At 37.3% G+C, this 1,153,433-nt stretch overlaps 2 protein-coding genes and 2 non-coding genes across 6 annotated transcripts; 2 read left to right on the top strand and 2 right to left on the bottom strand.

Annotated features, from left to right (window-relative positions):
* Window positions 1–93,845: 93,845 nt before the first annotated feature.
* Window positions 93,846–403,972, top strand: MAPK10 (mitogen-activated protein kinase 10). 2 transcript variants are annotated; one of them, XM_058547444.1, is made up of 14 exons: window positions 93,846–94,164; window positions 99,165–99,279; window positions 243,585–243,656; window positions 271,806–271,975; window positions 327,311–327,440; window positions 331,386–331,444; window positions 332,193–332,331; window positions 333,051–333,216; window positions 335,682–335,753; window positions 355,410–355,592; window positions 360,213–360,337; window positions 388,849–388,912; window positions 390,576–390,653; window positions 403,086–403,972. In XM_058547444.1, exons 3-14 carry the CDS (start codon window positions 243,591–243,593, stop codon window positions 403,226–403,228), a joined length of 1,395 nt encoding a protein of 464 aa, XP_058403427.1. In that variant the 5' UTR covers window positions 93,846–94,164; window positions 99,165–99,279; window positions 243,585–243,590; the 3' UTR covers window positions 403,229–403,972. The 2 variants fall into 2 exon arrangements, with proteins under 2 accessions (XP_058403427.1, XP_058403428.1); XM_058547445.1 differs by lacking the exon at window positions 335,682–335,753.
* Window positions 403,973–418,954: 14,982 nt separating this feature from the next.
* Window positions 418,955–887,688, bottom strand: ARHGAP24 (Rho GTPase activating protein 24). Of its 2 annotated transcripts, XM_058547442.1 has the most exons (10): window positions 887,326–887,688; window positions 809,858–810,054; window positions 682,856–682,943; window positions 495,633–495,755; window positions 475,623–475,830; window positions 449,905–450,037; window positions 447,411–447,484; window positions 444,918–445,039; window positions 424,572–425,649; window positions 418,955–419,473 (listed from the first exon to the last, which is right to left on the bottom strand). In XM_058547442.1, exons 2-10 carry the CDS (start codon window positions 810,032–810,034, stop codon window positions 419,230–419,232), a joined length of 2,247 nt encoding a protein of 748 aa, XP_058403425.1. In that variant the 5' UTR covers window positions 810,035–810,054; window positions 887,326–887,688; the 3' UTR covers window positions 418,955–419,229. The 2 variants fall into 2 exon arrangements, with proteins under 2 accessions (XP_058403425.1, XP_058403426.1); XM_058547443.1 differs by lacking the exons at window positions 682,856–682,943; window positions 809,858–810,054; window positions 887,326–887,688 and adding an exon at window positions 580,923–580,995.
* Window positions 594,779–594,885, top strand: LOC131409884 (U6 spliceosomal RNA). Its single transcript, XR_009221071.1, has one exon. It is a non-coding gene; the product is annotated as a U6 spliceosomal RNA (small nuclear RNA).
* On the bottom strand, window positions 818,146–818,251 carry LOC131409860 (U6 spliceosomal RNA). The gene has a single exon (XR_009221049.1). It is a non-coding gene; the product is annotated as a U6 spliceosomal RNA (small nuclear RNA).
* Window positions 887,689–1,153,433: the final 265,745 nt, after the last annotated feature.

Here is a 1,153,433-nt window from a genome sequence, read left to right as displayed (position 1 = left end):
AAATGAGATGATGTGTAATTAGTGCTACGTGTTTCTTTTGTTTGCAAAGCTCTACTTATTAGTCTACTTTGTACTTTTAAAGTTATTAATATAAAAGGCGGTCAATTTGATAGAACTGTGTGGGTAGGCTAGAGGAGCTTCTGATAAAATAATCCTGAAACAAAAATAAAACCCCAAACCTGGGGCCAGCCCGGTGGCGCAAGTGGTTAAGTGCGCGTGCTCCGCTGCGGCAGCCTGGGGTTCGCTGGTTCGGATCCCGGGCGCGCACCGACGCACTGCTTGGCAAGCCATGCTGTGGCGGCGTCCCATATAAAGTGGAGGAAGATGGGCACAGATGTTAGCCCAGGGCCGTCTTCCTCAGCAAAAAAAAAAAAAAAGAGGAGGATTGGCGGATGTTAGCACAGGGCTGATCTCCTCACACACAAAAAAATAAATAAAATAAAAAAAATAAAAAAAAACCCAAACCTGATCCAGAATTTCTGCATTTGTGAAGTGGGACTGAAAATCCTTACCCTACACCATTATTATGAGGATAAATAACATGGTGAATATATGTAAAAGCTGCATAGAGCCTAGGGTGGATCATTATTTGCAAAGGTAGCCAAACCAATTCCTCCCATCCCTGTATCCATGCCCCTTTGTAACGTGATTTGTCATTCCTTCCGTTAAGAGATGAAGTCTCTTCTCCCCCAGCCAACACCCGCTTGAGTCTGGGCTGGCTTTCAAACTTACTTTGACTAATAAAATGTGGTTTAAGTGATGTCGTGGTGCTCCTCTGCTTAGGCATCAAGAGGCCTTGAGCTTTTGTTCTTATCTTTTACTTCGTGAAGAAGGTTTCTTGAGAATGAAAGATGAGAGAGAGAGGCTCAACTGACAGCCAACACCAATCATTAGACATGGGAGGGAGGCCATGTTGGCCTCCCCAGCCCAGTTGCTATAGACTGAATGTTTGTGTCTCCCCAAAGTATGTTAAATCCTAATGCCCAATGTAATGGTATTGGGAGGTGGGGCCTTTGGGAGGTGATTAGATCATGAGGGTTGAACCCTCATGAATGGGATTGGTGCCCCTATAAAAGAGGATCCCTTGTCCCTTCCTCCATGTGAGGACACAGTGAGAAGACAGCCCATCTATGAATCAGGAAGCAGGCTCTCACCAGACACCATATCTGCTGGCACCTTGATCTTGGACTTCCAGCCTTCGGAACTGTAAGAAATAAATGTTGTTCAAGTGACTTAGTCTGTGGTATTTTGTTATAGCAGCCCAAATGGACTAAGACGCCAGTCAAGCCTATATATTCCTGTAGTCACAGAGTAATTCCATGTGAGACCAGCAGAAGACCCACTCAGCTGAACCCAGAATAAACTGTTTATCCACAGAATCATAAACAGATAAAATGGGTGTTATTTTAAGCTACTGATTTGGAGTAGTTTATTACACAGGGATAGATCAGTGATAAATCTGGCATGTTACAAATGTTCAATAAATGGATGTAAACCCTTGCCTCTTGAGAGAAGGATAGTTTTAATTTTGAAGTATAGTTTGAAAGGTAATACTTTTGGAGTACTGAGATTTATTTCTTAGGATTGAGTGGACAACATTTTAGAATGTTGTTTGGCTTATCATTGTTCTCACTCTCTCTTTATCTCATTTCCAGGTCACTATACATGTATACCTAAACCCAAACTATTTAAGACAAAATTGAGCTTATTGAAAGTTTGTAAATCAGGAAGAATCTTAGGACTTGGTTAGTTGGGGTCACTTACATAGGAATAAATGTTGGGTAAATGAGATACAGACATCATAGCTATTATCTGGAGATAGGTTTATATTGCACAGTGGAAAGGATCTGGGAACGTGAGCATTTTCTATCCTTCTCTAGGAGGAAACAATGAGATAATTTGTTTCTTTGAGCCGAATGGGAGATTATGACTCTGTGTCAATGGACGACACTAAATTTTGCAAGGCAGATTGTTTTTTCATAAAGTTTGTGGAAGATAATATTAGTAATAGTTAACACTTATTGAGCATTTAATGCATCAGGCATGTTCTAAGTATTTTATAATTAATCCCCAATTTCCTTCTCTGTAACAAAGGGATAATAACAGTAGGTATGAGCGAGGAAACTGAGGCACAGTGCCTTGGTTTGGGTTCTCTGGCTTTCATTCCTGTCCCTGTCAGTTTTTTCTTCATATGGCAGCCAGAATGATTTTTAAGAAGCACGTGTGTGAATATTTCACGCTACTGCTTCAAATACTTCAATGCTTTCTTGTTGCTCTTAGGATAAGGTACTAAATTGGTTTACAAGGCTTCTCTAATCTGGGTCCTTGCCTACTCCTGTAGCCCCATCTCCAGCCACCTCTTTTCTTTTTCTCTAATGTGCCAGGCTCCTTTCCCCTCAGAGCCTTCACACAGACTGTCACCCGTCCCTCTTCATGCCCCTGCTACTTTGCCTGGATAATTGCTTGTTCTTCAGGTCTGAGCTTAAATGGCACTTCTCTAGGGACAATTTTTCTACCTCTCGGATTAGATTCTCTGTTTTATGCCTTTCTTGCATCCTGTAAAAACATTTGTAGTCCTTGACACAGTTATGCAGTACCCATAATTAACCATTTGTTTAGTTAACCATCTGTATCTCCTGCTGGAGTCTAATCTCTGTGCTGTCAGGAATTCTCTCTCTTTCCCTCTCCATCCTTTCATATTTCCAGCACTCAACAAAGGACCTAGCACATAGTAGATGCTCAATAAATCATTGTTTAAAAACTGTTGGTTGAATGAAAGAATGATTCAGGTTTGAGCATTAGGCAGTAGAAAAATGAGGAAGATTTTAGTACTATGCTGATGAATTTATACTTTATGCTGTAGAAATTAAAGAGTCATTTCAACGTTTAATAACAGAGATCAGTTTTATGTTTGTTCTATTCTTCCCTCTCTTCTTACAGAATGTTGGATTTTCAATCAATCATTATTTCTGGAGTTTTTTTTTTTTTTTTTTATGAGGAAGATCAGCCCTGAGCTAGCATCTGCCAATCCTCCTCTTTTTGCTGAGGAAGACTGGCCCTGGGCTAACATTTGTGCCCATCTTCCTCCACTTTTTATATGGGACGCCATCACAGCATGGCTTGACAAGCGGTGCATCAGTGTACCTCCGGGATCCAAACCCGGGATGCCAGCAGCGGAGTGCGAGCACTTAACTGCTACGCCACGGGGCCGGCCCCTCTGGAGTATTTTTTTTTATATGACTAGGAATCTGCATGGGTACATAGTAGGGCATCTTTAATTCCTTAGTTAAATAGGAATGCATCCTTTCTCCAATGGTTTTGAAAATTGATTTTAAAGGTAAATCTATATCTATATCTATCTGACTTTTCTTTTCTTTTAAGCAAGAAGTTCTTAAAAGAGACCATTTCTTTCCAATACTTTCCCAACCAAAAAAAAAATGTCAGTGGTCTGAACCATGTCACACTATTTTATGAAATAGATTAACAACACCGTCTTAGGGAATCACAGACTTTAATGGTAATGATATGCTCAACGCTACTTTTGTGAAGGAAGGAAAACACCGAGTGAGTATCAAGTCTTTAGGAAAAGAGTCTCCTTGTTGTCTTATATTTGTTAATCTGGAAATTATTAGATAATGATCTAATAATAAACATGATAGTAACAATAATAATAACAACAGAATAATAATAAACAGAAAAGATGTCTCTGCGCTTCTTTGCAGAATGGCTCAATAATTTCTGTTTTAATAATATTTGAACTTACCTTCATTTATGTAATGCTTTTCATGTTCAAATTGCTTATCCAAAATTAAGCAATTAATCCTAATACTAAACCCTGCAAGATAGATAAGAATTGTCTTCATTTTACAGATTAGATCAAATGTATCATATTCCAAATGATTAATGCGTCGAAAACTCCAATACCAAATGGTCCATGTTCCTCTGGAAGCATGTGGAAATCCAAATTTACATAGTAATTATGTGTTCAATTGTGCTGAGGAAGTGAGTGGCAGCCCCAGATAATCTTCCAAAAAGAAAAAAAACCTGTTAATATACAGAAGGAAGAAAAGCAGTTTTCCTTTATCCTTGTTGAATGGTAATATTATTCATATGTAGTGATTCCCTCCTTAGAAGTCATCCAAAGTAAAAAACAAAAATAAAAAAACAAAACCACAAAAACCTTGATAAATGCTATTTATTGCACAGAATAAATCCAATGGGATGGTGGAATCTGTGTTTGACAAATGAAAAAGAAGCCACAGTCCATTTGGAGATAACAGTGATACACAGCCATTTTCTTATCACTTAGTACATTAAGTACTAGTATTGGGCTGCATTCAGGTTACTATTAATATACCTTATTAATATACGATTAATATACCTGCATGAAGAAAATTTGTGTGAGGAGAATTTGTGTTGAAAAAAGAAATTATGAAATATTATTAAGAAATAATTCCTTAGCCTTACATTGTGGAAGGACTCTGATAAATATGCCATTTCTGTTTTTGAAAAAATATAGCACTGTTTCTCTTTTTTCATGACAGAGAGACAAGTCATAGTTGTTGGTGAAAAAATGAGGAAAGTTCTATCTATCTATCTATCTATCTATCTATCTATCTATCTGTCAATCAATCTCCTCAATACTGTGTTCCACTGTGTTCAGAAGAAAGGCCACCTTCATGCAAAAATAGAAAAGGAGGGTGCCTGGTTGATAGTATTTTAGTTCAGTGAGAACAGTTCCTTCAACACTGCCTGATATTGTGCAGAAGTGCCAGAAATATCACTATTTGGAGATTCAGGGACTTCTATTTCTGGTAATATGGGGTACCAGATGTCTGGAGTAACCCTTCTTGTAAAGAACATCTATAAGTCCTGGATAAAAATTTTAAAAATTAATGCTTAGATGAGCTATTAGGAAAATAAGGGAAATTATTGGAGAAATGACAAGAAGGCATGAATCGGAAGGGTAAGAGACAGTCTGAATCATTTTAATGAACTGTGAAAGGGGTATGGGAGACCAGTCTTGGGATTTGTACAGGGTGCAAGATTGGGCCACAAAGCTAGACCCTCCACATCCTCAGTGAGTGGGCCAGAAAAATCTCTGCCTCCTGGGGGATGATGTAGGCATCCTTGCCTGTCTCTGTCTTGGCTCTGTGTGGAGCAGGAAAAAAATTTGTCTCTTAAGCAGTCTCCATGAGGCCTGCCCACACATAGATTTTTCTTTTTTAACCAAAATCCATACTATTATGGATTGAAAAATCTTTGGCTGAAAACTAAAGTACTCTCAGGCTTTGGGTGTTCCTAGGCCCCAAGCAAAATCAAAGGCAAATCTCTCTGAAAGAATTCATTATAAACTCAAGTATCAGTGAAATCCCACAGATAAAATTCCTACACATATGAGTAGACAATAAAAGTCATAAAATATGTGCAGAACCATGAGCAAGAACCAGTAAAAATATCTAACTACAGAATCAGACCAGCAAAGACTACGGATGTTGGAATTTATCAGATGGCAAATGTAGTATGAATATTTAATATTTTAAAGGAGATGCAGGATACTATCAAAAGTACTATATAGAAGAGTCTACCAAAAATAACCAATTAGATGGAAAAAAAACAACAAGAAGAGCTTCTGGAAGCGAAATATATAATAATTTGTGAGAAACCCAAAGGACTGTTTACACAGCAGATTTGACATGATAAGGAAAGAAATGATGAACTGTAACATGCCCTGGAGAATAGTGGTGTACAGTAGGAGACTACAAAAGAGAGATATATGACATGTAAGAAGGAGTAAGAGGGCATGATATATATCTAATTGGAGTTCCAGAAGGAGACTACAGAAAACCAGGGGGAGATAATATTTGGAAGAAATAACAGTGAAGATTATCCAAAAATGATGAAGGGTATGAAACTAATTCTAGAGGCCTAGTGAATCCCTAGGAGAATCTTTAAAAATAAATCCACACTGAGATATATTCTAGTGAAACTGCAGAACTTCAAGACAAGCGAAGATCTTAAAAGCTGCACAATAATTACTTACAATTAATTTCTACATAGCAACAATAGGACCCAGAAGATATTGTAATAAAACTTTTAAAGGGCTGACATAAAATTATTATTAAACTAGAATTCTAGAATTCTCCTCCTAGAATTCTATGCTATGTAAAACTCTGTTTCAAGAACTGTTGCATAACAGATGCTCATTAGAGAAAATTCTAGAAGATTTACTTCAAGAAGAAGCAAAATAATCTCAGAAGGAAGATCTGAGAAGAAGGAATGGTGAGCAAAGAAACTGGTAAACATGTAGATAAATCTAAAAAAAATCATTGAGCATGTTAAGCATCAATGATGATAACTAATTTGTGGGTTAAAAAGATGAAGGTGAATTAAAATACTGGAAAACAGTGACTTTCAAGATGAGACGGTGTGGCCTGAGTTAAAGTATTCAAAGTCCTTATAGTCATTGAGAGGAGGGGAAAAAGTTATATTGTCCGATATTAAGATAAATATACATTGTATATTTTAGAGTAATCACTAAAGTAACAGAAGTAGAGTTTAACATTTCCAGCATATTCAAGGGAGAAATACGAAATAGAGATTTATTTATATAAATTAGTTCAACTCTTTCAAGCTGTCTATATGCACTAGAGAACTTTGTGCAATCTGCTCTTCACATCTCATTTTAACTATCTTTTTCTTCTGCCATCTTTCCCTCTTTCATTTTTTTTTTCCTTAATCATTGGGCACCTGATATGTAATTGGACCTAGGTAGGTGCTGTGGATTCAGAGATAAATAAGACAAAGTTCATGTTTGTCAGCAGTTCAAAGACCACCTACTCTCTAGCAGCTCTGAAGGAAGGAAGATTGTGATGAGATAAAACAGGAGTGATTTTGATCCATGGGAATATGAATGGAGCTCTAAGGAGGGCAACTATGCGAGGCCAGAGAAGATGAGGAGAGCACTAGACACTGAGCTACCAACACAGCTCTGAGCTGTAGTTGTGAGGGACATAGAGAATTTTCATTGACTTGGAAACCACATTTGATCATTTAATGCGGCTTTAATATTTTCCTTGAAAAAAGTGATCAAGTTGAAAAAATGAAAAATTAGGTACCAACTTTCTGTAGATATTTTTTCCTTTTCTAGCATTTATAGAATACTTACTATGTGCTAAATACTTTACATTCATTGAACTACTTCATCCTTTCAAATGACATATGAGGTAGGTACTATTATTAACTCTATTTTAAAGGTGGGGAAGCCCAGGCTGAACTGGGCAAGGTGACGTGCACAACAAGAACTGTCTGATTCTAGAACGTAGATGATAAGTGAACAGAAGGAGACTACAGAAAATGAGGGGGAGATAATATTTGGAAGAAATAATAGGGAGGATTATCCATGCTTAAACAACTTTGGGATATACAGGATTAAAGAAAATTAAGCACGCAACTTTCCTGATGTTTTGGATATTTTATGTGTCCCTAAAAGGTGGCTGCAGTATGCAGGATTTCCCAAACTTGTGGAACTGGTGTGTTTAATGAGCACAATTCATGAGATGCAATTCAAATGCAAACTTATTTTTGTCTCTCACCATCTCTCCAAAATATTTCAGGGATATGTATTTCCCTAGCCCCTAGATGAAAGCTTGACAAGGCCAGATTTTCTGGTTACTCAGTAATAAAACCTTTGGTTTACGTTAAGTTGGAAACAGCATCTTAGGTCATTAATTAAATCTTCTTCCCTCCCCCAGCTGCGGCTAGCTGTAGTGAGGGCATCTCTCTCTAGCCAGCTGCCATTACAAGATCCTCCCTCTGTAGGAGCAAGAGGAGAGAGGGAGAGAAGAGAGACAGAAAGTTCTTAATTTACCTTGCTGTAGCATGGCTTTATGCTTTCAGGGTTTGGTAGATGTCTGATGTTGGATCTTTCTCTCCTGGGGGCTTTGAAAGCTTCCCTGCATCTTTCTGACATAGGCAGTGATGCTCTGCCTTCCCTGCTGCAGCTTCCCTCAGCCTTAGTTTTCTGGTGATTACCCCACACAGACTCACTCTGTTGAGCTCTCTCCCTCTTCCAGGTGATCCTCTTGCCAAATTTAAATAGTTGCAGACCACTTTCTTTTCACGCGGCCCACCTCTGGAATACATTTACATATCCTTTGACCTGACAAACTCGGGTCTTGAAGCCAAGCCAAGGTGGCCACCACACCCTCTTCCCTGCCATAGGAGCCAATCATGGTTTCTTGTTTATTGGCTTTTTCAGGTGTCAGCCTCTGGTTTACTTTGTGTGCCCCCAACTACAGTGGTCACACATTATCCTCTCTATCACTCTTAAAGCCCCTTATAGATTTGAAATGAGGGACAGGCATGTCTCTATTCTTCTCAGCTCTCTTTGGTGATGGTGGGGAGTGAACTCACAGTACTTTAAAGGGTCTCTTTAAATAAATGCTTCTCATAAATCCTCTTTTATTCTATTTCATCGAATCTAAGAGACCATCTATATTAGTTATCTATTGCTGCATAAAAAATTATTCCCCAAATCAGCAGTTTAAAATGACAAACATCTATTATCACATATAGTTTCTGAGGGCCAGGAATCCTGGAGCAATAAAAGGTTGTTCTGGCTCAGGGCCTCGCATGAGGTGGTGGTCAAGGTTTCGGCCAGGCTGCCATCACCTGATGTTTTGACCGGGGCTGGAAGATCTGCTTCCGAATGGCTTACTCATGAGGTTGTTGACAAGAGGCTTCATTCCTTGCTGGCTGTTTATAAAAGACCTCATTTCCTTACCTTGTGAGCTATCCATAGAGTTGTTTGTGAAATAGCTCCCGACTTCCCCCAAAACCCAGAGTGAGTGATGTGAGAGAGAGAGACCAAAACAAAACAGCAGTGTCTTTTATAACCTCATCCTGGAAATGACATTCTATTGATTATATAGCCCATCCCTGGTGCAGTGTGGGAGGGGACTACACAAGGCTATGTATGCCAGAGGGTGAGGGTCATTGGGAGCCATCTTGGATGCTGGCTACCACATGGTCTATTATAAATGCACCGTTTATTTTATGTATCACTAAGAAAGAATAAAAAATGTCAATGATTATGATATGCCATCAAATGTAAGACATATTTAACTTTAGAAATGTTAAAATGTGAAAGAAATGAGTCTTAAAATTGATGACATGCAAAATATCTCACTTGTGAGTAAGGATATTTTAAAATCATAAAATTATTTCCTGATTATTTTCGTTGAAAACTGCATCTTCGTCTAGACTATTACTTTGGAATTTTCTGTCTATTGTATCTTGGGTACGTCAGTTGAAGCCACCAATTTATTCTGTCCTCCCTCACACCCACCAACTTTTTTCGTGATCCGTTCTCATGCACTGATTTTCTGCTGAATGCTTTTTGGGAATGTTGTTCTAGTTTGAATGCTAGTTAGTTCTCTCTGCTTGTTTCTGTGGTTTAAATCCCTTTATTATTAAATATTAACAGAGTGCCAACATCGAGCAGAACATCACACAGATTACAGTAGGACACAGATACTCTTCAAGCGGCTTTGTAATCTCATTTTATAGAGAGGATAAGTTGCAGCAAACATAAGGAAAATATCTACTCCACTGGTTGGTAGAACATATTTTTCATTTTAAGTATGTCATGTGATAAAGTAGTTCAAATATTTAAATTACATCTTTGAAGGTCTGATGAACTATACAATTTTTAATTCAACTTATTTAGAAGTGTTTACTTAGGTAAATTCAGGTTAATAATTGTTGGTATTTTAGTATCATCCACCAGTGTAATTTGGTACTTTAAAACTACAACGAGATTCAAATATATTTACACTGGGCATTTATAACTATTTTTCAAATTTTAGGATGATTTGTAGGAGAGGGTGTGTATATAGTAGAAAGCATGGACTCTGAAGTCAGGCAAAAAGCTAGGTTGAATGCAGGTGCCATCAGTTACTAGTGATGTAATTGAGCACAATTTTAACCTCTTTAAGCTTCAGCTACCTTTTCTGTAAAATAAGAATGGTGTTACCCACTCTATTAAGAAGGAGTGATGATTATATAAAATAGTGTATGTAAAACCCTAGCCTATTGCCTGGCACATAGTGGTCCCAACAAATGGTAGTTATCATTATTTACTACAGGGCAGTGCAGAATTTGATGTGTTGTTCTGGCTTTATGTCTGTCTGAAGCTATAAGAGCATTTAAAGAGAAAATGGGATTTTGGGTGTTGGGCAAAGTTCACACTCTATGCTTTTATTCTGAAAAGAACTTAAAAATTCAATCCATAGTGGCAGGCCAATTATTTTGAAGATAAGCGCTTTAAACATCATAATAAAAAATTACATTTAAAGACAAGGGAATGTAAATGCATTATATTTAAAGAAAAGGGAAATTCTAGCATTGTAGTGATAAATAGTACACATGGCATATTTGACAGAAATATGGTATACCATAAACAGAAATAATGAAAACATAGGACATAACCACAATTAATTTATTCCTTTAGATTAAACAGTGGGAGGCCAAAATACTGAAAAGGAGAGGAATACAGAGACTTTCTGAAACAAATATTTGAAATGTAGGAATCTTTAGCATGGCTTGGTGTAGACTGAGTCTAGAAAAAAAGATCTTAACTTATTTGTGATGTATATTTAAAATATAGCTGTCTGTGACATCACTGTGGAAAAAGTGAGTTCAAGCAGAGAAGGGAAGCCATAGGTTAAGCAGAGTGCTTAAGTCATAAAACTGGATGATTTGAGGAAGGATCTTAGAAAAATTGAAATCTCCAACAGACAAAATAGATGTGTTTTTAGTAACCTAGTGAAAATAGTAAAGTCTAAATTTCTTTTTATTTGGAAAAAAAAATACTTGGAGTCATATTATATATATTTTTAAACTTTTTAAAATGAGCTAAACTAACACATGCTGCTTCCAGTTGGAGACACATTTTGAGATTAGAAATATGTTGGAACTAATAGTCATTTTGTTTTAAGACTACCTCTATTATCTACTGTTATGTTATACTGTTATAAACACAAGCAATGTTTTAGGAAATTAAGCTCTATTAGGAAAAAGAGGGGTTTTATCAGTCCTTGTTCTTGTTGACCTCTTTGCTGTTTGCAGTGCCTCTAAGTGTTGATTCCTTCTTTCCTCATCTTTCACTATCTAAAATGCCTTCTTGCTCTGTCACCCTCTATCTCTTTGCTGGTTGTACTTCTTCCTCCTGACCTGAATGTGGACTTAGTCCTTGACACTCTGCTGTTTCCTCACAAGAGTCTTTCCTTAGGAGGCTCACCGAGATGCTCCTCAATCTTCTACCCTGACCGTGACATTTTCCCTCGAAACTTATTTCCCCATCTCTATCTGCCAGTTGGACATATTTCTTATGGTCAGTCCTGCTTGAAATCATTGCAGCAACTTTAGCTTTTCTCTCTTCTTTGTCTCCACATCAAATTAGTTACAATTCTTTTCTGATTTATCCTCTCAGATTAGCAGGAGTCCAAAGCTCTGGACTCAGGCTGGTTTCTTAAACACGAGGTAGGGTGTGCTGGTAGGAGAGGCCAAGCATGATTCGATAGGTAGCTTCCTATGGCGAAGCCCATATTGAGACCAGGCGTCCAGCCTGGCTAGCACTCCTTCGCAAAGGTGGTAGACAGAGTGTGAGAGTCTAAGTTGAGGCAAAATGATGGAAACAGGGGACAAAAGTCTTGAAGAAATGGGTCTGAAGTGGAGGGTGGGAAGTAAAGTCTGGTGGAATTCCATGAGCTGTCAGAATATCATCACAGGTATTTTTATAAGGCATCTTCAGCCTTATAAAGGGAAAGATCTCTTAGATGCACTTCTTTTATATGAATATTGCAACAGTCTCCCTATTGGTTTGTGGATCTCTCAAGTCTTTACCTTTTCAACACATCTTGTATTCTACTTTTAGGTTCCTTTCTTTAAGACAATCTCCTTACCCATGCCTCTTCCCTGCTTAAAATTATATCGACTCTCTTTTTCCCATGGGATAAAATGCTTTGCCTGGCAAAGGAAACCTCCCAGGCTTTTACCCATTACTTACTCATACAGGATCCACATTCCGGGAAAACCAGGCTACTTAGTACTGACACTACACAACAGGTGAAGCACCACATCATTTTCATACTATCCTTGTATTATTCCCCTTTACAAAAAATAACATCCACAATTTTCTTTGTGAATGTAAGGCCTCCAGATTTTTTTTAGTAGACAGAAAACACTTTTATCATTGAACAAGCATTGAACCAGAATGTGATGGGCATCACGAGCAATATGCTAAGACATTGGAAAACAGAAAACTATCTTGTGCCCCAGCGTAGCCAAGCAGATACAACCCATTACACACGTGTTTTCAAGATAAGCAAAAACTAGTCCTCAAGAGGACTTGACAGCACCATTTGTCACACGTAGGTCCATCCTAACTTCACGTGATAATTGGAGTGACTATCTGTTAGCTTATTGGCTTCATCTAGAGGAAGAAAAACTTCTCATATCTTTATGACAGGAGAGTGTTTTGAGATGGCAGCACAGCCCAGAGACACACACACGCAGGTCTGCGGAACCCTGTGTGACATTTGTGTGATACTGACACATTTCAGCACAGCCTGAGGACACCTCATGTACACCCTGGGGACAGAGTGTGACAGGTGTGAGATCCTGCCCTCACGTCAGATGTGGCAGGTGTGAGGCCTCCAGATTTTCTAGCCATGATAATGACTATCTACATCTTCTGTAACCTGCCACCTGACTGCCATAGCCATAAGCTAGGACATCCACTACCCTACAATACCCACTGCCACCATTTGTTGAGTTTTATTAGGTGCCAAGTACTTTACATACATTAACTGGTTTAATTTCCTATTTAATCTTTATTTATTAGTACTTACTAAGAATTTATTAGCGGAAGCTAAGTAAACTATCCAAGCTCATTCTAATAGTAAAGCCAAGGTCTGCTTATCTGAAAGTCCTCACTCTGTCTTTTTTTTTTGCCTTAATTCCTTTATCATGTAAATCCTGTGATTGACTTGTTATTTATTAAATACACATACATGTTCTGTGTAACTAGCTGGATGTCTAGCCCCTCATATAGAGAGGCCTTTGCCTAAAATTCTTTATATCCTCAGAGCCTAGAGATAGTGTCATGTGTAACAGATGCTCAGTCATTGTTTATGGATGTTTATGTTGGTGCTCTGGTATTTCAAGAATGGAAAGGCAATCAAAGGTTGGCTATTTAAATTATTTTGTTCCACCTGATTTTTTTTTATAGAAATGTTTATATGATAATAATGAGGAAAATTCTTAGAATGTCACCATCCCAGAATATCTTTTCTCTTCTCAGTTGCTTCTGTAGGTAATTTACATTGTACCCTAAGCTATTTGACTTCATTGTGATGCTAATGTCTATTTAAGTACTGTGAGGGGAATATGACTACCTTATTCGTTTTAGTTCCATGTATTTCTGAAGTGAGGGCACAGGAAAGGAGAGAATTGATGTCTACCAGTGGAAAGGAATGAAACTAATGAGAAAGTAAACTTTGGTTTTCAACCTTCACTAAGTTCCTTAGCAAATAACAACAAAGGCTGGGGAAAGAATTAAAATTCATTACAAGAATCTCTTATGCTTTTCTTAATGTGTTTTCCTTCCTAATATAATTCTTTTTGCTAGAATTTTCCAATTTTCATTATCTTAACAGGCTATTCTCATTTTGATAACACTCCCAGTTGAGTTTCATATACCCTCCTGTGTATCATGTACCCTTAAAACTTTTCACCTTTTTGTTTATATGCCTGCCAGTTTTGAAATTTACTTCAGTGAATGTTAAAAATATCCTACCTTAACATATACTAAAGATAATTATGTCTTTGTTGGCTTACCAAAAGTGCCAATAATATTAATATACGTAATGTTTAAAATTGTGTAGTATTTACTTCACAGAAGAGAAATAAGTTATTCTGACTTCCTATACTATTCTTATAGATACACTAGGAACCAAATATCTAGCCATTTTTTGTGTGTGTGTGTGAGTAGATCAGCCCTGTGCTAACATCTGCCAATCCTCCTCTTTTTTTGCTGAGGTACACTGGCCCGTGGCTAACATCCGTGCCCATCTTCCTCCACTTTACATGGGACACCGCCACAGCATGGCTTGCCAAGCAGTGCGTCGGTGTGCGCCCAGGATCTGAACTTGCAAACCCCGGCTGCCGCAGCAGAGCGCGCACACTTAATCGCTTGCACCACCGGGCGGGCCCCAATATTTTATTTTATTGTTTTTGTGAGGAAGACCAGGCCTGAGCTAACATCCGAAGCCAATCCTCCTCTTTTTTGCTGAGGAAGACCGGCCCTGAGCTACATCTGTGCCCATCTTCCTCTACTTTATATGGGACGCCACCACAGCATGGCTTAACAAGCAGTGCGTCAGTGCGAGCCCGGGTCTGAACCGGCAAACCCTGGGCCACCGCAGCAGAGCGCGCGCACTTAACCGCTTGCACCACCAGGCTGGCCCCTAGCCATTTTTTTAAATTTCAATATTTAGGTCCTTTGTAAGTGTCAGTGGCAAAGGACCAGAAAGATATCGCTACCCCAAAGCAAATAAGAAACTAGCTAATAATATATGTAAAGTACTTGGCATATAATATAACTCAGCGGATGGTGGCAGTGGTTGTTGTATTGTTCTAATGGCCATGGCACTTAAGTGGTAGGCAAAATTGAACATATCATCAGGTAAGGATTGAAGTATTTAGAAGAATCTCTTTCTCACGTATGCCTTGAAATTTAACATTAGAGGGCATTCCCATGTGTTAGACATTGCCCTCTGTTTTTATCTTCTTTAAAATACAAGTACTCTTAGAAGGGTAATACATCAGTATGGTACCTAACCCTTCATTCATTCAGTTAAAATTCATAAAACATCTGTATGTTGCGGGTCATTTTGCTGGTAGGAGCAATATACCTGTGAACATCACAGATGAGGCTTGTGACCTCAAGGGCTGACTTTCTAATGTCAGAGCCAGAGGATCAATAAATACACAACATAAATATACAAAATAGTTAACTGATGGATGAAGCTATGAGGGAAGTAGACAGGGTGCTGGGGTAGATAATACAGTGGAGCTAGGGAGTGGGAGGCCTACTTTAGGCAGGAAAGTACCTCCCTGAGGAATTGGGGAATCACGGGAAAGGCCTGGAGTTGGCCATAGAGGAGAGAGTGAGGCTGGAGCACAGTGAGCATGCAGGAAGGAGGTAGAAGTTGGGGCTAGAAAGGTGGGCAGAACTGATCTGCTGGGGCCTTGGAAGGTATGGTAAGGAATATGGGCTTTATTCTAAGAGCAATGGGAAGCCATTGACAGGATTTTGTCAGAGGACTGGCACAATATAATTTGCTTTTACAAGCTCAATCTGGCTGTGGTGTAGAGAATATTTGCAGCTAGTTAGTGGTGTGCTGAGATCTGCCTGCGGGCTCTCCTTCCTGAGCTGCGCTCCATTTCCTTGCCTTGGTGCTTGGTATTCCCTTTACCTGGAGCAGGCTCCTCCCTCCCTGAACCACTCATTCTCCAGCTGGCAAACTCCCACTTGCTGCTTTAGACATAAGCTCAGCTGTAGTCTCCTCTAGGAATAGGATGACCATGTAATTATCATCCTCATGAGATATTTTGATGAGCACTATTAAAAGTGATCCTAGGAAAAGAAGTGTAAGATAGACTGTCCAACCAAACAGGGATGTGTGGCTGTCTCTGCTCCTAGTTGCTTTTACTTATGTCTTCATAGCATTCTGTGCTATTATTCCTCCTCTCGGATGCTGTATACCTAGTGGTTAAGGCTGTGAGCCCTGAAGTCAGGCCACAGAATTCAAATCTCAGCTCTGTCCCCTACACACTTTGAGCTGCATGGCTTTGGTGAAGTCACACAAACTCTCTAGGCTTCAGTGTCTTCATTTGTGAAATGTGGGTAATGATGATGTTTCCTTAATGATTATTTTATTGTGGAGAAAAAAGTTAAATAATACATGTGGGATACTTATACTTAGGATATACTTAAGATTCATTAAATATTAACTATTATTATCCTTTTCAAATAGGATACAATTATGTTTATAGGTCTCTATCTCCTAATAGACTATGAACGCCTTAGGACAGGGACCATGTATTATTTATTCACTTTTGTATTCTAGTTTACAGCCCAGTGCCTACTATACAATGAATTTTTTATAAAAAAATGACTAAAAATGCAGAAAAGATGACAGCAACCTAGAGGTTTTTTTTCCTTCTCCCCACTCCACTTTTTACATATGAAAGGAGAAAGTTGAAGTGTATTTCTCGAGTCACAGAGAAAAAGAATCAGAATCTAGTTCTCCCCATTGTGTGGCTATTATGAAAAGGTATCTGATTTGATTGTGGTGAGAATAAATAGAAGATGTCTATACCATCATGCGTTGCTTAATGAGGGGGATATGTTCTGAGAAATGCATTGTTAGGTGATTTCATGGTTGTGCGAACATCATAGAGTGCACTTACACACACCTAGATGGTACAGCCTACTACACACCTAGGCTGTATGGTACTAATCTTATGGGACCACTGTCCTATGTGGGGTCTGTCATTGACCAAAACATTGTTATGCAGCGCATGACTGTATATGATCAGGTAAATACTGCAGTAACTAAAGGAGTCTGTTCCTCAAAATCTGCAACACGTGTGAATGTTTATTCAGTTACTGCTTAAGAGCACTAATACTTTTAGATAAAATTAAATAGGAACTTTTTTTATTTAGTTCTGTTTTGCTTATAAACTTACAATCATGCACAGAACTAAAATTTAAAATAAAACTTATTATCTCAAGAATTGTTCAAAATATAATGATGATTGGGATAGGCCAAGATAAATAAGTCAGAAAATCTTATCTTGTTACACATTTCCCTGTAAAATTGAACAATTCTGTGTCTCTGTGGTGCAATGAGTTAACATGTTCGGCTGTTAAAACTGAACAATTTAAAATATTTTAAACAGAATTAGTAATTTATTGCTATGAAGCATAAAATAGATGTGAGTAGAGGCATAGTACCCTGTGGTCAAGAACAATGTGAACCAGGAGCTGGATATTATTGTCAGTCAGTGTACCAAGAACCAAAAAAGAGCAACAGAACTTGGTGAAATGACCCAGAAGATGGGAACTTCTGTTGCACATTTAAATTAATCACACCCACATGAACTCATGCATGCATGTGCATGCTAGATTACTTCATAGAAGTAGACTTTGTGTAATTAAAAACTGGATTTTTGTTTGGTGAGGAAGCTTGGCCCTGAACTAACATCTCTGCCAATCTTCCTCTATTTTGTATGTGGGTCACTGTCACAGCATGGCTTGATGAGTGGTGTGTGTGTCTGTGCCTGGGATCTGAATTCATGAACCCTGGGCTGCCAAAGCAGAGAGTGTGAACTTAACTGCTACACCGCCAGGCTGGCCCCCAAAACTGGATATTTTTAGGCAGTTATTTTAATTTAGTTTTCATTATTTATTTAGGGCACCATCATTCCCTGGATTTGTATTAATGAAGGGGCTATGAATAGAAGTACCTGGTTAATATAAAAGAGTTTTAACAACAGGAGAACCAGTTCCTCAATAATCCAAAATAAATGTTTAGTTTTGCATCTGGTACATATCTAAGTGAGCTGTTATTTGATAATGTGTTCCAATACTTAGAAAAATGGATTGAGAGCTGGCCTTGCAAGTAAGTGAAACAGGTGACAGCACTGGGCAGATATTTGTTGCTCAAATCTACCTGACTCATTGCCTTTCAAGTGAATTGCAGCCCATTATCGACATTTATGGTATGTTTACTGTAAATCACTTTACGACCCATATTCCTTGGTAGCCTCTAAACTCCTTAGAAGGAGGAACCAGGTCTTATTCTCTGTTTATCCTAGTGGTTGGTGCAGAACCTAGCACATACTTACTGACACTCAGAATATTAGTGATGGTGTGAATGACTGAGTGCACTTCTATTGAGAGCATCACCTTAGGAGCCACAGGAGGCACAGTGATGACTAAGATAGAGTTAGGAGTTCCTCCTTGGGGCCCTACGTCTTTTGTTTTCAAGACTTTCTTTAAAAATTCAAGGATAGTTTATTATCCTGGATATTAGCTGATGCCATTGAGCAAGAGAGATTCCTAGAAAGGGGTATAGGAGAAAATAAACCAGAAAATGGAACACGGATGATTTGAAGCTTTATGTATTTTTCTCTAATCTCAATGAATATTCTCTTATGAAACATTATTTCATTTTCATTAAAAAATCACTCACCCGGGGCCAGCGTGATGGCATAGTGGTTAAGTTCTCGCGCTTCGCTTTGGTGGCCTGGGGTTCGCAGGTTCGGACGCAGGCGGCGTCCCACGTACAAAGTGGGGGAAGATGGGCACGGATGTTAGCTCAGGCCAATCTTCCTCAGGAAAAAGAGGAGGAATGGCAACAGATGTTAGCTCAGGACTAATCTTCCTCACCAAAAAAAAATCACTCATCAAAACTGGTGAATTTGAAATTCAAGTCAGATATATACAAAAAAACAAATACCAAGTGATTATTAAAGAAACTCAATTTTATTACTTGTGAATATGCTAATTTCTATGGAAATGAGTTGATTTAAAATGCAATCTCAAAATCTGATTATATAGTCCTATGGTGTAATTAGGTAAGATCACCTTGTATGATAAATTGTTATGTATGTAATTTTTGTGTTCATAAATTTATATGCTGTAGCGATCAGTTGTTAAATATGTACGTATAGTAATATTTTACATATGGTATTTAATTTGCAGAATTGATGTTTCAATGATTTTACCATCCTCAAAGGGAGAAGGAAAGCAACACCAGTAAAACTGATAAGACCTCTTAGAGATATGATAAAGAAATACTTTATTAGAAAATGACACTTTCTTATATTCTTCAAAGCCAGCAAAAGAGATATATTTTCAAATTTGTGAAAACTTCTTAGGTAGGTCTTTGCAAATATCCTATCATTAATGTTTTGTGATAAATAGGTTTGATTGATCTATCCTTTAGGAAATATTGTTAAGAAGAAAAGGAGTAGCATTTTATACTAAATGTTTTGAGTAGTCTGCATTGCTAACCTTAGCTTATATTTTATTAGGTCTTCTTGATGAATCTTAAGTTATTGCTTTGGTAAATTTCACAACAAATGATTTTGCCAAAAGTCTTTAATAATCTGTTATTTTAATTATAATCTTTCTTTAATTGATGTGTGAAAATAGAACACTTTCTATGACATTAGATAAAAGTACATAAATTTAAAAAACATATAGAATGTGAAAAGAAAACACATTTTAGATGGCAATTTAGAAATGGCAAGCACTGCACATTGAGAAAATAACTCCAGTTTAAAAAAAGCTCATTTGTTTTTTTCTTAACTACACGCTCTCAATTTGCTGTTAAATCAAGTTATTCAACAAGTGTTTATTGACTACTGTGTGTCTTTAATGTTCATACTATTAATCATAATCTCCAACAACATGTGTTGAGTGTGGCCTGTGTGTAGATTACTGTACTAAAGGGAGTTCATAGTTTGAAATGATTAATAGTTTGTTTATTTGCAGTAGGGCCAGGCTCTGCTGTGTGTTTGGGGCTTGATGATTCACCCAGGTAAACTGTAGTATGTTCAGAGAAAAAGGTCGGTTCAAGGTCATCTGAAGCAAGGGAATAGCTTTGAAATGAAGAAAAATTTCTACATTTTAGGCCAAATTTTGGGAAGGATATCTTAGGTATTTTTCTCTAAAATTCGTCACTCTACTTCCAGAGTGCCTCCTATGTACCCTATATACATATGCAAAGTACTGTGTCGGTAAAAAGTATTAATCAAACATAGCACCCATATACAAAATGCATTTGTTACTTATCTTCCTCTGGGATAATTTATACCCTACAGTGTAAATGATTTTATCATTTCCCCAGATAATTAAGAACTTTGTAGGATAAGACCCCAAATAAGCAAAGTCTTGAAAGGAGAAAAGAGAATTTGGGAAAGGTCAGTGAGAGGAGGTCATCTGGATGGGGTAGCAGGAATGGTCTTGAGCTGCTGGAAATCCAGTAGGATCTCACAAGGGATAAGTAGGTTCTCAAGGAGAATCTCCAGATTAATTTAAACAATCTCAGAACTCATCTGTAACTGGCTATTACACATAATACCTCAAGCCATCCTTGTTCAACTCCATCAAAATTCAGTTTCTGTGGTTAAGTGACCCACGCTGAAATAACTAGAGCCTGGGCTATAGCTTTCAACATGTTGTTCAAGGATTATTTTGAATTCCAGGCAGGAAAATTGAAGAAGAGATAGACTTTGGAAATGGTTTATATTTGTGGCAATTTAAGAATTTAGGTTTTTAAAATGGAATCTACACACACAGAGTGCCACGGAAAATCAAAACAACTTTTTTGGATAATTAAATGCAAATGAATAACAATATCAATGACAAAATAATGATAATATCAATAACAATATCAATAACAAAAATTATTATATTGATAACAATATTAATATAAATAACAATATCAATATCTAACAAAATAAGAAACTACAATTCTTTAGTTATTCAAATAATTGATATTGAAGGGTTTTACTTTTTTCAAGAAAATATGAATTTTCTATAAAAGCTCTAGGATTTTAAAATTCTACTTTAAAAATTATGCAAATAGCACATATTTATCATACAAAATTAGCAGATATAAATGTACAAAAAAGAAGAAAAAATAAAACAGGAAGCTTTAATAATTCTGTGAGTACTGGGAAACCACTGTTAATATTTTCATGTATTTATGTACTTATGTCTATGTGTACATATCAACCAAATAGATAACGCAGGTTTCCCTGAATTAGAGAAATGAAGAGGAGGGGAGTGGTTGGGCAGTGCAGTGATAGACAGTTTATTTCACGTATAACCCACCTACATGAGCAGTGTCTCTAGAAAATTCTTAAGAGAAAGACTCTTAATATAGGGGGGGAAAAACAGTGATTCCACCCCAGTCCCAAACTTCCATCTTTCCATTGTTTCCAGGGCTAGATATTTCTAGCTGTCAGGAATTCATTCCTTGAGAAGAATGTGGATGATGGTGGGTTAATATAGGAAACTCCCTGTGGACCATGGTTTAGCTGCTGCTGGCCCCTCATATCTGTTGCATGTGTTGGAAAATCAGGAATGCAATTTGGATCTCAGTGTCATCTGAACAAGGAAGGTGTGCATGGAGGTGGCTTCATGCTGTGGACCAGGTCTTACTTCTCTTAAAATGTGCCCCAACCCAGTCCTTGTCATCAAAAGCAGGGTTTTAATATTCCCTGGTTAATTTCACAAAGGAATTTTGGGACAGATGATGAGGGGTGTAGGAAGTATCCTTCCACTCTTTTCCACATGGTCTCTGTTTATGAATTAATAACAATAATAGGAACAGACTTCCATGAGCATTTACCTTGTTCCAGGCTCTATACTCATTAACTCATTTGGTTTTCACAACACTCCATGAGGGTAGTTGTATTAGTTTGCTAGGGCTGCCTTAGTAAAATACCACAGACTAAATGGCTTAAACAACAGAAATTTATTTCTCACAGTTCTGGAGGCCGGAACCAAGATGAAGGTGTTGGTAGGGTTGCTTTCTCCTGAGACCTCTCTCTGTGGCTTGCAGATGGCTGCCTTCCCACTATGTGCTCATATGACCTTTCCTCTGGGTGCACATCCCTGGGATCTGTTCTTCTTATAGGGACACCAGTCTTATTGGATTGGGGTCCCACCCTTATGTTCTTATTTAATCTTAATTACTTCTTTAAAGGCCCTGTCTCCAAATATAGTCATATTGGGGGGTGGGGGGTTAGGACTTCAACATATGAATTGGGGGGGGGGGGGAGTCAAAATTCAATCCAAACTAGTGGCACTGTTATTATCCTCATTTTACAGAAGAGAAAATTTTACAGATTTTACTTTACCAGGATCACCTCGCTAGGTAATCATGAAATGCAAATTCAGCTTTGCGTGCTCTGGAGCGCATATTCTTGACCACTGTGCTATGCTGCCATGAGATGAAATTCTCTGTCTAGCTCCATTCTGCACTGTAACTACTATAATTCCTTTTAGAAGAAGATTCTGGCATTACGTTGTGTCTCAGTTTTAGTTTTCAAGGTTATTTTGAATTTTTATCACTCTTCTCTGTCTCCTGAGCATTTTTGTGAGAAGATGACAGAAATTGCATTAGTGACTACTAAATGATTTTGAGCCGTTTGAACCAGCTATCTCCTGATCTCAACTATATTTTGTATGGGTAGAAATAATGGACTCTGGAATGGTATCCAGTCTACAGATAGTCTTATCAGATTATAGTAGGTATATTCTACCCCAAATAAAATGCTTGCTTACTACTTGTTTCCTATTATAATAGCTCTTTACTGAAGAAAACAAAGCATCAGAGATGCACAACACCTGTCTTTTCCTTATAGGTGTCAAAAGCTGTGTTGTGTAATAATGCTGCTTTACAGTTTCTCATAAGAGAACTCAATTTGCCCTCAACAGAATTAAAATTCTGAAGTCACGAGGCAGAAAAGACACTGAAAGTGAAGCTGACTCTTCTAGGCCTAGTTTAGTTTTCTCATGTCACTGAGAATATGAGTTGGCCATGGGCTGTTGATAACAAGATTTCCACTCCAGAATTGACATTTTCACAGCCCACAGGGTCACCTCATCCACCCCTATGATAAGTGTACCAGGTATCTGCCAGATACAAATGCCTTAATGTAAGATCTTAATGTTCAAACTCTCTGCCCCAAGAACAATTTAACATGAACTGAAGCTGCCAGCCAGAGTTCTGGTGCCTTTCTTCACTTGGCACCTGGTACCGTCCTCAGTTGGAGTCTTGCTGCTTTGGAGAGCACTTACAGGAAGAGTAACAATTACGTGGGCTGAGGGAGACTCATGACACAGTGATGGAATAACCTCATGGCTCTCTCTTCCCCTGTGTGCCTTGTATCTAGCAATGCCCAACACATAGTAAGTACTCACTGAATGTTTACTGAGAGATTAAACGTTGCTAAAAGTGCAAGCAGCCAAACTGCTGAAGAAGTCCACTATGAGAGTCATATCATCATCATCCAAAAGTCTCTTTACAAGCTGGCAAAGATTTTTCCACACATTTTTTTCCAGGGAAGTTGCTGCCTACCCCCGCTCTGCTACCTCCAAGTCAACCGTAATTTAATAAGATCTACTTAAATAAAACACACAAGATAACATACTTGTCTTCCAGGTTCTCATAATTTGTGGCAGGAGACAAAATGTACACACAAAATACAAAACAACACAGAGAAATTTTATTTTTCTTATGCATAGAATCTCTATTGTTCACGATGGCCGTGTTTTATTACAGAGACCATGCAATTACTTCTTGAATAGTAGCTGCATTGCTGTTTTTAGTGCCAAGCTATTTGCAACTTATATTTTCACATTCTTATTTCATTTGAAGCAGAAAAGGCCAAAAAAAAAAAAAAAAACAAGTGCCAAAGCTCTCCTTCTTTATTGTTACAAGAAATATTTTTTGGGAACTTCCTTTGTAAAGGTTTGAAGGAGATTAAGTAACTGGCTTTCAATATAACTTAGCAGCTGCTAGGATGATGTTAGACTCAGAAACGTGTCTCTGTTAGGCACTTGCTGGGGTGGAGAGGCAGGACCCTGAACCCTGGAAAGAGGTAGCTGAGAGCAAGGTATGGTATTAGTCAGAGCAGAGACAGGGTGCAAAGATTACTGTGAGGCTATGAGGCATGAGAAATTAGACAAAGATTCAATTGTCAGAAAGGGCAGAAAGTTTCAGATTTGGGCACTAGGTCAGAGCTGGACAAGCAAGAGTACTGGTGCTGGGTCTTAAGAGGTTGGGGTTAAGGTGGCGAAATTTCTCCTGTTTAATATCAGGTTTGCCAGATAGAAGGGCTAAGGCATTAGTTAACATACATATGGTTCTAATGGTTGAAAGAGAAAGGATGCAGAAACTGGGATCTATTAAGAGTTCTACTATAGCAGTTAGGAAGTGTTAGCTTGTACCCAAGGAAAAAAAATCAGCACAGACTGGCCAAAATAATAGGAAACTTATTTAAAAAATTGAGAAATCCAGCAATAATATGGACTTCAGGCATAGTTTGATCAGGACACTAAATCATGATGCAATTATTTTGTGTCTACCCCCCTGTATGTGTCTGCTTCTTCCTCAGATTGCTTTTTTCGTGGTAGGAAAGTGGCAACAACAATTCCAGTTTTTGCACCTGCACATCACATACTTCTGAGAAATAGAGATTATCTGTATAATTTCCAGCATAAGGCCTGAGATTTTTCTCTGATTATATTAGCCTAGATCACATGCTCATAAATGAATCAAGAGTAATGTTTGGAGGGTGGATTGCAATGATTAACTTAGACTAGGTTATGTACGTCATTCCTGGGGTGAGGGGTAAAGCCAGCTTTTCTAGAACCACATGGTGTAACATCATGGATGACGGGTAGAATGGTTGTTAGAATGATAACCAAAATATCCATTATATTCACAAACACTGTTTTTAGTGGACCTGAACCAAAATGTAAAAACAAAAGTGATTCCTTGAGGATAAAGCACACGTACCAGGCTAAAATTATGGCCAGAGTTTTCTAAAATTAGAATAAAAATATACAATTAATTGCAGATATTCCTTACCCCGTTTTTAAAATAAGCCACACAAATTAGTTTAGTGTCATAATTTATTTATTCATTCATTCACAAATTTAATAAAAATTAGTTGAGTGCCTATTTTGTACTAGGACCTTGGCTGGAATTCAGAGATTAAAGAGCTCCCCCATCTAATGAAGGGGTGGGGGGCAGGCAGATAAACAGGCAATCATAATTCAGTCTGGTAAGTGCAATTAGATAGTAAAATGGAGTGGTTTGCATCATGGGCTCTGCTGGCAGACTGACTGGGCTCAAGTCCCAGCATTGCCTTTTGCTCAGTGTCTACATTTGTAGACAAAAATCTGTGAACCTATCCACTCTGCACTCATCTTTTTCCCTTCTGTGACTTTGGGAAGTCTACTTCCTCCCATCACAAAAGCCAAACTCTCCATATGTACTCTTGATCACATTTTCCTGGCCATCTTCTTAGGAACATTTTCTTTCTAAACCTCAGTTTCCTTTCAACAAAGCAGAAAGAATAATAGTACTTTTTCTTATAGGGATGTCCTAAGGATTAAACACAATAATGCATGTAAAGGGTTTAGTATAAATCCTGGCAGATAAGAAGTGCTGAACAAATATTAACTGTGACCATTTATGGTGGAGCTGTGTTCAGTGTTCCGTGAAAGTGCAGAGATCTGGAATCTAACCCAGTCCTTTATGCCTCCTCCACCTGGTTGATTCACACTCATATTTGAAGATTTAACTCAGACTCACCTCCTGTTTTGGGTTGGGGTAAGGACCTTCCAGTTCACCCCAATAGCTCCCTTGGAATATCACCATTGTACAGAGTACTTATCACACAGTGTTGTGTCTTCCTGTTTACTTCTCTGTTTTTCTGAGTGATTGTAATCTAGTGCTCAGACTTGAGCTTGCAGCAGAATGTCTGGACTCAATCTCAGAGTTTCTGATTCAGTAGGGCTGGAATAGGGCCTGAGAGCTTGTATGTCCTACAAATTCCAGGTAAAGCTGAGGCTGCTGGTCCGGAGACCACACTTTGGGAACTAGTGCTGTAAGCTGCTGGAGGGCTTATCCGGCCAGACTCACCAGTGAAAGGCCAAGGGGCTCTGCTTCCTGCTTTGTTGCCAGCAAAATCACATTCCATTTATAGTTCTACCCTTTACCTTATTCTTCTGAAATGTCTAGTACTCATATGCTCTCTCACTCTTCTTAGAGGATAGTCTTATATTAATCATTTTCACCTTTGTGAAATTCTATCAGGTGGTACTCTCAGAAAGAAAACCCATCTCCTTCAACATTCTCCAGCTTAAAAAAAAAAAAAGATCTTTTTGAGCATCGTCTGGTTTCTCTATTTGCCTAAATTCTTTCCAGGCATAGGCACTGACTCTGCTCGAGTGATTGCGGGTTCGCTTTGTTATTTCACCATGTCTTCTAGTTTGTCAGTTAAAGTACCACACAGATGTGAGTTATTGGGGTATTTGGAAGAAGAAGATGATGATGATGAATGCTAGCATTTGTCCTTCTAGGCACTGGGCTAAGAGCAATAACTCATTCAATTCTCACAGCACATCTATGAATAGAGATTCTATTACTTGCTCATTACAGATGAGAAAACTTCAACTTGTCTAAAGTCATACAGCTGATAACCCAGAGCTCTACCAGTTAAGGACTGTGTTACTAGGACTAAGTAAGAGCATGATCAGGTCAGGAAAAAAATCAGATGCCCATATAGTCTGTGATTCTACAAGTTGTTAGGATGGTAAATATCTGTAATATATTTTTAAAATTACCTTTAATTTACTGAAATAATTGTGTATAGGTTTCCTATATTAAATATTAGGGAAAATTATTTGTGTGCCATGTCAATATGCAAATTTGCATTGGTTCCTTTAAGGCTGGTAAGAATTCTGGGAGTTTGAATTTTCTAAACCAAATTATGTTGGCACCTCTTTGGACTAAAATTAAAGTCAAATATTTAGTTAAAAGAATAAAATGTAGATATTAATGCTCAAAAGGACATAGCCAATTTTGCCTTTAACTGTTATTTGAAGTGTATAGCCAATTTTACATATCACTCTATCATTATATTATATTGAACAGTAAATTCTTTTAATCTTAATGCCATAAAATAGTTTGTGGCTGTATAAAAATTATATGAAATATGAGAGATGGTCTTACCTAACTATCATGATTATTGAACTCATAGTTGGTTAAGTCAGACCCAGAAACCAGGAACACTAGGCAGACTGGTTCAGATTGGTTCATCAGCAGACTGGCTCAGAGGAGAACAATCCAATTAGACTCTGGAGCTCAGTGTCTGCACACCAGGGTAGCAGGTCATAAGAGACTGAGTACAGCTGCCACTGCTGCTAACATTCATTGAGTGCTCATCATGTGCCAGGCACTGTTCTAAGCCCTTTAAAATGTTAAACTATTCAATTCTAATATGAATTAGGTCTATTATTATCCCCATTTTACAAATGAAGAAACTGAATCTCAAAAATGATGAATAATTTATTTAAGGCCACCCAGTAATGGGTGACACTGGCAATTGACTCCAGGTAGTTTGGCTTCAGAATAAGCATGTGAAAGGTTTGTAATGAAGTCGTGTGTAGCTGATACAACATGCAATGAACTCTAAAGTCAGTAAAATGTAAGGAAAATACAGAAATCCAGATGGGCCTTGGAGAAGGGAGTTTTTAGTTAAGGGTTGAAGTTCAGAAGCAGTCTCGGTTGGGGGAGGATTGGCTAGTGGCAGCGAAAGCCCCAGACTCAGGCTCCCTGTGGCTTCTAATTCCCCAAGTTCTTTAGGTGGGTGCTGCCCTGAGGAGTGACTGCAGATTTTCTGGTGTTGAATGACTTTATTTACACAGTGGCAATAACACCAATTACATGGAGTGTGGTTCTTTCCCAATGGGGGGATGTTAAAAGCTTTGCCTGAAAGCAGTGGCCAGCTCTCCTTTGCTCTGAGGAGATTCTTGGTTTTGAATTATATCAGGGAGGTATCTAAATAAACTTAGAAACTTACTAAGACAAAATGACAACAGACAGGACAAGATCTGGGCCAGAAAGTCACGTAGGGATTCAGGTTTCAGGACCATCATTGTGCAGAAGGTACTTTGTGCAAATTAGAAGAAGGCACCCCTTCTTCCCAACAGCTAGTCTGATGAGTGGACAATAGGAGGGATTTCAGCCCCACTTACCCCCTTGGCCAGGTCCCCAGGCCTTTGGGGTCCTTTAGTTAACTTTGCATTAAAAATGGTTTCTTTCTATAGATTTAATGTAATCTTTATTGAAATTCCAACGGCATTTTTCACAGAAATACAAAAAACAATCCTAAAGTTTGTATGAAGCCACAAAAGACCCCAAATAGGTAAAGCAATCCTGAAAAAGAACAACAAAGCTGGAGGTATCACACTTCTGGATTTCTAACTATACCACAAAGCTATAGTAATCAAACAGTATGGTACTAGTATAAAATTAGACACATAGATCAATGGAACAGAATCAAGAGCCCAGAAATAAACCCCTGCATGTATGGTCAACTAATATTTGACAAGGGAGCCAAGAATACTCAATGGGGAAAGGATAGTCTCTTCAAAAAAAATGGTGTTGGGAAAACTGGATAACCACATGCAGAAGAGTGAAATTGGACCCCTGTCTTATACCACTCACAAAAATAAACTTGAAATGGATTAAAGACTTAAACATAAGACCTGAAACCACAAAACTCCTAGAAGAAAACACAAGGAAAAGGCTCCTTGACATTGGTCTTGGCAATGATTTTTTGGATATAACACTGGAAGCACAAGCAACAAAAGTAAAAATAAACAAAAAATAAAGTTTTACATCAAACTAAAAAGCTTCTGTACAGAAAAAGAAACAGTCAACAAAATGAAAAGAAAATCTATGGAATGGGAGAAAATATTTGCAATTTGTATATTTGAGAAGGGGTGAATATTGCAAAATATAAAGTACTCATGTTATTCAGTAGCAAAAAAACCAAACAACCCAATTAAAAATGGGCAGAGGAACTGAATAGATAGTTTTCCAAAGGAGACATACAAATGGCCAACAGGTACATGAAAAGGTGCTCAATATCACTAATCATCAGGGAAACGCAAATCAAAGCCATAATGAGATATCACCTCACACTTGTAGAATGGCTATCATCAAAAGACAAGATATAATAGGTGTTGATGAGGGTGTGGAGAAAAGGGAACCCTGTGCATGTCGGTGGGAATGTAAATTGGTGCAGCCACTGAGGAAAACAGTATGGAGATTCCTCAAAAAATTAAAAATAGAACTACCATATGATCCAGCAATCCCACTTCCGGGTAAATATCCAAAGGAATTGAAATCAGGATCTTGTAGAGATATTTGCACTCCCATGTTCATTGCAGCATTGTTCACAATAGCCAAGTTACGGAAACAACCTAAGCGTCTGTCCGTGAATGAATGGATATAGCAGATATACACAATGGAATACTATTCAGCCTGAGAAAGAAGGAAATCTTGCCATTTGTGACAACTTGGATGAAGCTCGGCATTATGCTAAGTGAAATACGTCAGATAGAGAGCGACAAATACTGTATGGTATCACTTATATGTGGAATCTGAAAAACGCAAACTCAGAGAAACAATGACTAGGACAATGGTTACCAGGGGCTCGGGGGTGAGTGAAATGGGGAGATGTTGGTCAAAGGGTACAAACTTCCAGTTATAAGAAGAATAAGTTCTGGGTATCTAATGTACAGCATGGTGATTATAGCTAATAATACTGAATTATACCTTTGAATGTTGCTAATAGAGTATATCTTAAATGTTCTCACCACAAAAAAGAAATGGTAATTCTTTGATGGTATGGAGGTGTTAGCTAATGCTATGGTGGTAATCATTTTGCAATATATAAATGTATCAAACGAACGCATTGTACACCTTAAACTTACACAATGTTATTTGTCAATTATATCTCGATAAAGCTGAGAAAAAGAAAGCAAGTGCAGAAGAGCAAAAAAAAAAAAAAAAAAAAAAAACTTGTTTCCTTCTCACTAACTTTTCTCAGTGAGAGAAGTCTGATTATTTCTAGCCTAATCAGGAAAAAAAAAAAAAAGGACATTAAACTGCCTACCTCTCTGCCGGCTGCAGTTCCCACAGTATTTCTCGGGCTCCTCGTGGCTTTCTTGGCCTCTTGGCAATGGGGGAAGAGAAAGAACTCCTTTTGGGCTATCTAATTAGCATTTCTCCTGGTGGCTGGCTCCTAATTTCCTGCAAGTTCAGACACCAAGGGATATCTGCTAGATCCTTCTACACCTAACAGACCTCCTTATCAACCAGCTTTAGTTGATAGATGGCACACTGAGTGGTTGGACTAAATCTTCAAAAATGACTGAATATGGAGATTATAGTTTTATAATCCCAAATCAGCAAATATGGCCTGACAACTACACGTGTTCTTATGAGGACAATAATAGCTATCTTCTACTGAATGCTGTAGGTCACATTATATGAAGTGATTTATACAAAAAACAATAACAAGAAATGAGTATTTAAAACAATGTGCCAGGATCGTTTCAAACTCCTGTATAGGAATCTCTTGTTTAATTCACATAAACCATTCTAGGAAGTAGGCAGTGTCGCTATTTCTATTTTCTTGTTCAAGGTCATAGAGTTAGCAAATATGTACATGGGGATTTGAATGTAGGTAGACTGTCTCCAGAGCAGGAGCCCTTAACCACTGCACTACTCTTACTGTCTGGCTATTGAGATCGAGTTTGAAACCAGGACTTCCTGGGACATCTGGGACATATGTTGGACTTTCAAGATTCCTTCCCATGCTGTCAAACAATATTTCTATGGATTTACCCTTTTCTGTTTACAGATTGTCTTCCTCTGAAATGTTTTTGCTTATTTTCTTTTTATTTTATTTATTTATTTATTTTTTTGTGAGGAAGATCAGCCCTGAGCTAACATCTGCCAATCCTCCTCTATTTTTGCTGAGGAAGACTGGCCCTGGGCTAACATCCATGCCCATCTTCCTCTACTTTATATGGGACGCCGCCACAGCATGGCTCGACAAGCAGTGCGTTGGTGCGCGCCCGGGATCCGCGAACTGGCGAACCCCGGGCCGCTGCAGCGGAGCATGTGCACTTAACCGCTTGCGCCACCGGGCCGGCACCTGCTTCTTTTCTTTTTAAATGGGACTTAAAATTGGCAGGATCAAACTGCCTTTAAAATTGAATCGAAAGAGATGATAATGAGTGTTAAACAGTGATAAAAATGCTTTCTTTAAAGTATATAAAAATAAGAATGCATCACACCTAATGGGTGATATAGAAGAGGCATGAAACTGTAGGCGTCATGAGTGCATTAGTATAGAAGGAGTCAAGGAATCAAGAATCAAGAGTAATGGAAGTCCTAGAATCTGTGCATTCAGCCTTGGGGTGCAGTTTTCACAGGGACAGTTAATTGTAGGAGGAGATTTGGGAGCATTCACTGATTGCCTTGCTTTTCTCCTTAAATGTTGCACTAGTCTCTCCCATAGCAGTCAGATAGTACAGTTATTAAGTACATCCTGTGTGAAGATCATTTCATGGGAACAGAATAGAATATAGTTCAGGCTCTGGATCTTGATTCCTTAAACCTGACTGGCAACTCAGAGGAGATAAAAAAGAAATAGCTAATATGGGCTCTGATTTGAGGACTTTACAATAGAAGATTACAACTGAGAATTACAAGTTTGGATGTGACATCATGACAATATGATTATTACCTTGGTTTTTGGTATTATACATGTCATAGTGATTCTCTTTACTTTGGGAGGGTAAACAGACACAATTAAGGGGCTTAGAAGGGAGAGAAGAAGGTAGTCACTCAGGTTCCATCTGAAAAAGTTAGGCAAAGGCTGTAAGTCTTACAACCAATTGTGCCATACTATCCAGTGCCAAGAATCCACATGAAGCCATCAGTATTTCTTGTTTCTGAATTATCAGAAAAAAAAGTGACTTAATTCCTGCCTATCTTCCTCTGATTCAATATTTATCATTTGACACCTTATTTAACTGCTGCCTTAGCCTTAGTTGTATCATCTGTGCTGTAGATCTCACCATAGGTGTCAGCGAGTGCCTCACAGACCTCAGACTATGGGAGTGTAATTGATCAAGTGCCTGGCCACTCACTCTGAAATCCACTGTTGCATTTGAGCCCAGGCCATGCTTTACATGACTGCTTCCTGTCCATGACTGACTGTGGCAGGGATACTAAGGCAGGCCTGTTCCTGGGAGACTTGGGCCAACTTTGGGTTTGAGGTCTCCCCAGTAGCCTTGCTGAAGCTTCTAGACTGCATTTACAGTCTGCAGTGCTTTCACCCAGCTTTCCTTCCCTTTCTCTTTCACTCAGGGTCAGACATATCACAGTGAAATGACTAGCCTTTCCCAGTTTCCTCCCCATTTTCTTTCACACAAAAGTTTCTCTTAATGAAATCCTCGAACTTTTTATTCCATCTTAGCATCTACTTCTCAGAAAATCTGTATTAACATACTGCAGTTATAGAGGATTTTTCTCACAGTTTTGATAGCTGATTTTAAAATATCTTGGCCAATGAGTTTATTTATATTTTCTGTTCTAATTGGACATATAAAACGGTATTATAGGTTGATCAAATAGGTTTCTGCTGCCCTGTGAATTTGCCTGAGTTAAAATTATGAATTAAAGAGGCAATGATGGTAACTCACATGATGCTGTGTTTGGGGTGTGGATAGCTTCAGACCTTGTTAGATCAAGAGTCTCAAGCTTTGTGATCAGAATGCCATCTCTGTCTCTCTCAATTCTGCTTTCCTTTGCATTGGTTTGGTTTTATTCTAAAAGATACTCTCCCTCTGAAGTGAAAAAAATGTCCTCTTAGCAGCTCTAGACTTAGATCATCTCATTGTGGACAATTTCAGTGAAGTGAGAGTACCAGTTTCCCTATGCTCCAGCAGATCTCAGGTATGATTTTCTTTGTTCCAGCTTGGATCATGTGCCCATGTGGAGCACAATGACTATGGCCAGAGCCATGGGATGCTTTTTAGCCAGGTCTGAGTCATGTGTCCATCCCTGGAGCTGGACAGTGAGGGAGAAGGAGGGATAGTTTTCCAAAAGAAAGTTTTAGGAGACTTCAAAACAGTAGCAGGGGCTGGCCTGGTGGCGTAGTGGTTAAGTTCATGCGCTCTGCTTCGGCAGCCTGGGGTTTGCAGGTTCAGATCCCAGGCATGGACATACACATCACTCATCAAGCCATGCTGTGGCGGCGTCCCATATACAAAAAAATAGAGCAAGATTGGCACAGATGCTCAGGGCCAATCTTCCTCACCAAAAAAACCCACAAAAAACAAAAAACCAACAAAACAGTAGCAGACATCTGATATGAGGTTATGGACCTAATACAAATTTCAGTGCTGCTCTCTTTGGGCAGATAATAAGCCTAGTATTTGTAAAATGACCTATAAATACTGTTATAAATAATCTATTTTGAGTTTTGCAATGTCCTGTATTACCTTTATTTTTTAAATGGGAAAATAGAAATTTAGAGATTAAGGGATTTGTTCAGGGTCATACTGGTTAGTAATAAAATGTATAAGTTTATTTTTAATACTTCACTTTCAAGACATGTAATAAAAAGAAAAATGTAAATGAGTAAAATTTAGAAAGTGAGACAAAGAAAAATATAAGTTAGACTAGAAGGTATAGAGTAGAACGTGGAGAATATAGTGCTCTATGTAATGAATTTTGCTCACACATTTAGAAGTTAGCTTCCAGGTAGCCAAAGTGAAATGAGAAACATGATTAGTAAGAATAAAGCATATCAGTTCCTAATGGGAGTAAAGCGTTTCTGGCTGGAAGATACAAAAGACATTTACCATGTGGGACTTTCTATAGGATGCCTTAGTGGGTAACAATCTCAACAACATCCCTCTAGCTATTGGAATTTTTAATGCTATTTCTTACATTACCTTTCAATGGAAGCCAAGAGTCTAAAGCCAAAGTACAAATCAGTAAAAGCTATTCCTAGTGGAGGACGGGATGTGCATACCTACATACCATGTTGTGTATTCACAGACGTAAAGGATGCCCAAAACATACCATGTACATATTTCTGCTCTAATGTATAGGAGGCTAATGATAAACTCTTTGTTCACTTCAGGATTTGGTATTCATGTTTCGATTCAAAGTTTAGTGCCTTTTTTGCAGTAGATTGCTTTAAATATATTTTTAATCCTGTTAAAGGAGAGGCAAATCAGAAATAAAAATTCCATTAATAAAGCATTTAATGAGAGATACTAAGTCCATTAATTTGTAATTCTGTAAATTATAGTTTACTAACTCCGAGAAAATTGACCTGGTGACCCATATTTGATTTTTCAATCTATGTTCACTATCCATGTATATGTAAGCACATAATCAAATCTTCTTACATGTATTGGATCAAAGCTCTTTTAAAAAATAAAGGAATAATGGTTAATTATAGCTTACTGTAGAATTATTTTATAAGTAGGTCTTATAGTTGAGCCTCTGATCTTTTGCTACTAAAATGTCATTGAATTAGAAGTAAGTGGCTTCCGAAGAAACTGCAAGGGAGTAAATCCCACCATTAAACTCCTCTTTCAGAGAGCAGCATCTGTTACATGTAGAGTAAGAAATTATACAATTAGAAAGCTTATTGTAATGTTTCATTTTTGTGAAAGATGTAAATTGATTCAAGCACATTTATTATAGAAAAGAAGTCAACTGTTAACAATATCCTGGTTTGAGTAGACTAATATGGGCTTTGGGACTGAAAGGTATTTTCTGTCGTGCTGTCATGTCTTTGTGGTCACTTACTATTCCCATTAAGTTAAACCTCTTTAGTACTTAGGAGGAGAGAGAGAGAGAGAGAGGGAAAGAGAGAAAATGAAAGAGAGAGAGGGAGAGGGAGAGAGAGAGAGAGAGAGAAGGAGGGAGGGAGGAGGAAAATCGTTACCATCCCTTGCTTATTTTCCCTATACATCACTAGAATAATATTCTCAGGGCTTGAAAGATGTCTGCTCCTTCTTAATACGACATTTTGACTTGAGAAACTGTACTAAACATGGGTGTAGGAAAGAAATGCATTAGCAGAAGGGCAATATAAACAACGCTCAATAAGAGAAAAAAATCAGTAAATAATGTCAGAGAAGAGGTGAGCTTTTGTTGGAAACTTATCTCACCTTAAGGCATACCATTAAAATTTCCAACACAGTGGCAAAATAATGGTAGTTTAGCAGTAACTTTGTACATGATGTGATTGTAAGATGTGAAAATATATTTATGTCTGTATGAGAGTGTATTATTTATATATTTATATATTAGCAATATATGCCACAAAAGGATTCTTCAGCTGACTCATAGTTTCAAGGTTATAGTTCTTCATCCTCATTTACATCTCATCTAAGTGATTTTTTTTTGTAGAAACTGTGTAATTTTATATGTATTATGGAAAAATTAATGTCTTTTTAAGTCATTATGAAGTTTTCATTCTTTTCTAATGTTGCTAAGCAGAATGAACTGTTTCCTTCTCTGTGTCCTCACTACACTAGGCTCATGCCACTAGGACAGCATTTGTCACATTATACTACAGCAAAGGAACCTCTGCAGACTGTAAGGACATTAAGATCAGAGGTTGTCGTGCTGCTCTTACCCTCCCAGTGCCTGTTGGAGTGCCTAATGCAGGATCTCAGTAGCCAGTTTGTTGAATGAACCAATTCATAAAGCTATATTGGGTGCAGGCTATAGCTGTGATTCTTGCCCTCAAACTACTCATAATACAAAAGTGGAGATTGTGTACTGCTTGTTAATAACGAGGGACATTAATATTGGAAGAAAAACTATGTGCTAAGTGAGAATCTTTTGACTTAACATTTGAATTCGTCCTTAAGAGAGGCAGAGCTGTGCAGTGACCAGGAGCATGGATTCTATAGACACATTCTTTGAGTTCGGTCTCAGCTCTGCTGTTTACTAGCGCCTGACTGCTGGCAAGTGACTTAACTTTCTGAGCTTCAGCCTGCTCATCTTAAAGGGGACGTTAATAATAATACTATTCACCACATAGAGTTATTATGAATTTAAATGAGTTAGAGAGTGGTGAAAGCAGCATCTGGTGTATAATAAATACTCAGTCATAATTAGCCGCAAGATCTTTGGGGCTTTTTTAAAACAAAAAGTCTTTAGAAGTAATATACTATGGCATTTTTCCCCCCAAATTGAATTTCTATCTATAATCTATCTCTCCAGAAGTAACTTGAAGACTAGTGTTAGGAATGATGATAATTGGGGATAGAGATAAAGAGTAGAAAGTAGATAGTTCTCTATGCCCACTTCTTGAAAAAGAATCATTTTTTTTACGTGGTAGTTGATTGGAACAGGAAAAGCCTGAAAATTTATTTGTTTTGGCATAGCAGATTCAGAGCTTTCTTAACTATCTGTGAAATCCATTGGAAAACCGAAGCTATGAGTTATTTCCATCTTTTCTTCCCTTATCATTGGCTATCAGAATAAATTTAAATAGATTGTAACTGAATGCAAGGGCTAAGGGTAAAATAAATGGCAATTGGTAACGCAACTCTCCAAATGAAGAGGAAAATTGGGTGTTGCTCAGGAAGGGCAATTGCAGGTGCCACCCATCTATAGGAGAAGAAGGTGTCTTGCACGTGGAGTCCAGGGGAGGAAGACAAGCACTCCTGGAGGTTCACAATACCTGGAGAAGAGGCGAAGATGCCAAAGACCTTTTCCCTCTTCCTCAAGAATGTGTGGAAGTCTTTGAAACAGGAAAGTTAACCATCTGTCTTGAATAATGAATTGTTCACTTTTCCTGAAAACAAAGTTGAAGTAGTTGGCCTTCTATACCTTGGCAATTCTACATAAAATATACAGCTGTAATGTGGCCACATTTTCTTCACCAGAATCTTTTATGCAATTGTTCATTAGGCTCCATGGAGTAGAGATTACCTGTCTATCTCTCTATCTGTCTATCTGTCTGTCTGTCTGTCTATCTATCTCATCTATCTATCACAACACTCGAAGGAGGAATTTATAAAATGACAATGCAAGATTTCATTTAGAATGACTGACTCTGCTTTACAGACTGAGAACCACACACAATTAAGTTGGTTAGGCCAGCTGCAGTGGGTTCTTCATTTATAATTCCTTCTCTTTGAGGAATTAAGAGAAGCTTTTTAGGTGTGTTTAATGAAAATGTCTCTTTCCTGATCTACTCTAGAGCATCTTCTTTTTCTGCTGTATGCTCATTTCATCTTTTTCTTCTCTCCCATGTAGTTGATGCTCTAGGCTAGCACTATCCAATAAAAATATAATGTGAGCCATAAAGGCGAGCCACATATGTGACTTTAAGTTTTCTTGAAGCCATGTTAAAAAGTAAAAAGGTGAAATTAATCTTAACAGTATATTTTATTTAACTCAATATATCCAAAGTATTTAAATTTCAATATGTAATCAATATAAAAATTACTAATGAGATACTTTACATTTTTTGGTACTAGGTCTTTAAAATACAATGTGTATTTTACACTTGTATAGTTCATCACAATTTGGTCTAGCCACATTTCAAGTGCTCAATCGCCATATGTGGCTACTGGCTACCATATTGGGCTACCATATTGGGCAGAGGAGCTCCAGGCCTTCTGTGCTGGAAGGATTGCTTACTTAGGTTTGCTCTATAAATGCCCCCAATGCACAGATATAAAGCAGAGTATGATGCATTGCGTGAAACAATATCCCCACTCCTGGCAACCTCATCTCACTCGAGCCATACCTCCCCCTTCCTCTGCAACTACCATTATCTGGTGATTTAATGTTTAACCATTTTCTTCACAATGGTTTAGTTACACTTTGTATTCCTTTGTTCCTCCTCTTGGCATTTTTTTTTTTTTTTTTTTTTTTTTTTTTTTTTTGTGAGGAGATCAGCCCTGAGCTAACATCCGCCAATTCTCCTCTTTTTTTGCTGAGGAAGACGGCCCTGGGCTAACATCTGTGCCTATCTTCCTCCACTTTATATGGGACGCCGCCACAGCATGGCTTACCAAGCAGTGCGTCGGTGCGCGCCCGGGATCCGAACCAGCGAACCCCGGGCCGCCGCAGGGGAGCGCGCGCACTTAACCGCTTGCGCCACCGGGCCGGCCCCTTGGCATTTTTTATATTAACACTTCTTAATTCTTGGTTGCTACATGAAAATATGGTTTTAGAAAATGTTGACACGTTAGCTAATAATTACATTAATCAAAATAGCTAGCTAAAAAATACAAGTGACAAGGAGAAAGCATCTACTTTATAGCTAGAGATTAGTTTGGGTTAATTTTCCAAATATAAGACAGTTGAATTTTTAAATATATTAGATATTAACTAATAAATATGGATTTGGACTTTAGCTATAACATTGAGTGCTTCATTTTTGGTATAATTATAAAACAAAGGTAACAGCCCTTGTTTTTGTATGCAAGTCTGAGCTTATAGTGCCCTTTGGTCCCCAAAATAGCTTGTATAGAACATTTAATGTTGCAATAATGTAGTGGATTTTTACTGACTCATTACTGTGAATGGGTGTACTTGGAGCTGTTTTCCAGAAGTGGTGGAAGATTTACATGCCCTTTCATTTTGGAAAGCAAAGTTCCCCTACAGATTATGCAACAGTGGACACAGATGTGTGGACATACTGATCCTCAGCCACTAGAGCAGCTGGGTTATCCTGGGGGTGGCCCAGAGCCTTTGGCTGTTGCCTTAGCTAGAAGCAACCTCATCCATTATCCAGAACATTGCATAAATATCATTTTCTATGTAAGCCAAGATTTGGTAAAGGTTGGGAAGCTCTGTCATAGTAGATACAAATCTCACTTCACTTTTTAAAATAAATGAGATCCTACTCAAGATAGAAAATGTGCTAGAATGTCAAGCAAATATAGTCTCTTCCCCCAGCATCCCTTTCCACAGGTAATTGTGTCTCCTGAGTTTTCAGGTTTCCAGGTGAAGTTTGCTTTATCTTATGCAAATTTAAAATTTTGAGTTCTTCTCCTTAAACCTACTAAATCACTGTTTCCCAACTTTTAAAAATCGTACACCACTGTTAATAATTAAAAAATCCTCTTTAATATTATTTCAGATAAAAAGCAAACATTTTGGAACTAAAAAAATTCAGTCAAACCAAAGGGTAAATAATTATTTTATTTTTAAACTATATATGTTTTCCCAATTTTGATATGTCCCTGGGGGATATATCCTCTCTAAAAAACAAATCACTAAAAAATGCTTTAGTTTTGAAATATTGATAAACCAAGTATGAGCAAGTGGCATCTTATTATTTGCTTAAAGAGAAATAATTTCAAATATCATCAGTTCCTATTTCTTATTAATCATCTGATGTTCTCATTTTTCACTAACGTGTTTTAAGTGTTATGCTCTTAATGTTGCAATAATAGAGTGGCTCTTTAACTCCCTTGAAGAGGGCCTTCACCTTATGTGATTTAATGAGACATAAAGAAGGTAAGAAAGACACCTAAGGTCACATAGAGAGTTACTATGGAACTCACAGTCATGTCTCTGTTGTTATCCCTGATGTCATGGGAGCCTTCAGATTTGTTTATTTGTTTTCATTGTCCATCATTGTGCTTAAAGCCTTCGAGTATGACCAGACCCAGATTTAATGATAGTGTCTCACAGAGTTTAAGTAAAGGAGGCTCTTGCTAGCATCACAACATAGATTGGTTCTTTTCAAAGAAGCTAAGAATATTTCTTGATTCCTTCAGAAAAAATTGTAACTTAATAGAATAACAACTATAGTGGCAGCATTTAAAATATTCAGCTTGTCAATGTTTGCCTGGTAGTGGTTCTATTAGAAACATTACTTTCTTGGGGCCGGCCTGGTGGCATAGTGGTTGAGTGCGTACACTCTGCTGCTGGCGGCCGGGGTTGGGATCCCAGGCGCGCACCGATGCACCACTTGTCAGGCCATGCTGTGGCGGCGTCCCATATAAAGTGGAGGAAGATGGGCACAGATGTTAGCCCAGAGCCGGTCTTCCTCAGCAAAAAAAGAGGAGGATTGGCATGGATGTTAGCACAGGGCTGATCTCCTCACAAAAAAAAAAAAAAAAAGAAAAGAGAAACATTACTTTCTTTATTTTTTTTTTTGTGAGGAGATCAGCCCTGAGCTAACATCCGCCAATCCTCCTCTTTTTTTTGCTGAGGAAGACGGCCCTGGGCTAACATCAGTGCCCATCTTCCTCCACTTTATATGGGACGCCGCCACAGCATGGCTTACCAAGCAGTGCGTTGGTGCACGCCCGGGATCCGAACCAGCGAACCCCGGGCCGCCGCAGCGGAGCGCGCGCACTTAACCGCTTGCGCCACCGGGCCGGCCCCTACTTTCTTTATTTTTGATCGTAAACATTATTGAGTTATAGGTAATCATGGATATTTTTATAAATTTATGAAAAATTATAGGACTGTTAAAGTCAACTAATATAATAATCAAATTTCTTGATTCTCTAATATATCTCTTTATTTGCAAAGGTTAGTAAAGTATTTCTTTAAAAAAAGAAGCAAAATCATTTATTTGATATAAAAGAGCACCTAGTAACCCAATCAAAGTGGGTTCACTTCCTGGCGAGTTAAAATCAGATTCTCTAAAATCGCACCAGAAGTAGCGGTCACACAAAGTAGGGTTTATTTGCAGCAAGTAGGAGACCACATGGAATCATTTCCTAAGTCGTTGTTGTCCCTGACCACGGGACAGCAGGGGCTTTTTATTTCGGATGGGGGATGAATATTCAAAAGGGAGAGGCAGGTATTCACTTGTGCAGGCTTGGTTGAGAAACATGCTTCCACATACATCGCAGGTTCTGGTAATGAGGCCTAAGCTCCTCCCGGAGTAGAGATCTTAGCATTAAAAATGAGGCAAAGGCCCTCTCTTTGGGTACTTTTTGGCCCATCTGCTTAGGAGTAGCTCTCATGGTAGGGTTTGGATTGGTTCAGGGTGGTTGCTGGTTGCATCTCTTAACATAACAAAGAAGAAAACAAAGCAATTTAGAGGAACAGTTAAATGCTTCAGAAACCTCCCTTTACTTCCTCCGGGCAATTAGTCAGTGACAGAAGCGGTAAGAAATGAATGTAGACGGCTAGAAATTTGAGTTGAATTTATTGAAGTAAATATCCACAGGCGTATTGGGTAAGCATTTCAAATTATCTTGTTAGATGATCTTAACTTTCCAGTCAAAGCTATGCTTGAAGGAAAAGAGGTTCCATTTATTTGTTTCTCTTGATGAAAGGTCAAAATATGCCTATTTTTATCAACACACTTGAATTTGATTTCTACTTAAAGAATTTAATTAAATTAATTAATTTATTTTTTCCCCCAAAGACCCAGTAGATAGTTGTATGTCATAGCTGCACATCCTTCTAGTTGCTGTATGTGGGACGCAGCCTCAGCATGGCCGGAGAAGTCGTGCGTGCCCAGGATCAGAACCCCGGGCCGCCAGCAGCGGAGCGCACGCGCTTAACCGCTAAGCCACCGGGCCGGCCCAAGAATTCAGATACTTATGGGTAATCCTCGTTAAACCTGGCAAGTGTGCTCTGCCTTGAAGCCAGCCTCTGCAGGAACACACGTTCGAAGACGTTACGTCTAGCTCAAAAAGCCTTGAACAATCGATTACAGAACCTTAAGGTATATTTTCTTTGTATAGGAATCTTATATGTAGATTATCATAGAGCAGAACTTCGTCAAAGTTCTCTTTATGCCTCTCTCCATCTCCGCAAAGTTTCACACTCATAATAACTGCTGGAAACCTCTTCTGTCCTTCTACACAATCTCCTCACCAACACATTGTCACGTCTACCTCTTCCTCACCCCTCTCCTCTTCTGAGCCAAACTGTGGTCCTTCCTGCTGCTTGAAGCCCCCTCGGGGAATTTATTAATTCATTCAGCAAGTATTTATTGAGCACCTACTATGTGTCTGACACCATCCTTAGTATTGGGGATGGAGTGGAGAACTATAATCTCCATTTTATCTGTTAGGATTTTTTATTTTATTTTTTTTCAGATTACAAAATGTCCAACTCAAACTGCTCTATCAAATACACAAAAAAGACTTTAATGGTTTATATAACTGGACAGACATGTCTCCATTCAGAACTCAAAAGATATCCTCAGAATCCACTTTTCTACTCTGCTTCCTCTTGATTGGCTCCATTTTCACACTCTGCCAGCTGGCCTTGCAGAGCTTCAGGCTTGCAGCGTGATGATACTCAAGCCAGCTTAATAGATACTCCACTTCCTTGATGCTGCAAAGAAAATTTTAGAATTGAGCTTATTGGTCCTGATTGGCCTATTTTGTGTCTGGTGCCCACTGCAGAAATCACCAGTGTGGCCAGGAGATGGAATGTGCTGCTTGGCTAAGCCTACAGCATGCTTTGCTCCTGGATCCCAGAGGTAAAGTTAGTTTTACTTGAAGCACTTGGGCTGAGAACGTGAAAGGGATGGTTGCTATGGAAGGAAATGAGTGTGAACGCATTCTGTGTAGTCAAAAGACAACGGTCCATGCTGCTGCTCGTATTGGTTTCCCTAGAGGACCCAATCTCCCCTCCCCATGTTAATAAACAATATCATCTATCTTATTGCATATGGCTTTTTAGCTTCATCTAGCCTAACTTCAGACCCAATGCAGAAATCTTTTCTTAAACCCCCAAGAAACTCAAACCTTCATTTGAGGAACACCAGAGATAGAGTTCACTAACTAGAAAGGTAGCCTGACCACTGGCTCTCTAAGCCATAGAATCAGGCCTCTGTTCATTTTCCCCTCCACACTGGGCTTGATGTGGAGTTACAAAAAATGTTGTGAATGCTTAGAGTAGATAGTTCTATTATTCTTCAATCATAATATACTTGGAAGACTTGCGTGTAGACATATGCATGGTATGACTAAAGACTGAACTACTCTGGCTAATATGACCAGAAGGTAAAAATCTAAAGTATTAATGGATTTTGTTTCTATTCGCTCTTAAGGATAATGATTCAAGCAGAGCTTTTTACTATGATTAGAGTGGTGATCTATGATAATATTTATAGAGCTTGGCATTCTGGTGACAAGCAAATTTGAGAAATTCAAATATAATTTTATGTACTAAAACTGTGCTTAAGGAAGAAGCTATTAAATATACAAATAGGCTTGAATGCAAATTATGCATCTCTAGTTTCATCTTCCTCAATTTCCTATTCCTAACTGATTTATGTGTAGGCTTTCGTGTCTGAAAACGAATCCAAATGTGGAGAAAACAAAAGTGTCTTTCCTAAACAGTATTCTAATATTTTCAAAAAGGTTGCGCTGGTAATGCAAATAGATAAAATAATGAAACCTCTCAGATAGCAACTTTGTGGCACAGGCTCTGAGAGCCAATCTCTCAAAGAGTCAAGCGTAGGAAGATGTCAAGGATATTATCTACATGGACAGAAGACTGGTAACTTGATTTTCTGGCCCTAAGTGTTGTGCAAGACACTAAATGTTGGACTGCTTGGGAGGAGCTGTAAGGGCCTTAACACACATATAACACCTGCTGTTTATGTACATCAAACAATGTTAAGTTGCTAGTACTTGTGGATAACAAAGCTAAAGTGTTAGAATCACTAGTTCCAGATGGAAGCAAGAGAGTAAATGATTTCCCTAGGGTTATCCTGAAGTCAAAGGGGGAATTAGAGGAATAGGCTCCAGGCTAACTCTGCAGGAAACACTGTTTTAATCCTGCATTCACACTGGAGGAAATTTATGTAAGGGCACAGATGAGGTTTTATCTGTTCAGCCATAGTGCAGCTTCGTAAAGAGTAGCTCACAGTGGCTGATTGTTGAAGAGCGGAAGCCTGTAAGAGACATGCGCCGGCTTTCCTCGTAATAGGCTGCTAAGGGTACGCTGAAACATAGATATACACATAGTTTTGCAGGATATCGCTTAAACCATTTCTCACTTGTACTTTGCTTTTCTGAATAAGAACCACTTGCATAAATCAGGTACACCAAGGGGTATGTTTTTTCTCTCCCAACAATGGGTGCCGCTGTCTATAAAGATGTCTTCAGCCTTAATCATCATCCTGATGATGAAAGCTTGTATTTGGAAATCTGGCCAGGAAAATTTTTAATATCTGAAAATCAATAGCACAGACATTATTAACTCAGATATTTCACATTTTTGGGTCACATTAGGTTGTAAAGAAATGCTGTAAAAGCATCATTTTATACTTCTTTTTTTCATGTTGCTTTTTCTCATCAACCTGATCATCACCTTCTGTCCTTTAGAAAGTGTTTTAACAAAATTCGAGTAAGAAATCAGGTATATGCTAAGTAAGAGGAAAATAATAGTCATCTTGGTTTAGCCTTAAACTTTTGGTGGTAGCATTTAGTCACAGCGAGCTACACAAAATTGTCCTCTGGGTCAAGACTTTTCCTTTTTCCTTTACTCTTCTCAAAAGATTTTGCATTTCCTTTTTCTCCCTTCAGGATGTAACAGACATAACATTTAAGTTTTGGTTGAGGCATCATGAGACAAGAGATTAGTGATTCTCAGTGGGAGGGGATATGCCACACTTCCCCACGAGATGTTTTGGCTTTTTTTTTTTCTTTTGATCTATATTGAGTGTTACAATGAGTCGGGGTCCAACTGGCCTTTAATTGGCTGGGACGAAGGGGGCTAGATGTTGTGCAGCGTGCAGGACAACCCCACACAATGAAGAATTGTCCCGTGTTCTGTGTGACTTTTGAATATCACACAAGCGACAAACCTTTATATTTTGTCATGGTTTTCATATATGCTGAATCTTCTAGGAATGCAATTGCTGTGTAAGTAAGAGGAAAGATTTTATACAACCTTTTTATATTTTCAGTTACTAGGGATTGGTAAGGAATTCAAAATTTGTTACTGAAGGCAGTGTCACTTGTGGAATTTGAATTGCTAAAATGGATCATTCTGCACTTTTAGCAGTTGAATCCATGTTGAAAGAAACTTTCTCTCTCATCTATCCAACTTTGAATATATTTACTTATCCCTTATTTTAAAATGACAAATATAGAAAAGAAAGGTTGACAACATTCAATTGTATATTGCCTTTTCTTAATCCCAGATTTATTCATTACAATTCGGGGCAGACATCTGGCTACTTCCTTTTCTTTTCTGGTGGAGCCATGCCTGAGCATTTAAATACTGAAATGCACATTATTTTACTCTACACATGAAATTTTATTTCTCCTTTATTTCACAGTTGAGGCATTGTATTAATTCTTTGAAATTGTATATATAGGTAGGTAGTATTATCTATAAATTTAACTCTCTGGTAGTAAAGGAGAGTGATAAGATTTGTTATTAAAAGTGTGTATTGGGTTTGATAGGATTGAAAACCACTGCAATAGATCTGCTACCAAAGTGAGATGCCAAAACAAAATGCAGAATTTTCAAAGAAAAAAAAAGCTTTGCAATACTTTTTGACACCTTAGTCATTGCAAGAATTTAAAAGGAATCAGAATGTGGAGAGGGGAGAGAATTTGTAAAAAAAAAAAAAAAAAAAAGATGACTTTGAAGAAAACTATAGCCTTTAGGTCCCCACCCTCTTTCCCCAGGTGACTTGAGCAAGATGCTACCTCCACTTTGGCCCAGGGTGGGGAGCTTCCATGAGAGCACTTAGAAAGCTTGAAACATGTTCCCTGCAGTTGGAGACATGTGTGCCTTCTTCACATCTGAAAAAGCCAGAGGAGTTAGAGGAGACTGTCAGCAGGACAGAGGTGCCTGTGTTTTGATTAATTTGCACTCTCAGAGTTTGTGAGGTTAACGGACGCATGCCCAGATATGGACACAAGGGACAGAGAGCCAACACAGCACCATTTCATGTTCTACCTTAGCCTAGAGGATCACCGAGGAGGACAGCAGGATTCCAGCAGGTGAGGGTCTGTGTGGAGTGGACCATGAATGGTGTCCAAGGGCGAGGGGGAGAGTGGGAAGTTGTGAGCCAAAAGTAATGCATTTGTCCCTGTCAGAGAAGCTCCAAAGAGCCCACAACTGTGCCCAAGAGAGAGATAGTTGGCCTTAAAGAACGGGCAGGCCCAGAGTGTGAGCTGTCCAATTGGGCAGGTAATGTCCTAACTCCTTTATTTCATCTACTTCCTCTACTCTAATCTGGGGCTTGAAAGTGAGGGAGGAAATAATTGAGGACAGAGAACCAAAGCCAACCCACATTCCTTCCCTAAGACCAGTGACTGTCAACCACTGGCCTCTGCTGGGGGAGGAGGAAGAGAACTCTCACCATGGAGTGAAGACATTGGGTTGGACCTTCTACTTCTGAACTGAGACTTTATTTAATTAAAAGTGACTGAATGAACCATCTATTATGTAAGAGTGAGTCAATAAGCACTGAGGCCTAATCGAGATGTAGATTTCACCTAGGGGCAAAGGAAAAATTTCCCCCTCTGAACAAATTTTAAGGGGATTCTCAGGGGAAACATGTTTGGTAACTTCCCACAGGTCATGTAATAAATTAGGCAAAATCATGCCCCTGGTATAGTTTTCCCCTCTACCATTAGTCTTCTGAAAGGGCTCATTCTCACATGCTATCTTTATCTCGTCTCAGAAGATGTCCTTATATTTGTCATTTATGCTACACTTTGGTGAAATTATATCAGCATGTTTGTGCTTTCAGTCTCTGTAACTGTAGAAGAAGAGGCCTGCCTGCTGTTGAAGGAGTTTTAGTCTCCTTTGCATGAAGTAGAAGAGCTGTTTGAAAATAGACTTACTCCATCAATATATGAGAAAAGCTTTAATGATGAAGATTTATATTCTCTTGTAAAGGAACAGCACACTCCTGTGTGTCCCCTCTACTCTTGATGCTCTATTACAGCACTACCTCACTTCTGACACCAGATGTGAGGGTTTTCCACACATCAAGCAATTCTGAGACACCAGCTGGGTGTCCTACAATTTAACTCAATTCTGACACTATCTACCTGAAAATAGTATCAGATCTCACAGGTTAAGAGCTCAGTCCCACAAGACTGTCTCCCCCTCACCCCTAACACATATACTTCAGACAATGATCTCAAGTCCACGTTGTTACCTGTGCTTCTGACCCACTGGCTATAAATTGGAGGTTCCCACAACTCCTTCCTGGGGTTCGATTAATTTGCTAGAGCAGCTCATAGAACTCAGGAAAACAGTTTACTTACTAGATTACCATTTATTATAAAAGGATATAATTAAGGAACAGCCATATGAAAGAGATGCATAGGGCAAGGTATGGGGAAAGAGGCACAGAGTTTGCATGCCCTCCCTGGGCATCTGACACTCTCCCTGCACCTCTACGTGTGCACCGACCTGGAAGCTCTCTTAGCTCTATCCTTTTGGGTTTTTATGGAGGCTTCATTACGTAGGCATGATTGATTAAATCATTAGCCATTGGTGATTTAACTCAACATTCAGCCCCTCTCCCTTCCCCTGAGGTGGGGGAGGTTGGGGTGCAGCTGAAGGTTCCAACCTTCTAATCAAAGTTGTTTCCCCTGACAACCAGCCACCATTCTTAGGTTACCTAGGGGCTTTCCAAAAATCACTTCATTAACATAAACTCAAGTGTGGTGGAAAGGAGCTTGTTATTAATAACAAAAGATACCTTTCTTGCTCTAATCACTTAGGAAATTCCCTTGGATCCTTTAAGAGCTTTGTGCCAGGAAAGGGAGGAAGATCAAATATATATTTCTTATTATAAATCACAATATCACATCTATCCTTGATTATTAATGTATGTTTTGGATGTTTCAAAACATATTTGGAAGGGAATACCTTTAAGGGATTACTCATAATGTGTTAATAATATGTCTGAGGCTATGCAATGAATTTAATCTCCTATTATCTATTGAAGAGAGCACAGCCAAATACATCAAGGTCTAGTATTAATATACTCTCCATTTATAATGGTTTAAAAGAATTTCCTCATAATTTTAAATGATTATCATCCATTAATTTAAGAATACATGTTTTTATGATGTCAACCTAAATAAAGAGGTGAACTGAGGCAAGCTCACATTACCAGAAATTGAGTTTATTTGGGAATAGCAGAGGAATTGCAATTCAGGAAACGTATGCTGTTGCATGCTACAGGCAAGTCCATTGAAGGTCTGAGGCAGGCTGTATTTATAGACAAGAAGTGCAAAGAAGAGGAAGTCCAGTCAGAGTTCAAGCAGTAAGTTCATTGGCTTGAGGATGGGCAGAAATTATTGGCAGATCTTCATTGGTCAGGAGATAAGTTTTGGTCTTCTGTAAATCAGGCATTTAATGGAAATCAGTCTCTCGATTCTTAAGTTTTGTTCCTCTGGGGGTGCATGTTGAGATTCTCCGTTTCACATCCTCAGGTTCCATTTCAGATTGAAATCCTTTCACATTTTCTTCTCTTGATCAAAATCTTTTACAGAAAGCATCACTGATTAACCATGTCATTTAGGCATGGTTCTTCTTTCTTTCCTTTTTTTTTTTTGATGAAAGACATTGTTAGATGGAGTCCGTGTCCCTCAGAGCTGAGAAGGACCATCCTCAGGTGTCTTGTCTCAAAGAGGGGGGAAATTGCAAGTGGATTTCATTGGCCTCATTTGAACAACAAAAGGAATGAGATATGAAGAATTTCAGTCATGCTCCACTAGGGTAGTTAGCTCAGTTTCCATGGTCAGTTGAGTCGTAGGACAAGCATAAAAACAATATTCTTAATATAGTACACCAGGGAAACTACTATGATTATTATAAGCAGGATAATTCCCACTGTCTGGAGTACAATACAGAGCCATGGTCCCCAAGACCTGAACCAATCAGAATCAAATAAGTCAAAGAAAGACCCCATTGAAGGAGTCAGTTTCTTAAGCCAAGTGGCTTGTTCAGTGATCTTATGTAGCTAAGTCTCAACTTCCCCAGAAGTGTCAATCCAAATGCAGCAAGTGGTGATGGCCATAACACAAACACCTCCTTGCTCTGCTAAAAGATAATCAAGGGCTATCCTATCTCAAGAACAACTTTGCCCAGAGAGTCTAGGGATTTTCCGTGGGCGACTGTTGCTTTAGCAGCAGATTCTGCAATATCTTCAAGAGTTAAGGAGTGGTTCCTGATCATAGCCTCATTTGCACTTACTCCTAGCCAGGGGAGTAGAGACTGCCAAAGGAAATGAAGTTTGAATCATGAATACCTCCTGGTAATTCCTGTTTGAGTCTGTGGAAAGGTGACAGCCATGGAGGCCAGTAAAATTTAAAGGTCTGTAGACCAAACAGGTGGTTTCATTTTGGTTATCCTTGTCTTGTGTCCCTTTGTATGGAGCCTGGATGTAAGGTTCCCAGGTTTGGGATTGTTAACCAGACACAGGGAAATGGACCTCAGGGTTAGGGAGTCTGACATGATAGAGAGGGGGCTGAGTTTGTTCAAGAGAAACTGAGGCTGTAGGATCATCAGCACTGAGGCAAATCCAACAGGTGTTTGGATGTGGGATTACCCCTCCTTTGAAATGGCATGAGACATGTGAACAATGGCCAGAGCAAGGGAAAATGTGGACACGAGAATCATAAAGACCTTCATGGTGTAAGAATTAGGAAAAAGGATGGTCAGAGAGGGAAGGAGGATTGGAAAGAAATGTTCTTGGTCTGATGTCTTAGGAAGAAGCAATCTACCTCAATGTCAGCTATTTCTCTTCCTAGTCACTTTGACTTTGAGGTCTCTGGTGTTTGCACAGGACCGGATGTCAGGTGGGGCATTTTTCAGTTGTGAAATATGCACCCAAAGTTTGACACCTTGTAATTCGGCAGTGGTGTCAGTGGTAAAGAGTTCTTGCTGGAGTCCTTTCTTTGAGTCTCACTTTTGCAAAAGCACCAGAGTGAAACAATAACTGTCTGTAAATGACAAAAGACTTAAAAATGCCTATAGTTAAAGATCTAATGAGAGTTCATTAATATGGAATTGGCAAGGAAATTTGGTTATTTCTGCGATGTACAAGATTTTAGGATAACTGGAATTATGACTGGTAACATTATACCAGGATATCATAGATTTCTAGGAATTTCTTTCTTTTTTTTTTTTTTTTTAATTTTTTGTTTATTGTAGCAACATTGGTTTATAACATTGTAAAAATTTCAGGTGTACATCATTGTACTTCCATTTCTGCGTAGATTACATCATGTTCACCACCAAAATACTAATTACAACCCATCACCACACACATGTACCGAATTATCCCTTTCACCCTCCTCCCTCCCCCCTTCCCCTCTGGTAACCACCAATCCAATCTCTGTCCCTATGTTCTAGGAATTTCATACAATTTCTAGAGCACATATTAATGATGCATCCATACAAATATAAGCTAAGAAAGTTAAACATTACTACTTATTTAATGATGTAATTTAACATATCAAATAAACCTAATTAGTTTAAAAATTTACCAGGTGAGAGACAAATCCTTTGAGATTCTTTCCAGGGGCCCTCTGGAAAATCTTGAAGTTACTTTGGGGTCAAAAATATTCCCTTTAGAATTTAATTTTGGGCAGTTGTCAAAAGGATTAAACATTTAACTGAATAGGATCACAGAACATTATGAAATAATACTTAATTATCTATTTAACCAAAGTGACAATAGAAGTTGTTAAAGGCAAATACAGAAGATTACATAGTTGTGAACAAAACTTAGCTCTTTTAATATTGAGAAGATTGGGTTTTCTTAAGTAATCAAAGACTTGATGAAAACAACATGAAGCACAGTAAATTATTTTGGTAAGACAAAATCTTTGCTGTCCAGGAAGGTTAATCAAAAGATAAGGAAACTTGCACAATCTCTTATTAAAGCAGACCAAAGGCCAAGAAAACTTTGTCCTTTCACCAGTGAAAGAAAAATAAAGTTTACTTTTGCATAAGGATACTCGATATTAAAGGTGACTTTTAAAACTCATAACAAATTCATTCAATTTTAGCCAGCCTGAACACACAAGGTAAGATTCTCTCTCTCTCTTCAACTCTCTCTTTCTCTTCTCAACTTCCTATGTCCATTTCATTTGTCCTCTATTCTCCTCTTTCCTATTCTGAAATAACCAGCTTTACCTTAGGACAAAATTACTTTCTTCTCCCTTAAAAAAAATGCATCTCCATTCCTCATACCTTTTCTTACTAGAAATACACATCCTACATTCCTTGCATACAGAGATGTTTCCCTTATTATTTATAGGAGCTTTAATTACATATACTAGAATTTTTAACCCTTAGAAATCTTAATTTCTAGTGAAAACTAAAAAGTAAGCAATGGTGGACTGACCAATTTATAATCACATTTTATAACTTCTAGAAGTTATAAATTTTTCAGTGTGGCACACAAAACATGTTTACTAATAGACCTAAATGTCTTTGGTTCTTTTGTAAAAGGAAGACAAAAGTAGGGGCTGGCTCCGTGGCATAGCAGTTAAGTGCGCGTGCTGCAGGGCTGGTGGCCCGGGTTCGGATCCCGGGTGTGCACTGATGCACCGTTTGTCAGGCCATGCCGTGTCAGCGTCCCATATAAAGTGGAGGAAGATGGGCACAGATGTTAGCCCAGGGCCAGTCTTCCTCAGCAAAAAAAAAGAAGAGGAGAATTGGCATGGAAGTTAGTTCAGGGCTGATCTTCCTCACACACAAAAAAAACGAAGACAAAAGTAGACAAGCCCATATATGTTCAATAATTAATGTTTTCAGTATTTTATTTTATTTGGAAATGATCTAGATATTCAATGAATACCCATCATTTAACTTATCTCAGTATAACTTGAAAGTTTCAAGTAACCAAAAAGACTTTGGAAATTATTTTTAAGTACACAGACCATAAAGCACAATTCTTGTTGAAAAGTTCATGTATAAACTTTTACTTTTATCTTGCTTACATTTATTTAATTCACTTGTTCTTAACAATTATCTTTAGATTACTCATGAAATATTCGTGAGACATTAAACAGCTAACCATCATCTTAAATTATCTTTTTTGCTGACAAATTCTGTAACAGAGATAACATGAACTTATTTGAGTTTTAGTAAACCTTGGTAGGATAAAAGGATTGTATTTAATGCTGGTAACTCTAAAGCCATGCCTGTTTGAATTAAACCAACAAACTTAATGTAGCTTTTATTAACCTAGCTTTTGTCTATCACATGAATTTGAAAAACATTTGGGTTAGTTGTTATATTTTCTAAGAGTGTACTTAATTTATGTAGCACTTATTTGCCTTTAAGTCAATTAATTAGAGCTCTTTACAAATTAATTTTAGCAATTGCATCTGGAGATAGAAAAATATTACACACCTACAACATACATATGTAGACATACATAAACCTACAGACAGATGCAAACAGAGATCTTATAGCTTTTGTTTTAAAATTTTAGCCATGAGACAAGTATAATAACACAACACTCACTAGTTTATAAAAGAAAAGTTGGATCCAAGTTGTGTTTCTGGCAGATGGAATACGTTAAGGTTACCTGCTCAGCTAGCTTAAACTTTTTATTGATATTTGTGGAGAAGACACAAGATTTTTTTATTCACCTAAGTTCCAAATAGCTTTCCCCTCATTTTTTCTTCTGATAATAATTACCTCCTTGAAGTTTTTATTTCAAAGAGATGGCCTAAATAAGAGTTCCTAGAGAAGACTGGGTAGAAGATTTATATCTCAAAGGCACAGGAAAAGAATGCAAGTTCTTCTAAGAACTTTTGTTTCCTGAATCCAGATCTTTTACAATATCTGCAAGCCTTCTGAGATGAGTAGGGGAGGTTTTAGGATTGGTAAAAAGGATAAGTGGATTTTGAATTGTTTCTGGAGCCACACTTCTGTAAAGACTTAATTTATAAGACAAGGACAGCTGTTTCTAATTCCTCAAAGAATTTGATTGTAGCCTGAATGATATCAAAGAGCTGACATACACATCCAGCTACATCATCCTCAATTTGCTTCTTTATATCTAGGATCTTGTCAACTAAGATGGAAATGAAAAGATTCCTACGTTCTAGATTTAGAGCTTTGTCCTTGGAATGTTTTAGTAAATCCTTCCACAAAAGGCTTCACAATATTTTTTTTGCCCTCTGGGTACATAGTTTTACTTTAGCTTAGGGGAGAAGGCCTAAAAAAACGTTCCTATCAAGCTCTGAATTTCCATTTCCAAACTGGCCAACTTCTGGCCATAGAGCTACTTTAAAAAATCCTCTCAAATATCTTGTCAGGTTCAGCAGGGACAAACAGTAAATATTCCTGGCAATATTGAACAACCTCTTGGATGCAAGAGGCATTCCCAAGGAGGGTACAAAAGATACTACCCTCCCAAGATCCAGAGCCACTCCCAAAGATAGCCAAGAGAAAGAAAGACTTAGACAATTCCCCTGAGAGCTGGAAGTAGTTGTTAGGACCCTAGCCACAAATGGAGTACAGCCCACATTTCTGTCCAGCCGTATTTAGCTGCAAATGGGGGGCAATCCACATTTCTGTCGAGCCATATTTTTGGGCCCCCAACCTGACAGTTGCCAAACCAAGTTCTCAGGATACAAAATGAGACATATAAGAAGGCAACAGCTGTCCCTGGGAGAGAAAGGATCAGTAACCAATGGGTCTGGATTTGGAAAGGAAGGGACGATGTCAAATTTTACCTTCCTCTCTTGACTGGGCAGTACAGATAAAGATTTGGGAGAACTGATTCTGGTAAGAATTCTCACCCTTTGCTGGCTTCTGTCAGTTTTCCCCGGGCCCTATGTGCAGAGTCCCAGGTGAGTGGGGTTTAAAGTAGAGAGTGTAGCTCTGGTACCTACCAGAATTTGGCAAGATTTTCCATTAATTTTAATTTTAGTTTCTCCTTGGCTACTTAAAGGAATAACTGGTAGTAGTTTTACTGGAGAATCCCTCAGAGTCCTGTCAACCCTGAGAGGAGCTCATATGGGAACCCTCCTTTGAGAGTAGATATGGGGGTGTCTGTAAAGCCACTAGGTGAACTTTTGTTTATGGTCATGTGGTCTCTTCACGGTGGAGAGACAATTCAGACAGAGGATTTAGTAGAATGAGTACTCAAGTAAAGGAGGGTAGAGGGGAGCAGTAAGAGTTACATCAGTCTTACAGTCTTTTAGGTTCCTCTTGTATCTTTAATTTTTCATTAGTCTTTTGCAATGAACTTTTCAATGAAGCTATTTTGGAATTTTGAAGCCTTTTGAAGGATTCTTCATGCCAAGTAAAATACGTATCCCATTCTGTTTGTTTGACTTGGGAATCCTTGCTTTCAAGTGCACTTCTCAAATGATCTTGTCTAATTGGAACATTCCTCTTCATAATGGTCCTTGTAATTCTAGATTGTCTTCAGTAAGATCGGTCCATGTGCATGAAGAGAGACCATGTTTTTAACATAAAACTGGCCAGGGTTCCTAAAGTAGTGGGGAGCACCCTTAGAGTATTTAGATGACTGGGATCTCATTTTTGGAGTTTTCCCAAGAGCAAAGAAAAAAATCCTGGATAACCTAATGCTATGCTTAGTATTGGGACTTGGGTTTTGTTTGACAGTGTGCCCTTTATGGGATATTTCTTTTTCCTGGTGGAAGGGCTTTGCCCTATTTGTCTGACCTGTGACCATGTGTCCCTCTTCGCATGGAATTTTTTTGCGAGTGGCCAACGACCTATTGTGAAACTTGCTTGTCTGTGACCACCTTATCCTTACCTGGGAGTCTTGCGCTTGAGACACAGCTGTCTCTCATATAAAAGTGGTAAATGCTCTAGTAGTGTTTAGGTTCTCAACTCATGCCCACCGATTTTAGTTTTAGTTTTGCTCTCAGGAAGATCCACAAGTTTAAATCTAAATCAAGTGCATTCTAATTCAGAAACCAAGCGCATTCTAATTCAGAAATCAAGCACATTCTAATTCAGAAACCAAAAGAGTACTTACCAGAAGGACAATCTGTCCTTGTCCAAACCCCAAATAAAACTGGAGAGCTCAACCTAAAGGAGGGAGCTCAAAATCCAAGAAGAGACTCACCAAACCAGAAGCAGAAGGTGACTCATGGAGGCATTGAATGCAAGGGGCTCATTGCTGGTACCTCGCTTGATTCCTGGGAATGCCGTCTCCATTGGATCCGCATTCTGACACCATAAAGTGCCAACCTACATAAAGAGGTAAACTGAGTCAAGCTCAAATTACCAGAAACTGAGTTTATTGAGGAATAGCTGAGGAATTGCAATTCGGGAAATGCATGCTGTAGCAAGCCACAGGCAAGTCCGTTGAGGATTTGGGGCAGGCTATATTTATGGACAGAGGGCAAAGAGAGGAAAGTTCAGCCAGAGTCCAAGCAGTAAGTTCCATTGGCTTGAGGATGGAGAGGGAGTCTTGGCAGATGTTCATTGGTCAGAAATAAGTCTCGGTCTTCTGTAAATCAGGCATTTAATGGAAATCAGTCTCTCAGTTCTTAAGCTCCCTTCTCCTGAGGGTGCATGCCTGAGATTCTCCATTTCATATCCTCAGTTTCCATTTGACACTGAAATCCTTTCACAATGAAATTTTTAGTCTTTAAAAACACATAAGTTTCAGTAATGAATCACCTTAGAAACATGTAAGATTTAGAGGTAAGTATTCTCTACATGGCAGCCAGGTCCATTAAGAAAAGAAAAGGACAATTTTTTTCCATGTAAATGTATTAAATTTACATTTATATATAAAGGATATCTTTATGAAAAAGTTTAAGATTTGAGAGTTAACATTGTGTTACTAATTGCAAATATATCCCTCTCATTCTAGTTACCATATAAACAGTTATATCAGGGGTTTAGATTACATTATGGACTTCTGGTTAAACATGAAACATTTAACACCATGTAACAACCCACTAAACTGACCAATAAGGAATAACAACCCACAAGGACAAAGGAGAAGGGGAGAGGTGACATCAGCAGACAGATTGCAGCAAGGATGGCTGGAAAGCTGGAGGATGAGTAGTAACTTCCTTGCAGAGCAGGAGAAACTGAAACCTGTGTCCACAGAGGGAAAAACCAATGTGAAACTATTTATGTTAACTATTTATGACCTCTTTGAACAAAGTATAAACATCAGTAAATTGATTAATTATTTGTATTGGATTTTTGTTGTCCTGAGAATTTCGAGTGCTTACTGTGTGCCAGGTACACTGTTAGGAATTATCTACATCGTATGGGCATGTCACTTAATATCTCTGGGTTCTAAACTATAAAATGAGGTAGTAAGATTTGGCCTCTGGACATTGTGATACATTGTGTTACTGTTCTTAATTACTTGCTGCTCTTCTCTATTGGGCCCATCCCTACAGGATTCTGACCTTGGAATCTGCCTAACCTCCCTCCAACCCCACTTCCTGTTGAGAGGAGTACAGTCCAGCCCCACTGATAACAGGCTTGGCCATATGACATACTCTGGCTATAGGAATGTGAGCAGAATGTATGCAGCAGTTTGTTTTAGAGATGCTCCACTCAGATCCCTCTTCAAAGAAGGACTTGCTGCCCACGTGGGGAGTGCAGGTGGGGAGACAGCCTCCAGCTGTAGGTTCTTTAAGATCTGCCTTAGCTGCAGAGAGCTGCCCGTCTGGGATCATACCCTTCCCATGACAGCCTGCATCTGGTGACTGAGTGAGTGGGGAGTATAAAGACCAAGCAATTTTGGCCCCATTTGGGATACTCTGATGGGCAATACTTGCTTCAGAGCTCCCCTCTGGGTTGGTGGAAGCTTAGTTAAGCCTACATCACAGTTTAGTTTTTTGTTCTGGCCAATCCTGCTCCTTCCACCTTTCTTCACAGGTGTTGACTTCTAATGAACATCTTGCCCCCTAAACTCCATTTTAGCATCTGCTTCTGAAGAACCCAACCTGTGCCTTATGCCGTGTCTGATCTACAGTTTTAAAAGTCATCAGGGGCTGGCCTGGTGATGTAGTGGTTAAGTTTGCACGCTCTGCTCTAGTGGCCCAGGGTATGCAAGTTCGGATCCCAGGCATGGACACACACACTGCTCATCAAGCCATGCTGTGGTGGCGTCCCATGTGCAAAATAGAGGAGGACTGGCATGGATGTTAGCTCAGGGAGACTCTTCCTCAAGCAAAAAGAGGAAGATAGGCAACGGATGGTAGCTCAGGGCGAATATTCCTCAACAACAACAACAACAACAAATCAGATGGTTCGTCTATTGCTCTTATCCCTCTGCCACTAAAATGGCATGTCCTGGACAGGGCTTGTCCCTTTAGCTTGAGTCCCAAAATGAAAACAGGGAGCACAGCCACAGCCAATCTGCAAAGGACCTTTAACATGAGCATAAAATTAACCTTTGTTGTAAGAGTTGTTGTTGAAGAGTATTTATTCCTATAGGATGACTTAATGAAAACTGAATAGTAATAAATATATAAATAAATAACAAATAATAAAAACATTAACTGACCCCTAAATTTAATAGCAATATGCACATATATAAGATTACTCACATGGCCGAATCTTGTTAGTAATAAAAATAAAGTAAGTCTTTCTTAAAATATTAATTCCAGAATTAAAAATGATGCTCCAGTATAACATTACTAAATTAATCTCCAGGTTGTGTTGGATTTTAAGAAATTGATTAAGGTTTTGCCTTATAGAACACTAAATGCCTCATAGTTGGAAAGGGCTACCTGAGGGAAAGGTTTGTCCATTTTCAGACATAAATACTATTTAAGTCTCTACTGTTCTATACTTAGTATCTAGCACACAATAAAAAATTATGAGGCACACATAAGTTCAAAAAACACAACTCAGTATTAAGAGACACAGAATCTGACTCAGAAATGACCCAAAGGTTGAAGCTATAAGACAGGGATAAACTCTTACTGGTAAAATAAACAATAATTGGTGAAAGAAACTCCTAAAGATAATAATACCATCAATAGGCATGAGATAACTTACAGTTGTCATTAAAATTTTGTGCTTACTTTGGGTGACATAGTAAATAATATAGTCTATGCCTTGGGGACACAAAAATGTTTAAATTCCTTAGCATAAGTATTTATGGAAAATTGAGGGTTTCCTTTTGGACAGTCATAGAGGAATAAGCACCATTCTTTACATTTCATTGTTATACATAATCATTATATGTTATATATAATCATTATAACCATTGTTATAATGGATTAATGCCACAGGTGGATTGAAACAATCTATATCTGCATTAGTTTGCTTGGACTGCCATGACAAAGTACCACAGACTGGGTGCCTTAACAGAAATTTATTTTTTCACAATTCTGGAGGCTAGAAGTTTGAGATCAAGGTGTCAGCAGGGTTGGTTTCTTCTGAGTCTTCTCTTTTTGGCTTGTGTATGGCTGTTTTCTCCTTCCTGTGTCTTTACATGGTCTTCCCTGTGTGTGTCTGTATCCTAATCTCTTCTTATAAGGACACCAATCATATTGGATTAGGGTTGGGCCCACCTTAATCACTTCATTTTAACTTAATAACCTCTTTAAAGACCTGTCTCCAAATACAGTCACATTCTAAGGTACTGAGGGTTAGGACTTAAACATATGAATTTTGAGGGGACCCAATTCAGCTCCTAAAAATATTTAAAATAAAAGAAAAGGCAACTGACTAAGGTAGACTTAGAAAGTTATTGGAACTTGTTTACTTGTTAAGCCTGGAAATCTAGGGTAATGTTTCCAGAGTGCCTTCTAGTCTCTTCTTATAATACTCTCAGTTTTTCTTGTTTGTTTCACTATTGTTCCATATCTGTTGGCTAGAACCTTAAATGCTTCTATGCAGCCACTGTCTTATTAAGTGATACAAAGATAAAACAAAAAGAATTCATGCTGATTTATCCTCAAACTGCAAACCACATCTTGACAAACAAAATATTATCTTTAAGGTGCATCAATAACAGTGATGAAGATCTGGACAATCCTTGATGGTTTCTTCAGCTTTGACTGAGGGAGGACCAAAAGGGAGGTTTAAGAATAGCAGTTCCCACACTCCGAGTAAAAGGCTAATTGTTTTTAGCCATGGTAACAAGCAACCACAGAACTGGTTTAAAACCTGTTTAATCAATCAATGACAACGCACCTCAGCGAATGTACTTCTTCAGGCCAAGCAACCAGCGACAGCCCCTTACTTTTGCAAGTCAGCCAGAGGCAATCCAATGAACATGCTTTTGAAGAACAAACTATTACCAACAGTCTGACCCAAGTAGCCATGCTTCCATAGCTAATGTCAACCCACTTTTGCTTCTGTAAAGGGGTTCAGTCCCTGAACTCCATGCTTCCTGAAAGTCCTATGTAACATCAGTAGTCTGTTCTGCTTAGGGAGTTTATGCATAGACAGCATATCTCTCTCTAAGCAATAAATTTAGCTTTGTGGTTTTGTTTCAGATTTTGAATAGTGGTCTCATCCTTTGTCTCTCACTATCATATCAACTGAATCTCATTTGCCACTGAGTTGCAAAAAGGTATAATAGCAGTTATGAACCTTGACTCAAGGCTGATTCTGCCACATTCTGGGTGTGTGATCTTGAGCAATTTGGCTATGTTCTGATTTTTTCATTTGTAAAATCAGGAGAATTAATAGCATCTACCTCACAGTGTTAAATTAAGTATATGAGTCACGTGAAATTATATAGAACTTATACAAAAGCTATAAGGTAAGTATTTAATAAGTGTTTTATAAATAGTAGCTAATATTACTATTTCTTGCTTTTATGAATACCTGGCATAAGTTCAAAGTGACAAGGAGGTAAAAGGGTTCACTATTTCTTTAAAATTCAAGGCTTGGCTTGCATTTTTTAAGATTAATATTTTTAGGGCCGGCCCCGTGGCTTAGCGGTTGGGTGCGCGCGCTCCGCTGCTGGCGGCCCGGGTTCGGAACCCCGGGCGCGCACCGACGCACCGCTTCTCCGGCCGTGCTGGGGCCGCGTCCCACATACAGCGGCTGGAAGGATGTGCAGCTATGACATACAACTATCTACTGGGGCTTCGGGGGAAAAAAATAAATAAGTAAAGTTAAAAAAAAAAAGATTAATATTTTTAAAGTATGTTGATGCAAATAATCTACAATCAATCCATAAATCAAAATTGGGGTGAGTTTATTATGAGCCAAACCTAAGGACCATATAGCCTGGGAGAGTACCTTCACGAAGGAAGGAAACCCTCCGAAGAAGTGGAGTGTACAGAGTGGTTATATACCATCTTGGAACAAAGAGCACATATTGCATATGACAGGAATATCCCTTTTACAACAGTCACAGGATGCTTTTGCTGGCACAGCAGGTCAGTGGTCACATGGTGAACACAGTAGGTCGGTAATTAATCCTTAGTTTCTGAGAAGAGGTGCTTATCCTCAAAGAAATGCCCATATGGGGGAAAGGCACATCCCTGTCTTTAAGGGCATCATTCTTGGCTTTGGGACATTGTAAATGTTTAAAGCAGATGTACAATGCATGCTCAACAGGCCGCATCAGGCCTTTTTGGAAAAACAAGGTCAGGCTGAAATAGTTTTAAATGAAATGGCTTCCTCCTATACTCCAATATATCCTATTGCTTTTCATTTATTCATCAAGTATAACCTTAAAACTCCTGAAACTTGGAGGAATTGTGCCTGTGTGTGTGTGTGCATGTTATATGTATATACATATGCATGTATATATATACACACACATATGTATATCTCTGCCAATTTTGAAACTGTTCCCATTGTTTGAGGAATAGCTTGTCTTCAGACTGCATTCATAGGGGAGCAAATATCTATTTAATATAATGCATACTAACTACAGTGTAGTATTATTAATAAATAGTTGGATGTTTATTGCTAAGAGCTAGCATACTGAGTTCTATATTTCAATTTTTTCACTAAGAATATTACATGTATTATATAATTTTATTCATTCATTAATTCATTTTTTCATTTATTCATTTAACAAAAATTTATTATGTGTCTACTTTGTGCTGGGCAGTGTTCTTGGGGCTAGAAATTAAATGGTGAGCTGTTGTGTTGAATAAATTTTATTCATCTATGTTTCTTTTTGAAAACAGAAATATCATAGATATAATTTACATTGTTTATTACTGTTTATCTTTATGTGTGTTTATGTTTATGCTTATGTTAAGGTTACATAATGAAAAATGATTTGGATATTGTCTTTGTGACATGGATTCAATTGCCACGCTTGAATTGACTTGTTATACAATAACATTGGAAAGGCAAAGTTAGGCAAGTTTTTGTGGCCTCGACCTGGTGGTCGGGGTCTCCGGGAGAAGTCACAGACGCTATGTTCCTTGCTCTTTTAATTCAAGTTCCCATAAGAACCAATAAGTAAAAGCCACCTCATATATCATTTGGCAAATAACTGAATTTACTCTGAGATAATCTGCTTGATTCTTCTTGTGTTTACTTTAATATTTGCTGTATTTGGGTGTCAATTAACATTTGCCAGTTATTAATTTTAGAGTTATATGGAGAGGTTAATACTGTTATACATTTTTATATCCTTAGTCATGGCTATAATATATATATATACACATTAACTGACAAAACTAAGTAACATACAATGCCGTATGGTACCTGTGGCATGTTTTATATAAGCCACGTGTGTATTATACACACATACACTTTTTTTTCCTGAACTATTTGAGGTAAAATATGTTACATTATACATTTTGTCTCTTTAAATAGTGTGAATTTTCTAACATGATTACAGTACAGTTATCAACTTCATAAATTTACATTGATAATCTACCATTTGTTCAGTAGTTTTATTATTTTTTAATTTGTAACTTTTTCTGCATAATTTTGTGTGTATATTTAAAATAATTTTTAAAGAGACAACTTTCTCTCTATGCTAAGTAACTATCTAAAACCATTAGTTACACTCAAGTAGTACATAGTATTTTATATAAATAAGAACCAGCTAGATCCAGTTAAAAACATAAACACCTGATATTAGGAGGGAGTCTAAAAAGTAATTTAGGAAAACACTAATTGAAGAACAAAGTTAGTTCAGTTTACTCTTTTCATGTCAACACAAACTATGTAGCTGCCTTTTCTTTTTACTTTTCCTCTGCCATAAGAGGAGAGTGAAAATAATAGCTTCCAAACAAGGTAACCAAGGCTTTCTCTTCACTTATGTTGAATAAAGTGCAGAGTGAATAGAACACTGGCTGAGGCAGAGTAAGCTGTTCAGAGATAAGTGCTCAGGAACTCGCTCCAGTCCAAACCGGAAACGTGAGGACAAATATCAGGAAATGCTTTTTATAAGGCAAGATTCTGGGTGAATTGATAAAATTAAGTATTGTGTGATTTGGGAAAGCCTAACACCTAAATAGTTGTTCATTGTGAAAAGAAGCTCTAATTTGTTGTTTTGAGTTTAATACATGGCTGTTTTAATAATGAGTATATTTTGGTAATAATACCCAAGAACATAAAATCATTGGCAAAATTAAGTTGAATCAGGCAGGAAATGATCTTTTCTTGTTCAAGTGAAACATGATTTAGTTCTATACTTAAGCTTGAGGGACATCCTCGCTGTATCAGACCATTGCTGCTGTCCCCCCACCCCCTAAAACCAGTCAAACAAGTACAGCTCGACCAAGCCCTCCCCTGCCAGCTCCTGTCATGGAATTCATAATAAAACACACTGCAACTATTTGCAAGTCAGATCAGGGTATTTCTCCAGAATTTGTTTTCTCTGTACACCTTTGTTCTAATCTATTCTCTCCTGTATACCTGGTTTTTATCCTACTGGCTTCATGACTAGATTTTCTCTTTCTATACATCCTTTTAATTGAACAGTCTTTTTAGACAGCCCACTCCACTCTCTGCTAAGTCCTGAGGTAGGTAATGTTTCACATCTAACCCAGTCTCCAAGGATATCCTTGCCCAGCCTAGGTCTCAGAGCTCCAAACCATTCTGTTATCTTACCTGAAAAGTGGGCACTCATATCCAAAATTTAAGCCTTCAAGTTTCAACCTGTAGAATACTAATCCTTTCTGTTGACAGAGAACTTAAATTGCAGAATCAACCTTTTGCAGTAATCTCTACAGTCAATCAACAAATATTTGCTAAGCAACTACAATGTCAGATATTGTGCTATGTACAGGGTGTCAAGGGGGCCATTAAATAGGACCTTTTCCTTCTCTGCCTGGATTCTGCATAGTTTAAGAAAAAACAAATAGTGAGGCAGATGGAAACAAAATATCATTTCTATCATTCATAGAGCAAGATTGAAGACACAGATCCATGTGAGAACCAAGTGGGACAATGAACTGAATCTCAAAATTAGAAATACTTGCTCATATGGTCCCTTTCCTGCACAGGAAAGGTGAAAAACATCCCCTTGCAGGCAGGCAGCTCCCAAGAGAGAGAATGGTACAACTGAGCATGCCCAGTTATTCTTCCCAATTTTTCATTTCTCTTACAAGAAGAGTGTATAAAGGGACAGAGAAATGCCAGAAGTATGCTTAGGGAAATATATCTCCATGTCAACCGGGAGTCAGTAATGAGATTCTCTTATGACAGAATGCACTAGGGATACAGTGGTGGCCAGACATTGTCCCTCCCCTCATGGAGCTTATAATCCAATGGGGAAAGGCAGATATTAGACGTATGATTACAATGATGAAGGGGGATGCAATTCTTTTGTGCATTGTACTTTCAGGGGGCAGATCTTGAGTGATGAATTGCATGTTGTAAAAATATTTTCTCCGTTACCAGTCCTTTTGTCTCTCTTCATCTGGTTAAGGCTGAACAAATACTATGATCCCAAGTTTTTTTTTCTGTGTGATTTAGTCTAAATACTCCTTTGCCATTCAAAGTCTTTCTCTACATTAGACATGGTACAATTGATTGTTTCACTTTACTAAGTTATAACCACTTTCCAGTCTGACATGGAGATTATACCCAGCTAATGTTTCTGGAGTATTGGGTGCTCCAAACTCCTCAGTTTTAAGTTTACAGACAATCTCTTGATTTAGCCCTCTCATGACTAATCATGTTCATTGTGTGTGGATTTATTCAAGTTTAAATCTCAGATTTGTTTTCCTCATTTTAAAATTCTTGGGCAGCAATTCATGGTAACCAAGTAGATTTTCAGAAATAACTATTTTTTATCAGTTCACATCAAAGATCTATGACTAATTTGTAAAGCGTCAATGATTAAATTGTTCATATTATAAAGAAAAGGAAAGGCATGTAGGAAGTGTTAGCAGAGCAGTGAGATGAGAGAAATAATTGCTGAAGTCAAACACAGAGTTGGTTTTCTTTTTTTTTTAAATTTCACTAAGTGTGAGGAAATCCTTTGGAAATCTTGCGCCATTTCTGATGCTGAGCTTTGCTTCGTTAGATTTTAAAATGGTAGATTAGCAATGGTTGTTAGATTGGTAGCAATAACCAACAGTGGTTGTTAGATTAAAATGGTTGAATAACAAATAGGAATTTGCCGATTGTTTTTGCAGTAGCTCATCAACAGCTTGGTGATATTCTATTCATTAATTATAGAAATATTTACTTATTTTTCCTCTAAAATTGAGAAAGATAAGTAGTAGAGGAAAAGTGAATGAGGATCAAAGTATGAAAAATTTTGTTTTTATGTACCTTTAAATTTCCAAATAAATCCTACCATGCCACTGATATGCCCATGAACATTATATGTATAAGAAAACAGTTTAGATGTAATTATTTAGAAATCTGTTTTTTCCTTCTCTTTAGCTTAGGTGGAAGTTATTACAACTTCAGTTGTTTTCTTTTAGTACAGGTGTACATGACTTAATTTCTTGCTCTACTAAAACTTTGCAAGATGAGTTGTCATAATTTGTATGAAACTTCATAAATAAAAAACAAGCACTTAACTGTTGTCTTGTATATCCAATCCTACGTCAGCAAATCTGTCGTCTCCACATTCAAATATACTCTGAATCCAACCACTTCTCTTCTTATTTGCCCCTACTATCCTCATCCAACTCACTGTCATCTCTTGCCTCACCTAATAACATCCTACTTTGTTTCCTTGCCTCTACTTTTTCCATCTAGACTCTGGCCTCCACGTACCTCCTGCTCTCGGAGTGGTCCTTTGGTGTGAATCAGGCCCTGTCACATCCTGGCTTTCAATTCTCCGTGGCTTCTCATTACACAGAATACAGTTGGAGCTCCGTCCCTGGGGACTCCTGGCTACCCCTCGGGCCTCACTTCCTACTGTTCTCCCATCCCTCTCTGCCCTCCTTGCTGTTTTTTGAATACACCAAGCTCTGTCCTGTCTTAGGATTCTCGCACTTGCTATTTTTCTGCCTTGAATGTACAAAGTTCTCCACTTAAATGCCTGTCTGTTCTGTCCCTGCAGTTGTAATTGTTAAGTAAATGAACAGTCTGATGACAAAATCAAAGCTAACATTCTGTATTTTAGAGATGGCCCAGATAAATGACATCATGGTGAAAGGTAAGGAGAGCTTTCATATTTCTCCAGTGTTTGCCATATTTAAGGGTACTGTAGAAACCAGTGAGTACAGACTAGTCCACGAAGCTTCGGAATGTAATGATGAAAGAAATAATATGTCTTTTAGGTTGTTGAGAAATGAGAGCAAAGAGATGTGAAGATTAAAAATTAATCAAAGAAGATAAACCAGGCCATTTAATTCTTTAGAATTATTATGCACATTAGCCACACATTTTGCTCTTTTGCCTTTCAACTATGTATGAGGTGCATTATGTTATCTCTATTCATGATTGTCTAAGTTTTCTTTTCTTTTTTTTACTGTTTGTATTCTTAGTACTTTACCCAACTCTTTGTAATGATATTTAATTTTTTTTAAAGTAAATTTCCTGCATCTTCTACCTATATTAAATCTATGTTTAAAGGATAAAATAAAATTGAAGAAGGGAATATTATTTTATTCTTTATTAGAAAACAAGCAGCATTTCTGGGTTTTGAAGTCATGTCTAGGTGTTTTAATTTGATTATTTTTGGTTAATATTTCATCTTGAATTGACATAAAAGTATAATAACAGTTTATTTTATTTTACTGGTTCACACTTAGGTCATATTTTTCATGAAATTAATAAATGTTTTCCTTCTAACATTAAGACACTCCATGGAAAAATGTAAAAATAAAAACCAGGAAGAAAGTTGAGTTCATAAATTATTTATCTCCCTGCCCACGATATGCTGAGTAGAAAAAGGAGAGCTGGAAGGGTTAATGAGAGAATAGGAGGCTAGTTTCTACCCATGCCTGGAGAACGCTTGCTTGAACAGCAGGGGGATCCCACAGCCATTGCTGCCCAGGTCACACAGCACAGAGGCGCCATCAAAAGGCTAATGGCTTTGCCACTTGCTGGCTGCCTGACCTAGAGTAAATCCTCAACACCTCTTAGGGGAGCAGTTTATTGTAAGGAGATTGGACTCTTCTAGTCTTGTACCCAAAGGGAAGGAAACTAAAAGAAGAAGCCTTCAAGGAAAGGAAGCCTACATTTATTTCATTTAATTCACACTATACAAGTATCTTCTAAGCACTTAAATTTTTTTTTTTTTTTTTGCAGGGGAAGCTTTGCCCTAAGCTAACATGTGCAGTCAATCTTCCTCCTTTTTCTCCCCTAAGGCCCCAGTACGTAGTTGTGTATAGTTGTAAGTTCTTCTGGTTCTTCTGTGTGAGCCACCCTCACGACATGGCTGCTGACAGATGAGTGGTGTAGTTCTGCGCCTGGGAACCCAACCCAGGCTGCCAAAGCAGAGTGTGCCGAACTTTAACCACTAGGCCATCAGGGCTGGCTTAAACACTTTAAAATTCTTAACTCAAGTTAATTCTTATAACAATTTTATGAGGTATGTAGTATCATTATACTTATTTTACTGACAAGAAAACTAAAGCAGAGAGGTTAAGCAGATTGATTAAGGTCACATAGCAAGTAAGAAGTAGAAGAAGCAAGAGTTTGAACCTAGGCAATTTGTCTCTGGATCTATGCTCTTAAAACTCCTCTCTATTTTTTCTCACATTGACCTAAAACAGTGGTTCTCTAACATTAGCGAGCAGCAGAATCACCATGACAGGAATTGAGTGGGTCACATTGTCAGATGAAATTTATGCCTGTCTTTGGTAATGATAATCCAAGGACTTTGTACTGCTATAGTGGCTGCTTACTTTTATTTTAGTATCTTGAGTGATCTTATTTATTTACATATTTACTTACTTTTTGCCTTTTTTAAAATTTATTTTTGTGGTAAAATACACATATAAAATTTGCTATTTTAACCATTTTAAGTGTATAGTTCACTAATGTTAAGTGTATTCACATTGTTGTGCAACCAATGTCATCTTGCAAAACTGAAACTCTGTACCCATTAAACAGCTCCCTATCACCCCCTTCTTCTAGTCCCTGGCAATCACCATTGTACTTTCTGTCTCTATGAATTTGATTAATCTAGGTACTTCATACAAATGAAGTCATACACTATTTGCCCCTTTTGTGTCTGGCTTATTTCACTTAACATAATGTCCTCAAGGTTCATCCATATTGTAGCATGTGTCAGAATTTCCTTCCTTTGTCAGGCTAATATTCATTCATTGTATTTGTGTGTGTATACTATTATATATATATATACACACATATATATATACATATATATATATACACATATATATATACATATATATACACACATATATATATACCACATTTTGTTTATCCATTAATTTGTTGATGGCCACATAGTTTCCTTCTATCTTTTGGCTACTGTGAATAACACTGCTGTGAATGTGGCAATACAAATGAGCTTATTTATTTTAAACACTATTCATTTTATTAATGCCCAATAACTACTTTTTATTTCTACCTTTTAAACTTTTGTCTATTTAAAGTTTTTCTGTAGTCCAAGTTGCATTTGTTACAGACACATTTGCATTATTTTCAGTGAATACTTTTATTGTTATTATTAGTGTACTTGTTTTAGCCCATTCCATTAGCTTAAGTTAGTTTCATTTATAAAATAAGGAAGTTCTACCAGATAAGAGATTTTCATAATGTTTTTCATGAATATGAGGTAAGAGTTGTGTGAATATTTGAGTTAGATTTTATTTCTTGACTGTATTTTAAATATATTTTATTTGTTTAACAATAAGAACACTCAATGTGATCTAAAACAAATTTATCATAACCAAAATCACCAGTACATTAACATGTGCTGTCAGGTTAGCACATTCATTCATGTTCAGTTATTCATCGCATGTTTACTGAGCTCCCACTTTATGCCAGCCACTGTGCTGGGTGGCAGGTGAACCAGCAGTTATGGCCCATATCTTCAAAAGGTCTTCAGTCCACAGGTAAGACAGATATTAAAAATAAACAGACACACAAAATACGTAATTGCACACTGTGATAAGGTCTGAGGGTAAACGATAGGGTACAGTTAGTTAGAATAATGAGCGAGAGCTTAATTTAGCAAGGGGTGGGGCTGGCCAGGAAAGGGCTTTCTGAGTAGGTGCCACGTAAAACTGAGATCTGAAGAATGAGTGGGGATCAATGCCAGGGCAAGGTGGGGTAATGAGTTCTGCTGGATATCCTCCATCTGCCCCTCCAGATCAACTTTCTCCCTTTCTCCACCCTTCTCTTTGCTCCAGGAGGCTGACCTGAATGGACTACCACAGGAAGTAGTACCTCAGTGGTCCTCAAGTGGGGAGCGATTTTGATCCCCAGGGGACATTTGACGGTGTCTGGAGACATTTTTGGTTGTCACAGTATCTAATGGGATGCTGCTAAACACCCTATAATGCACAGGATAGACCCCCACACCCTCACCCCTGCAAAGAATTACTGGCCCAAAATGATGTCAGCAGTGCCACAGCACAGAAACCCTGTGTAGGGAGGAAAGCAATGTCAGGGATTTTATTCCCCTGGCTTCTTGCCTGTGAAGTTATCTTCAGTTGGCTGTATCCTTTGCCTGAAGGAGCCTGCTCCTCACAAAATGGATGACTCTACTTAAATCTCTCCTTGTTGAGTCTAGGAGTGCTAAACACTGTCCCCTGTGGTTCCTCTATACCTACATCTTTGTAAATAAATCCACCTGGAGTTATCCTTTTCAAATGTGCCACTTGTTTCCTGTTAAGACCCTGAGTGATATAAGAGTATTCCTAGCAGAAGAGACAGTCTGTGTGAGGACTCCACGAGCCATATTCTTTTTTTTTTTGGTGAGGAAGATTAGCCCTGAGCTAACATCTGTTGCCAATCCGTCTCTTTTTGCTGAGGAAGATTGGCCCTGGGCTAACATCCATGCCCATCTTCCTCTACTTTATATGTGGGACACCTGCCACAGCATGGCTTGATAAACGGTGTGTATGTCTGACCCAGGATTCGAACCTGCGAACCCCGGGCCATAGAAGCGGAGCGCACAAACTTAACCACTGCACCACCAGGCCAGCCCTGAGGACTCCAGGAGCTAGAGTCACAGGAGAGAGGTGCTCCTGCCGGAGACACTGCATAAGGCAGACAGGAAGAGACACAAATACCTTGGCTTTTTCCTTTTTCCCACCCTCCAATATCCTGTAGTGCCTCCCATTGGCTGAACCCAATCAAAAACCAGCTAGCGTAAGTGTCCAGGAGACGCAGGCCATAGGAGTCAGTGAAGGACAAGGAATGGATCCAAAGGCAAATATGACTAGGGCTGCACAGTGAGGGTAGGCCTAGAATGAGAACATTTAGGAGGTTACTGCAGCAGCCCAGGAGGAGCCAGATGAGGCTTGGATTAGGGTGACGGACAAGGGTGATAAGAGTGGAGACAGAGAAAGGAATAAAGCTTCTCCCACTGTCTTTGGACATGTAATTCAGGGGACAGAAACTTAAATGCTACAGGACCCAGGTGGGGTAGTGAATGGAAGGTGTGTGTGTGTATGTGTGTATGTGTGTGTGTGTGTGTAAGGCCATCTGGAAAGAGCAAACCATCTAAAGCAGTCACTAGGTAGAAATATGGCCTCAGTATTGCCAGATCCTCAGAGATTTCAAGAGAATCCAAAATCCAGATTTTTAAGTAAAATCCTTCAATGTTTAAACTATAGCAACAAATTTAATGACATATACTGTGAATTAAACTAGTTTTGACTCCAGGCTTGAGTCTAGAGTGATGAGTTTACAACCCATAACCTACATAAACTAATTGTAAATGAGCCGTAGATGAGAAGCTTTTAGCTCTGCTTCGGTCTCTCTCTTTTTCTTTTGTAAACTCAGGATCTTTGAATCAGATCTGTTAGAACAATTTATTTTCCAACAACGAAAAAATACAGAACCAGATTTAATACTGGTAATGACAGGTCCACAACTGTTGTCCATAAGTCAGGATTGAAAATGTCTGGTTCATCAAAATAGCCACATTGTACTCATTGATCACTTTTACTATAAACAAATGGTACAAATTTGAACCTGCGTAATGTATTTATAATTAATTAAACACTGCTTTACGGATTTTGTACACTGGGATCTGTTTGAGGTTTTGTTGAGGAACAGGAAAAAGCGTTTCATTAAAAAAAATTGAAAACAAGTAGCCTAGATGAATGCAGTAAAGTTTTATGATTGGAAAACTGATAACCAGAAGGCCTGAAGCTCAAGACTAAAATGGTTAGAAAAGCCAATTTGTCAGTGGCGGTCCTTATCTATGATTGGCCTGTTCTTTGTTTAGACTGGGACCAAGGCACAGTTTAGGGCTAAATCACTCCAAGCAAAGTCAACAAATAATTGTGACACTGTGTTTCCAGAGATGTGTTGATGCCAGGGAAATCAGAACTACGTAGAGGAGTGGGAATTATAAAATTAGAGACTCTAAGCCAGCATATAGTAGATGTTGATCAAATCACATTTTCTTTCTTTTTTTTTTTTTTTGAGGAAGATCAGCCCTGAGCTAACATCTGTTGCCAATCCTCTTCTTTTTGCTAAGGAAGATTTGCCATGGGCTAACATCTGTGCCCACCTTCCTCTACTTTATATGGGACGCTGCCACAGGATGGCTTGACAAGCAGTGTGACTGTGCGCACCTGGGATCCAAACCTGTGAACCCCGGGCCGCTGAAGTGGAGTGCGTGCACTTAACTGCTGCACCGCTGGGCTGGCCCAGATCAAACCACATTTTAACAGAAAATGTAAAGAAACCAAACAACAGCAACAACCAACAGCTCCCATCCCCAACAAATCAGATTGTTTTCTTTTAGGGGTTATTCACAGGCAAAACGATTTTTTCAATATGGTAATGCCGGCAGTAGAGTTGCGATGCACGTAGTTAGAGATTTAGGTTTCATCCCTTTCAGACCCTAAAATAGTAATGTGTCCATTGGGCTGGGTCTTAAGGAGGATTCTTTGGGCTCTAGGATAAACTCCCAATTCCTTAAAATGGGAAATAAACTGTCTGTTCCCTACTCTTCCATCAAGCCTCAACTCGCATCACACAAGCATCGCTGCTCTTGTGCCCCTGTGCTCTTGGGCTCCAACTATACTTAACTGCCTTTTTTTTCTTCACTGAGGAATATTTGCCCTGAGCTAAAATCTGTGCCAATCTTCCTCTGTTTTGTATGTGGGTCGCTGCCACAGCATGGCTTGACAAATGGTGTAGGTCTGCATCTGGCATCCAAACCCGTGAACACAGGCCACTGAAGCGGAGCGTGTGGAACCCCAACCACTCGGCTATGGGGCCGGCCCCCATACTTAACTACTTTTCATTACCTGAACCCACCAGACTTTTCCATGCTACCCTGAGCATCTTTGTGTTGCCTCTTCCTTATGGAAAGTTCTTTCAAGTCTACATTCACTTTTTACTTCTTCCATGAAGCCTTTCCTATCGATCCGGTAGAACTGTTTTCTCCTTTGTAGTTTTACAGTTTGTACATTACCTATAGCAATTCATGGAACATACTTAGATTCTGCCCCAAGCTTCTTGAGGTCCAGTCCATGAGAGATTTATGCATAGCTCTCCTTTGCCTACCCCACGGCCTATTCCAGTGCCAGGTACAAAAGAAGTGCCAAATAGAGGTTTAGTGACTGAAGGCTTCTTTTTACAGAATTTGCAAGAATGTTAGAGCAAAAGTGTAAGATTGTTGTACTCAGTCATTCACCAAATATTTATGTAGGGTACAGGCATTGTTCTGGGTGCTGAGGATACACCAATAAGCAAAACATTGTCCCCGGCCTCTTACATTTTAGCGGGGAAGACAGGAAGTGAACACATAAACATTTACTGTATCAAGAAGGGGTAACTGTTGTAAACAAAACACAGACAAGGAATAAGGACAGAGGCGATGTGGGCACTGTTTTATTTTTTTTATTTATTTTTTTCACTTACATATATTTTTTAAATTTGTTATTTATTTATTTTTTTTGGTTTATTGTGGTAACATTGGTTTATAACATTGTATAAATTTCAGGAGTACATCATTATACTTCTATTTCTGCATGGATTACATCATGTTCTCATGTTCACCACCCAAATACTAAGTACAATCCATCACCACACACATGTGCCTAATTATCCTTTTCACGCTCCTCCCTCCCCCTTTCCCCTCTGGTAACCACCAAGCCAATCTCTGTCTCTATGTGTTTGTTTGTTGTTATTATCTACTACTTAATGAGTGATATCGTACGGTATTTTACCTTCTCCCTCTGACTTATTTCACTTTGCATAATACCCTCAATGTCCATCCATGTGGTTGCAAATGGCTGGATTTCATCATTTCTTATGGCTGAGTAGTATTCCATTGTGTATATATACCACATCTTCTTTATCCATTCTTCCCTTGATGGGCACTTAGGTTGCTTCCACGTCTTGGCTACTGTGAATAACACTGCAATGAACACAGGGTTCATTTACGCATTGGTGTTTTCATGTTCTTTGGATAAATACCCAGCAGTGGAATAGCTGGATCATATGGTAGTCTTATCCTTAATTTTTTGAGGAATCTCCATACTGTTTTCCATAGTGGCTGGACCAGTTTGCACTCCCACCAGCAGTGTATGAGAGTTCCCTTCCCTCCACATCCTCTCCAACTCTTGTTGTTTCCTGTCTTGTTAATTATAGCCATTCTGACGGGCGTGAGGTGATATCTCATTGTAGTTTTGATTTGCATTTCCCCGATAATTAATGATGCTGAACATCTTTTCATGTGCCTGTTGGCCATCTGTATATCTTCTTTGGAGAAATGTCTGTTCAGGTCTTTTGCCCATTTTTTAATTGGGTTGTTAGTTTTTTTCTTGTTGAGATGCATGAATTCTTTATATATTTTTCAGATTAACCCCTTATCAGATGTATGGTTTGCAAATATCTTCTCCCAATTGTTAGGTTGTCTTTTCGTTTTGTTGACGGTTTGCTTTGCTGTGCAGAAGCTTTTTAGTTTGATGTACTCCCATTTGTTTATTTTTTCTATTGTTTCTCTTGCCTGGTCAGACATGGTGCTTAAAAATATGTTGCTAAGATCGATGTCGAAGAGCGTACTGCCCATGTTTTCTTCTAGAAGTTTCATGGTTTCAGGTCTTCATGTAAAGACTACATTCAAGTCTTCAATCCATTTTGAGTTAATTTTTGTGTATGGTGTAAGGTAATGGTCTATTTTCATTTTTTTGCATGTGGCTGTCCAGTTTTCCCAACACCATTTGTTGAAGGGACTTTCCTTTCTCCATTGTATGTTTTTGGCTCCTTTGTCAAAGATTAGCTGTCCATAGATGTGTGGGTTTATTTCTGGGCTTTCGATTCGATTCTATTGATCTTTGTGTCTGTCTTTGTGCCAGTACCATGCTGTTTTGGTTACTATAGCTTTGTAGTATATTTTGAAATCAGGGAGTGTGATACCTCCAGCTTTGTTCTTTTTTCTCAGGATTCCTTTAGCTATTCGGGGTCTTTTGCTATTCCATATAAATTTTAGGATTCTTTGTTCTATTTCTGTGAAATATGTTGTTGGTACTCTGATAGGGATTGCATTGAATCTATAGATGGCTTTAGGAAGTATGGACATCTTAATTATGTTAATTCTTCCCATCCAAGAGCACGGAATATCTTTCCATTTCTTTATGTCTTCTTCAATTTCTTTCAGCAATGTTTTATAGTTTTCAGTGTACAGATCTTTCACCTCTTTGGTTAAGTTTATTCCTAGCTATTTTATTCTTTTTGTTGTGATTGCAAATGAGATTGTATTCTTAATTTTTCTTTCTGCTACTTTGTTGTTAGTGTATAGAAATGCAACTGATTTTTGTATGTTGATTCTGTATCCTGCAACTTTACCATATTTGTTTGTTACTTCTAAAAGTTTTTTGGTGGATTCTTTAGGGTTTTCTATATATAAAATCATGTCATCTGCAAATAGTGACAATTTCATATCTCCCTTTCCAATTTGGATCCCTTTTATTTCATTTTCTTGCCTGATTGCTCTGGCTAGGACTTCCAATACTATGTTAAATAGGAGTGGTGACAGTGGGCATCCTTGTCTGGTTCCTGTTCTTAGAGGGATAGCTTTCAGTTTTTCACCATTGAGGTTGATATTAGCTGTGGGTTTGTCATATATGGCTTTTATTATGTTGAGGTACTTTCCTTCTATACCCATTTTATTCAGAATTTTTATCATAAATGGATGCTGTATCTTGGTCAAATGCTTTCTCTGCATCTATTGAGATGATCATGTGATTTTTATTCTTCATTTTATTAATGTGGTGTATCACGTTGATTGATTTGTGAATGTTGAACCATCCCTGCATCCCTGGAATAAATCCCACCTGATCATAGTGTATAATCTTTTAAATATATGTTGTATGCGATTTGCTAGTATTTTGTTGAGGATTTTTGCATCGATGTTTATCAGTGATATTGGCCTGTAATTTTCTTTTTTGTGTTGTCCTTGTCTGGTTTTGGTATCAAGGTAATGTCAACTTCATAGAATGTGTTAGGGAGCTTCGCCCCCTCCTCAATATTTTAGAAGACTTTGAAAAAAATAGGTATTAAGTCTTCTTTGAATATTTGGTAGAATTTACCAGGGAGGCCATCTGGTCCTGAACTTTTATTTTTGGGGAGGTTTTTGATTGCAGTTTCAATCTCCTTACTGGCGATTGGTCTATTCAAATTCTCTATTTCTTCTTGATCCAGTTTTGGAAGGTTATATGATTTTAAGAATTTATCCATTTCTTCCAGATTGTTAAATTGGTTGGCATACAGCTTTTCATAGTATTCTCTTATAATCTTTTATATTTCTGAGGTGTCTGTTGTAATTTCTCCTCTTTCATTTCTGATTTTACTTATTTGTGCCTTCTCTCTTTTTTTCTTGGTGAGTCGAGCTAAAGGTTTGTCAATTTTGTTTATCTTTTCAAAGAACCAGCTCTTGGTTTTATTCATTTTTTCTATTGTTTTTTTAGTCTCTATTTCATTTATTTCTGCTCTGATTTTTATTATTTCCCTTCTTCTACTGATTTTGGGCTTTGTCTGTTCTTCTTTTTCCAGTTCCTTTAGGCACATTGTTAGATTGTTTATTTGAGATTTTTCTTGTTTGTTGAGATAGGCCTGTATCGCTATAAACTTCCCTCTTAGAACCGCTTTTGCCGTATCCCATAAATTCTGGCATGTCGTATTTTCATTTTCATTTCTCTCCAAGTATTTTTTGATTTCTCCTTTGATTTCTTCATTGACCCAGTCGTTGCTCAGTAGCATTTTGTTTAATCTCCACGTATTTGTGGCTTTTCTGATTTTCTTTCTATAGTTAATTTCCAGTTTCATACCGTTGTGGTCAGAAAAGATGCTTGGTATTATTTCAATTTTCTTAAATTTATGGAGTCTTGTTTTGTGGCCTAATAAGTGATCAATCCTGGAGAATGTTCCATGTGAATTTGAAAAGAATGTGTATTCTTCAGTTTTTGGATGGAATGTTCTGTGTATATCTACTAGGTCCATCTCTTCTAGTGTGTCATTTAAGGCCAATCTTTCCTTATTGATCTTCTGTTTGGATGATCTATCCCTTGGTGTAAGTGGAGTGTTCAATTCACCTATTATTATTGTGTTACTGTCTATTTCTCTTTTTATGTCTGTTAATAACTGCTTTATATATTTAGGTGCTCCTGTGTTGGATGCATAGATATTTACAAGTGTTATGTCCTCTTGTTGGATTGTTCCCTTGATCATTGTGTAGTGCCCTTCTTTGTCTCTTTTTACAGTTTTTGTTTTAAAGTCTATTTTGTCTGATATGAGTATTGCTACCCCAGCTTTCTTTTCATTGCCATTAGCGTGGAGTATCTTTTTCTATCCCTTCACTTTCAGTTTGTGAGTGTCTTTAGGTCTGAAGTGTGTCTCTTGTATGCAGCATATATATGGGTCTTGTTTTTTTATCCAGTCAGCCACCCTATGCCTTTTAGTTGGAGCATTTAGTCCATTAATGTTTAAAGTAGCTGTTGATAAGTATGTACTTACTGCCATTTTTTAACTTTTTTTTTCTTGGTGTTTTTGTAGTTCTTCTCTGTTCCTTTCTTCTTCTCTTGCTCTCTTCCCTTGTGGTTTGATGGCTTTCTTTAGTATTATGTTTGGGTTCCTTTCTCTTAGTTTTTTCTGTATTTATCATAGGTTTCTGGTTTGTGATTACCATGGGGTTCATATATAGTAACCTACGTATATAGAAGTCTATATTAAGTTGATAGTCTCTTCAATTTCACCTCTGTCTGAAAGCTCTACTCTTTAACTCCCATCCTCCCACATTTTATGTTTTTGATATCATATCTAACCTCTTTTTTGTGCATTTCTATCCATTACCCTCTTATCATGGAAATAGATAATTTTTCCTATTTGTGGTCTTCTCTTTTCCCCTTAAATAAGTCCCCTTAGCATTTCTTGTAGTACTGGTTTCTTGGTGACAAACTCCTTTAATTTTTGCTTTTCTGGGAAACTTTTTAATCTCTCCTTCCATTTTGAATGATAACCTTGCTGGGTAGAGTATTCTTGGCTGTAAGTTTTTTCCTTTTAGCACTTTAAATATATCATGCCATTCTCTTCTAGCCTGTAAGGTTTCTGCTGAGAAGTCAGCTGATAGCCTTATGCGGTTTCCTTTGTATGTAACTTGTCTTTCTCTTGCGGCTTTTAGGATTCTGTCTTTATCTTTAATTCTGGACATTTTAATTATGATGTGTCTTGGTGTGGGCCTCTTTGGGTTTATCTTGTTTGGTGCTCTCTGTGCTTCCTGTACCTGGATGTCTGTTTCCTTCCTTAGGTTAGGGAAGTTTTCATCTATTATTTCTTGAAATAGATTCTCTGCCCCCTTGTCTCGCTCTTCTCCTTCTGGGACACTTATAACACGGATGTTAGTTCACTTGATGTTGTCCCAGAGGTCCCTTAGACTGTCCTCACTCTTTTTAATTCTTTTCTCTTTTACCTGTTCAGCTTGGGTGATTTCTTCTAGTCTTTCATCCAGCTCACAGATCCATTCTTCTGTATCCTCTACTCTGCTTTTGAATCCCTCTAGTGAATTTTTCGTTTCTAGTGTTGTATTCTTCATTTCTGATTGGTTCTTTTTTATATCTTCCATTCCTTTGTTGATGTTCTCACTGAGTTCATCCATTCTTCTCCCAAGATCAGTGAGCATCCTTAACACTGTTTGAACTCTCTGTCGGGTAGGTTGCTCATTTCTGTTTTGCTTAGTTCCTTTTCTGGAGTTTTGTCCTGTTCCCTTACTTGGATCGTATTCCTTTGCCTCCTCCTTTTCGCTCTTTCCCTGTGCTTGTATCTATGTATTAGGTAGGTCGGCTATGTCTCCTGCTCTCGGAGAGATGACCTTATATAAGTGATGCCTTAGGAGGCCTGGCAGTGTGCTTCCCTCTCCTTTCCAGTTACAAATGTTCCAGGAGTGACCCCTGTGTGGTCTACGTGTGTCCTTCTGTTGTGGCGGGGCTGTTCTTCCTATAGGTGCCCAGGGAGGCTGAGCTATGCCCCTGGCCAGCTGTTCTAATGCTCAGCTGCTTGTAGTTGTTGTAGGCCCTTCAGTCTCTTTATTGGGTGTGGGGTATTCCAGCACAGTTGGCTGCAAGGTCTAATAGCACATTCCTGTTGCCATATTTCTATTAAGTGAGTAGGCCCCTAGCATGGCAGGTTGTTAGGCTCAAGGGCTTACAATTGCTATAAGCCTCTATCCGTTAGGTCCCTTGTCAACTCTCTGAGGATTGCAGCCAGGTGGGGCTGGCCTCAGCCGTGGAAGCACCCAATTGTTTCAGGCTTTGGAAGGTGGGGCCAACCCCCTATGTCACTCTTTGAGAAGCACAAGTCTTCTGCAGCTGACAAGCCCCACCACCTACAGATCCACACACACAGTCAACACAGTCCTGCCTTTGCACGCGCCCCGACCTCCTAATGTGGACTCAGTCTCTCCAAGGCAGGAGCCCCACACTCTCCACCCGCTCCTTGCACACAGCCTGCCTTACAGAGGTGGACCCAGTCACCAGGCTGTGGAGAATACAAGCAGCTCCCTTAGCAGCCCCACAAGTTGTCCGAGGGCTTGTTGTTGGGTGGGACCAGTCCCTAGAGTGGGCTGCCTACCCTGGCTGAGTTGGATTAAATCGGTGCTCTTGTGGGTGGGGCAGACCCTGTGCTAGCAGGCCCCAGGGAGAACACCAATGGAGTCTGCCAGCGTCTGTGTCAGCACGCCCACACCAGGTCAAAACAATGGCCGCCACCAATGTCCCAGTCCCTCGAGAGGTCTCACCTCTCACCAAGATGCACTCGGAGCCTATCAGGTGAGTCTCTTTTTCCCAAAGGGCTGTGCACCTTTCTTTCTGGTGATTTCAGGTTGCTTTCTGAAATGAGTGAGTTTGTGCTTGGGCCCTTTAAGAGCTGGTTTTAATTTCTTTGTGAACCAGCTTTTCTGGGGGTACTCCCCAATGTTTTAGTAGCAGGCAAAGTTAGATATTATGCCACTCATCTTGATTGTACTGGGTTGAAAAAATGCCTACAGCAGGGGCGCTCCCCGGCTCAGGGCCCCACTCCCCCAGGGAGACTGTGGACCTTTGGGCTGCTCCTGGGCGGCTGTGAAGCGCTGTGGCTTGTGAAGGCGGCATTTTTCCTCTCCAGAAGGGAGTTTCTGTCTCTTCCACCTCAATTAGGATTGTCGTTTGTTGCAGGAGTTCCTCATATCTGGTTTTCAGTTCTCTCTTGTGGGTAATTTTCCCAAGAGTAGTTGTAAATTGGCTGTGTCCACAGGAGGAGGAGAGTTCAGAGTCTGCCTATGCTGCCATCTTGACTTCTCAACCTGGGCACTGTTTTAGACAGGCTTGTCAAAGTCCTCTCTAGAAGACCTTTCCAAGAGTTCTGAATGAATTGAGATACAAATAATGCACATATTACAGAGAGAGTTCCAGACAGGAGGAATAGCAAATGCAAAAGCCATGAGGTAGAAGTATTCTTGACTTTTCTGAGAAACAGCAAAGAGGCCAGTGCTGGCTGGAGGGAGAAGGGTGTGAAGAGAGAAGGGTAGAGAATGCAGTCAGCGATGGAGCTGGGAGTCAGAGCATGAGGGGTCTGGTAGCCGTGATAAGGAATTTGTGTTTTATTCTCAGTGTATTGGAAGCCATTGTGTGTTTTGTGTAGGGAAGAGACATGACATAGTTGATCACTATGGTTGCTCTGCGGAGAACAGACTGTAGGGGAGCAAGAAGAGAAGCTGGGGGACTGTATTAGTTTTGCTAGGGCTGCTGTAGCAAAATACCACCCACTGGGTGGCTCAAACAACAGAAGTTTATTGTCTCGCAGTCTGGAGCCTGGAAGTCTGAGATCCAGGTGTCAGCAGGAGTGGTTCCTTCTGAGGGCTGAGGAAAGAATCTGTTCCCAGCCTTATTCCTTGGCTTGTGGTTGGCCATCTTTTCCCCGGGCCACTTCACATCATCTTCCTTCTATGTGTGTCTGTCTGGGTACAAATTGCCCCTTTTTGTAAGAACACTTTCTCCTTAACGGATTAGGCATCCACCCTGTATTGTATTCGGGGCTCACTCTACTCCAGCATGACCTCATCTTAACTAATTACACCTGCAAACAACCTGGACTGTATTTCCAAATAAGGTCACATTCTGAGGTGCTGGAGGGTTAGGACTTCAACACATCGTGTGGAGGGGACACCATCCAATCCACGACAGAAACTTTAAAACTTTTGCTCCTTATATTGTTCATACACTATTGTTATATTGACTCACTGACTCATTCATTCAATACAAATGCATTGAGTGTTTACCAGGAACTCTTCTAGGTATGGTGGATATAGCTATAAATAGACAGAAAACATTCTTGCTCTCAGGAAGCTTACACTCTGAGATACATGCTCCCTCCTCCTTCCGGTAAGATTTGAGATCATCTAGCCCTTCAGGATCTGGTCCTCTCTCACCAGAGCCTGCAGCTCAGTTGGAAACTCCTGTCAGCAGAGACTCAGTGGAAGTCTCTGCTGGTGGCTGTAGCTTATCGCTGTTCTCATTGTCAGGTCAGCTTCTCCGCAGGTCCTGGGAGAATCACCTTTTCTTCATCTGGAAATCTGAATCTTCTGGGCAATCTAGTAATAGAGCTCTACTGGAAACTGTTTCAGCTGTGACCGTCTGTCTTCAGAGATCTCTGCAAGAGTTGCCTTAAGTCAAGGAGAATCTGGATGGCCCTCACCATCAGAGTGCTAGGGCTAACCTGATGAGAAGACAGTCCTTAAGAAGTGGAGAGACTTCATCAAAGCCCTCTTCAATCTCTTTAAGACAGCCACCTCACGGGGAATGACTGGCTGCTGTCGAATTTTGAGGAGGCCAAGGGCTTTAGCCATCCATGACATGTTGGACACTCAGCCTTAGAAATGAGAGCCTGCTTATAAACCTGTCATGTTTCTCATTGGCTCTGATGGGCTACTCCAGAGCAGAAGCCCCCAGCAAGGGCCAGGAGGGATGTAAGGGGAGATTTTCCCACAGAGGTTTGTCTCGTGTGGTTGTAAGATTTAGAATGAAGTAATTTTTACCCTCGTGGTTCAATTTAAGAGTGGATTATGTTGAATTCAAATTATTTTCTCTGTTTTCAAAAAACGTGGCGGAATGTGTTCTTCTGCAAAATATTTGAGAGACTCTGAATTAGCATTGGGAAAGTGAATGGCTGGTTCTTAGAATATCAAATACTAGGAACTTTAGGCAACTATCTTAGAATGGATATGATTAATTATTTATGTTCTTAAATAAATATGACTTCTTCCTATTTTTCGACCAAGCACTATGTTAGCGTTAGGGATGATGGGATGCCTGAGACATAATCTCAATAAACTCTCAGTCTAATGGAGGATGTAATTTTAATTCAGCTGCCAAGTTACACATGTGCTTTTGACAAAAATTTTGAACTGACTATAATTCACAGTTTCTTTCTCATGAAGTCTGAATATGGTGAATTGGAGTTTTCATACCTTAGAAAACTTTTTATTGGGTTTTACAGTGTTTATTTAGCTTTAGGCCTTAATTTCATGATGCTTGCATTGCCATCTGAAAGATCAGGATACTAGTATGTTATTCACTTAGTTAAAATCGTGACTTATTTAGAGTTGCTATTTTAAAAAAATTTTGGAATATATTTTGACCAGATTTTGGGTTAGGAATAAAAAAGATAAATATATTACTTAATAGATATCTGATTAGACCCAAAGATAAGTCTTGAGACTATCCAAGGAGAACAAAAAGGAATAATTTCCTTTGTTTTAGAATATTTTCCTTTATGTTAAAAGAATATTGGAGTTTGGGTTGACAGATCTCAATTCTTCCTACCAACTGAGTGTCAGTTATACTTCATCAGTAGAATGGGATAATGCCCAGAATAAAAGAATGAATGTTAGGGGCGGCCCGGTGGCGCAAGCGGTTGGGTGCGCGTGCTCCGCTGCGGCGGCCTGGGGTTCGCTGGTTCGGATCCCAGGCGCGCACCGACGCACTGCTTGGTAAGCCATGCTGTGGCGGCGTCCCATATAAAGTGGAGGAAGATAGGCACAGATGTTGGCCCGGGGCCGTCTTCCTCAGCAAAAAAAGAGGAGGATTGGCGGATGTTAGCTCAGGGCTGATCTCCTCACAAAAAAAAAAAAAAAAAAAAGAATGTTAAAGACCATAGCACAATGCTTGGCACATAATAGACACTCTATTTTGCATTAAACTGTTGTGGAACTGAGGGAATTAATTTGTACTTATATCCACTGTATTAGAATGATGAAAAGTTCACAGAGTTCATTACAGAAAATTGTGTGAGGTTCACACATAAGGTAAGGGGGTACTTACAAATTGAGAGAGTGTTTTCTATTGGACTGTTGTATTTCTTGCAAATTGAGTCTGGTTTCCATTGAGTTTTTGTATGTTTTGTGAGTTGAACTTCATTTCTGATTTGTCTATCCCAAATTCATCGCTGGGAGCTGTTGTAATTTCCTGGTGTTATTTGTGATAGTGAGTAACCTGGCCCATTTCTGTGTTTAAAGTATTCCTATTTGTGTTATAGGTCTTTAATCAGTGGTCTGTTCATTACCCTAGGCTGTTTCCTTCTCTACATTCCTAGAAATTTCCCACAAAATACATTGTGGACTATGTTCTGTGTGTGTGTATGTGTGTGTAAGAGAAAAACTCACTTCTGTTTTCCTCACACTCACAAAACCTCATGAGTTATTGGTGTAACTCTGTGTGACTCTGACCACTGTGACAGTGGTATCACTTCTACCAGACGTGTATTTTTCCCACACACAAACAATTCTCTGACACTAGCCTGCAATTCATTTCAATTCTGACACTAACTGGAATTAGCACAGACCCCACAGATTAAGGGCTCAGTCCCACAAGACTGCCCTCACTTCAGATACCAATCACAAGTAGTAGGTCCCCAGGTTACCCACAACTTCTGTCTGACTTGGCTACAAATCAGAGGTTTCCATGACTGCCTCCTTGGATTTGATCATTTGCTAGAACAGCTCACAGAACTCAGGGAAACACTTACTTACACTTACCAGTAACTGGAAGCTCTCTGAAATCCATACTTTTGGGATTTTTATGAGGCTTCATCACATAGGCATGATTGATCATTAACTTAATCTCCAGCCCCTCTCCCCTTCCCAGAGTATGGGGGTTGGGGCTGAAAGTTCCAAGCTTCTAATCATGGCTTGATATTTCTGGTGACCGGCCCCCATCTCGAAACTATCCAGGAGCCTACCAAGAGTTCCTCATTAGAAAAAAAGATGCTTTCTCCTATTACCCAGGAAATTCCAAGGAATTTAGGAGCTCTGTGTCCGGAGCCAGGGTCAAAGAACAAATATTAGAACAAAAGATGCTCCCAGTGCTCTTATCACTAAGGAAATTATGAGAGTTTTAGGAGCTCTGTGCTAGGAACAGGGTGGGAGGTAGGGGGAGAGGCAGAAAACAATATATATATTTTCTATTATTTCACGGTGTGTATTTCTAAGGTTTTCCTGCTCATTCCAGCTAGAGATAGTCTCTTTTTTTCCAAACTTTCATTGCTTTATTCCCAATGCTCTAATGATTAGCAATTTTAAAAAGCTTGCTTTATGATTATTCATATCCATGTCTAGTAAAACACTGAGCTCCTTGAAAGAGCAGAAGCAATATCTGAACAAGTTTTGTCTTTACCATGTATGGTAGATATTCAATGAGTTTTTGTGGACTGGATAAATACTTGTTTGTATTTGTGTGTATAATACCATTGAGTTCATTATACCATTGCATTTTATTTCTATAGATGATGTCTTCAATCAAAGTATACAACTGCGTTTGAAAGACTACCACCCATATCTGTTCTACATTGCACATAAGGAAGAGGGTTTTCAGTTTAGGGACTGTAGCTATTTGAAGTGACTGAAACTTTATCTCTCAGATTCACAGCTGGCCTAAAACCTTGCTGAAAAAAGACCAGTTGCATTCCTTATAGAAGAACACCAGGTGTTGTATTAGCTGCTGCTGTTTCTCAGCAGTTCACAACCATATCATATTTTTAAAAGCTGTGTTAACACTACATCCTTGAAGGACTTCTGCTCTTCTATATGGGGGTTTCTTTGTTTCCACTCACAAGGTTGTATTGCCCTGATTGCCACTTCTCCATATGTACCACATAAGGCAACAATAACAATAGGACGTGATTAGTGCTCCTATTCCAAGTGTGTGCGAAGACCTTCCAATTGGAGGATACTACTTTTATAATTTAAGCTCCTTAGCATTTTTTCCCCTTAACCTCTCAATGTAGGAACTTCAGTCACATATGCATGGATTTAAATCCTGATCCATTTAGTTATTATCTGTGTGATCCTGGACAATGTCTTAAACTCTCTCTGTCTCAGTTTTGTTGTCTATAAAGTAGGGATAATAATCCTACCCACCTGATGGGATAGTAGTGAGGACTGTCGTCATGTTGCATGGACCCAAGCCCATAGTGGATGATCCATAAATGTTAGTGAGATAATGATCAAGAAAGGCTGTGAGATTAGAGCTGATATCTGTAAATCTAGCTTAGTGCCTGGTACAGAGTATGCTCTCGATAGATAGTAGCTAAAATAATAAGGATGTTTATGATGATATTGGTGACAACAATGATAAAAATGTTAGCCACTATGACTTTATTATTGTGAGGCAATATTTATTAAATGACTCAAAAAGCCAGAACTGACTTCAGCAGTGGATCCTGTTCTACTGCCTTATATTTTCATTTATAATGTAGATGTTTGTTTTCCATCTTTTGCACTGTAACACAATTTGGTTGAAGATTTTCCATTTCTCCCACTGCTTTCCTACTCCCTTCAACTAGGGGAGTGTTATCTCTTCACTCTCATCCAAACATGATACGATTTTCCCGACTTTTAAGTCTGTTCTCTTTAAATCCCCAATTGTCTAAATTCTGTTCATTGCTGGAGAATCATCTTAAGGCTCTCCCTTCCATTTGGTTACAGCACTGTAATTATCGTGTAATCTAGACCCAATACTTTATAGATGAAGAAACTGAAATCTAGAGACTTACTACCTGCCCAGCATCTCATGGGTAGTTAGTTGTAGTGGAATTAGAACCTGGATCTCCGTTTTTATTGGACTGTACTGCCTCTCAACATATACAGGATTTGTGGTCCATATTTCAGCATGCATGGCCATGTTGAAGTCTCCCCCTTCAAACTAGAGACTTTATTGTTTTTATCCTACATAGAGACTTAATTATAGATTTTTTTCCCCCAAGTAGACCAGTCTTGACTCTGCAATAAGATCTTGAGCTTCTTTTTAATGGGTACCATGTCTTGGATTTCTGTTCTAAATCTCCAGCACAGTGTTTTGTACTTAAACGCTACTCAGTGATTTGCTAATTGAATTGATTCTAAGTAATTATAAGAATGTCACACTGCTCCAACAGTTGCACTATTTTTTGCTTAGTTTTCTTGATTTGGTTCTCTATTTCTTGTGAAAGAGTCTCTCTCTGAATATCTGCTGACCAAGTAGCTGAATTTTCTCTGGGAAGTTTCCAGTGAGAATTGCTGATGTCCTGAATAGTTTCTCAAGCGTAGACTGGCAGGTAGGCTCAAATTCCTTGAAGTTTATTATTAGTTCCTTGGTGCTGCTTCAACACGGCCAAGTAGCATATGATCAACTGCATCTCCTCTTGCGTATATACTTTAAGAACATTATCAAGCAACAGAAGATGAATGCTTCTGCGTCACTGGACAATGTTCATAGCTTACAAATTATATCAGGAAATTTAAGTTTCAGTGTGGGTTACATCTTTCTTATCACAAATAGATTCAGTTGAATGTTCAACATTTATTGAGTGACTATCATATACCAAGGGTTGTGCCAGGCACTGTCATATACATTATTTAATTTAATTCTCACGAAAATTCTGTGAAGTTAGCTCTGACTTAAACAAAATCTGTTGATGAGTCCCATACCCTTTCTGCTATCTATACATATTCCGAATAAGCTTTCAAAGTATTTATACATTATTTTAAAATTTAAAAAATATCCTGTACGTATAGGAGACATATATTGAATTTATACTGTCATCATTACTATGTCTTCATGAATTTAGAGAATTTTCAAAATTTGGTTCCTATTTCCCTGTCTCCCTCTTGAATATAACATTCCAATAAAGGTTAAATGGCATGTTTAGGATATTCTAAGTTTTTTTTGTTGTTGTTAATAATTTGAAAATCTAGCAGGTATAAGCTGAATATACAAGTTTATGCTGATGATTATTTGGTTTAAAAATATAAGACCAAATATCCCAAATCCTGGATTATATTGTTAACTCTGATTACCACTCTTTTGATTGTTTGGATACTATCACTGTGTGTTACTATAACTTATCCTCTTGTTCTGTTGCACAGACCCAGGATTCAGTAACTAATTAAGTGATTGCAAAAATCTTCTTGTACCAATGTTTAAAAATAGGCTCTCTAATATTAGGAAATTTCATTTAGTGGTAATAGAAGATCTATATAAAAGAATACTATTAACTTTTTATTTTAAATTTAATTATAAAAGTTTGGGCTCATATTTTTTCTCTTGGCCTGCCTCAGCGGCTGCCTTTTGAACACTATGATGGCAAGTCAGAGTCAGAGGTGAGAAATGCCCTTTTAGAAATTCTGCCATTTGTGACAACATGGATGGACCTTGAGGGCATTATGCTAACTGAAATAAGACAGAGAAACACAAATACCAAACTCATAGAAACAGAGGGTAGAAAGTGTTTACCAAGGGCTGAGGGGTAGGAGAACTAGGGAGAGGTTGGTAAAAGGGTACACACTTTCGGTTATAAGATGAATAAGGTCTGAGGATCTAATGTACAACATGCTGACTATAGTTGATAACACGTATTATATAGTTGAAATTTGCTAAGAGAGTAGATCTTAAATGTTTTCACAAGGGTAAATATGATATGTGAGGTGATGGATGTGATAATTAACTCGGAGGAAATCTTTTCACAATTGATATGTATATCAAATCATCATGTTGTACACCTTAAATATCTTACAGTTTTGTCAATTATACTTCAATAAAGCTGAGGAAAAAAAGACTAGTCCTTTTAATGAAGACACAAGTTGTTTCAGAGTGGTTAGAAGTTGAATTTCTAGGCCAAACTCGAATATAATCCATGGTATCTCCATGCTTTTGTCATGCTTCTGGGGCCCTGCAGGAAAGCAAGGATAAGGAAAATTGCAATTGTTACAGATGTGCATGGATTGAAGTGTGGATAAACCTCAGTGTGTCTGGTGAGAATAACTGTTTCTTTATCTCACAAACCAGCTTCTGCTGGAATCTAAGAAAAGGCAACTTTCTATTAGTGTTGTTCAAAAGACAAAAACTCGAATTAGATTTTTTAAGCTGTTGCTACCTGAGGAAGCTTAAGCTTTTTTGATATTACTTTCAGATAGAATTTTCCCCTCTTTTATTTTTGTAAACTAAATCCAGACTTTCAAAAAAGTCTACCAGGATGCTGAAAAGCTATGTGTAACTACCATTTTCATTGCAACAGATATTCTGCATTTACAGTCAAAGTGTGTTTAACCACAGAGGAACGTAATTTGGCTAGTTATGGGTGTTCCCAGTGGAAAAAAAATCGATGCTTTTATAAGTTTAATAAAAGTTGGTTCAAAGTACATTTTCTGCCATTGAATCTAACAGTAGTGCTCTGTCCACTAGGAAAAACTTTCAGCAGACCGATTTTATCTACTTTCTTTTGATGTGAACACGGTTGTTTCCTGAATGTAAAATTGACTCCTAAGCAAGAAGAAAATTAAAAGAGTGCGCAACATGGCATTATACATTTGTCAAAACCTGTAGAACTGTATAATTCCAAGATTGAACCCTAATATAATCTATAGACTTTAGTTAATGCTAATGTATCAATGTTCATCAGTTGTAACAAATTTACCACACTTATGCAAGATGTTAATAATAGGGAACTGTGTGTGGGGAGGGGAGCAGGGTATATGCGAATTCTCTGTACTTTTCTACTCAATTTTCCTGTAAACCTAAAACTACTCCAAGAAATAAAATCTATTAATTAAGAAGAAAAGTAAGTTCAGAGGTAATCTCTTCTCTTTCCATGATGTTGAAAGGTTACAAACTTTACTCTTATTAGGAACCATTAGTATTTTATTTTATTTTTTATTGAGGTATAATTGATATACAACATTACATTAGTTTCAGGTATCCAACACAATGATTCAACACCTGTCTATATTGTGAGATGATCACCATAATAAGTCCAGCCAATATTCGTCACTATACATAGTTACAGAATTTCTTTTTCTTGTGATGAGAACTTTTAAGATCTACTCTCTTAGCAACGTTTAAATATGTAATACAGTATTATTAACTATAGTCATCATGGTATTACATCCCATGACTTATTTATTTTATAACTGGAACTTTGTACCTTTTGACTCCCTTTGCCCATTTCCCCCTCCCTCCACCCCCAACTCTGGCAACCTCCAGTCTGTTCTCTGTATCTATGAGCCTATGAGCTTGGTTTTTTTTAGATTCCACATATAAGTGAGATCATACAGCATTTAGCTTTCTCTCTCTTATTTCACTTAGTATAATGCCCTTAAGGTCTATCCACGTTGTCACAAATGGCAAGTTTTCATTCTCTTTTATAGCTGAATAATATTCCATTGCATGTATATACCACATTTTCTTTATCCATTCATCCATCAATGGACACTTTGGTTGTTTCCATATTTTGGCTATTGTAAATAATGCTGCAATGAACATGGGGGTGCAGATATCTTTTTGAGTTACTGTTTTTGTTTTCTTTGGATAAATACCCAGAAGAGGAATTGCTGGATCATATGGGGAACCATTAGTATTTTAAGTTCACTCCACTGAAGATCATTTATGGCCATGGTAAGCTGTTGGCTCTGTGTTTCCTATCCAAACAGAATGATAAAAGATATTAATTAAAAACTACATCTCAGAAATTATTTTGAGATATAAATTTTAATTTTGAGAAATGTAAACTTTTTTTTTTTTTACTCAAGGTTTCTCAGTGCTTTTAATTTAGTAATGTGCAGTATGACTTTCCAAAAGGGAGATATTGTATGCAGCATCTCTGAAACTTTTAAACTACGAAATAATTTTGCAAAGGACAAGTGTTCCCCAGGTGGAAACATCATGAAAGACACATGACTGACTCCTTGAGAGAAGACATCTTGAAATGATAGTGAATCCCAGTCAGCACTGACCCTCTGCATTTCCCTCATATTCCTTCACTCACCAAGTTCTATTGATTTATCTTTCATAATTTTGCTTGTGTTTATCAAACTGTTTGCATCCTCTTGCCACCATTCTAATTCATGACATAATAGTGTAATTGTTCAAACTGTAGCTAGGTGACACTCCTCTTTAGCAACATCACTGTTATAACCAACTCTTTGACTTCTTTCTTTTTTAACTCTCTTTCTTTCACAGCTAGGACCTTTAATTCTTATCTAAGTGTTCACATCCATTCTAGACTCTGAGATAGGGTGACTAACTTTCGCAGTTTGCCCAGGACTGAGGCATTTCCTGGGATGTGGGACTTGCTAAAACCCAGGAAGTCCCTGGCAAATGGGAGTGAGTTGGTCACCCTACTCTGGGACCAATTTCAATAAGAGATCTTAGTGCAGTTGTCGTTTTTACTGCCAGCCTCCCATGAATGCACTTGAGACTTGGATTCAGAAATTGAATTCTTACCTGGCACTCCAATTTCACTGACTCGATTCCTTTATGTTTCCCTATTTCCGAGTCCCTTGCCATTTACTGTTTGGAAAGTCAGTTCTTCAGCACCTTCGTTTCCTTCAGGGTCTTGAGTCCTGACACTGAATGATAGTCCCTAAGGGGAACCTCGTAATCTGCTTCTTGCCAGGCTTTTCTGAAAAATCTGTTTTTTAATGTCTGAATTCTCATTTCTTGTTTGTTAGGGAACTCTCCATTAATTTCTGCCTCACTTCAGAGGGTTTGCTAGATCTCTTAAGATCCTGGTGACCCTGAGTCTGGCCTTTCCTATTGCTGGGTCTGCAAAATCAAGATTCAAGATATGGGACCAGATTTTCAGGTTTAGGAACTCTAATTTATTGCCCACTCAGCAATTTTCTTCTTGGGAATTGACTTAATTTTTTTTTTTTTTAAACAGCAATTTAATTTACATAGAGTGAAATGCAGCAGTCTTAAGAGTAACACTTGAGGAGTTTTGACAGAGGCTTACACCTGTGTAATAACTCACACCTCCATCAAGAGGTAGAACGTTTTCATAGTTGGAGAAATTTCCCATTTCAGTCCTCAATGGTGTGGCTCCCCCAAGCAATCATGATTCTGATTTTCATCAACATAGAATAGTTTTGTCTGTTCCAGAACTTTATATAAATGGACTTATACAGTAAATACTCTTTTGTTTCATTTTTTTCACTTAACGTAATGTTTTTGAGATTCATCTATGTTGTTGCTTGTTTTAGTAGTTCATTCTGAAAATGTAATATCCCAAAGTTTTCATTTATAAGGGAAGAGAGATCTCCTTGCTTGGAGAACAAGAAATATTCCTGAACATCTTCAGTCCTACCACAGACTAAAAATATGCCATTAAAGAAATAAACTTGTATACAAAGGGTACTCAATACAACTCTGTGCTTTTCAAACTAAGAACTTAGTACATTCATTTATTCATTTAAAACTTCTTTCAAAAACTCTTATGATTGATAGTACTGATAGAATTCAGGTCAGACTTCTAGACTAAATATAGTTTCATTTGAAAACACTTTGAAAAGAGTTTGAAACAGTTCGAGTTCAAATATGTAATATTGTAACAGAGGTTACCTGCTTTAATATTGGATATCTTAACACTGAACACTCCATAATAACATTTGACATAAAAAGTTTTGAAAGCTGGTAAAAAGAATTATATAACCACAGATAATTATAATTAAGCATAAGTCTTTACTGATCACCTACCATATCTACCAAATCGAAGATTTGCTAGGTTCTTGGAAAAGGGAACTTTCAGGGAAGACAGTGAGAAATAAAGAGGATTAAGTCATAGGCAAGTTTAAAGTAAGATATTATATATTCATAAAATTAGAGTAATACAAAATACAGTATGATAAATGCCAAATGAAAGGAAGGAGGTACTGTTGTGGGAGTTTTATGGTGGGTGCAACTATGCAAAGCACAGTACCTGGCAAACACAGTGATGGCTATAATAAGGTATCTATACTTGTTCTTTCTCTCTTTTGATTAAAAAGATGTATTTTGTGGGGAGGAGAGGCTCTAGAATATATTTGTTGGATTGAGAAATGGCAATAGAGACGTACGTTAGACTCATCTTATTGAGGGCTTAAATTAGGAGTTTTGGTTTTATCCAATAATGAATGGGATCTATTTAGGTGTTGATTTTTTTTTAAGCTAACTTTTATTAAATGATCTAATTTAGGAACTTAATTTTTCTATATTGTATAGAACAGACTTAAAAGGCCATTTTAGTCATCTAAATATTACTGAAATGAGTAGGTTGAAAATTAAAGCACTAAATAGTAAAATCCACTGGAAAATCTATGATCAGTGTTGGCATCTATCACTCTTTGTAACTTGTACCATCAAAAATTAACACCTAATTGGGAGAAAATGATTGGTTTTAACCTATTCAAGGTTGCCATTCTTTTTTATTGCTGAATAGTGTTCTATTATATGAACATATTATTCTCCTGTTGATATACTTTGAGTTGTTTCCAGTTTTTACCAATTATAAAGCTGGCATAAACATTTGTATACAACTTTTTTTTGTGTGGACATATGTTTCTATTCTCTTTGGTGACTATGCATAGAATTGTTAAGTCATACTGTAGGAGTATGTTTATCATTTAAAAAACTGCCAAACCATTTCCCAAAGTAGTTTTACCATTTTATACTCCCATCAGTAATGTAGGGGAGTTCGAGTTTCTCCATGTCCTAGCCAATATTTAATGTTGTTAGTCTTTTTAATTTTAACCATTTTTATGGGTGTGAAATGACATTTATTGCAGTTTTAATTTGCATTTCTCTGATAACCAATGATGTTGAATACTTTTTTAGATATTTATTGACCATTTATAAATCTTCTTTTGTCAAGCTCCTGCTCAAGACTTTTGCCCACTAAACAAAATTATTTGTTTTTATCATTGAGTTGTGGGATATTTTAATATAATCTAGAATTTGTGTATATCAAGAATATTTTCAGCCATGTTTATCAAGGGTATTTTCTTCTAGTCCGTGGTTTGTCTATTCATTTTCTTAATGGTGACTTTGGACAAGTGGAATCTTTTAATTTTGATCAAGTCTATTTCTTTTTATTATGGTGAGTGCTTTCTGTGTCCTAAGAAATCTTTGCCTACTCCAAGATCGGAAAGCTATTTTTTTCATCTAAAAGATACATTTTATTCTAATAGCTTTATAGATTTTGGCTTTTATGTTTCAGTACATAATTTATCTCAAATTAATTTTTGTATTTGCAGTGTGAGGTAAGAGTTGAAGTTTATTTTTTCCTTATTGATATCCAGTTGTTAGGAATTGACTTTTGATATTAAAACGTAAAATATAATACCTTAAAAGCCTGAATGCCAATTACATTGTGCTATAAAGTTGTTTGGCTAATCAACACATATTTTTGCTTGAGACATAGTCATCTTGTAGGTAGACCCATTGCCAAGACTAAAAGATAATAATCAACTGATTCTTGTTGAACTTGAAATTAGAGTAAAGTGACATCCACACACTTGTCCAATGGACAAAAAGACAGAAAACTCATGAAAGACTTTCTTTTTCTAGATTCCCCACTGAAAAAAATGACAGCAGCAATGACAACAACAAAACCTGATGTGGTCCCATATAGTTTTATGATGTGTGTCAGTGCCTACAATCACAGCTTAGTTTATATCTGTTGCATGTTATACCTTTTCTGTTAACATACGGAAGAAGCTCCATATTCGTGTAAGTGTGCTAGTTCCAAAACATATAGAATGGTATAAAACTCAGCACTACTTGGTTGCAATAGATAGAAACCCACCTCAAAGCTGTTTAAGCAAAAAAGGAATTTGGTTAGATTACATAACTTGAGAAGTCTAAGGGCTGAGGCTAGTTAGGCCAAACATGCATTGAAAATTTTCCTTATGTAAAAAAATATTTTTAAAAGGTTAAAAATTTTTGATAATTTTTTCACAATAGTGGAAGTAGTCAACTGCTCTTATTCTAAAGAAACTATTATTTGTAGATGTTAAAACTGTATGGAGACTTAAAAATATACTCTAACAGTCGAAGGTAGGGCAAATTACTTAAATAAAATTGAGATATTTGCCCCAAATAGTAGAAACGCAATTTGTATCAGTTTTCCAGAGAATTATCTGCAATTAATAAGAAAAAGAAACCTGATTTGTTAACTCAAATTATCAGTATTTTCTTTCTCCATTCAAATTGCAATCTAAGATTCAGTTTGTTGAGTTTGGTTTAGTGGGTATTTATTTAGGATTTTTATGAAAAACAAGGAAACAGAGAGGAGGAATAGTGCTGTGCAAATGACCTCTGGGGACCAAGCCGGACTCAAATGCTCACTTCTCCTCTGAGGTTATTAACATCCTTGTTTGTTTTGGCATTTTTAGATACTACATGGCTCTCTCTGTGCTGTTTATGAAAAGCTGAGCGAGTCGAAAAGCAGAGACCGACTGTATTTCCAGGGGTGTTTTGGTCTGCGGGCATTTGTTCCTCAGCGCTGCTGTGGACAGGGCCAGGGCTGCGTGGAGCCGATTGTTTCTCCGGGTTGTGCAGACCCGCTGCCTGATGTCGGTGCTGAAAGCGGCTGCCAACAAACCTATTCCTTTACATTTTGCCTGGTCTTCATTTCACCGGAAAACACAGTAGCTGCAGCCACTCATAGACTTTCTCCTCTTTCCCTTTCCCCCGCTCCCCCCTCCCTAGACTTCTCTGGGCTTTGACGTCATGTGTGCTCCTTTCAGTTGCCATAGCAACCCCATTCCCCAAGCCCTCTGTCCGTCTCCTCTGGTAGGTTCCACAATGGTACAGGCAGCATCACGCTGCACAATGGTTTCCAGGCAGTGAAAGAGGGTGATTCAGCAAGCCACTCTTCTTCTTCTTTTTTTTTTTTTTTTAAGCCTCCCCTTCCCTTTTTATTTTTATGGGGGTGGGTGGTGCTTGTTATATGCTTACCTTTTTCTTTTCCTTTCTCATTTTTGCAATTTTTCTTTTTTCTCCTCACCCCTCAATTCCTGGGGCTTGAGTGACTTTAAGACTGGGTTTTCTTGGAAATCACCTGTCCATCATTAATTTTAAACAATTTCCCCACCTCCAAAATATCTGTTCCTTATTACAGTTTGGAATGTGGTTAATGAAAAACAAGTAGGGAGGATTTCTGGGGCAAACACTGCTGGATCAGGATCGTAGTTCTCAAGCACGGAATGGTAGGTAGCTCTTTGCTCATTCTGGGTTCTAACCTGTTTTTTGGAGGGTGGGGTGATGTCTATTGATCGCTCCTGGTGGGGTGGGAGAGTGAATGTGGGAGAGAGAGAGATGGGATGGAAAGCAGGTTAATGAAGTGAACTACCTCTGAAGCAAGAAGCCACCAGCTTTTCCTTCTGTGTGGAGCATCTCTCCCCAGACCTGGGCGTGTTGAAACCTTTCTGTTTGGAGTGAGGGTTGGCAGAGGGTGGGAGGGAGCGATCTTATTGTGACCAGGGGTTTTTAGACCAATGCAGAGCTACAGAAGGAATGAGAAAAACAGAGAGAGAGACAGAGAGACAGAGAGCACAGCTGTGCTTGTTAGAAGTGCTGACCTCAGTCCCATATCTAAGAAATGCTATGGGTTCCATAAAACATTAAAAAATCATGTCTTTAAGTATGCATTTATGTTTACTTCCTGAGAGGTGTAACTTAAATAAATATGTTGGGACATATTTGCATATTTTAGTAGGGAATAGTATTTATATGTTTTAGTTGCAAAACTGATGGCATTACTCTTTCAAAGACACTCTAGGCTAAATTTGGGCTGGGGAGAGGAACACAGAACGGGGGTCAGATTAGAGATAAGAGGAAACATGGCACTGCGGTCACACAGGTAAGAGGGCTCTTTAAGAAAGTCATCTCCTAGTCATAGCAGGCAGCATTTTTTTTTTTTTTGTAGCATGGCTCCCAGGTATTCTGTGCCGGGATACTGTGTCCGCTAGAAATGTCAGAGCTCTTTGGGTAAAAAAAAAATGTAGCATCAGAAATGAGCATGGCAGTATACTTATCAGAATTTATGTATTTGTGCCTACAGCAAAATAAATGTGATTTATTCGAAAATCTTCAAGTAAATCAAGGTTAGAGATATTTTAAGAAAATTATATATCTATTTCTTTTTTCTCCCTCTACGTTTAAATCTAGAGACTGAGTCTTTGATTTTACCCCCTTAAAGACATAACTTACCAGAGTACTGCAGTTTAGCCACAGAGAAAGATTGGCTTATCCCAGGGTAGTCGGCTCTGAAGCGATCACAAGGTTGTTTACATGGGCTGTCTTTCCTGCAGAGCCTGACAGTGTCTGTACAGCAGCCCTGCCTGCTTCTGGTTTGTTGACGGTAACTTTTATGAACAAACTGGAAAGAGGCAGGCTAAGTCATCTGAGACAGGCCACAGTGCAGACTGAAGGAAAACGGGTCTAAGTGCACCAGGCATTGCCAGTCCAAGGTCCAATTTCTTCCTCTATCCCTAGTCTTCTAGTTGTCGGACCCTGGAAAATCTCACAGAATGCTGATCAATGTAGTAAAAATGGTTGCAGGAATGATCATTTCTCTCAGAGAGGCTTCTGTAAATTTTCTACCTTAGGTGAGCATAAGTGTTGTAAATATAGACAGCGATGCTCGTGAATGAGCTCACAAGCTTCTGACCCCACTTAGGAATCATTGGATTTTAGGGGCTGGACAGTTAGTTTTGCTGCCTCTGGTATGTATTCCCTTCTCTACCTTGATCTCACTCTTAAAATTGACCTAAAGTCCTGGATTTGCTTATTTTATCACATAGAGCAAACTGGATTTTCTTTCCTCCACAACGGAACTAGAAAATCAGATGACAAAGGTGGTATGACCTTAGATATTAAAGAGTCTTCGTGCTTCTTCATTTGCATATCACTCTTTCCTGTTTTTGCAAAGTATTTTTAATTTGACGGGCTCCTGGTGTTACAAAATCTTCGAAGTTTTGATAAAAAGATTCTTGATGATGAGGCAGTAAGAAATTATATGTAGAGTGGAAAAACCAGCTGCCTCCAGCTTCCTGCTTGCTTGCCCCAGAACAGCATCTGCTGTTGGGAGAAGTGTGTTTGCCATGCTGTAAGGGGATGTTTATGGACAGATCCCAGAGGGACCGAGTGTGTTTTTGCTGTCATTGTCTGGTCTGCAGCTATTAGTATTTAATGGTTTCATGGTACGTGGTCAGTATTTTTCAAGGTTAGGATGAACTGAGAGTTGATTGTGGATGCTATAAATGTATGTATATTTTTAAAATTACAGGAAAATTCATAGGATTTTCCTTGTTAGTATATCCTATAGGAATATCATAAGCAAGAGGAATCTGCCTGATCTAAGTAATGTGAAAAAGCCTCCTGTATTTAAAGGTAAAGCCTCTCATATTTAAAGGTTGTTTTTTTTTTTTAAGTTTTATTGTGGCTTTATGTAAATGAATCTATTTCTTTGGATGTAATCTTAGGAAAAAAGTCTTTTAATACTGATTTTAAAAGATAAAGACAGATTGAGGGTTTTATTGTGTGTTAAACATGGGAACAGATGCTCTCCCTGCTTGCTCTAGTTCTGGCTTCAGGTCACATTTGTAGCTAAAAGACTTTGCACAGAACGGTGTGTTCAAATGGAATGATTGCTTAGTTGCTTATGAGAATAATAGACTCAAAGCAAGAGAGACTTCCTTCAATTAGAATAAGAAGTGAACAAATTGACATTTTAAATTCTTTCTCCATTGCCCCTACTATTTCCTCTTACAGTTTCTTTTAAGCTTTTGGTTGGATGTTGCAACACTTAGGCAAAAAGAGGCACAAAGTGTCCAGTAATGACAGGAAAGGAGTACAATGCTGTATTTGCTGCAGGCTGAGTGCTTCCTTCCTGCCACACATGCATCTCTTGCACCTTCTTCTGAGAACCAAGGACTTGGGGAAAAAGTTGGGCCTATAGCCTACTGGGGGAGATGCTTATTTATAAAGAAGAAGAGAATCCATTTGTTTCTTCAGTGTGTTAGATGTATTTATTACATTACATAAGTCTGCGATGAGACACTGCTGCTGATTCAGATAAAAGATCATGCTGCATATTGATGGTTTGAAAGAGAAAATGTAATTTAGAATTGGAGCTTGGATTTTCAGAAATTTACCTATCTATACATCTTTTCATAGCAAAGTTGTAAGGTTTTGGCTACTTTCAGTTTGAGTACATTTTATCCTTATGAGAAAATCAAGGCAAAGAGAGGGAAAGTCGAAAATCTATATATTTTAGGTGTCAATTTTTTTCCCTCTATTTAATGGAAGGGAACTTCATTTCTTATTGTGAATCTTGGCAGAAATTCTAAATGGAAACCTCAGGAGGTATTGAAAATCCTCAAATCAAAAGAAACATTTTTGGTTTGAAAAGTGGACCGCAAATTTATACTTATTTTTGGTAAAGGATTTTCTAGTTGAATTGGTGTTTTGGATCCATAACAAGCCACTGCAGCCTTTCTCACTGTTCTTATCCCTGAGATGTAAAACCCTTAGGCTTATAGAACTAAGGCTTCTAGGAATGAAAAGTAAAGTTTTGAATGGGAAAAGAAATGCCTGAAGCTTCCTTAGAATCATTCCTAACTCATAGTTACTCTAAAACCCTGTATAGTGTGCAGGTATAAAATGAAGTTCTCCTACAGGGCAACCAGGCATTTGCAGAGTCGCCTGCCTGGTAATATCCACAGTAAAATGACCTGCTACTTTGTGTGTGTGTGTGTGCATGGCAGAAAGGAAAAAACACCCACAACCCAGTGGTGACTTAAAAGTACTAGAAATTCATCTTAGTGATTTGTCTTCATAGAATTAAGTAAAACTGCCTTCTGGTTTTTGGGTGTTAACCTACCTGAGTGCTCCATGTGCTTCCTAAAATGAGTTTCTTAAAGTTGTTGTCCTCTTCTCATGCATTGGAAGTAGGGTCTGAAAGCATTGATAGTAAAGCTCTTAGATCCGCTTACTTGGTGATGTTTACTCAGTGTCCATCCTTCCTCTGCCATAGCACTTAGCACACGACACAGTGATTGCCTATTCCTGTGTTTCCTGTATTCTCTACTCAATTATAATCTCTGTTAGGACTGACTGTGTCTAGCACACAGTAGGGACACAATTAATATTCTTTGAATGAATGTCTCACATGCACAGAGTTTTCTGCTAAGTGCTATGGGTGGAAAAGTTGAGAAACTGTAGCACAAAGTTTCTGCCATTTGGGAGTTTACAGTCATTTAGTGAAATGAGGTTAAATAACAAAGATGGTTTATGATCAAGGGCCCATATCAGTGATTTGACAATAAATGTGGTAGGAATTCAGAGGAGAAAGAAATTCGCCTGCTCTGAAATGGTAGTAGGTAACACTGGAGGCCATATTGGGATGGCCTGGGCGGGGGCAGGGGCCGGGGGTGGTGGGCAGGAGAGTGTGATGGGGGAGGAATTCCTAGTGGTAGATGTAAGCACCTGGCTCATAAAGGGATGCTGCTTATTTGCAGCAGAGAGGTTTATTTTGGGGATGGTGAGCATACTTTCCAAACTAGAAATCAAATCAATCAATATCGTTTGATAATGGGTAGAACATTGGAAACTGGCACAGTCCTAGAGAATCTGGTCCAATATAATGTCAAAAAGTAACAATTTGAAGTTACAGACCTACCTTTGTAACTAGAGCAGATTATGGAAAAACATACATACATGTACCTTCCCAGCTTCAGACCAACTTCAGGTTAGTTTTATTTTTTTTCACATAAGTCAGCAGTTTTCGAACTTCTCCTCCTCCTTTTCTCAGAAACTATGTTCCAGTGACATCTTATATGAAAGCAGAATACGCAAACGTGGAACTATGGAGCTGTCCCAGTTGAAGCTGAGTAGGGTGCCTTGTATCACAAAACCAAATCCATATCACAAAACCAAATATCTTATCAACCAAAGTAACAATTACTAATTGGGCTTATGTTCAGATTTTAAAATACCCAGCTACTCTGGTATTGGTAACACCAAAGTCTTGTGCTTGTGATAAATTTGAACAGGGTGAACTACCTTGAGATGTTTTATTCCCTCCCCCTGCGTCCCACCACCCATCACCAATTGTCTTTGCCAGTCTTTTGGTTTTCTAAATGCAGGTGAAATTCCCATCTGAATGTTAAAATCAAACTCATCTGTATTTTTGCTTTTATTTTAGGCTAGCGTGAGAAACACCAACAGCAGGACCATCTCAGATCTTCGTTATGGCAACTCATGCAAGAAGCTGTTGAATTAGACCCATTTCCTATAGATGAGAAATCACATAAGCAGTGGTGAGTTGCAAATTTAAAAATGTTCCTTAGCAGGAAAGATGTAATCCATACACTAGGTGGGATGTGAAGAAATATTGCTCTAAATAACGTCAACTAAAGAAGTGAAAATCAGGGCCTGCCCCGTGGCTTAGCGGTTAAGTGCGCGCTCCGCTACTGGCAGCCAGGGTTCGGATCCCGGGCGCGCACTGACGCACCACTTCTCCGGCCATGCTGAGGCCGCGTCCCATATACAGCAACTAGAAGGATGTGCAACTATGACATACAACTATCTACTGGGGCTTTGGGGGAAAAAAAAAAAGGAGGAGGATTGGCAATAGATGTTAGCTCAGAGCCGGTCTTCCTCAGCAAAAAGAGGAGGATTAGCGTGGATGTTAGCTCAGGGCTGATCTTCCTCACGAAAAAAAAAAAAAGTGAAATTCAAAAGGACAGAATGTATAACTGGTGGTGCAGTGCTATTAATACCACATATAGTAGCATGAGGTCTTGAGGTGCATGGGTGCACCGTGTGACACTTTGATGCTACCACCCTGGGTGATACGTGGGTGTTACCAGCCTGTGTAAGATGGCTGCAATGAACAATTTCATGAGGCTGAGTGACAGTTGGGTCACAGTATTTTTCTGTGGCTTTTATTATTTGCAACACAATTCTATATTTCACCAGTTCATCCCCTCTAGTAGAAGAATTGGTTCTGAGCTAAATTATAATGCTCAATTTCTTTCAAGAATATATATATATTATATTATTTATATATATGCATATTCTTTAGATCTTTAGAAATAGGGGAAGGGAAATCCCATCACAGTTTTATAAAACACCGTTTATGGACATCTTAGCCTACAAATCCTTTTGCTTAATAAAAACAATATTAAAAATAGATCCAGTTGCTCTGCTAGTTGGGATAATTTAAAAAACTTGTTATTATTTTATAAAAATATCTGCACACACAGGCAGAATATATTTTTTAATCAAATACTTGATGTTTCATAGTCACCAAAGTCCATAATCAATAGACTCCAGCAGAGATGAAGCAGTTATAATCTGTCAAATAATATCTTTGAGAAATAGAGTATGACAGTGGTGCTTATAAGACTCCAAAAGAAGCTGTTTTGAGCTAGTGATCAATATGTCTCTTTCATTTGCTTAGTGGCTTATGTAACTCTGGGTAGGTAGGCTATCATGTGAAATAATGCATGACCTATAACTGCAGAAGACTGATGAAATTAACCCTATACTTATTTCACACCATGATTTTCATTACAGCCTGCTTACAATTATATTGAGAAAGCAGATATCATAGTCATCACTATGCTGTGCTTAATCATGAATAAATGAGTGTTGGTTATAAAAGGGAATCATATATAATTGCCAGTAATCAACCATTTTTGATCCAAAATATGGGCAATTTTATATGGCCAAACTTAGTATTGTGAGTTATATGTCACTGCCAGTGATATAGAAAACATATATTGCCCCATCTTAAACATTTACTTATTAAGCAAACATTTATTGAGAATATGTGATGTGGATTTCATCCTTAGCTTTTGGGATAGATGAGAGATACTACCTGCCTTAAAGGAGCTTTCAGTCTAAAGAGTGTGGCACTTAGGATAAATTATACCATTAAAAGGGAGAGATATATTCTAAAGAGGGTGGTACTTATACACTGCTGTCAAATGGGTAGACATGGGGTGCTAAAGGAAGTGCAGCAGAGGAAAGTCTAATACATGTGGGGTGGAGATTTGTCAAGGAAGGCACTCAGAGAGTAATATTTTAGCTGAATGTTAAGGACAATAAGAGGTTAGCTAGAGGAGGGGGAACAGTGGGAACATTTTTTCAAGGGCCCAGCTGCTTGAGAGCGTGATTGTTCAGGGCACTAGGTGTCATTTACTGTGCTGAGGCATAAATGGGGGTGGTACAGATGAAGTTGAAGAGGGCTGTAGGAGCTATATCGTGAAGGATCTCTTAGACAAAGCTAAGGAGTCTGTGTTTTATTCTAAAATGAAGAATTTATGAAGATTTTAAACAGGAGAATGACATGGTCACATTTATTTTTTAAATTATGAAATATATCATACACATAGAATAGTGTAGGGGGCTGGCCCAGTGGCATGGCAGTTAAGTTTGCACATTCTGCTTCAGTGGCCTGTGGTTCACAGGTTCGGATCCTGGGTGCGGACCTACTCACCGCTCATCAAGCCATGCTGAGGTGGCATCCCACGTAGAAGAGCTACAACTCTACAACTATGATATACAACTATGTACTGGGGCTTTGGGGAGAAAAGAAGAAAAAGAGGAATATTGGCAACAGATGTTAGCACAGGGCCAGTCTTCCTCAAAAAATAAATAAATAAATAAAATAAAATGAACACATGTTAAAGATTTTATTTAAAAAAAAAAAGAAGAGTGTATAAAACAAATATAGGTTAAAGAATAATTATACAGTAAACCTCATATAACCAGCATTCATACGAAGGATTAGACTCCCAGTAAGCGCCCTGTGTACTTCTTGAAGATCACAGGCTTTTCCTTCCCCACTAGTGGTCACCACTAACCACAACTTTCTCTTTCGCCACTCTCATCCTCTTGCTTTTCTTTGTAGGTTTTCCATCTTGTAATCATAGCACATATGTTCTTAATCACCTGATTTTGTTAAACATTTTAAGATTCTTCCATGTTGATGCGTGTAGTTTATTCATGTAACTTGTATAGTATTCTACTCTATGAATATACCAAAATTTACTTGTCTGTTCTACTGTTGATAGACATTTGGATTGTTTCTATATTATTTATGTGTGTATGTGTGTATATACATAAGATGAGTTATTTATACATAAACAAATATATTTAAAACTTAATAAAGTTATTAAGTATATATAATAATTTTTATGCATATATATGTATTATTGCTCATGGCTTCTAGTACATATGTATAAGAGTGTCTCTAGGATAAATATCAAGGAAAGGAACTACTGAGTTTTGGGGTATGTGCACATTCAGTTTTTCTAAATAATGCCAAAATATTTTTCCCAATTAGTTGCATCAATTTATGCTTCTGTCAGCAATATACGAGAAGCTCTATATCCTCATCAACACTTGATTTAGAAGTTCTTAAATTTTGCCAGTCTGATGGGTACATAATTTTACTCATGGAAGTATTAATTTGCGTTTTGCTGATTACTAATGAAGAAAAACATCTTTTCATTTTTTATCGGCCATTTGATTTTCCTCTTTTGTGAAGTGTTTGCTCAAGTCTTTATGAGATTTGTTTTTCAAAATGATAGCTAGCATTTATTGAATTCTTACTGTGCTATGTACTTTACAAGCATTAATTAATTCTTTATATCATCCCTATGATTTATAGATAAGGAAACTCAAGTTTAGAGAGGTTAAATAACTTGCTGACAATCACACAGCTAAGAAACAGTGGACTTCGGATTCAAGCCTAGGTCTTTCTGACTCCAGAGTTCTTCAATTTCTTGGATTACGTTTGGAAGGGGATTAGACTGGAGCCAGAGAGAACACTTAAGGTGCTATTGCAGGAATCCAGTTAAAAATAATGAGGTCATACATCAAAGAATCACTAGAAGGACATAAGTACAAAGCAGCTGGACTCAGTAATGAGTGTCACGGGTGAAAAAGAGGGAGGATTTAAAAAGTCTCAAGTTTTAATACCTGTTGGCTAGGTAAATTCAATATTAGTCATACAATGGATATTTATATTCCAGGTATTGTGGTAGGTGTTAAGAATACATTTTATGGAGCCAGCCCTGGTGGTCTAGTAGTTAAGGTTCCGTGGTCCCCCCTCCGCGGCCCAGCTTTGTTTCCTGGTCGCGGAACCACACCACCTGTTGTCTCTCGTTGCCATGCTGTGGCGGCGGCTCACATAGAGAGCTAGAAGGACTTACAACTATGATGTACAACTATGTACTGGGGATTTGGGGAGAAGAAGGAAAAAAATACAGTGTAGTGATTAAGAGCATGGGCTTTACAGCCAAATACACTCAAGGTCAAATTCTAAAAAAAAGAATACATTTTATGATTCCATGACTCAATAAGAGATGAATTTAGTTCATAGGATCATAAATTTTAGGATTTAAAGAGACCACAGAGTTTATTTGGGTCAACCCTTCACTGTTTTAAAATGTGGAACCTGGTGTAAAAAGAGGTTAAGTGGCTTGTTCAAGATCACATGTTACTAAGTGTCAGATTAAGAATAGGCCTGCAAAGGCCTGCAAGGAATGCAAAATAACAGCTTGCTTGCTTTTTAAATTACTAAGTGAAAATATAATCAACCTACTTTATCTCCTAAACATTTTTCAAGTCAATTCTCTTTGAAATAAATCTGTTGTTACTGCCATAAATTAGGCCCTCATCATTGTTAGCAGGTTTATTTATGTAGCCTAGCATGTTATCTTCTTGCCCATGATTCTACCAATGAAGCCACCAGATCTGATTTGCGGTTGTTACTGTGTAACTTCCCTGCTAACTTTGATATGTTCCATTGCCTACGTAATAAATTCCCTTCTCCTTAAAATACGCCACACTCCCGTCTACCCCAATTTAGGACCTGACGATCTCTCGAATTGCCTGGGGACATCAATGTGCTTCAGTCTCATTACGTAGACTCAAATGTTGCTCACCTCTGTGATTTATTTCATACTGTCTATTCTGCCTGTGTTCACCCCACCTATCCTTAGTTAGTCGTTAGTCATCTTTTAAGACCTTTGCAATTCAAAGAATGGTCTGGGGACCAACAGCATGGGCATCATCTGGGAGCTTGATGAGAAATGCAGCATCTTAAGTCCCACCCAGATCTACTGACTCAGAACTTTCAAGCAAGATTCTCAGGTGATTTAAAGTTTGAGAGGTACTGCTTAGACTCGCTTTAGACTTCATCAGATGTTATGTCCTTCCAGAAGCCTTCCTGACTCGTTCCATTAGGCGTTCCTTCCTGGTGTTCTCACAGTAGCCTATGCATATCTATCTGACTGCATTACCACAATACTTTATTAATTGTTTGTGCGTCTGTCTCTCCACCTTACCTGTGAGTAATTTGAGCCAGATCGAATTGTCTTTGACTTTTCCATGCCCAGCAGAGTGCCTGATGCTTGGTAGCACTGCATAAATATTTGTTGAATGATTGATGAAAGAAACAAGAAAGAACAAGAGATAGATATATAGAAAGATAGAAACAGAGGCAGGAAAAAGGAAATCACAAGGAGAAAAAAACATAGCCGAAGGGACTTCATAGAGAAATAACTAGACTGCAAAAATGCACCAAACATTGGCCTCTGATACAATCTGGAAAGCAGCCTGACACAGAGTCTACAGTCTTGTTTAAAAGAATGGGTGATAAATGTGAATATTGTTTGCCAGATCACTTAGAAGCAAAGATTACCTTAATTTTTCATATAATAACATAGTTTTGTTATCGTTGTTGCTGTTGAGTAAATGTTGCCAAAATTTGTCTTACTTTCCTAAACAAAGTGTCCTAATGTCCTCTTAACTAGTCAGAGACAGTTTAGAATATTGTGTAAAAAAGGATAGAGGATGCAAGTTTGTTTTGAAGTTGTACAGGAGACAGAAATAAGAGACCAGTGAGTAGAAAGTAGGTACTTTAGAGATGATACTTTATGTGGGAGATTGAACTAAATGACCTCTAAGGTGCTTATGAATTATGAGTCTATAATTGTTCAGAAAAATTCAGGAAGAATGAGGGTTATAATAAAGACTATAATAGTGGATAACATTTATTGAGTGATTACTTCGTGCCATGCACTCTTCAAAGCACTTTGCATGCACTAATTCATTTAATTCTCACAAAAATCCTGCCAAGCATTTCCATTTTACAAATGATGAAACTGAAGCATAGGAGGTTTAGTAACTTGCCCTAGGTCATGCAACCAGTGAGGGTAGAGCCCAGGGAGTCCAACTCTGGAGCACTTCCCTTTTTATCACTATATTGTATCCTTCTCAGTATTAAAGGTGAAAGTTGGACCTGAATGGAGCCTTAAAACATTGATATGGTTTGAATTCCAGAAAAGGGTAAGAACAGGGATTCCAAGAAATGACAACAATATAATCAAAGTAAAGGAGATAGAAATAAGCATAACAGGTTTGTGGAACCAAATACCTTACAAGTGAGATGAATAAGAGAATATTCAGAAATTTATCTTTTTAGTGCTGCTCTGTCTACTTCTCAATGGCTGCAAGTTACCAAGATGGGAAACTAAATCCTTAGAACTATTTAACCCTAGTAAAACCAACATAAGTAGCCCTCATCTTGTATAAAATTTTAAAGGCTTTTCACTGATTGGTGGAACTTCCAGCAAATCTCCTAGGAGGATGGATTTGGGACTGTCACTATTTGAGAGGTCCCAAGTAATTTGATGTCAGATCAGGAAAATAATGTTTTCCTTTAGAAGTTGGCGTTTTCCTGGAGCTTATTTGAAAAGTGAGTCAGCATAAATTTTAGCATGTCTCAGATTCTTCATAAAGAATTCTCTGTATTCCAATAACCAGTATCAGAGGAACTACATTAAAATAAAAGTATGAGAGATCTTAATGAAAGTTTGGTTAACATAAGAAACCTTTTCAGATTAGGACTTCTTGTAAAATTCAGTCTACAGTTTAACGGCATTCATTACATATTATCTATTATTTATAGTGTAGATACCAGAAATTATATATGCCAGATGTTTCAAAGTTTTCTTTCTAGTTGTACTTTTGGGAGGTTTAGGTGCTTTGTTGATGCTTTAAATCCTTAAGACCCGCTTTCAAGTTCCTTTAAATTTGAGAGTGGATAACCTTGACAGTATTGTCTTTAGAAAGTCATTTGTAAATCTTAAGAATCAACATAAGTCTGCTTTGGAATTTAGTTTAAGATTTAAAATATTGCATTCCCCCTGCCTGCCCGCCCCTCCCCCCAAAACAAGATTGAATGAAATATGTTAGGCAAAAACTATGTAAAATAGTGGGTAAGAAACAATTAATTTAAGCTATTTTTCATCTTTTATGAGTTTCAGCCAAATATATCATGTCATGTGTCTGTTGACTATCCTCTTGGCCAACCAGGGTTCAGGTCGGCAATGTGGAACATCACAGGCAGTCAAATCTCATATGTTGAACTTCTTTTCTAGTCTTGGTTCTGAGTATAGATGTCTAACTCTGTATATAATTTAAGGAGCCAAAACACCATCTAGTTCTCAATGCTGTCTGCTTCTGAACCTGATATAATGTGTGAAATTCCCACTTACTCCTTTGGTTGAAGACTGTTCCTATTAAAATAGAAATGTTATGAAGTAAATTGATTGGCTGTCTAACCTGATAAACTAATTTGAGTTAAGGTTTGAATTGGTGATAATGGATTTTGAATCATAGATAATATCCACACTTGGATAAATGTCTTAATGCATTGACATGAGAGGCTAAAGGAATGGAATATACAAGAAAGATTTTTATATGGGGAGGAAATCAAGATTGGTTTGGAAGAGAGTGCTTTGTTAGGGGTTTGGCAGATTATTTTAAAATTTTCATTGGATAGTCTCCGGAAAAGGAAGCGATCTTGATGTTAGATTCTCCTTACTCATCCCAGTTCTGTCTGAATTAATATTTCCTTAACCTAGCTGAGTTTCAACTGTGTATGAGGCAGTTGTGATAGATATGTTTAAATTTCTTTCTCACAGTAAAAATTATGTAGATTAAATTGTATAGATTGAATTAAATTATGGGATGATACCCAAAAGGCCAGGCCCAAGTGGAGGGCCTTGGTGAGGGTAGCCTTGGCCAGCAAAGGGACTTCATGAGGATGAAAAGCAGCTTCATGGACAGCTGAAAAGGAAGAATAGGCCAGATGGAGACTTAGGAGGGTCTTGAAGACAGACTTGTCAATGCCCAATTTTGGTTTAACTCTCCTCCTTTTGTTATCTTTAGCTTAATTCTACCCATTCTCACTCTAAATCAAGAGATAAGATATTTTAGTTATAGAAAGTCATTTCCAATTATTCAGACTTATTATCCATAAGGAAGATTATGCATAGGCAACCAAATTGACTGCATCTATTTCCCAAATTTGTATCTTTCTTTATTTTAAAATAACCCTCTGCTATTGAAGAACTAGTGTGCACAATTTTTTGTTCATTGATTGACTTATGAGAGGAATCTTTTAAAATTTGCCTTTAAAAATCATGCTTTCTAAGCTGTACAGGGATTTGCCAACATACCAGGTGAAACTATTGGCATCTTAATCACTTTAGGTATCATATCAATACAACACATTTACATGAAGGTTAACAGATATTTTCAACAGGCAAATTGCTATGGTAGAATCTTAGAAGAATGAATAAGACACAATTCTTCCCTCCGTCCCTCTCTCCCTCCCAGTCTGCCTCCCTGCCTCCCTCCCCTACTCCCTTCCTTCCTTCTTTTCTCCCTCAAATATTTACTGGCTGTCCGCTCTGTGCTAGGTGCTGCAGCAACATAGATAAATTCTATTTAGTCCTTAAGCAGCTCACTACCAAACCTGGGCCTTTGAGTGGGAAGGGAAGGGGGAAACACTTATAAACAAATGAATCTCACATGTAGGATAGTTGCTTTAGTAGAGGTTGAGTTCAGAGAACAGTGCAATTACAAATGATTCAACTACTACCCGGGCATTCTCAACAGGAGTTCCACAGAAAGACATGAGTCCCTGTGCTCTAAGGCAGCAATTCTCAGACTTTGTGGTCTCATGATCCCTTTACACTCTTGAAAATTATTTAGAAACCCAAAGAGCTTTTGTTTATGTGGGTTATATTCATTGGTATTTACCATATTAGAAATTAAGATATAAATTTAAAATGTTTATATAATTCATTTAAAAATTAACAACAGGAAACCCATTACATTTTAACATAAAATAACTTATCATTTTATGGAAACTACTTTTTACAAAACAAAAATAATTTAGTGACAAAGTGGCATTGTTTTACATTTTTGCAAATCTGTTTAATGACCCGTTTAATAGAAGACAGCTGAATTCTCTTATCTACTTATGCCTTCAATCTGTTGTTATATCACACATCACACAGCCTCGGGAAGACTTTACTGTACATTTGAGAGAAAATGAGAATGAAAATGGAAAACCGTGTCTTAATAGTATTTGGAATCAGTTTTGACCTCAGGGGCCCCATTGAAAGGATCTTAGGGACGCTCAGGGGGTCTAAGAGCTATACCTGGAGAACCCCACTTCTAAAAAGCGTGTGTTGTATGTAATGAATTAACATCTCTTTACACATCTAGAATGATACTAATTATGTACCACCCTTGGAAAAACTGAGGAAATATTGTGTTTGGTCATTCAGAGGAGGAACTCTTGATGGGAAAAGCTGTAAGCCTAACCTTCTTGAAGGCAGAGATCTAGTTCTCTTTTTTATCCGTTAGCTGTCACAGGCCTGACATGTAGTTGACTGTCTGTGAATCTCAATGATCGAGCATTCTAAAATGACAGATGTGCTTTCATAAGTCACTCTAGTCCTAGGTAGAATATGGTGAGTGCTACAAATAAAAGGTTCAACGTGTTTTGTGGAGTTAGAGGGAGCAGCCATTTTCAGCTGAAGTATTAGAAGGGATTCGTTGAGGGAGGAGGTGGCGTCAGAGTGGAATTATGAAGATGAAGTCAGTGTTGGAGCTGGAAAGGTAACTTCTAGAAGATGGAATAGAATGAGCAAGGAGCAGAGTGGGCTTGGGGTTCAGAAGTTTAGGCTTGTGTGACCTAGGCACGGAGGAGATGGCAGTCAGGGATATGGCTGGGAAAATAGATTGGGGCCAAACTGAGGGAGGTCATGAATGATCTATGAAGGAATTTGGGTCTGTTTCTTTAGATCATGAAGAGCTACTGCTGTTTTCTGAGCAGGTTTAAGAAAATAAATCTGGCAGCAATGTTGAGAGTAGCTTGGAGAGGAGAGAAAATGGAGGCAGGATGAGCAATTAGAGGGAGGGAGGGAATGAGAATCCAGCTTGAAGAAGAGGCAGTAAGAATCAGTGGAGAGGAATCCGGTGGAGAGAGATGACGTCCAGGTTTCAGGTAGTTTGGAGTAAGAAGTTATAAAAGAGACCGGGCTTCAGTCAGTAAGGAAGGGAAATGCTGGGTTCTTTATGATTTCACTGTAGGCCCAGCCACAGCATTACTAAGCAGTTATACCCAGATCCTTGGGCTTTGGTTTTTCCATATGTAAAATGTAGAAATGGATTGCTTGCCTATTTGTGTCACAGAGTCCATGTAAGGATTAATGAGCTCTTTGACAGAAAGGCACTCTATTAATCTAAGCCATCAATAATAAAAATGAGAATGTTTGCCAGGTGTTTTTGCTCCTATGTCGAAGGCTGCTCTGTAAATATGAAATACTGCCTGGAACCGTTGTCACTCTTAATAATAGTAAAGTCATTACCACAAAATGCCTATACAGCAAACGTGTTCTCTGTCAATTCCAAAGTGGGAAGATGAAACCAGGCCTGGAAGTCCATTCCATTTTGTTTATTATGAATCTTGCTTATTGTAAACTATTTTCCTGGTTAGTAGAGAAGTCATTTTAAGAGTATTTGAATTTCATTGTATCTCATTATTTCCATCACTCTATTCTGGTCAGGTTTTCCATTGTTATCAGGGACCTCATTATCCTGACTTTTCTCTGTGCAAATGGAGATGGGATGACATTTGATGTGCCCAGTGCTTGCATCTGTGTTCTTGTCGATTATAGCGACTTCCATCAGTTTTCACACAGAGCTATGTAGTACCGTGGCCAAACATGCAAACTCCTGAGTCAGACCGCCTGGGTTTAAACCCAAATTCTGTACTTCATATGCGATCCTGGTTAAGTTATATCATCTCTTAAGCCTCAGTTTCTTCATCTGTAAAATGGTACTAACAGTGGTGCTGATCTTATAAGGCTGTTGTAAAGGTGATCAGTGTAAACCACGTGGCCTTAAATGTTCAGTAACTGCCAGGTTTAGATTTGTTTTGGGTCACATTTATTACTGTTATTATCAACAAGTTTTCTTTCCTATCAAGATCTTGTTTCATACCTTGTGAATTCATTATTTGTCTACCAATAGTTAATTTGTGACCACACAATTGATCATCAACCTTTTCTTTACCTAGAATAACATTCTGAAGAATCCCTAAAATCGTAAATATTGTTCATCATCCCTTTATATATATTCCTATTGGGCTTTCTTTTGCCTAGCAAATCAAGTATTTAATTCTGCAGTAAATATAAGGGATCCAACAACTTGTTCTAACCATCCAACTGGTATTATTTCCCATGATACATTGCTGTCCTCCCACACAACCTTCCTGTAAAGAAAATGTGCTTGCCATCTTCCTTCTTGGCCTTGTATTTTACTCAATCTGTTCTCAAGATCTGTAACAGTATGTTTCTGTCTTTGCTGTGGATCAAGTCTCTCTGGACTTCTAAAGGCACCTTCCCTTTTAGCTCAGATCCATTGAGGTCTGTTTGGAACATACACCAAGCTCTTGGTGTATATTGTTGAGGCTCGTGGGAGGTTGGGGCTACAACCAAACCTGGGTTCTGCTCTCCAAACCAAAGCTTGTTTTTCTAATTTGCATAAGTACTTCAAGAGTCATTGGATGACTTTGGTTTTGCTCAGCACCCAATCAGTTGTTATCCATTACTGTTGATAAGTGATGCTTATAAATTCCTGTGAGTTTTGGCCAAATATATCATTGGCAGATTCTTCCCTTGTCATAGTTGCATGGACTGAATATTCATCCACTGTCTCTCTCTACTTCTTGTAGAAGTCTTTGGCTCTGACTTCTATGGGATAGGAACCAAATCAAGGCAGTGGTCTTGCTTCATATGAAAAGTTGATCCATGTTTGTTAATAGTGAATATATTCAAATTGTGGAGGACAGAGTGAAAATGACTATTGAAAATAGCTGCTATTAGAGGTGGGAAAATGATTGAGTAGTAAGGCAAATCAGAATACATTAACATTTAATCGGTTCCTTCTTTTATGATTCCAGAGTTGAGTGTCTGTCTTAATCATTCTGGCTTAGAAGTTGTTCAGATGAGTATATCAGGAGGGAGTTTCCTTTTTGAAAATTGTCATACTCTGATATTAGGTCACTGAGGTTTCAATGTAGCTCATCGGGTTTACCTACCTTTCAGTATGGGGAACACTTAACTTTAGCTATCTGGTAGTTGTGTGATCTTGGCCATGTTACCTAATGCTGGGTGCCTCAGTTTTCTCATCTGTAAAATGGGAACAATAAAAGCATCTGTCTCATAAAGTAGTTGTGAGAATTTCAATTAATTTTCAGAAGAGATGCAAGATGTAAGAGATGTAGTTGTTAGAACAGTGCCTGGCACAGAAAAAAACGTCAATACCTACTAGCAAGTAGGCATTGCCTACCTGAACTGGCATGGCGGTTAAGAGCTTGATTGTGGTGCCAGACTGCTGGGCTTGAGCCCTAACTCTGTTACTCACTGCTTGGGTAGTTTTGGACCCCTCCCTCACCTCTCTGAGCCTCTGTTTCATTTTTAATTGGGACATTGATAGCATCTATTTCACAGGTTTTATATGAAGAATAAATGGAAATTACTTAGCGTAATTTTCGTTGAATATTAGCTATTATTTTTGTAATCCGTATGACACATGCATTATAATGTAATTATAATAATAATTACTTAAAGAGAACTTACTCTGAGCCAGGCAAATCCCGAGTACATGACATATATTTTCTCACGCTTATTCTTCACAATACCTCACAGTGAGGTAGGTACTATTATTATACCCATTTTACAGATGAGTAAATCGAGGCACAGAGAGGTTAAGCAACATGTTCAAGGTCCCGCAGTTAGTGAGTGGCAGAGCAGAATCTGTGCACTTATGCATTATACTTTATTGCCTCTTTACTTATGAAAATGAAGAAAAAAAGTTGAAAATAATGTCTGGAGAGTGAAGTTAAACTGTAGGCTAACAAGTGAGGCTTTCACTGTCTTCTGCTCTCTTTAAAACCCTAAATCTATTCATAAGGTCAGATAAACCTGGTTAAAATGAAGATTAGTTGGTAGCACTCAAGAAGAAGAGACGATGAGTCAGTTCTTAAAGGGGAACTGGAAGTCTCTGGCCGTGTACGGGAGTGAAGCCTCCAGTACTTCTTGCCCAAGATGAGACCTCACTCTCTTGGGGATGAGGTGAGGGCAGGGTTTACGTGAAGACTTCCGGTCTTATTTAGTTTCAAATTCTGCACTTTCCTGCTGCTTGCCTTAGTAACTGCACAACTCTGTTTGAGGCCCCAAGCAATTGCCCACATTTGCTATTTATTTTTAATTTTTTAAAATGTTGTTTTGTTGTGCTTTATACTCTATTGTGCTTGGTGATGGTTGAGCTGGCTTTCTTGTATCGCAGCCCTGTGTTACACTGTGTGATAGAATGGTGCTTGACTGCAGCGTGTGGTACCGAAGGACTTCCGCTTTCAAGTCACACAAATTTAAATTTCCAATCTGACATTGGGCAATTAGTTAATGCTTTTAAGACTTAGTTTCTTTATCTATAAAATGGGAATGTAGTACATATGCCGTGGTTTTTGAGAGAATTGAATGTAAAACATTTTAATAGAGTGGCTGGCTAGAGCAGAGAATTAAATTTTGTTGTTGTTCTTATAACACTAAAAACTTTGAAAAAGATTATTTTGCTTTGGATCATTACCAAACAGTTTCATTATTGAAATAACAAAAGAAACTTAGTTGTTATTATGGCAAATGCCCTGGGGTACTTTTCAATAAAATAAAATAAATTAATTTCATTTTCATCCTCATTAGTATGTATACTCCTGGGTGACCCCTACTAGGATTGAGAAGAGCAAGCTCTGGAAAGGATATAGCTCTGGGGAGTGCAAGAAAAAAATAGGTCTATAAAATAGTACTCTGCTGTTTGTTTATACAAGTGAGAGCATGTATTGAACATGCTTTGCAGATTCTCAATGTCTCTACAAATATAAGATTTAAAAAATTGATTTCCATAGACATTGTGAGAAGAAGAGATGAATGGAATTAGTGAAAGAAGGCAAGAAGAAGAGGAGGTCTTGCATTATATGTTAAGGAAAGTATGGATTGGATCGGAGGAAATCACAATTTGAGCAATTGGACTGTTGAAAAAATGCAAATAGATATTGAAAAAGCATATATGATAAGGATAAAATCACCAGTCTGATAGTATTGGAATATTTGGGCAAATCAATGGGGGCCTGAGTGCCAGGTAGAGGATTCTATATGATATTCAGTTGGTCTCAGCCCATTCCCAGCGTCAGTGCTTGGATCCCATATACTGATTCACCTGGTGACACAGAGAGTTAGAGAGAGGCATTTTCTTTCATTATATGTGGAGCGGCAATGGCAGATTAATTGGGTGCTACACTCCAGCTCTTGATCCAGCCACGCGGTAGTCCCTTCTCCTGGGCTGCAGGCTTGCTCTGGGTTATCCGACTGGGTTAGGTGCAGATGTCCACCATCTTAAGGACCCAGAATTCTCACCACTTCCCATTTCCCCATTCTCTCTGGTGTGAAGCAGTTTCTTTGTTATGACTCTCAAACACAAAGGGACTTATTACACACCTTCTTCTGGACTTTCACTCATTTAAATGTGGATAGAGACCTTGAACAGTTACTGAGGAGTCCATCTGAAGTGATTCAGATGTGATTTGCCTTTCTTAGGTGATCAAAGTGATTATGATTCTCTATCCTTTTCAACAGGAAACTGTTTCTCAATTTAATCCATGGCAAAACCTCTAGCTACTTAAATTTATCATGTGGAGGTAAAGGTAATCTGGATGTACTATTAGTTACCATATTGATTCCAAAGATAGATTTGATTTCATTAATTCACTCAATGTATATTTATTGAACACTACTGTGTGCCAGGTCTGTTCCAGCTGTGGGGATACAGTAATGAATACAATGGATTAAAAAATCATCCCTGACTTCATGAGCTTATGTTCTGGTTGAAGGAGACAGACAATAAACCAGATAAGTAAATAAAATATGTCATATATTAGATGGTGGAAATGGTCAAGGAAAATATTAAAGCAGGAAAATGGATTAGGGAGTATGGTGGAGGGTTACAATTTTAGATATGGTGACTGGGAAGCCCTCCCTGGAGAGTCAGTGAGCAAAGACCTTGCTTGATATGTCCTCATAGGCCTGTGTTCCCCCTCTCTTCATGATTCCATGTTTGTCACCTTCCGAAGCTGGATACTTGATAAAAGAGGAAGCACTTCCTGGATAAGTGCTCTAAGTCTTATCTTCCTGGATAAGACCCTCTTTTCAAGGGTCTGTCAGTAGCCGTACCTAATTGTTTGATAGAACCTCCAAACAGTTCTCAAGAATCATTTTTAGGAGAAAGTAGACTTGTCAAGCTTAAGTTAAAACCTTTAATTCTGCTTAAGAGCAGGTCTTAAACAGTTAAGGCCAACTTCTGGGTTAGTCACAATGGTTGAGCTCCCCCAAAAAACACATACCACTAATTTAAAAGAAAACAATTTAAAACGTTTTTTATTATTTCTCTTCCATGAAATTGATTCTCCCCTTACTTAGGAATTGTCTGACATTAATTTATAGAAGTAATTTCATGTTCTAGTTGTTTTCTAAAGGTTATTGTATGGCATTTCCTTGTCCGTTCATTTATTATATGATCTTATACTGATTTCAACATGAATTATGCTTTTATTTTTATATTAAAAAATCTTTTGATTCTAGTTTGATTTCTTTTGACTAATTTCCACTTCAGGGGAGTATCTCTGACAGTATATGAATAATGTAATATATTATCCATTGCAAAGATGGAGAGAGAGAAAGAGTAAGAGATGGAAGAAAGAGGGAGTGAGAGAGAAAGAGAGCAAGAAGATAAAAAGCAAAAAGATTTTTTAAGAAACCAACTTGTTTTTAGCCTGTCATTTCTATCTATAGCAACGTTATCTGGTTGTTGTTTGTTACTTTATACTCTAAGGCAGGATCTTCATGGACAGATTTTAAATTTTAAAAATCTTTTTTCGTGAGTGTTTATATACCAATGTCGTGAACATGTTTGATATAACTGGCACTTAGCTTTAGCTTCTAAGAACTTTGTGATCTTTTAATTTGAATAGAGTTCAATGCCTAGCACAGTCTAACACATACAACAAATGATTAGTATTTGTTGATCAAATCAAAACATATCAGGGGTTATCCCAGGCATTTTATGAATTACCTTTCACTGCATAAAGCTATGGAGATGACGTTGGAAGTGCAAGGTTGATGTGTGGAGATGGGCCTTGACAGTCACAGCCCTTAGAGGATCTAGCAGGTGAGTGCCAGTAGGAAATTAGGCTCTTTCTCTCTTCCTCCTCCCTCCTACTTCTTCCTGTCAGCATTGATGATATTAATCTTTTTCTATGGATTTATGTATGTACATATATATATATTTTTTTGGGTGCCTGGTATTCTAGACACTGAGCTCAGAAAAGGTCTTGTCCTCATGGGATCATAGTCTGGTCAGGGACACAGACATTTCCCTTTATAGCGTGTATCATAGTTTTGTAATTTTATAATTTATCTATATGTTTACTTTAAACAAAATATGAGAGATATTATCTGGAGGGCTACAGTATTTTTTGTGGGTGTATGACAAGGGTACTGAACATAGTTTAGGTGTCAGAGAAAGTCTCCTTGAGTCAAGGTGCAGGGCAGATTCTATTATGAAGAGCTTGGTTACGACGTGGCAGAGTTGTAAGCAAAGGGTTGGAGGTATGATCGGGTCTGAGTGTCAGAAGACTGCTTTCTCTACTGTGTGGAAATTGTTTAGAGAAGGGTATGACTGACGCTGAAGAGACAAGGAGGCTGTCGCGGTGGTCCGGGAGAGACACAGTGGTGGCCTGGACTAGCTGCTGCATGGTTAGAAGAGAAGGGGACACGTTCATGGGATATTTAGGAGGTAGGTGGAATCTGTAGGTCTCGTTTGCATTTGGAAGATGAGGGGAACGACAGAGTTAGATGTGATTCCTAGTCTGTGGCTTGGATGACTGTGTGGGTGGTGGTTGCAGTCTTAGAGAAAGGGAACAGTGGAGGAGGAACAGGCTTGGAAGGAAGATGAATTCAGCTGTGGACGTGTAGAATTTGAGATATCCCGTAGGCCGTTGCATATGTATGCTTAAAGTTTAAGAAATAGGTGTGGGCTGGAGATTCTGTTTAGGCTTCATCCACAAGATGAAGGAGACTGTAGCTTGGAGGAAGAGACAATCTAGGAACAAACCCTGATGAACACCAACAAAGAAGGAGTGACTGAGAAGTAGGAGGAAAATAATAATAAAAATGTTAAAAGCTAAAATGTATATGACACTATGTGCCTGGTGCTGTTTTATGTGCTTTTACATATATTAAGTCAATTTAATCCTCTCAAGAGAAGTTGGTGCTACTGTGATCCCTGATTTTACAGATGAAAAGTATGTGAGTCCCAGAGAGGTTAAGTGGCTTACAGGCTGTCACACAGCCAGTGTATGGCAGAGCCAATTTAAATACTGGCATTCTGGCTTCAGAGTTTGTGGGCTGTTTCTCTATGTTCTTCTGAAAGCCATGGGACGTGCTGTCCAGAAACTCTGGGAACAGAGGGAGTCACACAGAGTGTTGCTGCTGAAAGGCCAAGGAAGATCAGGGCTAAAGTTGTCCATTAGGTTTAATGACATTTGCCATTAATGAGAACTTGTTTGCTGTTGTGGTGGTCTGAGAAGACGGATCTCAGTAGGTTGAGGACCTATGGGGAGATAAGGAAATGAAGACAGCAGTGTGGATGATGCTGTCCAGCAATGTGCCTGGGAAGGTGAGGAAAGAGGAGTTGGGAATTCTAGATGACAGACTTGGGATGGGAAAAAAGTCATGGAAACGACTTGATATAGAGGTAGAGCAGAGAGGGGTTCATTAAGAGAGGAATAAATTTGAGAAACATTGTTTTTTCTAGAAGAAGGCAAGTGTGGCCTAAAATAATTATAAACAATCCTTGATGTTAAATTATAGAATTTGTTGCTTTCTTAAAATCTCTGTGGCTATTCAGCGATTAGTTAACTACCATTACCCATCAGTCAACAGCATTAAATTTGGATGCAAAACCTATGGTCAGAAACATACTGATTTGTGACTTCTCTCTTGAGAACCTTGGGAACAAATACATTATAAATTTTAACCAGACATAAGTGGAGTGCACTCACTTAGGACAAATGACAATCATCATTTAGTACATTTCACTCCATTTTCTCACTTCCTTCCATTTATTTCTCTAAAATTACAGAGGGCAAGGATTGCCTTGGGAAAGTTTCCCCCAAAATTACTTTTCCCTGTAGCTTAAAATCAGGTTTAATTTTGATCCTAGCTTTTGTTTAGAAGGTCAGTTGGACAACCATCCCCACTATAACCTCCAAGGATTGGAGGTTGCTAAGGAGCTCTTCTGAAAGATTTTGTGGCAAGTTACAGGGTGAACTGGCCTATTTCTCTGTGGGAAGGTAGGGCATGGGAAAATGTCATAAATGCCACACTGGTACTATGCTGTATGAAACCACAAGCAGTATTTTCATACAAAGGTGGACTGGAATGTGTTTTCCAAAATTCTCTGTAATTTGATGGGTGGCGTTCTTTTCTTTTTCCGTTACTGAGAGCTGAGATTACCAAGAATACAATTTTTTTAATGAATCTCAAAGATGTGTTGGTTCCTCAAATTTTTTCCTTCCCTATCTTAAATCCACAGCATGAGTTTGATGAGCTTGTGACATTTTTTAGAATAATTAAAAAAAAATCTTCCTGATGAGGGAGAATTATTTATAAAATAATCCATTTAAGTGTAAAGTTGCATTTAATGTAAAGTTTTATTTAAAATAAAGTTTATTGAAAGTTTTATTAAATTTATTTAAATGTAAAATGCATTTAAATGTAAAGTTTTATTATTTTAATACCTTAATTTTGTTGTACCTCTAGTTTGTGTTTTTTGAAACATTCATAGTATATTTGCATATTGTTTGAAGAACAAAACCCTATTCATGCCATAAGTAGAGCTTTGATATTTGGGCTAACATATTTGGGCTAAACATACATTTTTAGGAAAGAATCTAAGTTTATCAGTTAGTGACTTGAGTCCCCTTTAGGCATTAATAAAGGAAAAGGGAAGAGGAAGCAAGATTAATTACAGAAAGATACAGTTAATGATTAAAGGAATTTTAGTTACAAACCCAGCAAAAGCATAAGGAAAACCCGTGAAAGAATCATTTTGATACAGTTTTTTTCCTTCTAAACAGGCCTTGTAGATAACTATGCTTGCTGAATCATTTGTCACGTTATACATTTCCTCACATTGGTGATAAAACATATTTCATGAGGTTCATTTCGTGATTGATTTGTTGCTTTTAATAAAAAGTGCACAAGCCTTCCTCTGTTAAAAGAATTCAGTTCACTATTTGCTTGAGGAAATTCTCAGTACATGTTCTTTGTTAAATGAGAACAGGGCAATGAAGCCAGTTAAGAACATTTTTCTTTTCAGTCCAGTGACTGATCGTGAGAGTGAGAGACACCTGTGTTCTCACGGGGCGCCTCTTAGCATCCTTTTCTGAGAGTCAAAAAGAGAAGTGCGTTTGTTTTTTTTTCCCAGCCTGGCTTGTTCTGATGAGACTCTACTCTTGAGTTTACAGGCTGATATAAGAGTGCAGAGGGGACTCTGTAATCAGATTCAGACTTGAACATGGCTATACATCGTGTTCGAGAAATTTCCTGTATTCAAAGAAAATCACCAAGTCTGCTCTGTGTTCTGCGTCTTGCCTGTGAGCCACTAAGTGAGGGAATGGATGTTCCTTCCCTGCTTCTGCTGCTGTCTGCCTTGTGTGGAATTATCTACGCCTTTGGAAATGCCTGTTTTTCTGGCTTCTGCTTTGGAGAGAGCTTGAGAAAGGCTATAGAATGTCTTTGATTTTAAGAACTTTCCTGGTGGTTTAAGTCAAACTTGAGAGAGGAAGGTACTGTTCTTCTTACTGTCTTCACTCCTCCTTTTCTAGCTTCCCCATAAAGATTAGCACTTATCTCAGATGTTTAAAACATATATAGTGACCTGCACTCTATCTCTGAGTTTATAGATTTATTACAGGTCATTCACAACATTGATAAGCTGCTTGCCAATATTTATGTTTTCTCTTTGGTCAATTTTTTCAAACTATTATTCATTCAACAAATATTTATTGAGTATCTGTTATATTCTAGGCATTATGCTATAATTCTAGGATGAAGATGAATAGAATACAGTTTCTACACATGATCTATTGGTACCCAGAAGGAACACCAACAAGTGTATTTCACATATTTTAATTAGCTTAAGATTTTGACAATAAATTCAAAATACTAATCCATCATTATAAGTATGTCAAATTAACATATAGAAATGCAAGCAAACCCCTTAGCACTGATCCCTATAGCTTCTGTTAGTCTGTACCAGAGCTTCCCTCAGGTGTGAAAGAGCAGAGAGGGAAAAGTAATGACAGAGATGAAATTTGTCTTGAAAGCCTGCTGCTTGCATCTTCTTTCGATTTGCTTGTAGGGAGCTTGTAAATCCTCTTAGATTGAGGAGTTCATAAAGCTGGCAGGTACCTGAGCTTCTCATGAACTTCTATTTGAACACAAAGAAACTAAAAATCAGCACCATATTATTATGGTATTAATTCCAATAGAAAGACACTGATTATTCTGAACAACACAACACAGTACACCTTTATGTGAATTCTCATACATGTAGATGCTCATTTTAAGAGATAAGGACACATATGTATACACACACATAGCCTTGTACATGTATGTTCCTGTGTGTTCTCTCTGGTGGCCTACTGTAACTGAACTTTGCTGAATTAGGGATGTAAAATTCTACCAAATTAAAAGTCTAGAAAACAGATGCTTCTGTCAGTCCTATCCAAGTAAGATTTCATTGTTTAATCCACTTCATTGCTTATGATATTTATAAACTTTGGTTATAGCTGTGTTTAAAAATAATAGAAGACTGTTAAAATATGATGAGTTTTCCTCAAAGATACTTTATTTATTTTTTCATTTTGGGAAGGTAGAAATGAGGTGACCTGTAAAGACCAGAGAATGAGGTTATTCAGCAAAACTAGGGGAAGAAAAGGCAGATTTGTGACTCAGGATCTCTGCGTAGGGGTATGGCAGATGGCACAGCGCAGAACAGGTGATAAGAACAGGCAGAGAGGAGAGGAGAAGACGCACTGTTGTGAGCCCCAAACTGGACTCTCTTTTTGCTGCCGCTCCGGACCAAACTCAGGGCCTTGTCCTTGCCTGTGGTAACAGGCATCTTCCTCTTTAAAACACAGTGATGCTTTCCTACTTAAATAAAATTGTAATATAACGATGCAAGTTAGTGTCTAGATTATACTTCTTAAAAATCTCTATAACAGTAATCATATGAAAAAGTGTAGCACTAAGAGATCAGTGAATTAAAAACTTGCATCTAACCAGCTTATTAAGATGTGTTTAATTATGTTTATATTTGTAGAGCATGTTTTATTACAAATAGTTTGTAACATTTTATAAACTTTAAATAAATATTGAGATTTTAGAAAAAAATGATATTTAAAAATATATAGTATTATGCTACGTAATTAAGCCTTATGTAGAATATTGAGATCATGTTGTCCTTCAAAGAACTGTATTCAGTGCAAGAGTGAAACTTATAAATGTTTAGCCATTTGCAAAAGAAAGTAGTGCTATAAATAATTCTGGGAAAACTGTCAAATAATACAAGATAGAATTCCATGCAGTTTTATTGGTTAAAGCAGCATGTTGGCTCTGACTGAAGAAAAAGAATCATAGTTTTTATTTATTGTTTTTTTTTGTGAGGAAGATCATCCCTGAGCTAACATCCATGCCAATCCTCCTCTTTTTGCTAAGACCGGCCCTGAGCTAACATCTATTGCCAATGCTCCTCTTTTTCCCTTTTTCTCCCCAAAGCCCCAGTAGATAGTTGTATGTCATAGTTGCACATCCTTCTAGTTGCTGTATGTGGGACAGCGCCCCAGCATGGCTGGACAACCGGTGCAACAGTGCGCGCCTGGGATCTGAACCTGGGCCGCCAGCAGCGGAGCACACGCAGTTAACCGCCAAGCCACGGGGGGCCGGCCCTCCATAGTTTTTAAATCTCAGGGTGAGATAATGTTTTAAACCTGAGGGTAAGACAATCTGTGCTAAAAATTTTTTAAAAGTCAAGATATTCAGTATTTGCTAAACTTCATTTGGAATATTCAAAGTTTCCAAGATTTGTAAAATTTACTGAAGAATTTGACTTTAAACCAGATGGATTACATACTATACGAAATAGGAAGACTTTCAGTCCTTGTACATTACATGTACTCCTGCTACACGGTTATAAAAAGGTTCTTACAGTAGATTTAAGAACACTGAAAGTAATATAACAAGAAACAAGGTGGCTAAATACACAGTGTAGATTTAAAATCAAGTAAGTGTGTATATTTCCTGTGCTACTAGGCATACTTATACAATTGTTAGCATAAACAGTTTACTCCGTTTTTCATCAGCAGTTTTATCCCCCTACTGCATGTGGTTGACTTTTAGTTCTGTTATTTGTTATTGCTTAATTTCTTTCCCAATAGTGAAAAGAGCTATAGACTTGTACTTGGTAGATTTTCAGCTATTTCATCTTAAAAATCTAGTATAAACTGACCACAGATGACTCCAGGGGCATACTGCTCTAAAAGGAATTTAGGCTATTATCCAGTGGGCTGTAAGTCCCCCTCCTTTTTCAACGTTTGGGGGAGTTGCAAGAGGAAGGGAGCAGCTATGGCAAGCCACCTCACCATTAAATCTCCTCTCAACCACCTCTCCCCTGGCTCATGTCTTACCATCTCTCAGCTAAGCCACTGCAGTTACCTCCCTCCTGGTCTCTGCCTCAGCTCTCTCCCCATTTGAATGCATCAGACACACTGATGTCAGAGTAAATTTTTAAAAATAGATTGGACTTGTCTCCTCCCTGCCTACATGTATCCAGTGAGTTCTTCCATCAAGTCCAAATTCCTTACCGTAGGAGCCAAGTCTCGTTATAGTCTTGCCAGCCTCATTTCCTGCCCCTACGCATCCCAGACTCTGGTTATTCCCTGAACAAACATGTCCTTTGATGCATTTCCTTCTGACTGGAATATTCTATGCCCACTAGTTCCAGTCTCTGACTGGGTCACATTCATTTTGCAGTGTCACTGACTCTGTGAAGACCTTTCTGGACATTTTCATACCCAGGAAAAATAATGCTCCATTTTCTTGGTCCTCATAGCTCTTTTGACTGAGAAATCCTCAAGGTTAGGGTTATTTTCTTCTTACCAGTGCTCTGTCATGTTGTGTAAATGTGCTAAATGCTCAATTAATATTGGTTGACGAATAAATTCTGCTTAGGAAATAAATTCTTTGTATATTCTTGTCTTTGCATATAATTTACCCATTTGGTATTGATTAACTATGTATTAGTAATCTAAGTCTTTGTATCAGTGTTTAAACTAAGGAAACAATTAAGGTGAAATGAATTAAGGTGCAACTTCTACACTAAATTATTTTTTACTTAAAAACTTCTTTACATTGAAACTATAACAAGAATAATGCTCTAATATAAATTTTATTTAAAAATTTAGATTTAATCAAATCTTTTTGAAATCTATTTGAATTCCTAGATCTAAGCACATGCATTTTTCATAATAAACACTCATAAACACTTGGGGCTGTGTTTTAATGGAATTTGAGAAGTTTCTAATACCACACTCACCTATAAGATTGTTTAGTAGTATTATTTGTTGATGATGTTAATTCAATAAATGAAATATGAGAGGCAGCGTAGTATGATGGTTAAGCAAACTGACTTTAGAGCCAAACTGTCAAAATATTGTCTCCATTAATTACTACTTGAATAACTTTGAGAAGTTACTGTGTCTCAGTTTCTTTTTCTTTTAAATGGAGATAGTAGTGGTAACCTTCCTCATAGGATTGTTTTGTAAATTAAACGAGTTAGTTGTGTGAAAGTACCTGGGCACCCAGTCTGGTCAATAAGTGTTAGCTATTATTATTATTATTATTCCTAAATTACTTCACCCTTTTCTCTTCCTCTGTGCTCTGTGAAATTCCGCTTATTCAATGATTGGTGTAGGGTGCTTTACCTTGCTAGGAGGATTTTCCGGTTCAAATTGCAACTTTGGTTGGAAGCTCAGAAGTATAGAAGATTGAATTAAAATTACAATGAAAGGAGAGTTGGAAATTAGGAACTAAATTGAGCTCCCTGTTTCCTTTGTGTAAAAGTCTTTGTCCATGGGGCTGCCGGCGGTGCAAGCAGTTAAGTGTGCGCGCTCGGCTTCTGCTGCCTGGAGTTCGCAGGTTTGGATCCTGGGCGCACACCGATGTACTGCTTGTTAAGCCATGCTGTGGCGGCATCCCATATAAAGTGGAGGAAGATGGGCATGGGTGTTAGCTCAGGGCCAACTTTCCTCAGCAAAAAAAAAAAAAAGTCCTTGTCCAAAACAGTAGCAATTTAGTAGTCAATGTACGCACAGTGTAATAGGTAAAGTATGAGGACTATAAACTAAAAAATAGTCTTAAAATAGACAAGTTTTGATTGAAAGAGAGTCAATGTTGTAGAGATTCTATATGTGTGTGTATATGAATAAAGATATGTGTTTTTGAGGGTGCTAAGATTTGCAAGTAGGTGGAAGGAATTCATAGACAAGAGTTCTTGAAAAGGGGACTGACTAAGAAATCAGGGTGGGGGGTTGAGGGAAGGAGCAGGCTCATTAATGATGCTTTCTATAATAGAATTTTTGCAATAAATTTTATGGATAGTATGAATTTCTTATGATTATAGAGATGAAATATATTCTATTTATAATAATTTATTTGATTATTACATGAGCAAAATGAACAGAAGATAATTCCTTAGAGGAAGGAGAGATGAGTCTGAATAAATGACACTATTAATATTTTGCCAGATCTAATCATACTTCTGCCTAAGTGTTGCCTTCTTTACTGGATGCCTCCTTCTAGTAACTATCAGAACTTGAATCCATGTACTTGAAGGTGATATAGTGTAAGGGATCTGAAATCAGACCACTATTTGGGTTCAAATCTTGATTCTACCATTTACAAGTTTTATGATTGGGGCATTTTTGGCCACATTAAACTTCCATTTCCTCTGTAAAATGGGGATATTAATAGTACATAAGAGACAGTGTCGTGTGGACTGAAATAATGAATGTATGGTTTTAGTGTCTGGCACACAGTAAGTGATCAACAAATAGTGGTTATTATCTTCATATCTTGTCAGTCCTGCCATTAAACTTGCCCCTATAATGCATAATATGGCCCTTGGACCCTGATATTGATATTCATTCTCCAAAACCTTTTGGGGACTTTTCACCTCAAACAAAGAGAAGCTGTACAATATTTTCAATTTTACCATTTAGAATTGGTCAATAACAAACTAAGTATTAGTTCAGTCCTGCATTCTAATTATGGTACCCTGTACTATCACTTGAATTTCTTAGAAGGGAGATTATTTCTCTCGAAATCAAGATAGGTATTATTTTCACACAGACTTTTTCAATGTATGTTTTCTTTGGTGGTTCAATTTTCTTAATTATCCCCAAATCAACTTATGAGTTCTATACATAATAAATAATATACTATTGAATGTAATAGTAAAATAATTTTTGATGATTCTGTCATTGCACAGAATTTTCTGACCAGGCAATAATGATCCCAGGAAGGCTATGACAGGGAGCTGTGTATCATTAGTAGAATTCTTTCCAAATTATGATTATCTTTTCTCTGGAATTTTCAATTTTTGTTTATGCTGTTGTAGAAGAGATTATGATTGTAAAATCTGATAGACCTGGTTTAAACTTTGATTCTGACACTTGCTTGTTGTGTGATATTGGACAAGTTAGTTCTCCAAGACACTCAACATGATTTGGTGAGGTATAAATGTGATTACATACATAAAACACTTAGTTCAGCGTCTGGCAGAGAGTTGGCAAACACTATTTCTAATTTATTTCAGATTTGTGCGTTGCCTGGCCTGCCCTGAATTCATAACGGAAATGAAATGAGACTACATTGAGAGATTTAGAGATTACACAGAGCTTGCTCCTAAGGGACCATAAAGAAGAGAGCAGAGAGAAAATTTACTTTTCATTACCAACATTTCCTTTCTAGCATGTGTGGTGGACTTCTCCTGTATTCTCTGCTATGATAAATGCTATTTTTCAAAATGAACTCATTTCTTCTCTGAGATCTTAAAAATAATATTTTTCTCTTTCCTGGCCTGAATATTTCAAATTTTGAGTGACCTTGGTGAGCATCTAAGCCAGAATTATTGACTTTAAATTCCCAGGAAAGAGAATAGGGCTTCTCTGGGCCCAAGGACAAGTCCATAAAAAGGTACTGTGGTGGCATGGAGAATAATCTTTATCCGATATAAATCTTCTGAAACAAACAACAAGCCTCTGCTATTGCTGCTGACATCTCAGAACAAGGTAGTTAGTTATATGAACCAATATGGACTTGAACTTGAATTCTGCCAGAGGAGTGCCTCCCAGTTACTGCCTCTTCTTTCCTTTTAAGCTCTGCAAGGAGGGCAGACTTGAGTAGAAGGCTCTTAGACTTCTGTATAGGCATCATTCAGGTTGGTTTGCCTCCTCCTTGCCAATTAATTTATATTAGAATTCATAACTTCACATCTCCTTTTTTGTGCTGCCTTATTCTCTGAGTTCCATAAATAGAATCTCTGCAGAATGTGTGCTAGCTGACTAGATCATGTTCTAAAATATTTCACATATGAGGGATGCAGTTTCCTGAGAAATGAGAAGCTGATGCAGAAAAGAAATTTCAAAGACAAACAAATGCAAATTTTTCTATTTTTCTGATCTGTAAACAAAATTGTCAGAAGCTGCTCCTTAAATAGTTTCTCATGACTCAAAACATGCTATAAGCTGTTTAAACATGTGCATTAATTTGGGGCTATATTTTAGTTATTATAGATCACGACAGATGATTTTATGGAATTATGAACACTTGATTTACAGTGGCATTTAAAATTTATCTGACAATTCCATATAGAACTCCATTTAAAAAGGAGATATATTACAGATGAGAGCAGTACATACCTGTCTTAGAGTTACAAAACAGGTGTACACTTCATGTAGGATGTTTAGTAAATCAACCCGTATAGATTTTTTATTACCTAAAACTTTAAGTCACTGATACCATTCTTTCTGGCAATAAATGTAGATATTCTACTTGATTTGCTATTAGATTATTTGGGAACCTGGACTAGAAATAAGCATTACTCCTGAAAATATGCGTCATTTAAATCACTGCCCACTCGCATTAAGTTTGGAAATATAATAGACTGGTTGGAATTACATTCCAAGAAGCAAGATGTAGAGGAATCTTATCTATTAGGTTTCATCATTTCTGAACTATGGGTTGAGAGATACATTTTCAAATTAAAGACTATGGAAATTGGAACAACATAAGATATCTAGTCTGATATTTGCATTTTGCAATTGTGAAAGCACAAATTGGATGGGTTAACTGACTTGTTCAAGGTCATACACCCACTTGGTAACAGAGCTAGACTCCATGCCTCCCCAAACCACAGTTGCCCTTTAGATTTGACTATTTCTCATTACTTTCAAGAGTTTCTTGTAAAGAGGCAAATTTTCAAAAAATCTAGTCTGCAGCAGAGACTGAGAAGGACTTGGGTGTAGTTAGTATATTTTAGAGGTCATTCCAGATGGCAGGAGTGAGGGAGAGGGAGAGTGAGACAGGGCAAGAGGTCTCCATGGGCGGTTGGGGCTCCATTTGGTCAAGACTTCCTGAGAGGCAAACATTGGGTTCCCACGGTTGTCTGCTTAAGGACCTGAGGCAGAAGCACTTGGGAGCAGTGGCTGTTATTCCTTGTTGGTTGATGGTTGCGCCTGGGAGCGTTAACTCCTCTAGCACTTTCAGGCTGAGCTTGTTCAGGGGCTGAGCAGGCTTTCTTGGAGGTGGAGAAGGCCTGGGCCATAAAGTCAAAAGAGTATGGTGCCTGCTTAAAGTAGGATGCTGCCAAAATAAGTCAAGTCTGAGCTAATTTGGAACTGTTCACTGCAGCTGCAGCTGAAAAATCAGAGACGAGTGGAGGGAAAGCGGCACAGGGCACCAGTGGGGTCTGCTTCGGCTGCATCCGAGTTTCTTATAGAGGTGTGATACTGCACTGTTTCACATTTTTACCATGGGATGACTCAAGACTTTCTGTCCTCTAGTGGAGAGTATTTATTCTGTTATTTGACATGAATTTCCTAAAATGGAGAATTCATCTTTGTGCACCTTCATCCTTGCCAGGTGAGGAGTCTGCAAGTCTCTGAACCCTGAAACTGTTTTTCAATATTTCCTCTCTATAATTCCCATTTTGTTCTTTTCCACTTCTGGCCCTTGCCCTGCTTCTTCCTTTTACCCCTTTCAGTTAATTTGTCCTGGCTACTTCCCACTTAGCTCCACCCTCCATGCCCCATAGCTTAAACTTACTTTCATTTGCCTTTTGTTGCCTTGTTCTCATCTCCCAGGTCCGCCTAACCTGTCTTCCTCTAACAGTGAAATTCCCAGTCTCTAACCCAAGTTTTACATACCCTGTTTCATGTATTGAAACCTATCCAGTATTCTAGTCTTTTCAAACTATGAACTGAAGAATCAGTGTTGATGGTCCCTTCTGTTGTTTAATTTCTGAGATACCCTCTAACTCATTGGTCCAATAAAAGTAGACATTCCTCCTTGCCACTTACAGTTGGAAAGAACTTGAGAGATAATTTAGGCTGTCCCACTTCAGTTTTCAAGTGAAGAAGTAGTAAATAGAGAAGTTAAGCGACATGCTCAGGTCTCACAACTAATAACGGCAGAGCTGTGATCAACACTCAGTGATCTTTTCTATCTGTCTATCTATCTATCCTGCCAGCCTAATATAAATTATTAATTAATGTGAATATCTATAAATTGCAAGCTTCTGGTGGCTAGGGACTAGGTCTGGTTAACTTATGTAATTCCTATGGGGGGCACAGTAATAGATAACTTAGTAAGTACAGTTGGAGATCAGATGAAGCCCTTCAAGCAATGCAGGGAAATGGGAGAGAAGGCCATTATATCATTTATTCTTCCTCCCCATTTATACTGCCTGATTATTTAGCTTTCCCAATGGGGCTTCTTATGGATTACTGAAGCATTAAAATCTGTAAGATAATTTTAAATATATGGGGGCAAAGTAGCCTAAAATCAGCCAAATTTTTATAATTCTAAATTTTTCTCTAATTTTTTTAGTTGTGTTATTTATGGGTTTCTCCATGTACCCCAAATTAAATATACTCCTTGAAAAAAAGGTAAGGAACATAGAAGCTCATTGGATCTATTTTAAAATCTTATTGGTTCTGTAGAGTTTACTGATATTTCTGATTCTTCATAAAATCAACCCTGAGTAGATTAGATGCTGTGTTGAGTTGAATAGTGTCTCCCTAAAATTCATGTCCACCTGGAACCTGTGGATATAACTTTATTTTGAAATAAGGTCTTTGCAATCAAGTTAAGATGAGGTCATATTGGATTTAGATGGGCCCTATATCTATTATGACTGGTGTTCTTATAAGAAGGGGAAATTTGGACACAGACACACAGAGGAGAAGGCCATGGAAAGACAGAGGCAGAGATTGGAGTGATGTGTATACAAGCCAAGGAATGCCCAGGATTGCCAGCAACTATCAGAGCTAAAAGAGGCAAGGAAGGATCCTCCCCCAGAGCCTTCAGAGACAATGTGGTCTTGTCACACCTTGATATCTGACGTGTAGCCTCCAGAACTCTGAGAGAATAAATTTCTGTTGTTTTAAGCCAAGCTTATGGTACTTTATGGCAGCCCTGGGAAACTAATACAGATGCTAAGAGAGTGTGGCAAATGATTTCCAGGATTATTTATAGTATCCTTATCCACCCTGGCAGAGCTATAAGGCCAATCAGTCGACACTATTTCTTGAGTACCTAGCAACTGCTCAGTAATATGTTAGAATGCTAAGAGGGTACAAAAGAAGGAGAAGACAGAGTTTTAACTCTTAAGGAATTTATAGTTGATTTGGGGAGATAAAACAAACACTACAAAATAGAAAGCATAATTAGTAGATAATATGAAACTGACTAGAAGTGCTGTAAGGTTTCAAAAAAGGAAGGTTTCCTTGTGGGCTTTGAAGGAAAGCTTCTTAGAAATATAGCATTTGAATTTGGCCTAACGTGGTGGGCAGGACTTGGAAAGGAGAGCACTGTAGTGGGTGTCTCCTGGGGAGGTGAAGAGATAAACACAAGCACAAATGTGTGAAGGAACCTCAGAGGCAGGGAGGCTGATCTCTCTGGAGTGGAGTTTAGATAACGGAGATTAGGGGAGAGATTCTGATGGAAGAGGAAGAGGGAGACAGCCCAAATTCATAGCGGTGCTCCAGAAAGTGTGACAAAACGTGGTTTTGGAATACAGCTTTGTCAGAGAATACAACATGGTGTGTGGTGTTGGTGGGCACTCCTGCTGGAGGGAGAAAACCTCTTTTGAATTTGCCAATAAGTCACTGTGTAACTTTGGGCAGGTTCCTTTATGGGCCTCACGTTGGACTAGATCAAGGCTTGCAAACTGGTTTACTTTGGTCTAAATCCATGTTAAGTAAGCCTTGTACATTGTTTAAAAACTTTAAATATTAACTAGAAGCCTTTTAAAATTCAGAGTTTTACCCTCTTGTGTAAAATGATAGAATCTGAAGCATCAGCTGTGCGTGTCGACCACAGCAACAACTGGTTGTAGTTACTGCCATTTCCATATCCCCTGTGCTTTCCAGGTTACCCACCCGGTGTCCTCACGAGTCTATGATGCCTATTTAGCCCCCGCAGGCATTTGAATTTGCAACCCGTGGACCCAATGATACTACTTTTTGAGTCAATGACTATTTCTTTAACTGTAGTGAAAATCACGTCACCTTACAATTTTTTGTGCATCTATAAAAGTGAAATGCTTTACTTTTCTAGCTTGTTTTGACCAATGCAGGATAATTGCAGATTCATTTGTACTTTAAAATTGTAGTGATTCTCCTTAACTTGTACTTTTTTAGTCTGTGAGTGTGTGTGAGAGAGAGAGAGAGAGACAGATCAGACAGAGAGACAAAGACACACACAGATTATATCTTATTGAATTTACTGTGAGATTTCACTGGAAAAGATAATTTTATGTAGATATCATTAGTCATGACCCACTCAGATTTATATTTATATGTCAATGTTCTCTGTCTCTGTCCTTAATAAAAAGTTGGTTTTAACTTGTTTGGCCAATTTTAGGTTAGGATAGAGAAAAATATATAAATGCCAGGTTTCACCTCACTGGAAAAAATTTTTCAGATGTGAATGTTATTTTTGGTGCACGTGATAAGTCATCCATTTATGTATGTTTGGCTAAGGATCGAGTATGCCAATATTTTTCCTTTTGTTATCTCTCTTTTTTTCCCTTTGTTGTATGGTGTGGTGTTGGTTTCATATGATTTGTGTTGCCTCTGGAGAGGTGAAAGCCTCAGTGTGAAGGCAGCTTTAGATAGGGAGTAGCACCAGTCTTGGTTACAGAGCATTTCTTCTTTTTTCTTCCCGAGTTTTATTGAGATACAGGAGCTTTTCTTAAGAGGATATCATTCTAATGATGGAGTCTTTTTAAGGAAAATTTATAGACAAATCTCATTTAAGAATAGGTGTAGAGATTTGTCTGCGCAGAACAGAGAAGTCTTAAGTGTGCAATTTTTACTGCTTTAGGGAAGAAACTAATATTTTATTTTGTTTTTCTGTATATATCAGAAGTTACAGAAATTTTTTTTAATAAGTCTGGGTGAAGAATTTGTAATGCAAATATGCATTTGAGGCTGAATGACCTTTACATTTAGTTTTGCTTGCTTGATATATCTGTCTCAGCATCAGAAAATGTCTAATTTTACCAAAATTATACAATTCTTCTTATTTACTTTATAAAACAACTCTGTACATACACATAAGTAAAATTAACAGGCAAAAACTGTTCTGGTACAACACTCTTGGAAGGTAACTTGACAATACAGTATGTAGTAAGCACTCTAGAAATGTTTACTCCGTTGGGTTTAGTAATTCCACTTCTAGAATGCATCTTATGTGTATAATAAAAAAGTATGTGAAGATATTCTTCCAGTGTAATTTATAATAGCAAAAATTACTAGCAGCCATCTGGGAAGTAAAGAGCCTCTCATGTCCGCTATCATCCTTGGGGCAGAAACTCTGAACTATGGGTCTCTCTCTGCAAAGGGAAAGATAGAAGTTGGCATCATTTGGTGAGGAAGTGTAGTCATGGTCTTTTAAAGTTGCGTTTGTTCTCCACAAGATAAAAAAATTGTTATTCTTAGTGGCAATGTTGGAGATAGAGATCCTCAGACTCCAAGCAGGAATTATCCTGAAGGTGTCCCATAATGTAAAATCAGTGTTATTTAAAAATTTATGCAGTCATGGCAGAAAAATTGAGAATTATAGAAAAGGTAGAGATTCAACTTTGATTATCTATCGAATGAATAAGAAGAGCGTAGTGTCTCCTATTTACAATTTTCATCTGCTTAATATTATTTTATCTTTTAAGTTTCTTTATTAATGTTGAGCCATTTTTGTTGATCTTAACACATTTATGCTATTCAAGCAAGATAAGTGTGTTATACTTATTAGCATGTTAGCAGAGGTGTTTGTTTTTGAGGACAAATGTATGTAATCCTCATGATTTTGTGTGTGTGTATCTGTGTGCGTTTAACTTAAAACTGCGTGATCATACAGTGCTTCGGAAATTGGCTTCCTCATACTTTGTATTTCTGGGCCTGTTTTTGACCTTGGGCTCTCACAGGAACCCTATATAACTGCCCGTCTTAAAAGTGATGCTCTGACCTGTGCCACAGTAGGAGATATGGAGTAAATGATTAAAGCTACCTTCATGAAAAGCATTCCACAGCAGGAAAGGAATAAAGAATCTTCCTTGAGAAGAAAAACCGCTAAATCACTCAGTGAGAAATGAGGAAAAAAATAACAACTGAGGACAAGCCATCATAAACAGTGCCTCAAGGAACTGAATGAGGCTTTAAAAACAGGACTCAAGCTTAGGAAGGTAAAAACATTTCAATGAATTTCTAGGCTGCCAGCAATTTCAGAATCAACTTCTCCCTTGACATTATATACTGATATTTTTACAAATATCGGTATATCTATGTTGCTTGTAAGGAAGTTTCTAACGGAGGAGCCAATGTACTATGCACATCAATCAGAAACCTTCACACTTTATCAAGTTCCTTAGTTATATATTACTTGGTATACAAATGGATGACCCATATTTAAGAAATATAGTCTGTGTACTTTTGAATAAAAACCAAAACGGAAGGTATTATGAATTTGCCGAGGGTGTTACTATCACACTCTACGAACAAAGGAGCACCTACCCTTAGGCCTGCATGTGGTATGCACACGCATCATTGCTAGCCTAGGTCACATTTAGTAAGCACTTAGTACATGCTGGGCACTGCTCTAATCTTTTCACAGGGCTTAGCTCCTTGGTTCTTCTTAACAGTTCAATGCAGAAGGGTCTATCATTATCCCTATTTTATGGCATGGTCACTGAGGAAGATAGAGGTTAGTAACTCTCCCAAAGTCACACACTTGGAAGGGATTTGAGCCAAGACGAGCTTTTCTCTGGAGCCAATTTTAACCACCACAAATGATTTCCAGGTCATGGCCAGGAAAGGACAGGTCCACAGGTTCATTTTGTGTTTACATCAGTATTGCTAGAAGTGTCTCCTTTATGAAATTGTACTGCAGACTGTATGTAGGATGCAGCTGGCAGGTGGCCGAAGGCAGTGTGGCTCTTGGTCTTTGCTTCCTGAACATAAGCCCCCTTCAATTATTACATTGATATAGTATGTGGGCACAGGGCTGTCAAGAGACCTGCCTGCCAGAGTTCATCTGTTTGTGCACCTGACCAAGATTCATCTGCGGCAGCAGTGGAGACGTGGTCATTGAATAGTATCAGTGGGGAATGTGGGACTGCATTTGAACCTGAATTATTTTTCATTTTAATTACAGAACATGAAGTAGAGTTTTTAAATAAGGAAGCAAGTTACAAAATAAATAACAAAAAACTAAAATGGAGGCCAGATCTCAGTGCCAACAAAGAATACTCTCCCATAGGACTTTGAATTTGAAAGGATTCTTTTCTTTTTGCTTTAATGTGAGGATTGTAGGAATTTCTTTTCAATTTCCTAAATGGAAGAAATTTCAATGTCCAAAGTTTTCAGCTTTTGACGAACATGATGAAAATAATGATGATGATGATGATGATGATGATGATGATGATGATGATGATGATAGCAGTATTTAAATAGCATCTGACTATGTGCCAGGCACTGTTCTAAAGACTTTACATGTGTTAACACATTCATCACCATGTTGAATGTTTTTAGTATTATGAAATGAAGTTCATGGAATAAAATTTAAATATCTGAAGAGATAACTTTAGTAACTCCTGAATGCCAGTTACATTAGCAAAATTAGCAGAAAAAGTAGGTGCTTTTTCATTTTTTAAATGATATGTTTTCTTTCCAATCCCAGATAGCTTTGAAAATCTTTCTCCTTGGTCAGCGGAGCAGGTGCATTATTCCTCCAGTCTATTCTAAACTAAGCTAAAATCCTGACGATTCATCAGATAAGTAGCTCGTAAGTGTTATTCTTGGATAGATGCACCTAAAGAGGCTATTTATAATTTAAGTAAACATGCCATGAGATACATCCTCACTTGCAAAAAGGGGGATGACCTACAGAAATTCACGTAAGAATAGAGGCATAGAAGTATTGTATCACCATGTCCTCTTAAAAGTTTATTTTCTTTCCCTTATTCCTTTTCTCTCTGTAATCTTCAAGTCAAGATAGCAAGTCAGCAAAGAAAAAAGACTGTTCTCATTTTAAATTCTATGCAGAAATATAGGATAATAATGTCAGATGTTTCCTCCTTTTGGAAGAAAATGCAATGATAAAATCAATCTATTTTTTGCATTAGATAAGAAACTCTTTTTTTTTCTCCTGGAGGTTTAAAGTATTAAAAAGATGTCTCAAGATCACAAATAGATGAGCCTCAGACCCTATTCTCTATTTTCAAATGGCTACTTACCTCCAATCTGAAATTCACCATGTTCAACAACCATTTTCTTTGCCCCAAATAAATTTGTTTCTTTTTCATACTTTCCTATTAATATTAATGATGTCATCATTTCCCTAATGGACTAGGGTCAGAATCTGAGTCATTTTTGAGAGGTCTTTCTCTCTTAATCATTATACTCACCTGTTGGTACATTTTGTAGATTCGACCTGGAAAAGGACTCTTGCCTCTATAATTCCATGGTTAGAGCTCCAGGTCAGGATTCATTCATTCATTGCTTCTTGCCTTGACTGGGATGATGGCTACTGACTAGTGTCCTATGATTCTTCCGTAGTCCATCTGGTGCAAAACACTCAGACTACTACTTAAAAATCTTTAATTATTCCCTCTTGCCTCATAATTAACTACAAACTTCTCAGCCAGGAATTCAAGGACGTTTACAATATGGCATCATTCTACTGTTCCTGTTTAACTTCCCCTATTTGCCCAACAACCCTATGCTCCAACCAAACTAGACTCTTTGCCATTTCCTAAATGAGTCATATGTTTGTATTTCCTGTCTTTGCACTCTTTTACAGCTATTTCTTTTCCGTGGGATAACCTCACTTTCCATCTCTACCTTTTGAAATCGTATTTGCCTGTGTAGGTCAATGTCTATCACTTCCAATTCTTTCTCCTTATCTCAACCTAAATCACTCCCTTCTCTCTGTGAATCTCCATAGCTCTCTGTACTTATCTTAAAGGTCATTGTAGGGGCTGGCCCTGTGGCTTAGCGGTTAAGTGTGCGCGTTCCGCTGCTGGCAGCCCAGGTTCGGATCCCGGGCGCACACTGACACACCACTTGTCCGGCCATGCTGAGGCCACGTCCCACATACAGCAACTAGAAGGATGTGCAACTGTGACCTGCAGCTATCTACTGGAGCTTTGGAGAGAAAAAGGGAAAAAAAAAAAGGAGGAGGATTGGCAAGGACGTGCCCTGACGCACCGCTTGTCCGGCCATGTTGAGGCTGCGTCCCACATACAGCAACTAGAAGGATGTACAACTATGACATGCAGCTATCTACTGGGGCTTTGGGGAGAAAAAGGGAAGAAAAAAAAGGAGGAGGATTGGCAATAGATGTTAGCTCAGGTCTGGTCTTCCTCAGCAAAAAAGAGGAGGATTGGCATGGATGTTAGCTCAGGGCTGATCTTCCTCACAAAAAAAAAAAAAAGGTCATTGTATTATAATGAATGTTAGATAATCAATGTTACATAATTGATTATATAACATATAATCAATGTTACATTTTCTAACACTCTTCTGGCTCCCTCATCCCCACACTTATGTACATGTGTAAGAGTTCCTTGTAAAAAATATTAGGCCAGTTGCATAGAATTGGGGTTATATCACCCTAGCTAGCTCTCAGTGATACATCAGAAAGGCTCAAAGATCTGCCCTTAGCATATTAAAAACACAGTCTGAAACTTTCTGCAATGTGAACCCATAGACTCCCTCTATCACAGGTAGACTATGTAAAGACATATTTATTTTCTAATTAATGGACCTGAATAAACCTTTTCTAGAAATTTAGCTCAATCTATGTCATTATAAGTCAGCTGAAGATTTGTTTTTCTCCCTAGTAGACGATACGAGTTATGCTTCATTTTCTTTTCTGGCCCTTCTTGTGGTAACTGGTTTATAATTTGAATGACTGCACAGACTTAGAAGGTCATTAGACCGATGCTTGAATTATAGACTTTAAGCTTACTTTACCCATTTAGAATTATCTAGAATTCAAAGTAGGTTTTTTTTTCCCTCTGTGAAGCCTGCATGTACACATGGGCACAAATAGAGAGTAATTATTACTACAACATTAGCTCATGGCCTTTACAGCAAGATTTGCATTCAATGGGTAAAGGTTACCACAGAAAATGTTAGAGTTAAATCTGTTTTTTAATTATTGAAAGTTTTCCAAGAGTAAACAGCAAATACATGCCGCAACTTCTCTTTGATTCTCCCCCCTAAAAAAATTTGTTTTTTATCTTGTACTAAAGTAGAAAATTCTAATCTATTATAATGCATATTTTGTTTTCCATAATGATTCTGGACACACTACATCATATTTACAGTTTTAAGACCAAATGTAATGGTCTGTTTGGGATTCTTAAATGGATGCAACTAGTCTGCTATGGCCAGATTAGAAGGTAGTTTTGAGTGAATACATTAATGCAGTGGTTCTCGAAGTGTGCTTGGGGATCCTTGGAAGTTCCTGAGATCTTGCAAGAAATCTGCAGGGCCAAAAATCTTTTCATAATAATGCCAAGATACTATTTGCCTTTTCACACTCATCCTTTCAGGAATATATAGTAAAGTTTATCAGAGGCTACACAATATGTAATAACTCAACAGATTGAATGCAAAAACAGTATGAGAATCTAGCTGACCTCTATTAAGCCAGATCTTAAATAGATTGGCAAAAATATAAAACAATGCCATTCTTCTCACTCATTTTTTGGGAAAATATACTTATTTTTATGAAAATAGATTATTTTTGTTAATATTTTGGGGGTTTATTATGGTTATTTGAATAAATAGACATTTAAAAATTTTCTTAGCTTAAATTTCTGGAATGGTAAATCTGATAGATCTAATGGTCATAAACGGAAGCTCTTTGGAGTCCTCAATTAGTTTTAAGAGAGTCTGGAGAAAAGTTTGATAATTTTTGCGTTAGTGTATATAAAATAAAGTCCCAATATTATCAAACAGATTATCTGGTTTTTTGTGCATAATAATTGTATTATTTTAAATTGTGATAATATTAGGCATGAAAATTGATTCCATTTCCTTGACTTTTTAAAAATAATGAGTACTAGCAGAGACTCCTGCTTGTCTTGAAATGAAAATGATGGTGTCAGTTTTTATTTTATTTCAATTTTTATTGAAATTTGAAATAAACAACAATAAAATCATATATCTGTTCTTCTGCTTTACCATCATATTTTAGAATTATATTTCTTTGATTCTTAATCATTTTAATTCCAGTATATGACTAACTATCATTTAGTTACTGAAAATGATTTTTATATTCTTATATAATGGAAATGTAAGCTTTCTCAGGGGAGTAATCTTAAAACAATCCAGTGATAATTGCTTGACTTTTCCAGAATGTCCACGACTTTTTCAAACTAGATTAGCATTTATGGATGGAAATATGGATAGAAATAGAGACATTTTGAAGTTTAGAAAACGACCAGTAATAAATTAAATATTGGATTATGAAATACCCCAAAACAAGCCATACATGTAAAAAAAAATGCAGATTTGAATAAATTAAGAATTAGGAGTGGGGAAACAAAATGTCTTTTAGCTTGATACTTTAAGGTTTAAAATCCTTCGATGGCTTCCCAATGTTTTTGGACAAAGTCAAAACTCTTTTGCACGACACATGAGATCCTTCACAATTTGGCCCCAAACCCCCATTGCAGTGTAATCTTAACTTCTTTCCATGACTGAATTGATGTCCTTCTCCTCCCATAGCGTCATGTTTAGTCATATCCAAGTACTTACTTCTCCACATCTCTTTGTTTTTAAGTGTATTTTTCCCGAATCTGGAATGCCTCTTTTCTGTGTCAGGAAAAATTGTTAAGGGCCTGGAAATGGACTAAGGAGATTGCTAGATATTATCTAGAGGCTCCTCTGGGGATTGTTGATTCTATAGGGGTATGCAGAGTTGATTGACTTTCTATTGATAGACTATTTTACAAGTTTGTAGTGGTAGAAGTTAAGATGTAGAATACTGATAGCAATGCAAATGATTCTCATCCATAGCAATACAGATGATTCCTGTCCATAGCAATGCAAATGAATTTTGTCCAGTAGAGGATATAAATCTCTGTAAGTCAGAGTATTTGACACATGCTCATTTTATATATGAATGAGAGTAATGTTTTTAACTTTATGAAAATTATATTTTAGCACCTGCCTTTCCCACCTACTGTGTATAAAACTCCTATTTATGCTTCAAGAAATAGTGAAAATACTACCTTCTCAAGTGGACCTTTTCTATTTCCCTAAGCAAAATTAGCTTTTTACCTCATAATGCTCTCATTGCACTTTAAATCTACTTCTACTACAGTGCTTACCAGATTGTGGTATATCTATCTATTTCTGCTTTTCCCTCTAGACTAGCTCTTCAAAAGCAGGAAACATGTTTTATTTATCTTTGTATCATTTCCTCCTTTGCCAAGCATAAAGCACATGATATATAGACATTTGCCTGGTAATAGTTTATTGATGAATGAAAGTAGAAGTCACAGAAGAGGGCGATTGTTGATACGGGGGAATTGGCTACTCAGAGCAATAAACCAAACAACTTTTTTACTTGTAGACTTTATGGGAAAATATAATTTAGCATGAAATTGAAAAAAGTTGAAAGAAGAAGCTTGATGAAGCCAGAATGACCTAGAAGAGACATGGATTAAGAGAGCTGAAACTTAGAGGCTTGCACTATGGTTTTTTCCCTGAATTGCTATAGTCAAGACATTTTTCTTCCATTATACTTTATGTGTCTATAAATTAGGGGTAATAATTATTGTAATTATCAAGACAGAGGAATTCCCGCAGTGGGACGTTTGAGTCAAAAGTGGGCTGGAGGCAGCCTTATTTAGCTCATTTGGTTATAAGTGAGGATGAGAGAAATTTAAAATAAATATGGCTTGTTTACAACTTGTAGTGTACAACTATGGCTTGAAATAAAATTAAAGAGTAGTTTGAATCCTCACTCTGATTTCTGAAGAGTCTTCTTCTTGGTGATTAACATTACCCTCATATCCTTACCATTTTTATTTTTATTTTATTTATGTATTTTTAGGAACTAGTTTTTGGCGGAATAAGCAACCGTTAGAATGAAGAGACAGACTGTTTTTTCTGATCAGGTATTCTGCACAACTAAATTTAGTTGTGTTTGGATACCTTAAGATTCAGACGTTTTCACAAATGTTTGGATATTTTTTCTGAAGCAAGAGTGATTTCTAGTATTTACTCCATAAATAGGCCACTTACAAATAGTGGACTTAAAAATCCAAAAAACCAGCAGTAAATTCTGAATTTATGTCCCGGCAGGTGAGAGAACCCAAACTATTTACTAACACAGCTCACTGCTGTTTCCGTGGCAACAGAGGCCAGTTACTGTCAGCCCAGTATCGCTTTGCTGGTTGACTTCAGCAGTGAACTCTGTGTGATGCTGCCAAATGTCTGTCCTCTGTGTTTCCTGTTCCAGGCAATTGTTTCTTATTCTGAATACTAATGACTAGTCTACAAAGGCTGTGCTTCAGTTCCACTGAAGATGGGCCTGGGAATCAGATGTGGAAAAGTAGTGAGCATTTTGCCTGTAGTGACTTAAAAACTGTATGTAATTGGATTGTACATTCCCTAACTAGCTATGCCAGTAATTTATTAGTAATGTTACCTTGCTGTTATTAGGCAGCTAGGCCTAAATGAGAAATGACAGCACATCCATCATCATTGAGTCAAATGATTTTTCAGAAGGTTGCTGACTGGCTGGCTAGCACCATCATGTAAATCTAAATGAGTGTGCACACGTATGCCGGCAGAGAAATACGTTTGCAACTGAAGTGCTCTTTTGCTATTTAAAATGTTCATATATTGATTGCTCTGAAATGGAGAAAGAGCAGCTGCCTGAAATGCCAGTGAAATGGCTGAGAAATTTAAAATGAGGGGGGAAAAAATAAGAGCACTTGAATAGAGAAAAAAGCTAAGCAGTCTTTGTTCTTTAAAAATGAAGAGTACCATGATTTTGAAGTTCTGGCTATGTGGCGATTATCAGTGTAGGGAATTAGGACCCTCCTTGCCTGGGTCAAATCTGTACCAGGAATCTGAAGACCAGTCTTGTTATAATTATGTATCTCTCTGGAGCATAAGTTCCTTGAGGGCAGACTGTTTTTATCTTTGTATCCCTGACAGCCAGCACAGGGCCTGACACACATTGAGTGCTCAATAAATATTTAATGAAGTAAATGTAATTCAGTGAATCTCCTGCAATAAGTTTCTGGTATTTAAGCACATCAAATTTCCTGGAAGAAGCTGTTAGACTCTTCCCTTCGTTAAACAGTGTAATAGCTCACTACCATGACCCTCACTGCTAAGTATACGATATGGAGCTTCCATTGGTACACAGCCACTTATGGCTGTGGCTACTCCAAGTGTCTCTTCCCAGCAGACACCACTCAAAGGTGGTTCTTCTTACCAGCATTTTTTCCTCCAGCTTAGTGGATCCAATTAATCGTAGCTTATGGTGGCCTCCTTTGCCATTTCTAACTCTAAATCTTAGATTGGCCATCCCCTCCACCTCGTCACAGTGAAAGTTCCAAGTGGTTGTTTTAGGCAGGCACTTCCATTGTTGTTCTTCTCCTTGTGCCAAATCTTGTCCCTGGTTCTCAACTGGGGACAATTTTGTCATCCTCCCCCCACCCCACACTCCCCACCTGGAACATTTGGCAATATCTGGGTTAATAGCTGAGTCATTTTTGGTTGTTACAACCTGGCAGGGGGTGGGGTGGGATGCGGAGTGCTACTGGCATCTATAAGGGGAGGGCAGGGATGCTGCTAAACATCCCACAGTGCCCAGGACAGCCCTCGCAACAGACTTATTTGGCACAAAATGTCGGTAGTGCCAAGGTTGAGAAACCCTGCTCTGATGCTTCAATTTCTTTCACGGAACTTGTTTAAAACTCTTCAGAAAAAATTACAATCTATGCCCTTCTCATCTCTTTTTTTTTCTCCTCTCAGGCTTAGCTTGTTTTTTTATACTTTTAAAATTTGCTTTCTTTACCGGAAGATGTTGCCGTTGAGAGAGAGACTCTCACTCTTTGCTACCAGTATCTGAACTCAGGTACATCGTTTTCTTGCCTATAGCCCCACATTCCAGAGGGTAGAAAGGCAAATATGCAAGTTGAGTTCCAGGAATAATCAATTCTGAATATCCCATTGCTTCTAAGAGAGACGTACAAAGAAAGCTCTACAAATATACCACATGGAGTTTTGAAGCTGTTGTGTAAATATTTTATATTGTTCTGAACCTTTTTTCATTGTAGAGGAATTTTAAATTGGGTATTTGTGTATTACATCAAATTCTGGAAAGCAAATGTGGTTCAACAATCTTAATAATATCATTCCTAGGATGGGCATTTTTTTGTTTTTGAAAACCCCAAATTGATCTGAATGATATTATAGGTATTTTTAGAAAAGAACTGAACATTTTTATGCATGGATGTGGGGCTCAAATTTTGGATTCTAATATGAAAAAGTTAGATAATTGCACAGCACTGAATAGACCATTTCAAAACTTTAAGAAGGGAATATTGACTGTCACTTGTTTAATGCTTTCAGTGACACTTAAAGAAGGGGGGGAAGCATTTCATCTTTAAGATTCTTTACAAATATTAACTAATTAATCCTCATAACCCTCTTATAATAAGAAATGTATTATTATCCCTCTTGAAAGGTTTGAATACTATTTACCATGTAATATTCCAGTTTAGCAAATTCATGAACAGTGATTAAGGGTAGCATTTTTGCTCTCAAATACTGTAATTAAATCCCCTTCCCAGATGCTTTCTTTGTAAACAGCATAACATAGTAGTTTTTAGTCTTTGCCTGTAGGAGACTAGTCTTGATAGTTTAAGAGAAAGGAAATCTTGATAATAAATTTACAAAGTACTGAGATAAATTAATATTAATTAATATATTTATGTTACCAAAATCAAGTCTGTAATCTCTTTTCCTTTTAGTTTTTATTTAAAATACTTTCCAAAGTTCCCTTTCATGAATATTCACATATATAAAGTTGCAAAATGAACAAGGTATTATTATTACTACTTTTATTCTGAAAAACTAATTTCCTTATTTTAGTCTAATCCCTATTTATTGTACCACCAAATTGATTTAAATTATAGACACATGACAAGAAGGTCATATCTCATAAGTATTCAAATAATTGGTGGCCTCTTTAAGTTTCTTTCCTTATAAATAGAAATTTAGAGGTTACATTAGCACTCACTATTTATTTATTTATTTATTTTTTGTGGGGAAGATCAGCCCTGAGCTACATCCATGCTAATCCTCCTCTTTTTGCTGAGGAAGACCGGCTCTGAGCTAACATCTATTGCCAATCCTCCTCCTCCATTTTTTTCCCCAAAGCCACAGTAGATAGTTGTATGTCATAGTCGCACATCCTTCTAGTTGCTGTGTGTGGGACGCGGCCTCAGCATGGCCAGAGAAGCGGTGCGTTGGTGCGCGCCTGGGATCCGAACCCGGGCTGCCAGTAGCGGAGCATGTGCACCCAACTGCTAAGCCATGGGGCTGGCCCCAAGCACCCACTATTAATATTGGCTTCATGGAGGGAGGAAAAGAGAATATTCTCCTTTTACTTTTTCTACCCTCATTTCTCCAAATCCATTTCTCATCTTTCCTACCTCTTCTCTCCATAAAGAAAAACAGAGAACTAAATCAGAACCACTCTGCCCACGTACGGTTTCAGTTTTCAGAAGTTGAGTACAAGGGAGAAAGAAAACAAAAACAAAAGAGGAAGGTGACGGGTGGTAAAAATTATATTTAGGCGAGTCACTGAGAGTTCAGGAACAAATATCCAGTTGACTGTCTGAATTAACTCCGATCATGCACTAATGGTCAGAAAAAAAGGCTTGTCAGGAACCATGACTAGGTTATAGTAGGCAAGCAATATTTATTAAGCATCCTCTGTGTGCCTGGATCTGGGATATAGTGGGACATAGCTGCTGCCCTCATGGAGCATCCCGGGCAGAGACAGTGGATTGGTTCTTAGTTCAAGCGTTTATGGTATTTAGTGTCTGCAAAGTGTGAAGTCATCATCAGGGAAGGGCTTCAGGTATTTACTACAGCTCAGCAATCCAGTTTTTCTGATGACTGGATGAGGGTCTCAATGGTGGTTAATCTGACAGTGGCTTGGTTTACTTAAAAATTATAGAAAATTCAGACCTATTTGCTCTATCATTGAGTTTTATTCTTTTTTTGTGAGGAAGATTAGCCCTGAGCTAACATCTGTTGCCAATCCACCTCTTTTTGCTGAGGAAGATAGGCCCTGGGCTAACATCCATGCCCATCTTCCTCTACTTTATATGTGGGACACCGCCACAGCATGGCTTGATAAGCAACATGTAGGTCTGTGCTCGGGATCCATATCTGTGAACCCTGGGCCCCTGAAGCAGAGCGCATGAACTTAACCACTATGCCAGCGGGCAGGCCCCAGAGTTTCATTCTTATATTTTAAAAGGTTTGTTTAATGCCTTTTATGTGCCAGGATTTTGAGAGGATTCAATAATTAATGTTGACACAGTCCCTACTCTAGAAGTGTCCACAGACTCTTGGAACACACACAAGAAAACAGGAAATGATAATTAAGTGTGATGAATATTGTTTTGGGTAATCTGGAGTGCTGTGGAGAGGGTTAGCAAAGACTTAAGAGGAATTGACATCCAAGCTGAGTCTTACAAAAAACATGGAGTTAAGCAGGTCCAGTGAGTGTATGAGAATAGCAGTTCAGGCAGATGGAACAGCACAGACAAAGGCCTTGATTCAAATGAGAACAAACACAGATAACCATAGGTCGTTCAAGTGACTACAGGTGGAGATGAGGCAATGTCAGCCGTGAGTCTGGAGAGCTGAGCAGGTGCCACATTGTCGAAGGATCTTCTACGTCATTTTAGGGAACTTAGAATTTATCCAGACAAAAAGAGGGAGCCACTGAAAAGTTTATTGGAAGGAAGGGACATGATAAGGTTCGTGTTATACATCTATAACTCTGGCTGTAAAGTAGGGAAAGAATTAGAGCAGAGGCAAGATTAGAGATAGGAAAAATAGTTAGGAAAAGATAACATTGAATAATGTGTATGGAGCCAATTACAGGGAAAAATTCTCATCAGTAATCCTTTTTATTATAAAATTATTCAGATGTATACAAACAGAAAACTATATAACATCTTTATGCTTATAGTTTTTATATAACTATAAAACCAACAGATTTATAAATTAAATACCAGTCAAATTAAAAATAATAAAACTCAAATGAAGAACATTAAATTAATATGATGGATGGTGTAGTTTTGCTGAAAATAAATCCCTGATGTTAAGTTTTAAGATAGAAAAATTTTATTTTGATTTTTATGTTTCACTTGTTTACTTGATTCTTTCTGAGTATAGTGTACCATCATTTGAGTCATCATTTTAGTTACTAGTTTCTTTTTCCTCTGTTAGAACCAAATTAATTTTAAATGACCAATTTCTTTCTTTGATGACCAGAAAATGTAATAGTGTATCACAAAGTATAATACTAAAAAGTTAAAAATACAATTTAATAAAATATTATTCTCCACTGCATATTCTTACTGTTAACAAGCTATCACAAGTTGACGTATACAAATAGGACATCTGTGCAAAACATTAGCTTAAAACAAATATATGGTGCTGACCCAGCCAGGTTCTTTTGTGTTCAGACTTGCTATTGTGCTGTATGTGACGTGAAGCCTCAAATATCACCCCTCCGCTTTTTTTTTTTGCTTTTGAGCTACTGTGAAACTTGGGTTGGTACCACAAACAGTGATGTCATTTAGCCTTTCGTTAACTTGAATTAATCATTTATATATCAGTTCAACTTTCTCGTTAGCTCTGGATAATTAAAGAACGGTATTTTAACACTTGATATTTTTATGATGTAAAATCAAAGTCTCAACTTATTAAATAACACAAAAAACTAAAGCTTTATTCTATAAATTTCTCTTTCATTTACAAAGCATGGTCATAATATAGAGGTTTTATCTCTCTAACTGATAAAAAATTCAATACGGATATAATGATGTATGACTGCTTTAGTTTGGCTTTAGAAACAAACCTAACTCATTCATTCAGCAAATATTTATTGAGAGCCCACCCTGTGCAGGGACAAGGAATAAAAGTTGTGTAAGAAAGACAAAGCAGCTAATGGAAGACAGACCTGCTTAGACCCTTTTAAGAATTAAATGCCATACATTAGTCAGTGGTTCTTAAAGTGTGGTATCCCAACCAGCAGCATTGACATCACCTAGGAATTCATTAGAAATGCAGACCTGTGAATCAGAACCTCTGAGGATGGGGCCCAGCAGTCCGTTTAACAAGCCCTCCAGGGGATTCTGATGCACGCGGAAGTTTGATAACCACTGTTTTGACAGCTTGAGATGGATCTCTTCCAATACTAAGGATATAAGAAGTCAATTTTTCTTAAGGCAAAGGTCCTAGGAATAGAATTTACAAAAAATGTTTTAAGGAATAATTCGAGGTCATCAAATGACTGAGATACAAGAAATTCTCATCACTAAAAAAAAAAATGGTGGTAGAAGCTTTTAAAAATTCCAACTTTAATGAGAATTTGTGGTTTTCTTTCTTCTTAGAGTGGATTAGGTCCCTTGTCTTATCCACTTCTATGGCATGAGAGTTCTTGTGCCATTTAAACAGTTTATGGGCAAAGAAAATTATATTTGCGTTCCAGTTCTATGTTCATCAGTCAATACTGCTTTATAATTTTTCTTATGTTTTTTAGCTCATCTAATACGGAAATTCCTACCTGGTTATACCCGATTCCATTTTATCAGAAGGGTGAAACTTTCCTTCACCTCCCACCTCACAGAAAGCATCCATCTCTCTGTCCAGGGCTAATTGTCCAGTATAGGGCTGCCCAGGGTTGGCTCCCTTTAGCTTCTTGGTGCTCTTTCGGGTGGGAGGTCCTGTTCCTCCCTCCCACTTCTGAGGCCTCAGCCCTTCCTTCTTTAGTAGTTAGTCGCTGCTCCACTTTCTCCTCTCCTTCCCACAAGTCCAGCCTCAACTGATGTTTAGGAGCAGGAAGAAAAGCACTGTAACCAAATCTTTCTGTTTTGCATTTCTGCTAGACTCTTTGAGTCTTTTGGTTTGTGTGTTGAACAGGGGAGGGAAAAAATAGTCTTTGGGTTATTAGTAAGAGAGAAAAGGAGGAGGGAAATGCCGAGAACATACACTTACTGATATGATATAATACTAAAAGATATGTTATTTCATAGTTTTATAAAACCATGTTTTTAATGTTTTTTGTATCATAGACAAATCAATACACATTGGAGACAGAATTATTTTTCTAAAATATTCATTCAACAGATATTTGAGCACTTACTATGTGCCGGGGAACTGCTGTAGGTGTTAGGGAGATAGCAGTGAACACGGGGAAAAGTCTCTGTCCTCATGAAGATTATAGTGTTGTAAGGGAAACTGACAAATAACCAAAGTACATATGTAAAGTACAGAGCAAGTTAGATGGTGAAAAATTCTACAGAGAAAAATACAGCAGGGAAGGGAAGAGTAGGGAGGAGAATACAGGTTTAAATGGGTGGGAAGGGAGGGCCTCACTGAGAAGGGGACATTTGAGCACAGACCTGAGGAAGGGAGGGAGCAAGTCAAACAGAATCTGGGAAGTGTACTCCAGGTAGATGGAGCAGCCAGTGCAGGGGCCCTGAGGCCTTGGGCAAGAGTGGGAAAGCAATAGGTGAAATCCCATGGGCCTCATGGGTCAGTGAAGTCTTTGACTTTCATTCTTTGGAATTCTCATTTCAGACATTGTATTTCTCATAATCAGAAGTTCCATTATGATCTTTTTTTTTCCATTTCTCTACACATTATGTACACGTCTTCTCTACATACTTGAGCACATTTATAAAATTAATAAAATTTGCCTTTAGGTCCTCGTCTGCTAATTCCATTCTTTCTGCCATTCCTGGGTCTATTTCTATTGACTGATTTTTTTTTCTCTCCTGCTTAGAGTCATATTTTTCTGCTGCTCTGCATACCTGGTAATTTTTTTTATTGGATACAGGATATTTTGAACATTGTGTTGTTTTATTCTTTAATAATGTAGACATGAAAACCAGGGGAATATGAGTGTTGGGCTTTGTTCTAGCACACAATTAAGCTACTTTGGATCACGTTGACCTTTTCACATCTTGCTCTCATGCTTTATTTTGGTGGGTCCCCAGCAGCCTTTACTCTAGGGCTCATTTAGTTGCACTATTCAGGCAACACCTTTCTGAGGACTCTACCCGAGTTCCATGGATTACCAACGTTTTCCACTCTGGTGAGAAGACAAACTGTTCCCAGCCTGGCTTGAGCGCTGAGAATTGCTTCCGCAGCCGTGTGGGGTGTTATCCCAGATGTGTGCTGATCAGTATGCGGCCATGACTCCAACGGCTTTCCCTTCAGATTTCAGGAGCTCTTCCTCTGGGGCTCCCTCCTGTCTGGTGCTCTGCCCCGTGGATTCCTCGGCCTCCCTGAACTCTCGTCTCCTTGCCTGCATGAGACTGAGACCGCTGAGCTTCCTTGGACTTCTCCTATTCCGCTACTTTAAAGCTGCCTCCAGGCAATAATTTGGAGAAAGTGTAAAGATTGCTTCATTTGTTTTTCTTCTCTCATGGGTCACAGTCTTGCTCTAACTGTTGTCCAATGTCAGAAAATGCTTATTTTCATATATAAATCTATGTGTTTTTTAGTTGCAGGAGGGCACTTTTCTTGGCTGTTAATCCCTCAGGGGGAGAAACAGAAGTCCTAGTATAACTTCTGATTGCCAAACATATGGACTAATGAAAAGCCTTTCAGAACCTAACCTGTTTATATTTATATGTGAACTCTGGCCCACATTTAAGAACTTGAGAACCTATGTACTACGGAAGCATAAATTCTACCCGTGTGTTTTGGATTGGCTCATCTCAAAGCAAACCCGGAGGCAAGGGTTTACGTGCAGAGTAGTCCACTTGGGAGGTGATCCCAGGAAACATGAGTGGAAGAGTGGGGGCAATGAGGGAAGGAAAGGAAAGAAGACACTGAACGGTGTGTTATCAACTCACTGACTCTATCCTGCAGAGGAAGTCAGGAGGTAGAACAGGTTTGGCACACCTCAGAGCTATCACAATTGAGGAGTAAGGAAGCTGGGTATATCTCTCCCGGCTCCTCATCCATCATTTGTTGAGACCTGCTTCTGTGGGTGTTGACTCCGCACTTCCGGTTTGTCTTGCGTGCAGGTTGAGCACGTTCCCTGTGACCAGAGAAAAGCATCAGGCAGAGAGCTTCAGGTGTTCACAGTAAACAGCCTTCCTAATGTAGAGGTGACAGCCAACGGGATGTAAGTGGGGTACCAGTCATGTTACAACACCAGACAGAAGATGTAAATTAAACTCATTCTAAAGCAGAAGTGCTCTGTGCTCTTCTTTCAACCCAGCAGACTAACAGACCTGACCTAATAGATGCAGGCTTAGGTCCATCTTCTCTTCTTTTCATAATTAGAGAATGTTCTCAAAGTTTTTATGTCTCAAAAGTACAGTGAACACCTAACTCTCAAGGAATGAATAATTCTGTATTTTTAATATTTTCATATACGTGAAAGTTTGACCCTCTAGGTAATGAAATTTTGGCACATTAATTTTTTTAAAGAAAAATATCCATACTTTTTATTGCCTTATTAAATAGAGGACATGAAATCGATTTTTCATTTAATGTAGTGTACTGAAACCATGGACATAGTTGCCTTTGTAGATATGGAGAGAAGGAACTTTAGGAGAGATGGGTACCTTAGTAGTGCCTTTCTTGACCAAACATCTCATGCCAACTTAGTTTTATGCATTTGTACCTTTCTCTTAAAAGGAGGGTGACAGCCGGGCAGAGAAACAATAGTGAGTTATGCAAAAATAGTTATGAGATCACAGACCATCACAGCCTTCTGTGAAGTGGCTTCCTTGCCCCTCCACCCCCAGAATCATCTCCTTTGAGAAGGTCTCCCCACCCTTTGACTTATTGGCACTGTTCAAAACACATCTCTTATTTCTACACCACAAACACAGTTGATCCCAGGAATCTCCTCAAACACTTAGATGCTTTTTCCTCTTGTGTGTTTTTGACAGAATGAAATGAAGATTATGCTTCAACATTTTGTGATTTTGTGATAGAGATATGGAGGGAAGGATTATATTTTCTTAATAGCCATTGAGGTCAATATCATATTACACAGTATTAGACATCAGTTGCACACATTTCTGCATGTTCCTCTTAACTTTTTATTCGAAATAGAATAGTGGACACCATTTTTTAAAAAAGAATTCTAACTTTAATAATTAGACAAATATTGAAAACCTGGCAAGGTCCCTAATTGACCAACTTCCTTATAAATACTCTTCAGAATCAGCAACACTGTAAAATCTGAGAAGTAAGTATTTCTCACCATGGGCTCAATTAGTGACATAACACTGTGGCTCAGGAAGATGTGAGAAAAGGTTTGATGTAATGGTCATCTTTCCTGAGGGAAGCGTGATTGCCTGATGTTTTCTTTCACTATAAACACAAAAAAATTATAAAATTATTAAGAAAAAAGTTACATGACTATCCATATATTTATGTACATTCACTCCCAAATGTTTTATTTTACAGGAATTTGTAACATTAGCCCTTGCAAAATAAATTTGTTTTTCCTTCTTCTGCTTTAACTCAAGGGCATTTAATTCCTTGGAGTCCTTTCAAGTTTGGAATTTGGCAAGTACCAGTGCAATATAAAATCATCTAGGAGATAGCCGATACTTAGAAACGAATTATCTGAAAAACTAAAAATTTATGCTGAAATGTTATGATTTACATTTTTTTCATGCCAGCATCTAGCCTTCCAGTGCCATGTCTCAGTTTGAAATGCCAAAGCTAAATGCATTTCTCTAAAAAAAAATGTGTAGAGCTCAGTTGACTGCTTTTGCTCAAATAAAACCTTGTACTTTTTCTGTAACCATTGGGCCGGTGATGGGGTGTGCTTGGATGTTTTCACCCAGAACCATCCATCAGAACGTTGTTTAGCTGCTCCAGTGTGGGCCAGTGTGATGTGTAGCGTGGCCACCTAGAACTGGCTGACTCAGGACCTATAAAGCATTTCAACAGCTGCTTTTTTGAAGTACTGATTTCACCCAGGTAGATTATAAGCTCTGCTAGATTGAATTCTGTAAGGGAAGAGGTTGTGTTTCTTCTGCTTAATATATCCTCAGTGCCTAATATGGTGCTGAGATGTCAACAAATATTCAGTGAACAAATAACTTAAGTCCCGGACTTTTTCTGATGTCATGTCCCTGTCATGCTCAGGTGAAGTCTGACTCAGTTCTCCAGCTGTCTGGGCCCCACTGATAAGGTCTCTAGTGGTCTCACCTATGTTTACCTTTTATCCTGCTGTACTATAGTTTTCCTATTTCCCAGTCTTTATTCACCACCAGACTGAATGTTCCTTGAGAGTGGCCACCCTGCCTTATATATCCTTGCATCATCCAAGTCTACACGTGGTTTACATACTGTCTGATAGACTTTAGCAAGATAGTCTTCCAACATTTTCAAGAAATATGCAAGTATCTCTTTCTTTTACATATTTGCTTTTTACTAGAGGAGGATGAGTCTATGCCCAAAGGTAAGATTTGATGAAAAAAGAAAGAAAAAAGGCTAACTTTGTAAAGTTCCTAGACCCGAGGTAGTGAATGACGGCTTTGTTCAGTCATTCAATCAGTATTTATTGAGTGCTGAGTGCCAACTGGGTGCCTGGCACTGTTCTAGGTGCTGAGGAAACAGCAATGAATAAAACAGACCCAAATCCCTGTCTTTATAGATTTGTTCTAATGAGGGAAATATACAATAAGTAAAACATTAAGTCTTTTACATAGTGATAAAGTGATAAGGAGAAGAAATAAAGCTGGGGAAGGGGACACAACTCACTGGGAGACAGGGTTGACATTTTTGATAGGGTGGCCATTGCCAGCATCATCAAGAAGGTAACTTTTGAGTTACATCTGAAGAGAGATTGCCAGCTATGTGAACATCTGGAATAGCATTCCAGGAAGAAGGAACAGCAGGTTAAATCCAATGGTTAGTTCTTAGTTCTCGTGTGACTCATCACTTTGATGCAGTAGGTACTCTGCCACCACGGTGCCACTCTCCCAAATTTCCTCTTGTCTTACTGATGGCTCCTTTGCTGGTTTCTCCTTCTCTTAATTTAGAAGTATTGAAGTACTCTATAGCTCAATCATCATAGTTCCTTTCTTCTCTCTCCACTTCCTGTGAACTGATTTTCTTCTCTCTCCACTTCCTATGAACTGATTTTCTTCTCTCTTCACTTCCTATGAACTGATTTTCTTCTCTCTCCACTTCCTATGAACACCTGATTGGATCAGTTCATCCAATCCTGAGGATAAATACACCTAAATTTATATTTCCAACCCTGATTGCTCTGACCATTCTATCCAGAACTGTATATATGATTGCTTACTTGATATCTCATCTATACTCATCTCAAATTTAGTATGTCCCAAATCAAACTTTTGATTCTCAGCCCCACTTCCATTATCTTCTTCACCTATGCTTTGCCATTATTATTCACTTAGTTGCTCAGACTAAAACTTAGGAGTCTTCTACAAGCCCTTTTTTCTCTCATATCTCACAGAAAATCCATTGGCAAGTCCTGTTGGATCTAACTTAAAAATATTTCCCTCAAATGAGTACTTCTCTCTGCCTTTCCTGCTACTTCCCTACCCTAAGCCATCATCATTCTTTTTCTAGAAATATAAAAATAAAGAACAATATAATAATATAACATGTATTACATATTGTAATTATATAAGATATTTTAAAATGTGTTAAACATAAAATATATTTGAATATAATGATATTCTTGGAATATAAGAATATTGTATTTATATTATTATAAAATAATACATTATGGTATATATATTATTTATATAACTATTATAAATATAAACATGGAAATATAATTATGCCATTACATATTAATATAACCCATAATAAAATGACATAATCACACATAAATGTATATAGTAACATAAGTATAAAAATTATCTTCTGGGGGCGGCCCAGTGGCATAGCAGTAAAGTTTACATGTTCCGCTTTGGCAGCTTGGGGTTCGCCAGTTTGGATCCTGAGCGTGGACCTACTCGCCGCTCATCAAGCCATGCTGAGGCAGCGTCCCATATAGAAGAACTAAAGGGACCTACAACTAGGCTATACAACTATGTACTGGAGCTTTGGGGAGACAAAAGAAAAGGAGGAAGATTGTCAACAAATGTTAGCTCAGGGCCAATCTTCCTGAAAAAAAAAAATTTCTAATTTTTTTCTCTCTGCTTCGCCTCTTGTTCTCTGCCTCTGCCTCTTCATAATTTATTCTCCGTGTAGCATCTAGAATCATCCCTTAAAAATAAAAATGTGATCATGTCATTCTTCTGCTCAAAAGCCTTCTCTGACTTTCCATCCTCCTGGAAGCAAACCCAGCCTCCATACAATGTCCAACAGGCCCTATGTGATCTAGTCCTTAGCTGCCTTGCATCTCCTCCCTGCCACTTTCTACCCCAACACTGGGTGGGTTCCTGCCTCAGGGCCTTTTCTGTAGGTGCTCTTTGCCTGCATCACTCACTTGGATATACTCAGTGCTCCTTCGCTTCATTCATGTCTGCCCGTGTGTGACATCAGCACAGAGGCTATCCCTGATTACTCTGTCTAAAATGGAATCCTCCACAGGCTATATTCCCTTGTCCTATTTTATTTTTCTTAATAGCCTTCATCACTATATGGCAATTTAGTGTATATTTATTTGATTTTTTGGGTTTCTTTTCTGTTGTCCCGCTAGGACAGAGTCTTTTTTACTTTTATTTTATGCTGCTGTAGGACATAGTACTTAGAATGGTGCCTGGCACATAGCAGGTGCTTGATAAATATTTGTAGAATGAAAATCGAGGTCTCTCTTCTGAGCTTCCATAACCGCCTATTTACAGCCCTATCATAGCACTTAAAAAAGTGTATCTTAATTGGAAGTAATTTTTCTCATTCATTAGACTGTGAGCCCCTGGAAGGAAAAGACCATTAACATTCAGCTCTGATTTGCCAATGTGCAGAAAAGGCCTAGGCACACAGGGATACTTCCTAAAATTGTATTGAATGAATTAATGAATTAATGGTTAGGTGGTCTCATTGTTCCCTAAAGAAGCAATTCAGGGAATCTCTGATGTTTCCCCAAAGCAGTAGGTTAGTAGCATTGTTATGATCAACTATCTTGCACTGGGTAAAATGCAGCCCATTTCCGGTTTACAAAACAGTTGATTGATATTCTGAAACCACATGAAATTTTAGACTGTAATTTTTAATAATGAAAAGCATGCAATTTCTCACATGACAAAAAATAGAGTTTAAGACAACAAATGCAGAGTTTAGAATCTCAGATTTTGTAGAGTTTGACATTGGTGACATCTAGTCCAATGCCTTGTTTTACACATGATGAAGTTGAGCACCAGAGCTCAGGAGGTGACAAAACTAGGGCTATGGTTGAGATACACAGATCGCAATCTAGGTCTTTCCTCACTGCGCCCTTCTTCCTCCTCACTGAGCCATTCTTCCACATTTTACTGTTTCCTTGATCTTGGTGATCATGTTTCCAGTGGTAACCTCAGAAACCTGTATATATCCAACTTCATTCTATTGAGTTTTCTCATATTAGATTTTCTTTTCTGTATATTTAGAAGCCTCGGTGATCCAATTCACTGAGTCACACTTTTATCACAAGAATATGAATAATGCAGACACATTACATCCACTTGTTAGACAATTTCCAAGCTATAGCTTAATTCTAGATATCACCAACATTATTGAAGACCATCCTTAACTTGAATTATTTCTGGTAGTGATTAGTTTTTTTTAAAAAGGGGGAAGGTAGATTGATGTAGTAGTTCGCAATTGGATTAATGAAAGTAATTTTAATGTAAGCATTTACACAATGAAAATTGCATTATGCCTAGAATGTTTAAAGACAATAAAAATAACTTGACTCTCTTGAATTTTTTGGAACACCTGATGTTTAGAAATGTAAGAATAAGCCATTACTCATGACTCTTTTCTAAAAGGATGGCAGCTGTGTTTCCTATCTGGTGATGAATATTCTTAAGATTACAGAAAAGGGCAAGAATATATTTAGATTGCATGTAGAGTTTATGTGGCCCATTTTTGGTTAAAAAAAGAAAAAACCAAAAAATGCGTGGATAAGATGTTTTGATAGAAATACTTCATAATTAATAGATACTTTGAAAACTAGAATCACCTCTAATACAACTACAGTGTTTCTATTTAACTGTGACAAGCAGAGACAACACTTTAAAAAAGTTTTTGTTGATGGATAATAAAGGAGAAATACTGGTCTATGATCCTAGAAAATGGATTTTGCTGTTTCAGGCTTTCTTTGATGATCTTCTTTCCTCGCCCGGCTGCGTAAGTGCTCCTCCTTTGTCCTCCTATAACACCTGGAGCAAATCATGCTACTTTCCTCATTGAATCCAAATGATGTGTTTATACTCTGGTCTTTGCTGAATGCAACTGAGGGTCCCTGAATGTAGATCTGATTCTCTATTTCTGTTAACAGTGCATTCTACCAAACAGGCTCTAACTTGCTCTCTATCCATCAGTTTCCAAATCCTGTTGGTTCAGCCTTAAATTTCCCATTAGTCTTTACTGACACTGAGAGGTATCATCAACAAATCAAGAATGTTACTCTGCTTATGGCTACTTTTAGGTCGGGAGCTGGAAGGGGGATCAAGCTCTAGAGGTTATGACTTGCCTCCCCACCTATCCATAATGGACCTGAGGAATTCCACACTGCCCTCATTCAGCACAGCCTTGAGATTATGGGCAAGAACTCTGGAGCCAGGCTGCCTGGATTTGAGTTTCTGCTGTGCAATTTACTAGTCCTGCCACTTATTAGCTGTGTGACCTTGGGCAAGTTTCTTCACTTCTCTCTGCCTCAGTTTCCTCATCTGTAAAATGAGGATAATAATAGAACCTACCTCATATGATTGCTATGAGAATGAAATTAAATGAGTTAATATATATAAAGTGCTTAGAACAGTGCTTAGCAAGAGTAAACACTATAAGTGTTAGTTATTGTAATTATTATTATTTATTACTGCTTGGTAACACTGCCTCTCTAGGTAGTGATGGGAGACAGCAATGGGAATAAGGTGGTAAGACTACCTCCCCAAAGCCCTTGTTGAGAGTCACTGCTCTAGGCTAGAAAACCAGTGCTGCCCCAGGCACTGGACAAGTCGGCTGCAGATCCAAAGAGTGGGAAGCAACGCAGTTAAAATCTACTGCTACATGGATCAAGGGATGCGAACTGACAGCTGGCAGTGATTTGAATTGTTGGCCCATATGGTTCTTTAAAAGTAGATGTAACTATACAGATGTGAGGCTTCTCTGAAATTCATGAATGAAATGACACTGAACTTATATAACAGCTATCTTCAAATAAATAAATCTCCATGAGTTTTAAGTAAGGAACTGGAAAGAAATCTCAGAAGTGTTTTTAGAAGATGCAAATTTTGTTCAAGAATATCCTTTAAAGCGAGATTCCATGATTTTGGTTCAAAATAGCATTTCATTGGCTTCCTCTAATGCGTCCATTTCTACCTTCCAACTTAAATGTCTACAAAAACAGAGGAAAACACAAAAAGTCGCAACAGGTAGAAAGACAAGGACTGACCATTTACGTTTGCTAGATTCCAAGGGACTTTCTGTTGTAAGGCCATGGAAACTAGACTGAAAAAAGCAACGAATAGCCTGCATGGCGAGAAAGAAAGAAAAAAATTTGGTCTTCTGAAAGTAGAAAGTAGAAAGTTGTTTCTTTGTCAGTTCATATCCTTGGCAGAAATAAAGATCTACCAACTCAAAAACTGGTTTATAATTCTCCTGCTGTATACATACTACATTTTTAGGCGGTCAAATGCTATTATCCATCTGTTACCAGTACATTGTTTTCTATACCACACAGAGGCTGACTCTGTGTAGAAAATGAATCAATGAGGAAAAGAGCAACAATAATGATGATGACTATCATCATCATTATTAATATTCACCGAGCTACTGCTATGGGCAGGCTGCTGTTCAAAGGGCTTTTCACCTTAGATCTCAGTTTGTTTAAGCCTCACAATAACCTATGAGGCAGGTAGTATTATTCCTGTTATCTAGGTAAGGAAATGGAGGCACAGAGCACTGTGAAATGCAAACTTGAGAAGCATTGCCAAAACACAGAGGGATTGGCCAATGAAATGGTGACAGGCAGCTGATAGGCATGGAAGCCAGGGAACATAACTCCAACCAACCATGGAATGGCAATCATTCAGAGGAGTAAAGGATAACAACTGGAGTGAAAGCAATAACCTTCCTGAGGTAATAAATGGACTGCGCACGTCAGCTCTCTACCAAGGAAGGAGAGGCTGAGCCAAGTCTCTGGATGCAGGTTTTGTAGACTCAAGTTCTTCCTTTACCACAAGCTGGGTGACCTTGGGTGAATTACTTATCCCTTCTAAACCTCAGTTTCTTCATTTGTAAAATGGAGAGGATAATGATAGTATATTGCTCATGTGATTTTTATGAGGATTAAGTGAGTCTTACCTGTAAAGTAGTACATAAAACTGTGAGACATAGAAAGTACTCAATAAGTGACAGCTAATTATTATCATTATTATTATTATTGAATGGGTGAAAAGAAAAAGGAGGAGAATTTGTGGTCAAAATTATAGGGAGTTCTAGTTAATTGGGTTTGTTTACTGCATGTCTCCACATAGACTTGAATGTGCTCACCTAGAGTGTAAAACTTCGGGAGGGGGGTCCCTGATTTATTTGACCATAGCACCTCCCTCCCTTTTCTTTCTCATGGAGTATATAGATAATACTCCTGGGACATTGGTGTTCTATAGACCACAGCCTAGGAAATGTTCTTCATTTCACACGCATTGTACAGAAGAATTGAAAAACAGATGTGAAAAAGTCTTTCATTGACGACCTGCCCTGCAAACAACTAGCCATCAAAGGGCTTTTTAGCTTTACAAAGCATCATGAATGCACTTCTTTCTCCGTTGTACAAAACCATATATCTAGGCACTCCAACCTTGTGCTCACTCACTCTTGTCAATGTCATCGCCTTCAACACTGAAAGTTTTCTCAGCACTTTTACAGAATGTTGTAAAAAATGAGTTAAAATTGGCGTAGCTCCAGCCTTCCAAGAGATTTATTTTACAGTATCATAGTTCCTTCAAAGTGTTTGTAGCTGATTGTCTATTATCATGTCATAAGACACTATTCTCTTATGTGTTGTGATTATATTTCTCTAGTGCACCCTGCTCTGGTATCAGAGTGATACTGAATTATAGAAAAACACATTATTCAGAAATTTTGTTCTATTTTTTTCCCCCGCACTACTGGTAGCTTATATTGATCAGTTTTTGTTTTACTTAATGTTTTTGTGTCTGATGGCATATCCTATATGGCTTTCCAGAACAGGGCATGGGTTTATTCAGAGAAAAGTTAACTAGCTTCTATAGGAATTATTCCCACTATTACTATAGGAATTATTCCCATTACTACTAAGCTGGCTTGGGGAACTATAATTAGAAATAAAGTCTTCTGCCATCCCAGTGAATCCTCTCTATGTATAAAAGAATGAAACCGTTTTATTATCGAATAAGCATGGAATCAGACTGAGAAACACATCATAGGCAATCTGCTAAGGGGATTGCAAAGGGAGAAAGAAATCTCATCTTTTATATAGCTAGATACAATCCATTATATACATGCTAATTGTCTTTATCAAAAGAAAAAAAAATAAAACTTCTTGTATGTTAATGACAAGCAGGAAGTACCATCATGAAGTCAAGCAACCAGGCTTAAGTCCCACAGAGACAGGGAGACAGGTCCATCTATTCTCCTAGAAGTTTGCATTTCAAAGAAGTGGCTCTGAGTCCTCCAAGAAATACATTCCTGGGATGCAGAACTGGCATGAGGCTTATTAAGCTTTTAAAAAGATTTATATACATCTAGAAAAGACAAAGAAAGCATTTAAAATTTCAAGTTTTTTAAGGGAAATGCTAAAGGGAGGGGGAGGTGGACTCTTCCCTTTTGGCATTAGAGAAAATTTAAAATAAAGTGTTTTTTTAGATCTGTATTTACTCTTGCAATTTCCCATTTTTGTTACTATTTTATAGTTGCACTACAGTTTTTAAATTATTTCCATTGCTGTTTCTACTTTTTATGAGCAATTTGCAGTTGTATAAATATCCAGCAAGTCCATAGTAAAATACAAAACCAAGCAATTATCAGAATTACAAGAGGATGAATTTAAAAAATTAATACATTTGCCTTAAGGGGATATCTTTAAATATATCATACTAATGGTATGATTCTCAATTAGAATTCTTGATTGTTGATTAGCAATGTGCAATATTCTCATTATACGTTAAATTCACAGACTACTGTGAAGACTTTTGCTTGTGCTTTCAAATGATTAACTATCTGAATATTATTTTATAGTTTCTAACAAAATCTTATCCAATCGAGCCTAAGGAGTAGTTTAACTCTGTAACCTGATAATCTAAATTTTTAATTGAGTTTTTCTTGTAAGGTCCAATAAATTTGTCCTAAGTTCTCATCAATCACATAAGTAACATTGCATTTATGTGGTAATCTAGGCCCCTCAGTAATTATTCCATCTTCCCAAATAATTTTTCTCACATGCACAATGCAGAGATACCCTGGCCATTCTCTAGTGTTAAAGTCTTATTATGAGGCACCCATTGAAGGGTACAGATTGAATTTTCAGTGTTTAATGTACAATGAGTTATCTTGAGAACAAACCCAAACTATGGGCCACTTTTTGCATTGGTCCAATTGATAGTTGTATTTTTATAACAGTCAATTAAATCCCCGTGCATAATAGGCGTCCACCTTTATTTACCATCTATACGGGGACTGGAGAGAACTTGAGTGATGGGCAACTGGGACGTGGCTGAAAGACTGTGCACTTCCTCAAGGAACCTACATTCCAACGGGGTTTTCTTTCCCTTTAACTTATTGTCTCAAATCCCCACTCAAAAAACTTCATTCTGGGGCCGGCCCGGTGGCGCAGCAGTTAAGTACACATGCTCCGCTGCGGCAGCCCGAGGCTTCACAGGTTCGGATCCCGGGCGTGCACTGACGCACCACTTGTCAAGCCATGCTGTGGCGGTGTCCCATATAAAATAGAGGAAGATGGGCATGGATGTTAGCCCAGGGCCAATCTTCCTCAGCAAAAAGAGGAGGATTGACATGGGATGTTAGCTCAGGGCTGATCTTCCTCACACACACACACACACACACACAAACCTTCATTCCTTTTCAGTCAAAGTGTGATCTGAGGACCATGTTTTCAGAAGCAAGACTAAGGGACACCTCTCCTCCTAGACTTTAGAAACTGGGTCATTGGATTGCAGTATCAGTGCATACACACAGCGTATTTGTGGTTGGCTGCAAATAATAGAACCCAACATTTATTAACTTGAGCAGGAAAGGGATTTGTTTGAAGGGCATATGATGCTCACAGAACAGCAGAAGCTCTGAAGATCCAGGGTGGGAAGATGGCCAGGAAGCAAACAAGTTAGGCAGTGGAGAACACAGTTGAGAACACAGCCTGATTTCCACCTGGGGAGTTTGATTAGAATTTCAGGGCTGCGAACTTTCTGCCTGCTTAATTCTGCTAATGTTGTCACTTCATACATTATCTTCTCAGGAGTCAAAATTCCAGTCAAGTAACCAAAAATCAAGTGAGTATCCAATTAGATGAGCCATCCTCCAGTAATGTCAGCTTCATTACAGCAAGAGAGTAAAGGGAGGGAAAGAGTTATCCCACTTTGCTTTCTAGAGTGGGAGATGTCACTCTGCCTCCAAACTATTTTGATATTTCCGTCAAATGGTGCTCGCTTTATGCATGCACTGTTCTAGGTGCTTTGCATGTGTTAACTCATTTATTCTTACAACAACTCTATGTGACAGATAATATTCTTCCCATTTGTACAACAAAGAAACCAGACACAAGAAGATAATTTATTGCCCCAAATCACACGGTAAATGGTAGAGACAATCTGAAGCCAGGCACTCAGATTGCAGAATATGGGCGCTTCTCCATATTGCTCAGCCTTGCCAAAGACAGGTATTCGAAGGCTTAGTATAAAAAAAGGAAAGAAAGACAGAAAAAGAGAAACTGATAAATCAAATCAACAAACAGCAAATCAATAATCAAATGTTTGATGACAAAATACATAATTTCTTTTTTCTATATTTTATATATTGTAAATTCATGTATTTTTTAAACTTGTAATATTGATGTAATGTTAGATTTACAGAAAATTTGCGAAAATAATACAGATTTTTTTCATATATAAAGACTCAGCTTCCCTAAGGTTAAAACTTTACGTAACCATGGTACAATGAGCAAAACAAAGAAATTAACATTGACACATCACTATTAACAAACTACAGACTTTAGTCACGTTTCCTCAGTTTTTCCACTAATGTCTTTTCTCTGCTCCAAGATCCAATCCATGGTCCTACATTGCATTTACTTACCATGTCTTTTGAGTCACCTCCAATCTGTACCAGTTCCTTTGTCTTTCTTTGTCTCCTGTGACTTTGATAATTTGGATGATTAATGGTCAAGTATTTTGTAGAACATTCTTCAATTTGAGCTTATCTAATGTTTTCTTATGATTAGATTGAGGTTGTGAATTTGGAGGAAGAATGCCCTTTTTATCAAGGAGTATATAATATTAATAGTCATACTGTTAGTGATGTTAACATTGATCACCTGATTAAGGTGGCTATGTTTTATTTTTTTATCATAATTTTTCTTTGCTTTTAAAAAATTAAGTTATTTCCAATATTTAGGAAATTTTACTTATTTTTTATTAGCAGGTTTTGTTATATTGCAAAACCTCTACTTCATGTGGATTCCTGGACCACATATACCTCGCTCTTGCCTTTCAGTGACTAAGCTTCTGTGATTTAGAACATAATCTGTTCCTTAAACCACATATAACTAAATGCTCCATCCGATGTGTAATAAGCTAAGTGAAAGATGAGCAGTCCACTGTGTCCATATTTTGGAGTAGACTCCATAGCCAAAGGCACTCCTCATTTAGGTACAAAATGTAGTACCACACTAGGGAGTTAGTGAATTATAGTCAATTCTGTCTATTTAACTGAGGAGCCAGGACATTTCTTTTGCTGTTCTTGAAAGCTACGTTTGTTAGTAAGGCCTTCAGGCCAATTTGGCTGTTAGCCTAGGTTTTATGATACTATGTACAGCTCATTTAAAACAGTCTTCCATATGTGAAATTGTACATCTGTCTTTTGATATGAGTAAAACACGTGCCAAAATAGTGATGTAGACAAATTATTGTTAAAGAAAACCATTTTGCAATCGTCCCTGTGTAAGCCCATGATCTTTTGTAATTTGTATGCTTTGTTTATAACTGAAGTATATATTTAAAAGCCATCCTGATTTTATACTTTTGTGATTCATAAATATATAATAAATTGTATATATTATATATTTAATATAATTTATTATTATTTAAACTCTTTTTATTTGTAAATTCTTATTAATTTTTTACAACCATTGGAGTAGCATTACATGTTGTTTGTGTATGTTTGTTTGTTTCCTCTTCAAAATAAATGGCAACATCTGCTCCAGGCCTCCAACAGACAGAGAGAATTTTTAATGTTTGGTAAACCATTTGTTAACAAAATTGAATTTAGATGAGTGACGGCAAAGGTGTGGCTAAGGGTTGGAAAAGAATAAAATTACATACTGGTGATAAGCCAGTGTTTAGTGTGCTACAGTTCTAGCAATGCTCTTATGTTTATCAACTTGGAACATAACAATGCTGGTTATTTAGCATCCCATTCCTGTGTACTTTGCGTTTGCAAAAAGAACTTAGCGTTTTAAAATGTTACCCTCTACTTAGCCATCTAGTCACATATCATTAGTTTTTATCTCATTGCTTATGCAGTTTAAACAGCATCTTAGTAATCTTAGTATTAAACTTAAGTTTGTTATACAATTGCTTTTAAACAATTTTACTGGTTTGTTACTGCTAAGAGCTAGTATGGAATCCTGAAACCCTGGCTTTTAATCTTAACATTAACATATGTGAAATCATAAAAATTAAAAAATAACTTAGTTTATTTCCCAGGATATGCCACAAATGATATGTCTACACACCATTATTTCCTTTTTTGTTTTTTGTTTTTTTTGCTGAGGAAGATTTGCCCTGAGCTAACATCTGTGCCAGGCTTCCCCTGTTGTGTATGTGAGTTGCCACCACAGCATGGCTGATGAGTGGTGTAGGTCCGTGCCTGGGAAGCATACCCACGAACCCAGGCCCCCGAAGTGGAGTGTGCTGAGCTTAACCACTACACCACAGGGCCGGCCCCCTCCTTTCTTCTTTTTCTTGTTTGTTTGTTTTCAGGCTGGCGATGGGGAAGTGGGAAAAACCATTTGGCAGCAGGGAACAGTACACAAAATTAAATATTTCTATAGATCTTTTTTGGTTTCTGGACAGATTAAAGAGCCCTCACTCAGAGAGAGCATGCAGTAGTGTGCACTGGAGCTGGCTTATACCAGCTTGCAAGAACCAGTTGTTAAAGTCTAAGGAGTTTTGTCCCCCAGTTATTAAACACAGCCATTATTAAAAATTAAATTGTATAAGCTCACTATTAAATACATATTATTAAAAACAAAGATGATAAAAACTCAAAACTCATCATTTCCTAATGTTTTAAATTACACTTTACTGTTATTATTTTATTCATGTCTGTTGTGTTTGTGTTGTTGAAATACTCTACAAGGGTGTGCCACCATGCATCTCTTCCTAACTCTGCATACAGGGACTTCACGGGGGCAGCTTGACAAGCTTATGATTAACATTATGAGTGTGTATTTTCTTACAGAAAATAAAATTTAAAGTGATAGGAGACCATGTGATTTGAAATCACTATTCTGTCATTACTGACTTTCTTCCTCTCATACTACGCTAACATACCTCAGGGTATTTTGTTGGCTGTTCTATTCCCCCTGCCTGGAATCCTTTCTCCTCCAATATACATTTGGCTGTGTTTTTTCCCATCAGAATTTATATGTCATCCCTTCAGAGAACCCTTGTCTGGTTATCCTATCTAACATCGCCGAGCCTGCCTGCCCGCTCCCTGACCTGGCACATCTGCCTGCCATCACCGGTCTTTACTTTCACTACAGCTCTTACTACTCTCTGAAGTATGTAGTTTATTTGTTTATATGTTTACAGTCTTTCTCCCTTACTGTAGTGTAAGCTCCCCTAGGGAACGGATCTTCTATGTTCTTTTTATTTCTGGTTTTTCAGTGCCTAAAACAGGACCAAGCACACAGCGGATGACCAGTATGTTTTGGTTTAAAAAAATGATTTAATATTTGAATACACTATATCAGTGAAAGCTATCCTAATTAAAATAGAGGTTGAGAGATAGTTAAAGTAATATTTGAATAGAGATAAAATTGAAGTTAGTCAAAGTACTACCACTTGAAATAAAGGCTCTAAGATGCTGAGATAAGCTATTCTAAGCAGAACACTGTTTTTTGGGGGGTGTCATTTATATAAATAAAAAGACATAGAACTTTGGTTAAGTTTCTTGGGGGATGGGATTTGGGAGTAGATTATGTCAAAATTCTTGTGATAGATGGGGTTTGTATATTGCATTAATTATGCTGTACTCAGCTGTGGAAATAATGCTTCTAAAGCAGCACTTAGTACGTGAATGAGGGAGAGGGTTTTATTTTAAGGAACAGCAGCATATTCAGATTTTTTCGTGGCATCTCTCCAGCTACAGGAGCTAACTCTTGGGAACTGCTTTCTCTCCCAGAAGACATTTATAAGGTGGAACCTGAGGCTGCAATTCTATTCCAAGCCCAGCTTTGTACAATATGAGCCAATAAAATGCAAAAGAGCGTTTTCAGTGACTTTGATGAGGGTAGCTATGTCTAATATTTAAGAGCCTAGTCAAGTTTATTGCTGCCTTTTTAAAAGTGTGATCTGAGGGTAGATAGACTATCTGTAATTCATAAAGTACTGGAATGCGTGGTTCATAAACTGAGGAATAAAGGGTAACAACGGTATTGCTTAAGAGGAGTAGTGTGAGGATTGGCAAGTATTTGGGGAAAGCACTTTGATTTGTTATTTCACTCACACATCCCACAAATATTTTTTAAGCGCTAACTACGTGTCAGGCATTGTTTTAGGTGCTAGGAATACAATTAAAGAAATACTTTTTATCCTCAAACAGGGTAATGGCGGAAAAAACAAGTGAAAAGGCTATTGCAGCGCATGATAAGTGGTAGGATGGGAAAGTTCAAGGGCTTCTAAGAACACATACAAGAGACAGCCAGTCCAGACTGATGAAGTTTGAAAAATTGATCACATGTTTGTGATTGGCTTTGTGAATTAAAACGTCTCTGACAGGTATGTGAAGAATGGATTGAAGACATTGATGGGCTAACAAATGTTTAAAAACTGGCTCTTTGGGGAACCAAAAACCCTGATTTGTGGTGTTTGCCCATTTCTTCCCATTTCTTGTAAGTATTTCCACTATGCTGATTTTAAAGCTACCAATATGATGTCGCTGAATGTGAAGACGAGAAGAGATGAACATAGTTTGTCTAGTGAGCTGATATGAGCAGATTCTCTAGTGAGCTGATGTGAGCACATCAGTGATTGGAGAGGACAGAGTGGAGGTTTGGAGACTAGTTAGAGGCTCTGTTCAACTAGGGAAGAGATGATGTGGTCCAAACTATGTTGGTGAGATTTGAGCATTTGGAGAGATATTTAAGAGAGAAAGAAGCAATTAGAGTAGTGGTTAAGAGGTAAGACCATAGACTCCGAGTCAGACTTGAGTCCAAATCCTGGTGCTGCTGCTTAACTAGCACTGTGATGCTGGGCTATTTTTTAGCCTTTCTGGGTTTCAGTGTCCCATTTATAATCTGGTGATAATGATAGTATCAGACTCTTAGGGCTGTTAAGAGGAATAAAGTCTTCAATACACAAAAAGTGCTTCTACCAGTAAATGTTGTTTTCAAGCAGTAAATGTTATTTTTAGCAATGCAGAGGAGGTATTGGCGATTAATGATTAGTGTGATGGTGGGTGGGAAAGGAAGAAGAAAGAGGAGTCAAGACTGACTTGTGGTTTTCTAGCATGTCCAAACAGGTAGATAGAGATATAATTTTCATAATCTTCCCAGTGAGCTAGTGAGGATGGCAACAGAATTGGGTGTGTGAGTAGGAGGTGACAAAGCACAGATGGAGAGCATACTAGGAGCTTCCAAACCTGGGTGTGCTTAAGAACATCTGGGGCTTTAAAAATATAGATTCTGGGGCCGGCCCCGTGGCTTAGCGGTTAAGTGCGTGCGCTCCGCTGCTGGCGGCCCGGGGTTCGGATCCTGGGCGCGCACCGAGGCACCGCTTCTCCAGCCATGCTGAGGCCACGTCCCATATACAGCAACTAGAAGGATGTGCAGCTATGACATACAACTATCTACTGGGGCTTTGGGGGAAAATAAATAAATAAATAAGAAATCATCTCTTAAAAAAAATATATATATATATAGATTCTATGCCAGGCGAGGCTTACTGAATCAACTGCCTCCAGGATAAGACTCAAGTATCTGAACTTTCAGAATGTTCCCAAGGTGATTCTAATGAAGTCAGTTCACAGAACAGCATGTCTGTCCACTTTAGAGGAATCTTTCAAGAGTTTAAGTTTATGAAAGGGGTTATAGAAGGGAAAATAGCTGGAGGGAATTGAAGTATGGAAATGGAAGAGATCTAAACATCTAAATTCTGATGGGAAGGAGCCAGCAGACATGAAGTATTTAAAGTTACAGTAGAAAGAGAATCAATGATAGAGGAAAATTCCTGGAAAATGAGATAAGATAGTTTCAAGATGAAAGGAGGGTGAATAGATCCTCCAGTAACCAAAGGGAATAAGAGGGAATGTGTGTGGATCCAGGTACATTTTTTGTGATTTATGGTTAGAGTTAGAGTTGTAATTTGTGGAAGTAATTTAAAAAATTTCTAGCTATTGGTTTGATGGGGACTGCTAAACTGTCCTCTGGTATTAACTTTCCTTTTGTTCTTATTCGTAATAGAACTCCCTGAAGCTAGCCACGTGGCCTGCCTTGCAGCCAAGTGTGAATATGTGACTATGTTTGCACCAGTGGGGTGTGAATGGAATGATGTGTACATCTTCTGGGAAAGATAAAGTGGCTTGCCCTGGATTGCCGTTTCTCCTTCACCTGGCTGGGAAATGACTAAAATGGCAGCCAGTCTTGGATACAGAGATGAAAACCCATGTTTTCATCGTATGAGGGCATGAGCCAACCTGTCAGTTTGGGGTCCTGGCTGTCCTCCTGAGCAGAACCTAGACTGCTTGCTTATCTACCTTTGCACATATGTCAGAAGCAAAAAAGCATTTATCTTATTTAAGTACTGGGTTTTAGGGCCTCTTTGTTACAGCAGCTTAGAGTGTACCCTGACTAGTACAGACAGGTTCTCTATTCTCTGTGAATGTGGAGATGAATTCTTTCTTGAAACTTAAGAGTTGGTGGGAAAGGGCATAAGGTTTGAATAGAGTAAAATTAGTGTGAAATTTTTAGCTAGTGGGTGAAGGGTTGGATAATAGAGATAGGTAACTAAGAAAATATAGGAATATTGCCTAGTAATCTTGAGGAACTAGAAGACCATCAATCATAGAAAAAGGAAAATATAAACATGAATTAACTAAATAAACTCAACAAAATAGGGAAAAACGCCTAACAAACAGTTAGGGGCCACAAAATTTCTATCAGAAATGTTCACACTTCTCAGCCTCATAGTTAAAAAACATTTCATGACAGTAATGATCATAAGTATAGTTTCAGTGTTACAATACTTACTGAACAACCTATACACATGTAGGTTATAGGCTTGATTGACATTAAAGAAGTCAAACAGACATTGAGTGCTAGCTATGTTTAATCGCCAAATCAAATATGAATAAAATGCTAGGAATATTGAAATTAAATAAGATGGAAAAATGCTTTAACCTTATCATGGGAAGCTTCCTGAAGGAGATGGCTTTTTAATTAAAACTAAAAATTCGTATATCTTTACACCTTGAAAACTAGAGCACATGTTAGTGATTCTATGCTTCTACTCTCATACAGCTTTTGTAGAGGTAGTAAAATCATACTTGGCTTTAGGATCTTCTAGGCCTGGACAGATGTAGCTCTATAGTGGTCTTTCATATCATGGTGAAACTTTCTCTGGTATTTACTGTCCTTTGGGTCTTCCACATTTGATAAAATGTGATTTTAAGTGTGGTGTATCCAGTATGGACCCTGTAGAATCAAGTATTGGAGTCCCTCATTAGAGACAGACTATATCATTTCCTTGTCATAGATTTCACTTTCATCTCATCTGAAAAATTTTGTAGATTATTTTAAGTTGTGACCTTCTTTATATTCTAGCAAGGGAACACCTACCCACCCTATGTTTTACACAAAGTTAGCTAGAATCTTATTCCCTAAATAGATATGAAGATAAGAGTTTTTATACTTTTGCTTATTCATTAGGCAGTGTAATTGGAAGTGATTCTTTTAGAATCCATCACGATCAGAATTGTGTATTTATACCGTGAAAAAACTGGCGCATGTTCACCCAGCGACTGCACAAAATCATTATCACAGGTTTAATTTTCTTTGTTTTAAACGTGATCCTTTGTTTTCATAAAGTAGAGAAAGTTTATAATGCCAATGAAAGCATTTGAAGACGAGTAGGTGTGTTTGTACACATAAAGCCTTAGAGAGACTTGGTGTTCACTGGCAAATGATTTAAGTGGGGTGATGGAGCCCTTAGTCAAATTCCTTATTATCCTCAATTTAATTGAGAAAATTGCTTAACCTCAGTCTTCCTGTCAATTTTGATTGACAGATAACTACTAGCTGGAGGTGCATTGGAATGGCTGAGTACCTTAAAATATCTTGAGACTTCTTGAAGAGAGGTGATATGTATGTAACAGGGACAGAAAATATTAATGTGTGAGGAGACACGTTTATCTCTGTTCCCCTGCCTAACCAATTTACCGTACATTGGCATAATCTTTACAGGCTGAACAATAGACTCACGAATGGATACTTGCGTGAAGATATTATCTCAAGAGAAAAAGAGAATAGCAGGGGATAAAAGGAAGAGGTAAGGGAAAGGGAAAGTCCCATCAGGAGACAGGCAGATAGGGAAAGGGGTTTCGGGCAGAGAATTGAAAGCTGAGAGTGGGGAGAGTTAAGAAGGCGGAAAAATTGAAAATGAACAGGACTGAGAAGAAAAAGAATTTAAAGTCGGTTATAAATTGGATCTCTTTTAATATTTTTCAAGAGGTACAACTGGGAATTAGAGTTCCTTTTAATTACTTTTGGTTGCTGCATTTTGTTTCTTTGAATACAACACTTTGCACCAGGTATTTGAGTTTTATGTAAAAATCACAATAATTATAAATTAGCTCCCTATTTTGAAATACTTTAGATTAGTGCTGTATCAAAATTAAATATGATGAAGGCAAAACCTTTCATACAATGTTAATATCCGATTGCTCAGCGAGTCAGACTTGGTGACTCTGGGCAATAACTCAAATTCTCTGTACGTCATAGACACTGCTAGGAAATTGTAATGGTTTCTTCTAAAATATTTTACCAACCTCATGACCATGAACCAGATAATATCTATGCTACAAAAGTACGAATGAAACATGTGCACTATTTTCCCTTGGTTGATCGTATTGACAGAATTTTAGAAAAGGATGAAATGGGGGCTGTTGTTTTGGGAATCGTTTGGATTTTGCGAATAGGTGCAGCTTATGTCTTGGCTTTGTTAACTGCTCAGAACAATTGTCTTCCTTTCGTTAGGCCTTGGGCAAGATAAAATTCTGCACTCATACAGCTTTTATTTTCTTTTTGTTATAGTGGAGCCTGTGGTTTCCCTAAAGCGAGAATGCTGGTGTGTACCCTATATTAAATAGAAATTGCAGATATAAAAACATTTTAGTAAAATAATGAGATTCTATAATTAGATATGTTAAAGTGTTAGTTTTTGCTTGGTTATTTTATTTGGTAGCATTTTAAAAAGCCCTGCAAAATAGCATTGTGGTATATTTATTAAAAAGAGGGCCGCAAAATAACATTGTGGCATCTTTATTAAAAAGAGGGCTTGCGGCCATGCCATAGACCCGCTATCCAGGAGGGCAACGGTGCATTTTGCAGATTGCTGCTAAAGTGCATTTCTGGCTAGAAGATCAAATCATTTGCCAGTGTTAGTGAATTTCATAAGGGCAGCAGATGATACAATTTGCTCAATATGTATGTTGACCCCAGGATGTGTGAGACCTCCTACGAAAACTCCTAAGCTTGAGCCATCTAGCAAATATCCTCAGAAAATGTGAAATTTGGTCAGAAGCAAATGGCAGAAGTGGTGTTTCCTCCCTTGACCTGTGAGTCATTTTAGCCCACTTCCGTTTGGACTAGTCTTGTATAGACATGAGCTACATTAAAAACAACAACAATAATAAAAAGAAGCCTGGCAAAATGTAAAAGAAAAGACATAATTTTTAAGTGCTGTTGTTAGATATATTGTGTTTTTGTTTCTCGTCAAAAATCTTTAACTTAAAATTTAATAATTAACATAAATGTTTGGAAAAAATAACCCTCAAGCTCTATTTCACACCATACAGAAATTAATTTGTGAAGGATTATAGACAAATATATAAGCTAAAGCCATAAAATATGTGGAAGAAATAAAAGAATATATTTTACTCTTTGGGTTAGGCAAAGCATTTTAGACAGAAACCAGAAAGCATTAATTATAAAATAAAAAGTATGGTAAAAAGAAGAAGGTAGCATTACACTTGTCCAAAAACAATGCTAGGAAAATGGAAAGGGAAGCACGTGCTGGGAGGAAATACTTGCAATACAAAGTTTGATGAAGGACTTGTTCCCAGAATATATTTTTAAAAATTCCTATGAATCAATAATAAAATGACAAACAAGCCAGTTGAAGAAATTAGGCAAAAGATTCGAACAGACAGTTCACAAAAGAAGATATAGGAAGGGCCAAAAAGCACTTAAAAAGGTATCAACGTTATTAGTCATCAGGGAAATGCAGATTAAAACCACAAGGAAAGACCATATTATACCCACTAGAATGTCTGCAATTGAAATGCTGGCCACAATAAACGATGATATGAACGAGTGGAGGTCTCATCTCCTGCCAATGGGAGGACAAAATGGTACTACTCCCTTGGAAAGCAGTTTAGCAATTCCTTAAAAGTTAACGTGTACCTGCCTATGACCCAGTAATTCTACTCCTAGCGATTTATTTACCCAAGGGAAATGAAAGCATATTTCCACAAAAAGACTTGTACTTGAATGTTCCTAGCAACTTTATTCATAATTGCCCCAAACTGGAAATAATCCCAAAATTTCAGCAACAGGTGAATGGATAAACAAATTGTGGTATATTCATTCAAAGGAATACTACCCATTAATAAAAAAGAATCAACTATTGATGCATACCACAACATGCATGAATCTTAAAAATATCATTCTGAGAAAAGTAAACCAGGTGCAAAAGATTATACACTGCATGGTTCCGTTTTATGTCATGCAACAACAAGCAAAACTAATCTATGGTGATAGAATTCAAAACAGTGGCTGCTTATGGGGTATGGGGATTGTCTAGAAGTGACACAAGGGAACTTTCTGGAATGATAGACATGCTCTATATTTTTATTGGGGTAGTGATTGCACTGTATATATTTTATCAGAAACCATCAAATTATACACTTAAGGTTTGTTCATTTCACTGTCTGTCAATTTTATCTCAATTAAGATTTTAATTTTTAGTTATTATAATGTATCCTACATGGTACAGAAAAATGGGTCAGAAGAGTAGGTATGAATAACATCTTTATCTTAAAGGCAAAGGTAAATGAAAGGCATTTGATTTATCTTCTACTGTTTTATCAGTAAGAGTCAAGGAATATAAGCCTTTGGGACTTCTTAGGACCTGGCTTTTCCTCGTTAATTCCATGTGTTTTACAACTATCTGGATTCCAGAAATTTTTAATTAACGATTCCATATTCTTCTTCACACAAAATTCTAGTTATACTAGACAATGACAGTATTTTGTCATCCTAAAATTTTGATAGCAATTGCAAAATTTACAGTGGTATTCTCCACATTTCACAATGGTACTCACTCATTTTTGTTCATCTCTGACTTTCCTTCACTCTTTCCTGTTTTAGACAAAGAGTAACTAAAAATTATCTCCCCAAAATATACTAAAATGTTGAGTATCCAAAGTAAAATGAATCTCTTCATTTTATGTGTCAGAATGCTGAGCAAATTTTGAACAGTAAGATTCCAAATGTCTGGTTGGACTCAGAACATATTAGAATTTTGTGTTCAATTTCTGTACCTAAACAAATGCTTTTAATAAATTGATTTATGTAATACTTTTAAAATACTTTGTATTTTTTTGAAAAACATTTTAAGGTATTTAATCATAATGTCTGTATTTTTTCTTATTTGAAATTGTAAACTTTCTCTTATAAATTGATATCATATCTTCAAAATACTTTTCATAATCTTTGAATTATAATATACAATTATTCAGAAAACAGTCTCAGGATAATATATCTCACTTTTAAAAATAAATGACTTTTTGGGGCTGACCCGGTGGCGCAAGTGGTTAAGTGCGCGCCAGCGGCCCGGGGTTCACTTGGCAAGCCATGCTGTGGCGGCGTCCCATATAAAGTGGAGGAGGATGGGCATGGATGTTAGCCCAGGGCCAGTCTTCCTCAGCCAAAAAAGAGGAGGATTGGCAGATGTTAGCACAGGGCTGATCTCCTCACAAAAAAAAAAAAAAAAAATAGATAAGTGACTTTTTGAAGAACTCACTGTACAAATATCTTTTAATCAGAATATCTTATTAAATATTTTTACTACTATTATGTAGGGACCTTGATATTATATCACCTTAAAGATTGATGCTAAATATTGAATTTCGTGTCATAGCAACTTGTATTAGGATGAGGATTAATTGCTTTCTTATAATCTGTGTTTTGTTATCTATTAATTTATTGTTAATCGGACTGAGGCTGGGTTTGGCTGAGCAGGTGCAAGCAAGGGATGCAGTATTTGAAGTGAAAGTGCTCTTCAAATGGGAGTAAACAAAGAAAGGAAAAAAGAATATGAATTAATAAATGAAGTGGGCTGTCTAGAGGCAAGAGAGTAGGTCCAGAGTTGCGGGGCCTTGAGTGCTGAGACAAGATGTACAGACTCAGTGTGCTTGTAGGCTCTCAGGCACTTTCTGAATTGAATTATTAAGACCTAGGAAGTCAGAGGAAGAACTTAAGGAGAGCGGTGAGGTAGTCATGGTGATAAAAAGGGAAGATTTTAGAAGACACAATTTGAACTAACTGGAAGAAGAGATTTGAAGCAGGCTAGCAAAGAGAAATTTGAATCTGTCGAAATGACAGTAACCAAAAACGTTAAGGAGTTCGGGCATATATCATAATGACAGGGCGATGTACTCACCATACAGCCTAATAGCTCACTCTAATAGACTAGTGGGTTCCAATAATTTATGTAGTTTATGTTTAGGAAGCGTGGAGAGGAACACAGAGAATAGCACATCGCATTGCAATAATTTGTTTACTTACCTTTTTATCTCAAAGTATAGGTATTTTACTACTTTCACCTTTGCATAGCCTCCACAATTTGAACAGAGAAAGGTGCATTTTAGTCATTTAATAAATGCTGATAGACATTATGAAATCAGTAATCAAATCATTACTGTATATATAATACCATGTACCATGCACTATTCTAGACACTGGGAATGTAATGGAGAACAACATAGAAGCAGTCACGTCCCTCAAAGAGTTTACATTCTACTGGAGATGAAAGAACAGAGGAGACAATTATATGTAATTCATTCATTCATTCACATACTGATAAGTTCTGTAGAGCATCAAAAAAATCAGATAATACATAGAAAATGGGAGGGATGGGTCAGTGACTTTAGTTAGAACTATCAGGGAAGGCCTCTGGGAGGATAAGCTACTTTAGTTAAGATCTAAATGGTGAAATGGAGGCAGCCATATTGAAGATCTAGGGAAAGAGTATTTCAAGGAGAAGAAACATCAAAAACAAATAAACGAAGGTGGAGATGAGCTTTGCATGTTCAAGAGAGAAAAAAGGACAGCATGACTGGAGTGTAGCGAATGGTAGAGAGAGGGACATGAGACCTGAGAGGCAGCCAGAGGCCATTGATGCAGAGCCTGTGGGCTGTGGTAAGGACTTCAGATTTTATTCCGGTTGTAATGAGAAGCCAGGGAGGTAGGGAAGTGATGTGCTCTGATTTATGCTTCAGAATTATCACTGTGGCTGCTGTGTGCCTGTCAAGAGAGCAACTAGGAGGCTGTTGCAGTAGTTCAGGCAAAAGATCCTGAAGGTTTGGACTAGAACTGTGGCAGCAAAGATGGTGAGGAAGTGGCCTGATTTAGGATCTATTTTGTAGTAGAGTGGCCATGACTTCCTGAAGAATTGTATGTGGGGTCTGAGGGGAAGAGAGGACCAAAGATGACACATAGGTTTTCCACTTGAGCGAGTAGGGGGATAATGGAGCTATTTAGAAAGATGGCAAAAATTTGGTGAAGGGAGTAATTTGTGTGTGTGTGTGAATAGTTCTATTTTGGTCATGTTCTTGTTCTAATGAATGAATTTTAATAAATATTTCCTGAGCACATCCTTCATTCCAGCCACTGTTCTAGATGCTGGGAAAATAGCAAAAAAGAAAATAGAGACTTACCTCCATAGACCTTGCATTGTAATGGAGAGAAACAAACAATAAATAACTAAATATATGTACTAGTTAGATGTTGATAATGTCTATAGGTAAATATAAAAACAGAAGGAGGGTGGAGAGTGCTGAAGGTGGAGGTAGGCTTGCAATTTTTTTAGTGTGGTCATGGAAGGCCATTTTAATAAGGTGACATTTGACGAGAGGTTTGAAGAAAGTGAGGGTGCCAGATATGTGAGTATCTAGGAAAAAGCGTTTCAGGCCCAGGGAACAGCAAGTGCAAAGGCCATGAGCAGGTGTGTGTTTAGCTTATTAGAGGAACAGCAAGGAGGTCAGTGTGGAATGAACTGGGGATGGGGAGAAGGGTAGCAGATGATGCCAGGAGAGGCAGGGCACCACGTGATGTGGGGTGTTGTAGACCATTGTGAGGAATTTGCCTTTTACTCTGAGTGAGAAGCCAATGGTGGATTTTGAGCACAGGAATGCAGATTTTTTAAAAGCATCTCTTCAGCTGTTGTGTTGTGTGTAGTCCCCAGGGAGGCAAGAACTGAGGCAGAGAGGCTAGTTAGGAGGCTATTTTGATAATTCAGTCCTGAAATACTGGTGTTTTGGATCAAGTCAGTAGTAGTGAGGGTGATGAAAGGTGATTGAATTCTGGATATATAATGAAAATAGAACAGATAGGATTTGCTGACAGATGGGATTTGAAGTATTAAAGTAGAAGAGGAGAATGAATGATGGCTGCAAGGTTTTGGAAGGATGGAATTGATATCTATTGAAATGAAGGAAGACCTCAGGGTAGGTAGGTTTTTAGGAGAAAAAAGTATTCAGTTTTGCGCATTTTAATTCTAAGACACTTATCAGACATATAAGTGGTGATGTGGAGTGTGTATCCACATGTGCGCACAAATACACACACACACTGGACTTCAGTGGAGAAATCCTGACTATAGATACAAGTTTGGGAGTGGTCAGCATTGGATGATATTTAAAGAAGAGACAAATGAGATAAGTGAGGGAAGGAAAGGAGGAGAAAAAGATCTGAGGCCTGAGGTCTGGGCCCTTCAACATTTGGAGGTCAAGAGATGAGGAGACTGAGAAGGAGAGACCAGTTAGGCAGAGAACTAAGAAATTCTTTCAAGAAGGAGAGAATGGTCAGCTGTGTCAAATGATACTGATAGCTCAAGACTGTTTGGGGGTCTGAAATTTTACCGTTGGATTTGGTAACATGGAAGTCATTAAAATTTAACAAGATCTGTTTCAGCGGGTGGTAAGTGCAAAAGCCCAACTGGAATAGGTTCAGGAGAGAAGGAGAAGAAGGGTTGGCCAGATCTGAACAGCAACACTATTTGCAGTACAGCAGAGGGAAAGTCAGAGAGAGTGAGTACAAATTGGTGATGGAAAGATAAGGCATGTCTTTGATTACTTCTGTTTTCTTGGGTTATGACGTAAGGTTATCAGGTGTGAGTGGAGGAGAAGGAGCTTTTGAAGTTTTCAGGAGCGTAAGAAGGAATGACATAGTCATCTGGGAGAATGGGAATTGAATTTTTGAAGGAAGAATCATGGATTATTTCTGGCAATATTGAGATATGTGGACTGAATTTGCAGTGAGACTATCATTATGGTCAGGATTTTCTCTAGTAGAGTTCATTTGCCCTGGTAAGAATAATTGGATAGTTGTGTGTAACAAGATCCGGGGTTTCTCCTTGCAGATATGATGAAGGATGAGTCTTCCCATTTCAGTAAATAGCAGCTCCAACCTTCCATAACCTTGGAGCATTGTTGATTCTCCTGTCTTTCTTTTGCACCCCAAATCCAACATGTCAGCAGACCCTATCAGAGAGCGATTATAGTGGTGCACCATGAATGAGATGCTGAATAAAGAGGGAAGAAAGATTATTGCGGGGGTGGGGGGCAGGGAGGGTGCTGGAAATGAAAAGTGGCAGGGGGAATGGATCAGAGTTCCTTAATAAGGATGGTAAAGTACGGGTATGGATTACTAGGTGAGTGATTAGTATGCAAAGGAGGTATTTTGAAACTGAGATTGGAGGGGCTGCAATTATTGACGATGGTTAAACCTTGAGAAAGTGCCATGTGAAATTGGTGGAGAAAAAGTCATTGGAGCTCAGGTGGTCAAGGGACTGAGAGGACAGCATTGTTGGTGGATGGTGAAGTCACTGAGAATGACGATGGGACAGTGGAAGAAAGAAAGACAATGAGTTAAGTGTTAAGTTCATTTATTAATTTATTAACTTAGTGACTGAAAGGTGGATTCATGACATCAAAAAAGAATGAGTGGTAAAGTCTAATGACACAGGCTTCAGATTATTTAAGATTTTGAAAGATAAAAGAGGAGAAACTGTTTGAAAAATGCACTGGCGAGGAAGGAACAAACTAACTATTTGAAATCTCTGAGAAACATGGGATGTGAAACAAGCTACCTCTTTTTCTTCTTTTTTCTTTTGAGGAAGATTAGCCCTGAGCTAACATCCAATGCCAATCCTCCTCCTTTTTTGCTGAGGAAGATTGGCGCTGGGCTAACATCTGTGCCCATCTTCCTCTACCTTATATGGGACACCATATGACAAGTGACAAGTGGTGCATCGGTGCTCACCCGGGATCTGAACCTGTGAACCCCGCGAGTTGGAGCGCGCTTAACCAACGGCTACGCCACTGGGCCAGCCCGAAACAAGCTACCTCTTGAGAGCACTGTGAGGGAAAGCCAGATGTCGGTTATAGCAAGAAGGTGAAAAATAATCTGAGGACACAGGTGGGGGAGTTTACTGTTGACAGACTTTGAATTCCAGAGGACAAGAGGGAAGAGTGGGGACAGATTAGGCCACGTCCAGAGCAGCATGGAGATCAACCTCCTGGAGAGAATGGATAGTTTGGCAGGCTAGGACTTCTGATGGTGACTTCGAGGGGTGGGAAGGTGACAGCAGGATGGGATTAGTTCTGCAAGCCTCAAAGCAAGAAGTATTTGAAGACCTCCAAGTGGCTGACCTCTTCCTTGAGGGAAAGAAGTAGCTCATAGGAGTACTCAGAGAATCAAGATCTTGGAACAGCTTGAGATACTGGGAAGGAGAAAAAGGCTATGATGGGAATAATTACACGTATGTGGCTTTTGATTCAGAGGCTTTGTTGGAATTTTTCTTTTGTCTACCTATCTAAAAATTGAAGAAAAGCAATTTTATTTTTGCAGAAGCAAATTAAAGCATTTGTGGGAAAATCTATGTTAAATAGTAACTTCTATGAGCTTTTCATTCAGGACAGCATTTATTTTGTAGCTATTAATCTATTTCCAAATGATTGCATATGTTTACTTTCAAATTACACACCTGTTAATTTGTTTCATCTAATCACTCAGCATAGAAGCTTGGGCTTAGAGACCAAAATGGTCCAAACAACTTGGCTCCTCAAATAAATCTGAACTTTTATGCTTCTCCAAGGTATTTTTAATACATACTAGTCAATCAGGGATCAAATATGTAAGCCTCTTCTATTGGTTCTTTCTTTTTTTACATGATTTGAATGGATATTTATATGATGTGTGCCACTTGCTCCTCTAATTGACTTGGGATGGAAGAGAAAGTAGGAAATGTCTGTTTGGTTTAGAGGGTGCTACTTAACCTTTGTTTCCATATGTCTCTGACATCATCAGCCTGTGAGTACAAAGGAGACCAAATTAAAACACTCAAATGTTTGTCATTATTGCTAGCTACTATTCTAACTGTTTGCATGCATGGACCCTTGAAACCTCACAGCAGTACTGTGAGGTAGGGACTATTGTTACCTCCATTTTACAGACAAGGAAACTGAAGCACTGATCATTAAATAACTTGCCCAAGCTCGTACGGCTGTTAAGTGGTAGGCATTTGAAACCAGGCACTGACTTCAGAGCTCAAGGTCTTATTACTCTGCTATATTATTTCACAGATCATGGGAGCTCTCAGCTCTGTACTTGCTGAAACTGGACCTCATCTTCCGTTTACCACATATGCCTCCTCTTTTCCCCTGGTGTTTCATACACTTAGCCAGTATTTCAAGGAAATTCCAAAAAGTTCTTCACATGTTCTCTTGAGCGAATCTGCCGACCCTTTTACAGCATTCCTGTCAATTGATCCTTTTTTGGTTCCACCACTCCTTTAGCCATATCTCTACTTAGGAAGCAGCCCTGTTGTCAGATGTGCAAATGCTAAAGTCTGTTTTAAAGGTGTTGTCCCTTGCTGCTCAAAAAGCCATCAGTCCTCAAGGTCAGAGCAGGCCTGGCATTCATGCAGAAGGGGTAATGAACCCTGCCCCAACTCTGGGTGGCATGTTGTCACCTCGACACTGAAAACAGCACTGCTTGTGGACGGCATTTCAAAAAACTCTTGAAAATAGTTTCTGCAGCTTCTGCCTCTAATGCATCTCTCAGTTTGTGCTCCAAATATCCTAAGGGGTGAATGAGAACGCAAGCATTCTCCTCATCTTTACATCTTGTCTCCTTCACTGCCTGTGTACCAGAAACAAAACCAAATGGAATGAAAACCCATACGTGTTCCTTTCTCTGTCACCAAAGCCAATGCATTTCAAGTTATGTCAATAGATACTTGAAGGGGTCACTCATGAGTTCTATAGCCTGGTGGGCCACCTTTGGGTTTATTAGTATAAGTAATGTGTATGTGGGACTTTGAATCCACATACTTCATAACAGCATTTTTTTTCTTTTGGCTGTTGGGCGAAGGAATGCTTCTGAACAGGTTCAGAATCTGTATATAAATTCTCTCTCTATAAAAAAAAAATCAAAAACCAAGAGAAGAGGACCTATTTTAGCAGAAAAAAGCATATTAAGGAATTCTATTCAAATCTTGGAGAGCTGGGTACAGGGCCAGCCTTAGGCACCAATGTGAATTACATGGTATTTGTCACCAGTGTTCCCAGCCTCCTCCTTTTCAACAATTCAGTTCCTTCCTTGCTGCAACTCTTTATCAGAATCAGGAAAAAATAAAAAGCAATTATAACTGTAAATTTAAGTTTAATAACTTTTTGCATTTTAAATTTATTTCTCATTATGAGATGATAAACTTCTTTCTTTATTACCAAAGGAGTTTCAGACATCATTGAAGGGGCTTAGAAAGAAGGGCAGAGGCTTTAAAAAGTCCTTTCTGGCAGCTTTAAAATCACAACACACAACCTACCAGCTATCCTGACTGTAAGGCTGATTCAGTTCGTAGGGCTATTTAAAGATTTTTCTCATGCATGCCGGGAAGCTAAACAGAAGTATCTTGTCTCTTCTTGTTCTTGTGTGGTGTGAAACTCATTTGCCTTGGAAAGTTTTTCACTCTGTGAATGTTTGCACTTTGAAAGACCATAATCTTAATTTGGACTGGCTACTGTGCCAAATATCTTGGCAACTTTACAAAAAAAATAGCTTTAATGTTAAAGGAAAAATCATACACTGTGAAGGCTGTCATAGTATGTTGCGCTGATAGGGGAAAAATGGAATTAATGTGGCATTTTCGTGTTAACTTCAAATTTCAAAATTAAAACACATTTTATTATAAGCAAGAAATAAAAGTCTTGAACATATAACTCTTCTGCTGTTTATATCTGCAACAACTAGAAACAATAAAATATTTGCTTTTATCTTTAAGCAGCAATCATGATCAATAATTGTGATCGTTTGATATTACGAGTTCCATATGAGAAAAATAAGCAGGAGAAGATTTCTGCAGCTAAACAGAATTTTAAAATCTCTCAATATAGCTGAATGAACCTTTGGAGATGATCCCTTAGTTGGAATGTGCTCTATCATAACTCTTGAGTTATAACTATGTTATCAATAGTAATATATAAAATAATAATAATCTATCATTTTTTGGCACATATTATATGTAAACATCAAAATACATCATCTTTAGTGTTTATTAAAACCTTGCAGCATAGGTCTTGTTCTCCTAATTTGCAGAAGAAATGGAAGCTCAGATAATTTCACTGAATTGCTCAGGTACCACTGAAATGCTAGAATTGAAATTCAAACCCTCATCTATCCAGACCTAAAGCCTTTGTGCTTTCAACTGTATCCTGCCATGTCTCCAAAACAAAAATCAATCTCTGACTATCTGTCATGCCAATTTATAAATAGTGTAAGCTATAAGGGCATGGGCAGTTAGTTTGGACCAGGGAAAATATAGCATGGTCTTGGGGAATGGGGTAAGTAAACATCAAGGGTTAGAGGTGATTCCAGCTATATTAGACCAAGTTTGGAAAAATGAGAGCACTGAAGATGGGTCCTGGCTGGTGGCTGAACCAAGTAGACACATTAGGAGCAGGAAAATATATTATAAGAGATTTGAAAAATAGCAGAAGCAAAGGTGTTTCAGTCAGAGTCCTGCAAGAAACAGCATACTCGCATTTGGTAATTTGAGGAGTATTTAATAAAGGGACTCATTTAACCATGTGGACAGGGTGTAGAGAAATAACAAGGGATAGTGCAGACTTCTGGGGAAAGTAACAATAGGAAGCTGTTCCCACCCATAAGCCTGTGGGGTGAGGGGATAGAGGTTCCTGAAACCTGGAGATGACAGACAGTGTGGAGAGGCCATATTACAGTAGCTGCGACCTTTACAGCCACCCTGATGCACCCCACAAGGAGGGAGCTGGAGGAACAAATACCCCAGCCTCCTGCCCAATCTCTTATGGTGTCCCTTAGTGGCTCAACAGAAAGCCAGAGGGCAAGGCGGTCTATTAACGAGTTCCGTGCTGGTCAGCCCCCTGGACGCAGGGCAGATTGGAGAAAGTTGGAGAGAAGGTCTGGAGGTGCAAGTGGAAGTTACCCAGACAAGATGTGGGGCAGAGGATCAGTAACTTGATTCACTATCACAGAGAGGGCAGAGCTGGGGCAACTAGAAAGCCGGGTTAGAATCAAATGAGACTTGAGAGCTGAGGCTCCAGCTTCCTTCATCCACTGTATTGGTGAGAGTCAGTCATTCATTCATTCAACAAAATATTTTTCAGTTTTTACTATATGCCAGACATATGGTTATTGTACTAGGTGCAGTACACAGTATGAGCCCAGTCATGAGGTATATTAAAAAGGGCAACTGGAAACATCTTCCTGGGTGTGTATTAATTATTTATGTACTTTTATATTATCTACTATTACTGTACTCTAAACTCTGAAGGCGGGACCAGGGGATCTTTTTAGGTTCTGTTAAATAATCAGACTCACAAGGTTACCCTAAGTCACATATGGCATCAAATTCACTTAGAAGGACCTGGGGCAGGACCCCCCCCAGTTGGCCAGCAGGGCAGTGTCAGGTATTGCTCTCACATGGGACTACCCCTCACAGCAGTCCATGCTGACGTCTATATGGCAGTCAAAGAGCTACACTCTTTGGTTCCCCAGGTGACATCTCTGGTTTGAAGGAATGATTCTCAGATGGAGCAGATATGAAAGTTCTCCCAGCTTAAAAGCCTCATATCCCATAGGACCCAATATCTCTTGTAACAGCTCCATAGGCAGGGCTTCTACGGTCTCTACAAAAGGCATGCCCAGTTACTAGAGTCTAAAGCTAAGCTATCCCCCTCAGGTATTTATCATTCATTTATAGTTTTTCCGGCTCCAAATGCAATTAACGAGCAGAGATTATTTTTACCGTAAGCAATGCTACCTAGTAACAGTTGACATACCTCCTTTATCAGGTTGCCAAGGAAACAGATCTACAAAGTGAATTGAATGTCAAATTCTAAGGGAGAAAGGGAAAAGATTTTGTTAACCCTTTGCTCACACATATTATGCTTCTAATTAGTGTTTGTTGGATCAAATACAACCAGAGAAAGGCATGAAAAGGGCATAGGACAGTTAAAATTCGTAACAGCTAGAGTTTGACACATCCAAAGACACATTCAGCTCCTCTTACAAAAAACAAAACCCATATTCTATTTTGCACCAGCAAATGATTTTAAATAGTCTGTGACCCAACGGGATCTTTCAAATAGAAGGTCCATAATAATGTGATAAATTGTTACTGAAACTATTATTATATGAAGGACAGTGAGCTAGTGCTAGTTCTGTATTCAGGTAGCCCTTGGAATTATCTGATATCTCAATATTTAGTTTTCAAGGCACAAAAACATGAAAAGATGTTGTGTTTTTCTGTGTCATGAAAGATGTATTAGCACGGTCATTCGTATATGTGTTACTTGAGACATATCTCGTCGCCTCTCCTGTGTCCTCCTGTAGCGTACTGTATTTCTCTTATCATGTTGTATTTTAAGTTTTTTAAGAAAAAACTTCTCCCCACTGGACAGTAAACCCCGTGAGGATAATAATCATATCTATCTCGTTATTGCACTTGCAGCATCTTATGCAGTGTCCTGCATAATAAATGCTCAAAATGTTTGTTGAATGGATGAATGAATAAATATAAGAATATAACTACAATGATTTCTATAGTGGATTCAAACTTTGGGCAAATTTTTCTTATGGGACTAAGTGTCGTCGTTAAATGGCATTAAAACCTGACTTTCTTAGAATTTTATTTTTTGTAGAAAGCCAATCAGGGGCCAGCCCCGTGGCTTAGCGGTTAAGTGCGCGTGCTCTGCTACTGGAGGCCTGGGTTCAGATCCCGGGCGCGCACCGATGCACTGCTTCTCTGACCATGCTGAGGCCGCACCCCACATACAGCAACTAGAAGGACGTGCAGCTATAACACACAACTATCTACTGGGGCTTTGGGGGAAAAATAAATTAAAAAAAAAAAATTAAAAAAAAAAAAAAAAAGAAAGCCAATCATATTTTTCTTTTTAAGGACGACATATGAACCCATTAATTGATAAAGAATAGACAGCTTTTGAGCTGTAGTATATTTTTCTACAGTGAACCACTATGGAAAATATTTGCCAGGATGCCTAAGAGGCTCCCCTGAATTTCAGTGGACTTTTAATGTTATTTTCAAGGTCTCTGCAGAGCAATTCTTAAGACTCAATGATGAAATTCAATTCAGAGCATCCACTACAACAAGAAAATAGCTTCTCACATCGATTTAGGGAGTGATGCAGTACAAATCCCAACTAAAGAAAGATACCACTGCTTGGACTTTATTAATTTACTAGACTGATAATTCCATATCTTAGATATGACAGTTCTTTAAAATCTCCAAAATAATATTTTCATGTCACTATTTTAATTAAGCCCCTATTTTAGAGATAAAACCCCAATTTTATAAATGGCAAAGCCTCAAAACACAATGTGGGTTCTGGAGTCAAGCAACCTGGGTTTGAAACATGACTGCTGGCTACAAACTGTGATTCTGAGTAAGTTACTTTACTTCTGCATTCCGCAGTTTCTTCACCTGGAAACTGAGGAACATGATGGTTCCTATTTTACAGGGTTGTTGTGACAAGTGCAAAATGTAAAACTATTAGAAAAACAAATGGCAGATAGTAAGTGCTCGATATGTTTACTATTTTTTAATTGCTTGAAGCCAAATAATTAATAAGTAGTAGAAGTAAGATCTGAACTCAGGTTGTCATTTTTCAACTTCAGTGTTCTTTCCACCATTCTATACTGTACATATAATATTTATTTAAAATTTATTTAGAATAGTGCATGTTTTGCCCATGTCATACTTTCTCTGGCATTTAGAGATGGTACTGCTTACTTACAATTTTATGGTTTTTCTCTGAAATGATCATCTTGGTTAAATTTATTAGATAATGACTGCTGGTTGATGGTTTTCATTTGTAGATGCAAATGGCTTGGAGGGTAATGGTTTTTAATTTTATCTCTGTATTTTTATAACAGAGAATTCAGTATACCAAATCGTTAATTACCTAATGGCTATTCAAAATTATAGAAAAAATATTTCTGAGAGCTGAGAGCAAAGGCTTCCTTGATCTACCTATAAATATCTCACTTTTACATGATTGGAACTGTAAATTTCTTGATGTGGTTTAAATACTTCCTGGGTACATAAAACATAGATTCATTTTCAAATCCACAGTATCATTCACCTCCACCAGGAGGTTTTAGGTAAAATATTGTGCTTCATTTAGAAATGGTACTTATGGAAGACATATGAATATAGATCTTGGTTATAACCACGTGAGTGAATGGCTATAGTAGGTTGGAGGACAAGGCCGTCGGAAGAGAGTTTAGATATGTTGACTTTGAATGCTCTGTGGGACCAAGTGCAGATGTTTAGGAAGAAATTAGATATACTGTTCTGAAGTTCAGGAGAAAGATTTGGACTGAAAATACCAATATTTCAGTAGCTAACAAGAAGGAAGTAGTTCAAACCATGACAGCGGCTGAGATCTCTCAGGGACAATATGAAGAAAGAGTCTATGGAGGGAAACTTGGGGAAGACAAAAGATAAGGGATGTGTAGAGGAAGTTGCAAAGGAAATGGAGAAAGAAAAAGCCGAGTGTCAAGAAAAAAGCCAAGAGGGACTGTTGTCCTGGAAACCAAGAGATCCATTCTTTTGACAAATATTTGTTGAGCTATTACTTTGTGTGAGATTTTGAGATAAATCGCTGAACACAGCAGATAAACTTATTTGCTACTGGGGAAAGAAAGACAAAAATGTAATAAATAAGTAAATTCTATATTTTGCTAAAAGATGAAAAATACAATAAAATATAATAAAGCAATGTAGGAGAGTCTGAGGATGTATGGGTCAGGGTTGCAAATTTAAATCAGGTAGTTTAGGTAAGTAGACAAGAAAGAGGCATTTGAAGAAAGACTTGAGGGAGGTAAAGGGAGAGAGATATAAATAATTTCAAAAAGGATGCTGTATGGGGCCGGCCCGGTGGCGCAAGCGGTTAAGTGCGCGTGCTCCGCTGCGGCGGCCCGGGGTTCACTGGTTCGGATCCCGGGCGCCCACCGACGCACTGCTTGGCAAGCCATGCTGTGGCGGCGTCCCATATAAAGTGGAGGAAGATGGGCACAGATGTTAGCCCAGGGCCGTCTTCCTCAACAAAAAAAAAAAAAGAGGAGGATTGGCGGATGTTAGCACAGGGCTGATCTCCTCACAAAAAAAAAAAAAAAAAAAAAAAAGGATGCTGTAGACCCTGTGTTTCAGAAGGGTTTGGTAAGATACTGATTGAAAACTTTCTATTTGATTTTTGAGATTTGAGTCAATGTTGACCTGGACAAAGCAGATTTGGTGGCATGGGGAGGAGGTAGAAGGCAGATTGCATTGGGTAGATGAATGAGTGTAAGGTAAGGAAGGAAAGGCAGCAAACATGGACCTCTTTTTCTCCAGTATAACTATGAAGGGAAAAGGAAAAAACAATGTAGAATGCAGAGACATAGATTAATAAATATTTTGTTAGATAAAGATTTTGTTCCATTTTATTAGTAAATAAGAGAGTCTAGAATGTAATCATAGATGGAGAGGGGGGAAACCAGCATAGAAAGAGTTAAAGACCCAATTGGGAAGAAGGATGTTAATTTATAGGAGGAAGTACCTGAGGATATGGAAGATGGGGAGAGAATGGGATATAAGTGGAAAGAACTCCTCTACTGGGACAAAAATTGACAAGAAAATTTTGAGTCGCTTAAAATGAATTAGTGTTGGGAGGAGGCAAATGATGACTTTTGTTCTCTCTATAAAGTAAGAAATTAAAGCTACTTGTTAAAAATAATAAAGTAGGTAATGAGGATAGAAGACCTGGGATGATTTCACATAGCAACTATGGGACACAGAATAAGGAGATGATTAGGACTGCAGAACAATTTTGAGGGTCCAGTTGAAGCTGGAGTCCATGAATTTTTCTTTTCTTTTTTTTTAAATTTTATTTATTTATTTATTTTCCCCCAAAGCTCCAGTAGATAGCTGTATGTCATAGCTGCGCATCCTTCTAGTTGCTGCATGTGGGACGCGGCCTCAGCATGGCTGGAGAAGCGGTGCGTCGGTTCGCGCCCGGGATCCGAACCAGGGCCGCCAGCAGCGGAGCGCGTTCACCCAACCGCTAAGCCACGGGGCTGGCCCACATGAATTTTTCATTCCATTCATCTTCATGATTGTGCATTCTGTCTTTTCTCTAGTAGGCCTTATCAGGCTAGGCATAGATATGCAATGAATAGACAGCTGAATTGATCCAGGCCTGAAAGGTTGCCTGGTGTGTGTGATGAATTCACTGGGAGAATAGGAGTTAAGGTGTTTGGTAAGAGTGTACTAGAAATGATACTTAGATTAGTCAGAAAAGAGAGAGAATAAATAGAAATGTATTGATGTATTGGGACCAGATGGAGAGATTAAAAAGCAGAGGGGAAGAAGGAGTGGGTGTGAGGGAACTGGAGATATAGGAGGATGTGGTTCAATGAATTTGACATAGGAGTTTAATATTTCAGAAATGGGTCAGTTCTGGATATAAAGCCTAAAATGTGGATGCCTGAAGTGAAGTGGAGGTAGGTGATAAATGGAACTGAGAAGAGCAAAGAACTGTGAGGCAAGACTATTGGAATTGTCAACCACCTGGGGATTGAATTCACCCAGCAAAATGGCAAGGATTAAGAGGGAGACTGAGCAGGTATGAAGTTATGGCTGAATCAGTGGAAGATTGTAATGAGGAAGAAAAGAGGGAGGTGATAAAGGGATCATATGAGCCCCAAAGGAAGGTTTCATAATGTTTAAGACATTCTGTGAGACTCAAGAAGACTGCCTAGGAAATTTCACTCTCAGTGGATATAGTATACAGATTCAGTATTTGTCCTTTTTAATAGCAAATTAAGCTTCAATTTATCATATTTATCCATTCATTATAACCCAACTCAACCTAGACTGATTCCTTAATTAACTGGGCTTTTGCTTCTTTCAACTATACTTTTTGGATGACAGCAGATCACAAGAAAATAAGTTATTATTAGAGATTAATAAAAATACCAATTTCTTGGTCATGTATGGTGAAGGATATATTTGTTTTAGTACCATATATTTTCTACTTTTACTTCTTTAGAACTGTACAGTGAGAAATAACATTTGGAATAAAGGCAGAGGAATTGAGAGCATGGCCAGTCACCTGTTATAAAATACCTGGTGCAACCATTAAAAATGGAATGTAATACATAAAATTTCAGATACCCAATAATGTGCATTTGAAAAGAAGTGTGATTTCAGTTTACCTACAGTGTGGTTATTTGCTCAGAAAAAAATCTAGGTACCTATTAAACAAATTGAAATATTTGTTCTTTTTGCAATATATATCCTCTTTCTATGAAAGTCTGAAAAAGAAATTTTTCTCTAATTTTAATGGAACTCTAAGTTCTCAGAATAAGCAAAACAGAAACATAGTGTTGATAATTCTGGCCAATTTTAAAACAGGAGTATTTAAAGAATGGAAACTTTTATAACATGACTTTACAGCTATAATTTTCTCATTGTAACTAATTCTGTAAGTTTTTGACTGTGGGCAATTAAAATAAATAGGCCAATTTTAGTTAAATGTATATTTCCACTCGGGAGAGGATGTGCAAGCTACTGACTCACACATGCACTGTGGTGAAGGCACTGGTTCAGTCTGTCTTTAAATATGAGGAGATTAGTTGATTGTAGAGACAAAAGCCACTGATAGTGTTGTTATACAAAATACGATAAAAATTACTTTGGGGAAGAACAGGGAAAATATCTTGGCTCTGATGTGCTTGCTATACAAGAAGTTCCTAAAATAGAAACTTTTGTCCAGTGCCTATAAATGCTTAATTCAGTAATGCTGTACCTGTCTGCGGCCTTGCCCTCCTTCCTTTCCATTTGTCTTCTCCATTCTCTTTCTTTGTGTCCTCTGGCACCTTTTTCATCAAATAATTATATGTTAAGTACTAAGCACACACTGGGTACTGTTTGATGCTGTGAATACATAGGAGAAATATATTCTCCATCCTTAACCTACGTTCCACTGGGGGGAAAATTAACACAAAGAGATATCTAAGATGATACAAACACAATTTCTAAATCTCAAGGCAGTGCTGGATTACTCAAGAGGCAGATTTTAGTTTATGTTTGAGGCAATCCCCGTATTCCTTCCGCCAGAAAAAAGAAATTTGGTTTTGATAAACTTTTCCAAAATTTGCAATCAGAAAAAATTAGAGAGAATCTTGATTTTTTAAATATTCAGGATAGAGGTAAAATTTGTCATTCAAGATAAGATTGTAGTTTGAATTAGATGTAGAGGGGAGGTCTCCGAAGTCCCCTGCCTGGCACTGCATAAGAGCAGCCGGGGTGGAAACTGTACTATCAGCACAGCATGTTTGTGTTGAGAAAGAAAGGAAGCTCTTCCACTTGAGAATGTCTCCCTCTGCCTCAGCACCCTGTCTTAGAAGGTCATATGCATTGAGGAAGAAATCAGCAAGAGTGAGAGATGTCACAGACAGATCACCTCCATATCAAATTCCATTCATGCTCTTCATTCATTAACACCAGGGAATACTTTTTTTTCTTTTTTTTTTGTGGTGAGAAAGATTGTCCCTGAGCTAACACCTGTGCCAATCTTCCCCTATTTTGTACATGGGACGCCGCTGCAGCATGGCTTGATGAGCAGTGTGTAGGTCTGAGCCTGGGATCCGAACCTGCAAAGCTCAAGCCACCAAAGTGGAGCGCGCGAACTTAACCATTACGCCACTGGGCCGGCTCCAGGAAATACATTTTTAAAAACTCTATACATTAAAAGATCAGGCACGTTTATTTTGGAACCCACAGTGAGTTGCTATCAGTAAACTTGAGAGTAGCAACAATCCTAGGCAAAGCTGAACCAGCAGGGCGTCTCCATTTCCTTACTCTTCACTCACCCAACCCTCTATCCTACTCAGGCCTTCATTTTAGTCCTTTCTCTTTTTAAAAAATGAGAATCTCTGTATCATTGTTTTTCTTTGGAGAATAGGATTCCAAGAATATGTTACTCTAATTAAGCAGATTGATCACCTCAGTGATATTACTCATATGTTATGTCTTTGCGAAGGAACTTCGTTTGGCTGTTAGTTTCTCTTTTTCTGTGGAAAAATAAACATGATCATAACAAGTGTTTTGGTACTTTTTGAGAATATTTACAAGAACACACTGTGTTTATTTTAAGCCTTTTAAAAAAGGTGTTTTGTCTAACATTGAGAATGTAGATTGCTATTTTTTCTCAGCGATTTGAAGAATCAGGATCTTTTTCACACTTCTAATGTGGGAGCAACTATCTGTTGTGATGGGCAATTCCTTCACTTCTATGGGTTGCTCCCTGAAGTTTTATTTCAGTGACAAAATTATTGGCCAATTGGTTCAAAATAACACTTTAACTGCGTGATTGAGCTTGCTTCTTCCCAGCTATGATTTCAACAGTTACAGCATTGGTCACAAAGGAAAAATAATAGTTTTCTCCTACAGTCAATCTGTCATGTCCCCTGGCTGTGTTGTGGCTCATGACCATTGGTGAAATTGACCAGCCTGGCTCTTTGAGAACATGTTTCGTTGACACCAGTACCTCGTCAAGGCCCCAGGAAGCATTGTCCATGGCTTGTTTACAGCAATGGCTAAGTTTCCAGAAATTGTGTGATTTACTTTTCTCTTTTCTTTGCTACATTCTCTATTCCAAAATAAAGAAATTTAAAAACAGTCAGGCAAGGCTAGATGACTCCTCCGTGAAATTTAGACACAATTTAATTAAAAATTTTAGAGATAACTTGATTCTTCACTTGAAAGTTGGGTAAATGTTGCCTCTACTTTCTTTTTTCACTCCAAAACTCTCTAGACTTTCAGTCAGTGTTAATAGCAGAAGCATAATTCCACAGAAGTAAGAGCTATTTTTATGAACAGTTAACTTGAGACTGTAGAATCTCCTTCTGTTAACATTGTTTAAAATAGAATAGAGCTTGTCTGTCTGGGATGTTTTAAGACCTTTGATGTGAGTACTTAAGATGACCACAAGTACAGTACAAGGATCACTTTGAAATCAGCCACTTGCCTCTGTGATTACTGGAGAGAAATGTTTATTTCCAAACTCTCTGTAGCCTAGATAAACAGATTAATCAATGATCACACCTCCTTGGATGTGTTAAACTCCCTGCAAAAGTTTGTCAAGATCAACATTCCTGAGTCTAGCTGGACAATTTACTATGGAAAGAACTTAAAAGGTCATATAGTCAATCTTCCTGCTTTTGAATAAAGACAAAGTATGAGAAATAGTCATAGTTATTATTTCTAGATGCCTTATTTTTGTGCACTTGTGACCATCCTCACTTCCTGTGATTTCCCCCTTCTTAGACATGAGGTTTTTCATAGTACACTTAACCACATAACCTTCATTTAACATTCTTATGGTTCAATCATGTGTAGGCTACAGAGTCAAGAATGAGTTTTTAAGGCATCATTATTTCATCATGAGGTTTTTCTGGTCTGTTCCCTCTGATATAAGCATCTTGTCACTAGAGTGCCCACCTGGCCTAGAAATCTATCTTTAAACTATTTGAAAAGACTGTTTAATATGGAATTCAAGTCAATAAAAAGATTTGTTGGCAATGGTCAAGCCCACTATATGGACCAAAAAACTATATCCCATGTACTGATCAGTTACTGCAGCCTCCATATGCAGGCAGACCCAGTTCTGATTGACCTCTTTTATAACCCTTCTTTTCTCTGCTTTCTTCTTCCACTCACTCTAGAGGCTGAAAAAGGTTTTAAAAAATTCTCTTTCCAGCCTCTTTTGCTGAAAGGGTGACCATGTGACATGGTTCTACCCAAGGAGAAGTCTGCTGAGACAACATCTGAGCAAATTTCACTTTCTAAGTTAACAGGGACCAATTTTGTGGGCACTGGTCCATCCTTCCTTCTTTTAGCAGCTAATGAGGATGTGATGCCTAGAGTTACAGCAATCATCTTGTGATGCTGGAGGACCCTGCACCGGAGAATCACAGAGACACTGGCCTTACATAACTGAGCTACTAAATCAATACCAGAATCTGCGCACCTCCAGATGTCTTTGAAGTGACAAAAATAAACTCCTATTTATTTTAGCCACTGTTAAGTTTCGTTATATGTATCTGAAAGCATTATACATATATATAAAATGAACTTCTGATTTGACCATCAGTTTTTCCTCACTAGGGTATTGACAGAAGCTGGAGGTCGAAATTGCCAAGAGAATTTTCTTGGGCCTATTCAGATTTCTTCTCCTTTGTTATTTTGGTTTGTTGATTCAGATTAGTACAATTAATAGAATTTTACTTTTTTTTTTTGGTGAGGAAGATTGGCCCTGAGCTAACATCTGTGCCCGTCTTCCTCTGTGTTTTGTGTATGGGATGCCACCACAGCATGGCTTGATGAGCAGTGGGTAGGTCCACACCTGGGATCCGAACCTGTGAACGCTGGGCCACTGAAGCAGAGCACATGAACTTAACCACTACGCCACCAGGCCGGCCCTGAATTTTACTTTTTAATACAATTTCAGAGCCTTCTAAGTCTTTCTGAATTTGTTCAAAATGTAGATTTTTAATAGTATCTTTATTGATAGCACTTCTATCTTTTCATCATCATAATACTGAAATTTATGATTTGTTCTCCTTTGAAATATTTAATAAGATTGCCAGCTCAGCTGCTCTTTATTCTAGAAATAATGGCATCACTACTTTTTGGGGGTCTCCAGTCTGCTTCTCTATTGCCTCTCACTACGGGGGTGAATCTTTCTGGTTGGCCCTGCAGTATGATAGAAGGAGATCTTGTGTCCCAATTCTCAGTTTAGGTGGGAAAGAAGAGTTGCTTGGGAATCTGATCTGAGAAAGTTTCTTCTTCAATGGAGTCATGAGCTCCATGAAGCTTCCTCTGTGGTATCATCAAAAACTTTTTCTGTCTCTAGCCATTTGAGATTTTATTATTTAATCATTTCATGTCATTTAGTTCTAGGCTACATTTTCATAAAATTCCCAGTGCTTATAAAATGTATATAGTAGGTGCTCAATAAAGATATATTGTTTAAATGTTAAATGACAAGTTGAGACTTAAATAAAACTTTATTGAGGTCTCTTAGTAAGTTCTCTTGACTGCCTGGGTTAGAATACAGTTTGTATCTAATATAAGGTTGTGAGTTGGCTTTACAGGAAGAAGTTAAGAAATTAATTTAGTATTTTAATTTAAATAACCAGTAGATTTCCAATAATACCTCAAAACTAATTGGTAAAAATGAGGCTTAGAAAAATTAGTAAAGCAACAATGAAGGATTTGAGAAATCATAATGAGAAATTATGATTGTCAAGAAAGTAACCACAGGATTTCACAAATATCAGGGTCTCACAAACACCATAATGGTGATTAAATACATCTCTTGAGCTTTTTGCCTCTGGTCTTAGATAGAGAACTAGAAAAGCCAAAGAAACACAGCTTCCACCCTTTGTTTAGCCCAACAGAGGATGATGGTGGCCAGGGTGAGGAAGAGTTTTAAGCTACTTAATGTATGAGAATAAGAACTAGAAGGACTTTTGAGACTGACCAGGCCTAGAGTCCTAGAACTTGTCCCTTTTCTTACTTTTTTGAAGCACCTCGTCTCTTGGAACTGTCCGCCATTCTCAGACAGTCCCGAGACTTTCACAGTCTGTGCTGCAGAGCATCTTTTTCCTGCTGCCTAGAATGCCTTTTCTCTACTAAAACTCCTGGTCATCCTTCAAGTTCCGAATAAAGTGTTACCGCTTCTGTGAAGTATTCATAAAGTCCTCCAAAACATCTTAAAGATTCCATTCTCTATGTTCTCAGCGCACACATACGTACACACACACACACAGTGTTTATATATTATAGCATCATTGCATATTATGGTAATTTGTTGATTTATATGTCTGTCTTCCTTCCTAGACATTAATTCTGTGAATGGGGGCTGTGACTCATTTATCTCATTAAACCTGGGCCTCACGATGCCTGAGACAGAATAAGTGCTCAATAAATCTTTGTCAAATGAATGAGTGCCCTGGAAAGGGAATGACTCAGCAGTAAGATTCAGTGGGAGTTAACACAAATATTGTATAACAACAGGTCTTGGAATCAGGGCAGAGGGAAAAAAAGGCTTGGTTAAACAACAATTTTGAATTCGTAAATAAGGTGCTTAATTATACCAACATTTGTCAGGATACCTTCAGGTATAAAAAAGAAACAACCTGACTCAAGCTGGCTTAAACAAAAGGGAATCTGTTATCCTACACAGAAGAAAGTACAGAGACAGAGCAAACTGAGGTATAGTAACATGGGGGCTCCAGCCTCACGTCCTCATGACTCTTTTGGTCTTCCCCTTGCTTCACGTGGGCTTTCCTCTCAGACTGGCTTCCTGCATGCTTGGCAGGAGGCTGCCAGCAGCATTGGCAATAACGTGCATCCTTGTCTGGAGTAGACCTCCCTTCCTACCACGGAGTAAACATTCTTTCCTTTAGTCTGATTGGTCCAACTTAGGTTGTGCACTGCCCTGGGCCATCTTGGTTGTCAGGAAATGCCATTTAATGATTGTAAGGTGGTTGGGATGATCATGATTGGCTTACTGATCAGGAGACTCTCTTGAAGTTGTAGGGAAATAACTTCCCCCAACCAAACAGGCTGAGTGTGGGAAGGGTGTGTTGGTTAAGAGCATAGGCACCCCACTGCCTGCGTTCAAATCCCGCCTCTTCTGTTTACCTCTGTGAGTTTAGGCAAGCTAACCCTAACTCAGTTTCCTCCTTTGTAGTGGGGGTGGTAACACTACTTACTTCGTAAGGTAACTGTGAGGTTTAAGTGAGTTATTAGACAAAAACTACTAAGAAAACAGGAAAGTACTGTTGAAGTGTTAGCTCTCACATTTAATTATTTAACCAAAATTGATACTGTGTTAAAAAAGTAAAAGCAGAGAATAGACTCTATGCAGGCAAGCAGGAATGTTCATTACATAAGTTTTTGTTTTATTTAACACTTTGACTTTTAGAATTATCCAGTTTATTTTTGAATGTTTATCACTATGTAATGATGAGTTTCAAATTTAAATGGAAGGGTAATCGTGTGGATAAGCATGTGCTTAACTGTCTATTAATCATGTCTGGAAAGTAAGAAAGAATATCAGCCTGTTTATTCGAAGAGTGTATACTCTGCCAATCTTGGGGCCATATAAACCAATTATAGACAAAATACCTAAAAATTATTTAGACTAATGTATTCTTATGGTTTAATTAGATTCTTAACCATCACCTACTTTACCCATTTATTTTGCAAATAAGAAAATTTAGACCACAAGGAATTAAGTGACCTTGCCCAAGATTATACAGTTTGTGGCAAGACTGGTTTTAGAGTGAAAAGTTTTAAATTTCACTCATGTATTGTTTTCCTGGTCCATATAACATCCCTCTTGAGTGCTAGAGCCATACACCTAAATAATTAAAGATAGAGATATGTTCCCCTTATTAAGAATTAGCACTTGTGCTAGTGTGTGTGCTGTAGTTTGTCGATAGAACCATGTACACAGTTGGGCCCAGCAAATCAATGTCTTCAAAGCGACTTGAATATAAGCTGTATAAAGAGGTCTTCCATTAGTATCATGGTACATACACAGGATGAAAAGAGATTGGCTATGCAGGTTGCTGGATGTGATTTATTTAAGCTGTATTTTTCAGGAAATTGGTTGCAAATACTAGCTCGAATTTTTAGATGTATGTAATGATTTAGAATGTCAAGTAGTTTTCCTGGAGAAAGCTGTATTAATGTTTATAAAGAGGAGGAAAAATGTACATCTAGACCACATATTGGGTAAAATTTCTAAATATTAGATATTGGAAAGTGTTACGTAGAAAATATTGTCAATGTTCAAGGATGGGGAAGTAATCTAGAGCTTTCCAAATTTCACAGTATAATTTTAAAAAGAAAATTTCTCAGGATCAAAGAGATCACATGATGCAATTCAAAATAGCAAAGGCAAGGACACTTAATAGGAAACTCAGCCCTTTGATTAGCTCTCCTAAAGCTGCCTTTTAAATTGGTTGCTGCCATTTTATTGCCTACCAGCGTGTCTTCCAGGAATCACAAAAGGTACATACACGCTGTGTGTGGTACTTTATAGTCCCTCCCTGATGTTCAAGGGAAGCATCATAAGCCACTTTACAATTCCTACAGGACACTGTTTTTATTAGAGTTGCTTCTCAGCTGGCAGTTCCCTTATTCGTGCTGAAAGGTGCTATTAAGAACTATTGTGAATTGAAACCCTGGAACTGGCCCTCTGTTTGATGCATAATTAAATAGAGACATAAGATCAAGTAAGTGTTAATGAGCAGTGATATATCTAAAAATCTATTTTGGAAATTGCAGGCATCTCAAGTGCAAGAAACTACCTTTCATATGCTCCTCATTGCACAGGTTTTAAACAATTCAGTGTATTCTCTGGTTTCATGTTATTATTCATTAAAAATGATTTTGTATGAATGTGTTATAGTTTCACAAATTATTAAGAAGGACCAAATGGTTGACATTGTTTTTCTGTTTTTTTTTTTTAAAGAACCTAAACACTCTGCCTCTCTTTTTCATACAGACTTTCTCTTCTAGTTTTATGCTTCTTTAGTTGTAACCTAAGAGCTATAAAAATGTCTAGAAAAGTGTATGTCTGTGTAGCACTGTGGATGTGCTAATGTCAGCCTCCACTTACGTAACTCTTAAATCAGTGCTTTTGAACTTCTTTCCTGCACTCCAGTATTAATCATGATGCAAATATTTATTGAGTTGCTACTACGTGCCAGGTATTGTTCTCAGTGTTCCACATGTAGCAAGGAATCAACAGTCATGCCTGCCGTTGGGAAACCTATGTTCCAGTGGGTCAAGGAGGAGCTTTGGGCTGTATGGGATGACAGGAAATAAGCAAACAAATAAATAAAATAAACAGTAAGTTCACAGAGAACAGTGCTATGGACTAAGTAAAGCAGGAAACAGGGATTGGCAGGGCGTAGCAATTTTAACCAGGGAGGTCAGGGAAGATGTCACTGGGGATGAGATGTTTGAGTTAAGATGTGAAGCAGACTAGGGCAGGAGATCCATGGGTATCTGGGAGAAGCGAGTTTCAAGCTGAGGGAAGAGCATGTTCAAAGGCCCTGAGGTAGGAGCATGCCTGAGGTATCTGAGGAACTACCATGCCAGTGTGTCTGGAGTGGAATGAGTGAAGCAAGGAAAAGTAGAGAAGTAGTTTGAAGAGATCAAGGGTGCTAGACTGCCTAACCTAATAGGCCATTGTGAGGACTTGGGATTTTACTCTGAATGAGATTGGAGTCATTTGGAACTTTGACTGGTAAAGAGATACGCTCTAACATTTTAGCAAGGTTCCTCTGGTGGTTGTGTGTAGAGTAGACTAATATGTATTATCAGCAACCAAATATCTTCACAGTTAAGGCTTCCAGGAACCTCAAACTCAACGTGTGTGAAACAGAACCTATCGTCTTCACCCTCTAGTCCCCTCCTTTTCCTGGAGTCCCAATTTTAGTTAATGGCACCACCATTCACCACTCACCTTCTTTCCCATTTTCTCTTACACCCTTATCTCATTAAGTTTTGTTAATTTTACTTCCTGAATATCTCTTCAACCTGGGCCTACCTTTCCATATCACCATGATTTGTGTAGTTCAGACCTCTGTTTGAGCAATCGCTTCTTTCTTCTTTCAGTCTTCTTCTGAATCCCTCTAATTCTAGCTTATGTCTTGTTGTTAAAATATTTTTAAAATATACATCAGATTGCATCCCTCTTCTGCTTGAAATTCTTTTGTGTTTTACTTTGGAATATGAACTCAGCTTGGCATTATTAATCACTTTATAATCTGATCTACGTTTCTGTCCAGCCTTATCAAAGTGTCCGACTCAACGTCTGAGTCCTTCTTTCAGTCATATCTTTTTCTCTCTTGTCCAGTTGGCTGACATCTACTCATCTTTCAGGACATGTGGTAGACTGAATAATGTCCCCTCAGCCCCCCACAAATATCCACATCCTAATTCCCAGAGATGTGACTATGTTACATTACATGGTAAAACAGACTTTACAGATGTGATTAAATTAAGAACCTTGAGATGGTGCTATTATCCTGTATTTTCCAGTGGGCCCAATGTAATCACAGGGGTCCCTGTAAGAGGGAGGCAGGAGGGTCAGAGTCAGCAGAGGAGATGTGACGACCGAGGCAGAGGTCAGAGAGAGAGAGAGATTTGAAGATGCTGTATTGCTATTGACTTTGAAGATGGAGGAAGGAGGCCACGATCCAAGAAATACAGGAGGTCTCTAGAATCTGGAAGAGGCAAGGCAACAGATTCTTCTTAGAGCCTCCAGGAGAAGCCGTCCCTGCAACACCTTGACTTTAAGCCCAGTGAGACTGATTGTGGACTTCTGACCCCAGGAACTGTAAGAGAATAAATTTATCTTGTTTTAAGCTACTAAATTTCTGGTAATTTGTTACAGCAGCAAGGGGAAATTAACAGAGGACACAAATCAAGCATCTTCTTTTGAAACTTTTCCTCAACACACTTTTCACCTCCACCCCAGCTGACTTGGGTGCTGGGTCCCCACGGCTCCTTTTCTCTTCAGCTGTCGGCACTTCATTCGCAGCTTTGCAACTATTTATTGTCTGTCTCTCCACAGATTGGGAGATTCTTGAGGGCAGAGATTTTTAGCTCATTTATCTTTATATTATCGGTACAAATCACAGTGCTTGGCAAATAGTGGATGTTCAATAAAAGATGAGTGGCTTTTCACTACTGTGTGATATACGTCAATTACCACTGAACAGAAAGTAGGAAAGCATCTTACAACATTTTAACGAAGGATAACAGGTATACAGGCAAGTGTACAAGTCATAAGTGTGCAGTGTGAATGGATTTTCAATGAGGTGAACACACCTCTGTAAAGCAGCACCCAGATCAGGAAACAGAACATTATGGGCACCCAGAAGCTGTCCTCCTTGTGCTCTCTGCCTGTCCCCACACCTTAACGCCAGGGAGTATGTACAAAGAAAGCATACTCTTTAGTAAGAATTAAGAATACTGAACTTCAAAATGAATCTCGCTCTTGATTAAGAACGACCAACAGGAACATGTAGGACTCGGATAAAACATCCTCCCTTCTTGGGCCTCTATTTCTTTTCTATTTTTGTTTTTGGTGAGGAAGATTGTCCCTGAGCTAACATCTATTGCCAATCTTCCTCTTTTTGCTTGAGGAAGATTGTCCCTGAGCTAACATCTGCACCAATCTTCCTCTATTTTGTATGTGGATCGCCACCACAGCATGGCTTGACGAGCGGCGTGTAGGTCCATGCCCAAGATCCAAACCGTGAACCCTGGGCGGCTGAAGCGGAGCTCGTGAACTTAACCACTACACCACCGGGCAAGCCCCAGGCCTCTATTTCTTCATCTAGAAACTGAGGTGGTGCTCAGTAATCTCAGATCATCTCAGTGTATGAATCTAGGACCTGGTTCTGTGATATATGGGTTAATTTGATTGTGCAGGGATTTAATTATTGAAGGTTGTATATAATTAATGTAAACCATGGGAATCATATGATTTATCAAATAATCTAGAAAATGAATGTAGCACCAGGATAGAGAAGTGACCTGGTATGATTTTTTTTCTTGACTCTTCTCCTTCCTCCTGATCTGTTGCTGCATGGTTTTCAGGATATGTGTAGAATGTCTGCCTTCTTTATCTAGTAAATAAGACGGCTGAAAATTTTCTTTACAAGGAGATGTACTTCCTGAAAGGGTCTTAGAGATTTGGATTTAAATCTAATATTGTAATTTTCCCCTGAATTTACAAGACAGTGTTTCTATAGTATTATAAGCTTTGAGAACTAGGAGATTAACTCTAGGATCTTTAAGTAAAAATCCATATTAATAAGAAGACTGACAATGATGATTTTAAATGGAAAAAGTTGATTCATTGTTCAATTACTTGGAAAAGAAAACAAATTCTCTTTACTTGTTAATACATTTTGCAGAAGATCATTTATTTTAATATAGTGTTTATTATTGCAGAATTTGGGCTAGATATTCATGGATTAGATAAAAGTACCTAAGATACCATAATAAAGGAAATTAAAGTGAAAACCAAATATCTAAGGATATAAAACAGAAATTGTTAATATTTTGTAAGTAACATAATATACATCAAATTCAATTCAGAATTTTCGATATAGTAGATTCTGAATTTTGGAATATGTTTTTATAAGAATGTTGTTTATTATTCAAAAGATGATAGCAAAAATACTACTTATTGAAAAAATATTATATATCAGAATCTTTATATTCATTTCTTGTTTTATGACTCCATGTATCAACCCTGCAATGTTATTTTTCCCATTTTACATATAAGAAAATAGAAGCACAGAAAGATCAAGTTCAAGATCACATAGCTAATACATTGTGGAGCCTGCATTTGAGTGCAGGTACTCTGACTCTAAAATTTCATTTCCTTTTCATCATACCAGACAGCTTCACTCTGATACATAGTATGATTGGGGGGGACAGTCATTTTACATACTCTTCTTGGTTTTAAAGGAAAGGCCTTGGCCAATAATCCTTTTATTTTTCTTTTTCTGTAACTGCAAGTCATATCTAAAATCAGTGTCAGGTTAGAATGCATAACTCAGAAGGAAGGCACACACCTTGGGAGATATAATACCGTATCCGGGGGTTCCAAGCATGTCTTTGGTTCCTGCAATGACTGCCACAAAGATGGATGGGTTAGGAAAATCAGATCAAACCAAAATGGTTGGAAAACTCTGTTGTTACTCTGGAAGGTACCTAGTGCAGATAGGTGTTTAACTAAATGGATGAGAAATAATTCTTCCCAGTCTGCTATACAAAGTGGTATGTTTCCACTTCTTTTCAGACTCAGAGGGTAAGGATTACCTTGAAAACTCACCACCAAAACATTGATGAGAGAAAATCTACTCTGCTTAGAAAACATCATGCTCTTTTAAGGCAAGATTGCCAAGTACTTGCTTGACACTACTGGGTCAACTCTCAAAGGATGCTCCCTGGGGAGGGAGATTGATGTCTGGGAAGAAGCAAAATAGCTGAAACATACCCATTCAGCCAAATCTTTGTAGCAGTAACTCAGAAAACTTATTTTTCACTAGAATGTTTTTTAACTAGTTCTTTCCCGTACTATAACTTCCAATTATTTCTGTAACTAAGCCTTATATAACTATCAATTATTCTGACTTCATTGAGTACTTAGATTGTACATATGGATTTCTGAGTAACCCAAATTAATTAAATGTATGTTTTTGTTCCTTGAGTCTTTGTGTTTCGTTATTTGTCCATTTTTGACCATTGGCTACTCAAAGGCAGGGGCCATGCCTCTACAATCTGTCCTTTCTGTGATACCAAGAGCTCAGAAGATTAGAATATAAGCTTGGCTTTTCTATTTCTGACATATGACTCTTGGAAGACATTTAAACTTTTTGGGTCTCAGTTTCCTTATCTTTAAAATGGAAATAATAACAACTGTTTCACCTATTTACTATCAGAGGGCTTGCATTATGTGAAAACTTTTGGAACATCAAGAAGGTCTTCGAAGTTTGTAGTCGTGAACAGTCTCATCTCAACCCTGCATGGCCTCTCATGCAGCCATCATTCCAGTGAGAACAGAGCATGACAGTCACATCTCTATGCCTTTCTTCTGTTTTTTCCTTTGACTCTAAAGTTTTTTGCCAATAAAACAGCATATGAAAGTAAAATTAAATTGAAAAGGAAGAGAAAGGGAGCACACATTACATTTCTCATTTGGCATTCCCTGATATTTTTAGAGGACCTAGAAGAGTGGGGCAGTGGTTTGAGCTAAATGGTTGAATTTAGCATAAAGATACATACAAAAAAAAATAGATTCTGTTACTTTATTTTTGCAAAAATGTTTTAATGTCTTGGGGAAATGATTATAATCCCCTAGATATATTTCTACCTCAGTGGCTATATCTGTATAGAATCTAAACAAATCTAACTGGGAATTTTGCTCATGTTTATAGCAAAGCCCAGGGGTCAGCAAACTATAGACCATGGGTCTAATTTGGTCCACCAGCTGTTTTTGTAAAATAAAACACCAGCTGTTTTTGTTTTGGGCTATGTTTGGAACATAGCCCATGCTCATTTGTTTATGTATGGCAAAGTTGATAGTTGTGACAGGGACTGAATGGCCCTCAAAGCCTAAAATATTTAGTATGTAGCCCTTGATAGACCAAGTTTGGTGACCCCTGGTATAGACCAGTCCCAGTTAAAAATGAACTCATTTGTGTTTCTCTGTAATGTAAGTGCACTTGATTCATATATAAACTAACTGGGAGTCTAAATTTCTAAGAACAGGGCTGGCTTCATGGGCATTTGGCTTAATGCTCTGCTATTGACATCTTGAAATAATAATTGTTGACAAGGGGGCCCTGTGTTTTCATTTTGCATGGGGCACATTATACAGCTGGTCCTGTCTAAGAACACTTATTTTTGTAATATTTAGAGATCAAGAGTTTCTTCAATCCAAATGTGAGGGAAAAATGACTTAGTATCCCTTTACTTACGCTTCTACATAAGCTGCCAGATTTCGCAAATGAAAATACGGGACGCTCAGTTAAATGTGAATTTCAAATAAACAACAAATAACTTTTTAGTATAAGTATGTCTCAAATACTGCGTTTATTGTGTCTGGCAACTCTACTTCTATACAACTGGTGACAAGCTCTTTAGGAATGATAATAAACTATGCATCTGAAATATCTACAGTGCAATTACCAGACATACTATAGAAATCACTTTAATAACCAGGTTAATTCAATAGGCTATTAAAAATCTCCTCCTCGAATTTTGACTTTGTTGTTAGCATTGGTCTTAGTCAAAGATTCTAAAGCTTATCAATTCATATTTTCTGATAAAATATTCAAATGGAACTAAAATTGTAATATTCCTTCTGCTTGCCTTTTCTAGTTATCCAAGCTCTAGATTTTTACACCACTTTTCCCAGGGCTGTTTGCCATTCCTATCTGAGCAGATAAAAAAGGTCATTAATAAAACAGAATGTAGACCGAGCAAGTATTTAAAAGTGCAGAGAGTTTATAATTGCCAATAAAATTGGAAGTGATAAAAATGTTGACTAGATGTTATATAGTATTTTGGGATTAAAATCATTGAAGTAGTAATATTTTGCTGAAATTTAAATTGCATAGAAATAAAGGTGAATAAATCAAGGGTAGTTTGAAAGAAATAATTTATAAATTAGTTCTATAGTAAGGAAATTAGTAAGGTGAACTTGTACAATTTCCTTAGTACAGAGGTAACATTAATTTTAATACATTTAAGTAAGTATTAGGCGATGAGTGATATAAATCAATAATTTCAATAATCCTAAGGATTCCTCACTTACATGCAAGAAGAATATTCACAAAAATATATTTCTGTGATTTCTATACTAAATTTATATACTAACATATAAATTATATGTTTATATACTAAATTTATAAATTTATATACTAAATTTATATACTAATATAAAATTAGTATAGATAGTCTTTTTTAAAAGTTAGCAGCAAACAGTAGATTATCAGGATATGCATAGGTACCTCACATTCTTTTTGAACATTTTCTTATAGAAGGAAATGCCAAACTTTCTTTATGTGTTTCTTTATGTGTTATATGTCTCTTTAAGTGATACAGTTCAATTCGGATGGGTATTCATACACTGACAGTTCACATTTAAAAATAAAATTAATAGCCTTCAAAAAGAAACACAGTACTCAATGGGAAATATGTTTTATAATCAACCAAACTGTATAAACTTGGTTTTCCTGTAATCACTTAAAGATAAAAACTAGGAAATACTTTTTTCCAAACCATGACTGATTATTTTTAGTTCTGACCATTCAGAATTATTCTATGAACATGTCATTTTAATTTTACTGAAAATTTGTGATTTGTCATAAAATAAAATCCAAACTAGTTGCATTTCTCATCTTACAAAGTACAAAATAGGTGAGTTCCTATATATTTCATGTTTTTAATCTGGCCCACAATTAAAAGTCAGCTATTTTCCTGAATTTTTAGTGAACTATTAGAAGTGTCAATAATTTCCTTCATAAGAGAGTATACCAGTTTCTCCTACCATAAAATGGATAATTCTTACATACGGAGACAGGTGCTGGAGAAGATAGCCTAGATTCTTAGAGTTTTGTACGTTATTTCTATATGATCAAAGCTTGATAAACATTGACTAATGTAATAGGGCTTCCCATTTCAGGTGTGGGCATAACGTAGATTCGTCTTGATGTCTCTGCGTGCATATTGCTGCCATATAGTCTTTTCACAATGGTTACTTTATTATAACCAAATTGGAGCTCATTGAAAATATTTTAATGGTGCATAATTGATGTATCTGAGAGTGTAGGCAGTAGATATCAAGAAATTAAACTTCACCTGGATCCTGGAATGTAACTTTGCTCTTCCCATTGGGATTTGATTAGGATCTTTATCTTTAAACTTATCAAAAGTTCAATGGGGGTGTTGATGGGCAACCTTTAGTTGCCTTGTAAACTCATAATGGAGGTTGAAAATTTCAGTATATGAAGTATTTGCTTAATTTTTTATTCCTGCTTTCTCTCAAAGAGCAAATTTGGAGGCCTTGTAGAACTATAATTGAATGTTGCTATGTTTTGAACTATGCAGTCTTGTTTCTTAATAAAATGAGTATAGTTGAAACATGGACTTAAACTGTATTCTGTGATCATTGTTCTTCATAAAGGACTCAAGTTAAGACATAAAGCTAGGTTGACTGAAACTGGGCCTTACCTTGGAGTCTGTCTGTATTCATTCAGCAAATATTCATTGAATGCCTACTGTGTGGATGGTACTATGTAAGGAGCTGGGGATACAAACATGAATGAGAGGTATTCCCTTTCTCAAGAACTTTATTGTACAGTGGCTAACAGACATTTACATTAGCAAGGTAAAGAGGATAGAAGTATGCCTATGGTATCTCGGGAGCACCCTGGAGCAACAGTTTTCCCAGCCTGGATCTGGCAGGAGTGGTCTGGCAAGGCTTCTAAGATGAATTTTATCTTAGAATATTTTATATTTAGTATTTCAATATAAATTTTTTTGTATTTTAATATTTAAAACAAGTTAAAAAGTAGAAGTATATGGGAGAAGGATTTTAGGTAGCAGAAATTGCATGAGGAAAGAGGCAAGAGGATAGAACATGGTATTATGAGATATTAAAAGCAATTTAAGGTTGTTAAAACAGAGGGTGAGGTAAGGTCAAGAAGGAGGTAAGGCTAGAGAGGCAGACAGGGGTCAGATCACGTGCGACAGAGAAACTCGATCTTATATCAAGTTTGATCCATATCAATATTGTTTTAGGTTTCTTTTTTTCACTGTGTGAGAATGTCCTTCTTTGAGACTCTCTGAAGATTTTTACTTTGGCTGTACATAATCCCCAAGGGTGGTCTAAATGTCTTTAGGACAGACCCTACATTATAATGGATTTTGCTGGCAGATGGGAAAATAATCCTAAAGACCTGAGAATAATACTATCTATATGTCTTTTTTCAAAGAGCTTTTATATCCTGCAAAGTGGATATTTACATTTTTGCCACCCCCAGGAGAAAAATTGTGGGGAGAACAGTGTGAGAGAGTCCCTGTCGTATTTCTGGTTCATCACAGGCTTTATGTTATCACAACTGTCAAGACACATTGTGACATGCACAATGCCTTGTTATTGGACATAAAGCGTTCTTTTAAAAAATCAGAGAAAGCAACCCATCAAATCCATTGAAAACATGCTACCAAGTGAAGTCAGGTAAATTAGATTTACAGTGCCTTGGGAGTATACATTTCTCACATGCAGGACCTGTAATCATTTGAAGTGATATTGGTAAATATTCAGGGACAGCCATATCAGAATCTTAATAAATTTGGTCTCACTATGGAAATGGTCTTCAGTCATACTTGTAATACAAAACACAGAATTCTTCAGTATATCATCCTAACATGGAATAGAAAATTAAATTCCAGGCGCATCTGTCATTTCTTATTTTCTGGAACTATCTTTGAAATTCCTGAGGTGAAATTAAAGAGATGGCTTCCTCTTGGATTCTTACATTGTTGAGTAGCTCATTCAAAAACTGATTGAAATAATGTGCAATTCACAGTGCTGAATTAAAATCTTAGAGGGAACACATTTTCAAGGTTTGATGCTCTTTACTATGCTAGCTTGTATCCTATAAAAGAATTTCAAAATATCCTAAAACTCTGGCATAATGTATTATAATGATGGCTACTGAAACAATAATCTTTTAACCTGTCACTAATAATATGCTAAGTTTTTCTTCCATTTTTATATTTAATTACATTTCTCCCCATTCTATTTGGCATCATCTAAGGATTCAAAAATGCACTATGAAATATAACTGTCTTGAAATATAACTGTCCGTTGAAATTCTGGTAAAGTCTGGCTTTAAATGGAGAGTAAGCATTGGATATTTAGACACCCAAGTGATAGTTCAGAAGCTTGCCTCTTAGATATCAGACTTAGATTCCTTTTTTATAAAATCTAGCTCCCAAGCTCACTTCAATGAGAATCAAGTGTGTGAGCACATGCTGAAAGCCAAAAATACCTATGTAATGAAAAATATTCTTAACTTTTTTTTTTTTTTTTTTGGTGAGGAAGATTGTCCCTGAGCTAACATCTCTTGCCAATCTTCCTCTGTTGTTAACGTTTTTTTTTCTTATGAGGAAGATCAGCCCTGAGCTAACATCCATGCCAATCCTCCTCTTTTTGCTGAGGAAGACTGGCCTTGAGCTAACATCTGTGCCCATCTTCCTTCACTTTATATGGGACACCGCCACAGCATGGCCTGACAAGCAGTGCATTGGTGCGTGCCCGGGATCCGAACCCAGGCCACCAGCAGTGGAGCACGTGCACTTCACCACTACACCACGGGCCAGTCCCTGTTCTTAACTTTTAAGAAGTGAAATCTCACTGGGAGAGTGATGTCAGCATCATGGCGGAATGAGTTGTTCCCTTTATCTCTTCCCTCTAAGTTACCAATCAGACATCCATTGATCAACAATGGACTCCCTGCACAGCACACCCGAACACCAGAGAGATCCCTGCACCTATACATCTGAAGGTGGATGGACTGGACCTCTGGGAGGCAGTGGAACTAGGGGAGCAGCCCTCTCTCCCTCCCCTGGCAGCAGCAATCCAAAATGCATATCCTCACACTGGACCATGCGCTGGTGAACAGAGGCTGCAGGGGCAGACACTCATGGCTTAGCCCCTGCCTTCCCCCAAGTGGTGGCAGGTGGTGTACAGGTGCTGAGCATTCAGGACTCAGCAGAGCTGGTGACCCAGCCCTCTCCCGTGGCAGTGGCACTGGTCTTTTCAGAAGTGGGAACAGTATCCAAAATGTGGATTTTCCTGGCTATAGAGGGGTGCTCTGACCTGAGATTTCAAAGTAAACTCGTGTGCACCAATGACCAGAGGCTGCATAGCAGCAAGGACACTCACTCGCAGTTTAGCTCCTGTCCCCCCAGAGGTGGTGGGTGGCACCTGTCACCTGAGGCTTCAGGAACCACAACAGAACCCATGATCCAGCCCATAGTGGTGGCACCCCTGACACCAGCTCCACCAGCAGTGAGGGCTGCATATGAGACCCTGGAACCCTGGCAGCGACACTGACACCTGTGAACCTAGTGCCTCTGGCAGCAGTGCTGCCAGTACCCCCAGGAAACCTGGGAGCAGCAGCACACGTGGTGCATGTGGTAGCAGCACCCATCTGTAGAGAGCCCATAGAGAGCCAGTGGAGGAACACGAGACCCAGATGACCCAGAAGCAGCCGAAGTGCTCACAGCGTGGTGACTCTGGTGGTGACAGCTGAGGCTGCAGTGACATTTTAAGCACCAAGACACCAGCAGCCTTGGAGGCACAAGCAGCACAAGGAGGGTAATGACACCACCTCTAGCAGAAGCAGTAGAAGGTGGAAAGTGCAAGCTCTCAAATACAACCAGAAGCAGCTCACCAAAGTAATCAAATCTTTACCCAAATAAAAAAGGTGTTTATTACCACAAATGCACTGGCATGAGTTGATGATCAACTCATCAAGTGCCGTGAAGAACTACAGTAACACGGTGGAACAGAAAGAAAATGACAACTCTCCAGAAACTAAGCTTGAAGTCACAGAAGATTATAATCTGACAGAGAATTCAACATAGCTGTCATGAAAAAACTCAATAAGTTACAAGAAAACTCAGAAAGACAGTTCAGTGAGCTCAGGAATAAAATTAATGAACAGAAGGAATACATCACCAAAGAGATTGAAACTCTAAAAAAAAAAACCAAACAAATTCTGGAGATGAAGAAGACAATTAATGAGATGAAAAATAAAGTAGAAAGCATTGAAAATAGAGCTGACCATATGGAAGAGAGAATTAGTGAGCTTGAAGATAGAAATCTAGAAATGATTTAGGTGGAAGAGGAGAGAAAACTAAGATTATTTTAAAAAATGAATATTCTATGAGAAATATCCAACTCAATTAGGAAAAGCAACATAAGGATAATAGGTATTCTAGAAAGAGAAGAGAGGGAGAAAGGAGCAGAGCACTTATTCAAAGAAGTAATAGCCAAGAACTTCCCAAGCCTGGGGAAGGAACTGAATATACAAGTGCATGAAGCTAATAGAACTCCTAATTATCTCAACGCAAAAAGACCTTTTCCAAGGCATATAATATTAAAACTGTTGAAAGTAAATGACAAAGAAAGAATATAATGACAGAGAGAAGAAAACAATTGCAAAAGAACCCCTATCAGGCTATCAGCAAATTTCTCAACAGAAACTCTACAGGCTAGGAGAGAGCAGAATGATATATTCAAGTACTGAAAGACAAAAACTATCAGCCAATAATACTCTATCCAGTAAAGCTCTCCTTCAGATATGAAGGAGAAATAGAAGCTTTCCCAGACCAACAAAAGTTGACTGAGTTCATCATCACTAGACCTGCCTTACGAGAAATGTTGAAAGGAAACCTCCTACCTGAAACAAAAAGGCAAAGGTTTACAAAGCTTTGAGAAAGGTGATAAATAGACAGACATAATCAGAAAATTGCAACTCTGTATCAGAATAGGTTAGTAAACAATGAATTATAACATAAAGACTAAAGGAAAAGAAAGCATCAAAAATAACCATACCCACTTCAATTTGGTCACAAACTCAAACCAAAAAAGGATAATTTGTGACAATAAAAACATAGAAGAGGAAGAGGATGGAACCTGCATAGGCTAATGGAGATAAGATGCTATCAGCAGGAAAAGGACTAATTCATCTATGAAATCTTTTATACAGACCTCAAGGCCACCTCAAAACAAAAAATCAGAGCAAAGTCACAAATCATAAAAAAGAGAAAACTGAGAAAAACACCACAGAAAACCACCAAACTGAAATGGCAGACAGCAGACAGAAGTACAAGGGAAAAGAAACAATGTAAATATAGAACAACCAGAAAACAAAAGATAAAATGGCAATATTAAGCCCTCATATATCAATAATCACTCTAAATGTAAATTGACTGAATTCACCAATCAAAAGACAAAGAGTGGCTGGCTGGATTAAAAAACGACTGAACAATATGCTGCCTCCTTGAGACACATCTCAGCTCTAGAGACAGATATAGGCTCAGGGTGAAGGGATGAAAGATGATACTCCAAGCAAATGGCAGCCAAAAGAAAGTGGGTGTAGCTATACTTATATCAGACAAAACAGACTTCAAGCCAAAAAAGTTATCAAGAGACAAAGATGGACATTATATACTGATAAAAGGGACATTCCACCAAGGAGACATAGCACTTATTAATACATATGCACCTAACAAGGAGCACCAAAGTATATAAAGCAACTATTAACAGACCTAAAAGGAGAAATTGACAGCAATACCATAATAGTAGGGAACTTTAACACCCTGCTTATCGATGGATAGATCATCCAGACAGAAAGTCAACAAGGAAACAGTGGCCTTAAATGAAACACTAGACCAGGTGGACTGAATAGATATATATAGAACATTCCATCCAAAAGCAGCAGAATACACATTCTTCCTAAGTGCACATGGAACATTGTCAAAGATAGACCATATGTTGGGAAACAAAACAAGCCTCAATAGATTTAAGAAAACTGAAATCATTTCAAGCATTTTTTCTGACCATGAGGGTATGAAACTAGAAATCAACTACGAGAAGAAAGCTGGAAAAGTCACAGATATGTGGAGAGTAAACAACATGCTACTGAACAACCATTGAATCAATGAAGAAATCAAAGGAGAAATAAAAAAATACCTGGAAACAAATGAAAATGAAAACACAGCATACCAAAATATATGGGATGCAGCAAAAGTGGCACCAAGAGGGAAGTTTATAGTAATACAGGCCTCTCTCAAGAAATATGAAAAATCTCATAACAATCTAACACTCTACCTAAAAGAACTAGAAAAAAAGAATAACAAACAAAACCCAAAGTTAGTAGAAGGAAGGAAATAATAAAAATCAGAGCAGAAACAAATGAAATAGAGATTAAAAACAACAATAGAAAAGATAAATGAAACTAAGAGCTAGTTCTTTGAAAAGATAAACAAAATTGATAAATCAGTATCCAGACTCTCTAAGAAAAAAAGAGAGAAGGCTCAAATAAATAAAATCAGAAACAGAAGAGGAGAAATTACAACAGATACCACAGAAATACAAAGGATTATGAGAGAATACCCTGAAAAACTATATGGCAAAACATTGGATAACCTAGAAGAAATGGATAGATTCTTAGAATCATACAATCTCCCAAAATTGAATCAAGAAGAAACAGAGAATCTAACTAGACCAATCACAAGTAAAGAGACTGAAACAGTAATCAAAAACCTCCCAAAAAACAAAAGTCCAGGATCAGATGGCTTCTCTGGTGAATTCTACAAAACATTCAAAGAAGACTTAATACCTATCCTTCCTAAGCTCTTCTAAAAAATTAAAGAGGAGGGGATGCTTTCTAACTCATTTTGAGGCCAACATTACTCTGATACCAAAACCAGACAAGAACAACACAAAGAAGGAAAATTACAAGCCAATATCACCAATGAACATAGATGCAAAAATCCTAAACAAAATGCTAGCAAATCGAATACAACAATTCATTAAAAGGATCATACACCGTGATCAAGTGGGATTTATTCCAGGGATATAGTGATGTGATGGTTCTCAACATCCACAAATCAATCAATGTGATACACCACATTAACAAAGTGAAGACTAAAAGCCACATGATCATCTCAATAGATGCAGAGAAAGCATTTGACAAGATCCAACATCCATTTATGATAAAAACTCTGAATAAAATGGGTATAAAAGGAAAGTACCTCAACATAATAAAGGACATTTATGACAAACTCACAACCAGTATCATACTCAAGAGTGAAAAACTGAAAGCTGTTGCTCTGAGAACAAGAACAAGACAAGGATGCCCACTCTTGCCACTCTTATTCAACATAGTATTGGGAGTCCGAGCCAGAGCAATTAGGCAAGAAAAAGAAATAAAAAAGATCCAAATTGGAAAGAAAGAAGAAAAACTGTCAATATTTGTGGATGACATTATTCTATGTATAGAAAACCCTAAAAGATTCCACCAAAAAACTATTAGAAATAATTAATGAAGACAGTGAAGTTGCAGGGTACAAAATCAACATACAAAAATCAGTTGCATTTCTATACACTAACAACTAACTAGCAGAGACAGAAATCAAGAATATGATCCTATTTACAATCACAACAAAAAGAATAAAATACCTAGGAATAAATTTAACCAAGGAGGTGAAAGACCTATACACTGAAAACTGTAAGACATTATTGAAAGAAATGGAAGAAGACAGAAAGAAATGGAAGGTATTCCATGCTCATAGACTGGAAGAATACACATAATTAAAATGTCCATATTACCCAAAGCTATATACAGATTCAATGCAATCCCAATCAGAATCCCATTGACATTTTTCATGGAAATAGAACAAAGAATCCTAAAATTTATATGGGAAAAAAAAGACCTAGAGTAGCCAAAGAAATCTTGAGGAAAAGGAATGAAGTTGGAGGTGTCACACTCCCTGAATTGAAAATATACCTCAAAGCTATAGTAACTAGAACAGCATGGTACTGGCACAAAAACAGACACACAGATCAATGGAACAGAATTGAGAGCCCAGAAATAAACCCACACATTTATGAACAGCTAATTTTCAACAAAGGAGCCAAGAGCATACAATGGAGAAAGGAAAGTCTCTTCAAAAAATGGTGTTGGGAAAACTGGACAGCCGTATGCAAAAGAATGAAAGTAAACTTGCATATATTATCTTATATCATACACAAAAATTAACTCAAAATGGATTAAAGACTTGAATGTAAGATGAAACCATGAAACTCCTAGAGGAAAACATAGGCAGTGGGATCTGACACCAGTCTTAGAAGTATTTTTTTGAATACCATGTCTCCTTAGGCAAGGGAAACAAAAGAAAAATATAAGCGGTACTACATCAAACTGAAAAGCTTCTCTGCAGGGCAAAGGAAACCATCAACAAAGTGAAAAGACAATCCACCATCTGGGAGAAAATATTTGCAAATCATATATCCTATAAGGGGTTAATTTCAAAAATATATAAAGAACTCATACAACTTAATAGCAAAGAAATGAACAACCTGATCAAAAAATGGGCAGAGGATATGAACAGACATATTTCCAAATAAGATATAAAGATGGCCAACAAGCACATGAAAAGATGTTAAACATCACTCATTATTAGGGAAATGCAAATCAAAATTACAATGAGATATCTATTACCTCACACCTGTCAGAATGGCTATTCTTAAAAAGATGAGAAATAACAAGTGTTGGAGAGGATGTGGAACAAAGGGAACCCTCATGCACTGTTGCTGGGAATGCAAATTGGTGCAGCCGCTACGGAAAACAGTATGGAGATTTCTCAAAAAATTAAGAATAGAACTACCATATGATCCAGCTATTGCATTTCTGGGTATTTATCCAAAGAACATGAAAACACTAGTTCGAAAAAATACATGCACCTGTATGTTCATCACAGAATTATTCGCAATAGCCAAGACTTGGAATCAACCTAAGTGCCCATCAATGGATGAATGGATAAAGAAGTTGTGGTATATATATATAATGGAATACTACTCAGCCATAAAAAAAGATGAAATCATGCCATTTGTGACGACATGGATGGACCTTGAGGGTATTATGCTAAGCAAAATAAGTCAACAGAGAAAGATAAATACCATATGATTTCACTCATATGTGGAAGATAAACAAACAAACACATAGATAAAGAGAATAGATTGGTGGTTACCAGAGGGGATGAGGGGTGGGGCCAGGTCAAAAGGGGTAAAGGGACACATATGTATGATGATGGATAGAAGCCAGACTTTTGGTGGTGAACGTGGTGCAGTCTATACAGAAGCCGAAATATAATGCTGTTCATCTAAAATTTATACAATGTTATAAACCAATGTGACTTCAATAAAATAACTTAAAAAAATGAAATTTCATATTTAATTAGTGTGATACAATTAGTAAGATACACTGGCATTTCCTATATGCAGTCATAATCAAAAGGTTTCTCTTGATCTACTCTCAGAGAAATCTACTGTTAGAAGTCTCTGTTTCAGATTGGATTGGTGGTTACCAGAGGGGAAGGGGGAAGGGAGGAGGGCGAAAGGGATTATTCGGCACATGTGTGTGGTGATGGGTTGTAATTAGTATTTGGGTGGTGAACATGATGTAATCTATGCAGAAATAGAAGTATAATGATGTACACCTGAAATTTACACAATATTATAAACCAATGTTACTGCAATAAACAAACAAACAAAAAAAGTTGTCTCTGTCTCTACTCTTTCTCTTTTGAAATGTACATGCATATGTGTATGTCTTATTGATATCTATATTTATATCTATATGTCTATCAGAGTTTATATCCATTGAGCAATTTATAGAGATTGTGTAGGAGAGAAACTTAAGATTGAAGCTTGTATCAGGGCACCAAGAATACAGTGCATTCTGTAAATATTGTCTGTTACTTTTAAATATGACTAGGTAAATAATATGTGTTAATATTTTATTAATAATTATTAAGTATAACAATTTAAAAATAGGAATAAATGATATATTCACTGTTTCCTATTATTTTCCTGATAAAACGCGAGAAGTCAGTATCCCCAAGACCACTGCCAGGTTTGGAGATTTGCTAGGAGGACTTACAGGACGCCAAGTATAGTCATATTCACAGCTAGGATTTATTACAGTGAAAGGATGCAAAGTACAGTCAGCAAAAGGAACAGGTACGTGGGGTGAAGTCCGAAGGAAACAACAACACAAGCTCCGAGTGTCCTCTCTCAGAGAAGTCTCACAGGACATGCCTAATTCCTTCAGCAACAAATTGTGACAACATAGGCTAGCAGGGAAGCTCACTAGAGACTCAGTGCCCAAGATTTTTACTGGGGGCTAGTCATTAGTCCCCTCTGCCTGGCATGTACCAAAATTTGAGAGCCTCAGAAGGAAAGCAGGTGTTCAGCATAAACCTCATTGTTAGTAAACACAGTTTTGGCATCCTTATCAGTTCTGGCAATGGTGGGAACACTCCTCAAATCCAAGTTCCCATTCTCCAGCCAATGGCCAAACTTTCAAGCAGGCCTTTTTAAGGATAGCAGTCTCAGGCCCGCTATTAATTCTTTTGTGCAAAGAAACCAAGTATATTAAACTATTCAGATTCTTGAGTATGTATTAAAACTTTTTTTTCCCTAGAGTATTAATGTACTTTAGCAGTTGAATTTCCACACTAGTTGGGTGCGGTTAACTTCAAGTTTTCTTTAGGCCAACTGAACATCTGCTGTCTATAAATTTTAGATTACTGCAAAATAAATGAGGTTTAATTTTCATTGCAATAGAGAATTGTATTTAAGATGTTATTTCTATAGATGGTGAATCTCATTCATTTTGGGTAATTTTTTTTAACTTCCATTTTAGATGATGAGGTTCTCTGACCTTATTTCCCAAACTTGGGAGGAAACACAAACTGAGGTACACACAATCCTATGCAGTGATTGTGTTCTCCTAAATTTGGGGGGTAAAGAAAGGGAAAAAATACTTATGTTCATAATTTAAGTCAATAGTACCGATATTGGGTTATTAATATTTTATCTTCAAGTACTCTACCTCCTTTGATTCATTCGTCATACTGACCCAGAGTGATAATTTTAAAACACTAATCTGATAATGTCGTGCTTACCCTGAAACCCTTCAATGGTAATGATTGCTCTTACGGTCAGTCCCTCACGTTTCTCTATGCTCCCTCTGTCACTGTGGTTTTGCATTTGTTAGTCTTTCTGCCTGGACTTCTCTTTGCTTCTGTTTTTGTCTAGTTCACTTCTATTCATTTGTCAGTTTTCAGCTCATATGTCACTTCCTTACTATTCCTAACTGTCTAGAATTGCTCCCATTATAATAGATAGGTCCACATAGCATAATATGCTTTTCTTCCCTGAAACTTGTCACAGTTGAAAATTGATACTTCTTGAAATGATATTGATTAATGTCTGTGTTTCCCATTAGACTGAAAGCTCCACTGTATCCTTAGTGTGTAGCAGAGTTCCAGGCCTATAGCATGTATTCAATAAATGTTTGTTACATGAAAACTTTGGGAAAGTTTCATTTCTTCATGCCCTCAGACCATCAGAATTGAGGTAGGAATCTAATTCCTACATATGGAATTTTGGGTATTAAAGAATGGCAACTAAGCTATTGCTCAAAAGAGATTTAAAATAAAAACTGTGGCATGTTTAAGACATTAATGTGGAGAGGTATTGTGCTCACCCTCAGAGGAAGGATGGACCCCCTTCCAAAATTTTGTTCTGATATTGAGACTAATGATGCTGCGCATGCACCAAGAGGGTATGAAAAGGCTGATTACTCATATAATGAGGCTTTCTGGGGAGAGCAGGGCAAGTTCTTAAGCAGGTCCAAAAATGGCATGAGAGAGCAGGGTAAAGAGACTGTCTGGGGGGTTTATTATGGTTAGGGAGTGGGGCAAGGGTGAGAGTTTCTTTATGCATGGTCCCGGGCTTGTGTGATTTGAATGTCCTCCTAGTGCCAAAGCAGGTTGCATCCAAGGCTTCCTTATCAGCTTGCCCAGATGTGGGGCAGAAGTGGAAAGGGAAGGAGTGAGGTTGGAACAGGGGAGGCTACTTCCTCCTGCAGGTGAGATTTGCCAGAATGCCCAGGATTGACTCTATCCTGTTGCAAGGAGGCCTCAATGGCAGCGCTGGTTTTGCTGGGTGCGCTTTTATAACCCAAGGCTTAATGTGCAGCTGAGTATGGAGGATCATGGGCTCAGGCCCCGTGAGAGCTTCTCTTTCCAGGAGACAACAGAATGCATCTAGCAAATACCATTCTAATGGAAGGTAGCATGGTGCTGAAGAGAGAAGCTTCTTGCACCACAGTCAGTGGGCAATTTATGGCCATTATGGGTGGTCCAGAGATTCCAGGAAACAAGGGAGAAAGTTTCTAAAGCCTTTTCAAAGAAAAAGTCTCTGGGAGGCGGCTTGCACTTGTGGGAGTGCCTATTATATTACACTTTGGACAGATTCTAGAGCCTTTTGTTGTTGGGGGCCCCATTCAAGGTGGGCTGATTAAGTAACAGCATAAATAGGCTTAAGTGAAATTTGTAAGTGTGGAATACCTTGCCTCTCGAATCCAGAAAGGCCTAAGAGAGTTGGGCTTGTTTTAACACTGTGGGTCTGAGGGTTAACAACTGTTTCTTGACAGTGCCAGGGATGGAGTGACTCTTGGCTTACCAAATAATTTTCAGGAATTTAACTCAGGTGGTGGGGCAATGGCCCGTCCATTTCTGTGAGCTCATTTGTGAATATTTGTGTCTCTTGAATAAGTGTGTCAACTGAATCTCCTTGGAGGAGGATGTCACCAGTATGGTATAATACTTTCTCCTGGAGAAAGTTGGATGAAGTTTAGAACTTGCCTGTAAAGACTGTGTGTCATGGCAGAGCTGTTGAGGTACCCAGCCATGGGGGTAGCCAGGTAAAGGTGTATTGTGTTCCTTCAAAGGTGCAGGAAGACTGTATACTGTGGCTGAGGAGCTGTTGAAATAGACACGGAAGAGAACATATTAACCAAATCTATAATAGCAAAATACATATCAATTGCTGATTAAAGTCAATAATTTCAGTAACATTGGGTGTGGGGACCTTAATGGGTGGGACCATAATGTTGAGGTTACAGTAATCTACCATGAGGTATCATTCATTCTTCTAGGTTTAAGAAAAGGCCAAATTTCACTGTTAATGAAGGAAGAGTGGCCATTATCACCCTTTCCCTAAATAGATCTTATATCAATCTTTGAAGGGGAAGTCCATGAGTCCCTTTTTATCAAGCCAATTGCAAGTGCCAAAGACTTAATTTAATTTTAATTTATTAGTCTTTGGGTCAGAGTGTCCATGACCACTATAGGATATTTTAGGACAATGGACACCATGACTATGGGAAATTTAAGCAAGGCAATAGTTCTGGTGGTTAAGGTAAAGCATATTTATTTGTCTCTGTTTTATATTTTGTAACTTTCCTGAGAGTATAGAAAGTTTTGTTTAAATTCAGTAGGATCCCCTAGTTTAACTGTAATTTGAGTCCCAGTATTGATTGAGGTCGTGATAGTTTGGCAGTTGGTGCATTTCAGCAGATGTTAAAGTTAATTCAGAACCTGTATTGTAGAGGCACAAAGGCCAGTTTGTTCCCTTTTTTTTTTTTTGTGAGGAAGATCAGCCCTGAGCTAACATCCATGTTAATCCTCCTCTTTTTGCTGAGGAAGACGGGCTCTGAGCTAAACATCTATTGCCAATCCTCCTCCTTTTTTTTTTTTCCCCCAAAGTCCCAGTAGATAGTTGTATGTCATAGTTGCACATCCTTCTAGTTGCATGTATGTGGGACGCGGCCTTAGCACGGCCGGAGAAGCGGTGCATTGGTGCACGCCTGGGATCCGACAGTTGGTTCCCTTTTATGGTAGTATAAATTCTTCTAGTAAAATTTGGATTTCCAACTGCATCAAAGTGTAGAGCTCTGTTTCAGGTTTTTTGTTTCCACCCACACATCAGGGGAATTTTATTTGTTTGTTGTTGTTGTTTTTGTTGCTGTTGGATATACCTCGGTGGGAAGGAAGTCTTTTCTATGCTGCTCATATTTATGAGTGTCTTCTTTCAGAGAGCCTCAAATTAGTATCCTAAAGATTAGGATCTTCATCCACGTCAATGGTTGCTTTATAGGGTTTAAGGCACCCAGATCGATGTTGGGTTTGAATTAACCCCTTGGCTGTGTCATGGGGTAGCCCTACATGTTTTTCTTTATAATCCTAAGGGTAAAGATCTTTGTTGGTGACAGGGGTATAGGCAGCAACAGCAAAGGCATTTTATACTGTATAGTATCTACTTTTAGGAGTGTGACCTCAGCATGCCACATAGCTTTTCCTCCACACTAGAGACCACCCAATAGGCCTATATATTGCATAGAATGACAGTCTTTCTCCTGAGCACTCTATAGAAAGAGCAAATTCCTGGTTGAAACACACCCTGAGCTTAGTATCAGTGGTAGTGTGTGTTGGAATCAAGACACATGATTTAATCTGGGACACACAGATAGGTCCAGGCCAAGACACATGATCCCAGGGTCACTTTAATGAGGGCTCCAATTTCATACTCCTGTCGCTAAATGCCAAATAGTGAAACTTCTGATGTAGGTCAGTTAAATCCATAACAGAGGCTTGGAGGACTTGGAAAATGTAGCACAAAGTAGCACAGCTCAAAGCACAAGTTAGCCAGCAGGCAGCAGCTCAGAGTGCGTGCTCTCCAGCAGGCAGCAGAGCCTGTTAGCAGGCCAAGGCAAGAGAATAAAGACCCCCACTGGTGGAGGTTATAATCTAGACATGCTTGCTACACCAATTGTTATGGTCACCCTGCAGAGGAGAGATAGATCCCCCACCCAAAATTTGCTTTAGATGTCAAGACTGATGACACTATATATGCACCAAAAGGGTATGAAAACGCCTGTTACTCACATAATGAGGCTTTCTGAGGAGAGCAGACAGATTCCTAAGCAGGTCCAAAAATGGATTGAGAGAGCAGGGAAAGGAGACTGGGTTGTGGTTAGGGGTGGGGCTAGGATGAGGGTTCCTGTGTGCATGGGTCAGGGCTTGAGTGTTTTGAACTTTCTGGTTTCACCAAAAGAAGGAGCATCTGAGCTTTGTTATCAGCTTGCCGAGATGTATGGTGGGAGGGGCGAGGGAGAGGGGAAATCTCAAAAGCTGTCAGCGATCAAACATCAAAAATGGAATCAGACTCTGTATTACAAGAGTGTGGGAAAGAGCTGCATATATATTTCTGAGTGGCCTATTTTGATATTTGATGTAAGTCTGTTTATAGGAAATATTGGGTGTCTCATTTTTATGTAAATGATCTTTTCATTTGTGTTAAAAACCATGCTTGAGATAACCCTTCTTGCTCTCTCTTTTTTTTTTTTTTTTTTTTGTGAGGAGATCAGCCCTGTGCTAACATCCGCCAATCCTCCTCTTTTTTTGCTGAGGAAGACGGCCCTGGGCTAACATCCGTGCCCATCTTCCTCCACTTTATATGGGACGCCGCCACAGCATGGCTTGCCAAGCAGTGCCTCGGTGCGCGCCCGGGATCCGAACCAGCGAACCCCGGGCCGCCGCAGCGGAGCGCGCACACTTAACCGCTTGCGCCACCGGGCCGGCCCCTGCTCTCTCTTTTTTAATCCTTAAATTTTATATTATCTCATATAAAGATTTGCTAAGTCTATTATTAACACTGCAGACTTTAATTACTGTTCTAGGAGTCCAGTTCAAAATTGTGAATTCCATCTGAATTTCATTGTGTTCATCTAGGAAGTCAGTGGATCAGAATAGGCATGAGCAAATAAGCTTCTCATTTTGGACAGTCATTACAATTTATGACTTATCTATGACCACAATATATAAATAGTTCTTAAAAAGGTCAAATGTAAAACTCAACCAGTGGGCCCATTCAGCGAGAGTTCTCATAAAAGTGTTCTCTTTTTCAGTTATGTGGATGGTCTTGGTCAGCTCTGGCCTTGCAGTTTGAAGTTGTGGTTTGGCATCATCCTCCTAGAAGTTGCCTATTGGCATGGATCTTCTACTACACTACATTTAATTTATTTTTTAAATTGTGTAGTACAAATAGAATGTAAATTCAATGAAGGCAGGAATTTTTCTTTTTGTTTAGTTCATTGCTGTATCCTCAGTGCCTAGAACGATACAATAATAGCTACTGAATAAATTTTTGTAATTGACTTCTTTGACAAGAAGTACTTTTACCTTTTTGATGATTAAAAATAGTTAATTATAATTTTGGTAATTATAAGCTTAATTTCAATTTCAGAATCTTGGTGTCCCTCAAACAAAGAGTATCACGGTAATTATTTGAATTTAAATATATTAAGACAAGTAATTAGAAAAAGTAATCTACTAGAAACTTTAGAAGGTATCATAGGTAAGGCAATTTGTTAAACTTATAGAAGTACACATATTAATTATGTTTATTTGGCACATTTGATTTTAAGGATATAGAAATCTCATAGGAGCCCAACAACAGGATGTATATTATAGTCAGTCTTTAAGGGAACTAGATATGTAAGATTCTTTTTTTCAGATTCTCTTTTTTTTTTTTTTTCCAGGGAACTACGCTGTGTTCTTTTCTCATGGTTTTTTTTAGTTTCCATTTTCTTGTATCACTTGAAGTACTATGCAGTGGATAAGGATAAGGAATATGGGTTCAGATTGCCAGGGGTTGAATCCTGGTTTTATGCAAATGTGTGACTTTGGGCAAGTTACTTACCCTGTCTGTGACTCAGTTTCCTTATCTGTAAAATGTGGCTAATAGGAGCCTCTATCTCATAGGGTTGTTGTGAAGATTAAGTGAGATAATGCATGTAAAGCATTTAGCATAGTTTCAGGCACATAGGATAAGAGCTCAATAAATTTTAGTGATTACTAAATTTTAGCTGAGGCTGAAATGTACCATTACAGTAGCATGTGGCCCATCATGGCTCTCTTCGTGCACTTCCATAGCCTTATTTTAAAACACAACTTATTCCTTCATTCAACTTACACAGTCACTTAATTTTCCCATTCCAAATTTCCAAGAAAAAAATATGGTTGACCCAGATCACAATTTTGAGCCAGACCACAGAGATTGTAGCTCTCTGTCTTAGGTCAGCCCAGTCCAATCAGCTGTGATGGGGTGGGGTGTGGCTCAAAAGGTACAAAACATGCCTGCTTAGACAGTAGGGGCTGAGAGCCTAAGGACCAACATCTCTAGTTTAGTAACACATATGCAATTACACACAGCTACAAATACTCGTGTATATGTACTGCTTGTTTTTAAATAGTTGCCTGGATCTACAATCAATAACATGTTTATCAATTAAACCATTCTACTAATGGAAATTATCTTATCATCAGCCAATGGCGTAAAATCTATTTATATAATTGGTTTACTTAAAAAATTATGATTGCGTATGAGTTTTTCCCCACATATGGGAATACTTAATCCATTTGATTTTTAAAGTATTTCAAAATTGAAATAATATTCACACTAGTAGAGGTTATTTGAAATTCAATTGGAAATATATTTTATGTTGCAAAACTAATTCATTGACATACAGATTTTAACAAATAAAAAGCAAAATTGAAAAGAGATTAGATGTGGCTTAAAATAAAGAGGCTGGGAATATGTTAGATATGCTTTGGCAAGTTAGGCTAATGTTGTTGTCTTTAATTGTTGAGTCCGTGATGAAATGCATTTCTGGGGTAATTTTATTCTGTTTGCACTTTGCAGCTGAACTTTTTTTTTATGTTTACAAACATATATTTGTAGCTTAGTCTAACAGCCCTTAGTACCAGGACTATCTATATTGTATTTAAAATCTTCTCAGGGCAGGTAAAGAATAGTCTCTCTCATACTTTTCTAGGTTTATCTATTTGCATAACATAATATTGATTTTAGTTATCCAGTCCAGATATTTATATGTGAAAAAAAACCTAGAAGTATTCTTTAACTTAGGATGTTCTGAAGATGACAATAGAATTTGTTGAGAATGTCAAAGCAATTTTCCTGAAGAGGTAAACTTACAATTGAATAATAAAGAAGTAATGGGTTCCAGTAGTAATGTCTAGTTGCTCCCCATTAAGGAACTAGTGATAGTCTTTAACCATTAACTGAGGAAAGTCTCTGTATTGGTTATAAATTGGACCTTCTCTGGGTACCACGTGGTTTTTGTTCTGTACAATCTCTACTCTGCAAAGATCTCTCTTTCTTGCTCTTTACGTTAAGCAGAAAGGAATTTAGTAAAAGGGAATTAGGTAGTTCATAGATCTTCTGGATGGCTGGAGGACCAGTTAAGAACCAAGGGTGATGAGGCATGGGCAAGAGCTGAAAGAAAGGAATGATCCTGGGTTCTGGTGCTTCTGGACACCTGCTACCAGTGCGCACTCCCATCACCCATTGCTGCCAAGCGATAATCTCCAACTGACCTGGAGCTTTGAGTTACTTCCTCAAGATGAAGAAATTTGTGGTAGTCACATCTGACTGGCAGTGCTTAGGTCGTTGACCACAATCTATCCTACAGGAGTCAGGGAAAGGAAATATTTTCTCTCCTACTTTGGTAGGAAAAGACTGGACCCTGATTCCCACCTATTTTGGGATTCTTCACAAAGTGAAGAGTTTTTCTTACTGGTCTGCCAAAGCTGCAAATGTGACTGTACAATATTATGAAGTCGTACTCTGCTTAGGCACAAAATGAAGGGGCATACTTTGCTTAGTTGAAGCATGGTTTCTTTTCTTTTCTTTTTTTTTTTTGTGAGGGAGATCAGCCCTGAGCTAACATCCGTGCTAATCCTCTTTTTGCTGAGGAAGACCAGCTCTGAGCTAACATCTATTGCCAATCCTCCTCCTTTTTTTCTTCCCCAAAGCCCCAGTAGATAGTTGTATGTCATAGTTGCACATCCTTCTAGTTGCTGTATGTGGGACGCGGCCTCAGCATGGCCAGAGAAGCGGTGCGACGGTGTGTGCCCGGGATCCGAACCTGGGCCGCCAGTAACGGAGCACATGCACCTAACCGATAAGCCACCGGGCCAGCCCCTGAAGCATGGTTTCTAAGTGCTGTGTTTTCCTTGTCGATTGTCCCTTATAATGGTTTTTTAATGCTGTAGTTAAGCCACTTAAACCTGGAAGTTGTATTCTGTCTTCTAAGAACAGTGACAGAGAATGTCTTTGGTGGGAAAGACAGTCTTTCTCCTTGGAATGACACCTAAAAAAATATGAAAACTAATTTTAAAAGAGTAAAAAGAAACTCATATGTTTATATATTGTATATGTTTGCATTTCTTGAGGAATCAGTGGCAAATTAAATCTTATTAAAGTAGAGCTACTCGTCAACTTACAGAATTCAGCAACTAAAAACTGATAAGAGGGTAATGCAACCACAAAATCATTATATCTTTATTTTTCCTTAAACAAAATTTCATAAATCATGTACATTTTTAGAGATTGGCTTGCATTAGACCTAGAGCTCTATGAAGTACACAGCCATGTTAGACTTGATCAACTTTTCGTCCTCAGTGCCCACCCAGCACACGGATTGGCACATAGATGGTACTCGATAAATATTTGTCAATGAATAATGAATGAAAATTTTTGTTACACAGATTGTCACATTAATATTGAACTGATGTATTGAAATACAGCTTTATAGAAAAAATAATGCTAACATTTGTATGGAACCACAAAGACCCTGGACAGTCAAAGCAATCTGAGAAAGAACAACAAAGCTGGGGGTATCACACTTCCTGATTTAAAACTATATTAAAAACTATAGTAATTAAAAAAATATGGCACTGGCATAAAAATAGACACACAGACCAATGGAGCAGAGTCAAGAGCCCAGAAATAAACCCATGAATCTACAGTCAATTAATATTTGACAATAGAACCAAGAATACTCAAGGGGAAAAGACAGTCTCTACAATAAATGGTGTTGGGAAAACTGGATATTCACATACAAAAGAATGAAATAGGACCCCTATCTTATACCATCCACAAAAATTAACCCAAAATGGATTAAAGACTTAAACATAAGACCTGAAACTGTAAAACTTCTAGAAGAAAACTTACAGAAAAAGCTCCTTGACATTGGTCTTGACAAAGATTTTTTGGATTTGGCAAGTACCAAAAGCAAAAGCAGCAAAATCACAAAGTAACAAAAGCAAAAATAAACAAATGGGACCATATCAAACTAAAAGGCTTCTGCATAGCAAAAGAAACCATCAACAAAATTAAAAGGCCACCTATGAAATGGGGGAAAATATTTGCAAGCCATGTATCACATAAGGGGTTAATATCCAAAATATATAAAGAACTTATACAATTCAATAGCAAAAAAAAAAAAAACCCCAAAACAATCCAATGGAAAAATGGGCAAAGGACCTGAATAGATGTGTTTCCAAAGAAGATATACATATAGCCAACAGATACATGAAAAGGTGCTCAACATCACTAATCATCAGGGAAATGAAAATCAAAACCACAATGAGCTATCACCTCATACCTGTTAGAATGGCTGTTATCAAAAGATGAGAGATAAAGTTCTGGTGAGGATGTGAGGAAAAGGGAACACTTGTGCACTGTTAGTGGGAATGTAAATTGGTACAGCCACTATGGAAAACAGTATGGATGTTCCTCAAAAAATTAAAAATAGAACTACCATATAATCCAGAAATTCCACTTCTGGAGATGCATCCAAAGGAAAAGAAATTACTATATCAAAGGGATATCTGCACCCCCATGTTTATTGCATTGTTATTTAAAATAGCTTATGTGGAAACAACCTAAGTGTCCATCGATGGATGAATGAATAAAGAAGATATGGTATATACATATTATAATATTCTATTGTACAATATTCCATTGTGTTTATGGAATGTTTATACACAATGGAATATTATTCAGCCATTAGGAAGAAGGAAATCCTGCCATTTTGTGACAAGATAGATGAATCCTGAGAGCATTATGCTAAGTGAAATGAGTCAGACAGAGAAAGACAAATACTGTATGATTTCACTGATGTGTAGAATCAAAGAAAACCAAACATAGAAACAGAGTAGAAGGATGGTTGCCAGGGGCTGGGGGTGGGGGAAGTGGGTTGTGGTGGTCAAAGAGTACAAACTTCCAGTTATAAGAGGAATAAGTTGTGGGGATCTAATGCACAGCATGGTGTCTATAGTTAACAATACTGCATTGTATACTTGAAAGTTGATAAGAGAGTCGATCTTAAATGTTCTCGCTATACACACAAAAAAGATAACTATATGAGGTGATGGATGTGTTAACTAACCTTATTGTGGTAATCATTTCACAATATATACATATATCAAATCATCTTGTACACTTTAAACTTACATAATGATATATGGCAATTATATCTCAATAAAGCTGGGGGGGGGAAAGGAATGGAATGCAACTTTCTTCATTCTATTTGTATACAGGGCGTTAGAAAAAGGATTCTCAGTTGTGCTTTGCAGAATTCAAATTGAATCAGTTAGCCCAGTATTGCTCAAACTGGGATCTCTGAACATCTAGAGGTTTGCAAATATATATATTTTTGTGATCTAAAAGTTGCCTTGTAGTAAAACAAAAGTTATGGATAAAAGTTTCCTTCTGAAAATTTCTTCTTTCTTTTTTTTTTTTTACAGTGCAGGAGTCTTTTATTTTTTTTCACCTATCATGTCATGAATTCATAGGGAATGGGTTCCAGCAGCTCAGGCTCCTTTCCATTGGTTCTCACGAAGTGTGCTTCTCTGGGTGGAGCAGGCTGGCGCTTCAGCTGAACCCAAGTACCCTTCTCTTTGGCTTCCTTCTTTTTCTGATCATTTTCCTTCACTCGTTTCAGGAAGCTATCTCGGAAAATTTCTTCTTAATATAGTGCATCCTTCATTCTTGAACATACTGTTGCATTCCAGCGAGATGTCAGTAAAGCAAGCAGAAAAATGATCAGGCTTTTAATAAAAGCTTTCAATGAGATAAAAAGTATTGAAATGATACCCTTTCTCGTTGTTCTTTGCTTTTTTGGAATAACCAGCCGCAAGAACTCAGAGAAGAAAGTATATTAAGATGTTCCCAGCATTTTAGATTTAGGTAACAACCCTCATTCTTTTGTCTTACATTGTCCTTAAACTCCAAGAGGGTTCTCATTTTGTGGCTATCTCAAATAGTTTTTTACTAGTGATTGTAAAATGGAAAGTATCAATCTTAAAGGATGAGACCAGAAAGGAGTGATTATTGCCTCTTATTTTTCTAGTATATTCTCAGGAAATTTAACCAATCAATTTATTCATTCAAAAATATTTAGTTACTTGAGGGTATTATGCTAAGTGAAATAAGTAAGAGGGAGAAAGTCAAATACTGTATGATCTCACTCATAAATAGAAGATGCAAACAACAACAGACAGACACATAGAGACAGAGATTGGATTGGTGGTTACCAGAGGGGAAGAGGGGAGGGAGGACAGTGAATGGGGTGACTAGACACATGTGTATGGTGACGGAATGTAATTAGTCTTTGGGAGGTGAACATGATGTAATCTACATAGAAATTGAAATATAATGATGTTCACCTGAAATTTGTATAATGTTATAAACCAATGTTACCACAATAAAAATAATTAATTAATTAATATAAAAAAATAATGAACAATGACATTGTCATCATTTGAAACATAAAACAATGGGGAAAAAAACCCAAAAAAACGAAAATAGTTAATTACATATAGAATAAAGTAAATCAGAGTAAGGTGGAAGAGAGTTTTGGAGGGTGGGATTGGGCCTTCTTGAAGCAAAGATCTGAATAATGAGAAAGAGGGAGTTATATGAAGATGTGTAGGAAGAGAGAAGAGCACGTGCGAAAAGCTTAATGATAGAGGAGATCCTTCTAATGATTCATCTCTTGTCAGGTCACTCTTGAAGGAAACTTTTTGTAATTGATTAACATGGTAATACTATGTCAGCTTCACTCTTATCTGGATATTCTGGACGTTAGGACCCCTTGTCCTAACAGATAACATTAGGGAGGCATATTAGTTTAGAATCACAGTTCTGAAGAGTATAACTCTTGTGCTAAAATTGGCAGATAAGCATAAGTGTGTAGAGCAACACCCAAATCAGATTCTTATTTGTAATATGCAATTTGTGTGAATGGACATGGTTAAGGCAAGCCTTGAAATATGTCCTATTGGTTACTCAAAAGAACTGACTCATGTTGTTGAATTTGGAGTGATATGTTAAGCAGTAAGAAATGTGGCGATTCATTTTGGCTAAATTCTTCCATTAATCTTTTCTACTCTTTCTTTTCAACTTGGCTCATGGTGATAGTTCAGATAAAGTTAATGTCTACAAATTCTTTAAACTTATCTGAAATAAATGCAAATTCTTTGTGAGAAACAATAGTGTCTCATTATTCACATATAGCAAACTAGGGGCAATGGACTGTCATCAATGTTCTAAATCATCAATTGTCACTGAATATAGAGTGCAGACTCTTTTGTAGCTTTTGCTAAAATAGTTTGCATTTTAAGCAATATATTTATTATTAGTATATCTATTTTCTTAGACAAATGCCATTTTCTGTCTAACAACTTTACATCTCAAAAAGAAACATAGGAGTTGAGCATAACAACTATTGAACACTTACTCTGTGACAGGCACTAGACTACCCTTCTGATTAATTCCTGAGTCTGATCCTTAGCTCTTTCACCCTCCAGCTGCAGGAAACAAGAATCTGTTTATATGCTGAGAAGGGGGTGCTCTGGATTTCATACTTAGTCATTACCTGGTGATTAATCACCCTCAGCCTTTCACTGTTTTTCTCCAATACACTGATATTCCCTGGCATTAGCCTTCTGATTCCACAGTACTGTTTAAAAGTTAAGCAAACTTTTTATTTTAGAATAGTTTTAGATTGACAGAAAAGTTGCAGAGATAGTACAGAGAATTCCTGTACACCGCTGACCCAGTTTACCCCGTTGTTAGCATCCTGTGTCACCACGATACGTTTGTCGTGTTTAGTCAGCATGTCTCCCTAGCAGTCTCTGGTCTGTGACTAGCTTCTTAGACTTTTCTTGTCCTTAGTACTTGATATTTTTGAGGCATATTGGTCAAGTTTTTTGCAGAATATCCTTCAATTTGGGTTTGTCTGATGCTTCTCTCATGGTTAGATAGAGGTCATAGGTTTTTGGAAGAAGACCACCAAGTTATAGTGCCATTCTCATCATGTTATATAAAAGGGTGCATGCAACCAACATGACTTATCACTGATGATTTAATCTCCCTCACCTCTTTGAGGTAGTGTTGGCCAGGTTTCTCCACTGTAAAGTTACTCCCCTCCCCCTTCTATACTCTTTGGATATAAGTCACTAAGGGAGCTCACCCTAGGGAGTGGGGGGTGAGGTGGTGGGGTAGGGGATGAGGTGGTGGGGTGGAAGTTAAGTTCCGCCTCCTAGAGGGGGAAATATCAACACAATTTATTTGGAACCCTTCTGTAGGGAGATTTGTCTCTTCTCCCCTATTTATTTATTTAATCATTTATTTATATTAATATGTATTTATGGATATTTATTTTATACCTTGGGTTATAATCCAATACTACATTATTTATTTTGTTGTTCAAATTGTTCTGCCTTTGGCCGCTGGGAGCTCTTCCAGGTTGGCTCTTGTACCCCTTTGGCACGCCCTTCTTCATAGTACTTTCAATTATGATGTCCCTTCAACCTCTCAGGTGTCTGAGATAGTGCATCTGCTAGTGCATTCCATCCTGGTCACCGCCTGTGAAAGTTATAACAGTTGTTCCACTACTGCATGCTAGGCCTTATTAGTAGTGATGGGATTGTCCTTGCCAGACAGGTTATCCAGATCCAAATTCCCATCTCAAAGTCGGCTTCCCAGAACCATTTCTGGTTCTGGTCTTTCTAGGTTGGATTCCCTGCAAACATATTCTGAGCCAGAGAGTGACTCGTTGGGGATTGCTTTTAGGAAAAACATGTGTAAGGAGGTAGGGAAAGCAGCATGGGCAGAAGGGGAAGCTGACTGCAATGCAGTTGCAGCAGAGGCTTCAGCTAATCCCGTGGGTAGCTGTGAAGCTGGAATGATCCCTCAGAGATGTCTTAAGTCATGACAAATGGTGCGTGTGTGGGGTGGCAGGGGAGGTTGTACCCTGTGTTGCATGGTCATTGGGGAAGGGGCATAACCCTGGGCAGGGAAGCTCCCTTTAGCAGTGGGCCATTCCTGGGAAGGGGCTCAGCTGTGTACTGTCAGCAGGTGTTAACTCCCAGCATGGAGAAATGAGTGGCTCAGTCCTGCAGGGGGAATCTGGGCATTGCAACACAGCAGCCACTATAAATGAGAAATGTGACTGTTTTATTATCTATAAATATGCTTGGATACTGCAATTTCTATACTGCCTTGTTTGCTGCATAAGATAAATTGCAGAGTAGCCATCCAGTGTGCCTTTTTCCTCCTACATTTTAAACTATTCCTGTCAAACTACTGACCTGTAAAAGCCAGTGACATGCTGGATGACGTTTTCTCAAAGCAATTTCTCAGGATTTACACCTCCACACTCCTCCTGTTTAGTTTGATTCCAACTCATTATCACTTCTCGATTTGCCTCTCTGGCTTCAAATTGGATTTTCTACATTTCTAGACTTTTCCTTGGAGTTTGAACCCTGACTATCACAGCTGATTGGCATTTCCCAACCGACTTCTACTCAGTGGACTCTGTTCCAGCTGAGCTGGCTGAAATCAGCTTTCAAGTTGGGGAAAGTGAGATCTTCCCCAGACATGTTCATTGAAGAGGAAAGTGATACGAAAAATAAAAATGCTAATCCTCAGGCATATTCAAATCGTTCCTTCAAAAGTCCTGTATGTTGTGAGACAGTTAAGACACAACTGAATCTACTGAACATATTTAAAGGTTGTAGAGAACCTAGAGACTGGGACAGAAATAAATTAGATAAAATAAACAAAAAGAGGGATGTGTGCCCTGATCCAAATGCTAGATAGAAATGCCATAGCAGATATGTTAGGCTGCATACGTCATTAGAAGAAACCTAAAATACTATTGTGTTTATTGTTAAGAATTACTTGTAAAATTTTGAACTTGCTTTTCTAACCCTAAACACAGTGGAGCTCAATGTAATTATTTATATATACAAACATATATTTATGTCCTTCTAAATACCAACCAATTAATTATATGCTAGATGTACATAAAAGGAGAAAAGAAAATATTCCTCCATCACTTTTCATATGTTAATACTAAGTAGAACTTAAGGAAAACTCATGACATCACTGCCCCCTCTTTCCTACCTTCACACAGTCCACTTATCAAAGTGTAAGGTCTTTGTTATTATTTTCAAAAAGAGATGGACATGATTCATGATTCTTATATTCTTTTGAAATCATATTACTCCTATAATGGTCGTAATTTTCCACATTACCATTGTTCAATTCGAAAACACAGAGGTCAAAACTTTAGTATATGTTTTGTCAGCCTTTTTTTTTTTCTCTGTGGATGAAGCAGTTGGCATGGGTGGCTCTTATAAGTGATGGCTAAATACCGGTCAGCCTTCTAATGGCTTTATCTGAACTGTATTTTTTGTTGTTGTTGTGACATTTCAACTAATAAAACGTCACAGATGAAATTAAATCAAACTAAATTTATGTGGCATAACATTTTATTTTTTCATGGACCATATTAAAATGCATTTTGATTTGTTCTCATTTTTTTTTACAAGTAGTTTTATTACTGACATTTAAGTAGGCCATATTTTAAAATAGGTTTTTTAATGCAACTCAGTATATCATAATTTACTTAGATTGGATCTGGGTAAAATTTCTAAACATAAGCTTCACAAAAGTGTGTGCAGTTTATGTTGTAAAATTAGGTAATATGTTGTAATTCATATACATATTTCTTGAAAAGAAAATATTAAAGTAATTAATTTATTATAAAAAGCAATTAACAGAGAGCCTTGCTGTAGATGATTTTCAATAGATGGTTGTTTTCTTCTCCTTACCCTGTTCCATGATCTATAATTTGCTTTGGTTTACACTAGCAGGTAATTAAAACCATTTGAATGCAAGAGTATTGATATTCTACCTGAAGAATATAAAAGATTTTTTCCAATAAAATAATTAACTAAAGAAAAAAATCTTCAAATTACCTATTAATTTAGTTATCCTTAAAGAAATGACTTTCCTCTAAAAGATTAAGGGTTACTTGATTAAATTTTCTACAATCTTTTTAACAACCACAAAACAATAACAGTGTATATTTTTATACTTCTTGAAATAATAAATATATTACTCTTATAAGAAATAGTCTTTTAAAATATCCACTGAAACTAGGCTAAAAGAATAAATTAAGGGAACATTTGACCTTACGTGAATTTATGGCTTATTCTTCTCGAAGCATTAGGTTGTGATATGCATTTGTGTTGGCAATATCCCAAATACCTTCCTTTTCTTTCTTCATTCTGTGAAGTGTTGACTAACATAAAGAAATTTTTATGCTGCTAAATGAAATGAGTATCTGTTTGTACTTGTGAGTTCTTAAGTTTGTACTTTAATTTAGAATTTAAAAAGATTTGGCTGTGCAAGATAGGATGTGTGCTAATTGTGCCTGGGGAAAGGGGCTGGTCAGAGAAATCTGTCCCCCAAACCTGGAGGGAGGAAGAAACCGTGAAGGAGACAATGAGAAGGGCTCTAGGTTTACATGTGTGCTTGTGAAGTGCGGCAGTAGGAAGAGGAAAGTGGAGGGGACAGAGAGATGTATAAAGAAAAAGGAAGGGAGGGAAACCTTGTATCTGGGGCTTTTGTGTGGTGATGAATGTGCCCTGCAGGACAAGTTGGCTTGAAGGCCTGGAAAAAGCTGCTTCCATTTCCATCCCCCTTTTCACTTATCTCTACTTCAGAGTTTCTGGTTAATTATTTTTACAAATCATTTCCCTCTTGCCCTCTTCACTGCAATTCAGTTGCTAAGTGACTGGACGATATAGTGATCTCTGAATTTATTCTTCTCATTATATTGTTAGATTTTTCCACATCACTTAAGGGATGGATTTGTTCGTGTAAGTTCAGCACCTCTCCAGGATTCAAGTTGACATTTCACCTAATTAATAGCCTCTATTGACCTGGTTATTCTGGGAAGGCATAATTAAAGCAAGAATGCTACTAGTTCAGTGGAATTAAGATTTCATTTTGCCTTTTAAATTAATTGCCCAAAGGTTTATTCTTTTTTCTTGCTTAGGGCATATTATTACACCCATCTGTGTTAACATAAACATATTTTTAGAAGTCCATTCTTAGAAAAATTAAAAGGTTACTCTAATAGAAAATTTTGAACTTTGAGGATTTAAAAATAAACCCATATATATGTACAATATTTTAATTTAGCAGGAATGCCTTAAAGGCACTAATTTTGGCCTTTTATCTTTGATTTGTTCACTTTTATACATGGAGTCCCCAGTATAGCACCTGACATAGAGTGGATACTGAATATATATATAGATATATACATTTTTCATTAAATCCATGTGATGGGAATTTGAATTTTCTTTTTAAAATGAGGTTAATATTAACAATGGTTGTACATATTATAAGTAACTCTGACTAAAAGTCAAGTGCTTTTGTGTGCACCTTTATTACTACTTTACTCTTTGGGACTTATAGTCTGTATGTATTTATCCTCTGTGATGTGAAATATTATTTATTTATCTATCAGATTGTGTATATAAAAACACGTATATAGCACTTGCTTTGAAAAAGGCACTATACTCTATGCTTTACAAATATTATGTTATTAATGCAGAATCACTAAGGAAAAAAACACTATCTTTTCTCACTGGTAACTATTTAGAAAAAAAGACCACGTGTGATTCACACACACACATACCTAGAAATGATGACGGATGTGTGGAGCGTGAGGATGTCAGGTGCTGAGTGTTCTTTTTGTGTGTGTGAGGAAGATCAGCCCTGAGCTAACATCCATGCCAATCCTCCTCTTTTTGCTGAGGAAGACCGGCCTTGAGCTAATGTCTATTACCAATCCTCCTCCTTTTTTTCCCTTTTTCTCCCCAAAGCCCCAGTAGATAGTTGTATGTCATAGCTGCACATCCTTCTAGTTGCTGTATGTGGGACGCCGCCTCAGGACGGCCGGACAAGCAGTGCGTCCGTGAGCGCCCGATCTGAACTGGGCTGTCAGTAGCAGAGCATGAGCACTTAACCGCTAAGCCACAGGGCTGGCCCCAGGTGCTGAGTATTCTGAGTGTGGAATGATGGCCGTGGTGGTGGTAGATACATAGGGTTTCATGCAATAACTCAGGAGCTGAGTTTTACACCTCTCCATATTTAGGTGGCAAATGTCTTGAGAAATGTTAAAGAAAAAGATATAACTTGGCAAAGAATAGTGGTATAAATATTTCACCTGGGCAAAATACATTTTGTGAAGGATAGTGAGATCTGAACTAGTGGTGTCTGTTAAACCCTTTAGAACCAATTCAAGAAATAGTTTATTAATTTTATAAAATATAAGGGTGATGAAAAAGTCCTCTATGTTAATGTAATTCTGTACAGGATATTTTAGAAAAATAAGTAAAATATCTGAGTCTAGGTTCAGGCCCCCTATACGTGAATTTTAGGACAATTAGAAGAGAAAATAATCAGTTCCTAAGAGGACATTTCTAATATATTTAAAATGTTTGCTGACCAACGTTTTGAGAAATTTAATCTGTTTACTGCATAGCATTTGGGACATTTGGATTTGAGTCCTTATTGCCTCACTGAAGAGATATATGAATTTGGAAGATTTCCTAACCATTTACCATTAGGCCTCAAGTTTCTCATCTATGAAAAGAAATTGCTTAGATGCTTCCTATGTTTGTTTTCAGTTCAAAAGCTTTGCATCTGTTATTTTACCATACACTGTAATAACATTTTTCTTATTAAAAAGATGTAGTCTTCATTGTAAAACTGGAAAATACGTAAAAGCACAAAGCAATAAATATGTGCACATTTCTATCTCTATAAAACTATATTCATATCTATTTAGTTTTTAAAAGATTGGGGACATATTGTAATACATTTTTGTTATGTTTTTCCACTTTACAATATATTGTGAATATTTATCGATGTTACAATTTATAAATAGCTAAATGGAATTGTGTTATTTGCCTTTACAATAATTATTTTATTAATCCATTTTTACTGAACATTTAGTTTTCCAATTATTTTACTATAAATAACGCTGTGGTGAACATTCTTATAGATGAATCTTTGTACAGATATTTGACTATATCTTTAGCATAAATTCTTAAGTGTGGAAATATTTAAATTTTAAATGTGTTTTAAGCAATCGAATGCTTTGTTGTCAAGCTACCCCCAAAACTCTGTAAAAATTTTTTCTTTCAATGTATTAATTCATTCAACAAATACTAATTTAGTGCTTATTTTATGTTGGGTAGACATGAATGAAGTAGGTATTGGAGAAATGGATGTCTGGGAGGAAGATAGCAGGCAGGGTAGGTCTGTTTCTCTGCATTGAATATTAATTATCAAAAAACTCCAACAATTTGATAAGTAAAATAGTATATTATTTTTATTTCTTTGCTATTAAGCTGAAAACCTTTTTTTATTACTTTGATGGCCATTTTGTATTGGGACTATTTTGTTGTACTGACTACCTTGCTTGGTGTCTGTGTTCCTCCTTGATGAAGGAGGAAGGTGAACTTAATGTAAATTAGTTCTCTTCCAACTGGTTACAAATCATACTGTTTTTGTCATCAAAATTAGAATTTTTCTCATCAAACTTAGAGAACTATATTTTCCATTATATATTGGTGATAAACCAATCTTTTTCTGTTTGTATGCTTTATTGTTTTCATCAAGTTGGTTCTATTTTGTGTTTTAAATCAACTTATTTTTAAAGTACCATTTTTCCTACTTTAATATTTTATTTTATACCCATCAGTCTTCCTTCAGTCCAGTCTTTCTTATATGGAGTTTCTGACTCTTCTCTCTAGTTGCTTTAAAGATTTTATCACTGTTTTGGCTGTTCTACAGTTCTTCATACTATTTCTAGGCACGGATTTATTCTTATCTATACTGCTAAGGACTTCATTATGTTTTTCAGCTATTTAGGAGAATTCACTGTCATTATCACTTCGAATATTGCCCTTTGCCCGTTCTATTTATTTGCTTTTTTCCTGGAACTTCCATTATATTTATTTTGGACCTTGTTATTCTATTGTCTATATCTCTCAATCTTTCATATTTTGCATCTCTTTATTATTCTGTGATAAATTCTTGTGAATTTCCTTCCAGTTCATTAGCTCAACTGTTTCTATTTAACCTGTTTAACCTATTAGGCTTTTAGTTTAAAAGCTGGTTTTTCCACGACTTCTATTTAGTTCATTTTCAAATCTATCCCTTTTTTTCTTCTTATCATAGTGATAGCTTATTTTTTATGGCATTTATTCCTTATTCTGATTCCTTAATTATTTTACCCATTCTTACTTATGATCATTCCAATTGTTTTTCATCATGTGAAGTTCTTGTGGTACTAATACTTCTTTTATAGTATCTGATGATTCTCATTGTGTTGTTTACTTTCCTTGTGATATTTCTGGAAATTTGTGATTCATCTTTCAGTTTCTTCTTTCATTTCTGGTATCTGGTAACTTCCAGTGGTGTGCTAGTAAATGTTTAATCACCAGTTCTGTGAAAAAAAGGGCTCTGGTTTGTAGCATTTGCTGGTTTCCGTGGTGTAAATATTCCCACCACAGCCAATTTTAAACTATTGAAGTGGCATCATCAAGCATGGAGTTAGGAAGAGATGAGCACAATCAGCTTTTGGAAGTAACTTCAGAAGACCACTGGCAATTTTCCTTTTTAATGTAAATCCAGCTATCCATTAACAATTTTTTGTTACAGTTTATCCAGCTCATCTAGAGTTTTGTGGTGTTAAGAATTTCCATGTTAGCTAACTCTACCAGGTTTCCAGGACCAGAAGCTATATGCTCAAAATTAAGAAAGCTTAAAAATGTTTGTATGTGTTATAATTCTTGAATTTGTGAATTTCACCATTTCTATATCTCTTATTTTATATGTCCTCTCTCTTAATACTCCACCATATTTCTTATGCATTTGCCTCATTCTCATCTCTTACATTCTGGTCTCTATCTATTGCTTTACTCCTTCTAAACAAGCTTATCAAAGGATTTCTGTGGAAGCAATCATCTTGCTACGTGAACAATATTTTAAGAGATACTTAACTTTTAGGTGTAAACAAGTACAGATTTCTTGGAATGAGATAGTATTTATTAGATACTAAATATTTATTAGAAAGTATTTTGTGTATTTATATGCTTATGATTAGAGACATATTAAATTATTTTTGCTTTTATACTGAAGCTATTGATGTACTTCTAGATGTTCATGGGTAGAGTGCTCTAAATCAGAGGTTGGCAACCTTTTTCTATGAAGGATCAGATGGTAAATACTTTAGGCTTTGAGGACCACATAGTCCCTGTCAGTTACTCAACTCTGCCATTATACTGTGAAAGCAGTGACAGACAATATGTAAACTAATGGATGGCTGTGTTCCAATAAAACCTTATTTATGAAAACAGGTGATGAGTTGAATTTGGTCCATTAGGCCACAATTTGTTGATCCCTGCTTTAAATGATAGTCCATGGACCTAACGATTTAATAATATCTTAAAGTGAGCATATGCACAGTTCTTAATAGAAAATTAAATTTAGTTCCATTTTCTATTTCAGGACTCAAAAATATAATTACTAGTTTCAAGGTATATTTACTTTTTGTTTGTTTTTTTTTCTTTGCACAAAGTTGGGAGAATCCTCTTGGGCATAGAAGAGGCAGAGTGTTTTTGGTTTTTTTTTTAATTAACAATGACCTTGTATTTTAATATTGTACATCTGCTTGTAGGCTGTTAAGAGAGTCATTTGTAATAAATCTGATATGTAATAAATTAAAAAATTATTTATAGATAATGAGTTTGTTGTGTACCAATTCAACTTGGAAACTGCTGGACCTTAAAAGTTTTTGGTAATCACTAGTTCTTTTGGTTTTCCCACACATATATTGCGTTTCAGTGACAAACCATGGGAGCCTGGAGCTGCCCAGAACAATTTGATTTTTGCTTCTGTGAAGCTTCTCAAACCTCCTGTGGTTTAGTTGGCACATCTCTCATAGAAAAGAATTTAAGTATTGATCTAAGCTATTAAAACACATCATAGTCACATTCTTTTATAGCAGCTGCTGTGCACCAGTTCAGCCTAATAAATTCTTAAGTGTGTCTCATTCATACAACTTAGCCTACTGCTTTGCTCGGAGTAACCATTAACTCATATAGGCATGTAATGAGCAGAAGCTCAGTATAGTACACAGCAAGGAATGCACATATGGGGCTTTTCCCAGAAGAACCACCAGTAATTGAAAGCACTAAACTCTCCAAATTATCTTCCCCTCCCTTTTCAAGCTACTCACGGGTCCTATATTGCACCGAGATATTGTCACTAATTCCATTTTAGACTAACATCGAGATAATGCCCTGGCCGTTTATGTTTTTTCTATGCAATGGTGCAAAATGCTGTCTGCCACGCTATCAGAAAATATAATTACCAAACGAGTTTTCTGTAATTCATTGGGATTATTATACTGAACATTCTTTTTCTTTAATGTCCCTTTGTAGAACGAGAAGTTCCTGCAGTGACTTAGTGATTTAGTCATGGTCCTACATTTGGAGTCTTTATAATGCAAAGCAGGAAAGGTCAGGAGGCTTGCTTTTCATAGCAAGATTATTCATTCATTAAAAATTAAAATACATTGTTCATTTCAGGTGGTGGGCTGGATATTATTATTTCCCACACGCTCAGTTCAGCAGTAAAGAACCAAAACAGCCCTGCTGGGTAGCATTTCTGAGGTCATCCGTGCCAGATTCTTTCATACTTCTACCACTGCAAACTCCTCATTTCTAATTTGTTAGTATCAAATTTATTGAAAATTCACAGGTCTCAATATGAGGAGATAGTGAAAATACTCAGATTTGTGTGGAGAAGAAAAGAAGCGTTTATCATCTGATTCTCTTTTTATTTGATAAACATTTACTCGACATGAGCTATGTACTAAGAATAGTGCCGGTCCCTGGGGTCGTGAACATGAATAAAATATAATCACTTTTCCCGAGAAGGTCATAATGTAGTATGGAACAGACGTATGAGAAAACAGTTACAATATTATAAGATATTCGTAATGAAAGCATGAGCCAAGTTCTGTGAGAAGACTGAGGAAAAGACTGAAGAGTGGCTGGGAGAACATTTCCCCATTAATGCATGCTACAAGATAACAAGACAAGGGAACAACATATTTTAAATACTGGAAATGAGCAGTTGGAAAATGGAAATAAAATAAAAATACCATTTATAATAACATTAAAAACATAAGAGCTTAAGAATAAACTCAAAGAAAGGTGTGAAAGGACTATACAGAGAAAATATGTGAATAAATATAAAACATTTTTCTTTGTAATTCCTTAATTTTTTAAAAATGGAATTGCCAATTTAAAGCAAAAATAATAGCAATGTGTTGTGGAGTTCATAAAATATGTTAAAATATATGACAACAATAGCTCAAAGGACTAGAGGGGAAAACTGAAATATACCATTGTAAGTTCCTTAAACTATATGTGAAGTGGAATAATATTATTTGAAGCTAGATGACTAAAAATTAAAAATGCAGGTAGTAAAATCTAGAACAACCACTATAAAAAGAAGACAAAGTTTAACTAATAAGTTGTTAGGTAAAATAAAATGGAAAACAAAATGGAACTCAATTCTTCCAAAAAAGGCTGAGAAGTAGGAAAAAATGGAATAAAGAACACAGGGGTAAAATACAAAGCAAACAGTACAATGGTAGACAAACTCAACAATATTCATGATTACTTTAATGTAAATGGACTAAATACATCTGTTAAAAGGCAGAGATCATCAGCATCTCATCAGTTCTGTTCAACATAGTACTGGAGCAGGGCAATTAGGTAAGAAAAAGCAGACTGGAAAGGAAAAAGGAAAAGCTGTCTTCACTTGCAGACAACTTTTCTGTGTATAAGGAAAAACCTAAACAATCCACAAAATATTTACTGGATTTAGTTAGTAAATTTAGCAATGTTGTAGAATACAAGGTCATTTACAAAAATCAACTTTATTTTTAGAAATGAACATTTGGGAAACAGAAATTTAAAATATACCATTTATGTTAGCATCAGAAAATATAAATGCTAAAGAATGAACTTAAAGAAAAACTTGTAAGGTCTATACACTGTAAACTACAAAACATTCCTGAGATAAATTAGAGAGAACTAAAGTAAATGGACAAATAATGCTGTGAGTATGGATAAAAACACTCAATATTGTTAGCATACGTGTTCTTCCCAATGTGATCTATAGCTCTAATGCAATCCCAATAAAAATTGCAGAAGGGTTTTTTCTTTTTCCTAAATGTCAGGCTGATTTTAAACTTCACGTGGAAATCCAAAGACCTACAATAGTTCCCCAAATAAAAAGAAAAAAAATTTAGAGGACTTACTTAATTTCAAGACTTATTATAAAGCTACAGTAATCAAGACAGGATGGTATTGGGGTAAAGATAGACAGCAGATCAGTGGAATGGAATAGAGTCCTAAAATAGACCCACACTTGTACAGCCAAAGGATTTTTTTCACCAAGGCAGCAAGGCAACTCAATATGGAAAGGAAAGTCTTTTCACCAAGGATGCTTGAGTAGCTGGCTATCCATAAGGAAAAAAATGAACCTCAACATACACATCACACCATGGATTAAAATTAATTGGAGTTGGATCATAGACCAAAAAGTAAAATTAACAATGTAAAGCTTCAAGAAGAAAATGTGGAAGAATATCTTCATGAACTTGGTGTGCGCAAAGATTCCTTGATAGAACCAAGAAAGCACTAATAATAAAAGGAAAGTAAATGATAAAATAAATTACATGAAAATTAAATATTACTCATTAGAAGACAGCATTCCTAAGCTAAATATGCAAGCTACAAAATGAAAGAAAATATTCATAATACACATATCTGGCAGAAATCTTTTATCTGAAATAGTTAAGAATTTCTACAATTTGTAATAGAAAGACAAACAACTCTCTACCCGTACCCACAGTCTACTACCAGATGGGCAAAACACTTGAAAAGGCACTTCACAAAAGAAGATGAATGGCCAATAAACATATGAAAAAAGTTCTCAACATCATTAGCCGTCAGGGAAATAAAAAATAAAACCATAACAAAGTATTATCAAACAGCTACTAAAATATTAAAATTTAGAAAACTGACACCACCAAATGTTGGCAGGGATGTAACGCAACTGAGTTTTCATATATTGCTGCAGGGGATAGACAATGTGTCTGGCAGTTTTTCATAGATTAAACATATTTCTCATCTCATGATCTAACAATTCCTTCACTTGGTATTTTTCCCAAGAGAAATGAAAACATATTTATGCAAAAATACATGCACATAAGTGGTCATAGCAGCATTATTAATAATATCTAGAAAATGGAAACACCTCAGATGTACTAAAGCAGAATGGATAAACACGCTAGGATACATTTTACTCAGCAATAAAAAGGAACAATTACTGATACTTATGCTAACATGGATGAATACTAAAAGCACGTTGTTGAGCAAAAGCAGCTCAACAAAAAAAGAGTAAATACTGTATGATTTCATTTGTATGAGTTCTAGGACAAGAATAACTAATCTATAGTGAAAGAAGTTAGAACATTGTTTGCCTGGGGGTGGGGAGTATTGTCCAGAAAAGGGCGCAAGGGGTTTTCAGACTATTCTTTATCTTCGTTGGGATGTGAGTTACTCAGAAATGTGCATTTGTCAAAACTCATCAACCCGTACATTTAGGAACTGTCTATTTTGCTGTATGTAAATTATATCTGAATCAAAACTAAATTTAAAATTTTTCTTTACAAATAAGAAATAGTGGTAACTGGCAAAAATTATACATAAATCTCATGGAAATGCAATAAAATAATCTCACATTAAAATTTGAGGAATAAATTGTTTCTTTTGTTGTTGCTTTGTTTTGTTTTTTACTTACTGACTATATTTTAGTAATTTTTTTTCTTATGGAGGATTTACTTTCTCATACAACAGAAAGTCTAGAAGTAGAAAAGTTCCAGAATCTCTTAATTCAGTAGTTTAATGTTGTCATCAAGCACACAATTCCTTCTATCTTCCTGCTTTACACTCCTCAGCGTTTCTCAAGATCATTTCCTACTAGTTGCTATTATGAGTGTTTTGGTTCCAGGCATTTGTGCCTACACAACAATGCCCAGCAAAAGAATGAAGGACCACCAGTTCCTTGTGTCACCTGAAGTTTTTCTGTTATAAAATATTTCAGATATATAAAATAGTATATATTTCATATTGTAGGGTTTAGAGAATAATAATGAAACAAACATGCATGACTCCACTGCCCACCTTGAAGAAGTAGACACAAGATTCCTGGGTCAGGTACAAAAGTCATTATCATATCAATAGCAGTAGCTAGAATGTCAGCATTCATGCCAGTTCCTCGGGCCCCAGTACCCACAGGGTGACTCAAAAAAAGGTCAGGTGACTACTGCATATACAGTGCGTTACATTATAGAAGAGGAACGCCAAGCTTAGGGAAACTAAATCTTTTATAATCGGCAGAAATGATGCCTTTCCCCAGAAGGACACGTTATTATACTGCAGAGTAATCTAACTTGCTCTTTGCTCCAGAGGGAGCTAGTATCTTCTCTTCCAAGGCTGTTTGCTACATAACATCCTTGAGAAGGTAGTCTAGAATAAAGGCAGCCAGTGCTTCTGTTTGCAAGACATGCAGAAATGTGAGAGGCCTAGAGAGAATTGTCTCCCAACAGGATGTGCCCCTGACTCCCATATTTATGACCTATTGTCTTAGCACAATTTAATACATAGTTTCGTCTTTCCCCAAATATCCTCAATGCAGATAATCAGGCTTCCGTATATGCATGTGTCTGTTTATCGCTCTCTATTCTATTAATTGATAAGTCTATCTCTGTGTCAGTCCCACATACCTTTACTTACTATAGCTCTATAATAAATTTTGATCTCTGATAGAGCAATTCCTTCCCCAACCCCCACAGAAAAATACCCACCTTGTTCTTTCTCAGGAATGTCTTATATATTGTCCTTTCCTTCTTCTTCACATTTAAAAATCTGTACCAGTTCCCATGTAAAACATTTTTTCTTGCAATTCAGACCCCCCTTTTGGGATTGTTTTGGTAGCTCCTGAAGATTGTTTAAAATTTCCCCTAGTTAGCTTAATGCAGGTGTCTCCAATGTGACTTCCCACCACAGATATGTTTTAAGCTTTGTTTCCTGTATTCTATATGCTGCTCTTTAAAAACTAAAGTTTCTAGTCTTCAGACATCAACAGATGGCCTGGGGATAGGTCGCAGCTTCAGCTCATTTACTTCTCTGCATGGATCCTTTCACATTGTTTTCAGCCTCTCAGAATTTTTCTTGCTGTTTTTTGGCAGCTCACATATGCATTATAAAAGATATTTTGTGGGCCGGCCCCGTGGCTTAGCGGTTAAGTGCGCGCGCTCCGCTACTGGCGGCCCAGGTTCAGATCCCAGGCGGGCACCGACGCACCGCTTCTCTGGCCATGCTGAGGCCGCGTCCCACATACAGCAACTAGAAGGATGTGCAACTATGACATACAACTATCTACTGGGGCTTTGGGGGAAAAAAAAGGAGGAGGATTGGCAATAGATGTTAGCTCAGAGCCGGTCTTCCTCCACAAAAAGAGGAGGATTAGCAGGGATGTTAGCTCAGGGCTGATCTTCCTCACCAAAAAAAAAAGATATTTTGTGTATTTCATCTAACATTTTTAGGAGTTTTGCATTAAGAGTAGTTTTCAGGATATCTAATCATTTGTATTGCTGGAAATAGAAATCTTGTGTCAATAGTGGTTTTAAAATTGCTTAATCTCACAGAATTGTGTCTTGCACACAATAAACATTCAATAAAACATGCTTAATTGAACTGAACAAGATTTCAGTCCAGTTTCTCTGATGCTGCTTCGTCATTCCCAAATAACCCAGTACCTAATTTGGCATTACCACCATTACATGACTGTTATCCTCTCCTTAAAACTTCGCAAAATTATAAAATATTTCAAACAGAAAATAATATAATTGAAATTTTTGTTCTTACTACCAAGATTAAACCAATGTTAATATAGTCCCAATTTTCTTTAGTCCTGGGTGTATGGTTATATAACAAAGCAACGTACATTATTTTTATATTTAAAAATTTTACAGTAATAATATAGTGATCTTCATAACCTTTTGAAACTTGCTTTTTTTCCCACTCAAACATATTTGAAAAATTTATCTGTGCTGATATGCTAAGCTCTAGTTCAATTATTCCAAGTCCTGTATATAATTCTATTATAAATTACATTTTATTTAATAGTCCCTTTATTCTACAATAAACATCCTTATATGTATATATGCTCTTGAGCATATGTTTGAGATTTTTTAAATTAGATGCCTAGAACTGAAAGTGGTCTATGATAGGATGTACTAAACTTTAACTTATTAGTTATATCTGATTTCTTATATCTAATCTTTATGATTGTGATGACATTGATCATTATAGAAGATAGGACATTTTTACCTTATTTTATGATTTAATATTTACAGTTTGTGAAAAGTACCTAGTACTGGTGTGGATAAGGATTATGCTAAATATATGTTGTGCATGACAACTTGTGTATAATTAAATTGTATTAAAGTTTATAATATTAAATAATGAACAGTTAGGTGATTTGGAAATTCATGCCTCCCTCTTTTTTCTGTAGGTATTTATGAGCCTCCATTTATTGTGCTACTGCAGTGAACCAACCTTGGATGTGAAAATTGCCTTTTGTCAGGTGTGTGTTCCTTACAGGTAAAACAAGGTACAGTATATTCCCTTGTATTTCCATTTTGCCATTCCATCTTGCACATGTTCCACACCAGAGTTAGTATTGATATAATATTAAAAGTAGCTTAGGAAGTAGAAGTGGACACTTAGATGTCTTCCTTTTTTTTCACAGTTCATTTAAGTTCGAACAGGAGTGAAGAAGAGTCTTTCTAATGATTATAAATATAGTATGTAATCACCGTGTAAAGTGATTTCTTACTAGACTTCACTTATACTTAACATTTTTCATATTTCTTTTCAGATCCTTGAAAGGAAACTTTAATCATCAAAGTAGCTAAAGTCTGTGTTATTATTTCTCATCCTAAGGACTCATGAGCCCCACGTTGAGTGCCTCCAATCCTCATATACTATAACACGCAGGGGTGCTCAGTTTTTCTGATATCCAGTTCTAACCAGTAGTTAGTAAAAAAGCTAAATAACAATGACAAATAATAAATTTAATAAATACATTTAACCTGTGATGAACAGTAAGAAGGTGGTAACAATGGTTAATAGTGTGTACAGACTAGATAAGAGTCTGCTCTCTTGTATTCATACAAACTCTATTCTTAAGAAAGAGGCTATGTGGGGCGCCTACGCTTATTGCAGGTATGTTTAGTGTAGTCCTAACTAAAGCCTGTTGTCATGGTGTAATTAATAGTGCTCCCTTTTACTCTGAGGAATCATGCTTTGAACAATAAATTATATGTTAATTCCATTCATATCCTAAGCAGAGATCTTCACTTCAGGTTTTCTGTAATGCCTTTCATTGTATCATCACGTTTAGCTGTGGTGTAAATGGAGAATGACATGCATCTGTTGAATCAAGGTTTAAAAAATAACTGCAGCTTCTATTATTTTAATGCAATCTTTTCTGATTCAGTAATATGTTCTTATTATAGAAAAGTATAAAGGGAAACATTGGTATATTTACTCTCCTTGAGCAGAGTTAGCATTTCTACAGGAAAGTAAAATGTGTTACCTGCTATAAATAGGATGTACTGATCTGCCTCATCTCCTTGACCTCTAAATGCTGTAGTGCCTGAGGCCTCAGGCCTTTAGATAACTTTTCTTCTCTTATAAGAACTCAGGATATGCACAGCCTTGGTTAGAAATTTCAGATCTACCACTTATTAACCATTTACTTGTAACCTTGAGCAAATTAGTTAACCTCTCTGTGCTTCAGTTTCCTTGTTTATGAAAAGGGGGAAATAATAGTACCTACTTTCTATAGTTATGAGAATTAAATGAGCTAATAGTTGCAGAGCACTGAGAACAGGGCTAGAATATGTGTTCATTAAATGGCTAACTAAATTTTAAATACTTTTATATTCACTCTTCCAGTGCTTTCATTGAGTCCCAATGTTTTAAATATTATCAATATCTCAAATACTCCCACAGTTATAGCTCCAACCCAAACCTTTGCCCCAAACCAGACTTGTATACCTAACTGCCTGTTCCACATCTACTCTTAGATGTCTAATAGGCATATCAAACTATACATATTCCAAACCAAACCCCTAATCTTTCCTCCATTGCTGTACTCTAATTCAGTAAATGCTGAATCCATCCTTCCAGTTGCTTAGAATGAAATCTTTGGAATCATCTTTTGGGCAACACTTCACATTCAATTTGTAAGCAAATTCTGTTGGCTCTACATTCAAAATATATCTTGAATCTCACCATTCCCTCCACTACCACTCTGATCCAAGCTACCATTACCTCTTGCCTGAATTATTGCAAGAGCTTACACATTGCTCACCCCCAAATTGTTTAGTCTCAAAACATCTGCAAGAGTGATATTTGAAAAATATAAATGAGATCATGTCACTTCTTGGCTGAAAACAAAACAAAACAGAAAAACCTTGCAATGTCTTCCCATCTCACTTATGGTGAAAACCAAAATTCTTGGCTTTCTGGCCAATACCAAGGTGCCTGAAGGCTGGTTGTGGTGGTGAGACCTGAGGCAGGTGATGTCAGCAAGAAGGCAGAGTGGGCTGTTCCCTTTATCTCTCCCCCTTTGAACTACAGCTAAATGGATATTCATTAATCAACAGAAGATATCCACATGGCACAACAGGATGCCTGAGAGACCCATGCAGCTATACATCTGAAGGTGGATGGACTGGGCTTCTGGGAAGTAGTGGATAGGTGAGCACTCCTCGACCCATCCCTGGCAGCCTGATGTGTGTGTGCAAACACTTTCCCAGCCGAGAGTGCCCATAGTGCAGCTACAGCACTGCAAGTGGGAACGTGCCTCAGTGCGACTGTAGGAAGAGGCAAAGGCAGCCCTGGGCCTGCACACAAACCCTTCCCTGGCTGGTGGGACTGCGCACCATACCTCCACAACTTCCAGCAGAAAGGGTGGGATCAGAAACACACTTCCTGCTTCTGCCCAATGGTAGCAGGTGGAATCGGTGACCTGTTACTACCACAGATGTGCTAGCAAAGGATTAGTTCATCAAACACCGTGAGGAACTACAGCAACAATTCAGAACAGAAGGAAAATGACAAGTCTCTAGAATCCAACCCTGAAGTCACAGAAATTTACAGTCTAAATGACAGAGAATTCAAAATAGCTGTCATAAAGAAACTGAACAAGTTACAAGAAACTTCAGAAACAGAGTTCAATGAGCTCAGGAATAAAATTAATGAGAAGAGGGAATACTTCACTAAAGAGATTGAAACTCTAAAAGAAAAACAGCAGAAATTCTTGATATGAAGAACACAATTAATGAGATAAAAAATAATCTAGAATCCTTAAAAAACGGAGCAGACATTGTGGAGGAAACAGTTAGTGATTTAGAGGATAGAAATATAGAAATGCTTCAGAAATATAGAAATGTGGAGGAGGAGAGAGAACTAAGATTTTTTTTAAAAAGTAGGTATTCTTCAAGAAATATCCCACTCAATTTGGAAAAGCTACATAAGGATTGTAGGTATTCCAGAAGGAGAAGAGTGGGAGAAAGGAGTAGAGAGCTTGTTCAAAGAAATAATAGCTGACAACTTTCCAAACTGGGGGAAGGAACTGGACTTACAAATACATGAAGCCAATAGAACTCCTAATTACATCAATGCCAAAAGACGTTGTCTAAGGCATATATTAGTAAAACTGGCAAAAGGCCATGACAAAGAAAAAATATTAAGCGCAGCAAGCAGAAGAAAATAACCTACAAAGGAACTCCTATCAGGCTTTCAGTGGTTTTCTCAGCAGAAACCTTACTGGTGAGGAGAGAATGGAATGATATATTCAAAATACTGAAAGATAAAAACTTTCAGCCAAGAATACTCTATCCAGCAAAGCTATCCTTCAAATATGATGGAGAAATAAAACCTTTCCCAGATAAACAAAAATTGAGAGAGTTCATCACCACTAGACCTCCCTTATAAGAAATGATCAAGGATGCCCTCATACCTGAAACAAAAGGCAAATGTCTATAAAGCTTTGTGCAAGGAGATAAATAGACAGACAAAATCAGAAAACTGCAGCTCTCTTTCAGAACAAGGTAGCAAATATTTAATTATAACTTGAAGATAAAGGGAAGGAAAGCATCAAATGTAACTATAAACACTTCAACTTAGTCACAAACTCACAACACAAAACAGAATAATTTGTGACAAAAATAACTCAGAAGGGGAAGAGGAAAGGGATGGAACCTGCTTAGGCTAATGGAGATAAGAGGCTATCAGAAAATGGACTATCTCACCTATGATATCTTTTTTTTTTTTTTTTTTGGTGAGGAAGATTAGACCTGAGCTGACATCTGTTGCCTGTTTTCCTCTTTTTGCTTGAAGAAGATTGTCCCTGAGCTAACATCTGTGCCAGTCTTCCTCTATTTTGTATCTGGGAGGCTGCCACAGCATGGCTTGATGAGCAGTGTGTAGGTCCATGCCTGGGATCCAAACCCATGAACCCTGGGTCACCAAAGTGGAGCACATGAACTTAACCACTATGCCTCCAGGCCAGCCCCATATACAAGATATTTTATACAAACCTCGTGGTAACCACTAAACAAAAAATCAGAGCAGAATCACAATTCATAAAAAAAGAGAAAACTGAGAAAACCACCAAAATTAAATGTCAGTAAAAAATACAAAGGAAGAAGATAGAAGTAAGATGGTGGCATAGGCAGACTCTGAACTCACCTCCTCCCGCGGACACAGCCAATTTACAGCTACTCGTGGAAAAGTTACCCCTGAGACAGAACTGAAAACTGGATAAGAGGAACTTCTGCAACAACGGACAATCCTAACTGAGGTAGAAGAGGCAGAAACTCCCTTCTGGAGAGGAAAAATGCCACCTTCACAAGCCGCAGTGCCTCACGGCTGCCCGGGAGCAGCCCACAGGTACGCAGCCTCCCTGGAGGTGCGGGGCCCTGAGCCGGGGGCGCCCCCACTGTGGGCATTTTGTGGACCCAGCACAATCGAGATGAGTGGCATAATATCTGACTTTGCCAGCTACTAAAACATTGGGGACTACCCCCAGAAAAGCTGGTTCACAAAGACATTAAAACCAGCTCTTAAAGGGCCCACGCACAAACTCACCTGTTCAGAAAGCAACCTAAAATCACCAGAAAGAAAGGTGCACAGTGCTGGGGTGAAAAAAGACTCACCTAATAGGCCCTGTGTGCATCTCGGTGAGGGGTGAGACCTCTCCAGGGACTGGGACATTGGCGGCGGCCATTGTTGTGGCCTGGTGTGGGCGTGCTGGCACAGATGCCATTGGAGTTCTCCCTGGGGCCTGCTAGCCCAGGGTCTGCCCCACCCACTAGAGCACTGATTTAATCCAGCTCAGCCAGGGCAGGCAGCCCACCCTAGAGACTGGCCCCACCCAACAACAAGCCCTCAGGCAACGTGTGGGCCTGCATAGATTGGTGACTGGATTCCCTGCAGCCTGGCAACTGAGCCCACTTCAGTGGGGCAGAGCATGCACAAGGAGCAGGTGGAGACTGTGGGGCGGTGGTGGAGTGTGTGGGGCTCCCGCCGTGGAGAGACTGGGTCCACTTAGGGAGGTTGGGGCGCACACACGGGGCAGGATTATGTTGACTGTGTGTGTGGACCTGTGGGCAGCAGGGCTTGTCAGCTGCAGAAGACTTGTGCTTCTCAAAGACCCACATAGGGGGTTTGCCCCACCTTCCAAAGCCTGAAAAAATTGGGTGCTCCTGGGCCTGAGGCCAGCCCCACCCAGCTGCAATCCTCAGAGAACTGACAAGAGACCTAAAGGCTGGAGGCTTACAGCAATTGTAACGCCCTGAGCCTAACAACCTGCCACGCTGGGGGCCTACTCACTTAAAAGAAATACTGCAACACAAGCGTGGTATTAGAACTTGCAGCCAAGTGTGCTGGGGCTCCCCACACCTGATAAAGAGACTGAAGGGCCCACAACAACTACAAGCAGCTGAGCATTACAACAGCTGGCCAGGAGCATAACTCGGCCTCCCTGGGCGCCTACTGGGAGAGCAAACAGGCCACAACAGAAGGACACATGTAGCCCACATAGGGGTCACCCCTGGAACATTGAGAACTGAGGGAAACACACGGCAGGCCTCCTAAGCCATCACTTACATAAGGTCACCTATCCAAGAGCAGGAGACGTAGCTGACCTACCTAATACGTAGTCACAAGCACAGGGAAAGAGGCAAAATGAGGAGGCAAACGAATACATTCCAAGTAAGGGAACAGGACAAAACCCCAGAAAAGGAACTAAGTGAAACAGAAATGAGCAACCTACCCAACAGAGAGTTCAAACTAAGAGTGTTAAGGATGCTCACTGATCTGGGGAGAAGAATAGATGAACTCAGTGAGAATGTCAACAAAGAAATGGAAGATATAAAAAAGAACCAATCAGAAATGAAGAATACAATACTTGAAATGAAAAATTCACTAGAGGGACTCAAAAGCAGAGTAGAGGATACAGAAGAACGGATCTTTGAGCTGGACGAAAGACTAGAAGAAATTACCCAAGCTGAACAGGTAAAAGAGAAGAGAATTAAAAAGAGTGAGGACAGTCTAAGGGACCTCTGGGACAACATCAAGCGCACTAACATCCGTGCTATAGGTGTCCCGGAAGGAGAAGAGTGAGACAAAGGGGCAGAGAATCTATTTCAAGAGATAATAGATGAAAACTTCCCTAACCTAAGGAAGGAAACAGACATCCAGGTACAAGAAGCACAGAGAGCCCCAAACAAGATAAACCCAAAGAGGGCCACACCAAGACACATCCTAATCAAAATGTCCAGAATTAAAGATAAAGAGAGAATCCTAAAAGCTGCAAGAGAAAGTCAAGTTATATACAAAGGAAACCCCATAAGGCTATCAGCTGACTTCTCAGCAGAAACCTTACAGGCTAGAAGAGAATGGCATGATATATTTAAAGTGCTAAAAGGAAAAAACTTACAGCCAAGAATACTCTACCCAGCAAGGTTATCATTCAAAATGGAAGGAGAGATAAAAAATTTCCCAGACAAGCAAAAATTAAAGGAGTTTGTCACCAAGAAACCAGTGCTATAAGAAATGTTAAAGGGACTGATTTAAGGGGAAAAGAGAAGACCACAAATAGGAAAAATTATCTATTTCCATGATAAGAGGGTAATGGATACAAATGCACAAAAAAGAGGTTAGATATGATATCAAAAACATAAAAGGAGGGAGGAGGGGAGTTAAGAGTACAGCTTTCAGACAGAGGTCCAACTAGAGAGACCATCAATTCTGTATAGAAGAAGGAAGGAACAGAGAAGGACCACTAAAACACTGAGAAAAAAAAAGTTAAAAAATGGCAGTAAGTACATACTTATCAACAGCTACTTTAAACATTAATGGACTAAATGCTCCAACTAAAAGGCATAGGGTGGCTGACTGGATAAAAAAACAAGACCCATATATATGCTGCATACAAGAGACACACTTCAGACCTAAAGACACTCACAAACTGAAAGTGAAGGGATGGAAAAAGATACTCCATGCAAATGGCAATGAAAAGAAAGCTGGGGTAGCAATACTCATATCAGACAAAATAGACTTTAAAACAAAAACTGTAAAAAGAGACAAGGTCATTACATAATGATCAAGGGAACAATCCAACAAGAGGATATAACACTTGTAAATATCTACGCACCCAATGTAGGTGCACGTAAATATATAAAGCAATTATTAACAGACATAAAAACAGAAATAGACAGTAACACAATAATAGTAGGGGACTTTAACACTCCACTTACACCAACGGATAGATCATCCAAACAGAAGATCAATAAGGAAACATTGGCCTTAAATGATACACTAGAACAGATGGACCTAGTAGATATATACAGAGCATTCTATCCAAAAACTGAAGAATACACATTCTTTTCAAATGCACATGGAACATTCTCCAGGATTGATCACATATTAGGCCACAAAACAAGTCTCCATAAATTTAAGAAGATTGAAATAATACCAAGCATCTTTTCTGACCACGACGGTATGAAACTAGAAATCAAATATATGAAGAAAATCAGAAAAGCCACAAATACGTGGAGATTAAACAAAATGCTACTGAACAACGACTGGGTTAATGAAGAAATCAAAGAAGAAATCAAAAAATACCTGGAGACAAATGAAAATGAAAATACGACATGCCAGAATTTATGGGATACAGCAAAAGCGGTTCTAAGAGGGAAGTTTATAGCAATACAGGCCTATCTCAACAAATAAGAAAAATCTCAGATAAACAATCTAACAATGCACCTAAAGGAACTGGAAAAAGAAGAACAAACAAAGCCCAAAATCAGTAGAAGAAGGGAAATAATAAAAATCAGAGCAGAAATAAATGCAATAGAGACCAAAAAAACAATAGAAAAAATTAATAAAACCAAGAGCTGGTCCTTTGAAAAGATAAACAAAATTGACAAGCCTTTAGCTAGTCTCACCAAGAAAAAAAAGAGAGAAGGCACAAATAAGTAAAATCAGAAATGAAAGAGGAGAAATTACAACAGACACCTCAGAAATACAAAAGATTATAAGAGACTACTATGAAAAGCCATATGCCAACCAATTCGACAATCTGGAAGAAATGGATAAATTCTTAGAATCATACAACCTTCCAAAACTGGATCAAGAAGAAGTAGAGAATTTGAATAGACCAATCACCAGTAAGGAGATTGAAACAGTAATCAAAAACCTGCCCAAAAATAAAAGTCCAGGACCAGACGGCTTCCCTGGTGAATTCTACCAAACATTCAAAGAAGACTTAATATGTATCCTTCTCAAACTCTTCCAAAAAATTGAGGACGAGGGGAAGCTCCCTAAGTCATTCTATGAAGCCGACATTTCCCTGATACCAAAACCAGACAAGGACACCACAAAAAAAAAGAAAACTACAGGCCAATATCACTGATGAACATCGATGCAAAAATCCTCAACAAAATACTAGCAAATCGCATACAACAATACATTAAAAAGATTATACACCATGATCAAGTGGGATTTATTCCAGGTATGCAGGGATGGTTTAACATTCCCAAATCAATCAACGTGATACACCACATTAATAAAATGAAGAACAAAAATCACATGATAATCTCAATAGATGCAGAGAAAGCATTTGACAAGATACAGCATCCATTTATGATAAAAACTCTGAATAAAATGGGTATAGAAGGAAAGTACCTCAACATAATAAAGATCATATATGAGAAACCACAGCTAATATCATCCTCAATGGTGAAAAACTGAAAGCTATCCCTCTAAGAAGAGAAACCAGACAAGGATGCCCACTCTCACCACTCCTATTTAACATAGTACTGGAAGTCCTAGCCAGAGCAATCAGGCAAGAGAAAGAAATAAAAAGGATCCAAATTGGAAAAGAAGAAGTGAAACTGTCACTATTTGCAGATGACATGATTTTATATCTAGAAAACACTAAAGAATCCACCAGAAAACTTTTAGAAGCAATAAACGAATACAGTAAAGTTGCAGGATACAAAATCAACATACAAAAATCAGTTGCATTTCTATACACTAACAACGAAGTAGCAGAAAGAGAAATTAAGAATACCATCCCATTTACAATTGCAACAAAAAGAATAAAATACCTAGGAATAAACTTAACCAAAGAGGTGAAAGATCTGTACACCGAAAACTATAAAACCTTGCTGAAAGAAGTTGAAGAAGACACAAAGAAATGGAAAGATATTCCGTGCTCTTGGATTGGAAGAATTAACATAGTTAAGATGTCCATACTTCCTAAAGCCATCTATAGATTCAATGCAATCCCTATCAACGTTCCAACAACATTTTTCACAGAAATAGAACAAAGAATCCTAAAATTTATATGGAACAACAAAAGACCCCGAATAAGTAAAGGAATCCTGAGAAAAAAGAACAAAGCTGGAGTTATCACACTCCCTGATTTCAAAATATACTACAAAGCTATAGTAACCAAAATAGCATGGTACTGGCACAAAAACAGACACACAGATCAATGGAATAGAATCGAAAGCCCAGAAATAAACCCACGTATCTATGGACAGCTAATCTTTGACAAAGGAGTCAAGAACATACAATGGAGAAAAGAAAGTCTCTTCAACAAATGGTGTTGGGAAAACTGGATAGCCATATGCAAAAAAATGAAAGTAGACTCTTACCTTACACCATACACAAAAATTAACTCAAAATGGATTAAAGACTTGAATGTAAGACTTGAAACTATGAAACTTCTAGAAGAAAACATAGGCAGTACGCTCTTCGACATCGGTCTTAGCAACATATTTTCAAGCACCATGTCTGACCGGGCAAGAGAAACAATAGAAAAAATAAACAAATGGAACTACATCAAAGTAAAATTCTTCTGCACAGCAAAGGAAACCATCAACAAAACGAAAAGACAACCTAACAATTGGGAGAAGATATTTGCAAACCATACATCTGATAAGGGCTTAATCTCCAAAATATATAAAGAACTCATGCATCTCAACAACAAAAAAACTAACAACCCAATTAAAAAATGGGCAAAAGACCTGAACAGACATTTCTCCAAAGAAGATATACAGATGGCCAACAGACACATGAAAAGATGTTCAAAATCATTAACTATCAAGGAAATACAAATCAAAACTACAATGAGATATCACCTGATGCCCGTCAGAATGGCTATAATTAACAAGACAGGAAACAACATGTGTTGGAGAGGATGTGGAGAGAAGGGACTCTCATACATTGCTGGTGGGAGTGCAAACTGGTGCAGCCACTATGGAAAACAGTATGGAGATTCCTCAAAACATCAAGGATAGAACTACCATATGATCCAGCTATTCCACTGTTGGGTATTCATCCAAAGAACTTGAAATCACCACTGCATAAAGATACATGCACCCCTGTGTTCACTGCAGCATTATTCACAATAGCCAAGACTTGGAAGCAACCTAAGTGCCCATCAAGGGAAGAATGGATAAAGAAGTTGTGGTATATATACACAATGGAATACTACTTAGCCATAAGAAACAATGAAATCCAGCCATTTGTGACAACATGGATGGACATTGAGGGTGTTATGCGGAGTGAAATAAGTCAGAGGGAGAAGGTCAAATACTGTATGATTTCCTTCATTAAGTAGTAGATAACAATAACAATAAACAAACACATAGAGACAGAGATTGGATTGGTGGTTACCAGAGGGGAAAGGGGAGGGAGGAGGGCGAAAGAGATAATTCGGCACGTGTGTGTGGTGATGGGTTGTAATTAGTATTTGGGTGGTGAACATGATGTAATCTATGCAGAAATAGAAGTATAATGATGTACACCTGAAATTTATACAATGTTATAAACCAATGTTACTGCAATAAACAAAAAATTAAAAAAAATACAAAGGAAGAGAAACAGTGGAAATACAGAACAACTGGAAAACAGGAGATAAAATGGCAGTATTAAGCCTGTATATATCAAAAATCACTCTAAATGTAAATGGATTGAATTCTCCAATCAAAGGACACAGAGTAGCTGGATGGATTAAAAAACAAGACCCAAAAATATGCTGCCTCCAGGTAACACATCTCAGCTCTAAAGACAAACATAGGCTCCGAGTGAAGGGATGGAAGATGATGTTCCAAGCAAATGGCAAACGAAAGAAAGCAAGTGTTGCCATACTTATATCAGACAGAGCAGACTTCAAGATAAAAAAGACAATGAGAGACAAAGAGGGGCAGTATATAATGATAAAAGGGACTTTCCGCCAAGAGGACATAACAGTTAGGAATATATATGCACCTAACACAGGAGCACCAAAGTATATAAAGCAACTAGTAACAGACATAAAGAGAGAGATTATCAGCGACACAATAATAGTAGGGGACCTCAACACCCCACTTACATCAATGGATAGATCATTTAGACAGAAAGTCAACAAGGAAATAGTGGATTTAAATGAAACATGTAATCAGATAGACTTAATAGATATATATAGGGCATTCCATCCAAGAACAGCAGAATACACATTCTTCTGAAGTACACATGTACATTCTCAAAGGTAGACTGTATGTTGGGAATCAAGGCAGCCTCAATAAATTTAAGAAAACTGAAATCAGATCAAGCATCTTTTCTGACCACAATGCTATGAAACTAGAAATCAGCTACAAGGAAAAAGCCAGGAAAGTCACAAATATGTGGAAACTAAACAAAATGCTACTGAACAACCATTGGATCAATGAATAAATTAAAGGAGAAATTAAAAAATACGTGGAGGCAAATGAACATGAAAACACAATATACCAAAATCTATGGGATGCAGCAAAAGCAGTTATAAGAGAGAAATTCATAGCAATACAGGCCAACCTCAATAAACAAGAAAAATCTCAAATAAGTAATCATAAACTGCACCCATCAGAACTAGAAAAAGAATAACAAACAAAGCGCAAGGCAGCAGAAGGAGGGAAATAATAAAAATCAGAGCAGAAATAAATTGAGACTGAAAAAACAGTAGAAAGGATCAATGAAACTAAGAGCTGGTTCTTTGAAAAGATAAACAAAATTGACAAATCAGTATCTAGACTCTCTAAGAAAGAAGAGAGAAAGCTCAAATAAATAAAATCATAAATGAAAGAGGGGAAATTACAATGGATACCACAGAAATACAATGGATTATAAGAGAATACTATGAAAAATCATATGCCCACAAATTGGATAACCTAGAAGGAATGGATAAATTCTTAGACTCATACAACCTCCCAAAACTGAATCAAGAAGAAATAGAGAATCTGAATAGACCAATCACTAGTAAAGAGATTGAAACAGTAATCCAAAACCTCTCAAAAACCAAAAGTCCAGGACCAGATGGATTCTCTGGTGTATTCTACCAAACATTCAAAGAAGATTTAATACCTATTCTTCTCAAACTATTCCAAAAAATTGAAGAAGATGGAACTCTTCCTAACTCATTCTATGAGGCCAACATTACCCTGATACCAAAACTGGGCAAGGACAACACAAAGAAGGAAAATTACAGGCCAATATCACTGATGAACATAGATGCAAAAATCCTCAACAAAATATCAGCAAACCAAATGCAGCAATACAGTAAAAGGATCATACACCATGATCAAGTGGGATTTATACCAGGGATGCAGGGATGGTTCAACATCTGCAAATAAATCAGTGTGATACACCATATTAACAAAATGAGGAATAAAAACCATATGATCATCTCAATAGATGCAGAGAAAGCATTTGACAAGATCCAACATCCATTTATGATAAAAACTCTGAAGGAAATGGGTATAGAAGGAAAGTGCCTCGATATAATAAAGACCATATATGACAAACCCACAGCCAACATCATACTCAGTGGTGAAAAACTGAGAGCCATCCCTCTGAGAACAGCAGCAAGACAAGGGTGCCCACTCTCACCACTCCTGTTTAACATAGTACTGGAGGTTTTGGCCAGAGCAATTAGGCAAGAAAAAGAAATAAAAGGAATCCAAATTGGAAAGGAAGAAATGAAACTCTTGCTGTTTGCAGGTGATATGATTCTCTATATAGAAAACTCTAAAGAATCCATCAGAAAACTATTAGATATAATCAACCACTGCAGGGTACAAAATCAACTTACAAAAATCAGTTGCATTTCTATACACTAACAATGAACTAGCAGAGAGAGAAGTCAAGAATACAATCCCATTTACAATCGCAACAAAAAGAATAAACTATCTCATAATAAGTTTAACCAAAGAGGTGAAAGACCTATACATTGAAAACTATAAGACATTATTGAAAGAAATTGAAGGAATATACAAAGAAATGGAAATGTATTCCATGCTCATGGATTGGAAGAATAAATATAATTAAAATGTCCATATTACCTAAAGCAATCTATAGATTCAATGAATCCCAATGACATTCTTCACAGAAATAGAACAAAGAATCCTAAAATTTATATGGAACAACAAATGACCTCGAATAGCCAAAGCAATCCTGAGAAAAAAGAACAAAGCTGGAGGCATCACAATCCCTGATTTCAAAATATACCACAAAGCTATATTAATCAAAACAGCATGATATTGGCACAAAAACAGACACATAGATCAATGGAACAGAATTGAGAATCCAGAAATAAAACCACACATACACAGACAGTTAATCTTTGACAAAGGAGCCAAGAACATGCAATGGAGAAAGGAAAGTCTCTTCAATAAATGGTGTTGGGAAAACTGGACAGCCACTTGCAAAAGAATGAAAGTAGGCCATTATCTTACACCATACACAAAAATTAACTCAAAATGGATTAAAGACTTGAATGTAAGACTGAAATCAGAAAACTCCTAGAGGAAAATATAGGAAGTACACTCTTTGACACTGATCTTAGCAGCATCTTTTCCAATACTATGTCTACTCAGGCAAGGGAAACAAAAGAAAAAATTAATAAATGGGACTACATCAAAATGACAAGCTTCTGCAAGGCAAAGGAAACCATGAACAAAACGAAAAGACAACCTATCAACTGGGAGAAAACATTTGCAAATCATATATCCAACAAGGGGTTAATTTCCAAAATATATAAAGAACTTAAACAACTCAACAACAAAAAAACAAACAACCTGATCAAAAAATGGGCAGAGGATATGAACAGACATTTTTCCAAAGAAGATATACAGATGGCCAACAGGAACATGAAAAGATGTTCAACATCACTAATTATTAGAGAAATGCAAATCAAAACTACAATGGGATATCACCTTAAACGCCTGTCAGAATGGCTATAATTACCAAGACAAAAAATAACAAATTTTGGAGAGGATATGGAGAAAAGGGAACCCTCATGCACTCCTGGTGGGAATGCAAACTGGTGCAGCCACTATGGCAAACAGTATAGCGATTTCTCAAAAAATTTAAAATAGAAATACTATATGATCCAGCTATTATTCCATTACTGTGTATTTATCCAAAGAACTTAAAATAAACAATTCAAAGACACTTATGCACCCCTATGTTCATTGCAGCATTATTCACAATAGCCAAGATGTGGAAGCAACCCAAGTGCCCTTCTACAGATGAATGGATAAAGAAGACGTGGTATATGTATACAATGGAATACTACTCAGCCATAAAAAACACAAAATCATCCCATTTGCTACAACATGGACAGACCTCGAGGGTATGATGTGAAGCAAAAGAAGCCAGACAGAGAAAGACAAATACTGTGTGATTTCACTCATATGTCAAAGATAAACAAACTCATGGATAAAGAGAATAGATTAGTGGTTACCAGAGGGAAGGAGGTTGGGGGAGATGGACAAAAGGGATGCACATATGTAAGGTGACAGGTGTCAGGTTGGTAGATTGAACTCCGTCATGAAAGAAGTATGTACATTATGTAAATAAGCAATTGCTACATATAAGTCCTCTTCCTCCTCACTCTTCCTAGCCAGCCAGTTGTTGAACATTTACCAGCACACTGTTGGAATTTTGTTTCTTTTGCACACTGCTGTACTGAGGACTAACAATAGTATCTGGCATAGGGTAGACTGTCACCAAATATTTGCTTAATGAATGAATGAATGAATGATGTATGTTTGGTTTATGTAATCAATTGCAACTGTGATAGTGCTCTGGTGGAAAATGAGCAGGCCTGAATTTCTGGGTAGAATATCTAGGCCCTACTAATTGCAAGCTGTGTAACTGTGAGCTATTTCCTCCATGATCCTAGCCATTTACTACAGTCATTAACACTTAAAAAACAAACCACGAGAGCCAACCCTGATAGCCTAGTGGTTAAAGTTTGGTACGCTCCCCTTCAGTGGCCTGTGTTTGCTTCCTGGACCACACCACGCGTCTGTCAGTAGCCATGTTGTGGTGGTGCCTTGCATAGAAGAACTAGAAGGACCTACAACTTAGCCTCCATGTACATATACAACTATGTACTGGAGCCTTGGGGAGGGGGAAAAGCACAAACATAAAACTAAGTTCACGTTTTACGTATTTCAAGATTAAATCTGAACTTCAAAAATTATCAATAAAAAAAATCTTAAAACTTCAGCTATTTTTTTTTTAATCCAAAGTCATTGTGTAGGTTGATGTTATTTTTTAAATCAGCTTCCAACATTTGGGTACAGATGCAGAATGTCTATTTCCAGTCAGAGTTTTTTTAAAGCAAAGAAATAAAGAGAAGAAGTAAAATATGAACTTTCTTAATGACTCTGAATTTTTTTGCTTACTATGAGCTTTTGGTACCTAGAAAATATACATACATATTCTATAACTTAAACAAAAATCTAAAAATATCATAGAAAGCAGAATGTTTCTAGTTGTGACTCAGAGTATTTTATTTACTTTCCGTGTAGAATTTTTATTTGATAATAACATTTATTTTTTTCTTTCCTGTAGCTCTGTGCCTCATTTACTGCAATAGCAAGTTAAAGAAAATAGTGTACTTATTTTTAGAGGCAGGATGATCTACTGGGGTTTACTTTCAATCTATGTTCTTTGGAAGCTTCTCATTTCATGAGCCATCTCACGCATCTTTGATACGCTGTGGTGTTTAACCCGATCACCAGCAGGGTTAGGCTGCTCCCAACTTCTCGCCACACAGACAATGCACAAAGACCCTTAGTAACTTGTGAACAATTAGTGATCAATTGTATCCAGAATGCAGGTCTCTTATCTTGATTTGTCGCTTTTTTCATTATGTCATATTTCTAATTTTTTCACCGTTACCAATAAGAAATCACAGAAAATGTGGAAAATAAGATTGCCCAGATAGTAATTTATCAACAGAAAATATGTGCATTATCTGTAATAGTATTAACCTTATTTATTTATTTATTTTTTTGGTGAGAAAGATTCGCCCTGAGCTAACATCTGTGCCAATCTTCCTCTATTTGGTATGTGGGTCGCCGCCACAGCATGGCCACCCATGAGTGGTGTAGGTCTGTGCCTAGGAACCAAACCCAGGCCACACCAAACTTAACCACTAGGCCACGGGGCCAACCCCTATTAACCTTATTTCTTAATTGAATTTTTGAAGGTCATGACATTCATTGAAACTTTTAGCTATTCCTATTAATTTGTTTTTTTTTTAAAAAAAAACTCCATTAAGCAGCTTTTGCAGGCAAGAGGTTACTTCTTATATTCCGGGGAGAAATTTGTCTTTGTAATGTTAGACAATAAAAGAATAATCCTTAGGGGCTGGCCTGGCGGCATAGTGGTTAAGTTCGCGAGCTCTGCTTTGGCTGCCTGGGGTTCGCAAGTTTGGATCCTGGGCGTGGACCAGCACACTGCTGGTCAAGCCATGCTGTGGTGGCATCCCATATAAAGTAGAGGAAGATGGGCACAGATGTTAGCCCAGGGCCAGTCTTCCTCGGGAAAAAGAGGAGGATTGGCACCAGATGTTAGCTCAGAGCTAATCTTCCTCACACACACACACAAAAGAATAATCTTTAGTTTGCACTGATATGAATCCTTTACAAAATATAGACCTACAGGGAGTTGAAGCAAGAACTCTTGATCCTCCTGCGAAATAGGTAAGCCTTCTTAGCCTTCCTTTCTCAATTGAACAAAGAAGTACAGAGCTGTTAAATTTCACTGTATGAATTAAAAAATTCTGTGAAAAGTGCTATTTTTGAAACTCTGCCATGCTGAACAGATGAGTCAGGGTTTTACCCAGGGAATATATACACAGAGAGGTAATGTGTGTTGCAAACCACGTGTACACCTACTGGTGTCCACAGCATTTATCACATCCTGATGTGCAGTACCATTAGTTGTACAGGTTTGTGTTTTCCCCACTCATGGTGATTGCCTTGGGGGCAGAACCAGGGCATCCTTGACTGCCAAGCCCAGAAATCTATCTTAATTCAGTAAATGTTCAATAAATGCTTTTTGAATAAAAGAAGGTAAATAAGAACTCAGAAAAACACCAGTTTCCGAGTAGAAATTTGTTTGCTTGCCTTTCAAAATCAAGTCAACTTCTCAACATCTTAACATCTTATAAGTGTGTATTAATAGACTTAATTGCTATTTGGTTATTTTGCTAATAACAAATCAGTGTTAACCTAACATTTATCTAAAAGTTGTTGACTTATTGTTCCTTTTAAATGTTTGAATTGTATGAATCATTTAAATGATTTCTTGATTTTCATAAAGCCTGAGATACAGAGGGCTCAAATTAATGAGTCAACAGTTTTAAGTTTAAGTAGCACTAGAAATAAAGGGACTGAGCTCAGTGGGCTTCTTTTTGGCTATGTCACAGAAACTCTTCATGCCTCCTTACGTTTTCTATGCAAGAAAATATCTACACGTTGACTGATTGATTATTGATTGATTCTACCATTCATTTACTCAACACATCTTTACTGAGGACCTATAATATGTACCTGTAACTTGTTGAAATTAGGGATACAGGATAGGGATATGGGTACTTCCCTCAAAGACCACACTGCCTCGTCTAAAGCACAGCAGAGAGTGGCTAGGCCTGTAAGCGTAAGGAACACCTATTCCTCTTTGAGTTCAAGACCTCGGCAAGAACCATGGGCTAAACAATAGTAAGTCAGAAAAAACCCAAAACCCCAAATACTTATCGAATGCTTCTATATGGGAAGACTTCACTAAGATCTTACCTTATTTCATCTTCACAACACCATTAATTATCAGGAGACAGAATCCAATTATGTTTTATTCCAGAGTTGGAAATCTCAACCATTATACTAGAAGGTCTTTCCCTAGTCCCATTATGAACTTCTTGAAATCTTCTATTGAGGAGCAGAGTTTTGACTGAAGAGAGTAGCATGCAAAGAAGCCTAAGATATTGGTCACCAGCAGGAAAAAAAGAAGACTTTTATATAAATTTCAAAAGATGATTGTGATATATAAGGTCTAAAATATTACTGGGGACATGGTAAAAAGAGCAGTCTCATTGTGGAGTTCTTATTGTCAAAACTGCTCTTCAATATTTTTGGAATTCTTACTGTTTTTTGATATAGCACCTTGTTAGATATGACTTTTTTTTTTTAGTTAAAGCAATTTTTTTCTTAATTGACATAAAATATTACTAGATGACTGGTTAATTAAATTTTATCTTGTCACTCTAATCTCTGGATAATAAAAGCACTTTGTGTGTATACGTAATAATTTTCCTAGCCACAGGTGATGGCTGGTCTAAATAAATGAAAACTTACTCTTTAGCAAAATTACTGATAACTTCAGATTTATTATTATTTTTTCTTACAATGTTTTCCTCTTTCAATATTTGGAAATTCCAGGATACTTGCAAACATTTTATGGGCTGCATTAGCTTTTTAGAGCCTTTTATAAACCTGGAAACTAGTAAACCAGAGAATTCATAAAAATAGGTATTCCGGAATACCCATTGAATGGTTTAGTTTTAAGTAATATGTTCAGATTACTAGTATCTAGGGAGTTTAAAAAATATCATTAAACCTGGTTCCAGGATTATATTAAAAACAGTTCTTTGCTTTTAAGGCATTTCGAATTTTAAGTAACTTGATTTCTTCAACTTGTTTTATTTGATGAGTGTATGATATTTCTATTTTAAAGACTTTGAAAATATTCAATTAAAATTTTTACACTTTATCAGATGGCCACCTTAGGTGGAAAGAAGACTTTTATACCAACATTGGGGACTAGAGCATCAAAGGAGAAGATGTTTTGATGGGGTAGGGCAAAGGAAAACATATATAATCTAACAGGGAAATTCAACATCATTTTTGGTAGTCTGTGAAATAAATGGCATTGTTTGTATATTTTAGATTTTTGGAGAGATTGTCTGCCACCCCAAAACACTAAATTTAGACACTGACTTCATATAAATATGGTTTAAGGAAATCAGTAGATTGATCATGGATATATTTGAAGGTCTTGGTGTTTTTGTAAATGAATGGCTATGGTTTTGAGATATGAACTGATAAACTTTTCCTTTAGTAGTTTAGTTTTTCATGTTACAGGGAAAGAGAAATTTTTACTTTAGCTTCTCCTTTTAAGGGGTTTCCTCTCCTGTGTATTATTTAAGGAAGCCCAACTCTGACTTTCTTCTACATTTTCTTTGACACATGGCATTTAATTTTGCATTCATTTTCTAAAATCCCAATATATATGCTTTAGTGCATGGACTGTCTGTGGGTAAATCATTAAAGACATAGCAAACATTATTGTAAAAACATGGCACATCTTGAACCACGAAATAAATCACTGAGATATCTATACTATCAGGATAATAACCAACCTATACATTTTTATGATTGAATGTTTCATGTTGCTTGACAATAGTTTTTTTCCATATGCCCATATGTGAAGGTGGCTATAGCAAATTTCAAGAGTAAATTTTATGTCTTATACATTGGGCAGGTTTTTTCCAAAGATTTATTAAGTAATTATTTCAGTAAATGAATAGATTAAGTTATGCTACTAAAGATTAACTCACAAAAAATGTAAAGGTCTTAAAATTTGGCTCTGCAATGAGGATCTTTTCCATATTGGTTGACTGTGGGTATGTGTTTGGTTTGCTTGAAACACAAAAAGGTCAAACTTGACTTCTTGTTGAATGGTCTTAAGTTGAATGTAAATGTGGCTTAATATTATGAGTTTAATTACGGTTGAGGTATTGATTAAATTAAATGAAGTTATTGCTTATATTTTTCCAAATAGTTGTGCTGTAAAATATCCCAGAATTATCTGTGTTGTTTAGTGTATGGTTAATCACACTCTATAAGAAAAGCATTGACTTGTGGATTTCATTTTGATCTAGCTAGTGTTCTTAAGTAATCAACTAATTCCTTAAATGCACCGTTTAATTCTATTATCCTTCTGATTTGAGGCTTTCAAAAATATATTAAGTGATAATTTTGCTTTTTTGCAGCAGTATTATCTGAGCTTGAGGTGCACGATAAGCAAAGGCTGAATTTTTCAGTAGGTTAAGAAGAATAATACCTGCTTTGGTTCTGAGTTCAAAAATCAGTTCCAATCTGGAATGTGTCATTCAACTCTTCTTTTGTTCATCTTCTCTAAACGTGTATATTTATTTGATTATATGCTCTGTATATCTCTAACTCACTCCAAAAAGGTTCAAGGAAGCTACAAAAGTGCATATTCAAAGACATGAAAACCAAGACTTTGGAGAACATGGAACTACTAAACTTAGGTACTAATTAGATCTTTTTATAATTGTGCAATGAGAGAATGATAATAATATAATCATATAAGATTTAAGAATAATACTCTTCACTGTGTAAATCAAAACAAGGCTTTAGTGTTCCATGTTCTTAAATGTAGCATTTGATAAACTCTAATTTTCCCTTCTGAAAATACAAAGACATATTTTAAAGATGTCAGTGAAATCCAGATAACTCACTTTAAACATTTTGATTCCTAAATGACTTTTCACTCTCCTTATGATGAAACATAACCTCTTACTCCCACCCTGAGAAAGTGTTTTTTTAAAAATTAACTATCATCTATTAACCTCAAAATTTTATCCTCTCTTGATTATATAACATCACATATTATTGCCTATTTTATACTTTTTTCTTTATTGTAGACAAATTGAGAATATGTAGATCAAAAGTGTAGAATTCAGCATGCTTAGTAGTAGGTAAGATCGTTGTGACACTGAAGCCAGCATTCCAAGTTTGATCTTCTAAGGGACAATTTAATATTAAACTCCATGAGGGGAGGAGCTTTATATTCTCTGTACCTAGAACATTGCTTAGCACATTGTAAGACCAAAATAAATATTTGTTGAATGCAAAACGTACTGAAGTAATAGGTAGACCTCAAATCTCAGGGATTTATCAGAACAAAAGATTATTTCCTGTTATAGAAAGTCTAGTACAGGTTAGCAAGGGCTCTCCTCTATCTCATGACTCAGCACTTTTGGCTTCTGCCACCTTGTGACCCAGGATTTAGGCTCTTGCCCTCTTGTGATGTGCCAGCTAAGACACTGGAGTGTGGAAAGAGGGGGATTGTGAAGGCACATCCCGTAAATACCTCTGCATTTAGGTGACACCTGTCACTTCTGCTTGTAGTCCATTGGCCATAAATAGTCACATTGCCCCAACAGAACTGCAAGGGAGGCTGAGAAATGTGGTGGAGCACATGGATATTCACAGATCACTGTCTCTACCACAAGTGTCAAAACACAGAATAAGTATTTTATTACCTGAACATTCTGAACCCGTTTGGTTATGTGTTGATTTTATAGCAGTATCATGGTGCTTTGGGATGGCGCTATGGCTCAGGCTAACTTTTGGTTAAAAACATTATAAAACTACTAATTAGCCATGTGTCTTTAAATGGTATCTAATTTCTCAGTAATAATGATAATAATTATAGTAATAATAATAATAATAAACTTTGAGAGTTTCCTATAAGCTTATACCATGCTAAGAGCTTTACATAGATTATCTCATTTAACTTTCACGCTAATCAAAAGAAGTAGATTATTGCCCTCATTCCATAAATAAGGCTAAGATTATAAAAAGCTTGCTCAAGGCCTCACAGGTGAGATTCTTACATAAAAGCTGGAGTTTTACCCTTCGCTGAAGTTCTCAGTCTAAAATTTCTCAACAGCGAAATGAGAATGCTAAGTCTTACATGAAATGACTTATTAGACACCTAGGACAGTGTCTGGTCTTAATATCAATGTAGTGCATAGTAGGTATTCAAGCAGTACTAGTTTTCTTGCTTCAAATATAAAGAACAGGCAGGCAGAAGCCATGCCTGCTCTACTACTGTTTACTGTTATGTGCTTTTTCACATAATTGAAAATAATGATTAAGCATAATTTAAGTCTTAAAAGTTTTTACTGCATTATTGATCTATTATAAGCCATTGATTCCACAAAGTAACCATCTCTGGGCCAACCAATATAAAAGTGATATAGATTTCAGGCTGTAATTCTCCTTAGACAGTAACACTTCAAGAAACAGAGTGGGGAAAATATGCTCTTGACAGAAAATATAATCCTAAATGTTATTAAGTATTGTTGTCTTAAATCTCCCTCTTTAAAACTCATATGTAAATAATTTGACTCAGACTTAAAATGAATGGAACATAAGCCTTTCTACCACAACAAACAGAATCGCAGACATTGTTTCTGCTGACTTTGTATAACAGTCTTAGAGTGGCATTATGAAGCAACTCAGTATGCTGGTCATAGCTATGAGAATGAATAGCTCAATATCATTTGTGCCAAAAGCAGAATCACCGCTTTTGGCAGATACTTTTCAGTTTCCAAAGGCCAATACTAAAAAAATATCCAGCAGATTGACCAGTTCATCTTCTGGGGATGCATTTTGTAGCTAATTCATCTTGGCTATCCTGTTGAGATAGATCAATGTTATATCCATAGCACCTTCAATAGTGCCTGGCGTACAGTAGGTGCTCAATTAATATTTAACAAATGAAGAGAATCAGCCCCTTAAATTTCTAGGCAGCTCTGAAAATCCAGCTTTCCATCACAAGCACAAGGTTGTCTATTTCAACCCTGAATTGCTTGAGGTTCGGTTAAGTTCAAACTCCCTGCTGAGACAATTGATAAATGAAAGATAAGGACATGTTATTCATTCATTTCTCTTGATTTCCTAAGCTCTATTCCTATAGCTCACCTTTCGTAAGAAAACCACATCACTGTCCTAAATTATTTTACGTGAACTAGTAATAGTTTAGTAAAAAAAAGAGCACATGTTTTGGAGTTGGACAAACTTCAATTCATGTTAATTGGTACCACTAATTAATAGTTTTAAGACTCTGAGCCAGTTAATAGCTCTGTATGCCACTCTCCTCATCTGTTTTTACTGTTAAATACACTATTTAACAGAATACAAAGTTCACCTTTAGGAGGTAAGCAATTAATACTCGTTCACCTTTCTTTCTCCCCTTGTCTTATTGAGAGTTGGTTTCATATAAGTCATATGAAATATATTTCTATGTCTTTTTTTTTTAAAGATTTTATTTATTTATTATTTTTCCCCCCAAAGCCCCAGTAGATAGTTGTATGTCATAGCTGCACATCCTTCTAGTTGCTGTATGTGGGACACCATGGCCGGAGAAGCGGTGCGTTGGTGCGCGCCCGGGATCTGAACCCGGGCCGCCAGCAGCGGAGCACGCGCACTCAACCGCTAAGCCACGGGGCCGGCCCTATTTCTATGTCTTTGATTAAAAAATATTGTATCTACTGCCTGTTGTTTGATTCCAGGGTTATTTTATAAAGAACTATTGAATATATTCTTCTGGAAGTTAAGTGCTAGAGAAATTTTACCTTTCCTATGAACTGGTATGATATATTTTATGAGATTAATGACTCAAAACTTGCCACTCACTTGGTTTTGTTATTGTCTCATTATTTTCTTTCTCTGGCTTTCTGGAAGCATGGCACTAAGTTTTTGTGCTCAGGGCTGTAGCTATTCATAACTTAAGTCTTCTGGTAAAACTGTCATCTCCCAGCCTGTTTTATTTGACGTTTGTTCTTAAAACCGGATTTAATGGTTTTATTGCTCCTATATCTTCTATAGTGAGCTGCACAAATCCTTTTTAGAACCACACAGAATATAAATAATAAATGAAAGAAAGAATAAAATGACTTGCTAAAGGTTTCACAGCTGTTAAGTGCAGAACTAATCCAGGCTTGATGCTATTTTCAGCTATATCATTCAAAAGAAAGTAAGAAAGCTTAACCTCTAAAAATTCTTAAACCTCAGTGTTTCCTGCTCAGGAACTAACAAGTGGTAACATAGGACAGTCATGCACAAATGAAAATGGGGAGGGAGTGCTTGTGGAGTATAGGTTATGAAATTTGAGAAAAACGCAATTGAGGCTTTGGACACCTGCAGGATAAGATCAGTCACGTGGGGCATTTTTCTTTGCAAAACTCCATAGCTATAGGCTAGCAACTGAACTGATGGTGGGGACTCACTGCACAAGTCTGCATAAAATGCAGTCTTTCCACAGAAGGGATTATATTCAGATTTCCTCTATGCCTACCAAACTGCTAGTGGCAACAAAGTCTTCTTTTAATTTAGCTTTAAAATTTTTTGGCAGATGGTGGACGGTGAGGAAATGAGTTTGCTCTGAATTTTTGCAAAGAAAATTTTATTATATCCACATAGAAATAATTGTTGAGTCATTTAAATATAAGATTAATATTCAATGGAGGAATGAGTTATTTTTAAAAATAATTTGAATCGATAATAGAATATTCTAAACCTATAGTTATTTTGAACACATTGATTTCCAAAAATTACCACTGTAGTGATTTATAATTTTTAATATACTATTCCTTATTTATAATTAACATATTAATTTCTTCTCTGGAAAGAGACTTTCCATTTTTATGAGCATTTATGAACACCTGTGAGTTTCATATATTCAAGTGTTTTAATATAAATTTAATATAAATAGATGATGGAATGTTTATTTTTGTGAGCTAATGACAGAACACTGGTTGGGCACTATATTGTACCTGTGAGATAGGAAAGCACATCCCTGGGAAAATGACATCTGGGCCTGCTAAAGAGGTGCTGATACCAAGGAGTGTCATGGTGACATTATTTTTAATATCCACCTTCTTTGTTTACTTGGTTTGACCTGCGTTGTTTTTAGTTTTTGCCACTCCAACTAGCCTTCTTTGAATGGTGATGTCTCTCACATCTGCCATTCTCTAAAATAGGGGTTCTCGAAGTGTGGAGCTTGTTAGAAATACAAACTCTTGGGCTTACCCTCGTCCCATTGAATCAGAAACTTTTCAGTGGGGCGCAGCAATCTGTGTTTCATAAGCTCCTCAGGTAGTTCTGATCCATGTTAAAACTTCAGAATCTGTGCCTTAAACTATTGGCCAGTCTTCACATGCCTTCCCAATATGAATTTTTGATTCTTCTCTTCTTGTGTTCAAATCATCAGTTTTGTGACCTGAACTAAGGATATACTGAAACATAACTGGAAAAAAATCTTTTTAGCATTGATAATATTTTTCCATAGTGTGCTTAATGGCATATTTTCATAGGCACATTTTATAGAGAAAAGTTTATATTTAAACTTTATATTCATGACAAGGAAGCTGCATGGAAATTGGGGATAAAATATACTATACTAAATCGATTCTGAGCTTTTTGAAACTCTCTTTGGATTTGTAAGCTCGGAGCACAGATGAGATCTGGGGGAAGCTCTTCACAACATATTTGCCATCAAATTTTTGGTTGCCACATCAATCCAAGAAAATTTCCATTGCTGTTATCTCTGTGTCTTATTGTTTAATAATTAAAATAGCCTTTTCCCAATTATTTGAGGTATTTTCAAGAATGTATTTTCTAACTTTTAGATTTCACCTAAAGTTTAATTCAAAACTAGATATAAAGAAGGTACTTGAAAGGAAATTTTGTGTGTGTGTGTCTGAAATCACAAACTTTATAATGATGATTTTCAATCTTATTGTGAGAAATTATATGCTCTGAAATGGAGATAAAAGATCACTGAGTAATTTTTATTTTAGAAAAGGCATCAGGGCATTAGGCATTTCATTTGACTCTCTATCTCTTTTTGACTGGAAATTCTCTTCTTGCTAAAATTTTGCTTCTGGTATAAGCTCTATGATTGTTTTAACCATTTTACCAAACTACCACCAAGTCCATTTATAGCTTCCCTATGATATGAAAAGTTCTGTTCTAGGTATATACCGGGAAAAATTACAGGGTGCTTCTCAGGAGTGTGAACAATTGCTGGGATGAAATGATATACTCCATTACAGCACTTGACTAACTGCTGTCTGAATACTGAGACTTTGTCTGTCCTTGAGTCTGGGGCTTACAATGCCCTGATTCTTAGCAGTCTTGTTTAATTTCCTGTTTTATGCTTCACAGACTGCCTCCTGGATTTCAGACCTCTCGTTATTGTATTTGCAAATTACCTGAATTTTCAGTCTTCAGTCCAAACAACCCAGATTGCTAGTCTAGTGTCCACTCTGTTCTTTGAGGTCTGCGTGCATTGGTACTGGATTGCTGCTGCCGTCTCTGCCAGCCGCAGGCCAGTGCCTCTCATATGTATTCTGCTCTCAACTCTGCCTGGGGTCTTCAGGTCCTTGCACTAGATTTGTGGGTTTTGCCACCCATGTCCATACAGTCCCCATTGAATTCTCCTCATTTACATTACTGTTGCTGCCTGGCTTCCTTTCCAAGAGCATACAGGGGCAAAGTAGTTTGTACTTCTTTTTCAATTTTTTATTTAGAAATGAAATGCCAAAATGTTCTAAGAAAAATGTTTGTATGACCAACCAGAGCTTTAGAGCCTAAGGAGATTTAAATCTTCTTTCAAGTTATATGAGAGGTAGATTTTCAGAAGTTAATGTATGTTAAAACCATACAAAGATCCTTTAGTTTAGGTTCTGGGCTCAGAACATTAAAGGCTTTTTTTTTTTTTTTTTTAATAATTCAAGCTGTGATATACGTCAAAAGTTGTGAGGTGTGTAGGAAATTATTCATTACACAGGAATGTCCCACTCATCGCAGGCCAACCAGCATTGTTTGATAAGCAAACTAAATACAAGCCGCATCTCCTGTCATTGTGGCACACCAAAACATGCCCACAAATCTCCCAAATGCCCTCTAAAGCTTATTGCCACCTCTAATGAGAACCACTGGTTTAGACTACTGAACTTCCAATTGCTGGGATTGGGAGGGAACCCACAGAACATGTGAGTGCTCAAAACCTGAACTAAATCAGCATGACTAAACTAAATCAGATAACTATTGGCTAGGCATCCACCAGCGTGGGCAACAAGGAACAGGCAAGACGAAATTCTATCGAGTCCCTTCTAGCTATGGAACCCAAACTATTTGATGTCATAAAACGCAACATAACATCATTTATGGGTAAACGATAATCATGGATAATAGCTACTTATATTATATATATTCGTAAATCATGGTTCAAAATTTCAAGGACAGTCTCTTCAGTTGCTAAATATAATTAATAGATGGAAGAACTTCTCTTAAAGATAAACAAAAGATGCAACAATTGAGATATTTAAAATCTAAGCTTGCAAAGAACAAAAAAGCACCATGTGGCATTTTAGAATAATGTTAATTTGAACTAAAATTGTTCAATGTTTAATGCAGGATAATAGCAGTTTTGTTACTAACTGAGAACAAATGAAGTCAACACTATTTAATTCAAATTTACCTAATTAAAAAATTAAACCTATGCATGATTTTTTATCTCAGATTTTTCTGAGGCAGGGATGTTGATACAATCTTTTACCATTCTTCATACAGCTATTCTATTGGGTGAGCAGGGATCACATCTGAAGGATCTAGCGTAGTCTCTGGGACCAGTACATGTTCAGTAGATATTTGCTCCATAAATAAATAGTTTTAATGAATCATTTCAGAAAAGATTATCCAGATCTAATTTAAGATTGTTTTATTATAGAGAGTTTTAATATTGAAAACAAATTTTTCTTTGCATTTATTTCTAAGTTTACTTCAGATTACCTTACATGGACTAATATATATTTTTTCTACCTGAAATACAGGTTTAAATAATGATGATAGATGAATAAGTATTAGTAGTCATTAAAAGAACAGGCCTCTCTGTATCTCATTGTCATTCTGGTTGTTTGCTTGTCTCATGTTTTTGTTCTCCTTTTTCACAGGGATTCGATAAACAAGTGGATGTGTCATATATTGCCAAACATTACAACATGAGCAAAAGCAAAGTTGACAACCAATTCTACAGTGTGGAAGTGGGAGACTCAACCTTCACAGTTCTCAAGCGCTACCAGAATCTAAAGCCTATCGGCTCTGGGGCTCAGGGAATAGTTTGGTAAGTGGAATAAATTTAACTTATATTTCTAAAGGGAACATGCTGTGTGTGTTAACTAGCCACAAAGAGACAAACAAAAACAGATAAATAGCACTACTTGAGTGGGAAAAAATTCATTCTACTAAAGAAAAATAAAATTATGAGCATTGTCTAATTCATTAACCATTTGCTAACAACATGTTCAACTTTGCTTGTGACTGGTTTTTCTAATCACAAAAAATATCCATTACACAGCAGCCGTAGAGAAACCAAGAGAACCAGAAGTTTTCTAGCTGTTGCTGATGCATTTAGAAAATTTTATTTGGATGTTCTCACAGCAAGAAATGAGGAGTTAAGATAACTAGTGAATAAAATCTCCTGTACTCTGAAGAAGTGTATATGATATCTCAAATGTCCCTGTGACTTTTAAAGTTCACTGTTTAAAATTCAGTTACCTATTAGAAAAAGTGTTATTTTTAAAATGTTTGCCAAATGTTTTCAAAATGAAAGATTCTGGGCTCCTTAGTAACCATTCTTTTACGAAATTTTTGAGTGGCCAATTGAAATGATGACAAATCAAGATCTGATTTACCTGTTATAAATCTCTTGCAAAAGTGATGATATCAGATTGATAAAAATTTCTTTTAGATAGTTTTAACTTGTAGTGTAGCAACCAAATGTATTTAGTATGAACTTATTAGTGTAATAATTTTCAATTTCAAGGCTCATACCTATGAGTAAAAAGTTAGGACATGCACTATAAATATGTATATGTATATTTGTTTATTTATAAAGGAGATTTACTTACACCAATATATTTACTTGTTACATAAATTACTGCTATATTAATAATGTCCATTTAAAAACACGAACATTTTTAAGGGATGAAATGAAGATAAAATAAACATTCTTTTAAAGTAGATTTTACTTTAAAACTTGTTTACACTCATTTGATGTCATCTTATTTTGGTTAAAGCAGTATGATAGTGTTCAGTATTTTTCAAACCTTCATTTTATACTTTCATAAAATGATTTTAAAATCTGGTTCACTTCATTTTTTGTTTTTTTAAGACTTTATTTTTTTAGGGAAGTTTTGTGTTTACAGGAAAATTAAGAGGAAGATAGAAATTTCCCAAATACCCCTATCCCCAAACATGCATAGCTTCTCCCATTATAAACATTGCACACCAGCGTGACACATTTATTACAATTGATTAACCTACATTGACACATCATAATCCCCAAAGTCCCTAGTTTACGTTAGAGTTCACTCTTGGTGTTGTGCATTCTATGAGTTTGGATAAATGTAAAATGATTATGTATAATACAGAGTATTTCCACTTCCCTAAAACTCCTCTGTGCTCTGCCTATTCATCCCTCCTCCTACCCCTAGCCGCTGGCAACCACTGATCTTTTTACTGTCTCCATAGTTTTGCCTTTTCCAAAATGTCATATAGTTGTACCTATGACATTGAACATACAATTGGACATTTTGGGGTTGGCTTCTTTCACTTAGTAGTATGCATTTAAGGTTCCTCCATGTCTTCTCATGGCTTTATAGCTCTTTTCTTTTTAGCATTGAATAGTATTCCATTGTCTGGGTATACCATAGTTTATCCATTCACCTACTTTAGGACATCTTGGTTGCTTCCAAGTTTTGGCAATTACGAATAAAGCTGCTTTAAACATCTATGTGCAGGTTTTTGTGTGGAAATAAGTTTTCAAGTTTCACTTCATTTTGACAACTGATTTTAAATTCACTCTCAATCTTTAGTCGATGCAATGGCAGAAGCTCACTATTGGTGCTAAATCATAATACTAGCATTTAAACCTCATTTATCAAATATTCTAAAGCTTTTCTTGAAATTCATATAGTAAATTTCAATCTTTCCTAATGTCAATTAGTCATTGTTTTTGCAATTTGAAAGATGGAACATTTTAATATTTTTGACAATAGGCCAAACCTTTCATTTCAAAGATATTTAAGCAGATAAAGAAAATTGTATTTATTTATTTATTATGGTGCAGGTATGAGGTGAACTTCTTTGTGGCACAAAATAATTTCATGGTGTGGTAGGCAGAATAATGGTCCCCCAAAGATGCCCAGACTGTAATCTCCGGACTCCTTGAATATGTTATCTTACATGGCAAAAGGGACTTTGCAGATGTGATTAAGTTAAGGGCCTTAAAATGGGGAGATTTTCCTGGTATACCCAGGTGGGACCAATCTAATCACATGAGTCTTTATAAGTGGAAAAGGACCACAGAAGAGTGAGTCAGAAGAGATGCAATGGGAGAGGAGTGGGAAGAGATTCCAGTATGAGAGAGACTTGCCTTATTGTTACTGGCTTGAAAGATAGAGGAAGAGGGCCAGGAGCCAAGAAACAGGTTGGCTTTTAGAAGCTGGGAATGGCTCTCAGCTGAGAATCATTAAGAAAGTGGAGCGATCTCAGTCATACAACCACAAACAACTGAAATCTGCTAACAAACCCGAATGAGCGAGGAAAGAGATTCTTCTCTAGCACCTCCAGAAAGGAACTCAGCCTGCTGATGTCTTGACTTTAGCCCAGCTAAGTTCGTGGTGATTTGTTGTGACAGCAATACTAATACACATGGTATTGTAAAGATCCTACTAAGATAATTGCTGTAAATCTCCTAAAAGCAGGCACACCAAACTATAATGTTTTCAAAAGAAGGAGTTCAGGGTGCCTTTGTCAACCCTCCCCGAACTTTGAAATTCCTGTTTTCTTTTCAGGTCACATCTTTTACCCTAGCTGATATGTGACCAACTGCTGGGGTGATAAAGTGTATATGTGATGGACAAGTATTAATATGTATATTAAAAATCAGTGAGGTTTATTTTCCAGATTATGTTTATATTTTCTTTTGCATTCTACTGGATGGCTTGTATACACTTGGAGAGTGGGAACCCCATTTAGGAGATCACTGCATTCATGAAGAGCTTTCAAAATGAAATAGAAAATAAAACAAAAGCAAAAGGCTTAGGAAGGAGGAAAGATGAGAGATGGAGAAAGCAGAGTGATTCCTGGCTACCTTTCTTTAATGGAAAATTGTAGAACATGAGAAAGTTTTCCTAAGATTCTCAGTTCAGACGCTCAAGTACTCATTGGGATTGTTTCATTTTCCTTCAGATAAAACTACCACAGAAAGTGAGGACTGCCTGAGAAAGAAAGCTAATAGACCGTAATGATTCAAAAATACAGGCATACCTCAGAGATATTGCAGGTTCCATTCCAGACCACGGCAATAAAATGAGTCACACAGATTTTTTGGTTTCCCAGTGCATATAAAAGTGATGTTTATGCTATACTGTAGTCTATTAAGTATGCAATAGTATTATGTCTAAAAAAACAACGTACATACCTTAAATTAAATAAAAAAATACTTTATTGCTAAAAAATGCTAACCATCATCTGACCCTTCAGCAAGTCATAATCTTTTTGCTGGTGGAAGGTCTTGCTTTGATGCTGATGGCTGCTGACTGATCAGGGCGGTGGTTGCTGAAGCTGGGGTGGCTGTGGCAATTTCTTAAAGTAAGACAGCAATGAAGTTTGCTGCATCGATGGACTTCTGATCGTGAACCATTTCTCTGCAGCATGCGATGCTGTTTGACAGCATTTTACACGACAGTAGATCTTTCAAAAGTGAAGTCAGTTATCTCAAACCCTGCTGCTGCTTTGTCAACTAAGTTGATGTAATATTCTAAATCCTTTGTTGTCATTTTAACAATCTTCACAGCATCTTCACCAGGAGCAGATTCCATCTCAAGAAACCACTTTCTTTGCTCATCCATAGGAAGCAACTCCTCATCCATTAAAGTTTTATCATGAAATTGCAGCAATTCAGTCAAATCTTCAGACTTCACTTCTAATTCTAGTTCTTTTGCTATTTCCACCATATCTGCAGTGACTTCTTCCACTGAAGTCTTGAACCCCTCAAAGTCATCCATGAGAACTGGAATCAACTTCTTCCAAACTCCTATTAATGTTGATATTTTGACCTCTTCCCATGAATCACAAATGTTCTTAATGGCATTTGGAATGGTGAATCCTTTCCAGAAGGTTTTCAATTTACTTTGCCCAGATCAGTGAGAGGAATCACTCTCTATGGTAGCTATAGCCTTATAAAATGTATTTCTTAAATAATAAGACTTGAAAGTTGAAATTACTCCTTGATCTATGGGCTGCAGAATGGATATCATGTTAACAGGCATGAAAACAACATTAATCTTGTTGTGCATCTCCATCAGAGCTCTTGGGTGACCAGGGGCATTTTCAATGGATATTTCAATGGATATTACCATTTTCAATGGTAATATTTTGAAAGGAATCTTTTTTCTGAGCAGTAGGTCTCAACAGTGAGCTTAAAATATTCAGCAAACCGTGTTGTAAACAGAAGTGCTGTCACCTAGGCTTTGTTGTTCCATTTATACAGCACAGGCAGAGTATAATTAGCATAATTCTTAAGGGTCCTAGGATTTTGGAATGGTAAATGAGCATTGGCTTCTACCTCAAGTCCCCAGCTGCATTAGCCCCTAACAAGAGACTCAGCCTGTCTTCTGAAGCTTTGAAGCCAGACATTGACTTCTCCTCTAGCTATGCAAGTCCTAGATGACATCTTCTTCCAATATAAGGCTGTTTCATCTTCACTGAAAATCTGTTATTTAGTGTAGCCACCTTCATTAATTGTCTTAGCTAGATCTTCTGGGTAACTTGCTGCAGTTTCTACCTCAGCACTTGCTGCCTCACCTTGCCCTTTTATGTTATAGGGATGGCTTCTTTCCTCAAACCTCATGAACCAACCTCTGCTAGCTTCAAACTTTTCTTCTGCAGCTTCCTCACCTCTCTCAGCCTTCACAGATTTGAAGAGAGTTAGGGCCTTGCTCTGGATTAGGCTTTGGCTTAAGGGAATGTTGTGGCTGGTTTGATCGTCTATCTAGGCCACCAAAACTTTCTCCATATCAGCAATAAGGCTGTTTCACTTTCTTATCATTCGTGTGTTCACTGGAGCAGCACTTTTAATTTCCTTCAAGAACTTTTCCTTTGCAATCACAACTTGGCTAACCAGTTGGTGCAAGAGGCCTAGATTTCCACCTATCTTGGCTTTCCACATGCTTTCCTCCTTAAGCTTAATCATTTCTAGCTTGTTTTTTTTAATTTTAATTTTTTATTTATTTTATTTTTATTTTTTGTTTATTGCAGTAACATTGGTTTATAACACTGTACAAATTTCAGGTGTACATCATTACACTTCTATTTCTGCACAAACTACATCATGTTCACCACCCAAATACTGACTATAACCTATCACCACCCACATGTGCCGAATTATCCCTTTCACCCTCCTCCCTCCCCCCCCCTCCCCTCTGGTAACCACCAATCCAATCTCTGTCTCTATGTGTTTGTTTATTGTTGTTATTATCTACTACTTAATGAAGGAAATCATATGGTATTTGACTTTCTCCCTCTGACTTATTTCACTTAACATAATACCCTCAATGTCCATCCATGTTGTCACAAATGGCTGGATTTCATTGTTTCTTATGGCTGAGTAGTATTCCATTGTGTATATATACCACATCTTCTTTATCCATTCGTCCCTTGATGGGCACTTAGGTTGTTTCCAAGTCTTGACTATTGTGAATAACACTGCAATGAACACAGGGGTGCATGTATCTTTACGCATTGGTGTTTTCAAGTTCTTTGGATATCTAGCTTGTTTTAAAGTGGGAGACGTGTGAATTTGAACACCTAGAGGCCATTGTAGTGTTATTAACTGGCCTAATTTCAATATTGTTGTGTTTCAAGGAACAGAGAGACCCAAGAAGAGGGGGAGAGATGGGGGAACAGTTGGTCGGTAGAGCATCAGAGCACATTTATCGATTAAGTTCGCCATCATGGGCATGGTTTGTGAAGCCTCAAAACAATTACAATAGTAACGTCAAAGATCACTGATCACAGATCATCATAATACATATAATAATAATGAAACAGTTTGAAATATTATGAGAATTACCAAAATGTGACACAGAGACACAGAGTGAGCAAATGCTGTTGGAAAAATGGCACTGATAGACTTACTCGACACAGGGTTACCAGAAACCTTCAATTTATTAAAAAAAACAATATCTGTGAAGTGCAGTAAAGCAAAGCACAATAAACAAGGCATGCATATATGTAGATCCAAAGCAGCATTTTGTTCAAGAAGTTAACAGATTGTCTCAGAAAGATTTGAAAATCTACTACTAAGAATTCTGTAGTATCTTTTATAGGACATTTTAGGCCTTTATTTCTCATTGTACAGCATCGGAATTGTCCTAGGTCTTGGAATGGTAACTGAAAATATGTTTCAATAAATAAAATGTCCTTGAGTAAAATTTTTAATCCAGTTTTACAACAAATTTATCAGAAAATTTGTCCATAAAGGGACACCTCAATTTCAAAATGTTAGCCTTCGACTTTCCTGAGACTATTAGTCTTTTTGTCTATAGCTGAGGGAAATAAAAGCTAACAAAGACCAAGATGAAGGGACAGAAATGGGATGGCATATTCCTCTCCCTAATCTTCCAATTTTCCATTCTACTAGACACCACAATCCCAGTACATTCTTTTCTTCTTTCTTGTCCCTGTTCTTCAATCGAGCTTGGAGATATTTTTGTTTACTTATCATAACTTGGGTCTGTAATGTACTATTTCTCTTGCAGATCTAGTCTTGTATTAATTTGTCCTTTCTATCCACCTGCTTTTAATTTAATTTCCTCTCTATTGCCTTTGTCAACAGTGAGTTCATCCACTTCTCTCACACCGAACACACATCCATTCCCAGACATACTCTTGAAATCCACATACCTTTCCTCTGTTCACAAAAACTGTCATATTTGCATATTCTGAATGTCCCATGCAATCCTGAGTATGATGACTGGAAGAAATTGGAAGCTGGGAGTGTCTGGGGTCTCTGGTGGGGAGGGCAGACAATCTGAAAAAGATGATTCATTTATTTTACTTTATTTTGTTTGGAGCAGGAATAAAATGTAGAGGAACCAATTCCAAAAGGAATGTTCATCCTCAAATTTTTTTTTACATGGGTCACTATAAAATTTTGTGTATGTCTGCATAAGAAGGATTTTTCTTTTCAAGTATAAATGTTGGCATATTGGTACCTATGTCACCGAATCTACGTCTTCCTAACTTGTTTGAAGTGGAGACTCATTTCTTCTGGCTACTTTAAACTTGTTGTTGGGTTCTTATACTTTCTTTCCCCTCTTTGAACTACTTTATTGCTTAGTTATTTTCAGGGGAAAAAATGGTAATACTAAAATATCTTCCAAAGGAATTCACCACTACTATGCTATTTTTTCATTTACCATGGATGATAGACCAACAATGCCATTATTGAGAACCATTAAATAAACTCTAATGTGAAATCTTTTGGAATAAATGAAATTTTTCTTTCTACCTCTGAGAAGAAAAGAAAGATTATCCATTGAAACTGAAAGAAACAATGAGAATTATTCTGCTTTTCCAAATGAGCAAAGAAATCATCTTCCTAGGTGGGGAATTGTAAAGTAATCTGTGAGATGAGTTTTTAACAACAGTAGTCAGGAGCCAGATGAACAAATCATTTCAGAACATTTTTCCAATCATCAGAAGAGGGTCTCATTATGTTGTTTCTACTACCAGCTCCAGAATAAAAAAAGAACATAAAGAGAAATCAACAGCAGGGCGTTCATTGTCTTCTCTCCCTCAGTCCTGCTGCTGCTTGCCAAGCCAAGAAACATTTCTATTTTCTCATTTCTTTCTCCAAAGATGATTCAAACTGACAGCAAAAGTGGTGGCAAAAGTCAACAAGCAAGTTTAGCATGGAAGACTTGCCAAGCCCAGTCTGCTCCTTAGCTGAAAAGAGCTGATTGTATAGTTTTAAATTACAGGAAGTAAAAGCATATTCTTTCCTTCCTGGGCTTGTTCTCTTTGTCGTCTGCATGTAATCAGCTTGTAAGCAATCCCAATCCAATTTTGCAAAGTGATCTTTTACAGGATATTTATATCAAAGATGTAAGCTTAATACTGACAAAAGCATAGATTTAGTGTGGCTTATTGTAAAAAATCTGTGCCTAGAAAATTAAATATTTAGAATTAAGTAGATAACGCTTTATGTTAACTAACTTTTCTGAAATTCTCATTAGAGCTAGAGGATGGCATTTAATCAAAGTTGAAATAATTGTGGTTATAAAAATCCAGTCGATTAGTTTATCTTAAACTGGATATATATCCATATTTGTATATACATAATGAATATATAACCAATATATAATTTATAATATATATGTATATATAATATACATACTAATCCATTGGGTTAGTGTATCTTAATTGAATATGTATGCTATATAATATATATACACACACGCTTGTATTTTATATATATAGGATATATATCATTTTATTTTTCACAAAAACTTGAAAAATTATTTCTGGTGAATGTCCTTCAATTTGTGGTCTATAGCAACAAGATCTTATGCAGATAGACAATCTAGGATTTAAATTGCCAGGCACGTTCAGCAGAACCTTGGGTGTTCACATATTCTTATTTTATTACCTTCCTTTGATAAGTGGATGTGGTGGGTGTAGTGAGCCTGCCTAGCAATGTTCTGCCAGCCTGGTCAAGTTAAGGGTTAGATAGGCTGAAGAGATGTCTAGAATCCCTGTACTTCTGGCTTTTTTTCTCTTTTTAAATCATGTGTGTGATCTACAGTAAAGGAGGACAGGGATAGAAAGCATTCCATAGGTAACATTGTGGTTCAGGAAACTACATTTGTTGCAGCATTTTATCTAGTGGGCCCTTTCCTGGCCCAGCATCGGATACTGCAGCTATATTGTCTTGTATGTACAGATACATATATGTTTAAATCTTGTTTACTCTCAAAGGAGATTTAAAGTGATGGGGAAAAAATAGTTGTGACTTAGTATACACCTAACATGTAAGGTGTATACATGGGGATTTGGGGGATTTGGAGGAGTGATGATTACTATATCCCTCAGAGTAAGGTCTCTTTAGGGGTATTGATAATGTGATAAGGCGAATAGTCAAAATGACTCCCGGAGGAGTCTAAGTTGTTGACTGAAGAACTCCTCCAATGACTTAGATAGTAGGGGTAGAGAAAGGCAAGGAGTTTTCTTTGTGGTGTGTTTTGTTTTTGTTTTTTTAATTCTGGAGCACAATTTGCATCTTTGCCTTCCCACTTCCATGTAGTACTTGGAGGTAGAATTACTTTGGGTAGGCCAGAGCTCTCATTAAAAAGCAAATGCAACAAACCAACAGAACCAAAAGCCAAACGAAAAAGAAATCTCTGAGTTTGTTCAAATGCTCAAAAAAATCACTGGTAATAATACCAAGTCAAGTCAATTTAGTAGAGCAATCACTGTCTGTGGAAACTTCTTCAAATAATAATAGCTTCTATGTATTTTTTAAAAAATGGTTTGTTGAAAGTCCTCCCTTTCTAATTTTTATTAAAGAAATTAAATGTGCTCATTTTTATTAAAAAAAAAAGACAGTATTGACTCACTGATGCTTTTAGCAGCTTTTCTCATCTTGATGATGAATTTGAGCTATTCCGTCTACACTCTTACTTAGTCACTCTTGAACTAATAACTCACTTTTACAAAATGGCTGCAAAGGTAAGAGAACATCTATAAATATATACCAGAACAAAAGAGATGAAACTTGACCATGTTAAGGTACATGATGGAAAAATATTCAATATCTATTCATTGCTATTTAAGATTAAGAGGGAATTAAGTAAATTCTCTGAATTCTGTGAAATATTTGCACATTTAAATATTATTGATTCAATTACAGATACTTTAAGATACCTTATATTATCATGTTCAGTATTATAGATACACTTACATCTCAAAATAATTGAATTTCCCATTGTGCTTTATCAAGGATAGTATTTAACTTTCAGTTTCTCAGAACCTTGGTTTACTCATCTGTAAAATGGGGATAATATCAATATCTCACAGGACTCACAGGTATAAAACAAACTAGGTACATGATATTGCCTTATAAATCTGGTAGACATGACTTAGTATATTCAAGGAAGGTAGATTTAATGTTACTCTTTTCTACCAAAAGAAAATTGCAAAAGGTCAACATATGTAACCCAGGAAGATGCCTGATTGTAACAGTTGCTTAATCATCAGATTGTGCATATTATGTGCATATTATAGTTGAGAACATGGGACTTAAAAAATGACTACTAATATTCCATAAATGAGTCTGGCAAACAAGCATCTGAACCTTTTCAGTCCTATCTTTCAACATGAGCTTCAGTTAACCAAGATTATTTATGGTATTTATATAAGTTTTAAACATTAGTTTTTAAATTTGCGACATGGCTACACAGACCCAGCAAACCATCTTTAAGAAGAGAATTTGGATGGAAGTGTTTTATGGTTATGAGTTTGATGGTGTGAAGAGAGATGGGTAAAATCATCCAGAGGGGTTTTCAAAGCATCAGACTTCCTGAATAACACAAAAGAGACTTGATCAATAGGTCCCAAATGATGATTTCATTTTGTTTCTGGAAACATTACTCATGATCCCGCAGCACATTTCTTAGAGTTCCTAATGAGCCATTACGCTAAGTGATGCAGCTTTAATCACACATTTCTATTCAGCCCCTGACCAGTGGAAATGATTACCCTCTGAGCCACATCTAGAATATCAGCACGTTTTATATGCCTGTTATTTTCCATTAATTTTACAATTTAGACCCTTAATTGCGACCTTTTAAGATAAGGAGCATTGAGCTTCAAATATTGTCTTTTATATTGGTAAAAGGTTTGAAGTGATAATGGTCCAGAGCAAGAGGCCTGAATAAGACATTTTGTTATTCTTCTACATTTTGCTGTTCTTCTTGGCCCCTTTGCATAGCCCAGGCCCCAAATATTTATTTACTGTATTTTTTGATTGATGAGTAAGACTTGTAAATATCACTTTTTTTCCTTCACAGAGAAAATGTGGTACTTTGAGAAACCATGGGTAGAAGTTTGATGGCAGTATGCTTACAGGAAAAAAATATTATATGAAAATCCATATTTCTGTGTGTTAACCATAAATATGTATGTGTTCATATTTGTAAATATGTAATTGTCAATGTGATAACTGCTGCTGAAGGGGTTGGTAGCACATAATCTTAAAAACTGTAGTTGATCTTGGAATGTATTATGGACATTTATTCTGAATTCTGTCATTCTTCAGTAACTTTGTAATTAATTTACATCCCTGTAGTAAAAATTGACAGCAAGAGTTTGTAGCCCAGAAGCATTTTTCTTGGGAATATAGTCATTTAAATTTCCATAGAAAATTATTCACTTACAGATGATGAATGTTCTCTGTAAATCATTTATGGGTATAAATGCTAATGTCCTCATCAGGAGAAATAAATACTAAACACATTATTTTTTCAGTTTCTACTTCAATACCAAAGATTAAATGGTTAAGTGACATTGACTCATTTCTTTTAGGACCTGCCTTCTGGGGCATCAACAGACATTTTCATTGCAAAAATAAAATTAGTTTATGGTTGATATACTATTTTGCCAGATGCGTAAATCCTGATTAATTGTTAAGATTAAAGTGCATTTATGGTTATATTAAAAAATAACCTATAACCCAAATATAAATGCCTAAAGGCTTAATCCTGCACTAGGGAATGCATCTTGGAAAAGCCAACATTCCTCACAGAAAGGAGGTGATGTCTTCAGTTAAATTAAATTATGCTCAACAACAGATGGCAATTGCTTGTCTTCAGGTTCCAGAAATCATTCTCATTTACTACTCTAAGAGACCTGTCCATTCTATCTGTAGATAAGGTGGCTTTAAAAAAAAAAAACAAAAGAAGAAGAGAGCAGGAATGTGTTATAAATATTGTGACTAAAAATACCAAGGCTTAGAGGAGCTTTATAAAGCTCAGAGGGAAGGTACTTGGCCCCTTTCTCTACAGAGTCATGTTTCTGGCCTGTTACAGCATCACATTCTGTTGATAGAGTCTGAGCTGTCTTGCTAATCATGGATTTACATGTGGGAGCTGAGGACAAAGGAAGACATCCTTTAGTTTGAAAGTTCAAATGACAGCGCTATCGTTCCCTTGTTCCACTGTCTACTCCCCGATTCGTTAAACTTATTTAAAATATTTGACCTTGTCAAGTAAGTTTCATTTTACATGTGCCAAGTTATGAATCCAGCATTGAAGCATTGCATTTTAAGCTTCTATATATGGTGGGGGAGTCTAAGTCACCATCAGAGAGGGAATTGAGCCACTTCATTAGATGTGGGGTTTCTTTTGTTTAAAGACATATACTTGAGAGTTCTCTTAGCTATACTCGTCCTCATCTATATTTGCCTTTATTTTTATCGTTAAAAATGTTTTCCACAGAAGATTTTAAATGGAATCACACAATATGTGATCTTTTGTGACTAGCTTCTTTCACTTAGCATGATTTTTTTAAATTATTTATTTAGTTATTTATTTATTTTTTTATTTATTGCAGTAACATTGGTTTATGACATTGTATAAATTTCAGGTGCACATCATTATACTTCTATTTCTGCGTAGATTACATCATGTTCACCACCCGAATACTAATTACAATCCATCACCACACACATGTGCCTAATCATCCCTTCCGCACTCCTCCCTCCCCCCTTCCCCTCTGGTAGCCACCAATCCAATCTCTGTCTCTATGTGTGTGTTTGTTGTTGTTTTTATCTTCTACTAATGGGTGAAATCATACGGTATTTGACCTTCTCCCTCCCCATATTGTTTTCCATAGTGGCTGTACCAGTTTGCACTCCCACCAGCAGTGTATGCGAGTTCCCTTCTCTCCACATCCTCTCCAACACTTGTTGTTTCCTGTCTTGTTAATTATAGCCATTCTGATGAGTGTGAGGTGAAATCTCATTGTAGTTTTGATTTGCATTTCCCTGATAGTTAATGATGTTGAACATCTTTTCATGTGCCTGTTGACCATCTGTATATCTTCTTTGGAGAAATGTCTGTTCAGGTCTTTTGCCCATTTTTTAATTGGGTTGTTAGTTTTTTTGTTGTTGAGGTGTATGAGCTGTACCCCTCATCAGATGTATGGTTTGCAAATATCTTCTCCCAATTGTTAGGTTGTCTTTTCATTTTGTTGATGGTTTCTTTCACTGTGCAGAAGCTTTTTAGTTTGATGTAGTCCCATTTGTTTATTTTTTCTATTGTTTCTCTTGCCCAATCAGACATGGTGCTTGAAAATATGTTGCCGAGACCAATGTCGAAGAGTGTACTTCCTATGTTTTCTTCTAGAAGTTTCATGGTTTCAGGTCTTACATTCAAGTCTTTAATCCATTTTGAGTTAATTTTTGTGTATGGTGTAAGATAATGGTCTACTTTTATTTATTTGCATGTGGCTGTCCAGTTTTCCCAACACCATTTGTTGGAGAGACTTTCCTTTCTCTGTTGTATGTTCTTGGCTCCTTTGTCGAAAATTAGCTGTCCATAGATGTGTGGGTTTATTTCTGGGCTCTCAATTCTGTACCATTGATCTGTGTGTCTGTTTTTGTGCGAGTACCATGCTATTTTGGTTACTATAGCTTTGTAGTATATTTTGAAATCAGGGAGTGTGATACCTCCAGCTTTGTTCTTTTTTCTCACGATTCCTTTGGCTATTCAGGATCTGTTGTTGTTCCGTATAAATTTCAGGATTCTTTGTTCTATTTCTGTGAAGATTGTTGATGGAACTTCCGTATAAATTTCAGGATTCTTTGTTCTATTTCTGTGAAGATTGTTGATGGAACTTTGATAGGGATTGCATTGAATCTATAGATTGATTTAGGAAGCTTGAACATCTTAACTATGTTAGTTCTTCCAATCTGAGGGCATGGAATATCTTTCCATTTCTTTGTGCCTTCTTCAATTTCTTTCAGCAATGTTTTATAGTTTTCAGTGTACAGATCTTTCATCTCTATGGTTAAGTTTATTCCTAGATGTTTTATTCTTTTTGTTGCAATTGTAAATGGGATTGTATTCTTAATTTCCCTTTCTGCTGCTTTGTTGCTAGTGTATAGAAATGCAACTGATTTTTGTATGTTGATTTTGTATCCTACAACTTTACCGTATTCGTTTATTACTTCTAAAAGTTTTTTGGTGGATTCTTTAGGATTTTCTGTGTATAAAATCATGGCATCTGCGAATAGTGACAGTTTCACTTCTTCCTTTCCAATTTGGATCCCTTTTATTTCTTTCTCTTGCCTGATTGCTCTGGCTAGGACTTCCAATACTATGTTAAATAGGAATGGTAAGAGTGAGCATCCTTGTCTGGTTCCTCTTCTTACAGGGATAACTTTCAGTTTTTCACTATTAAGTATGATGTTGGCTGTGGGTTTGTCATATATGACCTTTATTATGTTGAGGTACTTTCCTTCTATACCCGTTTTATTCAGAGTTTCTTTCATAAATGGGGGCCGGCCCCGTGGCTTAGCGGTTAAGTGCGCGCGCTCCGCTGCTAGTGGCCCGGGTTCGGATCCCAGGCGTGCACCAACGTACTGCTTCTCCAGCCATGCTGAGGCCGCGTCACACATACAGCAACTAGAAGGATGTGCAACTATGACATACAACTATCTACTGGGGCTTTGGGGGAAAAATAAATAAATAAATAAAATTATCATAAATGGATGCTGTATCTTGTCACATGGTTTCTCTGCAAAAACCACGATGAGGGCCCGGCCCAGTGGCATAGCGGTCTTCGCATGTGCACTCTGCTTCGGCATCCCAGAGTTCACAGGTTTGGATCCCAGGCACGGACCTACACACTGCTTATCAAGCCATGCTGTGGCGGCATCCCACACACAAAGTAGAGGAAGATTGGCAACAGATGTTAGCTTAGGACCAATCTTCTTCACCAAAAAAAAAAAAAACTCACCACAATGAAATATCACCTCACACCTGACAGAATGGCTATTATTAACAAGACAAGAAATAACAAGTGCTGGAGAGGATGGAGTGAGAAGGGAACCCTTGTATGCTGCTGATGGGAATGTAAATTGGTGTAGCTACTATGGAAACAGTATGGAGACTCCTCAAAATTTTTAAAATAGAACTACCATATGATCCAGGTATTCCACCTCTGGGTATCTATGCAAAGAACACAAAAACACTAATTTGAAAAGATATATGCACCCCTATGTTCAACACAGCCTTATTTACAAGATAAGACTTGGAAACAACCTAAGTGCCCATTGATGGATGAATAAGAATATGTGGTACACACGCACACACACACACACACACACACACACACACACACACAAATAGAATACTACTCAGTCATGAAAAAGATGAAATCTTGCCATTTGCAACAACCTGGATGTTCCTTGAGGGTATTATGCTAAGTGAAATAAGTCAGATGGAAAAAGACAAATATTGTATGATTTCACGCATATGTGGGAAATTATAAAAAACAACAACAACAAATAAACATAGATACAGAAAACAGATTAGTGATTACCAGAGGGGAAGGAGGGTGGGGCGGAAGAAAGGGGTAAAAGGACACACGCATATAGTGATGGATGGAAATTAGACTTTTGATGGTGAACGTGATGTAGTCTATACAGAAGTTGAAGTATAATGCTATACAATAATTAGTGATGTTGAACACCTTTTCATGTGCTTGTTTGCCATCTGTGTATCTTCTTTGGAAAACTGTCTATTCAGATCCTCCGCCCATTTTTTGATCAGGTTGTTTTTTGTTGTTGAGTTGTATGAGTTCTTTATATATTTTGGATATTAACTCTTTATCGAATATATGATTTGCAAATATCTTCTCCCAATCAGTGGATTGTCTTTTCATTTTATTGATGGTTTCCTTTGCTCTGCAGAGCTTTTTACTTTGATGTAGTCCCATCAGTTTATTTTTTATTTTTTTTCCTTTGCCTGAGGAGACATTTCCAAAAAGATATTGCTAAGACTGATGTCAAGGAGCATATTGCCTATGTTTTCTTCTAGGAGTTTTATGGTTTCAGGTCTTACATTCAAGTCTTGAATCCACTTTGAGTTAATTTTTGCGTATGGTGTAAGATAATGGTCTACTTTCGTTCTTTTGAATGTGGCTGTCCCCTTTTCCCAAACACCATTTATTGAAGAGACTCCTTTCTCCATTGTGTGTTCTTGGCTCCTTTGTTTAAAATTAGCTGTTTGTAAATGTGTGGATTTATTTCTGGGCTCTCAATTGTTCCACTGATCTGTGTGTCTGTTTTTCTGCCAGTATCATGCTGTTTTGATTACTATAGCTTAGTAGTATACTTTTAATTCAGGGAGTGTGTTACCTCAAGCTTTGTTTTGTTTTTTGTTTTTTGTTTTTCCTCAGAATTGCTTTGGCTATTCAGGGTCTTTTGTTGTTCCATAGAAATTTTAAGATTCTTTGTTCTATTTTCTTGAAAAATAGAACAAATTGGAATTTTGATAGGGATTGCATTGAATCTATAGATTAATTTAGGTAATATGGATGTTTTAATTATGTTAGCTCTTCCAATCTATGAGCATGGAATATCTTTCCATTTCTTTGTGTCTTCTTCAATTTCTCTCAAAAATATCTTATAGTTTTCAGCTTATAGGTCTTTCACCTCCTTGGTTAAATGTATTCCTAGGTATTTTATTCCTTTTGTTGCAATTGTAAATGGGATTACTTTCTTGATTTCTCTTTTTGCTACTTGTTGTTAGTGTATAGAAATGCAACTGATTTTTGTAGTTGATTTTGTACCCTGCAACTTTATTGTATTTATTATTTCTAGTAGTTTTTTGGTGGATTCTTTAGGGTTTTCTCTATATATAGAATCATGTCATCCACAAATAGTGACAGTTTTACTTCTGCCTTTCCAATTTGGATGCCTTTTATTTATTTTTCTTGCCTAATGGCTCTGGCTAGACCTTCCAGTACTATGTTGAATAAAAGAGGTGAGAATGGGCATCTTTGTCTTGTTCCTGTTCTTAGGGCAATAGCTTTCAGTTTTATACCATTGAGTATGATGTGCTGTGGATTTGTCATATATGGCCTTTATTATGTTAAGGTATTTTCCTTTTATACTCATTTTATTGAGTTTTTATCATAAATGGATGTTGGATCTTGTCAAGTGCTTTCTCTGCGTCTATTGAGATGATCATGTAATTTTTATTCTTCATTTTGTTAAGGTGATGTATCATGTTGATTGATTTGAAGACCTTGAACCATCCTTGCATTCCTGGAATAAATCCCACTTGGTTGTGGTATCTGATCTTTTTAATGTGTTGTTGTATTTTATTTGCTAATATTTTGTTGAGGATTTTTGCATCCTCAACATTATTGCATTATCACTATATTCATCAATGATATTGGCTTGTAATTTTCTTTTTTTGTGTTGTCCTTGACTGGGTTTGGTATCAAGGTGATGTTGGCCTCATTAAATGAGTTAGGAAGCATTGCCTCCTCTTCAATTTTTTGGAAGAGTTTGGGAAGGATAGATATTAAATCTTCTATGAATGTTTGATAGAATTCACCAGAGAAGCCATCAGGTCCTGGACTTTTGTTTTGGGGAGGTTTTTGATTACTGTTTTAATCTCATTATTAGTGATCAGTTTATTCAGATTCTCTATTTCTTCTTGATTCAGTTTTGGAAGGCTATATGATTGTGAGAATTTATCCGTTTCTTCTAGATTATCCAATTTGTTGGCATATTGCTTTTTGTAATATTCTCATAAGAATATCACAAAATTATAAAATCCTTTGTGTTTCTGAGGTGTCCATTGTAATTTCTCCTCTTTTGTTTCTGATTTTATTTATTTGAGCCTTCTCTCTTTTTTTCTTGGTTTGTCAATTTTGCTTATCTTTTCAAAGAACCAGCTCTTGGTTTCATTGATCTTTTCTATTATCTTTTTAGTCTCTATTTCATTTATTTCTGCTCTAATTTTTATTTTTTCCTTCCTTCTACTGACTTTGGGTTTTGTTTGCTCTTCTTTTTCTATTTCCTTTATGTGTAGTGTTAGATTGTTCATCTGAGATTTTTCTTGTTTGTTGAGGTAGGCCTGTATTGCTATAAATGTCCCTCTTGGTGCCACTTTTGCTGGATCCCATAAATTTTTGTATGTTTTGTTTTCATTTTCATTTGTCTCCAGGTATTTTTTGATTTCTTCTTTTATTTCTTTGTTGATTAGCATGTTCTTCCTCATTCAGTAGCATATTGTTTAGTCTCCTCATATTTGTGACTTTTCCAGCTTTCTTCTTGTAGTTGATTTCTAGTTTCATTCCATTGCGCTTGGAAAAGATACTTGATATGATTTCAATCTTCTTAAATTTATTGAGACTTGTTTTGTTTCCCAACATATGGTCTATCTTTGATAATGTTCCATGTGTACTTGAGAAGAATGTGTATTCTGCTGCTTTTGGATGGAATGTTCTATATACATCTATTAAGTCCATCTGGTCTAATGTTTCATTTAAGGCCAATAGTTCCTTGTTGACTTTCTGTCTACATGATCTATCCATTGATATAAGTGGGGTATTAAAGTCCCCTGCTATTATTGTGTTGCTGTCAATTTCTCCCTTTAGGTCTGTTAATAATTGTTTTATATACTTTGGTGCTCCTATGTTAGGTGCATATATTTTAATAAATGTTATGTCTTCTTGATGGATTGTCCCTTTATCATTATATAATGTCCATCTTCGTCTCTTGTTATATTTTTGGCTTGAAGTCTATTTTGTCTGATGTAAGTATGGCTACACTGCTTTCTTTTGGTTGCCATTTGCTTGAAGTATCATCTTCCATCCCTTCCTTTTGAGCCTATGTTTGTGTTTAGACCTGAGATTGGTCTCCTGGAGGCAGCATATTGTTGGGTGTTGTTTTTTAATCCATCCAGCCACTCTCTGTCTTTTGATTACTGAATTTGATCCATTTATGTTTAGGATGATTATTGATATGTAAGGACTTAATATTTCCATTTTATATTTTGTTTTCTGGTTGCTCTATATTTTCCTTGTTTCTTTTCCCTTGTGTTTCTGTCTGCCATTTCAGTTTGGTGGTTTTCTGTGATGTTTTTCTCAGTTTCTTCTTTTTTTCTGTTTTGTGTCTCTCCTCTGAATTTTTGTTTTGTGGTTACCATAAGGTTTATATAAAAGGTCTCATAGATAAGATAGTTCTTTTTCTGCTGATAGCACCCTATCTTCATTTGCCTATGCAATTCCATCCTTTTCCTTTTCCCCTTCTGTTTTTGTTGTCACAAATTATGCCTTTTTGTATTGTGAGTTGTTACCAAATTGAAGTGGTTTTAGTTATTTTTAATACTTCCTTTCCCTTTAACCTTTATAAGTTTATGTTATAATTTATATTTATGTGAAACATATATTTATATATATTACATATATATTTACATATATTTAATATATTAAAGATAAAAACTGTCTTATCTTATAAATATATTATAAATATATATAATTTATTAAATATTATATAATATATAAAATATATTATATATAAATATATTATAAATGTATATAATATATTTAATATATTTATAACATATTTAATATATTATATTTACATATATTTATATATTATGTTAAACATATATTTATGTTTATAAGTTTATGTTATAATTTATGTTATGAGAATACTAACCTATTCTGATACAGAGTTGCAATTTTCTGATTCTGACTGTCTATTTATCACCTTGTCCAAAGCTTTGAATACCTTTGCTTTTTCATTTCAGGTAGGAGAGCTCCTTTCAACATTTCCTGTAAGGCAAGTCTAGTGATGATAAACTCCCTCAGCTTTTGTTTGTCTGGGAAAGGCTTTATTTCTCCTTCATATCTGAAAGATAACTTTGCTTGATAGGGTCTTCTTGGCTGACAGTTTTTATCTTTAAATATTTTGAATATATCATTCCACTCTCTCCTGGCCTGTAGAGTTTCTGCTGAGAAATCTGCTGGTAGCCTAATAGGAGTTCCCTTGCAGGTTAGTGTTGTTTTCCCCTAACTGCCTTTAATATTCTTTCTTTGCCATTGACTTTTGACAGTTTTATTATCATGTGCCTTGGAGAAAGTCTTTTTGCATTGAGATAATTGAGTATTCTATTAGCTTCCTGGAGTTGTTTATCCAGTTCCTTCCCCAGGTTTGGGAAGTTCTTAGCTATTATTTCTTTAAATAAGCAGTCTACTCCCTTCTCTCTCTCTTCTCCTTTTGGGATACCTATTATCCTTATGTTGCCCTTTCTAATGGAGTCAGATAATTCTTGTAGATTTTCTACATTTTTTTAAAAGTCTTAGTTCTCTTTCCTCTTTTACCTGCATCATTTCTAGGTTTCTGTCTTTGAGCTCACTGATTCTCTCTTCCACATTGTCTGCTCTATTTCCAGTGCTTTCTAATGCATTCTTCATTTCATTTATTGAGTTCTTCAGCTCCTGAATTTCTGTTTGATTCTTTTTTAAAGTTTCAATCTCTTTGGTAAAGCATTCCTTCTGTTCATTGATTTTATTCCTGAGATCATGAAACTGCTCTTTTGAGTTTTCTTGTAGCTCATTGAGTTTCTTCATGACAGCTATTTTGAATTTTTTGTCAGATCACAACCTTTCATGACTTCATGTTTGGTTTCTGAAGAATTGTTAGTTTCTTTTTGTGATGCCACGTTACTGTGGCTTTTTCTGGTACTTGCTGAGTTATTCTTCTGCCAGTGCATTTGTTTCACCAAATACGTTTCTTATTTAGGTATAGTTTTGTTGGTTTTGATGTAAACTTTTCAACTTGTTGGAGATTAGAGGACTTTCTTTTGTTTTTCAGTAGGTGGTGCTATAGCACTAGTTTCTGATTTCTCTTACCTGAGCTGCCTCTGTCTATATTTGAGGATCAGCACGTTCCACCCTCCACCCCCTCTATTCAAGGTGTCACAAGTACTCTCTTTATTGCCACCTGTGCCTCTGGGAGGGTGGGCCACTGATGCCTGTCCCTGCAGTCATTGGCTTCACTGCTGGGGGCACAGGGATGGCTGATGCCTCTGCTGCATCCAGGATCAGCTGGGTTGGAAGCTCTGCAACTGTGGCAGGGGAAGGAGGAGGGTAAGCAGGGAGCTGTGTTCTTGGGGTATAATCTCAGTTGTTGCCTGTTACCTTATGACTGCAGGCACCACTGCAGTTAGAATTTTGGAGTCCTGTGCACACTTCTGCCACTGCTACCAGGCTCCAGACGGTGGCTGGGAGCCCAAGATCACAGGGCTCCACCTCTGCTGCTTTTCTGCTTCCCATGGTTGCAGGTGCCCCATCAGTTGGCCAGCCAAAGTTGCAGGTGCACTGGGGCTAGGGACAGCTGGCTGAGCCATCGCAGCTGGGGATCTAGGATCCTGGGCTCTGCCTCTGCTGTTTTCCTGTTTAGCCTCCTCTATATGCTCCGATCAACCCACCCCTTTTATGTACCGACGTGTGAATCTCTCTGGCATCCTGGTGTCTTGGGCAATGTAGCCTTTGTTGGGTTATGCATGTTTTACTCACTGTATGTTGAAGGAGAAAGACAAAGGAATCCTCTCGTGCCACCAGGATGATCTATTTTCCATCAAATTCTTCTTTTTTTTTTTTTTAAGATTTTATTTATTTATTTTTTCTCCCGAAAGCCCCAGCAGATAGCTGCATGTCATAGCTGCACATCCTACTAGTTGCTGTATGTGGGACGCGGCCTCAGCATAGCTGGAGAAGCGGTGCGTCGGTGCGCGCCTGGGATCCGAACCCAGGCCGCCAGCAGCGGAGCGCACGCACTTAACCGCTAAGCCACGGGGCCGGCCCCATCAAATTCTTCTTGAATGTCTATCTTTCCTCAATTTTCAAACTGGGAATTTTTAAAATCTGCCCCTTGTTTGGAACGGAATGAACTGGCCAGCACATAAAGGGCAGCGTGACATAGTGGTTAAGAATGCAGACTCTGGAGCCAGACTGCCTGGCTAGGATCCTGGCTCACTCTTACCTGTGTATGACCTCAGTTACTTCATCTAAAAATGGAGCTATTAGAAATATATATGCATAGAGTTGTTGTTAAAGCAAACTAAATTAGTTAATACAGCGCCTGGCTTTAGTAAATAGTCAATACACGTTAATTTTCATTAGTGTTAGCTGGCCTGGGTCATGGCCAGTTGCTAAGGGATTAGCTAGATGATGTACTATCTTTCATAGTTTAATGTGAAGAAAGCCAGTACAAGATCTAATCCAAAGCTCCTGAAGGCAAGATTGGAATCAGAAGCCAGAGCAAAAGGACCCAGAAAGGCAGGTACTGATTCTAAATCCTAAGGAGAGTGAGATTCTAAATGAGAGATGGAAGGAAATGCCAAGAACCAGTAGAGAACTGGATCAAAGTGGGAGAAATTTAGGAACAATGGAATGACTCTAGGACAAGCGTCATGAGTGTTATTGGCTGGTGGGTGAGTGGTAGTGATGTTAGGCTGGGTTGAAGCCAACTGTTTCCTGGTTCCCTCCTGATTCTGTGACCAAGCATTATCTATCTCTTTTATTGTTCATCTTTTTCTACCCTTCAAATATTTGTATTTTTTAAATGTTCTTCCCGCTTTGACTTTTCATCTCCTTTCACAGTTCAATGCCTAATGTCTCCTACATCTATATCACTCTGGCTACTTCTTTTTTATTGATATATAAATATATTTCAATAATCTACTTCAAATATACATTTTTATTGAAGCATAATTGACATATAACATTATATTAGTTTCAGGTGTAAAACATAATCAATTGATATTTGTATATATTGTGAAATGATCACCACAATAAGTCTAGTTAACATCCATAACCATATGTAGTTACAAAATTTTTTTTCTTGTGATGAAAACTTTTAAGATATACTCTCTTAGCAGCTTTCAAATATGCAATACAGTATTATTAACTCTAGTCACCATGGTGTACAGTACATCTCCATGACATTTATTTTATAACTGGAAGTTTGTACCCTACTTCTAAGCTCTTGGTCCATATATTCAGTTATGTACTATTATATCCTTCAGATTACTCCACAGATATCTCAAATTCAATATGCTCAATCTAATTTTATGATCTTCTGTGCAAACTTGCTTTCACTATGTAATTCTTATTTTGGAATGACTATTCCCTCAGTTACCTAACTTAGAAATTATGGAGTCATAGTTGTCTTCCTCTTTAAGGATTAAGTCCAATTGTTTCTATTTCTGAAACATCTCCTCTTTCCATTCCCACTGACCTTTCCCAGATCCTTATCATACCTCATCTGGACTACCATCAAAGGTAGTTAACCAATGTCCCCCTTCCCCTTATGTCTTCCTCCCCTACTCTGTCCTACACATTGCTTACAGAATAAAATTCAAATATTGTAGAATGGCACACTAGTTATTGTTCCCAAATGTTCTAGCCACTTTTATGCTTCTGGTATTTATATGAAGCTATTTCCCCCCATCTGGAATACTTTTGCCACATCTGCCATTCTACTTGGGAAACTGCTACTCATTTCAAGTTTCAGCTATAGGGTCACCATGTTTAAGAAGCCTTAACTCATCTTCCCTACTGCTTAGCAAAAGTAATTGCTCTCTCATCTGTGTTGACATGACATGTTATACTTACATCTCTTTTAGCACTGTTCATATTTTTATTGCTATTTACGTTTTTGTCGGCGGCTAGATGATAATCTCCTTGGGACAACGATCCTGACTTATTCATCCTGATAGTCTCAAGACTTCAAAAGTGCCTGGCACATAATGGAAGCACCTTAAATGTCAAAGTGTTTCATATTAAATCCATTAATGCTATGATGTGTATAATATGTTAAATCCATCAGTGCTATACTGTGTATATAATGTGTACACACATACACTATGTATTAATTACATATTATGACCCCCAAATTTTAGGAGTAAGGCAGCAAATAATAAAAATACTTAAAAGAGAGACTAGCATTAGCTCTAAGAAATAGATACAAATGCAACTATTAATGCAATAATTAGAATAATTTTAACCCTCTCTAATAATTATGCCTTTAAGTAATCTAAAGAATGAGCCACCACAATTGATTTTTCAAAACATTTTTTAAAGGCTATACCAATTTAAGTTTGATCTGATAATATTAAATAGCATGGACAAATGACAAGTCCTAAAAGAATCTTTAAAAAGTACAATCTAAGGACTTGATACAAATTTACTAAAAATATTCTTCCATATTTTGGTGTCTAAATGTATGAGAGATAACACAGCCACTAGAAATTAATATTTATGGCATCCATACAGAATGCATTGGGGTCATAAGGTTGATACAGCTAAAGTCAATATTGGGGGTGTATTAGTGCTGTACATGTGAAGAGCGTTTCTGAATTAAGAGGAGAATACCCAGGCTTAATAAAATGGAGAAAATGCAAATGATGGTGGTTGTCTAGATTTGTTGTTTATAAACATGAAATAAAGAAAAAATACAAAACAAAATTAAAAAAGTAATCTCATCCCTGAGGTAGATCATTAGCTCATCTTTATTCAATGAATATTTATTGAGTGGCTGATTCATATTAGGCACTGTGCTATGTCATAGGGACATAAAATTGAATAGACAGGGTCAAAGATCCTACCATCTATCTAGTTGAGAGGGGACATATAAACACATAAATGCCATTGCTTTTCTTGGGCTAACTGCCTCACATCCTTCAGTTCACATACATTAGTTAGGATAATTCTGGCACAGATGACAGATACATGAGAGGAAGAGGAAGAGGCTCTTTAAAGTGGCTATTTAAAAATAATCGTTGTGTTATAAAAAATCTCCTCTCTTCCTCTTCCTCTATGGAGAGACATAGGGACCCAAAGAAAGCAGCTGAGAGACACCCAGAGAAAAACAGAGAGACAGAGACTGATGATACCAAAAAAGGGAAGCATATTTGTTAGAGAACAATTTTTTTTTAAATTTTTTGTTTATTGCAGTAACATTGGTTTATAACATTGTGTAAATTTCAGGTGTACATCATTATACTTCTATTTCTGCATAGATTACATCATGTTCACCACCAAAATACTAATTACAACCCATCACCACACATATGTGCCGAATTATCCCTTTCACCCTCCTCCCTCCCCCCTTCCCCTCTGGTAACCACCAATCCAATCTCTGTCCCTATGTGTTTGTTTATTGTTGTTATTATCTACTACTTAATGAAGGAAATCATATGGTATTTGACCTTCTCCCTCTGACTTATTTCACTTTGCATTATACCCTCAATGTCCATCCATGTTGTCACAAATGGCTGGATTTCATCGTTTCTGATGGCTGAGTAGTATTCCATTGTGTATATATACCACAGCTTCTTTATCCATTCGTCCCTTGATGGGCGCTTAGGTTGCTTCCAAGCCTTGGCTATTGTGAATAACACTGCAATGAACACAGGGGTGCATGTATCTTTACACAGTGGTGTTTCAAGTTCTTTGGATAAAAACCCAGCAGTGGAATAGCTGGATCATATGGTAGTTCTATCCTTCATTTTTTGAGGAATCTCCATACTGTTTTCCATAGTGGCTGCACCAGTTTGCACTCCCACCAGCAGTGTATGAGAGTTCCCTTCTCTCCACATCCTCTCCAACACATGTTGTTTCCTGTCTTGTTAATTGTAGCCATTCTGATGGGCATGAGGTGATATCTCATTGTAGTTTTGATTTGCATTTCCCTGATAGTTAATGATTTTGAACATCTTTTCATGTGTCTGTTGGCCATCTGTATATCTTCTTTGGAGAAATGTCTGTTCAGGTCTTTTGCCCATTTTTTAATTGGGTTGTTAGTTTTTTTGTTGTTGAGATGCATGAGTTCTTTATATATTTTGGAGATTAAGCCCTTATCAGATGTATGGTTTGCAAATATCTTCTCCCAATTGTTAGGTTGTCTTTTCGTTTTGTTGATGGTTTCCTTTGCTGTGCAGAAGCTCTTTAGTTTGATGTAGTCCCATTTGTTTATTTTTTCTATTGTTTCTCTTGCCTGGTCAGACATGGTGCTTGAAAATATGTTGCTAAGACCGATGTCGAAGAGCGTACTGCCTATGTTTTCTTCTAGAAGTTTCATAGTTTCAGGTCTTACATTCAAGTCTTTAATCCATTTGGAGTTAATTTTTGTGTATGGTGTAAGGTAAGGGTCTACTTTCATTTTTTTGCATATGGCTATCCAGTTTTCCCAACACCATTTGTTGAAGAGACTTTCTTTTCTCCATTGTATGTTCTTGACTCCTTTGTCAAAGATTAGCTGTCCATAGATGTGTGGGTTTATTTCTGGGCTTTCGATTCTATTCCATTGATCTGTGTGTCTGTTTTTATGCCAGTACCATGCGATTTTGGTTACTATAGCTTTGTAGTATATTTTGAAATCAGGGAGTGTGATACCTCCAGCTTTGTTCTTTTTTCTCAGGATTCCTTTAGCTATTCGGGGTCTTTTGTTGTTCCATATAAATTTTAGGATTCTTTGTTCTATTTCTGTGAAAAATGTTGTTGGAACTTTGATAGGAATTGCATTGAATCTATAGATGGCTTTAGGAAGTATGGACATCTTAACTATGTTAATTCTTCCAATCCAAGAGCACGGAATATCTTTCCATTTCTTTGTGTCTTCTTCCATTTCTTTCAGCAATGTTTTATAGTTTTCGGTGTACAGATCTTTCACCTCTTTGGTTAAGTTTATTCCTAGGTATTTTATTCTTTTTGTTGCAATTGTAAATGGGATGGTATTCTTAATTTCTCTTTCTGCTACTTCATTGTTAGTGCATAGAAATGCAACTGATTTTTGTATGTTGATTTTGTATCCTGCAACTTTACTGTATTCGTTTATTACTTCTAAAAGTTTTCTGGTGGATTCTTTAGGGTTTTCTATATATAAAATCATGTCATCTGCAAATAGTGACAGTTTCACTTCTTCCTTTCCAATTTGGATCCCTTTTATTTCTTTCTCTTGCCTGATTGCTCTGGCTAGGACTTCCAGTACTATGTTAAATAGGAGTGGTGACAGTGGGCATCCTTGTATGGTTCCTAGAGAACAATTTTTGAGAAGCGGGAAGATACTAAGGGGATTAGCTTTGAAAAGAGGCAATAATTCTTCATGAAAGAGCAAAATTGAGAAAAACAATTTTTTTCTTTTGTTTACAATGAACCATATTTGGTATATTGTGTAACATTTCTTCACTAATGTTGCTTTACTCTCAAATAGGTAGAAATTTGAGTGGACAAAGAAGTCTTTTGACCACACTGCTACATATGAAAAGGCAGTTGAAAGGAAAGGACAAATGTTAGAGAAGAGCATTAGTCACAGACCAATTCTTGTAAAATTGCTACTTCTTTGTTTCTTTGCACTTTGAAGAGGATGAAACTCATTGGTTGAAATGACTTATCGTTGATACCTATTCTTTTGATAAATATCATAACAGGTAGGGAATAGAAATGTAGACTCAGTTACCATGACTGCAGCATACAGCTTATCTAATGGTGTTCATAGATCTTTGCTGCTTTTGTAGCTCATTAGAAGTTTCTAATCTCTATATTCATTTGTTTTGTCCTGAAAGCAAACATGAAGTTTCTAGATCAGAGGCAGAGTTCCTTACTTAGAGCATTAACTGCATCAGTTACCCATGTCCCCTTCTCCCCTTTTAGGACTATGCTATAAAAGCCAGATCTTACGCTGCACATGCAAAGGGGTTTTTGCATTACCGAGAAGAAATGATGAATCACAGAGTTTATATAGGAACTGCTACACAGCAGCCACCTCCTCCTCCTGAGAGATAGAGAGAGACAGACAGACAACACACACGCAGAGACAGAGAGACAGAGATCTGATATCTCCAATATAAACAAATCTTCTCTGAGAAGAGAAAGGAAAGGTCCCTATTTTACAATCCTTTGGAATGTACATGGATAGCTCTGGGTTTCCTGCTTTGAAATATTAACATATTTCTCTCTGGAAGTCTCTGTATATTCACTCTTTAATTTCCAAGATTTGTCCTTTAACCAGGTTCCAGTTTTCTTTGCTCAGAAAGCCCTAATAATGCAGAAACATTAAAATACCTCTATGAGGTATGTATTATTATTTACATTAAAAATATAAAATTCCAGCCTTATCAAGTAATAATATTTATGGAATCAACAACCTTTAAAGTGGCTATTTAAAAATAATTGTTGTGTTATGAAAAGTGCTTGTTTTTAACAATCTTCATTAAGCTAAAATGCAAGATCTTTTAATATTTAAATTAATTTATAAGTGCATGTTGTGTGGCTATATATACTTGTTCTGTGTACATAAATCAAAATAATCCCTTTAAATACACCAAAAGAAAAAAGACCAGCAATTTGGTACCTCTTCACAGAAATATTGCTAACTCCTGTTTTATGCACTCAAAAACTATTTATTAGTAATTTAGTTTGGAACACAATAATAGCACAAACAATACAGTTAAGATTCAATGCTATTTCACCATTTTCTCCAACAAGCTTAGCACCTGGTAACTATTTTCCTCTGTTGTCAAAAAGCATGTCAGAGGAACTTAAACTTTTTCCAATATAAGAATTTTTAAAATATGAAATCTATCTTTTGAGTATTGGAAGAATGTGCATTAATAAGATTGAAAAAGAAAGCTATTCTTTTGTTTCCATGTCTATTTCCTCATAGTGCAATGATTTGCCTTGAAGTCAAGACCCACATCTGTTTCATTGTATTCCATTGAATTGACTTATTTATTTGGCACCTAATATGTTCCAGGCACCATGCTGGATGCTGGAGCTACTATCATGAGCAAAAGTGGATATGGTTCTCACTCTCTTTCCAAATTGTTGTCTAGTATATAGGATCCAGTTATAGCTCTCTGTATGGGATAGGATATGCCCTAAGATGTTCTAACAAAGAGACCCCAAGTACAGTGACTTAAACACTTTTCTCTCCCATACAAGTCTGCATAGTTCCAGGGGTTAGTTCCAGTCTCTGATCCAGAGACTCAGGAATCTTGACAATGTTCTTGCCCACATGGACAAAGCCACTAGGCTTACATTCTAGTTTGTGGGAAGAGATAAAAAGCAAGTAAAAGCAAGCAACCTATCTGTAAGGACATGTCCTAGAAACTGAATATTTCACTCCCTTTTCCATCCATCATCCTGAATTTAATCACAGGGTTACATCTGGCTGCAGGGGAAGCTGGGAAACATATTTTCTGCTGAACACCGTGTGCCTGTCTAAACCAGGGAGGTTCTTATAACTATGAGGAGGAAGAGGATGGATCTTGGGAGACCATTAGTCTCTGAAACAGAAGCCTTCAGTTTCTGTGTCTGATAACTGACATCCAGCCCCTCTTCTTGTCCATCTGACTTGGGCTTGTGGGCCATGCTTCAAATCAGTGTGGATTATAGTTCTTGATCCCTCTAAATTGTGTCCCAGCCAGCTGCATTATATGGGTTAGGGCCAATTGATTCTCAAGAAATGCCACAACGTAACATAAGTCATCCAATCCAATAAATAAATGGATTAGTGTCCTGCTAGTCTGATGCAATCGCCCGGTCTCCTTCACCCTGTTTTCCCAAGATCTTTTACACTGTCTAGAACACAAGAGGTACTGAAAAGAATGTTTGTTGAATGAATAAGGAACCAATGAATGGCATATGTTGTAACAGTTGCTCTGACTTACGTTCCTTTTTTTTTTTTTTTCTTATTTTATTTTTGTTCAACTCTGAGAATCACATTTTTGGGGACAGAAAGAGAGTGCACAGGGCTTTTGACCTGGCTCTGAATGTTTTCAGGATAAGAGTTATTGTTTGCATTTCCCTTATCTTCTGTTTTGTAATAACTATCCAAGATACTTGAGGACAATCATACACTTAAAAATATGTGAAATTATAGAAAATAACACAAATATCATCTAACTGCCTACTTTACAGATAGGAAACTGGGACCTAGATAGAGAAGTGTTTGTGAGTTGTCATATAAGTTGTTCATATTAGAACCTTTGACTTTCAATTCATTGTGCTTTTTAATATCACGTGGATCCCTTGATTCTGAACTTGTAGGTGCCCGGTAACTGGTAGATCTGAGGCTCATACTCAGATCAGCTGCCTCTAAATAGAGTGCACATTCTTCTTCCTTAGTAGTTCTCAAAGCATGGTTCCCTGGCCTACAGCATCAGCATCACACTCTCCTGGGAACTTGTTTGAAACGCAAATTCTTGCATACCATCCCAGACCCAGAAACTCAGATACTCTGGGGCCTGAGCCCAGCAATGTGGGTTTTAACAAGCCCTCAAGGTGCCTCTGATGCTCACTCAAGTTGCAGAGCCACTGTCCTGCATTGATAGGATAGCACACAGCATATATTAAGACATTATCTATATGATACAGACACCCATAATCAAAGCTACCAATTACTGAGTGCCTATCATGTGCCATTCTCTGTGCTAGACACCATATGTACCTAGTCTCATTTAATCATCACAAAGGTCTGGCAAAATTGTTATTATTACCTGTAATTTATAAATGAGGAAACTAAGGCTTAGAGAGGTTAAATTGCCCCTTACCCACACACCCAACGAGATTAATAATTAAATATGGGCAGGGATGATATTTTTAACTCATTTTGTCTAACTCCAATGACCATGTGTTTTCTAAAGCACTGCTTTTAAAAAAATACACTGCATTATAATATATTTGTTGAGAGGTATAGAAAATAAGAGTATTTGATAGTTGAAACACAAAATTTTCAGGACCATGAATTGCTTTCACATTTCCTCTAGTTATAATGTGTCTCTTAAAATGCTGCATTGGGGGCCAGTCCGGTGGCGCCGCAGTTAAGTGCATGCGCTCCACTGCGGCAGCCCGGGGTTCGCAGGTTCGGATCCCGGGCATGCACCGACGCACCGCTTGCTAAGCCATGCTGTGGCGGCATCCCATATAAAGTAAAGGAGGATGGGCACGGATGTTAGCCCAGGGCCAGTCTTCCTCAAGAAAAAAAGGAGAGGATTGGCATTGGATGTTAGCTCAGGGCTAATCCTCCTCACAAAAAAAAAAAAAAATGCTGCTTTGAATTTAACAGCCTTCTTTTGATGTTGTTGGTGTATGCAAAACAGTATTTTGCCAGGAAAAAGAAATTGTCAGGTTTCTTTAAGTAATTTGTCTCCTCTGTTTTTGCTGTTTGTGGAACTGGGTAAGTGGTCTGATATAGAGACAGATGTGTAACCTTCACAGTTGAAGTTCCTCCCAAAAGGTCCTGCTTGAGAACTGCCATTGCCACACAGCTGTTAAGGAATGGGCTTCATCCTGAGTATATCCTAGAGTCTACATGGCCAGAAATATCCCAGTATCTCCAAATGAGGGGAGACTTGACTCTGGGATAAATTAAATACTCTGTCCTGTAGGTCATCACTTCAAGGTCACTAGGAGACCAGTTGACCTGTCTCTTCTCAAACAATTACTGATGCGTGCACTCTAACATCTGGGTGTTAGAGTGTAGATGGTGAAACCTTACTACACTTTCTTACTGGACCTTTTGTTTTTATCTGTGGAGAGAGTGAGTCCTGAATAAACATTGCCCCTTAATAATTTGCCTAAAGTGGGTAGCTCTGGTTATTGCTAGGAGGAAGTAGACTGTTGTCAGATCTTTAGATTTTTCTAGAGAAGCAGGATATATGTATATCTGCTATACATATTTATACATTTGCAATACATATATATGTATATCTACATATATGTGTGTGTATATGAAATCTAATATTGAAATTTTTGTAACTAATTCAATTATTTTAACACTGTGCAGGCAGAAATCTACATTTGTGGGCTGCTTGTATTTATTACATGTTTACTTTGCATTTTCTGTAAAATTTTGGTGATGAACTTTTAAAATTTACTCCCTTCAAGTTCACATATTTCTTTAGCATCATAATTTGAGTTAATTTTGTCACCCACCTGAAGTTCCCTTCCTTTTGAGTGACAGCTTGTAGATTAAAAAACAAATAAACAAACAAACCTGAATTTAAAATCTGCCTGGGTTGGCACAATGTACATAGTACCATATGTGCTAGTTGAGTGACCTTAGGTAGCTTTCTTATAATCTCTGATCTTCACTTTCATTGTCAATAAAAGGAGCATAAATGTGCCCAGAACAATCTTTGGGTATATAGTAGATAGTTAATTCCTATATTTTACCCTCTTTAACTATGGCAAAAAGTCATGAAAAACAAAATGGATTTTCTCCAAAAATGTAAAGGAACTGGCAATATTTTTCTTTTTTCTCTCTCAGGAAAATAAAAATCTTACAAGTAATTTTGCGAAAACAATGCTATTCAATGAAATAATTATAAAAAAATAATAAATATGTCATTTATTATGTTAATTGATTTCTTTTTCTGTTTTTTTTTGGTTGGAATTGCTTACATTTTTGTTGACTAAAAGGGAAGGAGAAAATAAGCTTCCAGTAGTACTATTTTAGGATTTACCTGTCCTTGGGCTCCAAAAGGGCAGGATTGCATACTGACCCTCTGGAAAAAGCTGAATTGCCAACTCCTGGCTGTTTGTATCAATATTTAGGTCCATCTGTTGATGCTTCAAGATAGTGACTTAATTCAGAGTCCTAAAACAAAGGAGCAAAGCAGATAATCTAGCTGGATTATCTGGATCATCAAAAGGATGAAATTTGTATTACTTTCTTGGTGGTTTATTTGTAATACCTTCATAATTAAATTTGTTTTTTTTCCCATGGAACAATTAAAATCCAGATGGGTAGCTTCGCTTTGTCCTTGTTCCATATCAAAAATTGCAGTTGATTTAGAATGAAGTGAAAACTCATTGATAAGCAAGAAGACCTGAATGACTAAATTCACTACCAAAACTTTTTGACTTGAGGTCTATCTTGGTCGGCTTGGGCTGCTATAGCAAAATACCATAAATATAAACAATAGAAATTTATTTCTTTCAGTTCTGGAGGCTGGAAGTCTGAGATCAGGTTGCCTACATGGTCAGGTTCTGTGTCTGGTGAGAGTCTGCTTCCTACTTAATAGTTGGCTATCTTCTCATTGTGTCATCATATGGCGAAAGAGGAAGCAACCTCTCTCAGGACTCTTAAAAGGACACTAATCCCATTCATGAGGGCTCCACCTTCATGATCTCATCAAATCTTAATTACCTCCCGAAGACCCTACCTTCTAATACCATCACATTAGGTGGTAGGGTTTCAACATATAAATTTTGGTGGGACACAAACATTCAGTTCATAACAAGGCCTGTGGTGGACACACCCTTAGGTATCTCCCAAATGAATCAAACTCTTGTATAGCCCCCTCCTCTTGGGTGCAGATGGAACCTGTGACTTACTTCTAGTGAATAAATTATGCCAACAGTGGTGGGATGGTCACTTCCTTGACTAGGTTATAAGACTCTGTCTTTTGAGACTAAGTGAGAGATTCTCCTGCTGGTTTTGAAGAAGTAAGCTACCATATTGTAAGTGGGCCATGATCCTGTGACCTGGAGGTGCCCTCTAGGAGCTGATAAGAACCCCTGGCTGACAGCTAGCAAGGAAATAGGGGCCTCCGTCCTACAACCACAGGGACTTAATTCTGCCAACAACCATGTGAACTCAGAAGAGAACTTTGAGTTCCAGAAAGTTTCTTCAGCCTGCTACACCTTGATTGCAGCATTGTGAGACCATGAGCAAGGGATCTAGCTAGACTATGCATGGACTTCTGACCCACAAAAACTCTGAGATAATAAATATTTGTTATTTTAAGCCATTAAGTTTGGGGTAATTTATTAAGCAGCCTGGAAAACTAACACAAGGTCATCTCATTTGCCCTGCTCAGGTTTCCTCAGTTACTCCTTATAAGTGGATGAGATTCTTGGAGGGATGATGTCTTGGAAATGTGTCAAACACAGCTATGTTCCCATGTCTGGAGGATTTTAGACAAGTTTATGTCTAATGGCTACTGAGTCATTAACTTGTGAGGACTAGAAGTATGTTTTGCATGGTTAAACTTTGCTGTAATTAGGAAGTTCAACACTTATTTTACTTAAATATACACTCTATAAGTTGAGGAGTTTCTTAACACAGAGCACACTGAGACAGAAATAAGCCTTGTTCAGACAGAGTTTTCCAAAGAATGCTGTGTACCTGGTTTTGTCCTTCCTCTAACAATTAGGGGGTTCTGTTCAGTGAGGCATTTAAATGTAATAGTACCTGGACAGTTTGATGTGGGGTACTCTGATGTTTATAAATAATTAAATGAGAATGACTCAGTACACACTATGAAAAAATAAAAGGATAAATACTTTAGTAATAGTTAATTTAACTAACAAATCACAAAGAATACACAACAAATTTTGACGAAATATCCTATTTCTCCTCGTCAATTGAATGATCATGGACTCTAACATTTAGCATATGTAGATTTCAGTCTAGCCTCTGCCACTTTAGCAGTGTGACCTGAAGCCCCCAGAACTTTGCTCTCCTTATTTGCAAAATGAGGATAATAATACCTATATCATAGGATTATATGAGGTTGTGTGAAGATTAAATTTTTTAAGATAGTAAAATATTATGTAGTATAATTTATACTGTATAGTATACTAAAATATTTTATAGTATATATTATATATAATATATGGTATTATATAATATAGTATAATATAGTAAAATATAGTTTTTAGTAAATATAGTTTTATAGTAAAATATAGTTTTGCATTGCAGAATGCAGTGTGTGACACATATTAGATGCCTAATAAATTCTGGTTCTTTCTCTTCCTCCCTAGGCCCGAACCAACACACACACTCACATATACACTCACAAACATGTGTGCACACCCACACCCACAGACACATAAAAGGACTGGTGAAAACTCTTTGATCTGGATAAAAACTTATTCTCTATTCTGGTCTGGTCTTGATATTTCTTTTTGTTTTTCTAAATGTGTATTATGCTTATCTGTTTTTCATTACATCAATATTATATCAAAAGATTAAGTAAATTCTACAGAGCTTTGTTTTCTCCCATCAGCTCTATCAAATATGTGGGTCTATACCCTTGTTACCCCAGGAATGGCTTCCCTTTGTGAGACGCCACGGCTCAATGTTAAGTTCTCTTTCCTGCATGCTGTGATTGGTATACTTTGCTATCATGAGAAGAGAATGGTGGAATGGTGTTTTAAACTTCTTTTGGCCAGAAAGAGTAACTTTGAATGGTGTTTAAATTAAACACAGAACACCTCTTCCCCCCCAACAAAGATATGGACTTCATGACATGATTTCCTCAGGTTACAGTAGTTCAGGGGATTGATTATCCTGTGTCACTATATCTGAGGCATGTACTGTACCTCTTAGTATCTTGTTCAATGGTCAGGTATCTCATGTTCACTGTGGGACTATAATTTTTGTAATTTTTTATAAGATAGTAGCATCATTTTTTGTAAACAATATGCTTTTTTGTAAGATGGTTTCATGGTGCTTTCAAGTGAGTCTTGGTGAATAACCATGCTGAGCTTCACTTACATGTTTTAGTGTGGCTGAACTCCTTAGCACATGGGACAAGATCTTATAGAACCTGGATCACAATTAAGCTGTGTGACTTCAGGTAAGTTAGTTATCTTCTTTAGGCCTAAATTTCCTCATGTCTAAATAAAATGAGGGTATTGGTTCAATGATTAAAAATCTTTCTTGCTAAAAATTCAGAGTCTTGATATGTAGACCATTTGCTATTTATAGAAATGCACAATATGCTTTTTCTTCCCTTTTGAAAATTGTTGCTGACAAGCACAGTGCTTTTAGCACTTTGCAAAGTATTTATTGTGCATCTGGTAGGAAGCAGAGCTTGAGAGCCTGGGACGTAATTACTAAGTCTCAAGTCTCCAGCAGCCAATAGTTGTGTGTGTGTGTGTGTGTGTATAAATGTGTGCACACACCCATACCCATATGTGTCTGTGTAAATTGCAGCCAGTTGGAATCTGAATGTGTACATAAATTTCCTTTCATTTGAATGATGAGGAAAAGATATAATTATTACTGCCAAAGGTAATATTTTTCCATTTTCCTGGCTTCTATTTCCTTGGAAAATCTGAAAAACCTGAACATTATTATCAACTTACAGATCAAATAGAAGTAAGAGACTGGAAAATGTGTGTGTGTGTGTGTGTGTGTGTGTGTGTGTGTGTGTGTGTGTGTGATGGCAATGGATATAGGGAAGGGGATGGAGACTAATGTCATTTTGTAAAATTTGATGATTAATTGCTATTAATTGAAGTTTGAGTTAGACAATTTCAATCTAAAATTTAAAATTTATCTGACGAAGGACATTTTCCCATCAGTGGCATGAATATATGGCTCTGTGGCTGGATAAATTAGTGGTCAAGTAAATATACAATTACACTTGATAACATACATAGGAAGGGATTGGTTATGAATCTAGAGCTAGAGATACTCAATTTTTTGAAAGGTTGACTTTTCAGGGAGATGGAAGATATCTTCAAATATCTGAAGACACCTGTACCAATAAATGAGTAAACTTACTCAGTTTGGCTCCAGAGAACATATGTAAGATTAATAGGAGTTGGATTTCAGTTCAGTTTAAGAAAGAACTTTATCAGAGTCAGAGCCATTCATCAATAGGTTGTCTTCCTTGTGAAGGCAGAAGCAATTGGTTACTGATAGTTTTTAAGCAAAATGGGGCTGGATGAATATCTCTTAGGGATGTTGTATTTTACATAGAATTTCTTCATTTGGTGGAATTTTGGATTAAATGAACTCTTAAGTTTTCTTCCCATTCTAAGTTATGTAGTTTTTTTGTTACCTTAGAGATGTTATTTGGAAGTTTTCAATGCTTTTAAGCAGAGAATCCCCTTCTAGAAGGTAGCTAAGGTAGTCTTATGTTTAGATTTGGAATGGGCTGTCTCCTCAACTCTTCACCACATTGTCAGTAAGGGCTGAATCTCAGATGGAGCCACATTGAAGAAGTCTGGCGCTACACTCAAAGTCTCAACCTAAAATTCTGACTAGATATGCTGGATTCATATATGTTAACACCCACAAAAAGAGTTTCTTTTTAAAGTTCAAATTTTTCTCTAAACACAAAACTGTAGCACATATCTAAGTCTGTGTGGGCTGCTATAACAAAATACCATAGACCGGGTGGCTTATAAACAACAGAAATTTATTTCTCACAGTTGTAGAAGTTGGGAAGTCCAAGATCTAGGCACCAGCAGATATGGTGTCTGGTAAGGGTTTCTGGTTCATAGCTGGTGCCTTCTAGCTATAACCTCACGTGGCAGAAAGGCAGGGGACGTCTCTCTGGGGCCTCTTTTATAGGAGCACTAATCCAATTTCTGAGGGCTCTCCCTTCATGACCTAATCACCTCTCAAAGGCCCCACCTCCAAATACCATCACATTGGGCATTAGGATTTCAACATATGAATTTTGGAGAGACACAAACATTCAGATCACAGCAGCACATTTCTTTGAGAAAGGTCAAATAGTTTGTTCTAGCTATTGGTTGTACCCCGGAGACTGTTTTAGCTATGGGCATGTGTAATTTTATGTTATGGACAGAGCACACCTAGGATTTGCTGGGCCTTAAGCTTATAAAATTGGTGGTGGGGGGGACCTTCTTTAAAAGTCACAAATATAAAATAGGAGTGAAAGCACATTATTTATTTAGAATGAAAATAAATTACATGGTGAGGGGGTAAAGATAAATAGGCAGAGCACGGAGGATTTTTAGGGCAGTGAAAATATTCTGTATGATACCAAATTGAGGGATTACCTATCATTATATGTTTGTCCAAAGCCACAGGATGTATAACACCAAGAATGAACTGTAATAAAAACTATAAATTTTAGGAGATAATGATGTGTGGACGTAGGTTCATCAATTGTAACCAATGTACCACTCTGGGGAAGGATGTTGATAATGGGGGAGGCTATGCGTGTGTAGGGGCAGGGGATATAAACGGGAAACTCTTTACCTTCCCCTCAGTTTTGCCGTGAACCTAAAACTGTTCTAAAAAAGTAAAGTCTTAATAAAAAATAAGTCAATTCTTTGGAAAACAATGACAATAAATTGCAAATTGAAAAAATGCCTACAAATACTACAAAATCATTAAATCCAGAAAAATAATATTTTTATTAATTAACTGATATAATACTCCTTTTACTTTATTTCCAGCTGCATACTCTTTCAACGTGCCTTCGTATGACAATGATTTTGTAATATCTTTACCTGTAGGGAAAATAGAAAGAAAATTTAGTCTCTCTCCTATCATGGTTGGTCGAAACTTATCTTTTATTATTGATAGTTGAGAAAGTATTTTTCACCTTCACAATTCATTACTGATAATATCATATACACATTTAGAATTGTTGTCAAATTTTTGAAAAAACTCTTTCTAGTTTCTTTTATATATGGGCTGTAATAGTTGAAAAAGTTGTTCACAGACTACCTTCTGGCTTTGTATCTTGTTTCTCCACCACTGCCTACATACTTACATACTTCCAGAGTCAGGCAGTGTTCATACTATGATATAACTTCTGGCCCTGCCACTTCCTGTCACAAGATTGGGCACTAAGTCAGTGGGCCCAGTGGTAGCAATATTCTTAGAAATCATATCTATACCAAGAAAAGTTGCAGTAATTTAAATACATAAATCACTGTAAAACATATAATAGCCCGCTGAACCAAAATAAATGTATTCCTAACTTAATTTCCCCTTAGTCAGATTCCAAAAATGTCTGTAGCCACTCCAGTTCTACCTAATAAAAGGGGAAGTTGGTGAAAGGGAAGCTGGAGTATAAGGAGACAATGATCTTTAACCCTAGAAAATTTAAGTGTAAACAGCGTAAGACTTACTTTTTAAAGTCTTATATTATTTGTAAGTTAAAGGAATTGGAGTTGAGACTAAGATCAGAAATATTAGAGGCAAATTTTTGTTGAACTACATGCAAAATTAATCAATTTGACTTCATAGTCTTGAAAATGCATTTTTTTAATGACTATCATAGTCAATCTGTAGTTTCAAAAGTCATATTAGCTGTGAATCTTCAATAAGATAAATACATTTGGTTAGATGTGTTTCCCAATCAAAAAATGTGTCTGTTTGGGTTTTCTTTTCAACAGTCAATAAAGGGCAATATAAAATCATTACAAGAATAAGTGCTATACTGTTCAATATTTTGTGTGTGTGTGTGTGAGGAAGATCAGCCCTAAGCTTACATCCATGCCAATCCTCCTCTTTTTGCTGAGGAAGACTGGCCCTGGGCTAACATCTGTGCCTATCTTCCTCCACTTTATATGGGACACTGTCACAGCATGGCCTCACAAGTGGTGCATTGGTGCGCGCCCGGGATCCGAACCCAGGCCTTCAGCAGCCGAGCGCGTGCGCTTAACCGCTATGCCACGGGGCCGACCCCCTATACTATTCAATATTTTAACTCAACATGTATCAGCAATAAAATTACAGAAGAATTATATCCAAGTTTTATCTAAGTGTGAAGGATTTCATAAGTTGCTTATTAACACATTATTTGAGACCTTTATGGACTAGAATAATATCTTATCTTCTGACTAGAGGCAGAACAAAAATGAGGTGACCATTGGAGTTAAGTTCTATGTTGGTATTCCATTGAGTTTCTATTTGATAATTTCTGTCTGATCTTGTACACTTCAATTTATTTCATTACTCTTATCAAGTATTGTTGGCTGTGTTTTCCAAGTTAATATTTCCAACCCTTATTTCATAATTTAAATGTGGTATTTTGATAGTCAGTGTCAGCATTCATGTAAAATGTGATTTGCATTGTTTCATAGCTAACATGATTTAAAAATATTTAGTGGCAAGTAGAACACTTTTTAACATTAACGTTTTACATTAGTTACTGACCTATAAACAGGATTTATGCTGAAACAATTGACTAATTGCATTTTTGGCACAACATGCTGCCAGTAATTTGGTCATAAACTCGTGGGACCTCTTTTTTTTTTCTCATTTTCTACCTTGAAACTGCAATAAAGCTATAGTTTATGATACAAACTAGGGGAGAATTATAGTTCTTGTTTTAAAAATATAGCAACTAGTACAGATGCTAAGATAAATCTCTAGCTAAGTAGATATTTCCCTAACTGTGCTTTTCAAAACTAACATATTAGTCTTGACATGCAGTTTGGGTTTTAGTAAATCCTCAAATTCAATGCCACATTCTGCAGTGATAATTCTTCATGTTTGTTATTTTCTATATTTCTCCTTGACTCGCAAACTTTCTCTGTGCCTGTTAGCTAGATAATAAAAGCAAAACAAGCAAAAATACCCACCAGAGCTTGTTTGTGTATGTTTTCAATTATCAAAATGAAGCTAAATTTACTATCTCAATTGAAATTTTTGTTTCTAGAAGGAGTGATGCATTTAGTTTGATATTAGTACCTTATTTTCAATAATTCTTCAACTCCACAAGGACCTACAATCTACAACTGCCATCATTTCTCTTTTCCTGATCACTCTCATGTACTCATTTTCCTGCTTATGTAGCTTAGATATTGTGCCTCGTATTATAATCAATCCCCTATATAAACTCTCAACTATCTTCTCTCTTCCTTCTTTGCAAAATTCAAATGCTGGTTAAATCTAACTCCTCAGCACTAAGATAGATGAACGTGGCTGGAGAAAAACGTTCAGTTGTGTTGACTGTTTGCACCAAAATTCAAGACCAGCGAGATTAAGTGGGCCTTTATTACTGTCCAAGATCTCGAATCCATTTACATTTCTACTATCCAAGGTGACAATTTTATCCCTTTACTCCTCCCTCAAAACTCTAGCACCTTCTCCATCATCCTCTCTCTCAGCTGATGACCTTGCTTCCTATTTCACTGCAAAACTAAAAGTTAACAGAAATGAACATGCACAATCTCCCCCTTCCACCACCATATCCACCTAAGCATTATCGTCTGAACCCATTTAATCTCCTTTCTCTGTTGATGCTGTGCTCAGTGTTTTATCCTGTATAAACCAATCCCTACATTCGCAAATAGATTCCACTCCATTTCATCACCTCCAGCAATTATCTTCTTTGCCATCCTCCATATTTCCTTAAAATTAGACCTTTCTATTAGCATCTAGTATTTTCTCTTCTCATTTTTGACCTAACATTTTTAGTTTGTATTTTATTTCTCTATCCTGTATTCTGCAATACATTAGAGTATATTTCTGTAAGCCTGTCAGCTAGATAATAAAAACAAAACAAGCAAAAATTCTTTGAGTACAAGAAACTTATACTTTTTTGAATCTATCATAATAAATATTAGCAAGTTTTTCCTTAATTTTGTAACATATGACATGATCTATTAACATTTAAATTTAACCTTCTTCTATGAAGTCTTTTATTTTATCCAAATAAAAATATCCAATAAATAAAAATAGAGACATGGTAGATCAGTAAATTTTTGTTGAGTAAATAACGAGATAACCACATAACAGTCTTAAATGAACTTGATTTTCAAAAATGAGTATGAGTTCAAGTTAAAAAGAAATGCTGCAGTAGAATTCCATTTCCCTATAGTGCTTAGCCAAAAGACAAAGAAAGGTATTACTTTTACAATCCCAGAGGACACAGAATTTAAGTGTCCAAATGGTTTCACCTGTATATTAGTTACTGTGTCCCAGAATATGATGATTGATACAAACACACACATGCACATGCATACATGTATACACAATGCTTTCATGTTTACCCATGATACAGAAAGAACCTTTGTGAAAAGGGAATTTTTATTGTTAAAGTGAGCCTTGTACATTCTGACCTTTCTCTAAACTTGGCCTGCATCGCGAGAGTACATAAATCTCTTTTCTATTTTGTGCATATAAGTGTTGGGTGCCTCATGTTCCTAAACTGAGCGCACATAAAACCACAAAAGCAGGATGCAGAGGGAGGGCTGTTAAAACAAGTTGGTCTGGAAATCCGTTTGGGGTCAGTAAACTGGTTGTTAATGACACTAACCAACAGGAAGAAGGTGGAGCATACAAGAGGTGGGCATGCATTTAGGAGTAAAATCCACGTGTACTTGTATTTGATTAGGGTGGTAGTTTTTCGATAGTTGTACATGTAGTCTCAAAGTGCCAATTTTCTGTCACTGTTTAAAATTCTTCGGGGTATAGGTTATATGAGAAGAATACTATACAGACCAAACTTTGTCTGAATAATCTTCATGTTTGTTCAAAATAAACAAAGAACAACTAAGACCTGCAGAACTTACTGGCCATTTTTCTGGTTTTACCACGTTTATCAAAGGAATTGGTCTTGTCAAAAACAATTTTGTGATTTTTCTATGCTTTTAGATTTTAGTATTTCCTGGAAGCTCAGTTTTTGTTTCCTTTATAAACACAAGGAGAAAAGCATCCACAGGAGAGAATTCTATCCCCAGATCACTTGTACTCATTGTTTTATGAGAAAGTTATTTAACCATTCTCTTCCTCAGTTTCCTTAGCTCTACTATTTCACCAAATTTCTATAAAAATAAAGCAAATTATTGTTAATATCTGCCCATAAAATAAATGCAAATTGTAGTTATCATGAAGTGATTTTTCTATTATCAACTCTCTCAGTTATCTAAATAAATATTATTTAACTATTTGTTGACCAAATGTATAAATGGGTGAAAGAATGAATTTCCTGTAAAATTAGACTCAAAAAGGCTGCAATCTTACTGGAATGGCTTGCAAATATGAGTAGTTTTCTGCTTTAATAATAGGGATAATAAAGAAAATGAAGAAAAGTCTAGTAATTTCTAGAAAAAGTGAAGGAAAATTGAGAGATCTCAGAGTGTCACAGTCATATGATATCAGTTACCTCTTAATTTCAAATGTACGTTGTACTCCTATATATTTATACTAAAAATGTTTAATCTTTTATTTTGAAATAACTTCAAAATTGAAAAGTTTCAGGAATAGTAAAAATAATTATAACAGTATTATAATAATATGTATTTCATATGGTTTTAGTGAGGATCAAATGAGTTAGTGTACATAAAGTATTAAGAACTTTAGAAGAAAATGAGTGGGAGAAAAGTGCTTAGAACTAATAAATACTGGTCATTATTATTAACTTCACCTGAACAATGGGGATAAGAGTGCCTATCTTATAAGATTACTGCATGCATAAAACTTAGAAATTTAGGAGTTTTCCAGCCTAAATTAATGACAGCCTGTGCTACATAAATAAAACTTCTTAGTGGAAGAAACCCAATCCCATTTTCTAGGATTACTTGAATAATACTACAATAAAATAAAAATGGCCCCTGTGTAGTTCTTTTTTGACCTAGAGTCGACAATTATATCCAGTCTTCCTATTTGGGGTTTACCTAGGCTTTGCATCAATAGCTATCAATGTGAGGATGAATCTAGTTGATCTTTGCTAAAGTGAATCTGGTAAACTATGTGATATTAAGAAAATATTTACTGGTGGAAGAAAATATAGTCACATTATTGTTGTATAGAAAATGCTAATAAAATTTTGGCAAAAAGAAAACAGCCTATTTGTTCATCTCCAATTTGTCAAACTGGAGTCTTTGTGCTTCAGAGTGGGGGTTACACAGGGAGGGGTCAGCTGCAGCATGCCAGGAGTACTCAAAGCCCGTGATAAACATGGCAGGTCTTCCCGGAACTCAAATTTCATGTGAAGACTGAGGGTTGATGGGGAAATGAAATTTTATGTTAAAACAAACGTGGATATATAAGGGATTTTACATGAATTTAAAAAATGAAGCATATGACTTCAAAAATATTTTTAAGGTATTTGACTCATATTTGTAGAAATCTGAGACCTATAAATTCACTCTGCTCTACCATCAGGAGTACTTCAATCATCAATTGGTTTACTTGTTTAACAAATACTTAGGGTCAACTCTGTGCTAGATACTGTACTGTACTCTCTATGCAAAGGTGAGCAAAACTCTCATTGCAGCATTATTTAAAGTAGCCAAGATATAGAAACAACCTAAGTGTCCATTGATGGATGAATGGATAATGAAAATGTGGTATATATATAATGGAATATTATTCAGCCATAAAAAAGAAAGCCTGCCATTTGCTATAACATGGATGGACATTGAGGGCATTATGCTAAGTGAAATAGGTCAGACAGAAGAAGTCAAATACTGTGTGATCACATTTATATGTGAAATCTAAAAAAACCAGACTCGTAGATACAGAATCATTAGTGGTTGTCAGATGAGAGTGGGTAAGGGATGGGTAAATGTGGTCAAAAGGTACAAACTTCCAGTTATCAGATACATAAATTTGGGGGATACAATGTACACCATGGTGACTATAGTTAACAATACTGTTTTGCATATATGTAAGTTCCTAAGAGAGTAGATCTTAGAAGTTCTCATTACAAGAAAAGAAAATTTGTAACTATATGAGGTAATGGGTATTAACTAAACTTGTTGTGGTGATCATTTTGCAATATATACATGTATCAAATAATTACATCATACACTTTAGTACAATGTTGTATTTCAATTATATCTCAATAAAACTGGAAAAAAATAAAGATGATCAAGACTCATGTGGCTCCTGACCTCATGGGACGTAAAATCAAGTGGTGCAACAGGGTGTTTTTTTAAGTTAAGCTAACAATTTTCATAACAATTTTATGAGGTTCTATTAGTTGTTTTATTAATGCTGTACTACTCAAGAAATTTTCTTGACAAGTGCTACAGATAAGCAGGATTCTCAAACACGAAATAATGTGGTAGGGATAGCCCAATTTAGATATAATAAGACTGTGAGAATATAGATTGTAGAGAAGGGAGAATTAATGCAAGGAGACCACTTAAGGGGCAGTCACTGTAGTCCATGTGACACATTGTAATAGAAATGGAGTTAGAGTCAAGTGGATCAATTTGAAAATATACATCAGAGGTAAATACAGCCCTTCTTCATGGTTTGGATGTGGGGAGGAGGTGAGAAAAGAAAAATTGAGACAACTTGTACACTTGAACAAATGGGTGTTTAAGGGAAAGATTGGAGGAGGGCAATTTAAGGTTAAGAGAAATCAAAGGTTTGTTCAGTTTTGAGCATATGAATTTTCAGATGTTTCTGGGACATCCCATGAGAGAAGTTTAGTAGACAGTTGTACATGTGAGTCAGGAGCATTGAGAAAGACATCGTAGCTAGAGATAGTATCTTGCCATTTGTGTAACGGCAAGATTTAAAAGTATGCTGCTCAGTTTATTTAAACTCTTGTTCTTTAGCTTATATAATGCCCTTTTCCTAACATATTTAAAGCTCTGGAAATAAACATTTAGCAATAACAAATATTATTTCATGCAACAAACATGCAAGGGATACAGAGCTAAATCCTTCAGGATTTTGGCTATTAAAGAACACAACTTTGAGGATAAAAAAATGCAATAAAAGGCAATATATGATAGGTATACCATAATGTAATACCTGCTGTACACAGGGTTGATAGGCCTCAGAATCGTCTTGATGGCACTAACAACAAAATACCACAATGGTGGTACAAATAAACTGCTACAGAGATAGAATTCAACTTCATAACTATCAGCCCAAATATCAGAGTAGGGGAAGCGAATAAAGAAAAGATAATTAGTACACAGAGAAGGACAGAGTAGTAACAAAAGAAAGAGGTGCTGGGGTGTAAACAATAGCTATTATACATTTTTAGATGTATATGTTGGGAGGTGTTGGGGGTCATTCATATTTAGCAGGGCTGCACCAGCTGTCTGGCTAATGGAGAGCATCATAAAGCCAGCAACACTGTGCTGGGGCAGGCTTGGAGGAAGAGAGAGTAGGCCCAGGGGCTGGGCAATGAAGTTTATTTCTATCATAATTGTATGTTCTGTGTGCAGGAACCATTTGTGATTCCTGTGGGTCACTTAATGGATCTCATCAATTTTGCAGGTGTCAAGAAATAGTACCAACCTGTGCGCCAAAGGAACATCTTACTGTCTTTAGTTCATTAATTTTAGACATAGCACATTCTTACTACAAGGCCAATTTGAGAGTCACTGTTTCAGAGTCGACCTACTTGCACAAATAAAGATGGTGTGCTCCATAAACTTCCACTCCTGAGCTACCTCTGACATCATCCAAGTTCTGATACTCACCTAAGTTACTATGTAGATTTATAAGGAGAATCCTGTTAAAATAAAACTACTAAATATTAATCATACTTTGAATTTTATTGCCAAGAAATGGCCAAAGGTGGGCATGTGGCAATAACCCTAGAAGAGCAGGTCCTCGCTTCTGCCTCTTCTCTCTTCTGGAAGCGATGTGCAAAAGCCTCTTCAACCAGGGGCACGGTGGCCATGAGCAACAGGGACCATATCATTTATCTCTAAAGTGGGAAAATTTTCACAGTGAAAGGGCACACTAAACTACACTAATGGATGTAAAAATAGTGCTATTTAAATTTGTTTTAAATTAACTTATTCTTAAAAATAAAATAAAAATACAAATAAAATTTAAAAATTTATTTATATCAATAACCTAAATATTAAAAGTATAGCAGAATAATTATTCCTGATACACCCTCGTGTATTTCAACCAACTGAAATTTCCTAGCCCTATCTGTCTGTAATACAGTTTAACTGGTATTTTTCTGAAAAAGACATTTTTTTAATGTGATTTTATTATTTTTAATTTTTTATGAAATTTCTGGATATCTTCAAAATTGCGTTTTATGGTTACTAAATTTGAAATATTGACACCTTCAATATAGATCATATTATTTTTATTTGTAAAATAGTCTCTAAAGGGCTTATGGACCTGGTTAGAAGAAATTCTGCTAGATTGAAAGTATCCTCAATTCTAATTTATTTTCGTATTTCAGCCCAAGTGTTTCAGCCCAGATTTTTTCACAGAAACTGTGTCCCCCATCTTCGTTTAGAGTTCCTTTATCCAATGCATAATTTTATAAAATAGAACTTGTCAAGTAGGTTGCCTATATTTATGTTTTTTAATGGTTTGTCTGTTTAGATGCTGAAAAATTATAGGCCATACAATCATATTCCAATGCTGTACAGAATATAAATATTCTGAAATTAGGAACTCCATCAAATCCTATACATAATACAAATATATCCTAAAATTAGGAACTCTGGCAAAAGATTATTGCCATAAATTAAATTAAAATATTCTAACGCACATTTATGGAATTTCAAAATTAAATCTTGTCCTTTCTTTGAGAACTCATTATTTGATTTGATTTGTTCAGTTCCTTTCTTGCTTCAGTTCCTTCCGGACTATTTCAATGTGCTTTTTTTTTTGTGAGGAAGATCAGCCCTGAGCTAACATCCGTGCTAATCCTCCTCTTTTTGCTGATCAGTGTGCTTTCATTTGCATATAATAGTAGCTATTCCCTAAAATTTTCAAGAGCTGAGGTATTGGGGTACTCCATTTACTGAATACTATGATTAAAGATTTCCAAGTGATTTTCCAAAAAAAAAAAAATGTACCCAAAATTTAGAACTTATTTACAAACAGTTCTTCTTCAATCAGAATTATGAGGGGTGCCAAGAAAATGCCGATTGCATGGCTGAAGCATCTTTACTTTTTTGATTCAACATCGGCTTTGTCTCCAAAATTTTGTAATAAAGTGATTCTAACCATGTGTGTATAAAAATATTTACAAATTTTGGTACCTACCTACAAATTCTATTTTCTTACGGAGATATAATTAACATATAACATTATATTAGTTTCATTATATTAGTTTCAGGTGTATACAATTTCTATTTTGATTTGTAGAATATGACAATGTGTTTGGACCCAAAGTGAACTATATTTGCATTACAACCAATTCAAAGTCCGTTTCTACTCCATAGGTTTCTTAATTTGGTGAGAACATTGTTTTTAGTATGATGATGTTCTCCAAAATATTTGTGTTTATCACTGAAAAAATAAGTAATGTCTTCAATGTTGACATTTTTAAGTAAAATTACAATAATTTTCACACTGTTGTTAGAAGTTTCACCTTTGATAGAATAAGTTTTACTTTGAGTCATTGAACTGGATAGAAAATCAAATTATTCTTGAAAAGCACTGACTTAATATTTGAAGCATTCGATAGAATGATCTAAAGCAGGCATAATTTAAATGCATACAAACTTCTTTTTCTGCTAATGGAGGAAAAACATGAACAGTTGTTGCTTAACTTTTTGCACATATCTTAAAAAACTTGGAATTGATAATGAGCAAAATTAATTTAGAAGAACATTCATTTGATCTAAATGCAAAATCATAGTTCAAGAGTAATGTGTAAGTGCATCTTTTACACGTCCCTGTGCTAAATCATTGTCTTTGGGCACAGTCTTCTTAAAATAATTATTAACTTTGAAATAGATACTAATGTTCCTTTAGGAGAATCATGTTCTGGTTTTCATTTGGTTGTGCCCAAGAAAACACAAGAAATGGAAATTCGGTATATATTTTAATTAAATATGCAATCTCGATTTTATTTATTTTTGTCAAGAGTTTTACTGTAAAGTTAAAAAGCTTTACTAAACACTAAGAAAGAAAATAATTATAGATTATGCCACACAAATGGCAAAATCAGTACAGCAAAGATATTCTGACTACTCTCTATGTGCTCCCTTGATGCTTTACAGCAGGCTGACCAGCCTCTGTACCCGCACCTACTTCATTTAAGCCTAACTGTAATTTCCCAAGTTTCCAACTTATGCTATAGGATAGCAGCCTGGCAGTATTATGGATTTTCTAGGTTAAAACATGGACTAGATCATACATTGGTGGTGCACTGATTGGTCATTAAGGGCAGCAGGGTGGACACGAGACAACTTGTCACAAACATAGAAGAGCAAGAGAGGCAGCTCCTGCGTGCACCCTATGACCCCATCTCACTGAGATGAAGCAGTTCCTCTATGGACGTCTTCAATTTCTTCTCCAATGCCATCATCCTGATTTCCAAGAATATGTTTGCCTTGTGCCTAGGGCAGCCATCTTCTTTACGATCATCTAGTTTCTGTGGTGCTGAAATTTTTTAGCTGGTCCCATGTTCTTCATTAAGGTGGTAAGTCTTCATGTGATCTCCCCTGTCACTGGTTTGCTGAAGGGCTGTAAAGTACTAGTTCAATTTCTAGTGTTTGGAAGGGCTGCTGCTTTTGATGCTGTCTTTGAGGGCTTGGCTTCTGAGCCCCCTGGTGTCCCTGCTTCAACTCTGTTGTCCCTCAAATACAAAGTGGGTTTGATTGGACTCTCTACAACTAGGCTTGATCATCTAGGTTAGTTTGTTGCACAGGTGAAATGGCTTTTCTTGATGTTGAGCTCTGAGAATACAGCCACTTTCATCCACAATTGGACCCTGCCTTTTGCTTGGGGAAAGATGCAGGCAAACTCCACAGCTTATTGCTGTATTTGGCCATGAGTTACTGCTTGTCAGATGTTGTATTCCCCAGAAAATACACTTTGAGATGGTGAGTGCATGCAGGAGATTTATTAGGGAGTGCTTTGGGCGTTAACAGCTGTGGAAAGGAAGGGAAGGAAGCAGAGGCAGAAGTTCAGCTGCAGTGCAAGCTCCATGAAAGCCTCAGCTGACCCTGGTGGGAGTTCTGAAGATGAAATGAGCCTTCCCAGCTGTCCTTAGTTGGGGTGAAGTGCCCAGGCTTTTATAATCAGTCATTGAATGAAGGCTGCCCATGAGAAGAGCTGAGGCTACACCAAAGGGGGCTGAGGGCTGGATGCTGTCTGCCAGGAGCACTCCCTGCAGCTGGGATAATAAGTCCTTTGTTCCTGAAGGGGGATCTTAGCAGTGCATCACAGCACCTACACTTCCCCTGATGCAGTACTGGAGTTCTGTTATTGGCTTTTTTTTCAATATGCCGAGAACCAATTTTCAGAAAATCAGAAGCCTAAAATGCCTAGGGTGCACAAGAATTATAATGTGTCCCTGAAACCTAGATATGCCTACATCTTGATTCTCTGTTATGTCATATAATTAACCTCTTTATTATTTAAGTCACTATTAGTCCAAATTCTATTAATTATCATCAAAGGCATTCCTAATGAAATATAACCAAACTGATACAGACAAGTAATTCAATGACAAAAATTTTTTTGATTAGTTAATCAAAAAAATCAACTGTTGACTTTTGATGGGGTCATTTGGGAAGGCCTCTACCGAGGAGGTGATATTTGGGCTGAAACCTGAGTCACAAGATAGAGTTGGGCGAGTGAGGATATGGGAAGAGCATTCCTGGCAGAGGAGCAACAATTGTAGAGCCCTGAGGCAGAGGGGAGTTTGGCAGGTTTGCCAACAAGGTTCTCAATGGTGGAATCAGTGTCTCAATAGCATCTCTAAGGACTGTAATGTCTGGGCATGAAAGTGATATATTTGAAGGCACTGGGTAGAGATTTTTTTGATAGCTTTCAACTAAAGTCCAGGCCTTTGGAAAAGGTCAAAGTGAGAATGTGTGAATATGGGAAAAGAGCAATGAAGGGTGCAGCGTATATCTCAGGAAGGAATTTGTCATGGCAGGCTATGGCTTAAGATGCTCCAATGATAACTTTTTTTTATTTTTATTTTTTAAGATATAAAGTTCTTCTCATGATACCTAGGGATTTTTTTGTTTGTTTTTTTATTTTTTTTTTGCCAACAAACATGTTAATATGATCAGGAACATTTTAGATGTGAAAGGGAAAGGAAACAAGAAAAATTATCAAATAAATGATTATGACTTAGGAAGAAGAATATCTGTGCAAGAGGTTGTCTGTAATTGTCAGAAGAAAAAAAAAAACTGATAAATATGTTAAGAATAAGACTTTCCCGCAGGGACGTGTGTGTGTGTGTGTGTGTGTGTGTGTGTGTGTGTGTTTATATAAATACGTTCAAGGAGGTAAACATAGCTTTATAGCATCATAAAACTGGATTAAGTGACAGGAGCATAACAACAGAAGGCTATAGCTTTCTTTTATGAATAAACTTGGTAGAAGTGGAGGTGAGTTAGTACTATGTGTCAAGAAATTGCTGGAAAATCTTCATATAGATTTATCTCCTTTTTCAACTGCATGAAGATAAAAGGAAGAGAAACTACTGAAAGAAAGAAAATAAGATTCTATGGACCAAGACTCAAAAAAAAAAAAAGATGACTCAAGAGTAATGGAAAACTTTCAGACATTAATTTGTGACTGTACAGCATCAGTGATGCCAATTTGCAGATGTATTTGCTAAACTGCTGCCAGTAATCACTGAGGAATTACAGAAAATGGGAAAGATTGTAGTGTCAGCCAGGGTTCATGGCAGGAGACAGAAACATTTTAAGTAGGCAAAGATTTAATACAGTAAATTGGGTGCTTGCAAAATCATTGGAAGGTCTAGAGAAGTGGGCTTCCTGGAATGACTCCCGGACACTAGAGGGCTGGCTCACCAGGAGAGCTCCCACGTCTGAGAGTATCCTCGAACCACTGAGCTTCCAGAATACATGATTGTAACTGAGATTTGGGAATCAGAGCTGGAACCGTGCACTCGTTACTGCTGCTGTCGCTACTCCTTCATGCTGCTGACTCTGGCCTGGAACGTGGAGTCCACTGCTGCCTCTGCTTCAACCCCCTTCTCACCCAGGAATCTGGAGAATGACATGAATCACTGCTTCGGAAGAAAGTCTCACATCTCCATGAGACCTTGCTTGCCAACCAAGAAATATTAGAAAATGACCACTTCACTTTTGCCTTACAAATCTCTCATATTGCTTCTGCATGGCGGGACCGTATTGGAATCCAGAGTGCTAGCCTCAAAAGCACCTGGGAATTGCACATTTAACTCTCAGGTCTCTTCAGTGCAAGAAGTCATGATACAAGAAGGTAAATGGAAGTTCAGTGAACCAAACCACAGTGTTCCATACAACTCCAGACAGGCGAATGTCCTTATTTCCTTAGAGGGAAGAAAGAGGTTATAAAGGACACCTGCTGAGCTCGATATTAGTCCCAGTATTGGTTAGAAAAGATATCCTGTGAGCCACTAAGAAATGATGTAGCGATCACTGGGAATAGGGGGTTCATTAAAAATAAATCATACTGGATAGCTTATTAAAGTAGTAATAGAGCTGTGTGACTGTAATGTATCTAGATTTTTACAAGGCTTTTGCCCCAAACTTTTATATCATGGGACAAACTTGCAAGATTGGTCAAGATGGATTTGTAATTAGTAAAAGATTAAAAACTGCTGATTATTAGATACACATCCAATTGTAGCATATGCCATAGGAATTCATATTTTATCCTGCCCTGCATTACACGATGACTTCAGCAAGGACATAGATTTTTAAAATAGCAGTAGTCATGATTTATTGAGTGCTCATCCTAGGTGAGGCACTATAGATACATTACTACCACATTTACTCCTTACAACAGTCTTGTCAGGTTGTTATCTCCATTTTAAATATGAGAAAACTGATGCCAGAAAGTTTAAGGGGCTTGCCCATAGCTCCACATCTAGTTAGCAGCAGTGCTGAGATTTATACCTAAAATTGCTTCAAGGAAGAGATACCAGAAGGAGGGAGAACGGCACAATATTTCTAGGAGAAACTGGCTAGAGTCTGCAAAGAACCCCAGAGGGTGGCATTTTCTGTCATGCCACGTGAAGTTAGAGGCTGGCCCACTGTCTTGCAGGATCTGGTCAGTATCTCAGGGGCTTTAATTCACATTGACAAGCCTCACATATAAAACCAGATGCTGATTTATTAAGTTATGAGAAATGTAATGGTCAAGCTGACCAAATATGGGCAATATTCTTGCATGCAGAATTCTGAAGGAGAGCTTGATGAGCAGAAAGTTGACTGCAGAGGATAGAATCAGCCTGAGGAGACGCTGATCAGAATGCTAACTGGCTGTAATCTCTGACAGTCATGAGAGGGATGTAAACATCTGCCTGGCTGACTGGATCCCTGGACCTACCTGGGAGGGCACTTTCTTGTTTGGCTAGGCAGTGCCAGAATTTGCCTCTCTGACTCATTTCTAGGCCCACATGACTGACTGCTATTCTTGCTTTAGATATTTTAATGACCTCAGCTAAATTGTTTCAGCTTAAAATTTAGTCTTTCTCTTTAAGGTGACTGTTCTGATCAGTTTCCTGCTGATACAATTTCTTAACTTCAGAAAGCAAGTGTAATTCCTGTATTTCCAATTCACTGTTGTCCTTGTGAATGACCTATAAGATGTAGGTCCATTTGACTCTTTCCTTTACCTGTGCTGTTGCTGGTAGGTTAACAAAAACAACACGAGAACAGAAGATGAATGCTGACATACAGAGTTTAAAAGCAGTGCAAGTTTTTTAAAAGACAGTATTTTTAATTAATATAGGCTCACTGTGAGTCAATAGTGTATGGTGTAATTATCAAAGAAGCCAGGACAGACTTAGCTGTATTAACTGTGTCAACAGAATGAATGAGCGAATGAATGAATGAAGGAGTTGATAGCCCTACCCTAATCTTCACTGACACTCCATCCCTAGAGCAGCAATGTTTATTTAGTTTGGGGTCCACATTTTCAGAGGATATCGACAGACTGGAATATATTCAGAGGAAACCAACCAGATGATGATGGGACTTGAAATCACATTCTGACAAAGGGTGGTGGGACACTGGTGATATTTAGCATAAGAAAGAAAAGACTTAGGGGAAAAATAAGGAAAGCTAGGAGTTATTGAATGCTTATTGAGTGGTTATAGAGTAGGCCAGGCATTGTGCTCAGTTCTTTAATGGATTTCAAACATTATGGGTCTCTTATAATGAAAAGGGAATACTTATTTTGAGTTGCCCTGGAAGGCAGGGCTGACAGTAGTCGATAGAAATCACAAGAGAGACAACTTTGCTTATCAGAATAATGACATTTCTAACTCCCAAAGCTGCCCAACAACAGAATGAGCTGCCTTGATGTTAAAGGGGTCCATGTTTTTGGAGATGCTCCAGGAGAAACTGGTCAAACTTTTGATGGAGATATTTTGGAGAAAAAATAAGTATTAAATGGAGGCATGGACCAGATGAACTCTAAGACTTTGTCCAACCTTATCCTGTGAGTCTATCATTATCTTACAATACAGTAATCCCTTTCTTTATCTTTTAGTTTAGTGGCATGAGCCCTAAATTGTTCATGTCACTTCCAATTCAATACATTAATTATAGGGGACACTGGTTGATGCATTCCTTCCTGGCAACTAAGACAAAATCCAGCATGACCTGAATTTGCAGGGATGGGTAAAACATTTTGTGAGTGGGTCATTAGGTATAATAGCAAGAAGAGACTCACTTCCTCATTTGATCCCCAGACCCATGTATTCTGAGTATGGGAGAAACACTGCTGTATATTGATTGCTTTTCAAAGTACACAAAATTATCATTCTCAAATAGTTTGAAAGCTTCAAATGTTAGTAGCATTCATTTCTGTCTGTGTATTTAAATGCAGTTATTTATGCTTCTGAAATCCCCTCTGGTGGCTTTCCTTATTTTGAGCTTTGTTATTGTTAATGAGTGCACTTCGAGCATCAACCAACCTGTGTATTCATGGCAATTAACGTCACACCTTAAAAACTGGTTCCTGTGAATAGAGAAGGAATGAATGTCCACTTAAAATAACCAAAGTACAATGGAGTTTTATAGCTATAGAAAAACCTAAATATCACATACTAGTAGATGAGAAATTCAAGCCCAGAGAGATTAAAAAACTTGCCACAGTCACATGGCTAAGGAGAAAGTTGAGTACTTTTCTTTCCTCTTTTGACCCCCCACTCACTGATGCAGTTCTTGGCAAGATATTCTTCCTTTCTTCTTTTCCTAGCAAGTAGAATTTTTTATACTAGTCACTCTTATATCTTTATTTACAGCCTGATTGACATGTGACCTGAGGAGAAGGTAACTAAGTAGGATTCCAAAATAGTCTTTTTTTTCCCCACTCTAGTTCGGTAGGCAGGAATTCTAAGGGTTCCTTTGCTTTTGTTTTTGTTTTGTGGGGAAGATCAGCCCTGAGCTAACATCCATGCTAATCCTCCTCTTTTTGCTGAGGAAGACCGGCTCTGAGCTAACATCTATTGCCAATCCTTCTCCTTTTTTTTCCCAAAGCCCCAGTAGATAGTTGTACGTCATAGTTGCACATCCTTCTAGTTGCTGTATGTGGGACGTGGCCTCAGCATGGCCGGACAAGCGGTGCATCGGTGTGCGCCCAGGATCCGAACCCGGGCCGCTAGTAGCGGAGCAGGCATGCTTAACCGCTAAGCCACGGGCCGGCCCAGGGCTCCTTTGTTTTTAATTCTGGATTACTCTTGGATCTCTGCAGTGCTGCGTACGATGCTGTTCTTGACAGAAATGTGGCCATTAAGAAGCTCAGCAGACCCTTTCAGAACCAAACGCATGCCAAGAGAGCCTACCGGGAGCTGGTCCTCATGAAGTGTGTGAACCATAAAAACGTGAGTTGTTATTTTTAAACCTCTGGTAGTGGGAGGTTGTGAGATTGGGGAAGGAAAAGCAGTATGCTAACTTGAGTAGGAAAGGCTTTCTTTACTTTGCAATTTTTGCCTTTTAAGATTGTTTATCCTCCCATATGCTACATTTGATTTCATTGTCCTCATGGTAGCTTTCTGCTTAAAAATCATGTAAAAACCATATGGCATGGAGGGGATGAATTTGATTGATATTTCCCTGCTATGAAATTAACCGTATTTGGTTATCTTGCTCCAGATTAACCAGAGAGCTTCATGCTTTTCCAAAATAAAACAAACAAAAACAAAAAACAGAAATGTCATACAGAACAATATGCTATATTTCTTTATAATTTAAATTTAATTAGTAACAGGTGAAGATTTTTATCTCCTTTTTCTTTTAGCGGTAGTCTGGCAGTGGCCTCCAAGTGTTCAGCACACACACTGGGCTTCGGCATCTTGTTTTTGGTAGGGTTGGGCAAACGTGCAGAGACGCATCTGCAAAGCACTTCAGAACAGGGTCATCAGGAACGTTTCTCACTGGAACTCAGTACACCACTTCTTAATGGAGTGATGGGACACCGTTACAGGACTTTCCTCACTTCGGAGTATAAGCTTCTTCAACCACAGGCAAAGGCCTCTAGAAATCTTTCCATGCTCCTGTTCTTCTTAGTAAGGATAAATGGGTGATAATTCATGATTTTAATAATGACTGTTATTAATAAATAAATTATAATAAACATAGTGCATGGAATTATTACATATAAATATATAATAAAAATAAATTATAGATCATTATAATAAAACTATAACAATAATAACTATCATAACTCCCTACAAAGCTTTTCTTAAGTATGACAATCACACAGAATATATGGAATTATCAGTGCAGTTTAAAAAACAAGTGAATTCATCATAAGGCTAACCATCTATCAGTGAAACTAAGAGAAATCAAACGTATGAGTGTTTAGTTGAAAGATATTTGAAATACAAATATGTGGATTCAGGCCCATGACAGTGCTTCTCTTTTCCTCTGTTACTCGACTCCAGTGACTTTTTAGTTTAGCCATTTGACAAATATTTGTTAAATGAATAAAATGTGCCAGGTATAGATCTGGATGCTCTAGGTGCCAAGAATACATCAGTGAAAACAACAGAGACAAAGCCCTGCCCATCTGGAGCTCATGTGAGAGAAGGGCAGTCTACAAAATCGATAGGTAAATGTATAGGGTATAGATAGTGATAAATGCTATGAAGTAAAATAAAGAAGGGAAATATAAAATTCTGGTCAGTGCAGGGTCAGCAGGGAAGGCCTCACTAAGAAAGGGAAATTTTATGAAGTATGTACCCATGTCTAATTTGACCATACAAGGAATATACTACTTCTAGAGAGGAATATAGAAGTGATAGAAAGGATGATTCCTAAGAAAAGTCATTCTGCTAAAGCAGTTTGTTCTTTCAGTATGTTAAAAACAAGCAGGAGCAAGATTAACCACATGACAAATGCAATCTATTTTTATGATAACAAAGAGGCTGAGAAATACCGTGTGCTGTGGAAGATGGGTGGATACAAGCAATGGAGCAATGTATGGAAAGTTTTGATAGTCTGAGATTTCATATATTTATATTTCCCTAATCTTCCTTCCAGGCCCTATAATGCAGTAAATATGTTGTGGAGAAATTCCCACTTACTTGGCCACTTTAAGGGAATCATACTCCCCCTGCTCTTGACTGAAATATGGGGGTTCACATTTATACCTAAAAAAGAATTCCAAATTGAAATGATAATTTGTAAATGGCACCCTACCTGCTACCCCCCTTTTCTGTGTGTATGTACATATATATGTATTCATGTATGTGTATAAGTCTATGCAAATAAATTTCTGGTACTTGTTAGCAGAGAGGAAGTTAACTTACGACCAAATGTAAATTCCACATCAGTACTTGTAATACTAAGTAAAAGCAGTCAGGATGCGGAACTCTGTTAATGCTATGGAAAGTAAAGTGAAACAGTGAAGTAATCCCAATTAAATCTCTAATAATAGAGAAGAAAATTCATTTAGAAAATGAATGCTTAATTCTAGGATGTGATAGCTGATGCGATTGCAGGGCCATCACGAACGTTGATTCACGTCTGTGTACTTTAAGATGCTGGAAGAAAGGAACCGAATCAGATTCCTGCCTGGGAAATGTTGAACTAAAATGGAAATACCTGTGATGACTTGTTTCTAAGGACAAGATTTTTAAGTGGTTATTGGTAGAAATTAGAATTTATAAGGGAGCAAAGAAAGAACAGAGGAGAAATTCTCAAAGGGAAATCAAAGAAGGTGAAGGTGATAAAAACAAGGGCATCAGGAAACGGAAAATAGGAATCTATAATGGGGAATTTACCTTTTAACACAATAAATCTTGATTTATTTAAAATGCAATACTATTTTCTAGATTAATTTAGATTACCTAGGTTATTTATTCACCAGGTTTATATGGGTTAGCATTTTTCCATCTTTAAGAGTTTTTTTTGTGTGTGTGTGTATCCTATACATAGTCTCTGATTTTTTTTGAACAAATATCAAAATAAATTACTTTCCAAGACTGATAAAGTACTAAAAAACAGGCCCACCCTATATGTTCCAGTGAGAGATGTAGCACATAGACATTTTCTTAACACACACTGTAACTACGTATACGGAATAACAGGGCCCTTGAATCATGTTTTAAAGATATTTTGAAATAATTTTATTTCCACCTGCATATTTCATACTGTAAAGTTGCTTTAGAAGAGATGATCTTGGATTTTTTTATATGTTATAACCATTGCCATATATATATATGAAAATATTAGATGGTATTGTGATTTTTTCCTCAATAATTCCTCGACAAATGCAAAGTACTCGAGGCCTAAAGCATTCCCTAGAATTGACTGCATTTCTGAGATATTTAGTCATTTTGTTTTGTTTTTATTACTTCATATGTTTCTGTACCACTTATGAAGTTTACTGAAATTCATTAATTCATGTTTTAAAGGTGTTTAAATCTTAAATTTGTACTTATCCAGGTTTTGTGAAATGGTTGCATTTATCCTGTGAGTACAAGATTGTTATCTATATTTTTTAGTTTTATTTCCCACTGGCACATTAGTACAGAATATTTAGCTGAAAGAACATTTTGAGTTATTTATGTTTGAAGTCTATTTGGAAATATGACAGAGGTTTTGCTTTTTTTTAATTTACTTATGCTAGAAGGTAAACTTTTTTATTACCTAATATATAAAATAACTAAAACAGGAAACAAAAAGTTTAAGAAACAGAATTTCCATAACCTTTTTATACATTTTTATACATTTACACTAAATTCATCATTGATATCATCCAAGATATACCTTTTCTCACACATACCATTGGAGCATTAGTTTAAATAATATTTGAGAGTGAAATAGAAGAAGCAAAAGAAACTAACAACACAAAAAAATCTTGAATTGGAATGCCACCTTGAATTAGAATGCCACTGTGTCCATTTGAGGAAAAACATGGCCTTGCTAAGTCCTGTTGGGTGTTTCCCTGCTGCCTCACTTTTCTTACAAGGCTTTTCCTCTCTTTTTGTTTAATTACATGACAACCCTGTATTCTACCAAGGAGAACCCCACTCTACAGCAATATCACAATTGTATATCTTCTCTGACTCTTCTGCCTAAAAATTTGAGCTTTTTAATTGCATTTTAACCTGAAGACAGATCATATGTCCTTTCTGAGTGCATTTTTCTATGTTCTGTGAGACAGTTCTAGAAATTTTTTTCAACTTTTCTATTTCCACCATAGCACTAGTGTGTGACTTTGAGTTGGAATAAGTGCTTGTTTAAAAATGCTTCTTAAATAATTCATTCTCTCTCTTTTTCTTTCTCTCCTACCTCTGTCCTTTCCACTGTCTCTTTCCCAGATTATTAGTTTATTAAATGTCTTCACACCCCAGAAAACACTGGAGGAGTTCCAAGATGTGTAAGTTACAAAACTCATGAGGGAAGGGAGGGCATAGCACTCAAATAAATCAAGGGAAACTGACAAAAGCCAAATGGATGGAATCCTTTGTAGAGATTGAAGGGAGGGAAGAGCTGGCAGCAAATGAAAGGGATCCAATGATAGGACAGAGATTCTATTTCCGGTGTTTCTTCCTGGAAAGACGCTTCTGCTGCTGTCTGGCCTTCTGGCTCTTTGTGCTTTGTTGTCCCATGTTCTTGGTTCAATCAGGGAAGGCTTTTTATTTATTAGGTATTTTTTATTATTGCTAATTGATTCTGTGAGCTTTCTAGAATAAGTCAATTCACGTTGAGAAATATTAATAAGAGGGACATGGTAAAAATCATCTTTAATCTTTATTTCTATTTTTGTGGTGCCTTTGATTTTGTTCAAAAAGAATCTACCTAGAAGCATAGTGACAATAAGCAGAGGAGAGGAAGCGAATCCTAGCGCTTTGTCTTGTTTAATACTGATACATTGCATTTAATGGAAGATGCTATTCTGAATATTTTTTCTTATTTGTAATCATAATACTGAGGAAAGAGTTTGGAGAATTCAGGGAAAAGTGAGAACAAGATGAAGATAGAAAATATACAGGCAGGAACCACACGCTAATAGGGTAGAGCTGGGATGTTTGGAAGACTTACAGATTTAGGAGCGGATTCTGACTTCTTAGAAGGACTTCACGGGTCTTGTGATCTGAAACCAACACTGTGGATTTACCTTCCAGTTACTTAGTAATGGAACTGATGGATGCCAACTTGTGTCAGGTGATTCAGATGGAATTAGACCATGAGCGAATGTCTTACCTGCTATACCAAATGTTGTGTGGCATCAAGCACCTTCACTCTGCTGGAATTATTCACAGGGTAAGAACACCTACTCCAGAATTATAATTGAGATGCTTTTGGAGAAGTGAAAGAGCAACTGTAATTATTTTCTTTATGTGAGGGGGCTTGATTAAATGTAATGTACTTTCTCATTCCTTTTACGATAAAATTAGCACATTATTCACTAATGTATAGAAGGAAACTCTAGCTCTACTGTAGTTGATTTTGTTTAACGTTTTGTTTCAGCTTATTGAGAGTCAGCTTTTGAGAAGCCTCATGACCTCACCCTTGATTGGCAGAGGTCATCTGTGCAGCTGAAATAAGACAGTTCCTTTCCACAGTTTGTTTCTGGCAGCATAAAGACAGCTGCCCTGATCTGCTCTTCTGTCAGGCCTAGAAATGAAATATAAGCTGAAAAGTTTATGTTGGCATAAGGAGCAACCTAACAGATGACAATAAATGATTTTTTTTTTTTCCTAAAAACTCTTCCCAAGATGAGCCTAAATTGTAAAAATGGTAGTACGATTCTCTTCTGGGTTTAAAAAAGTTTCTGAGGATACTAAAAAAAAAAAAAAAAAAAAAATCCAAAACTAATCGTAAACTTGTTTGGGGCAGTAATCATTTGCTTTATTTAGGGCTCTACAGTCAAGGAGGCCCCCGTCAGTGGACTGCAAGGCTGCCATGTTGATTGAGTAGATGGAAATCACATGTTTCATTTGATGCTGGCTTTTAATTTCTTCTCTTGTTCTGATTGTCAGGATTTAAAACCAAGTAACATTGTAGTGAAGTCTGATTGTACATTGAAAATCCTCGACTTTGGACTGGCCAGGACGGCAGGCACAAGCTTCATGATGACTCCTTATGTGGTGACCCGTTATTACAGAGCCCCCGAGGTCATCCTGGGAATGGGCTACAAGGAGAACGGTAAGGATGCTTCTAAATGGCAGGCACAGAAACCGTGAAGAAAATGAGTACATGTTTTAGATAGCCAAGAGTAATGTTCTCTTTCATGTATATGAATATTTTTTTTAAATAGGGCTGCCAGCTTTCATAGAGGTTTTTAAAAAATACTACTAGGAAAAATCACTCGTTAAAACTGTGAAGGATGTTTCTGAGAAGTAAGCTTTGCTAGAAGAACACTAAAATATTATAGCTAAAAAGAATTGTAAATGGAGTCTTATTAAATAGTCAAATGGATACTAATTAGCACACGTGCTGTAGATATCGAGAAAAATTGCTATTTGGGTTGCAGCTCAGCTCAAAGGGAATGTGAAAACCGGAAGAAATCTGTCTATTGCATTTAACCGTTTGGCCCTATGTCATATCTTAGATTGATGGCTCTAGTCCTAGGAAAAGACAAGTAAAAAGTTATACAAATCCTAGGAGCAAGTATTTTCACAAATGCTCAATGAATAGTCAATTTAGAATAATCCAAATTGTTCAAGTTGGATGAGAGTTTCTTTAATACTTTAAACTGCTCTGTAAGTAATATGTAGGGTAGCCATTGCCTAGTAAATTTGTATAAATTCCAAAACCGTAGAGAGAAAAATATTACATTTTGCACTACTGCTTTCATAAAGAAAATCTAGTATTCACGAACACTTTAAAAGAAAAGGTAGAGTCTTCAAAATGTATTCCAATTTGATTTTATTAAAATGAAGGATTTATAAAATACCTGTTAGAAGAAAACATTGCAATATATTATTTTGAAAAGAATCTCTCTAACAAGTAATGCAACATATTAAGAAACATATCCAATATATTTAGGAATTAAAATTGTTTTAAATTAGGATTGTATATATGTACTCAATGTACATTTCATACTTATTTTTATATTTTATTCTATTTAGTTCCTAGCAGTCTATTTTTATAAGTTCTATAAAAATAATCATCATATTTTTATGTGCAGGTGCTGCAGGGTACTTTTGTGAAAATTTCCTGGCCACCAAAGTTTAAAAAAATTTCTTTGTGTACTTCCAGATTAGAAGAGAGCCAATACTTTTGCGCATTCGAGCAGAGGAAGGGAAAAGGTCAGCTCGTAGGAAGGTCAGATTCATTTGGTGGGCAATGGCAAAGTTCTGTTACCTTTTGATTTGGAAGAGGCAAATCTAGTCTTCTTCCCAAGGCTATACCACATTGAACTTATTTGGAAAAGAAGATATTAGTATACATTCTTAACAAGTTATTTTTTTAAAAAATCGAAGGGGAACCAATTAAAAAATTCAAGAAATCAAGGATCTACAGGGGTCTGGGGGGTCTGAATTTGCCTATTATGGCTTTTCAGATCTTTGCTGTATAAACGGAATGTAATCTCATCCCTTTTCCTTCCCTCACTAGAAAGGGTTGCAAGTTACTGCCTTAGTTTTTTGGCTTCTCTAGATCCCTGGAGAAGGCATCCCTAGCACCCTTGTGCTGTCCTCCCACCTACATATGGGAGGAAGGTTATCATGCAGAAAAACCTGCTTGCTCCCACATCAGGCATGCCCAGCTCTCCTGTGCACCTAACCCTGCCTTCCTTCCCCAAGGAGCCTCTCAGCCTAATGTTTTGCCCAAAAGTTTCCTTTGTCCTTACTAAAAAGCAAGTTGGAAGAGGGTAAAGATTGGTAAGAGAAGGTGAAGCATGTTTGGTTAACAAGTGTGACAACTGAAAAATAAATATACGTATATAACAATTTTTTAACACCTTTAATACTTTTTTTCACTTTACTTCCAGATGACTCCTTTATACGTATGCTATTAATCATATATCTTTTTTCTTGAACTATTTCAAATAGAAACTAAAACTGATGTTTATTTACAAGGATAACTTCTGAAGGAAAAACTAAGTTTTCAGAGCTTAGTTTTTAGGGATTCCAATACTTCAGCCTTTAAACCATGGGTGCAGCCATTTCCTAGCTTCATGGATTTGATTGCATGTACCTTATTTTGGACCAAAAAAAATAGAGAAAATGTGGTCTGTTGTTCTCCTAATCCACATAACTGAATAGAATGGAAAATGGAAACAGCCACCCCTAGAGGTTGATTAAGATGACTTTCTCTACATCCAGCAATGACATCAAAACCCCCTTGGAGGCTTTTAGCCGTCACCTGCCATGGGAGACACTTTTGGTTTAGACGCTGCTTTTCCACATCACCACTTTATACACTAAAGTAGCAATCTAAGGCATCCATAAAGTAATTTTTTTTAATTAATTTGAGCTCTCATACTAGACATTGTTTATGCAATATTATAGTGCTGGTTTTAATTCACCTTTTTGGCCAACTTTTGGTGGGAGATGAAAATTGTACCTTCTAATCAAACTGTTCTTTTTCCTTCTCCTTCAGAGATCAATTATCTTACTTAACTTTACTCTCCTCCCTTTTCTTCACTTCCCTCTCTCCTGTTCTAGTGGATATATGGTCTGTGGGATGCATTATGGGAGAAATGGTTCGCCACAAAATCCTCTTTCCAGGAAGGGACTGTATCCTTGTACCTTTTGCTACAGCTTTACCTGTTTTGTTCTCTCTCCCTTTAAACACATAATGATTTTACCAGGAGAGTAAAGATAGAAGCAAAAAGTTGGGTAAGTGGTGTAAGTGTGATTTAAAAAAAAGTGATGATTTCTATAATCTGACCAGTTCTGAAGACTACCTACTGCCATGATTTGTTTTAATTAAATTTTCAATGGGCTTTTTCTTCTTAAATTATTTTCTATAACTCAAAATAGCAATGCTATTTTTTTTTTCAAAAATAAGAGGGCCTACCAAATCTCAAATGATTAAAATATATTTATCTTTACTAGCAAAAGAAGTCACTATTTGCAAGTATTTTTCATCCCCTTTCTAAAACTATTTTATGCTTTTACAACATTTAGGCATAATAATTTCTCTCCTTGCTGACATCCTGAGCTTTTGTCTACAGCTTCATTGATCTGAATTACTATTGACACTATATCCAGTCTTAAATAGGTCAATATAGCATATCCTCCTTAAAACATGAACTTCCATATTTAAAAATCATAATTATTATTCAAATTGCTGAAGGTCAGATAAGTTTGAAATAGGCTTCCTTCACTTGACGTGGAGATGTGACTTAGACATGGATAATTGCTTTTCCAATGAAATTTAGAATTTTAAAAAGCAGTGTTGATTTGAGTTGCTACCACTGAGGCCCGTGCTAGATTCCATCAGAAATTTCTTGGAGAGATATCTATGATTTGGAATTATTAAATAAGCTGGTACATATCTGAAATGACCAAAAGTTCCCTCTCTAACAAAAGAACATATTTGTGTTTGTAATATATAAATAATAAAGTTTAGATATTAATAGAGAATACGCTTTTATAAATACAGAAATATTCTGCTAACAAACACTAGTGCAAATCTAAGTACAATAACAATTAATAGCTTTAACAATGATAATGCAAGATTGAGTTCAGTGTATTTCCTACATATGAATTTTTTGGAAATTGGCACTAAACATGTGATCCATAACTCTATTAAATGTTGTATTTGATTAATAAGAAAACTCTATTAACTCTTTTATTGTATAAGAAAGATTATGATTGTTATTTAGTAGAAATAGAAGTAGAAGAAAAGGCCAATAAAAAAAAAAAAATCTAACTCAATAAGAAGTTAAGACCCGGCCCGTGGCTTAGCGATTAAGTGCGCGCACTCTGCTACTGGCGACCCAGGTTTGGATCCCCGGCGCGCAGCGACGCACCGCTTCTCCGGCCATGCTGAGGCCACGTCCCACATATGGCAACTAGAAGGATGTGCAACTATGACATACAACTATCTACTGGGGCTTTGGGGAAAAAAAAAGGAGGAGGAGTGGCAATAGATGTTAGCTCAGAGCCCATCTTCCTCAGCAAAAAGAGGAGGATTAGCATGGATGTTAGCTCAGGGCTGATCTTCCTCACAAAAAAAATAATAAAAAAAAATAAAAAGAAGTTAATACCACAATGATTGTGCATTTTTGTTGACATTTATTTATTCTGATGGATATTAATGAGATATTTTCTAAATTCCAATAATGATGTAAGAGTAATGACATCTTCTGGAACTATACTGTCCAATAGGTAGCTACTGTGACATGTGGCTATTTAGTGCTTGAATTTATGACTAGTCTGAACTGAGATGTGTTATATGTACAAAATGCATACTAGTTTTTGAAGATATAGAAAGAAAAATTTTTATACTGATTATAAAAAATTTTTATATTGATTATAAAAATAAATAAATAAACTAAACCATAGAAATCCCTGTTAAACAATGAATTACACATACTCTGTGTTTTTGAGTGGAATTGTTTTATTAATCTTTACACGAAATTATCATTTTATGAGTAGAGCTTCCTACCAAGAATCTAGAGATCAGAGCATTGAATTAACTTTACTAAACCATGATGATCAGACACAAATTCAGGGGCCGATGGAGGTTATTTATGGGGAGAAGAATCAAACCAATATTTTAGCATATTGGAATAATTTCAGCATTTACTGAAGTAATTTCAAAGTTTAGTATATGCTAATTGATACCTTGGCTACTTCTACGATTCTTCAGAGACTTGGAAAAAAACAATCTTAGGTTCCTTGACTTTCACTTAGAATTATTCAGAGTAATTTATATTGAATTTCTCTGAAGCTAAAAAATAGTGTAATAATACTCTATCATCATAATCGACATTATTCCTCTCTCTCCACAGAACTTTTTAATGTTCCCTTTCTTAATCTGAACCTTGAGCAAAAATAGTAAAAGACCTTGACAAATCGGGAAATCTTACGAAATTGTCATTGATGACTAAAGTTTAGCTACTTTCCTACATTAAAACTGTCTTTGCATTTGAGAAACATTGTGTGAGTTTCTTGGCTATTGATATGATCCAGATGGTATCATGGGGTAGTTTCTTAATTACTAAATTAAAGTATTGGCAAAATAAACAAACAAATAAAATAGATATTTGCTTTTCCATTCATTAGTTTGCTGATTTTTTTAATATCCAAAGGAACATTTATAAAATATTTATTTTTATAATGTAAAGAGTTTTTTAATTAGACAAACATACAGTATTATACACTCAATTTTCATTATAGTGTTACGATTAAAACCTATTTCATAGCATATATGTTGACATAACATATAGTACTACTAAAAATTCTTAGACCTATGGTAAATTTCTAGTTAGAGAGCAACAAATATGCCAGGTCCATTATTTTCCTAACACAGTCCCAAGATCATATAAGAGGTATCAGTGACTTTACATTTCATTCAGGTTTTGTTTCTTTTAATAAGAATTGACAGTAAAGCAGTTTTATGATGGTTCCTTAGAAGTTTTTTTTTTTAAGGACTATCTAGTCACTTACTCCCTTCACTTACTGCAGGCTCCAACCAGGGCATACTGAAGGCTCATACAATACCAGCATACTTTTCTCAGTTCTTTCCTTAAGTCTGCTTCTTTTAGATATATTCTATCTACCTATTTTCTTCCATTCCACTTCAAATGGCAGCACCTTCTTTGAGCAAAGCTTGTGATGTTCCTTTATGTAGAGTTCTTGGCCAGAGTTCTCTGGAGCTGGGTGATGTTAAAGACAGGCACACAGTATTCATTTGAAACTTCTAGAATTCAAGTATAGTATCTCCAATTCAAGCTGACAGTTGTTTAGTTGGACTGCTAAAACATCCTCCTCTTGTCTTTCCCTCTGAAGACATGAAAAATTTCCATTAGAATGAAAAGGATGTACATATAACCTTGCCAAGGAACCAAGTTATTATGGAACAGGTAAATGATTTGCCAAAATAATATTTGAAGAAATATGGAAAATGCCCTCAAATTAACATATCTTTTCTAAACTTGAACATGAAAATTAGGAATAATCAAAGTAAAATAAACAAAAATTGGAGGTTGTGGATTATTATATTCATCCTTTTTTTAATCCTTTTTACGTCTTTGAAATAACTGTGCTTACTTCCTAATAAACTTTTTCAACTAATACGTTACTACAGTTTGAGTGCATCCCCTAATATTAAGGCAATACAGGGTTATCTCAAACAATATATAATTTATGACCTTAAATAAAGTTGCGATGTAAAAATCCAGTAGTCATTCTTTCACGCCCATAAGCGGATAATCATGAACATTTAAAAAAATAAGATTATTTATTTATTATTTCTTTGTATTTATTTAAAAGTATATATTTTCATTATTAATTTGCTTACTACTCTTCTCTTTTATTATTATTTTGAGAAAATCTGAGTGAAACAGCAATCACTAGAATGGGGGCTGGATATTCTGAGGCAATCTGAAAAGATGGAAGGAGGACATAGGTAGAGAGGAAAATCCCTCTTCCAAGGAGTTTAGAGTAGACCAGAGTACGCTAGAGGGCAGGATAAGGCATAAAGTTCATAAAAGGAGTTCAGAGAGGCATACAGCAAGGAGGCAGAGAGTGAGGGAGGACACAGAGAAGGGACTTCTGGGAAGGAACAAAAAGGCGTAAAATTGAGGAGCTGGACCTCAACCTCTTGATGCCTTGGAGAGGAAGCTGTTGAGTGCTTCATGCACAAAGCTCCACTGGGACTGCCGGGGCCCTGGAAGTTCCCTGTCTCCCGGAAATGTACATAGAAAGGTTTAAAAGTATATTATTTTTCCCCTATCCCTCTTCAGTTCTATAGGCAGAGTACTGAGCGATCTTTAAAAATGAAGTGAAATATTGAGGGGGGAAAAAATCTACAAACAATAAAATACATTCCTTAGTCATTACCATGATATTCCATTCAAACTGCCCTTGGTCTGTTTGGCAATTAGGACAGAGTTCATGAATGGTGATACCTACTGTGGGACTCTTTCTCCCTTCAGCAGTCAAATAAGTCTCAAGCTCATATTGGAATAGGGCTCCGAGAACTGGCTTCTGGTCTTGTTCACTCTAGTTATGTGACTTATCTCCTAAACTTCACTTCACTTTATAAAATACCATCTGTGCCCATCTTACAGAATTGCTGTGATAGTCATTTGATACATGTAAAACATTAGATGTTTACAAAGATACACATACTTGTAAATACCTGCAAAGATAAGGACCTCCAATTTTTTTATGATGAAGTTAGTTTGGGGGAACTTCAGCCCAAATAAGCTTCAATTAGATAAACTTGAATTAGATAAACTATGAAAAATGGAAATAACTAAAAGTCCACCTAGAATAAAAAATTATTCTCTCAAATGATGAGAAACCAAAATTATCTGTTAATTAGAAAATAGTAAAAGGAAAGAAAAATGAATAGTTTGCCACTTACTAAAGCACTTCTGCAAGTTGATGTACAGAATGAAGTGAGGATTCTTACTTGGATCTTTATGGAGCGTGTATTTAATTTGATGATAATGTGAGACATTCGGAGCCAGCATTTACTATTTGTTGGTCAGAACATGAAAAATTTTAAGGAAAAGACGTTATTTTTTCAACATCAGGATTTCTTTAAATTACTTATTTATATACACTGCAGAATTACATGGATTTTGAAAGATGACGATTTAAAATATTTTGGTGCAGTAAAACAATTACTTAAGTGTTTTCATGGTAAAGTATTTTGTGAGTCCATTAGTCTATAATTTTATTTATAATATATAAAGCTAAAAATTTTCTAATTATATTATGTCTCAATGGATTTTTTCTGTTTTGTAAAAAAGCAAATCAAGAATATAAAGTCTTTTAAATAAAGGTTAAAAGTAAATAATATGCTATGATAGAAGTTACAAAAAAAGAAAAGCAAGTTAAATAGGTAGACTCAAGGAGAAAATCTTCCTCTGATTTCCTGGCATTAGAATATTTAGCATTGTGTTCCATGAATATTGTTCATTTTTCTTACTTAGATTCACATATGCAAAATATGTACATTCTCAGTTTATTTATGCATATCAGTAGTTTTTTATAATTCCATCTTTGCAATGAAGTTTAAAAAATGTGCTTTTGTTAAATATCTAATTAAATTTATAAGTTTTGAAGCACAAACTTTTCAAAGAAATGGTGTTCTGATTTTAGAACACTATATTAAATCTTGTTATTTTACTTTGAGGTATCCCTTGAAAGAAAATTGATCAAAGGACATTGTCTGAATCCTATGCTAAATGAAGATATAATTAGGTTAAGGAGAAAAGCCATGTGATCTGAAAATCGTGTTACCAGTGCCACTGAAACATTTGCCAGGATTGGACTGAAGCTCACATAGTCCAAAAAGAATGTCATTGTGGATCACAATCTGAGCTGTTAGACAGAGTGTAGAAGAAGCAGTGTAGTGCTTGCTTTCTTTAGATTTAAGCTGCCAGGGCCTACGCGGTATCATTTCTATCTCTTTGCTAGAAGTAGAAAAAAGATAATTTGTATAATCTAATGCCTGACAAATGATACAACACTTGAGATTTTCTCACCTAGAAAATTAATAATGGTATTTTGGTAACACCAAAACTTAACATTCTTTCTTTGGAAAGTGACTCAGTTTCTGAGTGTCGCAGTTGCAAATGAATCTGCTTTCTGCCTATGGGAATACTGATGATGGGAGGGGAAATGTAATGAATCAGAATCATAAGAGCAACCAGAATTCTACCTGGGTAGCATTAGTGTACAAAACTCTTATGGAGATCCAAATACTGCATCAGACTGTCTCAGAAAGTATCAAAATCCAGTTTCCAACAGTGATTGAATTTGCTAATTTCTTCTAAGGTCTGTGCACAGTCAGTATTCATTGGAATATCTTGAAAATTTCATAAAATAATCCAGAATCACCCTGATAAGCACATATATATATATATATATATATATATGTACATATATAGTGGAGGCAAGGCTTACCACCACCCCTACCTGTCCTACCTCCCTGTCCCCATAAGATTTAGTATCAAACTCTTTTATTACCTATTTTCTGTTTTAGTTGTGATGACTGATTCATAAAATTTGGTGCAGTGGCTTTATCTTGAGAAGTAATCCTGTCTTGAGTATATAAAAATCCATATAAATTCATGTGCATACATCCCACTTTTGTAATTCATAATAATAGAGCTTCTCATTTCCAGGCCAAGGCTTAGCACTTAGGTGGCATAAGCATGGATAGTCTGTAGGCATAGTGAATAGTAAGTAAAGTTAAATGGGAGTTGGAGAGGTTTCCAGGGTATTATCACCTAGAAAAGATACATTAAAATAAAGAAAATGGAATTCAATATGTATTCATCAGTAGTTCAGATCTAGAGTTTATATCTCTGCATTATATTTATGCAAAAGCTTTGTGATCTAAGTCTATCTTGGGTTCTGACATGAAGATAAATTTCCAAAAATATTCTCCTTTTCTTTGAAATATCTGTATCCAGCAGAGCCACACAAAAGAGAATCGAGAGAAATACCGGCTATTAAACCAACAACTTTCTAGAACCAATTCAGACTGAAGCAACAGAGCGACTGAGATTCCATTTAGGTCATCTGTTGTTATTGTTGTTGCTATTGTCTAAAGGCACATGTGAGGAAGAGTAAAAAAATCAAGAAATTTTAGTCTGAAAGATAAAAATTTGCCAGTTTCAGGAGAGGAGTGGTCAGGGATCATAGGTTATATTCACATATTTTAAAATTATTATTTGGACAAAGGGACAGGGTAATTCCCATTTAGATAATGGAGAGAAGTTCAGTAGTCAACTGTGACTCAGTATGTGGAATGCCTTTCTGAGTGCTTTCAACAGGGAAAAGGATCATCCAGTGGGTGGTGAGTTTCACTCATTGGAAAGATTTCTTTACTATATATATATATATAATTTTTATATACTATAAATATATAATATTATATAAATATAAGTTAAATAAACCTTTCCTATATATATTTAATTCCAATATATAATTCCAATATATATTTGATTCATGATGATATGTAATATTTATTGAGGACTTACTATGTACCAGGTAATATGGAAGGATCTTTATCAGGCACAATCCTTTCATGTCTTTTAAAAAATTCTACATGATAAATAGTACTTATCATCCACATTTTAGAGGATGAAGTGGTGCTTTAGAGAGATGAAGTAACTTGGCCAAGGCTAGAAAGCTTGTGGAATCAGTCAGAAAACAGTGGAATCAGTTCTGCAGCAGAAAGAAAGTGAATATCTGCCAGAGGTATCGTAGAAGATCGTTTTTGCATTAGATAAAAAATAGAAATAGATGTTTTCTAAATTCTAAATATGTCTGTGGTGGAAACAGCCTTTTTCCAAATGTTTGAATGGATATAGGCAAGAGAAAACCCTGTTTATTGAGTTTTTAGCTCTCTCTATTTTTTGTCTATCTTTTCCCCAATATTTATAAAAAATAGATACACTGTAAACAGCAACTTAGTCAGACTGGTCACTTTGGACAGTATGATAAGAATACTTGCAATTCAAAACCGTTTTCAGAGATCTTTTCCCTTTTTCCTTTAATCAAAGATTCTCACAATACCAACCTCTTGTGAGACAGATATTACCTGAAATTACAAATGCATTAATAATAAAGGGATGCACAACTGTTTGCTCTATCTTTCCCTGATACTTTTGCATGTCACTTGCTTTCCTAAAATGGAAGCAAAACAAATTTGCTTCTCTGGATATGCTTATCACCTTCAAAGCTGTAACCATTTCTTTGCAGTGATCACTCTGTTTAGGTGTTCAATCAGACTATGGAAACTTTGAGTTTAAGCTGACTGAGATTTTCACATTGGAAAGAATCTCGTGAGGAATTCTTTAAGGTCACTGCCAAATTACAAGATGTAATTTGAAGAATAAGTGGAGCAAAATTAATAGTGTGCTGCTATCTTAACGTCTTTCCCTATTTGCTCCCTGTCAACGTCCCTTATTCTTCTAGGTTATTTTCCCCCATAAGAATGACGTATCTCTCTGACTTTTCAGTAACAACACGTGAGTAACCAAGTCTAGTTAAAGAGAGTGATTTCACTTTCTTGCTTTGCCTTTCCCCGTTTTGCCCCTCCCTGAGTACCCTCTGTCCTAGCTTCCTGGTTTTAAGTTCTGGATGATAACTGGCAATAGCAGAGGGTAATTTCTCCTTGAATTCCCCAGGTTTCTTTCGATTCACAGTCTCAGAAGAAGTGTCAGCTCTTTAAATCATGTTGTTAATATCACATTGAACCATCTCTTTTTAAAAGCCAGCATTTCTTACCATTATAAAGCAACCAAGTTTATAAGAATAAGACAAGGCTTCCTATTTAGAAACATGCTTCTTTGACAGGAGTCAATGAAACTGAGCCAGCATATTCCAAAACATTCTTTCTTGAACTGGCATTTCACTTCTGGAAATTTATTCATATTTATAAATAAAAGTAAATGTGTTTTGTAAAAGAAACGCTTTGTTTTGATGTTGCTGGCAGCTCAGCTTTTCTTTTTTTTCCCCCAAATACGGTATACAAAAGAATAAAAAAGAAACTAATTTGCATGTGTCCCATATTAACACAATCTAGGATAATTTATAATACAAATCAGTAGGATTCTAGTAGACAAATGCAAATTAGACCTTTTAAATCAGAAACTAAATTAATCATTGAATTATAATTGCAAAGTAATATTATCATACATTAGGTAGCATTGAGTGGCATTGTTAGTTCAGTTGCATAGCAGAAAGGGCCCTGACATTCTTGTGTTCTCCCCATTTCACTGTTTTAAAACACTAATAATCCTAAAACTGGCCTCTTATCCAGTCAACGAAAGGTCAGACCATTGCTCTATGGCTTGGTAGCCGAGTGTTTTTTATTTGCTGTTCTATTTCTGTCTTCTTGTTTATCTTCATTTCATTTTTGTTTTCAGTTGACATGTGGTCAGTAGGGTGCATCATGGGAGAAATGATAAAAGGTGCAGTGCTGTTTCCTGGCACTGATCGTATCCTTCTTAGCAGCCAGTGGTCTCTATGGGTGTCATTCTCAATCAGTTCACTTTGGTCTCAAATACAATACTGTATTTGTACAGCATTGTACTATGCTGATGGTATATATTCACTGCCCTTCCAGGGGTTCTATGAGCCTCCAGTATTAAATATTTCCCAGCTGACATCATGGTGGAGTAACCTTGTTTCCTAGCAAGATCTTACATGGATAACACAGTGTCAAATATGAAACATTCAGCGTGATATCAACAGGTCTGCTTTAATTCAGTCCTATGAAACTAATAACAGTGATATACTCTTTTTTATGGTTTTTTGTTGTAGATGTTTCGAAATTAAGTTACAGTCATAGCTAGATAATAAATGACAAAATCTTTCAGTTTTAAGACTGAAGATTTATGCTTTTATATCATAAGAAATATTTACTAGGCATGGAAGTCTTTAATCAGTTAGATGTATGTTCACCCACAAATACAATAAGTTTATTTTAACACATATTCAGGGAGCATGCATGTGAATTTCATTTTAAAATTGATCAACCTCTTCTGAAATTCTTTTTCTCCTTCACTTCATTTCTAGGAATAATAGCTCCAATTCCTGCTCTTATTTTCTCCACATTATTAACAAGTGCAATAATTAAAACCTCATTAATTAGTAATGATTATACAAAATATCTGAAGAAACAAATTTATATCACTTGGATAAGTAAAAGTGACCTTCACTTAGGCAGTTAATAATTAGCGAGTAAAGATTCCAGAGGCTCTGCAGTATTAAATAGATATGGATAGTGTGTGATTAGTATATAGGTTAGTTAAGTATCTGCCTACACTCAGTCACTTATGAAAATATTGTGTCCTTATCATACTAAAGATAAAACCTCTACTTAAATGATCATAATTCGAAATTAAAATTGAACCTATAATAATGGGGTTTTAATGTATAATTAAAGTTAATCTAATTACTAATATAGTGTATCCTAACCAGATTTTGATTAGCCATTTGCTTTGGGGATTAATATATTACATATATGTATATATACTATATATATATAGTTTCATACGTATATTTTCTGTGTGTAATAAAGGCCCAGTTTAGGAAATGACTGAATTAGGCACTCAGTTTTTGTTGAGTGAAAGAACTTAACCCAAAATGTTTTACTTCTATTCTTACTAAAAATTTTCTTCTACTCTTATATATTACACACATTTATTTTTAAAATTTTTGTCTATATTGCAGTTTTGTCTTCTACGTATACATTTTATTAAATAACATCTATACATTTACCACATTCATGTTTATGTTAATGCTATTTAAAAGTATGTTGGCTTGATAAAAACTAAATTCTTTCAGATTTCTAAGAAACAAGATTTCTTTGATTCCCAGTGAATTAGAAACTGGAGTTTGGCCTTTGGACTTGAGCATGAAACAGTTCTTAAGTTCCGGCTAATTTTAGACATTTGATGAAAATAGACTCAATCTGGTTACTTGGTGCTCTTTGCTTTTTCAGAAGTTCATTGTGGTTGAATAATTGATGACTGAAATGAATTTTGCCACCTGTAAATTAAAATGATTGATTTTCATTACTTTCCTTACATTTTCTGTTAAAGAAAATCAATTCAGATTTCCACAACTGAGTTATTAAATACAGGTTAACATTCCTTAGAATCCATTTCTTGGAAGAAGTTGCTTGGGTATCATTCTTAAGTTGGGTATCAAAATCCCTCATGAGTAAAGCTTTAAGCTGCTGCTGTTAAAGTCTCATATTAGATGCCCTGTCAATGCCTGAGCTTTATGTTTTTATATTGAGTTATTTCTGGAGCTCTCAAATAGGAATATATTTGTAAATTTCTTGAAGGGCAAATGGGAATTGTTTTCTAAAGTGTCTCCTCTGAGTGTAGGATATGGTCTTTTAATGATTTGAAACACATTGCTTAAAGTTTACATCAGTCTTTTTCAAGCAAACAAATTATGAACATACTATCGTTATTATTCTGTGACTTGCTTTTTTTTGAAGTTAACATTATATTTTTGAGATTTATCCATGGTGATACATTAGAAATAGTTCATTAGGGCCAGCCCTGTGGCTTAGTGGTTAAGTGCGCACGCTCCACTACTGGCGGCCCGGGTTCGGATCCCGGGCGCACACCGACGCACCGCTTCTCCGGCCGTGCTGAGGCCGCGTCCCACACACAGCAACTAGAAGGATGTGCGACTATGACATACAACTATCTACTGGGGCTTTGGGGGGAAAAAAAGGAGGAGGATTGGCAATAGATGTTAGCTCAGAGCCAGTCTTCGTCAGCAAAAAGAGGATTAGCATGGATGTTAGCTCAGGGCTGATCTTCCTCACCAAAAAAAAAAAAGAAATCATTAATTTTCATTGCCGTATAGTATTCCAGTCTATGAATATTCTACAATGAATCCATTTTCTATAAATAGACTTTGGAATATATTCAGGTTTTGTTTTTGCTTTTGCTTTTATGAATAATATTGCTATGAATATATGTCTCCAGGAGCACATGGGCAAGATTTTCTTTATGATAAATGTTGGGGTCATAGGTGTGCACATCTTAAACTTCACTATGTGACATCACATTGATTTCCAGAGTAGCAGTATATAAATGTAACTGTCTACTCCAAGTCCTCACCATCTCTTGGTATTTCCAGATTTATTTTTAAATTTGTTACCAATCTCTTGGATATAAAATACTATTTCATTGGAGCTTTAATTTACATTTTCTTAACTACAAGGGAGGCTAAGCATCCTCTCCTATGTTTATTGGCCATTAGTATTTTCCCCTTGGTAAAGCGTCTTTTGCTTTTTTTAAAGTTTTTTCTATTGTATTTTAAAAAATTGATTAGTAGGAGTTCTTTGTATATTCTGGCACCCAATCCTTGTCAGTTTTATGTGTTGCAAATATCTTCTCCCTGTATTTAGATTATTTTCCCATTTTATTTTATAGTGATTTTAGAATTTGGCAATCTGGTTTTTTTTATGTTTTGTTTAAAAATCCTTTGATGCCTTTTTATTCTCTCATAATTTTACTATGAATGTTTTAGTTTAATCTTTTACATTTAAGCCTTTAGTTCACTTGGAATTGATTTTCGTGTATGGTGTGAAAGAAGGGTCCAGTTTGTTTTATTTCAGTTCCATTTACTGAGTAGCTTATTCTTTCTTCACTGATCTGTAATGCTGTCTCTGTCGTAAGTTTCCATATATTGGGGGAAGGAGTATTAGATTCTGGGCTCTCTCTTCTGTTCCACCAGTCTGTTTGTCTCTCTCTATACTACTACCACTCTTTCTTAGTGCATACAAATATATACTATGCACTTAGATAGGGTAAATACCCCTCCTTTTTTGTCTTCTTCAGAAGTATCTTAGTTATTAAGGAACTGTTGTCTTCAATAAACAGTTTAGAATTGGCTTGCTGACTTCTGTAAAAAGATCCCTATTGGTATTTATATTGGAATGCATTAAATCTATAGTTCAATTTGTGGAGACTTGCTATTTTAATTCAGACAATTTTTATCTTTCCCTGAACACACAAGGATCTCAGCAAGTGCTAATTTAGATCATTACTATATCAACTTAAACATGCTTCTATGCCCGGTACTTTAGTTTTCTTTTTTTAGCCTCATAAATTGACAATATTTTAATTTTATTGCATGCAGGTAGAGTTTGCATAGATTCATTCTTATGATATCATTCTCTTGGCTTACCACTACTTCTTGCAATTTGCCCCTTTATTTTAAGATGGTATTCTTTCCTCCTGAAGTACATCCTTTAGAAGTTCTTTGGTGGGAGTCTTTGATGAAAAAACTCTGGAGGTTTTTTCATTTTTTTTTTTGTTGTTGTTGAGGAAGATTTGCCCTGAGCTAACATCTGTGCCGATCTTCCTCTACTTTTTATATGTGGGTTGCCACCACAGCATGGCTGATGAGTGGTGTATGTCTGTGCCTGGGATCTGAGCCCGCAAACCCAGGCCACTGAAGTGGAGCATGCCAAACTCAATCACTGCACCATGGGGCCAGCTTCAAAACTCTATCTTTTGATTGGGATTGTCTTACATGAAAGATAGTTTTGTTGAATATAGGATTTTAGATTGACAGTTATTTTCTTCCAGCATTTTGAAGGTATTATTCCACTCTCTTTTTCCAATATTGCTGGTGAATAAGTAGCTGTCAGTGTAATAGTCATCTTTGGAGATAGTCTGTTTCTTTTCTCTGCCTTCATTCAGGATTTTTTTTTTTTTTGTCTTTGGTTATCTGCTGTTTCTCTACCACGTGAGTAGGTGTGGATTTCTTTTTGTTTATATCCCTTGGAATTCACTGTCTTTCCTGAATTCTGACCTATCTCAAGTTACTGGAATTTCTCAGTTTTTATTTCTTTGAATATTTTCTCTTTCCTATTCTTTACATTATCTCCACTAAGAAGACTCTAACTGGACATAAAGACATTCATTTATTCAACAAATATTTTTTGAGACCTAGTATGTGCTGGGCACTTTTTGTCTCCAAGGATGTATCAGTAAACAAACCAACTAAAATCCTTGTCATCATGGAATTTACAACAAAAGACACAATATGGTAGAGGGTGATAATGACTAAGGGATAAGAGGGATTAAAGTACTAGGGTGGGAAGCCGGGATTGTCTCCTTCCTTTTTAAGTTTAGACACGAAAAGTTTTGTCAATATTCCTCACATGGCATGTGTTCCTGATCTTATGTGAACTTGAGTGTCCCTCTTAAACTCCCTTTCATATAGTGTTATACCCAGAAATGGATGTAATCTTCCAGAGAGGGTCTCACAGAATAGAGTACAGTCTCACCAAACTCCCCTTAAACAGAATTCTATATTTCTGTTAGTGTTAGGAGCTGTATGTATTAGCTCCTTTGTTTAAAGTCATTTTATTTACCAATTTTAAAAGGATGCTGATATTTTTCAGCTATAAAATACAGATGTTGAATTAAATGATCTCCAAGGCCTCTTCCTAGTTTCAAAACGCAGATAGAGTCAGATCCAGCCTTTGTGAGGCCAGAATATCATACAATTTGAGGAGGGTGTTATGCACAAAAAATAATTAGTATTGCAAATACAAAATTAGGTACAGAGTCTTTTAAGGGGCCCGTGTAAATGAGAGGTTAATGAAAACTCTACCATTGTGACACAGATTAACATACATTGGATTTGCTTATATGTGAAATGTCTCCCCATGTTTTGCTTTGTAAGTAAGTATAGATTACAATAGTAAATAGATTTATAAGATGAAATAGCTTGTAATGAAATCCATATACATCATGTTTCAAATATCAGCCTTTGGATGTTCTTTGTCCCACAGCATTCCATTAGCAATCTGCTGCCAATAAACAAATGGCCTTTTACTCAGATTGTCAGCTTTGAGTTTTTTATGTGTTTTGCCTTATAATATTTCCTCTTCCTATGCTCATTTATAATGAAAACAGATGTTAGCTACAATTGTGCATTAAGTCATTTATTCATATTTCATGTTAGAATTTTAGAGGGACTTCTGAAAGGAAAAGAGTATTTTCAAATGAAAAAAGAGTAAAAATATTTTTTAATTAACAAAACAACTCAAGATATAACCATGAAAATCTGGATTCATAACTCTGTCGTATGTATATTTATATATTTCTATCCTGATCTTTACCGTTGTCCTCAAAATAAAAGTTGTTTTACTTTTAGATGAGCAAATTCTATCACAGAGAAATATGGAGTAATTACTGAAATATATGTCCAATATTTTGAATTTTATATTGAATAGTTTTGTACTTTCCATAAGTAGCACTCTGCAAGTGATAGCAACATGTAATTTCATCCCTTCCCTTGATGATGATGGGCAGAAGCCCTCTCCTTATGTTGGGAGCCTGTGTGTGCCACTTGCTATAATTTCTCATGCTCTTTTCAGAAAAGCATCATGGGGAAAAGGGATAAATATTAACATTTTTCTTTCCCTGAAATATTACCAGGTGAATGACCCAAAGTTTTCCATAGCAAATAAGTGTGGAATAATCTTTTGGTGAAATTGACACTATTCAAATTTGCATCATGAAACTGAAACATATTAGTACTTTATTCTTAAATCTGAACTTAGTAGTTCACAAGAGACTGTTAGTATATTCTGCATTAGTATTTCTCAAAATATAGTCCAGGGGCTATCTGGATTGCAATTGCTATTGGTGTTTTTTTTAATGATATCATTCAACACCTATGGACTCAGAATCTTGTAGATCAATTAGGAGAGGGAAGGGATCTATATTTTTGTAAGTCTCTATGTTATAAATAGTCAAGTTGGGGAACCACAGTTTTATATCATAATGCCTAACACATGGCATGCATGCCTTCACTTTCGTATTGTACATTCATTGTAGACATTACTAATCGATCACAGTGTTCTTTCCTACAGGGCTAACAGAAAGCCATACAATAATACTCAACACAGTCAACTGTGTTACCAAGGCAGCTAGTTGACTTGCAAGATAAAATAGGCTTCACTGAACCCTTTCTAAACAGACAGTGCTCTTAGGCAATATTATCTTTAAAGACATAGTTAAGAATTTGGAGGCAAAGAATGATATTCCTTAAGTTACAAATAAATGTCAGAAAATTTTCACACAAAATATTGAATGTAAGGCTTAGAGTAGAGTAGAAAGAAAGTCTGAATCCATGAAGGGTCAACTCTGGAAACCATATTCATAATAACAAAAAGTAATCAATGATGGGAAAAAAAACATGAAAAGAAGATACAGTAATTCAAAAGGCATGGTAGAATGAGGTCATTAAACAGCTCTTTAACGTGCATAGTATAAATTATGTTCCTACCCAGAAAAGGAGAAGACATTTCTCATATATTATGAAATATATATGAGATATATTTGTGATATATTTTAGAAAGTTCCCAACCAAGGAAGTTAAAGTAAAAAGAGTATATGAAATGTAAGTTCTGAGCTAATTGATAAAATTAACTGGAATAATTTTCAATCTTAGAATTTCAGATACTCATTTTTACAATCCATACTTTGTTTTATTCATCTATTACAATGCTATTTATTGAAGACATTAATAATAATCAATATTTGCACATTATCTTGTCTGCATACTCTATTTATAAAACCAAACTTTTTGTAATGACTTTTTTATGCAGTGAATTTAGAATTAGATGAGAAAATTGTCAAAAATTCCTATTAGATGACATTTTTCCATGTTTATTAAATGCTTTTGATAATTATATTGTGTGATAATTTCTGAAATAGTAGATCAAAAATATAAAAAAATATATTTATTGCTTTTTTGATAACAGCACAGGCAGGAATCTATAAATATTTAGATCCTTTCTCATATACTATAAAAATGATGACTTGTGAAGGCAAATAAATCCTTTTGCAAAAATAATTTTGACCATTCTTTTTAAAAAATAGTCACTGTGTTAACATTAACACATAATAATAAAAATCTAATATTTTGTGTGTTTTTTTAAAATATAATCATTGTGGAAATCTGATGATTTAAAAAGTTTTTCTTTTAAAAATATATCACCTTATTTTCTATTTAAAATATTAATAAAATTAATTGTTTTTTGTGAATATGTTGACCTGAGAGACTAGGGAAGCAGTTTCAGAGACATTCTTTAAGGGGAATTGCTTGTGACAAATATACCATCAATTACTTGGCCAAATTAAAGCAATTTCGACCACATCAGTTCCAAACTTGCTATTTTCCTTACTGGAGTCTTTGGAACAAGCACTGGACTTGGAGCCAGGAGATATGATTTTCACTATTGCTTTATTTTTGTTTAATTGTGATTATAAAGAAAAATCATGTGGTTAACTAAGGATAGTTGGACATAGCGTTCATGTTGCAATCCTGTGAATATCTGGAAAACAAGCACTTACCACTTAAATCTAACTATTCATGTGTACGGGAAGAAAGAATCTGAAATGGATTGGTTAAAATAAAGGCACCCGCTTTTAAAGATGACTGTACCACATATTTGCAATTAAAACATCCAACTGTTTCATTGTCGATAATAAAGATTCTTGCCTCCCTTCTTTTTGTAAACCATTACAAGGACCACAATAGTGTTTCATCTAAAAAGCCATCTAAAGTAGGAAAGTACACTGTGTGCTTCTGTAGACTTTATAACTTGTAAAAAAAAAAAAAAGAAACATTTTAGCTGTTCTTGTTTAACAAATTCCAGAATATTTGACTCTCCTTAAACTTTACTGTAAAAATACTATGGAATTTTTGGGGGGAATGCTACTTTAAAAGCAATTAATTTTTTACTGAGTAACTTTATAAGTCTAGCTAAATGTAACTAGAATATATTAGCGTGTTAGGAGTATTTTGCCAACATCGTGAAATGATTCCTTTACAGAAAATCTGGCAGCTTCTTTGCCCTTATTTTTAGTTTGACATCAAGTCTTTAGAATTCTAAGGAAGTCTGACCAATGATTAAATGATGGCCTAGTAGGGCATGATAACCTAACTATGTTAGAGAGAAGACCTCTTCTCAGAATTTACGGCATAAGCACTGAGATTTATTTAGCTGTACTAATGTTTTCTATATAAATGTCTAAGTAGTTATAGCTTACCTATATCCATAGTACTAACATAAGTTTTTGATTAAGAGTAACTTTTAACTCTAACCTTTTGTAATTTTTTAGGTTTCTTTATTTGTAATGATTCTGACTTACTACTGTATTCTCATGGGCATAGTAACTTAGATGAACTTTTATTGAAACATGTTCTTATTTAATTATCCATACTGTTTTTAAAGGAATAGTCTTCAGTTTTTCCCATCCTCACTTTATTTCTTGATGTTACACAATCATATATTTTTTATCCTGGTAACTGAGAGGATATGTAATAATTTAAATTTTATTTAGCCAGATTATAAGGGAGGTAGAAGAGGATTTGCAAATTAGCTTGATTTTATCTTTGTTTAATCTCCTGTCTGCCTTGTTTGCTTATATATTTGTTTTTGTTGAATACAGTTAATTTTGTCTTTTGTCAGGACTGCCGATCTTTTTTAGTCCGACCCTATTGAATAGCTAGGGGTAAAGATTTTACAAATCTCGGTTAAGTAATATTATGGTGAGGTCCCTGAACTGTCTCAAATTACATTAGCAGAAATGAATTAATTAACTTAACATGAAAGACTAGCATTGGAGACATAAACAACATAGGATAGAACCCCTCCTGTGATATTGGATTTAAAAATTCTGAGACCTCTCTCATTCAATGACACATGGCAAGGAAATCTGTTGGAAATTAGCTTCTTCCAGTTGGTTCTTCAGAGTTTTCATGGGTGGTATTTATCATTCTCAAGCCTCTGATATATCAAATATTAATGATAAGTGAAAAAGAAAATCTCAATCAGTGGGTATGTCTGTCAAAGACCTCCTAGTTTTGTGGGGGGGTATTAATTTTCATAGAGAGGTAATGTTTTTGGTAGCATTCCCCATGCTTAATGTATTCTTGAAACATATGCACTTGGATGGAAATCTGTTGTCTTAAATTGGACATCGTATTTTCATCCTCATATCTCATTGAAAACAATATTTAGGATGCAGGGTGCTACTATCAGAAGTAAGAACAATAAGTATGAAACTGTGACTACTTTGATAAATAGCAATTATTTAAGCCTTTGGTGAAGAATTAATGAGTTATTTCATTATCAAATTTTATATTGATCCCATGTATAATGCATATGAGTAGAAAACATTAACAAATGATGAAATTTCCTATTTGGTAAAGAAAAGAAGAAAAAACCTTAAAAGAAATTTAAGAAAAATGTAAATGAATCTTATTAAATATTTGTGTATTTGTCATTTTTACAAAATAAGTGATTGAGGTAATGTCATGATAAAAATATGATTATGTGTCATATTTTTTCTCTTCTAATCACGTTATATAGAAGTTTATCTCAATATAAGAAATCCTTCTTGTGTTGTTTAAATACCTTTTCATCTTTATAACCCAGAGACTGTTTCATGATATCCTATTTGGTTACATAATGCTAGTTCCCCAAAAGTGTATATGTTCCAAAAGTGAATTTAAAATTCCAAGAGGATTCATTGCCTAACAATACTGATTTTATATTTTTGTCCTTCCTTGCTTATTAAAACTCCAGATGACTGCTCAGGATTCTGACAAGCAGTTAGTCTCCCAACTAGTGACAGGCAAGAGCTAGTGGCCTGCATTTCCTTTTGCCCTTAACTATTCAATTCTCAGATATTGATCAGTGGAACAAGGTAATTGAACAACTAGGAACACCATGTCCGGAATTCATGAAGAAATTGCAACCCACAGTAAGAAACTATGTGGAGAATCGGCCCAAGTATGCAGGACTCACCTTCCCCAAGCTGTTTCCAGATTCCCTCTTCCCAGTGGACTCCGAGCACAATAAACTCAAAGGTATGCCCATCAGGGACAACTTCAGAACCACTGTGTGGGTAACAGGCTAAACAGGTGAACAGTAGAGACACCTCTCTTTAACTTGAACTACCTCAATTTAAGGAAAGCTATCTTTAAAAGATCTTTCTTATAAAGAGGGAGTGGCCAAGGATTTCAGAATTGTCTGGATATTCAGAGGGAAGGATAGTAATAAAGTGTGTGATGGTGGGGTGTGGGTTAACTATTTCATGGGGCTTATTTAGAATCTTAAAATTACTTTGCAGTGTAACTCTAAAAGACCAATGTAGTATATATTGAAATTATTGTTCCAGTTCTTTTTATTACCTGGAAAATATTTTCAACACAAGTTTTGGTTGTAAAATCTTGGAGATGCAGGTGTTTGAGTTTTCTTTTATTTGTATTTTATGGAATGCTTAACCACTATTTTTTCGTTTTAGAATGACAAATGAGATTTTACCTACACATTTTATATTCAATATAAATGCTTTAATAAGTAATTCTTTCTGCTATTATGTCTGCAATTATGAACTTCAGTAACAAATCTTATTTTCTTTTTTTTTTTTTTTGTCAGGGAGATCAGCCCTGAGCTAACATCCATGCTAATCCTCCTCTTTTTGCCGAGGAAAACCAGCTCTGAGCTAACATCTATTGCCAATCCTCCTCCTTTTTTCCCCAAAGCCCCAGTAGATAATTGCATGTCATAGTTGCACATCCTTTTAGTTGCTGTATGTGGGACGCGGCATCAGCATGGCTGGAGAAGCGGTGCATCGGTGTGCGCCCAGGATCCGAACCCGGGCCGCCCAGTAGCAGAGCGTGCACACTTAACCACTAAGTCACGGGGCCGGCCCCAAATCTTATTTTCTTTACCCACAAAACTAGGATAATAATGGCTTTGTCTAGGATTGGAGACTAGGAATAAATTCGGCAATGTGTAAAGTATAATATAAATAATATTCTTATACTTATTTTAATGTAGGACATTCCAGAGAACCTGAATTTGAAACAAATTTGATTTTTCCTCCTGCCAGGGTTCAAATCCTCTCCCTTAAAATCTGTATGAACCTGGGCAAGTTATCTAATCCTTCTGTACCTCCTGTAACAAATGAAGATAGAAAGTGTCTCCCTTGTAGGGTTGTTAGGAGGATTAATTGACCAAGTAGTTTGTCAAGCACTTAGAGCAGCGCCTGGCTCACAGTGAGTGATCAGTAACTGTTAGATATAAAAATAATAATAGATGTAATAACTATTATTTAAAATGTGTCTATACATTATCAAAAAAGGAAAAGGACACAGGCTTTTAAAATTTTACCCCAAATGTTTAGTGGGTAGTTAATTAGCTACAGACTTAACTTGTGGCTAATACAGACTTAAATGAGACAGAGAAACTAAAATGTGGTGCTACCATTTCCCAGGGTCTTATTATCTCCCCCCAACTTTCATCTGGTGTGTTTTAAACGAGCAGCATTGTTTCTGTGTTCATGACACTTTTATTGCACAGTTGGGTTTCTTCTCTCAGCTGCGTCTACCGGCTCTGAGTGTCAACAGATTAAATTATTACTAAATCCGCTGCTTTTAACATCAACACTGCCTAATGCAGATTGAAGAAAAGCTAATTCTCTAAGTAGAGATTTGAAAGAATTTATCTTTCTGGTGCTAATTGACATGTCAGGCAAAAGTAATCCCTTCATATGAAGACACTTTTGTAGGGTAACAATATGGAGATGACAAAGCCCTGATTAAATTATTTGAGATAATGACAGTACTTGTAGAAAAACTATTAAGTAAAATACCATGCTTCATAATATAATTCCAACCTTCTTGAGTTCATTTTTTGGCTTTTTAATTCAATTTAAACCTCTATAAGTATCTTGTGTTTGCAAATGATAAACTAGTCTACCTATTTATAATTATTTAATTATAATTTTAATATAAAATTGGCAAATTATAAAGAATTATACAAATAATCAAAGGGAAGAACTTATTCTACTGTTATTAAGAAAGAGCATATGGGGCTGCCCCGGTGGCGTAGTGGTTAAATTGGTGCACTTTCCTTTAGCAGCCTGGGGTTCGCAGGTTCGGATCCCGAGCGCGGACCCACACACTACTCATGGAGCTATGCTATGGCAGGTGTCCCACATATAAAGTAGAGGATGATGAGCATGGATGTTAGCCCAGGGCCAATCTTCCTCAGCAAAAAGGGTAGGATTGGCAGCAGATGTTAGCTCAGGGTTAATCTTCCTCACCGAAAAAAAAAAAAAATCATAAAAATTTTACTTGCAAATGAAAGGATGAAAGATTAGGAATTGAAACTTTTTTGTTTGCCTTATTTTGTTCCCTACAAATTGTATTGATCATTGTTTCTTAGTGAGATGATTTGGCAATACTGTAGTTCATACCCCTATTGATGAGCAATCCATCCCAATCCACACACTTTCTAAGAGCAGAAACATGGATGGGTTTGATGAGAGAATCTGTGGGAGGGGAGTGTGTGAGTCTAGGTATAAAATCAGTTACAAATCAAAGAGATCTTTGAACCAATGAAATAAATAAATACAGCCTCGTAGGGCCATTAGGGGGTCACTGGCAATGAGAAAGATTAAATATTGAAAATTAATGTATAAATATTTCTGTACTTTTGTTATTCTTGTGAGCTTCACAGTGTCAGTTTGAAAGTAGCAGAAATCAAAAATCAAATATCTAGAATTGAGATCCCCAGAAAAATGATTAATAGAAATAAAAAATCTTCCAGTCTAATTTGACTAGTGATTTTTTATAAATACAGTCATGTGCCACATAACAATGTTTTGGTCAACGACGGACTATATATACAAGGATGGTCCCGTAAGATTGGTATCATATTACCTAGGCATGCAGTAGGCTACACCATCTAGGTTTGTGTAAGTACACTCTACGATGTTCACACAATGGCGAAATTACCTAATGATTCATTTCTCAGAATGTATCCCCATCGTTAAGCAATGCATGACTGTATATAAATAAATAATATAAATAAATATATAAAAAGTATATTTATTAAAATGTAACAACACAAGTAAATACCATCATGGAACATGTGAAAATATAGATAGTTACATTTTAACTGTAGTATAATAAAAATTATGAAAAGATACATAAACAAGACTAGAAGAGAGTATACCAATAATGAGAGTGATTGCCTCTAGATGGTGAGGAAGGTTGGTTTTTCTGGATTTTATGTTTTATGTAATTTCCAAATTTTCTGTAATTAACCTGTTTCCTTAAAAATCATAAAAATTGATAAATAAAAACTGGTACATTTCCGTGGACTCAAACACATTGCCTTTTTCCTAATTTAGCAAACAATTTAGCTTTGTTCTCATTAATTTGAAGTTTTATCATATATTTGGAACAAATTGAATATTTTCACCATGAAACTTTCAAATCAGTTTGGAACGACATCTTTTGTAAAATTTTACATATTTTTAGAGATTAAAAACTGTGTCCTTTAGCAATGTAATTAAATACACTTACAATGATCACCATATAATTTTTTTCTATCCCTGGCACCTCACACTGTGCCTGGCACACAGTAGGCATCTAGTATTTTATAAACTGGACTAGATCCCCCATGTCGATTTAGTTGCTAAGTCTTATGGATTCTTTCTCTTAAATCTGTGGCTTCCTCTGTATGTTTGAAGCTTCTCCTCCTGTTAAAGCCCTCATCATCTCCTCCATCCTCAAAAAAGTCACCCCTGACCTCCTTGCCTCCCTCTAGACACCGCTTTATCCGTTTTCTCAGCTCAGAAAAGCTTTTAAAGGGGCAGTCTACACCCACTTTATCTGCTTCCTTTTTAAAAACTTTATTCTTTTAAATTTATTTTTAATTATATGAGCAATACATGTACATGTTCTCCGTTCCTCAGAGGTAACTACTATTTTCAGTTTGTTGGTTATCTTGCAGGCTTTTTCTATGCATTTATATACATAAATAGAGAGAGGGGGAAATGCTTGTTGTTTTATTGAGGGGCAGATTTACACAAGTGGCATCGTGATCTATGGATCATTCTGCAACTTCTTTTTTCACTGAACAACATGTCCATGTGAGTACATATAGATCCACTTATTTCTTTTAGACTGCCAAACGATTCCATGGTGCCGTTGTACCATAGCTCATTTTGTTGTTCTATAGATGGAAATTTGGACTGTGTAAAAATTTTTTATTCTGTAACCAATGCTACACTGAACATCCTTTCTGTATGCTTTTCATGAACATGTGCAGTTGTTTCTCTAGGCTGTATACCTAAAAGTGGAAGAGCTGGGTCATAAGGTATTCACGTTTTAATTTTAATAGATACTACCAAATTTGCACTCTAAAAAATGTGTATCAATTCACACTCCCACCAATGGGAATGAAATTACCTGTCATTAGTGGATATTATACCATCCTTTAACTTTGCAAATATGACCTCTAAAAAATGTTTTGTTGTTTCATCTTGCATTTCCCTAATCACTTGGTAAAGTTACCTGATGTTTGGAAAGAAGGTGCTAGTTGATCTTGTTTTCTTAATTTCCTTTCCCTCCAACAAATTTCTTTGCCAACATCAAAATTTTACGAACTTTTTTTCTCGTTCATCATTTCAGCTAGTCAAGCCAGGGACTTGTTGTCAAAGATGCTAGTGATTGACCCAGCAAAAAGGATATCTGTGGACGACGCCTTACAGCATCCATACATCAATGTCTGGTACGACCCTGCCGAAGTGGAGGCGGTAAGACACAGGCTTATTTTACTTTCCTTCCACAAAAAAGTCATAGTAACTGGATGCTTAGTGGTGAAAACTAGAAGAGAATTAGAGCCCAAAAGAACACACAAAGGACCTTCATAGAATTCCCAAGTCACAAGTTATTACCTTCCCCTCTAAAAGTTATTTTCTTCTACCTAGGTTTTAAATGCATTTCTTTTTTCAAGATTTCCTATGAGAGATGTTGATTTAGTCCAACAAACCTTAGCTGTCCATGAAACATTTCCTTTTGTTTTCATTAAATTGTTAACACCACGAGTGTCTCCTCCTTTATGTTTAATTGTCAGCCTCTCCTGATGCAAACTAAGTAGCAGAAAATGTCATAGAGGATAAGTTGCTTTGCCTCTATTTCCTTGATAAGATGCCTGCCATGAGTAGTGTGGTACTAAAAATATATTGATTACAGAGCTTTACCAGTCCCTTGGTGACTTTGTGAAACCTTGCTTGAATTAGATGAGAAAAACTGGGTATTCCAATAAGAACGTTATTTCAAGTTGATTCTGGATTGACTGCCCGTAAGATGTATCTCCATGTTTTAAATCCAGACAAAGTTTAAGAATCTTCTCAGAAGCATAACTCCTTTTTTATTTTTTTATTGTTTTCAATAATTTGATATCTTCTCTCTGATCACTTTCTTATATCTTTGCCTTTCTCCTTTTCTCTGTGTGGAGCCAGAGCTGCGTGGGGCAAGGGGATATTGTTGTTGCCCAGATGTGTTCTATAGGCCTCCTAATGGGAACGTCCTTTCGTCCCTCTTTTAAACGTTACTATCAGCCATGTTATCTTCTCCCCAAAACAACAAAATCTCCTCAAATTCTTGCTAAATGACCTCATTTTCTTTTACGTAGTACCTTCAAGTTACTTTGTTTGAATTGGGTCTTAATCTTCTATTTAAAATACTGTGTTTGTTTTCTTATGCCCTTCTCTGTACCCCAAGTACTCTTGCTCGAGTGTGCTTTTGCTTTGTTTCAGCTTCCTTTCCCCCACTCCATGTGTGCCTGCCCATGTCAGAGGGGCTAGATTCAACTGACTTCATTCTTATCCCTGCATTCTTCACTGGAGAAGTGAGATCTGACAGATGGGAGTGAGGATTAGGTAGAACCAAACTTTATAGACGTAATATTTAAAAAGCTGCTTCTCATGGTAACCCAATCCTTAAGCATTCAAAAATCTCGGAGAAAACACTTCTGTGATAAATGAGTTTCCCAAGTGTGGAAACTGAGATGTAACAGTCCTCTATGACCTTTTCTTAAGATCTGCTCTCTTAAGCAGTTTTACAATGATGTTGAAATTTTAATTTGCTTTGAATTAATTTTTTGTCACTTGATTTAATTCTTACAAAATAAAATCCCTAAAATTAAATATTTCTGAGTTTAATTATAATACTCTTAAAACTAAAAAACTAATGTTCTCACGACTCAAAAATAGAATCTCTTCCACTCTCTTATTCTTGGGTAATACTTTAAAAAAAAGATGTTCTTCAGGTAGAATGAAATAATGAAGTAAGAGAAAGTATGATGTATATGTATGTGAAAATTAAATATAAGAATTTTTTCTCTGATGATTTTCAAGAAAATACTTTAGGTTATGTTGATAAAAATTTTAGAAAAACAAATTATTTGAAACTGTTGCGTCTCCTTTATTTTGATAGTTCAAATCATGTGGCATATTTATTTTTCCTTACATCTAATGTAATGTGTATAATCTGTTTTTAATTGATTGTGGCCTAGAGTTTGATTGGAGTCATAAAGTCTGCATTTGTAATTCACTGGTAATTATGTTGCCTATAATACAGACAGTTGCTTAGAATTATAATAACATGTTAATGAATAGTATCAATGAGTTTTAAAATTTATTTTAACATTTTACGAAAAAATCCTTTGAAGGATAAAAAGATAAGATCTAGGGTACTAAAATGGCTAGAACCTTTTCCTCAACCATTTCAATATTGTCATGCTGGGACGTAGATAGCAACAACATAAGACATGAATTTTAGGAGAAGGATCTGATAGAGCCAGAAGGTCTAGGAAAAGGGATCAGTTAATTCACAGAAGAGCAAGCAAGTACTTAACATCTAGACTGGAACCATTGGTTATAGAAGGGTAAACATGTTTTACATCTATGATGCAGTGAATAGGTTGGAATCCTGACCTTAGGACAGGGAGAGTTCATTACTCTTTGAAATGTATTACAGAGGTCACAACTAGGAAGACAGATCCTGAAGATGCTAGAAGCAGCGGTCAGCTGTGCTTTCTGCAATACCCTTAGAATTAGTGCCTTTGCTATTACGTGTGAACACATATTTAAAGTAAAATGACCTTTCTTTACAGACACATGGCACAGCTATAATGGAACGATATGTTTTCTGCCGGGACTGACAAGACTATTTTGCAAAATAAACTCTGGTGTGTCTCTATAATCCAAGTAAATGGAAGTGTCAAATAATCATAATTTCCATGATTAGAGGTCATCCAGGAGATCCAAGGTCAAGCAGCTTTCAAGTAACTCACGTGATGTTAGAGAGGGAAGAAAATTCAAAGAGGAAAGGAAAGAAAAATAAATTTCATTGGAAGAAAATAGAGGCAAGTGGGGAGGTATAAAGGAGAAACTGCAAGAGAATGTCACGTCTTCAGGAAAAGGAGCAAGGAGAGGAGAGAAATGCTGTGTGTGCTCATCTATTGATCATGCTACAAGCTGTCTTATCACGTGTTTCCAAAGTGTCAAAGTATCAAAATGAAAAGAGAAGAGCATACAAATGCTGTCATAACTCTGAGAGAGAAAATTACTCATGTAACCATGAAGTTGAAAATTTAAAAAATTGAATGTCAAGGTTAATAGTGATCTGTGTAATAGTACATCAAGATTTTGAAGTTACAACTTCTCAGATTATTAGCAAATTCTTGTTCAATAATGTTCGTAGCAACAAAAGTATGTGCCCCAAATAGAGCACAGAGGCCACATTTAATGTCAATGCTGTTTCATGAAACAATTAGAAGGCATTCTAACTCTGTTTCAGTATTCACTAAGAGGGCAAAGATGTCATACACAGATGCAATTTATTGAGTTGTATGCGTTTTCATGCATACAACCCAATATGGTATGAAAGATGGGTTAGGTTTAAACTTCTGTTCTGCCACTTCCTAGCTGACTTTGGTTAAGTTTCTTAATCCTTCTGCAACTCAGTTTCCTTAACTAAGAATAAGGAACTATCATACTTACTGCACAGTGTTCTTCTGAGAGTTTAAAGAGTTCATGTACATAAAGTGCTTAGTACAGTACATGGCAGCCAGTAAGGATCATATAAATTATTATTATTTTCATTATTATTACTATTACTGTTATGACTTGTACATACAAAGCTTTACCACCTCTTGACATTAGGAAAGAGATATATGTGGTGAAAATGATCAGCAGGCCAAGAGACTGCAGAAATGTTCTACAATATTTTTTAAAAAATTAATCACTGGGGCCGGCCCGGTGAAGCAAGCAGTTAAGTGCGTGTGCTGCGCTGCAGCGGCCCAGGGTTCGCCGGTTCAGATCCTGGGTGCGCACCGCTTGGCAAGCCATGCTGTGGCGGCGTCCCATATAAGGTGGAGGAAGATGGGCACAGATGTTAGCCCAGGGCCAGTCTTCCTTAGCAAAAAAAAAGAGGAGGATTGGCAGATGTTAGCACAGGGCTGATCTTCCTCACCAAAAAAAAAAAAAAAATTAATCACTGAAAATGATCTAGTTCCTATAACAATTTTAAATGTTGGTCCTTTTTTTGCTGATGATACCTACCTCTGCCTTGCCAAGTGTAAGAAAATTCAGTGTTATTAGTTTAAACCAAATAAAGACAAATTATATAGTTTGTAAATCCTATTATAACCACCTTTCTGAAACTAGGGGATATTCAGGGCTGTTTGGGGGAATCGGTTTTAATATCTTCCCTGTGCTCTGTTGGAGGGAAATATGGAAATGATGATCAGTTGCATTGTTTCTTACCAGACTCTTGAGTTTAGAGACCCTGCTGGGGTAGAGGGTGGCTTTCACCCTGCAACCCCTGAGAGTAGGGTTATGGAGGCCCTCTAGAAGCATTTTTGTGAATTGTAAGCTAAGAAGGAGTTGATTAACTATGTCTTGGGGCATATAAAAAGGGAACTTAAGCAGAACATGAAATGTGACCCTTTTGTAAAACACAGTTTTATTTCTCTCAGAGACTCCGGAGCACCCTGAGAAAACTCCTGAGTGCAGGAGCCTTACTACTGGTTTCTGCAGTTGTTCTGTGTTGCTAGCGGTGGGGGAAGGAGAGGGAGAGGGAGGGGGAGGAGAGGGAGAGAAGGGGGAGAGGGAGAGGGAGGACAGAGAGAGGAGATGTGCTCAACCACCAAACCAAAGACATCAAAACTCAAAGTAATCATCATAAGGAAGCCAATTAAAAATTTACAGGGTCAGAGAAGGACATTTCTTTATTCCTCAATTCATGACAAAAGGAAGAGTCAGGACCTGACACTAGAACCATCTGCTAAGGTGGGACTGGGTGCTGGGGGCCAGACTCACGGCCGGCAGTAGTCAGTCAGACCCACTGCTGTGTTGAAGGCTCTGTCTAAGAGAGGCTCAGAATCAGCCCTAAATGGTCAAAGTGTTACTCTGGGAATCTGGACAGAGAGGCCGGTTGAACCAGTCAGGCAGCTGGTGTCTAAGAACTTTCTTTTTCAGTAGACTCGCCCCGGGTACTTGAGAACCCAGAGGAGAGGTGGCAGGCGACACAGGACCTTCCGTGTGGTAGCCGAGTCAGTCACAAGAGAGAATGCTAGGACGGAGGCTTGGAACATGGGGCTAGAGCTGAGGAGTAGACTGAGAGCCTGGGAGTGTTTTGGTTGGGAATGTAAGTACACACGCCATCCTTATGGAGACCAAGGGCAAAGGTGTGACAATCCAGCCAGTTTGGGTGGAACAAGGTGATTAGGGAAGCAAGGCCGGTGCTGAGCTTGTTTATTATTTCTTCCCTAATTCAAGATTAATTTGGGAATTGGGATAGGGCTGGGTGGGAAATTAATCTACTGATACAGATCCTGAGCTAAACCACTTAGTCTTCAGATTCCCAGTGAGAATATAAGCTGGGAAACAGAGTAACACTTACATGTATTAGTGCTGAAGTTCACTGAAACTAAGCACTTAGAAAATGTAAGCCCAGAATAGTCAGTAATGTTACACATTTACTGTTCGTTTATAATGTAAAGTAATTAATAGAGTCTTAAATGTTTTATTGATATTATTATTTACTATTTCATTACTTTAGAGATTATGTTATTTTTTGCCTATAGTAAAAGAATTTATAGGAAAAGCTAACCTGACTGTATTCAGCTCTTTTATTGCAAGGTCATCATAGATTTCATGCCCTTTTGAGCAGAGTTACTATCTGACATTATTTTAGTCATCTTCTTGTCTGCCATTGTATCTTATTGGTCATTACCAAAGAGAACACATGGATAGGATAACCAATCATCCAGGAAATGTGCATTATTTTCAATCTTCTTGTGACATAGATATGTAAATATTAATGTTATGTATGTCTGGAAATCTGTTCAAGGTAAATCTTAAATGAGAGCTTACTGTTGCAGAAAAGTTTGATGCTGCAGTTCAGCAAATTTCAACATTCAGATATATCAGCTCTACAATTGTGAGCAGCTACAGGGACACTGGACCAGAAACCATGATGAGGAAAGTAAAATAGGGCTAGGCATGGGATCAGAAAGCACTGAGAAGAGAATCGGAAGACTACGGTCAAAGTACCACAGGTTCCAGAGCTTGGTCTGAGCAGTCCAGAGTGAGAGCTGGCACAGATATGTGGACACATCAGATAGGGCAGGCGGATAAGACCAGTTCAGGAGAGACATGTGGTCTAAGGTCAGAGGTCTGAGCAGATGTCACCCTAAAGGGCGTTTAAACATTGACAAAGCTAAGGATATTTTCTGATTAGAGTGCAAAAGTCAAAATCAGATACTCTTGGAACAACCCAGAAATTGGCAACAATGGGAAGCTACTACTAACCCTAGAGTGAGAAGATGGTTTACTGGAGCCCAGGGATGAGTAGCTCCCAGTCAGAGCTGGGGCTATAGACACAGAGAAGATACAGCTGCTTCTAGAAAGAGAAATGGCCTGGCATCTCCTCAGTCTCTCCATCTCCTAGTAGTGTCTCCCTCCTGTTGGCTGAGACCAGCCCTAAGCCAGCTGATAGATGAGCCTGGGAAATGCAGCCTGCAGGGGCCAGCCCCCTGAGACACAGAGCAGATAAAGAAAGGGTGGGGACTCTATCTGTGGGCAAATGGTCCTAGGGCTGGCACTCACCTATTCATTCTTTCCTCATTTGCAGCTCTAAGATCCCTGACTAAGTAAAATTGAAGTAACCAAGTGGTTAGGCACACTTAATATGGAGAGAAGACTTTGGAGGTTAGAAGAGATGCTCAGGGGCCTCACTGGGTAAAAGCGAAGAAAACATTACCCCTAATAACTATTTCATTTCCTCAGGTATCTTATGCTTTCTTGGCAACCTGAGAGTCTTGGCATGAGTATTTCTCATTGGGTTTCCGTTTGAATGTGTGTACTTCCTTCCTTTTATATGCTGGAGTCACTTTTTCAGTGTTTATTATATGGTTGATGAGGAGCCTACAGCTAGTTGAGCCAATGTTGGACAACATGTGCCCGGCGGAATAAGGGAGCCAGCCATCTGCTTTCCTTTACGTTGCTTTAATTCTACTCTCCTGTTGCCAAGTAGGTAAAACACACAAAAAGACTTCTGTCATTCTTTCGTCTCACTCACCTCTTTGTTATTTCTTCCTTCTTTGTCTTTCTTTCTCTTCTTAGAATTTTCTCTTTTTTATCCAGCTCCTACAAAGCTGTTCACATAGGCTCTGATTACTTAACAGTTTAGCATTTATTCATTCATTCTGTAAATATTTATTGAACCCATACTGTGTGTCCCGCACTGACCTAGGTGCTGGTGATTCATCAGTGAATTTAAAGACAAAAAACAAGGTCTCTGCTTTCATTCATCTTGGTGGGTTTTTATTCAGTTAATAGCTAATAGAAATTTTTATTGATTGCGAATCTTATAACTTATCATCTCTGAACATAAATTCCTCTAAAGGTGGGTTATCTATCTTATTTGACTATTTAACTTGTTTAGTGTAAAATTTTCCGAATGTAAGAAGAATCTGTAATAACTTGTCCCTCTGAACGTTAATCAGTTATAACTAAATTGCAATGACTTTCTCCTAATCTTTAACTAAATGTGCATCAATTGCTTGAATATATTTAACAAATTATGTTATGTATTTAACACAGTATGATCATCTATCTCTAGCCATGATTTTTAAGAAAACTATTTGGCTTTGAATATAAATCAATGTCCTGACCAGGTTTTAGTAACTGAAATGCATAGACTATTATTAATAATCAAAGAATCCTGAAGTTGGCATACTAAGTAATGGAAAGACTTCATTTATAGTTTAAGGGTTCATCTATAAATATATTGACCATCTGGGGCCTTCAGACAAAATTCAAGTGGTTGAGGGTGATGATGGGGAATTATTCTCATTCTTTACTTCTAATTCTCTTGAATGTATTTTTATAGTAAAAGCTAATATCATTTGATTATGAATATCATGTGTTAACTTGCTCTATTAACCCTACTTCATGAATGAGTTATTGTTTGTATTATTTTCATTAACTGTGGCTTAGCCAATTGTCTTCTTCTGAATTCTCTTGAGTCCATAATACATTCCTAAAACTACATAGTAAAGTATAGGCTTATAGATATATTCAATTTTAAATTTATTAAATACATTCTGCCAGACTCAGAATGTGTGAAAATTTGGGAATAAGAAAAAATATGAGCTACCATGAATATGAATTTGATGCATCTAATGTTCAAACAGTTCATCAGTAGTTGTCCACTTTTGGCAATAAACCACTGAATAAACTGTATATGCTTCAAATATTGTATAATCTCTTTATTAAATTGATGAGGCTGAGTTTAACACTGTTGTGTTAAACATGAAGTATCTAGAAGAGATGATTTAAATGAGTTATAAAAGAAAACAGCTCCCTGTATAGGCTCTATCTCTCCCATTGGGAGGAAAGGGGATTAAAGTCTTTGTAATTGACATTTCCCTTTGGTGAGTAACATGTAAAGGTTAGGGCATGTCCTCAAGACAGCTTCTGAATACGTAATCAATCTGAAACTCAGAAACCACTGTTTTTGTTTCCTGATTTCCCCCCTGGGATATAGACACATGCTTAAAACAGTGAATAGATGTTATTTTTGTTTGCCTTTAGTGTGCCTGAGAAGAAAGCCAGTTTTGATGTGAGGTTTATTATATAAAATTTAATAGTAGCTCTCAAACTGTAGAGAAAACCTTTTAAATATTTAAGTAAACATAACCTGCAATTTTTGAGTTATTTAAGAATTTTTTGTAGTAATCTGAAAATTTTTATTGAGGAAGAAAAATTCTATTTCACCAAAGTAATAAGATAACTAGTTTCTCTTAACATATAATGGGTAGAAAGCCTCCATTGCTTTCTATTAAAGAAAAAAGGCTACCTGGTGCTATGTCTCTGAGTGTGACCTGGATTTTACTCATGATATTGCTAGTTTGCTTCTTGATGCTATAGAGGTACACCCACTTTTAATAAGTAAAAAAAGAAGTCCGCTTTATTTTTCTTTTAATTATGTTCCCCCTCACCCCCTTGGATTTAAATTTAAAAAACTTATAAAGAGTTTTTTCTTTCATATTTGCAACTAGACATATCACTATATATGATAAAGCACATCAATTGGGTTTTCTCAGGAAAGTCCTATATGGAAGTTTTATAAAGTGAATTATCCTCAAAAAGATTTCTCAGATTGTTTCTAGCATTTTAAGAATATCAAACAGAAATGATATATAAGTTCTCTTAAATATTTTCACAAGGACAAACTGCCACATTTCAGAGTGAGGAAAAGAATAATGAACAATGGTACCTGAAATATTTAATGTTCATGATTTAATTTCCGTGGTATGTTATAGCATTCATTATGTGTTTTAAATTTGACAGTCAGTCTAAACATTTCCCGAGTGCCCATCACTAGTCTGGTCTATAATCTCGTGCAGGTCACCGGTGACCTTTTGTTGTCAGGAGTTGGAATGATGAAGAGGTTACTGAGTGACGTTGTAAGGTGAAACATTGTTATTCTCTTCTCTCCGTTTTAACATTGCCATCATTTAAATTCTGTTTTTCAGACTAAATGTTGCTATGAATTCTTTTAAATGTGAATTGTTCTACTCACATGGAGTTAATAAACTGGCTGAATCCCTCTGTCAGCTGTTCCCTCCATCTGTCCTGACACAAGGACTATCTCTTTGAGTCTTATGATTTCTTATTATTGCAGCATGCATCATACTGCGAAAAAGCTATGCAACACCCTGGCAGTCTTAATTTGAGAAATAGTTTAGTGCCATCTATCTGTCATGGAAGACCCTTTTAGTGTGGAGTTGAACTCTAAGTAGGTTTGTTATACTCAGAATGTATCCAAATTTAGAAATAAGTAGGAAGAAACTTGAGCTACAATGGATATGAATTTGGTGCAGTCTAATTATGTGTTTAATTATAGAAAGAGCAATTCATATTTTGTGATTCTCATTTGCTTGGTGAAAGTTAAATCAATGTCTCTAATTCCTAATATCTGCCATTTGTAGAATTCTAAATTTCCATCTGTTCATGCCGATGTATTATTTCAGCAGCAAAATATGAGCAATTTACTAATTGCCTTCTAGAGAAAATATAACTTACATTACATTTCACATGCCCCATGCCTCAGCTGTTAAATTGAGGCTATCTTTTGAATCACATTGGGATTGTTTTGATGCCATGTATTATGTTGGTGGGAGCTTGTCAAAATGTTTGTTGTAGATAGATGGGGCCTCCTGCCTTTAGTGGCCCCTCTCCCCACCTGACTTATAAGAAGAATATGTACTTCACTCAAACACTAATTCTTTTGTCTCTAATTTTAGCAAATTAATCTACTGAAGAAAAACATTCTTCTGGATTTCAAATCATTGGCATATTCAGAATCCACTGAACATATAAGGTTCTTGAATGTCAAAGCTGGAGTAGTTGAATAGTTCGTTCTCGGGAGACACCTGTTTTTTGCTACCTGGTCGAGTCTGTGCCCAGGCTTTTCTTTTCATATATTACCTTGAGCCCTTTAGACAGTGAATATTCTTAATATCTTGAATAGACTCCTGAAGGAAAATTCTTTTAAAAAGCTGGGGAGGCAACGGAAATTATTTTTCTAGAACATTCTGCATCTGGTGCTCTCTGAAAGGCTGAATTATAATGTTCTGTCAGGCTCTTCCACATCTATGATCTTTTTCTTCTCTCCTAGTTGACCTCTTAGGTATTCTGAGATCCATAAACTTAACTCAAAGGAGTAGGCATTTGTGAGAGTGTATTTTATTTTCTTAATATTTTCATCCTGGAAAGAAAGAGATTATCCAATTGTGGCATCTGACTAGGATCCAATAGTGTAATCCAGCAGTGTAATCCCCATAAACTGTGGGAGAAAAATAACAAGTAATGCTTTTCCTTATAGAGCTGCTTCTGAGAAATAAGCAAAGAGGTCAACGTGGGAACTTGTAGGGTGTTCTGTCAATGAAAACTTACCAAATTTTACAGTGAGGGGAAAAATAAAAAGAGGAGAAAAGAATAGGAGTAAGTCAGAAGTGAGAATCTCTGTTAGTGAGCTTTGCTTTGAGATGAGTAGAGGTCAGAAAAATGGCTAATCTCTAGGAAACATAACTTATTTGGTAATTTTGCATTCCTGTCTTGTTTGCCTGCCTGCAGTGTTGCTAAAATAATCAAGCTAGACTGTTCCCTCCCCACAATTTTTTTGTCTGTCATAAAAGAGTCTCCTCTAAACTACCGTGTACACAAGTTCAAGGGCAGCTGTAAGGCACTCCTACCCATTCTTCTATCCTTATGAGTGTTTTCAATATAGAACCTTTATTGATAAAGAAACTGATACTGCTCTGCAGAAGTGGTGATGTTTTCTGCAAGGCCCACGTGTTAATAATTATATATATATCTTGTAATTTAAAGGCCACCTCAGGGCTATTCCCAGCAGTAATGCTTATTTGGTGGGTAGCCCTGTTTAAGTTTCTAACTCTGCTCTGGTTTGCTACTTAAAATATTTCTCTTTGCTCCATCTCTACCAGATTCAATGAGGTTTAACTACATGTTGAACTTTTTAATAGTGTATTCTCCTCTCCCTAAGATCCCAAAATATACGCATGCCCATCCTGCACAGTTCAGTGTAAGAAAAGCTTATTGCATCCGTGTGCCATGTTGATCGCTGTACCAGAGCTAAAGATGCACAAATGAGGGAGACATTTCCCTGCCCTTCAGAGCTCACAATCCAGCACTCAGCTGTCTTATCCTGGGATTCATTTACCCCCAGAGGTTCCTTGGATAGGCTTCTGAAGCCTTATGAAAAACATTCTAAAATTATATGCCTATAATTATATGTTTACATCTTCCTAGGGATATAGTTCAGGGGATTTATGAGATTTTTGGAGCTTTTACCTCCAAATTTAATTCTTAGTATTTTAAAAAGCAACAGTCTGGTAGAGAAAATTTTGGATGATGGGGCTACATAAATTTGGATAGTTTACCATTAAAATCTCAGCTTATTTCCTTGAGGTAATTTTTCATTTGTATGAAAAGACTGTTTCATCTGTAAAGGTCCTACTTTTTTTTTTTTTTTTTTTTTTGGTGAGGGAGATTGGCCCTGAGCTAACATCCATTGCCAATCTTCCTCTTTTTTGCTGAGGAAGATTAGCCCTGAGCTAACTTCTGTGTCCATCTTCCTCTATTTTGTATGTTGGATGCTGCCACAGCATGGCTTAATGAGTAGTGCGTAGGTCTGCACCTGGGATCCGAACCTGTGAACCTTAGGCCACTGAAGCAGATTGAGCGAACTTAACCACTACACCACTGGGCCGACCCCAAGGTCCTACATTTTTTAGGAAGGAGATGTAAGGGGAAGTGACAGATGAATATAAAACACTATGCTTTCAATTTTCATTGTTATGATTTTTTTTTTAATTTATTGAAAAGAAGAAAATATTTCCTATGGTTCTAGGCAAGTTAAAAATGGCATTTCTTCAAGAAATAGAAATTAACAGCCAGTGTCTGCTTTTCAAGTAGCTAGCTCTTTTCTTGTGCTATGAAGCTTTCAAGGGTTCAGTTGGCAGGTTGGTTCATAGCTTTTTGGTGGCATTGTTCTACAGTGAATACCAGAATTCACGAGAATGCCAGGTCCAACTTGCTTCATATCTTGCTTCCACTTTGTTTCTCCTAATTACAGACTTCCTTTGCACTATACCTTTTTCTCTGCCATGTTTATCTCCTAAGATTTTTGTTTGTTTCTTTGTCCATTTTCTGAGAAGATGATTATATTGCATATGGCAGTATTAAAGTGAAACAAACAAGTGAACAGCAAAAACACATAAAAAAGCCTAATTTAATTTCTGCAATATGTGGGGGGCGGGGGTGGCAGGTCATAGGTTAAATTAATCAACCATCTTGTTTCAGAAGTCATGCTTGAGTTGGTTGTGCTATCAAGGTTAGGAGGTAAATTGAGAAGTTACACATTCTAGGAGAGAGGGAAAAAATAATTAGAAAGTATAATCCTTACTGATGCTGAAAATGAATGTGTGGTCATAGGAAAACAGACAGTTACTAAACCTGTAGGATGTTTATTTTGACTTTTTTAGCCCCAAATGAAAACTGTAGAGATGAAGTCAGCGTGTCATCAGAACTGTACTAAAACCAAAAGTCTATAGACTAAAAGTTTGAGAAGCTGCAGAATCAGAAAAAGGGTAGGCAGAAAGCATTCTTGAGTGCTAAATCATGGTAACCTTCAGATTCAGGGAAAAGGCTGGATCTGAACATTTTCTTCCCAAGTGTAGAACCATTGCTTAGGCCCTAGGGCATCCATTATATGTGAAGAGAAGCTAGAATGGATTCATCTAACAATGAGACAGAATATTGAAAAGGTTACACTCCCTTTTTATAAGTCTATTAAAGGTTTATGGTCTTTCACAGAGTATGTGCTATAATAAAATTATTATGTCCCTTTCTAACGGCAAGACAGTCATAAGAATGATAAAAACCACTTCCATAACTTGCTGCAGGTTTAATATGAGACTCACAGGGTCATTTGTGGAATATTGGCCCACAATATGTTGTGAAATGATGGAATTTATTGTTTATGAAAAATGCTTTTAATTGATAACCAAAAGAAATTCCTCACAGTTTCTAATTCCAGGGAGAGTCTGATTTCCATCTTTATGTGCTTTTTGAAAACTGAACTCCTTTCATGTTCCTCTGAAAGAAGTGAGAGATAAAATAGCTATGCCTCAGACACTTTTTCTGAAAATTTCTTATCTGAGATGCTTGTTATTTTGGACTAAGTTCAGCAGAAAGCCCTTTTGGTCACTTTGTTTCATGACATATGCACCAGAATGCTGTTTTCGAAGTACAGCAATCTGTTACCACTTCTTTTTCTGAAGCAGGCCTACCCATGTTCCCTGCTCCATTGCCTTGCGACTCCAGCTTAATCACAAAGAAGTTTATTCCTAGCCAGAATTCTTACACATACACTCACAAAGAATTTCTTAAGTGATGAGTAGTTCCCCCTCAAATAGAAGGCTTAGCCACAATCTAAGCAAAAAACTTGGCTTGCAATGACTTAATTTATAATATTGTAGCATATGTTCCTCAAACCAAGAGCTTCTACACAGTGGGAGAAGACAGAGCTACGGAGCATGGAGACCAAGGTCATGATACAGGGAGCTAGTAGAGCACATTGGAAGCCACTCATGGTCCGCATCTAGAAGACCCGGACTCAAGACCTCATCCTACCTTGGACAGGTCCGCTTCATTCATTCCCTAAATTTTTATTGAGCTTCAATTACACATGGCCATTGAGGATTCATTAATTATAATAATGAAAAGACCTAGTTCCTGTTATTTAGTAGCTTATAGTATAGTAAGGTTGATAGACAAGTAAACAAGAAATTATAACCACTCTGGTAAATTCTATGAAAAGGGAAGCACAAGGTGCTACAGAAGTCCAAGAAATAATGTATTGCCCGTCTTTTAGTAGACAGAAGAGGCTTTCAGGAGGAAGAAAAGTCTTAAATGAGACCAAAAGGATGGGCAAGAGTTAGCCAAATCAAAGGGAGGTGGAAGAGTAGGGTCTTCTGGACGAAAGAAGCGGCCTGCTCAAAGGCCAGGAGAGGGGAGACCTTCCTCCAGTTCACCTGAGGAACGGAGAGTAACTCGATGTGACCAGGGAAGAGAGTGGGGAGAAATGTATGCAGAGCAGGTCAGAAAGTACTTCTAAGTCATTCCCAGGACATACACCCGTGCTGAAGGCAGGGGGGAGCGACTGTAGGAATATTAATCAGAGATGTGTGTTTTAGATTGGCCATTCTTTCTGACTGGCAGGATGATAAATATGAGCAGAAAGTCCAGTTAGGAAGCTAGTGAAGTAGTTGAGATAAGAGATGATGATAAAATGAACTTCAATGTTAGTGGAGATGAAAAAAGAATGACAGATTCAGAGATGTTTTTGGTGGTGTAATTGTCACAACTCATCTTCACCTATGAAATGTCCTATCTAACAGTGTTTTAAGAGATAAGGTATTATATGTGAAAGTGCTCAATAAACTTTGAAAACACATGATGTTACTAAAGAGGGACCCATTAGCTCACGGGTGTAATTGAAATAGTTTAAACCTAACAGTTTTAACCTATGTGACGTAAGGGAAATGAAAATGTCATTTATTTCTATCTTATTAACAAAAAGCTCAATTAAAATTATTTTCTTTTTAAACTAGCCCTTAGAATATTTCACTATTGAATAAAAAGGCATACTCTGTTTTTCAAAAATCCACGATATGAAATGTGTTAATTAAATGGAAAAATAGAGGTAACGGTAATACCTTACATTAGTATATAGTTGTGTTTGTAAAGCAGAAACTTGTGATTCTCAACCTTTTGTCTTCCACACATACCTGAGAAACACAGTCATCAACTTATTGTGGTCATCAACTCATTAACACTCATTAATGCAATGATTTTTTTTAAATTATACTATATCCGGAGTTTTGCTTTATTTAGTTTTTGTTGCTGTTGTTCTGGGAAAGATTTGCCCTGAGCTAACAACTGTTGCCAAGCTTCCTTTCTTTTTTTTTTCCCCTCCCCAAAGTCCCAGTACATAGTCGTATATTCTAGTTGTAGGTCCTCCTAGTTCTTCTATGTGAGCCCCCACCACAGCATGGCTACTGACAGATGAGTGATATGGTTCTGCGCCTGGGAACTGAACCCAGGCCGCTGAAGCAGAGTGCACTGAACTTGAACCACTAGGCCATCAGGAGTGGCTCAAGGCAATGATTCTTGATGGGATATGTGGGGTATGTCAGTTTCTTCTGGGCAAAGTATTAATTGGAAATAATTCCTCACTTTCAGATAATTCTGTTCCCCACTCAATCACCCCCTCCCCACCAGAGCACCCTGTCCCCACCACATGTAACCTTAGAAATTATTGCTCTAGGAGCAACTTGAAGATAAGGGTTTTGTCTCATTCATTTGCATCATTTATGTAACTACATGTTCCTAGCACACTGTAGGTTCTCAGAATAATTAATTGAATTAATGAAATGTTTTAATCACTTTCATATTAACTGTTTTATTTAAGCTTCCTGCCTATGTTCCTATTTTGCATTACCCCAGCCAAAAGAACCCCTACCACTACCTCTGGGTACCATTCTTCCCATTTTACAGAATTTTAAAATGAGTTTTACGCAGTCCCACAGCTAAAGACCAAGGTCCTAAGCCAGTGCTCATTTCATTATTTCACAATATCCTTTAAAAAGGTCTACTTTTTTTCACAAAGGAGATCTTTTAATAACATATGTACTGACAAAATTTAGAATAGAAATGAATTTGCAATAATAATATTTGCCACTTTTTTCCTGAAAAACATCTTGTGTATAAAAGTGTTATATGAATGTTTTCTTATATAATGTGCCAAATGTATTGAGTCCAAGTAGGTAGAAGGGGCAGTAATTACCAGATTAGTAGAACTCTTTATACCTTATTGAAAAATTTAATTAATTCAGAACTTTCATATCATGTTCTAAGATTTTTCAGAGAGATCAGTGCTAGGAGAGAAAAATAAATAAATATTTGTAATAAAAAATTGTATATTTTTAAATTAAAAGTATTTTGGAATTGAAAAAATATTAAATTTTAAGTTAAAATACAATAGTATTCCTATAAAGGCAGTAAAGTATAGACAAATCAGTTTTCCTTAATGAAGTTTCTAATTCTGTAACTACATTTCTGTATTCGTTGTGGATTCCTATCCTGGGGCTACTCATTTATGTTAAGTAGAGGAGTACGGTTTTCTGTGGTTACTGTCTCTAGGACGAATTGCTATTGAGTCATGTTACTGAGATGGGAGTGCTGAAGATCCTTTTCCCCCCTGCTCGTTTAGCTTCTGTTTTGTGACTTTAGGGCAGAGGTGCAAATGACATGTGGCCTTATATTTGTGTTCAATGTGTTGATTTTTCACCCAGAACTTTTTCTAGCTCCTTTATGGCTCATTTTTGTCCTATAATGTATCTTTGAGGCTAATGTGATCTTTTGCCTGTGGAAAGTCTTGCCATAAAAGTTGTTGCTAATTTTAAGTTAACAGTTTTTCTTTAGATCCTTCCACATGCCGTTATAATATTACACATTATGCAAAACTGTTCCATTTTTATGTCTATCTCCCCCAACTCTACTGCTCTGAAATTCCAGGTAGCAGAAATTCAGCTTTACCTATCGAGTGCCGAGAATAGTGAGAGGAGTGGCTGATACTTATTGTATGATCAGTAGATGTCATTCAAATTGAATTCATCTGTACTGTGCTGAGCACTTCACTAGTGTTTATAAAATCCTTTCTCACATCCAATCTTATGTAAGCCTCAGAAAAACTCTAGAAAATGATGATTATCCTCAACCAATCTTACTGACTTTACCTTCTAAATATATCCTGATTCGTCTGCTCCCCATCCATTGGTCCACACAAACATCATCTCTACGATGGACCATGTAACAGCCTTTACCTTGTCTCCCAGCTCCACTCTTGTCCCCTGTGGTCTATTCTGCAGAGTGCCTAGTTTTTCTTGTAAGATGTGGAACACATTACATAATTTCTCAGCTAATGCTCTCTAATGGCTTCTCATCCTATTTATAATAAAACTCAAAATACTCACCCTGGCTCTAAGGCTCTGCTTCAGTGTTGTTTCATATTTTGTTATCACAACCCCGAGTAAGAAAGGTGTTTTACATGGGGAGCCGGCATGCCTGCATGTGCCCGTGTGTGCACACACGCGTGCACTCACACTAAATGAAAACCTTCGTATTCTGTTTCTATCTCAATCTACTCTTCTTGATTACATTAGAAGATGGTAGTAATGACTCACCAATTTGTTTCATGACTGCAGTTTGGAAAACGTAGCTCTACTTAATCTGGTCTTGCCTACTTTTCTGAATTCATTTTCTCTTTTCCACTGGCCTCCTTGCTGTTCCCTAACCCTGCCAATCAAGCTCCCCCATCAGCGTCTTTGCACTGCAGTTTCTTCCACGTGGAAGGTTCTTCCTCCAGATATCCACATAGCTCCCCCCATTACTTCATTCAAATCTTTGCTCAAATGTTATCTTCAAAAAGAGGCCTTGTTGAGGGTCTATTATGCGTTAGGCACAGTGTTAGACTCTGGTGAACAAAGATACTATCTTTGACCTCAAGACTTTGTCCCCACAGACTGGTGAGAAGTAAAACAAGTAAATGTTGAGTAATAAAGTAGTCCAAAATTTAAGTTTATTGAAGCACATTGAAAAGAACTCAATTCAGTAATGTGGGTTAAAAAGGCTCTTTGGAGGGACTAATCTAAATAGAAACATGAAGGATAAAGCAGGAGTTATCCAAGTGAAGAAAGACAGGCAGAAAAAAGGGTTGTGCTAAAATCCCAGGGTCAAGAGAGGGTTGGGAGAACTGCAGGTCTTTGGGGGTGACTCAGTGAAGAAGGGTGAGAAATGATTGGGGCTGGTAAGCAGGGACCAGGTAAGGAAGGAATGTCTAAGCATTGTGATGGAGCATGCGCTCTATCCTAAGGTTGAAGGAGAGCTATTCAAAACTAGCAAGCAGAAGAACAGCATTATCAGATTTGAACTTCTAAAAGCACACTCTGTCTGCAAAGCGGGACTGGAATAGAGGAAAGGAAGATGGAAGGCGGGGGCATAAATCTGTGGTGACACAGGTTAGAACTGGTGGTGGCCTGTGAGCAGACGTGGGCAGAGATGTTTAGAAGCTAATAATACACATGAATTATAAATGATTAGATTTGGGGGTTAGTACAGTAGAATTCAAGGATGACTTATAGCATATAGTAGTTGGTTAATAAATACATGTTAAATGAATGGATGAAAAGAGAAAGGTTTATGACTTAGACACTAGGTATTTAGTGGTGCAGTTACTCAGCCTTTTTGATTAAAGAACTATAGAAAAATTTAATTTCCAAGGAACAGTAAAGAGAATTTCAATTTTCAGGACATGATTAAACTTTTTGATGGTATGAAGCTAATAAATTTGTGACCTAACATCTGAGAAAAGCTACAGAACAGAATGAAAAATAGAGAAAACTGAATTTAACTTTCTTGTCAAGTCACTGGAGCATTATTGAATTAAGTTTTCTAATTACACTCAGTTCACATTATAATTAAAATTTGCATTACTAGCTTTCAAACGTTCTGCTGGTCACCTAGTGCTGTGATGTGTCCAAACAACGTTGGTGCTTTCTGTATATAACACATTATAATACAATGCTGTGCATGTTGCAAGTTCTCCAGAGAGGTTTGTCAGATTACCTGGTGTAATATTTGTTATACATTTGGAATTGGTTTCCTCTTGAATAAAGCAGTATATGAAACTCTTTCCAGATCATTAAGCCTCATTGCAAACTAAATGACCTGCCCAATGTCACTCGTCTTACTAGTGTCAGAGTCAAGGGTACTCTGAGTCCAGTGCTCTTTCCCTTGTTCCTGTCAGGAAATCTGCGACTTATTCAAGAAGCTCAAAGATTCTCCTTGCTCACTTTGGCCAAAGACTGAATTTGATTATGAGATAAAAATCTCATGTCCATTTTGATTACAATTCACAAGTCTCTCTCTTCCTGTCCTTTAAAATCATAGCACATGATGATTTCTGTCCACAAATCATTTTATTCTACCAAGAAATAGATATTTTAGACTGAGAGAAAATCACGTAATCGCTCTAGAATATTTTCTCTTGCATCTATACAAATGAAACGTACTTAGGCAAATGACAACTCTTGCTTTGATTACTGTATAAGTAGTTAGAGCAGAGGCCTTCATCTTGTCTGAACATTAGGATCTCCTGCGGAGCTTTTAAATCTCCTGATGCCCACATCTCACCTCAGACCAATTAAATCAGAATCTCAGGAGGTGGGATTCAGGTATCATCATTTTTAGCTCCCAGATGATTTCTCTTTGCAGCCATAGCTGAAAACCCTTGGGTGAGAGCAATTTGATGAGAATGATGAACTCACATTCAAGCACCTTTTACTTAATGTTTGCTTTTTTTCCAGCCACAAGGTGGCAGCATCACAATACAGTGCCCATCCTGGCCCCTCTTTTGAGTGGACAAGGAAATTTGTATCTGCAATACTAATTAATAATATTCGAGAGTTTCTCCAGCTAGAGATAACATTGAACTTTTTCCCCTGTTGTTCTCTGTTGCTTTGTTTGACTAAGAAAACTTTTTTTTTTTTGTGAGGAAGATCGGCCCTGAGCTAACATCTGCCAATCCTCCTCTTTTTTGCTGAGAGAGACTGGCCGTTGGCTAACATCCATGCCCATCTTCCTCCACTTTATATGGGATGCCGCCACAGCATGGCTTGCCAAGCAGTGCGTCGGTGCACGCCGGGATCTAAACCGGTGAACCCGGGCCACTGCAGCAGAGCGCACGCACCTAACCACTTGTGCCACCGGCCTGGCCCCTAAGAAAACTTTTAAATGTATTTATTTCAACAGGTTAAATTAGCAGGAACTATATTATAAGATATAGTTGGGTGGAAAAATGCAAAGAACATGGATTTAGTATTCAGATAGATTTGGGTTTAAACACTGCCTCCACCCCTTACCGAAAGTTTATTTAATCTCTCTCTGCTTCAGTTGTATACCTAGAAGAGGAGGGTTGTTATAAGGACTAAATGAGATAATATGTGAAAATCAACTCTGTATGAATTTTGTAAGATGGTGAAGATGTCGAGGAGGAAAGTGATAAAGCGGTGATAGAGTCAGTTACACAAAGTCCAGGAAAACCCAGAATACAGTACTTTTTTGTGTATGGTCTTTCTTTTCTGCATGTGAGTCTTCTTTCCCTGTGTGTGCCCTATCTTTCTCTTTCCACTAGTGATTACACAAATAAACATACTCTAGCCACCTTCATTTTAAAGAACAAAGAATCAAAGCCAATATTTTTTTACTACATCTTTAGCAATGGAAGGTGCCATTAGCGATGGAAGTACCTTCCACCTTTATGGCCAAGTTTCTGTAAAAATTTAGCCTTCGTTTACTCACAGTTACTCTAGTTCACTTCCCAAACCTTGAAACTGCTTTCTCTCAGATCACCAGAGGCCTCCTAGGTGCCACATCCAAAGAAAATTGGCATCTCATGTGTCTTTGCCATTTGAATAGGCTGACAACACCCTTCTTCCTGACACGTGTCCCCCTTGATTGCTGTGGTGACACCACTCCTGTTCTCCAGTCTCCATTGCTGTCTCTTCCCTTAGAACTGTGGATCCCACGAGTTCTCTCCTATAGCTCTAACTTCTTTTCTCCCTTGGAATCTTATCTTCGATCACAGCCTTAATTTTAATTACCATAAATGACTCTCAAATCTATACATTGTCCCAGATAGCTGTCCTGAGTCCCAGATCTATAAATCGAACAATCACTGGCATTTGAATTGGCATTTCAAAATTAACATGCCAAATATTGGACTGGACATATCCCCTACCCACACAAAACCTCCTCCTCCTGCTCCCTCATATTTCTCCTTTCAGTCTGTGGCACTACTTTCCACCCAGATGATTGGACCAAATCCCTCAGAGTCATTCTATACTCCTCCCTCAACCCCCTTCATATCCAAGTTGTCAAAGCCTATTCATTCTTCACCACCGTGCCCTGCCCCCCCCCCAATACTTCTCAAAGGAGTTCCAGTCTCATAAATCTTCATTTCTTACCTCGCACCTAGTCTTTAACATAGCCCAGTCTGTCTTCTGCACCAAAACAGTTCCTGTTAAGGTCACTAACTCGGCTGTGCCATTCATGCTTTCCTGTCCGTCCTCCTTCCCTCCCTCACAGGATGCCCCTGAGAGCACTTCTTCAAATGGTCGCTTGCATGTGAATACCCTTCTCAGGCCCTGCTTGGGTACTCAATGTAAGACAACTTAGGAAAGAAGGATTATCAGATCAGTTTCCAGAGACAGATTTTATTAACCTTTTATTAGCCCATTGTAGAATACTTTCAACTCATCAGACTTTTAAAGGGCATTTACTTCATCTGTAGTATTAGATTGCTTAATTTCTATTTAAGAGCATGGATGTAGTTCCTAAAACTTGTCTAAGCAATTTTTAAAAATCAAATGATAGTACAAGTTGCCATTTGTCTACTTTTAGAAGGCAAATTGGAAACCAGTTCATTGTTTACTGCATAGTAAGGTCACAATATAGGGAAACTATATCATTTAGTTCTATATAAAAATTGTTCTATCTAATTGTTTATTTTCCAACCAGGAGGTTAAAATTTTAAGAAGTTCTGTTCATCAAAAATTTTAAATACATTTGGAAAACTTATTCTATATGTATATATCCAAGGAAACATAAAATCAAATTTCGCGCATTTCCTTAAATGGATTTTCTGATCTAATTTGTATTAAAATTCACTCTTCTTGGTTGAAGCCTTATAATAAATCATGCATCTTTTGGCAATCCTCAAAATTCCAAGGTTAATGAGAAAAAACAAAGTATGTTTCAATAAGACATAATATAATTTTCTTTGATCCAGCTGCTGAGTTAATAGAGAATGCACACACTGAAAGACAATGCTATTTAAAGCTTTCATTGGCATTTTCAACAAGACAGCAGAACACAGAGAGAAAAAGTGGAACAAAACCATATTGTAAGCTTAATTAAGACAAAAGAAGCAGAAAACAAATACCAACAACTTGATGATTGTCGTATGGTTCAGAACATGACTGATAATGGAAAAAATGTTAATTCAGGGCTCAAAGATGGATAAAAGGAACAACTTTATACAACTTAGATTTCTCATATCTGGTTCTCATCTCTTTTGAGATTCATGTGATAGAGGTCCTGATGTTGTCCAAGATATTTTGACAAAAAGCATTCAGGAATATAAGTGTTGACCACTTGGGTGACAATTGCCAGATCTAGCTACGTGTGTAGACTGACACAGAATTGGAACAGAAATCAGAGTTGCAGGTCAAATTTGTCATTAATGAAAATCTTTTGTAAGTGTTGAATTATTCAATTTAATATTTCTTCAACCCATAAGAATTCCTTCATTCCATCTTTTTCCCATAAGAGCCCATACATTTTATCTCCAACTCTGCCCCTAATTAACTCTATGACCATGGACAAATCACAGTATGCTCCGTGAGTTTCTGTATTTATATTTGTAAATTGAACAAGTGTGGCACTAGATAAACTTTCAACACTCTTCTATCACTAATATTCTATAATGCTGTTGAAAAAAAGGGATTATCTGGAAGATTAAAGAAAGAATAAAGTCACACATTTTACTCAAGGAAGAAGTATTACTTAAATATATGATATAAAATGAAGTCATAAGAGAGAGCAACTTGTCCCTTGGGAGAATCAATTAGAGATTTGAATAGATACTGGTTGAAAAGATCTCTTCAGCAAGAAATCGTGCCTAGCAGCAAGAACTCAAGAGAATGCCAACAGAATTGATATTCCTCAATCCCAATTTTGCTTTGTAGAATTGTACTCTTCTATCTACTTTCTGGCAAGAGCCATATTTTATAGCTGAGTTTTACATTCCTAAAAATGGAGAAAATGGAAGGAAATGCTGACATGATGTCTGGGAGCAGCAAAGGGTACAGCTGCAATTGCTGAGACTCCAGTGATAGAAAAATGTTGCAATCGGTTGTTTTCTCCACTCTCTAATTATCAAATACCTGTGATCTCTAATATGCCCTGTCACAGCATTGCTATGTAGAGTGCTCACATAATTATCCTCCAAACCAGGACACTTACGAGAGTGAAGGGGCAGAAGGCTATTAATAACTACAAGGACAACGAGCACAAACTGGGACTGTTTGGGGCAAATTGGGACACACAGTCACCCTAGCAGCTTGTGTTTCTACTTCTTGTTTTACAAAGATGTTTATTTTAAATATGGTTTCATTATCCCTTATTTTAGATTCAGCTGAATTATCATTTGCTCTGGATTATTCTTTAAATTGGCTTTTAATCAAAATTCCATCATTAATTAGCGATATGACTTAGAGATATTTTTAAAAGAATCTCTTTGAATTTTAGTTTCCTGATCTGAGGCTTATTGGGGCATATGTAAAGAGCCTAGCATATAGCGTCTTCTCAGAAAAAGAGTGACTTCCCTTAATTAGATAGCTAACAGTGTTCTTCATTTATCAAGCCCTCAAAGATAGTTGGGAGAGCAGGTCTGAGAGCGTTGCAACTGTCTGTCTTTATTTTTCAGTGTCACGATCTGTTCTGCAGTTCTTTTTTGTTTTATTTATAGACAATATCTAGATTGGTGTTGAGGATATTTCTTCCATATGGTTTCAGTTTTTTAGGTGCTATCTCATTAGTGTCCCCCACCAAGGATCTATCTGGATCTTTCTGGGTGTGGTGGCAATTTTGAGGTTTGGAAAACTTTCATGGGGTTCAAAGGCATACTTTCTATTATGCCTTTCTGGTGACTTGAAAGCCAAAATCTCCACTTATTTCATTTACATAAAAACTACCAATTACTTCCTCTTTTTGAAACTCTCTGATCACTTGACTTCTATAACGTTACAATATTCTCATTCTCCACATATTTCTTTCAATGTTTCTTCCTCCTACACCACTCCTCTTTTTGTTCTTCTTTTTCTTCTCCTTAGTGGACTTATCTTCCTTTGTTCAACCTTTAAACTTGGTGTCTGACAGGGGTCCACTTTGGCCCTTTGCTCTTCCTACCTACATACCCTCTCTATTGGTGACTTCATTCATTGTCATGATTTCAACAAACACCTCTTGCTGATAGTCTCAAATCTATACATCTCTAGCCAAAAGCATTCCTCTGAACATCAGATCATATATTTAATTCTCAAATAGACATCTCTGTCCACATAGCACCTAGGCTCACCTCTCCACCAGTCTCATTTCCTTTTTTCCCTTCTCTGTTTCTTTAGATGGCTGCATCAACACCACCGTTGCCAAGCTGCTCAGCTTAAACATCTGGGGATCATTCTTTTTTCTTGTTGTACACATTCAATCAAAAACAAAATTCTACTCATTTGATTTATTAATATTTATTACTTATTCTTGAATCTATATTTTCTATCCATCCTTACCTCCCCTACCCCAGTCAGACTTTTAATATTTTTTCTAGATTATGCAGTAGCTCCCTAACTCTTCTCTCTGCTTTCAATTGTGTCTTTCTTCAATCCAGCCATAGATTTGGCCATGCCATTCTCTTACATTTCTTCAGTGGTCTCTCCTCCCCTTCAGGAAGAAGTCTCCATTCTGTATCATGATACCCAAGGCCATCCTTGCTCTAGCCTTTGCCTGACCCATCTGCTTCTGTAGGTACAGCTCTTATCTCTTGTCACTTCTGACCACATATGTTATATTTTATTATCACAGGGCTGCTTCCAGTTCTCTTGCATGTGTGTGCACCCAAACAGAGAAACACACACACCACCACCACCATTCTGTTTCCTAGATTCTGTGCCTTTGGCCTAGAGTCATCTTTTACTCCTTCTCCTTTCTCCTTGACAACATCCCACACATCTTTTGCTCACTGAACTAGTACAGATGTCATCTACTACAAGAAGCGAAAGCCAGGTTTTGTTAGGATTTCTTCACTCTGCTCACATATACCACATACATATTTTTTCATTTATCCTGTTGTGTATTAATTATCTGTTTTACATCAGTCTTACCCCACTAAATTGCAAGCTCCTTGAAGTCAGCAGTCACATTATTTGGTTTTGAAATCTCAATTTTTGATATACCCTGGCACAGATTAGGTGCTCAAGAGCTTTATTGAATAAATGAATTTAAAAAATGAATAGATTAATTCTAATGATTACTAACTCACAGTTACTATATATTTGTCCATGTGTTTATCTCATTTGATTGAGACAATTTGTGCATGTCTATAAAACACCATCAATATGTAACATATCTAATCCATGTTAAGTTATTGTTTATGCAATCCAAATGAATCCATGGTTCAATTTCTGCAAGAATTTCAATCAAGGATGTAGAGTCCAAATTTTCAAAAATAATAGGAAATCTTCAGTCTCTTGAAGAATATTCAAAAGCATGCAAGTCACAAGCCCTAATAACTCTCCATATATTTTCCTTAAATTGCTCTCATCCTTAATTTTCTCACACCTCAAATTGTTCTAATCTACTGCACTCTCCTAAAATACTCTTTCAACAAACATCTCTGGGCACTTGTCTTTATCCCCACTCCTCATTTCCTTTATATTTAGATTGTTACCTGGCAAGAGAGAGTCCTTCCTGTTTAATGAGGTAGGAAGAGAACAACAGAGCAGTCGAACACTAGCTTCTCTTAGGAGATGGAGGCGGGGAGTGTTATGGACTATCACCTGTTCACAATTGCTGCCCAAGCACATATACATGTGTGTTTGAATATGACATTACTCTCTCTGGATTATTGGTCAACTACTATTTTATGTTGTAGCATAGAAGACATCTTTATGTGAATTTACCCTTTACTGCAGGTAACTGTATCCCCTCTTAAAAACAAACAAACAAACAAACAAACCCTGAACATGTAGCCCTTTTAACCATAACTGTAATGCAAGTGTGCTTAATGCAGCCCTCTTGGTTTATTAGAAGGAAAAATCTCAGACTCAGTACTTTGCTTTCTTTCTGTAGTTCGTTTGTGGTTAGAGTCTATGTGCTTTGTGCTTTATACATCAGCAACAGCTGTATGCTGAAGCTCCAAGGAAAAACCTCTCTCAAAATAGTTTTGTTGCAAAGAGAAAATGGCATTTATGAACTTTGGCAGGAACTGTACGCTTGAGCCATGTTCAGTTCTGAAACTTGAATGGTAAAATCCACTGCTTGGAGAAGCCAGCCACACAGCATCCTGAGCTGAGTCTATTGTTAGAAGAAAGAGATGCCAACAATGCACAGAGCTCTGGAGGCCTCTGAGAACTGGTGCACACTGTGTCCGGCGGGGGCCTTGGACAAGGCCCACGGAGACTGGGACCTCATTACACATGCTCAGGAAGAGGCAACACGGAGAACCCGTCACTTGGCAAAGTGTCTTGACATAACCCAAGTTTGGCTTTGCATTAGCTTACTTAGATGACAATTTCACAAATTTTCAAAAATAACCTCGTTTTACTCATTCACCCATTAAATCATAATATTCCTATAATTTGGGAGTCTTTTATAGTTTGGGGTGGAAGGTCCTGCTTCAGTCAGGCCTCAAGGGCAGTGCCTGATCATCCTAGCTCCCTTACCTTATATGGTTAGTGATGCTATGTTCTCACTAGTGTCCTGGGGTGGGGCGGAGTCTCATTTTGCTTAATTCTCTGGGTAGAGGCTAGGCACGTCTGAATCACAGTAGCTGGTTTAAAGCCTTCTGCTCCAGTAGCAATCACAGGTGTTACAGGAATGTTTGGCCTCATCAGTAGTTATTTCTCAGTAACTCAATATCATGCTAAATTACCCTACCACACCTGGGCAAAGTCTTCTATTTTTCACATCTAGCTACTTCTGTAGTATGTGAGGCTGCCCTGCCATGCCAGGGCTGAGGTGAGTATTTATGTCTGTCACTATTCAGGCTACCAGAGATTCTGAATGCAGTAAACAAGGGCCACTGTGACACTAGGGTGCTGCTTCTAGGCCAAAGAACCTCTCATAGACACCAGAAGCTGTCTCTGAAAATCTTGTCTAAAGCCTTCCTATGACAGCCATTTTCGAGGGATACATGTCCTAAGAGGCCTGAGTCACTTTATTGAATGACTCTTTTAGTTCCTGATGACAACTGTTACTTTTGGAGTGTTGGACAGGATGAATTCTAGGGACCCTGTCTCACAGTCCCAGACATTTTGTAGCTCCTCTTCAATCCACTGCCAGCTGGTGTCATTCCTCAGCCCTTTCTCTCTCTACTCATGGTGATTTATTTTCCCAAGAGAGTTTTTTTCTTTCCATGTCACTTGGCCTGGGTTGGAGCTACCCTAGGTCACCATCACAGGTCTCCCCAGGTCCAAATATGGGGAACAAGAGGTCAGGGAATCTATCTGAGACCCTCCTTTGTGGAAGACACCTAGATTTGTGAAAACTCTTCATCTCTGAACTCTTCATAGCAAGAGGAATGCTGATTCCATACGTCAGACTGAAGGTCCTGTCGCATCATTTCTCCCAGAGAGAGCTCCCCAAAGGGCTACTCAGGGGTTCAAAACGGACAACTGGCAGCTTCTTCTGCTTGAGGTGAAAAGAATCTTAAATCGTTCAAATATAGGGCATGCAGCTATATATAAAGGTGTTTTATGATGCCTCACAAGAAAATAAAAGGTTGATTAGATCTTTATACCAGGGACCAGTAGTATGGACTCCTGAGAGATATTAAAGACTCTTCTTCAGGGAGGCTCTAAAAATGAGACAAAATCTTACCAATCTGGGATAGTTTTAGTAGGATTCTGTTATAGGGTAAGTGAATGGAGCAAATAGCAGCTTCTGGGTCCTTGTAATCAAGTGTCTTGTTTGCTTTTTAAATAATTAGTTGCTCAGGCTTGGGTTCTGAATCAGGTTTCGGGAGGTGAGCTCTCAGGATTTGGATTCTGCTGCCTTGTTTGTTCAGCAGCAAATATTGGCATATAAATGAATCCTCCATCTGTTTGTGGGGAAATTTTAACTTCTGTGCCACTGTACTTACTCCCTAATTTATATGAGATTCAGATCACCACCAAAATCAACAAATAGCAAGGTACTCTCATGCATTATAAGAGTTTAGTTATGTTTACATTATTACACAAAGCTTATTGTTTATTTTTATTCTGCAGCCTCCACCTCAGATATATGACAAACAGTTGGATGAAAGAGAACACACCATTGAAGAATGGAAAGGTGACTCTACCACTTAAATAAAGTATACTTGTTGCTTTATTGAAACTTAGAAAGTATCTTCAAGGCTTTTCCTTTTAAAACCATTTAGTAACAGATGATTCCCTAATTGCTATCTTCTTAAGCCCTTGTCAAAGCTTTTTGTACTAATAACAATGTTACATTTATTCAAGAATGAAAGGAATTAATTACTTACACTTTTTAAAATAGTACTGATTGTCAAAGTATTTGACATGGGGGAGGGCAAGCTTCAATACAAAATTTCAGAATTAAACATTCCATGTTTGTACATAAAATTGTCATATAAAATGGATAAAATTAAAATTATGCCTGAGATGGTTTTAGACGTTAGAAAATAAAAGACAGTTAATATATTAATTCATTCACTGGATTTATAGGACTTGAGAATTTGAATAGAAAATGTATGTACCTAAGTAGTTTATTTCTCCTTTAAAGTAGGAAAAGAATGAATGAATACATTAATTCATTTTTTTTTTCAGCAAAACTTTTCCAAACACATGCTGCATGATCAAGATATACTCAGGGTGAAACAAAGCAGAAACTATAAAGAATTGTTAAACTAATATAAATGATGACAGAGTAGAATAAATATGAGAAAACCAAATGCAGATCATAACAAATGATTAGGTCAAAATGAGGAGGAATATAAAGAGAAGATCTGAAGGGAAGAAATGTTTGAGCTACCTTGAAGGAATTATTAATTGTAAATTGAGAAAAAAACAAACCAACGGGAAAATACCAGCATGGGGACATAAGAGGAAAACAAAGAGTAGGAATGAGCAAAACGTGTTATAAAGATAATAAAGAGATTCCACTGGTCAAGGGGTCATGTTGGGGAATATGGAAAAATGAGCACATATAAACAGTGGATCAAGTAAAAAAAGATGCTGAAAGATAGATGGAAAAGTCTTTATTTGATCTAAATAAGAACCAGAAGGCACTGTTAGGGGGTCATGAGTAGGTAAGTGATAGGATATAAACATCACTTGAGGAGGAGGGACGAGAGAGAAACTGGAGAAAGAAATACCTGAAACGATGATGATTATATAAATTGTAAGCCATTGCAAAGTAAGAATGAGTAGCGCTGAATGATTTTTAATAAAAGGGCAAAATAAAAAGAAATGAAGGTATACAAGTTTCACCCTAGCAATGAAAAAGCCAAAAATGGATGCTAGTTTGAGAATAAATTGAATAATTTTTTAATGTTGGGTTTTAGGCAAGTTTAGTTTTCAAATCCAAGATTTGAGTATGGAAAAAACATGAAGTAAGAGTTGGAATATTGATGGAGAGTAATAGTTTAAAGTCATGAGAATATGTGCATCTCTTAGGGAGTGAATGTAAAAGAAAAATGGATGTTCAAAACTGAGCCATTAAAATCCTTAAGAGATAAAGATAGAATGCATCAGAAATCCCCACAAGAATTCAGAAAACAAGTAAAATCTGTATTCTTCATACATTTATTTGATCAAATACTTTATTGAGCACCTACTTTTGCCAAGCTCTGTGCTTTTGCAAGAAAATGTAGAAATAGAGGGATAAAGGAATCCCAACTGATTTTTAACTTACTCAACCCCATCAAAATGTTATTATTTGTTTGATTACGGAGTAATTTGTTTTTTATAGCACTGATGACTATTTTTTACAGAACTTATCTACAAGGAAGTAATGAATTCAGAAGAAAAGACTAAAAATGGCGTTGTAAAAGGACAACCTTCTCCTTCAGGTACTCACTCTCGATGAATAAGCGATAAACCAGTACTTGTGTATTTTTCTTGATCTTGAGGAGGGATTGCAGCCAATAACGTTGTTGATAGAGCACATGAACAAATATCCCGTGACTGTTTCCCTTAAGTGATTTTAGTTTTATTCCTCTAGATATTTAGTGTGTCATTCATTCTGATTTTTCTGATTATGAAGACCTAGCGCAAGAGATCTTTCAGAACTTATTTTAAGATAATAATCAATCTTGAAGAAATGTTCATGTGGGCTAGTTACAGGGTAATTGCTCCTCATCAAAATGCATAGCCATGGTGCCCTCTCAACCACCAAGTCAATGTAGAGGTCAGGAATCCCTCCAGCCAAAACGTCTTCCCTCTTTCACTCCAGTGTTTGAACTCTTCCCGAGGTGGATGCGACAGTTGTTGAAGCATCAACCAAGATGGGCTCCAATTAAAGTCAGCATGAAAAATCAGTTTGCAATCTACAAAATCTAACACATATTTGTACGTGTACATATTTTGCTGATCCTGTTAATGTGCTTGCGATTACTTGAGATAATTTACTTACACTTATTAATGCTAATGTATTTTTCCTAAGACCTATGTTCTGAATATAAAGAGAATAAATGAAGAGTTTTAGAAAATGTGATGGCTTATCTTCAGCGTTAAACTACACTCAGCTCATGCTGGCAAGAATGTAGGCTGCTAATGATTAGTTTAGAGGAAAATGGATTTGGTGTCCTATCTTTGATAAATAGTTTTTTCCCATGTACTTTAAATTGTCCCAGGAAAAAAGACATAGGACGAATTCATCAATTCTTCACAGTGATACTACTCTTTGAATAACTAATTTGCACCTACAACCACTATGATACCCAAACAGATGCAATTCAGTTATAGCATGTTTTTCTCACCCTTAGACTTGAAGAAATGTCCATTTCTATCCCAAGTCTTTCCTTTCTTCAGAGTGTTAAGGGAATCATTGGGTTGTCTTGCCCACCCTACTCATTCATCCTAGCATCCAGATTGATGCAAGTCTGCAGAAGCTGCTTCTAACTCACCTGCATGTTCTGTCTGCTGCTGATTAAAGAACCCAAGGACTGAATCCAACAGCCTCAAGATACCACCTGCTAAGACAGAAAGACTTCTTGTCTTGAGAATTCTCATAATGGCCAGAACATGTTTTCTTATACTCATTAATAAGCTGAAATACCAGGATCCAGTGAAGGGTGACCTAGCATCTCAGGCTGAGACTGGACAAATTTTAGCAGAGTCTCTTCTATTCATCTTTAGTTCAAGTTATCATTAATTCATTTCCTTTCCTTTTTTCAAAGAGCTCAGAATCATACCATCCACTCCAGGATACCCCATCTTCTGCTTGTTTCCTTCTCCATTTTCTCCTCTGCCCCAACCAGGTCTCCACACAGCTAATCTGTGATCACATAAAATCTACAATTCTCTTTTCAATACTTTCACAACACTTCTACAAAAATCTTCATATTCCCATGATTCATTTTATGCAAACTGATTATGAAGTTTGCTTAGGGAAGGCAAAATGGGACTGGGGATGGTACAAGTGAGATTAATTAATCATTAAAGAGTTGGGATGAGTGGTCTGCCATATGAAGAAAGGTTTAAATATTTGGTAAAGGAACAAAGTTTGCAAATAATCAGGGCATAATTCTTTTTTTTTTTCTTTCAATATTTCTTTTATTTATTTTTTTTAATAAAAAAATATTTTATTGAAGTCATACTAGTTTATAACATTGTGAAATTTCAGTTGTACGTTATTATTTGTTTTGTTTTGTTTTGTTTTGTTTTAATTTTTTGTTTATTGCAGTAACATTGGTTTATAACATTGTAAAAATTTCAGGTGTACATCATTGTACTTCTATTTCTGCATGGACTACATCATGTTCACCACCAAAATACTAATTACAACCCATCACCATACACATGTACCGAATTATCCCTTTCACCCTCCTCCCTCCCCTCTTCCCCTCTGGTAACCACCAATCCAATCTCGGTCTCTATGTGTTTGTTTATTGTTGTTATTATCTACTACTTAATGAAGGAAATCATACGGTATTTGACCTTCTCCCTCTGACTTATTTCACTTTGCGTTATACCCTCAATGTCCATCCATGTTGTCACAAATGGCTGGATTTCATCGTTTCTTATGGCTGAGTAGTATTCCATTGTGTATATATACCACATCTTCTTTATCCATTCGTCCCTTGATGGGCACTTAGGTTGCTTCCAAGTCTTGGCTATTGTGAATAACGCTGCAATGAACACAGGGGTGCATGTACCTTTGCAAATTGGTGTTTTCAAGTTCTTTGGATAAATACCCAACAGTGGAATAGCTGGATCATATGGTAGGGGCATAATTCTTTAATCGTTAAAACCATAATTTTATGCAAGAAGAAACTGAGAACATGTAGAAGTTTCTTTTAACTCATTAATGAGGGAAATGGCAGAATGACAAAGGTAGCTCAATGAAGATATGAGAAATTAGAATTTATGTAGTCTGTGGAAAAAAGGATACTAAAATAAGATCATTAAATTAAATCAAAACTTGTAAATGTTCTATAGGGCAACCAAACCGATCTTTATGCTTATCTTTTCTACCAGGCAGAAAAAAACATAATTGTACTTTAACAGTTTCTGCAAGTTTACAGTGTTGTAAAATATCTGGACCCTAGTCAACTGAGAATGTTAAGTCAAACGAAGTTATGCTCCATAAAACAGTCAGATGACCCTTTGGTGGGCTTGCTACAAAATGCTCAAGCATGATATTAAAAAGTGATATAGGGGGCCGGCCCGGTGGCGCAAGCGGTTAAGTGCGCGCGCTCCGCTGCGGCGGCCCGGAGTTCGCTGGTTCGGATCCCGGGCGCGCACCGAGGCACTGCTTGTCAAGCCATGCTGTGGCGGCGTCCCATATAAAGTGGAGGAAGATAGGCACCGATGTTAGCCCAGGGCCATCTTCCTCAGCAAAAAAAGAGGAGGATTGGCGGATGTTAGCTCAGGGCTGATCTCCTCACAAAAAAAAAAAAAAAAGTGATATAGTCATTTTTTTTTGCCCTAACACCAGGTTGGATAATTTTCTTGAATAGCGTCTAGGGTTATTGGCATATACAATTTCTGCATGCTGTAAATAGGTGGACAAAAGCCTTGACCAAGTAAATCTTTTCAAGTTTGCAAGAAAATCATTTAAGGTGAATAAAGCCAAAGGCTAGTTTACATGGAGTTTGCTATTTCTGGAGAGGCTGGAAAATAAATGAATTCCACTAAATTGTTTAATGATGAATATAACCTAGTCTTAGAGAAATTAGAATATTGGGCCAGGATGTATGAGATTGCTGCCAATTCAGATTCAATTTTTTCAAAATCAAACACATCCACTATATTTAGATTCACCCCGCCCCCACCCCCAGCAGTAAATTTTTCTCTCAACTTTCCCCTTTCCATTAATGGCAGCTCTATTTTCTCAACCTCCCAGCCTGAAACTCCTGATTGATCTTTTACTCCATACTTATGTTATCACTGACAGTCATTTTCTACATCCTAAAAATTTTACTTGCTAGATGTCTTGCATCTAATTGTTACCATCCCTTTCCGTTAACATCACTGTGATGGAAGTTTGCCTGCAGTAATCTTCCTGACTTCAGTCTCTACCTAAACTGATCTTTCAAAACTGTAGGTTTGATCAAGAATTCCACTGATCGGTGCTCTCCAATGGCTTTGCATCACTTACAGTTTAAACCTAGTGACCTGTTTCTGACATTTATGGCCTTCTGTAATATACCCCAGGTTTTCCTACCTTTCACACTATACCATTTCTAGGGTCCTATATTACCACTGTCTTACTTGACTGGATCCCCAACTTTTGGAATGCTGCCTCTTCTAAAGTGTTCTCTTGTCAAATACTACCTTGTCCAAAATATTTTTCATATCTGTCCCAAAAGACTTTTCATATCTTCCCAAAGAATAGGATCTTTCCTTCCTATGGGTCCCACTAGTCCCTGTATTTTAAATATTGTCTTATTACCCCTTATTGATTGTAAATTCATTAAGAAGGAAGAATATATGTATTCATCTTTGTGTACTAGGCAGTGCCTAAGTGCTGTGCCTTGCACATAATTCTATCTTGATAAATATTTATTAATTTGAAAGTTGCTGCTCAGGTTCTCCCTCAGTGTGTTTCTTGGTGCTTTCTAAAGGCAGAATTCAAGACAGGATCATAGCTTTAATACAGTATACAGTTCAGTACGTTCTTATGCCAGTAAATATTTATTAACCTTTTTAATCTCCATGAAGATAAATGAGCCAAGTATCGCGTATATGAATTGTTGCTATTGGCATTTGCTCATGCTTCAGATAAAAGTTTGCTGTTTTCTGGTGGTTGTTTGATTTATTCATTTTGGGAAATGTATATTCCTGAATTTTTTTTTGCAGGCCTGTTTAGTTTAGCGTATCCATGATTAATTCTAAAATATGTCAGTTAGTTTCTACCTACATGTGAGAAGGCCAAACTGTTTTTTAATCATTCCAACTACCTGTAACAATCATAAATTATCTCCCTTATACACATGCCCTAAACTTTAGTTGATTGGCTTAACCAATTTATGGATAAAATGATTATGGAGTCAAACATTCGTGATTATAAAAGGAAAATATTCATGGCTTAATTTTGAGAAATCACCTGTATACTTTATATTATATAGCATATTTATGTATGATATGGTTGTCTGCGTCGTGTGGAGGCAGAGGTCAGCCATGTGCTGGAGCCGACCCTACCAGCTTGCGAGAGCCAGTTGTGTACCTCTCTCCCAAACACGAGTTTATTGACCTCAGGTTGGTAGCTTGAAATCCACCATGCAGGATTTAAGACATAGAAATTGACTGACTCTACAAATCAGGGCATTTTTTTTCCTCTGGAGAACCACTTGTTAAATTTTTATTGGCACACCACTGTGTGTGTGTGTGTATGTGTCTGTGCATGTGCACGCACGTGTGCAATGTATATATTTGCAGTAAACTATGCTGGAAAGAAAAAGTAATTACTAAGAAAACTTTTGAAAAGTCTGCTTTTTTGCATTCTTCCTTATATTCACCTTTTCTCATTAATGTTTGCATGTCCTATTTTATTTTGTAAATAGCCAGGATGCAGTAATATTACAACATAGACTCCCTTAATATTCAGTCATGGCAACTCTGGGAACTCGGCAGCTGGGGGATAAGTTAATGCGGTTTCTCAGTGACAAAGTGGTTCTAATACCCAAACCCATGTTTTAGTGATGCTTTTAAAATGTAAATAGAAAGTTAAATGTGCATTTGCAGAATAATAGATAGGTTTGAATTTTATTGATGGAATTGTTGTATATCAATAGAAATAAATCTAAACTTCAGATACATTTCTAAATAAATAATTGTACTCCCCTCTGCTATCTGATTTCACTTGCCTAGTGATTTATTTTCAACAATAGCATGGCTGCTTGCTTCCTGAATTGATTTGTAAAGACTGCTGAGGGAATAGCAGTCCATGAATAGAAATTAATTTTCTTCTAAAAGCATTTTTTATAGAATGTTAGAGCTAGAGCAAATATGGGAAGTTATCTAATCCAAAAACTCTCGGTCTGTTCACCACCCCTGTTCCACGTGAGAAGTAAACCTCCCATAAGTAACAATGACTTACCAAGATAAAGATGCTCAGCATCAGGATGGGTGCAGATTTTTCAGAATCTCTAAACGGAAGAGAAAGCTCCCTAAGGTGATTTTAATATACAACCCCTCCCCCACCATATTCCACATACCACTGGAGTGTATCCTTCCCAATCAGAGTCACTGACCTAGTCCAATAATTTTTCTTTACTATTTAAAAACTGCAGCCCCAAACAAGATGAGGTTCAAGATCATGCAGAAAGAGAAGGGATATAGTCTCACTGATTTTTTTTTTTCATTCTAGTATTTCTTCTAATTCTTTGTCTATTTTTGTGCGTGTGAATGGTCAGGAAAATAATTTCCTTTAAAAAGTAGAACAACATTTTCCCCTGAAATAATGAGTCCTTTTTGGCGAGGTAACGTCTAGCTGAGAAAGTTTTATTAGCACGTTACTTCTTTCCATGAAACCTAATTTTTTTTTCAGGTAAAGTTGAAAGTAGCTAGTACTCTTCATTGGCAACCCTATTAGTGTCTTCAGTTACTTTTAATGCCATTTTTACTGACAAAAATTTGTAATGCTTTACTGATTGCAAAACTTTTTTTTAAATGCATATTCTATTAGTTTCTCTGAAAACAATATAGAAGGAAGGAATATTTATCACATTGCTAGGATGTCCTGGGCAAGTGGACATTATAATCAAATTCAATTCAGTTTAGTTCTGTTTAAGAGATTTTCACAAACTGTTTGGCAGTAAATTAGCAACTTGAAACCAGGGTCCGTGTCTTGACCCTTCTATTTGTGTTTGGTTTTACGGTTTGCAAAGTTTATTTATTGCCTGCATGAAAACAGACTTGGAGGGTCGTCCAGTAAAGCCAGAAGGAGCTACAGTCAAGAAGGCATTTTTATAGTGCAATAGAAGAAGCCGTACAGAAGCAAAGATTTTTCCTGTAACAGTGGGGGACTGGTTAATGTTTAACGATCATCTCTTTTGTAAAAAAAGGACTAATTATAACATTTATCAATTCCTATGGGGTAAATACTCTCATTGTGACCACTTTCAAGCTACCGATATGACATCAGTGAAGGCAGAGTTGGAAAAAGATGCTAATAATTGGCTCTTAGAAGTCACTCAGCTGCAGCTCCAGCATGCCACTAGATTGCACACATGATTCTCCAACCACAGTGCTATATGGAGAGGAGCCCTTCCCGTACAACAAGCAGAGGTAGTGGGAATTTTACAGAGGAAGCATTGGAAAAGAGGATCTCTCTTAATGAATTTGTGCTATAAAAAAAATCAGGAACAATAGTCTATGGAACCCTAGAAATACAGCTGATAAAGATTCTGAACTTTGAATAATTGAATACTAAGTGTAATTTGCATTCAACATTGATAAACTAAAGGGCAGGACCATTCCAACATAGCAGATAGATATTACAGAGAGCCAGCTGATGAACAAAAGGAGAAGAGAGACAGCTACAACACAGTGATTTCCCTTAGCCAAAAGCAGTTGAGCAGTTTCACCAGTTTCGTAGCAGGGAGAAATTTGCTTTCCCTCGCAGACCCTATGTAGAAGAGTACATGCAAAGATACTCAGTGTTTTGTTAAACTGAGTACTTATTCTGTGCTCACCAGTGGAGATTGAGGAAGATAGGAGAAATGAATAAGTATAATGAAAGAAGTACAAGGAAGCAAGGGAAACATTAACATGAGTTAATCATGTAGCAAAACTATATATAATAGCAGCCTGACTTATATGGCATAACACTTATGTCCAAAAGTGTGTTGAAATTATGCTAATCATTAAAATAGGTGCAGTCGGAGTGCTGAGTATTTCATAAGCATAACCTGCGATGTGAGCCCCTGTTTTTGAAGAGCTTACTAAAAGATACTCTGGCTTTTGCTGCCTTCATTTTGTACTATTTATAGATGTAAATTTATGTTTTTCTGGGGAAATTTCCTCAATGTTCTTTGTATAATTTCTCTGGCTGCCATTGTTGTGAGTTTGTGTTTATTTGTAAATATCAAATTGTCTTCTTATAAGGGAGCCTTATCTCAGCTAAGTCTTATCTCACACTTGTTTGAATCAGTACCATCTTTAATTGTGACAATCAGAACATGTCCACATAATCGACTGTAGCCAGGAAAGGGGAAAAAGCCTCTCTCAAGAGAAGATCAGGGCTATTATGTAGAAATACTTTAAAATACTTTTTGGTTTGTATTATGCCAAAACTTTATTTTGAAACTTTTAAACTGGTTATTTTGTCATAATTTAATTAAAGCATGCTAGCAAAAATCTTCCTGGTTACACTGGCATTTTAGTTAATTAAAATACTCGTGAGATGTTTATGTCATCATTTGATCTATTTCCAATCCACTGATACTGAGACTTCCTATTCATTAAATCAGTTGTATTCTATATGCTAGCAATGAACACAAAACAATTCCAATTACAATAGCATCAAAAAGAATACAGTACTTAGTAATAAATTTAACAAAAGAAGTGCAAACTTTTTATTCTGAAAACTACAAAACATTGTTGAAAGAAATTAAAGACCTAAGTAAATGTTCACTGATTAGAAGATTTAATTGTTAGGATGGCAATACTCTCCAAATTGGTCAACACATTAAACAGAATACCTATCAAAATCACTTTTTTTTGCAGAAATTGACAGGCTGCTCTTAAAATTTACATGGAAACACAAAGGATGCAGAATAGCCAAAATAATCTTGAAAAAGGATGCCATTGGAGGACTCACACTTCCTGATTTCAAAACTTACCACAAAACTGCAATATTCACGACAGTGTGGTATTTGCATGAAGATACACATATAGATCAATGAAATAGAATTGAAAGTCCAGAAATAAACCCTTACATTTATATTCAATTGAATTTTAACAAGGATTTCCCAACAATTCCGTGGGCAAAGAATAGCCTTTTCAGTAAAAGGTTCTGGAACAGCTAGATATTCACATGCAAAAGAATGAAAGTGGACCCCTACCTCATATCACATATAAAAAATTAACTCAAAATGGATCATAGACTTAAGTATAAGAGCTAAAACGATAAAACTCTTGCAAGAAAACAGAAGTTCCTCTTCATGATCTTGGGTTAGGAAATGATTTCTTAGATATGACACTAAAAGCCCAAGTAACAAAAGGGAAAAAAATAGATAAATCCAACTTTATTAAAATTAAAAACATTTGTGCTTAAAAAGATATCATCAAGAAAGTAAAAAGACAATCCATAGAATAGGAGAAAAACATTTGCAAATCTTGTATGATAAGGGACTTGTATCCAGAATATATAAAGAACTCTTACAACTCGATAATAAAAAGAAAATAGAATTTAAAAATGGCCAAAGAATCTTTGAAATCAAAGGAATAGATATTTCTCCAAAGAATATGTATAAGTGGCTAACAAGCAAATGAAAAGATACTCAACATCATTAGCCACTAGGCAACTGCACATTAAACCACAATGAGATATCATTTCATATACATTAGGATGTCTATCATCAAAAAGACAGATAATAATGGGGCCGGCCCTGTGGTGTAGTGGTTGGGTTTGTACGCTCCACTTTGGTGGCCCAAGGTTCGCAGGTTCCGATCTCAGGCATGGACCTACTTGCTGCTCATCAGGCCATGCTGTGGAGGTGTCCCACATACAAAATAGAGGAAAATGTGCATGGATGTTAGCTCAGGGACAATCTTCCTCAAGCAAAAAGAGGAAGATTGGCAACAGATGTTAGCTCAGGGCCAATCTTCCTCACCAAAAAAAAAAAAAGGAAAACAAAAATACAGATAATAAGAAGTGTTGGAGAGGATAAGGGGAAATTGCAGCACTCATACACTGCTGGTAGGAATGTAAACTGGTGCAGCCACTTTGCAAAGCAGTTTGGCAGTTCCTCAAATGTTAAACATAAAGTTACTCTAAGACCCAGCAATTTCATTCTTAGGTATTTTCCCAAGAGAAATAAAAACTTGTACATGAATGTTCATAACAACATTATTCATAATAAGCAAAAAGTAGAAACAACCTAAATGTCATCAAATGCCCATCAGCTAATAAATAAAGTGATGCATCCATACAGTGGAATATTATTCAGTCATAAAGAAGAATGAGGTATTGATACATACTAGGACATGAATGAACCTTGAAAACATTATACCATGTAAAAGAAGCCAGTCAGAAAGGATCACATATTGTATAATTCCATTAATATAATATGTCCAAAATAGGCAATTTTCTTGAGACAGAAAGTAGGTTTGTCATTGCCTAGGGCTGGGGGGTAAGTAAGAAATAGAGTACAGAGTTTCCTTTTGGGGTGATAAAAACACTACAAAATTGATTGTGGTGATGGTTACATAACTTTGTGAATATCCTAAAAATCAGTGAATTGTACAAATTAAAATTGTGAATTGTATCTGAATAAAGTTGTTACAAAAAGGTATGTGGGCAATATTTCATATTTTAAGTCAAAACTAAATCTAAACTGTAGTACCATGTCTTGAAAGTCATCCATAGTACAGGGATATATCATCCAGGAGATGAATGGATAGTAGGAACAAAGCAATCTCACTGTTGGCCTACCATCAATCCAGGCTTCATTAGAGTCCTGTGTCTGGTTTTGATCTCTACCCTTTGATAAGGATGTGGAAAAATTGAAGAAGATTCTAAGTCCATCATAGTGACACTAAATTATTAGAGACAAAAGCTTATGAAAGAACATGAGGATATTGGTATAATTTAATCCAGAATCATGGGGAAAAGCAGAGCTGGGCATTGGGCCATGTAAGGGAATCAAAGATTGTCTGCTAGTATGTGAAATCTGCTAGTATGTGTCACAAGAGGAAATGAACTAGCTCTGTAGCATATCTGTATGTGATATAATTAAGTAAAGTTGGAATAAATTGAAGCCAGATTACGTTACACATGATCTGACAATGAGAGTAATTATTTGCACGAAGAAGTTAACAAGAGAGCTTTAAAAATCTAGAAATATTTAAGATTAGGAGGTATTGATACCTTTAAGAGTCTAAAGAACATGAAAAATGCATACGCTATTTTGTATATGAAAATATCAGCATAAAAAAGACTATATTAAATGATTACAGTTAGAGAAACTTTCTAGCAAAAAGATTAGAAAGAAATATATCAAAAGTTTGACAGTTCTTATCATTACTTTGAGGATCAGTGCATATTGTTGTCTTTTTTTGTATTTTGTCACATTTCCCATAATTTACATAAATATAATCAACAAATAAAAATTTGAAATACATATAGCCTACATATAATCTGTCTTAGTTTAGATGTATGAATCCTCTCCAGATACTGTCACATTTTAATCACATTTTTTCCACAGGCAAGAAAAGTCTACACCAGGAGCAAAGAGATTGTGTTATCGTCTTCGCTTCATTAGGTTTTTTCCTGATATATTAGATCTATGTGATAATGCTACTGTAACTTATTTGGGATTTATTATTTTCACTAAATATATCTTGCACACTATATTTGCTCAAATAAGATACAATTTTAGTGAAAATTCATCTCTTATTTTATTAAATGATTATACTACAGATATTTTTTTTTTTTTTTTTTTTTTTTTTTTTTGTGAGGAGATCAGCCCTGAGCTAACATCCGCCAATCCTCCTCTTTTTTTGCTGAGGAAGACGGCCCTGGGCTAACATCTGTGCCTATCTTCCTCCACTTTATATGGGACGCCGCCAAAGCATGGCTTACCAAGCAGTGCGTCGGTGCGCGCCCGGGATCCGAACCAGCGAACCCCGGGCCGCCGCAGCGGAGCGCGCGCACTTAACCGCTTGCGCCACCGGGCCGGCCCTACAGATATTTTTAATAGCAAACTATTTCACAAAGCGTGCATTTCACCAACACATATTGCTTAAGTATAAAGAATATATAAAAAGTAAATTGACTGTTTCCAGGGTGCTATGGTTTAATTATATTTTACAATGCGTCTGGTTCAGCTTTCCATTACAGTTCTCAAAGCTATTATAACTCAGCAAGTATTTACTGAGTGATTACCATGAGCAAGTTTCTTCTCAGAGTTTCAACAGCTTTATATTCTCATATAGCAGATAACTAAAAGAATTTTTCCAAATTAATCTAAGTTAGTAATTCAGAGTTCTTATTTGTAGAGTCCCAGGTAAGCTAGCCTGCTGGAAAGTAAACACACAATCAAAAGGCGTGCTCTGGCCTCTCCCTTTATTTTTTTTGGTCTATGGTCACTTTCATCGAAAGTCCTACTTGACTTTTCTATATGAATTTTAAGTTTGATGTCATATTAATGACTACGTATTATTTCCTTGATATACTTTCCTTTCTCTAGAGCTGTAGTCTCCAAGGAACTCAGATTTCTGGGCTTCGTCTCAGCCCATATTTCTGGGATAGGGCCCTTACATGTGTTTGTTTTAAAAGCTCCCTGCATTAAAAACATCCAGCTTCAGATATTTGCGTTGAAGGGTTTTGCTCATCTGCCTTCTCCATAGAACAGTGGTCTTCAAATCTTCCCTACACAGTCTCTAGGGAGCTTTTAAAAACTGCAAATACCTTGGCTCCACCCGAGGCCAATTATATTACAATATTGGAGGTTTGGGGATGACTGGGGTTTTTTGTTTTCTTTTAAGAGTATTACAGGTGATTTCTAAATACCACGCCCCCTGTGGTATTTGCCCATGCCTGCATCCTGATTGACATGAAGCGGAGTCTAGTTCCAGATTCAGTCATGTTGGTCTTCATTTTCTCAGCACAGGTGCAGCAGTGAACAGCAGTGAGAGTCTCCCTCCGTCCTCATCCGTCAATGACATCTCCTCCATGTCCACCGACCAGACCCTGGCATCCGACACTGACAGCAGCCTGGAAGCCTCGGCAGGACCCCTGGGTTGTTGCAGGTGACTAGCCGCCTGCCTGCGAAACCCAGCGTTCTTCAGGAGATGATGTGATGGAATACACACACACGCAGACACTCACGTACACACACAAACGCAGACACGCAATGACAAGAAAAACAGCAAGGGAGAGAATCCAAGCCTAAAGAAACAAATCTTTCAGCCTGCTTCTTCTCCAGAGTTCTGTATTGCAGCTCAGCCAAATGTATATTTAACCTCTAGTTGCTCTTGCTTTGGTCTTCTTCCAATGATGCTTACTACAGAAAGCAAATCAGACACAATTAGAGAAGCCTTTTCCATAAAGTGTAATTTTAATGGCTGCAAAACCAGCAACCTGTAACTGCCCTTTCAAATGGCATGACAAGGTGTGCAGTGGCCCCATCCAGCATGTGTGTGTCTCTATCTTGCATCTACCGGCTCTTTTTGGCCTAGTCAGATGGATGTAGATACAGATCCGCATGTGTCTGTATTCATAGAGCACTACTTACTTAGAGATGCAACTGTCAGTGTCCTCAGGGCTCTACCAAGACATCATGCACTGGGGTACCACATGGTCCATTTCATGTGATCAATTACTCTGACATAAACCCATCTGTAATATATTGCCCATATATAAGCTGTTTAGTTTGTTAATTGATTAAGCTGTATGTCTTATAAGAAAACATGTAAAGGGGAAAATATGGGGGGAGTGAGCTCTCTCGGACCCTTGAAGATGTAGCTTCCAAATTTGAACTGATTAAATGGCGCCTGTATACCAATTTGTAGAAAGAACATATGTGATGCTTATGTACAGTGTGGGGGTGGGAGGGTGTAACAGTTTCCAGGTACTAAGTGGTTTGGCCTTTAGAAGGAAGGTGAGAATAAAAGCTGAGGGTCTTTTCTCTGACAGTGATCAAGTAAGAGAGACTAGAGAGTAGTGTTGCAGTGTGGAGGAAGACCTGAGGAGATGATTGCCCAGATACTAGGAGATACTGACATCCATGTTTTAGTGAGTAGACCTCATTTGTCATTTACAAATTATGTGTCACAACTGGACAGAGAGTGGCAGGTGGTGAGGCAGGGTTCTTGTTTACATATCTGATGGTAAGCATCCCTCCCTGGAACAGAGTGGACTTGCCTCTGCATGATGTCCTTAATAGAAAATGAGCCTACCCAGACTATTTTCAGATAGTGGCTTGTGTTTTCCATGAGTGTGCTACTTCCCAGGTTTATACCCTGCCAAGGTTTTATGAGAAGAAATATTACTTTCTTCTTCTGGAATAAAAAAAATTAATTACTTTAAAAAATAAACAAACTCAAAGCACAGGGTGGTCCTCAGGTTAGCAATTGAAACATTTCCACAGACATTATTATTCCTCAGGGGTTTCCCTGGCTCCTTACCATGGCTGATGTTTCATGTTTATTTATTTATTTTCATGACTTTGAACAATCCAAGAAGGGCTAATAATCTGAGTTTTGTACCACGATCGATGTGACAGCAATAACTCTGCCCGTAAGTTACTGCTGCTAAAGAGCTTTAGCGATATGAGTTTGTCTTAAAAGCCATGAAGCATTTATGTCAATGTTCAGCAAAATCACCTGAATTTAGCTTAAATTAAATGGAAGTGCTTTCCCGAGCACTTAAGGAGGCACTGTGAAACATCTTGGTTATATACAAGGCAATACCAGGGTGACTTCTCAGCAATAATAGGGACCAGGTTGAGGCTTTCCTTCTTATTCACTTTGGTGAAGTATCCATCACAGCTATTTGCACTCTGACCATTTTGGTGCTCACCAATGTGGGGCTATTTCACCTGAAGAAGAAGCGAAAGGCATGATATGGATGGTGATGAGTGCGATATGACTGGCAAATGGAATCCCTTCAAAAATAGAGCAAACAAGAATGCCAGTGCTCTGACAACTGCCTTAAATACAACAATAGAGAAGCTTTCTCTCTTTTCAAGCAATAGAGTCAAGCCCCACCAACACCATGCCAGCAGTGCTGCCTTTTTGGGGACTGCTTCACACAGTAGGATTCATGACAAGAGGTCATTTGTTTAAAATGGGGAGAAAAAACAGTAGACCGTGTAGCTTGTCCCCTGGAATAAAAGTGGCCCAGTTCCCTATCTTGCTGCCATTCTTTTCGGTTAATATTGCAGACAACCTGATTGTAAAAATGCCTCTGCATTCACATGAGCTCTCTCACTTTTCTTTCTGTCACACTCCCTGCCTGCCTCCCTTTTTAAAGAAAACTTCTCTGTACCCCTTATTCTTTACATAGCTCCTTTCTTATAGTCTTCTCTTGTTACACCTGTGGCCTCTCTACTCTGGGGCTTTCATGCACATGTGATTAAGTGCAGAAAGCAGGCAGCTGTTGAAAGAGAGTGAGTTGCAAGGGGAATTTCATCAGCCACAAAATGACATCAAAAGACAGAAGGAAATCTCCAGCCAGCATCTTAGAAGTGCTTACAGTTAGACCCTCTCTCATGTGTGCAGAAGTGGTAATTTTTTTTCCACTCAGATTAAACCAGATGAGAACTAGACAATGCTCCTCCCCTGCTATTGCTACCTTTCCTAAACCCTGCTAGTCTGATTGCTCCTGTTCTATGGCTCTCGGGGGCTGATTACCTTTAGCCAGATCTCCCTTATGGACAAGAAAAAAATGGAACAAATCCCTCGGATTGAAGTATCATATACAAACAGAGCTAAGAGTTTGGCTTCTTACTGCTTATATGATTAATTTTACTGGGTTATCAAAGTAAGGTAGGTGATGAAACAACAAAGAGAATCATCATTTCAGAAGCCCTCCAGTCCTTCACGATCTTGGGTCCACTTTATTATAATAGCTTCAGGAGGTGATTATGTTATTATCAAATTCACAGAATATATTATGTTCTGCATTGACTCTTCTTTTCTTAAAAAAACAAATATTTCCTGTCTAGTCATCTGTTACTTCCAAAGGACTCTCTTGCTTTTCAGGCAGGGAAGTGTCAAGTCACCTGGACTATATTCCTGGAAAAAGTGAAGATCCTGCCTGTGATTGGGGTTGATTTTGGAATGTGAAGTTGGTACTCTGAGAGGCCTAATCTTCTGTCACTTCCTATAGGGCTATTGGTTTCACAGTAATCCTAAATGAAATGTTTTGTAGTATTTTGCAGGAGGGATGGCTGTGTGCTCACGTGCAGGAGGAATTAAATTGTTGGGAGAGTTTGGCAAAACCATCACTGCTTTGATTTTTTTTTTTGTATTTGTGAATACTCACTGTATTTTGTGAGTCAGTGTGTTCATTTTAAATAAGAGATACATTGACCTTACAACCAAATTTCTTCTTGTGGAATAAGAACTGATAATAATCTTGCATCTTCAAGAATCTGATGACTGAGCTGTGTAGGAATGTGTACCACAGGTGGACCATGACCTGGCCAATTCCTTCCACTTGGAGTAAGCTATTTAACTGAGAGCCGAGGAGCTGGATAGTTTTTCTCAATCTGTTATCATTATCAGAAAAATATTACCTAAGGATACTGATAGCAGCTGACTGGTAAATCAGAAAATAGGACTTGACAGATGCAATAAGTGGAATAGATGAGGATACATAAATCCTTTTATGACCTGCCAGGGGAAAAAAAAAAACCCAAAAACAATAAGCAACACTGTTTTTAAATTTTAAATATTCATTGAAAAATCTAAATTATACAAGATCTATTTCTGATTCTCTTAACATATGACAATCTAAAACTTAAAAGCATTATGCTCTGTAAAGAATGTTGTCAGCCAGCTTTACTGAAAAATTTATCTCCTACAGCTCAGAGAAAGGAATAAAATTGCCCCAGGAATCTTTGATCCCAACCACTTTGGGTTGAGGTGGAATCTTACTCCCCACTCACAGTCCCTCCTCCCCGCCCCCCACATTTTAATTGTGAGAGTCCAACATTTCCACAGATATCGTTAAACCAAGCAGGGAAACTCCTTTCTGTACAAACAACAAAGTTACAATGTAAATAGTTATATTAGTTATTTTTCAAGTGATTAAAATATAAGATTTTATTTCTTTTGGCACTTAGTTCTTTCACTGTCTGACATGGTTCACTTTGACCCTTTTTCTTGGTCAGTTAAGCTGAAATGGAAGGCCTCTGTTTATGTATGGATACCTGTATATCTAACTTTTATTATTTGGGACCAATGGCCAGTATATTCTAACGGAAACAAATCTCCCAACCCTTATCTAGCATTGAACTGTTCACCTTGCCGTGTCTGTCTTGCAACAGGACCTAACTTGCACCTGCCTGTTATTCTGCATGATTGGACTCCAAAGACTATTACCAATGAGGAGACTTGTCCTGTGTCAGTGTTTATAAAATGGACTGAAAGCACACACACATTCACACACACCTCACCCTCACAGTTCTAGATCAACCCTGGAAGGCAAAACCACACACGTCCAGTTTCTTCACAAGGTCTTAGTGGTGAGAACTAAAAGTCAGCCTGATGGATCAAATGCCATCTCAGTGATGTTTAATAAGGATTTGAAATTATTTACATCATTTCTGTGTTCTTTCTCACTCTCTTTTTCATTTCTATTTTTTTCCTTTATTTTCAAAACGTCAGTGGGATAAGAAGGCGAATGGGGGAGAACTTTGGCTTTTTTTGACTCTGTAGGTGGATGCTGAGTCAATACATTGTGATTTCTGTTTCTTATGAATTATTAAAAACCAGAGCAAATCTGCTTCCTTTAACGTGAAGCCAAATCCAAGGCCAGTCTTTGTTGAAGTGTGCCCGTTGACAGTGACTGCTGTGCTGCTTGTTGTCTTGGGTTTCATGTCCCGACAGGAGCTCTGAAGCAGCTCACGTGATTTCTCAGTGTGGTCTGATTGTGCCAGGGAATAAATAAGACATGAGGAATGACCTACTTTCTCACTATGGGTGAAGAGTGTGTAATGTGTATGCGACCACGTAGAAGGCTGTGTTTTCATCTGAGACTGGTTTCTTTTAAAAATGACCTTCATTTCTGTCTGGGGATACAGGTTGTGTATCTGCAATGCAGTGTTTCCTTTAAGGTACAAAATCAGTGAAGGAGAAAAAAATCATTTTCTGGGAGCATTGGGTGAATAGAACAGGGTTAAATATCCTAGGTTAATTTATCAGAATCCCTAATCAGTTTAATTATTACCTGAAAGAAAAGGTAAAAGTTTTTTTTTGTCTACATGGTAGCCAACCTTGACATCTCAAACGCCTTGGTGAATTAAAAAATATATGATTTTGTAGCTTGATAAGGAGGTCAGCGAACCTGTGTTAATTTAGCTGGAAGTGTCTGAACAAGGTTGAGGAATGGCCCTTCTATTTCTGTAAATAAAACATTTTATTTAGCCGATTAACTAGTAAAAAATCTGGAAGATAAACATACCTAATATTTTGCATTGACACAATTTATCTTTTTATTTATGGGAAAAATAGAACCCAAAAGCCTTTTGTTATCTCCGGCATAGCTTCTATTCACATTTAAACCACAGATATTTACTCTCTTAATAAAATAAGTTTAAAAATGGCCAAGTGTAGGTATCTGAAAATATCCACAATATTAAGAAGGGAAATTGCATTCCACAAAATTGCTGATGGAGAGAAAAGGTCAGAAGGAGTTATTGGTGCATACCAGTTCCATAAAAGATTACCAAATCTTTGGGTTTGCAGTTTGCAGTGAGGAGAAGAAAGAGGTCTTGAAAACTACCTTTCTTTCAGCCGCTTATGTAACAACCAATCTAGAAGGATGATTCTGTTTGCTCAATTAGTGTACTGGATTTTACCCAAGGTAGAGGTTTTTGACATTACCAATTCATCAGAATGGTGTTTTCTACTTATAATGAGCCTTTCCTCCCAGGGTTTTGAAGACATTTGCAAGTACAGTAGTGAAACACTGAAAATCTCACCATCTCAGATCACTTCGTGTTGGGGACCATGGTATGTGGCAAGTCATCTCTCTTAGCTCCAGACTGAATTCCATCTGCTCAACCTTTTCGATCAGTGTGTACTGTTTTAGTTACTGAAATCAAGCTGTAGAAATGTACATTTCTCAAACACATGAAATGTGATGACACGTACACAAACGAAAGTCACATGCCCCTGTGGAATTTCTCACCCTCTCTGTGTCACATATTTCTTGTTTCAAAGACATGCTTATCTTGGTATAAAACCCAACATAAAATAAGTCTGAAATGCAATTTAGAGGATTCCAGTTTCACTCCTCAAAAGTGGCTCACTTCCTTGTTGCTGAACTGGTACTGTGCTTCCCAGATCTTGTCTGGAATCTTTCTGTTCACCTAATAGTCCAGATTGTCTGCAACTCAAAAGCAGGTACAAAATGTTATTCATCTTAAAAACTCGCCACACACTGCCTAGAAACTTGTCTCACACATAATTGGCCTTCCATTAACACTTTTACATTTACATTGGTGAAAATATTGTCTATGAACAATTACATGCAAAGTCAATTTTTATAACCCAAATACTATTTTACCTGGACTAAGGGAACTAGTCATATTAAAGTATTTCTTTTATAAATGGAAGACTTTCAAAAAGCAATTGCTTCTTCCATAGTGTTAATATATTGCAAACTTGGATTTGGTGCAAATGAAGCTCTAAGAAGATTGCTCTGAATTTCCAGCTTAATTTCTGAGCTACATTCTTAAGTGGTACATTCATTCACTCCAAAAACATTTACTGAACATCTATCTATCTGTCCTATGTAGGAGACAAATACAGCATAGTCCTTATCCTCAAAACTTCAGAGTAAATAAATCTTTCAGTTTAAAAATAGGTGGTTAAAGCAAAATATCTTTATCTCATTTACTTTCTTTTAAAATAATAATGTGTTGAAATTAGTGGTGTGACTTGAATAAGTCCATTTTTATTATTCCCTTAAAGCAATGAAACAAGAAATCTGCTTCTTTCAATGTTATCATTTTGTCTAACTGTATGTAAGTACACTTAATGAATTAGCATGAGAATTTTGGATATTTTCCATGACATTATAGGAGATAAAACCATTTTTACAATTTATTTTTTAAAAAGCGTGGAGATGAAAAATACAAGTAGGCTTGTGTTAACTCACTGAGGAAATATATGTATCTTCACTCTTGTTCTTTTAATTAAGAGGTAGACTGCTATCTTTTGGTATGTTTTAAACAAATGACAGTCTCCAGATAAAGGGAGAAATGTGATGACATATTGAGACCAAATCAATGACTTTTGCTATCTGTATCCTGTAAAAAATAGATCAAAAGTTCAGAGGCTAAAAAAAATGACAAGAAAAAGCAGCATAGATGTTTCTTTTCTGCATTACCTAAAGTTTATTTTGATACATGTTTCCTCTGAGAGCTATTGGACCTAGATGCTGAGCTCGAGGCTCATATTTCTGGCATCAAAATCTCCAAATCAGCAAATGACATCACAACGGATCCCAGAGTCTCAATCTCCAAAATTTGTTCAGTCTGTGGGTGATGATTGGAGCCCTAAAATAAGGTAGAATTTAGTCATTTATTATTTTCTATGGAAAACTCCAACTCAGAACATTCCTGAATACCTGAACCAGAAATCTGACATTGAGCATTCACTCATTGACTGAGCCACAAACACTGAGCACTTCAATCTTGCAAGGACTGTACTAGGCACACATAATCACGAGGAATTCAGGCAACCTTCCTGCCTTCGTGTCGTCTACATTCTATTGGAGGAGTAAGGTAATGGGGAGCACTAAGAAGACAAACAAAGCAGGTTAAAAGAATAAGGCCTGATAAGGGGTGCTATTTAGATGAAGTGGTCAGGGCAGGCCTCTCAGAATACGTGATATTTGAGCAGAGACCTGAATAAAGTGAGGGAGTGAGCCATGTCAGTATCTGAGGGAAAAGTAAGTACAAAGGCTCTGAGGTAAGAGCTTGCTTGTGTATAAGGAATCACAAAGAGTCTTGTGGATGAAGCAGAATGGACAAGAGAAAGTATGATAATAAATGAAATTGGAGAGGTGGGCAGGGGTCAGAGCATGGCAAGATCTTGGGATTTTTACAGTCATGTGCCACATATACTGACATTTTGGTCAACGACAGACCGCATATACGACGGTGGTCTCATAAGATTAGTACCATGTAGCCCAGGTGTGCAGTAGGCTATACCATCTAGGTGTGTGTAAGTACACTCTATGATGTTTGCACAATGACAAAATCACCTAACAATGCATTTCTTAGAATGCATCCCCATCGTTAAGTGATGCGTGACTGTAATCTAAGTATGAGACGATGATGGATAGATTTGAGCAGGGAAATGATATAACCTAAATTTTCTTTTTAAAAGGATTCCTCTGGCTGCTGAGTGGAGAGAGGAGGTTAGGAAGAAAGACAAAAATGGAAACAAAGAGTCCATTGTACTGTATAACAATAGTCCAGAAAGACATGATGGGGCTTGGACTAGAAAGTGGAGGTACCAAGAAGGCGTTAGATTCAGGATATAATTAAGGATATATTGTGAAGGCAGAATTGACAAGATTTTCCAATGAACTGATATGTGATACGACAGAACGAGAGCAGGGATGACTCCAGATTTTTTTAGAATCTAAACCTTGAGATAAATGATGGTGCAGTTCACTGAGATGGTGAACAATGGGTTATGAGCATATTTGGGAAGAAAATTATATTTGCTTTTGGAAATTTCAGTTGGAGATGTTTATTAAATACCCAGGTGAAGCAGCAGGAGTATCTATGAGGCTGGAGTTAAGGGAAGAAGTAGAGCTGAAACATAAATCTGAGAGTAATCAGCTTATAAGTGTTATTTAAAACCATAAAACTGTATGAGACCACCAAGAGAATGAGTGTAGAAAAAGAAGAAAAGTTCACAGATGGAGGCACCTCTTGCTCTGACATATAGAAGTTAGAAAACAGAAGGGTAGTCTAAGGAATGTCCAGTGAGATAGAGGAAAAACCAGGAGAGTGTGCTATCCTGGAAGCCAAGGAAAGATGTTTCAAAAATGGAGGAGTGGGCAGCTGAGACAATGCTACTGAGTGGCTAAGATGGGGACTGAAGATTGACAATTGGATTTGATTTTGTGAAGGTCACTGCTGATCCTGACAGTTTCTCTGCAGGATTGAGCAAGAAAGCATGACTCCAGTAAATTCAAGAGAGTATGGGAGCTGAGGAATTAGAAACAGGTACAGAAAATTCAAGTATTTTTTCTAAAAAGTGAAGCAGAAGAATGATGTGAGAATTAGACATAAATATGAGGCAAAGAGAGGATTTTTAAAAAGCTATTACAGCAGCAGTATATGTTGAGGGGTCTAACATATAAAAAGCAAATTTCGTAATGCAAGAGAGAAAGAGTGTTTATTTGAAGGAGCAATGTGCTTGAAAAGGCCAGAGGGACTGACTCCAGTATATGAGAAGAGCCACTGGCCTGGATGGCGCTGGCAGCACAGTCACTGCAGCAGGAGGTAAGGCAGTATAGTATGCCCTGGACAGATGTAGGTAGTTTGGTAGATATGATGACGGGACATCATAAAGATATACAATTCTGACATTTTTTTCTCAGTAAAAACACAAGGCTATCAGCTGAGAATGAGGAGGGGAAGAGTCTATGGAGATTTGAGAAGTGTGAAATTGACCTTGGAAAGTGTGAAGATAAGTTCCTGAACAGTGATGAGAGCCATGTGAACCATAGTTATATAAATATAAGGTGAGACAAGTCACCGTTGTGGTCTTTTGGTCTCCAGCCATATTCAGTTTCTTAGGTACATGTTAGGAGGAAGCAGAAACTGGATTTAGCTAGAAGTTTCTTTTGTTTTTCCTTAGATGAGTAGAATGGTGGAAGAGAAGAAGAAGGGCTTGGAGAATGGGGACAAGGGAATAATTATGATGAGGAACCACAGAATTAAGCTGGTCAAGAAGGGAAGCAATGACATAAGGGGATATAGTCAGTGAAAACTTAGCAGTCAATGGCCTGACAAGACTTTGGGAGTATCCAAGAATTGTTGGGATGATGGTGCCAAAGGGAGTGACCTAGAAAGAGAAGTGATGATCAGACAGTGGTTGCTTGAAATGGAAATTTTCGTGATGGTGCAGTTATTGGTAATGACACAGTGTAATGTAAACCATGAGCACAGATGGCTGATGTTTGAGCAGGGAGAGAACAAGATTTTCAGAAATGGACAGGCCAAGGAGCTGAGTGGCCAAGTCAGTGGATGGTATGAGTAGTGGTGGGGGAAAACAGTTGATTAGGGGCTAAAATATTCTGTCAGGTGACATGTGCTTCCAAGGAGGTTATTAAGGAGGAGGGAGGATCCAAGGTATGGAAGTAGCAGCAAAGAGCAAAGCAAAACCTACTCTTCTTCAAGCTAATGATATGCAGGTTGTGGGAAGGACAAAGTCGCCATCCTTGAGAGGGCTGCAAGGGGAGTGATGTCTTCAGGAGGTAACCATGTTTGAAAGAAGATTTAGGGTAGGATGATGGCAGCTGTAAGATCTAGACGATATGATGGAAAGGTTGGAGGAGTGGAGAGGGATCAGAGTTTGAAGCACATGAGGGAATATGCTGAGCAATATGGAGACAAGCATATAGGTGAAGGCAAATGACATAGGAGTTTGGACAACTGGCAATAGATAACTAAGGATGAGGGCATGATGGCACAACCCTGGGGATTACTTTGGTGTGGTACATAATCAATTCTATTGAATCAGGAGGAGGCAGGGAACGCATGTGTTGAGAGGAGAGGGCTAAGATGGACACAGTGTTTCCTTAAGAACAGGCAGTACACTGAGGGCTTCCTTCACAGCTAAGAGACAACTTCACCCAAAGCAAATGGTGCCAATTTGACTCATCACTCAAACAATTCAGTATTCTTCTGTTACCCGTACTCCACTTAAGGTAACCCTCCTTACATGGACTGGTCTCACTTGGGCTTGGCCCTTGAAGGGCCACAATGGTAGCAGCTACACATAGTCCATAAATTGAGTGTCATTCAACCCTGGACATGAGCCACAAATGGTGCATTAAAAAGCACTTTTTCATCAGCTGAACTTCCTACTCCAACATCTACAGTAGGTTCAGTAGGTTTTTGGCTGCCTGGCGAACTATTAGTTTTCCAAGCCACTTCGCAGCAAAAGGCCTTTAACCTGGGAAGTTCTCATTTTCATCTCATTCCCCCTTGTGCAATTACAGACTAGAAAGAGAAGAATGAAACAGAGCTTTGGGAGCCACAGTTCCAGCACACTTCTCCTGTGGTTTGTGAGTTCAAACAAGGCAAAATGTGTGCGGCTCTGGCTGCTTTCTTTCAATGAAAGAGTAGAAGCCACCTGGGTTCTAAGTGTGTTTTCAGGTCTCATGGTGTGTGGGTAAGTTGTTGTGCACAATGCCACCTCGATGGCACAGACTGGATAGGTCATTTTTATTTCATTGAAAGGGCTCCCTAGGCTCTGCACTGAAGGCACCTTTGCACGTGCTGCTTCATGCACTAGGGAGGTCCCTGCCCCAAACTGCCACCCTGTCTGATAACTTCCTACTCATCCTTCAGGACTCACATCATAGTCATGGCACTGTAGTGCCTTTCCCAGCCTCACCTTTGTAGTCTCTTAATTGCTTTCATAGTACATCATCTCATGTGGTAATTATTGTAAACTAGGAATCCTAGGGCATTTAGCCTAGTGCTGGCCTGGCATGCGGAGTCCTTCAATTAATATTCACTAATGGTGATGCTGATATGAGCACAGACATGTTCACTGTTCCATATCCTCAGACACTTTCATTATATTTTACCCAATACCTTTAATATCCAATGTCTTCTTCAGTATCCACATGAACAGAGTTGATGAAAGGCAGTTACAGGTGGTTCTTTAGACTTTATTCTCATATCATGGATGTAATCATATTATCTCAAAGTAGAAAGGATGCTTTGGGTTGCCTCTTCCTTGCCATCAATCTCTGGCCAATTAACTGGGCAAAGATAAAATTAGAGTCCCAGGGACAAGGAGATAAATATACGCTCTGCTGGTGAGCATGCTACTCTTTCACTGCTGGTCAAATTCCTGAGGCCAAAACTCTATTATGTTCTCTAGAAGCTGGGACACCCTTTCAACAGAAGTAATTTGAGGGCTGACAGCTGCTATTTGTTGAGTACTTACTATATGCCAGGGACTGTGCCAATCACTTCACTTGTCTTATTCATTTCTCAACAAAATCCAATAAGGAAGAGACACTATTATTACCCCTATTTTACAGAAAAACAAATTAAGCCTTAGAAACATTATATAACTACAAAGTGGCAGAGCTGGGATTTGAATCTGGATCCCAGAATCCAAAAGTTCATGCCTATTCTTTTCTATGATGCAACTCTAAGCAGGTGCAGTTCCGCAATGTAAGGAACTCTGGGTCTGTGGTCGGCATCACATTCTTTAATACTCTCCTGATTTCCCAAGATGAGATAATTATATCAGTGATTTAAACTATCCTATTTGGGAATGATCTAATTTTTAAAGGAGTTTTTAAAGGAGGCCTCAGCTTGTGAATAAATAAAAATAAATACGAATGACCTTATTTAAATTCCACTTGGAGTTTTTAGTCATTTCATAATAAAATTATGTATAAAATCTACACTTCAGTTGGCCTGATGTCATAGGCAACTCAATTTTAAATGTTCTCTAAAGAGTACCCAGCCATATAGTTTGACTAGTAAAACCAATGTTATAGACTCGACTCAAGAGTTGGAAGCAAATCCTTTCTCCTGAGCTCATAATTTAAGAATCATTATAGTTACCTAAATAGTTTTAAAGAAGTATATATAGGAGGTAGCAAATGAACTCTGGATACTACCTAACTACTTATTTCCAATTTCTTCTTATGTCAATTTGCAGCTGATATTTTCCAGGCTTTTAGCTGAATTAACAGAAGAACTAATAGAAACCTAGATGGACAAGCTGCTCATGGTATCCATCGACTGGAAGGTCTCATCACTGAGATCAACATTTAAAATCATTTTAAAACAACAGCATCCCTCATAAATCAAAGGCCAAATTTACTGCTAACTCTCCATACTAGTAGCATGGCATAAAGTGTGCAGGGGGAGGGATTTAAGATCAATAAGATGAAATTCTGGTATTGTAGAAGCTCAATTTCTCAATGGAGCTCTCAATGGAGCTAAGTGGCAGGTGTTGGGATAGGTACATTACATCACCTTTAAGTATTACAACATCCAGACTTTGTAGGAGTTATTATCTCCACTTTACAGATGGAAAAACTGAGGCTCCCAGATGTTAAGTGACTTGTCATTGTCGTGTATCTTGCCTAAGGCATATTGAGATGCTTATCATCTTAGTCTGTCTGGCTCTCAGTTTCCTGCAATTTCCCTTCCACCACGCTGCTTCCTAAAGTGCTTCTTATTTGGTGAAGAAAATAATCAAATGTGGGAAAGTCTAAAAGAGATATATGCAAATTGGAAGCACAAAAGGTAAGTAACTCTGCATTGAGATCCTAGGAAGCTTCATAGGGGAGCTGACATTTAATTTAGCTCTTAAAAAGAGATGGTTGAAGTGCACCAGACAGAAGAACGGCAGTCAAGATGGACACAGCAATAGAAGGGAGAAAGTTCCAGAGGCACGAAATGGCATGGCATGTGTGGGGGGAAGGGCTAGAAGATGAGAATGAAACTGCACGTCAGAGTCTTACACACTGTGTGAAAGGCATTATCCTGTGGGTAAGTGAGAGTCATCAGATGTCATTAGCAAGGCCACCATATGGTCAGGGTGACTTAGAAAGGGCAGCCTGCAAAGATGAAAGTAGAGAAGCGAACAAAAGTGGATAGGTAAGATGCTTTCATCAGAAGATGAGGAGAAACTGGTCAAAGAGCAGATTAAAAAGGCGAGGATGGGTGGAATAGACAGTACTTGGGGAGTGATTTAAAGGTGAAGAAGTGGGCAGAGTAGAGAAAAATAAGAATAGACATTTATGGAGTCCTCCCTCTATACTCGGTGCTGTGCTCAGCCTTAACACAAGCCACCTCATTGAAACCACGTGACAAGTCTATGAGAGTAGGATTTTTATTATTCCCACACTACAGATGAAAAAAGTGATGAATGGAAGGTTCAGTAACAGCTAGAATATTTGACTCAGGCAGTTTGACTGCACACCCTTTGTTTTTTACTGTTGCATCATACAGCTCCCTGGATGAGGCTGAGGTTTTCCTTAATTTAAAGACAGGGACTGGGAAAAGATGAAAAGGTATACAGAGAGAGCTACTGAGATCAGTTTTGCACATTTTGAGTTTGAATTTCCTGTAGGCTATCCAGGTGGAAGTAGCTGGTTAAAGAATTGGAAAGAGAGGAGAAAAGGAATTAAAGATAAAGACAGTGTTGCTATATAGACAGTGGTTGATACTAAAGGATCACGTAAGCTTGCACAGTGAAGGACATGACCAAAAGCAGGATGGTGACAAGGATGAATGCTGTAACAACCACTCTCCCCCTTGAAAATCAATAAATACATGCAAACACAGAACCCTCAAACAACACAAATCCTATAAACTCAAGTAGTCGTTGTTTCCGATTACGCCTTGTGCGACTTTTTGTTCTAGTGTGAGAAAGCTTTATTTGCCTGGCTTCTCAAAATCGTGGCCTTATTGAAGTGTGAAGAGTTGTCCTCCCCAGACTCTAGCTCCAGAGAGCCCTGGGCTTCTCTAGCAAGTTGCCATTACTGATGTTCACAAATTTGTCAAAATTGTACCTTTAAGCATTCACATTTTATAATTAATTGTGAACAAATATGTTTTCAACAGGGAAGAACAATATTGTAAAAATTAGAAGCAAAATAGTTAAGTTTGTTTCTTCCAAACTTGTCTCTCTCTCCTTCTGGTCCCCTTCCCCTCCATCACCTCCCTCTTGCTGCAAACTGCCTTTGCCCACCGTCATGCAGAGAGAATCCCAGAGGACAACAGAACAGTCGGCCTGAGTGAGAGAAAAATGTCACTATATGATCCACACTCTAGCAGTTTAACTGAGAGGGACACAGTAATGCCATTTCACTGCCAGCATTCCAAAGTGCAATTGTTGGGGGGTGGGAGAGAGGTTTGAGAGGAGGACAGGTACTCACATGAGCACGGTTTAGCAAGCATTGTTTCCCAACTTGCAAGGGGCAGGGAGAATTTCTCCTGTAACCATCTAGCAGTTACAGAGATGCAGTCCAGAAGGTCAGAGTAATTCAAGGCATGTCTGGTGAAATGCTTTTCTTTACCATTTTTTCCCCTCTAAGGCACCTCCTGCATAGGAGACATGCATCTGTGGAACAGGCAAGGAAGACAAGGGGGCTTGAGAAGGGGACTTTTTTACACAGTCTATGATTTCCTGTGCCCAGTCATCTCACAAAGAAAATGAGCAGTGTCAAGGGAAGAATTTAAACAGCAGTTCAAAGGTTCCTGGCGATTCAACTGTATTTTATAAAATTATTTACATTTCTCTTTTTGGTCATGGCAAGGTCTACTGGCACAAACAGCACAGCCACAAAGTATTCTTTTGACTTTAATAACTCATCTTATATATATATTTATATTCATATATCTGCTTATCTTCATTTCCTCAGCAAAAGGGGAAATAAAAATATTGATCTATAAAATAAGCTGATGATAACACAATGCCAAAAATAGCTTATGTTAAGTGCAAGGGGTGAAGCTTGAAAGCAAGCTAAATTGCAACAACATATTGATTTAACATTTTAAATACAAGGCTTGCAATAAAATAATTCTTGAGATATGCTTCTTATTTTTAGTCTACTTTTTAAAAACTACTCTATATACACATATCCAGTTGTAACACTTGACAGTAGCATTATGGGGCATGATATAACTTTGGTACACATTGCAGATATAGATGGTTAATGTCTATAAATGATATTCCTTCACCAGTTACAGCACTGTACAGCCAGGTGACCAGCCACCTGATCCCATACAATATTCCCACCGGGACCCCCAGACTCCTTCCCAGATCCATCGGAGACAGAGGGAGAAAGCAGGCTCACTGGATCCATATCGTGTTTCCTCTCTCGGTTCTCCTGGGTTCCACTGTCAGCTCTCCAAACGTGGAAAAAAACTGCTCCATTTCTTTCTGAAGCATGTCATTTCTTTTCTCTGCATCTTCTTTTGCTCGCTCGGCATTTCGCATTTTGATTTCTATCATTGTGAACTTTTTCCTTTCTTGATCCAGTTCATCATGGAGGCTCATCATTTCTGTTTCCAAAGTCAAGTTTCGCTGTTCTAAGCTACAAAGGGTGGAGGAGGGAATAAGAGATAAAGTGATTTTATTCATTTGAAATGTGAGAGGGATACAAATATTTTCTGAACTCTGCCTCTGCAGTGCTGTGGAAATTGGAATGAGCCCTTTCAAATCAGTGAAAGAAGGTCCAATGATTTAAAAGGTGTTATTTTGTTGTTGTTGGTTTATTCGTTAAGACGGTTTGCTATCGTTTCAACAAGACCTCACGACCTCTCTCGGAAGCATTAGTTGTCATTTCATAGTGAATGAATGAATGTCAGCACAGGGAAGCCAGAGACCAATGTCATGTAGCACAGAACGGCAGAAACAGGGGCCAGCCCAAACCACAAGGCTTCTTGGATCACTAAATGTAAATTTGGCTTTACTAAAAGAAAGGGGGAAGTTTGATCAAGTTGGAAGAAAAAGAGAGAATCATATTTGCTTTCTATCAGAGGAAAAATGGTAGTGAAAATGCCATTGTTAGACAGATTAAGTCCACTGCTAAGACAGGACTTCTCTGGGACATATAGAATCTCATCTTATAAAAGTGGTAACAAAAGTAGCCACTTTACATTGACAAGAGAGGTAGAGATTACATGTGTTGAATAAGTAATCCATCAGACATTCTGTGATAATGAATCAACTCAAGTAGCCTGCTCTCTGCAATTCTCACTGCCTTCCAAGTTGTTAACCTATCTTAGGTTCTCTAGATTTCTCTCTCTATAGATTGATAGCTGTATTTTTTTTATAATTGTATAATTTTAGACAACTTCCTTGAAAACAGAGTTTTCTCCATTATCACTAAGTTCCAAAACATAATTTATTGTTGTTGTAAAAGAGGAGTATAAATCACTGGTTTATTATAAAATGTATCTTGGTAACAGATGACTTTTTAATTTCTTCTATTCTGAGCTAAAGTCCCCAGGGCATGTTCAAATTTACCATACCACTGAAATTTGACAGGCTAATGTGTGTATAGCTCTTGGAAATCTAATTATTTTAATAACAATTTTCAAATTAAGATCTCATTTATTTTTCTGTTTTGGAATAAGCGAGCCCCATATGTTGATATTTCATTCAGATAAGAACACCTAAAAATGAATCTGCTCTTCCTTTGTAAGCAACTAGGATTTAAAAAATATATAATACTTCGCATTCTGTAATCAGTTTGGATGGCTATTTTGATCACATGATCATATATTTATATAACAACCTGATAGTGTACTGGCTGCCACCCAGAATTATGCTATAACATAGTCTCTTTTCTTTCTAAAGCTATTTATTTTATAACTAAAAATGTTTAAAGAAATTCAAGCTTAAATATCATGGAAGACAATCCTTTAAAAATATATACTGATAGGGGGCCGGCCCGGTGGCGCAAGCGGTTAAGTGCGCGCGCTCCGCTGCGGCGGCCCGGGGTTCGCTGGTTCGGATCCCGGGCGCGCACCGACGCACTGCTTGGTAAGCCATGCTGTGGCGGTGTCCCATATAAAGTGGAGGAGGATGGGCACCGATGTTAGCCCAGGGCCGTCTTCCTCAGCAAAAAAAAGAGGAGGATTGGCGGATGTTAGCTCAGGGCTGATCTCCTCACACACACACAAAAAAAAATATATATATATATATATACTGATACATTTGTATGTATCAGGCACTTGTATGAAACTTCCAGGAATATAATGGACTGAGTTAAATATAGAAGGAACCCCTCCCACTGAAAACACAGAATGATGTTGAAAAAACATATAAGAAAAATATTTTTAAAATACATAGCTAAGAAATAAAAGAGCATCTTCAGGTATCAGAACTGAGGAAGAAACTCAAATTTAAAACAATAAGTGGAAGCACAGGTGGGGTATTGGTCCTGGATAGAGGCCCTAGAGACTGGGTTTTTATTTTTCACATGGGGGAGATGAGGCCTCCAGTATAACAGAAGCAGAGAGCTGAAAGCAGTTCAATTGAGAACTTGGAACATCAATTGTCTTTATGAAAAAGGGACTAGAAAAACTACTGTGGGCTAGGAGAAGTGACAGAATTGAATCAGTAGAAGGGAAAATGAGTAAACTGGAAAACAGGTCTGAGAAAAATTACCCAGAATGCCTCACAGAATGAAAAAGATAGAAATTTAATATAAGAAAGAGAGATAAAGAATGGATTAAGAAAGTCCAACATACTTGAATAAGGGTTGTACAAAGAGAAAATTGAGAAAATGGAGGAGATGAAATAAACAAAAATGTGATGGATAAGAATATTCTCAAATTGAAAAATATGTAAATCTTCAGATCAAATAATGAAACAAAGTTTGAAAATTAAAGAATGAAAAAGATATAGCAGGAAGTTACTAATCAAAATAAAAATGGTATAGAAATACTAGTATCAGAAAAAACAGACTTTTAGCAAAAAGCATTACAATTAAAGATGATCATTACTTAATGATAAAAGGACCAACTCATCAGGGAGATATAAACAATTCTGAACTTTTATTCATCTAGTAGTATAGCTTCAAATTATTCAAAATAAAATATAACAATTATAAGGAGAAATTGATAGATCCAGAAAAATTAGGAGATTTTAAGATACCTTCCTCAGAAATTGTAGATCTAGTGATAAAAATTAGAAGAAATGTAAAAGATTTGAACAGCTTGATTAACAGACTTGATCTATTGGTCATATATAGAATTTCAAACCCACAATAAGAGAATAATTAGTTCTTCCCAGACCAAATAATTGATATCATGCAAATAAATTTCTTTGACCACAATACAATAAAATAATTTGGGGGGAGGAGAACACCAAGCTCTCATGTTTAAAAACTAAAAAAACATATATATCAATGATTGATAAAGTAAAATATTATCTATCATCTATCTGTCTAGCTACATATGTATATATGTATGTATGTATGTATATATCTATCTATTTATTTATCTACCTATGTATCATCTATCATCTATCTATCTATCTAATCTCAACTCTTGTGGGGTGGAGTTAAGAAGGAGTTGAAAGAAAAATGTACAACTCTAAATAGGAATAATCAAAAATTAACTAGAACAGTCACCTCTTACATTTCTGTGGCTTGGGCATGTGGCAGCTCCTCTGCCCTGCTTTATTCTGGACCTCTTCCTTTGCCTGCCAAGTGGGTAAGAATGCTCCAGTGACAGGGCCTATTGAGATGACACTCTATTGGAAAATTCTATTATTTTATCAAAGTCTCTGAAATGCACCACAGACTCAGAACATAAATGTATCACCAATGTTCTCATCAGTGAATGTGTATACCTGCAGCCATTTAGAATGATAACTTATTTCCCAACTTAATACAAGTTTAAAGTGTTATCTCTTGCTTCCCAGTGCTAAGTGCTAATTTATCATCATGCATTGGCAGCAATTTAGATTTCTGGCAGCCAGTGGTTCCAATAACTGCATTCAGAAAGAAGAGCAACCTTATAAGACGACATCATTTTTCCTCTTATTTAAACCTTCTGTCACTTGGCATTATATAGAAAAATTCAAACCAAGTTTCTGTTCAGCGAAGTTTACAAAAGCTCCTTTCTAAAAAAGTAATTTTTCAATCTAATGTATAAGTAGTATTTTTGTTTAATATTTACTTTACCATAGACCTTGAAAATATGTATCTTTTGGTCTTATAGTTGATAAATGGATGAGAAAAATATTAAAATAAATTAAAGTCCACTATATATGTAAAAAAGAATCCATTCAGGGTTTGGAGCCATGGAAGCAGTTAAAGTAGCACAAAGATAGATATTCACAAACTATGAGGATTCTAGAACACCCGTGCAGGAACAGGTCCACCAAGGCACACAGCCTGAAACTGGGACCGAGACCACGAGAGGGGCTACTTCATGCTGCCTGAGACTCAGGCCTTCTCCTGACTTGACAGTCCAGTGTTCTTTCCCCTACACTGCAAGGAGAACATAAAGACAAGCAGCTTCGTAATTTCTGTGACCATGGTGAAAACGTGGGGTGTGCTGACTTTCAGGGTTCCAGCACAAGGTTATATTTGTGAGTGCTGGGCTCCATTCCCTGTATTCCTGTCTCTCAAGTCCATGGAACGGCTGGACAGCCAGGGGCACTGTGAACACAGGACACTCAGCCAATCCCCCTTATCTTGCCCGGTTGCTTCCCTGGAGAAGTTGCTAAGCAACCTTCTACCTTGGTCATCTTATGGGAAGATGTAAACGGACATAAATTAGGTTTTAGCATAACTTCTCGCTTATAAATCATATTTTTTGCTCCCCATTTAGGCTACAATTTCCCTTGTCCATACGAATACGCTTCATGTCATCGCTTTTCTCAAAAACCTCCATGGATTCCAATCTCAGAGTAAAAGCCAAAGGCTTAAGATGATCCCCAGGGCCCTGTGTCATCAGGCCCGTGACCTCTCTGAGCTCTGCGCCCATCCCATCTCCCGGCATTTCCGCTTGCTCTTCTCCCAGGTTTATGCACAGCTTCCTCTTTCACCTCCTAGAAGGCCCTACATTTAAAATTACACCTCATCAACACTTGCCACCCCTCTTCCCTGCTTTCGTCTTCGACTTAGCATAGGATCTATTTTCTTATTTATCTGTCTCCTCCAGTAGAGTGGAAGCATGTTCCACGAGGGCTGAGTTTTTGTCTCTTTTATTCACTACTGAATCCTCAGGGACTGGATCTGGGCTGGCAGATAGCAGACGCTCTCTCAGCATTCAACGATTGAAAGAACGAAAAATAAAGGTATGTTTATTTCTACAACTTTTCTTTACCCTCATTTCATCTTTCTCCTGTCAGTGAAAACAGGCTCCTTATTCTCCATTCATTCCCTCACAGCCTCTAATACAAATCCACATATTTAATCATAACAAGAGAGAGCATTATTGAGCACCTATTCTGTGCCAGGGACAATGCTCAATGATTTCTTACACGCTTTTGAGGTAAATACTACAGTATTTAAATTTTTCACATTAAGAAACCGAGGCTCACGGAGATGAAGGACTTGAACTTGGGTCTCTGGCTCTGGACCAGCACATTTAACCCTCTGTGTGAGCCTGCCCCACAGGAGGAGGCTGTTGCACCCTCTCTGGCAGTTACGAGCTCCAGATTTTCCTCACCTCTTTATCCTGGACTCATACTCTATCTTCTGTTTGGTCATTTCCTGTTTCAGGCTGGAAACTAAACTGTGCAGTGCACTGTGGTTGCTGGTGGTGTTGCCCACAAAAGTCTCACTGTTGTCACTGCTGCTGGTGGCACGACTACTTCGACCGCCCACACTCCTCCGGTCACTTTTGTTTTCATAGTCCCCAGGGTGGGAAAGGTCGTCCTGTGGGGGCCCATCCAAAACTGGGTCCTCAAAGTTCCCACCATAAAAGTCTTGTTCTGGGCAGGTGGTGGTGGAGGAGCGACAGGAGTTGGAGTTCTCAGGGAGAGAGATCTCACAGGAGGAAGTGGACCAGGTGGCGCTGTCGACACTCTGTTTGTCATCAAAGTTCATCATAGAGAACTGTTGATGGACATTATCATAGGTGGAGAGCCTGTTGTGCTGGCCTGACTCTCCTGCTTGCTCTTTCTGCCTGTTGTCCCTCAGGGTCACATAGCCATTGGGCAGCCAGCTCATGCTGCGACCATTCATGGGGCTCCCAAGTGTGTCGGTGCTCAAGATGCCCATCCGCACCGTTCCATTCTGTACGCTGTGGGTGCCCATTTTGGTACCAGAACCCTTCAGTGAAGAGGTCCTTCTGGCCTGTAAGCTCCCATTGGGAGTGGTTTGGGTTTTCTCAAGACCCTCTGCATTACTGCTGCTGAAGGACCCATTGGTGACTATCCCACTGCCCTTATTGAAGGCAGGATTCTTTTTGACCATGAGAGGAGGGCTCCTAGAGACATCCAGCTTGTGAACGCTGTTCCTTGGGCTGTTGGTTTTGCTGCCTGATAGAGCTGTGGGGGATCCATTATCTATGCTGCTTCTCTGGGGAGACTCGGACTTGTCCCAAGAGCACCGCCTAACAGGACTGTCCTTGGTATTATTGTTCTCCTTGTTCTGTAGCTGACCCATGGTGGATTTCTTCTGAATTTCGTTGTTGTTGTTGCTCACTCCATCTTGGGGCTTGCTTTGCAGTTCTGCATCTTTGGGGAAGAGGCGATCATGTTTGCTAATCATCATTGACATCAACTGCTGGACCACCACAGTGCCTGGAATTACATAGAAAACAAAGTAGTATGAGAGAAACAGTTTTGACTTATTTCCCATTTTGAAAGTGACTTTTAAAGAACCACATTCAGGTAAATATTCAGCATTATTATTAGCAGTGCTGAATTATATTCTTAATGTTGATAATAGCAGTTGAAGCTAAAATTCCTTGAGCGTTTACTCTGTGCCATGAACTGTATCAAGCACTTTACTTTTGTTAGTTTAGTTGCATTTTTAAACAAGTCTATGAACAGGTAGTTATTATCATTGTACTGTAAATGTTAAGTAACTTGACCAAGGTCACAAAGCTATTAAGGAGCAGACTCAGGGTTTGAACCCAGAATTAGTTAGTTCCAAAGACGGAGCCCTTAATCATACAACATTTCTTGCAAATTTGACATTTAATCATGAGAAATCTTCCTTAGGAGGAGGTCACTGTGACCTCTCATCCGACAATTGCCTCAAACCATCAAGACATTTTAGTGGCATCTCCAAGTGGAACCCTATACAATCTCTAGTGGGTATGTGGTCTGTCTTTCTAATGCAGCAAAACAATGAAGTTCCATATGACTTCTGGTCATTATTCAAAAGCTTCAGGGCATTTTAAGTGACATCAACCAAATGGTGTAATAAGGACCTCCAAAAATCCTCTCCTCTATAAAAGCACCCGACAAAATGTTCTGAATCAACATTTTCAGAAGTCTGGAAATTGACTAAAGGCTTGTTGCAATCTGGAGAGCGTTTATTCAAGAAAAATGGTTGAATCTTGGTAAGAACAGCAAGCTCTGGGTGTTTTAACTTTCCCTATTCCCACCCTCCTCTCCTTAGTTTTGTAATAGCCTTGAAAACCAAGAGCCCACAATCACAGTGGGAACCAGCAATCTGGCAGCCCCTGGAATGGGCAGAACAGGATTGGAACTTCTTCAAAGCTCCATTCCCAGAGTATTGTCATTGTTTCACCTGTTTGGTGGTTCTCTGGATGACCCTACTCACGATGCATGTCTTTATTTGATCTGACTAGGAATTTGACCAGTCTGAACAGCATTTTTCTCAGGGGCATTTGTCAAAAATAATGAAGGGCTCTTTTGTCTAACATCATGGCTGCCTAAAGCAGTGGATAACAGTTGGGACAAAAACAGGCTAACCAAAAAGCTTAAGAGGCAAATCTGAGGAATGAGATTTCCATAGGAGGTTTTGAAAAGTTCTAATATATTCCTGGGAATCTAGAAGACTACATGCATGCTTAGGGGTGTGTGCATGCCCAGGGTTATATGCATGCTCGGGGAAGAACTGAGAAGTCTCTAGTCTTTCACCTCTGGCTCAACTTGAGGCTCTGCACAAGCAGGAACTGAAGGCTAAGGCAGAGTTGTAAACTGCCTGGCTGAGAGTCGAAGGTTTGCCCCTACATGCACCCAAAGCACCTTGGTAAAGAATGGGAGACTTATTGGCTGTAGGCATTTAAGAAAATCTTTGTCTAGTCATTAGCCAACAGCTAAGCAAACCAAGCAGAGACTTCAGTGGTCACATATGGCAAAGATTATAGACTTTATAGAATCAGTCCAGAAAAGTCACTAAATAAACAAACAGCAACAGCAACAAACCCTGGGGAGGGGGAGAATCTGATATCCAGAGTTCTCACATTATTAAATTATTTAAAATGTCTAGTTTTCAACAAAAAATTATGAGACATGCAAAAATTAAGGAAGTATATCCCATACAGGAAAAAAATAGACTGAGGAAGCCCAGACATGGTACTCACTAGACAAAGACTTTAAATCAGCTATTTTAAATGTGTTCTAATAACTAAAGGAAACCATGCCTAAAGAAACCAAAGGAAGGGGAGAACAATGACTCACCAAATAGAGACTACCAATAGAGAGAAAGAAAATATAAAACAGAACCAAATAGATATTCTGGAGTTGAAAGGTACAATGACTGAAATGTAAAAAGTCAACAGCAGATTTGAGCAGGCAGAAGAAAGAATCAGCATACCTGAAAATAGGTCAATTGAGGTTATCTAGTCTGAGAAACAGAAACGAAAAGGAATGAAGAAAAATGAACAGAGCTTCAGAGACCTGTAGGACACCATCAAGCCTACCGGTATATGCATAATGGTAGTCCCAGAAAGACAGTAGAAAGAAAAATGAGCCAAAAGAATATTAAAAAGAAATAGTTGTTAGAAACATTCCAATTTGATGAAAAACATTAATCTATATGTCCAAGAGGCCCAGCAAATTCCAAGCAAGGTAAATGCAAAGGGATTCACACCTAGACCCATCATAGTCAAACTCTTAAAGCAAAAAAAAGGACCTTGAGAGCAACAAGAGAGAAGCAACTTATGTACAAGGGAGCCTCAATAAGATTAATGGCTGATTTCTCATCATTTCTTATTGCCAGAAGGCAATGGGATGAAATACTCAAAATGTTAAAAGAAAGACTGTCAAGCAAGAATTCTATATCCAGCAAACTTATGCTTCAAAAATGGAGGAGAAACAAAGACATTCCTAGATAAATAAAAAATGAGAGAATTTGTCACTAGAAAACCTGCTCTATAAGAAATACAAAAGCTTCAGGGCATTTTAAATGAAGAGAAGACCTTCAAGAAAGAAAACAATTCTCCTACCAGAGGAAAAGACCATGGTTCCCATTTGATCCTTATATTTTTACTATGAATTAGAAATCAATACTTGACAAGTTTCAGACAGTAAAAATAACTCAGGCAATAGTGGATAGAAGAGTTTATCTACTACTAAAAGCAGTAATTTATTTTAAAAAATCAATAGATTTATCAGGTTTTATGGCATATTAGCTGAAATCTCAAAATATATTTTCACATTTTTCTTACTGACTTACAAGTTGGAATCCCACCCCTTAAAACTGGCTGCCACCTTAACAAGGCTTCTAAACTAGTTTCCTAACTTGGGGCCCCCAACCCCCTAATAATCTTCTTAAGTATTAATTTTATTCATGTACCTACAATAAAGCAGTATAGGCTAAGGCAAACCATCAATCATCTTTGCTTTGGCTTGAACTACATTAACTTGGTGTGTTAACTGGGTTTGTATCATGTTGATAAAAGCTCCTAAGCATAGTCTCTGATAAATAAATATAAGGAAACAAATTTTCGTTAGTAAATGTAGTTTCTATATAAAATACTTAAAACATGAGATTTGTGAGGAAAATGATGACAAGGGCTTTTGACAATGCAGATTCGTACTGAAACAGCTGTTAATTGAGTAGCTGTCAGAGTATAAACCTGACCTGGGGTAAGGCCACCCTTTAGCTGAAAGCAACACCTGGGCAAGATTTGACTCTAAATGTAATTCAAAATCAAATTTTGAATAGGGAAAAATATATTATATCCATCTATATTCTGCACAATTTGGTGATGATCAAAATTTATAATATATTTAGATGAAGAATGCAATGTGCCAGGTCTGATGCTGGATCAGTGTCACTTAAACAGTAATGTTTAAACAAATTACCTGAAGATGCTGTTAAAATGCAGGTTTTGGGTGAGGCACAAGATTTTACATTTCTAACCAGCTCCTGGATGACACCAGCAATAACAGAAGAGGAGCACTGGCATCATCTGAAGTTTCAAAATTTCAGGACCCAATGCAGACCTTCTGAATCAGAATTTGCATTTTAACAACATCCCCAGGTGATTCCGATGTACGTGGGAGTTTGAGAAACACAGAGGACATGTTTCACTTACATCTTCTAAATTAAATTTCTCAAAAGGCTGTGAGATAGGACTTCACATTTTTAGGATGAGAACATTGAGATTCAGAGAGAATTAGCTGTTTGCTCAAGGGCACATAGATCATAGGTGACCAAGGTGAACTTTAAAACTTCATCTTCTTACTCCAAATCATGCACTTGCCCTATTATGTGTCTGCTGTTGCAAATTTATAACTGTAGTAGTAACAAGTGAACATGGGGTTGCTCCAAATAAGAAACTAAATAAAAAACAACTATTTATTGAATCATCAATTATTACAGAGTTGTGGAAGAAAAAAGACTGAATGAAACTAATTGTATTATATATCTATCTGTCCTATTTTAGTAACCTATGAATTTATCATCCTATTTTCAATGTATGTAGCAGTGAATCTGATGAAAAGATTTAAGTATAGTTAAAATGGCTGTCAACACTGTCACCATTATGTACTGTGTTTGAAGACGTGTGTACTTAGTTCTATTTCCCTATTTGCCAATATGACAGACACTCGTTCAAAGGTTAGCAGCCTCCATTATATATGACTCTGCCTAGTACTTTGGGAAAATGGAGCTTTTTCCCATCACTGGAATGTTAACGTTTGAAGCATCACTGCTTCCCATCATAGCTGTGAATTGTGTGGGGCATATAATTAATTGAAGAGCGACACCCCCAAGGACTCTTGATGAGTCTACGAACAGCCATGCCAAACTGTACCTGCCACAATTACAGTCTGAGGGTCAGCGCTCTAGAGATTTAGAAATTTCTTTCTTCTATCTTGGGAGGCTTTGCTTTCATCTAGTCTCCAAGATAATAAATGGCAATGATCCCTTGTAAAGGGACTTTCTTTCCATTTTTATAGCCATTTAGGACAGACTAGCTTGGTAGTAATGATGAAGTGTGTGTCACTACATGAACTATCTTTTTTTCCTTTTTATTCCCTCCTCTCTGTCATTCTCTGCCTTGGAATGCTAATGAGACACGTGGGGGCCAAATAATGAGGTCAGAGTGGTTATAATCACCAGTCCCCTCTGAACAGTCCAAGCAGATTTGGGAGTCCCACTGTGCTCGCGATCCAGCAATTCCTCCTGGTTCATAGAACTTTATACAGGTTGACTTTAAATACCATTTTACAGGCATTTTTCTTCATAAACATTGGATAAGAATTCAATTTTCCTTTAAAGGTACCTAGGCACTTTAAAATACACTTATATACACACATAGATATATTATATATATATATAATATATACATATATAGCGGCATTCTATTAAATGTAGTTTAAATTTGTATTTTTTGCAATGAATAACCCTGTACATGTCATTTTGCACGTGTGCAGATATCTGTAAGATATATGGTAAATTTTGACAAATGACAGTCCTGGAAACACTACATAATCATGATATAGAAAATTCCCTTGTGCCTCTTGTAGCCAATCCTCTATCTCCACCTCCCACCCATGGCAACCACTGATCTGCTTTTGGTTACTATAGTTTTTCCTTTTCTAGAATTTCATATAAATTGAATTATACAGTGTGAAGTCTTTTGTGTCCAGGCATTATTCACTTAGCCTAATACTTTTGATGTTCATCTATGTTGTTACAGGTATCAGTAGTTCAATCTTTTTATTGCTGAGTATATTCCATTCTATGGATGTATCAAAATTTGTTTATCTATTCACCTGTTGAACAATTGGTCTGTTTTCAGATTGAGGCTATTATGAATAAAAGTCAATGTGAACATTTAACTACATGTCTTGGGTGAACATATGTTTTCTTTTTTCATAGGCAAATACTTAGCACATTGCTCTGCTGAGTCTTACGGTTATTATCTATTTAAGTTTATAAGAACCTGCTGAACTCTTTTGCAAAATGGCTCTAACATTTTGTATTTTTACTACCCAAACTTGGTATTTTCAGTCTTAACTATATACTTTGTAAGGGACGTGTAGTGGCATCTCATTATAGCTTAAATTTGCATTTCCCTAATGACTAAAGATGTTGAGCATCTTTCCATGTGTTATTTGCTGTCTATCTTCTTTGATTAAATGTCTGTTTCAAATCTTTTGCCCATTTTTCTTTGGGCTCATTGTCTTATTATGTTGTATGATCTCTTTATATAGTCTTAAAACAAATTCCTTAATCAGATATTTGATTTGCAAATATATTCCCCAATCCTGTGGCTTGCCTTTTTGTTCTCTTAAGGATAGCTTTTGAAGAGCAAAAGTTTTAATTTTGATGAAATCCAACATCAAATTTTTTTAATGGTTAGAGCTTTTTGTGTCCTAGTAAGTCTGACTAACTCAAGGGCATAAAGATTTTTCTCCCATGTTTTCTTCTATAAGTTTTATACTTTTAGCTCTTACATTTAGGTCTGTTACCCATTTCACGTTAACTTTTTGAGAGATGTGAGGTAAGAAATGAGATTTATTTTAATGGATATGTGATTTTTCCAGCATCATTTGTTGAAAAGACTATCCTTTTCTCATTGAATTAACTTGGCTCATATGTCAAAAATCAAATGACGACATATGCATGAGTCTACATGTGTACTCTCTGTTCTATTCCATTCATCTATACGTCTGTCTTTTTATCAATACCACACCATCTTGATTATTTGTGGCTTTACCTTAAGTCTTAAAATCAGGTAGTATATTTCAACTTTGTTTTGCCCTTTCAAATTATTTTGACTATTCTAGATAATTTTTTTGTGTATGTGTGAGGAAGATCAGCCCTGAGCTAACATCTGATGCCAACCCTCCTCATTTTGCTGAGGAAGATTGGCCCTGGGCTAACATCTGTGCCCATCTTCCTCTACTTTATATGGGATGCCACCACAGCATGGCTTGACAAGCAGTGTGTTGGTGCACGCCCGGGATCCAAACCTGCAAACCCTGGGCTGCCAAAGCAGAGCACGTGCACTTAACCACTACAACACCAGGCCAGCCCCCAATCTTCCTCTATTTTTTGTATGTGGGACATGGCCATAGCATGGCTTGATGAGTGGTATGTAGGTCCACGTCCGGGATCCGAACCTGTGAACCCCAGGCTGCCAAAGTGGAGCATGTGAACTTAACCACTACGCCACCAGGCTGGCCCCTAGATAATTTTTATTTCCATGGAAAGTTTATAATCAGATTGTCAATTTCTGGAAACAAAAATCTTTCTGGGATATTTTCGTGGGGATTATTTTGAAACTATAGGTCATTTTAGGAGAATTAATATCTTATTGATATTGAGTATTCCAATCCATGAACATGCTATATTTCCCCATTTATGTAGTTCTTATTTAATTTTTTTCATAAATGTTTGGTAGTTTTCAGGATATATGTCTTGTACATGTTTTCTTAAATTTGTCCCTAAATATTTTATATTTGTGAATGTTGTTCTAAAGTGATATTTTTTATTTCAATTTCCAATTGTTCAATATTAGTATATAGAAATATAATGAATTTTTATAAAGTGACATTGTTTCATGTGACCTTGATAAATTCACTTATTAATTATAATAGCTTTATTTGTAGATTCCTTACAATTTTCTACACAGATTAGGATGTTTTCTATGAATAAAGAGTTTTACATCTTCCTTTCCAATTTGTATGCCTTTTATTTCTTATTCTTACTTTATTGCACTGACTAGGATTTCCAGTATGATAGAAGCGGTAGAAGTAGGCAATCTTACCTTATGCCCAATCCTAGGGGGAAAGCATTTAGTCTTTTACCATTAAGTATAATATTATAACTAAATTTTTCATAGATGACTTTTCTTAGCTTGAATAAGTTTCCTTTTATTTCTAGTTTGCTAAGAGTCTTTATCATGAATGGTGTTAGATTTTGTAAAATGCTTTTTCTGCATCCATGGAGTTTTTTTTTTGTTTTTTTTTTTTTTTGTCTGTTAACATGGTGAATTACACTGATGGATTTTTAAATGGCTAACCAAACTTGCCTTCCTGGGATAATCCTACTGGTCTTCATTTGTTATCCTTTTTATATGTTGCTGAAGTCAATTTACTCAAGTTTTGCAAAGGATTTTTACACTTATATTTGTGAGGGATATTATTTTGTATTTCTCTTTTCTTGTAATATCTTTATCTGGTTTTGATATCAGGGTAATGCTGACCTCACAAAACTAGTTAGCAAGGGTTCCCTCTACCTCTTTTTTCTGAGTCTGTGTTCTATTGATACTAATTCCTCCTTAAATGTTTGGTAGAATAATGTGGGCATTCAGTATTATGTTGTGGTAATGTTTTTAACTATGAATTCAATTGCTTTAACTAGATTCAGGTTACTTATTTCTTCTTGAATGAGCTTTGATAGTTTGTGTCTTTCAAAGAAATTGAACATTTCATCTTCATTGTCAAATTTCTTGGCAAAAAGTTGTTCATAATATTCTTTTATGATTATTTTAATATCTGTAAGATATTTAGTAGGGCACTTCTGTCAAATCTAATATAGGTAATGTAACTTTGTTTTTTCTTTCCTGATAAGAGGTGAGAGGTTTATCAATTTTATTGATCTTTTCAAAAAAATGGCTCTTGGTTTCATTGGTTTTCCATATTGTTTTTGTTCTCTAATTCTTTGATTTCTGTTCTTATTTTTACTATTCCTTACCTCTGCTTTGGTTTAAATTAGTTCTTCTTTTTTCAGTTTTCTGTAGTGAAAACTTAAATAATTGATTTTAGACCTTTCTTCTTTTCTGATATAAGCATATAATCCTATGAATTTTCCTTTAAGTACTGCTTTGGCCGCACCACACAAATTTTGAGGTATCTTTTTCCATTATTTTTTAAAAATCTATCTGAGTTTATATGATAAATCTTATATAGACAGCATGTAGTGGGGTGTTGCATTTATATTCAATCTATCTCTGCTCTTTGATGGGAATATATTGGCCATTAACATTTAATGTAATTATTGATATGGTTAGGTTTAATTTTACCATCTTTCTATTTGTTTTTTATTTGTGCCATCTGATTTTTTTCCTCCTTAATGACTTTCATGTCTTCTTTTAGATTTATTGAATATTATATAATATTCCATTTTATATTTACTGCTGGCCCATTGCCTAATACTTCATTTTAGTTTTTTAGTCATTGCTCTATTATTTACAATATACATATTTAATTTATCACAATATACCTTCAAATAATATTATACCACTTAATATATAGATTAAAAACCTTATAGCAATCTAATTCTATTTTCTCATATCTGTCCTTTTTTTCTATTGTCAAACATTTTATTTCTACATGTATTATAAACCCCATATTACATCATTATTTTTCGCTTATAAATCAGTTATCAAAGAGATAAAAATAAGAAAAATTTAATTTTATATTTATCCACATATTATTCATTTCTAACACTCTTCATTCATTTGTGTACATATAAGTTTCTATCTAGCATCACTCTCCTTCTGCCCCAAGAGCTCTCTTTAACATTTCCTGTAGTGCAGGACTGTCAGTGATGAATTCAGCTTTTGTTTTTCTGAAAATGCCTTTAACTCTTCTTTATTCTTGAAAGATATTTAGATATATTCACTGGATATAGAAATTGGGGTTGACAGTTTTTTTCCATACCTTAAAGATTTTGATCCTCGTCTTTTGGTTTGCATGGTTTCTAATGAGAAATCTTCTGTAATTCTTTTTTGTTTTGTTTGTGAGGAAGATCAGCCCTGAGCTAACATCCATGCCAATCCCCCTTTTTGCTGAGGAAGACTGGCCCTGAGCTAACATCTATTGACAATCCTCCTCCTTTATTTTTTTCCTTTTTCTCCCCAAAGCCCCAGTAGATGGTTGTATGTCATAGCTGCACATCCTTCTAGTTGCTGTTATGTGGGACGCCGCCTCAGCATGGCCGGACAAGCAGTGTGTCAGTGCGCGCCTGGGATCTGAACCCGGGCCGCCAGTAGCAGAGCATGCCCACTTAACCGCTAAGCCATGGGGCCGACCCCCCGTAATTCTTATCTTTGTTCCTTTCTCTCATTTTTGGATGTGATGTGTCTTTTCTCCCTTTGGCTGCTTTTAAGCTTTTCTCTTTATCATTGGTTCCCATCATTTTGCTTATGATGTGCTTTTGTGTGGTTTCCTTTATGTTTACTCTCCTTGACATTTTTTGAGCTTCTGGGATCTCTGTATTTGTAATTTTCATCAATTTTGGGGAAAAATTGAGTATTTTTTTTCCTGCACTTCATGTTCCATAGTTTCTCTTGGCAATTTATTTATGTCTTCTCCAATATCTAATCTGCTATTAAGGTCATCAGTGTAATATTCACTTTAGGTATTATAATTTTCATCTCTAGAAATTCTGTTCAGACTTTCAAAATATCATATTTCTCTCTTCATCATGTTTATGTTTTCCTCTACCTTCCTCAACATATATATAGAATATTTGTGATAGGTTGCTTAATATCTTTGTCACTGTCAGACATGACCCAGTCACGTTTGGGTTTTTCTATTAGCTTAGCTAATTTTTCTCCTGTTTATGGCTTATATTTTTCCGATTATTTGCATGCCTTCTAGTTTTTAACTGGATGGAAGATATTGTGAGCTTTACACAGTTGACTATTTAATTTTTGAAAAAATATCTTTAAAGTGTATTGGACTTTGTTCTGGCATACAATTAAGTACTTGGAGATCAGCTGATTTTTTTTTTTTTTACATTCATAGGCTTTACTCTTCAGAGCAGTTTTAGGTTCAATTGTTGTACCAATATTGATTTTTTATTATTATTATTATTATTATTAACTAAAATTCATAGTTTACATTAAGGATCACTCTCTGATCCTTAAGATCCTTAAGATCTGGCTTTTGACAAATGCATAATGTCATGTATCCACCATTACAGTATCATACAGAATAGTTTCATGGCCCTAAAAATCCCTTGTGTTCCACCCATTCCTCCTTCTCTTTCTCCCCAAACTGCCACTGGATCATTAGACTTGCTTTTAAACTTTGTAAAAACTGGTCCATAATTTTAACCTTATCACCAAAGTGATACCCTCCTGAGGACTCTACCCAATGCCTCATTATCAAGACTTTCTACTGTGGTTGTTGGAAACACAATTATTTCAAGCTTGGGGTGAGACCCAGGAATGGCTCAGACTACTGATTTCCGGTATGTTAGCCCATGAGTGTCCTCTCGTGCAAGCATAAATCAATTCTCAACCAAAGACTTGAGGGGTACCCTCTGCAGATCTCAGAACAATCTCTATGTCTAGTTCTCTCTTTTCTGTTGCCTACTTGGGCTTCCCATCCTCTAATCTTACTCTTTTCAGCTCAGCAAGACTTGGGCTCTGTTTGGGTTTTCCAGCCTTGTGAAGCAGTGTAGAAATTGCCTCCCAGCAATAATCTGGGGAAATAACAGGGTTCCCCTCTTTTGTTTTCCTTATCTTAAGAATCACGGTCATATAGCACCTGTTGTCCAGTGTTCAAAAACTTCTATGTAATACATTTTTTTCTTTTTTTCTAGTTTGTTTAATTTGGGTGAGTATATCCGGTCTCTGTTCCTTCATCATGGCCAGGAGCAGAATCCAATATTGTTTGGTAGTAGTTTTAAATAATGCTGAAAAAAAGTCTTCAAAAGGTTTTCTTGAAAACATATACCAATTATATAGATAAGGATATGCTTATATAACATGGCTATATCAATATCTGAATAGAACAGTAGCAAGAGGAAGGTAATGGTAAGAAATGTATAGAGAATTTTTAAGTAAGAGAAAATTTTAAAAGAAAGAGGATCTTTAAAAGAATAATGCAAAGTCTCCATGTTTTCCAATATAATTTATATTAAGTGACTGCAAGTAGTATGTAAGTGGCCAAGAACAATGAATATAGTTCATTTTAAACATTTACCAAAATGAGAAAAGAAGGCAAAGATAAATATGATGGGTTAGTAAATATTTAAGGTTTATTTGCCAACCCATGCAATTTTTACTCAGACCTGTTGTTGAAACTATGATGGAAGGAAAGGTTGGGGAACAAAATCATTACACATGGATTAAACTCACTCTTAGATCAGGCTAATGTTGTATACAGCTACTGTATCTCAGGGGCTACTCATGCTTCAGAGTATATTTGATTCAATTGTAGTGTTTTATATATAAAATGTGGGGCAAATGATTAGGAGGCCATGAGCACAAATACAAATTCCATCTTGGAACTTGCCAGTGAGAGGCAATGCCAAGCTTCAGTTTGATTTCTATCTTCCCACAGTCAATCCCTAGTGCTGCCAGTTACTTTTCTGAAATAAAAATCCAATATCAACACTCTCTTGCTAAAAAATTATCAAAGACTCTTAAATGCAGAATGGTTTATAGAACCTGAAAATATTGTGAGGTCTTTCCAGCATTCATCTACCAGTCTTAACTATATGCTCTGATATCATTGACCTTACCAAATTCTTCACTCAGAGACACTGTGGACTTTCCTACCACTTACCTGTGACTATGTTTCTTTCTCTGGTGAAACGACCATTTAAAGTCTCTTTATCTATGAAGCTTCCTTGAACTCCAAGAGAAAGACCATCATTCCCTACTTTGCGCTCTCAAAGCCCTTTGACATATCATGGATATAATATTTTTCATACTATATTATAATTAAATGTTTGCATGTTAAAGTCTCCAACTTGACTGTAAGTTTTTTGAAGGCAAAACTTTGCATTCCTAGACTTAATGAAGAGCACTGCACAAAGTAGTTGCTTAATGGATATTTATTGAATGAAGAAACATTGAATGAATAAGTAAATAAAGAACTATTTTAAAAGATTATTATTTTCAAGAGTAAATTCTACCTTCAGATATGGTTATTCTATTGAAACTAGGGCATTTACAGAGTTTTAATTAGGAAAACTGGACATAGCTTCCAAAATATAAATAAAATATAACTAAAAATTCTAACGTAGTCCATCGTACTAAAACTTAGATGGCACAAGGAAATGGTGCCTTTAGTGACTGATAAAATGGTAGTCGACTCGAATTTTATCATTTTTCTTCACACTTAACTAGAGGAGATAGTAGTTAGCCTAGAAGACAAGAATATAGAACATTTTGCTTGATTTGACTATTTGGCAATTATAGTTTCTGCCAAAAATTCAGACACATGGGCTAGCAATCGGATAGAAAATTTGAAAATGTAGCTGAATGGTCATCTTCCATTTAAAACCAACCAACTAAATGACCAACCTAACAAACAAACAAATCCTGTCCTCTAAGCATAGCCCTAGGAGATTTGTATGCCAGACCACTACAGCTTGATAACATTAACCCATTAAGATCATTCAACTTGGATATGACCCTATGCTCACTTAGTGATCTTGATATTAATTTAGTTTCCCATATAAATCTTTTTTTTATTGAGGTATAATTGACATATAACATTATATTACTTTCAGATGTACAATATAATGATTCAGTATTTGTATATATTGTGAAATGATCACCACAGCAAATTTAGTTAGTATCCATACTAGTTAGTATCCACATGTAACTATGTGTGGTGATTTTTTCTTGTGATGAGAACTTTTAAGATCTACTCTCTTAGCAACTTTCAAATATGCAATATAATTATTAACTATAGTTGCCATGCTATATATTACATCCCTGTGACTTACTTATTTTATAATTGGAAGTTTGTATTTTTTGACCCCCTTCATGCATTTTGCCCACCCTCCACCTCCCACCTCTGGCAATCACCAGTCTGTTCTCTGTATCTATGAACTTGGTTTCTTCCCTGTAAATCTTGCATACAAAGATTAATTGTTCCTTATACACTGAATGTCAATTAACTAAAACAATATTTTTATTTTTTCATTTTAAAATTAAAAATGACCATTTTGATTTATTTGTGAAAGGACAAAAATACTCAAGTCTAAATATTTAAACTTTTCTCCACACCTCCCTCCCCCCTAACATACCTGCTGCATTCTACCTGGACTTCACACTAGAATCACCTAGGAAGCTTTAAAAATTTTGATGCTTGAGTCCTATCATCAGAGATTCTGATATAATTGGTCTGAGGTGTGGTTTTCAAAAATCTGCATATGTGATGCTGGTATGCAGCCTGGGGAGAGAATCACTGTTTTAATGGTAATTCTTATTTTTCTAGGTCATCTCCAATTCCAATTTTGTGTAAATCAGGATAATGAGTAAGGAAAGAGGAGAAATTATTTGCATAAGTAAAAAAAAAAAAAAAAGTGGATCCGGAGAATAAGGAAAGATTGAGGGAGACAAGAACCTAACTAGCATGTATTTGGGAGGTTTTGAGCTGCTAGAGGAAAGGAGGGAAAAAGAACCGAGGGCATTTTAAATGTATTGAGTGAGAGAGAGAATAATAGAGCACTTTAAAATAACTTTCTGTACATTAAGATTGCAATCAGATTTGGTGTTTTCTCTAGAGACCACAATAAAACATCTAACTTGTTTTCAATTATTTTTGGATACAAGAATTCTGTTTCTTTAAATACTGACTCATGCTGAGACTGGGCCAAGAAGTAGCTGAGTGGCATATGGTTTATATGATCTATGAGGTCTCCTGAAAGTTAGGTTGCTGTGAACCAGTTCCCCCAGGGGCTTGATCAACACTGGGTTAAATGAAATGACTGAACTCCCACGGAATTGAGACCTTTCATGACCCCAACAAATGAAGACAACAGATGAGATTATTTTGCTGCTCCATTCTTTCCCTACTCTTTGCAAAAACCTATTGTCTACTTGTGCACCTATCCCTTGCACACATTATCACGTATTTAGAGAAAATGACTTTTCTCATTGGTATCAGGTTTCTTATCAACAAAAAGAGGCAGTGGACTCCTATTGAAATGGTGTTCTTCAGTGGCCTAGGAAACTCAAGAGCTCAGGATTCTGCTTCTTCCCAGAGAAACTGTGCTTTCTTCTGTTGACAATATTGGCAGGAGGTGAGAGGGAAAACTATGTTATATGGAAGGATTTCTTCTAAACCACCAGCAACAAAAATTAAAACAAACAGATGAAAAACGCTGACTTCTAGGAAGATCGTGGCAGCATAGTATTAAATCTCCCAAAATCCCCAGATATAAACAGAGCAACCAGCCTGCAAAACTCAAAACTCATGGACAACATTTACAACAAAACTAGGTGACAAGGTATTCTCTAAGACCTCAAAATACAAGTTGTTGGAGACAAATCCCAATTGCCACAAGAACGGTATGGTGTTAATGTCTGTGAGGGAAGAAGTAGGAGGAAGCAATGGGGGCTCCGATGGGCCTGAGAATAGAAAATCCCCAAAGTATAGGTATTCACTGGAAAAGGCAAAGGACTAATTTAAGAACAGCAGGTGAGATTGGGAGAGGTTGTGTCTAATCCAGTAGAGGTGATCTGTAGTGAAATCTGAAGGAACTAGAGTCATCTGGCCCCTCTAAACTCTCAACACTGACCAGCCAGGCCTTCCTTCCGGACAGGGCTCCACACGGAGGGGAAACTGTTGGGAGTGGAATCAAAATCGAGCAGGACTAGGACAACAGAGATGAAAGAAGGGGAAGGTCCAATTAAAACCAAGGATGGGAAGAAAGCCAGCACATCTTAGAAAGCAAGCTGTCATATTTTTTAGTATTATGTGAAAAAACAGAAGATTGGGCTCTGAAGTCAGAAAAGCTAACCTGAATGTCTACTGGCTCTTTTACACAGGCATGGCTTATGACAACATGTCATTTGGAAAATTCAATGAGCTATGCAGATCTTCCAAATGTCGACACATTTAATTCTATAGGACCAAAGACACATTTGTTAATATCAACACAATCTTACCAGAAAAGTGGTTAAATATTAGGAAGCTGTCAAGCTCAAGGTGTTAGATACAAATTTTCCACTTGAAAAGTTCAGATTTTATCAATGGAAACAAATTCTGCCAGTCGTTTTACTTGAAGTGAAAGGTTAACAGTTCATTTGAACACCCAAGTCTGAAAAACCATAGTTTGTCCATTGTTCTTTCAAGTAAAAATGGAGTTCTGTGAAAAAGCATTTAGTACAGCTCTCAATCCAAATAATAACACAAATGTTTTTTCTTGAGCCAATCACTGTATTACTTTAAAAACAGTACACAGAAGAAGTGTTTTATATATAGATCTCATCTCTCACCAGAATATTAAAAAGATGAGTTCCCAAGGGTAGGGAGTTAATACAATTAATATTTTTTACTGTTCAACAAGGACATTCTTAAGTAAAACTGGCATCTTTTTGCCTATTACCAGTGCCCAGCAGTGAAGAATATAATGATGCTAGTGGAGTTCGGCACCACTGCCTTGATTCATACCTAGATGCCAGTCAATTTACTCATCATTGCTTTTGCATCATCAGTGCAAGTGTCAACATAGCAAAAGGCCAAAAACATCTTAGTATTATTATGAAAATATATTTGAACTCGTGGACCTCCAGAATACATCTTAGGGCTCCCTAGGTATCCATGGACTACATTTTGAGAACCACCAGGCTAGAGAGACAACAATATGAGGACTTGTGGTGAGCATTAAATGCATAGTTGTTTAGAGAAGTAAGACTAAATGAGAACTAAGAGACAGAGTATAGTATATAATGGTTACATACTCTGACAATGTAGATAGAGTACAAATATTAAAAAATGAAAGGAGAATTAGAAGAGCATATGTAAAAAGTTTTTAAATGTTTGCAGTAATCACACTGGTTTAATCATACTGGTGTTGGCGGTACTGCTATTGTTATCTTGAGACTATTATGAGTTTGATGAAGGACTGAGCAAATGATTAATTATGAGACATTCTAATTCTGTCATTTTCAATGTCTTTGAGAACCTGTATTCCCATTTGGAAGAAAAAAGATAAAACTATAATAGAGAAAAGAATAAATAAAAACTCTATAGTCGTGATTTTGAATTGGAAGTATAGTGTGAACTTGTGAGGCAGCTTTTCTTTAAAATATAAACGTGTATGTGTGTATATTGTGCATGTAATATGTATGTCTGTGTGTATGCATTTATATCTACTAGCTCTGCCCACTGAAAGGCTTAGAAACCAGTAACAAGGAGCCAGTAACAATGAGCATCACTGGTGGCTAGATTTTGGTCTTGAAATATCATTTCCCACTAAAAGAACTTTTTGGAATTTGTACTTTTTTTAGAAATTGGCTGATTCCATGTTTGAGGAAGGAAACATATAATATGAGGCGAGAAAAATCTTGTCATACTATAAAAAGAAAGAAAGTTGCCCAAAATTATTAAGGTCATGTCAAAAGGACTCAGAAGGCAACCTGAAGAGGCTTCCATTGGCCAAAGTTGGGAAATAATAATTACAATGCACTGACTCACCAAATAGATTTAAATACATGAGTTTATAATGATATTTAAAAAATAATGTTAATAATAATATTCATAATAGGAAGGAGAAGGAGAAGAAGAACAACAACAATACTAACAACAACTCATTTTTAGATGTTAAGAATCTATTTCATTATTTTAAAAATTTGTAAATAAAGGGGAAGACTCAAGCAACATTTATCCTACCTTTTATTTATAAAAGTTACCACTGGGTTACTAAGCAGTAGATGAGGAAAAGAAATCTTTTTAAAAAATAACAAGTGTTCCAATTATTAAGTTCAAAATTAGAATGCTACAACATGGATGAACCTTGAAGACACTGTGCTAAGTGAAATTAGCCAGTCACAAAAAAGACAAATACTGTATGATTCCACTTACATGAAGTACCTAAAGTAGTAAAATTCATAGAAACAGAAAGAACGAGGTTGTCAGGAGGTGGGGGTGGGAGGGGAGAGGGAGCTGTTATTTAACGAGTGCAGAGTTTTAGTTTTGCAAGATGGAAAGAGTTCTGGAGATGGATGGTGGTGAGGACTGCACAACAATATTAATGTACTTAATACCACTGAACTGCACACCTACAAATGGTTAAGATGGTAAACTTTATGTTATGTGTATTTTACCATAATAAACAAAATGGAAAAAAATTATAGAATCAGAATATCACCATTTCAACTTCCAGTGAATTAATCATTTTAAGAATTGCACTAAGATCACTAAGATTAAAGATAATCAGATGTTATACAACACAATCTACAGCCCTGCCAAGGATATCAAATATGCATTTGATCTAAGTCTTAATTTGTAGAAAATAGAGGGCAGAGGAATATGTTAAACTGTACCATGAATGTACAATCAACAATATCCAGACTACAGGAAACTCTACAGGTGAAATAACCTAATTTTTCAATAGATAAACTGCAGGGGATCCTGTATATTAAAAGGGACTTAAAAAGACATCAAATAAAGAAAGAGTAAAGATTAAATACAACATCTAGAGAAGTCCACTTGGTTGATAAAACTACAAAGAAATGCAAGGAAGTGATTGATATAAATGTCTGGGTAGTAAGATGAAGGGTGTTATAAGTGAGGAGAAGTAGTTAGATGGGAGGGGTCTTTGGGATGCCTAGAAAAGATATATTTCTTGACCTAGGTGGTGATTTCTAGAGTGTTTGCCTTATAAAAATTCATTAAGATGTGTGTGTTTGTGTGTATGTGTTGTTGGTGGTGGTTTTCTGTATCGTATGTATTTTATTTTATAATAAGAAAAGATTTTAGAAAACAATAGACTAAAGTATCTTTAAGCTTCTTGTAGCTTCAAATTTTACATTTCCTAATGTCTGTTAAACTCTTCAACTAGAAATTCAGTTCTCTGGACCAACTATCTTACTGCCAAAAATCTGATGTTCAATTTATATATTTGACAAAGGAAATTAAACTGAGTTGATCTAGGCAAACACTTAAAAGCTTTTTTTTCTCTCTCTCTTATCATAAGATATAGAGGAATGAAAATCATAGAATTTTGAAGAAAGGAACACTGTCAGGGGGATATTTTGTTCTAAACTAAATAGACTCAGAGTGAAACTAAAAATATTCTTTCTCCTTCCATCTTTCCTACTAAATTCTTAAATGTTCAACTAGGCCAATTTGCAGAAAACAATGGTGCTACTAACAACCATAGGTAAGAAAAGTGCTGGAGCAGTGAGGCCTGCTGTAAATAAACAGAAGTAGCAGTTCATTGTGGAAAAGAATTTGAGGTATTTTGTAATTTAGAAAACAAGAATTCCTTCATGTTTCAACCCATAGGTAAACATGCAGTATTATCTTATAGAAGATCATGTTTGTCTACCTTTTCAAATCAATCAAATAAAACCAAATTAATAAAAATATAACAACTTAAAATAGTAACTTTTTGAATTTTCTGAAAATTTCATTAGACTCAAAAAGTGAACTACACTTTTCCAGTTCTTGCATGATACTTTACAGATGATTTATGGAAGTTCCATATATTCTTATAAGGTTACTGAGAAATCATTTAGTAGATTATTACTTTTAGCAAACTCAAAAAAATGCCTGACTCTCAAAGAAAAGATTTTGCGTTTGAGTTACTTGAGTCAGTGAGCGGAGTTATCGTGATTCACTCTCTTCCCTGGTTTGCTCCGAGAAGAGGTCAGGCTGACCAAGAGACAGCTGACTGTTCTTTTGACGATGATGTAACATAATCATTTACTTACCCTCCATGATGGTCAAAGGATCTTCCACTTTGGGGCGCAGGATATTAGGGCCAAAGACAGTGGCCAAGTTCTGCACACTCATTTTGTTAACTCCCGAATAGGACTGCACTTCATCCAAGAACCTGTGCGATATAAGAACGCAAACAAAACACAATGTGAACAAATTTGTCAGTGGAAGAAAATGGGTTATTGTGAAATTTATGACCTAGAGCATGTCCAAAGATGATTATGAAGACAAAATTATTTAGAATTTCAAACATCTCTCAGTCAAATATGGAGAAAATATATTGCAAATTATTAAATAAAATTTTAATAAATTACTATTTATATTAATTATATAATTATATATTAATTATAAAACATAAATGATTAATCAAAGATAAAATTTGAGAGGTCATATCAAATACCAACTCTGGCCTGGTTTGGCTTGGTTTCCTCTGTCAGTCACAGGATTAAGTGTACTTAGATAATGCTAATAGGGACTTGAGATTCAAGAATATGGATTCCCTTCCAAACCCTAAATAAAATATTAGATATATACACGTATTCAATTTGAGAACTATAAATAAGATCATCTGGTACAATCCCTTACTTTGGAGAGGAGGAATCAATCCTCTTTGTGGAGTAATTTGTGAGCTTCAAATTTTTAGTCTATTAAAAAGTGAGATCAAATATGGTTTAAATTAAAATCTCAGTTCTATTGATATGAAAAATTGGAAGCACAAATTGTTTCAATTTATTAGATACTAAAAAATAAGAGGCATGAAATAGGCTTTTCTCTAAACCATTTTAGTAGGAGGGATTGTTTCTGTAACTTCAGCCTTTTTTCATTCCTACTCCCTCTTCATTTCTACAAGAGCTTCTATCATTTCATGGCTTACTAATTGTACTGATGAGTCAAAGTGATGAAGAATAAAATATAACTTATTTTATGTGTTATTTAAAATAATATATTTTATTATGTGTCAGTCATTGTACTAACTTAGTAAATTCTCAAAGCATCTCTGTGAGGTAAACACTATTATCTCCATTTCACAGATGAGACACTTGAGGCACCAGAGAGGTTAAGAATCTTCCGCAAGGACACAGAATAACAAGTGGCAGAGCTGAAATTTGAACCCAGGTGTCTGACCCTAGAGTCTGGGCTCTAACTACTACACCATGATGTTAAAAAAAGGTGTCTAGTCCCCCATATTCACTACTGTTAGACTAAACTACAGTAAAACTGAGGGACAAAAAGTCAAACTGCCATTTCTTATTTGACGTAGTTGAACTTAAAAATCTGCTGAAACATTTCAAGAGACATCAAGTTTTTCTATTGCAGAGATCAAGATTTGCAATATGGTTCTCAAAGAAGCCTTTTTCCCTTTTACTTAAAGAGAATGTAACCTTTTTGTCATCCATTACAATAGCTTGAATTAGTTCACAATCTTGGGATGGAAGCCTTACACGTTAATAAGTCTATGCTCTCAGTGAAACTATTTCTTGCTTTTTCAAATTCTGAAATCTAAGGTCTTGTTTGCTTCCTAAACACAGCCATCACCAGAAAAAGTGACAGTAGGAGGTTCTGGAATTCCCACTCAGTTACAGCTGACAATGAACTTCCACAGTGTCTCACAATAGTCTTCAACTCCATAGTTCCTCCTCTGCCGAACATTTATCTAATCATGGCACAAAAAGCATATATAAATGATGCACTGTACTGAGTGAAAAATCTGAATTTTCTGTTAAAATGGATTGGGAAGCTATCATTTAAGCAGCAGTATCAATCATTCATCTGTTTATTTAAATGTAATATATTTTAATTTTACATATTTGGGTTCTTAAACTGGGGCACAAACACGGCACATCCCGTCCGAGGCCTTAAGTTAAACATGGTCACTGAGAGAGAGCTTTACCAGGCACAATTACTGTTCTTACAGAATTGAATTACAAATTTCTTTTCAATGAGTCTTGAAGTGGGAGAGGAATGGAAAGAAAATATTTATCGAACACTTATTATATATATTAATCATTAAAAATATAACTATAAATTTAACTTTTAAAACAACTGTGTGAAATGTGTGTTTTTACTACCACTTGACTTATTAGGACTCTTAGACTGAGGGAGAATAAGAGAACTGTATAAAGATACACAAGTAGTCAGTGGTAGAATCTGGACTCCCATGCAGATCTTTCTCACACCAACATACATGCTTCTTCTCTCAAACAATGGCACATGGCATATGTACAAACAATTTTGATGGAAAATTAAAGCAATATATCTTTAATATGTAGCGGCAAGAGAGACTTCAGAAATAACAAATTACAAAATCACGCAATTTTAGTACTCAAAGAAGCCTTTGAGATCACCTTGTCAAACCTCTTCATTTTACAGAGGCCAACGCCGGAGCTCAGGGCAGTTAAGTGATTTTATTCCTTGTCAAACATAAGTTAGTGGCAGGCTAAATATAGTCTTATTTTGTTTAGTTGTGCCTCTAAGACAATTCGTACCTGCAAATATACTTGAGGAGGTTGTAATTGACCACTGGCAAACTCTTCACCTGCTGTGCTAATTCCTTAACCCCCTGCGTATAAAGAAGAGAAGAAATGTTATCTTTCTAAGTGTTGGTCTTGGAATTCAAAAAAAATAGGAAATGAGCATATAATTTTTTTTAAATTATATGTTTTAAAATTATATATATATGTTTTAAAACTATAGTTTCACATATTGTCAGTGAAGGATCCTGTCCTGAAAATTTGCCACCATCGCAGAGAGCATCTTACAAATATTTTCAAGGATGCGAAAGCATTTCAAATATCTCCATAAGTACTATGTGGAGAAACAGATTTAAGTGAAGCCCTTTTAACATTTTTAACATTTGTTCACAACTGACTGAAAAGGGAAGATAGCATCATTTATAATAAGGTTATTTGGAGGCAAAAATAGCCTTGATGTAGTGAGAGTCCTTCTCATTTTTAGCACGCCCAAAATATAGACAAACACACGTCTACTGACAAATAAGTCTCTCGAGACTGGTCATGTTCAAGATACATCGTTTGGGTGGAATGGAGGGTTGGCAAGCATGATCTTCCCGGCAATTTCACAAAGGAATTAATTGCTTTGGTTCTTCTCATTGTAGAACTTCCTCTAAAATATAAATTGTCCCAGAAAAGCTAATGGATAATGTAATTTGATCTGTTCTTCTTCCTGTAAATAGTAAATATTTTAAGCTTTCTGGGACATATGGTTTCTGTCTCAACTACTCAACTTTTCTGCTGTAGTGCAAAAACAGCCACAGACAATATTATATAACAGAATAAAACTTCATTTACAAAAAACAGGCAGCAATTTTGACAAGAGTGCCAAGAAAATTCAAAAGAGAATAGTCTTTTCAACAAATGGTACTGAGACAACCAGATATTCACATGCCTGTTGGACCTTTTCCTCACACCATAAACAAAAACTAACTCAAAATGGATTATAGACCTAAATGTAAGAGCTAAAGTTATAAAAGTCTTCGAAGAAATACATAAGAGTAAATCTTTGTGACCTTGGGTTAAACAAAGCCTTTTTAGATATGACACTAAAAGCACAAGTGAAAAAGAAAAAGAGATAAATTGGACTTGATCAAAATTAAAAACTTTCATGCTTCAAAGGACACCATCAAGAAAATGAAGAGTCAATCCATAGAATGGAAGAAAATATTTGCAAAGCATATATCTGATAAGGGACTTGTATCTAAACTATACAAAGAACTCTTATAACTCAATAATAACAAGACAAATAACCCAATTAAAAATGGAAAAATGATCTGAATGGATGTTTCTCCAAAGAAAATACACCAATAGCCAAGAAGTACATGAAAAGATGTTTAACTTGATTAGCCATCAGGGAAATGCAACTCAAACCTCAATGATACATCACTTTACACACATTAGGATGGTTACGATAAAAAAGAGGAATAACAAATGTTGAACAAAAAATGTGGAGAAATTAGAACCTGCACACATAGGCATTTTAAATGGATGAGCCTCTTTAGAAAACATAGCGTTACATATGGCCCGGCAATTCTACCTCCTAGAATTGCCTAGGATATATTTCTCTTGGGTGTATATCCAGGATATACACCCAAGAGAAATGAAAACATGTGTTCATGCAAAACTTTGTACGTGGATGTTCATAGCATTATTAACAATAGCCAAAAAGTGGAAACAACGCACATGTCCTGCAACTGTTGAATGGATAAATAATGAAATATTTGGAAATAAAAGGAATAAAATACTGATATGTGGTACAATGTGGATGAACTTTGAAAACAGTGAAAGAAGCCAGTCACAAAAGACAACATATTGAATGATTCCATTTACATGAAATGTCCAGAATAGGCAAATCTATAGAGACAGAGTAGATAAGTGATTGCCAAGAGCTGGGGAAGGAGAGGCATGGGGAATAGGTATGGGGTTTGCTATCAGGGGATGAAAATGGGCTAAACATTCTAAAATTAGATTTTGGTGATGACTGCACAACTCTGAGAATATAATAAAAAGGACTGAATTGTGCACTTTGAATGGGTGATTTCGTAGTATCTGAATCGCATCTCAATAAAGCTGTTTTTAAAAAAACAGGCAGTAGGGAGGATTCCCTAGGAGTTACTGTTTGAAGTGATTTAAGGGGCACAGAGGGAAAAAGGAATGTGAAATAAGGCATCACTTTTTTCATAGAATGTTTGGCCTCATGTAGCACCACAATTAACCTTTTAGAGCAGCAAAGTGACAAGGAGTGCTGACTTTACTTATTCAGCCGCATTTTTCTTTTTGATGAGAGAGGGAATTAAAAATGGGACCCAAGTTGCGTGTGTAAAGCCTAAATGTGTGTGATGTCAATACACAGAATAGTGGAAAAGAATCCAAGGATGGGGCAAAGGGAAGTGTACAAATTAAAGACGAAGAACACTGACAAAACCCTCCAAGAAAAGCTTTTTTAGAAATAAATGCATCAACTTACTGCTTCCTCTTCCTTGCTGAGCAGTTTGGCACATGACAAAAAATCCTCATACTTCGCATAAGGAATGACCGGTTCTGGGAGTTCCCGGAGATACAGTTTAAGAAGTGATGCCACTGTGTGTACATCCGTGTTGCTGCGAAGATAGAAGTGGGACAACATTCTTTGGAGCAAACCTTATAGCATTTAATTTGTTTTTTCATCAAATATACATCTAAGAGTCAAAATTCTATATGAGTTGGCAACTGCATCAGTCAATCCAGCTTTCAAAAAGCCCACACTTACGTAATGCCTATAAGATGATACCACAGGCAGGAAGGGAAGGAACACAGAAAGACACTTGGAATCCTCAGAGTGGTTTGAAAATATTGGAAAGTGCAAGCATTTTTCTTTTGTGTGTATTTAATGTTTAGCAAAAATGTTAACTTCCAAAAACGAGAATATACCAAACTTTAAACAAAATATAATACAATTTACAAAAAATACCAAATCTACATATGTGTGTAGTATGTATTCAATGCCAAAATTAATTACTTCTGAATCCTAACTTCATTTCTTAAAATGTCTCACTCATTCTTGAGAAGACATTGGTGATGGGTTATAGATTCCTGAAGCTTAGCATGACAGGCTATAACTTTTTAAGCAGAGCTCATTTTGAAGATGACTGCATCTCAATGTGACTGCTTGTTTAACATTGTAAGATAGTTGGGAATCCTTAGAGTTTTCCAGAAAGAGAAAGTGCAACAAAAATAAACAATGAAAGCTTAACAGGTCCCTTGTGTAACGTGCAAAATTTATTTTTATTGTCTGCTGAATACGAGAGTGGCAGGATACTTTAACAAAATATTAATTTACATTTTGTTCCCTGTATTTCCCTATTCCCTGTGAATCCATAAAGATGACTGACAGTAAAGACAGGAAGAGGTGGGATGTCTTTTATTTATCTACTTTTGGTTTTGTTCGGTTTTTTGTTTGGGAGGAGGGGACAGGAGCGTGGGAAGGAGAGATTGGTGGGCAGGGAGTAAAAAGGTCGATGGATTCCCACGAAGCGGGAAGACTGGTAGCAGACAAGGCCAGGGCTTCTGTAAGTAGTGAGAACATACACCCCTTCCCGACTGTGCTGCAGGAAGTGACGGGTCCCCAGAGGGGTGTACCTTGACAAGCTGGAACACAGGCACTGGGATTTCCTGCCTCAGTGAATATTCCCACGGGTAACATGGAAGCAGAATTGACTTCACAAAACTACATAGGCTGGGACAACGGACATCTCAGTTCTCAATTTTGGACTCCTAGATGGATTTCATCAGCTATTTCCCACACACCTACTCTGTATCCAGCGTTACAGAAAACAGCGGTACAGTGGCCAGGACACTAAGGGGTTAAAAAAAAAAAAACGGATTACTCTAGCCTGCTCATAATTTATAATCTTGTGGGTGTGGCAGACACTAATACAAGTACACAATCACAAAGTGTGGTGAGTGGTAATAAGGAAAAGTATTGGTCGCTAGCTGATAACAAGAGAGGACTAATCTAAAGATTGGAAGGCTTCTCTGAGGAAATGATGCTTGGGCCAAGATCTGAAGGGTATGTAAGAATTAACTAAGTGAGAACAGAAGAGCAGAAGGGCAGAAGGTGTTCCTGCTCAATGCAAAGCAGGGGAACAGAGTCCAAAGAGGGAGGGAGTGTCCTGTCCTTGAGGAGCCGACAAAAGGCTAAGGGAGACCAGAGCTCCGGGTGGGACTGGATGAGGTCTGAGCGGCAGGCAGCATCCTCATGCACCATGGGACTTCACCTACCTCAGAATGAGGGCAGGGGCTGAGGTTTTCCATTGTAAAGTCGGAGTCAGTCAGAGCAGACATGTTGTCAACCATTTTGCAGATGTTAAAATGACAGAGCTGATCTGACAGGGCTCGTCTTAATTAATTTTATTCTTTTCATAATTAAAAATAAATTTTCTTTCTTAAAATTCTGAACTGAGAGACAATATAGAAGTCATCCTAAAGGCTAGTAAAGAAAAGAAAAATCATGTCTCTGGGACATCTTGAGAACTGTGACCAAGGTCATTAATTCCTAAAAATATTTTCCAAAATTTTTCTTAAAAAAAAGATAGACCTAAACTAGTCTCAATGGTAAGACAAGGAAGACACTCGTTTTTTTGTTTTCCGGCAAACCACTCTCTATTTCATGCATATCAAAGCCCTGCTGTGTTTCCGCGCTATGTAGTAAAGCGCCTGCCCCTGTCGGCGCAATCATCAGTAGAAACAAAATCACAACCTGGGGCAGAAGATGCAGTTCAATCAAATATTACAATAAAGTATTTCCATCTTTTGATTCCACTCAAACCCAACCCATTCTAAACCAATTCAGTCCATGACTAGTTTGGGTTTGGGTTGCTTTCAAAGTCAGTGACAAGTTTGTTAAAGTTATAGGTAGGTACAGAGAAGAATATAAAAATAAAATACAAAATAAGTATAATTTCAATATATGGAGCATATTATGTATAATTTATTTGTATGACCATAAAGAGTATATAAAAGTATTTATGAAATAAATGCAATAAATAAATGAGTCAATAATGATAAATAAGAACAATATATTTAACAAGAAATCTGTTTTAGTATTTCAATGATGAGCTATTCATTACATTGACTCTCCCAAGCACACTGTTTTTAGGGTAGTTTGCTTACTTTCTGTTATTACGTCTTTTGCTTCTAACGAAGCTGAGCTATGGTACTGAGGACGTTTGAACACTAGATGGCGCGATTGCAAAGTTAGACTGTGCAAAAATTGTGAAAGATGAAAGAAGGCTGCAGGATCATTCTTCATCCTCCAGCGATTCTTTTAGCACCAAAGCCGCCGTAATGTTCCGAGAATAGAAATATTTGAGCTATGAATCAAGGTAAGAGATGTGGACTGGGATGACTATTTTATTCCTTCCCTAAAGTGAGATGTTACAGTAGCTTTCTAGCATTTAAGTATATACCCACACACTGAGTTATACACCCACACACTGTTATACGGAAACGATGAAGAAAAAAATGACCAAATATATTTTCTTTTTTTAATTAACCAAGGTTATTAAATTTTTGCTTAAAGGCTAAAACTTAAAAATTTATGACTCTTTTTTTGGCTTTATTAAACAGGTTATTTTGTAGAAATAGAGACTTCTACATTTTCCCAGCATTCTCATTTTTGGCTTTGTCCTTTCCCACTGAATGGAAGAAAACAATCACTTCTGGACAGACTCCAACGTGTCTGCCAGTTCTGATTCACCTCGAGAGGCTCACAGTCCATCTGCCCAAGCACTAGAATGCAGCCCACTACAATAGGAAGTCTGGAGTTCCTCTCAAAAATCTCTCTATATATCTACTCCACAGAACAGCAACCTTCTGCATCTAACTCTCCAGCCTGATATCTCTTACTGAAAACCCACGACTTTGCCTAATTAATATTTGCTTAATATATACAGCCAATTTAAGTAAATACCAATATTGTTCTCTAATAGCCCAATGTACCTAGAGGAACATGCCATCTTCCCCTCGGAGAAATATTTCTGTCTTCATCAAAGTGAAGTGACTGCGTTGGCAAAAGTTGATGTACAATGGAGAATTAAAATCCCTAACTTGGTTAATAATAATAATAACAGCAGCAGCAGACATACCTATACACATCTTGCTCTGCATGAGGCCCTCACAGAAGTCCACCGAGTGGGTCCTGCTATTAACCCTATTTGGGGCACTTGAACAGGAAACTCCACATACACAAAATTCTTTTTGGTTAATCACTGAGATATGAGGGGTTTTAAAGTCACGGTCTTTTGATAGAAATTCAAAACTATTTGCTAGGGCCGGCCCCGTGGCTTAGCGGTTAAGTGTGTGAGCTCCGCTGCTGGCGGCCCGGGTTCAGATCCCGGGCGCACAATGATGCACCGCTTCTCCGGCCATGCTGAGGCCGCGTCCCACATACAGCAACTAGAAGGATGTGTAGCTATGACATACAACGATCTACTGGGGCTTTGGGGGGAAAAAATAAATAAAATTACAAAACTATTTGCTAAAGTTAAAATCATTATACAGACCTCGGGTCTCTTTCACTCACCTGGAGGTAGAATCTATTTTCAGAAATTCAGATAAATAATCATGCTCATTCTATCCAGTGATAGCAAGGAGGCAGAGACGGGCCAAGGATCCTGAGTAAAAGAGCTATCGGGCCAGAAGATGCTTTGTAGCATATGTCATTTAATTCATCAACATATGGGTTTCGTTTTCACCTTATAGTGTACTTGGACTTTACTTCTGGACCCTGTAGTGCTTTTTATCAAACTTAAAGGGAGGATTCCATGAGACTTTCTATGATTGACCTAATTTTATATTCTCACAAGTCTTCTTTTGGTCATTCTGGGATCATTCTATCAATCATTCAATCACCAAATAGTTCCTGAACACTTAAAGGTGTGCACTGCTCACGCCACATGCTAGGTGAGACAGAAATGAACTACAGAGATCTTTTTTGTCCCCCTTGGGCTTATATCTCCAACTGATCACCATCAACACATTTTCATACTGTGCCTCATTTGTTTGACTTCTTAACACTTTCTATATTTTCTAGCTGCTAACTCCCTGCCTGGTGTGTGATCTTAAGAATGTTTTTATACTTTCTGGAAATTACCTGCCCTATTTATAATCCATGTACAATATAGGCCTCTTACTAATCTGAACAGGGATAAAGGAGTCTGAGAGCAATTCTTCCTTGGTCATCCTCTAATCCCACCCCTCCTTCCCTGATAAACAGACTCACTCACACAGATAAGTCCAAATGCCACAGTAATTGCAAGTATAATACAGCAAAATCTTAAAAACCTTAAAACTTTTAAGTCTCAAAATGAGAAATGGTACTTTTTCACTCTGGATACTATGCACAGAACACAATATAATCCACTGATTTATCTGAATAGAATGAATTTCCAAGGCACCTATACAGGAAGTTATTAAAGATATTGCAAACTTATTTGCAACACACACAATGAGATGACCTAAAATTCCCTTGGAATTAAGAAAAAAATAATATCATGTCTATCACACTCCAAGGAGAACACATATGGGGCTGAAAACATTCAGCAGCACCACTAAGATGAAGACTGCTGCCAGACTGTCTTACACCATACACTGCTCTGTCTACTGAGTTCACCAGGACATAGAAAAGCAAATCTAAAGGTAGAAAACAGTTCCAAACTAAACTAAACATCTACAAGAAAAGTCTGGTTCTGTTCAAACTTATTTTCATATGTATCTGTCAAAACTGGTACACTTTTTGGCGGTGAAACTTGAACCTGGTTAAACTGTCACAGCTTATTGTACAGTTATGTAAGTGTCACCACTGGATTACATATAACACCAAAAGACAGTTTTACCTCCAGGCAAAGTCCTGGACTACACTGAATCAGTGCTTGTCCCAAACAAGTCTCTTAGTTTAAAAGTAATGATGGCAGAGAACTGCATGATGACTCCTGCTGTACAACGACTTGTTCCCCTACCCCCAAATTCACATGTTAAAGCCTTTGCCTCTGATGTGATGGTGTTTGTAGATGGGGCTTTTGGGAGGTAACTAGAGGTAGATGAGGTCATGAGGGTGGGACCCTGGTTTGATGGGATTAGTGCCCTTATAAGAAAAGACATCAGAAGGCTTGCTCCCCACCCTCTTACCCCCACACATAGGCAACAAAGGAAGGTTATGTGAACACTCTGGTGAGAAGGTGGCCATCTACAGCTAGGCAGAGAGCCCTTACCAGAACCCAACCACATTGACACCCGATTTCAGACTTCCAGTGTCCTGAACTGTGAGAAAATAAATGTCCACTGTTTAAGCCACCCAGTCCGTGGTATTTGTTAGGGCAGGCCGAGAGCTGACTAAAACAATCCCCAAATCTGCGTTCAGAGATTTTACCTTTAAAACTATTAATGGTACTGTTAAAGTATCAGGTAATGAAATGTTAGCAGAAAGATAGAAACACGCTTTCAGATAATGTAGATATATGGAAATATCGTCAGACAGACCAATGCGATACAGAGGAAAGGGTTAAAGGGTTTCCCTGGTTGCACCTGGAAAGTTTTTCAAAATAGTAATGATTGGGTCCTATATACCCTTATATATAATTGGTCTGGCCTGAAGCCTGGGCAGTGAGAGTTTTGAAAAAGCTCCTCAAGTGATTCTCACATGCTGCCAAGGTTGAGAAGCACTAATACAGAATGTACTTGAGGTGGAAAACTTCCAAGGAAAGGAGGCAGTTCCAGTGTGTAATGGTCACAAGTTTAAACATGGCCACTCTGTCATCCATTAGAGCCTACAAGCTACACACGTATCTCTCCCATGTTCCCTGATGGAATAGTGGTGGGAGGAATGGTGTTCATGCTTAAACGTGTCACATTGACTTTTTCTTTCCTACTTTTAGAATTACTTATGTTTATAAATGTATGCGTGTATAGATTTCTCCCTTACAGTGCTAATTACATAAAAAGGACATTTGACAGTTTGATATATAATCCAACATACCATACACATGAGCATGTGCGTGTACACATGAGTGTACACATACACACACACTGACACACCTACATGTGTATAAGATACTCAAGGTAACAAAATACCCTGTTGTGTAGCTGTAGGAAGAGATTGTTTTGAGCATCTCAGTTTTGTGAGTCCAAATAATAGACCCATGAAATAAAAAGTAGCTACATTCCCAAACTGAAAAAAAAAAAAATTCATGGATATGTGTCCGTGTGCTCCTTCTGACAATTCTTTCCTGTAAGTCTCTCATCTCACTGTTTCTTTGACACCTCACTCACCTTTCCCTTCCACCTCTTTACCCTCTCCCTCTCTGGCCATCATTCCTTACCTGTCAGCTCCCACGCTTTTCTTCCTCTGTTGGCTGCTAAGTGTTATTTTCCTCAGCTCTATGCATACTCCCTGGGGAAATTCACGAGTTCAACTACCACTTTCTTACGATGACTACAAAGCATATATCTCTATGCCAGACCTTCCATTGAATTCTTAGATGTTCTGTACATACTTTGAACTCCATATATACAGATCTGGACAACAAGAAAAAAACTCTTGCAATAAAAGCATTCCTCCTTTACCATTTTCTCCACTATGGATGGCATCACTATTCACACAAACAAGCAAGAAACCTAGAAGTCAACTTAAATTTTGCTCTTCCTGAGACTCTAAATCTACCAGTAATTGGTGAATCTCAGACTGAGCTGCACACTGGAATCATCTGGAAAGTTTTTAAAAATACTAATGACTGAATCCTATATATTCTGACAAAATAGCTTATGAATCCATTCCCTCTTCAGCAGTCTCATAGACGCTGCTCACGTTCAAGTTCATATCACTCACTTCCATTAATGTAACAGCAAATTAGCTGATCTCTCTGCTACAAGCCTATCTCCCCACTCCCAACCCCTTGAACATGCACGTAGAAGTGGTAATTTTCAGCAACAGATAAATATAAATAACAAATAAAATGCTTTGTGGTAGAGCTTTTGAATACCACATTTGAATACACAGGTCAAATGTCTAAGCATGTATAGATAAATATGCATCACACAGAAACGTATATGCTTAATTTATAGACATTTTACAGTCATCAGAGTCCTCATCATTTATTTAGTTTGGGTTAGTATGTTTGAGAGCACTGATTCACTTTATAAATATCCATACTCTAATCTGTGTAAGTAAATTAAAAATTTATACCAAATATTGGAAATAAAATCTGACTTTCTCCATTGTAGCCCCAAGGTGCTTTCGTCAGTGAGGACAGGCTAGTGGGCTTGAGACGTTTGCAAGGCTTGATGGAGAATACTCAGAGAAGTTTCCTTGAAGCAATATTACATCAGTACAAGTCTATGTTAACAGGCTACCTAGAACATACATGTGCATTCAATTCCAACAAGAATAACAAAAACCTTAATTACAAAGTTCATTAACATGACTATTAAAAGGAGTTAATGTGTCCCTCCATATCTAGTCATTTTGGACCCAAGGTTCAATGTCATATCCAAATTTAACTTAGGAGTAGCATTCAAATGCACATGATAAATTTTTATACTATAAATGAGATTAATATTTTCCAAACTCTTAAGAGCCAAGTTATAACATAATCCATAAATTTCTCCCATAGAAATTAAATCTGAAGTCAATGAAGCCACAAAGATTTTCCTATTAAACGAAGCTCCAATTCATATCAATAATGTATACAAACGCTTAGAATAAGTATTGATATAAGGAATTGTTTGAAAGTCACCAATGATAAAGAGATTATAGATAGCCTTTTTTCAAACCACAGAGAATCTTTTATAAGTGTATGTGTATATCCACATACTATATATACATATATACACATACTACACACATACACATGTATTACATACATACATATATATATAGTTCTTTGTAGAATTTTTTAAAACATATCCAATGAGTTCTATGGTATGAAGAAAATCAATCCAGGCTCTCCTTGATTGACTCTATATGTTGGACTTTGTTCTCTTCTCAGTGCCAGCAGATCTTCATTGCATTTATTTATAACTGCTTCAGGAGAAAGCTCAAGCCTTGGAGGTTCCACTGAGTATCTATAGTTGCCAACGGACGAAGTAGTTAGTTTGCTCAGGATTTTTAATAAACATAGACATTCTGAATCTAGGTTGGGAGTCACAATGGACTAATATCCACACACGAACATTTTCTCTGGCTGTTCTGTGGAATATAATTTCCTAAATTCACAAGGCATAAAATATATGCCAAGAAATACAAGAATGATTAAAATGATTGAGAGGTTATTGCCAATTCACATAACCTATTTTCAGGTGGATATAAAGAAACTACTCACAGTAAGAGATATAAGAAAACTCATTTACAGCAACCTTACAATTATACTTAACAAACAGCACTACTCAATGGATTACACGACTATAGTTTGAAAGAGGTGAGCTGAAACATTTCTTGCTCGCCTCATATCTCCCCCAGGAATGGCTCAGAAATAAGGACGACTGGAAAACAATCACACACAATCTCTAAGTACACTACAATTATGCAATTATCTAAGTAGATAATGCAAATAATTGGCTTTCATTTCTTGCTTAAATGGGATATGCTGTCTTTCCTAACATTTGACTCCTGATACACCGACACCGAGGGTATCCTTTCATTGAGAGTTCACATGACTCTACTAGTTCTTATGTCTTTATGTTAGTAAACATGTGTACTGGAGACTTCATCACATAGCCCTTTCTTGCTTCAGTTGTACCAGGACTGAAGTGCTATGTGTTGTAATTTCAGCTTCATATGGTCTTCAAAATCTTGGCAAACAGTTAACGAACTTGGCTTAGGTAAAATAAAGAAGTTAGGGCTATATTTAGTTACTTTACCATTTTATGTTGTCTGCCTACGTGTTTTTCCCTTCACTAAACTCTGCTGATGGAGCTTCAGAAGAAACAAAGGAAATTTAATCATTATAATACATTCAACAATTTATTTGGGGGGAAAGGCGTCGATTTTAGATTATGCAACCAAGGATTTCCTAGAGAAGCATTATTGATGTTCTGATGCTGAAGGTGTATATTTATGCTAAAAAATATTTTAAAAATTTCCCTAACATTTAAAACCCATACACATACTTTAATATTTCTATTTTAAAATAAAAAAATAAAATAGAACCAACTATCGCAAACAATTTTTCTAGCTAATGAAGACTAAATAGAAACTAAAGTTTCCTTAATATATGTATTTGTTCTTGTTAATGTATCCCTAAGCCAGCCCCGGCGGTCTAGTAGTTATTATTCAGCACTCTCACCGCTGAGGCCTGGGTTCATTTCCCGGTCATAGAACCACACCACCCAGCTGTCAGTTGTCATACTGTCATGGCTGAGTGTTTCTGTGATGCTGAAAGCTATGCCACCGGGATTTCAATTACTAGCAGGGTCACCCATTGTGGACAGGTTTCAGCAGAGCTTCCAGACTAAGACAGACTAGGAAGAAGGACCTGGCCACCCAATTCTGAAAAAATTGGCCATGAAAACCCTGTGAATAGTAGCAGAGCATTGTCTGATACAACGCCAGAAGTTGAGAGGATGATGCAAAACGACTAGGCAGGGTTCCACTCTGCTGTACACAGTGTCACTCGGTGTTGGAATCAACTCAACAGCACCAACAACAAAGTGTGTCCCTAACAATGACCCTATTACATGTTGCCCATTTCCTTCTGTAACTATCACAAGTTTGGAGATTTTTGATTATCTGATTCTGGGAAGAACAATAAAGGATGCAAACATTCTTTTCCAGAAAATTTATTTTCTTTCAATAAAGTCAATAAGGTAGAAAACAAAACCTTTGTGCCCTATGAAGCAGACGAGTAAATAGAGGCCTAGTTTTACATTGTTGAATCTCTAACTCATAGTGTTAGAGGGAACTTAAAAGGATTTTGTGGTATATTCAGGTGAGTCTACAAATCACACCAAAACCATTCAAGTTCATGCAAAACTTGTTCCTTCTCTGCACACTTCAACAGTCTTTTATTACAACACAAAAGCATTGTCAAGGTATGGGCTAAATTATACCATCCAAGTTTATTAATGTGTGTGTGTATGTGTGTGTGTGTGTGTATGCTGCGGGAAAGGATAAAAAGCTTTAAAAGAATCCACTTACATATTTATTGTGGATCTCATATTAAAATGCTGCCATGCTCTTTGTTGGAAAGGATACAGATATTTATTATATTGTGCTGTTTTCTTCTTGGACCATTTTTAATAGAAGTCAGTGGGAAGAAAGGAGGGTGAACAAAATTGTATTGAGAAGAAGTATGGGTTTTTGTTTTTTGTATTGTTGTTGTTGTTTTCTTATAAATCAAAATCTAGTTCACTTCGAGAGTATTCATATATACGAGAGCATTTCTGGAGTACAAAACAAATAAAGGTACTGGTCCTAATTTAGAGTTGTGGCTTTTATGAAATTATAAACTCATTCATAAGATTATGACTCTGTACCTTGACACAGGCAGGTATTTTGCTTTAGTTGACAAAAATGATATTCTAACAGAATTTTAGAAGTTGTTTTGAAACATGACAATTTTCAAATTTCCTAAATTCAAATCTATGAAAATAATCACACGTGTTGTCTACTTATTGAGGTACCAGAAATACTGGCATTCTTTCATTCAACAAGTATACTCATAACATACCCCTTGTATCCATTTATTCAACAAAGATTTATTGAGTGCCTACATTGTATCAGACATTGTTCTAGGTGTTAGGGATAAAAAAAGGTGATCGAGATTCATAAAATTCTCTATTTTATTTTTTGTTAATATTTTAGTTATATGTGTAGAGTTTTACTTTCTGAGTATAGAGTTTTAACTGAATATCCACTGCTATATCATCATGGACATGTATATGCATGCTCCCATGATATTACAGATGTTTACCTCAATCCTAAGTAGATACTCCCAGAACATTATTATTGATTCTTTAGCAATTTTTCAACCATTTCTTTATAATAAATTATCAAGATAATCAGAAAAATCAAACATTTTAAAACCATGTGCCTTCTAAAGTACATATATGAATGGCTCATAAGCACATAAAAAGATACACAACATCAGTAGTCACAGGGAAATGCAAATTAAACAACGAGATACCATTTCACACTCACTCTAATGGCCAGAATAAAAAATTGGAACACTTATACATTACTGTTGGAAATATAAAATGGTGCAGTCACTCTGAAAAGCAGTTTGGCAGTTCCTCAAGGGTTAAACATAGATATGACCCAGCAACTCCACTCCTAGTCACAGACCCAAGAGAAATGAAAACATACGTCCACACAAAAACCTGTACATGCATGTACACAGCAGCACTATTCATAAAAGCCAAAAAGTGGAAACAACTTATGTCTGTCATCTGATGAAGAGATAAACAAAATGTAGTATATCCACAAAGCGAAATTCTATTCATCAGTAAAAAGGAATAAACTACTGATAGACGCTACAACATGGACGAACCTCAAAAGCATTATACTAAGTCAAAGAACCTGGATGCAAGAGAGCTTATACTGAATGATTCCATTTATATGAAATGTACAGAAAAGGAAAAATCTATAGAGACAGAAAGTAGATGGGTGGTTGCCTGAGGAGGAAGGGCTGCTGGGAATAACAATAAATGGCAAAAGGGATCTTATTTGAGTGATGAAAATGTTCATAAACTGAGACATGGTAATGGTTGCAAGACTTGGTAAATTTGTTAAACATCATCGAATTGTATCCTTGAAATGGATGAATTACATGATACGTAACATATGACTCAAATTTATTTCAGAAAATATATGGTTCTAAGGGATGCATACTCACAGAGCTCACACAAGAATATTACAATCTGACTTGTAAGACACAAAACACACACACTTTCAGAACACAAAACCTTACAGGTATCTTTTTTCTTTTCAGTAGAAATTGCCACAGAGCTTTCAAAACAGAAATGAAGATATCTGAGATTAATACACTGAAGAGTTTATGGTTAAGCATTAGCTTCTGTATCACACAGGTTCAAGCATGTTACTTTTCCTTATCATATAAAATGTTAGAATCGTCAACAACATGTTACTTACAATGACAATAAATATTCTAAGTATCTCATTCACATTATGCCATTTACTCTTGATGTTTCTGTTCCATTTTGTTTAATTTTTAAGTGCATGAATACAACCCTTTCGGGTTAAGCATTATTATTTCCATTTTACATATGAGGAAACTAGAAGTTTTGAGAACTAACTAGTCCCAGGTTGTTAACATAGGCAGTAAAGGGTGGGCCTGCCTGTCCTCAAAGCCTGGATTCTTATTCCCACACCGCTTCCTTGCAAATAACACAAACACCAACTGCTAGAGATGCCAAATACTGGGAAACTTTTTGGTTAATTGGCTATTTTTATTCATAACTTGAGCTGGTTCCAGTGGACGTGAGCCCAAATTCTTCAAAGATAAATTGAAAGGAAAGCAAAATTCATGCCCCTGGCTTCAGATGTACAGGCTTTTTAGATACATCACCAAGAGAGTAAAGCACAATGAAACATGACAGATTTCTAGCTAACAACCTGTCCTACACAAAATATTTACTAAATACCCATTCACGTGAGTATTTTCCACATCCGAGATATTTTCCCTTGAAGCTTATTCATTTTTCAGACCATGGTGTGTTTACAAGGGGAGTTCATGGAATCCTTGCAAGTTACACCCATTGTTCAAATTAGATAAGACGCCAAGGGTTCAGGGAATGGGCCTGTCAGTGCTAGTGAAGAGTGATCTGATGGCATTTCCCAAAGTGCGGGCTCTTCCAAGTAAGGAGCCACACAAACAAGATATTAAGTGACATCAAATCACATAGTAGGAACATTAGTCCTTTTATGGTTATCTTTCAATTCTCCTGATTATGTCAAGTAGGAAGTACCAGTTGGGAATGAGAGAAGTGTTAAAGTGGGACTAACACTTGCCAATCTCCATTTTCATCAAATAAACAGAGGCCCTTAGAGTCAGAGCCTTCGGAGAGCAGCTGTATTCAGCTGGCATTTAATAATATGCTTTGTTGTCATGGCATTGATGCTATATTGACCTTGTATTTACGGCAAGTGGTGCTAGTTTTCAACTGACAATAATGATATCAAGTTCATTTTACAACAAAAGTGATAAAGAAAACAGTGAATAAATTTAAAGAAAATATCAATAAATCTAGTACAGGTGTTATATGGATACGGCTAAAATCATGATGGTGTTATGTGAATGACAGATGTTTGAGAAGTGCTCTAAAACAATGGTTATCGAATCTTGTCACGCCATCATAGTATCTAAGAACTGCATCAAAAAATAGGAACATTAAGAGTTACCATAGCTAGACAGCTGTTCAGGACTTTAGAGGGCTGGCTCCTCTCTTGACTTCAGAGAATCATTTAAGGTGCTCAAAATAGGTAGCCAGTTTACCACTCACACATTTGGGGTTTGCCTTCGGCAAACTCCTGGGAGTCTGTTCTTTGCTTTTTCAACTCTTTATGTATCCACATGCCCTCAAGCTACCACTTGCTTTCTTCACTTTCCTCCATCAAACCCTACCCTTAGATCTTTTATTCACACTATGATACAAAGGCTCTATAACTGTACAGTCTGCTCCTGAACTCCTCACTGTTTGAATTTTTACAAGGATCAGAGCATAAAGGTGCAGGGATGTACTTTACAGGCTGTTCTAAAATGTCAGGCCTGTTTCAGCAGATAGCAAAGTATATTTTTTACACATCAACTGTATATCTCAGAAAACAATTTATCTTTCACGCTAGCATAAGACTGCCTAGCCTTGTCAGAAGTAACATGTTGCTTCCAATAATGCCATGGGGTTGATTTTTTTTCTCATTTCATGTATGAGAAAACTGAAGCACATCACTTCAAATGGGCAATTTGCCTTTACCCCACAGTCCTGCAGCCTATAGTCTGGCTACTGTTTCCAAGTTATGGTTTAAGGACCATGCATATAAGAATTACCTGGGGATCTGTTCGAAATACAGATTCCTAGGTATCATCCAACCCTTTAAATCAGAATGACAGCCAATGGGGTCTAGGCATTTGAATCTTAAGCTACCTCTGTAGAGATATCTCTGTCATTCTGATGCAGACCAATGTTTGAGTATCTCTGCTATGTCTGCAGTGCTCCCCACTTTCAAGTTTACTTTTTATAACTCAGGTCAATGAAGGCTCAGTGCTATATTGCTACCCAGAGGATAAAATTAAAATACGTGTCTTGCTTTTCTGTCTTCTACATTTTAGGCTGTGGGAGTTTTTTCATTTTATCTCTGAAGACGTGCAGTTTGTTCAATGGTCCTAATTCAGTCACCAAAACAAATAAATAAACAAAAGGGGAGAAGAGGAGAAGGAGGGACGAGGGCAGAATGGAGTGGGTATGTGTGAGGGCAGCTGGAGTACCCGGGACAGCAGCTGCTTCACGGGATTCTTGGACAGAATGTGTAAAACCACTGGCTCCTACAGCTTTCTGTCCTCGCTCTTGAACGCCGTGTTGTAAGTGCATAGTTATTTTGTTGCCGAGCACCACCACGTGGGTGCCCCATGATGGTGACACCCACAGGACCGTTCTTGATCCTACCTTTCCAGCTCTTCCAAAATGTATCTTCTCTAACAGCTGATGCCACCTGGAGAGCTTGGGAAACGAAATAACACTCCGCTTCCAATCGGATTTTACACATTCTCTATTTTATTGTGTCTCCTCTAAGTGGGGAAGTTTAATATAAAATTTTGCATTTTAATTTGTTTTCATTCCCAAATTAAAACAATGAAGAAAAGAATGGTTAGGAACTAGGATATCTGTTGTTTCTTTACAGTTGACATAAGCTGATAAAATACAAATTAGTTCAGGTCAATGAGAATGTCCTTTCTCACAAAATTCACTTTGGCCAAGGAATCTGTGGGAACTGTAGGAAGAATAAGTCACGCATACATAAAAGTCTTAAACTTGGACCTCAGAACTGGAAAAGTAGCATTTGATGTAATTAAAGAAGAGCAGACAGTGCATGATTTAATAAAAGTTGGCACACGTACTTGCGATCTCTCTAAATTCAAAAAATGTTCCACATTTCTTTTTCTCAAGTCATCTTTTTTTTTTTTCTTCCCACAGGACAATATATTTCTTCTCACTTAAATATGAAATATTATCTTCCAAACCCCAAATAGATCCAAAGCTTCAAAAGCACAGACGCTCATCAGCATAGGACTGATGCGTGCAAGACATAGAAAGCAGCAACAGAGGCAGAACTAAACAAACCAATGTACTGAGATGATAAATTATTATATAGTCCTTGAGAACATATTCGTGAAAACTACTTAGTGACATAGGAAGTTGTTCATGATATAGTGTTAACAAGAAAAGGCAAGATGTAAAAATTGTGTGATTCCAATACCTTGTATATATATATATCTGTATTTTGATATATCTGTCTAAGTCTCTACATATCTACTTATTTATATGTTATATGTAGCAAGAGCTCTCTGGATTTGCTTAATTTTGAAATATTCATCATTCCTTCTTATATTCTTCTATATTCTAAATTGTATACAAAATGTTTTAATTTAAAATATGATTTTAATAATATTTAAATTAAATTTTCATAACACTTTATACTGTTATAATTTTAAAATGTTATTTAAAAAGTTCACTTTAGGGGCCGGCCCCATGGCCATAGCAGTTAAGTTGGCACATTCTGCTTCAGCAGCCCGGGGTTCACAGGTTCGGATCCCAGGCACAGACCAACGCACCACTTGTCAGGCCATGCTGTGGTGGTGTCGCATACAAAATAGAGGAAGATGGGCACAGATGTTAGCCCCGGGCCAATCTTCCTCAGCAAAAAAGAGGAGGATTGGCAACTGATGTTAGCTCAGGGCTAATCTTCCTCACACACACACACAAAAGTTCACTTTAAAAATCAAATTTCATGGCTAAATATTAGAGCTATAATATTAGGCCTTAATATTAAAATTAGAGATTATCTTTGCAGAATTCCTGTGAGAATTTCTTTCCAGATTTTAATAAATATAATAATGAAAGCTAAATCCTGTTGACTTTTTTAGTGAGATACAAGCATTTTTAGAATAAACAAAGAAAAATATTTATTCATTGTCACTCTTTAACACATTTCACAATGAAAAATTTTTGTACTTTGCTTTACATCCTAGTATCTATTCAAAACATTATGCACAAGCTGTATTTTTTAACCTATTGTTTTTTTTCTTAATCATTTTGATGGTGAACATTGCTGTGAGTAACTTGAACTAGGGAATGTTCCCAGGCAATTTGTCTCCACATCCCAAAAACTGAAACCCAAGCTAGAACTTGGTCATGTGAAATTTCAAACTCAGCCAATTAACTAAAAACATGGATGGGGCAGAACACTCTACTTGGCCACTTTTCTGAAAACAATCTCATTCTCCTTGGGAAATTATGGATTTTTATTCCCCTACCAGTGTAGTGTACAACTACATTTTGCCACAAATATGTTTCCATCTTCTTTTTATTTCATGGCTCATGGACCTGGGAATCCTTTTTTTTAATCAGCAGAATCCAGGAATTTGCAAATCTGCCTCTCTGTGAGTGAGAGACTCAAGCTTGACAATTTATTTATCAAAACAAGGATATTCAGATGGGCAGAATGTGATACTGTGATAATAAGAAGAAATATATATTTTAGTTTTTGTCCCTGGCTCCTAGCCACAGCTCCCCAAACCCTTGTAATTTCCTAAATAAGAGCAAAAGAAGTATCTTTTGTTATAATATTTGGTTTTTACCCCCAGTTCCTGAAATAGTTCTGGAGTAACAAGGTGAAAGGCAAGTCTTTTGTTATTCATAACAAGCCCCCCTCAACTACACCTGAGTTTAAGTTAATGGGGTGACTTCTGGAAAGCTCCTAAGGAAGGTAGGGTACCAGAGGAACAAACCATGTGATTAGAGGGTTAGAACTTTCAGCCCTACCTCTCAACCTCTGGGAGCAGAAAGAGACTAGAGATTGATTCACCAATGGCCAAGGATTTAATCAATCATGCCTATGTAATGAAGTCTCCATAAAAAATTCCTAACTGAAGGGGTTCAGAAAGCTTCTGGGTTGGTGAACACATCCTCGAGCTGGGAGAGGGGCACATCTGGAGAGGGTGTGGAAGCTCTGCATCCCTTCCCCACACCTTGCCCTATGCATCCCTTCCATCTGGCTGTTCCTGAGTTGTATCCTTTTATAATAAACTGGTAATCTAGTAAGGAAACTGTTTGCCTGAATTCTGTGAGCTGTTCTAGCCAATTATTGAACTCAAGGAACCTCTAATTCGTAGCTGGTTGGTCAGAAGCACAAGTGACAGCCTGAGATTTGAGATTGGCATCTGAAGTGGGGGGAGGGCAGCCTTGTGAAACTAAACCCTTAACCTGTGGGGTCTGCACTGTCAGTGTCCACCAAGAACTGGAAAATTTCTTGGTGTGGAAAACTCACATATTTGGTGGCAGAAGTGTTCTGTGGGTGGAGTAATGGAAAATAGTAGTTTTCTTTTACCGAGTTACCTTTTTTAACATGTAAATAATATTATTTCATTTACTTGCTAAAAATATTTCCATGGATTTCTATTTCACTTAGAATAAAAGCTAAATTTCTCATCATAATCTACTGGGCTACTGGATCAACCTCTTCCACCTCATCTCCAAGGACTCTACTCATCACTCACTGCATTCCAGCCACAAAAGATTTCTTTATGTTCTTCAAACAAGCTAAGCTACACCTGTCTCAAGGACTATGTACTTGCCATTCTGCCTGAATGTGCCCCGACCATATCTTAGGTTTAGCAAGCTTCTTCTTGTCATTCAAGCTAAACCCAAATGTTACATCCTCAGGAAGGAGAGGTTTATTATCACCACTTCACTCCTAATGTATTAGCATGTCATCCTTATCATTCTTTGAAATTATTTATATATTCATGGTTTATTGTTTATCCGCCCACCACTAGTAATGCAAACCCCAGAAGAGAATGGACTTTGCCTATCTTTTTCACCTAGAACAGTGTCTAAAACGTAGTTAACGCTCCAAAAATTATGTGTTGAATGAATGAATGAGATAGATTGTCTCCAAAGGTGACTGTCAATAATTTCTCCCACCCCAATGCATGCATGCTACTCTTTCCATCAAGAAGTAGGGTCAATTTTTAATCCCTTTTAATCTGAGTTGGCCTTATGATTTACTTTCAACCAATAGTATTCAGTGGATGCAACATTGTGCCAGTTCTGGGCCTAGTCCTTAACAGGCCTTGTAGCTTCCACTCTTTGGTCTTTGAGTCCTGAGACACTGCGCAAAGAGTTCTAACAACTGGCTAAAGAGAGAAGCTGTGAAGGATACAAGACTACAAAGAGACAGAGAGAGGCTCAACTGGCCATCAGCCATTTCAGCCAGCCAAGCTCAGGCACCAGTCTGAACGAAGCTCTCTTGGATACTACAGTTGTACTAGATCATGGCAACCAGCACCATGTCTCAGCCGAGCACTGCCCAAACACAGAATCTGAAAAGGTTGTTGTGGTTTTAAAACAAAAAAATTTGGAGTGGTTTGCTATGCAGCAATAGATACTTGAAACAGTCATTGGTACCAGAAATTGGGTGCTGCCACAACAAAAATCTAAAATACATGGTATTGGCTTTAGAATCAGGCAGAGTCTGAACAGTCAGTGAGTAGACTATTAGTAAGAACTGGAAAAGCAATGAGAAATTGCCATCAGAATCTAGAGAAAGGTTCATGCTTATTAAGCATGGTGGAAAAATTAGCAAGACTATTGACTGTAGTAACTCGGAACATAAAAAATGTGCTTGATGAAGCTAAAAAAAGAACTGTTCAACTTTGAAGAAGAATTTGGCGAAACTATAGTGGCCCCAGGACAGTGTCTCCAGCTGGTAAACTATTCTCCAAGTAAGAAATGGCCATAGAGCCATGATAAAATCCAAGGTGCCGCCAGTAAAACATGACCTAAAGGGGAAAACCAAATGATAGTGTGACTGTCAGATCTCTGCTTAAAATGTCTGAAAGATTTAAGGTAGCACTTCACAGATTCTCTCTGCAATACAAAAGGATTTAGAGGAATCTTAAGATTGTTCTGCAGCATGCTGACTCATAGATCGAATACAGAAGGACCTGACATAAACGGGTTGAGTGTGATTTTGTTGCACCAAGTGGATTATAATTTGGCACCTATAAGGTTTTTAAAGGAATTACGGCAACGTGGAATAAAAGGAATAGTATCAGTTCAGAATGAAAAGAGGCTTTGGGCCCCCAACTTTTCGTGGGAAGGAAGCAGGCTGAGAAACTACTCAACTAGAAATATGAGCTATTTCTTATGGAAGAAGGTAAGTCTCATAGAGCAGAACCAAGAGTCCAGAGGCAGACCAAAGAGCAGAGAAGAGCCCAGGCTAGAGAACCAAGAACTAATCTGAGAACATTTCCCATCCCCAGGGAAGGAGCCCTGACAAGTGTCAAGCAGGATTTCACAACTGCTGTGGAGGAGAATCTGCGTGCAACCTCCACGGAGTAACAGGTATCAGATCTGCTATAAAAAATGAGAAAACTAGTCTAACTACATGAAATATCTGTTTTTAAGATATTAGACAACAAATAGTGCAAAAACGTGACCCTTGAGAGTACGGAATCAAATGAGGTCAGTCTTATGATTACTCTAGCATTTACCAGACCCTGGGACAGGGACAGGGATCCTAAACAGGGAACACCAGCCTCACTGAGCAAAGGACAGAGACTGCAATTTGGGAAGGTTGCAGTGGCTGGTATTGTGGTGCAGACTACTGGAGAGCAGGGAGATTTGCAAAAAAAACTTCTTGAAATCTACATATAGGTCTTCTTGAGTCTTCACCTAAATACCTAGAAGAGAGTGCACAGGGTAGAACTCCACAGGGCTCAACAAAGAACCAGAGAGAGAACTACTAGGGATAAGGGAAGAGAAGAGAAAAACAAAGAGAGAGACAATCAATGACTCTAAAACTAGTTCTTTTAAAAGTTTAATAAAATTGATAACACACTAGATAGATTAAGAAAAAAGATGTCACAAATTGTTAATATCAGGAGTAAAAGAGGGGTTATCACTGAAAGTCTACAGATATCTCAAAAAAAAAAAGAAAAGAAAAAAGGGATATTATAAACCACTTCATGATAACGAATTTGAAAGGTTACATGGGATGGACAAATTTCATGAAAGATGCAAATTACCCAAATTGGCACGAGAAGAATTAGAAAAGCCATATCTAAAATGTTTCCCACAAAGATAAGTTCAGGACTCCATGACGTCACTGGTAAATTTTATCAAAGATTAATGGATGAAATAATATAAACCACACAAACCCGTTCATAAGACAGAGGTAGAGGAGACACTTTCCAAGTAATTTTGAGGCCAGAATTTCTCTAATAACAAAGCTAGTCAAAGACATTACAAAAAAAAAAAGAAATCAATAGGTAATAGCCCTGATAAATATAGGCCCCAAAATCCTCAATGAATTATTTGCAAGTCAGATACAGTAATATATTAAAAGGGTAATGCACCACAACCAAATGTGGTTTATCCTAGGAAAGCAAAGTTAGTTTAACATTTGAAAATCAATCAATGCAATTTACCACATTAACATAATAAAAGGGAAGAATCAGATAATTTCCGCCCCAAATGCAGAAAAAAATGGATTTGATAAAATCCAATTCTCATTCATTATTAAAATTGTTAGCAAACTAAACATAAGGACATTTTCAAACCTGACCAAGGGCATCTACAAAAAACCTACAGCTACCATTATACCTAATAGCAAAAGACTGAAAACTTCCCTCTACATATAAGACAAGCTTGTCCACTCACTACTATTGTAGAAGAGTTCTTAATGAGTACAAATAAGTAAGAAAAAGGAAGACATAAAACTCTCATTGTGTACAGTCAACAAGATCATACATATAAAAAATCCTACGGGATCTAAAAAAAAAAACCACTAGCACTAATAAATGAATTTGCCAAGTTTGTAGGACAAAAGATCTATATGTAAAAACTCAATTGTAATTATATCATCTAGCAGTGAGTAATTAGAAAATTAAATATAAAAAACAATTCTATTTACAGGAACATCTATAAACATTAAATAGTTAAGGATAAATTTAACAAATGGGACAATATTACATTGAAAATGACAAAACATTGCTGAAATACAAAAAGTCCTAATGAAATGAAGAGATGGGCTATATTCACGGATTAGAAGATTTCATATTTTTAAGATGTCAATTTTCTCCCAATTGATTTCTAGATTCAGTGAAATTTCTGTCAAAATCCTAACAAGCTTTTTTATAGAAACAGACAAGCTTATACTACTTTTTTTTTATGGGGATGCAAATGACCTAGAATAGCCAAAACAATCTTGAAAAAGAAGAACAAAGTTAGGGGATTTACTCCACTTGATTTCTAGACATTGAAGCTATCGTGATTTTCTCCAAAAATAGTCTTCCACAAATCCTTCCTTTTCTGTATATGCTTGCTGCTCTTTCCATCAAGTGGTGGAGTTTATTCAACTCTTCCCCTCAAATCTCAGTTGGTCTCTGTCTTTGTGACCAGCTTGTGCCAATAGAATGCACCAGAATTGACACTGTGGTATCTGGACCTAGGCCTTATGAGGCCTACAAGCTTCCATTTTTACTCTCTTACAACCCTGAACCATCCTGTCAATAGGTCTGACTAATTTGCTAGAGATAAAGAGATCCACATAAAGAGAAGATCTGTTGGATGTGAGACTACAAAGAGAGAGAGAGAAGCCCAAGCAGCCTCCAGCTGTTTTAGCCATCTCAGTCCAGGCTCCAGACACACGAGCGAAGCCATCTTGGATTCTTCAAACCTAATTGATCTGCATCAATCAATACCATGTGGAGAAGAAATGAGCACATCCTGGCCAAATCCTGCCCAAATTGCAGAATCACAAATAAATAATTGGTTATTATTGTTTACAATAAAGTTTTGGGTGGTTTGTTATGCAAGTGTAGAAACCTGAAATAATGAATGACGAAGCAAATGGATGACACTTCCTTTTTCTCAGAGTGTGCTAGCCACATTACCATATTGTGTTTGCTACTGAAATACTCTCTGCAACTCTCTTCTACAGGTTTTCTAGTAACAGGTAGCTTCTGTAATTACACTTCAGAAATTAAAAGGTAAGGAAATTTTTATGCAGCATTATTATCAAGTAATTAAAAAGATCTTTCTGATTAAACTTCCGATTATACAAGTAATATAAGTTTATTGAAATTACAGTAGAAGAAAAGGGAAAAATCACTCATTATTCCACAAAATCAACGCTTATCTTTTGTTACATTTTTTTTTTTGTGTGAGGAAGACCAGCCCTGAGCTAACATACGATGCCAATCCTCCTCTTTTTTGCTGAGGAAGACTGGCCCTGGGCTAACATCCGTGTCCCTCTTCCTCTACTTTATATGGGATGCTGCCACAGCATGGCCTAACAAGCGGTGTGTCGGTGTGTGCCTGGGATCCGGACCAGCGAACCCCGGGCCACAGCAGCGGAGCGCGCGGACTTAACCGCTTGTGCCACCAGGCCAGCCCTTGTTACATTTTCTTCAGTCTGCTTATGCATTGACACATTCCATACAAAAAAATACATTTTTCATAATTGGGATCACATTTTAGATAAAGATCGCACCATATTTCTTTGCCAGCCCACAGTCATCAAGAATTTGATTTGGAGATAATTGTTTTCAGGGCATATCTCTTCTTACGAGTATCCTAAAATACATAGAATATCCCTCCATTCTTCCATATTAGCAAAGATTTGTTATAAGAACCAAATCATAAACGCCTGTAGTAAGATAATTTTTAATAAATATGCTTTTGCTATGATGTCATCTGCATGTATTTAGGCCACATGTAAGTATATGAAAAAGGCCACTGAAATTTATCAATGTCACATGAAATTCATGGTAGAGGACATTTATCCCATTATACAATATTTTATTATGAGGAGTCCATTAACAAATTTCTTTCTAATTTTGGAATGAAAAAATTGCATTTTTCCTAGATAAATCATTGTTTGTGTCTTGTGAACAAGCCTGAACTATGCAACTACTGATCTGGTTTTCCTTTTTCAAAGTATAGGATACAGACATGGGGCTCCCCTGCAAAAAGTATATCTATAGTCTTGAAATTTGTTCTCTGACCCTAGTTTCGAATTTATTTATTTACCTCCACATTTAATTTTTTTTCTCTTGGAGAGAATTTATAAATCTTTATAAGCTTCCTATAATACTTTTTGTAAATAGGTACGATTTTAATCAATTAATTGTTCCTGCCTTATTTTTCATTATTATTTTCATTTATCTTATATAATTAGCCAAACTTTTAACAACTGTATATTATTTTATTATATGTGTGCACTACCATACTCTACTGTTGGAGATAAGAGATTGGTTTTCATTTTTTACTATTATAAAAATTATAATAAACTAATTTGCACTTAAGTTTTTTTCCACGTATCTGATTTTTTTCTAGGACTGAAATTTCCTGCTTACAGGGTCTTGAAATAGATTACCAAATTTCTTTAGAAAGACTATAACAATTTGCACTCTTGCCATCAAGGTGCCTACTCAGCACTTCTTGCCAGCACTGAGTATTATCATTGGTCAGATTTTGTTAACGTGACCAGTAAAAGTGCATTAAATGACTTAATGTGCATTTCTTGGATTATTAGTGAGAGCCCATACTCTCAACAATGCTTCCTTGTTCTCATATCATGTATTCAAGCATCTTCTCACCTATCTGTTCTGTAGATCTGTGTCTATCCTTGTGCTAATTCTATACTTTCGAAGAGAAATAATACATAGTAGGTAATTTTCAATGTTCAAGTACCAAGACTATTCTCATCCACAAAGTCCAATACTGAGAATCTCTCCTAAGAAATAATCCAAAAATAGAAAATATTTGTGTGAATGTATACCCACTACAACATTATTTACAATAGTGAAAAAAGTCACAACATAAATGGCCAACAATATAGAAATGGTTATCAACAATATACCATAGAATGAAATATTAGATATTAAAAATTATGCTTACAGAGTTTGTCAATGATAAAGTGTTAAGTTAAAATATATTGGAATAAAAGGGCATTTTTCAACCATTAATACAGAAAAATCTCTCCTACACAATATTAAGTTAATAATACTAAGATAAAAGATTATTTTTTTCTACTAAATTAAAAAATGTGAAGAGAAGGAATAATTCACAAAATATTAATAGTATTTAACTCAACTAGTGCAGTTATGGATGCTTTATACTTTCTTCTCTGGAAGTTCGACTATTTCCTGAATTTCATGACGCTATACTTCTCCTTGTTTCTTTGTAAATCTATTTTAGATTAAGGTGGAGCTATATATTTAAAAATATAACACTTTTATTATTATTATAAAAAATGGTTATTTTTAATTACATTGCCAATATCCCAATCTCTACTTTTCAATACTTTTAATATCCCTTAGCTGAAAGAATTCAAAAAACATCAAACAAGAGAAGACTCCTGTTTTATTTTATTATTTTTTTTTTGTGAGGAAGATCGGCCCTGAGCTAACATCTGCCAATCCTCCTCTTTTTCCTGAGGAAGACTGGCCCAGGGCTAACATCCGTGCCCATTTTCCTCCACTTTATATGGGACGCCGCCACAGCATGGCTTGACAAGCGGTGCATTGGTGAGTGCCCGGGGATCCGAACCCGGGCCGTCAGCAGCGGAGCATGCGCACTTAACTGCTATGCCACGGGGCCGGCCCCAAAGAAGACTCCTACTTTAAAAGTTCACTTTTCCAATGCAAAAGTTTAAAATAGTTTTAATTTAGGACCAAAGGAAAAGAATAAATAATAATGTTTTAAGGGGAAAAACGTATTGAAGAGAAAGACATTGAGAACGTCAAATTTTTGACTCTGTAACTTAATAAAAACAATCCATCCTTGTGTGGCCATATAATCCATCTTCTAACTGTTACGTCAACTAAGATTATGCCATCTCAGCTCACTGCATCCTTTCAGTTCAATTTGAATTTCTCGGTGAAGGATATATAGTAAAATCTTGAAATCTACCTGTCAAATGATGGCTTCTCTCCACAGTCAAAGGCATCCTGGAGCTCCTTAACAAGATTAGCCTGGCCTGGCAGTCGGAAGAGACCCTCTTCTTTCAGTCCCCTTTGTCGGATAAAGTCCACACACTGCTCCACCAACATTGGAGCCAGACGGTTCCCATATCTTTTCTCATAACGGACAGTATCTTCCAGTTTCTGTCCAAAAATGCCTGGAGAAATAAAAGATCACAATGAATTTGAGAAATTTATCTCTTCCCACTTTGTTGCTTTCTTTTTTTTGTTTGTTTTTTTAATTTTTTGTTTATTGCAGTAACATTGGTTTATGACATTGTAAAAATTTCAGGTGTACATCATTGTACTTCTATTTCTGCATAGATTACATCATGTTCACCACCAAAATACTAATTACAACCCATCACCACACACATGTACCGAATTATCCCTTTCACCCTCCTCCCTCCCCCCTTCCCCTCAAAAAATCAAGGATAGAACTACCATATGATCCAGCTATTCCACTGTTGGGTATTTATCCAAAAAACTTGAAAACACCAATTTGTAAAGGTACATGCAGCCCTGTGTTCATTGCAGTGTTATTCACAATAGCCAAGACTTGTTGCTTTCTTTTAAAACTCAATGTAAAGGAAAAACAAAGACTGGAATGCTAGCAAGCACTTAATATTTGGTAGTTCACATGATTACAGAATCAAATTCATTATATACAATTATTCAAACGAAAAGCGTTTACCTTATGCTGCCTTTTACCCTGTATTGCATATTTAGCCCAAAACCAAAATAGAAATATGGAGTTTGAGATGTCCAGTTGAAATAAGAAACATCGCAAAAGATACAATTTTAGCTTTGGGTTTTTCTTTTCTTTTTTTTTCCTTCTGGGAAAGGAATTGTATTCAAAAGCTTAAAAGCAGAAATATTCTACAGACGATAGTCAAATTCTACTTCTGTTACAATTTTAACTTTATGTCCAATTTTCATTTAGTCTAAATACTGTTCATTTCTCTGTTCACCTTTGGTTTTGAATCAAGTGATCATGCCATGATTATAATCAAGGTGATAAAGCCAGAAAAAGAAACCCAGAAATTTTTGTCCATATAAAATATTTCAGACAGTGTTTGCTTTTTAAAACCTTAAACAATTAATTTATTTGAAAAGGAACAGTTTGATTTATGAAGCAGTGCACACCAAAAGTGAGGAGGCAGGATCACGGTGATTTGCCCTGACAGGGAGGCATGTTTGATCACACACTGTCTAGAATTGCCAGTACACGGCGTTAATAAAAAGCAGGCCAATTTTTATTAGTTTTATTAATGATTTTAAAATACCTACAAATGATGCATTCCTTGATGCACGCATTTGGGGCTGAACATTCCCTCTATTCACCCTTGGTACCCCACTGATTAAGAAACAGTGCCTCTAAAATATATTAATATGAGGGGGTAGCTTCGCAAAAATGATCAACCTATGAGAAAAGCGGGGTGGGAGGGAGCCAAAAAAATATGACGCCAATGTTCCTGGATGGGATGAATATCACTAAACAGTTTTACTGGTCTAACGAGTTTCATAAAAAAGTGGAAAAATAGTGTTGCATGTTCAAATTATGTAAGACTCTAGAATGTTTGGGGAATTATTTCAAAACCATTAGCTTATGGATTTGACAATAACAACATATGCTTTACCTCCCTATCCATAAAATAATTTATGGATGGATGTAGTAATGCAAAACCACATTCCAAGCAATAAACACTTGTTACCAAAGAGAATATTCTTAGCCTAGGTAGAAACAATAACACAACAAGAAACCAAACTATTCTACACCAGCTATCAAATCTAACACTAATGGAATTCATACATTCCTTTTAGGAAAAAAGGTTGAGTGACCTAATATTAATATTCAAGTACAAATAAAGCAGAATTAGAAAATGGCATTCTATAAGGGCGGTGAAGATTAAAGCAGGTAACAAGTCTATTAAGCTTAGTTTGTAGACTTTGGAACAAGCAGTTTCTTGATAACGGTGTGTCAAATATTGTTTGCTAACCCAACAGACATTCACACCTCTATTTTCTCTTGTTATCTCCACTTTAGAGGCTGGAAAATTAAATACTTCTCCCACTTCCCAAGAAGTCTTCTGCTGCCTCTAGAAAACTTTGTTTTCTTGATGAAAGAGAAGGACATGGCTGGAATTGCCAATCATTTCTTTCTTCTATCATGAACTTGGACTTGGTATCTGTCAATCAAAGAGACATTTTTTGGGCTGGCCCGGTGGCTTAGCAGTTAAGTGCGCGCACTCCGCTGCTGGCGGCCCGGGTTCGGATCCCTGGCGCCCACCGACGCACCGCTTCTCCCGCCATGCTGAGGCCGCGTCCCACATACAGCAACTAGGAGGATGTGCAACTGTGACATACAACTATCTACTGTGGCTTTGGGGAAAAAAGGGAGGAGGATTGGCAATTGGATGTTAGCTCAGAGCCGGTCTTCCTCAGCAAAAAGAGGAGGATTAGCATAGATGTTAGCTCAGGGCTGAGCTTCCTCACAAAAAAAAAAGCCATTTTTTGACCATTAGGCAATAACCACAAGGGGAAGGCTGAAAGATTTAGAGACAATGGGGCTGAAATCATCAAATCACTGACCCAATACCAGCAGCACCTTCCTCCAGAATTTTTTTTAATGTGAGAAAAATAAGTCCCTGTGTGTTTAAGCCACTGTTTGCTGGATTTTCTGTTACTCGCAGCAATGCAGAATTCTAATCCATAGTGTGGTGATAATGATTTTGAAGATATCCTAGTATTTTAATAAAAAAGCTTGCACATTGGTTTTGAATGAAGAATACTGACTCTTTTTCTGTGGAGTTCTTTGAAAACAAATGTGACGCTTATTTACTTGGCATGTTTGGATTTTGTGCTGCCAAATTTAAGGAAATAGCCTTGCAAAGGCACGTATAGATTATTAAAAAAAATAATGTTGACATTTGGGAATAAATCTCATGTATCTGTGATTTTCCACTTATTGCTCTGGATTGATAAATATATTACGTAAGGTTTCTCTCTAAATCCAGCAGAAATCTACTAAAAATGTTCCAAGTGAACCTCTATGTGCGCTACAAATGAGAACCAAACTTCCAAGGTCTGGTTTATGCAGTAACGAAAAATAGTCAAACATTCTTTTCTTAAAACTCTCAGGATTTCTTTTTTCCCAACAATTTATGGAAGTGATAAAGGGGGAAGTTTGCTTCATATAGATACACTGGTTTCCTCTTTTTTTTTTTTCTTGTACATACAGGCTTGCCTTTATGATAAGAATTGACTTGAGAGGTATAGCAAGAAATTAAAAGCCAAAAGCCCTAAGATCCTTCAATTTATTAAGTACACATTATATACTAAGTCCTTGACGTATATTCTCTCATTTTCAAAATAAATATATAAGATAGCTATTCTATACAGGAAGAAACTGGAGCTCAGAGAGATTAAATAAATCACCCAAGGTTAGTTACACAGCATAAAGTGGCAGAATGGAAGTCCACATACAGATTTATTCAGCCTTAAAACCTTTGCTCATTCCTGAAAACCAGTCCTCCTCCTTTTTATTTAATCACAATTACCATGTGTCTTCATTTTTTAGTAATTTAAAATATTAGTAAATTCTAAAATTGAGTCAAATAGCTTATATTTTCTGTGCTCTAAAAAGTGATAATAGCTAAGCAGTACTTATGTATGCCAGGCATGGGGACAAGCATTTTATCTACATTTCTTTCACTGAAAACTCACAGCACTCTAGGCACCAGCATTATTCCCATTTTACTGAAGAAGAGACTGAAGCACAGAAAGGTTGAGTAAGTTGCTGAATGTCACACCGCTAGTAAATGGTGGAGCCAGGATTTGCTCAAGGCTGTTGGATTCAAAGGCATCTTGCATCTATCACACAATACTGTGTAGTGTGCATAATGGCTGAAAAACTGAGCTATGGAAGAAGAAAACTGTGTTTACTAGCTTTCCTACCTCAATTCCTGCCATCACACTAGGAGGGGTAATTTCTGCTGAGAAAATGTAAATTTGGAGGGAGGTCAAAAAAAAAAAAGAAGGAAAAACATTCTGAACATTTAGCGAGCATCCCGACCAAGGAAACGATTTCTCTTATGTAAAGAGCTATGTCTACTTAGCTATATAATATGTAAGAGAGTTAAAGCACGTAGACAATATGTACATATGCTTAGAAATTCCTGTGGAAAAATAACAGTTTTCTGCTCTTGATCTGGTTTTGGAAAGAATTACAGCAGATGTAGTCTTCCCATTCTGTAGCACTGGAAATAGAATGTCCCAAACGTTCCCAGCTTACAGCGGTAGGTGTGAGTTAACCTCCTGTATGAGAATGGCTTTTATGAGAAAAGTTAGGGGAAAAACTATTTTTAAAAAGCTGTTTCATTTAGAATTTTCTTTGAGGGAGCAGTGAAATTTCAAATTCTAAAATTAACAAAAAAGCACAAGGCTCATGAGCTATCCCCAACTAGAAGCATGGGGAAAAGAACACAATGATTAGTAGATTATTAACAAGAATATTCCCTGTGGTGTAAATCATGCAAATGGTCCCAGCAAAGTCCATTTAGATTCCAGGGAGGTTTCACACCCCTTGACAAAACCTTTCCAGCAATTTCTGGGTGATGACGGTATGTCATGCATACTTCCCCTGGAAGTACATTGATCGTGTCATACAGCATCATCCACGCCATGACTTTTCACTGGACTGAGAAAGTAAATCACCCAGTTGAATTTATTACACCTGTGGGCGACTGTCTCAACTGGAGACAGGGAGCGAGAGAGAGAAAAATCTAAACATCCTTCAGCATTTGTGAGACGACACCTTCGCAGGTGATTTATACACCCAATAGCTAGAGGCAGCCTACGAAGTGAGTGAGTGTGATCAGATAAATATAAATTCCATCCTTCTTAAAAATGAATAAACCAACAAACACAAAGCCAAAGCTTCTTGGACTCTCTGTGCCCTGTAATTATTTATTGTCTTTGCTCCTCAATTCCCAGTGAGGTATAACTCTGGCTCCATTGCATCACTTTCTATCCTCTTGCTGATCTACGCAGTTTGGCCTCTGACACCATTACTCCACTAAAAGATCTTTTTCTATAGTCACCAACAAACTTCCTAGTTGTCAAACCATTGACAGTCAAATTTATTTTTTGTATTACTTCATGCCTCACTCCTTTTAAAACTATCAATCTCCCTCTTCTTCCTGACGCTTCTCACATGTTACATAATCCTTGCCTTCCAGAATGTTCTTCTCAGTCTCCTTCTTGACTATGCTACCTACTACATCCTTTTCATATGTTGGCTGGTCCTATCTTCAGCCCTATTTTAACCCCACTTGATACAATTTCTTTGCTGGACTCCACTCAATCTCATTGTATATCAATTATTACAAGATTTATATCTCGATTTGGACCACTCTTACGATCTCTAGCATTGGATATCTAAAAGTCCATTAGACTCTTCAACACGGATATCTCAAAACATTCTCTAACTGGCCAAGTCATTTTTCTTCAAAACCTGTTTCTCTTGTAATTCTGATTTTGGTTATCAGTGCCAGCCATCCCCTAAAACCATTGAAATGCCATCTGACAGTCAACCTAGATTCCTCCTTCCTTTATGCCTCTCATTTAATCACACACTGGTCTCTTCCAAATTCATGGTCACTACATTAGGTTAGATCCTCAATATTTCTTAAATAACTTTTTGAAGGGCTGAGTCCTCAATTCAGGCAAGTGCTGCCATAGCAATCCTCATAATATTTAAACTGGATCACACCATTCTTCTGCTTCATTTCTTCCCACGGTGCCCACTGGCCAACCAAACTCCTTTTCATGAAATACAAGGTCCCCACAGTCTGATCTCTGCCTTTTTCATCCACCACTCAACAATAAACGTTTGGGTAGCACCCACTGGGTGCCAGACACTGTACCATATCCACCCTCATTTCTACTGCTTCCTCACCAACAACATGCTCTCTAACTATACTGAATTATTTGTTGTTTCCTAAACGTAACATGACTTATCACATCTTCAGGCCTCCTTCTAGAAGGTAGGTCCTGCTGTCATGGGTCAGCCTAGGAAAACTTACCCTGCAAGATTCAACTCATATCATCTTCTGTGTGAAGTCTTCACTAACATTCCCTCACTCCCACCCAAAATGCAAAGCTTGACATGTTTCTGCTTTGTAATTATTTATTTATATGCCTATCTGTACTGGACTAGTACCCCATCAGTCAAAAGAGGACTGCACTTTTACAATTATAATAAAATAATTATTTTACATTCATTATGATTATTATAAATAATATCTGATAATAGCTGCATACTATATATCTATCCTATGAACTTCAGCAAGGTTTAGGTAAATTTCCCAAGGTACGACAGACACAAGGACTGCAGTGGGTTTGGTACCAGACCTGAAGGACTCCATTCTACCATAGTGCCATGATCTATTCAGATCAGTTTGTGTCCCCTCCAAATTCCTATGTTGGAAACCTAATGCCAAATGCCTACAGTATTAAGAGGTAGGGCCTTTGGGAGGTGATTAGGTCATGTGGGCAGAGCTCACAAGAATGGGATAAGTGCCTTTATAAAAGGGACTCCAGAAAGCGCTCTCGTTCCTTCCCTTTCTGCCACGTGAGAATACAACAAGAAGTTGAGCCTGCCTGCAACCTGGAAGAAGGCTCTCACCAGAACCCAACCGTGCTGGCCTGATCTCAGACGTCCAGCCTCCAGAACTGTGAGAAATAAACTTCTGTTGTTTACAAGCCACCCAGTCAGTGACATTTTGTTAAAGCGGCCTGGATGGTCAAAGGCACATAGGCAAACTCTCTTGCTTAAGTCGCCAGAACATAATACCAAAGTGGGTAAGGATGGAAGATTTCATAAACCTTTGTGGAATTAATGTGCGCATTAAAACAAAATACTTCACCTCTTCAATTATGGGAAATAAATGAATAACTCCAATGTAAAATGAAACTCATCGATAGTTCTCGGGTTGCGGCATTGATTTCTATAAAAATTTGAAAACAAAGTCCTCAGTTTGCTGATGAAAAGCCAGAAATTTAAAAGATTCTTGATTATTGCTCAATTACCAGTTACTGTTCAGAGTTCTTTCTCTCTTCCTTTTTAGAGATCACATGCTAAGCCAGGTAGGGAATTTGCTTTTAATTATTCTTCTGCTTACTGCAACCCTGCTAGCAGAACAAGCCCTGGTATCACCAGGATTGTAATAATTTCCAATTAAAAATGAACATTCACCCATGGTAAACGGACAAATAGAAATAAAAGATATTCATTTTGGTGCAGAACTAAGAAACAAAAACAGACAAAGCTTACTTCGGTCTGTCACCAGCACTTTCTAAGTAGCCAACAAATCTTATATGGATAAAAAACAACTTTTAATCCAAGGAGCTCAGAATCCCTAATAACCAGTGAATGTTTGGTAGAATCTTGACTCTTTTTGTAGCCAGAATGAGGAAGTAGGGAGAAAAATAAAGGTATGGAAAAATTAAGAAAGTATAATAGTGTGAACATAGTGACCCAGTGGCCTAGGTCTTGGACCAGCAGAGTAATTATAGACACCACTTACATCCGGATACCACGCCATGCAATTTACATGTATTTTCTTATTTGATACTACAGACATTCTGCAAGGACATCTCTCTTTTAAAAAAAGATTCAGAGATGCTAGGTGACCTGAGATAACACATCTAGAAAGTGGCAGATCTAGGATACAAACACAGGTCTATGATTCTAAAGGTCTTCCTTTTTCCTCTATGTTATGTTAATTCAATTCAGACATATTTTTTCATAGGCATGCTGACCACTCTCTTAGGATCATATAGGAGAAAATGTCTTTTGTAACTTCCAAAGACTAAAGCTGATTTCATGTGTTCAGATGAGTCATTGCCTTTCCAGATGAGCACGTGGTCAGTCTTTTGTTCACGGGCTCCTCAGACTTTGTACACAGTTTGGTGTAGTGTGCTTATCACAGAGCAAGTAATTACTTATTTATATTTCTTTATCTCCAAGGAGTTCTATGAACTCACAGATTGGAGGCAATCTGTTTTGTTTGCCTTTTCATCCCCATCATCACTTGGTAGATGTTCCATAAAACTTTGATATATGAATTAATAAGCTACTCATTTACAACACCTAAAAAAGGTTCCAGACCCAATTCCAATTTGGGGAGGGGGTTTCCCCACTTACCAACGAGCAATTCTTGGACACCAGCTGGGTGACCTACGATGCAATTCAATTCTGCCACTATTTAACCAGAGACAGCATCATATCCCACAGGTTAAGGGTTCAGTCCCACAAGACTGCCTCCCTCACCCCGACTTCAGATGCCTGTCTCAAGCCCAGGTTATCTCCTGTGCTTCTGACCGACTAGCTACAGACTGCAGGTTCCAACAACCCCTCCTTGGGTTCTATTAATTTGCTAGAGTGGCTCACAGAACTCAGGAAACCTGTTTACTCACTAGGTTACTGGTTTATTACAAAGGATATTAAAGGATACAAATCAACAGCCAGATGCAGAGATACATAGGCTGAGGTCCCAAACAATGGAGCTTCTGTCCTCATGGAGTTTTGGGCCGGCACAGTGGCACGTGGACGTGTTCTGCGGAAGCTCTCTGAACCCAGTCCTTTTTGTTTTTTATGGAAGCTTCATTACATACGCCTGATTTATTAAATCATTGGCTACTGGTGACTGATTCAACCTCCAGTCCCTCTCCCCTCCCTGGAAATCAGGGGCTGGACTGAAAGCTCCAAACCTTTATTCACGGTTGGTTCCTTCCCAAAAGTTACATCAGTAACATAAACCCAGTTAAGGTGGAAAGGGGCTTGTTATGAATAACAAGACACCTATTTCCCCTTTACAGCTCTGAAGTGATTTCAGGAACTGAGGAAAAGAGACCAAATATTATGACAGAAGATGCTCCTGTTCCTCTTATTGCTCAGGAAATTCCAAGGATTTTAGGGGAGCTCTGCGCCAGAAATGGGAGCAAGACCAAATACATATTTCTTATTATAAATCACAATATCACAGCACCATTTAAAATTAATTGGATTTGGATAGCAGTATTCTGTTAAACAAATCAATTTCCATAAATGTGATTACAACATATAGAACACACAATATAAACTTTAAAGAAAATGTTGGTCTTATCCACCAAGCACTATAAAGACATTCTATTTTAATTCATTATTGCCTATGGACTAGCAGGAAAAGAGAGATAATTATATACTACTTTACCACTTTGCAATCAACCTGAAATCTCTGAATAGACCTGTTGCCATTCCTTGCTTTGGGAAGATATAAACGAATACATATTTTTTGACCACAAATGTATATAAGGCACTTTAAGATGGCTATGAAGATCAGGTGGTCAAGTGGTAGTATGGATGGAATATAAGGGCTATAGGGCAAACAGTATAATAGATGAAGAAATGAAAGCGAACAATGCCTTAAAGCAAGTGTGAAGTTCAGACTGACAACAGAGGAGAGAGAGAGAGAGCATTGTAGCAGAGGGATAAAGTGAGTAAAAGCAAAGAGGTGGTGTAGGGGATGTGTTCAAGGAGGAAGAGGGGAACAGTCTGGGGAATTGGGAGTTTATTCTCTAGGGAATCATTGGAATTGTTTAGAAGGCCTTGGTAATTATATGAAACAGTTAGAGCTTCCTCCTGGGAGCAATAAAGACTCATAAAAAATTTTTGAGCTGTGGAACTTTGCTTGATGGTACTGTTTCAGGACTGCTTGATGGTACTGTTTCAGGAATACCAGTTGGGTGATGCTTTACAAGATGGACTGTGTGTTGTAGGAATTTGTGAAGAATGTTGGGGATGGAAAGAGGTGAGGATGGCTGCTGTCCTGAAGAGCCACTTCTTAGGTTCAAGTAAATTGTGTGCATGAAGCAATAAAGACACAGAGAACTAAAGAGACAGAAATAGAAAGGGAGCTGAAAGTATATAAAGAAGGAAGAAGCAATGGTGCATGACCACTAAGTGGTCGTAGTGTAGGAAAAGCCACTGGGGAATTCATGATGACTTATCTCCAAGAAGAGACTCAACTCAGGAAAAAAACAAGATAAAGTCAGAGATTAAAAATTTCCTTTAGTATGTCTTGTGATCAGAAGCACCTTTAAACCAGCTGGCCTACTATGACTAAAAATTAACACCAACCTTCAGGACCCAAAGTTTATCCACTCCCAAGGAATCATGCTCCCAATATTAGATATTAATCTTGTAAAGGTAAAAAAAATTCTATAGTTTCAAAATAAACAGGGTAAAAAATACATTGTAATCTTTATCTCACCAGAACATAAATCCAAAGCACCACCATCCCCAGCTTCCTGCCTAAGAGATATTTCTCAGTTCCTACATTTTTAAAACTACTGGGGAAACATTTTCAGTGACCTTTACTAGTAACTAAACAAAGAGAGAGATGAAAGGGCAGCAAAGGGCAGCAGAGGTCTGAAAGAGAAAGGAGCCCTGAGTAGTCACTCTTGGCTCACACAGCATGCAAGCTCCAACACCACCAGGCCTCAGGACACTTGGACTTAAGTCCACACTTCATTTTGAGGGCATTTCTAAAGTGGTGAGTCTCCTCTTCTGTCGGCCTACTCTTAACAACAGTAAAAAATATGTTTTAAATGTGGATCAGGAAAAGCAGACACGTCAACGTTTTTCACTTCTGGGCGCTTTTCCATGATCCATGCACTCTCCTTCTCGCTTTCATTGAAATGACTTAAGCTGATGCTTTCCCACAGGCTTGGGAGAGGAACTGGAAACCGGGGCCACTTCTTGACTACTTGAGCACCCAGGAGATTAAACAAAGCACAAAAGAACACTCTCTTCTTAAGGTGGTATGGTTTGGGCACCCAGGATTGAAAGAAAACTTCATTTTTTCCAGCGTCAGACCTTAAATAAAGATGTAACCCCTCTGTGTTTCACGCTGCCGCCCGACAGGAATGACCAGCGCAGCACAGCAACAGCACTGCACAGCAGCTGCGCGCCTTCCCTCCGGGCGCCACTGCGTAACTGCGGTCGTGCAGCCGGCGAACTGAGAGAGGCTGGGATGAGGCTGGCTCGGAGAAAGAGAAAGGAAACTTAAGACAGCTGAATGATTCCTGCACCTCCTCTGCTCTATGGTTCTAACAGAAACCAGAACACAGCTTTGCAAATTAAAAATCTGTTAATTAAAATACTGACCATTCCTCAGATTACTAAGACTTTGCATAGGAAAGGACAATACTTTAAAAGCAGCCCACGGGAGATGAGAGACGGAAGCTGTTCCCCACTCCTGTGGTTGCCATTTGCCAGCCCACGGGAATTTTCTTTGCAGGCACTGCTTCTCTCATTAGTATTGAAGGAGAAAGGGAAGAGGGCGTGATGAACAGCTGTGTTAGCCAGGATTCTTGCAGATATGCTATACTCCACTATTGGAGGAGAGAAGGTGGAAAAGGTAAAAAACACCTTGCTCTACCCTTCAAAGATATATGGATTGTCCTAGAACATCTCATGTTACCAATGAACAGCAATAACCCAGAAAACTAGACTTTCTCCACCTCTACCTGTTTGGAGAAACCCAATTTAGTTGCTGAGGGGTGGGGGAATCTAGAAGAAAAGAGCATGTCCTTTAAGCAGTTAGTCTCTAGCCTTTTTCAATTTCTATCATTGTCAATTTCTCTATCAATGATGCAATCCTACAGTAACCATGAAATTTCTATAGATTTATAAAATATGAGATGTGTATCTCTCATTTAATTATCTTTGTGGATGAAGGAGGAATATAAATTCACATCTGAATTCCTTGCTAATGGTATATGATAATGATCATAGCCAGCTCTTAACTGCAGAAAGGGAAAGACTCAGATGGAACAAGGTTTAGTCTTAAAAAGTTCCCACTATATTTTGCTTTATTTTTATGTTTTTCTTATTTTGTTTTAGTCTCATTTTTTGTTAGTTACTAAAATAGAGAGGATTAATCAATAGATGGCAAATCAAAGAAAAAGGGGAGAAGGCACAACCTCACATGTTACTCAAATCAGCTCCTGATTAAATTATTAGTTTACTGTACATGACATTGAAATTATAATTACTTAGTTCCAATTTAAATAATCATGTCATTTAATTATTTCCATTTTAAAGCAAAAGGACATTTTTAAATATTTTGATACATAAACGTTTTCTAAAAACATGTCATTTTACCTATGCTGTACCCTTTAACTCCCCCTACACAAACCAATTCTGAAATGCTTAGTTTCTTTTAGTGATCATAAGTTGTTATATTTTTCCACCCCTTGTTCCCAATGGTTCATATTTTTGGCCTCTCCAAAGCCACCTTATGATATATTTGGAAAGTCAAGGTGACACCTATGTCTAATCAGTGTTAATCAATATAGTTGAAAGCCCCCTGAAAAGGGGTCACTATAGACAACCTGATTATTAAGATTTTCTCAGCAGAGGAGGTGAGGTGAGTACAGGCAGCCAGAACCAAACTGATGTGCCGGGAGCACAGAATAGGGATTTGAGAGGGACTCATTTTAAGGGGTAACAACATGGCTGCTCGATTTGGGTCTAGGAACAGCCCAACGCAGACTTGGCCCCTCCTCTCAGGACGGTCAGGCCAGCTTGCTTAGCTCTCCATCAGTAAAGGTGATCTCTATAAGACCACCATTAGTTAAGCCCCACCTACTCAGCCCATTCACAGACAGTAATAAACAGATCAATACGAACCTTGAAAAAGAAGTATAGACAAGCAAAGACACACACAAATCACTCTTCTACAGATCTAAGCTCTTGGTTTCCAAACTTCCATTATATCTGAGCATAAACTGACCTTAAAGCATCAGAAAACATATGTATATTTTTTGAAAGGATATTAACATATCATCTACCTACCTTTCCGAAAACTAAAACACCGTTTGATTCTTCTGTATGTAGTTTTAGGAATGAAAGGACTTGACGCTAAGGCACCTGAGGGGCGTCCCCCTGCATTTCGGTCTTCAGGCATCATACAGGCCCGAAGTTCTGGCCCGTTTCAGGCTTCCTTTGAAACCTGCCTCTGCGTGATACCCCAACAGCCACTCCGTCTCATGTTTGTTTATTTGTTAGGTTTGAAGTGCTGATTCCTAGAACTCGAAGGTTTTGATCATCCAGGTCCTGGATCAGGAATAAGTTACCACCACCTCTCATCTACTTCTATTTGGCAAAAACTTCCTTTTCTCTTGCCTAATCCAGGAAGTTTTTAAGGCTTTTTTTTTTTAAGTTTCTGCAGACATTCCAAAATGTCACAGGAAAAAGAACCACAGCAAGCAAGCTGCACCTCCCGTTCAAACAGCAGGATTTTTTTTTTTTTATTATTATTAAGAACTGTCTTCTCAGCTGGAACTGGGGGACTGAGATTCCTCTGGAAAGGTCAGCAAATAGCCGTGTGCACGGGGACAGAGGAACAATGACAAAAAGGCCCCTGAGGAATACTTCAGAACTGTCTTTGAGGGCTCCTTTCCTCTGAGCGAAAAGGGAGGCAAATCATGGCACCTTCTCCAGAAAGCATTTCAGTGCATGATAGATTCTTTTCAAAGGACTCCCCTGCTCCTTTTACAGCACCCCTCATCCTTTGATGCTCTCTGCGGGCTTCCCCCTCTTTCAGTCTGTCTTCAAAGTCCCAGGGCTCCCGAGGGAACCGCCACGTCAGAACAGTCGAATGCCCATTCCAGGAGGCTTCTTGGATCCGCGCAGGAGGCAGCTCTGCAGGGAGCTTCTCTTCCCCCTCCTCCTGCTCCGCTGGCTCCCCTTTTCTCAATGAGAGCTGGGCGGGAGCTGGCAGGGCTGCGGCTGCCTAGTCACCAAGGCTGTGGCTGCGGCTGCCTTCAGTGCCTGCCGGTCACATGCAGCAGGTGCAGTCACAACAGTCAGGGGAGGAGGGAGAGTGCCACGCGGCGGGGCAAATGAACCCCCTTCTTATTCCTTTGACTTTGTGTTGACTTCCCAGCTGGCTCTGGTCTTGTGCAGCACCGTTGCTGCTGGCTGGCGCAGCCCCTCCAGAAATCAAACAGCCCCAAACTCACCCCAATGGGTAAACTTTTTGCTCCCTCCTTCCTCCATTTATTCTCTTCCTGTATAAGATGTATGTTTTTTCAGATACTTTGGAATTGAATCTATTTGTGAGTGCTGATTTAAATGCGCATATCAATAAAAGATATATGTGTATATTTGTATATATACGTGAATCTGTGAAACAGAAAAATACTCTAAATCAAGTAACAGAATTTGCAGGTATAACAACAAAACAAGTCAACTCAACTCCTATGTGTGTGTGTTTATACATATTTATACATATATATTTCTCTGGTTATGATTTGAAAACCAATCCTGTTTTCAACTTTCTCCCCTGCTCTTGCAGGCACCCTCTGCCCCCCAGCCCCCATGTCCACCAACCCTCTCGGTCCCACTCACTGAACAATTTACTCCCTGGGTTAATCATTCACCCACTTGGCTGTTCCAGGACCAGAATTGAAAAGCTAGTGCTTTAACCCCAACTGACCCCCAAGGCCTCTGCCTTCTTTCCTAGCCCTTCAGCAGGAGCATTACAAAACTGAGGAGTACTGAAAAGATACTCCCTTTAGAAATATCAGTACTACCATGCCCAGATAGGTAATATTTTGTCCCTGAAGGAATCATTATTCGTTATTTCTGCCCTATGGTTCAAACATTGTTTTTCCCTTCTTTGTCACAGCATGCTGCTAGGAAAATAGGGAACAGAGAAATACAACTCAGTACAGCCGAGACGGTGGCAACTGCTGGACTGGGAGAGACCTCGGCCAACTGAAACCTTCCCTGACCTCAGCATCGGCATGGAGGGAACACACGTGATCACAGGACTTTGGAGCTGGAGTGAATCTTAGTTAAAACGGTTTTGTCTAGTTTTCTTATTTCACACATGAGGAAATGAAAGGTGAGGGGATAATACCACTTACCCAAGATCACACAGCAGTCTGTGTCAGAGGCAAGACCACACTGCCTCTTAATTAACCCCTGCTTGCCCACACACTAATAATTCATCATGAGGATTATTCACATTCAGTATTTTTACTGCCTTGATAAGTCTCTGACTCAACTCTTTTCATAAGGAGACAGAAATATACAGGAAGAACCTGATTTTGTTAGTAGCTAAAGTGAGGCTATAGACTCAGATCTAATGAACAGTTCATGGATTCTCACCCTCCCCAGATCCTGGGCTGGGCACTTCCATTTACATTGCCTCAAAATCAACTGAAAAGAAAGCCGGTATAAAAAACAAAACAAAAACAAAAGCCCTAAACTTTTCCAAAGATAAATAAATGTTTTGACATCCTAACTTTTGAATTTGACTTGCAAGCAGAAACCATGTGCTTCTCAGTTAGCATCGTTAACAGGGAAGCAACTGTTTATGGGTGGTTTTGAGCAGATAACACCAAGTTGAGGTATCTAGATTCAATACTAAACTTTGTTATCAGGCTAGGTTGTTAAGAGAGGATATCTACTTTTTGCACTTCCATTGATTCCCTTCCCCCATCTGAGCATTCATTTTAAGTTTGCTTTATTTAATTATAAGGAAATTCCAAAGCCCTACAATTTATGCTTTTCACTTAACAGTTTTTAATTTCTAAGAGATTGAAAAAGTAGGCAAGCTCCTCAGATATCTCCTATATTTTAATCAAATGTCTATTATTGAAATGGTAAAGAGGGAATATTTTACATGGAGATAGAACCTGAACAAAGATAAGTTTCAGTGCCTCATGAAAATCTTTAACTTTTTTTTTTTTTGGTGAGGAAGATTGGCCCTGAGCTAACATCTGTTGCCCATCTTCCCCTTTTTGCTTGAGGAAGATTGTTGCTGAGCTAATATCTGTGCCAATCTTCCTCTATTTTGTATGTGGGACACCACTATAGCATGGCTTGATGAGCGATGTGTAGGTCCGTGCTCAGGATCCAAACCCATGAACCCCAGGCTGCCAAAGCAGAGCAAGCAAATTTAACCACTACACCACCGGGCTAGCCCCAAAACTTTAACTTTTTAAAAACACAGGTTATGAAATTGCAATACAGACAATGAAATACCCTCTCTGTAACAGACACATTTAAAATGTATTCAAAGGTGGTATACAGAAATCGATAAATCTAGGTGATATGTCACCTTCCAAATGTCTTTACAGTTGCCATTTAATCAATGACCACAACAAACTTTGAGCAGTAGGAAGGAGGCTGGAAGCCAACATGTCTATTTAGGATTAACAGAGTCTTGGGTTCCATAACTAAGATAGGAAGGAAGAGGAAATGTATTCTCTTATGAAAGGTAACTATGGAGATTCAGGAATTTTTTTTAGCAGCTTTATTATGATTCACATATCATGGAATTCTCCCATTTAAAGTGTACAATTCAATGGTTTTTAGTATACTCAGATATATGCACTGTCATCACAGTTAATTTTAGAACATTTCATCACCTCAAAAAGAGATCCCATATCTTTTGGCTATGACCCCCTCCCCCACCCCTTATTCCCCCATTGGCCCTAGGTGACAACTAATCTACTTTCTGTCTCTATAGATTTCTCTGTTCTGTACTTTCATATGAATGGAATCATATGATATGTGGTCTTTTGTGGCTGGCTTCTTCCACTTAGCATAATGTTGCCAAGGTTCATTCACCTTGTAGCATGTATCAGTATCTCATTCCTTTTTATGGCTGAACAATCCATCGTATGGAAATGCCACTTTCTGTTTATCCATTAGTCTGTTGACAGACATTTGGGTGTTTCCACTTTTTGGCTATTAGGAATAATGCTGCTATAAATATTCATGTACAACAAGGACATATGTTTTCATTTCTCTTGGGTCTATACCTAGGAGTGCAAATGTTGAGTCATATAGTAACTCTGTTTAATCGTTTGAGGAACTGCCAGACTGTTTTCCAAAGCAGCTACATCATTTTACATTCCCAACAACAATAGAGGAGGTTCTTGATTTTTTCCACATCCTTGCCAATACTTGTTATTATCAGACTGTTTGATTCTAGCAATCCTAGTGTGTATGAAGTGGTATCTCATTGTGGTTTTGATTTGCGTTTCCCTGATGACTAATAACACTGAGCATCTTTTCGTGTGCTTACTGGCCATTTGTATATCTTCTTTGGAGAAACGTTTATTCAGATTCTTTGTCCATTTTTTAAATTAAGTCAAACTGGGTCAAATTTTTAATTTGTCTTTATTACTGAGTTGTAAGAGTTCTTTATATAATCTGGATACAAGTTCAAAATAAGATACATGATCTGGAAATACTTCCTCTCATTCTGTGAGTTGTCTTTTCACCTTCTTGATGGTCTCAATTCAGATACTTTTTAAGGAGTCAAAAAACTATATTCTTTCTACTTATCACACTTTGAAAAACTTTTGTTTTTCATATACTGAAGAATATACTATAGGGGACGGACTTGTAATTGTGGGTTTTTCACTCCCACAGGAGAAGTAATAGATCACATATTGTGCTATAAAGCAGTAGGAAGCTCACAGCTCAGAAGACATGGATTTTCCTCCTACTTATGTTACTCATAGTGTGACACTTCTCAAATCATTCACCCTCTCTGGGTCTTAATGATCTAATCCACAAAATGTGGGGTTGAACTAAAACAGTGATTTTAAAATATTCTGAATCAGTGAAAAACTTATTTTCAACAAAATGTTAAGTGGAATCCTAATATATAAAATAAATAAAAGGGTTCTCATTCACATAAATTTATTGTTCACAACCCACATTTATAATATTTCTTTAAAATCCAATCAATAAGCATAGAGCTTATTGCTCTACATTAAGCATCTATATTAATATGAACATTTGAAACCCAACATTATGGGTGACCGTTGCAAACTTCTATCAGTTTCAACTTTCAGTTAGGTTCTGTATTCTGTAATAACTTTGGAAAATTCTGATGTTCAGATAAATCACAAAGGAATTCTTGCAAATTGAATGAGTACTTAAAGAGCTTGCTTTGCAATCTCATAACACTCTTCAATTAAACAAAGAGAGTAGGAGAAGATTTATTCTCTGGGGCATTGTTTCTATTGTGCGCATTCTATGCTAAAATATATCTCTTTAAAAGTAAATTTGAATCAAGCATTTGCAAGATCCCTGAAGCATATTCATAGGACAAAGTATATAAACCAATCAAGTACTAGAGCATCCCTTCTAGGATCATAAATGTGAAGATTCCTATATAGCTCCTGCCCAGTCCCACTGGGATCATTTCTGATATTCCTGGGCTGAGAGGACCTCCTGTGGCCACTGATTTGGTAAAGCTCACTAGATCTCATTCATTTTTCCTGAGAAAAGGACACATGGAAGAGAAGGAAATGGAGGAAACAGCACACTTGATGGAAATAATCCCTCAATAGAAACACTTCCTTCAGCTAGAAACACTTCCTTCAGCAAATTCAGGAGCACCAGAAATCTAACAACAGACGGGAAAAGTAGGTCTTTAGAAATGACAGGAACTTTGAAAAGATACATCCTCAGGCCCCCCACATCCTTGGCCCTGAAGTTACCAGCAAATCCCTAGCAGTTGAGTATGTGTCTCCCATGAAGAACCATGAAGAATCCTCTGCTTAGGCTGCGGGCTGGAGATCTCAGCCCACAGGCCTTTTCAATGTTTTACATAATCATTTACTAGTCATTTTAGTATATGAATAGGGTGACCATCCATATAAGTTGTCACCCAAACCAGGACACCATGACAGGACACCATGAGCGTGAAAGGTAGCACTATCAATAATTAGCCTGGGACAACAGTCGTAAACCGGACTGTTACCAGGCACACTGGGCTGAATGGTCGCCCTGGTTAGGAAACTCCTCCTTCCCCAACAGAAGACACTGCTAAAAAACAGACAATTTGCAGGTATATATCATTAATCTGGTAAAATTTCTACATGTCTTCAACGAATCTTTACTATTTTAACTTGAAGCAACTCTTCAACTTTTTAAACTTAACTTTTCAAGTTATTCTAAAACGTAAAGTGGTGAGTCAGCCTAAGAAGCATCTGATCTGTTAAGGGGAAAAAACTCACTTCTGAATTCAAGGTGCTGCCAATACACAAAATAGAATATAAAATAAATATGGGAATTATAGTCGATTTGCTAAATATGAATTTGATTTAATATAATTAATTTTAACTACATCAACATAAAATAATTAGGCTTTACTTTCTTGGAAATACATGTTGGCTGTAGATAAATATTTTTGGGTTCTTATTCTTTGGGGTCCATTTACTGAACTTTTGCTTTAAATAATTTTTCTGTTTATATCGTTCTATTTTATATTCCTTGATAGACAAAGATCACATATTTTACCCTTTCTTTCTCCTTTTAGTTGTATTTATAGCACCATTTAGTTTATTCTTCCTATGGTGAAGACTCTATTAAATAAGATTTTTAAAAAACTTATCAAATCCACAAACACTCGCCTGATCGCAAAGCATTCTTTTACTCTAGTAGTCATCAGATTGTCACCAAAAGCTTTGCTGTTCCTCTGATACCACTAAGCATCTGGGAGCTAGGATCCCTTCCAAAGCTACTAGTCAAAAATTTTTGCCCCATATCTGCATGTTCTTAACTAATCTACAATTATAGTATCATTCCCATAACTATTTATTGTTAGTGAGATGGAAAAATCCAAAATAAAAGAAAAATATCATCCCTTTTATAATTCAAGATATTCACAGAAGAAGGTTGGTTATTAATGACATTTGATCTAAATTAAACTTTTAGGAGTTACTTAGATATATGTCTAAGAATAATGTTGAATAGTTTACTATTTATTTTAATGTTTATCCATTTGAAAATAGGAGCTGATAGTAACATCAACTCGGGGAAAGGATGAACAGGTTTGGCCTTTCTGTTTTTCCCATGATTTTAAAGTGCACTCACCTCCTCCAAAAGGTCCCCATATGACTCGGCGGATAGACTTCACCCAGTCTTCCATATCATTCTGGGTGCTCGCCATGAGGAGATAGCTTTCATGATTTGCTGTCATCCGATCTCGATCGCCTCCTGTAAGAAGACAGTAACACATGAGTGTGTGGTCAGCCAAAGATACCCCATCAGCAGCCTCCTAGGGAGTCCCTGAAATAAACAATGTACCTAGTGCAGCCAGCACTAGCCTCTACCCAATGAATCAGAAATATTTACCATGGTTTCAGCATGGAAAAGAAAATCTGCTTAGAAAGGAAAGGCTCTTATGTTTCTAGGGGAAAGCTGGAGAATAAATGTCATTCCCCAAATAAAGCCTACCTTTTTGTCCTAGCAACAACCCATAGACCTGCATTAACTCATAATCCAATCTATTCACACTGCACTGCTGAATAAGGAGAAAGACCAAAAGCAAAATGAAAGATGGAGAAGTGGTCCACAGAGCCTGGATTTTCATCTGAAGCAAGTGCTGAATAGTCTGAGTAGTACTGTTTAGCATACACACAGTGAGGCTACCAGGACGTCACAGGGGAGTATGGGAGTTCTAGGAAAGGGAAAAGAGCCCCATGTAAAAATTTGACCCAGAGGTCCTCCTCTATTGCTCTGTCCTGGAAGGGAAGCCTCTTCCCCCAGATCACACCTTCAGGAGGGCAAACAAAGAGGAAAGAAGACACAAGCTTGGCCAGTCACAATGGCCAAATCACGCCCAGATGGCCCTTGCCCCCAAGGGTGAGCTTTAGGAAACTCCAGCGGCGCCTCCATGCAAAAAGTTGATGGTTTCTCTTAGTTTTTTCCTCCAAGAACTTTCCCCATACACTTTAAAACCTTGATAATCTCTAATGTCAACTATGAAGTGCTAGACTTCTGACACATGGGATTTAATTCCTTAGCAATCTTTTATAGTGCATTTAAGTTTCCCTGGTGACTTAATTTTCTCATTTACAAAACAGGGATAACCATCTATGACCCTGAAAGAAGTCTTGTGGCACTGTTTTCCTTACCTCTTACTTTATGTTTAAAGGACTACTTCTGAAGACAAGTATTAGTGACTGTACTGCTTCACTGTCTTTGAAAATAATTAGTGTTGTTCACAGAAGGAATCTTAAGCAAATGGAGCATTAAGTATTTAATTGAATTCTGATAATATTTTAGTATTATACTAACTTCTAAGGTGCTCAAATAATCTATCAATTAACATTTAATTTTCACTAAGTGTTGTAAACTTGCAGGTTTGGGTTGAATTAATTCATATCTAGGTGGTTTGTTTGGTTAAGACATCATTGTTGTTTATTTTTAAGTGGATCTGAATACTTTTATGAGGAGCTTGCAGGCTCCAATTTACGAAAGGCCCCATCACTCCCTATTCTTTCACATCCAACCTAATTTGCACATAGCTCTGAAAGCTATAGGCATTTGAGTTTGTGACCTATGAATTCCATAGGTCACAAATGCCCGAGGTTGAGCAATACAACTATTCTACCATTGGTGTAAATGTATGGAACAGGTGAAAGGTCAGAGAAGTGAAATAATTTTCAGCCAACCAGAGGAACAACTAGAATTGATGTTTTACATTTTAATACAACTGGACGGAAGCAGGGAAGAGAGGAGCCACAGCAAATGGGTTTCCTAATGTCTACAATTCTCTTGAATAAACAAGACTAGCCTTCTCACCTTAGAGAGAACATCTCACTATTTGGGAAACAATGCCCCTTTTATACCTCTAGGTCTGTACTAGGTCAGTCATCACTTTAAGCAACTTGTATCTGAAAAAACATAGATTCAGGAGTCAGAGAAAACCCAGATAAAATCGCAATTCTATCTTCTATCAGCTGTTTGACTTCTGGGAAATCACATAATTTCTAGAAAATCAGTGTCTTTAATCATTGTTTAGAAATAATCCCTATATAGTAAATTTTTGTGAGAATTAAATGAAATAAAGTAAAAATACTAGCACTGTGGTAGGCTAAAATAGAAATTCTGTAAAGATTAATTTAGTCTCATTTAACTGCCTCCCACATCTACAAATGCAAAAAGGACATACTACATTAATTTGACCTCAAAGATATTATGTCTAGTAACTGCTTGGGAATAATTAGTTAATAGTATGCATATACATGGATTTGTTTTTTAAAGGCTACCTTTCTTTGATACATGGCAATGCACATTAAAATTGTATACTGTACATGTATGTAAATATGCCACCAGTATTAATATGAATATGCATGGCTGTATGACATATAAGTGGTGGAAAGAACTAAATGATAAAAGGAAAAGATGCTTCATTTGGCGTGGCACAGTACTAAAAATGTATTCTGTATTCTGATCCACTTATACCAGTCTTGGGCCAAAAAAAATTACCATTTTGAAATCAGAATATTTTACTTATTGTCTTTGCCTGAAGCATGCTTAGCAATGCAGACAGCAATATCCTGCTGTGTCACTCCCAGCCCAGGCAGAAACAGCCCAATAACGAGAGTGAGTGACAGCCGCTGGAGTGTGTTTCTGCCTGAAAGCAGGGCAAAAAGAGACTGATAAGCACAACTGGCCATTATCCCCTGACTCTTCATTTGATTCTCCATCTCTGCCAATGGTGCTGTGTCTCATCCTGAATCTCATTTAGACTGTCAATCACAGAAATGAAATCCCATCTGTGAATTTCACCCGTGGATATAGATCTTGATTCCTGAGTTTATTAGCAAAAGAGAGGGCGAAAGATTTAGAAAAATTTTTTCTATGAGTCTCAGTGGAAACAGAGACTCATTGCTAAGAACATGATTAAAACACTTGGAGACATTTATATAGATATGAACTAGATACTCTGTACTAAAAATATGCGATTTCTAACTGGCAATGCCATCTGTTCTAATTCATAACCCTTCAGTGCCTTGAAATTGAAGGAGCTCAAAACAAGTTATTAAATGTATGACTGGATAAATGAATAAACTCAATATTGACTTTCAACCATGCAGATCAAGTTTCATTTCACTCTGTTATTCCTTTATGGGGCTTAAATCTCCATTTAACCATTTGTGAATCTAAAATTCTTTCAGAAGATGAAATTTTAAAAGCAGCCTTGAGATCTAATTATCACTGGAGTGACAGTGTCATGGTCTTCTCCTGTCCATACATATATGTATATACATGTGTGTATTATATTATATTATAGCCAGTATACACTCTCCATTCTTAAATTCTGCTTGAACATAAATACCTTTGCAGTTGCATTTTTATTTTTTAATACAACTTCAGATGATGGTGCATTTGCACACATTTTAAAGGACACAATGTATCAGTAAATTGTATACACCTTTTAGATGTTAACTTGGATTGATAGCAATGCTTTGGTGCTAGTGTTAACACCTTAAGTGTTTGTGATTTTAAGTTAAGTAGGTCACATCATTCAATTTTACTTGTTTATATATAATTACACATACATTTCATGTATATATAAATGTACACATACATTTCATTGGGATCTTCTGTATATTTATTTGATATAAATTTTTCTTTCCCAGAAATAAAATATTCTCCAAAATAAAATAAACACTTGGCATGATTAACTTTTGCAAAAATTAAAAGATAGATTAAGACAAGTCTAATGAATTTAATAGACTAAGAAAAAGCTTAATTTAAAATTGAAAGGTAGATTGAAGAAATCTACATTAAAGTAAATACACAGTTAATTCAAAAAATAAATACAAATATACATTAACCATATGAAAAGCTCAACTCTTCTCATAGTTACAAAATAATAATGTAAAAGATAATATTTTTGATGAACAACTTTGTAAAGAATTCTTAAACTTTTAAGAGAAATATTGGAAATGGTATGCCAAGATATACATGCTCATTGCTTAGAGGAATATGGATAATATTCCTTTTGATTCAGCCACTAAAATGGGATTTTAAAGAATATTTATTAATACGAGCTTTTATTATACAAAAGGAAATAAATTTTACATATGATATTATCTCAATTTTTATATAAGGAGAAAGCCAGAAAAACAAAATACTAGATTGAAACACACAATAATTTTAACAATGGTTATCTCTGAATGCTAGGATTGGGAATTTTTTTGCTCTCCTTTTGTTCTGTATTTTCCAGATGTTCAACCATGTATTATTCCAGATGTTCTGCCATGTATTATTTTATTATCAGAAAAAAAACATTATTCAATGAACAAATGACAGGAATTGTATGGTCATGAAAGCCAAGGTGAGCTGGAAAGTAATTATCACTGACCTCACTCAGTGCTGCTTAAGATTGTTCACTTTTAATTCTCATTAATCTACCTATAGCCTCTGCTTCCTCTTCACCCAGAAACCCATCCCTGAGCACGTTCCCAAAGGAAGATTTGGGACAGGAGACCAGCGTTGCTCAAAGCGCAGATTACACCATGTAACTAGGACTTCCTCAGTGAAAAAGAAACTTTTTCACTATGTGTATTACCTTTCTTAAAAAATATATTTAAAGAAATATTTTACTGAATTTATTGCGTGGAAATATCCAAAAATAGTCACCCACATAGATTTTTGTTATTTTTTCCTTGGAGAAAAATAATTGTAAATTGTCAAAATTATGAACTAAAAAGTAAAACAATTACTCAGAAGTGATGTATTTATGTGTGTCATCTCCAATAAACAAACTTCTAAAGATATTCAGTGAATTATTTGCTTGTATTTGAATTTTAAAACAAGTTGCTCAAGGGTAACTGTGGTCACAGATATTTGGGTTCACTTCCAAACAGAGCTCACAGTACAGACCTGAGGACATTTCAGTGAACACCTCTGATACTGTCAATAATTTCAAGGGCAAAATGTTTCCTCATTCCCAATTACAAATCAGGTCAAAACTAAACCTGTTATAGTATCTGTTTTATTACAGCTTGCAGAAAAATATTTTACTGTTCTAAGTAGAGTTATTAATTTTCACTCATACAACTGCAAGATCTTATTTTTGTTTAAGCATTACTTTCCTCAAAGCTTAGTTTAGGTCTTTATTGGTAGTAAAACTCTAATGATAAACTGCAAGATATAAAGTCAATTCTGAAGCATATCAGTGGAAAATTACTGAGATGGAAGAAAGTTTCTTCCCTTTTATGGACACTGACACTTGGAAAACAAGCAGAGTTACGTGAAGCACAAGCAACAAATTATAGGCTTCTATGGACACTATCACCTCTTAATAAACAACAACAAAAATAATAAAACAGCACATAATTTACAAAATAAGGCCAAAGGACAAATTGGCCTCAAATAAAATTAAATCATCAGGGTCAGCCTGGTGGTGCAAGTGGTTAAGCGCACGTGCTCCGCTGCGGCGGCCTAGGGTTCACTGGTTCAGATCCTGGGCGCGCACCAACGCACTGCTTGTCAAGCCATGCTGTGGCGGCATCCCATATAAAGTAGAGGAAGATGAGCACAGATGTCAGCTCAGGCCCAGTCTTCCTCAGCAAAAAGAGGAGGATTGGCATGGATGTTAGCTCATGGCTGATGTTCCTCACCAAAAAAAAAAAAAATTATGCACATTTTAATTTCATGAGTACTTTATAATACTGTTTTACACATTTCTTATACCCGTTAAGAGGTCACAATCTCTTTGCAAGAAGGAATCATCTCACAAGATATAGCTAATATGTTTAAGACTGAAGTAGCTATAAATGCACACATCTTAACCATTTATAGATTGATTGGTATTTATTAATTATGATAGATTTCTAATAATTAAATTTAGAAATGATTTGTTGGGAGTCTGCCTACTTGGCTACAGATATAGAAAGCACTGACCTAAAAATTCTATACTGTACAAGTTATTTCTGATTTCCTTTCCTCAGACTTCACTATAAAAAATGTCCAAAAATGTGAATATTAGAGCAAAAGTGCTGCATGGATCAAATTGCAAAAACAAATATATGCTTATAAAGAAGTACTGAAAAACAATTAAGAGTCAGGACAGGGAAGCCAGACTCCTTGAGTTCAAATCAGTCATTGACTAGCTGTGAGCTCACTCATCTTTAATTGTGGATGCTAAGAGCACCCATCTCATTGCACTATTATGAACTAACTGCATGACTCAGACCATAAAATATTTCAAATAGTGTTTGGGACATAGGATGCTCTGCTGTTATTGTTATTGCCACATATAATAATTTTGTTTCTAAAATTTTTCAATAAATCAAATATTTATAATTTGAATCCATTAAAAGGCAAGAAGATAGCTTACTTTTGGACATATTCTGAATATATTTGTAAAGAAAAGTCCTTTTATAAGAAAGTGACTTGATTCTTTTTCAAGTAAATATTGATTTTCATATTGGTCATGTTTTAAAAGTACAATTGTGATACATTTACTTTTGAATGATAACGAAATTTTTAAAACCTCAAATAGGCATAGTTTATATTTCCATTAATTTTTTACATTTCTTGTACTCATTCTTTCAGAAAACCTATTATTTGTGCCGAATACATTAACTATAAAAAAGATATAATTTATTATATTTTGTATTTTTGTCTTCCAGATTGTACCGGGCAGTCAATAGAATCTCAAGTTAAGTCCAACAATATATTTTGACTTTCACTTATGTTAGAGGCTCAGAAACTAGTCACTTGATTCTCATCATCTAATTAAATTCTTCTGATTAAAATTTCTAAGAAATAAAAGTAGAACATTTCCTTGGCAGAGCCAAAGTGTCTAGAATTTATGCCTTCTTCTAATTTAGCTTGGCTTAGTTTGGGAGATCAATGAATTCAAAATTTTATCTGATCGATACAGAAGGCAGGCAGGTAGAATAGACGACATATATATTCAGATCAGTGTTACTCCAGCAATGATGATACAGACCCGAGTCACAAGAGAAAGCAAGTCTTGATGCAATAACCCACAACTTGTAGCAAATGGAATACCATTCACAGTCAAAGAAGCAAGGCGGGGAGTTTGTTAACTTAGATAAATCTAAAATTAAAAGCATTTTTCTATTAGGAGGGACTTTAACAGCACAAATGATGACTTGAATGTTGAGGAATATTGAAAAATTTGGGAGAAATGTTTTGGAGTTATATTGAACTTTATACTCCCCATGAAGATGGCAGTAAATCCTTTATGGCAGCATTTCTCAAAGTGGAGGAAACTGTAGCGTCTATATCCAGGAGGACAGAAGTACCCGGGAAACTTGTTAGAAATGCAAATTCTTGGGCCCAAGCCCCAACCAACTAAATCAGAAACCCGTGGTGGCGGAACCCAGCAATCTGTGCTTTAAGATGCCTGCCAGATGATTCTGATGTATCATAAAGTTTGAGAACCAGCACTTCTGTAAGAAAATTTGCTATAACAGGCAGAGGCTATAAATTTTAGAATTCATGTATTTCAGCCACACTCATCCTATTAGCTTGTATCCATGTCTTAGTCTTTCAGTGACAGCCATTCAGCCAGAAAGTACTAAACTTTAAAGCTATGGATCATATAACTTATCTAATTGCCTATTTGCATTGTAAATGATTAACACTCTGCAACTAGTTTTGCAAGGACATGTCATTCAAGTTGGAATTACTGAGTCTAGCAAATTTGTGGGCCTCATGCATTAAAGATACAATACTTTTATCAGAGCAAACATTAGAGTGTTTCTTTTTGCACTTGAATACAGATTCATTTTACCTGATTCCCTGATGCTCAGAGTTTGATGAGTGAAACGGAACACTGAATTTGGGGAGACATGCCACGTTTTTTTTTTTATTGTGAGGAAGATCAGCCCTGAGCTAACATCCATGCTGATCCTCCTCTTTTTTGCTGAGGAAGACCGGCTCTGAGCTAACATCTATTGCAAATCCTCCTCCTCCCCTTGCCCCGCCCCAAAGCCCCAGTAGATAGTTGTATGTCATAGTTGCACATTCTTCTAGTTGCTGTATGTGGGACATGGCCTCAGCATGGCCAGACAAGCGGTGCGTCGGTGCACACCCGGGATCTGAACCCGGGCCGCCAGTAGCGGAGCGTGCGCACTTAACCACTAAGCCACAGGGCCGGCCCGAGACATGCCACTTTTGAAGATCTAGATTAGAATGCTGAAATCCATTTTTAAAATTCCCTCATATCTCTCTCCTTTTATTGTTTTTCAATAATAGAAATCTGCAAGACTAGTAATCGCAGGTCAATTTACCATTTACAAATTACTTTTACATCCCTTGATTCACTTGGTTTTTACAATAACCCTGGGAAGTAAAGCAGAGCATTCACTCATTTATCCAACACATATTTATTGAGCACCTGTATTGTACCAGTCACTATTCTAGGTTCCGAGGACACAGCAGTGAACAAAACAGAGGCTGGAGTTCAGGTGAAGTCTGGACTGAAGATATAGATTTGGAAGTCACCCATGTGACCGTATATAAAAACACGGAACCAGAAGAGGTCCCCAGGGAACACTGCACTTAGAATAGAAAAAATGAAGTTCAAGTGAGCTTCAACGTCTAGAGATGGAGGAGAGGAAGAGCAATCAGCAAGGTAGCCTGAGAAGGAGCTGCCAGTATGGTAGGAAGAGAAACGAGAGGCTGAGTGAAGAAAATGATCAGGTGAGTTAAATGCTGTTGAGAGATTAAATAAAATGAGGCCTGAATACAGACAACCAGATTAAGGAAAATGGGGGTCACTGGATTAGGCGACATAGAGATTATTGGTGACCTTAGAAGATCAACGATACCAGCACAAATAAAATCATCATTGGAATGTGTTCAGAAGATTATGGAAGAGAGAAAAGAGAAGCAGCCAGCATCAACAACTCTTCTAGTAGTGGGTGGGTAGGGGAGTTGTGGGGATAAGGGGATTTAAGATGAGAAATATTACAGAATGTTATATGCTTATGGGAATTATTCACTGGAGAGGGCAAAACTGATGATGTAGGAAAGAGTTTTCAAGACTCATCCATATTTCTTCAAAGCTATGCTCAAATTTTCTCTCTCCTCAGAATCTTTAATAATGTCTGACAATTGATATAACTGATTTCTCCGCAAGTTTGTTACTTTAAAAGTATTTAAAACATCTAGAAGAGAATCACTGGAAGAAAAGGAACTAGCATTGAGTAGCTGTTTCTTCATAGCTATGCCTGGAAGCAAAATAAGGCAGGAATGGGGTTAAGGTCATAAACCACTTTTTAAAGTTAAATTTTACTATCTTTATTTAAACACAATTTTTAGTATTTGCTCAAAAGGAGATTTCTGACAACTTAATGTAATTGGGACAATTTTCTTTATCAATACTTATTAGTTTTAATTGCCACAGATGCTAATTATCCAATTTTACATGGCAGTTTTATAGAATGTGTTTTGGTATATACAAAAGAACTAATATTTTAAAATAAAATACTTAGCTCAAAATTAAGTTATTACATTCAACAAATGACAACTAGTAATCATTGTAATAGTATAAAATTAAGAAAAACTCTTTGATTTCAGTTTGAATTTTGTTCTCCTAAGCAACTAAAATTAACTTCGCAATCAGAACAGCTTAACTGCCCATGCTATTTTGTCTCTCACAGTTTATGTCTGGACTTTCTGGGTTTTGTGAGCCCTAGTGTATATGCTTGGGAAGGTGGGATGTAAAATTTGTCTCAGGGGTCCGGAATTTGAACCCAGTCTCTTAGGTAAAAGCACACGGCTTCACAGAGCTCACATTTGTATAATGTGTCCAAAATTTAACACGGATAAGAATATTGGTGTTTCAGAACTATTATCACTTCCACTAGTAAGGATACTTGTCAATATTTTCCTAACTTGCTTAATATAAACATATTACACACTAACTCTAGGATTTCCTCAAGTAAGCTGTTTCTTCAATGAATGTTGAAAAGAATCTATGTTCACTCTGTTAATTTCTCAACCTATGTCTGGAATTAGGGGTCTCACCTAATTGTCCCATCCTAATTACAAATAATTCCAAGACCTCACAGAAAAAATAGGGGCCAGAAGGTCACCTGTTGTTCTCAAATCAACTATAGATGTAGAAGTTCCTAAAAGAATACTACTCCATATCTACTTCTTAATCCAAGTCCTTGTGTACCAATTTAGAATGGTTAACACTGTCAGAAGGGCTAAGCAGACTTTCTCTTTTTAACTCTCATATGGGTCATATGAACACATTTTCAGATGATTTCTTTTAAAATAAACACATATGAATACACAAACATAGCTGCATTGAAGCTGATTATAGATTAATTGACCTGTTTCTTAAAACATGACTCTTTGTAGGCAAGACTTCTTAATTCAGGCTTACATATAGCTGAAATATTTTAAAGAGCTGAATTTCCTTTCAAATTTTCTGGAATTCAAATTTTAGACAACATCTGATGGTTTAGGCCATCAATTTTCAATATCATCAATATAGCAACCATACGATCAAGGTTAATAAGTCAGATAGGAAAAATTATTATTAAAGGAGGGTGTAGAATCATTTCAATGCAAATGAGCTGGTGAAAAGATGGTTTAAAGCCAAGCAAGATATGTGCGTGCAGAGTCCAACAAATACAAGTGAATTTCTGAATTTTTAAAAGAAAAATATTTATGAAATCTAAATGTTTGGACATTACAGGTTCTTAAGTACTCATTACATGCTTGGGAAGAGTTTGGTAGATGTCTAGGTCAGCTCTGGATGGAGACAGAAGTACATAGAAGAATTAAATATATTATTATGGTTTAAAATGACTCAGATTTCAATTAGTGTATAAACAGTGTTTAAATATTTAAGGAATCTAATTTATTAAATTCATAAGCTGAGTTTTAACCAAAAACAAAGTTATTTTTAAATCATAACACAAAATTTACTAGATTTATAAATAAAATAAGAAAAAAATGGAACTGGAATTGAAGGCTCAGAACATTCTAGAGTTCTATATCTTTAATTAATGGAATATTAATTTAAATATAAGCCATATTGAAGAGTGTTTGCCTAACAAAAAGTCCCCCTTAAATAATTTAAAAAAAACAAAAAACCCTTAACGGACACAAATTAATTTTAACCCTCAGAAATATATCAAATCCATCTTACTAAAAGACTGAACTCTTTTCTTTTTACTCCGGATTAGAGTCAGTCTGGCTAATTATATCAGAATTATTATAGAGGGGTTTTCTTGGGCTTTTTCAAAAGTTAATTTTATAATTTTAGATAATATGAAGTAAGCAAATGGATGAAAATCTGAAATTCTTCCTTAAAACTGTGACTCCCAATAACTATTCGCAGGCAGCTAGAAACATAAATATGGAGTTTTATGTTTAAAAATTACTTATAACAAATGAGAACTATCTTAAGAGAACCATCATAAAGCTGAAAAAACAATAAAATACTTCAGTAATTCCTTCCCACTTCTCAAAATAATCTGCAAGTACTTCCAAAATCTCAAAAAATGGTGACTGTCCTTAGCAGTGAGAAGTCTACTCAGGGCAACAACAAAATGTTCAAAGTTCTCAGAATTATCCACTTATCAACAAATATGCTAAAATAAAAAAAAGTCACATAGCTTTTACACGAAATTTGGATAACTGAATCCAAAGGAGAACTTCTTAAAATGAAAGAGAAACAAAGGCAAAGAAAAACTCCTAAAAAAAAGCTGTCAGACTTTTTACATTGTATTTTTTTGTATCACCTTTCATATCTAGTACAAATATCTACTTTGAATTTCCAAAGCTCTACAATTTTCTAGACACATGCAATAAATTAAAGTTTGATCCTGCCTGCTGATAGATTGATGCTGTGTATCTCATAACTTTAAATTGAAGAGTAATCAGTCAGAATCCACAAATAAATTCAACTCAGCATACCATCATTAATTAACATTTAATGAATACCCCCGGGTATATGCAGTAGCATTAGAAGTCAGTACACCAGTCGCTGTTTGGGGGCCCGTAGTCTGATTCATATATAATTACCAATCTAAATCTGGCTAAACTCTGAATACAGATTGTCAGATTGATGAGCATATTGTTAAACCAAAGGCAAGATTCCTAAAAAACACCCAGTGAGAAATAATAGGATATTTTTTCAAATATAATCTAAGAAAGCCCCCAAGGAAGTAATAGATATATGCTATCTTTCCTGAATTTTTTCTGTGGGGTGTGGAGGTTAGGGACAAGAGCATAAAAGGAATGGACAGACACACACATGTACGTACATATACACCAAGATAGAAAAAGAAAAGCCATATAAAGTCAGTTATTTACTGAAGAGGAATGTTTTGTAGTTGAAAACAAGATTATATCAAGGTCACTGGGTTTCTCTTCACTAGAGTCCATAAACACCTCAAAGTTAGCAAACTCAGTATTTCAGATAATGGAAAAACCTGACCCTATTCAGAAGATCTGAAGAAAACAAGACTGCACTAACTATAATAGTTGATGAAAGATATTTTTTTTTAAGATGTTTATTTATTTATTTTTTCCTCCCAAAGCCCCAGTAGATAGTTGTATGTCATAGCTGCACATCCTTCTAGTTGCTGCATGTGTGACGCGGCCTCAGCATGGCCGGAGAAGCGGTGCGTTCCTGCGCGCCCGGGATCCGAACCCGGGCCGCCAGCAGCGGAGCGCGCGCACTTAACCGCTAAGCCACGGGGCTGGCCCGAAAGATATTTTTTTGAATAAACGAATAAAGAATTGGAATTATGTGACTTCATTCATTAAAAGTCATTACTTATTGCTCTTTAATATGCGCACAAGCTAGACCTAAAATATACTGAAACCCACGAAGGGAAGATCTTCTGATGGTTCACAATATAAGGAAGAAGTGAATAAAACGGAAATTATTCAGTACCAAAATTAGATCCCAGCAGAGAACAACCATAAAAGGAAAATAATGGGCTTGCTTACTGATAATTATAAGGGATCCGGCACCCAAGACATAAGTTATCATAGGACTCCAGTTGGAAAGTTATTTTGTTGATGATTTGTTTGTTTGCTTTTTTATCTAGAGTTTCTCAGCCTAATAACAAGTTATTACTCTGTAGCCTAGAATGAGAATTTGGAAATAGTCTCTGAGTCTAAAGAGAATGCTTTTAGGAATTGGACACAATTATCCATACTTTTATACATTATCTCATTCAATTAGTGCAAGTAACCTATGAGATAGGAATTACTGTGCTGTTTTACAGATGATACAATTGAGCATTAGAGAGGTTTTGTTCATTTTCCATCACATAGGGCAGAGTCAGCGTTTGAACACGTTTCAGTTTGACCCCAAAGGCCCATTTTCTTTTTCCTTTATTCTTGGTTTCTTTAGAGTCATGCTACGCTTTTTCATGATTCACTTGGTACTTTCTGCATAGCATTTCCTTTCTTACTTTCTTCATTGGGATCTCTAAAGATCTTGAGTATGAGAAGGCTTGCTAACTTTCCAAGTAAAATTGGTTCCTCCCTCCCTGACTCCCACTGCACTTTTTACCTATCTCTGGTATAGCATTTATAACATTATTTTGTAGCTAAAGTGGAGTGGCATCATCTAGGTATTTGACTTACTGAATTCAAATATACGTGTTTATTATTAATTTTTTAAAAGAGAATAATGCTCTTAGTAGTGCAAATTTTCAAGTATCAGATTCCAGTAAGAGAGAATGTGCCAAATATCTTCCACGTACCCCTGTAAATACACTCTGCACTTTTCCCCTCAGCTTCCTGCCCAGGGAGACTAACTTGTATGGATGATATCAGTGGGCTCCCATCCCTATAGCTTCCTACTGGGTTTGGCCAATAGGCAGCCACAGCAGGAGATAGGAGGGAGGAAGAAGTGTGAGATCAGGGTATTTACTTCCCCGGCTCCCTAGCTCTGGGGTTGCCTTGGGTTGGCACTGCATTCTGACCAAAAATCACTCCTCCTCTCTGGAAGACTTTTCTATATGACACTCTTTTCTGAAGTCCTACTAAGAACTCCTTGCCACTGTCTCTTCCCCCAAGACTGGAAAAGCTCCTTCACTATTATTAGACCAGGTTATTTCACTATTGCTTGTGATCCCCCTACACCCTACCCACAAGTTGTAGGAAAGCTCTTTGTCTAGAAACCTTCTTCAAATTATCCTAATTTGAGCGTGTCACTTTTTTCAGTTGGGACTCTGATTAATACAGTTAAGTCTGGGTAAGTCATGCATTTTGCACCTTTTAAATCATAACATTCGCATTTCTAAAAGCCTAGATATGTAGCAACTTCAGTGCAAAGGAAAAACAATAAATTTACAATTAGTTTAATGCCACACATACTTAAATTTTATATACTTTCAGGACTGCCAAGGCAGTGTGAGGAGCACAAAAAGAATGCACGACATGCTTTTTCCACCAGGATATTATGATCTTATTGAGGAGACGAAGCACGAAATGAAGAAAATTATGAAGAAAGTATGAACTGAACAATCATTTATGATACAGAGAATAAGAGGTATCATTTATTAAGCAAGTAAGAAATTAGTTTTAACTTATGTTAACAGGAAGAATCTTCTGAAAGCAAAGTCGAGGTAGTGTCATAGATGGGGAGGGTATATAAGTGCGTGTGGGGCTCAGTATGGTTGAAGATCTGGCTCAGGTGTCTCTTCCACAGTGAAGCTGTCTCGGGTTGAGTTGGCTCCCACATGCCCTGAACTTCCTCCAGCCTACGCCTAAGCTCTGAGAAACCCCCCAACCCCACAAGAACATTCTCTTTTGTCTCACTTCCCTGAGCCTTCCTCAGCTCTTTCTGTATATTGCCATCTTTTTCCAGGCTTACTGTTTGCAATAACTGCTCCATTATTAGAAGATGCCTGAAAGAGAGAGAGTAGCAACAAGCCATCATTTTTTCGAGGAGTTCATCTTGGGCAATACTACATGGCAGGCATCAAACTAGTTAAGAGTCATGGATACAAAGACGATTAAGACACGCAACCCTTGTTCACAAGTAGTGGGGGAAATTAATAAGTATATGAATCTCCAATTTCTAATCCCCATGAAAGCCGAGGCATTGTGGATAAATACAATGCTTACACACAAACATACACATACACACATATATACACATACAAACTCACACATACACTCATACAAACACATGCTCACACACATCTACACCTTTGCTGGTAAGTATGCATCAGACAGGAATTCATTTGCACATGAGCTAATAGAAAAGAGAAAATATACAATGTTGAAATCATTCAGGAAATCAATTTCAAAAAGAGTATAAAGTGCAGGATCTTTGATAAATTTCAAGATAATACTTCTTTTAATCAAATTCATCTTGATATGTCTACTCAGGTTTCATAGACTGAATTAGGCGAGAAAAATGTATTGAAAATTTAAATACATGTAAGTTTTTAAATAAAATAAACTAGATTTGTTTGGCTATCCATTCTTTAAGCTGGCAGCTAAAGGAATACCAAATGATAAGTTGGCCACAGGGGGGCTTTCCTTTTTTCTTAGAACCTAGAAACACATTAACAATAGGAATATATTAACAACTATGAATGAGCAAAGTGGTAATTTGAAAATCCAATGTAGGAGCTCAGAGTTTGGTCAAGGCTGAGTCCTTATTTCATAGCAAGATGTCTGAGTAAGCAAGATTTCATGCAAATTAGATTTAATTTTCTATTCACTTTGCTTCTATAATGAAAATGAAACAGTCAGTTCTTTGCGTATTCAGTCTCTATTTTCACAAATACGTGCCCTCCTGCCAAAACTTTAACTTTCTCCCTTATTTAAAATAGAAATAACAAAAATGTCTCTCTGATTCACAAAGAATAGAGAACTGTGGGCGAAGGTTATGGCTCCTGTTTAAATATAGGAGATTACAAATTTTACGTAGCTTGGCCACATCTCCCTTATCCCCCTCTGCATGAAATTTTGGCTGTGAATCAATCCATTAGTGACTTCCAATGATGCTGATAACTTTAATATCCAATATTACACACTAAAAAATCACAAAGCAATCTTGATGAAACTTGGAGATGTATTATTTACTTATATGAAACATGTGGTCAGTATGGTGATTTTTGTTTCACTGTAATTTTCCATGGATCTTCTGAGTTTTCAGTTTATGTTGGTTTGCAGAGCCAAGATTAGGATTGTGCAAAATTTAAGGAACACCAAAATACTCAGTAATCAAGATAGATGATATTTTAATAACATTTTTTTAAAAAAAACAAGTTAACATAAAAAACTCTATAATGAACAAAATATTGAAATAAAGACAAGATCACTGCTACTGATTTTTCCTTTTTGCCTTAGGTTCAAATATCACTATTATTGATCCTGGCCCTGTTAGTCTGAATATTATCAACCCCAACTAGTATTTTCTTTCTAAACACCCATTTCTGCCCAGTGAGCACACCCCTTGCCTTCCAGATGACATGGTTGTCACCATTTATCTGACTATAAGAAACAACACAGGGTGATATATGCAGCTTCCTCATATGAATGGTGGGTTTTATTATGCTGGAAAAATCTATAATGTGCACTTTGTATGTAATGGTTGCCATAATTCTGAAATATTTGTGATAGGTTTTCACTATGTTTCTTTTGCGAGACAAGTGAAAAAGAAAAAAAAATGCCTGCATATTCTCTCTTTATTTAAGTCTGCTGCACATAATACAGCTCCTGGACTAAACAATGTCTTTGGCCTCTAGCACTAGGTTAAATACAGCTTAGCAGTGACCTTGGTGCCAAGATGAAATGAGCCAATGGCCTTATTTCAGCCTTCTTGGCAGATGTCTAGTGTACTAAGTGGCACCCAGGTGACAGCATCATGAAACCAACCAAGGTGAATCAAATGTGAAAAGTAACCCACGTACACAATTTCAGATCATCTATGTACTTGAAGCCAGGCATACGATTTGCTTCACTAAATATGAGAGGGAAATGGACTGCTTCTGACCGTCCTGCTATTATTATAATTTCAGGTAAAATGATCTTTGTACATATTTAGGAATAAGGTGCAACAACAATAAGCCAATGTGCAACATAAACTCAGAGGATGATGTTCAACGGAAACCAAATGCCAGGAATCTTCTTCCCACACAGAACACACAGAAGCATGGTTCTTCATCTACTTGTTAACATTGTCAATGAAACTCGCTGAGTGATACGCACAGAGGTATATTCTAAAAGGGAAGAAAAAATTGGAACTAGAGGGTATGCGGCAGAGGAAGAAAGAAGAATGGGGAAAGGGAGTGTATAGTGTGAATATAGATCTAGTACTCTAGTACGTAAAAGTCCATTATCACCATTCTTTTTTTTTTTAATCACTCAAACAACAAGTAATCTTTTCGGTGGGTACAAGAGGATTTGAAGAAAATCTCTTCTGCTTAAATAAGATAATGTACAGAAGGTGCCTAGCTTAACGACTGGCCAACCTGACCTAAAAAGGTGCTGGTTAACAAATCATCCTCCTTTCTCCTCTTTTCCTGGAGGTAAAACTAACAATTCTTGGCCTTCTTTTTTTGATAACATTTTCCAATGCTATGGAAATGCTTCCTTTCTTAGAACTGTGACTGTATCTCTACCTTCAGATGCAGAACTTCTCTAATACTTTTCCCAATGGAAAAAAAAGCAAATTAAATATAATTCAAACTTCTTTGAGTATACTACATTAAATAAAAATAATTGAGTAACTATTTTGACAAATCTTCTGTCTCCTGAGCCCCTGAACATAATTTTAGGTTTGGTTCTACAATTAAAAGCAACAATTAAGCATTTGTAACTTGTTTTTTTACGAGTCTATTTTTAAACTCGTGGGATGTGAAAAGCTCGCTCACCAACAAAATGCATTTACTTGCAAACTTCAATTCAGCACATATTTAATAATATGGTGACAAGAGCAGCTTTAGTAGTGTAGCTTCACAGAACCATTCTTCCTTTCAGGAAACTGCCACCTAAACCAGTGAAACAAACCACTTATATTTATTTATTTTTTATGTTTTTGTTCTCCTCCAATTATTTCATGCAATGAGAAAATAAATTATACAAAAATAGTATGAATCTTTAGCATTTAATTTTTAGATACCATGTTAGGCAATAGAAATATTCCATTCACAGGGCTAAACAAAGGTAAAATAATTCTCAACTATTATTCAGCTTTGCAAGTTGCACATTCTCAAAGGCATTATATCCATACTGCATTAAAAATCAGTACTGATATAAGTAACAATTTGGATTTTGTCAAATTTCATGTAGTAGCATTTCTCAAAGGATATTCTGGGGAAAATGGGTTTCATGGTCTAGTTAGAGATGCCATGTGATAAAAAGTTATCCAGGATCAAATACATCTGAGAAAGTACAGGTTAAACCAACTTCAACAAGTTTCTTCCCTGCAGGACTTCTCCAAGTCTTAATATTTAGAAATGTTCTAAGAAACTCCAAGAAAGGATAATATGCAGAGGATCCTTCACATAGCTGACTACAGAAACTTTTCTTTGCAAATTATCTCAGGGGATCTGTGTTTTATGGACTACATCTCAGGAAACATTGCTTTTTCTGCCAGTCCCTATACCGTGTCGATGTCTAGAGTGCACGTCAATGTCATCTGGGAGGGTTTCAAACAGTTGGGGGGCTTGTGCCCTATTCTGACAAAGTGAGTCAGAATCTCTGAGGATGCAGCCTAGAAATTTTGTATTTTTTTCCTCCCCAAAGCCCCAGTACATAGTTGTATATTTTAGTTTGAGTCCTTCTAGTTCTTCTCTGTGAGCCACCGTCACAGCATGGCTACTGACAGACAGGTGGTGTGGTTTCTGCACCCAGGAACTGAACGCGGGCCGCTGAAGTGGAGCACACTGAACTTTAACCACTAGGTCATCAGGGCTGGCTTGAAATTTCGTATTTTTTAAAAGCTCCTAAGGTAATTTTGATGTTTTAAAACACCTTTTTTTTTTTTAAGACTGCTTTAAACTATAAGCAGTTTTAAGTTTTGAAATAGTACATTGCAGCAGCTTCCCATTACTAACAGTAGAAATTTTCAAGTCTATATCTTAACACAGTTAAGTCACTATAATTTTTATACTTATTGGGCTAAGCCATCCAGTGTCATTACATTCTGTAGAGAACACACCAAAATATGACCGCTATAATATAAGAACCCTGAGGTGAACAAACTATAAGCTTTTTAATAAAAACAAAAATTAAAAGCTCAGTTTTAAATTGCGATAGCATAGCTGCAGTAAAACCAAATCTAATACATACCAGGGTTCTTAGCATTGCCACAGATCCAGCATCCATCAGAAGATTTTTAGATTTTAGATGCTTTTGACCAAAGATCAAAGTGTTCAGTTAATTAGAAAAATTCTTTGACCTTGCTCCCCTCTCTCACATGGAGTATAAAAGTGTACAAAGTTTCTCATTTAAGAACAAATTAAACACAACGTTTTTGATCTTTTCAATAAATCAGAAGGAGAAATATTTTCCAATAAACCCTCAACTACATTCTCAGTTGATCATTCTTAAAGCTTTCACGAAAATAAACTGTTTACTGGAGGAAGAAGAAACAAACAAATGGATAGGAGACAAAATAGTTACACCCTTCACCAAAGCCCAGATCAGTTTCAACTAGAAGGTTTTAAGTTTTCATCAAATTTCAAAACGGGTCACATCTAATTGGCTTTGCTGGCATTCTGTTCCAGACAGTACTGATGGGCTTTTGAAAAACAGATTTGCGACCCAGCCCAAGGGGAACACATTACAAATAAGTACAATTGAAGATTACCAGACCATGATTACCAGACCATGAAGGTTTTATTTTCTTCTCTCAGCCAACCTTAAGTGAGTGGCCAGTTAAAAGCTGGAAGGTTATTTGAGACAGGGAACTACAGTGTTGTATCAACCTACACTGGAATGTAGAAGTGTGAAGGCAATGGATTCACTCAATGTGACCACTTGGAAACAAAACTTTCTGGGAAAGAAAATATCGTAATCTCTAAATGAGACAGACCAGTAGGCTACAGTTGTTAATCCTATGCACCGTCTTAGTTTACAGAGATTTAAAATATCTTCAGGAGTCTCTGCCACAATGGAAGTGTTACATATTAAATACGCCCTGAAGAATAGGGTCTAGTCAGTATAACCCAAATGCCATTTATAATTTGGTAAACAGATTGCCAACAGACTGAATCATCTTTTCTGGTTAGTAAGGCTACAATAAATATTTACTTTCTGTTTGTCAAACAAATTACCCCTTGGCTGCAAGCTGAACATTCTTGAAGGAGCACTTATACAATAAAGTTGTTAAAGCAACTGGTAAGTTATTTGGCTTAATTACTTTCCCATGTATGTTCTCAAGGTCCTCGCTGAATAAATAAAATGTACCTCTCAAGAAGGCAAACTATCACCTAACAAATGTTATTGATCCTACTCAAGTTTTCAATGTGTTATTATGTTTAGGATTCTAAAACACTGTGTAAGAATCTGGTCACCCGTCAAATATTCTACCAGTCTACTATGTGATAGGTAATTGGAATGTGAGGAAGGAGATTTCTTATGGTTTCTAGGTTCTTGTCACTTATTTTTTTGCTCCATGGTTTTCCACAATGGTTTCTGATAAGAAACAAATCACCATAACTTTCTTCCTACTTCTCCTCCTTCAACATGAAGGAATAACAGCAAGTTAAAATGAAGGCAGGTGTCTGTGACATAAATAATCGCCTTGGATTGATCTGTAACTCAGATTGGTAAATCATTTATTTTTCTTATTTTTTCTAATATATTTTCTAATATATAGAAATAATATATTTCTAGTACCAAAAACAAATTAGAAAGTATGATCTCCCTAGAAGAAATTAAGTAATTGGCCCTGAAAAGATTCCTTTTACCAAGAGAAAATAAGGTGACTGCACTTAGCAAGTTAAGGTATATGCATAAATAGTGAAAGGTTAACTTTGTCTTTAAGAATGTAGGCCATGGCTGGAAATGAGAGGGCATATTGGGAGTGTAAACAGAAGAGAAAAGTAATATTTATTGTATGCCCACTATATGCCAAGCACTGTGCTTGGCATTTTCACACATTTTATTTTATTTATTCTCACAATAATCCTGCAATGTAGGTTTTACAATGTCTATCATACAGATGACGTAACTGAGGTGTAGAAATACTGAGTACTTCATTGACATCCAAGAGTCACTGGTCACTGGTCAGAGCACTGACACTCACTGTGCTCCGTTTTCTCCATGACTGAGAATTAGACTATTCTTCTTCATGCCTGCCTTGTTCTAAAAAGTAGCTAGTTTTATGAAGAGGTCCACATAATCTTGGGTTTCTCCATCATAACGGTAACAATTAATAAGAACACATTTCAAGGAAGGTAACAGCAACTTAATTTTGTTCAGACCCAATTTTACATTCGTTTCTCCAACTCAGCCACCCTGAATACCATAAAGTTTCCCTTTACAGCTCTTGCCCCATTTTGACCTTTCCTGTTCCTTCTCAATCACAAAAGTATAACTTGCTACCAGTTAGGGTACTTCCACTCATCACTCCTCTCTCATTAGCCAACTGATTGGATACTTTAATTTTTCCTTATTCCTAAAAATGTAATAGGTAATCCAGGAAAAAAGGGTTGGCAGATAAAGTAAATTTGGGAAAAATATAATACTATACCCCCCTTGAGAGATACACAATGTACATCAGCATATTAAAAACTCTGAAAAGTTATTCAGTCAAGAAACTTGCATAATGTGGTATACACTAGCATTTTCTAAACTTAATTGATTTGAAAATACTTACTCCCCCTTTAATTATGGACAAACGATCTGAGGAACGCAGTTTCACAAATACTAACATTTTGTATTATACACATACGAAGGGTTCAAATCTGCTGACACAAAATAGTCTTACATATCAGTAAGACAATAACATACACCCATTTGAAAGCCACCACCAAAGCCATCCTTAGATGACTTGGTAGGGAAATGTGCATTTAAGTAACTCATTCATCATATTTTTGTATCAGGAAAACATGCTGTTGTGTGGAAAGTTTAGAGTCACTTAGGAACTACCTTTGCTCCTCTTGGGAGCAAAATTTACTGTGCTTTCCATAGAGGATTAGCAACATCTTTACCTTGAGTACCCCCAAGAAAATAAACAACATTTATGGGGCCAGGAGGCTTAATCATGAAAATTTAAAATGTAGTTATAGACAAAGTTTTGTCAAATAGAAAAAAACAATAAAAGACAAAGAAAAGAAACAGAAACATAAAGAGACATGAAAGAAAGAAAGAGATAGGACCTTGACAATGGTTGTATGCCATCCAGAATAGAGTAATTCTGGAGTATCTACTCTGCAGTTTATGGATGAAGACAATTCTACATACCTCAGTAGACAAACCTACAGGACACAGAAGTTTTGCAGCCTTGACATAATAAAAACTAATTTACAAGAGAGTTTCTACACTAACTTTTATCTCATGAATGCATTGGATAACCAATGTGCTCCATTGTCCTCTACAAAACAGGTTTATTGTTACTCATAGCACCCTAAATTTTGTGCCTAATTCCTTTTTTACATGTCTGTTCACTTCTGCTCTCACCAGCGGGGTAAGTTCTGCTTGTTGTCAAACTCATTTATGTAAGTCAGATTTGTTTCAAATGTCATCAAAAAGTTATTTGGTCAAGAAACTTGCAGAACTTGCTACACACTAGCTTTTCCTAAACTTATTTAATCTGAAAACATTTACCCCCCTCCAACACCTATGAACAAATGGTCTGAGGAGCTCAATTTCATAAATATTATTTTATAGGGTATAAATATGAAGTGTTCAAATATGGATGCAAAAACAAAGAGAGGTATTTCTATGAAAACTAGATTAATGCTTTGCTATACAGGATTGACATAAAATAAAATTACTATGAATTAGATGTGGACAAAACAACAGTAATTATCGGTTTAAAAAAATCATATCTCAGTATACCTGACTTTAAAAATAAATCATAGCAATCCAGAAGGCTGCTGAGCTCACATTACTTTATCAATGTATTTGTAAAGAAATTGAATCTGGAAATTACAAGTGATAAATTATAGAGGCAACTTATGCAAAAAAGACAGGCAGAAGACCAATCATTTGACCCCTACTCAAAGAAAAGAACTAGGTCTCACATCAAAATTGGCAAATGCATATATACTTAAATGTTTTAAACTGATATAAAATGTCTACCCTATGTATGTATTATCTCACAGTTCTCCAATTTAATTGAATTTTTAAGTGGACTAATTAACTAAACATCTACCAGTCCAAATGTGGTGGTGAAGATGGCTTCCACTGTACGGCTATGATGTCATATAAGCTTATCCTATGGGTACCTGTTCTTCTTTCTAAAGTAACTTGTCCTTTTCTGCTATTGCAAGCAAAAATCAACAGCATGAAATTCAAACATGAATGGAATTTGGAAGATTGATTTTGTTCAATACACAGGTATCAGGTCTGTAAGCCCCGCCTCAGCATTTCTGGTCCCCAGGAGAATCTTGTGACTTCGTGGTGCCAGGAACACTCTTTCTTCTGTACGAAGAAAGTATTGGTATTAAAAATGATCTGCAGGACAAGGCAACTTTCAATTCCACACATTACTTAGTTTTTCATGTAAATACATGTTAATTGTGCTTGCTGCATACTCTATTACTTCCCAAACTGTCAGTTGAATTGATCTATCCTAAATAGTTAAGATAAGAAAATATACTGATAGAAACGAAGGAAATATTCAATATTAAGAATACATAAATGTATAGATTAGCAGGTAGGCATCGTCAAACAGCCGTTACAGATCATTATATTAAGTTTTCTATTTAATAATCGTGATTACTCCAATTTTGCATTGCACCACAGGTTGACAGCATAAGCATTTTAATATACACGTTCTTATTGTTCTTCTGGTTTCTTTGTTATTTTAGTCATTTTAATGTTGTATAACTTAGTAGATATTACTACACTAATATCTTTATGATCGTCATTATTCTGTGAATATCTTTATTATCTGAGGTTCATCACAGCTTTTACATATCATCTTGATGGATATGGACTACTTTTAAATGGGTATCATATATTACAGATGGAGATGCTGAAGTTCAAGGATATTTGGGGATTTTGGATAGCAGTGGAAAGAAGCTAGACTTTTTTTTTTTTTTTTTTTTTTTTTTACATTTTTATTGATATTTTAATGGTTTCTAACATTGTGAGATTTTGGGTTGTACATTTTTGTTTGTCCTTCACCCCATATATGACTCCCTTCACCCCTTGTGCCCACCCCCCACCCCCACTTCCCGGGTAACCACAGTCCAGTTTTCTCTGTCCATGTGTTTGTTTATATTCCACATATGAGTGAGATCATACAGTGTTTGTCTTTCTCTTTCTGGCTTATTTCACTTAACATAATACGCTCCAGGCCCATCCATGTTGTTGCAAATGGGACGATTTTGTCTTTTTTTATGGCTGAGTAGTATTCCATTGTATATATATACCACATTTTCTTAATCCAATCGTCAGTCGAGGGACACTTAGGTTGCTTCCACTTCTTGGCTATGGTGAATAATGCTGCAATGAACATAGGGGTGCATAAGCCTCTTTGGATTGTTGATTTCAGGTGCGTTGGATAGATTCCCAGTAGTGGGATGGCTGGATCATAGGGCATCTCTATTTTTAATTCTTTGAGGAATCTCCATACCGTTTTCCATAGAGGCTGCACCAATTTGCATTCCCACCAGCTGTGTATGAGGCTTCCTGTTTCTCCACATCCTCTCCAACATTTGTTGTTTTTTGTCTTGGTGATTATAGCCATTCTAACGGGCGTGAGGTGGTATCTTAGTGTTGTTTTGATTTGCATTTCCCTGATGATTAGTGATGTTGAGCATCTTTTCATGTGCCTATTGGCCATCTGTATATCTTCCTTGGAGAAGTGTCTGTTCATTTCCTCTGCCCATTTTTTGATCGGGTTGTTTGTTTTTTTGTTGTTCAATTGTGTGAGTTCTTTATATATTATGGAGATCAACCCCTTGTCAGATGTATGTTTTGCAAATATTCTCTCCCAGCTGGTTGGTTGTTTGTTCATCTTGATTCTGATTTCATTTGTCTTATAAAAGAGAAGCTAGACTTTTAATTTACTGTTTGGTTTAAATTTAATTATACCTGGGAGTTGCCAGATGATATCTCAAAGTACATTTTGTCTCCAGAACTTATTATTTTTGCCACATAATACTAGTCTCATTTCTTTATCACTAGATACTATCTTAATGCCCCTTGACTTTTAAAAAAATGATTTCTCTATCTTCTTTTTCCTTGTTGATTCTGTTTCTACATAATGGAAATAGTCATAAAAAAGTAAAGAAAAGAAATAGTGACCTCTGGAAGTGTGTGGATGAAGCAAAGATAGGACCTGAAAGTCCGACTGAACAGTGCTGTTAACACAACCAAAGTCATTTACTGATTAACTGACCTTGCCCCAAATGCAAGGGAGGTGAAATTCTATTTTAGTTACCAATAAGGTTTTGTTCTCTTCTTATTTGCACTCTATAAATGCAGTTCAAGCTATCTATTTTGCATCGGACTTTTTATTCCCTCTAAAGACTTTTTTCTTCACAAAATAGGGATTTCTCAAAATGAAGCAAAGAGTAGATTTGACCTTAAACACGTTTACTAATAAGCTTGTGCTTTAAAAATTCCCAGAAAAGTTATCTGATTAATTTTTTTTTAATACAGGATTCCACACAGTTATACCTTCAGCCATTTAAAAACCTTATATACAAATTAAATCCCTACAAGTCTGATTGGAGTAATTCTTTAACTTCTTTCTGGATGTTTGTATTTTCTTAAGACAAGTGGTGAACCAACAAGATCCCAACTCTGCCAGCCATTCAACGATCCTGGTTTGATGTGTGTTTTTGAAAGTGCTTCAGTCTTTATTCATGTTCACATCCTGACATTCTTCTTTTTAAATGATTTACCAAATGCATTTTTTATTTTACCTGTATCTTAGACTAACTCTACTCAGAATGGGCATCTCATTAGCTCCAGCCTGAGGCAGTCATCTCGTTCTTTAATCTATGAAGAGCGGGTGGCCATGTGGATATAAATCCGTATCTAAGAGGGTATGTGCACCCATGTTTAGGCACGGAGCTGCTAGTGATCTGTGTAAAGGGCAGAGGAATAAAATACTGTTGTCAGGTCAAGCAAATATGCTGAAATTTTGTCAGATAGTCCTGTGTCCAGCAGCCATGTACCACTGGGAGTTGCTGAAACTCCCTTGAGCCTACCTTCTCCACGTGTAAGACAGAGATGACTTTTTTCTATTGACTGTTCTTCAAACAAGAGTATCATAATTGGCTTAATAACAATAATAAAAATAATGATAATAGTTAATAAGGCACTTCAAGGGAGACAGTAGCAATTTAATGTTTTTGGAGCCAATTTCAGAGACCTTTCCTAAAACAAACAAAAATACACCAAAACCCACCCCCCCAAAAAAAATAAAAAAACAACAAAAAAATGGAACTGAAAAAAAAAAAAGTGAGCCGTAAATTGCTATAGAGGAAACGTTGTACGCCTGCTCTATCTTTACTCCCTTCTCAACTCACAGTGGACACACAAACATGCACAAAACTTGATCTTCTCCTCCTGAACATTGCTTTCCCTCCATCACCTCTCTTGCTCTACCTATCAATTTGACTGCTCATCAAATTGAAAAAAGAAAGGAAGAAAAGTGGAAAAACATAGGAAGAAGAGTAAGTGATGAAAAAATACCATAAATAAAGAATGAGAAAGAACAAATATAAGAATGGGGTGAGCAGGAACAAAAAGGAATGAGAAAAGCAGTAAGATGAGAGGCACAGGGAGAGAGGAGAAGTGGAAAGCCGCATGCTTCAGTGTTAATATTAGTGAGAACGTTAATTCGTGTATCAGGAGCCACAAAACGGAGGCCGCCCCAGCAGCCAGGCGCGGGTCACAAATCTAAACCTAAGTCACCTGCACTTCAGGTAATGCCTCACTGTCAAGGCAATCTAACACCAACCACAATCCTCCAATTCAGTTTAGCTAGCTTATCTTACCCTAGAAAACAGGACCTGCCAGTCTTAGAAGGAAATCCCCAACCTCCTAGCCAATCCCTGGCCTCCACACCCTGTTACCGCATCGGTTTCTCCCACGCTATAAAATTCACTCTCGCCCCAAATCCCTTGGAAAGAGTGCTCCACTGCTTGTGAGGTACTGCACTCCCCCAATCCATGGATTGTTTTGCTTTGAATAAAGGACATCAAGCTCGTTACTAAATTGTTTTAGTTTTGTCTTTTTTGATAATCTGTTAAATTTTTGTCTCCAATTCTTTAGATATTTGAATACTGGTAAATTATGACTTGTATCATAAAATCAGTTATTTCTTTTTTTAAAATTAGGAATAATGATAATAACAATAATATATAATTCCATGACATTGGCTTATAGACAGATGACTGAACCTTGATAATATCTTGGGGTCACATTTGCCGCTACAATCAACAATCTATGTGGGTGAAGGAAAGCTAGTACACACATATTCCTTAAATAATGCATATAAACAAAGAACTAAATAAGAAAAACAAAACATCTATTTGTACCCAGCGTATAGAGTGATTTTTCCTCACATTTGCCTTTTGAATTAATATTTACTTGAAGTGGGTGGTGCTTCCACTTGAAAACTGATCAGTGTTCACACTAGCATCCAGACTGAGAGTAGATGGCGCTGAGACTGACTGCGTGTGCCATCTGACATTCTCTCAAGAAAGAACGCATCCTGTGGGAAGAGAGGTTGAGACATCCAAGTCTGTCCCATGGGAATGGGTAATTGCCACAGAGGAGAAAAGCGTCACGGGGTGTAGCGCACAATGCCTTTTACTCATATTGTCCTCGGTATGGTACATATGCAATGCCTAAGGCGAAGGGCTTTCAATAAAGACAGAATAAAATCTAAAAGAGATTTCTAAACCCAACTCCATGAAAGATTTTGAGAGTTCAAAGAAGCACACTTCACAGCCGGCACTCATGGGATAGAAAGTATTCACTCCACTATTGGAGCATGATAGGTCATGAAAAGAACGTTTTGAGCAGCAATCCAGACCAATCTATGTTTGAGTAGAGAAATAAGATAGGACATTGCACTTAAGTGATGTTCAGAAGAGACTCCCCAGAGCTGAAGCAGGCAGTGACAATTGCAACATTGGGATCTGAGAGGACAATGGAAGGGCAAGCATGAAACTTGCTGGGGCCTCTGAGCATCAGTAGAAGGAGGAGGTAGTGAAGGGGCAAAATGTCTTGGGATAGAGGAGCTTTAACCCTATATCTCCCAAATAAACAAACAATGACATGAACGCACTGTGCTTGCTATGCAAATGAAACTTCAAGAAGAGGAATCTGGCACGCCTTCTAAATATATTCTGCCCATGAGCCACTTCTACAAAGAAATTCTACAGCAACACCATTAGGGGAGGCTTGAGGAGGTTAGAATTCCCTGCATGGGGTTGGGAGAGAAGAGTTCAAAACAAGAAAAATATTGTTTTCTTGGTAGGAGATGGCCACGAGAGAAATAGAGGGCAGTTTCTTCGAGATTGAGGGAGAAAATTCTTTTTAAAAGGGCAGTAATAAGAAAGTAATTAAGAACTAGCAACAAACCTAAAAAGGGTAATATTAACCTGATAACTGCAAAATGATGTTGGTTACCTAACATCAATAAAATAGACTACAGTAAAAACTTCTTACATTTGCATCACTTCATTAAGACTTAGAAATTTGGTTTAAATGTCCCACCAAATATTCTATTTATTTAGCTATGCCTGATGCTGAGAAGTAGGAGCTTACTTAGGAGTGGGGGCTCTTTCTATATCTGTGCTTTTGTTTCAATAAAGTAATTATTCTTATGGATTTAGTCACAGAAACCATTAACTTTACACTGAAGCACTCTCTACCATGGAATTAAGGTAATTGATCATTACAGACTATGAGATCTATATACAACCTCTGGAAGAGAGAAATGACCTATAAATCTTTCAGACAGGTTTTGGGAACTGGCATTAAATTTCCATATTATTAGGCAGGCAGCCTAGAAACAATATCAAAATGCTAAGAAATAAGATGTGAATGATCTATCACTATGCTTTTTGAAGCTGGTTTGTTTATATTAGTCTTCTATACACCAGTTAAGCAAAATTCCCATATAATACTCTTAATCTATACACTGCACCATTTGGGTCTAGAATCAACTCTGATTTCAAAAATGGCACAGATAAAAGTCAGGCTGGATAAACATCAAGAAATTAGAAATATGAATCTTGCCATAAAACATTGGTGCAAACCATCCACATCAATAGTTGCAAAACAAAACAAAACAGAGCTCTCCCCCCAAAGAGTTTTTCTCAGGAAAACAAACAAACACAAAAGATGGAAAACCCAGCTGCTCAGAGTGCATGGGACGAATTCCACGGTCATTTATGTGTGTCTTTCAGGAATATCCTGCTGGCTGGAGCTCAGGTGATTTTCTTTGGAATAAATGCCTTTAACATGAGAAACTAGTCACAGCATGGATAAATTTCCACAGGCTGTGCCAGTTCTGGTTCTAAATTCGCCAGTGTAAAATTCTCCATGGCAAGCTACAGAAGCTAGCAACAATAAATAAGTTATGTCCTATATTTTGATTACTTTACCAATTCTCTGTTCTCTCTCTTGCCTGCTAAATATTTTAACGAATAATGTGGAGTTTGGTCATCAGCTGTCATTAAATTCCTAAGTGATTCAACTTTACCTAGAGCTGACAAAGGAAGATAAGCAAAATTTCCACCGTCAATCATGTTGTCTGATGTAGATGAGCTTGTTGTGCCTTCAAAGACCAAGAGAAGAATGTTGGGAAGGGGAAGGGGAAGGAGAAGAGAGAGTGGACTATATACACTTTCCCCGGAAATTCTCTCTTACTTTTCTGGTTGTTTTTTCTCTATTCTTTCCTTTCAGTACATTTTCCTCTATCTTCCCTATAAATAGTGATCCTCTTCTTGTGTGAGCCTTTTTCTGAGGAAACTCATTTGCTCCTATAAGCTTGGCTATTAACGCTGGTGTGATGAATCTTAATTTTACATCTCCATCTCTCATGTAGATGAGAGATGTACTATATTGATTTCAAACAGAATATCCCCAAATAAGAATCAATTTTACCCCCAAACCTGCATTTTCTGTTGGCTTTCTTATCTTGTTTGGAAGTTATTCTAGTCTCCTTGTACAACTCTTTAATCTTCCTGCTGAGGCCCCAGACCTAATTAGTCACTTAGCCCTGGGAATACTACCTCCAAAATCTCTCTCCAGTTTGCACCTCTCACCAGACTGACGCCCACTGCCCTTGCTCAGGTTGTCATTATCTCTTACCTGGATTACTACAACTGTTTCCTCGTGGTGCCCCTATCTCTGATATCTTCCATCAGCAATTCCACTGCCACACAGACCCCACGCAATCTTTAGGATAGACATTTGTTAAGTGTGCACTTACTGGTGCCTGCCTACTCTGTTCTGGGGAGTTAGAAGTGAATGAAACAAACTTCCCGCGCTAATGGATTTTATGTGCTATTGTCATAGATTTAATTTGATAATTCCTCTGATTAAAAATCTTTGATAGCAATCCATCATCACAGAATAAGGTTCCCCATTCTAGAGGCACACAAAGCCCTTAACAGTCTGGCTTCAAACACATCTCCAGTCCTCTTTTACATCCCAACCTCACTCTTCTTGCCCTGTTTTTCTAGGCAGACTATTCTAGCTGCCATTGCCTGAAATGCTTTTATCTATGTGTTTCCTCTGTACCTCTTTATTTACTTGCAAAATTTCTATTAAAGCTTTAAGACTTAGCTAGAAATTTTCACTTTCAGTAAAGTTTTCCTCACTATCCTAACGGGACTTAATTGATACCTCCTCTGTGGCTATGTTTGTTCATGTCTCTATCACTGCCATATTCACAGAATGTTATAATTCTTTGTTTGCATATCTGTCTACGCTACCAGGCTGTCAGTTCCTTAACTGCAGAAAAGATGATGTAGTCATCTTTGTTGAGCCCCTAGCAAAACCCGAGTGATGATAAGAACTTAGTAAGAATGTTTAATGACCAAAAACAAAAAAAAAAAAGGGAAGAAGTGGAAAAGGAAGAGAAGAGTGAATAGAAAGTCAGGGGCAGAGAAGTCTTCAGGGATGAAAGTATTGGTAATAAAATAGTTAATTACCTTTATTTTACACTCAGTAAATGCTAAGGATTAGGTGTCATCGTTAACTGGCAGCTAAGAGGAAAGACACTGATTGTCCCCAACAGACTTTTCATCTGTTTAATGATTCATTTGCTGAGGTTGGCTTTTCATAACAGGGGAGCTTTCCTCCTGACAGCGTGATGGGGAAGAAACTATATATACATCATTCACAAGAAAATGAGAGTTGTAACCGCCTTTTCAGCTCATGGATTTAGAAAACCAAAAAAAAAAGAAGAAAGAAGAGGCAATAAAAAACGAATGAAACGGCACTAAAAGTCTTGGAGGGTCAATACAAGCTTCTGCCAGGACTCTGATGATTTACGTACAGATGAGGCATTTGGGGGGATTAAGACATAGTGTGCTGAGGCTGCTCTTGCTACTACAAGCTGTAAATGACAGAAATACCAGGAAGCATGGCTTTATTTATAGAAGAGGCCATTTCAATTGCTGTGTAAACTTCAGGGGAAGGAACGTGCAGTGCTTTAACCAATCAGCTACTCGGTGCTTTCTCTTGGCATTCCATCCATTTTGCTCTGCAAACACCAGCAGACAAGCAGCTGAACAGCCACGGAAAGAGGATGTGTGGCTACCCAAGTTCTCTGACATTTCAACCACAGAGCCACCTTCTAGATCACTATGCGCAGCTAAGCCCTACCAGACGACAGAGTGAAAGGTGTTTTATTTTCATTTTAATTTCATGAGGTCTCATATTAAAAAGGTAATAATGATCCCTGGCATTTATTGAGACTTCTCCCTAAGTACATTATTTCATCTAGAAATACTAATGTTAATTACAATATTGCTAATTAGGAAGGCTTACAAATTTGTAGTTTACCTGCATTTAGCATAAACAGTAGACACACTGAATAAATCTGTGAATTCTGCCTCTCTATCCATTGTGCAAGTCACCTCCAACATAAACATTTTCCCACTAGGAATGAGAAACTAAGCTCCTCTTCCAGTATTACTCTATGTCCAGACAGACTTACATTGTGTTTCATTAAAAACTCTGGCGCTTTTCTGGTTGAATTACATAGGATAGCCATCCTCTTGAAACAATTACCTAATAAGAAGTTTAAAAGACAGAGCTTTAATTTTTTTGACTGCTGTAACAATTGCTGCTCAGAGCCATTAATTCAATGCAATAAAAATACATCTGAAGCTATAAATATCACTTGTAAATAGTAAAAATAAAACTTCACAAATCAAGATTCACTGAAACACACCAAAAAAATTCAAATGAGAGCCTCAGAAGCAAAAGGCCACAAAAAAGGAAGATTTATTTTATTATATTTAGGAAGAATGATTTTTAAAAGCACACTATATACCAATTTTTAAATTAAGAATGGGATACATAGGTTTCCAAAAAAATATATGAAATTATAAAACATAGACTATCTTGTGCCTATATAAAGAAGGGGAGGTAAAAGACAAAGGGAAAGAAAGTGGAGAATAGAGAGGCAGTTGGTTTACATGAAGAAAGCTGGGGGGGATGGTGCTCCCTCTGTGCCCCAGATAAAACTGACTGTAGAAAAAGAGACTATATCATAAAGCAACATTCAGACTTGTCAATATGTATTACGTGATCCATGGAAAATTATGATTTACACAGGACCCAGGATATTCTCTAGTTGCAAGAGAAAAGGTCAACAGCTTATATATGATAAAACCTGTTATTTCTCTACAGTGACCCACAATACACTCTATGCATACAATAGACATACTGCCCATGAGTCACCCTTGTTTAATCACTATCTTACACCAAACATATATGAACGATTGTCTTGATATCTGTGTGAGTGTATGGGGTTAATTTCAACTGTTTTATTTGTATCTCAAGAAAAAATGGATGTGTTCTAGCCTCAATATTTTGGAGCTAGCTTGGGGGCTAATTTATGACATGACTTAAATTTATAATGTGTTCGCCTATTTGGAAGCAAAGAAGCTATTCAATTAATACTTTCAAAGCTCTTGGAATATGTATCAATTTTAAAGTGTCATTCAGAAAATAAACATCAAATGACTGTTTATCATTCCCTCTCTCTCAATCAGTTTGAGCAGCATAAACTCGACTATTTTTGCAGCGATTTTAGAAGAGACACACAATCTCAATCTACGATGATGAGGCTGAATACTTCCAGGATCATCTTCTGGTGCACTGATTCTTCATCTATAAAGTGCTCACCTTTACAGGTCATGAGAATGTTCATCTGAAGTCAGGATGAAAACTAAAAATGGAAAGTACACTCTATCCATGGGGCAGTTCACTGTTGTGTATGAATCAGTCAAGCCACCCTAGCTATAATTTCTATTTCACTTAATAAACATGTTTTATGATTGTTGTGTGAAGTTTATCATATTATAGTAAATAAATTATGTTGTTAGATAATGGCATTGACAATCATTAGACTTTTGCTAAAAATGTGGTTTGCTAAAGTATCTTGGGTCCTTAAACAATGAATTACTTCTGAGTTCAGCCTCTGTTGAATTAAAGATAAATCTGAATACAACCCCCTGAAGATGTTTTGAAATAGCATAAGATGATTCAAAATTCTCTACTGCACTAGAATTGTGATGTGGTGACTTTGATGAATATTTATCTTTAATTTATTGGAGAAGTACAACACTGAAATTGATTATGACACTCTATTTCAAATTTCTCTAAGTGAGGGATTCTCATTCTAGGCAGTGCATTTATTATCTAGAATTTGCTCTCTCAGGCATAAAAGATAATCGATAAAATATCAACCAATATAATTTACCCCCTCTAACTCTAGCTTTAGATAATTAAAGAGCCTAAATGTTAAGAGAAATGACCCCTCTACTAACCATAATGTGCCATTTTAATTTTCCATATGGTTTCATACATAAGAGATTATCAAATATTTGAAAGCATATGGAAGATCCAAGAACTACTATTTCCTCAATTTACTAGAGTAACTCAAAAAGATATAAATAAGTATTCAAAATTCATAGTATTATTTATTATTTTACAATTTAAGCCAGATAGTGCATGATCAAACAATAATTTTGTTATATTTCAAATTCTTATACTTCAGAGACCTTGAATAACCTTCCAAAAAGATGATCTTGAAAATTCTAAAAAGGTATTATTGCATTCTCTGGGAAAATTAATTAAACTCCCAAACTGATTATGAGTTAATAATTATTTACAGGTTTCTCTAGAAAACGTACTATGAATTAGAATTTGTCAAAATGGTCCTTACTTGAAGAGCACAATTAAAAAGGAGTTCAAATAAAAACATGTATTTAAAAATCTATAAATAGACACCAAGTTTCCAGAAGGAAATATAAGCCTAAATTAGGCTGTCCATGCGGATTACAAAACTAAAAGGCTAGGGGACTCATACAGCACTTAAAACCCTATAATCGAGACCACATACACAAACATTAGACCCTACAAAAGGAAGCATAATGAATCTAATATATACCACAAAGAAACCAATCCTAAAATGTCTTCCTAAAATGCATTGACTAATAATGAATAAATCTGAACACTGAAGAAAGGCTACTTGCCTTAAAGAATAAAAGTGCCCTCAAGCTTCATCTTTCTCCCTATTTCCTTCTAATAGGGTGACTTCAGGCCTCTCTTGGAGTTTCTTTGTATTTCCTGACAGACATAAAGAATCTACGTAATTTTAAAATTTCCAAACCCATTTTCACCATATTTAACTGTGTAGAAAGTAGCAAATTCTAGAAATTATATTTAAACACAATTTATTTGTGCAGGCAACAGACAGTAAACTGAAATAATAAGACTTTAAAATAACAATTTTAGTTGATGCAACAATCTCTCTCTGTCCTCAAAACCCCCAATTCCAACTCCCAGATTTCTTTATCAAAGCTCTCAAATATTTCTAATAAGGAAAAAAATAAATGATTTTACCTTCCATATTTTCTAGAAGAAAGTCAAACATTCCACAACTTGACGGTTTCAAATTCAATCTTCTTTGATTATAGGTGTGTCTGTGGAAAGTGGGTTAGCTTCTAGACCTCCAGAGGAAAGCTAACCCAGACTGGAGGTTTGCTGACTTGACACTCATCTCTCCTTTTATCTGCTAAGGGTCAGAGACCAGCGACTACACATAAGACTCCTGCAACTCCCCCTTAACAGATGTTTAGAAAGCTAGTCTTGACAGAAACTGATTACAGGGATAAAAATCACACCCCCTTGTCCCCTCACAACAAAGGGCTCAACAATGAGAAGATTAAAAGACAAGCTTTGAAGTGTCTTACTGTCCCAGTGGTCTTTAAAGTCAAAATAGACACAAAGTTTTTTCCCTCATTTAACTTTCAGCATCTTCTTGTGTAAATGGACTGGAATCTTCGAAGATCAGATAATGCCTAAAAGGGATATGTTTGAGAAAGTTTGAGCAAAACTTCTTTGAAAGATAGGCTATCGAAAATAAACTGGAATTGTCAATTCACGAAGTAATGATTGGGGAAGTTGAGAGTGTTAATAAAATGAATACTAAGTTTTGTGTTATTATCAATTATGACTTAACCCTACATGTTCTTACTTAAGATTTAAGCACTTTTTCCTTTTTGTGAGAACAGATGCTGTAATCAACAAGAAAGAAGGGGTTTATGAACAGAGTTAGAAGCGATGGGAAGAATTGTGATAGGTTTTTGTGGTTTTCAGCCTTGGCTGAATATTGGAATCAACTGGCTCACTTGGATTGCTTGTAGAATATGTTATGGTATGGTTCCTCTTCTTTCTGATATGCAGCCGAGGTTGAAGAAACACTGTGATAGGAAACTGTTCCAACTAGTAGAAATGCCATGAGCATGAGAAATTCCCATCGCTTCTAACTCTGTTAGATACATACGCTTCTAACTCTGTTCATAAACCCTTTCAGCCGTATGTATCCCTTCCATCTTTTGAAGATCCTCTTCTTGCAAATTTCCAATGATCCTTACCAAATTCTTCTTTGTATGCAGACATCTCTGAGCCCTCTTACTCAATGATAAACTTAGAAAAGGACAGGTAACAGTCCTGTTCACTGTTCCGTCTTTAAATCCCTTTGTTCCCTAGAATTACTCCTGCTGATTTGCTTGACCCAGACCATTCAAACACAGGGCAGGGAGTATTTAAATATCCTCAATGTCTTTCCTCACCAGTCTGGATCAGTCCAGCAAGGTCCTTCTCCCTCTCCCAGATGGCAGCTCCAGTACAGGGCATTGTGTGCTGTGCATTCTTGAGTTGTGTTTTGCCCAACACTCTGGTCTCCAGTTGGCTCTGGGCAAATCCTGCTTTGGTTCCTGTTTGGCTCTCATTGGAGACTCTAGTTTTACTCCAGGACCTCATTCCAATCACTGGGGTTTGGATAATCATTTTGGCATGCCATTTGACACCAGTATCGTCCCTTTATATTCTCTGTTGCTATATTCTAGCCATCTATTAGGAACTCCCTACATTCTCTTGGAAAATCTTTAAAAAATACTTCCTAAATCCCTTGACCATGCAGACACAGCACCTTGATGGATTCACTAAGCTGGTGCTCAGCTGGACCTGCCTCCTCGCCCTTGTGTGGCTCCAACTGTAGGAATTACATCAGGTCCCAGATCTGTCCTCACCTACCCAACGTGGTTTTGGCTCTTAGAAACTGCCAAGTGTTAAACTTGAGCCCTAGTGTAGATAAGAACAGCCTCTTACTTATCTTTGCTGTAACATTTCACAAAGTGTGTGGCACACACTAAGTGCTCAAACTATTTTGAACATTTTGCTCAAGTATAAAATACACAAACTCAAATTTTCTTTTAAATTAATTCTTCCTATTTAAAGTTTCTATCTTTCCCCCACCACATTCATTTCACTCAAATATTTCAATATTAAGAATTTAAAAAATAGAATACACTGGGGCCGGCCTGGTGGCGCAAGCAGTTAAGTGCGGGCGCTCCGCTGCAGCGGCCTGGGGTTCGCCGGTTCGGATCCCAGGCGCGCACCAACATACCACTTGTCAAACTGTGCTGTGGTGGCGTCCCATATAAAGTGGAGGAAGATGGGCAAGGATGTTAGCCCAGGGCCAGTCTTCCTCAGGAAAAAGGAGGAGGATTGGCAGATGTTAGCTCAGGGCCGATCTTCCTCACACACACACAAAAAAATAGAATACAGGAGAACCAGAAACACTATTGTGTTCATCGTCCTCACTTTACAGATCAGAAACTAGGGAACAAAAGGGTTTAATAAACTGGCCAAAGTCCTGCGTCTAGTTAGTAGCAGAGCTGGAAGTTAGATCTTCTAACTTGTAATGGTGTCATCTTAATTATCAGGAGGGCGTAACAATGAACATAGAGTCATAGAATGGAAAATAGGAGAATAAGACTATTGATTAAGTGCCTGCTGGAGACTAAAAGCTTTGCATATGTTTTGTCATCTAATTCTCACAATAACCCTTGATATTGATAATATTTGCACATTTTAAAGAAGAGGAAACTGAGATTCAACAAACTTAAATGGTTTTCCCAAAGTCACACAACTAACAAATGCTAGATGCAGATTTGGAACCCAAACTTATTTAGCTTCAGAGCCTATGCTTTTTCCATTGGAAATTGACCAGAGGGTTGGAAAGACAATCTAGTATAAATTCTTGATTTAACTAATAAATTCACTGAATAAATTCCCTGAAATGGGATCTTCTGATTTTTAAATCCTCCATCAAACTCCAAATTCCAATATAAAAAATATTTCTTAAGGCATTTCCCTTTACCAAGGGCTCAATTTGACTAAGGAATATAAAGACACAATGACTATAGGTAATATTACTAGGTGAGTCCCTAAGAGCCATTATCCATGTTTATTGTTCTCTGTGACTAGCATTCAACTTATTTTATTTATAGCACATCAATAATTTGTTATTTAAGCATTAGTAATTAATTTTCTGTTTCCCTTCCTAGAATGTAAAATCCACCAGAGCAGGGACCAAGTTGTTTTGTTCATGACCATAATCTCAGAATTCACAGTAGATGCTTAGTATATAATTGTCAAATAAGTGAACAAATCAATTTATTAATTGCCACAATGGTATAGCGTAGTATTTTTAAAAATATATGGCTATATCTTCTTCAAAGACATTTGGCAAATGATATTTTGGTAACTCCTCTTTCAATCCTTATGTAATTGTCCAGATTGTCTATATTTTATTATCTTCCTAAAATGCCTTACCTTCATTTTTATCAACCTAGGTCCTTGATTTTGAGTCACTGATTCTCATTCTTCTGTAGTTCCCATTTCAACTTAGTTCAAAACCATACCTCTCCCTTACTCACTGTATCCAATGGTGACATCAAGACCCAAGGAAATGTTCCAGGAGAATTCAGATCTCATCAGGAGTCATGACTTTATCACTTTAAGGTTTCATTAAATTTTTAAATAACTTTAGAAAATGGGCAAAGTAAATTATCATTTACATACCATTTAGATTATCACTTACATACTATTCAGAAATGTAAGTTATTTTTAAGGGCTTAAAGTTTTTGCATAAAAATAATTGTATAATTCCTTTGATTTGGGCCTAAAACAGAACTAAAACTACCAAAACTAACCATCGTGAATTATGCTTAAGGGGAAAGAAGTGAGCACTAAATTTTGCAACAATTTACTATAGGCCTTAAAATACATAGCCTTGTTTTTTTGTCCAAGTCGACAATCTTTCATGTTTTCTAAGACTAAAAAGTCATGAAAGTATTTATGATGCTGATTATATTCAGCAGAATGAAGACTTAATTCCCTACCATGACTGACATTGATGTGTGCTTTGGGGAGAGGTGACCACTGGTGCAGAAGACCACGGCGTTTACGTGTTGTGTGCCGCCATTTTCTATCAGCCAGCCAGAATTCAACAGCTCAACAAATCGGTTAAATAGGGGAGATTTCAACTTAGCAGAATATGTTGGACATGGTCACAGATAATTAAAAAGAAACTATCTTGTCAATGTAGGTTCATCCTTGGTAAAAAACTATTCTGGTGAGTGATGTTGATACCTGGGTGGGCTATGCATGTGTGAGCATAGGGGGTATAAAGAAATCTCTGTAATTTTGTTACCACAATTTTGTTGTAAAACTAAACTGCTCTAAAACAATAAAGTCTTCATATATATTATATATTAATATAAATATATTTATTGACATGTAGGGAAAAAAAAAACTACCAGGAGTTTGTACATACAGTGAAAGAAGAAATGATGCTTCTACATCAGCTTATCCCATACTGGGTTACATAGTGATCTTCATGGTGGCCAAATGTGAGGAAGGGGCTGCAACAGGCTGTTGGTTACCATTGTATGACCTACACCACAAACCTGACGGTAGAGCTTCTAGTAGAGAACTGGAATCCAGTTCTCTGGGTTTGTTGTCTTAGGTAGTAAATAAATATATGCTTGATGATTTGAAGGCACAACAAGCATCACTGACTTGCATAGTTAGATCTGACTAACAGAAAATTCTTTAAAATCACAATCTGACTGTGAAATAATGTAAACTTGAGGAGAAGAAAGAAAACTTACTCAGAGAGTAGTGTAAATCATGTAAAAAACTATGGACAATCTGTTCTTCTTCTACTGTTGTTTTGTTTTGTTTTTTAATGAATAAACAGCATGGAGAAGATAACTATTATACAATAAATGAAACACATACAAACCTGTTGCCCCAACAAATCATTTAAATTTTTCATGTCTTTTTTCTATTTTGGTTACTATCCTTAGCACAAATACTATGTCATGTTATTTTTTCATTTGCTATTATAATTGTAATTAATTTTTATATTTGAAAAGTACATTTTTATTTTTGATGGCTCACAGTTTCACGAGATGGAAAACATTAATTAATATAAGGAATGACACTATAACTTTAAGAGGATAAAAGGAAACCAAAATAATTATTGCACTGGAAGTCTATTAATTTTTACTATTGGAACTAGATGTTAATTTCCCTAATTTCATCTTTAAAGTTATACTTTTCCAGGTCAATACCACTTGTTGCATTTATATAACTATATATAACATTTATAACATTATAACATAACTTTAACATTTACATAACAGCTAGATGGTGATTATAGCGAATCTATGCTATGATAAAGGTAGGCATACATATAAAAGTAGGCAATGTGTTGTACAGAAACATATCGTATCTCATTGTATGTAATGCAAAGAAAAAAATCCAGAGAGTAATTTTCAAAATTAACATAATGCAACTGACATGTACATGGAACACAATCTTACTGATTATGTTGTCTTGAAAAAAATGCATAGAACAAGATCATGATGTTGAAATTTCATGCAAAGAAAGCCAAATAAAATGTCCTTCTCATTACTAAACAGTTAGTATATCCCTATAAAATACATACAAGTGTTCTATTTCTTAATGTTTTTTCTCAAGATAAAATTCCAATACCTTTATTCAGCAGCTATACTTTGTAATATTTCAGCAAGCACTAAAATATCTGGTACTGTACTCGGTTGAATTGCTTAGCAGAGATTGAATGCCATGTCAATTTTTCATTCCACGTTTGTACACAGTTTCTTCAATGCTTTCACAAAAGTGACATCTTATATCATAAAGCACGGCCAAAGGAAAAAAATTCAAGGTCATAGAGAAAATGGTCATAATGTAATAGAAGTGTTATATTGGAGATAAAGGGAAAAAACTTAAAAATTGTTTTTTTATTAACCTCTTAAGGGATATAATTGGAGGAGCTTCAAGAATAGAAAGATGCTTTGTGATAACAAATACTTTGGACTTTTACAATGAAACAAATGGATTGTGCAAGATCAGCAATGACAAGTTTTACATATTTTATTCCAAGATGTAAAAAACATGAATATAGGATCTTTTATATATATAGTTTAACACCACTCCAAAATTGGCTGAAAATATTATCTAAGCCTGACTTGACTTTCTTATATTAATGAACACTAATTAGTAGTGTTTATTAACAGAGGTCTAAATGTAGAATTTTTCTCATCAATCATAAAAGATTATGAAAATAGTAGTAATTGATATTAATTGCAACTTTAAAATTGGCTATCTCTTCTATAGTACATATAAATGTGGGCTGTACAATTGTCATGGTCACATTTTTTTAAATAACGGGACACAGTCTTTCTGAAATCTTTACCAAGGAATATTCACCTCACTCTATTGCACACTGTACTCGACTTTCAACTCAGAAAGATGCAAGTTGGTCTTTTAAAAGAATTTTACTGCATCAAAAACACACATCTGTCATATATATGCATTTGAAAACTAAAAGGATAAAACAAGCTTTTTTGAGTACTTGAAATAACAGATTTTCTAGATACAGGAATAATTCAGCTATATATTATGAAGATATTTTTTCTTTCATTATTAAAGTATTCCACATTCCATTTTAATTAGCTGCAAAAAAAGTTACTTCCTAACCATTTTAACACCAAATAAAGAGTATAAAATCCTGAGGTATACATTAAGTTAATATTTAATTAAGTAATTATCAATTCCTGGAACAGTATATTCTGTACATTATCTTGTTTACATAATCACAGACCAAATTTTTCTTTTACTAGTAAACGTAAATGCATGAAACTCTGTATTGTTTGGGCACATTTATTAAGTTTTCTTAAACAATTTATAAAACATCTAATGTAAGTTTTTATTAGACATAAAACTTTTTGAATAATTTACCCCTAGTTAATTTCATTATACTTTAGATTGGATGAAATGTGCCATTAGGTTCTTAAATTTTTATTTCAAAACAAATACCTATACCCATTACTCATTTTTGCTTCTTCTATACTAATCTGCACTAAATAACAAATATAAAATAGGAATGAAACAAACAAAACAACAACAAAAATCCACCTTAGGCTAACAGACTACAAATATTTAAAACATTTTTTAATGCGCTACCATATTTTGTTACACAGTCATGAGAAAACAAAAAGATGATAGATATAGAGAGATAGATATACCTGGAATAGCATCTATAACTGAAGATTTACATGAAAACTGAATCTAATAATAATGTAGTAGTTGACACAGTACATCAATCTCAAAAACAGGTCAGGCTTAGCCTGCTATCTTTCCACAGATAAAAGGAAAGGTCCAGTGAAGAAGAGTAGAATTAGACTGACTACAAACTGAGAAAGGATCTCTCTTTGATCAAACTTTAGTCAGCCTCCTCTGAACTCTCTTTTCAGCTAGGTCCTGACTCTTGAGCCTCTGTGTTCAACTCTGTATTATCCAATTTTATCAAGAATCCTCACTCAGTTTAGTCAGAATCTCCCACGCCGATATCTGATGGGGTTCCTTAGTCTCCACCATCTCCCAGGTATTCCTCATTCTCCACCATCCCCTAGGTGATGTCTGATCCCCCTGGTCTACCTTCAGCAAGAATCCCGTTAGGTTGGTTTAGCCAGAATCCCCTCTTACCCCTGATGTTTTCTCTTAGTAATTTATCCACCAACCCCCTAACCTTGTTCTGTGGCTGTAAATTCCCACTTTTCCTTGTTGATCCAGAGGTGAGCCCAATCTCTCCCCCCACTGCAAAATCCATTGCAGTGGTCCCTATATCTATTGAAAGAGTCTTCCTGAATAAAGTCTGCCTTACACTTCTTTAACAAATATCAGGAATAATTTTTTTAAACAAAACAGGCAGTTTTTTTCTTAAATGGTACTAGAAGAACTTCTATAAACCATGCTTATTATGCAATGGTAAAACAAGGGCACTAATTGGGAGATCCTACATGATGGTTAATTACCACTGAACTTATATGCACACCAACACGTTTAGAGCTGATGGTCAGAGGGGCTGAGCATGCTAATCCATTGGGTGCTGGAAGAAAATATTACAACTTGATTTTATATAAGAAAATAAAGAGATCTAATGTTAGTAATGTTTAAAATGTGATTGACCCTGGCATCTTCACTTAGTGCCTATGTCAGATGGTCAGTTTTGTTTACTGAAGATGGTGCCTCTTAAGGGAAGAGGAGGAGTTTCTCAAGGGAAGGGAATTGAGAGCAGAGATCTTAACAATTATATTTGAGCTTTGAGCTTTTTGAATATATTACAGTTTATGGGCACATGGTTCACTGAAGTAATGGATTCAAGCATCAATTTTAAGAAACTAGACCTCATGAAATGGACAGACGGCCTAAAAAGATTCCTTCCAAGAAACTAAGGACTAAAGACAATGCTGATAATTCAAGCACAAGCCAATTCCATCAGGTAATACAAGATGAAATAATCTAATCGAGTCTGATGAGAAGTAGGCTAAAAACTGTGAAAATATAATAAGATTATTTGAAATATATATGTATACCTGCTATTTTTATTGACAGACCTTGCCCTGGGTGTATGTTGATTGTATAGCATGTATATTCTATCTTTGTGAGATGATAACATATCTCAGTTATAACATCACTAAAATAATCACTTTTATAAAATGTTAAAGATTTTGAAAAATAATGCCATATATTAAATATGATTATTTCATTTAAATTATTAAGTTTTTTTGTATTATTCACAAACTTATTATTTTTAAAATATAATAAAATTTATGCTCTTCTGCTACATGTTTCTTTTACATGAACTTCCTCACCTATGATCATTAAATAGAGGAATGATATCAATAGGATATAACAGTTGTTTTGGTTCACACATGACTTTTCCTCAGAATGTTAATGTTTTGAAGGAATCAGGGATAAGCTTTCTCGCAATCAAAGAGAAAGCCTCAGCAATATTTGAAAACCTTAAGAACAGAGCTGAAAATGTGCATACCTGCCTTCCTCCAGTAGTGGCTTATTTAGGAATTTTAGAACTGCTCAGCTTTCTAATAGGTTACAGGCTGAAAGTGCAATTGTAGAAACTGCATGAGATGTATCTCCCTCACTTAAAAAAATAGACTAGATGAGAAAGTCTACACCTGGATAAGATTTTTAATTTTGCTGAAAATAGTCTCTGTTAGAACAAGTACCCTTCCAGGCCTACATCTCTAAGGAAGAAGTATGAGCCCAGGATTCAAGGCTGCAGAGGACTGACTGACTGACAGCTGTGCTAGGTACCAATGCCCATGGGGATTTCACAGTGCTAACATTTGTATGAAGATTGTTATCATTCTCATTTGTGCTCTGTTTTCAAATTGCTCTAGGTTTTGAGTGATCTCTTCCTAATTCTATGGGAAAATTCAAGCCTTAATATTTTATTAAGCAATTTTGCAAGACAGAATTTTTCAAGAACTCATATGGGGCATAGCAGAAGAAGTGCCTAATTTAATCATCCAATTTTAAAAATTATTTTTTCTGCATGTTTTATAATTAAAAAATACATCAATAAAACTTATATAAGCAAATAAATACATTTGCACAGGACTGCATGGTCAATTTACTTATTTTTTTAATTAATAAGGAACACAGTCAAAAATATTTTGAGGCCACTGGTCCAATCTATATCACCCTGCATGGAAAGGAATGAATAAAAGCAGACATCAGCTTCACTGTGGAGAATGGAAGTAAGGAACTCTCAATGAACGGGTCAGGTAACAGAAACACAAGACAGATATACTGAAATAGAAATGCATGAAATTATGTCTCATGAAATTGAATGCTTGGAAATAAAAGCAAGGCAGACCTCGGTCATGCAGCAGACCAGAATGGAATCGCTCATTCTGAACATTCTGAACACCCCGGGGAGACATTTATTACACTACACTCTGGTTAGTTTTTACTGCCCTCACTCCTGTGTGAGCTCCTAGGACAGGGCACCATGTCTTTATTCAGCTCTGTAAATCCTCTGTACTTGGCAAAAGCCCTGGTACATAGTAGATATCGCAAGTACTTGCTGAGTGATTAAGGTGATTTATGAATAAAGATGTTTGCTCATTTGGAAAGCGAATAGGGCAAAAAGAAAGAAAAGAAAGAAGAGAATTAACATTTATCAAGGGTCTATAATGTGTCAGAAGGAGAGCTAAGTACTTTATTACTCTAAATTATTCTTGCAGCTCTCCTATGGGGTACATATTCCCCTTTAGAGAGAGGAAACTGAAGCTTGGAAGTTAATTTGTTCACCCCAAATTGGCACACCTAGTAGGTAGTTGAGCCAGAGTTTGCAATATGACCTGACTTGGGAGTCCATACTCTGGGCTCCTTCATACTGCCAGTAAGGGGTAGGATCTCTGTCGAGGGTAGCTATAATCATAAACCACAGCTTCTCCATGCATAACACCGATGCCAGCCACAGGACTCTTTGCAGTCCAGAGTGTCAGCAGTATTTATGACTAACTATGACTTCCCAACCAAGGAAGAAAAATCAGCCATTAATAATTTACCCCTTTTTTATAGTTCAATTCCAAAGGATCCATTTTAGTTTGTTTAAGATATGTTTAAAGACTTAGAGTGATCTCTACAGTAATGTGTTGATGGATTCTGTCTCTGTAACGTAAAATATAAGAATTAGGAAATCCAAATGTTCTTGTGAAAGATAAAAAGTTTCAAGGTCACTAGTCTATAATCAAAACATAACCTACTAGATAAAAACACTCATTCAGCCTGTTCGAAGCATGTGAGTAAACAATTCATATATATTTTCACAGTTCTTCCTGTGAGTACGTTGGTAATTTAGACTTAATATGTGGTGCACACTAGCCCTTGGTTAAATGTCTAGTTTAAAGAGCAAATAAAATTTTAAAAATATTGGCTATAATCATTATTTTTTATGAAAACAATTTCTTCTTACCCTTATCTTAGCAAAACAATGTCATCCAATAATTAGCAGTCTTTGAGAGTAACCACGTGGATAATATAATGTGTCTCTCTGTCGGTGAGAGGAAGGGTCAGTGTGCCACCACTGCTTTGTCCTTCATGTGGAGTGGGGCGGATTAATTATGAAACAAATGAAGCTTAAGCTTCAAGGCCCTTCAATTGCATGGGCCTCTTCCAAGGTCCTGGGGGAACTATATCAATGTCCTCACATGATCACATATTTTTGTAAAATTCACAAAATTAAGACATTTTAGCCACAGTCTATTAAGTTCCCTCTTTCCATTCCAGTTTACCAACCATCACACTTTCCCTTGGGTCAGGTAACTCTGGAATAGCCGCCAGCAGTTTTGGTAGCCAGGTAAGGGGAGGTTGTATTGGGGATACATTTAGCTTAGGTTTAGCGGAATATATGCATATGGTTTAAGGAAAGGTTTAATTATCTTTTCATTCTTTCTGTGGAAAGTAATATTACAAAACAGTTATCAAATAAAGAGATGATCAAAGAGCACTCAGTCCACTGAGGTAGGAAAGAAGGTGCGTTGGATATTTTATAAGTAACAATCCTGTTACATTTCTGGATTTGTGATGCTTGTGGGTATCTGTCAGCTGTCATACATTCATAATTCATTGTGAATTCTTTTTCAGTCGAAAACAGTAATTGATTTCTTATTCATAATTTTGTATTCTTTCTCCTAAATATAACTCCCAGATGGAATAAGCTTTAGGTCCCTCAAAAATTACCCTAGAAAGAAAATCCAAAACATTTGTAGAGGCTAAAACCCTAAGGATGTTTAATAGATTTATTCACATTCCTAGAACAGATGAGAAAATCAATACCCTTTCTCCCAACCAGGAATTAGTTAAGAGATCTTTATTCAAAGGAGAGAATAAATGAAAATAAATTCAAAGGAGAGAATAAGTCGTCTAATCTCATATCTACTTGATAATTCCTCCTCTCATTTCAACACTACCCTGGTCAGCAAACAGAAATACAATTGTACCATTTAGTAGGTGCTATTCAGTACAAGGAAACTTGAAGTAAACTCATGAAACAGTAAATAATAAAACAGAGTGTACTGAGACTTTTAAAACAAAGGAGGTATTATTCCTTCCTTGCTTCCCCCAATCTCTCCTCCTTGATACGTCTGAAAAATATTTCCTCTGTACACACTAAATATCAAAGGAAAGGAACCTAAAACCCTCATTAAATAATTAAATATTATTATACAACGTAAGTGGGTCTTAAATATGCTCTGAGCACAAGGTAAAACCTGTAGACGTCTGTCTCAGCGTACAAAACACCTGCAATCTCCAAGCACTCCTCTGTTCATATCACCCCTAAATACGGGATTTCATGAAAAAGGAAAGGCTGTACTAAGTAGTGGACTTTAATTCTGAAAAAGTTAACCCATAAGTGTTGAGGCAATACAGACAATAAGCTGCCTTACACAGACAGACACACCAATGAGAGCTTTCACTGATGAGTGATGAAAGGTCAGCAGAGTACACTGAGCTTACATTTCCTCCTGGAAAGCAAAATCAACAACTGAGGTCAATCTGCTTCATAGTCATACCTAACGAATGAGTTCTACTGCTTAAATTTCATCTTTGAAAGAAAATAAGACACAGACACATAAAAAGCCTTAACAATACAGGCAGGAAGTAGTTTCATATTTTTAAACACAATTGGTTGGCAACATTTAAGTTCAGAAAAAGAGAAAAAAGAAAAATTATATATAGTATATGATAATATAAATAATGAAGGCACTTTTCTTGTTTTCCTGTAATACTGACATCACTGCTAATGATAATAATCACACCTAGAGCCAGCCCTGATGGTCTAGTCATTAAACCTTGGCACTCTCACCACTTCGACGGCTGGGGTTCATTTTCCGGTCGTGGAACCACACCACCCATCTGTCAGTTGCCATGCTGTGGCGGTGGCTCACACAGAAGAATGTACAACTAGGATATACAACCATGCACTGAGGCTTTAGGGAAAAGAAAAAAAAAAAGAGGAAGATTGGCAACAGATGTTAGCTCAGGGAGAATCCTTCCCTGCAAAAAAAAAAAAAAAAGTAGCATGGTCTCATTCTAAAAAAAAAAAAATAATGATAATAATAATAATAATAACAGCTAATATGTAAGTGCTTTCTATGTGTAGAGACAGCTCTACATGCCTTAACTCAATTAACCCACACAACATCTTAGGTAGCTACTATTATTATCATTTCCATTTTTCAGATGATGAAATTAAGGCACAAAAATATCAAGACACTAGTCAAAGGCACAAAGCCACAGGTAGGGCAGGGATTCAAATCCAGGCAGTGTGGATGCACAGCCCAACCTCTTCACTTTTATGCCCTATGTTTAATGAGCTGATCTCCAGGTCTGTTCTAAAGAATTCTAATTTCAAATATTTACCTTGAATCCCTAATAAAATTCTCCTGTTTCTCTGATATAAGCCTCAACTTCAGCTTCAGAAAACAGTTCCCACAAATCTAATATAATCGGCTCCTTTAACAAGTTTCTGTTAATCTATAAAAAGGAAAACTAAATTGATTATGGAAATTTATGGGAAAATAAAAGCTTTTCCTTTTCTCCAAGTTGGTGTAAAAAAATGTGCTCCCTTATTCTATTTATCAAGTAGGTGTCAAATTGGGGAGCTGAAAGTTTCTCAGCTTTATGTGTTTTTTGCTCTTGTTTTTATCCCAGAACAGGACTGAAGTAATTTAGAGAGTTAGATGATCACAGAAGACATGAGTCAAATGCAGTTGAAACTGTCATCTTGTAACAATGCCTGGGAGTTAGAGCTAAGTGAAATATGAGAGTCCCCTGCAAAGAATGACAGAAATAGCACGGTAGCATGGTATTCTTGGAATGACAGCGCTGAGGGCTGGATGTATCGACAACCATTCCCAACCCCCCCTACCTGGCTGAGTTTTTCCAGAGACTGGAAAAGCAAGGCCTCTTTGCTGCCACGTGAGCAGGTTCTGGGCAATCAGCTAAGCAGACAGCTACATGGGGGAAAGCAGGGCAGTGAAAAGGGGAAAGATGTGGCTGTTGCTCTCTGTCATCCCCTTTCCCTGCTTTGAGGCTGTAGCAGCCCTTTGGTGTCCACAGGGAAAGGCTAAGAGAATCTTAGAGGCATCGGCGTGAACCACAAAAGCCAATGAAGCACCATTAATAACCACCTACCTCTGGGCTCCTGGTTAAGTTAGAAATATAAACCCCTATTATTTTCAGTATTGTGGTCAAGTCTTCTCTTCTTTGTTAACAAATACAATACTAACTGATGGACCTTGAGGGAAAGGAGAGATTGGTAGGGGTCAATTGGATTGGTAAAGGATCATCCATCCATCTATCCATTCTACTCCATAGGCAGTAGGTAGTAGGTGATGTGGAAACATTGGCATTTATCATCACATTTGTATTTAGAACAAGTACCCTGGCAATATTTGGAAGATGAATAAAAATGAGAAGTGGAAATCACTTTTAGAGTGACCCAATTATGGTTGATTTTTTAAAAAAATACTTCTAATTTTAGAATAGTTTTAGATTTACAAAAAAATTGTGAAGATAGTACAGAGCTCCTATGTAACTACTATAACATCTTATATTAGTATTACATTAATATGGTACATTTGTCATAACTAATGAACCAATACTGGTACATTATTTTTAACTCAAGTTCATACTGTATTCAGATTTCCTTAGTTTTTACCTAATCTTCTCCTGTTCTGGGATCCCATCCAGGATACCACATTACATTTAGTCATCATGTCTCCTTCGGCTCCTCCTGGCCATGACTTCTCCAACTTTCCTTTTTTTTGATGACCTTGACATTTTTGAGATATACTGGTCAGGTAATTTGTAGACTGTCCCTCAGTTAGGATTTGTCTGATGTTTGTCTCACAATTAGACTGAAATTATGGGTTTTTGGCAGAAAGACCATGGAGGTGAAGTGCCCATCTCATCATATCACATCAAGGGTATATACTATTAACACGACTTATCAGTGTTGATGTTAATCTTGACCAGTTGATTGAGGTAGTGTTTGTCAGGCTTCTTCCTTCTCAACTTACTCTTCTTTCCACCTTTCCTTTTGTACTTCTTGTAAGGAAGTTACTATTTTAGCCCACATTTAAGGATGGGGAGTTATGCTCCACCTCCTTGAGGGCAAAGTGTCTACATAAATTATTTGGAATTCTTCTTCACAGGTATGTCCTTTCTCCTCTGATTTATAAATGATATAAATTCAATCACTTATCTGTATCAGTCATAACTCATATTTATTTTATTATAATCCAATATTACTTTATTTATTTTGTTATTCACATTGTTCTAGTTTCATCTATCAGGAGCTCTTTCAGTTGGTTCTTTCATCCCTTTGACATATCCCCTTCATGGTGTTTTTGTTTTTTGTAATAGCACTTCCTTATCTTCTGGCAGTACACAATGCTCGAGGCTCATCTTCTATACTTCCTGTCCCAGTCTTAGAATCAGACATCTCTCCAAGGAGCCCTGGTTCCTTGCTGGAGAATGGCATTAGAAACCAAGATCTGGGTGCTCATGTATGATTGACTTTTTAAAAATGTTCTTAGAATTTTTCATTAACTTTCTTAAAATTAAATGTAAGTGCTATTTCAGCTTTGCATAGCTCAAATCCTTCACCTATAACTCACTCTCTTTCCTTCTCCCTTAATATCTATCCCAGCTTCACAATATCCCCATTGGTAACTGTATTCTTTTTGTACCACAGTCAATGGGGGAAATGTAGATGCCCTACAGTTAAGGTTTTCCAATTACAAGGCTAGCAAGATTAAAACAAAATCACAACATAAAAACCAACTTCATCCTACTCATCTGAATTTTAATTACCATTTCTATGCTCATGCCAGACTGTACACTTTCAGGTCGAATATGACCTCTGGAGAAGGGTTATCTTTTGCTGCTATATATCATAATATCAGTTATATACATAAACTCTTAAGGAATTAAATATAGAACTTTAGGTCATCTAGATGACTATTACCTGATAATAATAGCACTGAGGATTGAGAGTTGAATATAAAAATAGGACTCTAAAAAAGAAGGGAGCTGAAACTTCTAGACACTGTTATGTTTCCATTTTTTTCCTCTCAAAAAAAGCACAGAGTATTTTATTGAGCAAGCTAAATGATCTGTGCTATTTTGAGGAAAAGAGGATGCCCTGACAAAAAATAAAAACTAAAAAAAGAAAATCATATGTTTATTATTGCTTATTCCCAGATCCACTATAGTTCTGTCACCATCTCCCACCCCTGGCTGACTGGAAAACCAAATATTTTCAACATGAGTTATTTGGCTAATGAACATAGGTCTGATATTCTTTTAATGCTAACATCAGGTTATAAATTCAGTAGAATCCATAACAGTGAGGCCCAAATTACACTTAAACGCGTTAAAGATGGGGCATACAGCATCTAAATAGCGATGACATTTTAAAAGAAAATAGAGCTGTTCAATCAGCATTAAAAAAAATTTTTTTAATGAAAATGCTATGTGCCAGGTGTTTTACATAAACATAAAATATTTCATTTAATCTTCCTGTTTAGTCCTCCTGAATCAAGCATTTTAAATTCCATTTTAAAAATAAAAGTTAAGTGATTTGTACAAATACCTATGAAGCATGTAGAAGAGTCTAGATTTAAAGACATTTTTCTGACTAAAACTCATATAGAGTACAGAACCACTCACACACCATGTATATGAGGATCCCAGTGGGAAACACATGCAGATTAGGGTAATCTATGGAGAGTTTAATAAAAAGACTATTCCCAAAGATGCGGGCAGGTAGTAAGGAAACCACAGGGGCACTACCCCAGGCTTGGCACTGTAGAGTTGTACCACCCCCAACGATGCAGCCAGTCAGAGGTGACCACCCTCCCCTCCACTCACAATGAAGGAGTCAGGAAATAGACGCTCTGCTCTTATTCTCTTCCCTCCACTCCACGCCTTGGTTAGGTTCTCCATGGGCAAAGCCATCCAAAAGGCACAGGGCAAGGGAAGTGTGGGGTGGTCCTCACAGATCTGACTACTAGAGCAGAGAGCAGGATGGGAGTGGTGGGCAGTACATCAGGAGAGGCAAACAGAATAGCTCAGCAAATGCTGAAATTTCTCTAACTATTGGTTTGAGCAAAGAAATAACATAAGATTCATGTTCATTTAAATATGCTAATTGTTCTCTTGAAAATTGGCAGCAAAAGACTTTTGCACTAAATCTTTCTAAAGGTGTAAGAAAGACGAGTTTGTTCTAGTAGGAAAAAGAAATAGACAAGAACACAGAAAAAATGCCAACGGCTCAAATAGAACCTTTGCTGGGTAACAAGGTATGGCAAAGCAATGTCCTATGGCCTTTAAGATGCTTTTTTTTTTTTTAAGCCAGGAGTTTCCAGGCATAACTTCTTGGTTGGTGAAGTACTTCTGAATCATGAGAAGTTATTCCAAGTTCTGAAGAACTATGGCGATGGCTCTGTCCCTGAATGGTTGAATGTGTTTAGATAAGTGATTTAACAGCTTTGTGCCTCAATTTCTTTGTCTCTCTCTCCTACAATACTGGATACTTAATGTTTTATATGTATTTATTTATCAAATTAATATTGCATCTGATCAATGTAAAGTGAACAAGTAAATAGGGCCAGCACAACAAGAGGTACTTGCGAAGATCACAGAGACAGTGAATGAGAAAGATATTATTATGCTCAAAAAATATTGAGCACACTGCAAAATAGATGTTTCCAGCAAATAAATTCATTTCTCTGCTCATTTTAACTGACTTTTGTTCTATTTTTCTTTTCATTGCCTTATTTACCAATGTAAATTGTCTAAAATCTTTAGAAATACACAGGGAATAAGTCACCAATAAATACAAATAATAAAGATTTAAGTTAACTTTTAAATTCAATACTCCAATAATGTTTTGAATGTATTACAGGTGACTTCTACAAATTAATCCAACTGGAATTCTTTTTCAATGCAAATTATCTTTATTGAAATGAATAATCTCTTCTACTTGTATATATCATGGCTTCACTATTCCAGGCTTACTTCTAAAGTAAATTACACAGTTTTGAAAAACACAAATAAAATATAATATGCTTCCTGATCATAGATTGTACTTTATTGAAAGTGAACAAGTGATTCTACTTCATCTGTCAACTCATGAAATCTTAGGATTTAATTTGGCCACAATAATTATTAACCTAGAAAATCCATAATTAGTTTAAAAAGCTTTTTATTCATAAAATGAAGAGCAATATTGCAAAAAGATAAACAAGCATTTTTCTGAAACTCACCCCAACAAGAAAGCCAACAAGGAAAAATGTTCTCCAAGAGGAACCAGCAAAGTCCATCAAGTCATTTCTCCATCTACATCACAGGAAATCTGAAGTGCCTCCTAATGAGTGTTGGATGGGAACTAGGTCCATTTGCTCACAGTGCCCAACACCACATGAAGGAGGGAGAGGGAAGTGACATATGGAACTTATTCTCTCAGAGTGACAGAGTTTATTCATTTCAAATGTATGCACATTCTTAAGACGTTAACATAGGGGCCAGCCCCGTGGCTTAGCAGTTAAGTACGCGCGCTCTGCTACTGGCCGCCTGGGTTCAGATCCCGGGACCACACCGATGCATCGCTTGTCGGGCCATGCTGAGGTGGCGTCCCACATACAGCAACTAGCAGGATGTGCAGCTGTGACATACAACTATCTACTGGGGCTTTGGGGAGAAAAAGGGAAAAAGAAAAAAGGAGGAGGATTGGCAATAGACGTTAGCTCAGGGCCAGTCTTCCTCAGCAAAAAGAGGAGGATTGGCATGCATGTTAGCTCAGGCTGATCTTCCTCACAAAAAAAAAAAAAAAGATGTTAACATAAGTGATTTATTTTTAAGACATGTTAGTAAAAAACTTTAGCCAGAGCTCCTCTATTCCTCTAACACATGAAAAGAAAAATCAAACAAAGAAAATTGCGAATTCGCCCTACCTAACTGGTTTGCATTTCTGTGCACTTCTCACTGCTCTTATTCATTGCAAAGGAGCCTGGCCCACAGAGACACCGCTGAAGGACTCTTCCTTCTCATCCTATCATTTACATTCCCTGCACCCCCACCCCAAGCTTATATTCTGGATCTTTTAATAAAAAAAATCTAATTTTCCTCCTCTTCAGAAAATTACCTGTCAATCATAAGTTTGGTCTCAAAGTTTTTGTATAAATGTCTTTGCCAAACCAGAGGAGAATAATGCTGTTTTTCTTAAAATATACTGAATTCAAGATAAATCTATACCAAATTTTACATGGCTAATTCAATCCTCTTACACAACTGTACTGTTTTTTTTGGCAGGGCTAAACTAAAAGTCCTATTCAAAGTTCCATAACACCATTCAGATTTTTATTCAAGGAGTAATAAGCTGTTTCCTGAAAAATGTACCCCCTTAACCCCACCCAATACACTTAATTTGACAACTCAAAGTTCCTATTTCATTAATATTGACAGTAAAAAATTTATTGAAGTTCAAGTATATGTAGGGTACTTTTCTAAACATTGGGGAGGTAAAATTTTATGAGACAAACACCACAACAGTGATAAGTAATAGCACTAAGGAGTGGATAATAACCTGGGCCAAAAAGTAGTGCTCATTCATTTAACTAATACTTATTGAGCATCTCTTATTACCAGGCACCGTGCTCAGTGCTGGAAATACAAAGATAAACAGGCAGACCTAGTCCTTGACTTCACTGAGCTTACATTGCAGTGTTGGTGACAGAGGATTTAAAAAAAAAAAAAGGCTACGATATCAAGTAAATAAATAAATGAAATAATTAGAGATTGTGGTAAGTGCTATGGGGGAAATAAACAGGGCTTTGTGACAGAAAATAATGGGGTGGTAGTCTGCAATATTTATGGTGGTTAATAAAGGCCTCTCTGAAGTTTAAGCTGCGACCTGAAAAAGAAGCAGCCAGCCAGCCAAGAAAAAAAGAGGCCTGTCAGGAGGAGAGGTGGCTCCAAGCGTAAAGAGCCTAAATTTAAAAAATCCTGGTGGGGTATCTAGGAATCACCAAAAGGCCAATGTGGCTAGAACATAATGTCGAGGGGAGAGGGGCCCAAGACGAGGTTAGAGATGGACCTTGTCATGCTGGGTCTATAGGTCACGATAAGGAATGCGGACAGTTTCAAGCAGGGGAGGGACAGGACCTGATGTTTGTTTGAACGACTGTTTGGGGAGATCGTGTTTGAGTGGGAGAGAGACATTTTAGGAGACTATTGCAGTGTGCCAAGTGATGGTGGCTTGTGCCATAGTGATAGGAATAAACATAAAGAAAAGTTGAAAGATGTGAAATATATTTTGAGAGTAGAACTGATAGGACTTGTGAATGAACTGAATGTGAGGAATGAAGAAAAATGGGACCCTATCGAATATTAGATGGATGGTGTTGCCACTTACCGAACTAGGAAAAGCAACTGGTGGTGGCAGGAGTGCATGCAGAGCTGCATTTTGAACAGGTTAAGTTTGCAATGCATACTAAACATGAGTTGGCTATCCGAGTCTGTATATCAAAGGCTGGGGCAGGAATTCAGAAGAGGAGGTTAGCCGTGACGGAAGAGCTGAAACTCTAGCTGGGTATTCAAAGAAGAGTAGGTCTTGGAGAATTAGAGAAGGAGGAAGCCACGCAAGGTACTTAGAATTATGGGTTGACCTAACTGTGGAACAAGAAATGATAAGCTTGGCTGCAGTCGAGATTTCTTAGGGGGTGTACTGAAAGAAAAAATGGTGGAGAAATGGTAAGGGCCAGATTGAGAGAACTTTTAAATTCAAGTTTATAACTTGTTTTGTTTAATTTTAGGTAGCCATCAAGGGTAACTGAGTGGAGATGTGGATGGGGAAGTGCTGTGTGAAAGAATTGTTATTATTAAAACAACTATGACTATTCACGTATAATTTCTGGAGGCAGGGAAAACCTTAGGCAGACATGGGATATCTGCCTTAGGACATCATTTCAGTAATCGTGCTGAGAATGGATGATTGTTTGGGCTAAGGTGTGGGCACAGAAACAAAGGAAGAGAAGAATAAAGTAACATAAAAAGAAAACATCAAAAATATTTGGTGCCTGGGCCTGCCCCGTGGCTTAGCGGTTAAGTGTGCGTGCTCCACTACTGGCGGCCCGGGTTCGGATCCTGGGCACGCACCGACGCACCGCTTCTCCAGCCATGCTGAGACCGCGTCCCACATACAGCAACTAGAAGGATGTGCAGCTATGACATACAAGTATCTACTGGGGCTTTGGAGGAAAAAAATAAATAAATAAAATGATAAAAAAAAAAAAATTTTGTGCCTGTAATATCAAGGGAGGGGAAATAATTTGGTAAATACCATTCATACTTCTTTTCCTCCTTAGCTATCTAGTATACACTGGCAATGTGCCTATGCAGTGAACACCGCATATTCCTGGCTTCATGCTTTGTCTCCTCTGGAACGGCAGGCACTTATCTACAAAGCAATAATGGTAGACATCAGGACAAAACAGGTGACTGCTGGGCCAGAGAAGTTCCAGCATAGGAACAAGGAATGCTGAAGGATGAGATTAATATCTGCAGAATCTATGCTTTGACCAAGGAAACATGCACAACAAAAATTGTTACACAGCCCCCAGAGCATAGTATTTAATCTTCTCCTGCTCTGTTTCATATGAGGCCTCCTCTTATATGGGAAGGGGATGATCACTAATGTGAACATTGCAAAAGTACATAAAATAAACAAGCAATGGAAAAAATGTAGTCACCAGTAAAAGTTAGCTGAATGACAAGGCAGATTAATAGTCGGTTTTATGTTTAATTTTGGCATTCTTGTTCTTGTTATGTTGTCAAAACAATGCCTGATCTTAGGCAATTCTTTTCCTTTTTGTGCCCTGGTTTTACCCTCTACAGAAAAGGAAATTATCTAATCTAGTGAAGCGGGAAAGGTTGGTTTGAGTGTGTGTGTGTGTGTGTGCGCGCGTGTGCGTGTGTGTGTGTACACACAGAATAATATATATTCTTATAAGGAATTGAGAAAATATAGAGAGATAACATAGATATTAAAAACTGATAAAATGAGTCTGAGCAAAACAATATTAAACATAATGCCTTCCTTCCAAAGCATTTTATTCAAAATATCACTAAGGAAAGATTTAATAATATTAATAAGTAACCTGCTCACAAAATATGATGAGTAGGAAGAGTGACTCTCATGATTCACTTTAATAACTAATGAAAAGATAAGATGGATGCCAGCAATTGCCTTCCATAATGCCCACCTTCATTCTACCAGTGACTGACAAATTATTTTGTATTGCACCCAGGGTACAATATTAAATCCACTCCCAATCATTCATCACTTGATGGTTGTCCTGTCCTCAGGAACTTCAGCTATGTTTAATGCCTACTTTCCTTTAGTAATGGGTGCTTCATTCAAAGTGAAGTCATCTACTCTAAGCTAGCCTTGGCTTTTGCAGAGACACATGCAGTAAAAGCCTCCAGTCCTTCCAGACTATTATGCTGGTGATTCTGCCGTAATGGATCCTACAATAAATGGCTGAAGAGCTGTCCCTGGCTAAGAAGGCTGACAGGTTTAATATTAAACCATAATGAAGAGATGTCACAAAAATATCACGTATTCTTAATATTTGGTCTTTGGAGAGACCATCTCTGTAAATCGCAGTTCCCTCTTGGCATCTTTCATGTTTTCTCTGGATCATATATCAACGTGCCCTCATGGGGCACCATATTTCAATAAGTCACCCTACTTCCCTCAACCTCTCTACACACTTGCTTTTTATATTCTCCATAAATAGCACCTTGTCCTATAATTCATCTTCCATGCCTCATTCATTTTAAATCTAAGCTTCTTGGCCCTGTTTCTGCCATATTAAAATACTTCCCATGGCAAGCTCATGTTTAAAAAGAAGATCAATTGTTCTGATTCATTTGACATGAGCTTCTGGGTGTTTTTATAATTTATTATTCACTCTCAGGTCAATACCTCTATGATACCATCATTAAATATTAAAGGCTGCTTAGGGCACTGTCCTTATCAGAATACTTGGCCCTGTTAATATCAGGGAGAATGCTACTCTCCCTTCTGGACGAATGCTTGAATTTTTTAAAATTGCAAGCTCTGCAACTGGGTTTGCCGCTTCGATATGGTGGTGAAGAATAAGTGCTACACCAGAGACTGAAAGATAACTAGAGGAGTTCAAAAGGAAGGTTGTCGTATGTTTCTCTCTCTTTCTGCCTGCTGCAAAAACTGCCTCATTAGTAGGCTTAGGCCCTTAAGTGAAATGGGAAGTCAGAACTGCAGAGTACAGCAAGCTGGACAAATCTGTCAGTAAAAATAGTCCATGCACCTAAATATATGAACCCACATTCTGGAAAGTTTCCCAGTATGTAATGATGGCCCTGAAACTTCACTTGCCATGACAACCCTAGCTATTAGCACGGATCTGTGGATATCCTAAGACTTAAATCTCACATTAAATATATGAAGAGAAAATACCAGGTGGAACTATACTTCTTAGTCATAAGAAAGAATATCTCAGCAGCTGGGTTACAAAGTTCATCGTGTATTTAAACAATTGATGCTTACTACTAAAATAGTTGGCACTTACTGAAGACTTATTTTTATCTGCCAAGATTCTTTACCACTCTATCACCATTTTTTATCTTTGTTCCATACATGAATATTCTTTAAGTAAATCCCTTTAAGGTTCTGATGTCAAAAGTTTATGAAAGAACTCCCAAGGGATGTCCAAAGGAATGTCCAACCATAGTAGCTTATGGTTGAGGAACTGATTCTGTAGTGTGTGAAGACCAAGCTGTTCTCAATTACGGCACAAAGCACAAGTACATACTTTGTGTCTGTGTGTGTGCGTGTGTGTCTGTGTGTGTGTAAGGTGGATGTCAGCCTTCTATCTCTCACTTTTTTTCCCCAATGGCAGCAAGTCAAACTATGTTTTAACGACCATGAAAGGCAGTAGTGTGAGAAAGAAAGAACAGTCTTTCTCTAAGACCTCAAAGCAAGTGGTAGCAGGAGAAGATGAATTGTATAGCTTGCTTGTATGTACTTGAGGCTTGGTCTTTCTGGTGTGAAAGGTACTTCAGTAGTTGGTGTATGCACATCTCTCTAGACTCGTTTATTTTTATTTTCACCAGAGGCATCCCTTTCACTGTCTCCAGGTAAAGTAAACTCTTCCAGGCCCTCAAAGCACCATGCCACTTCTGTTTCTAATACATTGCCTTCCTTCTGCATGGAAAGCCATCCTTTCCCATTCCTAGTTAATTCTTTCTTTTCTATGACATTGCTTTTTAGAATCACCTTGCCCACAGAGACTAAACCAATTTGGGGAACCATAACAGACCAGATAATGCTTTATTTTAATGTTTGCATGAATCACTCTGTTTTAAACTGTTAAACTCCCTCTGCATGAACATAGCTTAGTTGCACAAAGCATTTATTCAATTTCAGGCAAATGCTACTGCTGTGAAGGGTTAGAAGGAGCAAATACATCACATTACCACCAGGCATCATTTACTGGTATGCTATTATTGAAAAAGTGAGAAATTACAAAGTGAAATGGTAGAACACATCATTATGTATAAATTATATTATGCATATATAGTATGTATATACATTATGTATATAATCTGTATATATTATATTATGTATAAAATATATTATACATATTACGTATAAGTTTTAAATAAAATAGCTTAAATGAATAGTGAAGGAATATTAATCAAGTAAAACACTGTACGTATGCATAGGTCATCTAACGCGAGTTTAGGGGCTCTGGGGACCAACTAAGGTATCCCTGTTGCCTTATCTGCCCTTGTTTCACAAACATTACAGTTGTCTCCCTGGCTCCCCAAAGCACAGTGCAGTACTTTGTACAGCAGGCATTTAATAATATTTCTTGAATGTCACATGAATGAATGACTCATTGAAGAAAGGCATGTGTCTATGTGTCTGTTCTATTTATTCTGTATTTCTCACAACCCTCGTGGTAAGGAAGAACTTATTTAGGCACTGAAAAAAATTAAAAGTAACATTTGCTCAGTTCTTAATTGCAAGCAAGAGATTTTAAAAATGCCCAACTTAAGCAAAAGAAGAATTGCCAGAATATGTTATAGACTCAAAATCAATGGTGGGCTAAGGATCAGGCTTCAGATGGCCAGAAAAGTAACTAAATAAAAATAAAAAGCAGGAATCCAGAAGCATGGTAACCAGCCTACTGCAGTAACTTATCTGCTTCTATTGCCTCCTCTGCAACTACTGTTAAGTGTGTAGCTTCTAGCCATTTCTCCCTATTCCTGTCTATCTTACCACTGAGACATAGCACCAAATTGCTCAAAATAAATCCATGTGCCTATCTCTATCTCCACTGATCTCCACTGGGCTGAGGGAGTAAGGGTCTAATGTCATTTGCTTCTTTAAGAAAAGGTATAAATCTAGAATTTTCCTACCAGTAAAATTGCGCAGAGATCATTTCTGAATAAGAAATGAAAACATTACAAGGGAGAGTAAATGGATTCTGGGAAAACAAAAAATATATATATAATAATTACTCTTGACAATTACTTTGAATTTATAACCCATACTTTCTTATTCTTAAATAAACTAGCAGTGAGAAATGGAGTCTATGCAATGCATTCCTGTGTTTTCAGAGAGTAGCCTATCAGTTACTCTTATTCTAGTAATCTTACTTGCTGCATTATGCAATTATTTTTATATTCATGACAAGTTTTTTTCCTTGTAGTTTGAAAAATGTAAATAAATACTTATGAAAGCACTTTTGTTTTGCTTTCTTCACAGACTTGAAATATTAGGAAGTTTGTTCTTACTAATGGTTTTGCTCATTACCTTGTACTAGTAAATTCCTGAAAAGCAGAAATTTTGCTCTGTTCACTCCTACAACCTCAATGTCTAGAATAGAGCCCCACACAAATGCTCAATAAATATTTGTTGAATGTTGATTTCTTAAAGGTGTACATTCGAGGATGCTTACTAAACCACTGCTTACGACTACACAACAACAAAAATGGGAGCAATCTACGCATCCATCAAAGGGGAAATAATAAGTACATTTCGATGTACCTAAATCAAGATACACGTCTCCGAGACATGTAGATGTCAAATTAAAAACAGTGAGTTGCTGAAACAAAGCATAGGAGAATCATATTTTTGTTAAAATATTATCTGTATACATAAAAGTAGTCATAGAAAAATGTACCAAAATGTTAAGAGAGCTTATCACTAAGGGTGGGTTTGGATGTTAAGAACAAGAAAGGTACTTTCACTTCTTATTTTACATAATTTAAAAAAAAATCTTCTTATTGCAAAAGCATAACATGTACATTGTAAAACGTAAGAAAGCGCTGACAAGAAAAACCAAAAAAAATAAAACATCAGCTTTTCATCATTACCTTAGTATATGTGTATACTTTAGTGTATGGCCTTTCAGATCTTTATCTCTGTATATTTATACATAAAGGTATTTTTTACCAAAATGCGATCATTCTGTACATACAGATTTTCTAGTAAATAATACTGATAGTTACATCTCAGTAAATTTTCATCTTATCCAATACACAGACATATTGGTAAATTAGAACTCATCAAAATTAAACTTTAGTTCTTTGAAAGACATGGTTAAATAAATGAAAAGGTAAGATCCAGATTGAGAGAAAATATTCACAACACATACATCTATCTGACAAAAGACTTCTAGCCATAATCTATAAAGAACTCTTATAATACAATAATAAGAAGATAACAAGCCCCTTAGAATAAATGGAAAAAACATTTGACTAGTTGACAAAAGAAGATATATGAACGGCCAAAAAGTATTCAGATACTCAACATCATCAGTCATCAGAGCAAATTAAAACCACAATGAAATACCACGAAAGACCCATCAGAATAACAAAAGAATAATAAAATTAAAAAAAAGACTCACATTACCAAGTGGTGACAAAGACATGAAACAACTGGAACTCTCATTTATACGGGTGAGAATACAAAATGGTGCAAATAATTTGAAGAACAGTTGGCCGGTTTCTCATCAAGTTAAAAATACACTTAGCAAAGTACTCAGCCATTCCACTCCTAAGTTTCACCCAAGATAAATCTAAACACATGTCCACAAAAAGAACTGTACATGAACGTTCATACCAGCTTTATTCATAATAGCCCCAAACTCAATCAATGGTATTAAAAATTGATTTTATATGGAGGACAGTATGTCACCTCCAGAGGCCAACTCCAAAGCCAGGCTGAGGAAATGAGGAACTTCTCAACATCCTGCTCTTCTAAACACAAAGTGAACATCACGGGAGTCTCCAAGTCTTCATGTAGACTCTTAGCCTCTCTGTGAAATCAAGCCTAAACATGCTGATCCTATATCTGGTCATTCTCACTCAAACACAGGATCAGCATGTCCAGGCTTGATTTCACAGCGAGTCTTTTTCCTACGTACCCCAGTCATGTTTGGTTCCAACATTTCAGACTTATGCTTTATGTGGTTTAGGGAAGAAAAAAAACACAAGTTTAGAGTCTGAAGAACTTAGTTTGGCTTTTGGCCAGGGTCTCTCACTTTCTTATGTACACACAAATCATGTCTGACCATATTGGGCTGGTAATTTAATACTGACAAACTCACAGAGTTATTGTGACTATTAAATGAGATAATAGAAAATTGCTTTTCAAAATGCAAACAGTTCCACCAATATTAGATACTAGCTGCAATCTTCAGCAGTGATGGTGGTAGGCTTCACTACAGGTCACACAAAGTAGATGACACCTGGTCACCCGGTACTACTTCTATAGGAATAAAAGAATGTTAACTTAAAGCTAAGAACTTGAAAAGCATAAAGTCCTCTAAATAGTCCCTTGTTCTTAGGACAACTTCAGAACTTTAAAGTTACCAAGTGTTGTTGTTGTAGCTGTTTTTCTCTTAGAAATGCTGCCTGTTAGGCGCTGGAACTAATGACAAGCATGGCTGAGTATCTATTTCCTGTATTGTGAAGTCATCCCTGAAAATACCACTCCAAGTGGCAGTCCTCCAGGGATCAAGTGCATGCAAGACGTCTGAGCTCACTCACTGGCTCAGCATGGACACCAGTTCCCCTTTAGACCTGTCCTAATGTAAGAAACACAGTCACTAATCCACGAGGTTTCCGGGCTTTCTAGGCTAAAGGAAAAGAGAGAAATAAAAGGAGCAAGAAAGAGATGGATTTATGGAATTTTGGAACTTTCCAGAAGGAACCTTAACGATTTAGAGATAATGTTTTATAACACCTTCAATTTATAATTATGGTGGGAAAGGAAGAGAAAGTTGAGAAAAGAGAAAAAAATAGCAATTTTCACAAAACAAGGTTGACCAATTTGTTACTCTTAGAACTTTGTTCTTTATCATTTTCTTTCTGTGAATTTACAGAATTCACAATAGACCAGCACCATTATCTAAAAGTGTCCTTGAACCTAAATATTGTCTATAAGTCTTCAGTCCTCAAGAAATTAATATTCTAGTTTTTCAATTCTATAAATTCAAAATGCTATTTGTCAAGAATATTTAAAATGCTGTTACATCTTGCCTCTGAGATTTCAATTCACATGGATAAGATTCCTGTAGCAATCCTCATTTCTTGTAATTGTCTTCCTTTCAATACAGATAATTAAAAACATATACATATATATACAATTTGGCTATTTCGTATCTCGTATGAATAAATTGACAAATGAGAGACACTTCATCTGTCAGCCCACGTGTTTCTGATTTTGGATGCAGAAATGGACACAGCAGATTTGCCTCACTGTGGAGACACTGTGGTGAAGTGGGAGAAAATTTATAGAACACAGATTAGACTACCAGCTCTGCCATTTACTAACTGTGTAATCATGTGTAACACATACCCAGACTCGCTCACTGTGAGATGTTTTCATCTGAAAAACCATGATTTCTCTGCAGCAGCGGGAAACATAAACTACTAAAGCTGCAACTTGAGGGATGGGTGATTGTCTGTGTCCTTGGCAGTGTTACCCTCAAATACCACCACATCCTGACCTCTAAACCCTAGAGCTGTGAATAAACAGATAATCCAAGAGTCAGCCAGTGAGGACTATATGTGTACCCTAATCTTGGACTTCATCCGCCTCACACTCTGCTCTTTGCTCACTCTGCTCCAGCCAAACTGGTCTCCTTGCAGTTCCTCCAACAGGCCAGGGATCCTTCCCCATCTCAACCTATCCATTTGCGGTTTCCTCTGTCTGGACATTACACAGCAGGCTCCCTCAGGCTTCTGCTTACAATTCACCTCAGAGAGGCGCATCTGTCTTGACCATCCTGCATAAAAAAGGACCCTGCTCCACCAATCTTTGCTATTTCCCTTACTCTGCTGTAGCTGTCTTTATGGCCCTTACAGTCTGGCATATTTACATTTATTTTATTAAGCATTATGTATACATATAATATGCTGTAAATACATATCTTCTGTGTCCAGAATGTAAGGTTATTGAGGGCAAGGAGTTTGTCAGTTTAATTCACTGCTATATTCCCAGTACTCAGAATAATACTTAACACACAATATGAATGAACCAATATTTACTGAATGAATGAAAAAAAATGAATCAATCAAGTAAATTTTCAAGAGGTTAAAAAAATCAAGTGATACTTTAAGCCTTCTTATTAGAAATTCAATGCAGATCATCAGGTGAATAGTAAAATCTAGATATTGAAGTATTACATTGTTATAAAATTTACTTATTCGAATTTTTGGCATATACTCAGACAGTTTTAGTAGAAAACTGATATTCAGAAATTCTCAACATAGTTCATAAAGGTATGTGTCCTCAAAATTCCTCCTTTTGTTTCTAGAACCAGTTGGCATCCAAGATCTCTCAGAAGAACGTGCAAACTTAGATTACTTTGGCTAAATTATATTCTAGTCTCTGCAAGAGTTGAGCTATAAGCTGGTGGTAAAATTATTGTAAATCTTGCTCTGATATCTTATCCTGGAACATAAATAATGAAATAGTTCTAAAGGTGGTCCTATGACCGAAGGGCAACAATTAAACTACATTTCAAAAATCAAACTGTACAAATTTGTTTTCTCACTGCTTTTCCTAATTAAAAGGCCAGAAATCAATTTTTCTCAGATACCCATGGCATGGTGACGAAAACAGTATTGGTCCTGACAAATTATCTTGATCCAAGACGACAGGGTAGAGTGAAAGTTGGTTAATAACCACATTGTGATGTGTGAAAATGACCCCATTACCATTACGTGGGAACTAATTGATCATTTCATAGTTATTCCCATAGGAAACATAAAGTGTTGATTTCAGAAAAGCACTTCCCTAATCCCAGTGATCGATAGTGGGTGATTTATGCTGTACTGTGTGACTCATTTTATAGCAGTAGCAGTAGGTGAGACGATAAAGTAGTATCTCTTAACAAAAAGCATAATTTATCAAAAATCCTGATGTTTAACTGTGAAATGCTGAGTTTCCCAGTCTCTTACTTCACTGAAAGCAGAGCAGAGAGTGAAGACCAGGTGTTGTGGGAAGACAGCTTTTTTTTTTTTTTTTTTTTTGCTTTCCAGCAATGTCAATAACTCATAAAAAAATGAAATAATCAATAGAAAGAGAAAAAAATCATATTTTTTACTTTAAAAGTATAGTCACTAATAAATCTTTACATCTTCTTAGTAGCTAAATAAGCTTTTTTCTCTAGCTTGTCTAATGACTTTGAAATTTTTCCTATGCAGAAAACATGAGTCCTAGTGTAACCCTCCCAATACCCACCAGTGGAAACTGTTGTACTTAATTTTTCTTAACTCTATTAACGTAGGTGGGAGCTTCCAACCCACAATTCGGCATTTATTATTTCTTTACCTTAGAAGATTGTGTTGATTACTTCTTCTTGAGTGAGGTGGGTGCTGATGAGAAATGCTGCTATGTCTTAAGAGTGTATAAGCAAAACTTGAATTAAAAGGAGACAGAATATTAAAGCCAGAGAAAAATCCTGGTGAAACAAATACAAATATTGGTTTTAAATTCCAAAATACGTACACAGATATGTAGTAATGTATTACAAGAATGTTACATTAATGTTTCTATAGTCTGAGAGTAAGAGAGACTTGAGTTAGAATGGGGCTCTGCCATTTAACCAGCTACGTGCCTTTAGCAAGTTGCTTATTCTCTATTGCTCTTAGTTTTTTAATTTTTAAAATGAGGACAACAGCAAGAACCTCTAGGATCATTATGAATAAAATCCTTTAAGTAAAGACATAACACAAGTTGGTGTTCAACTTTGTGTATACAACAGAGTTCTTGTATGTATAACAAAATTTTTATGAAGTTTACATAAATTACAAATAATTTAAGTTATAGTTAAAATCATAATTACGATTTAAAGTTATCATGAATGATAAAGATAAATTCTCTAAGAAAGTTAAAATAGTGTTTACTTTATTGCCCAGACACTGTTCAAAAAATTTGACTTCAAAAAGGAAAAAAATATATTGTCCACAGTAACATGTACTTTTCTCTTGCTGCAAGGTTGAAGTTGGAAGTGATAAATCCCATAAAGTATAAAACAATCCAGGTGGAACTACCACCAGACTAGTATCTTCCAACCTCTCGGTCAATGATACATCTGTCAAATTGTTGTCATGCAACAGGACATTTGAAGGGCTAAATTGGCCACTGGTTCCACTAACCCCACTCCAATATCCAATGACCCATCTCCCACACACATGCATCAGCAATCCCCTTCTCTCCTCTAAGGTTCACCATGTCTATCATCATTTCCACACATTGAGCTAACATCCATGCTAATCCTCCTCTTTTTGCTGAGGAAGACCGGCCCTGAGCTAACATCTATTGCCAATCCTCCTCCTTTTTTTTTTCCCCCAAAGCCCCAGTAGATAGTTGTATGTCATAGTTGCACATCCTTGTACTTGCTGTATGTGGGACGCGGCCTCAGCATGGCCGGAGAAGCGGTGCGTTGGTGTGTCGGTGGGCGCCCAGGATCCGAACCGGGCCGCAAGTAGTGGAGTGTGCGCGATTAACCGCTAAGCCATGGGGCCGGCCCCCTCATTTATTCTTTATATGAAGAAAGTAACTAATTAGGATCCATTGTTAGATTTTTATAAGCAGTGAAAAATTTAAAAACATGTTACGAGGTTACTCTTTTTTTAGACTCTTTGTATAACACACTCTATTTAATCATTCTGTTCCTATTGAAAATTATGTCTCAGCGACAAAATTTCATACATTTAGCTGTAAAAAAAGACATAGCTCAATGTATGTTTTGTATCAATGTAACATCTTTAATATATTGCAAGGGGAATCAATAATATACAGCGAACGGTTTTAAAATATTGTGTTACATAATCAATGGTTTAAATTTCCAACAAGTTTTCTATTTTTTTAATTTTTCTGTAAATAAATGGGTTTCTCAGATATTTTACAGCCCTCTTTATTTTGATGAAATTATATTTTTGCCACAGTAAAATATAATTTTATTGTATGTTTATTTTACTGACATTGCAATACTTTCAGCTTCATACAACAATGTACTTTCTCAGACACTTTGTAGATTTGAAGCCCTGTTCATTAGGCTTGAATCTGAAGACCAGATCTATAATAGAGCTATATACCTTTAACACAAATTAATCTCCCATCTCTGTAGCACACCTTAATGTGCTCAATTCAATATATATGGAATCTAATAAAATGGAATTATTTTTTAAAGATCAGTATCAGTACACACACCCCCTGCTTCACCTAGCTCACTCACAACACACACACACTTGCACACACACACATGCTTGCGTACACATGTGCATGTGCATACACACATCTTATTTTTACTTTAGGAACACAAAATAACATAGGAAAACATTTATCCTGAAAGCAGTTGAATTTAACTCTAATTACAGATGCATGTTTTTTCAATCTAATAACACTGTAATATCTTCCATGTCATATTCAGTGTCACACTATTAATTATACAGAACAAAGCAGGTTAAAGAAATTTTCCTCCGAGCATTAATGAAAATCACATGACAAAGGTTCATGAGAAAGGTTTGGCTTTGAATGAATAAACTTTCCATAAAATGTCTATCCATGAATATATAAAAATTTATATTTGTGAGAAATTATTTTAAAATATAAAGTTATTTATAAAGAATCTTTATTTCTTTTCTTATTTTTATTAAACACCAATCTCCGAATTCAGATTTATTCCATCAGTTGGAATTAGCAGTCAAGCAGTATTGGTATTCTTTGGTTTAAACTTGATTATTTCATTAACTAAAGAAAGTGAAGATTATTTAGAGAAGGATTAAAAACCACAATCTGCCTTCTGATCCACAATGAATGAGTTTAAAAGACTTAAAGTCCAAAATTATGAGTCTGCTATCAAATTTTTCTTTTGCCTCTCCTGTTATTTGCATCCTGAATCGGGATATTAGCTCTGCCACTTACTAACTGCTTAACATTTCCTTGTATGTAAATCACAGATAATAATAGAACATAGAACTAGAATGCAGGTTTCCTGACAAATAGCCCAGTTTTAATTCTGTTAATCCATTTTTATGTTATTAGACACAGAGAAAATAAAAGAACTATCTGATTAATCTAGCATTTTAATGGCAGTATTCACCTAAATAGAAAATCTTACTGCCCCATCAATCTAATCTTTTAAAAACTTAAAGGCAGCCATAAAAATTCTAATGGTAGCTTGCATATTTGACTCAATAATGTCAAATTTATCACTTTCCATGAGCTCATTTCTTATGGATACTTACAAAAAAAAAAGTCTAGTATACTTCTAACCCTATGCATTTAACTTTTTTTTCATACATTTAAAATTTCTTACTTAGGTACATAATATTCCTCCCTTCCACAATTTTCCTCTCCATCATTATCTTAGTAATAAGGAAGAAATATGAAAAGTTATAAAGGGAGAGACCAAAAACGAAAATGAAAGACACAAGAAGCTTTTGAGTAAACTGTTGATGGGAAAAAACTAGAGGCCACTTATAAATAAGCATTTGTTGACTATACAATTTTTAAATATCTTAATGTAAAATGTGATATTTCTTAATGTGAAATTTTTTATTTTTACTGCTAACTCCAACTGGTCGACAGTGAGTATATCTCACATTATCAAGAGCAGTCAATGGTGTGGCCTGATTGAATTTGTAGTCAGAATCCCATTTACTACCTGTGGGTTCTTGGCTGGGTTAGCTGACCTCCCTACATCGCAGTCTTCCATGTGTACATCACAGGTATTCATACCATCCCATTAGCAAGTTGGGAGGGCCAAATGAGACAAATCACACAATACACTTGGCACCGATTGATGCTCGATCAACATGAGCTCCTTGCCTCTTTCCCTAGTGCCAGCTGGCTGGCAGACCACATTAAACAAAAAAGGAAGCTATGTTCTCCTTTTCCCAGACAGCTGGTAATTTAGCCATCACAGGCCTTCTACAAACAATGTTGACTTATTTTCGCCACAGCTGATGTGTATATAATGTGCCTTGTTGGTTCTCCTCATAGGTTGTTTTCATGACCATGGAATAATTGACTTGTTTTTCTTTGTTGCTCCTCATTTTGTGGAACCAGATTGAGGTGAAGCCGCAGTTTTGCATTGTTTTGTACATTTCACAGACCTGGAGGACTTTGTTTATTGTCTTGTAATAACAACAAGAAAACTGTTTTACATTGTTTAGTCCTCACCACGGCCCCATGACCTATATAATATTACTCCTTCCAATCTGTGGATGCCACCACTAAGAAATACAGGTTAAGTAACTTGCCCAGCATCACGCAGGTAGCAGAGACAGAGACGGGATTTGAATCGAGATGTCCTGACTCCAGAGCCTGCGCCCTAAACTCACAGAAATGAAAGAGAGCTGGATTCACACATAGAGTAAACACAGGCCTTAAAATCCCATCTACTCTCACTGCACTCAACTGAGGGGTCGGGGTCGGGCATAGAACACATCAAACACCTGAATGATATTAATTATGAGTTTATTTCAAAAGAAGAACCCTGAAATATCCTCTTGAAGGTACATACGCATCCTCTTTTATATCACTCAAGTACAGTATCCACAGGCCATACATTCAACAGGCAACACATTTATGATGTCTAAAATATTCAACAATTTTAGAGGCACATTCTTGATCCTTTTGGTCTCTTTTACCTAACGGAAAGGGTCATGTAATCAGGATTACGTGTATATGCTTAGAATAGTACCTGGTATATAGTGAGAATTACACTATTTATTATTTTTGTTAATATTTTAATGTTATTATTATTATTTACCATCTAGAGGTATAGGATAGTGTTTAAGAGCCCAGATTTGGGAGCCAGACTCCCTGGGTTCTAACTCCAACACCACTCTTTACTAGCTGAGACCTTGGATAAGTCAGTTAACCTCTTCAGTTTACTCATCTATGAAATGAGAGTAATAGAACTTATCTCACTGGACAAAAATAAGAATTACTTAGAATAGTTCCTGATTTATATAAGTCCCATACATGTATTAGGTTTTATTATTATTAGCATAATTGTCTCTCACTATCACAGTTTTGTTTCTTCATTTACTTTTGTTTATTTTTTTTTTTTCTTTTTTTTTTTTTTTTGTGAGGAGATCAGCCCTGTGCTAACATCCGCCAATCCTCCTCTTTTTTTTTTTTGCTGAGGAAGACGGCCCTGGGCTAACATCCGTGCCCATCTTCCTCCACTTTATATGGGACGCCGCCACAGCATGGCCTGCCAAGCAGTGCGTCGGTGCGCGCCCGGGATCCGAACCAGCGAACCCCGGGCCGCCGCAGCGGAGCGCGCGCACTCAACCGCCCGCGCCACCGGGCCGGCCCCTACTTTTGTTTATTTTTAATAGAATTTTTTCTCTGAAATTGGACACAGAAGTTCAATATACATACAGCAGACTTTCTATAGCAATATCCATAAAGTTGATTTTGTTTGGTTGAAATGAGAATGTGGTGAGAATTTCTTTCTTTCACCTCCCCCAAGTATATCTGTTTATAAAACACATTCAGGGAACGCATCCCGTTCAGCATGTTACATAGGCCTAGGCATCAGCAGATACTCCTTGGAAGTCTATGAAACTGAACTGAGGAAAGTTGACTAGCAAGAATTTAAGAGCTCCTGGCCTCTGTGGTCTCAAGGCCAACTGAGTTTGGACCCAGACTCTGTTACTTGACAGTTGGGGAAGTAATGCCATCTCTCTAAAACTCAGTTGTTTCCTTTGCTGTAAAATGGAAAGGATACTATGACCACTCATAGTGTTGCATCTGGGTAAATGTCTAGAAAACAAATTATTTTTATCATCTCAATCACACACAATTTATTGGTGTCCAAAGAATCTAAAAGGGGAATTCTCCCATCACCACTTCCTCCTGGAAGAACTTGTCTGAAAATGTGGAATTATATGAAATAATTGTTAAAGATAAAAATAACATCCTCTTCTTTTATCCATCTAGTAGAAATAGGAAATTTTGTAATGTACTGTATTTGCTAAAAAGAGGAGGCATCAGTAGTTAATTTCGGAGTTCAAAAATCTACCCACACTTCCCATTTTAAGTAAATAACATCATTTGGATACGTCAAAATTTGTATGAAAGGCATGCAGGCATGCATTTTGAAAACTATATATTTTAACTAAATTTATACCAATATTGAAAAACACGTGTACTTATTTCAACAGACTTAAAACGATAGCTTTTGAATATGTAAAATCGATTCTCATTCATATTAACCAAATATGAGTTGTCTTAAAGATGCCATGAAATTAATTATAATAGAAAGTTTTGCAATACATTCTGCCTCAAGAATATGAAATACAAAGATGTATGCTAGAATGAATGAATTCACTAGGAAAAAGACGAGAATTTACAAGATTCCTACTCCCTTTCACTTTTGAAAAGCATTTTCGTAATATTTTATAAGTTGAAAAGAAAGTTTCTCTTCACACATTTCACACAATTTTCAACCACTAGCCCTGAGATATAAATTTGAATTTCAATTATGAATTTCAGCTTTCTTACCTAACAATATGACCTGAAAATGTGCCCAATAAGTAAACAAAATACAAATATAGAAAGAGATTCAGAAAAAGTATAAATGTGGCCAGTGCAAACAAAGAACTGTGCCATGTCATGCAGCTCGATCCTATCCAGTTAAGTGAATCCTCCCATACTATAAAAAACCAGCAAAGGATCCACCCTCTTTCCTAGAAACTCTAGTAATAGGGACTCAACCTAACCCATTCCGGGAGTAAGGATTTACAAGTTACAAGAGACTACAGTGTACTTTGTCTCTCTTTGGCCAATTACTAGGAACATCAATTGTGGGGGAAAGTTCCCCTTTTATTTGGTCTTTGACCACAGATTACTCACTTAAAAATGTTGAAATATATAGATATTCAAATGAATTGATAGACATCTCCCCCGTTCTGACTTCTATTCTTACTTTCATAATCACGGCTTCATGAGCGTGTTTTTCATCATGGGACACTGTAAATTTTTGATAGAAATACTCTACTGAACATACAGAAATAGGCTCTACTGAATGAGACTATTCTACTGAACAGTTATTCTAGATTCCATTTAAAAACGAATAATAGGTAAGTCTAAAATGGAACTGAGGTAAATAAAACAAGACAACATCTTTGTGTTTTTTCTTTTAGATATTAAGGTAGCTACTTTAATGTCTCCATTTATATGGTGTTCGTAAAACTTAAGTGACCAGATCCAAAAAGAAGAGACTAAAATCAAATAAGGCACCTAAAATGATCAGCAGTTTCATGTTTGTTAAATTGATAAATGTCAATTACATAATTAATGTATCTCTCCATCTGCTTCTACCCTTCATCCATCGGACTTTGTAAAGTGGATAATTTCCTTTTGATCAGGTGACATGGTGGCTTTAAGACAACTTAAGGACCATTAGCAATAAGCTGTATCAAAATATGAAATAAAATTAATATTTAAATTTTGATTTATAGAAGCTGTATTTCAATATGGTTGGTCCATCACAGGTAGGGTGTGTATCTCTTAAAAAATTCATATGCTGTGGGCTTCCTTTTAATATACAAAGCCAAAGCCATTGCTATTAGGGTCAATCTTGCCAAATATTCAAAGCCTGTATCCAGAGCAGTTATGAGTGAGAAACAAATCATATGAAACAAATAATATGGCAAGAGACATGGCATCTGCAAGGTGGGTGAGGCCAACCACACAGCTATGCACACAAGGCCACTCAGTTCATCACACCTTGCTTGGCTGCTGGGTCCAGTGTCCACTCTGAAGCTCATCTCTTCTTCACGGCTTTTAACTACACAAGCTCCCTGCTTAAAGGCAAGATTTAAAATGTAGTTCAGGAAAAATGATTCCTCATGTCCCTTGAGTAATTGTGAACTTGACACTAGTTTTCTTAAGTCATTTTTTACCAAAGTTTAATTAAGTTTATTCTGCCATGTGTTTTTTGTTTTTGTTTTTTTCTGTTTTCTTCAACCAGACACAGGTCACTGAGTTGTTTAAGAAATGTATTTTGTAGCTTCTAAGTTAATTCCAGTTAAAAGCATTTATTTTGCATCTGCTTGGTCAACAGAGTGAAATTATTTTATTCTCAAAAATGTTGGAAGGATGACCAGACAAATGCAGGTTTAATGCTTTATCTGCAGTGATAAAGAAGTTCTATGTGAACATAAACACGATTATCAGCGATTCAAGTTTGGATAGATAATATTGATAAAAGGTAAGAATACGGAACAAGAGAAAGTCTCCATCCTCTGATATCTAAATTCTAATGAACACATACACTTCCCTCTTTGAGAAAGGTACTTGGAAGCAAGGACTATGGTAAGCAACACATATCTACAAATTACGATTTTTCATGTTTAGGATAATTCGTTCTATTGATTTTATTGAGTATTCTGTTTAATTTTGATTTCTAAAAGCAATGGGAGTAGCTACCATTTTCAGTTTATTGTCATTGTTGCATTTCGCCTTCCCTCTGGAATTAAGCAGGCGTCAAACATTTATTAAATGCCATCTAAGGTAATTAGTTGTTTATGAGGGTGCACAGACAACGCTCAGGTTGTGGCAATTGACTTATAATTTTTATTAGAACTGCATATAGACCAGAACAACAACAACAAATAAGGGCGAGGGACTCAGTTCAACCAGAGGAAGAAGGAAGGAAAGAAAGAGCAGAAACATCCTTATGTGAATAAAGAAGACAGCAGATGCATGGCAAAGCTAAATGGGGAAGGTATGGAGTTAGGGAGGGAGGGAGCGTGTGGAAAGCATTTTATTTGGTTTATATCTGAAAGGAAATGTGCCTAAAGATTATCACTTGAGGAAGGACACAGCTCCAGAAAAAAAGGAGACAAATCTGCAGTAATAGCTGTCTGTGCAATAAAAGAGATTTTAAAAAACACGTTTTAAAGTAGTTATTTTGGCCTTTTAATGATATATTCAGAATGATTACACATCGCTCCTGAGACACAGTATCCACAGTGGTTACGCACAGGAGCTCTGGAATCAGATCTGGAATTCTGACTCTGACACTAATTGATGTTGCAACTTATTTAACTTCTCTCTGCCTTGGTTTCCTCATCTGCACAATTTTCCTCATCTGTACCATTTCCTCATCTATAATTTATATCATTGTGAGAATTAAAGTGTTTAAGTATGTAAAGCACTTAGGAAAGTGGCAGGCCCATAGTAACAATATATGTTCTTTATTCTGTCTCAACATTTTTCAAATCCAGTAGGGAATGTTAGCAGGAAGAATGATCAAGACAATTAAATGACGTTGCTAGTACATTTTCAAAGTATCGTTTTACTACTTAATATATAGATAAAGCTAACAGATCAGAAATACCAAGGCTTATCTAGGAATCAACCCAGTAGAGATCTCAAGAGAAGGTCGTACAAACGTCACCAAGAGCTCTCTAATTTTCAGTTACAAAGGATCACTCCCATGTAGGGAAATTTATCTACAATATTATCCACAGCATGGCAGTTTTAACAGATTCAGAATATGGTTCATGTTGCACACTTGCTGATATCCCAGTTTTTAGGGGAGCAGACTCCTCCTGAGCATATTTTAATTCTGTGGACAATCATATGTCACTTCAAGTCCCCATCCCCATGAGAACCGGGACATCAGAGTTCCTCTCAAGAAGCTGCATTTTTTCACCTGCTATTGTAAGTATTTGCCCAAGCTGACTCCAGGATAAACTTCAATTCTGCCTCTTTATTATAAAATTTTGTCTTCCATTTGTCTTCATGTAACATAGACTCTACAACCACAACTTTTGGCTGAATTACACTTCTAGGGAAGCAGAAAACCATGAGACAGAAAAGGCAGAAATAAGCAAAGCAAGAGTTCACATGTTTTCAATACCTTAGAAGATGATGCTATAATCTCAAATGCCTTTTCGCCAATACTACCGAGGAAATTTTTTTCCTCAGTGGGCTGTATTTCAGGATTAGGTTGTATGACTCAGCTAAATGGGTCAACTCAAATTCTAGACCAGATTGGCAGAAAAGAAGCAACAAGCAAAGTAAGTGTAGGAAAAAGAATTCAAGCTATCTCTATATATGATGGTCTTCTGAGTTCACTCATGAGGGATAATCTAAAGTAAAGTAAACTAATGCTAATTGAAACTTAACTCTGAAAACTGTCCCCAGAGGTCAACATTACCTTACAAATACCTGTGTCATAGCTGTGCTGAATAATGGCCATACTTGCTATATGTACACATTAATGAGGCCCCTGCACATAAACACTGCTCTTTTTTGAGTGTTTTTTATGTGGGGGCCCTGCACATGAACACTGTTCTCCTTCTTGGCATTTGAGAATGAGGCTTTATTCTGAACAGCTCTTCTCAAACTTTAATGTACAAACAGAACACCTGGGCATCTAGGTAAAGATGCAAATTCTGGTTCAGTAGCTCTAGGATGGGCCTTGAGGGTCTGCATTCATAACCAGCTCTGAGGTGATACTGATACTGCTGATGTATTGACCAGACTTTGAACAGCATGGAGGTTACAAAGCAGTCTGAATTTTCCTAAGTTCTCTCATTATTGTCAACTTTCCCGAGCCAATGTTGTGGGTTGAATTGTGTCCTCCAAAAAAGATACGATGAAGTTCTAACCCCCAGTTCCTCAGAAAGTGAACTTATTTGGAAATGGGTAGAGTCTTTACAGAGGTAATTCAGTTACAAAGAGGTCAACAGGGTAGGCTCTAATCTACTATGGCTGATAACCTTATAAAAAGGGGAAATTAGGACTCAGCGACAGACATTAGCAGAAGGAAAATGAAGTGAGGACACGAGGAGAAGATGGCTATTTATAAGCTAGAGAATGCCTCAGGCTACTAGAAGCTAGGAGAGAGGCCTGAAACAGCTCCTTTCCTAGCACCTTCAGAGTGAGCGGTGACCTGCCAATACCTTGATTTTAGACTTCTGGCTTCCAGAACTGTGGGACAGTACATTTCTGTTGTTTAAGCTACCTAGTTTGTGGAACTTCATTATGGCAGCCTTAGGAAAGTAATACAGCTACTGTGTTAAGGACTTTTCCCCAAAACCTCTTCTTTCTCCTCCTCTCTGACACATACGGAAAATTTCAGTGCACCACTGAACTTAGTACAATGTGAGGAATGCAAGGACAACATCCCACACACAGATAAGGTGACACAAAGGAGTAGGGTCGCATTTCTCAGCTTTGCCTAAGACTAAAGCTTGGGTTGGTCCTACAGTCACTGAGGTGTTGATAAAGGAACAGGTTAAATCTACTCTTCATGGGACCTCTTGTTAGTTCCCCTTAGGAACCAACAAACTTGACTTTTAACTTGCTCAAAGGACATATCATGAGATTTCTGTGAATCTCTAAATTCTCAAATACTTCTATATTAAATAATTTCCTTCAGAAAACGAAAGAGAAGTAAAAACTTAGAGTGGCCCCTTAATATAATAATTCTATAAACACAGACAAATTATAAGGCATAAAACAATTTTACAAATGACTTTTTTTTGTTGTTGTTGCTGTTGTTTTATAATAAATTTCATGGACTGATTTTGGCATAGCTTGCCAATACAGCCAAATTTGAATTCCATAATTTATTCAAAACTATTCTTGTCTGTGAATCTCCATCGAATTCCACCTCTTCACATCCTTTGCACTTCATTAGCAGACCTACAAATTGCTTTTCTTTTCAGAGCCGTTTTTCTACAGTGAAACAAAATTTGTGTGTTTTTTTCCTAAAACCACATTATGAGAGTTTACAATGAATACAAGTATAAAAAACAACCCACATAGATGTACATGTGAGGGTGTAGGCAAGAACGAGGCAAGCTAATCTCACTCACTGGCTAAACGACAGGTTCCTACAAATCAGCCTCCCATCAAACACGATTCAAACACATTCCTCAGCAAAGTGACAAATTACTTACAAGGTATTATAGACCTTTGCTTTCATTTTAAAAGAGTAAAAAACACACTTCCAAGATCCACGAAAGTCAAAGGTGTGAAGTTCTTGATTCTGAAACTCACCCATTACACTTCCTCTGAATACACTTCACCTTATTTTTTATACTCTCCATAGTTTCCACCTAGGGGTGGTACCACTCCCTCGAGGGGTGTCTGGAAAAGCGTAGGGGTGTTCAAGTTTTCACAATAAATGGAGAGAGTTATTGGCATTTAATGGGCAAGGCCTGGGGAAACTAAATAAGACAAAGCAAGAGATGATAAATCTTCGCCCTTCACCAAATGCCAAAGGTTCTATGCTGAGGGCCTCATCCCATTTGGACATTTCTTTAAGATTAATGGTCTTTCCAGTTTGGACTCTGGGTTCACCTTTTGACTTCCACCAGAAACCATGCTGAGTTCACGGTCTCCTTCTCTCTGATTTGACAGGTGTGTCATTCCTTTGCATGTTCAAAGAACACTGGTTTCTTACTCTTTCAATTTATGGACTGTGATAAAGAATCTGTTCTTTTTGGTTTGTTGTCTCATTTTTTTTTTTTGAGTATTATACATAAATCTGACTAACACAGTGTACTTCAGATAGGACATCTTGGGGGTGTTTTTAAGTATTCTTTTATATGACCTTGCAATCACTCCACCATTACTGTTACGGTCTCATTCTTCCTTTTATCCATTCATTCTTCAAACATAAATAAGCACCTGCTATGAGTAAGACACTGTGTTAGGCCCCATGGAGGGAGGCTGCATACAATGATAATCTGATATCCCTTCTGTGATTGTCAGATTTCATCTCTCATTATTTTCTCTGATAACTTTCCCCAACTTTGTCCTTTTGCCTGATCTAGAAAAAACTCACTCCTCCACAAAATCATGGCAACCCTTTTTGCTAAAACATCTCCATTCACAATCTATACTAATTAGCTTTTTGATTATTTCTTCTACTATGGAAAAGTCCATATATATATTTTACCATTTGAACCTCAAAATACGTGATTTATGCTAATATTGTATTACAGATGTAAAATCTGAGGCTTAAAACGTTAAATAACTGCCCCGTAGTCAAACAACTTGTTCATAGATTTCAAAACAGGTCTTGCTGACCCTAGTGCCTGTGTTCTTAATGAATATAAAATATTCCTGATAATCAAAATCACCTTTCTGTGACCGCCAGTGAACTTTATATGTCCTACTTTTAAATTTTAGCATAGACACATTTGGCCCTCATTTGCAGCACCTTGACTAAATTCATCATGACTGTTTTAGAAAACTGGTTATACCTTCCAAGTTCCTATTAAAACTAAACCAAAAAATGCTTAAAACTTTTCTGGATTTCTTAGTTAATACAAATCCACAAAGCAGAGGTTCCACATATAACTAGTAGTCCTCTGTGATTTTTCAATGCCTGCAGGCTTTTGAAGTGCTGTGGATTTGCCTTAATCTGTTGCTAGGAACACTGCACATTGCTCCAAACAGCCTGCCAGTCTGAGAACCCTAGCGTGAATGACATAAGTGTTTCTTTTATCCAGGTCAGAGGACGGTGTGAGGCGGTACGGGAGGTCATGGGAGGTGAGGAATTCCAGGATAAAGAAATTAACTAGAGGAATAGGAAGTGAAAAAGAAGAAAGAATCCACAGACCCTAAAGAAAAAGCTTTCCAACTGAAGCCCGCCTGCTCCCCACCAAGAACATGCCCCTTGAGAGCTTTTGCAATCGGTTCAGTCTAGTCTGATAACAACTCAGAGAGGCCAGTGCACAGCTGACAGTGTCTCATTCCCTTGTCACACCAATGGAAATCATAGATCCGAAACCTGCAGACACCAGAGAGAGTGAAGCCACTTTGAGGCCTCAATCAAGTGTCAGATTTAGGAATCAGGAGACTTAAGAGCAAGAAATCAGTCTACAATTTTTTCCTAACACTTGTCTGGCCACAAGATAAAACACAAAGCCTCAGCTTTGGAATTAAAACAGAAATTAATGATTTACATTTATACCTTCCTTGCTTTTCTTCATCTCAGGAGCTTGGGCTCCTGAAAGACATAAAGGATACTGGGACAGATGGAACAAAGAAAAGGACCACTTTTGACACCTCCCTTCTGCGATGATAACTGCCATGATTGCCACCAAGCCCAGGCATCTCTTAAGCAGCAGGAGGCCATTTCCACCCCTGCTCATGGCTGCTTAGTGACATGGCGGATATAGCAGCTATTCTGTGCAACTTAGCACACCAAAGCCTTCGTTTAGCATGCATAGAGTTTCATATTTTACACCTAAATCTTCGACTCCTCTAGAATTTATTTTGATATAAGGGATAAATCTTTTTCCCCCCAATGGCTATGTAGTTGTACCAATACCTATTGTCTACTCACTCATCCTTCTCTCACTGTTTCACTGTTTCATATTTGTTACACACTAAATTCTTGTGGGAAATTCCAGTTACTGGAATGGAGAAACTAAATAGGAGAATTAAAAAATTTCATTTCCATTGAAACACCATATGTATACTTTCTCCTTTCCTAAATGTTTTAAAATGAAAAGGAGAAATAATACAAGGGCAAAATGCCATATTTCTGAGGTTTCTCCTTCCTTGATTACTGGCCATTTTCAGCAGATGTTGATCTATTCTAATTCGATAAATTAATCATCCTATTCAACTATTAAAAGTTCTTTGATCCCTCTGTACACTACTGCTGACTCTAGGAGTAAGACATTATGAACGACAGTTTTGCCAGTTCAGCTGAAACTGAACTGCTACTCAATTTATGCATGTCCCTTGCCACACTGTATGTTTGTCTATGAAGGTATGGCTGATAATGGATATTTTTAAGCAACAGGAGATTCAGCTTTTGTTTGAGCAAAATAATCAACATATTTCACTCTTTTTTTCTGAATTTATTTATTATGAAAATTAGACTGGAAACAGGGCAAAAAGCTCTTAGGGAATCTGAAGAAAATTCTGTCAATGAGTTTGATTAACTTCATCATTGATTTGTTCTATAACTATTGTGTACCAGAAGGTGAATGGTGTTTCAACCAAAGGTGAATGGTGAATGTGCAAAGAGATAATTCCCTTAATAATCCTAGCCTACTTAAGGGTTTTACCAGAACCCTAATATAGAAGCATTTATTGTTAGACTCTAAATCAAATTATTCATTGCTGTGTAGGACATGTAAAATGGACCTAATTATTCAGTAAAGAGGATTCAGTTGTTTTCAACCCTTTTGTTGTTTTAAAGTATTAACTTTAAAAAACAAAAACCAATGAAACAAAAACCTTTGTGGAGTTTACTAGGAGAGGTACCTGAATTGATGGGGTACATTTGGTGTCAAGAGATTGTTGTCAATAGTGGACTAACCAGGTGAACACCATACTTGGCAAAATGACACTAACTAGTCTATTCTTGTTTAGGTGTGTTAGTTTGTATTAATCATGCCTTTTTATTTTCTGTATTTCTGATGCTTTATTTTCTGTATTTCTGATGCTTCAGGCAAGATCTGTGATCTTGGCTGACCCTGGAGAGGCTGCCCCTCCTACGGCTAGCCAATTCCTAGAGATAGTAAAGATTCACCTGGGAGTGGGCCTTTCATAGGGAAATAAACCAATTCAGAGGCCACACCCCAACCAGGTCCTTGATCTGGCTCTCATGAAGCTCTTACACCCTGGGCCACTCACTGTCCATCTGCCCTAAACACCTCAGGGCCAGGCACACAGACAACTGGAAACAGTCCCTAAGCCCCAGAGCCCGCTGAAATTATTCAAACTAGCCAAACCTAAACCTGCTTGCCCTGCCTAACCTGTTCTTTCTCATGTAAACTACAATAAGGGCTCTTGCCCACATTTCCTCTCTCTCCTTCTGCCTCCTCACCAACCCTGGTGCTTCCCCATGTGGCCTCCCTATGGCATGGCATGCCCCCCCCCGGCCCCCGCTTTTGGGAACTGGGAGTAACACACTATTTATCCTCTCAATGGCAGTCGTCTCCTGATCTGTTGGCCTCACTATACCTGAATAATAATAAACCCTACATTTAAAGACATAGTTCTTACATAAACTTATAAGGAAAAGAATACCCCTTTATAGCTACAAAATAATCTCCCTTAACACACTGGTGTGTTCTGATAGGAGTTACCGGTCAAGTGAAACCCCATTCTACTAGAGAATAGGAGTCAGAGAAGGGACAGTCTCTAGGTTGTTTACTATCAAAATATTCAAAGCATTCTGACATTTAAAATATTCTATCAGAAGATAGCATATTAAAGTCTCTTTTTATTGATTTTGATATGTTGGAGCAGAATTTTTAAACATTCCCTTAAGATCTAATATGCCTGCAATAGGAAACTTTGCAATAATTTCCTTTTGATGGTTTCTTGGCTATTAGAAATATTTGGAAGTTGTAATTACATTGTCTTGAAGTGATTATTTGAATTACCTATTGATGAGAATCATTTGGCTATTAAAATGTAAAGAGTTTAATTGGTTATTAATATTTTTAAAAAATTATTTATTGTGTGTGGTGGGGGGTGGTTATTAGGGGGAACCTGGGTAGACATTGGGATCAGGTTTGAAGCCTACCCTAGCACAAATAATTTAAAAGTTTAAAAAACAGGACTTGTATTGGTTGTAAAAATGTGTATTTGAGATAAACTACTTCAGCGGGAGCTTCCTGTGGTGTCCAAGGACGACAGGCAGTCACAGTCTGGGCCTATCTTCTAGCAATCAGACTCTACCCACTCCATTTCCTTAGAAAACACTGGATTCAAGACAAATGAGGCAGACCTCTTAAACAGACTTGTAGAAAATGTGTTTAGTCTCCGTCTCAATGGAGAATTGCTGCTGCCACCTGCTCCTACTCCAGCTGCCAAGTTCTCACAGCCAGTGGTCCATTAAGGAGCCCAGTGACTGTCGGGACAGTTGTGGCCTCAGAGGGAATCCACCCGAGGAACAGTCATATCACACACCCTGTCTTCCATGTTTCTTGTCTTCAAACAACCGAGGCCTACTCTAAGGAATCCGGAAGAAATAGGAAAAGTTGTGTGAGTGTTCCTTACTTTGTCTGAATCTACACTATTTTGGGAGGAGTTAATAGGCAGAATAGAACTTAATTACCTTAATACTAAGATAAAGAGACATAAAAACTACGGATACCTCTTTAGGCTAACCCCATATACTACAAATCAAATGTAATCTCAATTTACCAAGTCTTTGTGAAAGTGTAACTATGTTGGTATGTGTAAACAATTGTTGATAAAGGTTTCCAAGCCCAGTTACAGGCTAGATAGATAAGAAAGCATGAATAGCAGAAACGCCAGGCGTGATAGACACAGTCACGTGTCTGGCCTGGTAGCCATTTATCCCATTCTTTCCCACTAACCACCCACGGATCTCTCAATCTCACAGGAGGTGGGTCTTTCCCTAGTCCCAGGAGGTAAATCGTAATTGCTTCCTTGCCCAAGGTGAAGAGATTGAGTGTAGGTCTAAAGAAAGAAGGTTCAGTAAATTAAATATTTAAGAAATTTAAAGTCTCGAATAAAGAATAAAGCTGAAACGATGAAGAGAGTGAGCGAGAACATAATGTGTTAAGTTTAAGCTTTTTAAAAAATTAGAGATACTTATCAAACATATAAGTCTAATCTTTTCCCTTAACTAGGAGAACTTAATTGCATAGAAGTAAATGTGTTTGAACAGATTGGCATGTGCTTTGAGGTCGGTACCTATAATCTCTAAACCTTTTTAAATCTCTTTGCATGTTGCAGTAAGCTAGTTATCTAAAGAATAAACACAGACACTATTCAAGGCTTTTCTTGGCTGTTTACACTAATTCTGCTTCATCAAATAGATGACTAAGTTTCTAGTCTTTTTGTATGGAAGGTGACCATGGGTACAGATGGACACCACATTTGAACATACCGGACTGTAATCATTATGGAGATATGATATGCTCACATTTATAAAACAGTGATAAGAGAGTATGGTGTTAAAGTCATGTTACACCCTTTTAAAGAAGTAGCCAAATTTTAGATCATAGCAGCAGAAAAGCCAAGGTAGTACAGGTTCCAAAATGGAAAAGCCAACAATCAATTTTTTGTACATCTCAAGTTTCATATCTGTCAAATGAAACTAATGCTGTTCTTAACTTGCATAGAAAGCACAATGTTTGAGTCAGGTGTTTGCTCATATTCCAGTGTTCTAACACAGTCTGAAAGCAAGAAACCGTGAAGGGTGTCCAACGAATTTAGCAGTCGTGTATGTAGCAACAGGTGACATTCTAGTGTAGATTATTAGCCTCTTTCCAAACTGACATAATTCAAAAGTAGGACAAATGATTTTGATCCTGTATGTTATTTGTTAAGCATTTTGAATAATTTTAATGTTCATTGCACTTTAATATAACTTGTTACTGAGTTTTCAAAGTCTACCCAAGTGGAAACCAATTTTAAATAAAAGTTTAAAATGTACATTTCTTTAAATTCCAATTTTATCAATCTCAGCAACAGAATTCAACTTAAGGCAGATAAGTACATTCCACAGGTTGACAACATGTTTTATTAAGAATTTTTGCTCTTGGCTTCATTTCTTCTGACTTTGAATTTCCTTAAATATGCTATTCTTTCATTAGACATAAAAATTTGAGCAGTTGAAGTACTTTTCAGTATTCCATCATAATTATTCCTTATTTTAATGTATTATCTTTTCCCTCCACTTAAAATTTGAAAGCTTTTTGAACTCTGTCTTACCCTATTTATACAATACCAAATTCCCATACATTTCCCTTTTCTAGAGCACATGTTTCACGAATACAAATCTCCTGTATATTTATTTAGACACAGTAATACAATGTATCTCCTTCATATTTTGTATGGATTCAGTGAAGCAGCTAACATACAAAACTAGTGCAGGATTAAGGCCTTTCCGTGTAGCCAAGAGCACATTTTGGCTTTCTATTGTACTCACAGTGAGTACATACTCCATGTCCCCACATACCTTCACAAGTGCACACTATAGCTGTTTTGTCCTTGTGTACACAAAATATGAAGTTCCAAAATTCAAATACGCTGATCACAAAAGCTTTATGAGCTGACTAACTATAAGGACATCAAAAGATAGCAAGGTATTATTTGGTTTTCTTTTGGTTCTCAAACAGTTTTTAAAAATACACACTCACACACACACACCCCCCAATGGCCAAGCAGAAGTTTTCATTTCGACAAGCAAAGATACAGAAAACACCCATGTTACTTTTATCACCAGATCAGACCCTAAGGCACTCCACTCTCTCCAAAGTTTCAACCACTAAAATGTGGGTGAAGCAAAGAATAGCCCACAGCAAATACTCCAAAAAGGAACAATTCAGGTTTCTATCGGAAGCAGTTTCCACATGCTTTCAAATCTGCGCTGGAATTGTATATATGAACAGCTATATCATTTGGCAGCAGCAATTAATGAAAGAAGCCAAGAAAACGGCACTCAACTGATCCCACTTCAGCTCAGGAACAGCACTAGGTCCAATCTGTTGCCACAATTTGGACACCCTGGCGAGCTGAATGGATCGTGACAGAAAACACGAGTATAAATAAAACCACACACCGTCTACGTCTATTTATGTTGACATAAATATCCCCAAATTATCAAACACAACCACCAGCAATACCTGGCAATCTGTCTCCCAATTAATGAAAAAGCTCCCAGTTCTCACCTTGCCCAAACACACACTTCAGTGGCCAGTGACAAATGCAGGCTGCACTTGCGGGCTGGGAGACAGAGCAGCTGCTCCGTCCTGAGCCGCTTACAGCACACTCGAGCCGGCTCGGCTCCTACTCTCGTTGGTTCGCTGCCGTTTCTCCCATGACTCCATCACCCAGGAATGGAAACCACTGCCCTCTCCCCAGCACTAGTGGGCTCCCCAGCTAATGAGCTCAGGTAAAAACGCTGAGTCCTGCAAGGGCGCCACAAGGTGAACAGGGGCAAAAAGAGTGTATGGGAAGACGAGGGACCGTCAGGGAAAGACCCTAAACTCCAGACACCTTGCCTTTCAAGAGATCCTAAACTCCATAAATCAGGGCTTCGACAATAGTTAGAGAAGCAGTAAATCTGAGAATCTCCAAATGGCACCGAGCCAATCTGCTAACCCGAGGCCTTCTTTCAGCGCTAATTCTCTCCCTCTCTCTCTCTCTCCCTCCCCCCACCCCTCTCTCTCTCTCCCCCCCCCTCACACACACACACACACACACACACACACACACACTCACTCTCTTCAGTGTAGCTATTCTAATTGCCCAGACATCCTTCTCAAGCCAAAAAGGTTTTGCATTCCCTTTCCCAGTAACAAGGCTTAAAGAAAGGTCTTAGAAAATTAAAGTATTTGCCAAAATCAAAATAAAATCATTCTTTTAAGAGCAAAATCATTTCTGACCCATAAACTAATTTATATTAATGAAGTCTTGCTTTTTGTGCACATACTGGAATTATGCAAATATCCCCCCCCTTATTAAAAAGACAGCAAAGATGTTTATTTCAGAGATGACTGGCAGAATCAATTAAAATTTCTCATAAAAATTCCCACTATCTTTTTCAAGATTAGTCTTGACTTATGCACATTTTAATTTGCGAGGTTTCAAGAAGGCATTTCTTGACTAAAATATAATTATCTGCATGTATATGTTATAGACAGATACAAACATGTTTATAAATATTTCTCCGCAGAGTCTTTCCAGGTTTTTCTTTTTCATATTTTGGTTTTCCTATCAGAAATGGAGAAGAAAATTTTTAAGCTTGCAAGTACATCACAAAACATTTCTCTTAGTTGTGTTTTTTTCTTATAAGTAAACAATTATTTACTGAAGTTTACATCGATCAACAGCTTTAACAGGAAATTATTCTCACTCTTCAGTCACTTTCCTCTCCCCTCCTCCAGCCACCACTGTTCACCAGCCATGTAACTTGAGCACTCAATCTAACCTCCTAGGCATCAGTTTTGTAATCTATAAAACGGGGATTTGTTACTAGTGTTAGCTTGCCTTCCTCCTGGGTTGACGTGAGGGTGACATGGGACAACGTGTAGGAGAAAATGCTTTGTAAATTATAGGGTGCTAGGAAAACTGCATTTTCCTCCCTTTCATTGCCCTAGTTAGTACTGGGGCGAGTGAATTACTTTCTGTGTTCTCCAAAAGTCCTCCTCCGCTTCACAGCAAAGTGTTTGTTTCAAGTAGGCTATAAATAGAGTTCAGGATTTTATTGAACTGCTGTCCTCCTTGTGGCAGATCTTGACGGCAGCGACCACATGGCCAGCGTCGGTTAATTGTGAGCAACACGAGCCCTGGTCTTTGAGGCAGAACCAGACCAGCTGAAACTCTCATAGAAAATGCTCACGTGCGTGGCTGGTTTCACGGTTCGCCTGGTGTCCTGGTGTACTCTTGTGTTTGAGGGGGCTGCCCGTGGGGATTAATGAAGGGGAAAGGCTGGGGATGGAATGCCAAGTTTACTGCTGAGTTAACTAGTAACAAATGCATCTGGGCATTCATGCTAATGTTCCTAGAATTTTGTATGCATTATTTAGAGATTAGATTGTTGGGGTGGGGGCCCAGAAAAGGGTTGAAACCAGCCGGGAACAAGAAAGGAACTAGCAATGTGAGCACCTGTCTTATGAGACACACAGGGCTGGGAGCTTCACGAATATTATCTCAGTTAATCCTCATAGTAATCCTACGAGGTGGTTGTTATTCTTCCCATTTCATTGATGAGAATAACTAGCCTGTGCACTGTTACTGGTGAGTGGTGGAGCTCCAATCACAGTCAAGGTCTGCACGGCCTAAAGTCCCATATTTGCAGTATATTCACTAACCTATGACTTTCTCAGAAAGAGAAAGAAAATCAAGTTTGTTTTTTAAATAGTGGGGGTAGCGAAGGCAAGAATGCAAATACCAAGAAACCTTCTTGAAAGTATTTACTAAGCAAGTTACTTTTATAAAGAGCACAGAAATTTTTAGAAAAACACATTTTGATTTTTTTTAACAATGAAGTTGTTGCAAGATACGGGAAAAAACAACCAATTTTTCTTTTTTAACATTTTTTTTTTTTTTTGTGAGGAAGATCAGCTAACATCCATGCCAATCCTCCTCTTTTTGCTGAGGAAGACCAGCCCTGAGCTAACATCTATTGCCAATCCTCCTCTTTTTTTTTTTTTCCCCTTTTTCTCCCCAAAGCCCCAGTAGATAGTTGTATGTCATAATTGCATATCCTCCTACTTGCTGTATGTGGGACGCGGCCTCAGCATGGCCGGACAAGCAGAGTGTCGGTGCGTGCCCGGTATCTGAACCCAGGCCGCGAGTAGCGGAGCACGTGCACTTAACTGCTAAGCCACGGGGCCGGCCCCCAATTTTTCTTAATACATGCCAATAATAATTTTTTAAAATTTGGTCCTGCCTGTCTTCAAATCAAAGACACGATTTCAGAGGTCTTTCTCTATAGTAGAATACCATTCTGGTTTTCAACATATACCCAATGCATTATTTTATTTTAATTTCCTTAAATTACCAGATCCTTAGAAATGCCCACAAGAAAGCAAGGCAACCTCTTACCCTTAAATGTAGCAGAAAGACATTTTTTTAACTGTAGTTTAGAGTATAGTTGAGGAGTCACAATTTTTAGTCTGCTGAGTCTGAGGCTGTTAATAAAACACCGAGTTCTTTCTACCAGTGTTATTGGAAAAGCCAGAGGCAGAGCCTGAACTGCAGCCCTACGTGGTACATATTTCTGCTCTCCCCTTTTTAAGTAGCAGTGCCAGCTGAAAGAGAAACCTTGAAATTGTATTTGCAAGCCAGCCGCTCAATGCATACCGAATCCGCCATGTAGGTTAAGTTGTTCTGCCTTCACTCTCCCTTTTCCATATTTTTGCGATCTTTTCTGAGAATGCCACTGGCTGACTATACCTTGTCTCTGCTTTTAACACTCCCATCTGCAAAGTGCACTATCCAAAATCCCTTCAGAAAACCAGCCTTCTCATCCTCCCCAAATCTAGCCTTAGAAAGACAACTACAATTTGAAAGTGTTGCAGATAGAATCCGTTTGTTTCAGATATTTTTATTAAAGAGAGAATTATAAGTGGGCCACTGACTAAATTAGTAATAAGTCACAATAAATGGTGGAGAAAAAGAATAAATGCAGGTACTTTAATCTCAAATTTTCAACTCAAATTCTGAATAAAAAAACCAAAACAATAATAGCATCCTAAACAGCCCAACAACCCACATAAAAGAAGGCAAAGGGCCTTCGGCTATTTGGTGTTCATTTCATTAGTACTTTTGCTCAGAATATGCATTTTGACGCTCAGTACAACCCACTTGTTCTAGTGGTATCATATTTAACCAAAGAGCAAGTAAAAAAAAAAGTTAATCTATCATGAAGCCTATAATGACATATATAACATACGGCAAAGTCAAAAAGCTGCTCTCTCTCATTCCCAAGCCCATTTTATTTCTGAAGAAAGGATGAAAATACCACAGTCAGAATTATTTAAAAAAAAAAAAAATTTAGAAACTATTGCAGTAATCTTTCAACAAAACAAAAATCTATTGGTAAAACTTTCAATTATCTCTCAAGTCAGAAATAATAAAAAGAAAAACAGTTTTGGGCACTTTCTTCAAGTCATTATACTTCTCATTAAGGTATTTTGTTTTTCAAACACTACAGCTAGTGTTTGCCAGAGAGTAAGTCCACAGCAGGAAAAAATAAGAGCACACTGCCTCCTTCCTTTTTGTCTCAGAACCTTCATTTCCTCTCTTGGATTCTGAGATCCTGATTTCAGAATCATGTATTGAAAAGAAACTTGTTTTAAAGTTTAAACGTATGAAGAAGAAAGCATTTGGAAGCATGGGTCGATATTTGCGGTCGGTGAAGAAAGTAAATAAGATGTTTTGGTTTTCTATTTGGTTCTTGCTCCCCTGCCACTGACGATGTCTTCCTGACATCAGGGTCCCAGTGGAGGTGTTTAACTTCACACAGACATCAAGGAGGTCTGGCCTGAAAGTCTTAGAATCTTTCTACGTAGGGTGGAACTGGGTTCTTGGATGAGTAGGACGGAGTTGTTCTTAGTTTGTAATCTAATGGTGAAAAGTCTTTTTCTAACTCATTTTTCCCTGCTCCTCCCTTCAACCTGACTCCTTTTCTTAGGCCTTAGAAACAGCCCCACATGATAATACCTATTAGCCATGGAGAGCAAATACTGGTAAAACAATTGAGGTCATTTGGGGAAAAATTTAGAGTAATATGAAATGCGTAAGCTTTTAGCATGTCAATTATTTTGTGTGGATACTGAAAGATATGTATGTGAAGTCTCAATCTACATATAGTCAAAATCACGAAATTGAACACTCCCTGAGCAGTCATAAGTTGCTGTATTTTTTACTGGATGGTAATTTTCTTTCTGGATACAAAAAGATGTATCTATTAATGCCTTTTCTACTCTACGATATGAAGAACCACCATCCAGGTTTTACTGAAAGCTTTCCTAAATACATTTAAGTGGTTTTAGAAAAAGAAATACTTAGGAGTATGAATAAAGGCAGAAAAAACCCTGAAGACTATCCCTTTGTGAACGCAGGAAAGGTACCTCTGAGCATTTAAAATTATTCTAAAATATACAATCAGGATCATTGGAGATATTTGAAATTTTTGTGAAAGTACAGTCTTGCAGTATAATTGTGAGCCCCTCACAGCACGACAGGACATTATAGTCAGGTAGTCTGCATGAGGGGCTCCCTGGCAGGTGGAGCCAAGGGATTACAGCCTCAGCTGCTCTTCTACCAGAGGACTTGGGTAAGGGCTCTTTTAAGAGGCCTGGGACACACAGGAACATGGGTGCTCCTGTTTGCCACCAAGGGGATCCTTGAGGGTAAAACCTTCAAAAATATCAGTGTCAATGCTGAAGAAGAAAAGAAAGAAAGGAATTAAAAAAGAAACCAGTAACTCAAGTTCATGATGTTTGGGAATCATTTTTGAAAATATATTTCTTGACAAAGCCAATTCACCATGTTTATAATCTCTGCAAGTGGAAAAATTCAGTCTTTAGACCTGTAATTATCATTACTCTCACTATCTGCATTAAAAATATTCATGGGGGGCCCGCCCAGTGGTGTAGCCGTTAAGTTCGTGTGCTCTGCTCTGGCGGCCCAGGGTTCCCCAGTTCGGATCCTGGGCACGGATCTACTCACTGCTCCTCAAGCTATGCTGAGGTGGCGCCCCACATAGAAGAACTAGAAGGACCTACAACTAGGATACACAACTATGTACTAGGGCTTTGGGGAGAAAAAAGAAAAAGAAGAAGATTGGCAACAGATTTAGCTCAGAGCCAATCTGCCTTAAAAAAATATATATTCATGAGTACACATAAAAAAATTCTAGATGCTGCAGTATTATAATATAAGGAAAATACAGAGTTTTTGGTTTCACTGATTTTTAGAATGGAAAAAAGGGAGATAGGGAAAATGACAGGGGTGTGTGTGTGTGTGTGTGTAAACTCAAATATAGAGAGAATGGATATGGTGCAAATATAAATAGCATGATAGGCATTCATGAATACATAATCATAGTTTAGGGGTCACTACATAGTCCTAAAAGGGGAATGATGAACTAACAGTCTACACACGATCAAGAAAATCTATTGTCTTCTGAAAACTGATCTTGCTTTCACACATATTTCAGAGAGATCTCTTCTGTAATGGCAATACAAATATCTTTGGAGGTGAGCAGGGTGCCTAGGGGACAGACTGCATTGCTGATGTGACTTGGGCCTTACCAACACTTTTGTGTGTTTCACATGTCTTTCTGACCTGACTAGGAGCCAGCTGGTAGAGAACTCAGGATTACAAGAAAATGAACAAACATCAGCCTGTTAAATAAACAGCAGACTTGGGTCCTCAATATATATATTTCTTGGGAGTAGAAGTGCTGAGCACAAAAGTCTTGAAGCCAGTCAAGAATATTTAGACTCAGCCTAAAATTCATTTACCTGCTAATATTTTATTTGTTTGTTTGCTAAAATAACAATTGAGGAACTGGAGAAACAGCAAGACCAAATCCACAGAAATTGAGCATTTTACTTTTCAATAGTTAAGGCATAGCCATATGTTTTCCTTTTTAAGTTGAAATAAATTTTTCTAACGTGCTCATATGGAGAAAAAGGTTCATTAGACAAACAGAGCTATATTTCAAGAGAATGGGTTTTGCTCTTTAAACAGAAAGTCAACACAAATGAAATTGGGAGCACACTATGCTCTTCAGATGTTATTGAGCTAGAGGCTCAAAAATATAAAAGTATGATAGTTTCAAAACAATAATCTCCAATAAACTCTCTTAAGGAAAACAATAAATACTTTTACTTATATCTTCATTTGGACTGTAACTAGCAAATGTATGTGTTTGCATTATTCCTACACTTTGAGCTAGTGTTAGAATTCTAGAGTTATTTCTGGAAGCTGAATAAAGTTTACATACACTTATTTTATTTTTATGGAATGAGCTAATATCATGCATTAAATTTCATCTTGGTTGATTAAAAAAACAATTGAAAACATAACTTATGCATTCATATAGAAATAATAGTAAAAGATCTGTTTAAGGGATTCTATTTTATCACGAAACAAGACAATATTTTTATTTAATCTATTCAAGTGGAATAATCACACTATGCCTCCTGTTTAAAATTTAGGAATTACTATTAAGACAATTTTATGTTTAAATTTAAATATCTTAATATTACAGAAAATGATATCTATAGCCCCCTCCCCTGTATACTATATGTATATCTATCTACAAACATATACACAATATATATGTATTCTAATCTTTATCCATATGTATAGTTTTATGTGGTTATAGTCATATATAAATTTTTTATTTACTATTTCACTTTGAATATTTTTGTGTGTGTGAGGAAGATTAGCCCTGAGCTAACATCCGTTGCCAATCCTCCTCTTTTTTGCTGAGGCAGATTGGCCCTGGGCTAATATCCGCGCCCATGTTCCTCTACTTTATGTGGGACGCCACCACAGTGTGGCTTGACAAGCAGTGCGTCAGTCCGCACCTGGGATTCAAACCTGCAAATCCCGGGCTGCCAAAGCAGAGCCCATGAACTCAACTGCTACACCACCGGGCTGGCCACTCACTTTGAATACTTTATAAGCATTTTTTCCTTGTATCCACAATCATCAAATAAGATATTGTAAAAAAAAAAAAAAAAAAAAAAAAAAACCTTGTAAACTGTAAAATATATAAAGAAAATTATTATTATATTTGTTATTTTCAATGCCTGCATGATATTCTTTTGAATTAATATGATATAGCTTATTTATACATTCCTCTATTTTTTGGCACAAACTTTGATTCTTTCCAGTTTTTCTAGTAAAATTATAATATTATTTTACTATTAATACATTATTAACTACAAAAAATATTTTTATTTTGGGGCTGGCCCCATGGCGTAGTGGTTAAGTTCGCATGCTCTGCTTCGGCAGCCTGGGGTTCTCAGGTTTGAATCCCGGATGCAGACCAAGACAATGCTCATCAAGCCATGCTGTGGTGGCGTCCCACATATTAAAAAAATAGAGGGATTGGCACAGATGTTAGCTCAGAGCCAATCTTCCTCACCAAAAAAAAAAAAATTGTTTTTCTGTAGAATTGTTTTCCTCTTTCAAAGTCTTCTCTTAGAACAAATTTATAGAAAAAGGATCACTGGGTCAAAAAGTCTATTCTAATTGAAAACTTTGCTTTTAGGTGGAAAAATTGGCATTTCTTTTTGGGATGGAGGGTGAGTGAAAAAGCACATTTACATATTTATTTGTTATAAATTATGTTGAATACTTAATCCATATACCAATTCTCTGTGTTCTGTTAGTCCATGTTGTTTGTGCAAATTTTGTAACCACACTTATTTTTATCCCTAGAATAAGGACGAACATTTATCCTAATAAAACATTGGTTGATGACACAAGTTGATGCTGATCTCATAAGTTTCATTTATACGTGATGATCAATTCTAAACAACTACTTATACATTCTAACTATTTACCAAAACATCTATGTGATCCAAAGAAACTATTGTAATTTTTATTTGGTAAATTCCATGTGTTGCTCCTTTGAAGGTTTCAAAGTACATCTTGCAATATAAAAAAATTCATTAAAATTAATGATAGAAAAGAACAGTCATCGTTTCCATGTTGCAAGTCCTAAATCATTTCTTCACTGCAAGAGGCATCTTTAAAATTATTCACATTTTACATTTTATAGTTTTAATAATTATTTTAAAATTGGTATTTTGATACTCTTTCAATATGTTCACGTAATTTCCCCATTATTTAGACTAGAAAAAATAGAGTACGTTATAACAGTGAAAACAAGTTTGTAGTCATATGTAAACTTGCTTTCTTAAACTAAACTCACTTCAGCTGTCAATAGAGCACTTTTAAGGAATTACACTCAAATATGAGGCAGGATATTCATTCTATAAGTCTATCATAAAACATATCATAAAGATATAAAACGTGCATATGCAGAAGAACTTTCTTAACACCAACCTAATTTTGCACTAATATATTTTTCTTATTCAATTTTCTTTTCTCTACCATTGCAAATTTTCACAAGGGGAATTAGAGAAATAAGGAAAATCTAAGTACCACCAAGAACCAGTAGGAAATGGAGGTGTCCTCGTTCAGTGGAAAGGGAGTGGGATGGGAGTCAGGTGGACCCCACTTACCAGGTGCGCAACGCTGGGCAAATCACTTCCCCTGCCTACGTTTCAATTGCCTTACCTGTTAAAGGAGATTCCAATCAGATATTGGATGTTGAAATCACATGTAAACTGAGAATCCAAAGAGTTGTCATTACATGATAATCTGCACTAAATTTTACGAATTTGGTGTTACATTGATTTTCGTTGATTTTTAAATCAACTCCATGGCTTTTACTGCTAGGCAAGTATAAATAATAACAATATAAAGGCATATTCCCATCAGCTCATACCAATATTTATTCATAAAGCAAAAGATAAAGGAATGATGCAAAAAAACTGAACTTCTAAGCATTTCCATATAGCTTTTGCAGTTGCACAACTTTTCCAACTGGCTAAATAGTGGTTCTCAAAATATTTCTTCTGATAACTGCTTCCCTTTACAAGTCCCATGACATGTCCCATTAAAACAACAACAAAAAAGAATCTATATAATGGCAAACAATCTGTTGTGAAGAGGGCTACTGTGACATCTTGAGAGAGAGGGGAAGACTCGGAATGAACAATGGGCACAGGCGATAGTGGAAGAAATAAACATCTCTACCCACAACAGAGATCAATAAATGCTGTTAACTGGGTGCAGAGAAGAAAACAAACACAAGAAAGATTTCACTGAGGAGGAAGAGGACCCAGTGTAGGGAAGAAAGCTAAAAGTGGAGCCCTATTTCTCGCTAATGAAAAGATATATTACCTAAAACTGGTTTTCACTTTCTCACTGAAGTTCTGAATGTTATGGTCAGTTATACTAGAAGCCGGGGAATGCATTTAAAAGGATCTGCTGACACCTAATTGAGGCCCTTTTGATGATAAAACCAATCACCCCCTGCTGTGGTCTTGAACGCTTCTTTCCTGATTTACATGGTCCCAAATTAGGCTAAAATGGACAAGAGAATGAAAAGAGCCCATGTGACACCGAAAGTTTATGCTTTGCCTCCTTTGTCACCTTTCTGAGGAAAAAGCAACTACTTATGGAACAATGACTTAGTGAGTATAATTATTTTCATTTTACAGATAAGGAAAATGAAGCTTAGGAAATTCAATATCACTCTATCATAATATTATTATCAGCCAGTAAATGGTCAATAATGCAACATTTTCTTAGATCTAGTCCAGAGAGGGATAGGGACTTGGATCTTAATAGCTAAGATTATGGGAATATCAGACACAGATCATGCTAAGAATATCATCAAAACAAAGCAATTAGCCAGCTGGGACAGATACCACCCTCAAGATCTGGGGCACAAGGGCCAAGATTTTGTACTAAACGTCTTAGTTAAAGTCTTTACATTAAAAGCATTACTTTCACTGTGCTGTTTATACTTTGTTTTAATAATACAATCAGATGTGAAACTCTTAATCCTAATAAAATGAATTACATGGGAAAACTGCCACATTTTACCTGTTATTTATCAAATAAACAATTCAGTAAGTTTTCTACACCTACATTTTATGATGTCTTCTAATTTGAACTCAGCATTTACTTTTAAATTAAGGATATGATGGACGCCTATCAATCAAGACTTGTTTAATTATGAGGGCGCCTTTCACTTTGAAGAATGAGACTATAACTCATAGATACGAAAAAGACTGTAGGAATTTTACAATTGAGGACTCTGATACCCTCAGGTAAAAAAGTCCCTTGCCCAAAGTCACATCAATATTGAGCATTCGAGTCAGGGCTAGAAAACACAATGAGATTCTCCATTCGGTTGTTATTTCTACTCTCCTGCAAAGTTTTGTCTCATGATTCCTGCTCAGGTAGTTAGGTCTTTCCCCCCATTGTTATAGATCCATTGTTCCAGTTAGTGAAAGGAAGACAATTTATGGAGAAATCCAAATGAGCTGCTTCCCTGTGCTCCTGTGCTTCCCTCCTATGTGAATGTTGGGTCCACTGAAGTGTATGGAAGTGGTTACTATTCTGTCGTGGCCTTCAGTCATGGTCTTTCCAATGACGAGTATGACTATTTCTGATTTCATTCATCCTGGAAGGAGGTAGTTCTTTTAAAAAGAAAATAAACCCAGAAGAAGGCTCTCAGTGAGTAGAGGAAGAAAATTATTTTCTGGCTATCAGACTTAGGTCTAAGCTTTGAGGAATGTGGATGTCCAGGAAGTCAACTGAATAATAGACCCTGCCATGGAGCCAACTACATTGAGGCAGAGAGGGGCTGTGGTGCAATTGAGTCAGGGCACCCTGGAGAACAGGTGGTTTTTCATGGCCTGATGATTTAGTTGCTTGTTATTTTCCTTGTGTTTTCCCTGGGTCTTCTGTAAGAATCCAGCCTTGATGTATCAGGTGTTCTATTGGATATAATGGGAAGACTGTACTGATAAATTAGGAAAGCAAGAGGCCCTATGAAGACATCATGATGATGACAGCAAATAGCTAATGGAAAATTATCTCCCCAAGGAAAGAAAACAACCAAGTAACTCAGAGAAAGAGAACTGGAGCTATGCGTCCCCACGTGAGACTCTCTCTTTACTGACAACTTGGAGAATCCAGGTTTTATTATTAAGGCTGGGAGTAGTTTCCCTAAAGCAAGAGAAGATATTTTTTGATGGGTGAAGAAAATCCAGTTTAAAGCTCCAAATGTTGTGTTAGATTTATTTAGAGCCTGAAGGGAGTGTGAATTAGTTTCTTTGGAACCTGATGGATGTTATAAAAAATAATCTTAAATTCAAGATATTGTTTTCGTAGTTACTAAAACTTCCGTGAACCTATGACTGATAGAAATAGCCAGGTTTATTTTAATCAGCTATTATTATCCAATAATCATATTATGAAGAAGATATGATTTTTTGGAAAGGTGAGAAACTCTCACTCAGAGCTCTGATAATTATCACTGAAAAATAACATTTATTATAAAAGAAAATGCTAATTATGTCACCAGCTTTTATTTCTCTATACATATATATTTTGCACAGAAGAATGATATAAGCTAAATCAATTTTGCATGTAATACACATATTGATTTTTCTCTAGATCTTCCTGACGATTTTGAACTTAGCCACATGATAATAAAACATGTGAAGATTTTCTCCAATCTGTAAATAGTTGCTCTTAATTGGGGTTGCATCTTTATCATTAAAACTCTCTATTTTTACGACAATTATCAGTGGGATAAAATGATAAACATTTAAGTAATGGCAATAGAAAATGAAATTTTAAAGTAGAACCAACCTAGAAATTTTGTCATGAAGATCAAGTAGCATGAATATAAGAGGCAGAGGAGACGGTAGGCAATAGTGTGCCCTCCTTGCATACCTAGTCTCTCTGGGCTGGGCAGTACATGGCCCTTGACTAGGACTCTGTCTCCACCCATATTCACCAGCTGTCAGATCCCAAGTTCTGGGGTAAACTCACCCCTAGGATGAGGAATAATGGGGAAACATCTGCTAAAGGGAAGGGAAGCTTCAAAATTTACATAATTTTAAAATCTTTATTAAAAATATTTTATAGCATTTACAATTCAGCATCTTGGGACAAAGCCTTTTGACCCTCACTAATTACATTCCTAGAGGTCATTTCAAATGTTGCCATTTTTACTAGCCAATAAACTTTTCAAGGAACACATACAAATCATAGGATCTCAGCATTAGAAAAAATGCCAGCGGCCATGTCGTACAAATTCCTAACTTATTATTAAGTTAAAAATATTGATTGAACAATATTTTTTCCTGTTAACTAGCAAGTAGATCCTTAACATTGGAAGAGAAATGTTCCAAACCTTTCATGAATACAGAAATGTTTATACAGGTACCATATGTCATGAACCTTCAGGTTCACTCATGAAAAGTAAAATCCACGAAGTAAATGATGAGCGTGTATGATTAATGGATACATTGCCTTCATACTCTCTTCTCTGTGTAAATAATTTTAATAACATCTAATTTTTTATGACAACACCTCAAATTTCTAGTGAACAATTGTTATAATAATTTCATAGCTCTATAACTAAAAGAGAAATAACACTGTAGAAACATATTTTTGTTTGATTGGGATGAGAGAATGAAGTGTTGGTATTTAGCCAGCTTGTGGTAAAACAATTTAATATTTTCTTTAGAACTATGTATTACATTTGGAAGTAGAGCACCACCAGGACAGATGAGGTAATAGAAGTTTGAAGACAAAAGATTTTCTCTCTTATACCATTGGAAAATTAAATTGTGCAAAGGAAGTCCAGAAAATGAAGAAATTGAGGCATTAAAGAGCTAAGTGACTTGCCCACGATCACTCAGCCACATTATGTGGAAGAACCATAAGCAGAAATGCAGGTTATCTGGCCCCAAAGTCCATGCTGCTGACAATTGCAGTGTGCTGCATTATGAAGCATATTGATGCATATGCCTTACTTTGCTTTAATTATGATCAAGAACAAAATGGAGAGCATGCTATTAGCACCACAGCCTTGCAGAGCTCTAGCATTACTCGAGATATTATCCTTGTTATTTCACGTGTGAAGAAATTGAATTATATAAAGGTTAAGGGCATTTCTCAACGTCATGGAGCTATTTTGTGCTGAAAATTAAAGATGAAGAAGATATTATCTACCAAATTTGGTAATTCACTTATATGAAAGGCAAGGCTTAATTTTTAAAAAGGAAGTTTTAGTAATAATGTCTACGATTTATTGAGTGTTGGTTATGTTCCAAGGACTTCACATATATTTTTATTATCCTCCCAACAGCCCTGAAAGGTAGACTCTCATTTTATCTCATTTTATAATCCTCACATTTACAGATGAGGAAAATTGAGTCTCAAAAATGTAAGTGGCATGCTCGCTTCAGCAGCACATATACTAAAATAGGAACGATACAGAGAAGATTAGCATGGCCCCTGCGCAAGGATGACACACAAATTCGTGAAGCGTTCCATATTTTTAAAACATATATCTGACAAGGGGTTAATCTCCACAATATATAAAGAACTCACACAACTGAACAACAAAAAAACAACCCGATCAAAAAATGGGCAGAGGAAATGAACAGACACTTCTCCAAAGATATACAGATGGCCGATAGGCACATGAAAAGATGTTCAACATCACTAATCATCAGGGAAATGCAGATCAAAACAACACTAAGGTATCACCTCATGCCTGTTAGAATGGCTACAATCACCAAGACAAAAAACAACAAATGTTGGAGAGGATGTGGAGAAACAGGAACCCTCATACACAGCTGGTGGGAATGCAAACTGGTGCAGCCTCTATGGAAAACGGTATGGAGATTCCTCAAAGAATTAAAAATAGAAATACCCTATGATCCAGCTATCCCATTACTGGGAATCTATCCAACGAACCTGAAATCAACAATCCAAAGAGGCTTATGCACCCCTATGTTCATTGCAGCATTATTCACTACAGCCAAGAAGTGGAAGCAACCTAAATGTCCCTCGACTGATGATTGGATCAAGAAGATGTGGTATATATATACAATGGAATACTACTCAGCCATAAAAAAGACAAAATCGTCCCATTTGCAACAACATGGATGGGCCTGGAGGGTATTATGTTAAGTGAAATAAGCCAGAAAGAGAAAGACAAACACTGTATGATCTCACTCATATGTGGAATATACACCAACACATGGACAGAGAAAACTGTATTGTGGTTACCAGGGGCAATGGGGGTAGGGGGTGGGCACAAGGGGTGAAGGGAGACATATATATAGTGATAGACAAACAAAAATGTACAACCAAAAATTTCACAATGTTATAAACTATTAAAACATCAATTAAAAAAAGAAAAAAATGTAAATGTCTTGCCCAAAATTATATACCTAGCAGGTGATGAATCAGGATTTGACTCCAAAGACTATGTACTTTCAAATATACCTTTGGGGGACTCCAGCTGAGGTTGAATACAGGGAAATGAGAGGAAAGAGAAATCCTACAGCTAGGTACACATCTCCTGCTCTTTGCCGTCTGTCTTTGCCATCTGTTCCCTCCTCCTCTCAAAACTGCTGATCCACTTCTACTACTTATCACTCCCCTGGTCTGGAAAGCCCCATCCTGGTCATTCCACTAAAAACTCCCTTTTTCTTCTAAGCTTGCCTCACCAGAACATTCTGTGAGCCAGAAACTTTAAATAACAATAAAGGATGTTAGAACTAAGCACTGAGGGTCTTGAAGTAGATTCTATACCTGAAAAAAAAAAGCGATGAGTGAAAAGAATGTTAACTAAACTTTTACATGTATAAATATATTCAGTTGCATTGTAACATGATGGAAATGACTAAGCCTTGTATGGAATAAGGTAATTCTTTGCCTTACCTGGAGCACTTATTTGACGAATCACATGAATAATTCATTTATTGGCTCTGTCATTTATACTTTGCTATATGAATCTCCATATAACATAACGATGATTGTCTCTTTTTTTAATTTTAAATATAATATCTATATTCTCACCTCAATTCAAATGGAAGGGCTCATTTATTTTTGAATTTAAACTCCTTTCAACACTTAATACAGAAACCTCAAAAATGTTAATAATGTTGACAATGGAGGCCAGACATATGTCAACAAATGTTTATAATGATGACTAAAGAAACTGTCTTTGATCCTGTTTGTAACTATATTAATACTGTATGATTTCCTTCATTAAGTAGTAGATAATAACAACAATAAACAAACACATAGAGACAGAGATTGGATTGGTGGTTACCAGAGGGGAAGGGGGGAGGGAGGAGGGCGAAAGGGATAATTCGGCACATGTGTGTGGTGATGGGTTGTAATTAGTATTTGGGTGGTGAACATGATGTAATCTATGCAGAAATAGAAGTATAATGATGTACACCTGAAATTTATACAATGTTATAAACCAGTGTTACTCCAATAAACAAAAAATTAAAAAAAAAAAAAAATGTCCTGTCCTAAACCAGTTAACCCTGGAGCTGGCATTTTCCTTTGTTTACCCAAAACTTTAACAGGGTGTCAGTAATGATTTTCTGCCGAAGGCTTATGACAGCTACTCACCTTACATCTGATGAAAGGTGGGAGGTGTGGTGTGAATGATTCTGCAATGACCCTTTCTAGGACTTCCAGGAAGGCACAGTCTCCAGTTCATACGTAACAAAGAGCTTGTGTTCTGTCCAAAAATAATCTTCCAAATCACCTACCTTCTCTCATTGCAGAAAATCTTTTTTTTTTTTTTTTTTTTTTGCTTTACTTAATCTCTATTCCTTTTGGGTCTTTTTCTTTCATAATTACAGCAGATAATTACTACCATATGGACATTTTGATCGCAGAACAGGAATGAAAACTATCATTCAAAATCTCAAAATGAGGCCGAGAACGAGCCGCTATTTGAGGGCCAACTTTCTTTAACTCTAGACTTATAGTCCACACTCTGCATGATTTCTCTTGATCTTCCTTCTCTCTGATGACTTTCAGGAATAAAATACTATGAACAGAGGCAGAGGGGAGATAGAGTAGAAGTAATACCTTAGAATGTCTAGAGATCTAGCTTTCAGACCAACCCTCCGTGGGATAGGCTAAGAAACTCTGGCAACTAACAGCATAATTCTTTTTTACTTGAAGAAACTCAAACAAAATACTTGCACCTGAGGCAAATGAAGGAGCATAAGAGAGAATAAGATGTAAGTGACTGAGTGTTTCTCATTGAACCAAAAAAGATGAATGTGCAGAGCGGTTAGAGCAGTTGGAAGGAAGTTAACTTAGAGAGCAGTGCCGCTGGGCGGTAAAGAGCCTGGTTCACAAGTTAGAAGGACAAGGTCAGAACATGTCCATTTATCACCCCTAGGACTTAACATCGAGAATCTTGCTTTATGTTGATGCATGCTACATAATTTTTTCAAAAGGATAACACTGAAATAAAAAGCATATTTTTGGAATTGGGGAACAACACAAGAATGCTGGAACATCTGGTCTCTTTCATTAAAAAAAGAAACAAACAGCTATGTAAAACTGTCAACAGTAAATAAAAATATGTATTAGAGTTAGCTAGTAAGGAAAAACTCTTCCGCTCCCAAGCAAGACTGATTAACATTGTGTTTATAAAGGCCCATGGAGAGGAAAACTGTTTGGAGTGGGGGGCATGGAGTGGGGAGAGATAGAAATGAAGAGAAGGGCTTAGAGGGAGAGAGACCAAAGTTGCTGACCTAGGGGTAAGAAAAGGTCGCTGGAAGAGTGGGGCTTGAAACGCCCCAGGGAGATAATAGGACCTGGGAGAGAATGGTGATATGGCCCTAGACCTCTGGGCTCCAAGGCTGCACAAAGGTCCAAAGCCACCAGGAATCTAGGCACAGAAGCAGCAGAACCATTCATCATCAGGACACTATGTGGCTTGAGCATTGATCATTTCAGCCTGGTGTGGGTTAAAGACCTGAGAGTCCACTCTGTGAAATTTTAACACAGCCCCAGTTTGGGGGATGGGAAAGATGAAGTGAGGAGGAACAATAACGGCTAAGAATGAATTTTTATTTCTTCAATATCCTGGTGACTTGGATTTCAGAGTTTGATTTAAGACAATTAGAAAAACAATGGAACTGTTTGGCAGTGAATCAGTACTGAGGTAAAAATTGTACTGTTACAAATATTTACACAATTTTACAAAATACAAAAGCTAACTTGAAGATACCAGCATTAGCTGGAAATACTGTTCTGATACAGAGGGCCTTTGATTTGGTTAAAAAGGTAAATATAGCTGTTCTAGAACAGTAGAATATAGGTCTTCTGTTAAGTTAAAAAGTGTATCACATGTTTTCTCTATCACTTGAAAAACTGCAAGGCTTTATTCAGATTGATGTAAATATGATTAGGATTGGGAAAAGGAAAAAGCCATATGTAGCAAAAGCTACCTATTTTGAGACAGTCGTGAGCTTTCTCTTAATTCTTGAATTATATTGTATGCCCATTTACAGATGGAAAATTAAAACTAGAGATTATCCAAGTGAATTTATGAAAATAATAATTTAACGAGAAAGCTGGTGAAAAATCTTTATTTCTTAACATCCATTTTTGTGCTTGTCTTATCAAATATCAAAGGATTATGTAGCAACCTTCTCTTGAATTCCTAATCCAACCCTCAACTTAAAAAAAAAGTTACTTCCATAGAGAACTATTGCAACACAATTGAGTATGTCATTTGCCTCCAGGCATGTTAAGACTGTTGCATAAAGCCTTCTGTCGAATGTACTGAGAGGTAGAATGTATAATTTTAGACCATGTATTCATGATGTCAAACACTATTGCCAAATACAAAATATTTTCAATAATTACCCTGCTATACAAACTAAGCTGCAATGAACTTTAACTTTATTGGCAGAAAGCATTGCTTCCTTGCTAAGAAACAGGTGACAGAGTCCCCTAGATACACCTTCTCTTAGAATCTCCTTCAAGTTTCCCCTGCCCCCCACCTCAGATACATCAGTGGAAGCCAAGACTGATGACTTGCAACTGATTTAATTTATCATTTCTTCCAGTCAGGAGTGAAACTTATTCAATTGGGAACCATTAGTCTGAACCAAACTGGAACAAGTATAGTTTCTAAATCCAAAGTTCATGTTTATTGCAGAAGCTTAAAAATCTGGTCAAAGGAAGCAGTTAAATGAGGTAGGCTGCTGGAATGAAACGAATACAATGCTGCGTGTCAAGAGACAATAAAAGCATGTCTGAAAAAGAAATATTTAATCTGGGATCCATGGATTTAGCATGAATGGCCTTCAGAGAGTAAACAAAGCCCTCCCTGAAACCATATCCCAAATTCTATGATCACGTGCACAAGTGAGTTTTTCTAGGGAGACTATCCCGACTTGGCATTACATTTCCAAATAGGTTTGTTAAGAACAACTGTCAAGGATTTGGACACTGCTTAGTTCTGGCTGACCTCTCCTTGAAGCTCAAAGTTGATCAACATGACTCTTTGTGGAGCATGCAAAGTTAATGAACACTAATGGGGCGTTAACAAAAGGCCAAAGGAAAAATCTGAAGCTGAGGAAATTTACATTTTAATGCGGAGGCACACCTGAGCAAAGTATTTCAAATCATAAAGCCTTTGCTACTACCCCTACACAGCAGGGGAATCATTTGTGATCAAGACAAATTTTAATATAATCCCTAATCAACACAGCTGAGGAGAGAATTTTACATCCTTCTATTCCAGATGGTGCCATTTTATCAGAGGTTCACTCCTTGGTATGCTCAGGTAATTAAAGTCCTTGCTGTTTGTTAATGGCAGATTTGTGCAGCAAAAATGACTCTGGAACAGATGTCAGCAAATTTGTCAAAGCGGCTGGATAATCATCCTGACTGCTTGAAGGACTATTCCATTTCACCCCCGCTGAACTCTTGCAGGACCTAAATATCACCTTTGCCTTTACTGCTTTCCAAAGGGAGGCAAGGGGAAGCGGTGGCTGTGGGAAGGGCAACAGCAAGACACTTGGTCAAAGTCATTCACTTTGCAAGGAATAATCAGTAATGAAGGCATTCTAGCAGACAGTTTCAAACGCAAAAGTATCAAGATGATACATTTTATGAGACTCTCCCTATACATCTCACCACAGGCTCCCTCATCAGCCTGCATTCATGCTTACTATAAACTTGCAGCTCAAACTTTTATCTCATATCTTTGTTCTTGTTTTGTCAGCATATACCTGCAGCTAAGATGGCAGCCTATTATAATCAGAGATCGAAAGAAAAAGAAATGGTGAGAAGCTGTTGATTAACACAAAAAACAACCAAAGCTATGGCAGGTACCTTACCCCACCTCGAAAGCTCTATGGATATTTGAACTCTAAATTGCAGAGGGAGAGTTTTGTGTGCATTTGAATACTGTCTGTCCTTTGGCAATCACTGTACGCCTTTAAAAGAAAAACCCAAGAAAGCGTTAGAATAGACAGCTTTCATTAGAATAAAACAAAATAAAATGATTTTAAAAATATAAAGCCCTGCACAGATGCCACATCTTTTTAAAAAATTAATTAATTAAGGGGCTGGCCCAGTGGTGTAGTGGTTAAGTTCACACCTTTTGCTTCGCTGGCCTGGGGTTTGCAGGTTCGGATCCCGGGTGTGGACCTGCACACCACTCATCAAGCCATGCTGTGGCAGCATCCCACGTAGAAAATGGAGAAAGATGGGCAAGGATGTTAGTCAGCGCTAATCTTCCTCAGCAAAAAGGGGAAGGTTGGCAAGGGATGTTTGCTCAGGGCCAGTCTTCCTCACCAAAAATAAAAATAAAAAAATTAATTAATTGAGGTCTCTCAGATATCCATCAATTTGTGATATGATATATAATGATAAAAAAAATCCTTATCTGGCCTAGTAATTTCTATTTCTGAGCTGTCTGCTCCAAATGTGTGTGTGTGGGCGGGCAGGTGGGTGGGTGTTTGTGTTTTAAAAAAGTCAAAGTCACCTCGGTACTGTTTGCTATTATTACCTAGCTCTCTTAAAGAGAAGAGAAATTATTTCCTCTTGGTTAAATTATAATGTTTTTAGTGATTCATAAAAATCTTGTTTTATATAGAATTTTATATCCAAATTTTGCATAGAATATTATATTTCAGTATATAGTTATTGAAAGTCTTGGTAGAAGTGCAGGACATTATATAAGACCTGTTGTAGAGAAGAGGAAGAGCTGATGTAAAGAGACACTAAATTATTCGCCAAAGTGACTGAAGCCAAACTACAACTAGACTTCGAGTTGCTTCCATACCAAGCTTTTTTATATAAAGTTACTCATAATAAACTCCACAAAAGTTTAATAATTTTCCTAAATCTAATAGTATAATATGTCCCATTCCATAAAATCCTATTTAAAGAGTTTGTCTATTTATAAAAATAGTTTCTGCCTTGGATTGGAAATGGAGTGCTCATACTTATTGTAAATGAAAATGTTTCAGAACCATTAGAAGCCTCTTACTCTAATAAATTAATATGTGAAGAGCCACGGCACCCTGTTAGCTAAGTTACTTTATGTGACCTACCACAGAAGGGTGCACAGTGAATCAAACAGAAAAGAGGTGTGAACTGCCCTTTAAATGACCAACCTGGGCAAATGGCAGAAGGGATATTGTGGCCATAAATCTTACAAACAGAAGAATCTCTTAACATTTAAAAAAGGTTTGGGGCAAATCAAGCTTCAAGCCCAGGAAACATAAGAAAATATATGCAAACACAAAGAGTAAAAAGAAGAAGAAGAATAGCAAAATGAGCATCACAAGAGCATAAAAATTGTTCTAGGTCTGAAAGTGTCGTCCCAGTTCCCCGGTAGTCTAGTGAGGGTTTCCTGCCTTTCCTTCTCTTCATTCCAACAATGGGGAGGAGGCCCCAGAAGGGATCCATCAGAGACAGCAAACAAATTAAGCTCTATTTTAGTTAAGGAAAATGTTACTAGTAGTTAAGCACACTTTTCTACAGCTCTAGTATTTTCTAGTATTCAGAAGACTCTAGTCATGGAAACTTAACCAGTAGAAGAGGTGATGGTAAGTATCCATGTATTCACAGATAAGCCTCAGTCAAACACAGACGCCAGACCCAGATGTATCATCTTGGTATTCTGAAGTTTACATGAATATACCTACAAAGCACAGTGCTAAGAACTACATGTTCCCACTGTGTCAAACAATTTACACACCTTAATATATCATTTGTTTTTACCCTCACCAAGTATTTTTTAATAATTATTATTGTTTTGCAAATATGGAAACAGAAACTCATGAGTGTTAAGTCATTTCCATGAGCTTTGCTAAAGAGTCAGGAATTCCAAAGCAAGTCACTCTCAGAACCCCCTGATCTTTTTCATTTCAATGTGCTGCCTATTGAAACTATCTTGATTTGCCATAGAATTATTTTTCAAACTGGACATTAACTACTTTAAGTTTGATTTTCCTTATCCCTTCCATTTCAAACTAAAGTATTATTATTCTTTATTCATCCTTTATAAATAAGTCAATAATCGTGAAGTTCGACTATTTCCTTGGACATTTGCCTGTTCAACTCTTAAGGTGAACTTGTAGGTTTTCTGTTGCTTGGAAATGAATATCTGAAAAGTCATTTCTTAACTCAAAACTTTCTAGCTTTAAAACTGAAATAGGCAGTGGATGGGGAGGGAACTATCTTCTTTGAGAACCTTTTACATAGGCAGTACATATAAATATGATCTTAATTGGTCTTTACAGCAATCTTTAAGAGAAGGTATTACAAGGTTCTGAGAGGTTAATAATTTGGTTAGATAGGGTAGCAATTGGTGGAAACCTTTGGAAACCAAGAACCCAATGCTATCAGTTCTCACCAAATATTGTCCATGAAGGGGCTCTGTTAATGGATTTCCTCTACCACTAAGTTCACCCCTATTGTGAAATGGCTTAGTCTAATTATTAAACACTTGTTACATTGAATGCCCATTCTTCAGATTCCAGGCTCACCAAGTCACCTTCCAAATGTCATTTGGCTTTCCATATATCTTAATTTCATGGAGAAAAGACAATGATTTTACTGATGAGAGTAATCCAGATCAAGTAAAAGCGGTGTTGGAGTTCTGGTCTTCTCCATCATCTTCTTGAGCTTGGATAATGTCAAAACATCTATGACACATGCATGCACTAATAATGGTTTCATGGAATCTGGCTAATGTTATTGCTAAGGTAAGGAATGCCTCCTTGAGATAGCTGGCTCATTTCTAGGTGCTCCCTACGCAAGCTTGTGGTTTGATTTACAAGGAACAATTATATAATTTTCAAAGGATTTCTACAGTACAGAGAAATGTAACAGTCCCAAAGATACTTTTTGGTTATTTTATTTAGATCTATTTCATTTATTTTACTTTCTATTTTATTTTGATCTATTTTATTTAGATTATCTCAGAAGACATCATCCTTTCATATGCTTGAAGGAAGACATTGTAAATACATTTCAATTTTTACTTGGAAACAAAATCCCCATAGCATAGCACCTCATCTGTCATATGGAAGAGAAACCTTATATGATATTTTAACTATAGGGAAAATCTTATATAATGTTTAATTAATTATAGCAAGACTTGATAACTTTTCCCAAGCTTTTACTTAATGTAAATAGAACAAACTCAAAATATAGTCACCAAAATAAAACAATATTTCTGGGGCACAGACTCTCTTACTAGTCAGGAGGGCATTATAATAGGAGTGACTAGAGAGGAGAATACAGGTTTAGCAAATTTATCACCCAATTACATAGTTATTTTTATGCATTTTAAAATTGATGTCCTTGAAGAACAAAAAGAAAAGAAAAAGTGAAAACCTATAAAAATGTAGATAGTTTAAAATGACTGACCATCAATGATTGAGACATAACCACCCATACTTCATCTGTACTTATTATGTTCATCTTAAAGCTGTATGTCCTTTAGAATTTATGTGTTATTTATGTATGTAACAAAGAAAAAGGATACTATATATTTAATAAATTCTTAATGTGAATTGCCTTTTGCTGAAAAATTTCAACTGGAAATATATTTCAACTGGATACATTCGTCTTGTGAACGTCTAGGAACTAATCTACCTGTGCTATAGTTTTCCTGAATAATGTAAAAGGAAAACATTAAAATTCTTTTAATTCCTAACACGGAAAGGAATTAAGAAGACCATATAGTTACAAGCATTGTCTCAATATAGCCTGTTTCAGTTGCTACCCAGCAATAATTGTTCCAGCCTTTTGCTGTTGCTTCACGAAATAAATAAAATTTTTATTCTAATAGTTAAGCTTCATCATTCAAAACTGTTTCTGTTTGAGCACGTTTTTCTTCTTTTTCTTCTCCTTCTTCTCCCCCACCTCTTCCTCCTCTCGTGCTTCTTCTGGTTCCTACATTTGTCCTACAATGATTTGGGATGTTATTATCTCACCGTTTGGGGCCTACTTCAGCCTAGGATCCATCTTCTGCTTGGCTCTACCTGAGCAATTCTACTCTTGTACAAGAGCAAAGCTGGTGGAAAATCAGTCATCAGTCACCAGCACAGTGCTAATCCAGTACCACACAGTTCATTCTGTTTCCTTTTTCCTCATTTGTGTGTATTTTTTGAAATTGTTTTTGCTTTTTTTTCCTTGATATTATTAAAATATCTTTGATTTTTAGAATAAATAGTATAAGTACTCATTTACTTTTTATTTCGTATATATCCAAACTAATTATTAATTATTACTTTTGCTCACTGTGAAGAAATCAAAAATTACAAGGGAACTGACTTTCAGTTACCTGATTCATTATCAGAAATCCAGCCTCAGTCTATTATTATTTTTAACTATTATTTTGAAATAATTTTACCCTTGCATAGAAGTTACAAAAATAGTACAGAGATTTCCCAGGTACCCTTTGCCCAGCTTTCCTTAAAGATAGTATCTTTGAAAACCACTGCACAATTATCAAAACCAGGAAATTAACATTTCTATAACACCATTAACTAAAGTACAGACCTTATTGGCTTTTTTGCCAGTTTTTACATGTTTACTCATTTGGGGGGAACAAAGGGCATTGTATAGTCCTATGAAATTTTATCACATGTACTGATTTGTGCAACCACCATGATCATAAGGATATGGAACTATTCCATCACCCCAAAGAAACTCCTTCATGCTCCCCCTTTGAAGTCATACTCTCTCCCCAACCTCAAGTCCAGGCAATTACAGCTCAGTTCTCCATCACTATAATTTTGTCATTTAAGAATGTTATATAAAATGGAATCATGCATGGGGCCAGCCCCGTGGCTTAGTGGTTAAGTGCGTGCGCTCCGCTGCTGGCGGCCCGGGTTCGGATCCCAGGCGCGCACCGACGCACTGCTTCTCCGGCCATGCTGAGGCCGCGTCCCACATACAGCAACTAGAAGGATGTGCAACTATGACGCACAACTATCTACTGGGGCTTTGCGGAAAAAAAGGAGGAGGATTGGCAATGGATGTTGGCTCGGAGCCGGTCTTCCTCAGCCAAAAGAGGAGGATTGGCATGGGTGTTAGCTCAGAGCTGATCTTCCTCACAAAAAACAAAAAACAAAAAATGGAATCATGCTGTAGGTAGCCTCTTGAGATTGGCTTTTTTCACTCAGCACAATACCTTTAGGATCCACCCAAATTTTTGTGTATTTCAGTAGTTTGTTCCTTGGTATTGGTGAGTTGTGTCAGATGGCATACATGTACCGCTGTTGCTGAGAGAACATTTAGTTAAGTAAATACGGTCACTCATCATCGAAAAAAAAGTTATGTTTTTTAACTTTTTGATTCTGTTTAAACTTAATGCTGGCCCTGGTTTTTTTCCTTAGTAGTAAACTCAAGGGATTTGACTAAACTACATGGTTTTTAATATCATTCAAGCTCTAGGACCTTGTAAAAATGATTTTAAAAAATGCAGAAGCTCATGCAATAAACTGCAGTTATTCTCTTCAGCTACAGTACTCCTGTTTATTCAAAGTTGTTTTGACCTACCCAGCACAACCCACCTCAGTCTGCTAATAGCACTCTGATGAGGGCAGGGGTAGGGAAGCATAATGCCAGATGAGGTTAAAAAAAAATCACATCCCCCAGCCACACTGATTTTGGGATGGCATGTGGCCAAAGTCAGGCTAATCAGAGTCAACAATATTCAATAATGGGATTTTTTGGGTTACAATTGCAGAGAAGAAAAACTCTTTTGCTGCTGAATTAATCACATCACAACACGGAGGCAGCCAGCCTAGAATGAAGCCACTCCAATACTGAGAAATGGAGGAAAAGTAAATCCTGCTGACATCATTTCAATCTTTGGATTTCACCACATTTGCTCTAAATTCATCCTTTTTGCCTGCTCTGTGAAAATGGTTGTTCCTTAAAAAATTTTTCCTTGGCCAGCTGGTATCACGTTAAGCTGTGCCAGCAGAGGGTGTGAGAGAGACACTGCAGAAGACAATGGGTTTTTGCTTCCTGGTTCCTGTGGGCTGGCTCAGCGAGCTCCTGCAGCACAGGCAGCTCCTCCAGCACCTAGCATCTCTGTGCACACAGGGCTTCCTCTGTGCCCAGCACTGTGGTGCTCACAGCTTCTTCAGCATCAAGCACCTGCAGTGCACACTGGCCTGAATATTCAGTGGCCAGCAGCCTCCCCTGGACCTCTGCAGGCAGTTTTGTAACAAAGTGCCTCCAGTGAGACACCTCTCCATGAATTTTCTAGCACTTTAGAGGGTGCATTTCAGGCAAGTGCCAGAGGGAGGACTTCAAGAAAGTTCTGCCATTGCAGCACCACAGTGACTACCCATCCATCCAATGAGGCAAGGCCATGCCTTCTCCAAGGAGGTCTGAATCTCAGCCTGGCCGGGGGGGCTGTTCCTTGGGTGCTCTGTCCCACTCGTGGGAGTTGTGGCTGCTCCTTACATCTACTATGCCTATGTTCTTGAGAGTTCTTTCTACTTCTCACTAGCCAATCCTTTGATATGCTAATCCCCAGTTATAGTTAAGAATTCTTTGTACTAAACTTGCCCTGTTCAAGTGACTCTGTGGTTTCTGTCCTGATTGGACCCAGATTGATGCACCACACCTGAAGACTAAGCTACCCTTGGACTTCTCAATTTTATGATCTAATAAATTCCATTTTTGGCTGATGTGGCTTAGTTGGGCTTTTATAACTGGAACTGGAAAAGTTTTGATACAAATAAGATCCATAAAATTTATAAAAAGGTTAATACAGAGAAAATAATCTTAGAAAGCCATATAAATATATTTTTTTAAAGTAGACTTGATATTCAAACTTAACAGATTTCAATTCTAGCAAACTTTTTCTCAGCTATACAGGAATGATATTATTATGATACTTTGGAATATGCTCCAAATTATTTTTAAAAAAAACTATGAGTAAATTTCACAACTTTGATTCAGGGCTTTAGTATAAGGGGCCAGTTTCATGCCACATCCCTCACCACATACAGTGGAAAATCATTCTCTCAGGAAACTGACACTAATCACTCTGGTGGTGAATCAATGTAACCAAGTAAACAGTAAGTAGTTAGTGCTCTTATACTGACCCAGAGACTACCCAAGAAGCATGTGTGTGAATAGGTGAGAGCAGACTGAATGTACGATATAGATATAGTAAGTTGAGTGTGTTAAGCAAGGAAATACTACAAATTATTTTTAGTTTTGGTTTTTGTGCTTTTATTATTATTTTATGTGTATACAGAAGTTGGTTCTTAGGTGATTTTTTCCACCATGCCAAATGAATTGAAAACATCTCTCCTATTTTTTGGAATACATATAAATTGTGTAGTCAAATTAAAAATGCAAAAACAACAAAATCTGGATGGTCCCTAAAAGATACTCTCCAAGTGAGAAAATAGCATACAAATAACTAGCTTGGTTTGAGATTCTGACTGCCAAAAAAAAAGAATGACCACAGTGATTTGGATATGAATAATTATTGCTTATCTACAAATTTTCAATTAACTAAGATGACAACAAGCAGAAATACTCCACATAGAATCTGCCACTAAAGTCATATCAATAAATATTTCAAAACTTAAAGAAAGATTGACTAAAACCCAAATAAGCAGAATGTCAAATTCCCATGTAGAAACCTAGTGTCTGCTCTCATTGCCAGACTTTAAGGTCTCAGCCCAAACCCTGTGTTCCTATGATTGCTGTAAAAGGGACAAGGACCATTATATTGCCAAGAGTTAATAACTTGTCATCTGCTTCAAAAATAGATGTGTCCAAGAGATTCTAAATTATTTGGATTCGAGGTCTCGCTACTGAAGTTTAGGGTGGGGTAGAGGTTGGAATATGACAGAGATTTGATGCTTTCCTGGCTAATGTGCTATTTTTAAGAAGTTACTTGATTGGGTTCTGCCATTAATATCTCTGAATTTTACAGATATTTGAAAAGCACCTATGCATTCTTATCTTACAAATTCTTTTTGATGTTTTCAATGCAAGGTTAAATTAATATTTAAACTGATATTTTGGATACTTAAAACTTGGCCTTTATTAGTCAGAAACAAAGGAATTGGATACAGTTTTCTTTTCCATTCAGTTGAGAATATATTAACTGAGATTCATATCACTATACACAGGAGAAGAATCCTTTTGTTTCGGTTTCTGTTATTGTATTGTCTGTTTTTTCATTGAAGTCCACTTAATCTAACAACAACGAAAGGAAGGTTATATGAGGGGAGACGGGAAAATAAAATAAGGAGTTCTAGCAGGAGAACTGGAGTCTGGTGGGCACCGAAAACACTGGAAAAGGGACCCAATTATCTTACTACACTTACGCTTTCCGCTAGAAACTTTACATGTGCTATTTCATTAGACTCCACAACGGCCTTGTAACAATGGCATTATTACTCTTCTATGGAGGAAAAAACCTGAGGGCCAAAATAATCCACAACTAGGCCTCTCATTCAAATCCTAATTTGTTGGAATCCACAACCCATGGTCTCTCTAATAAATCATGTTGCCTTTCAGTGGGAAAAAGAGGAAGAGAACAGAAAATAGAGCCAAGATAGAGAAGGACGAAGAAAAGGTCATTAGGTTATTACCATATTTTCTTGCTTCTGCGTAACACTGATTCATTTGTACAAATTTTGTATGAATTTCTATATCAATGTACACTTCAATTCTGAGACAGATGCCAATTTTAAAAATGTTCAAGTGTGAAAAACTGTAACGTGGAATGGAGGAAATATGACAGTGAGACGCGACATCTTTCAGTTTGCTTGGTGGGGCTTCCTTGCAACTGGATGCCGTCTACTACCCACAAAAAGGAGCTTTGGCTAATGAAGCAATGTTGCTTTTCCCCAGTTCTTATACCTCTCAGGCTGCCTTTCAGGGGGAAAAACCAAGAGGTGCATGAGGGCAGACCTTTATTTTATCAGTTACAGAACAACACTACACTAAGCCACTGATGAGATGAAACAGGGTCAAACATGGTTACAGGCTCAGTGTTACTCATTCACAAGATCACACAATCAGCATTTTCTAAGATGGTCAAGATAATGTTTAAGTAAAAGAATCTTCAATATTATGTTGAAAATAGCATATTTTAAAAGCATCATATACTGCAATTATATTTGGGTATTATTTTTTCTCCCTCTGTACTTTATTGATTATGCCACTGGTTTCATAACTAATGTTACAACAAGAGTACTGAAAACACCGGCAAAATAATCTTCAGTGGCACACGGGATCTCTTTTCTATTCCACTACTTTATTATTTCAATGGAATTCAGATATCCTCTTGACAGATGTAAATTGCATTATAAAAGATTTACACAGCTACCTTCCACAGACTCAAACAACTCTAAAAACAGTAGACGGTAATAAAAAATAGACACTTCCATTGAAAAGAAAAGTAAAAATGATTTTTTTCCTCAAAGGTCCAGAATGTATGGTTTTATCCCCTCTCTATGATAAACATTTAGATTATTTCATTAAGCTGTTGGACATGCCTTTCCCCTCCAGCATGAGGAACACTGTTCCCTAAAGAAAATGGCAAGAATTATTTGGTAACTCTTCTTCGTCATTACCCCATACTGTTAAATAAATCACATTTTCTTCTCAAGTGAAGCCTCAATAAATTTCCTTCAAAATCTCATTTCTACCCCTATCATTTTGCTATTCCTTTTTTTGTATTATACATGCTTACAACGAATCATAAATTCTGAAAAAGAAGGCACTGCTTTTTGTGTGTGTGTTTTGGGTAACACCTAGTGAAGCATAGATAGTGGATTAATATTGAAGAAAACACACTTAGATACCATGCATTTCTTCTTTTCATAGTATACACAAGAGCATTCTATTTTTGTGACCGGAAATAGCCTAATCTCATTCCATCACATATTTTATCTGAGATAAAAAAAGAGTGTATACAAACCGAGAGTCATAATTTTAAAACTTTGAAGACTTGTTTAAAAATAGAATGTGATGGAAAAGAGTTTGCCAGGTACCATAAACAGACCTAAAAGAGGAAGGACCATCCTATTTTTTGATTGCTCTGTGGGAAATAAGGTTTAAAATTTTGACTGACCCCATTTTCATTTATCTGGCCTATCTTTCGCAAGCTGAGTATCATCCCAGCCCCAGTATTTTAAAACCATGTCCCCAGATCAAAGCACACATCTCTAAGAAGCAATATTCTTCAGATCTGGGGACATAACACATGCTCTACTTTGTTTGCTTAAGGAGTCCTCATCATAGAAACTTGCTGTAAATGAGCAATTAGAATTACTGCTCGCAGTTTCTTGAGATATACATTTTAGAGATATTTCAGACTCAGATAAGTGTATCATTCTTATCTGGACAAAGTCAAAGCACATATATTCTGTACTACTTCATGTTCATACAAGCAGAGGGCAGTGAACGGGGCATGCTGCAACATTTATGACCTCCGCTAACACAAAATTTCATTCCTGAAAAATTTATTGGTGTTACATAACTGGGTGCTAACTTGGCTTCTTTTATATCTGTCAACTCTCTATTTATCTTACTGTCTCTAATTTACGGGGCCAGGAAAAATATTCCTTCATTTTAACAAGAATTTCTTCAATATAGAAAAACAGTGAGTTCTCTGCCTACTGTGACATTTTTGAGCCTAATTAAATAATGACAGGGAGTTAAAAAAAAGTCCAAATATTAGTTGATGGGTGCAATTTGTGGATGTACTTCAGTGGTGCATGACAACGAGCTCTGACAGAGCTTCACACTGCACTATAGTAAGTCAACTTGATGATCTTGGATTTCTAAAACACAAAATATAGCAGCTTTTTGAGATCAGATATTTCCTAAGAAACTAAAGCCAAATGGATGCTGTTGCGAAGAAAGACACATCACAAGTGTTTCCTGAAGGATAGCTTTTTGGAACATTATCCATAAATTGTCATCATATCCCTAAAAATTCCATTAAGGTGTATGCCAGAGTATCTGGTTTATCTTTAATTTCAAGGTTTTCAAGGGGAAAACCCCAATATTTTTTTTTTAAAAGAGTCCTGTCTATACAGATGTCACCAATGGGGTACTCCCACAGGTAAGCAAAGGCTAGTTCCTTGAAAACTCATCCCTCGTAATTCTGTCAAACACAGGGGATTAAAAAAAAAGAAAATGTATATTATAATTTTTTCATGTCTTATTTCCTCTTGATTGCTACAGAGTGTTTTGTCTTTGACTCTTGGCTTTTTTCACTCCAAAGAACATTCAGAATCTGCCTGCTCCATTCTTGGCTTCGGTAACAGGTAGAGAGAGCTGAGAGAATCAAAAAGAGAAACTGCTTGAAGTAGGAAGAGAAAATTTAAAAAGGAGGAAAAGGAAGAGGAGGGGCCATGGGCTGAATCTGAGGGGAAAAAAAGTTTTTTTGAGGGTTCAGACAGGCTTTGGGGACATTGCAAGAGATGAGAGAATATTGCAATGAATCAAGAATTGGAACATTCTCCAACATACTTAGACTTCATTGGACTTAAAAAATATGTTCACAATTACTGGGCAGTGTTTCTTTAAAGTCTGTGCTATGAGTGGATTCTGTGTGGCTTGGCTTTTATACAGACAATGTACGATCCTCCATGTTCCTTCCAACTCCTTGACTTTAGGATGTTCCTTCAGGGCCAGCATATTCTGAGTTCTCTTAATACTGATCACCATGTTTTATCTAAAATATATATACAGTTTTCAAAATTGTTAAAACTTCAGATTTTTATTGGGGTATGGTATTAAATTTTCCCATATTTCTATTTTTAAGTATAAAATTGCTTCAAGCTCATTTGAAAAATGTTTGAATTGTTAAAAGGCAAAGTAGGGGGCTGGCCCAGTGGTGTAGTGGTTAAGTTCACGTGCTCTACTTTGGCGGCCCAGGGTTTGCAGGTTCAGATCCCAGGCGTGGCCCTACACACCACTTATCAAGGCATGCTGTGGCAGGCGTTCCACATATAAAGTAGAGGAAGATGGGCACGGATATTAGCCCAGGGCCAATCTTCCTCAGCAAAAAGAGGAGAATTGGCAACAGCTGTTAGCTCAGGGCTAATCTTCCTCACCAAAGGAAAAAAAAAAAGCAAAGTAAGATCTCCATCCCATTCACTCCCATTCTCAATTTTCAAATGTCATCATTATTGACAGTTTTGTTGTATATGGCTGCTCTTTACTATACATATCCACAAATACACATTTTTCAATATCATTTTTAGCTTCTTAAAACTCAGACCTGGCTCCACAATTGAACTAACAGTGCAATTCTTTCCATCAGACTGGCTTTAGAGCTTCTTTAAGGGATATAGAAGGCATAATTGTACATTATTGACAACCTCCATCTTTACCTGGGAAATCCCTATTTTCTATCAAAATACTTGAATTTTTTTTGCCACCAGTACTATATTTGTACTAGTCAGGGAAGGCTAAATGATGCTGCACTAACAAACAATTCCATAACAACAATTATTTCTGACTTACACTATTGTCCATTGTGGGTCAGCAGGGTCCTCAGCTCATCGAAGTCACTCAAAGACCCAATACGTGTTTCCACAATCCCAGAGCAGTAGGAAGGGCACATGATAATCTGGACAGTGGCACCTACCTAAAACTTCTACCTGCAAGTGAGTTGTACTACTACTGTTCATTTTTCATTGGCCAAAGCAAGTTAAGTGGCCGGGACTAACTTCAAAAGAGGAGAGAAGTATAATTCTGTTGCGTGACTGGAGAACAGAGCTGAAAATATTTGGTGAACACAATTCATGACTCAATATTTTAACACTTTTAATTTCTTTTCTGAGGTCACCTCTCAAATCCTAACCACTTTTGATAAGGAGCAATATTTTACATTATTGCTTCCTATTTTTACCCTCAAATACGCCTGTCTGCTCTCCCTAAATCTGTTAGAGCAGCAGAATTTATAACACTGACCATACTGATGAGGCCATTATAAAAAAAAATTTAAGAAGACTGCATAGATTCCCAAAATATGGACATTTAATTCCAATTCTAATGGTCTTTTATAGACAACTTGCTTTATACATTATTTCTGTGATTCTTTATTTCTTTATTGGGTTAAAAAGAGTAAACACACAACAGAGTTTTGACCAGCACTGGACTCTCAACACGTGGCAGAAGCCTGCTATTTGGTTTTTAGTAATAATAAATGTTTACTGATTAGTGGTTCAATGCCTGATATATTTATTTTTAGACCAGGTTTTCATTTTTTCCAATCTAGTTCATGAAGAGCAAAATCATATGTGAAACAGTCACGCTAAACTTGGCTAAAAACAAAAGGCAATGACTACGGTGCCTGGAAGAATGCTTATTCATTATTCCCTAGACTAGCATATTTCTCAGCAGAGACAAGAGCATATACTGTAACCATGGAAAATCTGGGGAACTGGAACTCTTAAAAATACCATTTACGCTACATCAAACTCGAGCCCACTCAGGCAATGTAAATCTTTCCCATATGTGACGACTGCTTGTTGCCCAACTTCCAATTCTAAAGGAGACACTGTAAATATCCCAGATACTCCTTTTTAATTTCTACCAAGAGTTCTGCAGCTGTTTTTATGCTTGCAGTTGAAAGAAGAGTTCTCTAATAAACTAGAAGGAGAGATATATCACTCTGAGAAGAGCAAAAGGATACAATCTTATATTTTAGGTATAAATTGAAACCATTTTCATATCCCAGAATAGATCTAAATTTCAATAAAAATAAATTGCCCTTTAAATTGTAGATACAATAAAATTAAAGACAGCCAAAACACCATCTATCTTGAATTCTGAATTATATTCTAAAACTTTCAATCTTTTGGCCCAGAATATAGTTATGGGGATCATTTCCACAACCTAAAATCAAGATATATGGTGTGACAAAGAATGATTTATATTGCTGCATGGGGAGCAAGAGGCAGTCTGAGAGAGATAATATGGCCAATGAACTGTCAAATTTCCTAAGGCATTTAAATAACTTAAAGCAGGGCTTCTCAAAGTGTGGGCCCTGGACCACCTGCAACACAATCACCTGGACTTTTTGTTAAAATACATATTCCAGGGCCCCCTACCAAATTAACTGAATCAGAGATTCTGGGCACATCTTCAGAAATCTGCATTTTAAGTTCTTCAGGTGCTTTTTGCACCTGCTAAAAAAAAGTCTAAACCCACAGATTTATTGAGAGAAGATAAAAGAATATTTAAAATCAGGGCATTGGAAGACAGGCCAGAAATGCAGGCGATGAAACATCCTTATTTAGACCTTAAAGCAAGGAGAGGTAAGAATCTAGTGGTCTTAGAGGAGAAAATGCCATCCTGATGGATTAACAGGACTTCTCCAGGGGATTCTGAAGTATCCTTAACATTGCATCTCAGGGAGGGGGCAATCACAATCCCCAGCAACAGTTTCTATAGGGAATGCATTGAAATGGCTGGCACAAACTTCCCCATCCCCCTAAGACCTTCTAGTAGTCTACTATGAATATCAGAAAGTTCAGAATAGGCATAGTCCTGCAGAATACCTGGCTTTCTCTGATTACCAATACCTGTAATGTGCTTCTCTCTACTACCATTTGACTCTCATTGCTAGCTCAGCCCTGCCCCACACTCTCTAGGATCAGATTTTGGGTTCTCCTACTATAACCCGAGTTTCCCTTTGTTGGTGTCTTAGTTCCTATCTAGTATCTAATACGCAGTTGCTCAATGAGCCTGCATCTTGCTTTCCATTTCACTCTTAAGAAGAGTCCTATCCTGCACTCCAGCCAATCTGCTGACTGATTTCCCTGAAAATGAAAGCCTGCTTGACCTGTTTAGTACACCTGTTCTTTGCTTGCCTGTCATCTTGCTCTCTCTGGCTGCCTGGATCTCATTTGCCACATCCTAGTACCCCTGGTGCTGACTGCTTTCCCAAATTATACCTGAATGTTGTTAAGCCCGTGGGATGTCATGCCTAGCCTTTCAGGAAAGACTTGTGTTCAGAGCCTGCATTTGCACTTGCATGGAGTGACAATCTCCTGCCCCACCCGTGTATGTACACAAGTCTGCTTCTGCATACCACCACTCTGTCTGCACACTGGGTAGTAGGAAACTGGGCCATATCCAGGCAGTTACCAAATTTTGGCCAAGAAATTCCACAGACGTCCCAGAGGACCAATGAAAACCTAACTAGGCCAGGAGTTTGGAAAATTCTCACATCACTAAGTTGAGTTAAGAACTCCTCAGGACTTAGTTCTTTATAGGGAAGTTCTTGGCAAGTCCAATTTAACCTTTACTCTTTGACTAAACTGTAAACCCCTCATAAAGCCAGTAAGTGATTTTTTCCCTTTCTGTCCTTGATCTCTATGGAGCCACAGACTTTGAGCAGATGTTACTTTTTGGGCAGCTTAGCTGTGCTTTAAGAACTTGGGAAAGGATCACTCATTACCAGTATGGGCTCACTTTATGAGACACTTTTAGCAAGGCAACAATCCTTCTGAGCAATTTACCAAAATTTCAGCATTTGTTCTGTATCACTTAAGATAACATCGGCAAGGAATAGAAAGATAACATATGTTTCTGGTCCTCAGAGATCAGAATTCGCATGAAATAGAAACTGAAATATGAAGCTCCATTAAGCCGTCTAGAGTAGAGATTCTCCTTTGAGATTACTCTCTTCATTCCCTAATCATCTCACCTCTATGCTCAAGACCTAAACAGGTCAAATCCTACACTATCTTTCTAGCTTTGATATCTCTCCAACTTCAAAGAAAAACAAATATAATTTAGACTTTTGATGAGATTATAAACCATTATTTCCACACTAGCATTTTCTACAGTAAACTAGATAGTTAAAAGTAATTGGTTAAAGTTAAAAAAATGACTTTATATAGAAGCAAGGATTGGATGTTGGCCTACAAAGTCAGATGTATAAAATGTAACTTCCGTACTCTTTGGTACTGTCAGACGGCTGAAACTTAACCTTGGTTAATCCAGAGTCCCCACTTTCCTGGGAGCCATCTGATCTCAGGGACATCCAGAGCTCCATGTCTTGGATGGGGGAGAATGGGAGTCTGGTCCATGGTCATCATCCTCTGCACACATGGGCATCTCTGAAATGCTGACTTCCTCGTACTTATCTATTCCTGGACTTCAGTCCACAAACCCTGGAGGTAATTACTCCTTGTCCTGACTCCTGGCTCCTCCTGGTTTGACTCTCACTGCTCCCTCCCTTCTTCTCTTGGCTGCACTGAGGGCATGGGGATAAGCTGGAAGGCTGTTTTTGCACGTCTGCCTAGATACTCATTTCTAATGACCTGGCACCCATGAAGAGCAGCACTAGCAACAATTCGAGTTTTGTAGCCTCCAGGCACTTCATACAGGAAGTGATTCACAGATTCCTCTGCTCTTAGCTTCTCTCAATCTGATCTGAGTTTTCAATGCTGTCTCCCATGTACCCAGATCAGGGAGTGGGGCACAGGGTGGCAGAACATGGAGCCCTTACTCAAAATCCTACCATCCTACAAGCATCTAAGGTCCCTTTGCTTCCCTTTGATACTTCCCGTTGGCCCCACTACCATGAGAATCATTATCTGCTCTCAGGGATGAGATAAAGAGATCTGTTTTATTTTGTTGCTGCTGTTGTTATAATTCAGACTTTGGATTCTGATTCTTTACAGAGTCAGCCTTTTGCAACTCAAAAGCTATTGCAAACAAAAATATCTAAAACATTTTTTTCTGAATTATTCCTTTTCTGAGGCAATATGTGTCATAAAATGAATGAGGTTTGAGCAAACGTAAGGGGATAGACCATGAGTGAACATCTCAAAATATTTTTTGAATGTCAGCTCTGAGTCTAAGTCTCTATCACGTGAAGGGACTGCTAAAACTCTGACAAATGTGAAGACGCTAAGATAATCAGAGTTTAATAAAAGTTCTGCTTTATTACAAAATCTGAGTAAATATGAAATAAAATATATGTAGAGCAAAAACCTGGAATATTTTACCCAGAGGGAAAAAGAAGCAAGCACATGTTCTCTTACTGCGTGTTTTTACTTTCCAGTCAACTAACCAGATGTCTAGTGTGACAGGCTGGCTGATCCTTGAACATATTCGTATGTGAAAAGACCTCAGATGGGACTTATGCCCCTTTGTAATAAGACTAGAGCAATACTGGGCCCCTAAACTTGGCATCCACGTGTTGGGCACTGTGCTAAGCACTGGTCATACACATCTGTAAAACAAAGCCCCTGTCCTCCAGGAGCTTATAGTGTAACTGAGATAGGAAAGTGAACCAGCAAGTAAGTTAAAATGCAAATTGATGAAAGCCATAGAAGAGTGCTGTGGGAGTTAAAGGGTAGGGATGGAGTCAAGGAGAGCATCTCAGAAGAGGTAATAATTTCTAGAAAGACAAGACTGAGGAATAGTAGTCTAGGCTGAAAGACCACCTACATGTGGCAAATAACACAAAGGGGAGACTGTAGAGAAATGCTGAAGTCAGGTGTTTATATGAGAAAGTGGCAGAGATGGTGACAAACCTGAGGGGAGGGAGAGAAACATTCACTCTTATCAAGTTAGTTATCCCAGGCATTTTTTCCAATATCTTTGTGTCTGTTCACAAGAATATGGTATTTTATATCATAAAACTGCCATAACATGATGTTAACACTTTTTGAAATGTACAAGTATAGCTCTGACACAGAGATTTACTTTACTTCAGAGAATACTGCGGAACACTGGGAGTTGTACTTTGGGGATGATTCATAAATATTTCATTATTTTATTTGTTATGTATGTCCCTAATTCCCATTTCAGGAGCTGAAGAAGTTTAAAGTCAAGCAAACAGTGTTTGGAAGGCTTTTTCCACCAAAAAGCATCTGTTTGAATGAAAAAGAGAAAGGATCTCTAATATACACACAGGCTTCCAACTATTCCTGCTGACACTGAAAGACGGAGGGAGAAGGAAAAAGAAGACTCATGTTTATTTCTAGGGTGATTTTGAGACTATTCAACGCAATTAATATTCCAAGAAGTCGCCAGCATAACTGTAAGGTAGATGTTCTCACCACGTTAACACGTTCTAGACTTGGTCTATGATCACTGACAGTCACTTGGCCTGATTTGGACTGTCTGCGTCATCTGGAATATGTAGGGGCTTAAGTACAAGATCTTTAAGGTCTCATCCAACTTCCCTATTGTAGGATTTATGAGACTTCCATTTATAAGTAATTGAGTTGATTAAGGAAATGAAATAAACCACAGAACCCTTTGATGCTAAGAAAGAGCCTAATTCCTCTGGCAGAAATAACAGCAGTCTCTGGGGGAAAGCACTAGAGGAGACACTAAAAATAGCTTTCAAAAAACCCGTATTGGAACCAAGGGCAAATGGTCAGTTTATCTACCCAAAGTGACAGGCATGTGTCGATTCAGAAAAATGAAATTAACCTATTAATATAGGATAAAATTATACTGAAGTAATATTCTTGGCATACCTCAGAAAATCCTTGGTCATTACTTTGGAGTATTTCCACTTAAATTTGACTATGTTGCTGCACACATTCTTAAATTCAAAGAAAGAGAAGTAGTCTGCAAATGAGGCAGCCTGGTATCAAAAAATTTAAGACAGATTCATGGCTACACCATTTGTATGCTTTGTGACTATAAGGTTGAGACATAAAGAATAAATAAAGAAAACCACATAGAAACATTGAATAAAGGAAAAGCATTTATTTGCATCACATAGCTAGTAGTTATTAGAAAAGAAGAATCACTTCATTTTACTTTTCTTGCTCCCCTTTTTTAAAGGAGAAAAATGGGACAGAAGATGCCTTTGTCTCAAAATGAAATATAACACACATTTACCTTTGTTTTACCATCACTTGCAATTGGGTCAAGGGCATTGGTATTATCTGGATTTAACTTTAGTGTAGACTTCAAAAAACAAATTGGACTCATAAAGAACAAACCAGTCTCTTTAAGATTAATTGGATTCTCTTTTTTTAAAATGTGTAGTACAAATTTAATAAAATGTGCTCTTTTGAGTACTGAGTGAGGGAATGCTTGGGAAGTGCACAGAGCACTGTGGCTGGCACACATAAGGGTTCGATACATGTTAAATTATTGGTACCCTTATTTTACATGTGAAAATGGAGGCTTAGATATATTAAGTAACTTGCATAGGACGATACATGTAAAATGTGCCCTCAAATCCTGAAATTCAACTCCATAGCCCTTGCTCTTAACCATCCACTATGGATTCACTGAAAAATTCTCGGAGATTTTATATATATATGAAGGATATAGCTATAGATATATCTCCTTTCAATTGCCAGCAGTGTGCAGGATGGACTGGAGTGGCAAAGGACTGGAGAGAAGGAGACCAGTGAGGAGACAGCAGGTTAACCAGAGATAATTAAATTCTGAGCAAGATGGTGGCCATGGGAACGAGGAGGAAAAAAATGCCAGAATATACATTTTAAAATTCTATAATAATTGACACCTGGCTGTACAGGAAGTGAGGAATGAAATAAAAGATGAAGGGCCTGTTTGAGTGAGGGAAAGATACGGAGTTTGAAGCACTAGAATATGCAAGACAGCATTGGATAGGGGGCCCTGACTAGCAGGGCAACACATGAGGTTGGCAAGCAAGTTGGGGCTGAAATCCAGCCCAGTTCCCTGCCAAGCCAAAGATCCTGATATGACCATTGTGCATCCAGAGAGAGGGGATCTTAATTATAATTCGTACAAAGTGTGGATTAGAATAGGCCTTGCTGATCAGATCTCTAGCCTGGACTTTAAATTGAACCCACGGGACTGTATGCAATCTTCTGAGGAAGAAAGTATAAAGGAGGAAAATGAAACACAGACACACAGAGCAAGGAGATGGGAAGACGAGAGCCCTCTAAAAAGAGTGAAGAAAAAAGAGGGGGGAACCATAAACCAGTAAAACATCCCTAATGTTAAAAGACAGAAATATTTCAAGAAGAGTATGACAGTAAACAGCATAAACAGCAGAAAGAGCAGAGGTGAGCACCGGGATGAAAAGCTGTTGGATTTTACAGGTAATTCAGCCATCATGAGCCACCTCTGAGAGGTAATTTCAATATTGTGGTAGAAATAAATGCCAAACTACAAAGGGATATAGAGGCAGAGGGGGGTGAGGAAGCAGAGACAGAAAATACAAATTTTTCTTGGCATCAAGAAGAGAGAGCCTGGTTGAGAGGGTTGAGAGTTTGTTTGTTTCGTGGAGTAGAGGCCTGAACGTTGGTTGTGCTCTGAGGACAGCAAAGGTGCAAGTGACAGGACAGAATTTATAAAGCAAATCTGGTTCCATCTTCAGAAATATTTTGTTTACAAGTTCCATAAACACCAGCGGCCCAGGAAATGCTTTAGCAAATACTCATTAATGAAATGACAGCTATGTAAAAATGTTCCCACAGCTATTGTCCGTTTATCACCCCTTGTGTAATAAAGACCTCTGGCATGGAGTCTTGAGTTCTTTCTTGAGTATGAGAACCCTCCCGTTCCCTGGGGATTTTCAGAGACTAGGGTACACGGCTGACTCTTACTCAGACAGAAAGAAATTACGCTTTCACCTCTTGCCCTGAATAAATTTATCAGCCAGTCATTACTGCTTCTGGATGAACATAGAAATGAAAGCTGGAAGCCTAGATTCTAGATGAATAATATTTCCGGAGTTAGTTCCCCTGCTCCATAAAAAGAGAGGTTTGGACTTGCTAATTTCTAAGTCATTACAGCTCTAAAATAATCAAATGAGCAAAAATCATATGTAAACAATTGCTTATCTTTATTTTATTCATGACAGAACACACTGAAACAACACAGGTCCCCAATAACGGGGGATGTGTTCTACTACGTACAGTATAGCCATAGCAGAGAATATCATGCAGCCATAAATTGTTTTTGTTTTCAAAGTGTTCTGAATGATATGAAAAAGTTCCCAATGAAATGTTAAATGAAAAAAGATGGAATCTAAATTTGCAGCATTAAGCCAATTGTGTAAAAATAAGATGAAACAAAATATTGATACCATATTATGTACACAGACAAGAAAAAATCTATCAAAAGGAATTAATCCACTAGAGAGTGGAATTGGTGACAATAATTTATTTTTCTTTTAAATTGTCACTCTTCATAATCACTATAATTGCTAACTCCCTTGTGAGTTATGTAGGGCATTTTACACCCAAGGTTGGCAGGAAGGTTGTCATTTTCATTTTCATTGTATTCAACTCTACTTACAATGTTTTCAAGGGCGGAGACGGAGGACATACGGATGCCGTCTTCCCTGCGGTTCTAGCACTGTGCTGCAGAGAGTGACCACAGAGTACACCTTTGGTATTAAACGTATTCAAAAGTAGGCAGGTTGGAGAGAGAAGCTAAAGCAAAATGGAAATTGCTCCTTAGCATTCTTATTATTATTTTTGTTAGTTTGGAAAGATGCCAGTGTTTGCCTAGAGCTTTATAACTTATATAATCTTTAAAAATTACTTTTTAAAATTTAAGATCACCAAAATAATACTGGGCCTGTAAAATTATCTTAGACTCAGCCACATTTACTTGTTCTTCTAATTTCCTGCTCTTTTCCCAATAAAATAAATAGTATTAATAAAATTAAGTAATAGCAGCATCTGCTTATAGCAAATGTTTTATAAATTCCACAATTCCTTCAGCAAAATAAACAAAACAAAAAAAGGGTACAGGAAAAAGGCTGACACCTTCATGTCTTCCAATTCTACTTTTTAAATTATTATTGACTATGGGCACCTGATGCTTTTTCTTCATAGCAATTTACAGTTTCAAATTACTGTTTGCTAACAGCAATTTCGTAATCTGTTAAATGGCATTGCTTAATAAAGGTTTCATGTTTTAGCATGACCCAGCAGTAAGCTGAATAACAAACGCTCCATTTTAAAATATGAAGTAAAACATAATGGCTTTAGTATCACTTTATTTGCTAATGCCCTCTTAATTCAAGGATTGGAAGTTATATTCATTCAACAAACATTCACGGCATGACGTAAAAAAGAACCCTGGGGCTGGCCCAGTGGCGCAAGCGGTTAAGTGTGCGTGCTCTGCTGCGGTGGCCCGGGTTCGCCGGTGAGGATCCCGGGCACAAACCAATGCACTGCTTAGGAGGCCATGCTGTGGCAGCGTCCCATATGAAGTGGAGGAAGATGGGCACGGTTGTTAGCACAGGGCCAGTCTTCCTCAGCAAAAAAAAAGAGGAAGATTGGCAGATGTTAGCCAATCTTGTGAGGGCTGATCTCCTCACAAAAAAAAAAAAAAAAAAGAACCCTGGTCTTTGACCACATCACCTCTTAAATTGTTCAGAAGTATCAATTTAGTACATGAAACACAGGCCAATATAAAAGGACATACTTGAGTCAGTTTGAGCATCTTTTCATTTCTGAGAAATTGTAATTGAAAATGAACTAAATGTGGATCTCATGAGAACAAAGTAATTCTCTCTTTCTCTGTTCAACAACTTAGGAAATATTGATAGCTTCTCTCCCCCGTCCACAGCCTACAGCATTCAGCTTCACAGCTCCATGGAAACCAGACATCTTGCTCACTGAATTCCTGTTCATGAGTGGCTAGCTTCTGAGACTTCTGGAGAATTCTCAAGAAGTATTAAAAAGGACCCTTATGAGGCGTTATCAGTGAACAATAACATGCATTAATTTATTTCAGGCGTTTCTTCCTTTTCTAGTTTTAAAAAGCATTTCCTAAATAGAAGTCTTCCTAAGTGTGTATTCATAATGGCAATGAGTTTTCCGTAATTTTAAGTTTAGGCATTGTGGTAGTATCGTTCTCATTGTAAAATACACATTCCTTCATATGTCAAATTTCTTAATTAGGTATGAATGTGAAAATTAAATTTTGATACAACTGAAAGACTCAGTCAAGTAAAGAAAAGCTTTACTGCACTGACTTACAATAGTATATTTTCAATTAGCAAGAGTTGTGTTTCAATTGGGCTAACATTTTATTTTAAAATAATTCATGACAACTGAAAAAAGTAGAGAGCAAAAATAAGCAAATTCTCTACCCTTTAGACAATGCTTCTAAACTTACATGGACTCTAAATTCACTGTTGCAGACAAAAGGCAGTCCCTAACTCATTGTTTCAAACAGAAAGAGTTTGTCATATACACCACAAGATGCTTCAACACCCAGGAACAATTTCTACAGTGATTGTGTGAAACTTGTATTTTAAAAATACCTTATGGAAAAAAGGGCCTCTAACACAAAAGGCCTCACAATGTAATTCTAAATAAAGCTGTATGATCAAGTAATTAGCAATGGACTCTAGGTAAAGTTGGAATTTAGAATTGCCCTGGACTCGGTGTATATCTTCACATTTCTGTCTAATATATCCAGTTTTAATTTTTTTCTTGTGTAGAGTGAGATTAATTATCAAGGTCATTGAGAAACCAGTGATTCATTTTGCTCTGAAATGCACAACATAAAAAATACTGGAAGAAAACATATAGTCTGCTACTAAATTCAGTGCTTAATAATATTTTCAGCTTAAAAGAAGTTGCAAGTAAGTGAGGATGCAGTTAAAGAAATCAAGATATCATTGAGATAATTAGCCTTGCATTATTCTTTTCTTCCCTAAAGGATAATCTCCACAAAGAAGAACTGCACAGACTAGACGATGAATGTTTTTTTCTTTTTCTCCAACTCTTTCCTACAAAGCATTATTATGCTATTTCTCAGTCATGCATGAATATGAACAGCATATGTGTGAATGAGATTAAAATAAAATACTTAGTACTTGATTAATATTAAGTTTGCCCCTTGGGATTTGGTTAGTCACTGATTCCTTGACACATACCTCCAGTAACTTTATAAAAAGGAGAACGAACAACACTTTCTGTATCAGATGCAGTAATGCCTTACCCCAGAGCCACTTCCATGGCAACTTCTACTACAGAACACAACTAAGAACTTGGACACCAACCAAAAGTCTCCTGAGCACCTAAAATAGATGTCACTGTGTCTATGCACTTTGGCACATGCACTTTTTTCATATGAGAATCTCCTGGGCCCTCGGATAAAGTTATCACCTCTCACTCCTTCCATAATATTTTATAAACTTATTTTTTTCCGGGTTTCTTGTGCACAGTACAAAAGAAATAATAATTATAAAGGGGTGGTTGAGGCTGAAGACAGTTGTGAGAGGAATGCAAACTGTCCACACCAATAAGTAAAGACGTCACCCTTCCACATGGACGGTGGACCCAGGAGAAAAAAAATGTCCTATAAAAATAATACAACAGTTTCAAAAAGCACAATGATTATGTGACCTTTTGACATAAGAAGTAATAGCCTTACATACCCCAAAATAGGCCCCCAAAAGAATCATTACATTATAGAATAATTCTACATATGTATCCATGATGAGAATGCTTAGTAATTCAGACAAAGTTAAGTTGAATTGAGCCGATCCCAGAGAGATATGGAAATATATAGTGGATCTCAGAAAGATAACTATCCCAAAATGGCTAAATTCTTTCTAAAACTTTTCGAGTTTTCAGTGGTAAACTTCTAAGCTTCACTTTTTGGAAAGTCCACGTTACGTAGAACTCTTAATTGTCTTTATTATTTGTTTATTGACTAGCAGCAAATATTATACATTAGAAAGCCAGGCCCCTGGGGAAAGAGTGACACCTCAGATGACAGGGGTGTACGGGGTCCTTTCTGTCCACTCTACTGCCACTCTGGGCTATTTCCCTTCTTCTGCTCTGAGAGCCCCTCCCTAGCTCAGTGATTTGAAATCTTACTGCAAATATCACTCTTAGAAACGTTGGCCCTTTAAGGTGGATGACCCGATATAAGATAAACTTCATTTAAAAAAAAAAAAGCAGGCTTACCAGAATTTTTAAAAATAAATGGGAGTGAAGAGAAGGAAGGGTTAAAATTAACAAATAAATATAGAAGCAAACTAGAATTAAAACCCCAATTCAAAAATGTGGGTTTTCCAGGTCGGATCCACCAAGCTGTGATGAGGTCAGGAAGCCTCCACCAAGTCAGTTCAAGTGCCTGGAGTGGCCCTGTCCTGGTCCCCTTATCTGATTGGCTCTATATTGGTTCTCTACTTCAAGCTGAAGACGCATTAACCTATCCCTCCCGCTCAGTCAAGAGCATTCTGTACATTCTATAATGTGAAAGCGTATCCCTCTTTATCTGACATGAACAATAAACATAAAAACCACCCATGACAAGATACAACAAAGAACAAAGCTAAACTAAGCTTCAAAATAAAATAACACCACCAGTCATTAGGTTCCTCAAAACAGAACAAAACAAAATCCTAGTAGCTTCAAATATCAACAGCCACAAAACAACACAGCTAAGGAGCTGAGATATTGTAAAGAGTGTGTTTTCTCTCAGAATAGCGGTGAGGTGGGGGGAAAGGGGCAAATGGCCACGGAACACTGGTGCCCGAAACCAATGAACCCTGAAGGAGATTTCAATGAGGAAAAAACAGTACCTTATAAGTAACTGGTCTTGTCTACTCACAGCTGTTTCCAGTGCCGACTCTTGTTTAACTGTCTACTGCCTTCAGTTTAAAGTTAATTCTGTTGGCAAAAAAGTACAGAGCTTGTCTGGAAAACGCTGTTTGGACATAAACCATTCCTTTCAAAGCAGTGGTAGCTATATTTAAGTTTTCTTGTAGAGGGGGATATAAACCCTTCCTGCAGTTAATTTTCTTCCTCCTCCTTCCCTTCAGACTTAGTCAGTATCCTCCTATCCCATATATTGAAGAAAGAGACAGAGAGGGGAGAAAAAAAACTACCAGGAAATATACCTTAAATAATGTAGTATTTGAGCATTTAGAAAAGAACCAAAAAAAAAAGAAGCAGAGATGAGAACCACAGACAGCACATCAGGATCTCACATATAATTTAGCACAATGTTCTCATTCTATAGATAAGGAAACTGATGCCCAGAGAAAACATAATTTGTACAAGGTGGCTCACATAGCTAATTAGTGCCATAGTTAAGAATAGTTACCAGGTTTCACAACTTCCAATTCAATGCTCTTTCCACTACTCTCGTGTACCTGAGGGAAAATGGTTTACCTTTTTCTTCTGTATCCTGGTATAATACCCAAATGAGGTGGCAGGCAGCAGTTAATACAGTTATGATGTGAGAACCATCTGTTCTCAGAGAAATCATTTCCCTCCGTTTTAAAATCCTTAATACTGCAAGTTTCCCTTTAATTCCCAATTTCTTTGTATACTTAGGAAATGATCTTTTCCTTTGCTGATTTTCCAGAACATTTTTATGTCTCAGAAGTTGCCATTTTTCAGGGGATGTTAACATCCCTTAGTCCTCACAGAGGACTACTTTTGTAAGAGATGGGGCTGTGACAGGTGTTAGAGTAAGTCTTTAATATTTCTACCCAGTATCAGCAATAGTTACATGGTTCTTAAACTGGAAACACATTACTATTACCACAAATCTCCATTTCCAATTTGTCAAGATTTTTTTTTACCACACACAAAAGTTTATTCTTGATTATTATTGTTCACATATTTTGTTAAATAAAAGAGAAGCACCATAATAATTTTTATTTGGTGTTTTTTCACATAACATTTCCTACTTATATATGAAGAAATTATTTTCCTCTAACTGAAGGAGTGATGTCCTTAATTTTAAAAAATTTTCCTTTCTGAAATGTATTCATTCATTCATTCACTTATTTAACAAATATTAATTAAACATTTATAAACATATCTCATCCTTCCTTTGTGAAATATCATAACGGACAAGCAATAGCTTTTTTAGAGAAGTGCATAATTTTTAAAATAAAATCAAAGGGCTTAGATAGGAAGTAAAGCCAATTTTCTATAACTACCTTTCGATCCATTCTCACACTTCAAGCATGTCTGCATAGTTTATTTACATCCTAGCCACTGAGCTGCCCACTCACAACATCCATCCTAGGGTCAGATAAGCCAAAATATGAAGTAGCCCAGACTGAAATTGCTTCAGTCACTGTTAATCTGTCTATTTGATCTGGCTCCTTGAAGAAATATTAAAGCCAAATCTACTTTACACGTTATAATTCGAAAGCACAATTAGCAAATGTTCACATCATTCAAGACCCATTTTCAAACTATTACCCGTTCTTTAGCTCAGAAATTCACTGTTTGGTTTTGATCTTTCTCAACTACATTTAAGATTAAGATTGTATCTACTCTTGCCCTGGTCTTTGTCAGAAAGCAATGCAACTGTGACCAAATAATTATAAAAGCATATTTTTCTAATAACAATTAGATTTTTGAAACATATTTTCCAAAATGTTGAGTAACTAATGGGTACTATGTCAATTTTCCAACCCTGACAAATAAGCAACTGAAATTCAAAACACAAATGTTGAGAAAGAAATCTTGTAAAACCATGCTTTGTGCTTTTTGACACAATGGGATCCTATTCTCCTTTCATTTTCAATTAATTTTGTCTCATTGAGCTCTATGCAAAGGTAAATCCATAAGACATTAACATCTACATTTATACATAACACTGATTGTCAAATATGACAAGAGTTTGACACACTGATACATATTACTTGGGCTCACTGAAAGTAGTCCATATTTTTCTTTTACTTCTTCAACTTTACTTTTGATTTGAACATTTTGCCTTTTGTGTGTTAGAAGGAGCAGGAAGAAAACATGAGTAAAACCTCGAAGAGAAGCAGGCTGTGAGGAGATCTAGATGGAGTGAGTCAGGGTGATTCAGGGTTGTTGAGTGGACTCAGGAAGGAAGGTGTAAAGAGAAGTCACATACAAGCAGGTTGTTTAGAACAAAAGTGGGCTGAGCCACAGACAATAGATTATAGGTATTGAATTCAAGAACCAAAGTCTCTCAAAATAGGTTAAGCAGAGAGAGAACTAGCAATTTTGGTGACCAGTGCAAGCAACAGGAAATTGGCCCTCAAATTTACTCTGTAATTCATGACATGGTTCTTTTCTACCCATTGGAAGAGAAGCATGTGCTACCAATATGTGAATTCAACACAATCTAAATAACATAATGATATACAACTATTCAAACATTTTTGTCCTTCTATATTTAGGTCCCTTGGACATACTCCAGGTCAGCCTTCTCTGGGCATGCTCTGGATTTCAGAATCCCTGGGTAGTTGAGAGGGAACAGTTACTGTGTTAGGAAGGCTGGACCTGTGGCGTTGAATTTCACTGATGGGAGAAGTACTTACAGCAGAGGTGAACTCCAGGGCAGACGATTTTACCACAGGAAGGCAGTCGGAATCCTCTAACTCTTGATCTCCTCCTCTCAGTTTTCAAGTTTATAGTAACACTAGAAGAAAGCTTTTACTAAGGAATCCAGAGAGCTCTTTTGCAATAGCAATGAAGGAAAGTGACTGCATGAACAGCTACTGGGTTATAATACTCTGTGCTTGGGGGATTTCATACATGGAAGTTTTTAACAGTCCCAGGGAACTAATGCACTCAAGCTCATGCTTACTTTGTTGCTCATGTTCTCTCACAGTCTCTTCTCCTCACAGCAACCAGAGTAATTATTCCACTCTTCATACCCTCTAATGGTTTCCCATCATTACTTTGCTTCATACCCTCCAAGAGTTTCCCACTATTCTCTTGCTTCATATTGTCCAATGATTTCCCATCATTCCCCTGCTTTATCTCTGCAGTGGCTTCTCATTGCCCTCAGTATAAATCCAAAAGCCTAACCATGGCCTCCTAGGCCCTACATAACTTCATCCCCATTTATCTTTCCTGTTGCTTTCTTAACCCACTGTTCCATCTGTCTAGAATGTTCCTTCCTCATATCTTCACAGGACTACCTCCTTCTCAGCACTCAAGACTCATCTCAAAAACTTCCTCCCCAAAAAAACATGTCCTGACCACTCTAGCTAACCAGCCTCCTTCCACATACACACACTCTCTACCCCATTTCTCTATTTTGATTTTTCTGCATAGCACTTACCACTAACCGAAATGATCTTTGGTTCTTTTTTACTTATTCATTCATTTAATTAGTTAGTTAGTTTAAATATGTTTACTGTATCTCTTCTAGAATAAGTTTTATAAGATCAGAAATGTATCAAAAGTTATAAATAAGATCAGAAACATAAGAATTAGGGTTTTTAAACCACATTATTCCCAGTGTCCAGAACAGTGTCTACTATAAAACAGGCATTTGACAAGTATTTCTTGAATGAATTAATTATATTTCCTGCCTGGGTTACTACTCTTCGGTCAACAAACATCTCACGTAAGTCCGTAGCATGAAGGCAAAGACGAATCTCCTTCTGCAATTGACTTCACTCTGTAAATCCCCTATGGCTCACCAGCTAGGCACTGCAGGAAATAAGGAAAGAGCTCTTACTGGGCTTGAGGTAGTTGTTATCTACCCAAGGTGCCTCCAAGCCCTTGAATTTTGTTAACACAAAGGCCAGACTATATCCTTGACTTACCAGACTATCCTCTGTGGATATAAGCGCCTAACTAGATATGTGATTCCATTTGCTAGAAGGTCCTAAGAGCTTCCGGACATCTCATTCGTTTCCTGAACTCTGCGATAGTTGCCCTCATGGAAATAGCAGATATCCTAAAGCGAATTCTATCCTTTCCAGGTGGTTTCAAGAAACTGCTCTCAGCTGCCAACTCTTCAGGAGCAGAAGCTAAAGCCTTGCATTCACAACATATGTTTTCTAAATGAAAAGGGGGCAGACTAAATAATTTTAGAGAGGTGAGCTCACAGATAATTTAATCTCCCGTCTCAGTTCTCCTCCACACTGATTCAGAGCTCTCCAGCGAGCTGTAAATTAGATTTCCTCTCCTGTCTTATGTCCTACTGCTTCATAATTACCTGTTCTAGTGAGTCAACCTCTCTGAGTCCTGGGGCTCAGACACATTGTGGGATAATGTGACTGGCTCAACACACTCCATCCAACAACATCAGAAAGGTGGCTGTGTGATGGCCACGAAAAGGCTGTGTGAGGCAGGCAAAGAGAGGATGATTTTTTGTTTGGAAGAAAACGACTTTCCCCAAGCACCACAGCAGCTGTCCCCTCAGGACACCCAGGTAGAGAAAATTTTTGGTCTGAACACTGTTGCTGCTCAGTGGCAAATAACATCATATAAAATTATTTTTGAAAAAAGTGCCCTTTTCCTATCCTATGGTACTGACTACATATTAATCTAAGTACCTAAGTGGCATTTATTTAGTCAATGAATCAAAGCTACCAATATTTATTGATTGTTTTCTATGGACAAAGCCTTGTGCTAGCTAATGAGGTTTGTGTAATTATTCCTTGTTCTCTCATGAAATGATAATATTTCTTTACCCAGAATACAAATTTCCCCAGAAAAACACAGTAAAAATTTCTTCTTTCCTCCCCTTCTTTCCTTCCTTCCATTTATTGAAGCCCATATTTTATTGAGTCCATATAATGTGCAATGCTTGGGTATAAAGAAAAAGACAAAATCTTACATCAGGAGGCTTACCTTTTGGAGGCGGGAGAAGTTTACACACTATTGGTGAGATTGGCACAGGATTACAGGAGCGTGCATGAAAGTAGCATGGAATTGAGATGGGAAGTAACCAAAGAAGGCTTTCTTGAGGAGATGAAACCAAGGCACATTTTGAGTGCAGAAGGAGAGGGAGAGGATCATCCTTCCAGGCAGGAGATAGCGCATGCCTGGGTCACTTCAAGTAGTTCTATGGAGCTGGAATGTAGAATGAAAGACATAGACTAACAGATAAAATATGCCAAAGGAAATATAGGTAAAAGCCAGGATCAGGAATTTGGTTTTTATCTTGAAGGCAATGGGTAGCTACTGAAAGATTTTAGGGGATGTTTTATTTCTAGAATGCTAAGTGGAGAAAGCACTTAGGGACAGGTGGTCTAAAGGACTACTTAAGAGGTTGTTTCTTTATTCAAGTAAGACATTGCGATGGTCTGAAATTAGGCAGTAGGGAGAGAGAGACAGAAATGGCCTCAAGAGATATTTAAATTTTTCCATGGGTAGAAAGACCTGGGAAAGGCAAACTCACTTCCACAATCTCTATAAAATCATCACAGAAAAATGTATCCAGTATTAGAATTGCATGAAAATGTAGTAAGTCCTCATTATGTAAAAGACATTTTTCGTAAGTTCTCTCCCCTGACGGATGAGGAAGCTGAGGCACACATCTCGAAAGAGTGATCGCAGAATTTGAACTCGTGTCCATCTGACTACAAAGCCCGTATCCTTTACATTAAATTGCCTATTCCTTTGAGGAGATCATAAATTTCGGACACCTCCTTAAACTTGGGTGACTAGATGAAGAGATTGTTTGGAATATAATTTGGCAGTATCTTAAGAGATTCCTGGGGTGGCCCGGTGGCAAAGCAGTTAAGTTCGTGCACTCCGCTTTGGAGGCCAGGGGTTCACTGGTTCGGATCCTGGGCGTGGACCTACACACCACTCATCAAGCCATGCTGAGATGGCATCCCACATAGAGCAACTAGAAGGGTGTACAACTACGACATACAACTATCTTCTGGGGCTTTGGGGAGAAAAAAGGAAAAAAAGGAGGAAGACTGGCAATAGATGCTAACTCAGAGCCAATCTTCCTCAAAAAAAAGAGATTCCTTAGGCAGAACTGTATAGGTTTTCTAGCCATGAGCATGCTCAGATGTGAGATCCAACAAACAACCAATTGTATTTGCATTGTTTCCTTGGGACTACATGTTTAGCTACCCTGCAAAGCACAAATCCTTCATCAAATTTCTCTTGATAATCTAATTTTGTGTTGTGTGTGAGGAAGATCAGCCCTGAACTAACATCCATGCTAATCCTCCTCTTTTTTTGCTGAGGAAGACCAGCTGTGAGCTAACATCTATTGCCAATCCTCCTCCTTTTTTTTTTCCCCAAAGCCCCAGTAGATAGTTGTATGTCATAGTTGCACATCCTTCTAGTTGCTGTATGTGGGACGTGGCCTCAGCATGGCCGGATAAGCGGTGCATCGGTGTGCGCCCGGGATCTGAACCCGGGCCACCAGCAGCGGAGCTCGCGCACTTAACCGCTAAGCCACGGGGCCGGCCCGATAATCTAATTATTTTTAAGCCTGAAAGATTTATTCACACTCTATACTAGGACAGCCAGTTGAAACCAAAATAAAAGTGGACTTGGCAGATACCCTAGTTCAATCAAGTCAAATATTGAGTTTTGAGCAGCATGGAGTTTGAAAGATAAATCAGTTTCAATGAGTCTAGAAAGGCAAGAGGTAAAACTCTTAAGACACTGAAAACACAAAGGGACAGACATAGCTCAAACAGGAAAAACAGCTGAGATTTGCCTTAAAGTTGGAGTAGGAAAATTCTTTCTCCAGCATATTTTACATCCACTATGGGTAGAATAACCATACACTTTACTGTCCAAACCTTGACCCTTTGCGAGTAAAAGGAGGCACTATTATTAACTACAAAGGGATGGCAGATAAAAACCTGAATTCTTATAGGCAAACCTGATATACACACCCTACCTACAGGTCAGCATTAAACCTGACCTTCAGATGATGACAGTATCAAGAATGAGGTAATAGGTCTTAGGGCAACCGGCTCCTAAATTGAGGTATGACAAGAAAAGTCAAGAATTCTTGCACAACATGGACAAGGAGTTCAATACATATACAAAGGCCAGATCAACTAATCATTTGGGATATATTAATTATTTTAGTTCCATAGTTTATTTTATTAAAAAATGATACAGAACAATGAAAAATGACATTTCATTATAAGAGAGTCACAGATAGATATATAGTGTCTAGTCTCCCATATAAAGTAATGTATTCACATAAATATTTTGACTGTAAAATATAATGATATTGGTATAGACGGTTGCCCCTAGCTACTTTATTTAAAAATAAGCACAGGTTTTATTTTTCAATGTATTAACCATCAGTGAGTCAGTATCAATAAACGCCAAACTGAATCAAATCTCACTCCACTCTCCTGTCCACTCCTGAATTCTTTCGTGAGATGAGGACATCCTTCCTTGTATGGCAAAGTGCCTTACTAAGCTAGACAAAGGGAAGGATGGGCATAGCTTGAGAAGCAAACTTTCCCAGGTACAAACAGGAGATATCAGCCAAAATTTATTAGGTGTCCAACCTTGGTTCTGTCAGCAACTAGCTGTGTGACCTTAGACAAAAAACTTCATTGGGGCTTAGTTTTCTCCTGTATAAAATGAGAGGATTTAGGAAGATTACCTTGGAAGTTCTTTCAGATGTGAAATTTGACTATTTTCTGAGATACTTATCTCCCATATGTTTTAAATTTGCTTAAAGTTTATTTATCTATGAGGATTGAGATGATATCTGTGGCATCATAAAGAAATTAAAACAGCTAGTTATTGATAAAACAACTGTAACAGTAACAATAATAATGATTTTTTAAGACTCCCAAGAATAGGCAGTGGGGAGACATTTTATTTTTTAGTGTATAATAGGAAGACTATTAAAATTTTCTTAGGGGAAAAATCATCAGATATAAAATGCTGAACCACATTGTGCTTAATAATTTTTAAATATTAAGCTTATTTGGGCACCCAAAACACACTGAGGATCAAGCTTCCTGAGTTTACACAGAAAAAAGAAGATCTCCCTCAGAAGTGTAAAGTTGCTTCCCTCCACCGCCATTTTTCACGAGGAAAGAATGAATCCACATTTACAAGGTAGAATGCTGGAAATGAATAGAGGCGGCACCTCCCTGGTCTGCAATCTTGGACAAGTTCCTAGATACACAAGCCTGGTTCAGAAAATAATGAAAACAAATTGCCCATCAATCCTGTGCTCTTGGACCTCAAGCTTCAATGCAACCAAACATAAGGAAACCTGACTTTTTCCTCGTATTATTTTGATTCCTTTTCAATACATATTGTATTGAAAAAGTAACACATTTCTTTATAAAAAATACAAACAATAAAAAAGTATATAATGTAAAATTTAACATTCCTACCCTCTCAACCCTCACTAATACTATTTTTAATGATTAACCACTATCAACAGTTGGCTGTGCATCCATCCACACTCTCTCTCTCCACATACATGTATATTTTCACACTCATATACACACATACATAGATATATCCACAAATCTGTTTTTGAAAAAGAAAACATTATCTTCCTTTACCCCAATATTTGGCAAAGTTATTAAATTTGTTGATCTTTAGAGACAAACAAGCAAGCAAGCATAATAATAGATGTGTCTTCATTTCTCATCATAAAAACTCCCTTCTCCATTCTTAAACCCTTGGATTTATCTGTACAACTTATTAGGTGGCTAAGAAAAATAAGTGCAATGGTATCTCACTGGCAGTCAAGATACTTAGCAAGATGAGTTCCTAATAAATGTTTACCAATTGATTGGAATGAACGGATGAATCACACCAAAGACTCGAATCTCATCAATGTGGGAGAAGCTACCAGGAAATAACCACATGTGAATTGATATCCCTAGTACCTACTCCTCTTTTCATCAAGTGTTCAAGAATTGCTTCTCTGAATGTCTCTTAATCATTGCTTTTGTGCAAGGATGTGTCTGTTTCAAACCTGAATCCTGTATTTTTCATCATCACTAGATGACCACAGAGCAATAAAAAGTCTGACTTGCATAGATCTCCCCCCTTCATCATAAATTGGACTCTGTAGTGTCTCCTTCATCATTTTAATCAACACTTTTTTGGGGTCTATTAATGCCAGTATCCTTGTATAATTTACAGTGTCTGACATTAAGCGATATCAATGCATATTTCCCACAGACTTTCCAGAAAAACAAAACAAAACACTATCATAAACCAGCCTTAGCCAGCAGTTATTGAACTGGTAAGATAATTACTGGCAGTTTTAGCCTATCCAGAAAATAATTTTATTTTTCTTAGAAATGTTTGTCAAGGTGCTCGCACTCCGCTGCTGGCGGCCCAGGTGCGGATCCCGGGCGCGCACCAACGTGCTGCTTCTCCAGCCATGCTGAGGCCGCGTCTCACGTACAGCAACTAGAAGGATGTGCATCTATGACATACAACTATCTACTGGGGCTTTGGGGGAAAAAAATAAATAAAAATTAAAAAAAAAAAAAGTGCATTAGCTTTAGGGCCGGCCCGGTGGCTTGGCGGTTAAGTGCGCGCGCTCCGCTGCTGGTGGCCCGGGTTCGGATCCCCGGCGGGCACCGACGCGCCGCTTCTCCGGCCATGCTGAGGCCGTGTCCCACGTACAGCAACTAGAGGGATGTGCAGCTATGACATAGAACTATCTACTGGGGCTTTGGGGGAAAAATAAATAAATAAAATCTTTAAAAAAAAAAAATGTTTGTCAGCATATTCTTTATGTTTTTATCTTGTAAACTACATTTGATAGTCCCTTGGTCTTGCCATGAACTTCAACTCTGATTTTTTCCTCACATTATTCAATGAATCTATCATCACCTATGTTATTAATAATATCTTCCTATGAGAGAATATGTATTTCTGTCATGGAGAGATGTCATTGGAATTTGTTGTGGAATGTTAGAGTGTTTCTATTCTTCAAACTCAATCTGTTATTGACGAGTAGATGATATTTAAAGACATGAGACCACATGGGATCGCCAGAAGAGTAAGTGTAGTTAGAAAAGATGAACAAGGACTGAGACCTGTGGCACTTCAACGAAATGCTGGAAGTATTAGTAGCGTGTGTGTAGTTTATAAACCTATGAGTGAAACATATATGCATTAGGATATAGGATATGCTGTTTGGTGAAAAGCTTTGGAGATGCCTGTTTTCACTTGGATGGATGTGGTAACAAATAATTGTGCAAAGGTGGAAGGCCTATAATAGAAGAACGAGTCATCATGAGGTTTTTGTAACTTTATTTTGGCATAATTTCAAACTTACAGAAAGATTGTAAGAATACTACAAATAAAATCCATATCCCCTCTACCTTATACTTTCTCTCACCTCCCCTCCCACCTTTTCCTACACTTTTATTATATATAAATATTCACAAAGTAATAACAATAATGTTATATCTGCTTTCTGATCTATAACCCTGTTTTTGCCAGTTGTTTAATCTTAGTCCTATAGTTAAATTAATTCACTGTCACTTGAGAATTTTATCACACATTCCCATTCTTGAGTTTTTGATTTTGATTCATTTTTGGTTTCATGAAGTTCATATTTGAGTAATTTTTTCAAGAAGGCCTAGGTATTGTATAATTGAGAATATCCTCCTACTGCAGTGTGCCTGGATACATTTTCCTTGGTATCACTTTATCATCCTCAGAACTTCCAGTGTCTTCTGGCACTCAACGTCACTGTGAAGAAGTCTGAAGTAAGCCTGTTTTGTTTTGTTTTTTCCCTTTCTGTGTGACTTGATTTTATCATCTAGATACCAGAAGAATTTTTCCTTTTCCCTTGATGCTAGATAACAAGAACATGTCCAGGGAGACTATGTTTTATGTCAATTCAATGTGCCCATTTAATCTGAAGATTCAGGTACTCCTTTCATTCTTTTTTTCTTTCGTTACGTCCTTAAATATTTTTCCTAGTCTATTTATTGGTTTTTACACTTCAGGGATGCCAATTATCCCCTTCTTATCTATCATCTTTTCTCTAATTATTCTAATTTATGTTTCTCCTCTCTGCTTTCACCACGATTTTTTCAACTATTTCTTTTCTTTATGCCAGTGATCTCATGTGCAGCTCTGTCTTCTGTCTTTCTTGATTCTAATATATTTTTTAGATTTATAAAGGTCTTTTTAAGTGCTCAATTCGCCTCCTCAACTCAGAAGCATTTTGTTTCTGTTGTTTTATCACTCTGTTTTTGAGTTCATGTCTATGGAATTCATGGTTTCTTTAGGTAATGCATTTTCTTTTATAATGCATAGCATTGGGTACTTGTGGAGGGCTTTAGATTTCTACCTTGTTTTTATCCTCTTAGATTTTTTTGCAATCTGTATTTGGCATGCTCTTCTCATTTGTTCTCATCTTTCTTTCTTTGTTCTTAATTATTTTATTTTTTGTATTATTTCACCATAGTATGTTTGCAGGTTGTCATGCCAATCCATTTCACTTTGCTCACTGTTAACCCAGGAGCCGTATCTGAACAGTCTCTTTTCTCTGAGACTGTGAGGGTGAATCTATTGGACATCCTTCCCACCTTGTAAGTACACTGTTTATCTTTCCCTTAGAGCAAAGATGATTCTTTAGGAGTTGGTACATTTCTTTGGCTGTACCCTCAGAAAGTCTTAAGATTTTCAAGTTTAGAGCAATTCCTTTCCTCAACAGCCACTTCCAAGGGCCAAGTTATAAACAAAAGTTAATAATGTAAGCATTGTAGCATTATATATACAAACACATACTGTATTCTCCAGTTCACACCTAAGAGGATCATTTGCTGGACCAAAAAAAAGAATAAGAGAGTTTAACTCCTATCAAAAATGTCATAGTTTGGGAAGAGCCTCTCTTTCTCTCTAGAATCATATTTGACATTTGCTAACATTAGCTAGAAATAATTTACTACTGCCCTCACTAAAATATACTACTGAAATTTGAAAAGATTTTTTTCTCTCTTCTTTAATAACTTGCCCCTCTATAGCAATTTATGTGACGAAGAACAGATGTCATTTTTCTTCCTACCTCTCAGGTACTCAGGTTGGTCTTGTTATTGTTGTTGAGCTGCTCTGTTCGAGTCTCCAGCACTGTTGAACATACAGACAGCCTTCTTCCTCTTCCACAGGAATGCTACAAACCGTGCTGGAGTCTCAGAGCATGTAATACAGCTGATGAAGCATTCACATGTGAATATGTGGTGTGTTGTGTGTGCGTTTGTGTATGCATCATGGTCACACAACACATACGTAACACACATACACCAATTCTAAAAAACACATAGCTATATGAAAATGGACAGTTGGAAGCCGCGCAACCTGGAGAAACATTTAAATTCATTCAAAACCAAAACATTAACATATTATTACCAGAAGACTTGAGCTAGTAAGGATAAACACACCATTTAATACTATTCGTTAAACATTAAAATTGTAAGCAAGTTTTTGTTTGACTTTGAGAAGCAGAAAAAGGCAAGCAGACTCAGTGTAGTTTGGTTTTCTCAAGTTACAGCTAATGAATGACCTTAGTGATTTCTCATCTAGTGGGAACCACTCGGGACAAGTGGGGAATTCTGTATTTCCTCTTATTTATGCTTTCATCCTGCGAGATTTTTCTTCACACGCTATGCTTCCTTGTTCATGGTCCTTGGTCGTGCAGGAACAAGGGCACATTCTGCCAGTAAAGACAAGGCCATATACAGCTGTGCCTCCGGTCTTTAATAAGCACATGATCACCTGGGGATCTACTTAAAAATGCAGACTCTGATTCTGGCCCTGGGGTGGGGGTGGAGACCTGAGATTTTGATTTTCTAACAAGTTCCAGGTTGATACTGCTGGTCAGAGGGTTACACTGGTTTAAAAAGGATGGTTCGATTTTATGGACCTAGAGATACTGCAGTAGCCAAGGAGCAAGGAGTTCTTTTAGTGTGTTAAATTGCACCCCAGACCTTTATACGAGTACAATAAATGCCAAAGTCCTCTTCCAATATTTTTCTTATTCTTTCCTTCCCTGTCTTTTCTTTTTTTGTGTCTCCACTTACTTCTCTGATTCCCAGGCCCCATCTCCTTCTCCACTTCTTTCTGTATATAAAAGCATGGGTGAATCACAATATTCAAGATTAGGAAATGGGGACATTATTTTGATGAATTTTCCCTGCAGGGCTTTAAGTATTTTGATTTTGCATTACCATTGTTGATGTTATTTTAGGCTGAAAACAGATTGCAAAGTACAAGAAATCTGACTCAATAGTAAAGTGCAGCAAATCAACATCTTAATGTTTGCACAAACTGTAACCCGTAATTCATAGAGTGGTAAGAAAACAAATCTATGCTGGCAAAACAAAACAACAACCCCAAAATGAAAAACAACTCCATGCTATTGAGTATAAATTTATTTCTGCTCTATTCTTGACTTTTCATTACCAAAGGACTATGCTGTATATATGAGATTTCATGTTTTAAAAGAGAATGGCCACTGATTAAAAAAAAAATGCACTTTCCATTTGAAAAAGCTGAAACCTAGAATTAAGTTTTCATGATAAATTTTCAGTTTTCATAAGCAACCCATCCATTCTTACTACCTATCCCCCCTTTCTTCCATAGTTATTTTGCTAATTTTTGTCCCTCTGAAACTGCAAATACAGAGTAATTTTTTTTACTTAATTATACTTTCTTAATGTAACAAAAGTTTGTTAATAAAAAATAGTAGCTGCCCACAGTTCTTTATTTAAACTGCTATTGTGCTTGCAGACCCAAGGGAATATGAAAACACTTTCACCCTTAAGAATTTTTCTATCCATCCCCCAAAAATCTTTTTTATACATGTTGCTTAGTAAATCTTTCAACCCATATTTTCTAGTGCTTATTTGCTAAACATCAATTATTCATTCTGAATCCACAGAGAGCTCTTATGTGCTCTCAACTTAGTCCACGAATCAATCAAAACAAAAACTTCATAATTCCACTCGCAAGCATGTTCTAATATTCCACTCACCACATAATCCAATGCACACATAACAGAATTATTCTCAGATTAGACTCATCAAATTAAGTTGAAAAGCACAATTTTAAGCAATAGCTACCTTTCACTAAGCTCCTCCTTTTCTAGAATGTATAGTGTATCCAACTTGAGTTGACTTTCATTTAAACGTTAGCTCAGGAATTAAAACTTAAGGTTTGATTCCTATGCTGTCATTCATTAAAAGGCTAAACAAATATTCCATTTCTATTGTAGAAAGATATTGAAGCAGATACAGATTAAACCAATCACAGATAATCAGCTATTTGGGCCAACAGGCAAAAATCTCTGGGTCTTTCCTATGATAACATATGCCTTTCAGAGGGCAACAAATAAGTGTACTTGGTTTGTTTAAATATAAACACATGTAGAAGTAGTATATGCTTTCTGGATCAGAAAGCACTAATAAGGAGCTGTATAATGAGAGATCCTTGAGAATCACAATAACAGAGAAAGGGATAGACTTAGTCCACACCAGCATAGCTAGTATGAAATGCCTCCATCCTCCTAAGCATTCAGAAAGTGCTCTATCACTTCAACAGCTTTTTGTTTATAGAAACAGAACAAAAATAAGAAAATGTCCTTGGTTTCTCCTCTCCATTAGCTGCTGGTAAAAAAAAAAAAAATTACTTTGGGCACTGGAGAAAAGAAGAGGAATGTGCCTCTTGTTTCTGTAAACAGCTCGACACCAACAAAATCTCAGATCTTGCTTCTCAATCAATACCAGGCTCTATGGTTAACAGAGCTGCATCAAACCAGCGTTTCATGTGGTTAATGATATCAATAAAGGTGATCTCTACACAGAACGAAAAGGTCACTAATCAAATTGCAGCGACTCCCTCACATTATTATTGCTTGGGAATGCATTTCATTGATTGTTTAAGTATCCCTGCACAGAATCTGCTCCCTTTTAATGCACTGATTATTGCAGGGGAGAACAACGTTGCGTTGTAAGAGCTCTCGCACTAAGACAGAAAGCAGATCTTGTCAGCATATCTTTATGACAATGCATCTGTAATAAAGTAGGAGGAGGTACAAATTAAAGAAAAGCTGGAGAAAAGAAAATATGGCTTAGAGATTTCTTGGTGGTAAAAAAAAAACAAAACAGAAAGACTGTCAATAAATTTTTTAAGAAACCCTCCTTGTTGTTTGTAAACTCCGTGGCATTCAGCATGATATATGACGCTGAATTCTATACTTTTTTTTAAATTTGCAAATCTATTTCCTTACAGATCTTAAAATGTATTAGGAGAGACAGAAAATGAACATTTAAAAAAAAAGTGTGGTATATACTCTGATACGGAAAATACAGGATGCTGACTTTTGGATTTTACATACAATGTTAATGTAAATATCAATCCTGTTTATTGCTGCTTTTGCATTTTGTAAAAGGCTTTTAGTGTGGAAGACTCTAGCTTTCTCACGCCTGGTAAGAAAGTATATCTGCTGCTTATTAAGTGTATCATAGACTTCTGAAAATTTAGTCTGCCACCCCATCAGTAATAACATGTCAGGAGAGTAAAAGAGAAGTATTTAACACATGGTCTCCCTTGAAAATAAAGAGATAAATGAATCAACAAACAAACCAAGAATAAATGAATAAGGAATCCTAGACTTCCCTCTTCCACTGTAAGGATCTGGGCTCCTCTCCATTCTTCCCAGTTGGTTGGTGGTTAGAGACTGACCCTCTCATCCAGGCCTCTTCTCTAGTTCCCGCCCCTTGCCTCTCGCTGTCGGTACAAGTACCCTCCTGCCTAAAGGGCCTCAGTTATTCCAGTGTCACTTGGATGGATCTAATGGCTTTTCTGTGAGTTACCAAACTAATAGGTTTTATCACCTGGAAAATACAAGAAACAGCTGTTTATGTACGTGCCCTAGGCACCCTAGTTAATCATTCTTGCAAATAATATTACATGGGATATAATTCTTGTTTGCTGCACTCAGTGTTTTCCCTAATATAAGAAAATAATGGCCTGGCCACCATAGCAGAATGTCAGTGATTTATCACAAATGAATGTTATACTGCCTGCTTTTTCAGAGCTAAATAACTACACCAAATCATTCCACTTGGAATACTGACTTCCCGTAACTATAAAATGCCGGAATCTGGCAGTGGATATATATTCAAAATACTGATAAAATGTTTGCAAGATTCAAACTTTTAAAAACATTTTATTTTAGATATTAGTAGGAAAATCAGTCGTCCAAAAGAAGACTTAAGCTATTATGTCATTAAATTTTAAACATGTACTTCAAAAAAAACAATCCTAGATACTCCGTTTTACACCATGTCATCTTGATTTTCCTTTCTTAAAAAAAAAAGCATCCCTGCAACTTGCTGATCTTCACAGTTAACGCTAATTAAACCAAAAGTAGAGAGTAAATCTCTTTATTTTAGGCACATAGGAATTCTCTGCCTCAGTGTCACAGGAAATTGCTTCGCTCTCTTTTGGTGAGTCTGCTATAAAGGAAGGCAGCAAAGCCTGAACGGGCTTTGGAGTCAGACCGACCTGGACCAATCCCAGCTCATTCACTCATGGGCTACACGACACTGGGCTTTTTTTTTAACCTTTTGGTTCCCTTCACTTTCCTAATTTGTAAAATAGAGATAACAATTCAGATAAAATATGCAAAGTTCTTAGCACTGTCACCTCTAAAGAAACCATAGTTTTAATAATATTTATTAATTTATGTTAATTAGGTTTGTACAGAAAAGGTTGAGAAAAGTGGAAGGCTGGTAGCAGGGCATCACATTTTCTCTCTCAGATCCTTCTTTTGACCACTTTCTTTTTTTCCTTCTCATTCTCATAGGAAAAGTACCAGATGATTTTCTGGACATGAGACAAATGCTCAGAGAGCCAAATATGAATGCATAAATGTAATTGCATATGATAGTTTTTAGATAAAAATAGAACTAAATTTCTTAATGATACTGATCATTGTTCTATTCTGTAGCCTAGTCTTTGGACACTATTTTGAGCAAATCGTCCTTTCTTAAATAGTGCTCTGTTCACCCATATAACAATATGACATTTCAAATGGAAAACTGAGCTTAAGCAGAATGCTGAAAGATGTGTCCACTGATGGGATGTATTTATACTCACTAGCAACGCAATTTTACTGTGGCCACTGGCCAACTGGCTCTGTTCTTGAAAAGACAATATAAAGGCTGTGAGACATAAACAGGAACTTTGGGGAAGAAACAAAATAGCACTGTTGATCATAATACAGCCGTTACTATGGACTCAGTCTTTTCTCTCTCTACAAACACCTTAAATCGATTTGTTGGGTCATTGCAAGTTACGCTCTCCCCAAGAACAGAAGAGCCAGCATCCAGAAGGTTAAAACCTGCAATGCTGAGGAGAAAAGAGGTCATCTCTGCTGCCTGCTCCTTGGGGTGTTCTCTGCTTCTGAAACTCTCCCCTTCATTACTTCTCACACATATAATATGTATTTGGGGCATTTTTTTTGCTTAATCTGAAACTCTACCCCTTTGTCATACTGTATGCATTCTTCAATTGACCCATGCTTCTGGGCCACATTATTTTCTCTTTATTTAAAAATATCCTGTCTTAGTCTACTCAGGTTTCCAAATAGAATTTCTATCGGTTTCCCTTTAACTCCGTTCTCTGGGTTTTATCTTTCCCTTTCTCTTGACTGCAACTTCCAGCCTGGAGGAGCAAAGAAGAGAATTCACTCATATAAACAAAGGGCCAATAAAGATCCACATGGTCCCAGTGGGGCTCGTTTGGGCGGGATGCAGGTGATTGCTGAGGAGTTCTGGTGAGGGATGAGACTGGAAGAGGAGAGCATTCTCCGTTACTCGGAGGCATCAGCACATAGTGAGACTAAAGAGAAATCATCAGGAGGCTCGAGAAATAGCTCTAAAACTATCTTGGCTGCACTGATAACATTTGGGTACATAGTTCTCTAACTTTGATAAAGCATGGAATAACAAGAGAGAATCAAATTAGGAAGAACTCCAGCTACCTCCAAGCTGTCTGTGATCTGAAGCACCATTTGGAGAGGTAACTGTGGCTTCTACACCACCACAAAAGAATGAGAACTTCTCCCTCCTAATCAGACTAACGTTTTCCTCATGACCGTGTCTTCATTTTTCCTGCTGACAGTGCAATGCCTACAGAGATCTCATTACTGTTGTTTCCATTTTTTGTTTTAAATTATTGATAAGACGTAGTAACACTGATCCATGACTGAAAACAGGCAGAGGCAGGGAGCTAAGAAATATTTTTCAGAGAGCAATTGGAACATAACCAATATGCATCTGTCAAAATTGGAAAGCAGAAAATGGACATAAGACACAGTTGGGCTGTTCAATTTGGGAACTTCTTGGGGCAAGTCAGATCTCTTCCAAGGACAATTTATAAGAATCGCTAATGTGATGGGCCTTGAACTCTTCCAAGCTCGGTCCTTCTTGGCTCTGGGCCTTCTGTTCATCCTGCATCTCATTACGAAAGCAATTATAGTCCAAACAACATCATATGGCAATGATTTAATTGGCTTCAAATCTTGCTCCAAAGGTCAGTGTCACAGGCGTTTTGGTCCCATTCCCCGCTTTTCCTGTTTGGAAGCAGATTACTCAAATAGTAGGAAGAAAATGTCATTTCTGTTGCCATATGAAAAGCTCAACGCTACAGTTAAAGAAAAACTCAAATAGAAAATTCTAAGTTTCTTAGACCTGCATGTAAGATTCCATTGCAATACAAAAGAATGGCATTTCATATGATTGAAACATTTATTAATAAGTATAAAAGCAAAACTCATAATCTAGTCAGTCATAAAATATTTTCAAAACTTTGATGTGTAACACCACAAGATCTCAAGTTAATCAGCTCATCGTGACTGCTGAATACTATTTTAGCAGTATTACTGAATATTAAAATATTGCAATCCTGAACCACTAAAATTTGACCGACTTAGTTATTCCAAAGTTTAAGATTTGTTTATTATTATTGGGATTAAAATCAGATGTCTCCTCATTGAAATAATCTTGTGATATTTAAGAAATAAATTGAATTAAACAAGTTAACATGTAATTCAGTAAATCTGCATTTTTCCAAAAGAAACAAGGAAGAAAAGTTTATATTCATTTTGCTAAATGAAGCCCCAACCCCACAGCTATCTGTAACACTTGGGAACTCTCAGTTAACAAGACACATTTTCCTCTTATCTTTACCTCCTCATTGTGAAAATGGAATTGGATTGTCTTTGGCCTGCTCATCCTAACTGATCCATGGTTGCAGCACACAAAGCTTTTGAAGACAAAACTCCTTCCTCATTCCAAGAATTGATAATGCATATTTTAAAAGTTTCAAGTTAACAGCCAACTTCTTCCCTCTTTAACGTCTGTCTCATAGATCCTCTTCCATTCCCACTGCCATTGCCCCATTTCACAGAATCATTCCCTCAGACCCAGACAATTTCCCTCACTTCCTATACCTTTGCCTTCAATTTCTGCCCCAGCCCTGTAGACAGAGATACTGTCCTCAAGTGCAATTCTGATCGTGTAGCTGTGCAAAGATACCTGCCAAAGCGACCACAGAATGCATTTCAAACTTCTTAACACTCTGCATAAAGCCTTTTAAGAGCCAGGTCAACCTCTATAGCAATATCACAGCCATCAGTCTCTCTTCACCAGCCAAGCATGTATCCATTCATTATTCTGTTCCATTTTGCTAGAATGTTATTCCCACTACTTTGCTTATAAAAATCCTACCTGTATTTTGAGAACCCGTTTGAATGCCATGTTCCCCATTAAATCTTCTCTCATTTTTCTAGCAGAAAATAATTTCCCCCTTCTTTATGTTCTCCTAACAGTGGTTATATCTTTCTCCTATAGTCCTTATTAAATTCTTCCTCCAAAAGTTATTAGTGTATGAGCTAGTTTCATTTCATCCTGTGTGATTCTAATGAAAAGGGTCCCCAGATGACACAGAGAGAAAAAGTGAGATTGGAATTCATATTTCCCAGTAACATTCAGGTTAAAAGCAAAATTCTACAATGGTATGTTATATTTATCCTCATTGAATATCTGATAGTGAAATTTGGGGATTAAAGTACAATTTGTTTTTGTTAATTGTGAACTAAGTTGTACAGTTCATATCATCCTGTGGGATACACTGGAAGGAGTATGGTAGCGATAAAAAAGATAATAAAAATAACTTTTATATTCAAGCCTCACTAGCAAAGTTATAGCACCTTCTGTACCCTAATCTTCTCCCTTCTTTAGAAGGGTCTTGGGGTGGCTCATACATCATTTTCCTTGACAGCCTTTAATGTTTTTCTCTTCCACAGACTGTGGTCTCTGGCCATTTCATGCCCAATGTGTGGTACACAATGACTCAAATAATTCTTCCCTTTTGTCTCCCCCTTGTCCTCGCCATCTTCCACAAAGTTGTTCCTCCTCATGACATCTCATAAAGTCATTCCCCTTGTTAACCTGCTTACTTCCCTCCCTCCCATGTGCCACGGGCACTGAAATGCTGGGCTCCCCTCTCACGGCATAAAACTACAAAACAAGACACTCAACCCTTGCCCAGATTTCCTTAGGTGACTGTATTGGAAGACGGTTTGAGTGATATTCCTTCCTGCAAACACACCACCTGGAAGGAGCTGGGGACTTAGGCTCTTTATCCACTGAAGGGAATACCTCCTCACCTGGCCTCCCTGGTCTCTGTGTCACCCCAGCTTGTTAGAGAGGCGTAGCCATTGTCCTTCATTTCTCACTTCTGGACTTTAGGCCTACTCCCTCAACAACCACACAACTGTGGCTGGAGTTCTAGCATGGACACAGAGAGGAGGCCCCTTTTGGGACGTGTACTCTCCTAGGTACACAGCTGTCTCCAGGAGTGTAGCTGACAAATGACTTGGAGTTGACAGACTTCTTTCATTATAATAGTCAGGTTATATTTGTTTTTTATTCAAGTTTTTGTGAAACAAACACACTAACATAATTAGATTATTAATGCCATCGCATTTTATAACGGAACTAGCAGTGAATCAACTTTTTAAAACTGTTATGCTTTTTTTCAAAGCACATAATAGTTTAGCAAGTGCCTAAAGAATTGGTTCCACTGACCCCTTGCTGCCCTCTAGTGAGTGTCTGGTATATCCCCCTAGGGTTCCAATCCGGATGAAAGTACACCTGGGGGAGAGAGAGGTAGTTTGACCAGAATGGGCTACAATTGATTCATCTGAGGTTCGGAAAGGTCATCTGGCCTCCAGGGAAGAGCTGGATTCCAGGAACCTTCAGACAACTCTGCTACTCTGGTCAGAAGACAAACAAGAAAACACACAAAAATAACTTTAGAGTGTAGTTAAGATTACTCAGGGCCCTACTAATACCCTGAAATGGACTGATTCCTGCATCATTGCTATAGAATTAGAGCCGGTTCAGCCACTGAGCGATTTCTCCTATCCTAGCCTTAATTCAAACCCCCATGGTTAATAAGGGGCTTTGGAATTATACTGCCATTCAGAAAACAGGTCCTGAGTCCTGGAGGTCAATAAAATAAGCCAACTGCAGGAAATGAAATGCCTTGCCACAGCAAACAAACAAATGGACAAAAGATGACAAAGGGGTTGGCACTGTCTTAGGTGTGATTTATGAAAACCTTCCTCTTTAAACAGTATGAAAACTTTCTTGACTCAAAAGTTATTGAAGTCATTGAAAAAAGAAAAGATACTAAGAAAAGAGCTTGTTCAGGGGCCGGCCCCGTGGCTTGGCGGTTAAGTGCGTGCGCTCCGCTGCTGGCGGCCCGGGTTCGGATCCCGGGCGAGCACCGATGCACCGCTTCTCCGGCCATGCTGAGGCCGCGTCCCACATACAGCAACTAGAAGGATGTGCAGCTATGACATACAACTATCTACTGGGGCTTTGGGGGAGAAAAATAAATAAATAAAAATTATAAAAAAAAAAAAGAAAAGAGCTTGTTCAGTACCTAGAAATATTTGTTTAAGCCCCTCCTTCCCTTTTTTTTCACTGTTAAACTGTGATTCTTATAATTTTTGAAAATGAAGAACTAGGCTCTGTAAGTTTTTTCCTATAAAAATAAACGAATATTAGTTACTAATCCTCTAAAATTATATTATAATGAAAAAGTTTTGAGATTGGATTTTCAGCATTTTAAAGTCAGGTATAAAATGTTACAGCTCTAATTTTTAGAAGCTAAGTTCAGCTGAGCTATGATCATAATATCTAATTCCTAAAAATATATCATTTTTGATTAAATGCTTAAATACCTGCAATTATTTTGTGCGGGTATGGGACTTTTAGTTTAATCAGTTCATTTATTAACTATTAAGAAATAATTTAATGAGTATGGATCGATTGTATAATCTGTGGGCTATTGTAATCTCAAACATTATTGCATTTCTTAGTGTCTTATCTTTTGCTAGAAGGGGCCGTGAACAATACTCGACTCAGGGTTACCAATCGTAACTGATATAAATGGAAGCTTCCCAGAATGCTAAGTTTTTCCCCCATAGGTCCGTAGCTGAAGCAGCGGTGGCACACGAAGAAATATGTTTACTTTCCAATAAAATTAAAGAAGAAAACAAGCTACTCAATCATTGAAGAATTCATGGTTGTGAAACCAATGTGTTGGTGTTATTATTTCATATGTTGTAACAATACCATACAAGCTTTGACATGTCTACATTCTGACGTCTGACATCAGATATACCTAGAAATATACTGTAAGGAGATCAGGAATCGCCTTCTCCTCCACAATAAGCTTTCACCTACTAAATTTAAAGGCTCCTATCAGGTAAGCAAGTTAGTTTGCATAAATGGAGAACTGTCCCCATAAGTATGTTGAAATGGTAATGAGAAAAAAGAGTTACATTTTGATTCTAGGAAAAACGCAAAATAAACCACCTCCCAGAAAACTGCAGTGGGAGAATCACCTCCCAGTGTTTTTCTGCTCAAATTTCTGCAACATGTTCCTTCATTCACTTGTTCAGGAATTAATATAATGTTCACTCAAAGATACAATCTTTGCCCTCAAAAAGCTTATAGAACTTAAAATAGAGACAATCCATGCCAAGGCCTTACACCTGAATAGCACATTATAGCTACAAAGCTCCTTCAGTGCACCATCTAACCTGATTCTTGTAACAACCATGGGAGGTGGACAGGACAGAAATAATCATCCCAATTTTATAGATTTGTAAACAGAGGAACTAAAAAATCAAGTGGCTTGCTCAGCCTCCCATGATTCACCAATGTTTGAGCCAGGACTAATTTCAGTTCTTCTGATCTAAGTTCAGTACCCTTTCCAGTATTTCTGGCTGCTTTCGGTATTTAGCAGACTTTAAAGTCTCTTACCAATTGCTCTCTTCCTTATCTTTATAAATTCTCAAGAGTCAAATCTAGACATTACTTGCTCATAAGAACTTAAAATTCAATGTCTACCCAACTATGAAGTACCAAATTCTTCATGAATTCACAAAATTTTAAGTAGGATCTTTAAAATCGTGTTACCATATATCTCTCTTTCTCCTAGGAGGACTATATCAATCTGAGCCTGTCTAGGGAATATGATAAGAACCTAAATATCACTGAAGTTATTCTAAGGAGATTAATATATTAGAAAAATCTGCTGTGTATTGTCAATGGAAGTTAAAATTTGAAAGTTACAATTAAGTGAAAGAGGGGCCGGCCCAGTGGCATAGTGGTTAAGTTCACGCGCTCCACGTCAGTGGCCCAGGGTTCACAGGTCCGGATCCCGGGCGCGGAATCAAGCCATGCTGTGACAGGTGTCCTACATATAAAGTAGAGAAAGATGGGCACGGCTATTAACCCAGGGCCAATCTTCGTCAGCAAAAGAGGCCTGGCAATGGATGTTAACTCAGGGCTAATCTTCCTCACCAAAAAAAATTAAGTGAAAGATATTGCTTAATAAGAAAAGTATTGCTAAATAAGCACATTTCTAGGAAAACTACTGCTTGTTCAGAAGAATGACTGCTGATCTAAAAGTAAGCCAGAGAAGGGAACATTCCTCTTTTCAAAACCAACTTAACTGACAAGTATTTGAGGAAGCCATCCGCTAGTGCATAAATGCTTACGTGTGGGGGCCACCAATTGCTCCACTGAAATGTTGGCTTCTAAACACTATTCTGAAACATGTGCCAATTCAAAGGCTAGTATGATACCCTGGTATTAAGAGGAAGATTTCTCAGCTATTGAAGCAAAGGCAGGTCTTATTACAGTTTGATGTGTGCATGAGGCTTTGAAATGAAGGTCTCACAAAACGACTACCTTACTATCTGAGAACTAAAAGTATATATTTGAGTCCCCTCCCCTTCCTAGATTTAAGTTCTATGGAAAGTAGTGACATTTCTAATGACACCAAGTCCACTATGCCAATAAGGCAGAATAAAAAGAAAAAAAAAACCCTACAGTTATTGGAACATGTCCCTACAATTGGAATATCTCTATACAACTCATCTCTGTGTTTTTCATTCTGTAACAAGCTTTCTAATCAGTATAACAATAGCTTCAGAAAGACACATTCTTTCTATTCTTTTGCACTAGTCACAAGGAGGTGTCAGAAGATACCTTATCTGTTCATTCTCTCATCCTCTTACATCCATTTAAAAACTTTTCCCAAATTAAACATAAGCCAGATAACTGAAAAAGTTCAGTTCCTGTTCCTAAAAAAAATATTTTAATCAATGCTGGCAAAATTTACATTGGCTTATCCCTGGCAATACAAATCCTCTAAAATCCCAAAATTCTGGTAGTGTTTAGTGGCAAGTATCTCTAGTGGCAGATCAATACAGAGAAGCATAAATCAAAGTTGACATTTATTTAGGGCTTCCTTATGCCATGCAAGGCATCAGGCACATTACATATATTTTCTCAAGTAACACACGAGAAACACAACCCAGCAGTTTTAATGAGAGTTATTAACCCCATTTTACAGAAAATGCTCAGTTTGTGAAGCAGGTTGCTCACAGAATAAAGACAGTAAGTGCCAGTGTCAGGTTTTAAACTCAGGCCTGTCTCTTTCCAACCTCTGTCGTGTCCCCTCCATGATTCCAAAACATATAAGCACAGTGTCTCTCTCTTCTCACCTGTAACATAGTGATGGGCCTTACTATTTAATACCAATTGATTAACAATGAATGAGAGCCAAGTCAGTATCTGCAACAGTGTTTGAGTTTCTTCAGTTAACAAAGAGAATAATCACAAAGGCAGTTCAGCACACACAAATGACACTGAAGTAGAAATATGTGCTACACGGAGTTGAGGGTTGCTCTGTGGCAAGATGCTCTGAGAGAAGATTTTGAAACACGTGATGTGATGCTTCCTGGTGGGCACAGAGTGTTTTGCAAGGGATGAATCGTAATATTGGGAACGTTGTGCTTATCCACTGAGCTCCCAGTAACTGCGCACAGAGACTGGGCCTCAATCAGGACTCATTCAGACCCTGCAGTGCCAGACTTTGAGGGCACTGCCCACGCCACTGACCTGCAAGGTGGAAGTGAGCGCCTAACGGATGACTGAAGCAGCTCAGTGCCTACCTCTGGGGCAGCAATGGTTTCCAGATACATGTTGATGCTTACACCGCTATGTGGCCCAGAGAGGTAGTCTCTCTTCCTTGCCATTTCCCTGTAGTTTGGAGATTCAGGGCATAGAAGTGAAGGAGGGAGGAAGGAAAGGAAGAAAGAAGGACAGTTTGATTTATCAAGCAAGAATTTAGGATCAAATGCTGTGCTAGGCAGTGCTGTAGGAATTATCTCATTTATTTTACAGGTAGACATTATCTGTATACATTATTTGAATCAAGCTAGAAAGGTTAGTCATTTACCCACTGTCATTCCAGAGCAACCTAGAGTCCAGCTCCACATTTTCTCCTCTCCCCTATTCAGCTACCTAATGCCTACAATGATAAAGGACTCTGGCTTTGGCAGTAGAGGGGATAGAAGGCAGTCTCCTGGGAGCACTCCTGAATGGAAACATGGGTCTAGTTAATAGGAAACCATGATTTTGTAGTGATAACAATCCATATCATCTTCTCACTTTATCCAGCAGAGCTTACCATCCAAGATATTTCCTCTCTATTTCAACAGCTGTTAGAAATTAAAAACAAACAAACAAAGTTGGGCTGAGAGCCTTGGAGAGGAATTTGACAATATCTATTAGGTTAAACCACATAAAATTGCCAATATTTGATCAGTTTTGACCTGAAGACCCAAGAATTTATTATGGTCAACCTAATACATAAATTTAATACATACACACACAAAAAACATTTGAGCCAGCTAGTATGCCAAGATATATTCATAAGAGGTGGCAGTTTTGTTTGCAATAGCAAACACTGTAAACAACCTAAATATCTATTCAGAGCTGGATGAAAAATTTAATTATTTTGTATCTATACAATGAAATACTATGCAGCTATTAAAAAGAATAAAGTAAATCTGAGTGCTGATATAAAAAGATATTTAAAGTAAATCATTACACGAAAAAACAAGACAGAACAAGAAAAATATATCCAATAAATTCACAAGTGAATCTGTGTATATGAATCATATTTATTTACAAATAACCACATAAATATATGATTTGCATACACACATTCATGTACATAAATTTAGGCAGGGAGATTGATGATTTCAAGTCAGTAACCCAGTAAAACCCTTATTTTTATGTGTATACTTTTGTAGCATTTGAATTTTGTTACTGTTTGTATAGTACTTTAAAAATGTTTATAAAAGGCAAAGAAAACATTCTTTGAACACCACAACAAAAGTGTGTAGAAGAGAGGGAGGTCTCTGAGACTTCCACCTTGCAGTGGAATAGGAAGGGGGATAATTTCTGAGTGGAAGAAACAGGATGGAGACAGAAAGGGATGAAAGGAGCCAAGTTAATCCCCTGGGCTCTAGAAAAAGGGCAAGCAAGAGCCATTTTGGAACTAAGTATCTCTGATGGGCAAGATAACAAGGCCATCTTGACCTTCTCAATCTCCTGGAGCCCTAACCTCCCCTGCTGGAGCTCCTTGTCCTGGCTCTATAAACAAAGCTGCTGAATTAAAATTTAGGAATCCCTGATCTCATTGCCCAATAAAAGAGACTTTCCAGTCACTCCATATCACAATCCCCTAATTTATTTTACTTAAGACAAATCATAGCATTTATCATTACCTGACACTTATACATTAACTGATACTTTATTGTTTAGGCATTTGCTTATTTTTTTCTTCTTTTCTCCTATCAAATAACAAGTTCCAGAAGAGCTTACACTTTGCCTTGTTAATACTGTTTCCCTAGAGTTTAGAACAGTGCCAGGCACAGTATCCAAAGGTATAGATGGATGAATGCATGGATGCACGCATGCACGCATGGATGCATGGATACGAGAGGAATTTCTAGCTCCTGCTGCCAAGACCGTGGAGAAAAAGCTCTGAACTCACTTTTCCTTAAAACGAACACTATACACTATAGCTAAAATTATATTTGTGGGGACCATAGTTTTCAAACAATAATAAAAAGGAATGCATAGTTTGAAAATATGACAAGATTATATGAAAATGGAACAGTCCTGAAAAATCTTTGGTGTGTGGTTCCAACGACTTCTACAGCAATTCGTAATAATTTTTCAGACACATGAGTTAATCAGTTCTTTGTTTTGTGTGTGTGAGGAAGACCAGCCCTGAGCTAACATCCAATGCCAATCCTCCCTCTTTTTTGCTGAGGAAGACTGGCGCTGGGCTAACATCCGTGCCCATCTTCCCCTACTTTATATGGGCCGCTGCCACAGCATGGCTTAACAAGTGCTGCGTCAGTGCACGCCTGGGATCCAAACCGGCGGACCCTGGGCCGCTGCAGCGGAGCACGCACACACAACCACTTGCACCACTGGCCCGGCCCCTAATCAGTTCTTTATGTGCAATTTTTTTTCTTTGGAGGAGGGATGCAGTGAGATTCTCCTAGGGCCATAACAATGCTGTTTTTAACAGAGTTGGCACAGGAAATGATTCTGAATTCCAAACAACAACTAACAGGCAACTAGTTGAATGTAAAGCTTGGTAAACTGGAGACTGTTTATAGAGCAAGAATTAAAGGAATCCCTAAATTCTACATTTAGAAAATGAAATAAAGACAACATGTTAGGTCTATATTTCTGCTGCAAGTCTCTCTCCTGATGGCCATAGCTGGTTAGCCATAATTGAGCATCTCATCCATGTTGGGCTACAGTCCTGTTCCTGGGAATTTTGGATAGGAGCTAAGAAAAAGACATTCGGTATCTCTGTGTGACTAGATGTGTAACAACATCTTTGGAGCTGTAGGCGGCCATATTCTGCCGCGCTGAAGGAAAGACGGTCAGCGTGACGAGAGAGAGGAATGATGTAGATGTACCAGAATATAGTAGGACAAGAGCAGACACACAAAAATACTGCCTGTGAGACTTTCAAGTTAAATGTTTTTGTTTATCCTGAGACTTAGTGGCAATTTTTCTTGAGCTCTGGAAAACAACCCCTGAATTCTTACAATATTACCCACTCCCTTTTACTTTAACATGAGTTGCGTTCTGCTATGTATACCGAACATCCTAATGAAGGTAACAGTTGAGGCCTCAGTCTCCCCACAACCTACATACGCACACAAGCAAATTTATATAAATAGTTAACTCTGAAAATAGTAATACAAATACACCTCGTCTTAGTGCTCTTCGCAGATACTGCGTTTTTCTCAAGATCCTCCACCAGCAAAAACGTTATGACTCGCTGAAGGCTCAGATGATAGTTAGCATTTTTTAGCGATTAAGTTTTTGTTTTTTGTTTTTTGGGTTTTTTTGCTGAGGAAGAGTCGCCCTGAGCTCACACCTGTTGCCAATCTTCCTCTATTTTGTATGTGAGCCACCACCACAGTGTGGCCACTGATAGACGAGTGGTGTAGGTCCACGCCCAGGAACCAAACCCAGGCTGCTGAAGCAAAGCATGCCAAACTTAACCACTAGGCCACCAGGGCTGGCCCACAATTACATATTTTTTAATTAAGGTATGTACATTGGTTTTTTAGCTGTAAGGCTATTGCAGTCTTAATAGACAGTATAGTGTAAACATAACTTTTACATGCACTGGGAAACCAAAAAATTCATCTGGCTCGCTTTATTGTGATATTTGCTTTATTGTGGTGTCTAGAACTGAACCCGCAATATCTCCAAGGTACACTTGTATAATAACAGCAAATACTTATACAGGACTTATACAGTTACCATTTAATTTCACAATTGAGGCACAGAGAGTTTTAGTAACCTGCCAAAGTTCACACAGTATGTAACAACACTGAGATTTGAACTCATTCTGATTTTGCTCTTATGCACCAGGAAATACTGCCTTTCTGCATCATATTTGGGGGATAAAACATATTTCTTTCTCTAGATATTTTTATTTTCATGTCTCTTTGCAAAACTTTCATATATTACAACACATGACTATTAGCTTCTTACTGTCTCACATATGCATCTACAGTTAAAAAGATATCCATATCTTGGAGTCGGCGTAGTGGTTAAGTTCGAGCGCTCTGCTTCAGCAGCCTGGGGTTCAGAGGTTTGGATCCTGGGCGTGGACCTATGCACCACTTACCAAGCCATGCAGTGGCGGCGTCCCATGTAAAGTAGAGGAAGATGGGAACGCATGTTAGCCCAAGGCCAATCTTTCTCAGCAAAAAAAGAGGAGGATTGGCAACAGATGTTAGCTCAAGGCTAATCTCTCTCACAAAAAAAAAAAAAAAGAAGGGCCGGCCCGGTGTCGCAGTGGTTAAGTGCGCGCGCTCTGCTGCAGCGGCCCGGGGTTTGCGGGTTCAGATCCCGGGTGCACACCGGCACACTGCTTGCTAAGCCATGCCATGGCGGCGTTCCATATAAAGTAGAGGAGGATGGGCACAAATGTTGGCCCGGGGCCCATCTTCCTCAAGAAAAAAGGGGAGGACTGGCTTCGGATGTTAGCTCAGGGCTGGTCCTCCTCACACCCACAAAAAAAGATATCCACATCTCATTTAAACATCCAAATATGTGGCCTTGAAACTAGTTTGGATTCTATACTCTTTCTACTTTTTAGTTTTAATTATCAAGAACAACTGAGTTTAATCTACTAATGCTTCCTCTACTATAGATAAAAAAATGTGACTATGAAGCAGCATCACTGATTTCAATTTTAAACATTTCCCAAGACTTTATATATTCCACTGCCTCTCTGGCATATCAGACTACTTTCTTAACTCAAGTACGGCATGTGTATGAGAAAAGGAGGTATGGGCTGCTAATTGGACCAAGAATGGAAATATTTTAAGAACTGTTAATACCCTATAATCATAGAAACAACAAGGATCATGTAACCCTTTGGAATGTTTGACTTGTATAGGTGGTGATCATGCACAGAGGGAGTGGGGTGGCCCAGGTTGCCTACTGGTATGATGGACATCAAAGTCACAAACGCTTGAGGTCTTTCATCTAAGTTAGGGTTCATTCAAAACTAACTAGGCATTTACACACTTGAAGACAAGTGACTGTCTAACAGGGAACTGTAGAGGGCAGTATTACTGTGTATTTTGTACATAGTGCTTAAGAAACTTTGCGCACAGCCAAACAACCCAGGCATGAACACAAATAGGCCTGCTAGGTTAAAAATCTAATCGCTTTTTTAGTGATACCTGGTTTATTACTCTTACAAAGTCACAAATTTTTAAAACATTAGAAGTCTACCCACCCTCCCCCCCAAAAAATCCTCCTCATTTATTCACAACACCATTTTTATTGATTGTTCTATGCTAATGATTATACTTTAAAAAAATTAAAAATTATTCTCTTTCAAACTCTATAAATGACAGACGTTCAACTTTTGGCTATTTTAATGTTACGCTGTAGTTGGTTTTTTTGGTTGTTGTTCATTTGTTTCACACTTGGTGCTTCTTTTTGCTCAATATAAGTTCAAATTATATCTTCCAAGGTTACTACTCAAACAAGATTTTTTAAAAAGCTGTACTCAATCATTTACACTATGAAAATATTTTAATACTGTCACATTTTAAAACATAACTGACACTCAAACTGATGCTAAGAGATAGGAAATGCAAAAAATGAAAGCTTATATTTAAAGAGATTTGTTCATGTAGCTCCAGGCATTTACTTAAAGGGGGAAAAAACATTCTTTCTAATGCTGTTCAGAATGATTTTAAATGAAAAAAAAGCAGCAATTACTCTCGATATCCTTTGGTAGTGATGTGCAGTGGGGTCCAAGTTTTGGTTTGCTTACACACAGATAAGGACCCTGACGTCCTATATTCAAGCCCATGAAACACTTCATGGAGAATCAACCCCCAAAGCGAGGGGCCGGAACCACGATGTTAACATACGAGTCCCTCAATGACAGTTGTTGACAAAACAGCAGGTTTCCATCCTAGCCTCCACACTCCTGGAAATTGGGTCACAACGTCACCAGTGAGGGAATTAGCTCACGAATCCTTAGCTCACCCTCTCTATCCCACCTGAGAAAAACACACGGTGAAAGAATCAGGCACCTACATTACTACTTTTCACTACCACCGCCTTCACCACCCCTAGGAAATGTCTATCACTGCAGGAGAACAAAATAAAACAAACAAAAAAACCACTCGATTTTAATTAAGTTAAATCAAAAGTGCCTTTAACATGCAATTGTGGTCATTTGCTGACACGCCTGTTTTCTTAGTCTCCTGGACTGTTCGTGTCCAAGGCAAGGGACTGGGATGTGGAATGGTAGTGCCCAGCATCACGCTGTGGGGCCAGGCGAGGCATTAGAATAACCTGCAGAGCCTGAAACACAGATTTCAGCCTCCAAGCCAGTCCAGTTGATGGCAACTCTCCCGTTCTTCTATGTTATACATCTACTTTGGTGCTCTGCAGCCAATTAGATTATAAATGTCTGGGGTTTATGTCATTAAATGTTTTATCCGTTTTTACATCTTCCACACTGTGTAGAATGCAAGCAGGTACATGATAAGAACTTGTTGAGTTTATAAGATTCTCCTCTTTTCACCTTTCCCAGGTGCCAACTTACCCATACCTGACAATGACAGCCACTTAGAGGATAAAAGCACCTTGCTTTAACCTCACATCCATATTTAAACATTGTTTAGAATTAATAATGGAGAGTACTGAGAACAGATTAAGGACCAGGAGGCTTCTGAAAATGGAGGGCATATTTAGACTTGTCTGGCTGCGTAATGGAGCCTTGCGTATGATATTCTCTACCACCTGGCTAATTTCCTCTAATGACTGGAATACCTATTAAGAATTCTCTGAAATAGAGGCTTAACGAAGGGCATTTATGGGGATAGATATATTTTTAAAAGACTCAAGAACCACTAAAAGAAAAGCAGCATTACATAATGGAAACTATCCCTGAACCAATATGAAAGATGATTCAACACACACGTGTCTCTTTTGTTACAAGTTCTTCTGGAGTCCTGTCAGTCAGGAATGTCATAGCTACAAGCAACTGCGAGGTTCGCAACTAACTCCATGTGGAGGGCTTACTAGAAAGCTTGGTCAATCTGCTTCTCAGCCTCAAGCAATCTCTCTCTCTCTCTCTCCTTAAACAGTGGAGTATCATTTAATAACTAATATGCTAAAGGAATATTCTCATTAAATTTTCACAGAGAATACTAATTTTTCACTCTCATTTAGGAAATTCTATTCAGTTATTCAGTGATTTGGGCCTTATATCTTTCTCGCACATACAGAGTAAGGATGTGACTAAGATTAAAAACAGAATTCTAAAATTCATAGATTCAGGGACCACGGGATTTGAAGTCAAGCAAACAACCATTCCACGGAACACAAGCTAGGCCCCCTGCCTCTCCAGGGTGGAAGCTTAATGCCAAACATGTTTGAATTGTGGTGTTACCAATACAGTACTCTAGGGTCTTACAAAATGAAAAGCATTTTTCAAGTGGAAAATGGCTTCCATTTTTTTCTATGAATATTCGTAAAAAGCTGAATTCATACATGATATTCAAAACAAACACAACAGAACCACCAGAAAAAGACGCATTTAGAAGTGGATAGATTTCTTAAAAGAGGTTCTTTTTCTTTTAAGATATTGAGGGCGAAAATCATCTACTGAACAACAATTCAATAGCTCTTAGGACCAATCGTCACTAAATCTTGGGATTCAAGAGCTGGAAAAGACTCTAGAAGTTAAATAATTGAGCAGCTTTTAGTCTTGATGTCATATTGTTGTGTTATGAGCTATGCTGCAATCCAGTAGTAGCTAATGATAAAGTAGTGGCATCTGTATGAGATTTGTTTATTTATAATTAAAGTTGATTTAAGGTTACTTTCACTCGAGTTCTGGGGTGCTGCCCTGAATGGGAGAGCAGGGGTGGTATTACAGTCATTGTACTCTCACAATGACTTGCAGACAGTCTCAGCTGGCCTGTGCATCTTTGCGGAAAAAGGAGAAAGGACTGAGAACTGCTACTCCAGGGCAACACTAACGTGCCTCTTTGTGTGTTTGGTTTCTACGACTCTCTCAAACACTTGATGTCCCTCAGTCTTCCTTTCAATTTCACCTCCAAGGTCCCAGACTTCTTTTATTCTCCTAAATATCTTCTTAATGACAATGACATGTTCTAGCTTCCATTTAAATTTTTGATTTTTTCCCCCAGCAGGGTAATCACATACAGTAATTTAATAACATGGTCTTCGTTTTGCTTTCAATTTCTTCCCAGTGAATCTGAATTTCAGAAACATTCATCGCTGCTCAGAGATTCAGATTCTCTCACTTTAACTGAGATCCAGGGGCCCCCACGATGCAGTGAGACTTCATATAAGCCACAATTATTCAAGACCTCAGTCTCTGGGGCTCAGGTACACCATGAGGTTTACAACATTCTAAATAATTTAGGTGCCTCATATGAAATTCAGATATACTTTACCACAAAATATCTACATTCTAACAAGTTTAAACAATATGCTAAAGGTCACAAAAATGATTCTTTTTTGTGTATAAACTATGTGCAAAATGGCATTGAGATATAACAAAAGTTAAGACTTTTTGCCCCGTAAGAAACATATAAGCTAGCTAGTAATGTAAAAAATAACTTGAAAACAATTAATAATAGAGAATATATAAACATTAAATAATAGTACATGCTTTAGAGTCTTACAAACCAGAGACTGAACCTTGTCACAAACCTCAGTTTCCATATCAGTAAACTGGATCTAATCAAAGAACATACCCTCATGGCAGTATTGTGAAATTTACCTAACACTTCTTTGCCTGGTCTAGAGTAGGCATCAATAAATTAATTCAATATGCATTATATCTATATTTATCTATATCTACATATACTATTTATATGTACATATCACACAATTTTCATTCTCTTTTTTCCTACACTTACAATAATTTGGTAATTCTGTTATTTATTCAATTCAGAAACGCAAGTTGCCTGTTCCATTACCGAGCAAAATCAATCTCAAGCTTAGCTGAATAGACAGGCTAAGCTAATCAGTTTTCCTTTTGTTTCTTTTCTTCCTCCTTCCACTCTCTTGGGCCCTCCCTTGTTTTCTCCCAGTTTCCATGTTGCAAAATATGAGAGAGGCATCATGGCTATCTCAGCTCAATGACTGCCTATCTCTTCTAGGAGAAGCAGACTTTTGGGTCAGCAGCCAGCTTCTGCCTCCAAAGTCAAGCACGATTGCCCACTCTGTGTTCTGGTGACCAAGTCCTGCCAAATGGTGGCAGATGGCGTCTTCCCCGCAGACCCTCTAAGAGTCACATGGCAATTGGCCTGGGTGAATTTTCCGGCTCCTCCCTAACCAGTCCACTCCACTCCACCCTACTTTTCCACTGCCTCCCCTACTTTGGCAAACAGAACATAGACTTTTAAATACTGTCATTTTTTCCATAATCCCTTCAGTGGCAGTGAGAGTTTTTAAAGAGCAGATCCTTTTATTTGGTTTTGGTCTTTGAACTACATAATCATACCACGTGGCTGGTGTCGGCTGCCCTTGTAACATGTGACTACCACATAAAACATGAAGGAAAAGCACCAGGGCATGCAAAAGATATTTCCACGGAATGCTTCTTTCCTCTCCTACACTCACGGAACGGAGCTGTGATTTTGTAAAACTATGCACTAAAATTTCACTAGACACTGAAACAAGTTCAGTTTCCTTCTCAACTTTCATCAGTTTCAGTATTATTGCCCTGCCTCCAATTTCAAGGGAAGAGAATGGTCTACATCCGGGTAATCGAAGTAGTTCTTTGCCACAATGCCGGCCATGCACACGCCTAAGTGAACCAACTGAATCTAAACCAACTCAATCTAAAAAATATATATTTAAAAAGTCATACTCAGAGAGCAAGGAGTTTTACACATTTAATGACATCACTCTCAAAATTCTGCATTCAGAGATATTTCTGAAAGGAAAACAAAACCTCTATATTAAAAATAAATCTCTCTCCCTTTTCTTTACTTGAGTTATTTAATAAGATATCACCGTAGATATTCTCCAAGATGTCCCATCTTCTTCAAACAACAAAAGCCATTCAAGCGCCATCTTCACCATGATCTTGACATTGTTTTCTATAGTCTCTTTTCTCTTGTGCCTAGAGGGACACAAATATCCCCCTGTCTGGCGCTGAAGGGAGGAAAACCTCCTGTTGGTGTCTTGTCTCTCCAGCTCTTTCTGAAAGAAGAGCAAAATGGCTATGTGAAAGGTACCCTGGCTCTGCCATGTTCCTAGCCGGTGACCTTGGACAAGCGACTTACCTTGAAGCTTCTGTTTCTTTGTAAAATTAAGATAATAATAGCAATTACTTTATAGCATTGTTAAATTAAATAATAATCCCAGCATACTGAACAGAATAAATGCTCAAAAAAGTTAGCTGCTACTCTTGCTCTTTCGTGCATAGGGAATCTGTGTTTCTGGAACAGTGTGGGACTGATGAGGAGCATCTACAAGGGAATATATATTTGAAAATATTTCTGAACAGAGGATAACGGTGGTTGAGGTGGGGGCTTGTCTCATGATAAACTAAGCCATGAGTTAAAAATATGCAAAGAATGACATCTTCCACTCACATGAAGAAAAGAAGGATGAGAGAAAGGAAAAAAAAGATGATGCTAAGAAAGTATTCCTTCATGTTTGATTAACTATTTATTGAGTGCCAATTATGAGCTGAGCACACAGAGTATAATGGTAAATAAAACAAGTAAAGAGAAATTAAACAAGTTATGAAATTCAAAATACAAAGCCCTGTGACAGATATGAACAAGATGATTAATAAAGAATATGAGATTGGAGGTAGTTACCTTCAACAGGAGGTCTCCTCCGAGGAGAAGACACTTAAACTGATATTTGAATGATAAGAAATAGCCAGAAAATAAAAACAAGGCAAGAGCAGTACAAGGAGGGGGTCTAACATGCACAAAAAGTCTTACATCTGAAAAATCTTGAGGCTCTCTTGAACCATAAGGCCAGCCACTATGGCGGGAGCATGGTGAGCAAGGAGTGGCAGGTGAGGATGGGATCCTGCAGGGCTGTGAGGCTGTATCTGGAGTTTGGATGATATGCTAAGTTTGACGGGAAGCTGTTAAAGGCTTCATACAGCCAGTGATTTGGTTTAGCTTATTTTAAAATCATCTTTCTGGAATTTTGGAGGAAAATGGATTCCAGAAATCCAGGAGAGAGATGATGTGGCCTAGAAAAGAATGAGAAAGAGGAGACGGAGAGAAGAGGAGAGAGTGGAGATATATTTTAAAAGTATAACCAGCATCACTGCCTGACAGATTGGATGTTGAGGGTGAGAAAGAGAGATTCAAAGATCATGCCCTGAGTTATACCAAATCTTGAGCTTTTCATTCAATTAAATGCATACTGGCAACTCAGAGAAGGAAATACTAGAAATCAGGGCAGACTCTCTGGGGCACTGGGGAGGCAGGAGGGAAGGAGGCAGGTAAGAAGAGACCCAGATGGGGAGCCCAAGCAGTTCTCCCAGCCCGAAGCTAGAAAAGAGGCAGTGGCCACATTAAGAAAAGCGGTCAACAGAGCAAGCCAGGTGAGGCACAGTCTCTAAATGCTCCTTTTACTTTCAAGGCTTTAATAACATCAAAAGACAACCCACGGTGCTCCCAGGCTGGAGCTCGGGCATCCTCCCTGGGGCTAAAGTAGACAGCAGATGGCAGACAAAAGAATTATTGAAAATTAAAGAATGAGGCTTTTTAAGAAACATGCTTGGTCTTGTGCTATCTGCAGCTGACTCAACCAGAGGGAGAAAACCTCATAACTTAAAAAATAAAAATCAGTGCCAAGACAATCCAACGGGAAAAAACACTCTTTTCAACACACGGTGCTAGACAACTGGATATCCACAGCAAAATAAGTTGGACCTCTTCCTTATACCACACACAAAAAATTAACTCAAAATGAGTCATATACCTATACGTAAGAGCTAAACTATAAAACTCGTAGAAGAAAACATGGGAATAAAACTTCATGACCTTGATTTAGGCAAAGTCTTCTTAGACATGACACTAAGTGACCAAAGGAAAAAACAGATAAATTGGACTTCATCAAAATTAAAAAGTTTTGTGCTTTAAGGACACCATCAAGAAAATTAAAAGACAACCCATGGAATGGGAGAAAATATTTGCAAATCGTAGATCTGATAAGGAACTTGTATTCAGACCACACAAAGAACTCTTACAACTCAACAATAAAACAAAAACAAATAACTCCACTGAAAAATAGACAAAAGATTTGAACAGATATTTCTCCAAAGAAGATATATAAATGGTCAAAGACCCATGAAAAAACGCTCAATATCGTTAGCCATTAGGGAAATGCAAATCAACTGCAAGGAGATATTACTTCACACCCACTAGGATGGCTATAATCAAAAAGATAGATAATAACAAGTATTGGTGAAGTTATGGAAAAGTTATGGAAACCCTCAAATATTGCTGATGGGAACATAAAATTGTGCAGTCACTTTGGAAAATGGTTTGACAGTCCCTCAAAATGTTAAACATAGAGTTACAATATGACCGAGCAATTCCACTCTTAGGTATATATCCCAAAGAATTGAAAATATATATCCACACAAAAATTTGTACATGAATGCCCATAGCAGCATTATCCATAATAGCCAAAAAGTGGGAAAAAAACAAAATGTCTCCTAATAGATGAAGGAATAAATAAAAGTGGTATGTCCATACAATGGAATATTATTCATCAATAAAAAGGAATGAATACACAATAGTTGCTTGGCACAACTTAAAAACATGCTAAGTGAAAGAAACTACTCATAAAGACCACATATTACATAATTCCATTTATATGAAATGTCAAGAATAGGCAAATCTATACAGCTAGAAAGTAGATTAATGGTTGTCTAATGCTTGGGGCTTGGGAGAAATGAGAAGTGGCTGCTAATGGGTATGAGGTTTCTTTCTTGGGGTAATGAACATGTTCTAAAACTGATTGTGGTGATGGTTAGACAACTCTGTGAATAAACTAAAAATCATCGAATTGTACACTTCAAATGGATGAATTATATGGTCCATGAATTATATCTAAATAAAATTGTTAAAAAATAAAATCAATCACTTTTTCTGATAGAACAGTTAGGAAACCAGAAGTTAATTAATGATATGTTTGCCCAAACTGAAGTTAATATAAAATAATATACCACCTCTTAAACAGCCCTCAGTTTTGTCACTTTACACTAATTTGCTCACTGTCAAGGTAAATATTCAAGAAATACTGTCTTCCATACTGAAATTTCCCAATAATAAATAGTTGACATAACAAGATGGCTCAACATCACACTGTTGGATAAACACACTCTCTTCCTCTTTCCTCCTTCCACATGATGTTTTAACTGCTTTTGGTCAGCTTCTTCAACTAACTTTCCATTAAATTATTCGCCATCTTATTCTTTATTAATACATTTATGTACATGGCCTTAACAAGTCACTGAAAAGACTACAAAGTTCTTTCTATCACTGCACACCCTGCCTCCACATTGACACTGAACAGCACTATGACAACATATGTATGTAGGGCAGATTAGGGGAGGGAAGGCTTCCTAACATTCTGCCTGCCTCAGGTCACAGTATAGGCCACTCAATGGGCGAGCAGGAGTGAGCCCCACAGCCTCCACAGTACATGGGTTAGAGATAAGAGCAATAGACAAATCAACTCAAATGCTGCTGTTTAGAGTAAGCATCTCTTCAAAATCTAGCACAAACACCAAATATTAATTCAGTGAGAAAAAATTCTGATGTCAGATATGAAACCAATTCCCTAGTAACACAATATATAAAAATAACAGAAAATGTTTATCATTAAAATATAATTATAGTTAACTACAGATACCATGTTCCAGAGATCTAAGATCTCAAAAATATTTTTACTAGAGGACAAAATTTTAATTTCTCTGATCATTTTCTAATTCTCATCCTAAATAAACTAACTTAGGGAAGAAAACTTGGATCTGAACTCTGTGTCACTCACTCACTGGTTTTGTGATTTTAAAAAGTTCCTTAAATTTTTTAACTTAATTTCAATATTAGGTTCAAAAAACAATAATTAACTCATAAAAGTGGCAATAATTAAATAAAATAATCCATATAAAGGACCTAATACTAAGCACAGCAATATATCAAATAGTAGCATTTACTGTGTTTATTAAATCAGCATTACTATAGCACTACCAGAATCGAGTGAACTAGGATAGCAGTAGTCTTGCCAGATAATCAAACTTGAGAAATCAAGGAAATTTAATACTAATATAATCAAAGAGAATATGGAAGAGTGGAAAGTACTCAACTGGGAATATGGAAATTTATACAAGGTTGGCCACATAACCTCTCTGGGATCCATATTCCTCATCTGAAAAATGAACAAAATGATCTTTGAGGTTCCCTACAACTTCTATAAAATAAGGGAAAGGGATTTATTGATTTCATTTTTCTTACAATATTTTTTATAATATTCTCTTTGACTTAATTTCAGACTCAAACTTATTTCTTTAAAAGTCAACTCATGTTTGGAATAAAGCGATGGAGACAATAATAGCCAATCACTCAAACACTAGTGAACGTATCTTTTAATGGATTTAAATCTATAATCCTAGAAATATAAAAAAGCCACTAGCATGCATCCCTTGGTTATAAAAAACACTCTAAAACAGCCTGGAGTCTACATGAATGAACAAAACTTGTAAAGTCTTAAAAAGCAAAAGATCTTATGTCATCCAGATTCCAGATCTCTCAAAAATGGAAATAATACGCTAGTCCTCTTATTGCAGTTTTAGCCACCTCTAAAAATATAGACACTCATCTCTCATTGAGGATTTTGATCTTGATAATTTCTGCTACGTGAGATAGTTTCTATAAAATATATGTGACAGGTATTGAGAACAGCCAAGAAGCTACTTCTTTATTGTTATTTTTATAAAATAGAAAATATTAACTCTAATTTGGAACAGATTTTGAGTTCAAACAGTCTTTTCAAAAGCAGAGTATATTATCTGCATCATAAAGGAGATTTATTTATTTTAAATCTTGTTGAGATTCTAAGAAAAAAAAATTCCCCCATTTGCTTTTGCCTTTGCTATTAAAGATGAAAATGTAATTTTATTAGGTGAATCTTAGGGTTCTATTTAAAAGGAATTTTCAATATTTATGGCCAAGGAATCCTAAAGGTTCAAATTTTGCTGAAAGGGTATGACCCTAACTGTTAATTGCTGCAAAGATATATTGTGCTTGCTAGAGACCCAGCCCAACTTGGCAGACAGTTTATTCACACAGGGATCAATGTCTCATGTAGCAGAAGCCAAGCTGCTAAGTGTGAGTCATCTTTCTTTTCACTGTGGACTTTTGATTTTGACCCTTTCAAACAAATTTCTTTACATTGTTCATGGTTGTCAAGATTCTATACTCTTTCATATTTTCAAATAAGTAACCTGAAGGTAAGTATGACTTTGCAAATGCCAAGAAAGTGAATTCAAATATTTGAAAAACAGACCTCCTAATTATTTTGAGGAACAAGGAGATGGTAATATTGCACTTTGAAGGAGATGGTGTTTTCAGCGACTATTAACATACTGAGCCATTGTGCCTGGCTCTTTCTGTGTAATTAAGTCAGTAACCATTAGACTGAGCATACAACCAGTTTGCTGCCTACAGTTTCCCAAGCACAATTAGTCTCATCACTAGTAATTCCATCAGTAATATCATTTATGCCCTTGAGGTTTTGTGTTCCAGACAACAAATGAAGAGGCACTGCTGGCCGCCCAGAAGTACAGGAGAAGACATTCATCTTAAGGGAAGCAGCAATCAAATCCACTGGGGTCCTCAGGTTAACAGTGGGCTGAGCAGAATGGGTGGATGTCAGTTCATATTGACTGAGGACAGGGGTCATTAATGGCTCAGATCTGGACTTTCGGCATTTAGAGAAGGAAGGGAACACAACTGAGTAAAAGAAGTCAATTTTTTACAACAGCACACAGATCATCCCATTCTTTCTCCACTGAGTCCTTTCACACGATTTGATTTTCATACATCACATCAATTAGGGGAGAAAATGGTGGAGAATGATGTTACTAAGACTTATCACTGGATTCCAATACATTAGAAATAATGAGGTGCCCCTTAAAGAGAGGTGAGTTGAGAACAAGTTAGACACACATATGATGGCAGACTAGCAGGACTAATTTATACAAGTCATCATAGTCATTTGGGTGACTCCAGTTTGCAGACATTCACGTACACCACCTCATCTGGTGATTCCATGGTTTAATGTTCATTTCACTGATGAGGAAGTGGATGCCACGGGGATTAGAGGATTTGCCTAAGACATACAACAGGATCAGGAGTCCCATCTCCCCCAGCTACTAGTTCTGTAAGTGCTGGACTGCTTCATAAATGGACTTGATCACTGTTTCCCAGAGTGTTCAGTGGAACTTTACCTCTAAGTGATGTTCACTGGGATGATAAATTATAGCTCCTCGAGACTAAGAACTTGGCATATAATGTATGGCTCATAGCTGATTCTTACTAAATGTTTGCTGAACTATTGAGTTACAGAATTAATATAACACTCAAGGCTCCTAATTATCAACCCCAGAATCTACCCATTTCTAGATTACACTGACTTCCTATGTCTGCCTCTCCCCTTCTTTTTCACCCTCCCTTCTTTCTTTCCTTCCTTCTTTCCCTCCATCCTTCCTTCAACAAATATTTATTAAATGGCTATGACATGTCAGGCAGTTTGTTATGTTAGAATAAGTAAGAAGTTAGTTAAATTAGAAATAAGATGATGAGCAAAAACAGAGTTCTAGTTCTCATGGAACTTACATTCTTGTGAGGGACACAGACATTATTTATACAAAAAAAAATGCTAAAAAATATAGGTCATGTGCCTTCAATAGTGGATTAAGACATAGACTGGGAGGAAGGATCAAGCACAGGTTTCCCTGAAGAAGTAACAATTGAGGTATTATCTGAGGTATGAGTAGGAGTTATCTCATGAATCTTGGAATGACAAGGAGAAACCGTTTTAAAAAGAGAGAACAGCAGATGTAAGTGTTCTGTGGCTAGAGTGAAGCATGGCACATTTGAGAAACTGAAAGAAAGCCAGTGTGGTCAGAGTTCAGATAGCAAGTGGGGAGAATGAAACACATTAGGATAGTCTATGTAGGGGCCTGTAGGCTGTGATAAGATTTTTTTAAAATAGGAGATGCCTTGATTAGATTTGAATATCAAAAATATGACTCTGTATAAGGGAATTCTCTGTATTTTCTGCACAATTTTTCTATAAATCTAAAACTGCTCTAAAGAATAAAGTCTATTAAAAAATATCACTCTGGCTACAGTGTACGGGATAGAACAGACTAAGGGGAAGAGTAGAGTCTGAGGACAAGCTAGGAGAATACTGCAGCTCTCCAGGACAAAGAGAACCAGGGGTGAGCCCACGGGCCCTCCAGCATGAAGAGCTGAAGGAAACGAGGAGGAACAGCAATGGTGACTGAGAAGACATGGGCAGTGAAGCAGGAAGAAAACCAGGAAAGAGCGGTGTCCTTGAAGCCAAGTGACAAATGTGTATCAAGAAAGAGGCGGTGATCAACTGTGTCAATGGTGTGACTAGGCCATTTTTATGAGGACTGAAACTGAATTATTAGATTCAGGAAAATTAGAGGCCATTGATGACATGAATAAGAAAAGGTCTGGTGGAGTGGGGCGGGAGACAAAAATAGATTGAGGCAAAGACAGGAATTGGAGAGAGTGTAAGTATAGAGTATAGTAAAGTTTTGTTGCAAAAAATATGAGGTGATGGATAGTGGGAGAAATGTGCTCAAGAGATGATTTTTGTAATCGGAGGAATAATTGTAATGCTGTTATTGCTATTAATACTATATATATTAGATATATAATGTTTGTATTTTTAAATCTTTAGTATGTATGAGATTAATTTGCTTTTTTAAATAAAAATGCCACTTCCCAGGCTACCCTTGTAAGCCTATGGGAATAATCCAATATAGAAGACAAAACTACACAGCAAGATGGAAACAGCACAGTCAATAGCTTGTGGCTCCTGAAAAGGTGAGAGTGGATGGAATTCAAAGACAGATGAAGGACTGGATTGAGGAAGGAAAAGAGACAGTTTCTCTGTTGTAATAGAGGGATAGAGGACAAAATGGCAGATGTAAGTAGTTTTGTATATTTGGTATCAGCAAACTAGGGTGATTTCCATAAAATAAAGTTGGCAGTAAGGTTATCTGTGGGAGAGAGTGGCTGATCAAAAATATAATAACAAAAATAAATCAACTATCCAAATGATAACTGATTTGCATCAGTTACATCCATATCGGAATGAGTTATTTGTCTTTTAATCAAAGAACCCATTATGACAAATCACAGCCCTAGATTAGAGCCAAACAGCCCAAAGCACAGTTCTGTCATTATCTCCTCTGTGATTCCTGTAAGCAAGTGACACATCAGAAATAATGAGTCATGAGAAAGACAAAGTGATTGGTGCTGAAGAAATGAACCCTACATCAGGTCATGCCCCTGCATTAATCACTTTCCAGAAGACTTAACTGCCTGTCTTGGTACTCCCTGCTCCTCTGCACCCTGAATGACAACTTGGTAATTCACCACAGAAGGCTTGGGCACCTGGATAAGATGTATCAAGCGCTCTCTTTGGCTTTCTCCCCGACTACACATATCGCAGTAGGAGTTAATGCAGTAGTATGTCACTTTTAGAAAGGACTTGTTTCCCAAAGAAAAATTAGCCAGACTTAAAGAAAAAAAAAACAACCAAAGATGATAACAACATAAGGGTAATGTCTAGTCTGTTTTCCTTAGGTAAAGTGTTAAAAGCCATGAAACAACAACAAAAAACAAACCTAGGAGCAAAATTAAGGGGAATTTTAAATACAAGGACAATATGCAGGAAAGAATCGCTAGATATAAAATATTTGTACTTTCTCTGGACAGCCTCCATTTCTATTTCACATGTTCTTAGTTAACACTTTGGTTGCTAAATCATTCAGGTTTTCCATCTTTTATGAAAAGATTGAGTGGAACTCTGGACTGTGGCTTGATGTACATAGAACAAGGTCTGAAATTCTGCTTCTTTCTTTGAGGAGTAACATGGGGCTCAAGTAGTCAGTAGTAAACATGAGGAAGAGTTTGCCCCATAAAAAGAGAAGCCTCTGGAAGAACACTGATGTCTCATCTCCCATTTTACTCTATTACTGGCTGAGTTGTGCTCTCCCAAAATACACATTTAAGTCCCAACCCCTAGTACCGCAGACTCTGACCCTATTTGGAGATAGGGTCTTTAAAGACACTAGTTAAGTTTAATTAAGTTAAAATGAGGTCATTAGGGTAAGCCCTAATCCAATCTGACTAGTGTCCTTATAGGAAGAAGAAATTAGGACACAGAGGGCCACAGAGGGAAGACCATGTGAAGAGACAGGGAGAAGGCAGCCATCTACAAGGCCAGGAGAGAGGCTTCAGAAGAAACCAACTCTGATCTGACACCTTGATCTTGGACTTCTAGCCTACAGACTGTGAGAAATAAATTTCTGTTGTGAAGTCACCTAGTCTATGGTACTTTGTTACAGCAGCCCTAGCAAACTAATAAATGCTGTTTCTACCCACCCCTCCTCTTTCTTGTCATAGACACTCAAAATGTTATTTTAAAAACAGTGCTGGTCAAAGAGGAGTCAGGGGAAAACTTTCTGTATGGGACCAGAGGATCCTTAACCCAAGGCCACTTCATGTTAACAGTCTAGTGACTGTCCCCTAAAGTTGCTGAGGTCTATTAGACCCATGGCTGGTTGATGCAATCTGAATGTACTACAGAGGTTTGAATTCACGTTTATTACCCCCATGTTTGAAATACAAGCATTGATTAGTATTTAGCTATATATTTTCACAAAATTAGCTTATTGCTTGTGTGAGGGCAGCTTGCTGACTGAATGCTGCTAAATTCCCTAAGAATCAGGGCTCCTCCGAGTTGGCCCTGTAAAAGGGATAGCCAACAGCCACCTCTCCAGGACAGGCTGGGTCAGCAGGATGCACACAGGAGTCACACTGCGTTTCTTGGTGCATCCCCCCATCTTACTCCGTTAGCACCGCTTTCTAGTCTCACAACTTCCTTCGTGCCTTTGCCAATATTTTTTCAGCCTGAAATTCTTAACCCCATAGTTGTCTAATCAAAATCCTGTAGTTTCTTTAAATTCCAGCTGCAGCTCACCGCCTCTGGGAAGACTTCCCTGATTGCCCCAGTCCACATTGACCTTGTGCTTCCTAAATTTCTGCTGCATTTATAATCCCACCTAAGACAATTCAGTATCCAGGCCAGCACTATTTATATAGGGCGTTATACAGACAATTGTTCCAAAATGTTGCCACTTTTCAGTAAGCCTTACTCTGGGTCAGGCAGAGCGCTGAGCGCTCCTCTTACTCTTATCCCCTCCCATCCTCACCACAACCTGATGAGGGGTATTCTTACTTCATATTTACTAAGAGGAAACTGCGGTTTAGAGAGCCTAAGCAACTAGCTGGAGCGGCAGAGCTGGGATTGGATTCTCTCTGATGGAGACGTCTTATTCCTCTCTCCTCTTCTACACTGGCTTCCAGGGCAGCCTTCGTGGCTTTCCTTTTCACCATCAACTCCTAGTCTTCTTCCCTTAAGTATCTCTCCTCCCAGGTCACTGGGAAACAGGACTGTTTCTGCTCTTTCTCCACTCTCATATACCTGAAGCAAATAGTTTGGTATTTGGCAAAGACCCTGGTATAAATCAGGGTTTTACCATAAGTTGCCAGTGTTCTTATTAGGGGTGTAGGTGTTTCTAAGGGAGCTGTGATGAAGACGAACAGTTTTCAAGCAAGGCAGCATTTAAAAAACGGACAGAGTAAATGAACCGACAGACTCATCGACAAGTAAAGATAACATTTGTTTTAAAGCCAGGAAGTCCAAGAAGCCCAAGCACTCATTATTGGGTTGCAGACGGTCCTCAAGGTTTCCCTTTTTGAAATATTCAGGACCACTTCAGCTCAGTTTTCTATTAAAAAAGAAAAGAAAAATGAAAAAGGCTTCCCTGGTTCCCCAAGAGTTGGCACAGGATTTAGAGAGATGCCAGTTTTATCCTTGCTGCAAGCTGATTTCCCACCCCGAATTATCAGCAGCTGTTCCGCAGGCTCATTTTCCTGCTTCTGATATATTCCTTTTCCTGTGAAGTATGATTTCTCTTTCTCAATCCCATAGCATTTCTAACCTAACAGTGGTTGTTCTCTCCACTGGCCATTGGCTCATTCAAACACACTCTTTCCCCAGCTAAGACACAGCTCATAGAAGCCCTACTGCAGCAAAAGAACTGCCCGGAGAAACACTTTTTTCATAATAACAGTCATCGACATTTGTTTAGCACTTTACTATCTATTTTCTTAGCTTGATTGGATTGCAAAGCCCTTTTCAATTACTGGATAAAAAAAGACAGGTAAACATACACAGCCTGTGAATACAGAATTAAAACTATGCCACACAGAACAACAAAAGGTGGGAAATCACATTTATTCCAGCAAATAACTTGTTAATAAACAGCTTCTGGCATCGAAGTACTAAAAGACGCTCTCGGTTTTAGCATTCATGAAGGCCTGAAGGATGAGGCAATGCGGACTACTCTTTAAAGAGAGTAGAGGGCCGGCCCCCTGGCTTAGCGGTTAAACGCGCACGCTCCACTACTGGCGGCCCGGGTTCAGATCCCAGGTGTGCACCGACACACCACTTCTCCGGCCATGCTGAGGCCGCGTCCCACATACAGCAACTAGAAGGATGTGCAACTGTGACGTACAACTATCTACTGGGGCTTTGGGGGGAAAAAAAAGGAGGAGGATTGGCAATAGATGTTAGCTCAGAGCCGGTCTTCCTCAGCAAAAAGAGGAGGATTAGCATGGACGTTAGCTCAGGGCTGATCTTCCTCACCAAATAAATAAATAAATAAACTGTTTAAAGAGAGTAGAGTTTGTGAAGTTAACGAACTTCTCCAGTCTCCAGTCTCATAAAGCATTAAGAAAACGACCTATGATCCAATTAAATAATTCAGAGCTGCAAGGCTCCTTTAATTTTGGCTAATCAATGACATCATTCCATACATAATAAAGTGAGGTCTAGTTTATTCATTAATTCAACAAACATGCATTGAGCATATACTCTATGACAGGCACTCTGCTGGGCACTAGGGAGAGGAGGTATCATTTCTACTCTCAAGGGCTTTCAATCCAATGGGAAGAAAGAGAATACAGACAATATAAGAAATGGCGAGTCCCAAGGAGAGAGGAAGGAAATGCAGAGTATACTAACTTTTAAATCCTTAACCTCATTTCTTCATTTGTCCTCCTTATTTCTCTTAACTCTTGGATATTTGGCCTCTGTGGGATCTAGATAATACACCCATCCGTACTCTTATTGGTATAAGAAGGCTGGAGCACATGGTGGCTTTGTGGCTCAGATGGACGTGAAGCCTTTTTTAGCATTTATTAGAAATGTGGATTTGTGCCACTGTTTACCAATAAGGAGAATGGTATTTATCACAAGTGTAGTCATATTGAAGCAGCCATTGCATATAAAGCCTGACATAGATTAGTACAGGGCCTGACACATATTTCAGTAACATTAGCTATAAACATCACGGGAGTGATTCTCATTCTGATGTTAAAGGAAAACTGGTGGGTTAGGGGTAAAGAGATGTTAATAAATGAGTGGTGGGGGAAATAAACTACCCCCCTGAGAAAATGATTTTGTTGGATTTACCAGTAAACAAAGTATTATCATTTTCTGTGAGATACTTAGATCTTTAAGATGCTAACGTACACTGTAAAAGAAGAGTTCAGAAGATACTTTAAGATTATTTGATCCTGCAAGAGATCCATCTCAGAAGACTGATGAATATCTCCTTGAACTTGTGTGGACTCAACAAAGTATGGAAATGTCTTTCATGCTAGGCATCCCCAATCTCCTATTAATGCTATTCATTTCTTAAAATGTCATGTAACAGATTTCAGCTCTGGTCAGAATCTAGAGTTCTAAACGAGCCAAAATAGGATTTAAATAGAGAATTTCAGTGTGGTCACTAAAACTTTTTAGGTTCGTCAGGATGGAAAAAAAAAGATATTATTCAAAGATGGAGCTTCTAAATAAAAATGTTGGCAAACAGCTCCTGAATCATGATTCTGAGGCCTGGGTGATGCCACGGCCTGGGGAGACAGGCTGTCTCAGAGTTCTAATTCTGGCTCTGGTGGCACCAGTGGGGATTAGCGACTTATATGAGTATCTTCAACCTCCTGTTCATAGGTTTGCTTTTTTTAACTAGCCACAGGGGTCAGCAAGCTACGGGCCACAGGCCGAATCTGCCCACTGTCTATGTTTTTACATTTTTAAGTGAATGGGAAAAAAATCAAAAGAAGAATAATATTTCTTGATATTTGAAAATTATATAAAGTCCAAATTTCAGTATCCATTAATAAAGTTTTACTGGAACTCAGCCAATAACCATTTGTTTACGCTGCAACGGCAGAGCTGAGTAGCTGTAGCAGAGACTTTATGGCCTAAAATATTTACTCACTGGTCCTTTCCAGAAAACGTTTGCTGACCCCTAATCTAGCATCTAGCATCTAGAATGAAGGCTGACATTGAATGTGAAGGGATCAATATGTCTACCAATCCTGTAAGAGAGCACACCCTATACGACCACTTCTCAGAACCGCGATCATAAGATCACACTCTTCATCATTCATAAATGCCACAAATGTCTTTTGGTTGACACAGCATTTGCCAGGATTTCAAGAGATTACAAACACTTTAAAATGCCCTTTGTACCATTTTAACAGCCTCTTTCAAATGTATATTTTAAAGCATTTTAAGTAGGAATGGAATTTTGAAGCAAAAATCCCAAATACTTTTTTTTATATAAAAGAATACATAGTAGCCAAAACATGCTGATTTTCAATGCATTTATTTAATTCATGTTCAGAACTACTTGTGTATATAGTATTATGTTTTCATACCATAAACTACTCCTACTCACATTCTCAAAATGATTTGCACACATTAACTAAGCAAAAAAAAAAAAAAGAAAACAGCTTCAGGGCTGCCTACAGACTTAGGCAGACAAAAAAGAAGAATGCCATAGTTGCCTTTGGATCACAAATATAATTGCATGATTTTAACTTACAGTACTAACACAAAGGGGAAAACAAGTTAAGATAAAGAGAGTATTATAAAACTAAATGCCTTAGCAGTATATTTAACTAGTGATCAAGAAATTGACCAACTTTTATGCTAAAACACTATTAAAATATCCCCACATTTTCATATAAAATAGATACTAAATACTGGTTTACATTTTTAAATGACAGCAAATTAATATATTTAATTTGTTAAATTAAATGATACTATTTGTTCATCCTAAGAGTTGCAAATATAGACATGGATGATAAACTTCCATTGCTGATGTCACATAATTATCTCAAAAACTCAAAAATTGGCTAAGCTTTCTTCTTTCTCAGAGACACCCATGGCTCTCTCTCAGAACTATCTATTTCTCAGATGTCCTATCCCATAGAGCAGCTGCACTGGCCATCTAAGTAGATTCATGTTTTGGTAATTTAAAAATTTTACAGTCTCCAGACCCATGAAATGTTCTATCCAGGAAAAGTTCTTTTGTAAATGCATGAAATAGGTCTGCAGAGTTACATAATCATTGAACCAAGAGAAAAAAACCAACTGAATCAGGGAGGTAAAAGTCACAAAATGATTAATAGTATACCACGCAATTACAAATAATAGAAAAAAATTGTCACGTTCAGGCATGCATGTATGTAGATGAAACAGAGAGATGGAGAGAAACATAGAGAAAAATAACTAAATATAGAGATAGAGACAGAGAGGTAGATAGAGACTCATAAAGTCTCTGGTCCCCAAATTAAAACTACAGTTCTTAACCTGGAGTCCACGACTTGGTTTCAGGGAATCTCTGAAGCCCCCCAGAGTGTTTGCAGTTTTAGTAGGTATATCCATTTTTCTGGCAAAATGATCCATAATGCATTTATTAGATTCTCTAAGCAAGCACCCATGTCCTCTAATTTTTCACTTAGCTCCTAAAAATCCTTCTGGAAAATAATTAGAATGGAAATATTTTTTATTGAAATTTACAGAAGTAATATGTAATTGAGGACACCACAAATAATTAGCATACTCATGGCTAAAGGTGGGATAAATAACACTTTCTCTTTTTTAGAAGGGCTTAATTTCACTTCCAGGCAGATGAAAATCACTTTAGATCACGTTTCAAAATTTCTCTTTTTTTCTTTGTTTCCATAGCTGCCTCTTCCTCCCTAAGCCCCTTTTCTTATGTGCTCCTCTTCTTTCCTCTCCCTGGGAGAAGGAAGAAGATAAGAGAATCTCCAAGTTCTAGTTATTATTGCTTTTGGGCACTTGGCTGAGATGCGGCTTTGAGAGTCTGGCATATTGGTAATTGCCTTTGAGACTCATAATGGATCTCTGCTTGGATAATACCTATGCAGGTGGATGGACTGATTCCCAACATGTGAGTAATACCAGCTGTGCTTGGTGGTGGCTAGACAGTGAGTGATAACTTGGCCAGTGTGTGGAGGGAGTTTGTGAAGAAGCTGAGACAATTTCAGCAAGGTGAATTCTGCAATGAAGAGAACTGAACCCCAGCATGTCATTTTCTACAGGAAAAAATTACAGATGCAGGTTGCTCCTTTGGCATAGTTATTCACATATAAGTAAGGCCACTGTAGGCAAGTGTGCTGTTTGGATTTTTTTGATTTTTTTTTGTTTTTGTGAGGAGGACCAGCCCTGAGCTAACATCCAATGCCAATCCTCCTCTTTTCTGCTGAGGAAGACTGACCCTGGGCTAACATCCGTGCCCATCTTCCTCTACTTTATATGGGACGCCGCCACAGCATGGCTTAACAAGCGGTGCGTCGGTGCGTGCCCGGAATCCGAGCTGGCGAACCCCGGGCCGCCGCAGCAGAGCACCCGCACTTAACCACTTGCGCCACGAGGCCGGCCCGGCAAGTGTGTTTCTCTCCCCGCTTTTCCATGCCAGTGTAGTTGTGGCCTTAGAACATATATTGAAAAGAACTATAAGTGAGCATCTTTGTCCAGTGCCTTTTTTTATGACAGGCTTAAACATACAAATAGTTGCCAATAAATGAAAATGCTGATTCTCACTTCAAGCACCAAAACTCTCATCCTTAATGGATGAGCTGAGAAGAAATAAAAGTATATCCATTTCAGTTAATAATAATAAAAAGGTTCACATGTGCACAGTTCAGAAACTAGGCACCAGCCTCTAATACTCTAATATCTCATATTTTTAAGCCAGATTATACATATCTTTATTTTGATTTCCTGGAATTTTACCTTTGTAATGGTAAATCAGTGATACATAACTACACACACACACACACACACACACACCCCTACATTCACTAGCTAGTGTTAGCTGTTTGACTTTGATCAAATTACTTCTCTGTGCCTCAATTTCTTTATCTGAAAATGGACGTAATAATAGAGTCTGTCTCATAGAGTTATGGTGAGGATTCAACGAAGTTATACGTGTAAAGAGCCTGGAACATTGCCTGGGATACAGAAAGAAAGATACAGATAAAGCTAGATACAGATAAACCATAATGGATACTGTAATGCTCTGTCTGCCAGCCCTGGTGGTCTAGTGGTTAAGATTCAGTTTTCACCATCTCGGCCCAGGTTCATTTCCTGGTCAGGGAACCACACCACCCAACTGTCGATTGTCATACTGTGGTGGCTGCCTGTTGCTGTGATGGTATTTCAAAATACCAGCAGGGTCACCCAGCCCTCAGTTCTCATGAGGGCTCTGTGAGCCATTAGCAGCCAATAGACCAGCCTCTGGGATCTAGACAGAACAGTGTTTGCTGTTTGTGCCATCGAGTTGATTCTGACCTCTAGCGACCCTGTGTACAGCAGAGCTGAACCCAGTCTTTTTGCACCATCCTCTCACTTCTGGCACTATATCAGACAGTGCTCCACTGCTATCCATAGGGTTTTCCTGGCCAATATTTTTGGAAGTGGATGGCCAGGGCCTTCTTCCTAGTCTATCTTAGTCTGGAAGCTCTGATGGAACTTGTCCATCATGGGTGACCCTGCTGGTATTTTGAAGTACTGGTGGCAGAGCTTTCAGCATCACAGCAATACCCAACCGACAACTGACAGACGGGTGGTGTGGTTCCCTGACCAGGAAACAAACCTGGGCTGCAGAGGTGAGAAGGCCAAATCTTAACCACTAGACCACCATGGCTGGCTGTTATTAGGTGCTAGGGATATAGTAATGAGGAAGAAAGATATGGTTTCTAACTATATGGGGTACATACTTCCTTGTCTCTTTTTGCCTGTCTCTGTCTCTGAATCACTACTTCTTTTTCTCCCTCTGACAGACTATTCTTCTAAGAAAGTTAAGGCATCATCATTCCACTAATTACTCCATTTTTTTTTAAATATCACATGGAAAACTTGCTCAGAACACATTTTGAGAAGCAAGGAGACCAACTGCATTTTCTTTCTCCAAGCACCATGTATTAAAGGTCTGCCAACATTCCTTTCTCAACCACATTTCCCAAAAGCTTAGCACTTGGCCATAAAAGTTCACTCCAATCTGAAATTTGGCATGTCTGACAGTGAAGTTTTCAAATTTGCCAATTTGGCTAACATCTTTTTTCTAATAAGAAGTAGAAAAATAGGAAAAAAGTGGAATAAAGTGCTATAAATGATGGCTTTATTCAGAGACATAATCCATTTCTTGGGATAGTAAGTCTATAAGAAGTTAACCCTAAATCATGGTAGATTTTTTTTTCAGATAGGTTTTTATAAAAGCCTAAAACCTGCATAGAAATATAATATATGAACAAATGTAAATAAGTAATATACAAAGAGCTGAGACCCTCAATTCTATTGAAAAATCTTGTTTTTTATTATTTGCACATGATTATCACCTAATTTCATAGGACGTTTCAGACTAAAGCAAAAACAAAAAAGAAACAAAACAAAAACTCCTACCTACATAGCATATATGGATAAATATATGGGTAAATTATAAAGATATAATAACACATATATGGATAAACTATATATGTGTGTGTGTATATATGCATGTATATGTATGTCTGATATCTCTCTCTCTCTCTCTCTCTCTCTCTCTCTCTCTCTCTCTCTCTCCCCACACACACACACAGACATACATCACACACAAATGCGTGTGTATGTATATAGTGCTAGAATATTTGGCAAACAGCCTCCTGGAAGCTTTTGTCAGTTTTGTTGGAAATGATAGACAGTTGAGATTTAAAGATTTAATCTTATTCATTGATATACCTTGGGTAGTTGGGCTGGAGGTATTTGTCCATAAAGACAGAATAGTATTGGATCTGTAAGCACCATTTGTAGGATGGGTTTTCAGAAGTGGTGATCAAGAGAATTCCACAGAGAAAGCCAACGTACAATAAGTACATATTATGAGGATCTGCTGCCAGGCAGGTCTGCAGAGGGTTCTGTACAAGGCACTGACCACATTTCTGCAATCCTTCCTGTCTCCTACACTTTCTGACAAATACCACTCTTTCAAGTTTCCAGATTCCCACGTCAAACTATCTCATAATTGGAAAAATTAGAAAATATTATCTTGTCATTCCCATTTGTAGAGATAAGGATAGCATGACGCTTGATTTAAGTAATCCTGATTTTGCAAAAATTGATTAAAATCATGTGATACAGATCCCCACATTCTCCTAGAAATACAGAAGCATTTGCCTGGAAATTCAGTTCTGATATCAGGCGCACACCAGTAGAGCCCCAACAACCAAGATTAATGGTGCTGACACTGGATTCTCAATGTAGCCATAGTTTTTCCAACTCCTTCTTTAAAGAAGTATTTGGCACAAATCTCTTGTCACTCCATAAAATGATTCAGAATTATAAAACCTAATTTAGAAGCTACTGCATATTGTATTAATGATTCAAGAAGCATCTTTTCAAATGAGCCGTGGGCATAGTATGTTTACCTCCATCATTACTGCAGCAAACCTGAATTTTCTTGAAAATTCTTTTTTCTTTTTTGAAAGGACAACCATCCTATTCCACATCACACAGTCTTAAACTTCTTAAGCTTTGCTCATCAAAGCCATTATGTCACATGCCCTGCATGTGAAACACATGCCCTAGAACAGCAGTCTTGAAGGGGAGGTCTTGTGACTTCCTGGGCTTAAAGATGCAGCTCTCTCTAGAACAATTTTGACAAGATCCATCTATATTATATTACAACATCTTCACCAAAAAACGAAATCTCTACGCAGTTCGTAGACTGAATGGGAAAGTAGACCTTTAGTATTATTGGACATAAAAAGTCAAAGCTTTAATACCATGCTCACTTAAAAGCCAATAGGCACTAATGTTTGAAAATAAATAGGGAAAGAAATTTCCTCTACTGATACTTCAAAGACTTTGCAACATCTGGAATTTGGTTCCATACACGATAGTACACTAAGAAGTAAGTATAAAAAGATTTTAACAGGGCAAACAAGATTCAGGTTTCTTACAATATGTTCTCCCTGGGGGAAAACAAATAACACAACGCATCTGACTAACCTTTCTGCACTTCAGCTGCATTAATTAACATTTAGTCATGGATTCCATTGTGAGCCAGATGAACTCAGTGCTACAGCTGTTTTCATTGAGGGGGAAAAATATGCTTTCAGATTTTAGATTCCCTGCATTTATAAATCTGGGAAAAAATGTTTTATTGACTGCCTTTGTGCCAGCATTATTGATATGCATTATAATATGCATTATTGATATGCATTATATATTAGTCACTCAAATAAATTCACACTCACCCTAGACTGAGATTAAATCAATGTCGATATTACCTAAACTGGGTAAGCCAGAGCCAATGTGATAAAAACTACATTCCTAACTCCCTTTTTCTTACATCAAGGTTTACGGAACGGCAAAAGAACTGATCGAAGAAGTAGACCATGGCCTTGAAGAAATCGTTGCTGGGTGAGTCAAAGATTTAAGTGCAGATCAGGTACTCTGAGAGGGATGGATGCAGATGACTAGAAAAAAATGAACAGATGTTGAAGAAATTTAACTGCAGGATCTGATCACTTGGCAGAGATATCCTCAACTCCACCAGCCAAACATATGGAAGTGTTTGGTTGGGAGTAAAGTTGAGCATTACAGAACTGCAATGCTTGGTCAGTCATTGAAGGAGGTTTTTTTCTTTTGTCTTGTTTTTATAGCAAGGGCTCCTTTAAGATGCAGTTTTGTGAGGAAATACGACAGTGAATCAGCCAGGCAAGGCGTTCTACCTGTAACACGTGGGTAAATTTTATAACACAAGAGCGCTGTAACATCAACTTTGTTTCCAACAATCCCTTACAAATGCTGTCATGACTTCTAGTCACCTCTGGAGACTTCTGGACAAATGGATGTCCAATAGTCATGTGCCCATGTGGATGTGTGTGTTCATTTGTACCAGTGCACAAACCTGGAATCATTATCTGTGTAAATACTAACCAAATTTCCCACTTGCCTCCTCAAATTAATGTTCTCAGCCACGACTTAAGAAGACTAAAGGCTGTCTGACCTGTCTTCACCTTCACCCACATGGAATGGCAATAATTTAATCAAACCAGAAAAATATCTTACCTGGAACTACTTCAAAAAGGAATTTCCCTGGGCTCTCTTCATTGCAGGGATGTTCAAGGACTTTATTTCCAGGCAGAAAAATAGTACCCTGTGAAACACAAATGCCCAACATCATCAGATGGCAAATATTGAATACCATCATCCTATCATCATCAGTGGATATAATATCCACGGTGCATCTGTAACCCAGCATACAGTAATAAACATCCAACTCATTCATGTTCCCAACTAATTAAGAATCATGTAACGGAATCATATTCATTCAACATTGACAAATATTTGTGGACCATCTAATGTGTTTAAGACACTGTGTTAGGTGTGGATTCATTTTCAGCACCAATTTATTAAATGCATTCTGTGAGCCAAAAATTTTACTGAGCATTCTACCAACATCATGTTATTTAATTATTAGAAGAATCTTAGGAGGTAGGTATTATTTTCCCCATTTTATAGTTGTGAAAACCAAGGCAAAGAAGTTAGATAACTTAGCCATCATTGCCATTGCCTTCTCTTGATTATCTTTTCTCTTTTCTGTTAGATTTTTCCCTCTTTAGTGCATCATTCCCATCGTTACTGAGACATATTTAAAAGTTTATCCCATTAAAAAAAAAAAAAAAAAAAAAAATTACTTTGGGCCGGCCCGGTGGCTCAAGCGGTTAAGTGCGCGCGCTCCGCTGCGGCGGCCCGGGGTTCGCTGGTTCGGATCCCGGGCGCGCACCGACGCACTGCTTGGTAAGCCATGCTGTGGCGGCGTCCCTTATAAAGTGGAGGAAGATGGGCACAGATGTTAGCCCAGGGCCGTCTTCCTCAGCAAAAAAAGAGGAGGATTGGCGGATGTTAGCTCAGGGCTGATCTCCTCACAAAAAAAAAAAAAAAAAAAAAAAAAAAAAAAAATTACTTTGACTCTACCTCGCCCTTCAGCTATCGTCTGATTTTTTCCCTTGCTTAGCAAAGATTTTCTACACTGAACCTGCTTCCTCATATGTATCCATCGAAACCTGGTTTGTGCACCCATAATTCCAATTACATGACTCTCACAAGCTACATGCTGGACAATTTTCAATCCTCAATGATTCTGACTTCCCAGGAGCATTCAGCACTATTATTCATTCTTTCTTGAAGCGTCTTCTTTCCTTGGTCTCTAAGCTATCTCATCCATGCCTATGATTCAATAACCAACTGTAAGCCAATGAATATCAGATTAATATTTCTAACCCAGTATTCTCTGAGCTTCAGACTTTTATATCTAAGAACTTATTTGACATTTCCATTTGGATATCTCAAAATCATCTTAAACTAAACTTAGTAAAATTAAAAAGCAATTAGGGGCTGGGCCCGTGGCTTAGCAGTTAAGTGCGCACGCTCCGCTACTGGCGGCCCGGGGTTCGGATCCCGGGCGCGCACGGACACACCGCATGTCCGGCCATGCTGAGGCCACATCCCACGTACAGCAACTAGAAGGATGTGCAACTATGACATACAACTATCTACTGAGGCTTTGGGGAGAAAAAGGGAACAAAAAAAAAAAGGAGGAGGATTGGAAATAGATGTTAGCTCAGGGCCGGTCTTCCTCAGAAAAAAGAGGAGGATTGGCATGGATGTTAGCTCAGGGCTGATCTTCCTCACACACACACACACACACACACACACACAAATGCAATTAATTCTTGTCTTGTTTAGGTATTCTCTAACTCAGTGACTGGCACCATCTTCCAATCAGTTGGAAAAGCCAGAAATGTAGGACTTATCATCTCTACTCTACTTTATCTCTACTACCACCACTCTCCAGTTCAAGCGACTATTGTTTTTTGTCTAGAACGTTTCAACCATCCTTTCACTGAATTCTCCACAATACTCTAACATCTTTCAATCCTTTTTTTTTCTTAATACAGTCAGAGTGATTTTTATGAACAGAAATGTGATCTCACAACTTTCCTGCTTAAAAATCTTCAACAGCTTTCATTTGTCCTAGAATAAAGATCTGGATGGTCTTTCTTCACCCACATCTCTAAGCTAATTTTTCCACTCTGACACTTTCAGTGCTTTCTATGATGCAGCCAACTGTCCTTCTATACATGGAATCATGCTCCCATCTACCTTAGGACTACATTCTTCCTCTGCTTATTTTATACTCATTTTTCAGGTTGACCACATTTAAAATATAGTTGTGTAGCTTCGTGACTCTTTCCTGGACTGATTTACCACAGTATATAATTATGTTATTTGTAAGATTATTTGATTAATACCTATCTCCATCATTAAACTGTAAGGGAGCAAGGATAATATGTGTTTTTCTCCTTAATTTACCACCAATGCCTAACATTTTGCCTGGCATAAGGTTAATGCTAAAGAAAGTGTCCTGTTGAGTGAATGAGTGCTGTTGGTGTAGCAGAGCCAGTATTCAAAACCAAGCATGATGGATTCAAAAGCCTATGCTCTTGTCCACTATATTATATTATCCATTTTTCCCACCTTGAAGCAATATTTAGCTCAAGCAATATTTCACTCAACTTTCATCCTACCTAGTTTGGCACAGAAAATTATAGTCATCAACTCCATCCCTCCTTCTGGGCTTAGAGTGATAAAGCACAGCACTTCCTAACTAAAACCCAAGGAATTGTAGGTTAGGAGTGTCCCTCTCCCTCCATGCCATACAAGATGAGGTGTTGGAGGTACTGCCTTTGTTTTCTCCTCAAGGAAGTAAATTTCACTACTTCTCATCATATCTCGTGCCCTCTGGCCTATGGATCCCATTTCGCCTACTGGCATTTTTCAATAATTTTTAAAAATTACTAAATGCTTTAAAAATATTCATCATAATTAAGACCTTTCTTTTACATACAGGTTTAATCTATATGGTTTCAATATAAAGTTATAAAATCAGTTGTTTCAATTACAAGTTTATTTTACTTACTGAAATGATTTTGTGAAGTAATTAAATTTGTGATTTAGTTTAGTTTTAGAACGTAGCATCTAACTTTCCAGATAGATACAATATTCATTTATGCATGCATGCATGTATGTTGGCAAATGTGTACATATGACTCCTGTTTAATTCTATGCCTTCCGGGTCTACTTAGGATCTGAAACTGTACATCTGTCATGTAAGCAGAATTCAAGCTACTTTCCTATTCTCCCGCATAAGCCATACTCCTTCACGAAATCCCAAACTGCTTCATGTGGCAATTAAAAGATTTAGAGTAATTCTATCCTTGTTGTCTTTCTTGTGAAATAGTTACTTCTGGCTACAATTTTTATTTTCATTTTCAAATTTGACATTATATAGGTTTTATATTTTGATAGTTTTCCACACAAATTGTGATGTGAAATAATAGTTTAAATATCAGTAGACAATGTTTAGGGCAGGATATACTGTAATTGACAAACATTTACTGTGGTTAATTCATTAAGTCATTTAGTAAGTAAAATAAAGTCATTTTATTCAAACAACTAACTTGATCACTTGTATGGAAAACATGTAGTCAAAAGCCATAACTAAAAGAGGTGTCTTAATTGTGACAGTTATTTCCAAAATAGTTAGCAATGTTTATAGTGTCATAAAATGCAGATACACAACAACAAAAAATCTATAACATACCTGCCACCATAGATAACCAATATTAACACCATATACATCTTCCCATATTTGTATGCATTTATGTATATGTATACAAACATATAAAGTTATTTTTACAAAAACAGTAATCAAAATAAAGATTTATCTGCTTCAAAACTTAAAAGTCATATATTGTTATTACACCAATTTAATAATCTACATCATTTTTAAAAGCTGAATAGTACAGTTCTTTCTTGAATATACATACTTTCCTATCTTCTACTGTTGTAAAATGTTTATAGCTTTTGTAAGTGTTACTATAAAGAACATTGTAATGAACATCTATGAAGCTAAATCTTTGGGTTCCTCCTTAACTTATCCCTTTAGGACAAATATCTATGAGAGAAATTAGGAGTCAAAAAGTTTGCACTGTTTGTGAGAGTTTGGTTAATTCTTTCAAAGTTGCTTTAAATTAGCTAAACAAACAAACAACTAATAGGCAAATATAATTTAAGTGCTCAATCTGATTCAAAAGTAATGTATTGAGACACTACTATATGTCAGATATTTTCTCTAGAACAATTTCAGGTGATGTGAGGTGTGTGAAAGAAAGAAAGTCTTTACTGTCAATACAAGAGTAATGCAATATATAACTATAGACCAAATAAGTGCCAAAGTATGTAGAAAAACAAACGAATATAATAAGAGTTTAAGAAGAGAGTGTTCGGGCCGGCCCAGCGGCGTAAGCGGTTAAATGCACGCACTCTGCTGTGGCGGCCCAGGGTTCGCAGGTTCGGATCCCGGGCCCACATCGATGCACTGCTTGTCAAGCCATGCTGTGGCGGCGCCCCATACAAAGTGGAGGAAGATAGGCATGGATATTAGCCCAGGGCCAGTCTTCCTCAGCAAAAAAAAAAAGGAGGATTGGCAGATGTTAGCTAAGGGCTGATCTTCCTCACAAAAAAAAAAAAAGAAGAAGAAGAGAGTCATAAGAGCAGTCTGATAGTTGGGAAAGATACCATGAACGAAATGGTTTTCAAAGGAAGATAAGGTTTTACGATTTAGTGAGCTAGGGGTAATCTTCCAAAATGGAGGAAACAGCATCAGCAAAAGCAGTAATTGGAGCCATATGTGCAGAGCACATTACAATAAGTAGAAGATTCTTGTGGAGGAATAATGAGAAAATAAAGATCATTGGTAATGTTGAGGGCATGCGTGGGAAGTCTAACCTTAGGCAGAGGATGTTGCACTTGATATCCATAACAACTGAGAGCCAGGGTAGGTTCCTGAGCAAAACAGATGGAGATTTAAGAATACTAGCCTCTCAGAAGTTTGTTGCCATGAAGCAATTAATTTGACATAAAATGGCAAAGCCAAGATCTACACAAAGCTGTCAGCAGTAGAAATGGCATAAATTTGCATTAGAGATACATCATTAGAGATATATTTTTAAGAAATATGAAAGAAACTGATCATAGCTTAAACACAGGGAATGAAGAAGAAAGAGTCAAAGATGACTTCAATTTTTCTCTTCTGTATTTCTAGAAGAAAGGTGGTTCCTCTTGTTAGAAATGGGGAATTGGGAAGATTCAACCTCAAGACTCATGCACTTGAGCCAAAACAAAGTGATATTCTTTAATTTTCTTTTAGTAGCTGTGCTGGATATTCTCTATCTGCTCCTCTAGATCTTCTCTGCACCTGTCGCTCTATTCTGTACCCCAGGAGACTAATCTCTATAAATTGCACAAACCAGGCTCTCTTGACAGCTGGTTTCAGGTTGGCTTTGAGAGGCCATAGCAGGAGGTCAGAAGGCCACCAGAGAGACAGACCAAGATATTTATTGACTTGTCTCCCTCCACACTAGGTAGCAATTTGGTCCTAGTTGCATAGGCTACCTTAGTCCACATATCCTAAATTTGCAGGCTTCCCCAGGTTCCAGTAGAGCTAAAAGTGGTAATGGGTTCCTCCTTGTTTTTAGTCCCAAGGTATTTTCACTATCTTTGGTTTCTATCAATCTTTCCAACATTTTGTTAGTGGTTTCTTTATCACACTCTCCAATTACTCCTTTTGAGAGACCCATCAATTTCCTGCTAGGATCTTGAGTGACAAAATAACCAGGGTGCAAGTGCCCCGAGTTTTCTAAAAAAGGGCATATTATCCCATGACATTCAACATGCCTCACTGCAAGTTTTGGACGATCAGAGAGGAGAGGCTCAAGCATAAGAAAGGGGATGTAACCTTTTTGATAAGAGTTCATTACATATGGCAATAATTACACGTCAATAATAAATCAGCATATTCAGAATGGAATTAACTTATTTTTATCCCTTACAAGGAAGATCCATTTTATAAAGAATCTTTAAAACTTCAAAATGAGATAATACATTAAACAAAATCCTTTATAGTTTGACAGCTAAGAGTTGGCAAAAGAAACATAATTCAGAACCATACTAGTATTTTATAGTCACCTAAAATTGCTATCAGAAAAGAAGCTCTGGGGCCGGCCCCATGGCTTAGCGGTTAAATGCGTGCACTCCACTACTGGCAGCCCGGAGTTCGGATCCTGGGCACGCACCAATGCACTGCTTGTCCGGCCATGCTGAGGCGGTGTCCCACATACAGCAACTAGAAGGATGTGCAACTATGACATACAGCTATCTACTGGGGCTATGGGGAGAAAAATGAGGAGGATTGGCAACAGATGTTAGCTCAGTGCTGGTCTTCCTCAGCAAAAAGAGGAGGCTTGGCATGGATGTGAGCTCAGGGCTGATCTTCCTCACAAAAATAAATAAATAAGTAAAAGAAAAGAAAAGAAGCTCATGTCTAGTTAACATCAGATCACTGAGCCCAAACCACAAGATACTAGGGAAAGGCTAGATCCTACTGAAAATAAGCATGGTGATCTTATTCTCTGGAATTTCAATTGGAAAAATGTATGCATGTGCAGTAGCTTTGTTAGTTTCTATAAGCACAATGATGAGATTTTTTTTTCCAGCAAGAACAATGATCATGAGTATCACAAGGAACTAGGCAAAGTCTCAGCTTGACATTATATGTTTATTTTTAATGCGACTAGACAGAGGCTTGAAAATGAGATCAAGGTGAAATAAATATCATTCAATAATTTTTATTAGAGTAACGTAGGTTGGTTTGATTTTCTTTTCTTTGTTGCAAGTAATTTCATTAATTCATTCAACAAATATTTATTAAACACCTAGAATGTGCAAGGCCTTGTCCTAGGCACAGAGAATATAATGGTGAGAAAGTCCAATAATGTCTTTGCAATCCTGGATCTTAGAATCACTCAGGGAAGGCAGAAAAACTGAAAAAAACTATTACAGATAGGCCTCCACTATGAAAAGGAAACAGGATACTATATGCTTATGAAAGATATAAAATTGTATTCAGAAGCGCTCTGGCCATACAACAATCTACGAATGATGACAAAGTTTGTGGTTAAGTAAATCTGTTCTGGAGTCAAACTGCCTCGGTTCCGGTTCCCACCGGGCCACCGATTAGCCAATGTGACTTCAGGCAAGATACTTGTCCTCCCTCTTCCTCAGGGTCTACATTCTTAAAATGGGATAAAAATAGAACCTACTTCATAAAGTCACTGTGAGCTAATAATATGTGTAGTTTGCAGAAAAATGCCTGATTATATAGTATTTTCTAGCTGCTTTTGATATTAAAAAAAAAAATCTTTCTTATATCCTAGAAGCCTCAAAGATATTTGGGCCCATATTTTGCTAATCCCCCAATAATGAGATGATTCTAATAAAGCTTCAATATATATCTGCTAGTATTATTATCTAGTTGAGTAAACAGGGAGGCAAACTAATCAGAAAATTGAAAGTCAGTTTTTACTACCATGTTTGCAAGGCTAGACTAACCCAACCAAATAAATCTCTAATTAACAATCATAATAATAAATAGCATAGCACTATGATGTTCATAATGATGATTGCTAACATTTCTTGACTATTACTTTGCTAAACAAATGTGCATGCTATTCATATCATTACTTTGCTCACTGACTCTGTGACGTAGGTATTTCTCACTTTGTCGATGAGAAAATGAAGCTCAGGGACACCTAGCAAAAAAGCTGGCATAGTCAATTCCTCCTAATACATATCTGTTTAAACACAAAATGAATGAATGAATGAATGAATGAATGCAAGCTGCTTTAAGAATTTTATTCTTTAGTTATTAACTCAATTTATGTTCCTATTTCTAATCAATTACTGTTATTTAAAGCAGTTCAAAGAAGTTTTATAAATAGTTATCAAGTTTCTTCTGAGGCTCTGAAATTAGTTACACTGATTCCTGGCCTGCTACCAGGGAGGGAAGAGAAGGGGAGACTTGCAAATTGGTACAATTTTAGTATCCACCAAAGTAATTCTGATGTGCAAACTGTTTGGGGAACACTGACCTAACCATTGTTATAAACTGCCTTATAGAGAAAAATAGCATAATATTAATAAAGCTGTGCACACTGTAGAATGTACTATTTTTACTCAGCTAATAAAATACACAAAAGCAAGTAATACACGTAATATTTTCAAATCATTATTTAAACTAGCAATGACAAACAGAATAGCATGAGACTATTTTATAATTACTGAATAAACAGAAATAAATTTTCTATACAGATGTCTCATCTTGCTGCTTTATATTATAAACTGCAGATTTAACACTTGAGAAGCGTTGTCATTCTGGGTTCATTTTAATTTAAAATAGCATTTGCATAATATTATTACCTATGTTCAGATCTATGAGGCTAACAGGACAGCACTAATTGTGATGACGAAAAATATGTACAGTGTATTGATGTAATTCATTTAAAAGCTTTCAATCCTTTCTTTTCAGACACAAGGATCCCTTACTTCATGTGAACTCCCCCTCTGGACAGAACAGAAGAAGTACATGAATTTCTTCCCCAATGGAGTCCTTCTGCATGAACATTCTCCCTGAGAACACAGCTATTACCATTCTAGCTACATTTAGGACACTCTTATTTGTCTACATGTTTTTGATTCATTGGAGAATGGAGAAATTCCTTGACTGCAGGGGAAAAAACAGATTGGAAATATAGGAAAAGGAAGACATTATTCTAAAACCAAAATTCTAAAATTACACTGTCAAAATTGGTGGAGATCTTGGAAGTTACCTTTCTCATACTCATTAAATATATGAATCCCTTTGCAATACCACAGGCATCCAGAATTTGCTTGAAATATTTTAACTACCTTTTTGAAGCTGCCCCATACCATTTCTGAAAGATTGTAATTGAAAGAAAACAAATCCGAAAGTTGATGCAAAATCCATCCTCTAACAATTTCTGCTCCAAATTCTTCTGTTTGGAGTGACATCCTCTTTTTTTTTGAATCATTACACTAATATCTACTATGTGCCAGTACTCTGCTATACATTGTAATCTTCTAAAAAATCCTATATGGAGGTACAATGATAACTGTCCATTTTACAGAAGGAATGTTGAAGCATAAATAGGTTGAGTGTTGTGCAGCTGGTAAAGTGCAGAGACGCAATTTGACCCCCATGAAGTCCAAGCTCCACTTCCTTTGTGTGATCTCTACAAGTCACTACAACGTGATTTATTGGTTCATTCACTTGTTTATTCATCAAATGTGTTGAGGATGACAAAAGGCTCAGAAAAAAATGGAAATGTTAATACAGGTTATCTTCTAATAGCCAGCTCACGAGTGATTTTTATTTTGCTAAGCTTTTCCTATTTTTTAAATAATTTTAAAATAACCAGCTCATATTACTTGCATACTAAGAAAAAACACACAAATATATTTTTAAAGAAGATAAAAATGACAAGAGAAGGCAGGGTTGGATAAGGGCATTTTGGAATCTCAATGTTAGGCTTCTGCCTTGTAGTAAGGACTGTAGAACACAGTTCTAGAAAATGTCTAAGTATAATATAACACTCTGAATAATGGCCACCCAAGGATATGGAGGTCCTAATCCCTGGAATCTGTAAATTTTATTTCATCTGGAAAAAGGGTCTTGGCAGATGTGATTAAGGATCCTGACAGAGAGCTATCCTGGATTACCTGGGAGGCCCTTAAATCCAATCACAATAATCCTTACGAGAGAGACAGAGGGAGATTTGATACACACAGAGAGGGAGGGCGATGTGAAAATAGGGATAGAGACTGGAGGGACACAGTCACGAGCCAGGAAATGCTGAGTCACCAGAAGCTGGAAGAGTTCCCTCCTAGGGCCTCTGAAAGAAGTCTAGTCCTTCCTATACCTTCATTTCGGACTTCTGGACTGCAGAACTGTGAAAGAATACCTTTCCGTTGTTTTAAGCCACCAATTTTGTGGTAATTTGTTTTAGCAGTCAAAGGAAACTAATGCTTATAAGCTAATGCATATAAAACATACTTTAAACAAACCTTCCAATGACCCCTTGGGACAAGCCTGTAAAAGGCTGAGGTTTTAAAAGGAGTCCACCACCAATTCTCAAGTGCTGGTAAGTGATGCCTAACTTTTAATTAGCCAGTGATTTTGGGGGAGTCCACAGTGTACAAGGCACTCAAATAGACAGTAGCCAAAGAAAACCCCTCCTCACGCAACCCTCTATTCTCAATACAAGGAACTGACTACTCTAGTGTCACACTCATGTCCTTGGAACCCCAGGACAGAATATCCGTGGCAAGGTTAAGAGTCCTTATTTGGAGAGGACTGAGTTTAACTGCTAACATTTCTCAATTAATTACTGGGACCTTGACCTTGTACTTCGTGTCCAAAAATACACGCCATTTTACAACATTTATTGTTTCTTAACTAGAAAAAGAAATGTCAGCTGCTCAGGGGTTGGTAAATGCCAAACATTTGCAGCAACGTCTATGGCAGGAAGAAAGAAAGCAAAAAAAAAAAAAAAAAAGACAGCTTTTGGAGCTTATATCTCATTATGAAACAGAAACATGAAGAGTAAAGAACATATATTTGTATTTGCCTTTATTCACAAAAAAAAAAAAAATCATGGGAAGAATATACATGCAACTAATCAAAGTAGTGACCTATAGGTAGTGTGTGTTTGGCGAGGGAGGAATAAGGATGGATGGAAAGTCAGACTTGTCAGGGAAAACATTTAATACAGTTTTGATTTTGAAATTATATAAATGTTTTAACTATTCACAAATTAACATTAAAATGAAAATGATATGCAGAGAAAAAACAAATTTCACAAGAATATTAATACTTTTCTCTATACAGTGTAATTTTTAATATTCTTTATACTTTTTCCTCCAGAATTTCTATATTGCAAGAATATTACTTTTTTAATATAAAAAGGTAACCCTTTTTGTATAAGAAGCTGTTTTGAGTTAATTCACTTACAGTGTGAAAGATACAGCTAGTGGGCTCTATATTATTTCCAGATGTACCCAGGCAACCTGGAACTGAGAACCTGCAGGGACTATGAGCATAGGCCAAATTTTTTAAAAGATTTTGTTTCACATGCAAGTTTTTTGACTCTGTGTGTGTGTGTGTGTGTGTGGATGAGCATATTCTTATTTTTAATTTAATTTTGGCCTTCCTTGGCAAACAGCTACTCTTCTTGCTTAGCAAAATAACCTCAGGGGAAAATATCAGTGACTAAGTTTTGGCTTCAATTGTCTAATATTTTTAATCTCAGAAGTTCCATTGATTTTTATAATTGCTCTCACACATTATCACAAAATATGTGTGTTCCTGGACCCTGCCCCAACCTACTCAAATATCATTGATTTCTTTCTCTACCTTAAAAATATTGACTTGGCTGCTATGATTAAGAAGCAAAGTGCTTTAATTCTAAATATTAATTTTCATCCTGCCCCTGTCAGATCAACCAGAGAAAATTAATGTGGTAATCCAATTAAAATCTAGTTTAACATGCAATAGTTACAATTAACATAACAATCTTCCCACTTCTAAAATATGTTAAGTAGAAATTTTTTTGTTATTTTTTCGTAGCTGTTTTAACATGCATTGATTTCCTACACTGAAGGCCTGTAACAAAACACAAGTATCCAGTAAGGCCAGATATCATGACAATGACACAATCACAATGCAACATGGATTTTTCTTGCATTTCTTCTCTAGGTCAGACTGTGTTTTGAGTGTTGAAGATATAGTGGCATAGAAAGTAGACAATGTCTCTGTTTTCATGAAGCTTATATTTTAATGAAGAAAGAAATGTACATATATCCATCCATACATAATTAACTAAAAAAAGTAAGTGAATTATTAGATAATGTAAAGTGCCGTGCAGTTAATTAAAATGGGGTGGTATGTTTGAAAGTGCCTGGGTGGCTACTTTGGAATGACTGTTTAAATAAGGTCTCTCAACTGGTGCAGCCACTACAGAAAACAGTATGGAGATTCCTCAAAAAATCAAGGATAGAACTACCATATGATCCAGCTATTCCACTGCTGGGTATTTATCCAAAGAACGTGAAAACAACAATGCCTAAAGATACATGCACCTCTGTGTTCACTGCAGCGTTATTCACAATAGCCAAGACTTGGAAGCAACCTAAGTGCCCATCAAGGGACGAATGGATAAAGAAGATGTGGTATATATACACAATGGAATACTACTCAGCCATAAGAAACGATGAAATCCAGCCATTTGTGACAACATGGATGGACATTGAGGGTATTATGCAAAGTGAATACCGTATGATTTCCTTCATTAAGTAGTAGATAATAACAACAATAAACAAACACATAGAGACAGAAGGAAAAAAAAAAAACCAAATAAGGCCTCTCTTAGCAGGTGATATTATAGCTAAGATCTACATGCTGGGCCGCCCCGTGGCTTGGCAGTTGAGTGCGCACGCTCCACTGCTGGCGGCCCGGGTTGGGATCCCGGGTGCGCACTGACGCACCGCTTCTCTGGCCATGCTGAGGCCGCGTCCCGCATACAGCAACTAGAGGGATGTGCAGCTACGACATACAACTGTCTACTGGGGCTTTGGGGGAAAAATAAATAAATAAATAAAATAAGATCTACATGCTAAGAAAAGTCCATCCATGTGAAGATGAAGGAAAGAAGGACAATATCTGAGAGGAAGGCAAGGGTGCTCAGGTCTTGCTTCATCAGCTAAGGTTAAGGGTTTGGATTTTTATTCCAAGTGCAATGAGAAGCCCCTGAAGCATTTTGAGTATGGTATCGTCTGATTCATATTTTTAAAAGAACATGCTGGGGCCGGCCCCGTGGCTTAGCGGTTAAGTGCGCGCGCTCCGCTGCTGGCGGCCCGGGTTCGGATCCCAGGCGAGCAACGACACACCGCTTCTCTGGCCATGCTGAGGCCTCGTCCCACATACAGCAACTAGAAGGATGTGCAACTACGACATACAACTATCTACTGGGGCTTTGGGGGAAAAATAAATAAATAAAATCTTTAAAAAAAAAAAAAAAGAACATGCTGGCTAGTGAATAGAAAATGGATTGTAGAGGGACGAGAGTGGAAGTAAGAAGGCAGACTAGTTCAGAATAGAGAAAACCCACAGCCATTCAGATGAAGAAAAGTGGTATTATTTGCATTATGTTTTGGAGGTAAACAGAAGTTGGTAATGTGTTGGGTGTGGGGTTTAAGGAAAGAAAGGAGACAAGGATAACGCCTAGAATTGTGTCTGAGCACTGGGTGGTCAAATGTACTGTGATGAGGAAGACAGAGGAGGGGAGAAACGGGATTTGGGGGAAATTTGAGAGTTCAGCTTGGGCCATATTCAGTTTGAAATGCCCATTAGACATACAAGAAAATGACAAGTAGGAAGCTGGATATATGAGTCTCAAGTTCCAGAGACAGATTCAGGCTGGAGATTGAATTTGGAGAGTCGTCAGACTATAAATTGCGTTTGAAGTCATAAAGTTAGTTAAGGTAATCTTGGAAGAATGTGCAGACAGGTTAAGGTAGGAAGCCAAGGAAAGATCTCTAGGATATGCCTACATGTAGAGGACCTACAGCAGAGAGAGAGCCAGAAAGAAGGCTGAGCAGGAGCCAGAGATGTAAGAGAGGCAGGCGCAGGATCCTGAAAGCCGTGACAAGAAAGCATTACAAGAAAAGGTCAACTGTGTCCAAGACTGCTGAGCAGTCAAGTGAGAGCATAGCTAGAAAACTGACAAATGGATTTGGCCAAAAAGAAGCTACTGGTGAACACAAGAGTAGTCTCAATGGAGTAGCAGAAAAGCGAGTCTAATTCCAGTGGGTTGAAGAAAGAACCAGAGATGGAAAAGTGGAGACAGTTATTACGGATAACTCTTCAAAAAGTTTTGATTCATCATTTTCTTCTTAGTTATAGATTAAAGATATTAACGTTCTTTTGTACATACGTACTTTTTCCTGAGTTTTCTTTTTAGATTTTTAGCTTTGTTTATATTGGGGCGGGAGGAAGGATTATGCACGGTGCTAGCTCTAATCTTTGTTTTGTCTGGATTTTATTTTTACTTTTTTCAAATACATTAACTTAAATTTCTTGATATCATTTATTGAATAATTCTTCCTGTACCAATAAATTTGAAATGTAAAAAAAAAATATTTTGGGGGCCGGCGGGGTGGCACAAGTGGTTAAGTGCGCGTGCAGCACAAGCGGTTAAGTGCACGCGCTCTGCTGTGGCGGCCCGGGGTTCGCTGCCTCGGACCGGGCACGCACAGACGCACTGCTTGGCAAGCCATGCTGTGGCAGCGTTCCATATAAAGTGGAGGAAGATGGGCACGGATGTTAGCCCAGGGCCAGTCTTCCTCAGCAAAAAAAAAGAGGAGGATTGGCAGATGTTAGCACAGGGCTGATCTCCCCACACACACACAAAAAAAAACACAAACGTTTTGATGTGAAAGGGATCAGACAAATGGATTAGTAGCTAAAGAAGGATGCAGGTAGCAAGGCGTCCATGTTTTGTTTTGTTTTAGTAGAGGATGTAATAGAGTGCATTTATTTGCTGCTGGCAAAGATTCAGTGGAAACGAGGAACAATAATCCCAGCACCATTTATTGAGAAGTCTATTCTTTCCCAGCTGATCTTCCAATGCCAGATCTGTTATTAAATTACTTCTCATATATGTCAGAATCTATCTGCCCATCTTCCTCCACTTTATATGGGATGCCACCACAGAATGGCTTACCAAGCAGTGCGTCGGTGCGTCCCCGGGATCCGAACCGGTGAACCCCGGGCCACCGCAGCAGAGCGCATGCACTTAACTGCTTGCGCCACTGGGCCGGCCCCCTCTAAGTTCTTTATTCTGTTCTATTGGTCAATTTGTCTATCCTTGCACCAATACTACACTATATTAATTATTCTATCTTGAAATTTGGTGAGGTAAGTCTTCTTGTTTCACTCTCCTTCATCAGAAATGTCCTATCAATTCTTGGCCCTGTGTACTTCCATATAAAGTTAGAACCTGCTTGTCAATACCTCCCTCCAAAATATCCTGTTGGGATATTTACTGGCACTGCACTGAATCCATAGATCAATTGCCTTCCTACAACATTAGACCTTCTATAATATTAATAAAACATTTACAGGGTTAAGACTGCCAATCCATAAACATGTTATATCTCTCCATTAATATAGGTTTTTTAATGTCTTTCCATAAATGATTATAATTAGTATTTTTTGTATATATGTATATATACAAATTTGTATTTGTATACATAATTTTATATATTATATACATAGTATATATAATATTTTTACATTAGTATATATTTTGATATACCTTTTATATTTTGAGGCTCTTAAAAATAGCATTTAAAAATATGATTTTGAACTGTTTACTGCTTGCGTATGGAAATGTATATTGATTTTGTATACATCAACTTTGCTAAACTTTCTTATCTGTAAGATATTTGGGGGTTTTCTAGGCACACATATTGTCTGTAAATACACAGGGTAGATAACGGCAGTTGTGTATCTTCTTCTCCAATCCTTAAACATTTTCTTTCTTTTATCCTACTACATACTGACAAGGACCCACTAATAAAATGGTGAATTGAAGTGATGATAGCCAATATTCTTAACTTAGTCCTGGTATTAAAGGGAATGCTTTCAATGTCTCATCACTAACTGTGATGATGCCTAGAGGTTTTTAATAAGATATTCTTTATCAATTTCAGGGGCTTCTCTTCTATTCCCAGTTTGTTAAGAATGGTTTTGTTTTATTCTGTTTGTTAATATCATGAGTGGATGTTAAATTTTATTAAATACCTTTTTTGTATCTACAGAAATAACCAGATGATTTTTCTCCCGTAACCTGCTATACAATTAGTAATTCATTCTTAAATCTTAAGTGAAGCAGAGCTGATACTATATTTACACAACCATTTCATTTCCCTCCTGAGCACACTACAAGATTTCATTTCCCAGTCACTTTTGTATCTAGATGAGATCATGTGACTGAGTTCTGACCAACTGTATACAGGCAAAAGTGATGTACTTCCGAACTTGGCTGTAAAACATCCTTTGGGATCTTTTCCTCCATCTCTTCCCATTTGTATGGTTGAAAAAAAGGTGTCCTTAAACTGCAAAGCTACAAACTGATAAGTGTTTAATTCCAGACATAATTGTGTGTAGTGCATATGCATACCACACACACACAGGAATGTACGCGCACGCGTGTGTGTGTGTGTGTGTCATTCTCCAGGAATATTCTTCCTACAAATGCTTGGAGAACACCATCATTTTATAAGAGCTTTGAAACCTTCAGGAAACCATAATATAACAACGGGTACTACTTGAATTCTTCTGATGATGACAATTCATTACTAAGAAAGGAAGCAGAGTAGTGCCACTGAAGGAATCTGAGCCCCTAGAATGTCATGGTTTCTAATATAACTCAAGAGTAGAGCTATATTTTATTTATTAGCTATATTTTATTTATTTCTCCATCCCCAATAGTTAAGAACGTACCAGGCATGTAGAAGTTACAGATAGATAAAAGTTTATTGAATGGCAAGATGAATGAAGCCACCTAATCTTTTGGTGAGTTTCATTTTTTTATAAAATAAGGATAATTATCATATACATACTTGAAGTAATATAGAGGATAATCTGGAGATTAAAATTAAATAAGGCATGTGGAATTTGTAAACTATGAAACACTATAGAAAAGATAATATTTTTTTCTTTTATTCTCCTAAGATAATTCATTTTGTCTGATAATAACAGATATTGGAGGATAAAATTGGTTTTCTTAGGTGAATTGAGCTCCCTTTTATCAGAGGAGTTCAAACATGATCTGAGAAATCACTTGGTTGTTAAGAAGGGGATTCCAACAGGAGGGATTTCACCTCCTAACCTTTAGCCTCCTTTCCAACACAGAGGCACCTTGATGTAAGGGGGCAGGAGGGCGAGGAAAACATGCATTCGTGAGGATTATTTTAAGTAAAGAAAGACAGTAAATTGTGTAAGAGCACAGGCTGAGATTCCAATGAACTGGCTTTGCATTCTGACTTGCACATCCTAGATATGTGACTTCAAGAAAATTATTATAAATATTTGTACCTCTGTTTCCTCATTAGTAAAATGAACCTAAAAAAAGAGCCCTTTATAGAGGGTCGTTTAGAGATGTAAATAAAATAATGCATGTGAAGTGTTTAGCATAGTACCTGATATATGGTTAGGGATCAGTAAATAATAGCCATTATTAAGATTGTTTTTCATCTAAGTCTAGTTTGGTCATTCATTGGGCACAGGACAGAGTTTTAGCACTCAATAAATGTTATCTATTATTATTTATATTAAGGACTCATAGTACTATACATGTTGAAAAGTGATCACAACTACACATATTTCATGTTCCTCAGAGTAACATATGTTGAGGAATAAATGAGGCCTGAGCAAGATCCTATTTGCTGTATCGGTGAGTTTTCAGGTTCATCTTGCAGGGAGTTTTCTTTGGCAAATTAGGAAATGAAAACCAGCAAGCCTCTGACCTAGAGCTATCAGAGTTCTAAACAACAATTTCCTCAGCTCACTCAGACCATTATGCCACCTACTAACAACAGGCAGGTGGAGATCAGAAAAAAAAAGTCTGTCATTTCCTTTTCTTTCTAAAAAAAGAAATATAAATTAACAAGTACTTTATGACATAAATCAGATGCTTTGTGAATGCTCAGAACTCAGGGTGCAATAGTCATGCTGGTCTCCTTTTCATTCAGGTTGAGATAATCAACTTTCATTCCTGCACCAGAGACACCGGTGACCTAATTGTTGGATGTGACAATAAACATTCCAACGTTAATAGCGTTCATTAGATTTTCTTTTTTTCAAGTATACACCTTCTGTCCTGCACAAATGTCCAAAGGCTAGAAACTATTTTCAACTATTTCTATTTCTAATGAAAAATAAAAACCTATAGGGGATCACTGTTTGTGATTACCTGTGCGTTCATCCAGTACTTTCTGAGGATCTAAAATCTAATTGTATCTTATGATTATTAGAACCATTGAAGTACTAATTAAGAATATTATTGGAAATAATTTTCCAGTCATAGTGAAAATAAAAGTCAAATAGATTCAGTTCTTATCTCTTAGATAATCAAAATAAAATACTAATTCAGGAAGCACAAAGAAGGGCTCCAAATTTCTCTGATGAGGAAAATAAAAAAGCACAAACAGATCATCTATATTTCTGCATTCCTTTTACCCACGAACACTGGTAAAAAATATTTCCCTGCATCCCTGCATAGACATATAGTAGTGGTATTAGGAAAGAAATTTGAATTTAAAAAATACAAACAAAAAGAGGTACTCATGTAACACTGAAAAATACATCTTTCAGTGAAATATGTTTTATGTCTAGAAAATCCGTTTTCACTCGATTTTTAAAATAAATTAATGACAGTTACAGAAAAATACTGAATTAAAAATGGACTCACTCTATATTAAAGTTCTTCATTATGACAGGTGAATTTTAGTAAGCAAGGTGAAATTTTATGTTAGCATTTTTTCTTAAAAAGAAATTTTCACAGTATATTCAGCCATTTCTAATTAATACTCAAGCAAAATACATTTTATTAAATGGTCTTTAAAGTACACCCAGTGATTCGACAGATGCAGTATTTAACAGATTTGGAGTCCATCAAGGAGAGAATTTTTCAAATGGAATTCTGTGAGGTAATCTGCTCCCTGAGCTGATTTTACATCTACATGTCACATAATCCTAGAACTAGGAAATACTTTAAAGTTACTTGGTTCATTCTCCTCCAAAATACTTCAATTCTGTCTTCATCCATCTTCTGTTGAACGCTCCAGTGAAAAGGAATTTACTACCTCTTGAGGAAATTTATTCCATCATGGTAGCCTTTGATCCTTTCCAAGTTCTACCTCACACCCAGCTGAAATCTGACTCTTGAAAATCTTTGTGTCCCCCGCCCCCACCACCACTGGCTGATAGTGCTCTCTGGCTCTTGATATCTCTGAAGATAGCTACCATGCCCCTACTAAGTCTTCCCTTCCCCTGTTTATATTTTGTTCATCTGTTCAGAAAAATTAGTGTCCGAACACCTCAACATCCAGACAGCCCGCTCTGAATCCAAGCTTGTTTGTCACTGTTAAAGCATAGTGTCCCAAACCCAGTACCCTATTTGAGAAGCCATCGAGTAGAAGTCAGGAGCATGAGTTCTGGAGTAACATCTACTTTGTTTGCATATAAGATCTGCCCCTTGTTAGTACAATCTTGGGCACATTCCTGAACTTCCCTGCGTCTCATTTTCTCCATCTATAAGACAGAAATACTAGCAACTGACTCATAGGACTGTTGACAGCTTAACACAATGCCCGAACATGGCAAGTATACAAAAAATGCTAATTTCTAAAAATGTTTAGACTATAACCTTCTATATCTGGACAATCTAATTTAATCAAAGGGCTTAAAATTTTGCTAACACTGCAAGTGTTCTGATTACATTATTGTTGCTCCCGGTGAAGATGTGGTCACTTTTCACAAGAACTTCTACATACATACAAGTAATAATTTTATATTCATTCAAGTAATGATTTAACCTAAATGTATATTTGTCTTTTTTTGTATATGTCTATTCATATATATTATTTGTTAAATTTTCTTGTTAATTTGAGTCAAGAAATTTAATTTTGGGTTAAAGTATAGTATCTATCATTTGCATCAATTTTTATAGTTTAGAAAAGGATTTTTAAATATATAACCTAATTTAAACTTGGCAAAATCTCATATTTCATTAATTTTATAATTTGCATTTTTCTCATTTAATGTCTTTTAATTGGGATACATCTGACAGACAATGGAAGATAATAGTTTAAATGAAAGTGTTTTATTCTTCTTAGTGATACATAAACTCATAGTAGGTTTTACATTTGAAGTAGTCTCATATTAATTGAAACACAGTTTAAATGTGAAGAACAGGTACATTCCTCATGAGAAGCAACAAAATCTAAAGCAAGCTCTTTAGCAAACTTCTCCTCCACTTTCCTAAGTGCCAAGAGTCTATTTAGATTGCTCCAAACATGCTCCAAGCTTTTAACACTTATTGGTCACTCCTTTTGTCAATCAATCAAATTACCTCACAAAGTTTTCTTACTTTTCATTTTTAAAAAACGTTTTGGCTCCTTCTTTATACTTTCAAAACTATTTACTAAGCCCTACTATATTTTTCTAGGTGTTGGAGACACAGTGTGTAAAAACAAACAAAAACCAAAATAGAAAGTAACAAAAACAAAAAGCACAGCTTGCCCTTAGAGTTTACTTTGTAATGAAGAAGAGACATAAATATGTGTTATATAATGTCAGGTATTAATTAAAGTTTTAAAACATATTTTAAAATAATTAAGGGTAAAAAACTGAGTATCATACCTTTTAAGCCCTCCACAGGTCTTCTGCATAGTAAATGGACAATACATTCAGCATTTTGTCATGGTCCATCTAAATACCGCCCAACTTCCCCAATCACTGCCTTATTTTCTCTTACTATTCTTATGGCCTCCATTGCATAGATATCTTGTAAAAAAAATTTTCTCACAGGCATCAATAAATTTTAACTCATAAATAAGGGGTTTGATATTAACAATGTAACGCAATCCCATATGCATTTTTTAAAACCTGAACTTGAAGAAGAAATGGTTTTATTGACTCAAAGGCTGGAAGCTACAGTGGTGGAAAGAAGATATATTAAAGTGCATTATTAAAAACCTGTATGCAAACGTATATAGAGGATTTACTCATAATCACCCCAAAACTGGAAATCACCCAAACGTCCTTCAGCAGGTGAACGGATAAACAAGCTATGGTACATCCATACAATTGAATACTAACTCAGCAATAAAAAGGAAGGAGCTACTGAAAACATAAAACAGCATGGATGAATTTCAAATGCATTATGTTTAATGAAAGAAGCCAGGCCCAAAGCCTACATGCTGTAGATTGCATTTATATGACATTTGGAAAAGACAAAACTACAGGAACAGAAAACAAATCGTTTGTTACCAGGGGCTGAGGGTGAGAGAGGGAAAGGCTATGAAGGGGCTGTTTGTGGGGTGATATAACTATTTTATACCTTATTGTGGTGGTGATTACATAACTGCATGTAAATTATACCTCAATAAACCTGACTTTTAAAAAATGGAAGTGCCATTGGCGCTCTGTGGGGTCGGAGGGCTTCCCACCGCTGCCAGCTCAGTCAACCCAAAGCAGTAACTTCATCCCTACCCCATGTTCGGGCCCATCTGCAATCTCACGCTTCCGGCCCTGACCACCTTGTCTTGTGTTGTTCTCTCTACGCATTACTCCAGTCAGACTAATCTACCCCATGCTCTGTGAAAGAATTTTGTGAATTTCTCCTAGCGAGAATGCCCAGTTCCTGTTTCACTTTTTATTCTCATCTAAGTAACACGCTCAAAGACCAGAGTTATGAGCATTATGCCTTTTATCAACCTTCTTCACAATATCTATCACACTCCATGCAGAGAAAATAGTGTCTTTCAGATGGTAGGTACTCAAAAATATTTGTGGAATGAGTAAATGAATTGAACAAATGAATAAACAACACACGAATGAATTTCTCATTTAACTGTGGCTCTTAGTGACCAGGCAACTTTCATTTTAATTATTCTATTTTCACTGCCTTGATAGGATCTGTTTTTAACATAGATGAAAGTTAAAATTTCTTTCTTCCAAGCTTCATTTTTGTTAACAATGATCCAGCTGTCTCAGTCATAATCTTGGTTGGATCTTCAGTTTATTTTTCATTCATTTTTCTCCTTCTTCCTGTCAATATGCAGGTTTCTCTTCTCTTCTTTCCACATGTGACCTTTCCTTCACATGAGTCTCCATGATGCTCTCACTGGCAACTTCTGACCTACACCTTGGTCCATTCACCACCAACCTTACACAGAGCCAAGAAGGGTCTTCTCCAGCACTGTTGTGAACACATCTTACACTTTGCAGACCCAAAGAGTGACCTTCAAGGGTCACTTACAAGACGTTAAAATTTTGCTTATGCTTACTCACAGGCTGTTAATGAGGCTGGGTGGGTGTGGGGCTGTAGAAACTAGAACTTCAGTACCCAAATACAAAAACCAAAGTCACATCAAAGTAAGCATCACCAACATTTTCACAATAATGAAAGCTGAGGTTAAATGTTCAAAACTGAGTACAAATGATGCTGTAAATTAAATATGAATTTAATCTTGACAATCTACTCATGTATTCTGAAAACAATCTTTATTATAGTACATCAAAACTCACAAACCCCCAAGGCAAACAAAACAAAACATAAACATTTATTTTTTTGTTTTTTGCATTACACTGAATAACTTACTGATGGTTTGAGCAAAAAAAAAAATTACCAAATTGAAAGAGACTAATTTTTATTGTATCTTAAAAATATATCTTTTCTTATAATAATTTAAAATCTATAAAAACACTAATATGCTAATGGCTATTGAAGTATTTCAGTTAAAAATACATTTAAGCAATATATATCATTAAAACAAGTATCAACAAATTATTAATTACTGATAAGGTTAACATCTATTTACTATGGTGCTAGGAAGTAACCTGAAACAATTATTTTAATATATGCATTATTCTAATTTTAAGAAAACTGCATCTGTAAATATTATGTACATCTGCTTCTCTCAGCCAAAAAAAGAAGAGTAGATGCTTTCTAAAAATGTTTCAAGTGGGGCCAGCTCATGGCTGAGTGGTTAAAGTACCACACTCTCTGCTTTGGCGGCCCAGTGTTGCGGGTTTGGATCCCAGGCACAGGCATACTCCACTCCACAGCCATGCTGTGGAGGCGTCCCTACATATAAAATAGAGGAAGACTGGCACAGATGTTAGCTCAAGGCGAATATTCCTCACCAAAAAAACAAAAAAAAGTTTCACTTCTCTTCCGTTCTGCCTTTTCACCAAAACATAGCAGAGTATGCTTCCCTTTTTAAGTTCCTCCCCTCTCTTCACCTCATCTACATACTCACAGATAACAGAGTCGTAAGAAAGACGCTTTATTACATATGGGTGTGTACATTTTATACACATATATGTTAAAACCAGAGAGAGAGACACATATTCACAGGCCGACTAGAAGGGAGTAGAGATGAAATAACCTTTCAGAAGGAGATACCCTGGGACTGCCAGACTTCTGAATAGCCTTTTTTAGACTGAGGAACCGGGTCCAAATCTCTGGTTACTTTGTCCTCTCAGACAAGACGTGAAGGAAGTGTGATCTCACCACACTGCAGATGGTTTGGATGATAAGCTTTCAAAAAAGAATTTTATTAAATCCACTTACTGCATGCTTCCAGTCAGCTGGAGCCCTCATTTTATTTTATACATACATACCGTGCACACATGTGTGTACATGTCTCTTTATGGATCTCGATGTCACTAACTCTCTAGTTGTTGCTAATATGAGAGTTCACAAAGTTCCTGAACATCTGTGAGGACCACCCAAGAAATTCTCAATCTTAAGAAGAGAAAACTGCAATCAACCACGATTTGGCCAGACAAGATATGAAATACAAGGACAGACTTTTCCTTTTATGACAGCTCTTCCAAATTCTTGATCTGCTGATGGTATTTATTCTGCAGTAGGATGCAGCCACGCCTAAGGTACAGCATTTTTAAAAGAGGCAAACAATAAAAACAACAACAAAAAGGTAGCTAGTGGCTATCAGGCAATGAATACTACAGATAGATAATGTCATGAAGATAAAGGAGTATTCAAGTCTAGTGTGGCCATTTGCAAGAAGAAATATAAGTAGATGATGGAGGCAGAGATAACGGAAGTGGTTATTGTCTTAGCTCCTCTTTCTATAAAACTTTTCTTTAAAACTCCTCAATTTATACGGAAACACTAAGAAAATACCCCAAAGTTATTTACTTTATTTCTTACAATGAAATGTTTTTTCCTCTTCAAAATCAATTAATTTCTAGGGGGAAAAAACAAGAAATAAAGATTGCAAATTATATCTCCATAAAAAATACAATTTGGAATAATCAGAGAGAAAAATTTTATTTTTCTTTTGCCTGCTAGAAGAGAGATTATAAAATGGAAATGCTCACACAGGGTATGTCTCAAAATCAATGAGAGTGATTTTCCATATTTTTCCTCAGTGGTATCTTAAAATTAGAACACACGCATAGTCTACTTCATATCCAAGTCACAAGAACAGAAGTGTTTTTTTTAATGGAGTCAATATAAATTTACATAAATATTGAGGATAGAAGCTCAGATTTTATCCTTAATTTGATATTCACATATTCACGTACTTCCTCTGTCCCCCGCTGGATGTCTCACTAATAGCCATCTTAAACTCACCCTGACCAGAACCACCATCACCATCAACAAACCTGCTCTCCCTGTCATCCTTCCTATCTCAGTTGATGTCAATTTTGTCCTTCAGGTTATTCAGCCAAAAATCTTAAAAGTTACCCTTGATTTTCTTCTTTTACACCCACACCCAGTGCATGAGCAACTCCTGTTGGCTCTATCTTCAAAACATGTCCACAATCAGTCCACTTCTTCTTACCTCTATTCTACAATCTCTTTAGGAAAGTAAAAACCTTGCTAGGTCTGAGTTTTGAAATCTTAATTTAGTTTGTACAACATAGTGTTTTCTTAAAATTATGAATGGTCAACATATAAATATATTCTCTTCATCTAGCTCACTGAATAGTTGTGCATTTATTCGATCAATAATATATATAGAGTACCTACTAGAGGTCAGGCACTGTCCTAGGTACTTTGGATATATCAGTGAAAAAAATAAAGATCTCTGTCCTGGTGAATCTCACATTTAATGATGGGAGACAGACAATAAACAATACATAAAATAAATATATTATATAGTATCTTAGAAGATGATAATGACTATGGAGAAAGAAAAGCAGAGTAAGTGAGGTCAGGAACTATTGGGAAGTGGGGAGGTATCAGGTTACAGTATTAAACAGGGTGGTTAGGATATGCCTCTCAGAAACGTAAAATTTTTAATAAAAACTTGTCAGTTTGATTCCCTTCTGCATATCCAGAAAGAGAATTAAAAAGAAAGTGCCCAGAATGAAATGACATATCCTGTACTACTCTCTGATTCAAATTTTTCTGCATACGAACCAAAAGTATGCAAGGGAGAAAGTAAGGAACGGATGGGAGGGGAATGGGGGGAGTCAACCCAAAAAATCCACTTGTTGTGGACTGAATATTTGTGTCCCCCCAAAATTCATATGTTGAAGTGCTAACCCCTCAATGGGAAGGTATTTGGAGATGCGGCCTTTGAGGCGTAATTAGGTCATGAGGGCTGGGCCCTGGTCTGATTAAATTAGTGCCCCTATAAGGAGAGAAATCAGAGATCTTGATCCTTCTTTCTCTCTCTCTCTGAATGCGCAGGCAATGAAAAAAGGCCACGTGAGGACACAGCAAGAAAGTTGCCATCTGCAAGCCAGGCAGAGAGACCTCACCAGAACCTGACCATGATATGCTGGCACCCTGATCTCAGACTTCCAGCCTCCACAACTGTGGGAAAATAAATGTCTATTGTTTATTTATGAGATTAATTGAATGTTACATGTCTCAACATTTGTGAGGTGCTGTAAATTGTACTTGAACATGACATTTCTCTATGTAATGTCCTTCCTGGCTTCACAGGCTCGCATTTTCAATGTTTCAACACTTAGCACTGTAGAGGTCTCTTAGTCTGCTCTGGCTGCCATAACAAAATACTATTTGAACCAATCTTCAAGTTCAAGCTCTACCTTCTGCACCAACCCTTTCCTCAGAAACCAAGCCCAGTTGATTTCCATTTTATCTAATTTGTTAACCTCTCTTCTAGAACATATTAACATATTCATATTATCCTATTTGCTACCCATTACACAACTGAGCTTATTGCCATAGCAATAAGGAATGTTCAGTGGGTTCATGCACGCCTTTTTTTCTGTACACAACTAGATATTTAAGCTCTGAGTAGAAAAACAGGGTTACGTTATTCTTTATAACTTTAGAGTGTAGCCCAATGCTAAGGATAAAGCAGTTCTCTATAAATAATAATAAATAAGTGTTTGTTAATAGCATAAATGCATGCCAGTTGATTAACTGAGTTGAAAAACAAGACAAAACTATAGGACCCTTTCCTCATAGCTGATCTTGACTTATCTTCCAATGACCTTCCACATTGAAATGGAAAAAATTTTTCTTATGTTTCAAATTGTAGTACAGTCATTGTCCACTGATATTATCATCCTCAACTATATCCAAACTGCACTCCAAATACATCCTACTAGGAAAACTTCTGTCATTACCCATCCCTTTCTCTGCTTCTTTCTCCACTGGCAGGACAGGGGGGGCCTCAACAACACGATAAATGTCCCACTGGCCTCATCATTTCTGCATGACGTCCTTCCACATAAGTCAACAAGGGACTCTGGCAACTCCTGCTTCTGCCCAGCTGAAATGGCCTTAGCCATGAGGGTGATTTGTTGGGTACTTTTAGTCACAATGAGCACAATCAGTGTGAGTTAAGTTGAAAGAATTTCCTTGAGAAATGAAGAGCTTGTACACGTGATGTCAGTGAACTCTTTTCCAGGAAACTAAATTGCCATTTAATGCAAATTGTAAAATGTATAAAAGGACACCCAACTTAAAATACCACAAAACCATTACAGGCATTAAAAGTTGATATGAAAACATGTTGGCAAAGAGTAGGAAACAAACCATGAATTTGAAACAATTTGGATAAATCATTCAGCTTATTGGTTCTAAATAGGGTTGATATTTCTTGAATATACATCCACCTTTTCCTTATTATGTTGGTAAAAATACTGTGTAAATATATTTTCTTCCTATTATTTAAGTTACCAATCTGAATGTCAGATGCTAGTAAAAACTGATAACGAAGCAGGAAGAAATGAATCCATTCAACATGTATTCTCTTTTAAGAATTTAAAAACAAGGCACTTTAGGACTCATTTTCAATAAAAACAAAAAGGTGTTGGTCCCTAAATGAGACCCAGCACACCCAACCTAATTCACATATTCTGAAAAATTATAATCATCCTACTATCTGGAAACATTAGTCTATCTCCGAAATGCTCCATCATCTTTTATCTGCGTATGGCTAAACAGATGAAAAGGAAACTGTCCACCTCTGGTTGCCTTAAACTATTTGTAACTTTGTCAATATATTTCCTACAGGAAAATAAATTCAACTTATACTTTGTCAGTATATTTCCTCTATGGAACTGTATTTGTTTTTGGTTACTATATGTGTCAGGGATGGGAAGTAGGGACTAGCAAACACTGCATAATATATTATACCAATTAATTTGCTCCTTTCCAAATAAAACTGATTAAGGGGAAATTAAATGGATTTACTCTAATGAATATTAACTAATAGTAGTTAATTTGAAAACATTCATCTCTAATGCATTTGACTTTCTGCTGTTATAAGCCCATCAAATGACTTTGGTGTGATTTCCTTAGCCTTAGAATTTTAGGCTAATTCAATATTTCAGGGTCAGTGGCAATCAAATAGAGAACAATTCTTCACTAGTAACCACACTTGCTATGCCAATGGGGTTTTAGCTCAAATTAGAAAGTTGCCAGTTTATAAAGAGATACCTCAGACAAGAATTTGATTTTTTTCCATTTATAGTACAATGGGGCATTCTGATTATGCTAAGGTAAGTTTCAGTTTTTAAACTCTTTTAAGTGGATATATGAATCAGGAAGTAGCTAAACCCTCCCCATGCCCATGCTATGGACAAACCCATGTCTTTATTGTGCATACTTCATGGCATAGGAGAATATGAGCCATGATCTTTTGAGGGTGGCAGAGAACGAGCACAGTCGGGTATCAGCATCACTTAATTGTTTACTTAGAGATGGATAAATGCAGGAACCAAAATATTCTTTTGCTGTACTTTTCATAGTGGGAAGTACAAAATAAGCTAAGAAACACATGTATAATATTATGAGCTTACAGTAGAGATGACTGGAGGGTTGAATTCTTCTACTAAAATCCCAAATAAAAACCTGCAGGTTTGGCTTAAAATACACCTTGGAGTATTAGGCATATCATTTTACCTTCACATTCATTGTTGTTTTCCTAACTGAGCTAATAAACATTGCATTTTTATTTAGTTACTTACCTTTCACACCTTGTATAAAACCAGACCACTCAGTGTATGATGTGTGGGGCTAATTCATTCCTTGAGGAGATTTATTTAAGACAAGAATCATAACTGAATAATAATACTAAGATGAACACCCATTTATATAATTAGGAAAGGAAAGAAAATTCTGTAATATTTACGAATACTTGTCTAACATACTCTTTCTTTGTAGCCTGAAAGCTAAAGCTAAACTGAAAAACGCAGTTATGTACAGGCAAATGTATTTATGCATGCATATATTTGTCACGTAAAACACACACACACACATACACATACACACAGGGTGAGAGAGGGAGAAAGAGAAAGTCAAAGACAGATACAGTTTCTTTAAGGCCAGGAAGCCTTTTTCACCATGTATCCAAACAGTATGAACATTTTCCAGTCCTTTACAGGTTACAAAAATTAATAGCAGTAGTCCTATAATCCTCAATAATAACACTAAAACTTTCATCCAAAAAGCGGTTGTAGTGCTCTAGGCACTTGGCATACTATGGTGAAAAAGACAGACATAGCTCCTACTCCACCGGAGCTTACGTTTGGCTGACGATAGCTGACAGTGGTGAGGTTCTGACGTGTGCTACTGCCAGCCTGAGAACAAATCCCGTTTTCCCAGCACCACTTAGTTGATCTCCAAGTCCCTCCTACATTCACATCCAATGATTCTCTCCTATTTGAACAATCCCATGGTTTCCCAGAACTTAAATGTATAAATAAACCAAGTACCACCCCAATCTAATCTGTTTCCCAAAGTAAGTACCCTCGGCAAAATTTCAAAACTTCTTCCTACTGATTTCTCCCTAAACAAAACTTTTAATTAAAATTATCACTATCTATATCTCTATCTATCTATCTGTCTATCTATCTATCTAATTAGAGGTTGGGAAATTTTTCTGGAAGTTGAAAAATGCATAGTTCTTCCCCCCAATCCCATCTCTACTGATAAGGGGCAACACCGGGTAGAGATGTCTTTCAAAGAGGTTAATGGAAAGATTTCTACAATGGGCAAGGGCTCTTCAACCTACTTTCCAGTGGAAATCTCTCTGAAAATATTTGCAATGCCCTTATCTGTTGGCGAAATATGTGAAGCAGAGAAGACTGACTGACTGATACAATACAATATATGGGTAAAAATCTTATCCTCTTTTTTAGAAGTACCCCTCCCCCCATGCTGCCCAGTGAAGCATTATAATTTAGGATGCTAGGGAATAGAACTGTGTTCAAGTCTCACAAGTATGTTTGGATTTCACAGTTAGGCTTTCTTTTTCAATAAGCAACCAGGCTTTGGGGCTTGTTTAGTGTACGAGGGCATTCTTCACAGAGAAGTGTGAGAGAGCTTCTCTCTCACACACACATGGCTCTATAGCACATATATATTGTTGCAAGATAGTCTGAGTAACCTTTCCAATACTACATCTCATCAGAAGTTAATTTGGGAGCTTTCATTAAAAATCATATCAATACAAACAGTCACCAGGGGCTCAATTTTCTTGGTAAACACCTCTTTTCATGACTTGCTCTAGAAAAAATACAAGTAAAGTTCCTAAGTTTATAGATGTTTGTTACCTTGAAGAGGTTTGATAATACAGCATATTCACTTCACATTCTATATTTAATAAGTTTTTAGATTATAACCTGAGATAAAGTATTAGATTATAATCAAGAGATGAAGTATTTGACCTTTCCCTTAAATATAGGTGGGCTCTAAGACTGCTTTGAATCTATGCCAATTTCTGTGTGCAGGACTGTCTCTTGGGACACTGTCTGGGAACCCTGATCCTCCATGAATAACTACCGTCTATTCTGAGACAGCCATGCTAGACAGCTCACGTGTAGGCACTCTGATCAACAGCCATGACTGAGCCCAGCTGTTTGCACCAAGGTGCCAGACCAGCCCATTCACCAATGAATACCACTGAGTGACTTCAGTTGCCAATTGGAGCAGAAAAATTCTTCAGCTGAGCTCTGCCCAAATTTCTGACCAACGAAATCATGAGATATGGTAAAATGGTTGTTGTTCTAAGTCTCGAAGTTTGGGGACAGTTTGCTATGCAGTGATACATAACAGAAATATAAAGCAGTACCTGAAATTCATCTACTATCGTAAACAAAAACCTAAAATACTGTAGCATTGACTTTGGGATCAGGAAATAGGCAGAAGCCAGAAGGGCTTCAAAGAAACTTCTGTTGGGGCCATGAAGGACTGTGAGGAAATTAGAGGCTGGAGTAAAGATAACCTCAGTTATGTACTGGCAGAGTGTTTGGCAACACTGCACCATTGATAAGGTCAAAAAATATAACTAATGTGCTGGTGAATTTCACTAAGCTTTTCAGGCAGAATGTTCAAAGTGCCAACTGGTTTCTTTAAATGCATACAATAATGTATGGATAGAAAAAGATAAGCTAAAAAGAACTGCAAAAAGAAGACTTTAGAGAAAATATAAAGGAGGAAAGACTTACTGGGTGTAATAATAAAACTGCTTTTTTAATCCTGTTTCTCAAGCACCAAAAGATCACTAAACAAGCAATAGCCTAGGGCAAACAGCAAATCCAGGACACCACCAGTCAAGTAGTAAACATCTCAAAAGTATGGTTGTAAAACCTTTTGTTGAAACCTCAGAAAGCTTTAAGGGTATGCCTAGTAGAGCCTTTAAGAATCTTAAGGACATGACTCTCAGACCCTCTTGTCTAGCAAAGAGAGGCTCTAAGAATCTTAAGGATTTGCCTTGTAGACCATATCAATTAGACAAAAAGGCTTCTAAGAAGCTTAGGGCATTGTCCCACAGCACTCTGACTCTCCATCCAAGGTCTAGAAGTGCCTGTCTCAGAAAAAAAATGTGAGTGTAACTTTTGTTTAACAGAATGGATTTATAATATGATATACTGGAGGCTCATAAAGTTTTAAAAGAATTGTATCAGCTTAGACAGACAGGGATAAGGACAACACAAAATGAAATGAGACCCGTGATTCTCAACCTTCTACAGCACAGGAAGCAGGCAGAGAAGGCTGTTCAGTTTCAATCACAGGCCATTTCTCATGTCAAAAAATGAATGACTTGGACAGCAGAGACATATAGATATTACACCATATGGGATTTGTTCTCTGGATGTAATTAAAATTTTAAAAAATTAAAATATAATATGTTTTATTACTAATCATGAGGGAAATGCAAATCAAAACCACAAGGAGCTATCACATCACATCTGTTAGGATAGTCATTATAAAAAAAAACAGAACACAAGTGTTAGTGAGGATGTGAAGACACTGGAACCCTTGTGCATTGCTGGTAGGAACATAAAATGCTATAGTCACTATGGAAAACAGTACAGAAGTTCTTCAAAAAAATTAAAAATAGAACTACCATATGATCCAGCAATCCTACTTCTGAGTATTTATCCAAAAGAATTGAAGACAGAAACTCAAAGAGATATTTACACTCCACTGTTTATTGCAGCATTATTTATAATAGCCGAGAGGTGGAAACAACCTAAATGTCCATCAATAGATCAATGGATAAAGAAATTGTGGTATACACATACAATGGAATGTTATTCACTTTAAAAAAGAAGGAAATCCTGTCAAATGCTACAACATGGATGAACCTTGAGGACATTATGCTAAGTGAAATAAGTTCAGTCACAGAATACTGCATGATTCCACTTACACAAGGTATCTAAAGTAATCAAACTCATAGAAGCAGAAAGTATAATGGTGGTTGTCAGGGGCTAGGCAGAGAGGGAAATGAGGAGCTCCTGTTTAATGGGTACGCAGTTTCAGTTACCAAGATGAGCAAGTTCTAGAGATCTACTGTACAACATTGTGCATAAAGTTAACAATACTGTACTGTACACTTCAAAATTTGTTGAGAGTAGATTCATGTTATGTATTTTTTATCACAATACAAGTATATTTTAAAAGGTCACATGTCTTAATATTACAAAGTGTGGCAACTTCAAACTATTTTAAAATAACCCAGGACATAGAATCTAACAGAAGTCATGTCTTTATCATAAATTAACTCAAATACTTTTTTAATAAGTAGGAGAGTTAAGAGTTAAATGAGTAATCAAACATTTGAAAGGTCATAGCCTAGGTCTTTGTACAGACCCATCTCTAAAATGAGTTTTTTTGTATGTTTTTGTTTTTGTTTTTTGTGTGTGAGGAAGATTAGCCCTGAGATAACACCCGCTGCCAATCCTCCTCTTTTTGCTGAGGGAGACTGGGCCTGGGCTAACATCCGTGCCCACCTTCCACCACTTTATGTGGGACGCCACCACAGCATGGCCTGACAAGCAGTGCATCAGTGCGCACCCGGGATCCGAACCTGTGAACCCCAGGCCGTGAAAGCGGAGCAGACGAACATAACCGCTACGCCACCGGGCCGGCCCCTAAAATGGGGTTTTTTAAGAGCAGTCTTGTCTATATCAATAGCTGTGCTTACCTTCACGGACAGGATGGAATTTCATCATTCCACATCATTACAATGTGGGAGAGAATTTATGCAAGCATGTGCTGACAGATGGGAAGCTTGCTAACCGCAATAACACAGGCTCCCTTCCCTGCCATCCTCCCCAACATACCCTGAGTTATATCTGTAAGAACTGCTTTTTTTTTTTTACTATCAAGACTCATTGGACTGGCTCATCCAAACTTTGAACCCTAATCTAAGGATCAACATAGGTACAGAAACCTATAATTTTTCCTCATTTCTTGGAATGTAGCAGGCAGAGAAGGGAGCAAGATCATTTCCGGCAATGGGAGATTCATGAGCAAATACATACTATACGTCTTTCAAAGTGCTTAGTATTTTGTATACGAATGAGATGTGTTGGCTACATTGGTGAGCAGCAAGAAGAATATTACTTCTTGAAGGAGTAGTTATTGAAGGAGAAAGTTCTCTCTACTCTGTCTCCTTTGCCCAAAGTACAATACTATTAAGATAATGTAGTTTTCATAGTACCTGCTTCTGAAGGTCTATCAAGAGGAGGTAAATGTGCTATGCAAGCAAGGTTTAAAGCACCACATAAAGATTCCTCTCAGTTTATTCTTTAGGCTCCACACGATGAAGCCTCATTGCCTGCGCTTTGTAAAGATGCACGTGTCTTAGACGACCCAAACCACTGGCTACTCTCCTTCAAGTAAGACACTTTCAGGCTTTCTAGTAATACAGTAAATTAGCATACTATTTTCAAATTAGAGCATTCTGTTGAGATAATTGTAAGGTCACACAATATAAGTAATCAGGAATACTTGTCTCTCTGCGGCTAACATATATTTGTGTTTAATATAGTGGCAATGGACCACTGGTACTGGCACTTAGAGGACACTATCCAATTTCGCTTGGTGAATGCTTCCTGAAATAGATCCTCTCTTAGGGCAGAGTGTAACACGGTGTTTAAGAACCCAGACTTGAGTCAAACAGACTGATTTGAATTAGGTTCCATACTAGTTCCTGACCGTGAGAAAGTCTCTTCATTTTACCCGTTTCTTCATCTAGAAATGAGGATAATAGTAGCACCTACATTCTAAGGGTACTTTAAGGATAATATATAATTATTATAGATAAAATATATACTCGATATAACTCATTTCAAACAGCACCAACACATAGTAAGTGATCAATAAATCTTAGCTATGATATTTAATTTCTCCCTACCCTTCTACAAGAAAGCATTTCGCTATTGAATTGAAAATGCTATCAAGATGGAAATAAGGGCATGAATAATAGACACATATTAATAGGGCTGATCCACAACTTCTCCCCAACTTGGTCAGTTCAATTTCCTCCATGAAGATTGTGTCAGGACTGTTATCTGTTGTTGTTTTGAATGGAATCTGAATACATAGATTTTTCCGAATCATTACATTTAAGTTTCATACACATAAACTTTTTGGCCTCCTTCCTAGAAAAATTGAGCACTCTCAGGGGTGAGCTAGTGATTTCCAGATGCATTGAGAGAGCTCAATGCAGCTGTTATCTCCTACTGACCAGTCATGACTGGCTCCAATGTTCCAAATAGGATAGACCCCTGAGAGGGAAGTGGAGAGCTGAATGTCATATGAGTTAGCAAAGGCTTCCTTGAACTTACATCATGTTTAATTGTACCAAATGCTGTTCATTATGTGGTTAGGTTTGTGGTGCTTCTTGGAGAAAGGAACAAGGAGAAAAATTATTGGCATCTGAAACAAAATCAAATATCTCTATTCATTAGGGACCTCAAATTAGACTTGACTCATAGTATTGTCAAGTTGCTCATGCTGGAGTCAGTTGGGTTGATTGCCTTCTTATAGCATAATACACACATTCTTATTTAATCTCATTCTCTCATTAAAAAAAATTGGGAAAGACATTCTCAGAAAGCAAGAATTGGAAAGAGTTAGGACATCATTTTAGTTTCAAGTCTTAAAAATATACTAGAAGTTTTTCTGCATATTTAAAGGCTGTCGAGTTTAGAGAAAATTCTATAGTAATTCTTATATAAAAGCTCTGGTGATTCATGTAAGACATAAGCCTGGATGCCAGGACCATCCTTTAAATAAGATGTGCTCTAAGAGTCCTCCCTATAGTATTTGTCACTTTATCTTTAGGAAATCTTCAGGAAAACATAAAGAGGAAGGCCCACTACTGAGATTGTTTTCATTCTTGTTAGAGGGGACTGTTAAGCTTTGGGAAGCAGTGGTACTCAAAATAAAAGTCCTAATTAATGTTATATGCAGTATTATATCCACCCATAAAAATAGGGAATAATGAAAAGATACTCATGGCCATGGGCTTGGCTTCAGAATACTTCAATTTTTATTTCACCCCTGTCACTTACTACCTGGTATGACTCTGGGTCAGTCACTTAACCCCTGTGAATCTCAGTATACTCTGAAATATGTAAAAACAACACTTATCTTACAGATTTCAAATACTGTGTGAGTACATCCTAGGAGTAGGGTACTACGCATTGGGATGAAGAAGCCATAGTCCCTATCCCCAATAGCTCACCATCTAGTACTATCAGTATGTGAATGAGAGGAGATACACGAAACTTCTTTGGTACATTTTCTGCTATCAGTATTAGCTGGTTTCCATTTAGTAATATCTTTCCAAATCTGTAGTTTACTTTGGCAGTATGGCATTCAGGGAAAGACTGATTATCCACTGGGTGCAGGGCTTTTTACAAACCTTTCTTACTGTTTTTCAGTTTCATCTAATTAGATGTTGGGGTATGATTAGGCATGGAGGGAAAAAAAGGAGCAGCCATAGGGAGATATATTTCAGTAATAAAAGAAAGATTTTTTTTTAAAAAACGAGAGTTGTTCAAGGACAGAAAGAGAAATTGTTGGGTGCCAGTGGTGTCTTGTCAATGGGACTGTTTAAGCAGAGGCCAAACAGTCATCTGGTGCTGCTCATGTCAACCAGATGCATAGTATTGGAGATAACTGTGTCTAGATGATATAGTGTTGATGCACACATTTCCTGAGCTTCCTCATTGACTCATGACCATGCCGCATTCAGGCCACTGGAAGGACACTTTCATCTCCTTGGAGGGGAGTAGAATCCGAGAGGAAAAACTTCAAATAAGTAACAAAGTTCAAAAGCTTCAGACCAAGAATACGACAGAAAGTCCAATTAGGCAGAACCAATCTATTTCCTCTCATCTACTCCCTATTTCCACTTTCAACTAAATTAAAAAAGAATACAAATTTGGACCTGTAATGGGAGAGAAGAATGGAAGGAGAACCAAGACAGACAGACACTGATGAGACTCTCAGAGAAAGGACCCGGTGTCCTGACACCCTTGAGCTTAGGCTCCAGGTGAGTTTGCCTGGAAAGCATAGGGTTTCCTAGTCCATCTGAGCATAGTGCAGTGTCTGTAGAGTATCTCATTCCAGGGAACACGGAGAAGCAGTGAAATCTTCATGTGTCCAAAGGAGGGTGCTAGAGAGAGCTGAGAGTGGAGAGGGTTTGATACGTGGGTGACTAAGACAGAAAATCCATGGACTGAAGGCCAGAGACTAGTAAGACCCAGGACATCACATTAACAGACACAAGTGAGCAGAGATGATTTCTCTAAAGGAATGATCCCCATCATAGTGGATGCCAACAGGGCCTGGACACCTGTCTAGATGCTATAGTGCCATGTGCCCCCTAGAACGTAGTGCCCATTCTGGAGACAAGGAGGGGAAAGGAAAATCCTGTCTCAACTGATTGTAAATCTGAAAATTGCTAACAACTGAATGAATTATGTTTTAATTATCAGTCAGAATAAGAATTTGAAATTCATATTAATATGAATTATATAAAAATGTAGTTACATTTTATTTTACACTGAATTTGTAGTCTGAGAAATTGACACTGACAACTTTGCAGTTCATTTCAACCCTGAATGTCTAGAATTACAGTCTAAACAAACCTAAGCTTTCTGGTATTAACTGTGCTTCTCTCACCACCTTTATTATTTGGCTCTTGTTTTTTGTTTTTTTGTTTTTTTGTGTGTGAGGAAGATCAGCCCTGAGCTAACATCCATGCTAATCCTCCTCTTTTTGCTGAGGAAGACCGGCTCTGAGCTAACATCTATTGCCAATCTTCCTTTTTTTTCCCACCCCAAAGCCCCAGTAGCTAGTTGTATGTCATAGTTGCACATCCTTCTAGTTGCTGTATGTGGGACATGGCCTCAGCATGGCCGGAGAAGCGGTGCGTCGGTGCATGCCCGGGATCCCAGCCTGGGCCACCAGCAGCGGAGCACGCGCGCTTAACCACTAAGCCACGGGGCTAGCCCAGCTCTTGTTTTAATGTTTTGTTTGTCTGTGCCTTTTACTATATGCTTCTTTTAAATTCTTTCTGAAAATATTATAAATAAAAACAAATTTGGGCACTAGACGCAGATATCTTGCCGATTATGTTGCACTTTGATGTTGCCTTTCACATGAAAATAACCCCTTTAAAATAATTTAGTAAAAAATAGACTACAAAATTGAAAAATAATACATAATACCAACACATGGTTGGCTCATGTTTGTTTTCCTGACATTTGATAAAGAGAGCATTCCTGACTTAAACAGACTATGTGTACCCATAGCATCACTTCTTGGCTAGCAAACATGGACTTTATTCCTTTTGAAGGATCACTATTAAAAGAAATTAAAAGATCAAAGGGATTTTATCATTGAAATGTTATCAGAGGACTCACAACAATTCATGATTAAAAATGCACTTCAGGGCCAGCCCCGTGGCTTAGTGGTTGAGTGTGTGCGCTCCGCTGCGGGCAGCCCGGGTTCGGATCCCGGGCGCGCACCGACGCACCGCTTCTCTGGCCATGCTGAAGCTGCGTCCCACATATAGCGAGTGGAGGGATGTGCAACTGTGACATGCAGCTATCTACTAGGGCTTTGGGGGAAAAAAAAGGAGGAGGATTGGCAATAGATGTTAGCTCAGAGCCAGTCTTCCTCAGCAAAAAGAGGAGGATGGGCATGGATGTTAGCTCAGGGCTGATCTTCCTCACAAAAAAAAAAAAAAAAACAATGCACTTCACCATCAACAGCAGCAGCAGCAGGACTGGATACATCCTCAGTGGCCTGCCAGGTCCAAAGGCTAGCTGGAAAATATATTCTGAATGTGAAATAGGCTAATTAAGTCTGTTGTTCCTTGGCTGTCACTCTAAGAGACAGCAGGGAGGTACCGGCTGTGTGCCTAACTAGGTTGGGTGGCAAACTTGAATCCCCTCCACCCCCCAAATGTGCATATAAAATGCAGACTGTCTGCCAAGGTCAGGAGTACACGATATATCTCTGTGTATACACAGGTTAACATAAACGTGGAGGATTAAAAGCTCATTAAGATGTTGTGAGGAGGATGAAGAGACAAGACCAGAGCAGAAGGAAAAGCAACGACTCGCATGTGTGTCTTTTGCTAATGACCTTTATTTAATCAAAGCTTCCCGACTCAGAGGATATCCATGCTGCTCAGGAGCAAAGCTGCTTATTATATAAACCCTGCCCCAGATCACCAGTTTCCCCCAACGTGAGTGTTCCATTCTGCCCCAGTAAGGGTCCTTCCACCCAGTGTGACTGAAGCCTCCCTTCCAGCCTCAAGGAGGCAACCGTTCTGTTTGCTTCTTTCATGTGCTGCCACTTTTCAAGTCCTGCTGGCACCTGTGTCTTCCAATGACACTGAAATTGGAAATATGGGAATCTTTTCCTTAACACGTTATTGTACTTCACAACAACCACTTCTTTTGACAGAATTAAAGGGCAGTATGTTTAGGGAATGAGATGACATAGCTCTGTTTGCCTCAGCAAGACTTAAAAGATCAGGTACTGCCTGGCCCCCTCTTGGCACTACACTGTCTGATCTTCCTCATAACTCTGCTCCTGGCTCTCCAAAATGCCAGACCTAGGGCGTGCATTCCCACAACGGATCCTCAGGGGCCAAAAGGCTACCAGATAACAGGAGGAGAACCAAGACCAACACTTAATTTCTTGACTCCTTGTCCAATACTCTTTTTCCACTTCACTCACCCAACACTCTTAACTCTGCCCCCAACCCCTAATTGAGGTGCAGATGTAAATATGAATTCTGGGAGAGTTTGCTTAACATTTGTTGCTTAATTCTAGGGAAAAGATCCGTGTTGCCCAATTTAGAAGATTTTGCAAAATGATCTCTCAGAGTTCCTGAAATACAAAAGGCAGCAGCAAAGCAAAATGTCAGCATTAGTTTGATGTGGCTTTTTGTTGAACACAGAACGGTTCATTAAAACCTTAAACAGGTGGCAGGTTTGGCAGCCCACTGTGTATATGCTATAGACAGATTTATTATGCCTTCATTTTAAAATATTTATGCAGAAACAGACCCAGTGAGATAAATTATCTTGTTCACAAGAGCATTCTGTTCCGGGCTGCTATGATAACTGCCATATCAATCAAATTATGCAATGAAAACTTGCCATCAATTTTATAATCATCATCAATTATTTGTAACTTAGGAAACTCTTTTCATTACTTTTCCATTTTAATTTTGGAGTCTTCCAGGCAGCTTTTACTTAACAGTGGGAGACAAGGCCACAAAATGGGGGTTGTATGCAGGATATCACTCCAGCTGCTGAGGTTCAGAGTGGGAGCAGGATATGAGTTTTCAAAGCAAACATAATGACATGTGAATAGCATTGGCTCTAACCATCCTGCATGTGACTGTGGATAGAGAGGAGCGTGTAAACATCAGAGGCAGGTTCAAACACTGAGGCAGCTTTGCTTCATCAAATGAGGTGAGCCACAGACCAACTGACGCTCAACACAATGTCAGTGAAGCAAAGCACACACTTCCGAGTCACTACCGAGACCTTAAATAACTGCAATAACTCCATAGGCTCACTGTCATCACCTTTCTAGGAGCTAGAAGTTTCTACTGGTGGCATCTGCCACTGGGGGAAGGTTGGTTTTATCAACTATTACAGGAAATTTGCTGCTAGAAGGATATCCAGAAATGGATTCCCTACAATCCAGTCTCCCACAGAACTTTCCAGATTCTTTTGGCCAGTGCAGTATCTAGAGTTTCACACACATTAACCAGTGCAACATTCTGCCAGTACTTTCTAGTCATCCTGACTTACTAATGCCACTTCCCACAACTGCAGGATACATGCCGAATCTCCAAATCAGCACATTTTCCTATAGAAAACATTCAGAGAGGGCTAGTGAGGGGAGATGATACATCCTGCATTTCTTATTTGGACTCTTGCCTCACTTCCATTAGGGAACCTCTGATTATATTCACTGCTGTCTTAGCTGAGCATCTCAGGGACACGCACATCTGGTTTTTCAACCGGCTCCTAACATATAATTGCCCTCATCTTTCTGCTACGTGCAGCTTTTCAGTCTTTACTCCTGGCAAGGAAGAAGGCTTACCATCCTTTACTCACTCTTTGTCCTCACCAGAAGTGCTCTCTCTTCCTCTATTGTAAATCACATCACGTACCTTTCTTCAAGACACTGCTTAAGGATGACCTTCATGAGGATTTTTCAGCCTCTCTGATTACAAATTGTTACCGCTGCCCTCCTAGCACCTGTGAATAGATCTGTACAACTCTAATTGGCTAGATGTACATTTATTTGTCGCTATTTTTGGCTTTGTTTTTGTCCCCATTATTCATTAGGAATTCTCAAACAGTAACAAAAAGCCTACCTCAAGGTAGATCCTTCAGGTCAACTCAAGATGGTTATGAGTCTTGGAATGTGAATAATTAGTTCAAGGTTTAGGGAGTTAATCTTCAGGTATCCTGCATAGCCAATATGAAGCAGACTGAGACATCTTATATGACAATGAAAGATGCCATTAGCTCATCAATTTTCACTATTAGGCTGTCAGAAGAACATAGAACTTGTAGTCAGAAAAACTGAGTTCTAATCCTTGCCATCTCTGCACTTACTTAGATAAAGTACATATGCATTTATTTAGTAAAGTATAAAGGAAGATATATTATTGTTACCACCATATATCGAAGAGATTTTGCATTATTCTGGGATAAATGATAAAGTGATACAATTAATATAATCTTCTTAAAAAGATTACAAGTTTGACAGTGGAATGGTCTGAGTTTAATATTAAGAGGGGCTGTTCAGCGAGCCTGGTTGAATTTGCCTGCTTAATCCCTTTTAATTAAGCTGGCAATAAGAGAAATAAAACGCACTACTTCTGCTGCAGCAGAGGTTCACAAAGTGGGATCACTGGTCCCGCAGCACCCAGGAACAGCGCTAGAAAGGCAAACCATCAGAAATGCAAAGCAGACATACTGAATCAGCTCTCCTGCGGGTTCTGATGAATGCTAGAGAGATTGAGGAGCACTGCCCTGATCAGGGGACTGGGGGTTTTAGTCCAGTTGCCACTAACTTGTTGGATAGGATAAGACATCACGAGATTCTGTGCTTTAACAACAAATTCTCCCAGATTTTCAGTCAGTGCAGATTTCTTGTGATGTTATCATTCCCACTAAATGTGAGCTATGCAACAACATATAATTTCGTAAACCTTTGTAGGTCTTTTTTTATATATGTAAATTCACATGTTTTTAAAAAACGTGCATTGCCAGACCAAGGAACCAGATTCGAGGGTTCTAAAAATATGGCTCCTGCAGTGATAAGGGGAAAGTCTCGGACTTGAGGTGACTAAGTGCACCAGCTCAAGTTTAGCCCTCGGCTCTCAGAGCCACTCAAGGCAAGTCCGCCTCTCAGTGCTTAGACGTCCCCGCTGGTAAAGTGAGACGGTGAGCGCTCTCTCAGCTCTCCCTGTCTGAATTGGAGCCTTCTTTCTTCTTTCTTTCTCTTTCACTCACATCCTCAAAATGGCATTTTTAGAATAGATCAGAAGGCATAAAGGAAAGGCCAGAGAGAGAAACACCGGCTGAGAAGCAGAGGAAGACAAGTAAGTACACAGAGAAGTTTCGTTTCCCACACCTTGAAGCAAATAATATAAAAAGCAACTGAAATTCAGCTGTAAAATGAATAAGAAAATGTACCATATTTTAAGAATTATACAGTAAACTGTGCTCCTCCTTTAAGAGGAAACTGCATAAAGGTGAGTGAGGATGCCCTGAGGGCTTTCTGTGTTATAATGAAGGGGGATGAAGAACTGTTCCAAATAAGGAGAGCACAAATGCAGATCCGCAACAGGGAATCTTCAGACCCAGGCCACCAAAGGGAGGTACAGCCTGAGCAATAGGAAGGACAGAGGGCAACACAGCTGCTACCAACCGAACATGGTCTCCATATAAGCTCATCTTTATCTTATTAAGGAAAAACCTCTTCTCCAGCTTGTTCTATCCAAAACCATGCCACAGCCACTGGCTAGCTTCCTAAAGGTGCAATTCACACTCTTCTAAGCCCAGCAAGGAGAACTGAGCTGAATATTTGCAAAAAGTCCAGCGCCCTTAGAGAAACGATGGCATAAATTCAATGTATTATTAAAGATAGCATGCTATGACACCGTTATGGTTGTAGAACATCAACCTACGAGACATGAAGAAAGTAAGCACTCAGCAGGGGATCTTCTTTAATTAAACAAAGAGGAACAGCTAGCCTCTGAATGCTAGAATTCAGTATTTTCCACTTCCACTTTCCAGATGTTTTAAAATAAAGTTTTCCCCCAATCCTCATCCTAATTGATAGCAGCAAATGTTTCCTTGCCATGCAGATATCCACATAGCCAGCTTCTTCCTCAACCATCAGAGCCCTACTGGAACCAGGAGTCTGCACGTCTCTCTTGTTTGGCACCAAAACTCATGGCTACAACAAATGGGTCAGCTGCCTGGGTCGCTAAGCTTTGCCTGTTGATACAGAGCAATAATCAAGCTGGCGACAGGAAAGATGCTGCCTTAACTCACCGCCAAGACTAGTCTCTGCAACTCCAACCAAGGGTGTGGTCGGTGAGATGGATGGGGGAGGATACTCAAATACAGTCACTCCCATTTGGTGTCTCCATTGTGAAGTCTAGGTAATCTCCTATGCCATGACTGGAACACAGTTATGAGTCCCAGAGAGTTGAGAAACCATTCACACACTCCTAATGGAAGACCCTACTAAGAGGAAGCACAAGCAAAAAGGAAATTCACGAACAAGGGAGATTTGTAGCCAGAAATGGAAAGGTCTGATCTTGCCACAACATGGTTTAATGATACATCTCCTTTCCCTAGTTCATTCCAACTCCACTCAGATTTTCTTCCAGTGCTCTCTTTATGCACAGGGTAAATATTTTAAAGACAAATTCAATCCACATGGTTTCTGATTCATTCATACACATAAAACACATCAGACTAACAGCAGAATGGCTCCTGATGTGCACAAGGTTTTCTGAGCCTGTTTCCTCGTCAGGCTCAGAAAATAGTTCTGTGTTCATATTAAACTCATTCATATTTTCATAGGTTAAAGTTAGGCTAAAATCTTGGGTCCCAAAAGGGTGGAATATGTGGAAAGTTGGTAACTCTGATCCATAAATGGGGAAAAAGCACTTACCTCAGACCCTGGGTCTTTTGAGGTTTCCCAGCCCTGTTCTTAGAGATTTTTCTGCATTTGTTCAGTGGTATATTTGCAGCACATTCTCCCTTTTAGTAGAGGCATCAGCAGGTATGCATTTTTACAGGCAATTCTAGCCTTCAACTACAATTTCCCAATCTTTGAAGTCAGCATAAGAAAAGTTCTACAGAAAGCTCTGCTTTCAATCACATAAATATACTGGGGCATGTAAAACGTGTTTTTGGAGACTCCGGAGGAAAAATAAGTGTCTTCTTAACAGAAATGGATGCCCCAGACTCACAGCTCCAACATAAAAGCCTGCAGCAAAAGCCTCTGTTTAGATATAGCTCCCAGCTTCCTCAACCACCAGCTTTGTGGAATCACTTCTACTCATTCACACATTCATTAGTTTACTCATATTTTCATTTGAAAAATATTTATTTCACTGCTTACTTGGAGCCAAGTTACCAGAATATGGAAATTTAAATATCATTTTTTATTTCTTGGAAGGAAAGTTGCAAACATATATAATCATTTTTATAATGGACCTATGGACAAAATAAAGAGGGAGTACACAAAACAGACCATTTAATTCTTGCTGAGAAGGGCAGAAAGGCTTAGAGACACCAAAGCTAGAAAGACAGGTAGGATGAGTCAAGGAAAAGGAGGCCTAGTCAGAGGTAATGTCAAGTGCAAAGGCACTGAGGCATAAAAAGAAAATGTGTTCCCCAAACTAAAAGGAATTCTGTATTGATGAAGCAAAAATATAAGGTTTCACCTGAGAACGTCCAAGGCAGGGGACAAATAACGAAGGGTTGTGTATGCCATACAAAGAATTTAGACTTTATTTTATAGGACAGTTGTTCTTAACTGGGTCTGACCTAAAGATCTTTTCTGAAACACACACTTGGGCCCTGACTGAAGAGATTTCAATTTCGTAGGTCTTGTGTGAAGCCTTTGATCTGTTTTCTCAAACATCCACAGACCTTGTTGCATGTCCCTGTTTTAGAATTGCCTTAGGCTCCTAGGAACCACAGAAGGATTGTGAGCATGGGAAAGCCATGATCAGCTTGAGTGTTGGAAGGTCCCTTTGAGGGGAACGTGAAGGAAATTTTGCAAGTGATAAAAAAGATTCTAGGCAAAGAGTGATTTGAGAGGCAATGCAAACTTTCAGGCAAGGATGAATGAACTCCTGAGTTAGGATGCAGCGGCTGTCTTGACATGAGTACAGCCGTGTTTCGCCACTCCATTGACCTACAGCCACCAGCACAAAAAGAACTATAAAAGCTGCTTTCTGCATGGTGGGAACTGGCCCTTCTCCCACGGAGACAGTTGCAATGTGTAAAAATTTCAAGGCCCTTCGGGCGCCGCAGCCTGGGGCAGACTAGCCATCTGTGCCGGGCTGGGACAACAAGCAGGGTAAACAATGCATGTACACAACTGCCAGGCTGGGATGATAGACAGGAGGCTCAGTGCACGTACGCCACTGATACCCATTTGTGCATGGGAACACTAAATGCTTGCTCTGTAAACTCTGTAATTGCTTATATAAACTGCTGGAAACCGAGGCCTGGTGAGAGTCTCACCTGTGGAGAGGACGCCCAGCCCAGGACCTCTGATGATCGGATTCCCGCCCAGCCGTGTCACTCGAAGGGACTCTCTCTCTGACAGTGGGGCGTGGATGTTGTGAGTAACCGATCTGAGGTGTTCTCTTTTCGGTCAACCTGGTGTTTCTCTTTCCGGTTGATTTGTGTCATTTCCCTTCAGTTGATGTGGATGTTTTCCCCTTCCAGTCGAGCTGATGTTTTTCCCTTTTAATATTCGACCTATTCGGATCTGTTTGCAGACTATCACCTTTACTCTCCTCTATATGATAAAATATACCTTCAGTCCACTTGTTTGGAGTGGAAAGTTTCTTTTACATCTCTGATCGAATCCCCGAACCTCTCATAACAGTGGCAGAAGCCAAAACAAGTGGAATTGAGAGAAATGATGAGAATTAGATCACTAGGAATTGGTGACCTAAAATTACATTCTCTCCCTAGTTTCTATTTTGGTGACACCAGTCCCAAGAAAAGAGACATGGGGCGGAAGAGAGAAGGAAGAAGTGAGTTCAAGTTCTCATCTGCTTAGGTGATGGGGTTCAGAATGTAAATTATTAGGAGACTGAGAAGGTATTAATTTAATATTCCCCAGCGCTTTCTCCTCTGTTTGCCGTGTTGGCGATTTGGGAGTGGTTTTATTTGAATTGTCTAACACAGCACTTATTAAGATTTCACAATTCCAAACACCGTTGGCAAGCTGCAATTCTAATAATTTATGTTAAGTAAATGTCAAATAGAATCACTCTATCCTCCTCCAAAGGTTGGGAGGATACTAAGAAGGCAAGCTCAGAGAACTTTCCCTACCTCCCAACCTTCTTCCCTCTCTCTGCTGGAACCACTAGGCACTGTGGTCCTCATTGGCCTTCTTCATGCAGCCAAACAAGCTTAGCAGTTGACTGGATAAAAACGTGGCTGAGTTACATAATATTCAAGTAGGAGAAACTGTTCTTGGGATAGAATCAGATTTGCAGCCACCTCATCCCAACCCAGACAAAAAGTGCTTTCCACAGCTTCATATCCCTTCTCTCCTCTGTCTGCTTTTCCTGGCCCCCTTCCAAGTCAGTGCTCTGAGGATCTGTACTGAAGCCCCAATAAAGGGTGTTGACGTATTTTCCTATACAAGTGGAGAAACTAGCTTGCCAACATCCTGAGTTTATTTTTCCTGAATTACTGAAAAGATCTACATATTTGTGTTTTTTGCTAAGACATCTTTGCGTGCAGGAGTAGATGCATTAAAATATTTTGCTATCACTATCTTCTGAGGAGAGTTCAGTTCACTAAAATACAGGATTAGATTGAAACTTCTCATGCACCAGATAGAAACCTATGTTCTGTAAGTTTGAAAGTGCAGGGCCAATACAGTCTACATTTTTATCTTTTAATCCAGATTTTATGTATATATATATATACACACACATATACAAAACATAAATAATATATATAATACATTATATATATGTATGTTTGCAATGTCAGTGATTTGGTAGCGGTTTTATTTGAATTGGCTAACATAGCACTTATTAAGATCTCACAACTCCAAACACCACGGACAAGCTGCAATTCTAACAATTTATATCAAGTAAATTATATACATACATACATATGTACGTATATATTACATAGGTTACATACATATATAAATTTTTTTATTGGTGGTCATTTCTTTGTTTTTTAACAGCACTTTCTCCTACCAAACACTGTCTTTGTATTTCTCTTCCCAACTTCCTCTTTTCATATGATGTCTAGCAAAATGAAACGTGTGACTGTCCCAGAGAGATTAGGATGGGGCTAGTTACCTGCTGTCATCCCCCCTTCTCCAAACAATATGCGCTATGAATTTTTAACCAGATATGTTGCCACAATATGTTGACAGTATGGCTCTGAAATCCAAATCGGGCTTACCGGGTAGTGAAACATCAGATTAGGGTCAGACTTCCTCAATTCAATAAAATCATGTTGTTTCTCTAGATAATTTACCTTGGAAGTGAAGATTGAATTTTGAGGCAATTTCTTCCTGGCTGCCAGTATAACAGGTGGATTTTGAAGGCTCAAGGTTCCTGACTTTTTTGCACCCAACCATGAACAGGAGCATGGTTCCTGAGCCAGAAGCTGCAACCACCAAGCATTTCAGAGCAAATCCTGTCACTTTTAGTGATGAAACGGCTGCTAAGAGAATCATAAGAAAGGCATAACACAAATCGCAATGCTACAAATTCTATCACTTAACATAAAATCTAACTCTATCCACTTTCAGCATTCGCCTTGGTTCAGACCACTGACATCTCTCTCCTTGATTAGGTCACCAGCCTCCTAACTGATGGCACTTACTTTGGTCTTTCCCCCTCCCTTCTTTTCTTCAAAACTAGAGCCAGAGTAATCTGTATGAAGCGCATATCAGCACTTTAATTTACAGCTTAAAACCCTTTCATGACCCCACACTGTTCTCTGGATCAAGTTCCAGTTCTTAAACATGCACTGGCCCACCACAAAGCCCATCATGAAGGACTCCCTTCCTGCCCTCACTGCTTTATTTCCTGAGGCTTCCCCTCTCAAATTCAGACAAAGCAAGATACTCAAAATCCCAGGCTCTCTGCAAGGATGGTCAATTTTTCTCTCTTTCTGGCTAACTCCCACTCATCTTTTGATCTCAGATTAGAGGTTATTTCTTCCAGGAAGATGTCATTAGCTCCTCTCTATGCTACTAAAGTAACCCATACTTGCCTGTATTTACATAGCACTTTGCAAATGCACTATAATTGTCTATCAACTCCCCTGCTCTCTTTCATTTTCCCCACAGCCCCTTGGGGGTAGATTCTGTTTCATTTTCCTAGTGGTCCCGTAGCTAACTCAGTGCCTGCACACGGTAAGTTGTCAGTTATTAGTTGTGGAATAGATGAATGAAAGAATAAAGTGAGTAAAAACTTACACTGTTTAACGTTTTGTTTTAATGGTCTTTGATCTGATGACAGAGAAAATTACAAATTACAAGTCTGGTGAAAGTCTATGAACAAATGATGAGGGTAAATCAACTAAAACACTGAGGAGAAAAATGGGTCAAGTGTACTTCGATAGGAAATTTACTATACTTTGATTCCTGTTTCTTTTTACCATCAGGCTGTCAAGGAGCGCCACAAAGCTGAAGGGCATCTCAGGGGATCATCCCGATCAGCTTTTAAACAAGCCTCGAGATGTGCAACTTTTCCATATTTAAAAGATCTTTAGGATTTATATTACTCAACCACTTCAGGACCTTTGTATTTGTTTATTTACCCTGACTACAGATAATTTTTAGGTGTTATCAAACTGCTTAACTTCAGTTGAAGTGTATTTCCTCTTCCGTGTTTCTAGACACAGATGAGAAAAAATAGTAGTTAAACAATTGTTGTAAATCTCCAGAGAATCAGACAACAAGCCAACAGGTAAGTAACAAAACTCTTTTCTGTCTTTCTGGTAGATTTTTATTTGTCTTTCATGGTAACCTTTGATTCTTTAGGACACTGGATACAGAAAAACACAAATTTGACTTCTTATAAAGAATTCAGTTAGGTAATCTATGGATGTAAGGGGAAGAGAAAATAAATGGCAAAGTTAGGCAGAACTTGTATATTTGATAAATTAAACTTTCATATACCTTGTAGTTTCTGAAAGTTTTTGAGGACCATATGATGATTTAATAAGCAAGCTGTAATACATTAGAGTCTATGGGCTATTTTCTTTTGACCACTAGAGAAAAAGTTAAACCAGAAGAGTCTGGAAACTGGATTGCCCTGCTCCTTCCCTGGTCTTTAGAAAGATTCATTCCCCAGTTACTCAATTTTAGTTAATTGTGTAACTTTCCTTCTTTGCTGATTATTAAGAAGTCACAATCTGTATTTTGCATTTGTGACATCATCTATCTATTCACTACATTCAATTTCAGGAAGATATACCCACACATCAATTTTGTCATAAAACATGTTTACAGCAAAATCATGCACATTCATAATGACTTCTCTAGGTTTGTAACTTGCATCAATCATCCTTGTAAGGTTTCTGATCAAATGTCTGAATTTAGATATCTTAGTAAGAAATAAGAAAAGAGAAGCCACATGCATCACGGCATTTGTCTCAGACTGTTTCTATTTCTGAAGTCTTAATAAAAGTGGCATAAGGGAAGATGAACTGAAACTCTCAAAATACCAAATGGACTAGAAATTGAAAGTCTAAAAATAACACAGAAGAGTATGTCTACCAACAGCTGTCTAAAGAATCCCCATGTACAGGTTTTCTTTTAAATTAATGCAGCCAAGTCCCCTCCCTTCGCTGAGTCTCATCATTTCACTACTTGCAGCCCTGGACATCTGGGTTATTGAAATCAGTAACTGCGAATTAATTGTTCTGGTTGTTTTGTTATATTTACATGGACGATGCATTTTAAAGCTATTTTAACAAAGTGTATCAAGAGAAAAATTGACATTTTAGAAAACGGGAAATATTGAACAGTGTTAACTAAAGTGTGAGAATTAATTCAATTACTAGCATCTACATTTTCCTTGCTTCATGGCTGGTGGGCAGGTCTAAGGGGTTTACTAACAGGCTTCTTCCCCTAGAGCAAGGAACATAATGCAGTGAGCGAATGACAGGGTCAGACACAACTTCGACGTTAATTAAGAAATTCAATTTTAGGCACTCAATTGCAAAGTTAAAAGACTTTAAAAACTTAGGTTAAGCACATTCCATTTTTTCCACATAACCCACCAAGCTTGGCTGAGAAGTAGTAAGGCCAACTTCCCCTAGCAACAAGTCAGACTGCCCTCGCAGCTGCTGGATCGGTGCAACCAGTCTAGACTTAAAGGAAAAAGGAAGCTATTTTGAGGGACTAATAGGTGAAAAGAAACCAATTATTCTTAGAGATGGCCTCAAAAGAATATCTTCTAAGCTATCAAAAATGCTGCTTGGAAGGGTGCAGTACTAACCTGGGATCCAAAATAGGGAAAGAACGTCAAGAGGAAAACTCTCTAACATAATCTCTCTTTTTTCAGAGTCCTTTTAGGATGAAAATTTCCTCTTCATAAAAATCAGTCTGAGTGAGGGGATGAAAGAACTATAATGTATTAGGAAACATATTAATTATAACCCTTGTTGTACTTTAGTTACAAAACATGTTATCAAAAGGATGAGACAATTTTCTAAGACTAGGATGATACCATTTCAAATAATATAATAGAACTGGTGGGATAAAATTAATATGGGGACTATATTCATGCTTTTTCTACACATCTGAAATACGAGAACCTATGCTAAGCCTGGCTGAAGACACAGGCGTAGTTTGAGACACTATTTCTATTCTAGAGGAATTTAATTTCTAAAGGAACCATTTAAAAAATTTAAGAATGGATAAACTTTAATCTTATTTTTACTTTGTGACATTGTAAAATTTGAAATTGGTCTCTTGAAAATCTAATGGGCACCTCAAAGAGACAGAACTCCTGACTTCACTTCCCCAAACTACTCTACTAGTAGCCTCCTCATTCTGTTACTGGCAACTCCATTCTTCCAGTTGCTCAGGCCAAAAACCTCAGTCCAGAGTTTCTCAGTTTCAGCACTGTTGACATTTGGGGCTGGATAATTCTCTGTTGGAGAGAGCTGTCCTGTGCATCATAGGATGTTTAGCAGCACCTCTGGCCTTTAGCCACTAGATACAGATAGCACCACCCCCTGCTGTGACAACCCAGTATGTTTCCAGACATGGCCAAATGTTCCCTGGGCAGGCGGGGGTTGGGGGGGTCACCTCCAGCTGAGAAGCACTGTCTTAGAGTCGTGATTTACTTAGCTTTCTCTCACATCCTACATAAATCTCTTAGCAGACCCTATTGGCTCTGTTTCAAAACATTCCGAAAACACAAGCACTTCTCACCTCCACTGCTCCAAATCCTGGATTAATTTCAAGGGCCTCCTAAACTGTTTCCTTGCTTCCACCTGTGGCCACCTACGTTCCATTCCCAACACGAGCCAGACAGATACTACCAAAATGTTAAAAACTTCTCTGCAAAAATTTTCCAGTGATCTTCTATCTTACAAAGAGTAAAAGCCCAAGATCTTAAAATAGCTTTTCTGATGTCATCTCATTCTACTCCAATCATACTGGCCTCTATGCTCTTCCTGGTATACTCAGGCAGGCTCCTGCCTCAGGGCCTTTGTACCCGCTGTTTCCTCTGCCTAGCAGGCCTCAAGGCTTAGCCCAGATGTCACCCCCTCAGGGAAGCCAGCCCTGACAACTGGTTTTGAAATGGCACTTTCCCCCATCCCTACTCATTATCTCGTTTCCTGGGTTATTTTTTCTCCAAAATACTCATCATCTTACAGTGCCATTTACTTATTTATTTTGTTTATTATCTGGTTCTTCCCACTAGGTCGTATGCTGCACGAGGAGAGCACTTTCTGTCTACTTTTTTTCACTAATTTATCCTCAGGGTCAAGAATGGTTCCTGGCACATCACTGAGAGGCTCTCAATCAAAATGGATTGAAGGACTGACCTCTCTAGGATTACTATGGCAGACTCTCAAGGGGACTTTTTGGGATTTTCAGATCCATGTATTGACATTGGTTATTTAGTTTGGAGAATTAAAACGTAAATATTTTGTTTGTGATTAGTGCATTTTCAAAATTTAAAACTATTTTGAGGTCTCAGAATAACTTTTCATAGAGTGTTCCTGAAGTTGACAAGCAAGGTATAAATTATTGCCCTCTCACTTACAGAAGTCCAAGGAAATTTTTTGCTTGTCAGTTAAAACTAAACAAAACTTTAGCAAAAACCATTTGGTCAAAATGGAATCTTACTATTTTTTTAACACAATCTAGAGCCACAAATTTCTTCATTTCTTCATTCAACCTACATCAATTTTTAAACCTCAACCATGTGCTAAGTATAATGCTTGATTTTGCTAAATAATTCATCTTATAATTTGAGAAAATGTAACTTCATTTTATTCTGGGAAGCTTTTTCCCTTTTTTGTCTTGGATGACCTCAGCTGATAGCAATGCTATTGATACTTATTTTCCTTGGAACCGTTCTTCTCTTGTTAATCCTTTTGCTAAATCAAAATAACCACTCAGAAAATACCTTCAATTGCTTGAATGTTGAAAGCACTTGAGAAGTTGAATTTTTCATGTAGTCTGTTTATGAGGGAATGTATTTATTTTTAATTAGTTTTACTCTCAATTTCCCTCTGTGAGTGTTGAACAGGAGAGGCTGGAGGGCTTGAATGCCTCTGCTCATCTCACTGGTAGGGTGAGGCTGCTGGCTGCACCACTGTACTCACAGAGACTGTTGAAAGGAGCTCTGAGACTTGGCCAACCATACAGGAAAAATGGCCTCACAGGTTCCCCATGGCCCATAATTATGACTAAACTGTGTGAGAACATGCTAATATTACTATGAAGATGGTCCTGGGAAAATAAGTCTAAGTGTTATGGTGCGGAACCAGATTCAGTCTCACATAATGAGATACTTTTCCATTCAGATAATCAATGCAAAATATTTATTGAGTGCTTACGCTGTGCTTAATTCTATATCAGAGCGTCATTTCACTATAATAAGTTGGGGTTCAAATAGTATTTATAAAAATGTTTCTACTTTGTCCCCCAAACAACAGGTTGATAACAGTGGTTTTCACTAGAGTAATCTTCTAGCAAAAGGTGTAAAAGCTTTCTGAGAAGCTCTTTTAATTAGTTTCTATGGCAAGAACCTAGGAGTGCTGAACTTTTGTCTCAGGGTCTCAGGCGATAAATTTCAAAGAAAGACCAGTGATGTATTCCTTCAAATTTAATAATTTTGCTTTGCTGACTGAGAAAAAAGGGGGGGTAGCAGTTCCCAGAGTCCCAAAAGTGATAACTTGAGCTGTTTTAATTATTGAAAATGTATTCTAGAGACACTTTATACAAAAGCAGTGGAGAGGAAGAGTTTGCTCCTTCTTTTGTCAGTGACAAAAAGAAAGTCTCGACAAATTGACCAATGAGACCGCAATTGTAAATGAATAATGGGAGCTGTGACATTCTGTAAAATTTCCATTTTGTAGTTATCATCTACCCCTGAAGTCCTTGTACTTTGCCAACCAAAGGAGAATAGTATTCCCTTGTGAAAATGCCTGGAGGATAAAGTCATTAGTTTGCCTGATACCCTGATCTCGAGGGAGGGAGAGCAGGCTGCCGTGAAGTGTTCTAAAGATTACCCTATTTTGACCATTTTCTCTCCCAGTTTTCTTTAGAGACCTACTGAAAGTTTCATTACTGGCTAGATATTAAAGATTTGCTGTTAATTTCAGCACACAAGTTCTGAAAAGGAAGGATTAAAAGAGAAAGACAGTATTTCTTCTTTCCTTAGAGAAATCCTTCTTAAATCTTAAGAAATTCAAAAGGAAGAACAAAGTAGATCACTTAGAATGCATTACCTTCCCTCCAAAGGTTTCAGTGTTCCTGATAGCACTTTATGAAAATACAATCATGAATAAGTTTCAAAAAATTCTTCTCCCAATTGTACAGTTGCATAAGTTGAGGTTTGGAAAGATGAAAAAATTTAGCCATAGGCCAGAAAAAAATGAAAAGGCTAAGAAGAAAACAAAATCCGGGGGCTGGCTTGGTGGCATAGTGGTTAAGTTCACTCGCTCCGCTTCAGCAGCCTGGGGTTCACGGGGTTTGGATCCCGGGTGCGGACCCACACACTGCTCATCAAGCCATGCTGTGGCGGCATCCCACATACAAAATATAGAGGAAGACTGGCACAGATGTTAGCTCAGGGACAATCTTTCTCACCAAAAAAAAACAAAAAAAATCCAACAATATTCATGTCTAAAAACAATGAGGATAAAATAAAAACAAGACAAAAACTCTTTCCTTATTTTATTTAATAAAAAATTATTCCAAAACACTATTGAAATGTTACATTTATAGTATTTATATACTTTTTAATTTTGACCCCATTTTGCACTGCTCTCTATGAGTTGCTGCAAACTTTTTACCAAACTATACTTTGGCCAAGAATAAATCTCAACGAACTATGAAAGGAGCAAGGTTTGCTAAACACTAGTACTGTTAGTTAGGCAACTATTTTGTGAAACTCATATGACAGCTATGGTTAAAAATGGCCTCAGGCCATGATTATCAGCTCGTATTAAAAAAAAAGCTGATTACTTTAAAATAAGCTTTATTGGGCCGGCCCCATGGCTTAGTGGTTAAGTGCACGCGCTCTGCTGCTGGCGGCCCGGGGTTCGGATCCCGGGCACGCACAGACGCACCACTTCTCCGGCCATGCTGAGGCCGCGTCCCACATACAGCAACTAGAAGGATGTGCAACTATGACATACAACTAGCTACTGGGGCTTTGGGGGAAAAAAAAGGGAGGAGGATTGGCAGTAGATGTTAGCTCAGAGCCAGTCTTCCTCAGCAAAAAGAGGAGGATTAGCACAGATGTTAGCTCAGGGCTGATCTTCCTCACAAAAAATAGAATAAAATAAAATAAGCTTTAACTCATTCATATGAGATAAACTAATTGATTCTAAAATACTTTCTATCTTTTCGCTCTTTTACGTGTTGAAGTATTTTTACGCCAAAACATTTCAGGCAAAATTAAAAATTCTCACTTTCTTAAAATGTCATTTAAATTTTTTAATTATAATTTCAAATTCAGTGATTGCACAAATTGTTTCTTGTTCTCATTTTATAACAGATAGTGTTTTATAATACATTTCAGAATTGCCTCTAAAGAATATTAAGTAGTTTTGGGTTTAGGGTTACCATCTTCTCTTACTAAAAGTAAATAATTCACAAAATATGCTTTGACCCAAGAATATACGATTATAAGCATCCATGCAGGTTTCAACAGCTGTAGGCAAATTCTAAAACTGCAATTTGCAAACTGAATTTATCTGGCAGTTAAGGAGACAGCATATTTATTCGATTGGGAAGCAACCCAATAAAAGGTGACTCCATCAGCTGCTAAGTGAAACGGCTTTATTTTATTCTGATAAAAATTTCAAATATTTTCTTCAAGTGTGCAGTACACTTATTCTTTCAAGGCACAGTCTAACCAAACTTCCATCTTAAAGCTGTGATGTCTGTGATCGAGAGTTGTGCATAAGAATTTCCTCTGGCAGTTATTAGACTGAATAAGTTATTAAAATATGAATTAAAGTTTCCTATTCAGCTCATTTCATATGAAGGTTATTTTGCAGTAGCGAGTCTCTAAAGGACGTTAATCAATAACAATATTAAAATATGATTGTATAATAAACCTAGTAAAATGTCCATCACATACAAGAAGATTCATGGAAAACAGTTACCTAATAGAGAGGACATTTATCTCCCTGCTCCCCTGAGCATAGATAGCTCTTGCAATCTGACTATAAGTGACCTAGTCTGAATACTGCGTTGTAGCAAAGAATGTTCATATGCCCACATAGGCCTAAAAACAGCTGCCACAAAAGCTTTCTGTTATTAATGAAGAATATCCAAAATATAAGAAATATTTTAAAAATAAGCATTTTTAAATAAATTACAAACTCTTTTCTCTAGTAAAGAAGAGAAAAAAAGTAAAAACAGTATCATAAAAATGATAGCTAATTTTATATATATATTCAATTTAATTATATGTATGAATTATAATTTATGAAAATTTTTCTTATATTCAAAACCTGTGTCCTTGTCTTCAGTGATTAAGTTATTAAGGTAGCATACAAAGTGCACATGTTTACATGCACATGTCTATATCAAGTCATACAATATCTCTTGTCAGGAATCTGACTACATAATAATATACATTTAAAGTGTCAATAGCTAGGATAGGATCTGTAGCCAAGTGTCTCCCGATCCTCCTGCCCCCATTCTCTAGGATGTATGTTTCCATCAGTTGCATAAATAGCCTTAGATTTTCTACTTGCAAAATGTGGATAAAAATGTTTATTTTTATTCATGAATCCATTTATAATAAAAGTGTATGGATAAGAAAGATCATGGTATATAGGATGAGAGAAGCCTCGATTGAATCCCATCTCTAGCAACTACTAACTTTTTCATTATGGTCATGTTTGCCTCATATGTAAAGTAGAGTAGTATGACCTACAGTGTAGGATTGTGTTAACCATTCATAAAATAATATATGTTAAAATATACATTTTCTGATATACTCTAGTACCAAAATGTTAACTCTACTTCCATTATAATTATTATTAATAATAAAATAAGACATGAGGGAACATGTATAAGTTGTATCTAGAGGAGGACTGTCCAATAGAATGTTCCGTCATGATGGAAATATTCTGTAATCTGCGTTGTTCAATATGGTAGCCACCAGGCATATGTAGCTGTTGAGCATTTAAATGCTCTGCATTCTACTGGAGAACCGAATTATTCGTTTTATTTAAATTATTAAATAATAAATTTTGTTTGTTTTAACAAACATAAATTTATTTAACAAACAAATTATGTTTCTGTTTAAACAATTAGCTTATGTTTAAATAACCATACATGGCTAGAGGTTACTGCATTGGACAGTGCAAATCTAGAGTGCCTACATCTACTCAAGCAACTTGACCATGTTTAGCTTTTTCTGTTTTTCTACCACACAATACATAGAGGGACTTCTCTAGGCCCCTTTACCAAATTACCATAATTAGTACAGAAAATCCTCCAATGACTCTATCATTATTCATATGCAGAAAATATAAAATGACTTCTCTATGTACAACAGTGATGAGTTCTTGTTTTGTTCAGTTGTGTATAATCAAAGGCTGCATATTTAAACACAGTAACGTTTCATGGCAACTTATTCTTTTTGGTTGGAAATTTTATCAGACTCTATCTTGCCTTTTGGACATAATTTAGCCTTGTCTTGAAGTCACAGATTCATCATTATGAGTATTATATCGGCGAAAAAACATTTTACTATCATATATGTATACTATGTCTCAAAAGCGCTTAACATCTTGAGGCAAAATAAAAATTCAAGGAAAATCAACACTAAAACAAAAAGTAACAAGGAAAACAAACTTACGCCCACCTCTAAAACGAAAAATAAACAAATAGACAAAAATCCTTGGTTACAATCATCACATAAATGTATGGGTTCTTTCAAAGTTCCTCCTTTACTATACGCAACCAATCAAGACAGACCAGCTGTGCAGCCACTGCCCTATGTAATGGAAGCACAACAAACACACTGCACCCTCTCGGCCTTCCCAAAATCTTCAGTTTCCATATCCTTCAAACAGAGGTGCATTTTCTCTTTCACTTGTATTACATTCTTAATTGGAGAAAAGGAGAATTATCCCTCATATCTACAAGAACTGGTGGTAGAATGACTCAGGAAGTTCTTACTACAAAGCTTAAAACTTCTTCATTTTCATCATCATTAAATACTTCTGCAGATATGAGAATTTTTGCTATGCTTTAAAAAAGGTTTGCCTTGATAAAAATTCTAGGCACAAGAAACACATAAAATGGGAATGCTAATATTAATGATCTTGAAAACTCGAACTTGTATTCTAATGATGAATCAACTACTTATGGATTTCTTCAATAAGCAGAATTTCGTGTTCTGAATTATATCTCATTTCATAGGCTCAGTCAATAAAGTAATATTGTGGGACAATAAGGTAGTATAACTATTCTTAATTAGTAACTCTATTTCCTGATGTGGAATACTATCACCATCGCTTTTGTTTAAATGACATGTCACTAAGTGACATTTGTTCTTAAATAACAAATAAATAGAGAACACTTTTAAAATCTCTAACATGAACACTGGTCATTAATTTTTTTCATTATAACATAGCTTGCTGCATAAAGTCACGTTTTACTCTCACTAAAAAATACTTGTTGAAGTTGAAGACAAGCAAAATGACAGACCAATTTCATCAGCATTTTAAAATCCTCAGACTGTAAGCTGTACTAAGAAATGAGTCCTCTGAGAAAGACACTAAATTGTTCACTATCAGAATTTTTTTAATGATTTTCATATCTCTAAGTTCACCTATTAATATTGTGTCTAATTTTGAAAGTTCAAAAGCATCCTTTTAAAAATCAGATCTGGTTTAGTCAGTGATATTTTTTATTAATCTTAATGAAATAACTAAAAATGGAAAGGGTTAATTTAATTAAAGATATGACTTTGAGAGAATATATACGCATGCAGTCATCAAAATTTGCATAAAGATGCAAAATAATGTAAGACCACTTACGACATAGTATTAAGTGAAAACAAAAAAATTCAACTACTTGTATTCTATGGTCACATTTATGGAAACCATATAGTTTGGATAAAGGCTAGAAAGGAATAGTTAAAAATGAAACACTGGTAATCATGAGGAATTTTTGCAATTACATTTTAAGTCTTTATATATTATTTTTATAGTTGTTAAAAAGGGAACTGAATCATAAATCACATGCCGTTTCCATTTAGGTGAATAAAGCAAAGACAGGGGAAAACCTCACAGTTTTCCCAATTCCTCTGTGGTCCTCCCATCTCATATCCAATTCAATCCCAGCAAGTCCTGTCATTTCTACTCAAAAACTTTTCACAAATCCATCCACATTTTCCACCCTGAACTGATTAATTTGTATCCTTACAGGTCTTCGCCAAGGGTGACAGTGAGTCTGGCTCAGATGAGGAGGACTCAGAACCTCCAAAGAAGAACCCCACACTGTGACCACCACCAATGGGTATCTCTTGACCAGCCCGTGCTCAGTGGATGATTAATTACCCAAAACTACAAATCCTAAGCAAAGTGAACTGTTTGTTCCTGAAAATATCTAAGTCGTCTCAAATGCAGTTCCTTTCATGATACCTCAGCACAAAAATTAGAATTATCAAAGTATTTGAATAGTGCACTGCCAGATATCCTGTCTGTGAATGAATAATTAGCCTTCTGTCTATGTAGGCAAAGCTGTATGTAATTGATAAAGGGAACAGTATTTGCATTTCTACTGTCTTCGAATATTATTTATTGTTTGTACTGTTTGTAAATCTGTGGACAAAAAAGGATTTCCTCACTCCTTTTACTCTCTAGGTTCATGACAGTGAAGGAGATACTCCATCTGCTTCTACCCCTTTCTATTGCCGTAACTCAGTCTGCTGGGAGCATCAACTTAATCTGTCACTTAGAGCAAGCAAAACTCATTGCAAGATTCTCTCACAGCTCCAAATAGGTTTGCTGTCTTTGTGCTATAGTGCCCACTTTAAAATTGCCTATGCAGCCTCAGTGACCATTCTCTCAGTAAAAAGTTTATACAGGATGAGCTAGGTTTTTAAATTGTCACTCTTCATGGTCAATTAGCAGTTCAAATTAAAGAGTATAGTTATTGAAGAAAAAAAAAAAATGCTCTCACACTTACACCCCTACACCCTTAGCTTTCTCTATCCCCCAAGTCTTCTCTACTCAACAGCAGGCCACTCTTCGGCTTAAAAACTTTTAATATCCTCCTGTTACTTTTAGAGAAGACCCAGAAACACCCAAGAACCTATCTGGCCCCAGGCCTGTATATCTCTCCATCTTCTTCTCCTGCCACTCTCTCTCTTGCTCACTAAGCTCCAAGTTCACTAAACTTTTTTTACCTCAGGGTCTTTGCATATGCTATTCCCTCCACCTAGACCATTCTCCTGACACACAAGCTCCTACAAGGCTAGCTTTTGCTTAATCTTCAGGTGAGTTAACGGTCACTCTATCTAAAGTCAGTCCAAAGAATCATGTTATTCTAGGACCTTATACTTCTTATTTAGACTCTGAAGAAATTCACAACTTCATGGTTAATGCTCAATTTGCACTTAAATAAGGAGCTTGATCTAGGAATATGTATATTTATTAGCAGAAATGGCCTCCTTAAGGATCAGAACTTTCATAGGTCCCTTATTGTTCTCAGTATTCATCTTCTCAGTTGGAACCCTACCTCCTTCATGCAGTCTTCTCTGACACAGGACTTCCCTCCCTAGCTCGATTATAAATATACAGAGTGTAGGGACTACTTCTTACTCATTGTTATATTTCCATAATACATTGTGTATAGTATTAACAATAATGATTATTATATTACATTAATATAATAATAGTGAGTGCTTATATAAGGCTTACTACAGGAGACAGGCACTGTTTATAAGCACTTGACGTATGTTAACTCATTGATTGAGGTGAGGATTGATTGAGGTGAGGATTAATCACATCATCCCAATAAGATAGGCACTCATTATCCTCATTTTACAGATGAGAACACTGGAAGCTCAGAGATTGTTGACCAAGTTTTCATTCAGCTGGTAATGAATCTAGGTCTCAAACCCAAGGAGTCTGCTGTTAACAAGAATACTAAATACATATTCAATACTGAAAGAATGAAAGACAGAATAATTGATCATTTCTTTGAGGCTATACTTTTGTCTTCTGATAATGTTGCATAAAAATTGTTGAGCTGAGGGCCGGCCCCATGGCTTAGTGGTTAAGTGTGCGCGTTCCGCTGCTGGCGGCCCGGGGTTCAGATCCCGGGCATGCACCAACGCACCGCGTCTCCGGCCATGCTGAGGCCGCGTCCCACATCAGCAACTAGAAGGATGTGCAACTATGACATACAACTATCTACTGGGGCTTTGGGGGAAAAATAAATAAATAAATAAAATTATTTAAAAAAAAAATTGTTGAGCTGATTTTTCTAAGGCTTTGCTTCCTTTGTCCTAGCTTCCTTTGGTGACACTAAATAACCTATAAATAGTGTTGATTATTCTGCTAAATGGCTCACTTCTAAAATCCATCATCTTTTGCTTCATTGGTAACAACAAGACTCATGGCACAACCTTCCAAGGAAAGATATGGGTTATTTTACCCCAAATCACTGCTGTATAGCATTATGAAAGACCACATACTTCTTCTATTTACCCTATATAGCTGAGCAGTATAATGTCTTTGATTTTGTAAATAAGGAACATGGGAGTTAGTATAGTGGAAAAACTATAAGATTTGGAGCCAAAAAGTGTGGATTTTTTGTCCTTTTTTTCCTCCATTGCTAGCCCCATGACCTTTGATGACCGTTTTGATATCTTTAAGCCTCAATTTTCTCACCTGTAACAAGAAGAAAGCAATGCCTAACATTTAAAGGCATTACGAAGTCTAACAAATATAAAAGAAATACAAGGAATTTATTGATTAAGTAATAACGTTGAGGCTACTGAATATATGCAAGACATCACACAGAAGAGAGTCCACATGTACTTTATTGCTTGTCCAATGAATGATGAAGGAAGTAAGATGAATAGACTCTGTCAGGTCTGGTTTTGTTGGGCTGGTATTGTTTCACAGCTAGAATATATCAAACTTTGAGAATAGGTCTCAACAGCCAGTTCCATGGAGGAGACATGTCTATGACAGAACATTATATGAGTCAATGATTTCTTAACCATGAATTAAAGCAATCTAAATACCAAGTGACAAAAGAATACTTTACATTATATTAAATGCCATGAAGAATACCAAGTCACTAAGGAAGGGGCTGTGGTGTAGTGCAATAACCCCTATACTTAGAATTGGAATACCTGGGTTTGAGTTCAGGTTGTGCTGTTTACAGCTGTGAGAATTTTTTCTAAAAATTGAACACCTCTGAGACTGTTTCCTTAGCTCTAAAAAGGTCATATATACCCCCACAGGGCTGCTATGAATATTAAATATGACAGCGTATTTAAAAACACAACATCCTGTTAATATGCTAATTAAGATATGCTAAATGAGACAGCCAAGATTTGGGGAATTGGCTATGAACCGAAGCCATTCTGGACCAGGGAATTGGACTGTTCTCATAAAATGTAGAGTGTCAGTCAGGGGTTAGATCTTTAGTAAATACTGTGGAATTAAAGTGCATCACACAGAAAGTCCTTGTCATGATATCTGCTAAGCAATTATCTAGTTTACTTGGAGCCATTTTTAGCATTCTACGTTCAGAAATAGAATATAAACTTATAATATTTTTCATAATTCAGAGTTCTGAATGCATATATGTAACATAGCTGTAAACTCCTTTTAGGAAGGTTAATTTCTAATTGGCAATTTTTAAAAATGCAAAATTGTAATATGTTCTACTTTACAATGTTGTAACTGGGTGTACTGTTGAAATACCAACATGCTTTATTCAAGGAAACTGAACGGCAAGACATTGGGAAGCTCCCCAAAGACACAATAATTAAGTTCTAGGAGGCAAGGGTGACTACATTTCCAGGAAGAAAAATAAAGCTAAATTTTTGGAAACAAGTAAAATATATCAAACCAGCAGGAATTTCACAAGCTGAGAAATTTTTTAGTTCACAAGCTATATCCTCACTGAAGAGCTTCTTATTAAAACTCAGAGAACACAAATATCAGTTTTCACTTGAATAACGTATTTGGTTTCAGGATTTATGATAATAAATGGCAATGTTATATCTATGGCCTTGATTGCTTTAAAGTTGTCTATTCTGTCACCAGTGTTGGGTGGGGTGAATCTAGCATATCAACTTGCAAAATCCCAATGTATAATATATATGTAAATATTCCTGTCATCTGTGTTCTCAGCACGCATCGCAATTCTTTGTATCTTTTCATTTGTTCCTATACTGGTTTTAAGTAACTGATGTGCCCATGCACCTCAGATGCAGTGAAAAATACGTTAGATTAATTTTTATAACTGTGACTGAATATCTAAGAATAATATGCACTATACGGTAAGATGTCAGAGAAGCAGAGAGAAAGGTGCCTGTCTCAGGACTTCTCGGGGACCTCTATGAGACACAACCGACAAAAATTTACCCATCCCTCTTCTACACAGCTTGAGATCAGGAGTTTCTACCTTTAGAATAAGTAAGTTACAGTTTTGTTTGAGGAGATAATCTGTAAATGCATATATATTGCCTAGGATAGGTATGAACAAGTCGGCATGAAGCATATTTAGCTGACTACATTAGCTGACTTACCTAGGGGCATTTATGCAGTCATTCAATCAAAAAATATTGAAACAATGACAGTCACTTTTCTAAGCATTGGTGATACAGCATTGAACAAGTAGAAGAAAATCCCTTCTCTTGTAGAGCTTATATTCTAGTCGGGGAAAGCAGATATGAAATAAATGAGTAAAATGTATAGTATAACAGATGGCGATAAGTTCCATGGACAAAAATAAAGCAGAAATGGACAGAGTGTGGCTGCAGGGAGAGGATCTCACTTGTTAAAAAGCTAGTCTGATAAGGTTCACTGAGAAGATGACATCTGAGCAGAGATCACCGACATTTGACATCTGAGTATTCAGTGCATCACCACTGTACCACCACCACTGCCATGGCAGGCAGCACTTGCGACGTCAACTTTTGCATAATCGTTAGGATTAAAACTCAGTTTTACGTCCATTATTGTATTTTTTTTCTTTGAGTATTATTTCCTATTTTTTTTTCTGTGAAAATAATAAAATAATGAGTGTTCAACGTGTTCCACATCACTCACTGTCAGAGGCAGAGTTAGGATTGGACTTCAACTCCAGGTCACTTGACTTTCAAGCTCGCACATTTACTGTAATATCATGGCGACTGTGGGAGTGGGTCACCATAGCTGAATGTCTCAGGACACGAGCGTGTTAGGTGCCAGACTCAGTTAAGGGACATCGAAAGGAGAGGCAGAAGAATGTTGGGTAATTTTGCTCAATTTGCTATTTTGCAATGATTTGGTTATATTTGGTTTCACAAATGTATCTCAATAATTCAGTAGAGATTATGCAAAGTAAGCACACTTTATAAAATGTTAATTATAATAATTAAATCCAGTTTCACAGTTATTTTTCACCCTGCACACCCAACCTTGGGCCCTTGGACCTAACTGGATTGCGTGTCTCCTCACTTCATTTACTAGAGAAATGTCCCTCAAATGTCAACTCTAGCTCTACTCTTACCATCACATAATTTTTTCCAAATTCCTCAATTCCAATTAGAATTCATTTCTCCTGTCTTTATACTCTCAACCCAATTTCTTGACTTACCAGATTTTTATGCATGTCTGTCTCTTCCACTAAGTTATGAATATTTACATGGCAGATCAATATCTTTTTCATCCTTGCATGCTGCATAAATCTCAATACAAGCCTTTACTAATGGTATATTTTTAACAAGTGTTGGTTGAATTGAAATCAAACCACAACCACAGCAAACACCCTCAATTAGACTCTAATCTGCACTGCACTATAGCCAGATCACTGTTTACTTGGTTCCCTTATATTTTTGCAGCAACTAACTAGTGCACATAGAAGACAAATAAATCAGAGATTACAAAAATTTCATGATATTTTAAAATTATAAATTAGTCAAATAGTGGCGTTTGCATATACAGTCATGCGTTGCTTAATGATGGGGATACATTTTGTGAAATGTGTCGTTAGGCGATGTCGTAGTTGTGCGAACATCATAGAGTGTACATAACACAAACCTAGTTGGTATAGCCTACTACACGCCAGGCTATATGGTACTAATCTTATGGGACCACCATATAGTATGTGGTCTGTTGTTGACCAAAATGTGCCTATGAGGCACATGACTGTAGTTTATACAATAAAGGTCTATGAATTTATAGTTATTTAATCCTAAAATGATGCACGTTTGAAAAATGACTTTTGAAGTAAAGAGAATATAGATCGTGGCTCTAAGTAGAACTAGTGTAAAAATAATGGTACAAAATTCTTCCAAATTCATATTACCAAAAATAACGGAAAACTGAACAAAAAGGTAAGTATTTGCGGTATATCTTTTTTTTCACCTTAATTACTTTGCATCAACTAAATGGACTTTGAAAATATTTGTTCAGTGAGATAGAACTAACATCTATGGTTTAATATATATTATATGAACAATCGAACATTAAGACATTCTTCTGTAATACTGATTCATAATGTATTTGAAATCTCCATAGAATTAGGCTGATAATTTCAAAGCTATTTAAAATATGTCTTATACAGATTCTTCAAAAAGCTCTTAGCTGGATTATCAGTTTCTTCTTGTGGGCCTCAAAATTCACACTATAAAAAAAAATTTGTATGAAAAAATATTTATTTGGAGTCAAATTTTCCCTCCCATTTATGCTTCTTTTTCAGGGTTACAATGAAATTTACTGAGCAAAGACATTTAGCACAAGACAGAGCACACAGGTTTGATGTCCATTTCCCAGTGCCAAGCAGCATAAGGCATCTGCTTTTTAAAAGTCAATTCTACCTCAGACAAAGACTACTTTCATACTCAGAGAGGATTTTCTAGTCTTCAGGTAAATCTTTATAATTTTTGTATCTATGGTACAGTTGCTTTATAATCAACAACTGCCGTCCACTCTTCCTCTAGATGATCATATAGACTCTCTCATTGTTGGCCATAAAGCAATGATATAAATACTGCGTGCAATCAAGATTTTTTAAAAAATCAGAGCCTAAAGAAAAGAACAGTGATTTAGGACCAAATTCATTACCAAAACCACCATGATTCTGTTCTATTTTTCTTGGAAGTTTACTCTATGAAATAGTGGTTGAATTAAATGTGTCAATGACCAGAACATGAAAATAATTTGGTTATATGGAAATTTTGATTCAGGCATTTTTTAAAATGATGGTCTTACTCTTTGTTATTAAACTGTCTGGAATATTTATCTTAAGCTACAAACTGTATGAAAACAAATACTAAAGTATAAAAATAAGCAGATGTCCACTTATCATAACCAGAATTTATCCAAGAGAAATTTGCTTAAACGGAGTTTTATTATCTAGGCTACTCTTACTTCTAATGGCCAATTTTTTTTTAGTAACAGAGCACTTTCATGACTGTCATTATAAGACCTGATCTTCACAAAAAGTATAGGAAATGAGTTGCTTCTTCCTCTTGCCATCATCAATAGCATGGGAGCACATGAGTTCCTATTTATCAAACTGAACTGTGACAATTTAATGAGATTTTGCTAGATCTTGCAAAATCCATATATAATTGTCATATAGACTAAAATGAATGGCACACACAGGCCTGCGGTATTCCTTCAAAGAAAAGTTAACTGCAAAAGAGCAAGAGTAGGAACATGTATATATTATATAAAAGCTCACATTGTTTATCTATGAGATGCCATACACGTGTCATCATCATTAATTAATATTTCTTGAAGCCCCATATTATCCTTGCAATGCCAACAATTATTTTACTATCAAATAAAGATTAACATGAGAATAAATTCTATTGGTTTAGTCATTTCTAATTACTCTACAGAATAGATGTCCTACAGAAATGAGTTATGCATTTGATGAATGACTTGAAGGAAATATGCCATCATCATCAGTATCAGAGAATTATAGGCTTTTATAGGGAGAAGAGGTCTTAGATGTAATCTGGTACTCCTCTTTTGTTTTCAAATACAGGCAGAGTCATTAAGTGACTCTTACCCCCATGCAACTAGTTAGTGATGAAGTCAGACTTGATCTCAGTCTTAAACCTTATATGATATTCTTTCCATCAAACAAAGCTCCCTTCCCAAGGTAATAATTATACTAATATCTGAGGACTATCAAGTGGTTCCTATGTGTCAAGCCCTGTTCTAAGCTATTTTAAAAAAATTTTTAAATCAATTTATTTAAACTAAAAAAATCCAAAAAACAAAAAACATTTCACCCATTTCTCCCACCCCCACCAGCACCTGCCTCTTGCACTCTTGCAACCACCAATTTGTTCTTGGTTCCACATATAAGACAGATTGTACAGTATTTGTCTTTCTATACCTGACTTATTTCACTTAACATTATGCCCTTGAGGTGCATCCACGTTGTCGCAAATGGCAAGATGTCATTCCTTTTTATGGCTGAATAATATTCCATTGTATATATACCACAATTTCTCAAGCCATTCATCCTTCGAAGGACACCTAGGTTGTTTCCATATCTTGGCTATTGTAAATAATGCTGCAATGAACATGAGGATGCATATATATTTTCAAAGTAATGTTTTCATTTTCTTTGGACAAATACCCAGAAGTGGAATTGCTGGATAATATGGCAGTTTCATTTTTAATTTTTTGAAGAACCACCATACTGTTTTCCATAGTGATTGCACCACTTTACATTCCCACCAACAGTGCACAAGGGTTCCCTTTTCTCTACATCCTCACCAACACTTGTTATTTCTTGTCTTTTTGATAATAGTCATTCTAACAGGTGTGAGGTGATATCTTATTGTGGTTTCGATTTGCATTTCTCTTACAATTAACATCTGATGTTGAGCATTTTTTCATGTACCTGTTGGTCACCTGTATGTCTTCTTTGGAAAACTGTTTATTCAGATCTTCTGCCCATTTTTAAAATCAAATTGTTTGTTTTTTGCTATTGCTTTGTCTGAGTTCTTTATATATTTTGGATATTAGCCCCTTATCAGATATATGATTTGCAATTATTTTCTCCCATTCACTAGGTTGCTTTTTCATTTTGTTGATGGTTTCCTTTGCTATGCAAAAGCTTTTTAGTTTCATGTAGTCCCACTTGCTTATTTTTGCTTTTGTTGCTTTTGCTTTTGGTGTCAGATTCAAAAAATCATTGCCATGACCTATGTCAAGGAACTTACCACCTATGTATCAAGTGGTTCCTATGGCCAAGCCCTGTTCTAAATTACTCATTTAATCTTCACAACAACCTATCAGGTAAGTACTCTTAGCTTCACCATTTTCTAGATGAGGAAACTGAGATAGCAAACTTTAAGTCACTTGCCCTTCACATAACTAGTAAGACACTGAGCTGTTTTGGACCCAGGAACGATGATTCCGGAGCCCTTGCTCTCAACCAAGACATCCTATTGCATGCATTTTACAAATAGACAGCTTTCTCCTCACGGGCTACACCAAGAGCAAAATCAACAGGTATCATCTTTGAGTTAGACTAACTTCCAATCTAAGATACTTAATAATAACATAATTAAAGATAATTAAAGCAGCCTTGAAGTTAATCTTTTCTGCTTACTTGAGAGACTCAAACACACAGCTGTGGGTATCAGTGACACTTTATCTCTACCCCTACAAATAACAAGGTGAGTTCACAGTGATTAATTCATTCACTGGTCCACTCCTTCAACAAATATTTACTGATAGCTTACTATACACCAGACACTCTTCTAGAGAATAAAACAAAGATCTCTGCTCTCACAAACTTGTACTTTTGTGTGGGAAATAGACCACAAAGAATAAGCATAATAAAAGTAAATTTTATAGTATATTAGAAGTTGGTAAATACTATGAACATAAAAAAGTAAGAAAAATAGAACCATGCTAAGGGGTGTTGGAACTGTGGGGAAAGGGTAGTTTGCAATTTTAAGTAGTGTGATCCAGATAAGCCTCCTTGAGAAAGCGACATTTGAGCAAAGATTTAATGAAGGAAAGAGAGTTAACCATGGAGCTATCTGGAAGAAGGGCGTTTGAGGAAGAGGGAAGAGCTGCTGCAAAGGCCAGAAGATGTGATTATGACTGGGGTTTTGATCCCAGTCTGGGGAGAGTGATCAAGGGAGACAGAAGTGGGAGACACAGTCAGAGAGATACCTGGGGCCCAGATGGTGAAGGGTCTTGAAGGCCACTCTGGCCTCTGTCCTACCAAGTACCACAGGGAACACTGCAAGATTCCAAGCAAAGGAGTGACATGATCTGACTTATTAAGTTTTAGAAAGATCGTGCTGGCTGTTATGTTAAAAATAGACTGTAGTGAGACAAGAAGAGAAGCAGTGAGATGAGCAAGGGGGCTTCTGGAATAATTTAGGTAAGAAATGATAGTGGTTCAGATCAGGGTGGTAGTAGTAGTAGAGGTATAAAAAGTGGTAAAATTTTGGATATATTTTGAAGGTGTAGCCTACAAGGTTTTCCTTAATGGACTGGATGTGAGATATATGAGATGTGAGAGAATAAGAATAGCCAAGCGTAACTCTAAATTTTTTGGTCTGAATAACTATGCAGGATGGAACTGCCATTAACAAAAGTGAGGAAGGCTGTTGATGAAGCAGGTTTAGGGCTAACAGCAGTAGTTCAGTTTGGGGCATGTTCAGTTGGAGATGTCTATTAGTCATTTAGTAGCTTACTGGAAGCAGTTGACTAAATAAGTCTAGAAGCCCAGAAGAAAGGAATGGATTGGAAATATATATTTGGGAGTCATTAGCATATACATATGGAATTGAAACCATGAGCATGGATCACAGTAAATAGAGAACAGAAGAGTACCAAAGACTGATTTGCACGACCCTCAAACATCATGTAGCTAAGCGGTCAAGTGAGGATACTAGGAGAATTAACAAAGGAGACTGAGAAGCGAAAGGTAAGATAGAGGAAAACCAAGAGATTGTGTGACCTGAAAGGCAAAGGAAGAAAATTCATCAATTGTGTCAAATTTTGCTTATAGTTTTAGTAAGATGAGGAATGAAAACTGACTATTGAGCTTGGCATCTTGGCAGTACTGGTCACCGTGGCATCGGTGGAATGGCAATGGGGGAGGTGAGAAAAGCTGGAAACTAGTATTAAATATTTTATTCTAATTATTCTCATTATTAATTTGATTTATATTTCTCCTCATCAGTTTTTGAGCTTATGGAGGAAGAGGTCATACCATACTTATCTTGATATGCTTCAGACTTGATAAATAGTTTCTGATCAATATCAAGAGTTCAAAATTTTTTTTTTCTGTTCAATGGATGAATAAAAATATTTATATAAGACATAGTTTTATCTTTAGTGGAACTTTTATAGTTGGAGAAACAAAAGTCTGGTTAAGACCAAAACTGTTATAGCTGTTCAAAAGAAGAAGCGCTCACTGGGGGCTAGGTGGCCAATTAAAGAAGTAGCAAGATTTCAGTTGGACTTTGGATAAGTGTGTCAATGTGCACACAAGTTCTATTTACTCTCAAAGACTATCCGCACTGTCATTTTGCTTCATGATAAAAACACGTCTCTCTTAAAAAAAGAAGAAGAAGAAATTGGCATTTACCAGCTTATTTTGCTAAGATTTTGATTTTTTAAAACTCAACTGCAGTGCAGCCTGGGATGTAACAGAAATCAAAAAGATAAGTAAAAACTGAGGTCCACTTCTTACTTCTAGCTCAACAACCAGGTATGGAATGTGTTATGGACTAAATTGTGTCCTCCCTAAAAAAATTCATGTTGAAGTCCAAAGCTCCACACCTCAGAATGTAACTGCATCTGGAGATAGGATCTTCACAGAGGTTATTAAGTTGGAATAAGTTCATTAAGGTATGCCCTGACCCAATATGACTGGTATCCTTATAAGAAGAGGACGTTTTGACACAGACAAATCCAAAGGCAAGACCACGTGCAGACACAAGGAGAAGATGGCCATCCACAGGCCAAGGTGAGAGACATGGAACAGATTCTCCCTCATAAACCTCAGAAGGAACCAACCCTGCTAACACCTTGATCTTGGACTTCTAGCCTTTGAAAGCGTGAGAAAATATATTCCTGTTGTTTAAGCTGCACAATCTGTGGTACTATGTTATGGTAGCCCCAGAAAACTAACACAGAATATAAAGTTTACATGGCTCATCTTTTACACTTGTCTACAAAAGGAAAGGTGAATTCCCCAAGAGAATGGAAGGTAAACTAGGAAGTTATTAAATTTCTTCTGAGTCTGCAGTGACTTTTCTATTTGCCTGAGTGCTGCATTCTAGATTTATCTTGTATCCATCTATAGAAGCAATATTGTTTCTATAATTCAATCAATATAAATAATTTTTGAATTAGCCCTCAATTGATATACGCTGCTCTATGGCCCTTTACTTGCACCAAATAATCAAATCCTGACTATATTTATGCAAATGCAAAGAGATAAATGCATTTAAAGATGTAGTGAATACAAAAAGAAGAGAGAATTACATTTTAAATAATCACCACTCTTATTTAGTTGCAGAAAGAATTAGTCACAACTAGATTATAAATTCTCTGAGGGCAAGTACTATGCCCTATTCATCTTGAAAAGCAGTATGACACCTAGAATAGTCTTAAGACTTAGTAGGGGCTCAATAAATGTTTGTTAAACATAAAAGCATATCATGAAAATTCCTACAGTCAACATTAAAACCTCGAGGTGGGATGTTGTAAAATAAAGGTTTTATTACTATTTAGGTATGGCAAAGCTAACAAATCAGGAGACAACTGCTACTGAAAAGAGAGTTTATTATATTCACAGAACCCAAGAAGAGGGGGTACGCCATGGCACACTTTGTGGGGGTAAGGGGGTGACAGGGAAGCAGCAGGTTGGTGAGAAGGAGAGGGAGTGGAATGGGAGGAGCAGGGGAGAAATGTGGGCAAGAGCCTTTACCGTGGTTTCTGTGGGAAGGAATGGGGAAAGCAGGATATGCAGGTTTAGGATTGGCTAGTTGGAATAATTTCAGTGGGCTCTCGGGTAAAAAGGCCATCAGTAGTCGTCTGGTCCCTGGCCCTGGGGTGATCAGGCCAAGTGGATAGCGGCCTAGAATATAAGAGTGTAAGAGCCCCATAGAGAAGGTGGTTGGGAGTGTGGGTTCTGCATTGGTTTGTCTGCATTTGAAAGCGGGGTTCCAGGGCAAGTCATTTACTAACTTTAGGAATTGGCTAATCCAGGGAGGGGCTGGCCCTCCAGGATCAGCAGGGGCCCTGATGTCAAAGCAGCAGAATACAGCAAATAAAAAGACAAGGTTAATACACAGGAATCGCTTTATTTCCTAACAGTTTACTATTTTCTTAGTAATTAACAAATTGAGCATATTTCTGACTTTTTTCAGCCTTTCACCATAACACATCAGCCTAGTCTTCCCTTTGGCATGGATGCTGATACACAGCTGCACTAAAATCTGTATGAATCTTAGTCAATCTTTCATAATTTTATAACTGCTTACTGAAAACAATGGCCAATTTTTCCTTTTTTGAAAACTATTTACTCCAATAAATAGATACAGAAATCTAATACAACCTATTTATTTTTTTGTGAGGAGATCAGCCCTGTGCTAACATCTGCCAATCCTCCTCTTTTGTTGCTGAGGAAGACTGGCCCTGGGCTAACATCCGTGCCCATCTTCCTCCACTTTATATGGAATGCTGCCACAGCATGGCTTGCCAAGCAGTGCGTCGGTGCGCGCCCGGGATCCGAACCCGCGAACCCCGGGCCACTGCAGCGGAGCACGCACCTAACCGCTTGCACCACTGGGCCTGCCCCAATATAACCCATTTTTAAAATGAATAGTTTTTGCACACAAAAAAAGTATAAAAAGACATCACGGAAAGCCTTTTAAGTTTATCAATTCTTCATTGACCCAAAGGACACAGTAGCAATTATTTTCCTGAATTATACTATGTAAAAGTCTTGGGGCCAAGTCTGAGAGTTCATTATCTATTTAGGTTTATTGAACATTGGACAGGGTGTAAAGAATCCTATTCTCCTTCCTATCTTGGCTTGAGATTCAGGTCAGGCGCCTTTGCTTCTTTAGCCTCTGGATGATTTTTTCCCCAAAGTAACACTCAGGATAACATATGGACAAAGGCTGTTCAAATGCATTGAGATTCTAGAATTTACTGAAATAGAAAACAGTCCTGAATTTTTGGTAGTGAATCTCTCTTAAAGCTGCTGAGCAAAAAATAGGTTATATCCAAGACTGTGATTAAAGATAACATCGGTAATGTCTGATTCTCAACTCCATGGGCTACATTCCTCTCTTCTGGGTGACCCTAGGACAAGTTAAGAAATAATCAACAAGAATAGAAATTTAGTCTTGAATCATTAAATAGATGGTCATTTCACTACATATATATTAGAAGCAACTATTTAAAAATTATTCTACCTTCCTTTTTCAGTTTCATGCCCCTATAGAATAACAGAAGGCCTGAGTAAGAAGTGGTAAGGGGATTCTGAAAGTGAGCACCATAAGAGTATGTCAGTGACTACGGTCAATGTCTAATGAAGTGAAACAACAGCATTAGGTTCCTGTCTTTAACTCATCAGTGTTTTCATCACTAGTCTCTCCTTAGGGGAATTCTTTATCTTCACATTTAAAGATAAAGATAAAATTACTTACCTTCTATTTAAAGAAGAGGGTTTTCAGTAGTAAATATCAAACGGGCATATTCTGTACCGACCCACTAGTAATTCAATGCAAATTGTAACTTAAATTAAAAAAAAAACGCTACTGGAGACTCCTTGTTCTCATTGATTCAGTTTGACAAGATGCCCCACACATTGTAGGAGTGTGTGCAGACACGCACGCACACGCACATATACACAAATGAAATTAAAGTTGATGTTAATACTAGAGGGGAAGAAAAAGGAGCAGGAACACACAGTCCTATATTGTTAAAATGACTGTCATGAAGTTTTCTTCAGGTTTAAAATAAGCTGCTATCAATTATTGAATTTCTCTTCCCACAACCATTAGAGGGTTTTGGAGCAGTCACATGTCAGTTGAAGAATGCATCCCTTTAGTTTTTCAAGTAGTGCCAAAAGGAGTTAAGAAAGAAGAACATGAAATCGCAAAAGGCTCTTCTCTAAATTCGTTGTAACAGCTGAATTAAAACCACTAAGTCAAGCAGAATCTTACTCAGAAGAAGTTGTATCACGTAACACGTACAAGTTTAATAAGTATCATTAAATATGGTATTTGGATCTAAAATAAAGTACCAGAGACTAGGACAAAATTATTTCTCTGGCTAAATTACTGCTGCAGTTCTTATATCAGGGCTAAACTGGAGTTATGAACACGCAACACCGTCACGACTGGTGAGAAGGGGTGGAGATGAGACAAGTTATTACAAAGTGATCTCACGTCACTGGCCTGCCCGGGTGTGGATTACTAAGGATACAGACGGGACAAGAGTGTGGTGTGACTGAGGTGGTGTGTGGTGTAGAAGCAGCTTCTGCTCAGGAGATGAGGCTAAGTGTGTGTAGATTTTGGATAAAGCCTCCTAAGAATGCAAACTACAGTCCTAGTTCTTGATAACAGTCTTCTATGTTAATACATGTTCCTATTTTAAAGAACAACCTCAAATATCTCTTTGATCTAGATCAGCCCTGTCCAATAGAAATACAATGTGAGCCAAATATTTAACTTAACATTATCTAGTAGCTCCATCATAAAAGTAAAAAGAAACAGGTGAAATTAATGTTAATTATACATTTTATTTAATCCAATAGATACAAAACATTCTCATTTCAGCATAATTATATGTTGAAAATATCAATAAGATATTTATACCCTTTTTTTCAACATAAAGTTTTTGAAATCAAGTGTCTTTTATGCTGAAAGCACTTTTCAATTCAGATTAGTCACATTTTGAGCGCTCAACAGCTGCATGTGGTTACTGGTCACCATGTGTGGCTGTTGACAATACAAACCCAGATGTTGGAATCTATTATTGAGGAATACTTAGAAGGCAAATACATGTTTAAAAAGAAAAAATCAGTAAAGCTGAATGAATACCTAGTGGTATATCAGTTAACCTAAAACTTCTACCCTCCTCCCCTCATCTCCTATTTGTTGCCAAGATTTGGGGTTGTACAGACCAGAAAGCTGATGTGAAAGATCTGTGGAGTATAACCTTGGCTCAGATCAGTTTCTCTGTTAGTGGATCTGAACTACGATTGTAGGTATATCTGTACTATCCAAGGAGATAATCCAGGGATAATCATCCCAGTTTCAGACATCTTGAGTATGCACTGACTCACAATTATACCCTTAGGACTAAACAAAAAATACACTGACTTCTAGGTAGCACTGGCTATCTATGCAACTCAAGCATTCAATCAATGTAGCTTGAACATTTTCCCATTTCCACTTGGCTCCAGATTCAATATTGCTTACACATTTAACCATACAGGAAATCATGTGTCCATCAATGTGACACTTTGAGGGCCTTCTAAGGATTTCACTCATTCTTTCCTTCAAAAAATTATTTATGAAGTGCTTACCATGTCCATAGACAGCAAAACACTACAGGAAAGAAAAGAGGGGTATGAATTCATGCCACTAGTCACTTACAGTTTGGTTTGGAGGCAGATACGCACCAAAGTAGTGTACATGATTAGTGCAAAAAATGACATTAAAAAAAGGGAGAAATTAACTGGTTTTGGATTTATCAGGAGAGACTTCATGGGGAAATTCAAACTTGCAATGGGTCACACGGATAATTGGGTTTAGACTGACAATTGCAGATTGTGGAAAGAGTTTCAATAGAGGAGTGAAATTGAGCCTGTCCACTGCATTTTCAGTGGACAGTGATAAGAACAGCCTGATTTAACAGGCAATTTTGTGTCAAGGAGTAATAATGATGGCTCCTATTGATTATACATATAATCAATATATCAAGAAGAATAAGGTCAAAAAAACCCATGGGTTCTATTTGAAGGAAAGAGGAATTCAACAGAATTTGAAAGCAGTTCTCAGTGAAATAAGGAGAAAGTGGATTGTAACTAAAGGAGGCAACAAGAATAAGCCCCTAGTCTGAGAATTTTGGTGCAACAAAGGAGAGAAGGGCAACAAATCTAAAGAAATATCATCACCACTAAAAGTCTTCATTTATAAACCACACAGCTGAATAATTGGGGGGGAATGTGTTAGTAAGGTCTTCAAACTAATTCTTTAAGCATAGAAAGAAGGATGAACAGGTGGGTAACGGTGGCAGACGCATCAGTGAAAAGAGGACAGTCTATGTAGCCTGTGGAGAAAGTGTACGTTTTTTTTGTTTTGTGTTTTTTTGCTGAGGAAGATTGGCCCTGAGCTAACACCTGTTGCCAATCTTCCTATTTTTTGCTGAGGAAGATTCTCCCTGAGCTAACTCTGTGGCCAATCTTCCTCTATTTTGTATGTGAGCCACCACCACAGCATGGCTGCCAATGGGTGGTATAGGTCCGCACCTGGGAAGCAAACCCAGGCCGCTCAAGTGGAGCACACTGAACTTAACCACTAGGCCAGCAGGGCTGGCCCTGAAAGTGTACTTTTTAAACCAGCAAAATCATCTGCCCAGAGTGAGCTCGGGAATAAGTGTGCTTGGGAAATTAAGAGGGTGAAGATTACTTGAAAAAGCTGGTAGAGAACTGATAATAAATGAATAAAATTATTGTTGGATATTGGGAAAGGTTTAATTGTGATTTGACACAACACTTTTTTAGGAGGTAAAATCTTCACGGTTCTCCATTTTCCCCAACAAAGTTTTCAACTCAGAAGGGTAGATATGGAAGAAGAAATTGGTGACTTAGAAGGACATTAGTTAAAAAGTAGTTCATGTGCTCACTATCAAAAAACTTCATGAAAAAAAATCATACACTGGTCTAGGTAGCAGAAATAAATAGCTGACTGCCATAGATGTTTTGAAATACTATTTTCAAACTAAGTACGGATGGGCTTCCCCACCTGATCTGAAGGTGTGCTCATCCAAGGATTCAGGCATGTTTGGTTCTTAACGATGTGGGTTATATTTATTTGAATCAGAGGAGAGGAGAATATCTTTTTCAAGGAAAGTAGATAAGAGTCAAAGTACAGTAATAATTTTGAGTATTTCAAGAGTCTGTCACTGAAAATGTCTTTTGGCCCATGCACTCAAGTCTAAGATATGGGACAAAGGCAGCAATGAAAAAGAGTAAAACTTGAAGAAATTGGCATGAGCGGTAGTTTCATTGAGAACGGGAGTATTTTATGAACATAGGTCAAGCCTAACACCACCGGATTATCAGCAGTGATATTGGTGTTTAAGTAAATATGAACATCAGTGCCTTTTGTAGCTATCTAAAAGAATTAAATGTAGGAGATGACACAAAAAGGAATGCAAGAGAGAAAAGAAATTGACAGAATCTATTTGGAAGCCAAAGCAATACCTCACCAAGCATACAGTAGACATCTTCTGAGAACAGCCACCAGTCTTTGGACACATTTGAAGATGCTTAATTCCTGAAAATTGAGAGAAAGCTGAACCAGAGAAATCCTATATTTGACTATTATCATGATCTTAATTTGCCTCTAGGCTGAAATCAGAAATGGAAGAATTGAGGAATATTATGGTAATTAGAGGCAGAACAAATTTATTGATCTGACTAACTCTATAGAATATTTAGCATATAGAGCTCACAAATTCTTGAAACAAAACTGTTAATACTGAGACTAGGTATCTTTTTATTTCTCTATTTCATAAAGTAATCAATATATAATACTTACTCATTGACTGAAAGGGAACCAAACCATTTATGAAATGTTTCATTCCTTAGTTAAATTAGTCTGCTAATTACTACATGCAAAACATCAGTTGCATAATTACATTCAAGTGTAATGTCAAGTCATTTAAATAGAAGAAATTTAAAAACAGTAATCACTATCTTCAGAAGGGAGGGTTTTCCTGCAGAACGTAGCTGGGGAAACAATTAAGGACCTATCTATGATAAAAATCAAAGAAACATTTACTTGGGAAAAGAAAATCATGTTGATTCCCAGGGGCTAGAACCAGAGGCCTCTGTCTGCTGAGCCCCTCTAAAACTCAGAGTTTAGCTTTAGAAAGGAGGAAACAGGCTCCCAAAATATTTTAGGAAGCATATAACAATTACACCTATTCTAAAAGTATCTCTTTTAAACTACTGATTTACAATTGCTATTTAAAAGGAAATAAAAACTATAAAAACTAAGGACTTAATCTAAAATCGCATTCTAATTTCCTGGATCTTGGTGAGTGGGAAGCAGAATAAGGTAAAAAGATAGCAATGGTTGTAAATATCACCCTGCTAGAGGAACTTCTTGGCAAGAAATTGTGTATTTTACACAAGGGCAAAATAAATTGACAGGTCAGTTCAAGGAGCAATCTGCATTAAAATTTTACACCCTCGTAGATGCCTAGAATTATAAGAAATCGCCCAATTTAAACACATGGTAGCACAGTTCTACACTAATAGAAGATTCTGAATAAATACTTGTTAAGGAAACACTAGACTATATGCTGATTTTTCAAAAATCATTTATATTGGGTAACTTTCTAAACATTCCAATATATTCCAATAAAGAGTAAAATAGCATATGCCTTTACAAAGCATATGCCTTCCCTATGTGTTTAATTTATAATTAGATTGACAGATAACCCAAAAGATACACATCAAGAGGAAAAGAGACTCAGAGAGGCAGCCAAAGAAATGCCCAACAGTGAGAAAAGCAAAGGAAAACACAGACAGCCATTCAGGGGAACAGTTAATAAGGGAAGTGCCAAGATTTCCATACGGGCAGTGTGGTAACACTATTGCAGACAGATACTCAGCATTTTAATGGCCAGGTTTCACTAGGAGCTGACAACAGTAGGTGCTAGACAACAGTGTGCTCATTATTATTTTTTCGTTGAGCCAAACGTAAATATAAAAAAAAAAATACTGTTCATTAGAACAAAACCAAAAGGAAGAATTTTTAATGAGCCTAATATATTCTAAGTAAATGATACTGTTCCTAAGGTAATTAGCATCCTAGAACATCTGTTATCTCACCAGGGAAAACAAAATCTAATTTTATCTCCTGATATTCTAAAACATTTATAAACCTGCAAATGACACCCTCATGTCGTGAAGAAATATACAGCACAAGGTAATTGCTGTTGTAAAGCTAAATGGAACTTGGAAAGGCAAGCATTTTATCGGACATTGCTATTAGACATTAATTTGCTATTAATTAATGCAGACTTGGCAGCTGGGCTGCATACCTGTTAACAGAAAATTGCATCCTAAATCCCCACGGTACATACATGTTATAAAAGGCTTAAAAACACAGTGAGAACACAGGAGTGTTTGCATTGTGTATTTCCTTAACCCACTTGTATAACCTTAGGTTCTCTTATTCTGTAAAATACAGTGAGGTGGGGCTCTGAGGCCTTGCAGGAAAATGCAACAAAACGCCTCCTGTCCCAAGCATCCCTCTTTATTCTTTTACCAATAAAAGAGTGGTAGTTCTTCAGGCAACACATGTTCCCAGTTCCCCAGTTATGTGACACATAGCTTAGGACAAGAAAAATTTTCTCTATAAAAGGCCAGTCTTGTGGCTGAAACTGCTCATTATCTTCCAATATGTACTTTGTCATTCTTTTAAACAGTAATAAAAGCCAAATTTTTATAAGGGCACACAGTTACACAAGAGATCAGAGAACAGATGGTGAGAAAACAAAATAGATGGATGATGTGCCGATAAAGTTCAGGAAAGGATGGGAAGAAAAAAAAAATAAAAACATCAGAGAAATAAAGACAAAATTAAAGCAGACTAAATTACAAGACAGAGGTGCATTGGAAACGATGAGAGAAAATTTTAAAAAGAGAGTTATATGGGTTTTATAAAATGATAGATATGGAAACAGACAAAAGAAAGTGTAAAATATTAAAATATAAATTACAAGGAAATTTTCCAGAAATAAAAGAAGAATTAGATCTATGGGTATAAAAGATATACCATATATCAGGACCATTGCACAGTGAGACGTATCCTAGTTACATTATTGTATTTGTTAGATAAAGAAAAAATTCTTTAGGCAGCAAGGCAGTATGATCAAATCATTTTTAAGCAGCTAAAATTCAGTCTGATCTCCGTTTTCTCTACCACAATAGTCAACATTTGAAAATAGCAGGAAAAAATTGATGACAAAGACCTAAAAAGCAAAATGTGATCCAATAATTTTATACTTTTTTTTTTTTTTTTGAGGAAGACCAGCCCTGAGCTGACATCCGATGCCAATCCTCCTCTTTTTTGCTGAGGAAGACTGGCCCTAGGCTAACATCCTTGCCCATCTTCCTCTACTTTATATGGGACGCTGCCACAGCATGGCTTAAGAAGCAGTGCGTCAGTGCACGCCCGGGATCTGAACCAGCGAACCCTGGGCCGCCGCAGCGGAGCGTGAGCACTTAACCGCTTGCACCACCAGGCCGGCCCCTATACTCATATTTTTGAAAGGCAAAACCAAGGAATATTGTTATGAGCTCATCTTGATAAAGTGTCTTGATTAATAATTTTTACCAAACAGGAAAGAATGAGAAAACTATAGCAAAATGATTAGAAGTGAACACTGAGTCTATTTAACTGAAACATGTGGGGATCAGGGTTATAGAACTTTTATAAATGTTATACATCCTGACAATATAATAATCCAACAAAATGAGCAAGAGAAGAAAGAGAGAAGGTTGGAAATTTTTTTAATGTAAAATTACTTTTCTCTTACAGCCAGTTAAAAAACTGCATCACTTAAAACTGAGCAGTTGGAGAAGTTGCAGCTTATTTAACAACATATAGGCATACATTAAGAAACACAACATTGTCAACTAAATTGGGTGTGGAGAAGGAAGCATAGCAAGAGAAATATGCTAACACAATCATTACTCCAGGGAGTAAAGAGGTATTTGTGTAAAATATAGAGAATTAAGGATTTTATACAAATTTCTACTTTAAAGGTATCACCTTGAGTAAAAGTAAAATTTTCCACATTATCAGAAGAAATACATGCAAAACAAAGCCCACTCAACAAGTCCAAACATGCAAAACAAGTCCAACAAGCAAAATATTGAAAAAATACCCCATACAAACTGAAAGCATAATGTAAAAGAACATGACAGAATTATCATATCAATTGTATCAACATATTGTAAACGGGCTAAACTCAACTACTACCTATAAAAGAAACTAACAAATTGGGAAAAAAAGTGAAACCCAACTATATGTTGAACCCAAGAGATGGACTAAAAAAAAATATGCAAAAGTCAACTACACAAAACCCTCAATACATTCTAAAAGAGTAGAATCAGCATAGATGATATTTTCTGATAACTATTTAATAAAACTAGAAATTAACAAGAAAATGAGAAAAAGGAGCTAAGAAACTAGAAATTAAAAACAAACTAACTTTCTCTTCAAAAACACAAGTCAAAGATGAAATCAAAACTAAAATTTTAGAATATGTAGAAAAATCTCAGTATTAAAATAATTACCTAGCAACACTCATAGGAGACACCTGGTAGAGTGTAGAAAAATATTCCTACTTTAAATACTTGTATTAAGATAATAAAAGTAAAATAAACAATTACATATAAAGAACTTTGAAAAAGAACAACGCCAAGCCAAATTGAGGAATTAATAAAAATACAGGTTGAAATAAATGAAATAGCAAAACAAAAGTAATGATAAAACACTTAGAAATTACTATTGGGAACAGCAATAAAACAATAAACTATTAGCTAAATAAAGTGAAAAAAAAATTCATGAGAGATTACTTAGATCAACTTTGTGAAAATACATTTTAAAGCCTGGATGAAGTGATTAATATTCGAGATAATATAATTTATTAAATGTCACCAGAAAAGATAGAAAACCTAAACCACTTAATTTACGTAGAAAATATAAAGAAGGCTGTCAGAATGCTATCCTAAAAATAGCACCTCATGGTTACACAGGTAATTGTACCAAGCTCTTAAGAAACAGATGATTCCAAAATTCTTTCAACTATTCAGGAGCTAGTGGTTCATAAACTTTCGTGTAAATAAGAATCATCTGGAGAGCTTGTTAAAACACAGACTGGTGACCCCAACCCCAGAGATTTTGATTCAGTATGTCTGGGATAAGGCCATGAATCTGTGCTTCAAAGAAGTTTCTAGATCAGTGGGCCTTTGCCCACCAGGGGACATCTGTCAATATTTGGAGATATTTATTGCAGAAACTGTGTGGTAGGGTGCTAACGGCATCTGGTAGGCAGAGGCCAGAGATGCTGCTCGATACCCTACGACACACAGGACAGTCCCCACAACAAAGAATTATCTGTCCCAAAATGTTAATAGTGTTGAAGTTCTAGGTGTTGCTAATTTTGCTGGTCTATGGAGCACACTTTGAGTAGCACTGTTCTAGAGCAGGACTTGGCAAACTTTTTCTCTAAAGAATCAGATAGCAACCATTTTATCCTTTATGGGCCACATGTAGTATGGGCCACATTCTTTGCTGATTTTTACAACCCTTTAAAAATATAAAAACTATTCTTGGCTCATAGGCCTTACTAAAGCAGACCCTTCTGTGAATAATAGGAATAGAAATCTGTTGTGGAATACAAATACAAAGAATATAAATTCTTCCACAACATGATAAAATACATCTTTCTTAATCTTAAAACTAATCATCAAGATTAATGACAAATTGTAGCAGGTCATTAACATCAGGGACTATAAAAAGATCTTCACTATCACCTCTATTGTTTCACACTTTCTAGTGATGACAGCAAATATAATTATACAAAAGAAATAAATCACTCTTCTAAAGCTTGTCAAGCAGAAGTATAGTAGAAACTAGCTGGATGAGCACCATATCAATTTTTTATTTTCTTGGGTACATATATACACTAAATTCCTCAATAAGCAAGGCCATATAATTGATCTATAAAGTAGAACATGACCAGAAGGGAGGTGTGCTAATTCCAAGTCTGTCTAATAACAACATTCCAAGCGACCTTGGGTTTTTTCTTCCCACATCTGCCAGCTGGATACAGAGGATCCACTGTAGAATTCCCAGGTCCTGAGAACAGAGGTTGGCAACTACCACTCACAGGCCAAATCTGGCCCCTGCCTGTTGTTGTAAATTAGGTTTTATTGCACAGCCATGCTTATTCATTTACGTATTGTCTACGCCTGCTTTCAAGCTACAACAACAGTTGAGTAGTTACAATAGAGACTGTAAGGTCAGCAAAGCTTAAAATATTCACTGTCTGGCCCTATACAGAAAAAAAACTGTAACAACCTCTACCCTAAAGAAACAGAAGATAGAAGAAGCCTATATCCCTGAATTACTCCTTGAGTAGAGCCACCCCACCCCATCATAGTGCATTGAACTATATTGTAAAACAAAACTTTATTTTGTTAACCCACTGAGATTTAGAGCGTATTCAGAAGCTAGCTAGTGCTGGCTATGTTTGGAAGGTAAAATTATGAGCAGCCATGATCGGTTACCTGTAATATCCAAGGGAACCAACTGAAAATTTGTGAAAAATGAGAAGGGAATATATAAAGGTAGGTGGGTACAAAATTAATTAAAAGAATCAATAGCATCCATTTATACAAACAATCACCCGTAATGGTTTAAAAAAAGACCCTTCTCCATAAAATTGCAACAAAAATAAGAAAAATCTACATTAAATTTAACCTGAAACATGGAAGATCTATGTTTAAGAAGATCTAAAACTTTAAAACTTTACTTGGAGATACCAAAAGGAACTGGGCCATATCATATTTTGATTCAAATGCTTAAATTATAAAGATGTCAATTTCACTAAGTTAATCCAGAATTTTAACCTCTTTCCAATAAAAGGAGTCATGGGACTTTTCCCCCAAATAGACAAGCTTATTCTAAACTTTATACAGAAATACCAACATGCACAAGTAACCAGGATCTATACCTACACCTTATACCAACATAATGCCAGATGGATCAATGAAGTTAAAGTGAAAAAAGAAAACATAAAACTACTAGAAGAAACCATGGGAAACTTGTTTTAATAATCTGAGTGTGGAAGATCTTCCCATGTATGATGCAAAACCAAGAATCTATTACAAGAGAAAAGATTGACAATTTCAACCCTATAAACTCCACCAATATCTGTCTCTTTGTTTCAAATATACATGTTGAGCTACAATGTGTGTATAGGTGTGTGTGTGTGTGTGTGTGTGTGTGTGTGTGGTGGACAGTATAAACACTGTCAAAAACAACAAACTAGGGAAAATATTAGCAGTATGTATCACAAAGGTTCATTTTCTTAAATAGTAAAAGCTCCTAGAAATCAAGTAAAGACTAATATTTTTAAAAAGGGAATCTAACATGCAAACATATGAAAAGACGTTTAGTCACATTTGTAATTAAGAAAAACATTTAAAAAATCTTAAAATATTTTTTCACCAGATTGCCAAAAATAAAAAAGTTTAACAACACACAATGTTGGAGAGAGTATGAATAAAAGGATACTCTTATGTATTGCTAGTATAGTGATGTAAATTGGTAAAATTCCCATAGGTGACAATTTGCAAATATCTAGCATAATTAAAAATTACTTTCCACTTTTAGGAATTTATCTTATTGATATGTTATACATGTGCAAAATATTGCAGAAGTATCATTTGTAATAGCAGAAGATTGGAAACAACCAAAATGCCCATCAACAGAGGGCTGATTAAATAAATTGGGGTACATTCACATAATAGAATACTGCATAGCAGCTATAAAAAGGATGAAGGTCTTTGTGTGCAGATATAGCAATAGATAGATAGATAGATGTAGATATACACACAAAAGCTCAAGGACATATTTTTATGGGAAATTAAAACAAGGTAAAGAGTAAAATCTACAGTTTGCTGCATTTTTATAAAAAAGAGGAAAAATGCATGTGTATGGGGGCTGGCCCCACTGCCTAGTGGTTAAGTTCGGCACGCTCTGCTTCAGTGGCCTGGGTTCGGTTCCCGGGCACGGACCTACACCACTTGTCGGCGGCCATGCTGTGGCAGTGACCCACATACAAAATAGAGGAAGACTGGCACAGATGTTAGCTCAGGGAAAATCTCCTCAGGGAAGAAAAAAAAAAAACACATGTATGCCTGTGTGTGCATTGAGCATCTCGGGAAGGCTACATAAGGAAGCGGTAGTAGGGGCTGTCTCTGGAGGGCAACTGGGTGGCTGAGGAGCAGAGGCAGGAGGGATATTTCACTGGATGCTCTTTTGAACATTTAAAACTTTGCTTTATTTAAAGTAAAATAAAAGTAATAAAGCTGAGATGAAAGGAAAATGAGAGAAGGAAAACAAAATGAAATATGGAAAGAGGTTAGTATATAAATTGCATGCCCTAAAACCTGTGTACTCAACCCAAATCAAGGGATAAATGCTTCAGAAAATTGACAGTGTTCATAAGGCAGATATACACCTCGTGTAAAGGAAAAGCACGCTCTTTTCTCTTAATGAAATTGAAGAGAAATTTCTTCTGCAAGTTATTCTGAGGATAAAATTGTAATGTGATAGACAACATCCCTACAATAAATACAGTGACTAGTTAGTGTTCACAGCTCTTTTTTTTTTTACATCGTTTCTAGATATAGGCACGTGACATCAAATCAAATCACATTTCAATAAAAACAATGCTGTGATGGGGAAGGAGGGCCATCTATTAAGAAGTATCTATGTGACTCTTTGATGGCCTAGTTTAATCACAGGATCTATGAGCAATTTTTAATAATGACAGTATTATATAGAATGATTAATCTCCTAATATATGATGTTATCAAAAGGAGTTAATGTAACATTTAAGTGCTTTAAAGCCATGGAAAGTTCACCCTGGGGCATTATATAATGGAGAGCAATGGATCAAACGTGTATAATTTGCTCTGTGGTTGGTGCCAAGGCTCAGAATCAGTCCTCTTGCACTCTGGCTCCTGGATGGCCCAGAATGGATGGCCCTGAGAAAATCAGGGCAACTCTGGAGGTAATACAGTGCAACCTCCTAGGGTTGATCAGAATAAAGCTGGTCAACACTGAGTCAAGGTTTGGGGAGGGTGGATAGAGAAGGTTGGACTTGGGAACGTTATTCATTCTGAACAGTCCTCCGTGGTAGCTTGTCACATGGTTCTTCGCCTTCTTATATAAGGTTGTCAGCCCCCTTTTTAAAGAGATAGGATGAAGTATGTTCAGCTGCTTCGCATCTCAGACAATAACACGTCTGTCTTTGCAAAATAAATTGGTGAACTAAAGACCAAAGCAGACTTTTTCCTAATCTTTGTGTACCTTATCCCATTTCTCCTCCATTTCCCCAAAACAGAATTTTATCTTCTCTCCAGTTTTTTCCTCTACTCAGTCTATCACAGATAGTTATGAGGTAGCTTGCATTGAATTTTCTCATTCTTTTTTGTCTCATTTTTTCTGTTTATTGAGAAAATATAAAGCAATATCCCTCATTTTTTCTAGAATATGTGTTAAGTTTCTGTGATTTTGCTGTGCACTTTTAGGCTTCCTCATAAAAAAAAATTTTATTGGGGTAAAATATATATTTTGTTGTCAAAATATACAGTAAAACAGATTTTTCACATTTCCCAACAGTTCTTATTCCCAATAACTCTACTATTTTCTCAAAAGTCATAACAATTTTATTATTGATTCTGACATTTTTATATTCAATGGTTATCATAGGAGCTAATCCTAAAGTCTAGTACAGTTCAGGCCACCTGAGTTTGGATCTCCTTTTTTCAAGGAAAGTATAGGACTAAAGGTATCTATTTGGAGTCTAGTGTATTATGTAGGATTCATACTGCTCAAGAGTATGAGCACATGAAACCAATCTCAAAGACCTCTACCTATTATGATATTTCAAATGACTTCCTCCACCAGAATAAGTGAAACAATATGCAGCCAACGTGGCAGACTTAGATCTATTCAGATATCTCTGATTAGTTCATAGATACCTACGAATACTCAGTGCTCCAGTTCCAGAAGCATGCCCTGTGTTTTCCTGTTTATAAAATATCACTAATGATTGCCTTTCCTACCAAAGAAGACATTTGGGGGCTGAAGATTTTTTCTGCTTTCTTCCTGAAGACTGTTTTGTGAACACAGATGATAGAGTATTTTATCTACTGCTTCATCTCAGTTTCATCAATAAAATCTGATTATACGTTTTGCCACTGAAGTTTTAAAGAAAAGAGTTGCATGCTTAAAAATATAAGAAGAAGAAAACAAAAATCCAGGCTCCTTATTCTGACTTCAGAGTAAGCTTGGTCCATTTGTCTTTTCTGTCTTCCTTTTCCTTTGCCCCAAATGGATAAGGATGCTTATCTCTTCTGTTTCTTACAAGAAAAGCAGTGGGGATAACCTGGTTCTAAGGGACACATAGAAGACATACTGACGAGTACTATTATTTTTTTAAAATTCTGTGGCTATATATGTCTAATTTTTTGCATTAAAATTTTGGGAAATTATAATTGAAGTTGTATGGTTTTTGGAAGAAAGAGCATATATCTAGAGATCTAAAGATCTGGATTCAATCCCCAGCTTTGCTACTTACTAAGCTAATTAGTGAACTCTTTTTGAGTCTTAGCTTTCTCATCTGTAAAATGGAGATAACAATACATATCTCATGCTGGAGAAATGAGAATTATGTGAGATTATGTTGTAAAGCACCTATCAGAGAGTCTGGCACATAGGAGGCAATCAATAAAAATAAGATATTCTTACTTCTTGTGGGCGATTGATTATTTTTCTTTATTCTTTACTCGTCTCTCTGTACATAATTTGCCATGAGACTCTGAGTACCCTTTTCTGCCTCTTGACCTTACGCTTTAGCCAACGGGAAGTTAGCAGACATGATGCAAACAGAGGCTTGACCTGTGCTTGTGTTACTGAGTTTTCCCTCTTGGGCTTCTGTGATTACCAAGAAAAGATCAAGCTTCAAATAGCCTCGGTCCAAGGAAGACAAAACACATATGGAGCAGCTTGCAATCCAGCCCAGCCACACCCAGACTAGAGAAGCCAGTCTCCAACTATGAAAATCCGATGTGAAAGCAAGAATGACTGATGATTATTATAAGACACTGAGTATCATGATGGTTTGTTATGCATTATTGTGGCAAAAGATAAGTGATAAAGAAATTGGTACTTAGAATAAAGGTACTACTGCGCCAAACACCCAATATACGTAGTACCGGCTTTCAGATCAGGTGGTAAATGACAAAGTATTACAGGAGGTTAGAAAAACAGGGAAGCACTTCATGTAGTGGTAAAAAATGTTGCCTGTGATAACTTGTAGACAGAAAATATATGTAACAAACTTGTGATTTTAGGCAAGCAAGTTTCCAGCTAGAATATTAGAAGAATAAGCAGGCTTCTGGTAGGTATATGGGCCAAGATGCTACAAGAAATAGACAAGCTCAGAAAAGAACTGACTGGTTTGCAAACAAAATTGAGAGGACATATAGTGAGCTCAGAAATGCTGGGTTTTGCTGGGCAGGAAAATAAAAGTTTCTCATTTCTAGCCTCATTAGTCAGTAAAACATCATCAAAATAATGTACAACCTAGGGACAAAAATCAAACCATGTATATATATGTAAATATCTATCATAATGGCTGATACTTAAAGAATTCAATAGATTTAAAATCTCTTAATATTATAACAGGACTGGTTTCATGCAGTGGTATATTATAAAGCAGTCAAAATTAATGAACCAGATACTTAACATATCAATATGGATAAAATTTTAAAATATAATGCTGAGTGATCAAAGCAAACTATGAAAGGAGTTATAGACTATAATAAGATTTATCAAACTTTTAAAACATACACTCAGGGTATGTTTTTGATGGATATACATGTATGTAAAAATATGCAAAAACATGCATGGAAATTAAACATAGCAACTTCAGGAGTAGTTAACTCTAACATAAAAAAGAGGGGAAAGGATGGGGATTTTCTTGTATCTGTAACATTTTATTCGTTTACAAAAATGCTATCTAAGAAACTATGGCAAAAAGTTAATCGTGTTAAATGTGGGTGATGTGTACATGGTTAGCTTTTAAATTGGTTAACTAAGTTTTTGAAATATTTCATAATTAAAACTAAAAATAATATTAAATGCAAAAGGAATAAAAAGGATTCTTTTTAATACACAGCTTCAGACTAGCTCTTCATAGACGAAAATAAGAAAATATTTATATATTAAATTATGCATTTTGCTAGTTGGATCATCTTGCTATACATTGGTCTTAAAATACAATTTTCACAACCTGAGAAGAGGGTCTAGAAACAGCATAGTGTTCCTTGCCTCACGTGTGTGCGTGCACATGTGTATAAATGTAATGAAAGAGAATCCAATTTATCCATATATTTGCCTGAGTAGTCACCAAAGAAGAAATATAGGCCTAATTATTTGTACCAGTTATTTTTCAAGGGTTCCTCACCAGTGCATGCAATCAATTACAACATACCCACTGGTATTGTAACAGAACCTGGAGAAAAGTACAGGTCAAGTAGGGGATTATAATTAAATACCTGAATGAAGAAAGAAGATGTGTCTGCCACAAAGCCAAGCGAGAGTTTGAAAACAAGCAAGTTGTTGTGCTCACATTTTTCCTCCGTACCCCATCAAGTTTCAACAAGTAGGCAGTACATATTTTCATTAGACTTTTGCCATTGACCCAAGAATAATCTTAATTTCCAATCTTACTCTGCATTTTCTGAGAGATGCATGTGCCTGAACTGTTTTTCTTAGGAAAAAACATGGCAAGAGGAAAGAATCAGGTCCTGGAAGGAGGGGGAGGGAACGGAGTGGAGACTACCAATAAACAGCTCAGGTAGTGAGTTACCAATTTTTGTAGTGCTAATGAATAAATCTCAACATCTCTATAAACTGAACATTTTTTAAAAGAGGAAGAGCTAATCATAATTTCTAAAACTCCAAAAATGCAGACAATTTTTAAAACTATCATTTTCCTTAGGTGGATAATTGGTGAATAATTGTCTTGGGATCCAGTGGAGATGGATGCTTATTATTACACAATGACTTCCATTTATCCAACACTATAGCAAATATGTTCCATGCTTATTAGTTTATCCACATAATAACTTTAGGCAGGTCTTTTTTATTTGAAAATTTATTGTCCAAGTCCCTACATTTACAAAGACACATATATAAAGCTTTCATAATACAAAATATCACTTATACATTAACCTATAAGATTAATCTCCATTCAAATATTCTTCCCAGCTTACCACAAAGCAGTACCACAGTCACAATTATAACTTGTTTTATATTAGATGAAATATGCTTATTTGCCTAACTCTGTATTTTCAAGATAAAGTCCTAATAAAACTTACTTGTTTCTTATTTATTATGAAATTAGATCATTCTTTTAAATGGATTCACTTTTTCCTATTTCTAATTTTCTTTAATAATGAGCATAGTCTGTTCTAGTATTATTATGATTTTTAGATGAATAAATTGATGGCAAAAGGCAGTCTTTCTCAATTTCTCTCATACCCATAGAACACCACACCAAGAACCTGGACAAATCCAGGTCTCACTGCCTTCAAAGTTCACACTTTCACCCATTATGCAGTCTAACTCGCCAAGAGAAAATAATAAGAGCCACCATATTTGAGGCACTGCTCTAGGGGGTCCTGAGAGACAGTGAAAGAGACGGTAAGACTCGGTGAATGTGAATGGAAACCTTGGGAGCTACTAACATACACAAGACATTTGAAACTGGGAATGACTGTTCACCATGGTAGCAAGAATCACTACATGTGAGAAACAAGTATGCCACTTCTTCCCTAAGGGGCTAGAAACCAACTTGAGAGATTGAATTCTGATATTGTTCCAGTTCAGCTTCACCCATTTCAGAGCCTTTGCATCTGATCTATTTCTGTTGATGATACTGAGTAAAATCCATTAAAATGTATCAGTTTGGCTCAATAACCCATGAGTGCTTTCTAAGGAATATATGCCTAAGAGTATAGCATCCTATGTTACCCCTTCAACTCAACACACCAATGCAAACACTCTGCTGGACCTGAGCAATAAAAGTTGATTTAGATTTGGTCTGTGTCCTCAGGGTGCTCACACAGATAAACAGTGCTCATTAAATTGTCCTACGCCCCAATCACTATGTAGTCTAAAAATATCCGTTGTGAAGTGGCTAAACATAATGTAAGCTACCGCAGACAAGGTGCAGTTTGAAGGCCTTTATGCTGAAAGGGCCATAGTGCTAAGCAATGAAGGGTCTCTTTTTCAGTTCATAACCCAATCAAAAGCTTCATCATCCCCCACAAAGGGAATGCATTGGTTTACCTTCCCCCTTGTTTTAATGGGAGCAACAGAGAAGACACAAAAAAACAAAGAAGCACTCATGTTAGAAAAGAAGTGAAAACATTCCCAGGTTAGTTTAAAAATAAAAAATAAAAAAAAGTAAGGGTATGTACTTTGCAGAATATATTAAAAGAAAACAAAGTTGCCTTAGAAATTGATAAATATTGGACTGACTGAACCTAGGCATTTGCAGAAGCAGTGACAAAAACTCAGGCCTGAAACAAAGTAACACTGTTATCCCAGGAGAGTGTGGGGCGAGGAGGATCAACTGGACAAGAAAAACATAAATGTTCTAGATTAGAACAGAAATAACGCCAGATTAGAACAGAAATAACGCCATTGTTCCCACTGGCTAACCGTGTTCACCAATTGCTCAATGAAGGGAAAAACCAGTTGATACCAGCACCCAGTATATACTATTAATATTATTCAGTCTACATTTAACAAAACAGATAATCGTATAGGGTTTCATTTCAGAGTGTGGACTTATTCAATTCCTAATTAAGTAAGAACAAACATTATTCTAGTACTTACTAAACGCTAAGCACTTTTCTAAGCATTTTATATACATAATTTATTTAATCATCACAATAATCCTTTGCTGTAGGTAATATTATCCTCAGCTTACAGATAGGAAATCAGAGCCACGGAAAGATCAAGTAACAAGTTGAAGGTCACGCAGGTAGTAGGTGGAGCAGCCAGGGTTCAAACTATGCAGTCTGGTTCTGGAAGTCATCTCTTAACACTGTGCTGCTTCTCTAAAGAAAATCTCCAGGTTTGATTATATTAATGAATTCATATCAAAGAATAGTTATTGAGTACTACCAACCAGGTACCGTTGTGGCTACAAAGATGAACACTATTGAGTACATGTTTATATGTAAATAAGAAACGTGAAACGTCTCACAGAGACCAGGCTATATATGTGATATCAGTGCAGGGCACAAAGGAAGGAGTGGTCAGCATACAATAAACAAGCAAAGTATAATATTATACTTTATTTGTGTGTGTGTGTATATATATATACTATATACTATATATATGTATATAGTATATATATACTATACTATATATATATACACACACACACACACACACACTATATATATATACTATATACTTATACATGTAATAAGTTTGGCTACTTACCCTAACTATAACACTCAACTTGGTTGCCTCTATTGATAAAAATAGGCAAGCATTAAGTAATTAGCATCCTTTAAAAAACTCCATATTAACATGTCTTATTTATGTCCTAATGTATTATGTATTACAACAGCTTCCTTCCTTCCCTCCCTCCTTGCTTCTCTCACTTCCTTCATTTCCGCTTTCTTCCTTTCTGCTTAAATTCAATTCATATTTTTTTGAGTATACACTAGAACAAGGCACTTTCCGCTCATTCATTATAAACAAAGCAATACAATCTGTTAAAGACAAAAAAGGGTCTTAAATAGAAGATATCTTGAAATACTTCAAAACTTTTCATTTCATTCTTAGCTTCCCCCTATCCCTGGCACATTTTATAGCTTCCTTTTCATAACTGCAGACCCACAGACAGTAAGAGGCACACCTGTATAAGCACCAAGCCCCAGAGCCTGGAGCTGGTCTGCAGCCAGCAGCAGCATCACACTCTCATATTCCCACTCTCTTGAGCCCCATTAACACCAGAGGGAAAGCACGAGACCCAGGGACCAAACCTGAGAAACTTGGCTCGGTGTGGCCACAGCTCCAACACCTGGGCTGAATGAGGAAGTATCAAAATTAATGTTTGACCATTTTCAGAAACTTTTCTTTTCCTTCCTTACGATTTAAAATTCACCCCAGAGTGGCTGTGTTATATGTGAATACAGAAAGATCCACAGAGAAATATCTAGGAGAGATTAAAATGAATTGAATTTATTAAAGATATTAGGGAAGGGGTACAGAGCAATGGACGTGTGACATTTGTGAGTGATATTTGATGACCTGATACCAGTGAACTGTTAGATTGTATGGGGATTTTTTTTTCCAACTCTTACTTTTTTGGAGAAAATTTATGGTTAAAATAAAAGGGATTTAAAGGGGCTTTGATGCAGAGTGCACAGCTCTCTGTGGGGAATGTTGTCATCTATATTTCATTAGTTCTATTTAGGCAAAGTGGAAATCATCTAACCATTCTGGCCCTGAGAGAGATTCTATTATTCTCATTCCATCTATTTATAATGTCAACTCCAACTCCAAAGGGAGCAAGCCCCTAGGAAGAGGAAAGTCACTCAGGCCTCTCTTACCAAAGGCAAACAGAACTTCACAGAACTATAGCTGCATGATATTGAAGATACCCTTCTACACTTCACCTAGTTCTTCTAACAACCCAGTGAAGGGAATAAGGCATTTATTATTACTGTGTCTCGTAGTCTTCTAGACTCCCTCAAAAGTCATCTCATCAGTCTTTCTCTGGCAACTCTATAAAACAGCAACTGTCTTCTACCCTGCCCGCCGGCCCTTTCTATCTCTGTCTGGCATACTATGTATTTACATATTTATATCTTGTCAGTTTCACTCTACTGGAATGAGAGGAGAGACTTTGTTTTGTTCACTGGTCTATCCTTAGGGCTTGGAATAGTGCCTGTTGGATTTAGTTAGTATTTGTTGAATGAATGAATGATGAATAAATGAGTGAATACAAGGGCTCAGAAGAATGTGACTTCCTCAAGTTATAAAGCCAATTGGCGGTAGACTCTAGACTCAAACTTGGATCTTAGAAATCTGTATCTTCCACTTTCCTATAGAAATCCTAAATGCCCCTTTGAGACCTAATGCCCCAAAGAGTGAAGATATTTCATAAGGCGTTTAACACATAGTTGGTACTCAATAAATTTTGCTGCATATGAATCCGAACAACTGAGACGACTACCCACCACAAAAATGTGATGATTTTCCACAAGCCTGAAAGTCTTTAAAAGAACTCCAGTGGGAGAAGGGGAGAGGCAGACAGCTCCTGAGGAGGTTCCAAGGAGAACAATAAAGAAGGCCAGCTACTGTAAATAAACTATAATTCCTGAAGGAATCCACTGTAATCCCCATAAACACTTTGGTTACCGCACACACTCACAATCCTATTCTCCCGCTATCTTTTCAGGGTGAAATCTATTTTTGTTGTTGAACTTAGTGCATGCTCTTTGTAGAAATTTAGAAATGCACAGAAAAATACATAGAAGAAAACATAAATCTCCTGTATGTAATTTTACTGTTCAAAAAAATAACTATAATATGCCTCTGCATATCATTTCATTTCCACCATATGTATCTATATAATGTATTATAAACAGTTGTGATTTTAAGGTACATACTGTTTCATACCTGCTTTTTAAAAGTTTAATAATGAATCATAAGCATTTTCCATTCCATTGCGTATTCTTACTGTATGAGTTTAAATGTTTGCATATAGCTCTTTTTCTACGAATGAATACAATTTATTTAACCAATTTGATAGCCAAAAAATAATCTCTCATTTTCTATACCTTTATCTTATGAAAAAATAATATGTATTCATTACAGGAAACACAAAAAAATAAAAATCACTGATATTCTAATACACACAAACAAATACTGTTAACACTTGAGCGTGATACTTTCAGTTTTGGTTCTTTGTATGTACGTATCTATGTATGAAAGACCATAGCCATATATCTAAATACAATCAAAATTTTAAAGTAGGATGATACATATCTTTTTAACTAAAAATATCATAAACATTTTCTCCTTCTTATTAGTCATTCATCTACAAGAACATTTTAATGGCTGCTTAGTGTTCCAACATACAAATAGAATTTATTTTGCCAAGTCCCCTGTTGCTGGTTATAAAACTCAATTCTGGTCATGTCATTTCAAGTTTATTTAACATTAATAAAAGGATTTTTCAAATGTTTATTGACTATGGGTAATTCTTTAATGATTTGTCTCATCTAGATTTTCTTTTTCAAAAGATATGGCCATAGTTTTCTTCCAACTGTCGGACAGCCGAAGATCTCTATGCCACGCAGGACAAGCAATAGATCAAGGAGGCGTTTTTCACTTTGACACACAGAGGAGAACATCATTGTACCCATCCCAGTTCAAAGCATCTCATTCAAGCCTAATGAGTCATCTAAGCCTGTTACTGGAAAACAGGAAATCTCAAGTTCCAGTCCAGCTTTGACATGATCTGCTTTGGTCGTCTAAGGCAACATCTTGTTCTACAGACTGCATTCTGTCCAATGGACATGATGTTTACTGAGCTGCTGGGCCAGGATTCAAAGATGTGTACCACCTTTTTAGGCGTTCTAAAAATACTGGGAAAAGTGAATGGGTCTCCTTTTTGCTCAGTGTATTACCAGGTGGTAATTTAAATAATAATAAGAAATCCTGTTTTCCTAATGAAAGCTTTGACTTTGAAGATGAAAATTATATGCATACCTAATTGATTCTGAGAGCCTAGCTCATCATCCACTAGTTACTTAACTAATTACTTGACTTTGCAAAACAGAAAAACTGGTCCTCCTGCAATGTTCTCTTTCTCAGAGTGTGGGACCTTGAGTCCTCTGGTCACATTAGCTACAAACCTTCTCGTAATCCCCTATCTAATCTATCCTCAGGAACTGTTGACTTTCATTCTTTGCATATTCTGGAGTCAATCCACTTTTCATGTCAACTGTCCCCTCTTTGGTTTCAGAGGCCACCTTCCACATTTCCAGGCCTCTGAAATCTTTCTGAATCTTCTCTAGCCTCTTTGTAGGCCCTTGTCTATCTGCAGACAGTGTAAACTTTCAGATATGGAAACCCTACACTTTGTCATGAGAGCTTCTCGTTGTTGTCATAGTTCTCCAAACTCATCTCCCATTACTTTACCTCTCATCTTGCCCCTACTATACCGGCCTGCTTTTAGTTACTCCCACCGTAGGGCTTTCTCCTATTCTGTTCCCTCTGCTTGAACAGTCCACACTGCCACCACCACTGTGCCCCTGCTGCCCCATCTTCACCAGCTACATCCTATTCATTAAGACCTGAACTCAAATATCATTTCTTCAATGAACACATCCTTCACTTTCAGTTTAGGTTAGATTCTCCAATTAAGTATTCTCATAGCCTCGGGAACTCCTTTTCCTAGCACAGCCACAATTTTACATGCATTTACTTACATCTACCTCCAACACCACATTATAAGCCCCATTAGTGCAGGTGCATTAAAGAACCATGAGTGTAACCTCATAAATGTATCACCAGCACCTAGCACAGTGCCAGAAACACACAAGGAGATCAAAATTTAAACATGAAATGAAAAAATGAATAAGTGAATACGTCGTCTTCTCCCTTTACTTACACCAAGGTTTTCTAATATATCTCACCCAAACTGTGCTACTGGTGACGATTTTGGTTTCAATTTGACCATCAGCTGTGACTGAGAAACTTAATAGTATTCTGATGATCTTAAAGGCTTTAACTGATTTTCTTTTTCTTACTCATAAACATACATAATATCTATGTATTAAAAATAAAAATATTTAGTATTCAAATTATCTTTATAAGAGTCCTTTGAAAAACATAAGGAACATTTTTTATACCTAAAATATTATTAAGGACAAAGTTAATAACCTACTGTATGGGGGAAGGTGTCAAGGATGATAAGTGAGATGCACCTAAGCTCCCACGGCCAGCAGCAGACAGGAGCCCGAAGGAGGAGCAGTCCCTGCTCAGATGCCTTTCCAAGGTGGTCAGCCACCTCCATAGGTTCTTAAACACTCAGTACTTCAAATAAATGACCTTAGCAAAGACAATTTATTATGTGCATTTTCTTAGTCCCCAAATTAACAGAGGACAAAAGGCCATGTTAATTAAGTAAAAATTTAACTTTAGCTTCTTCTGTAAGTGAAGCAAAATATTAGTTTGCTTACAATGATTAAGCAGTTTATTTTCTCACAGTGCCATGAGGTGTAACAAAGTAAATGGGCTGCTCCATTTAAGAAAGCAGCATCTTGCTCATAAATGTCACTGAAGGTGGGTTTTCATGAGCTTGAAATATATAATAATCCTTAACATATGAGACATTAATACAGGGCAGCTTGATGCAGCGAGGTGATAATGATTAATCAAAGATAATTTTCTCAGTGTCATCACAAAACGCACACTACAAGATTCCTCTCTGAAATCTAATAGTGTGGGACCTAAGATGAAAAGTCCCATTTATCAAGGACTGAGGAATTTAGAATAGCACACCAAGAGAAAAACATTCAGAACTTGCCATGGCAGGAAGAGAGAAGCCACTGTTTGATTCCCCAAATCAGCTGAATTAAAAATCGCACTGAGAATTTATTATAAGACAGTGTATTACATAATTTTCAACTTATTTGTGCATCACTATTCTATTTGCTTTCATTCTTAATCTCTTAATTTGAAATCAGATTAGTAAAATAATTTGAATATAGACTAATGTAAATTACATGAGTTAAAAAGATGGTATTGTGATGAGCTGGGGTTGGGGGGCGGTGGGTGGGTAGCGATATCACTAGATTTTTGTGTGAAAATGGGTCTATTGAGCACCAGTGACATATCTACCGCTTCCTTCCAAAATAGGATCATGTTTTCTTGCTTTATCCAATTAGCAAACTTCTCTGAGTATAAGAAAATAGTTGTTGAGGAGTGATTGATCATGCTGTGAGCTTTGAAGTCACTTTCTCTCTATCACCATCCAAATCTTCCCTTAAACTTTTGCATTTCTTTGGAAAACCCGAGCCTCAGTATAAACTGTCTGTGTGGCCATTTGCTGTGATTATCACATCTTGTCTAAGAAATTATGTGAGATACGATATATTTTTCCCTTCAAATGCTACTTCCTTTTTCATGTTCAGTGCAATTTTATCTGTACTATGGTTCACTTTGATCAATAAAAAAGATAAAATTCTGGAAACAGTCATGTAAACATCTCACTAAAAGCTCTACCACACAAAAAGACTCTGGCTATCTTCTCACATGCTTTCTTAGAAAAGTCCTTCTTCCCAACTTGATCTGTAGAGTCAATGTGTTCCAGTCAAGGTCCCAGCAAGTTATTTTATGAATATCTACAAACTGATTCTAAAGTATATACGGAGAGGCAAAAGACTCAGAATAGCCAGCACAAAATTGAAGGAAAGAACCAAGTTGGAGGACTGACACTACCCAACTTCAAGACTTACTATAAAGCTAAAGTAATTAAGACAGTGTGGAACTGATGAAAGAATGGACAGATAGATCCACACAACAGAATAGAGAGTCCAGAAACAGACCTCCACAAATATAGTCAACTGATCTTTGACAAAGGAGCAAAGGCAATACAACGGAGCAAAGATAGTCTCTTCAACAAACGATGTTGGAACAACTGGACACTCACATGCAAAACAATGAAGCTAGGGGCCAGCCCCATGGCACAGTGGTTGAGTTCAGCACATTCCACTTCGGCAGTCCAGGTTCGTGGGTTCAGATCTCAGGTGCAGACCTACACCACTCATCAGCCATGCTGTGGTGGCAATCCACATACAAAGTGGAGGAAGACTGGCACAGATGTTAGCTCAGGGCTAATGTTCCTCAAGCCAAAAAAAAAAAAAAAAGAGGAAGATTGGCAACAGATGTCAGCTCAGGCGACTCTTCTACAACCTTCACAAAAAGTAACTCAAAATGGATCATAGACCTAAATGTAAAATGCAAAATTATAAAACTCCTAAAAGATAACATAGGAGAAAACCTAGATGACCTTGAGTATGGTACTACCTTTTTAGATATAAACAACACCAAAGACACAATTCATGAAAGAAAACAAATAATTGATAAGCTGGACTTTACCAAAAGTAAAAAATTCTGCTCTGTGAAAGATAATGTCAAGAAAATGAGAAGACAAGCCACAGACCAGTAGAAAATATTTGCAAAAGACACAGTTGATAAAAGACTGTTATCTAAAATATACAAAGAACTCTTAAAACTTAACAGTAAGAAAACAAACAATCCAATTAAAAAATGGGCCACAGACCTTAGGAAATACCTCACCAAAGAAGATACACAGATGGCAAATAAGCATATGAAAAGATGTTTTACTTCATATGTTATCAGGGAAATGCAAATTACAGCAACGAGATACCACTACACACATATTAGAATAGCCAAAATCTGGAACACTGACAACACCAAATGCTGCCAAGGATGTGGAGCCACAGGACTCTCACACATTGCTAACGGGAATGCAAAATGGTAGTCACTTTGGAAGACAGTTTGGCAGTTTCTTACAAACCTAAACATACTCTTTTCATATGATCCAGCAACAATGCTCTTTGGTATTTACCCAAAGGAGCTGAAAACTTCCGTCCACACAAAGACCTGAGCACAGATCTTTACAACAGCTTTATTGATAATTGCCAAAACTTGGAAGCAACCAAGATGTCCTTCAGCAGGTGAAAGAATAAATAAACAGGTACAATCAGACAATGGAATAATTACTCAGCACTAAAAAGAAATGAACTATCAAGCCATGAAAAGACATGGAGGAACCTTCAACGCATATTACTAAGTGAAAAAAGCCAATCTGGAAAGGCTACATACTGTATGATTCTAACTATATGACATTTTGGAAAAGGCAAAACTATGGAGACAGTAAAAAGATCAGTGGTTGCTGGGGGTGGGAGGGAGGAGGGATGACTAGGCAGAGCATAAAGGATTTTTAGGGCATTAAAAATACTCTGGATGGGGCCGGCCCCGTGAGTTAGCAGTTAAGTGTGTGCGCTCCGCTGCTGGCGGCCCGGGTTCAGATCCCGGGCGCGCACGGACGCACCGCTTCTCCGGCCATGCTGAGGCCGCATCCCACATACGGCAACTAGAAGGATATGCAGCTATGACATACAACTATGTACTGGGGCTTTGGGGGGAAAATAAATTAATTAATTAAATTATAAAAAAAAAATACTCTGGATATTATAATGATGGATGCATGTCATTAAACATTTATCAAAACCCATAGACTGTACTGCACCTAGAGTGAATCCGAAGGTAAACTATAGGCTTTGGGCAATTATAATGCGTCAATGCAGGTTCACCCTTGGTAACTAATGTACTGTTCTGGTGAGTGATGTTGATAATGCGGGAGGCTACGCATGTGTTGGGGCAGGAGGTGTATGGGAAATCTCCATATCTTCCTCTCAATTTTGTTGTGAGTCTAAAACTGCTCTAAAGAAAGCCTTAAAAAAAAATAAAAAGAAAGGAAAGCCCTGGGCCTTCATGGTTGCTAACTCAACTCTGCTCTCTCTCCCCTTCTTCCTATGCGAGTAAGAGTTCTGCCTCATCACTGCAGTTGAACCAATTCTGCCTCCTAGGGACTTTCTGTGTTCTCATCTTGGGTAACTGGCTTCATATGCTAATATTTTGTTGCCAGCAAAGGAGAATTTTACTGAAAGTGTGTGTTTGTTGATCTCTAGGAATTAACAGTTTTAAAGCATATGTAAACCTTTGAAGTAACTTTTCCAAATGAATGCAAGGAAAAGATTATTTCCATTTCTGTTTACCTTCTTGATAAAATATTCTAAAAAATTTAGATAAAACATTCCACATAGAAAATGCCAAAATTCAGTATTCAATGCCTTGGAACCTAGGAATTTTCAACATTGTTACTTGCATACCATGAAAATAATTCTTCAGTTGTTCTTAACTGGGGGCAATTGGCAATGTCTGGGGACTTTTCTGGTTGTCACAACTTGGGGAGGGGGTGGTGCTACTGGTATCTAGTGGGTAGAGGCCAGAGATGCTGCCAGACCTCCTACAATGCACAGGACATACACACAACAAAGACTTGTCCAGCCTCTAATGTCAATAGTGCTGAGGTTGAGAAATATTAAACCTGCTTTAATATAAAGTGAGTTAAAGGAAAGGTCCCAATAGAAGAGGTTGTTGTACATAACACCAGGCAAATATTTTTCTATTAAATGCGTTTTGATATATAAGAATACCAAAGTTTATTTCCAAGTGTCCATTCAGTCATTCATTTATGTGACAAATATTTATTGAGCAATTATTATGCACCCAGAACCATCTGAGTTCTTTGAACAGAACAGAACAGAATATAATTTCACTTCCACAGAAGCTACATTTCAGTTGAGAAATAGAAAACAAAATAATAAATTCAAATATAGACTGCAATGAGTGGCATAAAAGAAAGAAACAAAAGAGGTTCTTATAGCCTGTTGAGAAGAATTAATCAAAAACGAACAGAATAAATCTGCTCAATGTGTCATAATATTACTGCAGTGTTTGGACAAAATGAATATACTCTTTTGTGCTGTAAAAGCCAAGCCTAAAAACCATATTCAAATTTTATCCCTTACTTACCAGTGATCTTGCTGAGGAAGAAAGTCTGATTTGAACATCCATTTCTTACATTCTTTTGTAAAGAGGACCAGAATGCAAAACTAAAAAGGCTTTTCGAGGCATGCATCAATTTGAATACATTGCCCTGGGAATGTTTAAAAAAAACTTCATGGGAGTTGCTAACAGAATTGATTAAGTATATAATATTCCATGTGCCTTGCATGAAAAGCATATTGATGGAAACCACACCACAACGGAGAAGCAGCACAAGTTCTTCAAGTAAATAGCTCAGCACAGAAATGCCTGAACCATGAAAATACTTTACCATGTGTGATCTCAAATATCCTGTGGGGTTTTAGCTTTCCAAAGAAAAGTGATTTCTTTAAGGCGTTTCAATGCAAAGCTTATTCTACACTGAAATTTGAATGTGCTGTGCCTTCTAGATCTTTTTCTTTGATAGATGAAGACCCTATCTCCTCTATCCTCACCTGGAGAACACAATGGCCTTCCTTAACTATTATCCCTGCTCCTTTCTTGCTCGTCTGAAACCCATTCTCCACACAGTAGCCACAGTGAATTTTTTAACATAAATTGGATCATATCACTTTCCCTCTTAAAACTCTTCAAGACATTTTTCCATTACATGCTGGGAAAACAAATGTCCTTAACAAGGGCCTGGATTATCCGGCCCCCGTCTACAGCTCCAGATGCTTCTGCCCCTCTCACTGCAGTGACTCTGCAGTGAGTTCCTTTCTGTGTCTATAACATGCCAAGCTCTTTTCCATCCCAGGATCTTTGCACTTGCTGTTCTCTTCTCCCACTCTGGACCTCTCTACCTAAAGGAAATCTGTCAACCCATCCTCTAATTCTCTGCTTCAGCACACTGGTTTCTTTTTTCTCTTTACAACATTTAACACGATTTATAACTATATTTTTATTTTTGGTTACATAATTATTGTTTGTGTTCCCAAATAAAATGATAGTTCCATGAGGCCAAAACCATGCTACCTTATCTCAATTTTAGTCCTAGCATCTAACAGCTTGTTTGATATACAATAAGAGTTAAATATACATTAACTGAATGAAAAATAAACAATGTAAAATGAATTTATTTTGCTTAAAATCAGTGTTATCTTTGCAGACCACAATTTGCAAAATATCCACAATTATAGAGTTTATTAAGGGCATTTTATAAAATATTATGTAAATAGTCATTTTTTACCATTTGAATTTTACATGTAGGAATTGTGATACATATAATACAAAACTAAAATTTAATGCATCAATTTAATAGCAATTCACATGTATCTCTTAGAGGAAAATGTTTCCTTCCAATAAAATCATGAGGTGCAATGTTATTACATCAACGTGACCAGTGTGTGCTTACTAATATAACACATTCATTATGAGGGGTCACCTGGGTAAACAAATCCAATGGAATTTTTCCATCCAAAAATCATGGATTTTCCCCTAAGGTAAGGAGGCTTCTGTTCTATGGACCTTTTACGTACAAGGATGATTTTCTGGCATTATTAACTAATACCTTTTTCCCACAGAGGACATACAGCATAGTGGGAAAAGGACGGGAAGTTCAAAAGCTGAGCTCCGTTTCCAGCTCAACCACTTCTCTAGGTGCAGACCCTCGGACAGGCTGCTCAACACTGCTGGGCCCCAACACACTCTTTTGTGAACTGAGGCGTTTGCTTTCATATGTTTTAATATCCTCCACCAGCACCTATTCTAAACACCTCTTCAGAGTAAAAGAGCCAATCACCTCCTTTCTTTAACTCCTCCTCTCTCTCACTGCTGGGGCCATGGATAGACCGTTGAGACCTGTGTTGTCCAATATGGTAGCCATTAGCACACACAGCTGTTGAAATCTTGAATGTAGCTAGCTGAATTAAGGTATGCTGTAAGTGTAAAATACACACAGATTTTGAAGACAGTCCAAAAACAAAATGTAAAATATCTCAATGATTTTTATATTCATTACATATAGGAATTATAATACTTTGGGTTAAGTAAAATGCATTAATAAAATTAATTTCACCTGTTCACTTTATTCTTTTTAATCAGGCTCCTTGAAAATTTAAAATTACTTATACAGCTTGCATTTGTGACCTGCATTATATTACTATTGAACAGCTGGATTTAGATAGCTTTTTCAGTTTGCAATTACTTGTTTGCCTTGGGAAATGTTGTAAAAAATTATTACTAAAATTCCTTCATACTTGAATGTCCAAGTTCCTATAAATCTATGATCATATAACCAAATGGGATTATTATTATGGGTCACCATTAATACTAGAGGAGATCCAGCACTACAATTCAACCCCTTGATTGAGCCCATTCATCTTCTTCCTTTCAAATAACAGTTTCAAGTGCCAGAAATCTCAAGGAATCACCATACACTAGTATAACAATGAGCTACTGAGAAACATCAAATTACAGTTTGGCCAGGACGTTAAACAGACACACATACAGCCATACACACACACACACACACACACACTCTCCTAGCTCTGACACTAAACACCTATGTGATTTGGGACAAGACATTCAACCTTCTGAGCCTCAGTTTACTTATAAATGAAATGATGGAGGGGTGTGAGAAGGAATGAAAATTGCCACCATAATTCTGATATGTCCAAATATAATATGAATAATTAGAATGGGATATAACTGCAGAATGTGAGAAAAGCTCTATACTTGAACTTAATGAACTCAGACTCTTTCAATATCTCTAGACCTTGCATCCATTTATTAATTGGACAGAATATAGCTAAAATTTTGCATGATTTATAAAAGAAAATAAATGAGTTTTTAAAATAAAAAGATGAATTGATATCAAATTCATCTTTGGAGAAGTTTCCACATTTTTTGCTTTATAATGTGATTATACAAGGAAGAGGATTCTTGTGATATATTAAACTTTAACACATCCATCCCTTAGGATAGCTTGAAATCATTCTCCAAGTTAAAATGAAGGATGAAAGGTGCATTTGATAATCTCCCAAGTGTCATCTCAGTCGTCACAATACCTACTGTCTGTCATAATTATGGATCCACAAGTCTTCAGAGATCGTCATTCATATTTTAATTGGGAAATTTGTTTGTTTAATTTCATGTTACATCCAACTTACTGTAGGCTCAACTGATAGAATATTCTGAAAGTTAAATTTCATTTATAAAAATTCTATACTTCTCAATCTGTTGAGGAAACCATTCTAGATGGAAATTATCAAGGTATTTATGGTGACAGCTGTAATAAAAATTCCACCTCTTTACATACATATTACTCTCATTGAGCAAACATTTATTTAATGCCTCCCATACATCAGTGTCTACACAGAGAAAGACATAGCCACTGCCCAAAAGGAGCATCAAGTTTATATTTTCAAAGAGATTTCATGTATATAGCTTTGTGGTAGCCATATGTCTGCGGATAAAGGACCAAAATATAGACATAATTGGGGAATAGGTAATATTTTTCTTTACTTCTTAGGACTTTAAGGAATCCCTAACCTCCCCCACCTCCTCTTTTACTCTCTCTAGGTACCACTTCGCTCTCCTCCAACAAGGCCTTGCTTTTCTCAAGTAATTTCTCCTTAATTTCTTAACTCATATTATTCTCAACCAACATTACTTAGGTGCTAACTATGTGCTAGGCAATGGGATCCTATATGAATAAGACTCCACGGCTTCCCTCACAAAGTTCATACTCTTAATAACTTCATTTAAAGCAAAGAACTCTTAAACATCAAATAGTAAGTATTGAGTTATGGGCTTTCAGGCACAGTGGAAAAGTACTGGGGGATATTTGACGGAAAGGAGAATTTGTCCACTTTCCTTTAAATGAAGAAAGGAAAGCTAACAAATTTATCTTTTGTTCTGATTACCAATTCACACCAATAAAAGCATACATCTTAAATCAAGTGAAAGAATATTTCCTAAGTATTAATTCTAATATGCAATTTATTCATGAAAGTAACATATATCTACAGAAAATATATGTTCAAATACCGAGGCTTACAATGAAAAGTGAAATCCTTGTTTAAAAAAACAACAGTATTTTGCAGTGACAGGCTGAGTTCACTGCATGAATCTGCTAGTCATTGTTCCTTTAATGTGGACATCTTTTTTACAAAAGATGGTTTTATATATTTTAAAAACAATTCATTTCAAAAGATACTTGGACTTAAAATATTATGATACTTAGTTGAAGAGTCAAAAGATGGACATTTTGAATACTTTTGAAAAATAGTAATGGTAAACTTGAAATCGGATATAAATTTTATTCCATTTGTATTTCAGAAGAATATTCAGAATTTCAGCCCCTTGGATGTCCCATTTTCTACTTTAGAAAAGCTGGTATTAAAATTGAGAGACGAGTAAGATTGAGGGAAGAAAATGCATGCAGGATTTTTAACTGCCTGCTTCACAGGCATCTCCAGGTAAATCAGAAAAGAACTTCCTGGACCTCTGAATAGTCTCCATCTCCCTTCTCTTCTCGGACCTCACCCAGCACTTACCTAAACATCACCGCAACAACAATATTTTCTACAGAAGACAAAGCAAAAACTGGGAAATGCCCACTTATCAGTTGTTTTAAACAGCTATATTATGAGGCTCAGGATCTTGACGGCTGATCTTTCTGGCTGCCCACTCTCTACCTGATGTGTGGCCTTCAATGCTGGCACAATTCTGGCTCCATTCCCAACAGCACAAAAGACTGCAAGGCATGAAGAATTAGAATCCTTGACATAACACTGGACTCATAAACATGCATGACAGTTTTTTCCCCAAGGAAAATGAAAACACATTTCCAGGTATTATTTGGTTTCTACTTGTCACATCCCATTCTACCTATACAGGTTAGTGGTGCTGCATGGGAAGGGCATTATAATCTATTTTGGTCAATCCCTTCATTTTGCAATCGTGAAAACTAAAACCAATGGTTTTCATTTATATTCGACTACTCTTCAACTTTTCCCTGTACACATTTCTAAGAAGTGTGCCGAATTTGTTGAAAAAAGTGAGGGTATTTACGTTAAATTTTAATAAACGTCTTTAGGTCTACTTAAAAGTGCATTAACAATTTTGATAAAAGTTGTAGGGAGTTTCCAGCAGTAAAATTGGGTCCACCACAAAGTATGTTCTTCTGGAGGGCAAGCTGGCAGATGGCAGGTACTCAATGAGTGTTCATTTTAATTAAAGAAAGAAGGAAGGAAGGGAGAGAGGGAAGGAGAAAAGGAGGCAGTAAGGGAGGAACAAGGAAGTTTTCCAGTTCCAAACAAATTAAAATCTCATTTACATTAAATAGTCATTTTCTTAAACATTAGCATTTTTGTGCTACCAATTCGCTGTTTTGCAATCACACATTAAGCACTGCTTTAAGAGAGAATTTTCCTTCCTTTCTTAAAAAGAGGATAATCTAAATTAACATGCAAAATACACATTATAGTAATCGGTAAAAAATGTGTCACGGTATGGAAATTTGCAGGAAAGTCTTTGCAAAAATATCAGATCTAATTTCAGGAACTTATGATTAAGAGGGAAATATCTGTAAAATGAAAATCCACATTCTATTTTTTTAAAACTCTTGAATCTATTTTGAAAGCACTCTTTAACATATAGGATTAGTATGAGCTGTATATGTTTATCAAATATTTTGATGGTAGACATCTCAAAACTACAAAAAGCACAAAAAACACAAAATGCAAAATTTCATCTCAAAATTTACAGTGTCTTTTACTCTTTTGCTGTCAAGGATAAAATTTCTCTGTGGTAATTGTAACAAAGGAAACCTACTGAGTTGGTTTCCCTGAAATTACATCCAGCCTCCACTCTAACCAACTCCATGCTCCAGCCAAAATCTCTCTCTAGCTGTATCCAAAGAGGAATTATTAGGCTCAAAAGAAAGGATCAAAGACAAAGATAGTTTGATAGTAGGAACCAAAGGAAATGAAGGTTTATACATCTCTGGCTAATGGATTAGCTAGAGGTGTAGAAGATGTTAACAGGAACCAGACTCACTAAGTGAATTTCAGACATGCCCCCAAACTGGTCATTATCATGATTACATGATAAAAAGAACTCGTTTAAACATTAAATGCAAAAAATAAAAACTTCTTTCCCTAGTTAAGCTTACCAGTGCTACGATGTCCTGTCCTCTGGCTTTTTTTTTTTTTTTTTTTGCATTACAAGGTTAAAAGTATTCATAGAATACTAATAAAAGGTGTATTTCAAGAGTTATCGAAATTTCAGCTAGAAGAAATTATTGTATCCTCCAATGCAATCTTCCATTTTTTAAGATGAGAAAAAGCCTCCAGAGGCATTAATTGATCAGGTTTTAAGTGGCAGAGTTAGGACTAAAATCCAGGTCCTCTGATCCCTGCAAGACCCCAATTCCATTTGTTATCAAACATAATTCACCTCCATGCAAATACCCACAGAGGTTTCATTCTGCAGAGCTAAAATGAGGCGGTAGCGTTTACAGAATCTGTCCGTCATATGCCAATGTCTCTGAGGTCCAAGGCAATTTCCTTTCTGAAGTTGTCTTCCCTGCAAGCTTCACCTTGCAGATTTACCTCTAAGAATATCACCTGGTGGCCTTTACAGAGGAGACAACTTCTTGTGCCTCTCCATTTAAATCAGTTCAACGTTAAATCAGAAACTTTATGTGTCAGAGAGGTTAAGTATTCAGAGTACCAAGACTTCAGCAATCACTGCTTTTATACTCCCTCCCAGGCACTGACAATAAAATATAAGGCTAATGTTTTTGAAACCTTGGAAGAGAAATAAAGATTTAGTTTATTTTAACCTCTAATTACTGATTTAAAACAATCTCAGGTATAAAAGTAGAGAGTCATCCTTTGAAAAATGCATACCCCCCCAATGACTTTTTATAACCATGCACTTCGAAGAGGCAGATGTTCATATTGAACGTGAGTGTGTGATACTTCTTCAGTCAATAGATGTAAATTGAGTACATACTGTGGGCCAGACACTGTGCTACAGGGGAAGATCTCTGGACTCAAGGGGTCATAGTTAGATAGGAGAAAGAACAGCAATCCTATATGACAAGTGCTATCAAACAGACATTCACAGGACTCTGTGGGAATTCACAAAAGGAGGCTACTAATTTCCACCCCTATCCCCCAGGCTGGCCAGAGACTCAAGACGGGAATCGTGGAAGGGCAAAGTGACATGATACATGCTTTTACCTTCTCCTAAACAAACAAAAGCTATTACACTAAAGGGCAGCACAAGGCATTTAGCATGTAGGAAGCACCATCGATATAGGATTAAAAAGCAACAGGGCCCTTGTGTGGAGAGTCCAATCATGTGCATGCATAGGGCTGATGGAGAAAAGCAACCCTACCTGTTTACTGGGCTGAAACCATTTCCAAAATAAAGGCAGGGATGATCAGAAACCCCTTGCTAATGAAGTCACCAGCACACAGGCCTGTTTTTTTGGTGCATGCTATTCTCCCTGCCAGGAATGTCCTTCCCTCTTCTTGCATGACTGAGCCTTCGCCATTCTTCAGCTCACCCTCGACCACCAAAACCACTGCATCATTATTGTCTGTCTACGTATCTGTTCATTTTCTTCACAGCACTTGACTATCTTACTACTGTGTTAAATGGCTGTCTCGCTCATTATAACTTAGCTTCACAAGAGCAGTGACTTGTTTTATAGCAAGCAATATACCTGGCATGTGTCAGCATGCATGCATCTATGCATGAATAAACACAGAAGGAAGGAAGGAGGGATGGGAGGATGGAAGGAAGGAAGAGGAAAGGAAACCAAGAGTCATATTCTATCAAGTCTGAGGGATGGATGCAACTGTATTTATTTCATCCATTAACATGCTGCATACTTAGATCACAACTTGTCAGACTTGACTAGTATATGTAATTCTACAGGGAAAAAAAATTTCCCTGGCTCTTAATATAAACTTAAAATATTTTTTATGGTAATAAAATAATGTATTAACACAAAACTCAAAGAAATTTATAAATCTATACTGAACAAACTAAAAAACTCCTATAATGTAAATTATTAACATTAATGCGATCTACTAAATGATGTTGTTTTTTAAAATTAATTATCACTTACAGCATGAATCAGGTACTGATTACTCCAGCACAGGGGGCATGCGATGCCTCAATCTGCCTATTACTTATCTCTGTGTCAATGACTGGGAAACCTGTGTCAGACAGTACTGTGTGGTGACATCGTCTGCCTTCACTTAAGGGAATGCGACACTTTCTGTATTAAATGTACCTCTGTTCTTCTACTGGGTCAATGAGAGAATACTACTTGGGGCCAAGGTGATTATAAACAAAACACAACTATTGAAAACATGAGCCCGTCTTTGTTTATATAACAGTTAGATATTTTTTTTAATTATTATGAATACTTTTAAAATTCTGATAGAGAATTCATCAAGCTACCATTTTAAGAAGCATCCTGGATAATGGCCTATTCTCTGGTTTCAGTGCTTATAGCAGAAGATCTGGATTTGAAACTCTGCTCAAAAACATGAGCTAAGTGAATCCAAACAACTGCCAACTTTATTAAGCATGAGAACCCCTATATATAAAACTGTAGGCTTCTCTGACCTTCAGTTTCCTCTTCTGTAAAATGACAGACTTGGAACAGTTGATATTCAAGCTCCATTCTGTTTGAGACACATGGGTTGGCAAGCCACTAAAATGGTATTATAATGGCATTTGGCAGAGAATGTAGGAATATCTGAGACTTTCATTCAACCAATCACCTGTCACCATGAGGCTGTGCACAAAGGCTGCAAAGCAAGGCCCAAAACACTTTGTTATTAGCTCAGGCTTTGACCCAAAGCTCCTGCATAAATCTCTAATAAGACAATACTGACGAAAGAAGATTCTTTTTCCCCACGCAAAGTGACTATAAGAAGCCTCGAAGTCTTACCTTCTCTATTTCTACCCCAAACCCCAAATCCAAGTTTTAGTTCTTACCACTCCACTGGGATGTAATGCCTCACCCAGCAACAGAGCTGAAAGAGTGAGAGTGAGAATGAGAGAAAGGGAGACAGAGAGACAGAAAGAGAATCACGCAGAGAGAGAGACGAGAGAAAGAGAGAACAAGAGAATGCCCCAAAGCAAGGAGCCTTCCACTGCGACCTTCCTAGAAAGGGGAAGAGCCCCTGGAACCAGCTGCTGAGAAGATACAATGGAGGTGGCGCCGGCCCAGTGGCGTAGCAGTTAAGTGTGCGTGCTTCACTTCGGCGGCCCAGGGTTCACAGGTTCGGATCCTCGTCGTGCACCGACGCACTGCTTGTCAAGCCATGCTGTGGTGGTGTCCCATATAAAGTGGAGGAAGATGAGCATGGATGTTAGCCCAGGGCCAATCTTCCTCAGCAAAAAAAAAGAGGAGGATTGGCATCAGATGTTAGCTCAGGGCTCATCTTCCTCACACACACACAAAAAAGATACAATGGAGAAAGAGAAAAAGCAAGACAGAGAGATGCAGAAATACCAAAGAGACTCAGAAAATCAGAGAGATTCAGGGAGTCAGAAATTGTTCCCCCAATGAGGGATCAGGATCAAGTCTTTAATAAGTTGGACCAAGAACATACTAGATGCATAAGATAAAGAGATAATTGACCCTTTTCCCCTCTGGATAGTGGTCCCTCAGGAACTCAAGTGGGGATGGGGATTAATGTCTGGACATGCTCCAGATTGGCCTTTTTAACCCATTACTGTGAACCATCACTAGCACAGTAGCCAGTGAAAGACCCTCAAGTGTGACCTAAAAAAGCAGAACTTCCTTTCCTTGGGGATGGAGTAAGGAGAATGGAAGGGAAGGTGAACATCTTTTAGCAATTCAATTCCACAAAATTATAAAAATTAATTCCATTCCTTCCAGAAATGTCCAAATCTATTCTCCAACAAGGTCACTGGCAGAAGGTGGTTTTGATAGGCCAGTACATGCTCTCCTCAGTTCCCTGTCACATGTCCAAGAAGACAGTCCATGCTACATTGCCTGATTAGCCATTTCAACGTTATGTACAGTAATTCAATAGACAATCTTCAGCCACTGCTATGTATCACTCTTGTCTTGTGTCAGAAACAGAATGCATCACGTCTGATTTTGTCCATAAATCCTCTTCATTGAATGAGTTTGTAAAGACAGCCAGAAATAAAACTCAGGTTTATCTGGGGTGGTGTTGACAGATCTGAGTGGTGTAATGTGAAACAACTAAAAGGCGGAACCACTTGCAAATGCCCACAGAGCTCACAGAGGCTTATTTCATAAATGACTGTAAACATTGAGTATGAGATGCAGGTAGATGGGTGTTAGCAGGCTCTGCATCTCATCTTGGATATATACTCTTTGCGCATACTCCCAAACCACCAACTGTTATCTACAAAAGGCCAGCACCCCCTCTCCTAGGACCTCTCAGCAAAAATTATTAGTTATTAATACAGTTCTTAAACCTCCAGGATGCCTCTAAATTGCGTTATTTCAAAAAGTACAGGGTTCTTCAGCAGGGCTCTATGCAAGCTATATTCCTATTTATTAAATTATCTATTTCTTCTTTTTTTTATCTCTTATTTGATAATTATATGTACTCAAAAACCTCTTGACACTAGTTTGGATCCTGCCCACCTCCTAAGAACATTTATTTTTTTCCTTCCTGGCCCTCTTATATGATTTCTTTCACTGTTCTGCCTGGTTTTGCCAATTGTTAGCCTTAGGATATAAACTTTTTAACCCTTATAATGCTCAGTCTCCCCATCTATAAAAAGACCATGCACATAGTGTCCTTGTGAGAATTAATGTGGTAACAATGTAAACAGAGTACTAAGCACAGAACATAACACATAGCTCCTAACAAACGTTTACTTCCTTTTATCTTCCTGGAAAGCCACAGCAGAGTGAGAGATTACCTCTTAAAACGTATCTCCAATTTTTATTAGCTGGAACTATTTTAATTCCCAATCTAATTAAATATTGAAACTGAGGAATGACTTCAGTTAGTTACATTCTAAAGTAAGAAAGCTTATTACCATATTAGCTTTTGAGAATTTAGTAAAACCGCTAATATATTTCATAAGAGAAAATCTGAAATTTTCAGACAGACATCAAAACAGGAAGGTTAGAAAAGTATTAACTGTGTGGAATGCCACAGGGATTCCATCACACAACTCTTGTTTCCCGATCTACAGTATATGAGAAGAGAATAGGTCAGAAACAAAAATGCCATTTCTGGTGAAGTAGCTGATAAGAAATATGTAACTTGGAAAGACAACAAATATTGCTTCTACAAATTATCTTTCTATGATCAAAACAAACTATGTGATTCAAAATATTTTAATTAAAATATGTTGAAACTTTCAACTCAGACTGTGACCTGAGATCCGTAAGTATTCTCAGGATTTTTCCGCCCAGTAATACTAACATGTTTTATAAGAATTGAAAAATTAACACCTGATATTTAAATTGACCCCATTATAAATGTTTTGGATAGTGACATAAAGAATGTTGGAGTCTCTGCTTTGAAAAATTAATTCCTTGATAGAATTTTAAGCAGTAAACAACAGTCTGATGAATGATTTATGCATGTTTAAAAAATCCAGCCAAGTTTTCTATTTCATAAGTTTTGTATCTCATAATTTTGGAAGAAAGGGCTTCAGAGGGGGCAAACTCATTGTTTGTATCTTTAAAGTATTCTCAAGCATTTTTAAAGAGTCAGAAAGAGAAACAACATTTTAAATAAACACTGTCATTTTATCACAATTGCACGTGAAATGATGGCACTTAAGAGGAAGTTTCGAAAACACTGAGTATTTTAGATAAGCAATTATTTCAGTATCTGTGATGACTAAAACTGCCTTCACCAAAGATTTTTGCTTAAATATTCAAAATGCAAACTAACATAGAACACTTAAACATTTATGAATCCTTGCATAGTTTGAAAATGGAATTACTGCTCATTTTCTCCCAGGATACTCTAAAGGTCAATTGTCCATTTCCAAAATATCTGTGGATATTACAATGCATATTTTATAGGCAAATGTAATGATGTGGGAAATAATTAAAAGTATTAGCTCATTGGAAGAATCATGAGAGTTTACTTTTTAGAAAGCAGGAGCATTTGTGGAGCGAAGCAAGACTTCTAGAAACCTGGGATTGAAAAGTAACTCTGAAACCATAGGTGTCATCTCTTCGTTTAACAGAAGAAGTATGGAGAGAAGTGACCAATACAAGATGACATATATCATTAATGGAAGAATAAAGTCCACAACCCAGGAGAGCCCTTGGCTCTTGTACCACCACATGTATTATAAAAAGAAAACTGACAAGATGTAGAAAGTCTCCTTTAAAATCTAGAGAAAATATAAGTATTAAGTCTAAGCATTACAAAAGAAAAACTAACTAGGAAAAAGATTCAAAATTGATACTGGAATTTGGCACTGCAAAGCTGTCTGAAATGTATGAGAGTCTTATTGCTGATGTTTTCTGTCTTCCCTAGAGGAGGTTATGAATGTTAAATGACAATTAAATTAGCATTATGTTGTTTTATTCAAATAGTCAGTGCACAATGCAAGCAAGGCTGGGACTATAGCAAATTCAACCCACATCTAGGTCAGTGAGCTCATATCTATAGATTCAGTTCTTTATTCTAGTCATCCATCTTACAATTTCTCACGATTGGCCACAAGAAAGACCAAGTATAAGATGTACATCTATTCATCTTAACTAATTTTTTTTTAAACTTTAGTTTGGGATGACAGACTATTTAAGCATTTGTGATCCCAGACCTAGAAAAATATATTTAAGTAGGAATCTAAGTTCACAAAGATAATCTGAGAATTCTGCTAATAAACTGAATTGATTCTGTTAATCACTTCTAATGACTACGACACAAACAGGAACAATGAATTAGAAGATAAAAAATGTATCACAAGTTAAAATATATGTAGTGCTTATTATATATCTTGAGCACTTTAATACTTTAAAATATTAAAAATCATGTTTGTGTATATGGCAAGGTACTTGGCTCATAAATAGAATATTGTTTCAAGTTAATAATCATAAGAAATCAGTCACATGAAGGACTTTTAACAATCTCCAGAATTGTTAGCTAATGAGAAAATGTTAGTTCCGCTTACCCGGGAGGAAAAAGCATATACATTTTATTTATGAGTTGTACTTTAAAAAATAGGAAAATATGACATAAATTTTTATAATAGAGTGTTGAGGAGGGATTATCCTACTGTCCCAGACTGATTTCTGGAATCTAAAACCAGAAATGAAGAGATGCTCTTGGCTCCTCTGTTGAAGATGAGCGGTCCACAGGTGTGTGGGCTTACTTCTGGGCTTTCAACTCTGTTCCATGGATCTGTGTCTGTTTTTCGCCAGGACCATGCTGTTTTGGTTACTATAGCTTTGTAGTATATTTTGAAGTCAGAGAGTGTAGTATCTCCAGCTTTGTTCTTTTTTCTCTGGATTGCTTTTGCTATTCGGGGTCTTTTGTTGTTCCATATAAATTTTAGGATTCTTTGTTCTATTTCTGTGAAAAATATCATTGGGATTCTGATTAGGATTGCACTGATTCTCTAGACTGCTTTAGGTAATACGGACATTTTAACTACGTTTATTCTTCCAATCCATGAGCATGGAATATCTTTGCATTTCTTTATGTCGTCTTTGATTTCTTTCAATACTGTCTTATAGTTTTTGGTGTATAGGTCTTTCACCTCCTTGGTTAAATTTATTCCTAGGTATTTTCTTCTTTTTGTTGTGATTGTAAATAAGACTGTATTCTTGATTTCTCTTTCTGCTAATTCATTATTAATGTATAGAAATGCAATTGATTGTTGTTGATTTTGCACTCTGCAACTTTATTCGGTGACAGACAAAAACTGGACTGTTGGTGGTGAACACAATACAGTGTATATAGGAACTGACATACAGTGATGTACACCTGAAATTTACACAATGTTGTAAGCCAATAGCACCTCAATAAAATAACTTGAAAAAAAGAGAGAGATACTAAGTGCATTACTGTTCTAAGAGAGAACAGAATAGAATCCAACCCAATCAGCTATGACCTCTGTGGCCAGCACCACTACCTGTCTTCTCCTTCCTGCCTAGGGAAAGAAGTGAAGGGGGAGCCATAATCCCTTCAAGTCAAGGGAGAAGGAACTCCAGGAGAATCGCTAGCAACTGAGGGGACTGGCAGCTTGCTCCTCAGTTTGTCATGTGCTTAGGCTGCTCTGAGCCTATCCCTGAGTAAAGGACAAAAGAATTGCAGGGCAGAAAAAGTTCTATGGCAATGTGGAGGAACCTGCAATGCCACACTTGTGAGGGCAACCATGCCTGGAACTCCAGGAGTTCAATTTCAACCAGGAAAAGCGCATTGCCTGGTAAGGAGATCCTAGCAGCAAGAAGCTGTGGGTGTACTGCCTAAGCCGAAAGCTGAAGGGTGAAAAAAGAAGACAGGATACAGTCTCATCTCCAACACCCTGAGCAGTTGAGATGGTCATAAACAGCCATGAATGAGTCAGAGAAACAGGAGCAAGAAAGATGGACTTGTAGTCCCCCTACAGTGACAGGCTCTTAGGCAGAGATGTATTTTTCCTTGCTCTCCTCTTCCCCTCTGCCAGTCCTCAGTACCAGAGACCTCAAAGACAAAGAAACTCTCTCTCCCTCCCCCCACCCCAGTGCTGGTGAGAGAGGAGAACACACGCACTTCCTCCCTACTTGAAGTGCCCTGTTGAGACTGGCAAGTGGTGGGATGCGGTGTGGAAGGACATAGATGAGATTTAAATTAAGCGTGAGGCTTGAGTTTTAAATTAGATTGAAATTTAATCATTCAAAATGACTGGCATAGTTCCTCAAAAGTTTAAATATAGAGTTACCGTGTAACCCATCAATTCAACTCCTAAGTATATAACCAAGAGAAATGAAAACATATGTCCACACAAAAACTTGTACACAAATGTTCACAGCAGCATTATTCATATCAACCCAAAAGTGGAAACAACTCAAATGTCCACCAACTGAAGAATGGAAAGACAAAATGTGGTATATGGATACAATGGAATATTATTCGGCCATATAAAGAAATGCAGTACTAATATATGCTACAACATGGATGAACCTTGAAAATATTATATGAAGGGAAAGAAGCCAAAATTCAGAAAATGAGAATAATAGTTCACACATCTGGGGTTGCTTCCTTGTACATAAAAAGTGGTCAAAACAGTTTACAAATTATAATGTATGTCGTTAACAATTGATAAATAGTGAATGAATGAACATACGGTAACACTGCTAGAAAAATAAAGAGCAGGATTTAGGCAAGATAAAGCTAAAGAAGAAAAGATAGGAAGATCAAGCGCCCAAAAGAAACCTAGAAGAGAATAAGGAGCAAATGGCTGTGAAATATTTCATATATCAGGGGAAGAAAAAGTAGCCTTTTAAAATACATTACTCTAGGGCCGGCCCCGTGGCTTAGCGGTTAAGTGCACACGCTCTGCTACTGGCGGCCTGGGTTCGGATCCCGGGCGTGCACCGACACACCGCTTCTCCGGCCATGCTGAGGCCGCGTCCCACATACAGCAACTAGAAGCATGTGCAACTATGACATACAACTATCTACTGGGGCTTTGGGGGAGAAAAAAAGGACGAGGATTGGCAATAGATGTTAGCTCAGAGGCGGTCTTCCTCAGCAAAAAGAGGAGGATTAGCACGGATGTTAGCTCAGGGCTGATCTTCCTCACAAAAAAAAAATAATAATAAAATAAAATAAATAATAAAAAAAAATAAAGAAAAAATAAAATACGTTACTCTAAACACTAAAAATGTAAATGTTCAAATTAGATTTTCACTCATCCATATTTTTTTTCATAAATTCTCTTCTCTATTAGTGGGGATAATGGAAATATGCCTGTTATGCTAATGAGATAGTCTGTATATGAATTATCTGGTTCCATCTATTGAATTGCATCACAAATACAAAAGCCTCCAGTCAATAAGAGTAAATGTTAGAAGCAGAACTCAAGGGAATCAACTCCAGGAGTTCTCTCTCCAAACTTGTGTTGAAGAATAGGAGTTGTACATGAGACAAGAAAACTAGGCTGCCTCTCTCTGGGGTGGTCCAGTTTTGCAAAGAGAACTCTTCAAGTCTCCTTGGCTGTCATCATAATCACTTTGATAAGTTCTGAAGGAGCCCCAAAAGTAATTTTAACAAAGAGAAAAGATGGGGCCGGCCCGGTGGTGCAAACGGTTGGGTGCGCGCGCTCTGCTGTGGCGGCCCGGGGTTCGCCAGTTCGGATCCCGGGCACGCACCGGGGCACCACTTGTCAAGCCATGCTGTGGCGGCGTCCTATATAAAGTGGAGGAAGATGGGCATGGATGTTAGCCCAGGGCCAGTCTTCCCCAGCAAAAAAAAGAGGAGGATTGGCAGGTGTGAGCTCAGGGCCGATCTTCCTCACAAAAAAAAAGAGAGAGAGAGAAAAGACATACGACAAAGATAAGCATTGTTTTTTTCTGAGAACCTTTCCATGTGAGTTCAATGTACTGAGAGCAGGGCCGGCCCCGTGGCTTAGCAGTTAAGTGCGCGCACTCCGCTGCTGGCGACCTGGGTTCGGATCCCGGGCATGCAGCGGCGCGCCACTTCTCCAGCCATGCTGAGGCCGCGTCCCACATACAGCAACTAGAAGGATGTGCAGCTGTGACATACAACTATCTACTGGGGCTTTGGGGGGAAAATAAACAAATAAAATCAATGTACTGAGAGCATAGATTACCAATGAAAATAAATTGTCTTCTGCTCTGAAGGTAGCATTACTTACACGGGCTAATCATCTATTATTTCCTTCACTATGCGATTAGTAAGATATATATTATAGATCCTGACTTCTAAACTGTTGTGTCAGAGTAACCTGATGGTAAAAGATGGTAAAAATGCTGCTGCTGCTGCTGATGATAGTAACAACAGTTAATATTTAGTGAGCGCTTAATATGTGGCCAGGTACTCTATAAGTATTCTAGAAACATCATTTCATGTATGTTAATAACTACTTATGAGAGAAGTATTACTATTACTCACATTTTACAGATGAGTAACTTACCCAAGTAAGTAACAAGTAACTTACCCAAGTTCTATAGCTAGTGATGGAGTCTAGACGGAACCCAGACAACCTGACTCTAGAACCTGTATACAAAACAACTGGGCTCAACTGCTTTACAGAGAAATGTCCATACTGGACAAAATCAATTCTAGAGAAAATTATGAGGATAAAATCTCACACACTGTGATCCTTCTGGCCTCCATGTCCCACCCATCAATTTCTATCTTTGTCCAAGACATCATTTGCTGCTCTTTACCCCAAAGGTCCTCTCCAGCAGCAATGGATTTTCTCAGCTCTTCCTCCTACAGTCAGAAGTGACCTGACAGGCATTCCCATAATTCATGCTTAGGTAATAATGGATGATAGAAAGTCAAGTGTTTATCTGTAGCATAGTTGCTTTTCAATCATTTTTCCAGAAATTATGTCATAATACAAAGTAGTGTATTATAGGAACACCAGACAGAGTCGCAGGACCATCAGAGGAGGCCTTTTTGGATAGGTGGGCATGTTGGATTTCTTTACAATGAGTTACACAGAGAATGAGCCCTATTTTAACTGTTTAGCTCCAAATCCAATAAACCAATGAAAACAGGCACATTATCCAGGGGAAATGTAAGGTCTCAGGATAAAATCTACGACTCTTAACACTGCTCATTGGACTCTTAACATGCTGATCTGTGCTTACTTCTCCAAGTTCCTCTCTCATTACTGCTTTCTTCTTCCTTAGGTGCTGAAATACATCATTAATTCCCCAACAATCTACTGAAGGGCCACGGCCTACACCTTTTAGTCTGCCACATCTACCACCCCAACAGCTTGTAATAAAGCTACATCATTCTTCAATTCTCAGGTTAGATATTTATTCTTCAGAAAAACTCTCGCTGAACCTTGAAGTGGTGGTAGGTGCCCCTCCAATGGCCTCCAATGGTTGCCTATGTTTTCCTTATTAAAATACTGATTACATTGTACAGTAACTGCAATTGTCTATAACACCCATTGAAATTTAACACCATCTTCATGGAAGTTTGGTATTATTTGATCACCTGTGGCAGAGGTTGCTAACTCTTTTTCAATACCCATGTTCTCTTCTGCTTCCAGGATAAAGTTAGGCTATACATCCAGGCTCCTTTGCATTTAGGGATGGTCATGTGACTCAGTTCTAGTTAGTGGAATGTAAACAGAAGTGATAAGAGCTGCTACCACACCTGGTCCACCAAACTTCTACACAATATACCATTTTATATCCCCCTTCTAGGTGACTGAGAAGGAAATGACCTCATGGTGAATTTGGAAGCCAAAAGTTAAAATTGCAAAAGCGCTGGCAGCCAGGGTTTCTAAACAGTTGTTTGAAGCTTGAAGCAGACCCCCCCTCACTTACATAGAACCTCTTTGGACTTTCACTTGAGAAAGAAATAAGCTTCTCCTTTTTAAATCCTTGGTTATATTACCTTTATATTTCCTAGAATCTAACATAATAATTGTAGGCACATTAGAAATCTATAAATATGTGTTTAAAAAAGAATCAAATGAATGAGTAGTATGAATACCTTAACAAATAAATTCTTTTTGTGATACTAATATAAAAATAGCTAATTTATTTCATTTTTACTATGTGTCACTGCTTTCTAAGACCCTTTAGATAAATTATTTCATTTAATCCTTTTAACAATGTTATAAGGTAGGTACTATTATTATCTCATTGTATAGATCAGTAAATTGAAGCTTAAACTAGCTTACCCACCATCCAATGGATCAAAATTAGTATGTGGCTGAGTCAAGATTCAACCCAAACAATCTGACTCAAAAGCCTACGTTTTTAACCACTCTGAAATACATAAATGCCAAGACTATGTGGCTGTATAGAAGCAAGCAATAAAAAAATTCTTCAATTAATATCAGAATAAAATATTATTTTATATTAATAACATTCTCTCTTAATATCATTTCTAGGAAAGAGCTAAGAATTCCTTTTCTTTTTTTTTTTTCTTTTTTTTTTTTGGTGAGGAAGACCAGCTCTGAGCTAACATCTATTGCCAATCCTCCTTCTTTTTTTTTTCCCCCAAAGCCCCAGTAGATAGTTGTATGTCATAGTTGCACATGCTTCTAGTTGCTGTATGTGGGACGCTGCCTCAGCATGGCCGGAGAAGCGGTGTGTCGGTGCGCGCCCGGGATCTAAACCCGGGCCACCAGTATCAGAGCGCGTGCACTTAACCGCTAAGCCACCGGGCCGGCCCCTAAGAATTCCTAAAAATTTATGATGATACACAACAGTATCTAATGTGTCTTGTTAAATACCAAGAGACTTAGATGCTACATAGAAAGTCAGTTTTTGATTTGAAGACGAAATCTAAGTTTCAAGATTTTTAGTATTATTTTAAACACTTAATTGGGGTTTGGGCTTCTACTGGCTCATATATTTTAACAGAGAATGGCAATTGCCTTAGAGATTTCTAGATTTCATTAACTCACAAGTTTCCTTAAATATACAAAATTAGAGCTTACACTTAAATCAGTAATCAATTTTTGCACACTTAGAGATCAGCCCTCAGGTTATAATTCACTCAAAACCACTTTATTCTCTAAGTTAAGAAAATCCATGGTGATCTAATACAGTGTCATCTTCATCATGTTCAGCAAAACCCTCCTCACACAATTAGATCAATATCTGTTGTAGAAAGTCCAGACTAAATTAATTAACCAAATTGGTGCCTGTTTGGATTTTAGTCATTTTATCAGGAGCCTTAGACTGGCTTCTAAAAATCAATGCTTTCCAGTGTCAAATGCTAGCACCCAGAGTGTGTCAGAGACATTCAACAGTAGGGCCAAACTTGAGACTTAGCTATTATTTAAGTAATAATATACTTCACAATAGAAGTAAAACAGATGGTTCCAAAAAAGCACTAGGAATTGATCATGAAATTCACTGAATAAAATCTGCAAAACTGCTTTATTTTTAGGATAACTATAATATTCACTTTATCTCTGACTTAGCTGCTTCCTCCCTGTTACAATATCTATAGTTAAGGCCACAGTCATTTGTCATCATTATCAATGAAAGATGGCTGAGCAGATATTGTCACAAACTCAGTTTAAAACTGTTTTAAAACCTTTTTTAAAAGCTACCCAAAAGTCCGAAGGGTGTGCAGTATAGACAGAAGATCTTTTCTAAGATAGATTGTTCTGTACAGTATGAGTTTAACTTTTTCTTCCATATATAAATGACTATTTTAAAGATGAAAAATTATTACCTAAAAACTGGAAAAAAACAGTACTATAAATGTTTACAATTGTGGCCTACAAATGATAGAAATTATGGATATATTAATGTAGTTTCAAAAATCTGACTACATACATCACTTTGCTGTTTTTTTTTTTTCAGAAACAATCAAAATCAATTTTATTTTTTAAATCTGTTCTGAATAAAATCTGTATCTGTGTAAGTACAAACACTGTAGAAAATGGTTTCTGGAGAAAGTTTTGGCCTAGATGGACTAAAGTTTCTTCCATTTTAAAAACTACAGGATACTAAGGGTTTTAGTTTGATTTATTTTACATATAAAATAGTTATATTTTGAGACAGACCTCTAATATATTGCCAGGGGAACTCTGGCTAAGGGCTGGAAAGTCTTGTTTACAAATCAGGTAATGTTCCTGGAGAGAGAAGAATCTAGAGGCATTTTTGCCTTTTGTTCAAAAAGAAAATACAAGAAAAGTGGCAGTGAGACTTTCTAAGTTCTCAAACTGTGCAGGTTGTGGAATATTTGGAAGGCAAGGTCCAATTTGAATAAGAACACGAAACAAAGCCCATATTAGGTTCAAATAATTAAGTACACAATGCACTAAATCAGATATATTAGGTTCTAGTGGAGATGAAAATTGATAGTACAGATGGAAGAAAAAGCTAACTGGGAAAATTATATTCATTAACATAGGTTTTCAACAAATTAGATGTTATGCACTGAATCGTGCCCTGCAAAATTCACATGTTGAAGGCTTAACCCTCCCCATATGACTGTACTTGGAGAGGGGCCTTTATGGAGATAAAGTTAAATGAGGTCATACTGGTAGGGTTAATCTGATAGAACTCCTGTCCTTACAAGAAGAGGAGGAGATAACAAAGCTCTCTCAGTCTCTTGTGCACAAAGGAAAGGCCAAGTGAGGACATAGAGAGAAGGCAAGTCTGCAAGTCAGGAAGACAGGCTTCACCAGAAACCAGCCCTGGAGGCACCTTGATCTTGGACCTCCAGCCTCCAGAACTGTGAGAAAATACATTTCTGTTATTAATCCCCGCAGTCTGTGGTGTTTGTTATGGAACACCAATCAGACTAATATATTAGGAAACAGCTGCCAATATTTCTTTCTACCAGATAAATTTAGTTTTGTAGCTTGAGTAGCATAGGTGTTCCAGAAATAGCTCCCCATTGCCTACAAGAGAACCCAGTCTCTTTGTGCAACATACACATCCCTTTACGTTGTGGCCTCACTTATCTCACTGATCCTATTTATTGCCATTTTGCTACCCTCACAATACAGAGCTATCTACAGATGTCTATTTTATATCTAGATGTCCATATAGATGTCTATGTCGAGATGTCGAACTCCACATCCTTCCCCTGCTCTAAATTCCTCTCCCCAATTTATCTACCTAGAAAACTCCCCAAACTTCAACCCCCAAGTAAGGGTCACCTCTTGCTCTGCGCAGCCTTCTGCAACTCCTCTAGACAGTCATCACTTACTCCTTGGCACTAATTGTATCTGCATTTTCAGATCATTCAGTGCTTACGTGGTAGCCTGTCTCAATTATAATTCTGCTTATATGTTTCCTCCAACAAAGGAGCATTTTTAAAAGCAAGGATAATGATGGAGTTTGACTTTTTTATTCAGTTGAGGAGAAATCCAGTAAAAATTTTACTAAATTGAGAACCTTTTTCTAGGACACAAATTTCAAGAGTTTTTAATATCCTCATTTTAGAAATACCTTCTAAAAGAGAGTAAAATAAATCCAGATTAAGTTTATTGAACATTTTTTAGCTAATTAGGAATGCTTAAAAGAGTGAATATTTTTCATTTCTCCAGTGATGTTTCCTCCAGCATTACTGAACTAGCCTTCATCGAAATATATGAAAGCCAAGGGCATTCTTAGGTTTGGAAGCACCTGTACTGAAAATGAACAACCAAGAAATACTTCTGACTGAAAGCAAATCTAAAGAAAGGTTGAGGATTTGTGAGCAGGCAAAGGTAAAGCTGAGGGAGCATTGGATCAGAAGCAAGGAATCTGATTTCTAGTTCCTCATCTGCTGCTCATTAACAATATCCCTTGGATGACACACACAAACACATGCACATACACACACAAACACATACACACACTATTTATCTAGAAAATGAGGGGTTTTATGAGAACTAAATTTTTTCTAGTACTAACATTTTTCATGATGTTCAGTTGTTCTTCATTGAGGTGATTAATTCTTTAACAGTTATTCTATAATGTATCACCACAGGATTATTTAACGTACTTTAAACCTCATTGTTTTAAATACGGAGTTATAATCTTGATATACGAACTTGAGAATAGTCAATACTACTCACAGCACCTGCTCCTGGCCCCACCCCACCTGGCTATAGATATCTTTCATTGACTCATTCACTAACTCAAAACAAAAATAAGCTTTAGGCTGGCCCCATAGCCTAGTAGTTAAGTTCTGTGCGCTCCGCCTTGGCAGCCCAGGCTCAGTTCCCGGGTATGCACCTACACCACTTGTCGGCAGCAATGCTGCGGCGGTGACCCACAAACAAAATAGAGAAAGATTGGCACAGATGTTAGCTCACAGTGAATCTTCCTCAAGCCAAAAAAAAAAAGAGGAAAGTTGGCAATGGATGGGGCTCAGGGCAAAGCTTCCTCAGCAAAAAAAAAAAAAAAAAAAAGCTTTAGCACTTACAATGTGCCCAGCATCTACCCTCACTCCCCCACTTAAAGAATCTACTTTAAAGTCAGGAATTAGTCTATTCACAGGCAAATATACATTCCTTTAAAGTTACTAAAATGCCCTCTGATATAGAAATTGCTGTTTTTTTAATCTGATTCTGTGTGCATGTGTTTAAACATCAGAGTAAAAGATTAAAATTAAAAACTATAATGTCTCAGGCCGGCCCCGTGGCTTAGCGGTTAAGTGCGCGTGCTCCGCTACTGGTGGCCCGGGTTCGGATCCCGGGTGCGCACCAACACACCGCTTCTCCAGCCATGCTGAGGCTGCATCCCACATACAGCAACTAGAAAGATATGCAACTATGACATACAACTATGTACTGGGGCTTTGGAGAAAAAAAAAAAAGGAGGAGGATTGGCAATAGATGTTAGCTCAGAGTCAGTCGTCCTCAGCAAAAAGAGGAGGATTAGCATGGATGATAGCTCAGGGCTGATCTTCCTCACAAAAAAAAAAAAAAGTATAATGTCTAAATTCCTGGTGCTTAAACTGCCATGGAAGATGATCCATGAAAAAAGTGAAAAATAATAATTCAAAGTTATTTATCTCAAATTTTGACTGCTTTATGAATAGCAAGCCGTTAACAAATAATATATAGAAAGAAAAATTAAGAAATATTTTTTTGGGAGAATGATGGTAGTCTACATTTGGTTTGTATAAGGATTACTACTTTCTTATTAATACAACTCTATTTTGCTAATTTTAGTTATTGTAAGTCTACAAATACTAGTAACATACTAATATGAATATAATATAATACCTTAGCAATATTATGAATTAAAGTAATTTTCATTTTGAGGTAGATTTTCATTTGAATTAATCAGAAGTTTTTGCATATTCTTATTTATATTTCCAATTTTTTATCAAAATAACCACATTGTACTGAATACTGTCTGTGACCATGTAGATCTTCTGAGAAATTACATAGAGGAGCACAGCCAAGGCAATATGATAATATCCTCTTTGAACAGTTTAGGGCAGAGCTCAAGCTCTAGGGCCTACCTCGAACTGGGGTTCATGTACATATTCTCTGACATCTGCAAGTTCTCCAATTTAGAAACACTGAGCTCGGGCTTGATCCCTGTATCCCTCCTTCGTGACTAGAAGATATACTGAGTTCACCAAAGAGTCAGAATGTTTGTTTGGTCTCCTTTCAGTTTTCCACTCACCCAGCTCCTGAACCCTCTGTTTGCTCCCCTAGTCCCCTGTTTAGGTCCTAGATCAGACCTAATTAATCATTTTATTTGTACCCATCCTGGTTAACAACCCAGTTCACGCGAACTATGCCAGAATAAGAGTCCACAGGATAAAACGTTGACTCTTACTCATACTTCTCATATTTTATTCAACGTGTTCGTCCATATCAAAGTCCCCATATTGGATCCCCTGTACTCTATATTTTTTCACATTAACCTGATCTCTTTCTCTGAGTTAGGTAAAAATGATTTTATGTTCAAGATAGTATTTTAATGTATTATATAGTATAAAACAAGGTGCAATGAGAAAAGAACCCTGGAATGTGAGATAAGAGACAAAAGTCTCTACTGCTTTGCTTCTGATCACTACACAATCTTGGTCGTGTTGCTTCATATCTCTATGCTACAGTTTCTTCATCTGTAATGATAATCCTCACATTCCTCACTGGTTTGCTATGACGAATGCAATAACAGGTACAGAAATGCACTATAACTGTCATCATACCAATACGGGATCTATTTATGAAGTCAGACTTACATAAAAGCAAATCATGGCACCACTATCTAATGTTGGGTAACGTATATTAAACCTAAACCTTGGTTTCTTCATGCATAAACGGGGATAATCCTACCTCATAGGATTATTTTAAGCATTTCATAAGATAATATATATAAATTCTTAGTCTGATGCCTGGCCCTGGTAAATGTTCAAAAAATAGTAGCCATTTCAAAATGACTGGAGTTTATAGTATGTACTTTCGTCGCTATTTTATGTAATTCAACTAGACAAACGATAATTTTGTGAAATTATAATGTCCGAGGAATCTAAAATACTAAAGCAGATCCCTGATCCAAATTCCTAATTAAGTCCTTGAACTTGAACACAAGGGAAATAGCCTCAAGAACATACTGTTAGGAATGTCTATGTAAACACTCTAAAATATTTCTTCTCTCATTTATGTATCCTGTAGATGCAGATGAAGGAAAAATACAGAGATGATGCCTCAGTTCACATCTCCTTTCATCAACTGACAAGCAATGATCACAGCTAAGAAAGCCTGTTGTAGTTATAGGAAGAGATGGAGACTTTTCCTCTCTCTCATTGCAGCTTAGAGATTTGTGACTGAAAAGATGATAAGTAAAAGCAAAAGACTAAGGAACCACAAAGAAACACAGAAACTATTCCCAGAGGAGTATATTGTGTATGCTGGTGGGCTGTATCAATGTTGTTCGGTTTAGCACCACATCCATATTTTATGTGAGGTAAGGTGGAGAGAAGCCCCCAGAGAATCGATACAGAAGGTTTCTCAGAAATTACTGAAAGTTGCATCTACCGTCTTCCTTCAAATCTGTGCTTTTAACTTATTTCTGAGAAAAGGAAAGATGTTTTGGCTACAATATGTATGTTCTAGCAGATGTCCATTAAAATTTTCTCATGAAGTAAGTTTGCCTGAGGGTCTCAGACATTCGTTCCAGCTTCGTAAAAATCAAAATTAACATTAGACTAGTATAATTTGCTTCTTGGTCTCAATTAGCAAGCTTGTCGTCTTGAACCAAAGTAAACAATGAGAAAAAGTGTGAAAGATGCCAGTGAACCACAGGAGATCAGGAGATTGGGCTAGCCTCCGTCTCCATCAGTTTCTAGCAAACCCTTCTACTTCTTGGACTGCTGAGGCCCACAGTGCTTTTTATTTTCTTCTACTTACCAAGGGCTTGGTTTCATCTTCATCTTTGAAATAATAGAGCTGATCTCCCTTGAGCACAAACCAGCGGGTATGCCAGGTCTTGACAAAGCCTCCTTGCTTCCTCAGCCACCCACACTTCATGGCATTACTCCGCCCCTGGCCTTGCTGGGGGTTCTCCGTGGAGTCACTGTTCTCCATTATCAAGCTGATGGACTTTCCTGTTTAGCAAACACACAAACAAACAAAAAAAAGAAAGAATAAGGTGCTCTGATATATTCAATTTCCTCTTACATCACCCTTGTCCCTTAAAAAAAAGCAAGAGGAGTGAAAAATGTATAAACTCACTCACAAAATTTCCACAGACCTGACAACGATATGCCTGGAGGAAACTTAGAGAGAGTTTGTTGTGTCTTCCTTAAATGAGCTAGTCAGCTGGGTGAGAATAACCCTTTTTTCCTAAGTAGAACTAAAGAATGGGAAAGTTCTAGAGGTAACATATTAACAAGCAATTTTTGAAAATAAACTAAAACAACCAACAAAAGCATAATTCTCTTGATAATGGGCCTCTGTGTCTGGTGTGCAGTGATTGGGGCCTGCTTGTGCAGGCCTGTGATTATCTGAGCAAACACTAGCCTGACACATGTTAAAGTTTAAAGGGACTATTTTAAAAACCTCAATGGAAGACATTTGTCTTACACATGTGAAAATCTCTTAAGATGTACTGGCCCTCCTTTCCCCCAAAGTGTCGCCTTGAGAGTTTCTTTGGCTGGTCAGGAATTGGTGCAGCTGAAAAAGTTTAGGGAAAAAACCCTGCTTGGCCAGTTGAGTTTCCTTCAATCTTTAGCAGTGAGTGGTGTGCTCCAGTCAACTGCATGATGAAGAACATTCCCAGCTTATATGTGAAGTAGTACAAGGCCATACACACTATACATAGCAAGAAAATAAGTTTATCACAGAGAAAATATTAATCAACAGATAAGAAGGTAACCTGCCACAGTAAGAACAGAGGAGGCGGGCTTTCTGGGAGAGCCAGCGACAAGTGGTTAAGAATAAAAGAGATTTTCCTGTCCCAAAGGTTTCCTGCAAATTCTTGCTGTTTATTTTAAGCACTTTCTCAGGAAGTGAGTAGTCCACTCTTTCCCTTGTGTTTTTGATGAGGATCAAAGGACAAGGATACAGGAGAATCAAAGGATATAAGGATACAGATTAATTAATAAAACACAGAATATGCACAAACCTCCTATTTTATTATTTCTGATTGATTCCAGAAGACAAGCTGTCTTTCTGTCTAGTCTTTATTTTCACTACTAATTTTTCAATTAATTTGTATGTACACAATCCCAGTTATAAATTCCATCAAGTTTCAATTGTCAGCCCTTGGTTATTTACGTTTCATTCTTGAAGGTACAGGGTCAAACCTTCCAATATTGAGTCTTTAGGTTCTTTGAATTTAGTCCTGCCATTCCAGTTGCAGGGATGAATTCTAATTACTTCTTTTTTTTTTTTTTTTTTTTTTTTTTTTTTTTTTTTTTTGTGAGGAGATCAGCCCTGAGCTAACATCCGCCAATCCTCCTCCTTTTTTGCTGAGGAAGACGGCCCTGGGCTAACATCGGTGCCTATCTTCCTCCACTTTATATGGGACGCCGCCACAGCATGGCTTACCAAGTAGTGCGTCGGTGCGCGCCCGGGGACCGAACCAGCGAACCCCGGGCCGCCGCAGCGGAGCGCGCGCACTTAACCGCTTGCGCCACCGGGCCGGCCCCTCTAATTACTTCTTATTTTGATAATTTCCACCATCTTCTCAGTAGTTTTGTCTCTTCCACTGGCATGCATTCCAATCTATCTTCATCTCCTTAAACTACTTTTAGGCTTCAAGTTGGTCACTTGACTACCATCTGTCTCATTCAACATCCACTTTTTCCTTTTCATACTGAAACACCCTTCTAATTAATAGGCCCTCATCCCTACAAAACGCCCTGAAGCTTCCTTTGCTGCATAGGGCATTCTCCTGACAGTCACCACTTACTGCAGGAAACATTCTCCCACTGTGTGTGTGCATGTGTGTGCACAGATCAGATCAGGCCTGATGCTTCAAGTTTGTTACGCCCTTAGGGCAGGAACTTTCATCTCTTTTCTCTCACAGTACTTGACCTAGTATAAAGAGCCAAGTAAACCACACTCTAAATGAAGAATAAATGCTGTAATATAATTTAGATAATAAGTATGCTTATTTAGACCACTGTAAATAATCTTTTTTTATCTCCTGGTATTTAAATTGTTCAAAACTACACAATTTGCTATTTCATCATCACCTATTCATTCTTCAACCAAATATCTCAACTTATAAAACGGAATAAAACCTTAAAACAGATATTGCACCACACACACACACACACAAATCTAGAGTTCACTGCACAACAAATTCTTCTGGGCTCTTCTTTTTTTTCTTTCCTCTCATATTCTTGCTTTCTAGTAAGTCTGAGAAATCCCCTCTAGAATGTTCAAGGTAACTAGCAAGGTACCATCAATAATATAAAAAGTACAAGTGCCCAATTTCTCTTTTGTCTACCATTAATGCCTTAGTAAAAAATATGTGCACATTAGCACATGGTTTGTGATTCTTCTTACACATGTGGTTTGTAAGTCTTGCTGAAACCAATGACAGAATTGCCCACTGAACTCCCGGCTATAACGGTTATATTTTCATGACTTCAGAATGCATCAGAAAATGTTTAAATAATACTAATTGTAACAATTCATTACAACAGAAATGAAAACAGACTGTATCCCACCCCTAAGGGAAAATAATACCACAACTATTGCTGGATGAGTAAAATTAAGTTTTATTAAAACGACCACGACCTTTCAGAGGAGGCTTGATATTGCCGGAGAAATTAGATGGTTCAAATTCTATCTTTAATCTTTAAAATGAAGATGCTGGACTGGATCATTTCTAACTGTGGTCCCTTCTAGCACTCTGAAAACTATCATCTCTGTAATTCCATAAGCATAGAGACATCAGATATCCTCAACACTTAGTACAATGTCTGGCATATGGTGAAGCTCAATCAACGTTTGATGAATTAATCAATTTTGCAATAGGTTTGGAGCTAGGTATCTAAAAGTCAACATGATCTCCCCCCGAAATCTGACCCTGCCCAAAACCTGATCTTAGTAAGTGGCACCATGATACACCCAGTTGCAAAAAAATAGAAAAGTGATCATCTTTAATTCCTGCCTCTCCCTCATCCTATCAGATCCATCAGTAAATTCAAAAGATTATGTTTTGAAAAAATATTTCAAATCCATACATGGCCACTCTATAATCCAAGCCACCATTATCTTAACTAGATTATTCTAACAGCCCTCCGAGGGATCTTACTGTTTCCATTTTTAACCACAAACACAAACACATGGGCATATGCTCACACATACTTCATTCTCCAAAGCAACCAAAGTGAGCTTTTAAAAATTTAACTCAGATAACAATTCTCTACATTTAAAATTTTTTATTGGCTCTCATTGTACTTATTTTAAAATCTAGAGTTTTACCACAGCCTATAAGGCTCTAAATCATCTGGCACCTGTTTACCAATCTAACCTGATCTTATTCCCCGACTCCAACACACATACATACTTAAAAGCTCTGATGCAAGCAACCACACCAGCCTACTTTCAGTTCTGGAAACACTCAAGCTCCTTTATGCCTTGAGTCTTGATACTTGCTGATCTCTGCCTAGAATATTCTGCCTCATGCTCTTTGCACACTTTTAGCTCCCTCTCATCCTTTAAGTAAGTCTCAGCCTAAAATCTACCTCCTCCATCAAGTCTTTACTAATCATCCAATGAATTAGTTCCCCTCTTGTTATTCTCTATCACTGAACTCTGTCCTCTGTCTGCCCGACACTTCTCTAAATTGCTATTTCTTTAGCTGTTTATTGTCGATCAATCCTCCAAGAGACCATAAGCTTCATGAGGTCAAGGACATGCTTTTCCTCACTACCCAGTGCCCTTACAAGTGCTTATTTGGTGTTGAATAAACATTTGTTGAATCAGCAAATGAAGCTATGGAACAACCACAATAGAATTCCTACAAAGAATATTTTGGAGAGTTTTTAAATGGCATTTAATGCCTTAAAGAAAATAGTTTACCTTAAGAATTTAATTTTTTTTCCTTTAACATAGGAGACTTTGATTAGCATGAAAATTTTTCTTAAACACAATGTCAAAATCATCAAACTTAAATGAACCTGAAACTGCCCTGTATGAAGAAACGTAACCTTCAAAACTTACACTTTTTAGCCATGGCAGGAAATACATGCAATCAATTGTGGTTTAGTATGAAGAAAAGTACAGTTTACTCACTCAAATTCTCAGAGAATGACTTAACTGAATCTCCACTGGGAAAGTATTTTCACTGTGGTCAGGCCATGGCAGCTGGCTGATACATGAGGTTACAAAATAGAACTATCAACCGTAAGCTTTTAGCAAATCAACATAACAATAACATAAATAAATGGTTACTCAAAATTAAAACAAAAACAAAATTGAGAAGTTAACTTGTGTCTTCATATCAATCTTAGGAAAAAGCCTTAATGACGACCACTGTACCATCCGGGGCTCAGAAAGTTCCCATCATTTGACGGGCTCCTAGGTTAGAATTATTTTCCAGGGGTGGAAACTGGTTTGTACATCTACTTGTATAGTTCTTTTTCACAAACAGATGGGCTAGGAACACAACAAACATTATCACGTGGTGCAATCAGAGACGAAATTCATGCTCCTAATGGAATTTTCTAAAAGTCAAACAGACACACACACAGGTATTTATTTTTGTGACTTTGTTCCAACAGAGAATACATAAACGTGCATATAAACAAAGATGTATAAAGATAGGATGCCATATGCCACTGAGTTGCAATGTGTTTCAATTTACCTACAGGACTACACATGTTCAGCAAACACAAGAGAAACAAAGAAGGAGGGAGCTAGAGAGAAAGAGAAGGGAGGAGAGACAGAACAACTTACATAGCATAAGCAATCCCACCACAATGTCTCCATTACAGTCGATGAACACATGCTCCCACCACAAGTGGGAGGTGCATTCTTACGGTCACTGTCAGTTCCCTCAGCCTCTGGTGGGGTGAGTATCTCGCTGTGCAAATGTGACCCAGAGTTTCAGAGTACACATGATTTCACAACACATGGCCCCTCAACACAAACTACTCCAGTTGTTCAGTCAAAGAACAGTGATCTGTTCCATTGCTAGGGAAGAAAACAAAAATAAAACTGGCAGAGTTGGTAAAATACTGCAATTTGTGAGAGATTTATGTGACTTTCAAGAGTAATTTTGTTCACATCCAATTGTCACCTTTTGTGTTGACATTAGAACCTAACTCCTTTGTAAAATGAATGTGATTGCACTGTAACAATATATAACTACAGAGAGCCAATATTTGAATTCTAACCTTTCTTATTTAAAAAAAAGAACCAAAATGCTAGCATACGGCCTTTCTATAGGTAATGGTTCACACAACAAAAACATACACAGAGAATGAGATAGCATGTGTATGTTTGTATGCATATGTTTGTGTGTGTGTGTGTGCATGCATGTGTGTCTGTGTATGGTGAGTGTGGGTATATATACATTGTTTGTGTATTCTCCCTAGGAAAGAAAATCCATAAAGGCAAAATATTTATTGAAATTCTTTTCTCATTTTTTAAATACTAAGTTCCATGCCACTGGAAGACACATAAGGATATTCCTGTAGATCTGACATTCTTTGATGAAGCAAAGAACATAAAAGAGCTTCGCCATACACTGTTCACTGAACAACCTGATCCTGGTATATTACAGTCAATCTATAAAGTTATAGATTTAGTTTTTGTAATTTTTATTATTTCCCAGAACATTTCTTCAATAACTGCAATTGTTTACCCGATGTAGAACTTAAAACTCTTTTAATATTCTAAATATTTAAGTAATTTCAGGCTTGATCTCTCTCTCTCTCTCTCTGAGCAGGCACCAAGAAAAGGCCACATGAGCACACAGCAAGAAGGTGGCTGTCTGCAAGCCAGTAAGAGAGCCTCACCAGACCCTAACTATGCTGGCACCCTGATCTCAGACTTCCAGCCTCCACAAGTGTGAGAAAATAAATATCTGTTGTTTAAGCCACCCAGTCTATGGCATTTTGTTATGGCAGCCAGAGCAGACTAACACAACATACATTTACAAAAAACGTGTAAGAAAACACTTAAAGATTTAAATCTTAGTAGCTTGTTGTAAGGCGCTAACTAAAGAAAACTGATGAGTGAAACACAGTACACTTTCTGGCCTCACTCTCTAGCACCCACCTCTTCACTTGAAGAATAAATCAAATGTGGTGCCTACAAGGGAATTAGCACTCTGGGTCTGATATTGCAGAGGATCTAGTAGAGAGTATTTTAGCTCCAAGATAAATTCCAGGAGTCTAAATCTGCTCTCCGGTAGCAAGTGAATTTCTTCAAGTACCTTGAAAGGGCCTTGGGTTTTCACACATGACTGTTCTCACTGCCTGGACTTCACGGTTAACTCCTATTCATCCTTCAGCTCCTCCACAAAGGCTTCCCTGGCGCCACTGCCATCCCCAATCTGGACATTCCCCTCCCATGAGCTCCCATATCACTCTGGACATAACCATTATCACATGTGGGCCATATGTTTATTACTTTTCAGTTCTCTACACCATAACTCACTGAGGATATGGGCTCCCTGGAACCTCCCAGTAGCATCTACTGAATACTCAAAGGTTTGTTGAATAAATGTAAATGAATGAAGGAATGAATAAATGAACAAATGCATCAGTCAGCATTTAGGGCCTACTAGAATTGACCCCAGAGGCCTCAAGTTTCCCCAGAGTACAGTGCAAAATTCCAAAACATTTGATGTTATCAGACACCGATGCAAAGACTTCAATCCAAATTCTCCCATCTAAATCAGACACCGATGCAAGGACTTCAATCCAAATTCTCCCATCTAAATCTAACACTTTAAGCTTTTAGTAGCTTAAAGCTAAACCAAACTTCAGAAACTACTGAGCAAAGAAAACTCTCATTTGTCTCACTGGTTACTACCCTTAATCATAATTCAAGTTAAAAATAAAGAAACATTTTTTCTTAAAACTGAAGAGTTTAAGTGTGAAGATAACAGGGGAATTGAATAAAGTATAACAGTCATGAATACAGTTTAAAATAGTCCACAGAAGAGCACACCTGAGGGATCTCTAAGTAATAATTTTGTAAATGTGCAGTTATTTTCCCGAGCAAACACTAAATATCCTGTTGCTTGATTCATTTAAAATTAAATTGTCCAAAACATCAAAGAATAGACAATAATAGAAAATGATGTATATGTTGGGATGGATCAAGAATCTCAATCTACATTTTATATTTTAAGCTTCAGGATTTCCATATTCATTAGGTAAAAAATTAAAATGACTTAATGGGATGAACCATTTAAAAAAAACCTCTTTTAAGTATTGACTTTGTTTTTGTTGTATGTTTAATGTCTCATACTTTGTAGAGAGAACTGCTCCCTCTTAAGGAGATATTAATACAACAGGGAGAAAGTATTTTAATATATACTTAGATGTGTTCCCCACCACCACATCACTATCTGAGACACAAGTAAAAATGAGCACCATTGGAATTCCCAATGCTGAAATTTGAGTAGAAACAAAAATCAAATCAAAACAAATACTCTACCATCTATGGGATTGAGAGAGAAATGACAGATACATGGCAATTGTACTACTGCTGCTCTTCAAGCTCATGGCAGACATTATTAATTAATCACAGTTCTCTATTCTGCGGAACCTAGATACATCCCCAGATGCCTTCTCAGTGCAACATTCTAGACAGTCACGATCAATCGACCATACATGAAAAGGAGAGGGAGATTCTTTGCTATCTCGATTCAACAGTCAAACCAAGAACTGAAGGTAACCCTCTAACATGAAATAGAAACTCAAATGATCCCCAATAGAATGCCATTTGAAATAGGAAAAGAAGAGAAAGTCAACAACTTTTTTCCTTTTTTTTGTTGAGGTATAATCGACACAAGGTTATATTAGTTTCAAGTGTACGACATAATGATTTCATATTTGCATATATTGCACAATGACCACAATAAGTCCAGTTAACATGCGTCACCGTACATAGTTACGAAATTTTTTTTCTCGTGATAAGAACTAACAAAATCTGCTTTCCCAGCTACTTTCAAATATGCAATACAGTATTATTAACTATAGTCACCAGGCTGTACATTACATAAAAATATAGAATACTTCACGAATTTGCATGTCATCCTAACGCAGGAGCCATGCTAATCTTCTCTGTATGGTTCAATTTTAATGTATGTGCTGCCAAACCAAGCACGAAAGTCAACTTCTTTTAGTGGAAATAAACGCATAGCTTGCTGAGAGTTCAAAGATGGCAACTATCATTGCATCACATGGCCACAAAGAACAAAGAAAACAGATCTGAAGCAAGGAAAAGGATATACGAGTTGGACATCCTTACTTTATATTTATTAATCCAAACTATGACTACACCCTGAAAAACGATCAGAAAGCTGATTTATGAACATCTCAGTTTTTAAGCTTTTGTGTGTCTCTCCCCTCCCTCACTCATAGTTCATTAGTAGAACTTTGTTTTGAAAAGCTGTCTCAAGGAACAAAGAAAAGAGGTTTTCCACACCTAAATCTGAAAAGTAACAGGATGATAATATCGGAAGGATGGAGGAACAATGGCAGCAATGAAGAAGAGCTTGTGTACACAATGGGAAGAGTGGGGAGAGTAAAGTTGAAGTTAAGTGGAATGCTGAGAAAGAGTCAGGCTCAGGTGGGGAGAATGTTCCCAGCCGGGTCCTCCTCTCACAATAGGGAAATAACCCCTGGGCCTATCATTTATAGAGTTCCTCCATCTCTGTCCCCCGATGGTCATACTTTTAAGCTTAAATAAAAGCTTATCTGAAATCCTACTTTTAACGTCAGATGCCTTTAGTGAGTCCAACCCAAGAAAATCAGATATTTTGTCGATTACATTATCATTTCAAGGCTCTCTATGGGGCCAGCTTTTTATTCAACCACACTTCAAAGAAAATACTTTACAAGTAGGTAACTCTGGTTGAGATAGTCATTTGTCTACAGTGAACTCTCAGGTTTTCTCCTTCAAATGCGAACCTTGAGGTACTTAATGATTTCCAACAAGAACTGCTGCTTCTTTGTCAATTAATCCTGCGGGCTGAACATCATCAGCCTTTCTTTATAAGCTTTGGAAAATTACTAGGCACTCTAAGTATATAAATCTTGTCCTAATCACTGAACCACAATTGCTCTCCCAATGGTTTATTACATTAAGGTACTGACAATACAATTTCTTCATTAGAATTTGAGGAAAGTGGGGAGATATCAAAGTGAAAAAAAATCTGACTGCTACTCCACTTTACTCTGCATCATTCACCTTACGATGGACTTGGATGTGTTAAACTTTGATCTTTGATGCGGTAACATTATTTCACATGATTTGAATACATTTTAGTTCTTCAAAATGTCTAATTAATTCACACTTTAGTTTTAGATAAGCTGAATAGAAACCTAGCTTTACTGCACCTGATTATATTTAATTAGTAGTTCAGTGAAAGATAAATAAATTCTATACATAAAAAGCCATTTTAAGAAAATAGGAAGTTTGGTGGGTTATATGTTATTTGGAATGTCCAGAAGCCTATCTTTGGGGCACCCTTTCCCCATCATGCCATATTGTTTCAGTTGGTAGTGTAACCAACTAGGTGCCTTGAGAAACTCAAAGGTGGGTTTGGAAGAAATTAACTGTTTTTCCAAGTTGTTTCTTTTCCTTTTGTGTGTTAAGGAGATGTAACCACCAGCCATCCTAAAACTGACCAAGCAAAAAACTCAAGGCAGATGTAATCACCATCCACCTTGAAACTGACCAAGGCTCACCACAAGAGCTATGCTCATGACCTTTGCCTTATTTTTAATGCAAAGACCTCTGCAGGAGGAGCTTAGGCCTCATTATGTAGAAACATGTTCTTCAACTGAGCCTGTGCAAGTGAATACCTGCCTCTCCCTTGTTCATATTCATTCCCCAACCAAATAAAAGTTCCTGCTTCCCTTTGCTCAGAGATCCCATGACTTTGGAAATGATTCCTCATGGCCTCCTATTTGCTATAAATACACTTTACGTTGTTAGACAACTTCCACTGGTGTAGAGTCTTATTTAACTCACCAGGACGCAAGCCTTCTTGGTTCGGTAATAGTAGCACCATTCCACTGCCACAGGGTGGGCCCTGGACTTCATTACACATAGGTCCTGAGTTCCCTACCAACAGTGACCAGCCCAGAGAGTGGGCATTTAACTGAAGCCGCGCCAAGTGAAGTCCTTTCTTAGGACAGCTATGGAGATAGTGGAAGGATGAGCATCTGAGGCTGACAGCATTCATCTCCCCTGCCTCAAAGAGGAAAGCTGTCTGCAAAATGAAGCTATGCAGACGCAGGCAGATGTGAGAGGAATGGAGAGAGACCTGGAATATCCATCCTAGTTATAGCTCCTGAAGTCCGGGCCTTTGTGTATCTTCCTTTGATCCTATGAGATATGTCTTATTCTTCCAAGCAAAGGGAGCAAATAAATTCCCATTTGCTTAATCTAGTTTGAGTTAGTTTTAATCACTTGCTACTCAAAAGAGTCTTTATTAATACCATGGAAAAACATTTAATGAAAATATTTCTGGGAAAATTTTCTTTAAAATAATAAAAATCTAGGTTTACAATGCATAGAGCTCCCTCTACCTTGCACTATACAAAAAAATTAATTCAAGATGGACATTAGACCTAAATGGAAAAGGTAAAACTTCTATACAACATAGGGGAACAGATTCACAACCTGGGATAAGAAAGTAATTTTTTAGAAAAGATAATAACCATAAAAATTTATAATTTAGACTTTATTAAAAGTAAAAATTTATGCTCACCAAACGACATCATTAAGAAAATGAATAGGCAAGCCAGATGCTGTCAGAAAATATTTGCCAAACAAATCTGCCAAAAAACCTACATCCATAATATACAAAAGATTCCTACAACTCAATAATAAAAAGGCAAAAAAAAAACCCCACAGAAACCAATTTAGAAAATGAAAAAAATTCCAATAGACACTTCACAAAAGAAGATATACAAATGTCCAATAATCTCATGAAAAAGTCCCAGCACCATTAGATATCAGAGAAATGTATATTAATCACAATGAGACATCATTACATAAACATTTGAATGGCTAAAATTTAAAAACAGACTGACAGCACCAAATGTTGGTAAGGATATGGAGCAACCAGAATTTTCATACATTGTTGGTGAGAGCATAAATGGTAAAAACCACTTTGATAAAAGGTTTGACAATTTCTTATAAAATTAAGCATATCCCTACCTGTGACTTAGCAATTCCAATTGTAGATGTTTAACCAAGAGAAATGGAATCCATATGTTCACAAAAATATTTGTACAGAAATGTTCATAGTAGTTTTATCTATATTAGCCCCAACTAGAAATAACTCAAATGATGCCCATCAACAAGGGGGTAGATAAACAAATTGTGGCATAAACATATAGTGAAATACTCCTTAGCAATACTAAGAAACAAATTATAATATACATGACAACATAGATGACTTTCACAGTTATTATAATGAGTAAAACAGGCCACATACAAGAATATACACTTTATGATTCCACTCATATGAAGTTCAAGAATAGGCCAAACCAGTCTATGGTGATAGAAATCAGAAAAATGGCTACTCTTGAGGGGGTGGATATTGACTGAGAAGGGGCACAGGGGACTTTCTAAGGTGCTGGAAATGCCTTATATCCTGATGGGACATGAGTTACATGGGTGTAGACATTTGTCTAAACTCACGAACTGTACACTTGATATTTGTGCACAAATTATGTTGTTCTAATAAATTTTATTCCAAAAAATTTGTGGAAAATATTGAATTCTAGCTAGTAGGTTTGATTTTTGCTGTGGTATGAGTTAACAATTCTGAAATTACCTTCCACGTATACCAAGGTGAGCAAATAAATATATATGTTGAACATAATGGGAAGCCAGGTTTCTCACTGCTGGAAAAGAAAGTTACAAATATGGAAATGGGAAGACAAAAATGTATCCTGTGGTTTGAGATTAGAATTAGAGATATCAGTCTGAACTCATGGTTTTTATTTTATTTTTTTAATAAAAATTGTATATATTTAAGGTGCACAACATAATGATTTGGTGTGTATATATATATATATACACACACACATATACATATATATATTAGTGAAATGACAGTCAAGCTAATTAAGATATCATCTCCTCACATAGTTGCCATTTTTTTGTGTGTGATGATAGCACCTGAAATCTACTCTCTAAGCAAATTTCCAGTATTCAAAAAAATTATTAACTATAGTCATCGTGCTGTACATTATATCTCTAGACTTATTCGTCCTATACAACCGCAACTTTGTACCCTTTGACCAACATCTCATGGGTTTTAAAAGACAGATACATAGATATAGAAATAAATATAGACATATATTTACTAATGCTGTTCACTGAGAGAGTCTAGAAGTAATGACACACCAGTAGCAATGAATGAGTACACCTGGTGTCCAGATCTTGACTTCTAAATGCCATTTACTTTGAAATGGAATGATGGCTACTTTGATAAAAAGTTGATTCCAGGACTTGGTTAGGAAAAGTACAAGATGATCCTACAATAACATGTGCCATAAAGTAAGGAAATACTCAAGAATGATGGAGAAATAGCAAAAAGGCATAGAAACTAGTTTGAAGTGGTTTTCACTGGCCAAATATGGGACAATTTGAGCATTTGAATAAATAATAAAAATAATAGTTCAGGGGTCGGCCCGGTGGCGCAAGCGGTTAAGTGCGCGCGCTCCGCTGCGGCGGCCCGGGGTTCGCTGGTTCGGATCCCGGGCGCGCACCGACGCACTGCTTGTCAAGCCATATGCTGTGGCGGCGTCCCATATAAAGTGGAGGAAGATGGGCACCGATGTTAGCCCAGGGCCGTCTTCCTCAGCAGAAAAAGAGGAGGATTGGCGGATGTTAGCTCAGGGCTGATCTCCTCACAAAAAAAAAAAAAAAAAAAAAAAAAAAAAAAAAAATAATAGTTCAGACCCACAGAAAAAAACAAGAATACATGGTATAATAAGTAAATAAACAATTAAACAAATAAAAAATGGAAAATGTGAAAAAGCTCTTCCTTTCATAGAATATCAACTAATAAACATGGAAGCAATAATGGAGTCACAAATTATCAATGGACACAAAATCTAGTGGGTAAAAATTTGGTGGGGAAAAGATATTTACATGATCTCAAAGTGTCTCCCCACAAATTAATCATTATTTAGAAAGAGTAAAAAGTAAGTTTGTGGAGAAACTTGGCAGACCCAGTGTGATCAAAGTTTACATCATCGATGTTGGAATAAAATGACATCACGTGCCTCCTGATGGGATGCTCTGAGAAAGACACATTACCTATTATTTCTGGGGTAGTCCTGCCCAAAATGCATAACTTGAAGCATGTAGTTGCATGTGTAACCGTAAGCAAAATGTGTAACCATGAGCAAACATTACACAAACCCAAATGGAGGAACATTCTACAAAATAACTGTCCTGGATTTTTCAAAAATCTCAAGGTCAAAAAAAGGTAAGGGACTGTTCCAAATGAAAGTACAGTAAAGAGACATGAGAACTAAATACAATGCTTGACCTTGGCTTGGATCCTGAGCCAGGAAAAAGGTAGATTGAAAAAATTGATAAAATTGACATATAAACTGTGGAGTAGATAATATTATTGCATCAATGTCAAATTTTCTCATTTTGATCATTGAAAACTGCAGTTATGTGACAGTGTACTTGTTCCTAGGAAATACGCACTCAAGTATTTATGGTAAAGGGACAAGATGTCTCCAATTTATTTTCAAACGATTCATAAAAAAATCATAAATAAATAGATATATAGATAGAATGATAAAGCAAATGGAACAGAATGTAAACAATTGGAGAATCTGGGTAAAGGGTACTCAGGAGTTCCTAGTACTACTTTTGCAGCTTTTCTATAAAAGTGAAAGTACATCAAAGTAAAAAGTTGCACAACACATACGGCTTACTACAAGAAGACACAAAGGAGAAGCAAATTCTGTTCTTCATTGGACCACCACCAGTAGGTTTCAAGTGTGCTATTATAATTGAAAGGGCACTACACTAGAAGTTAGTAAATGTGGCTTTGGAATTAAATAGTTACCTGACCTTGAGAAAGTCAGGTATGCTTTCTCAATTAAATAGTTGTGTGTATATATATTCATTTAATCCTCACAACAACTCTATGAAGTAAGTATGATTATTATTTCCACTTTACAGATGGGGAAACTAAGGTACCTACAGTCCTACTACTAATAAGTGGCTGTTGAAAAACAACCATGCATTTAAAACTAGGCAGAGTGGCTGCAGAGACTGTGTTTTTAATCATTACTCTACATTGCCTCTCAACTATTACAGAAAAATATACTCTACCACAGAACAGCCCACGCATTCAAATATTCCATAAGAAAAAGTGACCTGAGTCATAAAACTATTTATTCTTTATGCCAAAATCTAATACCTGGAGATACATGTGCGTGCGTGCGTGCGTGCGTGTGTATATATACATGTTGTGTCTACATAGCCTCATTTTCGAGATCTATTACTAATGTATTCTTGATATTGATATATTGATATTTATACACATGTATTTCATTTTGAGTTTTTACTTGTAAAATTCTAAGACTTGGCAGGCCCTTCCAGGTGAACCTTTTGCCACGTGGACTAGCTGCTCTTTCCCCTTTAGCAGCTGGAAAGCAGCCAGGTAAAGGAGCTCCCAAGCTGCTTCGGTCCATCCTTTGCCGAGGCCAGCAAATAAGCCCGGCTGTGCTGCAGCACACCTGCTGCTCTCAACCCGGAGGGAAAGTAAGGCTCACATGCTTGGTCTTTTATGAAGAAAAAATCAGCAGTGAAAGTGACAAATTCTCTTTTGCCTTTAAAAAAAGAAATTACAGAGCACTGTGTCGTTTTAGTTGGAAAAGTACAAAATTATAAGATCTAAGAACTTCATTACAGCATGACTAACACGTTCCCTCACTCCAGGTGCCAACATCTGTGGTCACCTGTTTAGCTCAGTTAGGCCTCCCAAGATGCTGGAAAATGACTCATGCAAATCCCAAGCTCACCTTTCATTAGCTTGGATTGCGGGAAAAAATAAAGCTGAACGACTGTTAAGCAACGGTGCTTTCAAATGGCAATGGAATTATCTGAGAGAGTAGAAGACAGGGAGTTATGACAATAGTAAGAATTGTAATCCATCATGTTTTAACATGTCTGACACAGTATCTTGCAAAAAAATAATAATAATCACCAAATAATCTGAATTCTATAAATTCCAGATAATTCCATATAATCCTGATAAAATCCTTAAAAAGTAGGGCTGATGTCCCTGCTATACATATGATCCAAGAGGCTAAGGCAACTTGCTCAAAGCCATAAACCTAGCAAGTATGCGAGTGGGTATTTTTTTACTTTGGAACTTGAAGGGTGTTTTTTTCTTTTTTTCCCACTGAACTACACTGCTTCATACTTACATCATCCCCTTATACAGGCCACTACTTTATACTTACTAGTAATCCCAAAAAATGAAGGAAAGAATAAAGTAATAATAGAACAAAGAGTAGGCGCTTAAATATTTATTACATCATAGCTTAACATTCTAATAAAAATGTATAAGACAAAATTAACAGACCATTGGGGAAATATTCTAACAGTGTTTACTTTTCACAGAGATACTTTAGGATTTCAAGAATTTGAACATAAACTGGAGACGTTACATGAAGGGTCACATAAAAATTCAAGTATTAGCACAACTTAAATTACAACCTTAGAGTGAAAAGAAAGATAAAACATATTTTAAGGACTGGATAAAAAATTCTGCTTTCCAACATGGTTATGAAATGTAACACTCAGGTTAATCAAATATGAAGTCTAGTATTGTTGTCTTTTATACAATGAACAGATGGCCAATTTCCAATTAATTAGAAAAAATAATCATACTTATCATCAAAACTATAATAAACACAATTCAGGTTTGCTTTGAGATTCAGAAGCCATTCAGAATCTTGTACTTCTATAAGGTCAGTTATCATTATTTTTATCATTAATGGAATGGTCAGTAATCCAGATTCAATCATCACTTTCTCTCTCCCAGCTATACCAAGTTGATCACAACATTCTTGCTGCTCCCATAACTAGGATACTCTTTTTTCTATTCTCTCCACTCCCTCTGTCCTAACTAGCTTTGTTCTACTCCCCACCCCTTTGCCTCACATCTGGATGATGACTTCATTCTCACCCCCAGTTTCATGTTTCTAAGGGCCCCTCTCTCTGTGCGATTGCCAGGCGGATAATTCTCAAACATGTCTTTTATATAGTCCAGAACCTTCAACAGCAGCCGACTGCATAGCGCACCATGTTTAAACTTAGCTTCATTTTCAAGGTGTCATAATCTAACTCAGTTTACCTTTCCACTTTATTGTTCATTGCTTCTAGGAAGCGCCCTAGGAAGCAGTCATCCAAATACGTGTAATCAATTTAACCCACACACGTGGTACTTAGTCTTACCTCTTCCTCCTTGAAACCTACCTCGAATAAAATAATCATTATCATTATCATCATCATCATCATCAACAGCAAACACATATATTACTTACTATGCACCAGGCAATGTCATAAGTGTTTTATAAATTTTAACTAACATAAGCCTCATAATAACCTTGTGAAATAGATGCTATTATTATCATCCTCATGTTACAGAAGGCCCAAAGCAGTCAAGTAACGCATGCAAGGTCACACAGCTAGTAAAGAGTAGAGCCAGAAGTCAATCAAGCAGGTTGGTTCCAGAGTCTTTACTCAACCACTATCTATATGCCTCTCAATAACAAATTAATACAATGTACTTATTGTCAGTAACATAATTAGCTATTAATTATTTCACATCTGCTACTTTTTATCTCTTTAATAAACTATAAAATTATACCAAGTATTTTATTTCTTTGAGGGGCCCCTTAACATTAGATATACAGTTAGACCCAAACAAATGTCTCTAAGGGAGACCATTTTATTCAAACACAAATATTACAAAAGGCAAAGATTCAAGAATTATGATTAGTCAAAATGTATAGAACTATCTCTTGTCACAAACAAAGCCTTCTGAACCAGGACTTGCCTGTGGCAAGCGTATTGACAGCATGAAGACTGGAGCATGAGCCAGGCAGTAGCTGCTTGAGGATTTCTACATCGGAGAAGGACAAAGCAGGACAGCTTTCTGCTTGGAGGGAAGACCAAAGAATCAGAAAACTTGTTTTGAAGGTATAGTTGCCAAACAAGTATACTTATTTAGATTGTAGGTTGTAAATCAATAGAAATAGCAACATTTCCTAAAGATGCTCTTACTTACTCTCTGCATAAGATTGGGAAAACATAAATAAGCCACATTAATTAAATTATTATTCATTTATTAAGTATGGTGGAGGGTGGGAAGCACCCCACTAACCCCTCAAAACTTTACAGTGCCACTAGTGAGTGATTATGCTGATGACTGAAGGAAGAGTTAAATAAAGGTTTGAGGATGCTTAGAAATAGTCACCTTTCTCACTTTCAAAAGAAGCATACAACTTTTGAAAGAGAAAATTCATATACATATAAGTACATATATAAAATTCCAAGACTAGAAATTTGAACAGAACTCTGGTTTATTTCTAATAGGGTACTAGGCCAAGCCTTCTATACTCTCAAGAAAAGTAGAAACTCATTCTTCAAGGTCCAGCTCAAATGTCAACTCATCTGTGAAATTTTCTTTTGCATAACTAATTACCCCTTCTTCTGTATTGTTAGAACATTTTATAAATATCTCTATTGGATTACATGGTATAATATCTACTACTTAGAAAACATGCTGATCTTGACTTCTAGACTAGATGCACAAATGTGCATCAACAAGTGAATAAATAAACCAACTGTGATATAATTGTACAATTAGTACAACTCAGCAATAAAAAGGAACTAATTATTAATGGGTAATTCTCAAAAACATTATGCTAAGCTAAAGGAACCAGACACAAAGGAATACATACTGTTATCAAGAACTGTGAAGATTCTGCGATTTTACTCAATGTGTAAGATTATAAGTTTCGTGGATGCTGGCAGAAGACATGAAGTGGGTGTGGATGCTGGGTCAGAGACAAAGATTACTTTTTTACAGATTACTCACAGCACTAGGATTAGCCAGAGTATCACACCTGCACAAACAGTGGGTTGTGCTACAGGAGAGGAACCTGGGAGCTTCAGGAACCTGAATCTATTATAATGGGCAGTAAGCCTGCCTGACCTTTGCCCCAGAGGCACACATTATCTTCAGTACACTGCACAATAACAAATCTGCCTTTTTCTCAGGAGGAAGACATTATCTCTAGCTTCCAAGGTTGTTCACTATAAAAACACCTTTGGAAAAACAGTCTGGAACAAAAGTAGTCAGTACCTCTGCTCATAGGACATGCAGAATCATGAAAGACCCCTGGAGAATTGTCTCCTAACAACTATATGTTTTCATTCACATAACATTTCTGGAATAGGCAAAACTAGTCTATGGTGTGGAAAAAAAAAATCAGAACAGTCATTGTTTGGAGCCAGAAGTGACTATAAAGGATCATAAGGGAAATGTCTAGGGTATATTATATATTTTATATGGGGTGGTGGTTATAAGCGTATGTGTGTGTATATATATATATATATATATGTATATATTTGTCAAACTCTTCAAACTGTACGCATAAAAGTGTATATAAATTGTATGTAAATTATGTATGTACATATTGGGTATGTAAATTATACTCAAATATTAAGTTGATATAAAAAGAAAAATAAGCTGATCATAACTTCTATATTGTTATCTTCTCAAGGGCAAGGATTATGTATTATTCATCTGTCTTGCTGATTACTGAGAAGAAATTAGCCAACTGAGTTTTCTTAGTAGGTGCTCATAAAGGTTGGTCGGGTGATAATGATTAAAATGTGCCTCTAAGTATTCTTCTTTGTCCTATGTTGAAATGCCATTACATTCGATTTTTTTTAATTTTATTTGATTGTGTTTGTTTATAAATATTGATACATGTGAAAATCAAGGAGGAGTTACAAATGTGTATTTTAAAAAATAAATTCTTGGGGCCGGTCCGGTGGCACAAGCAGTTAAGTGCGCACGCTCCAGTGCAGCGGCGCAGGGTTCGCCGGTTCGGATCCCAGGTGCGCACTGACGCACTGCTTGTCAAGCCATGCTGTGGCGGCATCCCATATAAAGTGGAGGAAGATGGGCACGGATGTTAGCACAGGGCCGGTCTTCCTCAGCAAAAAAAAGAGGAGGATTGGCAGATGTTAGCTCACGGCTGATCTTCCTCACCAAAAAATTAATTAATTAATTCTCTAAATACTAAATTATTATTTTTTTTTATAATTTTATTTATTTATTTTCCCCCCCAAAGCCCCAGCAGATAGTTGTATGTCACAGCTGCACATCCTTCCAGCTGCTGTACGTGGGACTCGGCCTCAGCGTAGCCGGAGAAGCGGTGCATCGGTGCGTGCCCAGGACCCGAACCCAGGCCACCAGCAGCATAGTGCGCGCACCTAACTGCTAAGCCACGGGGCCAGCCCATAAATACTAAATTATTTTGATGCAGATTAGTTTTAATAATATAAGTTGTTAAAAAGATGAAAATTTGTACTAATCATAAGGTTATTTGAAAAGACATTCTTTTCCATATCATAAACCTAGTTAACTAACTCCTTTAGAAACACAATATTTTTCAAGTAAATCTTCAGAATGAAGACAGCAGAAAAATATTTGAAATTTAAAAGTTGCGAAGACTTTTTCTGATTTTCCTTTCACTTAACAAATTTAAATTTAGTAAAAATATCTGGTGTTTATTAGGTGGTAATTTAGGCTAGCAAAGCCTAAAGAGCAAAAGTTACAGGTTTAATTTCCATTTACAACAGAATTTTCAAACCCTTTCTTCTTAATATATACTTTGGTTTGATTTTTCTAACTTATTTTATAGATGATGGCTATTTTTTCCCAAAGAATATTATATATTTTAATGTGAGTTAAGAAATTCCCTTAACTCACATTAAAATATTCTTTGAAAAACTAAGACAGTGGATCTAAATAAAGCTACAAAATGGTTTGTCATCTTAGTACATATTAAATTGTAAGTTAAAAAATTTGTCTCACTCTTACATATTATCCTTCATTTTTTCTAACTAAAATTTGGAAAGAAGGAAAGTAATTCCCATGTTTGCTAAATGGAACATACAGGAAAACATTTTATCTTAATTTTTAACAACAATATTGCCTTATGTTTGCAGCTTTGCTATACAGATAAATCAAATATTTTTGGTTCAGATCTTAAGAGACTGTGCCAAGATTTATATTCAGTGATAGATATTTTCTCATTTTGTAAGTAAACTTGCATATTCTGTGATATTAACCTTTTACACATCCCCCTAATCATCCACAAATTCAGTGATTGTATAGGTTAAATATTCATTAGCCAGTAACATGGGGAAATCGGAAGCAAAACTCTTCCCAAAAGCCATCAGGACCCAAAGATTATTAATAATGCAAATTAAATTGAGATGCCAATATTTACAATATTGGTCCTTCATCACTGTTTAATAAAATCAAGATTCCAGTATAAGCTCAGAAGCTATTTGATGACTGATATAAAACATTGATTGAATTTGAATATTTCCAATAACTAAATTGGCCCATACATTTCTGTACTTATACCACGCTCTCGAAAGTCTTTGTTAAGTCATAGTGAGTCATAAGACATCAAATATCTAACCATAGAACTGCCATCACCTACCATAAATATAATCACCTGCCGCCCATTTTCTTGATTAGGTTGACCCATACCAAATTGTTGATATTTGATAGATTTTGACCTGCAAAAATGGCAATTTCATCTGATTTAACATAATATAACGTCAAAATAGTAAAATGGAAGTAATCAACATTGAACACAGCGTACTCAAAATACATTGTTCCTTTAATAGCATATTATAGACAAGTTTATTTGCACAAAAGAGATCGAAATTTTCTACTTTCTTTCTTGAGCCCTGATAATAAAACTGCTGAGTAAATATTTCAGATCCGAGTGTCTAGATTACCTCTGTTTCCTAGCACACTTTATACCTCAGAGTCCTAGAAAGGACAAACCTGCAAGAAGGTTATTGGGTTTTTTCCCCCAACTTTTTAATGGTCACCAGGGTAAAACATAAATTGCTTTTTCCCAACACAGCACGAATGATTGTTTTTGTTTTGATTTTTTTTGCTTAGACTGCTAAATTTATTCCCCAAGTGTATATCTTCCCTAAATTATCAAGTCATCTTTCAGATTTAGTACACGTCTGTACTTTTAAAGTACCTGTCCATCAAAAGTCAATGGGGAAAAACTGTGATACCAAAATACAAATGAAATGTTAAGTGACTTGTACACACCACAATCTATGCTTTCTTTGATTACATTTGAATGACTATTTTTAAGCTTCTTAATTCCCAAAATGTAAGTAAATCTCTAAGGGTACAAGTTCAACAATTAAAATATTTTCCCTCAGTGATATGCTGGCTCCTAATGACCAGACAGTATCACAGTTTGTAGCAAAGCATACTTAGTGATGCCACACTTAGTTAATTATAATCCTGAAGAACTTGTTCTGCAATTGTAGATGCCACAAATAAACATAGGCAAAAGAAGTGTTTAAAAACTCAAATAAGCAACACTTTTTCTAGATATTAGAACCCAGCTTACCCTACAGAATATTTTCAACATGTAGCAGGAAGAAAATTGTTTTTCCCTACAGGAATCTCTCAGCTCTATATGGATTTTTACAGTTAAATTGTTTTTTGCTCACATTCTTTCACACTGAAGTCCTATATTTCCATTGCTCATTTAAAATAGACACCTTCTGTCCTGGACTAGAATCAACAATCAAAAGAGGGAAAAAAAGAATGTTGGAGTACGAATCGCTGGGCCCAAGGGGAGAGACCTTGCATCAGTAGTCAATGTGTTTTTCTCTAATTGTGTCTTAGGCTTCATCCTTATCTTACCAACCAGATAGAAAACTTCTCAAGGTCAAGGATTGTGTCTTATAATCCCCTCATGCATAGCCCAGAATTGAACATGAAGTGGTATCAATATGTGCTTGTCCAATGATTGAAATGTAAATGATAAAGAGACTAGAAAAAATAACAGTAGAATATAAAGTATCTAACATAGCATATTCTTCAGGAAAGATAATTCTTCTTCTCTGGATTAATTTTTCCTTGAGTAAATTGGGAAAAATAATGAGGCTCTTTCTCACAAAACGTGCTTAGAATACCATGGCCTCCCATATTATCCATAGGAGGAATGCAGTAAATTCTTGTGGCTTTGAATATTGATTTTTGATAAGGCACTGTATAAAATTACCTATGATCTGAAATGTCCATGAGATATATTTTTCTTATCACAAACTTACAAATATCCACACACACATACCCCTCAGTGTGTGTATTTTAAGTTACAAAAAGGCACTATCCTTCAAGTCATATCAGCCAAGTTAACACATTAATGGTAATTTATCATTGACAGTTTTATCAAAAGGCAATTCTTCCTCACTCTTCCTCATCTTTCTTCAAGATCTACAGTTAAGTTCACAAAATTTATCTAAAGTCTTCCATTATAAAGAAATATTGTTTGTCATAGTTGTCACAGATACTTATTTCACAAAATAGCTATAATTTTTGGCATCTGAACACTCAATTTCCTTTCTGATCAAAAGCCCCCATACATTTTGTTTATCAGTTAAATCACTGAAACAGCAATCTATTATAATTAGGTAGATATGTTGATCAGAGTTTGAATGAGTAATATAAAGGTATTTGGAAGAGACTTGAAAACCATATATGAGGGACTATTCAAGATAATCACTATACCCGTATATTTTCAGTGATGTGTAATTATATCTAATCTAGAGGAAAAAAATGTCCATCAATAATATATATGCCATCTATACTTGGTATGTATCTATGGCCTATATGGTATGCATGTTGAAGGTACTGAACAAAAATAAAATGTAGCATATTGTCTGATGTACCTTCACACCCTATACTAGGGATAAAGTATAGGGATCCTATACTAGGGATATAGTATAGGGATCCTATACTAGAGATGGAAATATTGAAATCCTGCCCATCTAGAAATAGGACTCCTGGCCACCTCAGCCATTAGGACATGGCAACTGTATCCTCAAACAAGGCACAGGTCATCTGGAAATAAAATAATTTATAGATGATGGAGTAATCGTCAAGCATTTATCCAAATAACTGAAGGCTGAAACATTAACTTCCTCAGGGAAGCATTTGCTGATCTCCCTGATAAGAAAGTTTTAAGTGTTTATAGCACCATATACCTCTCCTCTGTGGCATTTGCCATAAATATGATTTTATATTTACTTGTGTGTTTCTTTTAGTAATGTCTAGTCACCTGAGCAGACTTGAAGCTCTCTGAGAGTAATTACCATGTCTTTCTTTGTGTAGGAGTAAGGTTCGTGATTCTGTCGCTTCAATGGAAACAGTGCCTGGCACATAAGAGGCAGTCAGTAAACACTGTCGTCAAATTTGTTGAATGAATGGAACACAGGTGAACGGTGAGCACTAGAAATGTAAACTAAGTCATGGCATACATGTTACAATTAACACCATGAGACACCAGCCATCACCAACTGCGAAGACTGAAAATAGAACCCTTCACTGTTTTCAACTGATGCAAGAGGTGAGCAATGGAAGGATGTGTGGAAGAGATGGCTAAGAACAGTCAGCATTTAGCACAGGAGTGTGAAGGAGGTCAAAGAGGAAAAACTGTAGGAGTGAGTGATATACAGAGAGAAGCACCAAGGCTAAGTAGGTGAGAAACTGAAGAGGGGCCTCCAAGTTTGGAGACTGGAGCTGACTAGAGGATTTAAGCCGAGTTTCAGAGTGACAGAAAAGGAATTGAAAGGGAAGTGGAAAAAAATGGGGACAGTGAGTATGGACTAGCCCGTTTACTCTTCCAAGAAAATCAGCAGTGAAGAAAATAGAGAAATAAATCCATAATTTAGGGATATAGGTTTTTTTTTTAACTCCATGAGGGACTGGGAGACATAATCATAGACAGACAGACTCACAGACAGACAACAAACCGTGTCCTAGAAGCTTTCGTAAACTGTATTTTAGTCTCTTTTCAGAGGGGGGGCAGACAGATAAAGGAGGTTATAAAGAATTTGATGGCCAGTAGGCAGAGCTCTGTGATTCACATGTGACAACATTTTGCTTTGGAACTGATTATTCACTATAACGAAATCACATCCCTTCTTCTGAGTTTTTATGGGTTCCTTTGTTTTAATCATCACTGGGATTGTCAAATGAGGTCATCAGGGACTCATCTCTGTCTCTAAACCTCCTCTGAGCGCTTCCTAACTTTCATTCAATTTGTGTGCTACCAATAACATGGTAATTGCCAACTTCTACATTCTTTAGTATTTACCATATATCAGATTCTCACATTTCAATTAGTAGTAATATTTATTGAATTGAATTTGTGCTCTTCATACATAAGCAGAATACTTTACGTCTGACTTGCAATAGTAAGAAATCATTTTGGATTCAATGATTTTTTACTTTAGCCTTTTTTTCCTCACTTCCTTCTCTCTAACAAAAAAGATATAATTTATTTACCATCTATTAAAAGCTATAATGAAATAAATGGAGCTCTACAAATAATTGCATCCTTGTGTCTCTAAACATTACATGGAAAATCTATCAGTATCTAACTTTGAGGCATTTTATAATTGTATTTTGCAACTGAGCTCAAGGAAATAGCATACTTGGAGTTTGAGTTGGACCATATGTATCCCACACACTTGAACTCCTTCTCTTGGGAGACATTCAGATCAACTTAATTAAATACACAGCTTTAGGGAGGTTATTGTCTTTGCCTGGTAAATATGGCCAATGGAAGCCCAGCAGATCTTAGCTAGACGTGTTTTGAACCAGAGGGAAAACAATCAGGGTCCCGTTATTCACTTACTTTCACCTACTGCCCTGAGGCTAATGATTTTGTGATCAAAAGGAATGATCCCACTAATGTCACATATGTCTGAAATTGGCAACCTGAGGCTTTGTGCAAATAATCCTATGCATAGTTAAGCATCAGGACAAGGCGAGGACGAGCTACTACACTCTATTTCACTCAGCTGATCTTGGGTTCTAAGACTCCTCACTAATTTTTCCTTACCACCCTTCTTTTAAACCCTCGCATATTTCCATCCCTCTTAGTCTTCTCCAACTGCCCTCTCTCCCAACCAACAGGCCAACACCCTCTACCTGTAACCAGGCAACTCTGTCACCACACAGGCTCCTTTTGTTATCCCCAATCACATCCTTCTGCTAGAGGAGGTAGCAGGAGGGTAGACTTGAGTGGTCTAGCAGACAGACCTGCGTGAGAATCCCAGCCCAGCCACTTTCCAGCTCTGCAAACTTATTTACAATAACCAATTATTCATAATTTAAGGATTAAATTATTAATTACTCATAACTTAAGGAAGTTATTTACAAAAATCAAACTTGCTGATTATTGTGCAATTTGCATGAAACAGGGCATATCAAGAGCCAAATGAATAGAAGGCACTCAGTAATCCCGACTTTTCTTCTTTTCTCTGGTGTCTTTTTCACGTCACCCCCAAATTTACCTTTCCTTACTGGTACTGCTTTCCATTTCTATTTCTATATCTAATCTATATCTATATCTATCTCCTCTGCTATAACCTCCATTCTAGTTTTGCCTAGAAAAGGGAAGTATGTGAAGCAGCCAAAACTGCTTCATTCCACTCACTTATTCCCTCGTCCAGGATTTGTGGATTTCTCAATCCCTAATGACTAAGCTCTCATGTACCTGTTCAGCCAAGCTCAGTGCTGTATTGAGAAAAAGTGTCTTAACTCAAGTTATAATGTTCCTATACACCCTCTGTCTCCTTGGAAGAGAACAACTTAACATAGGTTAGTTATTTAGTTAAAATCTTTCTAAGTTTTAAATTAGTGATTATCAGAATGTATTCTAGTATACTTAGTGGAGTTTTATTGCATTTGAATGTACACTGATTTGATATTTACAGTAATATTTATAATCAGAATAATCATATCTACAATACCACAAAATTTGCTAATGACATCATCTTTATTTTTTTGAATTTGACAATAGAGACAGAGGCTGAGAGAGGTATTTCAGATTATATAAGCAGCACCCTAGAACCCAAAGATACATTCCAGCCCCAGCTGTTTGGGAGGATACCCCTTCCTCTACGCTATAAATAATGCAGAATGCTCTAGCCTACATAGCTTAAGTACTGAAAACTACATACTCAAAGGTGTGGAACAGGAAAGAGTTCATTTTAGAGAACATTTTCATTCAAACTTTTATTCCTGAATACATATAAAATAAAATAGTCTAGTAATACAATGCAAATTGACTGTCAGAATAAAACAAATTTAAGGCCAAAAGTAAAAATAATTAAAAGGAAAATTGTTGACTGTATTTCACTACAGTATACTTACCTAGCTTGGAAACTAGAAATTTCTTTATGGACAAAATTAACAACAGGATAAAAATGTCCCCTCCCTCAAGAGGGTGCCCCAAAGTTTATGTGGAGGTTTTTTGATTAAGAAGAAACATTTCACTTGAGAATTAATACTATAAGCCCACACATAAACACAACTAGTAGCTACTTTTTAAACTCTCCACTAAACACTACATATTTTATCTCAGACTGTCTGTTAGAACATTTTATTTAGGCTTTTATAACCCCTCACATAGGGAAAGCAAAACACACAGCCATGTCCTTGAAAGTGACTTTGTTCCAGGTGTCACCCCCTGGTCTTAGCAGAGAGCTTTCCTCTTCCAAGTCAGTGCCTTTTGTTGACAGAATTGGCTTTGGCCTATGGAGAGCTGCCGCTGAGCAGTGACTTCAGGAACTCAGAAGCTCTCCATCACTGACAGAAAGCAGTGGACAATATAAAAATAGCATTATACACTAAAGATTTGTTGAGGCTTCCTAGCAGTGACAAGATTAGAATGGTCATAGCACAGTTTGTTTTCACGCAGCAAAACTGTGAAATGGCAGAAGGTTCATGGAAAATAATAAGCTGCTAGGAAGAACTGCTGTTGGACGCTAACTGATGTTCGAATGTTTATGGTTTGATCACTGTATTTGTAGTTCCTTCTTTCAAAGATCACAAACATTATATTTGTTATTAAATATTATATAATCTTTCATGGAGATACTAAATTCTGCAGGGTCAAACTGTAGATAAAGAAGGATGTTTTTATACTAGCAAGTTTATTTTCCAATTGTACCATATACTCTCTTTCTGAAGAAAATTACACAGACATGATTATAGATACAGATACAGATAATGTTTCAAAAATTAATTATACAATCCTCAGTATAAGTATTTGTGTTAATTATTCTCCATGTGCCATCCACAGCCCTCACTCCTATAGGATCATTTTCTGTTTTCCTCTGTCCTGATAAGGAATTCATTCCTTAAAGTCTCTTCATTTTAACCATCTAGGGTGAACTTTATATTACCACGAGGACCCTAAGTGAAACACCATCACTCACAAAGAGACAAAATAGGAACCAAGGAAATCTCCTACCACATAATTCTAAATTTTTGGATCACAATTCATTACACATTATGACTTTAAAATTGATTCCTGAAAACAATGGTATCCATCATCTCCACTATCATTTCATATGGCTGAGTTGCTACTATAACTTGATAAACATTTGTGCTTTGCAATGTTACTATATAGACAGTACATCTTAATGAGCCCTGCAAGACTTAGGACTCTACAGTTAACAGACGCTCATTATAAAAAGAACCATAGGAATTGGTCGCTGATACAGCATGCTGTGGAAAGGGACAGACTTTGAAATAAGAAGCCTGGGTACGAAGTCCTAGGACTGGTACTTCTCAGTTTGTACAAGTGATCTTGTACAAATCAGCTTACTTTAGCTTTTGTTTCTTCACTTGTTAAATGGAGGAAATAAAAACTCGTTTTATAGGATTGTGATGAGAACAAAAACAAACCATGAATATGAGTATTTTATGAAGAAGCAAAGTAACATACTCAGCACAGTTATATTTAAAGCAAAGATAGATGAAATACCTATATTAAGGATTTAATAAAACATAAATAAATTAAAAGGCCAGTAATAAAATACTGGGTGTTGAGATGCCTGTGTTTTCCTATAACAATCAGCCTAACATCAAAATGGTTTGGAGAAACTGCAGATTAGACCTGGAAGGTCACTCGTGATTAGGAACACACTCTTCATTGCTGCAACACACTCACCATGTCAGTCGAAGTCCTGTGCTCAGAGAACTCATGCTCTTCTGTACCGCTCATTTATTCACTCACTAAACAAATATTCACTGAGGGTTTCCTACGCTCCAGACACTATTCTAAGTGTGGAAGACAGAGAGGTGAACAAAATATGCCATCAACATATCTTAGCAACAATAATGGCATCTCCCAGAATTTTGGTGTGCACTTCTTTCACTGAAATCTTCATTTTCTCTTCCTCTCTTGGTCCCATATTTTTTAACCTCTAGGTCAGGCCAGCTGCTGGACTCATGGGCACTGATCAAAGAGTTGACACACAGGGCCCATTGATATGCTTAACACATATACCCTAAGAAAGGAAAGACAGAATTTTACACAGAAAGGGAAACCAACCATCTGGCCCATGTAATTTGTGTTTCTAGAAAATTACAGAATACTACCCCATATTCTTAAAACCCCAAATCACTTTCATTATGGAAAATAATCCCTGCACTTATGTAAATAAAAAACCTAAGGCCTAATATTCATTTACTCATTAATTATTTCTTTGGACAAAAATTGCTAAGTGTCTACTCTCTATCTCAGCCTTTAGAATGAGTTTCCTAGGGATCTTTGCATAATTAAATACATAAAATAAGACCATTCAGGAAGAGAATCTGGATTTGCTGAGTGATTTCTGACTCTAGTCTTATACTAAAGAATGCTAAAGAATATCAGACATAATTTCTAATTGTAGAGAGCTTACAATCTATTTGAGGGACTGAGATATTAACATATGGAACAATTAGTAAAGCCAGTATTAAATATATCAATATTATATTTTCTCAATAAAGTGTTGAGTGCTTATCAGAACATCACAATCCAGAAAAGCATTCCAAATACCTTTGTCCTGCAAAATGAGAGTATTAAAAAGCTACAGTAGAGAGCGATGATGCATTGTGTTCTTGGAGAGTTCCAGAGTAACAAGCCCTCTGGGCTAGTGAAGGGGATGAAGAAGATACTCTTATAAAACTTAAAAATCACAGTGAAATACTTTAGACCAAATATCCACAAAGGGGAAGGTCTGATAATAAGGTAGTACTGCACTGTGAAGATGAATGAACAGCTTATTATGATTCTCATTCATTTGGAAAATGAAGTATACATTTGTTAGAACTTCACTGGCTTCATACCTAATGCTCTTTTACTATTTTTAGACCCACTAGACCCCTACGTTTTTTGTGTGTGTGTGTGTGAGGAAGATTAGCCCTGAGCTAACATCCATGCCAGTCTCCCTCCTTTTGCTGAGGAAGACTGGCCCTGGGCTAACATCTGTGCCTATCTTCTTCCACTTTATATGGGACGCCACCACAGCACGGCCTGACAAGCGGTGCATCGGTACGCGCCTGGGATCCGAACCCAGGCTGCCAACAGCAGAGCCCGTGCACTTAACCACTACACCATGGGGCCAGCCCCCTAGACCCCTACTTTTTTGATAAAAATGAAAAGTAGCTTGGAAACGTTAACCTGTTAGGTAGGCCTGCAGGAGTATATGGCACTTCATTTTTTTTTTTTTTATTAAGAAGCAGATTCCTTTTGTAAAGGAATTGAAAAGTAATTCTTTCACCAAAGATACACACAAGAGTCAGGTCATTTTTTTCATACTTTCATAAATTCAACATGTATTAATTGAATGCCACTCTAGGCCTTGGCATGGTGAACATAATATGAATAGACTTAAATTAACCAATTCTCAAAAGAAACAAAATAAAGTAGAAAGAGATTATTTTTGAAAAATAGCACAACATTCATATGGCTAATTACGGAAATAAAGAAATTAGCTTTATAGTCAACCAGATGGTATATCATCTGCTTGGCAGAAACCTTCCAAATGGGATAACTAAAATATTAATAAGCCAGTAAAATGACTTGAAAGAAAATACTTTTAACAAACTATCCCCAAGAGATAAATTTGTTGCCTGAAGAAGGTTAGTCAAAACTGAAATTGTTGAGAACCCTAAGGCAAATTGATATTCTGGATACATGACTCCGGAATATTATATCTTTTTAGTGTGTGTTAATCATTATTTAGAGCTATTGGTCTCAATTAGGAGTGATCCCCTCTCTAACCCCCAGGAGACATTTGGCAATATCTGGAGATATTTTTGGTTATCACAACTGGGGAAAGGGGTTCTACTGGTATCTAGTGGGTAGAGGCCAGGGACGCTGCCCAACATCCTACAATGTACAGGTCAGCCCCTACAACAAAGAATTATCTGACCAAAAATGTCAACAATTCCAAGGTTAAGAAACCCTGACTTAGAATATCTAAATGGTGATGAAAAGCCAAAGAAAAAATGATCCAAAGAATTTGAGGCCAATTGAACTTGAGTAAGTCCTCTGACAGGTTTCACCAGTATTTTATTCTCAATCAGCAATAATCTTACACTTAAAATCAGAATAGTAGACCAAGTCAAGCAAGCCTTCCATAACCCAAAATTAAACAAATTCAATTATAAAGAAACAGGTGGTTTACTTAGATTTAGGAGTAGCATGTCACAAAATTATGCAGCACAATGTCCTTGCCCATATCTATAACTTGATTTATGACTGGTGCCTCTAGAACACTGTAGCTGATGGTCCTTTGTTGGTAACAAATTTGAGTTCCAATTCAATGTTTGACGAGAATAACAAAATGTTCCTGGCACATGACAGGTACTAAACAAACTTACTGAATAAATATATGTCTCAGGAAATCAGGAAAAGAAATTGGATGTTTGTTGTCAATGATAAGCAGCACGAAAATTCATATCCACTTCTTTGATCAAATCAAAAGATTATGTACATGAGGTGAAATTTCAGGAGTCATTTAAAAGACAGAAGAAAAAAATACTTGGCAGGTTTGAGAGAGAGTATTTCTGTTTTCAAAGTGATGCTTGGGAAGCAGTATAAGAATGAGTATATAAAAGAAAGCATTAAGTTGTCCTCCCTTGGACTAGAAGAGAATTAAGGTATAAAAGAAGAGATGAGTGAAAGAGTTCAACACACTCAGGTAAAATTTTCCATACGCAAAATGAAGGTCTCTGAGTGGGTGAGACTGGCAATGGGGAGACATTGTGGCTTCCTCAAGTTAGAAGTGACCTTGCTGTATCTGAACTTCCATGACACTTTTCGGGAAACACTATGGCTCAAAACTTTTAATTTTGCCTTTTTATTATTAATATGCATTTCTTATCTTCCCATATAGGACGTGCGCCCTATTCATCACAATACTCTACTCTACCTAATGCAATGTCTGACACGTAATTAATACCCCAAATGGGTTTGTTAATTGAAGAGAAATCACAAGTGAAGCTTATAAGGAGGTAATGAAAATATGCTGGAGTTATACTGAATGTAAGAAATACAAAATTACTTTGTTTTCTTTATTATTATGAATTATTAATAAGACACAGCCTCCGAAAAGGCAGCAATGTCCCCTGAAACTATTTGCACTTCAGCTTTCCCTACAATAATGTAACTTAGTATTTCTAGCACATCTTTCTCTGGAGCTCAGAGTGCCTATACACATTCCATTGATCTACCCCACGTCTCCTGAGAGAATCAAATGTGCAGGACATTGCTGACCCATAATCGACAAAGCAGTGAGTGAACTTTAAATAAGATCCAAGAACAAAATTACTGTTTGAACTCCTCAGAAATAGTCACCTAACAAATGTACAGATCATGTGTAATACTCCTAAAAGTGAAATATTAACACAACATAATAGAATTGCTTCCTAAGTATGTATCTAATACAAATAAGCTGAGCACTATTTATCTTTAAAGACAGGAGGATATTTTTCCTCATGTATATATTCTAAGAGACTTATAAATTTATTACGGACACTCAGTTGTTCAATAGGAGTAGTTAAAGGGGTATTTGCTTTCAAAATTTCAGTAGCCATCTAAAGCAATCTCCAGTAGAATCTTAAGAAAGAGATCAGATAAAAGTGAGTTCATTAAATAGTAACAATCAGGAAAAATGATCCTACGAGTTTTCCTTCTCTCTCCATACAGGCAGAACCCCTATGGTCTTCATAGTGGCTTCAAGATAGCCCCCATAGCATAAGTATCTAACACTTAAAATCATTAAAGTTTTCCCAGGCAACTACTTTTAATTTCATAATCTGATTTTAAGAAAAGCTGTACTGAGGTGTGGGGGGAAAAAACTCTTTAAAACATATTTCACTCCCTGTCCAGTCAAGTCAGTGTTCATCAATACAAGCTCATCAAAACAAACTCTGAACTCATTAGGCGCATAATCTCTATTTCAAAGGAAGGAAATGGAATGAAAGGATGAAAAGCATACACGTCTGAGAACAGGCTCCCTGGGGGAGTGTGAAGATCCCTATGAAAAATCTGATTCTATTTTTCTAACACAAAGAATGAGGACAAAATAAAAGGGTGACCCTCTAAGAAAACAGGAACACAGGGAACACCAACTACAACTCGCTAGGAACTCCAGGTTGTGGCTCACTGCGTAGGCGACATCCATGGCTGATGCACTAACACTAAAATATTTGCTGGGGTGCTTTTCTCCAGGGATGGTGACAGGTCTGTACTGAAGCAGCCACGGTATATCACCTATTCCTCTGGAATGCAATCTCCAAACGACTGACTGTGGTGCTTAAATTTAATCAGCTAAAAACATGTGAAGAACGTAGGACAGGATATGATACACAGTAGGTGCTCAATAATTAGTATGGCTTATTTATATGACATCCTTGGCTCAAATAGCAGTGTGGTCTAAAGATTTAACCAGTTTTTGTCTAAGAAATTGACGAATTTCCATGCTGACTTTTTTTTTTTTTTTTTTTTTTTAGAAAATTCATCATAATTGTGTAAGCTGACTTTTTAAAATACGGGATGGTTAAAACCTCTCCTGGTTTTCTGAGATGAGTCCTAGTGGAGAGAATAAAGAAAGCTTGAATCAAATATAGTAAGATATCTAAAACGTGAGATAGAAGAGGTGTGAAAAGAATGTAAAATTATAGTATGAGCCACAAACATGAGCTTTATTTTTTTAAAAATGCTAATACACACAGGCATGTGAAACTTTTAATAAAAATATAGCTAAAGGAAAAAGTCCAATTAGATCTTGAATATTTTATAAATATTACTGCAGTTTGATATCAAAGACATCATAATTTGGATATTAGTAAGACAGTAGATAAAGTGTAGATGTAGATGAAACCAAGTGAAACTACGCTGGACTCTAAAGGTTAAGAGATCACGTAGATAACCTCCATCATAAAAAAGGAATGTAAAGCCACTCCATTTCACAAGAACCCCAAAGGCAATCAAAATAAATCAACAGAGTTGGGAAATCACTAAGTTATTACTTACTTACTATTAGTGATTATCACTAATCACTAAGTTCCCTTTTCTTCATCTCTGCGACATTTATTGAATTTTAGTCTGCTAACATGTGTTTTGTGTTTATAAGATATTAGGTGTATATTATAGAATCTTAGAATTTTCTCACTAAAAGCATCACCTAGGCCACCTCCTATAGTAATTTAGGTTGCTCACTGCATAGGGGCACCTCATGAAGAGACAGAGGAGAGGTAAAATCTACCTCAGGTTCTGTTCATGCACCCCTAGCATGGGCTGCATCTTTCTGAAGGATGAAGAGCTTTTTCCGATTTCATGTAAAGGTGCCATATGAACTAGTGTGGCCCTGTGCATTGCTACGAATCCATAAATGGGCACTGTGCCATAGTGATTCCAGTACTCAGCCATATTTGGATTTAAATCCTAATGCCATCTCCTACTGTAAGTGTGGCCTTATCCAAGTTACCTAACCTCGCTAAGCCATCTCTCATATGTAAAATGGGGATAATATCATCTCCCATGCAGGGTGGTTGTGAGAACTGCAGATCTTGAATGTCCATAGGACATCATTTTATGTTTAGATATTCAATATATGATAGATACTATTATTATTAACTCTATAGTTCTGTGATAGAAACTTTATTTAACTGAATTAAATTCCTATCCATTAAATAGTTAAAATCTTATACAGCGTGTATTCAATGTTTACTAGTTGCAGATGAATAGGAGAAGCAACATTAAAGAACAATAGCTATGCCAAGAATATAGTTATTAAATATCGAATGCTTAAGATCACTAGGGAATTTGCTAAAAATGTAGCCCCATCTCAAGATTCTGATTCAAGGGTCCAAAATGGGGGTCAGGATTCTGCAGCGGAATTCTCCAGGTAATTCTGACATAGGTGAACAACACTCTGCAAAACTATGCTACATGCAGATTATTTTGTTATCTTCAAATGAGCCTGTGAGTAATAACTGATAAATTATCCAGTCTCCAAAAGACTAGCTAGATATGCAAATATAAACCATGTGCACAGAAATGGGTAGTTCACCACCACCTTTATATGAAAATGAACAACCTGTATAAGGATCAATTCTATCATACTGTAATCATGTCAGGATTACAGGTTTCAGGGTCAACAAGAAATATATTTATTGATATGCCTGTTCCCTATAAAATTTTAATTCTGATGTAAAGAAGTCAATAGAATCAAATTCTCTAAATATTTTGTCTCATTTTCTTACCAAGAAACTTTCCTCCACAGAAGAAAAAAATAAACTTTCTCCCTGCCAACTCATCTATAAGGCATTTATTTATTTGTCAGCTAAGTGACTCAAGTTGCTAACTATATTTACATATTATGGATGATAATTCCACTTAGAAATTTAAGAAATTTACATGTTCCTTTAAATATGTTAAAAACCTCTAAAATAACATTTTCAACATTATGACTTCAAATTGTTCCAAATTATCTTTAGCTGAAATTTTGGTAATTATGATGTTTTCCCACCATTTACCCTTAAGGTAAGGAGAAAAGTGTTTCTGAGTTGTTTTGTATTTTGTTTTTGTAAAGCCACTTGAGAATCCTGAAAGATAAAGAGAATACAATCTCTTGGACTAGATAGATGGAAAATAATAATTCAATTTTGGCTAGGTTTGAAAATGTCACCACTTCAGAAGGGAAATCATGCCAGCAGCATTTACCCACAGTCTTCACATAAGTTCTAAATCTGAATACTATTGTGATAGTGGCAAGATAATGAGCCTTTGGAGAGAGATGTCATTCTTTAGTCCCAATCTTCACTTTATAACTATATTGTATCATCACAAGGAGAGGAACATCACATACACGAGCTCAGTGAACCCCACAAAGGGAATTCACCGAGAACCCAAGCACCCAGCACGTTACAGAATCAGAGTGAAGCACATACCCCTGAACTCCAATAGTGCACACAACTTCCAAAGACCCTCCATACCCTCATGCAACAGCTACAGAGCAGTTAGCGACTCAACTAGCAGTCTTGGCCATATTTGCATTATGAATTAAGGAGAGGAAAGAAATAAATGAAGTTAGCGTCATTAGGAAAAGTCTCATCTACGTTAATGAGGCTGTCAGTGGCACAAATAATAAACATTTATATTTGATTAAGGAGAGCTTCTGTTTAGTCCTCCAGAGGGGCTATCCTAATCATATTTTGATTAAGTGATGTCCAAAATTGGTTTACATTCTTTGAGACATAGCAGTGGATGGCACTGAGGAGGTGCTCTGGGGCACATATGGTTGCAAGCTATAATTGTAAGTTACTTTTTTAAATGGGAAATCTAGGAGTCATATACAGTACCGATTAAGTACTTTAGTTCTCCTCAAAAGAAAATTTAAGTGACTTAATACATTATTTTCATCCTAGAGTTAGTGAAATTAGATGACACACAGGAAATGTTAGACATGTAATAAGTATCCTTAAATAGCAGAGGCCTTCCTTACTGTCTGAGAGAAGAATGTGGTCTCCATTTATGTTTGGGCCTTTGTTCTCAGTACTGAATAGCTTACATTATCTGAATACATCAGATACCATTCTACCACGTCAAAGACTGGCAGAGCCACCTGGATGTGTGTCAGCCACCAAAGGGCCAAATGACCAGCCCATCTGGCATGTGGTCATGTGACTAGCAGGCTATTTACATACACACATCAGACAGAAAGATATAAAAGAAGCCCTTTATTTGAATAAGCAGGGGAAAAGGCAAGCCAAGAATAAGTGAGAGACTACAGTTCCATATACCTCTAAGCAGGCCCCAAAGGAAAAAGAAAAATCACGTGATTGCACAATTCCCTTACTTTGTATCACGTGGATAAACTGAGACAGGATAGCAAAACAGGCAAGAGTTTTGGAGCCAGGGATCTGAGTTCAAATCCTGGCTCTACCAAGTTCTAAGTTGTACGACCTTGGATATATTACTTAAGCTCTTTGAGCTGCAATCTCCACTTCTGAAAAGCTGGGTTAGCACCATCTACCTAGTTAGGTTGTTGTGATGTTTAATCCTGGTAAAATACCCATAACAGTACCTGACCAAACAAGAATGTGAACAAATGGTGGGGGAGTGAAGGCGGGGAGAAAGAGGTAATAACCACACATAGCCCGTGTCTGTCATCACTGCTACCTTCACTGCTGCTGCTGCTGCTGCTACTAACACCAGCATCAATGCTTACAATTACACAATATTACGGAGAGTGTATTGTGAAAATTACGATTTGTAGCAAACTAGGTATTTCTATTTTGATGTTTCATCAGCTGAGTTTATCACCTGAATCAAAAAAACAAAACAAAACAAAAAATTCTGAGATGTGTGATTGAGCTAGACCAAATTTATAGGTTTTGTTTATTTTATTAATGTCATTTAAAGTGTATTTATCTTCACAATGCTCTTGAATAAATCAAAGGTCAATTAAGTACCTTAATTTTCCTTTCCAGGCTTAGCCTATACTCAGGTACTAATAAAACAGATGCCCTAGCATTTTTCTACTCATTTTAAGAAGGCTTAGTTGAATACTTACCAGAACAACTCACACAAGGCATATTTTTCTAGAATCCAAACACAAATTGAATGGAAACCAGTATTGTTATACATTAAGATACGTATTGTTTCCTGTTTTCTTTAAACTTCTCAGAAAATTCTACAGGACAGGCATCAAACATTTCAATGTTTTTAGGAACGAGAGCTAAATAACTTGATAGCTTTAGCTTTTCCACTGGCATTCTGATATAAACCACCTCTTTCTAACATAACAGCTTGCCATCAACTTTGGTTAGTGTCCTTGATTGTCACCAACAAATGATAACTATACTGGCCTCTTAAATGGGTCGTAGTGAGATAGTTCCTGTGGTTTCTTGCGAGACTCAGGAAAAATATGTACTACACTCCTAAGAGCATTTTAAACAAGGAAAAATTAGTTAAAATGAACATCAAGTGCAGATTTATTAACCAAATAGATAGCAGTAGGTAGAAATGCTAAAAGGGGAAAAGGAGTGACCCAAAGGTTAGAAATGTCACAAAGAAGAGCATACATCCTGAGGATGGTGTGTGACGAGAATGGTGAGGTGCTGTTGCAAGGCTTCCAGTTGGACGGCTGTCTGTGTTGCCTTGGGAATGAGGATAAAAGGATGTGAACTAGAGGGTGGTAGTGCATGAGTGTGAGTATGTCTGGATGGAGGTAGTAAAAAAAGGGGGAGCATTATACATAAGACATATATTACCATTTCAAGCTGTTCTTAAGACCATCTGGCAGCACCCTGCCCTCCATTTACCTGATACTGGTCTCAGTCACTATGTAACTTTCCATGCCTTTTCTCAACAATGTTTAGTACTGGGGTGGGGAGCTGATGAGCAGAGCATCAGCCAAGAAAATGGAGTAACAGCATTGCTGTTATGAGTGAAACAGAATGTCATTTTGAGAGCCAATGTATTGAGGCCACTGTTAAAGGGCTTGGGAAAAAGTCCATTTAAGTGGGCATGTTATAACCAAATTTTCTCACTCTTTTTCCCACTCTTCCAACAGACTCTCTACTTGAGTAATTGTCATCTCCCTGAGTGTTTTCTAAGTACAGCAAACATTCTCGCCAACTTCATTGGTCAAATCATTAACCTTGCCTAATATTCCCTTTTCCCAATATTTGCCCATCCAAGTCCAATCAATGCTAATTCATGTCTGCATCCTCAAGATTTCCTGCACCAAGCATTTCACATGTTCAGCTGAGCATCCTCTGAATCAACACTGTTAGAGTTGGGCACTGCATGGATAAAGGTGACCTAGATAAGCTCAATACCTTATAATAAGAGAAAAGACAAGGGGTATTTAGCATAAATTAGAAGACAGAATGTGGTGAAATAGTTAGGAAACTTCCCCTTTATCATTGCCCATATTTGCAAATATTACTGATTGAGAACCCATTGTGTTCTTGGTACATTAGGTATTATTGAAGGCTGTGTGACAGAACTGGCATTCTCAGAGGCAACATTGTCTATGCTCACCCTCTTTGTTAAGCAGCCTTCTATGTTATATGAAATCAAAAGAGATAGATAATGTAGCTCAGTATTGACATTTGCTATATTCCCAGAGAAAACAGAATTGTAATCTACGACATCCATCAATGCCTCTAGTGACTTATCTACATCTCTCCTCCATCACCTGGGCACTCAGATTTACGGATCATTTGAAAAGTCTCTGACAACCTTTTCACCTTTGGCATCACAAAACTGCATAAATCTTATATATTTTCCTACACCGAACGTAGAAATTAAACCTCTTTTTAACACACTATTTGTCTTGCTTGGCTGGTTTATGGTGAGAAAGAAGGCCAACGATGTTTTCGAAGCAATAATTCATCAAGTATAAGGCAAGGGTGCGCAAACGGCTTCATCTTACTAGGTAAGCATGTCTTTAAATCCTCATAAAATACGATGTCACACCTCCCCAAAGTTAAAAAAAAAAAAAAAAGGGAGGAGGAGACAACAATTAAATAGATTTTTAAAAAGTATAAAAGTGACTTGCAAAAGCCATCATCTCCACAGAAACATTTTTGCAAGTTGGAATGTTGTAAATGATGTAGGAGAACATTTGACAACAAACCACAGACAGGGAGGGCTCTGAAGACAAAGAGCTTTCTTTCATTTCTCTTTTATAATCAACAAGACCAAGAGATTGCCAGTCCCAGTGAAGAATTCAGTGGAGGGAAGGGTGAAAGACCGTCTAACACGTGACTGTATAGAGTGTCTTAATCCTAAAGTCAGCTGAACGCAAATCGTATTCCTCCAAAAGCAAACACATTCAGATCCTAGAAGAATCTAACTGCTGCTTTGGAAAGGCTTTTGGGCTGACTCAGTCGCTCTGAGAAAGGCAACTAAAATGATAAACTTTAAATTATAATTTGATTGACATCTCGTTTCACTTGTAGGGCCTGTTTCTCCAAGAAAATTGTAAACCATGTCACCCACTCCCAACCTCTCGTTAATAATAATTAAAAATAACTAATTTTCTGATTTACTTGACAGTGAACGGAGTCTAGGCATGACACTGGGCCAGGTATCACGAGAAAGGGATTAGCCGTATGGGGAGAGCCAAAGAGTCCTGGGTTCAAAATCAATCTTGGGTAAAGACCGTAACCTCTCCCAGTCTTCATTTCCTCCTGAGAAAGTAGGATAATAAGCAGGTTAAAAAATAAGTATATGGAACAATAGCACTCAGCTGGCATTCAGTACCTGTTAATACATGGCACTAAAGGAGAGTTGAGGAATAAATCATGATTATTATTCCCAAGGAGTTTAGAATCTAGGAAGCCATATAAAACAGATGACAATTTTTATAAAATGTCATCTAAATGGTACCCCTGGGAACAAGTCATTCTTCACAGCCAATTTTCCTGGTTAGCTAAGAATTTTACACCTCTAAGCACTTTTTAAAAAATTATTTGAGTTGGAAATGTCTCTAGAAACATCTTATATATTTCTTTGATTTTTCTCCATGATATCCTGAACATCATTTAATATTTTCATAACTCTGCAATTGCTTTATGAACATCAGTTTAGGCACTTTGAGGTCTGTGTGCTCAACCTTCAATGGTCTTAGATTGCTATAATTTTGAGGATTTCTATGTGGTATTTTTAGAAAGTCTCTTGTCCTTCCATCAGATGTCACTTCTTAAAGCTGTCAGAGTCCCTGCCTGTAATATCACTTCTGCCTTCTAATTTACTGCTTTAAACCTACATTAGTCCTGGGAAGATAATCACTAGGCAAGTCAGAACTGCTCCTATATAATGGAAAAATATTATGTATTCATTTAAAATTATAAATATGTATCAACACCATGAACGAGACATGATTTTAGAAATGACTAATGAAATAATAAAAGCCCAGAGTCTCGTTTTTTCTATCTGAAGTTTAAAATATCAGCCTGACAAAATACAAATAACATTAAAAATTTAATAAACTGGATAAGCATTGCAGTAAGCATGATTGACGAAGGATTAATATCTTTATATGCAAGTTCATGTAAATCAGTAAGAAAACAATGAAATACAAGGCAGTATGAAAACCAAGTCACAAAGCAAAAATGATAATTAGTGAATGAATATAAGAGAAAATGTTTAACCTTTTTAACAACCTAAGAAATGTAAATTAGTCTTTTGACTATTAAAGTAATGACAAAAAATTTTTTTAATTAAAAAAGTTTTTAATTTTGTGACAGCTATATATCAGTTGTTCCATTTCAGAAAGCAATTTGGCAATTTGTATGGAGTCATAAACATGCCCACGATTATATAATATTTGAAAAAGCAAACAGGCAAAGATAACATGATAATGATATCCGTTGTTAAAGTTGGAAGGAAAATCCCAGTTGTCCAAAAATAAGGGATTTATCTAAAGGAAATTATGTTTTATTAATCCCAATACAATTATGTGGTGGCAGATGCGCTATACCTGTTAAATATACAGGTTTAAATATGCTATGAAGCTTCTGTGTGTAAAACAGTGAAGTACTGGCTGATGCATAGACAGACAGACAGAATAGAAGAGAAAATTCAGAAATGGACCCAGGTACCATGGATAAAAATATTTTTACATAATAAAAATATCATCTCAAACACTGGAGAAAAAGATGGACTTTTAAAAACTGGGGGTGGGGAAACTGGACAGCCATTTGGAAAAACATAAAAGTGGATGCTACCTCACACCCTATATCAGAATAAACACCAAATGAATTAGATACCTAAATGTTAAAAAAAAAAAAGAAAGAAAGAAACCATAGAAGTACAAGAAGAAAACATTGGTACAGGGAAAGTCTTTCTAATTATGATTTAAAATCCAGATCTAATAAAAGTTGGATAAATTAAATAATATAAAATTAAGGGAAAAAAACCTTTCTGCATGACTTAAAAATAAAGCAAACTCAGAAGACTAATGAAAGCGAAAATATTTGCAATGTGTGTTACAAAGACTAAGCCTTTATCACTTTAATATATAAAAGCTCTTAGAAATTGAGGAACGAAAAAACCAAAATACCAAAGAAAAAAATGTACAAAAATATGAAGTTTATCAAAAAAAGATACACAAACTTCCTGGCCCACAAAAATAATGAAAGCTGGAATCCTTAAAATAAGAGAAATTCAAATTATAACTATACCTAGTAGATAGACAAAAATGTTAACGTTTGACAGCATACTCTGTTGGCAAGTCTGAGCAGAAATAAACATTGTTACATATTGATGTGGGAGTGCAATATTGTATAACCCTATGGATAAGAACATGACAGTATCGGGGCCAGCCGGGTGGCACAATGGTTAAGGTCGTGCGCTCCGCTTTAGCAGCCCAGGGTTTGCGGGTTCGGATCTTGGCCGTGGACCTACACACTGCTCAGCAAGCTGTGGCAGCATCTCATATGCAAAATAGAGGAAGATTGGCATGGATGTTAGCTCAGAGACAACCTCAAGCAAAAAGAGAAAGATTGGCAAAGGATGTTAGCTCAGGGCCAATCTTCCTCACCAAAAAAAAAAGAATATGACAATGTCTAAAAAACACTATATGCCTTTATCGTAAAGATTCACCTCTAAAATTATGAAACAACATATGTTCATGATTTATTTAGAGAAAGTAGCAATAATAATAATTTTGTAATAATAGTAATAATTTTGAATAATAATTTTGTAATATAATATATGGAAATTGCCAAAATGCCCATCCATAGGAGACTGGCTAAAAAATTTCTGATACTACAACACAATGAAATCACATGAAGCTGTAAAAAAAATTAAAAATAAATGAAAAAACAAACACGGCAGAGTTCTGGGAACCACTAATGGAATGATTTACAGGACATATTGTCAAGTGAAAGAAACAACAAGATATAAAAGAGTGTATATACCATAACTTTTGTGTAACAGAAAAAGAAGAAGAATACATATATCTCAGTTTGTTTATTCCTTTTTACATAGTTCTGGCTTTTAAACCATACAAAAGATTTATTATTCAGAAAATAAAATTAAATCCAAAAGAATGAAAAAAGTGTCCCTCGGCACGGGGGAGTTCTCAGATCTCAGGAGCACACTTGGCTCACGCATGCAGGGCAGGCTGAAAGTTCTGAAGGATAAAACCCCAGGCTCCAGCTTCCTAGATGAGTTAATTCTGAAGAATACTCTAAATCATCTCTCAGAGGATCCCCAGCAGGACTGGACCCTGCCGTCGGGAGCTGTCACCTACTCGATAAAAGCCCTTCACTGACTTTTCTGTCTCCCTGGGGGGCTTCTCTACTCCTTCAGCATGATTCCTTCAATCACCTCCGAAAAAATGACTTTCATTCAAACCCTTGTTTCAGGGTTTGAAACCAAGACAGGTTGTATCACTTTTATTTACAAATTTAAAATAATTTCCATATTTTTTTAATTAATGCAAAGACAACACATGATCTGGTTGGGCCAGTTGGGCCAGTGTAAGTTTGTGGTCAATAGGTCACTGGACAAGAACTTTAGACAAGTTTAAGGGCCTTCTGAGAAGTTGGGAATAAATGTGGCTTCCTTCACCTCCACTGCTAGCTCTTCTCTCTCTGCCACTCCTGATTCAAATCGTTACTAGGTCTACAAGTGGCTGGGATCTAAGAAGAAATCTCTGTGGCCTCTTGCCCTGCGGGCTGAGCGAGCTCCATTCTTAAGCCTGGTCTCTCAGGGCCCCAGGAGCCCAAAGAGGGAAATAACTAAAAAGTCTGAGTCCTCCAGGCCCTTCTGTGTGGGAAACTAAAAGGATAAAAGAGCACAGAGGCTTCTTCCAGGCATCGTAACAGGAAAATAAGGCCCAATTATCTTCCTCCACACTGAGAGGCTCTAGGGAAGAATCTACTTTCTTGCCTTTTCTAGCTTGAGGCTGCCTGCGTTCCTTGGCTCGTGGCCCCCCCCTTCCATCTTGGAAGCCAGCAATGGCAGATGGAGTCTTTCCCATGTCACATCACTCTGACACTGACTCTTCCTCCTCCCTCTTCCATACTTAAAGGACCCTTGTGATGACACTGGAAGCATCTGGATAAACCAGGAAAATCCCTTTATCTTAAACCCAATTCCATCTGCAAACTTAGTTCCCCTTTGCCAACTAACCTAACATATTCACAAGTTTCAGGGCGAACATTATTGGGAGGTCACTATTCTGCCTATAATAAATGGTGTATATTTTTCCTCTGACATTTTCTAGTTAATTAATTGCTGATTTCTAGGAATGCTACTACTTTATGTGTATTAATATTGAATCTTGTGAACATGCCAAACTCATTTCTAAATTGCTCTAATGATATATCTGATGCCTCTCTTGGATTTTCTATTTAGTCAATTTCATTATCTGCAAAATTTTCTTTTTCTTTTCCTTTTAAGTTCTTGCCCTTTTCTTTTTCTTGCCTTCTCAAGTTGGCTAAGACATCTAGTACAATGTTGAATAATGGGGATAATCACAGGAATTTTTATCCTTTGCTGACTTTAATAGGAATGTTTATAAGTTTTCTAAATAACTATAAAGTTTTGGGGCTGTTTTTGATAGATCTCTCTTATCAGAACAATGAAAAAATTTCTCTATTCCTAATTTACTGTGAGTTTATATCCCAACTGAGTGTTGAACTTTATTGAATGCTTTTTTCTCCATCTATTAAGATAACCATATGGGGTTTTCTCCTAAATTTTATAGATGTCTGAATATTAAACCATCCTTGCATTTTTGGATAATCATAATCATTTCTTGTGGGTTTTTTATACACTGTTGAAAATATTTTGTCAATATTACATTAAGGTTTTTGCTTTTATATTCATAAGTGAGAATACACTGTAATTTTTCTTATTCTATCCTTATATCCATTTTTAACATCAAAATTACACTACCTGCATAAAGTGGGGTTAGATATCCTATTTTGAGTCTCTGATCCAGTTTGCCTAAATTAGTGATTTTCTGCTTTTACAGGTTAAACTATGCCTATAAATACCTGGGCTCAGTGTCACTTGTAGATGGGGGTCGGGGGCAGTGAGACATTTTACCCTTGATTTCTTTCATGGTTACTGATTTATACATGATATCTATTTTCTAGGCTAGGTTAATAATTTGCTAGAAAATCATCCACTTCATCTAAAATGTCAAATTTATTGCTAGAATATTGTCATACTTCTCTCCTATGAACTTAAAATCCCCTTTGTATCTGTAGTTTTAATGCATTTTCCTTCCCAATGTTGTTGATTTGTGCTATCTCCCTTTTCTCTTGCTCCCATCTATAGATGGTGATTTCTTCTGCAGCTGCCTGCAGATGGTTTTGCTCCATGAACAAATCCTGCTGTGAAAAAGGAGATGAGAAGGCATATGAGAGAGGAGTAAAAGCTCGGAGCACCTGAAAGAGGCTGCTTCTCTCGGTAGAGAAAGAAGATGTGAGAGAACTTAGAAAAGAGGAGAGTGTTTAGGGATTTGAAAAAATAGCTGCAGAACAGTCTACTGGAGTGGACTTCTATTAATTAGCCTCTATGAATATAGAAAGAATTCTATAATACCTTTGTTACTCATCTAACTCCATAATTTATTTTGCATATTTCAGAGCCTCATAACTAGTTAATAAAGTGTTACTGACATTGGAATTTTAGACAATGTAAAACTAGTTATGCAATAACTCTGACTCACTTGTGACTGACACTTTGCATACACAAAACAATAGATAAAACTGTAGATGATATTTAGTGTATTGCTGCAAAAGGCAATCCAAATACCTTGTTCTTAAACTCATTAAGAAATAAGTGAATTACATATAAGAGAACTGCTAGGGATATGACTAGTTACTGAATGTGGAAAAGGTGAGCAAGTGGCAAGGAACTAACACAAGAAAAGGAAAAGGCATACACCCTGTGTGCAGTATTATGCCAAAAGGGAGCACTTTGCGCCATCATAGAATGAAAGTTGCAGAAATTATATTAAAATGGACCATTCCACAAAGATTATCAATAAGATTGATAAGGAGATAATTTCGAGACAGAAAATAGGAATGCAGACCTTTTATAAGAGAACATATTGCAGGTAAAGTCTACATACACACGTTAGGAGCCCTGTCATGACAGCTCTCAAGTGGAGCAAGTGAAGATACGACAATTGTGACTAAGATCAATCTCAAAAACCAGAGATTGATGGTCTAACAAACACTAAAATTACAGACAAACCAGAATCAGGCAATCTGAAAAGTAGAGAAGAGAATCCATCACAAGGGGTAAAAAATCCATGGAAAAAAACAAAGCAGTAGATAAGAACACATTTCACAATATCAGATACATTGGGTATTTATTATTTTAGCACCCCAAATATCACTTATTCTTTTGAGAAATTCTCCTTTAGACATGTGGCTCTGGTGTTGGCTGACTAAGATAGAGTCCCACTCCACTGGCTAGGATGTACGTATTCTATTGAGCTAATCAGAGTCTATTGAGGAGATGGATCCAACTTGTGCTAGGAGAAGAGAACTCTTTTCTTTTCCCATTAACAGTCTGTAGGAATTTGAATAAGGTTTTTCCCCAGAAGGTTCCCCCCTGGTGGAGAACGTAGTTTCAGAGAAAAAAGCCATCATGCTGAGAGAAAAAAGATGAAAGTAGAGAATCGTGACAGTGGTCAATTCCCAGTTCTAGTCTGCCCTGAAGTTAGCTACACACCAACCCTTCCTATAGTTTGTTTATACGAGCCAATATATTCTTCTTTGTGATAAAACTATCTCAAATTAGTTTTCTGTCTCCAGCAGATAAAGACTCCTGACTGAGAGACCAGATGTACATGTACAATGAAGTTATTTAAAAAAATACAAAAAACCTTAAAAAGGAAAAGAAAAAGAAAGTAACTCCAAATAGGGAGTGTTTAGGCAACTAGATAGGAGAACTGAAATTTGAACAAAAGAACATGTTTCTCCTTAAACGTGGTATGCTACGATTTCCCACTGTTTTCATAAGTGGGATAAAAATTCTAGTTAACAGACAGGTAATGAAGTATTAGTAGTGCCAGGGGCCAAAAAGAACACTAAAGTAGGGAGCCCCACATGGCTGAACATGGTAGCAAAAGGGAAAAGATTTAGGCTCGCTCCAGCAACTGAAATCATGCTCAAGAATTCCAGAGTCTGTGTTTCCTCTTCACTCAAAGTGTCCACTGGAGGTTTGGCAGCCACTTCTGAATTGACAGTACCAAATAACTTCTTTCCCAATCATCTTTTGAAGTTAGATGGCAAATTCCCTGTGGAATCACCTCTTGATTGAGATATTCCTGTGAATAAGGGAAGGTCCGGCAGCTACTACTGCCATCCATCTGTGCATAGAGCAGAAGGTGAAATGACAGAGGGAGTGCTAAAGATCCACGAAGGGAGACAAATTCAGATTAATCTAAGGGGCAGGAAATGTTTGCCATGGCCAAGCATTTATCAAGATGGTCCGCACACCTAAGCTGAGAACACACTCAAATCCTTTGGGGGTACTCTGTCCTCTGGAGTGTGAACAATTGATAGAGAGCACTGATTTTAATTAGCCTCTAATTCTTGAACCTCTTTGTGACAATGGGAAACAATTTAACTACTCTCAGCCCGTTTCTTCTGTAGCAAAGAATGGCTCGTCATTATCATGCAATATCTAATATTCTTAGTTTTGTATTTGTTACACGTAAATTAAATAAGCTTTTTCTTTTATTAAAAAAAAAAACGTTTTGGGACAAGTTATAGAGAAATCTGACCAGGACTCAGGCTCCTCAAATTTCAATTCAATTCATTAGTCAAGACCCACAGTGCTAAGTTATGCTAGGGATCCCCAAATTTCTAAACAATCCCAAAGGCAGGGGAAATTAAAGAACTCCTTAGCATCTAGCTGGCAATAGTTCAGTAAAATACAGTAACCTCAGCCACTCCATAGTTGAGTACTCTCTGACAGCATTTTCAACATCTACAGTACACAAATTATAATGGCCTTGAGTGACTGAAATTTAACATTTAATGAGTAACTACAACAGGCCAGGCACTAAGTTAGGGTGTCTCTAACAACTACAGCAACAATAAAAATAATAACCTAAATAATAACTAAGAGAGGCTAATATTTACTTGTACTTACTATGTGGCATGCATTTTGCTAAGCATTATCTCATTTAATCCTCACAGCACCATAAGGTAGGAACTATAATTATCTACATGTTACATACAGGTGAGGTTCAGTGAGGTTAAGTAATGTGCCAAAGGTCACATGGTTAACTGGTAGAGGAATGAGACTGAAACCCAGACTGCCTGTGGTGAGTTGAATTGTGTTCCCCCAAAAAAGAAATATTAAAGTCCTAACCCCCGCTACCTTAGAATATGACCCTATTTGGAAATAGGGTTGTTGCAGATAGAATTAGTTAAGATGAGGGCATACTGGAGTAGGGTTGCCCCTAATCTAATACGAGTGGTGTCTCTACAAGAAGATGGCCATGTGAAGACAGACAGACATACAGGCAGAACGCACGTGCCGATGAAGGCAGACAATGAAGGCAGAGACTGGACGATGAAGCTGCAAACCAAGAAATGCCAAAGATGGCAGGCAAACCACCAGATGCCAGGAAGAGGCAAAGAAGGATTCCCCTACAGGTTTCAGAGGAAGCAGGGCCCTGCTGACACCTTGATTTCAGACTTGCAGCCTCCAGAACTGTGAGACCATAAACTGTTGTTTCAAACCACCTAGCTTGTGGTACTTTGTTACAGTACCCCTAAATAAATAACACAGTCTCTGGCTCCAGAGCCTTCAGAGAGCCATGTCTTCTTACCACATCAGCATGAAGTCTTTCCTGGATGAGAAAAGAAACACTTAATTACATGTAAAATAGATATAATTTTTCAATTTTATTAGACTCTAATTACATGAAGAGCCACATAAGACAGACCTTTTTTTTTTTTTTAAAACAGAATTCCTACTCTCTGCCTCAGCTGTGGTAAACATAATTTTTGTAGTTATTTTTAAACATTTTACAAAATAGTTTAATTCTATCCTTTTAAACTACTGGAATAGCCGTCTATCCTGGAGCAATTTTCATCTTCAAAAAAGGATTCTTTGTATTTTGTGGGTGGCTATTAGACTCTTTTATTTGAATTACCACACTCTAAGATCTCATCTAGAAAAAACAGACTTATACCAGGGCAGGCAAACAAGACAAGTTTACACAATACACAGATCCTATGCAGCCAACATTTTACTAGAACAGAGACATGGATTTTCCTTGCAAAAGAAAGAAATGGTAGCAAGAATAACAGACTCAGAGGAGAAAGAGAAGAAGGATATAATGAAGGTATATCGGCATGGAAGTGATGGAGAAAGAAATGGACATAAGAGAAAAAGCAGGGTGAGTTTAGCAGAGGAAGAAAAATCAGCCTTAAGATTGGAGCGGAGGCATGGAGAGAACCCAGGAAGGAGAGGTGGAGGGAGGGAGGGAGGGAGAGAGAGGAGGTGAGAGGGAAAATATGCTGAATACGTGTGAAGGTGTGAAATTTTGCCTTTCTGTTTATTGATATGCATGGCAGACATTTTCCTCAGGGTCCTAGTGCCAGCTTAAACGGAATGAAATGAGACACAATGCAAGGCACTTTCTCATAATGATAAGTATCCACTCAAAAAACCAAAGGAGGAAAACATTCTTAAAAACTGTCTTTTTTTTTTTTTCAATCTTGGCAAAGTCTTTTCCCCAAAACAAAAGAGCAGTGTACATTCCTATCACTTTACTTTGAAGCTCCCCTTTTAAGAGCTGCCACATTACGTGCAATATCTGATCCCCATCAAAGCCTAAGTTTTCCAGTGCCAAGAGCCAAGTGTGTTGTGGTTTGATCTTTGAGAAATATTTCTGGATAATAAAGATCAAGGGCCGTAAATATGGAGGCACATCTTGTCACCATTCTATCTCTGTGCTCTTAGAATATGACACGTTAGGCACAGGGCTCTCCCAGGAAAACACACAACTACAGCAGCCCATAATCCAAAAGCAGCATCTTTAATGTATTATGTTTAATTTATAAATATATATACAATTATAATATATACTTATTATATATTATAAATAAAATACATATAATTAAAAATCACATGAAAAGTCTTAGGGTTCAAATAAAGTAAAATCATCCTTTAATAATCAAACCAGGAAAAGCATCATGAAAAAGCAAAAATAAAGTTGGCAGCATTAAAGCTGCAGATTCCAAACCAGATTTTTATTACGCTCTAAGAATATACATGCTGCCAGGTTAGAGCAGATGAGCACCTCGAAATACATGGATAAAGAAAGAATTCCTTGGGCTGGCCCTGTGGCCTAGCGGTTAAGTGCGCGTGCTCCGCTGCTGGCAGCCTGGGTTCGGATCCCGGGTGCACACCAACGCACTGCTTCTCCGGCCATGCTGAGGCCGCGTCCCACGTACAGCAACTAGAAGGATGTGCAGCTGTGACACACAACTATCTACTGGGGCTTTGGGGGGGGGGGATAAATAAATAAAAATCTTTAAAAAAAAAAAAAAGAAAGAATTCCTTAAAGGGAACACGTTCTTCAGGCACTGCTTCAACTCTTAGTGCTAGAAAATGTTTCTATATTTCATATGTTGACATTTTGTCCTCTTTCTGTAACACGTCACATATGTTTTTAAATGTGTGTGTATGTCTTTTTATAATCGAGACGTCTCTTTTTCTTATATTTTAGTGGTTTTTTAAATTCAATCAAGAAATTTCCAGTTCGGACATACAAATAAGAGATAATACTAGAAAGCAGCGTTTTATAAACGACAAATCAGTTGTATAGGTAGAGAATTCTCTAAATCTTCAGACGCTGGAGTGATGGCTCCTTGCAGGAAGAGACTAGAGGAAGGGTTCACGGAAGGACAGGACTGGAGCCAGGCCTGATACAACTCAGACAAGGAGAGAGGAGGGACTTCCAGGAGGGAAAGGCCTACAGAAAGGAGGAATATTGGAATGTGGGAGGAGGACAGTGGAAAGACTAGCCTCTGAGGGAGAAAACGCAGAGAGATAAGGCTGAAGGGGTCAGTTATGACTGGCAAGTCCCAGCAAGGGGAGGCCAACGTCAATTCGTGGAGAGAAGAGACAGGTAGTAAGCAGTGGTTTGTAAGACTGAACTAGCACCATACGAAAGATTGATTGAATTGCAGCAAAGACCAAAGACAGATGGCTTGAACTGTTGCACAAAACAGCAACAATCTAGGCATCAAATGGGGAGGGCCTGCGGAAGGGTGACAACAGTGGGAATGGAAGGAAGGAATATTACACCAGATGAATTGTCAGAGCTTGGAGACATGGTGCTGGAGTTTGATCTTAGGATCTGCATTGTGTTTCTCTTTTGGCTGGCAATGACAAAATTTTTCTGTCTTTTTGCCTTAGGTCAAATGCCTAGGAATCTGGCAGAGAAACGCTCCTTTTTCTTTTTTTTTTCAGCTTTATTGAGGTAAAATTGACAAATAAAATTGTAAGATATTGAAAGCGTACATCATAGAAAAACACTCTTTGAAAGCTATAATTTAAGAATGGAAGCTCACTCCTGAAACCTCACAAATAAACCACTTGATTCTGCAAATATGTCTCTTAAGATGGTATCTCTCTTTTCTAAAGTTAGCATTACTAATGAACTATTTTCTTTAATAATAATCTTGCCCTTGTCACCCCCAAATTATTTTCCTTGGATATATTTGAATCAGGATTTCAGGAAAGATTTTTATGCTTTCCCCATCTGCTTTACTTTAGAAGAACCACATGAGCAAAGTGAAGGTGTATTTTAAATGAGATATACTTTCTATACAGTGGAAAAACTCAATCCTGAGGCCATATATCTGAAAACTTCCAAAATCTGAATCAATGCTAATTACCTAAGAATAGCAGAAAATATTTTTTACTAGTGCTGAAGCAAAAGAAATATGAAAATATTCATGGACTTATACACATCAACTTTATTCATAAGCAAAGGCTTCAAGATTCTCCCCAAAGTTTAATCAGAATTTAGACTCTTTTGTAATAAGAGTGGCTATCTGAATTTTCAGGCAGATAGAAAACAGAAATACAGAAAGTGGCAAGGGTAGGGACCTCCCATTCATTCTTTGGTTCACTCATTCAACAACTATTTACTGAATATCTATTTCTATGCGAAGAGGTAACTACAAAGATGAATAAGAACCTGTCCCAAGCTGAATAATAGTGAAATCTTGGATTTACAGAGTACATTACAGTTTATCAAGTCCTTTCACTTATTATGTGAACCTTTCCACCAGCCCTGGGAAGCAGTTAGGAGCCGTTTTCACTTCTTTATTTTAGACCAGGTCTGTTGCTACCCACATCTCATAATGCTCATGCCCATCACTGTCTCTTTGGTTAATCTCTTTCTTCCAATGAGAATGCTCTCATTTATTCATTCATAAATGACACTCATAATACATTCATAAATGTATGACATTTATGATGACATTCATAAATACAACTGAATACCCACTATGTGCCAGGCACCAAAGGCTTTGGGATGGGGAAGGTAAAATAAACAGAATCATTGTCCTCAAGTAGTTCACATCCCAACGAGTAAAAAGGCAAGTAAACAGTTATAGAAAAGTGATCAATGACCCGAAAGAAAAGCCCAACACGTCAATGTGCAGATCGATGGGTGCTTCCTCCCCGAGTCCATGAAAATCTGACGATCCAAGCTCAACCCCACCTTCCCTGTGTAGCCTTTTACACAACTAAGTTCACATTTGTTTGGTTTTCCCCTAAATTCCCAAACAATTAGAATCCACCCAATTGGGCCGGCTCCATGGCTTAGCGGTTAAGTGTACCCGCTCCAGTGCTGGCGGCCTGGGTTTGGATTCCGGGCACGCACCGACGCACTGCTTCTCCGGCCATGCTGAGGCCACGTCCCACATACAGCAACTAGAAGAATGTTCAGCTATGACATACAACTATCTACTGGGGCTTTGGGGGGAAAAATTAAGTAAATAAATAAAATTATTAAAAAAAAAAGAATCCACCAAATTTAGTCCTTTATTATATGTCATTTTATATTTCCAATTTTTAAAATGTGTTTCTTATCTACTATACCCAATTTCTAAGTTCTACACGGGCAAGAATGAAGTCTTGGGCTCCTGTATTCCACTCTGAGGCTATGAACATTCTGTATCTGAATTGATGATTCACAAATATTTATTGCTTGATTTATATGCATCATGAGATACAGTTGGAACAATATATTTTGCTTAGCTAATTTTGACTAAGATAAATTTCTTTAAAAGTTGTGGGAAGGAAATCTGGAGTAAGAAAAAGATTTTGGTAAACATTTATTGAGTCCTCATTCTAACTTTTCCTAGTTGTTTTAATGAGTTGATACCTTTAGGTTAGTATTAACTCCATTTGGTTAACCTGCATTCTTAGTCATAGAGTAGGCAAATTATTTTCTAAGGTCATAAAATTATTTATTGTTATCACCCAATAATATATATTTATTCCTTATGGGGGTGCCATGGTATTAAAATAAATACTATAGACTTCTCAGTACCTAATACTATGTTAATCAGGGGCTGTCATAAACATCTGGATCATAAACATCTGCTATCCCACAGAAATATAATGGAAGCCACATATAAAATTTTCTACTATCTAGATTAAAACAGTAAAAACAAACAGGTGAAATTAATTTTAATAATGTATTTTAACCCAAAATATCCAAAAATTTATCATTTCAACACGTAAACAAAAAATATTAGCAAGATATTTTACATTCTTTTTTACTAAGGCTTAAAAATCCAGTGTGCGTTTTACACTTACAGCACATCTGAATTTGGAGGCTACATTAGGTTTTATAAAACTTACAGTATAAAAAGTAGATTCCCAGAGCAAAGTTGTTCCAAAAAATATTATTTTTTTCAATAATTGAAAAAATATATTTTTAAATTTAGATATAATTTAAGTAAAATTAGAAACAAAAACTCAGTTCCTCACTTGTACTAGCCCCTTTAAAAAGGCTCAGTAGCTGTGGCTACCATCCTGAACGGCACAGACCTACATCACCCTCTATCCACATTTCTTCTTCAGCAGTAATCTTTAAGCCGCATGTTTCTTTGTCTTATTTTGGTTTATACTTTGTTGTTTAATGGGACTCTCCTTTAAGAGGTGATAATGGGAAACAGTCATAGCAGCTAATGCTCTAGAAGGGTCGATCCTGGGTCTAGTAGGGTGCAAGGTAAGTGAGAGCTGTCTTCAACTGGATCCTGTAAGAATGCTCCTTAATTTTTCATGGCTTCAATATTTAGAGCTTGAGTCATTACCACAGACAGGAGGAAAAGAGGGAATGAAAAGAGCGATGCAGGCTCTCTAGTCTTCCACACATTTCTCTTTTACTTAAAGCCATGTGAGCAGGTGGTAATGATAGCATGTGCTGCTCTGCTGAATGATTCTGAAGCTGAGCATTTCATTAATATTAAATTCAAATATAAGCTTTGATTATAAAACTAGAGGCTTGAACTTCTAATAGGTACACTGAACTTAACCTCTATCTCCCACCTATCACTGATGGCCTTTTGAATCTAGTCAATTTAGAAAGCCATCCATTCATTTTAACAATGCTGCTATTACCAAGATGGCATATGTTGATGGTGTACCAAGATATATGTTGATACATCCTTTCAAACATTGGTAAATATTCTTACTCTAAAACAATAGATCTAAGTTAGAAGTCATTCTGAGCAAAACCTAGTAAGTAAGTAACAACCCTGTAATAAGAACAACTAAACAACAACAGGCTGGTTATAAATAAGAACCAGCTATGGAGTAAGTATGAGGAGCTTACATGAAAGGTTTCGTCTCTGACCTCATGAACAACACTGGTTAATCCAGTGACGGTCTAAGTTGTCTGAAGCAAACAAAAGAAAATATAAATGTATCATAATATTTGAAAAGAATAAGTTCTTAATGATTTTTCCTTTTCTCTTAGAGGTAACTTTCATTTTCTTAGACATGTGGATAAGTGCTTATTGGTTATAAATAGCTACATTTTGTTATTTATAAAAGAACCATAGTAGGAGGTGGAACTTTTAGTAAATAGTCTTAAACTTTAGTGGACAGAAGACCCGCGTGAGGAATTTGTTACAGTGTAGATTCTGAAGCCCTATTTCCAAACACTAATTATTTAGTGGAGAAAGGCTCTCTCTCAGCTCTCTACTCTCTTGCAACCAGGATAACACATCAGGCCCGTGGACTTCCCCACTTAGGGGAGAGGTTCTCACCCTCTAGAGGCAGATCAGCATGAGGCTTAGCCCAGAAACGAGGCACAGAGTCACTCTGTTCCAGGGCTTTCTTCCTTTTCCCATTAATAAAACAGAAATTTAAAATACCAAAGTTAAGAAGGTTATGGAGACAATAACAACACAAGCCATTTGGGCTGCTTTCTGTCTAGTGTGGGGTTAAAGTTTCTGTCTGCAAAACTTGAGTGAGGCCTGGCCCAGCTCACTAGGGTGCAAGCCACATGGAAATCTGGTACTGAGAGCCAAGCCAGGTATTAAAGATGCCCATTATTTTACTGTGTCCTCAGTTCCCTGTAGTCGGTGTCTGGATGAGATTCAAGATGTTTGCCACCTTTGACAAATTAACACTGATTCTTTGCAAACAAGTATTTTGTTTCCTCACAAAAATCTCCTTGTTCTTGTCACCAAAGAAAAGAAAATAAACTATTAGCCTGCCTCATGGCTTGTGCATTTATTTTACTTGGATAAAAGGACTGCACACTTTTCATTAACCAACTTAAGAGAAAAAGGAACTCAACTAGTACTACCTCTTGTTTTATTTAGAATAGAAATTAAGAAGATGGAGAAGGGAACTGAATGCCAGGGAGACCCAAGTGTATGGCAAAGCTGTGGTGTGTGTGGAGACTGCTGCAACAGCGTAATTGAAAAATTGGGGACACAGTGTCACGTTTCTTAATTTAGCATAGAGGAACTGATTTTGCAAATGTACATTTTTAATGCTGACAATTAGTAGCAGTGGGCAACAGGATAACAGTGCATTTTGCATTTATATAGTTTTTACAAAGTGACTTGTCTCCTCCAATTAGTCTTTATAAAACCTCTGAGAAGTAAGTATTCTTTTCCAGAATTTAATACAGAAGTAATTTTCCCAAAGCTGCACATATGACTGACAGATTTGAGACATGAAACCTTACTTTCAGGCTTCACAAAAGCACGTGATTTAATACCCTGATTGGGCTCTTCAGGATGGGGCAGAGGGAGACTTAGTCACTAACATCTGTGACTAATAAGCTTGGTTGGTTAGGATCTTTTCAATCCCCTTCTCTCTAACCTCCTTTCTTTAATTAGTCACCAAGTTTAGTCATTTTAACCCTCTCATAATTCTTGACTCCTTTCCTTCCTCTTCCTCAGCAGTGTCCAAATTCATCCTAAACTCCTGGACATTTACCAAACATCTCCTAATATTCTCATGGCAATATTGTTTCTTTGCACATGGGTTTTCCTCTGCCTGAAATGACCTCCTTCCTTCCTTTTTCACTTGCAAACTTCAGAAAATGATTTCCTTCCTTCTTTGTCTACCCATAAATTTCATATTCGTCCCACAATATTCTGTTGGTAGGCCCTCTCCCAGGAAGTACAGACTTTCACCAAAAGACAACTGGGCAATATCAATTTCCCAAAAGGTTTTCAACTTGTGGCCAAAATATGGGTGCTAATTGTCTATAGCTAGGAATGTGCAAAAGTCACATGAAAATGTGGCACAAACCATGAACCATGGAGCACCTAAGGCCGTGCTTTTTTGTTATTACAATTGAATATATCCTAGAGCTTGAGTATGTTTGTCTTCACATTGTTGCATGGACGTTTTTATTTAGACGTTGTTGAATTTGATCCTTGTGATTAAAACCTGTCCAATATGACATGACATACACTTGTGGTCAAAAGGTGATGAATAAATCATGCAAAAGATTATAATCTTCTCGAAAGCCAGAGGGAAAATAGACTTCTTCAAGAAAGGAGTTGTTTAACTTTAGGTTATGAAAAGTAAACAAATAAACATTCCTATCATACCAAGAATTCCCATGTACAAATCAACAGTGACCGTGATGGACCTATTTCTGTCACATGGTGACACTCAGAAGCTGTCTGTTTTACAACTGTTTTATAACTACTAAGGCAGAAAGGCACATGCAACCAAAAGCTTTCCTAGATTTCTGCAGACAAAGGCTAACAATATGGTATCGATGACTCTTTTAGTAAATCTCAGTAAATAACCACCTATGGTATCTTCCTTTTCATGGTTCCCAATAACTCTAAACATGCACTATTCATAAGCCAAAAAGTTACAAAAATGTTGGCATTTGTATAAAAGAAAACAGAGCTTCGCAACCACTAAGTGTGACTAATAGTGGAAAATGCATTCACTGAAAGAGTTCACTATGCTATTTAAGATAAAAGATCAAAATCTCCCAACAAGAATAACTACTTCATACATTCCACAGGGTTTGGAAGCTACCAGATTAAAATGGAACATAAACATATATACAATAAGTGGTACTATTGAAAGATGAAAATTTTCTTTCTCTATCCAAGAGAAATAATGCTGACACTCATAAATTACAGCTGAGGAGAGAAACCTGAGCACTGAATCACCATCATACCTCTATCTAGGCATCAGAAATGCTTGCAACACCTATCACGTTATAGGGTACTAAATTCTGACACACTACTAAAATAGACATCCTAATAGAAGTCAATTAGCCCTCGCATTCAATCATTCCTGATTAATAATAATAAACTTTTTCTGTTCTTAACTGTCACTTTGGGCTATTCTTCCTCTTTTTAGCATTTCCTGTCCTCCCCCCTCACCCCCAACTTTCCAGCTCCCTCTCCTCTTCACTGAAACCCAGAAACAAGGCAGGGAAAGACACTGTTATACTCTGTAATTTACAAATCTCGTCCTTCAGAAGGACAAAATGGCTTGTCAGGCTGGAATGTCTATTTTTGGCTTAGGTCACTCCTTGTCTTGGGACTTTTCATGCAATTTTATCTTATTGTACTCAGTTACAGAAACTTGAAAAAAGGCTGTTTTCTGTTATTTTATTTCATATGTGAGAGACAAATCAATATGAAAGATATTAAGACAGTAAAAAACACCCAGTGATGTATTATTTACTCTTTAACAGTTGTCTCTTCTTTCACTTCATCCTCACCTAACGAATTGAAGATGTCTAATCTTAACACTTTGTAAGGCAAAGTAACTACTCCTACTCTTTATTGTGCCTATATCTCTCAAATACCCATGTATCTATTTAGATACATGCATTGTAGACTGCATTGTAGTCTAGAAAATGCAGGTATGATGACAAGATCCAAAGTGAGGCTGGGTACACAAACGATAACAACCATGACAGCAATAACATTTGGTGAGTGCTTAAGTCACCGACCAGGTGCCTTGAGAAACTCAAAGGTGGGTTTGGAAGCAATTAACTGTTTCTCCAAGTTGTTTCTTTTCCTTTTGTATGTTAAGGAGATGTAACCACCAGCCATCCTGCAACTGACCAAACCTCCCCACAAGAGCTATGCCCATGACCTTTGCTTTATTTTTAATACAAAGATCTCTCCAGGAGGTGCTTAGGCCTCATTATGCCCAAGCATGTTTTCCAACTGAGCTTGTGCAAGTGAATACCCACCTCTCCCTTTTGAATATTCATTCCCCAACCGAAATAAAAGTTCCTGCTTCCCTTTGTTCGAGGACACCATGACTTTGGAAATGATTCCTCATGGCGTCCTATTTTCTGCAAATATACTTTACTTTGTGAGATAACTCCCACTGATGTAGAGTCCTATTTGACTCACCAGGAGGGAGCCCACTTGGTTCGGTAACACTTATATGTGCCAGGCACGCTTCTAAGCACTGTACATCTATTAGCTCATTTAAACTTTAAAGCAACCACATAAAGGAATTCTATTTTGCCTTCATTTTCCAGAAGAAGAAACTAAGGCCAATAGAGATTAAGTAACTTGACTAAGAACCACACAGTGGGTAGAGTAAGGATCTGAACCCGAGTAATTAACCCAGAGCCTATGTACTATGAGCTATTGTAATATGCAGTTTCCCAAAGAAAGGAGAGAATGTAAAGTAAAGATGATGAAAGTTCTACTCTATATGGAAGAAATGTAAAAGTGCCATGTCCTCAAAGAAAATGGGACAAACATTTCTATGAATACTAGAAAAAGAACATTATTTGTGTTGTCAATGGACCTAAAGTTAAATAGATTTTTAAAAGGGTGAGGGTGGGGGGGTGGGGGGAAAGCCTGAAGCATCAGGTATTGACTGGGATTCAGTGTTATTTCAGCCATTTAAGGTTTGGCTAACAAATAACCAAATGCTGGGCTTCGGTTTTTCGCTTGTTTGGGATTTTGTTTTGTTGTGGTTTTTTTTTTGTTTTTTCATCAAATAAAAACTGTGATACATACCCATAATAATGACAAAAGGTATGTGCAACAGAAAAAAGTTCCCCTTGTCTCCTTGAATATCTCTTATGCAGAACTGGTTAGGAAAGACATAATATTTTCAGTGATGTTAGAAATGGGGAGTGAGGGCATAAAATTGTATATAATCTCCACCTTTACAATCTGAGGCTGATTCAATTCTCAGTGTAGACTTAGAGGAAAAGAATCAGGGAATGTGGAGCTGAGAACATTGTGAAAGAGTCAGACCAATGAGAGTGAGAGTTAAAGAAAGAGGCTTGAAACAATACTATAAATAAAATATTATTTACACTGGTTCCTAACCAAATTCTAGCAAAAGCTTGAAAAATTAATTCAAATTTTTAAATAGAGTGATATGCAGTTTCTATGAGGTTTTACATTTTCCTAATTGTGGGCAGCACACTTGCTCAAAATCCACAACAGTTTGAAAGCATATTAGAAATATGAAGCTTCATTTTCATGTTGGTAATAAAGCAGGTATCAAAATTAGTCTATTAAAAAAAAAACAAAAACCTTGATTTGTAGGTAACTTGCTGAAGCGCGCAAATATTCAGATCAAGGAGATATCTCCATAGTTGTCCTTGTAGGCCCTAGTGTTTTGCCTCTATTCTCTCTAAGGCTAAAGAAAAAAATAATTTTATACAAATATTGTATTCTATTAGTAAGTTTTTCACAGATACATGGGTTAGCCATTCTGAAAGTATTTTACATGTATTGAAGGATTAAGGAAATAAGTAAATAAATCATAGGAGAAAGGTGATACACTATTTTGTGAATGAGCACATCTAACACCCAGATCTTGGTTTCTAAATACCATTCTTCAATAAAAGAAATCAGGGCTTCTTGAATGGCTGATTCAAGAGCTGGATCAGAAAAAGTATAAGACGAGCCTGAAGCATCTTGTGGTACCAGAAAATAAAAAGTGTTCTAAAAAGGAAGGTGTTATGAAGAAAGGACACAGGAGCCAACTTGAAGATTGGCCAAATGGCCAAATCCGGACAACTTGAGCAACAAAATAAATTCCAGTTGTAATGGATTATAACACATAGAATAAAACAAATATCCACAAGTCCATACTGATATAAAGAAATAACTGAATAAATAAATAAGTGGAGGAGAAAGGAAAGCTCTTTCTTACAGAAGAATTTTAACCAACAAATGTAGAAGTAATGAGAAAATAGAAAATCACCATTTGGCAAACATCATAGTAACAACTGTGTCAAGCAGGAATCATCAGTGGCTGCTAAAATTTGTGGTTGAAAGTATGATGAGAAACTTGTCATTTACATAGTCTTAAAGTATTTCCCCACAAGATGCTTACTAATCACAAAAAGGAAACTAGCAACTTAGTGGAGAAACTTAGCAGACTTCAACTGAGGAATCAAAGATAACATTGTTAATAATCAGACACCTTCACATCAGGTGTTCCTGATATGATGAACTGAGAAGGGCATAGCATCATTCCATGGCACTTTTTCCAAAAATGCATAACTTGAATTTAATCATGAGAAAACATCAAAAAACCCAAACTGAGAGGCATTCTCCAAAATAACTGGTCACTACTCTTCAAAAGTGTCAAGATCAGGTAAGACAAAGAAAGACTGAGGAACTGTCTCAGACTGGAGGAGACTAATAGACATGACAACTAAACGTATGTGTGATTCCTAGTTGTATCCTGGTCCAGAAAAAGGACGCTGGTGGTACAATTGATGAAACCTGAATAACAGCTATAGATTAGTTAATAGTATTATATCAAAGTTAATTTTCTGGTTTGATAACTTTAAGATGTTAACATTTAGAAAAGAAAATTCTGTGAACTACTTTTTGCAAATGTTTATATGTATGAAATTATTTCAAAATAAAAAGTTCAAAAACAAAATATAAATTTTAAAATGTCCAATGATATTGAATGGTGATCCTCTTCAATAGTAATTCTTGGTAACAGTAACTAACATTTATTTGCCCCATGAAATGCTTTCAGCTACACTATCTCATCTGATCGTTATCCTCATTTTATAATATATTTTAAGTGACTTGTCACTGCGAGTGAATGTCAGAACTTACTCTCAAATCTAGAATGGTTTTTTATTTAATTTTTTAATAAATTTATACTCCCTTCACTCATTTCTCCCAACCCCTCCCCCTGCCTCTAGCAACCATCAATCTGCTCTCTGTGTCTGTGAGCTTGGTTGTTTTTTTATTTTTTATTTTTAGATTCTACATATAAGAGAGATCATATGGTATTTGTCTTTCTCTGTCTGATTTATTTCACTTAGCATAATGCCCTCAAGGTCCATCCATGTTGTTGCAAATGGCAAGATTTCATTCTTTTTTATGGCTGAATAATATTCCATTGTGTATATATACTACAATTTCTTTATCCACTCATCCATAGATGGACACTTAGGTTGTTTCCATATCTTGGCTATTATAAATAATGTTACAATGAATATGGGGGTGCATATATCTTTTCAAGATAGTGTTTTCATTTTCTTGTTTTGAACCAAGAACTAATGTTTGCCAAATCAGCTGCTTATCTGGTTTGACACTTCTACAAAAGCTTTATGGCGGTAGGAATAGAAAGGAGGAGTTAATAATAATAGGTATACAACAGTTAGTTCAAGCAGTTTGGGACAGTTAAAGGGGAATATTTAGTGCATGGATTCATCCAAAGGGAACAAGAACCACGATCAGTGCAGTACATCCCAGAAATATGTAACTGAAGAAGAAAGACGGCCAGATAAACACTATGAACAATAATAATGAAGAGAAATATGGGAAAAAAACAGGAAACTGAAATGACAAGGTTCTAGGGCAATAAAGAGATAAAGAAAGTAAAGGGAATCAAAATGGAAGAAAGAAAAAAATGGTTAGAGACAGCATAGAAGCAAGACACTGAACTTCAAAGAGGAGAGGGCCTATCTCTTTGAATTAGAAGGAAGTGAATGGGCTGTTGATGTGGTCGCTAACTCATAGCTGTCACCTGCTCAATACAGTCTCAAATTCATTAGAATTCAGAACATGAAGCAGCTGAAACTTCTAAGGAAATCTAAGATTCATTTTTCTGAAGTGGCATTACAGACACCCAGAGGTTGGAGGCTGTCATCACATGACAAAGTCCTTGGCCTCGTGGTTAACAATGTACTCTGGCCAGCGCCTTTCTTGGACCAAGAAGTATAGATTCACGGCAAAAGTCTAGATGAAAAACGCCAGCTCCAAGACCCCAGTAAGTACCTAATGCACTCTGAATCCCTCTTGAGACCCCTGCCCAGCATCATTGCTCACTATCTGGTTTGCACACAGCCATGTGGGTATGAATACACCATAGAAGTCCTCGTGATTTCTAGATAACACCTGAGCTGAAATAGAGCCTAGCTGACTTATTAATAATATAAAAGAGGCAAAAAGTCACAGAACAGTAAGTGGCAATTAATAGCAGAAGAGACTAGTTTCCATTACTTAATTTTGTAGTCATAATTTCTGAATCTGCTATTTAGTCAAACACAAAAATTAGCAAAAGAAATGAGAGAGAACGAAACTGTTCCTTTCTTAAAGCCTCCCTTTAAATGGAAGAAATGTACCATACTCGCCATCAATGAACTAAAAACTAAACAATTATAGTCTAAAACCAGTCATTAATTATGAAAAGGTTATCAACTTAAGATTGGTGTAAGAAAGCATTATTTTTATGTGATAAATGATAAGACATTTAATATCATGCCTGACAAAGCTGAAGAGCAGCAAGATAAGAGGATAATGGGTCAACCTCGAACACTAAGTTTTGTACTAACCCTTATAAATACCACTCCCAGGTGAAAAAAAAGAAAGCCAATCGTGCTTGAATATCGGAAAAGTGTTAAACCAAAGAAAATCTACTAATAAAAGGCAAATTGGAGTCTGCAGAAAGAAGCACTTGTGTGGGACTTAAAACATAAAAGATTAAAAAATCTGAGACTCCAAATTATTGAATGGTCTCTGTGGGGAAAAATTCATTAATAAATTATACAATAATGAAGGCTTTTATGATATCATGCCATACAAGTACTGTTTTGGGGGGAAAAAACAGAAAAATTTTTCAAACAAGCAATGAAATACTAGTTAGTGACCACTTACTTACCACAAACAATAAGTGCTACACTCCTAGACTTGCAGAGGTAAACACATCATTCCAACAGGAGTTGGGGCTGCCAGGTTAATAACTTTCCAAAAGCTGCCAAACAAACATTCTATGCTGAATCGTTTACTACAGTTCTTAACAGTCAAAGATAATGGTGCTTCCCAGCCTCTGATTAAAATCAATTACAGCACCAAATTCAGTCTCTTAGAAAGCAGGCAGGTAGAATGGTTCCTGGATGAACTCACTCTAAAGAGAATTCTCTGGAAACTTAACAATGGAGTAACAGGAAGTTGCAAGGTAAAAGAGCTATCAACTCTAGAAAAACCAGCTAATAACCTTCGTTTCAAATCAAAGCTCAGATTTAAGATAAAAATTTAACCTGGTCCATTGGAAATAACAAATTACCAAAGGCCTTCACTGCCTGCCCCCAAGTCTGTAAACACAGTCCTAATTATTCTGGTTACAATTTATGGGTCAACATTGGTATCAGGAATCAATCTCAAATCTCTGAAGCAGTCACAGAATCTGTTCCCTGACAACCCTGACAAACAGCAGCACCAGCTGTAACTCAGCATGTCCCAGATCACTAGGAAATATCACCAGCAATTTCAGCGCATTCCACCTTAACATCACACATGTATTTATTTATTCTCTCCCTCTCTTTCTCTCTTTATACCGCCCCTTCATTCCCGCCCCCTCCAGGCTCATGGTAATATGACCTTTACATATCATTTACTCTTTCTAATTATTTTAGCATTTTACATTAATAATGCAGCTCGTAAATGATATCACACATTAATTGCTTGGCATTTCCACGAAATAAGTTCAATATACTTTAATTTTACTTAAAGCCTCTTTCTAAGACATTAAGAAAATCTTTATTACATCAAACAAACAGAAAACAGCAGTAAAAAATATGTCACTATTATTATTGCCATGCATTTGGTCAGAGTGTTATTTGCTAAATAAATAAAGACTAACCTTCAAAAGCCACTAGTGTCCTATTCTTGCTTGAAAATAAATATATTCGAAGCAGAGTCCCAGATGTGACACCGTTGAGCCGCATGCAAACACGTGAAGGATGTCTAGGCATTTAGTATTCTCTTCTGAGATACAAAAGTAACCCCATTTTTCTGAAATAGCATCCTACACTTTTCAGAACTGCCTGCAAAGTTAGGTAGAGCAGCATGCTCTGGCATCCCATAGCTCTGGCACAAAGGTCTCACCTCGCTCGGATGAAGAGCCCGTCTCAACCAGCTGAGCCAGGAGCCACACAGCCTACTTGCTCCATTCGCCCTCCCCTGTTTTAGAAAGGAGCCCCTCAGAGCCTTCAAGCCCAGTGCCAGGCTCATGTCAGGGGAGCTAAGGATACTCCCTGGAATGTTCCACAAATTAAATAGTAGAGGATGGGACTGCAAACAGAGAGATAATAAAAGCACGGCACAGAAAGAACTCTCCCTGTATCTCAGCTTTACACAGCAGTTACCATGAGCTGAAGCCTCCTTTCCCTCCCTCCATTCTCTCACTCACCTTCAGTGATTATCCGACTCGTCAAGGCTGTGCTTAAAGAGATTAACCGTTTAGTTTTGTTCCTGTTTTTGTTTTCTTCATGAAATCTCTGAACTGTTAAATACCATCACGCTTATTTATTTCTTTGTTTTTCGGGAATATGAACAGCATAAAATAAGAGAACAACGTACACTTATAGTGTGGCTTAAAGACTGAATTGAATGAAAATCTACAGTGCATTAAGAACATTCATATTAAATGGGTTCAACATAATTAATATTATTACAAGGAATTAGCTTAAAAATGTAACCAAAACCAGAAAGTATTACAAATTACACCTTGATTTTAATATGGTATATTTTTCAGCTGCCTTTAGGGTTAATCTAGGCTCAGCAAAAATGCTTTTTAAAATGTTAATTACAGATTCACTTGCTCTTTTCTCAGTCATAATTCCTCACCTAAACCACAGAACACAGAAATCCTGAGTAACTTGTCTCAATTTTGCCAGATGGTACTTAACTAGTCCCTTCTAGTTGCAGAGCAGAGGAGGTAATTCATTATATGCATTGGCTGCCTTAGGCTAGCATTTGGGTTTAATTGTCTCAGGGAATTCCAGGTAAAGAAGGCCTCTGAGGAACAGGGCAGCAGGGTAGGAAAACCAGTCACCAAAATCAAGAGCCTGGTCAGCCTGTCCTGACTGTGTTCCGGGGCAAATCACCTAAGTCACTTTGGACTCATTTTCCATATTAAAAGACTGAGGTGAGATGGTAATAGCTATTTTCTAAGTGGGCTTTTCTTCTGATGTTCGATAAACTAATTCTAAGGGGAAAGCAGCATGTGACTTTTAATTTGTTAATTGTGGAGGCCTAGCATAGATAATGAACACGAAACATTACCCAAAAGACTTTTTTTTTAATTCTGTAATTTCTACCTTCTTGTCAAATCTAAATTTTTACCAAATTTATAGGAAAAGAAAGTTACACATTTCGATTTCACCTCCCTTCCCCCTTCTCCTGCAGAGGTATTAAGGCCCAGATTCACCAAAGAAAGGAGAAACGGGGGTTCCCTTTCACTCCTGGAAAATATCAAGTTGGCTTTGGTTTGCTAGACAACAATTTTATCCATACAACACCTTTTTGTTGTTGTTGTTCTGAGGAAGATTAGCCCTGAGCTAACATCTGTGCCAGTCCTCCTCTATTTTGTATGTGGGTGACTGCCACGGTATGGCTGATGAGTGGTGTAGATCCATGCCCAGGATCCGAACCCAGATCCAAACCCACGAACCTGGGCCGCCAAAGGAGAACGCGCCAAACTTAACCATTACGCCATGGGGCCAGCCCTGTACAACACCTTTTATGCTCTCAGTATCTGAGAGCTGGATATAAGCAGTAGTTTAAAAATGTACACATTAACCAACCAAGGACTTGACAAATGCAAGAAGAAAGAAGAAAGAAAGAAAAGACTTTTGAGAAAATGATCCTGTGTAAGCGATTACAAAGCAAAGTTCACCTCAAATTTGAAAACGTTATCCAAGTGCTTAAAACAGCCCTGAATGAGTCACGGGGGCTGAATGGGCTCTATCCTTCACCTGACCCAGAATACACAAGGCCAACCCAACAGCGTAAGGAGGCCAAAAGAAGAACAGGAAGTGCTCATGTCACTCATCATCATGTGCAGTGCTGTTAAGCAAGTAGTATTCTTATCATAGAAAATCAAATCTATGCATTTAATGCCTTAATCATGGCATTTATTCGAACACAAGAAATGTCTAGTTACATTGAACAGTAACTTCTATAAGCCATTTCATTAAAAACATGGCTGTCTTCGGGAAACTAGAAACTTCATACTCAAAGGAACTACTCCTAGTATGTCTTCAAGTTATATTTGTGCACTGTACTAACAGAGCTGAGGTTGTTACTGCTTTTCTTACTGCCTAGTCAATATACAGTGCAGGGAGCTGGAGACTGTTCCCTCTCACTCATCATGAACACCAGTTGTCATCTAAGAATATTGTTTGCATTTGTGTTACTGAAACAACAGAAAGTATATGACTTCATTCCCAAATTCCCAGATGACTTTATAAAATATGGAGTTAAAATTCAGTCTTTTAACTTCATTAGCCAGTTTCTCAGTGGGGATGTTCCTGGCATTTGGGGAGGGAAAATTCTTTGTAGTGAGGGACTGTCACACACATTGCAAGACGTATGGCATTCTTGACTCCCGGGCACTAAATGCCAGTAGCTTCACGGAATCATTGTGATGACCAAAAACACCCCCACGCGTTTTCAAATGCCTCCTAGCGAGTGGTATCACCCAAGACCCCAAACCCACAGCTGATGAAAACTAGCTTGTGGGCACATGAAATTTGTCAAAGAAAGGTCAAAAGAAACTTTATCATGTAATCTATACGGCTTCCAGATCCTCACTCTTCTATAAAGTCAAAATTCCACTTCAGAGCTCTGCTACTGCATACACATGACCACATTCTTATCAAAATTGCTCAAAAAAACAAAAAAAAACTACCATTTAGAGACTTTCTCAAGGCTAGTACAATCTTAGCAAGTATTTACTCCAACCCCCTTATTTTTTAGATAAGGAGGCTAAAGTCCAGAAAACTAAGTGATTTGCCTGCATTCACAGATGCTAATGAATACCAGAAGTAGGATCATAGCCCGCATCCTCCTAGCCCCTTTCCTGTTCACTCTTCTCCAACCCCAGACTGCAAAGTAACGAAGGATCTTTCAAAACATCTCTCAAGCTGTTGTATAAATATGAAATTTTACCTGTGGTAAGCCAGAAGGTAGACTCTCTTAACCCTGAAACTCGTTTTTCCTGACACTTTTGTCCTGAAAAATATTTTCACACACCCTATAAGAAGTTACTTTTAGAAAAAGATAATATGCACCTATTGAAAAGCTGCTTTTTAAAAATCCAAGGTGATATTCTTTTTTGAAAAATGGGAAAGTCCTCAAATCTTTTCTAGCAAATCTGGATTCTGTGTTTTCAAACAGGATACTTTTAAGTCTTAAATATACCCTCCAACCAAAAACCAAATACAACAGTAAAGTACACTAATGAACAAAGGCTGAACAATGCAGTATTACCTGCTCTCTCTTAAAGTAATGGCATACAATCAATAAATATCTTAAACACATTCACTGTTTTCTCTAAGGGCAAAAAATACCCCAGTATAAAAATTTAAATCACTTCCATTTTTGCCAAAAATATTTTTTTTTATCATCAGTATTAGTATTACATTAACTAGATTTCCAATGTTTTCTTGTCTGCATGTGCTTTTCAAAATAAATATCTCAATTAGTAAAATACTGAATGCAGTTTTTTATGAGTTCTTAATTTAATTCTCAATTGTACAGCTGTTCAGGCATCTGGACTATTATCATTAAAATGTTTCAAATTGAACACAACTTAGATATTCAGGGCTCAGGGCTGCTCACAAAGAATGCTAAGTTTTCATCTTGTAGTTCTAGAAGAAAGTACAGGATGTAACTACTCAATTCCTTCTGCATATAAACTAACTGACTCCTGTGGGACTTACCCACCTGCACTGTGAGCAGGTGCCATAGAAAAAAACAGAGGAAATAACTACACAAAACCCAGGTCACACAACAGAGGACAGCATTCTGCGGAGAATTTAGATCTGTAGTCAATACAATACAACATGTACTTTTAACTGCTCTTAAGTAATATGGATGTACCTTTATCTAATTTTTTCATGATTTGCAAATGCCACTTTTGAATACTTAGTGGTCCTTTATCACCTGGAGGCCTTCCTAAAACACAAAGGGCTGGGCCCAGGTGGGGCTCAGTAATTTGCATTTCTCACAAATTCCTAGGTGAAACTGATGCTGCTGGTCCTGGGACCACACTTTGAGAACTGCTACTTTAAAGGATTTTTTTAAAATAATTTTTTGACAGTTATCAATAATCAGAAATACATTTTTCATTTTTACGCAGCATGCAAGACGTGCACACACACACAAATGGAAATTAAAACATATGAAAATTCTTATTTTTACTATATATAAGGAACGTTGACTTTTTTCTATTCCATTCCTCTTACTCTATTCTTTTTCACTTAAAAAGAAACACTGGCCATGAACCACCAATTTGATTTTATGACCAAAGACAGATCAAGACCTACAGTTTGAAAATTACTGCTCAGGACTCCCATGTTCATCATGTAATTTAATAATAATAACTGTTGACAGGTATGGATACTTACCAGGGGCCAGATGCCCTTCCAGTCTCTTTAAACGCACTGCTCACTTCATAAATTAAAAGCCCATAACAACACTATGAAGTAGGTTTTATTAAATGCCATAATTCACAGAGAGGAAATCTCTGGTTCAAGGAGGTTAATGCAACTTGCCAAAGGTCATAAGGTTTGTGCATATCAGAGCCAGGTTGGAACACAGGTCTAATTCCAGCATAATGGTAAAGATTGTCCCCTGGAGTGAGATATTTTTAGTTTTGAATCCCAGATCCGTGACTTAGCGGCTGTGTGATTTTGGTAAGTTACTAAGCCTCTCCAAGTTTCAGTGTTCCCATCTATAAAAGAAAGATAATAATAGGGCCTACTCACGCGGGAGCTGTGAGGATTAAAGGAGATAACCCACTACGAGTGCTTCGCATAACTAGCACACAGTAAGCCTTCAATAATTGTTATCCACTATTAGACAGAGACTGAATTCTTAATTGCCACATCACACACTGCCTTGCTTCCCTTGGCTTTTAGTTCCTTGTGCTGTCTGTGAATTTGTCTTTTCTCCTGATTCCCTCGCTTCTGACACTTGTCACCCTGTGACCTTGCTTCTCCCCTTCTCCCGTCCTTCCTCCTCCAGCAGCTCCACCTACTGTGCAGGAGTTCTCAGAGCTCCTCACCCAGACAACTCCTGGTGGCCTCCACCTGTCTCCAGGCAGCAAAGACCAAGGTTCCCCCATGGAAAGTGCCAATTTGAATCTAACCCCATAGATTCAGAAAAGTTATTCCATGATGAAAGTGTCTGTTGTTACCAAAATATGAAGTCTCTAATCAGCAAATCACAAATGTGAGAGGGCTGAGGCCTCCTGTATATGCCATAGATGCCTTTATATAAAATTGTCAACACCTCACTTGAGCATTTCACAACAACAATTAGAACCATAATGGGATACAAAAACAAAAATGGAACTCTGAAGGTGGTACTCATGTGGCTAAATCCTAGGTTTACGCAATTAGGTGCGACAAGATAACATTAGGCTCCTTTGACTCTCCTGGTTCACCTTCTCTTGCTGTAAAGTTCCTACATATAAGAAATTTTAAAACCAGATATTCCCAACACACTGAAACAATCAAAGATAACGCCTCAAGGAGGCTGGAGAATTCTCTTCCTTAGGTATCTTTACAAACAAGAGTAAGATGCACTCCAACAATTCCTGTAATAAATGCTACTTCTTGAGAAAGACTGGCTTGGAAATCACTCTCCCTGTTGCTCATTTCATTTCTATACGCTCAGTGAGGACTATACCACCACCACTAACTCAACTTTTCTCCCCTTCTCAGTTGCTACTCCTAATGAAATCATCCTCCCCTGCTATATTTCAGCTTCCCCAAGTTGGGTCTCTAGTCATCAGACCTAGCCCCCCTACTGTCTTCTCTCCCCTCTACCTCCACCTGTCACTCACAGTGTTCCTGGGGCATACGTCCCCATGTCTGGGAATTAAGTAATGGGGAGAGATCACTGAAGCTCCACCTACTATACCTTTTCTGTTTACCTCTCACCAGAAAATAAAGTCTGGTCAGGCTGATCACTATAGATTAATTGATTCATTTAGCGGCCTGTGGTAGATGGAGCCATTTTTCTCACACGAGAAACTTGATAGTGGTACCTATCCTAGGGGCCCCAACTTATCAGCACAAGAATGCTGTCATCTAAAAGAACCAAAAGAGGGGCCGGCCCCTGGCTTAGTGGTTAAGTGAGCGCGCTCCACTGCTGGCGACCCGGGTTCGGATCCCGGGCTCGCACCGACGCACTGCTTCTCTGGCCATGCTGAGGCTGCGTCCCACATACAGCAACTAGAAGGATGTGCAGCTATGACACACAACTATCTACTGGGGCTTTGGGGGGAAAAAATAAATAAATAAAATCTTAAAAAATTTAAAAAAAAATAAAAATAAAAATAAAAGAACCAAAAGAGAGCTCCAAGGCCAGTTTCTGGAGAACTTGTTGAGACCAGGGTCTGTACTGTAGGTCAAACCCACAGAACACCTAGATTATGATTCCAAAATTAATAATTGAAGAGCAAAGTACTGAGAGGAAGGTGACATAACAAAAAGAGCAGGGTATTTGGATTCAGATAGATCTGGTTTTGATTCTAAACATCCTCATACAATGGAAATAATAAAATCTGAATTAGATATAATATAGTTTATTTCTAGAATTGCTAATTACTTCTACTTCCAGAAGTAGTCATATATATATATATATATATATATATATATATATATATACATATATATATATATAATATAATATATATACTCTAGTAGAAGTAATATATATAAAAACATCTTGTGGAGTGCTTGGTACTTAGTAGGTACTTAATTTTAACATTACAGTGATTATCATCATGAGAGTCTGTGAGACTCAGAGAGAAAAATTTCGGGACAAAATGAGAGCTACTTTCCTCTCTCAGGGAATTTGAAAAATTACTATGTTTTGTGAAGACTCAATTTAACGGGCAGAAAACAGGCCTAATTACAGCTCCACAAACCTCAATTTATCAAGAGATTTCATTTGTAACAAAAAGAAGGTTTTCTCTTCTGTTTCTCAGAGATATCCCTGAGGGCACTCTTCTACACATTTGTGATACACATATTGAAAAGAACACACATATTTGGCCTTAAATATCTACTTTCAAAATCACTCAGCCATGATTTTCATTGTAAGGTTTTCAAGAAATGTAACATTTGGGGCAAGGCCATTTTATCCATCAGGGAGTATAAAAACAGTACCTCAAATGTTTCAAGGAACCACAAAAAAATGATCTGGAAAAATTATTGGCTCTAAAATACTAAACTGAAGATACAAAATAGAAATTTATAAATATTTAACCACAATTCTAAAAAATAAGTAAAAAAAAATACGAAATGAAGGTAATTCAACCTATTTCTGTAATGGATTTGAGTTAACTTAGTTAAAAGGTATGGGTATGACAGGTGCATTACAGAAAGGCTAAAAGGATGCAAACCAGGTCATCAGAAAACCTCGACTAGGGTACAATTAATCCTCAGATTTAGTTCTGAGCTTCATGGGTGACAAGCCAAAATGAGAAACACAGTGATTTCTTAGCCTCTCTTGTTCTAACAAAAGAAACAGCACTAATCAGAAGAGACAGACTTTTTAAAGCAGTAAAATCAAAGATGAATTTATGGAGATCCTTGTATGAGGAATATTGAAATACACAATAAAAAGTGCCTAGATATTTTCCACGCATCCCATCACTTTTACATTGACTCTCAGCAAAAAATAAAGACTATTATATTAAAGCACAGTGTAATGAAGACAATGTAACAAAAAAGTGCTATAATATGATTAGGCTAGGTACACCTCTGGTCATATAATTTGATTAGAGAGCATGGAAGATTTAGAAAACTAAGTAGACTATTATTCTTAAATATCAATGCTTGCCTTTCCAGTCTTCTTAGAGATACTATATAAGAAGCAACTTGAACTTAGGGTCCCCGGCTAGTGCTTGAAACACAAGTATTATGCATTCTTGATTGAAAAATTATCCATGTGCTAAACGGCAGGTATGCAAATAACAAGGTATCACTCCTCTGAAAATGAAATGAGCCCATTTGTATTCTGGCTCAAATGGAGTGCAACACCCCCTTATTCTGCATGTTAGGCAGCAGAAATAACTGTAGGTGAAGGCAAATTTTTTCAGGAGAAACTTTGGATTTGCTTAAGTGCTCAAATGAGATGAAAAGAAAATCAATACAATAAAGAATCAGTAACATGAAAGAAGGCGCCCCTCTGAATTTCCTCCTCTCCATCCACCTCCACATTCTCCTTTAATTAAATACAATTTCTCTCAAGCACTACTACTCAAGATAATTATTAAATAGCCAAAATTAGTATTTCTATTTTGTTTGATTAATTAAGAATATCGTCCATTCCACAGGCTACACAATCTCCAAATTTACCTCAATTATTAGTCCTCACAGCCAAATCTAGGACCTCCCACCAGGATTTGACAGATTATAGATTATATAGGATAATATAAAAATCAATTGTGGAAAATGTGTATCTATTCTGTTTCTACTATCTCTAAAATCACGTGTATTTTGTGATTTCCAAAAGAAAAAGATGATTCCACAGCAGTTTTTTGTTTTGTTTTGCTTTTGCTTTAGAATTGGAAAAGCACAATATTTCATCTACTGTAGGAATTAAATAGGCTTGTGTGGGCTGGTCTGGAAAGTGAATTATGTTTTGTAGCATTGTTACTTTCGGAAAATAAACTCTGAGTCCAAATAGACATTTTTTAAATGGACTTTTGGGATGTAACTATCTGCACAAATTGGAGTCCACCGGTACTTTATTCATTCATGACTTTGCTCATTTACTAAGGAAATATTAACAGGTGTCTACTACGTTTCAGACAGCTTGCTGGGCACTAGGATACAGGCGGTTCTCCCACCACCATTACACCCATTAAGGAACTCACTGTAGTTGGTTGGGGGGAGGGACACATAAAAATTATTAAAATAATTATTCAAAGTATGTTCAAAACACCATGGAAGGAAACAAGATGAAATGATGAATTCTTCCTTCGTGGAATTGGGTAAGTTCTCCCAAAGGAAGTTCCACTTGAAATGGATCACCAAGAATCAAGTGGGACTTTCCAGGCAGAGGGAATTCCAGGAGAATGAAAATCCATGAGCAAGAAATCGGAAGTATAAACAGAGGGGAGAGAGAAAGCTAACAAGGCAGAGTTTTGAAGAGCTTTTAGTCACTACACTAAAGAGTTTAGAGTTAATGTCGTAGGTCATCGGGATCCACCCAAGGTTTTAGAACAAGAGAATGACACAATTAGACCTGCACTTTAGATTAATTGCAGCACTGCCACCATAGAGCGCAGATGCTGCTGACAGCACACATGCACACAATAACCTCTGAACACTGAACAGTCTTTGACCCCTTGTCACAACAATCCCTCCACTTTCAAACATGCTTTTACTTAGCTGTTGAAACCATCATAATCTTGTAAAGTTTAAGTTCATGTAGTAAAGACAAATGGGTTACCATTGTGCCTCCAACCCTTCACAAGAAGAGCATTAACTTCATGGCTAAGTTGCCTATTTACAATTTTATTTTTTAAATACCTTCCTCCATCTGGGAGAAATCTTAATCCTTTAGCCACGGATTTAAAAGGAAACAGGCATCGTTTTATTTTAAATCTCTTCTGCTTTTTTCCTCAGTAAAATGTGATCAGTGTAGAACGCACGCCTCAGGTTCTTGTTACCATCTACCTACACACCCATGTGTGACCAACTGGGTGGCTGTCCCTTCTTATTGGGCTCCAAGCTAAGGCTCTATCTACCTCCCCCATATTGTTTTTCCAAAGCACTCACCTCTACCAAAAATTAAAACGTGGCAGGGGCCGGCCCCGTGGCTTAGCGGTTAAGTGCTCGGGCTCCGCTACTGGCGGCCCAGGTTTGGATCCTGGGTGTGCACAGACGCACCGCTTCTCCGGCCATGCTGAGGCCGCATCCCACATACAGCAACTAGAAGGATGTGCAACTATGACATACAACTATCTACTGGGGCTTTGCGGGGGGAAATAAAAAAGGAGGCAATAGATGTTAGCTCAGAGCCGGTCTTCCTCAGCAAAAAGAGGAGGATTAGCATGGATGTTAGCTCAGGGCTGATCTTCCTCACACACACACACACACACACACACACACACACACACACACACAAAGTGGCAGAAAGAAGGAATCACCATTTCATAAGCTCAACTCACATGAAAAGAACCCTTAACCACCGGCTGGAAAAGACCACAGGAAGATAACCACAGGTAACTAAAATGGTCCTGCAGCACCGCAAACACTAAGAACAGAAACCAAATGCATGGTCTGGACTTTGCAGCAGCACTGCCTGCTTTCCACCCTAAGAAACCAACCCCAACACTAATAGAGCCAGAAAGAAAACACACTTCAATGGGCCAGTAGGTCACAGCAAAACTACTAAGAGCACTGTTGGTAAACACCAACTCGGCTTTGGCCAAGTCAGCAAAGTAATCAGACTCAAACCACTCATGACCACCTGCTGCACATTCCTCACCCTTCCAGCCCCATGCCCCATATTCCCTAACGCCCACCCCCCACCCTGGAGAGTCCAAGATCACAAAGTAAATAAAACCATGACCAAGGAAAACTCGCAGAGCTTTGGCCATTACCACACCGAGCAAAACCTGAAAGGATTTCACTGGGGATTCCAGCCCAGAACACTTTTCACTTTTATGGTTAAATCTACACTCTTGTCTGGAAGGCTACATTGCCATTTGTTCAGGAGTGATTTTTTTTCTTGAGAACATAATTCTTCCCCACTTACTACCAGGTTGTATTTTCAAAATGGTTCAAATTCACAGTATACACAGCCCAAAAGAACATTACTGAGAAACTATCCCTCTCTCAAATCCAAACCCGTGAGATTAAGTAATAAAACCAAGTAATACAGTTGAAAGCCAAGGACAAACTGAGTTTCAATAGCCTTTCACATGTAGAAAGAATTACAGATTCTCCTTCCTTTTACCACACTAGTTGTGTATTCCTTACACATACCTCAAACTAAATTCCAGATCTGAAAAACTCACAGTTTATCCCTTATTCCCACTTAAAGGTCTTCCACCAAGAACATATCTCCTCTGAGTGGCAAGAGGATGTTATTTATTTTAAAGTTTTGTCAATATCTCGCTCCTCCAAGATGTCTAAGGTGAATTCTCTGACAACTCAGTAATGGCTCTAAAGAGAAGAGATTTCTCCACTTGCTACCTGAAGGTCAGACACTCAGGGAAGACAGGAGAATTGTATTATTGGGCTCTCTGAGAAGCTGAAATATTCCCAGAGAAGAGGAAGTATTAAGAAATTTAAAAGGGAGAGCAAGATCTTAACAAGTCTGATATGGCTTTATGCTTGTCTTCTGGCTTTTTCTAACATATTAATTCTGTGTGTTTTGTTTTATGATGCCCGGTTTAATACCAACATCCATTCTTGCCCTTAAGGGTTGGTTATCAGTTCTAATTAGAATCAGGGGACAGATTGTTTGTATTTAATCTGTCTGTCCATCTTCTCAGTAATTGAGTAAAGCTCTTAACTCTACTGTAAACATCCCTGGATTTCAATTAATTTGTCTTACTTAGTAGACACAGCAACACATATTGTTTTACTTATGGATAAGCAAACCCTTCACAACTTTTATATTTCAAATACCCAGAATGATTTAGTTACTTCCTCTTTTTAGAAAGAGATGCAATGGTGATGTCCTGCTAGGTTAAAAAAGAGTAACATAAAATAAACTATGATGGAAACAGAAATAGCTTGGAGATTATCTTTTAATTCAAATGAATTAAAATAGACACAGACTACAAGGGAGTCTGAACTCCCTCCTACTAATTGGTATTGAAAACCTAACATCTCTAGGGAATCCAGAGGAATATTATCTCTCCTTTTATTTGAGGACTTATAAAAGAAACGCAGTCTCCAGTATTTTTTAAAAATGAGAACATGACATGTTTATTCTCGAGAGGATGGCTACTTCCTCAAAAAGTTACTTTTTAAAAAAACCTAGACAAAATCTTTTGGGTGGTTAAAAATTCACCAAAGATTCCCTAACGCTTTATGTTGGCAATAAAAGTGCTTATTATTAAAACCTACCTCTGTATGCCTGTTATCTAGGAAACTCTCATAAGATACTAGCGGAAACAAGCAGGGGGGCAGGGGAGGATGGACAGCAAGGGAGGATGGACAGCAAGGGAGGATGGACAGCAAGGGAACTGAATTGCACAACGAGTTTTTATTAATTCCATCTATTTTCAAGCCCCGAAACATATACTATCACATACACGGCTTGCGCCGTTTTTATCCTTTCAAAAATAAAAAAGGAACATTGTTTCCCATTATACACACGCGCGCGCACACACACACTGCACCAGTACGGGATTCCTGCGATCCCTCCTCGCCGCCAGCAGCCCCCTCCCCTGTCGCAGGCAGCTGTGCCCGCAGCCCCCGCGCGCCCCCGAGGCCGCGCCCCAGCCTCCCGCGGTGGCCCCGGCGCACACCCCCGCGGCGCCGTCACCTACCCTGCTCCGAGCGCACGACAGACGCGGGACGGCGGCTGCTCCGAAGGAAAAGGCTCCCAGAACAAGCCGAAAGGAAAGGACAAGAAAAAGGTGGGGAGAGAAGGCTTCTTTACTTCCCACAACAAGGGGAAGTGTTGCGCCCCATGCACTTGGTTGCTCTGCAGCTGTGGTTTCGGAGGAAATGCGCAGCGGCTGAAAGAGCTGCGGCTGAGGTGGAAAGTTGTGGGTGTTTCCCCCCTGCCGCCCGCGCCGCGATCCTCTTCTGTCCCCGCCGCAGCCTTGACAGCTCCCGGGGCCTTCGAGACCCTCCGCAGCCCCGCCGGTTTCCACCCGGAGCTGGGCTGAGTTGCCACATGCACTTGAGAAATCCTAGCAGTTGCGCAAAGAAGAGTCCCAGAAGTTAGAAAGAGTGATTGTGTGTGAATGTGTAAATATTACAGTACAAGAGGCTGGAACAACTGAGCGGGGCCAACCCTCAGACGCAGCCCGGGGTTTCAGATTTCATTTGGCAACTGGCAGCTTCAGAAGATTCCAGCCGCACTACTGGGGAGGCCGGGAGGAGCCTGCCCTCGCCCAACGCCTGACTGCTAGGTTATCTCGGAGCCTGAGTGACACTGCCGGGCTTCCGGCTCCCCGACGACAAGACAGAGCCCACCCTGCCTCGGTCCCTCCGCAGCTGGCTTCACTCATTTCATTTCAAGTGTATCATAGATACCTGTGGGTCACAGATCTGGGGCTGTGGGTGCAGAGAAGGATGGAGAATACATGTCTCCTGCACACTAGAAGCTCTGCATTTCTTTGGCCAAACCCCACACACTGATTTTACTTGCTTCCCTCAGCTCTCTGTGTAAAATCTTATTTCTCCAATCAGAATTACCTGGGTCATTAAACCTGTATTCCTAGAAATGCTTGTTTAGATGGATGCCCTCTAGTTAGATCCCTAACGAAATTCAAAGCATAATTACTTCCTCATCATGGTTTAAAAGCTCTCAGAATTACACAGTATGGAAAAGGATGGAGTAGTAAACGTTTTGCTAATGCAGCCCCCTTTCCCCTTCCCACCACCACCAGAAATAGTCTATTGCAAGTCTAGATCTTTCAGTATTGGTTCTGTGGAAGGCCAACTTGATTTATTTCAAAAAGCTTTATAAAGCTTTAGGTTATTTAGAAATCATCTCCAGATTTCCCGAAGACACAAACTAGAGTGTCCTCATTAGGGATCTCCAGTGATATGGAAGAAAGAGCACACATTCAAAGTCAGAAACACCAAAAATAAAAGCCTAAGTGGACACTGATACGTATTTTCTCTTTTATCCTCTTTCTCTGGTTTCTTGGAGTCTTTCTTCCTGGTGATCTGCCCCATCCCAGCCTGAGGTCCCACTAGAAAATTGATTTTCTGGCTGGAGAATTCTCAGCCCTTTAATGAATCAAATTAAGTTCTTCGAGGAAAATAAATTCTCTTTTGGCATTTCCTTTTCAAAAATGTGTATGGAATTCCTAGCCAGAGGCAATGTAGTTTATTTTCTAATTGGTAGGAATAAATGACCTTCATCAACTTACATGGCTTTACATGTTCTACCTGTGCCTTGGCAGATAAGTGCCAATGGGGGGCCGGCCCGGTGGCGCAAGCGGTTAAGTGCGCGCGCTCCGCTGCGGCGGCCCGGGGTTAGCTGGTTCGGATCCCGGGCGCGCACCGAGGCACTGCTTGGTAAACCATGCTGTGGCGGCGTCCCATATAAAAGTGGAGGAAGATAGGCACAGATGTTAGCCCAGGGCCATCTTCCTCAGCAAAAAAAAAAAAAGAGGAGGATTGGCGGATGTTAGCTCAGGGCTGATCTGCTCACAAAAAAAAAAAAAAAAAGATAAGTGCCAATGGGCAGTTTTAGGTGAAAGATGGAAAACAATGAAATTAACCAAAATGAAATCTGCATGCTCTTGATGGACTCAAAAGCCTCAGGAAGACAAGTGTCAATATACATGATTCAAGATCTTGATATTTAAAAAAGACAAGGAACCTATCATGTCAGTAACCTATTGCAGGATCTAACAATTATTACCACAAGCAGTTTATACTGAAGATAATATAAAATTGAACTCAGGGTGGTTACTGGGTAGTCGCTAATCTGAAAGGTTAAGACATGCCTCTGTGACACTCCCTGGCATCCAAAGCCTTTCCCTTCACGTCTCCTGATTGCCATCTCCACCCTTTCCCCTTGACATCACTTCATTGACAGGTATGATGTATATGATGATCTTCAGCTTGACAGTACAACTGAAGGATAGGAAGATCGTCACTTGGAGATTAAGCAGGGGAGAGGTGTATCTATCAAAGCCCCCTCTTCCCCTCCCACTTCTGTGCAGAAAGAGAAGGGGCACTGTATTCCTTTCCTAGAAGTCCCTTAGGGATTTAGCAAAGATTTTCATCACAAGAGGGTATAACCTGAACTAGAAAATGCTTGGTTGTTCACGTGACTCCAACCATGTTATCCCTCTCTTATTTGTGGATTAATTAGGACTAGGAGCCATCCTTCATCAGAGTGTAGCAACTTTAAAGGAGAAATAAATTCTTAAACAAGAGACTTGAAAGATTCTAAACAGAGGAGGATGCTGATGTGATTGATACAGACTCCAGGGAAGGTGGTGTCTGTCATTCAATTCCCAGGATTTCTGGTGAGAATTTGCCTGGGGCATCATTTAAAGCTGAATTTTACCAGTCAACTCAGTTGTGAATTAAAGGCATGCTTCAGATGAACTCCATAAAACCCACACGTGCTTCAAGAGTGAGGGCTAACCTTCCAGGATTTCTAAGTTATAGACCCTCTCGGAAGAAGGGTCTATGAAAGGTGGGTGTAAAAGGCAGGCAGGGTTTGAGGGGCCTCAGATTTATACGGGGGATGTGTAGGGGACCAGAGGATTTCAGGGACCTAGAAATCAAATAGGAGGAGGAGGAGAGAAAGAAAGAAGATAATGGCCTCACCACGCTTGGACAAATTGTTTGAGTATCAGTATTGCCAGAGTCAAAGACAGGAAAAGCATCCATAGACAAAGTCCCCTGGATGCTGTTGTTGTCAGGCCACTTGATTGGAGTTTCACTAGAGGAACCTCAGCAAGAGTTTGTACAGTCACTTTGTCTAATATTTCAAGTATATGAGTCAAACAGTACTATTAAACAACTATGGATTAACAATGTGTTTTAGTGCAATTTACTAATTTAAAAATTAAAAAGTTTTTGGCTAGATCCCTTGCCAGATTCTTTGAAGACCTTAGCATAGAGTAATGTATTGTCATGTTACCCACTAATCCATTAATATCAGATACTGGGGCTCTTTGATGATGTTTTCTTTTGGGAAAACATAAATTCCTAAGAGGGCAAGAAACACAGTAACAAAACTGAATAGTCAAGAAATGCCAAAATCCTAACATTTCCTTCGGGCTCTCACCAACAATGCAGAATTTATGTGGGTACTGGAATATGCCAAGATATGATTTCAGGATTAAGATAGAAGGCTGTGCTTTAAAGCATGTCTGTTTCAAAACGTCTGTTTTTGTTTTTTCTTTTTATTTCCTGGTGGAAGTGCCTTTTTGAGAAAGTCCAATTTTGTCTTAGCTAAATAAGGAGGAAAGAGATTGAAGGAGTTTCATGCCCACGGTCACCAAAACTTTGGATCACATGATTCAGGGAAAGGGGATGCTCTACTACTATTAAAATGGTGGGACCAAATAAATCCAGCTAAATCCCTGTGAGAAAGATAACAAAGGAGAGAAAACGGCAAAGAGAGAAAGGCTGCTATGGTGGTGGATTCCTTCCTGCCTCTATAATTCCATCACAGGCCTGCTGTCAGTCAAGAGCTTTAAAAATGAAGCAAGTTCTGTGCCTGTTTAGATCCTGAGTGGAGCATAGTGTCAACCATCACTATACTCTTATTAAATGGACATATTTTTGGTGGCAGCCCATGTCACACTCCATCGTCCCCTTGACCCCCAGATTACATGGTACCAAAAAAAAAAATCCATGATTAAATTTATTTCCAAAAGTGTTTGTTGTTTTCTGTGTAGTTGCAAAACTAATATATGTTCAACTCATGAAACTGGGTAGTTACAAAGAAGCATAAAAGAAGAATTTAAAAATTGCCGTGATCTCACCAGTCAGAGATGAATATTGTTAACATTTTGAATATGTGTAACTGTTTCTTCACCTCTGTGTGTGCGCCTATCTTATATAATGGTTTGGATCATATTGTTAACCAAAGTGAGGTCCTTTCTCCTGAGCCCCAAATTCAAACCTCAGTTTCCAATTAAAATAGTTTTCTTTGACAATGGTTTCGCCTAGACTCGGGAGTTTACTGAATTTTGTTAAAGAACTAAATTCTCCCCTCCAAGATATGTAGATTCCTCCCAGTCAGCTCCCAGAAATGTCTCCTGCTTTATACTTTTGTCACCAACTAAGGGCCTGGGGAAACTCAAAGGTGGGTTTGGAAGCAATTAACTGTTTTTCCAAGTTGTTTCTTTTCCTTTTGTGTGTTAAGGAGATGTAACCACCAGCCATCCTGAAACTGACCAACCCTCACCACAAGAGCTATGCCCATGACCTTTGCCTTATTTTTAATGCAAAGATCTCTCCAGGAGGAGTTTAGGCCTCATTATGTGGAAGCACATACTCCAACTGCGCCTGTGCAAGGGAATACCCACCTCTCCCTTTTGAATATTCATTCCCCAATCAAATCAAAGTTCCTGCTTTCCTTTATTCGGGGATGCCATGACTTGGGAAATGATTCCTCATGGCCTCCTATTTGCTGCAAATACACTTTACTTTGTGAGACAACTTCCACTGGTGTAGAGTCTTATTTAACTCACCAGGAGGCAAGCCCACTTGGTTCGGTATCGGTTTCAGTGGCCACTTCTAAATCTCTCACTTACTATTCTAGTGTTTCCTTGTGCTTGCTGTTTCTCTAAGACAGCCTTTATTTTCAGTCATTCACTTCTCAGCTCACCACATCCTGTCTCCTTCTCTACTCACCTGTGAGTACAGGCATGCACACACACGCCATGCACATTCACATCACACATGCACACCCATTAAGTGAAACATTCTTCCAGACATGCAACTTTCCACTTGTGGACTCAGCTCTTAATTTAAAACTGACACGAAACTTAAAATATTTAAAAATCTAACTCCATTTGAGCACCTGAGTAACAACTAGATGGCTTACTCTCAACACACGTATCTTTTTGCAGATTTCAAGCTCATTCTCATGTTGGAATCTTCTCATTGTTCGCATTTTTTAGAAATTAAATACTGCCATAGAAATAAAATCTTTCTGCACCCAAGAATTATTTACTTATAGACTACCTAAATTATGTATGACTTTAAAAATTGCTTTGTATGCCTTATACTCAAGCAGATAGAAAGTAAACTATCCACAGATCCTTTACATGTGTCTACTTGCTATGTCATGTATATTCCAAGCCTTATCATTTGTCTAGGAAATCCTCATTTCATCCTATTTTCATCATATTCCAAGCTCTTCCTCATTTCATCTTATTTTCATCATATTCCAAGCTCTTTAAATAATGGATGTACTTTTTTGCCTCCTTTTCCCTTTTTCTTCCCGACTACATTGCCTGCTTTATATAGTTTCAGATAATTTGAAATTTAAAGAGAAAAACCTTTACCTCATTATGAATTCTTGTCCCAGTAATAGACAATATACGGTCAAGATACAAAGTTAAGCTATTAAGACTGCTAACGGGCTTGGATGCTAGGCACAATTGATCCCATGCTTGAGCAAATGTTAGCTTCCTGGTTTGGGCTGTATCTCTGTTAACTAGAGACTGGGGTTGGGGTCATTACTGTAAGTCATTTAAAACCAATGAGGTTATCAAGGAGAATAAAATGTTTTATTGTTACAGAGTGCAGACGTAACCAGCAACTTAGTATACTAACTTGGATGAAAACTAAATAAGAAAGTGTAAATGAATCAAAATAACTCATTCAAGCAGATTAATAATGATGAAAAATAATAATAAAATAATAGGAATATTCCTGATAATTTTTAAAGTGCCTTCGTATATGTGATGTCTTTTCGTTGCAGCAGCCCTGTGAAACATCTGTTATTGCTTACACTTTACAGAAGAGAGAACAGAGAGAAGCATTGTATACACCTTGCTCAGAATCACATAAGCTAAAGAAGGATGAAGATAAGACTTGAATTCAGGCCATTTGAGTACAAATTCTGGATTCTTTTCACTACTGTGTCAGCAGCAGCATCTCCCTATGCAAAGGACAACAAAATTTCCCTTTCTTATTTCACGTATACTGGTCAAGTGCTTGCCAATAATTGTTATCATTACATTCTTTTATGACCAATTTTAAATCCCATTTTAGGTATTAATTTTAATGTCCTATCCCACCAAACCTTTTATTCAAGTTTCCAACAAATAGCAAAATTAACTGCTCTGCCTCTTTCTCTCTGTGCTCACCATCTGTTGGAGATGCTAATGAACAGTGAATTGGCCAAAAAGCAGACGGAAATATCAGGAAGAATAGCAAGTGGTTTAGATAATTCACAAACTTAAAAATTCACTCCTGAGAAATGAGTATTGGTTTTAAGATCTTGAAGGGAAGCTGAAGGAAAAAATGAAACAACGTTTGCTTTTTAAGACATAGAAAAGATAGGCAGAGGCTGATTATGTAAAAAAAAAATAGAGTTGAGCATCAGTAGTTCCTCAATATTTGAAAAATTTCCAAACATAAACTTCCTGGGAAATCAATTAAAATAATGTGATTTTTGAAAGATTTTCAAAATAAACTAGGAGATATTCCAAGAAGACAATGACCGAAGGGCAGTTCAACATGTGGGCTATTAAGCAGACCAAAACAAAAAAAAAAAAAACACAGGACTACAAAGTTATTATCCTCTTCATTTCCATTTTTTTTCTCGTCTTGTCTCAAATTTCTCAACTTTTTCAAAGTCTGAAAATGGTAGCAAGCAAGCTTTGTAAAGCCTTACTTTGCAAGAGTGAAGAGGTTAGGTTGGGAGTAAGATGGGACTAAACGCAGTTGAGGCTGACCAGGACAAATGATGGCTTTCTAAATGCTGAGCAATCTGTGCTAGATGACTTCAGTGGGAGACTTTCTGCCCTGTGTGCCTTATTCAAGAACAGACAGGCCAGGAAAATAGGCTTCTCAATGACTATTATGGGGAGTAATCCCACAAGATGGAAATTGAAGCACCAAGACTTCAGCCCGAAACACCAATGCATTTTCAAGGAAGAAGGATGCTTTTGGATGGGACATCGCAGATGAGTCCATTCAAATGTCCTCTGAATTAAATTTGAGGAAAACGATTCCAAGTTCCTCAAGAAAAGGGATATCAAAAACAAACAAACAAAAGGCAGAGAAGGAGACCATCCTTTGGGGGGCCCAGTAAAATTATCTTTACAGGCAAACAAAAGACTTACTCTTCATATGGTAATGTTATATCATTATTTTAGACAGATGCTAGCCTAGATGTTAACCAGTATGTAAAGACATCTTGACATATTTTATATTTTTGCTCATTTGTTCTTTAAATTCTCAATGCATTACTTTATAGATCAAAAGACAATGGGTATATTTAATGTGAAGGTTTTCCAGGTACTTACTAGGTGTGTTTTTCTTAGGATGTATTCCACAGAATCTCTGGTTTTGAATTGTACAATAATAGAAAAAAACACTCGGTATATAGAAAATTTAGTTATAGTATCAAATCTTCTGAAAATCAATTTACAAACATTAAAGTATTTTCTGGATTGAAAACTACTCTAGAAAAGCTTAAAACAACAACAACACCACCTTTATTTTAATCTCTAGTTTTAATTGCTTATGAAATTCTAAAACCATATACATTTGGGTTGAAGTTTCCCATACTTATTTGAGTCAAAATTTGACAAAATTTATAGAAATGTAATCTGTAGGCTTAAAAGTATTTCAAGTTACCTTTTTCCCCCCATTTCTCTTTTCCTTTTTTGGAGGATCACTGTAAAAATATTAATGTCATTAGGTGTCTTATAAAATTGATGTTATAAAACAAATATTTAATATTAAGCCACTTGCCGTGTATAAAATGACTTAATTCCTCATGATGTGCCCCACTGAATTAAAAAATTAGAATCAAATGGTTACTTAAAATAATTAACAAACTGCACACAAAGATTATATTGATTTAGAATTTTTGAGACTAAGCATTTATGTTAATGTTTAAATGAAAAGAAAAGAAGATTATAGCAAAGTTGTTTAATTTTATTAATGAATAATGCCAACCTTAGGACTAAAATGCTTGTCTAAAGTTAGCCTTGTCTACATACAGTTTCTTTTAAAAGATTATCATATTCAGAGGTTATCTTGCAAGCAAAATGATTTCTAAACATAAAGTGCAATAGGCCAGGAATTCAATACTCTTAATGTGAATATGTTATTAATTGACCCATGTTATACCCATGTTGACTTTGTAATTACTGGTTATGTTTCTGAAATATACAATTTTATCTAATAGATACTGATAAACCCATTAATAGTAAAAAAATTTGCTTTTGCATTTTATGGAGGTAAGATTATGACCTTATGATTGTATTTTTTATTTAACAGCTGCAGGAATTCCCCGTGAAAATAGCCCTTTCCAGGGTGAAGCATACTGTGCTCAAATGTGAACTAATAGTCCATGAACACACAGCTTTGTAACAACCTAGGACACCATGACAAATTTATGTAATAACTCCTTATTAGGCTACTAATGAGCTTTAATAAGTCAACCTATGGATATTTATCAGAACTTTGTGTTATTTTTGAGCAGTCATAAAGCTTTAAAATTTTAAAAAATGAATTATTTGCTTAAATGGCTGCAATAAAAAGATTAATAAATTATCTACATTGAGTGATATTTACAAATATCATTGGTCATGCCTGAGCCCAATAAAGTCAAAATTTATTTACTATATGAAGAGCCTTTTAATTATTCATTACATAAAGTCTCAATATTCACAGAATTAGGGACAAAGAATAAATATTCAGTTCCATTCTTCCTTTAACTTTTATTTTGTTCCAATTACAAATACAAATATATAAAATAGAAATTTGCGATAAGTTATAAGAAAAACATTCTCACGCAAAGAGCAAATAGATGCCACATGTGTTGATATCTACACCCTAGTAACCCACTCTCCTTTTTCCCAACTTCCTGCTCAGATCAACATCACAAGAAGAAATTGCAGAAACAGAGGGACCTATCTGTTTCCACTCCAGATTTCCAATACCAATGGCCCTATCCTGGGGAGAGAGGGAAAGGGAGGACAAGAATACAGCAGAGTTGTCTGAGATCTAAAACATCATAGACTCAAACAAAAATCCACTAATATTACCCCTATGGATGTAGAAGTTGTGACTAATAAGATGCAAATTACTCCTGAATTCATAGAACTTTGGTGTCATTATACCTTCAATTAATCAATAGGATACTAAAAATACAACTACATGCATGTGAGAAGACTTTTAAATATTCTGACATTAAAAGAGTTTCTAATAGTTGGGAAAAGACTGAAGACCTTTGCCTTAGACTGTCCCCTCTCCTTTAGTGTTTCCATTGTTCTTTGAAGGTGGAAGAGTTGTGTAGGGAGGGATAACATACGCTGATTGTAACTACTCTTCTCAAATAGAACGCACAGGATTAATTCATTACACAATTCCCCGCAGAGCAGTCAGGGTCACAGCCCTTTCCAGACTCCACAGTCTAAACATCCTGCTACTACTGTTCTACCAACGGGGAATTGAGAGAAATGTGCACAATGGATTCCTTATAAAAACTATTGAGCTTGTTTCAAAATAGCTTAATTATTATTGCTATCTTTAATGGAACTCATTAAAATGGCTGTCATGAATCTATCTAGATGGTTCCACTATAATTCTATTTTAATCATTTGATCATTGTTTTTAACAATGCTAATAAACAAGCTGTGCTACCACCTTAGATCTTTCAGCACAGAATTTAGAGATTTAAATATTTTTCTTTCTTTCTTTTTTTAATTGCTTTAGTGATACTGAACAAATTACATTATTAAAATCAACTAATTCCTGTTACCATCAGTCTTTCCTTAGCAACCTTCAATATACTTATGTTCCAAGAGCATTTCAACTGCCCTCCTGCCTGATCACTAGCTTCAAATCACAGTACACAAGGGCTCCAGCATGAAGAATGCATATATTGATGTTTGCACATTATAAGTACAGAGGTTCAAACATTTTATAATGTACTCATGGATCTGTCAAGCATTGAGATCCTTTGGATATAATGAGGGTTGTTTAAAAATGAAAGTGCTTAAATCTCATAGTTCAATGTATAATGCAATCTGATTACTATTAATATTATGATTTTATGAGATCTGGAAAACTACACATACCAGAATCTGCATAGGTGCTTCACAATGGAATTGTAAAGGGTGGGGCCAAGAGGCTGGAATAAGATACCGAAAAAAATGTCATCAATGCTAAGTGATTTCCAAGAAACTCCCAACAGGAAACTGACCCACCTTTTCTACAAGAACCATAGATTTTCCCTGGAGATTCCTATTTTGTGTTAGTCTTTAGCACTAGTTTCTTCAATAGTCTATTCCTCACTTGCTGGCTGAACTCCTCCCATTATACTTGTAATGTTCTAATAATGGACTCAGTCTTGTTTGGTCTTTGTTAATCGATGTTCTCCCCACGAGAGATTTCCTTGTCAGATGTCAGTCGCTGTCTCCCCATTAATCCCACAGGTGTGTCCTCTCCAGCTGGGAGTCATTAGTGTCATGATGGTACCCCACAGATCGTACCCCATGATGGTACCCCACATGCAAAATGAATTATCGCATGTGAACTGAAAAGCACAGTGCCTGACACAGGGAACACATTTAACAAATGGGGGCTTCTATTACTCCTACCATTCAGCCCTGAACATCTTCCGCCAAGTCTCTGTTACCTTAACCCACCGAAAACACTCATCTTCTTCATTCCTCAAATGCTCTCTGAGGCCTTGACCTTCATGAGTCCCCGAGAAATGACCACAGAACCAAGGTGGCCGATACATTCAATATGAACCTTTGTGGCAAATGTTGGAAAAGACAAAGATTTCGAACACAAAAATCAAAAAGATATTCTTCGAGAAGCTGACAAATTGAGTCAGGTATCAGTTATATCTAATCCAAGAAAGCATGATGCTGTTCAACACTCCACTTAGGTAGTTCCTGATACATATTCAACTGACTTAACGCACAACTTTTTAATTTAAATGGCTGCCTAGCCAAATGGCTGATTGAATTTCCCATCCTATCCTTGGAATTCCTCTACTTTCCTTTTTTTATCTTTTCTCCACCACTCATCCCTGCTATACACACCAGTCCAAAAATAACCCAGGAGAGGTTTTACAGAGCTAGGAAAGGATTGCTGAGGATAAAGAGGAAACGGGATGGCAGTTCTCTCTCACAGAGCCTGTCCTCTCTCCTCTTCTCCTTCTTGCACCTCTCCCAGAGGCTCCCCACCTTCACACTAGAATGCCTGCTCTGACTTCTGGGACAGGATATCTAAGACAGCTTTCCTTATAAAAACTGACTCTATCTTCTCTTCTAAGTGAAGGTGAGCCTTAATTCAGCCTATTATGTGCCAGAATCCTGGTGTGAGCGATGGGAGAGGATATAACGCCCAACCCAATTGTCTAATTTCAGAGGTGGGTCCCACTGATTAAGGACTAGAGCACAGGTTCTTCTCTGAGATCAAACAGTGACAGGACCAGAACTAGACCTGAAAAAGACAACAACAACAAATAGCTAAACAAACAAACAAACAAAAAAGCCTATCTACTAACTTCAGAGACAGAGGATAAAGGGCAAAGTTGCAGAGACTTTGCTTTGTCACAGTCAACAGGGGAGAAGAGAAATCCTTGCTGAAAGGAAGTTACTAGTGGTCACAAAGAAAAGGAAAAATTCAAGAGAGCAGGAAAATAAGGCAGGAAGCAAGCTTGAAATGGAGCAGTAGCCATGAGGTCCATTGCCCAGGTTGCTCCAGATCCTCATCTGCTCAGCTCAGAGGTGGAAGAGTCCTCAGTTCAGCTACTTAGTAGTCATGTGAATAGGATGATGGAAAGCAGTCTACCCTGGTGCCACACTTACAGCAACAGGTAATACATTCCTAATAACTTCGATTGAAATTATAAATATATTTTCGCACATAAATATCGTTCACATGGTGGATAGGTCCTAGAACATTTCTGTGTTATGGAATTAGACTCATATGATGAGATATAATCTTTGAAATATTGACCAATGTATTTTTCTATCTAGTATTTCCTTCTCCCCTGTGCCTTCAGTCTATGAATTTATTTGCTTCAGGCAAGGGACGGCACGGGGAAAACAACAAAGACAGAAACAACCCCCAAATAGTTTTGAAACCCTATGATTCAGGGTAATGGAAAGACTAGTTAAATAGGCATTAAACCAGGGGAGAATACATTGTGATTTAGAGATAGCTCCCCAACTTTAGTTCAGAAAGAATTCCCCAATGTGGAGAAATAGAGGACATGAAAGAGATGTTGTGAGAGAGAGGATGAGAGATAAAGGAATGAGACAAAGTGACAGACTTGGGCAAAGTCATTCTGCTGAGATCTCCAAGCGTGCACCTAGGTGAGCATGTCCACTACCCCCACCCAGGAGTTCTGCAGGAACTGAGGCCATAGATGGTCCAGTTTCCATCCCAGTAAACAATGTATATTGTACACTGAGAGAAGCTATGCTAGTCTCTCCCCTGGAAAGCCCATCAGCCTCTATCCACAGCAGAAAAACCGACCACCTGTTTAAGACTTTGCTCAGTTCTTATGTTACCATCCACATGGACAACCTCCTTTCAACCCTAAACTTGTAAACAGGCAATAGAGACAACACTGAAAGGCAAAAGTGTTATTCTGAAAAACGAAAAGGGGGTGGCAGGTAGGAGGGTATGCCCTCCTGACTATGTGCACTATTATGTTTCAGATACCTTAATGGGTAAAATCAGATATTGTGGCCATGCTAAGGAGTTTTATCTTAATTCTAAGAGTTTTGACTTCATTCTAAGATACTGAAAGGTCTAAGAAAGAAATTGATGTGATCAAATTTGTGTGTAGAGCAGTGTAGGGCAGTGTAAAGAATGGAGGGTCTAAGGAGTCAGGATATGGGCTAGTAATATTTATTAAAGATCTATTTTGGTTTAAGAACTATGCTAGACTTTGTGTATACTGTCTCGCTTGATTCCGTAACCAACAGTATGGAGTCTGCAAGAAACTGAAATTCAGAGATGTTAAGTGACATGTCTAAAGTTACCTAGGTAGTAAGCAAACCACCAGGTTCTGGGGTGAGAACCTGAGGCTGTCTAACACCCAGCGCTTTTTCCTCTAGTCCATGTTCTCTTCCGATGTCCCCAAAACTAATTTAGAAACAGACATCAGCATCACAATCTTTTCATAGATTGAGGTTTGACTGTCAGGGACACCAACCATACTATACTTTGTTTCCAGTTTCAAAAGAAATCCTTTAAGCACTAGTCCTCATTACCAGTAATGATTCAATCAGTAACCAGTTCTTGAATGGTAATCAGTCTTCTCATACCCAAATCAAGCATACCTCATTTCAAGATTTTTGAAACAGGTAAATGAAGACTGTAATTCACATGATGAAGTACCATCATGCAAAAACTGAAGCAAGGCAGCTACAACCACAAGAGGCTGGAATTTTATGAGGATACTCTTGGAGAGGATGCAATAATTGCAGACAGACAATTCTGACATTTAATAGCCTAAAAAGCAAGTTGCTCTCTATATTCATGAGTGGCAGCAGATCAAGGATTATGGATTCAAGACCAGAAAGTAGTCTTCATGTGAACAAGAAAAGTGGACATCAGGGGAGTCCAAATTCAAGTAGGCAAACATCCAAGAGCAGAAGGTGGCGGGAGGCTCAAAGTCCATGCAAACAATAAGCACCAGGAGATCCTTACAAGTTGACTAAGCAGCTAGATGCATGAGGTCAAAGAGCCAAGAAAGGTCAACCACCAAGGGGTATGTGGCATTGTAAGAATGAAGGACAAGCAGGCAGAAGAACAGATGCCCAGCCCCTACCACGGGGCAAATGCTCTGAGAAAGAGACAATTGGCCCTCTCACCTTCACTCTGAAACTCTCCATGTGAGCCTAAAGACAGTAGTCTGGAGATTGAGTCCTTGAGAGTAGAAGACCATTGTGGCAGATATATTTTTAGATCAGGTTGGAAACAACAATCATGTAGCCTACAAGAGAAAATGGTTTAGTAGCTACCGATCCTGCAAATAGCTAATAAAAGGTTGTCAGTGAAGGCTAGACAACCTGTCACAATATTCCAGCATCATTATCTGTGTATGCAAACTTCAATAGACAGACATTAAGACTGTATATTGCATATTTTTGTAGTTAATTCTAGACCCATCCAAAAACCACTTTTTTTTCCTTCAAGTTATTTGGAGAGGTAGGACAGGAAACCTAATGCAGGAAGTGATTCAGGACTATTTAGTGCTCACTGCCTACAAATCAGTTGTGAAATAGGCAAGAACTTCTGAAGAGAAATTTGAAGTGAATTTCCCTCTGTGTCTGGGACATGCTGGGGAGGCTTAAAACAAGAAAAAGCATGATTTTATCAGTTGTTGTCTGTTCTTCAATGTAGAATGTCATTCACATTGATGGGCTCCAGAATGCTGGAAAACAAGATGATCTCCAATGACTACATGGCCAAAAGACAGGTAGAGAGTGAGAGGTAAAGAGACAAGTAAAGGTGGCTGCATATGTGTTCTAGCCTAAAGAAGGTTCTGTAGTAAATGTTGCTCTGGGATGTGGAAGATTTTAGCTTGGATTATGTCTTTTTACCTTTTGCTAGTACCCTTAGAGTTGGAAAACTTTACTTTTCTGCTAGAGCGCGTAAGAGCAAAGGAAAGAATTGGCCTTGAACTATGATGTGTTATTCATTACTTGCAACCCCCTTGACATGTATTTATTCTGCAAAACTCTCTGCCCTCTACCCCCATCATAGACACCACTGCCATTGGCGAACCAAACAGTAAGATGTTAGGATTTGTTGTTGTTATTTCTTAATATTTTATTTTACCTAGTATTTAATAATACATTTTGAGAACGAAAATCTATCTCTACTGTGTTAAAGTGATATGTGCTGGAATGGAGCAGTGTGTGTTTTGTACAAAAAGGCCAGTCCAGGAGAGTTTGGAGGCTCCTGAATTCACCTCCATGGACACAACAAATCTACAACTACCTGTAGAACAATTTCCTCTGAGAGAGATCTGGAAACTGGATAAAAAGAACCTCCACCACAGGGGACCACAATGACAGGGGTGGAAGAGGCAGAGTTACAGCCCCACTGAGGAAAGAAAACACACCCTAGCCATGGTGCTTCACAGCTGGGAGTGATCTCAAAGGTACGAAGCTTTTCCTGGAGGAGCAGGGGATTTGAGCTCCACATTAGGTATCCCAGGCCTTAGCTCTAGCACAAGAGAGATGAGATCCCATAATACCTGGCTTTGCTGGTTTTGAAAACCAATAAGAAATATGCCCAGGGAAACTATAGAACTTCAGGGAAAGAAAAACCTGCTCTTGAAAGGCTCATGCACATACTCATTTGACCTGGAAACCAGCACAAAAACACCAGATAGAAAAGTTCATAGTCCACTGGTAAAAGAGACTGACTTACTAAGCTCAGAGAGCATCCCAGAGAAGCAGGAGGTGGTTGGGCCCACCCCCCAGGGACTGAGACACTGGTGGCAGCCACTATTGTGACCTAGTTCAATCATGCTGGCACAAACACTGGCAGGTGCCTTTGGAATCCTTCCTCTAGCCTGTTAGGGCAGCGGTCTGCCCCACCCACTAGAGAACCCAAGGCAATCTAGTGCAGCCAGGCAGCAGGCAGCCTGCCCCAGGGACCAGCCCCACCAACCAACAAGCAGACTTGTGAGTCCATAGCAGACTTGTGCCATTGGACATCGCAAACAGCTACACAGGGCATCTGCCCTGCCTACCAATGCCTGAAATGGTTGTGTGCTGCCGTGCCTGGGCCCTGCCCCACCCATCAGCGCTCCTGAAGCTGCTGTGCACCACAGGGCAGTGAAGCCAGTTCTTGCCAGAGGCCTACTCCACCCAAAAGTGAGCTGACAACAGCCATGAGCTACACAGCTAGCCTCATGTGAAGCTTGCCCAACCCACCAAAGCAGAGGCAGCCCAGCACCCAGAGACCCACACCAGGGGCCTACAGCAATTGTGTGCCCCTGGGCCTAACAACCAGCTATGCTGGGGGCCTGACTCGCTTACCAGTAAAACTGCAGTAGTTGTGTGCTATCAAACCTTGCAGGCAGCAGTGCTGGGGGCTTGCCCTGCCCAATAAAATGCCCATAGCAGCCACATGCAGCCAAGCCTCACAACCAGCTGGCCCGGGGGCTGGCCAAGCCTACCTGTGTACCTGCAGCAATAGCAACCCCACCACAACAGAAGGGCACACACAGCCCACACAAGGGACACCCCTGGAGCATTTGAGGTGGGTGACAAGAGGGGAGCATGCTGCTGGGTCCCATAGGCATCTCTTATATAAGGCCATATTTGCAAGATCAGAGATATAGCTGATCTACCTAATACATAGAAATAAGCACAGAGAAGTAGGCAAAATGAGCAGACAAAGGAATATGTTTCAGATAAAGGAACAGGACTGATCCTCAAAAAAAGAACTAAATGAAACAGAGATAAACAATCTACTTGACAAAGAGTACAAATTAATAGTCATAAAGATGCTCACTGATCTGTGGAGAAGAATAGATGAACACAGTAAGAACGTCAACAAAGAACTAGAAAATATAAAAAAGAACTAATCAGAGATGAAGAATACAATAATGGAAATGAAAAATTCACTAGAGGGAATCAACAGTAGAGTAGATGGCTCAGAAGAATGGATCAAAGATCTGGATGAAAGAGTAGAGGAAATCACCCAATCTGAACAGAAAAAAGAATTAACAAGAACAAGGATAGTCTGAGGGACCTCTGGGACAACACCAATATACTAACATCTGCATTATAGGTGTCCCAGAAGGAGAGAGAGAGAAAGGGGCAGAGAACTTATTTGAAGAAATAATAGCTGAAAACTTTCCTAACCTGGAGAAAGAAACAGACATAGAAGTACAGGAAGTACACAGTACCAAACAAGATGAACCCAAAGAGGCCCACACCAAGACATCTTATAATTAAAATGTCAAGAATAAACGATAAAGAGAGAATCCTAAAAGCTACAAGAGAAAAGCAACAAGTTACATACAAAGGAAACCTGATAAGGCTCTCAGCTGATTTTTCAGCAGAGACTTACAGGCTAGAAGGGAATGGCACAATATACTCAAAGTGCTGAAAGGAAAAAAACTACAGCCAAGAATACTCTACCTGGCAAGGTTATCATTCAGAACAGAAGGAGAAATAAAGAGTTTTCCAAACAAGCAAAAACTAAAGGACTTCATCACCACTAAACCAGGCTTACAAGAAATGTTAGAGGGACTTATTTAAAGTGGAAAAGAAAAGGCCACAAATAAGAATAAGAAAATTATCAAAGAAAAAGTATCACTGGTAAAGGCAAATATACAGTAAAGGTAGTGGATCAATAACCTATAAAGCTAGTATGAAGGTCAAAAGACAAAAGTACTAAAATCATCAATATCTATGTTAAGAGCTTAAAGGATACATAAAAATAAAAGAGGTAAAATATGATATCAAAAACATAAAACTATGGGGGGAGAGTAAAAATGTAGGGCTTTTAGTAAGAGGTCAAACTTAAGAGACCATCAACTTAATATAGATTACTATTTACATAGGTTATTATATATAAACCTCACAGTAACCACAAGCCACAAACCTATAATAAATACACAAAAAATAAAGAGAAAGGAAGCCAAACATAACACTGAAGAAAGCCATCAAATCAAAAGGGAAGAGAGCAAGAGAAGAAGAAAAGAACAGGGGAGAACGACAAAAACATCCAGAAAAAAAGTAACAAAATGGCAATAAGTACATACTTAGCAATAGTTACTTTAAATGTAAATGAACTGAATGTGCAAATCAAAAGACATAGGGTGGCTGAGTGGATAAAAAAACAAGACCCATATATATGCTGCATACAAGAGACATACTTTAGACCTAAAGACACTCACAAACTGCAAGTGAAGGGATGGAAAGATACCCCATGCAAATGAAATGAAAAGAACACTGGGGCTCAATACTTACATCAGTCAAAATAGACTTTAAAACAAAAACTGTAACAAGAGACAAGGGCACTACATAATGATAAAAGGAACAATCCAACAAGAAGATATAACACTTGTAAATATCTGTGCACCCAACATAGGAGCACCTAAATACATAAAGCAGATATTAACAGACATAAAAAGAGAAATTGACAGTAACACAATAATAGTAAGGGACTTTAACACTTAACTTACATCAATGGACAGATTGTCCAGATAGAAGATCAATAAGGAAACATCGGCCTTAAATGACACTTTAGACTAGATGGACTTAATAGATATATAAAGAACATTCCATCCAAAAACTGCAGAATACACATTCTTTTCAAATGCACATGGAACATTCTCCAGGACAGATCACATATTAGGCCACAAAACAACTCTCAATAAATTTAAGAACATTGAAATAATATCAAGCATCTTTTCTGACACGATAGCATGAAACTAGAAATCAACTACAAGAACAAACTGGAAAAGTCACAAATATGTGGATTAAACAAAATGCTACTGAACAACTTTTGGGTCAACAAAAAAATTAAAGGAAAAATCAAAAAATACCTGGACACAAATGAAAATAAAAATACGACATACCAAAATCTATGGGATACAGCAAAAGCAGTGCTAAGGGAGAAGTTTATAGCCAATACAGGCCTACCTCAAGAAACAAGAAAAAATCTCAAATAAACAATCTAACAATACACTGAAAGGAAGTAGCAAAAGAAGAACAAATGAAGCTCCAATTCAAAAGAAGGAAGGTAATAATAAAAATCAGAGCAAAAATAAATGAAAGCGAGGCTAAAAAGACAACAGAAAAGATCAATGAAACTAAGAGCTGTTTCTTTGAAAAGATAAACAACATGGACAAACCTTTAGCTAGACTCATCAAGCAAAAAAGAGAGAAGCCTCAAATAAATAAAATCAGAAACGAAAGAGGAGAAATTACAATGGATAACACAGAAATACAAAGGATTATAAGAGAATACTGTGGAAAACTATATGTCAATAAATTGGAAAATCTAGAAGAAATGGATAAATTCTTAGAATTATACAACCTCCAAAACTGAATCAGGAAGAAATAGAGAATCTGAATAGATAGATCACTAGTAAGAAAATCAAAACAGTAATCAGAAACCTCCCAAAAAACAAAAGTCCAGGACTAGATGGCTTCCCCAGTGAATTCTACCAAACATTCAAAGAATATTTAATACCTATCCTTCTCAAATTCTTCCAAAAGATTGAAGAGGAGGAGTCACTTTCCAACTCCTTCTACGAGGTCATCATTACCCTGATACCAAAACGAGACAAGGACAACAGAAAAAAAGAAAATTAAGGCCAGTATCACTGATGAGCATAGATGTGAATATCCTCAACAAAATATTAGCAAACCGAATACAACAATACATTAAAAGGATCGTACACCATCATCAAGTGGGATTTATTCCAGGGATCCAGGGATGGTTCGACATCAGCAAATCAATCAACGTGATACACCACATTAACAAAATGAAGAATAAAAACCACATGATCATCCCAACAGATGTGGAGAAAGCATTTGACAAGATCTGACATCCATTTATGATAAAACTCTGAATAAAATGGGTATAGAAGAAAAGTACCTCAACATAATAAAGGCCATATATGACTATATGACAAACCCAAAGCTAACATCATACTCAATAGTGAAAACTGAAAGCTGTCCCTCAAAGAACAAGAACAAGACAAGGATACCACTTTTGCCACTCTTGTTTAACATAGTATTGGAAGTCCTAGCCAGAGCAATTAGGCAAGAAAAAAAGTAAAAGTGATCCAAATTGGAAAGAAAGAGGTATAACTGTCACTATTTGCAGATGAAATGATTTTATATATACAAAACCCCAAAGAATCCACCAAAAAACTATTAGAAATAATAAACAAAGTTGCAGGGTACAAAATCAAAATACAAAAATCAGTTGCATTGCTACACACTAAGAATGAACTAGCAGAAAGAGAAATCAAGAATACAATCCTGTTTACAATCACAACCTAGAAATAAATTTAACCAAGAAGGTGAAAGACCTGTACACTGAAAACTGTAAGACATTGTTGAAAGAAATCAAAGAAGACATAAAGAAATTGAAAGATATGCTGTGCTCATGGATTGGAAGAATTAACATAGTTAAAATGTCCATATTACCTAAAGCAATCTACAGATTCAATGCAATATCAATCAGAATCCCAACAACATTTTTCATGGAAGTAGAATAAAGGATCCTAAAATTTATATGCAACAACCAAAGACCCTGAATAGCCAAAGCAATCCTAAGAAGAAAGAACGAAGCTGGAAGTATCACACTCCCTGATTTCAAAACATACTATAAAACTACAGTAATCAGAGCAGCATGGTACTGGCAGAAAAACAGACACACAGATCAAAGGAACAGAAGTGAAAGCCTAGAAATAAACCCACACATCTGTGGACAGCTGATTTTCTACAAAGGAGCCGAGAATATTCAATGGAGAAAGGAAAGTTTCTTCAATAAACGGTGTTGGGAAAACTGGACAGCCATGTGCGAAAAAATGAAAGTAGACCATTATCTTACACCATACACAAAATTAATTAAATTAAAAAAACAGAAAAAACAAAAAAGTCAGTCCCTTCACACAAATTTAACTTTTATCTCAATAAGAATAAGCAAAATAAGCTGCTTAAAGCCAACAACATGGACGTATTTGTCCTGTAAGCCCCCAAACGCTTACCACATTTATGAGTACTAACAATTATGAGTACAGAATTGGCTCTGTAATAATTTGCTGGCTGATTGAGTCATGCATGAGTGTATTAGAGCCTGCAAATGGCAGAGCAGGGTATATAATTCTTGTGACACCCATGAAATAAACGGGACCTAAAAAGTGAATGCATACCATAGTGGGCAGTGTGACCAAAAAATGGCATCAGAGAAATGCTGAGAGGAGTAGGTCACTAAGTATTTTAGCTGGTGACCCTCAGGAAGGAAGAAACCAGGAGAGAAGGACCAGAGCTGAACACTTATTTTCTCCCTGGGAATTAAAAGAGTTCTTTCCTCTTAGGGAGGGAGGCCATTTGGAACAGCACAAAGTTCAAAGTTCAGGAGTCCTGGGCCAAGAAGTTAGATGATGGGGGAGCAAGGGATGGGTGAACCCACAACACAGAATCATGCAGGAGAGCTGGGGCCAACTTGAGATCACACTGGAGCTCGTCAGGCTGCTGGGAATTTGGCAAAGCCAGAGCGCCAAGATGAGCAATGAGAAGTGAGGACAGAGCCAGAAGTCAACAGTGAGTAAACGGTGTTGGTGTGGTATAGTGAAGTCATTGCTTTTGTGAGATCTTAACCATGAATACAAAGTTGTTGGTGACTAACATGCCTTGAAGCAACAATGTAGACATTCTTCTATTTTCTAAGGTGGTCATAGTTTCCCAGAGACTAGCCCCAGGTTAGGTTCAGTTGTGACAATTTCCTAAGAACTTTTCCAGAATCATAATCACTTGAAAGTCCTAAGTCCTAAGATCAGTTTTTCCTAAAATAACAGCTCTGAAATTCTGTTAGTTTATTCCATGATTAGGAATCCAAATAGCCTAAATACTTTAAAGATCATTACTTGAAATATGTGGCATGTCTCTAAAATTTTTTAATAGAAATTTTGATTATCATGAAAAATATAGAACTTTAGTTCCATCTCTTATTACAGTTCAAATCACATTGATTTACTTTTCTTTTGTCTAGTCCTTTTTATATGTGAATTTTCTAAGTATTTCTTCCTTTATTTAAGAAGCATGCATTACTCTCTGTCTCTCTCTCACTCCATTTGCATTACTCTGAACAAGAAATGTTGACAGATAAGGAAAAAAAAAGCTGCAGTGCATTTATTAGACGTTTAAAACCTTGGACAGATAAGGTCACTCTCCTAAAACAAAATCGATGGGAATACAAAAAATAGTACACAAGGGAAGATGATAAAGGATCATGGTTTATAATATATTTTTAAATAATTAAGCAGTAGATATTATTTAAGAAAATATCACATGAACTCACTCTCTTCCCTATCAATCATAGTGATGAGCATGGGAGGCAGCGAGGAGCAGTGTCGAAACGCAGGTTCTCAGTCCAGCATGTGGTTAATCAAGGCATCAAAGACTGTAGTTGGTCACATTAAAACAAGACAGAACCAAGTTTCTAACTATATTAATGACAAAATATGCCAGAGCAGATATACAAGATCTAATAAAGACCAAACAGATAAAAATACCATGTGAAATTAATAAAATGAGGAATTCCAGGTGATCACTGAGCTTCATAGCATTCAGTGTCAGTTAACATAAAAGTTGCTATATAAGAAAGAGAGAACATTGAAAACAGTGATTCTCTTTTAGAAAAACTAACATCAAAAACAATTTAACACATGGGGGCCAGCCTGGTGGTATAGCACTTCAATTCCTGGGCTCCACTTCGGTGGCCCGGGGTTTGCAGGTTCGGATCTCAGGCGCAGATGGCCACATTGCTTGTCAGGCCATGCTGTGGCGGCGTCCCATATAAAGTGGAGGAAGATGGGCATGGATGTTAGCCCAGGGCCAGTCTTCCTCAGCAAAAAGAGGAGGATTGGCAACAGATGGTAGCCCAGTGCTAATCTTCCTCACCAAAAAAAAACCAATTTAACACACCATTTTGAGATTAACATTTTTAATATCTGGGTGAGCCGAGGAGTGGAATATTTGTACACTGACACATAGAGATTCGAGGAAAAGAAGTGTGTTTTTGAGAATCAGTTCTCTTTGATGGTTGGAATTCACAGAGCCAGGATGGCTCTGACTTTGAAATTGATTTAGTATTACTGCCGTTGGTTCCCACTCACCCACCTTAATAAGAACCAATAGTGAAACTGTGCTGTTACTATTTTGAGCTTTTGGAATTTCTGCTACTAGTAGTCAGTCATGCCTGGACCCACTGCATTCACATCTTCCTCCTTTTGACTTTGCTTCCATTCACTGTCTGGAAATGTGTGTATATACACACATGAATGTTTCTTTCTAAGGTGAGAAGTCAGTATGTGAAAAAGATCATTGAAAGCATTCGCTCTATTTGGAGGACCCTGACATTTAGGAAGAATAGTGCTTCTCTTCTCAGAAAGAAAGATCTGCCCAGTGGCGCTTCTGTTCTGTCAGCCATTTTCTAAAATTCCATTTACCTGCTCGGCAAAGGGAAGGCCTGAGAAGCCAGCAACTCTGACCAAGTGCTTCTTTCGTTTCCTAGATCAAGAGCATAGGACTCTGAACACATCTCACACTACGGCCTTACACATCCCCTGTTCATTCCTTTCTAACTGGGGCAGTTTATTGGTCTAAGAGAAATGGTAGAACATAGGTGGCAATCCAAAATTATAAGTTAAAATATATTTGAAAGAATGGAATTTCAGTTTTCTCTCAGGCCTGTAAATTGGAATACTAGTATTTTGCAGATTCATTCAAAATGCATGGCTAGGAGAGCCTCTTCAATCAAGTGTTATGGGTGAATACTAATGCCCCCTCAGTAGGTTTGGGTGAGAGAAATGCCCTCTCCTCCACTTCCTTGGAGATCTCAAGATCATCACCCAGATTGTGAAAATAAACAGAAAAAGGGCTACTCCAGCCTGAAAGCCTATATTATGTCCTTGATCACTCTCTGCAAGCCTTACTAAATATTATTTCACATACAATATTTACTTGAATATTTCTCAGCCTGTAGGAGATTAGAAGTGGCAAGCTAAAAGTTGCAATCAAAGGGGCAGGAAGGACGGATGAGTGGATTCGGGAAGTTTGAGAAAAGCTATTTGAGGAAGATAAAAAGCAAAAGAAACAACAGCTCTACGCCTTATTTTATTGCTGTTCAATCAGCAACAAATAAAACTTATACTAAACAGTATCACTGCACCAGATAACAGTTTCTGTTTGTAATGCTACATAGATATAAAAAAAAAAAAAATCCAGTACTTTCCTTTAAGAAGTCAGAAAGCTTTCTGATAATGGATAAAAAGGGCAGGGGGTTGGGGAGAAATAAACCCCAAGTATTTGAAAAATGATCTGTGTTAAGCACATGAATACTGGATAAATGAGATGTCACTAAATCTCACGGGGCAATATTTGCTCTATTATGCTCTGCTCGCTTTTCGTAAGCCTGGACAAGCAACCTCTCTGCACCTTGGTTTCCTCATTCTAAATTATGGAATTAGAATATTTCGGTTCCTTTTAGTTCTAAAGCCTTTCAGAGCCAGGATTTTATTTCTTATAGCCAATTTCATTATAAGGTCACTTCTTAATGCACTGCGACTTTGAGTAGAATAGATCAGACACAGTCCAGAAGAACCTCATCTGAGCCCTAGTCTAATGCTATGGTTTTATGGAAGAATTCTGACTAATCATTTCAACTGAAATTTCCTGTCAAATAGTTCTTTATCTGCCACAAAATACATGTAAACAGCCTAAAAACAGCTCAAAAGACATGTGTAACATTATCAAGAAAAGAGAAAGAAAAAGACAGCTTTTATGTAAGCCTAAAAGACAATTAAAGGATGAGAGGGCAGAAAGCAAAATTATTTCAAGAGAGAAAGAGAGAGATGGAGACGTGCATCTGGGGATTCTGTGGTATGATCGCAGTGTTAAATTATTGCTTGTGATCCTATTGGTTCTTTTTTCTCAGGGAGGGAGAGGGACTGGCTGTATTTGTCTGATATAAATGAAGTCGGACGTGGTTAGTTATGTAGTTCTTAGCAATAACAAAGTTCTGTGGCAGAACCAGCTGCCCTTGTGTGTTACTTGTGACTCCAAAATATTACAGAAGTTTCTTCTTAAGAATGAAGGTTTGCCCCCATATAGAAGGCTAGGGCTTAAAGCTTTAAAACAGTGAGGAAAAAATTGCCCAAGAAAAATGCCAATAGAGAACTTCGAGGTGAGTAAATTGAGATTAATTCGGTGAAATAAGGATAACATTGCAAATATGAATGACGTAGGTTGGATCTGAATGACAAGTGCATATTTTCTCTCAAAAGTCAGTTATGAGTTGGCACTTGTATAGTAAAGTGAACTTTACTTGACAAGCAAAACTGAAACGAAGCCAAGGAATTGTTAAACAGATTCAAATGATCAGGTTCTGTAGATAGGCAAGAAGGTAGAAGGAAAGTTACACAATGGAGGGGACCCCAAAACCCAATGCACCATTGGGGAGTTGATGTAGGTATCAAGTATTAACAAAAATATGTTGGATAGGTGAATACGAAGACAAAAGAGGTATGAGAACAAAATGAGATCTGAGAATCTAAAATTATCATAGATGGATGAGAAGGGCAGATATAGGAAAATTTGAGTCAAGATAATTGATAGAGAGAGCTTACTTTAAAATATATTAAGATGGGCCTGGTCTCTTGCTTGAGAAGCCAAGTACGAAGAGTTATTATCAAAGAAGTCAGCCTCTAAAGAGGAATTGGAAAAGGGGAGACAAGGCCTCTGTCTGAGTAACATTGAGCTAATATTGAGCGTCTGTTATGATTGCCTGAACGACAAAAACTTGGTCTGGAAGACATTACAGTTTTATAGCTCTGTTCCCAACTCCTTCTGAAAACAATTTTCTGTCTATACAGCTATTAACCAATCTCCTCTCTTTAGGAATAGAAATGAGATGGAGTACAGCTGTGCGAGGTATTAAGTCCTTCCAGGAACACGTGGGAGAGGTTAGGGTCTATCCTCTAATGGATGCTGAGCAGTGTATCACAACATCAACACACCTAAAGGTGTGTAATTCGCTTATAAAAACCAGGATGACACACCCCTGTGATGTTTATGGCAAAAGTCTATTCCTACTGAGACCAGGAAAATCCTGTCAACTGACTGTTATTGCATCATGATTGTTCATATCTGCCTGCCTGAATGCTGACAGTCACAGCTCCCAGCCTGCTGAAGGTTTGAATTTTACTCAATGAAATGGGTGTGTCACTGTAAGAAACACTAATCCTATGATAGTAAACATTTAAGCTCGAGGTTGTGCCAGTTTTTATCATGGAAATAAAAACAACCATCTAGTGAAAGAGCAACATATTTGAAAGAGGGAAAAATTGCAACCTGGAGTGATTTTGACTACAGGAATAAACATTTCAGGCATGATAAAATTTTAATATGATAATGCTGACAGATAAAAGAATGTTAGTGAACGCAATATAATTAAGTTATGAGAATGTCATCTGATCCTTATTTCAGAATTCCCAGGCCCTTTGCTCAGCTGTCTGCATTCACTGTGCAACGGGCAGTCATTCAACTATCTGTCAGGGCTCATCCTGAAAAGACACTGGAAAAACAAAAACATGAGCAGAGGATTTTGTGCAACCCTTTTTTTTTTTTCAGGTAGCTTAGTGAGGAAAAGGGGTTGCTGATTTATCATTCTCTGGGATTCTAACACTATGCTCCTGGATCCTGGAGGCCACATTAGCTGGTCTGAGAATTTACCTAACAAGAAAGCAAATGTTCTTTTCTAAAATATATTGGACCAGAAGGCCCATAGACTCACCCATCCATGAATGCTGTTGCTCCAGGGAGAGTCCTTAGATTCTTGTTAAATATCCATATGTGACTCCCTGTTCTCTAAAGCCAGCTGCACCAGACCCCCTGGAATCTTGGTTAGTTGGACACTCCACTTACTCGGCCCAAGTATAGTAAACATGTCTCAAAATCCACCCTCTCTTGCAAAACTGCCCATTGTTTCTTATTCAAACGGGAGTGTCTGCACTGTGTTCCCCTACAGTTTTCCCCAGAAGAATCCTCAGTCCCTCAGGCAAATAGATGCATGAGATGTAGCCTTTCCTCATCTCCTGGACATGCTGAGACATCACCTAAATTCCACGGTAAACAACACAGATTAGTCTCCAGCTGGAGCTTCTGCTGCACTTGTATTTCAGTATCTTTTATGTATTAATTATATAGCATCAAATACATCACTACTTTAAGCCTTGGCCTATAAAAATAGGCTACAGTCCAGCTTCGGTTGGGCTGTACCTCCTAGTGACAACAGTTATCATCCAGAATGATGGTAATCTTCAAAGAATTTAAACATTAATTTTAATTCAATTGACTTTTAAAATTAATATACATTAGCAATTAAAGAGAAAATAGAACTCATTTTAAAATGAGATTTTCTTTTTCTCTCAGTGACTGACATTTATGTAGTGCGTACGATGGGCCAAGCACTAGGTTGAGCATCTTAGAAGATTTTGTCCTGTAATCCTCACAACAGCCCCATGAGGTAGGTACTATTATTATCCCCATTTTATAGATGAGAAAACTGAGGCTCAACCTGGTTAAGCAATAAGGTCACAGTTGTTCATTGTAGAAAATTTAGAAACTCTCATAGGGAAAGAGAAGAAAAATGGAATTCACCCCAAATCCTACCTCCCAAACTCAACCACTGTGAACACTTTGATGTATTTATATATCTAAAAATATATATTTATAGGATCAACTTGTTATATTATCTGTCTTTCACTCAACATATTTGAATGATTCCATCATTTTTACTTACTGGTATTACATTCTATAGCTACACTATGATGTATTGACAGTGGCCTATTGTTGGATATTTAGGGTACTCATAGAATTTTAAAAGCTCAAAAGAGGAAGGGTGTCCTAGTTCTAGATGTACCAAAGCCTGTGGTGTACTTGAAAATGTGTGGCCTTGACAGAAGAGCTCTCTGTATAACTTGAAGTGGTACCATGGTCAAGTCATTTAACCTTTTGAAATCTGTTTCCTCATCTGTGAAAGGAGACTATTACTTACTCTTCTCAATTATTGAAAGGATTAGAGATAATCCCTGACCAAGTGCCTGACATAGAGCCTGTGTTCACCAGGCTGTCCTCATCAGAAACACTATGTGCATTGTCACTGACCTCAATCTCTGGGCCTACAAGAGGGATTTATTAGCTGATGTCTAAGAACTAATTAGTTAATTATTGGAGACTTAAGACTCTCTGATTTTAAGCTTCTGTTCAGAGACTTTCAAAATCATCTAATCCAGTCCCATGACATTGAAGTAAAACTTGGAAAGATTTATCCATGAGTGCACGGGTAGAATCAGGTCTTCTAACCCCTCACTAGTCATGTCCCCACTGATGTCACACTGTGTGTAGGAGTCAGTGGTGAACTGTTGACTACTTCTTGTGAGTGGCCTGTTGATATACTGGTTTGAGCATCTTCAGTGCTGTGATGCACTGGAGTATATAACACAGGACATGTGGTACTTATAATACTTAAAGGAGCAACATTTCAAATGAATCATGAATAGTAAGTAATACAGTGGATCCAAGAGTATTTCTCTTGTTAAGATTTCCAATCTTCTTCTATTCCATCATGATATGCTTCTTTCATGAGAAAGAGATGGAGTTAAAGAGCGTGCTGGAGTTACAGCTGCTCTGCCAGACGCTGCTTCACCCGGCTCTCCCACCTGTGGGATAGTGTTTGGCATGTGAAATTCACTACTCGCATGGGTCAGGGAGGAAAGGGTGGAGAACCAGTAGGTGAGAGCTCTGGACTGAGGCAAATCATGTGTTTAATACTATATAGCTTTATTCTGTTCCATGACCAGAGACCCTGCCTATCTGAACAGTTCTGGTTTTCTCAGGAGAGTACCAGGGTGACTAGGTGGAGATTATAAACAGATCAGTGTAAATCTATTACCCATAAAAGAGAAATTCCAAGGAGCCCGTGGCTTATCATAGTGCTTTGTTCCTAGATGAAGGACAACATATTTATATCTGTATTTCTGAACTCAAAATATCTTTAGCTGGTTGGCCTTTTACTATTTTTTAATAAGACACTTGCTTAGGTGTTAACATTTTGAATGGAAAATAGTGCAAACTTCGAATGGTTGAGTAGGCCCTTAGGAGAAGATCATAGTTTTTAGACAGCTGCAAGATGGTAGAGATGAGGAAGTGAAATAAGTAGGTGTTTATTTTTGCAAATTGCTGATCTGTCTGGTACTGAGGTTTGAGGATAAAAAATGATCAAATATCAGTATTCCCAGGATACAGATCATTCATTTTTATTGGTAAAGGGACTTGATGACAGGAAAAGGGTTGATTTTCTGAAGCCTCCTTTGATTAGACAGCGGAGACTGGAGTTTATAAGGATGCGGCCTGCAGTGTAAGGAAGTGAAAAAAACCGTGAACTCACACCTGCAGCTTGTTTCATGTAACCCCGGAAGAAAGCTCCAGCAAAATTTAATGAAATCATGTTCCATGCTATAAGAATGTGTTTGCAAGGCTGATGAAAATCTGATGGGCATTCTGCCTGGAAGACTGTAAGGAAATGAACAAATGTTTTCCACTATGATTATCAGATCAACAAAGCTCTAACTTTGGTTCACAGAGGAGAAATCTACAGTATATTGACACAATTGGTAATTTGCAGGATATTACATTAAATCAATCATCCTGTGAGATAAAGTTATCATGGAAGAGAAATACTGTCCTTGCATAGCCCCAGTGCTTTTTTTTAATGGGTTTCTGTGTTTTTTTAAGTCTAAATCTCATCTCATCCTTTTTTCCCCCCAACTCTGGAAAAATTTGTGAATGGACCAAATTCAGCTAATAGCTCTTCTCTGTCATCATTCTATTTCCTAGTGCCATTTATTTATTCATGTGTTTAGCATAGATTTCCTGAATAACTTTTATCTTGCACTGGGGATACACAAAAATACTAATATTTGTTACATGTCCTCAAAGAGTTTATAGTCTTATCTCCTTTGAAATTGCTCCCCTTCTTCAAATATCCTTCTTAGATATATTTTGCTTTCAGACCACCAAATGTTTCTCATGAAAGTATCCCTTGAATTACATAAGAAAACATTTGTGAATGATGGTGGCATATCACAGTGACTAAAACCCAACAGGTGCTTAATAAACATCTGTTTCTCCTCCCTTGATAGCTAAGTGTAAACTTAAGGAATGACCCATTCAAACGATATTTTCATCTTACCAAAGACTCTTAAATACCTAAAGGAAATAAACTGCTAACATGAAATGGTAAATGGGGAGGATAATATTAGGGGCAGGAGATTAAATGCTGGATTAAATCCTGGGGGTCTCCTTCCCAGGCCTCCTTTACCAGCCACACACTCCAGATGCAGTGAGTCTGACTGCTATGGCGCACGGCTGCCCCTCATCTCCAGAGTTGCCTTCATCCCAAGTCTCACTGTCACTGGGGTACAAGAGGCTGCCCCCTTGCCTCAGGGGGGACCAACTCTGTAGTGCTATCGAGGCTTCCTAGCTCCCTGTGGGCTCAGACCGAGGCCGGAGTTCTCCTGAGGTCACATCGTTGTTAGCTTCTTCCCCTGTGCGAGCTGACTTCCCTTGCTCCCTTCCCCCTGTGAGCACTCCCTCAATACATCTTGTGCATCCAAATCCCCATCTCAGGCTCTGCTTCCAGGGAACCTGATCCAAGACACCTCTGCAAATGATCCAATCAGCCAGTAACCTACAGGGCATGTTATTGCTCTAAAATAAACAAAAACAAATAAAAATAATAACATGTAAGTCATAAGCAAGATTATCAAATTGCTTAGCAAATCCAAGACATTCATTATAAAAACATTTACATGGTGACCAAAATGTCAACCTCGTAATAAAGTTAAAGCAATTTTTGATTTTTAATGTCTAAATAAATAATAAAAGGAATCTTTTTTACATTAGCAATATTAATTATTTTCATCATTTATCCTAAGAGAAATAATAAATAAGCCGGGACTTATTTGACAAATAAGTGAAGTAACAAAACAATAACAATGGTAAATATAAACCTCGGTTGTTTAGACATTTTGAAATGGCTTTACTCATTTTATACACTGAAACTGAAACATAGGCGATGCTTACCAATGTTGACCAAGGGATACAGAAGTCTTCTGCCATGTTGTCTCATCATCATTAATTTTATAGTATTTTTAGTTTAAAAATGTTAAAATGCATTGTTTCCATTGATCTTCACAATAACCCCAGGACACAGAAAATTCAGATATATATATTTTTTTAATCAGATGGGGTATTGAAACCCAAATAATCTATCAACTCGGAGTGCACATTAGAATCACCAAGGGGAGCTTTTAAAAAATATTGAGGCCTAGACTCCATGCCAAACCATTTAAACTCAAGCCTGGGGAAAGAGGAGGCCTCAGTAATCATGTTTTAAAGCTTTTGGATGATTCTAATGTGTCAGTAAGTTGAGAAACACCAGATTAAGTAGCGTGGCCAAATCTCTCCAGCTGCTAAGTCCTATCTGAACCCAGGTTTCTCCAGCCTCATCAGACTTCCTTCCAGTCATTCCACTTCACCAGAAGTTCTGAATTTTAATGGGAATTTAGAGGAAAGAATGTGAAGTAGGATTTGCATTCAACTGGAAGGCAAAAGATACGAAAAGAAAATCAAAACAGCTTTGGCTTTGAATGGATTTTCACAAAACAGTTTTGGGTGGGTAAACCACATAGGGATGTGTAAATGAAATTTCCTTTTCAAACAGAAATGGATTTAGAAACGACAGAAACTGCTCAGCAAAGCATAAACAAAGTTTGATTGTTTACCAAGTGTTTATAAAACACAGTAGTTGAGTTTATTTAGCCTAAAAAATGTCCCTATCAACACAACCCATGAAGATAGCATTAAATTCTCAGAAGACAACAGGACAATAAAGAAGAATGTCTAGTAATTGACAAAGAATTATCTCCCTGGTAGGATCACCAATTAAACATTTGACCTTTTCTTCTGTAAAATAACATTTTCTTGAATTTATATTTATATCGAGCTTAGTTTATGGAGACATTTTATTGATCACTTAGAAGTCAACGGTGAGAAATTCAATGTGTAAAACAAGGTTTTTAAAGCTGTTTTTGGAGTTGAGTGTGTTCTACTAGTCACAGTGAATGTGCATGTCGGTCTGGGAGGAGGGACTGGAAGGGTGTTAAATTGAACTCTGGGGACCTCAGCAAATATTGAACACTAGCATCCTATTTGACTCTTACAGGGCTGGTTCCCTGCTGCAAGTAGACTCCAGCTCTCATCTCAAGCCTGGTGGAATGGAGTGCTGAGCCCCAGCCAATCCCTGCCAATCCGATACTCTAGATCAGAGTTTCTTAAACATTTTGCGCTGTGGACTCCTTGGCAGTCTGGTAAAGCTTGTGGATTCCCTCTCAGATTCCTCAGGATTGTAAAGGAAACCAATTATATTGAAAAACTGTTCTAACTCAAGTTTCTCACCATGAAAAATCACCCCTAAAAATATAACTATGGTGTTCATTTGGCATTGAAGATCACTGTAGTCTAGAAGTCCTCTCTTAGATTTATGATGCTTTGAGCTCTTAATTTGAACTGCTGGAGCTTCAAAGATGGAAAGCAGCCTTCTGCTTGGCTCAGATATTTCCTGCCATCAGCTTCCAGAGCACTGCAGATTCTGAGCATATCCCTAGGGCTGAAGCCACGTGGCTTATGACGCAGCTAGCCATCAGAGACTGAGGTGGCTCATGCTGTGATCTGCATTCCGAGGAACTGATCAATTTAGAGATTTGTTTACTTCATTGATGTTGCCTATGAGATGAAGAGGAAGACTGGGGCTCTTGGATTAAAAAAAATTACATTTAAGATATTGATACTTCATATTTCCTTTCTCTTACGAATATGGATATCATTGTTTTGGTGCCTTCCATCACCATTAAAAATCACACAACTGTTTTAGGCAGGAACAAAAACATTGGTTGTTGATTAGACTTCTAGATCCCCATGATTTAAATCCTGACTTGGGATCATTCATTTAATTAATAGACTACATATTTGTCTTTTTCTTTATGTACTTTCTCCAGAAGTTACTCTCAAATAGTCTTGCAAACCGTGAAGCAGATTTCTTAAATCATTTTGGGAAAGAGAGGCAAAAGAGATAGTATTTTTCATTTTTAGAGTAGAAAGTATGATTTTCTCTTCTCACTGAAGTTCACTGAATATTTAACAATCATCTATTGCATTGATAGCATTTCTGCATCATTTACTCAGCACTCTTTCTCACAACATTTATTGAGCAAATCCTTTTTTGTCAAGGGCTGAAATAGCCATAAGTTTTTAGAAAGAGAAGGTTCAAGTCTGTAAAACATTTAAGGAAGCAACTTAAATTATTTGCCTATTAGTCACTGCTTGTAAGTTCTCCCCAGCTAACATAAGGCCTAAATTACCAGAATAATGCTGCTAAAACCCACCTTGGACCAAATGATGTTAGGTAAAAGTAGCGTTTTCAGTAACGGAAAGGCTGTGTGCTTTGGAACCACAGTTTATTGTTTATAGCACATTGTGGATCTTCATGTTTATGGGAAGAAATTTTAGGCTGTCAAATAATTCAATAAAAGCCTTCTCTTTACCTTCATTTATCGTAAATTAAACTCAACCTCAATGCTTTATTCCATTATAATTGCCTCTGCTTTGTAAATTTCTCTTTGATAAAAGTTTTTCTTGGAGAAAGGGACTAGCTGGCCAAGCTGGTTTCCCATGTTCTGACTTTAATTGTACATTATTTAGGGCAAAGTTTGAGCTCCTACAACAAAGAGACCTCAATGCCATGGCTTAAATAAGAGAGATGTTTAAGTGTCTTCCATGGAATAGTCCATCTGGTCCAGGAATGTGGGGCAGCTCCACTCCAGAAGGCTCTCCAGGAACCTGGACTGGAGAAGCAACTCTGCTAACCTCAACAAGTAGCTTCCCAGTATGGGGTGGTGGTCACGGGGCGGGGGTGGGGTGGGGGTGGGGTGGGGGAGCCAGGGGAGTGCAGGTACAGTGCTTTAAGGACAAGGCCTGAAAGGGGCACACTCACTTCTGCTCATAGTCCATTGGCAGGCACATTGTCCTACGGCCATACCAAGCGACAAGGGAGGATGGGGAATGTAAATTCTAGTTGGGCAGCTGTGTACCCATTCAAAACACTGTTAATAAGGAAAACAGGAAGAATGGATTTGTGAAACAACTGTGAGTCTACCACCAGCTGGATCTGCATTTCTGTTTTCAGTGTACCAAAAGATAGACAACTAGCCTTTATCAAATGTGATAACTCATCCTAGCAATAGGTTTACATTTGCAGAGTTTGAGTGAAGTCAGTATTGTATGTAAATTATGTATTGCAGTGTTTAGACCCTTTGAAAAAAGTCTTCTTTATAACAATTTATATACAAAATATAGGGAGAATTTTAGACTTCGATTTTTGCCACGTGTTCCAAAACATCCCCATGTTTTCAAATTTCAATAATTATACAGAGTTATGAATAGATTGGGGCCCCTAGAGTTACATGTATAAAATGTTTTAAATTATAAAAAATATATTAACCACAACCATCTATGAAGTATTTATTGTGTTCTAGTGTTTGAGTTAGGTTCATTACATACATTATTACACCTTAAAAAGTACACCTTAAAAAGTAGATAATAACAACAATAAACAAACACATAGGGACAGAGATTGGATTGGTGGTTACCAGAGGGGAAGGGGGGAGGGAGGAGGGTGAAAGGGATAATTCGGTACGTGTGTGGTGATGGGTTGTAATTAGTATTTTGGTGGTGAACATGATGTAATCTATGCAGAAATAGAAGTACAATGATGTACACCTAAAATTTTTACAATGTTATAAACCAATGTTACTGCAATAAGCAAAAAATTAAAAAAAAAAAAAAAAAAAAAAAAGCAGGCACAATTCACCCAGTTTTGCAGATCAGAACACTTAGGTGCAGGGCCGGCCCCGTGGCTTAGCGGTTAAGTACGTGCGCTCCGCTGCTGGCGGCGGGGGTTCGGATCCTGGGCGCGCACCGACGCACCGCTTCTCCCGCCATGCTGGGGCCGCGTCCCACATGCAGCAACTAGAAGGTTGTGCAGCTGTGACATACAACTATCTACTGGGGCTTTGGGGGAAAAAAATTAAAAAAAAAAAAATTATAGAACACTTAGGCACAGAGAGTTGAGATAATTTGGCCAAGTTCCTAAGTGGTGAAGTGGGGATTGGAAACCAGAGCTGTCTGATTCTGAAGCATTTTCCATTCATCATCTCACTTAATCCTCATAACAATTCTTTGAAGTAGGCAGCTGGTCTTTGCTTCATTTAATACAGTAGAAAGTAAAGATCAGAAAGGTTAAATGACTTGCCAAACACAGTAAGTAACGAAGTGAGAGTTTCTGATTCTAAAAATCTATGCTCTGGGAATAACTGTTGTTGAATTAAAGTCACACTGGATTTACAATCAACAAACCTGTTCAATCAACAGAACAGGTATCATCTTCTATTTGGGTGATCTTGGGCAAGCTACTTAATTTCCCAATATTCCAAGAATGATAATAGGCATCTCAAAGTACAGTTATAGGAATTAAATACATTTATGTAAAGTGCATGCAAGGAAATTGATGACAGTAGGTACTCACTTTATAATTCTCACCCTTTCTCTCTGAATCTGAATTTAGTTGCGGCTTTAGGGAGACTGTATATCCACATTTAGAAACAGAAACAGGGAATGGAAAGTGGAGCTCTCCAAAGCTATAATATTAAATGATCAACCTCGGGATCCTGCTAAATTATAAAGATTAAGGGTATTGGAGGAGTCAATTTGAAGCCAAGTACAAGAAAGGATTTTTTCACATAACTCAGTAGGTGCAAAATATAATTGTCATTTACTCGCACCTCAAGGAGGAAGCTGGGGACAAATAAATGTTCTTGTCTCCCCCAAGGAGCCATCTCACATCACCCTCTCACCTAGTTGGTCTTTTGGCCTCCTTGTGATTAACCCTTACATCAAAGATTTAGGGATTTCCCTCTCTAAATCCTTCTTATTCATTAGTGCTATTGAGATACTAGATTTCTTTCTATTTTATTATTCAGATTTCTTTCTGAATTTATTTTCTTTATGCTGTTGATTCCTGAGATTTCAGAATAGTCTCTCTTATGTGACACAACATGAGTGAAAAGCTAATAATAATCATTAATAGTTAAATAGTAACTATTATTTATTTAACAGTTTTCTATGTACCTGTTGTCTATTAACTCTTTTAATATATAACAACCCTAATAGGTAGGTACCATTAGTATGTCTATTTTGCATATGGTAAAAATGAATCATCGAGAGATTAAGAAACTTGCCCCTGGTCCCACTGTTGGTAAGAAGTGGAGTGAGGTTTCAAACCCTGCAATCTAGCACCAATCTAAAGAAGTCCTGCTTGTTCAAGAGAAAAAGACTTCAATAGGTTATAGTACTCTTTTTGAAGTATTTCTTTCTGGTAGAGAATTAAATATCACGGTATTCTTTTAAAAAATTCTTTTATTAGAGAGTCGATTTATTTGTAAAATTCTTCTTTAAAATGTCAAAAAAATCTGACTTAAATATTTACAAGTCTGTATACATATAACTCTCCCTCTCTCTTTTTTATGATGTAACACAGTTAAAATCAAACTTCTTTTTTCTTTTCTGTTGCCAAATTATGACTGTCGAGAATGGCATTTCCCATTTGTTACAATAAGCAGGCCTGGCTTGACAATGCTGAGTCTATGAATTCTTACAGTTTTAGAAAGTAAATATTAATTATTACTTGAGTCATTCCTTGTAACTGATTCGCAATAGAATAATTTCATTTTAATAATGTATAGGTATAGAGAATAAAAACGTAAAGAAAAGAAAACTGCAACCCAAGGTGTCTTTCTTGTTGCACCTCCTGTTCTATCAAAGATGTGATGGTAGAAATCATCTCAGAATCAGTTTTTTAGTTGTCTGTTAATTTGCTGTAGGCCTTATGGCCATGCCATCTTCTCTGAGCTGAGCAGCACATTAAGATCTCAGCCCACGGGTGATTCGAAAGACTACTGTAGGATCCTGCAGGGTGTACTGGGATGGCCTCCACCCTGGACTGGGCTGCACAGTGGAGATGAAAGTGCTTTTTCTTTTCCTACTAGTTCGCCCAGTGGAGTTAGTGCCACTCTCTTTTGTAACTCGAGGCCTTCAAAGGCCCCCACAGCTCCTAAATCTAGATAAACAACTCTGCTTTGAGTTGTGCCCAAGTTGTTTCACCCAAAGTCATTTTCACTTTTGTTTAAAAGATAATGGGAAGATCGGGTCAAAAAACTCCATCTGTACTCTAACACACTGTTGGTCCTTGTGTCCCTTGGACTTAGAAAACAGCATCTTAGAGAACGTGAATGTATGTTCCCCATGACTTCTCAAACGGCGGTCTGAGGAGATTTTAAAGTTTTAAAATTTTAAGGTTTTAAAGTTTTCAGGTGATGGCCAGCCCTGTGGCTTAGCGGTTAAGTGCGTGCGCTCCGCTGCTGGCAGCCTGGGTTCGGATCCCGGGTGCGCACCGACTCACCGCTTCTACGGCCATGCTGAGGCCGCGTCCCACATACAGCAACTAGAAGGATGTGCAGCTATGACATACAACTATCTACTGGGGCTTTGGGGGAGAAAAATAAATAAATAAAATTATAAAGTTTTCAGGTGCTATAAGACTACATCTTGTCAGGGTCTAATGCCGTCACTGATCACAACTGTATAAGGAACTTGTTAAATTGGTACCATAGAGTTTGATATGTATACTGGTTGGAGAGTCAAGAGAAGGCCAAAATAGTTGGTTTAGGATATCAATGTACTTGTCTCCCTCCTTAGTTTGCACTATTTTTCTTCATAGCAGTTATCACCTGAAATTATGCTAGGTAGTAAGTTATTTGCTTTCTTGTCTACCTCACCTACTAGAAGGTAAGCTCCATGAGGGCAAGGACATCATCTGCTTTGCTCACTGCTGTACCCCCAGGGCCTATAGTAGTGTTTGGTGGATGGTAGACCCCTGGTCAGAATAAATGAATGTATATATAATGCAGGTATGAATGTGTGCACAGCATTTGTCATCAAATGGCTATTCAACATTCAGGCTTAGCAGGATTGAGTTGCAAAAACAAAGCAGGAGTAGCTAAAAGAAGTAGAGTCCGTAAGTCCACTAGGACACTGAAAATTGCTGCCATCAGCAACAGTAAATGGCCAGAGCTTTGGCTGTGATGGCATCACTGTCGGTGCCCTCAATATTAAACTTCAGGGAACTAGGGGAAAATGTTAGCTCCTTTGGCCTTGAGCATTGGCAGCTCCAGATGGACAATAATGCCTTCAGTCAGCATCAATGGTATATCCGCCACTTTGGGCATCAGTAGTAAGCGGGCATTACCATGGTGAGCAAGAGCAAGTGAGGTGGAAAATGAAAGGCATTGATTCTAGACTTCCAACTCTGACCATCCTAGCTTTCTCCTAGACCAATCCGGAAGGAATTCAAGATAATTTGGAGTTCCTTCAAATTGTGTGGGTCAAAGCTGTAGAAATACTATTTTGCTTTATTATTATTATTGTAACTTTATTTTTATAACTGACTGCCCAAAAGCACAATTGTGTTTTCTAAATGGGGTGAGGGGAGAGAGATTAAAGGGCTGAGTTGGCAGAAATTAGTCTAGGGGAAAGAGGACCAAGTGGGGCCAAGGAGTAATTTTTCTTTGTGGGGTCAGGTGCTGCAGCCCAACAAAACTGAGAAGGGGAAGAGGAAAGATGTAACCTTGAGTAAATTGGTACCAGGAGCCACAGCCTAAGCATCTGTTAGGTAGAGCACAGCCCCAGAATGACCCATGATGTATTCTCAGGAGGGCGCCCAAGTGTCAAAGTTGGCTGCTGTCTCAGAGACCACTGAGAAACCGGGAGGAGGTGGAGAAGTTTCCTGCCAGAATGGCGTAAGGAAAATAGAAAATAACAGATGAGATCTGAGAGAGGTTTGGACTGGGGGATGCAGATCACACAGGGCCAGGGGATTTAGGCCATAATAAAAGTTTGTGATTTGATTTTGTGTGAATGGGAAGCCTCTGGGGAGCTTCAAGGAGAGGAATGACATTTAAAAAGAATCACTAACATTTTAAAAGAATCACTCAGACTGCCAAGAAGGGGCAAAGGTGAAACCAGAAAGCCTGCAGCAACCTAGGCAAGCAATAATCTTTGACTTGAGCCATAGCAGTCAGCAGTGAGAAAGAGTTAGATTTCTGGAAGTATTTTGAAAGTAAAGAAAACAAAACTTGCTGATGGTTTAGATTTGTAGTACAAAAGAAATAGTAGAGAGGATGACACCAAGGTTTTTGGCCTTAGAGTAACTGGAAGGATGCAGCTGCTTTTCACTGTGATGGGAAAGGGACAAGAAGAGAAAATTTGGGCATAAAAATTAACAGTTCCTTTTTGGCATGCCTACTTGACATCCAAGCAGAAATGCCATATTGCCATTGGACATCTGAGTCTGAAATTCATGAAGTGGTCTAAGCTAGAGTTATTATTGTATAGGCAGGGTTTAAAGCCATGGGAGTGGATGAACTCACCTGGGAAGTGAGTGTAGGTAAAGAAGATGAAGATGACTGAGCCATGAGAACACTAACCTCTAGAGATCAGAAAGACGAGGGAGATCCAGAGAAGACTGAAAAGAAATAGCCAGTGGGAAGGAGAACTTTATAATATCATTTAGGTATGTATATGTGTTCAAATAAGGAGACAGAGGATGGAAGGGAGGCAGGAAGGAAGAAGAAAAGAGGAAAGAAGGAAGGAAGGAAGGAAGGGAAGGAAGGAAGAAGGAACGGAAATAAACCAAGAAGGTAATAGTAGCTATCTGTAGGCAGTGGGACTGTAGGCATTTTCATTTTCTTGTTTGTGTTTTTCTGATTTATATTTCTTTTGTTTTGTTTTTCAAACTTCCCATGGAGAAAATTTTTTGGAAAGAAGAATTTTTATTATAAAATTAAGGAACACGTTGGTTTCAAGTATTTTAAATGCTATAACAGATGAAAACTGGGACTTGTCAGGACTTAATGGTGATTGTCTTAAACATGTTAAAGTATACATTACATTCCTGAAAAGAACATGAGTGAAAAGACTATGGGCCCAGCTGTTGGGGGCCGGGCCCTTAAGCTGTGCTGTATGAGCTGATGAGCCTATGAAGAGCTAGCCTGGCTACTTAGAAAGAAAGGTAGGCTGGAAGCCAGAGAGAAAAAGTAAAAAGAGAGACAGAATATAAAGTGATCTCTAGAAGAGAAGAGGCGGAGAGAAAAACCATTCAAAGGACCTAGACTCTAGGATAAGAGAGAAGGTTTACAGAGCAGAAGGGGAAGAGGAAAGGAAAGCCCCACTGACTGAGCCCTGAGCCTAGGAATAAGAGCCTGAAACCCCCAGGGGGCTGAGAATAAAGCCTACACAGCAGAATACAGAGTCAAACTCCCAAGAAAAACCATATTCTGATGGCATCATCAGAGCTCCAGGATCAAGCCAAGACTGAGGTTATCCCTGGATTTTTCAGTTCTCAACCAATAAATTTCCTTTTTGTGCTTTAGAAAGTTTGAATTAGGTTTTCTACCATTTGCTGACACAAAAATCCTGACTGACAGAATAATGACATTAAAATCTAAGCTGATGTCCCCTAGCAATAGACTCTTTGAAGGAACCTTTAGTTTTGAAGTAGGACATGAAGGTGACGTTATAATGTAGATAAAGCTAATTAACATTTATTTGACACACCATATGTCAGAGTCGGTTCCAAGTATTTTACAGATTTTATCTCATTTAATCTTCCCAACAATCCCAGGAGGCAGGTGCTATTTTTATCATTACTAATTTCAATTTATGAGTGAAAAGCAGAAGAGAGGTGAAGAAACTTGCTCAGCTCCACACCAAGTAAATGACTGATAACGAACATTAGAAATTCTCTGCAAGTTCAGAGAAGATGGTATTCTTGAGTGATAGCTTCTAATTTCTCAAGTTCTGGTTTATCCTCAGCATAATAATGCCTCTAGGTCATGAGGCATTGTATTCAAGACAATAAATTTTAACCTCCAGGCAATTTAGCTGTTTTGCTAAAATATTACATTTTATTTAGATTTTAGTAAAATGGGGAGGGAAAAAAACCTCTCACGTTTCATCCATTCCAACCAGACCCTGCAGTAAAAATTCAAAGCATGACATGCAAGAATTTTCCTTTGTGATCTCTCAAAACCATTTGCTCTCAAGCTGACACCAAAAATGGGATGTTTCTTCTGGTTTATAATGGAAAATTCACAGAAGTCATGACTCTTCCTTTCACAAATGGTTTTGTGAAAACACAAAGGCAGAAATCATGGTTCCTTGCGGAAGCACCAAAAGAACTCTCCAGTTAGACAAGACGTGCCTTCTACTCTCTCCATTTAAATCCGTTTTATTTTCTCAGCTTTCTTACAAACCTGAGCTAAACTTCAACCTTCAACAAAATTGTATAAAACTTTGCTTGGCTCTTACTTTCAAATACTCCCCCAGAGACTCCACAAGGTCAATATGATGAAGGTGTTCAGCTGGAACTGTGGCTCGTGGTCAATTAGAGTCAGCGTGTTTTTACCAGCCTGGCTGAAAACGGCTCTTGTGTTTATGAATTTATTTTGCAAAGCCTCGGAAACTATACTCTTTGCTTTAAGTTGCCTCAGGGCACAGATACACATAAAACTTCACTAATTAAAATAGTAAACTATCTAGGTCATAAATAAAGAGCTGGTAGGTATACTGATTATTAAATACAGGCAGCTAAGAAATCAGGGTCTCCAAGCTGAGCTGGTCAGGAGAGAAGTACATATTTTTTAAATGTTTTACTGTAGCTTCCCAAAGAAAATTTTGGAAGAGGTATGAAAAGGTAGGGAGAAATAGCATATTCTATAACCAGAAGCTCAAGCCATGTCCAGATTGAAATCAGTAGACTAACGTGGACTTCATAGACAACAGATGCAATTAGAGTTTCTTTGAACCTGCAAATCCCTGAATTGCTACAGCCTCTGGATAATATGGGATATATAAGTCTGAGGCTTGGTTGAGGGGTCTGGACTGTAGATAGAAATTTGAGAGTTATTGGCATATAGATGGTACATGGAAATGGATATTACCTACTAAATCAGTGGGGAGAGAAGGGGCCTAGAAGAGAGGAGAGGGGAAGGAGGGAGAGGAGAGGAGAGGGCAAAGGAAAGAACCCTGGAGTTAGACAGCCAATGGAATTATCCTAACAGAGATTCAGATGGTGTCTGTTCATGTTAAGTAAACTCCAAAAATAATTATTCAGATTCTCTAAAGCAAATTATTTATTTTCAAAATAGTGGTATTGAGTATAACAGCATCTTTTCAAAATAATTTGCAGCTTAACTGAATTCAACTATTCTTTAAATCAGTTTGAATGTATTGATGACCATGCTAATATTCACAGCAGGCAGAAGCTCTGGTAAGTTCAAGAAATATCTTCAGTTCATGTTCCGAATAAACAACACTAATTCCTGAATTTATTTGACTCATAGACTGGTCCTGGGAAACAGCAGAATTAGTGTTAATTATATATATTTTTTCCATTTAGCAAATAAGCTTGAATCCTATCAATCTTATTTTTCACACCAGAGATCAAACCTCAGTCACAGTGCCCATCTGAGGTTAATAACCAACATTTAGTCCTTTGAATTAAAGCACAAAAGAGAATAAGAAATGAATTCTTAAATGCTTTTTATTTTTACGATTCTTTTTTTTATGTCACTTGTCTTTGTCTCTTATTTTCATAGTGTTGACAAAACTGAAATCTGTGTCTAAAAATCACACTGGTTGATTTTGTTTTCTTTGGAAATTTATTTCCCTGTCCATTTCTCTTTTTGTCTTTCTTCTCCCACTGGCATTCAATGGTTTACAAATTATTGTCAATTTCAGATTCAAAATGGCTCTTAATCTTTCTCTTCTTTTTATCCCCACTGCTACTACCTTATTTTTTTAATATACTTTAATTTTAATTGATATTATAATTCATAAACAATAAAAGACTTAGGTCCTAAGTGTGCAGTCTGGTGAGTTTAGATATATGTACGTAATCTCCACCCCAATCCTGATACAGAATATTTCCATCATCCATGTAGTTCCCTTATGCCTCTTTGCAGGAAATCTCATCCTCAGCCTTAATCGGAGGTAACCACTCTTCTGATTTTTCTCACCATTAATTAGTTACAATTATTTTAGAACTTCTAACAAATGGAATCATATAGTGTTTATTTCTTTTTGATTTCTTTCCTTCGGCACACTGTTTTTGAGGTTCGTCCATGTTCTGCCAGTATGAGAAATGTGTTCCTTTATATTACTATATAGTGTTCTCCTGTATGAATATGCCACAATTTGTTTATCCAATCTCCTGTTGATGGACACTTAGATTGTTTTTAGTTTCGAGCTATGATAAATAAGCTGCTACAAGCATTTTTGTGGACATGTGTTTTTACTTCTCTTGGGTAAATATCTAGGAGTGAAATTGCTTGGCTACAACCTCATTTTAAATCCTCATCATCGCTAACCTGGATTAGAGAAACAGTCTCCTAAATGATATCCCTATTTCATTCTTCTGCTCCAACCCTGTGGTAGACAGAATAAGGCCCCCTAAAGATGTCCATATCCTAATCTCAGGATTAGGATAGTGAATGCGTACCCTCACGTGACAAAAGGGACTTTACAAATGTGATTGAGTGAAGGATCTTGAGATGGGGAGATGATCCTGGATTATCCAGGTGGACTGAATATGATCACAGGAGTCCTTAAAAGAGGGAAGCATGAGGGTTAGAGAGAGAGAGATTTGAAAATGCTACAAAGATGCTATACTGCTGGCTTTGAAGATGGAAGAAGGGAATGTAGGCAGCCTCTAGAAGCCAGAAAAGGTAAGGAAACCAGTTCTACCCTGGAACCTCCAGAAGGAACACAGCCCTGCCAACATTTTGATTTTAGGGCTTCTGACCTTCAGAACTGTAAGGCAATAAATGTGTGTTGTTTTAAACCACTCAGTTTGTGGCAATCTGTTACAGCAGCAATAGGAAACTAATTCACACTCCTCAAATCCTTCCTATTCATCCTCTCTGCCCTCAGAAAGATTATTTTGACTTGAAAATTAGATTTTCTTATTACCTTTCTTATTTTTTTTCTCCAGGATTAAATAAGAACTCTGGCATATTACATAAAGTTCCATATTCTCGGCCCCTACCTCTCCGTCCAGACTCATTGGCCACCACTCTCCCTAAGAGGACTCTGCTCCTTATTCGGCATGCCATTCTAGATTTCTTACATTCCATATCCTTTCCAGAATTTGTGATTTCTGCCCCAAGTGTTCTTCCCCTAATTATTTAGCAAGCAAATGTCTATTCATTCTTAATGTTTTAAATTTGTCATTACCTCTTCTGCAAAGCCTTCCCTGACTTTTTCAGTCATAACGCAGACCCTCTGTTTGAAGATCCCATAAAACCTGCATTGTGACATTTGTCATTGCATATCACAATTGTTCCCTTATTCCCTTGTAGTTTGATCTGCCTCCAACTAGTGTACGAGCTTCTTGAGAGCAAGAATCATGTCTTTCCATCACTCTCATTGCCTAGTACATAGCAAACACTCAGAGTTATTGAATGAATGAATGAATATATAATGTAACATTCATAATTATAATGCAAGTATAATTTTCCAGTTAATATTTATATACATTTTTATCATCTTAAATCTTGCCAGTAATCTCATTTGTCATTTTGTGCTTCTTTAATGTATTCTTAAATATTTAAAGGCAATTATTATTGTTTTAATAATCAATAAATTGCTAACAAAAGAGATTTCTCCATTTATGAAAAAAGTATATTCTCAAAGTGCTTTGGACCATAAGTTTAAAACAAAAACATCTCTCTTAAATGAAAAATACACCAATATATATTTTTTCCATAGTACTCTTACACACATATTTTGTGTCATGATCTACAAGCTTCTGAAGTTTACTCTATAATCATGGATGTTCATTTAACATCTCTTGGGAGGTTGCACTGGATGAAGGGTACTTCTGGTTCTAACCATAATTTTGACTCCATGAATGATTCCTTACTTAGGGTCAGTAAACTCTGTATAGTCTCAAATTTGACATGATGAAACTCTTCTGCCTAGGATAAAGTTCAGAGACACGCCCTCTCTTTGATGTTGGGTTGAGAAGTATCATCTGTGAGGGGTGGGCCCATGTATCTCTTGTCCATTTTGCACATAGCATCAAAGCTCTGTACCTGAAACTCAAATACTCATTGATTTAATAAATGAAAGAATTCTGTCAGATTCCCTGGAGCCAGACTGGAGAGAGGGAGTTCTAAGGCTGTTACTTGGGCTATAATTCGCAGTGGGCATAATAACTAAAATGATCATTTTTAGGTCTTTACTACCTCATAAGCCTTCCTAAGCAAGATTTTCTCCCTGGCAGTCACCACCAACCTTCTATTATTTCTCTATTTCCTGCATTATACGAAAATTCCAATGAAGTTCATTATTTTTATCCACCATGAATAGCCTCTTTCCATCTGCCTGCAAGCACTACTGAGATGGTAACTTCCTGCTTATTTTAAAATAAAGATTACAGAAAAATCATGAAAGAAAGGGAAATGGATCAAGGAGAGTAAAAAGGAAAATATGTATTCATCTATTGCCAATCCCAACCCCTTGTCAGTGGAGCCAAACAAATGAAAGCTTATTTGGTCCTTCCATCTCGCTTGCATGCTCTAATCTGTCACAGACCTAGGCAGCGTAAAGAGGCTCCAGTTGTTCCAAAGTTCTCTCCCCTCCATCTGCAGATCCCGACTGTGTGTTATCTAAATGCTCTCAACAATTGTTCCCAGAGCAATTCCTACTCACTCTGCTGTGTGCATCACCTGCTGTTGCCAGTGGTTTGTTCCCTCTCTCATGATGGTCCTGACATTTCTCTATCTGCAGTTGGGCTTCCTCCAAGAATGCTGAGTGACTGGAGAGAAGTTGGGAGGACACCAGGAAAATGGACCCCATAACTCCTCTGTCACAGACAGCAGAGTCCACCTGGTGGCATTTGAAGACAGAGACCAACAGAGAGCTGGTAGAACTACAGGTTCCTATGCTGATGTGCTATTTGAACCTCTTAACACCAAATATCTGGAATGCCCACACATGGAGTTTTGCCTTGTTTTTGATAATTCCATGCTGAATATCTCGGTGTGGGAGAATTCCTTCTGCTCTGCTCTCCTTTTTGGCACATACAAAACAGTACATACCTTTTAAATCAGTAAATCCTTTTGAAGTAGTTTTAATCAGTTATTTAGGGACGCACTTGGAAGATATTTAACAAATAACTTATCAAGGTATGTAACCAAAAAAATGGTGCATGGTTTATAAATTTTAATTAGCATCCAAATAAGCATCTGTTTATGGCTGAGGCTCTACCGAGTCACCTGTTCCAGGCCACACTTGGCATGGCCAACAGGTTTGGATATCTTAGCAGAAGGTATTGGGAACATTCGTTTATCATCAGTCTCCGCAGTAATCCCTTAGTATCACAACACAGCACAGAGCACCATATGTACTTCCTCACTGATAAATTGCTTTACCTGAAAGCATTTTAATAAATAATACAGGATGAAGATGATGATGATTAAAATTTATTAAACAGGTCCGGCCCCGTGGCTTAGCGGTTAAGTGCGCACGCTCTGCTACTGGCGGCCCTGGTTCAGATCCTGGGCGCGCACCAACACACCGCTTCTCTGGCAATGCTGAGGTCGCGTCCCACAAACAGCAACTAGAAGGATGTGCAACTGTGACATACAACTATCTGCTGGGGCTTTGGGGAGAAAAAAGGAGGAGGATTGGCAATAGATGTTAGCTCAGAGCCGGTCTTTCTCAGCAAAAAGAGGAGGATTAGCATGGATGTTAGCTCAGGGCTGATCTCCCTCACAAAAAAAAAAAAAAAAAAAGAAAAAAATTTATTAAACAAATACAGATGCCACCCAGAGCTCCAGCATTGACTGAGCATCCCCACGGGCCTGGGGCTGCACTGGGCACCTCAGAACATACCAGAGATACTGCCCAGTCCTCCAAGATTGCTCCCTATAATGAGAAAATGATGAAAAGTTCCTCCCTACTTTTTCCATGGGGCCAGGGTTTCATGGATATTAATAAAACAAAAACAAAATGTGTTTCCTTCTTTCTGCGTTAAAAAAATAGTTCTTAAAAATAGAGAAAAATTTCTAGGTCCACTTTCTCATTTAAATTCTCCCGGTCTATAAAACTTTTAAGTAAGAGACTCCAAAAATTATGTCTTTGCCAAATTTGGCTATCTCTAGCTGTCCATGAGTTTAGCAGCTTCTCAGATCCTGGGATCTTCTCTCTCATGACCCAATTCCTCATGCAGCCTCTGGAATCTAGAAGCCAAAGGCAGACACAGAGCCAGATCTTGCTATAGACTTCCTCATCTTGTCTAAAATCTGGAAAAGACTCACCTGCGCAGAATGTGTTCACAGAGAAAACAATTGCCCCTTGCCCAGGCCCCTTCCATCTCCCCACTGGCTCACTTTACTCCAACCCTTCACCTCACTGAACAGAAGTGCAACTTACCAGGGGGAATGAGCCCCAGGCTGCCCCAAGCAGATTCCTCAGCACCCCATCTCCATAACTGCTCCCAGCTCTCCTCCTTCATTAACCCAATCATCACTTCTAAAAAAAGCAATCTGCTTTTTTTATTGGATCCACTCCTTTTCTTATACCTTTTCTTTCTGGGGAATGATCCTTTTAATATATAAATCAGATCATTCTTTTGGTTAAAACCAATAGCTTTCAGTGTACCTAGAATAAAATTCAAACTCCTTCCCATGGACTGTATTACAAGGCTCCCTCCCCTCTCTATCCCTCCAACCACTGCCTCTTTCCTAGCTTATGTACACACACATACGTGCGCGTGCGCGCGCACACACACACACACACACACACACACCCCTTACGTGACTAGCTTCTTCCATCTTTCAGGTCTTTTTTCCTCAACACCACTACTCAGAGAAAACTGTGGTAGGTTGAATAATGGTATCTCAAAGATGTGTACATCTTAATCCCTTGACCCTATGAATGTGTTGGGTTATAAGGCAATGGGGAATTATGGCTGCAGATAGATTAAGGTTGCTCATCAGCTAATTTAAAATAAGGAGATTATCCTGGATTATCCTGGTGTTCCCAATGTAATCACAAGAGTCCTTAAAGGTGGAAGAGGAAGATATGACTATGGAAGAGAGAACCAGAGAGATGGCAACGTGAGAAAGACTCTGCATCTTTGAAGATGGAAGAAAAGAGCCATGAGCCAAGGAATGTGGTTGCCTGGAAGCTAGAAAAGGCAAGGAAATGGATTCCCCCCAAAAGCCTCCAGAAAGAATGCAGCCCTGTTACCCCTTGATTTTAGCTGTATGAGACACATTTTGCACTTCTGAACAACTCAACTGTAAGATAATAAGTTTGTGTTGTTTTAATTAAGCCACTAAGTTTGTGGTAATCTGTTACAGCAGCAATAGGAAACTGATACATACACCTTCCCTGATGATCCCACTAATACAGCCCATCTCCTGTTATTTGCCAGATTTATTCAACCAATATTTCATTGTTGCAGCTTCTATGTGTCAAATACTGTTTTTGCTCATGTAGGTACACCCAGTGAATAAAATAGACAGAAATCTCTTCTTTCATTTTGCTTATAATTTAATACATAAGCTTCATATGTGTTTTTTTTCATCACAACTTGTGTTTATGTAATATTTTGCATAGTATCTGGGGATTTTTTTTTTTTGCTTGACTCTTCCATGAGAGATACTATTCCTACGTAGTTCATCGCTATACAAATCCAACACAGTGTCTCACACACAATGTGTTCGATAAATATTTGTTGAATTAATCAGTGGGTGACTCAGATATTGAAGGATCTTCTATCAATGCAGATTCCCCAGAAATTCCTCTTCTTACTATACATTCTCTTGGGTTCCTTTTGTTCCTGTGCATTTATTAAGCAAAGACCCGTGAATCAGCCATGTGTAAAGGAACTATGGCCCAACAGAATCCTAACAGTAAGACTATCTTCGTCAGTTAGGACTGCTATATCAACAATACCATAGACTGGGTGGCTTAAACAATAGAAATTTATTTCTCACAGTTCTAGAGACTAGAAAGTCCCAGATCAAGACACCAGCAGATCCAGTGTCTGGTGAGAGCCTTCTTTCTGGTTTGTGGATGGCCATTTTCTCATTGTATTCTCACATGGCAGAGAAAAAGAGGGATCATCTCTATCCTGTCTCTTCTTATAAGGGCACTAATCCCATTCATGAGGGCTTCACTCTCACGAATTAATTACTTCCCAAAGGTCCCACCTCCAAATACAATCCCACTGGGGATTTAGGCTTCAAAATATGGATTTGGGGGGATATAAATATTCAGCCCACGGCAAGGCTTTAAGCAATTTCAGGTGTTTAATCCCAAACGGCTGGGATGGATGCTTTTGCTTTCCTTGATCAAGTCTGACATTTCCCTAGACTAATGGATCCAAGAAGGAAGAAACCATGTCTTATTCCTTAATTATCTTTATGATCCCAGCACTTGCTCTTGTGCCTGGAACATTCAATGGCTGATTGTTGAATGAAGGGATGAACAATGAATATATTTGTACTTCAGATTACAAATGTTTATAAACTGGGGCTTCATATGAAAAAGTTTTTGGTTTCCCTTCTTTCACAGGATGTATAGCAAAATATTGACGCTACAATTAGCAAGATTATCTAAGAAATTAAGTGGACATTTGTCCAGTGGTGTTTGGCTTTTATTTGGGAAGCAAGTGTGGTGAATACATGAAGTGCTTTTCCATATTTATGTAAGGGAACAGTAATTTGAATCAAGTATTTATTGAGCAGTTAATTAGTGTCTAGTTCTCTTTAGGGTGGCAACATCCTGTCGTCTATGGAAATGCTAACTGTTAAGTTGATGTCATGGGAAAATTTTGAGCCTGGCCTGTAGAACATCTCAACCCTGGTACCAGGGACACTTAGGTAGAAAGGGAGACTGAAGGACAGTCATGGTGGAAGGTGGTGGTGGCAGACCATGGTCAAGGGAACAGAGAAGGCATTAGCAAAAGATAGAGATGAGACAAAGATTGTAATATCTCTTAGTTTAAAAACTCCCCAAAACGATAAAAAATGGATTCCTTCTTATAATTGCATGTCATATGAGGATATAGTCAAGAATGATTGTTTTAAAATGAAAATCAGTTGTTTCCACATATGGAAAATATGTTTTTATTCTTTTCTAACCGTTCACATATTTACTTTTCATTTTAAAGACTAAAATAATATAAACATGACTGTAAAGGAAACTGAGTATTTAGTGGGCAATTGTTTCCTATTATGAAACTTGCTCAGTTTATTCCTAGTCTATTTTTAGAATCCTATTCCTTTAACTTCTCCATTCATTTAGGTTCAAAAAAACTTTCCACTTGTAATAATTCTTCTATCCTCTATTAGAAAATATTTAAAATATCTCAAATATTAACATAAGCATACTAATTATAGTAAAAATCTGAAGTTTAAAATGTTTTCCAAACTCACATATCCTAGCACTTGAATTTTCACACTACGATTTGACGATTACACTAGGACTGCAATGCCTCTGTCAGGTTCAAGATACAACACTTCAAAGTCCTTAGCCAAAGCAAACAAAAATTAAGATGCAAAGTAAACTTAATTTTCTAAGAATGAAGATTACTCTTAATCTCATGATATCATGAATTATATACTGGATTCAAAAAGCATGGCTTTTATTTAGCAGACTTAGTGGTGCTTTGTGTCAATGCCATTTAAGAGATATTAGTTGATGTCTCAAGATACTTATTTCCCAAAATGCTGAACTATAAAGATATCCATTCTTTTCTCGTACCTCACACCACCTCATCGGAGCTCTTGATTTTCAACACACTTTGGGAAATAGTTTGGAGATAAATTTAGCTTCAGTTTTCTCTATTAAGAAAAATTTGTCATTGCTAAATAGTGTAGCAGTGAATGGTGGTGATCGCTGGGAACACAGAGAATGATTACTCAGTATAGTAGATCCTGTTAGTGCTCACATCATTGAGTGATTAAAAGGTATTTTGACAAAGGAGAATGATAAAGATCCTCTGTAATCTAGTCACAGATGTCTCAGGTTCTTGCTGCCTATAAGGATGAAAGGATCCAAAGCCCTTCTTGTGTAAGAAAGCCCTTCTTCACAACTACAAGGTCACATTTCTAAAAATGTTATTGCCTTGCTAACTAGATGTGTTTTTACAGGAGTATGTATATAAAAATATTAAATCTATATCTTTACTATTTAATACAAGAATATTAAAAATATATATTTTTTGGCATTTGAGTTTTCAGAGTCTAATTATTAATAGGAAAGAATACCAGAATCTGGAAGTTGATGGTTATACAAATCAAAGAGACGCTGTAGGGACTAACGAGTTTATAGTGTGCTAGAGCTCAGTTGACTAAAGCATGCATTAATGATGCCAAGGTCACTGGCCCCACCCCCGTAGAGCCATTTAATGTCACACAGAGGAAGAGGTTGCTAATTAAGGAAACCTTGGCCCTGATATTGACATATCTGCTGTTGGTCACAAATGAGATAGCGTGAACATTTTAATGAGTCTCATAATCCCACTGGAAAAACAATTCAAGTGCATTATTGAAAATCAATAGCATTATTTTTCTGACTGTATACAAAGGAAGAAGAACTATTTTAAATGGAAAACATAAACAAGTCAACCAAGCTCACCATATGAGCTAGTAATGAATTTAAACACAAAATTCTTAGAGTGTGGTTTTGAATCCTTTATAACACTTATTAGCTAGATATCATTGGAGAAGGTATTTAAAATGTTCTCAGTCTTAATTTCTCCGTATAGTACCCCTGCTTCGACACATACATACATAGGGTTGTTGTGAAGTCTAAAGGTGCTCTATGTGAAAGTACTTAGCATAGAGTAGGCACTCAACTAAAGGGAGCACATTGCTGCCATGCATTGCTTAGTAAGTACCACCCCACTAGGCAGAGGTCCATGAGCACAGAGACCTTTTATTCACCCCTTATTTGCCAGCACCAGGCAACTCAATCCAGTTCAAATCAACAGATGTTGATTATGTCCTTACTCTAAGACCAGTGCAGTATTATATACTAAGGATACAAAGACAGATACAACAAAAGACAGGGGCCATGCTTCAGGGGGTGGAAACTAGTAAAAGATGAACAGACAGTTCATAGTTAACACTCTGTAAACACTGGTGGAATTAATAGATGAATAATGGTAAATGGACAACAAATGACTACCATTATGTCATTTGGGCCTGTCTAATAATATTTCTACCCTTCTGTATTGAAACACAAAACCACAACATATTTTTGCCCTTTGTCATTGATACTTCTAGCCATAACTGCTAAATTAAACAGCTGGTGAATGTTACTAATGATTTAAGATGCAGTATGAATAGGTTATATTTGTTGTGTTTCATTCATTCCAAAATGACTCTAGTGACAAGTTCATAAACTAAGTGTGGGAAAACCAAGGCAAGTATTTACACTGAAGGGGGTTAAATTTGTCCAACAAATATTGAATAGTCTTTCTTATCCCTTATTAGGATTTTTTTTTTTTTTTGCTGAGGAAGATTAGCCCTGAGCTAACATCTGTGCCAATCTTCCTCTATTTTGTATGTGGGTTGCCACCACAGCATGGCTTGATAAGTGGTGTAGGTCCATGCACAGGACCCCAACCTGCAAACCTGGGCCACTGAAGTAGAGCACACTGGATTTAACCACTATGCCATGGGGCTGGCCCCAAATAGTCTTTTTTATCCTTTTGTTTTCAGCAGCAAGCTAAAGAAAGAGCAAACATGTACTCTGAATTATTAATCTCAAAAATTCACTAAGTAAAGTTATTTTCTGCAATAGATACTATTCTAATACCTGGATGTGGATCTAATTTTTAATGTACCACTTCATGATGAAAACAAACAGCTAAAAATTTTGTAAAATTTTTAGAAGGGCAAAAATAAAACATAATCACTAAATTGTTTTGTTATTTTTATCTTTGTTCTTTTTGCCGTATTCAGAGATATTTTGTATAGTTCTAATCAAATTGTATTTAAAATGCAGATTCTGCTTTTTTTTTAAACTCCATACTTGTTTTAGACGCACTATTTTCTTCTGACTGTGTATCACGTACCATCTCTTCCACCCCAATCAACACTTCTACATGGTCACTGCCGGGACAGTGGTGTTCTCTTGACCCTGCTCCAATGGCATGATTGACTGATCCAGAGGAGGGCACCAAGGCTGGATCAGTGAGAGTTTTGATAAAAATATGGATTTGGTATCACAAGAGAAAATCAGACTAGTTTCTTTTCATTGGCTAAAGCTGTAGATTATTAAAAACCAATCTGAAAAGAATGTTACATATGTATGTGGGCATACACATATATGTATGTATAGATAGATCAATACACATATACGTAATCAGCTTTTACAATCAAGATGAGATGTCCTCAGACAAGTTCCACTTGTTCCCAAGGCTCAGCCTTGTTCCTGTCCTCAGGTTTCATGTGTTATCACTGTACCCTCAGAGTAAATTCAGCTATTTGCTTAAATTGATTTAATTTGGGCTTCGGGCACTTGTAATCAAACAAGTTCTAATACAACATTATATCAGTGCTTTTCCAGTTAAAACATAGGAGGACCAAATTTAAGTAAGGAAAAAAAAAAAAGAAAATTCAGTCATAGAACAGAAGACTAAATTAAAAAATAACTGTGAAAGCAACCAAGCTGTCCTTCAATAGGTGAATGGATAAACAAACTGTGGTACATCCATTCAATAGAATATTATTTGGCAATAAAAAGAAATGAGCTATCAAACCACAAAAAAGACCTGAGGAACCTTAAATGCATATTACTAAGTGAAAGAAGCCAATCTGAAAAGGCTACATACTATATGATTCCAATTATACAATGTTGTAGAAAAGGCAAAACTATGGAGACCGTAAAAAGATCAGTGATTGCCAGTGAATTGAAGGAAGGAGGGATGAATAGGCAGAGCACAGAGGACTTGCAGGGCAGGTAAGATACTCTGTACGATACTGTAATGGTGGACACCTGTTGCTACATATTTGTCAAACCCCACAGAATGTAGAGTGAAACTTAATGGGCTTTAGTTCATAATAATGTATCAATATTGGCTCATCAATTGTAACAAATATACCCCACTAATGCAAGATGTTAATAATAGAAATCAGGGGTTAGGTCAGGGGGTTTATGGGGACTCTCTGCACTTTTCACTCAATTTTTCATAAATAGCTCAAAAAATAATTTTCATTTTCAAATCTATGTCTGTCCCAGTGGAAGCAAATTTTCAAATACCATTTTATATGTTTCCAATAAAAAAATTTTTATATTATACATTGTCATCCCCTTGAGGACAGGGTCAGTGTCTTGCTAAGCTCATAATTCACTGGTAATCTAAGGTGGAGTGTTTACACGTGGAAGGTACCCCATAAATATTTGATATGGTGGATGGATGCACCAACATTATACTGTCAACAAGGTGATGTGTCACCTCCAGTGATTAAAAACTGAAATAACTTTTTCAATTAAGTCTTGGTTTCTCTTCATCTATAACCATTCACATGGCAAGTATAATATTTCTCAGGTATCTAAAAATATAACTCAATTTAAATTGGCTTTCAAGTTGCAATTTTGTTCCAGAATAAAAAAGCAAACAAACAAATATAATGTTTCCTATTTGAGAGAACTCCATTTCCCTTTAATTTAAAATTCAGTCCCCTGGGGCAAATACTCAGTTAAATTCAGATTTCCCCTTTTATTCCCTGCTTCTGTAAGATAATTTATTTATTATTTTTTTTTCGAGGAAGGTCAGCCCTGAGCCAATCCTCCTCTTTTTGCTGAGGGAGACCGGCTCTGAGCTAACATCTATTGCCAATCCTCCTCCTTTTTTTTCCCCAAAGCCCCAGCAGACAGTTGTATGTCATAGCTGCACATCCTTCTAGTTGCTGTATGTGGGACGCTGCCTCAGCATGGCTGGAGAAGCGGTGCGTCGGTGCGCGCCCGGGATCCGAACCCAGGCCGCCAGTAGCGGAGCACGCGCACTTAACCGCTAAGCCACGGGGCCGGCCCCTGTAAGCTAATTTAAATTACTAAAAGGCTTACAAGCCACCCTGTGAAGGAGACTGTGGTCTGGGTGCCTCACCGGACCACACTGAGGCTCAGCTGCCCTCGCCTCCAGCCATGGCAGCCAGATTCTGTGCCCCCTGCATCTGTACCACTAGCCTTGGCAGGGCCTCTAACTGGTAGGTGTGCACCACTGTAGTCTCTTGTTCAGCCTCAAGCTGTGGCCCCTCAGCCCACTGCCAGTTTACCTTGTGCCTTCCTGGATACGTGGGAGCTTCAGATGCTTTTCTGCACTACTTGTAGGTGCTCTGGCCCTGATGTGTCCTATGCAGTTTTATTTTCCAACCTGTTAAGGCCTTAGGCATTTGTACTGGCTCTTCCCTCTGTCTGGCGTGTTCTTTTCCAAGATGTCCACGTGGCCCATGTGGCTCTTTGTTAAAATGCTGCCTTCTCAATAAGCCAATCCTGCTCACCCTTTAAATTTTAACAGACCCCTGCACTTTTGGTTCTCCTTTCTATTTTTGTCATACTATTTTTTCCATAGTAGTTATGACCTTTTAAGATATTTTCACTTTTTTATTATGTTAATTGTTTATGGTCTGTTCGCACCTCTCCATCCCCAATGTAAACTTTACAAAAACACAGAATTTTTTTTTCTTTCTTTCACTGTCATATCCCAAGTGCCTACAGCAGGAGCTGGAATATAGTAAATGCTTAATAAATATGTTTTGAATAAATACATCTCCGGCCTTTTAAATAAAACTGGCCATCCATGCAATACAGAACAAATCTGTCAATCAAGCCGTGTGTAACAACTGTCCCCATCACTCGCACACATTCCACACCCTCCACCTGATCCCACTTCCCTGACTGCCTGAGCTCTCCTTTCTCATTGATCCCTGCCTCTCTGATCAGGCTCTATTCTCATACATGCAAGATCTGTCTTTGGTCTTCCTCTTTCAGTGGTGACCCTTTGTCACCTTTGACAAGGCTTACCTGCCTTGCTTTCCCCTAAAATTATGGTTCTGTAAACTGTCCGAGGTGAGGCATAATTTTTCTACCAGTCCTCAAAATGGAACTTCCACCATTCCTGTACGCTCACCCTCTTTGCTTCAGACAGCAGAGCTGGGAACTAGGAATGAAGACAACTGCTGAGAGAAACAGGATAGTGTAAGACAAGTTCTGAGCATGGAACCCCAGAAAGCACTAGCATTTAAGGGATGAGAAAAGTAGAATAAGTGAGAGGAGACTAAAAAAATTAAAATTGGAGAAGTAAAGAACTCTTGGAAGCCAATGGGGAAAAAATTATTTCACGAAGATAGTTGGCCATCATCGGTACCAATGCTGAAGTGCAGTCAAGTAAGATTAGATCTGAAAATCTTCCACTGTTTTAATAAAGTAGGTCATCGTGTTCTTAGTAAGATCAATTTCTGTGGAACTGGAGAAGGGTGGAGTCTAGACACCAGATGGGAGTGCGTTGAGGCATAAGGGACGAGGACATCGTTTCCCCTGCCCATCACCAGATGTCTGTGAGTGAGTCCATCTGACACCAGAGAACTGCTCACTGAGCCCAGCCCAGACAGCCCCCCTACAAACTCACGAGCTAAATAAATGGTATTGTTTTAAGTCATTGAATTTTGTGTGAATTTTTATGCAGCAAAATTGCTCTATGAGCAAGACTTGATCATGTATAAAAATGGATGAGAAGTTGCTTGGGAAGAGAAAGAGTCTGAGAATTTGGGAAAAGGGGGTAATGAAGCCAGGCACATAGGGACTGTGAGAGAGCGGGATTTGAAGCAAATATAGAGGGATAGATGGAGATGGAATGAGTTTGTAGGTGAGGGGATAGGAGATGGAGGGAGAGAAGTCACAGCCTGAAGGCTCCCATACACAGTCTGGTGACGAGTCAGAGGCTTGAAGAGAGTGGCAAAGCTCTGATTGATTCCCTCTTAAGTAATGCTGTTGCTAAGAGACTCCACGTCCAGTCACACTTCTTTTATCACCACATTCTTCCCTCTCCATCCATTTCTGAATTACCTAGCAGTGAATACCACACATAATTTAAATCACTGCTTCTTGGGTAATTTTGCTATGCAATGATAAAAAAAGTTGTAAAAATTTTGCAAATTCTTCAAAATAAGTAGCAAGAGACTACATCCATCACTGGAAATTCAGACAATTAGGGTCCCTCTCCTTGTCAGCATCCTAGAGAATCAAAGATTAAGCTACATGTCACATGGCCAGTATTTGAAGTTGAAGTAAAATAAATCTGATTTAATCAAATACCAAAAAATGATAATTATTTTTATTTGGAAAAATGAGATATTATGGGCTGAATTATGTCTCCCCCCAATTCATATGTTGAAGCCCTAATGTAGTACCTCAGAATGTGACTATATTTGAAGATAGGACCTTTAAGAGGTAATTAAGTTAAAATGGAGTCATTAGGGTGGGTTCTAACCCAAGAGAACGAGTCTCCTTATAAGAATGGGCGATTAGGACACAGACAACATAGACAGAGGGAAGACCATGTGAGGACACAGTGAAAAGGCAGCCACCTATAAGTGAAGAAGAGAGGCCTCAGGAGAAACCAAACCTGCTGACACCTTAATCTTGGACTTCTAGCCTCCAGAACTGTGAGAAAATAAATTTCTGTTGTTTAACACCCAGTCTGTGGTATTTTGTTATGGTAGCCCTAGTGTTAGTGCTGCCTAAATAGTTACGGTAGATATAGCCAAAGGTTAGCATATGTTAGCATAAGGGAAGCCATCTTGTAGAGGGGAACCATGTTGGAGCTATAAATAACCCCGATCCACAAGGCACTCCTTTGCTAAGTCTGCAATGCTTTAGTTTGCACGTAGCCTGGATAAGTCCACATTTGCTTGTGAGCAATATGCATGCCCCGCTACTTTCTCAGCCTTAGCTTATACATAGACCTCCCTATTGTGATAAGACAGTAACTTTGTTCTTGAAGTTTTCCCAGGAATGTAATGACCTTCAGAAAGGAGCCCTATGCTGGTATCCATTGCCGGTGACAAGAAAAAGGGATGATCCGGCGCCTCAAGGACTGTAACACCAGATGGTCACATTCTGAAACCCCCTCCTTTCAGCCCGTTTGCCCTATATAACTGCTTCACAATTTTGTAGTATTTTTTTTTTTTTTTGGTGAGGAAGATCAGCCCTGAACTAACATCCATGCTAATCCTCCGCTTTTTGCTAAGGAAGACCAGCTCTAAGCTAACATCTATTGCCAATCCTCCTCTTTTTTTTCCCCCAAAGCCCCAGTAGATAGTTGTATGTCATAGTTGTACATCCTTCTAGTTGCTGTATGTGGGACGCAGCCTCAGCATGGCTGGAGAAGCGGTGCGTCGGTGTGCGCCCGGGTACAATTTTGTAGTTTTAAGATGGTTCTTTAAGGACATGAGTCCGCCATCTTCCGCCTTGCTGGTAAGCTGTAATAAAGACCCTTTCTCTCCTATCACCTCACCTCTGGACCATTGGCTTGTCTTTGTGGCAAGTAGAGGACCCCTATTTGGCGGTGACACTAGCAAAGTAATACATGAGAGGATTTTCTATTAAAAGTAGAGCAAGGAAACAAAAGTCATATTTTATACACATGCATCAAGAGGAATGTCAGCAATTTGGATTGGTAAGTGAGGGAATGAAGCCATGAACTGGGAGAGACAGACAGGGGTGGTGCTGGTAATAACCATTCCTGGCAAGGACTAGCATCCAGTAGTAGCAATCAGCAATTCACTATAGGATATCTAATGTGAGACCAAGAGACTTACTTTAGGTGTGAGGAGGTCCAGTCTGAAAGGTAGGGAACTTCAGCACGTGTACAGGCACAATCATGGGATGATGCTAAGAGTCAGGTGGATAGGGTTCTATCTATGATGTTAAACGTACAGAGTGGACTCTGTCTATCTGTAGGTGTGGAGAAAGGAGTCCAGTTCCCAAGCAGAAGAGGATTTGAAAAGCTAGGGAGGATAACAGAGTTCCAATCAAGCTGACCAGTATCATGGTAGGTAGTCAGATCCCATATGGAAACCAGAAGGCTCAGCCACACAAACTACTTGATCACTAGGCCAACAGAGTTGGGCCTGTTGAAAGGTGGTTACGGGAAGACAGTCATTTGGTAGCAAATGAGGGCTGATTGACCCTGCAGGAGCATGCCTAACTCTATAGCCCCACCTGCTGGTAGAAGGGGGAGGTGGTTAACACCCTGCCTGCATTTGCCAGAGCTGTCCCAGGAACTGGATTGAGCTGAGCCAGCCAGTGGCAGGAGGTGCCAATGTCCTTGGCTAAAAAGACTGTACCAATGTCTGCTGGAGGGAGGCAGACATGGCATAGAAGCAGCAATGTGTTCTGGGATGAGAAATTGCTTTAGACTCTCCAAATTGCCCTTTTTTACACCTTGAAAGAGGATTAAAAATGTTACTCCACGTTTCTGCATTCTTAGTGCTCAGATATCTAAAATAAAAGAACTCAGGCTGTATTTCCAAATCAATATGTCAGGCACTACCTTGGGACTGAATATACCATTAAAAGATTTTTTGTGTGAGGACAAAGAAGAATCATTTAAATAAGCTTTCTTGCTTTTTCTCTAAAGCTCATCTCAACATAGGGACACTTGCAAAAAAACACAAATCCTACCTCCGAAAGCCTTTATGTTTAGTAAGATCTTGCACAGGTAACCTCACCACATCTCTTAGATGTGTCCATTATTATTTATAAACCTCATAGAAAACTGAGTTCAAAAAGGAAAATGACTTTCTAGATATATTAGCCAGAGTTCTGCTATGAAAATGCTGTCTAATACACAAGCCCCAAAATCTCAGTGGCGAACAACAACAGACATGTATTTTTCTCTCGTGGGTCTTCAGATCCACCAGGATGAGTCCATTTCAGGCTGTGGGTTAAGTTCAGTTTCAGGTCTGCTCCACATGCCTCTTGTCCTGGGATTAGTGGCTTCCCATGGTCTTCTCATCTACATGGCAGAAGCACAAGAAACCACACCTATCCATGCAAACACATTTGGAACTTTATGTAACATCTGCTAACACTTCATCTGCCAAAAAGTCATAGCACCAAACCCAAAGTCAGTGGGGTGGAGATGTATACCCCGCCTACTCTACTGGGAGGTAATGCAAAGGCTGTGAATGTATAGTCCTACTGCAGGATGAGAGTGAAGTTGGAGAACAGTAATCCAACCCATTAGAACTGTTTGTCAGTAGTGGTAGCTATGGAATCCTCAAGAGTCCTGGAGATTAGCAGTGAATTTCCTGCCTTGCTGCCCCAGTTGCTAGGAAGTTTAGCAATGCATGTCATCTACAAACATAGATTTGTACCTTCTAGCCAATTCTGTCTTCATAATGGGGTATATGATTCATCAAAGGGAATATGTCTAAATTATTTGTCCTTTAGGTGATTGAACTATAATATAAAATTATTCCTTTGACTCTTATTAAGAGTCTTTATTGAGTTAATAAAAGTAATCATATATGTCAGCTGCGCTGTTAAAATATCACCAGCTAGCCTAGGTAACGTAACAGAAATTCACAAAACTATCTTTAAGGGCCCTTACCGTGTGGTAGGTCATGATGAAATTTGCTTTCACCAGTGATCAGTCAGAAAGAGATCAGATGTAGAAGTGGTGGCACAGCAAAGAATCTAAGGCTTAGGAGACACATGCCTTTGGGTACTGATACAGGGCTGTGCCCTGCCTACTTTTTAAACTAGGCTCTCAGTTCCTTCAAAATGGAAGTCTCCCGCTAGTTCACACAGCACTTACCACTGAAATTTGCACATTCCTTTGTGAAGAAGTAGGAGACATCAGAGTGTTGTGCCTGTTCACTTGTGATCCTCCCTGGTAGATATTCTTTGCCTAACTAGTTGCCTGGTTTAGTAGCTAACTAATGTGAAAGCAACCTTGATCCACGTTTGGGTATTCATTCTCATTGTCAGTCTTCATACCTGGACCAGTTCCCTAATCCATGTCATTCGAAACAAGGTTATTTTTCCTCAAGAGATTAATGAAAATTAATGTATCAGAATATAATAGAAAAAATAAGGAAAATAAAAACTAGAAAATACTAGAAGCTACTTAAGATTCTAGAGGTTAGGGAGTTTGCAAATTGTACATTTGGATGCCGAGCATCAGTATCAGGACAAGAACAGAGATACCTGACTTCACAGGAATATGAGTTTCTCATGAACCCAGTTTCTGATATTGTATGTGTCAGCTCAGTATTACAGAACTTATTCCTTCTGAGCACCTGTTACAATTTTTATTTCTTTGTAGTTCTTATAGTTGTATAATGTAGAGACTTTGATTGGGATATTCCATAGAATTTTGGAACAATAAAATCCTGCTTCATTGAAAGACTCTTAATTAACAGATTGATTCATCCTGATGCACATTCAGACAAAAATAAGGAATTCAAAATATTTGTCTTTCCTGTTATCCCTGAGATTCCTGAGTTACAAGCAGCCTAGGCAAACGGGAGCTGAAATGTGAACATCATTATGATGCCCGGATAGTGACTTCTGGGAATACCAGCCTCCCGCAGATGGAACTAAATCCTGAACACTTACTACATTTACAGAGTTAGAGATACCAGAGAAAAGAGCCTCCTTTTTTTCCTTTTCACTCTGTATGAATACAGCAGCAACTGCCTAGAGCTGAGGTAGGAAGCTCTCAGCACAGAGGGCCCGAGTCCACGTCCTTGGAGAGCCAAGCTGTGCAGCAGAGGGGAAGGCCCCATCGTCCCTTTTGATTGCTTTTCCCTTCCCTTGGGCATCACTCCCTCCACCTGCTACCTCCCACTGTCCTCCCTCAACAACCACCAGTTATCCTGCCTAAACTGTCTGGTGTCTTCAATTTTCCTCTAACAGAAAGTGTCTGACTTGCTAACTGACATTTGTGCAGCCCGAAGGAAAGTCATCTGTGCCACAGGACTCTTCTCTTCTCAAATCACCTCCTCCATTGACCAATGAAAGGGCTGTAGTGCTCGTTCACCATCTCCTTCTGCTGTTGGCTGGTTTTATCTGGTGTTTTCTTTCCTCTTGCTGATCTGCTCTTGCCTTCTGTCTTCTTGCTCTTGTCTCTGCATCTTTCCATACTTTTAGATTCTCTCATTCCCTTTCTTTTCTTTATTTCCACTCTACCTTCCCACGTGCTTGTATACTGGTTACTTCTATTCGAGCCATCACATTGTGGCCGTGAAGGAATCTTAGAGACCACCCAGTCAGAAGCATTCATTTTACACTTGAGGAAGCTGAGGTCCAGAAAGACTGTGACTCTCTCAACACCACCTGGCTCACACCTGACCTCGGGACTAGAAGGCAGGACCGTGGATACCCAGCTCCTTCTCTTCCCGCAATAGCTAGCAGAATTGTCAGCACCTGAGGGAGAGCTTTCTTCCCTTGTTCTCATGACAGCACCTATTTATTGGCAACCAACAGTGTGATATTGCTCAGCGTTGAACACGATGCAAGTTCAGATATCTGCTCCAAATCAGAATCAAACACCTTAAGTCACCAAAAGCTCACCCCAAGTGTCTACTCCTCGCCCACCAGTCCCACGTGTCACCACCTCTAGTCTCAGAGATGTTGACCACGCCCTTTTCTAGGCGCCAGGACTGCTCCTGCCCACAGTGCTCTGAAGTGCAGGGTGGCATCACGGTGTGAAGGTGGGCTAGGCAGAGAAAGTGACAAACCCCGAGCCACGCATTTCAGCAGGACAGGGTGTTCTGCAGTGGGCAGAGCCTGTCCCCGCACCATTATCAGAGAGCCTAGTTTGCAGCTGGATGGATTGTGGTCTGTCTAGCCTTTAAGTGTTTAAATCACTGTTCTTCTTGTTGCTGTTGCTGTTTGTTTGTTTGCTTGCTTCCACTTTTAGTTTCAGAGATTGAGCAAGGCAGGTTTTCTGAAATAAAATTAGAACTAAAAATATTTTGTTTCCTTCCATTGCGTGGGTTGCACTTTTCATGTTTTTTACTTCTAGTAATCAAAGAGAAGAATAAAGAGAGCTAACATTTACTGAGGGCTTATTTTGAGGCCCTGTGCTTAGTCTTTACAAGCACTACCTCATTTCATCCTCACAGAAGTTCCATAAATTAGGTACCATTATTAGCCATGCATTACAGATCAAACAGCTAGCAATTAGAGGTAGCCAGGATTGGAAGGCAGGCAGTAGACTCGGGAGCTGGCCCTTTTGACGTACCACCGTAAGGGAGTGAGTACAGCACTGCAGCCATTTCCAACTCAGTTGCCACGGGGAGCTTGTCTTTTGAAGCAATCTCAATCTGAATCCCCGGGCTGCAGGGAAGCAGTGATTCTCTCTCTAACATCCCAGCACCCACTACCAAGCTACACTTGAACCCTAGCAATGCCTTATAACTTAAAAACAACTTGGGGCCGGCCTGGTGGCGCAAGCGGTTAAGTGCGCGCACTCCACTGTGGCGGCCCAGGGTTCGCCGGTTTGGATCCCCGGTGCGCACCGACGCACCGCTTGGCAAGCCATGCTGTGGCGGCGTCCCATATAAAGTGGAGGAAGATGGGCACGGATGTTAGCCCAGGGCCAGTCTTCCTCAGCAAAAAGAGGAGGATTGGCAGATGTTAGCTCAGGGCAGATCTTCCTCACAACAACAACAACAACAAAGGATTACCCTTTCTGCTGTTAGCATTATTAATCTGAGCCCGAACTGGCCCAGCAAGTGTACCCAAAATCTGCTCAGCCATTTCTTCTCCTGGCAAAGAACACAGGACTTGCCCCTGTCCTCATCATTTTCTCATTTGCATTTCATCTAACACAGTTGATCTATTAAACAAGTCATTTGTAACTCATCCTTGTCAAACAGATTAAATTTAGCTGGTCTCAGACAAATGCATAAATTGCCTTCAAAATCCCCAAATTTCAACAACCAGCAAAAAGCTAATGTTTTGGCAATGCAACATGTCCTCATCTAATACAGAAATGAGGAGCATTTCCATAGATGTTTTATTGTCATGCACAGAATTTAAAAACTAAAACATAAATTCACAAGCCAGCCTTTACTTTTTAGACTGCACAGCATCTCCTTTTGCAGATTAGGGCCGTGTCCTTTCTAGAAGGAAATCTGGAATTTAGAAATAGAACCTTTGAAAACAGTGCCAGGTAAAAAAATCTAAGACAAATAGCAGGTGTTGATGGCTGATGCTGAATAGTCCTTAATGGCAAGTGGCACACACAGGAGAATAAATCAGTTTAACTCAAGCCATGCTGAGCTCAAAACACAAAATAAAATGGAGGAATTTACACACTACATTTCTTCTAGAATCTACATTTACTTGCAAAAGATTTTGCTTTCTCCCATTAATAATTTTTATTCTGAAAAGGAAAGGAAAAGTTTACCAAAAAAACATATCTTTGCAAAGATATCCCTTTCAACTGGGAACTTTATCCCATTCCTACCCATCTCCTGTGAGACTTGACTTCTTAAGTACTCCAGTATTTTCTATAATATCTCCCTCTCTACTAGCTCCCATTTTTTCAACTAATTTGTACATATCCAGATCTCCTCTTTCTTTTTCCTTTTTTTTTTTTTTTCGGGTGAGGAAGATTAACCCTGAGCTAACATCTGTTGCCAATCCTCCTCTTTTTGCTGAGGAAGACAGGCCCTGGGCTAACATCTGGGCCCATCTTCCTCTACTTTATATGTGGGGTGCCTGCCACAGCATGGCTTGATGAGCAGTGCATAGGTCCGCACCCGGGATCCAAACCTGCAAACCCCGGGCCACCAAAGCGGACCACGGGAACTCAATCACTACACCACAGGGCTGGCCCCCAGATCCCCTTTTGTTAAAAAAAAAAAAAAAAGCTGCTTTTAACAATGCTTTCTCTCATATTTATTAAAAAAAAAAGTCTATTCTTGAGGTCTCCAATTCTCCTATTCATTCTTTAATTAATTAATTAATTCATCCATTCATCCATTCATTAACTCAACAAATATTTATTAAGCATCTACTATACATAAAGCATTGTATTAAGTGCTGTTGGAAAAAATATATAAAATATATAAATAGTCATGTTCTGTGTTTATCTCATCATCTATTTTCCACAAAACATTATACGTTAAAACTAAATCATTATAGGCGCCGGCCCCGTGGCGTAGCGGTTAAGTGCGCGTGCTCTGCTGCTGGCGGCCCGGGGTTCAGATCCTGGGCGCACACCGACACACCATTTGTCAGGCCATGCTGTGGCGGGATCCCAAATAAAGTAGAGGAAGATGGGCATGGATGTTAGCCCAGGGCCAGTCTTCCTCAGCAAAAAGAGGAGGATTGGCATGGATGTTAGCTCAGAGCTGATCTTCCTCACAAAAAAAAAAACCAAAAAACAAAAAAACTAAATCATTATATTTTCAATAATTGACAAAGTAAGTTCTTCCAGAGATTTGCATGTTTTAAGGCTGTTCAAAGCTATGCTTTAACTTGCAATGGTGGAATTTCAGGCACCAGGAAAGAATGTGTTTTGAAAGAGACCACTGCTCTGTCTGTGTTAGGGGTTAAAGGAGAGGCTAGCTGCAAGGCGCAGCAATAGAGAGGAAGTTAGATGGAGGTGGCTGAAAAGGGGAGACAGAATGAGACACAACAGATTAAAGCAGAGGTTCAACCAGGGGCAATTTTGCTGTTTGTCAGTGTCTGGAGACATTTTTGGTTGTCACACAGGGTGGGTGGTGCTACTGGCTTCTGGTGGATAAAGGCAGGGATGCTGTTAAACATCCTACAGTGCACAGGACAGCCCCATAACAAAGAATTCTCCAGCCCAAAATGTCAATACTGTCGAGATTGAGAAACCTGGGATTAAAAGAACAAGTCAGAATTGTTTCTTTTTTCCTTGCATACCACAGCAGTGATGACTGGATAGCAAATTGTAAACGACCAAAGTGGGCCAGCTTGAGTGTGTAAGAAGACAGGTCCCAAAAACATCCTGTCAATGTTTAGGAAACAGTGCAATTATTTCCTTGAAAAGGAGGTGACTTTCGAACTAGAGAGAAGGGGAGCGAGCAGCTGTGATGTTTGCTCCTCAGAGTACCTGGGTTTGAATCCAGGCTCATATTTATAAGACTTTGTGACTTGGGCAAGTCACTAAAACATCACTAAGATAGTTTCCTCATCTGTGAAAACAATCTAACAAGGTAGTTAAAGGACTAGAACAGATAGCACCCAAGAATGTATCTAACACATACTAACAATTACATGGCTTATATTTTAAGAGCTCTCACTATCTGTCTGGTGTTCTAAGCACTTTTCGTGTATTAACTCATTTAATCCTCATAACCAAATTCTAGGTAGGTAGTAGTATCATCTCTGTCTTATTGGATAAAGAAATTTAAGCTAAGAAATATTAAGGAATGTGCTCAAGGTTGAACGACTGGTAAATGGTGGAGGCAGCCAGGCTCAAGAACTCATACACTGTCTCACTAAGCTTTTCTCAAGTGTTGGTTGATTAGTTGCCTCAGACATTGAAGATAATGAAGCATGAGGTAGGCTATTCAGTTAACAAATAATTCTTAAGTGTCTGCTATGTGCCTTCCTAGAGATGGAGTGATGAGTAAAACAGATATCATACCTGCCCACGCGGAACTCACAATATCAGCCAGTGTGCACAAAAGAAAAGCTTCTCAAAGATGTGGTTCCCAGGCTCAACCCTGAGAGTCCAATTTGGTTGATCTGTAGCAGGGCTCAGGATTCTGCATTTCTAATAAACACACCAAGGACCTGGTACTAATGGTCCGATGACTACACTTTGCAGAATACTTGGTCAACCACTGGTTTTGTAATGTGTGCCACCGGGTTGAAATGGGACCATGTGAGTTATTACAACTCAATACCACCTATTGGGAAAGCAATTCAAAATATATGCCTCATGTCAGATAATTGACTCACTGAGGGTAGAAAGAGCGTCAGAGCAGCACTTAAGCAAGACAGGTTACCCGATGGGCACTAACTCCTATAAAAAGACCAGGTAGGAGCCTAGAATGCTCAAAGCCCCTTTCTAGAAGGAAAGCCTTTTGCTAGTCACATAAAAGATGTCCCCTAGTTAATTTCTCTCAAGGCCATGCTGGGCAGTGACTCACTGTGGAGAAGACTGACAGAGAATCAAGGAAATCTGACTACAATGAGGGACAAGGAACCCAAAATTCTAGTTCTCAGGGGTAGCTCCCAATTTCATTCCTCACATTATTAAGCCTCTGCCTGTTCTCTCCTTGCATGCATACTGAGTGAATGACAACCAAAGGTTTGCATATATCATTATCTAAACAATAGACTTTTAATATATATTTATATTCAAAACTATTATATAGTTACAATTCTAATCCTTATGCAGCTCAAAATATACATTGTCCAACATAAACATTAAAAATTACTGCCTTAAACTACTAATTATACACTGGTATCAAGAATAGAGCATATCCAGAAGAATCAGAAGACCTGGGTTCTAGGCCTAACTAGCCATAAAGATTGTGAAATTCACTTAATTTCTAGGGCTATGCAATCCTCTATAAAATGAAAGGCTGGTTAAGGTGATCTATAATAGTACTTTTCAATTTCTCTTCACAACCATATATGGAATATAAAACTAATTTAGTGAGTCGAGAATAGAATAGAGAATAAGTGCTTCCCTATGGTGAGTGTATTATTATTTTTTGTGCGTGTATGTACAAAAAAATTTTGTTTCAGATATACCTATGTAGATACTGAGTCATGATGTGAAATGTGTTGCTCCTTGTAGGTTTTAGTCAACACAGTTGGAAAGCCGCTGATTTAGAAGATTCCTTCTAGCTCCAAAGTTCTCTAATTCTGTGATTTCACCTCACTTGTTATTGACCTTGTAAACCATCGCATGATGCTAACTAATCCAAATGTGTTCTTGCTTTGCTGCAGCTTCAAGCACCAGATGTGTCCATTTTTAGCATATTCTGAAGAATATTTACGCTTCCAGAAGATCACTGCCCAATCTCCTGTGGCTTCTTCTCTTGTGAGCTGATTCTGATATTTTCCACTGACCAGTAGAGCTAAGGTAACACTGGACTACATAGCTATAGCTATATTCTCTAAAATGATAGAAAAGATTTTTTAAAAAGAGGTGAAAAAAAAATCATCACATCAACCACTCCTATAGAAATGAGAAAAATATAAAAGCCCACCTGAGACATGATATCAGAAAACTGACGGGTACATAATTAAACCATGATGTTTGGAGGAGCCAGAATAGAGAGCACAATAAAACTAGTATAAACTGAAACCCTGGAGAAACTATAAGCAGAGGTTTCCCAGGCTCTCACTTCTCAAATCCCTCACACTCATTCTGAGAATTCTGTTGTACTGACATTCATCCTTGCCTAAGAGTAATTAAGTTAGGCACGTTATTTTATAACTTGAGATTTATAATATATCCTTTTAGTACAGTGGTTTTTTGGTATAGGATATGAGAGGTACCCTCCCCCCACAATACCCATACTTCCCCTTCATTCCTACTCTTTCTATCCTCACAGAAAAGTGTATCAGAATCACATCAGGGAACTTCTCAATTACACCTGTCCACGCAGAGATTCTACGAATCCAAGAGTATATATTCTCACTTATTCACATATAAAGGCCATGCCAGCTCACTGGTATATAGTTATGACTGGAATTTTTGAATTACGTGACACTTTTACATCATATTCCTCCCCTCCTCCATATCTAATTGCATCAGCTGATTAAACAGGTGCTGAGGAACTCCCGAACTATGATGATTTATAATCATATCTAGCAAACTGAGGACACAGACAAAGAGGGACTAACATTAGTCAAATTTCAAGTAATGTGAGCAGGGGCTTGAGAGAGAATTAACCTCAAGGGAAAGATATGGAAAAGTTGAGAAGAATTTGCAACTAGTTTGAGGCAGAGAGGAGACTTGGTTCCAGATACACAGCTAATACTGGATCTCTCTCCACCTAGATTCTGGGTTGGTTTGTATACACCTGAAAGAGAAAAGAGCCAATTTTGCTAACTAAAGAAAGTATTTCACTGAACTTAACATCTTGAGGTTTAAGCTACCTTGCTAAGGAATCCCCATAACTGATCGTACGCTAGAGGAAGGATGGCATTCCCATGTCCATTCTGTAGTAGAACTGGGAAGGATGAGAGCACTGGTGACCTGAGCCGTCAGCCTGGCTGCACACATTGACAGTGAGTCCATTCAGTAGAGGTGAGGTGACAGGCAGTGCTGTGCCTCCAGCTCAGATGGCACCAGTGATTGCAGGTCCCTGGCCTTGGCAGTAAGAAGCAAGAGCAGCAGTGTTACTGAATCCTAAATCAATGGCGTGGACTGTGTGTCTCTCCGTGTAGAGACCAGCCACAGATGGCCTACAGCAGCAGCAGCAGCATCAACAAGCAGGAATAATTTGGGGGCACATTGAAAATGTCCTTAAAGAATCTCAGATACATTTGGGGAGAACTCTACAGGCCTGGAGTGCAAGCTTTTAGTTAGTACAATTTGGATTCAACTGCTCTCAGGATATTATCATAAACTGGTGAGGCCTTAGATATCTGTATTGGATACAAAAGAGAGTAACTTGATTCTAAACAATCCCAAACAGAAATCACTAAAGCCATTTCTGAAACAAGACTATTAAACATTCATGGTCATCTTTGCAGGCAGTGTAATTGCAAGGAAACATCACCCTTAGTCACAAGAACAAACAATTATTAAGAACAGTATCAATGGGGTGCCCATCAGTGAGCTGATATTCATCAGTCACTTACAGGGAACACAGCAGGGTGCAAAGCGTGGGGAGGGGAGCAGAAATTTACCCATCAGGCTTTAAATGCTCACTAGTACCTCCTGGTCTGTCTGACTTAAATTCCTCATAGAGTAAAAAACACAGTAGTTTATAGTGAGTTCAGTGACAATTGGAATTTTCTCAATACTTGAGAGGTAAAAGTAATCAATTATCTCAATAAGCTTTTCTGAGAGGTTTAAAAAAAGTTAAGCAAAATTAGCATTGATTAATCTTGAAACACATTTACTTGTGAACCTCAAAATGAATTTAAACTCCTAGTTTTTGTAAAATTTCAATTCCAGACTGAGTCCTTCATTAATGAGAGTGTACTCAGTCAGTGCTGCCTCAGGCACTTTGGGCCTTGCACTGAGCATTGCTGGGGATAACGTGGCTGAAAAGGCACCACTTAGTTCTTCAAGAATCCAAAGTCTGACACAGAAGGTAAATTAAACAAAATGAAACAAATCAAGATTAAAATTTCCAGAATCTTCCTTTGCTCTTTTGTGGAAGATCTATGAAATTCCATAAACACTTCATTCTCACACAATACCATGTGAGTGAGCATCCTCAAAAGAATTATTGTATATATGCAGGAACATAAAAAGGATGAATAGATGACTGATATAAGCAGTGTCTGTGATGGAGGAAGAATCCTTTTTCGGCAAATACTTCAACATTTGCTGATTTTTGTAGTTCAAATTCAATAATGTGCCCACGATCTTGTCGAAGGCCACACATCATAAAAGATAAAGATAGTAAAATGTATTCATAGAAAAGACAGTCAGAGAGAGGAAGTGGGAAACTGGGTAATATTTATTAAAATAAGCCCAAATAAGGCTTAAGTAACTGAGAACTGGGGAATAACTTCAGTTTCATATATAAATATAGCTATAGGCAAGGTGTTATAAAATACAATCAGTTGTTGAATTTTAAAAATAAAATAACCTTTTCCCAAATAAGTGGTTTGCTCCTCAAGAAATAATAAACTAATAGAGCCTCGGATTAGGAGAAAAATTTTAAGTTCTGTACTTTGAACATCTACCTAAAAATCAAAGTCCCTATATATACTGTTTTTAGCAAATGTTTGTCTCTTCAGCCTCTAGTTGAATCCGTCTATGATGGAGAAGTCACTGGCTCCAAGGACACAGGTGCAATTTGACAGGTAGTTGTCTCCTCCTTTGTTTACTATTGTCAGTGTCCATTTATATATGACCACTGGCAATAAAAATGTTACTTGTAAACACCTTCTCACCCTCAATTCACTACTCTATTTCACTTAAATGAAGAAGCATTGCCCATTATTTCAGCGACATATCTTTTATGACACTGTATATTGTCTTAAAGCCAATATGTTGTTCCCATAGGAAGCAATATGGATGCTTCATCCAACAGCATCATTAGAAGATACTCCTTACAAACATAGACAGGCTAGTTTTTTCCCATGTCATTCTTAATATTTGACTTTTAAAAGATTTCTAGGCATAAGGATATTGTTTAAAATACATATTAAGTATTACTGTGAAATTTAAAAGTGTTACATTATTTTTAGATTTGAGCAAGGGGTTGAGGGCCCAGGTGACAGTAGGGGACAGCATAGATACTTTGGGACTCATGGCCAGATGAGCTATAGCAGCCCCATGGCATCAATCTCTGGAATATGAGACCACAGCCAGAAGCTGGGGACCCAGAAACGCTGGCCAGGGACTTGCTGCTCTGATAGAACAAACTAATATCAGGATGCCTGAGGTCGGACTGAACAGTAGAGAGCTAGAATGAGGAGTAGATCAAAGCACAGACTGGGCACGTAAGCAGAAACAAAAGCCTTGTTTTAACCAGAGCTTAAGATACGAAGAAAGCTCCTCCAACTGTGATGTAAGCTCCTTGAGTGTAAGGACTATGCCTAGATCATATAGAGACAGAGACGGAGATGGAGATGGAGATGGAGATAGGGACAGACAGATAGCCATTAGCACCCATCAGAGTGGTTATTTAATTAATGTTTGACAAAGAATGAATGATTTATACCAATAGTTTACTTGAGAAACCAGACCTCAACCTCCAGCCTTCTTCCACTTGATTTTACTTTTATTCTATTTTAATTTTACCTTGTTTTTTGCATCCTAAGAGGCCTGATTTGAGGGAGGATGCATTTAAGTTGAGATTTGCAGGATTAGCTGAGTTTCAGGAAGCAGAGATTAGAACAAGTGAAGACACTGAGGTGGAAAGGTGCAGGACAGGTGGGAAGATTGTGAAGTCTGACCTCTGTGTGATATGTCTAATGGCAAATATTGAGGGTACTGCGGGACATGGAGGCACAAAGAGAGGAATTTTTATATGACTGTTGACTCATTTTAATGAGTACTCTGTAGGCAATGGAAAACCAATGAAAATTAAGTCAGCACTTGACCAGCACTGTGCTTAGAAAGATTGCTGGGGGCAGTTGCATGGAGTTACGTTTTTAATTGAGATATAATTTACATATGGATCTTAAATGTTCAGTTCAATGACTTGACAAATGTATACACTTGTGTAACCAGGACCAGCCTTCTGGGTGTGTGACCTGTGCAGTCCCACAGGGACCTGCGCTTAGAACTGCTATATGCTTGGTTAAATGCTCTGCTATTGCCATTTTAAAATTGTTAATAACTTTTGAATAAGGAGCCCACGCTTTCATTTTGCACGGGACCCTGCAAATTATGTAGCAGATCTTGTGTGTAACCCACACCTTTATCTAGATACAAAATATTTTAATCCCCCAGAAGGTTCCCTCATGCCTTTTTACCATAAATTACTTTCAGCTATTCTAGAACTTCTAGAATAAACAGTGCATTCTTTTTTTAAGGGCCTCATCTACAAAGAATTCAACAGCAGAGTAAGTCCTGAAATACAATTTCTAGGTAACAGGTCAATGACCAATCTTTGGTAATATCTCTTCATAATCTCTGGTCTGCCTAGAACATAATAGGAACTTAACAACTTTGCATGGCTAAGTAAGCGAATAAATTGTCTTTAGTGCTTTCGCAGACTCTAAAAACCTGCATCTCCAAGGTCAATGCTTCGACCAAGTATTTCTTTTTCTCTGGAACCCGGTTGGTTCTAAAATATTCTTCTTTTAAGGATATAAAATCTAGGGAACAAATCAGAAAAAAATATACAACTTGTCCCTTCATGTATTCAATTACTCTAAATAAGTAAATGTGTGAAACCTTTGAAAATTTCAGAACAATTACATTTTTTTTTAAGATTTTATTTATTTATTTTATTTCTCCCCAAAGCCCCAGTACATAGTTGTATGTCATAGCTGCACATCCTTCCAGTTGCTGTATGTGGGACGCGACCCCAGCATGGCCAGAGAAGTGGTGCGTCAGTGCGCGCCCGGGATCTGAACCCGGGCTGCCAGCAGCGGAGCGCGTGCACTTAACCGATAAGCCACGGGGCCGGCCCAACAATTACATTTTAAAAGAACAATTACCATTACATTTTATTTTAATAGGGGCCTGTAATATCATCATATCACAGAAATAAAATCAAACTAGCCACATTTGCTTTATCCCAGAGGCACTTTATTTGTCTGTTGTTTCTAAAGAGGCTGGCAAGTAATATTAACAATAATAATAATAGTAAATAATTTCAGCATGTAACATTTATCAAGCACTTATCAATATGCAGCAAGGTGCCAAGGGCTTACACGTGTTAACGGTGTGACCTTGGGCAAGTGACTCGACTTCTTTATTTGAAAATTAGAATAATAACATTATTGTAAGGATTATTGGGATAATGCACATAAAATAAGAGCTCGTGAACATTAGCTCCTATTATCATTAGCTTAGAATTTAACCACAACAGCAATGCCTGCAGAAACTGATGAACTTGCCGGGCAGCTGCTGCCATGTAAGTGAGGGAAGCAGGACTCTAACCAAGTCTCTCTGACTCTGAATTCTTGTGTTCACTCTAAAAGACTGCCTCCCTAGAATGACAAGATAGGGACTTTACAGTTCAAAATGAAACTGTATGCATTATTTCTCTAATTAGATCAATGAATTGTTCTTTATCAAAATAGTTGCCTACAGCCTCAATTTTGCTCATTGCATTTTTGGCCTCTAGTGCCATGATTTACTCTGAAAGTCTAGTCAAGTGACTTTTTGCATACTTTTCAGCAATCAGTGAAACAAGGATAGCATCTTTTTGCTGAGAAGTACTCGCATGAAACACAGCTTGAGACTACTTTAGTTGCATGCGTGAACTACATTAGTCAATAGCTTTATTTGATCCAAAATCTACCACAAGCTATCCTTTCTGGATTGTGTTACATAGCAAGGATGTGCACCCTACACTGATCCCTCCAGATGTTTCTGTTCTTTACATCCTGGAGAGATCTCTTTACACGTCTCTTTAAATATAACACAAATTACACAGGTGATTTGCCTTTAACTGAGGAAGTTTCTACTTGAGAGACGGGATGTTGTGCTGTCTTCTCTTTGTCCCTCACAGCCTTCCCCATCCTTCTCCACCCTGGGACGCTGACCTGCGCGGATTGCAATGGGATCTCCCTTGTCCTCTGGCTTACAGCAAGACAGCCACGGCATATAGAGGAGGCACCGCAGACTTAAAGGGAGGGAGGAGAGGAGGGTAAGGCACTTACGCCCTTCTCTCCTGACTGGGTCACGTCAGGTTGGCTGCTTCTTTCTCCCGGAGGCCGTCTCTCGCGTACAGCCCTCTCTCTGCAGTTTCCGTAGCTTGGGAGCAGTGCTGGCTCTCTGATGTGACACCCAGGTTCCTCACTCTCCCTGTTCCTTGACCTAAGTTGAGCCCATACCTTTGTCAACAGTCCCTTTATTAAACTCTCCTTATGTTACCCACCCCTGATTGATACAGGTGACTCCATGATACACCTGTGTCTGGTCTGGAGCGACAGCAGCGTTTCCCAGAGGATGTTCTTGAGACAGAAATAAAAAGCTTCCAGTGTTAAATTGGTTTGACAGACCGGGTTAAGTTCTTACTTCTTACTTCAGAATCTCAGTCATTTTTGATGTGTAAATGTTCATTGAGAATCTCCAAGAGGAGGAAATTATGAGTAGCGTCTCCTACATTTTATTTTTCCCCCAGAGCAACTTCTAAGACTACAAGGACATAATCAAGGCAGGACTGCAGTAGAGCGATAAAGGAGGTGGTGATGCAGAAGGCTTTGCCTAGAGTAGAAGCAGTCAGGCGCCCACAGGCTCCTGTCCTGCGCTGGTTGGAGTGCTTCGAAAAGAAGTCTGTGGCGGTGTCAGGGGAGGCTGAGCTGTGCTTGCCAACACAGCGGATGATCTCTGGCTGCTGTACTCAGCTAATTAGTATTTCTTCTGCCTCCAGCTAGCGGGGATTTCTGTTACTGGCTGTCACATCTCATCACAGTCCCTCACGACTATTCATTGCTTTCTTCTCTCTTCTGGCCACACTGCATTTGCAAGGAGATAAGCCAGTCGTCTTTCTGAGGCAAACTAGCAAGCGGATATTTCAAAACGTTCTTTCATCAGTCTTTTCACTGTTTACTCTGTTATTTCTCCAGGGCTTCTGGGCTTTGCTGCCAATGAGAATTGGATTTTATTGTACTTATTAGCCAGAGAAATAACGCTCTTCTTTTCAGCCATGAGATGATCTCAAATACGTTATGGGCCATTTTTATTGTTTTGGATTATTAGCCTTGTTGCTTACTTTCATGTTCATTATTGTTTTGGAGAGTTAATAGTGCCAGACATCTGAAAGTCAGATAACCACCCAACTGTACATGCTATTTTTATTTTGCTCATTCTACTTGACTCAGTTCAGCTCATTTTACTAATAGACAGCTCTCTTTTGAAATATGTTGATACTCTAATTGGTTTTTTTTGTGTGTGTGTGAGGAAGATCAGCCCCGAGCTAACATCCGTGCTAATCCTCCTCTTTTTGCTGAGGAAGACCGGCTCTGAGCTAACATCTATTGCCAATACTCCTGCTTTTTTTTTTTTTCCCCCAAAGCCCCAGTAGATAGTTGTATGTCATAGCTGCATATCCTTCTAGTTGCTGTATGTGGGACGCGGCCTCAGCATGGCCGGACAAGCGGTGCGTCGGTGCGCGCCCGGGATCCGAACCCGGGCCGCCAGAAACGGAGCGCATGCACTTAACCGCTAGGCCACGGGGCTGACCCTCTAATTGGTTTTGAATAGCACTAACTACTCTCTGCATTCAATGGTGTATTTTACTGTTCTTAGAAGACATGTCTATTTACAAAGTCTATTTACACAGGACATACAACTTTATAGCTCGAAACTTAGACATAGCAATGACCCCTTGACTTTTTTGCCCCCATAACCCTTAATTCTCATAGCTAGGAAGACTTAGCCTCAAAAAACTGAATTCAATCTAGGCCTATGATGTAGGACCAGTCCTAAACTAAAACATCAGTGATTCAGCAGCAAGACAGGCTTGCCCCTGATCCCACACTAATCCTGAACACCAGTTGTTATCATTTTACTCTTGCCTAATTCCTCCTGAGGCTACCTGCCTCTTTCTCTGATTACAATGACTAAAGCCTCAGCCCTACAGAGGAGCATACCATAGCGTCTGATTTTGGCGATATGTCTTTTAGTGTGTAGTGATTAGATGTGAGGGCCTGATGGTCCAGCTGCTTGGGTTTAAGTCCCTGGTCCTCCAATTTCTAGATTTCTGTGCCTCAATTTCCTCATTTGTCTAATGGAGCTAGCAGTAGTTTCTATCTCATAGCTTTGCTGCGAGGCTTAAACCGACATACAATAATGGCTCAATAGCTGTTTATCATCATCTTAGGTCCTTTGAGCCTAGGGTCCTATGTTTTTTCTCTAGTCATATCAGTCAGAGTCTCAATAGGAAACAGAATCCAACTCAAAATATTCAAGAGACTTGAATGAAGTTCAACTTATAGAGGGTTGGGCATGGTTCAGAGAATCACCAAGGGATTTTGAGGCACCCGAACACTAACAATAGTAGGATGCCATTACTACCTAGTCTTGAAACATTGGGATCCAATGAGAGCACTGGAGCAAAGGAGCAGGGGCTGCCTGAGAGGAGCTGGAGCTTCACTAATGGAAGTGAGATAGGCAGGAAGCTAGAGATGAGCTGGGAGCAAGGTCACTCCACCAGGTGCAGCGTCCTCATTACCGGGCAGCGGCTCTTCTGACGTGTAGGACTCTCCCCAACCCTGATGGAGAGCAGCCCCAAGCCTCATTGTACCCTCATTTGCATTGTTTTTATCCCCCTTGTGGGGATCACTGCCATGACAGTTTCAGAGATGCCTTTGTAAGGAAAAAATCTCCCCTCCCTATGTAGCGGTGGAGACAGTGCCCGGATCGGTCCACCTTCCAAGACCCTCACCCGCCCCCGGGGACCTCACCTTCCATAGCCGCCAACCATCACAACTTCGGGGCAGTTACTCACCTCGAGCCTGCCTGCCCCTCCCCTTGGGGGTGTACTTTCACTTTACTAATAAATCCTCCTCTGTTAAAACTTCTGCTGTGTGTCCGCTCTCAAATTCTTTTGTGTCTGTGGACCAAGAACCTGGGACCCCACTGCATTGATCTGCCGGGTGCCGGTGACAGAAGGACTGAGCCACTGCCAGAAACATGACCCAAGTAGGGCATGGGAAAGAATCCCCTCCCATTCTCTCTTTCCCACCTTCAATCACTACTGGCGCCTCCCAATGGAGGCCAGCTGGCAAGGAATTCTGGATAATGGAGTCCATAAGCAGAGGCCTCTTGTGGCAGACAGCAGGCCACAAAGGATGGAAAATGGATCTAAGGGCAAGGCCAAGCAGAAAATAACCAGACACGCCTTCAGGCATTTTTCTTCTAATCCAGCTCCCCTAGAATAGAGTTAGCTGTCACACTTACTGATGTTCTACCTCTTTTGTTTCTGTGTCTGTTCTAGAACTGGGCCCTGAGGTCTCCAGATCCTGACTAGCCAGGCTTTACTCTAGTCAGGCTTTACTCTTGCCCCTTAAGCCTTGGTTCTAAGAGAAAACATTTTCCAGTAGGGTGTTTTTTGCATGACTGTTATTTTTGACAGCCTTAATGGCCAATGCACAAATGACCATGTCAGCTATAAAATGGATCCAAATTGACTACTGAATGAACAGATTGAACATTGCCTCTCTGTTGGTTTTGGTCATAAGGGCAGGTGCAAGGTGATAGTGTGTTGGGGGTATTGGAAAGGGGGAAAATAGGTACCAAGAAATGGAAAGTAGAGAAATAAACTGTTGAGAGAGAACTCTCCATGAGTCTCTTGCGTTTCTGCATGTCTTAAAAGTCTCTTGTTGTAGACTATATTTTCAAGGATGTTTGTATAGTAAGCAGCTCCTTGGGGGATAGAGATAGTGTTTTCTTCCAAAGCAGAGGGTAGGTTTGCTTACTGCCATTATAATAGGTTCCTATTCCCTAAGGTCAGCCCACTGAGTATGTGGGTGTCACTGGCTTCTTTGCATCAGCCTGCAGGAACTGGAGCTAGGGAACAGCACAAAAATGCTGGTTATCTGGCTGCAGGTATTGGCTGTGAGTAATAAACTGTGCTACGTCTCTAACCCAGGAGACTTGCAGTCCTACCATCAATGAAACTGTGGCAGACTAACTTGTTAGGTTGCAGCTAAAGTAAATGTCAAACCCTTCCCAGTTTTTGACACACACTTCTACTTAGCATAACAACGCAGACTCCTTTAGATAATGATTTGTGTGGGAGCCATGCCAACCGGGGGCTCTGTCTATGTTAAGAGATTTTGTTGGCTAATTTCCAACTTTTTTATCGGTTCCCATTCTAAGACATAAATTCAAATTTTAAAAAAAGATACAAAATATTTTCACTTAAGTGGTATAAAAGCCCGTATGAAATATAGAGATTGTTTTACCGTTGAGAAATAATACGCCAGCTCTACACACTGCAGCATTTCTGTTAGGCTAAGGAAGAGTCACACCCCTACACACACATGCACATACATACATATACACATACATGTACCACATAAACACCCATGCACACACACACATAGTCTACGAGACTAGATTATTTTCTGGATTTTGTTATCTGAGGATACAAAATCTGTTTAAAAAACAAGGTAGCCTCAAAGGGTAGCAGCAGCTGTGGCATATCTCAGCAAAATTTCCCTCATGGTGAGAAGCCCTAATGGGAAACACAAGCTACAAGTGTCATACCCATGTGAAGACTGATCTCATTGGATCCAGAAAACTTAATTCTTACTCTGCTACCATTCTTCTATTCTTCAACTCACATCACCATTTTAGAAGCACTTGCAAGTAAAACCAATGCTCTGTACTCTTGGGAAATATTTACAAGTACAAGGCTTTCTGGATCTTGAACCACAATCGGATTCAGCAAAGCTACATCCTGATTTTGGTGTAGTGGGTGGCATGGGTGTAGCAAGAAAGGCGACCCGCTTGGCTTCAGCTTTCCAGGTAAGCGATTCCCTCCCAGTCACCCTTGTATGAAGGAAATGATCCAAAAGACAAGATTTAGAGAATTTCAGGCAAGTCTCCAATTTCCCCAAAACCTGAACCTGCCGTGGAAATTCTGTAATTTATGATTCTTTCATTTGTAGTAAGCATTGCCTGCTGCCTATATTCTTTTTATAAAATTGTCATAAATGTTTCCATCTCCAAGAAAAATAGCCAAATAACTTTACACATGAGAGGGCCTGTGGCAGCGTGAGAGAACGGGTTCCTGTGGTAGAAGGGAGGGAGATTAAAAAGATATGAATGTACAATTGAAGAAAAGAAACCACAGTGTACCAAAGACTTGAACCATCTTTGAAACCAAAATGGTCAACTCCTCTCTACTGTCCCTGGGGAAGTCCTAGTCAAGAAAGCAGCATGATGTAATGAAAACAACCAGGCTTTGGATCTGGAGTTAGGCAGCGCAGGCTTCCAGTTCTAGCTTCCCTCTTAGTAGCTGTATGACTTTCAGCAAGATACTTAATCTATCTGGGCTCTAGTTTCCTGATCCATAAAAAAAGAAATAGTCTTCTAAAATACGTGCTAAAAGATTACTGAAAACATAAAATGACACGCTACATCAGCCCTGGAACATAGTTAGCATTCTGTAAGTGTCAGCTGCTATCATTATTATTTTTTTTATTATTATCATTAACCATGACACTGTATTGCCCAGAAAACAATCAATAGATATCAGTTCCCCCAAAGTAAATCAGATTTAAGTGATATGTTTGACTACCTAAACTGACAGATCCTTTACATTTGGAAGTTGATTCTCAAATAGAGTAAAGCAACAGCGAAAGAAGTCCCTCCATTTCCATTTATAAATATTGGAGAGGAGAGGAATGTGCATACATTTTGCAAAAAGTGTGTGTAATATATCTATTGTTTTTACAATACAAACAATAGAAATTAAAGCATGACAAAATTATCTTGGAGGCTGACAGTCTGAAGAAGATAAAGGATGGCGGAAACAGCATGGATTAAAAATGGTATTTAGAGGACACATGAGTCTTAGAAGTGGAAACCAGAAGTCCCTCATTCCCACTATCTTGATAAAGACATGTAATTCCCTTATTGTTCTGTGCTGAATTTCCTCCTTTAACACAACAACTAGTTCAGCTTATTCTCTCATCAAACTTAAAGTAACATACACATTTATTAGGTCTGAGAACATGTACAATTTCCAGGTGGAGAGGTCACTTCCAGTCTAGCCCTTCTGGAAAATTCTGGCTCATGTCCTCCCATATGGATCCATTATCCAGCCTACACATGTGAATTGTCCAGGCCTGACCAAGGATTGCAATTTGTCTCTTGCCACAAACGGCCTTGAGTGACTCCACAAGTTAATGGAAGACCATCACTATAGACTTGAGAAACGACGGCTGATTTCTTTTTTTTTTTTAAAAGCAGAAAGGCATCTTTTTATTCTGTTTTTGATATATGTGTTGGATGAAACTAGCATCATTTTAGAAAAAGAGACATTTGTTTTAGTGAAAATGGTACATACTCATTGTAAAACGGTTGATTTCTAAGCCAGACTCTTCTAGCTGATTCACAAGTTGTAGGCCATTCAGTGTCTCAGCAAGGGATTTTTGGGGAAGAGAAGTTTCTGTTTGTTCTTCTTTCTATAGTCTAAATGTTAGTATTCATAGAACAGATGTCTTTAAAGCAGTGCCAGTTAGCTTAAATACAAATATGAAATTAGTCATTTGTAAAGCAGATTCACATATTTCTCTGATGGGCTGCAAGACTCTGATATTGAGTAATAATTCATGTTTTAGTACATTTCTAGTGTTATCTAGTGGCTCTCAAATTAGCTTCTCAACCAAGCATCAAGGACTATTTTTGGCACATTGGACTATTAATTCTAAGTACAAAACAAAATCCTATGAGAGAATGGGTAAAGAATTTGTCCTTTAAGTTACACAAAGAGACAAAAATTCCCTCCAGGAAATTAATACTCTAATTATAAACTTTCTGGTTGAGAAAGTCTTGAAAAGCTTTGTCTCTTCTATGAAGTCAAAAGTCTTTGGTTTGGCTTCATTTAATTTTTCCCATTCAGAACATATGGGAATATTCCCAAAACATCAGAGCAGCTGGTCCTTTCAAAATCAGAAAAACTTTTCTTTCTGTTGCTACTTACACTGTAGAAAAAAGGAATCCACACTGCTGGCAAAACAGCTGTTCTTATTTCTGAAGGATATGGCAATGGCTAAGGCAACATGTTTTCCTACTTAAATTACAGTTTTGGAAAAGAGAAAGATCAATCACTGTTTATAAATTGAGCTGTAATAATATCAGTTCTTTCTTTCTTTCAACTTAGCGCATTTAGAATGTTTCCAAATATTGGGAGGATTATCACACAGCTTTATGTTCTATGTTATCTATCTTCTATGTTATCACACAGAATTATGTTCACATTTTGACAGACTTTCTCAGTTTACATTTGAATAGTTAACATCTTATAGTAGATAAAGCTTTTCTGGAGGTTACTACACTACACTGCATTTTCTCCCAGTATTTATACAGTTGTACATACAAGACAACAAGAAATGTTAACGATGAAAGAAAAAGAGGCAATCTAACAAATCAAAAAAGTATATTCAGAGTATAAACAATATGCTAAGTCATATATGCCCTCAGTGACAAAACAGAATTTAATACCCTGGTCTGTGCTCTCTTGGTCCAGTGGACACAGGACCATATCAAACCTCAAATGTTCTCAGTTTTCTTGCATAAAGGTGATAAATTTTCCTAGGCAAAATGTCCACAATTCAAAATCGAATCTATAGAAGTATTCCCCCGTGATTTTTTGGAAAGAAGTATACACTTTTTACCAGAGGTGAGTAAAGGTTGAAAGGAAAATTGTTTCCCTGGACTTAAAAAGATGTATTAGAACAGAAGCTTGACAAATATTTGATTAAGAAAATATTTAAAGATTCAAGAATAAAGAATTTGTGTGGCAAGTCCCCAACTCTGGCAAGACCAGACCGACATGACAGTTCTATGTCACCGTGTAATTGATATGATCTGTAGGACAAAAAATGTTTGCTATTGATCAGCAAATTCCTACATCAGATTTCCTAGTTACTGGCTTAGCAACAAAATGGAAGCTATTTTCTTTGCTGAGCCACTTAATTCATGTCATCTTGCAGTGAAAATCACTAATGACTTTCAAGCTTCAACTATAGCCAGAAATGGGGCACAATGCTTTACAGACATGATTTACTTTAATCCTTGCATTATGCATATGGAGTTGGTGAAATTACTCCATTTTACAGATGAGCAAGTGGACTTAGAGAGTTTTATATTATCTCTCATTTATCTTCAAATTCTTCAGGATAGATAATGTGATACATACCTTTGATATATAGTTTTATTTTATTCCCTAGATTGTTAGTAACATCTGAAGTACCTAATTGGGAAAACACAATGGGTCAGCAGTGTGAAAAACTAATCAAAAGCAACAATCCAGAGGCTGATACTCTAAATTCTTCATTTATCTTTGGACAAAACCAAAGCTTTTGTTAATTAGCATAACAGAGGATACTGACATTTACCAAAGAATTGCAAGTAATCAAATTGGTTTAGGTCTGTTCACAGAGTGGTTACACAACTTGCTCAAAATGGCATAGCTGGGATTTGAACACAAGTTTTCCTGACTCAAACACCCTTGCTTTGAACCACTACGTTTGATCCCACATCCTGTCTCACACACATCCAAAGTGTTCTTTATACCAGGGCCTGCTGACAATTTTTGATCAAGCCTCTCTTTCGATAACGTATCCTGAATATACACAGATACATTTATATATCTATAAAGTATGTTTAGAATTTTCATCGATGTATTAATTATTTCTACATCCTAATTTAATTCTTGGTTTAACAGGATGACAAATTGAGTCTCTTTATTTACTCTCAGCTCCAAAGGTTGAGAACAACTGCAAAAGGAAACCTATGACTAAATCCCACAGAAAGCTGCCAAATCACTTAAGAGAATGTATGAAGAGATGATAAAACCTATTCTTCAAGAATTGGAGATCACTCACCTCCAGTTACAGAAAGGCTGGACTTCATTTGGTGTTCTGAGGGTGCTGTGGAGCGCCCCCGGTCTTCCAGGAGTGGGTGTTTCTCCATCTCCCAGGCCAATTGAGAGGTGCTTTAAAGATTCCAGTCAGATAGCTAAACAGGTGTCTAGGATTTTAGGGAGGTTAAAGACTAGTATGAGATGCTGAAGTTATATCAGCCCAAGACAGAAGAAGAGAGATGGAGAAAGAATGTGTGTGTGTGTGTGTGTGTGTGTGTGTGTGTGTGTGTGTGTGATAGACAGAGACTGAGAGAGAGAGAGAGAGAGTGAGCTAGAGAGAGGGGACTATCCTAGGAGCGACCTGCATTTTCACTTATGATGGGGGTGACAGTGAATATATACGTGGACCAGATGGGAGAGAGCCGGCGTGCAAACATCTTGAAAGGGTCTCCACACAAAAGGGCTAAAGTAACCCTGCAGGGGGTGAATTTCTAGGAATCTGATGGGCTAAGGAAATGTAGCAAGTGCACTGCTGAAGGAAAAGAGAGAAGTAGTCTCATGTGGTTGGGATTACATTTGCAAGTTCTGAGAGGATGAATCTCCAGGAAAACCTCAAGAGTACCTCATGACAGCAAGAGTCCACATGGCCCCGGAAGGCCCCAAAGCCAGATCACAAGTGTACTCAGCACGCCTCCATCCGTGATCCACTCCAACCCCAGTGTGTGGAGAGGCAGAGAAGAAGGAAGAGAAGAACAAGGACAGAACAGAGAAGAAGCTTCTGTCCTCCAGCTTCCTAGCCTGAAGGAGACTCAATTTAGGGGAGAAGAAAGCTTTCACTTCAAATGAAGGTATCGTTTTGATTATTGCAAGGAGTTGGCATTTTAACTCCTAAAATGATACTGTACTTGTCCCTAAAAGTGAGCAGCAAAGCAATACGACTTGCATCAAATTTCATCCAGTGGCAGGAAGGGAACCAGCCTACAGAGTATGTTAAAAAGTGAGAGAAAGAATAAAGATTCTTTCCAATGCTTCCCATCAAATTGAGCACAATCTAATAGTTTTATTACTTTTAGGATACATCATAAGCATAAATACAAGCTTTAGCATTTCCTTCTCAGTGGACCCTACATCAGAGACCACCGCCCCACTGACCACGTGGTTGATTTTCTAGGCTGGGCTGATGAAGTTACTGTCCAGCTTAAAATCCTAGATGTGTTCCCACTGTGGTTGAAATCTGACTTTCTGATGGAAGCATGCAAGCTCTGTAAGCTTTTCTGGCCTCCTCTGCTTACCTACCCACTTGCACTTGAGATTTACCAAAATGCATGCAATTCCCCGCGTATGACATGAAAGACGTCTTTCTGCACCTCTGCTCATGCCATTCCATTGAATTTCTCTTTTTTCCCCCATTCCACAGTCAGTTTTATTTTTATTTAAAATTTAGTTCAGATGGTACTTTCTCCAGCCTCTCTGCTTACCCTTTGCCCATCTACCTTGCTTCCACAGAGTAGTATTTGCCCCCATTACTCCATGGTTCTTCATACATCCTTCTTTAATAGCAGATGTATTATTATCATCATCATTCATTTATCTACCTTCCCCACCAGATCGTGAATTCCTGGCAGTAGGATTTGTTCTTGTTCATTGTCATGGCCCCAGCTTCATGGACAGAACATGCTCTACTAGGTCCTTAATAGATAACTATTAAATGAACAAAAGTTACAAGGATAAAATTTGGACTATAATTATTTCTCCTTCTACTACAGCTTCTGCCACAAAGTTCTTCAGCTTCTACTACAAAGATAAGCAGAATGGATTTTTGGCTTTTCTGTTTGTTTTTTTGTCATTTTATCATTTTTCAAGAGACTAAATAAAGTATTAATTTTCTTGTGGAACTCGATACATGTATGATGATTGCTCTGAGTCTGGGCTAACAATTTGATGACTGAAATATAAGAAAAAATTTTTCATATTTTCTAGAAGATCCAATAAAGCTGTCTCTGAATTCCTAAATCTAGGCATGTCACACATAAGGTAACTAAACTTTACAAGGGATTTCTTCTTTGATCTTTGCTTCAGTTCATTTTTTTTAACTCCCGAGTAAAAAAAATAATAATAAGGCTCCTTTTGACACTAAGTTGTCAGTGCCTCTTAAGACGAATTTTATCCAGCAAGATAGCATTGAGGACAAAGGCTTGTTTTGAGACACACTGTCTGTGGGAAGGTTTATTTTAAGCCATGATATTATATTAGCAGGTGATTATTCACAGAGGCATTGATTGATATGCACTTGCTCCTGACAACATCAAAGCACCACCCTGCCCCTTTCTCCCCACCTCTTTCCTCAGCCTCGGTTCACATGCAAAGTCCCCAGCACGTTGCATATTACAAAGACCTAATGCAGTGTTCCTTCAGTCTCTGTAAGGTTGTACTGAGCACAGGCCTTTGTTGCTCAGTGAATGGAAGACATGTCACTTCAAAACATTTGTAGATTGTTTTAGCAATTTATCTAGAGTGAGGAGAAGTTCTGCAGGCTATTAGTAATAAAATTGAAAGAAAAGAGAATTTTATTAGCAAAGAGTTGACAAAGTGCAACATCTCATAGGGAAAAACAGCAGGTTGGAGAAAATGGCTTCAGGATGCTTGACTTCTCCCCTCTAAACACAGAGGCTCTGGTGTATTTCACCTTAAGAACCAAATTTCTTTTTCATCAACCAAATACATACCACTTAACTGTCAGCATTCAAAAACTCACAAATTTCATTCAATCTTACTACCACTATAAGCAACAAAAAGGAAGCAAATATAATAATATTATAAAATGAGCAAAATTTTTAGTTAATTGTAATGCTTAATGATTGTCAACATACAATAAGGGGATGCCTTTAAAACATAGCTGTTCAGAGAAGGAATTTTTAAAAATATATCATCAAAAGACAAAATACTAACACTCTTTGACCCAAGAATTGAATATATAGAAACCTGGCCTAATGGAAAAAATATTTACTTAAAACTTCATTCATTACAATGGTATTTATAATGATGAGAATGATTTAATAAGTTAAGGAACATACATAAAGTATAATATTAGGTTACTACTGTTTTGAAGAGCAATAAACAAGAATAACTCAATAGCCACTATACGCCAAGTACTGCTTTAAGTGTTTTCCATCTCTGGACTCACTTAATCCTTCTAACAACCCTATTAGGTCTCAACTATTGTCATTCCCCATTTTATAGTTAGTAAACTGAGACATAGAAAGGTTAGCAAAGGGCCGGCCCGGTGGCTTAGCGGTTAAGTGCGTGCGCTCCACTGCTGGCGGCCCGGGTTTGGATCCCGGGCGTGCACCGACACACTGCTTCTCTGGCCATGCTGAGGCCGCGTCCCACATACAGCAACTAGAAGGATGTGCGGCTGTGACATGCAACTATCTACTGGGGCTTTGGGGGGAAAATAAATAAATAAATAAAATCCTAAAAGAAAGGTTAGCATGCCCACGATGACCCAGCTTGTCAGAGGTAGAGCTGAGGTTTGGACCCAGACCTCCTGTCTCTATTCTATGACCTTAACCACCGCACCATATGTATTAGTTTGCTAGAGCTGCCATAACAAAGTACCACAAGCTGGATGGCTTACACAGAAATTGATAGTCTCAAAGTGTTTGAGGCTAGAAGTCAGAAATCAAAGTGTTGGCAGAGTTCGTTCCATCTGAGGGCCATGAGAGAGAATCTGTTTTATGCCTTTCCCTTAGTTTGTGGTGTTTTGCTGACAATCTTTGGTATTCTTTGGCTTGTAGAAGCTTCACTCCAATCTCTGTCTTCATCTTCACATGGCTTTCTCCCTATGTGAGTATCTGTGTCCAATTTCTCTTCTTTTGTAAGGACGCCAGTCATACTGGATTAGAGGCCCATCCTACTCCAGTATGACTCCATCTGAACTTTACATCTGCAAGGACCCTATTTCCAAATAAGGTCACATTTTGAGGTACTAGGAATTAGGACGTAAACATATGAATTTTGGTGGGACACTATTCAACCCTTAACACCACAGTTTCCAATTATATTAATATTTACACAATAAAATGGTAAGTGAACAAAAGCTGAAAATAAAAATCTATATAGACTGTGGTCCCAGTTTAAAAATACACACACTGGGAGGAGGGGGGAATATACCAAATAATAGCATCATAGGTCTTATGTTTTTCTTTATCCTCATTTGTATTTTACAATAAACATTTGATACTATTTTAATCATTTGAAATGCAATAATGATGTAATTGCATCTGAAAAGAAGCAGAAATATTTTTCTAAATTTAAGTTGATTTATGCTTGTGGTCCTGAAGAGCTATGTGAGCCATTTGTGTACTCAGGCCAGGGCCACATCCTGGGCCAGAATGTTAGCTTCAGTTTCCATCTTCCCTACTCTACATCCTCCAAATACAACGCTTTGGTCCTGTGTCCTTCCTCCGATCCTATTTTCTCAGCTTTTCAAAGAATAACAACTTACTGCTCTGTGGCCTCAGTATATTATCTGACAGGACTCTTGAGATATGGCTCAGACAATCAAACAGATACATTTTGAAACGTAAAAAATCTCTGCCCAGTGGTCTCCAAAGTGCGGTGCATGCACCCCAAGTGTCGTGCAAGATAATCCACTTGGGATGTGAGGACAATACAAAGACTTCTCTTCATATTTACATAGTGATATTCAACACATGGGCTGGCACTCTTACCTCACTCAGTTTACATGCAGGTGTCAGGATTCAGGTATGCTATTTAAGTATCCTCTGGGAAGACTGGGACAGATACAGGGCAGAAGAGTGGATGATGGGACCTGTATTTGTTTTCTAAGGCTGTCATAACAAATTACCACAAAGTTGGTGACTTAAAACAACAGAAATGTATTCCTTCATAGTTTTAGAGTCCTAAATTAAGATGTCAGTAGAGCCATGCTCCCTCTAAAGGCAGTAAGGGAGAATCATTCCTTGCTTCTGCCTTCTGGCAGCTACTGGCAATTGTTGACATTCTTTGGCTTGTAGACGTGTCACTCCAATCTTTGTTTCTGTGTTCCCATGGCCTTCTTCCCTGTGTCTCTCTCTGTGTCTTCTTTTCTGTCACTTATAAGACATTCATTCTTGGATTTAGGGCCCACATAATTTAAGATGATCTCATCTCTAGATCCTTATCTTAATTATATCTGCAAAGATTCTTATTCCAAATAAGCTCACATTCTGAGGTTCCAGGTTGACTTATCTTTTGAGAGGCCACTATTCAACCCACTACATGGCCCTAAAATGTTATCTTGCTTTCAGAATAATGAAATACCTTTCAGTATGCATGAGCATGGTTAGGTGGATTTACAGATCATATTATCTAATTGTAACCAAGTTAATCTTCACAAATTGACAGGTGGATCAAAAATTTCAGGCAAAATAGCAAAAGACTGAACACAGTATGAATAATGCAAGCCCAAGAGAAAAACAAGAAAATAGAAAGGCTGACACTTCTTCCATCCTTTGTATGACATCTTTACTAGCCATAGAAAACTACAATGACATAACCATACCTAACAAGAAGTAGACTAAAATCTTTAAAATTTCCAAGAAGTTTATTTGAAATATGGATTTACATCTACTACCATTAACAATAAATCTTATTTAAATAGTGTTCCTTGAGATTTTCTTTAATGATGGTATGAAGTCACTACAATTAGTAAGACATATTAAACTAAGCACTCAGAGAGTCAGTCCTGATGGACCAAGGGTTAAAGTTCAGTGCACTCCACTTCTGCAGCCCGGGTTCAGTTCCCAGGCGCAGAACCACACCACTCATCTGTCAGTAGCCATGCTGTGGCGCTGGCTCACACAGAAGAACAAGAAGGACTTATCACTAGAATATACAACGACATACTGCAGCTTTGGGGAGGGGGAAAAAAAAAGAGAGGAATATTGGCAACAGATGTTAGCTCAGGGAGAATCTTTCCCAGAGGAAAAAAAAAAACAACACCCAGAACATGAAAATATAGATCCATAATTTTTCAGTCATGTTTAAAAGTCACCTTAATTTTACAAAATTTACTAAATTTCATGATGGATGTAAAATTCTCTTTTGAACTTCCTCACTATGAGAAAAAATTTTAAAAGCCATAGACTATTTAAGAAACCATTCTTCTTCTTTTCCTTGATAAAAATTAGCTGAAGACACACACACAAACATACTTACTATGGAGACAAAATAATATGCTTTCCCCTATAAGTAAATAGTTTTGGAAGATGTATAGAACACATATCTGAAGATTGGAAGAAATAAGAACTGGGGCAACAATCTACACATGGTAATATGTTTTCTCTAAAGTTAGATGAAAGTATAGATAATTCTAATATGACAGTATACTGTACTTGCTAAATTCTGTTTCAAAAATAAGATACATCAAAACTAACTTTTTGTGCATCACAGAATTAAAGATGTGTCATAAAAGATACATTATTGACAAAGAAAGTGAGTCCTTTAATTTTTTTAAAATAGTGCTTTTCTCCTACAAAGTTTAAATTACATTAATGGAGCAACTATTTTGGCTGGAATAAAGAAAGAATTATGCGAAAAAATTACAGAGATAGGGCCACACTTTTAATCTATTCACTTCAATGTTCACAGGTAAGCAATTGCAGCCGAATAAAAGCTAGCAATGTACAGAGTGCTGTGGGAAGTCCCTGATGGAATTCATTTTTTTAAAGGCCTTTAAAATACAATAGAGTTCTTATAATACCTCAGGGATGAGGTGGGGAGTGAGCAAGAGAATCTGTTGCACAGCCCAGGGATGTATTTGTTATCCTGCATCAAAGTCCTAAAAGAGTTGTTGAACTGAAGATGGATGGTGGATTTTTCTGTTAAAAGAAGACGTGTGTTCCAAATTTGCTGACCTGTTCCATGGTCAGCACCATATGCCACCTAGCAGATAATTTCTAAAAAATAATAACTCTGTATAATCTGTCCACTCAACGTAAAGGTGAAGCTTTAATAATGAACAATAAAGAAGCTGCTTTTAAAGAATGATGAGAAGAGAGTTGCTTTAAATGACTGTTTTTAAACGTTTCTACATCTATTTGCATTTTTACAAAAAGAATATAATATGATTTGTATCATCTATAAAAACTCATATTTTCACACCTTAAAACCTTGGAAACATTCTATAAAATACCTGATCAGTACTCCTAAAAACTGTCAAGATCATCAAAACCACGGAAAGTCTGAGAAAACAGGAAAGTTAACTGTCCTAGTCTGAGAATCCTAAGGAGTCATGTCCTATCCTGGAACAGAGCAAGGATATTAGATAAAAAACTAAGGAAATCTGAAAGAAGTACGGACTGTAGTTAATAATAATATATTAACATTGGTTCATTAGTTGTGACAAATGCACCATACTAATGTAAGATGTTGACAATAGGGAAACTGGGGATGGGCTGCATGGGAACGGAACGTACTCTCTTTGCAACATGTCTGTAGTTCAAAACTATTCTAAAATTAAAGTTTATTAAAAAAACTTGTCATCAGAATTTTCTAACCTGTTTATAAATCTTCCAAACAAAGGTTTGTAGTGGGTTTTGGACTCATATATTAAATATATAAAAATGTGGCATCCTCTGAGTAATTTGAAAGAAAATTTAATAATGAATATCAGGGAATTTGCTAGTCAAAATAAAAACATTTGCACGATTAGTATCTGGGATGAAAATGAAAGTCATGATTTAGTAAGTACAACTAACATTGCACTCTTTCCATTTGCATCTGGTTATCTCTGTGGGGTATCGCAACCTATGATAGAAATTAAAAACTAATATTCACATAAAGAGAATCAGAACTTCAAATCTCTGTATGGAAAATTATAGGCCAAAAGTTTAAAAATAATAGGATATTCAATTATATTGCTCACACTAAATTATTATGTTAGTGAGAGTAAATTGTTCTCTATAATCATTCCATTAATAAATTAAAAATAAAAAGTAATTTATAATCATTATATTTGATTTTCAATACATCCACTTTCATTCCTATCTCTGTATATGTTTTAGAATACATACATATTACTTGAATATATGGGTGGCTCATGCCCAAAATTTTTTGCAGATAAGCTATCCAATCACAAGATTTAGAGACCGTGGCACTATATTATGGACTGTCAGCTGATGATATCTCACTCTGCTACAATGGCATCTATATCATTGGGACCATGTTTGTCTCTAGTCCATATCTTGGCTCCTTATTCACTTTGAGCTCCTCCAAAAGCACACATTAAAAAAGCAGAATTTTATTTGTGTGCACAGATTATATATTCTGTCTTAATTATTGATGTTTTAGGAAAAACTAAAATTATTTAATTTTAAGCAAGGCAAAGCACAGATAATAAAGTAAATTTACTCTAAAAGGACCCACTCCAGAAGACAACATAAACGGTTGTTGGACGGCATGCTGGGTTGTGTCTGTGCTCTAGCCTCCCCCAGTGTTCCTTCTACATATCCTGTGATAAGGAGGGCCACATGAGTTTTCATCCCAACTGAGACACTTTGGAGAGTAAAAGTGAACTCTATTAATAATTACACCTGGACAACAGGTGTAAACTAAGATAATCTCAGATAAACCTACTAATGAGCTAAAATAGTTTAGTAGTCACATGCAAAGGCTCTGAGGCCAGCCCTGCCAAGGCTCAAATTCAAGCTCTATGCTTAACTAATCGCACAACCTTGGCCCACTTACTTAACTCTTCTGTGCATCAGTTCTATAAAATAGGAATAATAATAATGCCTACTTCATGGAGAATTTGTAAGAATTTCATGACTTAATACAGGTAAAACACATGGACAATGGCTGGCCCAGCAAAGATTCAGTAAACATTCTCTAACTAGCTGTCCAGAACGCCCCTCCCTAGCACATTGAGTACCCCAGCCTCATAACATTTGACCACTCCAGAGGTGTCGTGCTCTGCACTGTGATAACATGTCTATGTGTCCACCTCTCCCATGGGTGTCTGAAATTCCACTGGGCAGAGACCATACGTGCCTTGTTACCTCTTGTGTGCTACAACCATCCCAATGCCTGCTGTGCAATAAGTGCTTTTGAATGGATAGACCTATACTTTTAATGTTTAAAGGTCTTGGTAAAAGTTTGAAAAATAAATGCCATTGAAAGATGGCAAAATAACCTCTGACCAGTCTATAAATTCCTTGAGAAATTTTTAGATATGTCTTATTTCTGGCCTTCTTGGAACATATGCCGTGAAAAATCTTCAATAAATATTTGCTGAATGAATTAACAGAAGTGTGCTTCACTGAGTTACCTATTCAAATATTTATTGAGCATGTTCTAGGCACTACAGATAGAGAAAAAACAGAAAAGAATCTGTCTTCACGGAGTTTACCTTCTAGTAGGGGAGACAGACAATAAACAAGATGTGTAGTAAGAAATTGAGATACAGAAATAAATAAGGTAGAGAAAAAAGTGAGGGGCAGTTACCATACAGCCATAGTGGTAGGGTGATTGTACACCCAAGTTTTCCCAGTACAATCCTACTTTATGCCTGTTATTCCAGCATAATTACTATTAGTTCCCCTTTCACTTTCGAAGTGTCCAAATGTGGAAAGTAAGTATTATGGTCATTCTACTTACAGTCATTGCAATGACTTTTCTTTTACTCTGAAATGGGAAGACATTTTTGTTACTCTACTGAAAAGAGATGAAAGGAGCAAGTTCAGATACAGGAAGACCAAGTAGGAGGCTACTGCAATGATCCAGGAGAGAGACAATGGTGACTTGGACTCCAGTGGTAACAATGGAATTGGTGGGAAGTGATCAAATTTTTTATATATGTTGAAGGTAGAGCTACCAGAATTTGCTGATGGATCAGATATTCCAAGGGAAAGAAAGATGGCAATCAAAAAAAGCTATAAGGTTTATAGCTGTAAAACATGGATGAATAGAATTACCACTTACTAAGATGAGAAAGTCTACGAGTGGAGCAGTTTTTGGGGAGATTTGAAATGATTTTAGGACCTATTACATTAGAAATGCCTATCAGAAATCCAAGTGGCGATATAAAATAGGCATTGGATCTACAAGTATGGAGTTCGTAGGAGGGGTCGAAGCTTAAGTTATAAATTTGAGAGAGATCAGCAAGTAGAATGTGCTGAAAATCCTAAGACTGGATGAGCTTACCAAGGGAGAGAGTAGTGACAGAGAAAAGAAAACCCATCACTACTTCCTAAAGTACTCCAACACGGAGGAGTTAGGGAGGTGGGAGGAAACCACACAAAGACTGAGAAGTGGTGATCAGAGAGGTAGAATGAAAACCAGGTGTGTAGTGTTCTGAATGGCAAGTGGAAACATTATTTTCAGGCTGCTGATAGGTTAAGGAAGATTAGGACTGAGAAGCGACTACTGGCTTAACAACATTGACGTCACTGAGGCCTTGATAAAGGCAGTGGACTCAAGACAGAGTGGGAAGAGAGAATATAGTGATGACATGTATAAACAGCTCTTTCAAAGCTGAGAAATAGAAGTAGAGAAGTATCATGGGGATAAATGAGGTCAGGAAAGGATTATTTTTGTTTGCTTTGTTTTTTAAGATCAGAAAAATAATGACATATTGGCATACTGATGGGAACAATCCAACACAGAGTAGAAACTGACAATGTAGAAGTGAGAAAAGAGTTGCTGGAGCAATGACTTTGAGTAGGTGAGAGGCAATAGATTTAGTAGACAAATGAAGGGGATAGCCCTACGCAGGAGTATGGAAGGTTAATCCAAGGGAAAGTAGCACATATGACCACAAATGCAGGTAGGTGGATAGGTGGGATCATGTGGAATTTCTTTTCTAATTGTTTTTATTTTTTCAGTGAAATGGGAAGCAAGGTCATCAACAGGGAGTAAAGATGGGAGAGGAGGTACTGGAGGTTTGAGGGAGTAGATAAGGTATTAAATACTCATTTGTGAGAATGAAAGAGTGATTGGATGAGAAATTGTAAAACTGAATGTGTGGTAGGTTGTATTAATGTAAAAACATTCACTGCCCTTTCCTACTAGCTCCTCCTTACCATGCTTGTCCTCGCAGGAGGATTATAATTCCCTAATGATGTTAAGCTTGGCCAAATGACTTTCTTTGGCCAATGAAATATAAGTGGAAGTGGCATGTACCACTTCAGAAGAGAAGCTTTAAGAAACATCATGTGGTTCTACCATCTCTTCTTTCCTTCTGCCATGAGTACACCAGCACCTCCAGGAAGGAGCTGTTCCATTAGCCTAGTCTCAGGGTAAAGAGTCAAACCTGACCCACAGGGTACATTTAAAATAAATGATAAACAAACTTTTATTGCATTCACTACTGAGACTTTAAGGTTGTGGTACCACAGTATGACTAGACAAAATTGGTTGCTACAGGCAGAATTCAGGCCCACTTGAAGTTACTATCATGAATATACAGTAAGACCCATTGGCATGGCTGTAGGGCTTTTTCCCAGTCACATTCATCTGCATGCAGGCAGGCATGGCATGGATGTAGAGTTGGATTTAAATAGAGTTGTGTCATTAAAGTGCGTTTAAGGAAGTGAAAGATGGGCAATGGATTTGAGAGTGTTACAAAAAAGTAGTTATCATAATTGACTATGAAATTTAAGAGAGAAATAAGAAATTGAGGGCACTGGAGAAAAGTAATAAGATGTTAGAGAAACAGATTGAAGGTGTTGGTGGGAATCAAAGGATTTTTGGAGTTGAGGTAGTGGAGGGAGTGAACTGAAAAGATAGGAGGTTGTGGTCAGAGCATGGGATGTTGCTTCCATGGAAGAATGGCTGTTACTGGTGACAAGCTCTAAAGCAGTGCTACTCAAAGCATGGTGGCAGAGCAGAGCCAATCTGTGAACCTCATATGGGGTCCATAATGAGATAATTGCAGAAATTGAGAATAAACAAGTAGAAAATTTGACAGCAATTTGACAGTGCCATGACACCCAAGCACTTGATCAGCGGGCTTGCATTTTTTGCCTCTACATTTTTTTCTAATTTATTTTTATCTCATTTTCCAAAAGCATCAGTTTATGATGAATTAAACATTACAAAACAGCAACAACAATATAAAAACGGAGTTTCATCTTTCCAGACAGTTTGAGAAATTTGGTCAACGGTAGCAGTTGTCAACTTTTTGGTTTCTGGACCCCCTTACACTCTTAAAAATTACTGAAGGCAAAAATGTTTTTATGTAGTTTGTATCTATTGATATTTACTATATTAGAATTAAAACAGGAATTTTAAAAATATTTATTTAATTCAATTAAAATAATGATAAATCCATTAAATGTTAACATATTTTTATAAAAAATAACTGTTTTCCAAAACAAAAACAGTAGTGATGAGTGGCATTGTTCTACATTTTTGTACATTTCTTTAATGTCTGGCTAAATAGAAGACAGTTGGAGTCTCATATCTGCTTCTACAGTCTATGTGTTGTGCTATTACATGTCAGGTAGCCTCTGGAAAACATTGTATACTCATGAGAGAATGAGAGTGAAAAAGGTAAGTAACATCTTAGCAATATTATGAAAATAATTTTTAATCCATGAGCCCCCTGAAAGTGTCTTGGGGACCTCAGCATACCTTGGACCACACTTTGAGAACTGTTGGTCCAGGGTATGGACGATGGAATGAATGTCTAAGGCAAGATGTAGGACAAAATGATTGGAGGAGAGAAGTTCAAGAAACTGAGAGGCCAGAGTATTGGAAATCACCAGTAATCATGGCAGAATTGTGTGGAAGAGAATGGCAGTGTGCCAAGAGCTAAAAACCTTCAAGGCATAAGGAGGAGTAAAGCAGAAAAGGGGTAGGCCCTAGATGACAGCACAAATGAGTAATGACTTGTAGGGTCTTCCTTTGGAAGTTATGGAATTTGAACAAAACCATTAAGATTAAGTGCTCAGCTTAATAAAAATCAAGAAAACTAGTTAATTCAGCTCTTTAAAGAGCATTAAATATGATAATGCCAAAAGAGATCTAGGAATTAAAATGCTTTTGATTCTCTCCTTGGTGTGATTTCAACTCATCTATATTTAATAGATAGTTATTAATTGCAATGACTTTATTACCAACAGATCTGGATAGTGCTAGCTAGCCATGGTTTTCACTTTTTTGACACCCTATAAATCCCCTCCTATGGGACAAAAGGCCAATAAAATAAGCATTACAATCCTTCAAGAAACAGTCAATAGTTTATAAAATCTAGACAGTGATTGACGTGTCTGGTTTTATTCTCTGCCAGCTATTAGTAGCAAAGGTCAAAAAAGAACTATAAGTCAACTGAAACTTCAAATGAGCTAACATCTCTCTTTTTCAGACAAATGAGACCCATACTCCCAGGAATGTGCAGCTCAGAAATCAAAACGACATCTTTGGCTCAGCTACAGGAATAGAGAATTGGGAATTTCAAGTAGACTCAAATGCCACACTTAGGAAGGTTTGAAAATAAATCACATCTAAGTCCCAGACCTAAATTAAAAGACAATCACTCTTGTTCAGTTTTGGCATTTCTAAAAAGATCTTAGGGCAGAAGAAGGAGGAATATGGGACCAGGACAACAGAACAGAGCCAGGGACTTCCTAGTTTCACCAATGAAAACATTATTTAACAGAATAGGAATGATTTGTCAAGGCGACATTCACATTCCCAGAGTAATTAATTTTCATTCCCATCATTGAGCATGAAGAATTAGAAAGTACATGAAGCAGAGAATTATAAATGTCCCCGGGTGAAAAATAAGAAGCCCTTGACAGTATTGGTATTATTTAACACTCACTGAGCACCAGAAATGGGCCAGGCATCGTCCAGAACAAGGCTGTAACGTGCCATAAAGTCCTGTGAACTGCTGTGGTGAGTTGAGGTCCTTATGTTTCATCAGTAACACTGTCAATCTCGATTAAGTAGCAATTTAAATTCTGGCCCTTGTTTGTTAGTGTAACAAAATGCTTTGTTACACTATTGCAGCGAAACCACTGCCATAAAGCAAACTCAGCAATTGCTGGATTGATCATGCACCTATTAAGGATATCTTCACCTTGATTCATGATATGTGCATTCATATCACATCATTCAGAAGGAGAAGCGCTCAAGTCACAGGTTATAAATTCACAAGCCAGTTACCACCTCTTCTCCCCGACCAACCTGCAGTATTTTGAAGGAGTGTAAAAAACGTGTTTCTTTTATTAAAAGAAATGGCAGAAAAGAAAGTAGATGCATAAATGTTTGTGGGTGAAGAAATCAAAGGACATTTACCCTTACTCAATTCCCATTCCTTACACACCCATCTATACCCCAGATATCCCATGCACTGCTGGCTCTCCCTTCCCTGGCAAAATCGAGAATAGCAAGTAAGGCATTGCGTGCTCCTTGTTTCCACGCAACAGGACTCAGCAAACATGAGAATCATGAGGCACAATTTAAAGATTTTATTTATTTATTTTTTCCCCGCAAAGCCCCAGTAGATAGTTGTGTGTCATAGCTGCACATCCTTCTAGTTGCTGTATGTGGGATGCGGCCTCAGTATGGCCAGAGAAGCAGCGCGTTGGTGCGAGCCCGGGATCCGAACCCGGGTCGCCAGCAGTAGAGCGCACTCACTTAACCACTAAGCCACGGGGCCGGCCCTTTGAGGCACAATTTAGAGATCTTAGCACAGGAAGAGTAAAGGACAGAGTACTAAAACCTTAAAGGAAATAACGGATTTAAACATTACCATAGCTAGTATTACAATCTTAACCAAGGAAAAAAGAGAGCAATGGTATATGCTTGAGTCACTCTAGAATTCCAGAGAAACACAAAGAATGCCAGATGTGGATGTATCATTTCTGTGTGATCATGGAGTCATCAAATAGGAAGTGTGGAATTTTCTTTCATTTATGCTACTTCTTTCCCCAGAACTAACATGTTTCGTGTTCAACATAGCTATATGACACCCTGACGTGCTCTAGACACGCATGCCCCTTTAAAACAGTGCTGCAAAAGGAGCAAACTAAAAACCTTTCATCCATGATGCTCTTCTCAATCTGTAATACATTATTATTAATTTTTTTTTGGTGAGGAAGATTGGCACTGAGCTAACCTCTGTTCCCAATCTTCCTCTTTTTGCTTGAGGAAGATTGTCACTGAGTGAACATCTGTGCCAATCTTCCTCTACTTTGTAAGTGGGACGCTCCCACAGCGTGGCTTGATGAGCAGTGCATAGGCCACACCCAGGATCTAAACCTGTGAACCCTGGGCTGCCAAAGCAGACAGTGCAAACTTAACCACTATGCCACTGGGCTGGCCCCTGTAATATACTATTTTTTGATGCATAATCCTAATAGCATTTTTCAGTTTCTCCCTCTTAACTCTTAAGATGAAGTTTTGCAATTGGATTGCTGACTAAATACTCACTCTAAGAAGGTACCATACTGTCTTCGTAAATGGCCAACTACTGATAATAAGTTTACATTAAACCCCATTCACATTATCTTCAGCACTGCTTTGGTACAGGGCTAACTATGGAACCATTTTCATATGTACATAAATTTTCTATAATGTTCCATCCCATTTAATGTGTTTGTGTCAAATGACTGTTAATGATTGCGCATGCCCAAGGTCAATCTGTTTATTTCATTTATGTCAAGTTCAAAATGATATAGATTTATTTCAGACTCTGATCATAAATGATGGTATTTTAGATGATGTTACTAATTCATAAACTAGTCCTACTTTAAATTACTTTTTTCAGGGATGTAGATAATATACTATATCAACATGGACAAAAAAAAGTCATGACAAGGAAGTAATAGAGTGTAAGAAAAGATGAATACCAACAACAATTACTTCAAGCAAATTCTCTCATCTAGATAACTTATCCTATGTTTAAACAAGTGATGTATTTCTAGAATGGATTGTTTGATGTTACAGTTAAGCAAGGGGATAAAGCAGAGAGGAATTCAGCTATAGTCAGCCAGAATGCTTTTGTGTCCGGATCACTCTCAACATGGCAGAAATAATGAGTTTTGTGGCTTTTTGAAATTTTTTCAAACAATATTCATATGTATTATCTCATTTCATTCTCATCACCACCCTATACAGTCAGTACAACAGATACTTTCATCACATTTGGTAGAAGAAATTGATGCAAAGATTTGCCCAGAGTCATAGCTAACTGAAAAATAAAAAATGAGAACTTATCTTTCCTGGTCCCTTGATGTGAGAGGTCGGGGTAAGGTCATTTCTGGACCCCTAGCAAAGTGAGGAACAATATACTCAATACTCCAGGGAAAGGTCCCTCAATCTCAGCACTATTGACATTTGGGATGAGATTATTCTTGGTTGTGGGGGGCTGTCCTGTGTATTGTAGGATGTTTAGCAGCATCCTTGTTCTCTACCCACTAGATCAGAGTCGCACCTCCCTCTCAGCTGTGACAACCAAAAGTGTTTCCAGACATTGCCAAATGTCGCCTGGGGCAAAATTGCCCCAAGTTGAGAACTGCTGATCTAGGGACAACTTCAAAGAAGTCACATGACTTCCCAGCTCTCAGTAGGCAGGGAAGAGAACTGGTTTGGAGACTTTTACCATCTAGAGCTATAAAAGAGGGTCTGCGAGAGATTGCTTTTAGGCATAATGTAGTTTCTTTTTTCCTCCACCCTTTTCTCCTCATGCCAGGAGGAAGGAATTCATATCAACCTTATTCTATAATGTTGTTAGTACCCTAACAGTCCTTACTCAATGTGACCTTATTGGCAAGAGGAATCACCTTGTATCTTGAGAGTGCTGAGACACTGGCCTACCAGGCTGGGCACTAGAACTTGGGACTTCCATGCGTGACCACAGAGGTTGTGCCTTGCACAACAGCACCTACCTGAGGTTGCAAACAAGGACCAAAATACAACCCACGCTCCAAAGTCAAAGTATGAGACCTGGCACAGTGGTACATCTCTCAAGGAAAGGAATAAATTTTCCAATTCACTTAAAGGTGCCATTTGGGCTAGTAGTTCAACTGGGACATGGTTAAAGGATGAGGAAAGATGGAGGAAATGAGAAACGGGGATTCCAGGAGGATGTCTTCCATTTGGCATAGATAACACTATGGATTCACTGGTCTCTCTGGCAAAGTCAACTTCAGGTACAACCACCCTATATATAGGCCACTTGCTGGGCATTAGGACTTCTGCAGCGGTGTGGTGAACTGTCTGCGTTAAAGGGGGGTGAAAGACAGGGCTCTAGAATAAATTGGAGAGAATTATGAGGAGCAAAGTACTCCCCACAGTGAAGTATTTGAAGAACTAACAAATGTTAAACAGATACCCATTAATAGCAGACAAAAATGGGATAGCAACCTTACCACTACTGACAGCCAACTCACCATATACAGTCTTATAAGGAAATTTCTCCTATCTCTTCCGTGCCCCAAACTAAAGACTACACGGAATAACAAGAGGGGTGTGAGAAGGCCCCTCTACTTCAAGATGCTAGAACCATAAGTCCACCTGTGCTCAGGCCAGAAAGTATTTTGAATTAAACATGAGATAGGAATTTTGTAAACAAACAGGACTACATTTCAAAACTAGGATAAGATTGTTTTAACAGTTAAATGTAACCCAAAATGGTAGAGTTGGTATAAGATGCCATGGGGAGCCTGCCAGCCAGAGAAAAAGAGGGTTTGACAGGACACTGTTCTTAACTATTTTGGAGAAAATAAAACCACTTCATGTTTATGTCTCATGAGTTGTGTCTCTGAAACCAACCTAAACGCATATGCATTTATTTCTTCCTAAGAAATTGATCTTTCTATTCTCACTTTTATCCTCAAGGACAATTTAGTCAGAGTCACCTAAATAGGCACAGGGCATTTAATTGTCACTGAAAGGCTGTGTGTCCTATACAGAAATTTTCAATGGTCAGTATTTACTATTATTTCAGAATTTGGTAGGGAGGGTAGACTTCATTATTGGGATAAGATAGCCAACTCTTCAAAAAATAATTTTATTAAAATTAAAATTATATTAAGCTTGATTTAGGGATAATGACAATTACATGTTCCTTAAAAATCACCATAATGTTTTAGATCTATGTGCTGTATTAATACCATACGTAGAAACCCAGATATTTTCATACAGGGCCAATCAAGCCAAATTTAAAATTTTCTTTCCAAAGGGCTCCTCTATACTCAACAAACAAGATGTGAGCCCCCATAAGACCCATACTTCCTATTTTTTAACAAGGCAAGGCCTTAGCAACCACCAGACAGAGAAACTCATTTCTTAAGCAACTTGAGCCGCTCTCGGATTTCATGTAATCCTGCCCTAGAAGGTAACCCCTAACAAGTGGCTTTGCAGCTCTCAGGATTTTACTGACCCTGCCTCTCCCTGCTACCACTACCATCAATGGCAGGTATTTGCTGTACAGACATAAAGCTTCTTCTAATTTCAAGAAAATTCTTGATATCTTCCTAAAAGTTTAAAGAAAGATAAAAATCAAGAATCTTAATATTTCTTTTACCTCTCAGTTTATTTATTTATAAATGGCCAGAGACAAAAGTATTTACTAATCTTAATGAAAAGAAAACAGACAAGAGCTTAGAGAGAGATTCAAGGGTAATGATGAGATCAGAGGGTTTAGGCTAGATAGAGAAGGAAAAAAAGTCAGAACTCTATGAATTCATGAATTCTCCTTTTGACTACTTTTTTCCATCTAATAGAAAAAACAAGCTATTCTTTCATTTATTTTTTTCACTAAACACCAATTAAATGCTGCTTATGTGTCAACATAAGAGTTACGACCTGGTGATGCCAAAATAAAATAAGAAATTATCCTTCCCTCAAAAAGTTTACAATGTAGTGAAAGGAGACACGTATTTAAGCAAAGTGAATTGGGGTGCTGGACTGTCTGGCCTCTCTTGTTCTGGAAAAGCGATCTTAGGGTAGCGCTGGTAGAGGCAACAACTGTCAGGCCCCAATGTGTCCAGTCTTTCTCTTTCGCACAATCTTCTGGAACCTGTATGCAAATAGAACTGATAACTAGGTCACTACTCTTCCAGTGAGCTAGGACATGGGTGTTTTCAAGCTCAGATACTTGCCCTTGGGCCCTCATTCTGTAAAGAACTTGGAAAGAGGTTAAAGTTGGCAAGCACTTCTATAAAGGCATCCTTAGTGAAGAGGTGCTTGAAGTTTTTATGTCAGAATAAAAGGTGAAGGTTAAAGCATTCAAAATTGCTGTAACTACAACTCTTGGAGTGCGTAGGAGTTCATTTTCACCTTATTTATGTGCAAGAGACACACAAACAAATTCATTTTGACTATAACTCAGTTGGCATGCATTTTGCATTTCCTTTTAGGAAAAAAAACCATTATTGATAGAAATAATACAAGCTAGTGACAAGACAATTAGTTTGGTTGTTGTTCAATTAATAGTTGTCTTGCTGTAGAAAATTTAACTTCAATCATAATTTAAACTTCTTTTTGTTACATTATTAATCATAATTCTATATCGCCTCCAAGTTGAGCTAAAGATGATGGTGGACATTCAAGTGAAGATGTCCCGTAAATAACTGGAATGAAAAATTAGAACATAGTTAAGAGGTCATGACCAGAGAAACGGATTTAGAAGTCATCCTTGGAGGTGATAATTGAGCAAAAGGATTGATTACAGAGAACAAGAGGACAGGGCCTTGGATAACTTGCTGTTGACAAACAAACAAGAAAAAGAATGAAAAGCCAGGAAAAGAGAAATTCACCATGAGGAAGATTTCTGGAGAACAAGGCAGCTCACTGTCCCTTAGGCCAAAAAGTCTCTGTTTTCTTTTCCAAGTATCCTCAGTGCTTGGCACAGTAAGTTCTCTGTAAATACTATATATTTACTTGGGTGTGTGTGAAAATTAAGTTAAAAGTCACAATGTTCAAACACCATAGAAGTTTACTTCTCCCTTATGTGAAATCTAAAATACGTATTCCTGATCAACTTTTCTAAGTGTTGGCTCAAGAACTCAAACTGTTTTTATCTCATGTCTCTGCCATCTTCAACACCTGGCTTCCAAGATGTTGAAACATCTAGCAGTGCTCATCTGTATAACGCTGCTGAAATGAGAAACTGGCAGACTTCATTCCCCCTCACATTTCACTGGTGAGAACCAATCTCCTGCACCAACCTAGATACAAGAGCAGCTGGGAAAGACAGCCCCTGGCCGGGCATTTCTCTCAGACAACTACAGTATAAGAGAGAGGACAACTTTTTTGTGGGATGATTAATCACCTCTGAAATGAGTTAGCAGTTTTGTTTGTTTGTTTCTACAATCATTCAAGTTACAAGAATTAGCTTGATTTAAAGTGTTGTCAGAAGAGATGAAAAAAGAGATGCTATAGATTCAAATGAAGACAAATAATAACTACATTCTGGGACAAGCTGTCCCAATTAAATGGCATAAAATCAAACAAAATCTTAGTCTTATCTTATTGAGTGCGTGGAATAAAAAATTCTGTTTCTTAACCCTCACATCATTAAAAAAAGTAAAACAAATTGTTCATCTTTTGAAGAAGAATTAGCAATTTCAGTTCTCTGTAGCTATTAAGCTGCTAAGAGTGACTATTCTTTTCCAGTTGGGTGAGAGTGCTTACCCTGAGGGGGTGGGATGTGGTGAAGAAGAGGTTGTTATAGGCCTACAGTTAAAATGTTTTGTTCAGGCAGAATGAAGTTGTGAGAAATGGAGTACTGTAGGGTAGTGCCTGACATTAAGCTTTTGATTGTAGTCTAAGTGTCTGACATTAAGCTTTTGATTACTAAAGCATCCATTTCAAAAGACATCCATTTTGAATAAACGTATTGCCAGCTGTATGACACAGCTACTAGCAAAATAACCAGATAAAGAACTAGGCTCCCCCACACCCATGAAGTTCTCCTTTCAGAAAACCCTGGGTGACTTAGATAACTGACCACTTGAGGGACCCTGCCTCTGCTCTCCCGTACTCTAATTCCCCACTCTTATGCTTCAAATTAGCCAATAATGAATGACCCTGCAAAACCCCAGACACTCTACCCTTGGACTGTAATTAAGGCAGAGTCCCAAGTCCTCAAGTTCTCTCTTTCTACCAGCCACCTCACTGCATGGCCCTTGGGGGTGCTGTGTACCCTCTGGGACCTGTGAGGAATAAATCTTGTTCCTGAAAGTCTCCTGATGGTTTTTTGCTGAAGTGCATTCTGCTATCGTAATAAGAACTACAAGGGCCTGTCCAGCCACAACATTGGCTCTGGTGGGGGAAATGTCTACGGGGCTCACTAGGAGTAATATGGCCGGGTGAGTGCCTCAGGCATTCCTAGCCAACAGCATTACCATTAATAGCCTGGGACTGACACAACAAGTATTATAACGGAAAAGCATTAAACTACCTTAAAACTTTTCTAATAGTAAAGCAAAACTTATTTCATGCTAGAAAATAAAACTTGATTTTTTTCTCTGTTTGGATTAAATTTAGCTACAACATTTGTAACTGCGGGCTCTCCAGGATCAGTTCAACTGACCCCACCTCTTACCAATAAAGTGATTAAGAATTGCCTTTCAGGGCCGGCCATGTGGCTTAGCGGTTAAGTGCACGCGCTCTGCTACTGGCGGCCCGGGTTCAGATCCGGGGCGCGCACCGATGCATCGCTTCTCCGGCCATGCTGAGGCCGCATCCCACATACAGCAACTAGAAGGATGTGCAACTATGACATACAACTATCTACTGAGGCTTTGGGGGAAAAAAAGGAGGAGGATTGGCAATAGATGTTAGCTCAGAGCCGGTCTTCCTCAGCAAAAAGAGGAGGATTAGCAGGGACGTTAGCTCAGGGCTGATCTTCCTCACAAAAAAAAAAAAAAAAAGAAAGAAAAAAAAGAATTGCCTTTCAGAAAATCTGCAAAGGCATGCATAAAAGAAAAAATTGTGACCCGAAATGACCTCAGAACCAAAGATCCTCCTTCCTACAGAACCCAAGGAGCTGAATACGACCAGAATTTGAAAGTTGGACTCTTATTAGAAGCGAGGGGTTCCTCATTCAGGAAGACCTGGCATTAAAATTCCTTCCCCACCTCATCAAAAATGTTTGGAACCCTATCATCATAAAAGTTTAGAACTCGTCATAAATGTTTAGAACCTTGTAATAAATATTTAAAACCTTACCATAAACACTTGAAGCCCACCAATCAAAACCTGTCCCACCAGCATTTCCACGTGCCAGCCTGTTCTCCTTAATCTCTTAAATTTTGCCCCAAATCATGAACTTGGGAGACAGATCTGAGGGCACACGCCCCCTGTTCTCCCTGCAGATTGATCTTGCAGAATAAAGCTGATCTCTTTTCCCAAAGGCTTATGCCATAATTAATTGGCTGGTTTATGTGCATCAGGCAGAGAACCCCAATTTTGTGCGGTAACCATTCATCAGAGATTCCTGGCCAATATAAATTAAAAAAAAAAAATCCAACCATTACATAATAATAAAGCCACTGTCCCAAAATCAAGGGGAAAAAAGTCCCTGGACCATAAGGCATTGTGTTCTGGGGGCCAATGAAGACAAGCTAAGGAAAAACAAAGATTGCTCAATTCTAAAGATAACTCTTTAACTAAATACCACAGAGGGAGAATGATATGTAGATTTTTAAAATAAAATGTTAAGCAGAGTGCTTTAATAGCAGAAAGGTCTTTTTTTTTTTACTTTTAATAATTTTATTGAAATTTTTCACTCATCATGAAAGTTTTCAATAAAATTTAGAAATTTTAGAAATTCACTTTAGAAGCTCAGAAATTCAACTGAGAACAATTTGATGAAATTTGGAGTTATACACACCTTTTAATTCAATGCCAAGTAACAAACTTCCATATATAAGAAAATTTGATGGAACAGAGTATGTAGAAAGATGGAAGCAGTCTTTCATGAATAACACAATTTTTACTCTGGGGAGAAAATTCTTCATTTGGGCCTCAAAACCATGGTATGGTGAGGACGATGGTGGTGATGGTGGTGGTGGTGGTGGTGATGATATAGTGGAGAAACCACACACACGCCTGGTCAGAAACTTGTTTCTATAGTACAGGAGTTTTGTTTTTTCGAGTCTACTGTTTTTTTCTTATCAAGTTAGGTCCCCTTCCCAACACCTCCAGTAAAAGTCTACATTTAATGTAATGTCCTTCAGTAGATTATACAGCGATTTAAGTAGAGACAATGAACAATTAAAATAGCATTCAAATTAGCAACAAATAAGATTTCTTATTCTTTGTTTTATTGTAGCTTAGAAAGGTAATAGTGGCCACAAACTTGCCTTTCTATGTGAAGGTTGCACTTCTCCTGTCAACAACCAAGTCAACAGGTTCAGCATTGTACTCTGCAGTCAAACGGCTTGGCTTCACCACGCACTGTCACTTTAGACAACTATTTAACCTCTCTCATGCCTCAGTTTACCCATCTGTAAAATGGAGATAATAATAATAGTAGTAGCTACCTCATAGAGTCTTTAAGAGATTTACACGAAGTAAAATATATAATGGACTTAGTGCCTTGCAAATACAGTAGTACAGAGTATATGCAGTATAATTATTTGCTCTTATTCTTACATTTGTTGAGATTTAGGCACTGTGCTTCATAAATCTCAAGCTACCTAAAAGTACCACCTGGTATTAGTCATTGCAAGCACAGAAAATATAAACCTAAATAACTACTTAGTTAGCCCTGAGGGGTAGTTCCTGTCTGAGATGCCACTTGGTCTAACATGATATCATTATTAAACTCGCTCACCTCAGGAGACTTAACTGAACAATATATTGATGAATGATTTATCAATAGTGAGTCACATTACCTGGGAAGGCCTTGAAACTGGGCACTAAATGATTGTTGCCTGGATATGTGGGAAAGCCTAAAACTAAAACAGAACCAAACAAACAAAGAAAACAAGAAAAAGAACTTTCACTTAGGACTTTGAAGTCCAGAATCATAGGCCTGTGCCAAATAGAAAACAATACATTCTCTGGCTGTTAGTCGTGTCCAGTGGGCATGTACATGTCTGTCACACTGGGGAAATAGTAAGTACTAGCCACACACAGGATGATGTGTAATGGAGTAAGTGAATCAAAAGCAATATAAAAGCTAATAGAAGTCTGAGTAAATGCTAGGCTCTCAGCGCACGTTGACTGATGAGCCAGTGATGTCAGAGACACTATCTGAATCCACCAGTTAACTACTGTTGTAAAATCCTCCCAGCGTTCACCTCTCCTAGGTAAACTTCTCTAGCAAGTTCTCTAAATAGAGTTAGCCATGGCCACCTATCTTTATTTTGATATAAACCCAATATAAAATATGATCTGATTTACCTTCCATCATATTTTCTACCTGACAGTGACCAATGTCCTAATCCTAATACTTAACAAATATCTTGCTTGCTCTGAGCCGAGAAAAGAACAGAGTAGCTGCTGATTAGAATCTGCCCTAATTGTTTTTTTCAACTACTGTAATAAGTGAGTTAAAATGTTGTTGGACTCTTTTAATCTTTTTATTCATTTGTCCTAGTATACAATAAGGCAATAATTTCCTGACTCTGGGATTTCATAGACTCCTAAAATTTTCCCCCATAAATTTTGGAAACCGTATTACTTTGGACCAGTGAAACCCTTATTACTGACAGGCGCTGGTCTCAAGACAGGCTTACGGACAGGCACCTGGGAATCACTGTTTCCAGGGATCCATGCTAAAACTACAACAATCCTGAGCATGTGATAAAGTTGAAGTCACCTCAGTAATAAGGCCTTGGTCTAACTGATACCAAGAGCAAAAATCCAAAACTGCACGTGAGCGCAGAGACCAAAATGTGTGAAGGTACCTTTCTGACCCTTTGATCTCAAAAGATAGCTAACATTAACTAATTGACAAGCTACGAATTCTTAGTGGTTCTCCTAAATTCTACCATGCTCTCAGCAGGCTGCCTGTATCCTTCCATTCCCAGGAGGCCCCAGACATATGGTAAAATAGGAAAGTATTTAATAATAGTTTGAGGAGACAGATATTCTGGGACATTTGAGAGCCACATGCAGAGATATTTTCCAGAGACATTCAGGTACCAACTCCATTTTCCACCCCAGTTACCATTGCTAGTTCCGAGTTTGGTTCATGAACCAGGAGAAGCTGATGTATTTAAACAATCCCTTAAAAGAAGCACATAGATTATCTGCGTCAATAAGGAAATGTAAACTGAAGTAGAAAAGAGCAGGGAAGTAGCAAGAATTCAGCCTCTTTCCCAATCCTAGCAGGGTCCTAACAGTCCACGAAGGTCACAAGCATAAAGAATCCAGGGGCCAGAGAAAAATCTTAGTAAAAATAGTCCACTTGTTTCTGCTCTGTGTAGCTCCCTCACTTCCTTTAGGTTCTACAGCCTTGGCAAGGATTAGAGACGGAGAGAGAGAGGAAGAGAGAGAATGTGTGTGTGTGTGTGTGTGTGTGTGTGTGTGTATGACTTCTCTTTGTCAATCCATAACCCAATCTGCTACCCTGCACATAATACCTGTTTAGCTATAAACTGACTGTTACATTTGTTGGCAAGTGATCAAGTTCTGTGTCCATTCTGCAAAACACACAGGAAACATGATTTCTCCATTTACGGATCACCATAGAGATGTTGCAGATGGATTCTCATTTCCAGCAGAAAATTTGATAATGTGGAATTATATCATCCAATAAATTATAATCTGATCTCAGTATATTCATTAATTCCACACATGCACAACTCCTCACCTCCACTTTAGCCTGAGGGCAAGGAAGAAGTAAAGCAAACACTGGAACAACTGAGCTCAGGTTTCTCTGACCTGACAGTGTAATGACAAGAACCACATGACTAAATTACCCTGTATCTAAAACTCCAATTCACTGTGCAGTTTGAACAGAAAATAGCCAACAAAATATAATAACCATATTCGCAGATGATAAGAAACTGTCATGTCCGTAACATAAAGTCTCTAGCACACGCAATCATTTTAACTATTCTACTCTTGAGAAACAGCTTATTGCGTTCGGGTTTTTACGTAGAGTTTGTGAAATGTGAAATGTTACATTTATTTAAATTTGTGGCAGTTAAATTAAGTACTCTTGGTTTTGTGGCTCCTTTTAGAAGTATTGATTTTAAATGACCCTTTCTGAATTTTTAACATGATCGGAATTGGAAGGACGTCCTACAAAGTAATAATGGAAAGGGAAGGCTCTATATGGAATAAAATCTTCTGTAAGAGAAACTTGCTGAGTCAAAGGAAATGAAAGGCAATGATGAACAGAAAGGAAATTGAGTTAAATTACATTGTTGAGCTATGCACCAGGCACTGAACTCAGTGCTTTCTAAGTTATTTCATATAATCCTCAAAAATACTATGATTTGGTTATTATCGTCCACATTGTCATAGATGAGAAAATGGATTCAAAGAGCCAAAGTCATTTGTCCAAGTTCACATAGTTGGTAAGTGGTAGGTAGAGTGAGGTTTTGAACCCAAATTTTTCCATACTTTTTATAATGCATACACGGCTTATTCTAGTGTACTTGGGAATTTGAGGACCACTCACAATATCAGTGAATTTCCTCCCTTATCCTCTCCATCTCTCCAAATTGCTTTCACAGTGCACCTGAGGAACCACATCTTTGATGAACATTTCCTTTATAATCCCAGGCTCCAGTTTTCTCTTCCTTGTGTGAAATTCTGTTGCATTCATTTACTCAACCACTTACACATCCTCCATCATATGCTACATGGTTTGCTAGTCAACTTCTACACATTACTTATTTTCTTGATTAAATTATTCACCTGAGAGTAGAGACCATATTTCAAAGATCTTTGGGTTCCTCATTGTACAGAGATGCAAAATAGATTTCTCCTCCCCTACCAACTTTGAGCAATTAGTAATTGTTGCCTAGAGTGCCATGTTGAAAAAGTTGCACAGCCTGTTTCCTGTCTCAGTAAAACACAGTCTTTTGACTGATTAGTGATGGTGTTGTGGGTGTGATTGGCAAGTAGGAGGAAGTGGGGGTAGAGGAGTGGCAGAAAATGATAGCACTGATGAACATATTTGCTGAACCTGCCATAGTACTTTAAATAGAACTTGATACATTTTAGATTTACATTTTCAATGAAACTAATTCAGATAAATGAAGATAATTTGTCTGAAATTTACATCAAAATTACAAACCATTAATTAAAGTGTTTTTTTTAAAATTCAGGTTAAACATGTAGAGGTAATGAAGCTTTTTCGTTTTGTTCTAACAAACTCCTATCCATAAATAATCCCTGTGGTTGACCCCCTAGGGAGTGAGGGGGAAAAAATGAGTTAACTCATTCCGGAGTAAAGCTTACTCCTATCTGTATAGGGCTCATTTTGTCCTGCTATGAATTCTCAGTGTCTCTAATATTCTCCTCCTCCCTCTAATCTCATCTCTAAGGAATCTGCATGAGTAGACATGGGTAGAGCATATGTCACAGTTGTCCTTGTGGGCATTGTGGCCCCCATGACATTGGTAGAAATAACTTCATGCTAATCCTCAGATATGTGTTCTCTGTTGTCCACTGTTCTAAAGGGCTATGGCCTTTGTTGACCTTGCCACTATGAGTCCTGCCAGCCTCCTTTGCTGCAGTTTAGAGCTGGTAATTCATGATTCAGTCTTTCGGCTCTAGAAGCACTTGTAGGGAGCATCAGCCATCTAACTGTTACCAATTCAATGTGTTTTCAGTTCTTGCCGGCTGCAGCTCTTGAGTCTACAGGTCCTCCTCCACCTGGCCCTGGGTTGCATTGTCCACTCCAGCTCATGCCTTGAAATGCCTCTTGACTCAGCCCAGGATATTTAAACTTCAAGGTATCCATCTGATCAAAGCTATAGCCCAACTTTAATGTGTGTAGCCTCCTCCTGGAGATGCAAACAAGTACTAGGTCTAGAGCCCCTAACTTCATTGAGCCCCTTAAATTTAGTGAACCCCAAGTTTAGCCCCGACTGAGGCCCTGAAAGGAAACTGGAACACACACATCTAAATGTTTTGGCATCCTTTTTTCTTTCCAACCTTCTCCATGCAAATTCTTGAGCCACCCTTGTGGGGAGAGAGCTTTTATCTATTTCCCTTGTGTCATACTTCCTCCTGTCAGAGATGGCCTATGAGAGGAGGAAGGAATGAATTCTTTACACTATTGGGGAAAACTATGAACAGAGTCCTTCAAACCTAGCCTTACTATGCTAGAGGAGGGGATAAAGGAATTTGGAAAACCCTTTGTCAAGGTTGTGGTAAGATTTGCAAGGCTAACATGTGGCATAATTTTATTTTGCATGTCACAAGATGAATATTAACTAGGTCTTTCTCTTTGTATCCTATGTTATCAGCTCCTAATGTAGTCCCAGGCAATGTCTACCCCTGGGAGCTAGTGTAAAGGTCTCATATTCAAAAAAAGCAAAAGAGAAAAGCACATTAATAATTTTCAAACTATATTCTCACTATACCTCAATGTCAGTAATACACAAAATAACTAGTGGTTGGTGTACTCTGCTGATCAGAGGCTAAAGTCAACAGTCTGACTCCCTAAAAGACCAGCTTGCTACAGTAATTATGGTTACAGGCTGAACTCTAACTTGAAGCAATCATTCTATAATTGCTTGTTAGCGGTTGCGGAGGAGAATGGACAAACTTGTATGGGTAAGTTGTACAAATTCTCATCATGATTGTAAAATATAAGCCCTCATATGTTGATCATTAGTATCATCTTTATAATATTTGGTTGAATCAATTTAAATTTTGATATTCTGAGTCCATAAAATAATATGTCAGTATTTCTTTTTTAGAACATACCAACCTCAGTTCTCCTCTCCACTCCTAACTTAGGCCTACTGTTAAAATTATATAAAATAGTGTTGCATAAATCCAAATCAACTACGAGTTTTTCTGGTTTTTATTCATATACTATTTCCAAAGGTGGGAAAAATGGTGTTGAAATAAACCTAACTAGATTAAAAATATATATGAGCCAAAAACTGTTTCGTTATTTTGTAAATAATATCTGGATCTTTCAGTAAACAAATAGCCAGCACTTAAGGGATCTCAGTCATGTTTCTAAGCCTTGACATTTGACCAAACTGGTTTTGGATTCAGTGACTGTCCAACTGATGAATAGATGCCTATTTACAGCCTCTTTCAAATAAGAAGGCACATGTTGCCCCTCAATTAGAAAAAATACCCAGTGCTTTATTCATTCAGGCAGTGTTGCATTCACTCCATCTAAAGAGGGCAGCATCAAACATTGTGCTTAACTCAATTGGTTTTAAACAACAACAAAAGTAGGGCACTGGAATTCTGCCTCTGACCATGATGGAGTAAAGGGAAAAGGACTTACCCTTCACAGTAAACAACTAGAAAACTGGACAAAATACACTCAAAAACTGTGTTCAGATATTAGACAACAGGCAGCATAAGATGCTGATCGCTGAAGAAAGAAAAACAAATGAAATGGTCCCTACAATCTTCCCAACTTTCTACCTTGAGGCACTATCCAGGCAGAGGTGCAGAGAGGGGGGTCATAGGAAAGCATAGACATCTCCCTGAGTTAGGAAGACAGAGATCTGAGTGCAGTGAGGCTGGGCAGCTGGAATTTGAAGGGCAGAATTCTAGAGAGGAAAGCACTACAGAGCCAGAGCTCCAGAAAACCACAGAGGGGCTCCTCCATCTTGCTGAATACAAAACCATCATGCATAGGGTAGATTCCACAAGTCAGGACAAACAACAAGAGTTGAGATCTGAACAAGAGCTCACATGGGGCTGACAGACATTGAGTTTTGACTACTAAAGAGTAGAGTCCTTCTTGAACACCTGGGCAATCAGGAGAAACTCCAGAAGGGAAATGCCTTAGTAGTAGGTCTAAACTAGGCATAGATTAAAGGCCATTCTAAATTCAAAAGCCAGTATTACAATAACAAAACCAGGAAAAGCCATTGTAAAAAAGAAAACTTCAGATTATTATGTCTCATGAACAGAGACGAAAATATCTTTTAAAAACATATGCAAATAAAATTATAATAATAAAAAGATAAAATTGTGACTAATCCCAGAAATGTAAGGTCAAGTTAACATGAGAAAATCAACTGATGTAATTCAGTACATTATCAGGAAAAAAAAAAAAAAGTAATAAGACAAACAACCTAACTGAAAAGCAAGCAAATATGAATGACCAATAAGCATCTGAAAATATGCTCAATATTATTTGCTATCAGAGAAATGCAAATTAAGAGCACAATAAGATATCACTATGAATTAGAATGACTAACATTAAAAATACTGACAATTAGGGGCCGGCCCTGTGGCTTAGCGGTTAAGTGTGTGCACTCCGCTACTGGTGGCCAGGGTTTGGATCCTGGGTACACACCGATGCACTGCTTGTCCAGCCATGCTGAGGCGGCGTCCCACATACAGCAACTAGAAGGATGTGCAACTATGACATACAACTATCTACTGGGGCTTTGGGGAGAAAACGGGAAAAAAAAAAGGAGGAGGATTGGCAATAGATGTTAGCTCAGGGCCGGTCTTCTTCAGCAAAAAGAGGAGGATTGGCATGGATATTAGCTCAGGGCTGATCTTCCTCACACACACACAAAAAAAGATACTGACAATTGCAAATATTGTGATGGATGTGGAGCAACTGGAACTCTCACACATTCCTGGAAGTTTAAAATGGTACAACTACTTTAGAAAGAAATTGGGTATTTTTTTTACAAAATTAAACAAACACTTACTGGATGACAGAGCAATTCCACTCCTAGGTACTCACCCAAGAAAAATGAAACCTTGTGCCCACACCAAGAATTACACATGAATGTTCACAACAGGTTTATTTGTAATAGTAAACTTAAAGTAATCCAAATATCCGTCAATAGGCGAATGAGTAAACAAATTTTGGTACATCTATAAAATTGAATGCTACCCAACAATAAATAGGAACAAGCTATTGATTCACAAATAGATGATCTCAAAAACATTATACTGAGTGTAATAAGCTAAACACAAGAGTATGCGTTTTATGGCTCCATTTAAACATAATTCTAGAAAAGGCAAATCTAGTCTATAAAGTTGAGTTATCAGTGGGGTGCTATAAACGTTCTCTAAGTCGATTTTGGTGGTAGCTACACAAGTGTATGCATTTTTCAACTCATATAACTATGAACTTAAAATTAGTGGCTTTTATTGTGTATGTAAATCATACCTTGAATAAGCTAATCAAAAAATTGAGGGGGAAATAGTAATTCATTAATTACCTTTCCTTTTGCATTTTTCCAAGTCACATTCTGCATTCAAATCATGAGATATTTGCTCGACCTTGAATATAATAACTTGATAGTCTATAATTAACAGAGGTCTACATGTGGCACTATTATTCCTTCAAATCTTTGCTCTATGAACTCTAGACATTGAGGCAATATCTTCTAATAGGATCACCAGCTTCTAGATTGCTTTGGAATTGCCCTAAAATGGTGACATGGGCATCATCAAATGAGAGAGACAGGCAGATTGGAAAAAGACGTGAAATATAGCAATAAGCTCTACTACATAGCTATGGAGACAGAGTTAGAACACAATAAAGGACACTGATTTGCCATAAGTAAAACTTGGGAAAATGGAGATAAGATGAAAACACACATCTAATTCCCGACCTGCTTACTCTTGAAATGAACCAAAATTTATAACTTCATCTTGGCGAGGAAGTTTGTAGGATTCTTATTGACCATGGATTGCTAGAACCAAAGGATGCAGGCCGAAGTGTCAGAGTTTTAGTACAACAGTCAGTAGAAAAGAGACAAATTATCATCTTTCCTGTGTTAGAGTTTGAAGAGATTAGACAAAGGTAGATAAATAGTACTTTCTTCCAGGAAAACAATCAAACATTTTAAAGTTAAAAAAGTATAAAATTTCCTTTGAGTGTATCTGAAACTCACTAAAGTAACATACTTTTTGAATTAAAAAACCACCAAAATCCATTTTCTTAGTATTGAGTAGAGAAAAAAATCAATATTTGCAAATGTATTAAATGATCTTTTTAAAATGTAGCCACTAAACTATCATTCTCTCTGGCATTTTAAATATGAAAAATAATTTACTGAAACAAGCATGGATACCTTAAATGGCTGAGAGACATTATAGGGAAAATGCCAGTTAATTCTCCACAGCTAGAATTTTCTTTTTACAACATAAATCCTTATGTGAAAAGAAACTTCTGTGGCCTTCCCGCTGCCTATAGGGTAAGTTCCAAATTCCTTGGTATGGCAATACATGGCCATTTATACTCCAACCCCATCCTACCTTACCAGCCACATCTTCATTAACCTCCAGCCTTTGCCTTCCCTAAAAACTGAGCCAATCCCCATTTGACAAATATCCAGTATTCTTTGCATCTCTATCCTTTGTGCATATTCTTCCCTTTTTCCATCTGTTCTTGACACACTTCATCCTGTAAGGCTCAGCTCAAATACTGTCTCCCCTGTAAAGCCTACTTGGTCCTCTGTGTTCGCCTGGCCCCTGGTACGTAGCTCTGTTACAGTAGGTATCATAAGACACTGTTAATTTTGTATGCCAGCCTCCCTGACTGCACTAGAAGATATTTTTTCCAGTGTCAGAATTATATTCTATTCATTTTGTTAGCGTGTTTCTTCATCATTACATTTCCCATTCCTTATGAGGTAACTGTGAATAGTAGAACACAATTAAGTCCAATGAATTGAATTTTATTGGGCTTCAACCTGTTTGTGTTTCTTTTGTTTTTGGTGTAGGTGAAGTCACTTTGTTTTCTTTCTCTCTCTCTTTTTTTTTTCCTCTCTGTTCTCACTCATTTCTCCTGAGTATGGTGTTTTTTAAGGCTGATAAAATATGCTTCATTTCTGGTGGGGCTTTTTTAGATCCTCTGAGGAAAAAAATTCCTTACTTGCAAGGTAGTGATATAGAGGCTTAGATCATCACTGCTATGGAAAACTCCTCAAAGTGCACGTACCTTTGAGAGAGGGTCAATGTAATTTAAAGGCAATGTTTTGTGTACAAAATGCTAAGTATACAAGACCTCCAATAGCTTTTCCTTACACCTCAGACCTGCAGCACACATTTCCCCCAGATTCTATCCAAATCTTTCTGAAAGGTTATATTTATATTTTTATTGTAAATCTAAATAGTTATAAATTCCAAAACCCTGGAGTGGAAGTCACTACTCAAGAAATTCAAGAGGCAGTCCCCACGGTGTAGTGGTTAAGTTCGGTGTGCTTTGCTCTGGTGGCCTGGTTTTGTGGGTTTGGATCCTGGGCTCAGACCTATACCACTTGTCAGACATGCTGTGGTGGTGGCCCACATACAAAGTGGAGGAAGACTGGCACAGATGTTAGCTCAGGGCTAATCTTCCTCAAGCGAAAAAAAAAAAGAGGAAGATCAGCAGTGGATGTTAGCTCAGGGCAAGTCTTCCTCAGAAAAAAGGAAAAAAAGTAAGCCAAGAAAAAAAAAATTAAAAAAAAAAAAGAAAGTCAAGACGAGATTTCATTTCAGAATTTCTTAAATCTATTTCTAACACTGTTACTGGACTGATTATAACTCATTCTCTGAGATTAGTTCTCTACATATTCCCCAAGTAACCAAGAAAATTTAGTTACCTTATTCAAATAATCAGTTAAAAATTACTCAGATTGGGTATCAGCACTGTAAAATCTGCCCCCCTCCAATACTCAATAGGCATTAAGTTAGTCTTTAATTTTTAAACACATATCCTGGTGCCCCTAGGCCAAACCTTAGCTCTCCGTGACCTTAAAAATGGAAAACTTGAGCGCTGTCCTTTGAATCCCTCTGTGTTGGTTTCTTCCTAGACGTAATAATGAGGCCTAGAGAAGAACTTTTTCCCAGGGCATATAACCCAGTGGGAGAGAGCTAAGTTATAACATAAAGTCGCACCTGCCATCTTCTACATAAAACCAGAGAAAAAGTCTTCATGATAGCACGTGGAAGCACGAGGTCATCATACCCAAGGCTTTTTCAGATAGAAAAGATTCTCATGGTTCTCTCATTTCATTTTATTAAAAATTTAATAAATGTCTATATAGCACTAACTACAGGCAATGCTCTAAGTAATTCACAAATATTAACTCATCTACTTCTCATAACAAAATCCTGTGAGACAGGGACTATTTATAGATAAATGTGAAGCTAAGTTAGATGCCCAAAGACTTGCGCTAATAAGTGACTGAACCAGGATTTGAATCCAAGCAGTCTGGCTTCACGGTCTGTGGTCTTAACCTCTTTTCAACGCCCTTCCATGGCTCCCAGACTTCTAGGAGCAGGGACAAGATATCTTGAGGATTCCCTTCACGGTTCCCATGAGTGAGGAGAATTAGCTTACCGCTAATAACCATCTATCCAGGAGTTAGTGAGGAAATTACCATTCACGCTACAAGCTTGCTACACCCTTACATAAGTGTTATTTTTCTTTTTTTTTAAGTTGGGGTTTATATTCAGCTTTCTCAATTTTTGGTACATAAAAGTAACTTATAAGATTACAGTGATAATTCCAAAAAATCACATAAAATTGACCTAAACACCAGTGATTCTCTAAGTTCCATTTCTAAGAATGTAAATGTGTCTTCTCTATGTAATTTCTTAATAATTTTTAAATTCACAGGTGTTGGAGCTATCACTGACCTCTACTTCTGATGTAAATGACCTTTTTCCTTTTGAATATTACTACATAAATTATTCAAAAACAATCTCTGTGCCTTACATGCATTATTTAACTTCAAAGGCTTGTTAGGAGCTAAAATTTCCTCTAAAAACTACCTGTCTTAAAAATCAGCACCAGTTGCAGCCTTATGAAATCCAGAGATGTCTGAAAATTTTAAATGGGTTTAGTACAACAAAATGGGAGCAGTGGATGGATGAAAGTTGAGTTGAGCCGAGCCCTATTTGATCTGGCTGGGCTTCACCAAAATAATCAATAATTATTGTCCAAGCCTCTGGGAACTGAACTGCCCACATCTGTAGGAGGATTTGCAAAGAAGCACGTCTTGCAATTTATCTCTAAGCTGGCTATTCAGACATTTCTAAAAATAGGTAAACCCAAGTGAGGCAATAAGGGTGTTGGGTCCTGCTGTCTTCAAATTCCAAAAGAGGACTTCATGAGTTAAGAAGTCTGTCAAGACTAGGGAGGAGGGTTAACAGTTTGGCTTCTGGGGACCATCAGAGAAAGAAGGGCCTTTAAGAGAATTTCTGTTCCTAAATCCTGTAACTACATCTCGACTCACAGAAATGGGTGGAACCATGTGAATACATGTATGTCCTCCTAATTATTGAGAAGAGCCAAAAAGGAAAAGAGACGATTTGACCAAGGCATAAAAATTATTTGCAAAAATAATTATCTAGAAATGATATCATTTGTCTAATAGCATGTGTATTAGCGGATATAAATGCAAATAAAAGTGCATATAAATACAAATATACACGAGAAATTTTGTATGTACGTGTACATGCTATTAGAAGAAATATGTAAATGCAAACGTGAATGGACAACACCATACATTCTCGGAAATAGTGATGGCTTTTCTCAAATAGATGAAGAGCTATTACTGAGAGAAGAATTAGACCTATTCCATGGAGCTCCAAAGAGTAGAGCTTGGATCAAAGAGTGGGAATTAAAGAGAAACAAATCTCACGTCTGTGAAGAGAACTTTCTAAAATAATATTGAGTATAATTCCCTTTCTTATATTTTTCTCTGGGAATTTTCCATCATCTCTACTATAGTTTTCTCTTTTATGGCACTTCTATTAACTTCTTTGTTATTTCCTGATGCTTGAACTTCCTAGAGAGTTAATTTTTAATTTGGCAACGCAAAAAAAAGGAAAAATTTTTTCAGGTTCTATAGCTAATACAAATGTATCATAAATAAGTCAGGAGTATTGCTGGTTAAAACAAAGGTTTGGTTGATTTTATAGTGTTTTTTATAATGGTTATTATATTAAATTATTTAATGAATAGTCATCCTTTCCTCTGAGGAAACATAAAACAATATGTGTCACAAGTATTTAAAAGGTTTTCTTCATAAATAATGATGCCCTTCATTTCTTGGCAGCCATCATCAATGTGAAATTTTTGTAAATAACCAAGAATGATGCCTCCAATTGGTCCTGCGAGAAAAGAAATAAAAATATCATAGCTGCCAACAGCCACTTTTTCTAATCATTGAACTATAATAGAGACACACAGATGCTTACATCAAAATATATACAACTGCATCATTCCAGAAAAGGGAAAAGAAGTAAAAATATTATCAAATAACAAAAAACTTCTCTAAATAACACACAGCATCCTTGATCTTCTCAGGACAAAAATCCCTTCTACTATGTGGGAAAACACAATTGCAAAAACACTGATTAATGTCTGTTTTACTTTAGGTGGAACTACGATTGTTTCCAAGTTAATATGTGAAAATGACACACTGAGAGTCTATGCATCTCAGTATGAGCTCCCAGGTCCTTGAGATTTGATCCAGTTAGTCTCAGTGGGCCACATTCCCTTCTGTGACCCGAAAAGAGTTAGAGTAGCCTTCAAACACATTTATCTTCATCCCATCTCTCTGTCCATGAGTCAGAGAGCATCAAAACTTCTGTCTGCCATATGACTCTCCATAGACTCTGAAAAAGATTCCCGATTTGAAAGAGCAATATCTCAGGTTGCCAGCCCTGCGGCACAGTGGTTTGCAGGTACTAAACCAGAGAACCTGACTGTTTCAGTTCCGCACAATTGACTGATGCTCATTTGGGGCTGGTGTTAGACGTGGGTGAGTAGTTCAGTGGAAAAAGTGTAAATAGCATTTAGGCCAGTGTTTCCTATATTTATTTGAACATGAACCATTTTTGCCATGCAGCACATGCTTTACCACCTCACAGAACTAATTCCTCATGAAAAACAGTTTGACAAACACTGCTTTAGTCATTACATGCACACACACATACGCGCACACTCGCGTACGCACACACATCTCTCTAAATAGTACTAATGAATCGCCAAATATATGGAAGACTAATGACATTTTAGGAGCACACAAATCCTTCTACTAACAAATGCTAAATCATAAGGACAAGTTAGAAAGTTGGGATAAACGTGTGTCAAACCTGAATAATAAATATTTGCCAGAATGGCTTAAAACACTCACACTCCTTCAACCAGTAAGTCAGAAATCTGCCTTAAGGAAAAAAACCCCAAATTCAGGCAAATATTTATAATCCCAATTTTTTATTGCAGTGTTATTTATAACAGCAAAAAAACTTGAAGAAACATAAATATCCAACAATAGGGGAATCAAATAAATTATGATATCTCTATTTATTAAGAATATTACTTATTCTTCTAGTGTTTAAAAATAATGTTTCCTAAAAATATATACTGTGGGAAGATGTTTATGATATAATATTTGGTGAAAAAGCCAGTATAATTCAAAATTGTGTAGACAGTATAACATCAATTTATAAGACATAGGCACACTGAAAAAAGATTGAGCAGAAACATACCAAAATGTTAAAGTATTTATTTCTAAAGAGCGAGATAATCCATAAATGTTATTTTCTTCTTTATACATTCTGGTATCGACAAAATTTCCCACAGTTGACATATATTGCTTTTATTAGCAGGAAACAAAAATAGATTTCTCTTCCTTACAGAGCTATCCATAACTATTTCCTGAAGAAGCCACTTTCTAGGCCTTTTATCTCATAGCATGTTGCTTCTTTAATGACATTTCCCCAAAATTTAACTGGCAATTGTAGAAATGAGAGAAAAGAAAGTTAAACAGAAGAATGTGACCTCCCCAAACACCTTTCGTTCTTTCTTTTTTTTTATTGATGTTTTAATAGTTTATAACATTGTGAAATTTTTGGTTGTCCATTTTTATTTGTCCATCACCATATACATGTCTCCCTTCACCCCTTGTACCCACCCCCCACCCCCATTGCCCCTGTTAACCACAATACAGTTTTCTCTGTCCATGTGTTGGTTTATATTCCACATATGAGTGAGATCATACAATGTTTGTCTCTCTCTTTCTGGCTTATTTCACTTAACATAATACCCTCCAGGTCCATCCATGTTGTTGCAAATGGGACAATTTTGTCTTTTTTTATGGCTGAGTAGTATTCCATTGTATATGTATACCACATCTTCTTGATCCAATCATCAGTGGAGGGACGCTTGGGTTGCTTCCACTTCTTGGCTATAGTGAATAATGCTGCAATGAACATAGGGGTGCATAAGCATCTTTGGATTGTTGATTTCAGGTTCGTTGGATAGATTCCCTGTAGTGGGATAGCTGGATCATAGGGTATTTCTATTTTTAATTTTTTGAGGAATCTCCATACCATTTTCAATAGAGGCTGCAGCAGTTTGCATTCCCACCAGCTGTGCATGAGGGTTCCTGTTTCTCCACATCCTCTCCAACATTTGTTGTTTTTTGTCTTGGTGATTATAGCCATTCTAACGGGCATGAGGTGATATCTTAGTGTAGTTTTGATTTGCATTTCCCTGATGATTAGTGATGTTGAACATCTTTTCATGTGCCTGTTGGCCATCTGTATATCTTCTTTGGAGAAGTGTCTATTCATTTCCTCTGCCCATTTTTTGACCGGGTTGTTTGTTTTGTTGTTGTTCAGTTGTGTGAGTTCTTTATATATTATGGAGATTAACCCCTTGTCAGATATATGTTTTGCAAATATTTTCTCCCAGCTGGTGGGTTGTCTCAAACACCTTTCTTTTAAAGGGAGTTTTGATTGTCATGACAGCTCTGGGGAAACTCGACCACTCGGGAGGAGAAACTTTCCCCCAGAGCAGTGAAAGGCAATCCCTGTCTTTACCTCTTGGAATCTCTGGCTTCCTCTACCTCCTTCAAAATGTCAATCAAGTTCCTGATAAACTTGGTAAAACTGAATCTAAAGCAGACCATTATTAGTTTGTCTTGCCAGCTCTGGGAAGGGGAGGTTCTCTGGGAATTAAGAGCAATGTGGTTGCTAGGCACTGCTCATCTCAGACGTGTGACTTCATTAACTACCAGTTACACAAGGCTGGAAACGAGGCCCTGAAGGGAGGATTGGGCGTCCAAGTCACACTCTCTCTTCAGTCAGCATGAAAGGTTTTATTCCTAAACCGAGTTGGGTAACAAAGCTTCTATGCAGCAATGTGGATAAATATGTATTTATAAGTAGTACGACAATTAGGAAATATGTTGACGTCTCCCTCAACTGCCACTATTTCTTCCATCCAACCTTCCCAGGAACCATTATACAACTGTTGTGTGATTGCGTGTGTATGTCTAAAATTAAGAGTTAAGAGCAACTTATGTGAAATCTAATTTTCTTTGGCTTTACCAGTTCCAAAAAAATGTTCGTTTCATAAACTATTTGAGGGTCTACTATGCAGACGACGCTGTACAGCAGGTGAAACCAAGGAGACAGAAAAGAGACATATGAACCATGGTTCACATTCACATAGTCGAGGAGACAACCCAATTCCCCTTTTGGTCAAAGAACAGCACCGAAGTCTCACTTCTAAATGCGTCTGTCTCTCCAGCATCCCCTTTCTCCACACCTTCCTTCATTATTTTTTCAGCAGACAACTGGTCTCATCAAAAAGGAGTAATAGGCAGAAAAGAATTATTATTCTAGGACCTATACACAAAAGCTTCAAAAATGACTGAGAGAAGAGAGATGAAAAATCCACAGAGATGAAGAGTTTAGACAAGTCATTCAATATTTTAAAAAATAATTTTAAAGTAATTTAAAAATAATTCTAAAATGAAAGCATAGTATCTCTTTTAAGATGAAAAATTGAGCTATTTGGGCTCAAAAAAAAAAATAGAAACAAAAAGCTAGGGATGAAAAACTAAGTGTAAAAATATCACCACAAAATAAAACAGAAATTATAAAGAAGAAGATAGATATGAAAGGAGATGAAAGTTGTCTGATATATAACTAGCGTTCATAATGCAGAGAATAGAACAAGTGGAACAGCAGTAAAATTTCAAAAATGTCATAGAAGAAAATAATATTGAAATAAAAATTAAAATTGAAGATTGAAATGGTTCACCATGTACTGGGGGGAAAAACAGATAGCAAAATTAGGCTAGATCCCTGGGAAATAGGACACACAAATTTGATGCAAAATGAGCAACATCAAGATATATTTAGGGAAAGTTACACAATTACAAGGATTAAAAAACAAAGTATGTGAGTTAGGAAGAAAATGTACATATAAGTACCCTATGAGCCCAGTCATATAAGCACAAGCAAGGAAGAGAAGGAAATGTGAACTTGCCAATTGATTTCTTTCACATTTTATGGTACTGTCTAAAGTGGAAACACGTAATTAAATATAAACAAACAAAGAAATAAATGAATGTCCTAACTTTTATTTTTCATTAGCTTTAGGGAGATATTTAAAGACCCAATCAATCTCTGCTATGGTAGAGAAACATTTATCTGAAGGCTTTTGCTTTAGATAATTCAGCAATTCCTTTTTATCACCGAGGATTGCACTTTTGTTAAATGTAATTAAATTTAATGCTTAACAATTGAATGAATAGTGTAATCTATTTATTTTTTAAAAATTACCTCAAAAAATCTATCTGTACATATGAATACAAAGATATTTGAAATGATGTTATCAAATTTTGGTTATTTCTCGGTTGTGAAATTTGAGCAATTTTTTTACTTTGCTTTCTTCTTCATACTTTTCTATACTGCTTGAATTTTTAAATAGAATATTTTTATGAAAATAGCAATTAACAAATGAACAAATAATAATCTGAAATGCTTTCTCTAAGAAAAATAAATAATTTGCACATATTTAATGTGTCCAGCATGAGGGTCCCATCAATGTCTACCGACTGGTGTCATGGTCCAGGCAATAACTAAACTGAGGGGTCTATACAAAGAACATCACTTCAAGAATCACAACAGATGAAAGACAACACAGGAAATTCAGGTGTCAGCTCTATATCCCTCAGAGCAAGGATTTAAAATATTTGTTACATCAATGCTTTTTATTTTGTCACTCATTTTATTTAGTCATTCACTTATACAGTATTCTGAGATACAGTGGGTCACTCTTCTTTCTTTAGCTATTTTTATTCAGGGAACTGAAGCTGCCCTAGAAATAGTCACACTTTGACATTAATCTATACTTATAGCAAAAGACTCAGAGCACAGGTTAAAAAATCACAATGAAATGTGTGAGTTGGTTTTTGATGACTGCCATCATCCTATGGTTGCATTGTGGGTGCCCAAATAATCATATTTTTCTTAATCTTTTTGCAACTATCTTGGTTGAGACTCGCACAATTCTAGCTAAGACATGGGAGTAGCCTCCTAAACTATCCTCCTGCTTTTTGTCTCTGTTCTCTTCCCCAAATTCCATCCCCATTTATTCTCTATGGTGTAAGCCATTCCAGAACAATCCTTATAAAAGTAAAATCTGTTCCTCTTACCTCTATTATTAAAAAATTCTTTAATAAATACTCATTGCCTTTCCTATAAAATCCAAACGCTGTTATGTCATAGAGAGTCCGTTATGGTCTGACCTCTGCCTCCCTTTATAAGTAAGTTTTAGAGGAGAAAAATGTCTCTCCACTCCAAGTTTTCTTGAGAAGGGATTATTCCTAAGCACAAGACTGGCACTTCTCCACTTTTACTCAATCCGCCCCTGACGAGGTAGAGATCTGATTGGTAAATTTAGGAAGAACAAACTGGCAAGTGCAAGGTGAGTATCATCCTTCTTCCTCTAGGGGGTGAGCTGCTCATGGGGACCGTGATTCTGCTCCTCCTCTGAGTCTCTGTCTGCCCTGGTCCTTTGCTTCTTTGATTGGGCCTGGAAATCTCACCCACCTGGGCTTCAGAATTATCAAGCTTATTTGCCTACCAAATCTACATCCATGTACTCAATCCAGATTCTAGGTTCCAGATCAGTAAAAAGAGAGATATTGCGCCTCTATTATTATTATTATTATTTTCCCTCAACTTTTTTAGAATCCTGGTGGGGGAGAAGGGTCCTATCTACTTAATGCCTCCCCAAAGACCTCAATAAAAGCTCACATTTCATTGAGGGATTATACTTTGCCAAATACTGTGTTGATGAGCGGTGTATCGTGGATTATGTCATTTGGGTTTATCACAACCCTCTACCTCTCCACAGTCCTTGACACTCGGCCCTTGGCTCCCCAACCCCCCTCACCACCCCACATCCTTAAACCTCATGTTGTCTCCACTGAGCTTAGTAGGGAAGGGAAGATTCTCAACTTTGATTTGTAAAATAATAACGAGATGGAAATTTCAGGGTAATCAAGAGACAGAACTGTTAAATTGTTTCACATATGCTGACTTTACAGGGAAATGTAAAGTTCGAACAATATTTAGTTATCATACACATCCTCTTGAACTTTCTGCCTATACATGGGAAATGTTGGTGATACAAGTAGTTCTGGGCCCTGAAGCTAACGTTTCTATCTTAGTGATTCAGGATTAGATGACAGAAAGGGGATTTCCTGACTATAGCTGAGCTACTCTAGGGAATTTTTAATCCAGAGTTCCTGCTTGGGAACAAAACAGCATGTTGAATCTTTTGTTATTTTCCCTGGTGTACGATTTTTGGCCCTTGGTAAAAATGAATTATGTATTCCAGCATGATAAAATCCCACTGAACGTTGACCCATGGTAAAATAACATTATATGTTTCTTTTGAACCCTAAACAAATTAGATGAACATATTTATCAAAAGAGTAAGCCAGTGGCATTCCTAAAAAAGAAGTTTCATAACAGGATTTACTTATTATTTGTTATCCATTAATGTATGTTTGGAGACATTATAAGAAAGGGAGGAGTTATGTTGGCCTCCTTTATTTAAGAATAATTGTCCTATTTTATTATTTTTCCTTTGTTCCCATAAAAGAAATGTCATTGCATCATTACATGGTCAGTGCCTGAAAGTTCAGTCCCTGGTGGGAGTTTTCCAAAATCTCATATAACACCATATCGCTCTCTTTTCTGATTCTTAGCTCTATTTATTTTTCTGTTCTGTTTCCGATATAGAATTAGTGACAAAATATGACTTCTATTAGGTCTGGGAAACAAATGCCATTATTTAATATATTTATTGACCCATAAACATACATTCAAATGAGAATAAAGTTAAAGAATTTAATTTTTTGCATCTTTCACATTTTTAAGCAATATTGAGTATTAAGATAAATGATAATGTAATAAACAAATAAATAATGGAGAATAAGAGGAAAATTACATATTCATATTTTTAAACAAAATATTAATATTTTAAAAATTTTAGATAAGTGCCAGTTTTTTATTTCTTACAATGGTAAAAACCCCAAATAAAAGACCTATAATTAATGACTATTTTTTTCTATGAACTTGGGTTTTTATTTATTTATTTATTTATTTTTAGATTCCACATATAAGAGAGATCACATTTCACTTAGCATAATGCCCTTGAGGTCCATCCATGTTGTTGCAAATGGCAAGATTTCACTCTATTTTTATGGCTGAATGATATTTCATTGTATTGAATGAATAATATTCTGTGTATATATATAGCACAATTTCTTTATCCATTCATCCATGGATGGACACTTAGGTTGTTTTCATATCTTGGCTATTATAAATAATGCTGCAATGAACATGGGGTGCATATATCTTTTCAAGTTAGTGTTTTCTTCAGATAAATACCTAGAAGTGGAATTGCTGGATCATATGATAGTTCTATTTTTAATTTTTTGAGGAACGTCTGTACTGTTTTCCATATTGACTGCACCAATTTACATTCCCACCAACAGTCATTAAGGTTCCCTTTTCTTCACATCCTCACCAACACTTGTTTTTTCTAGTTTTTTTGATAATAGCCATTCTAACAGATGTGAGGTGATACCTTGTGATTTTTTTTTTCTTTCCGTGAGGAAGATTGGTCCTGAGCTAACATCTGTGCTAATCTTCCTCTATTTTGTATGTGGGATGCTGTCACAGCATGACTTGATGAGCGGTGTACAGGTCTGCACTCGGGATCCAAACACGCGAACTGCGGGCTGCCAAAGCAAAGCACGCAAACTGAACTACTACACCACTGGGCCAGCCCCTCATTGTGATTTTGATTTGAATTTTCCTGATGATTAATGATGTAGAGCATCTTTTCATGTACCTTTTGGCCATCTGTATGTCTTCTTTGGGAAAACGTCTGTTCAGATCTTCTGCCTGTTTATTAATCAAATTTTTTGTTTTTTTGCTATTGAGTTGCATGAGTTCTTTATATATTTTGGATATTAGCCCCTTATCAGATATAGGATTTGCAAATATTTTCTCCCATTTGGTAGGTTGTCTTTTCATTTTGTTGATGGTTTCCTTTGCTGTGCAGAAGTTTTTGAGTTTGATGTAGTCTCACTTGCTTATTTTTCCTTTTGCTGCTTTTGCTTTTGGTGTCAGATTTAAAAAATCATCACCAAGACCTGTGTCAAAGAGTTTACTGCCTATGTTTTCTTCTAGGAGTAACGACTCTATTAAAGCATATCACAAACTTGAAACTTAGCTTTCTTTCTTTTTTGTGTGTGAGGAAGATCAGCCCTGAGCTAACATCTGCCAATCCTCCTCTTTTTGCTGAGGAAGACTGGCCCTGGGCTAACATTCATGCCCATCTTGCTCTACTTTATATGGGACGCCGCCACAGCATGGCTCGACAAACAGTGCGTCGTGTGTGCCCAGGATCCGAACTGGCGAACCCCAGGCCGCTGCAGCAGAGCGTGCGCACTTAACGGCTTGCGCCACCGGGCCAGCTCCAAAACTTAGCTTTCTTATTTCATCAATTCTTTTAAAACATTAGAGAGGAAATTGATAGGTGTAGCAGCCAGCCAAATTACTTCTTCTTTTTTTTTTTTTTTGTGAGGAAGATCAGCCCTGAGCTAACATCTGTGCTAATCCTCCTCTTTTTGCTGAGGAAGACCAGCTCTGAGCTAACATCTATTGCCAATCCTCCTCATTTTTTTCCCCAAAACCCCAGTAGATAGTTGTATGTCATAGTTGAACGTCCTTCTAGTTGTTGTATGTGGGATGCGGCCTCAGCATGGCCGGAGAAGTGGTGCAACGGTGTGCGCCCGGGATCCTAACCCAGGTCGCCAGTAGAGGAGCGCGCGCACTTAACTGCTAAGCCACAGGGCCGGACCCCAAATTACTTCTAATTTGTAATAAATGAGACAAATATCTTCTAAGGAAATATAATTTCAAAATCAAATCAATATGCCATTTTAGTTAAATTTTTCTCCATTAAAAATGAAATCTGTAGTGAGTGTCAGCCAGCATGCCAATGTTTCAACTTAATCTGAAAGTGCTACATTCTGAAAGCAGTCTGGCAGTAGCAGCAGAATGGACTGGGAACTTTCTGTCAAGTCAGCCATCAAGTCAGGAATTGAAGAGATCTTTTATTTCTTCCAGAAGAAATGATATCTCTCTAGTGAGAATAGAATTTATTAACTAGCATCTAACAAAAGTAATCAGATACACTATTATTGTCCTTACTCAAATTACTAAGTTAAATATAAAACCTAAGCTTAGTGTTTAAACATATGAACAACTGTTGCTTTTACAGAAATGTGCTTCTAGGCTAGACAGAAATAATAAGTCTGAATCATGACCAAACCCATTACCAAAGTCACCTCAATAGATGACCAGGACTGCAGCGGCACAGCCATGGTTACAGAACTATCAGTCTCTCAGTGTGACTGAATAAGCATCAAATAGACCACATCCCAAGCTAAGCAATACTAAGACATTTAGATCAATGCTGTACTCAACGGCTGTGCAAAAAGTGTTTGACAATGATTATGCCAACTTCTAACCTATTTGGTATGACCTATAATTTGCAGAAAACAATGTATAATATTGTGTTGAAAACAAGACATCTACATTGTGAATCTAAATTTCTGAGATTGGACTGAAAAGCTTGCAGTTTCTTCTCATTCTTGTTATTGATCCAATGTCAACCTCCCTGAGTTTCAGGTTTATTTTCCACCAATATGTTGCCCTATATTGAGCAGGTTAGGAAGATGATATATTTTCTTTTTTTTTTTTTTTTGTGAGGAAGATCAGCCCTGAGATAACATCCGTGCTAATCCTCCTCTTTTTGCTGAGGAAGACCGGCTCTGAGCTAACATCTATTGCCAATCCTCCTCCTTTTTTTTCCCCCCCAAAGCCCCAGTAGATAGTTGTATGTCATAGCTGCACATCCTTGTAGTTGCTGTATGTGGGACACGGCCTCACCACGGCTGGAGAAGCAGTGCGTTGGTACATGCCCGGGATTCGAACCCGGGCCGCCAGTAGCGGAGCGCATGCACTTAACCACTAAACCACGGGGCCGGCCCCAGATGATATATTTTCAAACATTGAGCTTTGTAGAGAAAAGGTTCTATAAAAATCCCAAGTAACAGTATTACCATTTATAATGTACCATAACACAAGAGAAATAATATTCACTGAAATTAAAGGGAGCCTGTCTAAATTTGATAACAGAAAATGGTTTTCAATTGATTATCTAATAAACCCTTGAATGTTTCTGAGTATATTGTAGCAAATATTTCATAAACAATACCAAAAGTTAAAAGAGAATAATTTATTCTTACAGGTCTTTTATTTCATTTGGCTTCACAGGCAGTGAACTTATGCTCGGCTTTTTACTCTCCTGCTTTTGGAAAGAAAAGGATTTCTGACTGTCCTTTTTTCATCCTTCACTCTTTCCACCTCCGTTTTCTGATTTGAATAAGAACCTCTTCTGCTTAAGTGTCACATATGATATTTTTATAATATGCCATTGAAACATTTTAATTCACCAACTGACTCACTCAAAAAAACAAGCTGCTCTGTGCCAGACTGCCCTGCTTATCCACAGGGTCTGTTTTAGAAGACGTCAGTGGTCATAATTTGCAGGTGCAATGCAAATTGAAAAATGGGAAGTCTTTTGTACAAAAATTATTAGGAGTTTTTAGAGAACTAACCAAGGGTAGGGTAGCTTCACAGATTGCATGCCCATGAAGTCAGCTTCACGTGTGATTTAGCACTGAGCCTTCTTTACTCTTTTTAGTGTGAAAAAGTCATGATTATCGTGCGTTTAGAATGCTTTAGGAACTACGGAGTAATAGAATGGGGCAACCAAGCCCTTCACTGGCAGTATGTATGTCTGTATTTATTCACACTTTATTTATTGAATTCAAAAGCACAAGTTTCCAGGAAGAACCAATTCTGTATTTGCAGAATGTCATTAAACAAATACTTCATTTTTCTGCTTACAGAACTGAATACTTCAGAGATTAAGAAGCACAAGTGGTAGCCTCTGTAATTTGATTCTAGGGTCCATCCATGATAATAATAACACCTTTCTCTGATATAGATAAATAGCTTATTAAACAGCCTGCCTACAAGACTTATAGTGTCAAATACAGAAGTACTGTCAACCATAAGCACAGCAAAGGAAGGCCTTCACTTCTAGAAAACAAATCACAGCAAGAATAAGATTAATATAAACCACACTTGATTGCTTCAACAAATATTTAATTGAGCGCCTCCAATGAATCAGGTCCTCTTCCAAGGGTTAGGGGTAAAGCTATGACCAAAACAAAGGTCTCTGTCTTCATGAAGTTTGCGTCCTAATAATTGCTAGCACAAAAGATAATCAGAAAGTTGACAGCCATGTGTGAATGTATAACCTTTCTTTACAACTTATTTTAAAAGAATTTTCTCTTGATAGGCAAATACTTTTAGTTTCTATTTGTTTATTCACCTATTCATTCAACAAAAATTTACCAAATAGCTTTTAGGATCCAGGCACTATGCTGGGACTTAGAGTTGAATCTATAATTATACAGTTGGAGCTGTAGATTATGTTGTTATTATAAGAAAAGTAACTTTGACTACAACCTGGGCTTATCTCACAATTCTCTGTTATCTATGCCTTCAAAAGACTTAACTGACCTAGCTAGAGATTTCAAATATGTGGCATCTATGCCACTATTCTTTCCTTTGCCCATAACAAAGATCACTGATGGCTTTGGGCTCTTTTTCCCACTGAATTTAAACATAGCCTCAAAATTCTGCCAAGGTTAACCCTTCAACCTTCCTCAATCAATCCTATAATTGACTAATGAGGTAAAACCTATTTGCCATTTTTGGCTGAGCCTGGACTTCAAAATCCACAGTTGTTTTCTGAATGATAGGCATAATATTTAGGAAGAACAGTAAGTCTACTAAGCTGTATTGCTCAAGGTAAGCTAACTACTGTAAATAACAGTTTCAAATCTTCTTGGCTTAACACTATAAAATTTAATTTTCTTTCACTTCACAGTTCCAAGTAGCATGCCAGAGGAGATCCAGAGCTCTGCTACATGCAGTTACTCAAGGAATCAGGTTTTTTTAATCTAATGTTGCCACCATTCCTCCTCCTTCAAAAGCCACGTGAATGGGGAAAGAAAGAGTGTGAAGGATGAAGAGAACTTTATGTGTCAGGCCTATAAGTGGCATATTGTATTTTTGCCTGCATTCCATTGGTCAGAACTCAATCATATGACCATGCTCCCCAACTGCAAGGGAGGCTGGAAAGTGTAGTCTATGTGCCTAATAGAGAAATGAGATGAGGTTTGGGGAATATACAGCATATCTCTACCACATCACCCTCAAGCAGGGTGGGATGGTGATGCATTTTGTAAATGTGAACTTAATTTACTACCAATAAATAACTCTCAGCTTACAGCACTCAGCCACTTAATAATACTTTGAATTTGGTGTTAATGACCAGTACCTCTAAATACTGCTAAATCTGCGTAAGATTCTCCATTGTCATGAAAATACTATTATTATTTGGACCAATAGTTACTATTAGAGAATTTTTGTTTGCAGTTTTATGACAGCTATGATATTTGTGTACATGACTTTTTTCTTTTTTTAATTTTCCTATATGAGCTCACTGAGGTTTGTAGCCTTATATAAACCTAGGTCTAATTTCTAAGGAAGCTGCATCCTTTCTAGGTCAACTTGGGTCTCCGAATTCAATTAAGACTGGGAATCTGGTTTGATATTCTATTTCTAGGGCTAGTTAAGCCCATAAATAGATAAAACTATAAATAGTTTGAGACATCTTAGAGGTCTCAAATATTGTTTCCTAAATTTTCTCAAAAATCACCTAGAATTTTTCAGAACCACCAAGATGGTACGCAATTAGAGTGAATTCCAGGGTAAGATGATTCCCATGGGTTTATTTCATAGGATTCTGGTGAAAATGAAGGACTTAATCTAAAAACAACGACAACGGCGAAAAAAACTCTGTTTCTGATATTCCATAATGAAATAAGATATTTTCAAGTTGGAAGGAATCCTAGAGATGATAAATTGTGTTGGTGCACGTTCTGGAATCCACAGGCCACATTTGGCCGTTCTGAGTCTTTGCTGGGGCTCAGGAATGAGGCTTGGAGACGGTCAAATTCTGCTTACTGTTTTTCACCCTTAGAAATCACTTGTTGATCAATGTTTTGTGGCTCTACTCCTTGAGTCTGGCTATAATGGAAGAATGAGTTGATTGAAATTACTGGGCAAGCAGTGTAAGAAATGATCGCTCATTGTGGAATACAAGAGGAAAAACTGCAGGTGGCACCGTGTGTATGACAGGCTGTTTTCTAAATAAAACATAAAATACTTCTATGGCTACTGCCAAGCGGAGAAAAGTGGCTGATGAAAATCATATGTTCCAACACAAGGGGCCTGGAGAATAATATCTTCTAGATTAAAAACATTGCTGTTTTTTTCCCATTTGCAATGGGAAAATCTTGTTTTGAAGAATACAATATTGAGTCCCTGTGTGATAAACTACATTTTCAATTAAGTGGTGTAGAGGCTAGTAGAGAGGCAAAACACACCAATTTCAAAAACAAATTTTAATTCAGTCTCAACATTCCATCATGATAGAGCTTTACTGTGTTTCCTGAAATAAGAAACTCTTTAGTCACAGACAAATAAGAAAAGAAATCTTACATATAATTGCAAATATTGCATTTCCTGATAAAATCCAATAATTAATAAAATTTGTGTTTTATTTGTTTCAAAGGACAATTTTTCCTCAGTTGATATTCATGCAAAGTAGTGCACTCACAACTGATCCAATCCAATCTCCCACGATAAAGGCAAGAAAATAGTTATCCGGAGGAATTAAATATTTTCTCAAAGCCACAAAATAAACTTATACAGCTGACACTGGAAAGTAGGTCTCTAGAATGTGAATCCACAGTTTTTACTACTGAAAATAATAAGCCCAAATGAGATTTTTTTTTTTTAGTGTTGCTTTGTGTCTGTAGCCAGCAAGTGATGGCTACTAAAGATAATTTTTACATATTCTAATTTGCATATTATTTACATTAAATTACATTTTAGATATGAGCTGTAAATCCAGGCATACAAAATAAAATGAATACCAACTCATTAAGTCTTCTACACCAGTGTTTTCAATTTAATTGCCTAGACATCTCTGAAAATATGGAATAGATAATTTTAACAAAAGAAGTGTGTCAATATTGGTATTCAATAGTAAAGAATGGGATAGGTTAACCACTTCTCAGAATTCAGAGATATTATTCTAAGAGGCTTGCAAAGTGGGACTCCATATAAATAGTTAGAAGCTATAATCAGGATTAGAAGGTAAAAATCAATATAACGGTTCCTAAAATTAGGGAAACTAATATTAGTCTTATACAATAAATCATCTCTGTAACACAGAAGTAAATTACTAGTCAAGTACACAACATGTTTCCAGGGATAAAACCATACAGAATGCAATAATAAAACAGAATTTCCTCTGGAGTAGCAGCAACTAATGAGAAATGGAAAGAACTGATGATTTAGCGGAGCATACTTGTATGGCACTCAAACTCATTCCATTTCTTTATGAAAACATGCTCCTTACCCTTGAGGGTAAATTCCTTGAGGAGTTCATGGTCTAGCTGGAAAGACAAATATATTTGAAATAATAACTGATATTTTCCCCTTTTTCCTGTATTTCTGACTCTCTCCTCCATTTGTGCAATAATCTGATCTTGTAGCACACAGGTTTCAAGGAAGACTGATTACTGTAGAAAATATAAATATTTTTAAGTTTCAAAAGCCTAGCCTCTGAGAGGACTGAGGGCAAAGAAGAAATCCAATGAGTTAGGGCTAAATTCCCTGCTCTCAAGACAGAATCAAAATTCCCCAGGGTGGAAGGAAGAGAAATTAAGTAAACAGGAAGGGAGGAAGCAGCTGTAAGATATGAGACATCGGGAGAGCCTAGGGTAGTGTAACCAGACCTCAAGGGATCCTGCTGCAGGGAGAATTAGTACTCAGAGGCCACCCTACCTCCAGCTGAGTTCCAATTTAAATCATCCTAGTCTGGAATCTATCCGGTAGTCTCAAAGGGCAGCTGCACGCCATTGTGATGGTTGAGAACTCCACAATTCTAGGGGGTGTCTGCTCACATAGATACTGATGTGAACGGCACCCTCTGGGGTTGTGCCACCATATGCAACAACACTAGAAGCCTTATGGAGCCAAGGCAGCCCTTGAAGACTGCCCACTCTCTATCCATGGCACATTGCCTGTGTGGAGAGCTCATGTTATCTATCCTTCCTGCTGGTATCCGGTGAGCTGCTTCTTTGATGGCTGTCAGCAGCACCTCATCTATTGACCATCAAACAGGCTGTCTGTGCCCTAAAACTTTACTTGGCCCACCATCCAACCTACGCTCCATTCAGTATTCAAGGACACATACAGTTATAAAATTCTGTACTACTGTTTTAGAAGGAAGGATAAAATGGATGGAAATGCATAAGAGGGATCTTGATCCTATACTGGTGATGAAGGATCAGGGAAATTTTTAAGAAGCATCGTGATCTAAGTTGACTTTTCAATCTTGAGGAAGTTTTGCAGCTTGCCAACAGTTTACTACAATAACAACCATTAACAATTTTTACATCCTTTTATGTGCCAAGTATTGTTGTAAATTCTTGGGAAAAGAATAGTATGGGATAATGATATACCATCTAAAATAAGAATACAAGTAGTAATTAAAAGTGAAATCTCTGGGATTTGTCTCTGGGAAATGTCTGGATTTGTATTCTGACATCAACTTCTTACTAGCTCTGAAATCTTGGGCAAATTTCTTTTGTGTGTCTCAATTTCATCACCTGTAAAATGTAGTGGCACAGGAGATATAAGAAGATACAAATCAAACTTCTAGTGATGAAAACTACTATGTCTGAGGTAAAAAATACACTGGATGGGACAAACGATGAATTAGACATTGCAGAAAAAAAAAAGAGTAGTGAACTTAAGACATAGCAATTTAAACTATCAAAAACGAATCAGAGAAAAAAAAGACTGAAAACAAATAAAGCATCAGTGAGCTATGAGACAACTTATGAAGTATACGTATGTAAGTAATTGTAATTAGAATCCTTGAAGAAGAAGGGTGGGGACAGAAAAAATAGTTGAAGAACTAATGACTGAAAAATGTTCAAATTTAATGAAAATGATAGGCCCATAGATCTAAGGAGCTCTATTAACCCCTAGCACATGAAACAAAGAAAACTACTACTAAGGCACATTGAAATAGAGTTACTCAAAACAGTGATAAAGACAAAATCTTAAAGGCAGTCAGAGAAAAGATACAATATCAAACTAAAGTGCTTTTGCACGGCAAAGGAAACCATCAACAAAACAAAAGACAACTCACTAGCTGGGAGAAAATATTTGCAAATCATATATCCAATATATATAAAGAACTCATACATCTCAACAAAACCAAACAAAAACCTGATCAAAAAATAGGCAGAGGATCTGAACAGACATTCCAAAGAGGACATACAGATGGTCAACAGGCACATGAAAAGATGCTCAATATCGCTCATTATTAGGGAATGCAAATCAAAACTACAGTGAGATATCACCTCACACCAGTCAGAATGGCTATTATTAAAAAGACAAGAAATAACAAGTGTTTGAGAGGATGTGGAGAAAAGGGAACCCTCGTACACTGCTGGTGGGAATGTAAATTGGTGCAGCCACTGTGGAAAACAGTATGGAGATTTCTCAAAAAATTAAAAATAGAGATGCCATATGATCCAGCTGTTCTACTTTGTGGTATTTATCCAAAGAGCATGAAAACACTAATTCAAAAAGATAATGTACCCTTATGTTCATTGCAGCATTATTCACAATAGCCATGACTTGGAAGCAACCTAAGTGCCCATCAAGGGACGAATGGATAAAGAAGATGTGGTATATATATACAATGGAATACTACTCAGCCATAAAAAAGACAAAATCTTGCCATTTGAGACAACACGAGTGGACCTTGAGGGTATTATGCTAAGGGGAATATGTAAGATGGAGACAGACAATTATCGTATGACTTCACTCATGTGTGGAAGATAACAAACACACACATAAATACAGAGAACAGATGAGTGATCACCAGAGTGGAAGGGGGTTGGGGGAGGGCAAAAGGTGTAAAGGGGAACACGTATATGGTGGTAGATGGAAGAAGTCTATACAGAAACCGAAATATAATGATGTATGCCTGAAATTTACATAATGTTATAAACCAATGTGATCTCAATAAAACAAAACAAAACAACAACAACAAAAGAAAAGCCAAAAACAACAACAAAAAGACACAATATGTACAGAGGAACAAAGATAAGAATGACTATAGGTTTCTCATCTGAAAAAATGTAAGTTAGAAGACAGTGGAATAATGTCTTTAAAGTACTGTCAAGCCAGAATGAAAATATCTTTAAAACTGAAGTTGAAATAAAATGAATGCTTTCCCCCTCAGATCAGGAATAGGCAAGTGTGATCACTCTCACCACTTCTATTGAAACTTGTATGAGAAGTTCTAGACTGTGTGGTAAGGCAAGAAAAAGAAATAAAAGGCATATAGATTAAAAAAGAAAGAAGTAAACTATCTTTATTTGCAGATGATATAAATGTAGAAAATCCTATGGAATCTAAAAGAAAGCTAGTAGAACTAATTGGTGAATTAAACAAGGTTGAAGGATACAAGGAAAATATACAAATATCAATTATATTTCTATATAATAGCAAAGAGTAATCAGATATTGAATTTTTAAATGCCATTTATAATGACAAAAAATAAGAAATGCTTAGGGATAAATCTGTCAAAAGATGTGCAAGATTAGTACATTGAAAACTAGAAAACATTTTTGAGAGAAATTAAGGAAGACCTAAACAAATGGGAGAATTTACCATGTTCATGGAATGAAGGATTCAATACTCATAAGATGTCAATTCTCTCCAAATTGATCTATAGTTTCAAGGTAATCCCCATCAAAATCATGCCTTTATAGAGATTGATAAACTGATTCTAAAGTTCACGTGCAAATGAAAAGGACCTAAAACAGCCAAAACAACTTTGAAAAAGAGAAACAAAGTTGGAGGACTTAGACTTGGGGATTTCAATAATTATTATAAAGCTGCAGTAATCAAGACAGGCTAGTTCGGAGGCAAAACAATGAACTTTGCTCAATACCTCACCTCCTGTATAAAAATTAACTCAAAAGGTAATATAGACCTAAACGTAAAACCTAAAATTATAAAACTTTTAGAAGAAAACATAGAAGATAATATTTGTGACCTTGAATTAGGCAAAGAGTTCCAAGATATGACACCAGCAGCACAATTCATAAAATTTTCTTAAAAATTGATAAATTGGACTTCATCAAAATTAAGAATGTCTGCTCTTCAAAAGATACTATAAAGAGAATGAAAACTTAACCAAAGACTGAGAAAGTATTTGCTAAACACACATCTGACTAAAGACTTGTATCTAGAATATATAAAGACCTCTCAAAACTTAATAATAAGAAAACAATCCGAATAAGTAAATTAATTAATTAAAGCAGTAGTTTGAACAGACACTTCACCGAGGAAGAGAGACAAATGGCTAATAAGTACATGAAAGGATGTTCAACATCATATGTCATTAGAGAAATGCAAATTTAAAACACAATGAGAGGGCCGGCCCCATGGCTTAGCGGTTAAGTGCGCGTGCTCCACTGCTGGTGGCCCGGGTTCGGATCCCGGGCGCGCACCGACTCATTGCTTCTCTGGCCATGCTGAGGCCGCGTCCCACATACAGCAACTAGAAGGATGTGCAGCTATGACATACAACTATCTACTGGGGCTTTGGGGGAAAAGTAAATAAATAAATAAAATTATAAAAAAAAACACACATAATGAGATACTCTACACATCTATTAAAATTATTAAAATTAAAACGCTGACCATACAAAGGTTGGCAAGATGTGGTGAAACTAGAACTCCTGTACACTGTTGGTGGGAATGTAAAATGGTACAATGTCCTTGAAAAACAGTTTGGCAGTCTCTTAAAAAATTAAATACACACCTACCACATGACTCACCCATCCTACTCCTTGGTATTTACTCAAGAGAAATGAAAGGAAACGTCCATACAAAGACTTAAACATGAAAGTTCATGGAAGCTTTATTTGTAAGAGCTAAAAACTAGAACCAACCCAAATGTCCCAAAACAGGTGAATGGATAAACAAATTGTAGTACATCTACAGAGCAAGAAAAAGATATGAACTACTGATACATGCAACAACATGGATGAATCTCAAAATAGCTACGCTGAGTGAAAGAAGCCAGATGAAAAAGAATACACAATGTATGATTCCATTTATGCATGATGCTTGAAAATGTCAGCTAAATTATAGTGCCGGAAAACAGATTAGTGACTGGATAAAGGCTGGGGAAGGCAGAAGAAATGGATTACAAAGGGGTATTAGAAAACTTTTGGGGGTGACAGATATGTTCATTACCTTGATTGTGGTGATGGTTTCACTGTTTATGCCTATGTCAAAACTTATCAAATTGTGCACTTTAAATATGTGGAGTTTATTGCATGTCAATTACATCTCAAAAAAGCCGTTTAAGAAAATAAGAATTTATAGCGCCACTAGGATGACGGGAAGGCACAGTAGAGATAGACTTCTGCTTCCCAGGGAGCCTAAATACAAGAAGTTTTCTCCATTCATGAGACAGAGGCCCTCAGTCACTCCACATACATGACAACTGTGTAAGCAGACACACAAATACACAAAATTTTCTTTTTGAATTACCTAGCTGCCAGAAAGATAATATAATGCTGGGATAAGCATATTGAGCCTTCATTAAGTAGAAAGACGTATTCTTTTTTCTCTTGTTAGCTCACTGAAAATTAAACACATGCTACTGGATCTGGCCTGTCATTCATTCTGCTGCTATTATGGGAGTTCTCAGGCAGCTGAGGCCACAGACGGCAAAGATGCCAATGATTTACATATCGTATTAAGCGTGTGATGGCAGAATTGCTGGGCAACTTTAATTTTTCATTCCACATGTACTGCAAAGGAGCAGAATAGAAAAGGAAAGTGCATTTAATGTATTCCATGAGGACATATACATTACAGAGCATTCCGGAAATTCCCTTGTTTAAAATAAATACATAATGTGGGAAGAAACTCAAAAAACTGCCATGGTATTGCCTCTGGGGAATAGAAACAAGAGAATAGAAGAAGGGCTTACTTTTTGGTGCGGCTTTTTATATGCTTAGAAGAGGTTGTCATGTCCATGAGTTACATTTTCAAGAGAAAAATAAATAATAAAAATTTTTAAATGAAGTGCAGCTCTGCCACTGGGATTGCTGTCCCTGGGTCAATCCTGAGGAATGGGTCTGGTACTCAGGCTCCCCTCTTCAGGTCAAAACAGTTCTCTTTTTTTAATTTTAATTTTTATGATTTGTTTTTACTACTGCTTCTACAAATTCTGTTTGACATATTAAATTGGTGCACCACTTGCAGAGATAACTGGGGGATGGTGGCTGGTAACCTTGTAATTACAGATAGGGGTGAGATACAAATGATTATTGCTTAGGGTGTCCGCCCTCCCCCTGCCTATAATAGCTGTGGAAACATGGGTTAATCCAATAGATTGTTTTTTCATCTGTAACTTGAGGGCCATCTTTATCCTTTTATGCAGTTGTAGCTAATTTACATTCACTTGGCATCTTTTGAAAATATTCATTATATACAGCATTAATGTTAATTTAACTGCTTTCCATAGAGAAACAAAATGTGCACTGGCATCCATCCTCAGACATGTCACTGAAAGATATTTTTCTCTGTCACTTAGTAACTTTGCATCCTATTAGAAAAGCTCCCAAAATGTTAGCAGGCAACCATTATCAGATCAAATACCTCTTACTTTCAATTTTTCACATATATCAATGGAAGAATAGTATAAATGTTCTTTGTATATTATCTCCTAATAAATTCTACTGGAGAAAAAAACTTTTTATATTCAAGAAAATCTAATCAGAGACTTTAGTTTATTCTTGTGCAAGCACCCAAAGGAAAAGCAACATCTGTGCTTAAGTTAGTCATTTTCTTTAAAAAAAGGAAAGAAAGAAGAAATGAAAAGAACATAAAAGAAATATGTTAAATTATTCTCTACAAACCTGCATAAACCCAGGTTATACATAACAATGGTATAATCTCCTGTAAACTCTTTTTTTTTTTTCTGATGAGGAAGACCGGCTCTGAGCTAACATCTATTGCCAATCCTCCTCCTTTTTTTTCCCCAAAGCCCCAGTAGATAGTTGTATGTCATAGCTGCACATCCTTCTAGTTGTGGTGTGTGGGACGCGGCCTCAGCACGGCCGGAGAAGCGGTGAGGAAGCGGTGTGTTGGTGCGTGCCTGGGATACGAATCCCTGCTGCCAGCAGCGGAGTGCGAGCACTTAACCACTAAGCCACGGGGCCGGCCCCTCTTGTGAACTCTTTTTAACAGTAATGCATTTTTTAAAAATAATGTGTTACTGGGCCAGCCCCGATGGCATAGCAGTTAAAGTTCGGCGCACTCCACTTCAGTGGCCTGGGTTCCGTTCCCGGGGAACCACACCACTTGTCTATCAGCGGCCATGCTGTGGTGGTAACTCACATAAAAAAAAAAAAAAAAAAAAGAGGAAGATTGGCAACCGATGTTAGCTCAGGGCAAATCTTTCCCAGCAAGAAAAAAAAAAGTGTTACTTTCCTTTACAAGATCATCAAAAGGGACCTTAGTATTCAAATTAAATTGGCTAATGGCCAAAGTTCCAAGTGCAATTATTGTACCAAAACATTACCAATTATTCTCAGACATATCTCAGACAAAACCAGACTTCATCACTGACTCACTGCAAGTTTGAACAAGAAACATAACTTCTGTAATGCTCAATTTTCTCATCTATAAAATGGGGACAGTAATCCAGCCATTATAGACTTATCGTAAGGTTTAAATTAGATGATATATGTAAGATGCTTGGTATATGGTAAGTATTCAACTAACCTTCTTACCCTACTCTTCAAAATTATAAGTAGCAGACCCAACTCAGCTAGTATTTTAAAAAATAGAAGAATTGAAACTTCTCTTTGTGCTAATGGCTCAATCTCACCAAATGAGTTTGGTTTAATGGGTCATTACTAGACCACACACATATATTTATGCAGTGTTTGCATTCAGTGACTTTGGTCTCATACATTCTGCTACTGGAAACATATAGTTTCAGAACGTCAACCTCATAAACATATATATAACTTCTTGAGGAGTAGTAGTTCCATTTAGCTACATCATGTGTTTTATACGTTTAAAAACAGTTTTTAAGTTATAAGTTATCACTTCAATACTGTCAAACTTCTAAGACCCAGGAAACCATTCACAATCATTTGAGCACGCTGAGACACAACAGGAATAATTTTACAGAGTTAGGCTGAGAAGTGACACCCTGATCATCCAGAGATTTCAGTATCTTGTTGAAAAAAGATCCAAAGTGATTAACTGGCAACAGAAAAACTCATTTATAAAGGTTTTCTCCAACCAACTCTACTAAAACATACCCAGTAATCAAAAACATACTTTATAAATATTCTAGACACCAAAAAAAAGGCATGCCTGTTCACAAGCCTTAAACAATTGTAATCATACCATTCTTCCTTCAACATACTTTTATTAAGCGCTTACCAGCTACCAAGCTTTGGAGACCCTAGATGAGAAAGACAGACCATTGTCCCCTAAAGAATCCACTTTCTAGTGGCTAAAGCTGTCAGACGTGTAAATAGGTCATTGTGGTAGCGAGTAACATATGCTGCGATGAGGCAGACACTAGAGAGTGCTGTAGGAGGAGCACCTGGGAGAGCACAGGCGTGAGGAAGTCTTTAGGGACAAGATGGTGCCTAAATTGCATCCTAAAGGATGAGCAGAAGTTAGCAAGGCCCAGATGCAAGGGAAGAGCCATCCAGGCAGACACCCCGAGGACCTGGCTTCTGGATGAAATGCTAATTAACTATTTGAAACTTTGCCTTATTGATATTAATAAGGAAGCCTTAAAATGAAGCACAATTTCTTTGGAATCTGACAGGCTAGTCCCTTACCATCTTAAAGTTGTAAATATAAGCTGTTGTAATACTGACTGAAAATGTCACCACATGCAATTCAATCCTTATTAACCCAAAATTGTCAGGTAGCATATTTTAAGAAGCTGTATCAGCAACCACCACCAACCAATATAGGAGAGCAAAATTAGAAGATTTACTTCATGAAGAGAAAGCTTGGAGTGTGTTAACTAAAGAAAGAGTATGCATCCAAATGAACTCATTAACAAGAAGCTAGCAGCTGCCAGATTACTACTGAGAAATGAAGAGCCTACTGAAATGTAAAGCACAAGAGAAGAGAGTTGAACAAGTGGTAAAAAGCACAAAAATATTCCTCAAAGAGATTCCAGAAATACATCAATTGGCACTGCTTAATTTAAAAGAATAATACTTCCCTCAATATGGGCAGTTCCCATGTTAAAACAGAGGTCCAGTTTTATACTTACTGTTTTTTACATTCATTAACTTGGGCTTTATATATTTCATGTACTGGATACATTTTAGACTCAGAGCATCAACCCTCATAAATGACCAAATAATCCAGGTGTTTTAACATCCCATAGGCATAGACATCATGTTTATTAGTTAAAGAATCATGTTATTAGGGTAAAATCAGAGATTTTTCCCATATCTCTAAGAAATCATCATTGGCGCTTACTAACAAATTTCATTCTCAAAAAAAAAAGTATGCTGATTTTTAGGCAAAGGGGCATCTCCTAATATTCACTGGTAATACTGTCCTCCCAATTACACTCTTTAAAATGTTCATTTTCTTTTAGACAATCAGATCGATGAACAGATCCTGCAGTCACCTCATTATATTTTATAATGCATATTCTGAGCATGTTTTGCCATGTGAAAGTTGTGTATTTTTCTTCAGTATGAAAGCATTCATTATTTGCCACCATGCAGGAAAAAAAATTAACCATAAAATCCAATATTGCTTTAAGGTTATCCCCCAATATGCTTTCACATTAATTGTCCAAAGCATTATAAAAATAATTTATGTCCACACTGGCCTGTGTTGAAGAATATATTATAAACAACAAAACAAATTTCATGGAAAGGTTAGGTGAACAGAGAAAAAATTAGCCTTTGAGCTAAATGCTGTCTACAAGTTTAAGAGAGAAAAATATGTCCATAATGGCTTGACATTCTATGGAGCTCAGAATTCACTATTGGAAGATCTCTGCAGGTCATGTTTTTGGCCTCTATTATGTCTAGGAGCAAAACTGTTAATGATACATTCTTTATGTGAGAAGGAAAGATGTGTATCTGATTATGATAGAACCAGGTAAAATATTTTCATTCATGTTATTTAAGAGTATTTACTTTGCTGCCTTACATCTCCCAATGCACATGTCACGCCTCTAGAAATATATGTTGTAACAAGACTATGATTTCTCTTTTCTCTGTAATGCCCCACAGCACCTGGTGCAATGTTCTGCAATTAGCAAATGATGTATAATCATTAATAGTCTGTTGGATAAACTTTTCTAATTTAAAAGTAAGCCCATAATCAGTCTTATGAAGTGTCAAATGCTTGGCAGGAATCCAACGCTCAAGGAAGAGTTGTTCAGAAGTTATTCTAGCCACCCTCCCAGAACTTCATCTTGACACTCGTATCTCTGTTAAATAAATAATAGAGTGGGGACATTTATGGATTTAACTGTCTCACTCAGGGCATTGGAGAGTTACCCTGAAGGTCCACGAGACACTGATTTTTACTTTTTCTAAAGTACAAATTTAATTTCTTTGAAACTGTTACAGATTTTCTGACTGCTGAGCTCTGAATTGCGGCTGTTTTGTTTGAAGCTAGTCATCTTCAAATTACTTACTTTGAAAGTATTGGTGATTTGGGGATTCCAGACAAGTCTTAGGATGCTTCCCTCACACATATCTCCTGCCTCGTTTCTTGTCATCCTTTCCAAGCATCACCCACAACTACTACAACACACACATACAGCCTATTCTCAGTCATACATTACAAATTGGAGACCTTCAACCTTTCTCCACCCTCTCATGTCTACACTCCTTTACAATGGGGAGGCATTTGAGAGCCTTAAACAGAGAAACAGCATGAACAGACTTATGTTTCATAAAGGGCACTTTGCAAGGTTAGTTTCCAATTAGGTTCAATGAAGTAGCTCCCTTCTATGCTCTCGTAGTTGCATGAGCATATTTGCCAAAGATTTCAGGGACAACAAAACCCAGATCCTCAAAACCTGCCTCTTCTCCCTGCAAATCTTGAGCTCTTTTTACTATGTGGCCCCTTCAAGATGATTTACCGAAAATCACAGGATTCTAGGATTTTCAATAACATCAGAAACTTCCTCCTCCAGGAAAGATGGAGTAACAGGGGATGGATTTATCTTTTTCCTGGAGAAAAATTTCACGTGGACAAAATATATGAAATGATGATTCTCAAGATATTGGACATTAGACAATGAAAAACTGATTTCTAAGAGACAGGAAACAAGGTGAACTTACAATTGCCTCAGCTTAGTGCCTAGAGAGTTTTACAGACCGTGATTCAGGGAGCGAGAACATATGTCTGAAAGACTTATAAGATAAGATGACACTGGGAAGCCAAGGCCTAGAGAGTTGGCTTAGAGAGTTCATAAAGAGGAAGAGAGGAGAGAGCTGCAGAAAGAGAACAGCAAGATCTGAGGAGCATGCCCCTCATGTCCTCAGCTGACTACTGACTGGAGCCTAAGTGAGGAATCTACTCGAGGCCGAGGAAAGAAACATCCAAAAAGATCAGAGGGGAAAAATGCCAGAGTTCACGCAAGGCCACAAACAGTTCGTGGTCCCACCAGCCAGAACTGCAAACCTCACAAGTCACAGGACTTTGATTACAGTATCCAGAAGGATTTTGCCTCAGTAGTAGGGAGGAACAGCCCTAGAATAAGCGCAGCTCTGTTTCCACCTAACAAAGTTTAAGAGCAAGACTCAAAAGGCTCAAATGTTTTCCACTCAACTGTGTCCCAGAATAAAACTCAACAGTAATTTTAGCAATACAAAAATATCCAGCAGCCAACAAAGTAAAATTCCCAGCGTATGGCATCCAATAAAATATTAGCAAGCATGTAAAGAAACAAGTAAATTTCACCCATAATGAGGAGAAAAAAAAGTTTCAGTTGGAATTGACCTAGAAATTACACAGATGATAGAATTAGTAGACAAGGACGATAAAACAGTTATAACTGCATTCCATATGTCCAAGAAGTTACAGAAGAACTGAGCATGTTAATTAGAGAAATGGAAGATATAAAAATACACTCAAATCAAGTTTCTAGAGATGAAAACTACTATGCCTGCAAAGAAAAATACAGAAACCACATAAATATAGACACAAATATATTAAAAGTAAAAGGACCAATAATCTCAGAAGAAATCGACACATTATTTTTATAACTTTTTTTGCCTTGATCAAGAACTAATTTCTTAAAAAGCATGTAACTCTTCAATATTTCACAGAATAGTAGGTTTTTGCTTCTATTTTTCATTTATTTTCAGTGTTTCAAAAACAATAGAGGCAAATTCATCACCTCATAATCCTATTCTTTGTGATAGATTAGCAAATTAGGCATCTGTTTGCATCCTATAGAAAACTTTCAACAAGAGAATTCAGTGGTACTAGGAAACCTAATGTTTATTCAAAAGTACACCTCGTGCGACATTTTGGCAGATGCTTTGCAAACTGAATGTACACAAATGAGTCAATTTCCCTTTATTATTCATAAACATTGTGTAAAACTAGACATTTCACTGTTTACCAATCTTGATTTATAATTTTTATGCAAAGTATATTGATTTACATAACCCTAGACTACTCAATTACAAATTATTAAGTATGTAAAGGTATTAAATGCCATTGTAAAGAAAAAGATAATTAACAGTAATCTCTCCAATAAGAAATATTCAAGCTTACAACAAAAATGCTGTAAGAAAAGGGTACTTTATTTTATCAAATAATGATTTACAAAGGTCTAGGATAACAGACACAGCACTATAATTTAGAAGTATGAACATAATTACCTACAATTTATAGACTATTTTAAAATTTGTTTCTGTACAAGCTTTTTTTTTGTGTGTGTGAGGAAGATTAGCACTGAGCTAACATCCAACGCCAATCATCCTCTTTTTGCTGAGGAAGATTGGCGATGGGCTAACCTCCGTGCCCATTTTCCTCTACTTTATATGGGATGCCGCCACAGCATGGCTTGACAAGCAGTGCATTGGTGCTCGCCGGGGATCCGATCCCGCGAACCCCGGGCAGCGGAAGCGGAGCGCGTGCACTTAACCGCTACGCCGCCGCTGGGGTGGCACCTGTAGAAGCTTTTTGCTCTAAACAAAATACTTTGCAGAAAATGATTTAAACAATATTTTCTCACTATAATCAGGTGATTGGAGGTGGTTGGATACTTTTTAAAGTAGAGGACCTAAGGTACCAATAGACTAAGCACCTCGTCCAAGGTCCCATGGAAAGTTAATTCATTTGTTTATTCATTAATTCATTTATTCATTCATTCAAACGTTTATTAAAGCCTACTGCATACAAGGTACTCTGCTAAGAACTAGAACAACATAATTGAATAAAAAACAGTCCTTCTCTTCAAAGAGTTGACATCTGTTATGGACTGAAGGTTTGTATCGCCCCAAAATTCATATGTTGAAACCCTAATCCTCAGTGTGATAGTATTTGTAGATGGTACCTTTGGGAGGAAATTAGTGCCCTTATAAGAAAAGACACAAGACAACTTCCTTCCTCTTTTTGCTCTCCTTCACGTGAGGATACAATGAGAAGAGGGCTGTATACAAACCAGGAAAAGTGCCCTCACCAAATCTGCTGAGGTTTTGACCTTGGATTTTCCAGTCTCCGGAACTGTGAGGAAGTGATGTTTGCTGTTTAAGCCCCCCAGTCTATGGTAATTCATTACAGCAGCCCAAACTGATTAAGACAACATCCCAGTGGTTAAATTATATGTAAATAAAAATTAAGTCTCACGGATTTTTATATTTTAGTCTTTTGTTTATCATTTTCATCCCAATTTATATACCCTTCAAAAAAAAACCTATAATCTTATTTTCTCTATTGGTAATCACAAGCAATCATTATAATTTTGATTAAAAGAACAACAGAATATAATCTAATAATTGGTAGAATACCAGTAATTATTATTGGGATTATTATAGTAACTATACTAGTTAGAATAGGCTAACTTCTATTCACAAAAGACCATAAATTTATATTGGCTCAAACACAGTAGAAGTGTGTTTCTTGACCATGAGATAGTATTGGATGGGTGAGTGAGTAGGTAGAAGAATCTTATTCTACAGTCATTCGTAAATGCATGTTGACAGAGGTGCTGCCATTTTAGTGGCTTCCAAGGTCACCTTGGACATCATTGCTATTCTTGACAGCTGAAGGGAAAAATAGACGGAGAACACTGGTAGGAGAAGTTTAGAGGCCAGACCAGTGCACGTGACTTCTTATTACAATCCATTGGCTAGAACTCAATCACTTGATTACTTCGAATCATAAAGGAGGCTGAGAAGTATAGTCTAGCTGTGCCTACAGGAAGAAGAGGAGAATATTTGGGTGTGCATCTGGGAGCCTCTGCCACAACAATAAAGAGGTTAATTCTCTATAAGTAAAAACTGAATTGTGAACTAGAGATGTCTGGAAAATAATTAGAATATTTCACAATAATAATTATGTCATATGCAAAGATTTAGAATTACTAATAACATGCTGTTACTTTGTTTCTAAACATACTCCAATAACATATATTAATTTCACAGTTCATCATAAATTCCCTAAACACCCCACCCCTTTGATTTCTTTCTCTTTTTGGTGAAATTACAGAGGGAAAGGGTTTTTATTCAGACCAATGTAGATATAAATCTTATCTTTTTCACTATCATGCATTGTCTTTGGGCAAAATATTTAACTTTTTGAACCTTGATTTATTTATCTCTTTACTCATAATAAAACACTTACCTGATGGAATTATTAATTGAATAAATGAGCTGTATGTATGTAAAGTAGTATGCAAAGTATGAAGCCAGTGGCATTCATAATAAATGTTCCAGAAATAATGGCTCTTATTTTTAGATCCCTCATCATTTCATATCTTTTGTTTTGTTTTGCTTTTTAATTATGGTAAATATATATATAACAAAATTTAGCATTTAAGCCATTTTTATGTGCACAGTTCAGTGGCATTAAGTACATTCACATTGTTGTACAACCATCACTACCATCCATCTCCAGAACTTTTCCATCATCCCAAACTGAAACTCCATACCCATCAAACAGTAACTCCCTATTACCCCCTTTCCCCCCAGCTCCTTGTAACCACTATTCTACCTTCTGTCTCTATGAATTTCCTCTTGTGTATATTCCATACATATTTTCTTTGTGGTTACCATGGGGATTTCATATAACATCCTAAAGTCATAACAATCTAATTTGAATGGATATGAAGTTAACTTGAATCACAGACAAAATTCTACTCCTATATAGTTCTCCCCACTCTCTTTAGGTTATTGATATCACAAGTTATACCTTCATACATTGTGTACTTATTAACATAGATTAATAATTATTTTTATGCATTTGTCTTTCAAGTCCTGTAGAAAATAAAAAGTAGCTCCTATAAAGTTAGTTCAGCCAATTTTTAGTGGTTTATTGATGTTTCTATGGAGGAACAAGGACTATGAGTTTCCTAGCCTACCATTTTGTTGACATCCAACCTCAAGTCTTTTTAAACGGAACTTTATTTAGTTATCACAATTACTTTATCTACTTTATGTTGATGAACCAAAAGATATCCTCTAAATTAAATATTTATAATAAGCAATATACAGTGTTGTGTTTCTAAACCTTTTGTCAGGATGTGGTAGCTATTAAATACACCATCTCACTCTTCTGGAAGACAGCCATTTACTATTACTAGATTAAACTCTTATTAATAAAGTTTGTAATTTTATAATTAGTTCTTAATAAATTCAATTACAAAATCACCTCAGAGCCATATTCCTAAAAAATAGAATCAACTAAAAAATAGAATAACTAACATTCTTTTTCTTCCTCTTTATTCTACTGACTATGGAATCTTTCTGATTTTCTCTCAAAGGTTTATAATTAGCCTCTGCTGGCAGGATCCCTCTGCTTGTTTTGTTACCTTTTATGTCACCCACTGGTATTGCAATTTGAGCTTTATTTTAATTAATACTACATTATTTTAAAACTAATGATTTTAATTAACACTACATTTTCTAAATTAGGAGGTAATTCAGCTTGAAAGATGGAGATGGTTACTTAGAATGTTTGTACTGATCATGGCTTTAGAGATCATATAGTTCAACTCCTTCATGATACAGATGTGAACATGATACAGACTAGATTAATGTTACTCAGCCAGTTAGTCCTAAAGTCATGACACAACAAGCCCCTTTACTGATAGTCTCATGCTCTTTTTGTTATTTCATACTTTCTTTTATCTGTTCTCTCAATTACTCTGATAAAAACTAAGTTGAACTGTAAAGTATGGTCATTTCCAGCGTGATACTAAAAATGTCCAACAAACAGAGTGACTAGAATAGAGTTCTGGAAGAGAGACTTATGGTTCCAGATCTTAACCTTTTGGATGCAGAGGGTAGAGGTGAGGTCAAGGGAGGGAATGAGATAGCTGGGGATAGGGAATCCCATCTGGATCAGAGTAGTGGCTATTTACTAAACTGGTATGGAATTTATCTCAATAGTATAATAGCAGAACTAGGACAAACTGACTTAATATAAGATCAGGTCATTCCATGACTTTTTATTTGTGTCTCTGATGCCTACAGGATAATTTTAAACCCCTAGAACATGTTTGGATAAGTCCAATCTTTTCTGAAAAACTGTAAGGCAATTTACCTAGCAACCCCTCCTGCTTTAGGAAGCTGATGGGCAAACTGGTTGCTAGGCAACCACTAATTTCTTCTAGCAACAACAAAAATGAACAGGTCACATTTCTTCCAAAAAAAACAAAGCCTTAGGTCTGTAGAGAACCGACCAAAACCAGATCTGGAGGCTCTCACTGGGGTCTCTTATAAACACTGCCCATAATTAGATAACTAAGACTGATTCTTCTTCAAAGATACAAGGGGAAACTGTAAGAGAGCTTGTCACATCACAAATGAAGAGAGAAACAACATTCAGGCAAAACAACAAGGGATGGACAGTGAAAATCACCTTCTTTTCCAATACTTTTCCTTTCAATAACTATATGTTAGAAACACTATACAATTCACACTGGGATACATTGTGGTATGCCAGGGGTTATGTTTTCACAGGATAAAGAAAATATATCTTCCTTGAGCATCCATTGTATTTAGTGGTAAGAAAATTTTTAAATTTATTTTTGGGTCACAATAAACATAGATGCATTATTGAACAGAATCCAAAATCATACAGATTTTTAAGGAAACATGAGACAAAGAAATTTTATAATTATGGAGTAGCAGTTTAGATTATATCTCAGTCTTAGACTCCCTGGATGTGGGGACCGTATTCCTCGACTGTTCTCTATCCTGGGTTGTTTCAGTTATCTATTGCTGTATAGAAACCACTTCAGAACTGAGCAGTTTAAAACAACAATGTTTTATTACTTCTCACAATTCTATGGGCTGTCAGTTTGAGCAGTTATTTTAGTCTCACTTACGATCACTCATGTAGCTTCAGTCATCTCACGGCTCCCTGGGGCTAGAGGGCCCAAGACGGCCTCACTCCCATGTGGCAGTTGGTGCTGGCTGTCTACTGAAAGCCTTGACTCTCCTGCATTTGGTTTCTCAGCCTCAATAGGTTACTCTGGGTTCTTCACAGAATGGTAGTTTCAAGGTTCCAATAAGGTAAGCATAAGTGCTAAGACCTTTTAAGGCCTAAGCTCCAGAACTTGCACTATGTCATTTGTGCACACTCTGTTAGTCAAAGCAAGTCACAAGGCCAGCCCAGATTTAACGTATGTAGAAATAGATCCCACCTCTTACTTAGAGGAGCAGCCAAATCACAATTCAAAGGTGCATGGATACTAAGAGTTCTGATTCATCATGGTCATTATTAAACAATCTACCATAGGGTATTTCAGTGAATTGAGCAGAATCTAGTGACCTGAGTGTCATCCACTTTATAAGTCCTTAGGAATGCAAATCCTTCACTTAAGTGAAAAGAACACCAATTATTTGAAATGGAATATACCCTAAAGCCTGATTGTATTTTCAGTTTGGCAGGTGAGGCCAACACAGAAAAGGCTTGTGTTAGCAAAGATATTGCCCTTAACAAAGGCAAAGTAGAAAAAATGTGGGTGGTTGCTAAGCTGCTCCCTGAAGTAAATACAAGTAGAAGCCAAAAGCTCCAAGTCTAAATACTAAATCAGAAAGGACCAACATTATGACTGATAAAACTCTCAAAGATCATGAAACATGCACATCTTCCAACATATGCTATTTCTATATCCTTTGTCTGGTCTTCAAATTGTCTAAAATTAAAAAACAAAATTATCAGGCTGGCCTGATAGCGGCTTAGCGGTTGGGTGCGCGCGCTCCGCTGCTGGCCGCCCGGGTTCGGATCCCGGGCGCACACCGAAGCACCACTTCTCTGGCCATGCTGAGGCCGCGTCCCACATACAGCAACTAGAAGGATGTGCAACTATGATGTACAACTATCTAGTGGGGGGCTTTAGGGAAAAAAAAAAAGGAGGAGGATTAGCAATGGATGTTAGCTCAGAGCCGGTTTTCCTCAGCAAAAAAAGAGGAGGATTAGCACGGATGTTAGCTCAGGGCTGATTTTCCTCACACACACACAAAAAAACAAAATTATCTTTGGTATACCTTTATGAGAGGATAAAAGTAGGTGTGGTTTGCAGAGGAGATGGTTATCCCCTACTAATCAGACTTATCCATAATCAGAATGAGGAGGGAGAAGAGTGAGAAGAGACAGAGCGCACAGAGCAGCTGTGAAAGTCAAGGAAACAGCATGGATAGTTGGTCCACGCCTTAGAAGGGAGCTTAGGGAACAGCCTTCAGTAAGTAGGAAGTCTGTGTCAGCTAAACCTTACCAAGCCCAGCTTTCATGCCTTTTCTCACCAACCCTTCTTTTCTGCCCCCTGAGGTAGCAGCAGCTACATCACCAAAAAAATCTGATCTTAAGCATTCTGAGGAGTAGGTAGGTAGCTTTTAGAACTTCATCACTGGATGACTGAATCCAAGTTTTATTAGCTCAAAAAAACATACACACAGAATAAGCTATACCAATTGAAAAGGTTTTAAATAGAGAGAAAGTTTTAAACAGGAAAATCCATTAGTGAGAAAATAAATTTAGCAGTATGAGTGTCAGTGGGGGCTATTAACACAAGAATGACATATTTTGCTAACCCCAAGACCTTATGAGGCCTCGTCTCATATACGGTTTAAGACTTATCACATTACAGCATTGGAAGTTATAAATAAAAAATCAGTCGAAGCCCACCTGCTCTCAGTATTACTCAAGGCAATGTGGGGTAGTATTGTGCCAGTCTGACTACTTCTTCATGTTTGAGAAACTGCACTTTCCTATTATTCTTCCCATGTAATTTGATAAAAGGAGGTGCAGCAAGAAAAGCTGATAACCTTTAAGTAAATCAAAGAGCCTTCAGTAAATAACGAGGCTCTGTCAGCTAAACCTTATATTGGAATCTTCTCTTTTGACCTTATGGTTTTATTTATTAATATTTAAGTAACTTGCATAAATATTGTATTATAATAGCCATCAAAATGATATGTGAGAATTAATTGACACAACTCAGTTATACATTGATCATGAGATCTTTGAGATAAGCGTCAGTTGTAGAGAATAGTGTTCCCCAGTCACTGTGTGTTATAAAAACATTGAGTCTGCTTTTATGGGAAAATGTAAGCATAGAAAATATATCTTATGAGGGGGATACATAAAAAGAAGTGTGCATATACAAAAATACTGTGCAGAGTGTCTTGCTATTGAGGTGAAAACTGTTAGAAAAGAAACCAGAAGGGAAGTTTTGGTAGTTCTTAAATAATATTGGATAATGAGCTGCAGAATGGAAAACCACTTAACAGGGGAACTACTCATGTACATACAGAAAACTAAAGCTAAGAAACTCTTGACAACCCTAAGGAGCTGCCAAACTCAAACTGGCTCCTAACCTCTACATCCATTCCCCTCTTCCCAGTGTGGATCACTTGATTCCCTCTTGTAGAATCAATTCCATCCCCGGTGTCTAAAACCAGTTCAAGTCAGAGTCACAGTCCTATGGTTTGGGAGTGAGCATCAAATCACTCTTGATGAAATACAGTGGGGTGGCCATAACAATGTTCTTCTTAGTCCTCCAATTACAGAGACAGTAACCGACCAAGAGTCTTAGTTGCTGTGCTCTGAAATCCATTGCCACGAGTACCAAGGCCACTCTTTCCCACAGGCTTCTCTCAACCAATGACTGAGCACTGCAGCATACCGGGGCAGGCCCCATCTCGTGAGAAATAGGAGGCCTCTTATGGTTGACACTGGCTTGAGGATTCCCAAACAGCCCGGTGGAAACGTCATTAGGTTGCATGGCGGACTAAGGTGCTTCCACCCAACCTTCTCTCCCTTTCCCCTGCAGGGTTTGATTTGCATCTGATCTAATGGCTATCCCACACTTTTGCAACTCCCTCCCCCATTTACTCTCACACAGCCATTTCTTATAATAAAATTCTTGAACTTTTAGTTCTGCCTTGACAGTCTGTCTCTCAGAGGTCCTGAACTAGCACATGCTCCATACATGTGAAAAATGAATGCCTACCTTTTTCTCAGTTCCTAATTTCCTCTCATCTGTAGTTCCATGAACTTCAATTCTTATACTAGAATTTCTCTCTTATTCCTTTGTTGTGAGTTCTCAGGTGATAACCCACTATCAACGTGCCACTAATAACTGGGCCATTATGTCCAAATACAGACTTTCCAGATACAACTGTTTGCCAAATTCATCTTCAATCTAAGTGTAGCTCCCTTTCCACAAAATTCCCTCTCATGTAACTAGATCTTCTTGTTACAGCAATATGCTACTTTATGTAATTTCCCGACTGCCAACTGGATTGTGACCAGAGATTGCTGAAACGCTGATATTCTGTCTGATCACCAGACTGATCCCCTAATCGGTGACCTCTGTAGGTTACCGTCTACCTCAGAGTTTGTCCAACTTCACTGAGTAGATCCAGTAGTTCCAAATCCTGCTCTGTCCATGTCTCACCAAATCCCAGGATATGACAGTAGGTATTTAGTTAAAATTCTTATATAAGATATTCATTGGCTAAATATAAAACACTTATCTAAGAACGAACAAGGAATAGCACAGAGGAGAGTGAATATACCTCCTTAGAAGGAAACTTGTGCAAGGAGAAAATCAAAATTATTGGACACGTGTGTTCATTGAATTGAAAACAAAATAGTTTAAGGGTCCTGAAATATATATACTGTATTTGAAGACATGATTTCCTAGGTTTCTTTGTGTCAATTTGTTTGTGTAAATATAAAGTTTAGATTTACTCATCATAGAACAATTATTAAGGGAAAATGAAATAGGAGTTTTACTTCTTATAAAATATTGGGCAGCATTACACTCTTATTACTCATTTAATGCTAAATTGAACTGAATCTTGCTCTGGATCACATGTGAACAAAACATGACCTATTGACTGATTCTGACCCAGAATTTTATTGTATCCAGTCCCTGGTCCCATTAAGGAAATCAATAATGCCTTTGCCTGGGGAAAATGTCACATTATCACCAACGTAGTGTTTCTGAATCAATGAGTAGTTTTCACGTTAATGATAATGTTGCCCATCTCCCATGGGGTGGGGCAGGGGAAGGGAACTAGTTGCTTGCTGTTCAACTTCATGAAAAAAGTCATACATCTTTGGAAACTCAGTTTAAGAAATAGTGGTGGTGATAGTCTTAAAACCTTAGCTATCCTTTAAGTTTCATTAAAGACATCCTCATGAATGAAAGAGAACAATGTCTCAATCTCTCCATCTAGCATATCACGTGCAGGCCGTGATGACTGGCCCGTAATATGCCAAATACAAGCCAAGACACAGAGTCTATTGAAGTCACTTATAAAAATACCATAGTTCCATGTATAAATATTACCACCTCTTCCCTTAAGGGAAGTCAGGTACGTCTGAGCAGGTGTCTGGACGATTTCAAACTGATTAACACCAAGCTTTCACTAGGAACAGGAGTTTATCTCCACTTCAAATTCTTATTAACAGCTCTTTACAATACTTTTCTGTTCACTATTTTCTGGAGTAGACTTTAACAATTGTTAAATATTTTTTAGTTTTTTCAGGAAACAGCTTTTCTTCTCTATGAAGAGAATTTCTTTTGGTCCACAACTTTAAACAGAAGAGAATCTCCCACTATTTCATAGTTTAGCAAAGAATTAAATATTTCCGGGGGGGGGGGAATGAGCATGGCTGAAAATGAAATAATGAACACACCAAAAAACAAAACAAACTACATTTATTTGAGTGAGTACAAAGGAATTTGGATCTATATAGGGAGAGAAAAAGATTTGAAAATCAAAAACAAAAAAATCTTCTTTGAGTATTTGGTAAATAAAAGGTTTATAGGCCAACTAAATATTGTACATGATAAATTTCATCAGAGATTCTAGGTTATGAAAAACATAACCAAACTGCACAGACCAGAGGAGGCTAAGGAAACATAATGACTAAGTACAATGTGGTATCCTTGAATGGATCCTGGAAGAGAAAAGGGACATTAGTGGAAAAACTAGGATGTCCAAATAAACTCTGGAGTTTGGTTAATAGTAATGTACCAATGTTAATGTCTTAGTCTTGACAAATGTACCATAATTACATAAAATATTAACATCAGAGGAAGCTGGAGGAAGTGTGTACGGGAACTCTCAGTAACTATAAAATTATCCCAAAATAACCCACAGCCAACATCATACTCAACGGGGAAAGACTGAAAGCCATTCCTCTGAGAACAGGAACGAGGCAGGGCTGCCCACTCTCACTACTCCTGTTCAACATAGTACTGGAGGTTTTGGCTAGAGCAATTAGGTAAGAAAAAGGAATAAAAGGAATCCAAATAGGTAACGAAGAAGTGAAACTCTCACTATTTGCAGATGACGTGATTGTATATATAGAAAATCCTAAAGAATCTGTTGGAAAACTATTAGAAACAATCAACAACTACAGCAAAGTTGCAGGGTACAAAATCAATCTACAAAAATCAGTTGCATTTCTATATGCTAATAATGAACTAACAGAAAGAGAGCTCAAAAAGATAATACCATTTACAATTGCATCAAAAAGAATAAAATACCTAGGAATAAATCTTACCAAGGAGGTGAAGGACCTATACAATGAGAACTATAAGACATTATTGAAAGAAATCCATGATGACATAAAGAAATGGAAAGATATCCCATGCACGTGGATTGGAAGAATAAACATAGTTAAAATGTCTATATTACCTAAAGCAATCTACAGATTCAATGCAATCCCAATCAGAATCCCAATGACATTCTTCACAGAAATAGAAAAAAGAATACTAAAATTTATATGGGGCAACAAAAGACCCCGAATAGCTAAAGAAATCCTAAGAAAAAAGAACAAAGCAGGAGGCATCACAATCTCTGACTTCAAAACATACTACAAAGCAATAGTAATCAAAACAGCATGGTACTGGTACAAAAACAGACACACAGATCAATGGAACAGAATTGAAAGCCCAGAAATAAAACCACACATATACGGACAGCTAATTTTCGACAAAGGTGCTAAGAACATGCAATGGAGAAAGGAAAGTCTCTTCTATAAATGGTGTTGGGAAAACTGGACAGCCACATGCAAAAGAATGAAAGTGGACCATGTGCTATCGCCATTCACAAAAATTAACTCAAAATGGATCAAAGACCTGAAGGTGAGACCTGAAAGTATAAAACTCATAGAAGAAAATATAGGCAACACACTATTTGACATTGGTTTTAAAGGAATCTTTTTGGATGACATGCCTACCCAGACTAGGGAAACTAAAGAAAAAATAAACAAGTGGGACTTGATCAGATTAAAGAGCTTTTATAAGACTAATGAAACCAGAATCAAGATGAACAGACAACCAACCAGCTGGGAGAGAATATTTGCAAAACATACACCTGACAAGGGTTTGATCTCCATAATATATAAAGAACTCACACAACTGAACAACAAAAAAAACAAACAACCCGATCAAAAAATGGGCAGAGGAAATGAAGAGACACTTCTCCAAGGAAGATATACAGATGGCCAACAGGCACATGAAAAGATGCTCAACATCACTAATCATTGGGGAAATGCAAATCAAAACAACACTAAGATACCACCTCACGCCCGTTAGAATGGCTATAATCACCAAGACAAAAAACAACAAGTGTTGGAGAGGATGTGGAGAAACAGGAACCCTCATACACAGCTGGTGGGAATGCAAATTGGTGCAGCCTCTATGGAAAACGGTATGGAGATTCCTCAAAGAATTAAAAATAGAGATGCCCTATGATCCAGCCATCCCACTACTGGGAATCTATCCAATGAACCTGAAATCAACAATCCAAAGAGGCTTATGCACCCCTATGTTCACTGCAGCATTATTCACCATAGCCAAGAAGTGGAAGCAACCTAAGTGTCCCTCGACTGATGATTGGATTAGGAAAATGTGGTATATATATACAATGGAATACTACTCAGCCATAAAAAAAGACAAAATCGTCCCATTTGCAACAACATGGATGGGCCTGGAGCGTATTATGTTAAGTGAAATAAGCCAGAAAGAGAAATACAAACACTGTATGATCTCACTCATATGTGGAATATAAACCAACACATGGACAGAGAAAACTGGACTGTGGTTACCAGGGGCAGTGGGGGTGGGGGGTGGGCACAAGAGGTGAAGGGAGTCATATATATGGTGATGGGCAAACAAAAATGTACAACCCAAAAATTTCACAATGTTAGAAACCATTAAAACATCAATAAAAAAAAAATTATCCCAAAATAAAAAGCTCATAACCAAAAATGTAAGACGGTCAACAATTTTATTTTCACACCTGAGATAGAGGACACTTTGAAATCTGAAGTTAGGTGATGTATAGGTGATGACCATGTGCTTCAGAATTACAAATCATATATTTTGAGGCAGACCTTTTGTTTCCATCATTACTTTCTTTTTAAGCAGTATTTGCTAATTTTTAAATAAGCATACAGTTAAATTTAATTAAGACACCCACTGTTTCAAAGAGCCTGGGTCAAAAGAGATAGATATACAAGGAAATTCAGCTCTGGCATTCTTATCACAGCATTTTACATTGTATAAAGAAATGTGATTTTTCCAAAATGTTTGTTTTATATTAATAGGCCATCCCTCTTTATTAATGAAGAGGAGACAAAGTAGAAATGCCTTAGCAAGAATGTAAGACTAAATAAAGATGCAATAAGTTCACTAAACTGATGGAATTCTTTTGTATTTTCATGTCTCAGCTCACGTTCCAAAATAAAATGGGAGCAGAGCATCCCATCCATTACTGTGTGGCTCTCGACAAGTGGCAAGAGTTTTCTCAATCAACGCCTAATGAACCACAATTGTACTTCATCTGAAGCAGGCTTCTATGAAAGGATGGCTTTTCTTCAAAATAATAAATCACATCAAATATAATGTCACCAAGGACATCTTAAATCTGTAAAAAAAAATATATATATACTTCCAAATATTATTGATATCCTATGTACGTAAAATTGATAATTTCGGAGTTGCTTTGGTTTAAATAAGGACGAGGGATCCCACAAATGTGTGCTCAGTATCCCCACTTCACTCTCTATAGAACAAAGTTTGAAAACTAATATTTACTAATATTTTTATCACATTTTTACTCTTTACTATCCCTTCCACATCAAACTCCATGTTTTAAAACATAATGTGTACCAAAGCAAATTGTACTAAGTAATAATTAATGCATTTCCCCATTTTTATTATACAACGATGTTATCAACTAAATTTGCAATAAGATAGTCCCAAAACGCGTACAATTGAAGCTTGTGATCCATATGAGATCATTTGTGTTACCACAGGAATTAATATATCTCCAGCCAAAAATAAATTTTGCTTTAGTTAGCCTGTGCAGTCCTATAATAGGAAAGTGTGCTATTTTAGATAAACATTTTGAATTATAAATAGCTGTTCAATGCACAATGTGATTTTTACAGTTACCTATAAACCCAGGACTCAAGTTTGGGAATCAGTGCTTAAGGGGCAGGCACTGATACAGTGCCAGTATTTGCTCAATTAATACAAGTTGGTTAATTCGTTTATGTCAACTAAATATTTTCAGTTTCAGGTCTGGATACCTTCACCATAAATGAAGCAAGATGTGTTTATGGTACCGGGAAAAAAAGGATAAAACGATGAAGAACAAGAAAGATTGATGGGTAAGGAGAAAACAGAGAGTGTGTATCAAAGAAGTTGGGCTCCTACATTGGGGATGACTGGTCACAGAGGTCCTATGTCTAGATGAGAAGGCACGGTTAATGGGGGGCAGGGGACTGAGGAGGGGGATGCTAGAAAACCATTCTAGTACCAAAGGAAAAAACCTTGGTTGTTCAAATAGGATTCACTTGACAAAATTTCACACTAATTTACTCTATTTCTTAAATGCTTTGTTTCCCCAGCATGTGAAAGAACCAGGGAACTGAAACAGTGATATTCATAAAGCAATATTTTCCTTTACAATAGTTCTTGAATTCTCAAAGGACCTTGCATTCAGTATGAATTTTGATTAGATCATATGACCATTCTCCCTAGAACAGATATATCACCATGAAGTAAAATCAATGTTACCACCCTTGCCTATGCAAACAGCCTTTTTTTTCATAGCCAGTTTCATCTTGTCCTTTAAAATAAGAAAGGGCACAAAAATTTAGCTACGGGAGTGGCAGGCATTGTCAGAAGAAATTTGGGAGTAGAATGATTGATATCTTGAGGACTTAACACCATGAACAGTAACATATCACATACATAATTGTTGACTGTGTTCAGGAAGGCTACTTAATACTATAATTTTGCAGTAAAAATTCAGCTTTTATCATTCATATTTGCAATGTTTTTTTCACCCCAAATCTCCTAGTCTTTTGCTATAAAAGATTCAATAGCATCCTCAAGAATTGTTTAAACACAACCGGGATTTTCTAACACCAGACTCTCTGGGATCAGAGCTAATGGAATTGTGGCTGGATGCAAGAAAACTAGGCATTTGTGTAAGAGCTAGAAGATGAGGCAACGCTAGCTTAGGGCAGGCAGAATCAGGGGTACAAGATAAGGTCATAACAAGTCCCTTTCATGTGCAACTTGGCATGTTCCTGACCAGCAAGTCCTGGGGTCTAAGGTGGAACGTTCCTAACACCTCACAGCGACCTCTCCTCACAGCAATAGAAATTATCACACTTTCCCCAGGCCATATACCATTGCTTTATAGCACTTGGATACAACGTGAGTGAATAGGAGTTGCATTAATGTGACTTAATTTATTCAGTTTCTAACTCCAGAATAGTCCATTTATTTAGGAGGAGTGAACAACTAACTCCTTAGGAGTTTTCTTGCTCAGGCTTGTTGGAGGATCTGATCATGGATGTGCCTTACAAATTCAAGTTCCTAGGGCTGGCATGGCACCAGAATTTCCCTGAGGTTTTGTGTGTTTACTGAAATCCATTATGCGCTTCATGGGTGCCTAAAGTGGGTAAGAGGTCCCAGGATTACAGGCATACCAGTATTTCCACTAGATATTATGGTTTAACTCAGGTAGTATCAGGAATCCACCACTTGAAGACTTCCAGATTCCCAAGAGAGTTAGTTGCTCCAGCTTTTCCATGCCCTCTGGGAGGACAGTTATTCTGGACTTGCGTACAGAAGTACCACATCAGAAATATACCTATCAACAGTCCGCTGCCAATTTTTATAGCATTTCAATTTCCATGATGCATCCATGTCTAATGCTTACTGATATATTGCTAACTCATGTTTTTCCTGACAGTTTCATACTGACCTTGTTATTCAAATCTGCCATATTACTATGCTAAATATGATATCTGACACTTAACGACACAGCAAAAACACCCTGAAATCTTCATTCCCTCAGGTTCAGCTCTCTTACTACATTCCAGACCCATAAAACCATCGCTTGATAGCACTTAGATACAATGTGGTTTAATAAGAGAAGCCACTTATTCAAAATTGGTCTCTTCCTGCAGAACAGCTGATGTACCTAAGAGAAATGAACAATTAACACCTTCAGAAATGTTCACTTGTCCAACCTTGCTGGAAATCTAATTATGTACGTGCCTTGTAAATCAAGTTCACTACTTTGAATTGCAACTTTTTCTCAGTCTTGCAATGTATGTGTTTTTATGAATTTACACATTTAGCATTCAAATGCCTTAAATTTCATGTGAAATTTTTATTAAAACTTTGAAAGACAATATTTCAAAAATGTTGGGAATAAAATTCATAATTTCAAAACATATATTTCTTTAGGCTCAGTATTTTACTGTTTTTATAAAATAATGCACGTACATGAGAAAATAAATTATAATGGCACAAAAGTCTAGTATCCTCACTGAAATCCCTTTCTCTGAGTCCCATTCTTTAGAAGTCCTTGTTTTGGCTTTTAGATCTTCTGGTGGTATCACCATAATTCTAAAGGATTGTATATACCTCTATTTCTTGGTGTATGACTCAGGGTTCTTGAGAGAAACAGAACCAGTAGGCTGGCTGGATAGATAGATAGATAGATAGATAGATAGATAGATAGATAGATAGATAGATAGATAGATGATAGACAGAGATTTATTATAAGGAATTAACTCACATGATTGTGGAGGCTGGTGAGTCCCAAGATCTGCAGCGTGAGTCAACAAGTGGGGACACCCAGGAGAGCTGATGGTCTCCCAACTTAAACGTTAATCTCATTCAAAAACACCCTCACAGAAACACTCAGAATAATGTTTGACCACATATCTGGGTACTCCATGAGCAGTCAAGATGACACATAAAATTAACATCACACTTGGTTTATCAACTTTTTCCATTTACTTCCTCTATGGATCAGGTATGGTACCAACTGATTCTGCTAAGCCGTAGCTCCCACATATCACTCCCATTTTCCCTCCTCCTCTGCCCACTCCTCACAACCTAGGTGTATTGGTTGTATTTTTAATTTTTATTCTTTCACTGATTAGCCCTATACAGTTAAATACTTAAATTTCTATCTTGCTCTTTCAACTTTAGCTACTGTTTCTTAACATTTTACTAAATACCACTCTATATTAATTTCCTCTCTCCACCTTCTGACACCTGTCAGCTTTATCATCAGATGCATATTGTCAAGGTTTACAACATTCACATCCGTTCTGTAAGTATAATTAAAATTCCAGCGCTTCATTTGTAAAATCAGAACCTAAGAAACAGTATTTACAACATGATGATTATGTAATTACTATTAATTCTAAAACTAACTAATTGAATAGACCCATAGAAAAAGGAAAATGCACTTAACCCCTGATCCTAATAGAATGTTACACACATTAAGATCAAATGGATTCTCTTTCCTTTCACTCCTCCAAGTGCTCAAAATCACCCACAGTTTTTATTTGCTACAAATTTGGGCCATGACTTTCTTGTATATTTGTTTCTTCTATTTGAATTTCAATTTGCTTTCTTCTCTTGTTGCAATAGATATGTCTTTTTATTATATTAAGAACTTTTCACTTTTTAATTATATTATCCATTGAAAAAATTATATCCTATTCTTCTTAAAGATATTCTTAAAGTAGCCTTCTGACTTCTTGTTCTAATTTGGACCGATTGCTTTCCAGAACTGCTGTGCATCTGTTATACAGGGATTCCTTTTTATTATACTCTTGAATGGTTTTTTGTTTCCCAGCAGATACTCTCCCTTTTCCTTGAATTTTTTTTTATTTCCTGCTCTTGGAATAATACTCAAGTAGTTCTCTTCTCCCCTGCCCATGAGGAAAGGTTGGTTGTAGAAAGAGTTTCTGAATTCTTACACACTGTAGAACATCTTTATTGTTTCTTATCTTTGACTAATATTTTGGCTTGGCATGGAACTCTACGTGCAAAATTACATTCCATCCGAACTCCCAGTACATTATGCTATTGAAGAGAAAGAAATCTGGTGTTAATCTAATTATTATTCCTTTGTACATATTCTTTTTTTTATTTCCAGAAGTTATAAGGAATTTTTATGTATCCCCTTTGTTGAGAAATTTCGCAGAAATATATTACATGTGTTTCCTAAAAGATATTCACTCTGATTGACTTCAGCAGGCACGTTTAATCTGAAGACACGTCTTTCTTCAGGTCTAAGTTAAGCTCTCATATTTCTTATTTCTTCTCTTCTGCTTTCTTCTTTTAGATGCATGTTAGACTTTCTAGATTAATACTTCTTGTCTGTTAAATCTGTTATCATATTTTCTATCTATTCTTTATCTTCTGAAAAATTTATTGATTTTATTTTCCAACTTTCTACTGATTTTTTCTATTTGGGCAAACATATTTTTTAAATTTCCAATTTTTAAAATTTTGTTAATCTCTAATTGATCTTTTTTTATAAAAGCTGTGTTTGCTTTATGGGTATATTGCCTTCACAAATTTCTCTAAGGATATAAATTACTATTCATGAAATGTTTGCTTGGTTGGTTGGTTTTCAGCAACCTGTATTACCCCTGTTTCTTTCTGGTTTCAGTTTTCTGTCTTTTTCATCTTGGTTACTCTCCTTTGTGTTGTTTGCATTTCCTAAATATCTAATGATGCTTAGGTATTGGTTCGTATTTTAAAAGGAAAGACTATATTGGATAATATAGGTAGATAGCATAGGTTTCTTTTGCTTTTGTGCAAATTTATTTTTCAAAACATACCTCCTCCATCAATGGAAAGTTGACTGCATTCTCTAATTTGTGAGCTGAAATATCAGCTGGTGAATTCACTTTATGGTCTAAGATTTGCGAGCAGACTTACTGACTAATGCTCTTCAAAAATGTGAAAACAGGGAAGATTTTACTCAGGTAACAGCAACTTGAACACTTGGAGCCCTGGCTCTCCCCAGGCAGATCACTCGATCTCTTTCGAAAGCAGTCTTTTATTGGGTAAGCTTTGTTCTTCTCAACCTCAGACCATGCTGAACTAAAGCATAAGATATAACATACTACTTTGGCATTTAAGAACCTTCTATTCATTTAGAATATTTATATTGTTATGATTCCAGTATGTCTTTTCTTTCTCTTTTAAAAGTTTCCATTTCCTTGGATATACGCACAAAGCCCACAAACTCTAACCGGTGCTTGCACATACAAGTACACAAAGGGCTTTCATAGTAAATTCAAAAGAACGCAATCTAGTTTCCCACTAACTTACACCTGCCAAGAATTCAGTTCCTAACTTGTATGCTACGCAACGATTCAAAAGAATCTCAAGCCCTAAATCCTCAAAAATTCTTAGCAAGGTAAACAATAAATGCACACACCCAAATAGGAAATAAAGGAGTTTGAGAAAGAAAGAATACAAAACAAAATTACAGAAAAAATATACAATCTAGTCCATAATTTTGTCTTAAACCTAGAACAATATCAAAAATTTGCTTCCTTGCTGGCATGAAAACAGTAAGTTGTTTAGTCACTTTATTAGTTTTCATTATTGTTATTATCATCTTTTGGCTATAATCTTCTCTCCAGTCCACTTAATTTACCTGTCATTATAGATATCACTGTTGAGCTAAAAAGCTGGATAAAATCTGCATGAGTTTCAAGCATTTTTATTATGAAACCTGACAAATTGACACTGTCAGTCTCTCCAGAGAACTACTTGGTATCCCTCAAATGAGCAGGTCAGTCTCTCCAGAGAACTGCTTGGTATCCCTCAAATGAGCAGGTACAGCTTGACTGGAGGACCAGCAAGATCTGCACTGTGTATCAGGCTGCAGTGGGATTCCTTTGAAGATGACTTTACAAGTCACCTGACATTTCCCTTACGTCATTGTCTTGCAGCCCCCAGTGGATTTTCCAGGGCAGCCTGTCGCCACCTGCTTCAGCCTTAGCACGTAGGGAGTAGAAAGGAAATGACTATTCCAAGTATGGATTTTTCCCATCGAGCACTTGAAGGACGAGGCAGAGAGCAATTTCTCTCAGTCCTGAAAGTCTCTGTACCTACATTGAAGAACTCTAGGCCAAAACCAAGTGTTTGTTAACCAGAAAACAAAAGTAAAGGAAAGAACAGCAACAAACGAAATACTTCCATGTTATACACAATGAACATCTTCAAATCCAAGTGATAATCATAATCAATTCTATTCATTCATTAGACATTTATTTCATTGAACACCTATTATACACAAAGCACTAAGGAAGACACTGTGTGGAATATAAAGATGTTCAATATTTTGTCCCTATCCTCAAAGGATTTATAATAAATAGGAGTTATAAGGCATTACTGTCCATAAATAGGGACTGAATACGATAAATATCCAGTACATGGAAAGTACAATGTATACAGATCGCTTATTCCTAAATGTTTGGTATAAAATTCCCAGGTGAGTGGAAATAATGTAAGTAAAAAAGAAGATGGGGCCTAGAGGGAGGAAAAGTCTAGTTCTAATTAGGAAGAATTCAGGGAAGCAGAGGAAGAGTAAATCCCTGGGACGAATTAGATAGTTCAAGGGCAAGAAAAAACAACTAACAGTATTAAAGATTCAGCTAAATGCTAGGGTTTATGGTCATTATTCCCTTAGACAGAAATTCTAACTGATGAAGTCAAGTAGAAGTGCCACAATAGGAGGCATTTACTGTAATTAATTACTAACCCAGTAGTTTGATAAAAATGAGAATTGGAAGAGCAGGGAAAAAAGATAGCCTCACTTTAAGATTAAGACCAAAAAGAAACCTAGGGGAGTTGCTGAAAGAATACTTGATACGAGAGGGTACCAAGGGAGAAACAGATGAAACTGGACATGGACAAAGAAAGCTCTAGACAATAGGCTGACTTCTATATTTGGTATTGGGGCAGGAGCCAGTCATCACAGAATGATGTCTTGGAAGTGCACAGCCTCTCCACCCTTAAGCAAAGGGAAACATCCATTTCTGCAGTGTGTTGGATCTCAGGACGAAGGTTCTAAATGCATTCCTCTGATACCCTCTAATTTGCTGAAAGAAGAGAAAGGAGCTTGTGGACAACTCAGGGGACATTCAGAATAGCTAAGATGGGGACAGGCTAGAGAAAGGACAAGGCCTGACTGTGAAAGTGCAGAGAAGGGAGAAATTACTTCCAATCGTTAGAATCAGTGAAGGCTGTGAGTTTAGGGGGCATGTGAGCTGAACTTTAAACCCTGAGTTGGATTTCAGCAGGTGCAGAGGGAAACGGCAGCCGGTAAACATAGGGTATATTTAGGGAATAATGAGTAGTCTAGTTTGACTCCAGCAGTGGCTATATTTGAAAAAATGGAAGGAGATGAAGCTGGAAAGGTAGATCATATTATGGAGAACATTTCCTTCCCTTCCATTTATTGAGAACTTATGAAGTGCTAAGTATTTACATTCATTAGCTCATTTACTTTTCACAACAAACATAAGAAGCTGCAATGATTGTGCCCATTTTGCAAAAGTACAAACTGAACCTAGAAAGACTACATAACTCATCCCAGGTCATCCACCTAGCAAAGCCTCGGCTCAGAAACAAATTCAAGAAAAGAAACAAATCAAGGAAAAGGGTTTGAAGTTTATTTCAGCCCTCCAAGAAAGAGATCATCAAGGAGGACTCGAATTAACACAGCTGAGATGCAAATATGAAAGATTTGTCTGGGAGACATGGCAGAGGTACAACGGATAGGGTTTGGTGACTGATTAGATGAAGGAATTGAGAAGGGAAGCAAAGGAGGATAAAGGAGAAATAATAGCCAAACAAGAACAACAATATCAAATCATACTACTCTGTGTGTTTGTGTGTCTATACACACACACGAACAAATGATTCTGTAAAGAAACATAATCTGTAGAGTGCCATTTAATAAGGAAAAAAATGGAACCTAGACTCTATAGAAGGAGAATCTTTACTCCATGGATTCAGCTTTACCATGTATTGTCTCTGGAAATAAATACATATAATAAAAGTTTATCATACTCTTAGTCTGTAACATAGATGAAAGTTATGCCCCCACCACTAACAATAATGTAAATCAAATTCCCACCAACCTAAGTAGTATAATATATGCTGGCAAATAGGGAATTGCTTTTTAAAGAAATCTACAGATTAACAGTTTTATTCTATAGTTTCATTTATGCTTACTTCCATAAAATGGATTGTAAATAACCTGAACTATTATATCACAACTATAATCTTTGCCAACGTAGCCTGATGGGCAAGGGCATCAAAGGAGAATGGCAGCCACTATCTAATTGCCATGTAAATTCAATACCAATGTGGCTTGGAAGCTTGAAAACTTGGAAGAGCTATTAGATTTACATAAAACACTTGTAAGACGAATTAAAAGCAAATTAGCAATTTAGGAATTTTGATCATATGGTCCTTAACATATCCATGTGTAACAAGCTTTCTGGCAATTAACTGAAACTCTAAACTAAGAACATAATAACAATACACTCATTACATACATATGAACAAACAGAAAATTATGTTTATCCATATGGATAAGCAGAGTTTGTTGTTAGTGCCAACTCCTAGCAACCACTGTAGCTGAACCCGGCCTGGTCTTTTTGCACCATCCTCTCACCTTCTGGCGCTATACAGTGCTGCTATTGACAGGGTTTTCATGGCCAATTTTTTTGGGAGTGACCAGGTCCCTCTTCCTAGTCTGTCTTAGTTTTGAAGCTCCACTGAAACTTGTCCACGATGGGTGACCCTGCTGGTATTTGAAATACAGGTGGCATAGCTTTCAGCATCACAGCACGCACTTGTCACGGTATGACAACCAACAGATGGGTTATGTGTTTCCCTGACTGGGAAACCAACCTGGGCCATGGCAGTGAGAGTGCTGAATCTTAACCACTAGACCACCAGGGCTGGCTATAAGTAGAGTAGCAGCTACCAAAATGTTATGATTTGCTGTATCCTGGAAAGTCACATGACTCAAATAGCTTCTCTATTGGCCTGCTAGCCACTAATAAATTTCTTCCTTAAGGGTTTTTTTATTTGTTCATCTTATATTTAATGATAAAACTCATTTAAAGAAATAATTTAAATAAAGCGATTGTTCATTGTGCTTGAAATTCTGAGGGAAACAAGGCACTGTGATAGAGTATAGGAACATTTAGTTATAGTAGTACGAGAATATCTCTCTGAGGGAAAGTCTTCTGAGCTAAGATCTAAAAAATAAGATGGCAGTTGCCATATGAAGAGATGACGGGAAAGCATCCTAGGCAAAAGGAATATTGGGCTTAACATTTGGAGGAACAAAAAAGAGGCCTTGAACAGTGTTTAGGTTAGGTCATGGAGCTAAGAATGTTAGCTCTGGAATACATCATGGTGCCTTCATGGCCAATAATTACTTGTTTTGCCCTCTGCCTGGCTTGAACCTCAACATGCAACCATGTCTTTAGGCAATAATGTTCCCCAAGTCTTTTTGCTTGTAAACTCTAACTGTTGACTCCAGCGCATATTCTCAGGTTCTGAATCTTACCAGATCTTCCAGTGTGACCCAACACTTCATGCCTTGTGCTGAATTACTTATTACCATCTCTCTCTTCTAAAATTTTCTCTGCACTGCAGAGGGAAAGCTGGAAACTTCATTTCCCAGAATCCTCTTTCCTCTGTTTCCCAATTGGACCCTGTCACTCACTGAGACTTGGAGAAAGGAGAGGCCATTATTCTCCAAAGGCAGGTTCAGCTAGGAGCTATGACATTCACAAGCAGGTCCCTGGTAAGCTCTTAAGATGTACTCACTTCTGTGTTTCATGCTAAAATTGCCAGTGGCAACTTCCCTGACTTTGCTCTCCTGCTCTTCCAACAACTGTAGGAACCTCAAATTCCTTCTCCTAAAACTTTCAAATCTGGGCCGTAGAGAGTGGCTTTTCTATTTGATACCAGAAAACAGAACCTCAAAAGATAGGAATGTGGAATCAAATCTATGGGCTGATCAGATTTGAAGGTGGTAATAATCTCACTGCCAGTGAAAAATGGAATAATGATAGCTCATGGCATGCACTGGCAAAAGTTACTGCACATATCAAGTCTCATTGCCTGGAATCAAGTGCTTAAAAATGTCAGAGTTTCAAGGAAACAAATATATTGATATGGGCACCCTGAATAAATAATTCTGGAGTCAATGTTTTAGCTCGAGTGGCTAAAAGTGTTTCTACCAGTTCACTTAGTTCACTGGAATACAGACTCCACATTGGCCTACATTAGATGAAATTAAGATGCTAGAACTTCTTTGTAGAGTATGCAGGAAGGAATCCAATGGCTTAGGGGATGTTGGAGGGGACTTATTACCTATGACCTCATCACCCCCTAAATATGTCAAAGTGAGGATCTGAGGAACATTTCCTTCACTAAGGTATTGATTGACCCAGTTAAGCCATCCCTTTCTTCTCAAACTCTACTCCTTTGACTGCTATGACACTATATTCTCCTGATCATTCCTTCCCAGGATTCCATGCTTATTCCTCCTCCTCCACTAGGCCATAATATTGGTGTTACCCAGGGTCCATTCTTGGTTTTCTTCTTTTCTCACTCTATACCCTCTCTCTGTATAATATTTTCCATACCCATAGTCTCCTCTACAAACCATGCACTATTCACTCCCATGTAAATGTCTCTGCCTCATCTTTCTCTCTTAGCTCCAGACCCATATATCCTGCTGCTGTTAAATTTATCTATCTCAGTTGCTCTCAAATATTTTCATCCCAGGAACTGAACCTTTTACACTCTCAAAAATTATTAAGAATCCCTAAGAGCTATTGTTTATGTGGGTTGTAGCTATAGATATTTACCATATTTGAGATTAAAAATGAGAATTTTTGAAATATTTACTATTTTAAAATATTTATTTTATAAAATATTAATTCATTTTAAAATAATAATAATAAATCCATAATGTGCTAGCATAAATAATGTTTTTATTTTTTAAAACTATATTTTTCAGAATAAAAATAGTGAGAAGAGTGGTACTGTTTTACTTTTTTGCACATTCTTTAATGTCTGGCTGAATGGAAGACAGCTGGATTCTCCTTTCTTCTTCATTCAATTTGCTGTGATATATTATTGTGTTAGTTGAAGTACATGAAGAAATTCAGCCTCACAGATAACTAGTTAGAAAAGTGAGGAGTAATCAAATAGTTCTTTCAGATAATTGTGAGTATTCTTTTTTAATACTACACCAAAACTCAACAAGTAGTAGGCTCTTAAAAGTAAGCTGCAATATGAAATCTGAACTCATATCAACTAGCTTTTCATAATTTTAATTTACATTAAAATCCATTGATTTGAGAATGTAGAAAGCTGGAGAAATTCACTCCCATCTTAACAATGAGACACTAAGTCAGATAAAGCATAAAATCAGAACTTTTTTGATCCCATTAGATAGCTAAGTTCACAAGGCAACCAAGTAACCTAAATTCTAAGTAGAGACTAGTTTCTCTAAGACAGAATACACAAAGTGTCTTACCTGTGGCAGAGCATAGGAAGAAGTGGCCACTAAACACATGGATAAGAAGAAATCAGTGAAATTTTTAATTAATTATTAAAGATCAAGTGTGGACTAGCATGTCAGTCTGGAATAGCTGGAGGGCTCAGACACAAGAGGAATCTACACTCACTTGTGAGCTCTTTTTCTTGGACTTCCTCTGAGTGCTCACATGAAGGAATGGGGCAAGGCAGGATACCAAAAAGAACCAACCTCAGTGGTGCAGGACTGCAGGAGGTGGTCAGCTGCTGCTGGAGGAAAAGACATGAATTCCTGCTTGCTTCTCTGGACACTTCTTTCCTGAGAAGCAAAAGCCTTAAGCTGCTGGGGATGGGGCAGCAATCACTATAGCTCCCAGAGCATAGGCAATGATGCACTGCATCTGAGGGAAGGACAGAAGGAAAAACTCTCTCCCCTGAAGACGGGCAGGAAACCAGCCTGGTTCCAGGAATCAACACATATACCAAGCAGAGGTCTGCTATTGCTGGGTTAGGGGAGAAACTCCTACTCAAGATGAGCCACAGAGATAAGACTGAGTTTAGCTGCCACAGAGAGGAGGAGCAGGAATGCTGAGAAAGCCCCACCTCTGAGATCTAGGTACACAATCCTTTCACAAGACTGACTAGGACAACAGAGAACCTCCTCATCACCACTACAAGCCTAGCACTGAGGTACCAGCAAGGGCATGGAGAGATCCCTTCTGTGGCACAGGCATGCAAGGACACCTGAAAGCTGAAGGTGGACACGCACAGAAAAATCTGCTGGCACCTCAGTCCCCACGCTAAGCTGAAGGCAAAAGCAGCCCAATACCAGAGAAATTTGAAGACCATGGTACACTGAAGATAATAATAGCAATGGCAAACACCAAACCCAGAACAATCTTTACTAAATTGACTCAAGCCCCCACATTGAGTCCTGCAGAAAAAATAACATGCTTATTTTCTGGCAAAAATACCATTGATCTCAGTCTCTACTGTTCTATACATAATGTCTAGCATTCAATACAAAAATCACAAGACACACAAAAAGAGAAAACAAGGACTTGTTTTCAAAAGATAAAAGAAAAATAATTCATTTTTAAAAGTTAAAACAGTTAACAGAACCAGAATCTGATGACCTGACCCAGACATTGGAACTATCAGACAAGAGACTTTAAAATAATTATGTAAACATGCTAAAGGATCTTGTGAAAGGTAAACAGCATGCATGAATATATGAATTTCAGCAGAGGGATGGAAACTGTAAAAAAGAATCAAATGAAAATATTTGAATTTAGGGCCGGCCCCGTGGCTTAGCAGTTAAGTGCGAGCACTCCACTACTGGCGGCCCGGGTTTGGATCCCGGGCGCACACCAATGCACCGCTTCTCCGGCCCTGCTGAGGCCGTGTCCCACGTACAGCAACTAGAAGGATATGCAACTATGACATACAACTATCTACTGGGGCTTTGGGGAAAAAAAAAAAGGAGGAGGATTGGCAATAGATGTTAGCTCAGAGCCGGTCTGCCTCAGCAAAAAGAGGAGGATTAGCATGGATGTTAGCTCAGGGCTAATCTTCCTTACAAAAAAAAAAAAAGAAAATATTTGAATTTATTTAAAAAAACACAATATCAGAGATAAAGAATTTCATTGACAGGCTCATCAGTAGACTTGACAGAACTAATGAAATAATCATTAGCTGAAAAAATCTATTGGTCTATCTTGCATGATTTTGTAACATTATAGAATGGTTATTTAAAAATATTCATTTACTTAGTTATATAGATCTTCCAAATGCTGGCACATTCTATTATACAATATTTGTTTTTTAAATTTTTTATTTATTTATTTTCCCCCCAAGCCTCAATAGATAGTTGTATGTCACAGCTGCATATCCTTCTAGTTGCTGTATGCAGGACGCGGCCTCAGCATGGCCGGAGAAGCGGTGCGTCGGTGTGCGCCAGGGATCCGAACCCGGGCCGCCAGCAGCGGAGCACGCGCACTTAACCGCTAAACCACAGGGCCAGCCCTATGCAATATTTTTTTAAACCATATTTTAATGTTACTACTAATCTCATTAGAAAAGCCTTTAAGTATTGGGAAACCATCAAGCTCATGGTAATAAATACAAATTTTTCAAAATTCTCATTTTTTGCTTGAAAGCTCCAATTTTAACATTAGCAAAAAATATTATCAGTTATTTTTCTCAAAGTGACAGCTCATTTCATTCATTTTCAAGAACATAACTGCCAAAGACTCAATTCTTAACACTTATAGTTTTTCTGTCAGTTTACTTTTAAGTAAAAATGATATTCCATGAAAAAAAGCACGTAGTTCAGCTCAGAATTCAAACACAAGTGATTCTCCCCCAGACAAACTTTGTAAGTCAATGTGCATACTTTCTATTTTAGTAAATGGAATATAAAAAGATGTGTACCAAAGGGTCAAAATTAAATAAATTAATAATTTTTAGTGCTTCATCAAGGACATTCTCAAATGAAACTTAGAATTTTTTAAGCTGCAAGTGCATGGCATAAATACCACAATAACAGCAGCCCTACAATTTGGCCCCATTGCCTTGGTAAGCACCCATTATTCATGCTAAGGCACCAATAATTTTACCCACAATTGTTCTTCACTATCAGTGCAAATGTCAACACAGGTAAAAAGGCAATAATGTCTTAGTATTATTGTGAAAATGATTTTGACCTCATTGACCCTTTGAAAGGGTCCTAGAGACTCCAGGCATCAACAGACCATGTTTTGAAAATCACTGATCTATCTCAATTTTTCACAGCACCTCAAACTCAAATTATACATATCCTGATTGAAAATCTTTCCCCTAAAGTTCAGTAACCCACCTACATTTCTCACTTCGAATGATTGCACTACAATCTGGTTACTCATTAAAGTCCAGAAATAACACTAGAAATACCACTAGAAAATAATCTCTATTGTCTTCCATTTTCTCCCACTAACACCATATTCATCCTGTCAACTTATCTCAGTGAAATTACTTGTGTCTGTTTCATCTGTCATCTCACTCCACCTTCTCCACTTTTATTTGTCACGATGTAGTTCCCTATAATTTAATCTCCATAACATCATTATAACATACTAACAATTACCTCTGTTTCTAGTCTTGCCCCACCCTCCCCTATCATCAGTTTTCCACACTGCTATCAGAGTGATCTTTCTAAAATTCAAATAATTTTCCCCAGCCTATTTGCCCTTGACAAAGACGGTAGAATTGAATACAAAGTCCTCCCTGGTTGATGTCTATCCTTATAGTTTAATCTTTAACTGACTTACCTGCACACACATACACACACTACACTCCAACCACAGGATGTTTCATACCTTCCCACCTTATACCCCTGATACATTCCTACTTATCCTTGAAGATGCAGCTCATGGATATCCTCACCCAAGCAAAGCTGATTATCTGCTCTTGAAGACCTAATGAAGGGGAAGAAGCCAGCCATGAGAAGAATAGGAAAAGCACCTTCCCAGAAGAACATGTGCAAAAACACAACTGATTGCTCAAAATGTTAGTACTGGAAATTAGGATTGAAGACATGATTACCTTATAACCGTGTTATTTCAGGATTTTGTTATATGTACATTTTATATTTGGGGCAATAGTTTTTCACTAATGTCATGTACAATTCTTCTTAATAAGACTTAATACAATAGAAAGTTACTCAGCAGGAGTGTGCTAATTTCATTTTTAAAAATAATAATTATTAGAATGCAAGACATCATAATATACTCATCTTCCTTTTTATAAAAGATCATTTTAAAAGACAAGATTTGTATAGGCTTCAAATGAGATTTTAAGAAATGTCCTCATCTTGACCAACATTAAATCACATATACTACTAAAGTAAGATTTAAGCAAAACAGACAAGTCAGTACAATTCACCAGAAAAAGACATTTTTCTGCACAGAAAAGGAACATCTGTTTAAAAAAGTGCCAAAACGTCCTTCTTATTCTGTGTTGTCTTCCCTCTTAAGGACAATGGAATCGATTTACATTTCTTTCAGCAAATTTTGCTGTTCCCTTGTCTATGGTTAATGAATATGTCAGAGAATCTCATTGTCGGCTTTTTTTTTTTAAAGTATCAGTTTGGAGTGACAGCTAGGCATTTAATTTTGTCATGAATAGAGTGAATCCCTCCAGAGAAGTCCCATATATTGGGATACTGGATTCCATTAAACTTCATACTATTAACTAGAAAGATTTATTAATCCATACTTCTAAATATATCCAAAACATTGATAATTATTGCTAATAACAGTGGCCTCAATGTACTATAATATCTTGAAATACATGAATAATCTGAATCAAAGGAAGGTTATATTTTATTCCTGACTAAAATATAGATCTGATCATGCTGCTGTTCTACTTAAACACTTTTATGTTCTAAAACATTGCTTACAGCAACAGCTGAAGTTTTTCCCAAACCACATTCCATGAAACACAGGTATCCCTTGACATACTAATAAAGATTCCAGAAGCAAAGTTTCCATGGTTAAGTAAGTTTGGGAAACACTATGTTAAACAAGATAAAATAAGTCTCTACTGCAGGATTTTTCTGAGCCTTTTCTGTGCCACTGTGTACTGTGAATGCCTGAGAGGAGGACATCTCCCAAACTCATTTGTCCACTGTCTTTTGGGGAAAAATTTCAAAGTCTACCAAACACTCATATTTGGTGAAACACTGGCTTTCACAATAAAGTGCCAACTATTTAGCTTTGCATTTAAAGCCTCCTGACCTTGCAACTGGGCCTTGATTTACCTTTCCTGCCTTATCTCCCACCACCAGCCCCAGCATAACTGCATTCCAGCCACACTGGAATACTAGCCATTTTCTAGGCATACTCCTCAATTTCTCACCTCCATACTGCACCATTCCACCCACTATGCCCGTTTTGTTCTCTCTGCCAACCAAACACTACTTGTCTTCCCAGGTAAAACCAACATCCCCTCAAACCATTCAAGCCAAATGAATCTCTTAGTCCTCAGTGCTCCTAGAGCATCTTTGTACACCAGGGTATGTATAAATGAGATGAACTGTGTGCTTCCCTCGGGCTGTGAGTGCCCTGTGGACAAGGACTGTGTCTCATATATTTTGCATTCATTTAAGAATCTACTGTAGATAGCATAGTAAGCACTCAATTTGTTATTATAGAAGTTAGATTAGTTGTAATTTAGCTTTAAAAGAATTTACTATTTCTTGGAAGATCAGTTATCTATGTTTTATATACGGTAATAATTACTTAAAATATTTGACAAGCTACAAATTCCTCATTACCTAATTATGCTGAATAACCGAATCTACTGATACAGGACATTCAGAAAGAGTTTTAGCATATCCAACAATAATTCACTCTGAAGAAAACAGACCCAATCAAACCAAAATTAATCCATTTATAAATTGACAAACAAATTGAATGTGAAGGATAAACATGGCTAATTTTACAATTACCCCCCAATTTTTCTGGAGACAGTAACAGCCTTGGATCATAATCCACAATCAATAATGAGTAAGAAAGTGACCCTATAACCTTACAAAACAATGACCTTGTTTTATAAATTAATAATCTGAGCTCTTTTTTTCTAGAACTTAAAGAAATCACTTTTTTAGGAAAAAAGACTGGAAATATACGAGTGCTAGATGTTTCAACTATGTCTTTTTCCTCTACTCTCAAAAAAGGTTTGTTGATGCAAATAATCCATAACCAATCTATAAATCAAAATTGGGGTGAGTTTATTATAAGCCAGATCTGAGGACTAGCCCAGGGCCTTCCTTCCCCAAGGAAGGAAGGGCACCAAAGAAATGGGGTATACAGAGTGGTTATATACTGTCTTGGAACAAAGAGTATGTTTCACATATGATAGGAATGTCCCTTTTACAATTGTCATGAGATGCTTAGCTGGCACAGGACTTCACACAGCAATTGATGAACACAGCAGGTAGTAGGTCGGTGGTCTCAAGCTGGGTGGTCACAGCAGGTCAGCAATCAATCCCTAGCCTAAGAAGAGATGCTTTTCCTTAAGGAAATGCCGATGTGGGGGAAGTTACTTTATCTTTAAGGGCACTGTTCTTGTCTTTGGGACATAGTAAATACTTAAAGCAGATACACAATGCCAGCTCAACTTCAGGCCCTTTTGGAAAAACAAGGCCAAGCCGAATTAGTTTTATACCAAATGGCTTCCTCATATACTCCGATATATCCTATTGCTTGTCATTTATTTATCAGGTTCAAGGAAACTTTTCTTTTATAGTCCTATAAGTTGTAGCATATAAGATGTTTAAAGGAAAGCAGTTAACACTGTTCCTCTAACCTCAAAATCTCCTCCCTCCACACATATCTTTGCTTTTAGATTTTTCGAGGCCATTATCCGAGTTAAAGCAAAAGAAAAGCATGTGGAGATAAGGAGTTTAAATGGAGTGAATGAGGACAGGCATTTTTAAGGAGAAACCTTAAACTTGCATTTCAGAAGTCCAAGGCAAAGTAAGTCCCCAAAAAATATGAAGTTAAAAAAGCAGACCCCTTCTGCACCCATTCTCCCTTTCTTCCCTTCCCCTTCCCCCCATCTGCCTTTCTTCTTTCCCTTCCTGAACCTTTCCATCTGAAAAACTATGAGATGGGGCAGGGCAATGTAAGTAGCCACGCAGAGGAGAAGCTTGGTGTAGGATGTCAGAGCTCAAACTCTACGGTGAACTGAGAACTCCATCTACTGATCATAAAATTAGAAAGTTTGTATTCATCTCATAGTGTGAATGCTTTTGGGGGAGGGCAGGAGGGGAAGGGACTCATCCATAATTACTTGTGTTAGAAGATAAGACATTGAGGGCCTCAGCTTTGGCTGACACCAAAGTTTCAGAGGAAGAAGAGAGTTGCTTGTTTAAAAAATTAAAAAAAAAAAAGAAAGAAAGATATTTGCTTTTTGATTAGCAGTTTTTCTTGCTTGCTTGCCTACTCCTGAAAGAGAATTGCAGAAAGAAGAGAAAGGAAGAGAAGAAAGGAGAGGCCACGAGGGCAAAAAAGGCTGAGATGAGTAGTTCATCCAATGCCAAGGCAAAGGGTGGATATTTTTAAAATGGTAACATCTGTGTTGACTATTAAAGTCATTTGTGTCACAGTAATGTAAACCCCTTCTCTGCCTCCTCCATGAAATCCTCAGTAAATCCTATCTGCTAATCAATGTTTCCTGTCGGTGATTTGTGGTAAAACTCAAAGAGATGCAAATCTCAGGTGTGGGTCAACATAAGATAACACGTTATAGGAATCAGGAGGAGGTAAAAAGCCATTGCAATGTAAGACCCCTGAAAATTAGCATAAATCTAGGTGTGGGCCTTTGCATTTTCACAAGCCACGGTTTTAGTAAGCTCTGGATCCAGGTATACCTATGTGATCTTGAACTCCAACATGACCGCTTATTAGCTATGTTACCTTGGGTAACTTTGCTAACTTCTCAGTTTCCATTTTCTTATCTGTAAAATAAACGCAGTGGCAGTGCCCCCATTGTGTGCCTGGCACCTAGTAAGTACCCATTTACTGTTAGTTATATAAACGTTAAATTGTTTAGCAAATGGACTTGCTAACAAGAGCAAGGGCTAAAAAGTGAAAAATGCAAGCACTTTATTAAAGAAGCATTTTTAAACCAACACGAAATTTCTTTGAAAATCAAGCCTCTCTTGTGTTGCAAGGCAGTTCCGTTGTGACTCTCAGTACCACCTGGAAGGGTCTGAGATGTTCCAAGGATTTCTTCCTCTAGATTCCTGCTGTTCAGTTGCTTGGGTACTTACAGAGATATAGGAGGGGACGTAACAGAGAAGGGTTAATTTGTCCAAGGCTGATTGCCACAGGCTGGTGGCTCAGAGAGGAAGTTGTTGACCATCAAAGAAACAGCTGGAACCAGGTGCTAAAGGCAATTCCTGTAGAATGCTGAGCTGGTGGATCAGGCCTATAAGCCACCAAAGCCTAGAGTTGCCACCACGAGGCTGGGGTCCCATCCTCTGATCAGGCCTACAAAAAGGCTGGCATTCTCCCAGTTTGGTGTTGAGGTGGAAAAACAGGATGAGGGACCAGTTTCTACCATGCGGTCCTTTATTGTGCCCCTGATTATACCAGGGCTGCTTTTCCCCAAGCAGGCAGTTTATAAACTCACAACCGGGTTCGCTCTCCTGGAGTCGGATGTCCGGTGCTGCTAGATCTGTTTGTTGCCCCAAAGTACAAGGGGAACAGGGGTGCCCACTTCTGCTACTGTTCCTATCTCTGTGTTCCAAGAGCTTGAGCTGTGTGTACTGCCTGGCCACTCATCATCGCTTTTTTATTGGGGCTCGAGGGAGTCATCTAATCTTTGGACAATTTTTTTCTACCATATTAGCTCTACAGTTAATTGCACATTCTATCTGCTGATCATAGAAAGGAAGGCAAGCCTAACCCAGTGAGATCTCTGTATGAAGTCGGTGGCTGACAGCTTACTGGACAGTTTTTCACAGGAGACTGTCTGATGGGATTAAATTCAGAAGCAAAAGTAAATGCCACTTTCCAATTACTAGCCTCGAGCTTTTGTTTTCACTGAACCATTTCCACCTCCCGCATGTCTTCTCTCAATTGTCTGGTCTAAAGATATGACCATCACTTTAATTAGCTTCTTTTTTTCCCTGCCATTTCTTCTTATTAAGACAACCCATCTTAGCAGTGCATGGAATCATTCCTTCTCATAATTTTGCTAAGAAAGAGCTGGAAAATTTTACAAGTTTACTTATAAATGTGTGGGGAGAGAGGGAGAATCCCCCTCTGCCCTTTCCCTTAAGGTTCTTAAGGCTGGTCAAATAATTAACAAGATAGGTTAGCAGGAGAAAATAATACCCAGTTTAATAACATGTATACATGGGAGAAACTCAGAAATGAGCAACTCGTCCCTCTGTCTAAGCTGCTTGCTTAAGTATTACAGCTAAAGGCGAGGAAGGTGTTGGGGGTGGGTAGTGGTCTGGGACTTCAGAGGGCAAGAAGACAATTCTTTTCAGGGTCATCTATAGATAATGTGGTCAGGGAGAGATAGAGTTTTTTGATAAAAGGGGCTTGGTGCCCCTCCCATTGTAACATCTATTTTACATTATCATTATAGCCATCATGATAGAAGATCTGTTCCAGGAAGGAGCCACCATGTCAAATTCTTTAGGCAGTTAGTGGGGGAGGTCAAATGTCCCTCAGAGAAAACAATCAAGGTAAAGAGATATATTTCAGGATGGCCAAATCTTGATCTCCCACAAATGTTAACATCAAAACAACACAACAACAACAACTAAAAACCCTGAAGAGTAAAGGCAATAACTAGATCTACACATATTTGGAGAGATTCTACATTATGCCCAATATGGCTCAATTTATAAACATGATAAGAATTTCCCACCCACAAGAAAGTAATAATTTCAACAGACAGATTGCAAATCTTTAAAGACATATAAAAGAGTCATGAGGGGTATGTACAAACAAAGTAAGAGTGCTGGCTGAGAACTGAGGACATCTATGTAAATTAAAAGGGGCGAGGGAGAGGCAGAAATAATGAGCTATTTGAGCTACACTCATAAATTCATACTTGTGTTGTAGCAAAAGATGGCTTTTCTTGTCCACCGAGGGGTCAAGTGTTACAAACTGTGGCTGCAAGTATAAATAAACACTCCTACCTGTCTTGAGTGTGGATTCTTCCACATATTCTTCCTTAATACCCAAAGCCCTGGGCAAATCACAATGGAGGCCTGGCAGGGTTAATGTGAATATGATGGCACCAATGTCACCCTGTCCTTTTGCTTCTTTAGGGTCAGGTTCAGTTCGTGGTCAATAGTAGGCTTACAGGGTTATGCAGAGTAGAACAAATATAGGTAAATAACTCTGAAAATTCAACATGATTCCCAAAGGCCTCTGAGCACCTGGACCTTTTCAGGTGTAGCCCAAGGAAGGAGGTCTTCCCCAGCATAGGCTGAAAAGACTACTTTGAAATGGATCTTTATGCAAACTCTAGAAAAATTATCTTCAAAAAATAATGAAGATGATTTGAAGTACTTTTAGATGTTTCTAAAGTAAATCAGATTTGATCCCAAGGCTTACAGAAAAAGGATCTAGTGTGTTAGTGTGTTATCCTATGTTCTCTTTGGTGTCATAGCTTTGCAAAGTATTTTATTCTAAAGATACCAGTCTTCACCCAACTTTTCTTCCTTCCACCCTCCCTCTTCCTTCCCCCACGTTTTCCCTCAAAACTCTTTTGAGAACTTACCATTTGTGGGATAAGTGTACAAAGATAATGTGGATGTACAAGATACAGTCATGCACCGCATAAGGACATTTTGGTCAACAACAGATCGCGTACACAATGGTGGTCCCGTAAGATTAACCATATAGCCTAGGTGTGTACTAGGCTACACCATCTAGTTTTGTGTAGGTATACTATACGATGTTCATACAATGACGAAATTGCCTAATGATGCATTTCTCAGAACATATCCTCTTTGTTAAGCAACACATGACTGTCATGTGCTAAGGGCCATTTGTTTTCAATATCTTGCATGACATCATCTCTCAGACGCCTCATAAATGTCAAGATTCACCAAAAGTCTTGTTTCTTCATTGACACCAAAGCTTCAGTATCCACATGGAGACTGATGACTCCCAAATCCATATTTTCAGCTCAGAACCCTCTACCAGGGTTCAGACACATATATTCAATTTTAGAGTAGATGTCTCCACTGTGGATGTGCCATTGTCATTTTTACCTGAACATGTCCAAAACAAAACATTATCTTTCCCCCAAAACCTGGGTTTTTTCCTGCATTTCCTAGCATCACCAATCTACTTGTCCATCCAAGGATACAGAAGATATACTAGAGACATCACTTTAATGTCTCTTTAATCTGTCCCTTCTCTCTACTCTCCACCATTACTGCCTTAAATTAAAGTCCTCATCTCTTTTCCCCTGGATATTGCAGTCGCGTCATAATTAGATGGCCTTCCCTCAGTCTGGCCTGCTTCCACTTCTCCTCCTAATTGCTGCCAGAATGATGTTCCTAAAATGTAAATATCATTTCTCTCCTCTGCTTAAAAATCCTTTTGTAAATCCCTATAATTTTCACAGTAGAGTTCAAAATTCTTCACTTATGCACAAAGCTCTTCATGACCAGGCACCCATCTATTCTAACTTCTTCCATCACCCCTCCATGTACTTACTCTCTTTAGTCCCACATCAATGGATTTATAATTCTTTACACATACACACCGTTTCAGACGCTCCTCCACTCAAATGCCTTTTTTTCCCCCTGTTTTCAAGCTAATTCCTACTTACCCTTTCAAAATTCAACTCAAAGGCAGCCTACTTCTGGAACCTTCCAGAATCCTTCTTGCTCCCATCTGATTTGTGTTCTCGTTGAGCATGTCTCTATCATAGCCTTTATCCCACAGGACTATAATAGTTGATTCACAAATCTGTCTCCCCCATCAGACTGTAAGCTCTTTCAGGCCTCAACCATATCTGTCACACCCACCTTACCAGTGCCTGGGACAGTGCATGGCAAACTCATTCTTCAATCTAGAGCTGGTATTGAAATAAGGGGTGCAAAGAATGTGTCGCATTCTGCAAAATTCTTAGACTTTTGAAGATTCTCCACTCCAAGCAAACATTTATGAAAAATGTATGTGACAGTTTAGGCCAGGCTTCTTTTTCTAAGACGATAACAACATTTGAGGGACATGAGAAGAATCTTTATGAAGATTTTAGAAAGGGTAGAGAAAGAAAGAAAAGTATTTCAATTTATATATATGAAGTCCAGAAAATTCAACATAAGAGCCCAAAGGGAAAAAATAAGCACCAAAAAAATAAGGAGGCAGAATATTTTTAAAAATCATCTTTACGTATATTCCTCTCCTCAGTCACACAAACACAATGTAACACTCAAGAGAATTAGAAACTTCAAGGAGAAAAGTATGAAAAATGCCAAGTCACTACTCAGATTAAAAAACTGTTCCCTAAAGAAAACCTGTCATCCCATGCATGATAAAATGGTGGAATGGAAGTTTCTGAGCTCTCAGGCTAAGCTTTGGAACTCACTAAGGAGCACAGGCACTAGCATTTACTTCCTAGTGATAAATGGAACCTCTAGGACATCTCTCAAAAAATCATCAGCATAAGTACATTTTACAGTAGCAGAGCTAGCTTCTCTATTAGCCTTTATTTAGATAGATAAAGCAGTATCAAGGTTATAGTTACTACTTCAAGAGTGACCCAGGCAACAGCTGCCTTCCACAATAGCAGTAATAATATTCCCATTCATTGCATACCCAATTATTTTAACTGAGGTGTAACAATTTACAGATAACTAAATTACATTCACTTAAAAATATTCACTCATCAAATAGATAAAGGGATCGCATTTGAACGAGTCCATTTCCATGTAAATTATGGGTGCGTTGTTTTAATTCAAAAACAGCATTATGAGTTACCAAATAATATATATGTTGGGAAGGAGAATACTGTTATGTTGAAGCCATTCTATGTCCTAGAAGTTAATGACTATCCCCAATGGTCACTAGTAAATTAACTTAAAGAGTACTAAAATCCAACAGTGAAGTGAATTTCATTATAATTTGGTGGCAGGAACAGGAATTAATATTTCACCTTAAATGTCAAACCACACAGGGGATATATGGGAACTCTGTACTTTCTGCTCAATTTTGCCTTGAACCTAAAACTGCTCTAAAAAAGTCTATTTTTTTCAAAATAGAAAAGTTAACCACATATCAAGTTTTTACTTTATCAAGATGTTACTTTGTTGTGTGAATAAAATGTTTTCCAACAATGCAAACAAATCCATAGGATGGCTAAACTATTTATAATAATTCAATCCCATCTCTCCCATTTGAGGTCTTTAGATGCTTACACTCTACTTTCTAAGCTATGAAGAAAAGCAAAACCTTCCCAACCACTTCTTTCAAGAGTAGTCAAGTTTTCCTATTTCTAGATCAATACACCTTCACTTCCAAACAAGTGCACCACAAAATCAACAAAAGGAGCAATTGGCTGGGCCTCTAAGGCAGCACATACATAGATTTCTTCCAGTGCTGCTCACTATTGCAACATACGGCAACCCTATGTCAGAATGAAAAACGGGCACGTGGCCCCCAGGGGTAAAGTTCCCCAAAGCCTTCTTCAGTGAATCTAGCTGGGGCATGAAAATCTCAGGTAATTTCTTACCACCTTATGGGTAGACTCAGACTGTTTGTCTTTGGTAGAGAGGTGTGTGTGTGTGTGTGTGTGTGTGTGTGTGCATGTGTGTGTGTCTGGAAGAAAGGGAACAATTATCTACTAGACAATCAATAGACTAAATTCACACAGCTGGGGAAACTTACAGCATCTACTCTAGATCGTTCTGTGGGACTTGGAATGTCATGGGTGACAATGAACTCTCTTGAGTGTTATTCTTTTCCAAGTAACTCAGACAACGGGAATAAACTGCTGGGGGAACCAGGCTAGGAATAGGCTCTGGTGTGAAACCAGTCCCTATGGTTAGGAGAGGAAATTTCTTCAAAGGTGTTCGGAGTAAAGGTATTCTCACATAGAAAGAACCTAATACACAGGAGCAATAGAGAAGGGCATCCTTGAAATACCGAATGTCTTGGATGGTCCTCCATTGACCACGGAAAAGTCCTGTTCATAATATAGTTTCCATTTTCACCATCTACATTGGAATTCAACATAGTTACCCAAATCTTTGAGTAAAATCTTATAAACTCACAGAGCTTTATGTGATATTGGTGTAGAGCATCAAGGGCCTGCCTTTTTAAGGGAACCTTCATGGAGGCAGCAGCAGCTACTGAGGGGACTGTGTCTAGATGTGCCAGAAGGGGACCAGCAGTGGGGAAGAGGGGGCCCACTCAGGAAACGAGGAGCAAGAAAGAGCACTGATACTAATGAGCAACAGTCTGCTGCCATCTCGGGACACAATGAGACCCTCCACCCACTCATCCCCTGGCCACAAGAAGTATCAAAATGTGCAGAGCCAAGGTTTAATTTTCAGCTCAGATTCTGACAAGATAGTCACTATTTTAACTGAAAGAGAGCAAAATAAAGTCCTGCCCTTTGTCCCAGCCCTCCAAGGAGAATGCAGCTGGCTCTGAGAACACAGATGCTGAGGCTAGCAAGAGAGCAACAAGGTCGGACAAACCAACAAAAGCTATTCCTCTGCGAACAAACAAAGCAGTCAGCCAGGATTTCAGAGCACATTAGAGAGAATTGTGGCATTTTGTGGAAATCCATGAGTAAAGATTTTGTATTTAAGGGGAACATGGAATAAAATTAGGGAGAAAGTGATAAATAGTAAACCCTGACACAAGAATACAGCCATGATAGATATTGTATTCCAGGTGCCACCAATCTCCTTTCCTGTCCATAACAGAACTCTAGTTTTAGCTAAAAGACAGCATTTCCTAGCCTCCATTAGACTAAGCAGTTGCCATGTGCCTCGGTTGTGAAGATAAGATGCGAGCAGAAGTGTTGAGTGGGACTCCGGGGAAGGCTGATTAAAGGCAGCTGCCTCCTTTGGAAGGAACATCCCTGTAATCATTCCTTTTTTCCTCCTTCCTGTGGTCTAAAACTTGGACGTGATGGCGAGTACATCAAAAACCTTCTCAGACTATGAGGTGACCTTCAAGCTGGAGGCACATGCTAGGCGCATGAAGGAGCAGAAATTGAGAAAAAACCTGGGTCCTTAGTGTCTACGAAGCTACCAAATTCACCCGGTACTATCTATCTATAGACTTATCTTGCAATAGAGAAAAATAAACTGTGTTCTTTAAGCAGTTGTTATTTTAGGTTTTCTATAATATTCAGCTACACCTAATCATAAATGATAAGACAATCCCAGCACTGAACCTGTAGGACGGTAATGCCACAAGTGAACATCAGCATCAGTGGAAAGAGTTGAGGAAAAGGAGAGTACAGACCAGAAAGGAAGCTGTTAACTTGGGTGGTATTTATTGTTGTTAGTGAGAAATACCTAAGTATAGGATTCGGGGCCATTGTACATTCATACATAAGATAAATGTATAGCAAATTGTATATAGTTTTCACTCCAAAACATAAGTTCAGCTATTCTCAACAAATCCTTTTGTCATGTTCATAAAGTTTAGAGATAAAGAAACTCACCAGTCTTTACAGGGACCAGGACTCTGCCTGTCTATCAAGGGTCTGATACCCATAGTGAGAAGAAAAACAGACCAGCAGCACTCTTTATACAACCTGACACTCACAAACTTATTCCTAAATGTGATGCAAGTCAATCAAGCACCTCAGAAAACAATGCAACGTATAAAGCATGGTCTCTGCCTTTAACCTGCTTGCTTGCATTTAATAGTGATTTATTGGGCATCTACTACGCATGGGTCCTATACTAGACACCAGAGACAGAGAGGTTAAGAGGAGAGATGCCCTGCCCTCGGGGAAGCTACAGTTTGGAAAGGGACAAAGAACAAAGTAAACTATGTCATGAAGGGGAAGGATCTTCCTCATAGGAAGGAAACTGATTCAATCACAACAGAGTAAGAAAATGTTTCCCATAAAATGGCACATTAGAGAAATTCACATTAGCACTCCAGGCAAAGATAAAAAGGGCTGGGGAATACCCGGCAAGGAAAGTCACATGTAAATACGGGAAGATTCAAGAGAACAATGTACATTCAGGGCGTAACTGGTTTGCTGAATGAGCTGCATTTGATGGGACCCAGGCAGGAAACATTATTTTTCCCCTTTCGCTGAGTTTAACGTGCTCCTTTGGATCTTCCCCACACCCAGTGCCACGAGGCCATCCTGGGCCAATACCAGAACTTTTCAGTCGTTTTTAGCTCTAAAAATAGTTTCAGTTTCAGATATTAAAAATTCCAGAGCCAGGACGCCCCAGTGATGTAGTGGTTAAGTGCGCGCGCTCCGCTTTGGTGGCCCAGGGTTCGCAGGTTCGGATCCCAGGCGCGGACCTATGCACCACTTATCAAGCCAAATGGTGGCAGGCATCCCACATATAAAGTAGAGGAAGATGGGCACAGAGGTTAGCCCAGGGCCAATCTTCCTCAGCAAAAAGAAGAGGATTGGAAACGGATGTTAGCTCAGGGCTAATCTTCCTCACACACAAAAAATTCCAGAGCCACATAAATCAAAACTCCAGTCTCATGGCTTTAACTGACACCCACACCAACCACTTCAAAATTTCTATCTCTAGCCTCACCTCCTCCTTGAAATCCAACTGCCTGCAGGACATCTGCACTCGGATGTCTAATGGGTGTCGCAAAATTAACCTGCCACCAACCTGCTCCTCCTACAGTACAGCCCTTCTCAGTTAATGAGAGTTCCATCCTCAGGCCAAAAATCATGCTAGGATGCCCTGTCACATCCAATCCTCAGCAAATCTGGTTCTCTTTATCGACTGGCAAACCTTTCTTATCTCTTCCACTCTTAACACTCTACCCCTCCCAATATGTCCTCTCCCCTTTCCAACTTTTTTTTTTCCATAGCACATATTACCTTCTACATATTTAATTTGTGTTTACGGTTTTAATTTGTTCATTTCTCCCCCTCTATTAGATTATAAGGTCTGTAAAGGCAAAGATCTTTCTATGTTTTATTCACTGCTGTATTCCCTGTACCTAGAACAGTGGCAGGCATAAAATAAATGCTCAGTATATGTTTACTGAAGGCATGAGTTAAGCACATCCTATTCACAATTTCTCTCCTCTCCCTGCTCAAGCCTCCCAGACCTGCAGTGGGTAGGGAACTTGGTCCGTTTCTTCACTCTTCCTGCTCTGTCTTCTCCCCATCCCTCCAAGCTTCCCCCAGGTAGAGAATAAGAGGAGAAGGGATTAGAAGACAGAGGGCAGAGGTCTTCTTATTTGGCAAGAGTGCTTGTAGTTCTCTCTTGGCTGACTCTGGCTGGATATCAGGCCCTCCATTATGGAGAGCATTCAAATGCTGGTTGTTTCATGAGATTCTTGGATGTTCTTTAGAGACCCCCGTGGCCTCTGCAGGGCAGTCTGCACTGCATTCATTCCAAACAGACGACGCACTCCCTCCACTGATCTTTGGCAAATCCCATCAAGTTCCTGCCCCTGGGGGTACACTCTCATGCAGAGCATAGAGCCAGGTTCTCCTCAGCCCTGCGGGAGTTGAGTGCTTCCTCCGTAGCATCCACTTGGCCCATGGGGAACTCCCACATCCTTGCCCTAAAAAGTGCTTCTTCTACCAGCTGTTGCCTTGTCTCCTTCACGTTGGTACTCCAGCCAGCCTCCTGCCCCTTCAAACTCACCAGGGGGATGCAATTACCAGGCTTCATGTTCACATATGTTTCTAGTGCCTGGGGAGAATTCTCCCAAGACTTCTCTCCACTTTCTGCTCCAGTACATACCAGAACCCAAGCTAGCAATGCCACAGAACAGTAAACACTGAGCAAGGTTGTGAGATGTGGGTTCTCCTCTTTCAGACACCTCTAGCCTCTATTAAGTGATACTTTTGATCACTCCTCACGTATCTTGGGAAAGAAGATGTAGTCCCTCTGATTTTCATGGAGAGAGGAGGGGAAATACCATAGCACCGTCTACCACTAGTGATTCTCCTACTTTCCAGTGAAGTGTCTTTTGAATGTCTAATTTTCTCTTGTATAGACTGAAGATGGGTTATGGAAAATGATAGTCACAAACTTACATTGTTATGTTTTAGAAAGTTCTATAGAAATGTCTAGCAGCTCTCAGAAGTTGTAAAGACCTATTACCTACAGTCCTTAACTTTGAGGCTTTAACAGAAATTCTAAGACAGCAGGAAAAGACCCATTCCACATTCACCAACATAGGCAATATCTATGCTCACCTCGGTATGGGAGGAGCTTAGAGTGGAAAGTAGAAAGAGTTCCCAGATATAAAGCAATACAGCTAAGCAGGGGCTAGATCATAAAGAGTTTTGTCTTCCACACTAGGAAATTTAGACTTTATTTTAAAAGCATTTCAGAATCATTGAAAAGTTTTAAGCAGGAAAGTAAAAAGGTCACATTTGCATTTTAGCAAATATCATTCTGGCTGCATGAAGGAGAATGGATTAAATGTGAACAATGCTGGAATCCAAGCAGTTGTAGAAAGCTATAGCAGTAACCCAGGCAAGAGATGATCAGATCCCAAGCTAAGGAAAGATGTCAAGAAGTGGCAGAGGACAGAGACGTTGAGATGGCACAGGACTTCATGTTTACACGTCGAGGAGGCAGATGGGAGAGTCACAGATGATGTCGGTTTGTGCTCGAATGCCTGTTTGGATGGGGGGCACTCATTGTGGTAGAAACCATGGAAGAGAAACAGATTTGGTGTGAAAGATGATGAATTCAAACTACGAGAAGAACGCCAGCAATAGGAGGTAGTAAATGACATATAAGAAAGAAATGGCTCAGTCCCCAGCGCCACAGAGGTTCAAAGGAAAGGTAGACTCCTTGGGTCTTGTGTGGCCAGAAATGTCCTTGGGAAGAACAGAGATTTGTCTTGGACTTCTAAAATCAGGAAGGAGGAGAAGGGAAGAAAGCATCAAAGGTAGGAGAACAAAATGAGCTAAGTCACAGAAGCCAGAGAACCCACATGTTGTAGAACTGCTACCATAGAAATTGGTGGAGACTGTGGTACTTAGCAAGCTAGTGGAAATTAGCTAAGATCAGACTTTCAAGAGCAGATATATTCAGAATACACAAAACAGTGAGGAAAAGCAATAAAGAACCTACTCTCTCTCCTCTGCATTATGACATTCAACGTGAATGGCATCCAGCCAAGTTCACTACACTTTGCCTTACCCTCCCCTTAAAATAAGGCAAGTCTCTCCGCTCTATCTGGCAAGTTGATGATGTCTACTACAAGGAAGGATGTCAGCAAACACTTAGGCAGCAGCAATCTACTAACTGGGAAAGGCTACAAGGCTTTTAGAAAATTCTCACGCCCACGTAATCTGCCATTTTTCTTGCAAGGAAGAAAGGAAGGAATAAGCAAACAAGTGAATAAATAATCATGTGGAAAAGAGGATAATCTGTAGTTTAATTTATGTGGAATACTTAGAAGTCTTTGACAGCGTTGCTTAATGAAGACTGCTTTGAGAATTTAAAGTAATATGGATTAGTGGTGCAAAAGATACTTAGTCATGAATGGAGAATTGGTTCAATGTCAGAGGAAAAGGGATAGTGATAAATGGGCATATCTTTCCTTTTTTTTAAGTATTGAGTATTCTGTTCCAGGTGATTAACATACATTCATTTAATTTAGTTCATCCAAGAACTCCATGAAAGAGATGTCATTATTTGCCACTAGTGTGATGAGAAATCTGAATGTTGAAGACCAAGAGAAAACCTCAGATTGAATCTGTGGAGGCTCATATTAACTTTATAAATCAAATAGAACTTTTATAGGAAAATAATTTTTAAACATCACTTGCAAATCTGAAATTATGACCTGTAAAATCTATGGAATGTTTTTACCTGACAATGGTACACAGAAGGCAATGTTGCTTCTTCTCCAAATTCAATCTGATTCTTTTTGACTTCTGTATAAAGAACATTAACCTACAAAGCATTGACTTTTTAAAAATACAATCAATATAAAAATCAGAATATGGCCCTATGAGCAGAGATATTTTATTTCCTTTTTCCTGTGAACTTTTTATTAATTCAGCTAATAATAAAAATAAAAAAGAATCCCATTGGCTATATCCAGTGCCTTATAATGCTTTTTCACATTGTCAAACAATCCTTTCAGTGGGAATCCAGATTATTCCATCAAAATGGCATAGCGACATAGGCAGTGGAAGTCTATTACCCGTATCTAAAAAGAAAGAAGCAGAGTTCTGATATGACACTGATATAGTAACTCCAGTAAATCCAATTACTTGAGACAATCAGTTTCTAAATAGGCTACCAGGCCCAGGTTGGACTAAGAGTTTGTTGACAATCCAAGTTTTTAACGTTTTTTATCTAAAGTTCCCTGCAGGGCATTCCTGCTAATGGGGCTAATCAAACTTGTTAGGCCACAGTGACAACTACATTTAAACAGCACTGTGTTTTTGTTTGTAGCCTCCATTTTATGTGAGCTCAGTGAAAATGGGAATACAAAATTAGGGGGAAATCAGTTGGACAAATATCACAATTTATTCAGTAAATTTGGTCTTATTTTTTGATATATTGATTTTCTTGCTCAATAAACTTAGTCAATCCACTCACTTAACCACACTGGACCACATCTTTTCAATTTGAAAAATATAGATAATTAATGCTAGTACATGATGTTTCACAAGAATTGAAAATTCTGTTTTAAAAAATTCCAAAACATCTGGAAGGAATCTTTATCAAGATAGTATATATCAGTAGAAAAAAAAGACGGTCACGTCTTCTAATGGTGTTAAAGAAAAGGTCTTAAAAGATGGCTCAAAGTGTATTCAAATCCAAATATAAGAACGACAACAAAGTTACGAAAACAGTGGGAGGTGATTATTGTAACTATTTATTTCAGACGGTAAATAAGCATATTAGACAGAGCTTCATCTTCCTTGTTTTTATCCCTTATAGAAAAATCTCTCCTAAGCTTCTTTCAAGGAATAATGCTATCACCCAAAGTCCAAACTTGGTGTTTAAAAAATCCTGTAGCCCTCAAAAGAGAATTATTTACACTAGTTGAGCATACAAAAAGAAGTAAGCTGTTATATCCAGCCTCTCTGCTTGTATTTCTTCTCTCTAAGCCGACGACTGACTCTCACATATGCACACATATACAGAAGTATATGCTCCTTCTTGTAACTTTTCTGATGCTATTAATCGAAAGCCATTTTATTGTTAAATGAAGTTATACATTGTGCCCTTTGTTTATTCTCTTTATTTAATCTTTTCCCCCTTCCCCCTGTAAAGTTTCCCCACCGGGTGGGAATCTCAGTCCTGACAGAGGCACAAGGCAATCAGTGGTTGCATACAAACACCCAGCCCTGCTCACCACTGCCCCCTCTTCACTGCAGTGAGTGCAGCCACAGGCGAGTGTAAGTGAAGACACACGTGGTACAGAAGCATACAGAGCACTTTCATAGTCATGACCTCGTGTCAGCCTCAAAGCAACTCTGCAAACAACATCTTCATTTTACACGAGAAAAGTAAGGTTTTGGAGTAGCCAAGGTGCTTGCTCAAGTACTGATAGCTAGTAATCAGTGAATTCAGGTGCTCTCACACCAAAGGGAGCGTTCTTTTACTAAATGACAACGTTTCCCTAAACCATGTTACCGAAGAAAGGATCTCAGCCTGGGATATCAGGGAGTGGACTTGGGGATGGACCCTACGTGGAGGGTGAGGGAAAGAGAGGAAACAAGAATAATCCCAAGTTTTTACCTCAGCAAGTTCCCCCTAACTGAAACGGGGAAAGCCAAGGGAGGAGCAGTTCTGTTGGTAACATGATAAATGTATTGTACAGTCGGCCCTCCATATCTGCAGCTTCCTCATCCACGGGTTTCAACCAACCACGGATCGAAAGGCCTATGATGGTTGTGTCTGTACTGAACATGTACAGACTTTTTTCTTGTCATTATTCCCTAAACAATATAGTATAACAACTATTTACATAGATTTACGTTGTATTAGGTATTATAAGAAATCTAGAGATGATTTAAAGTATAGTGGAGGATGTGTGTAGGTTATATGCAAATCCTATGCCATTTTATATAAGATACTTGAGCAACCATGGATTTTGTTATGCACAGGCGTCCTGGAACCAATCCCCCTATACCCAGGGATGACTATAAATCTTATTGATGGATATTTATATTGTTTTTTCCACTGTTAATGACAAAATTCAATTAATATGTATATGTACCTGTATATCATATATACATATATGTGGGTTTTTCTGGTTATGTAGAATAAATTTCTAGAAATAAATTGTAGGTTCACAGTGTATGAGAAATAACGTTAAGGATTTTGAGACATAACTCCAAACTGACCTCCAGAAATAATGTAATCACAGTTCTACCAATAATGTATAAGAACATCCATTTTCTAAAACCATGCCACCACTATCTATTATTATTTTAAATCTTTATCAATTTATGAATACAAAATAAAATTTTATTGTTTGGTTTTTTTTATCACTATGGAGATTGGACATTTTTTACCCATGTTTTTAGTCAAATTGTAATTTTTTATGTATTTGTGTGTGTGCATGAATTGTTTGTTCTTATCTTTAGCATTTTTATACTAATAGGGTATTACTCCTTGTTAAATTATAGGCTCTCTTCACATACTTAGGGTAATAATGCTTTGCTCAACTCCCGCAGAAAAACGAGATGATTTTGTATAGGTATCTGTATATCTGAAAAAATATATATTAGTCACAGTTCTTCCATAAATCCATCTTTTATGCAAGTATTTTTAAGCTACTTCTAATTAATAAAAATATTTTTCAGGGAACAAATTCCATGAAAAGAATTCCTTATAATACTCAAGAGAGAACCTCATAGACATAAATATTTGCAAATGAAACATGTTTAAAGCTATTAATATCTTATCTAAGATCACATAGCTAGTGAGTGGCAGAGCCTATGTTGTTATCACTATTGAAAACCATGAAGAAATCTTTGGAAAGCATAATTAATCTAAAGAGAATGAACATTCCCAATCTTCCTACAGAACTGGACTTTTATTCACTATCATGTCTCATCTAGACAAGTTCACATGGTTTAAATTTGATGTCCACACTGTCAAAAGCAGCCCCAAAAGTTGTCTTAATTTTTGAGTTTTTAGAACAAGAGGCTACATGTGTAAATGATTTAAATATGGGACCTGGCATCCATTTGGGAAATTACAGTATAAAGAAGCATATGTGCCAACTGTCCCTGCTAAATGAGAGAACATAAAATAGGAAAATATCCTTTAAATGTTGAGAAATCTGGCAAAGATTCCCAGTGAGTCATAGACAATTGGGTGTGGATATTGCCAATAATTCCTAAATGGTAAAGGCTTGGGAGTATATTGCCAAATAAGCGGAAAGAAGCCAACAGAACAGGCAAGACCATAAGTGACAGTTACATTCAGGAGATGGAATCCTGCTCCAGAATTATGGATGGGTATATAGCACTCATAACATTTTGGAGGAATCACTTCTCGAGATATGTACCGTAGGAGAAATTACATCAGCTAAAACTTGGGAGTGGGCACTACAGCACATGAAGTAACTAAAAGTTACAAAGAAAATCCTCACGAAATGAAGGCTGTGTAAGAACATCTCTCAAGAAAACATTTTCCACCATACAAGTCAACGGTGCCCAAGGACTTTCTTTAAAAAAACAAAACAAAATAGCAAACAAAAGTATTCCTAGCTACTGTTTTAGAAGCACGACATAAACACACAGCACTGGGTTTATTTTAATGAGCCACTTTTATGTTCTGGGCAATTGAGCTAAATGGATACCAATGGAAAGTCTTGAGACTAAGGGCCCAAATTTCAATGTAACAACTTGTAGTGGTTCTAAGTAAGATCAAACATAACTTAAGTAAAAGAAATCAAGAAATACAAGAGGTTTTTCAAACACAACATCCAACACCATGAATGGTTTTCAGACAATCTAAAGAAAATGCCAATCAACAGCTAGCCGCTCGATTCCAATTTTTTAATGTATCAGAGAATAAATAAGGAAATAGATAATTTTTTAAAACTTTTCAGAAGAAATTAATATGCTCAGTATCTCTCTACTAACTTGAGAAACAAAATAAATTTATGGAATAATAAGCTTCCTAGAAATCATATGTCCAGTTAAAAAAACCATAGGCTATCATTTCTTTACACTAGAAAATTAGTTCCTTGAAGGCAGAGATTGTTTTTCACCTCTGCATGCCCAAGTATCTGAGACAGTATCTGACACACAGTTGGCACTCAATGTTTATTAAATAAGTAATTCAATCATTTCCAATAAAAGGAATAATTTTATATCATCTAGAAGGATATGATAATCACACTAGCTCATTTTTTTTTTCCTTTTTTCTTTTCTTTTACTTTTATTGTTTTTGCTGGGAAAGATTCACCTTGAGCTAACATCTGTTGCCAATCTTTCCTCTGTCTTTTTTTTTTTTCCATCCCCAAACCTCTAGTACATAGTTGTATATTCCAGTTGTAAGTCCTTCTAGTTCTTCTATGTGAGCCACCACCACAGCATGGCTATTGACAGACTAGGGGTGTGGCTCTGTGCCTGGGAACCGAACCCGGGCCACCAAAACAGAGCATGCTGAACTTTAACCACTAGGCCATCAGGGCTGGCTCTAGCTCAATTTCTTAAACCCTTGTCTCAAACATAGTTCAGTTTTCACTAAACTATGACATGTCACCCAAAATTCATATCTAATACAGGCCTTCATTCATTTATAAACATCTAGTAAGGATCAAGCACTCTTGAAGATTCTGGGAAATTAGAAATGAAAGACTTAAACAGGATTTAGGCAGTTTCTGCCTCTAGAGCTCACATTCTAGTGTGGACGACAACAATAATAATAGCAAGAAGAAAAGATGGGGGAGGAGGAGAAGAAGAAAAGAAGGAGCAGGAGGGGACACATTTACTATGCCAGGCACTGTTCTCAAGGTGTTTACTCATTTCATCCTTGAAATAATCCCATGAGATAGATTGCCATGAAAATTCCATTTTACAGATGAACAAACTGAGGGACAGAGAGTTTAAGCAACTTGACCAAGAGTTGGTGATAGTAAAATTAAATCCAAAGGTGTCTACCTCCAGAGGCCAAGTGCTTAACCATTCTGCTACACTGCTTCTCGAACACCTGAACAAATAATTACAAATGAGTAGGGTAAGTGCAACGGAATAGGCTTTGGATGCTTGAAAGCAAAAGTAAGTACCCTACCCTGAACTGAGAGATCAAGGAAGGCCTCCTGGAGAAGGCGATATCCACATTTAGGCTTGAAAAGTGTATTAGGTCTGCCAGACAAACAGGATGGGGAAAGAGGGATGGAGGCTGTGATACATAATAGAAAGGCAAGGCTTCAGTTAGCTTACGAAGAGAAAATGAAGACAACCTCTCCCTTTTTCCTTACCATCCACAAACACATATAATATCATATTCCCTCTAATTTAAGACACTATCAATTATAAAATGCATCTAGATTTTTCACTATAAAAGGTGGAAAAAATGTGCATCTTTGAATCAATGACATGCAACATGCAGGGCTCTGTCAACGATGCAACTTCATGGAAGTATAGGCACCGACTGCTCCTGCAACCTAGCCATTAGGTCCCAGTTTCATGGATATAAAGAGAAAAATTTTAATAGAAAGCTTATCATGTTTCATTTGTATATTTTACTTGATTGTATTCGCTCTTGTTTAAAAATGATCTGAGAAAGTTTATAAAAATATCTGCCATAAAAGATGTTTAAAAAATAGAAAGTAAGATAAAGATAGAGTGAAGACTTGCTGAAAGTGGGAAGCAAATTTGGCACTGATATTGTTAATGACTGATCTGGTAAGGGATACACAATTAGTTACTCAATACACAGTTTTCCTTGCATAAAAACAAACGGTAACTGTCAAGAAGCAAAATTATCCCCCCCATACCAAACCCTGGGAAGAGTTTCTCCCCTGAATTCTTACAAAGAAGACATGCTGATAGAAAGTGAATTCTGAATGTTATTACTTAAAACATCTTTCAGTATAGACTAACAGTATACTACCAACTGCAATTTAGTAAAAGCAATTCAAGAAGAGAATAAAACAATTCACTCTAAAATACACATCTCTCTGAGAATCTGGCTTAATTCAGGGATAAACTCTTACGTCTAATGGATGGATTGTATATCACTCATTTAATCCCGAGGCTAGCAAGATGGCTAGTCTCAACTTCCAAAGAGTATTACACGGCAGTAAAATCAACATAATGCTCTCTGACAAGGACCTGGACTGCAGCTATTCTATTTTTCCAATCAGTTCAATCAGCTGAAAGCTTAACACCATTCTCTGAATACAGAGAAGCTTAATCACAACATATGTATAAGTAAGGATGCTCTTTAAAATATTTAACCAATAGCAGTATGGCATATGACACCAACTGTAGTGTGGAATAGGTCCCAGTAGTCCCCCTACTAAGACAAATCTTAACTCTTAAATTGATGGATTATGAGTAGGTATAGATAGATCTGGGATGAGGGGCAGGGGTGGCTGGGGCAGCAGGCAGGCATTCAGGGGGCTTGGAGGCAGCAGCTATATATTATCCTGCACGGAAGAGTTCAATATTTCAACAACCACTATCACTGTACCAGCATATGCTGCTGAATTTCAGTACTCAGTATTGGTAAATTCTACTTTTGTAAGAATTGAGTCCGAATAACAAAAAATTATAACAAACCACAAACACTGGACTAAAATTGTTCTTTTTCACTGCAATGTTTTCTGCAGCAATCCTAATCATTTTGTGACTCCTTTGTTTCTCTCTATATATGTAAAATTCTTCTGATATTCCTTATTCTCACTCTGACTTACCCTCAAAATAATATTTAAAAAGACATTAAAAAGAAATCAGTAAGATTATGTTGCAGCCCAGAAAAGGAAATGCAGGCAAGGGCGTAGTTATCTTGAAGCTTTAGCTGTACTTTAAGCTGTGCATAGGCAGGGAAAATGTAAGCCTTGGCAGAGAAGGGCTAGTGAGGTGTTTTGAGCTCAACTGTTAATCTGGAGGACACACAGAAGTGGGAGACATTAGAAAACCAAGGAAAAAAGATTAAAAAAATTAAACACCAACTCAGTGATCTGTGGAAAAATATCAAGCAGATTGATATACGTGTAATTTTACTTTCAGAAAGAGAAAATAGGACTAAATAAGTAATTGATGACGCAAGTGATTGATATGGTTGGGCTTAAGTCTATTATCTTTTTATTCCTTTTCCATTAGTTCCATCTGTTCTTTGTTTCTTTTCCTGTTTTCTTTTGGGCTAAGAAAGTACAGTTTATTATTCCATTTTATCTTCTCCCTTGGTTTTTCAGCTTTACTTCTTTGTTATTTAATTGGTTGCTTTAGAGATTACAATACTAATTTTTAACTTATCGCAACCCTATACCTCTTCCTGCGACAGGAAAGACAACTCCAGTTATAAACTTTCATTTACTCTAATTAAAGATGGGCAAAAGATTTGTATAGATACTTCACAAAGGAAGTTAAATTAATAGACAATAGGCACACGAGAATACGTTCAACAGTATTAGTTATGAGGGAAATGCAAAGCAAAAGCACAAGGACATGTCACTACACACCCACTAGATGGGAAAAAAATACAGATTTACAGTGCCAAATGTTGACCAGGATGTGGTGCCCCCAGAATCGTCATACATTGCTGGTGGAAATGTAAAGAGGGGAATAATTTTGGAAAACTGTCTAGCAATTTCTTGGAAAGTTAAACATATTCCCCCCCTCATGGCCCAGCAATTCCATTTTTAAGTATTTACCAATAGCATAAAAACATATGTCCACAAAAAAGATTTGTATAAGATTGTTCTCAGCAGTTTTATTCATAATGCAACAAACCTTAAATGTTCTATATCTTGATAAAAGTGTGGTTATAACTGAGTACACATTTGTCAAATTCGTTGAAATTACAATGTGCATTTCAATGAAAGCAAACTCATATCTTATTTTAAAAATAAAAATATTAGCTGATAATAAAAATAATAATTAAAACGTCAGCACATTTATTACTCCCACTTAGAAGTAAGTGAGCCACGCTAAACTCAGGAATAAATATTTATTAAATGACAATACTACTTATATCATTTTTTGTGGATTCAAAAGTTCTTTACCTATCCCAGAGTTCAACTATATTTATTTTTTTCAGGCTACATTACTAAGTATCTTTGTTCTGAATTATATGAATGAATTCAAACATGATTGAAACTCTCAAGTCAATTTGTAACCACATTAACAAACTACAGCATAAGAAACTACGTATCTGAACATCAACTGAATATGAACTAGAAAAGTGGTCTTCACAATCTACTGCAGATAATAACAATCAATCCTGAATTTCTATAGCATGAGGAAATGAAGTGTCCCTCAGCCATAGGTTATTTAATTTGCAATGGGAAAAAAATAAAATCATGACAGCAATCTTAACAATGTTTTTACACTTGAGCAATGATACAATAATAAACCTTGATGTCCACCAAGATAATGTGTCACCCTGTATATTCTCTAATTACAAAACTCTGTATAAGGCAAGAAGCATTAATATTCTCCTCTGCTACTGCTGCCAATTTTCCCAGCACCATCAGCCCTCAGAAATTCTGTTGTGAGCATCTTGGCGAATGTGATTAGTGAGACCAGTAATATAATCCTTCTACTCTGGTGGTGCAATCATGATCAGAAGCAGTGGTTTCCTTTCCAATAGCGACACTTTCTTGCCTTGGACATCTTGCTAGCCTGCTTATTTGTCCCAACTTGTTGATATTTGTACCACATCTTTAACATAATGTAATGATGAAGGATGTCTTTTTTTTTAAGCAGAGGAATAACAAATAGGATCTACCACAACTTTTAAAATTCTTAAGCTATCTATGTTGTAGAAAGCAACCTCAAGCAACCTCCCCCATGGTCCTGTGGCAATAACATAACTGATTCTACCTTGGAAATTATTTATGTCTAATAAGCACAAAACAAAAATATTCCCTGTAGTCCTAAACCCCATATCTTTAAAAATAATAAAACGTCTCCAAAAAGCTAATATTAATGAGAAATACTGCACATTCTAAGAAGGTGCCAATGAAATGGAATGTCACCTAAGACCAGCAATTGCCAACAAAAAATTCCCAAGGTGATTGCTTTCCATGATAAATTCATTGCAGGCACAAACTGTGTAGGAGAGAGACTTGAATTTGTGACCACAAATGAGAATAATCAGGTTCTCAGGAGCAGACCACGTTAACTAAGCTCTCAGATACTAGAATGACAATTTGACCAAATCAGAACCTTTTTCACTATAAGCAAGCTACATGAGAATACAAATTATCATAAATTTGCTTAGCAAGCATTGATGCAGAATGAGGGGAGTTAGTTGATAAGATACAGCTCCCAAGTAAAGGATAGACTTGCCACCATTATTTCTTCATGAATTCATTCAACACATATGTTGTAGGAGCCTAGTGTGTGCCAGTAAACAAGAAACGCAGAGTTCCTGCTCTCCTGGAACTTATCTTGAGAGACACATATCCATTTGGCCAAGTCATTCTCTCCACTGGATGGGCACTGTCAACATTGGCTTTTCTGACTGTCCTACCTCAGTGCATCCAAGGCTCATCACTGCTTCATGTTTTCCATACTGATCATGAAATCACTGATGGGATTTCCTCTCCCCAATGCAATCTCATTCCCTTACTTTCTCCTATAAATGACTCTGTCCAGTTCACCTTCATTGGTGTTTTAGTTGTTCCCTTACTCATTGGCAACATATTTGCTCTTACAGATAATCACACCTATTATATTTGGACTTGATTAGTTTAACACTCAGAAGACAATGTAAATTTCTAAGTTCTTGGACAATACTTTGTTGGGTCCCCCATCCTGGCACCAAGAACAAAGTTCACTTATCTACACTATATAAATTAATCATATGTTTGTGCTTTATTTTGTCATTATTTCTGTCAAGCTTGACAAATATTAGACTATAGTTTCCATTAAAAATAAAAAGGCAGGCATTCTCTTTTCAGGGATTAAGCTACATACCACCTGTCACAGTTTGGTTACAAAAGAACCTTCATTCTTGGATGATAGCTGCATTCTGAATCCTTTCTCTGTGTGCCTGTGAGGTCACAGCAGGAGGCTGAATATCACTGAATCTGAAAACAGTTTCCATGTTAAGGGGCCTATAGCATGCATGCAGAGTCTTGAAATCAACTCTTCTTGAATAATATTACTTGGTTATGGCTGGAAACTTTCATGCACTACTTACCAAATTGTGTTCATATAGGCAGGCATTTATATTGTGCAGCCTAATCACTCCCGCTGGCTTGATGGCTCAGCAGACAGAGGTAATATACCTATAATCACAGCCTGATTGCACCACCCCTCACTGCCTTCACAGCAGCGCTCTGCACCGATTCATCATTTCCCTTTCAAAAGAGGGTCTTTGCTGCTTTGTTTTGATATGATCTTGAAAGTCTGGCTATTTTCCACCAGACCAGGAGTAGAGATTTGAATTATCCTTTTGATAATAAATGACAGGACGAGTCTTAAAAATATGAAAGAGCTTTTCTGCTGAAAGGAATTGTGCTTCCTCTCTTTATTTGAAAAATTAATGTTCCCTACTGCAGATCTAGTTCTTAAGCTATATATTCAAGGAAAGGACACTGAAAAGTAGGATGAGATAGGGCAGTGATTTTCATCTGTGATCAGAGGTACCTTAGAGGTTTCTTAGGGTCTCCCTGGAAATAGGAAGGGAGAAATCAGTGGATTTCACTGGGCCTGGTGCTGGCCCCCAATCCCACCCATATCCCCACTTCAACCAGGAAGGGCAGCATAGCCTTCAGTAGCATATTTATCTTGAAATGAATGAAGCTAAATTTCAAGGACCCTCACCTGCACAAACCCTTCCAGGACCCCTAGCAATGTGTTCACATGGTTACATGTTTTGTAAAACGTGCGAAAGTAACAAAAAAAAAAAATTAACCACAATTAGTGAAGGCCACTGTCATTCCATTCTAACTTCCCCTGATATTAGGTGGCACTGGAGTGTTCACAGGCATTTTGGAGGATGAAGTTACAAGCAATTTGGAGATAGATTTTGTTTAGATGTAGCAGGATATATGTATGAGCTTCACAGCCATGCTTCTGGATGGGTGAGTTATTGTTAGCTACCCAGTGCAGAGATGGCTTCTAGGAATGCTCCCCTCACTCTCTTTGACAACCCACCTGGCATCATGACACAAAGGTGGAGGGCCAGAGGTCGTATAGTCATATAAAGACGTCCTATGGAAGGCACCAAGATCTGAAATGTATGAAGTTAGTTTGTAAAAAATTTCTTCAATCATCAGACACATAAAAACATAGATCTTTCAGTTCTCATCTATGCTTAGTCTAGAGTGCAAGCTCTACACTTGCAGAGAGAGGGAGGAGAGAGATAATCAATCAACCAATCTATAGATATAAAATCAGACAAAGAGACTTCTATAAAAAATAAGGAAGGAAGGATAGCAGGGTTGAACTTTTAAATAGGATAGTGAGGAAAATAAAGTATCATTTGGTCTACTATTTCATAACTATGATATGGAGTATGCCAAGTGTCAAGTATTTACGAAGAGCCTGCTATGGGTTAGGCCCTACTGACTCAACCGTGAACTATGTACAAATAATCCCTGTTCTAACGGAGCTCCCAGAATAGAGGGAGTAAACAACCAACTGCAACAAGGTGTGTGATGTACTATGTACCACTTCAAGTGGTGGCACACTTGAAGGAGCCCCTTACTTGATTTAAAGAGTGAGGAAATTCTTCCTCATAAAAAAACTTTTATGCCAAAATCGAAAAGATGAGTAGGAGTTATTGAACGTGAGGTGAAAGGGAGGAAGGAGACTGCTCCAAGCATACAGAACAAGATGCAAATGGCTAGAGGCTGGAGAGAGTATGTCCTGTGCAGGGAACCAAAAATGGTTTAGTAAAAAGCATAAGACAAAAAATGAGATTGGAAAGAAAAGTAGACTCCATTCAGATCAAAGTTTCATTAACCATGGAAAGGATTTTGAACTTCTGAAGGGTTTTCAGCAAGGATAGATAAGGCTATAATTATAAGAATTACATATATATATATATATATTTTGTGTGTGTGAGAGGAAAATCAGCCCTGAGCTAACATCCATGCCAATCCTCCTCTTTTTGCTGAGGAAGACGGGCCCTGAGCTAACATCTATTGCCAATCCTCCTCCGTTTTTTTTTTTTTCCCTTTTCCTCCCCAAAGCCCCAGTAGATAGTTGTATATCATAGTTGCACATCCTGCTAGTTGCTGTATGTGGGACGCGGCCTCAGCATAGCTGGACAAGCAGTGCGTCGGTGCGTGCCCAGGATCCAAACCCGGGCCGCCAGTAGCGGAGCGAGCGCACTTAACTGCTAAGCCACGGGGCCGGCCCCAAGAATTATATTTTTTAAAAATTACTCTGGCTGTCACATGGAAGAAGGAGTAGAAGAATGCAATATTTGAGGGAAAGAAACCAGCAAGGAGGTTATTTCTATTATCGAGGGGAAAAAATAACAATGGCCAAAAGTTGGGGTGTGGCAGTGAAGATTCTTAGAAGTGGATAAATTCAAAAGATATTTAGGAGATAGAATCAATGGTGATTACTGGAAATGAGAGGGTAAATAAACTAGAGTGAAGGACAATGTCCAGATTTCTGGCTTGAGTAAATGTTTGGTACCTGCTATGGCCAGAATTGTCCCCCCTCAAAATTCATATGTTGAAGTTCTAACCCCCAGTACATCAGAATATGACTGTGTTTGGAGATAGGGCCTTTAAAGAGGCAATTAAGTTAAAATGAGGTCATTAGTGTGGGCCCTAATCCAATATGACTGACATCTTTATAAGAAGAAGAGATTAGGACACAAAGACACACAGAGGGAAGCTCATGTGAAAACAAAGGGAGAAGATGGTTACCTACAATAGGAGAGGCCTCAGAAGAACCAACCCTGTTCACACCTTGATCTTGGACTTCTAGCCTCCAGAATTGTGAGAAAATAAATTTCTTTTGCTGAATCCACCCAATATGAGGAGCTTTGTTATGGGCACCCTAGCAAACTAATACAGTACTCTTCATTGAGAAAGGGAATACAGGAGAGGAGAAGAAAGTTTGGGGTGGAGGACATGATGAGGTCTTTCTGGAGAAATTAAATTTTAAGTGTCTATGAGACATCAGGGTGAACTTGTCTACAATGCACTTGGGGCCTCTACAGAAGCAAAATGGAAACAACTGATGGCATACCTGCATACTGCAGAATACTCTTGATTCCCATGAAAAACAGTTTCTCGTGAAAACTAGTTCACAAGATGACAAACCACACAAGAAAATAAAACTCTTTGAAGGAGTCACCTAAAACAATGGGGAATGTCTACACCAACACTGAATATAATAATCTACAAAAGATAAGAACAAAAGCGTAGGAAAAACAATAGATTTGGAAAAAAATGTTCACGCTAGAAGTGAAAACTAGAGTTACTGAGATAAATAATTCAATGGATAGGTTGAAGAGTTGACTAGATACAGCTGGAAAAAAAACTAGTGAATTGGAACGGATTTAAAGTAATTTACTCAGAATACAAAACAAAGGGGCAAACAGATGGGAAATATGAAAGACTATCTAAGTGGCATGGGTAATAGAACGAGTAGCTCCAAGACATGTATGAAAGGAGTTCCCAATGGAGAGAATACAAAGAATGGCAAAAAGTTATACTTAAACAAACAATTGAAAATTTTCCTGAATTAAAGAAAGACATGAGGCATTCTCAGATTGAAGGAGCACAACAAGTCCCACATAGGATAAATAAACATAGATCTACATCTAGTGAAATATAGAGCATCAAAGACAAAGAGAACATCTTACAAAATATCTGAGAGAAAATACAAATTATCTGCAAAGAAGCAACTATACTGACAACAAACCATAAGCAACGTTACTTGGCAGAAGACAATTTCAAAGTGCTGAGGAAAAATAACTGTTAATCTATATTCAGCTAAACTGTCATTCACAGGTAAGAGTGAAATCAAAATATATTCCTGCATAATAAGTCTGAAATATTTACCACTTGCAGAACTTTCCTGAAATGACTACTAAATATATAACCCAACAATAAGAAAACTGAACCAAGAAGGAAGGCTTGGGATGCAGAACCAAGAGTGAACAAAGAAATTGCTAAATATAATGGAAATTTAAATAAATATTAATTCTTAAAATAGTAATAATGATCACTGATTATAGGAGGTCGGAAAACAGGGTGCAACTAAAATACTCAACGACACTAGCACTCAAGTTGAAAGACGGAAGGTCAGAGTTAAAGCATTTAGTTTCCTTATATTGTTTGAGAGAAAAGTAGAGCTCTTGAGACTCGCCTTTTAATTTGTTAAATGTACATGTTATAAAGTAAGAATAATCACTAAAATAAAAGAAATTGAATGTATAAATGTCCAAACCAATAAAGCAAGAAAAAGGCTTCATCTCTAGAAGATGTGGGCAGCAACTAACTTGGGTTGTGCAACTAACTTGGATCCATTCTCTCTGACCTTGCCCATGGCACAGCTCTGAGTAGCAGCCCAACGCTGCTGCATTCAGCCAACAACTGCAAATCTTAATTTAATCAATGCTTTTTGAAAACCTAAACACAAACAGATAAAAACAAAAAGAAAAAAAAAAGATTTAGGATCTATTTCTCTTCATTAATGATCACCCTAATATAATCAAGAACAAATGGCAAAATAGTCAAAAGATGGGTAGTATAGATTACATGAAAATGAAACAAAAGAACAAGAAAATTCCCCAAAGTTGGGAATGCCTTAATGATCAAGAATTGACTGTATTATTTATTTTCATTTCTTACAGCCACAGTAGGTACTATTATCTTTATTTTATAAATGACTCAACTGCAGAATAACAAGATCACACCATTTTCTGTAGCACAACCAGAAACTTCATAATCTCTAAATCAGATCGCATAATCTCTAAATTTATAATCCAGAATTCTATCTTGTTGGATAGCCTCAGTTATGAGATCTAGAAATTTTAGTTCATTCTTTCATTGCTCTGAATTTTTAAAATTCAAATATTTCTTCTAATTCAATATTTCTCTTATTCAAGTAATTGGATTACTTTGTAGGATTCAAATTTTTTTTTGTTATATGCTTGTTTCTGCTGTTAGGTTATCTGGATTTAGCTTTTTACGTGAAAGAGTCCTACAGTTAATCTAGGAAAAACTTCACATATTCTAAAGAAAACAAAACAAGCTGATCCTTGATTTATTCTATTCTTCAATTCTTTCTTTAAATTGTGAACCCAGGGGCTGGCCCCAGGGCATAGCAGTTAAGTGCACACGCTCTGCTGCTGGTGGCAGGGCTTCGGATCCCCGGCGCGCACGGAGGCACCGCTTGTCAAGCCAAGCTGTGGCGGTGTCCCATATAAAGTGGAGGAAGATGGGCACAGATGTTAGCCCAGGGCCAGTCTTCCTCATCAAAAATGAGGAGGATTGGCATGGATGTTAGCTCAGGGCTGATCTTCCTCACAAAAAAATTTAAAAATATAAATAAATAAATAAATAAATAAATAAATAAATAAATAAATAAATAACTTGTGAATCCAGGTTGGCTATGTAATTACTGGAAAGTACAAGGAATTTTTCAGTACTCCATTTTCTTTTTTTCTTTTTTGTGAGGAGATCAGCCCTGTGCTAACATCTGCCAATCCTCCTCTTTTTTTTTGCTGAGGAAGACTGGCCCTGGGCTAACATCCATGCCCATCTTCCTCCACTTTATATGGGACGCCGCCACAGCATGGCTTGACAAGCAGTGCCTCGGTGTGCACCCGGGATCCGAACTGGTGAACCCCGGGCCGCCACAGCGCAGCACGCCACTTAACGCTTGCACCACCAGGCGGGCCCCCCATTTTATTTTTCTTATACTCCTGAAAGATATAAAAGGAAAACTATTAAAACTAGCTAAAATCAGTGTCCTAAAGAATTACAAAAACCTTCTAACACATTACAAAATAAATGACCTCCTTCCCAATGGCCAAACACAGCTCTCTAGACAAACTCACTTAATCAAGGACAGACATGTAATCTCATTAAAAAATGAAAGAAATTTTCCCTTACAAACTTTGACTTTAATTTTTTAGAGTCAAAAATTGTTCTTTGCCATTCAATACATGACGGATATGGATATGACTTTGGTCAAACATTAAGAAATTTATGAGATATCCTCATAAATTTTTTAAAGAACTTTAATAACATATTAAAATATATTTTAATTGCCCACTTTCTTATCTATATCCCTTAAGTTCCAAGTTCTCCTTATTATATCCCAAGGACTTAACACAATGTCTGGCATATAGATGTTTGGCAAATTAATTAATCGATTATTCTAGACATAGTCTAGTGGTGGCTTACAACTTGGTGAGGAGTTTTATTTCTGAATTTATTTATGAGCTAAAACTTTGATTAGAAATTGTTATAATCCAATTAAGGCTTTGTAGGAACGACAAAAATAACTAAATTTTACATAGATATGTTTTAATGTGTTGAGAAATGATAAAGAAACATGACCGAAACTTCACAGATATGAAATGCTATTTCTATTAAAAGCAATTGAATATTCCATTCTGCTAGAATTATATGACAATATAATATTTAAATGAAGTAGCACAGCAAGTAGCTGCTAAAAATAAAGAGAATCCAATGGCTACTAGCAGATGTTGGTGAAGAATCTTCAAAATACTTTTCATTCACCTTCTCCTGAACCCTTAAGTTGACTTCTCAACCTAAATATTCATGCTAAATATTATATTTGAATGGTTACAAGTCATTTTATATGTTATAAAATGGAAGAAAACTGACACAAAGCCTGAAACCCAAACTGTGAAGTTGTATAGGCTTGTTCTATTTTTTCCAAAATTTCACTTCAAATAGAGGTCAATATATATCACATTCTTCATTTATAACTACTTTTAGCACTTTAGATTCAAAATTCACAGTCCATCTTTCTTGAAATAGGAATAAATTGCTTATAATTATATAAAATCAGAAGAGAAAATTTTCTGTTATATGACTGTGATATTTTTTCTATTAAATTATTTAGATGTTTTGAGTATACTTAATTATAAAACAAATTCCTAGCAAATAAAATTTTTAAAAAGTGAATGATTAAGTCTAGAAGTTTCAGCTTCCAAAAGAAACCAAAATAGTAGTAAACCTGACTAGGTTTCACCTGAGGTTTCTTACTGGAAGAAGTTTACATTTGTAAGATATATACAGAATACAGAGTCTATTAAAATATTTATTTATAACTAAATTATTTTCTTATGATAAAAATTTTAATCAAAAGTATACGTATTTTAATCAAAAGTATATGTGAAATTATTAAAGAAAAACTATCAAAGATACAATCATCATGAATTTATTTCAAACAAATTGTATATCCAATCATAAAATGTATTCATCAGAGTTGGCGGTGGTTAGACTTACGGTATTACATTATATATGGCCCACTGCTATTGTATTTAAAAATATGAAGAAAATTGTGATTGATTAAACAATTATTCTCTCTTATAATCACAAAAATATACTGTAAAGATGAAACCATAAGGCAAGGAATTTACTTTTGCTTTTCTTCAAAATGTTATGCAAGTCTTTCTCTAAAATTGTATGGTGCCTAAATGTCCCATGATGTCTTATTTGTTTTAATTTTCCCAAGCACCCGAGTGGGATTTCATGCAAACACAACTCTTGTGTTTCATATATTTACTGATGTGTGTATTTCTGTTTTTGTATCTCTGTGTGTGTGTCTATCCAGACATTCCTGCAATGGATGTGCTAATAAGCTCTTTTCACATTAAATTTACAGAAAAAAAGTGGCAAATATTCATCATAGACCAAAGGGGATGATATAAATCAGAATTTTCCCTTAAAAAATGGAAATTATTCAGCAAATGCTATTGGAAAAACTAGACATCCACATGCAAAAAAAATGAAGTTGAACATCACCTTACAACATATACAAAAATTAACTCATGGGGCCGGCCCAGTGGCATAGCAGTTAAGTTCACACACTCCACTGCGGCAGCCCAGGGTTCGCAGATTCAGATCCCAGGTGTGGACCTGCATACCGTTCATCAACCCATGCTGTGGTGGCATCCCACATACAAAAAAATGCAGGAACATTGGCACAGATGTTAGCTCAGGGACAATCTTCCTCAAGCAAAAAGAGGAAGATAGGCAACAGATGTCAGCTCAGGGCCAATCTTCCTCATCAAAAAAAAAAAAAATTAACTCAAAATAGATTGAAGACCTAAAAGTAAGAAATAAAACTATAAAACTCTGAGAAGAAAACAGAGGACAAAAGTTTCATGGCATTGGATTTGATACCAAAAGTACAGGCAACAAAAGAAAAAATAGATAAATGAACATCAAAATTATAAACTCTTGTGCATCAAAGGACACTATCAACACAGTGAAAAGGCAGCCAACAGAATTGGAGAAAATATTTGCAAATCAGATATCTGATAAGGGATCAGTATCCAGAACGTATGAAGAATTCCTATAATTTAACAACAAGAGCTAAACAATCCAATTCAAACATGAGCAAAGGACTTGAATAGACATTTCTACAAACAAGATATACAAATGGCCAATAAGCATATGAAATAATGTTCAGCATCACCAATTATTAGGGAAATACAAATCAAAACCAAAATGAGATACCACTTCACACCCAGTAGGATAGCTATTACCAAAAAACAGAAAATAACAAGTGTTGATGAGAATGTGCAGAAATTGGAAACTTGTGCATTGCTGGTGGGAATATAAAATGATACAGCCACTGTGGAAAATGGTATGGTCACTCCTCAAAAAATTAAAAATAAGATTACCATATGATCCAGTAATTCACTTCTGGGTACATACCCAAAAGAATTGAAAGCAGAGATTCAGGGCCGGCCCTGTGGCTTAGCGGTTAAGAGCCCACGCTCCGCTGCTGGTGGCCTGGGTTCAGATCCCGGGTGTGCCCGGGTTCAGATCCCGGGTGTGCACCGACGGACCGCTTCCTTGGCCATGCTGAGGCCGCATCCCACGGCCTCTAGTTCTAGAGCAACTAGAAGGATGTACAGCTATGACATACAACTATCTACTGGGGATTTGGGGGAATAAATAAATAAACAAAATTATTAAAAAAAAAAAAGCAGAGATTCAAATAGATATTTGTACATCCATGTTCATAGAAGAATTATTCACAATAGCCAAAAAGTAAAAGCAACCCAAGTGTCCACTGACAGATGAATGGATAAACAAAATGTAATATATACATACATTGGAATATTATTCAGGATTAAAAAAGAAGGAAATTCTGATACATGCTACAACACGGATGAATCTAGAAGATATTATGCTAAGTGAAATAATCCAGTCATAAAAGAGCAAATATTATATAATTCCACTTATAAGAGGTACCTAGAATAGTCAAATTCATAGAGACAGAAAGTAGAATGGTGGTTGCCAGGGGCGGGTGGGGGGAGGGAGGAAAGGGGAGTTCATGTATAATGGGTACAGAGTTTCAGTTGGGGAAGATAAAAAAGTTCTGGAAATGGATGGTGGTAATTGTTGCACAACAATGTGAATGTACTTAATGCCACAGAATTGTACACTTAAACATGGTTGAAATGGTAAATTTTATGTTATATACATTTAACACAATTTAAAAAATGAAAAATAAATTTTTAACCCATATCTAAAACATAACCACAGCATTCTTAAGATTTAAATCATGATGTTCATTTTCGCTTTCATATATGATATCACTAGGGCTACGGCAATCGACAAATCTTCTATTTCTCTATCCCCCTGCACATAAGCTCTATGAACTATGAAACAGTCCCAATCTGAAAAGCTATTTGAAATAAAAGAGGCTTAAATTTGCAATCCCAGGACACATTCTCCCAACGGAAGTTTGCATTGGTGCTTCAAAGTTTTAAAATCCTGCGTTTTATTTGCCACCTCCTTATAGACATCCTATTGGCGTCTTTTCCCAAAAATAGAACAATTTCATCTTTATTGGGTGAAGAACTCTCCTTCTCAGAAATTACGTTATCAGCACTTGCAGCCTCTCTCCACACTTTGATGTTGTGTAGATTCTAATAGGCCTGGAACCTGTAGAACTAGCCAGAGCTTGCAGCAATAATCTCATCAACCTCACTTCCACCGTGCTTGACTTTGCATTATTCCAACAAACTCCTAGCCGTCTTCTGAATGTGCATTAAGCTAATAAACATTCAACTTTGATGCTGATTCTCTAGCTTTAAAAATAAAAGATTTTCAATTTTGTCAACCACTTTTCCTATTATCAATTGCATAGGTCCAGCACTTTTCACAAAGAATGAATGATCACTGCTTGTTCTTCCTACTTGTTTCTACTGTGAAATGATTCATCCTATATTGCATATTTACACACAACATTTATCTTTTTTTTTTTTGCCACTTTCAATTTTTACCACTTATCCCTCTTCTTACGAGCACTTATACAGCCAATGTGACAAACTTAAATGCCATTAAATGCCAGCCAGGTACAGACATTTAAAATAAATAGGCTATATATAAAAGGCATTTCTGGAGTTTACAGCAAATCTGAAAAGTGCATAATAACCTAAAAGCACACAAATTGAATAAATAAGGTTTAAAAAAACCACTGAATTGGCAAAATAAAACAGTTTGCAGTCCAAGGGCCACCAATTTATGAATAATGCCTGATCATAACCAACAACACAAGAGCAAACACTAAAGTGACTATAGACCACTATTAATACTGTCTGTTGATGATGAGCAGAACTATAACAATTTGCTCTGGAACATAGCTCGGTTCACGTCTATGAAAGTTCTAAACTGACTATAAATAAAGGATCATTGGAATAGTATCATATTACCACAAAGGAAACAAGTTTAAAGAAAAAAAACTCTTGGTAACTGCAGAAAGGTGGTGAAAATATTGTAGACTAGCAAAATTTTTTTATATTTCTTAGCCTAATTTTATTCTAAATTGGATAATATATTTGTCTGGACATGCATATTTTCATGGTCTTTGACTTTCATTTTAATTGGACAGAGAAGAAAGCAAATATGACTCGCTGAAGGGCTTGGATTCCTTGGAGACTTACATTATATACAACATGACATGGAAAATAAGGAATTTATATATTGCAGTTGCAAGCATCCATTAAGTTGAAATCCTTCACAATGTTGCAGGTTAAAACTACAGAATCTACTTTCTAAATAGGAAACATAATTAAACTGTGTTAACACTTCCTTGTAGTTAAGAGGCACTCCTTGCTGTTTCACTAATAAGATGAAACCATTGACTCGATACCAAAAAAAAAAAAAAAACACCCCAAAAAACAGGCTTTCCAGAGTGTGGTTGAATGCAAATTTGCCATCTGCCTTGCAGAGCTGGTGAGCAATAAGTTGAACACACTGAGAAAACTTTGTTCAAAAAGGTGCAGAAGATGATCTTGTAAATGAGAAAGCAGTGTAGCAAGGATGGGCATCTGCGAGAGGATCACCTTAGGACTGGGAGTTTGGAAAGCTGATCACTATACACTCTGAGTTAAATTTTTGCTGATGCTTGTTTTGTCATCCTTGTTGTTGTTTGTGTGTGTGCTTGTTTTTTTCCCTTTTTTCATTTCGATAATATGTAAGTTAAGTAAGATTTGTACAATGTCTAGTTAACCACTCATAAATCCCAAATGATCAATTAGTTTTTCTCTATTCATGAAAATTTCCATGTTCCCTAGACTAACTTAGAGCTTGCAACACAACAGAAATGCAAGGAATATGCCTGCATTTATAAATGAATAAATGTTCAAAAACCCAGGAACATGTAGATATAACAACTGAACTATTCCAAATTTTAAAAATAATTCCAATTTTAAAAACAGAAAGTGAATTGCCCCAGTGTACTAATGAATATTCCACAAAACTGAGGGTCTAATTGTAACATATAGTCTATCACATATGCGTTTCTACTGAAATATTATTTACCCCACTTAGAAATGCAAAAAACAGAATTAAATGAATATGTCATAGATTTAACACTTTTCGTTATTTTTTAATTTCAGGATTGTGATCTTACTTGTTGCAATAAAAATCTAGTGGGAAAAACATGTTCATTTGTCATGTATAGATTGAATCCTATGAAAATGCAGGCAGCTATTCACAAAGTATGCTATCAGGAAAGCCACATGGAATCACCAATCTATATGTCTTCCACAACACCTGAAATTCCTATGTTGCCATCAATCCCTGGGTTTTTTTTTGCTCCCCAAAAGTGACTTGTAAAATATAGATAATACAGGGGAAGCATAGAAAGGCTTGTGTACACACCTTCTTTTATCAGAGTAGCTGGCTGCCATTTTGAATAGTGAGGAAAGCACCCTGGTGAGATAGGGCACCGGACAGGTAGCTTTTGATGATGACTATGTTGGTGTAAGAATTGAAGCCACCCAGAGCCTGGGCACACCAAGAGACCAAGCATCCAGGTGACCACGAGATAACACTGTAAGACAGGAGCCAAGGACAAAGCTTAAAAACCTCACAATTTTGCCTCTCCTGCATATAGCTATCAAAGGAGGGCTGCTGTTAACACACAACCCCCTCTCCCCACCATCAATAAACACTGTTTTCTACTCAAAGTAGGCACTCAATAAAAGTTTGTGAGTGTTTTTATTAGAGGCTTTATATGTAAGGTACAAAACGAATCATTATATAGACACACTCATGTTGCATTCTTAAAAACCCAAACACCCTTTCATCAAGTCCAAGCTGCGCAGAAACATAGCCATGTTAATAAAAGAAATTTAAAACCAAATTAACTTCATCTTTAAGAATTCAGGGTATTTACTTGTTTTGTTAGAAATGACCTTAAATCTGAAATGCTAATTTAGCAGTATACACACCTACAACACAATGACACGTTTCTCTTTAACTTTGCGGGGGGGAACCCCAAACATTGATTTTTGGAACGTAAAAGATAATATTTGTTTTATGAGATAAGTGACACTGCTGTCCCATATGGTTAAATATCTTTAGTTGTTTTTCTTGCAGTGGTGACAAATTTGTGCAAAGTTATCCATACACTCTCAGCTGGACTCTCCTTTGCCAATAATCTATATTTACAACACCATCCAAATAATTTAGGCCAAGAGGGGCAGTCTGTGATTATGCACCCTGGGGACATAAAGTCAATACCATTTGATTTATTTACTAGTGTGTGTCAGCAGTCAGAGAAGCTATGGCTATTTGTGTGGACCTCTCAAACTGCAATAGTTGAAACAAATAATACGTGCTGATATCTGTCAGAGATGGACAAAACTAAGAAGTGAAGTCTTCTAAACTTACAAAGAAAGATTGAGATGATGAATTAATGATAAACTATGAAGCGTAATGTTATGTTATTTTTGAAGGCCCCCTCTTCAACCTAAATGGATTGTTTTTTTATTAAAGGACATAAAACCCAGATTGTATTGTTAGATTTGTTTTTCTTTAAATACAGTAGCTATCATATTTATCTCCTTGTCGGGTAGACAAGTAAAAGAATCTTAGACACAAATGACAGTGCTATCTATCTATCTATCTATCTATCTATCTACCTACCTACCTACCTACCTTCCTATCTATCTATCCATCCATCTAAAGAGAGAGTGAGGTAATCCAAATGATTCCCGTTCCTTGTGTGGGCATTTACCACAAGGAAAAACAGCAAAGGACTCTCTGGTCATGGTTTAAAATGCACTAGCAAATATTACAAGTCAGGGCATGAAATCCCTTGGCTAAAAGGTTCAGGTAATTTAATTGGTAGATACCAAAGATAAAAATTAATCCCTCAGGAAATTTTATGTCATCCGTCAATCTGGTCCAAACATGTCTTCCATCTTGCCTATTTACAAAATGGCTTAGGCCCTCTAAAGAAAAACATTTGAAAATAGATTTTCAAAAAAACTGGTCTCAAAAAATATTGGCTTTTTTCAGTTTCGGGAAGAGAAAAGAATTACTCTTTGGGAATGAGAAGAAGAAGCTGAGTTGAAGAGAAGGCTCCCAAATGCCTTACACATATAATATTATTCTTGTACATTCATTGAACATAGCTCAGATAGCGCTCCCACTGAAGATGTGAGTTGAGTGTGCCAGGGAAATTTCAGGCCTCCTAGCTTCAGACTGAGGGTGAAATATCTCTAGTGCTTCTCCTTTCCCTGGAAGTCATCAGGTCTATGGCTCATGACGATTAACTATTCTAAACAATCAGAGGCCTCTCTAGGAGTGATGTGTTATTTGATATCTAACAGCCATATGACCAACATTCAAAGCTTATTATAGAATCAGTGTTCTGTATTAAACAGGGAGTATGAGACCCTCCGACTCCACAGGACATTTTATGTAAGACTTAGCAAGGGAAACAGAAAACAGTGCATAGGCTATAAATCACCTGTCTTAGCCAAAGGTAGATTTTTTCCTTTACCAATCTCTGTATTTATCTTTATAACCATTTCTATCTATGAGAGGTTAATTTAACTCCAGGATAGTGAGTATCAAGAAATAATCAAGAGGCCAGCCCTGTGGCTTGGCCCTTGAGCGCGCGTGCTCCACTGCTGGCGGCCCGGGTTCGGATCCTGGGCATACACCGACGCACTGCTTCTCCAGCCATGCTGAGGCCGCGTCCCACATACAGCAACTAGAAGGATGTGCAACTATGACATACAACTATCTACTGGGGCTTTGGGGAAAAAAAGGAGGAGGATTGGCAATGGATGTTAGCTCAGAGTTGGTCTTCCTCAGCAAAAAGAGGAGAATTAGCATGGATGTTAGCTCAGGGCTGATCTTCCTCAAAAAAAAAAAGAAAGAAAGAAAAAGAAAGAATCAAGAGGACTGAGGGTCAAAGAACAAAGACCCCAAAATAAACACACACAAATATACCCAACTGATTTTTGACAAAGGCACAAAAGAAATTCAATGGAGGACATACTGCCATTTAACAAATGATGCTACAGCATCTGGATGTCCATGGACATGGACTGCAGTTCCTTGGTATTCTCTTGTCTCGGATTTCATCATAAAGTGCCATCATAACCTGGCTTTTCTCTTCCTATTCATTGCCGATATTGGTAATTTGTGTTGACTTTCTCTTTTCTTTGTCCATCTTGCCAGATATTTATCAATTTTATTGAATCAGCTTTTGTTTTCATTGACTTTCTCTTTCATTTTTCCATTTTTAATTTCAATGATGTCTGCTCTTATCTGCTCTTATTTTTTATTCCTTCTGCTTGCTTTGGGTTTATTTTGCTCTTCTTTTTACAGGTTCTTGAGAGGATACCTTAAATTATTGATTTGAGATTTTCCCCCTTTTCTAATGTATGCATTTAGTGCTATAAATTTCCCTTTTAGCACTGCTTTAGCTGTTCCCAGAAAGTTTGATATGGTATATTTTCATTTTCATTCACTTCAGTGTATTTTTTACCTCCCTTAAGACTTCCTCTTTGATCTGTGGAATATTTTGATGTGTACTGTTTAGTTTCCAATTGTTTGGAGATTTCCCTGTCATCTTTCTGTTATTGATTTCTAGTTTGGTTTCATTGTGGTTAGAGAACACTCTCTGCATGATTTCAATTATTTTAAATTTGTTGAAGTTCGTTTTATGGCCCCAGTTATGGTCTATCTTAGTATATGTTCCATGAACACTTGAAAATAATGTGTATTCTGCTATTGTTGGATGGAGCATTCTATAAATTTCAATTAGATCCTGTTAGGTGATGGTGTTGGTGTTCTTCTATATCCTTGATGACTTTTTGTCTTATCTTCTCTACCAATCATTGAGAGAGGGTTCCTGAAGTCACCAATCATAATAGTGAAGTTGTCTATTTCTCCTTTCAATTCTATCCCTTTTGCTCCACCTAATTTGCAGTTCTGTTGTTTGGTACGTGCACATCTAGCATTGCTACATCTTTTGGTGGATTGACTCTCTGTTTCTAATAATTTTCTTTGCTCTGAAGTCTTTTTTAACTGATATTAATGCAGTCACTACTGATTTCCTTTGATTAATGTTTTCATGATGTCTTTTTCCATCCTTTTACTTTCAACCTTCCTATATCATATATTTGAAGTGAAACAGCATATAGTTTTGTCACTTTTTTTGTTGAGGAAGATTTGCCCTGAGCTAACATCCATCACGAATCTTCCTTTGTTTTTTCCGCTTGAGGAAGATTAGCTCTGAGTTAACATCTGTGCTGATCTTACTCTATTTGGTATGTGGGTTGCTGCCACAGCATGGCTGATGAGTGGTGTAGGTCTGCGCCCGGGATCCAAACCCACAAACCTGGGCCACCAAAGCTGAGCATGTTTTAACCACCAGGCCATGGTGCTGGCCTCAGTTTTGTCATTTTTTAACCCACTCTACTAATCTCTGTCTTTTAATTGGTATATTTAGGTCATTTACATTTAACATATTTATTGATATCTTAGGGATTAAGTCTGTCATTGTATTTTTTATTGACTATTCTCCCAATTTTTTGTTTCTCTGTTTCCTTTCTCCTAGATTTCTGTTGGTTATTTCAACATTTTTTTAGAATTCTATTCTGATTTATCCATGGTGTTTTTGAGTGTGTCTTTTTATATAGCTTTTTTAATGGTTGTTCTAGATATTATGTTATTTATGCATAACTTATCACAGTCTAGTGGTGTTGTCATTTTATCAGTTCTAGTAAAATACGGAAACTTTACTTACCTTTACATTACTTTATTTCCCCTCCTTATAATTGTTTTATATATTTCCTTGATATACACTTAGAATCACATCAGTGTTATAATTTTTGCTTTAATCATAAACATAATTTAGAAAATTCAAGAGGAGAATGAAAGCCTATTGTACTTAGCAGTAGTCTTGCTTATCATGTTCTTTATTCCTTTATGATTTTCCATAGTTCCTTCTTTTATCACTTCTTGTCTCTTTAAAGAATGTCCTTAAGTCATTCTTTTAAGGTAAGTCTGCCAGTGACAAATCCTCTTAGTTTTCTCTCATTTGAGAATGTCTTGATTTCCTCTTCATTTGGAGGCAATTTTTTCTTTTTTTTTTCCTGCTGAGTATAAAATCCTGGCTTGATATTTCTTTTCTTTCACTACTTGAAAAACATTTTGTCACTTCCTTTTGGCCTGTATGGTTTGTGATGAGAAATCCACTGTCATTTTAGTTTTTTTTTCCCCCATAGATATGGTGTCATTTTGCTTTGGCTACTTTCAAGACTTTTCATTGTCTTTAGTCTTCAGAAGTTTAATTACCATGTGCCTTGCAGTGGATTTCTTTGGTTTTATCCTTTTGGGGATTCACTCAGCCTCTTGAATCCATTGGTTTATGTCTCTTGAAATTTGGAACATTTCAGCCATTACAACTTTGAGTACTTTTTCAACCCCACCCTCTTCCTACTCTCCTTCTGTGATTCTAAAGATATGAATATTAAACTTTTGTTAGAATCCCACAGACAGCTGATTAATTGATTGATTGTTTTTTTTGCCCAGTCTATTTTCTCTCTCTCTAAGTAATATACTGTTAATTTCAGCATATTTTGAACTTTACACAAATGTGTTCTTTAGGTATTCTGAAATGTACTCTTTTTGCTCAGTATAATCTTCCCAAAATTCATCCATGTTACCACTAAAACTCATTCATTTTTACTACTGTAGTATTCTATTATGTACATTTACTGCAATGTTTCTATTTATCCTACTGTTACTGCTGATGTGCTGATAATGAACATTTGCACGTTTGTTTCTAGTGTGTGTGCCATAACAAACAAGCTGCCAGAAACACTCTTCTGTCTGTCTCCTGGAGCACACGTTCAAGAGCTTCTCTAGGGAATATATCCAGGAGTGAAATTGTTCTGTATATACTAAGGTTGAACCAGTGCAATTTTACAAGATAATAGCAAACTCTTTTACAAAGTGTTTTTTTTACCCTCCTAGAAGCAGCATGTAAATATTCCAGCTATATCCTGGGTTCCTACTTTCACTTAGTTTAAGGTATCTAATCTCCCATACCATCAAAAACAATAGTCAGTCAACTCAACGCATCTCTTCAAGAAAGTATGTGATATGGGAGTTTAAGGTGGAGATTTTGGAGCCCTACTGCTCCAGATCGCTACGGAGATTACATTAGTTAACACAGAAAACATGTTTAGACTGGTACCTTGGACACAACAGGCACAAAATAATTGTTAGGTATCGTTGTTGTTGTATCGAATTGGTTACAGAACGCTGAAAACACTTTGATTGTAGTGTATTGTGCCTTGGCATATTTGCACATATTGCTCTCATACTGAAATGTTCTTCCCTCCATCCTCCATCTCAACTTCATTCTTCAAGAGCAATTCTGTAAATTGCCCTCAGACTCATGCAGAGTTGATCATGCTGATTAGGGCTACCACTGCCTCTAATATATGACCTACCACATTGCATAACAGCCAATTACTTCCTGTCCCCCTTACTGAAATTTCATTTATTTTGCAAGCATAACTTTTTGTTTTTATTCCTTATTTCTTGGTCTTTAGTAGCCCCTTAGTAAATGTTTGATAAATAAATGGAAGAATAGATGAATGAATAATTATGAACAATTGCAACATCAGTGGTACCTGCCCACAAACAATGATTTATTTAGCTTTGCAAATTCAACTGGATAACAAAAAGTTAAAATGTGTATACCACCGTGTTCTCCTAATAAACTCTTATTAAAGGAATTCTGGGTTATTTTTGAGATCCTAGGATAGAAGAATCTTTAAATGTGACCTTTTTATCTGTGTACCTCCATGATAAACTTTTCTCCAACTAACTTTATAAATCAATATTCTCTTTATTATCCTCTTCTATGAGAATGTCACCCCACAGCACAACTGACAAAAAAATGCCCAGAGCATTGGAGCACAAAGTCATTTTATGGATCCACTTCCTCCTGTTTTAGTCTTTAAGTTGGTAAATGAAAAAAATACATACATATGTATGTCTGTATATAAAACTTTCTTTCTTTCTTTTTCCTTTAGATTTAGAATGAAGAGATGATTGGTTGTTAGGATGTTAATATGTATCTGCAAACCTTATGCAAGCAATAAATAAAGTCCAGGGCCTGTTAACAGGAGTGCCTTCTGCTACTTCCCCTTCACCCAGCCTTGGTGTGAACAGCTCTCATTCACACAAGATAGCTCCAATTATCAAACTGTTACATTTTATAATGTGTCAAGTCTTCCTGCCTAGCATTTCTACCTAAATGGCCTCAGTTTTGACACTGGCATTGGGCAGTGAGGCCAAACACTTCAAAGCAATTTTTCTCCTAATTGTGACTAGGTCCTTTAATGCTTCTGCACATAACAGAATTAAGCTCATCTGGTTGACTAGTGCTTAAAATGTAGACCTGGAATTAAACACAATACCCTAGATGTGACCTAAAAAGTTTACAATGGATTACCATTTATGCATCTATTAATTTTACAAACACATCCCTTGTTTTATTGTACATTTGTATTAACATAGCTTAAGAATATATGTGATTTTGGGAGATAGCTATGTCATACTATTAACAGATACCAAGTTTTTTTCACACATATTTATTTTTATTAAATTTCATCTCTTTAATTTTGTGCCATCATTGCCAATTCAATAATGTGATTTTGAATTCATATTATTTCATCTAACAGAATTGTTGTTACATCTGCATTTGAGTCACCTGAAAATTTGTTGACATAAAGTTCTTTAAGAGGATGCCTGACAGACAATATCGTTTGTGTGCTCAGAGCTCACCACAATATCTGGTAATAACGGTTGTTCAATATAAATTGAATGAATTAATTCTTAAAAGAATGCATATTCTTTAATATTAAAGTCAGTTAAAAACCAAGCTCATCTATGTTCTTTAAACATCTTTCTTTTTTCCTATTTCACTGTCTCATAAAATGACATAATTATCTTTTCACATTAACCAAATTTTAAATCATGGAATCATTTTGGATTGCAGCTTTTTTTTAACCCCCAATGTCCAATCATTCACCAACTCTCCATTCACAATGTCGACTACATCACTCTTGCCCTTTCGATTCTAATGAGGGATGCTATTTCAATCTTTCATTAAGAACAGTGACATTAATAGCTTTTATTGCTAATGAGACTCTTGTCTCATGATATTATAGAATCCTCATTGTAAGTTTTGTCTTGACTTACTGGAAATACGCTATTTGCAGAGTATTCCCTTTTCCAGATAAACTTGCATATCAGTGAGTACATTTGCTCAAACAGCTGCACTTAGCAGCAGGAAACACACATGCCATCAAAACAGGGAACTGCCAACAATCTACTGATAGTTTTCTATGTTCAGGGAAGAAATCACGGGAATTGCATACAAATATCCAAAATGTTTATGCTTGTTTATTTATGTACACACCAAATGTCAGATCTATTCCACATCCAGTAACTGAGAGCCAGTTGGACCAGGTGCTATCCTCTTTGTGAAGATGAATGAGACACAATTCCTGTCCTCAAGTTTACAGTCTTGGAAGAAAGACAGATATAGAAAAAAAAAAAAATTCCAGTGTGAGGTATCTGTAGTGGTATAAATAGGTACAAAGCATAAGAAAGTCTGTCCAAGTTCTGGGACCTCTGGGAAGAACATTTTAGAAAGAGGTACAGCAACGGAATTAATATTCATCATGTTCCTCTTCTACGTCAAACTCTCTGCTAAAAGTTTGTTCATATTGCTTTATGTGTAATAGGAAATGTATGAATAACTAATGGTAAAGATTTCTTTATCTTTGTCATAACTAATGTATGAAAGTAATGTTGATTCTTTCATCAAGAAAAACTGCAAAGATAGAACCAATGACTTCTAGTCAAGATGAAACAGGAAGATGTACCACCTCTGCTCCAAACCCAAAGCAATGACAGATAAAATATGGACAGATAAAGCCAAAAAGAAAGAGCTGGAACAAGATAAATATCTCTGTTTTAACCTGGCCTCCCAAGAATGCATAGCCTTGGGCAAAGGCTTACTACTTTATTAGGTAGTATAATCCCATGGAGCAGAAATGAAGGAAAAGAGAAATGAGACAGGGGGAAAAAAAACAGTTTAAGGTATTAAGCATAACTGATTGATCATCTCATAAGACTGTCTTATTTTTTTTTTCCTAACATTATTTATTTATTTTTTCCCCCCAAAGCCCCAGTAGATAGTTGTATGTCATAGCTGCACATCCTTCTAGTTGCTGTATGTGGGACGTGGCCCGCTGAGGCTGGAGAAGTGGTGCGTCGGTGCACGCTGGGGATCTGCACCCGGGCCGCCAGCATCGGAGCGCGGGCACTTAACCGCCAAGCCACGGGGCCGGCCCACATAAGACTGTCTTCTGAGAGGCTATATAAATGACTTCCCAATCCGCAGAAGAAAGGAAGAATTTATTTGCAGGCTCCTATCTCCCCATGGTTAAAGCTTTACTGCACAGGTCTTGAACTCTCCCTCTTCCACCCTCTCACACACACTTCTGGCTTGTACATGCGTGGGACCTTGCGGCACCCGCCCGTCTTCAACAAGGAGCCAAGGAGCAGGAGGTGAGAGTGCACAGTGAGTGCTATTTAGTTGCACCTGTGTGAGGGTTGTTTTGCTTTTCCAAAGAGAGTCAGTCAATGCAGCAGTGGGTGTGGCTAAAATGAGTGGTCAAATGTCCCAAAGACAAGTTATGACAGGAGGATCTGAAGTGGCTGAAATACCTAACAGGTGTCGGATACAATTTCTATGGACTTGAAATGCAAAGTAGCGAGCAGAGCTAAAGCCATGGTCTACTGGGCTTGGACCTGGAAGCAGACAGTGACCTCCATCATACATGACAATGATAATCACAAAATGCAGGATGGTGTTTACCCCTAAGGAAAGAGAGAGCGAAAACAGGATCAGGAAGAAGTTAGCAGGGATTCAACAGTGACCATTGTTTTATTTCTTCAAAAGAGCTCTGAGGGGAAAATGTCAAAATATCACACTTATGTAAAATCGAGCGTTGCGTACATGGGTACTTGCTATGTTCTCTTAACTTTTTGTATGTTTGAAGGATAGCTAAATAAATAAAATGCAAGAAATTAAAATACGTATGATGATTAATGTAATACTAATCATGTCAACAATACTAATTATTTCCATTTGGAAATAATTATTAAGTATGAGTCCTAAAGTCATATGTTTTAGTTGAAGATATTCTCCTCTAGTTTATTTTTGTGAAAAATCAGTATGATTTCAAGAACTATTTCTTGTTGGCAAATATCAAATAAAACAGGATGCCTTTTTGGAATATATTTCAAGCTCAAGTTAATCTTTAAGACACCATTATAAGTAGTTTGAAAAGATGGCTCATACACATTCTATTACCCAGTGACTCCATAGATTGTATGTGGTTTGTCCTATTCATGCAGTTATTAAGTACAGAAATGAAAAGAGAACCCAGCACACCAACCCCAAGTTTTTTGATTAATATGTTCTGCCTTTGTATCTATCCACGAGTGCTCTGCTGTCATTCTATTTGGAAGCAGGAGTACAGGTGTGCAATGACTCCTCCAGTCTCACACTTCTTCCGTTTCCATGCTTCAACACCCTAAATCTCTGGAGACCCATTTTGTCCTTTAACCCTCAACCATGTGCCTCCAAAAAGAAGTTGTCACTTTTGCTTACCAACTAAAAAGCAATTAAATGTTTGAACCTTTCTGCTGAACAGAGCTCATAGTATATAGTGACCATTTAATCTAACCAATCTCATTTGGACAGCCCAAATCAGATTACCTTTCTCAGTAGAATACTCATCCCACCTCCTTTAGCATTGGACAAATCAATCCTATTGACTTCTTCAGGCTTTCTCAGCTAATCCTTGACCAGCTCTGAGGCAGGATTACTCTAAGCCTCTCTGGCAACACAGGAAAACCAGAACTGTAAATATAATAAGTGACCTCTTTCTTCATTTTCTGGGAGACATTTCCCACCCTGGGAGATTGGGTGCTAGGAGTAAGCAAAGGAGGAGGAAGGAATGGAGAAAAGGGGAAAATTGGCACAATGAAGGAAAAACTACAAGGCCCATTACAGTGACTTGCAAGCTCTTTGCAAAGGCAGCTGAGCAGTACATACCTGGATTATTTGGCACTGAGAGTGGATCATTTTCCACACTCTTCTACTCTATACCACAAAATTACTTTCAGTAATAATCATGAAATGGAACATATAATAGCCAGGAAAGATACAAAGATAGTGAACTTTTTCTTTTATTAAATTTTGTGTATATATCATCATGCTAGTTTTTTTAAAGGAAATTTTAATAAAACCAAAATGTCTAAACCTACTAAATCATACTGATGCAATGTTGTATTTCCTTGATTAGGTCTTTAGTTTTAAAGAAATTAACAAGTATAAAAAGAAGAGTAAATTTCAATTTTAAAGACATTATTTGAATTCAATAAAATGTTTCATGTAGGAACTGAAATTTGCACTTAGCAAACAAAAATATTACATCTCCTGGTCTGCACTATTTCACTGTTTAAACTTTAAACACAAATGAAAACTCCAAATCGTCACTTAGAATGACACAATTGAAATAACTCACTTCTAGTTCATCATACTTACACATGCTGTGCCAACATTGTTCATTTTTAATCTATTGTTTAAATGTAGGAATATGTATTATCACAGAGGTCAGAGACAAACTATGCCCTAAGCAAACTAGAAGCAGGCCGAACCTTTACAAACCAACACTGGAAATGAGATGTGTAGCTGGTTTCACATATGTCAGAGGCCAACTGTATAAATGGGAATATTCCATGGGGAATACAATGCAGAATACAATGTTTATTAAAAGATAAGTAAATTTAAAAAGTGATAATTTGACATTTAGAACTCAAACCAAGAAAATATACATTTTTTTAGGGAGGAATATTTTATCACTCACCTTGTTTTAGAGTTGCCAATTAATGATGATAACTTATAAAATCAATTTTCAGTTAGTGTTATTATTATTTTCAGCATTTCTACAGATCATGCATCCCCTTATTGCCTGCTTCTGGTAGTTTCCACCATTCTACCTCCACTCTTGGTCTGCCACAGCAGATGAGTAGATATTCTGGTGGGTTTTTTGTTTTTGTTTTCTCTTCATAACAGAGAAAAATTAATACCTCGGTGGAGATCAGGTACCAATGGCTACACATTGATCAATCTACCCCAATCTAACAAGTTTAGAGCTCACTAGAGGCAAATATACTGACCAGGTTAGATTTCTGAACAAATAACTAACATTAATGTAAAATATATTATTTTCATCTCTCTAGATTGTCTTTTTCCAAAGTTTTACAATGAACATATTAAGTTTCATTGATATTCATTTAGGATAAAAATAAGATTATAAATAAAACACACCCCATCTGAACCCTCTATTCAGTTCATCCCACACTCTAACTCTCTTCCTAACTGTGCTCCCTTCAGATTTTGGGAAAGTATGGCAATGTTCCTTCCCACGTGAAGATAGAAAGGTTTCTTGCTGCCTCTACCTCCAGAATTCCTTAGAGTTCTGGGTACTTCCAAAAGCCACATTTCTGACTATAGCCAGAAACCAGGTCTCCTTATTATAATTTATATCATAACTTTCGTTTTATCAAAAATATACAGATGAGCTCAAACTAAAGTATGTTGAAAACAGAAATGTGACTGCAAATAGAAACTAGGTATAGGAAAATCTTGTATAGGATTCCTGTCACAAAGACCAAAAAAAAATTTTAAGCTAGATGACCTCTGAGAACATTCTTGCACTAGTTAGGTGACTCCCTGGGGTGGGTATGAGTGGGACTGGTAGAGAGATTGGGTACTCCAAAAAAAGATCAAAGATACATCTATTCTTTTATTTCAGGCAGATATCCTTTACAACAGTAGCTCTCAACCTTGAATGCATGTTGAATCTCCTGGGAACCTTTAATAAATACTGCCGTCTAGGATCTACCCCCAAGAGATTCTAACTTCATTGGCTGGAGGTGCAGACTGGCTGTAGGAAATGTTAACCATCCCCTTGCCCTGATTCTAATGTGCGGCCAAGACTGAGACCCATTGCTTTAGAAAATTGCTTCTCTGCCCTTGGCTCTTAAGTGGCAGCTACAAAATTTCCCTTTAGGAGGCACTTAGATGAAGCAAGCTGGGGAGAACTAGGAGATTTAGAAACATATCTTGAAGCTGTGTCTGTATATGAAACCCACAAATTTTACTTAGGTTATATTATTTGGAGGTGATTAAGGGTGTTACATTGATCGGCGGAAAACGACCCCTGCCACGAACCCTGTGTATTACCCATGTAGAAAAGAACTTTGGACTCTGGCAGATCTTGTCTTGAATTATGAGTGTGCGTGGCGATAGAGGTGCACTGCTCAGATCTCCCTTCAGGAGAACCTGCTCATGGGATCACAGTTGACTGGCAGCCTCCCGCTGTCCACACCTTTGGATCCAACCTGGAGCTCACACAGTCATTGCTTCCCTTGGGTTGCTCCCAATGAATGGCAGAGTATGGCAGGAACACTAGAACTGGGTCATTTCTACCCAACGCAGGACTCCTCTAATGGGCATCTTTTGCTTAGGGATTCCCTGAGGCACCAGGCTGGCTGAGACTTTCTCAGAACTCCGTGCAGTTTGAGGTTCTTCCTACTAAGACTCCCTTCCTTTTCTCTCCTCTCCCAGGCATCAGACCTGCATCAAGGTCTGAAGACTCTCCTGCCCCCTCCTTTATCTTTCACAGGCGTTACCTCAATAAATCTCTTGCAAGTCTAATCTCATCTTTGTGTTCACATATCAGAGGACCCAAACCGACACATGACTCTAACACCACTTATTGGGACAGCTAATGATCTTCCATAAGCTTTGTTTTCTTCATCTGTAAAAATAGAGAGTAAAAACTCTAAGAGATATTGTGAAGATTGAATGAGACATGTTATCAGTGAACAAGGTAGCCAACTTCCTGGAACACGGAAGGAAGTTAATAAATATTAATATCTCTTTTCAGCTTTTACAAACAAGTACATTTCCCTCATATCATTGAACATTTTCTTCTATAACTTATGTTTTATGCACTGTGGCTATGCATAGAATATGGCACATGATGAATGAGATAAGGGGTTTAGAAAAGCAAAGAGCTTTCTTAAACAAAAAAAGACAAATATGTGAGGTGATGAAGTGTTAATTACCTAGATGGGAGGAATCCTTTCACAATGTATACATATATCAAATCATAACGATGCACACTTTAAACACCTTAAAATTTTATTTGTCAGTTATACTAAATAAGTTAAAAGAAAAGGGGTTTCTAAAGACAAATACAACAATAAATAGCACAGTAAAGTCATATACCATATATGTGATATTATGCACCTGGCCAGAGACAGATGCACAAAATAAGAATAAAATCCTTGGAAAATGTTTCCTTATGTATATTTCATATACATATTTATTAAATATTATATACGGAAGGTTTTGACTGTCAAACTTCCTCTCAAATTCAGAGCATGGAAAAAGAAGGTTGTATTACTGCCATCAGTTAATATCTCTGAGCCTAAAGACAGACTCCTGCAGGTTTCTGCCCAGGTCCAAAGGTATATATTTGTAAGAAATCATTCACAGTCCATGTAAATCCAGACAGGCTTGCTGCCCAGAGAAACTAGCCAGCAGACATTTTGTAGGCATCTTACAATAAATTAACAGCACTATTGAAAAAGATTGGGGGAAAGGAAGAGGAAAAATAAAGAATTATATTACTTGCAGCTCCAAAATATAAATAAAAGTAGAAAACTGAATTTGAAATCCGTCAATTCTGCTATAACATCTGCATTCCTTAAAATTACCATGATATGCAAAACCACACAATAAAAACTACAGGGATTATGAGAAAATGGGGATAGGGACACAACACTCAGAAATTTCATGAGTGATACATTTATTAAAAAAATAGAAACCTAATAAAAATGATAGCATAGTTTTATAGATATGAAATGGTTACAAAATATATAACTACTACAATAAGCATGGCATTTTACCTTAAAAAAGACATGAAGTTTGCAGAAGGGTTGCAGCTTGTGAGTTATTATGAAATGATGGAAGGTGGGTTATCTGAAATGGGCCTGAAAATTCTACCACCAGATGTGGGTGGGCGTGGCTTATGACACATGCAGTGAACTGAGGTAACTGGTAGATATTGAAATCTGTATGTGTTTTTTTTGTGAATTCCTATGCAGCTGAGTTCAGCTGGCTACAGTTTACTACATACACCTAGACTTTCTCACAAATAAAATTGCATAGAAGGAAAGACAAAAGTTGTGTCATGCTCAAATTGTTCCCTCATATATCAATCGTGTTGGAACAATTTCACATTTTCCAAACAAGCACCATAGCAGAACTTTCTGTACATTGTAAGTCCCAAAAGCAAATTTGCTTTTCACTGAAGGGAGATATTTCATTAAGGTATAAGATGGAAGGACCAAGATGGTGGAGTAAGAGGAGGCTGAACTCACCTCCTCCCACAGACACACCAAAACTACAACTACGTATAGAACAACTATCTCTGAGAATGAACCAAAGACTAGCAGAATAGTTTTCCATACATAAAGATACAAAGAAAAAGCCATGTTGAGACAGGTAGGGAGGTGGAGACGCAGTCTGGTCAGGACCCACATCCCTGGCACAGTGACCCACAAAGCAAGAGGGATATCACAACCATGAGACCTTCCCTGAGAAGTGAGGGGTCCGAGCCCCACATCAGGCTCCCCAGTCCCAGGGACCTTCACCAGGAAGATGAGCCCTCATAACATCTGGCTTTGAAAACCAGCAGGGCTTGCGTCCAGTAGCATTGGAGGGCTATAGGAAACCAAGACTCTGCTCTTACAGGGCACACGCACAAACTCACTCCAAGTCCCAGCACAGAGGCAGCAGTTTGAAAAGTATCTGAGTCATATGTGAAGGAGATTTGTTGACAACTGCAGGGCATGTGGCAGAAGGGCAGGGATCTGTTGGAACTTTCTCTGGGGATGAAAGTACTGGCGGGTGCCATTTTTTTTACTCTCCTTCTTCCTAACTGGCCCTGCCCTGGCAGGCACCATTTCTGACACTCTCTATCTACCTTGCTATCACCACTTGCTTGTCCTGGTGTTTCCCTGCAAACTCACCCCACTCAAACCACCTGCCCCGGCAGCCTCCCCTCAAAGTGACTCCTGCCCTGGGGGCCCAGCCCTGCACACCAGCACACCCACAGCAGTTGTGGCTGGTCCTTGCAGACAGCCTCCCCTAGCAGATAGCCAGACTCACACACCAGCATGTCCACAGCAGCTGCAGCTGGATCTCACAGCCATCTGGCCTGAGTGCCAGCCTTACCCACCCATGTAACATCAGCAATCATAGTCCAGCCACAACAGGAGGATGCATGCAGCCTACACAGGGGTCACCCCTGGAGCACCTGGCTCTGGTGACCAAGGGAACTGTGCTACTGAACCCGACAGGACACCTTCTACATAAGGCCACTTCTTCAAGACTGGGAGTCATAGCTGATCTACCTAACACACAGAAACAAACATAGGGAGTTAGGCAAAATGAGGAAATAGAGGAATATGTTCCCAACAAAAGAATAAGACAAAACCTCAAAAAAAGAACTAAATAAAACAGAGATAAGCAATCTACCAGATAAAGAGTTCAAAGTAATGATCATAAAGATGCTCAGTGAACTCAGGAGCAGAATGGAGGAACACAGTGAGAACTTCAACAAAGAGACAGAAAATATAAAAAGCAAACAATCAAGCTGAATAATACAGTAACGGAAATGGAAAATACACTAGAGGGACTCAACAGCAAATTAGATGATGCAGAAGAACAGATCAACAATCTAGAGACAGGGTAATGGAAATCACACAGTGGGAACAGCAAAAAGAAAAAAGAATTTTAAAAAATGAGGAGAGTTTAGGAGACCTCTGGGATAACACCAAGAGCACTAACATTCACATTATACGGGTCCCAGAAGGAGAAGAGAGAGAGAAAGGGACAGAAAATCCCTTCATAGTGGAAGAAATAATGGCTGAATACTTCCTCAACCTGGTGAAGAAAACAGACATCCAAGTCCAGGAGGCACAGAGAGTCCCAAATAAGATGAACCCAGAGAGACCCGCACCAAGATACATTACAAAGTGTCGAAAGTTAAAGATAAAGAGAGAATCTTAAAAGCAGCAAGAGAAAAACGACTAGTAACATATAAGGGAATACGCATCAGACTATTAGCTGACTTTTCAGCAGAAACTTTACAAGCCAGAAGGGAGTGGCATGATATATTCAAAGTGCTGAAAGAAAAAAACTTACAACCAAGAAGACTCTATCTAGCAAAGTTATCATTCAGAATTGAAGGAGAGATAAAAGAGTTTCCCAGACAAGCAAAAGCTAAAGGAGTTCATCACCACTGAACTGGCCTTATAAGAAATGTTAAAGGGACTTCTTTAAACAAAAAAGAAAAGGCCATAACTAGAAATAAGAAAAAAAAAAATCTCACTGGTAAAGGCGAACATACAGTAAAGGTAGTGGATTGTCACCTATATAGTTAGTGTGAAGGTTAAAAAACAAAAGTAGTAAAATCATCAATATCTACAATAATTAGTTAAGGGGTACAAAAAATAAACAGACATAAAATGTGATGTCAAAACCATAGAACATGGGGGAAGTGGAGTAAAAATGTAAGGCTTTTAAGATGTGCTTGAATTTAAGTGACCATCTACTTAAAATAGACTGCTATATACATAGGTTGTTATACATGAGCCTCATGGTAACCACAAACCCAAAACCTATAATAGATACACAGAAAAATAAAGTGAAAAGCATACAAACATAACACTAAAGAAAGTCATCAAATCATAAGGGAAGAAATCAAGAGAAGAAGAAAGGAACAGAGAAGAACTACAAAAACAACCAGAAAACAATCAACAAAATGGCAATAAGTACATACCTATAAATAATTACTTTAAATGTAAATGGACTAAATGCTCCATTAAAAAGACATAGGGTAGCTGAATGGATAAAAAAAAGACCCATATATATGCTGCCTACAAGACATTCACTTCAGATCTAAAGACACACACAGACTGAAAGAGAAGGGATGGAAAAAGATATTCCATGCAAATGGGAATGAAAAGAAAGCTGGGGTAGCAATACTCATATCAGACAAAATAGACTTTAAAGCCAAGACTATAACAAGAGACAAAGAGGGGCACTACATAATAATAAAGAGGTCAATCCAACTGAGGACATAACACTTGTAAATATCTATCTACCCAACATAGGAGCACCTAAATACATAAAGCAAATATTAAATATTTAATATAAAAGGAGAAATTGAAAGTAACACAATACTAGTAGGGGACTTGAACACGCCACTTACATCAATGGATAGATCATCCAGACATAAAATCAATAAAGAAAGATTGGCCTTAAATAACACATCAGACCAGATGGACTTAATAGATATATACAGAACATTCCACTCAAAAACAGCAGAGTACACATTCTTTTCAAGTGCACATAGAACATTCTCCAGGATAGATCACATTAGGTCACAAAACAAATCTCAATAAATTTAAGAAGACTGAAATCATATCAAGCATATTTTCTCACCACAACAATATGAAACTAGAATTCAATTACAAAAAGAAAACTAGAAAAACAGCAAACACGTGGAGCTAAACAACATGCTACTAAACAACCAACAGGTCAATGAAGAAATCAAAGAGAAAATAAAAAATCACCTTGAGACAAATGAAAATGGAAACAGAGTGTTCCCAAATCTATGGGACACAGCAAAAGCAGTTCTAAGAGGAAGTTTATAGTGATACAGGCCTACCTCTGGAAACAAGAAAAATCTCAAATACACAATCTAACCTTACACCTAAAGGAATTAGAAAAAGAAGAACAAAAAATTCCCAAAGTTAGTAGAAAAAAGGAAATAATAAAGATCAGAGTGGAAATAAATGAAATAGAGACAAAAAAAAAAAAAAAAGAAAGAAAGAAAAGATCAATGAAACTAAAAGCTGGTTCTTTGAGAAGATAAACAAAATTGACAAACCTTTAGCCAGACTCATCAAGAAAAAAAGAGAGACAAAGCCGAAATAAATAAAATCAGAAATGAAAAAGGAGATATTACAACCAACACTACAGAAATACAAAGAATCATAAGAGATTACTTTGAACAATTATACGCCAACAAATTGGTCAGCCTAGAAGAAATGGATAAATTCCTAGAAACATGCAATCTCCAAAGATTGAATCAGGAAGACATAAGAGAATGCATCATTGAACTAACCAAAGTAGCAAAATAACAAGTTTTTAATTAGTTGTCTGGATAAAATCTTTATGTACACTAAATTTACACAGAAGTAGAAGGATGTAGACAGACCGGGGCCTTTCGTAATACTGTTTTATCATTTCTTTTTTTAAGAAGTTATTACCGATTAAATAATTTCCTGACATTACAAGAAAAGAAAATAAAAGGGGAATAAATTCTTCTTAGGTTCAAAAATATACATGTCTCTTTTCCTTCTATCACTAACATTTTTCTATGGTCAAGTTTTCATCTTTGTCAGGGTCTCATACCCTGGTGGCTTGCATTTCGTATGAATCTAGGCCAACCCCAGCTTCTGGCACTGATCATTAAGAAAACCAAACTGTCTTCTGGTCCCACTTAGGGCAATTCATTAAGTTAGTGACCATAGACTCAGACTTAGAGAAATCATTTACCACTTCAAGGCCCCTGTTTCTTTAAGATACAGTGGAACTAGATTTTAAAATTCCTACCAAAATTCTTATGATAGAATTGTGGACTTAAAATTACAATCCATTTGCACAGAAGGTAACAGCTAAAATTTTACCTTCATATGGTATTTTACAAGTTTGTCAGGTGCTTTCACAACTATTACCTCATTTAACTTAATGTAATTACACCTCCCTGTATCAATGCGCACTGTGAATCATTTTCCTATTCATTCAATTATTTTTTTCCATTCGTGTTATTCAAAATCTTTCCAACCTACTTTTGGAAAATGAGACTTAACCAAGCATTTCCAGAAACGTGTTCCATAGAGTGTTTGAAGAGATCAGTTACAGCTAACATATGTAAAGCACCTGGGGAAACATGCAGCAGAATTGAAATTGATGATGCATCAGTTGAGCATTCAACTGTTGAGCTTCTCAATTACTTAGAACACATAAGTTTTTGTGTTTGTTTGTTTGGTTTGGTTTTTTCATTCTGGAGAGTGGAACTGGTTTCAAAAAGAGGCTATCAACAGAGGCCACGGGGGAAATCCAATCAAGTTCTGTTAAGGGGGATAGAACTTCTCCAGTCCTCTGCTTTCCACGAGGAGAGATTCAAACTAAATACCTCTAGCTTCTTGTGCCCAAAGATGAGTGAGTTTTCTGGTTGGTGAGTTTCAGAAAAGAACTGGAATTAAGTAGTAGATAATAACAACAATAAACAAACACATAGGGACAGAGATTGGATTGGTGGTTACCAGAGAGGAAGGGGGGAGGGAGGAGGGTGAAAGGGATAATTCAGCACATGTGTGTGGTGATGGGTTGTAATTAGTATTTTGGTGGTGAACATGATGTAATCTATGCAGAAATAGAAGTACAATGATGTACACCTGAAAACTTTACAATGTTATAAACCAATGTTACTGCAATAAACAAAAAATTAAAAAAAAAAAAAAGAAAAGAAAAGAACTGGACATGAGCAACCCAGTTCTTTCCGCACCCCTTCCTTGTGATCCAGCTGACTACAGAGCGTAGGCATTCAGTTCTGTTATTCTAAATCCCATGTTTTAGAGGGCAGACTCTGCCTCTGCCCACAATCTGGAAGTTCAATTCAAGAGAGTGTTAGGATATGGTGCCTTGAGCCAGGAATATTGAGAAACAGACATAGAGTGCAATTTGGGGAGCAAAAACATTGAATCTTGAGGCACTGGGTGAGGTCAGGCTATGTCTGTTGTTGACTTTGGTGGTTTGCAGGGGCTTATAGTGCACCATGCAACTGTTTTTCACAGTTGTGTGGGGTGCTTATAATCAGTGTAGCCTGAGTAGCAGCTTTAGATCTTGAACTTTAAAGGGATGGGTCACTATGGGATTTTGCATTTGGTGGGCAATTGCAGCTCATGGTGGCTTGTCCACAGGTGTGTGGCTATTTTTATACAGTGAGAAGCTGTTTTTGCACATGCAGGGCTTCCCAGGCCTTAAATAAAGTCACATGGGCCACAGAGACCTTCAGAAGCTGGCTGCTACAGCATGACCTTGAACTACCTATTGTATGTGGACAATAAGTGAAACAATTTTTGTAGATTTTACTGCTTCTCAACCACGTATGTAGGCATTGTCTTTAAGTGCACATGTGTCTAAAATGCAAGTTCCTAGCTTTAAATTTTTTGCCCCAGATAACTTTTTCTTGAAGAACACGGGGAGATACCTGTTCTCACTAAAACCCCCCATACCTACAAACTTCAAGAAATATAAATGACAATGTGAGGCATTCAGAAATCTGCTGAAGATGTTTCTCCAGCTACAGTAAAGATGAAGAGGAAAAAGAAACTTTCCCTAAGAGAAAGAGTTCTTAGGGCTACAATTTCATAGCAAGAGCAGTGGAATCAGCCACCATGGCAAAGGAGAGAGTGTGGGACGTGTCACTAGACAGAATCCACCCTAAATCACCATCAGGATGCCCCCAATAAAGACCAAAGGCATACCAGATAAGAATGGAGAAACCCTTGCAAATTCCTCATTTTGCCCAGCACATCTCAAATGTCCCTTTCTAGGAGAAGAGATTGTATTTATAGATGGATTTTCTCTCAAGGTCTGGTAATTCCCTAGGGAGAAAGGTAATATATTTATAGATGACTTCTCCCAGTTGAATTCAACTTCCCGAATCATAGATTCTGAAAAACTGGCATAGATGGGATGGCATCCTGATCAGACTAAAATCAAGACTGTCCACCCTGTTCTCAGATCTCATTGAGTCTCTTCTAGAATCTTTAACATCACTAAATAGTGAGTTTGAGGATCGCAATTTTCCCTGGAAAAACTGCTCTAGAGTCTAGGGATTAAATTTTTTTTCCCCTAAATTTGGAGAGAGTGGGGCCAGTGCTGTAATAATCTTGTGAACTCCTTTTTAAAAAATTAGGTACATCAGAAACTTGGCAATGAATTAATACTATTTCTGAAGCTGTGAAGGAACTATATCCTTTCCATGAGAAATAACCCAGGATGCAGCTGCTGAAGGAAATTCACCCTCTCCAGCCATCAAAAACTCTCTGCTGAGGCTGATCACAATAAGAAATCGGCAAGGATGATTTTTTTTTTTCCCACCAGTTTCTTTGAAATCACAAAGGTAAAGTAATTGATTCTGGGTTTTAATTCATTTGAACTGTAAAATTCAAGAGAATTTAAATTTGTACTTTAATTTTTATTGAGGAATTTAATAGTGGGCAGAGATTTACATTTAAATATGGGACATCTAGTTTTTTGGCATGTTATTATTGGAATAGCTCCATGTGGTCATTTGATATCATTGCAAAACCTCTAATAAGCTTGGACAATGTAGCTGGATAATAATTTGGGTTGGGAATAGAAAGGAGAGAGAATTTTTAGCTTTAGTACAGACTGATCCTTTTGGAACCTTCTAGGGGAATAAGATGTCCTTCTCATAGTGTCCTGGGCAGATCCACAAAAAGTCAGAGATTGATGGTAGGACAACAGCCTTGTGATGGTGGGACAAGGCTGTCTTGATAGACAGCATATTTTCTCCTCTAAGACAATTGCAACAATCCTGCTTTCCATGGGCTTGATGGTTAAGCTCCATAAAGTAAGAAAACAAACCCCTGGAGAATATTTGCAGGGGTGGAGGGTGAGGACATTCTTTCCTCCTCTCAGGTTTCTGTAATGGGTTTTTCCAAGGTTTCTCACCCCAGAAAATTAGAGTCCTTTAGCTGATCAATCAATCTGGGAGAAGAAATAGGTCAGCTTAGATCAGCCCCTTCCCCCACATCCCCAAGGGAGCCAGTGCCGTGAGAGAATATACACGTTCTACCCTGCCTTCAGGTGGGACAGAGACAGGCTTCCACCCAGGGCCTTCTGAGCTGCCTGACTTTGGCTGAGCCTGGAGTTTAGTATAAGATGCCATTACTGCCACTTCCCCAAGTCACATTCTCTGATAGTAGTTTCACCAATCATAAAGGAAAAGGTGATATTTTGATCTCTTTGATCTCCATCCATCTTACCCCATGCATATGGGCAAGACTGACATATACATATATATGTATGTATGTTATTAACTCAGGCAGGGAAACCAAGGCTGTCTCTTGTTGGGCTCATTAAGGATGTACAAGGCAAAAGACTCACAATATTCGGTTCAGTGAGGTAGTAAAGGGAAGCCTAGATCCAGGGTTTGAGAGCCATGGAGCTATACCAAAGGAAGCTACTGAAAAACCTTGCTCCCCTCAAGTCTCCAAATGAAAAAAATCTGAGCAAAATATAAGAATTCCAAGAACAGTATTTCCAATTTCACATCCACTGAAGTTTTAAGTCTGTAAAGGGGATGCCATGGAATTGTTTGAGGAACTAAGCTCAAGAAGGCCAAGAACACAATGTGCCTTAAGGCGGGAACTGGGTCACAGAAAAGTTATGAAAGAATCAGAAGCAAAAGCACAGCTGGAGGGTGTCGCCAGCGACACTGCACGTTACAGGAGGACATAAACTACCTTCTTCCACTTCCTCACCATCACAGCTTTAGCATCTGCTGTCATGCTCAAACATCCAGTACGGTCATGTACAACATAGCAATGTATAGAATGAGAAGTCGGAATGCTGAAGAAAATTGAGGAACGGGGAAACAAGCAGGGTATTTTCCTAATAGTGTTCAATTAATCTAGTAAAGCCTATTTGGGTGACCACATTGTCACAGACCATGGCAACAGTTCTATTGGCCTTTATAGTTTTAGGGCACTTTTTCATATGTCACTCCCCACAATTCTCTGATACAAACGAAATGGACACTATTCTTTCTTATCCCCCAAAACAAACAAACAAGTAAAAAACAAAACAAACAACCAACCAAAGCTTAGTCATGCCCATGGTTTATTTAAGGCAAATAACTAGAAGAGGCAGATCAGAACCAGAGGGGTTAAAACCCCAGCTTCCTTCAGTATTCACTACTCTTCTATATCCTTCAATTTTCAATATTATTTTTCGTAATCCATGCTTTCATAAAGCTGGCAAATTAATATAGAGGTATTTTTCTCAGTAAAAACTCAGCCCAGACTTGACAATTCCCCTTCTGATCGTCCAGAGAAGGATAAATTAGAGTTTACTTATTGCTCTAACATGGACAACAAGATAATCCCATTCCATTTTATTCTTATCCTCAAGTGAACTTAAGTAAAAAGAAAGACACGATTTACATTAATGAAAAAGGTCGATGAAAAAATATTTTAGTGCCACCCAAATGTTGCCAGTCTTGAGTTCTCTGTACAGGATTTGAAGTATGAAATTGAAAACATCTCAACAGTGAATAATAATCAGAGCCTCCTGACTCCTGCTCCCTCCTACCACCAATAACTACCTAACTCATAAAAATTGTTCCAAAAGATAAACATAAAAACAAGCTAAAAAAGTTAGATTAACACTAAAAATTAAAGTAAGGTAAGATGGAGCTCTCTGGCTGCCATGAGTTCTTAAAGTTGTAATCAAGTGTATGTGAGTGTGTGGAGAGCATACACACACACACAGACACCCCCATAAGCCAGTCCTCCGATTATATTCTATTTAATCACCACATCCAGCTCAGACTGTTGGTTAGTTACCTTGGCTATGGGGAAGCCCAGAAGACTTAACAAGCTAGACTCTTCTAGACAATTTCATCTGAAATTTTTCAGTTGTTCCTTTCACTACCGTAAGTCAAATCAAAAACCCTTTCCCCCTACTCTTATATTTCAGAAGTAAGATGTAGTAAGAAAAAATCTCTCAGGAAGCTAACTCTGCTATCAGGGATCAGAAACGGATACAGGGAGAGCCTCCAGTTCTTGTACAGTTCACTTCTATTGGAGAATTAGAATTCTTTTAGATCTCCCCATTTATTTCTTCCTCTCACCCAACTACTGACAATCTTCTTCCACCTCTGGCATTACCTCATGGTTGGTTGAAAAGACAATAGCTAATCTGCAGAAATCTTTTACTAAACCCATGCTGACTGGGTTTCATTCCTAGATAATTGGCTCCACAAAGATGCACTTGCCACGGGATATGAACTATAGACTAAAGGCTGTTATTCATAATTGAGGCTGACACTTCATACAACCTCTCACTGACATAACGTTCACTTTAAACCCAGAGTAACAAAAATGAAGGTCGCATACCTAGTTTATCTGCACCTCACCCACCTGAATCTATGTGTGACCTTTAGATCACTGAAATATTATTTTTCAGAGGGTAAAAATCATTCAAGACATCTTTGTTTTCACTGATCCTTATAATAAAATCCACCAAAGACAGAAGAAAATCATTAAACCAAACTTCAAGCAACAGATATCCAGGCAAAACACAACACACATAATAAAGCCAGTTTATCTCGCATAAGAAAGTCACATAGCCTAACAATTTTGTTTGGTAAGAAATATTAACAGCTTTCCCATAACAGAGTTGGTATAAGCCTTTACTGAAAGAAAAGGCTAGGATTCTATTTGAATCAACTTTTGTGGCTTACCTAAACTATTGCTATTTACTTTCGACATAAACAGTAAATGAATACATTGTATCTGGATACTCACAGCAGACAGCTCAGTTCTGGCCCCTAACAGCAGACGCTCCTGCTGCAGACTGAACGCTACCGTGGGCAGGTCTTTGGTTTTCCTAGCAAAATAGCACCCTCTAGTGGCTGTTAAAAATTATTAAGAAGTATACACCAAGCTGTGACATAATTTGTTTACTATCCAATTACGCAATGTCAAAACACTCAGGTGAGAACAAAAGCTTGCTATGGGCATTACAGGAAGCATATTGCAACCTCATTCTATGTTTTCGCTAGGGATGGTGGCTTTTAAAGGAAAAGATGGTTATACAGCATTCCTATTTCACATCAATAGTGTGCCTCTAGAAAAATATACTCTTCCCTAGTATTAGTTTATTATTATTCTATTGTTATTATTATTGATATTATTATTCCTATTATTGCTAGTGTCATCATCGCTATTATTATTAATAGAAAAGTTGCCATTTACTGAACATTCGCTTTATACCAGAAAATGTATTCGTTGTTTTACATGTTTTATCTCATGTAAAACTCACTACGAATATACAGCCTAGGCTTTATCCTCATCCTGTTTTACAGATGAGATGACTGAGGCCTATATACGTAATGTAAGTTGCCCAAGGTCAACTACCTAAGAAGAGGTAAAGAAACCCTGAGACTCAAACCCATCTTTATATGTTTGCCAAGATTCTTGCAATCCTGATTTCAATGAGCAGAAATTATCAGTAGCTTTCACGTTTCAGCCTTATGCAAGTGAAAATTCAAAAGAATTATTCAATAACAATGAAAATAAAATTGAAAATTTCTGTAAATTCTTTTAAGTTTCTGTTAGAAACACAATGATTTTCCATCATAAATAAAAGGCAAATATCAATTCTTGAGTGGCAAAGCAATAGTCTCTAAGAAGCCAATTTAGTTCCTCATATTTTACCGTATGCCTTACAAAAGGGTACAACACTTGCTCAGTCATGATATTTCATAAAATCAAGAGAAGTATATTTATTGAGTTAGGCATTCAACAAACATTTATTGAATGCCTCTAGCATTACCTCTAGTTCTTTTAGTCAATGAACCAAGATCTTTGCACTAAGCAGGTTGCTGTGTGAATATCAAGAATTATCAGGCAAGAAAGACCCCTGAACTAAGAATTTTTTTTTATGGCTACAGATTTATATATTCCATCTTAAATGTCATGTCTCTGATACCCGGTAGATAAAACCTTTTTTGACATTTGTATAAGGTTTGAAGGAACCTCGAGAAGCAAACAGGAAAGAGTGTTTATTAAACATCTGCTAGGTTCTTGTTAGTAGTCTATGCTCTTCACATGTATCACTGTGGCAGAGACTACTAACTGTTCATCAAACCTATTTCCTGTCCTTTTTCAGCACATAGTTGACTTCATTTCCAGCCTACATTGTACTTGGGTGTGACCATGCCACTGGATTCTAACCATTGGAATGTGAGCAGAAGCAATGTGCACCACTTCCACGCCTAGCCCACGAAAACCTCCCTCTTGAGAGTCTCCATGCTCCTTTGCCCTTCTGGATGACTAGACTGGAGAAGGCAACCTTAGACATATGTATTGCAGATAGAGACACAAGATGGAAGGAAGGAGCCTGGGTGCCTGAATCATTGCTTGGAGTGACAATCAGGAGCATCCATCTTGTAGTTTAAGTGAGCAAAAAATAAACGTCTACAAATTTTGAGTCATTGTGCAGTTTTTCATTTTATTGTTGTACTAAGAATTACATTAATATAGTTATTTAATCTTCACAATAGTAAGTTTATGTAGGTTTATCCCTATTTTACAGATGAAAACAACCGAGGTTCAGTTAGTTGAATAACTAGCCCAAGTATTTACAACTAATAAAATTCAAACCTGGGTCAAACCCATCTCTCTCTAACTCTAAAAGATATGCTCTTTCCTCTGTTACACTAACAGTCCCTCCCCCTGCCTCTTAACAATAATGAAAGTACCATGTTCCTTTGTGTTAGTCAGCTTAGCTATGCTGCAGTAACAAATGACCCTCCAAGTTTGAGTTTTTTACAATACTAATGTCATTTATGTTTGTGTCAGCCTCAGTTCCTGTGGAATGCTTTCTTCATCCCAAGACCCAGGCTGAAGGAGCACTTTTATTTTGATCTCATAGCAGAGAAAAAGAATAATAATAGAAGTACATGAGGGCTCTTAAATGTTACTTCCACTCACATTCCTAGCAAGGCAATTGACCAAATCTGATATCAATAGGGTCAGGAAGTACAAGCCTCAAATAGAAAAAGGGAAAAAAACAATTGAGAAAAAATATATATTTCACCACACCCTAACTTAAAGTTAAAAGAAATGTTATGAGAAAGTTATGACAAAGTTAAGAGAAAATAAATTGTAACCAAATTACGAAAAAGAGCAAGAGAACAAAAATATCACTGAGATGATATACTGTCCTGATATACTATTACCACCAAAAAAATGTAACAAAGCTAAGGATTCAATTAAAAGATATGACATGAATCCAACTTGAACACTGGAACAGAAATTAGACTTCTGAATCATCTCAATGGGTATCTTAAACACACGGACACACTTACATATTTTAAGCTATAGGTTATAGAATAACTTGTCAATGCAGAAAATATATTACTGATTGAACAGAACCAGCAAGCCAAAGATACGTTTGCCAACAAAGAAATAGAGGTGAGGGGCCGGCCTGGTGGCATAGTAGTTAATTTTGCATGCTCTCCTTCAGCAGCCTGGGGTTCGTGGGTTCAGATCCCGGGTGCGGACATGCATGCCGTTCATTAGGTCATGCTGTGGTGGCATCGCACATACAAAATAGAGGAATATTGGCACAGATGTTAGCTCAGGGACAATCTCCCTTAAGCAAAAAGAGGAGGATTGGCAACAGATGTAGCTCAGAGCCAATCTTCCTCACCAAAAAAAAAAAAGAGGTGAGAAAAAAAAGACATAGGGGTGAGGCTAGGGATAATGACTGAGAAAAACCTAAACAACATTGTTTATAAAACCATAGACAAGGAAGTCATGGTTTAGTTCTGGCAGATGACATTCCCTATTCATTTCTTTATCTCATAGTCCTACCTATATTTTTAAAGGAAATTACTTTTTAAAAGTATGATCAATCTGTCCCAAGTTATTAGTGTCTTTATTAAATCAGACATATTGATCCAAATTTTTCATCTTAAATATTTGATCCAATTTGCAGGTAACAATGGCCAGTGAAACGTACTTCTGTTGTCTTATAAAACAAATTTTTATGAGCATTTCTATGTTCTCTGAAATCATCTTATATATTCTAGTCTCATTGACTATTTGATAAATGGATGAATGAATGAGTGAAATGGAAATTCTCTGCTTCCCAACATGATTTTACTTACGTATTTAATACTTAGGAAGTTCTGACTCAGTATTATATGATTCTCTGGGACCCAGTAAAGAAAACCAAAATAACCCATGTACCATGAAAACAGCAGTGAGCCAGAACTAAACATCAACTTCTAATAAGTAGGAATAAATAAAAAATAAATCAACAATAGAATAGACAAAATAGTCAAATTCAGCAATCATCTGCAGAACACCTATGGATTAAGTACAATTATATTTTTAATGTTGGCATTCACCTTTAGACTGAAGCTCTATGAGAGCAAGACCTATACCTGTTTTAGTTATCATATGCTTAGAATTCAACACAGAAGCTACCACAAAAAGAGCTTAGTAAGTACTCATCAGGTTGAACGAATGTCAGAATGGCTCTGTGACTGATGAGTTCACATAAATTATCTTTGTTAATCTTCAGAATACCCCTGGAGTTGGGTTTATTGATCTCAATTTTACTAACGAAAGAACTGAGGCTAGAGGAATAAGATGAGTCGCCCAAGTTCTCATAACTAATAAGAAGCAGAACCAAAGTGAAAAAAAATTAGTAGGTAAATACATAATTTATTCTGCCAGGAATAAGTGCTTGCTAACTCAGTGAAAGCAGTTTTACTGGGTTGGTTAAAATGCAGGGCAAGATAAAGCACACAAAATAGGAAATTTATTTACATAAAATGGAGCCAGATCATCAGTGGGTTTTTCTACAACAATAGAAGTTGACAGGAAATAGAATGAGCAGCAAGTGGGATTACAAATATATTTATCAGAACTAAGAATGTATGTACGAATAAAGGCAGGAGACAGAGGTCCTGATAATGCCAGAAATGAGGTGAATAAGAGAATTCAATTTCTTTGTAGAAATATGAACTTTATAATTAAAGATATTTCGTTAGCCTACAGAAGAACTGCACTTATCAGAAATGTCACACTTACAAGCCAACTGCAGCACACCATGCAATGGTGAGATGAGGATCCGTAGTTCTCTTGTGTCTAGATCTCAGATTTTCCCATTGTATTATGTCACTTCTCTGGTTGGTGTGTACTTTCTTGTGATATACTAGTCAGGATGAGGGCTTAATAATTGCCTCAAAATGATAACAAGGTAAATAAAATGAAAAAATCAAATAGTTGCTTTGCCTTTGCTATACAAACTGTTTTCCAGAGTATAAAATAATCCGTAAAAGAATATTCTTCTTTATGGATAAATTCTAGCTAATGAATGCAGATGAGGTGATAGAATTAGAATATAACCTTTTTGCAACCCTAGTGAAATAACGAATCTAGGCAATAATCATCAATGGCTGCTAAAACCATTAGATGAAGGGCTGTTGGTAAAGTTATAATGGATGGATCAGCTCACAACATCTGAACCCAGTGACCAATCTTATCACAAAAAGAGATAACCAGACACCATGAGCCTTCTGATGTGATTCAATAAGAAATACATAGAACGTACCACTAATGAAGTATTCTTGCCACAAAAGCAAATGTGAATCTGATCAAGATTCTAGACCTAACTAGAAAATCCAGGAGATAAGAGGAACATGGTAAATAACACGTCCTTGAATGCAATCAGCTAAAACCAGGATGTAGGAAATCCTAAAAATGAGTAACCTGTTTTCTTCAACAAGTAAATGACAAGGGAAAAAAAATAAACAAGAAGGAATAACTGTTATTAAAGAGTCTCAATATGTTCTTTAAGCATATTAAGCATGTACCAAGCAAGGTAGAACTTGTTAGGGACCAATTCAAACAACACCAACTATAAACAGACATTTATGAGACAATCTGGGAAATTTAGATACCAAATTGACATTTAGTAATATTAAGAAATCATTGTTAGTTTGGGGGTTGTGATGATGTTAAGAATAGTCCTTATTTCTTTTACAATACACACTGAATTTTAACAGATAATATAATACGTTATCTAAGATTTGCTTCAACATAATTCATAGTGGAGGTCATACAAAAGATTGTAGTTGAAATAAAATTGGCCATATGTTGGTAATTGTTGAAACTGGGTGATCGGTTCTTTATATTATTCTCTCTTCTATTTTTATTTTAAATTTTCCATAATGAATGATAAAGAGAGAGATTATTTGACAGAGTTTATAGAGAACCCAATATCTCCGCATCATAAAATGAACTTTCAAAGTGTTGTGAGGAGTGAAGTGTAGCATTGCAGTAACTGGTTGAGTCTCCATCCCTGGAAATCTAGACTCATGCACAATATGGCTGGACGAGCAAAAGAGATTTCTTTCTGGAGTAATGTTTTACAACACTATGAAAGTTCCCCTTGTCTCTGATACATTGGCTGATTCCGGTCTCATGAGAACCTTCTTGGCTTTCATTCTGAAGTCTCACTTTGATCTCCACCTTTCATATACCTCTATCTTTTGGCTATCATACTGGTCTCCCTTTGGGCAAGAATATTTGGAATATCTATGTCACAGAATTTGTGCGTCAGGATGAGGGTCACGTTGCCATATCTGAATGGTCATTGTCTTGACCTACCTAACGTGCCTAAATATTGCTCACCTCTGTGACCCTGCAAATTTAACCTGTCTACCTAGAGCCAGGATTGCTTACATTTTTTTTCTTACTATTGCTATTTGCCTAATTCTACAATCTTGCCTGCTAATCTCTATTCCTAATGATTTCTAGTGGTCAACTTTTATCTCAGATTTATTAATTACACATCTTCTCACCTAAATGACCTAAATTTTGAAATATCAAGCAGAAGTGGTGACAGCTTCTGTCTTTTGGAACAGTGAGTAAATAAAAAGGCAAGACTTTATGATCGCCTTTCCCAGTTGTCTCACAGCTGAAAAGCTACCACTTGTGCTAGGGTTGGGAGTGGAGAAGCAGCCACTGCGCCTACCACAAACCCGTGACCTGCTGTCACCCATCACCCTGCACAACAGTATGAAACTAAACACTTGTCCGTCCATAGCAACCACCTTGGTGCCATCCAGACTTGTGGGAAGCTCTAGGAAACATTTGTCAGGGTTGGTTATAATGATTCACACAAACCTGGCAGCGTTTCACCACTGCCCACCCGCACCCAATACTTCTGCACACAGTTTCCAGTAACTTCAAGAGGATCAATATGAAGAAAAAGATGCCCCCAATAGTTTGGCCTCTGTTTTTCCAAGAATATTTATTTTAGCAAGACTGGCAATGGACTTTCTTTGAAAAGCCTTTTTTTCTTTAGGGAAAGACAACAGTGCACCTGTTTGCATTCTTCATCTGCGGTAGAGAGTATCACAGAGAAATGGTCAGCCCATTTGGCAGCTACAGATAGGCAGGGCTTCCCTCCGTGCAACCCTCAGAACGGAAATGCTTTTTTTATTTGGCAAATACTTTAATGCTGTATATAGCTGCAAACAGCCTTTGGGAGACTAGTAACCCAGATAGCAAGGGATAGATCATATGGTATGCCACACCACTAAAAAGGAAATCATAAGAAATTGGTTATTTTGAATCAACTATTATGAAAATCTGGAGAACACCTGCCAGATCCAAGAATTCTTAGGCTGACAGTCAAACAGGAGATGAAGTTGAAAAGGTCACAAAGAAAAAAGCTAAAATTTACTCCTCTGGTTATATATCAAGTGGTGTTGTTTCTGGCTATTAACATTTACAAAATAGGGATGATGAGTTATTTGGGGAGAAATATTGTGTGACATTCTATATATTATAATTTATAAGTGTATATTACATTTAAGTTTTTCAAGTTCAAAGACACACTAATATGGAACCAAACCACTATTAAATAGTAAAAATATAATTAGAAATCTAAACTCATTTCTGCTTGCTCTTAGAATATACCTTTCAAAAGGCATTAAACCATATAAGGAACTCCCTTTAAAAATTAATTTATTCCAAAGACCCACTTGGAAACTGAGATTTGCTATCAAACCTTAGGATCTACAATTTGCCTGATTCTGGAGGAATAATATCTCAGGAAAACTTGGCCAGAAAGTTAGACAGTAGCAGGAGACAAGTTCTATACTGATAGTGGAGAGACACGGTCTCTAGCCCTTCTTTAACTGGATCAGCAGGAGGCTAGACCAGCCAATTAGCATTTCCACGCCTCAGCTTCATTGCAGATAAGATGAGGGATTTGTACTTTCTGCTTCCAAAACGATTTGCATGCCTTTATAAATTAAAAAACATGGTAAAACTTGAGAACTCTGGTTTAAAAAAATTCAAATTTGGGGGCTGGCCCCATGGCCTAGTGGTTAAATTCGACACGCTCCGCTTCACCAGCCTGGGGTTGTGGGTTTGGATCCCGGCACAGATCTACATATGACTCATCAGCTGTGGCGGTGACCCACACACAAAATAGAGGAAGATCGGCACAGATGTTAGCTCCGGGTGAATCTTCCTCAGCAGAAAAAAAAAATTTAAATGTGAAGGTTAATCATTTAAAAAGATAAATGGGATTAGCCGTTACAAGATTTCTGAAAGAAACTAATTGCTAGATTGGGACACTATTTGATTTTTTGTGTGTGTGCTCCACCAAAGTGGAGCACACGCAACTAACTGCTATGCCACGGGGCCGGCCCTACACTATTTGATTTTTTGTTGGTTTTTTTGTTGTTGTTGTTGAGGAGGATTCACCCTGAGCTAACATCCGCTGCCAGTCTTCCTCTTTTTTTTCTACGTGAGCTGCCATCACAGCATGGCTGCTGACAGATGAGTGGTGTAGGTCCATGCCTGGGAACCAAACCCCGGCCACTGAAGTGGAGCACACCAAACTTAACCACTAGGCCACCGGGGCTGGCCCACACTATTTAAGTTTCCTGGAAGAATAATTCTTCAAAAATAAAAACAAAGGGCTGGCGCAGTGGCATAGCAGTTAAGTGCACGTGCTCTGCTTTGGCAGCCCAGAGTTCTCAGGTTCGGATCCTGGGCGTGCACCGACGCACCGCTTCTCAAGCCATGCTGTGGCAGCGTCCCATATAAAAAGTAGAGGAAGATGGGCACAGATGTTAGCCCAAGGCCAATCTTCCTCAGCAAAAAGAGGATGATTGGCATCGGATGTTAGCTCAGGGCTAATCTTCCTCACAAAAAAAGAAAAAGAAAAACGAATTCATCAGCAAAAGCAACATTATCCCTGGAAATATACTTCAATAAGAATTAATTTGTCTCCTGTCCTGATGAATAAAATTTTCCATTTAATTAATTATGGCTTTGTAAATGGCACGGAAACGTCGCTCAAATGCACGTTTCTATTACGAACCCTCTCAGTAAAGACAGAACAAAATATAAAAGATACTAGGATGAGATACTATGGCCTAGAAATGCTGTCTCCTGATGACTTCACCAAAGAAAGGAAAGAACTCTTTCTCGAATATCAGACATCTTAAGAGAACTTTATGCAAAGCAGCTTTGTAGTTGGCATACAATTGTTTTCTCTAATTTCATGTGTATTGCATCTACGCTGTGATGTTAGCTGAGGTTCAAAACATATGCTTTAGATATCAGAGATAAGGAGGTAAACTACCCATTTTGTTGTGAAAAATACCAGTCTGACTGGTATTTTGCCTAGACAGGAGGCTAACCTGCTCCGTATGTACAGAGGTAGAGATTTTGCCAAGTTGAGCTAATTAAACAAGGACTTGAAAACTTTCTAAGCCCCTGGATATGCTAATTGCATAGAGCAGAGTAAGACTCGCACGTGCAACAATTTATAAGGATCTTTTTCTATTAAGGACATAACCCTGGAGCTGTGATTATCATTATTACTCTTTCAGACTATCATTTGTGTTTTGACTTCATTTATGATGTCTTTTGTCATATTAATTTCTATTTATTTTTATACGATGAATTATATCTGCCTTTTCCTTTATGCTCTTAGGCTTTCTGTCTTGTTTTCTGCCATGTTTTCTCTTGTCAACCTACAAAAACAGAAACCAGTTTAAGAGGCAAAGTATTTACTTGGGATCAAAGAACTGCAATTTGGGGAGCACAGATTCAGGTAGAAACCCAAATGGTGTCCGGCTAGGGAGTAAAAGTCAGGGGCTTTTAAAGGCAAAGAAGGGAGATTTGTGTTACAAAGAATTTTAATTTGAGTTGGAAGCAGAAGTTAGTCTTGGCTAAATATGGATTGACTATTGATTCTCTCTTCAGAAAGTCCACAATCCTCAGTCTTTGTGATCAGGATGTCCGTTCTCCTGCTGACTTCTCAAACAATTGCCTGTAAAACAACTGCCATCTTGGCCCAGTCCAAAGGATTGGCCCCATCCAGGGTTCAAGACAACAAGGCAGTTTCTTCGGAAAAGCAGTTCCAACTCCATCTTAAAATGGCTCCACTCAAGTCAATTTTGACACTGTTTTCTTTAATATTTTCTTTTTTTTAATTTTGAACCATCAGGAATTTATTCTAATATATGATGTGAGAAAGGGATCTAACTTTATTTTCTTCCAGGTGGCTTGCAATTAAAACAGCATCTTTATTAAATACACTTGGATTGGGATTTTATTTTAAATGTAAAAAATGGCATACACTACTGGAAAATTTTTTTATTTTTATGTACATGGTGTTAAGTTGTTCCCTAGGAGAATTACTGGCCAAGAGATCTAGGTGCTTCTTGAAACTTATTCTACTTATGCCTATTTATGTCTACCAACTGCAATTAACAGCAAAATTCCCACAGGTTTAGTTTGATTACAATATTTGAAGAAAGGCAGCCACAAGATAATTGAGCATGATAGCAAATTAGGAGATAGCAAATTGCTGCAAATACTGTTGATTACATACCCAATATATAGCAAATCAGACTTGTGTTCGGGGCTTCACTCTTTCATGTGAGAAGATTAAGCTCAAAGGGTGAGTTGTGACTATTGTCAGCCAATCATGGTGTCTCATTCATCTTGATAGTGATGGTTCAGCCATGGACACGTGACCCAATTCTGGCTGGTGAGTCCTATAGGCAAATCTGCTGGAGGACTTCTTAGAAAAGTTTTCTCTGATAATAACATGGAATGCAAGAGAAGACAGGACCCTCTTCTTTTTCTCCAGTTGTTGTTGATCTGTCTTGCAACCATAAGTTGCTAAAAGATTAGAAGGACCTGGGTCCTTAAGGACATTGTTGAGCCACTAAATCAACCAACCCTGGAACTTCCTCTAATTCCAGACTTACCATCATCTGGGGAATTAAGTACCTTGCTGTTTAAGTGGGATACTTGTAGCTGGATTTTCCTTCCTTACAGTTGAAAGCATTGTAGCTGTATAAACCGTACAGTGAATGCGGGCAGACTTCGGATCATATCTTCACCACTGACATACTTTTTATACGGAGATTCAAAGAAACCTCTATCTAGTTTCTTCCATCTGATTTTATTCTGTGCAACTAAAACTAATCCCAATTGAGTTCATTATCGATGAAACATAATCATAGGCAAAAAAGGGATACATAGAGACATTAAACATTGTATTTTTGTTTAGAAGTAGAAGTGTACAATTTTTCACCAATCTGTAAAATGAAGACCAAAGAGCTTTCTTTGATTATGGAATCACTGATTGGAGTTCCACTCAATATTGTGGGTGACCATATAATTTATCATCCAAACTAGGACTTTTGAGAGTGAAAGAAATCACTAAAGTAATTAAAGTTATACAATTTTTTTGAAATATTTACTTATTAACTGAAAAATGGCTTTATCTAAAAACTATTCTCAAAATTAAAATTCTTGCTAAAAAAATAATGCATATACGTGTATATTAAAACAAATGTTTAAAAATCTTCATATTGATTATCTGAATATTTAAAAATAAAATAAGCAGAATAATTAAGTAATCTTGATTGACTTCACATGCTTCAATCGATTTCTTAGCCATGTCTATCTCATCCTGGGTCACTGGTATTTTTCTAACTGATGTAGTTTTTCTAATATGCTTTTACTAGTCTGTTTGTTTTGTTGTTTTTTACCCCCACAAAATTGCTTTCAATCATCTTCAAAGTTGCACTTTACAGTCAATACATTTTAAAATGTTGACACCTTCAATGAACTTTTCTGTGCAGACATAATATTTTTTAAGTAAGAAAATATTCTCACTCCCTACAGACAGTAATTTTTTCACTTAGAAATCTGTAAATATTTCAACCCAATATTTTCAGAGTATTCGTTTTTGCCAACATTGAGTACCTTTCTTCAGTAAATATTTTTACAAGACAAAACTCGTCCAATAAGTCATCTCTGTTTACTGCACGTGCATCTCACACACCATGGCAGAAGCTCCCAAAACAAAATAGGGGTCTAACCCATCCTGGCTTACTTTTATGCAAACATTAATGATGATACTTTGTTTCAAGAAAAATGCTAAATTAGATAGGACACTGGCTTGCCAACCATAAAACAAAACCATTCCAGACAAGCCAGGATGCATAGTCATCCTTCCTATAATGTGATATCTAGTTGGAGTTTCCAGTTGGAGTTTTTTTTAAGTAGAGTAAGAAGTTAAATACTTGCTAAGTAATTTGAATTCATACATTTTTTACAATTTATGAATTGTAAATTAATTTTTACAATTTTCCTCACAGTCTTTCACCTATTTCAATCTTTAACCTAATTCAGCAAATTATATTTAGCAAATTTTTGCACTGTATTAAGTTCAGTTTTCATAGAAAAAACTACTGTCTTACTACACTCATGTAGATTTTCATAATATTTAATTAAGGTCTGAAATTTAAAAACACAAGTGTAGGGCCGGCCCCGTGGCTTGGCGGTTAAGTGTGCGCGCTCTGTTGCTGGCGGCCCGGGGTTCGGATCCCGGGCATGCACCGACCCACCGCTTCTCCGGCCATGCTGAGGCCGTGTCCCACGTACAGCAACTGGAAGGATGTGCAGCTATGACATACAACTATCTATTGGGGCTTTGGGGGAAAAATAAATAAATAACATTATAAAAACACAAGTGTAGCCAGCATAACTAGGTTTGGGAACAAATACAATTACTCTTGGTCATCATCATGGAGTCAGAATAGCATAAGCCCCCTCTTTGAGATAGAAAATATGAAATCAGAATTAAAAGTCTCCCTTTTAAGAAGAGAATTAACTTTTGAAGGGAAATTACGAAGCAATTACTAGATTTTTCTTTTTTCAGGAGTAGTAAAGCAAATTGCCTCTGTTTTGGAATGTCTACTGTACCTTGTGATATACTAAACTTCTTACTGGCCTTGTTAGGCTAAGATCTAAGGTTCTGATACAGATTAAGTTTTGCTATATTCTGTTGAGTCTCATGCTCCCAATATTTCTTGACACTGAATGTCTAAGGAGAGAAGAGTCATCACATATATACTTTTTGTTTTAAAATCTAAACTCTAACTCCTATTCTTACATATATTTTAAGTATTGTAAAATTGTGGAAATTGCATATATATATCAGCATGATTAGTAGAGAAAAAAGGGAATAGTTCTGACCTTTTGCTCATACTACTTAAAATGAGAATAAACTTGCAGTGAAACAACCAGGTACTTTTTAATCTCTTCTTTCCTGTTTTACTCTGGGTTTTCTATTTCCCAATGTAATATCTGTGAGTCCATACCGACATGAATAAATGATTGAATAAATAAATAAATGAGAGAGAATAGACTAATCTCCCATGTAGAAGAATTCCAAACAATTTATGTGGATACTCCACTGTCAAGGAAGTGGAGCATAACTCCCCACTCCTTAAGTGTGGGCTGCACATAGTGACTTGCTTCAAAGAGTACGGTATGGGAGGGAGGGAGAAAGTAACTTTACAGGAGAGAAACCTTACCAATACTACCTTAGCCATGCAATCAACGCCAACATCAACAATGATCAGTTGATAAGTCATATTGATAGTACGTACCCTTGATATGATGTAATGAAAATGATACTTTACCTCTGTGGTCTTCTTCAAAAAAACCATAACCCCAGCCTAATCTTCTTTTTTTTTTTTTTAATTTTATTTATTTATTTTTCCCCCAAAGCCCCAGTAGATAGTTGTATGTCATAGTTGCACATCCTTCTAGTTGCTGTATGTGGGACGCAGCCTCAGCATGGCGGGAGAAGCGGTGTGTCGGTGCACGCCCGGGATCCGAACTCCGGCCGCCAGCAGCGGAGCGCACGCACTTAACCGCTAAGCCACGGGGCCGGCCCCTAATCTTCTTAAGTAAAATAGTTTGGAAAAGTTTCCATTTCCAATGAGAACAAAGTCACTTTAATAATAATAAAATCCTCAGAAGTTTGCATGACCATCCAACACACAGATCACTTTATAATTTAGGATACACAGATGTATGAGTTAGGCCATCCTTTCTGAATTATACAGTCATTTTCTCCAGGATTGGAGCCAGTTATTCAGGACAGATTCTAAATATTGTAGCAGGAGAGCTTCTCATGAGGACATGTTCAATTTTAAATGACAGATCAAGAAGGAGTGTGTGTGTGAGTCTGCATGTGTGTGTGTGTGAATGTCTTCTACTACCTTCTAGATGGTAAGGTCCTTGGAATAAATAAAACAAGGAGAGACAATTCTAGTGAAGATCTCTACCTCTATTAATCTTCTTGTCCAGGCCATGCTCCAAGAGATCCAGATAGCTGAGCCTAAAGCTTTATTTGAGATCAATTACAAACCACTTGAGGTTTTGCTGTTGTGTTAGGTTTTCCCTTGGGGAAGAATGATAAAGATGAATAGTGCTTTCCAAGTGGGGGCGATGGTCGTGCTGGTGCTGGTGCTAGTGCTGATGGTGCTGGTGGTGATAATGATGCATGATAATGATAACAAACAGTAACACCAAGCCAGTAACAGTACAATTTAGTGAAGAATTTCTCTGTCCCAAACATTATACTAGGTACTTTACATTTAGCATCTCATTTAATACAGGAAACTTGTGAGGAGAATATTATTATTCCCATCTTAAATATAAAAAAAGGGAAGTGCAAGGTAATTGTTAAAAGCCATACTACCGATAAGTGACTTGAATGTCTGGGCCTTTTCCACTATGTGGTACTGCCTCTGACATACAAGTGATCCATGTATGAAGAATGAGTAGCATACATGCGTTAAAATGCATTGGTCTTGCTAGTAGTTGGAGCAAGACCGGGGGAAATGTATTACTTTTTATAGGGGGCAGGTGGCACAGATGTTAACTCTCAGCAACTGAAAACACAGTTGCCAACCCAGGGTCACCAGCAGTCAAAGTCAACTCGACGGCAGATAGCAACAATAACCCACTCTCACCTCCTCATAATTTTTTACTGGAAGTCATAGAGGAAAAATGAACTGAAATCTCAGACACGAGGAATCTTCTCATATCAACCATATTGCAAAAGTCAGACAAGAACATTAGATGATCATGATCTTTGTCTGTGATCCCCAATCCTGGTGATGTCATTAAGGACACTGTCACATTTAAGGAGGATACTTCTGCTTGAGATTTCACAGTTATCAGAAAATAAACATGGCCAGAGTTAGTTAGATCTAGGGCAGCAGTCACTGCAGCAAGAATGAATAGCTCCTTTGACTATTTCAGAGGTAAGATAGGAGAGCTAAAGAAAAGGCTACTAGAATCAATGATAGAGTACAGGCTCTGGCTAAACAGAGTAAGATGAAATGAGGGTCAGCCAGAGAAAAAGGATCACCAACTGGAAAGAAACTAGAAAGAAAATTATGCAAATAAAGGATGATCGGGTGATGGGTTGTGTCATTTTTCGCAAACAGAGAAGATTCCAAATTACGTGTATGCTTACAGAGCATTGGGCTAAGAGATAACAATGATTGGAACCACTAGGTATCAAATATCATCAACTAAAGTTGTGAATGAAATATTCTACATTTCTCAGTGTTTGTTTTCCAAGTATGTCACACACATTGAAATTAGTGTTCTCTCCATTCTTATAAAAATATGTAAAGAGTTTAAGGAGAATCTCTTCAAATGGCTGGCAGGCATCAACAAATTCCTTCATAGAGTGTTGTACCCTTGGACAGAATATGTTGCAGTCTTTGTAATTTTATGACACTCATAAAGGGGCTCTGAAATGTAAATAGTGCCTTGGTTGTCGTGGTAGGTTTTAATTCAATTTTAGTATATTATACCCAATGGTAGCATGACAGTCACCAACCTAAGACTTTATTATGAATATTTCCGAGAACAAGAAGCTTCAGCTTTGTTTTCTTATTAAAGGAAGGGAATTGAAAAGCACCAACTGTAAGAATCCTGTTCTTGATGATAAGTGGAACATTTATTAAAGCTATGCTAGAAGTAGGAGAGTGTTAAAAAACAAATAAAACTAATAACTTATGTGAGATATCCCACCCCCAGCCTAAGTAACTTTTGAAAGATAACTGAGGTTACCTGCTGTATCCTTATGTTGATTTCCTAAAAATAACTGAGGATGCTGAGGTTATATTAAGTAGCACCACTGATTTCAATAATTATAGTAATAAAAGAAAACATTTATTGTACTTACATCTAGGTTAAGTAACTTGCTCAAGATCTCACAGCTGTTAATTGGCAGAATCAGTCTATGGTCTTACACACTATGCTGTTTCTGAAAAAATGGAATAACTCTGAATTGCATGACATAAAAGTGTTCCAGGACCTCCCCTGATGTATTCTGGGGGCTGGCTTCCTATTTTATTGTGAGGAAACCTTGCTGATTTTAAGTGTGCAGCTGTCAAATATTCCCTGGAGTACTCAGATTGATTCTGAGGATCTCATGGGAAAGACAGGGGTGAAGAAAACAGACACCCTTGTTGGGAACAAGCATTATCTACTGGACTTTTTACCCTTACTTTTGGTACTTCATTAAAAGGTGGACACAAATCAACATAAGGTAGATGTAAAAAACAAGTTAATAGGATTTCAATATATTAACAGCTACGGCCTAATCTGGTCCAATAGTTCAACTCTATTTAGCCCATATTTCAGCCTGAGAAGTTCAGTCTGTGTTTCTTGGGCAATATAAAAGGTAAAATTATTCATAATTGACAAAGTCACACAGTGAACTAGGATGAGCTCCACAGGACCAGAGCCTCGGGCAGGGAGCCCTTGGACTCTTGCCTAATATTCCTTCATCTGCTGACAACCCCCTGGAATTTTCCTCTAAGATGGGTGATGGCAAGGAAAGCTGGACAGAAGGCAAAAAACAGAACACCTGTAGGCTAAGCCACAATTACATAAATGCATCATCTTCTCTTCCTTTCTCAAACTTGAATACCTGGCATTTACATCTCACATTCAACTAGATGATGTCTAAAGACTCTGAGAGTGATAACATTCTCAGAACCTTTGTAGGAAGAAAACATAAACGACCAAGAGAATGTTTATGGCGACACAAACAAGAGAAAAAGTCCCCTTGAGTTTTTGTTTTTAATAAATGTAATTAAATGTGATAAATTATTTTCAAAGCTATAACTACTGCAAACATATTTCTCATTCAAAAATAAAATCTGTATGTACCCCTATGTTTGTTGCAGCATTATTCACAGTAGCCAAGACGTAAAAGCAACCTAAGTGCCCACCAACAGATGAATGAATAAAGAAGATGTGGTATATATACATATTGGTATACTACTCAGCCATAAAAAAGACGAAATTGTGCCATTTGTGACAACATGGGTGGACCTTGAGGGTATTATGCTAAGCAAAAGAAGTCAGACCAAGAAAAACAATTACCATATGACTTCACTCATATGTGGAAGATAAACAAACACATAGATATGGAGAACAGACTGGTAGTTACCAGAGGGGAAGGGGGCTGAGGGGCAAAAGAGGTAAAAGGGCACATGTGTATGGCAACGGAAGGCAACTGGACTTTTAGTGGTGAACACGATGCAGTCTATACCCAAGTCAAAATATAATGATGTACACCTGAAATTTATATAATGTTATAAACCAATGTGACCTCAATAAAAAAATCTGTGTGTATATTTATACATATATACAACATATACATATACAATATATATGCATACATACGTATATATACATACTATGTATGTATATATATAACAGAGATCCTTTCCCTTTGAGAAGTTAGCTTAAGGTATAGTTTCAGTTTATATGAGTTATATGTCTTCTAATAAGTCAACACTTCTTGATAAATTGAACAGTTCTTGAAGAAACTTAGGTAAAGAGATTTCCTTGAATCAAAAGGCTTCATATCACACCTTAGCATCATTCTTTAACACACATGACCTAGAGTCAGGTAACTAGTCAGAAGACTTGAAGAGTCACTTCTTCACTAGCTGATTCTCTATCCTTCTGCTTTCACAAAAACTTTTTAAAAAGTGACTAATTGAGACTGTGCCTGCTCCCTTCAAAATCTTCCAATATAGGTATTTAAAACATTGCAAAATTAAAACCTAAAAGCTTTATTATTTTTATGGAGAAAAATATCACCACCTAGAAACTAAGAAACCTCGTTTATTTTTTCATAGGACCTAGATTCTTCATTAACCCCTGACAGGAAGTCTTCTCTGACAGAAAAGCCATCTGTTCTGCTGGACCGAAAGTCTGGCACAGTGCAAATTAAAGAGCCAGTGCAGAGGACAAGAACACAGACACACACCTGGCCTCGCAGGTTGAATAAGAGAGTTGGACGGGTTGTCAAAAGCAAGTTTTTAGATGAAACAAAGAAATCAAACCAAGTTCTCCTCACTTTATGTTCAAGCAGTAGAGTCCAACATGTCTTTATCATTTATTTTTCTTCAGTACAGAACAATGTATTTCACCGAGCTATGGACTTGAAACTATTGTAGCATCATCAAATACACAAATACAAGATTGATGAGTTGTAAAATGTGCTGTCAAATCTCAGAATTTCCAGAAGAGTGCAATGTACAGACCACCTCAGAGGACCCTCATGGGAGAACATGAGGTGAGGCTCACCCTACAACTGAGTTCCTTCCTACCTTCCTTCCTTCCTCCCTCCCTCCCTCCCTTTGTTGGGGAAGGGGCATCATAAAGAATGTTAACAGGATCTTAGAATGTAAATGTGTGTGACAACTATAGCAATGTCACCTTTCAACTTAACTTAGTCCTTTGGTTTCTCTAAAGCACCAAGTAGAGAAGAAACTGACTATGAATTGCCCATAAATTCATAAGTATAAAAACGCAATGTCTTTAAAGTCTCTTTCTGGTCACAGTATCTGCATTTTTAGTAGCCACTAGACAAGTGGTTGAACCTTCTATTAAAGAATAACTTTAAATAGAGTTATGAAGTACCAAATAGAAGCAGAAGCAATGAATTAGTCAATTATCCTCTTATTATTTAATTTAAAAAAATCTTTCCGTAAGCTGCTAATGTTACAAGAAAAATTTCAGTTTATTAACAAACATATATAAAGTAAAACACACCTAGCTTTCCATCTTTCTAGCTCCTAATAAGAACAACTGAGATAACATTGTGGTTTAAAATTATGTATATTCAGAGATGGCAACATAAGTCACATCTCCCTGAAACTGAAATTTCATATTAATAATTTAGTTCAGGACTAGTCGTTCTTACTCCTTTTTTCTTATAATGTTGCTAAACCATGTTTTTTCCACCCTTTATTTAAGCCAGTTAATCTTCTGGACACCAATTGTGACTTTAAAATTGACCCAGTTAAATAATTCTGTTTGATTTGGCCCATCATTCTAGCCTGCCATCATTCTTTGGAAAGTTGGTTCTGCCATGCAACCGTGCCTTCTCCCCCGAAGCTTTGGACCATCCATAGGCATGCTGTGCATATTCTGATAGGGTCTATTTTGGTTATGCACTAGAAGCAGGTTCCCTGGATGCCAGGAACAAAATGCAGATATTACAAAAACAGCGCCTTACAAAGTCTGAGTATACAGTGCTGCCTTGAATTTTGGCAGTGTAATTAGAATATCTGTATAGACTCAAGATTTGTGCCTTTGTTTTTTTCTTTTTTTCCAGCTTTATTGAAATATTGACAACATACTGTAAGTTTAAGGTGTACAACACAATGATTTGATCTACATATACATTGCGAAATGATTACCACAATGAAGTTAGTTAACACAAGATTTGTGCTTTTAAATGCATTTATTCTGGCAAGTTTGCTTTAAAGTTATTCAAATTAACTTAACATATATGCCTCATTTAGTGATATGCCAGTCAACCAATGTGTCATTATGAAGAGATAATCTACTCAATACTGTACTAATAACTGTGAAGTCTAATACGAGGTACATAAAAAATTAATAAATAAAAGACAAGATGTTTCTTAGAGCCCAGCCTAAGTGGTAACAAAGGCTGTTAACATTTGGATTCAACTCCAGAGGTGAAATCAGACCACTGGTTATGAGCTCAGAGCCGTCAAGCACGGACACTGCATATTCAACAGGGAGCTGGGGTGCGAGGGATACAGCTACAGCAGGATTTAAGAGAAGGTCATTACATGAGAGTCTCAGTTAAAGAGATGAAAGCAGAAATGTAAAGTCAGACAGGAATCAAAACTGAAGACTGAGCAGGATGATCAAAGAAAGATCCAGACAGAATGTGTGAGCCATCCTGAACTCCTGGGCTGTAAACAACCAGTTGTTAGGTAACCTAATCCATCAAAACTAATTAAGAAATACAGCAGCGCATTTTCAGACTGATAGCTCTTTAGTAACCACCTCCTCCTCGCCATGTTCCAATAATTTACCCAAAATGGGAAGACCTGATCTTACTCTGGATATGACCTTACAGGAGCATAAGCCCTGAGTGGATGGGGAATTCTGTAGGGCCCAGAAGTCCCAGCTTGAGTCAGTTGAAGGTGAGCAGCAGAATCAGCTGGTACTAACATACCTGCTAAGTTCATACCTTTAGCTGAGTAGTTCCTAGCACATATATAATCTTAAATTAAAAAGAGAAAATGAACAGGTGAAATTAATTTTAATATTTTTATTTAACTTTATATACTCAAAAAGTATCATTTAAATATGCAATCAATATAAAAAACTTAATGGGATATTTTACATTTTTTTCATACTGTCTTAAAATTCTGTGTGTATTTACACTTATAGCCAGCATCAATTCGGACTAGCCTCATTTCAAGTGCTTAATAAGCTGCATGTGGTTAGTAGCTACTATATTGGATAGTCCAGAGCTGAACTATCACTCAAATACGTCTATTATAGCCTTCAACTGATATGTGAGGAAACAAAAATGATGACAACTCTCACTTGTAAATCACATTACAATCTAAGGAATGTTTTCATATTTTATCCTCTAGGATTCAAAATGATAACCTATGGGGTTGGTATGACAAACACTATTATTATCTCTGGCTGACAGATTGGAGAACTTAATAACTTAAGATCTTCATAAGTGAAGATCACAATCCTAATAATAAACTTGAACCCAAGTCTTCTATGCAGAAATTAGGCAGCCTTAGAGAGATTAAATGAACTGCCAAAGGCTAGCCAGCATGTCAGCTGCAGAATATGAGTTAAAATTTGGGCCATTTTACTCCGCAACCAATGCTCAGACTACTACAACAGCACTGCAGAGGCCCTCATACTTTGTAGACAAAAATCTCTCCAGCCTCCCTTCCCCCCGCAATTCATCTGAAAGTCTACACTAATCACATTACTAAACTTTGGGTTGTTAGTTGAACTGACCAAGGCCTATTCAAAAGAAGGATGTAATTCTTCAGCCCTTTCTTCTCATTTATGTGACACAATTGTCACAGGAGTGTTTTAACAGATTATGTTTTTTATGGCAAGAATAGGCACCCACAATGTGTAGAGGAAGCATTTGAGACAAATTGCTAACAGTATCCTTTTATATAGTAAAATGCACACGACTAAGCATAATGTGATCCCATTTTTATAAAAGTCAATGACAAAATGTCCTTCTATAATTATATATTTGAATCAATATAACATATACATATTATATGTTTTTATAATTATAATAGCATGCAGAAGAAAACAGCAGATTTATTACTTTGGGGATGGGAGAACTATGTGGTAGAGGGTACGGGACAAGTAGGGAAAGGAGAGACAAATGAAAAATAAGAAAGAGAAAAAGCTGCATCTATATGACCCTGTATATATGTATATACACACACGTACATTTATGTGTGTATAGCTGTATACATATTTTTGTGTGTGTATATGTACATACACACACAAATGTACATATATTTTTAAATGATCTCTTTAGAGTCATGTCATGTGAACAGTTCATAGCTAAGAGCCAAGCACTGGCAGGATTGATTACCTTTTTAAAATTTGAAGCACTGAGACTTGACAATTTAATTGTAGGGATTTCAGGAATATAAATTTTTAATTTATTCCATATAGTTCAATGATTACTCTGAAAGACAGAGTTTGTAGACTGAAATATCAGCCAGAAGGAAATATTATTGACCCCTCACTATGTTGCAGGTGTTCAGGACAGTGAACAAGACAAGGTCCTGCCCTCAAAGAATTTACATTCTAATGTGGGGAAGCAGATGGTAAACATAGAAAAATTAATTATGATAATTTCAGGGACTTTTAAGTGCGCTTGGGAAAACATAGAGACAATGTGGTTTAGGTTTGTAGCACTGAAAATGATGAGATGTGGTCAGATTTGGGATATAATTTGGAAATACAGGCAATTGGACTTGCTGGTGGATTCTATGTGGGCAGTGAGGGAGAGGATTCAAGAATAATTTCCATGTTTTTGGCCTGAACAACCACTGAGTGGATGATGGTACCATTTACTGATATGTGGAAGGATTAAGAGATAGATTTTTTTTTTCTTTTTTGAGAAAACTAAGTTCTGTCTTGATCATGATAAGTTAGAAATGCCTAAAATATCCCCAAGTGAAAATATTGAGTAAGCAGTCAGAAGTCTGATGCTCAGGACAGAGTTCAGAGTGGAGATGAAAATTTGGGAGCCATCAACACATATATAGTATTTAAAGCCATGGGACTAAACAGGCCCTCCTGAAGAAGGTGTAGCTGGAGAAGATTAGAGGGCTGAAAAAATAAACTCTAGGGCACCCCAACATTTAGAGATGTGCTAAAGAAACGGAGCTGGCAAACCTAAGAACAATTTGAGAAAGCAAATTGATCAAGAATACGAGCCAAGAGCAATAGAGGAGCAAAGGCAGAATAAGTAGCTAAAGATATAGGCAGGGGCTAGAAAAATGAGGTCGGTCTTGTTGATTGCATCTGTTTTCTCTGGGAAATATAAGACCAAGTCATCAATGGAGAGTAAGAAAGAATAAGCAGTGTTTTGAGACTGGAGAAGAGAAGAGAAGGTGTGGAATAGTCATCCAGGGAGGATGAAGGTGAATTTACTAGAAAAGTGAAATAGGATTTTCCGACAGTGCTCAGTGCTTTTGAGATCTGGGGTCATAAATCTGAAGCGAGGTCGGTCAGCATCGTAACAGGATTGTTATCCAGCACTGTTCAGCTGCTCTGGTATAGGGCCAGGATTCGCAGATAACTAGGTGTAAGGAGGGCTGAAGTTTGGTCAGGTGCATGCAATGGAGGGGCAAGGGTCAAGAATGTTAAAGATGTTAGCAAGGGAATACTTATGGTGCCAAAACATGGAATCTAAGTTGGGTAAGAAAGGAGAGGGAGGTCATTAAGTGGTCGTGGATAGCAAAAATGTGGCAACGTCAATTGACAAGACTTTAAGAGGTAGAATTCCCAAAGTGGGAGGACGAGAGTTAGGAGTCAGCAGGCTGGGAGGCAGTCAGGGACGCAAATGGGATGTTGCAGATGGTGCAGTTATTAGTGATAACTGTGTACATAAGTCGGGAAGATAGAGAGGAGGAAGACATTCCTGGAGCTAAGAAAGTCAAGCAACTGAGAGTTGAGCATAGCGACAAGAGAAGTGGAAGAGAGGAGGGATGAGCCATGGGTTTTAGTCACCCAGGAGCGAGAGGAAGCTGCTGGTAGGAGGGTAGATGGCACCCTGAGGTGGGATAGTGGTAAAATCTGAAGTCATGAGCTAAAAAAGAACTAAGTGTTTAAAAAGAGAAGGAAAGGAAGGTTTGTAGGTAGCAAAGAAGGATGAGAGGCCATCTATTCACCTCCAGGCCCTGAAATTCACATGGAGTATGAGAGAAAACCCAGATGCCTCTGAAGGGACTACAGAGGAAGTGGTGTCACTTGAACAAGAGTGTGATAGGAAAATCAGACAACGGTTGGAGGATGTTGAGCAGTTTACAGATGACAGACCCTGGCTCCCGAGGGCAGAGTGGAAGCGTTTGTATGGACAGGGAGAGGCAGGAGATAGCATCAGACCAGGGTATGTCCTAAGGAATAACAGGAGACTTGTTTTGAAATGATGGATAATCCAGGAGGCCTCGTCTTTTAATAGTACAACTTAAGGTAAGCAAGGATGTAACGCTTGTTGGGACTGGTCCTGGGAATCTTGGAGCCCTCAGCTCGTGTCCATGGGAAGAGACATTGGCCTCCCAGAGCCATTCAGTAGTTCCTGCCCACAGGTGGAGAGGTCGAAGTAATATCTTCAAGGACGGGCTATCCTTTTGTATATAAATGCTTTTTTCCCCTCATCAAAAGGATCAAAGACTAGCCCAAAAACTAAACCAGGCAAAAACCTAGGGCCTGAGAGGCTGAAATAGAAGGAAGAAAATACTTAGGAACAAGTTCCAGGACACTATTGCTTTCTAAAATTACAAATTGACGTAACTTGCAGTTTCAAAAAAAAAAAAAGAAGAAGAAAAGAACAAGACCTCCTAAAGCACAAGGCTGTTCTTGAATAGTAAGTCTGCGAGGAACCTGGGCTGCAAGGTGAATAAATCATGTACTTTCTCCAGCCTGTATCTGTTACGACCCATTTGCTGCTAATTTCATGGACATTGATTACTGCTTATATCTAAAATCTTTAAATTCTCAAATGCAAAAATAAGTATCAAAAACTTGTTAATTTTGGGAAGGAGGAGGCAAAAAAAATAAAATGAGTGACAGAAAGAAAACGAGAGAGAAAGTTATGGTGTGCATATTTTGTTTAAGTAAATAATTTCCTTTAACAAAAAATTAAATTGACTATTAATTCTACGCATTTTTAGTGACATGATGAGAACTCCTATATTTATGTTGAACAAATTAGTTTTCCAAATGTAAAGGTCACTCATTTCAATAGTTGAATTTTCTGACTTTTTCCAATTATCAGAGCAATGCATGTGGAAAATAAGAAATAATAAAGTCTCATTATGATAATATTATAACGTAGTACAGGAAAAGCGAGAAAGAAATCTCTTAGGAAAGTCAATAAATAGGTATCGTAATTAAATAATATTACACTTGTGTTACTGTCTAGGCAATGTTTTTTTTAATTTGGAAATGGGAAAATTAGCTCTAAAGACAGTTTATTTCCTAAACATGATTTTACTCAACAGTTGCCAAATAATTAAATTTACAGTGATACATGCTCATCCAAATGTTCTTAAAGCTACAGAAGCCCATCTGCCCTCACATCGTTTGGAATCAGAATGGGTATTTTGGAATCATAATGACCCAAGGCTTTTGGCCACACGCTGCCAGGTTCACCTCCTCACTTCTGTTGTTCAGAGGCAGGCTGATGACCCTGGAAATAATTCCTCCATGAATCACGAAGGATCTGATATCCTTAATGCAGCCAATAGTTTGGGTCAGAAGATGCTCACATTGTAACACATACACACTTAGTTTCTCAAATAAACAGAACTTTAAAGGGAATTTATTGACAATTTATGTCGATAGTTAGTGCTAGGAACACTGTTCTCTTGGAGCATTAAGCCAAACATGTCTCTCATAAGCCAAGTTTACTACAGCTCAGTCAATGCCAAATTTCAAAAAGCAAATGGCCACCTATTATGTGAAACAAACTGGGTGAATTCCCTGTTTAAAAATTCAGGGAGTTCACAGTCTTCTAAAGGAGACAGACAAAATCCAAGTAATTATGAAATCATGTGACTACAATAGACTTGGCATTCTGTAACCATGTATCATTATCTTAACTGGTCTGCACGTGGGTCAACCTTATTTGGGTTATAAAAATTGAATGTAATAATGAATGTAAATTGACTACTGTAAGGGCAGAATCCCACTCAAGCTAAGGAAGGTGGAGAGTATTTTAAGTTTACATCCTCTAAGTGTCTAAGTAAAGGCAGGACTCCTATGAATGAGAACTGGACTTGAAAAGCCAGTCAATATCACAGTCTCCAACAGGCAGCAGTCAAATAAGCATTAGCCTAGTCTTTACTTCTTTCCTCTGTTCCCTCTCTCTCCATGACGGCATGTGGCCAACAAGTCCACGAGTCCCAAGTTTGCGTGATCTCCTGGGTCCAGTGCCTACCAGTGTTTATTTAAATCAAGCTCTCAGTATCACAACTCCAAATTCCAGGCTTAACTGTGTCAGACGTCCATCCATGGTCCATTTAGCCATAGCATGGAGGATGTCTTGTGATACATAGGGCTACCCCTTGCAGGGATTAGAGGAAGGTAGATTCCCTAAGGAATCGGTGTGTGTAGGGAAGAGACGATCGGCATGCCTACCACAATGGCATTCATTCTTCATTGAACAGCTCCCAGCACAACAGCAGCATTTGTCAACGATTAGCTCAAAGGTGAACACACGGTGGTAGCAATCAGCCTTGGCATTGCCTTGGGAGAATAAGTAATAAAAAGTCTCCATCATATGACTGCATGTTAATTAGAATGTTTGAGGTCACAGAATGTTCTCTTTAAGACTCTTGCTAGTGGTATGAAACTCTTGCCACATCTCTTATAATAATCCCAATGGGAAGTCAAATATCCCACACTCCCAAGGTAGACTTCTTAAAAGCAAAAAAGACAATAGCTTTGCTACAAGCAGAAGAAATTACATACAGTTACTGTTACATGTATGCAGAATAAAAACAAATAGTTGTCATTGGTTAGTAAGTGACTACC

Source organism: Diceros bicornis, chromosome 8 (genome assembly GCF_020826845.1).
Source record: "Diceros bicornis minor isolate mBicDic1 chromosome 8, mDicBic1.mat.cur, whole genome shotgun sequence".
Taxonomy (NCBI): Eukaryota; Metazoa; Chordata; class Mammalia; order Perissodactyla; family Rhinocerotidae; genus Diceros; species Diceros bicornis.
The sequence above is the reverse complement of the archived record's forward strand: the minus strand, read 5'-3'. Positions and strand labels throughout refer to the sequence as shown.

What these genes read in the sequence shown, in the direction of transcription:
- ARHGAP24 (XM_058547442.1), bottom strand. Translation starts at nt 810,034, where the DNA reads ATGGAGAACAGTGACTCCACGGAGAACCCCCAGCAAGGCCAGGGGCGG. An exon ending in CCTTTTTGAAGTAGTTCCAG is followed by an intron (nt 495,756 to 682,855) that starts GTAAGATATTTT and finishes GTCTTCTTACAG; the next exon opens with GAGGCGATCGAGATCGGATG. An exon ending in ATGGGGACCTTTTGGAGGAG is followed by an intron (nt 475,831 to 495,632) that starts GTGAGTGCACTT and finishes TTATTTCTCCAG; the next exon opens with GCATTTTTGGACAGAAACTG.
- MAPK10 (XM_058547444.1), top strand. Translation starts at nt 243,591, where the DNA reads ATGAGCCTCCATTTATTGTGCTACTGCAGTGAACCAACCTTGGATGTG. An exon ending in GGGGCTCAGGGAATAGTTTG is followed by an intron (nt 271,976 to 327,310) that starts GTAAGTGGAATA and finishes GGATCTCTGCAG; the next exon opens with TGCTGCGTACGATGCTGTTC. An exon ending in CGAGCACAATAAACTCAAAG is followed by an intron (nt 355,593 to 360,212) that starts GTATGCCCATCA and finishes TCATCATTTCAG; the next exon opens with CTAGTCAAGCCAGGGACTTG.